This window comes from Lissotriton helveticus, chromosome 4_1, assembly GCF_964261635.1.
Source record: "Lissotriton helveticus chromosome 4_1, aLisHel1.1, whole genome shotgun sequence".
Taxonomy (NCBI): Eukaryota; Metazoa; Chordata; class Amphibia; order Caudata; family Salamandridae; genus Lissotriton; species Lissotriton helveticus.
The window spans coordinates 139356318-140509750 of record NC_136063.1 but is presented as its reverse complement, the minus strand read 5'-3'; the positions used below and the strand labels follow the sequence as shown (position 1 = coordinate 140509750).

At 46.2% G+C, this 1153433-nt stretch overlaps 2 protein-coding genes across 7 annotated transcripts; both read right to left on the bottom strand.

The window, feature by feature from the left end:
- Nucleotides 1-66071: 66071 nt before the first annotated feature.
- On the bottom strand, nucleotides 66072-224423 carry LOC144827962 (alanine aminotransferase 2-like). The gene is made up of 11 exons (XM_078686119.1): nucleotides 223871-224423; nucleotides 220869-220921; nucleotides 168201-168290; nucleotides 134721-134829; nucleotides 133666-133799; nucleotides 129388-129631; nucleotides 110784-110863; nucleotides 77144-77280; nucleotides 72781-72955; nucleotides 68809-68964; nucleotides 66072-66188 (listed from the first exon to the last, which is right to left on the bottom strand). The coding sequence occupies exons 1-11, from the start codon at nucleotides 224421-224423 to the stop codon at nucleotides 66072-66074; spliced, it is 1848 nt and encodes a 615-aa protein (XP_078542245.1).
- Nucleotides 224424-419750: 195327 nt separating this feature from the next.
- Nucleotides 419751-1110146, bottom strand: LOC144828423 (alanine aminotransferase 2). 6 transcript variants are annotated; one of them, XM_078686552.1, is made up of 13 exons: nucleotides 1110000-1110146; nucleotides 970884-970979; nucleotides 649992-650184; nucleotides 508869-508958; nucleotides 500837-500945; nucleotides 499788-499921; nucleotides 467733-467976; nucleotides 466155-466234; nucleotides 455141-455277; nucleotides 450997-451171; nucleotides 440403-440558; nucleotides 438802-438914; nucleotides 419751-420241 (listed from the first exon to the last, which is right to left on the bottom strand). In XM_078686552.1, the coding sequence occupies exons 1-13, from the start codon at nucleotides 1110071-1110073 to the stop codon at nucleotides 420151-420153; spliced, it is 1692 nt and encodes a 563-aa protein (XP_078542678.1). In that variant the 5' UTR covers nucleotides 1110074-1110146; the 3' UTR covers nucleotides 419751-420150. The 6 variants fall into 6 exon arrangements, with proteins under 6 accessions (XP_078542678.1, XP_078542682.1, XP_078542681.1 ...); XM_078686556.1 differs by lacking the exon at nucleotides 649992-650184 and having other exon boundaries at nucleotides 1110000-1110138; XM_078686555.1 differs by lacking the exons at nucleotides 970884-970979; nucleotides 1110000-1110146 and adding an exon at nucleotides 866415-866568.
- Between the last annotated feature and the right edge of the window lie 43287 nt (nucleotides 1110147-1153433).

Here is a 1153433-nt window from a genome sequence, read left to right as displayed (position 1 = left end):
TTCCTGTTTTAATCCATTCCAGGCTCTGTTTGGTATTTGTTGAGTAGGGTCCTGGTGCAAGAGAACTAGCAAGCAAGAGACACGTGGATGTCTGTGAACGTGTTAAGTGTGTAACTTGTTTTTTTAAAAACTTGTTAGTCACTAATGTTGTGGTTGCTCAGGTTCTGCGGCAATAAGCATAGCAGGTCACTCCTAACGACTGGCATATTTGTGGAGAGCACTCCGAAGTAACTCTTAGTGCTACTGACAGTTAACAGATTTTTTTTGTTACCCAGCCCAATGATACTCAGTTTATCATCCTCGAAAAGATGAAAGCCTGCGTGGACCCAGCAGGGATTGAACCTATAAACATGGGCTAAACCCTAGTTCATTTTAGCGGATGGAATTATCCACTGAACAACCAGACCCACAGTCTTGAAGCACAAATTCTTAAGTAGATCAATATTTTAAGCAACACATTGAGCGCTGCCCTATGACGCAGTGAAAAGAGGTGAGTTGTGAAAACCTTTAGGGCAATCTGACAGCATAGTTATGCACAGCACTAGCCACAGGCCCGAAAATTGAATGTCTGGTGAAATTTCTAGAAAATGATTAATTGACTTAATATGAAAGTTAATTGAACCTGTCCAAATCCAAGATCAGTATTGAAAGCCCTGCATTCGGAGTTAATACTTTTGACAGTGTAATATCTCATCATGGGTATATTTTCCTAACCAGGTCAGCTGGAATGGGCCTCAATGAACAGAAAGGTTCACTGCTTAGTGACCTGAATGTCTGAAGTTCGGATTCTGGTAAGGGAGGCTCAGACTTCCATGCCCCCGAGGTTGGTAAAATGAGAGCCATAAACTGGTTAACTATAATATCTGTTAGTTACAGCATGCACAAATGGCAGTAGTACGCAAAGACTATGTACATGCAACCTATTATTATTGTATTTCATTGTAGTAATTATAGATCTCTTTAGACTTCTTAAGGAGCGCTGGGCTCTTTTTGAGCTGGGTGTTGGTTTTAGTTTGTCTAAACTGGGCTGTTTTCCACTTATTTGCTTTTTCTTTTGTTGGCACTGGTGTTTTGCCAGACCTAGGACCGACACATTGGGTATTTTTTGCTGACGCTGGTGTTTGGCCAGACCTAAGACCGACACTTTGGGTATTTTTTGTTGACGCTGGTGATTGGCCAGACCTAGGACCGACACTGCGCATTTTCTGTTGACGCTAGTGTTTGGCCAGACCTCGGACCGACACTTTGTTTTGGTAATAGTGCACTTTATGAAACTTATATTTAGGTTATTATTATAAATGTATAAGAGCCTTCAATGACGTTAAAAATACATTAGTAACATGCGAAATAAAGATTGTTATACGATACATTAATGTATATTTAAGAAGCTTTATAAAAATGTAAATGTAGAGTAACAGATATGTTGATTGAGAGGAGACAATATTTCTGTGTAGACCTTACTTGATGATTTTACCGCACATTTCATAAACTGTTGATATAAAAACCTACACGGCTGTGTTTATAATATCAGGTAAATAATACACGATGAAGGTTATACACACCTGCCTTGCAGCGGTGACAAATCAGCCAGTCTTGGGTTTGGGCCCCCAGACCCCTATTGAAGCTTGTAATGATAATCTGTCTGTTCTCAACAACATTTCATTCTACCCTTGTGTTCAAGAGAAATTGACATAGGTTTGCTGCATATTGACCAAGGCTGAGTAAGCTAAGATCTTTTTTCACTTAAATTTCATGCAGTGTTCACTATCTAATATGTAAATAGCCTGTGGGATGGCCCTTTTCAAGGACAATTTTATTTGGCTGGTGAACTATCTGTTACATTAGTAGTAGGGGGGATACCTTCACATCAACTCTGGCCAGAAAAGTGACAGGTCTGGCCGCAAACTGCTGGCAGGAAATGTGACAGGTCTGGCCTTAAATTTGACAGGCCGTAAATTTGACAGGTCTAGTCTTAAATTTGACAGGTATGACAGCAACCTGCTGGCCTTAAATTTGACAGGTATGGGAGCAACCTGCTGGCCTTAAATTTGACAGGTCTGGCAGCAAACTGCTGGCAGCAATCAATGTCTGGCCGCAAAGTACTGGCCTCAATCACGCAGGCCGGCCAGATCTGGCAGCAAACTATTGGCAGCAACTGCTATGATTGCAAAAGAACTCTGGCCTCAAAAGTGACACCTGTCAATGTGTGCTGCCACGGGTTCCCAAAAAGTGACATACGACACTTGTGTTGCCAAGGGTGTTTAAAAGCAGATGTCCCGGAAGGGGCGGATGAGACACAGGGGGGAGGATTGTTTTTTTTGGGGGAGACAGGCGTGGCGGAACCGCCCTGAGGCCATGTGTCCCTGTTATGGTGTAGAGGTATACACCTCTTTTAGGGGTTGTGGTTTCTTAGAATACATATAAGCCTTTGTCAGGAGCCTGGTGCAGCAAGCAGCCGCTGGACTACGTGAAGGGTCGCCATGGCAGAAAGGAAGAGCTACAACCCTTTCGCGAGAAAACTTTGGTTTGATGGTTCACAGCCCCCCATCAGTAGCTTTTACGGAACCGTAAGCCCCTTGGTAATGGACGAGAATGCTCAACCAGAAGAACCTAAGGATATGGGCTGCGACGTTACTGCTTTTGGCGGTGACCTTTGTAAGCGCATGGACGCCCTCGGTCTCAAGGATTGGCCGCGCCAGGTGTTCCCGATTAACCGCAACAGCAGCTCTAGCGAGGGTTCGAGTGACGACGGGTCGTATGTTCAAAGCATGCTCTTGGAGGTGGAGGATGATGAAGAAACCATAGTTCCGCTTAATACACCCGTCTATGAAGACTTGGGTTTTCACGAGAGTGTTGTTCCTGAGAAAGTCCCGGTTCAAAAGCCTGATACAAGCATCAAAGCTGAGGGGGCCTCGGCTGCTATTAGCGACTCTCAAGATGGCAGATCCGCGGCTGATGGGGCATCGCAGGATATTAACAACTCTCAAGATGGCAGAGCCGCCGCCGAGGGCTGTGAAAATGTGAAGGTTAGTCAAAATGTTATGAGCAGCTATTTACATAAGGATGTATTTTATTTCTACAACTAGCAAACGTCAATATTTCTTTTTTTTTTTTTGGCACCTCTAGAGAGCAACCCCTGCTGGATGCACTTACTTCATAATGCACAAAGAAAATCAAACTATGCCACCTCCTAATACGCACATCTATGAAACCATGGATGTTCAGATGGCTATGAGTTCTACGAAGGTAGTTGTGCAGCAGTCTGATACAAGCGTCGAAGATGATAGGGAAGCGATGGATATTACCGACTCTCAAGATTTCAGAGCAGCCGTAAGGGCGGTGAAAATGTGTGGGTAAGTTTAAATAAATAAATAAATAAATAAATGTTAGGAGTAGGCCCTTTACATGAAAGTTTGTTTTGTTTTCTACCGCTAACGGGGTGTCAATATTTATCTTTTGAACCTAGGATGCAACACCGAAAAGAACTGATGCCCCGGGCCAGACTGCAAAAGGACGCAGCTTGAATCTGTCTTGTATATGCTGTGCAAACCAGACTGGAAGTTCCACAGGGCCGTGTACAGATGTTCCTATGGATTGTGAAGCTGGTTCTAAGAACGACGACTTTGAAAAGGATACACATTTGTTCACCAGAGACGTCATAATTAGTGTTAAAGGTTTCGCAGTGGTGGTTGTACGAACATGTGTCAAAAGGGACGATTACAGCCTGTGTTTCGGCCATCGTATTAGGGATCCTCAACAGGGGGGCGCACGAGTGCCTGAGCAACTCATACACAGAACGAGTAATCAGGTACATATGTAGTATGCTAGACACGTACAAGATGTATAAGCTGCTAAGGGTTTGCATGGCCTGTGCGATGAAAATAAATTTGTCCACCCTAACATGTTGAAGATCTTGGTGGCAACACTCAAGGAGATCCGCTATGCCGACGAAACATGCGCAAAACTAAGAAGTACACCATGCGCCTGTGGGTGTTGCCACCTGTATATTAAATTCTTACTACTGGGCCTGCAGCACTTATTGTGCAACCCACTCAAGTAGCCTTTTTAAACCCCATCTCAGTCTGCCATTGCAGCCAGTTTGTGCAGTTTTAATCTGCCATTTCAGCCTGACAAAATAAACCTTTTGCCAAAACCTCCCCTTTTATTACATATAAGTCACCCATAGGGTAAGCCCTAAAACCCATTGGGCTGGGTGCGTTGTATTTAAAAAGTGGGATATGCACTTTGAACTTTTACATGTCTCTCAAGTTTTTTTTTTATTGCAAGGCCTACCCTTCCCATTGGATTACATTGGGATACCTTATTACATTTAATAAGTGATAACGTTTGTTTGAGAGCAGGTAAGAATGTTTTGTTTGGAGACTGAGGAATTGTAATATAAAACTCTCTTTAATGGTAAAGTCATATTTCAGTCACATTTCTGAAAATGTCACCATTAGAAAGTTACCATTTTCTAGTCCTAACCAGTTGGTGCCTGCAGACTCTTTCCTCGGTCTCATGACTAGTGAAGTTGGCTTTTGTGTATTCCTCCCAGACAGCCACAGAATAGAGGGTCTGGTTAGGATGGGCCATCCTTACTTGATGAGAGGTGCAGAGCAGTCACCTGTCACACTTGCACTTCACAGACTGCCTTACCTCGCACACAAAGGACTCTTCACTAGCCAATTGTGCCTGCAGACAGCCTGGAACCAAGGCACGGAGGCAGGAAATTCCAGACATTTCTGTGGGGGGAAGACTCCAGAAGTTTTTTTTCACTTCAAAGTGGACACAGGTATAAAAAGGGACCACTCCTGGACATGTGTATACTACAGAAGAAGGACTGTCCTGCTGTTAGGGGACTGCCCTGCTGCTTGAGGGCTGGCCTGCTGTCTGAGAAAGAAGAATTGGGCCTGTATCCTTCATCCCAGGGCTGAAGTGACTCAAAGGGTCAGCTGACTTCCCTCCTGTTCTGAGCTACCAGGATATAACAAGCTCCAAAGGCTTCACTGCAATGGACTAGCTGACCTGCTACACTGGACCTGCAAGTGGACCTGCCTGGTCTCTGCTGGAGTGAGGTCCTACCTTCTAGTTCCTGGACCCTTGGTGTGGCATCAGTTGAGCTATTCCTAGAAGAAAAGGAGACATCTTGAAGTTTTGGGCTCTTTGTGACTGTTAGTGGGTCAGTTTGTGCCAAGATCTTGACGCCCTTGCCAACTGCCAAAGTGAAGCTCTGGTGAACTAGACTCTTCGCTCTACAGTGACCGCTGCCTACGCGCGATGTCCACTTAGCGCTACAGCATCGACAGCCCGCAGTGGCAGCCAACACAAAGCGCGAGTGATCACCGTCCATGACTCCCAACAGGACCTTCGCTCCACAGTAATGACCGACTACGACGCCTGACCTGCTCTTCGCACTCCAGCGATGACCATCCCCGACACTGTCCTTACTCCTCACGGCCTCTTCCACCGCAAACTGGACTCTTTATGCTAGACTTTAGAAGGTAACTTTTTCAGCGGTGCTAACGTGGTCCCTGTATCTGGCGTGCGCTCCAGCAGGGTCTGCTTGAACTTGGGACTTTCACCCAAGCTTGCACGACCAGATAACCGCAAGAGGCACTTTTTGCTTTCAAGCTCAATGCTTAATCTTAAATATTTAAAATTGCATGTCAGTTCTACTGATCGGATTTTAGTCATTTTGGTGTCAAATAATATTACATTTTACTCAACTTTTCTAAATCCGTGCGGTATGTTTTTTGTGTTCTGTCCACACTTTACTGTTTAAGCGCTGCATAAATACTTTACACATTTCCTCTACGTTAAGCCGGACTGCTTTTTTGCCAAGCTACCACAGGGTTAAGCACAGGTTAATTGATTGACTTTTGTGGTTCACCCGGACAAGGATTGAGGCTGTTGCTTTTGTTCTCATCTAACACCCAATTATGAGAGCTATTTTACTTTCTGCCATTAACTGTCACAACCTTACTTTTTTGCTTGTTGATCTTAAGGAAATGTTTACTTGCAATATGTGCATTTTAGCAAATGATGTCTCAGACCAAGAGGAATAAGGTCTAATAAAATCAATTGGTCAGCATGCATCAAGGTGAATGAAATAAGATCCCATTAGACTAGTAAATATTCCAGGTAAATCATGTAGGTATAGTGAAAATAGAAGGGGGGCTAATAGATATCTCTATCTTAGACAATTCAGAGTTTCTCTGTATACAGATATTCCACTATGTCCGCGCATAACTACTGTACACCACATGGAAGAGCCTACGGCAGTTATTAATTTCAGAAGGGTATCTCGAGGGCAGATCGTTTTTCCCAAAGAGTTGTTTTGTCGACATGACCACAAGCTGTTGAGAAGCTGATAAAAGCAGTAAAAACAGGCTTACCCTAGTGGCATAACACAAGCCCCCGCAGCCCCCTCTCTGCGGGCCCCTGAGCTGCAGGAGACCTCCTCAGCACAGTACTCAGGCCTGAGAGCTCCAGATTAAATCTGGAGAGGGGGCCCCTCCATTGTACCTTGCAGGGGGGGCCCCTCATCTTTTGTTACGCCACTGACTAGAGAGAGTTATTGCATCATGGCAGCAGTACGAACTGTTACCTTGGTGGCTATCTGCCATTAAATTTCCTTCAAAATGAACGCCAACACACTGATGACTCAATGTATGAATAACATCAGCCCGTAGAAGGCCTTCTTTCAGCTTTGCCACTTGTTCCCAAAGCATATTGTGCTTGACTGTGCAACCGTTGGAATCCCATTCTGTCACTAAAAATGTACATATTCATTATAGGACTGGACAAAGCAAAATGAATTACACACAATTAGGGGCCGATTATGATGGCGGACGGACCTGAGACCGTCCGCCACCATAGAGTAAGGGGGAACGTCCGCATGGGCAGCGGCGTTCCCCCCGTGAAGATTAGGATGTGACCGCCAGGTTGGCGGTCACATCCTCAATCCTTAACATTGCGGCGGGTGCAGCTTCAAGCTGCACCCGCCGCAATGTTAAAAATGCATACTTTGCATTTGTATGCAGAAAGCGGCAGGCACCGCGCGGTGCCTGCCGATCTCTGCATACAAATGCAGGGGGGTACCATAGGTACCCCCCATGTGCACCCTCCACCTCCCCTTCACCTAGGGGGCCCGCAATGGGCCCCCGCAGTGAAGTTCCACATGCTTTTCCACGGCGGAAAATCCGCCGCGGAAAAGCATGTTTTTAAGCATTTCCTAATATGGTGGACGGTGTCTGAGAGACACCACCACCATATTAGAGCTTTTCAGCCGCGGGACCGCGGCGGAAAAGCTGCGTACGGACTTCCCGACCCCCCTGCCATCCTAATCTGGCGGGGGCTCTTGTGAATCACCGCAGCGGTGAATCCGCATCCTCGGGGCCGGCGGTGGCTTCCGCCGGCCCCGAGGATGCGGATTCACCGCAATCATAATAGGCCCCTTAGTGTGGATAATTCTCGATCCGTATTTTGAAGTGACGGTATTAATTTTTTTAGTTCTACCATCTGCACTGTTCAGCCCCCTAGGGACTGGGTGTGTGTTTTCCCAGGACAGAAATTTTCGTCATGCATGCAACTTTTTAAAATTGTGCATGCTGCAGAATATTGCTGTTTCATTCCTACGGCAGGCTGGGCAGAACCATTGGTATAAATGATGCATTCATATCAATCTAGAGGCATCATTTCATTTGGCAGAAATGCTTGTGTTTGTAATGTAGAATTGAATCTGCAATCTAAATCTGTTGCAGTGAGAGAGTTGAATAGATTGTGGATATAATGTTTTAGCATTTGAGATGCTTGCTTTTTAAGGGTTGGTACTGGGTCACGACAATTATGAGTTTCCCCTGTGCTAGTGCTCTCTCTCTCACTACAGCAGTCAGTACCGCTGTGAGTATCTTCTCAGTTGGTGCGAAAAGCAATTCAGGGTTTCTGTACAAATGCGATTTGTATACAATAGGGACTATATCGCCTTCATTTAAAGTGATATATTTGTATCCAGTTGGTCCAGCGACTACCACAGATCACTACGTTAGTTGTGATAACACATGTATTTAAATGTTTAGAAGCTATCATGTCAGCTTGTAAGGAATGCAGAATAGCTGTATGTTCCTGTGTCCCATGATGTACTTAAAAATTAGATTTAATTAAGTCGTAGAAATGTTTTACCCTTTCTGCGTAATCCAAAATGTAGGTCATGCCAACATTTTAAAATCCTAAAATGGATTGCTGTCTCTTAAGAGTCATTGGAGATTGGAGTAGTGCAGATTTTTCTAAAAAGTGTGCCACTTGGGTTTTTGCTTCACTTGACAACTCGTACCCTAAAAATAGGACACTTAGGTGGGCAATTTTTTTATTTGTTTATTGAATTTGTAATCCATGTGAGCAAACCCAAGCATTATGTTGTTCACTCTAGACAAGTGTTCCATTAATTCATCGTCCGTCAGATAGATGTCGTCTGCCAAGGGCAATGCCTCCTCATCAAAAATTTTAAGTAGCTCTGTTACCCTGGCTGAAAACAGCCTGGGGCTATTCTTATACCTCAGTGTTAATCGACAAAGTTGGCATTGAGAACCTAGCACCGCAAATGCTGTTAAATATCTGCTCCCAGATGCTATATTTTGGCAGAAAAATCCATTTAAGATATCTGGTGTTGTTTTGTATTTTTTCAGCATGATGTTATTCATTAGTGCAGCACTATGTGCATTTTGTACTGCAAATGACTATGACCTAAGACTAGACTGCATGAATTATCGGGTTTCACTCCCGGAAATAAGGGATTATTCAATGGTGAGGTGCAATTTTCTATCACACCCTAGCACTCAAGTTGATTTAGGATCTCCCTGACTTGTATCTTTGCTTCAAGCTTTATCGGGTATTATCTATGTGGATGAGAAATTGATTTTAATGGGATTTCTTGATGACGTGACTCATCATCCCACCGAACATGATTGCGGTAAAGTACAGTAGCTAGTGCGAACACCCACTCCTGAGCATATGAAATTGTACCTGATTCTGGTACGAGGTCAGAGAGAGCAGGTAAAATAACTTCTTCCCCCATTGGGCAATCCCCTAGGAAATCAGGTGGCCAATACTTTTTGGTCAAAAGAAGGTCATAACCATAGGTCAGGTTCTCCCAAAAGAGACCCTTTTCTTTCCTGGGTGTGTCTTCCTCCATTTGAACCGTATAAAGATTGTGGGGCACTTACCCTTTTATCAGGTGTTTCCACCGTGATATGCTCATCAGCGCTACTACCCCTAGATAATACATAAGGTTCTGGAGAGCGATTGTTACTTCTGCCTCGCTGTCCAGCACCGTCACTGCCCATTCCCTGTTCTGAAGCAGAGTCCTCAGTAGCCTGGGCATTTCTAATTTTAATCCCTGCTACCGTCTTCTTTTTAAATTGTGGTTTAGGTGTCTTTTGTTTGGCTTCCTGTTCAATTATGTGCGATGTGTCTCCCTTTTTGGCTTGACTCACTCTTCTGATCTGTGTTCTGACTGTCCGTGTCGCTCTGAACGCTTTTCGGATGTCTCCTGAAAGGAACGAGATGAACGTGTCTCAGTATCCAAATACCTGTCAGGCTCCTAATAATGTCACCATTTCTCAAGTTGTATTTTCTCTTGGTGTGCTCCTGTTGAGTAGACCCATCCTGTGACTATGTTTTTTTGGGGGTTTTTTTTGTTTATGATCCCATTTCTTCTTTGGTGAATCAGGTGCTTGCTTAGAGTTGTCCTTTTCAGAATTGCTCTTAACTATTGGTTTGCCAGGTCTGGCTCCCAGATTATCTCTACCAAGCGAAGTGCAGGAGTGAATTCCATCAGACGTTGACATATAGCCACCACTGCTGCCTCCCCTTTTATGTTACTTAAAATAATGGCCAATACCCAGGCTAAATTTCCCATCAGTTTTATCCCCAGATCTAGGGCAGGCTCTGCCCCATACTCATACTGAATCTGTTTCAGTACATCTGGTTTAACTGCTATTGAAGGGGTAATATGTGTTCTGGTATAAATCACAGCGAAGAATCTATCATAAGTGACATGGGGGAGCCATCCCCATTGGCCAGCAAATTGTTAGTATTGTTAGTATTCTGTGTTTTTCCTGCTGGCCCATGTGGGAAAAACTGCTTCAAGCTGTGATGTTTTCTGTGCTATCAAGAATGGGATTTGCTTCCAGCTGGTGGGAATCTTTCCCATAATGGCATTCAGTGTTTGTGGGCTAATACCGGTAGTAGCCATATGTGGTTGTGTACCCTGAGCAGCGCTTGCAGGTTGAACTGTTAATGTTGTCATTATGCATTATGAAAGATTTCTGTACATTTTTACTAAATCTATGTAGAGTGTGCACATTCCTGCTTCTGATGAAGCAGCAATGTCTGGATGCGGTGTATATGAAGATAAGACTGGCCAAGTTGCTCCTTCTCAAGAGTTCTATGTAATGGAGTAGGGTGCCTTTAAACCAATTAATATATTCTTGGTAAGTTAATGGGAATTCTACGTCAACGTATGGAAAATACTCATCAAGTGGTTCAACTTCAATGTATTCGTGAAACAACTGTGTGTGCATCTGCAGGTGAGTATTTAACCCAAGCATAGAATACCTCTGTTCCGAATACTTCATGTGCCTCAACCACAAAGGTAACATCTCCACCTTTTGCCGGGAGGCCATGATGCAATAATTTCATAGTAACTGCCTGTCTGCAATTTTCTGAAATATTTAGGGCCACTACCTGCTCTTCAACGTCCTCACCTGCTTCTCCTTTTATGGACATTATGTGAAGAGAAAAGTTTATTTAATCAACATAAATCCTATACAAATTTGGTTTCCCCAATGCTGGAACTTCTAATCCTCCAAGCTTGGCTAACCTACAGGCAATACATAGGGTATACCTACTCAGCTGAGGTGGATTTATTTCCTTTCCCACTATGGATGTCTGCTATTTAAATGTGAGTAGGGGTCTCTGAGAAAGCACGGCTGAACAATTCAAATCGCCCATTAAATAAGAACCCAACCACCATTGGCAGCACCATGTCATGTAGTCCCTACTAATCCGTAGGATCCGCACATTGTTTGGACAACATAAACTTGGGGCTTGGTGTCAAGACTGAGTCCGGACACAGCTGGATGATATGGTGGCCTATAGACCAGCCAGCTCAGACTTCCACCGTAAGCCCCTCTAACCTACCAGGGAGCGAATGGTTTCTGGAAACCACTGAACATGACAACTATAACCACCTCAGGGATCGTGGAAACAGTGCAGAGCCTTTCGCTCTGTCACTCGTGCTCACTTATTCTCAGATAATATAATAGTGAATATAGGTGAATATGAAAAATGACCTAGGAAAAACACAGACATTAGATGCAGGTAAGCTTTAAAAAAGCCATTGGTGATATAAATTAAATAAATGAGAAAGACAAGTATTGGGGTCAAGAACAGATGGATTCACATTTAAACTGTTAGCTAATCAAAATGAAAATGAAAACAAAAAACAAACGTAACACTTGCATTCAACTGTGAAGTGATAGTGTAGTGTAGTTCTTATTATCCCAATAGGCTCTGCGCATTGGAATAATACCTTCAATAGTATAGACCTAGGACGGAGGTTAACTAGGTCTTCTACTGACGATATTAGACTTAAAGTTTTGGGTTTGCCAGCTAGCTCAGAGTTCACTAGAAACTTTCTCGAATAGGCAAGGAGGAGTTTAACCTCCCTGGATAGACAAGAAGGGATTTAGTTTCTGACAACCATAGAACATGACAACTTTGCTCTCCCCTAATCAAGAGTGTATCTCTAGAGTCGTGTGAAAACAAAAGACAACTTATTTTACTCAGTCAGTTCAGTGCATTCTTAGTTTCACCAGATTGTAGAGAAAAGGAAGAGACGGGCGTGTTCAATAAAAGATGTTATTTATTGATCAGTCTCTTTTCTCGTACAAGAGAAATGAATCGATATTATTGCGATACTTATGGTTAAGTAAAGTGCATACAATAAAAGCAGAAGTATAAAATAATACTGCAGAAGCATTGATATGGTTTCTAAGCCATATGATATTTAAAACTGATAAAATAGATACATACATATATACATTTGACTAATCGTACTCAACTGGTGCTTCTAACCACGCCTACCCCAGTGTACCTGACCTAAGCCTAATACGTGGGCGGGAGTAGACAAGTAGCAGTTTAAGTTAAGTTTGTTTTGCCAAGTGACTGACTCAAGAATTCTCTGCAAGGGGTTATTCAGTTCTGTACCTGAGATCTAGAATGGTTGAGGGCTGGTATCTCTCGTCTCTGGTCTTGATATTCCAGCTGCCTGCGAGGGCTGCTTGGAAGCGCCGGAGCTGGATTTCTCGGCAGGAGAAAAGCAGCGTCTCGTTCTCAGTGCGTCAGGAAGGCGGGGCAGCGCCAGTGGGCTTCGCTCTCTGCTGGGCTCTTCGGCAAGTCTCGCTGCTCCGATCTCGTCACCACCGCGTGTGTTTGCTTAAGGCAATGTCGGTAATATTTATACCTGTAAGGTGCCGAGATTGACGTAAGGATGGACATGGATACGTCAATAAGGATGTCATATGAACGGGCTCGTTCGCACATTCTTATGCTGAAGTTCTCGGTGAAATCAAAACAATTACCGCAGGGATTTTCCCAGGTTGTCATAGGTTTGATTTGTTTTGAGAACTCTGTATGCCTTATCAGGGGCTGGAGGAATAGTGCTTGCCTAATTAGATGGCAAGCGTTATGACCTAATCAGATAACGCGTTCCTGTGCCGTGGTGTGGCTTAATCAGATAACGGTTTTTTGTACCGTGGGATGGCTGCTAGTTAATTATTAACCAGAACAGGGTCAGGAATAGGGGGATCGATACAGAACCTGTAGGAATACATGACACCCACTCCACGCAGACTATGTCCATATTTACAAGATCTAGGCATAGTAAATATACAGTAGTGTATGTGTATACCGTACCACCCCAAAATACATTTATATGCATTTCGAAAGTATGTAATATACGAGAAAAAATAATCATATGCACCATATGCACTCAAGCAGTAGAGAAATGCTAAATTAATCACGCATATTCATACATTATTATTAATAAAATGTGAAAATAACACATGAAATGGCTCTTAATACAGAAGAAAAAAAATGCGAGACCATTTCATCACAAAATAAAATATCCATGAACATGTCAGAGGGCAGCTAATGTCTCTAAAGTTCCTAAAATAGAAATTCAGTTCTCTAAGAATAGTTTCTACTTCAAGCAGAAGATAAGTGTCCCGAAAAATTGCAAAAAAATATTTTGGGGATTGTGAAAAAATCTGCTGTCCATGCTGGAGAGAAAAATTGTTCATGTTACTTTATCATTAAAGTTGAAGGCCAAATTCAGGGTGATGGGAACGCCGTGTGCTAGCTTGCTCAAAAGTCATTATTTCTGCTCTGGTGAGAACATCATATTATTTAGACTGTCGAAAAAGCTGTCAACAGCTTCCTGTGAAAGTTCCACTAACTCTGAAAAAGATGTTACCATGCATTCATGAGCATGATTGCCTTCATTGATGTTTCGATCAGCATAGCTGACAGAAGATCGTACCTGATCGATGCTGCTTTCATCTTGAACCTCACTACCCCTCAATCGTAGTGGTGAAGTCTCCACGAATGCCGTCATCAGGATTGGTAGCCGCTGGGGACAGTACAATGCATGAGCCGTGACCGGACCCAACAAAGTTTCTGCATCCATTGGCGCATCCGATTGTAGCGTCAGACAGGTGTCCAACACGCATTCTTCTCCGCATAGCAAGCACCTTAATACAGGTAAAACACAGCTTTGCCACATTGGTCTAAATGAAAGAAACCAAGTCATGTTCGGGTCTCTAAGCCGGGACAGTCCCAATATTTTAGATATCTGGTCCCGGTATCCAATGGCTAGGATTGTTTCTTCCCTTGTCGCAGGTGTTTTGTCTGTGACACGGTTTGCCATAGCGAAATAACAGGATCAAAAATAGGATTCCTGCCACTGTCCCAAAAGGAGATGAAGTCCACCAAAGATGGAATGGACAAAGTCCGGAAAAATACCCAGAATGGCTTTAAATGGTGTTAAAGCCCCCGAAAACACTGTCTTAAATACATTTGAGACTCCACTGGTATCAGAAATATTTAAGATTTCGTTCAGGATTTCTGCGAAATGTATGGGGGAATTAGTTGATAACAATGAATGAATCTCTGCCGTTGTCCTTGCAACTTGGAGATCATACGTTTCTTTTGATGACGTGAGCCTGGTCGGCGTCTGAAGGAGCACTGTTTTCATTCTGCTTAAAGTATCAACTCGAATGGAAGCAATTTTCAAATTCGGCCATAACCTTGCCTCCCTGTCTGGCATTGCGCTGGGGAACAATACTCGTTCACAGCACATGACCTTCGCAGTCGTACTTATGAGATAAGGTATTCCGGGCACCAAGCTACAACATCTGCGGTCTCCTATTATAATGTAACTCCCGTTCGATAGTCTCCTAAAGAATGGTTCTATGTGTGTCGCAGGTGTGCCTAGCTGGTAACATGAAAGGTTATTCGAGGACCCTTCACAGGCTCCGTGTAAACTAATACCATTACACAGAAGTGTACCGCTTAGTGACATGGCACAATTATTGCCACTAAGAAACACTTTCCGGCCTTTATTACTGACACAAGCATGTGAATAGGGCAAGTTCCATTTTGACTTAATGTACCCTTTACCCAATTTTTCTTACATGCCAGTCTGTATATATTTTCGGCAGTATTGAAACCTGAAAGTAGATATTGGAATATTAATTATTCCATGTATTATCCATTCACTGACAGGTCGTTCTGACATTGTCAATGGTAATCTCTCGAGTTTCTCAATGCTCAGGATTGTATAATCAGCACCCTTCTGTGCCATACTGATTTGTTTATCAGTGAGGTTAAAGATATTAAATAGTGACGTTGTGTTGATTAAACGCCAAGGCACATAGCCTGAACGCAGATTTTGTAACGTCCAGCCAAGTTGCACAATAGAACGCAATTGGGACTGACCGTGTTGTAACAACAGTAAGTCTTGCGATATTATGTCGATTGCTGAAGACACAATGCTGTCCAAAGAGTATATTCTGGAGGACAGAGTCATTAACCCATTGTCCACTACAGAAAGTGATTTTTTCAAATGAGACCCACCTGAAAGCAGCTTGGGTGTTTGCTGTGTCTAGGAGCAGTGGAGGAGCTTCAGCGAGTCCCGCTGACCTGGGGACAAATCCTTGTGCGCTGCTACCGCTCGCCGCACCCGCTCCGCGGGTGCCGCTTCGCGGCTTCAAGAGGGCGGAGGCTGTTTCCTGTCGTTGGCGCTCTGCAGGGACTCAAAGACCTAGGAGTCCCTGCTCTCACAGGTGCGCTAGCGGACGCGCCCACCACCAGCCACGCCCCCCGCCTGGCCAAACGGAAAAGGCGCGTGTTTCCCTTGCTCATTGGGACCCACCTGAAAGCAGCTTGGGTGTTTGCTGTGTCTAGGAGCAGTGGAGGAGCTTCAGCGAGTCCCGCTGACCTGGGGACAAATCCTTGTGCGCTGCTACCGCTCGCCGCACCCGCTCCGCGGGTGCCGCTTCGCGGCTTCAAGAGGGCGGAGGCTGTTTCCTGTCGTTGGCGCTCTGCAGGGACTCAAAGACCCAGGAGTCCCTGCTCTCACAGGTGCGCTAGCGGACGCGCCCACCACCAGCCACGCCCCCCACCTGCAACACTTTTCTATTTTGACGCTCTGTCTGGCGCTCCGCGGGACGCGAGCGGGACGCCGAGCGAAGCCCGAGCAAAGGGCGGGCCGTCTGTGGCCGTCCGGGGCAGGAGGGGGCAGGGCAGGGCCACCCCACTTACATCCACCGTACCGGTTTCAACTTGTGGTGCCTCACTGTGGTGTCGCAACTCAACATGTCAACTCGCTCCGGTAAGGCCTTGAGGGGTGGCGGGGAAAGTGCCCCAGGGGGTACTATGTTCGGCTCCATGGACAAATTCCTGACTAGGGTGGCGGCTGTCATCGACAATGAACTTGCCATATCTGAACGGCGCCTTTCTTTTGACTTTCCTCCTTCTAAAAGTCCATCTCCAGCAATAGTGTTGTCCCCTGAAATTTCTATTTCCCCTGCACCCTTGCTTGGGGATCTACCTGGGGATTCTTTTATTGCACCATTAGATGGTGGTATAGAAGGGGTAGAGAACTCATCGACCGGTAACCACGGTACTAGCTCTTGTGCCGTGCTTATAGATCCATGCACTGAGTTTTCCTTAGCAGGTTCACCTGGCATTCAGTTCCAACACTGCCCTGAGGTTCCTGCTCTCGTCCCACAAGCTCCGCCTAAAAATCTACCTCATCAGGAGCCTATCAAAAGGAAGGGGAAAAGGGCAATTTACACTCGAAAGGGCTGCTCATCCAAGATTACTAACCATCCCAGGTACCCGCCCCAGAGGGGTCCTTCCCCCCTGGGTGCTACAGGACCTGTATCTTTAGGGACACCTATCTGCGCTCCAGCTGCTATTGATACAGTACTACCTTCCCTGCTGGCCCCACCAACGCCTGACCAGGCCAACGTGGGTCCCTCCTTGGAGTCGATTGAGAAGCTGGTCAAGTCTCTTGTGTTGCCACTTATAGACCAGGTCAAGAGGTTGGGGGACAGGCTTGACTGCTTTGAACAGGTTACTAGGGACAATTTTTTTGCCCTAAAAACCCTGCTCAAGCACCAGAAGAAGCTCAGTGAGGATAGGACAGATAGGTTAGATAAGACCAATAGGATAGAGGTCCCAGTGAGACCCCCCTCGGGAGATCAGCTGACGCAGCCGCCCAAGCAACCAGCCCCTGGGAACACTATCTTGGCTGCTCCTAAGGTTGGTCCTAGGCAGATAAAGCCGAATGCATCCACTCATGTTGCTCAAGTGCATGCTACCCCTCCCCCAGTAGTAACAACCCCGGTGTCCACCCAAGGCCCAAGGCAACATCAGAAGGGAGGGACGGGCCCTACTTCGCAACCTGGGGCCGTTATATCTGCTACAACTGGCGGTGTTGCATCAACTCCTAAGGTTGCATCTATCCCCGTCCCACCTATAAACCGTTCCCCTTTAGGTCCTCCTCAGAATAGTAGACGAAAGTGCCCCCCAGTTAACCTCCCCCCTGAGTGTCACCCGTATGTTGTTATCCTTACCAAAGTCCCCCCTATTGGGAGTACCCAGCGGGAAAACCATCAGGCACTCAAGAATAAGGTCATCCACTGGCTGAAAGCCAACAGGCCCTTGCCTGTGGGAGTGGATGGTATTATTCTTGGTGTACGCAGGGTGGGATGGATTGGAAACGGGAAAAAATCGCTTGAAGGGGATTGTGTGGTGGTAAACTTCCAAGATGCTAGGGTCGCCCATCTAATATGCTCTCAAGGTCAACCCACGGTTGGAACGGGTATCGACATAGTCGACTTGACATTCTTTTACCCACGGTCTAGTATGACCACTCCCACCATCCACCTTGGACAACCCACCTATATTAGCAGTCCTGGGGGCCAATTCTCTGTGGAGAACACTGCCTATGGCCTTTCGACCCCGCGAGTTTTTCCCCAGCAGCTATGCCTAGCTCCAGTAATACCAAACTGGGGACCCTGGAGCTGTTGACTCAGTTATGTTCCCGGGGAGGTCGCTGTGGCTCCAAGCTTTGTTGCTGAGTCAACACCTTACCTCAAATCCAATGGCTCCTCCTCCTCATCGCAAATTCAGGCTACGGCCGAGCTTGTAGAGGAGAAGGGGGAGACTGGGGCATCCTATAACCTTTTGGCCAGTCCCCCTGGTGTGGGGCCTGTGGTCATACCACCCCCTGTCGAGGATTGTAGCATTGCGGCTGTAACGGACCCCCAGATTAGGGTTTTCAGCTGGAATGTGGCGGGCCTCGAGAGGAAGCTGGCGCTGCCGGACTGGAGCGAGCGTGTGGAGCAATACTCCATATGCCTGTTCCAGGAAACCTGGAGTCGGGTGCCCCTACACAAGGCGGGCTACTCCACCCACTTTTTGCCGGCAGTAGAAAGTGCAACTGGCAGGGGCCGCCCTTCCGGTGGCCTGTTAATCTGGGTAGCCACTGAACTCAACTGTAGGGTGGAGGAGAGGGACACTAATTGCCCTGATCTCCTAAATATTTTGCTCAGAAATTCCCAGGGCAGAGTTATTCTAAACATTTTTAACATCTACGCCCGTGGCACTAAGGGGGGAAGAGAATCCCCAGTAATAGCTTGTCTGGAAGCCCAACTCCGCTTATCTCCCCACAGGTCCTGTACCTTGCTGGCAGGTGACCTGAACTGCACTTTCGAGCCCCTGGACCTGGACATCCTAGCAGACCAAGAGGAACTTGATAATGGGTGGGGGATTCCGCCCCTCGAGCTTAGTCCTATTAAAAAGTGGACAGAAGTGGCCCTCCAGATCAACTCACTAGTTATGGAGTTTGGTCTTAGAGCTGCCAACGGCAGGACTAGGTCCGACAAAATAGGGGCGCACACCTACAATAGGCCAGGGCACATGTCACGGATTGATTATTTTCTCCTTGACATACACCTGTGGAGCCTGGTGGAGGACATGGTAATTGTACCTTCTGTGGAGAGTGACCACAATCTCCTGTCCCTCACCCTGTCCCACAGGTGTTTCAATAGCACCGTGAGTAGATCTCCTTGTAACCCCGCCCCGGACCTGTCAGTGGTTACAAACTGTGGTCGAAGGCTAAAGTGGGCGAAGCTAGCTCTTTCGGAGGAGAAAACTTCTGCGATTAGGCAGCTTCTGGTCTCAGCCCTAGCTAATCTTGATTGCCAAGAGGAAGGGCTGATGGAGGTGGCACCCAGGTTCTGTGTCATAATTCAGGCCATCGGTGACCTCTTTGTAGTTCCAGCTCACCCGAGCGGAAGGAAATCAAGCTTACGATCGGGTCAGGGCTGGTACAACCAGAAGTGTAGGGAGGCGAAGTCACTTCTCATCGAGGCAGTCAAGTCCAAATTACCGTCTAGGACTAGGGAGGCCAGGAAATACTATGCACTCTGCCAGAAAAATGCAAGGATGGAGTGGGAGGTTAATTTCTGGCAGGACCTCCTGGCTGCCAGTCGTGGGAAAGATGCTAAAGGTTTTTGGGACATGGTGGGCAAAAGGAATCGTCCTGACGATTCCCGGAGGACTTGTGCCATCAACGCCCAGACTTGGTTCTCCCATTTCCAAAATCTTTATTCTGCTGCCGAAGGCCCACTTAATGATTCCTTTAAACTCCCACCCTTTACTCTAGTTCGTGACCTGGAACTGTTTTCTCCCTTGGATGTTACAAAGCAGATCAAAACTTTGGTCCCTTTGAAAGCAGCTGGTCCGGATGGCCTACCGGGGGATATCCTCCGTGCTTACCCGGAAGAATGGGGGGTACTAATCTCTGCACTCCTCAACGCAATTATGGGGGGAGGCCCTGTGCCTGACTCCTGGAGAGGTGCGGAGGTGGTCCCCATTTTCAAAAAGGGCAGTCGGGACTTACCCGGGAACTATAGGCCTATAAGCCTAATAGACTCCAGCCAGAAATTGGCTGGGAAAACCATCTTGGGGAGAATCACTCAATGGGTGGACGACAATCACATTCTGTCCGACATGCAGGCTGGGTTCCGTTCGGGTACAGGAACTATTGAACAGGTCTTTAGGCTTTTGTTGTTACACTGGAAGGTGGTGGTACTGGGCAAAGGCAGTCTTTACTTGGCCTTTATTGACCTTAAGACTGCCTTTGACCTGGTACCAAGGGAGGAACTCTGGAGGGTGCTTCATGGTTTAGGGATGCCCCCGTACTTACTAAACCTCCTTATTAACCTGCACACCAACACCTATGCCCAGGTTAGATGGGGGCTGAATGGGGAAAAGACCGATAAGATCAGGGTCGAGAGGGGAGTAAGACAGGGCTGTGTTTTGGCCCCTACCTTATTCTCCCTCTATATTAACGGGGTGGTAGATTATTTACTGGGCGAACCATCAGATGCTCCCATCTTGGGAGGAGTAAAAATTCCAACTCTGTTGTTCGCTGACGACACCCTCCTCATCTCTAAAACCCCCCAGGGTTTACAGAAACTGCTGAACCGCTTCCAGGATTTCTGTACCACCAAGGGCCTCGTCATCAACATAGACAAGACCAAGTACCTAGTCATGCATCCACCTCGCAAACTTGGCCGCCCTCCAATTCTGAACTCTATACCCCTAGAAAGAGTGGCAGAATTTGATTATCTGGGAATCCGTCTGAATGATGTGATGAGCTGGACTGCCCACATTGATAAAATGACTTTGGCCCACAAAAGGGTGGGGGGCGCCCTTCTTAAGGAGTACAATAACTCCACAAAACATTGTGTTGCTCCTATACTTGAGATCTACAAAGCACGTGCGGTCCCAGCGTCACTCTATGGATCGGAACTGTGGGGCTTGGGCAAAGTTGACTCATTGAGCAAGGCCGAAAATAAATTTATCAAGGATCTCCTTGCCATTCCATCGAGCAGCCCGACCATCCCAGTGCTCATGGACACTGGCTGTAAAGCTATAAGGGACCAGGCTCGGCTTCGTCCCCTTCTGCTCTGGGCACGCTTGTGGAGGGTCCCGGAGCTACAATCTTATGCCAATGGCTTGGCAGAAGTGATGCACGCAGATGGTTGGAGTAGCATCAAATGGCTGAAGGACATAAAACATCTCTTAGGGGAACCAGGTTTGGACTCTTGCTGGCATAGTCACTCCGCTCCTCCAAAGAAGATTTTAAAAAAACTTTTCTGGGAGTGGGTCTGTGTGAAGCGCTCTAGAAGTCAGCAGCACTGCAAAACCACCGCAGCTTTCCTGCTGTTCAAAGACGCTGTCTTGTACGAGCCATACATGGATATTATATCAGTTGCTATGGATAGGTCCTTGTATATTAAATTTCGGCTAGGAACCTTGCCCTTGGCCGACCTCTGCTCGAGGTGGAATAAAGCCCAGCCCACATCACGCTTCTGTGCTCTTTGCCAGGACAAGCCAGAGACGGTGCCACATTTCCTTTTCGAATGCCCGGACTATGGTCGCCCCAGATCACGTTGGCTTGGTCCCATCTGCAGAGAACTGGGGACTCGTCAGCACTCCGTTGCCCTTCGGATTCTTTTAACTAATACAGCCCCTCCTATTGTTTGTGCTGTTGCTAAGTTTTTAAAATGGGCTTGGTTGATTAGACTTAGAAGACTGTCCACATCAATTTAATTCTTTTTTACCTAATTTATGCTGACCTAACGTGTTTTTAATTCTCATACTACTTGTACAGTCTTACCTATTTCGACATGCTGTTTTTATCTTTTTGTACTGCTTTTATGATATGTGCATATCGAAATAAAGCAATCAATCAATCAATCAAATGAATACGGTCAATTTCCCGTATTCTCTCTGACGTTTCAATTTGAGTTATTTTCCAGGCTTCGTTATAAGCTGCATATACAGAGGCTGCTATGAAGCGTTTTTGACGCTGTTTGCGCGGTCCCATAATGAAATCACGCAAGTCAGCACCATCAGTAAGTAAAGTCAGGTGTTGCTTAATTTCTGCCAGTGTGGATGTTTGTAGCCATTGAAGGCAGAGCTTGCCCACACTGTACGTGGTAATTATCCCTGGGTGTTGTCTTTGGGAATATCTAGGGTCTAGCCTTGTCAATTTGAACCCCTGGATTTTGTTCAGGAATCTGTCTTGACAGTTATTAGTATCTGTGGGCCAGATCAACCACTGTTTCCAATCAGGATGTGTTCTGTTTTGGCTTAATATATGGTTTACGTCTATCTCCTCACCTAGAGATATATTACCGTTCATTGATGGCTTTGGAATAGACGGTTTGTTTAAGTCTTTGATTTTGGCTAGGCCAAGACAGGTAGTTTGTTGAACAGTGTCATTCAAAAATATAATTTGTTCTGGGATCATGCAGGCTCTAAACAATGATTCTATACCTTGTACTTGCCATTCCTTTGTACCCCAAACACTTTTTACTTCAACATTTTTGTCCCAGTAATCAAAACCAAATGTACTCATTTGCTCAAAAAATGAGTCTGAATATATCAATTTAGTGTTTGTAAGCATGGTCTTTGTACCTGTCTTATTTGATAATTTGAAATAAAATGTTTCTGCATTACTTGTGTTGAACCCTGAAAAATATGAATATTTGTCATAAAAAGTTCTTGAGCTACCTTTTGGAGGGGTTGCACAGTGTTCCCATTGATTATAATTTAAAACATTTCTAGGTTGTGCAGATTTATGCAGATAATGATTACTATAGTGATTATAGCAGAAAATTTTATCATAATTAGACGAACCCTGCAAAAAATCATGTTTTGTAAATTTAGCAGACATCACTAGGTCAGACATCATATTATTAATGCGTTCAACGTCCCAATCATCAGCAACTGAGCTTGGTTTTACAAAGTCACTCAATGAGATCTTGATTTGATGTGGATACTTCAGGATTTCAACCGGACCATAGATTTCATAACCAGTATTGTCCCATGCTACCCCACCGGGTATAGGATTGGCTGTGAAGTTGACTGAAGAAAGTTCTCTTTTCTCGACGTGTGAAGACGTGTGTGGTTTGAGGACCAAGTTGATTTTCTGGCTTGCTGTGTCCATTTTAGCATATTTTCCCTCAATGAAGTGTCCCAAACATAGTACCATGATGAGCCAAAGTATGAGGATAAGTGCACCTAAGGCCACCCAGAATTCAATCCACGGAGAAATCAGATAGGTTTCTTTCAGATGTTGAAAAAGTTCCTTAGCTTTGTCTTTAAAGGTTTTTGTTGATGTTTGTACCTTTGATTCACTCAGATCTTCAGATGAATCATTGAAGTTGATGAAGTAACCAGATGCCGATCTGTCTATTGTTCCTATTGCTTCAGGATTACTGTTTGCTTTATTAGCGTGTTTTGTTGCAGCAGCATAGTCATTTGTTACTTCATTGTAGATTGATGTGTCTCTGCTAAATGTTTTTACTTGGGTTTTTAGAGGTTTAAGTTCCATAGCATTGTTGCATAGTCCTTGTTGTTGTTCTGTTGGCATTTCAAATGTGAGTAGCCTCTTAGATTGAACCTCTGTGTTTGTAGCAAATCTTGGTGTTCTACTACTTATCGGGAGTCCACTTGGCCTACTGTTTGTTATCGGCCACATGATTGTGGTTTTATCAGGTCGATTGATACAACTCTGTTCTCCTTTTTACCAGCAAGGGGCGGTAGTACTACTGATCTTGTCCCGTTGATAGACAAGACAGGAACTGCTTTTCTGTAAGAAGGCCCAAATTCCTTCTTTACCGCGATCTTTTCTCTGACTAGATCCCCGACTTTTGGAATCCAGACAGTTCTTGCTGGGACAGGTGGTTTTTCTTCAGTGGTCGTTGGCTGTTGTTTCAACTTTATGTTGCTCAGGTCTTTCCTTGTTTCGTTTAAGTCCTGCAAAATAGCCAAACGATCTTTGATATCAAAGCTTTTTTCTTTAACCACTGAAGTCTGACTGTCAAGATCTAAGACCATCATTCTAGTTCCAAACAAATATTCGTATGGACTGAATCCCCTCAGAGAATTTCTTGGCAGGTTATTTAGACTACGTTGGACACTTATTAGATGTTTGACCCACCCAGCTCCCGAACCTAATACCTTTGCTGTTATAGATTGCTTTATGCCTTTGGTTTTTTCTTTACACCATCCCGTTCCCTCAGGTAGGAAGTGAGAAGAGTCCCGCTATGCTATGCTCATTTGGCCATGTTTTTCATACGCTTTAGGGCATGAAGAAAAAACATTCAGCCAAACGTAGCATGCTTCTAGCGTATATGCCATTATAGACTCGCAAATCTTTTTATAACAGTCCAGACGTCAGCCGAGTGCTGGGGTCTACATCACAAGTGGAAACTAGTCTTTATATGTTAATTGGACGCATTAATTTTTATTGTTGATCAATTCTGGAGTGAAACGCCATGCTAATATACCGTTTCTCTCGCCACTGCGATCTCTATTGCAGTCTGGGCAGTTCTTTACAAAGATGTGATGATGCAGGCTCATACCTGGCCACCAGTACACTGATTGTAACTCTTCCAGAGAATCTTTTAGTTTGAGGTGTCTGAGACCCTCACCCATATGTGCGTCTGCTATTAACAAGCCTCTCCTGTCCGTCTTTGGAAGCACTCTATCCCCCACTCCAGGGATTCGAGCAAAAGGGACTGAGTTTGCATCGATTATGTATGTATAATTGAGTGGATAATTGATCGGTAGTGCTGAGCAGTCGCCTTTTGATGACGTTTTTACCGCCAGCAAAGTTTCACCGTCAATGTGTTTTACTGTATGCTTTTTCTTGACTACGGAAGCCGATTCAGTTGCTGCCGTTGTGGCTTTCTCAGCCAATGAATTCCCTGCAACGTGAACGCCATCACGCTGATGACTCAGTGAGTGTATCACGTGAGTGTTTGGTAGTTCTTTCTGTAATAGAACTACTTGTTCCCAAAGCACTTTTTGCTTTATTGTTGCACCTGTGTCATCTTTGTAACCGTTTTGAATCCATTTCTGTAAATCGTTATTGTATGATTTGACGCAGTAATACGAATCGCACACAATAAGTGTCGGGAATTCGCGATCGGCATTATCTAGCGCCATTTTTAACGCTATTATTTCAGTTTGTTGTTCTGAATTATTTTCCACTGAGTGTGTTTTTGTAAGTAGAGGTCTTAATTTACCTCCGCGCCACACTTCTTTTACAATTTCGCATGTGGCCTTGTAAGCCAGCTCTCCCCAAACTGAGGGTTGAGCATGTCCGTCTGTATGTATTACACAGGCGTACTGTCGTAAAGGCAGAATGTCGATTGGCAGAGGGTATGTCATTTCATATTCTAGATATTTTAATTCCTTTAATTCTGGATCAAAGTAGTATTTTACTCTGTCCGTTGTAATTGAATTCACCCATTGTATCCATTCTGGATTCAACGTTGTTGTTGGTAAATTACATGGGGTTGTTAATGCCTCAAAGGCTGACTCCGCTGTTCTGACTGTGATACGTCTACCGTCAGCGGTGTCTTTTTCTCTTGCTATAGCAGTTTGAACTGCATGAACAATGTTGTCTTTAATACTGAACTTCTTTTCAGCTTCTGTGTACAAGTGTGAATTGTATGCAATTGGTACCTTTTCTCCCTCATTAGAGGTCAGGTATGTGAATCCGCATCTTCCTGGGATGACTCGAATCACAAGATTGCGTGTGTTGTCACGTGTTTCTAATTTTGTTTTAATTAACATGTCTGTTTGTAAAGATCTCAAAATTTCTGTGTGTTTTTGAGTCCAATTGATTCTTTTAAAATCTGGTTTTATTAGATCATAAAGGGGTTTGACCCTTTCTGCGTAATTTGCAATGTATGTTCTTCCGAAATTTAGGAAGCCTAGAATTGATTGTAAGTTTTTTAGTGTTCTAGGAGCTTGGAGTACCGCACATTTCTCTAGGAAATTGTCAGGCAGGCTTTTGTCTTCACTTGATAATTCATATCCTAAAAACAGGACTGTTAGATGGGCAATTCTTGATTTTTTAAAGTTGAATTTGTAACCCTCTGCTGCGAACCCAAGTATTATGGTGTTCACTCTCTTCAAGTGAGTATCCAAGTCATCATCTGTTAGGTAAATGTCGTCGACATATGATAATGCCTCGTCATCGTATGTTTGTAGTAATTCTGTTACTCTCTTTGAGAATAATCCTGGGCTGTTCTTGTGCCCCTGGGGTAAACGGCAGAAGCTTTTTTGCGAGCCATTTACTGAGAACGCAGTCAAATATCTGCTCTCTGGTGCTATATTTTGACAAAAGAACCCATTAGAGTTGTCTAATGTTGTTTTGTATTTTTTGCGCACTATGTTATTCATTAGTGCAGCACTATGCAAGTTTTGTACTGCAAAGGTTTTGCAACATGAGTTAAGGTGTCTGTAATCCAAAACTAGACGATATGAGTTGTCTGGTTTGGAGACAGGAAACAAAGGATTGTTCATTTGTGAGGTGCAAGTTTCAATCACCCCCTGGTATTCAAGTTGATCTAGGATCTCTTTTACCTGTTTTTTAGCTTCTTGCTTAATTGGGTACTGCCTCTGTGCAGTAGGTTGTGATTTTAACTGGATTTTGTGGGGAGGAGAGTCCTCATCCCATCCTACATGATTTTTATATAAAGCAGGAGCTTGAGCTACTGCCCACTTTCTAGCAAGTGTATATTTTTTATGAATTGGAATGTGATTTGAGAAGGCAGGCATAATTATTTCTTCGCCATGAGGACACTCCCTGACAAACTCTGGTGGCCAGTCTCGTTCAGCTAGAAGGATGTCATAGCCCTTGGACAGATTATCCCAAAATAGTCCCCTTATTTTTCTAGTCTTATCCCCCTCTATACGCAATGTAATTTCATATATTTTATGAGGTTTGCTAACTCTGGTGTCTGCAGTTTCCACCTGAATGTATTCATTTGTGTTCACTGTCTCCAGATGATTCATAAGGACTTTGCGAGCTATGCTCACTTCTGCTGCGCTGTCTAGCATTGTCTGAGCCCATTCTCCGTTTTTCAGCTGTGTTCTCAGTATTCTCGGCATCTTTGATTACTTTAATACTGGCTACCTTCTTTTTTGGAAATTGTAACTTTTTATTTGGATGAGCAGGTTCCTTGTCTTTGGACTTGACGTGCTCTTCCCTGTGTTCTGATCATCCTCTTCTTTCCGATTTCTGCGAGGAAGTCTGAAAAGATTGAGAGGGACGTGTATCAATATCTTGATATCTATCAGGTTTCTTTATATTATCCCTATTTCTAAGGTTGTATTTTTTCCCAGAGGGCTCACTTTGGGGAGACCTGCGTCCTTGGTTCGGAGATCTTTCTCTCCGCCGAGGAGACCTTCCTCTGGACTGGAATCTTTTTTCTTTAGGATTGGATTGTTTGTTTCCATCCCAGCTCTTTTTTTGAGTGTTTAAATTATTTTTAATAAATATCTTTTCAGGACTTTCAATCAGTTGAGGTTTTACCGGTATTCCACCCAGACTATCTCTTCCTAGTTCTTCATAGGATTTCTCTATGATTCTGGCAATTTCAGTTGGTTGGTCTGCTATATCTGTCTCTTTTAACCTTTGGCGGATCGCCACGTTCGCTGCTTCTCCCTTTATGTTGGCTAATAATATTGCAGAGACCTGCTTGAAGTCTTTCAGTAGTTTCATACCGAGAGTTAAAGCGGGTTCTGGACCGTATTCATCTTGAATCTGTTTTAGCACATCTGGTATTACTGACATGGATGGTACACCATGTGTTTTTGTGTATATGGAAGCAAAGACTGTACCCCAAGTGTCACAGTCTTCCACGTGTGGTGCGATTCCCATTGGAAGACAGATAGTCAGAATCCTGTGTTTTTCTACCGGGGTGGTGTCTGGAAACACCGCCTCTATTTGAGTGATTTTTTGTGCTAGCCAGAAGGGTATTTGTTCCCGTTTTGCGGGTACTTTACCCAGACAGGACTGAATGTTCTGTGGTGTAATTTTATTTGTGTTACCCTGATGAGGGTTCAGCTGTGGAATTTTAACTGCTGGTTGGACTGTTGAAGTCCGCATTACATATTGGACTAATTGTCTATGTATTTTGATTAGTTGTTTTAGCTGTATTAAAAGCTCTGCTGCAGGCATTTCTTCAATGTCTGGATGTGGTGTATATCTGGCTAGGACCGGCCATGTTGCTCCTGGTCTACCTAGTGGACCGAGCCTGGTGATGTGATTATTATGTTTTAGGGCGCCATTAAACAAGAGCAGATGCTCTTGGAATTTGAGTGGTATTTCCACCTCCTCGAAAGGAGTGTACTCATTAGGAGGTTCCTCTATTTTGTAATAGTGGAAGTCCTTTGTTACAGCGTTTGCTGCTGGAAAGTTTATCCATGAATAGAATACCTCTGTCTGCCGATATTCGTGTGCCTCAATTACGAATATGACTGTACCACCTCTTGGTGTCAGTCCATTTTCTATAAGTTTTAAAGTTATAGATTTTCTTATGTTGACCGGGATGAGTATTATATCCGGGTCATTTTGCAGCAGAGTATTGTCAGCTGCTAGGAGTTCAGTTGCTATTCTAGCTGTCTCCCTTTCTTCTTCAGTTTCTGACATACTATTGTCAAGAAGATTATTTTATTTATTTGCAGATCAGGTTTCTATGGAAACAAAGATTAGATGCACAATATTTTGGAACAGTGTATCCTTCAACGTTGACTAAACCAAGAACCATACATAGGAGTCTCCTCCTGCGAGGTTTTGCAGATATGACCTTTCACCCACTCCAGACGTCTTTGGAGTATTATGGGAAAAAAGGGGTTCTGTGTGAAAAAGCACGACTGAGTTACTCTAATGTCTTGCGTTAGTTTTATCGCCTATCCAAACGTTGGGCGCCATGTAGTGTAGTTCCTATTATCCCAATAGGCTCTGCGCATTGGAATAATACCTTCAATAGTATAGACCTAGGACGGAGGTTAACTAGGTCTTCTACTGACGATATTAGACTTAAAGTTTTGGGTTTGCCAGCTAGCTCAGAGTTCACTAGAAACTTTCTCGAATAGGCAAGGAGGAGTTTAACCTCCCTGGATAGACAAGAAGGGATTTAGTTTCTGACAACCATAGAACATGACAACTTTGCTCTCCCCTAATCAAGAGTGTATCTCTAGAGTCGTGTGAAAACAAAAGACAACTTATTTTACTCAGTCAGTTCAGTGCATTCTTAGTTTCACCAGATTGTAGAGAAAATGAAGAGACGGGCGTGTTCAATAAAAGATGTTATTTATTGATCAGTCTCTTTTCTCGTACAAGAGAAATGAATCGATATTATTGCGATACTTATGGTTAAGTAAAGTGCATACAATAAAAGCAGAAGTATAAAATAATACTGCAGAAGCATTGATATGGTTTCTAAGCCATATGATATTTAAAACTGATAAAATAGATACATACATATATACATTTGACTAATCGTACTCAACAGGTGCTTCTAACCACGCCTACCCCAGTGTACCTGACCTAAGCCTAATACGTGGGCGGGAGTAGACAAGTAGCAGTTTAAGTTAAGTTTGTTTTGCCAAGTGACTGACTCAAGAATTCTCTGCAAGGGGTTATTCAGTTCTGTACCTGAGATCTAGAATGGTTGAGGGCTGGTATCTCTCGTCTCTGGTCTTGATATTCCAGCTGCCTGCGAGGGCTGCTTGGAAGCGCCGGAGCTGGATTTCTCGGCAGGAGAAAAGCAGCGTCTCGTTCTCAGCGCGTCAGGAAGGCGGGGCAGCGCCAGTGGGCTTCGCTCTCTGCTGGGCTCTTCGGCAAGTCTCGCTGCTCCGATCTCGTCACCACCGCGTGTGTTTGCTTAAGGCAATGTAGGTAATATTTATACCTGTAAGGTGCCGAGATTGACGTAAGGATGGACATGGATACGTCAATAAGGATGTCATATGAACGGGCTCGTTCGCACATTCTTATGCTGAAGTTCTCGGTGAAATCAAAACAATTGCCGCAGGGATTTTCCCAGGTTGTCATAGGTTTGATTTGTTTTGAGAACTCCGTATGCCTTATCAGGGGCTGGAGGAATAGTGCTTGCCTAATTAGATGGCAAGCGTTATGACCTAATCAGATAACGCGTTCCTGTGCCGTGGTGTGGCTTAATCAGATAACGTTTTTTTGTACCGTGGGATGGCTGCTAGTTAATTATTAACCAGAACAGGGTCAGGAATAGGGGGATCGATACAGAACCTGTAGGAATACATGACAATAGACTTATATCCAAGGAACCTGATTGTGCTTACATGTTCGCAGACAACACAGCTTCACACTGGGCTGAGGTACAGGGTATGCAAAATATTTCACTCATATTCAATTCTGTAGATAGTGAAATAGTTAGATAATCAAAGAAATAAGCAAACCTTTTTATTACGATGCCAGAATAAAATAGAAAAAGTGCACTGTGTTTGTATGATTCTTATTTAATATACATCTTTATTTACTTTCATTTCTAACATATGTTACTGTGATCTATCATATAATGCACAGGACATTGTACAATCAAATTGAGACAAGTAATGATCCTTGTGTATCGTAGCTGTAATTATATGGACAGCTTGATATTTGCTGGCTGTAGCATGTGCTATAATCATTCAGAACAGTTCAGAATAGGACTTAAGCTTTGGATGGAAGACTTCAGCCCAAAGCATCACATTACTTGATCTTCACAAATAGAAATGAGTGGAGACTGAGGTTGAAAATGGCAGTACAAACCCTGGTGTTGCAGAGGGAGGGCGGGCTCATGTGAAGCGCTACCTCGTGGACCCAAGCCAAGGGGTTGATCTACTGCTCATTAAACGTCTTTAATTCAAAGGAGGAAAGAGAACAGCATGCTTGAAACAAGAGATTTGGAAATAATTGACTTTTCTTCACATTGATGTCAGTCCCAAATGTTAGGGCTGACCTAAATCCAAGTTGGCCACGCAAACCCAAGCCAACAGCAGCAGCATCATGGCACAGAGATCCCGCATGGTCCAGGATTATGGATAATGGCATGCTCAAGGATGGAGGGATATATTATGGCTCTCTTGGATGGCCATCTGAAACGGACAGCATCATGGCACAGAAGTCCAGGGCAATAGATAATGGCATGTCCAATGATAGATATTGGGTTTCTTGGCTGGCCATCTGAGACTGACTAAGGCACCAGTGATTATTTGGGAGTTTAAAAGGCTGGATGGAATTGAAAAGAAATTCAAGGGTTTGAACCTTGGCTTCACACTAGGATGTAGAAAATGGAGGCATTCGAGGAAGGACGAGAGGGACCTTTAAAGGGATGTCAATAAGTTATTAAAGATTAATACTCCGGTCTTGGGAGGGTAAGCGGAACCCCCAGTGACATCACACCGGATTGGCTTTGAAGGGTACCACTGTCTCAGTTGATTGAAAGAGCTCCGTCCGGGCAGGTCAGTAGATGGTTGCATTGGCAGGTTAAGTAGTATCAATGCTAGCATCTCAGTCGTTTACAGATAGCTTAATTCATTCAGGTTGGTTCATACAGATCATTGTGGACAGGTGTTGAATTTGCAGTCTGACTGTGAAGGGATTTGTTTACATCTCTAGTCAGAAATTTAAGTTAGCATCTGGGAAAGGAAGAGGGAATGGGTGATGCTTGAATAGATGATGCAGGAATAGATGATGCAGGAATAGATGATGCAGGAATAAATGATCCGGGAATAGATGATGCAGGAATCGAAAAGGGCTGATATGGGTAGATAGTATCCTCTCAGGAAAGGGACCAAGGATGGTTGTCATAAAGCATGCTTAGCAGAGGTGGATGTTGGCATGTCAGTGGATTGGTGTGGAGGGGTCTTGAATGCTGTCATAGACTGTGGATTTACAAATAGCCAGCGATAGCTTGCATAATGCCTAGTTGGCATTTCAGAACGTGTGCGTAAATGGTGGCTGACACTCACGAGTTTCTCTCAGGCTCAACAGAGATGAACACTGACAAGCCAGATAAGAAATGCGTTACTTACCTGTAACAGCAGTTATCCAGTATTGGTATCTTTCATAGATTCACATGCCTGAATCATTCCCCGTCGTCGGGGTGGGAGTCCCCGGTAAATAATTATAGTAATGTCACATGGACATATACTTAGTACTAGGCCAGAGGCCTCACATTAGTAGCCTATCTAGGTCCTTATGTAAAAAGGACCAAACTTTGGCCAGTAGCCAATCAGTCACTATCACCCTCCTCACCTTCCTGGAAGGAGCCCTAGTCCCTCAGATTTTCGTAAGCACAGTGCCAAGTAGTACCTACTGAGAAGACAAAGGTGAGCCCTTCCAGGGGAGGCGGGTGGGTTGCATGTGAATCTATGAAAGATACCAATACTGGATAACTGCTGTTACAGGTAAGTAACGCATTTCTTATCCAGTATTATGGGTATCTTTCATAGATTCACATGCCTGAATCAGAATAGCAAGCAATAATGAGCACATTTCGCATAATACATCTGTAAAGACATAAAAATCTTATCATAAGTTGTTACACCGTTACATGATACTTACAACCTGATAAGAAATGTGCAATAAATTACCTGGAAGGTGGGATGATAGGAAGAAGGCTCACCTCTAATGAAATAGATGACGTAGGACCGCCTGTCCTACTGCTGCATCCTTCATAAGTTCAGAATCCAAGCAGTAGTGCTTGGTGAACGTATGTGGCGTCTTCCATGTCGCTGCTCTGCAGATGTCGACAATGGGAACCCCAGCAAAGAGCGCCATGGAGGTGGCTACCGCTCTAGTGGAGTGTACTCGAACCTTTGAAGGCAGAGTATGGCCCGCCTGTTGGTGACAGAATGCGATGGCCGATGAAATCCATCTGGAAATGCTCTGTTTAGTCAATGCTAGTCCTTTCCTGGGCCTGCTAAATGCAACAAACAATTGGTTGGACTTCCGCAATTGCTCCGTCCTGTGTATGTAGAATTTGAGACATCGCTTGAGGTCCAATGAGTGTAGAGATCTTTCAGCCGCAGATGATGGATTTGGGAAAAAAGATCTCAGGACAATAGGTTCGTTGAGATGGAAAGAGGATGGAACCTTCGGTATAAACTTAGGATTAGTCCGTAGAATGACCCTGTCGTTCTTGAACTGGATGAAGGGGTTTTGTACAGAAAAAGCCTGCAGTTCACTCACTCTTCTTGCTGACATGAGCGCCAGTAATAGAGCCGTTTTCCATGACAAATATTTAAGATCTGTTTTGTGGATTGGCTCAAACGGGTGTTTCATTAGTTGAGCTAGTACCACATTTAGTTGCCATGTAGGTGGTGACGCTCGTACTGGAGGGAAAGTTCTGAATAACCCCTTAAGAAACTGCTTGACCAGTCTGTTGGTCCATAGTCAAGCTCCACACGAAGAACGTCTGAACCTGGATATGGCCGCCAGGTGGACCTTTATTGAAGTGTGCGCCAGCCCCGAATTGGCTAGGTGGAGCAAGTAGGGCAGAATTTGTGCTGGAGTAGAAGTAAACGGATGTAATTTCTGAGCCCTACACCACAAACAGAACCTTTTCCACTTAAGGGAATATGTCTTATTAGTACTTTCAGCCCGGGCCCGGGCTAGGACGACCCTGCATTCCTGCGGAATATCTAAATTCCGGAACTCTCTGAACTCAGGAGCCAAGCCGATAATTTGAGAGATGTTGGATCCGGATGCTGGACTTGTCCCTGGTTCATTGTGAGGAGATGAGAGCAGGTCCTGAATAGAATTGGAGGTTCCAGCGATAGAAGGTGTAGTTCTGTATACCAGTGCTGGCGCGGCCACGCTGGGGCTATCAGGATCAGGGTACAACTCTCTGCTTTCAATTTCCGGAGAACCCTGGGGATCAGGGGAAACGGTGGAAAAGCGTAAGCAAAGAGTTTGCACCATGTCATCGAAAAGGCATTCCCTAGGGACCTTTTCTGGGGAAGCCAGCTTGCGTAATGTTGGCATTTCGCATTCGTTTCCGTCGCAAAGAGATCCAGGTGAGGCTTGCCCCAACGGGAAAACACCGAGTCGAGCGTCATCTGGTCGAGCTCCCACTCGTGGCAAATTGAGCGCTGCCTGCTTAGCGAGTCTGCCAGGGTGTTGTCTACTCCTGGGACATACTCTGCCCGCAGAGAAATGTTGTGTTGGAGCAGCCAGATCCAAATTTGCTGAGATTCTCGAGACAACGTCCAGGATCGAGAACCTCCCTGTTTGTTCAGGTAGTGCATTGTGGTGGTGTTGTCCGTCCTCACAAGCACTGGGAAGTTCCTGATGCGGGGTAGAAATGCCCGAAGTGCCAAGCGCACTGCTCGTAACTCTAGCAAATTGATGTGGAGTTGCCTTTCTGTCACTGACCACTGACCGTGTACTTGCAGTTCTTGAAGGAATGCCCCCCATCCTTCCAGTGACGCGTCTGTGGTTATCACATAAGGAGAGACTGGGAGTAGAAAAGGCAGGCCTTTGTTCAGGTTGTCGCCCAGAAGCCACCATCTCAGAGCCTTCTTCATGACCTGAGTGATCTTGATCCAGTCGTCGAAGGATCCTGTACTTTGGATCCACTGATTTGTTAAAGCTTCCTGAAGAGGACGCATGTGGAGGCGACAGTGAGAAATGAGAAAAATGTTGGAAGACATCATTCCTAGTAACGACTTGAAGAGTCGAACCTTGACTCTCTTTTTGGTCTGAATTTGGACGGCCAGGGTCTTCAGCTTGACCTGACGTTCCCTGGAATGGAAGGCTTTCTCCTGTTTTGTATCCAACGTTGCCCCCAGGAAATTGAGACGTTGTGACGGTCGTAGATTTGACTTTTCCTGGTTGAGCGTTAGGCCTAGGTTCTCGAAGAGATGAAGGCAGGCTGTAGAGGACCTGGCCACGCCCGTCCGCGTAGGAGCTTTGACGAGCCAGTCGTCCAGGTAGGGAAAGACTTGGTGATGATGCTGGCGAAGGTATGCCGCAACAGGAGACAGACACTTTGTAAATATGCGTGGAGCTGACTTCAGGCCGAATGGTAATACTCTGAACTGGTAGTGTCTGCCTGCTACTGCAAACCTCAAGAATTGTCGATGACTCTTGTGAATGAGGATATGAAAATAAGCATCCTGGAGGTCTAAGGATACCATATAATCTTTTGAATTGAGTAGGTGTTATACCTCCTGGAGAGTAACCATACGGAAAGACTGCTTCTTGAGGTATTTCTTTAGGTTTCTCAGATCCAGAATTGGTCTCCACTGCTTCTTCTCCTTTTTTCTGATCAGGAAGAATCGGGAATAGAATCCTCTCCCCTTCTGACTTCGAGGAACTCTTTTCACCACTCTTTTCTGGAGCATTAGTGAGAGTTCCTGTTGAAGTATGGTTAGATTCTTGTGCTGCACAGGACATGGTGGGTTCGGAGGAGGATGTTCCACAAACTCCAGAGTGTGTCCGAAGCGAACTAACTGCAAAACCCAACGATCTGTTGTAATTTGCTTCCAATTGTGGAGGAAGTTGGTAATTTTTCCTCCAACTACGAATTGTGGAGAAGAGGTGGAGGCCTGCTGGAGAAAGCAGTCATTGGCGTCTGTTATTGTCTTTCTTTCCTCCTCTTCCTCGAAAGGACGACTTGTTGTATGAGGATTGTCCTTGTTGTTGCCTCTGCTGATATTGAGGTTTGTACTGCTGGGAAGAGTTATAAGTGGACTTGTAACCTTGATAGTTGCCACGATTCTGTTGTCCTCGACCTCTGGATCCTCGAAAGGAATTATGCTTGTATTGTAGGGTGCCTAGGGCTTTCACCGTTTCGGTATCCTTCTTAATACCTTGCAGCATGTCATCGATATGCCCACCGAAGAGTAGCTCCCCATCAAATGGCATGTCGAGAACTTTGGCTTGTACTTCAGGCCGGAATGCGGTGGCTTTAAGCCATCCCTGGCGCCTTAACACTGCTGCTCCCGCCAATTGACGAAAGCCTGTGGAAGCGATATCCAAGGCAACCTCGATCATCTCTGAGGCAGAGCGTTCGCCCTCCAGCAAAATCTTCTTAACCTCTTCTTTCTGGTCTTCTGGGATCGCCCCTAGATATGGGGTTATATCTGCCCATATCTGTCGATTGTAGCGACCTATTAATGCCAGAGAATTTGCAGCCCTGACTGATAGGGCGGACATGGAGGAAAATCTCTTGCCAATGACATCAAGTTTTCTTCCTTCTTTATCAGGAGGCGTTGTCATTGCCGCTGACGGGTTGCTGGACTTACGCTGAGCGGGCTGAGATATAACTGAGTCAGGTTTAGTGTGGCCAGTTAAACATGCGGGCGCAGTGTCTGGGGCTTTGTACTTCTTTTCAAGCCTAGCCGGCACTGGAATGAGAGAGGAAGGATTTTTCATTATTTTTAGTCCTTGCTCCCATATATAGTCGATCACTGGAATGGAGCGAGCTGATCTCTTGAAGGGTTCTATAAAATCATGAAGGAAACAGTCCTGCGTTTCCGATGCTATTTGGATGTTGAACCTTGCAGCTGCTCTTCCTACGATATTATGGAATCCCCCTAAGTCTTCAGGGGGTGAATCGTCCTGTACTTGGTCTGGGGATGCTGGATCTGGGTTGGCGTTATCATCAGAATCATCATCATCATGTATTTCACCTTCTTCCTCTTGGGTCTCATCATTTCTCACTTCTTCCTCATATTCATCCTCATCCGAGGAAATATGAGGAGGTAATGTCTCTTGCTCCTGACGCACAACCAGCGGGGGAGGACGCTGTCGATGTTGAGGAGTTGGCGTTTCTTGTTGTACCTGTACTCCTGAAGTAGGAGAAGATGATGGAAATCTTTGTTTATAGTCTGAAATTAGAAATTGGAGGTCAGAAACAATTGAAGCTGGAAGGCACACCATAGGCTGAACAGTGGGAAGTTGTTGAACTGACTCTTGTATTCTAATCTCTTCAAAATCTTCATAGTCCGAACTCTCCTGAACTTTGATATTAAGATGAGAGGGACTGGATGCCACTGGAAACATGGTCTGTTCTTCAGGATCTTCTGTTTCTAGAAATTGCGTTGGCAGCAGCTGTTGGACCTTGCTAGGTGAAGTCATCTCTGGTGTCACCATACATGATGACATTTTAAAGTGTGTATATGTATACTTCAATCAGGGAGAGCCCTTAGATTGCAGATCCGTTGACGCGGTGTCCGTCGACGGTTGAGCATCTACGATTTTTGATGATTTATCAGGCATTTTCATCATCGACTGCATCGTCGACGTCGATGACGACGACGACGACGATTTCTTCGTCGACGGCGGCGTCGACACTGTAGTAGTCGACGACGATGGCTTCGTCGACGGTCTCGTCGTCGACGGGCTCGTCGACGGTGGTGTCGACGACTTCGTCGACGGTGTCCTCGTCGACGAGGTAGTCTTCGTCGACGGCGGTATCTTCGTCGACGGTGGGGTCTTCGTCGACTAGGGATTCCTCGTCGACGATGGGATTTTCGTCGACGCTGGAAGCTTCGTCTTCGTCGACGATGAAGCAGACGTCGACGGTTTTGTGACAGGAATGACGGAAGGTATTGACCTACCCATCGTCGACGATGTTGTAGTAGTCGATGCCATGGAGAAAGTAGACGCCGTGGATATCGAAATCGAAATGGAGACTGTCGACATCGTCACAGGCATGCCAGAAGACACTAAAGCAGTCATCTGAAGAGAAGGTTGCTGAGGCTTGACCTTAGGATGACTCTCCATGGACTTTGGCTTCTTGTGAGGAGGCGCAACAGACTGATCTGGGGATGTCTGTCTAGGCCTTTAGGGAGAGGAGTGGAAGCTCCTGAAGGAACACTCGCTCTCATCTGAAGAGACTAGCTGCTCTTTGTCCTTTAGTCTCTGGAGCCACAGAAGCACCTTCCCTGTCCTTCAATGTCTTGACCGGGAGAGTGCGACAAATCTTACATTCCTTGGCAGAATGCTGAGGATAGAGGCAATACAAACAATCTTCATGCTTGTCCTCTATATGTAGCCTCACTTTACTACAAGAGGCACAGGGTCTAAAAAGCCCTTTTTTAGAAGTAGTAGACATATTAAAAACCAATACTCCTTTCTAATCTGAAACTTGAAGAGTTAATAGGAAAAAATCCAAAGATATAGGAAAAACCTGAGCAGAGCTCAGTGGAGACTCCCTTAGCACGACGTGCGGTAGAAAATCTGAGGGACTAGGGCTCCTTCCAGGAAGGTGAGGAGGGTGATAGTGACTGATTGGCTACTGGCCAAAGTTTGGTCCTTTTTACATAAGGACCTAGATAGGCTACTAATGTGAGGCCTCTGGCCTAGTACTAAGTATATGTCCATGTGACATTACTATAATTATTTACCGGGGACTCCCACCCCGACGACGGGGAATGATTCAGGCATGTGAATCTATGAAAGATACCCATAATACTGGATAATTTATGTAATGAGTGTGGCATGTCTAAGTTTTGGTGAATAATGACCCGCAAGAGCGTTGGTTCAGATGGTCCATGCTAAAATAATTACAACTGAGTAGATGAAAATGTAGTTTAGAGCACAGACCTCTGAGCCACCTAGTGTTTCAATCCACCTCCCTTGCGGCATCTGCGAGTCTGGAAGTCTTTGACAAGTTGAGATCATGGGAAGGTTTGCGGTAGCAATTGTATGGTTTGCTCCCGCTATTGACCATCGGGTGCCATGACTCAATACCATGTAAATATAGCTCTATTGTCACTGTTGAGTGACTATGGATTAGTGAAATATTTTAATGAACTATATTGTCCATATATCAGCCACCTATGTGTGACAACATGGACACCTACGTATAGAGAAAGCAGTGATGTTGAGAGTGCCGGAGAACCTAGAGGGGTCTTTTGGGAGCTCCTTGTAGATCCAAATATTGGTGGCAGGACAATGATACAAATACTAGACTGGCAAAAACAACTGGGACGTCCACCCATCAACTCATAAAATGAGGCATTTACCACTATATTTCTATGTAAGGCAATCAATAGCCACAGTGTTTATTGGCTTCCTCAGACATGCCCTAAACTAACCAACCAAAAACGAACTTGTGGGAAGGAGCTTAGCAGTGCCCTTCCAGCAAGTAGTACACAGTTGACATAAGTTCTCTGACATGGCTGGTGAGGAGTTTGCAGCTGTGAAGGATAATCACTGAAAACTCAGCAAGAGAACAACTCTTTGAGATAGTCCATGAAACATATCCCATAAAGCAGCAGAGCATGATACCCATAAAGTGACAATGCGTACCCTCACACGACTGCTGAATTCCCAACTTTGATGGCACTGAGGTACAGGTTCCTCTAAACCACTCAGTGCCTCGTTCTGAGAATGCTCTGAATTACAATATCACAATACAAATTCACCATCTAAACCTCTCGGTTGATCCTGTGCCTTGGAACCCGACAATATGGGAGAATAATAACAGAATAACAGCAGGTTTTCATTTTGCCATCTCAGTAGCTTTAATCCCTGTGACAAACACATGCATCATCTATATTACATTAGTAATTTCACTACTCGCATAGCCATCACAGAGTTGGAGAAGAAGAAAATATAAGAATCCTTTGTGGGCCCTGGAGATCTACAAACAAAAGAGTATTGGTGCATTGCTGAAGGTCTCCAAAGAAGGGCAAGAACCATAAGTGAGTAATGAACTTCCAAGTGATAAACCACTGAGATGGTAGGTGAACACTGCCTAGGAGAGAGAACCCAGAAACAGAAGGGGATCATCTGAGATGCATCATTCAGAGGATGCAGGCACACTGGTGAAGGTCTCAACGGGGAGCTGCAGGAGTAATGGGCTCCCAGAGATGCCCGCTCTAAAGGAAACAGAGAGAGCGCCATCGGAGTTCTCTGGCAAGTGAACAATGTAGGAGCATTGTGCGTTTAGTAAGTTCCACCACTGACCGGTCACAAGTGACTAGAATGAGGAACAAAATCATAATCAGGTGATGCTTCTTGGGAACGCACCAACTAGATGATGCAAGTGCACCATCAACCACCGCCAATGGAGATGCACATAAGTGAGTACTGAGTGTTCAGTCGATGCACCACGAAAGGTTACAGGCACACAGGCAAAGTGCATATGTGTTAGGTGGGGTCAAGAGAGAAATGCTGCAGGTCACTTTGCAGATCACGGAAGCCATGTTCTGGACATAACACAGTGACAACCTATGTTTTTTTTAATTGTTTCCGACATTGGCACAGTAACAGCTGACGGGGTCACAACTGAACTATAGATGCCCACGTAGAAAGGCATCACAGGCACGTAGGGGTTAAGGTTTCAAGGGCCATATGTATCAAGCCTTTTGCGACTCGCAGACTGCCTTTTTGCATGTTTTGGTATGAATGAAATATTCGCAAAATAAGGAGTAGCAAAGATTTGCGATTCCTTATTTTGCCATAGCATTTAAGGAATCAAAATTTTGCGATTCCTTAAATGCTATGTATGTAGCATTTTTGGGTTGCGAAATATGGTTAAGAATTCGCAAATTACCACCAACTTGTAGTTGATGGTAACTTGCAAATTCTTCAAAAAATGCACAATTTGGCATTTTTGAAGGTGGCATGTGATGCACACACATGCCCATAGGGCATATATGTGCGCCATATGCACCCACATGTACATTTCAGGGGTGCAGCAGGGTGTCTTTGAGACACCCCTGCACCCTTGAAATAATTCTCAAATTGCGATTAGCAAATTGCGAATTCGCAATTTGAGAATTATTTCGCAATCATTCCTATGGGCCTCTTGGCCCATAGGAATGCATTGGAAATTATTCCTTAATTGCGAATTCGCAAAATGCAAATTCGCAAATAAGAAAGATTAAGGAATCGCTAAAAAATAGCGATTTTCTTCATACATACCATTTTGCGATTCCTAAATAGCGATTCCTTAAAAATCGCTATTTAGGAATCGCAAAAGAGTTTGTTGATACATATGGCCCCAAATGACCAAGATACCCATAGACAGCGCACAACAAAAAAACTAGTCAGATGAAGAAAGCAGCTTTAGGGAAAACCATGGCTGATGGACATTGTCAGTGGCCAGTGAGTTCATCCCATTGGTTTGTTCTGTTGTCATCTCCAGCATCTCTCCTTAAACAAGCTAAGCCCCGCCCATTGTGCAGGATGGCCCTGCACTGGGTGCCACCTGCTGCTCATGCATTGATTTGGTTGATTTCCTAATCATGTCAAGCTCTGAATCAAGTCCCAGCGCTGGGAGATGGGCTCCCTTAGGAATATTCCTGGGTGAATTTGGCATGGAAGTCTTTTAGCTTCTCCAGGAGGGTTTTCAGCATCTTCTTGGGTGGGAGGATGGTCATCCTGGTGGGAGAGAGAACATGGGGAAGACTAAGAAATACATTTACTCCAGTACACCAAGAGATAGGACAAAGACATTAAGAACTAGAGAAAGCAGTAGACGAAGAAAAGGCAACAGAAAAAAAGAAAGAGGAAAGGAAGGGAAAGGAAAAATAAGACCACAGTACAAATAAACACAATGAAAATTACTCTTCTGGAGTAAGCAAACATGAAACATGCTCCAAATATGTAAAAGGTGGTGGATAGAAGGTAACATGAAGGGTAAAGAATAAGAGAACATAAGGGGTGGATGAAAGAAATACAGGAAACACATATTGAATGATGAAAGTGTAGGAAAGGGTGGAAAAAGGAAAAGTTATTTACCTGTAATCCTAGTTCTCAGTCATAAAAACCTTCACTGAGTAATAACCCCTAAGGGCCAGATTATGAGTTTGGATGTCCACGGACTGACAGATTCTCGGTGGCGTGGTGGTCCAGCCACCACCCCACTGGCGGTCTGTCCGCCCCATTACAAGTTGGGCAATCAGACCGCAATTGCACGACTGCCAGGAATCAGAGATCCCTGGCAGTGCCGCGGTGGTCTTGAAGCCACAATATGCTTTGTGGGACCACCGCTGTCCCGTCAAGCATATTATGAGTTTCCTCTCCACCACGGTTTTCATGGCGGTTCCTGCTTCATGAAAACCGTAGCTGAGAGGAAGCACAGGAGGCCCCTGTTGCCTCTGGGCCATGGGGTGTATGCAGGTGGCAAGATCTGTGCCCCCCTGTGTGCATGAACCCCAGTACCTGCACGGCACGTACCGCATCAGTCCATGCATCCCTTAGCGATGCCTATTTCTTAGGCACCGTGGTGGGAATGCAAAACAACCGCCCACTGGTGCACACACAGGTTTAGCAGTGCAGGAGTTCTGCTTTTGCACTGCCAACCTCATAATCAGGCCCAAAATCGTCTCATTTAAGTGCAGGATTCGGGAGCAGTTTTAGTCACTAGGCAATCGTTTTGTAAAAATAGAACACATTTTTTTAATAGAATATATTTTTTTACATATATCTATAGGCCATACAGGTAGACTATCATTTTTTTTTAGAGAAAGGTAGCATTTGCAAGAGGTTTAAAAGGACAGTACTCTCTGAGACTTTCAATGGCACCACTGTCCCATAATGGCAGTAATATCAGTGCTCAGCGTTTATGAATATTAATAGAAATCTGAGGATGGAGAGCAAGAGAAAAGACAGAGTGAGAGGGGGAGGCAGAAAAGGAAAGTGGTAAAAAGAGAAAGAGGAATGGTGGGGAGGAAAATAAAAACATAACAATGACATCAAAATACAAGCAAAGAAAAAAGAGATAGAGGACAAGTTAAAAAGAAAGCAAGGAAAAAAGAAAATCAAAGAACACAGCTATAGAGACAGGCAAAGCAGCAAAAAAGAAGAGCAAAGGAAGGAGAAAGAAGAAGATTAGAAAAGGCGCATTGAGAGCAGAATTTAGAAGAAAGAGTGCACCAAAGTACAACAAGCATTGGCATAGCCTATAGGTCTCACCTTTGGGATCTTAAAGTGTGTAGCCATGCAGCACATTACCCTGGGTACTGTGCCGCCAGGGATTGAAATTTACCAGCGGGAACAGAGCAGCTTTCTCTTTTTATTTACATCCTGAGCGTCCGCCAACGGAAGACTCATTTTGGCAGGCATTGCTGACAGAGTTATTATCCAGTCCCAACACAAAGGTTACAGTATGAGTGTTGGTTAAGCAAATTAACTCTGACCTAGATGTAAAATTTCCCAGAAGAGAGCACTGTGTCCCAAAAAATTGAAGGCTGAACGTGATTTCAAGAAGAAGTAATTACATTTGGGGGCAATCCTAAAATGCAAGTTATATAGTTTGCAGGTGATTATGAAAGGACTTGTGCTTGAATTAACTTAAACTGTGTAGCAGAAGATACTGTTCAAAGTCTTTCATAACTAAGACGGGAGTGTATTTAGGGAACTTAGATTGTCACCACAAAGCCGGTGCAAAAGTGAAAACACTGGTTACAACTGCACACAGTACATAACAAAGATAAGCACACAACATCCTTTGGTTAGATTCACTCCTAATCAGGTTCTACATGCAAGGCAGGAGCAGAATCAGTGCAAAATGTACGGCTTCCCACACCAGGTCAGAGGACAATGGACACCGCAGTGAGTGCTGCTAAAAAGGAAGTCACAAGGGCCAAGTAGGCATCCTATCCACTCCATGGAATCATGGGGGCTGTGGTACGTACTGGGATTGTGACACGCATGCGGATTGCATCATGTTCTAGCAATGATCGATTAGCAATGCAGTCTGCGTGAAGGATGCACCATAGTTATGCAACGAACGTCTGAAATCACAGTCAAAGCGAGCTTCTGTGGCGTTTACACAAATAGGGATAACAGGCCAAGAAAACAGTCAAATATGCTCACACAATAGGTATTAGACATCATTAGTATGATCTAGCAAGTATCCATGGGCAAGGTAGAGTGGAGACAAAAAGATAAGCGATAAAAAGAGCAGGAAAAGCCACAAAAAAAATCTGTAAATACTAAACAAGATAAGCGCAAAGAGAGTTGTTGTCAGAAATGAAAATGAGCAGTGGCGAGCCAAAAGAAAAAAAGAGAAGAATGTCACAGTGTATCATAAATAACAATAAGAGTAAGAGCGCCTGTAACAGGAAGGTCACAAAGGACCAAAAGGGGGAACTAATAAACTTATTCACCTAACAAAAGCAGGCATTTACGAAGGGCAGTAACAGAAACCAGTGAAAAAGATGGGAGGTGGTCGAAGTTCACATTTTAGATACAGCATGTTTTAAAGAGACGGTGCATGAACTCCCTAGGTGAGATCTATAAATGAAGAAAACTTCAAAGTAAGTAAAGAAGGATAGGATAATAGTAAAGTATGAAGAGGCAATGAAGGAATGAAGGTAAAAAAGTACAGGGAACTGTGGAAAGAGATTGAGAAAGGGACAACTGTAGGAAAAGAATAGAGGGAAGGAAAAAAAGAAGAGGGGTATTTTGATGTAAAGGGAAGTCAGAAATGAAATAAAGAGGACAAAAAAAGATGAAAAGAAAGAAAGGTAAGAAAATGAAAGACCAGTAGACTTATGAAAGAAGGTGCAAAGAGAAGATCAATAGAGGGTAATAGAAAATTATGGTGAAAGAAAGATGGGCGGATTAGAAGAAATCAAAGAACAATAAAAGCATGGACTCCAATGAAACACACATAATTACCAATGGTTATGATCAAACATGAATGTAAACTGATAAGATGTAGGAGTGCGCAAAGTCTTTATTATAGAAACTAATGGCAATATGCATGAAACTTCCATTTTTGCATTACCTCAATAGTTAATCCTAAGAAATTGCATTTTAGGGAATGCAAAATGGAATGTACGAATATTACGATTTCCGAATAGCGATTCCTACAGTGTCAGAATCTCTATTAGGAAATCGCTTTTAGGAAATGCTAAACTATTTGTTCCTATGGGCCCTAAAGGCCCACTGAAAGGAATGGTTTTGCATTTCCAAATATGCGATTTCCTAGTCGGATATCGCAAATTTGGAAATGCAAAACCAAGGGTGCCTATGGGCTTAAGGCCCTCCTTAATGCACCCAAAAAAAGTGGTGCACATATGCCCTAGGGGCAAGTGTGCACTCTATGGCACTACCAAAACTGCAGTTTTGCGTGCCTTTCCCTAATTTGCACGTTTATCATTGACTTGGAGGCGATGGTAACAGCATTTCCAAATGCTACATGTGCTTAGGCAATCGCAAATAGGAAATACATATTGGCAATATCCTATTTAGGGAATCGCAAAATGTGATTTCTACTGAGTAGAAATCGCATTTTGCGACTGCATTAATGCCTTTGTACATATTGAAAGGAAGTATTGCATTTCTTAACAGACGAAAATGAGGATTAACCGCTATATGTATCAACAAACCATTTTGCATTTCCTAAATAGCGAATTTTAAGGAATCGCTATTTAGGAAATGCAAAACGGTATGTATGTACAAAATCGCTTTCCAATAGCGATTCCTTAGCATTCCTAATTTGAGATTAGCAAATTGTCATTCGCAAATTACCCCTTCATTTCCATGGGCCAAGAGGCCCATAGGAATGAAAGTGCAATTTGCGATTAGCAATTTGCTGATCGCAAATTAGGGATTTTTCCAAGGGTGCAGGGGTGTCTCAAGAACACCCTGCTGCACCCCTGAAAAAGACATTTGGGGGCATATGGCGCACATACATGCCCTAAGGGCATGTATGGGCGTCATGTGGCACCTTTGGTTTTTTTCAAAAAAGCTTTTTGATAAGAATTCGCAAATTACCACCAACTAGAAGTTGGTGGTAATTTGCTAATCCTTAATGGCATTTTTTCCATAATATTTGTTTGATACATTGCATTTAAGGAATTGCAAAATTTGCAATTCCTTAAGTGCAATCGCAAAATAAGGATTAGCAAATTTTGCTAATCCTTATTTTGCATCAAACTCGTTTGATACATTCCATTTGTCTATTTAGCATTCGCAAAGGCCGAAATTCGCAGAATTTCGGCCTTTGCGAATGCTAAATAGCTTGATACATATAGCGGTTAGTCAGTTAAGAATTGCAATTTCCTTTCTTACATATGCCCTAAGTTTTGTAAAAATTCTCAATTATACAAATACTTTTGTGGTTTTTACGGTCTGGCCAGACAGCGCAGCTTTCCTCAGAAAATGTTTGTGAGCATCACTATAGAGGCAGTCATTAACCTAAATGGATGTTTTGGTCTGAGATGACAGTGCAATTGTCACGTGATCTTTTAACCTACACTAATGAACAAGTTACTTACCTTCGGTAAAGCTTTTTCTGGTAGATACAGTATCTGCCTGTTTACAGTTCTTTGCTTTCACACAAATATATATTCATTTCCATGCTATTTGATCGTAATGCTTAACATTATGTATATTTGTTTAAAGCCAGGCCTACTGGCATGGCCAAAGCTTGTATAGTTTGTGATACTTCTTGCTTTGCCTTCGACCTTGCTCATGCATTTTTACCTCACATCTGCTGGTATGCTGCAACGTGCTTTTGTGAGTGATAATATTGTGCTCAACTGAATATGCCGCTTTCTAGCAGGTTTGGTGTGAAGTGAGAGGTGCACTGTGCTTGCTAGGTTTTTAGGTCTCACCTAGGGACGCAGCACATGCGCTGCTCGCTTGGCGAGATCTATTGTTGATTTTTCCTTCCGAAGGGAGAGATGTGCACGCGTACGGAGGGCAGGAGATGTGAAAGCGCACAGAGTCTCTTTTGCTCGTGGCATTCACTTTTGTTGCGTCTCTTGATCACCACTGCTTTATGACCTGTTTTCTTTCTTCACTAAACAGGAGCGAAAGGAAAAGAAAGCCTGAATGCAATGAATGCTTTGCATCAATGTTTTTGTTTTACCTATGTGTTCTCGGTCTGTCTTAAAGTGGGCCCACGGCCACAACACTGACAGAAATGCACCAAATTACAAGTCCTGCTGTCTGGTTTCAAATGCTCATATTTAAAATGCAATTGACAAAAACGTGCACGTGTCTCTTCCACTGAAGCTCAGGAAGTGTGTGCTATATCTTCATTTGAAGCCCGCAAACCTTACAGAGCTGAGAACATGAAGCAACACACAGGAGAAGGAAGGAACATGTACTCCCACCTCAAACAAACAATAAGCAATGCGGGGGGGAGTATCTGAGAGCAGCGCGGCTTCTGCAGCTCAATACCCGACAGGTGAGCGGTACACGGGGATTCCAGCCGCTACCTTCCCCCGGCTGTCTGCAGTGCAGACACTGCAGCAGCCAGGTCAGCGGACTGGTGGGACATGTGCATGTGTTATTGTTGCCCTGATGGCTGGCTGTACTGATCTGCAAGTGCACCACCATGTTGGTGTCAGGCAGGGAGCCGGATTCACAGTGAGGAGGAGGTCCGAGGCAACTGTGAGGCGGGCACAAGGTGGCTGTCAGACCTGCGATCCGAGAACCCTCTACTCTTGTTTGGGTATGACAGTACTAAACGCATTTGTTGTTGTGTTCTCGGAATCTGTAGTCCTCTTTAATACTCACTACTTCTGTCGGCATTACCATCATGAAAACTTGCCGACACACTCTGAATGATTTTGATTGGTTGTCTCCCACTAAATCTGAATGACCCGGTTACGAACTACTGGCCCTTTGTGTACTCATTGCCGTCCCTTATTGAGTCACCCCCCTTTAGCCCCCAGAGAACCACCATCGTTGGCACCATTGTGAGAAAAGTCCAGGCACCTGCTGATGGTCAAAGCTGAGAGGTCAAAAACAGTTTGGGCATGTAATTTAAGCTCTCCAATCAGCCTCCTGACCCTACCCGAGCACCTCAGTCGCCAGCATGGAAAGACCCCCCAGCTCCTATTCTGACACAAAACCTTAACCTAAATGCTCCTAAGCGTCTAAAAGCCATTCAGTTTGGGTGTAAACATTGCCAGCCCCTTGCTGCAGATGCAAACTTGGCGGCTATTGCATTGCAAATTTTTTTTTCATAGTAAAAAAAATACCAGCATCTTTTCTGCCGGACTCCCCGGAACGCCCTGGCCACTGCCAGAATATTTTGTTTTGTTTATTGCAGGAGTTACTTTTCTGTAAATAACTTTGGTGACATTAGGGGTTCTTCACTTCCTTTGTGAATGCGAGTTTATGTGGTCTGAAATATACCCTGAGCAATTACTTTGCGTACACTCGGTTCAGACACTCTTGGATTTTTACTGCATTGGCCATTGCTGTGCTCTTTCTTGGAGGGAATTTGCAAAGGAGTTGTAGTGAGGACGACACTACAGGGACAACTGTCAGTGCAGGGGGTGCGTACATGTGATGTAATCCATTTGGATCACGGGCTGTCTACCAGAGCGCTGTTTTACATCTACCGCGGTGTCTGCGTTTCTCTTCTGCGTTGCCCCCTGAGAAGAAAAGAAGCGCACTGCCAAGCAGGTGCGATTCCCACTATAGTGGGAACTCCCGCGCGCAGTGCTCTACTGGTCTTCCATTGCGCTTCGAAGCCTTGTCAGGAGGCTGAACCGTTATTAAAATACATACACAAGCATACCACAATGCGTTGTTTAGAAAAGGCCAGCTCTAAACTGTCAAGTACTGGAACAAATATTGGCTTTATGTTTATATGCCATTATACAGGGGACAGTATATCTCGTGAGAATACACCTTGGTATACAGTGTGCTCTGGTGATGATGTTTGAACTTAAGGAGATGGAGTGACTTGCTGAGTGCGGCCCCCAGGGGAAGTGAGGTCGGCAGGCCAGTCTTCCCCTGAGGAGTTTGCGCGAGAGAAGGACAGGGGGTTAGGTAGTGTAGGGGGTGGGTTTAAGGGGTGGGGTTAGGTAGGAGTTGTTATAAGGGGACAGAGGAGGAAGTTCTTCATCTTCCTGTCCCCAGGGCCTCAGGGAATAGGTCAGGGAAGTTTTGAACGTTGTAGGAGTTTCAGGGATAGTGTAGTGCTTGGTTGTTCCTGGTCGGTCGACTGGGGGTTAATTTTGCATCAGCTGGTGCCCTGGTGTGCTGGCTGGACTAGAGTAGAGTAGGGCAGTTGTAAGGGCCTCTCCGACGTTGTTGTGGGCTTGAGCGGCGCCTGGAGACAGGGGCCGTGGTGGAGCCTGATGCGGCAGCGGTCTGCGCCGCGCTGCTCATTTTGGGCCGGGCCGGGAGGACGGACCTCCTCTGGCCCGGCGTCCTGGACCAGGCGTGGGTTGGGATGACCCGTACGCTGAGGTCCGCATTGGCTGGAGTTGCAGCTGCTGTGGCGGCATGCAGGGATGAGCCGCCACCGCCCAGATCAGGTATGAGGGGGAGAGGGCGGGGCATGAAACTGCCAGAGTCCTCTAGGCGCGGGGGCAGGCGTCTGAGCCTCTGGTTTGCCGGCCTCCCTTCAGGGGCCGGAGGGTGTGGGCGGGGCGGCCCTCAGCATGGTAGAAGCGCCGGTGGGCGGGGGAGACGGCACGGCACGCGGGGGCCTACAGGCCGGTGTGTTTGGTGGGGAAGCCTTGGGGGGCATGTCCAGTGACTCCAGTGATGCCAGTGGGGGAGGGGGAGAGTGCTACGGAGAAACCAGCTGGGGAGGTGTTTGTGCTGCTCCTGTTGGCTGGGAACTCTGAGGAGGCGAGCGGGCGGCTTTGGGGGAGAAGCCAGTGAACCTGTCTTTGGGTAGGAAGGGAGTGTGCAGGGCCAGTTAGACCAAGGGGAATGGGCCCTTGAAGGCCCATACTGCGCAGCATGCATGGGTGCACCCGGAGGGGGGGCCCCTGGCCCCTCCCCAGGGAGAGGGGCATGCTTTGACATTGCCAGGCCCGAGGCTTGGGCTGATAGGTGGGATAGAATGTCTGGAAGAAAGGATCGGCGACCAGCGTCGCGTCATAGAGGAGACAGAGAGGAGGTGGCAGGTCTTGTGAGCAGCCAGGGAGGCAGGCTGGGGTCGGGTGCCCGGGGGCGCAGTCCCCCCGGCGCCAATGCAGGGCGCGGGAGCAGGCAGAGAGCAGGTCACTGGGACCTCAGAGTCCCGTGGTGAGTGGGTCTGGATAGAGGGGGCAGGGACTGCTTTGGCGGCACAGAGACCTGAGAGCGCTGGGGCCTCAGCAGGTGCAGACGGCCCGGGAGGGGCACACCAGTAGTGGAAGCTGGCAGAGGCAAGGGTGGGCCAGGCGGGGCGCAAGAGGGCCTCCAAACGCTGGGGCGAAGCAGCACGGGGGTCCGCGGTGGCCTACCCTCCATCGAGGGAGCAGGCAGCAGCTGTTCTGAAGTGCGAATTTGTGCCTGGCGTGAAAGGAAAAGGTGCGAAGCGAGTGTAAATGTAATGTAAATGTTTTTGAGCTTGTAAAGCGCACTGCTACCCGTCCATAGGTCTCCTGGCGCTGTATAACTCTGGGGAACCCGTCCTGGCTTTCCCTGTGGGATGGTCCCTTGCTGGGAGTCCCCAAGGTGGAGCCAGGCATCCCCGGAATTGGTGGCACCGTTGTGGAGATTAGGCAAGATAATGCCCAGAGTTGCCGAGTGGAACCCCTGATTAGAGTAAGCACCGAAGTGAGAATTATCAAGTCCGCTGACCATGGTCCACGACCCTGCCGCGTCGGGAATTGAACCCTGGTCCCGGGCCGACTTCTGTTCTCGGGCCTGCCGCCTCTAACCAGTGAGTCACACTGAGCGAGGTGCGGAGAGCTGTTGTGGATGATGTGGAAGAGGAGCAGTTGGACTACGAGAAGGATGGTGAGGAGCTGGAGGAGGGTGAAGTGCTTGATAAGGTTTGCTGGGGGAAGAATGAGGTGGCAACAGGGAAGCTTGGTGTTTTACAGGCAGCGCGGGCCAGTACCAGTCGGAGCACACAGGTGTGTCAGAAGGCGGCGAATGCCAGAGGGAAGGCCCGGGAGGTGCCCACGAAAATCTCAGGTGAGGGTGCCTGGTGGGATGCGTGGAATGACGGTCCGTGGGGGGGGGGCGCAAAAAGGCCTGCCGGTCGGTGGGTGTGGGGGATGGGTCTGTCAGGGACACAGGGGCGGTGGGGGGGGTGTTGGGGGATGTCACTGTGGGGAAGTCTCAGGTGGTGGTGGCCAGCGTACAGACTGACAAGACTGAGGACCTGGGTGGGAAAGAGGACGGGGGGACAAACACAGGAAGAAGTTGCCCTACATGGGTTTGGCGATGCCACTCGGGTCGCATTTGTCAGAGAAAACGAAGGCTAGAATATGGAAGCATGAATACGTGGATGTTTTCAAATTGTTGCATCGGGAGATTCAGGCCAAGGAAAGTACCAAGGAGGAGGAATGGGAGTTGACGAGGCGGCCGAGGGTGCCCGTCACTATGGAAAATTGGACGTCGGCGTTTCTGATCTATGCCAGCATTTATTGTGAGAAGCATCTGGATAGGGCGATAGCTTTGTTTAGGTATATGGATGTGATCAGAAAGGCCCAGATGCATTTTGCTGGGTTTGCATGGCTCAGTTACGATGAGGAGTTTCGGGCCAGGATTGGGGCCAACCCGGGGTGGGGGGATGTCGATCAGGAGCTTTGAGTACAGCGGATGTCCTCCACGCAGGCGGCGGCGTCTACCCACATGGCCAGCGGCTTCCCGGTTGCCTATCGGTCTTTTCAGTTGCGTCACGCCCAGTCTGTGGCGGGTGGGCAGGGTTCTTCCACTGGATCAGGGAGCCAGGGTGCTTACACGGGAACTGCTGGTCAGCAAACCAAGCCTGGGGAAGTCACGACTGGGGCCTGCTGGAACTTTAATAGAGGTTTCTGCACGCATCACTCCTGCAAGTTTAAGCACGAATGTTCCAAGTGCGGGGGTCGCCACCCCGTCACGCAATGTTTTACCTGTGCCACACCCTCCAAGCAGTGGAGGATCACTAAAGGACGGGGACAAACTGGGACAAAGGGCCCCTACACCAGTTGATGTGGTGGCCATGGGGCCGTGGCTTTCTCGTTACCCTGACAGGGAGGCAGCACTCAGGCTTCAGTGGGGGTTTTTGGAAGGGTTTCAGGTAGGTTATCAGGGTACTAGGGAGCGTAGATGGGCAAAGAACTTATGGCCTGCAAAGGAACTACCGGGGGTGGTGGCAGCGAAATTGCACAAGGAAGTCTTGGAAGGCAGGATTGTGGGCCCGTTTGACACGTGGCCGGTGCCTGATCTCTTTATATCACCTGTGGGTGTGGTGCCTAAGAAGGAGCAAGGGGAGTTCAGGCTGATTCACCATCTGCCATGGCCGGAGGGGAATTCAGTGAATGATTTCATTGCGGAGGAAGATTCCAGGGTGTTGTATGCTTCGGTCGACAACGCCATTGGTCTGGTGCGGGTTTGTGGGCGGGAAGTGGAGTTGGTTAAATGTGACATCAAGTCGGCATTTCGCCTCCTTCCCATTCACCCGGCTGACTTCTCCTTGCTGGGGATGCAGTTTGAGGGGGCCATCTTCGTGGATCGGGTCTTGCCGATGGATTGTGCGATTTCCTGTGCGCTTTTTGAGACCTTTAGTTCCTTTCTGCAGTGGGCCTTCGTGGACAGGAGTGGACAGGGGCTGGTGTCGCACTATCTTGATGATTTTCTGTTTGTGGGGAGGGGACAGACGGGGGAGTGTGGAGAGGCCTTGGGGCAGTTTCAGAGCTTGGGTTGGGATTTTGGAGTTCCGTTGGCACCCGAAAAGATGGCCGGACCCAGTTGCTGTTTGATGTTTTTGGGTATTGAGCTTGATTCCGTGGCATGGTTGGCGCTTCTGCCGGAACAGAAGATGGAAGAGATGCGGGTTTTTCTGTCTCATGTGATTGGTGTATTTGAGGTCTGAGCAGTGTCTCCTGGGGCTGCTGAATTTTGCCTGCAGGGTGGTGAGGGCCGGGAGGACGTTTTGCAGGCACCTCGGCATGTCCATGTCGGGGGCAGTGCTCCCTCACCAGAGTCAGAGTTACGCAGGGGGTCCATTCGGATCTGCGTGTGTGGCTCAGTTTCTTGGAGGATTTTAATGGTGTGTTTTTAGATTTTGCGCACGATAATATTGTGTGGCAGGTGCAACTCTATTCAGACGCTGCTGGCGCGTCCGGTTTTGGAATTTTATGGGACGGGCGTTGGTGTGCGGAACAGTGGCTGGCCCATTGGCTGAAGCAGGGCAGGAGCATTGCTTTTCTCGAATTCTTCCCTCTCTTGGTGGCATTGAAGGTGTGGGGTCCTGCGTTTCAGAACAGGTCAGTTTTGTGTTATGTCGACAGTGGTGGACCTGGTAACCAATCAGAAGGCAAGGGGCCTGCGCGTGTTGCGCCTGTTACGAAGTTTTATGCTGCTTTGATTGCGATTTAATGTGCTGTTTCGCACGCAACATGTCCCGGGGGCGAGCAATGACATTGCGGATGCGTTATCTCGTTCGCAGTGGCAGCATTTCGGAAGGCTGGTGCAGAGAGCGTAAGCTTGCAAGACCAAGGTGCCGGGTGTATCTGGGCCTGGGGGGAGTGAGAGTAGTGGGTTTGGTGGAAACATCTATAGCGGAATCCACAATGGGCTCCTACAGTTTGGCCTGGTCTGAGTTTGGTGCCTTTTTTGGTTGGAGCAGGGATGCATGGCGTATGCCCAAGGGTGACTGTGGTACAAAAGGGGGTGGTGATGGACGGAGCATCTGAACCAATCAAACACTCACACCCAGTCAAAAGATCTGGGTTTAATCCATCACCGTTCATTAGCCCACTCTGCCACCCCAGTTCAGACATGGCTATATGCAAATGAGTCTGACCCTGCGCCTCATGGGAACAGTCCAGCCCGAACTGCCAAGCCATGCCTTCCCTGGACCGGAAACAAGCTTCCGAGGACCGGTTTCTGGCATTACAGCCGTCTTCAGCCCGGCTTGCTTGAATCCAGTGGCAAAGTGAGCAAGGGACTCTCGTCTGAGCATACCCTGCCCCACTTATGGTGGCCAAAAGCGGTATAATAGGGGTTGGTGATGGACAGAGCATCTGAACCAATCAAACACTCACACCCAGTCAAAAGATCTGGGTTTAATCCATCACCGTTCTTTAGCCCACTCTGCCACCCCAGTTCAGACATGGCCATATGCAAATCAGCCTAACCCTGTGCCTCATGGGAACAGTCCAGCCCGAACTGCCAAGCCATGCCTTCCCTGGACCGGAAACAAGCTTCCGAGGACCGGTTTCTGGCATTAAAGCCGTCTTCAGCCCGGCTTGCTTGAATCCAGTGGCAAAGTGAGCAAGGGACTCTCGTCTGAGCATACCCTGCCCCACTTATGGTGGCCAAAAGCGGTACAATAGGGGTTGGTGATGGACAGAGCATCTGAACCAATCAAACACTCACACCCAGTCAAAAGATCTGGGTTTAATCCATCACCGTTCTTTAGCCCACTCTGCCACCCCAGTTCAGACATGGCCATATGCAAATCAGTCTAACCCTGTGCCTCATGGGAACAGTCCAGCCCGAACTGCCAAGCCATGCCTTCCCTGGACCGGAAACAAGCTTCCGAGGACCGGTTTCTGGCATTAAAGCCGTCTTCAGCCCGGCTTGCTTGAATCCAGTGGCAAAGTGAGCAAGGGACTCACGTCTGAGCATACCCTGCCAAACTTATGGCGGCCAAAAGCGGTACAAAAGGGGGTGGTGATGGACGGAGCATCTGAACCAATCAAACACTCACACCCAGTCAAAAGATCTGGGTTTAATCCATCACTGTTCTTTAGCCCACTCTGCCACCCCAGTTCAGACATGGCTATATGCAAATCAGTCTGACCCTGGGCCTCATGGGAACAGTCCAGCCCGAACTGCCAAGCCATGCCTTCCCTGGACCGTAAACAAGCTTCCGAGGACCGGTTTCTGGCATTACAGCCGTTTTCAGCCCGGCTTGCTTGAATCCAGTGGCAAAGTGAGCAAGGGATTCACGTCTGAGCATACCCTGCCACACTTATGGCGGCCAAAAGCGGTACAAAAGGGGGTGGTGATGGACGGAGCATCTGAACCAATCAAACACTCACACCCAGTCAAAAGATCTGGGTTTAATCCATCACTGTTCTTTAGCCCACTCTGCCACCCCAGTTCAGACATGGCTATATGCAAATCAGTCTGACCATGTGCCTCATGGGAACAGTCCAGCCCGAACTGCCAAGCCATGCCTTCCCTGGACCAGAAACAAGCTTCCGAGGACCGTTTTCTGGCATTACAGCCATCTTCAGCCCGGCTTGCTTGAATCCAGTGTCAAAGTGAGCAAGGGACTCACGTCTGAGCATACCCTGCCACACTTATGGCGGCCAAAAGCAGTACAAAAGGGGATGGTGATGGACGGAGCATCTGAACCAATCAAACACTCACACCCAGTCAAAATATCTGGGTTTAATCCATCACTGTTCTTTAGCCGACTCTGCCACCCCAGTTCAGACAAGGGTGACTGTGAACAGGGAGTTGTTTGATTTGTGTTAGAATGCATGGACAGGGGATTGTCACAGATGACGATTTCTGGTAAACTGGCAGGCATTTCTTTTTACAGCATGTTATATTTGGGTTTTGATCCGGCTAGAAATGATTTGCTGAGCAGAATGTTGAAAGGTTGGGGACGGGTGAGGGGGGGAGGTGGGGGGTAGGCGCCTAGGGAGGCGATTACATTTGAGTTGTTGTGGAGTTTGTTGGGTGAGTTGCCACTTTGCTGTTCTGGTGGCCACAAGGAGGCTTTGTTCCGTTTGTGCATGATTTGGATGTTTTTTGTGGCTTTTAGGGGGTCAGAATTGGTGGGGACAAGGGGCGCGCCAGGCAGAATGTTTGAGGATGTGCGTTTGGATGGGTCTCGGCTGGCTATTTGGTTGGGACGTTCTAAGACGGACCAGGTTAGACGGGGCAAGTGGGTATGGCTACGAGAGAGTGGTTGCGTGGAAGTGTCCCCAGTGCGTGAGTGGAGGAGGTTTTGTGGCAAGGTACAGAGGTCTACTGGGGAGATATTTTGGCATGCCTCTCAGAAGCGTTTGACTTCTTTTCAGTTGTTGGCGGTGTTGAGGTTGGCGCGTTGGCAAGGATCCAGTTCGGTATGGGACACACTTGTTCCAGATAGAGGCGGCCACAGCAGCGGCCAGGTTGGGATGGTTGTGGGATGAGATTAGAAGGATTGGTCGTTGGAGGTCTTGCTGCTGCGAACGCTATGTACGCAAATGATGGGGGGGGTTTGGGTAGACTGGGCTGCTGTGGGTGCAATGATACTGCCATGGCTGTGGTGCTCATCTCCTTTTTCTTCGTAGGTTGTGTTCGGGGGCCAGGAGCCAAGACGGTTACCTGGATTGTTGGGCACTCTTTTGTTCACTGGGCCTCAAAGTACACGGACAGACAACTGTATGGTCGTAGCCTGGGCCTGCGGAGCAGCCATCATGAGGTCCATTGGTGGGGTAAGAGCGGTATGTGCTGGGGTGCGTTGCTGCCCTGGTGACGAAGACGGTGTCTCAACTGGGATGCACGGACATGATTGTTATCCACCAGGGGGAAAAATGACTTGGTCAAGCAATCTGGAGTATCCTTATTACATTTGATGCAACGGGACTTGGAGGCAATGAGAAGCAATCTGGCTGGTGCCTGCATTGTTTGGACTGAATTTGTGCCCCGATGTATCTGGAGTGTGGCGCTGAAGCCGGCGGCCATTGAAAGGGCGAGGCACAAGTTGAATAGGACTATGAGACTTTTTTGTGGTGACCATGGGACCAAAGTGATTGCTCATGTGGGGCTACGGCTGGAGGAGCCTCTTCTCTTTCGTGATGACGGAGTGCACCTTCCGTACATGGGAAATGCATACTATTTGATGGAATTGCGGGATACTATCAGTTTTTGTGGAATGAGTCTATATGGTGTCTACGAGAGTGAGAACGAAAGATGCACTGGTATGGAGTGGGGCAGGTAACCACCCTCCGGGGGTTTCCTGGGTGGCAGCACTTGGGAGAGATGGGGAGTCCATGACGGGCATAATCACCCTTCCAGGGAGGGGGATACAGGTGCAAGATGGTGGTGTGGCAGGCAGGAGTGCGTTGGCGGGAGATGCTGGAGGAGGTTGAAAGAGAAGTGGGGAAGTGAATGATATAAGTGAAGAGGTCGTGGTGTGAATTGTGAGTGAGTAATTAGAGTATGAGAGTGGATGATGGTTAGAAGACATGAGGTTGGGGGTTTGTTAACTGTTTATTTGTGGTTTTGTTTGAATTGGTTGTCAACCCTGTCCTAATAAATGGCCTTTTACTCTAAAACTAACAGCGTGGAGTGGTTATTGCGCGATGCGGCCCCCAGGGGAAGTGAGGTCGGCAGACCAGTCTTCCCCTGGGGAGTTCGCGCGAGAGAAGGACAGGGGGTTAGGTAGTTTAGGGGGTGGGATTAGGTAGGAGGTGTTATAAGGGGACAGGGGAGGAGGTTCTTCCTCTTCCTGTCCCCAGCGATTCAGGGAATAGGTCAGGGAAGTTTTGACCACCCTCCCACCCTACAGTTTCAGGAGTGGGCAAGGGGTGTTTTCTCTTTTGGTTTTATTGAAGCGTGCCAGTTTAGGACGGGTTGATAAGGGGGTGTTTTTTGGCAGTACTTGGGAGGGGTGGGGAGTTCATGACGGGCATAATCACCCTTCCGGGGAGGGGGATACAGGTGCAAGATGGGGGTGTGGCAGGCAGGAGTGCCTTGGCGGGAGATGCTGGAGGAGGTTGAAAGAGAAGTGGGGAAGTGAATGATATAAGTGAAGAGGTTGTGGTGTGAATTGGGAGTGAGTAATTGGAGTACGAGAGTGGATGATGGTTGGAAGACATGCGGTTGGGGGTTTGTTAACTGTTTATTGGTGTTTTGTTTGAATTGGTTGTCAACCCTGTCCTAATAAATGGGCTTTTATGCTAAAACTAACAGCTTGGAGTGGTTATTGCGCGATGTCCTGCAGCGGCACCTCATTCACACCGAGAAGTGCCAGAGCTCTGTCATTGAAAGTAAACAGCTGCAAAAAAAGACTCCCCCCCCCAGCACGTGCAGTCAGCACAGGCGCCCAGGACCTGCCAGCTTGAAGCATTGACTCTTCTGATGGCTGTCTGTCTGTCGCGCGGAGCCCCTTCTCATTTTCGGCAGGAAGTTTACATAGTTCCCGAAGGAGGTGGTTTTTAGGTTTCGGTTTGAACTTAAAATATTGTGTGGGAAGGTCGTAAGTGGCGAATACATAAACAAGCATTTGCAATGCAACAGGTCTTGCATTTACGCGAGCTTGAGCTGTTGGCATTGTAAATGACAATGCATTTTATTTATGTTTTGGTTTCTGAAACGTAAATAAAATGCATTACTATTTAAAATGCCAATAGTTTAAACTCGAGTAATGCGAGACCTATTACATTGCAAATGTTTATTATTACATGTTTGAAACTAGATGGATGACTGACAATCCCACGCCAAGTTACTACACATGCATAAAACATAGGTATGCTTACGACACTTCCGCTTGACTCGTGGACAGGGGCACCGACGGACAGAGCGGGGCCTCATACTCCCGAGTGGTTGCCGGGTGAGGTGAGGTCTTCACCCACACAAGGCTGGGAAGAAGACAAGCTTCTCTCCCGCCAGTGGACGTCTAAGCATTTAAGTTCCTGGTAGATATGTATCTGTCTATTAGTAAACTTGTTATTTTTCAATTTTCACATCACTTGTAGTTATGGTTGCAGTAGCTGCTTTACACCTTAGGTCCTGAAGAAAGCCGGGGCAATGCCCCATGGGCTGAAACATGTCGACCGTCTGCACAGCGCCACATGGTAGCCTTTCTACCAGGCGTGTTTTTAACCTTTGACACACAGATTTCTGTATGTACGCTCTTCCAGAATCAGTGTAGTCAATTTTATCTATCACCATCACTTGAGCACTGCATATTATCTAGTCCACTCTATGATAAACATCATGGCTAGATTTCTGACATCCATTTTCCACACCGGCACTATATGGTCGGACGTGGTATGGATTGATCAGTAATTCCCACGTGACGCTAACTCCACCACGAGGGTGGTCTGATGGGAACTATTCTAGTTTTGCGTTACCAATATCTTTCAACAGCATTGGCTCACTTACACATCCCACTGTTTCATAGTCACAGATATAGGTGCATACCATCTCCAGACCTGTTCTGCTCTTTTGTGTGTTTTCTACATTGATAACAGGGGAGTGAGCAGACAGGTCGTTAAATATTCCCCTTGACCCTCCACACACCGTTTGTATTTATTATATGCTTACGACAATGCCAGCCGGGTTTCTTGTGTGACTTTCAGATACGGCAAAAAAAAGTTTACTCTTATTAGGGAATATGTGATATAAGCATCTATAACTTTGTATAATCCTAAAAAAAATTTAAAACACATTCACGAAGGTCACGTTAAAAAAAATCTTTGGACATCCATAATAAGAGAATGGAAGTGCTGATTTTTTTTCTTCAGAAATGTTGCAAACATTCATGCCTCCTTCAAAATTTATTCGGAAACTGAACAACTATCGCACCAAACCTCACCCGGAACCTACCTTGGCAGCTTTTTATCCCAGAGGTAATCCTAATCTCTCGGCTCTCCTGGATGCCATTAATCTGGGCCCCCATTTGATCCCCCACCGCCTGGAGTTTGGGAACAGTGAGTCCGTTGCTAACCCCAGTTTGGGTTCATTTGCTTCACACCTCCATCTCTGGCTTGGAAGCATGTTGTATAAAGAAATGAGGTGGCCGCCAGCTGTTTCGGGCTACTCAGCTGTTTGAGGAATATTTTGTGGCTACTACCCCCTCTACTCAAAGAATGATTGAGCACGACTTGAGTACTTCCAGACTAGATTGTCGCAATGTTCTTTAATTAGGTGCAACCAAATCCTCTGTGAATAGGTTTCTGATATTCAGAATGCAGCATCTCGTCTTCTATGCCACATTCTAAAATATTCTTTGGTTTTCCTCTTATTTATGGAATCTTCATTGGCTCGGTATGATAACCATGGCCAAAGCCATGATTTATTCTGGACCTACCTAAATGTGTTTGTCCACCTATTTACCTTGAGTCGTACTCTACTCTCAGGTAATCATAATTTTCGGTGATCCCCTGATTGAAACTGTCTTGGCAAGGAGGGCGCTCCTTTGCTTTTCTGGGTCCCAAACTGTGGATTTATTTTCCTCAAAAGTTGCATGCATGCATTTGAGAAGTTTAGAAAGGTTTTGAAAATCTGGCTATTCTAATCTCCATCCCCCAGTGGGACAGCCATGTGCTTCAACAATAAGAGTTGAATAGAATAGAATAGAATACAACAGACTAGACTAGAAAATAAAATGTAAGTTAGACATTTTTCTGAGTGTAGAATGGAAAACAAATTGAAAAAGAAATAGGCAGAATCATAGAACAAACTGCACATGAGAACTACAGAAACAAATATAGCAAAGCAAGTAGGAAATATTGTGGGAAAAGGGAGAATAAAAGAGAAGCATTAAAGGAACGAGTAAACCAGATAAGAATAAGAAGAAAAAAAACGTAAAGCATTTAAAGAGGAAGAGCGGGGGTATTAAGAAAGAAAGTAAGTAGTAAAAGTGGAAAAATAAGAAAAGAGGAGACAGAATTAAGGTGAGCGAGGGCAGAAAAATGTAAGATGTAGCAATGAAGAAACGATTGATTAAGTAATTTACTTTAATTAAGTTAAGCATAACATAAGGATGCCGTCAGCTTATCTCTAAGGGGCTCAGCTGCTATCTCAACATTCGATAGCGAGCGCCTGAGCTATGACAGCGGAACATTCCAAAGCGGGTGGAAAGGGAGGGGAGTCAAAAGGGGAAGAAAGGAGCAATCCAAGTTACAACACATCATCCTCCCTAGGGAAAGAGAAGGGAGGTAAGGAGGGAAATACCCACCCACAATGATGACCCCTGGTCTTTCGCAAAAGACCACAGAAACACAACACTTTGTAACCCATTACCGATCACGATCTCATCATGTATTGTTTGTGCCAGTGAGGAGGGATTCTATGTCTATCACTCTTTCTGTATAGTGGGACCCCTCCCTTGATGTCTCCACCCTCCATTCTTCCTGAGCCTACGCTAGTTTTTTCCACCTCTGTGGGCACCACCCGATCATGGCTCCATAATCTTCCATCTTCCATGACCACTGTGTTCTTCTTTGGCATTCTGATGGTACTGGGAGCATAAAACTTTCCGTCTCCTTTTCTTAGTCTCTCTGGTTTCCTGACGTAGACCTTTTGTCCTTGCTGGAACTCTCTCTCCTTGACTCCCCACTTCCTGTCATACCATTCCTTGTATTTCCATTGATTGGTCTCGATCCTCCTCTTGACTTCTTTGGGATCAATCTCTTCAGTTTGCTTTCTTCCCATCCAATTAGGGGTCAGCTTTGTTCCTGGTTTCCTTCCTCTAAGTAACTCGAAGGGTGTGCATCCTGTAGTAGATTTAGGCGTGGTGTGATATGCCCATAGCATGTCTCTTATTGCTTCTTCGATGTTTTTCCCAGCCTGATTGGCCAGCTGCATGCACTCTTTCAACATGCGGTTTACTCTTTCCACCTTGCCATTCGCTTTGGGGCAATACAGTGGCGTGCGGATATGGGTTATGGAGCAGTCTTTCAGGAACTCCTTCATCTCTTCAGAGATCAGCTGCACTCCGTTGTCCGTTACCAGTGTCAAAGGGATTCCCTCTCGCGAGAACACCTCCTTCATGAACTCAATGATCGACCTTGTGTTCACATTGTGGACCATCTTGCATGTTATCCAGCTTGAAAAGTAATCCACCAGAACAAGTAGGTACCACTCCTGAGATCCCTTGCCATGGATTGGACCGGCTATGTCAAAGCTTAGCTTGTCCCAAGGAATCTCTGGAACTTCCACCGGTGACAATGGTGCTCGTCTAGTGACTTTTGATTTGTCACTCAGGCTGCATGCGTAGCAGTCCCGTACTTTGTCTTCCATTTCACTGTCCATTGCTGGGAACCAATAGTCCACACGTAGTCTAGCTTTGCACAAACTGTGGCCCAAATGACCTTCGTGAGCCAGTTCCACAATCTGGTTCCTTAAAGCCTCCGGTGGAACAAGCTTCCCAGACTTGAGTATGAAATTTCCTTCAACAGAAAGATCTTCCCGCACATTCCAATACGGTTGGATATCAACTTCCATGTCCTTGCACTTCTTAGGCCATCCAGTGAGGATATGTTTCTTTACCTTCTTCAATACTTCATCTTTTTCCATCTGGGTTACCCACACATCCTTTTCTACCGCAGCTAATCTCACCTCCAGGATGGAGTCACCATTCGACTCTTCTTCCTCCTCTCCTCCTGCTGGTGCTCTCGATAAAAAGTCTGCAACCCTGTTCTGTTGCCCTGGAATATAAGTCACTTTGAAATTATATGCTTGTAGTCCTACGGCCCATTTGGCAATGCGGGGCGTCATGCTTTCCATGTCCTTCTTAGTGAATAGTGGAACCAGGGGCTTGTGGTCAGTTTGTATCTCAAACGGAATGCCCCATATGAAAAACTTGTAATGACGGATAGCCCAGTAGACCGCCAGAGCCTCTTTTTCTATGGTCGAATAATTTGCTTCTGATGAAGTGAGGGTCCTTGATGCAAAAGCCACAATTTTGACTTTACTTCCTTCTCTTTGCGCTAAAGTCGCCCCTATGCCTCTATTGCTGGCATCTGTCGAAATGATAGTTGCTCCATTGGGGTTGAATTTGCCAATGAACGGGGCTTCAATGATTGCTTTTCTTATGCTCTTCATGGACATCTCTTGTTCTTTACCCCAAGCAAAAACACTATCTTTTTTGATCAAATCTCTTAGAGGCTGCGATACCATAGCAAAGTCCTTGATAAATTTGGGCATGTACTCAGCAAGCCCTAAGAACGATAGTATGTCCTCCTTGCTTTTGGGTATGGGGGCGTCTCTCACAACTCTGACCAAGTCGTACTTAGGCTTGATGCCTTCCTCTGATAAGGTGTGTCCCAGGTAGTCTACTGAACTTACTCCTAGCTTGCACTTGCTTGGTTTAGTGGTGAACCCTACTTCCTTCAGTTTCTCCAAGACCTTCTTTGCCATCTCATTGTGTTCTTCATCGCTACTTCCATAGATCAGTATGTCGTCTTGGAAACAGATGGTCTTCTTGCAATCTTTTAGCACATGTTGCATGACTCTTTGGAAGGCTGCGGCCGCAGACGCCAAACCAAATGGCATTCGCAAAAACTTAAAGTTGCCAAAAGGGGTGGTAAATGCCGTTAGGATTTGCGAATCAGGATGTAGCTTGATTTGGTAGTATGCGGAAGATAGGTCTAGTACACTAAAATACTTGGCCCCCCTGATCGTGCTCAACATTTCACTGATACGGGGAAGTGGAAACCTATCCACTAGAATGTTTGCATTTAGATCTCTCAGGTCCACACAGAGTCTTATGCTGTTTCCACCATCTTTCGCCGTGATAACAATCAGGGCGAGCCATGCTGAACTCTCAATTTCAGTGATAACTCCTTGACTGACCAATCTTTGAAGTTCTTGTTGGAGGGGTTCTCTCATGCGCAATGGTATGGATCTGGTTTTGTGCACTACGGGTGCTGCCCCCTCCTTGAGAATAATCTTGTGCATATAGTTCTTGAATACTCCTAAACTTTCACTAAATACCTCCTTAAACTCCTCGGTGAGGTCCCCCGCTATGCCTACCAGGTTGATGAGTAACACCTGCTCCTTGTTATTCGGGTCTAATTTCATACCCAACTCCTTCTGGTGTTTCCAGCCCAATAGGGTCGAGCCAATAGTGGACACATACACTTTCCCCACCGTGTGCCTGTCTTTAAAAGAGATTCTCATTGTCACCATACCCTCTAAGGGGATTCTTCCCTTGTTGTACCCCTTGGGATTTATATCAGCTTGCATCATTTTAATAGGGTGGTTTGCAAACTTATCTTCAAATACACTTTTGTCTACCAACGTATATGGTGAACATGAATCAGCATACATACTGAACTTTACACCATCAAGTAAAACATCACATTTGGGATAAATGTCATCATTATTTTCATCCTCTTCTTCCACTTGGAAGATATAAGATTTCTCCCCTTCCTCATCCTGAGGAGACTCTTCAATGGCATGTACAGCTTTGCTAGGTGTCTTACAAACTTTGGAATAGTGCCCCCACCTGTTACACTTCCTACATTGAACATTTCTCGCCGGGCACTTCCAGTTGTTGGCCAATTGATTTGAACTACCACACTTAAAACACACCATGGATCCTGTCTTACTACCACAATTTCTTTACTCTTGTCCCCTACTTTGCATATGGTTTCTCCCTCTGTGTGGATCTTGTTTTCTGCCCTCTCTTTGTTTGTCCCCTCCTGTGGTTTCATTTCTCTCATACAACGTGCGGTGTGTTCTAGGCCTTTAGCTATGTTGAGGGCTTCTTCTAAATTAGGATTCTTAGTGAGTAATTCCTCTTGTGTTTTAGTATCATTGGTGCATCTCACGAGTTGATCCCTAATCAACGAGTCTGTGAGTTGCCCAAATTCACAAGTAGCAGATAATCCTCTCAGCACTGCTATGTATGCACTCACCCTCTCCTCTTTCTTCTGTGCCCTCTTAAAAACTTGTGTCTTTCCATTACCACATTTATTTTTTCTTTAAAATGTGACTCTAACTCCCTCAAAGTGCACTCATAGACGTTAATACCCTCCGCTACTTCCACCTGTTCATCCTCCACCGACCTCCCAGTAATGTCTTCATAGATTTTCCTACCATGTGCGCCCAAATTGTGGAGTAGTATATGCTGTTTCCTTATGTTTGAATAATTACTACCTCCTATGGCAATAAGATACAATTTAAAAATACCTTCCCACCTCCTCCAGGGAATAACTGGTTCTCCTAACTCGTTCAGGAATGGTGGAGGTTGACTCATACCTGCGCCAGCCATTGCCATGAACTGTCTTAAAAATTATTATTTTTTAAATGCACCCTTTAAAATGAGGAAGTGGAGGAACAATTGCTGGAGATAAGGTAATCGTATTTAGGAAAGACAACTGCTTCTACGAATAATTCCCCACAATTGCAATTTTACACAAACAAAACACAATCTCCCACCTCATGATATATTGTACACCGAGAGAATATATTTAGAAGTCCCCTTTCAATTTCTGACGAATCAGGCTGAGAAGCCCAAAGAGGCATAGGTCACCTCCCCCATTGGCGGGAACTTCCTGTGGAGGAGTGTCTCTCAGAGTGGTTCCTGTAAGAACGAAGCTGCCTGAGGAAAAGGGTGAGTCTCCGCTCCTCGCTTCGTGAAATTCGTTATGCTCACTCTAAAACAACAGTCAGTTAACCAGATTAGACTCAAATCCCCACCCGGGAGACGGTAAACAGGGCTGGGGAAAGTTCGTCGAGATAATTGCTTTTCTCTCAGACAGATTGCAGACTCGCGTCCTCTTCAGCGAGAGCGCAGACACCAAATCCGAGCACCTGGCATTGGAGGGAACACCAACGAGGAAGTTAATGGTCGGCTACCAGTTACTCAAGCTCTACAGTGCGCCCCGCTATTTCACCAAGATGCGCCGCCTCAGACAGAGTAGTTTTTGTCCCCACGTCACAGCCTTGAAATACGTAAATCTACCCCTGTGCCCGACCTGACACACGAGTTATCCTCCTACGCGCTGCTTTAATTTACGTCGAAGAAGACCCCTGTGCCCGACCTGACACCCGAGTGGTCCGCCTCCTCACTGCCTTAATTTACTTAAGAGCAAACCCCTGTGCCCGACCTGACACACGAATATTCCCCTACTAGTCAGCTGTTAACATCACGCAGCCTGCTTAACGGACCCGCTATAACTCACTTCAATATGCCGAGAAGTGCTCCCAATATTCAAATAGCCAGCCCGCCGGCGCTTCAGCCACAGCAGCGGTTTGACTTAGCTGCCTACTGTCGATCACCGTAGACTACTTGATCCTTCATCCGATAAGCATATATTTCATTCCAGGGGAACGACATCCACTGTCCCTGGCACAGTCTCCTCACCTCGTCGCCAACAAATGTAGCAATGAAGAAACGATTGATTAAGTAATTTACTTTAATTAAGTTAAGCATAACATAAGGATGCCGTCAGCTTATCTCTAAGGGGCTCAGCTGCTATCTCAACATTCGATAGCGAGCTCCTGAGCTATGACAGCGGAACATTCCAAAGCGGGTGGAAAGGGAGGGGAGTCAAAAGGGGAAGAAAGGAGCAATCCAAGTTACAACAAAGAAGTCATGAAGGCCAGGAAGAAATGGGAAGGAGGTTAGAAATTAGATTAGAAAAGAGGGCAGTACAGTTTGAGATTGGGTTGGAAACAAGACCATTTGTAGCTGAACCACCTAGAGCAGTGGGATCCAGGTCTGTACTTCTGGAAGTCAAGTTTCCCTACTGAGGCAAAGGCATTAACTTATTGAGCATGTACACTAAGTCCCCCTACAACCAAGGCATTAATAGATAGCTCCCAGCTTTCATGAGGTTTCCTCAAATTATCTTGGGTAGAACCAATCTAAAGGTCGGGGGTATACATTTGTGTATGTCGATCACCTACCTTTCAACTATTGCTGCGCAATAGTGTGCACGGTGGAGGCAGAGAGACAGTGGCCTGGAGGAGATAAAAAGGGGAGCCAAAAGGTGGCTACCTCAGGATTCAAGGTGTGTGGCACCACCGAGTGCTGTGGAACTCACCTGAAGTGGTAGGTGCCGTCACGCTGCCCGAATCCACTGCCTGGAACCACGCAGATTCCAGTGTGTTCCAGAAGCTTCATGCAGAAGAACATGTCTGGAGCCTGACCTTGAGCCTGTGGACGAGAGGACAACCCTGTTTAATGGATGCCCGCTTTGGCCTTCAACCATCCCAGCCAATGAGTACCTCAGCAAACCCGAGATACAGCCAATGAATGCGGCCGCAGCACTGCAGAGGGGCCAGTGAGTGTAGCCCCAATACTGAAAGTCAGCCAATGGGTACAGCTTCAAAGGATAGAGGCAGCAAGACTGACATTTATCCAATCAGAGCAGCAGCAAAACAGTGAGGCAGCAAATGGGTCGAAATTCAAGACAGCTAATCGGTGTAGCTACCAGGTCGACAATGGGTGCAACACAATCACTGCCTGGAAAGCGATGAAAGGAAGACCAATACTGCTACTACCTAAGGCCTGCAGCTCCATCGGCCACCTAAAGTACAGAAGTAGTGCTGTCACACAACAAATGGCTACACCAGCACCAATCCGCGTCCAAAGGGTGCTTCTGAGCACCATCGTGGAATCAACTGGAACATCAGTTTCCCGAGCCAGCACTCACAGTCACTCCACTCTCAATGTGCGCAGGATCCAATGACAACGGAGAGACCACACACTCAACAGAGAACAGCTCACAAATGCAGCTGAACCTTGGGCAAGGAAGCCCCGGGAAGTGCAGGAACCAGCGCCTGGTTTCTCAACCCAGAGCCTGTCATGATGGTCATTGTGAGTTTCACCAAGTGTATAGCTACTGGAAGGTGCTGGGATAAAGTGGAGCCAGAGGGCGAGCTGAAAGTACTCTGCATACCATGAAAGGGGAGTCTCAGGCAGGCACAAGTATCACCGTCAGCACCATCGGGTACTTTACTTATTCATTCTTAGAGCTCTAGGTGAGCTCCCTCAGTACCTTACTAATGCCTTCTGAGAACGCAGGGTGAGTCGGCTCCATTCAACATCAACAAGGAAACATTGCAGTATGGTCTGGAGAGTGAGTGAGCCCAGCTCCACTCAAGATCACCAGAGTCTTACCGAAGCATCCTCTGAAGACTGGCTAAGCTCACCTCCCTCCAGCACCACAGTAACCTACCAAAGCGTCCTCAGAATACTGGGTGGGCCCAGCATCCTCCACCATCACCAGTAATTTATTACATGATCTTCAGAACACTGGGTGGTCCCAGCTGCCCCCAGCATCACCAGTAACTTATTACAGCATCCTTAGAACCCAGAACACAGGGTGGGCCCAGCACCCTCTGCCATCATCCAGGAACTTGCTACAGCTTCCTCAGAAGAATGGGTACGTTCAACTCCCTTCAACATAAACAAGGTGACCTTGAATGATCCTCTGTGTTGTGGGCGAGCCCAGATCAATACAAAATGAATGAAGCCTCCTCAGAACACTTGGTGAGGAAACTTCTTCACATCATCCCAACAAACTCAGCACAGCATCCTCTGACCAATGAGAGCCCAGCTCCATCAATCATCACAAGAAGTGTACTGAAACACTCCCATACATCTGATTGAGACCAGCCTCAGGCAATGCTACCACAGAGTTACTGAAGTATCCGCAGAACACTGAGTGAGCACAACTCCTCCTTAGACCACCACAAATTTACTGAAGAATCCACTGAATACCGAGTGAACCCTGCTACAGCTAAAAGATGTCAAACTCTCTGAACACTGAGCGAGCACTGCTCCAACTATGAGATCACACACTCACTGAAGACTCCTCTGAACCCTTAGTAAGCCCTGTACAAACCAAGAGATCACAGACTCACTGAAGACTCCTCTGAACCCTGAGTGAGCACTGCTCATTCCAATAGATCACACACTCACCGAAGACTCTTCTGAACACTAAGTGAGTCCTGTCCCAACCAAGAGATCACAAACTCACTGGACTCCTCTGAACCCTGAGTGAGCACTGTTCATTCCAAGAGATCACAAACTCACAAAGACTCCTCTGAACACTGTGTGAGCTCTGCTCCAACCAAGAGATCAACAACTCACTGAAGACTCCTCTGAACACTGAGTGAGCTCTGCTCCAACCAAGAGATCACAAACTCACTGGACTCCTCTGAACACTGAGTGAGCCCCGCTCCAACTAAGAGATCGCAAACTCACTGAAGACTCCTACGATCACTGAGTGAGCCCTGTCCCAACCAAGAGATCACAAACTCACTGGACTCCTCTGAACACTGAGTGAGCCCCGCTCCAACTAAGAGATCGGAAACTCACTGAAGACTCCTATGATCACTGAGTGAGCCCTGTCCCAACCAAGAGATCACAAACTCACTGAAGACTTCTCTGATCACGGAGTGAGTCCTGTTCTAGCCAAAAGATCTCAAACTTACTAAAGAATTCTCTGAACACTGATTGAACCTTTCTCCATTCAAAAAATCTCAAACTCACTGATGAATCCTCCGACAGCAGCATCCTGACATTCACTGATTCCATCTCTAATGGTTATTTTCTGTGTCACCTCTGCAGCTGTAGCGTCCTGTGAACAATTATTGTCCCCAGCGCTAGCAGTCCAACATTTTAATACGCTGTATCCAAAGGACTGTCCTGTGACAGTGTTGACACTCTTCAGGTGTCGGTCAAAGCAGGGCAAATCTGATGGTCCCTTACCTGTGCCAACAACATGCTTTCAGAACCCATGAAGGTTTCTATCAAAGTAGTTCCTTACCTCTGCCAACTTCACGGCCTTCTCTGGGATTTCAATCCTGGGAAAAGAGTACATCGCTCCCTGGACAGGGTTGCATCGGATTCCGGGTGCCTTATTCAGGATTTCCTCCGTCAGTGAGGCCTTCTCTGCCAGGTTACTTAGAACTGTCTTCCTCTCCTGCAGTGTGGAATGACAAAGCACAGACTCAATCATGGCATTATTAGATATATCGAGCATCATGCATCGTTAATTTTATCACACACTAAGCACTGAAGACAAGAGGTTTCTCAGTCTCAGTGGTAAGAGTGATCAGAAGAAATGGAGAACCTCACACTAGACAGTGGATCTGTAATTGGGTTCCTCAAACTTTCGGTTGTGGAGACCAGTTTTTATATAGTCATGTGTAACTTTACTGGTGGAAGATGAGTCTTTGGAGCCCCAATAAATTCTTCACACTATGGAATGGGAGGAGTGTCATTCAAAAACTCTAGAATGTGAGAAATAATGAAAGGACTATCACTCAATGACTCTGGAATATAAAAACTAACAATGAGAATATCACTCAATGACAAATGAATAGAGTCACTTTGACCGCCTCCTTCACCCTGTGGTCAGTCAAGAAAATCGCTCAGTTCCTTCCTGTTGATCTGTTAAGGACAATTATTATTGGTCTGGTTCGATCTAGAATGAACTATTGTAACGGTCTGTACCAGAATCTACCAAGGTAATCATTGAATAAACTTCAATTCCTACAAAACGTAAGAGCTCGCATTTTGGCGACGGTCCCTAGAAACAGATCAGCCTCCCAAGCTCTAAAAAACTGCATTGGCTCCTGGTAGAAAAAACAGATTGTCTTTCAAGACCTCTGCATGACCAATAAAGCTCTCCATGACCTCGGCCCTGATTATCTGAAAAATAGATTTAGATGGTAATGCCCAGGAAGAAATCTTTGCTCCTGCTCAGCAAGATATCTATTATTCCCCACCTACATACTGGCCACCTGGGGAGCTAGGAGCTTACACCCACATGCATCAAAGTCAATTGCATTCACAAACGGTGCGAATCGCAATTTTCGGCCGTTTGCGAATGCAATTGACTAATTTTGAATGCATCATGCATTTCGCAATTTTAAGAATCGCAACCGTGTTGCGATTTCTAAAATTGCGATTGCATTTAAGAAATCGCAATTTCAGATTTCTTAAATGCAATGCATGATCACTTTTTGGAAGTGGTAAAATAGCATGAAGGTGACCTTCATGCTAATTTACCAAAAACGTACAAATATGCAAATATTGCATTTCTGAAAGTATTAATTTACACACACACATGCCCTTGTGGGCATGTGTGTGTGTCTAAATTGCATTTGAAGTTACATTTCAGGGGTGCAGGGAGGGGTTCTTTGGACCCCCCCTGCACCCTTGAAATTGCATTCCATTTTGCGAATCGCAATTTGAAATTCGCAAAATATGAATGCCTTCCCATTCATTCCTATGGGCCTTTTGGCCCATAGGAATCAATGGGAAGGGTTTTCCTTAATTGCGATTCGCAAATTGTGAATCGCAATTAAGGAAAAATACCGAATCGCAAAAGAAATGCGAATTTTTAATGCATTGCAGTTTGCGATTTCTAAATTGCGATTCCCAATTTTTCGCAATTTAGGAATCGCAAACGGGTGCAATGATGCATGTGGCCGAAAGTGTGTTGTAAGTAGCAGGTACCGTTGGAGGTAAAAAGGGCCCCATCTTTACTGAGGTTCAGGAAGAACTTAAAGACTTGGCTTGTAAGGCATTATTAGTATCCCCATTTTTCTCTCATTTTAATTATTTAATCTGCTTTTTTGAGCAGCCCCAAGATGCCCTTGGGCATTTGTGTGCGTTTCATCAATATTAAAATGAAATCAAATTAAAATCATCATCATCATTGGTAACTTTATTTCGGTTGAAATAGACCATAAAAGTGCAGGTAAAATACATACATAGAAGCACAAGTAGATAAAACAATAAATAACCTGACCAGTAAAATGTAAACCTAAAAATAGATTAAACATTAATAGTTATCAAGATATACAAAATAGAATATTGAAATAGACATGAATATCATAAAAAAAATCCGTCTATGCCACATGCCAATTAGGAACGGTGAGACAGCAAAAACAATAGGGGGGTGGGTATCATACCTTAGGACCCTACAAGCTTGGGCACATTGACTGAAGCCTAAATTTCTACTAAATGGAATCAGCCAACATTTCCTTGTTACCTGATAAACAGGGCAAAAAAACAAAACATGGAATACATCCTCTCGCTTATAAATTAAAATCAAATCATGAATCTGGAACATTAGAAATAATGGGAGGAATATCATTCAATGGCTCTAGAACGTGAGAACTAGCGGGAGGAATATCATTCAATGACTCTGAGACATGAGTGAGCTAATTAAAGATTTACCATTCATTGACTCAGGAACATGAGCGAGCTAATGAGAAGAATATCATTTAGTGACTGAGGAATATGTGTGAGATAATTAATGGAATATCATTCAATCACTCTGGCATATGAGTGAGCCCGTGAGATCAATATCTTTAAATTTCATGGGAATATGAGTGAGCTAATGAGAGGAATATCAGTGAGAGGAAACATCCAGAAGCCCGCGGCCAGACCCACGCATTCCAGAAGCCCTCAAGCGTAACCACAGGTGCCCGAACAAAGCATTTGCCTAAACCACCCATATGCGTGGTTAAGGCAAATGCCCTCTAGTGTTCGAGATGGGCGGTGACTCTAAACACGAACAGGAGTGTTGGAACGGGAAGTGGACACAGACAGGTAAGTGGGGTTGGGGCAGGTCTGATGGTCGCTTTCGGGGGGGGGTAGTGTCAAGTTTTTAGGGCTCACGTATGGGGGAGTCAGGGTACTTTTAAGGAGGGGTCAAGTTTTTAGGACTCAAGGAAGGAGAACGGGGTTGGGGTAGGTTTATGGCTGGGTTTGGAGGAGTATTTAAGGAATGGGGCATTTTTAGGACTCAGGGCAGGTAGGGGATTTGTAATTTAGGGCTTATGGTGGGGGTCAGTAGGGGGTTTGTAATTTAGGGCTTTGAGTGGGGGATGCGGGTCAGAGTAGTGGCAAGCTTAGCCACGCATACACCCTTACCATTCATGCCTTTACCACGAAATTGCGCTGTAAAGGCATGCGTCATAAAGGAATGCGTCGACAAGTCGCATTAGTGGTTCGGGTTACGTAGTAGAGGCACATGTGGTTAAGCCTTGCGTGCCTCTATCATACAACCATTAGTGACAGTCTCAAGAACATGAGTGAGCTAAAGAATAACTTAACAATATAAAGTAAGCTAATAAGAGCAACGTCATTGAGTGCCAGAGGAATATAAGGCGAGCTAAGGAGCAGGTCATTCGCTTGATGATTCAAGAAGGTGTGTTCAGAGCAGTCATTGGCTGGCTGAGGAGTATGAAGTGAGAGAGCACCATTGGATGACTAAAATGAGATGGTCTAGGGAAGGAATATCACTGACGGAAATACATTGAAGTAACAAGAGGGGACGCAAAGGGATGACTCGGGTTGTCGAGAGAACGTCATTGTAATAGGTGCGATTTGAGGTCTCGAGAAGCAGAGGTGACTCAACTCATGAGGATGTCATCGACCTCAGGAAGTAGGAAGAATGTGACTGGATAAAACCAGAGAGGGGTTGATGAGGTCATCTCAATATTATGGCTTCACATGGTACAGTCTAGTGACTCAGTCATTCCACAGTACTCTAATTTTCCACAGTTCGCAGCATACCTGAATTAAATTCTAAAATGTAGGTTTTCACTCCATGTACCTCCTTCATTATTTATATATAAATAAAGCTAAAGAGATGTGCACTCTACACCCAACCAGTCTTTGCTCGTCTTCCCCTGGAGTCTAATTTTCACAATGATCCATAAACAAGTTCTTCAGAACCTGAACCCGGATGAATCAAACCAAAATTAAAATGCCAACTTACAGCAGCAAACTGTTCGTATGAGGGGTCTCCTGGCTGAGGCGGGTTCATGATGACGTCAAGAAGAGCCTGACCTATGGATGGCGTGCAGAGGCACATGGACGCCAGCCTAGTGAGCTGTTGCTTCACTCCCGGGTCCATGTTGATGACCTCCATGTAACCCCCACGGAATCCACACCTACGAGGCACCGAGAGAGACACAGGTTTAAGAAGAAATCTGTCAGCACTGAAGTGTATAGTCTAAAATAAATCAAGTTATCATAATCCTCACTCCTTATATCTTTAGACACCAGGAGGGGCCATGGGCAACGAGCTCTTGACATTTGTAAATAAATATTAGCACATGCATCAGATATAATCCACTCGAACCCATGGAGGAAAAAGCATCACAACAGGTTTTACCTTTGCAAATTTGAAAAGGGAAATGGGGAAAAAGATTGAATGCAAAGCGGTTTTCTGGTAAAATAATTACTCCCTAGAGAACAGCGAGAGTTTTCTTTCACCGAGGAATGTGACATTAAATCATTTAAAAAATTGATAACCTTTTCTTACATTTTTTCAAATCGCTAAATAACTCGTAAAACTTAAAAAACACAAATTTTACTTTAAAAAAATATATAATTTTTTATTGAATTTTAACAACGTGTAATCATAAACATTGTACTTGCAACCATCTTGGTAGTACGCATAAATATTCTGCACAATGGTTATACATTGACAGGATGTCACACACCCATATCTTTTTCTGTTCCCTTACACACGGTCTGTGCAGCGCACTATTCGATGTCCCCCTCTCATCCGTGGCTACGCTAGGTGCATGGACATTAAGGCGTTCCTCAATTCTAATAATCATTCCACCCCACTTCTACAGGTCTTCATCCACTTTATTATCTTTTTTTGGTATGTTTCATTTGTTGGATATCCGCGACCACCCATTACAATATATCCTTCCACAGCTCCATCTAGGGATTGGGGGTGGCGGGGGTGTGATGCCACCTAATTCTGCATTCAGGCATCACAAAATCAAGCGCCAACATGCACTTTCCAATTTTTCCTCTTCTATTCCTTTAGGATATCTAGCAGGCACATCTGTACCGTTCCTTCCACCCTGATCGCCTTGATACGTGTTAATTGCCCCTATAGCCAGTAGCTTGCCATGGCGGGGCATACCCAGGTCATGTGCAGAAAGTCTCAGTGACCCGACAAATTACTACTTTCCCCCTTAGCTGTCCTGCCTTGGGGGTCTCAGTGACCCCACACATTTGGGCTTGCCTCCTTAGCTGCTATGTTGTGGGGGTCTCAGCAACCCCCACCAATTTGTTTGCGTGCTCTGCTAGCAACCCTATTGCAGCGTCTCAGTGGCCTCATCGGTCACTTATCACCCGAAGGGCTTGCTCTTCACCTGTCCAGGCAGGCGAGTCTTGATTGATTTGCAGTCACACGTCGTGGTACTCTATGAACTATAAAACAACCCACTATCAGGACCAGAGATAAGCATGGGTAGGGTGGGCAGTTGCCCAGGCCCCGCGCACCAGTGTGTCACAGTTGAACAAGTTACTTACCTTCGGTAATGCTTTTTCTGGTGGATACAGTATCTGCCTGTGGATTCCTCACCTTGTGAATATCCCCTGAGCAGCAGCCATTCGGAATTTTTTGTAGCTCTCCACACCGGCAAAGTCATGGACGACATCACAGAGGGTACGACTCCGCTCGCGACCCCGCTGACATCACTGGATCCATAATAGGGCCTCGTTGGCGTGATGACGTCAGTTCTGCCCCTTTTTTCCATGCTCCCGAGGCACACGGACAAACCGACATGAACAAGTGTAGTATACACAGTACACAGTATTTGAACCAACACACATAGTGTGAAAACAACTCAAATGGTAAACATAATTAAACATTTCCATAGGAAAATACAACATAAATACTTGCAGGTATAGAAGAGTGCACAACGGGGAGGGGGGTGGGCATGTGAGGAATCCACAGGCAGATACTGTATCCAACAGAAAAAGCGTTACCGAAGGTAAGTAACTTGTTCTTCTGATGGATACATCTGCCAGTAGATTCCTCACCTTGTGAATAGAATCCCACAGCAGCCCCCACTCCCGGAGGAGGGTGTCCACTCATCAATACCAGAAAATCCTGGAGGACAGAGCGCGCAAAGTGGCCGTCCCTCCTCACTTCAGAATCTAAGCAGTAATGCTTCACGACAGTGTGGAGGGAGGCCCAAGTTGCCGCTCTGCAAATGTCCTCTACAGGAACACCCCTAGACAAAACATATGTAGAAGACTTTGCTCTAGTAGAGTGAGCTTTTATACCCTCTGGAGGTTCCTGACCAGCCAGTGCGTAGCAAATCTTAATGCACAAGATAATCCATCTTGAAAGTGTGCGCTTGTGCACAGCTCTTCCTTTTCTGCAGCCAGCAAGTCCAACAAAAAGCTGGTTGTCCACACAATAGTCTTTAGTCCTATCGAGATAAAAGCTCACCGCCCTCTTAGGGTCGAGACGGTGAAGCCACTCCTACTCCCTGGAAGGGTGAGGGGGAGGATAGAAAGTAGGAAGGTAATAGACTGCCCGAGATGGAAAGGAGTAACCACCTTAGGCAGAAAAGCACCCCTGGTCCTGAGTACCATTCTTTCAGCATGAATGGTCAAGAATGGGGGTTTCGAACTTAGTGCTTGAAGCTCACTTACCCTCCTTGCCGAGCTGATTGCAATAAGAAAAACTGTCTTAAAGGACAGTAGCCTCATGGGACACTTGTGCAAAGGTTCAAAGGGTGAACCCATTAAGTAGGTCAACACAAGATTTAAGTCCCATTGAGGCACAATAAAAGGAATAGGAGGGAATTTGTTGGTAAGACCCTCAAGTAAAAGTATAACAATAGGTGACTTAAACAAAGACAGCTGGTCCGGCAAACAGAAGAATGCCAACAAGGCCGATAAATAACCTTTAACAGTAGTCACAGCAAAACCCTGCTGGGCCAAATAAAGAGCAAATTGAAGAATATTGGACAAACGAGCTCTTAAGGGGTCAATAGACTTCTCTCCACACCTTGAAACAAATTTAGACCATCTATAAGAATAAATTGACTTGGTGGAAAGCTGCCTGGCAGAAAGAATAGCATCCACCACATCAGGCAGGAGAGAAAAAGAACTCCGGTTGCCCCGTTCAATCTCCAGGCATGAATGCGCAAGCTCTGGAGATGGGGGTGTAGAACCTGCCCCTCCATCTGAGAGAGGATATCTGCCCTGAAAGGGAGACGGAGCGGCGGGCACGAGGAGAGGTAGAGAAGATCTGTGTACCACACCCTTCTTGGTCAATCCGGGGCGATCAATATGACTTGGACCCGTTCCTGGCGAATCTTCCTCAGAACCCGAGGGGGTATGGGAGGAAACGCGTAAAGGAGTTGTGAACCTCAACTCAACTGAAACCCATCCCCCAAGGCTCCCTGCATCAGATACTAAAGACTGCAGAATGACGGGCAGTGAGCGTTCTCGTGAGTGGCGAACAGGTCCACCTGAGGAGTTCCCCAGCAGACGTGACGAACCACCTCTGGATGAAGTCTCCACTCGTGGTCAGCCGAGAACTGCCGACTGAGACTGTCTGCACGCACGTTCAGAACTCCGGCCAGATGATTTGCCATCAGACAAATCTGATGGTCCTGAACCCAATGGAACTGACGTCATCACGCCGACGAGGCCCTATTATGGATCCAGTGACGTCAGCGGGGTCGGGAGCGGAGTCGTACCCTCTGTGACGTCGTCCATGACCTCGCCGGCGAGGAGAGCTAGAAAAGATTCCGAATGGCTGCTGCGCAGGGGATAATCACAAGGTGAGGAATCTACTGGCAGATGTATCCATTAGAAAGGCCATTGTGGCACACACCTCCTCTAGTGCCCCCTGCCAATCCAACTGAAAGATAGAGGTCTCATTACAATTGGGCCCACGGAGTCGGCCCCCTCCCTGAGCCTTGCTGACCTGGTGTAGGGAGACAAAGCCTGAGGTGGGGGCTACTCTGGTCCCAGGTACAAGGAACCCTCCTGCTAGCTGCCTTTTCAGAGGCCCACTGGATGTCAAGCAGTTTAGCTCCATCCCACTGATAAGCACCTCTCCCACCTTCAGCCCTTTCTGAGCTGTAAAAAGGGTGAGAAAGAGGGTCTGCAGCCCAGGAGGGGTCCGCACAAACTGCTTAAGTGTCATCTATTGAGATGCAAACAGGACTCAATGTGTCACCTTGTATACAAATTAAAGAGGCCACCCTGATTCCCGTTCTCCCCGGGAAGCAAAATTTCCTCGAACCATCACTGCCAACAGCGTGTCATCTAATGCCAAACAAAGTGCTGTTTTACCAGCAGGCACTTACTCTCCCATGAAGCCCTTGGAGATAGAGTGGAAGGATGCCAATTCCAGGCTGTTGGAGTACTTGGGGCCCATCTCGAAGACCACCTTCTTGAAGGAGTGGAATGCACAGCCCTGAGCGTAGACGTTGTCCTGGTACACCTGGGAGATAATGACAGAAAGGAGCCAATCACCAGAGGCATTATTCGTAATAATTTAACAAGGCCTACGGCCCAATCCCTGCTCTAGGTATAATTCTCTGACGTGCCAATACCTACTCGCCATTTTCTGCAATAACAAAATGCACTGTGCAAATTTGTCCTGGAGCAGAGCTCATTTGCATACACATGCCACGCCCACCACCCCCTATCTTGCCGTCAAGCAAACTGTGAAACACATTAGCAAGGCTGGACTGGCCGTACCAGGAATCAGGCGTTTTCACAGGAAGCTGAAAGGTTGGGGAGCCTCTTTGCTTACTGGGGGCTGGTTTTGTAGCAGTGCTGCAGTTTAAAAGCACTGCAGAATTTGTTGCATATCCAACAGTTTCCAGGCAACAATAAAAGTGTCAAGATAACCGATAATTAATGTACCTGCCGGAGAGAGGGCCTGATTCACAGAACTAACTTAAGACAAAATCCTAAACTTACTCCCATTTTGGTATTCACAGAAGGCACTTACTCATTTTGGTATTCACAGAAGGCACTTACTCATTTTCGTATTCACAGAAGGCACTTACTCATTTCGGTATTCACAGAAGTTAGGAGTCCTATCTTTAGGACTCCTAAAAGTCTTCTGTGAATACCGAAAGTCTTAAAGTTAGGATTTTTCTCTGTTTAAGAGTAGTAAAGTTAGGACTCCTAACGTTAGGACTCCTAAGCTTGATGAAGTTGGCTCGTACCAGCATTGTGAATCTTCCGACTGTGGTTCCTAGGAGCCAACGTGTAAGCAGGTGCTGTTAATATTTGTTTACTTCGGTAAAAGTGAGGAGAATACCGTTGCCGACTTTGTATTCATTATGTTGTTCAATAGTGTCCTTTTTGTGCATTTGATTATAAAATCATTATATACTTTTTAGCAATATAAATTTTTCTTAAACCGAGGGAAACGTGTTGTAGGGTTAATGTTATTGCCAAGAGGTAGGAATGTTAATGACGGGTTCTAAAGAATTTTGCAATAGAATGCTATGAGGAGGTGGGCAGAGTTGGTTGAGGAGGTCGAGTACTGCGCTCTTCACTCGCGGGTTTTCCATCGATGTAGTTGAATATTAGCTATGACATTGAACACTTTTGCGTGCAGGACTTCATTACAACAAAGGGCCAACCCGAAGGGGCAGTGGCAGCGTTGTACCCAAGAAATCTCTACAGTCCGTGCATGAAAGCGTGACCCAAGGCCCAAACACTCACCCAGTTATATGACTTGGCTAGAAAACTATGGGCCGGCCCTATATCAGCGCTTCAGTGCCCCACAAAGGGGTAGTACAAATGCTGTTATACAATACATTCTTATCGGTTCTAACCTTTCCACTAAATAAAATCACATTTCCGATCTGGGAACCTGCGAATGAGGCAACGTATTAACATGACTCGTTCATTCTCCGTTGTATACAAGTACAACTTCCATAAAAAGGCGTGTCCCTCAGAGTCCATTTTTGCCAGGAGGCCCGTGGCCCACTGGCGCAGGCCATTCATTCATTTGAACCTCCACATACTGTGAGTCAAGCTGGACTCTGACTGTGACCAATGTAAGTGCTCTTAATAAAATCAGCCACAATACCATGTATGTATGGTTTCCTGTGATTGATTAATGATTCGCCTCTGGCAGTACCGACTGCAGTCTGTAATATAGCCACAAGGTAGTACTAGTGGCACCACAGAATCATATTTACCTTTCATCACCCACTACTACAGGTACAAAAACGAACGTATTCATCCTTATTTTTCACTCAAATATGTTATGTTAAGTGTTTTTGTGAAGCACTCCAATGCCCCCAAAGGTGTCTTGGCACTAGTTAAGGGAAGGTGAATGGATGAGTGTTAGACTTGGCATCTTTTGACATGTTTCCCCTGAGGTTTTGCTTTCTGACTTCCCTGTTTTGAATCTGTTTTTGCTGACATAGTGTGTCTGCTCACTTTTCTCACTGATGATCAGTGGTAAAGTGCAAGTGCTCCTGTGGTAAATTGTGTTATGGATTGGTGTTTCCATAATTGGATATTTGATTTACTTGTTAGTCCCTAGTAAAGTGCACTGAGTGTGTCAGGGCCTGTGAATCAAATGCTACTAGTGGGCCTGTAGCACTGATTGTGCCACCCACATGAGTAGCCCAGAAAATGTAACTCAGACCCGCCATTGCGGAGTCTGCACTCAGTTTGTAACTGCCGACTTGGCCAGTGCACCCACTTGCCAGTCCCTCACCTTCCATTTTCTTACATGTCAGCAACCCCTAAGGTAATACCCAAAGTACCCCTATGGTCTAGGTGCAGTGTATGTGAAAGGTAGGACATGCCCTGGTGTGTGTGTGGCATGTCCCGATAGCGAATTACAGCCAAATTTGTTTTTCGCCATTTCAAGGTTACCTGTTCCCCATAGGACAGAATAGGGAGTTTGTTTATAACATCTAATAAAACGTAACTGGCCTGGAGAATTAGGTAGGAAAATAAAGTTTAGTGTGCCTGAACTCAGAATCTAAAGATGCATCTTTTCGTGAAGGTGATTTTTACATTCTGTGTTTGAAAATACCACTTTTATAAAGTAGGTATTTTCTTGCTCAGCATCCTGTGTGCCTCTGCTGGAATGTGGTTCGCGTGTATGGGTTTTGGATGACAGAAGGCCTGGGACAGGAGCGGCTCCAGAAAGTCTAGGGGGTCAGGAAAGGGCTGAATAGGCCTGGGCTGCAATTGGGAAAGGGGGAGGAGATTTCTTTGCACCTCAAAGGGCCTGGTCTGCCTCTGACCGTGCCGTCTCTACCTCCTGCCAGGAAGTCACACCAAAGAAGGCAGAACTGGCTCTGGCTGGGCACAGACACTCTCTCCCTAAGAGTTCAAAGGATTTTGGGATATAAATATTAGGACCCAGACCAAGAATTTCAAAACTCTTTTGGACCAAGAAGACTGCCAAGAAGAAGAGCTGGAGAAGCTGTGAGGAGGAACTACCACATTGCTGTGTTGGCCTGCAGTGGCTGCTTCCATCTTGGGGAGTGAAAGGACTGGACTGATCTTTCTGCAATCTACTTCTGTGAGTGTCTCCAGGGGCTTGAGGTATAGCTTGCCCCCTGTTAAACAAGTCTCAGGAACAGCAAAGACTGCAGACTCTTCTGCCCTCAGCACTGGCGCCTGTGTGTTTTGTGCTGCAACAGAATAACAGCAACCCGACGACGTCTACGACGCTGCTGCCGACTCAGTGTCCTGAAGGCACCACAGAGGGCACCGCCGCAATGTTGCACCGCAACCATGGTCTCATCGACGATGCTTTCTGCTGCTACCACAGAGCCACTGCTCGCACCACGACCCGTGGGCACCGCACTCTGCACCGCCTCGCTTCACGACGACGCCTTGGTATCCCCGACACCGCCGCTCCACGGCGAAATCTACACCGCTGCTTGCACCATGTTTTGAGGGCACCGCTCCTAAAGTTACACAACGCACCGCCCTCATCCCGCACCGCAGCCTTGGCCGACCGACACCATCGACTCCAGCTCGTCAGCCGACAACAGTGCTTCAGCAACGCCGCCGCGGCTGCTTGCACCGTGACCTGCCAGAACTGCAACGAGCACAGCATTCACTTCTCACCGCGACCCTGGTCTCACTTACAATGCTATCTGATGCCACCACCAAGCCGCTGCTCGCACCGTGTCCTGAGGGCACCGCACACGGCACTTCGCTCCTCAGCATGCGACGCCTGCCGACGCCAGCGCTCCTGACTTCAACAGAGAGGAGATCGATCTGCAATGTGTGTTACTTCAAGGCCCCCGACGACTCATGCACTGACCTCCGGAACAGATGCCTGCAGATGCCGTGCTTTCGAAAGCTCAACGAGAGGTCGTCGACGCCCTGCATTTCTAAAAGGTACTGTTTGCAGGTCGTCCTGACACCGTAGCTGGCCCGCGACACCGTGGTCAGCCAGAACTGTTTGAACTTTTTTGCTCACGACACCGGATTGCCCCGGACGGAGCTATTGACATCAAGGAACTATTTTACAAATATATTTTGATAACTTGGTCTGACCACTATCTGATCCTTTTTAGGTTGACTATTCTCCAGCTATCAGATATGCAAACTAAAGCCAGGGACCTGGGCAGAAAATGGCACAAGGTCGCTTGCGATTCCCTTGAACCTTTGCTGGCCAAATCGTTCAGACAGACATCCAATGATCTGAATATCGACGTTTTTAACTTTAACACCAACGTTTCCTCTGCCATTAACTCCAGAGCCCCTCGAAGACCCTTATCTTCATTTAGAACAAAGCCCTCTGCTCCCTGGTTTTCTGCGGCCTTACGCTTAGAAAAAAGTGTAAAGAAAACTGCAACGCAGTTGGAGACGAACGTATGATACTGTCGCCAAAGCCACCTATAGAATGGCTCTAAAAAATGTTTATAAACTCAAGCGTGCCTCTATGAGGGAATATTTCGTCAGCAAAACTAATGCAGGTGAAAACTCGTCCAAAATGCTATTTAAAATTGTGAAGGAATTTGCCAAACCCCCAGCCTTGACGTGTCCGATCCCACATAGTCAAATCCTCTGTGATGGTCTCTCGAATTCCTTTTACGACAACATTGCAGATATCTCTGCCTCTTTCACTCTAGCCTCAGCATCACCCTTGTCAGGCCCCAGGGTCCCTGTTGAGAATGAGTTTGTATCTTTTAAAACCTTGTCCATGGACACTCGACTGACAAGGCTTCGGCTAGGTAAATCGGGGTCACCACTTGACCCCGACCAGGTGCTTAGTACGTTGGCCCCCCTTTTGGCGGGCCCATTACTTTCCATCTGGAATACGTCGTTACTCTCGGGTCAGTTACCCTCCTCATGGAAGCAGGCTATGCTGATCCCCATCTTAAAGAAAGCTGACGCTGACCCCTCAGTGTTCAGCAATTATGGGCCTATCTCGCTTCTCCCTTAGCCAGCTAAAATACTCGAGAAAGTTGTGCAAGAGCAACTAGCCAACTACCTGGAGTCCAGACTACTTTTCCATGACTCACAGTCTGGCTTCAGATCCGGCTTCAGCACAGAGACTGCCCTACTAGAGGTATCTGAGACTATTCGTGAATGCGTGGATGCAGGCGAGGAGGCCATGTTGGTGCTCCTCGATTTATCCGTGGCGTTTGACACCGTCTCGCATGCCATTCTGTTAGATAGACTATTCAGCTTTGGGATACGGGATACCCCTTTAGCCTGGATTAGATCATTTCTGACAAGCAGAACGCAGCGGTCCACCTTCAACCTTTTGTTTCTGAGGATAAACGGCTTACTTGTGGCGCACCGCAGGGCTCTACACTAAGTCCTCTTTTTTCAATGTCTAGCTCTCTTCTCTGGCTGAGGTTGTTGAATCCTGGGGGGTCAGAGTGATCTCTTACGCTGATGACACTCAGCTTGTGTTTTCCTTTAGAGATCACTCTGACGACAGCTTTGCCAACTTTAGACGCTGCCTCATTAACATCTCCTCCTGGATGACTCTCAACACCCTTAAGTTGAACACCGATAAAACTGAGGTGTTATTCTTCAACCAGAGCACCCCACTTCCTTCTATTGTATGGTGGCCCTTGAAACTTAACACTCCCCCAACACCAGTTAAATCAGAATGTAACCTGGGCTTTCATTTTGACAATAAACTGTCATGTGAGATGCAAATTAATAAGATCACCTCAGCTTGCTTCGGTAAGCTCCGCATGATAAGGAAAATTCTTCCTTTTCTCTCCCCTTGACTCGCGCAGGACTGTCATTCATGCTTTAATCCCCTCACACCTGGATTATTCCAACAGACTGTATGCCGGAGCCCCGACTTACATGATTAAACGACTAGAATTGGTTCAGAATGCCGCTGCTAGGCTGATATGTAACATTCCTTATCGCCACTCAATCACCCCGCATCTGTTGAAACTTCACTGGGTGCCAGTTATTTATTGCATCAAATTTAAATCATTAGTCCTTGCTTTCAGGGCACTTAACGACCTTGGCCTGGCCTACCTCAGACGCAGGCTAAAGCCGGTTCAGTCTGCTCATGCTCTGAGATCTAATCATCTCCGCCTTCTCTACTCTCCCCGCTTTCGCCGTTCCAGGACAGGGGGAAGAGCCTTTGCTGTTGTGACGGCTAAATTGTGGAACAGCCTCCCACTGTGTCTTTGGCTGATCACATCTGAACCAGTGTTCCGACGCAAACTGAGAACATGGCTGTTTTCCAAACTATAGCCACGCTTCGCCTGACTCTCTGTTGCTGCCTTAGTCTGTAGCGCCGGGACACCCCCGTTGGGGGTAGCCGCGCGCTTTACAAGCTTCAAAATAAATAAAATAAATAAACTGAAGATTTTTTCGTACTGTATTGTGGATATTTATCGTCTTTAGTCTTGACTTCATTTTAGAAAAATATTGGATATTTTTCTAAACTGGTGTGGTGTCCTTTTGTAGTGCTTACACTGTATTACTGTAGGGTATGTGCAAATGCTTTTCACACTGCCTCTTAAATAAGCCTGACTGCTCGTGCCAAGCTACTAAGGGGGTGAGCAGGGGTTATTTTAGGAGTGTAACTCCCTTATCCTGACTAGAGTGGTGGTTTCTGCCCGACTTTTGCACATGCCCTAGCCAACCAAAAATCCAATTTCTAACAATGAGTCAGATCGAGTGTAACAAAAAGCCAAGTTTCGATGGCCGCCTGCCAAAAGGTCAGGTTGGGCTTTAATGTAAAATGGGGAAATTGTTGCAGTCCTTTTAGGCTCCTAGCACAAACCTTCTTCATCCCACTTGTCAATTTTGAGTCTAAGGACTGAAACAAGTTTGGTTGATGCGGATCTAAGATAACAAGTTGGTGAGTAGTAAGTAATGCACTTTCAGAAAGCCAGGACTAGTTCCATGCAGATCTTTGCATACAATACACAAGGCTTTGAATGTAATCCTCTGTCTCTCCCGAAGCCAGTGAAGCTTCACAATGAACTGGGACACTAACCGGCGTTTGGGGACTTCCCCTAGCAGTCGTGCTGTCGCATTCTGTGGTCTTTGCATTTTGTTCACGACTTAATTGTGGGCATTAAGATAAAGCACATTACAGTAGTCTATTTTGGAGATGACTCAGAAAGTGACCACTGTTTTCTAGAGGTGGTCAGGTAAGAGAGGAAGAATTTTAAAAATAATTTTCAAAGTGAAGAAAGCATCCATGGTTACAGCATTTACTTGATCAGTGTTGGAAAGTTTGTTGTTCAGTAAGACTCGTAAGTTCCAAACCAGCGGCAGCTCCTCCCCAATGGCAGAGGAGCGTCACCCCACTGCCTGGCTCAGAGCCAACAAATGGTAAATAAAACAATGTTCTTGCACTGTTTTTTTTTGCATTTGCCAACTCTAAGTGAATGCTGTAAGGAATGGCAGAGGCACGGGAGGGGGGTGAGTAGGAGTGCTACGTGCACTCATAAAGTGGTCATGTGTGTTTGGCTGGCTGTCTCAGACCCACCAAAACACACATGCAATCTTAAGTTTCTGCTGCCCGGCTGGATTGAGCAGCCAGGCAGCAGAAACCCCCACAGACTCCCTGGCCTGAGCAGAGCATCTTTCTTGCCCACTCAGGCAAATCCCTGCACTGCTCAACAGCATGGTGATTTAGTGGGAGTGTGTCTCAGGGGCTGCTGGGACCCAGGAAGAGGCTGCAAGTAAGTAAAAAAAATTTATGAATCTATTATTTTTAACCCCCATCAGTGAACCCCCTCCCACCACCCCACGCTCCCTCCACCCACCCTACTACCCTTTGTTTTTGGCAGCCGCCACTGTTCCTAACTCAACTAACAGGAATAGGGGTAGGTGCAAGCTCGACAGGCCACTAATCGGGAGTGCAGAATGAAGAGGTGGCTTTTTAGGTCTCGCCTAGCAGTGGAGCGACAATGCGCTGTCCGAGGCTAATAGTAATCGATAAGGATTTCTGAAGTGGAGTGGAAGCCCCGCTCCTCTTTTTGATTGGGTGGCGTCATCATTTATGCTAAACGCTTGCTTTTCATTGAAAATCAGGCTTTTTTGTCACCGCCCTGTCTCCTTTTGGGATGGCCCATCTGGAATTGATTGTTTACTGGCGGGGTTACAATGTGTCCTTCATAACTCCGTAGGCACTGTTTTTCCAGTCAGTCCTGTGATGTCTCCAAACCACCAGTTTCCGTCCCTTGCTGCTCGATTACTTGCTTCATGGCCAACTGCAGAACGCTTGCCTCCTGCGTGTTTCAATTACGGTGTGAAATGCTTATTTTTATTTAACCTGTGCCTTCAGCTTCATGGCGAGTACAGCTTTATTTTTATGTGTCTCGCTGTATTAACTTTAACTTTTTTTTTATGAAGCGCCCCATGTCGCGCTTTCACTTAAATATGCTCCATCCCCCTGCACCCCCTGCTGCATGTACTCCTCGCGTTTAAGAAATCTGCGGGCGCCATTGTTTCCCATTCCTCCCCCCTCCATCAATGCCCTTCGTATGCCTTGTTTCATTTTCACCGGATGCAGTGTCCGCTTTATAGTGTTTGCCTTTTTTTTCCAATATTGGGGCAGCTCACAACCTCTGCCTCAGCACACACGGCGCTACCTCAACTCCGGTTGCAGCAAGTGCTCCAGCCCAATATCCGCCTTCATCACTTTCAGGCTTGCAGCCCCGCCATGGACAAGGGGGAGGAGCAAAAAGGAGGATGCCGCATTTTTTTAACGCCCTGCGCATAACTCGCAATACTCGTCCTGCTCCGTGTCACTTTAAAAATGGGTCCCACGGTTTCCTAAAACTGCGTTGGTAATAGGAAAGCAGGAAAGGGGGGACATAAATTACCCTCGATCTAGTTTTTTTATTATTATTTATTTTTATTAATTATAAAACAAGCAAGGCATAAACAAATACAGAGTGCTGGTACGAGCACGTGGCCAGACAGTGAAGAAGAGAAAAATCAACAAGACATGTAGGGGGGGGAGGATCCATAGGGCGAACAATAAATCAAATTACAATCAGTGAAAACAGGGCTAGGGAGACATTGGGACATCAATGTTATCCATCATTGGGGGAGTGCAGATATCTCCATGGTAGGTATTCCACTGTCCCCACACACTCTGCCATTTCCGTGGACAACCCCGGGCCACATACACAGTTTTTTCACGAAACATGCACCAGTCCATGTTTTCCATCCAAAGTTCGTCCTGAGGTGGTCTTTGCGAACCCCACAACTGTGCAATATCACGTTTTGCTATCATGGCACCTAGGGTCGCCCATTGAGTTTGGGCCACATTATAATCCGTGGGCTCCCAGATATTCAAGAGACAGCGTCTAGCCTCCGGTAGGAGGGAGACACCCGTGACTTCCTCCATCACCTTATACACTCCATTCCAATACGCAACAACCTCAGGGCATTCCCAAAGAATATGAAGAAACGTCCCCACCAAGCCACAGCCCCGCTTGCAGAGTCCCTCCTCAGAAAAACCCATACGTACTAGACGGGAACCAGTGACATATACCCTATGCAGAATCTTAAGTTGGACCAGTCGGAGTCTCGCAGGGATCCCAATCTCCTTAGGCGAGGAGACAGCAGACTGCCAGTCCTCATCATCTAACTCGAGACCGTCTTGGACCCACCGGTCACGTAGTGGCAGCAGGAGATCAGCTCTGTCATTAATCAATTTCTTGTATACCAGGGAAATTGTACTATCTGGAACGTGACCATCTAGCAATCTATCCTCCAGCAGGGTCGATTCGGGAACCAATTCCCCGCTAGTGAAAACTGACATCAAAGCATGACGGGCCTGTATATACCTAAAATATTCCGAGTCTCCCAGCTCAAATTCCGCTTTCAAAGCATCAAAAGACTTCACCTGTCCCTTAACCCACAAATCCCCCACCTTGCTAAGTCCAATGAGATCCCACTTTTCGAACCCTTTGGATTTCCACAAATTACCAAGCCTTTCAGAGTCAAAGAGTGGGGTCGCCAGAGTCAGTCGGCCTCTCCAGCCCAATGAGGCAGTAGCATCATGCCACACCCGGACGGCCATTCTAGTTGGCCCAGACAATGACCTGAGTGCCGACGAAGAGTACAGAGCTCTAGTGTAGTTACCCCCCGGAAGCAACAGTTTATCCAACACATATGCCGGGTTCAATGTAGGGCCATACATACCATGGTTAATGGCACTAAGTTGGGACGCCCAATAATACCTCCTGATGTCCGGAAGTGCTATGCCCCCATCGTACCACGGAAGAGTTAACTTTGCCAGGGCAATGCGTGGTCGGCCATCCCAAATCAATTTCTTCTGGAGGCTCTCAATCTTACGAAAATAACTGGCGGGGACCATATCTAACGTGTTTTGGAGTGCATACAAGAATCGAGGTAGGGACATCATCTTAAAAAGGGCCGCACGCCCATGCGGCGAGAGTGGGAGCCTACGCCAACCCAATGTAGTGTAGTACCTATTATCCCAATAGGCTCTGCGCATTGGAATAATATCTTCAATAGTATAGACGTAGGACAGAGGTTAACTAGGTCTTCTACTGTCGATATTAGACTTAAAGTTATGTGTGTGCCAGCTAGCTCAGAGTTCATTAGAAACTTTCTCGAATAGACAAGGAGGAGTTTAACCTCCCTGGATAGACAAGAAGGGATTTAGTTTCTGACAACCATAGAACATGACAACTTTGCTCTCCCCTAATCAAGAGTGTATCTCTAGAGTCGTGTGAAAACAAAAGACAACTTATTTTACTCAGTCAGTTCAGTGCATTCTTAGTTTCACCAGATTGTAGAGAAAAGGAAGAGACGGGCGTGTTCAATAAAAAGATGTTATTTATTGATCAGTCTCTTTTCTCATACAAGAGAAATGAATCGCTATTATTGCAATACTTATAGTTAAGTAAAGTGCATACAGTAATAACAGAATTATAAAATAATACTGTAAAAGCATTGATATGGTTTCTTAGCCATATGATACTTAAAATGGATAAAATAGATACATACATATATACATTGACTAATCCTACTCAACTGGTGCTTCTAACTACGCCTACCCCAATGTACCTGACCTAAGCCTAATACGTGGCGGGAGTAGATAAGTAGCAGTTTAAGTTAAGTTTGCTTTGCCAAGGGTCTGCTTCAAGAATTCTCTACAAAGGATTATTCAGTTCAGTACCTGGGAGTTTAGAAGGCTGGAGGGCTGGTATCTCTATCTCAGGTCTTGATATTCCAGCTGCCCGCAAGGGCGGCTTGGAAGCGCCGGAGCTGGATTTCTCGGCAGGAGAAAAGGCAGCGTCTCTCTCTCAGCGCGTCAGAAAGGAGGGGCAGCGTCTGTGGGCTTCGCTGTCAGCTGGGCTCCTCGGCAAGTCTCGCTGCTCCAATCTTGTCACCACCTCGTGTGTTTGCTTAAGGCAATGTCGGTATTATTTATACCTGAAAGGTGCCGGGATTGACGTAAGGATGGACATAAATACGTCAATAAGGATGTCATACGAACTGGTCGTTCGCACATTCTTTACTGAAGTTCTCGGCTAAATCAAAACAATGGCTGTGGGGATTTCCCAGGTCGTGGTAGGTTTGATTTGTTTTGAGAACACCGTATGCCTATTAGGGGGCTGGAGAAATAGTGCTTGCCTAATGAGATGGCATGCGCTATGACTTAATCAGATAACGGGCTTCTGTGCCGTTGTGTGGCTAATCAGATAACAGGTTTCCGTGCAGTTGAATGGCTGCTAGTTAATTATTAACCAGACAAGGGTCAGAAATAGGGGGATCGATACAGTACCCATAGTAAATACACCACACCCACTCCACGTAATCTATGTCCATATTTACAAGTCTAGGCATAGTAAACATACTAGTAGTGCATGTGTATACCGAACCACCCCAAAATACAATCAAATGCATTTTGAAAATTGGAAATGCCAAATACACGAAAAGATGAGTATAGTCACTATATGCACTTCAAGCAGTATAATAATGCTAAATCTAATACGCATATTTTTAAATCAGCATGAACGAAATGCGGAAATTACACATGAAATGGCTCTTAATACAGAAAAAAAGGTCGAGACCATCTCATCACAAAATCATGAATACTTGTGAACATGCTAGAGGGTAGCTAATGTCTCTAGAGTAGCTAAAAATAGAAATTTTGTTCTCTAAGAATAGTTTTACTTTAAGCAGAAGATAAGTGTCCCAAAAAATCGTAAATATTTTTGGAAATGGATGGGGAAAAAAAATGTCTCGCTCGCTGTAAAAACTGGTGAGAAAATTTCTTATTGCTTTATTTTCAAAGTTCAAGGCCAAATTCAGGGTGTAGGGAACGCCGTGTGCTAGTTTGCTCAAAGTCATTCTTTCTGCCCTGGTGAAAACATCATATTGTTGAGACTTTCGAAAAAACTGTCAACTGCTTCTTGCGAAAGTACCACTAACTCGGAAAAATTTTGTAACATGCATTCATGAGCATGATTGCCTTCATTGATGTTTCGATCAGCATAGCTGACAGAAGGTCGTACCTGATCGATGCTGCTTTCATCTTGTACTTCACAACTCTTTAATCGTAGTGGTGAAGTCTCCACGAATGCCGTCATCAGGATTGGTAGCCGCTGGGGACAGCACAATGCATGAGCCGTTACCGGACCCAACAGAGTCTCTGCGTCCATTGGCACATCCGATTGTAGTGTCAGACAGGTGTCCAACACGCATTCTTCGCCGCATAGCATGCACCTTAATACAGGCATAACACAACTTTGCCACATCGGTCTGAATGAAAGAAACCAAGTCATGTTCAAATCTCGTAGCCGTGCTAGCCGTGCTAGTCCAAGGACTTTAGTTATGCGGTCCCGGTAGCCAATAGCTCGGATTGTTTCTTCCATTATCGCTGGTGTCTTGTCTGTGACGTGGTTTGCCATAGCGAAGTAACAGGATCAAAAATAGGATGCCTGCCACTAGTCCCAAAAGGAGAGGAAGTCCGCCAAAGATGGAATGGACAAAATCAGGAAAAATACCTAGGATGGCTTTGAATGGGGTTAAAGCTCCCGAAAACACTGTCTTAAATACACTCGCGATTCCACTTGTATCAGAAATGTTTAAGATTTCGCTCAGTATTTCTGAGAAATGTATGGGGGAATTGGTTGATAACAGTGAATGAATCTCAGCAGTTGTCCTTGCAACTTGGAGATCATACGTTTCTTTTGATGACGTTAACATGGTTGGCGTCTGTAGGAGCACTGTCTTCATTCTGCTTAAAGTATCAATTCGAATAGAAGACATTTTCAAACTGGGCCATAACCTTGCCTCCCTGTCTCGGGCATCGTTCGGGAACAATACTCGTTCACAGCACATGACCTTCGTAGTCACGGTTATGAGATAAGGTTTTCCGGGCAGCAGACTGCAACATCTGCGATCTACAATTAGAATGTAACTCCCGTTCGAGAGTCTCTTAAAGAATGGTTCTATTTGTGTTGCAGGTGTGCCTAGCTGGTGACATGAAAGGTTATTTGAAGTCCCTTCACATGCTCCATGCAAACTAATACCCTGACACAGAAGTGTACCGCTTAGTGACCTTTCACAATTATTGCCACTAAGGAATACACTTTGTCCTTTATTACTAACACATGCATGTGTATAGGGCAAGTTCCATGTTGACTTAATGTACCCTTTACCCAACCTTTCATACTGGCCTGCCTGTATATATTTTTGGCAGTATTGAAACTGGAAAGTTGTTATCAGAATATTTATGATCCCATGTATTATCCATTCAATGACAGGTCGTTCTGACATTGTCAATGGTAATCTCTCAAGTTTTTCAATGCTCAGAATTGTATAGTCAGCACCCTTCTGTGCCAAACTGATTTGTTTATCAGTAAGGTTAAAGATATTAAATAGTGACGTTGTGTTGATTAAACGCCAAGGCACATAGCCTGAACGCAGATTTTGTAACGTCCAGCCAAGTTTTACAATAGAACGCAATTGGGACTGACCGTGTTGTAACATCAGTAAGTCTTGCGATATTATATCGATTGCTGAAGACACAATACTGTCCAGTGAATATATTCTGGAGGACAGAGTCATTAACCCATTGTCCACGACAGAAAGTGATTTTTCCAAATTAATACGGTCAATTTCCCGTATTTTTTCTGCTGTCTCAATTTGAGTTACTTTCCAAGCTTCGTTGTAAGCTGCATATATAGAGGCCGCTATGAAACATTTTTGACGCTGTTTGCGTGGTCCCATAATGAAATCACACAAGTCAGCACCCTCTTGAAGTAAAGTTAGGTGTTGCTTAATTTCTGCCAGTGTGGATGTATGTAGCCATTGAAGGCAGAGCTTGCCCACACTGTATGTAGTTACTATCCCTGGATGTTGTCTTTGGGAATATCTAGGGTCTGGCCTGGTCAATTTGAACCCCTGTATTTTGTTCAGGAATCTGTCTTGACAGTTATTAGTGTCTGAGGGCCAGATCAACCATTGTTTCCAATCAGGATGTGTTCTGTTTTGGTTTAAAATATGGTTCACGTCTATCTCAACATCTATAGAGCTATTACTGTTCGTTGTTGGCTTTGGAATAGACGGTTTGTTTAAGTCTTTGATTTTGGCTAAGCCAAGACAGGTAGTTTGTTAAATGGTGTCATTCAAAAATATAATTTGTTCTGGGATCATGCAGGCTCTGAACAATGATTCTATACCTTGTACTTGCCAATCTTTTGTACCCCAAACAGTTTTTGTTTCAATGTTACTGTTCCAGAAATCAAAAACAAATGTATTCATTTGCTCAAAAAACGAATCTGAATATATCAATTTTGTGTTTGTAAGCATGGTCTTCATACCTGTCTTATTCGACAATTTGAAATAAAATGTTTCTGCATTACTTGTGTTAAACCCTGAAAAGTATTAATATTTGTCAAAAAATGTTTTGGAACTACCCTTTGGTGGAGTAGCACAATGTTCCCACTTGTGATCATATAGCCCCCCTCAAACGGGTAACCATTAACCGTGTTCACAACGCTAATAAGTGGTTTGGTCCAGCTCTAAAAACCAAGAAACTCACAGTGCGACAAGCCGAACGCGCCTGGCGTCGTGCCTACTGTCCACTAGCCAGGCAGCGCTATGTCCTAGTCCTGTCTGAATACAAACGAGATATTGTAGCCGCAAAAAAAGAATATTACACTGGACGCATTCTGGCAGCTGAGAATCAACCTCGAGAGATTTTCGCGATGGTCCATGAGCTGGCGGCTTCCGACAGGACTCAGTCAAAAATCCCTCCCTCACAGATCTTATGTAACTCTCTTAATGAGTTCTTTGTAGAAAAAGTGGCTATCATTAAGGCAAATATTCCCTCTCCTTCACCTTCTTTTTGCGAGGGCTCTATTCCCATCAATAGTCAGTCCTTAGCCCACATTCCCCCTCTGACTTTGGACTCACTTCCCCCTCTTCTTAGACGGGTGAAATCTGGTTCCCCTGCTGATGTTTGTCCAGCTCACATATTAAGCCAGATCTTTTTAGACTGTCCTTCCCCCGCCCTTACCCTGTTGAACAAATCATTTGAACAGGGCACTGTTCCGCTTTCTTTTAAGGCCACTACTATCATCCCTATATTGAAAAAACCCGGGGCAGATCCCGGTGTCCCGGCTAATTACCGACCAATCTCCCTCCTCCCTTTCCTGGGGAAGATTGCCGAGTCCCATCTTACGCAGGTCTTAAGCTCCTTCATCGAGGATAGTAATTATCTTTCCCCCTGCCAAGCGGGCTTCCGCCCCCGCCATTCCACAGAGAAGGTGGTCATTTCAGTTCTGGACCGACTCAGGGAGGGATTGGACTCCAACGTACCCCAGGCCCTCGTATTATTAGACCTGTCCGCCGCCTTTGACACGGTGGACCATTCCATTCTCTTACGCCGTGTCAGGCTGGCGGGCATCGAGGGCCCCCTCTTGGCCTGGTTGGAGTCCTTCCTGTCTGATCGCTCCCAGGCTGTCCATCTGGCAGAATTTGCTGCTCCTTCTCGTGAAACCACCTGCGGGGTCCCTCAGGGCTCTTCCCTCTCCCCTTTACTTTTTAATTTATACATTTTCCCTCTCATTTTTGCTTTGCAGCACATGGAGGTCGCGGTGTACAATTATGCCGACGACCTCCAACTTATTTTTGACCTGTCCCCGGCCTCGCCAGGTCAAACCAGCTTCCAGTCCGTGATGTTATTTATCCATGATTGGATGAATACAAACCATCTTAAATTAAATCCGGACAAAACGGAGCTGGTTCTGACGGGCGGGGTCGCAAATCCATGGTCACCTCTTTTTTGGCCCTCATCTTTAGGCACCCCCCCCACTCCCTCCCCTTCAGTAAAAACGCTGGGCATTATTCTTAATCATCAACTCACTCTCCACTCACATATCAGTTCAGTTGTTTCCTCTTGCTTTTTTTCCCTACGGACTATCAGGAAAATCTCCCGTTTTTTTTCTGTTTCCGCCCTCAAATTGATCGTAATGGCCATGGTATTGTCAAAAATCGACTACGGGAACATCGTTCTCAATGGTGCTCCCGCATATGCCCTTCATCGTCTCCAGCTGGTCCAGAACCAGGCAGCCCGCCTGGTTTATGGCCTGGCCAAGTCACATCACTCCACCCCCCTTTTAAAAGCCCTCCACTGGCTCCCTATTAAGCAGCGGGCACTGTTTAAATTGGGATGCCTCACATTTCAAGCCCGAGCGGGCACTGCCCCGGCATTTATCAACTCTGCCGTTACAAATTACTGCCCGCCGAGAGCTCTTCGTTCCTCTTCTTTGGGCTTGCTAGCAGTACCACGCTTTAAGAAGAAAAGAGTTGGTGGTCAGAAATTTTCAGTTCTGGCCCCCACCTTTTGGAATGCCCTTCCCCCTTCAATAAGACTCCTATCGTCTTATATGGAATACCGCGGGGCCTTAAAAACCCTTTTGTTCCAGCAAGCGTTTACTGGTTAGCCGCGTTCCTCTGTTTGCCTGTTTTTACCACTGTAGCTCCCAGCGCCAAGAAACTGTTTAGTACATGAGCGCTTTACAAATGTTTTTAAATTCAAATTCAAATTCCCATTGGTTATAATTTAAAACATTTCTAGGTTGTGCAGATTTATGGAAATAATGGTTACCATAGTGGTTATAGCAGAACATTTGATCATAATTAGACGAACCCTGCAAATAATCATGTTCTGTAAATTTAGCAGACATTACTAGGTCAGACATCATATCATTAATACTTTCAAAGTCCCAATCATCAGCAAATGTGCTAGGTTTTACAAAGTCACTTAACGAGATCTTAAATTGGTGTGGATACTTCAGGATTTCAACCGGGCCATAGATTTCATAATCAGTATTGTCCCATGCTACACCGCCTGGTATAGGGTTGGCTGTGAAGTTCACTGAAGAAAGTTCTCTTTTCTTGACGTGTGAAGATGTGTGTGGTTTAAGGACCAAGTTGATTTTCTGGCTTGCTGTGTCCATTGTAGCATATTTTCCCTCAATGAAATGTCCCAAGCATAGTACCATGATGAGCCAAAGTATGAGGATAAATGCACCTAATGTCACCCAAATTTCAATCCATGGAGAAGTCAGATAGGTTCTCTTTAGTTGATGAAAAAGTTCCTTTGCTTTGTCTTTAAAAGTTTTTGTTGATGACTTTACTTCTGGTTCGCTTTGTTCTTCTGAAGAATCATCGAAGTTGATGAAGTAGCCGGATGCCGTTCTGTCAATTGTTCCAATTGTTTCTGGATTACTTTTTGCTTTTGGATTTTGCTTTGTTTCATTAGAAAAGTCTGTAGTTACATCATCGTAGGTTGTTGTTTCTTGATGAAAAGCTTTTATTTGGGTTTTAAGAGGTTCAAGTTCCATTGCTCTGTTGCATAATATTTGTTGTTTCACTGTAGATTTTCCAAATGTGATCAGTCTTTCAGTTTGAACCTCTGTGGATGTAGCAAACTTTGGTGTTCTGCTACTTCTTGGGAGTCCACTTGGCCTACTATTTGTTATTGGCCACATGATTGTGGTTTAACCAGGTCGATGGATATGACTCGGTTCTCCTTTTTACCAGCAAGGGGCGGTAGCACTACTGATCTTGTCCCGTTGACAGACAAGACAGGAACTGCTTTTCTGTAAGAAGGCCCAAATTCCTTCTTTACCGCGATCTTCTCTCTGACCAGATCCCCGACTTTTGGAATCCAGACAGGCCTTGCTGGGACAGGTGGTTTTTCTTCAGTGGTTGTTGGCTGCTGTTTCAACTTTATGTTGCTCAGGTCTTTTCTTGTTTCATTTAAGTCCTGTAAAATAGCCAAGCGATCTTTGATATCAAAGCATTTTTCTTTAACCACTGAAGTCTGACTATCTAAGTCCTGGATTAACATTCTAGTCCCAAACAATAGTTCGTACGGACTGAGTCCTTTCAGAGAATTTCTTGGCAGGTTATTTAGACTACGTTGGACACTTATTAAATGTTTGACCCACCCAACTCCTGAACCTAATATCTTTGCTGTTATAGATTGCTTTATGCCTTGGTTTTTTCTTTACACCATCCCGTTTCCCTCAGGAAGGAAGTGAGAAGAGTCCCGCAATGCAATGTCCATTCTGGCCAGGCATCCCCCATAAGCTGTTTTAGAGCTAAAGGAAAGATTTTGGTCAGAACGTAACATGCTTCTAACGTATATGCCATTCTAGACTCGCAAATCTTTGTATAACAGTTCCGACGTCAGCCGAAAGTTGGGGTCTACTATATAAGTGAAAGTAGTCTTTACATTTTAATGTGACGCATTATTCATACTGGGTTTTATTCTTTTTTTGATTTGATACTTTCTGGTGTGAAACGCCATGATATTAAACCGTTTCTCTCGCCACTGCGATCTCTATTGCAGTCTGGGCAGTTTTTTACAAAAATGTGGTGATGCAGGCTCATGCCTGGCCACCAGTATACTGATTGTAATTCTTCCAGAGAATCTTTTAGTTTAAGGTGTCTGAGACCCTCACCCATATGTGCGTCTGCTATTAACAAGCCTCTTCTGTTCATGTTTGGAATTACTCTATCCCCCACTCCAGGGATTCGAGCAAAAGGAACGGAGTTTGCATCGATTATGTATGTATAATTGAGTGGGTAATTGATCGGTAGCGCTGAGCAGTCGCCTTTTGATGACGTTTTTACTGCCAGCACTGTTTCCCCGTCAATGTATTTTACTGCACGCTTTTTTGTAGCTACGGAAGCCGATTTAGTTGCTACCGCTGTGGCTGTCTCAGCCAATGAATTCCCTGCAACGTGAACGCCATCACGCTGATGACTCAGTGAATGTATCACGTGAGTTTTTGGTAGTTCTTTCTGTAAAAGAACTACTTGTTCCCAAAGCACTTTTTGCTTTATTGTTGCACCTGTGTCATCTTTGTAACCGCTTTGAATCCATTTCTGTAAGTCGTTATTGTATGATCTGACGCAGTAATACGAATCGCACACAATAAGTGTCGGGAATTCGCGATCGGCATTATCTAGCGCCATTTTTAACGCTATTATTTCAGTTTGTTGTTCTGAATTATTTTCCACTGAGTGTGTTTTTGTAAGTAGAGGTCTTAATTTACCTCCGCGCCACACTTCTTTTACAATTTCGCATGTGGCGTTGTAAGCCAGCTCTCCCCAAACTGAGGGTTGAGCATGACCGTCTGTATATATTACACAGGCGTATTGTCGTAAAGGCAGAATGTCGATTGGCAGAGGGTATTCTCTTTCATATTCTAGATATTTTAATTCTTTCATTTCCGGGTCAAAATAGTATTTTACTTTGTCTGTAGCAACAGATTTTACCCATTGTATCCATTCTGGATTCAGTGACGTTGTCGGTAAATTACATGGTGTTGTTAATGCCTCAAAAGCTGATTCTGCTGTTCTGACCGTAACCTGTCTACCGTCGGCTTGGTATTTTTCCTTTGCTACAGCTGTTTGAACCGCATGAACGATGTTTTCCTTAATGCTGAACCTTTTTTCAGCTTCTGTGTACAAATGTGATTTGTATGCAATTGGTACCTTCTCTCCCTCATTAGAGGTCAGGTATGTGAATCCGCATCTTCCTGGGATGACTCGAATCACAAGGTTGCGTGTGTTGTCACGTGTTTGTAATTTTGTTTTAACTAACATATCTGTTTGTAAAGACCTCAAAATTTCTGTGTGTTTTTGAGTCCAATTGATTCTTTTAAAATCTGGTTTTATAAGATCATAGAGAGGTTTAACTCTCTCTGCATAATTTATAATGTAAGTTCTTCCGAAATTTAGGAAACCTAGAATTGATTGTAAGTTTTTTAGTGTTCTAGGTGCTTGGATTACAGCACATTTCTCTAGGAAATTGTCAGCCAGGCTTTTGCCTTCACTTGATAGTTCATATCCTAAAAACAGGACTGTTAGATGGGCAATTCTTGACTTTTTAAAGTTGAATTTGTAACCCTCTGCTGCGAACCCAAGTATTATGGTGTTCACTCTCTTCAAGTGAGTATCCAAGTCATCATCTGTTAGATAGATGTCATCGACATAAGATAATGCCTCATCATCATATATTTGTAGTAACTCTGTTACTCTTGCTGAGAATAATCCTGGGCTATTCTTGAACCCCTGGGGCAAACAACAGAAATTTTTTTGCGCGCCATTTATTGAGAACGCGGTCAAATATCTGCTTTCTGGTGCTATATTTTGACAGAAGAATCCATTAGAGATGTCTAATGTTGTTTTGTATGTTTTGCGCCATATGTTATTCATTAGTGCAGCACTATGCGAATTTTGCACTGCAAAGGTTTTGCAACATGAGTTAAGGTGTCTGTAGTCCAAAACAAGACGATATGAATTGTCTGGTTTGGAGACAGGAAACAAAGGATTATTCATTTGTGAGGTGCAGGTTTCAATCACCCCCTGATATTCAAGTTGATCTAGGATCTCTTTTACCCGTTTATTAGCTTCTTGCTTAATTGGGTACTGCCTCTGAGCAGTAGGTTGTGATTTTAACTGGATTTTGTGAGGAGGAGAGTCCTCATCCCATCCCACATGGTTTTGATATAATGCAGGAGCTTGGGCTACTGCCCACTTTCTTGCAAGTGTATATTTTTTATGAATTGGAATATGATTTGAGAAGGCAGGCATAATTATTTCTTCGCCATGAGGGCACTCCCTGACAAACTCTGGTGGCCAGTCTCTTTCAGCTAGAAGGATATCATAGCCCTTGGAGAGATTATCCCAAAAGAGACCCCTTATTTTCCTAGTCTTATCCCCCTCTATACGCAATGTTATTTCATATATTTTATGAGGTTTGCTAACTCTGGTGTCTGCAGTTTCCACCTGAATGTATTCATTCGTGTCCACTGTCTCCAGATGATTCATAAGGATCTTGCGAGCTATGCTCACTTCTGCTGCGCTGTCTAGCATTGTCTGAGCCCATTCTCCGTTTTTCAGCTGTGTCCTCAGTATTCTCGGCATGGTTGATTACTTTAATACTGGCTACCTTCTTTTTTGGAAACTGTAATTTTTTATTTTGATGAGCAGGTTCCTTGTCTTTGGACTTGACGTGCTCTTCCCTGTGCTCTGATCGTCCTCTTCTTTGCCATTTCTGCGAGGAAGTCTGAAAAGATTGAGAGGGACGTGTATCAATATCTTGATATCTATCAGGTTTCTTCAGATTATCCCTATTTCTAAGGTTGTATTTTTTCTCAGAGGGCTCCCTTTGGGGAGACTTGTGTCCTTGGTCCGGAGATCTTTCTCTTCGCCGAGGAGACCTTCCTCTGGACTGGAATCTTTTTTTCTTTAGGAGTGGATTGTTTATTTCCATCCCAGCTCCTTTTTTGAGTGTTTAGATTATTTTTAATAAATACTTTTTCAGGTTTTTAATGAGTTGGGGTTTCACCGGTTTTCCACCCAAACTATCTCTTCCTAGTTCTTCATAGGATTTTTCTATGATTCTGGCAATTTCAAATGGTTGGTCTGCTATATCTGTCTCTTTCAACCTCTGGCGGATCGCCACATTTGCTGCTTCTCTCTTTATATTGGCAAATAATATTGCCGAGACCTGCTTGAAGTCTTTTAGTAATTTCATACCAAGAGTTAAAGCAGGTTCTGGACCGTATTCATCTTGAATTTGTTTTAGCACATCTGGTATTACTGACATGGATGGAACACCATGTGTTTTTGTGTAAATGGAAGCAAAGACTGTACCCCAAGTGTCACAGTCCTCCACATGTGGTGCGATTCCCATAGGAAGACAGATAGTCAGAATCCTGTGTTTCTCAACCGGGGTGGTATCTGGAAATACCGCCTCTATTTGAGTGATTTTTTGTGCTAACCAGAATGGAATTTGTTCCCGTTTTGTGGGTACTTTACCTAGACAGGACTGTATGTTCTGTGGTGTAATTTTATTTGTGTTCCCCTGGTGAGGGATCAGCTGTGGAATTTTAATAGCTGGTTGGACTGTTGAAGTCCGCATTACATATTGGACTAATTGTCTGTGTATTTTAATTAGTTGTTTTAGCTGTGCTAAAAGATCTGGTGCAGACATTTCTTCAATGTCTGGATGTGGTGTGTATCCGGATAGGACCGGCCACGTTGCTCCTGGTCTACCTAGTGGACCGAGCCTGGTGATGTGATTATTATGTTTTAGGGCGCCATTAAAGCAGAGCAGGTGCTCTTGGTATTTGAGTGGTATTTCCACCTCCTCGAAAGGAGTGTACTCATTAGGAGGTTCCTCTATTTTGTAATAGTGGAAGTCCTTTGTTACAGCTTTTGCTGCTGGAAAGTTTATCCATGAATAGAATACCTCTGTCTGCCGATATTCGTGTGCCTCAATTACGAATATGACTGTACCACCTCTCGGTGTCAGACCATTTTCTATAAGTTTTAAAGTTATAGATTTCCTTATGTTGACCGGGATGAGTATTGCCTCCGGGTCAGTTTGCAGCAGAGTATTGTCAGCTGATATGAGTTCAGCTGCTATTCTAGCTGTCTCCCTTTCTTCTTCATTTTCTGACATTCTACTGTCAAGAAGATTTTGTTTATTTGCAGATCAGGTTTCTATGGAAACAAAGATTAGATGCACAATATTTTGGAACAGTGTATCCTTCAACGTTGAATAAACCAAGAACCATACATAGGAGTCTCCTCCTACTAAGTTTGGCGGATTTAATCTTCCACCCACTCCAGACGTCTTTGGAGTATTATGGGGAAAAGGGGTCTGTGTGAAAAAGCACGACTGAGTTACTCTAATGTCTTACGTTAGATTTATCGCCTATCCAAACCGTTGGGCGCCATGTACTGTAGTTCCTATTATCCCAATAGGCTCTGTGCATTGGAATAATATCTTCAATAGTATAGACGTAGGACAGAGGTTAACTAGGTCTTCTACTGTTGATATTAGACTTAAAGTTATGTGTGTGCCAGCTAGCTCAGAGTTCACTAGAAACTTTCTCGAATAGACAAGGAGGAGTTTAACCTCCCTGGATAGACAAGAAGGGATTTCGTTTCTGACAACCATAGAACATGACAACTTTGCTCTCCCCTAATCAAGAGTGTATCTCTAGAGTTGTGTGAAAACAAAAGACAACTTATTTTACTCAGTCAGTTCAGTGCATTCTTAGTTTCACCAGATTGCAGAGAAAAGGAAGAGACAGGCGTGTTCAATAAAAAGATGTTATTTGATCAGTCTCTTTTCTCATACAAGAGAAATGAATCGCTATTATTGCAATACTTATAGTTAAGTAAAGTGCATACAGTAATAACAGAATTATAAAATAATACTGTAAAAGCATTGATATGGTTTCTTAGCCATATGATACTTAAAATGGATAAAATAGATACATACATATATACATTGACTAATCCTACTCAACTGGTGCTTCTAACTACGCCTACCCCAATGTACCTGACCTAAGCCTAATACGTGGCGGGAGTAGATAAGTAGCAGTTTAAGTTAAGTTTGCTTTGCCAAGGGTCTGCTTCAAGAATTCTCTACAAAGGATTATTCAGTTCAGTACCTGGGAGTTTAGAAGGCTGGAGGGCTGGTATCTCTATCTCAGGTCTTGATATTCCAGCTGCCCGCAAGGGCGGCTTGGAAGCGCCGGAGCTGGATTTCTCGGCAGGAGAAAAGGCAGCGTCTCTCTCTCAGCGCGTCAGAAAGGAGGGGCAGCGTCTGTGGGCTTCGCTGTCAGCTGGGCTCCTCGGCAAGTCTCGCTGCTCCAATCTTGTCACCACCTCGTGTGTTTGCTTAAGGCAATGTCGTATTATTTATACCTGAAAGGTGCCGGGATTGACGTAAGGATGAACATAAATACGTCAATAAGGATGTCATACGAACTGGTAGTTCGCACATTCTTTACTGAAGTTCTCGGCTAAATCAAAACAATGGCTGTGGGGATTTCCCAGGTCGTGGTAGGTTTGATTTGTTTTGAGAACACCGTATGCCTATTAGGGGGCTGGAGAAATAGTGCTTGCCTAATGAGATGGCATGCGCTATGACCTAATCAGATAACGGGCTTCTGTGCCGTTGTGTGGCTAATCAGATAACGGGTTTCTGTGCAGTTGAATGGCTGCTAGTTAATTATTAACCAGACAAGGGTCAGAAATAGGGGGATCGATACAGTACCCATAGTAAATACACCACACCAAGACATCATGCTGTAGCCTGACTAGGGACGGAAGGAGATTGTGGTTGTACCTGGCCACGGGGTCTGCGGTAATCCAGACACCCAAATATTGAAAGCCTGTCTGTGTCACCTGAATGGGGCAGATCCGCAGAGGAAGGGGCGGATCCCCTGAGATTACGTACATGTAGGACTTCGCCCAATTGATCATCAATCCCGAATTCCTCCCAAAGGAGGCTAGGACATCACAAAAAACCATTAAGAATTTTCTGGGCGAAGTCAGGTATAATAGAATATCGTCTGCATAGAGCGAAATACGATCTTCGTGCTCAGGGGACCCCCGAATTCCTCTTATAGATGGCTCCCAACGAACCCAGGCGGCAAGGGGCTCGAGGGCCAAGGCAAACAGGAGGGGTGAAAGCGGGCATCCCTGACGGGTGCCACGCCCAAGCTCAAAAGGAACCGAGACGCTACCATTCACCACCACCTGCGCCAGGGGTTCCTCATAAAGAAGCCGCACCCATCCTATAAACCCGGCACCAAAACCGAACTTAGCTAGTGCTGCCCACAGATACGGCGACTCGATAGTATCGAAAGCCATTGTGGCGTCCAAGGACGCCAAAATGGCCGACTCACGCAATGACGCTGCCCTCGCGAGAACTCCATGAAGCCGTCTGAGGTTCAGGGCAGTATTTCGGTGCGGAATGAAGCCGGATTGATCCGGATGAACGAGGTCACTAATGACAGTAATCAACCGGTTCGCAAGAACCTCAGCTAGAATTTTTGGCTCGGCATTCAGGAGCGATATAGGCCGATAGGACCCACACTGATCTCTTGGTTTTCCCTCTTTATGAATAACAACAATCGTCGCCAGCCGCTGATCCCGAGGGAGAGTGCCACATTTACGAGATTCCAAAAACATATCTCGCAAATAGGGGGCTATCTTATCAGGTCGCAACTTATACAGTTCTATCGGCAATCCGTTCGGTCCCATGGCCTTACCAGAACGCAGGGAACGAATTGCGTTGGCAACCTCCTCTGCGGTTATCGCAGAGTCCATAAAAACCCTGTCTTCCTCAGTAAGCGTGGGGCGGGCTATATCTTTCAATAGTGAGCAGGAGTCCTCTTCCGGCCTGCCCGAGACAGAAGAATACACAGCCTTGAGGTGGTCCGCAAAACACTCAACAATCTGAAGCGGATCAGACACCCGCGTACCGCAGGCCATCTCAATCACAGGCACTACGCGATGAATCCTCTCCTTTTTGTCCAGCCAAGCAATCAATTTCCCTGCCTTATCTCCCACATCATAGAGGCAGCCCTGTTGCTCGCGGAACATAGTCTTAGCTGCCTCAGTGACCAACGCCTTGTAATCTAGTTGCTTTAGTCGCAGTAAATGCATGTTCGCGCGAGTAGGGAAATGCTCCAGAGTAGACTCCAGGTCCACTATTTCCGTTTCAATCTCAACTACAGCCTCATCTCTTTGTTTTTTAACCCCGGAGATCAGCGACAAAGCCTGTCCCCTCAAAACCGTCTTAAAGGCCTCCCAAAGCGATATCGCAGATGACACGGAACCCTCATTTTCCAAGAAGTATAAACCAAGTGATTTTATTAAGGCAGACCGTGTTTTAGGATTACGAAGGTACCAGGGATTAATCCGTGCAACCCTCCCCTCCGATCCCACAGAGAGGTCAATTCGAAGCCAAACAGGAGAGTGGTCAGAGATTCCTCTAGCCATGTGTCTAATTTCTACCACAGACGCCGCCTGTGCGGCAGGCACCAGGACATACTCAATTCTCGAAAGACTACCATGTGCCCCAGAGTGAAATGTATACTGTCGCTGAGAGGGGTGCAACAATCTCCAACAATCAGCCAGACCCAAAGTACCAATAAAGTCGTGTAGCCAACTCTGGGAGCCCTTGAGGTCCCTCGGTGGGTGTCTATCAAAGGTACCTGAGACGAACGCATTAAAGTCACCACCCAGTATCAATGGCCCCACAGGAAGATCCAGGAGAGTACCCCCTAGGTCCGCAAAGGTAGTGGATTGCAACCCGGGGGGAACATATACTGATACCAGGGACAGCGTTTTACCCTCCCAATGGCCAGTAAGAACAGCATAGCGGCCTCTATCGTCAAGTGTCGTTGTGTCAATCTCCAAAGGAAATGAATTTTTAAGGAGTATACCAACCCCTCGGGAGCCCGATGAGAACCCCGCATGAGCAACTAAACGGTACCCCCTCCTATTCATTGCATGACATCGATCTAGGTTTTTAGCTATCATGTAAAGTGCAGGAACAAAAGTAGCATTTAACAATGACTCACTTGGAGCAGTTCCTTATTAAGTCATCTGCCCGTCTGCTGAGAAGTGCCTACGGGCACGAACACAGCTGAGTGCCTAATTTACACGCGTGGCTGGCACACGGTTACTGTGTGTGCTCGTTAGCAAGAATGATACGATCGGGCTCTTGTTTAAGTGAGCACTTTTTGGGTGTTCACGTACAGTGATGCAACTACTGGCAAAAAACAGCGACGTCCTTTCCCAGCTGGTCGCATGGTTTTTCTCTCCATTCTTGTACACTGGCCTAAAAAGGTTGTAGATTGTTTACACTACAAACAGAAGCCCCCACTATATCTCTTCACATCTGGGGTTGTACTATTACAGCGTTTTACGTAAGCCCTGGTTCCGGTTGTTCTAGTACAGCAGCTAGAAATGGGCGAGCCAACAAATTAATACAGAGAGCCAAGCCAGGGCCGAGCCACGGGCCAGCCTCTGATGTCACAGCTGAGCCAAGAGTATGGCTTGCTCTTAGCGCCCGAGCACTGAAACTATTTTGCTGTGGAAGTCGCCCAAGAAAGATCATGATTAACTACAATAGTCTCTTTAAAAAAATTTACTTCTTTAACAAGCTGAAAAGTTTTACCTTCACAAAACATAAACTTAGAAAAATTCATACCCACTTCCTGCCCTGAGTGACGACAATATCATCAGTGAACTAAGAAGCAAGTTAATTGTTGTTCAGCGCACACACTGAAATCATGCACCTGGGCCTGCACACACTGGTGCACCAGGGATGGGTGTGGTCTCACTTTCCAGGTTTATTGTTGTGGTGACAATGCACGGAACCGGCTCCTGCGAGAGTGCAGTAGGGTCAACTGTGTTTGTGGGGGCGTAGCGATATGCCCCCGCCCCTCTGATAACCCAGGCAGCCTGGGTATGTGTAGTGGAAACTTGGAGGGAAGTAATGGAAAGATACCTCCCCGGCTCCTGTGAGAATCCAGGCCTCCTGGAAATCTGTTGTTTATAGTTGGCGGGGGTGGGGTGATACTTCTACCGCGTCTTTCTCTTAGTCCTTCCTTGTTACTGCCCGGTCCCTTTTTGGGACTGCCCATCCGGACTGGATCATTTAAGGCGACTCGCAATACACGTCCTGCTCCGTGTCACTTTAACAAGCATTTGCAATGCAATAGGTCTCGCAGTTACACGAGTTTAAGCTATTGGCATTTTAAATGAAAATGCCTTTTATTTATGTTTTAAAAACGAATACAAAAATAAAAGGCATTGTTATTTGCCATGTCAATTGCTCAAACTCGCGTAAATGCGAGACCTATTGCATTGCAAATGCTTGTTACTGATAGGCTCTGCGGAGGTCTGATATATTTGGCCTTGAATCAGTGTCAGGACACTCTGTACTGGGGGTGAAGGCAGTGCACTTTAGAAATAAGAGAATAAAAATGTAGATTGAGAGCAAAATAAAACACCTGATAGGTCTTGTGACTGTGAGGTGAGTGAGTCCCGTTAAAACAATAACAAAATAAACCCTTGTGCAGAAAGGAGTCTGAAGGATGTAATGTCCTCCGGCACAGGGTAGCGGTGCAGCCTACCCGTGCCAGAGAGGTCACACTAGCGCTGGCACGTGTCGTCACGCGCCAGCTATAAAAATAAAGGAGGCGTGGCCCGAGAGTTAGTGGGGGCCACGAGGAGAACGCACAAAGGTGTCCCAAATGTGATTATTGCCGCGGCGCTGTGGCCAAGTGCGCGAGCGCCCCCACACACATTACACTGGTAACGAGGGGCAGAAACGACCCCCTGCTACACTCAGTAATTACATCATTAACTGGTGCTTCACACCTTCGGCTCGCCTTCCGCCTGGGCACCAGGAGGAAAGCCCTGACTTCTGTTTGACCTGCTGGGTGGCCCAGGGCCAGCTTGCTGTGTCTGAAGTGACCTCTGCTGCCCGTGCAAGTGCTGTGCATGAAAGGAAGGACGCTCCTGAGAGAGCCTACACTGGGGTGCCCCAGATCCCTGACTCCAAAAAGGAGAGAAGAGTGGAAAGTGGACCATCACAGGGGTGGGGCTGAGAACAGACCAGCCACGGGAGAAGACCCTGACGACATCATCGGCCAGGCGGCTGCTAGTGCGCCCAGGAGGTAAGCAGCGCACTTGCCGCAAGGAGTGACCGCGTCTGCGCCAAGATGGCGTCGATCCCCGCCATTGAACCTTTTGTGGTGGACGGAGCACCCCCCTCCCTTGCTTCGCGATGGAGAGACTGGACTGATCTCCTCCAGATCTACTTCGAAGAGGCGGGCATAGCCCGAGAGAGGTGCAGAGCCCTACTGCTCCACCTGGGAGGTAAAGACATCCACCGCCTCTACAAAACCCTGGTGGAAGCCACACCCAAAACATATCATACACTTCTCAACGCCCTAAACGCACACTTTGAGCCGATGGCGAACAGAGACTACGAGAGGTTCATTTTTCACCAGGCCAAGCAGGAAGCGGAGGAAATATTGGACGCATTCCATGGACGGTTAAAAGAGTTGGCCAGCACGTGCGGATTCCGTGACGAACAGGAAGAAATTCAAGGCCAGATAATTCAAGGGTGCTATTCGTCCAAGCTTAGGGTAAACATTCTTCAGGAAGATGGCAAGCCACTAGTGGATATCCTCACCCTGGGCCGATCCAAAGAACAGTCGCAGGCCAGAGCTTCCCACATGGAAGCGACCCTCCACCGACCCATGGAAATGGATCAAGTCAACATAGCAGAGAAGGCGTACGGGGCGAGGCTGAAAGGGCGCCAAAACGCAGGGAGAAGGCAGCAGGACCAGAAGAAGAAGGAATGCGGCTACTGCGGAGGCCCACCCCATCGCATGCAGGACTGCCCGGCAAGAGGAAAAAAGTGTGGTGTGTGCGGGTGGATGAACCAATTTGCGGCGGTATGCCGGTCAGCGAAATCAAAGAAAGAAGCCGCTCAGGCTGTAGTGGAGGAACGGTACAGTGAAGACATGGACGACAACACGAATGACTACCCAGTCCACTATGTGTTTGCAGTCGATCAGCCACGACGGAAGAAACGACGACTTCCAAAGTGCAGAATCAAAATCCACCAGCAGGAGATGAGAGCCACTATTGACACTGGAGCCTCCATTATACTGATGGCCGCCGATGTGTACAATTAGCTAAGTACTCACCCACCCCTACGCGAGGCAAGGATCAGAGTATTTGTGTATGGCCAGAAGACACCCATCCCGCTCATAGGATGCTTCAAGACTGAGCTGCAACACCAAGATCTCACAATCCCCACCACAGTGTACGTAACGACGGAAGGCAGCGGCATGTTGATAAGCGGTCAATCAGCAGAAGAGCTGAGGCTAATATCATTCGCCATGGCAGTACTAGAAGAAGAACTAGAAGCCATCATGGAGGAGTTCGAATACGTCTTCAAAGGCATTGGATGCTTGAAAGGAAAGGAAGTCTCTCTCCATATCGACCCATCGGTCCAACCAGTGGCGCTGAGGCATAGGCGCATTGCGTTCCACCTGCGGAAGAAGGTTGAGGAAGCATTGGAGGCATTGGAGAAGCAAGGAATTATTGAAAAGGTCAGCGGACCCACCCCGTGTGTGTCCCCGATCGTAGTGGCCCGGAAACCAAAACAGCTGGGGCAAGTCTGCATCTGTGTAGACATGCGCCTCCCAAATGCAGCATTGAAGAGGGAACGACACCTAACCCCGACCATCGATGACATCTTGGGAGAGTTAAAGGGTGCGAGGTGGTTCTCAAAGATGGACCTCCGGTCCGGTTATCACCAACTACCACTGCACCCGGACTCCCGATACATCACTACCTTTTCCGCGCACGTCGGCCTCAGGAGATACCTACGCCTCAATTTCGGAATCTCGAGTGCCGCAGAGGTGTTTCAAAACACCATCCGTGAAGTCCTCAGCGGACTCCCAGGGGTTCTAAATGTAAGTGATGATCTACTCATCTACGCGTCATCAATAGAAGATCGCCATAGGAGACTGAGGGGAGTCCTCCAAAGGATCAAAGAATCGGGTTTGACTCTACACAGGGAGAAGTGCCAGTTCTTGAAAAACAAAATCAGCTTCTTTGGGTACACATTCTCGGACCAAGGAGTAGCTCCGGATCCCAACAAGGTGTGAGATGTACAAGAAGCCCCTGCACCGTCCAACATCTCGGAAATAAGAAGTTTCTTGGGGATGGTGAACTTTTGCGGACACTTCGTCCCCGACCTGTCCAACCTCACGAAACCCCTCCGGGAACTGACAAAGTCCTCCACCACCTGGCAGTGGGGCCCTGAACAGGAACAAGCCTTCAAGGCTATGAAATCAGCGTTGTCGGCAAACACGACAATGTCATACTTCAACCCTAACAGATCCACCAATGTCGCAGTGGACGCCAACCCATATGGACTAGGAGCCATGTTAACCCAATTACAAAGTAATGGAGAATGGGCACCAATTGCGTACGCGAGCCGCTCATTGACGGACACGGAACAGAGATACTCGCAAATAGAGCGAGAAGCGATCGCCATACATTGGGCCTGCCGTCATTTTCACGTCTATGTATACGGCCATCCGTTCACAGTATCCACAGATCACAAACCGCTCTTCCCCCTGTTCCAAGGGTCAGCGTCCAAACCTCCACCGAGGATTGAGAAGTGGATCCTTCAACTGCAGGGATATGACTATCGGGTGGAGTACAAACCAGGATCATCCAATCCAGCAGACTACCTCTCGAGACATCCCCGAGCGGCCACCAAAGCAGAGGAAGAGGATGCTGAAGACACCGAAGAATATGTCTGGCTTGTACTGGAAAGATCCCGACCCCTGCCCATGAGCCTTGAGGCCATTGTCGAGGCCACCCAGGGGGATGAATGCCTACAATTGACCACTAACGCAGTCCAATCAAATGACTGGCGCCCCGTTCAGTCCACCTTGAGTAGTCGGACACCGCAAGCCAAAGCTACTTTAGAGTCAATGATGCGGGTCAAAGAGGATATGTCAGTCGACAGCCGAAGCTGCCTGATCCGAGGGCCGCGATTGGTGATGCCCTTAAGACTGACTCAGCAAGCGGTAGACCTAGCACACCGGGGACACCAAGACATGGTAAAAGCCAAGGTGTGGTTCCCAGGAATGAATGCGATGGTAGAGCAGATCGTCAGAACCTGCACATGGTGGCAAGCAGCGGGGCAACCAGATCGCCCTCACCCGGTCAAATCAGAAGATAACCCCCAACGACCATGGGAGTGCGTGAGTGTAGATTTTGGACACCTCCCAGACGGACGCCATGCACTGCTGATCATTGACGACTTTACAAAATATTCGGAGGTTGAAATTGTAGGAAGTCAGACGGCCATGGAAGTCATCACCAAATTCGAGAAAAACATTGCTACACACGGAATATTCGAAGTGGTGGAAACGGACAATGGCCCGCCCTTCCAGGGACAGGAGTTCGCAGACTACCTACACCGGAAGGTCACTCCGCGATGGCCCCAAGCCAATGGGGAAGTAGAGAGATTCATGCGTACCCTCAACAAGACGATACGCATTGCGCATGCCGATGGATCACCGTTGGAGAGGGCCATCTACAGCTTCCTGCGAGAATACCGGATGACGCCTCATCTCACGACCAAGGCAGCCCCAGGGCCGGTGACCATGGGCCGAGTAGTGAGAGACACTATCCCGCATCACCCAAATTGGACCCCATCCCCAGTTGACGCTGCAAGGACCCTAGCTAACCGGACCAACGCCAATGACCAAGCCAGTACCCGGAGACGAGCCCGGAAGTCAACCACTCAAGCAAAAGATAGGGTATACATCACGGATAGATACCCTGGGAGCAAATTCCGGCTTCCATTTGAGCATAAGCCTCAGACAGTCATCCGCCGAACCGGCACTTTGGTGACAGCCAGGAGGGGAACCGAAGTAGTCACTCGCAACATCTCTTTCTTCAAGAAGGTACACACCGGAACAACAGGCGTCAGATCACCCGGAGGCCAGACCGCGTCAACCGACGGAGGAAGAGGGTCCTGAGTGGCAAGGGATGACCCCAACTGAAGATGACAACCTGGTGGACAAGGGCACTCTGTCCCTGCCGTTTACGCCTGGGGGGGGGGTTGCCGAGCTCTCCCATAAGATCCTAAGAAAGGAATAACCCCACAGTGCCATTGTCAAGGGGAGAACAATCCAGCTATGGGCTGCGGAGGAACCCGGCGCCATCCTCCCGGCTAGCTGACTTCATGGTGTGATCATCCAGAGACTGGAATTCTAGTGACTGGTAACAGATCTGTATAAGTACCATTGTGTTTTTTTGTTTGTTTGTTAAATAAAGGTTAGAAGGAATGTAATGTCCTCCGGCGCAGGGTAGCGGTGCAGTCTACCCGCGCCGGAGAGGTCACGCTAGCACTGGCGCGTGTCGTCACGCGCAAACTATGAAAATAAAGGAGGCGTGGCCCGAGAGTTAGTGGGAGCCACGAGGAGAACGCACAAAGGTGTCCTGAATGTGATTATTGCCGCGGCGCTGTGGCCAAGTGCGCGAGCGTCCCCACACACATTACAAAGGACAGAGATAAATAACAGGTTTGTTTCTACTCTTAAAAACAGATCCCAGCTTTACCTCATCCGCCATCAGGAACAGGTTTTCTTCGGCAGCGAAACGGATGACGTCCTCGATGCACTTCCTGCTTTGGACCTGGCCTGGGATCGAAAACAACAACAGTGGTGAGCCAGGTGCTCCTTGAAGCATCACTGCTGTAGCGCATCCCTATACAAGCAGGGCAGGGCAGGCATGCGGCGCTACATCCGCGCAATCCGTGGACTTACCGGAGAAACCCTCAAACCTTCCAGCTCACATCAAGAGTGAACCTTCTGACGCTTTGGGGTGTTTTTACCACTGAAGGGTCCTGTTAGAAGGGGCGATCCCAGAGGGGCAGCAATTGCTCTCCCGACCACTCCGCGACCCACCTCTCCCGCAAATGCTGCCAGGCCTTAACGTGAGGTCCTCACCGGGGAGGACTTCGGGTCTATGGTCATACACACTAAACTCCCACCACACTTAGGAACGGACACCACACCGTGGATCTCAGTAAGAAGTTCTTTATCAACAGTAAGATTGAAGTAATACGAACAAGTATTTACAGTGGTCGAGGGATCGTGCCGTCTCGGTTAAGGAAGATCCGGAGTGTCAGAGTGGCTGTTGCTTCTTGAGGAGCCGCGACGACGTCAGCAGGGCTCAGGATGTTCACGAATGTCCTTAGTTCAAGACTGAGCCGCGACTAAGACAGCAGGGCTCCGAAGTTCCAGTTCTTTTCTCCACGAGGATGAGCCGCGACAACGTCAGCAGGGCTCGATGAGTTATAGAGTTCTGTCTTCAAGATGGCTGAGCCGCGACCAGGTCAGCAGGGCTCTCTTGTCCAGGATACAACTGCCCGCTAGTTCTGGGGCGGCCCTTGATATACTCGACTGGTCCTTTGATGTCCGGACCCTCGCCGGCAGAGATCTCATGGATCGGGGCCGGTTGTGGGAGTTTCCCATCGGCAGGCCCTTGGATCCTTTTAGAAGATGCGTCCAGGGATTCCCAGATGCCCAGCAGGGTCTGGAGCCAGCTCTCGGGGAGGCCAGAGGTGTGAGCGAAACCAGCCCACAGGGGAAGGCCAGAGGTGTGACAGAAACCAGTCTCCCAGGGGAGGCCGGAGGGGCCATCGAAACCCTGTTGTCTTATCTACTCAGGCAGCCCTCTCCCCCTCAGCCGCGCAAGGCGCGTTTGAAGCCTAAGTTTCGCTGGGGCCGGGGTCAGGTAAGGGCTAAGGAGTCAGGGACCTCGGGAAGGGTAATGGCGGCCAGGGGCCCGGTAGGAATGACGGGATCGGGGCGCCCTGGACCGGGAAAGGAATGGTGAAATGCAGGAATGGTCGCCCGTTGGCAGGGTCGTGTAGGGAGCGGGGTGGACAAGGAACGGGGCGATCAGGGGTTACTGTGGTGCAGGGTTAACTGTCGGGGTACTGCGGGACGGGGGAACCACGCCACGAGGCCTGGTCCCACACGCGTCCCCCCCAGCTGAAAGGCAGGGAGAACTACCCATCCCCTTGGGGGTTCTCTTCACTGAGGTGGAAGAACCGGGACAGGCCGTCCGCGTTGGCGTGGTCAGCACCAGGGCGGTGCTCTACAGTGAAGTCCATCCCCTGAAGGGAAATGGACCAGCGTAACAGTTTGGGGTTCTCTCCTCTCATTTGAATTAGCCACCGGAGGGGCCGATGGTCGGTTTGGACCCGTAAGTGAGTACCGAACAGGTAGGGCCTCACCTTCTTCAAGGCCCAAACCACCGCGAAGGCCTCCCGCTCGATGGTGCTCCACCTTTGCTCGCGGGTGAGTAACCTTCGGCTAATGAATGCTACTGGTTGGTCCAGGTCCTGTTCGTTCATCTGGGAAAGGACTGCTCCGATTCCATGCTCGGATGCGTCCGTCTGGACCACGAACTCTCGGGAGTAGTCGGGGGCCTTGAGTACGGGGGCAGTGCACATGGTGACTTTCAAGGCCTCAAACGCCTTCTGGCAGGCGGGGGTCCAGTTAACTTCCTTCGGCTGCTTTTTGGAGGTCAATTCTGTGAGGGGTCCTACGATGCTGCCGTACCCCTTTATGAATCTTCGGTAGTACCCAGTGCGCCCCAGGAAAGCCCGCACTTTCGTCTGGGTCGTGTGGGCCTCCCAGGCCACAATCGCATCGATCTTGGGTTGGAGGGGGGCCACTAGGCCGCTTCCGACCTGGTGTCCCAGGTAGATCACTGACCCTTGTCCGATCTGACATTTGCTGGCTATGATGGTGAGGCCTGCCCGACGCAGGGCCTTCAACACCTTCCAGAGGTGCTGGAGGTGTTCAGTCCAGTGGGAGCTGAACACCGCGATATCATCGAGATACGCGGCGCTGAATCCCTCCAACCCAGCCAGTACCTGGTTAACCAGCCTCTGGAAGGTGGCGGGGGCATTTTTCATTCCGAAAGGCATCACCCGAAAATGGTAGTGGCCATCCGGTGTGGAAAAAGCGGATCTCTCCTTGGCCCCTTCCGTGAGCGCGATCGGCCAGTACCCACAGGTCAACTCGAAGGTGCTGAGATAGTGAGCGGACCCTAGGCGGTCAATGAGCTCATCTGCGTGGGGAATGGGGTGTGCGTCGGTCCACACAGAACCTCAGCTCGGAAACAGCGCCGGGGGCGGCCGCCTTCAGAACCAGGACCACGGGACTGGCCCATGGACTGTCAGAGGCTTCGACCACTGCCAGGGCTAGCATCTTTGAGACTTCGGTCTTGATGCAGGTCCGGACTCTGTCAGGGACGCGGTAGGCTCTGTGCCGTACCGGAGGACTGTCCCCAGTGTCCACATAGTGGACGCACCAGCTGGTGATGCCGGGGATGAGGGAGAAAAGGTCCCGGAACTGTCCCAGCAAACTGGCGACAGTCCTCGCGTTGCTCGGGGGTGAGGGAGGAGGAGAGACTCACTCCCTCTACGGAGCCATCGTTTTCCTTCACAGGAGGTCGGGGAGTGGTTCTGTGTACTCTTCCGCTCCGTCGTCGGTGGCGAGGAGCAAACCCAATTTGGACCGCATGAAGTGGGGTTTGAGGCGGTTCACATGGAGGACCCGCAAGGGGTTCCTGGGGGACTGCACGTCCACGAGGTATGTGACTTGGCTCTTGCGCTCCACCACTTTGAAGGGCCCGGTCCACTTGTCCTGGAGGGCACAAGGTTCCACCGGAGCCATCACCCAAACCTGCTGTCCGGGTTGAAACTCGACCAGCGTGGCATTCTGGTCATACCAGCGTTTCATTTCTTCTTGGCTCGCCTCGAGGTTTGGCTTGGCAAGCTCCCGGAATCTCCGAGTCTGGTTCCGGAGGGCCAGAATGTATCGAAACACATCTGGAGGAGGGTCCTGGGGCGCCGCCTCCCAACCCTCCTTGACCAGGCTGAGGGGTCCCCGCACGGGGTGCCCGTAGAGCAGCTTGAAGGGGCTGAACCCCAGGGACTTCTGGGGGTTCCCGGTAGGCGAACAAGAGGCAGGGTAGGAGGATGTCTGTTGTACTTGGCCCTTCTGGCAGGTTCACCCCTAGACTTTTTGCTTGTAATGGTGACCTGGTGATGTTGATTTTTGGGTTCTGCGCACTGTCACTGTGTCCCAGTGGAAAGTGCGTGCGCACTCTGAGTGCATGTGATGAGATAGGCCTGCCCTCCCATAGGAATGCATGGGGAATGTATGTGTCCCTGGTAGTTCCTGATGCATGGAGTGTACAGGCTCGAGTCTGGTATGTGCAGACTCGTGTGATTGAATGCTTCACAATGATGTATGTGACATGATTGTGTCGTGTGTGGAAGTGCCACTTCTAGGAGTTGGCATATTAGTGTAAAATGTGTCTGGCGTGAGATTGGCTGGAGCTGGCTGGGATGCCAGGCTCCATGAGTCATGATGGGTCTGCCCGGTGGTGAGTGCGGAGATTAGCATGCTGATGGCTGGGGAGGAGTGCACCTGGTTCCTGATGGGGCTGGGCTTTCCCCACACAATGCTAGCTCCGCCCCCTGTGGTGCGTCTAACGACCCTAGCCTCCCCAGTGAATGAAAGGGGTGGTTGGGCCATCAAGGGTGCTCCAAAACCAGCTGCAACAGGTTTCTCCCCCCACCCTGCACCTCCACACAAAGGATTTTTCTGTATAAGAAGGGGCTGTGTCCCCTTACAATTTGTTCTTTCCTGATCCTACTTGAGGGGGGCTGCTGCTGCTGCTGGTGCCAGGAGGAACCGCCACTTGGACTGCCTCCCTGCCTGGTGGGCCAGTGAGCTGGCCCCTGGCCCATCCTTGCCCCCCCTGCCTTGCTGCCCTCCTGTTGGACCTTTATTTAACTTATAGCGCCTGGGAGCACTTTATTTGGGCCTCTAGCGCTTGAGAGCACGTTATTTTCGTCCTTGCGCCGGGGAGCGCTTTATTGGTGAAAGCCGGTGCCCACCCGGCATTTGCCCCGTTTTTGGCTGATCTTGGAGCCCCCTGGCAGGTGCCCACCCTGCCAGGGACATTGCCGCCCAAGCGAGTGCCACCTCGCTTTTATTGGTGAAAGCCGGGAGGCTAGCCCGGATTGCGGCAAGAAGAAGTTCCAGTCTGTCTCAGCAGCGCGACCCGGAGCCTGGGGGCTCGTCTGCAGGGCCGCGCTGCCATTCGCTGTCCCGCCAGCCTACCGAGAGCTAGCCTGGCCGGAGGGTTGCCCGGCAACTGAAGGAGCGTCCTCGAGGACGTCGGGAAATGGCGGCCTAATTGCGGCTGGGGCGTCAGCCGCACGTACTGCCCAGGAAAAGCTGGAAGCAGCGGGAGCCAACCCCGTGCTTCAGTGAGGGAGGAAGAAGGACGTCAGCCCCGGAAGCAGGAAGCAGCGGGAGCCGAAACCGTGCTCCTGCGTGTGACCGCCAGCTAGGCTCCCCGTGTGGTGTGGGAGGAGAGCCCAGCACACCAGAAGAAGTCGCCCGGTAAGTGGAGCCGGGCCTGGGGGACTCCGTAGGTACAGACGAAGGGAGGAGGGCGTCGGGGCACATTGCCGGTGCCCGCCCCTCCACCCTGTGCTATCCTGGTTGCAGGAACATATCTGGGGGCATTGTGTGTATCTCAAGCCCGTCGAGGCTCCAGCGTGAGTGCCGCCATCGTGGGAGAGCCCAGAGAGGCTCCAGGGGCCTTCTAGTGATCTCGAGCCCCCAGAGGGGGGGCTCCAATGACGGGCTGCATTGTTCTTTGGAGCCTGCGAGGCTCGGGCGCAGTTTGTATAATTAGAGCCTAGAGAGGCTCAGTGGCAGCCCACGGTGTTTGTTTAGAGCCCAGCGAGGCTCTGGAGGGTCACACTCATTTCTTAGGGCCCGGAGAGAGGCTCCAGGCGCCAAAGTTATTTTGAAGAGCCCACGAGGCTCAGGGGGGACATTTCCTTTGTGCCGAGCCTGAGAGGCTCCAACTTTGTCCCCACCATCATTGCTTCACAGCTTCCCAGCACTTCGTGGGCAGCTGCTACGTTTAGGCCCTGACACTGGGACACAGGGCGTCCCAGCCCTAGAGAGGCCAGTTGGCCTAGGGACTGTCACAGGTGGTGACTTCTGTGAGTTTGGCGCAATTGTTCTTTTGCTGCACCTCTGAATGTGTTTTTATGCGTCATGTGCCTTGTTGATGCACCGCTGAATGTTTTTAGGCATCATGTGTTTTCCTTCCCTGCACCTCTGAATGTGTTCTTAATGCGTCATGTTCCTTGTTGCTTACACCTCTGAATGTATGTTATGCATCATGTGTTATGTGCTTATACCCCTACAGGTATTGTAATACTTAGGTGGTTTTTCTCCTAGTGCAGGTGGTGCTAGTGAGGTCCTGGTTACCAGTGATTACTGGTTGTGTGCTATTTTGTGCTACAGTGATTTTACATTCTATGCTTTATATTCTAAGTGCTATTTCTAAAAGTGTTACCTCTAAAAGTGCTGATTCCTGACAGTGGTCCAGGTGGCCCTGTCTTGTACATATCCCCTATAAATTCTGCCCGTGCCTCTGCACATTGTAAAGTGTGTGTTTTTATCTAATGTGTTTTGGTATAATCAAAGGCTATTTTTATATATAACCTTCTGTGGAGTTTCCTTTGTGGTGGGCCTTGGGTGTTGTTGCTGGGGGTGCGTGCACAAACACTTTACTCACATCGCCTCCGAGTTTAGCCTTGCTGGTCGCGCCACGTTACCTAGAGGGTGAGCAAGGGTTATCTTGGCATGTAACTCCCTTGCCCTGACTTAGGAGTGGTGGTCTATGACTGACTTTGGCGAAAGCCCTGGCCAGCCAGGGATCCCATTTCTAACATTGGCGGCAAGTGATGAGGAACCGGATTTGTGTTTGAGTTGTACCACAGTGGCAACTGGCCGCACTACAAAACTCTGCATTTTAGATAACCACATTTTGGGGATTATTGTTTTTTTGAAGTTCCATTTTCTTCTCTTAAGAGTGTCATTTTCAAATAGTGTCCAGTGCATTTGTTCCCCCGCCCCGCGCCCAGAGTTTGGTACCTGTGTCACGTGTGGTCAGGTTGAGAAGTTAGGGGTGATAGAAACTGCCTTACCAGTCCGAGGTGGGGGTTGTGTGTGAATGAATGGTGTGTGACACTAGACAAGTGAAGGGTGAGTTCTCTAGGGAGCTCACTGAATCTTTGTAAATTTGGTACTCTTGCTTCAGCTCTGACAGTTAAGTCCCCTGTGTTGCACGTGTCTGTGAGCATCCTGCCAAGATGGAGTCTGCTTTTAATGTCTGGGGTCTGTTTATGCATGAACTGAGAGAGTTTTGCGAAGAGAGAGACATTGCAGTGAATGAGTCAGACACCCAGTCCCAACTTAGGGGTAACCTAATCCAATGGCAGAAGGAGGACTGGGAGCGTGAGCACAGTGAGGAGAGGGCCTGGGTCTCACACCATGAGGGTGGTGGGTCTGAGGGGAGCCCTGAAGAGGAGGAAGAAAATGAGAGTACAGGGACACCAGCAGATAGTGAGGACCCCATAGATAGGGAGTCCCTTGCTGGGTCCTGCGTAGGAGGCAGCGCCTCATCCCTTTTCCTGTCCCCAGAGGAGTTGGAGGATAGGAGGAGAGAAAGGGAGCACCAGCTGGCTTTAGAAAAGCTCAGGCTAGAGCATGCCCGGGCTATGGCCCAGCTGGGCGTTAGAAAGCAACAGCTAGAGACTCAGAGGGTCTTGGCACAGGAGAAGATAGAGGAGGCTGAGAGGGCCTCCACCAGAGGCAAAGTAGCTCTGGAGGGTAGACTATCCCCTGCGCGCAGTTTTAATTTTCTGGACTCCCCAGGGCGGGTTGAGTCCAGTGGTGGCAGCTACATAGATTTCAGTGTAGGAAATCCCAGTCCCAGTTTCTAGAGTACGGTACCTGTTGCCCCAGAAGAGGAGTTAAGGTTGAAGTTCAGGGACAGTAGGAAACTGTCTCACCAGTCTTGGGAAAAGTTTGAGGATGAATGTCATGGAGCACTGTGGGCTTGGGTAGAGGTTCACACTGACTCTGATTTTGAGAAACTGCTTGATATGATTGTCAAAGTGCAGGTGCTCAGTTGTTGTTCACCAGGGTTGCGCCAACACCTGTTGGGGTGTGGATTGTCTGAGGCATGTGAGCTTGCAGAGGAAGCAGACCGCAGGGAGAGTACAAGAGGTTCTCTAGAGTCATTGGCGAGTGACTCCAAAAGTAGTGGTTCAGGTATCTTCTAGCCCAGCGTGGTGGAACAGGCTCAGTGTAGCCCAGCTAGGTCCCAGGATAGCGAGGAGGGTGTAGGGGCTCACTGCCTGGCTCAGTGGAGCAGGAGTGAGAGGTAGACCGAGGGTCCTCAGACGCCCGAAGCCCTGCCTCAGGACTTGGATGGTTTCTTGAGGGAACACCGGGTTGGGGACCTAGGCTGTCCTGTTAGTCCATTTGAGGAAGATCTCCTCGTGTCTAGGGAACATGGAGCATCTGTAACTAGAGCTCTAGGGGTTCCAGTGTCCGGCAGTGCTACTCCAGGAGGGAGCGCACAGAAGTCCGAAGTGAGGAGTGATTGGGGGATGAGTTTCCCAGTGGATGCACTAGAGGACCAGGGACTAGCCAGTTGGGCTAGATTTTCTTGGGGGGACCCGGGTGGTGACACTTCTGGTCTGGGGGATCTTCACGCACTGTCAGGTGGACAGGGGACGGGATATCTGCGCCAGACAGACAGTCACACGACACATGGGTCATGTGTCAGCCTCAGGGGAATGGCGTGTGAATCCCCAGAAGTCCTGGAGTGCCAGGCAATTATTCCACCAAAGGTTTTATACCAGAGTTTGGGAGGCCAGGTTCAGGATCAGCCTGACCTGAAGGGTAGGACGACTGTAACCAGTGTCCTGACCGGTTCTTCTTCCAGAGTTATCGCCCCAGTTGGTAGGGAGCAGGACTCTGGAAGGGGTGCAGAGGGTGGGGGAGCGACAGGGACTTCATGTATTTGGAGATAAAGTTCGTCCCTCGGTCGCTCACTACTTCTCGCGGGAATCCCACCCGGGAGAAGATCCCCATGAGGGCCTACCCCACTACGGGGGCTGTCACCGTTCGGAGGGGAATGGCTTCAGGGTACCTGGTGGCATGGTCCACCAGGACGAGGATGAACCGGTGGCCCAAGGAGGTCCGGGGGTCCAGGGACCCCACGATGTCTATTCCCACCCGCTCAAAGGAGGTACTGACAACGGGGAAGGGTTGGAGAGGAGCCTTGCGCTTCCCTCCGCTCTTCCCGCTGGCCTGGCACGTGGGGCAGGACTTGCAGTGGGTCTCCACATCGGCGCGCATACGGGGCCAGTAGAAATGGGTGACCAATCGGTGATACATTTTGTCTTGTCCCAGGTGTCCCGCCAGGGGTACATCATGGGCCAGGTTCAGGAGGAAGCCTCGGAAACGTAGGGGTACCACCAGCACCCGGGCTGACCCTAGTTCGGTGGACTTCTGTTCACTGTACAACATTTTCCCAATAGACAAAGTGGGAGCCGGACTGGTCCCCGGCGGCCTGGGCGACGGCCTGCTGCCGGGGCCCAACTAGAGAATGACAGGAGGTCTGTTCCAGGCAGAACTCCTCTCGGGAAGGCCCCCCTCCTGGCGCCACTGGGCTAGCTCAGGGAGGTCGTCCAGACTCTGGGTCTGCTCGACGGGCGGACCTAGGGGACCGGCGTCGGGGTCAATTTCTTCACTCGGGTCGCTCGCTGCTCTCCGTGCCATCAGGGACCTGGCTAGGGGTCTCCAGCCCCCCTCCCCCCTCCCCTGGGGGTGGACATTCTGACAGTCATGGCTCGTGTGCTCACACAGGCCCATTCGGGCAGGCCCACCATCTCAAGGTGAGACCTCCACTCCATCTGCTTCCGCGGGAAGCTCTCCAGATCATTGCCCAGTAGACAGTCCACGGGCATGTCAGTGCGGACAGCTACTCGCAAATCTCCGGAGACTCCCTCCCATTCATACGGAACCTGAGCTATGCGGCAGGTGTGGACGGAGTTGTCGGCTGAGATCACCCGGCAGGAGGCGTGGGGTATGGTCTGGTCTTCTGTGACTAAGTGACAGCGTACTGCGGTGATGCTGGCTCCTGTATCGCGGAGGGCCCCTACGCAATGTCCGTTGACCGTCACTTGTTGACGGTATTTTTCAGTGTTGTCGGGCAAGAGGGCTCCGGGGACCATCTCCCTATCCCTGAGGGAGACTAAGGTCATGGCGGCTGGTTCCCACCCCTCTATGTCTTCCACCTCTTTTTCTTCTAAAGCTACTGTGGCTATCTGGCACGCAGGGGGGCTCACAGCAGCGGGTTTCCTGTTCTGGGGGCATTGTGGATCACTGGCATAATGCCCGGGTTGCTGACACCTATAGCAGGCTATGCTGACGCGGGGACTCTGTCTACTTGTGGGGGCCCTGCTCTAGTTATGGGAGGAGAGCTTTGGGACTGGTTTAGGGGGGGGCTACGCTGGGGCCCGGACTGGGTTCCTCGCTACCTATCCTGACCTCCCCCACCTCTCTTACAGGGAGACCCCTGGTCATTCCGGCCATAGTCTCCCATGGATCCCCTAGGGACTCGGGTGTTCACCCATCGATCGACCTCGACAGCAAGCTTCCGGGGGTCCGCCAATTTGCTGTCCAGAAGGTGCTGTCTCAGTTCCACAAAGCAGTTTGTGGAGAGGTGCTCACAGGCTATTAAGTCGAATAGCCCCTCAAAGGTGGTAACGTTTTTTTTTTAAGAGTTTTATATAGCGCGAACTAGACCCGAACCGAATCAGGTATCAGAGCGCTTCACATATTTTCCAGTTACGTTACATGAGGACACTTTCATTTTAAGCACGGGGAGATTAAGTGATTTGCCCAGAATCACAGGAGGTTTTGGCGCTGTTACCGAGACTTGAACCCAGATCCCCAGGTCCGAGGTCGAGAGCCCTAGCCGTTAGGCCAACTCCTCTCCCCAACGTTGCTGCCCCTGATACACCCTTCCAAGGCCCGGCTGTAGACATTCACATATTCTACCCAGGTGGTGCCGGGGAGCTTTTTACAGTCTCGGAGCCGCTGCAGATACATCTCCGGAGTGAGCCCGTATCGGGTCAGCAGAGCGTCCTTCAAGGGTTTGTCACTACATCTTTGAGGATGTGCACTTTGCCCTCCACCGGGGCAGGGGATTCGCGGTTCCCCGGGGGTCGTGTCTCCTCACTTCTGGCTTTTAGCTCAAGTTCCTTCAGGCTGCGCTCGTGCTCGAGCTGGAGTTTCTTCCCTTCATGCTCCCTCTGGAGCTTCTTCTCCTCTAGTTCCCTTGCAACGGCAATTGTTCGACGGCCAACTTTTTCTCGGCCAACTTGAGCTCTCCTTCTATCTTGAGGCGCTTAGCTCTAGCTCGTGGGTACGGTTTTGTTTGCGGTCGGTGACCTCTTCTTGTGACAGACCCCTCTTCGTGCTGGGACTCCGTGTCAGGGAGTCGGTCCTGTCTCCTTCTTGGGTGCTGGTCTCGTTCTGCGGCTCTCCCTCCCTGCCGTCTCCTTCTGGTTGGGGGAGGGGGGCCCCGGACTCTACCCAGGCCATGAGGGCCTTCTAGAAGTCCTCTTTGGTGCTCAACCCAGTGGTAGCGATGTGCATATCATTGCAGAATTGTTTTAGTTCTCTGTGGGTATAATCTTCCACAAGGTCCTTTTTGAACGTGGGCTTCTCGTTCGTTCCGTTGGAGCTCATGTTTGCTCTTTCTTTCTGTTGCTCATAACTTCGTTCCGGTGGTGTGTCAGTCGTTTACTGTACGATCTCTAGATGTAGGCTCTTATCTCGTCGCTTGCCACCAATGTTAGAAGGGGCGATCCCAGAGGGGCAGGAATTGCTCTCCCGACCACTCCGCTACCCACCTCTCCCACAAATGCTGCCGAGCCTTAACGTGAGGTCCTCACCGGGGAGGACTGCGGGTCTAAGGTCGTACACACTGAACTCCCACCACACTTAGGAACGGACACCACACCGTGGATCTCAGTAAGAAGTTCTTTATCAACAGTAAGATTGAAGTAATACGAACAAGTATTTACAGTGGTCGAGGGATCGTGCCGTCTCGGTCAAGGAATAGGGAAGCGGGACAGTCTCGGTATGTGGCCAGTACGAAGCGTACCCTACGCACAGCTCTCAATCCTCGAGCCAGGGGGTACGGAAGAGGATGGTCGTACTAGTTGCTGTACTCCCTCTTCTCGAGCCAGGTCGTATTGGTAGTGTCGACGGTCCAGCCGGACCAGAGTACTCCTGGAGCTGCGACGAGGTCAGCAGGGCTCGATCCGGAGTGTCAGAGTGGCTGTTGCTTCTTGAGGAGCCGCGATGACGTCAGCAGGGCTCAGGATGTTCACGAATGTCCTTAGTTCAAGGCTGAGCCGCGACCAAGTCAGCAGGGCTCCGAAGTTCCAGTTCTTTTCTCCACGAGGATGAGCCGAGACAACGTCAGCAGGGCTCAATGAGTTATAGAGTTCTGTCTTCAAGATGGCTGAGCCGCGACCAGGTCAGCAGGGATCTCTTGTCCAGGATACAACTGCCCGCTAGTTCTGGGGCGGCCCTTGATATACTCGACTGGTCCTTTGATGTCCGGACCCTCGCAGGCAGAGATCTCATGCCTCGGGCCGGTCGTAGGAGTTTCCCGTTGGCTGGCCCTTGGATCCTTTTAGAAGATGCGTCCGGGGATTCCCAGACGCCCAGCAGGGTCTGGAGCCAGCTCTCAGGGAGGCCAGAGGTGTGAGCGAAACCAGCCCAGAGGGGAAGGCCCGAGGTGCGACAGAAACCAGTCTCATAGGGGAGGCCGGAGGGGCCATCGAAACCCTGTTGTCTTATCTACTCAGGCAGTCCTCTCCCCCTCAGCCGGGCAAGGAGCGTTTGAAGCCTAAGTTTCGCTGGGGCCGGGGTCAGGTAAGGGCTAAGGAGTCAGGGACCTCGGGAAGGGTAATGGCGGCCAGGGGCCCGGTAGGAATGACGGGATAGGGGCGCCCGGGACCGGGAATCGAATGGTGAAATGCAGGAATGGTCGCCCGTTGGCAGGGTCTTGTAGGGAGCGGGGTGGACAAGGAACGCAGCAACCAGGGGTTACTGTGGTGCAGGGTTAACTGTCAGGGTACTGCGGAACGGGGGGAACCACGCCACGAGGCCAGGTCCAACAGGTCCCACTCTCCTGGTCCGTCAGCCCTCCCGGGCTGCCCCACAATCCCCAGCATGGAGAAACGAATAGGAGGAAGGACCGCGCCCTTGACCCCAGGCCCCCCGTTCCCCTCTCCCCCCTCCCCACAGCGGATGACGCACAGCGCTTCTTACCTGTGGGGTTCCCTAGTTAGACGAAGCAGACTGGAACCCCTTTCTTTAGGGTGCGCCTAGATGAGGATGTAATAGGGCCCCATTACTTGAGGGCTCCCTTGTGATGCACAGGCCCACTCAACTGGCTGGGGTCCTGTCGGCTTCTTGTGTTGATGATGTGTACTGGGTCCCTTACCTGTGGGGTTGCTCTGGTTGATTATGCACAAAGACCATTTACTTGTGGGGCTCCCCTGGGTTGATGACACTGGGTCCCTTAATTGTGGGTTTCCCGTAGTTGAATGATATACACACTGGGCCCCTTAACTGTGCAGTTCCCCTAGTATATGCACGATAGGCCCCTTACTTGTGGGGTTCCTTGCATTGAAGATGCACGGCACTCTACCTGGGGGTAGCCAGGTTGTTGCATACTGGGCCCCTTACTTGCAGGGTTCCCCCAAGTTCATGCACACTGGGCCCCTTACCTGCAGGGTTCCCCTAATACATGCACACTGGCCTCCTTACCTGCAGCGCTTCCACAGTTCATTCACACTGGGCCCCTTACCTGCAGGGTTCCCCTAGTTCATGCACACTGGGCCCCTTACCTGCACGGTTCACCTAGTTCATGCACACTGGGCCCCTTACCTGCAGAGTTCCCCTAGTTCATGCATACTGGGCCCTTACCTGCAGGGTTCCCCTAGTTCATGCACACTGGGCCCTTACCTGTAGGGTTTCCCTAGTTCATGCACACTGGGCCCCTTACCTGCAGGGTTCCCACAGCTCATGCAAACTGGGCTCCTTACATGCAGGGTTCCCACAGTTCATGCACACTGGGCCCCTTGCCTGCAGGGTTCCCCTAGTTCATGCACACTGGGCCCTTACCTGTGGTGTTCCCACAGTTCATGCAAACTGGGCCCCTTACCTGCAGGGTTCCCCTAGTGCATGCTCACTGTGCCCCCTACCTGCAGAGTTCCCACAGTTCATTCACACTGGGCCCCTTACATGCAGGGTTCCCACAGTTCATGCACACTGGGCCCCTTACCTGCAGGGTTCCCCTAATTCATGCACACTGGGCCCATTGCCTGCAGGGTTCCCCTAGTTCATGCACACTGGGCCCTTACCTGCGGGGTTCCCCTAGTTCATGCACACTGGGCCCTTACCTGCAGGGTTCCCCTAGTTCATGCACACTGGGCCGTTACATGCAGGGTTCCCCTAATTCTTGCACACTGGGCCCCTTACCTGCAGGGTTCCCCTAGTTCATGCACACTGGGCCCCTTGCCTGCAGGGTTCCCCTAGTTCATGCACACTTGGCCCTTACCTGTGGTGTTCCCACAGTTTATGCAAACTGGGCCCCTTACCTGCAGGGTTCCCCTAGTGCATGCTCACTGTGCCCCCTACCTGCAGGGTTCCCCTAGTTCATTCACACTGGGCCCCTTACATGCAGGGTTACCAAAGTTCATGCACGCTGGGCCCCTTGCCTGCAGGTTCCCCTAGTTCATGCACACTGGGCCCTTACCTGCGTGGTTCCCCTAGTTCATGCACACTGGGCCCTTACCTGCAGGGTTCCCCTAGTTCATGCACACTGGGCCCTTACCTGCAGGGTTCCCACAGTTCATGCACACTGGGCCCCTTACATGCAGGGTTCCCACAGTTCATGCACACTGGGCCCCTTGCCGGCAGGGTTCCCCTAGTTCATGCACACTGGGCCCTTACCTGCAGGGTTCCCACAGTTCATGCACACTGGGCCCCTTACATGCAGGGTTCCCACAGTTCATGCACACTGGGCCCTTACCTGTGGGGTTTCAACAGTTCATGCAGACTGGGCCCCTTACCTGCAGGGTTCCCCTAGTACATGCACACTGGGCCCCTTACCTGCAGGGTTCCATAGTACATGCACACTGGCCTCCTTACCTGCAGCGTTTCCACAGTTCATTCACACTGGGCCCCTTACCTGCAGGGTTCCCCTAGTTCATGCACACTGGGCCCCTTACCTGCAGGGTTCCCCTAATTCATGCACACTGGGCTCCTTACCTGCAGGGTTCCCTTAATGCATGCACACTGGGCCCCTTACCTGCACCGTTTCCACAGTTCATGCACACTGGGCCCTTACCTGCAGGGTTCCCGCAGTTCATGCACACTGGGCCCTTTGCCTGCAGCGTTTCCACAGTTCATGCACACTGGGCCCCTTGCCTGAGGGGTTCCCCTAATTCATGCACACTGGGCCCCTTACCTGCAGGGTTCCCGCAGTTCATGCACACTGGGCCCCTTGCCTGAGGCGTTCCCCTAATTCATGCACACTGGGCCCCTTGCCTGCAGCGTTTCCACAGTTCATGCACACTGGGCCCCTTGCCTGCAGCGTTTCCACAGTACATGCACACTGGGCCCCTTGCGTGAGGGGTTCTCCTAATTCATGCACACTGGGGCCCTTACCTGCAGGGTTCCCGCAGTTCATGCACACTTGGCCCCTTACCTGCAGGGTTCCCCTAGTTCATGCACACTGGGCCCCTTGCCTGCAGGGTTCCCCTAGTTCATGCACACTTGGCCCTTACCTGTGGTGTTCCCACAGTTTATGCAAACTGGGCCCCTTACCTGCAGGGTTCCCCTAGTGCATGCTCACTGTGCCCCCTACCTGCAGGGTTCCCCTAGTTCATGCACACTTGGCCCTTACCTGTGGTGTTCCCACAGTTTATGCAAACTGGGCCCCTTACCTGCAGGGTTCCCCTAGTGCATGCTCACTGTGCCCCCTACCTGCAGGGTTCCCCTAGTTCATGCACACTGGGCCCCTTACATGCAGGGTTACCAAAGTTCATGCACCCTGGGCCCCTTGCCTGCAGGGTTCCCCTAGTTCATGCACACTTGGCCCTTACCTGTGGTGTTCCCACAGTTTATGCAAACTGGGCCCCTTACCTGCAGGGTTCCCCTAGTGCATGCTCACTGTGCCCCCTACCTGCAGGGTTCCCCTAGTTCATGCACACTGGGCCCCTTACATGCAGGGTTACCAAAGTTCATGCACGCTGGGCCCCTTGCCTGCAGGTTCCCCTAGTTCATGCACACTGGGCCCTTACCTGCGTGGTTCCCCTAGTTCATGCACACTGGGCCCTTACCTGCAGGGTTCCCCTAGTTCATGCACACTGGGCCCTTTGCCTGCAGCGTTTCCACAGTTCATGCACACTGGGCCCCTTGCCTGAGGGGTTCCCCTAATTCATGCACACTGGGCCCCTTACCTGCAGGGTTCCCGCAGTTCATGCACACTGGGCCCCTTGCCTGAGGCGTTCCCCTAATTCATGCACACTGGGCCCCTTGCCTGCAGCGTTTCCACAGTTCATGCACACTGGGCCCCTTGCCTGCAGCGTTTCCACAGTACATGCACACTGGGCCCCTTGCGTGAGGGGTTCTCCTAATTCATACACACTGGGGCCCTTACCTGCAGGGTTCCCGCAGTTCATGCACACTGGGCCCCTTGCCTTTTGGGGTTCCCCTAATTCATGCACACTGGGTCCCTTGCCTGCAGCGTTTCCACAGTTCATGCACACTGGGCCCATTACCTGTGGGGTTCCCCTAATTCATGCACACTGGGCCCTTTACCTGCTGGTTTCCCACAGTTCATGCACACTGGGCCCCTTGCCTGTGGGGTTCCCCTAATTCATGCAGTCTGGGCCCATTACCTGTGCTGTTCCCTAAATTCATGCACACTGGGGGGCATATTACCAAGCAATAGCGATAATTATCGCTATTGCTTGGTTAGAGACAAAATTTTACCGCTGAGCTGCGGCGATTTTTACCGCAGATAAACCTTGGTATTACCAAGGTTTATCGCAAATGCGATAAAAAACGGTCGCAATGCATGAATATCGCTGAAAAGTCAGCGATATTCATGCATTACCGAGCTAATGCTCTTAGCCATGTTATCCACCTCCCATTGGATAACATGGCTAAGAACTGCTCAGGGCAGGTGTTAGCTTTTGGAGATATTCGCGCTTAGCGCGAATATCTCCAAAAGTTGGTAATAGGAGATAGCGATGTTAGCGACTGTTTCCAGTCGCTAACATCTTGGCACGCCCACTTTGCATGTCATTAGTGATAAATATCACTGACATGCAAAGTGGGGCCCAAGATGGTCGCTATCTCCTACTAGCTGTCGCTAACTGGTGTCAGCGACAGCTAGGTAATAGGGAGATCATTTTATCTCCGCTTTCTTGGCTTTTAAAGCCAAAAAAGCGGAGATAAACCCCCTTGATAATATGCCCCTGGGTCCCTTATCGGTGGTGTTCCTCTAATTCACGGGTACTGGCAAACATTTTCCTAGCGGTCAAAAAGTTTGGCCTGTGGGGTAACCAAGTGCAGCATTGATTAAAACAGGCAAGGCACGCAGGGTGGCAGTTGAGGAGGGATGGGTGAGTGATAGGGGTGTGTAGGGGAAGCAAAGCATGTACATCTAGTGTGCTAAATTGCACAATGTGAAACTAGAAAACCCGGGAACAAGCTCGGCTTACCTATGTAACCAAATTGTGTGATCCTTGGCAATTATTTTATTTCACTTTCGCTCCTTTTCCTTCAGTATCACATAAAAGAGGACCTCTGAATTCAGGATTTGCACTGTACAAAACCCATTTATTTAGCATCTTTTAACAGCAATGCTGATGCGGGTAAACAGCAGCCAGGTGCAGCATCTGACCAGGGGGCCATATGTAGAGGTCAGGAGGGCCGTATGCGGCCCCTGGACCTTTATTATGAGTACCACTGCCCGAATGTATGCACACTGGGCCCTTTACCTGTCGGGTTCCCATAGTTCATGCTCACTGGGCCCCTTATCAGTGGGGTTCCCACAGTTCATGCCCCTTTACCTGTGGAGTTACCACAGTTCATGCCCCTTTACCTGTGGGGTTCCCACACTTCATGCCCCTTTACCTGTGGGGTTCCCACACTTCATGCCCCTTTACCTGTGGGGTTCCCACAGTTCATGCACCTTTACCTGTGGAGTTCCCACAGTTCATGCACCTTTACCTGTGGAGTTCCCACAGTTCATGCACCTTTACCTGTGGAGCTCCCACAGTTCATGCCCCTTTACCTGTGAAGTTCCCACAATTCATGCACACTGGGCCCCTTACTTGTGGAGTTCCCACAGTTCATGCCCCTTTACCTGTGGTGTTGCCAAAGTTCATGCCCCTTTACCTGTGGAGTTCCCACACTTCATACCCATTTACCTGTGGAGTTCCCACAGTTCATGCCCCTTTACCTGTGGAGTTCCCACAGTTCATGCACCTTTACCTGTGGAGTTCCCACAGTTCATGCACACTGGGCCCCTTACCTGTGGAGTTCCCACAGTTCATGCCCCTTTACATGTGGAGTTTCCACAGTTCATGCCCGTTTACCTGCGGAGTTCCCAGAGTTCACGCACACTGGGCCCCTTACATGTGGAGTTCCCACAGTTCATGCCCCTTAACCTACGGGGTTCCCTCAGTTCATGCCCCTTTACCTGTGGAGTTTCCACAGTTCATGCCCGTTTACCTGCGGAGTTCCCACAGCTCATGCCCTTTTACCTGCGGAGTTCCCAGAGTTCACGCACACTGGGCCCCTTACATGTGGAGTTCCCACAGTTCATGCCCCTTTACCTACGGGGTTCCCTCAGTTCATGCCCCTTTACCTGTGGAGTTCCCACAGTTCATGCACACTGGGCTCCTTACCTGTGGAGTTCCCACAGTTCACGCACACTGGGCCCCTTACCTGTGGAGTTCCCACAGTTCATGCCCCTTTACCTGTGGGGTTCCCTCAGTTTATGCCCCTTTACCTGTGGAGTTCCCAAAGTTCATGCCCCTTTGCCCGTGGAGTTCCCACAGTTCATGCTCCTTTACCTGTGGAGTTCCCACAGTTCATGCCCCTTTACCTGTGGAGTTCCCACATTTCATGCACTCTGGGCCCCTTACCTGTGGGGTTCCCCGGGTTGATGATGCACAGAACCTTCGGATCGCAGTGTTTCCTGGCCTCATTGAGCGCCTTTCGCAGCTCTGCGATGTTCAAGGCCCAGCAGTTCTCCTCGTCCAGGTAGTAGTTCACCTGCACAGCGTCCAGCTCTGCCAGGGCGGCGGAGTACAGCGGGTACTGAGGGATGGGGATCAGGACTCCAGTCTTTGACTTGCCCTGACCAGCTACCAGCAGCTTCAGCATGGTCTAGAGCCAGAGAAACAAGAATAGATGGTGTGAGTGTACAGCATCTGTGACGTGTCAGGATATGAACCTCCTAACCCTTTCCATGCTGATGCCCCGGCCGTCATGCATCACGGTGGGTGTGTGCTGATGACGGCTGGGGGCCGTCATGATCCCGCCCACTTTTTAAAACGGCCGCAGAGGCGCAGAATCGCGCCCGCGCCCAAGGGGTTAAACATCATTTGTCTGGACATCACCTATAACAGGTCGTGTGCTCGTGTTTATACCCATTATGCACCATGTGCCTGAACACATAATCTGTGACATGTCTCGTGCCCATGAATATATCTGCTACAGACCATGTGACGGGGGTATTGTCTGTGACATGCCCTGTGCCCAGGTGTATAACTTTTACATGCCATGTGGCAGTGTGCATCATCTAGGACACATCTTGTGCCCGGGAATATAGCCGTAGCACGACATGTGCCAGAGTGCATCATCAGTGATACGTCTTGCCAGTGTATATACTAAGGGCGGGTGCAACACGCAGTTTCACTCCATAGAATTCGGCGGAGTTACATAAAAACTCCATGAGATTCTATGGAGTTCTGCCAACGGGCATAAAACATGCACGTCACACTCCTTGTGCTGCAATTCAGAGCCAGTAGAATTAGCAGCACTAAAAACAAGCATTGACATAGCCAATAGGTCTTGCCTTTGGGACCTTATAAGTGTTTAGCCATGCAACAGTTGATGTTATTGCACCAAGGATATTGTGCTGCATAACTTAATACTTATAAGGTCCCAAAAGCGAGACCTATTGGCTATGCCAATGCTTGTTTTAAATAAGAGTAGCAGTTAACAGTGGCTAAACCAGGGATCTACAATGAGTTACTGGTGGCTCTTGAGCACCCTACAAGTAGCTCTCAGCAGTGAAGGCAACCCCATATAGCTCTTTCAGAGGATATGTGCTGATTAAAGAAGGCAGCACATCTCCTCTCAAGACCCTTAGAGGAGAAGCCAGGCAAACCAAGAAAGGGTCACCTGATAACATTCAAATACACAATGTGCTTGACTATGGTGTCTGCCACATGACCATCTGTCTCCACTATCAATGTGCAACGAGGGACCACAATATGCCAAGAAGTGACACAATAGTGTAAGGACCAACCTTATGCAGTAGGGCGGTAATACTATGCCATTGACGCACACCATATGTCAAGAGTGACCATCGCTTTGCCAGGGCAAGCATTTTATGATTAGTTGGTGTCGTGCCATGGAGGTCAACATACTGCCAAACTATACGGCCATTATGTGCAGGCCCGGATTATAACTAGGAAGGGCCTTCAACATTGTTCCACAGATTACCACAGTTTGACAAGAACGACCACCCTTGTGCCAGGGCCAGCACTTTACAAGGTTGGGCATTGGACAGCGTCCAATGGCTGCTAAGCATTAGTACCATTATTCAAGGGCTAACGTTGTACTGGGGTTGGGTAGTGGGCACAATTATGTGCTCTACTAAGAGTAATGGGCAACAATTCTGACACATTAACACTGACAGAAGGAAAGCTAGAGACATAGAGAAAACAGGTGAATTCTGCTCCAAAAGTAATCCACAATTGTGAACATTGCATGAGAATGGCTACCAGGCAACTGTGATGTTCATACCTTCTCTGGGGCCTTAATGGCAGAGGTTAGACTGCCTGGCACCCCCTACATTAACTGAGCCTTAACTGATTTACATGTCTTTTCTGGTACAATAGTTCCTACGCCATATTTTCTGGCACAGCAGACCTGGAGCTTTAAACAATGGCAGTGCGCATATACAGATCTGCAAAAAGTCACTGGAATACTGGAGTTCCCTGGTGGTTAGAGATTATTGAACGCCTGTGCAAATGCCCCCTGTTGGAGTGGGGATCATGTTAAGCCAGTTTTTCAATGTACCATACTTGGGGCTTTTTTTAGTCTGTATTCATCAGCCATTGAGGACTTGAAAAAAGTTGTACTGATCTTTTCTGCTACAAAAGGAAATGTTCTTTTTTTCTGCTGTGGTTCCCCAAAGCACAACTAAGCAATGCAGTGAAAATGTATGCTCACTTTCTAGGCCAGAGGATGGCTCCAAACACGAGAATCACTTCGTGAATTAGTTACTGTTGATGAATAACTTCACCTTCGACTTCAAATTTAGCCATAAATAAATTAGCATAAGATGTGGAAAAAGTGAAGCCCATAGAGGTGCCAGGCATTTGAGGAAACAAATTCACTTATACATTACTGACAGGGGGAGTTGGGAAGAGAAGGCATCAGTTGGAAGAGAAGCACATAGTTCTGTCATACCAAGTTGTAAAGTCAACTATTCCTCTGTTTTGGTCTTCGCTGTTGGGGATCAGAGTATAAAAGGAAGTTGAAATCCACAGTAAACAGAGCAGGTTGTTTCCCATCTTTCATTGCATGATTGCCAGGTAATGCAAAAAATCACTAGTAAGCTGTATATACGATGGAAATTATATGAGCTTTAGATGCAGAAAAAACCTACATACAGACCTACTGTTTGCCGTATTGAATTGATACCTGAAATATCAGGTCTTCGTGTTGGGTTGTGCAGGTGTTTGCTTATTTTGGAAATACATATATATGATAGGAATTCTTAGAAAATTGTTTACCGAAAACGTTTTTTGTTTTCTGTGATCCAATGCATGTACTGGCAATTTGCAAAATGTTCTTCATTGCCGCCCTATTGTCATTGGTTGGCTCTCCATCCAACGTGAGATGCGTGTTTGTACTGGTTCATGCTGCTCTTCCTTCATTCTATAAAGGTTTTCATCCATCCCCACAATAGAGCGCTCTCTGCCTTCCAGTTTGAGAATGATCTCATAGGTTGCACTCCAGCAGTACATGGTCATTCTTTTTTTACATCTCATATTTAAAAATGTCCCATTTAATTTATTGTCTGAGTCGATCTTCTTCAAGTCTTTAAAGAACTCGATTGTCGAAAAGCTAAACAGCCATTTAGCTGGTGTGGGGGGGCATTAAGGAGTTAGTTAAGTTTAAACCCTCTGAAATCAATGTGAGGTTCTCTGTTGTCACCCTCTTTGCACGTACAGACACAGGGTTTATAAAGCTCGGACATAACCACGGGTAGCGCAGCACCCTACGAGGCTGGTGGCCAGGATTATGAGGAGGATCATTTATGGTTGTATGACGTTTCAACGCATGCTTTTACCACGCATGCCTTTACAACGCAGGTATTACAACGCAAGTCGTTGCAAAGACTTGCGTTGGGGGGCGCTGGATAGTGGAATAGTTTAATTTTCTATTCCAACTCCAGTCCCCGTGGATAGTAGGGAAGGTGTTGGATAGAAAATTAAACTATTCCCTATCCGACAGCGCCCTCCATCGAAAGTCGTTGTAACGACTTTCGTTGTAATTCCTGCGTTGTAATGGTAGTGCGGGGTAAAAGTTTTGTTGTAAACGATGTTCCCCTTATTTATAGATGTGCAGGGAGCCGGCTATGAAATCTGGACGAGAAGAGGAGAGGGCCTCGTGAAGCTGTCAATGTGGAATGTTCTTTGAGAGAGGGGTCTATAGCTGTTTTCTGAATTATAGGAGGATTGGTCCATTTGGATAATTATGAAGGCATGGTGGCAGATCATGCCCAGGTTACAACTACAATAGAAAACAACAAAACGCGAACACTGATTGGATGAAACGTAGGATTGGAATAAAGAGTGACGCAGCATGGGAAGACGAATCATGGATGATGTCAGCAATGCTGCAAACAGGGGGTCCGAGAAGAGGAAATTCTGATTTGCTGTTAGTTCTTTCAGTTAGTTCATAATGTTGTGTTTGCTTTCTGATAAGCAATATTACATTTTCCTGAAGACAGTCACCCAAGGGCTTGATGGTTCTTGGACTGAGAGGGAAGAAAGATCTACCCATACATAGCCCTAATGGAATTGTGGTGAGCTTTGAAAACTGCCTTGATTAACAATCTGACGTAAGGTCCGGGGCGGATGCAAAGAGTTCTGGGCGGGGGCCGGGGTGGGGAGACGTACCACAATGGAGTCGCTGGCTCCAGTGGAGAGGTAGATGTCGTCTGGGTTGGAGGGGATGCCACCATCGCGTCGCTCGATGTACTTTGCCACGTCAGTCCGTATGAGCTCAATGACCTTGCCATCCATGTACGCGCCTGTGAAGAGATAGAGCGGTTAATGTATTATTGAAGCCCCCTCACCCCCTCCCATGGGCCAGATGCCCCAAATTACAAACTGAACCATGGACGTCAATGCACCAAAATGTCAGGGGTAGCAGAAGTGACATCACACGCCCTTTGACTTTCACTCACACATGCATGCTTACACCACTCACACATGCATGCTTACACATACACCCAGATTCAGGCATACAGACACTCTCACTCACATATACCCACTTTCACCCTCAACCACGCAAACAACACACATTTAAAATCTTACCTCAGCTACCAGAAAAGGGCATGTTTCAGATAATTGCACTCCGTTTTACTAATGCTAATAGTGAATATTCTAAAATGATTCACTATTAGTGTAATGAAAAAATGACAGAAAAAAGGAGAGGGTAGCATAAAGCTGCCACTGTTCTAGTCACTGATTGTCGCACCTCTGAGGCCAGAAGTCTCAAGGGGCAAGCCAGGAGTCAAAGCTGTGACCCATGATGACCCCTAAATTACATCCATGTTTAATGAACACATGTACATAAAAGAACACACATCTGATAGTGGATTGGTTTTCTATGGCAGCTTAGATCCCTTTAATGGAAATAATGACAGTACTTCCCACTTCCGTACACCAGGATGTGGAACAACATCCCCATATCCACCATGACTGCCCCATCCCTGCTCCAGTTTTAATAGAGCTGAGGAAACACCTCTGTAAAGCACACCAAACCACAATGAACCTGTGGTCCACATTCACAGCACAGCCCAGCTCCATCTCCAATCAATCACCGACTGTATCTTTACCTTTGACCCGCTTAGCACTATACAAACACAACATATATACACACGCATGACACCTACTTGCAAGGATGAAACTTTTGTAACATCATTGAAGTGACGCAACCCTCTTCTTACCAATACTGTGTCCACCACACGCTTCCAGGATCCGCCTGGCCTTCTGCTTGGCATCTTCTGGGAATTTGTTGTCGTTCAGCAGCTCAGGGTAGAGACAGAGGGCAGTCACCTGCAAGAGCGGAAGGCAACCAAACATTAGGTTCAATCCCAATGACAAACAGCAGAACCCAACAGTCAATCACTCAATGCTGAAGAAACATTATGTACAATCACAGCAGTGAAGAGCATCATCAAGCAAGAACGGGACACTCAGGACTCAACACACTACATACAATCACCTTAAAATAGAGGGGAAACAACAGGTGCAAGAGTGTGTGCGTTTGTCTCAGGAAAGAGGTGTGTAAATAAGGGAAACATTTGGACTCTGAAAGTATTAGCACTGCCTGGCCACAATTTCCCTTCCATCTTCTCACACGTTCATATACTTTCTAACATATTGGTATCCAACTGACGGACTGGCCCATGGCGGCCACATCCATGCCAGATGTTCAGAATATAAGAAAATGTTCATATAATAAACTGAAATGAAAAATATTGCCATTGCCTGTAGCGATCTTGGATGTCTTGCAGATCTGGTAGGGATTTGACCCTCCTGGAGCTACATTGGGCACCCCTACATAAAGGAGTTCACATCAGGGGTTGTCACTGCTGCTGGTAGTAAAGCCCTGTGATTTACTGTTTTTTCAACAGTACTGACAAGAGAGAGGCTGCACGCCTGCCATCTAAGCTATCAGGGGTGTTTGTGAACTCCAAGTGACAGTGAAAACCACCACTAACCGCTTTGCAGGTCTGATCAGACCTGGAACTCCAACATGGCTACCTCCTTAATGATAAAGGGCCAGATGTACGACCATTGTGATTTGCGACTCACAAATTGAGACAAATTGCGAGTTCAATTTGCAAGTCACAAGTCACAAAGTACAACGATGTCTCAGACACTTTGCAATTCCCAATGGGGTCGCAAATTGCATGCCTCATCAATATTCATGAGCAAGCGAAATTTGCAACCCCATTGGGATTGGCTGGCCCTCCCAGGTATGGTGGCCTGCTGGGCTCAGCAGACCTCCAAGTCGGGGACTGCTTTTAAATAAATCAGTTTTTTTTAAATTCAGCCCGTTTTCCTTAAAGGAAAACGGGATGTATTTTAAGGGCAGGTAGTGGTCCCTGAGACCCCTGCCTGCTCCTCAAAAATGTATTCCCCTGCATTCACAAAGGGGAAGGAGTCCCCTGGAGACCCCTTCCCTTTTGACAGTGGTTTACCACCCTTCCAAGAAGGGTTGTAAGATACGACTGTTTTGCGACTGCAATTGCGATCACAAAACAGTCATACATAGGACTCAGACTCGCTATTAGGAAGGGAAGCCCCCGGAACACCCCTTCCTAATAGCGAGTCTCTAATCCTATTTAGCAAGTCGCAAATTATTTGTGACTCACTAAATAGGGTTCGTTCATGGCCCTTCTGTATTTTGCACAGATCACTGACATAATATCGATGTCATAAATATCGATGTAGCAAAATATCGATTAAAAAATATAGAATTCCAAAATATCGACTTCCTATCTCCAAACAGGTAAGTAAAAAAATATCGAATCAAAAATATCGATGTAAAAAATATAGTTAGTCAAAATATCGAATTTTAAAAATATCTTAAAAGTAATGTAAAAGTAATGAAATAATAAATATAATTAACTTAAACATACTTAAAATACTTAAATAACCTTAAAATTAATAAATAATTATTTTAAGTTAAAAGTAAATAAACATACAATTACATTTTTTAACACATATATATATATAAATAAACATAATATTAATAAAAAAATACGATATTTTTACCATAGGATAGCAGGAGAGTAACATTTACTATTACCACTCCAGTAAATACAACAGTAGAGAAAGCGTTGGATATCGTAGGGGTAAAAATTACTATTCCCACTCCAGAGAGTGCAACAGTAGAGAAAGCGTTGGATAGCGCGAGGTTAAAAATTACTATTCCCACTCCAGAGAGTGCAACAGTAGGGAAAGCGTTGGATAGCGGGAGAGTTAAAATTACTATTCCCACTACAAAGAGTGCAACACTAGGGAAAGCGTTGGATAGTTTAGGGGTAAAAATTACTATTCCCACTCCAGAAAGTGCAACAGTAGGGAAATCGTTGGATAGCGGAGGGTTAAAATTACTATTCCCACTCCAGAGAGTGCAACAGTAGGGAAAGTGTTGGATAGTGTAGGGGTAAAAATTACTATTCCCACTCCAGTGAGTGCAACAGTAGGGAAAGCGTTGGATAGCGTAGGGGTAAAAATTACTATTCCCACTCCAGAGAGTGCAACAGTAGGGAAAGCGTTGGATAGCGGGATAGTTAAAATTACTATTCCTACTCCAAAGAGTGCAACGTAGGGAAAGCATTGGATAGCGTAGGGGTTAAAATGACTATTCCCACTCCAGAAAGTGCAACAGTAGGGAAAGTGTTGGATAGCGTAGGGGTAAAAATTACTATTTCCACTCCAGTGAGTGCAACAGTAGGGTAAGCGTTGGATAGCGTAGGGGTAAACATTACTATTCCCACTCCAAAGAGTGCAACAGTAGGGAAAGTGTTGGATAGCGTAGGGGTAAAAATTACTATTCCCACTCCAAAGAGTGCAAAAGTAGGGAAAGCGTTGGATAGCAGGAGGGTTAAAATTACTATTCCCACTCCAGAGAGTGCAACAGTAGGGAAAGTAAATACTTCATATATGAATAAAAATAAATTAAATATTAATACAAAATACAAATTAATTAAAAGTAATTAACAATTGTATATAATATAATATTTAATCAATTAAAAAAACAAAAAAATTATTACAAATAATTACCTATTAATACAAATTATTGACCAATTAACAATTAATTAATTGACAATTAAAAAATTATTAAAAATTACAACAAAACAAAACCAATAAATAAATAATAATAATTAATTAATTACAATTAAATTACTTCCCACCCTATTCCCCTATAAACCCACAACCCGCTACAGAATTATATTACGCAAAAATTAAATACCATAACATTAATAAATTAAAATAAATTATAAAATAAATATACACTTTTCACACATACTAACATAAACAATACTTAAAAAAATTAATATTAACTTACTTACCTCAAATTCGATATTTTTGTTGCCTATATTCTGTCCATTCTATATTTCTGTTGTCTATATTCTGTCCATTCGATATTTAGTCCATTCTATATTTTTGATTCGATATTAATGCTATTCTATTCGATATTTTTGTAGTCTATATTCTGTCCATTCGATATTGTGTCCATTCTATATTTTGTAACTCGATATTAATGTAACTCGATAATAAAAACTCAATATTTTGAGTGTATACCATTTTACACACGCAAAAGGGTCGCATACCCGTTCTCCATGCAAAATCGGGTGGTACATCTGGCCCAAAATCGTTACATAGCTAGCTCCTCCAACAAAGCCACACAGGTCCATCGTGCTACACTGGGGAACACAAATTCCAGGTCTCATACAACTGTCCAGCCGAACACTGTATACATTACATTGTAGCAGGTAGATAGAGCTTAATTCCCTCCTATAGGGTGCAGGAGCACCTTTTCGAATGGTTAACATGAAACAGAGTAGGAGAGTGCATGGCTGTCTTTGTTGTGATCCTCTTTGAGAAGGGGCGGACGTACATGACTAGTAGGACCTGTTACCTTCTTCTGGGGCACATTGCCTAGCACTGCGAGAAGGAGGACGGAGGAGTGAGAGACAGGTGTGCAAATTAGAATTGTAATTAAGACTAAAACCTAACGAACAGCTACACAGCGCCTTTACACCAACAAAAAGAAGGATAATCGTGTGTCAGCATAGGCTCGTCAGATATGACGTCAGAGGAGTGACAGGATGCCAGAAGGACAGGAACGGGAGCCGGTGGCATGAACCGATACCATGCACCCTTTTAAAGGCAGGGATGCTGCTGCTGCTGCTGCTGGACAAACGTTACAAAAATTAGAGTCAACCCAAGCAAAGTCACTGGGACCTGGGTATGTAGTGGTACAGAGAAAAGAGGGGTCCCAGAACAAACGGACAGATTAGAGAAATAGAACAACAGTTTTTGTTTTTCAGGAACATAATGTTATTTAATCACAGAGTGCTTCAAAACCTCTTACTGTACATTACATTTATATATTTTTTCAAAAGATTATAGTGCCCAACGGTAGGGAAAGGGGAAGTGGAGGTAAAGTGATTGGAAGTGGTGACAAAATAGGGAACGTGACAAAAGGTCAAGCATACTAAATAGCAAAGAATTCTTTTTTGCTCGCTTCCCCGGGGAGCCAGGCAACAGTACATCAAATGGCACAATTATTTAAATAGCCAAACTTCTATAGGCAGCAGTGTAAATCACACTAGGGGTAGAAGTTGGTGTTGGGGTAGTAGTCTACGTTTCGACCCAGGAGGTTGTAGGGTCAGTGTCCCTTACAGAGCGGGTCTTCTTCAGGACGGGGGAAGGGGAGGGCACGCTTCCTAAAGGGGGTGAAGTGTAATGAGGGGGGTTTACCCAAATGTAGTCACTGGGACCTGGGTCATATTCAAGTACTGAGAAGATAGGGGTCCCAGTGAAAATTGACTAGTTAACTTATATTAAATAATAATAATGCTGCACTTAATGAGTCTACAATGTTTTAATCACAATGTAGACACAACCAGGATATAGTATCAAACATTCATCAATTTGAAACGGTTGAATAGTACCCAAGGACAAGGGAAGGTGATAAAGTGAGGATAGTGCAAGTTGGGGAAGTGACATTAAAATCAGAACAAATTCTGGCACATTTATGCGTGAATTGATATGCTCTAATGATCATAAATCAAGACAGTCACTGAAAACACATGCCCCACATAATACAATTATGTAACATTTTCAATGGGGGCTGGACAGCAGGGAAAAGTTGTCGACGTTTCGACCCTCAGATGATGCAGGACTTATTGGAACCCTTGCGGTGGGGTCTTCCTCAGGACGGTGTTGGGACTAGCAACCTAGTTACTCGGTGCTCATCGTCTTAATAACATAGTGGGAACCCTCCATGTGAAGACTTGAATTATATCTGGTAAATTCACAATCGCGTTGTGGCAAGAATCGAGAGAGGCCCGGGGACATTGGGCACTGGAAATCCAAGGATTAATCAAATAGTTTGGTGCACGTTGTGGTCGTCCCCAATATTGAGAAGGCGCTGGGAATAAATCAAACGTCACCCACGTGGAAATAATCAGGACCGGCGTCTTCACGGCAGGCCTGATTTTAATGTCACTTCCCCAACTTGCACTATCCTCACTTTATCACTTTCCCTTCTCCTAAAGGGGGTGGCATATAAACATATAATTAGACTGGTCCCACTTGGGGATCCAAAACAACACGGTCAAGTAGGGTAGAGGCTATATCGCAAAGCGGTTGCAGTCATCTTTAAAAATATACAGTATTACCTCAACGCTAAATGAATTAAACACTGTGCGTTATGTCGACATACTAATATAAAATCCAATCATGAAAGGAGGAAGAGTAAGCACAAAATATCTCAATAAGTACTCCGAAGTTGCCATGAACAAAAGGGGGAGAAACTTACATGCAAAACAATTAAGTGCACTTAGCAAAGCAGTTAGGCTGGTGCGAAAACATTGGTGGCCAGGGGGAATTCGCAAACCTCTAGAAATAGAAAGGGCCACGTTTGAATGGCATGAGGGCGTTATAGGTGTTGACCAAAATGATAAACATTGGGAAAAGATTTTACCTGATACTTTCAAGATAAACGGCCTAAACAATGGAGAAACGGTCACTCGTACCGCGGTGGCCTAAAGGGGGTGATTAAAAGGGGGGGGGGATAATGGTTAGTGTATGGAAGCTCCTTGTAGGCTGGGCAAAGCGGTTTTATTAGGGATAGCCGAAAAACATGGATATCAGTTTACCTGAAAAGGGGTAAAAACCTCCGTAAGGCATCCATTCTGCCGGCGCGACTCCTGCAGTAAAAGCGCCCGAGCATGATATTAAAATAAATCACTACGGGACGTCATACGTAGGACGTGATGGAAATTGAAAAAAGACTCACAGGTCAAAAACTGTTACCAAGGTAACTGTCAAACGCTCAGAGGAGCGTTGAGGGGAATCGATATTGGACGGAGCTCATTTTAGCAAACATTCAGTGAGATATGCTGGCAGTATTATTGGATGGGGTTTATGAAAAATTGCTTTTTGGAAAAGGGTGTGGGTATAACCGCCAAATCAAATGTAGTAATGAGTACATGTACACAGTAAACAAAACACGTAACTACCGCTCAGGGTGTTATAAGCGCTGGTGATTCATGGAGACATAGAAAAATAGAGATAATGTACATCATCGTATTAATGAATCAAAAGGGTGACGACCGCGCGTGATGGAAATTGAAAAAAGACTCACAGGTCAAAAACCGTTACCAAGGTATGCTCAGACGAGGGTTGAGGGGAACACGTAAATCGACATTGGACGGAGGTCATTTGTGCAAACATTCAGTGAAATAAGCCGGCAGTATTATTAGATGGGGTTTATGGAAAGTTGTTTTGGAAAAGGATGTGGGTATAACCACTGAGTCAAATGTAGTAATGAGTACATGTACACAGTAAACAAAACGCGTAACTACCGCGCAGGGTGTTATAAGTGCTGGTGATTCATGGAGACATAGGAAAATAGAGATAATGTACATCATCGTATTAATGATTAAAGCGTGTGACGACCACGCAGGGTGTCAAGGCGCTGGTTCAATGAGCATGACCATAATAAACAATGAGACAAGGATGGCAGGTGCGTCGTGCAGGGGGTAAATATCTTATCACCCTTATAATATATGTATAACCACAGTTGGCAGCAACCAGAGCGTTTACCTGCCACGCACGGTGGTAAAAACGCTAGGAAGTTCTAGATTGGATAGATGAAAAAGAGAGATGGAAGGCATCCAGAAAGACAGTGTGTCTTATGGTAAGCCTGACAGGGGGCTGACGGTTCTGTTTCTACATTAAAGGACAGTGAGGATTGTCTTTACAGTACTGCTAGTTGGGCAAAACTGCTATCTAATTTGTTACGCCCACTATTGATAGAGTTAAAAAAATGTTATCCACTTAAGTTCACGTGTGTTTAGCAAAGGACCAATGTTACCCCCTCTGGGGCCCAGGGAGACTCTTTCTAGGACAATCCATTAAAAACTGTCAGGTGAGTGTCCTGTCAATATGAAGTGTTCAACAAGTGGTGCACCTGCTACTTCACATCTAATGCGGCTGCAATGTTGCAGAATTTTCATTTTTATTTTTTGTTGGGTTTGGCCAACATAGATCAAGTCACACGGGCAAATGATGCAGTAGATAACATCTGAAGTGTTACAATTGGAGTAAGATTTGAGAAGGATTTTGTTTTGCTTATAGCAAAACTCCTTAGTTTGGATGCTACTGGTACAGGCTTTCAAATTGCTACATCTATGGTGCCCAAGTATAGGTGGTAGATTCCAAAGCAACGTTATCGTGGTAGCTACCGGTGGATCAAGGAATGATGGAACGACATGGTTCTTGATATTCATCGCCTTTTTAAAGGAGTGCATGGGGAGTTTATCAAGGCCAAGGTTGTCGGAGATCAGATTCCAATGTTTATTGATGTTTTTTTTAATTTCGTTGCTCTTAGTCAAAAAAGTAGTCCCCCAGATCAATCGTTGTTCCTCATTCTCCTCGCGGTCTCTTGTTTGCAGAAGTGATTCGCGGGGGTTTCTCGCTCGTTTAACAAGTCTTTTAGGATAGCCACGCTCAACAAGGCATTCCAAAAGGTCTTCAGATTCAGTCATGTAGTGTTCCTTTTTGGAACAATACCTCCGTATCCTAAGGAATTGCCCGAAGGGCAAATTATCCCTCAGACCTCTGGGGTGGTGGGTGGAGTATTGTAAGAGCGAGTTTCTTTTCGCCGGTTTCCTATATAGTGTGGTGCATAGAACATCCCCTTCCGCATACATGGATAGGTCAAGAAAATTAATTGTTTTGGGGTCGGATTGGGTCATGAATTGGATGTCTCGAGACCTCATATTGAGCCATGTTTGAAAAGCTGTCAGTTGGGTTTCCTTACCTGTCCAAATCATTATGATGTTGTCGATATAACGCATCCATAGGCCAATGTTAGGCCGAAAGGGATTGGACGCATTCAAGATAAGGTTGCGCTCGAAGGCTGCCATGAAAATAATAGCCAAATCCGGGGCAAATGCCACCCCCATGGCTACTCCCTTGGTCTGTAAATAAAAATTGTTCTGGAAAACAAAGAAATTCCGCATCATAGCAATTTTAAGTAGTAGGACCATAAAAGTGGTTGGGACCGGGACAGCTGCCTCATGCAGGTCAGTGGCTGAAGAGATAACATCCAATGCTGCCTCCTGAGGAATACTTGTGCATATAGAGACAATGTTGCAAGTGACCAGTAGCTGTTTGGTAGGGTCAAAAGGGGTGCCATCTATGATGTTAATGGTATGGGTAGTGTCACGGAGATACGTTTCCGTTGCCTCCGCGATAGGTTTCAGAAAGAAATCGATATAGCGGCAGAGGGGCTCCAATAGGGACCCACACCCAGAGACTATAGGGCGTCCAGGGGGGTTGGTCATATCCTTGTGTATTTTTGGCAAGGTATAGATGGTAGGTAGTCGGGGGCTCTTCTGGTTGAGATATTGGTACTCCAGTTCCAATAGGAATCCTTGGTCAAGGCCATCCTGTGTGACAAGCTGTATTTCAGCTGTGAGATCTTTGGAGGGGTCTCCCGGGATTTTTTTATAACTAACTCCATCATTGAGTTGTTTCATGATTTCTTCCTTGTATTTGAAGATATCTTGTAGCACAATGGCTCCGGCTTTGTCAGCCGGCTTTATGATCACCTCTTTGTTGTCTTTCAAAGCTGTTAGTGCCAACCTTTCAGTCTGGCTGATGTTGAATTTGGTATACTTCTTTTCAGCCAGGATTTTGTGCACATGCCGAAACACCACATTCTCATAGGCTAAGATTTTTTGTGTCATTGCATGAGCTGGTGGAACAAAAGTGGATGGGGTTCTGAGTCCTCTGTAGGATTTTCGGGTCTGAGCAGTAGAGTTTCTGAAGAAATAGCGTAGCCTTATTTTACGGAAAAATGTATGAAGTTCAGTCTTAATGTTAAATGGGCTAAGGCAAGGCTGTAGGTACGTACGATAAACCTCTACTGAGTATCCTAACCTTATTCTCATTGAGGTAGTAGCTGGAGATGTTGACCACTGGGGTGGGTGCCGTCCTTACCACCTGTAGTTCTTGCGGCAGGTGGATCTCTCTCCGTGTTCCTCTGGGGTGAAACGCACCTGTTTCAGGGCACGGCCTCTCCCGCAGTCCCATTCTGGGTTGGTGCCCTGGTGTCCCCTGAGGGTACCCCGTGGCCAAGTGTTCCCTCTGTCACGTGGCAGTCTCCATGTTCCTTGACCTAATAAAGAAGACTGCTGAGGAGGGTAATTGTATTCTTGGTAACTGTACGCTGAGCTGGGAGCAGCTTGTTCAGTATCGCCCTCAGAACTGTAGGATGAATCTGGGAAGGTGGTGTAGTTACGTCTGCCCCTGAACCCACCACGTTCTCGGTTAGTGAAACGCCCTTGATTGTCTTGGCTGTAGTAATCCTCCTGCAGGTAGGGATACGTTCTATTCTTATCATAGAAACCGATGTCAAGGGCTAGTTTTCCAAGTTTCTTTGTCAGTGTAGTAGTCTCAAAATCTTTGTGTGTAGCATCCAATTTGGTCAGGGCATCCTTCGCATTGGTTAGGGTTGAGTCCCTTGCGATTTCAGCCTTCAAAGCCGCGATCTCACTTGTGAGGATCTGCACCTGTTCCGCAGCCGTCTCTATATGGACAAAGGCAGCCCAAGAGTGGTGAAAGAAGAAAAATCAGTGCTGGTAACCTGAGCAGGAAGTACACCATCTTTCCAGGCTCAGGGTCACCTCCTCCTGCTTGGCCAAAGGAGGCCAAACTGTTGAGCAAAGATTTGCGCCGATGAGCACGAGCTGGGTTGTGGGGTAATGGCTCCGATCCTAGCCAGACTGGGGCCCTGCACACGTGAGAGATGAGGTGCCAGAGAGGTCGCTGCCTTGACAGCCCAAGATCACACCTGCTCACCCTGGATCCCCGTTCTGCCTTCACCCCTGCATGAGAGCCCAGAACTTCTTCTTAGATCCCGTAGACCCCTGGCCTTGCTAGTTTACAGGAGCGGCATCCTCCTGACCCTCTAGAATATCCGGAGAGACGACTTCTACTTTCACTATTAGTGGGAATGACATTTAAGGGGGAAAAAGAAACCATGTGAGGAAAGCAGACTTTCTGTTGTGTCGATACCAGCAGGGCACAGCCTTGATGCTCAAATTTTGTTCAGTTTCGGCCCGGCTCTTCTGTGACCTGTCACCCTTGCAAAAACACCTTTTATACGTCTCAAAAAGTTAATCTTTCATTACAACCTCGTCTGTCTGTCCCCTTCACTCCCTTCCTCCCCCTCCATTTAATTTGCTCTAACCTATAGCAAGAAGCTTTTGCTCCAAATAATAGCAGCTAAACCGGGGTCCTTTGCTATTCTAGATTAATCACTGTTCACCCTCTCTGAATGCTAACTCCTGATTGCAGAAATGTGATGGAGTCTGTCAGACACAGCAGCAAACCCCACCCCCGGGGGAGAGGAGCCGCAGCCTGCCTTGAGCGGCCAAAAACGTTGCCCCTGAGGCCTCAGAAGAACTTCTTAAGGGAAACCCAAACTACCTCTAACTACTTCAAGGCTGTTCACAGTATCTAGGGCTTGCATTTCAGATTTCTAGGCACTAGGTCCCACCCTATTGCCCCTTCACTTTGCAAAGATATCACCCTCAACTTGCTTTTTCCTGCATTTTAAGTTGAAATGCGATGAGCCTTCCAACTGGAAAATGTAAATTTCTTCCTTACCTTTGACTAGAAATATCCTGAAGCAGGGGTGTTAGTTGGTGCAATCTGCTGGATTTGCAACTCAAGACTGCCTTTGAGGAGAGGTGCAAGTTATATTATATTTTTCCATTTCTATAGTGCTTCCTGCCACGCTTGTGGGTGGTTCTGGAATGCCTTGACCTACAGGCAGCACACTACTGATTACAAGCGTCCAAGTCGTCAGCTACTGCCCAGTGTCGAAGGCAGACTGCCCATGCATGCCAACTTCCCTCATGCCTCTCTTCTACAAACCAATGCTCTCAACCACCAGAGAGACTCAGAGCATGGACATCACTGAGACTGTACTGTCTCAGTGACTTGAAGCAACTGGCTCAATGGATTCATCCAGACCCCAGGCGCCCACTGATCACAGTCGTTTATGGTACAGTCCAGCCACTACATACTTGTTCCCATACTAAACACATCCTCTGTCCTCAATAAGGCTACAAATGCAAAAAGAACAGTGGATGGACGGAATGGAGAACAATGTCATACATTCACCCCAGTACAGAGATCTGGGCCTAAATTCATCGTTTTTTTGCTCCCCATGCCATTCCAGTTTGGACCCAGCCATATGCAAATCAGTCTTGACAATGCGCCCAACGGGAACAGTCCAGCCTGAACTTCCAGGCCAGAGGACCTGACAACAAGCATCCTGGGGTCGGGTTCAGGGCATCACCCCTGATCAGCCGGGCTATCCTGAATCCAGTGGCATGGCGAGCAAGGGGCCCGTGATTTGCATATGGCTGGGTCTAAACTGGGGTGGCGAGGTGAGCAAAAGCACAATGGATTTAATCAAATCTGTGACTGGGAGTGAATGCTTGACGATATTCAAAATTCCGTCCATCACCTTTTTGTGTTGCTATAGTTGCCCTAAGTGTGCCGAGTATGTCCAGACGTGGGTCCCGTGCTCTCCATGCCGCTGGAGTCAAGCTATCCTGGCTGATGAGGGCTGAAACCCTGACACGGTCCAATGAGGCTTATTTCCAGTCCAGGGAGTGCAGGCCTGGCAGTTGAGGTTGGTCTGTTCCTATGAGGCACAGGGTCAAGACTGATTTTCATATGGTTGGATTTACCCTGGAATGGCATGGGGAGCAAACAACACAATGGATTTAATCAATATCCGTGACTGGGGGTGAGTATCTGACAATGTTCAGCATTCTGTCCATCATCTTTTTGCGTTGCCATCAATAAGGCTACAACACCTGTGGTGGTGAGCCTCAGCAAGGCCTACCAGTGCTCGGGGTTCTCCCTTCTCTGCACAGAGTCCTCAGACCATAGAACAGAAGTTGGCACAGAAACTGGAATAGAAAATACCAGATTTATTAAACCTCATGAGGTGGAACTACATTCACACAACACCCTTCGGTAGTGTATGAAGTAGCACACTGAATGGAAGGAGCTTGGTCCTTTTATACCCACACAGGGGCTCAAAAGAAGGTGCTACAAGTACAAGGAGAAGGTTTTAGGTACATATAAGGTCATACAGAAAATACACAGTAAACAAGTGGGAGGAGCGAACAGTTGCTAATTCTGGTGGACACATCCTGACAGTTGCAAACTAACAGCAGCTGCATGGACAGCTGCAAGCTCAACTGAGCATGTAGGAAGGTGGACGATGCTAAATATAGTTTGTTTCTAGGCAGATTACAAGAGCAGTCAACACTGAGGGAGGACAGAGCACATGGTCAGCACACGGTAGCACATGGCAAGCAAGATGGCTGCCAGAAATACAAAATGGATTCCACAAAACGGACAAGTTAGGCTCTATATACAGGATGGCTTCTGCTAATGCTAACCTAATCGCTGCCAAATTACAACACACCGACCTGTACATGGAAGTATTGTTGGTTAGTGGCATCTGGCGCCTCCAATCCTGCCTCTTCATCATTCACACCTGGATGTCTGCCCCTCACCTTAAACTCATTCAGTGTCAGGAGCAAGGAAGGGCCTGGGAGACCTGGGATTGCCCCGATGCAACAGAATGAAGATGTGTCCCTGTAAGATTGTGGTGACCTGACCGTGGAGGGGGCGATGCTACTTAAACTGTGAATTTTAATTCAGAAGGTGCCTGGCAACTTTCCACGTAGCTGTGGTTTTTTTGCTTGTCTTTTCGGTTCCCTTAGTTTCCTGACTTCTTCCCTGCATTTGACACTGCTTGCCGGATCCTGCTTGGCATTTGTTGGTTTTCTGTGCGCCTTGTTCCAAGGATGCTCGCTTCCAGGAGATTGTTTGAGTTGGCTCACGCTACCCTTGCACCGGCTTCCATTATTTTTGGCTTAGAGTCCCAGCGTTCCACCGTCCTGCAGTTGGTAAGCAAATCCTTTTGTGTTGTCCTAAGCACTTCAGATCTAGTGATGTTTATTAGAGGTGCTAAAGACATCTGTGCTTTATTTACAGGTAACAGAATCTGCCTGAGAACCTGTCATGCCCAGACAGTGGGCACTAGGACCCAAGGGGTCAAGGATGCAGGGAGGGGACACAGGACACCGCATCCGGTCAAGGGGCAGGGGAGGGGACATTCGAAGAGACGAAGCGCAGGGGTAGGACGCAAGGCGAGCTGTGCCCGAGTAATGAATAAAAATACTTGACGTCAAGCAACGGTGTTGTGTGATCCTTGGGGAACAAACAGAACACTACAACTGGCGACGAAGGGTTAAAGAAAACACGTGTGTATCGCCTACCTCGCAACTTTGAAACCAGGAGCCCACCCCGGATCGCGGCGTGTGAAGAAAGGAGGATCACAGCAAAGCCAGGAGTCCACCCTGGTTCGTGCCTCCCTGGAAAGCAACGACGCGTGAGCCCACCCCGACCGCTGCAGAAGCAAGATCAAAGTGCCCGGTAAACGCCGAGCGTGAGCGCGAGAGTTAAAGAATATTGGCGCGAGCTCTCGTGAGAGTCTCGGCAGCCATTTTGGGGACAGGCAGAAAGAGCCAATCAGCGCGCGAGGACAACGAGCGGCCATCTTGAAATCAGGCAATGCTCGGATTGGTCCCGAAGTCTCGCGAGAGTCTCGGCGGTCATTTTGAAGTCAGGCGAAAGGGCCAATAGAAAAGCGGAAAGGGCCGGTGGCCATTTTGAAACCAGGCAAAGTCGAAAACAATTGAAAGAAAGCCAGAAAGAGCACCAAAGGACCAAAAAGTGCCGGGAAGAGAACCACGAGGGTGGAAAAACAAGCCTAAGCAAAGAAAATAAGGACAATAAGAACAAGAAAACACAAACAAAAAGAAAGGGGCACAAAGAGATGCCAGAAAGGAGACAATAAACAGAAGAAGAAATACAAAGTGGGGCATAAATAGTGACAGCAGGAAGAAAGCACAAGAAGTGACCAAGAAAACAGAAATAAGAAATGGCAGAGCCAAGGAGCAAAAGGCAGAGCGCCCAGTATCGCAGACCTCTCCCATTTAACCTCTCAGAGCCACAAGTGGGGATAAGATGGGAGCGATGGGTCAAGAGATTTGAAAGATACATGGAGGCCACTGATGTAATAGAGGCCAAGCAACTAGGTCTGTTCCTCAACTTAGTGGGTGACGAAGTAGATGACCTACTGGTGACCCTACCAGAAAATGAGATATCAACGTACAAAGACCTAATAAAGTGCTTGACAAACAAATTTGACCCACAAAGAAACATTGATTTCGAGCGATATACTTTCACCATAGCATTCCAACACACCAATGAGTCACTAGATGACTTTGCGACGAGACTAAGGAAGCTAGTAACTCACTGCGAGTTCGATAAATATGACAACGAACACGCGATTCGTCTACGCATCATTGAAGGGTGTCGTGACACAGAGTTCCGCACAAGGATTCTGAAGGAACCAATATCACTAGAGAACATCCTATCACTAGAAAGGGCGGAAGCAAGAGCGGCAATACAAGCAAAGGAAATGGAGCGAGGAAAAGAACGACGAGTCGAACAGGCACACCGCATGACAGAAAACAGCCGCACCAACAACTGGAAGAAGGGACAAAATGACCAAGCGACAAGAAAACAACAGGAATCATTATGCTACAGATGCGGACTTGAATTTCCACATAGAGGCGCGCCCCAAGCGTTTGGCCAAACCTGCAGGAAATGCAACAGGAGCAATCACTTTGCCAGTGTGTGCCAAGGACTGCAGTTTAGAAGTGAAAGAGGAAGACCGCGGATGACGACAAGCAGACACGTCAGGCATGTCGAGACAGCAAACAGAAGCTCCTCAATAGAGTCGGTTGATGAAGAAGAAGAAGAAAAGGTAGAGCGACTGTACCTCATGTCAGACACTGCTGTCATGTCCACAGATGAAGACAAAACTGAAGAAAGTATCCGCCTCGTAGACAAAAGCACCATAAAGAAGGCAGAGTCTGTGACCATTGACGTAGGACCACACAGAGCACGGTTCATGCTCGACAGCGGCGCAACATGCAACATCATGTGTGCGTCGGAATATGAAAGGATGGAAGTGAAACCAGCGCTGAAACCATCGAAAGTTGAGGTGTTAACATGGGGGTCAAACAGGCCCGTGACCAACCTGGGAAAATTCACAGAGAACCTAACATACAAAAGTCAAACGACAAAGATTCATGTACTGAGAGGTGACATGCCAGCACCGTGCCTGTTGAGCAACGTCACAGCCCAAGTGATGGGCCTTCTCGAGATGACGTATAACATGTCGGAAAAGAAGAGCATCTTAAAGGAATATCCCAAACTACTGAGCGGGCTGGGGAAGCTAAAGGGGCGCCAAATAACGCTGCACATCGACGAAGCGATAAAGCCGGTAGCTCAACACCACCGGTGAGTGCCAATACACCTGCAACCGCAAGTAGAAGAAGAGATTCAGGCACTGCTCAAACAGGACATTATAGAACCCGCCGAAGGGTTGATGCCCTGGGTGTCGCCAATAGTGGCTGTACCAAAGAATAACACATCCGAAAATCGCATCTGTGTTGACATGAGAGTACCAAACACAGCTATTGAATGGGAAAGACACCCTGGACCTCATCTCGACGACATGATCAGCTGCCTAACAGGCACCAGAAGATTCTCCAAGCTAGACTTGTGTAAAGGATATCACCAGCTAGAGCTTGATCCTCAGTCAAGATATATAACAACATTCTCCACGCACCTTGGTCTGGTTCCGCTACAAGCGTCTGAGTTTTGGAATATCCTCAGCCGCCAAAATATTTCAAGAGAAAATAAGACAAGTGATAAGGCCAGTAAAGAATAGCCTGAACTACAGCGACGACATCCTGGTGTTCGGCAAGTCGGATGAGGAACACGACAAGGCGCTGCGAGAAGTATGCTCTCAACTAGAGCAGGCAGGGCTCACGTTAAATGAAGACAAATGTGAACTGGGGCGAGATGAACTAGTATTCTTCGGACACATTTTTTTCAAAAAAGGAATGGGGCCAGATCACAGCAAGGTGGACACACTGGAAAAAGCCAGGCAGCCAAGCGATGTGGCAGAAGTAAGGTCATTCCTTGGTCTTGCCAGTTACTGTGCAAGGTACATCAAAGACTTTGCCACTGTAAGCGCAACGTTGCGAGAACTGACAAAACAAGGACAGAGCTTTGCATGGACAGAGGAATGCAGCAAAGCCTTTGAAGAGATCAGAAAAGCTGTGACGGCAGTAGATCATCAGGCATACTTTGATCCGCGAATGTGCACTGAATTGACAGTGGATGCAAGCCCGATGGGGTTGGGAGCAATACTGGCGCAACACAGACCAGGAAAGGACTCACCAAGATGTGTGGTGGCATACGGAAGTAGGAGTCTCTCTGACGTTGAGCGAGCATACTCTCAACCAGAAAAAGAGAGTCTGGCAGTTGTGTGGGCCTGCGAACATTATCACATGTTCATATATGGGAAACCATTCACGATAATAACAGCCCACCAAGCACTCATAACAATATATGGAAACCCCAACGCAAAGATACCGCCTCGGATAGAGAGGTGGGGAATAAGACTAATGGATTACAATTTCAAAATAATACACAAGCCTGGCAAAGAACACAACCCGGCTAACGACATGTCCAGACATCCTTTGCCACACGCAACTGAGGCCACGACAATGGCGGAGGAATACCTGAACTTCATACAGAAACACAACACGCCGGCCTCAATAACAATGGCAGAGGTGGAGCATGAGACAAAGCGGGATCCCACCATGCGAGCGATACAGAAAGTAACAAGACAGCAAAGGTGGAGACACATTAACAACAACAGCATCATGGATGAAGGAGTAATGAAGGAGGAACTGTTGACATTCAAGAAGATCCACGAAGAGCTCTCAGAGACCGAAAATGGCATCATGATGAGGGGAATGAGAATAGTGATGCCCCGAACACTGAGGAAGCAGACGATAGACCTGGCGCACGAGTCACACCGAGGAATGGTCGCAACTAAGAAAATGCTACGACAAAAAGTGTGGTTCCTGGGGCTAGACAGCATGGTCGAGGCGACTGTCATGCGTTGCCACGTCTGCCAAGTGACGGGGCTGCTGCCCAAGCCAGAGCCACTTCAGATGTCTGAACTACCAAAAGCAGTGTGGACCGGACTGGCGGCAGATTTCTATGGAGCACTGGAGACAGGAAATTACCTGTTGGTAATAATAGATGAGTTCTCCCGTTTTCCAATTGTCAGGCAAGTAGCGTTAACGTCAGCAAACGCGACACTACCAGTCATGGAGGATGTGTTTGCAGCATGGGGCTCGCCCCAAACATTAAAGACTGACAATGGCCCACCATTCTCGGGAGAAGAGTTCCGAAAGTTCATGGAATACCTGGGAATCAGACATCGGAAAATAACGCCTCTGTGGCCACAAGCGAATGGGATGGCGGAAAGGTTCATTGGGACCATAAAGAAGGCGATACAGAGAGCGAAAATAACATAAATATCGACTGGACAAACACTATGCAAGATACTGAGGGACTACAGGAACACCCCTCACAGCTCCACAGGCCGATGCCCGGCTGAACTCGTCCTGGGGCGCTCGAGCAGGACCAGGCTACCACAGATAGAAGCAACGACGAGTGTAGAGCGAAACACCACAGCTGTCAAAGATGAAAAGGCAAAAGCAAAAATGAAGGCATACGCAGATCAAAGGAGGCACGCTACCAAAACAAAACTAAAGGAAGGAGACACGTGTTAGTGAGGCAACGACAACAGAGGAAATCAGACAGTGCGTTCTCGAAAGACCCGCTGACTGTGATGGAAGTGAAAGGGCCAATGATAACAGCGGCAGCCGGGCGGTATCACATCACAAGGAACAGCTCGCATTTCAAAGAACTGAGAATTAAAGAAGAAGAACTGCTAGCACCAACGCCGGAGGCAGTGAAGGAGGACGAAAATGTACAAGATGACAGAGAAACAAGACCGAGAAGAACATGCAAGAAACCACAGAGACTGATTGAAGAGAAGTAATGTGACGAGGGTCTGTGAGGATCTCTCTCTCTCTCTCTCTCTCTCTCTTTCTCACTTTCTCTCTCTCTTTCTCTCTCTCTCTCTCTCTTTCTCTCTTTCTCTCTCTCTCTCTTTCCCTCTCTCTCTCAGCACTCACCAACAGTGACCGCAGGCAGCGTCACGGAACATATTGTTTGTAACAAAGGTGGAGATGTCATGCCCAGAGAGTGGGCACTAGGACCTAAGGGGTCAAGGATGCGGGGAGGGGACACCGGACACCACATCCGGTCAAGGGGCAGGGGAGGGGACATTCGAAGAGACGAAGCGCAGGGGTAGGACGCAAGGCGAGCTGTGCCCGAGTAATGAATAAAAATACTTGACGTCAAGCAACGGTGTTGTGTGATCCTTGGGGAACAAACAGAACACTACAGAACCCCAGGCTGTGACCGCTCTATTGTTTGTGCAAGAACTGAACACTGAGAGAGACCTGCCTCTATCACCATGACACACCAGCCGTCTCCTTTCTCTCTCATACTCTTTCATTTCCCTGCTTTCTTTCAGGCTGCTCTCTGCATTCACCTTAGTACATGCAGAACCATGCGGGCGTGGCATCTGGAATACAACAGAATGTTCCCTTATAGACAGCAGTTCTAGCCAACCACAGGTTTAAGCCTCGCTCTGCCCTTCATGACACATTGTTTGTCGAAATGGCCCCCAGACACCCAATGATAAACCTTTGCTTTAGAAAACAACCGATCTCAAAAGTGTGAGCCTCACACACATCTCACTGCTCCCCGGATATATGGAGTGGAACTTCCCTTAGTAGAGACAGCGAGAGGCACACAGGTGACACAGCCCAGATGCATCTAGAGAACCCTCTCAAGTGACCCTCACTAATCTCATGGGATCTTACCCTACCTACAATGGGAAGTTCTACTCCCTGCATTTATCTGGGGGCACCGAAATTTGCGGGCCACTGTAGATACAACTTTCCCAATCAATCCTGACAAACCACCCTGGATCCCCTCCTGAGATCATTAAACTGCTAAACATGTTGACCAGAACATATGCCCACTAGAGACATATAGTTACCCAGCTACCAAGGGACTTAATAGCCCTTAAAGCAGCATCGTACACTTTTTTTTAATAATGACAGATGGATCACCTTAATAAAATGAATCCCTCTCCCTCCAGCCATTTTTTAATGCGCCTTCTAGGACTTCACTCCCAGTTACACCCCGGCTTCATCAAAATATCTCTGAAAAAGAGACCCTTCAGGGGACCTGTAGGGCATTGCAGCGCTCACCCCTCACACGACGAGGAGCAAAAGCCCAATGATGAAGCATGACATCCTTCGGGATGTGTGAGGACATCAAGAGGAGGACACACTGCCCCCCACAATTAGAGTAGCACACAATGAGAGTACCTCTTACTTCTCTTCTTTTTCTCTCTTGATTCAGGAACGGTGAGTCCCCTTTGGTATAAGTACTGCATACTACTAAGGGTGGGCGTAGTATACGTAGTGGGGCTACGTGAAGCTACGCGAAGTGGGCATGAAGCTACGCCCACCCTCGCACTTCACGTAGCCCCACTACGTGCCACCCGCCTCCCTCCCGCCCTCTTCTACATACCTAATTTCAGCTAAAGAAATACTTGAAAAGTATATTAAAGGCACTTACCTGGTCAGCGGTGTCCCGGGGCTCCCTCTTCTCTTTCGCGCCGCGTCTTCCATTGAAATGCGCATGCGCATTTCTCGCATTGCGCCCAGGGTTACATATACATCACCTCCCTCCTTAAGACATGAAAATGAAGAAAGATCACAGTCCTGCAGTTTGACACAGGCGCGGTGCGTCCATTGGGGCGTAGGGGCGTAGCCCCACTAAGCCACATGGACGCACCGTCGTCAAGCACACTAACAATATTTTGCATTGGCAACAATCCTAAAGAATGTTAAAAGCGCCCCAGCGCTACCTCCGAGAATCCGGGACACACCTGACTTAATCCGGAGTGCGCAGGGGGTGGGGCTGCGCTGGGCTGCTGCAGCTTGAGTGACAGTCCACACTCAGCTACAGCAGCACTGCGCATGTGAAGTTTTGAGCTCCAACTAGCCCAAGCAAGCACTACATTACCTCCGCTGAAGTTCCCCTTAGAGAGGGTCCAAAGGGATGCTGTTTCTTACAGCATCCGGGCCGCAGCCTCCGGGGTTGCAAAGGGAGAGTAGTCAGTTTGCCCCCCTAGCCAATCCTGGCGCTACATGCAGCACCAGGATTGGCTGGTCCACCAAGCAGAAGGGCAGGCAATCCATTATTGGTTGCCGTGCGTGGGTGGTGGCACACTGCCTCAGCCGCACTTTCTATGGCCAATCACTGTAATCGTTGGACACCTGCACTTGCGGGACAGAGGGACATCCAGGATGGGCTGGTTCCACTTTGCGCCGTCTTTTGCCGCCATATTGGGTGTGGGGTTCCAGGAGGTGACTCATCTTAGGCGCCATCTTGGGTGAGGGGCCAGCGGCTTGCCCTCACAGGACTTCCGCGATCTACGGTATATAAGATGGACACCTCTCTAGCGTGCAGCATTGGCGCGCAGCGGGCACGACGTAAGCGCGCCGGAGGTGCGCCACAGGTAAGCCCGTTTGCGCCCGTTCGCGCACAGGTCACGCTGGGGGCTGGGAATGCTGCCTCTCGGTCTCTTACATATCGTACTTATTCCAGAGATGAGCTCATGAGTATGAACCCTCGCTCTTTATTGAATCGCCAGCCCCATGCTGCCGCTAGCTGTCGGGAGTCCCTGTCCTGTGGCTTGCTCAACGTTAGATCTCTCAGCGAGCATCACGCGGAAATTGCACTACTCATTGAGTCTTATGAGTTACATGTGCTCTTCATGACAGAGACATGGAGTAGAACAGACAGTGTAGTGGAATTGGGCTTTGCCTGCGCTCCGGGCTACAAAATTAGACATAATCCCCGTGTGGGGTCTAGAAGAGGTGGCGTGGGTTTTATTTTTGGGGAAGCATTGGACATCTCCCAGCTGGAGACTAAAGAAATCCCGGGTTGTGAACTTATGGGTTTCTCCTTAAAAGGACAATAAGGCGTTCTGTATTCCAGGTTGCTTTGTTACAGACTCCCGACCAATGCTTTATCGGCTGTGCCCGAGCTGATAGATCTAATTTACGACATCTCTAACTCCCATACCAGGACTTTGGTTTTGGGAGACTTCAATCTGTGGCAGGACGGGCACACAGACTCAGCTTATAAGGATCTGGTCCAGGCCTGCTGCAATATCCATCTGCAGCAGATGGTACTTTCCCAGACTCATTCTAAGGGACATGTCCTGGACCTGATCTTTGCAGATGCTGGTCAGGTGACCTTACGGAACATCACTCCCCAATGTTGGACGGACCATGCCCTCGTCCACTTCTCTCTCCTACTTCCTGCGGATACACTGAAGAGTACAGGAGCCACTACTAAGGTTGGCAGGCAATGGTCGAGGCTGCTGAGACAGTCGAGCCTGCCAACCTTGCTCCCGGAAGGTTTTACCTTGAGGGGTAGTGTGGAGGAGAGCTATGAGTTCCTTAGCCAGCAAATTTCTAAATCACTGGATGTATTGGCCCCGGTGCGGAAAACCAGGAACAGGGCCAAACACGCAATACCTTGGTTCTCCAAGGAGCTTCTCCAGTTGAAACTCCAGTGTAAACGGGCTGAACGTACCTGGAGGAAACAGTATTCTGAGCCAGACAAGGCCCTTTTTAAACAGGCATTGTCGGTGTATAAAACACAGATCAAGCTTGCCAAGGCCAATTTCCTCGAGGAGACGCTACTGCTAGCAGCGAACAAGTCTCAGGCCTTGTTTAGGATCGTTAGGGATCTTTCTCGCCCTGCCCGTGTTACCAATGATATTCCGGCCTCCCAGTCGTTGTGTGACTCTTTGGCAAAAGCTTTTGAGGACAAGATTGCTTCCATCCTGAGCAATCTAGGTACTTCATCCACCCCTGACTCCCAGGTTTTGTCTAACTCTGTAGCGATGTCCACTTGTGGACCCTTGGAGATGGACGATAGGCAGTCCCGGTTGAACAGCTTCCCCGTCCCGTCCTTCGAGGACTTTCGCTTAGTGGCTGACGGGTTCTCGTCGGGATCTCCCTTTGATCCTTTACCACACAAATATTGGAAATTTTTCCATGGGGAGCTCTTTTCCCCCCTTCATGCCATCTGCTGTCAGTCCCTCAGTTTTGCTCGGGTTCCGGACTGCTGGAAGTTGGCCATGGTATCGCCGCTCCTGAAAAAGGATACATTAGATCCCACTTGCTTAGCAAATTATAGGCCAATTTCATTGCTTCCTTTCCCAATTAAGATCTTGGAGAAGCTGGTAACTAAACATCTGACCAGCTTTATAGAGACAAATACCTGCCTGGATGTGGCTCAGTTTGGCTTTAGACCAGCCCATGGCACTGAGTCTGCGTTGGTGACCACTTTGGATGACCTTCATTTGCGTGTCGACCTTGGTCGAGTAGCCTTTTTAGTGCTGCTCGACATGTCGGCCGCGTTCGATACGGTCAACCATGCCACCCTGGTCAGGAGACTAGAGGAAATTGGGGTGTCTGGTCTGGCCCTGGACTGGTTGATCTCTTACCTTGGTAACAGACACCAGGTGGTGGCCCTGCCGCCCTATCGATCTAACATCAAAATGGTAGGGCAGGGCGTACCCCAGGGGTCTGCCATCAGCACCATATTATTTAATCTATACCACTGTCCCCTGGTCAGGTTGATTAAGTATTTTGGCATTTCGGTCATCAACTATGCCGATGACACGCAACTTATCTTCTCTTTGAAGGTAGGGATGCTGTATCGCAGGAGACTTTCCGTCATTGTATGACTGCGACCGCAGAATGGCTGAGTTCTAATTCCCTGCAATTTAACAGCTCTAAAACTGAGGTACTGCACTGCTCGTTAGACCGCATCCCCGACCTCTGGCACCGGACTTTTGGCCTCCCTCTTCCCAGGGCCCTGGGTTGGCGGCAGACTCAGTTCGTAATCTGGGCGTGATGTTCGAATCCAACTTACAGCTAGACACGTTTGTCAACAAAATTGTGGCTACATGTATGAGGCTGCTTCGCACACTGCGGAAGATTCTTTTTCTGCTCCCGGCTCACGCCCGACCAGAAGTAGTGCGCAGTATCATATTAAGCAGGCTTGATTACTGCAACGCGCTACTTCTGGGTGCACCAGCCACCTTAGTGGACAAATTACAGCGAATACAAAACATGGCTGCTAAGCTGGCCCTTTCTAGGCGGCGTTCGGATTCTTCTTCCTTGGCGCTTATGGACCTTCATTGTTTGCCAATTGTTCAGCGTATTGATTTTAAGGCACTCTGCCTGGTATTCAGAGCCCTGCACGGGCTAGGACCGTCCACGTTGCAGGCAATGTTTTCTTGGTACACACCTTCTAGATCTCTCCGCTCTTCGTCAGCCTGTCTGGTGGTAATCCCAAAAATTGTGAGGACTCGGATGGGTGGATGTTCTTTTAGATTTTCTGCAGCTAAACTGTGGAATTCCTTACCTCTGCCTCTGAGAAATAAGGGGTATCTTACCTCCTTCAAAAAAAGGAATAAAAACGTACCTCTTCCCTAGGGCAGTGTAAGACTGTGGCAGCGTAACAACGTGCATGGCTGGTTAAGTCAAAGCGCCAGGATACCCTTTGGGTGACAGTGTCTGCGCTATACAAGTATGCCATACATACATACATACATACTTCATTTGAAGCCATGCAGTGATTGGCCATTTCGGGACGCGCGCGCCGCTGCCTGTAGTGTGACGTGACGTTCTCAATCTCTAGGGGCTTGTGCACAGGCAGCAGACCGACTCCCGCCTCGCCGTCACACTGTTGTGTACACTACATACAGTTACAGTACACTACGTGCGTCGTCGTGTAGATCATCCGATCCATCCTGATTCCTGCTGTGAAAAAGTAAGAGTGAATAAGAGACATTGTCAAGTTATATTCGAAGGGGTCAGGGTTCAAGTACAGAGTGTCTAGTATAGTGGGAGAGAGTCTCAGCTCTAAGGGGTACTAGTGTTTGTGGCACTCTAGTCTTGGCGACAAGAGAGTACAGTGTAAAACTGCAGGTGGGGAGAGATTGCCAGGCACTAGAGGAGGAGAGTGTCAGGCGGCATAGAATTTTAGATTGCGAGAGACGTCAGTGTCAGGCTTAGGGGTGAGTGTAATTTTCTAGCTGGGATGTGAGGCTTGAGGCGAGAGTGTCGGCCTCTAGAATAGAGCGTTACTCCAAACGGCGAACGCATCAGGGAGTGACTCGTGAGAGAACCCTTGGCTGTAGCAGAGTGTTCCAGGCTTGGAGAGAAGGAACGTGGTGAAACTCGAGCAGTCGGAGTGGGGAGAACGAATGCTAAAAGAGAATCGGATGCGAGGGAGAGGGTGGGTTCGAGGAGTATGGAAGGTCAGTCTCTGTAAGCACCTCGTGACAGACTATAAAGGCAGGGGTTGGAATGGTCATTTTCTAATGTGCGCTCAGCAAGTGTGTGCCTCGAAACCTTCAGCCGCGCCCATACTTAACTTAATTTATGCATTTTCCACAACTTGATGGACGAAACAGAAAACCTTTAATTATAGTTTTCTCCCCGGTGGGCGATGGACAAAGTCAAACACCCTCTTGAGCATTGTAGTTTATTTCCAAAAGTGTGTCCCTCAGCCCCCCCCGGACGGTTTGTGTAATCTCAAAAGCTGGTAAATGCCGTTCCAAAGTGATTTTTATCAGTTAATCCAATAAAAAGTACCTGTTGTATTCAACTCGTGCTTTTAATTTCCTTCCTTGATTTCTTAATTTAAGTTCACATGATGACATTCCTTCTACAGATAACAGTGTGTTTTTAGGGCTCGGACTCCTCCCCACTGTAAGTGGGGGAGGAGTTTCGAGAACTAATGTTAAAGAAGAAAAAAAAGAAGTATCTCCTAGGGCTTTGGCCGAGACAAATTCCACACATTCCTTAGCGTGTTCTGTCATCTGGCCAGTGATTCGTCTTCGTTGTGTTGTCGTTTTAATAGGCTTAAAGTGATAGGGTAAATGTAGTTTTGTTCCGCCATTTTGGGCATATTTCGTTCGTGCTCGCGCAAAGAAGTACATTAATTATAATTAGGAGCTGTCAGGGTGCCTCCGTAAGTGAATCAGATGGCCGGGCGCGTTCACCATTCAGCAGCGCTCAGCGCTCCAGACTTGAGCTGGGCAGCACCAGCGAGCATTGTGCTTAAGCTAACTTCAGCCTGCATTTCTGTTTCTACCCTGCTGGCCCTGTGCTCTGTGTTCTCGGTGAGGGGGGCTACAGGCCCAGCAATAGCAGCGCACGTTCTCAGCCTTGCAATAGTTCTCAGCGATGTCATGTTTGAAATATTTCTGCCTTTCAGCTCTCTAATCTCAGAGCAGAGCCTCTTCCTTCCGGAAGATAACTGGGCCGAGCATTTCCTCCAAGACAGTTAGAACGTCTGCTCATCGGGCCGCAGCTCCTGCCAGCAGGCTTCCCCTGGGCAGTGAGACAGTAGTGACACACACTCGCCTGTCGTGGCCTTCCCCTGAGCCGCGGCTTCCTGCCCGATGCCTCCCAGGCTCTGTCGAGGCCCAGTGTCTACGGGGCAGCGCTCACAACCAGGTCTATTCTGCAGCACTACATTGAACTTCACGACCTGCAAAAGCCAAAGAAGGCGGTCTCTTTAGCTATGCGGCTCACAACCAAACTAACTTCAATTATCAGATTTCACTGAAACACTTTTACACTTTCATAAATATATTTGTAGGGTCTAATGCTTTTACGAAGTATTCCCCCTTTGACCTGTGACAGTCATTATTGAGTCGTTGTTTAGAAATCGTTTTTATCAAGTGTCCTTGTTAAACTATGCAGGTGTGTCGAAGCCTCAGTCAATGTCGCCTAATGATCGGCAGGCTCACTGGTTTTCACATTTCCAGAAGTACTGTAAACTGCCGATCCTGCTGGATACCGAGCACGGGTATCAAGCTCCGGACTTCTTTCCTGATGCTTTTAGTCCCGCATGTCTGTTTCAGTCACTCTCTCCTCGGTAATGGCATGCCCGACCACTCCTCATGGAAAGCACACTTATGTGTGCGTCCTTGCAGTCTTACACTTCCCAAGATGCCTTTTCAGTGCTGATCACTAATCAGAGAGCCAGATTTTCTATAAAATTTAGAATAACAGCAATCTCCTACATTTCGCTAAAACAGTGAAGTGGTAATCTCTTAGATTATATGTTGAATTAATCATGTCAACAGAACATGCCCTGATTTGCAACTGCATAACATGTGGTGGATACTTACGACATGAGAGCATAAAAGGGATCAACTGGGAAACGTTTAGGTACATAAAATCAGCTATTGTAATTTGAGGCATTCTAGTTGAAATTTGTCACATATAATTGAACTCTAATTTGTCTGCTAAATCTATAGTTACTTTAATCATCTGGTAGATCTTGTCAATTTACTGGTTTGCACACAGAAGGTGCTTCAGTTCGTTCGCCAATCAGAGGAAGAGGGCCCAAGTCAAATCAAAATATTTTTCCTCCTTGGACGATTTTCGGTCTCTTAGCTGCTCTGTTTCTTCACTTCTGAACGATGCATATTAAAGCTCTTGCATCACATTTGATAAAGTTACCAATACTGGGGGCCCACTATTTTAATAGTTATACCTTGAGCTGACTTTAACTTGTATTTATCATTCTAAAAAAGTGTCCTCCAGCACTCGATGCCTTACTCAGAGGTTTTGTCAAAGACTAGTACAATGCTAAAATAATTTTGTGTTTTCCACTGGTTGTCTCTACCCTTATTCATTATGACATTTCCATAATTTGTCAACAAGATCTGCAGATCCCAAGGCAGAAATAAGAGTTTGCCACGTGGGTCTTCCTCTAACAAAAAGGTCATTTTGGAGGCTGTTTATTGCAATGTGGCACCCTCTTGTGGTGTGTCAAAAGACAGAGTGGTTAGTGTAGCACTTGTCTTGCTCTTCCCGCAACCGTATGGAGTCTGAATTTGAATTCTATTTGCATTTTGTCGAACATTGTTACTGCTGGAGATTGACATTAATAGCGCCTAAATACTTGTGTTAAAATGGTGAAACATTATTAAAAAATAGAAATGGATAACGACTAGAGGAGCCGACCTCGAAGCTGGGGATCCGGATTCGAGTTTCAGCAGGTAAGCTCAACATCCTGTGTTTCTGAGTAAATCACTTAATCTACAAGTGCCTGAATAAAATGAATGTGGCTGTCTGTAACACAACCGGTGCTCATGTAAAGCACTCTGATACCTTCGGGTCGAATTTGCGCTATAGAAAACAAAAGACGAAGGTAGAAATAGCAACCATGGTGGGTTAGGACTTCTTTTGTGGGCTAAAAAAAGGAAGCACATTCAATTGAAGAATAAAGTAAGGAGCAACAATTTTGCTTGCGAGGCAAATAACTCATCTCTCTCCACATTTATGACAGACATCTACCACTGCGTGAAGAGGGGAGCAGAGTAGGTTAGAACACAAGATAAAGTAAAGTCACATTGTAAGGTGGAAATGCCAAATCGTCTATGAACAGTGTCTGCCATCAGTTTTAGGAGTAGATCATTGGATGGATATGTCAAGGGACAGTTTCAAATTTGGTTGTGTTGGGGATACATTTGTATAAGGTAGCCTCCTCAAGATTCAAAACTTCATTTATTCAAAGCAACACCTGTTTCATTAACCTATCTCTTTAGCGGAACTAGAGAAATTGAACAGTGTGCCTGCTTAAAGGGATTGAAGAATGGGTATCGGTCTTGATCTTGTTCGTGGCTGCCATGGTCCTCTACGTTACAAAGTCGGGCCTTGTACTGCCAAATCTTCCTCTACAGCAATCTTCAACGAAAATATTCAAGCTTATATTTTTAGACTCAAGATCTGTCAGCATGGCCAGAAACGGTGGAAATGCAATCGGGCTCGGATTTATTTGAGTTTGAGCTAATGGCATTGTAAATGCCAATGTCTTTTTGCCATGTGAATGGAGTGTGTGCATGTGGTGTGTAGTAGAATTGTAATTTTACCAATGGTGGCATGCTGTGCTTTATATGAATATGTTTAAAAGTAAAGTGTTGATAGGGGGGTGCAGGTGCACACCTGTGTGTAGACTTTAAGTGGGTTTCTAGTTTCTTATGAGATATTTGGTGGGTTTGTAAAGAATGTGCGTGCAATTCCCGGTGGGGAAATGACCCTAATTCCCCAAGTTAGAACAGCAAGGTAGGCTGTGGGAGAACCCACAGTTAAGGGAATGCACAGCTCAAAAGACAACAATGTCTAAAACAAATTTATCAATAGCAGTTTAGAATTCTTATGAAAAGCTCTGAAGCCAACCATTATATGTTTCATCACATATGTTTTACTGTTATCGCATTTTTCAAATCACAGCACAAAAACATTATTAGCATGTATAGGTATACAAACTGTTTGTGTCACATGTCAAAATAATATCAAGTCAACAATGCGTTTGAGCACTTGAGAGATACATAACATTCTTATTTCATCCATCCCAATGCATTTCGGGTTACGTGGAACCCTTCGTCAGGGGAAAGCGTAAGAGGGTGAAGTTTTCTCATTCAATGTCGCCACTGGAAATTAAGAACACAACAACATGCAGTAAAAATACTGCTCGGCTATTAGGATTTGCACCCCAAGTTGTGCATAGAGAATAAAGAGTGTTGGAGATAGGCCAGTATAGTAGTTAAGTGAAATGAATCCTCCAATTAAGGAGAGTGAGAAGGGTCCAATCACCATAATATGGAATGAAATTAATAGTAATAAGGAAATAACGTCTAAATAATACCTTGCAGAAGGTGTTGATCCGCAAAAGAGATCAGGTGCTGAGGGTTTTGATCCGCAAAAGAGATCAGGTGCTGAGGGTGTAAGTGCGGGGCACTGCTGTCTGTAATTGCAATGATATAATGGAGTGTTATAATGGAGACTGTCCTAAGACAGTGAAGAGACCGTAAATAAAACGAGACGTTATAATGCTCGCTTACCGGAAATTTAGTGATGTAAGCACTAGCGAGAGTGCTGGTAATCCAAAGCGATCGGGAGAAGGAAAACCCTCGGTGTAGGTCAGCTGCAGGTCCCCGTGTTCTAAAGGTAGATAGTGGAGGTAAAGTTAAACTCCTCCAATTAACGAAGGTTTCACTATAGACATAGCGTCTACTGGAACATACGAAGCGGGATCTACATACCGGAGGCTTGCCAAGTAATCGGATCGTCAGTTTCTTCAAACGCTGGGAAGGGAAAATAATCCAGGGTGCAATGCGCGACCGGGGAGGTTCTATACTCAAGGCAGTGGGAGATCTATAATCCTTAAAAATAGACCCAAGGGTGCATAACGAAGTGGAAAACGGAGCAGTATCTCCAGGGAATCGGAAATGAAACGAGGGGACAAGTGTATAGGGGATCGAGATAATTGTGAAAATAAGATAAAGGAGTGAAAAGAACATAATATATAATGTTAGATATTAGAAAAAATAAAAACAGAATCTAAAACGAAATTGATTATAGGGAAAGACATGTTTTTTTTTAAAAAAGAAAAAGAGAGATGAAACATATGTGAACAAACAGTCAAAAATGGAAAACAAGATAAGAAATGGGTGCAGATCCTGTACAATATTGAGCTAAAAGGGTTCACTTATAAAAAACACAGCATCTCATAATGGTCATTGAGTAAAGTTTACCATACTGCGATTGCTTGGTGGAAAAGTGCACTACCGGCTGGAGGTGTCTGTGCCTGGTGGAAGGGTGCACTGACGGCTGGTGGGTGTGTGCTTGGTAAAAGCGTGCACAGATGGATGATGGTTGTTGGTGTTTGTGCATGGTGAAAGCATTCATTGACGGCTGGGGGTGTGTTGTTGTGTGTGTTGTTTTCTGTGTGCTGGTGAGTGTGTGGTGGTGAGTCTGTGGGGGTGAGCCTGGGGAGTGAGTGTGGTGGTGAGTGTGTTGTGTTGAGTGGTGACAAGTGTGTGGTGTTTACCAAGCACACACCCACCAGCCGTCAGTGCACCCTTCCACCAAGCAATCGCAGTATGGTACACTTTACTTTTAAACATATTCATATAAAGCACAGCATGCCACCATTGGTAAAATTACAATTTAACCAAGATACTTCCACTACACACCACATGCACACACTCCATAACACATGGCAAAAAGACATTGGCATTTACAATGCCATTAGCTCAAACTCAAATAAATCCGAGCCCGATTGCATTTCTAATGCTTGTTTCTCTGGCAATTGTAAGATTACAGAGTCTGTATCCAGACCTTGCACTTCTGTAGAAAACAGGCTTTTGTATAGTTCTCACAGACACACGCTAAAGCACCTTTACTTATCACAGTTTGGATTTCCTTTCAATCTTTCAATCATTTGACATCTCCTATTTGCTAATAATAACAAACCCCTTATAAAATGGTTTATGTCGTTCCCAAAAAATATGTTCGAGCATGCTGCAGCTTTATTTTTTATTCTTCTACAGCACTTCCTGCACATTGCACAGCAGTCTAAGGGGCATATTACCAAGCAATAGCGATAATTATCGCTATTGCTTGGTTAGAGACAAAAATGTATCGCCGACCTGCGGCGATTTTTATCACAGATAAACCTTGGTATTACCAAGGTTTATCACAAATGCGATAAAAATCGTCCGCAATGCATGAATATCGCTGAAAAGTCAGCGATATTCATGCATTACCGAGCTCATGCTCTTAACCATGTTATCCACCTCCCATTGGATAACATGGCTAAGAACTGCTCAGGGCAGGTGTTAGCTTTTGGAGATTTATCTCCAAAAGTTGGTAATAGGAGATAGCCATGTTAGCGACTGTTTCCAGTCGCTAACATCTTGGCACGCCCACTTTGCATGTCATTAGTGATAAATTTCTCCGACATGCAAAGTGGGGCCCAAGATGGTCGCTATTTCCTACTAGCTGTCGCTAACTGGTGTTAGCGACAGCTAGGTAATAGGGAGATAATTTTATCTCCGCTTTCTTGGCTTTTAAAGCCAAAAAAGCGGAGATAAACCCCCTTGATAATATGCCCCTAAATTCCTTAGTAGTTTTGGGCCTTTGAGAATACTGATAATTGCAGCCGCTTTCTGCTCCTCGACTACTGCAATGGTTTTAATAAAAATGGGTAGATCGGGTCTTTGAGCATCCCAATGTTGGTGGCAAATGTTCGTCTTTGTGTGTTTTTTTATAACTTCCTAGTTTAATGTGTTTAGTCTTTTATTACACACTCTGACTCCCTGGGGATCACAGGAAAAATATTCTTAAATGATCTTAGGAAAATAAAAAGGAAAACAGTTAGTTCAGGGCCAACTGTCCAGCATTACATTTAGTATTTGCCTTTGATGTGTTTAAAATTGTATTGGGTGTATAAAGAATTGTCAAATGGAAATATCTTTTAGGAAAAAGAGTTACAGATTTGTTTGGCGTATGTTTGCAAGAGAAACACAGTTTTTGGCTTCAATCTACCACTTCAGTATACTCCCTTCCCCAAACATGCCAGTGCAGCTGCATCATCCAGCTTTTGTTGTTGATTGTAGGCAGGAGGCAGTTGTTTATATAGTGCCTAATAGTGTGGTTAGGCCAGCTTCTAGGTTGCACAAGTTTGGCAAATGGTTAACTGAAGCACAGGGCAGTGGCGCAGAGAGCATTATAACTTGAGTCTGTTGGTACCACAGTGGAACACTGTTGCACTGAGCATGTTAACACCTCTAGTTAGCTGCCTCAATAGTTATGCACCTGTCATGGCCATCTTCTAATGGCAGTGTTTTACAGTGGTGTGTGTGGGACACATCTGTGTTTCGCCACCCATGGTGGGCTCAACCTGTGTCCAACGCCCTGTCTGCATGTATTGTCAGCGACTCAAAGCACTGCACAAAAACATATTTTGAATGTGTGAATAGTTTTGAGAGCCTTGGAGTGAGAAATTGCTACATTCCCTAAGAGCTAGTGTCCAAGAAAATTCATCACCCTGTCAATCATGGTATTGTACATGTTCGCTTGTGGTTATATCCAGTATGATTAAGAATAGTTGTGCTACTGCGGTACCAGGAAATTGTTGTTCATTTTAGTTCCATATTCACAGAGCATTCTCATTATGGGTCAAACTTCTATAAGGTTTCTTAACTCCCACAACTCTAAACAGTAGTATTAATTGAGCTGTTCTTCACACCTTCTGGTTTGCTTGAAAATGCACCATTTGCCCACTCTTTTTTCAAAATGTTCTAGGGGAAAAACCCCCGAACCCCGTAGGTGGTTCGTAGCGCGCGAGCCGCTCTGAAGTGCGACAATTCTTTTACGCCTCACCACTTTCAAATGTCACCAGCCGCCCCTGGTTTGACAGATAGTGTAATGACCTGGGAGCACAGAACCCGTGGGCGGACATATTCATTCTGTTCATTTTGTACCTTGTTGATGCAAACCTCAGACTCGGGGTGCGCCATTCGGCCTTCTCTGACCTGGTTAGGTTGTACAGGATCGTGTACCTGCTGCAAAATCGGCTTTGAACCATCTGTTAGGGAAATCAGGTTCCCCATGACCAGAACAGGTGTGAAAATATATTTCCGCTTGAGGAACATTGATGGGCACCACACTACTGCTGCTCCACCGTCCTCTTCAGATAACAAAACAGAAGGCTTTGTAACTTTGAGAACTCTGACTGGTTCAGAAAGCTTAGACTTCCCTTTCATAGGTCTGAAGGGTGTTTTGATCAGGACCCATCCACCTTCCTCAAAAACTCTCTCTTTGACATTGTGTTTCCCATCAAAATATGTCTCTTCATACTCTTGTTTCTTTAACACTGTTTTCCACACTGAATTGAACCGGTTGTCTTCTTTGTTTGAGAATCATTATGTATCCAACCAGGAGCCAGGTTAGATCTGGCTTCCCTTCCCCTCAACAAAGTAAAAGGAGAAGTAGCTATGTTGAGTAATGAGTCCATAGGTAGTAAGGTCATACTGCATGGCACAGATCCTCTCTAATAACAGCACCTACAATGTAAAATGCCTTGGGGCTCACCTGCCGCAGGAAAGTGATGGGCTTCTGGCCCATGGCCTGCGCATCGCCGATGTTGGCTCGTATCACCTCTGTGAATGGCTTCGTCACACCCTGCGAGGAGAAAACACGGACATGTTAGGAGGACACGACTGTAAACGACACCTGGTAACAAAAGCAAACAGAGCACTATGATGATGGCCACTGAAACGTATAGAAACTGTAAAAGACAACAAGTAACAAAATCGAACACAGCACCATGATGAAGGCCACTGAAATTTATAGAAACTGTAAAAGACAACAGGTAACAAAAGCAAAGACAGCACTATGATGAAGGCCATTGAAACTTATAGAAACTGTAAAAGACAACAGGTAACGAAGGCAAACACAGCACTATGATGAAGGCCACTGAAACTGATAGAAACTGTCAAAAACAACAGGTAACGAAAGCAAACACAGCACTATGATGAAGGCCACTGAAACCTATAGAAACTGTGAAAGACATCAGGTAACAAAAGCAAACAGAGCCCTATGATGAAGGCCACTGAAACTAATAGAAACTGTAAAAGACAACAGTTAACAAAAGCGAACACAGCACTATGATGAAGGCCACTGAAACTTATAGAAACTGTAAAAGACATCAGGTAACAAAATTGAACACCACACTATGATGAAGGCCACTGAAACTAATAGAAACTGTAAAAGACAACAGGTAACAAAAGCAAACAGCACTATGATGATGGCCACTGAAACTTATAGAAACTGTAAAAGACAACAAGTAACAAAATCGAACACAGCACTATGATGAAGGCCACTGAAATTTATAGCAACTGTAAAAGACAACAGATAACGAAAGCAAACACAGCACTATGATGAAGGCCACTAAAACCTATAGAAACTGTGAAAGACATCAGGTAACAAAAGCAAACACAGCACTATGATGAAGGCCACTGAAACTTATAGAAACTGTAAAAGACAACAGGCATGAAAAGCAAAGAGAGCACTATGATGAAGGCCACTGAAACTAATAGAAACTGTAAAAGACAACAGGTAACGAAAGCAAACTCAGCATTATGATGAAGGCCACTGAAACGTATAGAAACTGTAAAATACAACAGGTAACAAAAGCAAACACAGCACTATGATGAAGGCCACTGAAACTTATAGAAACTGTAAAAGACAACAGGTAACAAAAGCAAACACAGCACTATGATGAAGGCCATTGCAACTTATAGAAACTGTAAAAGACAACAGGTAACGAAAGCAAACACAGCACTATGATGAAGGCCACTGAAACTGATAGAAACTGTCAAAGACAACAGGTAACGAAAGCAAACACAGCACTATGATGAAGGCCACTAAAACCTATAGAAACTGTGAAAGACATCAGGTAACAAAAGCAAACACAGCACTATGATGAAGGCCACTGAAACTTATAGAAACTGTAAAAGACAACAGGCATGAAAAGCAAAGAGAGCACTATGATGAAGGCCACTGAAACTAATAGAAACTGTAAAAGACAACAGGTAACGAAAGCAAACTCAGCATTATGATGAAGGCCACTGAAACGTATAGAAACTGTAAAATACAACAGGTAACAAAAGCAAACACAGGACTATGATGAAGGCCACTGAAACTTATAGAAACTGTAAAAGACAACAGGTAACAAAATCAAACACAGCACTATGATGAAGGCCATTGCAACTTATAGAAACTGTAAAAGACAACAGGTAACAAAAGCAGACACAGCACTATGATGAAGGCCACTGAAACTTATAGAAACTGTAAAAGACATCAGGTAACAAAAGCGAACACTGCACTATGATGAAGGCCACTGAAACTAATAGAAACTGTAAAAGACAACAGGTAACGAAAGCAAACACGGCACTATGATGAAGGCCATGCAACTTATAGAAACTGTAAAAGACAACAGGTAACAAAAGCGAACACCGCACTATGATGAAGGCCACTGAAACTTATAGAAACTGTAAAAGACATCAGGTAACAAAAGCGAACACAGCACTATGATGAAGGTCACTGAAACTAATAGAAACTGTAAAAGACAACAGGTAACAAAAGTAAACACAGCACTATGATGAAGGCCACTGAAACTAATAGAAACTGTAAAAGACAACAGGTAACAAAAAGTAAAGTAAAGTCCACATTTGTAAAGCGCACAATCACCCGTAAGGGTCTCTAGGCGCTGGGGGCCGTCGGGAAGATTAAGCGAGCTATTGCCCAGAGTCACATGGTGCTGGGCTAACCTGCCGCCGGAGCCGGGGATCGAACCGTGGTCCCCAGATTCCAACGTCAGTCGCCCTGGCCGGGGCCGGCGCCACACCTCTCCCACAAGCAAATAGAGCACTATGATGAAGGCCACTGAAACTTATAGAAACTGTAAAAGACAACAGGTAACAAAAGCAAACAGAGCACTATGATAATGGCCACTGAAACGGTTTACATTTGTTCTAGAAACTGTAAACCACACCAGGTAACACAAGCACCCAGAGCACCGTGATGATGGCAACTGAAACTTATAGAATCTATAAACGACAAGAGGTAACAAAAGCACACACAGCACATTAAAGATGGCCACTGAAACTTATAGAAACTGTGTACAACACCAGGTAACAAAAGCACACGCAACACCGTGATGATGGCCGCTGAAACTGTAAACTACACCAGGTAACAAAAGCGAAGACAGCACTGTGATGATGGCCACTGAAACCGTCTACATTGGTTATAGAAACTGTAAACCACAACAGTAACAAAAGCACACACAGCACTGTGATGATGGCCACTGAAACTCTACATTTCTTGCAGAAACTTTAGAGCTGTTTGAGGTGGGAGTAGTAGACAGCTAACCACAATCATACTGAGAGCAGCAAACAACTGAATCACAACCTAGACTGGATAAAATGCAATGTAGTGTGTGAGATGGCCGATGTTACAGCGCCTACAAACCACCAGGCTGGAATTGGGGGATGGTGTAATAATTAGCCTTCGTGGAATTGAAGTGTGAGGTTACAATTTAACCAGCACAGAAAGAAGGGCACCTAATTTACAGAGGCCCTGAGGTTCCCAAAGGAGGCCTTTTCAGAACTGGACCAAAACATTTCTTACTGTACATCCTTAAAGAGTACTTTTAGTTACACCGAAAGAATCACCACCTTGGCGACTAGTGGTGGAAATGTTTTCAGATAACCTCAAAATTGCTTCTTCTCGCATACCTCCTCCTGAGTGAGTGACTGAGTGTAAGAGGGAAAATCCATCAACTGCAGGGCCTACAAATGTTTGGCTGGTGTCTAAACTACGAAAGAAGCACTGATAAAGCCAATAGGTCTGTCTTTTAATCGTCTCTTTATTTGGTATGTAGTTGTCTTTTGTTTGCTGTGTGATAGGCTAGCATTGGTTTATAGTTGTGTGAAATGAGCTGATGGTTGTTGTTGGCGCTTGTGCCATTGAACATTGCTTTCTTTATATACGGGGCTAAAACATGGCACCTTGACGCATTGTGGCACCCATCTTGGAAGCACAGGAAACAACTTTCCAAGATGTGCGCCGGCTGCAGCTATTGATTTTACCAAAGCTTGAAAAGTTGTATCGCAAACATTGGTAAAGACAATAGCTGCAGACAGCCATATTGAAACATTGTGTAGACTTCCACTCTGTTCGCCATGTTGCTTCTAGACTCAATGACCAGACCATCTTGGAAGTATACAAAAATAAAATAGTCACCTCTTTTGGCTTTGCCAATACTGCCACAATTTTACACACATTGGCAAAGCCAATAGTAGGGGTGGCCACTGGCAACCAGGGAGGAGAAGGTGGGGGAGGGGAGGCGCAGAGACACCGAGCCACAGCAGTGCTCTGTGATGGGGGCGCATGGAGTCGGAGAATCATAATTAGGCTGTGAGGAAGGCAAGGAAATGAGACGAGGAAGCTTATCTGGTACTGCAGAAGTATTGGGGTGTGGCTTAAATGGCATCCCCCATGCGAGTATTGCAGTACTTCACAGGAGGTCCTCGCTGGGTCCTGGAGGAGTATTGCAGTATCTGGGACATGAGTTTTTATGTTTTTTATTGTTGGCTCCGGGATAGAGGGGGGTTCCATCTGGGTCACCCCCACAAGTTCCTGTGAGTCAGGGTGTCCCTACCCTGTACTCTGATACTCTATTTCTAAAACGTTTTCAGGACATGGAGACAGTCTCCAAATACTTCAAGATCAATCACAACATTTGCTTTTCAATTGAGGACAGCTAATAAGATCGCTCAGTCCCGCTTACCAGGACTCCATGCTACCAAAATGTCCGGCAGGAGAAAAAGCTCCCTTTGCCAACCAAAAGGCCCAATTTTGTAATTTAAAAAAATGTTTATAGATAGATATTAGTCCTTGATGGGCATGTGATGGAAGGTTTTCTACATTCATGATCAGTGTTAATGCTGGCCTCAAAATTAATGTGGGCTCTGCGGAGTAGCAGTGTTTTTGCCTGAGATTCTGAGCCGACACAGTCACACTAGCCCACGCAACGCATTACGATGGTGAGGACCGAAGTCAAAGAGCCACAGTAGCAGGAGCACTCCCCCTGCAAGCCAAGATTGGGGAACACACTGCAGTCATTTAATTTTCTTGGTGAATGAAGGACTGGTCACAATAAAACACATCACCCAATTGTGAACATTGCTGTAACAGGTCTTAGTTGAGTGCAAGGTGGGCTGACCAATTTGGCAGGTTGAAATGTGGTGCAGAGAAGAGTGAAAAAACAAGTCCTAGCCAGGGAAAAGTTATACACACCCACAGATTTCTCTACGCCAGATGTAACTGGTGCCAAGTACCCAGACAGAGACCATTAGTCATGAAGTCCAACCCACAGTTAAGTCCAGACACAGAGCTTCCAAAAGGGGGGCTTGTCAGGATGGAACATTCCTCTGCATGGCTCTGGAGAGCATGTACCCCTCCCTCAAGTTCTCTATAGTAACTCTCTTGTTTGCAGAAACCTACAGAGGTTGTGTGTGTGCACGCTGATGGCTCCTTGTGACATGAATTGCAGTCGACTGATGGGGCTCTGTGGTCTGGAGGAACGTGCCGAGTGCACCTTCTCTACCAAGGAAAACTACTTGTTGCGGGCTGGCCGCGGTGGCAGCAACAGGTGTGTGTTCACGCTGATGGCTCCTTGTGACATGGATTGCAGTCCACTGATGGGGCTCTGTGGTCTGGAGGAACGTGCCGAGTGCACCTTCTCTACCAAGGAAAACTACTTGTTGCGGGCTGGCCGCGGTGGCAGCAACAGGTATTGTGGCAGGATAGGGATTTCTACTTGTTTCCTTGCAGGGAAAGTTGTCTACTGGCCTCTCCTGTGCAGAGTCATTCACTGCATGATGATGATGGTGGTGGTGATGCTGTCCGCTCGCAACTGAAAAACACACGTTTGAGGCCAAGCACTGCTGGGCTCATGCCACGTGGCGGAAACACCCGGATAAGATGTAGACACAAATATGTGAGCAGTGTGCTAATGTAAGCAGTGTGTGCGGTCTAAAGATAAACAAAAGCAGTGTACAAAAGGTAAGCAGTGTGTCTGGTCTACGGATAAACAGCTTTTGTAAGGAAGATATCTTGAACAACATCAGATTAGACTGCAGAGCATGCAGCTGCAACAAACGCAAACTGCAGCAGAGAGTTGAAAAAACACGGTATTAACAAGAATTTACTCAAGAGCCAAGGCTTCTAGTACACAAAGCTACTACAACAAGCATTTGCAATGCAATCGGTCTCGGATTATTTAAAGTTAAATCTATTGGCGTGGCAAATGACAATGCTTCTTAATTATATCCCAGCAGTATCATAAGCAATAAAAGAAAATCCACGAAGGAGGGAAAGGGTGCAGTACCACAGGCTGTTACTAGGTGTCCGTCTGGAGTTCTAAAGGGACCTCTATTAGCCACATAAGGTACAGCACCCTTAATGCAATTATAAAGAAAAAGCTTGCAGCTGAGAATAAGTTTCCCTTTGTTCTTATTAGAAGTGAGATTTTCATTCGCTTGCATTTCAGAAACGCACCACTGTTGATTATTTTGCCTTGTCTCTGGTGACTACTTAATTTCTGTTCATGAACTCCCTTTTTCGGTGGTGCTGAAAGAGCTGAGCTGCATGTTGAAGTTGTACTATAAATGGTTTCAACTCAGCTCCAAGGGGAGAACCCGGGAAGGCTGTGTTTACTCCGTACCAAAGGCCAATCAAGTCCAGGGCTGGCTGCGCAGCACTTAGCATTATGTGCATTATTACACATTGTAATTAAGGCTCCCTGTTTTCCATTTTTAAGGATTTCCACAGATAAATACAGACAGAAAATAATGTGTTTTCTGTCTGCATTTATTTTCAAAAGTGTAAAATACAAAGACTTGTGTTTCTTTTAAGTGACTCTCCGTTCTGTCTTTAATGAATTATAGGTAGGCTGTCCTGTTTTTAGTTTCTATTTTTGGTAAATTCTGGTGGGGTTTTTTCAGTGTTTTCAATATCTTTAAAAAACAGTTGTTATCAGTGGTTACACATTTTCACGCCACTAAAAACAACAGAAAAAGGGTTTTCGGGTGTTTATGGAACGTTTTGCTCTTATCATTGCTTGCTTTCTGCACTGAAAGAACATAGTATATAGACAGTGTACGTATAGTGTATATGAGGTCCAAAGAGATTTTTGCAAATTAATCTTATTGTAGTACACCATACAATACTTCTTCAGTGAGTCTTTGGTCATGTGCGCTCGTGCTTTCCTTCCTATGTAAACTTCTGTGAAAAGGCCCTCTCAGCATTCATAGCCCCGTGGGCTGAGACCCGTCAGCTAAGGGACACAATTGGGATGACTCCTTCTTTGATGCCACATAAAGCACGAAATTATAAATATTTGCGTTTTAGTTCCTGAGCATAAGAAAACAGTGCACCAGAATGGACTAAAAAGGTCAATAGCATCCCTCATTAACTCTGAAGATTGTAAAGATGCTTTCAGCATACCATCTAACAAGTGGCAAGGATCTCCTACAGGGAATCACTTCAGCTCGGGTATCAATTTTGACAAGTTACCACACAAATTTTTTATACACGTATCTGAATCACTACAAATACAAACAATATCACTCCAATCTTTGTTGAACTTGGAAAGAACCTTTTTTGCAGACCATAACAAGTGGCACTGCATTCCATGTTTTCCAAAAGTCTGGAGTCACGTTTTCACACTATCCCAGATGCTTGGTGATATATATACTTGTCACTATACCTCGCATTTAATGTTTGAAGCCTGAGGTGTTGGCATTTCACCTACTATCAATACTGACCCACTAGAAACTATGGTTCTGATGTATTAAGGGTTTTTACCCATTCTATGTGGGTAAATGTGATGACACATATTAGGAAAGATTGTTATGAAACTAGCCATTTTACCTATCAGTGAAAGAATCAAATGCAGCCAAAATATCAAATGTGAGTTTGATATGTCCTGATTCTATACAGTTTATAAAATAATTAAACTAAACCCAAAACGTGAAACTAAACCCTGCATCTTTAGACCAAAGGCCATAAAACTGAAAAAAGTAAAAGGAAGAAGAAACAATATTTTAGAGGCATCCCTAAAGAATAAAACTCAAGCAGAATAATGTTAGCCAGTCTTTCTTACTGCTAGCTTGTATAACAAAGTTACATTTTATTGACCCCTTCAGTAAGAACAAAATGACTCTTTCACTTTCTTTTTCCTTTCTTTGAATGGCATTTAGTTTGTGGTTGTGCAGGTGTTTTTTCAGTGTTTATATGTTTTCACCGGTGAGGGCTATTTTTCTTTCAGTGGGGTTATATCAGTTATCATAGGTTTAAACCTAAAATCCCACAGCCTAATTATAGGCCAGCAGCTGAGCAGAAGGACAACATGGGAAATGTAAAAACAGCATGATATTTCTTTAAATAACGGCATATGTCAACATACATTTATGGTGTAATGCTAGTATTTACCAGTGCATATATTTGTCATGTAATATTTGGCAGCTTAAATAGCTTAAACACGACAGACATCAAAGTATGAGTGCGCTCCTATCAGTTAAATAAATATGTAAATGTGCAGTTTTAAAACTTCATTTATATGTAAAACACAAAATAAATGTGGATAAATACAGATAAAATGGCCAAAAAATAAATATGGATAAATACAGACGTAAATGTTGAAAAAATAAATACCATAAAACCGTGAGCCCTAATTGTAATTAAATGCATTCCCCCGCACTAGTGATGCTTTAATAAAGTCTTCTGCAAGAGAAACCTGTATGAAAGGCATGCTGCAGATGAAGAATAAATGATAACATTTTGGATACACAGTGTTCGGAGGCTGCGGTTCCTAGCAGAATGGCTTCTGCTGGCAGACAGCGGTGCAAGTCCGGAGGATTTACTGCAGCTGCAATAGAAGGACGCTTTAGAGTGCTGGCTTTGAATATTTGTTGCATTGTATGTTGAGAAAAACCTCACAATTTCGATTCATGTAAGGGTTCAAACATGTATGCAGTGTATGTAAAAACGTTTCTGTGGAGACTGCCGGTCCATTTCAGTCAATCAATAAATACAATTCCAAAATATAAAGTAAACAAGCAGCGGCGCAGGAAGGACGACAGCAATGAGCAGCGCAATGGCTGCCCTGGCTCGACCTAAAAACCTTCATGGCAACTGGTGTTAATGTAAAGCGATTTGACACCTACTCGTGGTTTTACAATGTACATATAAAACATGCTTCGACCTTAATAAATGGAGGAATTACTTTTTGTAATGGGCCTCAGTGTACCAATCTACTTCTGTGCAGTAGAGTGTTTATTTAGTAAAAACAAAAGCACACTATACCATATTACAAGCTATCACAGCAACCCCATAGGCAATCGCTCTGATAGTAGGATGTAGTGGTGAAAGAAGATATCACAGCATAACCCCGGAGCACTGATGTCAAAATTGAAAGGCGCAGGCATCGGCCAATGGAAGAAGCATGACAGGAGGACACCACGCCAAGTGGAGAAGTGTGGCTCAATGGTTAGAGCGGCAGACCCTGATGTAGATGTCTAGCCCAGGACCAGGGTTCAATTCCCTGCCTCGGCGGGTCTTGGGCTCAAAATTCCACGGACCTGATAATTCTCGCCTCGGTGACTATTCCAATCATGGAGTCCCACTATGCAACTCTGGGCAATAGCTTGCTTAATCTCCACAACGGCCCCCACAACGCTAAGGATGCCTGGCCTCCACCTTGGGGGTGCCCAGGAGTCGACACCTCACAGGGAAAGCCAGGATGGGTTCCACAGCGGTATTCGTACAAGCGCCTTGAGACCCTTGCGGGTGAGTAGTGCGCTATACAAGTATCAATTTACATTTACATTTACACGCCAGTTAGAGGTATGGTGAGCTGCTGACGATTGGAATGGCATAGAGAAGTCATATAGAATGGGAAACAACCATTACAACGCAGTCATTACAACGCACTACCTTTACAATGCAGTCATTACAACGCAACATCCTTTACATCGCGTGCCATTACAATGCAGCCATTACAACACATGTCACTACAATGCATGCCATTATAACGCATGCCACTACAATACATGCCACTGCAACGCATTATAAGGTACGTAATGGGAAATAGTCCTTTTTACCCCTACACTATCCAACACTTACCCTACTGTTGCACTCACTGGAGTGGGAATAGTCATTTTCACCCCTACACTATCCAACACTTACTCTACTGTTGCACTCACTGGAGTGGGAATAGTAATGTTTACCCCTACACTATCCAACACTTACACTACTGTTGCCCAAAAAGTATTATGCGTTGTAATGGTATGCTTTGTAATGGTATGCATTGTAATGGAATGCGTTGTAAGTGTAGTTTCTAAAAATGCATTGTGATGGCATGCGTTGTAAAATCATGCATTGTAATGGATGTTGCGATGCAAAAACTGCGTTGTAAAGGCATGCATGGTAAAAGTTTGCGCTGTAACATGTCCTATTCATATAGAATGTTTTATAATCTGAATACAGCGAGCTGCGCAAAACAAAAGAAAGGCACCAACCATTGGTAAAGCGTAGCACGGCGTACTGTAGAAAATAAACAGATAATGTTTTACAAGTTGAATACGGCGAGCCACACAGAACAAAAGAAAGGCGTGTGGCCACCATTGTTACAATTAAAGCGCAGCATAACCCAATGCAAAAAAAAAAGATCGTTTTAAAGCAGGCATGCTTACTAAGCAGTGCACGCGAAGTAACAGAAACAATGAAAAAAAATTACTTGAATTACAGGAACATATCAGGGAAGTGCATTCGGAGGAGTGCGTAGCTGTTGTGCCTGCAAGGCCAGCTATGAGGACGAAGTAAATAAAAGAGTGCTCAGAAACTGTCTATGAAACATACAGATTAAGGTCACATGTAACAGGGGCAGTCCTTATTGGAGATTACAAAAGTAGAAAAGGAGGGACTGCTAAAGAAACTGGCAAAAGAAAAAACAACATTTAAAAAAAACCATCAAATGAGCCATTAAAAACATGGGCGGAGCATAAATCCCATATTCTGAATACAGCACGTCTCGAAGAGACAGGAAAACGAGACCTAATAAACCTGCGCTTGCGAGGACTGACAGCTGCAGAGTATCAAAAGTATGGTGATGAAAGAGCCAGGTTCCAGCACTATTTCCAAGCACCAACTGCTTCCTAGCGCTGTAACACAACAGCATCATTGCAATTCTTCGACCACTGTAGTTCTAAGAGGACAAAGGGATAGTTGCATGTCACAAAATGGGAGTAGAAGTGTTCTAGGATGGGAAGAATGCCGACTCAGAGCATGAGTGGCTGATCAGGGCGTTAAGTGGGATGGGGAAAAAAGGGGGTGGTCCCTAGAAGGGGCATAGCCTGTGTAATCAACTGGGTGGCTTAAACATAAAAACTAATTTCCCATAGAGTGCCACCCTACCCACTTGTTTGCAGAGAATCACAGGTGCAGCTGTAATTGGCCAGTGCTTTGTGTGATTGGCTGTCCATGTGTACTGAACATCTTTCTGACCCACTGACAAGCACAGACAGAAAGTTCCATTGCCTTCAATCCCCTACTCAATCATTTTTTTTAAACAAACTTTATTAAGTATCGCACAGTGATTACAAGTTGTCATAGCAAATCTAGTATGGTATTTCTGTTTTTGAATCGTAACACAGATTTCCTTCATAGAGGTGAACAATCTTCCTATATATGTCAAAATAAATAAGACAAACTTGTGGCTATATCAGACAATAAAGAGTTATAAGTGCATACATAAGATACAAATTCCGTTCTGTATAATACAAACTATAAACTTAATCAACCCCGTTAAACACTCCCCTGCCCCCACCCACCCTCCTGGCCTGTCGGTTCCTATATGCCATACGACCTAGTGTGTGTATGCATATAGTATTTGCTGCATATGTCACTCCCAGTGAGCAGATATAATGGGCATTGTGACCTGTACCGGACCTTAGGCTGGAAGGTTTTAAAGCACTAGATCTTCACCCCACACATATCAACCCTACCCCATGAGTAGGGTTGATATGTGTGGGGTGAAGATCTAGTGCTTTAAAACCTTCCAGCATAAGGTCCCACTGGATTGAGATGGGGTGTCTGCATAGCCCACATGCCTCTTCGCGTCTAAGTGCCGCACTCTCGGCACCACATCACTGTATCACCTCTTCTTGCCACGCAACTAGAGTAGCGCATCTAGGGGATTTCCATCTCAGGGTGATCGCTCGCATGGCCAATATGAGGGCAAGGTCGAGGAATCACAGTTGAACTCTCAAAGATCTTGTGCACCCGCAGAGACCAAACAGACATTCCAGTATATTGTCCGTAAGTGGTAAATGTGTGATCTCTCCCTGGACCGAACTGGCCTTGGGGCAGCAGGCCCCACGCCACCTAGTCTTCCAAGTCTATGCAAAGTCTTTCCTTCCCTGAACCCTACAGGGGGGGAGGATTTTGGGACAGCTAGAAATTTGTCCTCAATAACCTCACAATTAGGCTGCGAAACTGCCTGGGCGTGCAGCCTGTAAACAGTAATACGCCAGTGAGGCCGCTGTTTGATCGGTAAAGACCTCGGTGGGACAGGCATATGCTGTTAATTGGTACCGTCATGAACTGTTATCGGCACCAGGGAGAATTATGTGGCCCTGATTGATGGGGCGCTCAGTCCCTGCCTGTTTCCCTTGTTATTCTCGAGCCAGAATGCGTTAGCGCCACAAATGATTTCCGCTTTTAACTTCACAACTGTGTTGTGGCAATAGTACTATGAGGGGCTGCTTTTAAGATCGGCTGCCTGATATTTAAAGCTATGTTCGGGACCTCTCCCGCCTTCCTTAAATCCCTGATCACCCTTTACTGTCCGGCACGCAACCTACGGTCTTCTCATCGTCAGCTTTTAGTCGCCCCCCAATCAAACTCAAAAAATTAGGCGGCCGTAGATTTGCTCACTTGGTCCCCAAACTCTGGAACCCGCTGTCCCCCCTGCTTAAATCTTCTAAATACCTTCTTGAATTCAGAAAATTCCTGAAAACTAGTCTCTTCACACAGTCCGGTTAGACCCCCTCCCTTGCATCTCCCAGCACCCAATCAGCGCCAGGAAACTCATGGTGTCAGAGCGCTATAGAAATTCCCCTTAAGATAAGATAAGATAAGGGTCCTACTACAACACAGTTGTGTGAAGTTAAAAGCACAACTCATTTGCGGCGCTAATGGCATACATATTCTCTTCGCAGGAGCAGCCTCCATGGAGTAAAGTCATGTGTCACAGAAAGCCGTGGCCGGAAAATGCCGGGTGGTCCCACCGGCAGAGACCTGTGTCTATGCAGAGCTTTCCAAACTCTGTGTCAGGACACAGTACTGTGTTGCCTGCCATGTGTGGGTGTGTTGTGTGATGATGCATAGCTGCCAAGGTTTCAGATTGCTATCATGGTTCCCTCTACAATCAGCGTGCACTACAAAGGATTCCACTGCATTCAGTAAATACTTCAGTGGAGCCTCTGAAGTCCGGCTGATGGCGATGCTGCTGCGCTTCCAAATGCATTTCTAAAGAAGTTTTTTTCGCCTTCAGAAATGCTAATGGCGGGTGTTTAAATACCTACAGGGCTGTCATTAAACAGCAGGAGACATTTCCCAGAGCTTTCCCTGCAGCCTGAGCCCTGTTTGCCAAGTCCACAGACCTCCGGCTCCTCCACCTTTTTGTTTTCTCCTTCTCTGTTTGGCTCTGGCGTCACACGTGCTTGTCTGAGCCTTACCAGTCGGTATACTGGTTGGTCTCATTTCAGCAGCCCCTGCTATTTTTGGTGGCCATTCACAACTGCAGTACTTGTTAAACTTTTCTGTACAAGATTTTTGGTTCTCATTTATAAAATGCAAATAAAATATTTGGAAACAAAGAGTAAGAGGCACAGCTAGACGTCTGTGCTGATCTTGGAGGCTGGTGCTTTTTACCTGAAATGTTAGCTTTAGAAAAAAGACTAAAAGGGTAACCTGATTTAGTCCTTACTAGACTGTACCTCACCTTTAACATCTGTACTTAGATACCCCCCAAATCCCATCGCTCGCAACACTGCTTTACCGTGTCACGAAATGATGCATGTCTAGAAAGTGTGTCAGCAACATGAAAAGTTTGGAAAGCTGTGGTCTATGGTATCGAACACAAATCCCAGTCCTACCCCCTGCTGCACCTGATGTAAGGAGTGCTTGATGTATGTAAGGTTTCCCTTTGCCCACATAAAAAATTCCCTTTTCAAGTGTAAACATTTGTTCCCCTATTTATACATGTTTTGCCCCATCATGTTCTCTTCAATTGCGTGTCCCCTCCCCAGAGACCTGGCCGTGTTTATGTATTACATGCAGACTTCTTGTATCTTTTCTATGTAAAGCGGACCAGCGCCTCGAGAGCTAGTTCACGCAATATGACACTTCAAAATTAATGAAGAAACATTTATCGCTCAACTTTTGGTTAAATATACTGTACTGATTAATGTGCTGTGGCGCTCGAGTGATTTTTGGAGTGATGCCTTCACTACCGTATAGAGAACTGCTTTGGAACTTTCGGCAAGGATTGAAATAAGGTGGGAAGTGGGGGAACAGACATGAAATGTAGAAACACTTGGATCCAACACTGCAGTAGTCTCACGAGCAGCTTAAAAGTTGGATTTCACCCAGTAACAGAGCTGCAAATCTTAGACACCAGGGGACATGATGCACCGGCCCTTGCTAACTGCATGACCGAGCGCCATTCAAAGCAAGCGCACACCACCGTGTGCTAAGGCCCACATGCATCAACAATGCCATTTGCGATTCCTTATTAGCGAAAAATAAGGATTCGCTAATAAGGAATAGGAAAAGGCTATGCATGAAGAAATCGCAAAAAAATTGTGATTTCTTAATATTCCTTAATTGCGACTCGCAAATTGCAAGTCGCAATTAAGGAAAACCTCCCCATTCATTCCTATGGGCCTGGAGGCCCATAGGAATGAATGGGAAGACATTCTCAATTTGCGATTAGCAATTAGCGAATCGTAAATTGAGAATGCGATTTCAAGGGTGCAGGGTGCACCCCCTGAAATTGATCTGTGCACATATGTTGCGCATATACATGCTGTGCGCAACATGAAAGTTTGAAAAATGCACAAAAGTGCATTTTTCAAAGTTTTTGCAAATTACCATGAAGTTGAACTTCATGGTAATTTGTTCCCCCTATTTGCGAAATTGCAGATTTTAAAAACTTTCATGCATTGCATTTAAGGAATCGCTAAATGCAATTCCTTAAATGCAATCGCAATTTGAGAACTCGCAAATAATTGCGAATTCTCAAATTGCGAGGGCCTTGACCCTTGATGCATTGGAAACACAAATTTTGCGATCGCAAACGGCCGATTTTTGCGAATTGCACCTTTGGCGATCGCAAAAGGCTTTGATGCATGTGCTCCTAAATCCTTTCATTTCAAAGCAGATGTTTCCAAAAACGTTTACAAGATAGCCTGTAAACTGCTAGCTGTTTGCTCTAAAGCAAAGAACACTTGCCAGATTCATATCTCTTGCCCCAAAACTGTTACTACAACACCAGGGAGGGAGAGTGTGTGAAGTGACACTCGGGTGAGAGGAAAACTTCAATAGAAAGCAATGCCTGGAGGAAAAGTTATTAAAGAATGAGTGGCGAACACCGTATTTAAGCTGTATTTTTTTTAACTACATATTTTTTTTCTAAAACATTGTATCTCAGCCTTGCCTTTTATGATGCACACTAGTCTGTAAAAAGTGCTTCAGGGCTCGCTCGCATGTAAATAAACTTTTTGCAATTGATTCACTGCCAATTTCTTTCTCAAACATGGTTTTCAGTCTGTCTGACTCTTGACCCTGTGCACTATCCTTATGGCCTGACAAATGGTTTGCAGCCTGGTCTGCTAAAAGCAGGTGCTTTCACTGCAAGCAATACAATTCAAGCCATTTGTCAGGACATAAAAAACAAGCATTTACAATGCAACGGTCTCGCCTTGGCAAAAGTTAGAGCTATTGGCATTGTAAATGACACATTTTTAATTTATGTGTTGGTTGTGAAAACAGATACATAAATGGCATTGTCATTTGCAATGCCAATAGCTTAATCTCTCGCAAATGCAAGACCTGTTGCATTTGCTCCCACACACACACAGAGCCACACGCACATACACACACATAGATGTGGTGGATGTGGGGGTGGTGGATGTGGTGGTGGTGGTGGTGGTGGATGTGGTGGTGGTGGTGGTGGGTGTGGTGGTGGTGGATGTGGTTGTGGTGGTGGATGTGCTGGTGGATGTGGTGGATGTGGTGGTGGTGGATGTGGTGGTGGATGTGATGGTGGTGGATGTGGTGGTGGTGGATGTGGTGGTGGATGTGGTGGTGGATGTGATGGTGGATGTGGTGGTGGATGTGGTGGTGAGGTGGAGGTGGATGTGGTGGTGGTGGTGGTGGAAGTGGTGGTGGATGTCGTGGTGATGTGGTGGTGGATGTGGTGGTGGTGGGTGTGGTGGATGTGGTGGTGGCGGGGGATGTGGTGGTGGCGGTGGATGTGGTGGTGGTGGTGGTGTTGGTGGATGTGGTGGTGGTGGATGTGGTGGTGAATGTGGTAGTGGATGTGGTGGTGGATTTGGTGGATGTGGTGGTGGATGTGGTGGGGTAGTTGTAAGCTACAGCATATAATGGTATGAATCCAGAACATCTGAAATGTACAGAAAAAACTGCAAAGTAAAGACTTTGGCGAGCTTGGGCAAGTGACCGCCATTGTTTTAGTCATGGATGGTGCATTTTTTTCAATATGCCAGTTTAAGGATGCCACTGAGACACGGCATCATGTATTCAACGGCTTTACCAAGTGATGCAAACCACTGTTGTTGAGTTCGAGCGCTTCCAAATTTACATAGGATCGTATGAGCCAAACGGGTAAAAAAAGGAAAAGCTGCCTTCAACGCCCCTTAAAAGAAATAAAGCTAGTACTAGCACAAATAACGACTTAGGTCATTTATGACTGCTGTGATGTTTACATGTTTCTCCGACTAACAAACCAAAACTATGCTTTATTATACTGACACCACTTAGGCCAACAAACTAGACATGTGACGGCTCTCACTCTATGCCAAAATCCAACAAGTGTCTGTCCTCGCATGCAGGCTCTCAAACTGCCTCAGTGCTAGCTGAATGGTGGACAGGAAGTTGGGGGTTTAACTTTCCTGGCACACCCGGTGCGAAGGACGACTGTTTGTAAGAAACGTAACACTCACTCTACGTCCAGCTGCACACTGAGCTCATCCCTCAAGCTGTGCCTTCTCCACCCCACTGACAAGACCAAAGACTGTTAAATAAAATGCACGCTCACAATACTCCCCGTTTCACAGCCTGGTGGCACGCGCATTCAGTCCCTCCGCACACCTCTACCTAAGGTATGTATTAACTGTGGCCTCCAGCTGCACAGCAGAAGGGCACGCCCACTCTTTCTCCAGCTGCAAGTCGGGAGGGAGCCCCTTCCCAAAACCCACGTTCACTATCTGCACAGTACCAACCGTGCGGACAACAAAACCCCTTCTTAGTGCCTTGTACCTTCTTAGCCACCAGTTTCACGCATCACGCCAGTCCTTTTATGCCTATGCATTTCACGTGTCCTCACAGCTACACACACTGCCGACCCCACTTTGTGAGCCCTTTATTCACCGGTACCCCTCCTCCGCTGCAAACACCGACCCCCCCGGAGATATTATTCACACCATCAATGCATTAGTACCCCTTTCCAGTTTATGCATTCACAGCTGCACACACTGCTGGCACCCCTCAAGGGATCCTGCATGAACCCGTACCCTCACAGGCTCTCCCTTGACTAGCGCCACTTCATGGGCTCTATACTCGCCCCACAGCTGCACTCTACTGGCATCTCTCAACGGGCCCTGCATTCACTATTCCCACAGCTGCACTCTACTGGCCTCTCACCACGGGCCCTGCATACTCAGACCTCATTCAGGCTTTTCCCACAGCTGCACTCACACTCACTGCACTCCGCCACCCCACTCACTCTATTACCGCAGTTGCACACTGCTGGCACCACTTCTATCTCCCACAGCTGTAAACTGCGTTAGCTCCCCTACCCAGATTATGTATTTGCGTTATCCTCTGGATAACGCAAATACACTGCAGTGGTACACCTTTCCTTGGCCCTAAAGACACGGCTCAATACACTGGAGGCCCACACAGACCTTCTGGAGGCCTTTGTCATCATTCATCAGGGGCTACAGACGGATACAGGACAGGATACTTCGTGTCGACCCCACCGAGCTTCACTCCCCTGAAGGGCCAGCTTGTCAATATATCCGGATAAAAAAAACGCCATTCAAGCACAAAATCTGCGAACTTTGTACAGCCCCATCCTGCATCGATCAACACGTCATGAGGAAAACTCGACCTGTTACACACTGTTGTCCACTCCCTGCACGTAAAAACACAAACCGCCATTCGCTGTGCACAATGATAATCTTCAACAAAAGCTGAAACCAATCGATCAACTACACACGGGGAAACAGATCAGGAAATAATCACACCAAAGGACACACCCCTGAGTTCACTTACTGCACCGGGGCAGGTTCGAACTACTTGGTGTCTGGTAGGTCCCATTGCAATCTACACTCGTTAGCCTACTGTACCCACACTCACAGTGTCGAGGCCTATTCAAATGGTGTCCAAAGGAAAGAGAAATGGTGCACTCTGTGTTCCCACTCACGAGTCTCCTTCCAGCAGAGACGGTGGCAGTGGCGTGGCTCCTCACCGCATGCCCAGCAGTGAGGAGAGGAGGCAGAGTGCAAACCCGGGCAGGGTGGAACACGGAGAGTCTACAGTGTGTCTGCTCACGCTGCCTGCACGCCCCAGTCGACCTACTGATTGGTTAATAAGGAACACCAATGGTAATGTTTATTTGGTAGTTTTCAATGAATCAGAGAGCCGACTTGGGCGTGCAGGCAGCGTGATGGGGGGTGTGTTTTGGACTGAGAGGACGTCACGGCGAGAAAGAACCGAAAAAACACGCCCCCCAATCCGAAAAAGACGGGGCTGAAATTGAAAGACAAACCTCTTCTCCAATGGCTGGCCGCCGTTTAGGTAGCCAGCCAATGGAGAAGAGGGGCGGGTTTAAGCCTCACTATTAAGAACATACAATCTCGCCAGCGAGACTGGGCATGTGCGCATATGAGCAGCCTACGCTAGTCGAGACCTAAAAAACACAGGGCCTAGTAACAGATTCCATGGGATGACGCCGGCGTATTGCCTTAGGCTGTACTCTAGTTGCAGTATGCCCTACTACCTTTTAATGTTTATTCCTTGCTGTCTCATCGTGTCCAGTCCCACAAATCACAAAATGGTTATTTCCTCAATATATTTCATTTGTAATGGTATATCAATAAATAAGGAAATCTGTTAGGTACTCAGTGTTATCTCAAAGTCTGTTATGCAGTTCTGCGGATATAGTGAATAAGGAGCTACATAAGTCATTGTCATATGAAATTTCTTTATTGATGTCATAACTAAACATTCACAATTGCTTTACTAACCTTGTTTTCTCAAATTTGCTTGAAAATTAACCTTTTGCCCACTCTTTTTTAAAATTTGTCTGAGGCCTGAACCCGCTTGAACCTCCATTGGGACTGTCGGGCACACTCGCCTGCCACCAGGTAGGTACTCATCCCGAACTTTTACGCCGCACCACTTTCATATGTCACCAGCCGCCGCTGAGAGGTACCCTAGGCAACAAGCTGAACATAAGCACATAATGTCATGCTGCTGCATCTGGAAGCTCTATAGGAAACAGCTGGACATGCCTACACAGTGCCACACTGCTGCTGTTTGGGACCTCTCAAACACCAAGATGAATACGAGCGCCCAGTGACAAACGCTGTTGCCATCTAGACGTATTCAGACTGCAGGCTATTCGTGAGGGTGAAGTTTCCATGGAGTGCAGTCTGTTCACAAGCGAGCAGTGACACGCTGCTGCTATGTAGAAGCCTTCCCAGAGCGCAGGCTATTCACAAGCAAGCAAGCAGTAACAAGTGGATCAATAAATACCATTTTATTAATGTGTCCCAGTCTTGCGCGGTTACAGCGCAAGGGCAGGGGGTGGAGCTGATTATGATTAGTGCAATTGCACTAATACTTCAGCCCCCTGCTAGTGCGCATGTCAGATTGACCGGCTTGCAATCTGACCTGCGCACTTCAGAGCGTGCAATCTCGGGGCTAAGAAACAGCTGAGGGATTGCAGCCGTAGGCCCCCAGCCTCAAAATGAGCGCTGGGTGAGCCTGCTCCAACCAATGGATTAGTTCGTTTTGGGTTGTCCCTCCCTATCTGCCCGAGGCAGTGCCCAAGAGGAAAGCTCCAGGACGGAGACCTATGGCCGGCATATATGGTGAGTCTTTTGGGCTTCACTCCTCACCATATTGTCATTTTGCCGGCCGCCACTGCTTCTTAAGGCCATCGGTGGTCTCTATTTCATCACTTGGAAGGATGAACGCTGCTCATGTGCCTTACCTGCTATAAACAGCATGTACAGAGACAGCTGGGGGAGGCATGGACATCAGCAGAGGTTCACAAGTACAGATACTTTTTTGGGGAACTGTAATACAGCGAGAACTCAACCCGAAGGTATTGAAGCGCTTTACAAGAGCACCAGTTACATTACACAAGGACACATTCATTTTTGGTAGGCATGGGGGAGGGGGGATTAAGTGACTTGCCCAGAATCACAGGATGTTGAGCCGACGCCGAGACTCAAACCTGCTTTCCCAGCTCTAATGTCACAGCCCTGGGCTACTTAAAGGCAGGTACGCTTGTGTGAAGACTGGTGTACATCGACAGAGCTGCACGAGTCTGGCACACTGAGGCAAGACTCTGAGGGTTCAGTAGCATAGTGCACACACTCATGAGCGAGGTGCGGCGACGGGTCTGGGGGGCCGATCGGCAGTAGCACGAGGCACAGATGATCGGGGAGAGGTGCACGGGGTGACGATGGGGCACGTGACTTACTGTGGCAGAAATGCTTGCAAACGTAAACGGAGAAAGGGTTGGCACACATGCCCAGGACACGAGAATGCGATTTGTGCAACGAAGGGTAACTTAAGAAACAAGTGCGGGCTCGTGTTTTTGGAGCTGTGCCAGGTCGAAGACACCATGAAAAGACTGCCAAGACTGCCCGGGGGGCACCGTAGGGGACCCTCCAACAGGGTGGCCGCCTTAGTGCCACAGGAAGGCACAGAAGTTGGCTGCCCAGGCTCCCTGGACGAGAGACCAAAGGGGTCTGCTGGCCGCGTCACTTCCGGCAGTGGGAGGGGGACTGGGGTACAAAACCTTCCCCCCGCCCACTGGGCAAACGCTGCTCCATCTACGACCTCCCGAATGGCATCAAGAAGTCGATAGCTGTCAAAAACAAAGCCCGGAGAGAGTGGCAAAAGTACCGCACCCCCGATCTGCTGAAAAGATACAACAAACTGACAAGACAGCTGAAGACGCAAATAAGCCAGCACAGAGGTGAGAAATGGGAAGCAGCAACAGCCAACCTAAAGGACTCTGACAACTCTCTATGGAAAATGACCTGACGCTTGACTGGAAAGAAAGAACCAAACCCACCCATACAAGGAAAGACACACCTGCAGCAACAGGGACAAGGCTGAGGTCCTCGCAGAGACACTGGAGGCATCCTTCAGGCCCAACCAGGCAAGCAAAATGGCAACAGAAGTCGAACAAGAGGTCACAAAGCACCACCTGGAGCACCCGCCAGAAACCGAAGATTCAACCATTGAGGAATGCTCAACAGGTGAAGTCCTAGCCCTAATAAAGAAACTAAAAAATGGCAAGGCTCCAGGAAAGGATGGAATAACAAACCAAGCCATCAAGATACTCCCAGATGCTGCAGTGGATCAACTTACAGAGATATTCAATGCGTGTATGCAGCAGCAGTACTTCCCCAAAGCCTGGAAAGAGGCAAGAGTCATTGTTTTCCCTAAAGCTGGAAAACCACTACGAGACTCTGCAAACTACCGACCCATAAGTCTGCTATCCGGCCTATCAAAGCTCTTTGAAAAAGTTATTCTCGCTCGCCTCACGGACTTTGCCTCAAGTGAAAACCTCCTCTCCAAAGAACAGTTTGGGTTCCGGAAAGACCACTCAACAAATCACCAACTTCTCAGAGTTGTGGACATCATCAGCCATGGATTCAACATCCACAAGTCTACAGGAGTAGTCTTCCTGGATGTAGCCAAAGCCTTCGACCGAGTATGGCAAAAGGGACTGATTTACAAACTCATCAAACTCAAGTTCCCAAGCTACCTGGTTAAACTGCTCTCTAACTACTTGTTAGGACGGACCTTCCACGTGACGGTACGGGAGGAATGCTCATCAACACGCCCTATCCTCGCTGGAGTGCCTCAGGGATCAATTCTCTGACCTTTTCTCTTTAACATATTTACCAACGATATCCCCACAGACTTAAAGAAGACTGATCTGGCTCTTTACGCTGATGATGTTGCAGTCATCTCTCAATCCTTCAGCGAAATAGAAATGGCTAAGAACCTTGAGGCATCACTTAACAGTCTCTCTGAATGGTACAGCGACTGGCAGATCACCCTCAACACAAGCAAAACCACAGCAACATTATTCACCAGGAAGCTGAACAGGAAACATCCACAGATCATCCTCAATGGGTATGAGATCAAATGGGAAAACAGCAGCTCCTACCTAGGGGTGACTCTGGACTCTAAACTCAGCTGGAGAAACCACATAGAGAAGACCTGCCAGAAAGCAGCAGCCAAACTGGCTGCATTATACCCACTCCTGAAGACCAAGTCGATGCCCATGCAGAGCAAGGTGCGAGCAATCACTGCAATAATTTGACCAACTATGACATACGCTTCACCAGTTTGGAGTGGCTGCCGCCCGCAGCTTCGGGAAGACCTACAGAGACTACAGAACAAGGCCTTATGGATTGCAGCAGGTGCACCTATGTTCACACGGACAGCAGACCTCCACAGAGACCTGGGCATTGAGATGTTGGACGACCATCTCCTCAAACTCAACAGGAAATTCTACAAAGGACTAGATCAAAATGAAAACCCCCTGATCAGGAAACTCGCAGACATCTCTACAAACCCATTTGACTGATACCCTCGTCCCATTGAAGCGCTAAACTTGCGAAACTGAAACAGCAACGCAACATCCAAAAACTCATCACTGCTTGAAGGCAAACGCCGGCAGGTACGCAAAACCCACCGCTGCCAGACGGCATAATCGCCTCGGCAAGCAACCAAAACCCTTTGCTGTCTGATGGCATAATCGCTGTGGCAGGCACCCAAAACTCAACACTACCAGAAGGCACTAGATAGACAAAGACAAGACTCTCTGAGGAAACATGCTGACAATTCTGCAAACTCAAGTGACCGCTACCCGAGGCCCATCACTGAGCTGACCATGTGATACAACCTCAACTGTGACAAAGCGTCACACATCAATAAGATAACCTAAACAGAGACTAAAAAATTCGAAACGAATGTGGAGTAATGAGGCTACTGCCTCGGTATCCAAAAACTCACCACTGTCAGAAGGAATCTGACAGGCGAAAACAAGGCGCAAGCTGGGCTGGGCAGTCTCTTGACCGCTGCCCGTCGGGCTGTTTAGTTGAGCCGGGATCGTCCTTTGTTTCGCCCGTTTGGTTGTGGTGAGTTTTGTGCTCGCAGGCTGCGTGCCTGCAACTTCGGGGCAAGTTGTCGGGCCTCCCGTCTGGTGTAGTTGGGAACCGGGTATTAAAGGTGACTCGCACCCTCGTCGGGGCTTTGGGCTGGTGCAGTCACAGGCTGGTTTGACGGGCAAGCATTGGCAGGATGGGTGTTGGTGGCATTGAGTAAATAAAGGGATTCGAGACGGAGGAGGGTAGGAATTCCTTTATTTTAAGTACAAGTGGAGGTCATCTCTCTTGGGGGAGAGGAATAATTTGTTTAAATATCGCTTCTGCAACCTGTTTTGAAGCTTCTATATGCGCAGCCGATACCGGAGTGTGTGGTGTTATCGTTAGGAGTAACTAACCGACATCGGGAGGAGAGACCTCGGCATTTGTATTGGATTGTCGAGGCAAGGGAGATGTTGCGGGGTGGAATACTCAAGGGGCTGACTTTAAACAGCAGGTAATGGGTTCGAATCCAGGCACAGTAAATTTCGCAAGCCTGTAACAGATTAGCCCTGAACTTTTGGACTCTATTTTAGACCGCCGCCTGTAGATTAGTGTAAGCACGACTCTTTATGAGGTCTTTACACGACAATGAATACCCCCCTGAGGGAGGGGTGTCTGACGTCGGCATGGATGGTACACACGCTAAACACAGTCCATCCCAAAAAAAGTCCAGGTGTCGCCGTTGTTTGTGGTCTTACGTCCGGATTTGTAATGGTGAGTGTGTGGGCGCTGTTACCCCCCCTCGGGTTTCCTCTAGGTTTGTGTCTCCAACCGCATGTTGTGCAGGGGGACAGTCGAGTGGCGTGGGGGGGTGACCTGAGGACCCGTGTGCAGTGGCGCCGGGTTTTTGCCGTGAGTGCAAGTCTGATGGACCCCATATGCAACGTGTTTTGTCATTAGGGCAGTGGTGGCCAAGGGTGGGCGGACTCCTGCTTGATTTCGTTCGAGGGTGTGTGGGTGATTACCTGTGGGGTCAGCTCGGAGAGTGGTTAAATTGTCAAAGTGGCTTGCATCTCCGACAGCGCCTCCGAGCCTTTTGAAGATGCATGTTAGTGTTTCATCCCGTCTCGCGTTCGATGGCCAGCCTCGTGGCCCCATCGGCATTGTAGTGGTGTGGTTCAGGGTCACTGAATTTCTTGGTGTACATGATGGGGTATTCCTGTCTCCAGAGGCAGGCGTTATACATCCACCGTGTGAGCCTATGAGGGTTATTTACCTTTTCAGCGGTCTTGTTTTGGCCGCCTGCTCGACCCTGGTCTGGCGGTTGGAGGAGTGAGGCATGCTGGGGGAACAGGAGTCGGGGCCGAGTGGCTCTTGGCCCCGTCGGGAGCGCGGGCTACCGCTGGTGTTTCCTTTCACCTATGGGGTTACACTTTAAAGCGGCCCGGCTCACTCGTGACCCTGTCCCAAGGGGCCCATCTGAACAGATGCTTCGGGGGTTGTCTTGATTCCTCCCCCAATTCATTCGTCATTCGTGTAAAGTATGCAGACACAGCAATTCGTGGCCTTCGCTCCTAGCACTGTAATTAGCCCCTCTCCCATTTATCAATGGTGTTTCTGAATCTTCGGAAGGTTGATGGGCTAAAGGTGCCCTGGATGGATTGGTCTCGTTAATCACTAGTGCACACCTTCCATCAGTTCAGCTAACAGAGCCATCTGGCAGCAGGCCTTGCGCTGCTCCAGTGTTCTTTCTACATCGCTCCATCTCTCTGCCCTTCACACACGCCCCTCAGCTTTCCCGTTCTATGCCGTCAGTCTCCGCCCCTTTCCCCCAGTCCATTCTCCCGAGTACCATTGAGTTTTTAGCGCGTTTTTAGCGCCAGGTTACCTACGGGTGCATGTGGGCTTGCTAACGCGGGATTACTGGTTACTAATTATCTTACCAAATCCCAAACTATGTCGACTGAATCGTTGGTACCTGTCGTTGAGTAAAAGGTAATCTCGCAATAAGTCAATCAATTTAAGAACTTACACCACTCTAAATGACCACTGACCAAATTTTAAGTTTCAAAGATTTAATATAAAGTCAAAGATAACTGAAGATACAAACTTCTCAAAATGAGATTCAAAAGATAAATTGGTATCACTATAAACATGAACTTCTTGAATAATCTAAGTCTGAAGAACAAAATAATAAGTACAAGCTCAAAAACCATAAGGGTTGTCAAAATAGATATAAGTTGCAATCTCAAAGTCATTACAGAAAAGAAAATTAAGGTTAGTCTGTCCCTACACTACACTAAGTGACATCCCTACTTAGCAAGATCTTAACCCTCTAGGTGTCAGCCGTGGTGACTTCCTAAGAAGATCACGCACTTCTCTTTGTCTCTTCTCTGATAATGTGTCTCTCCTGATCAGCCTATCTGCCTACCCATCCGCTTCCTTAGGCTCCCAAAATCATCTGCTCTGCTCTCCTCCCGGGTCTCTTTCCCTAATACCAAATCACATTTTCAATAGAAACGCCCCTTGGGACGCCCCTCACGTGGTACATCTTTGCGCGGCAAACTCCATGATGGTACTCTTGAAGACCCTCGTTATAGTTGACCTTGGTTCCCAGGCTTCTTCTCCAGTGCGCTGATACCCCCTGAAATTCCTGGAAACTCCTACAGGCCTGCGCAAGGCGCCACTGAACAAAGTCCCTTTCATTCGAGCTGATTAGGACCCTCGCACCTGCATACAGCTCGTCCTGCAGTGGGCCTCAAATTCCAGACTCCACCATATCTTTAGTCGTAAAACACTCTCAAAGCTCTGTGCTGGACACCTCGCGACCTCTTCTCTAACGAGCACATGACGATTTAAACGACATGACATTATCTCCTCTGGCCTACTTGATTTACATGCAGCAGGTCCCTGCACTCTTAAAACGTTAACTTGATTTAAACAGCAAACATTCTTAACTAGCATACGTTTCTAAAATAACACATCTATAAAGCATATACTTTTAACCCTAAGTTCAATAGTACATTTGGAAGAACCATGTCAACCTTATCTCACATTAATTTAGCAGCACGTTCAGGTTTGCTGTGAATTGCCCTAAGGCCTACACATAATACTGGATTTTCAAAGTTACATTTAATTCGGACATGATTCTTTTAACATGAGAACATGAGGTTTTCACATATATTCCAACATTTCTACATTAATCTCACACCGTTACAATTATAGTTACTCTACTTAACATTCTATACATTTCACTACTGAATATAAAACACTCTGTATATTTTCACTCCTAGATATAAAACACTCGTGTGCAAAACATGTTTAAACTAACTACGTGCTTGTAAATATGGCGTACTTATACATTTTTTCAAACTTGTGCTCTCTCAGTCCCCCCTTTGATGACCTTCAGGGGTCATCATCACCAAGACACCAAAAATGTAGAACCCTTCAAAGTGAAGACATGGCAGTGCCACCTCTTTTCATACTCTCTAATGCTTTCAGACTCTTATATTGAGTGTCCTGCATCGCTGTCAACTCTTCTTCCTGTTTCCTCATAGCTCTCTGTAACCTATTTGCTCTATAACATTGATACAAACGCACCAATCCCCACAAAGTGATTACACAAATCACAATTATGATGATGGGTTTCAGTATGTACCAAACGATACCCTTTCCTAAGTTGGCAAACCAACTTCCAACTTTACCCATTCCATGACCTACTTTTTCCCACACATTTACCTTTGCTAGGTCCTCAATTTCGTAGTGTATGGCAGTGATGTTTTGTATATACTTCTCTAAAGGTTTTGAATTGTCTGGAATGTAAGTACAGCATTCCTGGACCTTCAAAGCCTTACAGACTCCTCCCTCTTTTGCTAACAGAACGTCTAAAGCAAGTCGGTTCTGAAGAACCATTGCCCTAATCGATTGCATCTCACCTTCTATCAGCATCAATGATCTTGCAGTACTGGCAGATAGCCTATCTACGACTGTAGCTAACCTCCTAATTTTGATGTCATTCATTATCAATCCTAAGAAAGGGAATGCAGCACCGAGTACATCTCCAACTACTTCTGCTGCACCCAGCCCTCGCTTCCATCTAGTTGATATTTCTTTCTTAGGCGTGTCTAAATTCTCAACATGATATATTTTAGGGAAGACAACAGCCAGATAGCATGATCCGTACCAATTATCTGGTAACTTCACATAGGCATTTCTTCCACATACAAAATATACATTTGGTATTGCTTGCATCCCTTTCAAAAAGTTCTTAGAGTAATACTCCAATTGAAAGGCATGTTCACAATGGACTTGACCTACATAAAAGTTTTCATAATAGGAGTAACTCCTGTGAATGCACAGTTTTCCCCGTTTATCCTTATCCAAAGCAATTGGACCAATACTACCTTTTCTTTGATGTGCCCTTTCCTCCTTGGTCCAATCTGTTTCCCATTGTCCTGATGCCTTCAAAATCTTCTGCCTCCTGTATCTAGTATCTACCTGTGCTATAAACTTTTTCTCAACTTCTGATATTTGACAAGTCAGATTGTTCCTTCGAGCATGTGAAGTATCTAACGTTTTCCATGGAATAAACCATTTGTGTAATCTGTCTTCGCTTTTGTAGTAGTCCCATTTGTTCAAATGCTTGAAATTCGGAACCTCTGGCAATGTCGAGTCGAAATTCGAGAAATAATACTCGAATCCTTCTCGTCCATAAAACATGCTCAACAATAAACTGCACGTTATTCCATATGTCAACGGAAGATGATGGTATCTGATACCCTCCTCCACTGAAGCTGGTAATTGCATACAAACGTAACAATCCTTCACTTCCATGGCATCAACATATTCATAAAGCAATTTAGCGTAAGCATTTGACTTGTAATTTCCCTGTGACTCATCTGTGTGAAGCCTTTTTATTTCTGCATCTAACAACGCTTTGTCTTTCTCATTGATGTTTCCCTTCTCCTTAATAATGGTAGTTTTCGGTGTTGATACTCCCTTATCCTCCTTGACTGCGGTTTCATCCCCTTCGTGTCCCACTAGGAATGAAACAGTTACCACTAAAATTATAAGAGAAACCACTACTCCTAAAAGTGTAACAGCTATACATTTTGCCCTGCGGTTCGGGTTGCCAGCCTCCATGTTCTCAAACAGTGTAGTTTTTGACTTTCTTCCAGCATTCACTTCCTCTTCTTTTCAAACAAAGTCTTTCTCTCTTGCAATGTCTTTCTTTGAACACTTGGAAGCTTGACAATTTTTTTTTTCCCACAAAACAGTTCAAAGTCCAGTAGAAAATAGACAACCCTAGCCCTTCTCCATCCACTAAAATGAAACCCCTACCATTTTTCTTCTTCCACTCGGCGCTAGGTTATCTTGCAAAAATGTTTACAATTTCTTTTCAACAGTCTTATTTTCGTCTGAAGTTATGTATGACTCAAGGAGGGACACTACGTCTTCATAAATGTCCATCCGAAGTATCATTCCCTCAGGTTCTGGGCAGTTCGTACCACAACATGGAAAGTCAACTTTTTCTAGGATTATTCTCCTTATTTCGCTCAGGACAAGTGGACGGACGAAATTGAGAGTTAGCGTTTTTTCAATTTCTACTCCTGGTACTATCAGTTCTACATCCACAATTACAAAGGGGTCCGTTCTAATCAAGATCACTTTCTTCACCTTTCCAGTTCTGCGCCCCTTTGAAGACATTCACAATATGGTATTAATCCACAACAATAAGCGCTCCTAGCATTTCTACTACTCGCTCAAGCATTTCCAAACGAAGAAGAGTTCCCTCCAATATTGGATATCGTGAACAGCAAACTGGAAACTCAACTGTCTCTAAAATCAATTTTCTTATTCCACTCAGGAGAGCAGGATGAACGATGTTGAGTGTCAGCAACCTTTCGGTCTCCGCTCCTGGCAGTAGAAACCTTATTTGCACTGTGATGATCGGGTCAGTTCTGATCAGTTCCACTTCCCTGATCCTCCCGGTTCTGTGTCTCCCAGACATCTGCAACAAGGTAGGTCCAGTCGGGAGTAGAGTATCTTCTACTAGGCACTCGCACCCTTCTTGATCTTCTAAGACCCTCCTCAGCTTGATCCTGGATATCTTCTTCTGGATCTGAGTCTTCGGATATAGGAGCAAGCGTTTCTTCTTGGGCCGACCTCAAACTTAGCCTTCTTCTCCTTGCTGGCCAAGTGGCAGCTCCAAGCCTTATTCTCCTATTTCTTGTCCTCTCACTTGGTTCTTGGTCGCTCTGATACGGATCTGAGTCTGAGTCGTATTCACTTCTGCTCTCTCCTTCAGTTGCGTCTTCTGTCTCACTGCCGTCCTGCCTTCGCTCTTCTTCTGAATCCGTTGCGTTCCCAACTTCTTCTGACACCCCCTCAGCTGCCTCAATCCCTTCTTGCAACTCTTCTTCCACTTCCGGGCTTTCGTCTGGGATGGGAGCTGTTCCTTCTAGAGGTGCTGGAACTCTTCGAGTATGGGAAGCATGGATCCAATTTGGCAGCCCCCCGCACTTCACCGCGGTGTTCGTTATCAGGATTACCTGAAAGGGCCCACGCCAGCGAACATCTAGGCAGTTCTTCCGGACGTGTTTTTTTAACTAAGACCCAGTCCCCTGGGTTCAGATCATGACACAGGTTCCTCGATGCTGGAACTTCAGCCGCATGCACCTGAAGGGACACAGAATGGATGGCGTCAGACAGTCCTTTACAATAATCCAAGATCAGATCATCTGTAATATTCAATAGGGCAGTAGTTGGAACTGTAGGAAGTCTCATGGCCCTCCCCATCAGGATCTCGTGGGGAGAGAGACCTGTCCTCCTATCAGGTGTGCTGCGCATGCTCATGAGCACTAAAGGAAGAGCATCTGGCCAACTCAAAGATGTGGATGCCACTACTTTAGCCAATCTATTCTTCAACGTGCCGTTCACTTGTTCCACAATTCCTGAAGCTTCTGGTCGATAACTACAATGCAGCTTTTGATCGATATTCAGTGTGGAGCACAACATCTTCACTATTTCGCTGTTAAAATGTTTTCCTCTGTCAGATTCCAAAGAGGCAGGCACCCCGAAGCGCGGTATCAACTCCCTGAGCAACAATTTAGCCACTGTGAGTGTATCGCACCTACGTGTAGGGTACGCTTCAACCCATCTGGAAAATACGCATACAATCACCAACACATACCTAAGGCGATTGACTCTTGGCATTTCGATGAAATCTAATTGCATTCTATTGAAAGGCCCCCCCGACCTCCCAATGTGACTCAGTGTGACTGGTGTTCGTTTGCCTACGTTCAGTTGTTGGCAGGTAACACATCGTTTACATACTGATTCTGCTGCTATTCTAAATTTAGGGCAATACCAAGTTTGCCTAAACACTCTCATCATAGCATCCCTTCCTAGATGTACTGGACCATGTATTTCTCTCGCCATGGGATTAGCTAATTCTTCAGGTAACACAGCTCTCCCATCTGCTGAAACCCAAAAATCCATTTCACTTCGCACGCAACCTGCTATTTCCCATGCCTTCTTCTCTGTTTCAGGTGCGTTCTCCTGCATTATTCTTAAATCCTCCCAAGTGTCTACAGTTTCTAACATCATACTTAATTCAGTCTTTTCTTCTGCACCTTCTATTTCCACCTTTGAGAAAGAATAATTTTGTTCCGCACAATAGCGTGCGACTTCATCAGCGTATCTGTTGCCTTGTGACACAAAATCTGTATTCTTAGTATGAGCTACACATTTTACTATTGCGATATCAACTGGACCTTGCAATGCTTCTAACAACAGCCGCACAAATTCTCCATTTCGAATGGGCGAACCAGAGGAGGTCATGTAACCCCTCTGAGACCACAACTGCCCGAAATCATGAACCACACCGAAACCATATTGGCTGTCCGTGTAGATGGTGACTCTCTTTCCGTTTCCTGCTATGCAGGCACGAGTTAGGGCAATAATTTCTGCTACCTGTGCGGAATGTACTCCTTCCAGGCAAGCGGCTTCCACAACTCCAGTAATAGTACAAACAGCATAAGCTGCTCTCAACCGACCAGTATCGTCTCTTAAACATGAGCCATCAACAAAGTAAATTTCATCGGGGTCAGACAATGGCTCATCCACAATATCTGGTCTGGGTTTCGTGCATAGTTCAGTCACATCAAGGCAATCGTGGTCTTCACATCCTTCGCCTTCTATTACAGTAGGTAATGGCATCAAAGTAGCAGGATTCAAGACAGAGCATCTCCTGAGAGTCACGTTCTCCGCAGCAAGGATAACTTGCTCGTAGCGCGTGAGCCTACTATTGGTCAGATGCTGCGTCTTCGTCCTGGTCATTAGCAATTCCACTGAATGTGGTACATACACCACCACTGGATGTCCCATCACAATACTCTCGCTCCTTTCAATGCTGACACCCGTTGCAGCAATGGATTTGAGACATCCGGGCAACGCTGCGGCTACTGGATCTAATGTAGCCGAAAAATATGCAACTGGTCTACGGGCATTTCCGTGGGTCTGTGCCAAGACTGACAAAGCACATCCCTCTCTCTCACAGCAATAGAGTGAAAAGGATTTCTCGTAATCGGGCATTCCCAGGGCCGGAGCACGACATAAATCGTCTCTCAGCTGTAAAAACGCCACTAGACATTCTTCATCCCATGGTACCGGATCACTCACCTCCTTGTGCGTCAGTTTCTGTAAGGGCTTTGCTTTCAGTGAAAAGTTAACTATCCACTGTCGGCAGTAACCCACCATTCCTAGGAACATTCTAACTTCTCTCTGTGTTGTAGGCGCATTCATTTTCATTATCGCCTCAATCCTCTCTGGTGACACCTTACGTTTTCCTTTCTCTAACCGGTGCCCTAAATACTGTACTTCTGTCAGACAATACTGCAACTTGCTCGGAGATACCTTATGTCCATTTTCAGCTAAATGATTCAGTAAGGCAATTGAATCTGCTTTACAAGCTTCCTCTGTTTCTGACGCAACAAGTAGGTCATCTATGTACTGTACCAGAACCGAATTCTGTGGCAGTACTAGATTCTCAAGATTCTTTTTCAGCAACTGATTAAAGATGGATGGGCTATCTGTGAATCCTTGTGGGATTCGACACCATGTTAAAACGCGATCTTCCATTTTAAAAGCAAAAAGATACCTGCTCTCTTCATCCAATGGGATTGAAAAGAAAGCCTGACAAAGATCTATCACTGTGAACCATTCTGCTTGACATGGTATTTGAAACAGTATCACTGATGGATTCGGTACCACGGGACAACATGAAACGACTATGTTGTTAATTTTTCGTAAATCCTGCACTATCCTGAATTTCCCGCTAGGTTTCTGCAAACCCATAATCGGGGAGTTACAAGGACTGCCCACGATTTCTTTCAGTATTCCCTGTTGTATCATTGACTCGATCACAGGTTTTATTCCCGCAATCGTTTCCTGGGACAATTTGTATTGAGGCGTTCTTGGAAACTCAACATTTGGTTTTACCAGAATTTTTACCGGTTCTACCCCTTTAATCAATCCTATATCTTCTCCTGTGAAATCCCACGCCTCTGACGCCACTGCATCTCTTAAATCTTGGGGAAGATCTTCTACAGTCAGAGTAGGATATAGTTCTACACAGAATTTTGAATTGGCCACCTTAAAGGTAGCATCATCGTCGGTAGTCTGTACCTCCACTCCTTGCGGGGTGCAGTATATGGTGCAATTCAATTTGCATAACAAATCCCTTCCCAACAGACATACCGGACTTGAGTCACAAACCACAAACTGATGTTCGTTCATATGGTTTCCTATCTTCACAGACACTGGTTCGGTCAAGGGACTGGTCATTCTTTTATTTGCGACTCCTACCACCTGAATTGTTTCCCCTGACATTGGCAAGTCTGGAACCACCGCTGATCTCAGAGTCGAACGAGTAGCCCCAGTGTCCACTAAGAACGTAGTGGGACACCCTGCCACTTCTGCCTCAACAAATGGCCCTCTTTGATCCACTTCTAGGACTGCCCCGAGGGTACAATCCTCTTCACTGCTCACCCGTTGTCCTGTCAATGGATCAATGTAATAACACTTTTCTTCCTCGATAAACAGAGGCATTTGTTTAAAGACCTTTCCCCCAGCTGCTATCTTCGGTGGCTGTGGGAATTGGGCCCGTGGAGCCGAAGTCCCCCCTTTGGCCACCTTATTACTTGGGACTGTCACCTTTTGCACTGGGACTTCTTGGACCTGCTCTTCTACTTCCAACTCTCCATTTTCAGGGTTAAAGGGACACTCGCGTCGCCAATGCCCCACCTGGTGACACTGATGACACTTTGTCGTTTTCTTTAAAGTGGCAAAGTCTATCCTAGGTCTCTGCCCTTCCTCATTGTCCTTATTCTGACCGTTTGGCTTTCGTCCCATCCCCTGTTTCTGCTGGCCACCCTTCCCAGCGGACTGCATTTGCACCACCATCAATTTCTCCTTTAGATTCTTGGCTTTAGAATCTATCTCGTCACTGCAGTACCTCGCATAACGTAAAATCTCATCTAGTGGTTTGTTCTGCCAACAGATTAAATGTTACTGTATCATCAAACAAATATCAGGTCTCAACCCCAAGACAAACTTTGACACAAACTGCCCTATATCTTTGGGATCCATTACATCTAGTCCACTGTATTGCTTGAATGTTTTCAATAATCTTTCATAAAACTCGTGAACTGTCTCCTTGGGTTCCTGCCTTGTTCGGTCTATTTTTACCCAATCTATGTCCTGTGGTGGTACCTTATCTTTCAGCCATGCTATTACCCTTTCATACTTTTGCATGACAATCTCGGACGGTCCATTAGTCCGAAGATCCCTCACTGGTTCAGTATTTGGCCATTCAACACTAGTCTTACAAGGGGTCCACAGATCAGATGGGACCACGATGTCAAACAACGTGTTCAAATCAATCCACAATACCTTCGAAATTTTAACAAACCTTTCTACCTGCTTATACCACTCTACTGGATTGTCCCGCAACTTCGGAAATGAGTTGGTAAATGCAGCTAAATCTCCTCTACTCCAGGGTACATGTACATAATTTCCGTTTGATATTTCTCGCAAAGGGAATGCCTCCATATGCATTACCCTTCCCTCGGGGGTCATCACATTTGTACTTCGTCTAACCGTGCCCTTTTTCGACCACCTTTCTTCCCATTTATCCAGTTCCCTCCACACTCTTATCCCTGATACCAGCTCTCTTATGTGTGTTTTTAATCCAGTAGTTCTCTTCTCATCTAGATCCTGGTCTGCGTACTGTAATCTGTGGTTACTCTGTAATGCCCTTGTCCTAGATAAATCCACGGCATATCTATCTGCCAAATCAGTCAGTTTCTCATGAAACGCTCTAGCTTTCCTAGTAATATCCTTTGCCATGAACAATAACTCATCCTGTTCATACAATTCTATCCTTTCCAAAGGCAATGTTCCATCTATTATCTCATCAACATCTGATTTTAAACTAGTAACATCAAGCCTTTTTGCCTTAATTTCAGCTTTTAAGACACTCAATTTAGCTCCTCCATCCGCATCTCTCCCATCCCAGCTCCGAGATCTACGTTTAGGTATTGGTGAATTATAGGGAGTCCTCCCCTGTTCCCATCTCTCTAGGTCCCATGCCTTTCCATCTTCTCGGGGTGGGTGGTGAAACACTCCTTCATGCCTCATAGCCCCTCTCTCCCCATCCTGACTAATTTCACGGGATGCAGGGTAAGATGTTCCATTACTCCCTCTTTCCTCCCTACTTCCCTGTGATTCCTGATTATTCGAGGCGTGGCGGGACCTATCGCTGTTCTCCTTTCTCCAATGTTGAACGTCTTCCCCGAGTGTATGATGAAGGCACCTAAACCTATTCTGAAAAGCCCGTACCGCCTCATCTCCTCCTTTCCCCCAGAGACGGGACATTTCCTCACATTCTACAATCCTAGTATTTTGTTCCGGCTGTTCTCTCTGATTTGTAGGACATGCATCCCCTCTATTCTCTTGACTTTGGCCTTCCCGGCCCTGACTGCTTTCGCTGGCCCCGCAATGAGATACAGTCCCGTTACCCCTGCTTTCCCACTCTGGTTCTGTTCTTGTCCTGTTACTTGGAGATACTATGGACCCGTCCCATTCCCTCAAATCAGCTCTTAACTCTGAAAAAGATCTTGGCCGTGGTCCCCTTAGATCCATTGGTCCTCTCGGACCTCCCTGTTCTGAATTGGGACCGACAGTTATGTCTAATGGGGTATTCCATGTTACTGATCCTGGCAATTGTTTCCATGCATTTGTCACATTATTCCTCCTTTCCATCTCGATCCTTTCTCTATCCAATTGCCTTTGTTGTTCCCCCCTATCTCTCTCAGGGTTATAGATCGAAACTATGGGTCCTATGGTCACAGGCACTTGAAGAGCGTCTGGTAATCCCACAGACTCAGCCCTTTCGGTGGTTGGCGTTTTCTGCACCACAAACCTTCCCACTACACTCTGTACAGTGTTGTTTGGAGGTGTTTCTCCACTTTTGATAGGTGTCCATTCCGATATAGGGAGTGGTGTATATCCCTCTATGTCATTCCCATCTTCCCTTGCAAGCCCTCTATCTTCAATTTCCTCAACTCTCGGAGGTGGTCTATCCATTAACAATCTGTTTATCAGATTGTCCTCCGACTCGCTTTCCTCGTCTTCTTCCATGAGGTTTCCTCCTCCTGACACCTCCCTCATCGGATACATTTTCTCCACCTCAATAGTCTGTACCCTCCAACGCTTTTCCTCCTCATCCCATTTGGAATCTCGCACTGCCCTTACCGATCGCGTCAGTCTTTGTTGACGCCTGTTCAAATTTCGGTCGTGTGCAGCCTTAATCCATGCATTAAGAGCCTCAAACTGTGTTGGTCTGGGCGAGGGTTTCAATGAGGACATGGTTGCTTTTAGCCGATGTAACACCTCTAATTTAAACGTCCCGTACCTCGGGAACTGCATTTCCTCATTCCCTTCCGTAAGCTTATTCCAAGCCCCAATCCACAATATGGTATGCAGCCCCACATTCGTTGCCATATAATGAGCTGGCGTACCCTCCGGCGGAGCCTCCTCCCCATAATAATGTTCACTTCGTTTACGTTTAAAAATCCCTTTCAAACACTTAAAACACTTCATGATTTCTCTTTTCTCCGCGTTTGTTTACTTCCTGATGACACTCCACCAATCTCAGCGCCGTTCTCACTAACTGGCCTATCCGTACGCGACTTTCCTCCGACGTCACTCTAGTCGCCCAACCAGAGCACGGCTCTAGCTAACGTCACACCAACCGCTCAATCACAGCGCGGCTCTAGCCGACGTCACCCGTCCCCCTTCGCAGCAGTTCCCCTCCTTTCTCAGCTCGTCTCCTCGGTCATGCACGCGTCCCATTCATACTCTGAAAAATGATTACTTCCGTCCAAGCGATCACCTTTCTTTGACTGTACGCCCACAGTCTTTCTGTAGTTGTCACCTTAACTTGGCGAAATGTCTTTCCGTTTACTTCCAGACAATCGCCTTCTCCGATAGGTTACTCACACACAGTAACTTTCGACCAGCGTCCGTTACTCATACACTCACTCTTACACTCCCCCTATCTTGGATCCACGGCGGTCAATGGTACCTTGTGACCTCCGTACTATGGTCGACAACTACCCTGGATGTTCGATACACCCAAAACCACTTAAGCTCTGGCCTGAACTTAAGATTTCACCAGTTCACCCGTTTACCAGGTTACCAGCTTACCAGGTTGCGCGCGCTCACAACCTTCTCTCATTCACACTACAGGCATTCAACTCCGCAAGACATTACAATACAAATACAACACAAAACACCGCAATCTGTTCACGCATGACCCTTTTTATACTCACTCTCCGATACTGCTGCTTTTCTCGCACCGTCTGCACCTTTCGGCACACGATTCTTCCGCTGCTCGTCTCTCGATGTCTAGGGGCCTTGGGGTAAACTAACCTCTCTAGATTACCTTCCTCAAGAAGATAACCATCCTCACTCTGCTACCAACTGCTAACGCGGGATTACTGGTTACTAATTATCTTACCAAATCCCAAACTATGTCGACTGAATCGTTGGTACCTGTCGTTGAGTAAAAGGTAATCTCGCAATAAGTCAATCAATTTAAGAACTTACACCACTCTAAATGACCACTGACCAAATTTTAAGTTTCAAAGATTTAATATAAAGTCAAAGATAACTGAAGATACAAACTTCTCAAAATGAGATTCAAAAGATAAATTGGTATCACTATAAACATGAACTTCTTGAATAATCTAAGTCTGAAGAACAAAATAATAAGTACAAGCTCAAAAACCATAAGGGTTGTCAAAATAGATATAAGTTGCAATCTCAAAGTCATTACAGAAAAGAAAATTAAGGTTAGTCTGTCCCTACACTACACTAAGTGACATCCCTACTTAGCAAGATCTTAACCCTCTAGGTGTCAGCCGTGGTGACTTCCTAAGAAGATCACGCACTTCTCTTTGTCTCTTCTCTGATAATGGGTCTCTCCTGATCAGCCTATCTGCCTACCCATCCGCTTCCTTAGGCTCCCAAAATCATCTGCTCTGCTCTCCTCCCGGGTCTCTTTCCCTAATACCAAATCACATTTTCAATAGAAACGCCCCTTGGGACGCCCCTCACGTGGTACATCTTTGCGCGGCAAACTCCATGATGGTACTCTTGAAGACCCTCGTTATAGTTGACCTTGGTTCCCAGGCTTCTTCTCCAGTGCGCTGATACCCCCTGAAATTCCTGGAAACTCCTACAGGCCTGCGCAAGGCGCCACTGAACAAAGTCCCTTTCATTCGAGCTGATTAGGACCCTCGCACCTGCATACAGCTCGTCCTGCAGTGGGCCTCAAATTCCAGACTCCACCATATCTTTAGTCGTAAAACACTCTCAAAGCTCTGTGCTGGACACCTCGCGACCTCTTCTCTAACGAGCACATGACGATTTAAACGACATGACATTATCTCCTCTGGCCTACTTGATTTACATGCAGCAGGTCCCTGCACTCTTAAAACGTTAACTTGATTTAAACAGCAAACATTCTTAACTAGCATACGTTTCTAAAATAACACATCTATAAAGCATATACTTTTAACCCTAAGTTCAATAGTACATTTGGAAGAACCATGTCAACCTTATCTCACATTAATTTAGCAGCACGTTCAGGTTTGCTGTGAATTGCCCTAAGGCCTACACATAATACTGGATTTTCAAAGTTACATTTAATTCGGACATGATTCTTTTAACATGAGAACATGAGGTTTTCACATATATTCCAACATTTCTACATTAATCTCACACCGTTACAATTATAGTTACTCTACTTAACATTCTATACATTTCACTACTGAATATAAAACACTCTGTATATTTTCACTCCTAGATATAAAACACTCGTGTGCAAAACATGTTTAAACTAACTACGTGCTTGTAAATATGGCGTACTTATACATTTTTTCAAACTTGTGCTCTCTCAGGCTCGACAGGTTAGGTTATGGCTTGGGTTAATGCAGACTATAATAGCCTTTACAGTGCAGGCTATCTGCCTGCCGCTAGTCACAACGGCCGGTCTCACACACGGAGCCTCCGCTCATGTGTGAGAGGACATCATGTGTGGCGCATCTCCAATAGTGAAGTAAGTTGTGTGAGGGGGGCCAGCGTAGTATGAGCCGGGATAGGCTCCCTCCTCCGATTCATCCCCGATCCGGGTTTTTGGTTGCAGGGTGGTGTAGGGCGGCGAGCGCCTGGCTCCCCCTTGTGCGACGATCAGTGCCTCGCGACTCCAGGCCAAGTTCCTCTGGCTGCAGGGGAGTACTCTCAACAATGGAAACACCGTTTTCAGCCTCCTTGTGGCATGGTGTGCCAGTAGAGCAGGTTAGCAGCAACATTGTGGTACATGGATGCAAGACATGTAGTTAAACAAAACTTTATTATCGTTATGTTTTAAAATGTCTAAAGTTGCGGATTGAGAACAGTAAGGATTTAGTAACGCTTGTTCTCACTCGACACCTGTTATTTACACTGGATGACAAAACTTGACACTCTACTGTGAGCCGCATTGCTTTCCTTTGGTGTTTTGGGAGTGGGCAGAGAAGCTCAGCTCCAGGGCACCTGGAGGGCGAGTCTGGTCCTGATCAAATGGTTGGTCGGGCAGCCTTTTACCAGATTCGCGACTACTTTAGGGCACCCCCTCAGCCAAAGATCGGCTAGGTTTCCCGGGCACAATGTTTGTCTCATAAAGTTTGGTGTGTTCTATTGTGCCCCTAAAATAGTTGGGGAATTGGGATCCAGCTGGGCTCTTGGCTATTCTTCTACTGATCTGAATGGAGGGGGGCCTGTCTGAGGTGAGGGTGCCGTAGATAGCGCATGGGACTTCTAGAGATGTGGAAACAACCAACGGTTGTGGGGTCGTGTCCCACCAGAGTTGCTTTGACTGCGGGGTTAAGAGGTACTAAGGTGGGGATATCTCTGGCAGTATTCCCTTGCCAGACGTACCAAAGACAAAGTTCAGTGGCCCATGTGGACAACATTATGCAGCATAAGGTGCTCTCATGCGCCAAGTTTAGTCAGCGACATTGCAACACATACGATCGCTCCAGAGGCACGCGATGCCCAGGGGAAAGCATGAGGGTATTTTGCGTGAATGCTTTCTCCAATCCTCACACGTCGGTGAGAGTATGTCCAAACCCCGCTTGGCGCCGGGGATATGGTCATAAGTTTAGCGCATGAAGGTCACGGTTCTTTGACCGCTAGTGACATGTCCAAATGCTAGTGGGCATGTTAATGTTAAGGAGAAATTGTAAAGCGCACACAGGATTGTTTAGCAGTCCAGCGGCTCGGCTTTGTTCTCCAAGATGGTTCCATCCGCAGACCACTTGTGCAGTCAGTCAGTGGTAAGTAAAACATAACCAGAACTCTGTTGACCCTGAAATGCAAGTTTTTAACCACCTCGGTACGGGGAAAGAGCTTAGTGTTGGACTTACTGTCTTATTGACATCTATAGAGTTTTTTGTCCTAACTGTAGTAGTTGGAAGAGCACTGGGCGTGCAGTTGGAGCCTGTTAATTTTGAAATACTTGAGGTTGGGGCATGCTGCGCACCACCTGCCAGGGTACCTTCTTACCGATATGAGCTAGTTTACAAGGCACTGTAACATTATGTTGGTGTAATAAGCTGGCATTTCCACCTCCTAAAATTTCTCTAAATTGTCCGCTGTGGGTACAATTCACCTGCCTTCCTTAACATCTGACCTGTTTTCGTTAGTGTTAGGTTGTAGGTGATGTTTCAGGGGTTTGGCTGCTCGGCTGGAACAATGTGTGGTGCAGCAGGGATTGGCCGCCTGCCGTGAGCCCGGTTACCTGGTGGGTTAAGTGGCCGGTTTAGTGGCTGGGTTGTTTTTTACCAACAGCACACTGCTACTTTCCCTGCGTTGGGGATACATAAGGATAAGTTCCCTGTTTTACCGCAGATGCGGGGCTCTCAGCTTAGTGCCTGCTACAGTGTTGAGTTCCTAGGATAATTTTTGGTAGCAGCCAGTTTGCAGAGCCTTTCCTTCTAAGAGTAGGCATTTCTTTAAGAATGTATCAGACCCCATACTAGACTTTAAGGGCACAACACTTGTAATTAAGTTTTGCCGCGACTTCAGCCAGCTGAGCTCATTATGAGTTTCAGAGGCTAAGGGGTTGTTCCCTCCCCAGGGCTAGGTCAATGAATATGATGGTTAGTTGGGTTCCAAAACAGCAGCAGATGTTGCGCTTCTTGGGGAGGGATAGGTTAGGCACCTATTAGCTCACCGAGCCTAAGCTCTTCTGAGGGGTGAGCCTATATGTTGGTATCAGGAACACATGCTTTGCAGTCCCAAGTTCCAGTTCAGGAGGATATACGCAGACAATACGCAGGTTGGGAGTGACACAGGCAAGGTCTAGCACAATATACCAACACAGAGTACCCCTTCAGTTTTGCCATCAGGGGTCCCCCCTCATTTAAATTCCACAAGTATGTGTGCTCTGGAATTGAGGGCATGTTACAAGGTTGTAGTTATGCATAACATTACCCACCCGGAGAGCAATGCAGCGTGGGCTGGAAGTGGTTATCCACAAGCAGACTGCTGTCCCAAATCATGGGGAAGGAATGGGTTAAAGAACTAAAGTCTAACATGTATTGAAAACAGTTGTCATTTCCATTATTCAAGATATGGCAGTTATCTGGTGATGCAGCAGCTATTAACTCAGACCTTGGGGCCTGTATTAGCCTCTTGTATACCTCCTCTATTCTGGCCCACACTTAGTTCTGTTTGGACAAATGCTCCTGTGGTAACTAGCAAGGGAGCTCCGTGGCGAAGGCGTGCACGGCAAGGAGCTAGGGGTAACCAGCAAAAGTTTTCTTCCTGAGTTTGTAAAGTTGAGGAGCTGGGCCAAGTTGTGCTGTTAAGCACCGTGCATAATCGATAGGTCACAGTTTTGAATAATAGCACATGTCTTAATCACAGTTACTATTAGGTTCGGATTCCTCTACTCCTGCACAACATCATATATATTGTACATTGTACCTTGCATGAGTTGATCGTGTATCTCAAACTTGTGCTGCCTCATAGACCTATAAATAATCAGAGTGAGGGCGAGCATGTGAAAAGGGTGCATGCTAAGTGGTCATTAGGCCGCCCCCTTGCAAGGATGGCAAGCAGGGGTCACACGGAGGAACAAGCTATTAGCTGCCAGTCTTTTGAGCATATAACCATCATGGAAGTTGGAGGGAGACTGCTGAGTTGCCCTAGCATTGTTTGCCTCGTTCGGGGCCAGTGATGGTTAGTTTAAGGGTAAGGTTTGAATTCTTAGTTGCGTTTGGATACTTTGACAGGTTGCCCTTACCCATGCAACAAGGTGATAAAGTTGTAATTTTGTGGGTGGTGAACTAGGTTGCACCTTATAAGAAACTCATTGGATCTTGCAGTCCCTTCATTGCAGAACATATGAATTTTCAACATTCTTCAAGGAAGCCATTATTAGCAGGAATATTGAACCAGGGAGAGCCAACGGTTGTGGGTCCTGCCACAACAGTAGTAATGGAATTACATTTACGTTCAACAGGCTATTGGTAAAACATTAGCACCAGCAGCGGCTCACAGAGGTATTCAGATCTGCTTATTTGTTGTTTCCGTAGAGTTTGGGGCAGGTTAACTGGCCGCATCTTGTCTCAGTGGGTTTGAGGTATGGTTGGATCAATTCACCGAATACAGCCATTTTCCCTTGGTATATCTGGGCATGACAAGATTCTAGAAAAGGCAGGTATCGGTGATTATGGGGTTTGTGAGGTAGTATCTCACTGGCAGGCTGCCATGCAGGGGGACCATGTACCTAGGTCCCTCATATCAGCAGAGGTTCCCAGTGGAAGCAGGGGAAGACTGCACAGGTTAGATGCCGGCGAATTGTGGCTGCACTACTGCACAGGGGGAAAGTAAGACTGGACTGATTCACATGCGGGCCATGGTGGTGGTGGTGGTCCCTACCTCATTTCTCAGGATCTCTCCATGTTGGGCTTAGCTAACGATCATCCTAATGGGTTTTGAATTTACAGCATCTATTGTCTCTGCCATACTGTTAGTAGGTTAGCCATGGACTTTAATAAGTGCTGCAATGGCCCTCTTATGTGATAGTACAGCATCTAGTTTATCGGTGCTATTTGTACCATCATTCATTAGCACCGGCTGTGGGTCATGGGTAGCAGTAAAGCTTCCTTTTAGTTCACCCAGGAGTGGGGCTGGCAAGGTTATCAAACTTTGCAGTCAGAAACTGAATAGGCAAACATACCTGTGATGGTGCAACGCACCCTCAGCAGTATAGGCAGCTATATTTCTACATCACACTGGTATACCGTTTGTGATAAACGTAAGGCCATGGGCTACACAAGAATAGGCACTTGGTCCGCTGGGGCGTAAGCGGAGGAGCGGCGGAACTGAAAGGGGTTGGGTTCGACCGCTGGTCACAGGTTCAGATCCTGGTAAGTCCACTTAGCAGTTCATCCTTCTGTGGTTGTTGAAACGAGTACCATTGTGTTGAGTGACAATACTGTGTAAATTCTCCTGCCCTTTAGCCTTGGCTGGCAACCATGCAGGTTGTGGAATTGGTCATCTAACGAGTGTGCTATGGGCCATAAGATTGGGGAAACCCCTGTATTAAGCACCAATGGACTACAAAGTATTAAAGAACACTTGGTATTCCCAGTATTCAAAAAAGGGCAGGTATTTAGACGTATGGTTCCCCTCTGGTTCGTACGGTCCTGTCTGCTCCCTGCTGATCCTGCGAGAGGCCCGGGAATAAGCAGGATGTAGGTAAAGATGTCTACCTTGGTGGGGGGCCCTGGTTGTGACGGTGGCCACCCCCAGTGCTGTGGAGGAATTACAGGGCAATCCAGGGTCTGCAAGGTGCAGAAGGGTACTATATTGCAGCAGCACAATAAGGGTGCGAAGCCAAGGATACCCAGGGATATCTTAGCGTGTCCCCTGGAAGAACTACGGTGCCCCGTTAGTCCTATGGGTGGTTGTGGGTCTGAGCGACTGGGGGCTGCCTGGAACGCTCCGCCCACCTTTTAGAGGGCGTGTGCAAGGGAGTGGACTGGCGGTCCACTGATTGGAGGGGTAGCCCCTCCCAAAGATTGGTAATCACTGATTGGCGACGGCCACGGTGCAATTTGGCTCATCAGGTGGGCAGGCAGCATAGGGGCTGGCCTGCCCTGGGATCGCCCGTAAGATAACCCACCATGTTGGCATATTGATTATGCAAATGAACCTGCAGCAAATTTCTCCACTAAGGAGGTGTCGTGTGGTTTATTTATCTATGTTGCTGTATGAGAACGGATGAATGTTGCCGATATTGGGACTATGCCAAGGCTGCCCGGGGAGCCCCGTAGGCAACCCTCCAACAGGGCGGCCGCCTTAGAGCCACAGGAAGGCACAGAAGTTGGCTGCCCAGGCTCCCTGTGTGAGAGACCAAAGGGGTCTGCTGGCCGCATCAATTCTGGCAGTGGGAGGGGGACAGAGGTACAAAAACTTCCCCCCGCCCACTGGGCAGTCTCTTGACCGCTGCCCGTTGCGCTGTTTCCCTCCCTACCGCTTACCCTGCGGACGGCTAAAAAAGGGGTGTGGAGTAGGGGAAAATCTAAATTATTGTTTTGTGTTGCAGGAGGAGCTACAGGGTGATCCACGGTCTGCAAGGCACAGAAGGGTTCTATACTGCAGCAGCACAACAAGGGTGCTAAGCCAAGGATACCCAGGGATGTCTTAGCGAGTCCCCTGGAAGAACTACGGCGCCCCATTAGTCCTATGGGTGGTTGTGGGTCTGAGCAACGGGGGGCTGCCTGGAACACTCTGCCAACCTTTTGGGGGGCTTGAGCAAGGGAGTGGACTGGCGGTCCACTGATGGGAGGGGTAGCCCTTCCCAATGATTGGTAATCACCTATTGGCGACTGTCATGGGTGCAATTTCGCTCATCAGGCGGGCAGGCAGCATAGGGGCTGGCCTGCCCTGGGATCGCCCTTAAGATAACCCACAATGTTGGAATATTGGTTTTGCAAATAAACCTGCAGTTAATTTCTCCACTAAGAAGGTGTCTTGTGGTTTATTTATGTATGTTGCTGTATGAGAAAGGATGAAGGTTGCCGATATTGGCACTATTCCAATGTGCGGTTCTTTGGCACAGGGCTCCGGCATAACCTGCGTGTGACCTCGGGCTCAGGCAAGGCCTGGATGCGTCCTGGCAGCCCCTGTAAAGGCATTAGATGGGCCCGGCAGATGAAGACATGGCACCATATTCTGGGCACCTAGCCACCGCCTGTGGAGACAGTGACGTGATCCCTTTCTCACCCTGGAAGCAGGGCACTGCTAATACAGACACTGTTGTGGGCACCGACCCTGCTGTGGTGACAGTGACGTGGACGTGATCATTGACTGCGGCACCCTGAATCTGGGCACTACTGCTGTGGGCACCGACCCTGCTGTGGAGACAGTGACGTGATCCCTTACTGTGGCACCCTGGAAGCTGGGCACTGCTGCTTAAGACACTGCGCCCATATTGTGGGTACCGAACCACCTGCTGTGGTGTGGTGACACTGACGTGATCGCTTACTGCACCCTGGAACCTGTGCGCCTGACTCTCTCTCTGCTGACAAGATTGAAGAGTCAGCAGAAACGACTTGCTTAGAAAATTGTTGTCTTCAATAAATACTTACAATTATTTTCAAACACTGGGCTATGATAAAATAATAATGATGCGCTGTTTGCAGAAGCAAAATTGGCAATTAACAACCAACTCTAGAATCCAAAAATTAAGAGCCTTGAATAAGGATTTTAGGAATGTTCTTCAGTCATGTTTTTAGTAGCCAGTCAGGGATAGGAGGGCATCTTCCTATTTACATGTTAGGCGCTAAGGTACAGAATCAGGCACATGGCTCTAACCACACTTTCATCCTCCCATCAGACTTTGACTCATCACACGCTTCAACATTCTATTACATCCCCATTACACACCTCAATGTCCTATCACATCATCACACACACCGACCTTCCCTTTTGTTAACATCACGCACACCGACATTCTATTCTATCATCATGACGCGCACTAGCATTCTGTTACACCACATACATGTCAACATTCTATTATGTTAAAACCAAGCACACCAACATTCTATTCTATCATCAGGACACACACCAGCATTGTATTCTATCATCAGGACGCAAACCGGCATTCCATTTACATCACCACACACACCAAATTCTATTACATTACCATCACACAACTCAACGCCCTATCACATCATCACACACACATCATTCTATTATGATAACATCATACACACCAGCATTCTATTCTATCAGGACACACATCAACATTCAATTACATCACCAAATACAACAACATTCTTTTATGTTAACAAATAGTGCACCAACATTCTATTCTATCAGGACACACATCAGCATTCTATTACATCATCGTTCACTCAATACATTCCAGGCAGACATACAGGGAACAGAGACATACAGGAACTCCAAAGTAATATTTGCCTGAAAGAAATATTTGAGAAGAGTCAACCAGCAGGTCAAGCAAGCTACCCAGTCACAAGGCGCATCCCAGATCTCTTCTCCTTGACCTCAATCTAAGGACCTCAGAAGTTACACTCTTATCCTGGAAGGACTGCACCCTCAGAGGCTTAGCCTGGAGGAGTTCTATACTGAACCTGAAGAAGAGCACTGGCCCTTGAAGGAATCAGACTGAAACTAATCTTTGTTACCCATGCATGGTGTACCCACCTCAAAGAGCAGGATACAACTTCTACAATGCTCAGTCACCGACACCCTGAAAGGCCCCAAACCACACACACACACAACACAAGAGGCAACTGAAACCTCGGGGCAGAAGACTCTGGTGCAATAGAGACAGCACCAACCCGCAGCGTGACTCCAAGGCACTTTATAACCTTGATGATGGTCTTAAGGACTCTCTTTCACGTCTTCTCTTCATTGCTGGGGTGCTCAAGGGCCCGGCTAGAGTTTTAGAAGTATAAACTGGATTATGAATGCTGAATCAACCCTTGAAGATACAAGAATAGAGCCAAAGGACAAAAGAAAAGCAGTTCCTGTCATAACTGAAGAAGGAAAAACCCTATAACTTTTCAATCACTACCAAGAACTGCTGGTGACATAACAGGATCAGCCTCCCGGGCTCTCATGATAACTGTGTGAGGAACCATTGTCCTTCTTGAAATGAGACATCCATGTGAATGATGCCACAATTGATCAAAAAATCCAAGCAGACGTCAAAAGAATATTCTAGAACAGTTACTGTTGTTGATTGTTATCAGTTCAGAGCTTAATAATGAGAAGTAATTTTTCTCAACACTGCTGGCCCCTTTAATGAAAAATATGAATATTATTCAGCTGTATCCTCTCATTTGTTCCTCAAGCAAAACAGTCACCAAAAATGTGTTCAACCATAGATGCCGGCTGCATGGGATCCAAACCCTATTCTACTGGTCTTATAAAATCAACCTGATCCTCGTGGTGGTAAAGTCCAGTATGGAAGACTGTAAGGCCATCTACACGGGCCTTTTGGCCAATGCTCTGTCAAAGTCTAGAACCAGGCAGTCGGATTTCTATTAGACCTTTGACACTATGACTGCACAACACACCCACAATTGCGGTTGAAGTTCAAGACCGTGTGTGTGATGCAAAGTATGCTGTGCTTCCACTCCCCGAGCTACTATTAGACGGACTTTATAACCATTGAACGGTTCCGCATTCGGAGGAGTGCTTCCTACCACTCTGCCAGTCTCCATATACACGTCACCAAGGGCCATGACAAAGCCTCGCCCAGTCAGACATCCTCCCTCATCCCCAGCAAGCTCCAGAATCAAGAGGGATTTGTCCACTGTCTATGTGGGGCTGGATGAGGCCTACCCTCTGGTGCCCAGCTAGGATGAAGGGTTCCTAACAAACCTTCTACTAACACTTCCGCAGGCAGGAAGACACCTAGATCTGGGCTATATTTATTTTCAAAGAAGGGCAAGAGCAGGATGAAAGAGTATGGTCTGTAGAGCTAGAGCAGAGTGTATCTACAAATCAGCAAAGATAGTCTGGGTGGAATGGGAAGCAGGAGTAACAATGGGATAAGAGGGTGGGGATATGAAAGAGTCACTCCCATTTTTCTTCATTTATGGTACTCTTTCATGCAGTGGTCCAACCCTATTTCTCGACTCATGGTACTCTTTTCACGCATTTGTCCAATCAGCTTTGTCATTTATGGGACTTGTTTAACCCTTGGTAAACTTTCATCTGGTTCTCTAATCTCCCTTGAAATACAGTACTTTTTCATAGAGTTCTCCAATCATCCTTCATTTACGGTACTCTGTCATCCGATCATCCTTCGTTTTCATTTGGTTGTCCATTTATCCTTCGTCATTTACGGTACTCTTTCATCGGATGGTCTAAACCTCCTTCTTTATTACTGGCATTCTTTTATCCACTTGTACATTCATCGCTCGCCGTTTATGGTACTCTTTCAACTGGTTGTCATATCACACTTCTTCATTTACAGGACTCTTTCACGCAGCTGTACATTCATCCTTCATCATTGATGGTATTCTTTGATTTGGTTGTCCATTCTTCCTTCGTCATTTATGGTATTCTTTGGTCTCTTGTCCATTCATCATTCGTCATTTATGGTATTCTTTGATCTGGTTGTCCATTCATCCTTCGTCATTTATGGTATTCTTTGTTTGGTTGTCCATTCATCCGTCGTCATTTATGGTATTCTTTGATTTGGTTGTCCATTCCTCCTTCGTCATTTATGGTATTCTTTGATCTGGTTGTCCAAACATTCTTCGTCATTTATGGTATTCTTTGTTTGGTTGTCCATTCATCCTTCATCATTTATGGTACTCTTTGATCTCTTGTCCATTCATCCTTCGTTATTTATGGTATTCTTTGATTTGGTTGTCCATTCTTCCTTCATCATGTATGAAACTCTTTCATCCGGTTATCCAATCCAGTTGTCCATTCATCCAGGTTCGTTTAAGGTATTCTTTTATGTAACCTAGTTCACTCACGGTACTCATTGATCCTGTTGTCAATTCATCCTTGTCATTTGATACTCATCCGTTTGTCCGATCATCCCTCTTCATATGGTGATTTTCTTTTAAATGGTCCTCCTTCATTTATGGTACTCTCGTCAGTTGTTCATTCATTTTTCTTCATTAACAGAACTCTTTCTTGTGGTTGTCCAGTCGTCAGTCTTCCTTTATGGTACTCTTTTGTCCAGTTATCCAATCACCCTTCTTCGGTTATGGTACTTTGTTTTTCATGTGGCTGTCACCTCGCAGCAGTATTTGATAGTCTTTCCTCCAGTTGTCCAATCATCCTTCCTTTATGGTACTCTCTCACCCGGTCGTCCTGTCACCCTTCTTCATTTATGGTACTCTTCCCTCCAGTTGTGTAATTTTCTTCTTTGTTTATGGTACTCTTTCCTCCAGTTGTCCAATCATCTTTCTTTATGTTACGTTTTCACCTGGTTGTCCAATCATCACATGCCATGTTGTGAACATTGAAACTGGTGATGTGGCACTTGGTATTTCTGGTGCAGGGAGATTCCAGGAAGGCTGGTGTCACGTGGTTCTCATCATGAAGTCTGTTTTCCGTAGTTTTGGTTTTTAATTCTTTTGACTACTGCCCCAGGTCTGAAAGTTGTTGCTCAATTGTAATCGGTGACCTTCCCAGAAGGCAGTCCTATTCATCATGACTTCACGTAATTAATCCCCGAAGAGAAAAACATTTTCTCTCACTGACCGGTCTTTCCCTTTTTTAGGTCGAGCATTCAAAACCTCTTGTATATACTTTAGTATATACTTATATGTGTATATACTTTGTAGGCTCTGGGGATCAGCCCTAGGATTTGTCTGCTTCCGCTTAGGGACTTTTTTCTGATCATTTGCCTCTATTTAACTGTCTTGATAGAAAACGACCAGTAGAGGTCAGTAAAACAGTAGAATTGATTTCTGCTGAGGGACTTGCTTTTTAGGTTGAGTCTAGCGCAGTGCGCATGCGCTGCTCTGGGCTTTCAGAAATCGCCCCAGACACTCGCACACGCTCGCCCGTGTGCTTTTAGTTATGCCCCAGGCTATTAGCCTTTACGTGCGTATTTTTAAAAAAGACGGTACAAAAGGGGGTGGTGATGGACGGAGCATCTGAATCAATCAAACACTCACACCCAGTCAAAAGATCTGGGTTTAATCCATCACCGTTCTTTAGCCCACTCTGCCACCCCAGTTCAGACATGGCTGTATGCAAATCAGTCTGACCCTGTGCCTCATGGGAACAGTCCAGCCCGAACTGCCAAGCTATGTCTTCCCTGGACCGGAAACAAGCTTCCGAGGACTGGTTTCTGGCATGCCAGCCGTCTTCAGCCCGGCTTGCTTGAATCCAGTGGCAAAGTGAGCAAGGGGCTCACGTCTGAGCATACCCTGCCACACTCAGACGTGAGTCCCAGGCTCTCCACACCACTGGAGTCAAGCTATCCAGGCTGATGAAGGCTGATAGCCAGAAACCGGTCCTTGGATGCTTGATTCATGTCTGGGAAAGACATGGCTTGGTAGTTCGGACTGGACTGTTCCCATGAGGCACAGGGTCAGAGCTGATTTCCATATAGCCAGTGTCTAACCCAGGGTGGTGTGGAGTGCAAACAAATGATGGATTTAGGCCCAGATTCTTGTACTGGGGTGAATGTATGACATTGTTCTACATTCTGTCCATCAACTGTGTTTTTTGCAATTTCACCCCGAGTGGGCTGGGGATGCTCAGACGTGAGTCCCAGGCTCTCCACACCACTGGAGTCAAGCTATCCAGGCTGATGAAGGCTGATAGCCAGAAACCGGTCCTTGGATGCTTGATTCCGGTCTGGGAAAGACATGGCTTGGTAGTTCAGACTGGACTGTTCCCATGAGGCACAGGGTCAGAGCTGATTTGCATATAGCCAGTGTCTAACCCAGGGTGGTGTGGAGTGCAAAAAAACGATGGATTTAGGCCCAGATCCTTGTACTGGGATGAATGTATGACATTGTTCTACATTCTGTCCATCAACTGTGTTTTTTGCAATTTCACCCCGAGTGGGCTGGGGATGCTCAGACGTGAGTCCCAGGCTCTCCACACCACTGGAGTCAAGCTATCCAGGCTGATGAAGGCTGATAGCCAGAAACCGGTCCTTGGATGCTTGATTCCGGTCTGGGAAAGACATGGCTTGGTAGTTCGGACTGGACTGTTCCCATGAGGCACAGGGTCAGAGCTGATTTGCATATAGCCAGTGTCTAACCCAGGGTGGTGTGGAGTGCAAAAAAACGATGGATTTAGGCCCAGATCCTTGTACTGGGGTGAATGTATGACATTGTTCTACATTCTGTCCATCAACTGTTTTTTGCAATTTTTAACAAAGACAGCACAGCACGCAATCGGCCAAAGGCGGGCGCATTGCTCCGCCAATGGCCTATTGGTTGCGGTAACCCGCACGGCCACCATGTGATTTCAATTATCGTGCCCAGACATGGGTGCGATAATTGAAACCAGATGTCTTGCTGTAATGCGTACGCACCACTCGCAGGCTTGTTTTTGCTTTACATACAGGATGTTTGGAAAAAAAAGCTGCCCAGAAGCGGTACCGTCATCTTTGCTTGATGCACATAGCCTAGCGGTTTTCTAATCCTGTGCAGGGCGCCCCACCCGGCGCTTTCGGACATGCTTTTGCAGAACGGCCAGACTCCACGGCATTTTGATGCAGACCCGGGATAGTCGCTGCTGAGCGCAGGTTTGGAGTGCACAGCTTTGGATGTCCCACAAGACGTTGCATGCTTGAAGCGCTGCCGATTCCTCTGAGTGCCTCCAGTGAGCGCGTCTGGGTGAGGAGCTCCTGGGATACACCCGAGGCGTTCCGCATCCACCAGCTGCCGGGGGCCAGTGCCCAGATCTAGCTGCTGCTCAGTTACCAGGGGAGGCAATGTTCTCGTGCGACCACGAGCAGAGCCAGTCTTGGGCACCCAGTGACACGTAGTGGACTCAACCACAAGGGGTCGCTGAGTCGATCTTTCCACTGCGAGCCTGGTTTCGAGAACCGTAGCCGGCCGGTAAAGGTAAAAAAGTTAATTTAATTTACTTCTCCTTGTTTGTACTCTTGCCCGTGTGCTGTCAAAGGGGGGCATGATGCGTGTTTTACGTCTGTAGGGAGGGCTGCTGCAGCCCGTCGGCTCACTGGTCACACTGTGCATTTTTGTTGGTCTCGTGGTTTCACTTCCCTCCCCGCTCCCCCAGTGCATGGGATCGGTGTCATCCCGTGCCACTCTGTCCCTTGTAAATCTGCCTGCTGCTGGGATCGCCTCATGTACAGCTGCTGGCTCCCACGACCACCGCTCTGCCCCCTAAAGCTGCCGGTTGTACCACTCCTCCTCCTCATGGGAGCCTGTCTGCTCATGTTTTTTAAGGAAACAAGGGGGACGCAAAAGGTAACCGAGGACCATGGGTATCAGTTATTTGAAGAAACAAAGGTCCTGAGCAAATTCAGCAAATGTAAATAATTACAATATATAGAACACAATGGTAACTATATAGTTCTCCTGTCCAGCCGGACCAGGGATTTATTGTAATGAGATAACAGAATAAAACGTGAATACAAACATTGAAGGTAGGGCACAATCCTGTACCGTATTCAGAAGTGAGGACAGAGTGATAAAGAAAAATAGAGAGGAAAAAGTTTTTCAGGCAAGAAGAAGTGAGCAGCCTGGACACTTATTATATCCATACGTCAAGTGTGTTACCAGGGTAGAACATACACAATATTAGACAATGCTTTGTATGCATGTCTACTTATGACAGTCGACGACGTTTCGATCCATTGCTCTAATACATGAGGATCATCTTCAGGACTAAGAGTAATATTGCCTGAATTAATTGATAAGCCTGTTTAAGAAAAAAACAGGGAGAAAGAACAAGAGTTTCTTTTGAGCAAAAAACAAGGTTTGAGAAAGTCAGCACTTTGGTAGTTTCTTACACAGTTACAATATTCGGAACCGCAGTGAACCTGTTGGTTTGTGATTCTGGTGCCACTTCTAGTAAAGTGCGCAGGTACGGGGAACATGTGGTGTGACTATGGTCCTATTCGTGAGGATCGTGCTTGGGAGAGTGTTACCAGCGGAGCAGTGGAACACTCTGTGGTTAAACCTATTTAAGGCACATAGACAGGGGTGAGGCTATTGTTGTTACTGGAGTGAACTAGGGCTTCTCAGTGGAAGTAACGTCTAGAGGTTTACCTCTGGTTAGAGACAGCTAGCTGGAATTTGATCAGGGTGTCCTGTAAGCGCGAATCCTTGGAGATCACAGTTACGCTACAAGGATGTTATTTGGTTTAGACGAATATTAGCCATGCAACTATAAGTGACAGTGTCGTGGTCGGACCTTACCGCTAGGCGATCATGATTTGCATACTCGGTTTCGAGATTTAACCGTTTTTCTGGGCGGTTTCCGGGTTGGAAATTCCCGCTGTGAACAAGGGGAGTAAGGGATTAAACGGTTGAAAAATGGAGCCAAGGAGGCACAAGGGCAGTAGCGGATGTGGCTTAGGGCTATAAGACTTACCGATTTAGCTGAACATTGTCAGGATAACAAGGCAGGGTCCGTGGCGATCCAACGGAGTGCACGCGCCGTGTGTTGGCCTGAAGAGCTACACGGCGGCCATGTTGATAAAGCTAGATTACGCGGTCATGTGACCCGCCTCGGTCACGTGCTGGTTTGTGGTACTGGGCCGTGGCAGACATTTTGGAAAGGTGAGTGAGTTTAAAACACGGCGCAAGTAGTAGACATATTGGAAGAGTGATCAGTGACCAGATAAGTAATTTTAAAAGGCGGCGCGTGGCTAGCGCGTGATGGGATAGGTGATTTTGATTAAAAAAGCAGCGCAAGTGAGTGAAAATTATTAGTGACATTATAATTGGAACACATTTGTAAAGTTGTATATCCAAGGGAATGCGATTTAATTACTCGCCATCAGGGCGTCTACAGTTCAAGTGCTACATGCATGTAGTCCATTTAAGTTCATCTCATGTTTGATGACTACAATAGAGTCGTCCAGTCCTCACTCCTATTGAGACCTGTCCGTATGGTATCAAATTGAATGATGCTCTTCAGTTCTTCCCGATTCAATAGTTGGGCCAGGTTGCCACCTCTCTGTGGCAATTTGATGACCTTGAGAATTGTCCATCGGATATCGTCCTCTGTGTGGTTCATTTCTGTGAAGTGTTCAACCAGAGGTGCGTTAGGGGTCCAACACCTAATCCGACTTCTGTGTTGGCAGATGCGTGTCTTTGCTTTCTGAGTCGTTTGTCCCACGTACATTTTAGGACAAGGGCACAGTATCGTATAAATTACATTATGTGAGTTACAATTGGAGAAAGATTTAAGTTCAACACTGACACCATTGTGATCGAAATTTCGTGTCTCAATTGTGTACCCACAGACATTGCAACCACCACATTTCACATGGCCAAGCAAGGGGGGGAGATTCCAATTTGCTTCAATAGTTGCTCTTATATCAGGGGTAGGTAGTGCTGCTCTCACAAGATGATCTCTCAGATTCTTGCTCTTGCGGAAAGCGAAGATGGGTCTTTCTAGGTGGATTGGTCCTGCATTGATGGTGGGCCAATGTTTGAGAATAGATTTCCTGATTTTATGTGATACAGGCGAGAAGGTAGTGACACAAGCTATTCTTTCTGATTTCTCACGTACCTTCGGTGTCAATAGGACCTCTCTGGGACAGTACCATGCCCTTTTAGCTGCATTTTTAACTAGCCTTCTAGGATACCCCCTCTGTTTGAGTTTATTAGACAGAGTGCTTGCCTCCCTGAAGTAGTCTAATTTACATGAGTAATTGCGTCTAATGCGCAAGAATTGCGAATATGGCAAAGAGTCCTTCAAAGCTCTGGGTTGATTGCTGTCATACCGTAAGAGCGTGTTGCGCTCCGTTGGTTTTCTAAAGAGGCGTGTAAGCAACTCGCCTTCTTTGTGGTAGATCATAAGGTCCAGGAATGCGATCTGTGCTTTGTCATGTGAGAGTGTGAAATGCAGGTCAAAGCAATTATTATCAAGCCAGTGCAGGAATTGCTACAGCGTATTGATGTCCAGGTTCCAAATAAGAAAAATGTCATCAATATATCGCCGTCACAACCCGATGCCTGAGTGGAATGGGTTAGTGTTTGACAGAATGGCGCTGGTCTCAATTGCGTCCATAAAGAGGATCGCCAGATTCGGAGCAAAAATAGCGCCCATTGACGTCCCCTTTATCTGTTGGTAGAATACATTTTCAAATGTAAAGACATTTTTGGTCAAACATAACTCCAAAAGTTGGAGAATAAAGAGAGTCGGAATTTTGTGTGGCCGAGGGCGTAAGTCAAGTGTTTTCTGGATGACCAGTAGAGCCGCCGTCTGAGGGATATTCGTATATAGCGACTCTACGTCAAGTGTGCATAATGTGCTAACTTGAGGGTCATAGGGGTAGTGTTCAACTAGATTCACCATGGACATAGTGTCTCTAACATAGCAAATGGTTCCTGGCACAAAATCTTTTATGAAGAAATCAACAAATGCGCCTAATGGTTCTAAGACTGAACCACAGGCAGAAACAATTGGTCTGCCCGGAGGATTGTTAATGCTTTTGTGCACTTTTGGGAGAGTATATATATATGACTGGTAAACGTGGAGATTTTACGTTAAGGAAATTAAACTCCTTTTTGGTCAAAAAGCCCTCAGTGCAGGCCTCAGAAGTGATTCTATATATAGTTTCTTGGGGCTCCTTTGTGGGGTTCCTTGCTAGTCTTTGGTAGTGGTCTGTATTGGCTAGTTGTCGTAGGATCTCACTTTTGTAGGAGTCAATGTTCTGGAGCACAATCCCACCGCCCTTGTCTGCACTTTTGATTACTAGTATGGGATTGTTTTTGAGAGTGCTGATAGCATCCTTCTCTTGACGAGAGATATTATAAGGAATGAACAATTTCTTCCTCTCTAATGCCTGAAGGTCATTCTGAACTAGTTTTTCAAAAGTCACTATTTCGGATGGAACCATGTTGGCAGAGGGCAAAAATGTCGAAGGAGGAAGAAAGGGAGTGCTAGAGTGGATGATGAGTGATGGGTGGAGTTGGAAGAAAGCTTTTAAACGGACTAGCCTAAAGAATCTTAGCAGTTCCGTTTGTAAGTCCATAAAGTTAGGTCGAATTGTGGGGACAAATGAAAGTCCTTTCTTTAGGAGTTCTAGCTCGGTGTTAAGCAGGTTGTGGTTCGAAATATTGAAAATAGGGATAGTTTCAGATGGAGAAGTAGACGAACCATCATCTGTGGGATCAGGTATCTCATTAGAGTCTACCATTGGTAAAAGTTGTTCCTCGTCCTGCGTTCTCCTGGTGGATTGACCCATCTCTGAGGTTTTTTCACCCTGCCTCTTTGTGGGGTGTGCTGTTGGCCTCTCCCTAAAAAATTGTGTTGGCCTCGTCCCCCACGTCTTGAGTTACTAGCTCCTTCGTCGGGGTCTGAGTTTTCGGAAGATTCCGCTGATGTATCGGAAAAACCCACTAGAGTCTGGCGCTTATTGTAGCATCCCCAGGGTCTAATATTCTGGGGGTTGGAATTGGCTCGGTTGGTGTAAAAGTCTTTCTTTAGATATGGATAGGTATTTTCTATATTATATGCTTTGATATCTTTTTTGACTTTGTTTGCCTTTTTATTTTGCTCTATGCGGTGAAAATCTGCTACGGTTTTCTCAACCTGTTCAAGCAGTTTCTTAATTTCAGCTGTCGGATCAGAATCATTAATCTGTTTCAAAATATCGTCTATTTCCTTTTCTAAGGATATCAGAGTCTCTGTTGCTATATCTATACCGAGCGCGAGCCAATGCCTCGAACAGGTTGTTCCGATATAGCTGAAGTTGTCAATGTACTTAGGATAATCAGTAAAAATCCCAGGTATATTTCGAACTTGCAGGCCCAGTGGAATCACATCAGCCTTCAAATATTCTGTCAGCATAAGTACCATAAATTGAAGTCGGACCTGTTTTTTCTTCAATTTTTCGAGTTGGTCAGGAAGAGTCAGAAGATGACGGTGCATCTGGAGTGTCAGAAAGGAGGGAGGGAAATGAACATAGATGTTTAATGTAGTCTGCTGTGTACAGAGGGGCATGTGCTGACATTTCACAGTGTGTAAGGGAGAACGTGGTGATATATAAGGAGAGTGAAATCGGGCACTAGGAGAGAGCCCGCCTCGTGTCACGAGGAACTGGTTTATGCAACAAACCCCTGCAATCAAGCGATTGCGCTCAAGTTTTTTAAGGAAACAAGGGGGACCCAAAAGGTAACCGAGGACCATGGGTATCAGTTATTTGAAGAAACAAAGGTCCTGAGCAAATTCAGCAAATGTGAATAATTACAATATATAGAACACAATGGTAACTATATAGTTCTCCTGTCCAGCCGGACCAGGGATTTATTGTAATGAGATAACAGAATAAAACGTGAATGCAAACATTGAAGGTAGGGCACAATCCTGTACCGTATTCAGAAGTGAGGACAGAGTGATAAAGAAAAATAGAGAGGAATAAGTTTTTCAGGCAAGAAGAAGTGAGCAGCCTGGACACTTATTATATCCATACGTCAAGTGTGTTACCAGGGTAGAACATACACAATATTACACAATGGTTTGTATGCATGTCTACTTATGACAGTCGATGACGTTTCGATCCATTGCTCTAATACATGAGGATCATCTTCAGGACTAAGAGTAATATTGCCTGAATTAATTGATAAGCTCCCTCAAGACGAAACCACGGGACCCACAAATGATCAGGGTCTGTAGAGAAAAGTATAAAAAAGAGACTAAAAGGAGGAAATTGGCCCTACAGGCAGAAGCATGGGCAGACCTAAGAGAGGCAGGGGAAAGAAATGACCTAGCGGGGTTTTGGAGAATCATTAATAAACCGACCTTTCAAGAAAATGACTCTCCGGAGATAGGGGCTAATATCCTACCGGAGCAATGGGTCACTTACTTTAGGGGTTTATATAATTATGAGACTGGCACCCATGTGGAGCCATTGGTATCCCCAAGACAGGTCCCCCGGGTAGCATTCTCTCTTAAGGAGATTACGGCAGGGATGGAGGGTTTAACTAAAAATAAAGCCCCGGGCCCGGATGGAATTCCCCCTGATCTGTTTCTTAGTAATACAGACTTATGGGCCCCTTTGATGACTAGGGTCTTAAATACTGCTATTACCTGTGGTCTTCCACCATCCTGGTCTAAAGCGATTATTGTGCCAATTTTTAAAAAGGGCAATAGGGACGACCCTAAGTGTTATCGGCCTATTTCTCTGATTGACGTATCGGCTAAACTTCTGGGAAGGGCAATTCTGAACAGACTGTCCGAGTGGACCGAAGAGAATAACATCTTCTCGGACACCCAATATGGGTTCAGGACAGGGAGGTCCACTAGTGACCAATGCCTGAACCTATATATGCTGACTGCCAAATACACCTTGGCCAGTGATGAACCCATCTATATGGGATTCATGGATTTGGCAGCAGCATTCGATCACGTCAACAGAGGAAAGCTGTGGGATATGATGTCAGGTATGGGGATAGAGAGTGGCCTAATTACTATATTGAGGGAACTGCCCAGTAACACCTCGGCCAAGGTTAGATTTAATAGGGAGGGAGGACTGTCTGACTCCTTTCCATGTAGGAGTGGAGTCAGACAAGGCTGTATACTCGCCCCTTTTTTGTTCTCCCTTTATATCAACAACCTGGAGCAGTTTCTTTTGGGCTTAAAGGCAGATTGCCCAAGGGTTGGGCCGCGGCATATCCCCGTCCTGCTTTATGCAGATGATGCGGTTTTACTAGCAAGAACACCTCGAAGTCTACAAATCTTGATAGAGGGGTTCGCTGAGTTCATGAGTAACCTGGACCTATCTGTCAACCTAGGTAAATCATATGTGCTCCTGGCCGGCAAAAAACCTTCTTCCAAATTTATTTACACAATAGGTACCCACAGTTTGGAGCAGGTTAAGTCGTTCTCCTACCTTGGGGTAACCTTTGATGGTGCTCTGCAATTTAACTCCTTGGTGGCGGAACGCTGTGCCAAAATGATTGCCTCTAACGGGGCAATAGCTGGATATGGCAGGAGGGTGGGCAGATGGAGTCCGGAACAGGTGATGAATTTGTATGGCTCCATAACATGCTCCAAAGTAATTTATGGGGCAGAAGTTTGGGGGTTCGTGAATACATCCAGAATCCAACAGGAAGAAAATAGATATTTGAAATCAATCCTGAGGGTGCCACCCAGCACCGCTGGACTCATAGCCCACAGGGAGCTAGGGAGGCCATATTTGGAAGATCTGTTAAAACTTAGGCCAATAGTGGCCTGGCTAAAAATATGGATTAATCGAGATGCGCATCTAAGCAGAGAAATTTTATTGGACTGCTTAGGTAGGACCCATTGTATGCGCATCCCCTGGCTCAAATACGTGAAAAACACCCTCGAGGATTTAGGGTTGGGGAATATTTTCACGAACCCCGCAACTATCTCAGCACAGCACAAGAAGCAAGTAGGGGAAATTTTTCTGGAGCGAAAAACCCAACGTCGAGCTGATGCTGAAGGAGTAAAAAAGACTGTAAGGGCCCACAGTTTGGTAAAGAGTGTGGAGGGCATGGAGCCTTACTTATTTCTTTTGCATAACGCACAGGACAGATTTCTCATGTGCCGTTTCAGACTGAATTTGCTTCACTTTATGTTGGCTACACCTGCTGGTTTTACCTCATCAATTGAGCAGAAGGGTCCCTGCGGCTGCGACAATCGGTCTCCGCAGGATTCCCTTCATTTTGTCTTGCTTTGTCCCTATTTTTCCATGCCTAGGCGCAGATTCCTTGTAAATATTTTAAAAAAAGCCCAACTGGAACACGCCAGGGATGCCTTAGTCTTTTTGCTAAAAGCCTCTGACCCATTAACCTTGTGTAGCATTATGAACTTTATCAAAGTTGCAATCCGATTAAGGATGACGAGGGGAGAGGAATGAAAGATCTGAGACTTTTTATTCTTATGGCCCTCTATGTCGGCACTTTTACTGTATTAACTATGTACAAGGATCTTGACTAGTATTTAATGTTTTTTTTTTATCTGTGTATATGTACATGTGCTTTTATGGTGTTTTCTAATCACCGAATAAAGATTCTTGAATTGAATTGAATTGAATTGATAAGCCTGTTTAAGAAAAAAACGCCGTCTTTTAAACTCACTCACCTTTCCAAAATGTCTGCCACGGCCCAGTATCATAAACCAGCACGTGACCGAGGCGGGTCACATGACCGCGTAATCTAGCTTTATCAACACGGCCGCCGTGTAGCTCTTCAGGCCAACACACGGCGCGTGCACTCCGTTGGATCGCCACGGACCCTGCCTTGTTATCCTGACAATGTTCAGCTAAATTGTTATTGTTATTGTTAGTTTAGATTTGTAACGCGCTCAATCACCTACAGGCCTCTAAGCGCATTGGAAATAGATGTTGTTACAATAACTTAGCTTCACTCCTCCGAGAGACACCACTACAGGCCTACATTACGGTCAGGACTCTTCTGAACAACAGTGTTTTCAGGGATTTCCTGAACCGTAGGAGATTCGCCTCCCTGCGTAGCCCCTCTGGCAGCTTGTTCCATAACTGAGGGGCCAAAACAGAGAAGGCTCTCCCTCCCTTGGTCACCAATTTATAGCGGGGGCAAACCAGTTGCTGAGAATCCGATGACCTAAGTGTTCTCTTCGGACTGTATACTTCCAGACGGGCTTTAATATATGCCGGCGCATGGCCATAGATCGCCTTATGCGCTATACAAAGGCTCTTAAACTCAACCCTCTCTTTAACAGGGAGCCAATGAAGATTTTGGAGTAGAGGGGAGGCCTTTGTTCGTCTGGGTACTCCGAAGATCAGTCGTGCGGCGTCATTCATTACGACCTGAAGTCGGTTTGTCAATGTTTTTGGGAGGCCAAGATACAGGGCATTCCCATAGTCGATCCGTGAAATGACGGTTGCTGCTACAATTGAGCGCATCATAGAATGAGAAAGGAGGGGGGCTAACTTTCTCAATTGTCTGATGATGTTCGTGCAGGTTCCAACGACGGTGGAAATTTGGCTGCACATTGACAGATCACAATCTAGTTTAATCCCCAAACTCTTCACGTTGGCGCTAGGTTTTGGGGCTGATCCAAGCTCTGCAGGCCAATACAGATCACTCCACGGTGAGGTGGTAGATGGAATTACCAATACCTCGGTCTTATCCGGGTTGATCTTTAGTAGGTTTTCCGTCATCCACCCCACGGTAAACCTCAAGATGTTTTGAGCTTGGATTTGTGCTGTCCCTGTATTATCAATGCTCAGCACAAGTTGAGTGTCGTCAGCATAGTTGAAGACTCTACAACCCATCTCAGCCAAGGACGCAATCAAGGGCTGCAGATAGAGGTTGAACAGAAGTGGGGACAGTGCGGAACCCTGCGGTACCCCGCACTCTAAGAACCCCACCTCCGATATCGACTCCCCCAGTTGTATCCTCTGTGTCCTTCCCAAAAGGAAAGATTGCAACCACTTAAAGGCCAAGCCTTTGATCCCAAAGGCCTCCAGTCTTCCCAGGAGCAGGTCATGGCTGACGGTATCGAACGCCGCTGACAGATCTAATAATATCAGGGCGCTCGGTTTTTTGCCGTCAGCCATGCCTCTCAGTTCATCTAGCACCGAGAGCATCACTAGCTCGGTGCTATGGTGTGCTCGAAACCCCGCCTGTCGTTCATGCAATAAGCAATGGGATTCAAGGTACAGGGACAGGGACTTCAGCACATGTTGCTCTAGGACCTTTGCAAGGAAGGGCAACTGGGAGATCGGCCTGTAGTTCTTCAGGACAGCCGGGTCTGCGCCTGGTTTCTTCAGCAGAGGTCTGACACGCGCCTCCTTAAGGTCACTTGGTAGGTATCCTGTTTCTAGGGACCTATTAAGGAGAGAAATAATCCGAGCTTCCAATAGCGGCCGTGCCACGCGGAAGACACTAGGGGGACATGGATCCGCTGGGGAGCCAGATTTGGTTTTACCCATTAGCTGCTCTAGGCTCAGCTCATCCAGCTCAGGGAATTGTAAATTCCATGGTCGGTAAGTCTTGTAAATTGTAAATTCCCTGGTCGGTAAGTCTTATAGCCCTAAGCCACATCCGCTACTGCCCTTGTGCCTCCTTGGCTCCATTTTTCAACCGTTTAATCCCTTACTCCCCTTGTTCATAGCGGGTATTTCCAATCCGGAAACCGCCCAGAAAAACGGTTAAATCTCGAAACCGAGTATGCAAATCATGATCGCCTAGCGGTAAGGTCCGACCACGACACTGTCACTTATAGTTGCATGGCTAATATTTGTCTAAACCAAATAACATCCTTCCTTCCATCCTTGTAGCGTAACTGTGATCTCCAAGGATTCGCGCTTACAGGACACCCTGATCAAATTCCAGCTAGCCGTCTCTAACCAGAGGTAAACCTCTAGACGTTACTTCCACTGAGAAGCCCTAGTTCACTCCAGTAACAACAATAGCCTCACCCCTGTCTATGTGCCTTAAATAGGTTTAACCACAGAGTAATCCACTGCTCCGCTGGTAACACTCTCCCAAGCACGATCCTCACGAATAGGAACATAGTCACACCACATGTTCCCCGTACCTGCGCACTTTACTAGAAGTGGCACCAGAATCACAAACCAACAGGTTCACTGCGGTTCCGAATATTGTAACTGTGTAAAAAACGACCAAAGTGCTGACTTTCTCAAACCTTTTTCTTTGCTTAAAAGAAACTCTTGTTCTTCCTCCCTGTTTTTTTCTTAAACAGGCTTATCAATTAATTCAGGCAATATTACTCTTAGTCCTGAAGATGATCCTCATGTATTAGAGCAATGGATCGAAACGTCGTCGACTGTCATAAGTAGACATGCATACAAACCATTGTGTAATATTGTGTATGTTCTACCCTGGTAACACACTTGACGTATGGATATAATAAGGGTCCAGGCTGCTCACTTCTTCTAGCCTGAAAAACTTTTTCCTCTCTATTTTTCTTTATCACTCTGTCCTCACTTCTGAATACGGTACAGGATTGTGCCCTACCTTCAATGTTTGTATTCACATTTTATTCTGTTATCTCATTACAATAAATCCCTGGTCCGGCTGGACAGGAGAACTATACAGTTACCATTGTGTTCTATATATTGTAATTATTTACATTTGCTGAATGTGCTCAGGACCTTTGTTTCTTCAAATAACTGATACCCATGGTCCTCGGTTACCTTTTAGGTCCCCCTTGTTTCCTTAAAAAACTTGAGCGCAATCGCTTGATTGCAGGGGTTTGTTGCATAAACCAGTTCCTCGTGACACGAGGCGGGCTCTCTCTTAGTGCCCGATTTCACTCTCCTTATATATCACCACGTTCTCCCTTACACACTGTCAAATGTCAGCACATGCCCCTCTGTACACAGCAGACTACATTAAACATCTATGTTCAGGTCCCTCCCTCCTTTCTGACACTCCAGATGCACCGTCATCTTCTGACTCTTCCCTTCCTGACCAACTCAAAAAATTGAAGAAAAAACAGGTCCGACTTCAATGTATGGTACTTATGCTGACAGATTATTTGAAGGCTGATGTGATTCCACTGGGCCTGCAAATTCGAAATATACCTGGGATTTTTACTGATAATCCTAAGTACATTGACAACTTCAGCTATATCGGAACAACCTGTTCGAGGCATTGGCTCGCGCTTGGTATAGATATAGCAACAGAGACTCTGATATCCTTAGAAAAGGAAATAGACGATATTTTGAAACAGATTAATGATTCTGATCCCACAGCTGAAATTAAGAAACTGCTTGAACAGGTTGAGAAAACCGTAGCAGATTTTCACCGCATAGAGCAAAATAAAAAGGCAAACAAAGTCAAAAAAGATATCAAAGCATATAATATAGAAAATACCTATCCATATCTAAAGAAAGACTTTTACACCAACCAAGCCTATTCCAACCCCCAGAATAATAGACCCCGGGGACGCTACAATAAGCGCCAGACTCTAGTGGGTTTTTCCGATACATCAGCGGAATCCTCCGAAAACTCAGACCCCGACGAAGGAGCTAGTAACTCGAGATGTGGGGGAGGAGGCCAACACAATTTTTTAGGGAGAGGCCAACAGCACACCCCACAAAGAGGCAGGGTGAAAAAACCTCAGAGATGGGTCAATCCACCAGGAGAACGCAGGACGAGGAACAACTTTTACCAATGGTAGACTCTAATGAGATACCTGATCCCACAGATGATGGTTTGCCTACTTCTCCATCTGAAACTATCCCTATTTTCAATCTTTCGAACCACAACCTGCTTAACACCGAGCTAGAACTCCTAAAGAAAGGAGTTTCATTTGTCCCCACAATTCGACCTAACTTTATGGACTTACAAACGGAACTGCTAAGATTCTTTAGGCTAGTCCGTTTAAAAGCTTTCTTCCAACTCCACCCATCACCCATCATCCACTCTAACACTCCCTTTCGTCCTCCTTCGACATTTTTGCCCTCTGCCAACATGGTTCCATCCGAAATAGTGACTTTTGAAAAACTAGTTCAGAATGACCTTCAGGCATTAGAGAGGAAGAAATTGTTCATTCCTTATAATATCTCTCGTCAAGAGAAGGATGCTATCAGCACTCTCAAAAACAATCCCATACTAGTAATCAAAAGTGCAGACAAGGGCGGTGGGATTGTGCTCCAGAACATTGACTCCTACAGAAGTGAGATCCTACGACAACTAGCCAATACAGACCACTACCAAAGACTAGCAAGGAACCCCACAAAGGAGCTCCAAGAAACTATATATAGAATCACTTCTGAGGCCTGCACTGAGGGCTTTTTGACCAAAAAGGAGTTTAATTTCCTTAACGTAAAATCTCCACGTTTACCAGTCATATATACTCTCCCAAAAGTGCACAAAAGCATTAACAATCCTCCGGGCAGACCAATTGTTTCTGCTTGTGGTTCAGTCTTAGAACCATTAGGCGCATTTGTTGATTTCTTCATAAAAGATTTTGTGCCAGGAACCATTTGCTATGTTAGAGACACTATGTCAATGGTGAATCTAGTTGAACACTACCCCTATGACCCTCAAGTTAGCACATTATGCACACTTGACGTAGAGTCGCTATTTACGAATATCCCTCAGACGGCGGCTCTACTGGTCATCCAGAAAACACTTGACTTACGCCCTCGGCCACACAAAATTCCGACTCTCTTTATTCTCCAACTTTTGGAGTTATGTTTGACCAAAAATTTCTTTACATTTGAAAATGTATTCTACCAACAGATAAAGGGGACGTCAATGGGCGCTATTTTTGCTCCGAATCTGGCGATCCTCTTTATGGACGCAATTGAGACCAGCGCCATTCTGTCAAACACTAACCCATTCCACTCAGGCATTGGGTTGTGGCTGCGATATATTGATGACATTTTTCTTATTTGGAACCTGGACATCAATACGCTGAACCAATTCCTGCACTGGCTTGATAATAATTGCTTTGACCTGCATTTCACACTCTCACATGACAAAGCACAGATCGCATTCCTGGACCTTATGATCTACCACAAAGAAGGCGAGTTGCTTACACGCCTCTTTAGAAAACCAACGGAGCGCAACACGCTCTTACGGTATGACAGCAATCATCCCAGAGCTTTGAAGGACTCTTTGCCATATTCGCAATTCTTGCGCATTAGACGCAATTGCTCATGTAAATTAGACTACTTCAGGGAGGCAAGCACTCTGTCTAATAAACTCAAACAGAGGGGGTATCCTAGAAGGCTAGTTAAAAATGCAGCTAAAAGGGCATGGTACTGTCCCAGAGAGGTCCTATTGACACCGAAGGTACGTGAGAAATCAGAAAGAATAGCTTGTGTCACTACCTTCTCGCCTGTATCACACAAAATCAGGAAATCTATTCTCAAACATTGGCCCACCATCAATGCAGGACCAATCCACCTAGAAAGACCCATCTTCGCTTTCCGCAAGAGCAAGAATCTGAGAGATCATCTTGTGAGAGCAGCACTACCTGCCCCTGATATAAGAGCAACTATTGAAGCAAATTGGAATCTCCCCCCCTTGCTTGGCCATGTGAAATGTGGTGGTTGCAATGTCTGTGGGTACACAATTGAGACACGAAATTTCGATCACAATGGTGTCAGTGTTGAACTTAAATCTTTCTCCAATTGTAACTCACATAATGTAATTTATACGATACTGTGCCCTTGTCCTAAAATGTACGTGGGACAAACGACTCAGAAAGCAAAGACACGCATCTGCCAACACAGAAGTCGGATTAGGTGTAGGACCCCTAACGCACCTCTGGTTGAACACTTCACGGAAATGAACCACACAGAGGGCGATATCCGATGGACAATTCTCAAGGTCATCAAATTGCCACAGAGAGGTGGCAACCTGGCCCAACTATTGAATCGGGAAGAACTGAAGAGCATCATTCAATTTGATACCATACGGACAGGTCTCAATAGGAGTGAGGACTGGACGACTCTATTGTAGTCATCAATCATGAGATGAACTTAAATGGACTACATGCATGTAGCACTTGAACTGTAGACGCCCTGATGGCGAGTAATGAAATCGCATTCCCTTGGATATACAACTTTACAAATGTGTTCCAATTATAATGTCACTAATAATTTTCACTCACTTGCGCTGCTTTTTTAATCAAAATCACCTATCCCATCACGCGCTAGCCACGCGCCGCCTTTTATAATTACTTATCCGGTCACTGATCAATCTTCCAATATGTCTACCACTTGCGCCGTCTTTTAAACTCACTCACCTTTCCAAAATGTCTGCCACGGCCCAGTACCACAAACCAGCACGTGACCGAGGCGGGTCACATGACCGCGTAATCTAGCTTTATCAACATGGCCGCCGTGTAGCTCTTCAGGCCAACACACGGCGCGTGCACTCCGTTGGATCGCCACGGACCCTGCCTTGTTATCCTGACAATGTTCAGATAAATCGGTAAGTCTTATAGCCCTAAGCCACATCCGCTACTGCCCTTGTGCCTCCTTGGCTCCATTTTTCAACCGTTTAATCCCTTACTCCCCTTGTTCACAGCGAGAATTTCCAACCCGGAAACCGCCCAGTAAAACGGTTAAATCTCGAAACCGAGTATGCAAATCATGATCGCCTAGCGGTAAGGTCCGACCACGACACTGTCACTTATAGTTGCATGGCTAATATTCGTCTAAACCAAATAACATCCTTCCTTCCGTCCTTGTAGCGTAACTGTGATCTCCAAGGATTCGCGCTTACAGGACACCCTGATCAAATTCCAGCTAGCCGTCTCTAACCAGAGGTAAACCTCTAGACGTTACTTCCACTGAGAAGCCCTAGTTCACTCCAGTAACAACAATAGCCTCACCCCTGTCTATGTGCCTTAAATAGGTTTAACCACAGAGTGTTCCACTGCTCCGCTGGTAACACTCTCCCAAGCACGATCCTCACGAATAGGACCATAGTCACACCACATGTTCCCCGTACCTGCGCACTTTACTAGAAGTGGCACCAGAATCACAAACCAACAGGTTCACTGCGGTTCCGAATATTGTAACTGTGTAAAAAACGACCAAAGTGCTGACTTTCTCAAACCTTGTTTTTTGCTTAAAAGAAACTCTTGTTCTTTCTCCCTGTTTTTTTCTTAAACAGGCTTATCAATTAATTCAGGCAATATTACTCTTAGTCCTGAAGATGATCCTCATGTATTAGAGCAATGGATCGAAACGTCGTCGACTGTCATAAGTAGACATGCATACAAACCATTGTGTAATATTGTGTATGTTCTACCCTGGTAACACCCTTGACGCATGGATATAATAAGTGTCCAGGCTGCTCACTTCTTCTTGCCTGAAAAACATTTTCCTCTCTATTTTTCTTTATCACTCTGTCCTCACTTCTGAATACGGTACAGGATTGTGCCCTACCTTCAATGTTTGTATTCACGTTTAATTCTGTTATCTCATTACAATAAATCCCTGGTCCGGCTGGACAGGAGAACTATATAGTTACCATTGTGTTCTATATATTGTAATTATTTACATTTGCTGAATTTGCTCAGGACCTTTTGTTTCTTCAAAAAGCCTGTCTGCTCATGGCAGCATCACTCTGTGTCCCTTGTGAAGTCTCCTGCACCCTCTTAGCCCCCCGTTCCTGCTGAAGAATGCCCCCTATAAAGGTGCCTGGTGTCCGGAGCACACCTCTGCCCACCTCACCATATCTGTAGTCGCAGCCGTCTACCCACGGAAAACTGTCTGCTCTTGGTAGTCCCTCTGTCTTTCCGGTGCAAAGTTGCCCACACATTTGAGCACCCTTCTACTGAACGTATCTACCTGATGAACACATGGCTATCTACAACTGTCGAGGTGGGCCTCAGCTAGGCCTACCAGTGCTAGGGGTTCGCCCTTCTCTGTACAAAGTCCTCAGACCAATAGGATAGAAGTTGGCCCGGAAACTGGAATATAAAAACAATCTTTTATTAATCTCATGAGATGGAACTACATTCACACAACACCCTTCGGTAGTGTATGAAGTAGCACACTGAACAGAAGGAGCATGGTCCTTTTATACCCACACAGGGGCTCAAAAGAAGGCAGTACAAGTACAAAAGAAGGTTTTAGGTACATATAAGGTCATACAGAAAATGTACAGTTAACAAGAGGGAGGAGCTAAAATTTGCAAATTCTAGCAAACACATCCTGACAGTTACAGACTAAAGACAGCTGCATGGACAGCTGCAAGCTCAACTGAGCATGTGCAGAGTAGAAGAAGCTAAATATAGTTTGATCCCAGGCAGAATACAAGAGCAAACAACAGTAAGGAAGGACAGAGCACATGGTGAGCACATGGTAGCACATGGCAGATAAGATGGCTGCCGAAAACCAGATGGCTTCAGCTAAATGCTAACCCCGATCGCTGCCAAGTTACAACACAACCATTCCGTGTTTAACCATGCAACAGTTCATGTTGTTGCACCAAGGATATTATGCTGGATACCTAAAACACTTATAAGCTCCAAAAGGCCTCTATTTAACTTCCTTGATAGAAAACGACCAGCAGAGGTCAGTAAAATACCAGAATCACTTTAGCATTCTCCAGATTCCAGTCCATAGTAATTGTCTTCCTCGAGCACCAATAGACAATAATATTTTTTTTCAAATCCTGTTTTTCAGATATATGACCACCAAAGGCCCTGCTTTTACATTAAAAATAGAGCTTTGGACTCTCTCCATGTGTTCCCATACCTGGCATGTCACCCAGCTTAGTGCTTATTTTCCCTACATGTTAAAGAACAGTAGATGTTTCAGCATCCAAACTAATGTGCTGCATAGCTAAATACATATAAGGTCCCGGAGGCGAGACCGATTGCATTGCAAATGCCTGTTTGCACTGTGTGGTGCGTTCAGACCTCATCCTGTTACAAAAACCTGCTGCTGGAATGTGAATGGACCCGTAAGTCAACTAACCACAAACTTTTGTAGTAAAGACCTCTTTACAGTTGTAAGTACAGAGTTGATCTGAATGTTTGATGGCTCAGTAGACCCGCAGTCATGGGCGCCCGCAGAGGGGGGAAGGAGGGGTGCTTGCCACCCCCCCTTCCCCTGGAGCGCCCCTCTTTGCTCCCCATGCGGACACCCATGCTTTTACGGATGCCTTTTTTCTGTAATTCTGGGTCCCGCAGGGAGCAGAGCTGTTCACTGCGAGAGGCCTCAACTCCCTGATGGGTCACCTCGCACTCCTCCTCGCAGCCCCTTCCACCCATTGTCATTCTGTCTGATGCATAAACTCAGATGTATGCACACATGCGCTCACATGCATACACGCACAGGTGCATACACTCAGACGCATGCACACACGTGCTCACGTGCAAACACAGGCACGCATGCACGCATTCACACATGCGCACACACACACACACACACATGCAACCAGACACACCCACGCACAGGTGCATACACTCAGACACATGGACACATGCGCTCACATGTATGTGTTTTTATGTTGTTTGCAGCCCTGACGAAGTTCCAACATGGAGCAAAACGCGTTGGCTGTGTGTTAATCTTGGTAATAAATTACCGAAATAAAGAACTTTTTTTGTATGGACTCAATGCTCCAGTGTCTGATTAAAACGAGTGCACCTTCCATTTTTCCATGAGCATATTGACCAAAGTTGCACCTTGGGACGACAGGTGTGGAAAGTGTGTCGCACCCTTTCTTGAAAAATTTATCCTGCTACTTGTGTATAGGTTGTGCTAGACCCTGGTCGGTCGTTCATTTAGTTTGTTTTCAACACGCGCTCACATGCACAAACATACACACACACACGTGTACACACACACACACACACTCACAAACACATACGCACACATGCACAAACATGCACACACACCTATGTCACATTTATTAAAGGAGCATTTTCAAACAAACTATTGGGTTTGCCAATGCTCACCTTTTTTTCCTAAACAAGCTAGCTGCTCCCTTCAGGAACTAAAATGGAGAAGTCAAATCTTGAACTCTCCATAAAGGTGCCCCTCCTGGATCAGCTTGTACAATACATGCTAGGAATCCCCAGGATTGAGTGTGCCAATGAGTGGGAGTTATTACTAAAACAACATTAGTATTTCGATTGATTGAAGAGAGTGACCCTAAGGTAAAAAGATGCTGTTACACACATGTACATAGAACAGTTGTCTTAGTACTCACATGCAAGGGTGTGCTGTTGTCGCAGGTTACTTGTGGACTCTGAGGGAGTCTTCCGGTCACAGAGGGAGGCAGAGAGGTATCCAAGAAACCTGGCCTCAGAGAGAGGCAGAGAGGAATCAAAGAAACCTAGCCTCAGAGGGATGCAGAGAGGTATCCAAGGAACCTAGCCTTAGAGGGAGGAAGAGAGGTAACCTATGACCCTAGCCTCACATGGAGGAAGAGAGGCACCCTATGACCCTAGTCTCGGAGGAAGGAAGAGAGGTACCCTATGACCCTAGCCTCACAGGGAGAAAGAGAGGTATCCAAGGAACCTAGCCTCAGGGGGAGGCAGCAGTGAGGTGCCCCAGGACCTCAGCCTCTAAGGAAGGCAGAGAGGTACCCCATGATATTAGCCTCAGAGGGAGGCAGAGAGGTACCCTATAACCCTAGCCTCAGAGGTAGGCAGAGAGTTGCCCTATGGCCCTAGCCTCAGAGGGTGCCAGGTGGTAATTTTAGGGTTCCAGGTGGGTATGGGTGTTGGTGTGCCAGTGGGTAATTTTAGGGTTCAGTGTGGGTATGGGTTTTGGGGTGACAGGGGGATAATTTTAGGGTTCAATGTGGGTATGGGTTTCGGGGTCCAGGGGGGTAATTTTAGGGTTCAGGGCGGGTATGGGTTTTAAGGGGCCAGGGGGGTAATTTTAATGTTCAGGGCGGCTATGAGTTTTGGGGGGGTAGGGGTAATTGTACGGTTCAGGGTGGGTATGGGTTTTGGGGTGCCAGGGGGATCATTTTAGGGTTCATGGTGGGGATGGGTTTTGGGATACCAGGGGGTAATTTAGGGTTCCGTGTGCATATGGGTTTTGGGGTGCCAGGGGGTAATTTTAGGGTTCAGTGAGGGTATGGGTTTTGGGGTGCCAGGGGGATAATTTTAGGGGTCAGGGTCGGTATGGGTTTTGGGGTACCAGGGTAGTAATTTTAGGGCTCAGGGTGGGTATGGGTTTTAAGGGGCCGGGGGGGATTTTTAGGGTTCAGGGCGGGTGTGAGTTTTGGTGGGGCAAGGGTAATTTTAGGTTTCAGGGTGAGTATGGGTTTTGGGGTGCCAGGGGGATAATTTTAGGGTTCATGGTGGGTATGGGTTTTGGGGTGCCAGGGGGGTAATTTTAGGATTCAGGGTGGGTATGGGTTTTGGGGTGCAAGGAGGACATTTTAGGGTTCAGGGCAGGTATGGGGTTTGGGGTACCCGGGGGCCATTTTTAAGGGTCAGGGTGGGTCTCGGTTATGGGTTTTGGCGTGCCATTGGGCTAATTTTGGGTATCAGGGAATGTATGAGTTTTAAGGGGCCAGAGGGGTAATTTTAGGGTTTATGTGTGCTCTAATTGTTGTCCAGTTTCAAATGCAGAATTCACCGCTTGGCCTGAGCATTACCCGATCCTGATTGTCTGCCATTTTAGCCCCGCCACTATTGATTAACATTAGCCACGCCCCTTCATTTGCCAGGCTAGCCCTTCCCCTGGAAACATTTCTGCAGGCGCCCATGCCCGCAGTGCTCACATTTAAGAATCACTAATGCAACCACCAGATATTATATGGGGCAAAAAAACATTTCAACGAGGCGTCAGTCAGGGTCGACATGATATGCAGAGCACGTGCCCTGCCCTGAACAGATCCCCGGCCTTCAAGAGTAACTGTGGGATAGACTTAAAGGAGCTACCCTCCAAAAACATCCTTCATCCGTCAAAGGAAGGCCCGTCATCAATGAAACCCTGCCCTCCTTGAATTGAATGAAAATCAACAGTTGATGGACAGAATGCAGAACAATGTCATACATTCACCCCAGTACAGAGATCTGGGCCTAAATCCATCGTTTTTTTGCACTCCACACCACCCCAGTTCAGACATGGCCATATGCAAATCAGCCTTGACCCTGTGCCTCATGGGAACAGACCAGCCCGAACTGCCAAGCCATGTCTTTCCTGGACCGGAAACAAGCATCCTAGGACCGGTTTCTGTCTATCAGCCGTCTTCAGCCAGGATAGCTTGACTCCAGTGATGTCGAAAGCAAGGGACTCACGTCTGAGCATACCCATCCCACTCGAGGTGACAAATGCAAAACAACAGTTGATGGACAGAATGCAGAACAATGTCATACATTCACCCCAGTACAGAGATCTGGGCCTAAATCCATCGTTTTTTTGCACTCCACACCACCCCAGTTCAGACACGGCCATATGCAAATCAGCCTTGACCCTGTGCCTCATGGGAACAGTCCAGCCCGAACTGCCAAGCCATGTCTTTCCTGGACCGGAATCAAGCATCCTAGGACCGGTTTCTGGCTATCAGCCGTCTTCAGCCAGGATAGCTTGACTCCAGTGGTGTGGAGAGGATGGGACTCACGTCTGAGCATACCCATCCCACTCGGGGTGACAAATGCAAAACAACAGTTGATGGACAGAATGCAGAACAATGTCATACATTCACCCCAGTACAGAGATCTGGGCCTAAATCCATCGTTTTTTTTAACTCCACACCACCCCAGTTCAGACATGGCCATATGCAAATCAGCCTTGACCCTGTGCCTCATGGGAACAGTCCAGCCCGAACTGCCAAGCATGTCTTTCCTGGACCGGAATCAAGCATACTATGACCAGTTTGCTGGCTATTAGCCGTCTTCAGCCAGGATAGCTTGACTCCAGTGGTCTGGAGAGCATGGGACTCACGTCTGAGCATACCCATCCCACTCGGGGTGACAAATGCAAAACAACAGTTGATGGACAGAATGCAGAACAATGTAATACATTCACCACAGTACAGAGATCTGGGCCTAAATCCATCGTGTATTTGCACTCCACACCACCCCAGTTCAGACATGGCCATATGCAAATCAGCCTTGACCATGTGCCTCATGGGAACAGTCCAGCCCGAACTGCCAAGCCATGTCTTTCCTGGACTGGAATCAAGCATCCTAGGATCGGTTTTTGGCTATCAGCCGTCTTCAGCCAGGATAGCTTGACTCCAGTGGTGTGGAGAGCATGGGACTCACGTCTGAGCATACCCATCCCACTCGGGGTGACAAGTGCAAAACAACAGTTGATAGACAGAATGCAGAACAATGTCATACATTCGCCCCAGTACAGAGATCCAGGCCTAAATCCATTGTTTTTTTGCACTCCACACCACCCCAGTTCAGACATGGCCATATGCAAATCAGCCTTGACCCTGTGCCTCATGGGAACAGTCAAGCCCGAACTGCCAAGCCATGTCTTTCCTGGACCGGAATCAAGCATCCTAGGACCAGTTTCTGGCTATCAGCCGTCTTTAGCCAGGATAGCTTGACTCCAGTGGTGTGGAGAGCATGGGACTCACGTCTGAGCATACCCATCCCATTCGGGGTGACAAATGCAAAACAACAGTTGATGGACAGAATGCAGAACAATGTCATACATTCACCCCAGTACAGAGATCTGGGCCTAAATCCATAGTTTTTTTTCACTCCACACCACCCCAGTTCAGACATGGCCATATGCAAACAGTCCAGCCCGAACTGCCAAGCAATGTCTTTCCTCGACAGGAATCAAGCATCCTAGGACCGGTTTCTGGCTATCAGCCGTCTTCAGCCAGGATAGCTTGACTTGTTCGCCCTAAGTTGGCAGAGTATGCTCAGACGTGAGTCCCTTGCTCACTTTCCCACTGGAGTCAAGCAAGCCCGGCTGAAGACGGCTGTAATGCCAGAAACCGGTCCTGGGAAGTTTGATTCCGGTCCAGGGAAGACTTGGCTTGGCAGTTCAGGCTGGACTGTTCCCATGAGGCACAGGGTCAGACTGATTTGCATATGGCCATGTCTGAACTGGGGTGGCGGAGTGAGCTAAAGAACGGTGATGGATTAAACCCAGATCAGTTGAATGGGGGTGAGTGTTTGTATTGTCAACGCTCCATCCATCATCACCTTTGGGTTTTCTTTATTCGCCCTAAGTTGGCAGGGTATTCTCAGACGTGAGTCCCTTGCTCACTTTGCCACTGGAGTCAAGCAAGCCCGGCTGAAGACGCCTGTAATGCCAGAAACCGGTCCTGGGAAGCTTGATTCCGGTCCAGGGAAGACATGGCTTGGCAGTTCGGGCTGGTCTGTTCCCATGAGGCACAGGGTCAGACTGATTTGCATATGGCCATGTCTGAACTGGGGTGAGTTAAAGAACGGTGATGGATTAAACCCAGATCAGTTGACTGGGGGTGAGTGTTTGTATTGTCAACGCTCCGTCCATCACCACCTTTGGTTTTCCTTGTTCGCCCTCCTTGAATTGAAGGCGCGGTCCCCTGTGTAAGTAACAAGACATTCTTTGATGCTACTTGGCCTGTAGAAAGAGGAATTTTGCTGATGGCATAATCTGTGGTTAAGAACCTCGGATATCACTTGTTTCACAATTGGTGTCTCAACCAGCTGAGTTAAGAGACGCTAAATACAGAAATGTGCAGAGTCAACCGTTCCATGAGAGCGGAGGGACTAACCACACCACCAGACAGAGAATGGTTTTGTCAGGATTTCGCCAGTTTGCTTCCTCCTGACCTGTGCCTGCGAGGACCTATGGATAGCGAAGTGAGTTATAAGTCTTGGTCACAAGTTGGAGCACCTCGTTTCAGTTAAGGGTGCGATGGGCTCAGGATTAACACCAAACCCGGCGCCTCCTTACCGTAGAGCCCAGATTACACACAGAGCACATGGTCACATGTCGGTCACTACCAGGGATCAAGTCCTAACAAAAGAAGTGAGGGGGGCTCACCAAGTTAGGCAGAAGGGTTGAGACATCACAACACATGACATCACAGGGAGTAACAACATAGGAAGTGACATCACGGCACATGACCTCACAAAAAAGTGACATCAGATCTTAAGACCTCACATATGTTTAGCAGGTCTATCATGAGTACATTTGAGTGAATTACAATTTTTAACAAATTAGATTTTGCAATGGGGTTTTGTGAAAACATTGACGCAACCCAGACCCACAATCTGGGCCTCAATCTATACATTAATTTTTTTCAATCCTAGCACAAAGAAATTGCCAACAAGCAGAAACGTGGCAGTAATTCTGTTCTGCTTAATTGGTTGCAATGTCTGTATTTTAAAATATCATATGGGGTCAAGACACCTGCTGCAGAGATCTCTGTGTGCCAGCTAAATCTCAAGGGATAATAATAATGGTGAGATTACTCTGGAAGATAATATATTTGCTGAAGAGATCTGTGTTTTGCCTAGTCCTAGTTTTGAATCAAAGTTGTATAAAGGTTTAACATGTCTCCTGCAAATCACATTATGTAACACGCAGATGACAGATTTTTCTTTTATGTAAATGGGTAAGTGGGCTATTGCCTTTAAGAAAGAGATCCTTTTGTTACTTGACGTTCATAAATTGCAATCTTTCTAATATAACACAGTGAGGTATGAAGGACATGTGGCTCCTACAGCTTGTAGCCATCATGGTCTTAAGCAACACATCCTTTGTATTGATATACACGCATATCATTTGTTGTCAATCAGGGGCGTAACACAGGTGCCCGCAGCTCCCGCGGTGAGGGGGGACCCCAAGCTCCAGGGGGGCCCCTCGACACTGCACTCCGGCTGTGGGAGCTCCTGATTGAGCCCAGAGGGGGCCCCTCTACATACTGTGCAGGGAGCCCCCCTCAATTTTCGTTACGCCAGTGTTGTCAATGTATAATCTGTGTGTGTGATGTAAATTGCTCTGACACCCTGCATTGGGATGAGTAGTGCTAAAGTGCACTAAAAGAAATAAAACAAAATGGTGGTATGTAAGTTGTTATTTGTGCAAATACTGGGGCAACCAACTCATCTGACATTCTTACAATGTATGCACATCTCTTTAATCAAAGACTGAAAATAGTAAAAAGTATTTCTCTCTTAAGTACCTGTGAAGTAATAAGATGCAAGCTTTTGTTTCCCCTCCATTGCATCTAGGTGTGAGGCACCTGAGAACTCCCACCCAGGATAGTCAACGAAAAGAGGCCTAATGGCCCCTTAACTTCTGCTTTTTTTATGGGCAGAACAGGAATCTGAAAAGCCCTCTCACCACCTGCACGTTGCTGCTTGGAACAAAAGCAGACAATGTGCAGGGGCTGCTGGAAATGTCTCAGTGTCAGAAAATTCCATCGGGACAAGTTCAGCAAATTTCAGTGAATTCCAAAAGTAAGAAAGGCATGTGGCACAGAAAGCAGCCAGCTCTACAGCAGGGTAGAAGGTGTCTACCCACTGAAAATAGTGGGTAGATGGCATCTGCCCTCGGCTCAAGCTCTGATCACTCTTACAGGAAGATGTGCTGAGCTGTCATTAAAGTCTCTGTAAAGAGCAAACTTCGAAAATAAAAGGGCTGATTCCACTAGGACGAATGCTTTTGGGAAAACATAGGGTGGAGCCACACGTTGCACCAGGTATCCACTCATGGTCAGTGTACAACTGTAGAGAAGTACTGGGGTCCTGTACAGGGAAGGAGACAGACAGACAGACAGACAGGGTCAAGGGTCAGTGTCCGCCATTTCATGGGTCTTGTGCAGTGCTGGGAAGTAGGGGCACTGCACCGGATCACAGTTTCAGCAGTTTTCTCTGGGCCGGATCTGGGATCCAACCAACCCAGGAAAATATTCTGAATTTGTCATTGAGTCATTTTCCAACACCGGGACATAATTCAGCAGTGCCTGTACACTGTCTGCGCTTTGTTGGTGCAGCAGCCTGCAGGCAGCAAGGGGGCTGTCTCATTTTCACTTCTAGGTGGGCACACACAAAGGTCTGATTTAAAGGGCCATCAGCCCTTCGTTTGTTCACGTATCATCCTGGCCAGAAACAATCTGGAGCCTAAGACTTAGATGGCAATGCAATGGAGGGACACAAAGGCACATAACTGATCACTTCACAAGTACTTAGGAGAAACCATGATTTGCAGGCAGGTTTTTTTTACTTTATTCAATCCCCGACATAAGAGATGTGCATGAATTGTAAGATTGCAAGATTCATCTGTGTGTATGAGTACTCACACTAATATTGATTTAAATGGCATCTACTATTTTTTTATCAGTTTGTTCTTTTGTAGTGTTACAGTTGGGACCAAATGGTCCCCTAGATGGCAAAGAATGTGTATGCCTGCCCCGAGTGCCCAATTGTACTGTTGTCTGGCTTCCTAATGATGATGTCATAGGGGAACACGGATCGTGCTGTGCGCTATGACATAGGCCTGTCTCACAGATTGCAGTCTTGTTGGACCGGGAGGGTTGCCAAAAGTGGCACCCTCGCAGTGGTAGAAGGCTACTGCCTTCACAAGAGTTAGTGGCATAGGGTGTAGGGATCAGTAGGAGTGAACAGGTCCTTTTTAACTGTCACTGGAGTGAGGCCTACAGGCTCGCTCACATTTCTAAAAGTTCCACTACTGCATGCTTAACTCACCCTTCACCAACATCAGTTAGATTTAAAGTGCTGTGCAGCTCAGGAGCAGTAGCTCTGCTATGGGTGCATCTGTGCCTGGGAAGGATACGGCACAGAGATAGAGCAGTGCTGTGCAGGTCATGCGGGGTGAGTTTGTGTATTGGGTGCATGTAGACCAGAGAGGAATACTTTACATGACAGATGTAGTGCTGTGCAGTGTGTGCATAGATAGTGAAAACATGTGCTGGGTGTGTGTGCTTGCAAGAAGTACAATACATGAAGGGTGAAGTATTGTGCAGCTTGCACATAGTGAATGTGTGTAAGAGCAGAGTGTGTGTTTGCATGTACCACACCATGGCACAACACAGAAAGGATACAGTACTGAGCAGTTCACATGGAATGATTTGTGTGCTGAATGTATTTGTGTTATGTTATGTTATGTTATGCTGTTTTGTAACGCGCTCAATTACTGCCGGAGTATCCTGGCGCGATGAAAAAGAAACCTGGAGTAGTTACAATACACGGTGAGGACAGTACTGAACTGTATGTGTCCTGTGTTTCTACATAGTACAGAATGTGTGCACTGAGTGTGAGTGTTTCTGCAATGGTACATTATAAGGACACTGGGTTCTATTTTGAGAGAGCCAGGCGTGCATGGTGAAGGCAAGAGGAGTAAAGGAATCTCCCCACTTCAAACAAATTTGTGTATTGTTACATTCCTATGAGCTGGGTGGGACACTTTAGAGATAGTAGAGAGCCACTCCGCGTACACTTGAAATGGTGCTCTTCATTGCTTAATTTGTGAGAAAAAAATTATGTGCTACGAGCCTCGTCTGGAGGCCACTGCAACTTGCACCCCCCACTGCCCGTGCCAGCACTGCCAATGACAGTACCTTTGTAAGTGTGAAATTCAGACTATTTGAGGCCCCCAAAACCATGACAAAAAAGCGTTGACAACAAGTATTAGGTGTTTGATTGTATATTGAATTAATAAATAACTGTTGTCCTGCTTATCTCTAAATGACACAAACAGCGCCACCATGTGGCAGCTGTCATAAGTGCTTGTGCCAAGCAACGGAAACCACCAGCTCAAATTAAGCACTGGTGCTCTGTGATTCAGTGAGAGATTACAATGATAGGGCCTGGACACATCTCAGGGTGGTAATGGGGCTGATAAGAGAATCATAAAGAGTAGGGCTGGGAGCCGAGGATCAACTATTTGATGTACAGATCACTGTGGCAGACATCCAGGTGAGAACTCTAATCACTCCCATGGCCTTTATTGTCTATCAGATTTGGAGTCGCTCCTGCTGTGACAGACAGCCTTTCAAGAGGAAGAAAGAAGCAGAGCCTCAACATAAAACATAAAAGATCCAGACCCTAAATCCCTTTTGTAATTGTAATTCAATTTATATAGAACTTACTACCCCTGATAAGGCGTTGAATTGCTTTATGGCGGGTAGCACGCTACTCCAGAACCCAAGGTTAGTGGTTCATCTAATGGTTGTTGTTAATTATTGTGATCAGTCATCTGTTCTCAAGAAACAAATGCATGCATTCACTCCAGTTACTTTGTGTTAGGTAGGCGTGATCATTAGTGGGGGCTGTGTGATTTCAGGTGAATGGTTGGTGAGGTAGATAGGTAGTCGAAGATTAAGTAATGTTTATTGCAGGGGCAGGGTTTTTAAGAGGTGATGTTGTGATCTATGTAATGAGGTATCAGCCAATTGTAGAATTACTAGAAGAAGGATTGAGGAAGACAGGCATGAGACTGCAATGAGCTATAATCGGAAATAGAAGGTATGCAGAGGATGGAAGGTAAGAAGAGGGCCACGCAGAGGAAAGACAGTATGTTAATGTCAGTTTTTCATGCAGGTTTTTGGGAGTATAGTGAAAAAAGACTTTGAGATAGTAAGTGTTGGACTTGGCCTTTTTTGCAGGGTCATCCCTAAACTTTTTGCCTTTCTCCAAGCCTTTTCTCTGACATGGTGTTGGTGGTTTTAGGACTCAGGGCACTTTAGCACTGCTGTCCAGTGTAAAGTGTGTGTGCTCTCTGTGTTACATATGGTAAGATTGGTTTACACCTGTTTGGCCTATTTAATTTACCTGTCAATCCCTTGTAAAGTGGTTTCTCAGATACCCAGGGCTGGTAAATTAAATGCTACTGGTGGGCTTGCAGCGTTAATTGCGCTCCCACCAAAGTAGCCTTTCAAACGTATCTCAGGCCTCTGCCATTGCAGGGCCTGTGAGCACAGTGTTACTACCGCTGTGACGTGGCACCTTAAGTGAGTGCCATGTCTGTGACCCCCCTTTTATTGCATGTCAGTCACCCCTAAGGTAGGCCCTAACTAGCCCTATGGGCAGGGTGCATTGTAGGTAAAAGATAGGACATGTACCTTAAGTGTGTGACATGTCCTGATAGTGACAAACAGCCATTTTGGTTACTCACTACTGTGGGTCTGCCCTCCCATAGGAATGCATTGGGGATTCCCTGATAAGTGTTTTCAGTGGTAATTCCTGATATGAGAGGAGCAACGTGGTCAAGTTTAATATATTTGGAATTGTAATAATAAACGCTGTGGAATGGTGTGCGCAGATTTATTATAACCATTTTAGAAATTCCACTTTTAGAGGTTGGCATTTTTGTGTGCTATGTGTCTGCCTGCCTGATGTGAATTGCATGTCTGGCTTTTGAGTGACAGGAGCTGGTGAGGTGTGTGTTGCTCCAGGAGGGGCAGGGTGAGTCAGCACTAGACTGAATGGGACATCTGCATTTGGAGTAGAGGGAGGAGTAGTCCCGTGACCCTAAATAGAATTGTGCCTGCCCTGTACATTGCTGGCTCCGCCCCCTGTGGTGTGCCTGATCACCGAGCCCCCACCTGACAAAGGGAAAGAGAAGCATGGTAAACAGAGTGCTCCAATTCCCCCCTGAACCAGTTTTTGCTGGTTCCCCCAAGCCCTGTACTGCATATAAATGAGAATATGTATGTATATAAATATTGGAGCTGTGACCCCATGAGTTGTTGTGCTGTTCCTGGACTTGCTGGGGCTTGCTGCTGCTGGGGTCCCATGAGGAACCGCCACGAGGGCTTGCCGGCCTGCTGGCCCTGTGCGCTGTCCGCCCTGGGCCCAGCGATGCCCCTTGGACCCCTTGGACCCTGAAGGACTCTTGCACCATGTGAGCGCTTTATTTTGACTTCCAGTAGAGAGGAGCATGTTTGACTGGACTCGCAGCGCGGAGCTGCATCTCATTTGGAGGGAATCCCGATGTGGAGATACCCCCGCATTTTTGCCATGCCGAGCTGGAGCCCACCCCGCTTTATGCATATTGAAACAGCGGGTGCCCAGCCCGCATTTGGAGGAAGTTCGGCGGGTGCCCACCTCGCATTTATGCTGTTTGGCGAGTGCCCTCCCCACGTTGTGGTGTGCTGTACAGCGGGAGCCCACTCCCGCACGTGAAAAGGATCACCGCCGCGACCCGAGACAGGCGACCCGGAAGCCAGGCGCTTGCTGCCTGACTGTGGGCGAGGCCGAAAAGGAGCGTGACGTAAGGAGGGGCTTGATCGGAGCCTTGCGGTCTCCAAGCCCGATCGTGGGAGCTTTCCCTGCCAGTGAAAGAGCAGTCCTGTGAGCAGGAGAGCCCGGCAGATGCCAAGAAGCGGCGCCAGAAGAGAGGCGAGCCTCCACAGAGTACTGCGAGAGCCTGGTGAGTGAGGCCTCAGGATTGGCACATTATCAGTGCCTATTTTCTGAGTGGACCAGCAGGAGAGCGGGCCACTCCAACGTTTGGGGGGACATTGTTGGCAGGTCCCCAGTAGGGGTCCAGAGGGCACAGAAGTGCCAGCGCCCCTTTTCAACTTGTTTTCTCAGTTGTACCGCCATAGCGGGCAACTACAACATCTTGGGCAAGTTGTTTCCGAATCCCAGAAGAGGGGCTCAGGCGGTGGTGCCAGTTCTGATGTATTTACCTTAGTTGCGCCGCTGTAGCGCGCAACTGAAACGTTGGGTTACCTTTGTTGGCCAAGCCCCAGAGGGCACAGAGAGTGCCAGTGCCCACATTTTTCTTCACAGCTGCACCGCAATTAGCGGAAGCTGCATCGTTCAGGCCAGATCCCTTTGAGGAGTCCCAGTGGGGACCAAGGAGGCACGGTGGTGCCAGCGTAATTGCGTACTTTGGATTCTGCTGCAGTGGCAGCCAGCCCTGACATTTGGGACATAGGGCATTTGAGCCCTCTGAGAAGGCCAGTTGGCCAGGGGGTCCGTTGGGTTGGTAAGGAGCCAGGCCCTAATGTGATTTATGTGGTGCCTAGGACAAATGTGATTTATGCACCATGATTTATGCCTCTGATGTTATTGCCTAATGTGATTTCTTCTTATGAGGTCATTGCATACTGTATTTATGCTTGTGAGGTTATTGAATACTGTGTGTATGCTTGTGAGGTTATTGTTTAATGTGATTTCTGGTTATGAGGTTGTTGCATAATGTGTTTAGGCTTATGAGGTTTGCGCAGAATGTGTTTTACGCCTGATGTGATACTGATTGCATATGATTTATGTTGCAGGATATAATGCTGAGTACAGTGTTTTGCCAGTTATTACTGGTTGTGTTCTACATTTACTATTTGTGATGGTTCTGACAGTGGCCCAATTGGCTCTGTCATTTGTATATAATCCCCTGTAAATATTGCTTATTGCCAGTTGGCACAGTGTATATTGTGTGATTACAATTCTAATGTGTTTTGGATAATACAAAGGCTATTTTTATATATAATCTTGTGTTGAGTTCCTTTTGTGGTGTGCCTAGTGTGTTGCTGCTGTGTGTTGCGCAAACGCTTTACATATTGCCTCTGGGATTAGCCTGACTGCTCATACCAAGCTACCAAGGGGGTGAGCAGGAGTTATCTTCAGCGTGTAACTCCCTTGCCCTGACTAGAGTGGTGGTTTCTGCCTGGCTTTGGTGCAAACTTTAGCCAACCAGAAATCCCATTTCTAACAGCAAGCAATATCAGAACACAAGCTGTAGAAAAAAAACAACATTATACATAGTGCTTCATATCCGGGAACGACAGCTTAAACATGTGATTCAGAGTGTACACATCACTTAAATATTAAGAGAACTAGCCTGTTGTGTGCCAAGCCAAGGACAGCCCTTATGAACATAGAATGGAGTATGCCAACCTTGGGGCACGGTTTGTACGCTGCACAAGGGGAGTTGATGCAGAAAAGAACAAAGGCCTGATTTAAAAATCGTCCCTCACTATTCAGTACATTAAAGGTTTTTTCACACTCACTAAAAATTAGATGTTTGGCACTGGCTGAAAGTGTCTTGCCAATGTGCAGTCAGTTTTATAACCAGTTCTGTCACCTAATCCCATCCATGTGTATCCTGTATGTGATTGTGTATGTGACTATCGCAGAATATGCACTGTATGTTTAAGCGTAGCAGAGTGGTGAAGGCCTGTGAGTTCCATTTTGGACATCCCAGTCCTGTTTCAGTACACAAGACCGGGGTGATTTTTTCCCCAGACAGTGGAAGTGTATAAGAATGCAAGAGGGAGGAGACCGAGACAGTGGAATGAGGGCAAAGAAGACAAGGCTCCTACAGAAATAAGATTAGGTGATTCCTGAAGCACTGCCACTTGGTAGATTGTCAGGGTGAAGGAGGCTGCAGTCTGTTGGTATCTGGAAATGAACTATGAAAAGGGGAGATTGGAACCCCAAAATGTATCATCTGCCAAGCAGGCAGACAGGCTGTGTGAAGAGAGGAAGCTCTGCAAGGCTACTGCCAGAGGCCAGGACTGGGTGCCAAGGCCAGCTAGTCTCCTTGCTGGGTGTGGGAACTACAACCAGGAAAACCAAGATCACCTGCTCTGGAGCCTGGAGCACGAGTGCCCGAGTGTCTGCTAAGACCAGTGTGGACTGTGAGGAAGAGGAGAGTGTTGGAGGAAGAAAGGTCCAGTGGGAGGCCTGTCAAGAGGACTCGCGGTGCAAGGTGTGAGAAGACGGCTGCTGCACCGAACCGGCCTTTGCCAATGCTCAGAATCAGGTTGGCGACCCTGTTTGCCTGGAGAGGGCCCCCTTGAAGATGTCCCTGAGCTGTATGCCATCCGGAGAGAGTGAAACCCATACCGCATCATTGCAATGGCCCCGTATTCCGGAAGTGGCTACCATGGAATTTACCGCTGCCGACAAGTGCCAACACCTCTACAGGCCTTAGCATCGAACTTGTATGCCAGGAGGGGGCACTGTAGTTTAGACTACCATGTAGTGGAAACTGGCACCTTGTTAGCAGGTACAGCTGCCACTCTGTATGCCAGGAGTGCTGCCCGTACTGAGTGAGCTGCGAAGTTCAGGCCACCGCCGAGAAAATTGAAAAGCTATGACCCCCAGAGTCAAAAAGGGGCATTGAGGAATGCCCTGACCTGTCCTGTTTACTGACTAGCACTGGGACCAGATGTGGAGAACCAGGATCAACCTCACCTCCCTCGTTGAGGGGCATTGAATTTACCTTGTCGACGGAAGCACAGGAGCTTCTCTGATCACTGCTGGAGTTGGCAATGCATGCTCAGGGAGAGCCTGTGCCTGCTAGGTGCTGCCATGTGTCCCATGTGTAGCCCATTTAGATCGAGCAGGACTGGAGCCCCTGGGCTTTTCATTGCCGCCCGAGCCTGGAGGCGCGTCTGGACTCCGCCGCTGCCTCCCCTTCTTTCAAAGTCCGCTCCTTTTCACCCAGGCAGGTTCCCCCTGATTCACGATGTGTTGATCGACAACCCTGATGCCCTCACGGTACTGTGGTCACATCCCCCCTACGACCCAACTCGACAGAACTCTGCTCTCTTGAGGTTTTTTTGTGATCATGCCTTGTATGAATCCTGCCATTTTTAGATGGTTCCCTTTGATACCCACGACCCAGATTGGCCATCTTGTTGAACTTTGTCCTTTCCTTCATTCCACTGGACTCCATCCTGTCGACCTCCAAACATTTCTCTATTGCTGGACTGCCTTACCTCTAACTCCCCCTCAGGTCCCCCTCGCTCCTCTCACCTATCTCAGCCGCTGACTCTGGTCCCCCCAGCTCTCTCTACCCCTTTTGATGTTTAATTTTTTCAGTTCACGCCACCTACTAATTATGCATTCTTCTGTAATAATTATGCTTTCATCAGCTACCCTTATCTGCTATTCACTAGTAACACTTGTTTTTTTACTGTGTAATCATTGTGCAACTAATGTGTAATTTCTGTGCATTGCAACTTTGTTGTTATTTCTGTTCCTGTGCCATGGTTTCTCACCCCCTCAACGCCCCGCGCTACTCTGACACTCTCTGAGTACACCTGTTCACTATCCTGACAGTAGAATCCGAGCATTATGTCCGACGCCCGGTGGAGCTGCTTGGTTCAGCTATTGAGAAGATCGGCCCTGGTTCATCACCTCGGCCGTCACCTACCCAGCCTGACATTGGGTACAGCTTCTCCCCATCTCCCCGTTTCTCCCTTCCCTCCCCATCCCATGACGAGTTTTCTGTAACTCTGCCCTTTTTCTGTGGTTACTAAGTTTTGATTGCTTTTAACAAATGTAACATGTTAGCCTGTAACTCTGATCCGCATTGTGTAACCTATGTAAAATGTGTAACTTGCAACTCGCTGATCCTTTTGTAAAGCGCTCTGATACCTACAGGTAGAACCAGCGCTATATAAAAATCAAGATAAATAAATAAATAAATAAAATGTGCCCGCGGTTGGGCCACCTGCTGAGACTCTGAAGGCTTCTTCATTGCTGGAGCGGTAAGACTTGTTACGGGCCTACTGTGCCCCTGGAGACTTTGCTGTAGGTGCTGCAGCACCAAAGACACTTGATTACTTTCTAAGAGTTAGAGTGGAATATTGAGTAAGATCTACTACTGAGTAGTCGTTGGATGCTGTCACCAGTGAATGTGGAATAACCCCGACCACATTGCGAAGAGCGGGTGGGACAGAGCATGGGGCAGGGATTCATCAGTGACACACTTGAGCCCAAACTCAAGGGGGTTGTGTTATTGGTTATGAAAGTTGTTATACATCTTTGAATGCGTAGAGTTAGAAACAAAATACTTCTTTTTAATATGAAAATAAGTATTTGACTGGACAAGGACTTATTGACATTGCTGTGTGCTGTTTGAGTTAGGAGTCCTATTCACTAGCCTGCATGTACACTTACTCCTCCCCCGAGTGAGCCTTGGACTGCTCGACCATAGCTACCATTCAGAGTCAAGTAAGTGCAGAAGGGGGACATGGCCCAGCTGTTCGGCAGCCATAATAGATCGTACCCCAGGACATGGAGAGTAAAAGGTCTCACCCCCCATGGTTGGGCCCAGTAACTCCTGTGTGCCCCGTGGCCCTCTGAAAGGGGTTCTGATATCTGCTCATCCGGTGTAGGGTGTCTGGGCACTTTACATCACTCAGAGAGACCCAATAAATCATACAGGTCTCTAAATTAATATACATGAAAATGGGCGTTATAAAGTGTAGGAATTACATATTGTTCTTACTTGGACATATCATAAGAGCAAAGTCATGATATAAAGGGTAGCATAGTTATTGTGGTTGTCTGTATTTACAATATTTAATTAATTCCCAGAAGAGTCCTTCTATGCAAACTTAAAATAACAGATAGAGAAAAAACCAACAACAATCTAAACCCTTTACTTACAGTTTGCACACAGCTCCTTGGTGTCAGTAAATAGAGCACTGTTGTAGAATCTAATAAATGTAGGGAATTCAGTTGGTGCTGTATCCAAGTTATAGTATTATTTCCATTCCAATTTCATAGGATAAGCAGTAAGATAATCCAAAGGTTACAAGGTACAAAGTGTGAAGTCCCACCGGGAGCAGCAGTCCTGCTCAGCCTCCAGAGATGAACTGACACAGACACTCAAACATAAACAGAGGCAACATTCCGTGGCGTCAGCAGAGAACAGGACAAAGTGAAAGGACAGAGAAGAGTAGAAGGCAGGATACCACAACTGTGCTACATTAGAAGGAATGCAACTTATGACCTGGTAGTAACAAAATGGGGTCAATGTCGAAAGCAGCATCCCACTTATCTATCTACGTAAAATACCAATCTGTGATCTGCATGTTACGCCAAGTATTTTTTAGCAGGCAAATTAACCCTCTATACTACTTGCATTTAAAACTGTGATTGGATAAAACACAGAACTCTCCCTGAACAGCATTAACCACCAGAGTTATCTCACCTCTATTATAATCCCCTCGAAATTGTGGATCACGCTAAGATCTCCAGATCAAGTGTCTTAACGATGTACGATATTTTAAAATGCGGCGCTTTGTGACCAATTAAGTAATCTAGAACATGTTTACGTTCACATTTGTCCTTGTTACTAATGTGGTTGCAGACTCTGCTTTTCAGGTTCCACTCATTGTAACTCTTCACTATCTACCACCCCCCATTCCTATGACACACCTTGACCCTCAATGTATTGGTTACCGGAGTCATTTTTAGTTTTTTTCCAATACCAGCAGTGGTCTTGTGTTGGACACGAGTTGTGGAATGCTAAGGGACTAGACGTGGGCGAGCTACTTAAAGCTCGAGCCAGGTGCCGGGCTCTGGCTCAGCTCAAGGTCCTCTTGGAACCTCGAGCCCAAAGCGAGCCAGGTCTTCATGCGGATTCTCTCTGCCAGCTCTTCCCCTGCGCACAAAGTTTTTAAAGAAGTATTCACATTTAAGGTAAAATGGAGGGACACAGTTACCCATTTAGTGGTTGATGTGTTCTAAGTGAAAACGGAAAACCTGGGATTAATCCCAGCTTCCCCATTTAACCAAATTTTGCAATCTAAGGTAACTGTTTTGTTTCTCCATTTTCCCTTTTTCTTCATACCTCTTAAGAAACCTCTAACATTGCTTAACAATCTTGCGTGTTTTTTTTTTACATGATTTGTGTGGTAAACAGTGCAAGGGCTCGGCTCGTGCACTTTAAGTCGAGCCAGACCCGTGGCTCGGCTCTCCCTGTTAATTTGTTGGCTCGCGAACCTCTCCTAGGGACGAGGTCTGAGTTGAGGGGCTTGTGACCTTGTGGTCTGTGGGTCTGCACCCACCGGTGCTCAGCAGGTAGGTGAGAACCGGCCAGGCAGCTGAAGCTTGGATGTGGATCTGATGCACTTGGTTTCCCTCTAACGCGGTTTATGACATCAATCTAGTCTGCAGTGAATCCCATGGACAGTTTATTAACTTGATATGCACTTTCTGAAGTCCATCTGAACAACATTTAACCAAATCATAAACCTTCCAAGAAGCAGAAAAGTTTAAAAGAAAACTTTTTGCATAAATATTTGCCAGGTTGTGAAGATTCGCACAAGCGATAAGCTTAGCAACTTCATAGTGTGTGGGTGACTGGAATAAAAAAAAACAGCCCTGGGAAAAATGTCAAACCAGCCGCTCCCGTATTCCATACTCTCCAGCTCTCGCACTTTACGTTCATCCAGTCTCTCTCTGTCTCACTCACACTCACTTACCCGCACTCATTCACCCGCACTCACTCACTCACCTGCACTCACTCACCCACACTCACTCGCCCACACTCACCCGCACTCACTCACCCACACTCACTCACCCACACTGACTCACCTGCACTCACTCACCTGCACTCACTCACCCACACTCACTCACCTGCACTCACTCACCTGCACTCACTCACCTGCACTCACCCACTCACCCACACTCACTCACCCTCACTCACTCACCCACACTCACTCAACCTCACTCACCCTCACTCACTCACCCACAATCACTCACTCACCCACACTCACTCACCCACCCACACTCACCCACCCACACTCACTCACACCCACCCACACTCACTCACACTCACTCTCACTCACCCTCACTCACCCACCCTTACTCACCCACCCACCCACACTCACTCACCCACACTCACTCACCCACACTCACTCACCCACACTCACCCACTCTCACTCACCCACTGTCACTCACCCACTCTCACTCACTCACCCACTCTCACTCACCCATACTCACCCACACTCACCACCTCACCCACACTCACCCACACTCACCCACACTCACTCACCCACATTCACTCACCCACCCACACTCTCACTCACTCTCACTCACTCACTCACACACACTCACCCACACTCACTCACTCACCCACTCACCCACACTCACTCACTCACCGACACTCACTCACTCACCCGCCCTCACTCACCCGCACTCACTCACTCACCCACCCGCACTCACTCACCCACCCGCACTCACTCACTCACTCACACTCACTCACCCACACTCACTCACCCATACTCACTCACCCACACTCACTCACCCACACTCACTCAACCTCACTCACTCACCCTCACTCACTCACCCACACTCACTCACTCACCTACACTCACTCACCCACCCACACTCACACTCACTCACCCACACTCACTCACCCACACTCACTCACCCACACTCATTCACTCACACTCATTCACTCACACTCACTCACTCCCCCCGAAGTCCAGACTGCGCCGGTCGAATGAACCGAAGGTGAGAAAAGAGACGGAGGTGCTAACTGCTGTCCTGGGCCTTCAGACCCCGGCATCTGGGGCTCCACCCCCCTGGCTTGTAATGGCCTATCCGGCTCTAGTTCGCTGCCCAGTAACATGAACCCTGGCTAGATCTAGGCGCCTCTGAGCGGGAACTTGTGACCTGACACAATCAGTGTGTCTAATTCTCCCGCAGTGGCCCGGGCGATCCACTTCGAAGCCAAGCACGGACGAGCCATCCCAAAACTTTCGAAAATACATCTAACGTTACAACCTGCACCATAAGAAACAAGTAGAAGGTAATTGTATGGAGCACTGAGATCTCGCTCATGGAAAAGCCTTCCTAGTGCCGCTGAATTGTAAATGTATTTATATAACGCTTACCCCAATGAGCTGTTGAAGCGCTTTCGTGATATGGCGCTTGCTTTTTTTGATAACAAGTTCACTGAAAATAGAGCGTCTCTGTGCCCATCCCTCAAGTTCCCACTGTACCTCCTCCCCACTCGCCCCGAAGCCCCCGGTACGGGACTATATTGCTTTGTAGCTAGGGTCACAATATATGCATTCCCACATATACAAGCATGCCTGTAGACTGGGTCTAATCCAAAGGCCTGTGAAATGTTTCCCATCAATAAGACTTTGATGGTATTTATTGTAGGATTACTGGTTTGCTCCAAAACTCTAGAGGAAAGCCAAGAGTACTCCTGGTTTACTCCTGAATTTTAATAGTAAGCAAAGAGTAGTAGGAGAGTTCACAGCTACTCATGACAACATCTTTAGGAATCGTCGCCTAACCCACCAGCGAGTCTACCGACATCCCTCCCTCACAAGTCCTCTGCAACAAACTCGGCACCTTCTTTCACCACAAAATCAAGAACACTTACGACAACTTTGATGAAGACAACCAACACACTGAAACCTCACCAGCCATCCTGGCACCCTAAAGCCAACGATTAACAGCTGGAAAGCCCTCACCACTGAAGATGCACTGAAGGAGATGAAGTCAATCCACTAAGGGGACCCCACGTACCCCTGCCCCCCCCCCCACATGAGCCACCAACACCATCGCACCCATGCTTCGCCTCACCATCAACCGCTCCCTGGCGAACGCCTCCTTTCCCAAAGACTGGAAACCCTCAGAGATCAACCCCCTCCTGAAGAAGCCCTCAGCAGACCCCAGCGACCTCAAAAACTACAGACCCATCTCCAGGCTCCTGTTCCCAGGTAAAGTCATTGAGAAAGTCATCAACAGCCAACTTGCCACCTTCATCGAAGTGCACAACATCCTCGACTCCTCCCAATCTGGCTTTAGAAAAAACCACAGCACAGAAACCGCCCTCCTCGCCGCAATAGAAGACATCTGCTCCCTCCTGGACAGAGGAGAAACAAATGCCCTCATCCTCCTCAACCTCTCAGCGGCCTTCGACACAGTCTCCCACTGCACCCTAACATGCAGACTCCCCGACGCAGGGATCCGGGACAAGGCCCTCGACTGGATCCACTCTTTCCTCTCCGGTAGAACACAGCGGGTCAGACTCCCTCCTTTCCTCTCGAACTGTAGTGTAGTTCCTATAGTCCCAATAGGCTCTGCGCATTGGAATAATATATTCAGCAGTGTAGACGTAGGACTGAGGTTAACTAGGTCTCTACTGACTATATTAGACTTAAGTTTTTGCCAGCTAACTCAGAGGTCACTAGAACACTTTCTCGAATAAGCGAGGAGGAGTTTAACCACCCTGGATAGACAAGAAGGGATTAGCTTCTGACAACCATAAAACATGACAACTTTGCTCTCCCTGATTAAGAGTATATCTCTAGAGTCGTGTGAAAACAAAAGACAGCTATTTCACTCAGCCAAATGTGCGTACTTAGTTTCACCAGAATGCAGAGAAAAGAGAGACGGGCGTTTTCAATAAAAGGTGTTATTTATTGAGCAGTCTTCTTCCTCATACAAGAGAAATGAATTGCCACAATTGTAATGCTCATGGTAAAGTAAAGTGCGTACAGTAAAAGCAGGATTATAAAATAATACTGTAAAAGCATTGATATGGTTTATTAGCCAAATGATACTTTAAAATAGATAAAATATATACATACTTATATACATTGACTAATCGTACTCAACTGGTGCTTCTAAATACGCCTACCCCGGAGTACCTGACCTAAGCCTAATACGTGGGAGGGAGTAAGTAAGTAGCAGTTTAAGTTAAGTTTGTTTTGCCAAGAATCTGACTCAAGAATTCTCTGTAAGGGTTTAGTCAGCTCCGTACCTGGGTAATAGAAAGCAGGAGGTCTGGTATCTCTCTCTCAGGACTCGATATCCCAGCAACCCGCAAGGGTAGGCTGGAAACGCCGGAGCTGGATTTCTCGGCAAGAGAAAAGACAGCGTCTTTCTCAGCGCGTCAAAAGGGAGAGGCAGCGTCCGTGGGCTCTCGCATCAGCTGGGCTCTCGGAAATAGATAGCTGCTCTGCTCCAGATTCACCACCGTGTGTTTGCTTAAGGCAGCGTTGGTATATTTATACCTGAAAGGTGCCGGGTTTGACGTAAGGTTGGACATAAGACGTCAATAAAGATGTCACTAAGAACTGGCCGTTCTTACAGTGCTTTACAGGAGTTCTAGGACAAAATCAAAACAATAGCAAGGGGGATTTCCCAGGTTGCTGGAGGCTTGGTTTTGTTTAGAGAACTCGGTGTGCTTACTAGGGGGCCGGAGAAGTAGCCTTGCTTAATGTGACAGCATGTGCTACGACTGAATTATGGATATGATTATTATGCCGTTGTATGGATATTATTGATTATAGCCGGACAAGGGCATGAAATAGGAATATCGATTCAGGTTTCCTAGATAACACACTACACCCACTTCACGAATTAATGTCCATCATTACTAAAAACTAAGCAATAGTAAACATAAAAAGTGCACGTGTATATCAACCCACCCCAAAATACATTTTTGCATTTGAAACGGTGTATGCGAAATACATGAAAATGATTATAGGTACTGTACGCGTTTCAAGCAGTGTAATCATTCATTAAAAAAGGATGCATATATATATCAGCATGAATGATTTGCGAAATTTACACATGAAATGGCTCTTAATACAGAAAAAAGGTGCGAGACCATTCCATCACATATAAATACAGTTGCTGTAAATGTGCTAGAGGTTGACGTGATATATTGTCTTTAGAGTTCCTAAAATAGAAGCTCTGTTCTCTAAGAATAGTTCTACTTTAAGCAGAGTACATGTGCCAAAAAAAAGGTAAATATTTTGGAATCGGGAAAAAATAATTTTGTTTTTCAGGGGAAGAAGAAAAAAATAGTTCCAAATATTTTCAGTAGCTTTTGTTTTCAAAGCTGAAGGCCGAATTCAGAGTTCAGGGAACGCTGTGTGCTTGTTTGCTTTAAAGTTATTCTTTCTGTTCAGGGGAGAACATCATTTCAGACAGACTTTCAAAAAAGCAGTTTACCGCTTCAGGTGAAAGTTAGACCAAGTTGGAAAATGCCGCAACTGTGCAGTCGTGAGAATGATTGCTATCATCGATGTATTGATCAGCATTGCTCACAGAAGGTCGTACCTGGTTGATGCTGCTCTCATCTTGCACTTCACTACCCTTTAATCGCAGTGGTGAAGTTTCCACAAATGCCGTCATCAGGATGGGTAACCGCTGGGGACAACACGATGCATGAGCCGTTACAGGACTTAGCAAAGTATCTGTATCCAATGGTACTTCTGATTGTAGTGTGAGACAGACGTCTAACACGCATTCTTCTCCGCACAGCATACATCTTAACACAGGTAAGATACAATTCTGCCAGATGAGTCTGAATAAAAGAAACCAGGTCATATTCAGATCTCTTAGCCGGGCTAATCCAAGGACTTTAGTTATGCGGTCCCGATAGCGTATAGCTAGGATCGTTTCTTCCATTGTTGCTGGAGTCTTGTCTGTGAAATGGCTTGCCATAACGAAGCAGGAGAATCAAAAATAAAATGCCTGCTACGAGTCCCAACAGGAGTGGTAGGCCGCCAAAGACCGAATGGACAAAATTAGGAAAGATGCCCAGAACTGTTGTGAAGGGTGTTAACAGTCCCGAAAAAATTGTCTTAAATACATGTTTGATACCATTCGTATCTGACATGTTTAGGATTTGGCTTAACATTTCCGCGAAATGTAGGGGGCAATTTGCTGATAAAAGGCTATGTATCTCTGCCGTTGTCCTTGAGACTTGCAGATCATACGTTTCTTTTGATGACGTCAAGGGCACAGTCGTCTGTAGAAGAACAGACTTCATTCTGCTTAAAGTATCAATTCGAATAGAAGAGATATTCAAAATGGGCCAAATTTTTCCCTCCCTGTCTGGAGTGTTGTTCGGATACAATACCTGCATACAACAAGTGACCATGGAAGAAACGCTTACTAGATAAGCTTTTCCTGGCACCAAGCCACAACATCTGTGGTCCACTATTAGAATGTAGCTCCCGTTAGAAAGCCGACTAAAAAATGGCTCTATTCGAGTTGCAGGTGTGCCATGCTGGTGGCATGAAAGGTTATTTGAAGTCCCCTCACAGGCCCCATGTAGGTTTATACCCTGACACAGAAGTATACCACTTAGTGACCTTTTACAATTATCACCATTAAGAAATACATTCTGTCCTTTTTCACTATAACATGCGTGTGTGTAAGGTAATTTCCATGATGACTTAATGTATTCTTTACCCAACCTTTCATACTGGCCTGCTCGTATATACTCTTGGCAGTATTTAAATTGGAAAGTAGTTATCGGAATAGTTATGATTCCGTGTATTATCCATTCAATGACAGGTCGTTCTGACATTGTCAACGGTAATCTCTCAAGTTTTTCAATGCTCAGAATTGTATATTCTGCTCCTTTCTGTGCCAAACTGATTTGTATATCAGTAAGGTTAAAGATAGAGAATAATGACGTTGTGTTGATTAAACGCCAAGGCACGTAGCCTGAAAGCAGATTTTGTAACGCCCAGCCAAGCTGTACAATAGAACGTAATTGGGACTGACCGTGTTGTAACATTAACAAGTCCTGTTCTATTATATCTATAGCAGATGATACAATGCTGTCCAGTGAATATATTATGGAAGCCAGAGTCATTAACCCATTGTCCACAACAGAAAGTGATTTTTCCAAATTAATACGGTCAATTTCCCGTATTTTTTCTGCTGTTTCAATTTGCATTATTTTCCAAGCTTCGTTGTAAGCTGCATATATACTGGCCGCTATGAAACGTTTTTGACGCTGTTTGCGTGGTCCCATTATGAAATCACGCAAGTCAGCACCGTCTTTAAGTAAAGTCAAGTGTTGCTTAATTTCTGCCAGTGTGGATTTCTGTAGCCATTCGAGGCAGAGTTTTCCTACACTGTATGTTGTTACTATCCCTGGATGTTGTCTCTGGGAGTATCTAGGGTCTGGCCTGGTCAATTTTAACCCCTGTATTTTGTTCAGGAATCTATCTTGACAGGTATTTGTGTCTGTGGGCCAGATCAACCAATTCTTCCATTCAGGATGTGTTCAGTTTTGGTTAAAAATTATGGGATACGTCTATCTCAACATCTGTAGTGCTATTACTTTCAGGTGTTGGCTTTGGAATAGACGGTTTGTTTAAGTCTTTAATTTTGGCTAGGCCAAGACAGGTTGTTTGTTGAATGGTATCATTCAAGAATATAATTTGTTCTGGGATCATGCAGGCTCTAAATAATGATTCTATACCTTGGACCTGTCAATCTTTGGTACCCCAGATGGTTTTTGTTTCAATATTGTTTTTCCAAAAATCAAAACCAAATGTAGTCATTTTTTCATAAAATGCTTCTGAATAGATTAATTTAGTGTTTGTCAGCATTGTTTTCATTCCTGTCTTATTTAACATTTTGAAATAAAACACTTCTGCTTCACTTGTGTTAAACCCTGAGAAGTATGGGAATTTCTCATAAAATGTTTTTGAAATACCTTTTGGTGGACTTGCACAATGTTCCCATTGATTATAATTAAAAACATTTCTAGGTTGAGCAGATTTATGCAAATAATGGTTAGCATAGTGATTGTAGCAGTACATCTGTTCATAATTTGATGAACCCTGTAAATAATCATGTTCTGTAAATTTTGCTGACATAACTAAATCTGACATCATATCATTAATACTTTCAAAGTCCCAATCATCAGAGAATGTGCTCGGTTTTACAAAGTCACTTAATGAAACCTTGAATTGATGTGGATACTTCAAGAGCTCGACCGGGCCATGAATTTCATAATCTGTTTTGTCCCAAGCTACCCCACTGAGTATTGGATTGGCTGTGAAATTTACTGATGATAGTTCTCTTTTCTCAATGTGGGATGACTTGTGTGGCTTTAGGACCAAGTTGATGTTCTGACTTGCTGTGTCCATTGTACTATATTTTCCCTCAATGAAATGTCCCAAGCACAGTACCATGATGAGCCAAAGCAGGAGGAAAAGTACACCTAGCACAAACCAAAATTCAATCCATGGAGAAATCAGATAGGTTTCTTTGACTTGATGAAAGAGTTCTTTTGCTTTGTCTTTAAAAGTCTTTGTTTCTGTTGGCTGTTCCTCAGGTTCGCTTGGATCCTCAGAAAAGTCATCGAAATTGATGAAGTAGCCTGATGCAGTTCTGTCAATTGTTGGAATTGTTTCCGGATTTTCATTTGCTTTTGGAATTTTCTTTGTTTCATTAGCATAGTCTGAGGCTACATCGTTGTAGACAGGTGTTTCTTGACGAGCTGTTTCAATTTGGGCTTCAAGAGGCACAAGTTCCATGGCATTATTGCATAGTCCTTTATTAATCACTGCAGGTTTATCAAATGTGATTAGTCTCTCAGTTTGAACCTCTTGGATTGTAGCAAGGTTTGGTCTTCTGCTACATCTTGGGAGTCCACTGGGCCTACTAGTTATTATTGGCCACATGATTGTGGTTTAACCAGGTCGATGGATACAACTCGGTTCTCCTTTTTACCAGCAAGGGGCGGTAGTACAACTGATCTTGTTCCGTTGATTGCTAAGACAGGTACTGCTTTTCTGTAAGAAGGCCCAAATTCCTTCTTCACCGCGATCTTCTCTCTGACCAGATCCCCAATCTTTGGAATCCAGACAGGCCTTGCTGGGACAGGTGGTTTCTCTTCAGTGGCTGTTGGCTGTTGTTTTAGCTTTACGTTGCTCAGGTCTATTCTTGTTTCATTTAAGTCCTGTAAAATAGCCTAACGATCTTTGATATCAAAGTATTTTTCTTCTACCACTGAAGTCTGACTATCGAGGTCCTGAATATGCATTCTAGTCCCGAACAATAGTTCATACGGACTGAAACCTTTTAGAGAATTTCTTGGCAGATTGTTAAGACTACGTTGGACACTTGTTAAATGTTGGACCCACCCAATCTATACCCTTGCCGTTATAGATTGCTTTATGTCTCGTTTTTTTCTTTCCACAATCCCGTTTCCCTCAGGATGGAAGGGACAAGAATACCGCAATGCAATGCCCATGCTGGTCATGGCCTCCTTATAAGCTCGAGAGCTAAAAGCAGGACCCCGATCAGGATGTAGCATGCCAATTGCGTATGTGCCGATATAGACTCGCAAATCTTTTATAACAGTTCTGGCGTCAGCCGAGCGCTGGTGTCTACATTTTAAGTGAATCTAGTCTTAAATAACATACATAGGGAAGCATGTTTCCTGTTTAATCATGCGTATAGATCGCCTTATGCTTTCTATTAGGTGTTCTGGCACTATGTCGGCCGGTTCGCCACTGCGATTTCTGTTGCAGTTTTCACAATTTTTTGCAAATTTGTGATTATCCACGCTCATTCCTGGCCACCAGTATTCTGATTGTAATTCTGTCAGAGATTCTTTGATCCTCTGATGCCTTAGACCTAATCCCATATGTGCTTCTTGTATTAAGAAGATTCTCCTGTTCTTGTTTGGAATTACTCTATCCCCCACTCCAGGGATTCGAGCAAAAGGAACGGAGTTTGCATCGATTATGTATGTATAATTGAGTGGATAGTTCACGGGTAATGCTGCACAGTCGCCTTTTGAAGACGTTTTTACCACCAGCATGGTTTCCCCGTCTATGTATTTTTCTGAATGCTTTTTTGTGGCTACGAAAGCCGGATTAGTTGCTTCCGCTGTTGCTGTCTCAGCCAATGAATTCCCTGCAGCGTGAAGGCCATCACGCTGATGACTCAGTGCATGGATCACGTGAGTCTTTTGTAGTTCTTTCTTTACAAGAACTACTTGTTCCCAAAGCGATTTTTGCTTAATTGTGGCACCTGTGTCTTCTTTGTAACCGTTTTGAACCCATTTCTGCAAGTCTTGATTGTATGATTTGACGCAGGAATGCAAATCGCACACTATTAGTGTCGGGAATTCGCGATCGGCAATGTCGAGCGCCATCTTTAAAGCTATTAATTCAGTTTGTTGACCTGAATTGTCTTTTACAGATTGTGACATTGTTACCAGTGGCATCAATTTACGTCCGCGCCACCGGCATTTGACAACCTCGCACGTAGCGTTATAGGCTTGTTTTCCCCAAACTGAGGGTTCTGCATAACTGTTTGTGTATATTACGGAGGCGTAAAGTTGTATGGGCAGAATGTCATCAGGCAGAGGATATTCTTTTTCATATGTTAGATATTTCATTTTTTTCATTTCCGGGTCAAAATAGTATTTCACTTTTTCTGTAGCAAGAGAATTTTCCCATTGTATCCATTTTGGATCTAATGCCACGGTAGTTAAATTACATGGGCTTGTTAATGCCTCGAAGGCTGATTCTGCTGTTAAGACAGTAATCCGTCTGCCTTGGGCTTGGGCACTTTCTTTTGCTACAGCTGTTTGAACCGCATTTACAAAATTTTTCGCAAGACTGAATGTTTTTTCAGCTTGTGAGTACAAGTGTGATTTGTATGCTATTGGTACAGTTTCTCCCTCATTAGAGGTCAGGTACGTGAATCCGCATCTTCCTGGGATGACTCGGATTACAAGGTTGCGTGTATTGTCGCGAGTTTGCAATTTTGTTTTTGCTAACATGTCTGTTTGCAATGATCTTAAAATTTCTGTGTGTTTTTGAGTCCAATTGATTGGTTTAAAATCTGGTCTTATTAGTTCGTAGAGAGGTTTAACCCTCTCTGCATAATTTAGAATGTAAGTACTTCCGAAATTCAGGAAACCTAGAATTGATTGTAAGTTTTTCAGCGTTTTTGGTGCTTGGAGTACAGCACACTTCTCTAAGAAATGGTCTGCTAGGCATTTGCCTTCACTTGATAATTCATATCCTAAAAACAGGACAGTTAGATGGGCAATTCGTGACATTTTAAAGTTGAATTTGTAACCCTCTGCAGCAAACCCAAGTATTATGGTGTTCACTCTTTTCAAGTGAGTATCCAAATCATCATCTGTTAGATAGATGTCATCGACATAAGATAATGCCTCATCATCATATATTTGTAGTAACTCTTGCTGAGAATAATCCTGGGCTATTCTTGAACCCCTGTGGGAGTCGACAGAAATTTTTCTGCGAGCCCATTATTGAGAAAGCGGTCAAATACCTGCTTTCAGGTGCAATGTTTTGACAAAAGAATCCATTAGAGATATCTAATGTTGTTTTGTATTTTTTGCGCACGATGTTATTCATTAGTGCTGCACTGTGTGAGTTTTGTACTGCAAATGTCTTGCAACATGAGTTAAGGTGTCTGTAGTCCAAAACTAGACGATATGAATCGTCTGGCTTGGAGACAGGAAACAAAGAATTGTTCATTTGTGAGGTGCATGTTTCAATCACCCCCTGGTATTCAAGTTGATCTAAGATCTCCCTGACCTGTTTTTTAGCTTCTTGCTTAATTGGTTACTGCCTTTGTGCAGTTGGTTGACATTTTAATTGGATTTTGTGAGGAGGAGAGTCCTCATCCCATCTTACATTATTTTTATATAAAGCAGGAGCTTGGGCTACTGCCCACTTTCTTGCAAGTGTATATTTTTTATGAATTGGAATGTGATTTGAGAAGGCAGGCATAATCATTTCTTCGCCATGAGGGCACTCCCTGACAAACTTTGGTGGCCAGTCCTTTTCAGCTAAAAGGATGTCATAGCCTTTGGAAAGGTTATCCCAAAATAGACCCCTTACTTTCCTAGTCTTATCTCCCTCTATACGTAATGTTATCTCGTATATTTTATGAGGTTTGCTAACTCTGCTGTCTGCAGTTTCCACTTGAATGTATTCATTTGTGTCCACTGTCTCCAGATGATTCATCAGGATCTTGCGAGCTATGGTCACTACTGCTGCACTGTCTAACGCTGTCTGGGCCCACTCTCCGTTTTTCAGCTGTGTCCTCAGTATCCTCGGCATGTTTGACTATTTTAATGCTGGCTACCTTCTTTCTTGGAAATTGTAATTTTTTACTTTGATGAGCAGGTTCTTTGTCTTTGGACTTGACGTGCTCTTCCCTTTGTTCTGACCGTCCTCTTCTTTCCGATTTCTGCGAGGAAGTCTGAAAAGATCGAGAGGGACGTGTATCAATATCTTGTATCTATCAGGTTTCTTTAGATTATCCCTATTTCTAAGGTTGTATCTTTTCTCAGAGGGCTCCCTCTGGGGAGACTTGTGTCCTTGGTCCGGAGATCTTTCTCTCCGCCGAGGAGACCTTCCTCTGGACTGGAATCTTTTTTCTTTGGGAGTGGATTGTATATTTCCATCCCAGCTCTTTTTTGGAGTGTTTAGATTATTTTTAATAAATATTTCTTCAGGATTTTCAGTTAGTTGGGGTTTTACTGGTTTCCCACCCAAACTATCTCTTCCTAGTTCTTCATAGGATTTTTCTATGAATCTGGCAAGTTCAAATGGTTGTTCTGCTATATCTGTTTCTTTCAATTTCTGGCGGATCGCCACAGATGCTGCTTCCCCTTTTATGTTGGCTAATAATATAGCCGAGACCTGCTTGAAGTCTTTTAGTAATTTCATACCCAGAGTTAAAGCAGGTTCTGGACCGTATTAATTTTGAATCTGTCTTAGTACATCAGGAATTACCGCCATGGACGGAACACCATGTGTTTTTGGTAAATGGAAGCAAAGACTGTGCCCCAAGTGTCACAGTCCTCCACATGTGGTGGGATCCCCATTGGAAGGCAGATAGTCAGAATTCTGTGTTTCTCAGTAGGGGTAGTATCCGGAAATACTGCCTCTATTTGAGTGATTTTTTGTGCTAACCAGAATGGAATTTGTTCCCGTTTTATGGGTACTTTACCCAGACATGATTGTATGTTCTGTGGTGTTATTTTCTTTGTATTCCCCTGATGAGGGGTCAGCTGTGGAATGTTAATAGCTGGTTGGACTGTTGAAGTCCGCATTACATATTGGACTAATTGTCTATGAATTTTAATCAGTTGTTTTAGCTGTGCTAAAAGTTCTGGTATTGACATTTTTTCAATGTCTGGATGTGGTGTGTAGCTGGCTACAACCGGCCATGTTGCTCCTGGTCTACCTAGTGGACCGAGCCTGGTGATGTGATTATTATGTTTTAGGGCGCCATTAAACCAGAGCAGGTGCTCTTGGTAATTTAGTGAGATTTCCACCTCCTCGAAAGGAGTGTACTCATCCGGAAGTTCCTCTATTTTGTAATAGTGGAATTCATGTGTGACAGCGTTTGCTGCTGGAAAGTTTATCCATGAATAGAATACCTCTGTCTGCCGATATTCATGTGCCTCTATTACGAAAACGACTATACCACCTCTCGATGTTAGTCCATTCTCTATTAGTTTAAGAGTTATAGTTTTTCTTATGTTGACCGGAATGAGTATAGCATTCGGGTCGGTCTGCAGGAGACTATTGTCATCCTCTAGGAGTCGAGCTGCTATTCTAGCTGTCTCCCTTTCTTCTTCACTTTCTGACATTTTTACTGACAGAAAGGTTTTTGCTGCAGATCAGGTTTTCAAGGAAACAAAGATTAGGTGCACAATATTTTGGAACGCTGTATCCTTCAACGTTGAATAAACCAAAAACTATACATAGAAATCTCTTCCTACTAAGTTCCGGCGGATTTTAACCTTTGACCCAGTCCAGACGTCTTTGGAGTATTTACGGGAGAAAGGGTCTGTGTGAAAGAACACGACTGAGTTACTCTAACGTCTTGCGTTAGATTTATCGCCTTACCAAACGTTGGGCGCCATGTAGTGTAGTTCCTATAGTCCCAATAGGCTCTGCGCATTGGAATAATATATTCAGCAGTGTAGACGTAGGACTGAGGTTAACTAGGTCTCTACTGACTATATTAGACTTAAGTTTTTGCCAGCTAGCTCAGAGGTCACTAGAAACTTTCTCGAATAAGCGAGGAGGAGTTTAACCTCCCTGGATAGACAAGAAGGGATTAGCTTCTGACAACCATAAAACATGACAACTTTGCTCTACCTGATTAAGAGTATATCTCTAGAGTCGTGTGAAAACAAAAGACAGCTATTTCACTCAGCCAAATGTGCGTACTTAGTTTCACCAGAATGCAGAGAAAAGAGAGACGGGCGTTTTCAATAAAAGGTGTTATTTATTGAGCAGTCTTCTTCCTCATACATGAGAAATGAATTGCCACGATTGTAATGCTCATGGTAAAGCAAAGTGCGTACAGTAAAAGCAGGATTATAAAATAATACTGTAAAATCATTGATATGGTTTCTTAGCCATATGATACTTTAAAATAGATAAAATATATACATACTTATATACATTGACTAATCGTACTCAACTGGTGCTTCTAAATACGCCTACCCCGGTGTACCTGACCTAAGCCTAATACGTGGGAGGGAGTAAGTAAGTAGCAGTTTAAGTTAAGTTTGTTTTGCCAAGAATCTGTCTCAAGAATTCTCTGTAAGGGTTTAGTCAGCTCCGTACCTGGGTAATAGAAAGCAGGAGGTCTGGTATCTCTCTCTCAGGACTCGATATCCCAGTAACCCGCAAGGGTAGGCTGGAAACGCCGGAGCTGGATTTCTCGGCAAGAGAAAAGACAGCGTCTTTCTCAGCGCGTCAAAAGGGAGGGGCAGCGTCCGTGGGCTCTCGCATCAGCTGGGCTCTCGGAAGTAGATAGCTGCTCTGCTCCAGATTCACCACCGTGGGTTTGCTTAAGGCAGCGTTGGTATATTTATACCTGAAAGGTGCCGGGTTTGACGTAAGGTTGGACATAAGACGTCAATAAAGATGTCACTAAGAACTGGCCGTTCTTACAGTGCTTTACAGGAGTTCTAGGACGAAATCAAAACAATAGCAAGGGGGATATCGCAGGTTGCTGGAGGCTTGGTTTTGTTTAGAGAACTCGGTGTGCTTACTAGAGGGCCGGAGAAGTAGCCTTGCTTAATGTGACAGCATGTGCTACGACTGAATTATGGATCTGATTATTATGCCGTTGTATGGATATTATTGATTATAGCCGGACAAGGGCATGAAATAGGAATATCGATTCAGGTTTCCTATATAACACATTACAGAACCCTACACCAACCACCTGCAGAGTCCCCCAGGGTTCCCCCCAGGGTTCCTCTTCCCATCGTCAGAACCCACGGACTCAACATTGTTTCATCCACAGATGACACCAAACTCATCCTCTACCTATCCAACGAACCCAACGCAGTCAAACACAACTTAACAAGGCATGTAAGCTGTTGCCAAATGGATGAAAAGCATCTCCCTACAACTCAACACTAACAAAACAGAAGTACTCATCATGGGCCCACACCACAACACCTAGAAGGACACCTTGTGGCCCCCCACCCTCAGAAGCCCACGCACCCCCACGGATCAAGCACGCAACTGTGGAATTATCCTGGACTCCGAGCTCAAAATGGACCGCCAGATCAACTCCGTCGTATCCTCCTGCTTCCACACCCTCCGCCTCCTACGTAAGACCTTCAAATGGATCCCCCTTGAGCATAGAAAGACCGTCACTCACGCCCTTGTCACCAGCAGACTCGACTACGTCAACGCACTGTACGCCGGAAAAAACAAAAACCTCACCTGCAAGCTACAAAACATCCAGTGTGCCGCCACAAGACTGGTCCTTAACCTGCCAAGACACTGCCATATCTCCCAGCACCTGTGAACACTCCACTGGCTCCCCATCGAGGCTAGAATCACCTTCAAGATTCTCACCCATGCACACAAAGCCCTCCACAACACCGGACCAGCATACCTGAACAGCGACTCAAATTCCACGCACCCCTAAGGACCCTACGATCCGCCCATCTCTCCTACGCCGTGGTCCCCTGCACCAGAAATACCAGATCAGGAGGCCGCTCCTTCTCCTTCCTCGCAACCAGAGCCTGGAAGGCCTTACCGCTCCACCTCAGACAGACAACATCACTCCCCATTTTCACGAGAAACCTAAAAACTTGGGGGCATATTATCAAGGGGGTTTATCTCCGCTTTTTTGGCTTTAAAAGCCAAGAAAGTGGAGATAAAATGATCTCCCTATTACCAAGCTGTCGCTAACACCAGTTAGCGACAGCTAATAGGAGATAGCGACCATCTTGGGCCCCGCTTTGCATGTCAGTGATATTTATCACTAATGACATGCAAAGTGGGCGTGCCAAGATGTTAGCGACTGGAAACAGTCGCTAACATCGCTATCTCCTATTACCAACTTTTGGAGATATTCGCGCTAAGCGCGAATATCTCCAAAAGCTAACACCTGCCCTGAGCAGTTCTTAGCCATGTTATCCAATGGGAGGTGGATAACATGGCTAAGAGCATTTGCTCGATAATGCATGAATATCGCTGACTTTTCAGCGATATTCATGCATTGCGGCCGTTTTTTATCGCATTTGCGATAAACCTTGCTAATAGCAAGGTTTATCTGCGATAAAAATCACCGATTTGCGGCGATAATATTTGTCTCTAAACAAGTTAGAGACAAAAATTATCTCTATTGGTTGGTAATATGCCCCTTGGCTCTTCGACAGACCCCCTCCTTGATGAACCGGAACCTGCCCCTCCTCTCCTACCCAGCGCCTTCAGACCCTTACGGGTGAGTAGTCACGCTTAACAAACACACGATTGATTGATTGATTGATTGATTGATTAAATGGTGTTTAAAACCGTCTTTATGTATGTGGTGATACTAATTTAGGTCCATTCCCGCTGTGAGGACCAGTGCTCCACGCGGACAGCAAGTCTAGATCTTTGGACATTACATCACATTAAAGTCACACTCCTAGATTGAAGATTTGATGTCTAACTGTCCCTGGTGCTTCCTTAACATCCTTACACTCTTCCAGGGAAGTCAGTGCTATCATTAAGGTGTGAACACCTGCCCCACAAGCCCATTTGAACATCACTGACTAGAACGAAACTCCCTTGAGGACCCTAGAGGCTTCGTAAAGCTGTGGATCGACTTGAGTGGACATGTTCTGATGCTGGATGGCTGCCCAGTCAGTGCAGGTCACGTAAACCTGCATAACCCACGCACTCACATCACATCACCCACACCAGCAGGAAAGGTGCCAAGAACCTTGCTGAAGAAGGACATAGGGCCAAAGGCTACTAAGAACCAGATGGACTTGAAAACTTGAGAAAGTGTAAATGATCTACCGAGTTAATATCGGGTGATAAGGGGAAGAGTTTAACAGGAAACATCCAGAGATCCAGCTAAAGCCCTGTGACATCTAATCAAAAATACTTTATTGCATGTGTCATCAAATGCACCACTGAAACTGACGTTTACTCACTTTTAACTGCACGGCTAGATTACAGCATCAACACATTGTTAAAGGACTAACAAAACATTGAAAACCAGAGACGCACCAGCATGGCAGTGCCTGGATGGGACAAGAGTTACCAAGGCCTGTCGGACCATCTGGGATAGACACCACCCGCCAAAATAGTAAAATGAAGAACTTTGGCGCCATTGTTCACAGTGAGATGGTCGAGGTGCCCTAGAAGCTAAATAGCGGTGATCGATCGATCAATAAATCCCTCCTTCCTTCCACTCCAGACCCGGTGCAGTCCAAGGTCCCTACTCTCATCGCAGGAAGGAGAGTCCTCTTGAAGGCTTTGCAGCATAAGCGATCACAACATTCTGAAAATACAGTATTAAGGATGTGCATTCAGGCATTTAACCTTTGGTTCTATGTATGTTTTTCTGATTTTTATAGAGCTGTGCTTCGTCTCCCTGAGCCGCAGCCAGGTGAGGTGGGGCGTTATCCTCCTACGAACTAGGCAAGCTGGGAGGGGAGTAACTTCAATGAATATAGCTATACATTATGTAAACGGATTTGCAATATTATAATGATTAGGACTTGGAGCCAGGTTGAGACGTCAATAGTTATGGACACTCTTGTTATGTTTACCTTTAAGACATGCTAACTACCTTTTCTGGATATGGTTGTGTGCGTATATATATATATTCATGAGTGCACGGCTTTTCGTGGGAGGTGAGCGTCGGAAGGAAGGAGTGCGCTGGACTAGCTCCGGGGCCCCCTGACGGAAGACGGGCTTGCTGGTAAGCCGATTCCTCTTTTTCCTTTTCACGCATGGATGTCCTGAGCGTGTAGCGGTATTGGATTACAGAACGCCCATAATACCGAGAGGTGTCCAGGGTAGAGGGAACTATGCACTAAGGTTGCAAAACATCATATGAGCAACTTTAACTGTGATATATCTATTAACATCCACCAACAGTGACAACATGTTTTCTGACACAGAGCGTATGAACGCTGCAAAAGATATGTTTAAGCGCAAGGGGGCGTCAGCACAGGCGGCAACTAAAACAACAACGCCTGAAGAACTACCACAGGATCGAAAACTAAAAGAGACACTTATGAAGCTGGAGAAACTACATGAGCCCGAAGTGCGCAAGTGGTGGGAGGCCACAAGCCTAACAAACTATATTGAAGAAAAGAGAGTTCCCAGGGGGCTGAGAGTGCACACGGTACCCTCAAATGAACACCCGGATCCCGAACTGCTCACAGACTGGTTTGAGCACACGGCATCCTACTGCGAGGGCACCTTGAAAATCCTAGGAAGTACGCCTGGAGCGATAGGGGGAAAGCGCTGGCGGAAATAGATACAATCAACGAAGAACTAGGAAAGGAAACAGACAGTGGAATAAAAGCATCAATATCCCAGATGAGGGACCAGATGAAGGCGAGATTGGCTAAATATGAACAAAAGATAAGAATGCGCAAGCAAGAAAAATACGAGCGCGATGCCAATGATTATGCAACTGGGCGTGTACTTACTTATGCTAAGAAATACGATGCCCCTCGGAAGGCTCTCCAGAAAAGAACCATGATAACCACCACAAGCGGAATACCGGAGACAGAACTCGCTACCTCTGAATCAGACCTGACTGCGAACGAGTCGGGAGATGAACAACGGAGGCAGAATGACTCGGATTCACAAGACGCACTGTATGATCTACAAGGGGCCCGCCCAAAGAAGACTCCTTTTCAGGAGGAATACGAGGTGATCAAAAGCTCCTGGCTAAGGGGCGGCAAAAACAAACCGCCCGATGTGGATGCAGATGCCACAACATCAACCAGAGGAGGAGGACGAGGAGGGCAGGTGGCGGGAAGAGGAGGCAGAGGAAATGCCAGAACCTCCAGATGGCTGAACCGCCAGGTGAACAAGAAGCAATGAATGCGAATCCAGAAGACCACACTGGCCCTGCCAGTCTCACTGTAGTGAATCTAACATCCAAGATACTGACAGAAGCGGAAACCGAAGTTCTAAGCCTTGGTCTCACTTTTTGCCCCACGAACGAACTCGAGTACACACAGACAAGAATTGATTTGTTTCGATTTACTAGGAAGCTGAAGCTCCATAAACACTTCAAAATGCGCCCGCATCTAAAAATCAACAAGAAAGGCACTAAAGTGAATGAGATGGACATACTCAGCTCCAAAGATTTACCAGCTATTGAAGCACTCGAGGACCTACGTTTAGATCAAGAGTCCGATCATGAATTGGCAAACTTGACCATTGCACAACGAGCTGTTCTATAGGGGGTAGAACAAGAAAGAGAGGAAAGCTTGTTTAAACTGCATCGACCTTTGTACCACAAACATCATGGGACGCAGTCGATGTTTTCACGGAGGCAATGAAAAGAGACCTGACAACATACAGGAAATCGCAACCGCTAAACTCAGTGAATAACATCACCGAATGCCAACGCCAAGCATTAAGGGCTCTGATGAATGACAAACTCTTGGTGATTAAGCCCTCGGATAAAGGGGGGAATGTGGTTCTAATGAGCAGAGACCAATATAGAACTGAAGCACTGAGGCAACTTGCAGATAGAAACTTCTACAAGGAATGCACGAATACAGTGTATCAAACAAGTATTACCAACTATGATGCACTAGTACAAAAATGGTATACTCTTAACATGCTCGGGAAAGATGAAAATCTTTTCCTAAGGAACCACACCCCCATGCTACCTACTTTTTACCATCTCCCCAAGTTACACAAGAACATGGAGAATCCCCCTGGCCGTCCAATAATATCATCTATTGGCAGCTTGACGGAGAATTTGTCTCGTTTTGTTGATAACATTTTATTTCCCTTGGTGATTGAGTTAAAATCGTACATAAGAGATACGAAAGACTTCTTGACCAAGATCCAGGAACTAACATGGGATTCTGGGTACCTGCTAATGGTTTTAGACATCACAAGTCTTTACACCTGCATAGACCACAGGCAGGGTCTCGAAGCTATTGAACATGCTCTGAAGCGACGACAAATGAAATATGCCAGTCACAATGAAATGATTTTAGAGTTAATTGAATTTTGTCTGACTAATAACATTTTCCTCTTCGAGGACCAACTGTACATACAAACATCAGGGACGGCGATGGGTACCTGCTTCGCTCCCAGCTACGCAAACTTGTTCGTTGGCTGGTGGGAGGAGCAGGTACCCAGGAGCTGTACAGTTGGTACAGGCACAGGGCAGGTAAAATGCTGGTATCGTTATATTGACGATTTGTTTATCGTCTGGGATGGAGGGATGGACACGGCAGAAGAATTTATTAAAATTCTTAACACCAATGACCTCAATTTGCGCTTTTCGGGATCAGTTAGTCCGGTGGCAGCGGAATATCTGGACCTGAGGGTGTATATTGAAGGCAACTATCTGCATACCACCTTGTACAGAAAAGAAACTGCCGGCAACTCGACACTTTTTGCCAGCAGTAGCCATCCCACCCAGTTGAAAAACAGCATTCCCTACGGAGAACTACTCAGAATCCGCAGGAACTGCTCTAAGGACTCTGACTTCGAGGCGGCTGCCTCGGAATGTCTAGTGAGATTCTCCATGAGGGGTATGGCAACACCTTACTGAAAAACACTTTGAATAAGGTAAGGAAGATACAGAGAGCTACTTTGCTGGCGACAGATGATCCTACTATGATGAGAAACAGAAAATCCAACAAAGAGAGTGGGAAATTTAGATTAATCACCCCGTATTCCAGGGGAGCTAAAGATCTGAAAGCCATGCTTAATAAGAACTGGCACATACTGAAGACTGACAGTATACTGAAGGATGACCTACCCACACATCCTTTAATTACGTTCAGTAGGGCAAGGTCATTAAGTGACATGTTGGTCTCGAGTCATTTAGACAAGCTACCTCCGAAAACCAATTCTTTAAAGCATATGGCGGGTTTCTTTCCCTGCGGCCACTGCAAGGCATGCAGCGGCAGCAGACGTGTGCTATCATATGATATACCAGACACCGGAAACAAAGTGCAGATTAAGCACTTTATCACATGCAGCACCCAGTTTGTAGTTTACTGTTTAGTCTGCCCATGCGGCCTGTGCTACATAGGCAGTACTATTAAGGAACTCAAACTGAGGATCCTGGAACACCAGCGGGCAATCGAGAAAGTAGACATCTCATATCTGGTTGCCCGGCACTTTGCTGAGGAACACAACAAAGACCGCACAAAACTCCGATTCTTTGGATTGGACATTGTTCCACCCAATGTAAGAGGAGGTGACCGGTTAAGGAGACTCCGCAGACTTGAGTCAAGATACATTGTAGATCTTTCCGCCAAACACCCGGGAGGGATGAATAGCGGAGAGGAACTATCATGTCACTTGGGGAAATAAGACCATAGGGACAAGTAATTCCGATAGGTGGCTCTGCTTGCATACTGTCAGTCCTAGGACTATTTGTATACTTTGTATATTTTGTACATAGTGTTAATACTATATTCTAATAACACTTAAATTCCCAAAATATCGACTCTTGAAGTTGGAATGAACTGTATAATGTAACTACGTTGATGATTAGTTTTCTTACCCCTTTTGCTTAAACTGTGAGTTTAAAGTTAGGACGTAACTATGTAGATATGTATATATTGAAAATGTGTATATACTGAAGCTTAATTGGCCAATATGGAATCTCGACCTGGAACAAATCATGCTTTACGATTGGTGTTCCTCACTGTGGGCTCTGCAGAATTTAAATGCAATGGAATTTATAGCAGTCCAAGGATAAACCGTGATAGACCTTTGTACTTCTTAGGTAAATCAGTCGAGAGTCTCAGAGGTTCTTATTGGCCCATTGGGATACACTATCAATGCATGTCAAATCCCTGTTTACGCCTTTATCTTTAACGTTTTCTTTGATTGTTTACTGTTTTTTGCACTGTTTATCTGTAAATAAGACATTGTACATTCTATCATAGGACATTAGCCGATCCACGGCTTTATTTCACCGGGAGTATTAACGGATGAATTGAAACAGACCCCTATATGGATAGAACACCTTTCCAATATGGCGCCCATAGAGGCACAAAGGGGTAAAGTCCTATGTTTATGTCAAAGTCCATTGATTTCTATATTTCATGGGATGTTTGTAATTGACGAGTGACACACTGACGAAGGCTAACGCCGAAACGCGTCTGTGCTTTTCTGTTTCCTAAAAAATTTAAACACTGGACACCTCTTGGTCTGTGAGTGCTGCCTCTTTCTTATGTATCTGAGAAGAGTTACGAGCGCAATATATATATATATATATATATATAAAAACATCTTATCCGAAGAGAAGAACAGAGGCCACAAGGGGAGTTCAGGACAGGAAATAGCTTTATTTCGAAGGGCCCCAGCGTCGGCGGATGCATTTTGGCAAAAGTAGCCTTCCTCAGCGCCATGAGCTGTTAAGATCACATCCCTCATTAACTCCTCCTGATTGAATGTCTGCTGGTACCTAATCTCCTCCCCCTTAAGCAATCAGCGCACCAATAGAAGTCCGCGTTGAGTGAAGTCCCAGCATGCTTTGTGTTGGCATTCCCGAGATGGTGGCGTGGGGGAGTGAGTGACATCGTAGGATGGGTACGGGCTTCAGGTGAGTAGTGTGGGTCAGGGCACAGTCGAAAATGGCGGAGTCTGTTTCTGAGTCCCCTAAAGCTGCAGCTGCCAGCCGCTCCGGGAAGATTGTCAAGTGGGGGCAGCCAAATGCGAGGCTACACCCCCCATAGAGATGAATTATCCCAGTTCACTATCGACCTCCTGAAAAGAATGGCGGACCCGGAGATACCAGTTTCCCTGGTCGAAGAGATGCTGCGAGCAGCAGGGTGCCAAATTGCCTCCGGGTCTCTTGATGCTGCAGGGCCGTCTGATTTGTGCGTCTGGCAAGCACAAAAAATATAAAAAATCATCTTATCCGAAGAGAAGAACAGAGGCCACAAGGGGAGTTCAGGACAGGAAACAGCTTTATTTCGAAGGACCCCAGCGTCGGCTGATGCATTTCAGCAAAAGTAGCCTTCCTCAGCGCCATGAGCTGTTAAGATCACATCCCTCATTAACTCCTCCTGATTGAATGTCTGCTGGTACCTAATCTCCTCCCCCTTAAGCAATCAGCGCACCAATAGAAGTCCGCGTTGAGTGTGACGAACTTCAAGTCCCAGCATGCTTTGTGTTGGCATTCCCGAGATGGTGGCATGGGGGAGTGAGTGACATCGTAGGATGGGTACGGGCTTCAGGTGAGTAGGGTGGGTCAGGGCACAGTCAAAAATGGCGGAGTCTGTTTCTGAGTCCCCTCAAGCTGCAGCTGCCAGCCGCTATTTATATATATGAATACACACACAACCATATCCAGAAAAGGTAGTATATATATATATATATATATATATATATATATATATATATGCGGTACGTAGCGCCAACAGCCAACTCTTGACAAAGACGAGACGAGACCCAATTCGTGGTGTTTCTAAAGATTTATTGTGCCCAACATAAGTATGCCACGACGCGTTTCGGCTCTCGCAGAGCCTTGATCACATGACGCAGTCAAAAGGCCAGGTCACCATTTTTAAAGTGCACGAGTGCGTAATAGACATAAAAGACATATTCTGTGCCTAAATGCATTTGTAGTTCCAACCCATGTTGGGCGTTTGAAACCAACGTAAGGAATATCAAAATTAGATACCCAATTACAATGACATTCACAATGGCTGTATAAATACATAATGTCAAACACTGTTTCTGATATTAAAAACCATATTGCACACGGTAAAAGCAAACGCAAATTGACTGGTCTGCATAAAGGGGGTCATCAGATAGCAGGACACATCTATACCCCAATTATCATTTTACATACATATGTTCAATGTTTGACTCACTTTGCAACTGTGAAAATAACACTTGCCAACTGTGAGCACATATTAGAATTGTCAACCGTATGTTTAAATAAAACAACGATAAAACCAATTTTAAAACATGTATAAAAATATATATATATATGTTAAATATACTTTGTAAAATGAGTTGATAATAAATAAAACAGATATAAACATATAGTTGATAATACCCATGTGGGCAATGCAATCACTTGTGCAAAATTGTTACTGGTTCAGTGCAAGTTTGTTCAATGTACATCTATACGCAATAAAGTGCTAACAGTGTGAATAAGAAAGAGATAGTGCTCAAAGATAAAAAGTGATAAAATATCATAATGATCTACTTGATGGTAAGTGTGGAGGGTACGGGAATTGGATTAACCAAATGGTTGCTAGATGTGATGTTAAAATATTGTTTCGGTAAAGGTCTTAGATGCTAGAACCCTATATATATATCAATCCAAAATGCAAGCTTGCTCGCTCACAATGCCTTTCCCAGCCTCTCACTGACGGGGGTCCGCGACGAGGCAGGCAGCCTCTTGACATATACTCCACGGCCGTTCTCCTCTCCTAAAAAACAGCAGTCACGGACTCACGAGTTAAGTGCAGCAAACAACTATTTATTTCAAGCACAGGGTAGGGCAAGAAAATACTCTACGCATTTCAGGATCACTCCCTCGTTCACAAGGGAGTGATCCTGAAACGCGTAGAGTATTTTCTTTCCTAGGACTGCAGGTGATATAGTTATTTGTTTTTCACTTTTCATGTTTTACATTGCAGTAGCAATTAACTGAGGTCCGGAGGAAGGCAGAGGATAAAAGTGTCCGGTTTTACTGCTGAAACATGTCGATCTACTTTTTCATCTGCGCAGATATTTGTTAAAAACTGCCTGTTTTTGCACTGTTCTTAATCTTGGGCATCTGAGTGATAATAATAAACAGAGGGTTTCTCTCATTTACCCAATTTTAAATCACTTCTCACATACACTGTTGCACTGCAATATAATTTTTATATCCATCCAAGAACACAGCTAGTTGACACGTAGGTGTTATCCTAGTGACTCATAATTAGGTGGGGGACATTACAACCAGGTCCCGTGGCTCACCTTCTATTTTTCACAATAGAAACACTAAGAAGAAAACCCAGATGATGACCAGGGCGGTATCGAGTGGCAACTGATGGGTATATTCATTTAGAAGGGGTTTTTCATCATACCCTATACACTTAACTAATGAGACTAGGTAGTTGCATCTCTAAGGTAGAACTCTTGTTAGACCCATGGACACTTGTGTTGTAATTTAGGTAGGATTCGGGGGCGGTGTCCATGATAGGTCTCTAAATATTCCCTGGGACCCTCTCTTATCGGTGTAGTTTATTCTTGAGTAGCTGATGCTACGGGTCCATTTTTAAAACCACTCAAAGTTAGTTGGTTACAAAAAAACATAACTATAGGTTGGGTTTAGCTCCTCTTTATGCTGTGTGTATTTTTGAACTTTATTTCCTCATAGTGTGATAGCATCAACACATCTATAATGGCTGAGAATTGGGGATTGGCATTTGCTGATGACGTCCTACAATCGATAGTTTCAAACAATCCTAGTATACTAGACACTATACCTACAGTGATTAACAGAAATGAGGACGAATGGGGGAAGGTGCTTGGTCTAAAAAAGTCACACTCTCGGACAGCAATCCATTGGGCCATTATGGCCGAATACTTGCGGGGCAATTGTGCGCCTACAGGATTGATAGTAACTAATGCGCCGAGATTGTTCTTAAAAGACAATGAATTTCTTAAGGATTGGTCATTGATAGCTTGGCGCTGCACAAGAGATTGGCTCATTTTAATTATCAAACTGCCAAACGTGTGGCCGACACAATTCTTATTGAAATTCAAATACTAGAAGCCCAGATCAAGACCACCATTACATGTACTCTATTTAAGAAGAGCCAAGATGAGACTAAGAAAAACAACAAGGAGTTTAAAGACTCGGTTTTGTTCACCAAAATAGAAAAGTTTAGGAAAGACTTGGCTAGATTTTCACATGAGAAAATCTACCCATACACTAGTGACTCATATGTACCCCCAGAGTTTAATAAAAATAGATGCAGGGTAGATTCAACCTATGGCTCCTCTAGCTCTGATGAGAACTCCAGCGACTCAGAGTCCTCAACCAAAAGTGACTCTTCAAATAGAGGGCGAGGAAGAGGCAACCAACAAAGATGGAGAGGGGGACAACATAACCAATTCCAACAATGGTGGCCACCTAATTCTTGGAATTTCACAGGTCCCAATTTTCCTCAACAAATGGAGCCTTTTCCACCACCACAGTTGCCCGGGAATTTTAACAACCAGCCTTTTTTAGGTTTTGGTCGGGGACGATCCAGAGGAAGGAGACGGAACCAACAGGCCCAAGTACATTGGAGCCCTCCATCACCCAGAAGCATGAGGAGCAACAAAAAGAAGACTTCAGATCAACCGGGGACCAGCACCGGGACAAGCTCGTGATGAACTTGAGCTCAAGGGTACTGACACCCATGGAAGAAACCGTCTTGAATAGAGGACTGGGTTTCGTGACAACCTATGAAGGTGACCCTTTTCAAACCCATGTGGAAATGGCCAAATTCTTTCACAAAGTTAGACTTAATTTTTTCTTTTCTGAGAAAACCTAGGAGGTGAATGAATTGTCTCGTGTCAATACTGGCTTTAAAAAACAATCCACGGTCAACCTGCCTACACATGAATTGCCTGTTCAAGCACTGACTTTTGAACAAGCAGTGGAGAAAGATATCACGACTCTGTATTATTATTTATTATTTATATGGCGCACAAATCATCCCCAGGGGGATCTCTCAGCGCCTGAGAGCAGCAGACAGCAGTATAGAACAGTAGTGCACTAATAAAGCCATGTTTTTAATCTTTTCTTGAAGTCCGTAAATATGGAACAGTTCCGAAGATCTACTGGCAGTGCATTCCAATATTTCGGTGCAACATAGGAGAAAGCACGTCCACCCATCCTGACCTTTTTAAATCTAGGTATTTGGAGAAGCTTCTGGCCACTGGATCTTAAATGGCGGGATGGAATGTGCCATGTTAGTTTTTCCCTTAAGTATGCTGGTCCTAGCCCCACCAGAGCTTTAAAAAACAGACACAGGAGCTTAAAAATTGCTCTTTTCCTCATGGGAAGCCAATGCAACTTGTTCAGTAATGGGGCAGAGGGGGTGCGTGCAGGTTTATTAAGGGCTAAACGGTCCGCCGTATTTTGCACAACTTGAAGTTTAGATAACAGATCTTCCCTCATTCCTACCAACAGGGCATTACCATAATCGAGCCTGCTGACTACAAGTGCTTGTAGCAGGACCTTTCTGGAGGATAGTGGGATGCAGGGAAAGATCTTTATTAGCATGCGGATTAATCCAAATCATTTACCCGATAAGGTTTTCACATGCTTCTCCATGGATAGTTTAGAGTCGATTAGCACACCCAGATGGTTTACCCAATTCTTGGGGCGAGGAGCTTCTCCCAGTTCCTCCGGCCACCAGCCTTTGGTCCATATCTGCTCGGCTTTGTCGAACAGTAATATCTTAGTTTTATTTGAGTTCAATTGCAGGAAGTTCTGTTTCATCCAGCCTGCAATTTTGGACATGCATTTCTTGAATCTGTCTCTTGTCCCTTCAATGTCCTTCTCTATAGGGACAATAATCTGCGTGTCGTCGGCATACGAGATGGTATGAAATCCGCATGATCTTATAACGGCAGCCAAAGACGACACGTAGATATTAAACAGTGTGGGGCTCAACACAGAGCCCTGAGGGACCCCTTTATCCACACTTGTGGCACTGGACACAAACGTGTCCAGTTGGACACATTGAGATCTTCCAGAGAGGAAGCTCTGTACCCAGTCCAACGCCCTCCCATTGACACCAATCTCTCTCAATTTCTATAATAGAATCCTGTGAGAGATGGTGTCAAAGGCCGCTCATAGATCTAACAGAACAAGCATGGTGGGCGTCCCTTCATCCACTCGCAGCCTGATGGTGTCTGACACTTCAGTTAGAGCCGACTCTGTGCTAAAACCTGCACGGAAGCCTGACTGTGAGGGATCAAGAAGATTATACTGTTCCAGATAATCTGAAAGATGCTGGTGAACCAGAGATTCCAAACTTTTTGAGCATAAGGGCAGAAGCAAGATCGGCCTATAGTTTTGAAAATCCCCCTGATCAGTCGAGGGTTTTTTGGCATAGGTTTGATGAATGCCTTTTTCCATTTCAGCAGGAAAAGATGCTGAGGATATAGATAAGTTGCATATTTCCCAAATTGGATTAGCTAGCTCCAGTCCCAAGTCAGACATGATGTGGGGAGGAGCCACATCAGCCGGAGACCCTGATTTACTATTTTTTAATAGCCTCAGAACTTGCTCCCTCGATATGGGATCAAAGTATTCCAGATTTGGGAGCATGGGGTTAGCTGGCGTCAGGGTTACTGACAAATGCTCCGGGTTTAGAGTAAAGGAGTTGTAGATGTTATCTATTTTACTAGTGAAATGTAAAGCAAGCTCCTCAAAAAAAATTTGCGAGGGGGGCATACAAGACTACACACACTGAGGGCAGAAAACTCTTTAAGTATTCTAAAGAGTTCTTTGGAGGAGTCTTTGGCTTCCACTATGCAGGTAGCTAGATGTGAGGTCTGGCCATATTGCAGTTCCTGAGATAGTGCCTGTGCAATACATTATAAGCTAGTCTATCTTCGTTTAGTTTTGTTTTTCTCCATTTGCGTTCTTTTATTCTACAAGCCGCTTTATATAATTTCAAGCTGTCAGAGTAACAGGGTGCAGGGGAAGGTTTTACATGTATGATGGTAGTTTTTATGGGGGCAATAATATCAAAGACCCGGCTCATCTCTTTCTCAAGAGTGGTGATGGCTCCGTCTACATCATTTCCCTCCTTAAAGGATGGAGGGGAGAATAATGAGCCAAAAGTGGTAGGAGTTATTTTCCTCCACTGTCTACGGGTAACTCTACGCCCCTGAGCCAGAGGCTGACTTCTATGGGCAGGGAAGGAAAAACTTAACCCCAAGTGATCAGACCAACTTACTATCAGAGGAGGTTTGGTTGTAAGTGTGGTCATATTAGTGAAAATGTTATCCAGACTGTGACCTGCTATATGAGTTGGTTCATTGATTTTAGGTGAAAGCTCTAACATTTTCATAGATGCCAAGAGATCCTCTGTATCATGGTCTGTAATTGTATCAAGGTGGAAGTAAAAATCCCCCACCACGAAAAAATTATCCGCATCTAGAACATATGGGGCAAGGGTTTCCAGTAGTGTAGTGCAAAAGATCTTTTTATTTTCACCTGGCGGGTGGTACACTACTTCCCCTGTGACCTTCTGGGCACTAACCGATTCCAAGGAGAAGATCAACAACTCCATATTAGGTGAAGAGATAGTGTCCAGAATGTTTAGGTGCAGAGTGGTACGGGTAGCTATCGCCAACCCTCCTCCCCTCTTCCCTGCTCTATCCAGCCTTACAACAGAGTATTCTGTTGGGAAAGCAATTGTTAGGGAAGGCACAGAATGTGGCTGGAGCCAAGTTTCAGTGAATAAACAGATATCCGGCTTGTGAACATCTAACAGATCCCAGATTTCTGAAGCATGTTTGGGTACAGACCTTGCGTTGATGTAAAAGCAGTTAACAGTTGTATCCTGGGCTTTATCAGGTTTGAACTCCAAACCAGTTTTGGGCAGATCTGTATAGTTTCAGTAGGGCCTGGGGTTATTCGTGCCTGGCCTATACTCCCTTCACAGTGAGGGCAGCATCTATAGAAAACTTTGTTATCTAAAAAAGTCCTCCCTACACAACTCAAGGGATGCATGGACGACTTTACCTTAAACAGCTCCTCCCGTGAGTAGATTTTAGGCGGCATCATAGGAGGCAAGAAGCAGCGTTTCCTGCCACCTGGCAGCGTACCAGCGTGGACAGGCGCAGACGCGCGCCCGCTGCGTGCGTCCGCTGAGCGTTCGCGAATGCGAGGTTTAAATACACTTCAGGCGTCCTGGCGCTAGAGCGCTAACTGCCCCAAAATGGCACCCGAGTTATGTGTCACTCGGAGGGGGTTACCTCTCTCCACTCAAACGGCAATTTCAGAGCCGCGGTGGACCGGAGAGCCCCTTGCTACCTTCAAACCCCAGGTAAATGTGTCAAAAGCACGTTACAGTTATGACTTAAAATTTTACACACGGATATATCACATTCAATATTTTTAAAACGAAGGTTAAAATGGAAAATATTCAGAATCAGGTGAGTTCAAGATCAAGAGAAACGCACTAGCGGTATATTGTGGCTGCAACTCCGCTGCACGCTCGCAAATGTGAGGTTTAAATACACTTCAGGCGTCCTGGCGCTAGAGTGCTAACTGCCCCAAAATGGCACCCGAGTTATGTGTCACTCGGAGAGGGTTACCTCTCTCCACTCAAACAGCTATTTCAGAGCTGCGGTGGACCGGAGAGCCCCTTGCTACCTTCAAACCCCAGATAAATGTGTCAAAAGCACATTACAGTTATGACCTAAAGTTTTACACACGGATATATCACATTCAATATTTTAAAAACAAAGGTTAAAATGCAGAAGAATAGATATTTTTGCAATCTACCTAAGATCGAACAATATTCACTTCACGGTCTCACATCAGATGAGAATTTGACAATCAAACCAGCAGATAAAGAGGGTGTGATTGTTTTGCTGGATATCAGTACATATCGCGCAGAATGTCTCAGGCAACTGAGCAATAAGCAAGTATATCGCCCCTTGAAAACTGAACCTACAGCTAGAATAAAAATCACTATCGCTCATATGGTAGAAGAAGCTGTAACAGAAGGATTGATCACTACACAAGAGGCTGCTTTCCTACGTACTGAGCATCCAGTTATGCCTTACTTCTATGTTCTGCCAAAGGTGCATAAGGCACAAAGACCATCTCCAGGACGTCCAATTATTTCTGGACAGGGCTCTATTTTTGAACCCTTGTCTACTTTTGTAGACTTTTTCTTAAGACCTATGGTGAGCGAGATGCCTACCTTTTTGCAGGACACTAAAGATGTCCTTCAGTTATTCCCGGAGCTCGAGTTTGACATAACAACTGACTATTTAGCATCATTTGATGTAGAATCATTATATACATCTATTCCTCAGGACGAAACTCTAGAAGCCATCACCATCCTATTGATGGCAAGAAACCTGGACTCAATCACTCCTGTCCAGTTCATCATGGCATGTGCTAATATTGCCATGAAGGAGAATTTCTTCAGATTCAAGGATACGATCTATTTACAGACATCGGGCACAAGCATGGAAGTGTTTTTGCTCCAAGCCTGGCTAATTTATATGTCCATGGCTTCGAGCAAGAACATGTTTTGACATCAAGCAATCCTTTCCATGACTCAGTGCGTTTATGGAAACGCTACATAGACATCCTCGTTATCTGGTGAGGAACAATTGATAAGTTGCATCTTTTTTTGACCTGGCTCAATAATAGGAATGATTTCCAGAAGTTCATGGTCGAATATGACAAGAAGACCCTGGCCTTTTTTGATCTTTTAATCGTAGCAACCCACACAGGTTTGCAATCAGAATTATTTAGGAACCCATGTCACGAAATTTCCTGCTATGCTATGATAGCCATCACCCGAAGTCCTTAAGGGTTAACCTCCCTTATGGACAGTTCCTCAGAGTTCAGGTAATCCTGTACATATTTCTTTGATCTTTTTGATAATAAAACCTCTATCGACAACAGAGTTTAAATATCTATGCGGTAATCAAACATGAAGGTTATATTGGTAGAATGGTGATATGATGAATAGTTCACAGACTAATATATAAGTGGATCGGAGAGGGTATGGAAAACTATATCACCCAGCATTCCCGCGGTCACGTGACACTAGCTTATGACGTGCCGCATATTACGTGGACACCTGATAAGCTTTACAGGTTGCGAGCATGTAAAAAAATATATATATATAGGACTCTCTGTACTAGTCCAAATTTCCTTTAACGCAGAGATGTTGAAATACACGCATGATAACCTAATCTGTAACGTGGCCGCAAGGGAATGAATACTACAATACCCAGCATCCTTGCGGTCACATGACACAACCACGTGTCGCACATCACTCAGACGCATTATAAACATGGCGTCGAGAGTTTGTCCGGTACCTCCCCAAGACGGCTTGGAGGACTGTCTGGAGTACCGACGGGCAGGTAAGAGGGGGGTATGATTTTGGTACGAATACTATATCTTTGCCTCCTTGTGACCACACCATTGAGAAGTGTTAGAATAGCTTCTCTCTTAACGATTGGAGTTCAGAGCATCGCTCTTTTTGCGCATAAGTTTTGAATCAATTGGTTTTTTAAGTCTACAATCTTAAGGCTGTAGCCGAGTGCAGAATGGCTGTCGAGGGTCTTTGGTGGCAGATTGTTTGAACATCGCTTACCCAGTAGTTTGCCCAACATGTCCACATGATTTATATGGACAGATGCAAAGTTTATTAAAACCTTTCCCACATATAAGAAATTTCTGTCTGGACATAAGACTTCTTTTTGGATTATATGTGATATGTTTTTGAGCTCATAGAGGCCATTACGATACATCTGACTATGAGTTAAGACATCTGTCCTTTGTAACACACAGGGGTAGTGAGGGCTTTTAAATACTCACTAGTACAGCAGAGGGAATAGTGCATTTAACCTTTGGTTCTATGTATGTTTTGTGTCTCCCTGAGCCGCAGCCAGGTGAGGTGGGGCGTTATCCTCCTGCGAACTAGGTAAGCTGGGAGAGGAGTAACATCAATGAATATAGCTATATATGATGTAAACGGATTTTCAATATTATAATGATTAGGACTTTGAGCCAGTTTGAGATGTCAATAGTTATGGACACTCTTGTTATGTTTACCTTTAAGACATGCTAATTATCTTTTCTGGATATGGTTGTGTGTATATATATATATATATATATATATATATATATATATATATATTACCTACTGGCGGTCGCCAGTAGGTATATATAGTTAGGATTTTTTCTCTATGGGATTTTTGAAAATTCTATGTCTAATAACATTGGCGTTTGAGGACGGAATTGGCTGAAATTTTCAGGAAAATTGAACATTTTGTTTCTGAGCAGCCCCTGAAAATTTTGGGGGGGTTTGTCAAGGGGGGGCCGAGAAAAAAGGGGGGTCCCAAAACGCGTTTTTCCCATGTTAATTTCCATAGGGCGGTTGGCCTCACTTTTAGCCTGAACGGCTGAATGGATTTGCACGAAACTTGGCAAAATTGTAGGGACTGTTAGTCCGATGTGCCTTTGCTAGGTCTCAATATATGTGCTCCAGTGGATTTTGAGAAATTAACGTTCAAAAAAATATATATATCTGTAGGCGCGCTCCGGGCAGCGCCCCGGTTCGCGTACCTGACGCGTAACGGAACTTCGCGAAGCTGATTGGCTCTCCGGTGTCTGTCAACATTCTAAACAGTCCGGAGCGGCCACCATCTTGTCTCTCGGTAGGATCGAGAGACAAGAGGAGGCCAAAACAAAGGGGGAAATGACCATAAGGGGGCATAGTAGATCCTCCCTGACCCCCTAGGTTTGATGTGGAGGCTTTAAAAGGGCGGAGGCTCGGAACTGCCGCTACAGGGGAGAAGACGCCGGTCGGAGCACGGGAGGATTCCGGTTTCGCTGGTGTAATCCCTGGGTGAGTTCGTTCCGACAATTCTCCTAGCGCTGCACAAAGCGCGAACAAAACAGTCATAGCGTATCTGATTGACCGCACGACACATATGAATTCACAATATGGTGTCGCTTTAAGACGGAATCAATCGAATCCGAGGAACAGGGTGTTTCGTGTTTGTTTGAGTAAATCAATAGCGCAACTGTCCTGTGTTCTACCTACAGCGCACCAATAAGTCTGAAGGTTTAGGATACGGGCTGTCAGCCTCAATTCGAACATTTTGGAAATAACTTTTCAAAACTTTGAAAGCATCTATAAATGGCGCGTGTGTGCAAACTGTAAGGTTAACCAGCGTGTATATCTTGTATGAAGGCACTTAACCTTCTGAACACCGAATCATGGATGAAGACACGGAGTCTCGCAGGCGGCTCAGGGCACAAACCATGTTTACCCAGACATCTGCAAACCAGCCCAGTAAGGAGACACAACCTGTGTCTATGAGTATACAGAACAAGTACCAGAAATTAGAAAAACTTATCCGGAAAGAAGTCTCAAAATGGTGGGAAGCGATAACATTAGAAAAGTACCAAGAAGAGAAAAGAGTACCCAGAGGACTTAGAATTTTGATCGCTCCGACATATGAGGAACCGGATATGGAACTTGCAGAGGAGTGGGCAGAGAATTTGATGGATTGTTCGAATAGAATGTTATCGATCTTAATAAAACATGCTTGGAAGGACAGAGCAATACTATTGAAGGCAATAGCGGATCTCAAAGAAGAGATAGGTAAAGATGAAACTGTGGAAGATCTCAGTAAAAAAATGGAGGAGATAAATAAACGCATTGGCAAACATGAGGACGAGATAGTAGCTAAAAAGGAGCGAAAATTCCTAAGAGATCAGATTGACTATAACTCTGGAAGAGTGTTCACATTCAGCAGAAAATATGACAATGTTGCGAGGAAAGGTATACAAGCCAGTATTGATAAAACCCAGGCAGAAGCTGAGTCTGGAGATGAAGTGGTGGAAAGTGATGTTTCTGAGGATGGGCAAATACAAGGCTCAACAGAGAATACTTCTATGCAGACGAAGAAACCAAATTTTTGGGAGGAGTTCAAACGAATGAACCAAACGCAGCAACAGCAGAATTGGCAAATAGATCGAGGCCGAGGCAGGGCCACAGGATTCAGAGGAAGAGGCAGAGGCAGAGGAAAACAAGGAGGAAATGGAACCAAAGCCAATCACAAGTCAGACGAGGCGGAGGCTTCAAAAGGAAAAACAACCCCCATGGGAGTGGAAACACGGGGCCAGAAACGAAGAGGAAAATGAATCAACGGAATGTAATCAACTTATCATCCCGCCGTCTTTCTAAAAGTGAGCATGAGGTTTTACAATATGGTCTGTCTTTCTGTCCTACCTCGAATTTCTGCTATTCACAGGAACGTATAGACCTTTGTAAATTTACAAGGAAATTGAGACTAGCTAAGTGGAATAAACTCAAAGTGAAGAACAGTACCACAATTCCACTGAGCACTAAACCTGTGAATGAAAGCATCATAGAAGTAGAATCACTTATTGCTTTAAAAAACCTAGAGTTTGGCACGCCAGTAGATGACTGTATAAATGCGAAAACTCTAGGTTTTACTACTAACTTAAACTACCCTAATGATTTCAAACCCAAGTCCTCTTTTAACCCCTCTCTCCCAACCTGCAGCATTGACACATTTGAATCACTAATGATTGCTGAATTTAAGAATATGGCCAAACAAAATCATTGGGCAAAAGACAATCTGACTAAATGTGAACGACTTGCTATCAAGTCATTAGAAGGTGATCATTCCATTGTCATAAGACAATCTGACAAAGGGGGTAATGTTGTGGTGTTAAATGTACATGATTATGTAAATGAGGGTATGCGACAACTCAACTGTGGGGAATGTTATGAAGTCTCCTCTGCACAGACTGTTGAAAAAACTAACCACACGTATTTTGAAATGTTGAAAACCTGGAAAGATCAGGGGTTAATTGAATGGAATGAGTACTCCTTTCTGCTGAATCGAAATCCGAAGGTATCAGTACTGTACCTCCTACCAAAACTGCACAAAGATGCAAAAAATCCCCCCGGCAGACCTATTGTGTCGTCGATTGGTTCTCTATTAGAGAACACGTCAAGATACATAGACTTTTTCTTGCGACCATTTGTGGAGGGGGTTCCATCTTACTTGAAAGATAGCAGAGACTTCATTAACAAACTTAAGGATTTCATCTGGCAAGAGGGTTATCTGCTTATCACATTGGATGTATGTAGTCTATACACATCAATCAGACATGAAGATGGCATTGAGGCATGCAGGCTGTTTTTGAAGAGAAGAAGTGTCTCGTATTTAGAACATACGGAGATGATCATCCAAATGATGAGGTTCTGTCTTGAACAGAACTTTTTCATTTTTAATGACACATACTATCGCCAGAAACAAGGGACCGCGATGGGAACTTGCTTTGCTCCCAGCTTTGCTAATTTATTCATGGCAAGCTGGGAGCAGCAGGTGGCCAGGACCAACGCTATGTACCGTGGTCATGTGAAAATCTGGCTGCGGTACATAGATGACCTTTTTATCATCTGGGATGGTCCTGGCAATCTAGCGGAACAATTTATTGTGGATCTGAACACAAACAATCTCAACCTGACTTTGGAAGGGAAGATCAGTAACTGTAGAGCAGTCTTTCTGGACCTGGAGGTGGAAACCTCGAAAGAAAAACTAGCTATGAAGCTATTCAGAAAAGAGACTGCGGGGAACACACTGCTTCATGCAGAAAGCAGTCACCCCAAAGCACTGATCCGTAGCATCCCCTTCGGAGAATTCCTCCGGGCTCGGAGGAATTGTAGCCTTGATCAGGACTTCTTAAAGGAAGGGGAATGCATGAAAGAACGCTTCAAGGAGAGAGGATACAAACAAATTGTGATAGATCAGGCGTTCCAAAAAGCTAGCAAAATCAGCCACCTGTCCCTACTGACTCCAAAGTTGGAAGAAAGCAACAGGGAAAATGATAAGATCAGGTTCATCTCCACTTTCCATTCTAAATCTTGGAGAGTGCAGAAGAGTCTGAACGAACACTGGAAGGTCCTTGGGACTGAACCATGTCTGGATGAAGTGTTGGATGTAAGACCTAGCATAAGTTACCGAAGGGCAGATACCCTCAGGAGCAAGATAAGCCACAATGAGGTCAGTACCATCAGACCAAGTACCAGTAACATTTGTGGTTTCTTCACATGCATGAAATGCAAAGCATGCAAATTCAGCACCAATGTGAAGAAAGTACATTTTCCGATAGAAAACAGAGATAGAAATATTGAGAAACACCTGACCTGTCTATCGGAATTCTGTGTCTATGTTCTGGTTTGCCCATGTCCAAAAAAATATGTGGGGAGCACTATGTTCCCTGCAAAAACTCGGATCCTACAACATATGAGGGCAATCCAAAACAAGGAACAGAACTCCCCGGTGGCTAGACATTTTGAGGAATACCATGGAAGCAATCGCAACCTCCTCAAATTCTTTGTAATTGACAAACTCCCCGTGATGAGAAGAGGGGGCGACAAGATACGCAAACTTCGTCAGTTAGAGAACAGATATATTGTCAACCTCGATACACTGATCCCGGGGGGCCTGAATTCTGAGGAAGAAATGGTATGGCATTTGGGAGAATAATAATGGGGTAGAACGTTCATTGTGGATATAGAAAATCTATTGCTCCATATTCAAGCTGATTGTCTCCATATGGATTCTCTGTCTGTAGCATGATATTATTAACAAAACATACAGAGCCGAGCCAATGCGAGACATACGTGGTATGATCTCTTTTAATTCACAAATTTACATGTATACGTACATTTTAAAGGTGTGAGCACTACTTGGGAACTATTTCTGTGTGACGGGAATAAGTGTTACTTAAGTCAAATTTTGATGGGTTGCACTTTCTTTCTCTTTTTTCTCTCACATATATACAGGACTTCGGCGGACAATCAAGGAAATTCACGACAAAGTGGCATCACATATTATTCCAGAAATCTGTGTTGAAATTCCCACTGGGGATTACAGGACTTTCTCCTCTCACAAATTATTTTGATTTAAGAGGATGTGTATTGGGGGGTTGTGGCTTACCCCATGTGATCAGATATTTAGATCAATAATATGAATTAGATAGCAGCAATGACGCACTTGAGTGCAATTTATACCTAATATGAATACTTCATCCTCACTAGAATCTGATACTTAATATAGAGGTTTATTTCAATTGTATGAGGAGGATCATCACTTTTGAGAGATTGGTTATTACTACCGAGTTGGTAGTTGATATGTGAAAGCCCAATTCGATAATGATTTAATTTTGACGCCGAGGCTTTAATAACAATTATGTGGGGAGCATTTCCACTTGGAATTATTAGTATATGGATTAAATATGAGAATATATGATCATAATTGACAAAATACAACCAATTTGAATGTTGTATAGAAAGAAACGATATGTTTGTAACAACACCACTACAATATGGCCGCCACTACCAAGGTTCCCATGTCCTATGTTTATTAATTTTTACTGTGGAAGTCACATGAGCACTTTTTTGCATTTGTAACTTTATTTAAATATGGTTGATTCTGCTTCTAAAATTACCCGTGACCAAGGCGACGGTGGTTCGCCGAAACGCGTTGGGTTTTATTTCCATGATTCGTGTTGTTTCTATGCTGGAACCGAATATGAAATAAACAACTTTGAAGCACACGCGCTCTCGTTGATGAACTTTGTGAGAGGCTGATTGAGGAGTGCATTTGCACATCAAGCGGATGTGCGTGGTGAAATTCTATATATATATATATATATATATATATATATATATATATATATATATATATATATATATATATATATTACCTACTGGCGGTCGCCAGTAGGTATATATAGTTAGGATTTTTTCTCTATGGGATTTTTGAAAATTCTATGTCTAATAACATTGGCGTTTGAGGACGGAATTGGCTGAAATTTTCAGGAAAATTGAACATTTTGTTTCTGAGCAGCCCCTGAAAATTTTGGGGGGGTTTGTCAAGGGGGGGCCGAGAAAAAAGGGGGGTCCCAAAACGCGTTTTTCCCATGTTAATTTCCATAGGGCGGTTGGCCTCACTTTTAGCCTGAACGGCTGAATGGATTTGCACGAAACTTGGCAAAATTGTAGGGACTGTTAGTCCGATGTGCCTTTGCTAGGTCTCAATATATGTGCTCGAGTGGATTTTGAGAAATTAACGTTCAAAAAAATATATATATCTGTAGGCGCGCTCCGGGCAGCGCCCCGGTTCGCGTACCTGACGCGTAACGGAACTTCGCGAAGCTGATTGGCTCTCCGGTGTCTGTCAACATTCTAAACAGTCCGGAGCGGCCACCATCTTGTCTCTCGGTAGGATCGAGAGACAAGAGGAGGCCAAAACAAAGGGGGAAATGACCATAAGGGGGCATAGTAGATCCTCCCTGACCCCCTAGGTTTGATGTGGAGGCTTTAAAAGGGCCCCGCGGGGCAAAAAGAAATGTAAAAAAAAAATTTTTTTTTGCGTGGGGAGCGCCCGGTACGCGCACCGGGAAGCGGTCTGGGGAGCATACTATAAGGAAAAAAGAATGATAGACTATGATATTTTGAAATATTGTATGTTTATTGATTGTTCTTTTTGTTGTTTTTTTTGTTTTTTTTTATTTAAGTAGCAGTATTTATGATTATTAAATATAAATTTATTTTTGGGATTGTGCACAGTATACTATAAGTCTGACTTTACATTATAATCAATTTGGTACTAGTTTATGAATTACATATAAAAATGATTAAAGACTCAAACAATTTTTTAATATTAAATATAATTTTATTTTTCCGATTCTTTTTCAAAATTTAATAGAACGTCTAACATTTGACTGTCCGATATGTCTTCTTTTTGACTGAACATAACTTCCCACATTTGACCGTCTTCATATTGAAGTAAGAAATCCACAGATTCTACACATTGTAGAAGTTCATGGTCTCGTGATTCATCCATGAATTCCAAGTCAATGGGTTCAATGATTTCCTCATTGTTCATGTCTAGGACAATTTCAAAGGAAACGTTCTGTTCTCCTTGCATTTTTGTGCTGAAATTTGAATAAAAAATAAATATATCAGTAGAGATAGGGCACTGTTGGGTTTAAGTTCAGACAGGTACTTTTGAGGCGTGAAGTAGTACTATTAAAAAGTGCCTGTGAAAAAGCCTAAGTAAATTCATAATTATACCACAGAAACCTAAATCAATCCATAATTATAATAAACAAGCCTTTCTCAATGTGTAACTCTTACAGAGGGATAGTATATAACTATCTGAAAATGTTTTCAAATTTATAAAATAATATCTTACCTTTTAAAAACAAGTTTAAGTTGTGAGTGAAAATGATCTTGCAATGTAGTTCAGGAAGTAGTAGTCAAAATGGCTGTGTTTCTCTCTCTTTTTTATATATATTCAGGTACATAACCAATCAAATGTCAGGTAAAAAAAGTAGAAAATGAAAGTAACATTTTAATTGGTTGTCAATTCCAACACTTCAGATGTGTTTTGTGAAGTAATTTACCTCAGGGTATTTAGAGAGGTCTACAGGCTAAATGGCTAAATGGAATTCCAATCAAATTTGTGAAAATGGCAGGGATTGGTATGTAGTATGAGCTAATCTATATTTGGTGAAATTGTCTCCAGTGGTTTTTCTGTAAATTACTTTCCCACCTTTTTTAATCGAGCGCTTCCCGGTGAGCGCCCCGGTACGCGAACCGGCAGCGTTACGGGAGTCCTCCATTTTGTGTTTCGGTAGAATTGAGATACAAGATGGAGGGCAAATAATGTTCAGAATGGGTAGAAGGGGGCATGGTAGACGTATCCTGACCCCCTAGGTTTTCTGAGGGTGGCTGAGGAGGCCCATATGTGCGGAAAAAAAACATTTTTTTTCAAATTTTCGCGGGGTTAGCGTCCGGTGCGCGTACCGGGTAGCGCTACGGAAAGCGTAAATTGTGAAAATTAGTAAAAAAAAAGTTACATTTAAAATTTGTTTATGGTGATCATAGTTAGGGTAGCTCTGAGAAGAGCTTTTGGGTTTATGGTAGATTTAGGTACTTATAAGTAGGTCCAATGCACAGTCCTAAATTCAGAATGAAAATTCTGTTCCCCTCATCTGAGAAGTGAACTCCATCTCCTCTGTAGATATCTTGCATGTAGTAACGCAAGTTATTGTTGTACATGGAGCCCATTCCATGGTCTCTCATGTAAGCTGAAACAGACTTATTTACATGCTTCCTCGATTTCTCAATTTGTGGACAAAATTGGTTCGACCACCTCCATTTCTGTCTTTGGCATATATTTGAATATACCAAGGCAGTTTGAGGAAAAAGTGCCATCAATTGGTCAAAGGTGTCTTTTAAAAGCATTTCCAGACCTACCCCAGTCAAAGTGCCCAAGTCATTTCCTCCACAGTGCACAATTAACAGGTCAGGTTTTGGCAAATGCATAAAGGTTTTCACCAATGGTATCAATTGGTGACATTTTAATCCTCTGTGGCCAATCCACTTAATTTCCACATTTTGTAAATTGAGGTTAGGTAAATTTCTGTTATTAGCATACCTTTGAGCCCAGTAGATGTAACTATGTCCAACAATCCAGACAGAAAACATGGTGAGAGAAGGTTCTGCTGCAGTCAGATGAAGTGTGGCAATGAAATGGCAGTTGAAAAAATAAGAGTTTAAAATGAAAAAAAACTGTGGAGTTTCTGTGTTAATGAAGCAATAGCAGTGATTGGTGGATTTTGATTGCTGAAAACAGAAAGTTAGGGTGCATGGATGAGTTCTTTGAAAGATGTAATTTGAATGGTCAAGAAAAAATCATTTTATGAAAGATTGCACTGGATATGCAGGTGTACTGAGAGTTCAGAGTTCAATTGAAACATTGTTGTGTGAACTTGCAAACATCAGAGGTCTTTCAGGAGGTGGTTGCTATGGAAAAAAGGCAGAAAGGGCAGAGGGGGGAAGGGTGTTAATTTGAAAAAAGTGAGGGAAGAGTTTTGATTGGGTGACATGAGAGATATGTGTGATGAATTACAGCATTTCTGTGGCATTGTTGCTTGCAGACTCTGGAGTGCATACCTTTTGCTCTGCTAAAGACAAATTGGTGTGTGTCTGAGACTGTTTTGAAACTCATAAAGTATTTGCTAAGGTGAGAAAAGATTCATTTAATTTAGATAGAGAATAGTATGCTTTAGGGAGAAAATTATGAAGAAAGTTGTGTATTTAAAATGTTGCTTTGTGTCAAGTGTTTTACAAATAGATTTTGTTTCTTTGAGTTACATAGCCATGTTAAAAGGGACGCAAAAATAGTGCAAGGGTCTTACAAAAATGCTTTCATGTGTCTTAGGGCATTTTAACTCACTTCCCCATGAATGTATGAATACAATTGCTTTACAAGATGTGTTTAAAAACGTTTTTTGAAATCAATTAGGTTTCTTGATATGTACTGCTAGAGTTTCATAGGTTGCTTGGGGCATATTTACAAGGCTTTTGAGTTCCTTTGATGTAATTTTTCCCATTTTATTTTAAGACATTTCCTTGTGGTGCAAGGTCCTTGTAAATACGCCCCCATGTGTGCTTGGCAAATTTAGATTTTAATTCTTTGAGTTACATAGCCATGTTAAAAGTGACCCAAAAATGTTGCAAGGGCCTTAAAAAAACGCTTTCATGTGTCTTAGGGCATTTTAAGTCATTTCCCCTTGAATGTAGGTATATAATTGATTTATATGATGTGTTTAAAAACGTTTTTTGAAATCAATTAGATTTCTGGATATGTACTGCTAGAGTTTCATAGGTTGCTTGGGGCATATTTATAAGGCCTTTGAGTCTCACTGATGTTATTTTTTCCATTTTAATTTCAGACCATTCCCTGTGGTGCAAGGTCCTTGTAAATACGCCCCCATCTGTGCTTGGCAAATTTAGATTTTGATTTTTTGAGTTACATAGCCATGTTAAAAATGACCCAAAAATGATGCAAGGGCCTTAAAAAAACGATTTCATGTTTCTTAGGGCATTTTAAGTCACTTCCCGATGAATGTAGGTATATAATTGCTTTACATGATGTGTTTAAAAACGTTTTTTGAAATCAATTAGATTTCTGGATATGTACTGCTAGAGTTTCATAGGTTGCTTGGGGCATATTTATAAGGCCTTTGAGTCTCTCTGATGTTATTTTTCCCATTTTAATTTAAGACCTTTCCCCGTGGTGCAAGGTCCTTGTAAATACGCCCCCATGTGTGCTTGGCAAATTTAGATTTTGTTTCTTTGAGTAACATAGCCATGTTCCATACAGTGCTCACCTTCTGCGTAGTCTTTGATATGCTAGACTCCATCTGCACAATGAGATATCTAAGCAAAGGAAACACAGGTGATGTGATTGTGAAATGAGCAAAAGAAATTCCACATTTTTCATTTACATCACCTGTGTTTCCTAACTTTACGAATCACATTGTGCAGATGAGGTTTATGCCTGTTCACGGACACAGAAGAGATTTGACCTTTGTTCAAGAGTGCAGTGGACATGACTCACTTCATTGGTAGGCCTGCACATGTATTATCTCCTCTGTAGTCTTCAACAAGCCTAAATTTCATCTGCAACCCTGAGTAGGCCTCACCTCAAACAAACCTCTGGATAGGCCACACCTTATTGTCATCCTGAATAAATCATTTAAAATGTTAGGGACAAATTTATAATAGCCGTGTGCCTCTTTTGCGCCGCTGTGCGTCAACATTTAGGACTGTATGTTGCGACATATTTACAACATGATGCATCTACGCTGATGTGTTATGCTGTAAAATCCTGTGCCACATGAAAGCAATGCAGCAGTGATGCAAAAGATGCACCATGTTGCAAGACAGGCCTCACTTCATCTCCAACAAGATACCGTCCGTTTAAACTGTAAACATTTAGGACTGTGTAGGGGGCATGGAGTTCTCATTGTGCAGATGGAGTCTAGCATATCAAAGAGTACACAGAAGTTCAGCACTGTATACAACAATTTTGACATTTACCGAAGATTCAGCTTCTACATGCCCCCTACACAGTCCTAAATGTTTACAGTTTAAACGGACGATATCTTGTTGGAGATGAAGTGAGGCCTGTCTTGCAACATGGTGTATCTTTTGCATCACTGCTGCATTGGTTTCATGTGGCACAGCATTTTACAGCATGACACATCTGCCTAGATGCATCATGTTGTAAATATGTCGCAACATACAGTCCTAAATGTTGACGCACAGCGGCGCAAAAGAGGCACACGGCTATTATAAATTTGTCCCTAACATTTTAAATGATTTATTCAGGATGACAATAAGGTATGGCCTATCCAGAGGTTTGTTTGAGGTGAGGCCTACTCAGGGTTGCAGATGAAATTTAGGCTTGTTGAAGACTACAGAGGAGATAATACATGTGCAGGCCTACCAATGAAGTGAGTCATGTCCACTGCACTCTTGAACAAAGGTCAGATCTCTTCTGTGTCCGTGAACAGGCCTAAACCTCATCTGCACAATGTGATTCGTAAAGTTAGGAAACACAGGTGATGTAATTGAAAAATGGGGAATTTCCTTTGCTCATTTCACAATCACATCACCTGTGTTTCCTTTGCTTAGATATCTCATTGTGCAGATGGAGTCTAGCATATCAAAGACTACGCAGAAGGTGAGCACTGTATGGAACATGGCTATGTTACTCAAAGAAACAAAATCAAAATTTGCCAAGCACACATGGGGGCGTATTTACAAGGACCTTGCACCACGGGGAAAGGTCTTAAATTAAAATGGGAAAAATAACATCAGAGAGACTCAAAGGCCTTATAAATATGCCCCAAGCAACCTATGAAACTCTAGCACTACATATCAAGAAACCTAATTGATTTAAAAAAACGTTTTTAAACACATCATGTAAATCAATTATATACCTACATTCAAGGGGAAATGACTTAAAATGCCCTAAGACACATGAAAGCGTTTTTTTAAGACCCTTGCACCATTTTTGGGTCACTTTTAACATGGCTATGTAACTCAAAGAATCAAAATCAAAATTTGCCAAGCACAGATGGGGGCGTATTTACAAGGACCTTGCACCACGGGGAAAGGTCTTAAATTAAAATGGGAAAAATAACATCAGAGAGACTCAAAGGCCTTATAAATATGCCCCAAGCAACCTATGAAACTCTAGCAGTACATATCTAGAAATCTAATTGATTTCAAAAAACGTTTTTAAACACATCATGTAAAGCAATTATATACCTACATTCATCGGGAAGTGACTTAAAATGCCCTAAGACACATGAAATCGTTATCTCCTCTGTACTCTTCAACAAGCCTAAATTTCATCTGCAACCCTGAGTAGGCCTCACCTCAAACAAACCTCTGGATAGGCCACACCTTATCGTCATCAAGAATCAATCATTTAAAATGTTAGGGACAGATTAATGATAGCCGTGTGCCTCTTTTGCGCCGCTGTGCGTCACTTTTGTGACGTAGCGGCGGCGCAAAAGATGCGCTATGTTGCGACATATTTACAACTTGATGCATCTAGGCAGATGTGTCATGCTGTAAAGTCCTGTGCCACATGAAACCTGCGTCAGGTTTCATATAGGTGTTTTGTTGCAGGGTGGGCATTCATTTGCATGAAAGCCCTGTAAAACTAACACAGTGAAATTTAGAAGATTTCACTGAGTCAACTTTATAGCATTGCTGAATCAAATCCTTAAGCCTGTTTGAAACAGGCATAAGGAGTGATGCACCATGCAATGTGTGGCTTGCTCCTGTGCATTGCAGTAGACATGTTGCGTTTACGACGTGATTCCTGCAATGTGCTGCTTTTGCGGCACAGATGCGTGACGCATCTGTGCTGTTTTTGCTCAATGGTGCTCCACATTGTAAATGCGGCACACCATGGGTGGCAGAGCAGCGGTGCACGTTAACTGGTGCATCCCTGGGGATGTGCCAGTTAAAATAAATCTGCCCCTTTACATTTAAGTATGAGCTGGGTACACAGAGTCGGTGATGCTTATCCAAGGTTAAGAACAGATGAGTCTTGTTCACTGAAAACTTGGACATAGGCCTCAACTCCTCAGCATCGCTGGACATGGCTAAATAATAATTGCAAAATGTTACTCTTGTTAAACAATTTTAATATTACAGTCTCTGAGATTTGTCTCTTACTCTGCAACATCTCATTGTTGTTCTCTTTCTTTAAAGATAACGACAACATCAACCATGAGTGATAATGAGCAATCAGTTGATCTCGATCTTATCATTGAAATTGTCATTGAAACGTCAGTGGAAGTAGATCCCTTGGATGATTTAAATCCTGAGGATGATGAAGAACATGATGAGGATGCCGATTTGTCAGAATTGTATGACATAGGGTGGGAAGATGACCTGCTTGAGCCTATGGAACTATAAACATTTATTTTTAAAAGTTACTGGAAATGAAAAGTAAAAATGTAAACCGTTTCATTTTTAATTAAACAAAACTTCAAAAACAGGTTGTGTGTAGTGTCTTTAATAAAATAGTCAAATATGCTCATAAAATTAGTTCAGATTCACATATAAAACAGCACAGGTCAAATGTAGAAGCATTCCATTTCTTTGCTACTATTTGTGAATACTAAATTTGCCAATGCACTAAAAATTATTCTATGTAAAAATGACAAGTAGTGTGTTAAATTTTTGACGACTGTTATTGATTTACTGTTTGCTAATAGTGGTTAATAACATTTTTTATTATATTTAACCACATATTCAACTGCAGATCATTTCAAAATTAAAGAATGCCTTCGAAGGACAGAAGGCGAAAGGCTACCAAACATCAAAGACAGCAGCTTAATAAATTGTTGCAGCAGTCCTCTACAATAAAAACTCGTCAAGTCACCAAGAAAGGTCCGGGTAAGACAACGAAATCATTCATAAGAAACATTTGTAGAAAAAAAAGTAGTACTACAGAAAATGTTTTAGTCCAGAAAAAGAGAAGCAATTTAAACGGAAAGGAAAGGCCAATCAAAAATGTTACTGCTAGAGCAGGAGATAACTCTGTGCATGGTAGTAGAAGGAAAAATCAGTTTAGGGACATTCGTAGACGAATGTTCCGCAACAGGATAATTGGCAATTTGTTAAAAAATATTAAGAAAGGTCAACAGAAAGTGGTTTTTTATAAGAGAAAAAAAAAGTTGAGAAAGTTATTGATCAGGCATTTGAAATTAAGCGAAAGTTATTTATTTTGATAATCAATAGAATTAGGAAGCTAAACAAGGCAATTTATGATTTCAAAAGAAATAGTAGATGGAAGAGAACAGTTAATCGTAGTAATTTTTGTGAAGTTTTTTCAGGAGAATGGATGCATAGTTCAAGTTGTGAGGCATTTTTTAATGAGGAGAGTTATTTCCAGGATAATGATTTGGTGCATGCAGTTGACACCAGTGGTCGAGCTTATGAGGTGAAAGATGGTTGTCCAGTTGAAAAAGAAAAACTTGTGACAACAGAGGCAGAAGAGGTGTTAGGTAATGAGGTTTTAGGAAGACGTCCTAAGGGACCTGTGTACACCTGGAAGTGTAGTAGTATTTGCAGTGTGCGACAGGATTCCATCAATTTGCTTTGTGATTTTGTACGGACATTTAATAAGAAAAGTTTGAAGCAGAAAATGATGTTGTTGCAAGAATTAGATCCTTGCAGAGTGAGAGTAGTGACAGGTTTGCATGGTCATTCACTGGCTTGTCTTTCCAGGAGAGTATGCCAGAGTGTTTTTCATCATTTCAGGATGCTAGCAGTGCATCATAATAAAGTGAGGAAATTAGTTAGAATGTTGTATTATGCTAAGAGTCCAGCAATTATGCTTAAACAATTATGCACTGCTCTTTTGCATGGTTCTGAAATAGATGTGAAGAATATTTGTGAAGAAATTGAGTTTTGTTACTTTGGAAGTAAAGAGGAGAATGTTGAAATTGATCCAGAAGAAGAGGGTAATGTGGAAGATAGTGTACAGGTTTCCAGTACAGATAATTTTCAGAAGGAAATTGCCACGTTTCAGGTGAAATCAAGTGAGAGGCCTAATTTCACTTGTGTGTGTTGTCGACGCACTTATTATAAGAATCAGACTAAGTTAGTGGATTTATATGCGAAAAGTGAAAGGGAAAATAATAGTGAATGGAAGGATTTCGCAACATACTTGATGGTAGAAAATTGTTTTGATTTGGGATTGGATCAACGTGTGTGTACTTATTGTTGTAACAAATTAAATCAAAACCGGATGCCTGCTAGAGCAGTTCATAATAATCTGGAATTGGTTGAGATTCCTTCTGAATTGAAGGATTTAAATACTTATGAATCTATTTTGATTCAAAGTATCCATCCCTTTCAGGCTATTGTAAGAATGGAGCCAAAGACAGGGAAATTGCCTCCATCAGATTTACAGAGAGGATTAAAGGGAAGAGTTGTTTATTTGCCTCTAGATTTGAAGAAAAACATTAATACAATTGGAGTAGAAAAAGTGGAAGAGGAACCTCTGGTTATCTTAGTTAATGGGGTTCCGACAAAGAGTAAGAAAATATGGCAAGATTTAGTGGATGTTAGGAAAGTCAAAAAGGCAACATTGTATTTGAAAAAAAACAATAAGTACTATAAGAATGTATATGTTGCAGAAGAGGAAGTAAGTGAAGAAGAGGATAGCGATTTGTGTGCTGGTCAAATTGAGAAAGTAGAACCCTCTAAAAGTGAAGAAATATATGAACATTATAGTGTTCATCCTTTGCATTCCAAGGAAGTCATGGGATATGCTATTGAGTTGTTTCAAATGAAACAAGCCAAAGGGAGTCCCATTAGTGTTTGGGAGGAAAGTTTGGAAGCTCGGTGTTTCCCACAGCTATTTCCAACAGGTCAAGGAGGAAGATATGATGAGCGACCTCATCAAATTCCTGCTTCTGAATACCGGACTTTACGATTGTATGCAGAAGATCCTAGGTTTCGACAATGCATTCCCTATTTGTTTCATCTCCTGTTTGAAAGCGATCTGTCTGAACTGTCATATGCAGTGAACCACATCTTGAAAAGTGGTATACAGATGCAAAACATCTCGGCAAGTGACTTTATGGATAAAGTCAATGTGCAAGACAGTATTTTGGATTCTCACCTGATTAATCTCATGGCGTGTCAGCGTGGTACTAATGAGTACTGGTACCGTCGTCATGGTGATTTAAAATGTATGCTGAGGAACTTAGGAACTCCCACATGGTTCCTCACTCTCAGCTGTGCCGAGTATGGCTGGGAAGACTTACTTGAATTTCTACGAGAGGCAAATGGAAACATTGAAAATATTGAATTCAAGACACCCGGAGAACTGTGCTCTTTGGATCCAGTGAATGTATGCAGGTACTTCAATCATAGATTTGAAGCTATGATGTCTTGCATCATGAACAAGAAAAATCCACCTCTTGGAGAGGTGTTGGATTTCTTCTGGAGAAAGGAGTACCAAGCAAGAGGTGCTCCTCATATACATATGCTGCTGTGGATCAAGGATGCACCTAAATTTGGAACAGATCCAGAACACTTAGTGATGAGTTTCATAGAACAGTATTCTACATGTGCTGTTCCAGACGCAAAGGAAGACAAAAGCCTAAGAGAACAAGTTTTACGCTTCCAAAGCCATCGTTGTGGAAAGTACTGTCGTCGTAAATTCAGAAACAAGGACAAGTTCTACACCAAATGTCGTTTCGCCTTTCCACGACCGGTGATTTCTAAAGGAAGAGTGAACAGTTTGATGTCTTCGCTGCGACATAATGTGATGAAGAAATCACCTAAAAACACATACAATTTGAAAAGGAACGAAGAGTCCTAGTACATCAACGACTACAACCCAGTGATTTTGTCCATGTGGAATGCTAACATGGATATACAGTTTGTGGCTGATAACTGTATGGCTATGGCTCGGTATGTGACATCTTACATCACCAAAAAAGAAAAGACAGAATTGAAGGATATGTGGGAGGACATTTCCCATGAAAAGAGCCTCAGTAAGAAGTTGTACAGTTTCAGTCTGAAGATGTTGTCACATCGAGAAATCGGAGCTTACGAATGTTCTGACCGGTTGTCTTCAGCAAGTCTCTATGCCAAATCCAGGAGTATCGTTTGGGCGAGTCTTGGTCTTGCTGCAACGCGTAATCGAGTTCTGAAACCTGTGCGGGAAATTGAGTATTTGGCGGAAAAGGAGCGAAACAGTACCGATATTTTGAAGACCAACATGTTGGATACATATTATCCAAATAGAAGCAGTCACCTCGAGAATGTTTGTCTGTATGAGGTTCTACAAAATTACATATTCAAGAGGAACATCAAAGAAGATATTGATAAAGGAGTGTATGCTGTAATTGGAAGTGAGGGATGTCTGGTCAAGCAAAGAAAATGCCACTTGGTAAACCATCGAAAATTGAGTGGCGAATCTCCTGAAAAAAAAGAGTTTTTCTATTTAGCACTTTTGCAACTTTTCAAGCCTTGGCGTGCAGAAGAGGAACTGCTTGGAGATTTCCTCTGTTACGAAGACTCTTTCAATGCCGCCAAGGAGACCATAGAATGTCCTGTTTTTCCCAAATATCTAGAAATGTTGAATGCGGAAATCGAGCAGGAAGCAACGATTGCAGCCGAGATTGCTAGAGACAGTTCTCAGGACAGTCAGAGTTCTGCTTCATTGAGTCAGGATCCACTAGGAGGACCAGTTATCGAAAATGAAGCTGCCACTGCCATGATTGAAGTGGAAAGAGCCATGGCACATGCTCAGGAGGATGCGGTTAACTTAGAAGACTTGGAAAGACAACTCAAGGTTGAGCAGAGGAAAATATATGACGAAGTTACCAACCAAATTGATTATGGATTAAGTCATGAGAAGAAAGAGTGCTCATGTACGTCGTTGAAGCCTGTCCGACTGTACGTGAGTGGAGAAGCGGGAACTGGAAAAAGTTTCCTCATTAAAGCAATTTCATGTTATTTGCAGAAAAGGACTGAGTCATCGCTGTCCTGTGTTGTCACCGCTCCAACTGGACTGGCAGCACATAACATTAAAGGTATTACTTTGCATCGTCTACTGATGCTGCCAGTGGAGCATGATAACAAATTACAATACCACAAGTTATCTGGAGATGCTTGTTGTGAAGTTTCAAGAGTCTTGAAGAAAATGAAACTTCTTATCATTGACGAAGTAAGCATGGTTTCCAATGTCATGCTTGCCTTTGTGCATTTGAGAATGCAAGAAGTTCTCAAAACAGAGTATGATGTGTTATTTGGTGGCAAACACATCATTGTTTTCGGTGATCTTCTGCAGCTGACACCAGTGAAAGGACAACCTGTGTTCAAAATGCTCACGCATGAAGATACCAGGAAGTGCCTAGGGAGCATTGGCAACGTTAATATATGGTTAAACTTCAATTATGCTGAACTGCGTGAAAATATGCGTCAGGCGAAGGATGAAGATTCCAAGAATATTCTACAAGATGTTAGAATCGGAAAAGTGACCGAGCATGGGAAAGAAGCTTTACATGCACGATTACTGTCAAATTTGTATCCAGAACAAGACGTTGTGCCTGAAAATATTTTTCAGAAAATTACTGAGAAGAAATCTGGAATATGTTTGATGCCAACTCTTGCAGAATGTGCCATCTTCAACAACAAAATGTTGCATTTAGAAAACCAAGAGATTGTGAAACTGGAAGCTATTGACAGAGTAGAGCATATGGGATCAACAATTATTTTGTCTGAGAATTTGAAATCAAAATTGGATTCATTAGAGAAGACTATATCTAAAACTGCAGGTTTTGAAAAGACTCTGAATGTGTGCTTAAATTGCCGTATAATTTTAAGAAGGAATTTACATGTTGAAAGAGGTCTGGTAAATGGATCAATGGGTAATGTTGTTGATTTTGTGAAATACAGAAATAGAGATGGAATTGAATTTTTAAAAATTAAATTTGATGGCATTGAGGAAGTACAGCTAATTGGTCGTTGCTCTGCTAGGTTTTTGCTTGTGAAAGACATATGTTCGCCGTAAGCAGTTTCCTGTTTGCTTGGCATATGCGGTGACAATCCATAAATCGCAAGGTTTAAGTGTAGACAGTGCATTGGTGAATATTGGCAGTTCTGTGTTCAAGGAGGGTATGGCATGTGTGGCATTGTCACGAGTCAGAACTTTATCGGGATTGTACTTGATTGAGTGTGATGTCACAAACATTTGTGCGGATCTAGATTGTGTTAAGGAATACAATGGGTTAAGAAGAGAGTATGCGCCACATTTGCCTCAATATCCTTTGTTTGAGAAATGTGTGGTAGGCCGGAAACGAAGAAATGTGACCAATAGTAGGGAGGTTGTAGCAAAAAGACGAAAAGTCGATGAACCAGAAATTATAAGCAGAAAGAAAAAGGATTTTGTTGAAGATGTTGTTGGTTTTCAATTTGAAAACAGTTCTGGTGTCAACTGCTATGCTAATGTAGTGGTTAATGTTTTGTTTTCTCTAGAAAATGTAAAAGAAGAGATTGTGGTCAATTCGGATCAAAGATTTTGCAGTTTGTTGAATTCTGTGTTAGAGAAATGTAGCACTGATAGAACAAAAATAGAAAGTGTGTCTGAAATTCGAAATCTGTTAGACAGATGTTCAGGTCAAACACAATTCTCTCAAAATATTCAGCAAGATTGTCAGGAGTTTTTAATGTATATGCTTGATGTATTGCATGATGAAGGTGTAGATGTAGATCACCTGTTTGGGCTTTCTTATCAATGGCAGCATGACTGCGAGAACTGTAGGGTATCAAGTACTACTAGTGTAGACTCAGAAAAATTTATATATTTAACTTTGCCAGACAGTAAATCAGTGTCCTTTAATAAGCTAGTAAAAGCAGCTGATCACAACATGGAGTGTAGCCAATGTAAGTCTGAAATGTTGTCAACATTATTTATACGAACATATGGCCAGTATGTCATTTTAATGTTCCAACGATGTAGGCCTGATGGAACAAAATTGACAACTTTAATTAAAAATTTTGTGGCTTCGCAGTTGTCAATATCAGGAAGGACTTTTGTAACTGCAGCAATTATATATCATGACGGTCCTTCAACAACATCAGGACATTACACAGCTTATTTAAAGTCTAGAAACGGCTGGTCATTCTGCAATGATTCTGTTTTAACTTTAAAAAAAAGAATTGCCTTTTGACCTTAAAAATTCTTACCTGGTGTTTTTAAAAACAAAATTTTAGGGAAGGAATCTCGGGATTTGCTCTGAGGAATTTCAAGAGGTTCTAATGGCTCCTACACTATTTGGCCTTGAGGATAAGTGTAGTACAGAGTCAAAAGTTATTTTTGAGTTTTAAATAGTTCCTGGAAAAAAAGAAGGTTTTCTTACAGAAAGTGGTGGGCACGGATTAGTTAAAGGACAACAGAGTATTTCCCAAAGCAAACGGTGTTCTTACCATAACACTTAACGTCATGGAAAAATAACTGCACTTTGAATGAGTTCAGAAAAACTGTTTCTTTTTATAAGCTAATTCAAGCAGCCAATGAAAACATGGAGTAGAGGTAATGTAAGTCTGCAATGCTGTCTAGATTATTTGACCAAACTTTTGGTTATAATGTCATTTTAAAATTCCAACTATATAAACCTGATGAAAGTAAGTCTTCAACTTTAATTACAAATGTTGTGGTTACACAGTCATTGATTTTAGGAAGAACATTTGTAACTGCAGCTATTATATGACATGATGGTCCTTTGACAAGATCCGCTTATTACATAGCTTATTGAAAATGTAAAAAAAGCTGCTGTTTCGGAAATGATTCCCATTTGACTACGATACAATGTTGCCTTTTTACTTAAAAATATTCTTACTTTCTGTTTTCAGAAAAGAGAATTTAGGGTAGGCAACTGGCCTATAATGATTCTAGGGGTTGATATAATTTTATCTACTGTTTTAAATTGCTTTGTGATTAAAAGTGATGTAGAGAATTAAATAATTGTAGTAGTCATAGAGGTAGTGTAAGTCTGCTTCATAGTAAGCAGTATCAGTGTCATAGGAAATGTGGAACATGAGTGAGCAAGAAGGGTGAGATATTACTAGTACAGGATTGTGAAAGTGATCTTGAACGTTTTCTTTCTGAAAGTTGCGGAAATACAAAATGACGGGATTTGCTTAGAAGAATTCCAAGAGTTATAAATGGCTCCTACACGATTTGGCCTTGTGGAAAAGTGCGGTAGAGAGCGAGAAGTCATTTATTGTATGTAACATATTTGTCAAAACGATGGAGCTTTTCTTTCAGAAAGTGGCGGGCTGAAAATAATAACAGCACAACAGAGTGTAAGCTGTTCATAGGATATCCTTCGACGTCATGAAAAGTAAGTTACTTTTTAGGAGTTCTGATTTCTGATTGGTTATGTTATATGTTTTTTTTAAACACAATCATTTTGATTGTGTTTTTTTTCCCCCCGATGTTATATGATGAATACCTTCAAGTCACTGTTTTTAGTGAAATTTGATAAATTCTGAGAACAGCAAAAATAAACCATTTAACATGTATAATTAATTCTGTACTTTTTGTATTTATGATATACATTTAGAACTGTGTAGTAGGCATGGAGAAGCTGAGGCTTCTGTAAGTGTCAAAGTTGTTGCAAACAGTGCTCACATTCTACGTAGTCTTTCATATGATAGACTACATCTGCACAATGAGATACCTAAGCAAAGGAAACACAGGTGATGTGATTGTGAAATGAGCAAAAAAAATGGCACGTTTTTCAATTACATTACCTGTGTTTCCTAACATTACACATCACATTGTGTAGATGAGGTTTAGGCCTGTTCCAGGAGACAGAGGAGGTCTGACATTTGTTCAAGAGTGCAGTGGACATGACTCACTTCGTTGGTAGGCCTGCACATGTATTATCTCCTCTGTACTCTTCAACAAGCCTAAATTTCATCTGCAACCCTGAGTAGGACTCACCTGAAACAAATCTGTGGATAGGCCACACCTTATCAGCATCTAGAAACAATCATTTAAAATGTTAAGGGCAGATTTATGATGGCCGTGCGCCTCTTTTGCGTCGCTGTTCCGTCACTTTTGTGACGCAGCAGCAGTGTAAAAGATGCACCATGTTGCAAGATAGGCCTCAGTTCATCTCCAGCAAGATACCATCAGTTTAAAATGTATATAATTAGGACTGTGTAGGGGGCATGCAGAAGCTGAGGCTTCAGTAAGTGTCAAAGTTGTTGCATGCAGTGCTGTACTTCTGCGTACTCTTTCATATGCTGGACTACATCTGCACAATGAGATACCTAAGCAAAGGAAACACAAGTGATGTGATTGTGAAATGAGCAAAAGAAATTGCACGTTTTTCAATTATATCACCTGTGTTTCCTAATATTACGAATCACATTGTGCAGATCAAGTTTAGGCCTGTCCAGGGAAACAGAGGAGGTCTGGCCTTTGTTCAAGAGTGCAGTGGACATGACTCACTTCATTGGTAGGCCTGCACATGTATTATCTCCTCTGTACTCTTCAACAACTCTAAATTTCATCTGCAACCCTGAGTAGGCCTCACCTCAAACAAACCTCTGGATAGGACACACCTTATTGGCATCCTGAAACAATCATTTAAAATGTTAGGGACAGTTTTATGATGGCTGTGCACCTCTTTTGCGCTGCCGTTGCGTCACTTTTGTGAGACAGCAGCAGTGCAAAAGATGCACCATGTTGCAAGATAGGCCTCACTTCATCTGCATCAAGATACTGTTAGTTTAAAATGTATATATTTAGGACTGTGTAGGGGGCATGGAGAAGCAGAGGCTTCTGTAAGTGTCAAAGTTGTTGAAAAACTGTTTGTCCTTCAATCTTTTCCCTTGTCTTTTCTAATTTTTAAATACATGTTTTAATATTTTTCAAATGTTTGTTCTCTCTTTCACAGATTGAAAGCATAAAAATAACAAGTGACTAAGTTAACGACAATTATAAGGTAAATGTTTTGTACTCTTTTCGTTACATTTCTATCACATTTAACTTCTATTAGTTCCACTACTTCATTTCTTTAACCCTCACTTTCCTGCCTTTGCTACTTCCCTAATTCCTTTCTCTATTACTTACTTACTCTACTCCTTCCACTCTTTTTCTCAGTCCTTCTCTTCTCATACTTCCTCACTCTTGTTCACTCACTCCGTCTCTATTACTCTCACTGTCTCTGACTGTTCACTCTTTCAATACTTGTTCATTATGCTTTCTCTCTGTAGTTCAAGCACACTAAGGAGCATATTATCAACACAGGCAATAAAATTATCGCTGCTTTTATCGGCAGAAAACTGCCGCAAAAGTGGCTTTAGCGGCAGTTTTCTTCCGCAAAAGCGGCTTTAGCAGCAGTTTTCTGCCGATAAAAGCAGTCATTATCGGCAGAAAACTGCCGCAAAAGCGGCTTTAGCGGCAGATTTCTGCCGATAAAAGCAGCGAAACTTTTATCGCCTATGTTGATAATATGCCCCTATGTTATTTACATTTCTTTGCTGTTTCAATCATTCCTTTTCTGTTACTTCTTCTTTTCTGCATTCTGTTTTTTCTCTCTGTTATTCCAATGTTTTAATCTTAATTTGATCATTCAGTCACATTCTCTAAGAAACTCTTGTTTGTTATTCTTCTACTCTCCTTTTTTTCTTTCACTTCCTTATCTATTTTGTTTTTCACAATTATACCCTCTTCCATCTTTTCTTCGGTAAATAGATCTATTAAACAGTATCTTTGGTTTAGTCCCTATAGCTGTCTTTCTTTTAACATTACTCTCTGTTTCCTTCCCTTATACTTACTCTTCTTTTTTTTTTTTTGGTTCGCTCCCTGTTCGCGTACCGGCGAGCGAACCGGGAAGCGAACCAAAAGAAATAGAGGTTGCAAGAGTGCTAAACATTCTAGCAATTTTTTTATAAAGGGGAGGTAGTTCTGAAAAGAACTTTTTTTAAAATTATTTTTGTTGTTTTATATTTTTTTATTATTTTTCTGAACATTTTTTTACTTTTTTTGTATTTTTTGAACGGTTTCATATTTGTTTTGGTTTTTTTTTGGGGGGGAAACAAAAACGATTAATTGTAAAGGGCTCAACAGGAGCAACAAAAATAAAAGATAATTTATTTTCTGGGGCGTTTTGGACAATCATGATTGTCGATAGCTCTGTTGATTAAATTGATGCTACTTTCTCTGTAGCAAATCAACTGACCGCAACGCACGCACACTTGTTTGACTTCCCCGAACCTCATCTGTATATTTGGGACCGTCTCCCTCGCCTCTGGTCCCGTCACTTCCTCTACAACTGATCTTCTGGCCACAAAAGGGGGATTATCTTGCTGGTCACGAAACTGCGCAGCACTGTAGTTGATAGGGTGCCACCTGTCCATATGGCGATGCATTGTATAATTGCCATAACTATATTTTTTATCTTTCCCTCTGGACAAATCTTTCTTACAGATAAGGCAAGTTACGTGCCGGGCATTCACTTTTTTTTGGCCCCGGGGATATTTAAAAAATTGCCAAATATAATTTTCTTTGACATGAGACCTCCTGGGCTCCTCAGGCAAAAAATGTCTCTCTTCCTGCTGTTCCTCTTCTTCCTCTTCTTCCTCCTCTTGCTGAAGGATAACTTCAGCAGGTGGTCCTCTCTTCCTTGGAGGTGGTGGAGGTGGTGGGGAAGCACCAGCTGAAGCTACTAATGAAGCCATTGCTCAGTGATGACAAAAGGTCTTCCTCTCACAAAGATGAAAGTCAGAGTGAGGAAACAAGGAGGGGTTTTCATCATTTGGGAAAAACAATAGTTCTAAACCAATGAAAAGTGTTACTTTTAGGTCACATGACCTAGTCTTACATCATTAGGAAACCAAAAGTGAAATGAACCAATGAAAAGTGTTATTAACAAGTCACATGACCTGTTGTGTTTACGTTACGCGCTTTGCGCCGCGTCCCGGATCGCTTCCGGGAAGCTGCGCTTCGTGCCTCGCTTCGCGTACCGGTTCACTTCCGGGTACGCTAACGCGGCGCGTCATATGACGTATCACGCGACAACGCGATACGTCACGCTGACGCGACGCGTCACGATGTTGTTTTCTAACGCGGCAGTTGCGCAAACGGAACGTTTACCGGTTCGCGGACCGGGTCGCGGCACCAAATTGAGCTAACGGGAAGCTACCCGGTGCGCGGACCGGTAGCGAAACAAAAAAAAATTAAAAAAATATATATATACATAAAAAAATTGTATTAAAAACATATAAAATATATTTTTTGATTTAAAGAAGAATACATTTTAAACCTTTTGATATTTGCTATTAAAATAACATTGAAATTCACTGAAAAAACCATAGGTTATAGACCATATATAGGGGCCGATTAGGATGGCGGACGGACTTGCGTCCGTCCGCCATCCCAGAGGTGGAGGGACCGTCCGCATGGACTGCGGAGGTCCCTCCGTGTAAATCAGGATGTGACCGCCACCCTGGCGGTCACATCCTGGATATTTAACATTGCGACGGGTGCTGCTTCAAGCAGCACCCGCCGCAATGTTAAAAGTGCATGTGTAACATTTACATGCACAAAGCGGCAGGCACCGCGCGGTGCCTGCCGCTTTGTGCATGTAAATGCTGGGGGGTACCATAGGTACCCCCTATGTGCACCCCCACCCGCCTACGCCCTGGGGGCCCGCAACGGGCCCCCAAAAGCAAAAGTACACGTGCTTTTCCACGGCGGAAAAACCGCCGCGGAAAAGCATGTTTACTAATGCTTCCTAATTTGGCTGGCGGTGTCTGATAGACACTGCCAGCCAAAGGAGAGCTTTTCCGCTGCGGTTGTAATCCGACCGCGGCGGAAAAGCAGCGGACAGAATCCAAGACCCACCAGCCATCGTAATGCGGCGGTGGGTCTTTGGTGACTCCGCAGAGGATTTTCCGCCTCCTCCGGGCCGGCGGTGGCTTCCGCCGGCCCGAAGGAGGCGGAAAATCCTCTATCATAATCGGCCCCATAGTTAGGAATTAGCATTTACTAAACCTTGAAAATTCACAGAAAAAAACATAGGTTAGAGACCATATATAGTTAGGAATTAGCATTTAAGAAACCTTTCTTTACTCACACAAAACCATTGAAATTCCATATATAGTTAGTTGTACTAACTATATATCGCGCACCCGCAATCCACTGCTGATCATGTCACATATTACATCATTCATGACATGGTCAGTGACATCACTGATGACATCACTGATGACATCTCAAATGACATCACTGATGACATCACTGATGACATCTCAAATGACATCACTGATGACATCACTGATGACAACATCCAGTGACTGTATAATTCTGTAAAGTTAAAATATGTCTTACAAATTGAATAATGAGTGGATTTATAAGTGTCTGGATGAAGGATTTAGTAGGTGCATGACTGACTGTATGAGTGAGTGATTAAATGTGTCTTACTGAGTGCATGGGTTAGTGACTAAACTGTCTTAATTTGTGCATCATTGTGTCTGTTGTTCTGTAATCTGCTGCATGTGTTGATCATTAGCTATATGAGTAACTATATGGATTATTGATTGTTTGCCCAAGTATTTGTATGGGAGACTGAGTGTGTGTGTGGGTGGCTGGGAGGTGTATGACTCTGTGCATACATGTGTGAGCAGTTGATTCACTAGATGTATGGGTTCAAAAGTGCATATGGAAACAGCTGTATGGGCGGTTGACTGTGTGCATGAGTGTATTGGTGAGTGAATGGATATCTCAGTGCTACATGTCAAAGTAAGTACATATGTAAAACACAGTACATGTGAGAGTTGACATATATAAATAACTGTGCATAACAGCCAGTGAATGTGTGAGTGGCTGTATGGATCATTGTGAACTTGTATCACGGATTGTATAAGAGAGTAAATATATGTAAGTATATGTTTGAATAAGTAAGGTGTGTATAACTGTATAGTTGAGGAAATGGAGGTGTGATTGATTCTTTGCATGAGTGACTAGGTGTGTGAGTAACTCCATGGATGAGTGACAGTCTGTGAGTGTCTGTTTACACTGAGTGTATCTAAGGTTATATTAGAGTCTGAAGAGGTTCATCGTATTATCACATGAATAATATCATCAGTGATGTGATCAGTAATGTCAAATGAGATGTCATCAGTGATGTCATCAGTGATGTCATTTGAGATGTCATCTGTGATGTCATCAGTGATGTCATCAGTGATGTCATTTGAGATGTCATCAGTGATGTCATCAGTGATGTCATTTGAGATGTCATCAGTGATGTCATCAGTGATGTCACTGACCATGTCATGAATGATGTAATATGTGACATGATCAGCAGTGGATTGCGGGTGCGCGATATATAGTTAGTACAACTAACTATATATGGAATTTCAATGGTTTTGTGTGAGTAAAAAAAGGTTTCTTAAATGCTAATTCCTAACTATATATGGTCTCTAACCTATGGTTTTTTCTGTGAATTTTCAAGGTTTTGTAAATGCTAATTCCTAACTATATATGGTCTATAACCTATGGTTTTTTCAGTGAATATATATATATATATATATATATATATATATATATATGTATATATATATATATATATATATATTCTTTTTGCGTTTATTACAGTGGTGTAACAGCAGAGGAATTCACTATACACCTAGGACTGCAGGTGATATAGTTATTTGTTTTTCACTTTTCACATTTTACATTGTAGTAGCAATTCACTGAGGTCCTGAGGAAGGCAGAGGATAAAAGTGGCTGGTTTTACTGCTGAAACATGTCGACCTATTTTTTCATCTGGGCAGATATTTGTTAAAAACTGCCTCTTTTTGCACTGTTTTTAATCTTGGGCATCTGAGCGATAATAATAAACAAAGGGTTTCTCTCATTTACCCAATTTTAAGTCACTTCTCACATACACTGTCGCACTGCAATATAATTTGTATACCAATCCAAGAACACAACTAGTTGACACGTAGGTGTTATCCTAGTGACTCATAATTAGGTGGGGGACATTACAACCAGGTCCCGTGGCTCACCTTCTATGTTTCATGATGGAAACACTAAGAAGAAAGCCCAGATGATGACCAGGGCGGTATCGAGTGGTGACTGATTGGTATCTTCATTTAGAAAGGGCTTTTCATTATAACCTATACACTTAACTAATGAGACTAGGTAGTTGCATCTCTAAGGTAGAACTCTTGTTAGACCCGTGGACACTTGTGTTGTAATTTAGGTAGGATTCGGGGGCGGTGTCCATGATAGGTCTCTAAATATTCCCTGGGACCCTCTCTTATTGGTGTAGTTTGTTCAGACACACAATATTCAAATTTTACCTGTTATGGGTTTTTTAAGGGAGGGGGTTACTTAAGTGATTCTAATCCACTTCTACTGGTGGCCTCGGAGTGCTTCTACACTTTTGGACAGATCACCTAAGAGGCATGCTGTGAAGACGATTCATCAGATGCCGCCCCGGTGATGTACTCATTCTGAGCTTCTGTCAGCTTTAAAGGAGGTTGAACATGTCGGTGACCACAGGGCTTTAAGTGGGATGAAAAAACTGGGGGGTCTCTCAAAGGGGTGTGGCCGATGTAATTAAGGGCGTGGCATTAATACACTTACGCAAAAAATCTGTTTAGCATAGTGTACCGCCCGACTTGTATTTTGCTGTTTCTGTCATTGCATCCAGATATGTGATACAACAAGTAACATCATACCTAAAACATGTCAGGACTATTGGCTTTGACAATGGTTATTAGTTGCACAAGATAAATAAGCTGCAACCATGGCTTGTTACTTATAATATTGAAAAAGCTTCCACTTAAAGCCCTGGTGACAATACCATAATGTTGCTGCTCTTACGTTTCAGAAAGAGAAGAGTAAATCCAGAAAGAAAATGACTCTTTAAAGGATTTCCCTTCCCCCACAACGCTCACCTGGCATGGCGTCATGCCGTAACTTCTCCACTAGTGCGTAGTGAGCAGCGCACATCAATGTGCTTGCTGTCTCGAAACCAGTCTCTATCGTGCAGTTTTGCGCCCTGGCACCACTTTTTTCAGGACTGCAGTGACAGCAAACGGACCGCCTGTGCCAGGGCACAAAACAGAGTCCGATAGACACCCGTTTTGAGGCCCCGCTTAAAAAAAGCATTGGCATAGCCAATAGGTCTCATCTTTATAAGTGTTTAGCCATGTAACAGTTATGTTGTTGCACCAAGGATATTGTGTTGGATAACTAAACACTTGTAAGGTCCCAAAGGCGAGACCTATTGGCTATGCCAATGCTTGTTGGAAAAGGTACAGCCACAAAGTGGTCGAACTCAAAGAAGCCATGTGGACAGAGCTGGACTTTTGGTACCAAGATATCTAGTAATAACAGCAAACTTAGGCCCTACCCGACCACCAATCCATACTGTCCAACCTTAATTGAACACAATGCCATCCTCCGATTACTCACGTAACAAGCATTGGCAAAGCCAAAAGACCTTGCCTTTGAAACCTATTGGCTTTGCCAATGGTTTTTAGCCATGCTGTACAGCATTCCCATTACTGTGCAGCATGGCTAAAAGAGAAAAAATCTTATGATCCTATGAGCCTGCATCATTAGGTAGCTGTGCACACCAAGCATCCGTGTGCCTACACAATGATTCAAGATTGTTTTTTTCCTTTTGTTTAGTGATTAGAGTGGAATCAGTAAATAAAAAAAAGAAAGTAGTTGTGCCTGTGGGGAAACAATTCTGGGACAGAACCAAAAAGAGGGGATCGGAATCATGTAGGGTGGGGGAAAGCGATGGGTGCGCGCCTGGACTGAAGCATTATGGAGGGTGTGGGTAGGGCAGCAAATGGAGATAAAGCAATTTAAAGGGGGGAGCACCTGGCTAGGAAATCAACCTGGCAGGGAGAAGAACCCAAGGGTGAGCCCATTATGGAAGGGAGTGGAGGGTAAACAATGGGTAAGAGAGCAACATGAGCATGCAGACGTGGAGAAGTACATGAGGGAGACAGCTGGAAAACAAATGCACTGTTGTGGAGTGCTTAACCCCTTCAGTGCTAATGACAAGGGTAACTCGTCATGGAGTTTCCATTGATTTCAATGGAAAGTCAATGGAGGTCCATGAACACCCTTAGCAGCCAAGTGGTTAAACAAAAAGAAGCAAGTATTCGCAAAGCTTTCCTCCATTGTTTATTGTCAAAGGATTGACTTAAACAAACGCGAGGAAAGTGATATGGATCCATTTCAAATATGTATGCTAGTTCAACAGCATATCTTGGCGCAACTGAGGGCCATGTCTCCAGTCTCCCATCCACAAGGGTGGACATGGAGAAGCAAATATGGAATAACGCAATTAAGAAAATACAGATCACATACGTCGAGCGTAACAGTTACTACTGAGGGAAAGAGTGAAGAGCAAAGAAGCAAAGCACAGGCTGTTGGGAGTGGCAAAGTTAACCGCACAGGGTACACATAGGGAAAGAGTTTCCATCTAAGAGGGATTTTCAATGAATCTTAGTTTAAGATGAGGGAAATGAGGTGGACTGTGTTGTAGAATTACACATACAAGGGATTGATTCAGGCTCTTAAAATCACCAGTGGCTGGAAACTGAAGGCATTTCCCTGAGGCTAGAAATGTTCTCTTATCAGCATTTTGTGACCTAAAAGGCACTCTGATAACATTATCAGTCACCTAGAATGGACTGCCCAGAAAGGAGCAGACACAGACTGTGGTCAGAAGGTACGCTCGCGATCGCCAAGGACGTCTGAATCCTAATGAGACAAAGATTGATGTCTGCTAACCAACGAAGAGGTCAGCTTGTCTCTGTCGAGTGGAACGATGCCATAAAGCAATAGTCTTTAAGATATAATTCCACAGAGCTGGCAAAGAACGATTTCAGACTATTACTACACATTATAAATCACTGATTTATTCAAGATCTTTAAAGCGCCATGGCACTTTAATATTACAATAGTACTACACTGCAAAAAGAGCAACAGAAAATGACATGCTTCCCTGATGAAGGCCACAGGAGCACATTACAGTTCCTAGTGTGGTTCAAACGAAATTTCTGTGGGGTAGGCCAAATGGTACACTACCTGATCTTGCATCAAAACCATTGAGCATCAGAAGATTTAAAGGATTTTAGGACGAAAACCCCATTACAGGATCAGAATGACAGACTGACCGTCATCCACACACCAGTTTGGGCTTAATTTACTTTGGCTATATTCACAGCTCTGTGTGCTTGGACATGACATTCTAGCCATCTGTTTTTTGGTGTGTTTTTAGCGAGATCATTGTTTGCTTAGGTCTATAGTCACCCTACACTTGTGATCCTGTGTGGTCATTTCCCACACACACATCAGCTCTTGAAGATCAGTGCCCAGATTTGTTTTTGCAAGGTGTGACACTAGATCTTATTCCTTACAGAGCGGGCCCCTTTCCCTGAGCTGTCGCCTGGTAGAGGTGTGGCTACTTATCCTAAAGTTGAGGGTAAGTTTTTTTGTCTAACAAAGGTATGAGCACTTGCTAATGAGGATAAGGTTTATCCCTTTAGCACTACTTGCAACACATTATAACTGAAGGATTGTTATTTGACTTGATGCATTGTTTGTCTTTTTTCTCACCCTTACAGATAGCTCCAGTAATAACCATCAGCAACTTATAGAATTACTGGTTCTGTATAGTTTTCTTTCCTTTTCACGTTTTTTTGCACTAGCAGCAGCAACCTTTTTGATCTTGGTCCTGAATAAAGCCTAGCTACAATGATTGATCATTTAAGGTTGAAACATGTCGACCTTCTTATAGTGTAGTTTTAAATCAATACTACTCTTTGCATGCCTTTTATTCCTACAAGTGCGAGCAAGCTAATAAAGGTTCTTTTGTCTCCACTAGGTAGTTTTAACCTCACCACTGCTATTCCACTCAGTCATGCCCCTTTGTGCTGCACTCTCACCACGCCTACCATTCACATATGGGATTTTAGCATCCTAGTATAGGTCTTTACCATCTTGAAAACATCCCAGAGCTCCTACCTCACAGTGAGGGAGTTGTAGCCCTCAGTGGGACTAGGTTTCCCACTTAGAGGAGAAACCCATATGTCGAAGCATGCCACCTATGGTGGGTGTGGGTTTCTGTCCTGAAAGGGATTGTCCCCCTGTCTAGATGGGACATGTTGTGAGACACTAATTCTTTAAATCTTCTGATGCACAATGGTTTTGATGCATTCTTGTGTGTAAGTTTAGACCTGAGGAATTCTTGTGTTAAAATTGTATATGGTAGGGGATACTTTCCTCGCAGGTCTTTAAGCATTTTCCCTTGGACCCTTCCCCATTTTGTCTATAAATGCAACGTGTTTCCACTGAGTCAGTGGTTATGGTCACTCTTACATTTCTACTCAGCCCGGATGTTATCACGTGACAACAAAGCCATGGTTCTCAGTGGGGGCAGACAACAGTGCAGTCTAGGTTCGCTGATAAGGGCTGTGTATGGCAAGTTTGGGGTAGATGGTGGAAAGTAGAGACAAAGAGACATGTGAGGACACGGTGATGGAGCAAGGTGGAGAAACAAAATTTTGTGTACCCTTGCAAAGTCATACATCCATAACATGTAATCTAAACTAATGGAATGATGCATGAAACTAATCAACGTAGAATAAAAGTTGCACACACACACACGTGGGAATTACTTTTTTGCATATGTTGCAATCATAATGAACTAATTATGTGTTTTTGACGTGTCTTGTACTAATAAGCAGCTTTGATATAATGGAATGAAGCATAAATGTGCTTTTTGTCTATGTCTTTGTGGCTGGAGATTGGACTCAGGTGAGCATATTACGCATAAATGTGGCTTATTTGCTAGGTAACTACTAATAGGGAAAACCTTAGTAAGGGGGGAGGTAAACAAAAAGGCTACTTATCTTAAATTAACGTTTATTTGTGTTTGTTTCTATGATAGTTCCCATTTTGGCTCGTGAGGCCTAACCTAAAATGGAGTCGCTGGCCTACTGTGACAATAAAAGATAAAGCACATGCGCGATTGAGAAGACGAGAATGAATGTGAGCTGCTTGTGCCTGCACGGAAGGCAGTTCAAGGTCGCTGCGGCCTGGAAGTTTAGATGGCTGCCAAATGATGAGAGCAATGGTTCTGAAAGTGGGAACTTTACATGAAGTTGCCAATCAAGGAACTCGACTAGCCGTACTGTGACAAACAAAGGACCTATTAAAATATTACAGGAAGAAAAAGTATAATGTGGTGGTGAGGTTATGCTCATCCACCCCCAAATTGACCAATCAGGACTCGACTTCATGCTGAAAGTTACGCTTTTAGGTAGATAGAGCTAGTGAAAAAGGTATAAAAAGTGCAGGTTTTACTGAGTAAAAAACTTCTTCTTGATTTCTACCCGAGATGCTGCCCGATTGCTGATTTTCCTGAGATGTAAGATTCTGACAAATGTTTTACTTTTCTTTGAGCAGGAAATGCACCTTGAGTAAGGGATTTTAGTTAGGGAAGTCAGGATAACTGAATTTTGGGAACTATCTGTCTTTGCTAATACTTGAGTTCTGAACTTAAAATTGCTAATTATTATTTCTGAAATTTTCTAAAATAAATGAAATTACCTGTTTGGACTAAACTCTCATCTTTAAATGTTGTTTGGAAATGAAAGAAATTAGTAAATAAAAGAAACCTATAGACATGTTAAATTTGCTTTAATAAAAATTAGATAAATGGAGAATCAAGCTGGTCTTGAGTTTTCCAATGCCTAATTTTTTTACTAGCAGACCCATCGACCCATATGGCAATATGTCTAAATGTATAATCTTATCAATAAACCATGGGAAAGCTCCTTAAACTGCAGATGTAAATAGTATAAATGTTCAGTTTTTAATTTAGGCATTTCGCTATGATACAGCAGCTCTCCTTTGGAATTCACCGATCCATAGAGTAAGGTAGAAGTGTGTGTGAATAGCTCACAGTGATATGGGCCCCACTGGTGAGTGAATGTGTGTTGTGGTGATTCAGGGATCGGTTATATGGTTTTAGAAATTATTTTTGGAGTAGCCCTGCATCAACGGCACGTTTAGTTCAGTGGGGTTGGTATATTGTATAGCACAGCGCCTATGGATTCAAAGGTATTGGAAGTAGGGATGGCTTGAAGTGACTTCGATGACACCACCCCTGTGAATGCCCTACCAAGCTGCTGACAGATGCTTTGCATTTGGAGGTAATATTGTGAATTGCACAGTTTACCAAGGCGGCCTTTACTAGTCTTGCTTGCATAGGTCATCTTTTTATGTACATGTCACAATTACCCGTGAATGATCATATTTTGAGAAGGCGCCTGTAATGATGCGGAGCCTTAATCTTATGCTTCCAGCATCCCTGTCTCCAGCAACTGACTAAAGTAGAATCCCTGTAGATTCTACGCGGTCATGGCTACACGACCATAGTTCTTAACCATGACATCACTACATCATCCCCCTACTGAACAACAAAAGAAATTACAGATAACAGATGACAAATAATAACAATAGAAAAAAGAGAAATAAATGTTAACATTGTTCAATCAGTCTTTGAGGTTTCTTTTGTATCCTTTCTGTTCTTCTAAGAGGAGCACAATCACTGATATCACCCCCTTCTCTGTAGGTGTAATTTGAGGGGCTTACAAACGTTTTAAAATATGCCTTATTTCTTACTATCACTTTATTTTCATTTTGAGCAGTGACAGCTGAAGCTTTCATCTTAGTCACTTTCAAAGGAGATGGATGAAATGTACTCAGACTTTCTTGTTTGATTTTGCCTTACCAACACCAGATCCCCTATTTCATAGTTTCCTCTGCTAACATAATTTCTTTGTTCTGCATTCTTCTTCATTTTTTCTGTCATTTCCTCATCTCTCTTTGTAATTTGTGTATGTTCTTTAGGGGGTCTGAAAGGCATTTGTGGCAAACGTGTTTGTCTAGACTGGCCAAACATGAACTCTGCAGGAGTCTTTCCAGTCGAACCATGCGGTGTATTCCTATAGTCACGCAAAACTGGACACACAGCTTGATTTACAGTAATGCCTGTTAACTTTGCCCTCTGCACACTTTTTTTGAATGTGGCCATCAGTCTTTCCGCTATAGCATTTGCTTGTGGCAAGAGTGGGGTAATCTTCCTATGTCTCAGACCCATATATTCAAGAAATTTTATAAATTCTTTCCCATTAAAAGGTGGATCATTGTCTGTCTTCAAAAGATTAGGTATACCCCAAGCTGAAAAAATGTCATCAAGAATAGGTAAAATCACAGATGCAGAGGTAGACATCACTGTTTTTACGATTGGAAATCTAGAATATTCATCAATCAGAACAAAAAGATAACGTCCAGAATCCAGAGGTCCATAAAAATCACATGCCAGATCAGACCAGACAGCATCTGGCAATTTACACATTTGTAATTCTTCAACAGTTTTTTCTCTTATGGTGCACTGACAAAAATGACAAGACTGCACAATCTTGTTGCTGATATTCCTCTATGACCTTCATGTGCAAGGTTAATGACACGTCTTTGCAGACTGCTTGTGATAACTATCCCGTTTCCTCTTACAAGAATACCAGAAGTGGCTATTGTCAGTTCTGCTTGGATATTTTTGAAGGCAAACATGTCTCTTCTACATACTCCCGGTTGAAACTTTGTTGAAACATTGACATGCTTCCATCTATTTAGGTTTAATATTCTTTTCACCTCCACTAAAGTATTGTCTTTGTTAGATTCATAAATTAGTTCTTGTTCAGAGATCACTTCAGGAACTGTTGACTTAATAATGAAATTTATATGGGATTATGTATCATTCATTTCAATATTACTCTGATCTGTAGGATGCCTAGACAAATAATCAGCAGGATTATACTCTTTTCCTGGTTTATGAGGTATTTTAAAATCATAGTCCATTAACCTCAAGCCCCATCTTTCAATCCTGAGGGGTCTCTTTGCTTTCGGGTTTCCAAAAATAGTTGTGAGGGCTTGATGATCTGTTACTATCGCAAATGTTTTTCCATACAGAAAATCATGATAGTGCTCACATGCCCACACTACCGCCAAACTTTCTTTCTCCGGTTGAGAGTATTTTTTTTCTATATCCGTCAGGCTTCTGCTAGCAGATGAGACCAAAACTCTTGGGGCATCTTTTCCTTGTTTATATTGAAAAAAATAGCACCTAGCCCCACTGGGCTTGCATCAACCAGAATTTCTGTGCATAAGTTTGGATCAAAGTATTTTAAATTTGCTGCTGCTACTATGTCACTCTTTATTTTCTTAAAACCATTGTTGCATTCCTCACTCCAAAGGAATGTTTTATTATTTTTCGTTAACTCTCTGAGAGAAGAACTGGTAGTAGCATAATCTTTAATATAACAAGAACAGTAACTAGCCATTCCTAGAAAAGACCGTAATTCTGTAATGTCTTTTGGACAAGACATTGCCACTAGAGATGACACTTTCTTTGGGTCCGGTCGCATTGCTTTACTTGAGAATATATGACCATAGAACGTCAATTCTGATTTAACGATTTCGCACTTTTCAGAGCTCAGTGTTAACCCAGCTTTCCAAAGCTCTTGACAAACTTCTCTTAATGCATGATCATGTTCACTTTTTGTTTTAGAACATCATCACCGTAGTTCATTGGATTTTTTACTGGTCCGATCATTTTTTTAATGATTTCTTGAAAAATGTCTGCAGCTGAGCATATTCCAAAATTGAGTCATTTGTAATGAAATGAACCCATATGTGTTGAGAAAGTCGTAATATATCTTGATTTCCCATTAATTTCCAATTGATAGTATCCTTTACAGAGATCCAATTTTGAGAAAATTGTTGCCCTATTCAGAATACTAATCATGTCATTCAAATGGGGCCCAGGATGTCTCTCTTTCTATTGCAGTATTCGGTACTCTCTTATCAACACAAATCCTAATTTGGTCCGTGTCTTTTTTTTGGTACTACGACAATCGGAGACACCCAAGGTGTTGGACCTGTAGCAGGCTCAATAATGTCTTGTTTGAGTAGAGAATTGATTTCTTCTTCAACTTTACTCTGCATGTGAATTGAAACTCTCCTGTGCACTTGTGCTACTGGTTTCACTTTTTCATTTATGTGCAACAAAATAGTCTTCCCTTTCAACTTTCCAAGACCTTTCGTCAGAACATGAAACTCTTTTAAAATATGGTGTGCCGTTGTCATATGAAACGTCATAGCCTAAAGTCCCATTAACTGAGCTGTGACATTGCTTAACAAACATGGCCCTGCAGTTTCTCCTTTTAACGCATGTACTTTTCTTTCAGAGATATCTTTTCATATGATAGGTTTTCTTCAAATTTCCCTAAACATGTTACAGGTTCTTTGGCACCCCATTGGAAAACGTTTACATTTGATGAAACAAGAGGAGGTTTCTTTTCCATTCTGTCATACTCAGTCGTACGCATGATATTACACGTTGCTCCACTGTCTAGCACAAAAGGAACTTTTTGTGTTTCTGCTAATATGTCAACAGAAGCTGTTTCTTCAATATCTTCTTTTTTCAACAAATGGATTTTCTCACCATCCCTTCCTACTTGTTCAAATTCATCAGCGGAAGAATCTTCAATACTTTCCATTTGTCTGAAATGTCTTGTACTTCCTTGACATTTCCATATTTTCCCACCATCCTTTCTTTTGAAACTACATTGAGCAGCAAAGTGATTAATCCTTCCACACTCTTTGCACTGTTGTCCAAAGGCTGGACATGTATTCATATGTGGAAATGGTTGTCCACATCTGTAACATATTCTTTTTTCTTTTCTAAAAATTGTTGGCTTCTCCATTTCTTTTTTGAAATGTGTTGACTTTTCTACTCTGTTACTAGTTTTTTCATCTTTCTTTTTATCCTTTTCTTCATTTTTGGTCATTTGGTGAATTGTTCTAATGTCTTAACTCGTCCTTGTTCCATGTTATTCGCATGCTTTTTTGCTTGAGCATCAGTGCGTGCCATACGTAAAATTGTGTTCAAATCATAGGTTTTTTGAAGAAGTTTTTTCAGGAATTCTAGTGTATTACACCCTTGAATTTGAATGACTCTTAACCTGACAGCTTCTTCATTATTGAACTTATCAAATTCACAAAACATGACAATTTTGTTAATTTGGTTTCAAGCTCATCAATTGTTTGATTGTCTTGTTGACATGTCATGCTAAAACTGTATCTTGCAAAGTCTACATTTCTTTGTGGGTCGAATCGTTCATTCAAACTTTTCATGATGCCTTCATACGTGTTTTTATATGCATCTGGGAATGTAACTCTAGTATCTTCCTCTTCATCACCCACTAAATTGAGTAGTAGATCTTTTGCTTGCTCATCGGTATACTTTTTACTTGTTGCCTTAAGAAAAAGTTCAAATCGTCTTGTCCACTTTTCCCATCTTTGAGCAATTGTTTGCTCATCTGTAACATCAAATGGTGATGGTCTTCTATAAATTGCACTAGACACACTTTCCTCTTCTTCTTCATCTATATGTATGTGTGTTGACACACTGTTTGAATTTTAATATAGTATCCATATAATGTTATTTAGTTGTTTCCTTCTGTTTTTTTTTACTTAAACCTGAGTTAAAATTGTTTGCCTGACTTTATTATGGAGTCATATGGTATTTCATTGCAATGTCCCAAAACTTGCCTGACTCCAAGATGGCCGCCGAGTTTTTGAACTCTCGCCTTACTTCCTTTTGCCTGAATCTAAGATGGCAGCCAATTGTGACATATCAGGCGAAATCACGCAAGATTTGCTTCGCGCATGCTCACATCCATGGCAATCGACTCTGATCCTCGCTTTGCACCGGTAAGCAGTTCTCCTTATTTAACACCTTAACCGCGGCGGAAAAATGCGGGCATTCTACAGAGTGGGCAGGGCTCCATCAGCCGTTGGCCGACGGAAGCACCCGCGAGGTAGTGCTCCCGTCGGCCAATGACCGACGGGAGCACGGAACGGGTTAAACTTATTTTAAAGGTGATAGCGCGATTTCTCCTCAGCGCGCGTTACACAGGCAGACATATACAAGCAGTTTCTTTGGTATTTCCGATTTTCAATTATCATGCCGATTTTTCATTTAATAATGCTAGTTTACAGCGAGCGCTCTTACCGCAATTATAAGAGCTGAGGCAGGTGTGGGGTAGCATCAGCGCTCGTCGCCAATCTGTAATGATCTTGTTTTGAGACATTTATTACATGGACACAGAGCACTCCACTTGCTTCCAGCATCCCAGTCTCCAGCAACTGACTAAAGTAGAATCCCTGTAGATTCTACGCGGTCATGGCTACACGACCATAGTTCTTAACCATGACATCACTACAGCGTCTTTGCCGGTGAAGTAATTGGGTAACAAAGAACTAAAAACAAATACAAAATGAATGCAAGTATATCAAAAGTACCAGAATGTAGCACAGAATGTAATAAGAAAATAAAAAAGAGAAGGAATGTAATAAGAGGTCTATACAGGAAAGAATGTGCTACAAATGTAAAAGAGAACCAGAAAGGAATGCAGAACAACTGGAATTATTTGTTCTGCTTTTTTCAGGTCTCGCCCTGGCGAAAGCGCGTGAAGCGCCTTCTCGCCACGAGACCTATAGCCGTCAGCTCTGCTTACAAGGAGCCAAAAGGGAGACAGGAGATGGGCACACGCAGCCTCAGGAATCGGATCAGGTCACGCGCGCGTTCACCATCTCCTGTCTCCCTTGAAAGATCCAACACACACAGCCACACCACCCCCTGCTTTCGCTCATGCTCGCACACGCTCACACACACACACACAAGCGCATACACAGAGAGACACACACACAAGTGCACATACACGCACGCATACACATGAGCGCACACATACAGAGACACCTCCCCGCCACACACACACACACACACACACATGAGTGCACAGAGACCCCCGCCGTGCACACACACAAGCGCACAGAGACCCCCCTCTCCCCCGCTGCGCACACACGAGCGCACAGAGACACCCCCCCCGCCGTGCACACACACGAGCGCACAGAGAAACCCCCCCCCGCACCGCTAAGCCCCACTCACCGCATCGGCGCCACTCTGAACTTCTAAAGCCTCCACGGGGCTCTCCCTCGGGCATGGGAGCCCCAAGTCACCACTGCTCCTCTGGCCAGCCACTCCGTGGGCGCGGGCTTCCAGCAGAAAACGGAAGTCCTGCCCCACGACAGGTTTCCACAGTGCACGCGCAGTACTTTCCCTTTTAGAGAGATGACTTCACATTCAGCCTGTAGCGAAAGTGAATGCCGGAAAGAGGGACGTTTTGCCCCGATGGCTTTTTTAGCGATAATTGAAAACACATATGGCTTGCTGTGGCGTGCGTGCACCACTCGCGGGCGTGTTTTTTTTTTTACAGTGCCGCTTGTTTTCTGTCGGCGCATCGTTGTGAACATAGCAGCTAGTTGATAGAGAGAAAGTACTAGACTGCGAACAGCGCCTATTGGACAGCGGATGTGATGCTGTACGTTCCCCATGTTCACTGCTAGGCAGGAAGTGGTCGCAGCTGCATTGCAGCAGTGACAAGTGCTGGGCAGTGGGAAGATGGCGGCGTCTCGTCGCGCTCAGCATCAGCTCCATACGCCGCCCCCAGTGGTACCCCCAGCTGCCCATGCTGTGCCGCCCTCCCCGCCGTGGACCCCAGCCTCACCCCACGCTGCGGTGTGGACGCAGAGCCCGAGGGGGAGGCCAGCGGAGCAGCCTCTAGCGCCTAGCCTCCCCGATCCCTCTCCTCTGGGGGTCGCCTCAGGTTCTTGCTCGTCTTCCAGCAGTAGTGGCAGTACCAGCTGCCTCTCCTCCGGCTCCAGTCCTATGGATAGCCCCGCCGAGGCTGCTGGTGTGTCCAGACCCTTCCGAGAGCTCTTCGAAGCTTGCAGGAATGGGGATGTGTCCCGAGTTAAGCGACTGGTGGACACAAGCAAAGTAAATACCAAGGATATAGCAGGCAGGAAGAGCACCCCTCTGCACTTCGCAGCCAGTAAGAGAAAGGGAGATGCATTGACAGGACAGCTCGGCCATTGTGTCTCTTGGCTTATATTTATCTTAAATAGCTCCACTTGCGTTTTTATTTATGTTATCTGTCGGTGTCTCTAGCCTATCGATCACGAAACCTATTCATCTGTCCAAATGTTTACATTTTATAATAAAAAACAAGAAATGGGGGGAGAAGGAGGGTAAACTAAACTAGGTCGGCCTCCAGTCTATATCAGAAAATCAGGAACCCATGTGATGGGTTCGGAGACCTAGTTTGTGTGTATGGTTACTGCTAAATTTTAACAGTGTTTGCCATGATAAGAAAGAAAAATTTCTTTCTAGAGTCCCCTCACTCACCGGGGTTTCCCCACGGTGACATGCTTCATCATTGGGGCCATCCCAGTTCTCTACGAAAAGAGGTGTGCTGCGACTAGCGGACTACGCAGGAGCACTATTTTTTGTGACAGACTATGTGTGGTGCAAAGTGTGATGATGGTGGAGTGGGTGTGTGATTAAAAATACCGTGCTAGTGGGCCTCAACAATTTATTCTGCTCCTAGTTTGGTACGTATTAAAAAGGGGTGACACTGTTATCTGGCCTTAAGTTAGGGCTAGATCAGTGTTCTATGGTCGACATGTTTCATGCTCCCCCAAGCATTTCATCAGGACCATACAGGGTCCAGCCCTGTATATTCCACTCCTATATTTAAATAAATAAATTTGTTTCAATATGCTATCTTTGCGCTGTTAATTATTAAACATGCGTGTTTCATACATACGATTTATGTCTTATGGGCGTATCTGTAAAAGAGAATGACACTTGATTAGTGGCAAAACATCCCCCCTCAAGAGCCAGGGGATCACACAGGTAGCTCACATTTGTCTAAGGCGTGAGTGTGCCTTATGCACCATACAGGTGCGTGCAGGCTCTCAAATCCAGTGCAAATATGTAACTGATGTGAAAAAACGTGGTAATCAAGTGTCATTCTCTTTTACAGATACGCCCATAAGACATAAATCGTATGTATGAAACACGCATGTTTAATAATTAACAGCGCAAAGATAGCATATTGAAACAAATTTATTTATTTAAATATAGGAGTGGAATATACAGGGCTGGACCCTGTATGGTCCTGATGAAATGCTTGGGGGAGCATGAAACATGTCGACCATAGAACACTGATCTAGCCCTAACTTAAGGCCAGATAACAGTGTCACCCCTTTTTAATACGTACCAAACTAGGAGCAGAATAAATTGTTGAGGCCCACTAGCACGGTATTTTTAATCACACACCCACTCCACCATCATCACACTTTGCACCACACATAGTCTGTCACAAAAATAGTGCTCCTGCGTAGTCCGCTAGTCGCAGCACGCCCCTTTTCGTAGAGAACTGGGATGGCCCCAATGATGAAGCATTTCACCGTGGGGAAACCCCGGTGAGTGAGGGGACTCTAGAAAGAAATTTTTCTTTCTTATCATGGCAAACACTGTTAAAATTTAGCAGTAACCATACACACAAACTAGGTCTCCGAACCCATCACATGGGTTCCTGATTTTCTTACATTTTATAATAGACATGCTCTGTGTCAATAATGAGGTGGTGTTATTCGTTGCTGTCACTTCTTTGTATTGCATCATTTATATAGCGTTTGCTATCCCTGTATGGGATGTTGAAAAGCTTGTGTACATGGACAGCATGCTCCGCCCTATTGGGTGTGTTGTTGGAACTAGGTTATCTTTGTTTTGATTCTGTGTGGGAAATAGTTCCATGCCTTGCGTGATGACCACCGGGGTGCTTTTATCGTGTTATGGGGCGCACCGGGGTGCTTTTATCGTGTTATGGGGCGCACCGGGGTGCTTTTATCTTGTTATGGGGCGCAGTGCTTAGTAGTGTGAGAGAGATGTGCTGTTCATGATTTTCCAGTAGCTGGCAACTTTGAGCTGCTCTGCAGGCCCCCGACAAAGCCAATAGTGACCTATGGGATTTGCCAATACTTGTTTTGTTATGGGGTTGGGGGCGGGCCAACCTAGACTGTGCGAGGGTGCAAGCAATGAGAGGAACAGTAGGAGGGGTCAACAGAACTGGAGATGGCGGGGAATCAGCAGGGCCAGGAAGTGGGTAGTCGTTAGCAAGACCAGAGAGAGCAGGGGCAGTGTGGGAGTGCTCAAGAAAACCAGTGAGCAGAGACAGGGGTCTGCAAGACCACTGAGAGCGGGGGAGGGAACAGCAAGGCTACAGAGGGCCTTGACCCTCAAGACCACAGAGAGCGTGGGGAGAGCAGAGGGGTCAGCAAGACCACAGAGAGCTGGGGTAGAATGGGAGGCGTCCGCAAGACCATGGAGAGTGGGGGGATGATGGGAGGGATCAGCAAGGCCACGATTGAGGAGAGGGCAGGAGGGGCCCGCAAAAGCATAGAGAGTGGGAGCAAGGGTGGGAGACAGGAGTACGATTACTGAGAGCTGGAGAGGGTGGCAAGCAACTCGGTTGTGGGAGGGGGCGGGCCAACCAATGACATGAAGCTTGGGAGATGATTGCAAACACATGCACTCTTATGGAGTGCTACGCCTATATTAAAAAGAAGTACCTCCAGAAGCGTGAATGGAAGGACACTCACCAATGAAGGTACCTACAGTGAAAGCAGAAACGCAGGAAGAGAATATGAAACTGTTAGGTGTTGATTATGAGAAGAAAAGAAATTAGTGACTTTGAAGCTAAGTAATTGGTGGGGTCTAAGCCATTTAAAAAATATATATATATCTATGGGCCGATTCACAGAACTAACTTAAGACAAAATCCTAAACTAACTACTATTTTCGTATTCACAGAAAACACTTGCTCATTTTGGTATTCACAGAAGACACTTACTCATTTCAGTATTCACAGAAGTTAGGAGTCCTAACTTAAGGACTCCTAAATGCCTTCTGTGAATACCGAAAGTCTTAAAGTTAGGATTTTTCTCAGTTTAGTAGTAGGAAAGTTAGGACTCCTAACATTAGGACTCCTAAATGCCTTCTGTGAATACCGAAAGTCTTGAAATTAGGATTTTTCATAATTTAGTAGTAGTAAAGTTAGGCCTCCTAACTTTAGGACTCCTAAATGCCTTCTGTGAATAACGAAAGTCTTAAAATTAGGATTTTTCTCAGTTTAGTAGTAGTAAAGTTGAGAAAAAACAAATTTTAAGACTTTCGGTATTCACAGAAGGCATTTAGGAGTCCTAAAGTTAGGAGTCCTAACTTTACTACTACTAAATTGAGAAAAATCCTAATTTTAAGACAGTCGGTATTCATAGAAGGCATTTAGGAGTCCTAAAGTTAGGACTCCTAACTTCTGTGAATACCGAAATGAGTAAGTGCCTTCTGTGAATACCAAAATGAGTAAGTGCCTTCTGTGAATACCAAAATGATAGTAAGTTTAGGATTTTGTCTTAAGTTAGTTCTGTGAATCGGGCCCAACATATATATTAGCAAACAATCTCTAAATTGCCGTAGACAAGACCTAAAAACCATTGAAATTCACCATTTATGGTAAGCTGTTCAAACCATAACTCGCACAACAGCCATGCAACACATAACTCGTACATCAGAGGTTATGCTCATGAATTCACAGTATTTATACCACTGAGTAACATCACCTAGAAAGACGACATTAAATAACTTACAGCACACAACCACACACACACAACCTCACACACACACACGCAACCAAACACACACAACCACACACACACAACCACACACACACAACCACACACACAAACAACCACACATACAACCACACACACAACCACACACTCGCAACCACACACACAACCACACCGTCAGTGCACACTTTCACCAGGCACAGACAACATCAGTCGTCATTGCACGCTTTCACCGGGCACAAACACCACCATCCGTCAGTGCACGCTTTCACTGGGCACAAACACCACCAGCCGTCATTGAACGCTTCAACCAGGCACACACCACCAGCCATTAGTGCATGCTTTCACCAGGCACACACACACCACCAGCCGTCAGTGCACGCTTTCACCAGGCACACACACACACCACCAGCCATCAGTGCATGCACACACCACCAGCCGTCAGTGCACTCTTTCACCAGGCACACACCACCAGCCGTCAGTGCACGCTTTCACCAGGCACACACACCACCAGCGGTCAGTGCACGCTTCCACCAGGTACACACACCACCAGCCATCAGTGCACAATTTCTACAGACACATACACCACCAGCCATCAGTGCACACATCAATTGTTAACGCATCCACAATTATTATTGTAGCAATCGCAGTATGGCGCACTGTACTTTTAAACATATTTATCTAAAGCGCAGCATGCCACCATTGCTACAAAAATAAATACAAATTGTTTTGGCCCACAATTTATAGACTTTTGTTGCAATTCGTGTTGCAATATTTAGCAATGCCAATAGCTCAAACTTAATTAATGCGAGACCTATTGCATTGCAAATGCTTGTTTAGTTTGTAGTCAATAGAAAATGACATCTTTGTAGGCAGGGCCCGAGGACACATCTTGTAACAACACTCAGAAAGTATCAGGTTACACCTCTGGACTGATTCTTGCCAGCAGCCAGTCTATAATGTGAGTTTTCGCCCCCCCCCAGCTTAATTACGGAATAGGAGTGAAGGCATCTGAAGACGGACAGGGACAGAAAATGCCATTAACTTCCAAAAATCATTTATTACGGTATCTCAGTCAGCGCCCCCGCGCACCCCCTCTAAAAAGGCAATGCACCGAGTGTGAAGCAAGTGCCCGGGCGTGGCTCCCGCGCTCACTGTGCCATGGCACTCAGCTGCACTGCTCATACCGGAGCCCGACCAGGGCGTATTCGCCCATGGCCGAGTCTCGTCTGAGGTGGCATATTGGAAAGAAAAACGTACAAACTGGTTTGCGGCCCAGAGATCTAACCACTGACTTAGATTAATTCAAGGACACAATCCATCTAATTTTTAGTTCCTCAACACAAATTATGTGGACTGAGCTGAAAAGGGGGAAGGGGTACGGGCTGGAGGAGCGTAACAATTACATCATGGTGGTGCATTCTAGAACATTTAATAATGCTATTACAAATATCGTCACAAGGGCACAACTCTTGCAGGCCTGAACGCGCTTTTTAGAAGTCATTGCCCTCAGGTGTGAAAGTCCAGTGGGTTCCAGCGCAGTAAATGAAGACTACAACTCCCAGAATGCAGTGGTGTGGTAAGCGAAAGCCTAGGACTGGAACCAATGCGTCGTCGTGGTGCAGGGACATATAATAAACCTACATTTTAGGGTTCAAGCTCTGAGGTTAAGTCGGTCAGCTCAGAGAGGTTGTTGCTCGTCCGCGCGCAGTGGACAGTTCGATGGTACTGGTCGGGCACGCGCGGACGGGAGAGCGCTTGGGGCAGAGGAGGTGTTTGTAGGTGCTCGTAGTGGGCTTGAGACCAGCCCTCCCATGTCTGCAAAACCGAACGCTGCTCTCAGGGCTGGCTTTAGGACAATGCGACTGGTGCGGCCGCATTGGGCTCTGACCTGTGGAGGGGGGCGCTGTGACCAGGGGTGTAAAAGATGCCCCCGCGGTGCGGGAGTCCCACTCTCTTCAGTTAATGAAGGGGGCCCCGGCCCACTCAGCTCTTATGAGAGCTGTGAGAGAGGCCTGCGCTAAAGCAAGCCTCTCTCCGTCTGCGTCTGAAGCAGGTGCAGCCTGCTCTGAGCCCCTCGCCCCATCCCTCTGACTGAAGAGAAACAAAGTATCAACATTGTTTCTCTTCAGTCAGAGCCGGAGGCAGGCCCGGGACAAGGGTGGGGGTGGGGGCCCCAAAGACAGCAGTCTCCACTGCTCCTCTGAGGCAGCACAGAGCCCGCCCGCCACTCTCTCCTCTCCATAAGCAAAGCCACCCCACAAAAGAGAAGGGAAGAGACAGGGACAAGGATGGGGTGGGGGCCCCAGAGACTGCATTCTCCAGGGCAATGCTCATATGAGAAGGGTTGAGGCAGCAAAATGGGGCCCACAGGTAAGCACTCTTGGCACCACAATGGGCGTCTGCAGGGAGGGGGTAAGGAGTGGGGCACTTGCCCCCCCTGGATCGCCAGTGCTTCTGGTGTGGGCCCAGTCAGGGCCAGCCCTAGTCCATCATGCTTTTGAAATTGTGCCATTGTTCCAAGTGGCAGCCCCCTCCATTGGGTGGGAAGGGTGCAAGGGGGTGGCCGAGCAGGGTGCAAGGCAGAGGGGAGAAGGGTGCAAGGGGGTGGCCGAGAAGGGTGCAAGGCAGAGGGGAGAAGGATGCAGGGCAGAGGGGAGAAGGGTGCAAGGTAGAGGGGAGAAGGGTGCAAGGTAGAGATGAGAAGGGTGCAAGGCAAAGAGGAGAAGGGTGCAAAGCAGAGAGGAGAAGGGTGCAAGGTAGAGAAGGGTGCAAGGCAGAGGGGGAGAAGGGTGCAAGGCAGAGAGAAGGGTGCAAGGTAGAGAAGGGTGCAAGGCGGAGGGGGAGAAGGTTGCAAGGCAGAGAGGAGAAGGGTGCAAGGCAGAGAAGAGAAGGGTGCAAGGCATAGAGGAGAAGGGTGCAAGGCAGAGAGGAGAAGGGTGCAAGGCAGAGGGGAGAAGGTTACAAGGCAGAGAAGAGAAGGGTGCAAGGCAGAGAGGAGAAGGGTGCAAGGCAGAGGGGAGAAGGGTGCAAAGGCAGAGGGGAGAAGGGTGCAAGGTAGAGAAGAGCGCAAGGCAGAGGGGAGAAGGGTGCAAGGCAGAGAAGAGAAGGGTGCAAGGTAGAGGGGAGAAGGGTGCAAGGCAGAGAGGAGAAGGGTGCAAGGCAGAGAGGAGAAGGGTGCAAGGTAGAGAAGGGTGCAAGGCGGAGGGGAGAAGGGTGCAAGGCAGAGGGGAGAAGGGTGCAAGGCAGAGGGAGAAGGGTGCAAGGTAGAAAAGTATCAACATTGTTTCTCTTCAGTCAGAGCCGGAGGCAGGCCCGGGACAAGGGTGGGGGTGGGGGCCCCAAAGACAGCAGTCTCCACTGCTCCTCTGAGGCAGCACAGAGCCCGCCCGCCACTCTCTCCTCTCCATAAGCAAAGCCACCCCACAAAAGAGAAGGGAAGAGACAGGGACAAGGATGGGGTGGGGGCCCCAGAGACTGCATTCTCCAGGGCAATGCTCATATGAGAAGGGTTGAGGCAGCAAAATGGGGCCCACAGGTAAGCACTCTTGGCACCACAATGGGCGTCTGCAGGGAGGGGGTAAGGAGTGGGGCACTTGCCCCCCCTGGATCGCCAGTGCTTCTGGTGTGGGCCCAGTCAGGGCCAGCCCTAGTCCATCATGCTTTTGAAATTGTGCCATTGTTCCAAGTGGCAGCCCCCTCCATTGGGTGGGAAGGGTGCAAGGGGGTGGCCGAGCAGGGTGCAAGGCAGAGGGGAGAAGGGTGCAAGGGGGTGGCCGAGAAGGGTGCAAGGCAGAGGGGAGAAGGATGCAGGGCAGAGGGGAGAAGGGTGCAAGGTAGAGATGAGAAGGGTGCAAGGCAAAGAGGAGAAGGGTGCAAAGCAGAGAGGAGAAGGGTGCAAGGTAGAGAAGGGTGCAAGGCAGAGGGGGAGAAGGGTGCAAGGCAGAGAGAAGGGTGCAAGGTAGAGAAGGGTGCAAGGCGGAGGGGGAGAAGGTTGCAAGGCAGAGAGGAGAAGGGTGCAAGGCAGAGAAGAGAAGGGTGCAAGGCATAGAGGAGAAGGGTGCAAGGCAGAGAGGAGAAGGGTGCAAGGCAGAGGGGAGAAGGTTACAAGGCAGAGAAGAGAAGGGTGCAAGGCAGAGAGGAGAAGGGTGCAAGGCAGAGGGGAGAAGGGTGCAAAGGCAGAGGGGAGAAGGGTGCAAGGTAGAGAAGAGCGCAAGGCAGAGGGGAGAAGGGTGCAAGGCAGAGAAGAGAAGGGTGCAAGGTAGAGGGGAGAAGGGTGCAAGGCAGAGAGGAGAAGGGTGCAAGGCAGAGAGGAGAAGGGTGCAAGGTAGAGAAGGGTGCAAGGCGGAGGGGAGAAGGGTGCAAGGCAGAGGGGAGAAGGGTGCAAGGCAGAGGGAGAAGGGTGCAAGGTAGAAAAGTATCAACATTGTTTCTCTTCAGTCAGAGCCAGAGGCAGGCCCGGGACAAGGGTGGGGGTGGGGGCCCCAAAGACAGCAGTCTCCACTGCTCCTCTGAGGCAGCACAGAGCCCGCCCGCCACTCTCTCCTCTCCATAAGCAAAGCCACCCCACAAAAGAGAAGGGAAGAGACAGGGACAAGGATGGGGTGGGGGCCCCAGAGACTGCATTCTCCAGGGCAATGCTCATATGAGAAGGGTTGAGGCAGCAAAATGGGGCCCACAGGTAAGCACTCTTGGCACCACAATGGGCGTCTGCAGGGGAGGGGGTAAGGAGTGGGGCACTTGCCCCCCCTGGATCGCCAGTGCTTCTGGTGTGGGCCCAGTCAGGGCCAGCCCTAGTCCATCATGCTTTTGAAATTGTGCCATTGTTCCAAGTGGCAGCCCCCTCCATTGGGTGGGAAGGGTGCAAGGGGGTGGCCGAGCAGGGTGCAAGGCAGAGGGGAGAAGGGTGCAAGGGGGTGGCCGAGAAGGGTGCAAGGCAGAGGGGAGAAGGATGCAGGGCAGAGGGGAGAAGGGTGCAAGGTAGAGGGGAGAAGGGTGCAAGGTAGAGATGAGAAGGGTGCAAGGCAAAGAGGAGAAGGGTGCAAAGCAGAGAGGAGAAGGGTGCAAGGTAGAGAAGGGTGCAAGGCAGAGGGGGAGAAGGGTGCAAGGCAGAGAGAAGGGTGCAAGGTAGAGAAGGGTGCAAGGCGGAGGGGGAGAAGGTTGCAAGGCAGAGAGGAGAAGGGTGCAAGGCAGAGAAGAGAAGGGTGCAAGGCATAGAGGAGAAGGGTGCAAGGCAGAGAGGAGAAGGGTGCAAGGCAGAGGGGAGAAGGTTACAAGGCAGAGAAGAGAAGGGTGCAAGGCAGAGAGGAGAAGGGTGCAAGGCAGAGGGGAGAAGGGTGCAAAGGCAGAGGGGAGAAGGGTGCAAGGTAGAGAAGAGCGCAAGGCAGAGGGGAGAAGGGTGCAAGGCAGAGAAGAGAAGGGTGCAAGGTAGAGGGGAGAAGGGTGCAAGGCAGAGAGGAGAAGGGTGCAAGGCAGAGAGGAGAAGGGTGCAAGGTAGAGAAGGGTGCAAGGCGGAGGGGAGAAGGGTGCAAGGCAGAGGGGAGAAGGGTGCAAGGCAGAGGGAGAAGGGTGCAAGGTAGAAAAGGGTGCAAGGCAGAGGGGGAGAAGGGTGCAAGGCAGAGGGGAGAAGGGTGCAAGGCAGAGGGGAGAAGGGTGCAAGGCAGAGAGGAGAAGGGTGCAAGGCAGAGGGGAGAAGGGTGCAAGGTAGAGAAGGGTGCAAGGCGGAGGGGAGAAGGGTACAAGACAGAGGGGAGAAGGGTGTAAGGCAGAGGGGAGAATGGTGCAAGGTAGAAAAGGGTGCAAGGCGGAGGTGGAGTAGGGTGCAAGGCAGAGAGGAGAAAGGTGCAAGGCAGGGGGGAGAAGGGTGCAAGGCAGAGGGGAGAATGGTGCAAGGCAGAGGGGAGAATGGTACAAGGTAGAAAAGGGTGCAAGGTAGAGGTGGAGTAGGGTGCAAGGCAGAGAGGAGAATCACAGAAGAAATTGCAATATTGTAGACCGAAGGTGACCTACTTAGGCCATCTTCTGCCTAAGGAGGGACGTGCATTGACACCAGATCGCTTTCAAGCAATTTTAGACACTCCAGTACCTTCCACACAGAAAGATGTCCGTGCATTCTTTGGTTTACCTTCATTTTGTAGGCAATGGATATTGGGTTTTTCACACATTGTTAAACCACGTTTAGCACTTTTGACTAAAAACACTCCAATTCCTCTTCCTTGGATAGATGAATGTCAAAATGCTTTTCGACAGTTGAAACAAGCTCTTTGCTCTGCACCAGTGTTAGGTACACCAGATTATACGAAAGCTTTTACACTCTATGTACACGAGAAAGATGGATGTGCATTGTCAGTTTTAGTACAGGCACACGGTGGCAAGCAGCGACCCTGTGCATATTTCTCTGCAGTTCTTGATCCTGTTGCTTGTGTATTGCCTGGATGTTTTCGTTCAGTTGCAGCAACAGCTGTGTCCATACGTTAGAGTGAAGGGATAGTTTTGTCACACAAACTGTTGGTGCTAGTACCCCATGCCTTAGATGCCCTTTTGAATCAGACTAGAACGCAACATTTGACTAGTGCTCGCCTGACAGGATACAAATTGACACTGTTAGCACCTCATATTACTGAAGACGTGTGCTACACTAAAGCCAGCTACTTTGTTGCCATATCCTGTGACTCAGTCCCAGTCAAAGGAACCTCATGATTGTATATTCCTTACTGAGGAACAGACAAAGGGTCACATCGATTTGCAAGATACGCCCCTTTCAGATGTAGATGGGGAATTATGAATTGATGGGTCCTGTTTGAAGTTACCAGATGGCACAACCTCAGCTGCATATGCAATCACCTCACTTGAAACAGTAGTGGAAACAGCTCGCATAACTCAGAAGTCGGCTGAAGCCGCTGAACTAATAGCTTTGACACGAGCGTGTGAGCTTAGTACTGATTTATGTGTGAACATTTACATGGATAGCCGCTATGCTTTTGGAGTGGCCCTTGATTTTGGCCTACTTTGGAAGGAAAGAGGCTTTCTTACATCCCACGGGATGCAGATAATGCATGGAGAACTAGTACATAACCTTTTGGCTGCACTGACATATCCCAAAAAATAGCAATTGTGAAGTGTAGCACACACAAGAAGGTCACTGACAAAATAGGACAAGGAAATGCCTTTGCAGATTGTGTAGCTCGTGAATCTGCGATGCAACGAAGCACTACTTCCATGTACATAGTGAAATCTCAAGCTGAATGATGGCATGATGCTAGAGAGGAAGTACTAGATGTACAGAGATCTGCCTCTGTAGCAGAACTTGAGCAATGGTCCAAAGAAGGAATATTGGACTATGAGGGTTGTTGGTGCAACAAAGACATGGATAAGTGGAAGCTACCTGCAGCTTATTTACAACCTATGGCCCAAATGGCACATGGGCTGGCACATGTTGGAGCTCTAGCAATAACTAAATTGCTTACGCAAGTCTGGAAGCATCCTGAGATTGCCAGCACAGCTAAAAGAGTCGTACAGTCCTGTTTGATCTGTTGGCAGTACAATCCTGAAAAAGGGACACAAACTCCTACAGGGGGGTTTGCTACACCAACTGCACCTTTTGAAGCTCTGCAGATGGATTACATCCAGCTTGAACGCTGTAGTAATCTGAAATATGTCCTAGTGGTGGTATGTGCCTTCAGTAAATGGATAGAGGCGTACCCTACAAACGATAATACTGCTCTTACTACAGCAAAGGTGCTTCTGAAGGAGTTTTTCCCTAGGTATGGTGTTTGCAAAATTTTGTGGAGTGACATCGGACCTCATTTTATTGGGAAAGTTGTTGATTATGTCATGAAAGGATTAGGAATCAAACAGAAATTCCATGCAGTCTTCCACCCACAATCAGCAGGATTGGTGGAAAGGTATAATGCTACCTTAAAATTGAAGCTGCCGAAAATAGTGGCTTCTACGACCCTAAAGCGGCCGGATGCATTGCCTTTGACACTGTTGTCCATAAGATCAGTAACACACTCACGATCAGGTCTCACACGGTATGAGGTGGTATTTGGAAGACCAATGAACATTTGGGGAGTGCCTAAGCCACGCCCTATACATGATGTACCTTGTGTTCTGTTGAATGATTATTTGGCACAGTTAACTGACAGTTTGACTTCTATTCATCAACAGGTTCGAGAAGCTCTTCCTTATAGATCTACAGATGAGGCCCATGTTCTCCGTCCTGGCTACCATGTAATGGTCAAGGCATTTGACAGATTGAACAGCTTGGAGCCGAGGTGGCGAGGTCCGGAACAGGTGCTGTTGGCTACAAGGACAGCGGTTCGAGTGACGAACAGAAAGAACTGGCTCCATACCACGCATTGCAAGCGTGTATCGCCCGCCTTGGTGAAACCTGCTGAGCTGATTGACCATCAAGAGATTCTGGAAATGGAGAAAGGTCAAGCTATCTCACCTCATGAGTCTACGGAAGTCTTCCCGGACCACACGATTCCTGGAACATCACGATACAATTTGAGACCGAGGAAAGAATCTGCAATTTTGAACGAGACTGGTTGAGCTACCGCCCTGGGTTTGGAAATGGAGAGCCAGTGAGGCAAGGGGGGGGGATCAGCCCTGCATTAGTGTAGTGACACCCGTCTTGGCCCGTGGTGAAGATATCAGCGGCTACCCAAGGGATAAGAGCTCCAACGTTTATTTTAACCGGTTCTTCGAAAGATCGAGCATCGTTGTCAATTGAAATGAATAAGAAAATAATTTGTGCTGCAGGGTTTGTTGTTGCCCTGGTGGTTTTGGCAATAACCATTTGGTTCATTGAGAAAGCAGTTCCTGCTCGACAGCTTTTTGTTGCAACCACTCCAGCTCCACTGGAGCATCACTACTACACTCTCATTATCATGAGCAGAAAAATCGACAGTCCTATCTGAATAACACATTCATTCAGGTGTTGCATCATACCAATAATGCTACAAATACTACCAATTGTTGGGTGTGTGGGATGATACCTGCGCACCAGAAGAAAGGGGGAATGCCTTTTATTCCTCTACCGTTTTCTCATAATGGTTCATGTCAAGCTTGGTATGCCCTTTTGTTTGCTTATGGAAAGCCTTCAGTAGGTGAAATCATTTTTCGATTGAATAAAGAATGTACCAAAAGACAAAAATGGGTATCCTCCAGCTAAAGGGACTAAATGGGAATGGGATGAATACCAACAGGACAATATTTTGACACCATATGTCTTCACAAATGTGAGGAATATGAAGAAAATTGGACCCTTTGTGATTTCTGTAACCAGAGCAAAAACAGATTTATGTATTGGCAGTGTTGGGAGAATTCCCGTAGGACGAAGCGAATGTACAACTGTATTAAACATTGAGGGTGTTAACAATGGCAGCTTTGTAGCGTCACATAACACCTATTTTGTATGTGGTAATAAAGGATATTACAAATTACCTATTGGATGGTCAGGGGTATGTTACATTTCATTTTTGTTACCACCTGTGTTTTTAGCACCTGCATCATGTCATCTTGATCAGAAACTATACAATGATGTTTCTAAAAATAGAGATAAACGGACAACAAGTACTGAGGTATAGACCAGACAGCCACCACCCTGCAACAATATGTTGATTTCAATTTGGGTTTGTTTTTCTTCATGGGTGCTGCATTAAATAGTAGAAAGATCAGACGATTGACTCGTGTAGTGGAAGCTGTCACCAATCAGACAGCTATGGCACTTGGGAACATTACAGAAGAACTGCAAATTGCAAGAATTGTAGCACTCCAAAATCGGATGGTGCTCGATGTGATCTTGGCTTATCGTGGTGGTGCATACCTTATCATCGGTAGCAGCTGTTGTGTCTTTATCCCAGACCATTCGCCTTCAGTTTATGATGCAATCTCTAAACTGCATAAGATTGCTGCAGACATTCACCCAGAGACTGGTACATGGACATTTTCAAACTGGATATGGACACTCGTTACTTGGGGCTGGAAACTACTGACTTTTCTATGTATACTACTGATGATACTATTTACATGCTGTACTTGTATACAATGTGGTCCCATGATTTGCTCTATGTGCATTACTGCTTGTACACCTGCCAAAAGAAGTGTTACAAAAGAACAGCAAATGTTAGGCAGTGAACTTTCTAATATGATGAATATCAATATACAGGATGCAGATCCAGATTACCCTAGACAGACGAATGTCTTCAGCAAATGCTGAAAGGGTCGTCTGTGGTAATTTAACAGTAATTGGGTTAAGCATTAGCAGAAGACATGTCGTATTTAGAGACTATCTTGCCCGTTTTACGGAATCCATTTTGTATTTCTATCGGCCATTTTGTATGCCATGTGCTCTGTCCTACCTTCCTGTCAACTGCTCTTGAAATCTGCCTAGAGACAAGATATGTTTAGTCTCCTCTACTTTGCACATGTTCAGAAGAGCATACAGCTGTCCCTAGCAAGTAACTGTCAGGATGTGTTTACTCCAACTAGCTAACTGTTAGCTCCTCCCCCTTGTCGACTGTGCATTTTCTGTATGACCTTGTATGTGCCTAAGAACAGCAGCTTGTACTTGTAAAGCCTTCTTTTGAGCCCCAGTGTGGGTATAAAAGGACCCAGCTCCTTCCAGTCAGTGTGCTACCTCATACTATACCGAAGGGTGTTGTGTGAATGTAGTTCCACCTCATGAATGAATGAATGAATGAATGAGGGATTTGTAATGCGCAGACTTATCCCAAAGGGCATCAAGGCACAGGACACACACACACATACAATCTCAGAGAGCACGTGCAACGACATTAGTAGGCCTGAGAGAAGAGCCAGGTCTTTAAAAGTTTACGGAAAACCCCCAATGAGGGTTGACTGGATAGTTCATGGGGGAGGGAATTCCATAACTTGGGGGCCAAGATGGAAAAGGCTCTTCCTCCCCACTTCGCCTTTTTAAATCTGGGAACAGAAAGCAGATTTCTGGAGGCCGAGCGAAAGGTTCTACTAGGAGTGTAGGGGTTAACAAGGGACCTGATACCTTCGGAGCCAGATCCAAAAATTGTCCTGTGGGCCATGCAAAGGAGCTTAAAAGAAATCCTGGACTGGAGAGGGAGCCAGTGGAGATCCTTCCTGGCCTGAGTAGCAGATGTGACCGTAGGGAGGTTCAAAACCATCCTGGCTGCGGCGTTTTGCACCATCTGGAGGCGATGGACAGCCCTCTTGTTGATGCCACCATAGAGCGCGTTTCAATAGTCAAGCCTGGAGGAGACAAGAGCAACTGTTGGCTGTTTGCGGGCATCAAGCGACAGATATGGGGCAATCTTTTTCAGCAGGTGGACACTGTTCTGTTGACCTGGGGGTCAAAGGAGAGGGCCGGATCTATCATTACGCCAAGATTCCTGGCAGAACGAGTCGGATGGAGGCAGTCCCCCAAAGAAGATGGCCACCAGTCCTCAGACCAGATATCTTGATTTCCTCCAAAAATCAAGACATCTGTCTTTTCCCCATTCAATTTTAGAAGGTTGCGTACCATCCATTGCGATACTGCCTCCATGCAAGCTCTGAATTTAGCAGCTGAGTCATTTACCGACTGAGCAATGGAGACCATAATCTGGGTATCGTCGGCGTACGACAAAACCTGGAATCCAAAAGATCGTACCACTTTAGCAAGTGGGGTTACGTAGATGTTGAACAACAGCGGGCTTAAAGAGGAGCCCTGCAGTACCCCACATTGCACAGACTGGGAGGAGGACAGAAAGTTACCCAACTTTCCTCGCTGCTTTCTTTGATGGAGGAAGGAAGAGAGGAGACTAAGGGCGGTGCCGCCCACCCCTGTCCCTTCAAGCCTGTCCACCAGCATCGAAGGAGACAGAGTGTCAAAGGCTGCCGTGATATCAAGCAGTACCAGTAGTGTAGTCTGGCCCCTGTCGACCTCAGACCGGATGTTATTGGTCAGTACTGTGAGGGCAGACTCAGTGCTGTGAGCAACCCGAAACCCATGTTGGGAACTATCCAGCAAGTCTGAGCTCTCCAGATAGGAGGCCAAATGGCCATTAAGATGGGCCTCAAGTATCTTGGCCGGGGCTGGAAGTAAAGAGATGGGCCGAAATGTTTTTAGAATTCCCGGATACAGAGAGGCCTTCTTAAGGAGTGGCTTAACAACTGCAGTTTTCCAGGATATGGGGAAAATCCCCTCAGTGATGGCCAAATTCATGACCTCTAGGAGGAGAGGGAGAATGACCTCCCTACAGGCTTTGAGAGTTTTTAAAGGACAGGGGTCCAGGGGCGAGCATGACTTGGTAGCGTCCAGGAGACGATTTAATTCTTCCAGGGTCAGAAGAGGAAAGGCTGCGAAACCAGGACTGTGGCCAAATCCAGAAAACTCATCCTGGGATGGAAGAGAGAGGGCGGAGGTGCGTCGTTGTTATCCAATTCCAGGTTGAGAATTTTAAGAGAGTTGTGGATATCGGCAATTTTAGAGTGGAAAAAACTCCCGATATTGTCGCAGAGCTCCTGTGACTCGACTACGGCGTCAGCTGCTTTGGGTGTCGACAGAGTATTAATGATTTTAAAGAGCTCTCTCGATGATTTTAGCGAGGCAGTGATGTTATTAAAATAGTTCTTTTTTTCATCGACTATAGCCTTCTAATATTCCCTAAGAGAGAGTTTATGTTGGATTTTTCCAGAAGCGTCAGGATGTGCATGCCAGGATCTCTCCTTTTGTCTGCACTTCTGCCTTAGGAGTCTTAAGCGATCGGAATACCAGGGCAGTGAGGGACTCTACCTGGCTGAGTAGTGTGTTTTAGACGGTGCTATGGTGGCGATCGCATTAGAGAGGTCGTTGGCCAGACCAAGTGCAGCTGCATTAGGATCTGACAGAGAGAGGGAGCTAAAGGCATCGATAAATGGGGTGAGGGATAAATTATTAACCTCTGTGTAATTTCTTCTGGTTTCCCATACATTCCTGTTGAAATGATCATGGGCAGAAGGAGACATGTTAAGATGGAGGGACACCGCCCGATGGTCAGACCAAGATAGAGGAATAGAAATTCCTGTCCTCAGCCTGATGTCATTAAAAAAGACGCCATCGAGCGTGTGTCCACCAAGATGTGTAGGGCCTCCAACCAGTTGGATCAGCCCGCCGGCGGTCAGACCCACAACCAGGGAAATCGTGTCTCTGTCATCTACTGCCTCCAAATGAAAATTAAAATCGCCAAGGAGGGTTAGGTTAGGCTTGTTGATGAAAGGCTCTAAAAGTTTAAGTATGTCATAAGAGAAGGTAGTCCTAGGGCCAGGGGGGTCTATAACAGAGAATGCCACAGAAAGAAGCTGTAGGGGCAAATTTTATATAAAAATACATTGCCTCAAAACTATCAGAGGGAGAAGAGAGGGGTCAGTGCGACAGGTAAAGCAATCTCTAAATAAGATTCCCAGCCCTCCGCCCCTGTGACCGGTTCGGTCCATTCTGGTTAGGGCATAGCCCGCCGGAATGGCATCAACCAAATCAGGACCTGAGGAACCCGAGCCCCAGGTCTCAGTTATGAAAACCCAGGGGGGTTTCCTCTGGGAGACGAAATCACTGAAGGCTATGTTGTTTTTGACTAGTGACCTGGCATTGATGAGAAGTCGAAAGCAAGCTTTATTCGATTAGTTAAAATCATAAAAGCAACAAGACAATACATTTTTAAAAAATTTGACATGTAGCATAGTTCATATGATTAAAAACATTAAAAAGTCAAGCCCGGTAGCAGTATCTAGTGCATTCAAGTAGTTAAAAAATTGGTACAAAAACAATTCAATCAAAATGTAATATAGAGGAGAATAATTTACTTAAAAGCATTTAACAGAATCTACAGTATAGTCAGGTCACCCTTCCTAGTACCTCGGGGATAGCTTCCTGGCCTTCGTACGCATCGCTGCGATCAGAAAGCTAGCAACCCCGAAGACTGTCCTAGGGCTACCTAGTAGCTGTAAGTAAAGTAGGGCTGGGCGTACTTGTACAAAACCTGCCTCCCTTAAAATAGGGGCCAAAAACTGCATTCTGCACTTCTTCAAATGATCACAAAACATTACAAAATGCATGAAGGACTGCTCAGAAAAGTTATCGCAGCTGCATGGGATTGACTCGTCTGGGACCCCCCATATGGGGAAGTTACCTAAGGAGTACTGTATGATGTTGAACCTAAATCTAATAAGCAAATGTCGGTGGTATGGGCGGCTTACAATTTTTAGATAAGGTTCAATTGAGGGCGTAGTCAGGAGGAGGAAGTTGGCTCTGGCTCTAGGTTTAATCAGTTCCTCGCTCTCCCGCGTTTGCAATGCCCTCCTCAAGAAGTTATCCTTAATCCATTTCACGTCCCCCCTACAGATTGTGTTTGGGTGGCTGAAAAGGTTGGGCCTGCCAAGACTACCCAGTGCGCCTTTTACGTAAGCCAGCCACGATGAGAAAGCCTGCCTCCTTAGTGGGATTTTCTACTAAATTAGCTGACATCGGATTTGCCTGACGTTTTCTAGAATGCCGGGTCCGAGCAAATTTAGAGGCACCATTGCAACAGGATTTGGTTAAACAATAATCCGGAGATAGGGTATGATGACAAGGCTTAGGGGGAGCCTAACAGAGGGCAGAGTAGAAAGAGGATAGAACTCACGGTAAGCGGGAGATGGGAAACGGGGCCCAGCCTGCCTGGCCCGTGGCGCGATCTCAGCACAGACGGGCGCAGACGGGCTTAACTTTGGCGCAACTTCGGCACGCGCACGCTGTGCGTGGAGAAAGCCATCCATACTAAATAGGGTGGAGCCTGCTTGTGGATACCCTCGTGACCCTGAGGAGCCAATCACATGCGGGACCCCTAATGTATTGCCTGTGCCCTCCACAACAATCGGGAGATCCCGTGGTGGAACGGGGCGCCGGCACTAGTAAAGTAAGAGCGGTAAGAGCTAAGGGAAATTGCGGGGCGAAGTGCACAAAAGAACACAAATAGTGATTTTTTTAAATGATGCCCGCAGTATTAGGTCATGGCAGCAAAGCAAGCAACATCTCAATCATGCGCTACAAGGCAGTGCTACACAAGCGATACTAGCGGAGATTTAAAAAGTTCCAATAGCTTTTAAAACCAGGATGTCACAGGCATCTAAATCATGCACGCGAACCTGAGAGCAAACAGGCACAGTTCCAACCACCTGCACTAAATAGGGTGGAGCATGCTTGTGGATACCCTCGTGACCCTGAGGAGCCAATCACATGCGGGACACCTAATGTATTGCCTGTGCCCTCCACAACAATCGGGAGATCCCGTGGTGGAACGGGGCGCCGGCACTAGTAAAGTAAGAGTGGTAAAAGCTAAGGGGAATTGCGGGGAGAAGTGCACAAAAGAACACAAATAGTGATTTTTAAAATGAGGCACGCAGTATTAGGTCAGGGCAGCACAGCAAGCAACATCTCAATCATGCACTACAAGGCAGTGCAACACAAGCAAAAGTAGCGGAGATTTAAAAAGTTCCAATAGCTTTTAAAACCAGGATGTCACAGGCATCTAAATCATGCACGCGAACCTGAGAGCAAACAGTCCTCATGAGGTTTAAAAAACTCAGTCGTTTCTATTCCGGTTTCTGTGCCAACTTCTTACTATTGGTCTAAGGACTCTGAGCAGAGAAGGGCGAAACCCTTGCCTAGTGGGGGCTTGCGATGACAGCTGGAGGGGTGGGCATGTTCCCCATGCAGGCTGTAATGCAGAATTGTGATTGGTCTGAGGGCCGTGACACAGCGCTCAGCCAGGAGCTGGAGGGCTGGGCATGTTCTCCATGCTGGCTGTAATGCAGCATTGTGATTGGTCTTCGGGCTGTGACACAGCGCTCAGCCAGGGACTGGAGGGGAGGGCATGTTCTCCATGTGGGCTGTAATGCAGAATTCAAGGAGAATATGAGAAAGTTCATGACTGTTTTGGGCGGCCCAAGAGGGCCAGCCAAACAGTCATTGCGCAGTTAGGAGGGTGCTAAATGTAAATGTAAATGTACATGTTTTTGTATAGCGCAAATCACCGACACGGTATCTAAGCGCTTGCTTAGGGAACCCGTCCTGGTATTCCCCTGTGAGAAACCCTGGCAGGGTGTCCACAAGGTGAAAGCCAGGCATCCCGCCGCGAGGGGCCGTAGTGGAGATTAAGCAAGCTATTGCCCAGAGTCGCAGAGTGTGACCCCGTGAGTCGAGTAGGCACCGGAGCGAGAATTGTCAAGTCCGTGGTATTTTTTTTGAGGCCGAGACCCGCCGAGGCGGGGAATCGAACCCTGGTCCACGGTCGATCTCAGCTTCCGGGTCTGCCGCCTCTAACCACTGAGCCACGCTTCTCCACTCCTCCCCTGCCCCCCATGCAAAGCTGCATATGTAGGAGAATTTTTTTTGATAATAACACGAGTTATCATTTTATTTTCTCTTTGTTTCACTGCAAAAAAGCAGTGGGGTTATGCTCGTCCACCTTAGCGGAGGGAGGAGCCGCCACTGTTTAATGCCCTTCAGGAGAAGCAATGGTCAGGCTCATGGGAGGTGCCGTGAAGGCCGGTGCCAGGCACAGGGGAGCACAGAGTTATCAACAGAGCTCTCCAGGACTCCGGACACTCATGGGTTAAACCAAATCCTGAAGCATCTGGCCCGCAATGACTAGGGAACATACCGAATGATGCACAGACCACCTTGTACTTTATACAAGTGACCCCACTGGAGCATGGACTACAGGGCCAATGCATGGTCAAACGCGCCATGATGTCTGTGCCTAGCCGCTAAATGGCATCTCTTTTCTCCCCTTACCTACTTGCCAGACCCTTACCCTCTAGTGAGCTACACAGGTTTAACGTTTCCCTATTTCGCAAGATGTGTCCAGGTGTGGTAAATAAATAATTAATTACCGGTACTATTTTTCTATGCATTAAATAAAACAGATAGCTCAATAAATAAGAGGCAGGATCCGGGGTATCTGAGTTGAACAGGCTTTAATCAGGCACAAGGGAAGGGACAGGATCGGAACAGCCTGTAATAGAATGGCATGGAATGACAGCTGCAACGTCTCATTAACAGTACATAGTATATATAGGAAAACATTACAAATGCATTGAATCCAGTAGGCGTAACAAGTGACAAACGTAAGATAAGAACAAATGGGCGTACAAAGAACGCGTGTACGTAGACATGTGATGAAGACGTCACAGAAGTGTCATAAATGAGTGGATACATGGAGGAGGCTACCTGGGCAGCTGGAACCTTTAACCTACTGGTGCGTGCAAACGGGCCATGACGTGTAACTAGGGAGAGCTGGGGGCTCTGACTTCTGCACTAGAAGAGGAGACTAAAGTCTGAGATGTCAGGACGACATGTACCTATATCATATCTGGTATCTTGTGTTTGGAGTACATGTTGATAGAATCTAAAAGTCATCAGGGTAAAGGCTACTTGACACTAAGGCTGGTGCATGCATATATTTCCTAGTGTATTGCGTGTGCTATGGATCTTTTATGGATATTAATTCAGTAATTCTCTTGCATGGAGACAGAAAGACTAGACTATAGCTGAAAATGGTTATGCGGTTCGTTAGCTTAGGAATGTAAAGACGGAGAGCTGAACTGATAACTGTAGGCATAACATATTCTTGGCAGACAGGCAGGCAGAGCCAGGCCGGGCACCGCGCTGCGCGGTAGGAAGTAAGCGAAGGGTCAGGGATGCGGGAGGGGCTGCATCGCTCCTCGGAATGGGTTCAGGAGACTGGAGCTTGAATCTGGTGTTCAGGCCCTTTGAGGCCTAGTAACGGGGAATTAACGTGCATAATGTAAAACGTTGGCAACATAGGCCTAATACTCGTTGCTTTCACGAGGACTGGATAACTGGCATACTAACGTTGGACACAACTATAATTGCGTCTTTATTCGATCATAGGGGATATATGCATATCGATCATGCACATATAACATAGGATGGGGAACACGTAGGCACACATGGCAAGGCAAAATTCAATTTTCCTCATTCCCTCCTTGTGCCCTACGTTTCCATCAGGAAACATCAATATTCATGATACCATCTATCTGTTCATAGAGCATCATTTGCTCGTCTCTTATCTTCTTGGAATGGGACTTTGGACTTGGAATACAAGAGGTAGCGCACAAGCCGCAAATCGCAGGGCCACATTGTAAACATAGGCAACAACTGAATATGATCATTACTCCTATACCCAGGAATGACAATACTTTCCATCCCCAGGCAGATATTATACTCCAGAGCCAACCGGACCATGTCCAGGTGCCTGGATTCTGGTGTAACTGATGGGCTATTTTGTGAAGTCTGGTTATAGCTGAATAAACAGACGGTGCGTTATTAGGAATGAAAACGCAGCAACTAGATCCGATGACTCTACAAGCTCCGCCCCTATCGGCCAGTATGACGTCAAGAACAAGACGATTTTGAAGGACGACAAATCTCATAGCAGATTGTTCTTCAGTTAAGTTACCTAGAGCGGAAGTAGTCTCATTCACTACTGCTTCAAGGGTTCTGGTTAACCTACGTATTAACTTACTATTCTGGACAGGACCTATGAAGAAAAAGAAACCTTTATTGAAGTCTGTATACTGTTCTAAGGCAGTTTCAGTTTGATCGACAATTGGGGACTCGATCTCCCTTCTATGTCTAACGTGTACTAGATGTGTATTTCTGTGATAATCGGATGGGGCTAGAAAAACTGGTGGCAGTAGGAAGGCAATGTAACATGTTCCATCCCAATCGAGGGGCAGACGTACATATGCGGTCTGGCCACATACAAAATAAGAATGACGTGAGGCTTTGAAATTAGATTTCCCACTGTCATTGTACTTGACTACAGTAGTACAATCACTATGTCCTAGATGTACTGAACCATTCTGTCGGACACATAATTCGCCTTTCCCTGGTAGAACTGTAATAGCAGGTAAATCTGGAGTCTTCTGGGCAGAGTCTTCTCCATGGTGACTGCTATGGATTAGAAGGATCTCCTGTGAAGAACCAAAATAACCCACTTACTGGGTCTCGGCGGTGGGGGAACCGCCCAAGTCTTCCATACCTTCCATACTTAGTAAAAGGAGACAGGAGCCTTTGTCTGAAGGAGGAACCCACGATTTATTCAATAGCCCGGGGCTATGGAACAGAGTCCCAAGCAAGTCAGAGACAAAACCCAGAGGCTGCTGCTTCACTTTGCAGCTTACAAGCCTTTTATACTTTTTCATCCCAGTCTATTGGCTGTTAGTTCATTGTTTAATCAGGGCAGTTTTTGCAGTTGATAACCAGATCCAGACGACGTTTATAGATGGTGACCTGGTCAAGGCTTGGTACACAAATCATTGTTCACTCAGCTTTGGTCAAGGCTCAGTCTTTTCAGGTCATTGTTCAATTGCCTTGATCAAAGCCGGTCTTTCAAGTCATTGTTTAATCACACTGATCAAGGCTCAGCAGTCAGACCATTGTCCAGATAACCTGATCATGGTGTCAAAGATGCTTACCAGGTTGGGAGCAGGAGATGGAAAACAAATTATTTACTCAGGGTGTGAGTGTCTTGTGGCTTTTAGTTGAACTGAAAAGAACAGGGGGGGTTAGGTGTGTGACAGTTCCTGGGCAGAAATGCAAGCTGCAAGATGTTTTTTGTAGTGTCAGTTAGAATTTCCTCAGGCATCAGCAGAAATGACCAGGTGGGCTGTGTGGAAGTGTTTGACACGAGATGGCAATGAAAAAGCATTGGAGTCCCAGTACAAATGATGCCGATCAGAAGAACACTTTTCCTCAGACCCTCCTTTTGCCATTGAGTGGCAAATACATTAAGAAATGTCAATGTTCATAAGGCCATCCGTTGTTTGTTGGAGCATCATCATCATATTGGTGTTGTGAATGTTAGAGGGTGGAGGCTTGATGGTCTGGACACACATTGTACAGAGCACTGGCAGGCACTGAAAGCACAAACAGCAAGAGACCAGGACAGTTACTCCCAAGGCAAGGAAGATGAGGATTTTCCACCCCCACTGGGAAAGGAGGCCCCAGATCCAGCCTGTGAGGGACCAGTTGCCTTCATCCAGATGAATTTTGGAAAAAAGGCGATGCAGATGTTGGATGGCATCGTACACTGTTGGTGCTTTGTCTGGGATGTACACGCAGCAGCTGGAGCCGATCAATTTACACACACCACCACAATCAGCAAGGATGATGTCTAGGACCACCCTGTTCTGAAGCTCTGCTGTGATGTTGGAGAGGGCACCAGCTGTTACTGTGATTGTGGCTTCAAGGACCCTGGTTAGCCCTCGTACAGCCCAGCTGTTGGCCATCGGGCCCCAGAAAGCCTGCTGTATCCTCGGCTGATGCCAATACATGAGCGGCGTAGAGCGCCCTTCATTGACAGGTGGTAACCTCCATGGGTAGAATACGTTGGTGGAAGGAAGAAGGCTAGATAGCAGGTACCAGACCAGTTATGGGGGAGCCAAGTGTAGGCGACAGTGCCAAAGATGAAGTAGGTGTTGGGGGATGCCACCAGCTTCGGAGGAGATGTAGAGTTTAAAGTTTTTGTGATATCACACGTACTGGTACCAACTTTCTTAGTCCCTAGGCCATGAATGCAGACACGGCCTTGCACATTTATGACATTCACAGTGTCTCGTTCATCAGGCAGTATCCTTCTTGTGCGGAATCTGGAAAATGTTTGTCGATTAGTTGAGTTGAATACTACCATATCACCGAGTTCATCTGGTGGCAGTAGCGTTGTGGATGAGCTGGTCGGGCAAAAAGGAGCATTGGCATGACCGGATCTGTTCCACCAGAAGTCATCCCGAAATGTTCCAAGGGCATAATTGGATAGTACCATTGACAGTGTAGGCCCCCTGTATCAACATACACCATGCAAGATAAGACCCAGAGATGGAAAAGGGGTAGGGAAATAATGGGACAGGGTGTATCATGGAAGGTGGCATCAGTCCACACTCCCAGCAGTTGGAAGTGTTCATGATCAGCTGGTGATGATGCAACATTTGGATGAAGGTGTTGTTGAAGAAGTCTGCATGGCGGGGTAATTCGTGGGCTGGTAACGTGTAATATTGGTGTTCTGCAGGAGTCGGGGTAGGATTTGGTGAGGTAACAGGATGGTAGATTAGCAACAGCCAACCAAGAATAGAGAGGATGAGGGAGACAAACAGCATCACCACAGTGACCATGAAGCATTTACTATGTCAGAGGCTGACATCTTGTTTCTGGATTCTGGTGTTTTGGATGGCGGCCATTGTGCTAAGCCAGGGACCTCTAGTGGCTGTCTGTGATTGGTGGTTTCTTCACTGGGCGCAGGTGCCAAGGGCCCTTATGGCTTACCTCAGTCCGACACACCAACACTACTCTCAGCCGGGGAAGATCACAGCCTTACAGCGTATAGGTACTTGGCGAAGTCAAGGGCAAGCCTTCCCTCGGGGGCGTAAGTTGTATCGGTCGGAAGTAGGGACAGTATGGTCGGGGAACAATTGTTCTTGGTATTGAGCAGAGTAAAGAGAGGGTTCCACCCTTCCTTTCAGTATGCTGTCACTCTCTGCTTCCGTAGATGTAGAATGCAGTCTGGCATCACTGAATGGGACAAACGTCGGGACTGTTTCTGAGTCTCCTAGTCCTTCCCTCACCCACTGATCATAGGGGAGGGGCAGAGGCACACACTTGCAGTGCGATGAATGCACCCAATTTTTCCGACCTTCTACTTTCACAGCGGTGCGGGTGGCTAGTAACACCTGGCGGGGTTGTGTCTAGAGGGGCTTGAGGCTCTTAGTCCGTTGAAAATTCCGGATCAGGACCCAGTCACCAGGTTGGATAACGTGTCCTGGGCCCTCGCTTTTGTCAGGTTTGGCCTCATGCACCTGGTGATAAAGAATATGAAAGGTATTAGTCAGACTGTACAGATATCCAGTTAATACAGGGTATTCAACGTCAGACAGTTTCTTAGGCCGCGGTACACCCCATAGATTGGCAGGCCTCCCGGACACAATTTCATAGGGAGATAGGCCTATTCTGGTGTGGGCCATTGTTCTTGTGAACAGTAGGGCTAAGGGCAGAGCATCAACCCAAGTGACACCTGTCTCTGCTACTATTTTGGCCATTTTAGTTTTTAGGATGCCATTGTACAACTCTACTAGACTTGCTGACTGGGGGTGGTTGGCTGCATGAAATTTTTGTTTTATACCCAATGCTGTACAGACATATTCCATAATTTGGGCCGTAAAGTGTGCCCCATTGTCACTCCAGACCAAGTGGGGCAAACCGAACCGTGGGAGGTACTCTTTTAATAGTATTTTGGGGGTAGTGATAGCGGTGCAGTCTTTGACGGGGTAGGCCTCCACCCATCGGCTGAATGTACAGACCACCACTAGGACATATTTCAAATTGATACATCGGTCCATCTGGATGTAATCCATTTGGAGGACTTCCAAGGGGAAGGTAGAAGGAGAGAATCCTCCCTTAGGAGTAACTGTGCCTTTTCCTGGGTTATACATTAGGCAAATCATGCATGTTTTAACCAGTTTGTCAGCATATGCTGGTATCTTAGAGTTGTACCATGTAGGTTCCAACAGTTTACATATCCCTTTTGCACTGATGTGAGCAGGACCATGGGCCATCGTAACTACTGGTGGCACGTGACTGTCAGATAACATCCATTGTCTTTCCATAGTCGTACGGACCCAACAACCATCAATTCCCTCCTTTGCTAATTGCTCCTTCCATACCCTTAGGTCCTCAGGAGTAGTATGGGACTGAATATCAATCACACTCTGTACTGGGTTTTCAACCATGCCCTTGTCTGCCACCCATCTAGCGGGACCTCCTACATACATTCCTTCTCTTTTTCTAAGAGCTGTTTGACTGGCCGTCTGGTCCGCCATGGCATTGCCTTTCTCAACATCATCTTTCACTTTCTTATGGGCCTTACATTTTATAATGGCCACCTTTCTGGGGAGTGTCAGGGAGTCTAACAGTCGGTGAATTAGGGGGCCATGTTGAATTTTGGTCCCATGGGAAGTAAGGAAATTCCTTTCTTTCTACAACCGCCCAAATTTGTGGGCCACCCTGGAAGGAATATTCGCTGTCAGTATCAATATTTACCATCATCCCTTTGCTTAACTCACAAGCTCTAGTGAAGGCGAATAATTCTGCTGCTTGAGCAGAGCACTGCAGAATCTGAGCTGTTTCTACTATTCACCCTAATGTCGTGAGAGCGTAGGCAGCTGAGGTGTTACCATCTGGCCCTCTGAGACATGATCCGTCTACATACAGTGTACCTTCTGGTTCTGCTATCGGGGTGTCCTGTAAGTCAACCCGTCCCTTTGTCTCCTCCTCTGTCCTTAATATGCAGTCATGTGAGTCTAAGCGGACATCCTGAGTATCCAGTGGGAGTAATGTGGCGGGGTTTAGTACTGTGTATCTTTTGATGTTAATGTGGCTGGCAAAGAATGTCAGTTCATATCCTGTGAGTCGTGCGCTAGTGAGGTACTGTGTCTTGGTATTATTAAGGAGGGTATCTACAGAATGGGGGACCATCAGAGTCAGGGGGGAGTTCATGACGATCCCCGCACTGTGACAGACCATGAGGGCGGCCGCAGCGTTCGCCCATAGGCATCCTGGGAGAGCCCTTGCAACAGGATCTAAGATGGCTGAAAAATAGGCACATGGCCGTTGGTGACCTCCGAACATCTGGGTCAAGACAGCGTATGCACTGTCTCATGTACAAAAATAAAAAACTGTTTGTTATAATCAGGAGAACCGAGGACTGGAGCAGTGTATAGGGCCTTTTTTAAATCTTGAAAGGACTGCGTATGCTCTCTAGTCCAAGGAAAGGAACTATCTGATATGTCTTTAGTGGTAAGGGCAATAAGAGGTTTGACCATGGCCGAAAAATTGGAAATCCACTGTCTACAGTATGAGGTTAGGCCTATGAAGGCTCGCACCTGCTTTTGTGATTGTGGGGCCGTCATAGCATTGATAATGGCTACACGATCAGCGGTGAGCTGCCTTCCCTCCTTCGAGAGGAGATGACCTAAATAGGTCACCTTCTCTTGACAAAACTGAAGCTTTTTCGAGGAGACTTTGTGATTATGGAGGGCAAAGTGGCATAACAAACAGAGAGCAGCTTCTTTACATGCTGGGCAGAATTTGCAGCAATGAGGAGTCATCTACATATTGTAATAGTGTGGAATTATCATGGAGTTCCAAGGAATCTAGTTGACTTTTTAGGGCTTGACTATAGATACTGGGGCTCCCAGTGAAACCTTGAGGGGCACAGCAGAATCTAAAGCTCCGCCCACCAAGGAAGAAACCAAAACAATGTCTGCTGTCAGGATGTATAGGAATGCTGAAAAAGGCATCCTTCAGGTCTATGACAGAGAAGTGCGTTGCATCAGAAGGCACCATCGTTAAGAGGGCTGTAATGTAAGGCACAACAAGATATTGGGAGATTGTTATTTTGTTAAGGGCTCTAAGGTCAATTACAAATCTGTATATTTTAGAGGAGAAAGCATCTCCATTGGTCTTTTTAAGAACGGGAATAATGGGACTGTTACAGATATTGCCACTTGTCTCCTCCACTACGCCCTTGTCCATTAATTCAGATATTATTGTTAAAAGGGCCATTTCTGCTTCCGCGGGCAGTCGATACTGCCGGAGGCGGGAGAGAAGTGTACCTGGCTGGATGCGTACCACATGAGGGGATATGTTAAGACACCCTACATCAATGTCTGATGATGCCCGGAGGGAGGAAGGTAAAGACTGAAATTCTGGTGGGAGGGGACCAGATAGATACATATAGGAAGCTGCGGTGGGGGAAATAGTCAGGGATACACCTTGGGGACTACATGATATGGTCGCATACAGAGCTTTCAGTAAATCCTTGCCTAACAGGTTTTCACTGCAACCTGTAGTAAGGACCAAGGGAGCGTCAACATGTGCAGGGCCAATATCGAGAGGGAGTGGTTCAGAGACAGGGCTGGTCACAGGTGTTCCTGCAAAACCCACGGAGACATTCATATTACCAGAAAGGGGTGCCTCCGGGACTGACAGATGTGCAATAGAAGACCTGGTGGCCCGAGTATCCAAAAGAAAATTCTGATTGTTGCCCATAACTGACATTCGAACATACGGGCCCCTTTGAGCCACTGGAATTTGCACTCTGGTAATACCCCTTTCCTGGCTGTTCCATGCTTGGTAGGACCCTGTCTCATCAACTTCATCCTAATCATCATTGTGAAAAAAGTGCGTGTTGCCTCGTACCCATCAAACCTATTGGCCGGGTGCTGCCGGATGGGAGCGTCATCCCTGGGCCTGCGTTCTTTATCCTGTGGATGGGGCGGGCCATGGTCCCTAGTCGGCCTCCCCTCCCTGGGAGCATGAGGCTGAGTTTTCCCTATTTGGATGTTTTCAGCTAATACAGGACACTCATTTATCCAATGGCTGTATCCCTTACAATAAGCACACTGATCTGTTTGGAGGGCTCCCGTACGTTGAGGGCTGGAGGGGGTAGACTGGCAAGCCCTCAGAAGGGGTTGGTGTTGAGGTCTGAAATTCCAACGGGCATCGGGACCTCGGGGAGGGTAAGCCTGCTGCAGAAGTGCCTTAGTCTTAAGATCCCTAACCTTTTTATTTTCTTTGTCTCTATCCTCATTCTCCCTATTCTCGTGATATTGTGCCATAGTCAAGATATCAGTCATAGTTTGGGCAGACCACGTACTTTCAACTTTCTTAAGCCTAGCAGAAATCTCAGGAAGTAAGTTGCTGACAAACTTATTGACAAACACTGGGCCAGAACCTGGGGTGCAGGGATCCAAACCACTATGTCCCTTGTATTCTGTCTCAAAACGGGTAAAGAAGTCAGCCACATTCTCATCCAATTGCTGCCTACAGGCGTTTATTTTATCCCAGTTAATGACAGTTTCCCGCAAAAATGTTTTTATAAACGTTATTATTTTACCGGGCAAAGTCAGAATGGCAGCTTCTGGTTTAGTCTCCTAGCCTTGCTTCTTCCATAGCCTCCAGTTCATCTCATTTACCTCCCAACGCCGCTTCATGGTCAGTATGTCGAATTTTGTCCCAAATCTCAATGGGGACAACTGTACCAAAATGTAAATCTATATCCTCAAGAACGAGAGTACCTGCAGATATAATGTGACCTAATTCTCTGTAAAAGGCAGCCGGATTCTTCCGGGGATCTGGTAATTGTCCTTTTAACTGCATTACTTCTGACCTTTTCCAAGGAACATGAACCCAATGTCTGCGCCAGTGTGCCTCAACAGCACCTCGACCATTATTTTGGGCATCTGTAAGTACGTTAACAAAGACAGGGGCCGTATAGCTGTTTCTAGAGGGGTGTTGGGAAAAGCGGCCATATCACGGTAAGCCATTAAAGCAGACATAGCGCCAAACATCCCCTCTCCCTGAACATCGCCTCTTTTTATTTGCGACCTAAGGTCCATTAATCCGGTGGGTATCTGCATAAGCGCATTCTCAAATCTTTGCATGACCAGGGTACACATGTATTCAGCCCAGTGGTCTGTTCCAATATTGGCCACTGAGAAAAGGTGGACCATATTTCTTTAAAGGCATAAATATTCCCGTTATTTATCCAACATTCACACTGTTGCCTCTGCAGGTCATTTTTTCGAAGGGACGAAAAGCTGACTGCAGAGTGCAAGGAGGCCAGTCGGGGGAAACTTAACAATTTATATAATTCCTGCTTAACTGTAGACCACGGGGAAGTAGGAAAAGGGGGTGTAGGGGTAAAGCCGCAGGTGTTGGGCGGATGTAGACTTGTCATTCCCGCAGCGAGGACAGGGTTAGCGGGCGTGGCCTGTGTCATAAGAAAAATCAGGAGGGTTTGTGTGACAGGGAAAACAGTAGGAGAGACAGTGGGGACAGGAGTGGGCTGTTGCGGCAGGACATGCGGGGTATGAGGCGTCAGGGCAGGGTACATGGGGCATATGCAGGAGGGCTTTCTAGCATGGTATCAAGCAAGGAATCACCTTCTTCTCCCCCTTCCATATGGTCCTTTCCTTTCTCCTCACGAGCTGGATAACATTTTTGTACCCGGGCCCCATGTTCCTGATCGGCTAGTTCTACTGACTTTGTCATTTGATTTTGTAAATTTTCTCTGGCGTGGTCGGCCATTGACATACGTTCCTGTTTTCTTTCTTGAGCCTTCTGCTTTCTAGCTCTCTGCTCTATCTCTTTCCTCCAAAATCAGACAGATTCAAACATAGAAGGGCGCGTTTTTCTTTTCATTAATTGTTCTGAAGGAATATAAATCAATATTGTATAATGTTGGCCTAATGTATCCAGTATATCAGCATGCCACCTAAGGAAAACCCCTCGCTAATACACTCGAACCATGCATACATTAAGAATCGGGCCTCGACTGAACAAACACCATTTTGGTTTAATTACCCTGTATCTCTTCCTTCATGCTAGGAAAACACGTGACCAGCTACTGTGTAGAGAGCCTGAGAGGTCGGCCTGGGCCATGAACTGATCATTTGTTCTAACTTAGGAAACTCAAGGTCACATCTGTCTTTCTTGTAGGGTGAGCCCATTCTTGCAGGCGCCGTCCCTGTACTCCCGTGCCCTAGAACGAAAAGGAGGCACCTTTACTGACCTACCCCCCCGGAATAATTTGAGCTGAGTTTCGAATCAATCAATTGTGCCTTACATGGGTTTTCCTGTTGGCTTCACGAGAAGTGGTACTTTTCCATGTACGGAGTCTTCATGAGGTATGCTGAAAGTATATATGCACTGTTTTGAATGTAATCCAGCAGTCTCCCCCGCGCACCTTTGAGGGTGAAGACGAGAGAGAGGCTCTTTTCAAAATAAACGATTGAACCTTCTCCATTGCCGACTGACTTATTTTCTGTAAATAAGGTATATGGGCTATTGGTAAGTATAGCTCTAGGATAAATATTTTTGGCACTTCAGTTGGCGACTCTGCCGGGACTCCGCGATAGGATCGTCCCCTGCTATAAATAGGAGAAGAGGGACAGGGAGGGGTTCTGGTCGAGTGAGTAGATTGAAAAAGGATCCTAATTGAGAAACCAGTTTGTGGTAGAAAAGAAAATTCCACTCTCGAGCCCAGTGACCTTCCCAGCTGCTAAATAACCCTTGGCCAGGGTCCTTCGGGCTTAACCCGGAACAGCTGACCATGTTGGTCTATAAAGGAGTCGGCAGTGGAGAACACGCAATCAGACCTGAGTGCACCAGGTGAGTGAATTGTATTGTTTGTCTTTTGACGTCTTTTGGAACTAGCACTTTGGAGAAGTGGCTTAGAGAAACAGTTAACTGTATTTGGAATTTGGTGGTTAGTGAACCACAGGGAATTTTGGGGTCTGTCGTGGCAGTGGAGTGACTGCACGGGCAGATGCCCCATAGACTTGTTTGGTGATTATTTGAGACAACATTAGACACCTTAGTGTTGCACAAGGGGGTGCTCACTTGGCCGGATCCTCTTCGTAAAAGCCCTAGGAGCAACTGGGTAAGCTTGGGGTCTGGAGCTACGCGCCCAGTCGCCCCGGCCCAACCAACACAGGACTATGCGATGGTCTGTAAGAGGGTTCGTGGTTCGCCTGTCTGATGATCTCAGGGCAGTCTTTGGACTGTCTCTTTTGTGAATCTGTGTGGTCTGGAATCCGGCGTGATCAATTCCCCTAACAGGAGTCGACGGGCTCTGTTCGATTTGGAAGATATGTCATTTTGTATTTCGGAAATTGTTGCTTTGTATTAAGAACCGTGACGGAATAGTATATATCGATCGAAATTTATGAAGTTTATGTATGAGTGGCGAGTGAGACTGTATCAATAAGGAGCGAATGGGTATGAAACAATCAGAGCGTTTATGTGAGTAAGTCCAATTGACCCAGGTATGAGTTATTGAATTTATAAAAATGTCGTGTTTTAGTAAATTGTGTTTTGGATGTTGCTGTCGCCGGAGTGGACGTCTGGAAGAAAGACAGCCTTCGCCTCCGAAAGGCAGCCCTAGTTTTGATATGTATGTAAAACATGGTATCTCTCCCATTTTGTTTAATACACTTTGGAACAAGTATACCAAGGATAATTCGGAGCTACAATGGCCTTTAACGAGGTCTTTTGATGAAAGAAAAATTAATTATTTACAAAAGAAATTGTTTATGAAGGAGAGCAGTCAAACTATGTTTGATTCCTTGAACTTATGGTTAAAGGAGGCAAAACGGCGGTGAATAAGAGAAGAAACATTGGGGAAAATTAAAGCAGGACAGACTGTTACCCAAAAGGCAGTAGCATATGAGAAAGAAAAAGTAGAAAAAAATATTGAACAAATGGATAGACAATTTTGATTACAAACAGATAAGAGTTATATGACACGAACTGAGGCAGAAGATGATATAGAGGAATTATTAGAAGCCCGTCCGCCACCTCCATATGCCCCGCAAGGTTTATATCCTGTGGTCCCAATAGCTAGGATGGGGATGGCTGGAGCTCCATCTCCCGCAACGGCGCCCTCAGTCGCTACCGCACCGGTAGCCGTACACCCTCCGGCTCCGTTGTTTCCTCTTCCTACCCTTTGTCCAACTACCTCAGATTTGATTGCTTTGGTACCTGGGCCGGTTGCTGCTTCTCCCTTGTCCCAGGTAGTTATAACACCCCCAGCCGTAGGACCAGCGGTCTCCCTTATGGGAATGACCAATGCCTCTTCAGATGTTACGCCACGACGCCCCGTGGGGGGTTTGGAAGGCCAACGAGTTTTTACTCTATCGTCCGTAGGATCTGAAGAAAGACGGGCTATTGTGATTCAGGCATCCCAATCGATGCGGAATCCGATTTATACTTCAGAAGATATTTGGAGTACTCTGAAAGATCTTGAACCAGTTGCTCAACAATTGGCATTAGAACACATGGCAATCCGATTAATTTCCTTATGGGAACAATGTTTTGAGGAAGGGCTGGCTCCTCAAATACTATGTTATATCAGAGATCGAGCTTTTAAGTTTGAATTACAAGTCATAGAAGTATTTCAGAATGTCGAGACACTGATACATTACCGGGAGCGCATGCATAGGAAATGTCCAGACTGGGGGGGCCCAACATCCTATGAGAGAAGTGCACCCATCTCTTCCATCCTGAGATTCCCGAGGTAAAAGATGTTGGTTGAGCAGTGATTAGATATCGTGTAGAGTCACGATTCCAAGGACAATGGGTTTATACCCCTTGGAAGCGAAGTGAGGTACTTACATTAAAAGCTCAACTTCCTGACCCACGTAAAAATCCTACAGCCTATTATAAAGAATTAACCAAAGCCGCAAACTCGGCTATCATGACTTTAGCTGATATTGAGCTATTTTTCGGCCTCTTGATCCCAGTCGATATATGGCGACAGGTACATGACTCAGATCATACTGCAGAACTTGGAAAGACCTGGGATCAGATTAAAGTATGGGATAAAGATTGGAAGCCAGGTGATAAACCTAAAGATGAGATTTTAGCTATACCCGCTCGTATCATAACATATATGCAAACTCTTATTCCCCCACGAAAGGTGGAATGGGATAAATTAACGGCTTGTAAACAGAAAAAGGATGAAAGTGTGTTTGATGTTTTCTCCCGGATTGAGAAAGTATTTATTGATTTTAGTGGACAAGACTTGTCCACGGAAGGTGGCATACGATTATTTGTGAATAGATTTGTCACTAATTTGTTGCCTGAAATAATGACACGATTACAGGCTGCTGAAAGTACATGGACCACTTCGACCCCCTCAGTTATTCTTAGCATTGCCCAGTATTATGAACATCGGGAAAATGAGAGCAAGGATAAGTCTGATAAAAAGGTTAAAGAGTTAAAAACCCAAGTGCTGCTGCAACAGGTTAGTAGAGGACAAAATGCTAGAAGGGGAGGAAGAGGTTCATTTCCAAGAGGGGCAATGATAAGAGGAAGAGGAGGAGCGGGTCCGGCTCCTGATCTAGGAATAAATCAGTGTTCCAATTGTAAACAAGAGGGACACTGGTGAGCTCAGTGTCCATTATTATATGGAGGGAGCGTTTTCAACAGAGGAAGAGGAAGAGGACGAGGAGGTAGTGATCAGAATAGTATGAGACGCAGGGACATGTCCGATGGTGAGTCAGGAAGGAATTATTTTGATGACCCCCAAGGGAGACAATATTACAATGAGGATTATCAGGAGGATGGATATGATGGAAATGGTTAAGCATGAGACAGCCATGGACAGAGCAGGGGCCACATATCAGTACCAGTTGACCAACTGGTACTGATATGTGGCAGTTGATGGGGACATCTGAGAAGCTTTTGGTGGATACTGGAGCAATGAATAGTTCTGTTGCTCATTCACTGGTCCCAGGGGCTGCTCTGTCTGGGCAAAATAATGGTCCCAGGGGCTGCTCTGTCTGGGCAAAATAATGTATCAGTGGGTTTCTCAGGAATCCCAGTAGTAAGCCCCATTTCTAAGCCACTTCCATTTAATATCGGCCCAATTACGGTGGACTCTCCATTTTTGCTTACTTCTAGTTGTGGCGAGAATCTGTTAGGATTGGATATATTGAAGAAATTGCATGCTCGCATTTACTGTTCTCCTGATGGTGTTTATTTAACCATGCAGCCTCCCACTAAATGCACGTCTCAATGTTTCGTAAAAAATGAACATCTTCCACCTGAATTTTCCAAAATTCCCCAGACGTTTTGGGCAATGGGGGACACAGATGTGGGATTGTTAAAAATACCCCCTGTATCAATTACCTTAAAACCGAATGCACATTTGCCACGTATCCCACAATATCGAATTTCGTCAGAAGGCGAACTGGCCTTATTACAAGTCATTTGTGACTTGATTAAGAAAGGAGTGGTAGAGGAAACAGATGCTAATGTTTGTAATAGCCCCATTTTACCGATTTTGAAAAAGGTCCCACTGGATGGTGACCCTGATTATAAAAATACGTATTGTTTTGTGATTGACCTCAGAGAGGTTAATAAAATAGTGATTCCCCAATATCCTGTGGTTCCGGATATCACTGCAATTCTTACTATGATTCCCCCTACTGCCCAGTATTTTTCAGTGATAGATTTGAAGAATGCTTTCTTTAGCATTCCAATCCACCCTGACAGTCGTCATATTTTCGGATTCTCATTATCTGGCCGCAGTTTTAGATTTTGTCGTGCTCCTGAAGGCTATACAGAGAGTCCTAGTATTTATAGCCAAGCTCTGAAAGCAGTATTAGATTAATTAGTCCTACCCCCTGGTAATGTTCTCATCCAATATGTGGATGACATACTGGTGGCGCCTGACACAGCAGATGGTTGCAAAGAGGCCACTGTCAAATTATTGACTCTTTTAGCGGCTAACGGTAATAAAGTACCCTTATCCAAATTTCAATATTGTCGACAGGAAGTGACCTACCTTGGTCATTTACTGTCGAAAGCGGGGAGAAGACTAACTCCTGAACGAATAACTGTTATTATTAACATGTCTATGCCCCGTACTCAACGTGATGTTCGTGCTTTTCTTGGCATAACCTCTTACTGTCGCCAATGGATTCCTAATTTTTCTCTTCTGGCTAAACCCTTGTTGCATTTGACTACCAAAGATGTGCATGAACCCTTGCCCTGGACGGATGAATGTCGGGATGCTTTTGATTCTTTGAAATCTGCTCTTTGCTCTGCACCCATCTTGGGTACTCCGGACTACCGAAAACCTTTTGTACTCTACGTACATGAGGTGGACGGTTGTTCACTTTCAGTGCTAACACAGGGTTTTGGTGGAAAGCAACGACCGTGCCCATATTTTTTGGCAGTATTGGATAATGTTGCCAGAGCCCTTCCTAGCTGTTTGAGGGCTACTGCTGCTATGGCAGTGGCCATTCGACAGTCGGAGGGGATTGTTTTGAATACTGACCTCACAGTGATGGTACCGCATGCTGTGGATATATTATTGAATCGAACAAAAACCCAGCACCTTACGAGTGCGCGATTGACTGGTTATGAATTAACTCTATTTATACTCCATATTACTATTAAAAGATGTTCCACTCTGAATCCAGCCACGTTACTACCCCTCCCTTCGAGTGATCAAAAGGACGATGTCCATGATTGTATATTTCGGACTGAAGAAGAAACGAAGGGACGAGTAGACCTCACCGACACCCCTTTATCTGGACCCCAAGCAGAGCTGTATGTGGATGGCTCATGTTTTAAGTTACCAGATGACACGACAGCAGCTGCATATGCTATAACTACCCTCAGAACCGTAGTGGAGACCGCTCGGGTTTCTTATGACTCAGCGCAAGCAGCTGAACTAATTGCATTATTAAGAGCATGCGAACTGAGCGATGGTTTAAGAGTAAATATTTTTACAGACAGCCAGTACGCCTTTGGCGTGGCCCATAGTTTTGGGCGGCTGTGGAAGGAACGAGGATTTCTTACTTCCCATGGTCAGAGGATACAACATGGCCCTTTGATTGAAAGATTGTTGAATGCTTTAACCTTACCAGAGAAGGTGGCCATTATCAAGTGTAGCGCCCACAAGAAAACTATTGATACCACAGGGGAAGGAAATGCCTTTGCCGATCAGGCAGCAAAGGATACAGCGCAAACTAAAATGTCTGCTATGTTCCCCAGTGTATCAGCCAGGTGGGTGGCGGAGACAACAATGTTTGACAATACTATTGAAAGTGTTAGAGACCTACAGAAAGAAGCTAGTCCTGATGAAATAATAAAATGGGAACAGGAAATAGGGAAGTTGGATAAAAACAATTGTTGGATTGATTTGACTGAAAAACAATGATGGCTTTTGCCCAATGCACTGGTATCTGCAGTAGTTGTGATGGCCCATGGTCCCGCTCACATTGGTGCAAAAGGTATTTGGGCATTATTAGACCCTGTGTGGAATAACCCAAATATTTTAAAAACTGCTGCCCATGTGGTTAACTACTGCATGGTCTGTTTGCAGTATAATCCTGGAGGGAGGGAGACAGTCCTTAGTGGGAATTTTGCGCCTCCTTCTCTACCGTTTGAAGTAATACAAATGGATTATATACAACTCGAAAGGGTGAATAATCTCAAATATGTGCTGGTGGTGGTATGTGCTTTTAGTAAATGGGTTGAAGCATATCCTACCAAAGATAACACTGCTATGGACACTGCAAAAGCCCTAATCAAAGAGTTCCTGGCCCGGTTCGGTTTGCCTCGAGTCATTTGGACAGACAACGGGGTACACTTTAATGCAGACCTTGTCAAATATATTTGTAATGGTTTACAGATAAACCAGAAATTTCATGCAGCACGATATCCGCAGTCTGCAGGACTGGTTGAGAAATGTAATGGTACACTGAAGTTAAAGAAGGCAAAGATTCAGGAAAGCACGGGCTTGAGCTGGCCTGATGCTTTGCCCCTAGTGTTAATATCATTAAGAGTAGCCCCCATTCACGAGCCGGGCTATTACCTTATGATGTTGTTTTTGGTCGATCAACTAATGTGTGGGGTGTCCCTAGACCTAGGTCCTTCCGTGATATTGATTACCCTATGATGACAGATTATCTGTACGCTTTAACTAAAGATTTGCGTTCCATTTATCAACAGGTGTCAGCTGTACTGCCGCCGCTGCCGGAGGGTCCCGGACATCCCTTGGAGCCAGGACAGTGGGTCCTAGTCCGAAATTATCCGCGGAAATCGAGTTTGGAACCAAGGTGGAGCCGTCCTTACCAGATTCTTTTGGCAACACGGACAGCAGTGAAAGTGGACGGGAAGAAACACTGGATTCCCGTCTCCCACGTGAAAAAATTGCCCTTCCGCTCCCTTTTGATCAACAGAACTGAGACGGAGTTCTAACGCAAGAAGGAGAGCTGAGGTTGAGTTTTGTGCCTTTCTCAGATGCCCTTTAAATCGAGCAAGAGGAAGGATTGTTGATACCGCAAGGAGACGAATCAGCCCCAGTCCCTGAATCTTTTGATAAGGCTTAATCCTCAGAGGCTTCTGAGAACCTTGTTGCACCGAATGTCCCTGCTGCTGTATTGTTTCATGACCAGGAACAACCTGGCCATCTTTGATACAATTTACGGCCCCGAGAACAATGCAGTACCACAGTTTCGGATTTTAGGAGATAGGGAAAGACTTGAGCTGTAGGGTTGAAGATAGCTCTTTACTGGGCAAGACACTGGACTGAACCCGTTGAGAGCTTGGTACTCACATTGCTCTGTTCAGAAAGAAAGACTGTGTTACATTAAGGGCCTAAATTGCAACGGTGGAATCAAATTGTGAAGTTGTTCCTTTTTGATGAACAATAGAAGCCTGCCTGTGAGGCTCTAGACGGACACAGGGAGAAGAAACCCTCTGGCAGTTGGCTTGCACCTTTTTCCGAGTTTAGTTTGGACTATTAGTTAGGATATATCCCTTTGCCCAGTTTGCCCTTGAAGATGAATGACCCCTTGCTCCCCGACCTTTCTCTGAAAATATCCCCATGTTTTCCGGTTGGGCTATCAGAGTGAAGATAGCCTTTGTAATAATTATTGCAGTAATCATGATAATATTAATGAGTGTGTTTGTGTATTTAGAATTCCAATATCCTATGCATAAGGTATTAGGTACTACAACAGCTTTGCCTGAACATTTCTTTTATACTTTGCCTCCCCATAAGGAAAGACATCGAGAAACGTATGTTAAAAATATGTTCATTGAAATGCTACATCAAGCTCATAGCACCACAAATAGGATAACCTGTTGGGTATGTGGCCTTTTGCCATCTGTAATGCATTGTCATGATTTATTCATTTCTCTGCCATTATCACACTTAGCGAGTTGTGAGGCCTGGTTTCAGTTGGTATCTCTTATGTATTTACATTATGTAGCCGACCCCAAAAGATATACCGAAAAGGATTATGAAGCGGTTTTAAGGTATATAGAACAACATCAGGGATTCGACGCTTTGGGAAACTAAAGAGAGGGATCTTTAGACACAAATGCCTGTATGAATATATATACCGCTTATGAGAATGCTACCTGGTTGAAGGAAGAAATGTTAGATTTTGAACACTTTAACTCCACGCAATATTTTCAGTATTTCCAAGATCGTAATGTCACCGAATATGATAAGGCAATGCCAGTTCCCATTTTAAATAGTACTGCTTCATTTTGTATTTAAGGTAAAGGTCATGTTAAGGTAGGAGATAGCAGATGTAATTACACCTACACTTTGCATACCAATAGCACCCCGCCCTTGATAACTCCGCCTAATGTGTATTTTGTATGCGGCGAAAACGCTTACACTTGGCTTCCCCGAGGATGGACAGGGCAGTGTTACCTGTTTTTCCTTTATCCTCCAGTATATATAGCCCCTTCTAACTATCATAAGAATCACCAGTTGACTAAACGAAATTCAGATTTCATACGAGCTGGTAGAAGTATCGATACTGATAGTACAGGTCAGACTGACACGGCCTTACAGCAGTTTGTGGACATAGCAAAAGGTCTCTTTCCTATATGGGGTCCTATTTTTCCCAGCAGAGATGTTAGACGTCTCTCCAGAGTGGTGGAAAATGTAGTTCAAACCACTGCTGGAATTTTGACTAACCTGACGGTAGAGCTTCAAGCCACGAGGCTCGTTTTGCTTCAAAATCGGATGGTGCTTAACGTCATCCTAGCTGATCGAGGAAGAGCATGCCGCATGATCGGCAGCTCCTGCTGTGTGTATATACCTGATTCTGCTCCAACTATACATTTGGCCATTCAGAAATTACATCGCTTGGCTACGGAAGTCCATGCTGACACTGGTACTTGGTCCTTAACTGGGTGGTTCTGGAACCTCTTGTCCACCTGGGGTTGGAAAATCTTCATGATCTTTTCTGGAGTAATTGGGGTGGTATTTACTTGTTGCCTGTACCTGCATTGCGGGCCAGCATGTTGCTCCTATTGTGCTGCCAAGCTTACTTCCTAGTTGACAGTTTTGCGCCAGGCGAAAATAGAGAAAGTTAGTGCTAAAGGAAGTTACAGATCTAATGCAAATAGATGAAGGTGTGTTTTTGGATTAAAACCTGCCAATTCTTTGTATATATTGGCTACATTATTCCAAAAGGGCGGTCTGAAGGAATATACATCAATATTGTATAATGTTGGCCTAATGTATCCAGTATATCAGCATGCCACCTAAGGTAAACCCCTCGCTAATACACTTGAACCATGCATACATTAAGAATCGGGCCTCGACTGAACAAACGCCATTTTGGTTCAATTTCCCTGTATCTCTTCTTTCATGCTAGGAAAACACGTGACCTGCTACTGTGTAGAGAGCCTGAGAGGTCGGCCTGGGCTATGAACGGATCATTTGTTTTAACTTAGGAAACTCAAGGTCACATCTGTCTTTCTTGTAGGGTGAGCACATTCTTGCAGGCGCCCTGCCTGTACTCCCGTGCCCTAGAACGAAAGGGAGGCACCTTTACTGACCTACCCCTCTGGAATAATTTGAGCTGAGTTTCGAATCAATCAATTGTGCCTTATATGGGTTTTACTGTTGGCTTCACGAGAAGTGGTACTTTTCCATGTACGGAGTCTTCATGAGGTATGCTGAAAGTATATATGCACTGTTTTGAATGTAATCCAGCAGTCTCCTCCGCGCACCTTTGAGGGTGAAGACGAGAGAGAGGCTCCCCTATATAGGGTGCTTTGCAAAATAAACGATTGAATCTTCTCCATTGCCGACCAACTTATTCTTGGTAAATAAGGTATATTGGCTATTGGTAAGTATAGCTCTACGATAAATATTTTTGGTACTTCAGATCCTCTAAGTTGGCGAGAACTTGGGAATTAATGGAGCCATAAAATGGCCACTGTAATTCCGCCTCACTTTGTTTTGTGTATTTTACCCAGAATGAGGAAAACATTATGGCAGACGGGCCATTTTTAACATACATCGTATGGCCAGGGGTCCCTTCTGGGGGAAGCGGACAAGCCGCCTCCAGCTGGGAGTCCTGTGTACACATACAACAACGTAATTTTTTGAACATTTCTACTGACTGGCATGCTTAAAAAAAACAGATAACAGACACCAGCGGGTTTTTAAAATTCACCTCGCTTGCTTGGCTTTGGCAAAAGTCAATAACAGCTTGGCTTTTGCGAAAGTCAATAACAGAATTATACAGACAGACTTGGTGGGTGATCAGTCCACCCTTACCTTACAGGGATAGTTCTCTTCTGCAGACGTAGGGCTTGTCCTGCTCCAGAAATTATTTGCTAGGGGACTCCAGCGAGAACGCGGTCAAGTGGCCCAGACCGGGTGGAGAGGAACAGCGGGTGAGTTGTTCAGCTTATCGGATTGCAAGAATCCCTCAGGTAGGGTACCTCCATCGGAGTCTCTCTGTGCACTCCCTCACATCCACCGGGCCTGACCTTCGTGCTCGTAGAGTCCCTGTTCAGGTGCCATTTGAAGAACCGGAATAACCCACTTACTGGGTCTCAGGGGTGGGGGAACCGCCCAAGTCTTCCATACCTTCCATACTAAGTAAAAGGAGACACAGGAGCCTTCGTCTGCAGGAGGAACCCATGATTTATTCAAAAGCCCGGGCTATGGAACAGAGTCCCAAGCAAGTCAGAGACAAAACCCAGGAGGCTGCTGCTTCACTCTGCAGCTTACAAGCCTTTTATACTTTTTCATCCCAATCTGTTGGCTGTTAGTTCATTGTTTAATCAGGGCAGTGTTTGCAGTTGATAACCAGATCCAGACGACGTTTGTAGATGGTGACCTGGTCAAGGCTTGGTACACACATCATTGTTCACTCTGCTTTGATCGAGGATCAGTCTTTTCAGGTCATTGTTCAATTGCCTTGATCAAAGCCCGGTCTTTCAAGTCATTGTTTAATCACCCTGATAAAGGCCCAGTAGTCAAACCATTGTCCAGATAACCTGATCACCGTGTCAAGGATGTTTACCAGGCTGAGAGCAGGAGATGGAAAACAAATTATTTACTCAGGGTGTGAGTGTCTTGTGGCTTTTAGTTGAACTGCAAAGAACAGGGGGGGTTGGGTGTGTGACAGTTGCTGGGCAGAAATGCAGGCTGCAAGACGATTTTTGTCGTGTCAGTTCGAATTTCCTCAGGCATCAGCAGAAATGACCAGGTGGGTCGTGTGGAAGTGTTTGACACGAGATGGCAATGAAAAAGCAATGGAGTCCCGGTACAAATGATGCCAATCAGAAGAACACTTTTCCTCACCTGCCAGTCATGTGTGCGCAATCTATTCTTACCGGGACACCCTTACAGGTAATCACGCCCATAATACATTCGAAATCAAGTCATGAAGTCTCTGTAGGAAAGAGCTGATCTGGCTGTAGTGGTTCTGGAAGGATAAAAAAAAACACCAGCAAGGAGCAGAGGGCAGATAAAGGTCCAGCACTTGCGCCCCCAGGAAAACAGGTATAAGTGAGGTGTGCAGTTCCTGTGGGACGGTCGGACAAAGAGTTCCTGAGGAATCAAGTCAGGGGGATCCGATCCTTCAGGAGCAAGAGCCCTCACACACCCAAAGGGGTGTCATGCTGCTTCATTGGGCAGCTCATCAGTGGGCTGGCGCTACAATGCCTAACGGGCCCTGCGAACAGCGTTTGACTTACCTGCTGCTCAGCTGATGCTCAGACGAGCAGTCACACACTGTACGCGGCGATCCGTAACCCCAGGATGGCGTTTTTAGCGCAACTTCACTTTTGTTCATTGGAGCACTGACACATTTGTATAGCGGTCGGTACATTTATCGATTGCAAACAGGTAGATCATCGCTCTTGCATTAGGGATACCACGGCACAAGATGACACATGTGCTCTTGACTGCTTCCCTTGGAGTAGTTTAGTTTTTAACATTTCACGGTCCTGACGAATTGCTTAGATTTTTTAATGCTTTTACCGGCAAGAAACAGGTTAACCAACATATACACCTTGAGCTAGTATGGACCGTTATATCCACCTTGGCCTACACTTGCTTTTAACATAACCTGGAGTCTAACACATTAAAATGTTACTTATAATTCCCTATACGTTATTTTTAAACTCCCCACTCTACTCATTCACTACACCCTCTCATCCACACCCATGCTGCCCAACAGCAACTTAAATTAACTCCGGGAAAGAGCCCCCCTGCGGGGCCCGTCGGGCATTGCAGCGCCGGCCCAACGAGGAGTTGCCCAATGATGAAGCATGACACCTCTCGGGGTGTGTGGGGGCTTTGCTCCTGAAGGATCAGATCCCCCCTGACTTGATTCCTCAGTAACTCTTTGACCGACCTTCCCACAGGAATGGCACACCTTCACGTATACGGGTTTCTAGAAGGTCCTGTGATTCCAGGTGACGTATAGGAGGAGACCGAGCATTAAGAAGTATAGATCCAAGCGGACGTCGAGCAGGCATGTGCAGGCCTTGGTGGCCACTGGCTGCGGTGTATTAAAGTAATGCCGCTGGAGTTAAACATACAAACCGACAAAGATTACAGGAGCAAATGCCTTCAGGGTTGTGGGAGAGCGGCCCCATAGGACTGGGCTCACCTGAAGGGGTTGTAGGGCTTCTGATGAGCGAGGAACAGGCGGCCCCACAACACGAAACACAACAAATTGATCTTTGCTTCATGAGGAAGTGGTAGAGATTCACAAGGGAGGAAAAGGTAGTTTCACCGGAGACTGTAAGTTTGAGTCTGGAGATGAAGGAGATCTGGGGTCACTCCGATTTAAACAAACTGTGATCCTGGCCAATTCACTTTTTTCCTGGGTGTCAGGTCATTGATTTGCCAAAATATGGGGGGCATCTATGCACTATTCAGTTCGCACTTTCACTATATGAAAGAACATGAATTCATTCACATATGACAATATTTAGAGCAATTCCATGTGGGTAATAAATAGTGCAAGGTCTAGTTTATTATCTTATCCCGTGTTATCTCATTACCAACGTGTGTCCCCAAACTGCCATGAGCGCCGCACATCTGTGCACCCCTGAGCTTGGTTAAGGTGCCCCAGAAGTGATCCTTTATCTGATGGAACAAATGAACTTAGCGCTTTACCAGGCTGACACTTAGCACTTGCACTTTTCATGTTAAAGACCCCGGGATTTTACCCGTTTATCGTTCTAAAGCACAAATGCTCTTAAAATGTTCATGTGCGGTTTTAATACAAGGAGTCATGTTATAGATAAACTTGAAACTCGTTTTATGAACATTCTAGACTAGAGAATAAAGCCCAGGGGGCCCTGAAGCTGCCTCGTGGGAGTGTCTTTGATGTTGTACGAAAATATAATTATTCATAAGAACACTGAATACAATGACGTGAATGGCAAAATAATAACACCAGAAACATTAATATTGCTGAACACCAAAAATACTAATACAACTACAACCTAATAATAATATTGACAAAATATCAACAAGAACAATAGCGATACTCATAATAATAATAACAATTATAGTAACGTTAAAGACACGAACAGTAATAATGAGAGTAATAATGAAGGCACCAATAACAATTATAATAGTAATATTACTGGCAGTAATAACATCAACAACGACAACAAAAATAAAGAGAATAAAAAGAAGTACAGTATTAGTGCGATTGAAAACAATACTAGTTATCTCCAGGGCACGGTACCTGCTCCAGCTCCTTCTGCAGCTCCATCGCGCGGATGACGATGGGGCCCCGCACCGCGTACTCCACGCGCTTCACGCACGGGTTCATGGAGTGCAGGGAGAGCACCCGCTCCCGCGCCGTGCCGTTCTCCATCCTGACCAGGGCGCTTGAAAGATGCGCGCACCCACGTGGCACGGTCAGCGGGAACAGAAACTTTCACCCAGTGTCACGAACTTCTCCTTAAACTATTTGTGGTTCGTCTGGCACACACTACAAACTGAGCCTTCAGAGGTCTCCCCCTGGCGGTGCCCCCTCTCCTGGCAGCGGAGGTTACCCGTGCTGGGAGATCACGAGGGTTGGTAGAGCCTGGTATCGCCGAAGTGGCACCTTCGGTGGCTGTCGGAGCTCTGAGACTCCGGCTCAGGAGGGAAGGAAACTTTCTCCGTCCTCCCACTCTCTCGGAAAGATGTGTGCCACTGCCCCACACAATGGTACATTAGGGAAGGGGTCCCAGTACACATTCATTCAAAATAAAGAGAATATTAAATTCAAATAAACAAGGAAAACATGAAAATTACAATAAAGGTCAGATAGGTACACTGTTGTTTAATCAAAGTGTGCCTTTGGAAAATCACATCAAGTTTGCATCATCTATAGTTATACAATAAAACATTGTGCCGGGGGTGTATCACCACAGGCTCTTTCACTTGACACAGAGACGGTTTTCAGGAGACGCGCTGGATTCCTTTAACCAATGACCCCCAGGTATTTATATCTCGCAAACTGTGTGTTTGCTGTACCCGTGAGCGTACTGAGTTTTTTTTTTGTTCAAATCGTTTTCATTAAGAACATGCAAGGGCAGACAATACAAAAACCAAAAGAATACAAGATGAAAAATAATATAGGCAAAGTTATAACCTGAATAACATTACATGATAATAATAATGCAAAACCATTCAAGTTCGGTGAAGATTAAGATTAAATCAAGAGGCATTGTATACATAATAATAGTGACATCTACAGCGAAGAAATGATAACAAATTAAAGAGGAACACGGGAGAAAGAACAAGAACAATAAATAAAAGATGACAATAATTAGCCTAGCCTTATGAAAGTAATCGCATCAGTGACATGAAAGTAATCGCATCAGTGACAGAAAACCTATCTGCGTCAAGTGTGAGTTTGACAATGGCAAGTGTGGAACATAATATGAGTACTACTGAACGAAGGCTCATGGTGGGTCGTAGCATAGAGCTGAGGAATCAAGTGAGCTCCGTAGTTTGTTATGCGATTTACGCCATGGTGAGGTATGGAGTGTCTCATTGTCCGCCCCTCTTAGTGAGAACAACCACTCTGGCCACATTTTAAAGGAAACTTCATTGGCACTCTTCCATTTACTTAATATAGCTTTGCACGCAAGTGTGAGCATGAGGTCCATTAGATGCCGATCATGGACATTATTAGGCAATCAGTCATGTTGGGCCCGTATTCTTTTTATGTATTCTCAGAACGCTAAGTTATAGAGCGACATAGGCGATTTAAGCACGAGACGAGGGAGGTTTCCCAACCGTTTTCAGTGAGTGTGACCTAATTAGTTTGTGTTTTTCCTATCACGTATTGTCGACCGAGGCCCCTAAGCCCCATTTTTAGGTCGAGGACCGAAGGCTGCGCTTGCGCAGTCTCCAGGAGGAGATTTAATGATTTAGAGTATGGGGGCTTGAACCCGCCTCTCTACTCCATTCTCCTCCATTGGCTGGCTTCCTAAACGGAGGCCAGCCATTGGAGGAGAGGGGAGTCACTCCAATAAAGCCCCGTCTCTTTCGGATTCGGGGGTGTGTTTTTTTGAGTTCTTTCGCCCTGTGACGTCATCCGTCACTCAGAACGCCAAAAAATGCCCCCGATTGCGACATTTTCGGCCGCCATTTTTTTTGTGCCGTTTTTTTTTTTCTTGTTTTGCTCTGTGGTGGATTCTAGTAAACTAGACACCATTCCACAGGTCTGCAAAAGGGATTACAGCTGTCAGCAAAAATACGTGTCCCGTGTGAATGTGCTACGAAGGCTGCTTTTATTGTTTGGTAATTCTATCTGATGGGGGTGTGTTTATTCGGGACTCCCCCCTGTATTTGGATCCCATGGCGGGTGGTTGTATGAGATCAAAGGTTGTGGCGGGTGTACCTATGGAGGACTGCATGCCCCTTCTCACTTGGCAGGTGCTCTGTGTTTTGGCGCCTCCTGGGCACGGGGTTTGTTCGCGGGTTTCCCTGGCGCCTCTGCCCCGCCCCGAGAGTCCGTTACTCCCTCCCGCTTTAACCGCCTGTGCTACTCTTGCATTTCTCTGTGTTTTTCGCACTTGCGACAAGCCCCTACGGCGCTTGCTACGTGGTGCCGTTCTCAGCAGCCCATCGGAGAGCACTGCTTTCCACCAGCTGCGTGCCTGTGGTGAGTTCCCATTGTTCGATCTTTTCAGTTGTAGTGGTTGCTTTACCCCGCTGGAGAGCTTTTTACTGTGTGATAGTCTCTGTTACCTTGCATAGCTTGTGTTGCACGTCTGTTCCCCCTTTGCCCCAATTTCTCGGACGGTATGGGTGTTAATGCCAGGCACTGCTTGCCTCAGAAGAATAGATCTCTCAACACATGTGGGCTACAGATATGTGACCGCGTTTTCGCTGTGTGCTTTATTTCACCCTACCCCCGCCGATTCACCTGCTGGATTAGTTGATGCACTTGGTGGCTTCATGGAGGCTCCGCACGTCCAGGGTTGGTCTCCATTTTTGAGGCGAGAGAAGCAACTTTGACAGGAGTGAGGGGGGACCATGCCTCAGACAAAACAGATACACCCCAAAAACCTCAGAGGTAAGAGGTCTTCTTTTGTTTTTGAGAAGGGGTGCTGCTGCATTGCATGTAACTCAGCTGTGGTTTGGAATCGGGGCGGGCATTCGTTCCCCCTGGCACCCTCTGCTGACAGTCAATGTGAGATTTCCTGCCACCAAATGTGATAAACGCATGCAGTCACGGGGTGATGCCCTGGTACATGGTCGCATGATGATGTGAAGCGCTATGTCCATGTTATTCCTTCTTGATGATGCCCCTTGTGGTTGCTCAAGGTCGGATGCTCAGGGCTGGATGCCCCCTTCTTGCTTTGAACACAAGGTGGGCATGCTGTCAGCCATCTGCCCGTTTTAGGGCAGACATCTCAAAGGTTTCTGCGGCGTGGGTGTGTGATCGTCGGTGTGTGCGGGGTTGTATGAATGTGAGCCGCGGGTGTCTGAGACCGTCGGTACCTCCGGTGGAGTTTGAGCGCGTGTTTGAGTGCGTGTGGCACCGTGGCTCTCTGTGGCCGTGTAGGGAGGCTGACGCGGGGCACGCGCATCAACGCTGCTCTGACATGACCTGCGGGGAACTATGGTAATGTACCGACCTGTCCCGAGGCACTACAGCGTGCAAAAAAAGTTACTAGAGGTGCCATCAACAGGGAAATAGTGCAGGTGCAAGGTATGGCTTCGGCCTCTTCCTTTCACCATTGTAAAGCCGATAAAATGAGTGCAGCTTAGGTGGGTAAGACCCACCCAGCACTAGGAAGCTTCAAGGCTGGGTAGCAAGCGCTATGTCCATGTTATTCCTTCTTGATGATGCCCATTGTGGTTGCTCAAGGTCGGATGCTCAGGGCTGGACGCCCCCTTCTTGCTTTGAACACAAGGTGGGCGTGCTGTCAGCCATCTGCCCATTTTAAGGCAGACATCTCAAAGGTTTCTGCGGCGTGGGTGTGTGATCGTCGGTGTGTGCGGGGTTGTATGAATGTGAGCCCGCGGGTGTGTGAGACCATCGGTGCCTCAGGTGGAGTTTGAGCGCGTGCTTGAGTGAGTGTGGCACCGTGGCTCTCTGCTGGTGTGTGAGTGCATGCGAGCTTGCATGTGTCCGAGCAGGTATGTCTGAGCGTGTATGTGTGTAAATAACAGTGTCCTTGGGTTTGGGAGTGTGTGCTAGTGTGCGGTGTGTGCGAACAGGCGTGTGCGACCATCGTCGAGTGTGAGTGCGTCTGAGTGTGTGTATCTGTGTGTGAGTGTGAGGCCCACAGCCTGTTCATTCCATTTATTCAAAAACAAAAAGAAAGGAAACCAAAGTCCCATACAAACAGCCCAGGCGGGAGATCTCAGTTTTACTTTGTTCCTGTGTGAAGTTGGCCTTTTGAGGAACGCTTGTGTGTTTCAGTGGTGAAATAGTTCAAACAAGACGGGCACAGACGTGAGGCAGGAGCCTCTGCTGTGTTTGCTCTCCTGGGGCCTTCAGGCTGTCAGAACAAACCGGCATCTTCTGTGCTCTGATTATTAATGGTGTTTGCAGCAAAGTGAGCCAGGCCGTGTCACATTTCTATGAAGAGGCGCCTTGTACAAGAGCAGACCGAAGGCTCTGTCATATCTCCTTAGACAATGTCAACACCCAACCCGCGGGCATTCGTCAAAACTTTAAATTACGTTCTTTCCGGTATACAATCACACGAACTCTAGGCTATGGCACCACCGGTCTACCAATCGCTCAGTAGTGACCCCCATCAATCCACCTATGCACCCAACCATCCACCCACCCATCCATCCCCATGGCTATGTCATATCTCCTTAGACAATGTCAACACCCAACCCGCGGACATTCGTCAAAACTTTAAATTACGTTCTTTCCGGTAAACAATCACACAAACTCTAGGCTATGGCACCACCGATCTACCAATCGCTCAGTAGTGACCCCCATCAATCCACCTATGTACCCAACCATCCACCATCCACCCACCCATCCATCCACCCACCCATCCATCCATCCATCCATCCATCTATCTATCCACCCATCCATCCACCTACCCACCCACCCAACCAGCTACCCACCCACCTGTGTGTGTGTGTGTGGCTCTGTGTGTGTGTGTGGCTCTGGGTGTGTGTGTGGCTCTTGGTGTGTGTGTGTGGCTCTGTGTGTGTGGGGGGCTCTGTGTGTGTGGGGCTATGTGTGTGTGTGGGGCTGTGTGTGTGTGGGGCTCTGTGTGTGTGGGGGGCTCTGGGTAAGCATGGGCGGATTTTGCGGATCCACGATTCGCGGATTCAGCGGATTCACGGATCGTGGATCCGCAAAATCCGCGGATTCAGCGGATTTGCGGATTTGGGGGCGGGGCTTCCTCGAGCGTGTGGGCGGGGCCAAACGGACGGGGCTTCCACGCGAGCGCACATGCCTCTTGTGTGTCTAAAAGGTCAGAGACCGATCAGAGCAGCAGATTAAGAGACAGAAGCCCCTGGTCACAGGAACAGCACGGGGGTTGCGCTCGTAAAAGTCAAAGATGCCCAGCCTCCCAACGCTCACGTTTTTTTTTGGGCTGCTGAATGAGTCACTGCATTTGCGCTTCAACTAGTTCCAGCGACCAAGTGTGTGTCACTATGCAATCGCGCCGAAGTGCGCAGGGGTCCCTTGAGTGAAATGTCCATCATAGTGGGTAAATGGCGGGAAGACGGTGCACACCTCGAGTGTGTGGGCGGGGCCAAACGGACGGGGCGTCCATGCGAGCATGCCTCTTGTGTGTATAAAAGGTCAGAGACCGATCAGAGCAGCAGATTAATTATTTAATTGTGCCAGGACCGTCGTGCCCGAATGAACCCTGCCCTTCATATTTATTCAAGACACCACTGTTGAAGTAATTTACGATGGCGCCGGCAAGCTGCCAGCGCCATCCTGCAAAAGTTACTTAATTAGCTTCAACAGGAAGCTCCAACTGCTAAAATAAAGCAGGCGCTCGAGCCCCTGCTGTATCTTATCTGTTAGAGCTTCCTGTTGAAGCTAATTAAGTAACTATTGCAGGATGGGCGCTGGCAGCTTGCCGGCGCCATCGTTAATTAGGCGCGCGCGCTTGAACTTTTGACCGCAAAATCCGCTCCGCTCGCGGATTGCGGATTTTCGGCAAATCCGCGAGAGTTCGCGGATCGCGGATTTGCCGAAAATCCGCAAAATCCGCGATCGGAGCGGATTTTGCGCTCATGCTTAGCTCTGGGTGTAGGGGGCTTCTTTGTGTGGGGGGCTCTGTGTAGGTGGCTCTAAGTGAATGACTGTGTGGGTGGCTCTGTATGTGTGTGTGGCTCTGTGTGGGTGTAAATGCAATAGGTCATGCATTTGCGAGCGATTAAGCTATTGGCATTGTAAATGACAATGCCATTTATTTAACGATTAAGCTATTGGCAATATATATGACAATGCCATTTATTTATGATTAAAAAAAAAAGTCATGAGCAATGCCAATAGAGCTACCTTTAATAATGACGAGACCATTGCATTGTAAATGCTTGTTTATGCTTGTTTTCAGGTAATTCACCGGCCTTTAACCGTTCTCCACTGTTTGGAGCCAACATGCCCACAGACTCTCAGTTTATCCTACCCTTGATTAACTCTTGAAAGTAAGCTCTTGTTCTCGCCCTAAACATTTTGAAAATTTTACTCTCATTAAGGTTCAAGTGATACCTATATATACGTTGGGGTCGAAACGTCGACAACCTACACACCCGCCAGCTTTGGCGTTGAACTAGGAAGCACTGACTGTAGTGTTCGAAGCATGGTTCTGTAAAAGTTGTGGACATTTGTTGCACTGTTCTGCGGCTCTATGTTGAAGCCACTAACTAGCATTTTATGTTGATCAGGGTCTCACGACCTACACTGCATTCTTTCCCATTCCTTGCACGAAATTTCACTTATACCCTCACCTACTCCCTCGCCTTCACCTATTGGGGCACAAATGTTTATTGTATAAATGATGCAATCTTTATGTGATTTTCCAAAGGCACATTGTGATTAAACAACAGTGTACCTATCTGACCTTTATTGTAATTTTTATGTTTTCCTTGTTTATTCGAATCTAATATACTCTTTATTTTGAATGAATGTGGACTGGGACCCCTTCCCTAATGTACCAATATACACCCAGGTCCCAGCGACACGAATTTGGTCTATCCTTCCTTGTAATGCGACTGCCCTGCACAAGATAGGCGTCTCTTCAAGGCGCTATATCGCGCTGGGTGCAGCCGGGGGTCGGGTGATTGCGCGCCGGTTGCCTGCCTGAGAGATAAAATTCGATTTCCCCAATGTGTGTATCTGTAGTTATACTTATATTTTGTGTTAGCATGATGTATCTATGTATTTGTGCCTTTATAGAAAAGCACCATATCTAATATAGGCCTGATTTAGCTAATAGGCAAAGGTATAATACATTTATGTGTTCAGCTCATGTCGAACAGGCCGAGAAGCACACAGTCACCCCTCCCGACCTCCCCAGGGATACCTAAACTGAGCTCTGAAACCAATCATGTGTGCCATATATGGTCTTTCCTCTAGGTCTAAGAGCCAAGTAGTATTTTTCCATCTACGGTGATTTCATGTATTATGCTGAAGGTATATATGCCCTGTTTGAACGTAAGGCAGCAGTCTGCTCCGCGCACCTTGAGGGGTGAGGATGGGAGAGGCTCCTCTATAGAGTATTTTTGCCTAATAAAGCTCTTGTGTTTTCTACACTGCCAACTGACTGGTTATTTGGTAATTAGTATTTGGGCTATTGGTAAGTATAGCTCCTTATGTTATTTTTTATGGTACGTCAGTTGGCGACTCTGGTGGGACTCCGTGTTGGGGTCGTCCTGCTCGTACTTGGGTAGAAAGGGGAAAAAAAGAGGGAGCTCTGGTCAAGGTGGTGGACTGATCGGAAACTCTGACTTACTCCGCTCTCGTGATCAGAGAGCCCCAGCTGCTAGTGACCCTGCGCCGGAGTCCTACGGGCGTATCCCAGGAGCTGACCGTGTTTGTCTTCAGGAGTTGGCAGTAGAGTACACACAATTATACCTGTGTGCACCAGGTGAGTGAATTGTTTGCTTTGTGTTTTTGGAGAACGTCGTTAAGCGACCCATTTGGAAACAGTTAACTGGGTTGGACTTGGTGGTCGGTGTACCACAGAGAACTTTGGGGGTCTGACGGGGCAGCACTGAGGCTGCACGTGCAGATGCTCCAAGCACTTGTTTTTTTTGTGAATAAATAGAGACATCGATCGGACACCTCGGTGTGGCACGTGTGGTGCGCTCCTGGCCAAACTGTTCTCGAGGAGGCCCGTGGTTGTACCTGGGTAGCCGTTGGTGCACATCTGAAGTGATACTAAGGCAGCAGGCTTAGAATAGTCCTGAGGGTGAACCAGGAAGACTTTGGGATGATCTGTAAGATAGTCTGTGGCTAATACCTGTCCGGTGATCTCTGGCCAGTCTCTGGGCTCCTTTGATTTTGGGTGTTTGTTGGTCCGGGATTTGGATTACTTTGTTCTCCACGAACGGGAGTCGACGGGCTCCGTTCTTTAGTTCTGAAAGGACATGTCATTTTGGATAAATTCAAATTAGGTTCGACAAAACTACCTCAGTGTTTGAATATATGTACTGTTCTGTTGTGTTATGTTCCGAGAGTGAATGAATGGTTGAGTATATGGTGGATGGATAAACATGGCCATGCTTAAAAGCGCAACATTTTGATTGTATGAGGAACACATAAACGATCGTTGCGATGCTATTTTTTTGTAAATTAAGTTGCCTGGGATGTTGTTGCCGCCTCAATGATACTCGCTTGGCTGAGAGTGAGCCTGCCCCCACCCGAGGGCAGCCTGAGTCATGATATGTATGTGAAACATGGTCTTACTCCTATCCTGTTTAATACCCTGTGGCATACATATACCAAAGATAATGTAGAATTGCAATGGCCTTTAACTGGGTCTTTTGATGAGAAGAAAATACAGTATTTGCAGGACCGATTATTTTGCGAACGTAGTCGACAATCCATGTTTGATTCCTTAAATATGTGTCAGAAGGAAGCGAAGCGTAGGCGTATAAGACAGGAGAAATTATACCAGATAAAAAAGGAACAGACCATTATGCAGAAAGCTATCGCTTACGATAAAGTCCAAACTGAAAATAACATTGAGTGTGCAGATAGGCAGTTCAGACTACAGGTAGATAAAAGTTATGTGATTCGGCCTGAGGCGGAAGATGAGATAGGAGATTTATTGGACACACGTCCACCTCCCCCTATGCCCCACAGCGCATATATCCTGCGGTCCCTCTGACCCCCGCTTCGGCTCCAGCGGCTCCGCGCCTGCTGTCTCCTCTTCCCCTGCTCCCCTTGGGGGCCTCCCGTTTTGTCTCCCTCAGCATTTGGAGCGGCCACTTTATAGCCGGATGCTTCGGCATCTCCCACTATGTCCACGGTTGTCTTCTCTCCCCTGACATCTGCTTGGGCTGCTCAGTCTTCCAGTTCACCTCCAGCCCTAGCTGACCTTACCCCCTTGGCGCACAGTATAGCAGTTGGGGAAGAAGAGAAACAGAGGATTGCCGATCAGCTGTCTCAGTGGATGCGTGATCCAATATACACTTTAACAGATATATGGAGTACCCTCTGAGATTATGAACCAGTTATGCAGCAATATGCATTAAAGAACATGGCTGTACAACTTATTTCCCTATGGGAACATTGTTTCCCGGAAGGCCAGGCCCCGCAAGTATTGTACGATATTCGAGAACGAGCTTATAAATTTGAATTGGAATTACAGGAAGTATATAAAAATGTGGAAATTTTACTAAAATACAGAGGACGGCTGCAGTTGAAATATTCAAATTGGGACTCTCAGCACCCCATGAGGGAAGTTCATCCCATCTATCATCCTGAAGTACCGGAATTGCAAAATGATCAGAATGTAGTAACAAGACCCGGCATAGAAGCCCGTTTCCAAGAGCAATGGGTTTATACCCCTTGGAAAAGGAGTGAAGTTCTCTCGCTAAAATCACAACTTCCTGACCCCCGTAAAAATCCTACAGCTTAATATAAAGAGCTTACTGAAGCAGCAGCTTCAGCTGTCATGACCTTAGCTGACATAGAGCTATTTTTTGGATTACTAGTCCCCGTTGACGTATGGCGTCAGGTGCACGACCACGACCATGCCGTAGAGCTGGGAGGGACTAGGGACCAAATTAAGGGTTGGGATAAGGATCGAAAACCTGGAGATAAGCCGAGGCCTGAGATATTGGCTTTGCCGGATCGAATAATCACTTACATGCATTCCTTGATTCCACCCCGTAAGGTGGATTGGGACAAATTGACAGCGTGTAAGCAAAAGAAGGATGAAAGTGTTTCGGATTTTTTCACTAGATTCAAGGGTGTGTTTATTGATTTAAGTGGACAGGATTTTTCACAGGAAGGAGGCATACGGCTGTACGTTAATAGATTTGTGACTAATCTGCTGCCAGAAGTCTCCACGCGGCTACAAGTCATCGAGAGCACTTCGACTACGTCCACACCTTCAGTTATACGGAGTATGGCCCAGTATTATGGGCTAGAAAAATCCCAAAAATGGTCCTAGTCCTGCAGGACTAGTACCTTAAAAAATGTCCTCGACCTAACTGCAGCCTACTTGACCTCCGTCTCTGAAAGCGGAGCAAATGTGACAAGATAATAAGATTTAAAGGCACCTTTATTGCTCATTAACTTTGCGAGCAATAAAAATGCCTTTAAATCTTGTTATCTTGTCACATTTGCTCCGTTTTCACATACAGAGGACAAAAGTTGGTTTGTTTTCCTACTTGCCAGAACGGGCGAGTAGGACTTAAAAACAGCTCGACCTTGTTAAATTTAGCTCGACTATGCGAGTGGTCGGGTGGAATTTTCGAGCCCTTATTATGAACATAGAGAAAATGAGAGTAAGGATAAATCAGAGAAGAAGGCGAAGGTCCTTAAAACACGAGTATTACTGCAGCAAGTCGGGGAAAGGAGAGAGGCGGTAGAGGTTCCGTCCCGAGGGGGGCGGGAACTGGCCGAGGACGCGGTGGACCAGATGTCGCTCTGGGAATAAACCAATGCGCCTATTGTGAATAAGAGGGCCATTGGAGAGCTCAGTGTCCTTTGCTACTAGCACAAAACGACTTTTTGAATACAACAAGGGAACCCAAAGAAGTCGGCAAGGGACCTTGGGAGTCAATATTATTAATGCAACAGTGGTCACTTACAAATAATAATGCTTAATCAATAAATATAGACAAAGTTGTTGCAATATTTGAAAGCGACATGCCCAGCCGGGCAGGGGTCTTGGTATTTACTTTTCAGTCAATGTAAAACATGAATAACACACAATATACAAGACAGGGCACAAGCCTGTACCCAGTCAATCACACAAGAAATATCAGGACAAGGAACAATTAAAGGAAACAAACAAAAGGGCTTAGGCAAGAGCTAAACGTTCTGTAAACTTGTTAATCACACAGTTTTGATTATAAAACACAACAATATTGACACCTGAGGGACAGTCTACCTTATTCGCAGTTCCTCAGAATAAGGAGAAACTGCTCACACAAAACTGACTATTTTTCTGAAGCAATTATACTTTCCACCAAACTCATTTCCCGAGGCTATCCCCGCCACCTAGTGCGTAATGCATCAAAGAGAGCGTGGTACTGCCCCCGAGACACTCTACTCGAACCCAAACCAGTGGCAGAACGCCTGGTCTGCGTCACAACATTCTCCGCAGTTTCTAGCATAGTTCGCAAAACCATCAGGAAGAATTGGCCAATTTTCAATGCGGGCTCACTCAACATAGACCAATGGGCGTCCGCGGGGGGGGCAAGGAGGGGCGCTTGCCCCCTCTGGAGTGACCCTCCTTGCCCCTCCCTGCGGACGCCCATGAAAACCGCGACTTCAAGACGGGGTTTTAACTCTCTTTCCTCTCCTTTCTTTTATTTGCTTCCCTGTGAAATGGATCCAAAAAAGAAAGTCGCTTTTGCTGGAAATGTCATATTTTTCTGACATTTTAATTCCAAAGTGCAGCATTGGGAATAAAAGACTAAAAATATATAAATAACTAAATAAAGTAAGACAGAGTGGTAGCAAACTGGCCAAACTGATTTTATTCACACTGAAACACATTAGCGCCACTTTTACAGAGTTTGCCAGTGAAGCGCTATTTTTGTTTTCTTGTCTTTGTTTTCCCTGGACTTGGAAATAGTGCACCAATCCTGGAGGTACTACAATGTGTGGATTGGAAAACAAAATGTGTTTTCCGGCTCTGCGTCCAGGGATGTGGTCTTTTTACCATACTGCTTATGTTTTATAAGGATATAAGCAATGGCCATAGAAATGGGTCCATTCAGTGCCCTGTAGTCGTGTCCTTAACTTTTCTGGAAAAAGCCCTCACTGATTTCTGAATAGTGAGTGTAAAAGCATTAAGGTAACCATGTTGTTCCTGCTTACATTACCCATGGTTTGCTAAATTTTGCATTCCCTATAAGTGTTTGCTTTTTCCAGGATGTTGTTACTTTATTTTTGTAGGCCACATATTGCTCTTGTCTAGTGCGTAATTTAAATTGAGCCGCATCTAGGTGTTTATAGTGGGCAACAATTGGGTTGTAGTTGAAGACAGTGGGAGTTTTTCTCAGTGGGGCAGTACGGTGTTCAGTGGGGGAGAGGATGTGGCACTATGGTCAGAGCTGCTGAATTTGGAACTGGGAACCAGGTTTAGCCTTAATACCCAGTCCACCAGACCACTCACCTGCGAGAGCACAATCACATGCTAGATCTTAGAAGGCTTCGCAACACCTTAGAAGTCCTGGTGTATTCGCGCCAGCAGGTGGACCCTAGCATGACAAGTGTAGGTTAACCTTCAAGGCTTGTCCACCACTATCCATACTGAAGTTCACCTCCAGTCTTGCGGGCAGGCCTATGAAGCAGCACACCCTAGAGCAACAGTGACCCTGTCACTGAGGTCACAGGACCCTTGAGAAGGGCCAGCTCTAGGGTGGTGCAACCAGTGTGACCGCACCAGGTGCTGACTTTAGGTGGAGGCATCATGTTTGCAAGTATATTATGGTTTTAAAAACGCTTGCTGCCTTCTTCCTGGCCTCCAGCAATTTTCGGCAACAATAAAAATGCCATGATGACTCTGGTGATTAATGTTCTTCCTAGAGAGAGATCAGAATTTTGTCTAGTGGAAGTTTTGACTCATGGAAAGGTAGCTCAGAGGGTTAATGTACCGGCTGTAAAGAACATGCGCCATGCAGATCACAAAGTGCACACAATGTAAATAGGTCAGTGGGCTACTGCTTTTGTCAGAGAGATCCTTTTATTACATGCAGTTTATAAGTTAAAATCCAAACTTAGAACAGTGAGCTATTAACTGTCATCTAAGAGCTGCATACAAACTGCAAGGTATACATTAGAGTGTTATGTTCTCCCCCCACCCCCCCCCGTCCCCCCAGTCTTTGATTATCCTAATGTCCCAAAAAGTGTTCTTTTGTACAGAAATCAATTCTGATTATTAAGGAGAACCCCCAACCATGGTATTACGTTTTAAATTCCGGGTATTGTGTTTCTCCAGACCAATCACTATCAAACTATACGGGCTACTAGTATGGTTGTCATGTGACTCCTACACCTTGTAGTCCTTAGTCTTATGTAACATTATCTATACAGTAATTTACACACATATTGATTTTCTCTGTGGAATGTGTGTGATGTAAAGTGCTCTGATACCCTACAATGGCATGAGTGGCGCTGTAAATCAAATTAAATGCATCTGAGAGAGAGTGGTCATGAAAACTTGGGGGGCACAGTTAAAGGTTGGTAGTGAGGGAATCCATGGCAGAGGTGGTCATTGGGGGGGCACTAACAAACATGAATGCACAGGACACCACCAGTGCTATGGCTGGCCCTGCCCTTGAGGCTAGTCTGCATCACCCATAGGTACCCCCATTGGCTATGCTTCAGCAGTAGTAGCTGCAACTCACCAGGGATTGGCAATACAGGATTTGCACGCACACCAAACTAAGTTCGCAAACTTACAGTCACCCGGCTTCATTCACAAGCACTTTTAACATGTGCTGCCTGCTGTGGGGCCATTGGAATTAATTATGCAGCAAAGGATGACAACATTATGCCGTAGTGTTGACTAAATTATGCATTAAAAAAAGGCTGCAGCGTAATGCAGTATATTTTCAGATATTTTATTATTTTGACGTCTGTACACATGCTAATAGTCTCTGGAAAGATTTTGCCTTATTAGTACCAGTGTAACATACAAACGCAGCAGTGAGAAAGGTGATCATTCAACCTTTACAATAGGCCATCCACTCCGCAGCAACACAAGTCACATTTTATATTAACTTTTGATATTTTTGAGCTACAGACAATTTATTAGTTTAAATTGTCAGATCATGCAGCAGATCTTGCATTATGGGGCAAATATGGCAGAGCCATAATTTTAGAGAAAACATTTGCAAACTAGGATATTTTGCCATTCATGTTTGAACTGCTGTTGTGGAAAAAGGGAGTAGTGCTGATGACAGAAACGCAATGGCTCGGAGACAAATGGCTTGTGTTTCCACATTTTATCATATTTGGTACATTCTGTGATTAGAAGCATATCCCACTTTGTGAATATATTTTAATGTCAATAACTCATTATAACCTTAAAGAATCATGTGTATCCATTGGTTGATTAAACTGGGCAGTGAAATGCAAAAACAAATACTAAAAATTGGGATGTCTGCGCATTCTGGCCACACCTCTGGCTCCACCCACAGATCCAATCCTTGGGTTATTCCCGCCCTTTGATTCTCTGCCCACTGTTCCCCTACTTTTTTTCCCCCACTTCGACCACTGTGTAAGATTCAGCATTTCTGGACCTGAGATGTGCCGCAGCTGCGGGCGCCGCATGTGCCACATATTTACGGTGCCGGGCTTCCGCATAAGGGAGCTGGCCATTATTGTATCCCTAAACGTGGGCACGTTGTCAGTTTGACACTGACTACACGTAGAGGGACTCTAAGTTTCTTTAAAAAAATATAACTAACATTTGGACCTATACATTCTATTTTGAATAAATTAATTGAATGTGTGTAAAATTTAGCAATGCCCGGGGAATTCTAGTAAAGGGAGCACCCACTGGCAAATCACTAGCGTGTGTGATTGCTGCATTATTTATTACTAACTTTGACGTTGTGCTTTAGCTTTGGATAAAAGTTATCATGAATTCTAGCACCAAGAAGCAATATTGGTAAATATGTGTGCTACAAATAATCCCTAACATACACTGTGCATACAGTATATTTAATCTAGTGCTTTAATCATAGCCTGTTTTAAAGTATTCTGATAAAAATCGAATCGTGCTGAAGACAGACTGGATTGGTGTTGGATCGAGGACCCGGAAGTCTGCACACCTAGCAGACAGAGATAAAGCACCTTGTCAGAAAGTTTAGCGTTTTCCCTACAGGTGGTGTTTGTTGGTCTGTGGCAGGGTCAGTCACATGTCCTGGATTCCTGGCATTTAATTGAGTCTATCCCAGTTCTGCGCCCCAGTGTTTCTTGTGCCCCACCTAGCACACATCATGTCAGAAGATGGTGATGACGTTAACATTTTGCCCCCCCTGGAAAAATGTCTGCGGACGCCCAAATCTGGTGACTTCAATTTTGATGTGCAATAGTTCTAAATGTATGTTAAACCTCTATATCCTGATTCAGATGTCCTCATCCATATGGCTTTCCAGAAGACATAAGGTCAGAAGAATCATAACAAGCATTGGCATAGCCAATAGGGCTCGCCTTTGGGACCTTATAAGTATTTAGTTATGCAGTACAATATCCTTGGTGCAACAACATCAACTGTTGCATGCCTAAACACTCATAAGGTTAAAGGCGAGACCTATTGGCTATGCCAATGTTTGTTTATTTTATTAGTTATCGAGTACTACATACGAGTGCATCTGCAGGCTGTCTTCTCTCCAGCTTGTTAACCCACCACCCTCAGCCCATCGTGGCTGTTTCAATTAGCCCTCCACCCCGCTGCTTTGAACCCAACACGTCCTCCTACCTGCTCACTGTTCTTTTACTCACCCCTCCCTTTGTTTCAGTCTCCTCTCACACTCGCACTCATGTTCCCAAAGGTATTGGAAGTGCTTTGCATGAGCAGCATTTATATCACACATAAACACTTTACCTACCAGCACTTTTGCCCCACCGGATCGTCACTTTTTTGACGTTCTGGCGGCGCAATGTGCCACTGGCATATTCATAAGGCTGCGCAAAGCCACTTTACATGTCTTTTCTTGGCCTTATAAATATGTGCCCCTTTCACACAGAAAACTGCGTGAAAAGGGCGTCTCATGGGTGTTGCTGGGGGCGTTCTCAGCAACATCCATTGCTTTTTGACACTGCCCCTGATTTACTAGAAATTGTAAGCCTGAGGTGGTGCCAAAAACTTACACTTCCCCATGGGAGGCATAAGGGAGGCACAATGAGGAGAAATATCTTTATTTCTCTTTGTTTGTCTTTTTTTTTATGTGTGCTGCATTCTGCCCCCCATCCAAGCATGTTAGCCCACCACCTTCTGCCTGCTGCCATTGCTTTTTAATGCCCCCCAGCTTTTAACCCCCACTTCCTCCTCCCTGCTCTCTTGTTTTACCCACCCCCTTGCCTCAACCACCTCCTGCATCTACACTCTTGTCCCCAAAAGTATTCAAGTGCTTTACATGTCCGCCATTTACTTTACACAAACACATTCATTTTGTGTTTTTTTTCTATTACAGATGGAGGGGGGATTAAGTGATGTGTCCAGGATCACAGGATGTTGAGTCGATGCCGAGACTCAAACCCGCTTCCACAGTCCCAAGGAAGAGGTACGAATGAGAACCACTCGAAAATTAAAGGGTCACCTTTCTTTTAATACTTTTTCCATGTGTATTATGTCTGTTTTCGTCCCACCGCACCTGCAAACACTCACGTTTACTCGTCGTTCAGGTTCAAATTATTCACAATTGTCGCAGCTTAAGTAAAGTGCATAGAGTCCTGTGGTCGTACAGCTACGGGAAGAAATGGGCTAATACCAGTACATGTCTCTTAATCTGAAAGCTGCCGAAGAAAGTGATAAACTGGAACGTTTACATTCTTTAGTTTCATGAATAGTACCAAAAAGATTTTAGTGTGTAATCAATAAAAATTACAATAGAAAAAAAAACGGACCCTTGATTATTAAGCAATATTATTGCACGCAGGGTATTGTGTCTATGTTCGGCTGGTAGAATCTTTAAGGTGTCAGCTCTGAACCAAAATAAAAGAGAGCGATCCCAATTCCTTCTTGGTTGGGATCGGACTATCATGCATTTTCTGATACAGCTTGATGTGCTGGTATTATAAAGAAATGTGTGCCTGCACTGTTGCTAGCCCAACTACACGAAAAAAAGGTCGGGGATTAATCCCAGAAAGTAACCATTGCTAATTATTTGATGATTCTTATAGGGGTTAATTCAGACGATTGTATGTTCTTACAACGCATTCCGTTGCAACGCATGTCTTTACCACGCATGCGTTACAACGGAATGAAATTTATACGCATTAGCTTTTCCTCGAATACTAGCGTGTTGACGTCATACGTCGTTAAGAGGAAACAAAAGTTTTTTACCGTTTTCTCTTAAACGACGCTGATTATCTGCATATCCCGACGTGACTTCTGGTGAGTTTTTTTCTTGGGGGGGAGACCCCCCCAAACCCCCCTTTTTTTTACTTTTTACCTTTACCACATATGCCTTTACTACAAACCTCGTAGTAAAGGTATGCGTGGTAAAGGCTTTCGTGGCAACCACGCATGCGTTGTAATGCATGCGTGGTTAAGGTATTCGTGGAAACGGCCGCGTTGTAGTGGCCGTTTCCCCAAAAGATTCTTTTGCATACACCAGCCAAGGAATGGTCGGACCTTTATCACATGCCAAACAATAAATAATCGTGGCCCTTGTTAGATATGCTTCTCCACTCCCACAAATCGTGATCCACAATTATAGGGGGGGTCTGGTCTGAATAAAATCATTAAAATACGTTAAACCCAGGTCGCTATGATAGATGAAGTGTTAGGAAGATACAGGGACAGCCAGAATTCTGTTACAGAAGTTATTCTCTTCCCTCTACAAAGTCATAGAATCAGCCATTCCTCAGATACCCGCACTATAAGAAGCTGTTGGGGCACACTTTATAGCATAGATGTGTAACAATGGGGCCAAAGACCACCCACTAAAAGGACGCTGAAGAATAAGAAGCGAACCCGTTGACCTGGATAGGTTTGCAGTGCTTTGCAAAATATGCTATTTCCAAGAAGAATTGGAAAAGGTTTTTGTGCCTAATAGGGTGTTTGAGCCAACTATCATTTTAGAAACCTGGGATCTCTTTGGGCCAAACATCATTATAAATGATTTTGAAAAGTTAGTAGATAAATCCGTTATGGCCATAAAATTCACGAAGGTGTGTATTAACATACACAGGGCCTTAGGTGTGTGGGCCATTAAGTCTCTGTCAACCACGTCCGGTAGTGCCCGCAGCTGTGCACCATTTATCTTTGGAATATCCGGGGTGCTTGATGTCAACTAAGTAGTAAGACTATTAATATATAAGATAAAAAGTAAGGGTCAAGGACTCACCCATGACGCACTCCACGCCTAATGTGGATGACATCTGATACTTCACCTCTCTGACCATATTGTACCACTGCTTTAGTTTTTGAATGAAGTGTGGCCAGTATATGCATGAGAGCTTTATCAAGTCCCATCTCATGAAGAAGTTGCCTCAGCTTATTACGGTTAACGCAATCGAAGGCCATGGATAAATCCATTAAACCTAAATGTAAGGGAGGCTGCTTACCCACTATATACTTGCTAATCGCCAAATTCAAATTTAAGCACTGCTCCACCGTGACAATACCAGCCCAAAAGCCATATTGGTATGGGTTCAAAATATTATTGTTGTGGGCCCAGTCATGAATCCTCTTATAAAGCACACATCCAAAAAATGTTGCCGGTATATTTATTACAGAAAAGGGACGAAAACAGTGAGTTTTTGAGCAGTCACCTTTTAAAAAATGGTCTTTATAGTGGAGTTGGCCCATGAACTTGGTATATTGGAGTGGCTTAAACTGTTAAAAATATTGGTTAGGAGGGAAGCCCAAATGTCCAAGATGGATTTATTTGATAAATATGGAATCCGTGGGCCTTGGGATTTACCCCATGTGCTCTATTGCGTGGCTAAAACTACTTCATGAATAGAAAAGCTTAAAGGTTTTGAAGGGATAACAAGTTATAGTTAGGCTCAGATTTCACTTGTACAAAACCAGTGAAATTCAGCAGCTAAAGATACCGGCGTTAACTATAACTTATGCTTGTGCAATCGACTGCTAATGACTTCACATATGATATCATTCATTACATGGTCAGTTGCATCGCTCATGACACACTAATTACATAATCCACAGAACCACTCTCACACTAACACAACCACTTATACACCCACTCACAACACCTATACAGCCACTCACAAACCTACTCATACAGCCACTCACTTCCCATACACCTACTTCCACAGCCATTCTCTCACCCATAGTCACTCACACAGCCATTCACAACCCCATACAGCTACTCACACACCCACTTATTTACCCATACAACTATTCACACACCCTGTCACTCACAGAGCCACTCACTCACCCATAAAACCACTCACATATGTACTCACTCACCCATTCAACCGCTCACAAAGACACTCACTCTCCAATATTTTAACCAGTCACTTACTCACCCATCCAGCAAATCACACAGCCACTTAGTCACCAATACTGCCACATGTATATACACTCAAAGACCCATACATCTACTGAGACAGCCGCTCACTCACCCATATTCGCTCATACACCCACTCAATAATAGACACACACACATCCATAGAGCCACACACATACCTACCCACTTACCCATTCAGCCTCTCTCCCAGCCACTCACTCACCCATACAGCCACTCCCACATACACTCACTAATACAGCTAGTCACACAGCCACTCCCATACAGTTACTCACTCACCTACTTGTTAGCCCATACAGATACTCGTACACCCACCTATTCACCCATACAGTCACTCACACACCTATACAATCACTCAGACATCCAATCACACACTGATACACCCAGTCACACAGCCACTTACACAATATATGTTAAAAATAGTATCACTCGTTAGTAGTACACAAAGTATAGTAATTTAACTTTTGTAGTACCTTAGTATAAATGTTGAATATTCAAACAGTCAGAAAACACTCACAATCACTGAATGATGTCTCCTTTGTTGGATTTATGAGGAAGGTGCAGCAGGATCACTATAGAGTGGTGGTTGTTATGGAAATATTATATATATATATATATATTCCTCACAAATTGCCCAACAGCTTTAGAAAGGAACACACAGCTCACCGTCCCTCCGGACTTCTGTTATGCACTCGCCACCAGTTTCCAGTATTTATTCATATTGCCAACGCGTTTCAAGTCACACAGACTCTTCTTCATGGGCTGATTTCAAATGAAGTGCTAACTCGATTTCCTGTTTGTTTGTATCTTTTATTGAACATGTGGCCCCTGATGGGCCTGGCTGACGCTGGTTTCGCAGATTTGCATCATGGGAAACGTAGTCCTGGAAAAGAGTTACAATTATGCTTAGATGAATTTGTTCTTCATTTGTACGTTAAAACAGTTCATTATTCCTTATAGTAAGGTCCAGTCACTCAGTGCAAGTGCGCGATTATCTGGCTTGCTGTACTGTAATTGACCGAGAAATAGTTCCCGATCACAGACTCCCCTGGGATGGTTCACTTCCCCACGGCTCAGGCGGCCGTGCAGTAATATTCCTCACAAATTGCCCAACAGCTTTAGAAAGGAACACACAGCTCACCGTCCCTCCGGACTTCTGTTATGCACTCGCCACCAGTTTCCAGTATTTATTCATATTGCCAACGCGTTTCAAGTCACACAGATTCTTCTTCATGGGCTGATTTCAAATGAAGTGCTAACTCGATTTCCTGTTTGTTTGTATCTTTTATTGAACATGTGGCCCCTGATGGGCCTGGCTGACGCTGGTTTCGCAGATTTGCATCATGGGAAACGTAGTCCTGGAAAAGAGTTACAATTATGCTTAGATGAATTTGTTCTTCATTTGTACGTTAAAACAGTTCATTATTCCTTATAGTAAGGTCCAGTCACTCAGTGCAAGTGCGCGATTATCTGGCTTGCTGTACTGTAATTGACCGAGAAATAGTTCCCGATCACAGACTCCCCTGGGATGGTTCACTTCCCCACGGCTCAGGCGGCCGGGCAGTAATATTCCTCACAAATTGCCCAACAGCTTTAGAAAGGAACACACAGCTCACCGTCCCTCCGGACTTCTGTTATGCACTCGCCACCAGTTTCCAGTATTTATTCATATTGCCAACGCGTTTCAAGTCACACAGACTCTTCTTCATGGGCTGATTTCAAATGAAGTGCTAACTCGATTTCCTGTTTGTTTGTATCTTTTATTGAACATGTGGCCCCTGATGGGCCTGGCTGACGCTGGTTTCGCAGATTTGCATCATGGGAAACGTAGTCCTGGAAAAGAGTTACAATTATGCTTAGATGAATTTGTTCTTCATTTGTACGTTAAAACAGTTCATTATTCCTTATAGTAAGGTCCAGTCACTCAGTGCAAGTGCGCGATTATCTGGCTTGCTGTACTGTAATTGACCGAGAAATAGTTCCCGATCACAGACTCCCCTGGGATGGTTCACTTCCCCACGGCTCAGGCGGCCGTGCAGTAATATTCCTCACAAATTGCCCAACAGCTTTAGAAAGGAACACACAGCTCACCGTCCCTCCGGACTTCTGTTATGCACTCGCCACCAGTTTCCAGTATTTATTCATATTGCCAACGCGTTTCAAGTCACACAGACTCTTCTTCATGGGCTGATTTCAAATGAAGTGCTAACTCGATTTCCTGTTTGTTTGTATCTTTTATTGAACATGTGGCCCCTGATGGGCCTGGCTGACGCTGGTTTCGCAGATTTGCATCATGGGAAACGTAGTCCTGGAAAAGAGTTACAATTATGCTTAGATGAATTTGTTCTTCATTTGTACGTTAAAACAGTTCATTATTCCTTATAGTAAGGTCCAGTCACTCAGTGCAAGTGCGCGATTATCTGGCTTGCTGTACTGTAATTGACCGAGAAATAGTTCCCGATCACAGACTCCCCTGGGATGGTTCACTTCCCCACGGCTCAGGCGGCCGTGCAGTAATATTCCTCACAAATTGCCCAACAGCTTTAGAAAGGAACACACAGCTCACCGTCCCTCCGGACTTCTGTTATGCACTCGCCACCAGTTTCCAGTATTTATTCATATTGCCAACGCGTTTCAAGTCACACAGACTCTTCTTCATCTTCGTCTGTGATCGGGAACTATTTCTCGGTCAATTACAGTACAGCAAGCCAGATAATCGCGCACTTGCACTGAGTGACTGGACCTTACTATAAGGAATAATGAACTGTTTTAACGTACAAATGAAGAACAAATTCATCTAAGCATAATTGTAACTCTTTTCCAGGACTACGTTTCCCATGATGCAAATCTGCGAAACCAGCGTCAGCCAGGCCCATCAGGGGCCACATGTTCAATAAAAGATACAAACAAACAGGAAATCGAGTTAGCACTTCATTTGAAATCAGCCCATGAAGAAGAGTCTGTGTGACTTGAAACGCGTTGGCAATATGAATAAATACTGGAAACTGGTGGCGAGTGCATAACAGAAGTCCGGTGGGACGGTGAGCTGTGTGTTCCTTTCTAAAGCTGTTGGGCAATTTGTGAGGAATATATATATATATATATACACATATATATATATATATATATATATATATATATATATATATATATAAACACAGGTTGCCCCGAATGAGAACATTGCACCAGCAGGGGTTACTGCACACAGCCACCGGCAGCAGAATCACTCAGTCATTTCCATCCAAGGTACGTATGTGACTGCCAAACGCGTTTCGAGCGAGTAACGCTCTTGATCACTGGCCCTCTTCAAATTATACAAGAACAGCGGTTTTGGAGTGGAACACACCTTTTATTTAAATATTAGTCCCGCCTCCGTGGGCGTCAGCAAAGCAAGGCATCATGGTCTTTGTAGTATTGCCCATCGCTGCTTAGACCAATCAGTTCCATCAAAAACCCGGTTGGGCACCGCAATTCAAATTGAAAAGTTCACTAAAATGTCAACCCCAGTGGGCACGGGCTCTTGGAGGGCTGCTGGTAATTCCGCCAATGAAAATCCGGCGGTTAGGCCCCCTGCTCTCCTCACAGCGCTCGATGTCGAATGCCAAGGACCCGCAACACAGCGGTGGGACATCCTCGTGGCTAGGCTTGCCGCTAAACATAGAAGAACACAGGTTGCCCCGAATGAGAATATCGCACCAGCAGAGGTTACTGCACACAGCCACCGGCAGCAGAATCACTCAGTCATTTCCATCCAAGGTACGTATGTGACTGCCAAACGCGTTTCGAGCGAGTAACGCTCTTGATCACTGGCCCTCTTCAAATTATACAAGAAAAGCGGTTTTGGAGTGGAACACACCTTTTATTTAAATATTAGTCCCGCCTCCGTGGGCGTCAGCAAAGCAAGGCATCATGGTCTTTGTAGTATTGCCCATCGCTGCTTAGACCAATCAGTTCCATCAAAAACCCGGTTGGGCACCGCAATTCAAATTGAAAAGTTCACTAAAATGTCAACCCCAGTGGGCACGGGCTCTTGGAGGGCTGCTGGTAATTCCGCCAATGAAAATCCGGCGGTTAGGCCCCCTGCTCTCCTCACAGCGCTCGATGTCGAATGCCAAGGACCCGCAACACAGCGGTGGGACATCCTCACGGCTAGGCTTGCCGCTAAACATAGAAGAACACAGGTTGCCCCGAATGAGAACATCGCACCAGCAGGGGTTACTGCACACAGCCACCGGCAGCAGAATCACTCAGTCATTTCCATCCAAGGTACGTATGTGACTGCCAAACGCGTTTCGAGCGAGTAACGCTCTTGATCACTGGCCCTCTTCAAATTATACAAGAACAGAGGTTTTGGAATGGAACACACCTTTTATTTAAATATTAGTCCCGCCTCCGTGGGCGTCAGCAAAGCAAGGCATCATGGTCTTTGTAGTATTGCCCATCGCTGCTTAGACCAATCAGTTCCATCAAAAACCCGGTTGGGCACCGCAATTCAAATTGAAAAGTTCACTAAAATGTCAACCCCAGTGGGCACGGGCTCTTGGAGGGCTGCTGGTAATTCCGCCAATGAAAATCCGGCGGTTAGGCCCCCTGCTCTCCTCACAGCGCTCGATGTCGAATGCCAAGGACCCGCAACACAGCGGTGGGACATCCTCGCGGCTAGGCTTGCCGCTAAACATAGAAGAACACAGGTTGCCCCGAATGAGAACATCGCACCAGCGAACGTTACTCACTCGAAACGCGTTTGGCAGTCACATACGTACCTTGGATGGAAATGACTGAGTGATTCTGCTGCCGGTGGCTGTGTGCAGTAACCCCTGCTGGTGCGATGTTCTCATTCGGGGCAACCTGTGTTCTTCTATGTTTAGCGGCAAGCCTAGCCGCGAGGATGTCCCACCGCTGTGTTGCGGGTCCTTGGCATTCGACATTGAGCGCTGTGAGGAGAGCAGGGGGCGTAACCTCCGGATTTTCATTGGCGGAATTACCAGCAGCCCTCCAAGAGCCCGTGCCCACTGGGGTTGACATTTTAGTGAACTTTTCAATTTGAATTGCGGTGCCCAACCGGGTTTTTGATGGAACTGATTGGTCTAAGCAGCGATGGGCAATACTACAAAGACCATGATGCCTTGCTTTGCTGACGCCCACGGAGGCGGGACTAATATTTAAATAAAAGGTGTGTTCCACTCCAAAACCGCTGTTCTTGTATAATTTGAAGAGGGCCAGTGATCAAGAGCGTTACTCGCTCGAAACGCGTTTGGCAGTCACATACGTACCTTGGATGGAAATGACTGAGTGATTCTGCTGCCGGTGGCTGTGTGCAGTAACCCCTGCTGGTGCGATGTTCTCATTCGGGTCAACCTGTGTTCTTATAAATATATATATATATATATATATATACATAGTAAGGGCAAGTTTTGTGGGAAATTTAGTTAACAGAAAACACACACACACACACACACAGATTTATATTACCAAGTGGCGGTCGCCAGTAGAAGTTATAGTTAGGATCTAGTTACCATAGGAAAATAGCAATATTCCATTCCCAATAACATTGGTGCCGGTTGACGAATCTTCGCGAATTTTTCAAAACTCGTGGGGCGCTCTGGTCCGCTCCTATCTTGAAAGTTTCGGGTGATTCGGCAAGCGGGGACCGAGAAAAAAGGTGGTTACAAAAACGTGTTTTCTCCATGATGATTTCCATAGGAAATTTTAGATACGGCTACAGCCCGAACTGCTGAACAGAATTACACCAAATTTGCCAAAAAGGTATCCCTATGTTCAGAAAGAAACGGTGTAAATCCGTTCAGTAGTTGCTGAGAAAATAAAGTTAAAAAAAATATCGATATATAGAGGCGCGCTGGATCCACGCACCTGCTGTTCACAAGCTGCATGATAATTGGCTGTCAACACTTTAAGTCAGAAAGTGTTGGCAGCCATCTTGTGCCTCGGTAGAACCGAGGCACAAGAAAAGAGATAAACGCGCAAAACACGAAAAGGGGGCAGGGTAGAAGAACCCTGACCCCCTAGGTCTGCTTAGGGGGTCCTACATAAGCATTAAAAAAAAAAATCACGGATGTGCCCTGGATCAGCGCTTCGGCCGCAAAATTTAAAAAACGAAGCGCGGGCTCCCGTGATTCGTTTAAATAAAGCCCCAAGTGAGCCAGATCCCAGGGGCAGAAACAAAATGTTCCAGGGGACCCCAATCCTCCCCACACTGCCCCAGGTCTGCCACCCCCCGGGGCTTTGAACAAAGATTTGCAGTGGGCACACGGCCCCCCCGCAGGCCCAGGGACCGCCATCCCCGGGGCTAATAATACAATTGCGGGGGGCACATGGACCCCCTGCTGCCCCGGGGACTGCCATCCCCGGGGCACTTATTTTTAAAATTATTCCTGTGTGGGGGGGCTTTCCTAAAGAAAAAATAAATGAAGAAAAATAAATAAAGGCCGGCCCCAGGGGATGGGGTGCCCGGGGCCAGTATTGGCCACGGGAGGGGGGGCCACACGGCCCCCTTCCCGTAATATTTAGATTTTTTTTTAAATGGGGGTCAGGCCCAGGGGGATGGGGTCCCCAGGGCCCATAAAATAGAAAAGGAAAGGAGGCTACACAGCCCCCCTTCTTTAAAAAAAAAAAAAAAAGACCGGCATTGTGCCAGAGGCCCCACCCCTCCCTGTAACACTCTGCAAAAGCATCCCCTGGTGCATTGTAAGATGGGGAAGTAATTCCCCCTGAACACTGGGGGTCCCTGGGGGCCAACTATCCCACCAGGAACTTCCAGTATGCGTAAGGGAGCTGCGTTGCAGAGAGGGATTCAGAGGCCACGCCCCTCTTTATACCTCTCTACAACGCAGCTCTGTGGCACTTACTGGAGGTACATGGTGGGCAAGTTGGACCCCAGGGAGTCTCAGGATTCAAGGGGACTTAATCCCCCAATTTAAAACGTGCCACAGGGCACGTTTGTACAGTGGTGAAGGGAAGGGGTGGGGCTTGAGGTGACATGTGTGCAAACACGGCCTGTGGCGAGTTTGGAGTTGGGGAAATAATTCCTCTTTGATTCGGAGGGTCCCTGGGGGCCAACAACCCCACAAGGTACCTCCAATAAGTGCCACAGAGCTGCGTTGCAGAGAGGTGGGCCGGGCCATGCCCCTTTTTACACCGCTGTGCAACGAAGCTCAGTGGCACTTACTGGTGGTACCTGGTTGGCTAGTTGGACCACAGGGACCGTCAGAATTCAAGGGGACTTAATCTACCACCTTAAAACGGCCACAGGGTGTGCTTGCACACGTCACCTCAGGCCCTCCTCCCTTCACCACTGTGGAAACATGCCCCGTAGCGCGTTTTAAGAGGTAGTTTTAATCCCCCTGCCCTATTATGTACGAGGGCCTTACAGAGGAGGTCATGCTAATCACAGGGGTACCCCAACGCAAAGTGTTCCCTAGTGTATGTAGGTGTTTTAACTGTATTCAAAGTGTGTTTTAGCATAGCACTGGCTCTAGGCCTGGTTAGTAATGTAATGAAATGTAAATTGATACTTGTATAGCGCACTACTCACCCGCAAGGGTCTCAAGGCGCTTGTACGAATACCGCTGTGGAACCCATCCTGGCTTTCCCTGTGAGGTGTCCCCTCCTGGGCACCCCCAAGGTGGAGGCCAGGCATCCTTAGCGTTGTGGGGGCCGTTGCGGAGATTAAGCAAGCTATTGCCCACAGTTGCAGAGTGGGACTCCATGATTGGAATAGGCACCGAGGCGAGAATTATCAGGTCCGTGGAATTTTTTGAGCCCAAGACCCGCCGAGGCGGGGAATTGAACCCTGGTCCCAGGCTAGACCTCAGCATCAGGGTCTGCCGCTCTAACCATTGAGCCACACTTCTCAGGTTAGTCAGAGTTAGTTGCCACCAGTACCCATCTGAAAAAGTTGTGGGCACAGGATAATTTTGGAACAAGGCCTCTTTCTGCTCCTCTTTTGGTTCTTTCTGCAAGTCTTGCTTCTTCCTGCACTTTTCTTCGTAGACTTCTGTTGCTTCTTTCTGCATTTCTTTTGCTTCTTTCTGTGCGTTTTTTTTCTTTCTTCACATGTCCTTCCTCTGTAGGCATAGTTAAAAACTAGCATTTGAAAAACCTATGAAATTCACTGAAAAAACCATAGGTTTCAGGCACGTTATAGTTAGAAATTAGCATTTAAAAAACCTTAGAAATTCACTGAAAAAACCATAGGTTTCAGGGGTGTTCTAGTTAGTTGGACATTTCACTCGTACAAAACCATAGAAATTCATCCGTTATAGTTAGTTCTGCTAACTATAACTCGCGCCCCCGCAATGCACTGCTGATGACGTCACATATTACATTACTCATGACATGGTCAGTGACATCACTGAAGACATTGTCCAGTGACTGTGTGTTTCTGTAAAGTTTAAATATGTTTAATATTTATAGGTAAAGGCGTATTAGAGAATGAGTGGGTGTATAAGTGTCTGAATGGATTATTTAGTAGGTGTGTGACTAACTCTATAAGTGAGTGATTAAACGTATCTTACTGAATGCATGGGATAGTATCTAAACTGTGTGAATGTCTGTATACGTCTGTCTGTTGGTGTGTAACCGTCTAAATGGGTTTGTGAATGGCTACATGAGTGTCTATGTGTTATTGATTGGTTGTCTGAATATCTGTATGGGTGCTTGAGGGTTTATGGGGGCGGGGTGTGTGTGTGTCTCTGCATAGATGCGTGAGTGGGTGATTCACTTGGTGCATGGTTTCAAGAGTGCATCTGTGATGGACTGTATGGGTGGGTATGGGTGTGTTAGTGAGTGAATGAATATTTCAGTGGTACATGTGTGAGTAACTGCATATGTGAAAGGCAGTATATATGTGTGTTGGAGTATATACATGGCTATAAGTGAGAGTGTGTGATTCTGAAAGTGGATGTATGGATGACTGTGTGTTTGTATCAGTGATTGTATAAGAGCGTAAGAATGTGCTAGTATTTGTATGAGTGGTTGAGCAGGTGTGTGTGTATAACTGTATAGGTGAGTAAAGGGCAGTGTGATTAATTATTTGCATGACTGACTCGTTGTGTGAGTACCTCTATGGATGAGTGGTGGTGTGTGTTTATATAGGTGAATGAGTGCATATGATAGTCCTGTACTGTGATCATAAGTATGAGTGACTGTACGGGTGAGAAAGTGGATGTGTGTGTAAAACTAAGAATCAGTGAGTATGTAGTTATTGCTGTTGGGAGTGTCTATGGTTTTGAGAATGGCAGTCTGTAATTTAGAGTGGGTGTATCAAAGGTTATATTAGGGTGTGAGAAGATGTATCAATTTATCACATTGATGATGTTGTGCCTGAAACCTATGTTTTTTTCAGTGAATAAATATAGAAATAAAACGATATATGTTGTGTGTATGTATGTATGTATATATATATTTATATATATATACACACACATACCAGACATAGGATTCTATCCTGGGTGCATCATATTTTCTCACAAGTATCATCATCTTTTTGAAGAAATGGTTTTCCCACATTTTTTAATTTTACTAAAATGAAAATTCACCAGCCTAGGTTTGTCAGCCTAGAGGTCTCCATTTGGGAAATTCATGGAAATTAGGGGAATCTATGTAAATCTGTGCTTTATGCTTTTAATATTGAATTGTCTGATTTTCACAATTTTGAATGTAAGAATACTATGGTGCGTCTACCTCTAGTGCGTGTCGAGTCCTGCGAGAGAAACACAAGCATGCACTTGCGTACAAAATCTTCTGTCTTCCAACTATACATTTTATCACTAAGAGAGCAGTGAGATTTGAAGATTTTTTTTTTATTTGGGGCATTTTTTGTTGCATGTTTCATTTCAAGCTGTAGTTGAGTGAGACTTGGGCTTTGGTAGGAAGCTCTGCACACTGCACTATGTTACTTTTATCGAATTTATGTTGCTCAGGTCCATATTAGAAGTAGAGATGTCCTGGGACCGCTGTGCTCGCTGTGGCGATTCTACAGCCACCACCCCAGTTGTCCGACTGCCGAATTACTATGGTGGCAGTAGGACTGCTGCAAGACTGCCATCACCACCACCACCAGGATCCTGTGGTGGTGGCTGTGGTGAGACGGGCTGTAAATGGTGTCAATGCCAGCACCGCTGAACAAATTAGGACTTGCATTTCCACCGTCCATTTGATGAAGGGGGCTCAGACCATGAAAAGGGTGGCGGAAAGGCAGTAAAGGGGGCCCAAACTGGGCCCCTGGGCTAAATTGCCCAAGGGGGTGCGTGCAGGGGGCCTCATGGAAGTGCACCATTGTGAGTCCACTGTGTAAAATCCCTTTTCCACTGGATTCAGGCAAGCCTGGCTGATGAGGGGTGTTACCCCGAAACTGGTCCTGGGGGTGAGTGTCTGATAAGTTTCAGAGTTCCATCCATCATCTCCTTGGGTTTGCTTTGTTCGCCCTAAGTTGGCAGGCTACGTCCAGATTTGGGCCCCTTGCTCACTTTGCCACTGGATTCAGGCTAGCCTTGCTGATGAGGGGTGTTACCCCGAAACTGGTCCGAGGATGCTGGTTTCCTTTTCAGGGAAGACCTGGCTTGGCAGTTGGGTCTGGACTGTTCCCATGAGGCACAGGGTCAAGACTGATTTGCATATGGCTGGGTCTGAACTGGGGTTGTGAAGTGAGCTAAAGACCGATGATGGACTCAACCCAGATTTGTGAATGGGGTGAGTGTCTGAAAAGCTTCAGCGCTCTGTCCTTCATCTCCTTGTGTCAGCAATGAATAATAGATAGTAGCAGAAAAAAGTGATTAAAAGCACCAAAAGCATGAATAGCAGATATAGATCTACCACAGTGCTAAAACAATACATATATGCAGGTATATAAAACAAGGCAGTAATTGAGCGGACACATACTATGCAAACTCTTCTCCAAGTGTACCCAGAGTGTGTATAGGTATAGAGCCAAAATATCCCCCTAAGGAACGATCCAACCCCATTACCTGATGGGAGAGAATGAAGGAGCGAGTCTTAGTCACAACCTGGACTCCCTTCATGAGATATCAGACCACTACGTGGTGATTTCTTGGCATGCATGGACCCTCGATGTCAGTGGAAGTGCCTCCTCTGCTAATCTATCAGGATGCTCATCTTTTATAATAGAAAGCAGCCTTGTGATGTACGTAGAGATTAGTGATGTTATGGATATGTAGATAGCCCGGTCACCCATGGAGGAAGATAGTGATGACATTTGTACACAATGCAAAACAAGACCTTGTACTTGATGTTCAGGATATTGTGATAATGTTGTGTAAAGCTACATGTGTAAACAAGTTTAATTTCAGGGAAACTAATTCAACATTGTTGTGCACTGAAATATGTGCAAATGGTCACCGCTGAAAATATTATTTAGCAAGGACAATGTAATAAATAAGCTGCTTTGCTACATGGGCCTAACTTGGGAAAATAACACCCACTCCTCATACTAAGGGTCAATATCTAACAAGCCAGCAGACCAGTTTAAAAACATTAAAAACTACTCTTAAAAGTTTTTTAAAAATGAGATACCCTTTAAAATATTTATTTTAAAGTCTAAGTCATTATTCTCATTTGAGAACCCACTTACCCAAAAAGCTATGGTGCCTAGAAAAAGTAAAAGTAGTTTAATGAGTTTGTTTGAAAAAGCCAAACTGTTCCCACAAGGAAAAAGCCAATTGTTTATATATTCTGAGTGGTAGACACAACATTGCTGTTGCCCACAACAGCAGATGTTCCCAGGGGCGCACCTCATAGCATGTTTATAGAGCAAATGTGATTCCATAAAGTTCCCACAGCAGCCGCTGAGAGAGGTGTTGAGTACCATAAGTTGTGCGCAAAGCCATTGTTCACATCACCAGGAGTTAAAGCATCCCTGGGTGCCTCTAAGAATGCATTTATCATCAATAGAATAAGCTGGGGACAGCAATACGGATGGGACTTTGGGGGGTACATTAGTACTTCATGTGTCGCAACCAATTCTGATCCGAGACATATATCCAGGATGGATTTGTGGCTGCAAAGCAGACAGAGGAAGAATGAATGAATGATATTAGGTCTTATAAAGCGCTAACTTAGCCCAAGGGCATCAAGGCGCTAAAACAGACTGTACATAAGGAAGGCAGAGAGAATTAAGCTGCAAACTGAGTGAAGAGCAACGTCTTCATAGCCTTACAAAAAAGTAGATGAGAGGAAAGGCCAGTAAGATCCTGAGGAAGGGAGTTCCAGAGTTTGGAAGCAGCTGAAGAAAAAGATCGGCCTCCCCATCTGACCTTACGAAACCTTGGCACTATAAGCAGTTTTTTATCCGCCGACCTAAGTTTTTTTGGAAGAGTATAGCGATGTAAAAGAGTTTTAATACCATCTGGGCCAGACCCAAAAAGAGTCTTATGAACTAAACATAAGTTTTTAAAACAAATCCTATGGTCAATAGGAAGCCAATGCAGCCTCACAAGAAAATGGCTGATGGAGTGAAACTTAGGTAGGTTCATCACAAACCTGGCTCCTGCGTTCTGAACCAGTTGCAGCCGTTGGATCATACCTCTGTTAATGCCCAAATAAAGGGCATTGCAGTAATCCAATCTGGATATCTCCAGTGCAGCCATAGCGGTTTACGGGAATCAAGTGAAAGATAAGGTGAAATTTTCTTTAGCATTCTGATGATCCCGAAACAGGTGGAAACTGTCCTGCTCACCTGCCGGCTAATGGTGAGAGAGTTATCCACAAAAATGCCAAGATTCTTTCCAAGTGAGACAGGGCAGGGACATGCGCCAAACGAATCGGGTCACCAATCCCTGGACCAAATATCAGCACTGCTACCAAAAACCAAGACCTCAGTCTTCTCCCCAATTAGTTTAAGGAAGTTGGAGCTCATCCATAATGCAACTGCTTCCATACAGAGCCTAAAGTTGGAAGACGCATCTATGGGGTTATTAGTAATTGATACCATAATTTGCGTATGGTCTGCTTAAGATAGAACCTCCAAGCCAAATGATCTTACGACTTTGGCTTGCGGGGCCACATAGATGTTAAAAAGCGTAGGGCTTAAAGAAGAGTCCTGAGGCACACCACACACCATAGTTTTGGGAGCAGAAAAAAAAGGCCCAAGATTCACCATCTGAGTCCGATCATTCAAATAAGAGGCAAGAAGTTCCAATTCAGAGCCCCGGATCACTATCTCCCTGAGGTGCTCTACTAGCCTCACAGGGGAAAGGGTATCGGAGGCTGCTGTAAGGTCCAAAAGGATAAGCAGCGTAGTGTGGCCTGCATCTACCTGCCTACGAATATTATTGAAAACAACTGTAAGGGCCGTTTCAGTACTATGCAGGGCTCTAAAACCATGTTGAGAATCATCAAGCAATCGGTGGTCATTCAGACAAGAAGAGAGACAAGAATTAAGATGCCTTTCAAGAATCTTCGCCGGCACCGGGAGCAATGAAATTGGGCGATAATTATTAAGCTCTATCGGATCGAGGGAGGGCTTCTTTAGCAATGGCTTTACCACTGCCGTCTTCCAGGACAAAGGGAACTGTCCCTCAGAAATAGCTCGGTTCAAAAGCGCGGTAAGGTGTGGTATAATAACATCCCAACACCGTTTTAGTATCTTAAGAGGGCAGGCGTCTAAAGGAGAGCCCGATATAATACCTTCCAACAATCTATTCATGTCTTCAGGCCCTAATAGTGGAAAAATCCAAAGCGCTGGAGGACACTCAGAAAGATCTGGTTCCTTCAATACTGTAAGTGCGGAGGTGGTATTTGCTGTATTTGAAGCTTGAAGGGCCAGATAGATGTCTCTGATCTTACTGGTAAAGAAGTCCGAGATTTTATCACAGAATGACTGAGACATCCCCGGTGTGAGAAGTTGTCGGAAGTGAGAGGGAGTTAATAACCTTAAACAGTTCCCTCGAGGATTTAGACGAACTCATACTTTTGGAATAGAAGACCTTTTTTTTCCTCAATAATAGCTTCTTTATAATGTTTCAAAGAAATCTTATGGAGTTCCTTATCAGCAGAATCTAAATTGGAGCGCCATTGCCTTTCAAGTCGACGACAGATTAGTCTCAGTGTTTTTAGTTTCTCCGAAAACCATGGAGCGGAGGGTTTGAGTCTAGCAGCATAGTGCTTCCTGACTGGAGCCAGGATGCCAAGAGCCTCAGACATTTTTAGCGACAACTCCGTAGCAGCTTGATTGACATCATGATGCTCAAGGGGAAAATAGTTCTCTAACAAAGCGGTGAGGGCCTCATTTGTTATGCAGCTAAAATCTCTTCTTTCCACCCAATGCTTATGTTCTGAGACAGTAATTTTGGTGGGGGAGCCAGTACCAAGATGAAAAGGTACCGCAAAATGGTCCGACCAAGTCAGAGGGACAGGGTCTCCCACGGTAACTCGAGGGTCATTAGAAAAGATCCCATCCAGAATATGAGTCGCCGTATGCGTGGGACTTCTGACCAGTTGAGAACAGCCCTAACCATTAAAAATTTCAATAAGGGATTGGGTGTCCCTACAAAGAGCATTATCTAAATGAAAATTAAAATCACCAAGAAAAGTAAAATTCCATCTATCAAGAAAAGGTTCCACAAGGTTACAACATTTCAGACCAAAGGATGTTCTGGATCCTGGAGGCCTATAGCAAAGAACACCTGAGAAACTTTCAGTGGGAAGAAAGTTAATGGAGAAATACAAAGCTTCAAAGGGGTCTGAGGGAGCGGAAAGCTGGTGTGTACGACAGGCCAGGCCATCCTTATAAAGGACAGCAAAGCCTCCGCCCCGTCGGCCAGTCCTGTTGAATCTGGCAAGCTGATAGCCAGTCGGAATGGCCTTAACAAGAACAGGCCCTGAGGAATCCGAGGCCCAGGTTTCAGTAATAAAAACCCAATCTGGGTTTCTAAGGGACACAAAGTCTTCAAATGCAAATCTTTTTCTTATTAAAGATCTAGTGTTAATAAGATAACCCCTTAACATGCAGTCATAACTATGGGCGTGCGTAGCCGGCGCCAGCACAACGTTATTGACCAGCATACTGCAGTTAGTACAGATTAAACATTTCCTATCTATTTAGAGCTCAGGGTCGATAGTATGGAGGCAGAGGGGCCTTACCAGCCGTAGGTTCAAAAGCGCCTCTCTGGAGTAGCTTAGAAGTTCCTGATGAAGTGTAAAGGGGGCAGCATCTCTGGCCCCTGGCGCGAACTTGGCGCGGACGCACTCAACATGGCATCTGTTTTAAAGAGGGTGAGGAGGAGACTAGAACGCCAACCTCCACCTCCACTAAACCGGAAGTTGTCTCCCTCCACAACAATCGGGACCAAAGAGCCCGCGGTGGAACGGGCAGTACACCCGGCAAAGTTAAAATGCAGACAGGAACATTAAAAGGTGAGAAAACAGTAACAAAGTATTTAAATGAATTTTGAAAGCTTTCCGTCTATTTAGCAGCAAAAGTGAGTGCGAAGGCAGTTAAATGGTAGCAGTGCAATATAGCGTCATAAAACATACACCTCCACACGCGCCTCCACTGCGCGCTCGATATGGCATCTGTTTTTAAAGGATGTGAGGAGGAGACTAGAATGCCAACCTGCACCTCCACTAAACCGGAAGTTGTCTCCCTCCACAACAATCGGGACCAAAGAGCCCGCGGTGGAACGGGGAGTACAACCGGCAAAGTTAAAATGCAGACAGGAACATTAAAAGGTGAGAAAACAGTAACAAAGTATTTAAATGAATTTTAAAAGCTTTCCATCTATTTAGCAGCAAAAGTGAGTGCGAAGGCAGCTAAATGGTAGCAGTTCAGTATAGCGTCATAAAACATGCACCTCCTCACGCGTGAAGACAGGTTGTATGCAGTCAAGCCAGACAGGCCTGAAGGATAAGAAACAATGCTCCTTTAGTTCTTGGAAGAGGGTTGTGCTGAAGCAGTGTACCATGCATTCATGCCAACGCAGCACTAGCAAGTTGAACTGGGAAGTCTATTGCGGAGCAGATAAAATAAAATCAGGATCCCTTAAACAGGTCCTCCAAAAACGTATCCTACCACAAATATTATGAAAAATGGTATAACTCCAAAAACTGTCTGAAAGGTGCTAATCTAACCAGAGCCAATGCATTAAAAAAAGTGCACTATTCCTTTCGTATCAGACATTTTAAAGATACAATGGACCTGCTCCCCAAAATGCAGAGGGAAGTTAGTGTGGAGTAGTGTCTATCTCAGATGAGGACCTTGCAACCTGGAGATCTAACGTCTCTCTGGCTGTAGTTAAAGTCACATCCTTTTAAAAAACATGGCCTTCAGCTTGCTAAGAGAATCGCATTTTATGTTAAAACATTTATTAAAGGCCATAACACTGCCTCCCTTACTGTGAGGGCAGGTGGAAACAGTACTTGTGTTCAGCAAGTGACTATGGAATTAACCGTCACTAGATAAGCAATGCCGGATTCCATTACGCAGCAACCTTGATCATTCAGCATCAAATAGCTCTCAATCGAGAGAAGCCTGAACACATGATGAATCAAGACAGCCGTGAAACCCTTCAGATAACAAGACAAGTTTGCTACTGAAGCATTGCATGCCTCAAGGAGAGAAATGTCCTTGCAAACTAAAGAGCCGCATAAAGCATCTTCACAGTCGGAGCAACTAAGAAAACCGTCCATTTCCCCATTCCTGCAGGTAACTCTGAACAGTAATTCCCAATACGTGTGCACATATCCTTCCCCTAACGCTTCATATCGGCCTACCTGTTGGTATTGGAGACAATATTGGAATTGGAAAGTCGTGACAGGTAGTGTAATATAACCATGGATTATGCAGTCAGTGGATAGTATTTCAGCCAGAGGGAAAGTTAATTGGTCCAACAAGGTATATTTTGCATCTCTATATGCCATTCTTATCTTTCTGTTAGACTGTATACCAAAAACAGAATTGTACTATTGATGTAACACCATGGCACATGGCCAGAACGCAGCATTTGTAACCTCCAGCTCAGTATTACGATGGACCTTAATTGTAACTATCCATGTTGTAAAATAGTCATGTCTTGCTGTATTATGTCAATTGTGGAAGACACGATGTTGCCCAGTGAACAAATTCTGGATGTTAAAGTGGTCATACTGTTGTCAACCATAGCGAAAGCCCTTCCTAAATTAACCCTGTTGATCTCAACAATCTCTCAGCAGCTTCCTGTTGAAAAATCTTCCACAGCTCGTTGTATATGTCATACACAAAATGCTTTGATGTGGTTCCAGGGACCTAATAAAAAACTGCCGAGATCCAGGTCATCAGAAAGAAGGGCCATGCGTTGCTTCACCTCGGAAAGTGTTGAGGTCTTTGGCCAATTTAGGAATAACTTCCCAACACTGTATGACGTTACCACCACCAAATGTTCCATTTGTACACATCGCTTGATAAGGCCTCTTGATCCTAAATCCTACTGTGTTACCCTGGAATCTAGAGTGACACCTGTTTGCGTCTTTTGGCCAAACCAACCATCCCTTCCAAATGTGGTCTGATGAATTGAAAGAACCATTATGTATCATGGTATCCAGTGTATCTTCACTGAAGTGTGTCAAGTACTACCAATTCTTAAATCGTGAGGATCAGGGACTACGTGGTGTGTTAAAATCCTTAATTTTTGCTAACCAAGACATGAAGTGTGTTGCACTGTTTTGTTCCGCAAAATCATTTAGTGTCGTATGAGGCATGAGCTAAATGTAGCCTCTGTTCTCTGAACCTGACAATCTTTTATCCCCCAGACAGATGTTGTGCCTATGGTGTATTTTCAGAAGTCGAAACCGTGTGTAGACAGTTGGGAAATAAAGGAAGCAGAGTATATCAGCTTGTTGTTTGTTAGCCTATTTTTCTTTGCAGTTTTGCAGGAAGCCTATAATATGAGGCGGAGTCTGATGTTTCAAAACCCGAAAAATAAGCAAACTTCTGCGCAAAAGTCTTTGAACTACCTTTCGGCGTTTTTGGGTAGTGTTCCCATTGTGTGTAATAATAAACTGCCCCCAGGACACTAGCTTTGTGGTGACCATAATGCTGGTAACAGAACATGTCTCAATGATTACTTGTACCATAATACAATTCATCATTAGAAAATGCAGCTAATTGCTCTAGATCTGTGAGCAAATTATGCACAATTTCAAAGTCCCAATGATCAGAGAAAGTTCTAGAGGTGATGATGTAATGTAAAGAAATCCTGATAAAATGAGGAATTTGGAAAATGTCATTAGGACCATACACATTATACGATACACTGTCCCATACAATTCCTACAGGAACTGGAACTGCTGTTATGTTATCCAGGTGTTACAGCTAACAAATGATGGACGGAATGCTGACAATGCAAACATTCTCCCCAGTCAAAAGATCTGGGTTAAATCCATTGTTCTTGTGCCCACTACGCCACCCCAGTTTGGACCCAGCCATATGCAAATCAGTCTTGACCCTGTGCCTCATGGGAACAGTCCAGACCGAACTGTCAGGCCAGGTCCTCCCTGGACCGGAAACAATCATCCTGGAACCGGTTTCAGGGTATGTCACCTTTCTTCAGCCAGGCTAGCTTGAATCCAGTGGCACAGTGAGCAAGGGACACACGTCTGGGCATACCCGGTGCACTTAGGGCGAGAAAGCAAAAGACACACAATTGATGGACGGAATACAGAACAAATCAAAACATTCTCCCCCAGTCAGGAGATTTGGGTTAAATCCATCATTCTTTTGCTCACCATGCCACCCCAGTTTAGACTTGGCCATATGCAAATCAGTCTTGACCCTGTGTCTCATGGGAACAGTCCAGCCCGAACTGCCAAGCCAGGTTCTCCCTGGACCAGAAACAAGCATCTTACGACCAGTTTTGGGTTGTCACCCCCTTTTCAGCCAGAATAGCTTGAATCCAGTGTCACAGTGAGCCCGAGACCCACGTCTGGGCATACCCGGCGCACTTAGTGCAAGAAAGCTAAAGACACACAATTGATGGACCAGGGACAGGTCCCTCAGGTGTGATAAGGCATGTGGTTTAAGAACCAAGTTCACGAGTGGTACTGCAGAGCGTTCTCGGAGAAAGTGTTCATTAGGAAAAAGACAGCCATTCTACCAATCCAAAGTACCAGGAAAAGTAATCTGATTGTGATCCAGAGATGTATGCAGGGACCAACAAAGTAAGTATTTTTTAGCCAAAGATCGAAAGCATACACTCGTAGCTTGAAAGGGAGAGCAATGTTGGCAGGTTCACTTGGATGCAATGAGAAATCGTCAATGACGTTGTCTGGTCTATTCTAAACAGCTCAGCAGGTTTTGTAGAACTGGTAGATGACTTGATCTGTGGCATGTTTACATAGACATCATCAATATGGGAAGGGTGTGTCACCGTGAGTATAGTGAAGGAATCAATACTCACATGAGACCATGGGAAACTTCCCTGTTGTGCTATTCAGAACGTTGCCAGCCTACCTCTAACCCTTACATGGGGTACATTTCTCATTTCTTTGTACCATCTCAGAGTAGTGTAGTGTTGTGTTGTATCCCTAATGTATGGGCCTGATAACACACAATCATTTTCTGACATGTACAGCGCCCTGCTGGACCCCATGTGAGTATTGAGTCCTTCACTATACTCCCGGTGACACACCCTTCACACATGGCTGCACATAGAGATGCTTCAGGTATTACATAAACAGCTCCCTCCATTTACAAACATATCTGCTTCGTTACGAGCGCACACTGATGCTATCCCTCCATCTTTTTGTAGGTGCCCCTATATTCCTAGGTCCTGAAGAGACCCTACATTGCACAAAGGGTCGAAACGCCGTCGACTGTTTACAAAAGCGCATCAATAAAAACCAGCACCTATCATTGTATAAAGTGTGGTTCATACACTATACATTTTCCAATGGTCGTTTTTAAGATACATAGGAAACCTTGTACATATGTCACCACTGTTTTAAGGTTCCAATTTTTCGCTGAGACACCACTCACTACTGTTCAACTATTATTTAAATATCCTGTGTTTATTTTTGTTTCAAAAATGAAATAAAGAATGGTTGAATTACAAATTTAGAGTGTGTTGGGCTTTCTCTCCTTTTGACATCATAATAACCCGTTGTATTGCCATTGAGCATCATTTTATCAAAATTACGTTGCCACTAGTCCACAGGAGCCATTGTTTTTGTTAACAATTATAGTACACTGGTTCCACGTGAGTAGGGTTCCCTTGTTTTTGTTCTCAACCACAAAGGTAACATCTCCACCCATTGCCAGGAGGCAATTTTGTAATAATTTTATAGTAACTGCCTGTCTGCAATTTTCTGAAATATTTAGGGCCACTACCTGCTCTTCAACGTCCTCAGCTGCTTCTCTTTTTATGGACATTATGTGAGGAGAAAAGTTTATTTAAATGACATAAATCCTATGGAAATTTGCTTTGCCTAATGCAGAAACTTCTAATCTTCCAAGCTTGATTAACCTACAACCAATACATAGGGTATACTTACTCAGCTGAGGTGGATTTATTTTCTTTCCCACTATGGATGTCTCCTATTTAAATGTGAGTAGGGGGTCTCTGAGAAAGCACGGCTGAACTACTCAGATTGGCCTTTAAATAAGACCCCAACCATCATTGGCAGCACCATGTTGTGTAGTTCCTACTAATCCATAGGATTGTTTGAACAAAATAAACGTTGGGGCTTGGGTCAAGACTGAGTCAGGACACACCTGCATGAGATGGTGATCTATGGACCAGCTAGCTCAGACTTCCACCGTAAGCCGCTCTAACCTACCAGGGAGCGAATGGTTTCTGGCAACCACTGAATATGACAACTCTGACCCCCTCAGGGATCGTGAAAACACTGCAGAGCCTTCCGCTCAGTCACTCTTGCTCACTTATTCTCAGATAATATTATAGTGAATATGAAAAATTAGCTAGGAAAAACAACACAGACATTAGATGCAGGCAAGCTATAAAAAAGGCCATTGGTGATATAAATTAAATAAATGAGTAAGAAACGTATTGGGGTCAAGAACAGATTGATTCACATTTAAACTGTTAGCTAATCAAAATGAAAATCAAAACAAAAACAAATGTAAACAAATGCATTCAACTGTGAAGTTATAGGCTTATTTCCGAGGAACCTGATTGTGCTTACACGTTCGCAGACAGTACAACTTCACACTGGGCTGAGGTACAGGATATGCAAAAACTTTCACTCATATGCAATTCTGTAGATAGTGAAATAGTTAGATAATTAAAGAAACAAGCAAACATTTTTCTAACAATGCCAGAATAAAGTAGAAAAAGTGCACCATGTTTGTATGATTCTTATTTAATATATATCTTTATTTACTTTCATTTCTAAAAATGTTACTGTGATCTATAATATAATGCACAGGACATTGTACAATCAAATTGAGACAAGTGATGATCCTCGTGTATCGTAGCTGTAAATACATGGACAGTTTGATATTTGCTGGCTGTAGCATGTGCTATAATCATTCAGAACAGTTCAGAATAGGACTTAAGCTTTGGATGGAAGACTTCAGCCCAAAGCATCACATTGCTTGCTCTTCACAAATAGAAATGAGTGGAGACTGAGGTTGAAAATGGCAGTACAAACCCTGGTGTTGCAGAGGGAGAGCGGGCTCATGGCAAGTGCTACCTCGTGGACCCAATCCAAGGGGTTGATCTACTGCTCATTAAAAGTCTTTAATTCAAAGGAGGAGAGAGAACAGCATGCTTGAAACAAGAGATTTGGAAATAATTGACTTTTCTTCAAATTGATGTCAGTCCCAAATGTTAGGGCTGACCTGAATCCAAGTTTGCCACCCAAACCCAAGCCAACAGCAGCAGCAGCATCATGGCACAGAGATCCCGCATGGTCCAGGATAATGGATAATGGCATGCTCAAGGATGGAGGGATATATTATGGCTCTCTTGGATGGCCATCTGAGACGGACAACATCATGGCACAGAGGTCCAGGCCGATAGATAATGGCATGTCCCATGATAGATATTGGGTTTCTTGGCTGGCCATCTGAGACTGACTAAGGCACCAGTGATTATTTGGGAGTTTAAAAGGATGGATGGAGTTGAAAAGAAATTCAAGGTTTTGAACCTTGGCTTCACACTAGGATGTAGAAAATGGAGGCATTCGAGGAAGGACGAGAGGGACCTTTAAAGGGATTTCAATAAGTTATTAAAGATTAATACTCCGGTCTTGGGAGGGTAAGTGGGAACCCCCAGTGACATCACACCTGATTGGCTTTGAAGGGTACCACTGTCTCAGTAGATTGAAAGAGCTCCGTCCAAGCATGTCAGTAGATGGTTGTATTGGCAGATTAAGTAGTATCAATGCTAGCATCTCAGTCGTTTACAGAAGATAGCTTAATTCATTCAGGTTGGTTCATACAGGTCATTGAGGACAGGTGTTGAATTTGCACTCTGACTGTGAAGGGGTTTGTTTACATCTCTAGTCAGAAATTGAAGTTAGCATCTGTGAAAGGAAGAGGGAATAGGTGATGCTTAAATAGGTGATGCTTGAGTAGATGATGCAGGAATACACGATGCGGGAATCGAAGAGAGCCGATGTGGGTTTATAGTATCCTCTCAGGAAAGGGACCAAGGATGGTTGGCATTAAGCATGCTTAGCAGAGGTGGATGTTGGCAGGTCAGTGGATTGGTGTGGAGGGGCGTTGAATGCTGTCATAGACTGTGGATTTACAAATAGCCAGTGATTGCTTGTATAATTCCTAGTTGGCATTTCAGAACGTGTGCTTAAATGGTGGCTAACACTCACGAGTTTCTCTCAGGGTCAACAGGGATGAACACTAACAAGACAGATAATTTATGCAATGAGTGTGGCATGTCTAAGTATTGGTGAATAATGACCCGCAAGAGCGTTGGTTCAGATGGTCCATGCTAAAATAATTACAACTGCGAAGGTGAAAATATAGTTCAGAGCACAGACCTCTGAGCCACCTAGTGTTTCAATCCACCTCCCTTAAGGCATCTGCGAGTCTGGAAGTCTTTGACAAGTTGATATCATGGGAAGGTTTGCTCCCGCTATTGACCATTGAGTGCCATGACTCAATACCATGACTCAATACCATGTAAATACAGCTCTATTGTCACTGTTGAGTGACTATGGGTTATTGAAATATTTTAATTACCTATATTGTTCATATATCAGCCACCTATGTGTGACAACATGGACGCCTACGTATGCAGAGAAAGCAGTGATGTTGAGAGTGCCGGAGAGCCTGGGCCCTTTCCTAGAGTGGTCCTCAGGGAGCTCCGTGTAGATCCAAATATTGGTGGCAGGACAAGGATACTAGACTGGCAAAAACAACTGAGACGTCCACCCATCAACTCATAAAATGAGGCATTTACCACTATATTTCTATGTGAGGCAATCAATAGTCACAGTGTTTCTTGGATTCCTGAGACATGCCCTAAACTAACCAACCAAAAACGAACTTGTAGGAAGGAGCTTAGCAGTGCCCTTCCAGCAAGTAGTACACAGTTGACATCATTTCTCTGACATGGCTGGTGAGGAGTTTGCAGCTGTGAAGGATAATCACTGAAAACTCAGCAAGAGAACAACTCTTTGAGATAGTCCATGAAACATATCCCATAAAGCAGCAGCGCTTGATAGCCATCACCCACCGCTAATAAAGTGACAATGTGCATCCTCACACGACTGCTGAATTCCCAGCTTTGATGGCACTGAGGTCCAGGTTCCTCTAAACCACTCAGAATTACAATATCACAATACAAATTCATCATCTTAACCCCTGGGTTGGTCCTGTGCCTTGGAACCTGACAATATGGGAGATTAATAACAGAATAACAGCAGACAGCAGGTTTTCATTTTGCCATCTCAGTAGATATAATCCCTGTGGCAAACACATGCATCATCTATATTACATTAGTAGTTTCACTACTCACATAGCCATCATAGAGATGGAGGAGAAGAAAATATAAGAATCCTTTGTGGGCCCTGGAAAACTACAAACAAAAGAGTATTGGTGCATTGCTGAAGGTCTCCAAAGAAGGGCAAGAACCATAAGTGAGTTATAACCTTCCAAGTGATAGACCACTGAGATGGTAGGTGAACACTGCCTAGGAGAGAGAACCCAGAAACAGAAGGGGATCATCTGAGATGCATCATTCAGATGATACAGCCACACTGGTGAAGGTCTCAAAGGGGAGCTGCAGGAGTAATGGGCTCCCAGAGATGCCCGCTCTAAAGGAAACAGGCTGAGCGCCATCGGAGTTCTCTGGCTAGTGAACAATGTAGGAGCATTGTGCGTTTAGTAAGTTCCACCACTGACCGGTCACAAGTGACTAGAATGAGGAACAAAATCATAATCAGGTGTTGCTTCTTGGGAATGCACCAACTAGATGATGCAAGTGCACCACCAATCACCACCAATGAAGATGCACATAAGTGAGTACTGAGTGTTCAGTCGATGCACCACGAAAGGTTTCAGGCACACAGGCAAAGTGCACATGCGTTAGGTGGGGTCAAGAGAAAAATGCTGCAGGTCACTTTGCACATCACAGAAGCCATGTTCTGGACATAACATAGTGACAACCTATGGGTTTTTTATTGTTTCCGACATTGGCACAGTACCAGGTGACGGGGTCACAACTGAACTATAGATGCCCACGTAGAAAGGCATCACAGGCACGTAGAAGTTAAGGCTTCAAATGACCAAGATACCCATAGACAGCACACCAACAAACTAGTCAGATGAGGAAAGCAGCTTTAGGGAAAACCATGGCTGATGCCATTTTCAATGGCCAGTGAGTTCCCATTGGTTTGTTCTGTTGTCATCTTCAGCATCTCTCCTTAAACAAGCTAAGCCCCGCCCAGTGTGCAGACTGGCCCTGCACTGTGTGCCACCTGCTGCTCATGCATTGATTTGGTTGATTTCCTAATCCTGTCAAGCTCTGAATCAAGTCCCAGCGCTGGGAGATGGGCTCCCTTAGGAATATTCCTGGGTGAATTTGGCATGGAAGTCCTTTAGCTTCTCCAGGAGGGTTTTCAGCTTCTCCTTGGGAGGGAGGATGGTCATCCTGGTGGGAGAGAGAACATGGGAAAGACTAAGAAACACATTTACTCCAGTACACCCAGAGATGGGACAAAGACATTAAGCACTAGAGAAAGCACTAGACGAAGAAAAGGCAACAGAAAAAAAGAAAGTGGAAAGGAAGGGAAGGGAAAAATAAGACCACTGTACAAATAAACACAATGAAAATTACTCTTCTGGAGTAAGCAAACATCAAACATGCTCCAAATATGTAAAAGGCGGTGGATAAGAGAAGGTAACATGAAGAATAAGAGAACGTAAGGGGTGGAGTGAAAGAAATACAGGAAAAACATATTGAATGATGAAAGCATAGGAAAGGGTGGAAAAAGGAAAAGTTACTTACCTGTAATCCTAGTTCTCAATCATAAAAACCTTCACTGAGTAATAACCCCGAAGGGCCAGATTGTGAGTTTGGAGGTCCACGACTGCCAGATTCCCTGTGGGGTGGCGGTCCAGCCACCACCCCACTGGCGGTCTGACCGCCCCATTACAAGTTAGGCAGTCAGACCGCAATTGAGCGACTGCCAGGGATCAGAGATCCCTGGCAGTGGCGCGGTGGTCTTGAAGCCACAATATGCTTTGCGGGACCACTGCTGTCCCGTCAAGCATATTATAAGTTTCCTCTCCAACACAGTTTTCATGGCGGTTCCTCCTCCATGAAAACCGTGGCGGACAGGAAGCAAAGGAGACCCCTGTTGCCTCTGGGCCAAGGGGTGTATGCAGGTGGCACATGCTGTGCCCCCCTGTGTGCATGCACCCCAGTATCTGCACGGCACGTACCGCATCAGTCCATGCATCCCTTTGCGGTGCCTATTTCTAAGGCACCGGGGTGGGAACGCGAAACAACCACCCACTAGTGACTAAAAAATTCATAATTTGGCGGGTGGTGCACACACAGGTTTGCCAGTGCAGGAGTTCGGCTCCTGAGCGCCTGTCAACGGAAGACTCATTTTGGCAGGCATTGCTGACAGAGTTATTATCCAGTTCCAACACAAAGGTTACAGTACAAGTGTTGATTAAGCAAATTACCTCTGACCTGGATGTAAAATTTCCCAGAAGGGAGCACTGTGACCCAAAAAATTGAAGGCCGAATGTGATTTCAACAAGAAGTAATTACATTTGGTGGCAATCCTAAAATGCAAGTTATATAGTTTGCAGATGACTATGAAAGGACTTGTGTATGAATTAACTTAATTAGGGTAGCAGAAGATACTGTTCCAAGTCTTTCATAACTAAGATGGAGTGTATTATGGGAACTTAGATTGTCAACACAAAGCCGGTGCAAAAGTGAAAACACTGGTAACAACGGGCACACAGTACATAACAAAGATAAGCACACACCATCCTTTGGTTAGATTCACTCTTAAACAAGTTTCCACATGCAAAACAGGAGCAGAGTCAGTGCAAAATGTACTGCTTCCCACGCCAGGTCAGAGGACAATGGACGCCACAGTGAGTGCTGCTAATAAAGGAAGTCACAAGAGCCAATTAGGCATCCTATCCACTCCATGGAATCATGGGGGCTGTGGTACGTACTGGGTTTGTGACACGCATGCGGATTGCATCATGTTCTCGCAATGATCGATTAGCAATGCAGTCTGTGTAAAGGATGAACCACAGGTATGCTAGGAACGTCTGAAATAACAGTCAAAGCGAGCTTCTGTGGCATTTACACAAATAGGGATTACAGGCCAAGAAAACAGTCAATGATGCTCACACAGTAGGTATTAAACCTCATTAGTATGAGCTAGCAAGTATCCATGGGCAAGGATGACACAGGCGCCACTGGAGCCGAGGCCGCGTCTGTGGCGTGAATGGAGTGTGGCCGTTGGGCGAAAGGGTGGAGTTGATGGATTGGGAAGAACCTATGGTGAATGGGGTAGGAGTGGGCTAGAGGGATCCTAGCATCCTGAAGTAACTAAAGGCATATGTTCCGGGGACATTCGATATCTGGAGAAATACGATTACGGACTATGTGTTATGGACTCCTCGATTGACGTTTTGGTTGATTTCGCTCATCTCTCGGAAGTTCACTTGCGAGGTACCTAGAGGGATAAAGTTTGGGGGGAGAGAAGGGGGGAAAGAGCGGGGGAATTCTTTTGGGGGAAAAGTTACATGAAACTGTGATTATTACTGCATACTCCCATGTGATGCACTGTATGTCTTGTATCGTTATACGATAAAAGTTGAAAAATAAATAAATACATTTTAAAAAAGTATCCATGGGCAAGGTAGTATGCAGACAAAAAAACAGACATGAAAAGAGCAGCAAAAGCCACAAAACACAAAAAAAATCTGTAAATACTAAACAAGATAAGCGCAAAGCGAGTTGTTGCAGAAATGAAAATGAGCAGCGGCAAGCCACAAAAAAAAAAGAAGAATGTCACAGAGTATCATAAATAACAATAAGAGTAAGAGCGCCTGCAACAGGAAGGTCACAAAGGACCAAAAGGAGGAACTAATAAAGATATTCACCAAACAAAAGCAGGCATTTATGAAGGGCAGTAACAGAAACCAGTGAAAAAGATGGGAGGTGGTCGAAGTTCACATTTTAGATACAGCATGTCTTAAAGAGACATGCCTAGGTGAGATCTATAAATGTAGAAAACTGAAAAGTAAGTAAAGAAGGATAGGATAATAGTAAAGTATGAAGAAGCAACAAAGGAATGAAGGTAAAAAAGTACAGGGAACTGTGGAAAGAGATTGAGAAAGGGACAACAGTAGGAAAAGAACAGAGGAAAGGAAAAAAAGAAGAGGGGTATTTTGATGTAAAGGGAAGTCAGAAATGAGATAAAGAGGACCAAAAAAAGATGAAAAGAAAAAAAGGTAAGAAAATGAAAGACCAGTAGACTTATGAAAGAAGGAGCAAAGAGAAGATGAATAGAGGGTAATAGAAAATTATGGTGAAAGAAAGATGGGCGGATTAGAAGAAATCAATGTACAATAAAAGCATGGACTCCGATGAAACACACATAATTACCAATGCTTATGATCAAACATGAATGTAAACTGATAAGATGTAGGAGTGCCCAAAATCTTTATTATAGAAACTAAAGGCAATATGTATGAAACTTCCATTTTGCATTTCCTAAATAGTTAATCCTAAGAAATCGCTATTTAGGAAATGCAAAACGGAATGTACAAATATTGCGATTTCCTAATAGCGATTCCTACAGAGTCAGAATCGCTGTTAGGAAATCGCTTTTAGGAAACGCTAAACTATCTGTTTCTATGGGCCCTAAATCCCACGGAAAGGAATGGGTTTGCATTTCCAAATATGCGATTTCCTAGTCGGAGATCGCAAATTTGGAAATGCAAAACCAAGGGTGCCTATGGGCTTAAGGCCCTCCTCAATGCACCCCAAAAAAAGTGGTGGACATTTGCCATAGGGGCAAGTGTGCACTCTATGGCACTACTAAAACTGCAGTTTTGTGCGCCTTTTCCTAATTTGCACATTTGTCATCGACTTGGATTCAATGGTAACAGCATTTCCTAAATGTCCATTTTGCATTTTGGAAATGCTTTCTACATGTGCAATGGCAATCGCAAATAGGAAATATATATTTGCGATATCCTATTTAGGGAATCGCAAATTGTGATTTCTACTGAAAAAAAAATATCACATTTTGCGACTGCTTTAATGCCTTTGTACATATTGAAAGGAAGTATTGCATTTCTTAACGGACCAAAAGAACAAGTTACTTACCTTCTGTAACGCTTTTTCTGGTAGATACAGTATCTGCCTGTGGATTCCTCACCTTGTAAATATCCCCTGCGCAGCAGCCAATCGGAAACTTTTGCAGCTCTCCACGCCGGCGAGGTCATGGATGACGTCACAGAGGGTACGACTCCGCTTGCGACCCCGCTGACGTCACTGGATCCATGTATGTATTGGCATACTTATTAAGCGCGGCTGTCACCCAAAGGGTATCCTGGCGCTATGACCCAAAACAACACTACCAGTATGTATCCACCCTACTCCCCCCTTGGGAAAAGATGACTTTTAAGGTCCTTTTTAAAGGACAACAAATTTTGCCTACTCCTTAACGATAGCGGTAAGGAATTCCAAAGTTTGGCAGCCGCAAAGCTGAACGAGCGGCCACCCATCCTCACCCTTTTAAACCTTGGAACAGTCGCCAGGAAGGCCGACGAAGACCTAAGAGCTCTGGCAGTGGAGTACCAAGAAAATAGATCCTGCAACATCAGTGGCCCTTGACCGTGCAAAGCTCTAAAAACAAGGCAGGACGCTTTAAAACAGATCCGTTGCTGCACCGGCAACCAATGAAGATCAAAAAGTGCAAGAGATGAAGAGGCAGAGCGTGGGCGGGAGAGGGCCAGCTTAGCCGCCATGTTCTGAACCCGCTGCAGCTTCAGGATCAAGATGTTAGGAGACCCTAGAAGCAGTGCGTTACAGTAGTCTAACCTACTGAGAATGATACTACGCACTGCTTCAATCCTAGCTGACGGGGGGAGAAACGGAAAGAATTTTTCGTAAAGTCCAGAGCAGTAGCATGCATGTCGCAGTGGTTTTGTTGACAAATGCATCTAACTGAAGACTATGGCCAAACAGGACCCCATGATTGCGTGCAGCGTCGGCGGCCGTCACAATACCAGGAATAGAAGTGGGCCAGAACTCTTCTGGTGGAGGACGAGGCAGCCGATCCAAAGAACAGTGAAGAACCTCAGTTTTAGCACCATTGAACTGGAGTGAGTTCTGTCGCAACCAGTCCGCAGTAGAGGTCATACACCGGTGGAAAGTATCCTTAGAAACCGCATCCTCGCCTTCGAAAGAAAAAATAAGTTGTGTGTCATCGGCATAATTGATGACTGATATGCCGAATGACTTAATTAAACAAATCAAAGGACGAAGATATAGGTTGAATAGGATTGGACTTATTGCCGAGCCCTGGGGCACACCCTGGTTCACCTTTCTGACAGCTGACCGAAAGGGTGGTAAAGCCACGGCTTGTTGTCTGTTATCAAGAAAGGAAATTAACCAGTCCAAGGCTTGGCCAGACACCCCCGCTTCCCGCACCCTATGTATCAGTACCGCATGGTCAACCGTGTCGAACGCGGCCGACATGTCGAGCAGCACCAAAAATGCTGCTCTACCCATGTCGACACGCGAACGAAGGGTGTCCAAAACGGCGACCAATGCGGACTCAGTGCCATGGGCCGGCCTAAACCCAAATTGGGCCACGTCCAGACAGGCATTGGTTTCAAGGAAGCTAGACAGGACTCTTGTGACCAATTTCTCTAGGATTTTTACAGAGAACGGTAGAAGCGAAATAGGCCGATAGTTCGCCGGGCACAAGGGGTCCAAGGTAGCTTTTTTTAGCAGAGGTGAAACCACTGCAAGCTTCCAACTGTCAGGAACCGTGGCTGTGGCAAGAGACTGGCAGCAGATGGAATGAAGCCGGGGGAACAGCTCCGCCTGGAACACCTTCCAGAACTTGTGTGGTAAAGGGTCAAGAGGTGAACCGGAAGAAACACTGTTGGCTGGCAGGCAAAAATCCTCCAAGGAAGGTAGAGGAAGACAAGACAGCTGAGGCTCCTTTGTCCTCTCCCTGACAGCATCAGGGGTCAAAACCTGAACCAGGTCCGATGAAGAATGAGGTGAAGAAGAAATCGAACTGGGGGTCGAAAGTCCCGTCAGAATATTCCTGATTTTTTCCTCAAAAACAGAGGCCAAGGAATCACATAGCTCCTGAGATGCCGGGATAGTGTTCGAGGCGCAGATAGGGTTGGACAGGATGTTGACTATTCTAAACAGGGCTTGGGACTTATTCGCTGCCTTAGCCAGAGTGTCCTCCAGATACTTTGCCTTGGCATTCCTGATCTGCCTTTTATATTCCTGCAGAGACTGTTTGTAAAGCAGTTTATCAGGTTCCAAGTAGTGCCTTCTCCAGGCTCTCTCTGCCTGTTTACAGCAAAGCTTTTGCTGTAAGAGATCACTGGAGAACCAAGGAGTAGCCCGCAATGGTTTAGCTTTAACCTTACGTAAAGGAGCAACCTTGTCTAAAGACTCCAGAATCTGCTAACAAAGAGTGGAATAACTATCCTCCGCACTTTCCCCCAAGATAAAGGCCCCAGGAAGAAGCGTAGGCAAACTAGAACACTTCAGGATCCGTGACCATTGCCGACTGAACTTAGGTTCGCCAGTGCCGCTATTATTCAGTGAGCCCACTGGCAAAAGGATAGAAAAGTAAATCAGCGCATGGTCCGTCCAGCATTGGCCCGCTATCTCCTTAATCGAGACCAGCGAGTCATCAGCAAAGACCAGATCCAGGGTATGACCTTTTTCATGGGTAGAAGAGAGCACCAGTTGCATAAGCTGTACATTACTGCACGCCTGGCAGAGTTCACGATAAGCGAGGTCATGTGGACCATTTGGCCAGAGATTAAAATCACCCAATATGAAGAACCTAGCATGTGAATTAGACAAATCGTATATAAGGTCTATCAATTCCTGAGAGGGGGGCATGGCACTACTGGGCGGTCTATAACAAAGTAGCCCAGCAGCCAACACACCACTCTGGCCTTTTAAGGAAAACCCTAGCAGTTCAAAACCACTAACCCCTTTGATTTCCAACTGCGAAAATGCGAGGGTTTTCCTAAAAATAAATCCAACTCCACCACCTCTCCCAGTCGCACGCGGATTATGTTTAATCAAATAGCCCGGGGGACATGCCCAACCAAGCTCTACCCCACTGTCCGCTCTAGTCCAGGTTTCAGTCAAAAAGAGTACATCCAACTTTGATGTCTCTATGAGAAGGGCAATCTCAGCATGATGTTTGCAGAGAGAGCGAACATTCAATAAGCCACAAGAAATGGTCCTCGCAGGAGATAAGGTTGTATCCGAATGCTTGGCCGAGTTAGACGTGCCGCTTAACGAGCAAAGCTCATCTCTGGAATACACAAGGCGAGCAGCCTGGCTAGCGCTATACGCGGCCGGGACGCGAACGGGCGCAAACGGGCTTACCTCAGGCGCACCTCCGCATCCCGGCCGCGCCCGCTGCGCGCCTACGCTGCGCGCTTGCACACCCATCCTCTAATATACTGCTGTAATAGGCCACGCGGGAGTCCTGTGAGGATAATCCTATAGACCGGCGAAAAGGTGGCGCCTGAAAACGGGCCGATCCAAGTAACCCCCACCCAAGATGGCGGGCGGGACGCCGCAGTCAGTTTCCAATTGCCCCCGAAGTCTGGCTAAATCCCGCAAAATGCGGGTGCTTTTACAATGATTATTGTGCAAGTAAGTTCCTGTCTAATACCCCCAAATAACAAGCTGCAATAGCGCCTGTGGCCAAAAGTGGCAGCGCGACTAGAAAATGAAGTATTAAAATATTAAAATAGCAGATAACAGCAACAAAGGTTCGCGTAAGCGCTGTAGTGCGATGGTCTACCTTAGGGCAGGAGATGGTGCCTTAAATACACAGTCCTGTGCGCGGGAGTCCTGTGAGGATAATCCTCTAGACCCGCGAAAAGGTGGCGCCTGAAAACGGGCCGATCCAAGTAACCCCCACCCAAGATGGCGGGCGGGACGCCGCGGTCAGTTTCCAATTGCCCCCGAAGTCTGGCTAAATCCCGCAAAATGCGGGTGCTTTTACAATGATTATTGTGCAAGTAAGTTCCTGTCTAATACCCCCAAATAACAAGCTGCAATAGCGCCTGTGGCCAAAAGTGGCAGCCCGACTAGAAAATGAAGTATTAAAATATTAAAATAGCAGATAAGAGCAACAAAGGTTTGCGTAAGCGCTGTAGTGCGATGGTCCATAATAGGGCCTCGTCGGCGTGATGACGTCAGTTTCGCCCTTTTTTCCATGCCCCCGAGGCACACGGACGGACCGACATAAACAGTAATAATACACATAGTACACAGTATTCAAATCATCACACACAGTGTGAAACCAATGCAATATGCATGAACATATAAACACATCCATTAAAAAATTCTTTCAAATATACACTTAGCTGGTACAGAAGAGTGGACAACGGGGAGGCGAGTGGGTCAGTGAGGAATCCACAGGCAGATACTGTATCTACCAGAAAAAGAGTTACCGAAGGTAAGTAACTTGTTCTTCTGATAGATACATCTGCCAGTGGATTCCTCACCTTGTGAATAGAGTCCCACAGCAGTCTCCACTCCCGGAGGAGGGTGTCCACTCTGCTATACCAAGAAATCCTGGAGGACAGAGTGCGCAAAGTGGCCGTCCCTCCTCATCTCGGATTCCAAGCAGTAATGCTTTGCGAAAGTGTGGAGGGAAGCCCAAGTCGCTGCCCTACAAATATCCTCTACAGGCACACCCCTAGCCAAAGCAGATGTAGAAGACTTAGCTCTAGTAGAGTGAGCTCTAATACCCTCTGGAGGTTCCTTATCAGCCAGGGTGTATAAGATCTTTATACACAGGATAATCCATCTCGACAGCGTGCGCTTGTGCACTGCTTTTCCCTCCTTACAGCCAGCAAATCCAACAAAAAGCTGATCATCCACACGATAGTCTTTAGTCCTATCGAGATAGAAACTCACCGCCCTCTTAGGGTCTAAGCGGGGAAGCCGCTCCTCCTCTTTGGAAGGGTGAGGGGGAGGATAAAAGGTAGGGAGGGTAATGGACTGCCCCAGATGGATGGGAGTTACCACCTTAGGCAGAAAAGCAGTCCTGGTCCTAAGTACCATTCTCTCAGCATGAATGGCCAGGAATGGGGGTTTCGACCTAAGAGCTTGAAGCTCACTTACCCTCCTTGCCGAGGTAATTACTACAAGAAAAACAGTATTAAAAGACAGAAGTCTCATGGGACACTTGTGTAAGGGTTCAAAGGGTGAACCCATCAAGTAGGTTAAGATAAGATTCAAGTCCCATTGAGGCACAATAAATGGAGTTGGAGGGAATTTGTTGGTAAGACCTTTTATAAAACGTAATACAATAGGTGACTTAAATAAAGACGGCTGGTCCGGCAAACAGGAATGCCGACAAGGCCGATAAATAACCTTTTACAGTCGCCACAGCAAAACCCTGCTGGGCCAAAGAAAGAGCAAACTGAAGTATGTCGGACAAACGAGCTCTCAAGGGGTCAATAGATTTCTCTGCACACCAGGAAACAAATTTGGACCACCTATAGGAATAGATTGACTTGGTGGAAAGACGCCTGGCCGAAAGAATTACATCCACCACATCAGGTGGGAGAGAAAAATAATTCAGATTGCCCCGTTCAATCTCCAGGCATGAAGGTGTAAGGTCTGGAGTTGGGGGTGTAGAACCTGCCTCTCCATCTGAGAGAGGAGATCTGCCCTGAGAGTGAGACAGAGCGGCGGGCAGGAGGATAGGTGGAGGAGATCTGTGTACCACACCATTCTTGGCCAATCTAGGGTGACCAATATAACTTGGGCCCGGTCTTGGCGAATCTTCCTCAGAGCCCAAGGGATCAAGGGTATGGGAGGAAACGTGTAAAGGAGTTGTGAGCCCCAACTCAACTGAAACGCGTCCCCCAAAGCTCCCTGCAACGGATAGTGGAGACTGTAGAATGACGGGCAGTGAGCGTTCTCGTGAGTGGCGAACAGGTCCACCCGAGGGGTTCCCCACATCCGAAAGACCTGACGAACCACCTCTGGATGAAGCCTCCACTCGTGGTCGGCTGAGAACTGCCGACTGAGACTGTCTGCACGAACGTCCAGAACTCCGGCCAGATGATTTGCCATCAGACAAATCTGGTGGTCCTGAACCCAGGACCAGAGACGCAGAGCTTCTCTGTAGAGAAGATGCAACCCCACTCCTCTCTGCTTGTTGTCATACCACATCGCGGTCGTGTTGTCCGTCAGGACCTGAACCGACTGACCGCGAAGGGAATGGAGGAAGGCCTTGAGTGCCAAACGAATCGCCCTCAATTCCAGAAGGCTGATGTGAAGCAACCTTTCCTCTGGAGACCAAAGACCCTTGATCCCCAGATCCCCCAGATGAGCACCCAACCCTAGAGTGGAGGCATCCGTTATCCCTGTGGCAACCGATGGAGGCAGATGAAAGGGCTTTCCTTGAGACAGATTGCCCTCCACGCTCCACCAAGACAGATCCGCTGCAGTTTATCTGGAGATCCTCACAGACTCCTTGAGATCTCCGTTGTGTTGATACCACTGCCTGCGGAGGCACCACTGGAGCGCTCTCATGTGCAAGCGTGCATGGTCGACCAGCAGAATGCAGGAAGCAAACAGACAGAGCAGGCGAAGGACCTTAAGGACTGGAACAACCGCTCCATTGTAAAACAAAGGAATCATTTCCTGAATGTCGAGAATCCTTTGAGGAGGAGGGAATTCCCGACAAACAGTAGTGTCCAGTACTGCCCCTATAAACAGGTTGTGCTGTGAGGGCACCAGGTGAGACTTGGGTACATTTATCGAAAAACCCAACCTGTACAACAACTGAGTTGTCTCTTGCAGATGATGGAGCACCTTCTCTGGAGACTCTGCTTTGATCAGCCAGTCGTCCAGATAGGGGAATACAGGAATCCCGGCCCTCCTGAGATGGGCTGCCACCACTGCCATCACCTTGGTAAAAACTCGAGGTGCAGTAGTAATTCCAAACGGAAGGACCGCAAACTGATAATGTTGCGACCCCACCGTGAAACGGAGATACTTCCTGTGCGACTCGAGGATCGGGATATGAAAATACGCATCCTGCAAGTCGCGCAACACCATCCAGCCTTCTTCCAGCGGCGCCTGAAGAACGTGCGCAAGGGTAAGCATCTTGAACTTCTCTTGTTTCAGATAAAGATTCAAGATCCTGAGATCCAGGATTGGGCGAAGCCTGCCATCCTTCTTGGGAATCAGGAAATACCAGGAGTAGCATCCCTGACCCCTTTCCTGCTCTGGAACCACCTCTATCGCGCCTTTCTTTAACAAGGTCAGAACTTCCTCCTGTAGGAGACGGAGATGTTCTTCTGAGCAAGCCCCTTGACAAGGAGGGTAATTTGGAGGGAATTCCTGAAAGGGAAGAGCATACCCATTTGCCACAAGATTGAGAACCCATTGGTCTGTAGTGACCGATTCCCAATCCCACAGAAAATGGGTAAGCAGACCCCCCACAGGACCAACATGACTGGGAATGGGGAATCTAGGGCTGCTTTGCTGCGGCGATAGGAGGAGAGGTAGAGGAAGAGGAGGAGGAGGGTTGACGATGTCTCTTTCTTCCCCATATGATTTATACAGCGTATTTTGTTGCTGCTGCTGCTGACGAGGCTGCCCTTGCGAGCGAAAGGATGACTTTCCAAATCCTCTGTATCTACGAAAGGAACCTCTGGATTGAGTCTGCAAGCCAAGTGATCTTGCCGTGGCCTTACTATCTTTGAATCTTTCAAAGTGCGGCATCAGCATTCTTACCAAACAGACCTGTACCATCAAATGGTAAGTCCAACAAAGTAGCCTGCACATCCTGAGAAAAGTCTGTAGACTTCAACCAAGCTCCCCTTCTCGTAGCCACTGCAGAGCCCATAATTCTAGCCACCGAAACCGCCGTATCTAGGCCACTTTGAATGACCTGGCGCGCAGCAACCTGGGTATCATCCAAAACCTCTTGAAAGTTCTTCCTGTCTTCATCAGACAGTTTTGGCAGCAACTGTTTAGAGGAATCCATCAAGGCATGGATATACCTTCCCATCAAGCAAGTTGCATTTGTTGATGTCAGTGCCATGCTCGCAGATGAAAACACCTTCTTAGCAGACTGGTCAATCCGTTTTGACTCCCTGACAGCTGGAACCTGAGGGAATGCTCCTGAAGACCTCTTCGAGCAAGCCGCCTGAACTACAAGGCTCTCAGGCAAAGGGTGAGCTGACAAAAATTCTGGATCCTCCGGTGCCACCCTATATCTCCGTGCCACAGTCCTGGAGACCGCAGGTGCAGACAAAGGCTTCTTCCAAACCTCTAACACCGGCTCCAGAATTGCCTCATTAAACGGTAACAGAGGCTCAGACACAGAGGACGGAGAATGGAACACTTCAGTCAATAAATTAGACTTAAATTTGGTGGAAAGAAGATTAATATCCAACAATTCAGCAGCTTTTCTCACAACTGTATGACACGGGGCTACCTCCTTCGAAAGAGCATCTGAACCAGGAGAAAAATTCCACTCAGGGGAAACATCAAGACCACTTGCATCTTTTAATTCTGCAAAAAAGTCCTCAGAATCAGGAAGTTCCCCTTCCTCCATCTCCTGCCGATAGCGTGCCTCTTCCACAACTCTTTGGGCCTCCCTCCTGGAACGGATCCTCGGGACTGGAGTCGATGGATCCACAACCGACTCCATCGGATTCGGGACCGGCGTCGAGCGCGGATCCGACGGCGCCGCTTGCGCCGAACGAGGGCGAACAGACGGCACCGGAGATTCTCGGTACGGCGCCGGAGATTCTCGGTACGGCGTCGGAGCCCTCGGCGCCGGAAAATTCCAGGACGGCGTCGCTGGAAGAAAGGGCAAAAATGGAGCCTGGGCATATGCCTGAGGAACACCCAAATTGAAGGCAAAAGGACCCGTGGGACCCGTAGGCGCACCAGAGGGGTACATGGCCCTTGCAAAGACACCATACATAGCGTTAAGATAGTGTGATGGGTCTTGACCTGGAGCCGGGAAAGGAGGATAATTTCCCGGCGCCGCCTCCGGAGTCAGTGTACCTGGAATCGGGCCCGTCGGCGCCGACAAAGGAACCTCTTCAGGCTGCTCCTGATTTTCTTGCTCAGGCTCGACTTCATGCGGATCCGAAGAATGAACCGAATCCGAAGGAGCCGGCGTCGGTGATCAAGAGACTTCGACTTCGGGAGCCACTTCCTTCTCTGGCGAGGCCGGAATTGAAGGAGAAGGATCGACCTGACCTCTGTGACGTTGAGGAGAAGATGACCTCGGCACCGGGTCCTTATCAGAATGACGCCTCGAAGAGTGCTTCTTTTTCTTATGTCTTTTCGACTTCGAATGTCCCGACGCCGACTTCGATCCCGATCTGGATTTGGAACGAGACCTCGACCTCGATCTTCTCTTACTCACCTTCTTATCCTTCTTCATCTTGGCTATAAATAACTTTGCCTCCCTTTCCTTTAATGCCTTAGAGGTCATCTTCCTGCAGCACGCACATCCATCGACATCGTGATCGGAAGATAAGCACCATACGCAATCCTCGTGCAGGTCAGTGATAGACATCTGCTTACCACACTCCCTGCAGGGCTTGAAACCAGATTTTCTCCCAGACATCTTCGAAAGGAAACGAGAAGAACAGACAAGAACAACTATAATAACAATGTTACTACGGAGAGTCCCAAGAAACCATTGGCGTCGATGGCGCGGAAAAAAGGGAACTGACGTCATCACGCCGACGAGGCCCTACTATGGATCCAGTGACGTCAGCGGGGTTGCGAGCGGAGTCGTACCCTTTGTGACGTCGTCCATGACCTCGCCGGTGTGGAGACCTACAAAAGTTTCCGATTGTCTGTTGAGCAGGGGATATTCACAAGGAGAGGAATCCACTGGAAGATGTATCAATCAGAATGAGGATTCAGTCAGTTAAGAATTGCAATTTCCTTTCTTACATATGCCCTAAGTTTTGTAAAAATTCTCAATTATACAAATACTTTTGTGGTTTTTACGGTCTGGCCAGACAGCGCAGTTGTCCTCAGAAAATGTTTGTGAGCATCGCTAGAGAGGCAGTCATTAACCTAAATGGATGTTTTGGCCTGAGATGACCTTTTAACCTACATTAAAATTACTTTACAGTTCTTTGCTTACACACAAATATATATTAATTTCCATGCTATTTGATCGTAATGCTTAACATTATGTATAGTTGTTTAAAGCCAGGCCTACTGGCATGGCCAAAGCTTGTATAGTTTGTGATACTTTTTGCTTTGCCTTCGACCTTGCTCATGCATTTTTCCCTCACATCTGCTGGTATGCTGCAACATGTTTTTGTGAGTGATAATATTGTGCTCAACTGAATATGCCACTTTCTAGCAGGTTTGTTGAGAAGTGAGAGGTGCACTGTGGTTGCTAGGTTTTTAGGTCTCGCCTAGGGACGCAGCACGAGGTGCACTGTGGTTGCTAGGTTTTTAGGTCTCGCCTAGTGACGCAGCACATGCGCTACTCGCTTAGCGAAATCTATTGTTGATTTTTCCTTCCGAAGGGGGAGATGTGCACGCGTACGGAGGACAGGAGATGTGAACGCGCACAGCGTCTCTTTTGCTCACGGCATTCACTTTTGTTGCATCTCTTGATCACCACTGCTTTATGACCCGTTTACTTTCTTCACTAAACAGGAGCAAAAGGAAAAGAAAGCCTGAATGCAATGAATTCTTTACATCAATGTTTTTGTTTTACCGACGTGTTCTCGGTCTGTCGTAAAGTGGACCCACGGCCACAACACTGACAGAAATGCACCAAATTACAAGTCCTGCTGTCTGGTTTCAAATGCTCATGTTTAAAATGCAATTTACAAAAACGTACACGTGTCTCTTCCACTGAAGCTCAGGAAGTGTCTGCTATAGCTTTATTTGAAGCCCGCAAACCTTACAGAGCTGAGAACATGAAGCGCAAACACAGGAGAAGGAAGGAACATGTACTCCAGCCTCAAACAAACAATAAGCAATGCGGGGGGAGTGTCTGAGAGCAGCGCAGCTTCTGCATCTCAACACCCGCCTCGTGAGCGGTACACAGGGATTCCAGCCGCTACCTTCCCCGGCTTTCTGAAGTGCAGACCCTGCAGCAGCCAGGTCAGCGGACTGGTGGGACATGTGCATGTGTTATTGTTGTCCTGATGGCTGGCTGTACTGACGTGCAAGTGCACCGCCATATTGGTGTCAGGCTGGGAGCCGGATTCACAATGAGGATGGGGTCCGAGGCGACTGGGTGGAGCATGTGAAGCGGGCACAAGGTGGCTGTCAGACCTGCGACCCGAGAACCCTCTTCTCTTGCTTGGGTATGAGAGTACTAACCGCATTAGTTGTTGTGTTCTTGGAACCTGTAGTCCTCTTTAATACTCGCCACTTCTGTTACTATTACCATCATGAAAACTTGCTGACACACTCTGAATGCTTTTGATTGGTTGTCTTCCACTAAAACTGACTGACCCGGTTACAAACTACTGGCCCTCTGTGTACTCATTGTCATCCCTTATTGATTCACCCCCCTTTATCCCCCAGAGAACCACCATTGTTAGCACTATTGTGAGAAAAGTCGAGGCACCTGCTGATGGTCAAAGCTGAGAGGTCAATAACAGAATGGACATGTAATCTAAGCTCTCCAATCAGCCTCCTGACCCTATCCGAGGACCTCAGTCGCTAACATGAAAAGACCCCACAGCTCCTATTCTGACACCAAACCTTACCCTAAATTCTCCTAAGCGCCTAAAAGCCCTTCAGTTTGGGTGCAAACGTTGCCAGCCCCTTGCTGGGGAAGCAAACTTGGCAGCTATTGCATTGCAAATGTTTTTTTTATAGTCACAATAAATACCAGCATCTTTTCTGCTGGATTCCCCAGAATGCCCTGGCCACTGCCAGAATATTTTGTTTTGTTTATTGCAGGAGTTACTTTTCTATAAATCACTTTGGTGACATTAGGGGTTCTTAACTTCCGTTGTGAATGTAAGTTTATGTGGTCTGAAATATACCCTGAGCAATTACTTTGTGTACGTTCGGTTCAGACACTCTTGGGTTTTCCTGCATTGGCCATCTCTGTGCTCTTTCTTGGAGTGACTTTGCAAAGGAGTTGTAGTAAAGACCACACTACATGGACAACTGTCAGTGCAGGGGGTGCGTAAATTTGATGTAATCCATTTGGATCACGGGGAGGGGCTGTCTACCAGAGTGCTGTTTCACATCTTCCACAGTCTCTGCGTTTTTCTTCTGCGTTGCCCCCTGCGAATGAAAGCAGCGCACTGACAAGCAGGAGCGATTCCACTATAGCGAGCTACTTGTCTTCCATTGCGCTACGAAGCCTTGTCAGGAAGCTGAACCGTTATTAAAATACAAACACAAGCTTACCACAATGCGTTGTTTAGAAAAGGCCAGCTCTAAACTGTCAGGTACTCGAATGAATATCGGCTTTATGTTTATATGCCATTATACAGGGGACAGTATATCTAGTGAGAAGACACCTTGGTACAGTGTGCTCCGGTGACAACGTTTGAACCTGAGGAGACGGAGGGACTTTCTGAGTGTCTGCAGCGGCACCTCGTTCACACCGAGAAGTGCCAGAGCTCTCTCATTGAAAGTAAATGGCCGCAAAAAGAGACTCCCCCCAGCACGTGCAGTCAGCGCAGGCACCCAGGACCTGCCAGCTTGAAGCGTTGACTCTTCTGATGGCTGTCTGTCTGTCCTGCTGCGACCCTTTTCGTTTTCGGCAGGAGGTTTATATAGTTCCTGAAGGAGGTGGTTTTTAGGTTTCGGTTTGAAATTAAAATATTGTCTGGGAAGGTCGTAAGTGGCGAATACATAAACAAGCATTTACAATGCAACAGGTCTCGCATTTACGCGAGTTTGAGCTGTTGACATTGTATATTACAATGCATTTTATTTATGTTTTGGTTTCTGAAACAAACAAAACGCATTGCCATTTTACAATGCCAATAGCTTAAACTCGAGTAAATGTGAGACCTATTGCATTGCAAATGCTTGTTATTACAAATTTGAAACTAGATGGATGACTGACAATCCCATGGCAAGTTAGTACACTTGCATAAAATATAGGTATGCTTACGACAATGCCAAACGGGTTTCTTGTGCCACTTTCATACGGCAAAAAAAAACATTTACTCTTATTAGGGAATATCTGATAAAAGCATCTAAAACTTCGTATAATCCTCATTTTTTTTTAAAACAAAATTCACGAAGGTCACGTAAAAAAAAATCTTTGGACACCCGTAATAAGAGAATGGAAGTGCTGATTGTTTTCTTCAGAAATGTTGCAAACATTCACGCCTTCTGCAATATTTATTCGGGAACTGAACAACTATCGCACAAAACCTCACTCGGAACCTACCTTGGCGGCTTTTTATTCCATAGGTAATCCTAATATCTCGCCTCTCCTGGAGGCCATTAATCTGGGCCCCCATTGGAACCCCTACTGCCTGGAGTTTGGGAACAGTTAGTCCGTGGCTAACCCCAGTTTGGGGGTAATTTGCTTGACACCTCCTTCTCTGGCTTGGAAGCATGTTGTATAAATAAATGAGGTGGCCGCCAGCGGTTTCGGCCTACTCAGCTGTTTGAGGAATATTTTGTGGCTACTACCCCCTCTACTCAAAGGATGATTGAGCACGACTTGAGTACTTCCAGACTAGATTATTGCAATGTTCTTTAATTAGGTGCAACCAAATCCTCTGTGAATAGGCCTCTGATATTCAGAAAGCAGCATCTTGTCTTCTATGCCACATTCTAAAATATTCTTTGGTTTCCCTATTATTTATGGAATCTTCATTGGCTCTCTATTGATAATCTGTAGAAAGCCATGACTTATTCTGGACCTACAAAAGTTTGTTATCCAACCATTTGCATTGAGTCGTACTCTACTCTCAGGTCGTCCGAATTTTCGGTGATCCCCTGAGTGAAACTGTCTAGGCAAGGAGGGCACTCCTTTGCTTTTCTGGTTTCCAAACTGTGGATGTATCTTCCTCAGAAGTTGCATGCACGTTCATCATTTGAGAAGTTTAGAAAGGTTTTGAAAATATGGCTATTCTAATCTCCACCACCAGTGGGACAGCCATGTGCATGAAAAAGAGAGTTGAATAGAATAGAACAAACTAGACTAGAAAAATAAAATGTAAGTTAGACTTTTTTTTTGAAAGGACAGTGTAGAATGGAAATAAAAATTTAAAAGAAAGAGGCAGAATTCTAGAACAAATTGCATATGAGAACAACAGAAACAGAGATGGGAAAGCAAGTAGGAAATAATGTGGGAAAAGGGATAATAAGAGAGAAGCATTAAAGTGACGAGCAAACCAGATAAGAATAAAAAAAACTTAAAGCGATTAAAGAGGAAGAGCGGGGGAATTAAGAAAATAAGTAAGTAGTAGAAGTAGAAAAATAGGAAAAGATGAGACAGAATTAAGGTGAACGAGGGCAGAAGAAGGGAAGAAGTCATGAAGGCCTGGAAGTAATGGGAAGGAGGTAAGAAATTTGATTAGGAAAGAGGGCAAAACAGTTAGAGATTGGGTTGGAAACTAGACCATTTGTAGCTGGAACACCTAGAGCAGTGGGATCCAGGTCTGTACATCTGGAAGTCAAGTTTCCCTACCGAGGCAAAGGCATTAACTTATTGAGAATGTACACAAAGTCACCCTACAACCAAGGCATTAATAGATAGCTCCCAGCTTTCACGAGGTTTCCTCAAATTATCTTGGGTAGAACCAATCTAAAGGTCGGGGGTATACATTTGTGTATGTCGAGCACATACCTTTCAACTATCGCTTCGCAAGAGCGTGCACGGTTGAGGCAGAGAGAAAGCGGCCTGGAGGAGACAAAAAGGGAGCCAAAATGTGGCTACCTCAGAATTCAAAGTGTGTGGCACCACCGGGTGCTGTTGAACTCACCTGAAGTGGTAGGTGCCGTCGCGCTGCCCGAAGCCACTGCCTGGAACCACGCAGATCCCAGTGTGTTCCAGAAGCTTCATGCAGAAGAACATGTCTGGAGCCTGACCTTGAGCCTGTGGACGAGAGGACAACTCTGCTTTAATGGATGTCCACATTGGCCTTCAACCTTCCCAGCCAATGAGTACCTCAGCAACCCAGAGATACAGCCAATGAATGCAGTCGCAGCTCTGCGAGGGGCCAGTGAGTGTAGCCCCAATACTGAAAGTCAGCCAATGGGTACAGCCTCAAAGGATAGAGGCAGCAGGACTGATATTCAACCAATCAGAGCAGCAGCAAAACAGTGAGGCAGCAAATGGGTAGAAATTCAAGACAGCCAATCGGTGTAGCAACACTGCTAGGTCGGCAACGGGTGCAACACAATTACTACCTTTAAACCGATGAAAGCAACACCAATACTGCTACTACCTAAGGCCTGCAGCTCCACCAGCCACCTAAAGTACAGAAGTAGTGCGGTCACACAACGAATGGCTGCACCAGCACTAATCAGCGTCCAATGGGTGCATCTGCAGCACCATCGTGGAATCAACAGGAACATCAGTTTCCCGAGCCAGCACTCACAGTAGCGCTCAATGGGTGCAGGAACCAATGACAACGGAGAGACCACACACTCAACAGAGAACAGCACACAAATGCAGCTGAACCTTGGGCAAGGAAGCCCCGGGAAGTGCAGGAACCAGCGCATGGTTTCTCAACCCAGAGCCTGTCATGATGGTCATTGTGAGTTTCACCAAGTGTATAACTACTGGAAGGTGCTGGGATTCACTGGAGCCAGAGGGCGAGCTGAAAGTACTCTGCATACCATGGAAGGGGAAGAATCCTCTGAACACTGAGTGAGCAAGGCTCCAACCAAGAGATCACAAACTCACTGAAGACTCCTCTGAACACTGAGTGAGCCCTGTCCCAACCAAGAGATCACAAACTCACTGAAGACTCCTCTGAACACTGAGTGAGTCCTGTCCCAACCAAGAGATCACAAACTCACCGAAGACTCCTCTGAACACTGAGTGAGCACTGCTCATTCCAAGAGATCACAAACTCACCGAAGACTCTTCTGATCACTGAGTGAGTCCTGTCCCAACCAAGAGATCATAAACTCACTGAAGACTCCTCTGAACACTGACTTAGCACTGATCCAACTAAGATTACAAACTCACTGAAGAATCCTCTGAACACTGAGTGAGCCCTGTTCTAGCCAAAAGATCTCAAACTTACTAAAGACTTCTCTGAACACTGAGTGAACCCTTCTCTATTCAAAAAATCGCAAACTCATTGATAAATCCTCTGACTGCAGCATCCTAACATTCACTGATTCCATCTCTAATGGTTATTTTCTGTGTCACCTCTGCAGCGTCCTGTGAACATTTATTGTCCCCAGCGCTACCAGTCCAACATTTTAATACGCTGTATTCAAAGGACTGTCCTGTGACAGTGTTGGCACTCTTCAGGTGTCTGTCAAAGCAGGACAAATGTGATGGTCCCTTACCTGTGCCAACCACATGCTGTCAGAACCCATGAAGGTTTCTATCAAAGTAGTTCCTTACCTCTGCCAACTTCACAGCCTTCTCTGGGATTTCAATCTTGGGGAAAGAGTACATCGCTCCCTGGACCGGGTTGCATCGGATTCCGGGTGCCTTATTCAGGATTTCCTCCGTCAGTGAGGCCTTCTCTGCCAGGTTACTTAGAACTGTCTTCCTCTCCTGCAGTGTGGAATGACAAAGCACAGACTCAATCATGGTGTTATTAGATATATCGAGCATCACGCATCATTAAGTTTATCACATGCTAAGCACTGAAGACAAGATGTTCCTCAGTCCCAGTGGTAGGAGTGATCAGAAGATATCGAGAACCTCGCACTAGACAGTGGATCTGTAATCGGATTCCTCAAACTTTAGGTTGTGGAGACCAATTTTATATAGTAACGTTTCACTTTTCTGGTGGAAGATGAGTCTTTGGAGCCCCGATAAATCCTTCACACTATGGAATTGGAGGAGTGTCATTCAACAACTCTAAAATGTGAGAAATAATGAAAAGACTATCACTCAATGACTCTGAAATATAAAAACTAACAATAGGAACATCACTCAATGAGAAGTGAATAGAGTCACCTTGGCCGCCTCCTTCGGCCTGTGTTTATTCAAGAAAATCACTCTGTTCCTACCTGTTGATCTATTAAGGACCGTTATTATTGGTCTACTTCTATCTAGAATGGACTATTTTAACTGTCTGTACCAGAATCTACCAAGATAATCATTGAATAAGCTTCAAGTCCTACAAAACGCAGCAGCTCGTGTGCAGACAAAGGTCCTTAGATACAGATCGGCCTCCCAAGCCATAAGAAAACTGCATTGGCTCCTGGTAGAAAAACTGATTTTGTTTAAAGACCTCTGCACAACCAATAAAGCTCTCCATGACCTCGGCCCTGCTTATCTGAAAAACAGATTTAGATGGTGCCACCCAGGATGAAATCTTTGCACCGCGCTCAGCAAGATATCTGGTAGTCCCTGCCTACAGATTGGCAATCCGGGGAGCCAGGAGCCCAGTGCGTTGTAGAGCCCGGAACTGGTACCAGTTACCGTTGGAGTTAAAAATGGCCCCCTCTTTACTGAAGTTTAGGAAGGAATTAAAGACTTGGCTTTTCAGGCATTATTAGTATCTCCATTTTTCTCTCCTGTTTATTTTTTCTTCTGCTTCTTTGAGCATCGCCAAAATGCCATTGGGCATTTGTTTGCTTAATCAAATCAAATCAAAATCAAAATCAAATCATCACTCTGGAATATTAGAACTAGCGTGATGAATATCATTCAATGAGTCTGGAATCTAAGAAGTAACAGGAGTAATAGCATTCAATGACTCTAGAATGTTAGAACAAATGGGAGGAATATCCTTCATTGATAATTCAATGATTCCCCCTCTGTGAAAAGTTTAAGGGTTATCATAAACGCAGATCTCTCACTTAGAAGCCAAGTGGGTTCAGTGGTATCCGCCAGCCTCTTCCAATTGCGAAAAATCAGAAAGATCGCTCACTTGCTGACCCACCAAGCCCTTGCTCAGGCGGTGTTAGCACTGGTTCTCTCACGCCTTGATTTTTCAAACGCTCTTTACATGGGCCTGCCACTATGCCTGCTCAATCGTCTTCAAATAGTCCAGAACCAGGCGGCAAGACTAAATCACTAACAGCCGAGATGGCAATCGGCCAGGCCTTGTCTGCAAAAACTTCACTGGCTGCCGGTGGCGCAACGGTCTGCATTTAAATCGGGCTGCCTTGCCTTCAAGGCAATGCATTGCAAGAGCCCTAAGTTCATCAACGACATGGTCACTAAGCATGTCCCCATGCGCAACTTACGTTCTTCCCATCTACATCTACTGTTCACCCCAGCCGTCAAACTCAAGCGACAGGGTGGCTGCAGGTTCTCCTACCTAGCCCCCACATTTTGGAATTCTCTCCCATTGCCAATCAGGAGCTGTGACAATCTACTGGGCTTCAGAAGGGCTTTGAAAACTTGGTTGTTTAAACAAGCCTACTAACAACTCGTACGCAACGCAATTACACAGCATCAGCGCCATGAAACCTTTGGTGACCATGGGTTTATAAGCTTCTGATAACTTAACAATGATTCTGGGATATAAGAACTAACGGGAGGACTGTCATTCAATGACTCTAGAATGTTGGAACAAGTGGGAGGAATATCATTCAATGACTCTGGGATATAAGAATTAACAGGAGGACTATCATTCAATGACTCTAGAATGTGAGAACTAACAGGAGTAATATCATTCAATGACTGGAATATGAGAGAATCAGTGAAAGGAAAATCATTTAATGACCTAAGAATAACAGTGAGCCAATAAAAATAATATAAAGCTAACGGGAGGACTATCATTCAATGACTCTAGAATATTAGAACAGATGGGAGTAATATCATTCAATGACCCTGGGATATAATAACTAACGGGAGGACCATCATTCAATGACTCTAGAATGTTAGAACAAATGGGAGGAATATCATTCAATGACTATGGAATATAAGAACTATCAGGAGGACTATCATTCAATGACTCTAGAATGTGAGAACTAACAGGAGATACATCTTTCAAGGAATCTAGAACATGAGTGAGACAGTGAAAGAAGAGAAGTGGAGAAGTGTGGCCCAGTGGTTAGAGGTGGCAGACCCGGAAGCTGAGATCGGCCGTGGACCAGGGTTCGATTCCCGGCCTCGGCGGGTCTCGGGCTCAAAAATTCCACGGACTCGACAATTCTCGCTCCGGTGCCTACTCGACTCACGGGGTCACACTCTGCGACTCTGGGCAATAGCTTGCTTAATCTCCACTACGGCCCCTCGCGGCGGGATGCCTGGCTTTCACCTTGTGGATACCCAGCCGGGGTATCTCACAGGGGAATACCAGGACGGGTTCCCTAAGCAAGCGCCTTGATACCTTCGGGTGATACGTGCGCTATATAAGTCGCAATACAAAGGAAAATCATTTAATGACTTAAGAATAACAGTGAGCCAATAAAAATAAATATAATTCAATAACTCTGGAACATGAGTGAACTAATGAAAGGAATATCATTCAACAACTCTGGAATATGAGAGCCATTGAAAGGAATATCATAAATCACTCAAGAATAGAAATGAACCAATGAAAGGAATACAATTCAATGACTCTGGAATATAAGAACTAATGGGAAGAATATCATTTAATGACTCTAGAATGTGAGAACTAACGGGAGGAATATCATTCAATGACTCTAGAATAACAGTGAGCCAATGAAAGGAATATCATTTAATGGCTCTAGAATAACAGTGAGCCAAAGAAAGGAATACCATTCATTGACTCAGGAACATGAGTGAGCTAATGAGAAGAATATCATTTAGTGACTGAGGAATATGAGTGAGATAGTTAATGGAATATTATTCAGTGACTCTGCCATATGAGTGAGCCAGTGAGATCAATATCATTCATTTCCAAGGGAATATGAGTGAGCTAACAAGAGGAATATCAGTGAGGGGAAACATCCAGAAATACGCTGCCAGAGCCATGCGTTCTGGAAGCCCGCAAGTGTAACCAAGGTTGCCCGAACAACGCATTTGCCTAAACCCCACATATAAGAGGTTAAGGCAATGCCCTCTAGGGTTCGAGATGGGCAGGGACTCGAAACAGGAGCGTTGTAACAGGAAGTGGACGGAGACAGGTAAGTGGGGCTGGGGCAGGGTATGGGGGTCGCTTTCTGGGGTCGCTGTCAAGTATTTAGGGCTCATGGAGGGGGTCAGGGTACTTTTAAGGAGGGGATAATTTTTAAGGGCTTGGGTCAGGGGGTCAGTGGAAAGTTTTTAGGGCTCAGGGAGGAAGAGGGTTCAAGGTACTTTTAAGGAGGGGCACGTTTTTAAGGCTCATGGCAGGAGAAGGGGGATGGGGGTAGCATTATGGGCTGGGTTTGAGGAATATTTAAGGAATGGGGCAATTTTAGGACTCAGGGCAGGTAGGGAAAGGCATGTGTCATAAAGGAATGCTAGGACAAGTCGCATTAGTGGTTCGGGTTGCATAGTAGAGGCACATGTGGTTAAGCCTTGCATGCCTCAATCATACAATCATTAGTGAAAGACTCAAGAACATGAGTAAGTTAAAGAGTAACTTAATGTAAAGTAAGCTAATAAGAGCAACGTCATTGAGTGCCAGAGGAATAGAAGGCGAGCTAAGGAGCAGGTCATTGGCTTGATGATTCAAGGAGGTGTGTTCAGAGCAGTCACTGGGTGGCTGAGGAGTATGAAGTGAGAGAGCACCAATGGATGACCAACATGAGATGGTCTAGGGAGGGAATATCACTGATGGAAAGACATTGTGGTAACAAGAGGGGCCACGAAGGGATGACTCGGGTTGTCAAGAGGACGTCATTTTAATAGGTGCGATTAGAGGTCTCGAGAAGCAGAGTTGACTCAACTCGTGAGGAGGTCATCGGACTCAGACACTAGGAAGAGTGTGACTGTATAACACCAGAGAGGGGTTGATGAGGTCATCGCAATATAACGGCTTCACGTGGTACAGTCTATTGACGCAGTCATTCACAGCCACTCTCATTTTCACCTATTCGCAGCACACGTGAAATACATTCTGAAATGTAGGTTTTCCCTCCATGTACCGCCTTCATTATTTTTATATGAATAAAGCTAAAGAGATGTGCACTGTTTTTTCGCAATGATACGTAAACAAGTTCTTCAGAAAAGAGCTTTGGGGGCGGCCGACCAGCGGGAGTCCTGCCCCCCCCCGGGGGGTTTTGGGCCGGAGGGGGGGCTGCTAGACCTGGGAAGAAGAGTGGACTGCCTTTGGGCTGGTTGGGCTGGGTAGGCTGTTTTTGGGCTACATAGGGTTTATAACCGGCCATTTCGTTTCACAGGGCACCATTTTGGTGGTCGTGACACGACAGCCGGTGTGGGAGGTTCTCTGGGGCTTCTCTTTGGTGGTTAACTTGGCTTCTTCCCTGTAGCTTGGCTTTCGTGTGTGGCAGTTTTACGGCCTAGCAGAGGTTTCCTGGTAGCAGCAGCTCGGTTGGACAGTGGAAGAAGTGTGGGCGGCAGCGAGTGTGGGCCTACCTTGAACGACCTGCGGCAATGGCGCATCTCGATAGCCCCAGCGTCCTGGAGGCCATCCGTCTGCTTAAAGATGCGGGCCGCATTGACATCTTGCGGCCTGACATTAAGGTGAGGCGCCAGCGACGCGCTGCGGGTGGCGTCGCTTCAGCGGTGCTTGCCTGTGAGCTGCCGCGGGCGCTGAAGCGCTTCCCAGTGGAGTCGGGCGTCGGGAAGGGTGTGGGGGCGTTGGGTGGGCCGTTGGGGGGTAGCACGGTCCGACGGGAGCTGGAGGCTTTGGTGTGGAGCGACGGGGAGGAGAGTACAGTGGGGTGGGGGACAGGGGGTGGGGGACATCTGGCGGGGAACTGGAGGTCGACACCGTTGCGACGGGGGGCCACTTGTCGGGGGATGTTTGGGGGGATCCCGGGGAGACTTTGGGGGGATGCAGCAGAGTGGGGGATGGTTTAAACCCCGGCATGTTGGACTCCACTTTTTTCTTTCAACAGGATTGCTTGGCGAGGGGCTCGGGAGAGCAGCATGCGGCTCCACTCCACTGAGGGGTTGGGCCGGCTCTGCCTCATATGGGCGGTCACGCTCCCACAAGAGACACGCTGGTAGGATCATATGAGAGGCGGGCGGTAGGTCCCCACCAGCCCAACCCCGAAGGGTCAATGCAGCCAACAGGGGACGGGGACTTAGGTCCGTCAGTCCGAATTGGGACCCAGAGGAGTGGCGCACAGGACAAAGGAGGGAGAGTGTGGATCTGGGAGAGCTGCTTCGCACATGTAGGGAACGAGCGGGGTTGAGCAGGCTGGAACCCGTAGAGGGCGGCCTAGGGCATGAACGCATGGGGACAGCCGGGCTGGAGTCCGTGTAGGGCGGCCTGTCCCAGTTAGACTATGACGAAGAGAGTGGAGAGGAAGGAGAGATATTTGCTCAAAGGCTGGGGTAGAGCAGGATGGGGAGGAACGGAGTAACATTTGTTGTTGTCTCTTGCAGAGTGAGCACGAGAGACCCAAGGCGGACACAGTGACGGCCCCTCCTGCTCAACTGGTTAGGCGGCGGGATCCGGTGTGGACGCCGACCTTGACGCCAGGTAAGGCATGGCATGGAGCAGGGTGCAGTACAGGCGGCGAGGGCCCCACGGGTCAGGGTGTTGGTTGGCAAGGATGCGAGGGGGGAGGGTGGGGTGCATTTGAGTAAAGGAACATACGTGAAGGACACAGGGGTGGGCGGGAGCAGGGACCTGGGCACAAAGGCGGAAGGGCGCTTGAATAAAGGCCGGTACGTAAAGGACACACGGGTGGGGCCGAGTGACAAGGGTACGGAAGGGAGCGGGGACCCAGGTAAGAAGGTGGACGGGGCGACCCCCAAGGAGGGTAAAGAAGGGAAGAAGAGTCACAATGTTCCGATATACAAGCTGCCATACATGGGCAATGCTAAGCCCTTAGGGGCCCACCTGTCGTTGGCAACCAAGGAAAAGATATGGAAGGGGGAGTACATGGATATACTAAAGTTGTTACATCGTGAGCTCACAGCAAAAGAGGGGTCGAAGGAGGATGAACTAGAGTTAGCAATGCGACCTAGCGTCCCATTGAACATTGAGAATTGGTCGGCAGGTTTCTTGATCTTTGCCAGTGTGTACTGCGACAATTACCCGGAAAGGTCGGTCGCGCTCTTCAAATACATGGACGTGATACGGCGGGTGCAGGTCACCTATGGGGGTTACGCGTGGTCGCATTACGACGAGGAGTTCAGGGTGCACAAATGAGGATTCAAGCAAGCCGGGCCGAAGACGGCTGTAATACCAGAAACCGGTCCCCGGAAGCTTGTTTCCTTTCCAGTAAAGAATTGGCTTGGTAGTTTGGTCTGCCCTGTTCCCATGATGCACTGGGCCAGGGTCAGACTAATTTGCATGTAGCCAGGTTCTGAGCAGGGATGGTGCGGTGAGCTAAAAAACGGTGATGGATCAAGCCCTGATCTTTTGACTGGGTAGGAGTGTTCTGCTTAATTCAGATACTCTGTCCATCACCACCCCCTTTATGAATCGTTTTGGCCACCACAAGTGTGGAAGGGTATGCTCAGATGTGAGTCCCTTGCTCACTGCACCATCAGGATTCAAGCAAGCCGGGCCGAAGACGGCTGTAATGCCAGAAACCGGTCCCCGGAAGCTTGTTTCCTTTCCAGTAAAGAATTGGCTTGGTAGTTTGGTCTGCCCTGTTCCCATGATGCACTGGGCCAGGGTCAGACTAATTTGCATGTAGCCAGGTTCTGAGCTGGGATGGTGCGGTGAGCTAAAAAACGGTGATGGATCAAGCCCTGATCTTTTGACTGGGTAGGAGTGTTCTGCTTAATTCAGATACTCTTTCCATCACCACCTCCTTTATGAATCGTTTTTGCGCATGTGGTGAGCCTTCTTAGAGCGTTTCAACGGTATCCCTATGGCCCCCTGGATGAGTGGGAATGGGACGTGATTATCTCCTCGGACGCGGCGGGGGTAGGTGGCTTCAGTCTGTACTGGCAAGGGAGGTGGTGCGCGGAGGTATGGCCCCCACACTGGCAGAACAGGGGGAGGAGCATTGCATTCTTGGAATTGTTCCCACTGCTGGTGGCAGTGACAATGTGGGCGCAGGAGCTGGCGCACAGAAAGGTGGTATTCAAAGTGGATAACATGTCAGTGGTACACGTCGTTAATAGACAGTCTGTCAGGGACGCACAGGTTCTTAAGTTATTGTGGGTTTTTGTACTGCAATGTTTGGAACACAACGTTTTGTTTCAAGCCCGTCATATGCCGGGGGTGGACAATGACATTGCGGATGTTTTGTCTCGCTCACAGTGGCAGAAGTTCCATAGGTTTGCCACTGAGGTGGACGAATACAAGACGCCAGTGCCGGCGGGGCTGTGGTTAGAAGGAGAGAACGGGTCCTACAATTGGTAAGAGGATCTGTGGCTGCTTCCACATGGAGCGCGTATTAACAGGCTTGGCAGGAGTTTCTAGACAGTGGCGGGGGGCGGCATGACAGCTCTGGGTGCGAGGTGAACAGGTGGTGCAGTTTATTCTGGCAATGATAGACAAGGGTATGTCGAAAGTGACGATTGCGGGGAAACTGTCAGCCTTAGCATTCATGGGGAAGATGTGATGGGGCTACGCACCGTCAGCGAGTGAATTGGGTGCACGTCTCTTGGAAGGATTGGAGAGGGGCACTAAGGCGCAGCAGCACCGTCCCATTATGGAGTGTATGCTGGGTGGTGTGCTACAGCTTTTACCGCAGATTTCCCGCAATCAGGAAGAGACAAATTAGTTTTCCACAGTCAAGTCGTGGATGTATTTCGGGGCATTTCGGTTGTTGGAACTAGTGGGGTCGAGGGGTCGGCAGGGTTTGCAATGGGGGAGGTGGAGTTGAGGTCCAGGGAGGTGTCAGTCCTACTACGGTGTTCAAAGACTGATCAAAATGGGGGGGGGGGGGGGGGAGTGGGTTGTCATGGGTCCAGTGATGGAGCGAGCGGTGTGCCCAGTGGTGTGGGTTAGCGTACAGGGCGTGTACAGTGACGGGTGAGGTTTTTCGACGGGCCTACGTGAGGCGGGTAATGGCAGCACAGCTGCTGTGGGTCCTTCGGCACGCCCTGCTAGCAATGGGTGAGGACCCCAGGCAGTTTGGGACACATTCTTTCCGCATAGGGGCCGTGACAGATGCGGCGCGAAAAGGATGGGGGAGGGAGGAGCTGATGCGGTTGGGGCAGTGGAAATCGGACTGTTACAAGACATACATCAGGTTGCGGGGTTGTGGGATGGAGGAAGAGGCCTGATTTGCTTACATGTGTGTCTTTTCAGGTGTGGTGGCGGGGCCGGACGCTGCAGGACTGTCCATCCTCATCGTAGGGCATTATTTTGTGAAGCGAGCGGAGCAGTCAGAATGGGATAAGCACAAAAATCTTAATTTAGCGTTGGACCCTAGGCTTAACAGTGGTCACTGGCAGGGGAAGGGGGGCATGAGGTGGCACGAGCTACTTCCGGCATTGAATAAATTAGTCAGGGGGGGGTCCTTATGTCCTGGTCCTGCATTTAGGAGAGAAGGATTTAGTGCAATGTAAGGGCTTGGCATTGATGAAACAAATGAGTTGGAATTTGTTGGAGATTCGGAGGCAGTGGGCAGGTTGCCATATAATATGGTCTGAATGTATACCTCGGAGGATTTGGAGAGGGGCCGAGCGGCCAGCGGCGATAGATAGGGCGCGCAGGAAACTCAATAGGAACATGAGAATTTTTTGCGACAAGGAAGGATTTGGGAGGATGGAACACCCGGAGCTGCGTTATGCAGCAATATATTTCTTTAGGGAGGATGGGGTGCATCTATCCCGGTATGGCATGAAGCTCTACATAGTGCAGCTGAAGGAGGCTTTGGACAGGGTGATAGGTGTGCCCAGGTTCCCGAAGACTCAGGATGCCTTATGGGGGTGGGTCGAAAGCCAGCAGGGCCGACTTTCGAGTGGCGTTTTTTCTAAGTTTTGTCTGAGATATAATAAGGTGGTTTACAGTTATGAAGGGACATAAGAAGTTTACATAGGTAGGTGTAGAGAAGTTAGAAATGGCAAGTTTATTTCAAAATTGTTGCAGGGGGAACATGTTTAGGGGAGGGGGTGGAGGGTAAGGCAGGAAGACAATATTTAGTGAAGATTCGTTTTGTACGGCACAGGCCAAGGGAATGTGTTTGTAAGGTGCACCTGATTCCAATAAAGCTGCCTTTTTCACACCAACAAGCTGGTCTGTGGTCTGTGCTGACCCCCCCCTCCCTGCGGCCCAATAGGGCTTTGGGGAGGGGGGGGCAACCAGCGGGAGGCCTGCCCCCCGGGGAGTTTTGGGCCAGAGGGGGGGCGGCTGGACCTGGGAAGCTGGTTGGGCTGCCTTTGGGCTGGTTGGGCTGTTTTTGGGCCACATAGGGTTTATAACCAGCCATTTCGTGTCACGAGGCACCATTTTTGTGGTTGTGACACGACAGCCGGTGTGGGAGGTTCTCTGGGGCTTCTTTTTGTCCTCCCACCCACCCTGAGAACTTTGTTTTCACCTTTTTTCCTTAGAACGGTATTCCTCAGGTTTTTTCTGGGTGGCTGTTTTAGCCTTTTAGTTTTGCAGGCTGTTTTGCTTGGGAACAGGTGCATGGGGGGACTTTGTACAGGTGTTGGTGTGGTGCGTTATTGTTGCTGGGGGCATTTTTTCTAAGTTTTGTCTGAGATATAATAAGGTGGTTTACAGTTATGAAGGAACATAAGAAGTTTACATAGTTAGGTAGGTGTAGAGAGGTTAGGAATGGTAAGTTTGTCTCATAATGTTGCAGGGGGAACATGTTTAGGAGAGGGGGTCGGGGGGTAAGGCAGGAAGACAATATTTAGTGAGGATTGGTTTTGTACGGCACAGGCCAAGGGAATGTGTTTTTAAGGTGCACCTTGTTCCAATAAAGCGGCCTTTTTCACACCAACAAGCTGGTCTGTGATCTATGCTGCCCCCCCCCCCCCTCCCTGCGGCCCAACAGGAACCCGGATGAATCAAAGCAAAAAAATGCCAACTTACAGCAACAAACTGTTCGTATGAGGGGTCTCCTGGCTGAGGCGGGTTCATGATGACGTCAAGCAGAGCCTGGCCTATGGCTGGCGGGCAGAGGCGCACGGACACCAGCTTAGTGAGCTGTTGCTTCACTTCTGGGTCCATGTTGATGACCTCCATGTAACCCCCACGGAATCCACACCTACGAGGCACCGAGAGAGACACAGGTTTAAGAAGCAATCTGTCAGAACTTAAGAGTATAGGCTAAAAAAATCAAGTTATCATAATCCTCACTACTTATATCTTTAGAAACCAGGAGGGGCCCTGGGCAACGAGCTCTTGACATTTGTAAATAAATATTAGCACATGTACCAGATATAATCCACTCGAATCCATGGAGGAAAAAGCATCACAACATGTTTTACCTTTGCAAATTTGAAAAGGGAAATGGGGAAAAAGATTGAATGCAAAGCGGTTTTCTGGTAAAATAATTACTCCCTAGAGAACAGCGACAGTTTTCTTTCACTGAGGAATGTGACATTGAATCATTAAAAAAATTGATAACCTATTCTTACATTTTTTTCAAAACGCTAAATAACTTGTAAAACTTTAAAAAAACACATTTTACTTAAAAAAATATATAATTTTTTATTGAATTTTAACAAAGTGTAATCATAAACATTGTACTTGCAACCATCTTGGTAGTACGCATAATTATTCTGCACAATGGTTATACATTGACAGGATGTCTCACACCCATATCTTTTTCTGTTCCCTTACACACACTGTGCACACTGTCTGTGCAGCGCACTATTCGATGTCCCCCATCTCATCTGTGGCTACATGGATTGAGGAAAACAATATTCTTTCAAAATTTCAGGCAGGGTTCAGACTTGAAACCAGCACCATAGATCAGGTCTTTAGATTTTGTTGTGTATGTTGGAAATATGTAAACTTAAGAAAGGGACATTTATACGTAGCCTTTGTAGATCTTAAACCTGCATTGGATTTGATTCCTAGGGGTTTATTATGGGAGTCAATGAGATGCCAAGGGTTGCCAGCTAACCTTCTTGAACAGATTATGAGGCTACATGAAAATAATTATGCCAAGGTTAGATGGAGTCCAAGGGGCGGATAACAGGACCTATCTCCATAAAGAGGGGGGTTCGCCAAGGATGTGTACTGGCACCCACGTTATTCTCATTGTTCTTCATCGATATTCCAAACTTTGTGAATGGTTGTAAAAACGATTCACCAAAATTAAGGGGAGAATTGGTACCAGCACTTCTTTTCGCTGACCATACAATATTAATATCACAAACACCCATGAGGTTACAATGCTTAATAAATTCGTTCCAAACATAGTACAACAATAAAGGCCTTCAGATCAATATCAGCAAGACTAAATACATGGCCATAAACCCACACAAAACATTTCGGGAAAATCTGGTTTTGAATGGTCAAAAGTTAGATTACGTACAGAGTTTTTGTTATTTGGGTGTTTCTTTGGATACTAAACTATCATGGAAGACCCAAATAGAAAAAAGTAAGATTACCTGGATGCAAAATACGTTACCAATCATGAAAAGGCATGGGAATAGTCTTACTAAGGCTGTTTCACCAGCATTAGAGGTGTTCAAATATAAAGCCCAATCTGCTGCATTATACGGGCGGAAATATGGGGACCCTCTTCCAAAAAGAATTTTGAGCTGGGGGAAAATAAATTTTATAGAGCCTTGTAAAGGCTTCCCGTACGTACACCATTAATACCAATTGTTCTTGATTTGAATATAAAACGGACCGATCACTATGCAGTCTTAAGACCTCTCACATAATGGGTGAGACTTTGGTCAACTCCGAAGTTGTTAGATTATAAGGCCGGTCTAGAAGAGATAATAGAATTGGACCAGAACAAAAGTATTACATGGCTTAGACATGTTTGTCTGTGGCTGAAAAGGATTGGTTTATCGCAGTATTGGGATGAGCCTTGTACATTGACCCAAGCCTCTAAGAAGGTATTAAAAATTACTTTTTGGACATACATCCAAAACAGTGTGCCATATGATTTAGCAGGTAGAATCCTAACAACTAGATTCCTCTTGTTCAAGGTTAGGGCATATTTTGAGCAGTTCTTGTATGAGGTACATCGCCCACTTGCCAAGACACTGTATATGAAATTTAGATACGCGGTATTGAATATTAATACAACTGTAGCAAGATGGACTAATAATCACACTGAAAAGATAGACACTTGGTGTACTCTATGTTCAGGTAAAGCCAAAGAAGATGAGTTGCACATTTTTTACTTCTGTCCTGCTTATGCCAAAGCTAGGAAAAGATGGATCAAACCGACCTGTTTAAACCTAGGTACGAGATCATGCAAAGAGGTGGAAAGGATTTTAAAAACTGATACTGCATAAGTCATTGTCTTTGGCATTAGTAGATTTCTTCTGGCAATACGTTTTTACGAGCTAAAGTAGGCCTAAAACTCTAGTGAACTGTCCGTACTATATTAAAATTGGTTTAAACAATACAGTGTTTTATTGACATGATATTGATATTTGCACCTTGTATTAACAAATGTATAGTTACTAAGTGTTTTGTACTGTAATACTGTAATTTTTGTGATTGGTTGAGGAACTCAAGCCTAAATATTATGTGTTTTCCCTTTTTATTCATTGATGCCTTTTTAACAGATTTATTCAAATATTAATGTTTTAATATTAAGAAGTAAGGGTCATATACTCCCCATTCCGTATTTCTCCTGTACAAACTGCTCGCATGAACTTCTATTTGGACTTTTGTAATTATATAATAAATTGCATGTTTTTATGTATCTTTTATGGTTATAATGTACCGAAATAAAGATTTTGAAATGAAATTAAATGACAGGATGTCTCACACCCATAACTTTTTCTGTTCCCTTACACACGGTCTGTGCAGCGCACTATTCGATGTCCCCCTCTCATCCGTGGCTACGCTAGGTGCATGGACATTAAGGCGTTCCTCATTTCTATTAATCATTCCACCCACTTCTACAGGTCTTCATCCACTTTATTATTTTTTTTGGTCTGTTTCATTTGTTGGGTATCCGCGACCAACCATTACAATACATCCTTCTTCCACATCTCGATCTAGGGGAGGGGGATGTGATGCGACCCAATTCTGCATTCAGGCATCGCAAAATCAAGCGCCAACATGCATTTTCCAATTTTTCCCCTTCTATTCCTTGAGGATACCTAGCAGGCACATCTGTACCGTCCCTTCCACCCTGATCGCCTTGATGCGTGTTCATTGCCCCAGTACCCAGTAGCTTGACATGGCGGGCATACCCAGGTCATGTGCAGAAAGTCTCAGTGACCCCACAAATTACTACTTTCCCCCTTAGCTGCCATGTTGTGGGGGTCTCAGTGACCCCCACAATTTTTTTTGCATGCTCCGCTAGCAACCCTATTGCAGCATCTCAGTAGCCTCATCGGTCACTTATCACCAGAAGGGCTTGCTCTTCACCTGTCCAGGCAGGCGAGTCTTGAGTGATTTGCAGTCACACGCCCTGGTACTCTAGGAACTATTAAACAACCCACTATCAGGGCCAGAGATAAGAATGTGTAGGGTGGGCAGCTGCCCAGGGCCCAGCATCAGTGTGTCACAGTTAGGCCATTGTGGCACACACCTCCTCTTGTGCCCCCTGCCAATCCAACTGAAAGATAGAGGTCTCATTACAATTCGGCTCACAGAGGGCCCCCTCTCTGAGTCTTGCAGACCTGGTGTAGGGAGGCGAAGCTTGGGGAGGGGGCTCGTCTGGTCCCACGTACAAGGAGCCCTCCTGCTGGCTGCCTATTTAGAGGCCCACTGGATGTCCAGCAGTTTATGTCCATCCCAGTGATAACCCTCTGAGAGGATAAGCAACTCTCGCACCTTCAGCCCTTTCTGAGCTGTAAAAGGGGTAAGAAAGAGGGTCTGCATCCCAGGAGGGGTCTGCCCAAACAGCTTAAGGAGCAGGGTAATCTATTGAGATGCAAACAGCCCTGAATGTGTCACCTTGTATACAAATTAAAGAGGCCGCCTTCATTCCTGTTCTCCCCGGGAACCCAAATGTCCTAGAACCGTCCCTGCCCACAGCGTGTCATCTAATGGCACTCGAAGTGCTGTTTTACCAGCAGGCACTTACTCTCCCATGAAGCCCTTGGAGATAGAGTGGAAGGACGCCAGTTCCAGGCTGTTGGAGTACTTGGGGCCCATCTCGAACAGCACCTTCTTGAAGGAGTGGAAGGCACAGCCCTGAGCGTAGACATTGTCCTGGTACACCTGGGAGATAAAGACAGAAAGGAGCCAATCACCAGATGCATTATTCTTAATAATTCGACTAGGCCTACGGCCCAATCCCTGCTCTAGGTATAATTCTCTGACGTGCCAATACCTACTCGCCACTTTCTGCAATACCAAAATGCACTGTACAAATTTGTGCTGGAGCAAAGCTCATTTGCATACACATGCCACGCCCACCACCCCCTATGCAGTCATGCAAACTGTGAAACTCATTAGCAAGGCTGGACTGGCCGTATCAGGAATCGGGCGTTTTCCCGGGATGCCGAAAGGTTGGGGGGTCTCTTCGGTTACTGGGGGCTGGTTTTGTAGCAGTGCTGCAGTTTGAAAGCACTGCAGAATTCATTGCATATCCAACAGTTTTCAGGCAACAATAAACGTGTCAAGATAACCGGTAATTAATGTACCTGCCGGAGAGAGGTCCTGATTCACAGAACTAATTTAAGACAAAATCCTAAACTTACTACCATTTTGGTATTTACAGAAGGCTATTCACAGAAGGTACTTATTCATTTTGGTATTCACAGAAGGCACTTACTCATTTCGGTATTCACAGAAGTTAGGAGTCCTACCTTCAGGACTCCTAAATGCCTTCTGTGAATACCGAAAGTCTTAAAGTTAGGATTTTTCTCTGTTTAAGAGTAGTAAAGTTAGGACTCCTAATTTTAGGACTCCTAAAATGAGCAAAATCCTAACTTTAAGGCTTTGGGTAATCACAGAAGGTCCTAAAGATCCTAAAGTTAGGAGTCCTAACTTTACTACTCCTAAACTGAGAATAATACTAACTTTAAGACTTTCGGTATTCACAGAAGGCATTTAGGAGTCCTAAAGTTGGGAGTCCTACCTTCTGTGAATACCGAAATGAGTGAGTGCCTTCTGTGAATACCAAAATGGTAGTAAAGTTTAGGATTTTGTCTTAAGTTAGTACTGTGAATCGGGCCCAGAGATCGGAGTTTTGTCCAGCAGCAGTTTTGCCTCATCTAAGGTAGCGCAAAGGGTTAATATGCCTGTTGCAAGGAACGTGCACCATGCACAAAGCACAACAGTATTTTATGTGCATAGCTCAGTCTTTTACTGCTTTTTGCCACAGAGATCATTTTGTCACTATGCAGTTCATAAATTAAAATCGTAATCTAGGTTTGAAAGTTATATTTTTTGGGTCAAATCTTTCATTATCTTAATTTTGCTAAAAAAAGGGTTTGTTTGGGTAGAAATAAATTCTTATTTGCAAAGTCAACCCTAACCACTGTGTTATGTTCTGAATCCTGAGTTAGTGCTTCTACAGACTAAACCCTCTTAAAAAATGTCTACCAGTATGCATGACATGTGAATCCTGCACGTTGTAGGCCCCTTTTCTCTTATTTACAATTTTCTATACACAGATTTACACACATACGATTCATTGTCTCTGTATTTGTGTGTGATGTAAAATGCTCCGACACCATGAACTGGTATGAGAGGCACTATAAAAAAAATCAAATACATGTGAGAGGGGCTATGGAGGGATGAGAGGGATTGTTGGAGATCGATAGTGAGAGAATCATCAAAGAAACCCTATAAAGATTGCCGTATCATTTACTATGCTTTAAAAACGAATACAATTGAATATGTAATGAAAGGTGTGTTGTTGAATGCACCATTCTTTCCCAAATGTTCTTGGGAGGAGAACAATACGAAGCCTCCTTGTAGTGGTCAGGCTCATTTGCTTTGCACCTTTATCGGTGCAGGTCTGACAAAATGTGCCGGGGCTGCTTCATGTTCCTAGTTAGTCTCGCTCATGAGGGTGTCTACAGCGCACTCAGCGCCCAGGACACTGCGCACTGCACACAGCTGTGGACCACCGGTGAGGTGTCTGAAACACATCCAGAGGCTCAGGAGTCATGGCAATTAGGAGCGAGGGGCTGCAGACCAGCGGGGTGGAGAGAGGGGTGCTGTAGGGTTAGGTTATAGCCAAAAGGTTGGACCTCCATTAAAACAATTGGCGACGACCGGAAAAACAACATTACAGGCCACCGAGGACGAAAAGCAGCAACTTGACTATTATCGACTGTATATTTTATTGTTGATGAAGTTGGCTCGAACCGGCATTGTGAATCCTCCGACGGTGGCTCCTAGGAGCCAACGTGTAAGCAGGTGCTGTTAATATTAGTTTACTTCGGTAAAAGTGAGGAGATTACCGTTGCCGACTGTGTGTTAATTATTTTGTTCAATAGTGTCATTGTATGCATTTGATTATGAATTAATTGTACACTTTATAGCAATATAATTTTTTTCTTAAATGGAGGGAAACATGTTGTAGGGTTTTAGGGCCCGATTCACAGAATGGACATAAGACTAAATCCTAAACTTACTACTATTTGGTATTCACAGAATGCACTTACTACTTTCGGGATTCACAGAGTGAACTTACTACTTTCGGTATTCACAGAATAGATTTAAGACTACTAACTCTAAATCCGAAATCGGGGAGTAAATTCCGTCCCGGAGGCGGAGCTTCCGGCTTGGGGGCGGAGCTTGCGGCCCGGAGGCGGAGCTTCCGGCCCGGAGTCGGAGCTTGCGGCCCAGAGTTGGAGATTTCAGCATGGCAAAAATCCCCACCTCCGAGCTGGAAGCTCCGCCTCCGGGCCGGAAGCTCCGCCTCTATACCGCAAGCTCCGCCCCCAAGCCAGAAGCTCCGCCTCCGGGACGGAATTTACTCCCCGATTTCGGATTTAGAGTCAGTAGTCTTAAATCTATTCTGTGAATACCGAAAGTAGTAAGTTTATTCTGTGAATCCCGAAAGTAGTAAGTTCACTCTGTGAATCCCGAAAGTAGTAAGTGCATTCTGTGAATACCAAATAGTAGTAAGTTTAGGATTTAGTCTTAAGTTCATTCTGTGAATCGGGCCCAAAGTTCTTGCCAAATGTAGGAATGTTAGGGGCGGGTTCTAAAGAATGTTGGGATGGAATGCTATGACGCAGTGGGCGGAGGCGGTCGGCGCTGAACGCCCACGCCCACGTTTGAGGAGGTCGAGTACTGCGCTCTCCACTCGTGGGTTTTCGATCAATGTAGGTTAATTCCAACTACTACATTCAACACTTCTGCGTGAAGAAGTTCAGTACAACAAGGAAGGGGCCAAATGGAAGGGGCGGTGCCAGCGTTGTACCCAAGAAATCTCTGCAAGAGTCCGTGCATCAAAGCATGACCCAAGGCCCATATACTCGCTCAGTTGTATGGCTGGGCTAGAAAACTACGGGACAGTCCTGTATTAAGCGCTTCAGTGCCCCGCAGAGGGGTAGTAACATCACATACCTCGTTCATTCGCCGTTGTTTGTATAGAATCACAACTTCCATATAATGTCGCGAGTCCCTCCGAGCCACCAGCGGGGTCATTTAAATCTTGGAGGTGGTGAAAACGGTGCAAACGGCATACGAGCAGTGTTTAATAAAAATGCACGCATGCAGGCGCGCAACACCCAGCCACACCCGAACGTTTCACAGATCGATAAAAGACCATTTGAATGTTAACTAGGCCTTGCAGTTGTTTCCCCCCTTCTAATTTTTTCTTAGGCGCCCCCCCCCGAAATGTGGCTCTAGTTGCGCCTCTGCATTGCATGTGTCCATTTTTGCCAGGAGGCCTGTTGTCCACTTCCGCCACTGGCCCGCGGCGTTCATTAATTTCAACCTCCACACACTGTGAATGAAGCGGAACTTTGATTGTGGCCGATTTAAGCGCACTTAATAAAGTCAGCCACAATACCATGTATGTGTGGTTTCCTGTGAAAGCTGAATGCTCTGGCAGTGTAGTGTTGTACTAAGTGGGCGCAACCACCAGGGCCCACAGTTAGTGTTGCGCAAATGGTTTCACCCCCAGGCGTAAGTTAAATGGTTCCGCCCGACGTGGATACGGAGGGCACGTTCGAGAGAAAATAAAAAGCCCAGGGACCTGGGCGTGGCAGGCAGTGTACTGACCACTAAATGCACTACCGTGTGGTCTCCTATTTGTATGCCTTGTAGGCCTAACCAGTACACCACACTGGCGACGAGGTGGTCTCGCCACCCCATCGCGTGCCGCGTTTCACCCCTCTGCTCCTGCGAGCCTGCTCCTGTGGCCCCCCCTGCGCTGTGGCCCGCTCAGCGGATCTCCAACCCCGCCGGCGAAGTGTCCCAGGCCGCCCAGCTGCACCTGCCTCGTCGTGCGGTGGCCCAGTGAGCCGCGCCACCCCACCACCTTGCCTCCGCAACTCACCGTTGGCTTCTGGCACCCCGGGCGAGTGGATCCCGTCACTCGAGCCCGCCTACGTGCAGCCCCGCCGCCTGCGTCCTGTGGATCTGGCCTCGCGGCCTCAGGTGCGTGCTCTCCGCCCCAGCGCCCAGCCGCGCTCCTGCACTCGCCTGCGCCCGGCCCTCACTATTGCACCAGCCGGCAGGCCTGCCGGGCGACACCGGCGTGCCTTCCCTCACGAATCACGCGTGCACCGCGACGGCCCTGCCATCTGCCACGCATCTCGCGTGAGACGACCCTGCCATCCCTCACGCATCTCGTGTGCAACGTTGCCAGACCCCTCAGCAGCTGCCTGTACTTGCCTGAAGGCACCCCCAGCGTGCTCCTGGACTCCTGGCCCTCTGGTGCCAGGGCACCCCATACTTTTCGGGTCTCCCGCCCTCCCCTATGGCAATGGCCGCCGTTCCGCCGCTGGAGCCCTTTGCGGTCACGGGCACGCCTCCATCTCAGGCTGCCCGGTGGAGAAAATGGGTGGAACGCCTGGAGAACTACTTTGTAGCAGCGGATATTGCGGTCGAGCGGCGGCGAGCAATGCTTTTGCACCTTGGAGGGGAAGCTATACACGACATCTCGAAGGACGTGGTGGAAGGAGGCCCGCCCCGAAACTACGCCACGCTACGCGACGCCATAACGGAATACTTCAAACCTTTCGCCAGTGCGGATTACGAACGGTTCCTGCTCCGGCAAGCTCGCCAGCTCCCAGAAGAATCTGTAGATGTCTTCTATGCAAGACTCAAAAAGCTAGCCAGCACATGCACCCTTCCGGATGTGGACGACGAGATTCGCGCTCAATTTATACAAGGCTGCGCCTCCTCGAAACTGCGAGAAAGAGTCCTAGAAACAGACAACATGCCCATGCGCGACATCCTAGCGCTCGGACGATCTAAAGAACTGTCGAAAGCTTGAGCAGCACATATGGAGCCCAAACCGACGGTCACAGTCAAAGTTGAACCAGTATGCGCCATCAAGACGAACACCGCAGTCACGAGAACGAAACCACCCCGGAGACCTCGGCCAAGCCCAGCTCAGTCACCTCATGACCGCCCCTGCATGTGGTGCGGAGGAGCGACTCCCCACAACGGGGCATGCCCTGCACAGGGAAAGATCTGCAGCGCCTGTGGAAAGGCCAACCACTTCGCGAGTGTGTGTTTGTCCTCACAGAGGAAAAAGTCCAACGGCCCGCCCCGAAGAGTGAGACAAATAGAACCGCTGCCAGATACCGCCGACAACAGCGACATGGACGACGACGAAGCGGACGCAGCGTCCGTCCACGTAGTGCGAATGCTCAACACGTTAGCCGCAACGCCATCCGCAGAACACATGTGCACAGTGAATGTACAGGATCAAACAGTGGCAGCCCTCATCGACACCGGGCCAACGATCAATCTAATGGCCGTCAGCATATACCGGACATTAGACGCACCACCGGTGCTCCATCCCACGAGGGTACAGGTGTATGCCTATGGCACCAGTCGACCCCTTCGCCTGTGCGGAATGTTCCGGACCACAGTATCACACGACTCCCATCACGTACACACCAAAATCTACGTGTCGCAAGAAGGGTCCGGATTATTGCTCGGCTGCCGGACCGCCCAAGACCTAGGGTTGATCCACTTCGCCCTCACAGTCCAAGCCCACAGCCTCGACCATCTCGTGTTGCAACACACTTCACTGTTCGACGGGATCGGCTGTCTGAGGAGACCCGCCGTTCGCCTTCACATAGATCACTCAGTCGCTCCAGTGGCCCTCAGACACCGGCGCATAGCGTTCCACCTGCGGCCCAAAGTGGAAGCGGAACTACGTGTGCTCGAGAGAGCCGGAATCATAGAAAGAGTCAGCGGGCCCACTCCATGGGTGTCACCCATCGTGGTGGCCAAGAAACCGAAGCAACCAGACGCCGTGCGGATATGCGTGGACATGCGCATTCCCAACCTCGCGATCAAAAGAGAACGCCATCTGACACCAACCATAGACGACATCATCGGCGAGCTGTCAGGTTCAAAGTGGTTTTCGAAAATGGACCTGAGGTCCGGATACCACCAGATCCCCCTGCACCCAGACTCCCGCCCGATAACGACCTTCTCCACCCACGCAGGCCTGTGGAGGTACACCAGACTCAACTTCGGGATCTCCAGTGCAGCCGAAGTGTTTCAGAACATCATTCAAAACGTCCTGCAAGGTCTAGACGGCGTACTAAACGTGAGCGACGACATCTTAGTCCACGCGGCGACGCTGGACGAACACATCCGACGCCTCCAAGCTGTCTTTGCCAGGTTGCAAGAGAGAGGCCTGACCCTTCACAGGGAGAAGTGTGAGTTCCTCCGAAAAGATATCAGCTTCTTTGGATACAGATTCTCCGACCAGGGCGTTGGGCCGGACCCGGACAAAGTCAAGGACATCCATGATGCCCCCGCCCCGACATCAGTGACCGCTGTCTGCAGTTTTCTCGGGATGGTGACATACTGTGGGCATTTTATTAAAGACTTGTCCGACATCACCGGCCCTCTTCGTGACCTCACAAAGTCAACAACTACCTGGGAGTGGGGTCGGGAACAGCAAGAAGCCTTCCAGAAGACCAAAGCAGCACTCTCAGCAGACACGACCCTGGCCTATTTCAACCCTCGACATGAGTCCCAACTCGTGGTGGATGCCAGTCCGACCGGCCTCGGCGCTGTCCTGACCCAACAACAGCCATGCGGAGAGTGGGCACCCGTAGCGTACGCAAGCAGGACTCTCACTGCGACAGAACAAAGATATTCACAAATTGAAAGAGAGGCCATCGCCATCCTATGGGGTGCCGTCACTTCCACATCTACCTGTACGGACACCCATTCGTAGTGATCACGGACCACAAGCCACTTCTCCCGCTGTTCCAGGGGTCCTCCTCAAGACCTCCCCCTCGCATCGAGAAATGGGTGCTTCAGCTCCAAGAATACCAGTTCACAGTGGTTTATCAGCCAGGCTCCAAGAACCCTGCTGACTACCTGTCGCGACATGCCCGCCCGGCCACTGAAGCAGAAGCAGCGGAAGCTGACGCCACTGAAGAGTATGTCAGAATGATTGTAGAGCGTTCGAGGCCGTTGCCAATCTCCCTCGAAGACGTGACACGAGCCACCAAAGACGATGACTGCTTGCAAATTGCCATCCAAGCCATCCAGTCAGGAAACTGGAAACCACTACAGAGCCCGGCGTCATTCCGCACCCCAGAAGCCCAAGCCACACTAAAAGCACTCTACCAAGTCCAGAGTGAGCTATCCGTCTCGCCAGAAGGATGCCTCCTGAGAGGCCCCCGCCTAGTACTGCCAGACAGCCTCACCGGGCAAGCGGTCCTCCTGGCCCATGGCGCTCACCAGGGAATAGTGAAATCGAAGAATCGCATCCGAACCAAACTCTGGTTCCCAGGGCTCGACAAGAAAGTCGAAGAAGTCATCCAACGATGTCCAGTTTGCCTAGCGACCAGCCTGCCCAACCCCCCGGCACCTGTAATCACAGAGGAAGGACCGACCACCCAGTGGGCCCGAGCCAGCTCAGACTTTGGCAGCCTCCCGGGGGGGGAAATACATGTTTGTTGTGGTAGACGACTTCTCAAGGTACCCCGAAATTGAAATCCTGCCCTCACCTGCAGCCTCCGAAGTGATCCCAAAGCTGGAAAAGATCATAGCGACCCATGGCCTCATTGGGGAACTACGCACTGGCAACGGACCCCCCTTCAACGGCGGTGAACTGACAGAATATCTACAAGCACACCGCATCAAGCACCGGAAAATAACCCCAAGGTGGCCTCAAGCCTTTAGAGACTGATGAGAACTCTAAATAAGACTATCCAAATTGCCATGGCAGATGGCCAAAACCTAGAGCTAGCCCTCTTCCAGTTTTTGAGAGAATGCAGACTGACACCCCACTGCACCACCGGGATCCCTCCAAGCCGCCTATGTTTCAACAGAGCAGTGGTAGACACTCTCCCACACCATCCCATGTGGGCGTCAGCTCCGACTCCGAACAACCGGTCCATGGAACAGCGAACAAAGTCCAACAGAGATGCGTCAAAGCGGAGGAGAGCTGCTGACAGCCCCATCCAAATCAGCGCCCGGGTGCTGGTGAGAGATCGCCACCCAGGAGGGAAGTTCCGCCTCCCGTTTGAGTTGCACCCGTGGATTGTCACCAATATCAACGGCACCATGATTACTGCAATGAGAGGGAGAGAGACAGTCACCAGAAATGTGTCATTCTTTAAAAGGATCTCGACTGGAGAAGACGACGGGTTTCCCGACTCGGCAGAGCAATACCCAAGACCGACCCGAGGCCCACGAGAAACAGAGGAGGAGGAGGACGCTCCCAGTGAAGAGGGAGTCCCGCAAGCAGACTCAACTATACCAGCCAAGGGCGAACAAGAATCGCAGGTAGCCCAAAGCAACCCCGGAATTGCTGTAGCTAGCGACTCCGAAGAACTGGCTCCAACCCAATCAGGCGAGCGCAGCCAGAGCAGGTACAATCTGCGCCCCTGTCCAAGGCCATCCCAGAAGTACCAAGACTTTGTGGCCTGTTGCAGACTTTGAATGAGTCCGAGCTGCACCCCTGCCGTTGCACAAGTAAGACTGTTCCTTTTTGCATTTTGAAATCCTCAGAGACTATGAGTGGAAAAGTTGATATGTGATATTATGTTCATTTGGCCTTTACTTTAGGGTAAAGGAGGAATGTAGTGTTGTACTAAGTGGGCGCAACCACCAGGGCCCACAGTTAGTGTTGCGCAAATGGTTTCACCCCCAGGCGTAAGTTAAATGGTTCCGCCCGACGTGGATACGGAGGGCACGTTCGAGAGATAATAAAAAGCCCAGGGACCTGGGCGTGGCAGGCAGTGTACTGACCACTAAATGCACTACCGTGTGGTCTCCTATTTGTATGCCTTGTAGGCCTAACCAGTACACCACAGGCAGTACCGGCTGCAGTCTGTCATTTTGCCGCAAGGTGGTGCTATGGCACTACCGAATCGTATTTACCATTCATTACCAACTACTACAGATTTAAAAACGTATGCATTCATCCTCAATTTTCGCCCGAATATGTTGTGTTTTTGTAAAGCGCTCCAATGCCCCCAAGGGCATCTTGGCGCTAGCTGAGGCAAGGTGAATGGATGAGTCAGATTGTTACAGTGTAACAAAAAAGCCAGGTTTCGAGGGCCTCCTGCCAAAAGGTTACGTGGGCTTTAATGTAAAAGGGGAGATTGTTCCTGACCTTTGACGCTTCTAAGCACAAACTTTCTTCCTCCCCACTTGGAAAGTTTTAATATAGGGACTGAAACAAATGTGGCTGATGCGGATCTAAGAGAACAAGTTGGTGAGTACCAAGTTATGCACTTTTTAGAAAGTCCGGAATAGTTCCATGCAGATCTTTGCATACAATGCATAAGGCTTTGGATGTAATGCTCTGTCTCTCCCGAAGCCAGTGAAGCTTCGCAATGAACTGGGGCACTGATTGGCGTTTGGGACTTTGCTTAGGAGTCGCGCTGCCGCATTCTGTAGCCTTTACAATGTATTTAAGACTGGATTGTGGGCCTTAGCATAAAGCCCATTACAGTAGTCTATTTTTGAGATGACTTAGGAAGTGACCACTGTTTTCTAGAGGTGGTCAGGTAAGAAAGGAAGAATTTTAAAAATCATTTTCGAAGTGAAAAAAGCATCCATGGTCACAGCATTTGCCTGATCAGTGTTGGAAAGTTTGTTGTTCAGTAAGACTCTTAAGTTCCTAACCAGCGGCGGCCCCACTGCCTGGATCAGAGCCAACAACTGTAAAATAAAATTATCTTCTTGCATTGTTTTATTTTTCATTTGCCGGCTCTGAGCCGGTGCTGTAGGGAGGAGCAGGGCTACGTGCACTTCACATGTGTTTGGCCGGCTGTCTCAATCAGACCAAAACACACATGCACTGAGCAGCCAGGCAACAGAAAGCCCCACAGACTCCCTGGCCTGAGCAGAGCATCTTTCTAGCCCACTCAGGCCAATCCCTGTACTGCTCGGCAGCATGGTGATTGGATGGGCGTCTGTCCCAGGGGATGCTGGGACCAGGAAGAGGCAACAAGTAAGTTAAAAAAAAGTGACCATTATTTCAACACCCACACCACAACACCCCTTCAGTGAACCCCCACAACCTCCTCCCACGCTCCCCCCACCCGCCCTACCACCCTTTATTTGTGGCAGCCGCCACTGTTCCTAAACACCTAACGGGGATAGGGGTAGGGCCAAGCTCGACAGGCCACTAATCCGGAGCCCAGAATGGAGAGGTGGCTTTTCACTGATTGGGCTCTGTGAGATCTGAGACATTTGTCCTTGATCAGTGCCAGGACACTCGGTCCTGGGGGTGCTGACAGTGCACTTTAGAAATTAGAAATTAAACATGTAGATTGAGAGCAAAATAAAACACCTGATAGGTCTTGTGACTGTTATTCGCGCAGGGCACATTTTTACAGCAGGCTCCGAGTGAGGCCCGTTGAAGCCAGATGTTGAACACAGACACAATTATCCCTCGTGCAGGAAGGAGTCTGAAGGACACAGATAAATAACAGGTTTGTTTCTACAGTAAAAACAGATCCCAGCTGTACCTCATCCGCCATCAGGAACAGGTTTTCTTCGGCAGCGAAGCGGATGACGTCCTCGATGCACTTCCTGCTCTGGACCTGGCCTGGGATCGAAAACAACAACCGCGGTGGGTCAGGTGCTGGTTGAAGCATCACTGCTATAGCGCATCGCTTAAAAACAGGGCTGTACAGGCATGCGGCGCTACACCCACGCAATCTGTGGACTTACCGGAGAAACCTTCAAACCTTCCAGTTCACGTTGAGTGACCCTTCTGACACTTCGGGGTCTCAGTACTACTAGAGGGTCCCACTCTCCTGGTCCGTCAGCCCTCCCGGGCTCCCCCACAATCCCCAGCATACAGAAACTAATAGGAGGAAAGGCCGCGCCCTTTACCTCAGGGGCTTCCCGAGCTGATGACGCACAGCGCCTCTTACCTGTGGAGTTCACACAGTTCATGCACACTGGGCCCCTTATCTGTGGGGTTCACACAGTTCATTCACACTTGGCCCCTTACTTGTTGGGTTCCCACAGTTCATGCCCCTTTACCTGTGGGGTCCCCAGGTTGTTGCACACTGGGACCCTTACCTATGGGGTTTTCACAGTTCATGCACATTGGGCCCCTTAGCTGTGAGGTTCCCACGGTTCATGCCCCTTTACCTGTCAATTTCCCACTGTTAATGCATGCTGGGCCCCTTACCTGTTGGGTTCCCACAGTTCTTGCCCCTTTACCTGTGGGGTTCCCACAGTTCATGCACACTGGGCCCCTTACCTGTGGGGTTCCCACAGTTCATGTCCATTTACCTGTGGGGTTCCCACAGTTCATTCACACTGGGCCCCTTTACCTGTGGGTTTCCCACAGTTGATTCACACTGGGCCCCTTACCTGTGGGGTTCCCACAGGTCATTCACACTGGGCCCCTTTACCCCTGGGGTTCCCACAGTTCATTCACTCTAGCCCCTTACCGGTGGGGTTCCCACAGTTCATGCACACTTGACCCCTTACTTGTTGGGTTCCCACAGTTCATGCCCCTTTACCTGTGGGGTCCCCAGGTTGTTGCACACTGGGCCCCTTACCTATGGGGTTCCCACAGTTCATGCACATTGGGCCCCTTACCTGTCAAGTTCCCACAGTTAATGCATGCTGGGCCTCTTACCTGTTGGGTTCCCACAGTTCATGTCCCTTTACCTGTGGAGTTCCCTCAGTTCATGCCCCTTTACCTGTGGAGTTTCCACAGTTCATGCACTCTGGGCCTGTTACCTGTGGGGTTCCCTCAGATCATGCCCTTTTACCTGTGGAGTTTCCACATTTCATGCACTCTGGGCCTCTTACCTGTGTGGTGTCCGACAGTTAATGTCCCTTTACCTGTGAAGTTCACACAGTTCATTCACATGGGCCCCTTACCTGCGGGGTTCCCACAGTTTATGCCCCTTTACCTGTGGAGCTCCCACAGTTCATGCCCCTTTACCGCTGGGGTTCCCACAGTTCATGCCCCTTTACCTGTGGGGTTCCCACAGTTCATGTCCCTTTACCTGTGGGGTTCCCTCAGTTCATGCCCCTTTACCTGTGGAGTTCCCACAGTTCATGCACTCTGGGCTCCTTACCTGTGGGGTTCCCCGGGTTGATGATGCACAGAACCTTCGGATCGCAGTGTTTCCTGGCCTCATTGAGCGCCTTTCTGAGCTCTGCGATGTTCAAGGCCCAGCAGTTCTCCTCGTCCAGGTAGTAGTTCACCTGCACGGCGTCCAGCTCTGCCAGGGCGGCGGAGTACAGCGGGTACTGAGGGATGGGGATCAGGACTCCAGTCTTGGACTTGCCCTGACCAGCTACCAGCAGCTTCAGCATGGTCTAAAGCCAGAGAAACAAGATGAGATGGTGTGAGGGTGCAGCATCTGTGACGTGTCAGGATATGAACTTCTAAACACCATGTGTCTGGACATCACCTATAACAGGTGATGTGCCCATGTATATACCCATTATGCGCCATGTGCCTGAACACATCATCAGTGACATGTCTGGTGCCCACGAATATATCCGTAACAGACCATGTGACAGAGGGCAATATCTGTGACATGCCTTGTGGCCAGGTGTATAACTTTTACATGCCATGTGGCAGTGTGCATCATCTAGGACATATCACGTGCTCGGGTATATACACGTTGTACGACATGTGCCAGAGTGCACCATCAGGGACATGTGTCCTGACAGTGTATGTACTAGGGGTGGGTGGGACTCACAGTTTCACTTCGTAGAATTCTGCGGAGTTACGCAAAAGCTGCATGAAATTCTATGGAGTTTTGCCAACGGGCAAAAAACATGCACGTCGCACTGCTCGCGCTGCAATTCAGAGCCAGTAGAATTAGCAACACTGAAAAACAAGCATTTGCAATGCAATAGGTCTCGTTTTAACGCAAATTTAAGCTATAGGCCTTGTAAATGACAAAGCCTTTTATTTATGTTCCAAAAACCAGAACGCAAAAATAAAGGGCATTATCATTTACAATGCTAATAGTTCAGACTCGCGTTATTGCGAGACCTATTGCATTTCCAATGCTTGTTCTTTTGAGCTTCTTTATTCCTCTGATAAATAACAGTTCAAAGCATCCTATCTATATTCATCAGATATTTTTCAGGGTCCATTTAGTGTTAAAAAAAAAAAAAAGCCAACACGCAATGTTCAATAGTCGCTTTTTCAAGGCTTTATCATTTCTTAATAAACTTCTTCATGAAAAGTGTGCTAAGATTGATGCACACTCAGAGTAGGAATTGTTTGGCTGTTGTCAAACCTGCACTGGTAGTTAGATACCAAAATGTTGAATATTTATAGATGGGGAGGTATTTGCTTTAGTGGAGTGGCCATGTTGGGCTCAGATAATGAGTGTGTACGTGAGGCCGGCTCTGCTCGGCCTGTAGGCATCTGTAGCCCTGGCGGCGGGAGTGGGTGAGGTGAGTGGAGGTGGCAGAGGGGTGTGTGGACTCTGTGGAGTGAGAACCAGGTGTACCTGGAGGGCAGGACGGAATTGGGAAGGAGAGGCTAAGAGCACAAGGGGTGGGGGGTGAGGGGGGGTGGGGCAGAGATAGAGATGCAAAGGCAGGGAAGTGCGGAGTTCGGAGCGACACAGTGTGAGGCCAGATAAAGGGAGGAGCGTTGAAGGGCGGAAAGAGGTGAGGAGACAGATGCTGGAGTCCCGAAGAGGGAGACCCACCAACAGGGGCAAGCGTGGAGTTGTTATTCAGAGAGGGAGACAGAGACTTGGGATTTGGGAACGCTGAGATCCTGAAGATCCCGAACAGTAGACCACGGAAGAAAGAGTTCAAGCGAGAGGGGGAGGTTAAGAAAGATGCGACGGCGCTGGAGAAGCCAGAGTAGAGAGAGGGTGAACGGAGGAGACATGGACACGAAAGAGCAGTGACAGGAGGCTAGACGTTGACAGCTGTTGAAAGGGAGAATAGATTTGATTTATTTTTTTATTTACTTTATGCGTTTTTATATAGTGCGGACTTTACCCGAAGGTGTCAAAGCGCTTCACAATGGGAACAGTAGCGTTACATGAGGAGAAAATTACAAGTGGACGTGTTACAAAAGCAAACGTTACATTGCATGAGGCAAAGATGACAATTGTGCATGTGCCAAAAGCAAACAAAATACAAGAGGTAGCAAGCGATACGTTACAAGAGGAAAAAGTGACATGTGTGCAATTACAAGTAGAGGTAAAAAAAAAAAGGCAGATAACAAGACCAGGGAGACATGGACGAGAAGGAAGACACTGGAGAAGAGACAGAGCAAGAAAAGTCAAGGCAGGAGCTGTACGAGGTTGTTCTAAAAAAACAAATCTTCTGGTCGTGACGTGCGATCATTGGAGGGGGTGCAAGGGATGAGGGAACACGGCCTGGGGGAAGCTGGCTGGGGAGGGGGAGGAGAAATGCAAGGAAGTTAGGGGAGGAGAAGCCGAGAAGCCGCAGAGCGCACGCTGGGCGAAGCCCTTTGATGTGCTGTGCGGCAAATGGAGGGAGGCTGATGCGCGTTCATGTTTGAACACGTGGTTCACATGAACTGCATGAAAACGCCAGCAAAAAGCTGGTGGTTTCATGAGCATTTTGAGCACTTGAATTCTCGTTCCTCAATGCGCTTGCGCGCATTTAAGGTCACGAGACCTAACGAGCATTAAAAATGAATTCGGTCTCGCCTTTGATTAACTTAAAGCCATTTGCTTTGCTAATGGGATTGTATAGCAAAGCAAATGGTTTTAACTTAATGAAAGGCGATACCTATTGCATTTTTAATGCTTGTTCCTATTGGTCATGGTTACAGTGTCCAGGTCCTGAACACATATTCTAAATGATATACGGGACACAACTTAGTTTTCAAATATAAGTCGCGAACAACGAGGTGGAAAAGAGAAACAATGAATAAAAAAAGTTTAAGCGCATCAACTTGGGGAGGCTAAGTTGCGCGCTGAGGATCTAAAGCTGTGGCATGAAGGTCCCAAATTGAGGCAAGTCCCATGCTGTTCACGTCTGAGAATTAAAGGGGATTCCACTGTCAGGAAGAAGGTCTGGAGATGAGGTCTCCAAGGCAGTTAGGGGCGGCCCATACATGTGAAACCCTTGTGCTAAGTACAGTCTCATATGCGGGCTCTCCGGTGAGTGGTAGGTAGCCTCAGTCATTGTTTTAAAGTTGCTGGTGCTGTCAAACACACTTTACATTAGGTGGGCAGAGTTGCAGCAATTCTCAATAGCACGCAGGTACTCGGGCCCGGTGGGTGCCAGCTCTTCAGTATTTTAATTTCAAGCTGTATTCTCAACCTTTATGGGGTTAAGGATATTGTAGTTATTGAAACCCAGCTACTGTGCAAGTGTGTTTAAGAGAAGTGTTAATTCTATTCTCAGTGAATATACCACGTATTAATAGCGGGATTTCTTCGGATGTGGTAATTACCGTAATTTCCTCTGAATTAACATCAAACTGTAGTGTACTTTTTCATATTTAACTATTCAACTAAGACACTCTTTGTCCCTTTGTTCAACTTACCTTTGCCTTGTCTGCAGTACATTGCTGTCAGACACCGCATGAGGCTTGAGTCAAGTTCTGATGCTCACTACTTTCCCAATTCTGACATCCTGCTGAAATGTATATCCATCCGCGAAATAACATGCAGGACCCAATGGCAGAAGAGGACTGCCCCGAAGCCCCTGCCAATACACTGCATATTTTATTGTATGTTGTAAAGAACTTTGTATGTGCATTGTGTTTACCTGTGACATTAAGGTCTTGCCAGACTGGTAAAATAGTACTGCAGCCACGTCATAATAAAGCACAGATATAGAAGTCATGAGATAATTTGACAACTACTATGGCCCTGTAAGTGGAAATGAAAAATCGGGGAGGAAAGAGAGCATCATGAAGAAATGCCTATGCAACAGGAGAAAATAAAATGTTTGCAGTGCAGGGGACCCTGCACAGCGATGGCCCTGACAAGCACGATGATGCATTTTTTTTCCATGCTAAATGCTGCTAAAAAACATACTAAGTGCGCGAAAAGGTTAACGGTGGAGCACGAGGTTTATGTATCAAATAACACAATTTTGGAAATGATAAAGATACCAACAGTAATAATAGCAGGCGATGAAAAGGCTCACCGGGTTTCAGACGGCACAAGGAAGACACTGCGGTTCTTCGTGCCATTTCGAGTCTGGTGGTAGAAAAGCCTTGCAATACATTACACGAATGGGGTAAAAAGTGCGTAGCTAACAATTAAAGGAGTGTGTGTACTGCCGCCAGTAAAAGATCCAATCCCGGTGGGCGGGGCCAAAAGGGACAGGGTGGCAACCAGGAGGGATTGAAATGCCTCCGGTGCAATCATTGCACTGCCATTTGCCTAAGTCGTGACGTCAAACGACGCGCACGAATGAAAACTGCAGGTGGAGCTGAGACATGGCTTCGGATCCGTATTGATTCCAAGAAGCCCTCTGCATGGCGAGAGCTGCGCATGCGCTGCTTTCGCCAGACCGAGACTTATTGAGCACAGTTGGTATCCTATGCTGTGCAAGAGAGTGCGGCCGTACGAATTTCTTTTGCTGCATCTTAAGTAAAAAGTCTACTTGAGCAGCAGCCCTCTGACCGTGACCTCCGGCAATAGAAAACTGCACTTGGGGGTTCCAAATTGCACTCACCAGCTCCCATTTCTGGAGCCTCACAAGAAAACACTCTGCGATTGGTAGAATTTGGCCAGAACTTCACGTCACAAGAGTAATGCAGAGTCGCCAAATTCCATCAATTCTACGGATGGAATTTAACAATCTGCCCACCCTTGTGTATACCGGTTATAAAGCCATGTCCCATGGTGCATCATCTGTGACATGTCTTTTGTCCGGATACATACCTATGACACATCACTTGCCAGAGTGCATTATCTGTGACAGCTCTTTTGCCCTGGTATATATCTCTTACATGGCATACAAGATGAAGTGAAGTTACACTCCTTTACCAGGCGCACAGCAAGTGGCAGACTTCTTAAGTCAGTTTATCTTCCGTTTTTTCAATTTCAAAAATAATTCTTACAACTCTTCAAATACATTTCATGCTTTTCTTTATTATTCTTATTATTACACACGTGGGATGCTGATGTTTTCATAGTTTCTAATGCAACAGGTATGCCCATGCGGGCCTTTTTGTGGGCACAATAGAATTCATCACACATCTTTAGTCATGATGGAATATGTACCCAATGCATTTCAAGCCTTTGACGGCCCTTCGTCAGGAGTTTACTACGAATAAAAGAACAGTCTATTAGATTGATAAGTCAAGCTCCCCTTGTCATTACAAACAGTAACAAAATGCGTGGAAAAAGACACTATATCGTTCTTTCACAACTGACCACGCGTGGCGTTTTTCCATCTACAAACGTAACTATACGTTAAAGTATTTGCCCTGAGGGAGCCTCTACCCCGCTCTCTCTCCCTTCCCACATTAACTTTCCTTTTCTGCAATGTACCCAACTGAATGTACACCCTCGATAACGAGCTGCTACCTTCTCTTAACTACACAATGCTGTTGTGCCCAGAGACATTTAACCCACTCCTGTACCTTCATGACTTCTTCCAGCAGTGTCGACTTCTTGGCTAGTGTTGCCCACAACATAGAAACATCCTGATTGTGCCTAGCTTTCCCCTCTTATAATTGGCAACACGTGGCTCCAGCCCCTACAATTAACAAACTGACCAGGGGGGGGGGGGGGGGAGAGGATCGGCCTGCTGCAGCTGCGCAAGTGTATTTTTGGGCACAAACATGCCCGCGCATGCGCAGATCGTTTTCCGGTGAATTCCCCCTTAGATAGAGGACCAGGGGGCGGGCCGCAGCCCCCATGGTTGCACAGGGCGACAGGGCAAGCAGTCATGGTGCCCCCCCAGCCTATCCTGGCGCTGCATACAGCGCCAGGATTGGCTGGTCAATACATAGCCCGGGTACATAACCCCCTGTCTGGGGGGGCAGAGCTCTCTCTCCCTTCCTCATACTGCGGCCTCTGTTTGTATGGGGTTTGATTGAAGACTTGACCTCTGACCTGACCGGACACAGGAATACGACAAGTCCTGAAGGAACCGCTCGGCCAGGGAGACCCGGCGTTCACACTCAGGTATGATCCGAGTGCTAGGATACGGCCCCGCCGAACCCCATCACCGCCACATAAATAATGAATGTGCACTGTGGTGCTCCTGCCTCTTGTGTGGGCCTATTTCATGGAACAGTGGTCGGGAAAAGTAAGGACTCAAGTGTGGAGCACAAAAGTTAGCACTGTTCTGCCTCGACAATAAAGCGACCTCTTAGCAATCACAAAGCGTGCCCGTGCTCGACCCTCTGGACGTGGTCTACACAGCAGTTTCTGACATTTTGTACAGGTCTGATGCTTTTTCAGTAGCTTAGGCCTACGTATATGACAGTGACTTGTTGGTGGGGTGTTACTCAACAAAACCTCTGGTTCTAAGAGCCGCAGCAAAGGAAATTGAACAGGGAGAGTGGGTGCATGGATGGATGCATGCATGATGGGTGGATGGATGCATGGATGATGGATGCAGGTTGGATGGGTGGGTGGGTGGGTGGATGGATGGGTGGATGCATGAATGAATGATGTATGGATGCAGGATGGGTGGGTGGATGCATGAATGATGTATGGATGGATGGATGCATGGATGCATGCATGATGGGTGGATGGATGGGTGGATGCATGAATGAATGATGTATGGATGCAGGATAGGTGGGTGGGTGGATGCATGAATGATGTATGGATTGATGCATGCATGATGGGTGGATGCATGATGGATGGGTGGATGCATGAATGAATGATGTATGGATGCAGGATGGGTGGGTGGATGGGTGGATGCATGTATGATGTATGGATGGATGCATGCATGATGGGTGGATGGATGGGTGGATGCATGAATGAATGATGTATGGATGCAGGATGGGTGGATGCATGAATGATGTTTGGATGGATGCATGGATGCATGCATGATGGATGCATGAATGAATGATGTATGGATGCAGGATGGATGGGTGGATGCATGAATGAATGATGTATGGATGCAGGATGGATGGGTGGATGCATGAATGAATGATGTATGGATGCAGGATGGGTGGGTGGATGGATGGGTGGATGCATGAATGATGTATGGATGGATGCATGCATGATGGGTGGATGGATGGGTGGATGCATGAATGAATGATGTATGGATGCAGGATAGGTGGGTGGATGCATGAATGATGTATGGATGGATGCATGGATGCATGCATGATGGGTGGATGCATGATGGATGGGTGGATGCATGAATGATGTCTGGATGCAGGATGGGTGGGTGGATGGATGGGTGGATGCATGAATGAATGATGTATGGATGCAGGATGGGTGGGTGGATGCATGAATGATGTATGGATGGATGCATGCATGATGGGTGGATGGATGGGTGGATGCATGAATGATGTATGGATGCAGGATGGGTGGGTGGATGGGTGGATGCATAAATGATGTATGGATGGATGCATGGATGCATGCATGATGGGTGGACGCATGATGGATGGGTGGACGCATGAATGAATGATGTATGGATGCAGGGTGGGTGGATGGGTGGATGCATGAATGAATGATGTATGGATGGAGGATGGGTGGGTGGGTGGATGGATGGGTGGATGCATGAATGAATGATGTATTGATGCAGGATGGGTGGATGGATGGGTGGATGCATGAATGATATATGGATGGATGGATGCATGCATGCATGATGGGTGGATGCATGATGGATGGATGGGTGGATGCATGAATGATGTATGTTTGGATGCATGAATGATGTATGTTTGGATGCAAGGTGGTTCGGGCTCGCTCGCTCGCTGCGGTGCAATATGCAAATTAGTTTACCTCTCACCACTTTCAAATGTCACCAGCCGCCCCTGCGATATAGTGTCTTTTTCCACGCATTTTGTCACTGTTTGTAATGACAAGGGGAGCTTGACTTATCAATCTAATAGACTGTTCTTTTATTCGTAGTACACTCCTGACGAAGGGCCGTCAAAGGCTTGAAATGCATTGGGTACATATTCCATCATGACTAAAGATGTGTGATGAATTCTATTGTGCCCAGAAAAAGGCCCGCATGGGCATATCTGTTGCATTAGAAACTATGAAAATATCAGCATCCCACGTGTGTAATAATAAGAATAATAAAGAAAAGCATGAAATGTATTTGAAGAGTTGTAAGAATTATTTTTGAAATTGGAAAAACGGAAGATAAACTGACTTAAGAAGTCTGCCACTTGCTGTGCGCCTGGTAAAGGAGTGTAACTTCACTTCATCTTGTATGCCATTTATGTATTGTGACAATAAAGTGGATCACGTCGCCCAGGCTGCACGCATGAAGTTTACATTTACGAACTGGCTAAACTACGGTTAAGATGGGAATTTCGATGTGCACTGTATCACTTTTCTACTTTAATATATCTCTTACATGCCATGTGCCTGGGGACATCATCTGTGACAGGTCGTGTGCCCAGATCTATACTTGTTACACACCATGCACCAGGGTGCATCATCTCTGACGTCTTGCACCTGGGTATATACCTCTTACTCGTCATACGCCAGAGTACATCTGTAATATGTCTTCTGACCAAGTATATATAAGTTACAAACTATGTGCCTGGGTACATCCTCTGCAGCATTTCTCATGTCCCAGGAAATGAGACATGCCATGTGCCCGGGTGCATCATCTGTGACATTTCTCTTGCCCAGATGTATCTCTGTGGCACGTCTTGTGTCCCAATATAAATCAGTAACATGCCTTATACCATCTTTTAAACGTGTGTTCATGTGTACAATATCTGTGCCGTGCTTGGGCATAGAGTCCATGACATCTCATGTGCCCGGGTATGCCATCCATGATGACAAGCTTCGGGCGAGTAAAGTTTCAAACTCCTTACACACTGTTGACCTATTAGGGAATATGGGAGGGGCCTTAGTTTGGTAAGGGACACTCTGTCAGACGTGCTGCTAGGGCATGGAGATGCCAGCAGCATTCCCTGTGTGGTAGTAAGGGTGGCATGGGCCTTAATGCAAGCAGACAAATTGGCCGCCTGTCTACTCAAAAAATAAATAGAGCCATACTTGGGGGTACTGGTGGTGCCACTGCACTTGCATCGCAAATGAAAGCAAAAGCACCGCTTGCCCACTCCTTTGCAGCAGGGCTCCACAACTGGGCCACTTCCATTGAGCCCCACGCCCAGGGACAGTAATGGCAGTGTGGCACCAGAATACTGTTGCCGGGATATTGGCTGCCATAAATATTGGGTTGTACAGATGTCCCCCAGAGATGCAGCCGAAACAGAGCTAGTAATACAACGAGAGGACATTTTTGTGAAGGATACTTAGTGCATGGTATTCATGTCAGATGATATCTCTGTGTACAACATTCTGACCTATGACCCTAAATGAGCAAATCTCGTACAAAATGTTATTCCCGTTGCTGGAACCAGCATAGCTGCGAAGAGATTGAGGTCACAACACATCTCAAGATCCCAACGACATCAAAGAAAGCATCCCTCTGAGGTACCCCCTGCCTCGGATTGTTAAAGACGCAGAGCAGGGTCGACACCAGTTTATTTCTCTCTACACGAGCTGATCCTTTGAATTGAACAGTAAACAAGGGATGGACACTGCCCTCTCTTTAGTCCGTCTGTTTTTTACCATTATAGTCTCTGTAAAAGAATAATCGTGTCTCCATCACGGGGCAGAAATTACGCCACTCTAGGGAAATAATTGAGAAAAGCTGCCTCTTTCCTATGTAAATGAAACTGCAAGATTTTTTTTAATGTATTTTTTAATAAAATAAAATATTTCATCGTTGGTGTATTTGTTTGACGATTGCAAGTCTCTATTTCTTTGCAGTTATTATCAATATTTCTGAGGCCGGGATCCACGGATTCCAATAATAATTCAGTGGGGTGCCCGGATCTCAGTAAAATGAAGTAGGGGTCCACAGAAGTCAAAAGATGAGGAACCTCTGATCTAAGGTATTTCATCTATTACGTCCAGCAGTATTTTACTCAAATGAGCAGTATTGCATGCTTAAAAAGGCAAACACAAGAAGGAATCACTTCAAAAGGTGTTTAGATATTTATAAACTATTCTGAAATGATAGTCAATAGAAGCAATGCTGCATGTTAAACAAGCATTGGCAAAGCCAATAGTTCTCACCTTTCCATGGTATTACCAAACTCTTGGCTTTGCCAACGTTTTTTTGAATTTTCCTCCGATGGCAAAAAGAAAACGGAGAGAAGCAAGTGATTGTGTGCTCATGTGGAAAAGCATTGGCAAATACAAAATAAGTATTTTCAATGCATTAGGTCTCCATTTGCGAGAGTAAGAGCTATTGGCGATGTAAATATACATGTTTTTTACTTATGTGTTTTGGAGTGGAGTGGATGTATGTGGTGCGTAGTGGAATGATGTGGTATGTTATGCAGTATAATTGCATGAATAGAAATGATGTGGTATCTAGTGTATAGGAATTATGTGGAGTGGGATTGTGTGTTATGGAGAGAAAATATGTGGTATTGTATTTTGTTCTACGTAGTGAATTTAATAATGTGGTGTGCTGTTTAATTATGTGGTGTGATGTATAATTAGGCTGTGTGGATTGTATATATGAGGTATGTTTGCAGCACAGGTCACAAGTGTTCGTTGGCACATTTAAAGTTCGGTGCATAAGCAAAACCTAAATAATTGGATGAAATCCATGTTATTTAGAACTATTGGCAATGCCGATAGGTTTTTCATTTGCGAGACTATGTATGTATAAAAAGTGCAGTATTAAAATACAGAAACGCAACCTCAAAATAAATCACTAATAGATTGTACCAAATCTGCTAATATTTATAAACTAATGTTATAACACTAATTATTAATAAATACATTGTGAAAATGCACTATAGCAACTTTCTATAAAATTAAGCTAAATTTGTAGCATTAGTGAAAATAACATTTGGAAACAATGCTCGTTACCAATAAATCCTTTTCCGACCTAAACAAAGATGATTTTAAAAGGCACACTGCCTTTCAGATTCCAGCGTAGCGTTTTCAAAATGTGAATCCATAATACAGTGGGCTGCCTTATATCGCACACAAACACTTAGATAGGGGGCACCAAACAGAACCTCTTTTCATTAAATGAGAGGTAAATGCCAAAGGTGCTTGCTGGCCTGACTCCCGCACTGCCCACATTTCCACATAAGCACTAACTCGAGTTCCTTGAGTACGTTAAACTACGCTGTTGTCGGATGAAACGCTACTGCATGACATGAGAGGTTTATATAGGCAAACAATCTTTCAACCTGTACCGAAAGCTGTAATTTTACTGTCAAAAGGACTATTTAGTAAAACCAGAAATTCAATTTGGCAACTGCTATTCCATGTCTTTGCATTTTTAGGTGGCGAGATTTGCCTGTAGAAAACGGCCTGAATGTTCCCCCTCTTCTGCATAACAACATGGACGGTCATATCGCTGTGGTGTTTTTGTTTTTTTTACTAAACAGCGAAGTTGAGTCCAATTCCATTATTTTAATTTATTGAATCATGAGGCTAAGTGATGCATTGGAGTAATTACTGAAATACCAATTTTTATGTCAGTTGCGATCAAATTTCATGGGCATGCCGTGCTGGCTAAATATAAAAAAGCTGTTGAAGGAGAGCATGTTCTGCCTGCAACAGCAGGCAATTACTGAAATACCTGAATTGTTTTGTCAATTGCGCTCAAATTTCACAGGCGTGCTGCACCGGTTAAACAAAAAAAAGCGGTTGCTGGAGAGCGTGTCCAGCCTTCAACAGCTGGCAGGAGAAAGTCATTTAAGAAAATAATGCTCAGACTGTAATTAAAACATCCAGAGTAACAACTCTTGTACCAGGGGCAGTCCTCATGGGAGGTTACAACAGGAGAAAAGGAGGTACTAAGGAGGGACTTCTCAGCCTATTGACGAATCAAAAGCCACCATTTACAAAGGACAGTAACAGGAGCCAATTGAAAAGCTGGACGTAAATTGGGCGGAGATTAAAGTCCATACCTGAATACAGCATGTCACGAAGAGACAGGGCAAGCGCTGCTTAGGCGTGACCTAAAAAGAAGCCCCTGCCTTATGACAAATACTCACTCATTCATCATCATGTAGGATTCATGCGATGGCAGGCATTTCTTTCTTCTTACATTTAATTAATAATAGAAGATATAATGTTGGCACGGGATATGAAAAATAAGAACATTACTATGCCCAGAAGAGCATAAAAATGAAAGGAATGGCCTGTTCGCTTATGCGGCTGCTGGGCCCACAAAAAAGTAAATAAATACATCAAATAAATAGAAAAAGAAAACATGATGGAAAGTAGTGGGGAGCAACGGAGGTGCAGGCGGTGGGTTGAGGACCAACAAGTCAGCACCGCCAACGAGTGGTGGGAGCAAAAGAGGACGGAGGAGAAATCAGGGCGGACTGGCCGGAGCTGGCATCAGGCATTTTCTCGGTGGGCTTGAAGGGTAGGGGACTGTTTTGGACCAGTGGGGGCCATTTTTGTTACTGTGGGCCGGTTTGGCAACAGTGTTGTAATATCGGCCCCCAGTAACAAAAGCAGCAGTGCTGGGGGCCGGTTAAGTGAAGCAACAATGCTTCACACTAGCCTACTCTCTTCCCCTCCATGGGTAGGTCTGACAAAATTGCCAGGGCTGCTTCGGGTGTCCAGTCCAGCCCTGGGAGCAATGGAGGGGCTGGGAGTGGGGGTTTTGAAAAGAAAGCTTACAAGAATCAGAACGATTCAGAAAAGGGGGTGGTGATGAACAGAGTGTCCGAATCAAGCAGACCACTCTTACCCAGTCCAAAGATCAGGGCTTGATCCATCACCGTTATTCATCTCACTGCCCCATCCCAGCTCAGAACCTGGCTATATGCAAATTAGTCTGTCCCTGGCCCAGTGCATCATGGGAACAGGGCAGACCAAACTACCAAGCCAATTCTTCACCAGAAAGGAGACAAGCTACCGGGGACCGGTTTCTGGCATTTCAGCCTCTTCGGCCCGGCTTGCTTGAATCCTGATGGAGCAGTGAGAAAGGGACTCATGTCTGAGTATACCCTGCCACACCTATAGTGGCCAAAAACGATTCAGAAAAGGGGGTGGTGATGAACAGAGTGTCCGAATCAAGCAGACCACTCTTACCCAGTCCAAAGATCAGGGCTTGATCCATCACCGTTATTCATCTCACTGCCCCATCCCAGCTCAGAACCTGGCTATATGCAAATTAGTCTGTCCCTGGCCCAGTGCATCATGGGAACAGGGCAGACCAAACTACCAAGCCAATTCTTCACCAGAAAGGAGACAAGCTACCGGGGACCGGTTTCTGGCATTTCAGCCTCTTCGGCCCGGCTTGCTTGAATCCTGATGGAGCAGTGAGAAAGGGACTCATGTCTGAGTATACCCTGCCACACCTATAGTGGCCAAAAACGATTCAGAAAAGGGGGTGGTGATGAACAGAGTGTCCGAATCAAGCAGACCACTCTTACCCAGTCCAAAGATCAGGGCTTGATCCATCACCGTTATTCATCTCACTGCCCCATCCCAGCTCAGAACCTGGCTATATGCAAATTAGTCTGTCCCTGGCCCAGTGCATCATGGGAACAGGGCAGACCAAACTACCAAGCCAATTCTTCACCAGAAAGGAGACAAGCTACCGGGGACCGGTTTCTGGCATTTCAGCCTCTTCGGCCCGGCTTGCTTGAATCCTGATGGAGCAGTGAGAAAGGGACTCATGTCTGAGTATACCCTGCCACACCTATAGTGGCCAAAAACGATTCAGAAAAGGGGGTGGTGATGAACAGAGTGTCCGAATCAAGCAGACCACTCTTACCCAGTCCAAAGATCAGGGCTTGATCCATCACCGTTATTCATCTCACTGCCCCATCCCAGCTCAGAACCTGGCTATATGCAAATTAGTCTGTCCCTGGCCCAGTGCATCATGGGAACAGGGCAGACCAAACTACCAAGCCAATTCTTCACCAGAAAGGAGACAAGCTACCGGGGACCGGTTTCTGGCATTTCAGCCTCTTCGGCCCGGCTTGCTTGAATCCTGATGGAGCAGTGAGAAAGGGACTCATGTCTGAGTATACCCTGCCACACCTATAGTGGCCAAAAACGATTCAGAAAAGGGGGTGGTGATGAACAGAGTGTCCGAATCAAGCAGACCACTCTTACCCAGTCCAAAGATCAGGGCTTGATCCATCACCGTTATTCATCTCACTGCCCCATCCCAGCTCAGAACCTGGCTATATGCAAATTAGTCTGTCCCTGGCCCAGTGCATCATGGGAACAGGGCAGACCAAACTACCAAGCCAATTCTTCACCAGAAAGGAGACAAGCTACCGGGGACCGGTTTCTGGCATTTCAGCCTCTTCGGCCCGGCTTGCTTGAATCCTGATGGAGCAGTGAGAAAGGGACTCATGTCTGAGTATACCCTGCCACACCTATAGTGGCCAAAAACGATTCAGAAAAGGGGGTGGTGATGAACAGAGTGTCCGAATCAAGCAGACCACTCTTACCCAGTCCAAAGATCAGGGCTTGATCCATCACCGTTATTCATCTCACTGCCCCATCCCAGCTCAGAACCTGGCTATATGCAAATTAGTCTGTCCCTGGCCCAGTGCATCATGGGAACAGGGCAGACCAAACTACCAAGCCAATTCTTCACCAGAAAGGAGACAAGCTACCGGGGACCGGTTTCTGGCATTTCAGCCTCTTCGGCCCGGCTTGCTTGAATCCTGATGGAGCAGTGAGAAAGGGACTCATGTCTGAGTATACCCTGCCACACCTATAGTGGCCAAAAACGATTCAGAAAAGGGGGTGGTGATGAACAGAGTGTCCGAATCAAGCAGACCACTCTTACCCAGTCCAAAGATCAGGGCTTGATCCATCACCGTTATTCATCTCACTGCCCCATCCCAGCTCAGAACCTGGCTATATGCAAATTAGTCTGTCCCTGGCCCAGTGCATCATGGGAACAGGGCAGACCAAACTACCAAGCCAATTCTTCACCAGAAAGGAGACAAGCTACCGGGGACCGGTTTCTGGCATTTCAGCCTCTTCGGCCCGGCTTGCTTGAATCCTGATGGAGCAGTGAGAAAGGGACTCATGTCTGAGTATACCCTGCCACACCTATAGTGGCCAAAAACGATTCAGAAAAGGGGGTGGTGATGAACAGAGTGTCCGAATCAAGCAGACCACTCTTACCCAGTCCAAAGATCAGGGCTTGATCCATCACCGTTATTCATCTCACTGCCCCATCCCAGCTCAGAACCTGGCTATATGCAAATTAGTCTGTCCCTGGCCCAGTGCATCATGGGAACAGGGCAGACCAAACTACCAAGCCAATTCTTCACCAGAAAGGAGACAAGCTACCGGGGACCGGTTTCTGGCATTTCAGCCTCTTCGGCCCGGCTTGCTTGAATCCTGATGGAGCAGTGAGAAAGGGACTCATGTCTGAGTATACCCTGCCACACCTATAGTGGCCAAAAACGATTCAGAAAAGGGGGTGGTGATGAACAGAGTGTCCGAATCAAGCAGACCACTCTTACCCAGTCCAAAGATCAGGGCTTGATCCATCACCGTTATTCATCTCACTGCCCCATCCCAGCTCAGAACCTGGCTATATGCAAATTAGTCTGTCCCTGGCCCAGTGCATCATGGGAACAGGGCAGACCAAACTACCAAGCCAATTCTTCACCAAAACGGTGATGGATCAAGCCCTGATCTTTGGACTGGGTAAGAGTGGTCTGCTTAATTCAGGCACTCTGTTCATCACCACCCCCTTTTCTGAATCATTTTGTCCACCATAAGCGTGGAAGGGTATACTCAGATGTGAGTCCCTTGCTCATTGCACCATCAGGATTCAAGCAAGCCGGGCCGAAGACGCCTGAAATGGCAGAAACCGGTCCCCGGAAGCTTGTTTCCTTCCCAGTACAAGAATTGGCTTGGTAGTTTGGTTTACCCTGTTCCCATCATGCACTGGGACAGGAACAGACTAATTTGCATGTAGCCAAGTTCTGAGCTGGGATGGTGCAGTGAGCTAAAAAACGGTGATGGATCAAGCCCTGATCTTTGGACTGGGTAAGAGTGGTCTGCTTAATTCAGGCACTCTGTTCATCACCACCCCCTTTTCTGAATCATTTTGTCCACCATAAGCGTGGAAGGGTATACTCAGATGTGAGTCCCTTGCTCATTGCACCATCAGGATTCAAGCAAGCCGGGCCGAAGACGCCTGAAATGGCAGAAACCGGTCCCCGGAAGCTTGTTTCCTTCCCAGTACAAGAATTGGCTTGGTAGTTTGGTTTACCCTGTTCCCATCATGCACTGGGACAGGAACAGACTAATTTGCATGTAGCCAAGTTCTGAGCTGGGATGGTGCAGTGAGCTAAAAAACGGTGATGGATCAAGCCCTGATCTTTGGACTGGGTAAGAGTGGTCTGCTTAATTCAGGCACTCTGTTCATCACCACCCCCTTTTCTGATACAAGAATCAGAAGCCAGATAGGGGCATGGAGGAAGCACCAGACAAGCGTGGGGAGAGTGGTAAACCAACAAGGGGTCGAGATTCAAACAGCCATGGGGCAGAGTGCAAGAAAACATGTAGATGAAAAAAAGTAGTCCCCTGAATATAGGCAGTGGAAGGATATAAGCCATGCAGTAAAAAGGTAGGTAAAATCTATGCTCTAGGAGAGAGAAAAACACAAGAGAAAGAATTCATCATATAAGAAGCAAGCAGACGGGACAAACACCACCAGAAGTAAGAATCGCCTGACCCAAAGCCCACGCCAAGTACTGGCACTGTCCACAATAGTTCTTCTACAACAGACACCGAAGAGATGTCTGTAGGTAACATCTAAAAAATGCATGGAAATGATTTGAGACAAACTCATATATAAGTAACACATCCTGGCCTTTAGAGATCTGCACACGTGACCGTAGATCTACCCCAGAAAGAAGCAACAAACAAACAACACACACAAGAGTTTGAGGTTGAGCACCTGGGTTTACAAATACAGAATCAATGGCACCTATTCAGCTGCCCCTTGCGATAAAGTGCACATCACTCAGTCTTTGAATTGTTGGGTGGGGGCTCTCTCCAAGGCCATGGAGCTCGGACTGGTCTGGTCTGTCAGGATGGCAGAGGTGGGGACCTTCAGAGCTTGGGGTGCTCCGCTTCGGAACAAAAAGCCATCATCAAATTCTTGTTCCTCTCCTTCCCCAGTTTGGATGAAGCAAGGCGCCTGAGGAGCCTTTACAAAGCAGAGATATACACTGAGGGTCACTTGTTGAGTGTCATGAATGGCGGGGACTCAAGACCCTTTATTGGCAGTGACTGCCCAGGGATTCAGGGTGAATGTCACTCTAAAACTGCTGCCCGCGTGTTTTCCTTCATGCGAGCATGGTTTTAAGCTGCTGGGTGGCCAAACACGCAGGTGGCTTGGTTGTTGATAGCAAGCCACCACTTCTGCAACACCGAGAGTGGCATCGTACCAAGAGAGGTGATGCGAAACCATATCTGCCACAGCTCTCTCCATGTTCATCAGTGCTGGCACCCACCCCATGGTGGTGTGAGGTGGTACTCTCACAGAAAAGGGGAGATGAACCATTCTACACTGTTGTGGAGACGCACACCATCTTGAAGGCAGTGGCAGCCGGCAACATTAAAATATGGTGAGGCTCGATGCCCAAAAAACTCACCATGTATGTTGTGCAGAGCCACATCCGGTGTCTCTCTCCTCTGCAGTGACTCCAGCAGGCAGCAGGAAAGGGAAGGACTTCCTCCCTTGTGCAACAGGATTCCAACCAATTCTGAAGCTGCAGCGCAGGTCCAAGATTGGTTGGAGCAGGCTAACCCAGTGCTAATTCTGCATCTGGGGGCCTGGGCTGCAGTCCCTGGTCTGTTTCTCAGCCCTGGGATCGTGCAGGTTGAAGTGCGCATGCCAGATTGCCTGGCTGTAAGCAGCCAGCCAATCTGACATGTGCACTGGCAATGGCTGCCATAACAGTGCTACTGCATGAATCCGCACAGCGTTATGCTCTTTCACTGTGACAGCGCTCGCCTGCAAACAAAATAAAATGGTATTTATGGATGTGTGTGCCTGCTGAACTTGCAGCAGGCAGGGGCGCTCCTCCGTCACAACGGAGGAGCCACCGTTGCTTAATAGTCTTGTTTAGAGTTTGAATCAATCATTCCACTTCTCTATTAGCCTGTGCCTGCCTGGGATGGCTTTGATATGCCTGATGTACAACAGGAGAAGATAGCCAGACCTCGTCCTAGGAAGGGCGGCATAATATCTGTGCATGGGTGACCATTGGCTTCTCCACTTTTGGAATAAGCTCCTCAGCAGAGGTTTTTTGATTGATCTCCACTTTGAAACACTTGGTCATCCATGGTTGCCAAGAAGTGGCGGCCATCTTGGAGGCTACCAAAATCAGCTCTGACCCTGCGCCCAAAGGGCAGTTAGAATAGAAAGATGTGGGGGTACCGGAGGCTCAAGTCACTGCACAGTCCCGTAGCAGTGTCTCAGCTTAGCCATCTATTTATGGAAACCCTATGTGGAGTTTCCTTTTCAAAAACTCCTTGATGCCCAGCATGGGTCAGCTGAAGAGCACGGCTTATGATATCCATCGTTCACCAATGTCAAGCCTCTCGCCGATAGACCACCTGGGTCGGTTGCTCATTCAGGCTACATGTTGTGTGGGAAGACAAGGGTCTGTCTGGCACCCACGGTGCTGTGGGGTGGACCATGAACTACTTGAATCCAGGAGCTCTGTTTGTCTTCCCAGATCATGGAGATGATTTCTGAAGACACATGGGATGAGCTCTGGTGACCTCTTCTTTTGCTCCCACATATTCCTCTGCCTCTTTGGCGTGTCGTGGTTCCTGTGTAGTTTCTGGTTGTGGATTGCGCAGTAGATGCTCAGCTGAGCTGCCTGCACCAGGCTTACAGACCTCCTGGAGAGCAGAGCCCTTCAGTTATCAACTGTTCAATGCCAGAGGGTGGTTTCGAGGATGACCCCAGGGTGCAAGTGGCTTGTGGAGGGCAGTGTCTTGGAATGACTGGCCATAGACAGAGGAAGCAATGCTGCAAACCCCTTTAGCACAACTCTCTCCATTATCAAAAAATAGCATTGTTTGGTGGGGCTGAGGACTTGGCTGGCAAGATCAACTGGGACCATTCACCCCATGCTTGCTTGTGTAGAAGATCGCAAGGTATAGTGCGGGTTGCATCCATTCCTAGTCTGCAACTTTCTGAGGATCCTACTGCTCCAAGATCACATTACCGGTCAGAGCTTCTTGGTGACTTGCAATGCTTGTTGATGTGTTGTAATGTGTGTGGTTTTTTTCCTCTCTCTCTCTTCCCCCCAATTCTTCCTCTTCTCTCTCTCTCTCTCTCTCTCTCTCTCTCTCTCTCTCTCTCTCTCTCTCTCTCTCTCATATAGGTGGGAAACAGAGTCTGTGCTGCACATTCTACATATGAAAATTAAGTTTGCTATTGTTGCCTGTGTTGTACTTACAAGAGAAGCATGTACTGAAGATGTCTGTGTGGCATATACTGTACGTGTGAATGAAGCTGGCTATTGATTTCTTTTTAAACAGATTTTATTGGTATTTAGCATAACAATACTTTACATACTGTACAGTCTAAGCATTGTTTGCAGTATTCTCGGTGTATTGCTGGTGCATTAAATTCAAACACCCCAACTGGTGCCCCTGTCCCTCCCTCCTCTCTCCCTCTCTCTTGAATGAAGCATGCTATTGATGCCTGGGATGTACTTACTATATAGGAAAAATGCTTGCACAGAAGATGTCCGTGCGACATGTACTGTACGTGTGAATGAAGCTTGCTAATGATGCCTGTTACATACTTATTATATTCGAGAGAATCTTGCACTGCAGATGCCTGTGCTGTATATGTGAATGAAGCTTGCCCTATTTTTGTCTGTGATGTACTTAATATATATGGAAGAAGCTTACACTGTAGATGACGGTGCTGTAGGTACTGTAGGTATGAATAAAGCATGCCCTTCTGATGCATGTGGTGTACTTACTATTTACGAGAGAAGCTTGCACTGCTGATGTCTGTGCTGCACTCACTGTGTGACTGAAGCTTGCCCTATTGTTGTCTATGATATACTTATTATATGCAAGAGAAGCTTGTACTGCAGAGGTCTGTGCTGCACATACTGCATGTGTGAGTGAAGCTTGTACTGCAGAGGTCTGTGCTGCACATACTGCATGTGTGAGTGAAGTTTGTACTGCAGAGGTCTGTGCTGCACATACTGCATGTGTGAGTGAAGCTTGTACTGCAGAGGTCTGTGCTGCACATACTGCATGTGTGAGTGAAGCTTGTACTGCAGAGGTCTGTGCTGCACATACTGCATGTGTGAGTGAAGCTTGTACTGCAGATGTCTGTGCTGCACATACTGCATGTGTGAGTGAAGCTTGTACCGCAGAGGTCTGTGCTGCACATACTGCATGTGTGAGTGAAGCTTGTACCGCAGAGGTCTGTGCTGCACATACTGCATGTGTGAGTGAAGCTTGTACTGCAGAGGTCTGTGCTGCACATACTGCATGTGTGAGTGAAGCTTGTACTGCAGAGGTCTGTGCTGCACATACTGCATGTGTGAGTGAAGCTTGTACTGCAGAGGTCTGTGCTGCACATACTGCATATGTGAGTGAAGCTTGTACTGCAAGGTCTGTGCTGCACATACTGCATGTGTGAGTGAAGCTTGTACTGCAGAGGTCTGTGCTACACATACTGCATGTGTGAGTGAAGCTTGTACTGCAGAGGTCTGTGCTGCACATACTGCATGTGTGAGTGAAGCTTGTACTGCAGAGGTCTGTGCTACACATACTGCATGTGTGAGTGAAGCTTGCCCTATTGATGCCTGTGATGTGCTAACTATATAGGCGAGAGAAGCTTGCACTGCTGATGTTTGTGTGAATGAAGCTTGCTATTGATGTATGTGATACTTATTATATGTGAGAGATACTTGCACTGCAGATTTCTGTGCTGAAGGTGTGAATGAAACTTGGCCTATTAATACCTGTGATGTACTTACTGTACACGAGAGAAGCTGGCACTGCAGAGGAGAAGAAATCTTGCAATGCTGACTGTGCTGTATGTACTGTATGTGTGAATGAAGCTTGCCATTGATGCCTGTGATATACTTATGTGAGAGAGAAGCTTGCACTGCAGATGTCTGTGCTGTATGTGTGAGTGAGTGAAGCTTGCCATTGATGCCTGTGATATACTTATGTGAGAGAGAAGCTTGCACTGCAGATGTCTGTGCTGTATGTGTGAGTGAGTGAAGCTTGCCCCATTGATGCCTGTGGTTTCCTTACTGTGTGCAAGAGACACTTGTACTGGAAAGGTCTGTGCTGCATGTGCTCTATGTGTGAATGAAGCTTGGCCTATTAATGCCTGTGGGAGAAGCTGGGACTGCAGATGAGAAGAAATCTTGCAATGCTGACTGTGCTGTATGTACTGTATGTGTGAATGAAGCTTGCCATTGATGCCTGTGATATACTTATGTGAGAGAGAAGCTTGCACTGCAGATGTCTGTGCTGCACGTACTGCATGAGTGACTGAATCTTGCTATTGACGCCTGCGATATACTTATGTGAGAGAAGCTTGCACTGCAGATGTCTGTGCTGTATGTGTGAGTGAGTGAAGCTTGCCCCATTGATGCCTGTGGTTTCCTTACTGTGTGCCAGAGACACTTGTACTGGAAAGGTCTGTGCTGCATGTGCTCTATGTGTGAATGAAGCTTGGCCTATTAATGCCTGTGAGAGAAGCTGGGACTGCAGATGAGAAGAAATCTTGCAATGCTGACAGAGCTATATGTACTGTATGTATGTGCTGTATGTGTGAATGAAGCTTGCTATTGATGCCTGTGATGTACTTACTATATAGGCGAGAGAAGCTTGCACTGCTGATGTTTGTGCTGTATGTGTGAGTGAAGCTTGCCCTATTGTTGTCTGTGATTTTCTTACTATACACGAGAGAAGCTTGCATTGCAGATGTCTATGCTGCACGTACTGCATGAGTGACTGAATCTTGCTATTGACGCCTGTGATATACATCTTTGTGAGAGATGCTTGCATTGCAGATGTCTGTGCCGTGTGTGTGAGTGAAGCTTGCCCTATTGATGCCTGTGGTTTTCTTACTATATGCAAGAGACACTTGTACAGGAAAGGTCTGTGCTGCATGTGCTCTATGTGTGACTGACTCTTGCTATTGAAGACTGTGATATACTTATATTTGAGAGAAGCTTGCACTGCAGATGTCTGTACTGCACGTACTGCATGTGTGAATGAAGCTTGGCCTACTTTTGTCTGTGATGAACTTCCTTTACGCGAGAGAAGCTGGCACTGCAGATGAGAAGGAGTCTTGCATTGCTGACTGTGCTGCTGTTTCTGTCTCTAAGAGCTTTGCTGCCAGTGAAAGGCATTATGGGAAACCCCTAAATGTGCAAGCAAAGCCTGTATGTAACAGATGCCAGGCTTTGCTTACCCTGATAAGTGTGCAGCTGCTGGTCCTTTCAGTTCCTGTTGTGATTTTGGTCACATCAGCAGTCCCTGCCCCACTAGCTTCCTCCTGCCGAGCCCAGGATGGTAGGAGCGCGCGTCAAGTGCCCGCGCGAGGCAGGCACCGCCAGGGCTGGACAAAGGCACTCTTGTTGCACCAGTGGGCACTGCTCCATGTGCACAGTCACTGCCCATTCATCGCCGGGCACAAAAGAGGCTGACGCGGATGGCAGCAGATCTGAAGAACAACCGGTCCTGCAGGGTCGTGCCAAGCACCCTCATCCGCTCCTGCACTCACCTTACTCACAGATGGGCCCACGAAGCAAGATGATGCATGGGAACAGGAAATTATATAACAAGCATATCCAAGGTACCAATGAAAGCAAGGAAAATGTACCCTCAAGCAAGGTAGCAAGAAACGACCACCATACTTGGAGCTGAAATTGGCCTCATCCACTTGAGGGCCCTGGTGCCACTGCACCCGTTGCCCGACTGATCGCTAACCCCTAGCCATAGGCCTTGTACCATCCTTTTAGAACTCAAGATCCCCTTTGTACATGTTGCAGCTCTGCCATCAGGAGCAGCAGAATTTTTAAAAAGCTCAGGCGAAAGTTGTTATGCCAGCTGAATTTGCATAATTTTGGGAAATTTTATGAGAGATATTATGCAAAATTCCTGAAATTACACTACATTATGTAATAATGCATTGTTTGCAGCAAAATCAATGCGCGGGTGCATGACTCACGTCCACTGCTCAAATTAATTTCATATTTCCCTGGACTAATTCACCACTAATCCTCTTTGGGTTCCGGACTAGCGTGCTACTCGCCGAACAGAGCTTTGACGCCTCGTCAGGGGTAGGAAGCGCTATGTAAATGCACCTAACAATGGAACACAAGCAGCTGTTGCTCGAGACCCTTGTGTTTTTCACCCTATTTATTTTAGCATACGATCTGTCTTCGGGCCCAATATGGAAATGAGGACAGAGTACTCAGTAAACATATTGTTGCTAAATGCTGGATTTGCATTTTGCAGAATGTCCCCCAAATTTAGCATACATGCGCAAACACAAATTATGCAAATCTCACGCACCTCTAACTTTGACCCACAAACTTTGAAACTGCACAAGGAGGGGAGCTCAGCATTTGCAGCACCAGAAACAAGATTGTGAGAGCAGATTTACTCAGCTTGAAACTCAGCTGTGGTATTGCCCTCAACAATGGTCTCAAATATTGTAGCGTGTAAATTAATCGAGGAACGGAATGCCACAAAGGCATTTCTCAGAACCCACATAATCAAAAATTCATGCAGAGTAAAAACGCATAGTTAGAAATACAGCTGGGCTCATAACAATAGAAGGACCGACCAAAAAGTTCCTACATCATAAAAAAGACACAAAAGAACGTCTGCAAAATATGGTTAAGGAACATAGTTCTGCTATTTAAACTGGAAGATGGGGTAAGAAATTAAAGGTCGAGGAAAGCAGGGAGTGAACAAGGTTAAGAGGAGCAGTGAAGATAAGGAAAAAAGAGGAGAAACAGTGCAAATACATATCCTGGCATCCTAACCAATCAGGTTTTAGAGCCCAACACTCTACTGAGTCTGCCCTCCTGTTCACCACTGATACCATCCGAATGGCCCTAGACCAGGGTAAGAAGGCTGTCCTGATACTTTTAGATCTGTCGGCGGCCTTCAACACGGTCTCACACACCATCTTGATTGACCGGCTAGCAACATCTGGCATTACAGGAATGGTATTAGACTGGATTAAGAATTTCTTAAGTGACAGAAGGCAAGTAGTTACTCTGGGAGATTTTTGCTCAAAGGAAAAGCCACTCAGGACCGGAGTACTGCAGGGATCCAGTTTAAGCCCGACACTTCTCAAGGTTTACACCACCCCTTTGATTAAGCTAATATCGTTGTATGGTATAGACGTTGTAGCGTATGCAGATGATACACAGCTTATCCTAGTCCTTGACAAAGATACCAGGGACTGGGAAGAAAATCTGAAATGCTGCCTGACGGCTACATTTGAATGGATGGAAAAAAATCACCTGAAATGTAACACGGGCAAAACCGAAATAATGCTAATGGGCCCCCAAAATGACGTTGTACCCAAACTATGGTGGCCAATAAATGCAGAGTTACCACCGCACACTACTGATACGGCACGCAACTTAGGTATCAAATTCGACACCACCCTGTCGTTTAAACAGCAGGCTCTATCAGTAGCAGGGACCTGCTTTAATGTCATCAAGGGGCTACGGAATTTCTTTGACCTACTGCCTTTGGCAGCTAGGAAAATGGTAGCAGTCGCACTTGTAATGTCTCGACTTGATTACTGCAACAGCTTGTATGCAGGAACCACCAAGGTTGTCACCCACAAGCTGCAGATGGTGCAACATGCGGCTGCTAGGCTGGTGCTGAAATGGCCCAAGAAATCCTCAGCATCAGCCGCGTTAATTGCCCTGCACTGGCTACCAGTGACCAAACGAGTACTCTTCAAGGTCCTGTTAATTACCTTTAGAGCATTCCATTCGCAAGGACCAAAGTATCTACTAAGGAGGTTCTTTCGATACCATCCCTCGCGGACTTTGAGGTCCTCAAATGCTAACTTGTTGACTGTCCCAGCTTTCAGACTCAGTACGAGGGGTGGAAAATCTCTGCCCGTTCTAGGGTCTAAGGCCTGGAATAAACTTCCCCCCTGCCTTCGTGCCATTGAACGGGAATCTGAGTTCCGCAAAGCGCTAAAGACCTGGATTTTTAATCTTTCTGACACCTGTGCAAGAGCCTTAGTATAACCATTCCAACTGGACTAGTGAAAGAAGCCTGACCTAATATCTAGATCTCTTGGTCAGTGTAGGCGCCAAGATGCTCCATGGAGCGAATGCCACGCGGTACAAATGCAAATTTACATTACATTACATTACATATAAGCGTGACTCCAAAAACCTCTCCCAAAAAACGTCGGAATGAGTAAGCACAAAGAGAAAAGGTGAGAGGAAACAGAAAGGAAAACAAAGCAGTTTAAAGAAGAAATGATAGCTCTGAGGACAATCCCTGAAATAGAAATTAAACAATAGAAGCTCGTCGCCCACTGAGAGGATTTGGAAAGGGAATAGGGGTGAGTGGAAACAAAAAGATTAAAGCCACCCACACTTTAAACATGCGTTTACACATGCAGTGCGTTTCACCTGTCAGAGCTCCCGGGCCTGTGGCAAAGAGATATCTTCCTGGATATTGGAGCGAGGGACGGCGAAGCATGCACACAGGCTTACATGTCACGCAGGTCTCCTTGCGCCGGTTCCTCTATTCCCTGAGTCTGCTCGAACGGAACTGGTTTACATTCATGGCTTGGAACCCTCATACCTTAAATGCCCACAATATTCACAACATGGCAGCACTGCTCCATGCCAGCATTGTGCTGGAGTGGACACAGTCATGCCTCGCATGCTCACCCTATGTAAGGAATGACCCTATGATGCTGGGGCGGCCTTCATGGGTGCCCATGTTTCAAGAGTTACTACCATCATGTAACGGAGGCCCACAACATGGGACATATGACCATCGTGCAGCCAGAACCATGCATCAAACGTGATTGCGCAATGGACACACACAATGTGCCAGGAACAGCCGCCACTTTATTACGCCAGGATTGAGCACTACTGTGCAGCGAGGGACCACAATGTGCCAAGAAGTGATGTTATACCTTATTTGTACAGCGCACATACACCAACAAGGTTTCTTGCCGCTGGTGTAAAGAAAGGCAACATCTAACCAGGGTTTAGGCAGTATGCCTGTGTGGGCAGACACGTTTTCAGGAGCTTCCTGGAGCTCATGGAGTTTGCTGCTGATCGGATTTCAGCCGGAAGTGAGTTCCAGATATGGGAACCCATCACTGAAAATGTTGCCCCTCCCAAAATCTTTCGATTGAATCTCGAAGTGACACCATAGTGCAAGGACCACCATGATGCAGTAGGACAGCATAGCAATCCTGTGCCATCGATGCACACCATATGTCAAGATTGGCCACCGCTTTGCCAGGGCAAGCATTTTATGAAGAGTTGGTGTCATGCCATGGAGGGCAACATACTGCCAAAAATACGGCCATTATGTGCAGGCCCGGATTACAAGTGGGATGGGCCATCATCATCATTCAACAGATAACCATAATTTGGCAAGTATTGCCACCCTTGTGCCAGGATCAGCACTTTACAAGGTGGGGCATTGGGCACCGTGCAATTGCTGCCCACAAGTTGCAACGCATGAGTACCATTATTCAAGGACTAACGTTTTACTAGGGGCGGGCAGTGGGCACATATTATGTGGTCTACTAAGAGTGACGGGCAGATATTCTGACACACTAGCACTGACTCAAGGAAAGCTAATGACATAGTGAGAAGAACAGGTAAATTCCGCTCTAACAGTAATCCACATTTGTGAACATTGCATGAGAATGGCTACAAGGCCCAGGCGTGAGTCCCGTTCTCATTTAGCCACTGGATTCAAGCTAGCCTGGCTGATGAGGGCTGTTAGCCCAAAACCGGTCCCAGGATTCTTGTTTCCAGTCCAGGGAAGACATGGCTTGGCAGTTCAGGCTGGACTGTTCCCACAATGCACAGGGTCAAGACTGATTTGCATAAGGCGGTTTCTGAACTGGGGTGGCGGAGTGAACTAAAGAATGATGATGGATTCAACCCAGATCTGTGACTGGGGGTGAGCGTCTGAAAAGTTTCAGCGCTCCGTCCGTCTTCTCCTTGTGTTTCCCATATTTTCTGGCCCAGCAGACCGGCAGCATTAAACGATGGCAGTGCCACAAATACAGATCTGAAAAATGTCACTGGAATACTTGAGGTCCCTGGTGTTCAGACATTATTGAAGGCGCTGTGCAGATGCCGCCCGTTGGAGTGGGAGTAATGTGTCGGCCAGTATTTCACTGAACCACACTTGGGCTTTTTTTAGATTGGGTTCATCAGCCATTGAGGACTTGAAAAAAGTTATACTACTCTTTTCTGCTACGAAAGAACATTTTCTTTTTACTGCTGTTGTTCCCTAAAGGAAGACCTGGAACGAGCTCCGAGTCAACATCAGATGCTCCCCCACTCTGCACACCTTCAGGAAGTGCCTCAAGACCTGGCTATTCGGCTGATCCGCAGCTTCACCCCCCCCCCCCTCGCCTTGAGACCGTCACGGGTGAGTAGCGTGCTTACAATTCCCTGATTGATTGATTGATTGAATGCATTGAAAATGTATGCTCACTTTCTAGACCAGAGGATGGCTCCAAACACAAGAATCATTTTCATGAATAAGTTACCGTGATGAACAACTTCACCTTGGACTTTAAATTTAACCATTAATAAATTAACATAAGATGTTGGAAAAATTGGAGTCCATAGAGGTGCTAGAAATTTGAGTAAACAAATTCACTTGTCCATTAATGGCAGGCGGGGTTTGGAGGAGAATGCATCAGTTGTAAGAGAAGCACAAAGTTCTCCTCATCAAACCAAGTTGTAGAGTCGCCCATTCCTCTGCTTTGGTCTGCACTGTTGGAACTCAATATAATAAAGGGAGTTCAAATCCATAGTACACAGAGCAGGTTGTTTTCCATCTTTGATTGCATTCTTGCCAGGTAATGCAAAAAATTCACCAGTATACTGAATGTACGATGGAAATTGTATGATCATGCAATGCAGAAAAAACATACATATAGACCTAGTGGTTGCCGTATTGAATTGATACGTGAAATACCAGGTCTTTGTGGTAGGTTGTGCAGATGTTTACTTATTTTGGAAATACATATATATGATAGGAATTCCTAAAAAACTGTTTACCTAAAACTTTTTTGTTTTCTATGATTCAATGCATTTACTGGCATTTTGTAAAAAAGTGTTTATTAATGCCCTATTGTCATTTGCTGGCCCTCATGCAATGTGATATATGCATTTGTACCGGTTCATGCTGCTCTTCTTTCATTCTATAAACGTTTTCATCCATCACCACAATAGCGCGCTCTGCCTTCCAGTTTGAGAATGATGTAATAAGTTGCACTCCAGATTTTAACGCTGCGTGAGGGACGTTTCTCCATCATTTTTGAGTGAAGCATATAGGAGATTTGTTCTTCTTACCCGTGGTCAGCTGTGCCGATTAATTCATGCAGCCAATGGGGAGATGATTGTATTAACATAAGTTGTGTAAATTAACAACTTTTCATCATTGTATTTAGAATTTTTTAAGCTTTGACCTGGCATTGGTGAGGTGTGATCTAATCTGTGCACGTAAAATAAAAAAAATTATCGTGCATTTGGAAATTTTCTTGGACGCTCAGTTAAATTTATGTCCTGATGATGACCATTTAATCATGCAAAGGTCGAAACGCCGTTGACACATGTGGCCGTAATTAACGAAGGACGCATTGTCTTGACTGTTGATGTTTCAGTGTTGTTCTGAACTCCCCTTGCTACATAATCCCTTCTGTTTGCCACCTTTCTGGTTTTGTATTGCACAACAAATATTATGTATACCAGTATATATTTCTTATTTCTGAGCGTGTGGTCTCTAACTTGTTTTTATCTATATATTGAATACATTTTGCATAATTTTCTAATATTTCTTATAAGGGCTTTTCTCCTTTTTTTCTATTCATTTTTTAAGTATGCATAGTTTTTCCTTTTTCCAAAAAGCTTAATTTACTGCTATTGATGGTGTGTGAAATTGATATTTACATAATACCTTGAACCAGTGTTTGGACTAAATATTGATTGATTCAGGTTTACAGGGCTGCCTCTGTTGTTAATGATAAGTTGCACTCCAGTAGTTAATGGTGATTCTTTCAACAGTAACATTGAAAACTCTAATGCATGACGCGCACTGTAGACATTCAACCTGACATGCGTGTGTCAGGTGCGCATGCGCTAGGAACGAACACACCATCTCCTAATGCGCATGCGCCCAGGAACAGTGGCAGGCAGGCGCGCTGGTTCAGGATCAACCACCGGCGCATGCAGACGCTGATCCTGTGTTAACGCGTCTATAACATACAGACGCCCTGTATGGTTACATAGCGGAATACCCATACATGGGAATAGTTTTCCTTCCGCCCAATTAGTGAAACGGGCTATAAATAACCATGACCGCTACCTGACTCCACACCAGCGGAGCAGCGTGCGGGGTAAGGCGGTGATCAGAGCGTCCTGACTTTGTGAGTATGATATTGAAGAAGTACTAATATGCCACGATCGTCTGAACCCATCTATATAAGTAAGTGTTACAGAATGAATTATAAAAGCCACATCATTCTTCACTGCAGATAGCCATTGGAGCAGCACCCCGACGTTCCTATTTTGCTCATGAAGCCCACAACCAAGCTTCACAAGTATGAATACAACTTACAGTAAAATCCTAGTTTTCTATGTGTTTTATGTTGTATGTGTTGTGAGTCCCCCCTTTTTTTTTTTTTTTTTTTTTCTACGAGCTTATTAATAAGCAAATGGTGAGGTTCCAGGTGACTGCACCTGCACGAACTACCCGCTACGTGGGTAACCATTAGGTGACATATATTTTTTTGTCTTTCTACAGGTCATTGTGCTTGTAGCAGACCGCTGTAGGCACACTTAGCCTATTTCAAGTAAAATTCACTTTTTTGTAAATACACAGTTTTATGTAGTAGAAGACGTGAGTAGGGAAGGGAATCTGTGCCCCCGTCCTGAAGAAGGAGCTTGTCTCCGAAACATGTCGACACAAAAGCACATCAGAGGTCCTGTTCATTAATACAACAGGTTTGACCTCGCCCTGCACTTTCTTTTAACAGTACCAGCCAGAGTACAGAATAAAAAATTTTCTTTACCACTCTAGTGCCAGGTACTTTTTAACTTTTTTTCACCACACTCCCTACTCACTTTAAACATAACCCACACACTGTACACCACACATAGCCAATACCTTAAGTGCTCCCACGTAGTCGTCGGTCGCAGCACGCCGCATCCCGATAGAGGGGTGCGAAGACCCCGATGATTAAGCTGACACCAAGGGGCCTTTTGGTGTGTGAGGGGTATTTTCACAAACACTGAGTGCTTCAATACTCATTGATCACTCTCTCTTCCCATTAAGTGTTGGATTTCCTTTGTTTATTTAAATACCTAGTGGAGCATAAATCCAACGATTGGCTCTACCTCCTTCCCTTGTTCTTGTTAGATTCTTTCTTTACATCTCATATGTTAGCTTTTCCCTTTTAATTTATTGTTGGAGTCAATTTACTTCAGTTTTTTAAATAACTCGATGGTCGAAAAGCTAAAGAGCCCTGTGGCGGGGGGAGAGCGGTATTAAGAAGTGAGTTAGGTTTGAATCCTGTGCAATCCATCTGAGGTGCTCTGCTGTCACCTTCTTTACACTTACAGACACAGGGTTTATAAAGCTCGGACACAACCGCGGTCATCGCAGCACTGTAGTAAGCTGATGGCCAGGATTATGAGGAGGATCATTTATAGATTTATAAGGACCTGGCTACTGAAATCTGGACGAGAAGATGAGGGCCTCTTCAAGGTGGCAAGGTGGAATATTCTTTGAGAGAGGAGTCTACAGCTGTTTTCTGAATTATAGGAGGTTTGGGGCCATTCGGATAGTTATGGAGGTATGGCGGCAAATCATGCCCAGGTTACAACTACAAAGAAAACCACAAAACGTGAACACAGACTGGATTAAATGTAGGATTGGAATAAAGAGTGACGCAGCATGGGAAGACGATGCATGGATGATGTCAGCAATGGTGCAAACATGGTGTCCGAGAAGAGGAAATTCAGTTAGTTCATAATTTAGTGTTTGTCTTTTTCTGATTAGGACTAGAAGCAGCATTAAAATAAAAAACGGCTCTAACGCACCCAGAACGCCTCTGCATGCCTGATCCTCGACATCCCGCGCCGCAGCCACATTACACCCCACCTGAGAGGCCTGCACTGGCTCCCGGTCAACAAGAGGATAACCTTAAAGCTCCTCACCCACGCACACAAGGCACTCCACAACACCAGCGTATCTCAACAGCCGACTCAGCCACAACACCCCCACCCGCCAGCTTCACTCCGCAGACCACACCCTCACCACCATCCCCTGCATCCGAAGAGTAACCGCCAGCGGCAGATCATTCTTCCACCTCGCCGCCAAAAGATGGAACAACCTCCCCATCAGCCTGCGGCAGACCGAAGACCTTCTAACCTTCAGGAGACTTCTCCAAACCTGGCTCTTCAGCAGAAGCAGCTCCCCCTCCCCCCAACCCCTCCCCCCACATTCCCCCCGCCAGTGCCTTGAGACCCTCACAGGTATGTAGTGCGCTATATAAATGCTTTGATTGATTGATTGATTAAATTCTCCTGAAGACAGTCACCCAAGGGCTTGGTGATTCTAGGACTAAGAGGGAAGAAACATCCACCCGTAAGTGGCTCACAAACCTAGTGGAATTGTGGTGCACTTTAAAACTGCCATGAGTAACAATCGGACGTAAGGCCAGGGCGTATGCAAAGAGTTCTGGCAGGGGAAACGTACCACAATGGAGTCACTGGCTCCAGTCGAGAGGTAGATGTCGTCTGGGTTGGAGGGGATGCCGCCATCTCGCCTCTCGATGTACTTTGCCACGTCATTCCGTATGAGCTCAATGCCCTTGCTGTCAGTGTACGCGCCTGTGAAGAGATAGAGTGGTTAATGTATTATTGAATCCCCCTCACCCTCTCCCATGGGCCAGATGCTCCAAAGGATAAACTGAACCATGGACGTCAATACCTCAAAATGTCAGGGGTAGCAGACGTGACATCACACACCCTTTGACCTGGACTTTCACTCATATGCATGCTGGTACATACACCCACATTCAGACAGACACTCTCACTCACATATATCCACCTTCACCCGCAAGCAGGCAAACATACATTTAAAGTATTTTCTTTATACTTTCTTCAGCTGTCAGGGAGGAGCATCTTTCAGATAATTGTATTCTATTTTTTTACACTAATATGAAAAATTCAAAAATATTTACGATTAGAGTAATGAAAAAATGACAAAACAGGGAGAGTGAGCATAAAGCTGCCACTGTTCTAGGCATTGATTGTGCCATCTCTGAGGGCAGGGGTCGCGAAGGCGATGCCAGTGGTCACAAAGGGCAAGCCAGGAGTCGCAGCTGTGACTCATGGCGACCCCTAAATTTCAACCATGATTACTGAGCACATGACATAAAAGAACACATATCTGATGGTTGATTGGTTTTGTATGGCAACTTAGCTCCCTTTTTTGGAAACAACGACAGTACTACCCACTTCTGTACACCAGGATCTGGAACAACATCCCCGTATCCACCAGGACCGCCCCAACCCTGCTCCAGTTTTAATAGAGCCGAGGACACACCTCTGTAAAGCACACCACACCACAATGAACCTGTGGTCTACATTCACAGCCCAGCTCCCCTCTAATCACTCACCGACTGTACCTTTGCCTTTGACCCTCTTGGCACTATACAAACACCACATATACACACACATGCTACCTACTTGCCAGGATGAAGCATTTGTAACATCATTGAAGTGATGCAACCCTCTTCTTACCAATACTGTGTCCACCACACGCTTCCAGGATCCGCCTGGCCTTCTGCTTGGCATCTTCAGGGAATTTGTTGTCATTCAGCAGCTCAGGGTAGAGACAGAGGGCAGTCACCTGGAAGAGCAGAAGGCAACCACACAACATGTTCAATCACAATGAAGAAGACCATTAACCAAGAGCGGGACACTCAGAACTCTACACACACTACATACAAGCGCCCTCAACTTGAGAGAAAACAGGTACAAGAGAGTGTGACTCAGGAAAGTGCGTAAATCAGGCAGGCATTTGGACTCCAAGTATCAGTCCTGCCTGGCCACAATTACCCCTGCATTTTCTTAAACGTTCATGGTCACTAAGATATTGGCTTCTAACTTGCTGGCTGGTCTCTGAGGGCCGCATCCTTGCCAGATGTTCAGAATATTAGAAAATAATCAACTGAAATGGAAAACATCAACATTGCCAGTAGCTACCCTGGGTGTCTTGCAGATGTGGTAGGGATTTGACCCTCGTCGAGCTACCTTGGACACCCCTGCACAAAGGAGTTCACATCAGCGGTTGTCATTGCTGCTGGTGACAAGGCCCAGGGACTTACTGGTTTTTCAACAGTACTGACAAGAGAAAGGCTGCACGCCTGCCAAGTCATCAAAACCATCAAGGGTGTTTGTGAACGACAAGCGGCAGTGAAAACCACAACTACCCTTTTTTGCACTTCTGATCTGACCTACAACTCAAACATGGCCGCCTCCTTAATGATAATGGGCCATATGTATCAAGCAAAATGCCGAAATTCGCAGAATTTCGGCGTTTGCTAAAGCAATTTTTCCAAATAGTATGTATTAAGGCAAAATAAGGAATCGCAAAATTTGCAATTCCTTATTTTGCGATTGCATTTAAGGAATTGAAAATTTTGCGATTCCTTAAATGCAATGTAAGAAGCACCAAAAAAGTGCAATTTGGCCTTAAGGAATCGCAAATTACCACCAACTTCATGTTGGTGGCAATTTGTGATTTCTTTGAAAAATGCACTTTTTTGCATTTTTCAAAGTGCAATGGGAAGCACATACATGCCCTTAGGGCATGTATGTGCACCCATGCTTATTTCAGGGGTGCAACATGGTTTCCTTTTGACACCCCTGCACCCTTGAAATAGCATTCTCAATTTGCGATTCGCTAATTGCTAATCGCAAATTGAGAATGTCTTCCCAGTCAGAGGCCCATAGGAATGAATGGGGAGGTATTCCTTAATTGTGAATCACAATTTGCGATTCGCAATTAAGGAATATGTAGGATTCGCAAAAATTAATGCAAATCTTACATACATAGCATTTTGCGATTCTCAAATAGCGATTCACAAAAAATTGCTATTTTAGAATCGCAAAATGACTTCTTGATACATATGGCCAAAAGTCGTTACCTAGCCAGCTCCTCCAACAAAGCCACACAGGGCCATCGTGCTACAATGGGGAACACAAACTAAAGGTCTGATACAACGGTACAGCCTAACACTGTGTGCATTACATTGTAGCAGGGAGATAGCGCTCCATACCCCGGTATGGGGTGCCGGAGCACCTTTTCGAATGGTTAACCTGAAACGCAATGGGAGAGTGCATGGCTGTCTTTGTTGTGATCCTGTCTGTAAAGGGATGGACGTGAATGACAGAGGAGCAATTGTTACCTTTTTCCAGGGCACATCGCCTGCCTCTGCAAGAAGGAGTGCAAAGGTGTAAGAGACAGGTGTGCAAATTAGAATGGTAATTAGGAATAAAACCCATAGAGAGCTACACAACACCATCCCCGGACAGGGAATGCCTTTACACCAACAAAAAAGGCTGGTAATCAGAGTTGCCCAGCAATACGAGTGTCAGCATACTCAAGGCAGAGATGACGTCAGAGTAGTGACAAGAAGTCAAAAGAACAGGAACTGGAGCTGGTGGCATAAACAGATGCCATGCACTCTTTTAAAGGAAGGGATACTGCTACTGCTGAACAAAGGCAGCCCAAGAGTGAGGAAAGAAGACAAATCAATGCTGGTAACCTGAGCAGGAAGTACAAAATCTACACAGATCCGGGGTCACGTCCTGCTTGACCAAAGGAGGCCAAAATGTTGAGCAAAGATTCGGACCCCAATCCCAAATGGATGTGCACGAGCTGGGTAAGTGGGGGTAATGGCTCAGATCCTAGCCAGACTGGTGCCCTGCACACGTGAGACATGGAGTGCCTAAGCGGTCGCTGCTCTGACAAACCTGCCCACCTGGGGTCACTATCAGTGGCGGCTCCTCCGCTATGGAGGAGGAGCGTCGCCCCACTGCTTTCAAGCAGTGTGAGAAGCAAAAACATAAAATGATGATAACTTTCAGTTATTGCAATTATATGTGTTTTGGGACTGCTTTGCGGGTGTGCGGGCTGCTTTGTGGGTGTGCGGGCTGCTTTGCGGGTGGGCGTGGCTGCTCTGCGAGCAGGGCAGGGGTGGAGTGGTTTGCCCAATCCTGAGTGTGCAATGACTGTTTGGTCGGCCCTCTTGGTCCGCTCAAAGCAGTAATGTGCACTTTTCCCCTGCATTACAGCCTTCATGGAGAACATGCCCACCCTGCTTCCCCAGGCTGAGCGCTGTTACACTGCGCTCAGACCAATCACAACGCTGCATTGCAGTGTTGTGATTGGCTTAGGGGAGGCAGGCTGGCTTCCTGTCCATGTGTCAGAAGCAGGAGAGCAGGAGCAGCGATGCGGGACCTTGTAGCGGCAAGGTAGGCAATTTTTTCTCTCGCGTCTCTCTACAATTGCGGCCTCCTGCGCGACCCTCCCTCCTGTTAACCCCACGGCCGCTCCCCCCACCCGCCAGCCATGCCCGCCGCGACTGGTCACCACCCTGCCTTCATCCCTGCATGAGAGCCCAGGCTTCGTCTTTGTTCTCAGAGATCCTTGGTCTTTCTAGTTTACACGAGGGGCGTCCTCCTGACCTTCTAGAATTTCCTGAGAGACAACTTTTACTTTCACTATCAGTGGGAATGACATTTAAGGGGGGGGAAATAAACCGGGTGGTAAGAGCAGACTTCTGCTGCTCCCATTGTGTCGATGCCAGCAGGGCACAGCCTGATGCTCACATTTTGTTCAGTTTCAGCCCAGCTCTTCTGTGACTCATGAAAAAACACCTTTTATACTTCTCCAATCTTAACTCTCATTCCTGTCTCGTCGGCCTCCTCCACCTTCAATAAACTTTCGCGAACCTCTAGAAAAACGCATTTGCTCCAACCAATAGCAGCTCAACCGGGGTCCTTTGCGGTTCTAGACTACTCATGATTCTGCCTTCCTGAGGCTAACTCCAAGTTGCAGAAATGTGATGGAGTCTTTCAGACACCGCAGCAAACCCTAGCCCTGGGGGAGCGCAGCCGAAGCCTGCCTTGTGCGGCCAAGAACGTGGACCCCGAGGCCTCAGAAACGTCTGTAGGAAAAATCAAACTACCCCTAACTACTTCAAGGCTGTTAAAGGCTGTTCACAGTACCTAGGGCTTGCTTTTCTGATTTCTAGGCACTAGGCCCCGCCCCACCCTACTGCCCCTTCCCTTTGCAGAGAGATCGCCCACACCTTGCTTTTTTCTGCATTTAAAGTTGAAAAGCGTTGAGCCTTCCATCTAGTAAATGCACATTTCCTCACATTTGATTAGACATATCCTGAAGCAGGGGTGTTGGTGCAATCTGCTGATTTGCTACTTAGGCCTGCCCTTAAGGAGAGGAGCCAGTTGTATTGTATTTTACAATTTCTATAGTGCTTCCTGACACACGTGGGTGGTTCTGGAATGCATTGACCTACAGGCAGCATGCTACTGATTACATTTCTCCGGATTTAAAATTTCTGAATTGGCTACCGCTCGAAGCCAGAATACACTTGAAAATGGCATGCATTACTCACAATGCCTTACATCACAGCTCGCCCAGCTACATTGCTCAGAAACTGACAATTTCAGGAGGCTCAAGAGCCACAAGAAGCACAGAAACTCTCCTTTTGAAACCACAAAGATTCCACAAGAAAAAAAACTTACAAGCGTTCATTCTCAGGGATGGCCCCCAGGATATGGAACGCCCTCCCACCAGAAACAAGACTCATCTCATCCGCTGCATCCTTCAAAAAAGAAGTCAAATCTATCCTCATGGCTCAATTCACTTGATCATCACTTTGCAATAACTGTTTGCCTGTTAGATTCCCCTTTGTATTACAGTGCCTCAATCGACCACACAATCACACTCTACTACCTTGCATTGTGCGCTCCTTTGCACAAATGACCTTCTTGCGTTCTCCATTCATATGTATGTACAATTTGCCTTATTACGTTTTTCTTTACTGTGCCTCCTCTCATATGTATGTAAAGGATCTTGTTTGCGCTATACAAAACTCTGAAAATAAATAAATAAAATGTTGTTGGCTACTGCGCAGTGTCCAAGGCAGACTGCCCCATGCATTCCACCTTCCCTCATGCCTCTCTACTGCATATCAATGCTCTCAACCACCAGACACCACAAGAGAGCCTCAACGCAAGGGCATCAATGAGACGGTCCTGTCTCACTGACATGAAGCAAACGGCTCAGATGGACTCATCCAGACCCCAGGCGCCCACTGATCACAGACATCTATGGTACGGTCCAGCCACTACATACTTGTTCCCAAGCTAAATACATCAAATGTCCTGAATAAGGCTACAAATGCAAAAAAAATCATAGACGGAATGCTGAACAATGTCAAATATTCACCAAGTACACATATCTCCGCCTAAATCCATTGTTTGTTTTGCTCCCCACGCCATTCCAGTTTGGACCCAGCCATATGCAAATCAGTCTTAACCCTGCTCCCCATGGGAATAGTGCAGTCCGAACTGCCAGGCCAGGTTCTCCTTTGACCACAAAACAAGCATCCTAGGACTGGTTTCAGGGTTACACCCCTCATCAGCCAGGCCAGCTTGAATGCAGTGGCATGGCGAGCACTGGGCCTATAATTTGCATATGGCTGGGTCCAAACTGGGACGCCGTGGTGACCAAAAGAACCATGGATTTAACCAAGATCTGTGACTGGGGGAATGCTTGAAATGTTTAGCATTAAGCCCATCATCTTTTTGTGTTGTGGCAGTCGCCCTGAGCGGTTATGCCCAGACATGGGTCCCCTGCTCGCTATGCCACTGGATTCAAGCTAGCCTGGGTGATGAGGGGGCGATATCCCAAAACCAGTCACATGATGCTTGCTTTCTGCTTCAGAGAGACCTTGCCTGGCAGTTTGGGTTGGACTGTTTTCAAGGCGGGCAGGGTCAAGACTGATCTGCATATGGCTGGATTTAAACTGGAATGGCATGGGGAGCAAAAAACACAATGGATTTAACCCAGATCTGTGACAGGGGGTGAATGTCTGACAATGTTCAACATTCTGTCCACAATCTTTTTACATTTCTGTCAATAAAGCTACAATACTGGCCTGTACATGGAAGTGTAACTAGTCAGTGACTTCTGTCTCCTCCAAACCTGCCTCTTCACCATTCACATCTGGATGTCTGCCCTTCACCTTAAACTCATCCAGTGTCAGGAGCAAGGAAGGGGCTGGGAGACCTGGGATTGCCCCGATGCAACAGAATAAAGACATGTCCCTGTAAGGTTGTGGTGACCTGACCATGGAGGGCGTGATGCTATTTAAACTGTGAATTTTAATTCGGAATGGCTGGCAACTTTCCGCGTAGTTGTGTTTTTTTTGCTTACTGTTTCGATTCCCTTAGTTTCCTGACTTCTTCCAGGCATTTCACTCTGCTTGCTGGATCCTGTTTGGACTTTGTTGGTTTTCTGTGCGCCTTCTTTCAAGGATGCTCGCTTCCAGGAGATTGTTTGAGTTGGCTCACGCTACCCTTGCACCGGCTTCCATTATTTTTGGCTTAGAGTCCCAGCATCCCACCGTCCTGCAGTTGGTAAACAAGTCCTTTTGTGTTGATCTAAGCACTGCAGATCTAGTGATGTTTATTAGAGTTGCTAAATACATCTGTGCTTTATTTACAGGTAACAGAATCTGCCTGAGAACCCCAGGATGTGACCACTATTGTTTGTTCAAGAACTGAACCCTGAGAGAGATCTGCCTCTATCACTGTGGCGCACCGGACGTCTCATTTCTCCCTCACCCTTTTCTTTGCCCTGCATTCTTTCAGGCTGCTCTCTGCATTCACCTTAGTCATGCAGAACCATGCGGGCGTGGCATCTGCAACACAATAGAATGTGCCCTGATAGACAGCAGTTCTGGCCAACCACAGGTTTAAGCCTCGCTCTGCCCTTCATGACACATTGTTTCTCTAAATGGCCCCAGATCCCAATGATAAACCTTTGCTTTAGAAAACAACCGATCTCAAATGTGTAAGCCTCGCACACATCTCACTGCTCCCCGGATAAATGGAGTAGAACTTCCCTTAGTAGGTAGGGTCTGACCAGCGAGACAGCGAGAGGCACACAGGTGACACAGCCCAGATGCACCGAGAACCCTCTCAAGTGACCCTCACTGATCTCATGGGATCTTACCCTACCTACTAAGGGAAGTTCTACTCCCTTCATTTATCTGGGGGCACCGAAATTTTCGGGCCACTGTAGATACAACTTTCTCACTCGGTCCTGATGAAGCTCCCTGGATCCCCTCCTGAGACCATTAAAGTGCAAAACATGTTGACCAGAACATATGCCCACTAGGGACATATAGTTACGCATCTACCAATTGACATAATACCCCTTAAAGCAGCACCATACACTTTGTTTTAATAATGACAGAGGGATCACCTTAATAAAAATGAATCCCTCTCCCTCCAGCCATTTTTTAATACACCTTCCAGGACTTCAATCCCACTTACACCCACGCACCCATACGGCTTCATCAAAAGATCTCCAAGAAAGAGACCCTTCGGGGGACCCGTAGGGCATTGCAGCGCCCGCCTGCCTGACAAGCAGCAAAAGCCCAATGATGAAGCATGACATCCTTCGGGTGTGTGAGGTCATCAAGAGGAGGACACACTGCCCCCCACAATTAAAGTAGCACATGACGAGAGTACCTCTTACTTCTCTTCATTTTCTCTCTCGACTTAGGAACGGTGATTCCCTTTTGATATAAGTACCGCATACTACGTCACCTCCCTCCTTAACACATGAAAATGAAGAAAGATCACAGTCCTGCAGTTTGACAGATAGTGTAATGACCTGGGAGCACAGAACCCGTGGGCGGACACATTCATTCTGTTCATTTTGTACCTTGTTGACGCAAACCTCAGACTCGGGGTGCGCCATTCAGACTTCTCCGACCTGGTTAGGTTGAACAGAATCGTGTACCTGCTGCGAAATCTGCTTTGAACCATCTGTTAGAGAAATCAGGTTCCCCATGGCCAGAACACGTGTGAAAATATTTCTCCGCTTGAGTATCATTGATGGGCACCGCCCCACTGCTGTTCCACTGCCCTCTTCAGACAATGAAACAGAAGGCTTCTTTACTTTGAGAACTCTGACCGGTTCAGAAAGCTTAGACTTCCCTTTCATAGGTCTGAAGGGTGTTTTGATCAGGACCCATCCACCTTCCTCAAAAACTCTCTCTTTGAAGTTGTGTTTCTCATCAAAATATGTCTTTTCATACTCTTTTTTTCTTTAGCACTGTTTTCATCACAGAATTGAACCCTTCGCCTTCTTTGTTTGAGAATCATTATGTATCCAACCAGGAGCCAAGTTAGATCTGGCTTCCCTTCCCCTCAACAAAGTATAAGGAGACGTAGCTATGTTGAGTAATGAGTACATAGGTAATAAGCAGGGCTCGAATCTGGGTACCACGCGGGTGGATGGGTTCCCCACACTTATTTTACCCGGAGCTCGATAACTGTAAACTGTAACTGAGTGCAAGCCACCTTTCGTGACATCACTTCCTGTCGTGACTTCAGTGTCCTCCCACTTCCGTTTTTTAGGACTTGTGTCCTGGTAATAAGGTCATACTGCATGGCACAAATGCTCTCTAATAACAGCATCCACAATGTAAAATGCCTTGGAGCTCACCTGCCGCAGGAAAGTGATGGGCTTCTGGCCCATGGCCTGCGCATCGCCGATGTTGGCTCGTATCACCTCTGTGAACGGCTTCTTCACACCCTGCGGAGAGAAAACACGGACATGTTAGAAGGACACGACTGTAAACGACACCAGGTAACAAAAGCAAACAGAGCACTAAAATGAAGGCCACTGAAACTAATAGAAACTGTAAAAGACAACAGGTAATAAAAGCATACATAGCACTATGATGAAGGGCACTGAAACTAATACAAACTGTAAAAGACAACATGTAACCAAAGCAAACAGAGCACTATGATGAAGGCCACTGAAACTAAAAGAAACTGTAAAAGACAACAGGTAACGAAAGCGAACACCGCACTATGATGAAGGCCACTGAAACTTATAGAAACTGTAAAAGACAACAGGTAACAAAAGCAAATAGAGCCCTATGATGAAGGCCACTGAAACTTATAAAAACTGTAAAAGACAACAGGTAACAAAAGCAAACAGAGCACTATGATGAAGGCCACTGAAACTAATAAAAACTGTAAAAGACAACAGGTAACAAAAGCAAACAGAGCACTATGATGAAGGCCACTGAAACTAATAGAAACTGTAAAAGACAACAGGTAACAAAAGCAAAGAGAGCACTATGATGAAGGCCACTGAAACTAATAGAAACTGTAAAAGACAACAGGTAACGAAAGCAAACAGAGCACTATGATGAAGGCCACTGAAACTTATAAAAACTGTAAAAGACAACAGGTAACAAAAGCAAACAGAGCACTATGATGAAGGCCACTGAAACTAATAAAAACTGTAAAAGACAACAGGTAACAAAAGCAAACAGAGCACTATGATGAAGGCCACTGAAACTAATAGAAACTGTAAAAGACAACAGGTAACAAAAGCAAAGAGAGCACTATGATGAAGGCCACTGAAACTAATAGAAACTGTAAAATACAACAGGTAACAAAAGCAAAGAGAGCACTATGATGAAGGCCACTGAAACTAATAGAAACTGTAAAAGACAACAGGTAACAAAAGCAAACAGAGCACTATGATGAAGGCCACTGAAACTAATAGAAACTGTGTACAACACCAGGTAACAAAAGCACACACAACACCGTGATGATGGCCACTGAAACTTATAGAAACTGTAAACGACACCGGGTAACAAAAGCGAAGACAGCACTGTGATGATGGCCACTGAAATCGTTTACATTGGTTATAGGAACTGTAAACCACAACAGTATCAAAAGCACACACAGCACTGTGATTATGGCCACTGAAACTCTTTACATTTCTTGTAGAAACTCTAGAGTTCTTTGAGGTGGAAGTAGTAGACAGGCTAACCACAATCATACTGAGAGCAGCAAACAACTGATGATTCACAACCTACACTGGATAAAATGCAATGTAGTGCGTGAGATGGCTGATGTTACAGCGCCTAGAAACCGGATGTATGACGTTACAACGCATACTTTTACATCGCATGCCTTTACAACGCGGTTTTTACATCGCATACCATTACAACGCATAGTGCTTTTAGGCGCTGGGGAGTGATTTATTTAATTTACTATTCCAACTCCAGTCCCCGCGGATAGTAGGGAAGGTGTTGGATAGTATATTAAATACATTCCCTATCCTAGAGCGCCCCCCAGCGCTATGAGTTGTAATGGTTTGCGTTGTAAAAGTTGCGTCGTAATGGTAGTGCGTTGTAAAAGTTTCGTTGTAAAGGATGTTTCCCCTAGAAACCACCAGGCCGGAATTGGGGGATGGTGTAATAATTAGCCTTCACGGAATCGAAGTGCGAGGTTACAATGTAACCAGCGCAGAGAGAAGGGCACCTAATTCGCGCGAAGGCCCTGAGATTCCCAAAGCGGGCCTTTTCAGAACTGGACTAAAACATTTCTCATTGTACATCCTTAAAGAGTAATTTTAGTTACACCAAAAGGATTACCGCCTCGGCGACCAGTGGTGGAAATCTTTTCAGATAGCCTCAAAGATGCTCCTTCTCGCATACCTCCACCTGAGTGAGTGACTTGAGTGTGAGAGGGAAGATCCATCAACTGTAGGCCCACAAATGTTTGACTAGCCTCTAGACTATGAAAGAAGCACTGATAAAGCCAACAGGTCTGTCTTTTAATCGTCTCTTAATATGGTATGTAGTTGTCATTTGTTTGCTTTGTGATATGCTAGCGTTGGTTTATAGCTGTGTGAAATGAGCAGATGGTTGTTGTTGGCGCTTGTGCCATTGAATATTGCTTTCTTTATATATGGGGCTAAAATATGACCTTGACGCAATGTGGCAGCCATCTTGGAAGCACAGAAAACAACTTTCCAAGATGTCCGCCGGATGCAGCTATTGATCTTACCAAAGCTTGAAAAGTTGTATCGCAAACATTGGTAAAGACAATAGCTGCAGCCAGCCATTTTGAAACATTGTGTAGACTTCCACGGTCTTTGCCATGTTGCGTCTAGACTCAATGAACAGACCATCTTGGAAGTATACAAAAATAAAATGTTCAGTCTCCCAATCACCTTTTTTGACTTTACCAATACTGCCACAATTTTACACACATTAGCAAAGCCAATAGTAGGGGGTGGCAACTGGCAACTAGGGAGGAGAAGGTGGGGGAGGAGAGGCGGAGAGACACCGAGCCACAGCAGTGCTCTGTGATGGGGCGCATGGAGTGGGAGAACCATAATTAGGCTGTGAGGAAGGCAAGGAAATGAGACGAGGAAGCTTATCTGGTACTGCAGAAGTATTGGGGTGTCCCTTAAATGGCGTCCCCGTGCGAGTATTGCAGTACTTCACAGGAGGGCCTCGCTGGGTCCTGCAGGAATACTGCAGTACCTAGGACATGAGTTTTTTGTTTTTTTTATGTTGGCTCCGGGATAGATAGGGGTTCCATCTGGGTCACCCCCACAAGTGCCAGGGAGTCAGGGTGTCCGTGGTGGGGAGGGGGAGAAGTGGGAGTTGTGTGAAGGAGAAAAGACAGATGGCGGGTGCAGGTGAGCGTGCACGCAAGCTTGAGGCCACCAAAAGCCTGTGGTGGCACTTTCAAAAGCCGCTTACTAAATGTCTTGCAGACAGCGCATGCACTGGCTCAGGCGAGACCTAAAAACAAGCAACTAAAAATAAAAAAAATAAAAATCTGAGCATCCGACGAATCCTAGTTTGATCAATAAGTGCTTGTAGCAACCCTCGACAGTGGCCGCGACAATACACAAACAGACCCCATGACGCCCAAGCATTGGCACAGCCAATAGGTCTCAGCTTTGGGACCTTATAAGGATTTTAACATGCAACAGTTAATGTTGTTGCACCAAGGGTATTGTGCGGCATAACTAAATACTTATACGGTCCCAAAAGCGAGACCTATTGGCTATGCCAATGCTTGTTTACATATGGTTTTAAATAACATGATACAATAAAAATGGTATCTCTCTGCCAGGTTAAATGATGGGGAAAGAATGAATGAATGAATGAATGAATGAATCTCTCTCTCGGTCGTTTTCTTTCTCTCGCTCACTCTCTCCCTCTCGTTCTCTTTCTTTCTCTCTCTCTCTCTCTCTCTCTCTCTCTCTCTCTCTCTCTCCCCCATGTTCTTTCGTTGTTTTGGGTTTCCTCTGACAGGACACTTAATTCCACCTTAGCTTCTTGCTGAAACCGCCCCACACCATGGCTGCACGGGTCTGAGTATCAGACACAAAATGCAGGAACTGCACGAAACTAGTCCCAGAGGTGGACTCATGGAATCCACAAACTCTGTCGGCAAACTGGATATTAACAAGGGACAGTGCCACCCACCACCACACGGCCTAGTGACAGTGTCAGAGTACTGGAAGTCACCTACACGGGCCAGATATCTCTTTGCTCCGCTCACGCTTTACTTCAACGAAAGCAATATTTCACCAGGGCAGAGTTGACTAAGCATGAGCGTAAAATCCGTTCCGGTCGCGAACTCTCGCGAACTTGCCGAAAATTCGTAAAATCCGTGCGAAGTGGATTTTTTGCTTGGTCGCACTTGCCAACTAGAATACTATACAATTTCGCGGGAGTAAACACTTGCGAACACGTAGATGCGGCGGGCAGCGACAATCTCGCAATTGCGAGATTGCAAAATTTGCAATTTCGCACAAGAAATCCACCAGCAGGCAGCATAAACCTTGAAAATTATGATTTTTATCAGAATAACTCCTCAGGTTGACATTTGCCTGCACTTTTTCTTTGCAAGGAGTCCATTTTGGGGGTGGGGGGTGGGAGGAAGGAAGTGCCCCACAGTCTCCAACTTCCTGTTCCTGTCCAGTAGGCTCCTCCCAGTGCTTTCTTCATGTGCTGGTCACTTTGATTTGAATCTTGACCTGGAAGGATTACTTTTTGTGGATGCTGCTGGATATTTGGATTTTTGCAAAACTGAAAGCACTCAGCAGGTGCAAAAGTTCAATCTTATAATTAGTAACCATTCCCTGTAGTGCTTCCTGAGGGGCCCCTTCAGAGTTCAGTTGCCTACTTGCAACTATTCTATGACCCTGCTCTGACCCTCACAGCAGGCTCAGAGAATAGCTACAAGTAGGCCACAAAGGTCCTGTGAAAAAAATTGCACTGCAACAGAAAGCAAATTACAGATAAGGAAGCAGGTGCCAGCCAGACTGGAAGTTTAAATTCAGTGACACATTAATCAACCCCAAATTAATTCATGTCAGTTGAAGCAGGGCAGGTGTGCTTGCTTTTTTTCACCCCCATAATCTACAGTGATAAACCAACCAGAGGGTGGCAGTGATGTACCAGGGGTGGCATGGGTGTACCAGAGGGTGGCAGTGGTGAAACAGAGGGTGCTGTGAACCTGTGATGATGAACCAGACGTAGAAACAACATAGTCACGGCCGTTGCGAGCCGACAAGTAAGTTCGCAATTGCGAACTGGTACACAACCCTCGCGAACTGGCAGAAACCCTTGCGAACACAAAAAAAAATGTTGCAAGAGTTCGCGGATTTTGCGGATTGCGAATCCGTAAATACGCAAGTTCGCAGATTGCCAATTCGCAAAATCCGCCCATGCTTAGAGTTGACTTCCTATCAGGTGTACGCTCTATAGCGCCTCCTCACTACCAGGACACGACAGAGGGCTTAAGAAGAATAGGAAGGCGCGTTCGAACATCGCTGGAGGCACACAGAGGGCAATGCACAATAAAGAGAGCCAAACACCTGCGAATAATCTTCCTCCTTTTCTATATTTTGCACCCCAGCCGCCGACACCCCGGAGCCCCCTCCGGTCCACTGGCGCACTGAGCTGCAGCCCCACCTGACCTCCCACCCCTTGCCCCTCTGATGTCCTGCCAGCCGCGCCCTGTGAGTCCTGAAAGCGCCGTGTTGTGCCGGAGCCGCGGAGAAACACAACCCCGGCCCGGCGGCTCCGCACCCCTCTCCCGCGGCGTGGAACAAGGGCCGCTTCATGCGCAAGAGCACACACGGGGCCCTGCCAGGGGAAGGGAAGCTGGGACACCCGCCGACGCTTTGAACCTAGAAACCATCAAGGAGGCTACAAAAACAAGTATACATTAACCCAATGCACATATTATGAAATGCTTTATTTCATTCACAAACCAAACAAACACATAATTGGCAATTTTAATGAGAAAGTTGGAGCTCTGCTGCATTTTTATTGTATTTCTGTAAGAGGAAGAGCCCTGATAGCAGGGCCGGCTTTAGGCATGTGCAAACTGTGCACCTGCACAGGGCCACCAAACCCCAGGGGCCACCACACCAATATAAATCCTTAATATAAGAATCCTCTGAGGATGGACACATATTTGCGTGGCGGCCCCTGGCAGGGATTTGGTGGCCTCCGGCTCTGTTCCACTTCCAAACAGCCTGACCCCCCCCTCTTCACTGGCCTCCGTGCTCCGCCCTGCCCAGACCCCCTCTGCCGGGCCCCCTACCTCCGCTCCTTGCCTAGGGCCCCCGTGAGCCTAGAGCCGCCCCTGCTGATAGCCCCCAGCCTATCACGATTGGTCTTTCGCTCCTAATGCATTCTCTCGTTTTGTCAGCGCCTCGCGCCAGCGCCCCCTCTGAGGCCTCTTGTATTTCCCATTCATTTGATGTCATTGCGCTGCTCTCACGAATCAAAACAAAGATCAATGCAACGTGTAGCCTCCGGTTTTAAAACTCCTTCACATTTACGGAACGTTTTACGTTTTTCAGTCTCGATTTGGTATGAATATATATGTATTAAACTGCTAATAGTGATAAAAAATGTTAAGAGTCGCAGTCACCCGAGTAAGCCTTGCGGACCCCGGGCTCCAGGGCCCTCGGGTAAGGCTCGCTGGCCAGCCATTCTCCGTCAATGTTCATTTCCGGACACTCGAACTCTCGGTTTCTTGATGCGAGTCTCGGGCCCGAGAGACGTCCGTGCTCTCACGGGGGCACTGGGGCCCTGGCACCCCAGGCCCGGGGCCACTGAACCTACTGCATTGGTGCCTATGGTCCAAACCCTCACAACTCCCTCTTATGCACTCCTGCATCCTCTGACCTCTAACGTCAGATGATCAGGTCAGTGATCAGTTTTTGAAAGTTAAGGGATGCACACCAAACTTTAACCATTTTTTTATTTCTTGTTTTTCATCGTCCTTAGATTCCTGCTAGCGTGCAGATTGGTATGTGGCATGCCCTATTGCCACCGGGTACGACCTAAGTGTATGCAAATGGGACATGTTCATGCCCCAGCCAAATGCACAGCTATACACCGCCCTTGCGGCATTCAAAATTTATACTATTATTTATCCAATGTTCATTTACCCAATATTGCTCATTTATCCAATATTAATCTGTTGTACTCTTTTTCCATTGCGAATGTCCACGTGTAGAACTTTTTGGCCATTATTTTCTGGTTTCTGATACTCATTGTATGTCCATCCGGACTAATTCAATAAATACGATTAATGCCTGGCTCATCATAGGCAGTGTTTATTCCATAAAAGCCCAATGCATTTCGGGCGACGCAGCGCCCTTCTTCGGGGGTCACTGCCGAGTTAAATGAAAAAGCTTCGCCCTTCCGCTAATGGTGTACACTCAGGTCAGTGATCAGGCATACACAAGACCATGCGTCTAGAGCTTCCAACTTTGGAATTAGGGAAGCAGGTTGGAATCCTTGCCTCGTCATCCTGTGATTCGAGGCAACTCTCTTTAAATCCCAACAGATGTGCAACATCTCCTGATGCTCATGTAAGGCACTGTAAAGGTTGGCGCTATATGAAAATGCAACTGTAGTGGGTTTCAAGACACAGCCCCCTAGGATACACGAATGTAAATGAGGCTGACACTTGCCGTGAGCACAGTAGGCTCCTGAAGTCACCCACACAAAGCCAGGGATGTTTAAAGACTCGGGGGGATGAAGAGAGTCATCCACTCCAACCAATGCAGGAGTACACTAGCTCTGACATGACACAGACAGGGTGAACAGTGGCTCATGGAGTAAATCACCTTGCGTGGCACAGATGTGCTCGGCCATGAATCCAGGTGTGCGTGCCCTCCCTGAGAGGCGACATGGGTTGGCACTGCAGTTCAAACTGGACAATCCCTTTGAGGGGGCCAAGGCTCATCTGATGATTAACAGCGAGCTACAAAACAATGGAATGTTGAGTGACTCAAGTCACTTTGTATGGTCTCCAGTCGATGGAAGCCTTTTTAGCTAACACTTTGTCCCTCCACAAAACAACCATGTGTGCCTGTATCCATCCCAGCTGCACAGTCCAGACCCCCCATCATTTCTTTGTTTATACTCAAATCATGTTCAGCGCATGCCAGGCAAGCACTTGAGGAAGGGCTGACACAGAATATTATAATACACACAAACATTCTTACGACTAGAATTGGGTTTCCATAGGAGATGGATGTTTGGTTTGCTAATGACTTTGGTTTCATTTGAGGAATCCTAATGTAACTTTCCGAAAAAAGGTTAATTTGCCTCAGCTTCTTGCTGGAAAGTTTTGGGGCGGTTCATCTTGCAGGGGCAGAGAAAAAGGGAAGGGGGTGGCCTCAAAACTTGTTTCCCCATGCTATTTCCCATAGGAACTTTAGACACAGATACAGCCAAAACGTCCGAATAGAATTACACCAAATTTGGCAGAAAGCCTTATAGTCACACAGAAAATATGCTTTTTGTGAGTTGGTATAGACCTATTCAGTAATTTTTTAGAAATGAAGCTTAAAAATGTATATTTATTTCATTCTGCTGTACCTTTGTGATATTATGCAGAGTATTGCAGTACAGCTAGCTGAAAACACACACTCACATTGGCTGGTCGCAACGTAAAGAGAAAGCTGTGGCTGTAATTTTATGACTCGGGGATTTGGTCCCCATGTCGTTTAAAACAAGAAAAGAGACGAGTGGATTATGTGGTGGTACCATGGACCCTTGGCCCTTGTGGGGGTGCCAGATGGTTCCCCCAGGGATAAATGTAAGATATTTTTTTGTAAAGCTCCTGTTCTACTGCGTGGGTCACCGTGGCCTCTGTATGGCTGCAATCTAAAGTGATTACATTCCAGTTAAATATTCTGGTAATAAAATATTGTTTTCAACTAAAACATCAGGAGGCTGAGGTTGTGAACGCTCGCCACTGACATCTTGTGCGGATCACAACAAGTGTAAAATCCGGCGGCACCATTTTAGCGTTTCATCCTTTGGACGTCGGCCACTAGAGCGATGGCAGCATTGTTAATTTACAGCGCGTATCACAGACGTGTGACATGAAGCTCTATGTAGAAAAACAATATATATGAGTTCAAACAAACGATCTCGAACCTCCAACTTATGGCGAACAAAGACCAACGAATCCCAAGATGACTTTATTGCACCAAGTTCAAAAAGCGCAGCGGACTGACGCGTTTCGGGCTTATGCCCTTAATCACAGTGAAATGCAATTTGAAATGCCTTATTCTTATATGCTGTAGTGCACACCATGTGACCTATAGACATAAACAACATACTATAGGGTGAACATGACTCCATAAATAGAAATTTGTTAGGTCCCCTTTCTTTCAAATTAATATGTTACCTTGCCACATTGATAATTCAAAAAACATGTTCCTGATTCAATTCATTAATGAAAATGTATACCTGCATAAATGCAGAAAGGAAATTTATATTATAACAAGCTAAGTAAATACAGTACTAATGATCTAACAGGTATTTAGCAGCATGATATAGATCTGCAAAATATCGCAATTGTAAACAATGGAAATTGTGCAAACAGTTTATCACATGTTAAAAGTAGTATCTTATATACTTAAAACCTTAACGGAAATATATATATATATATATATATATATATATATATATATATATACATATATATACATATATATATATATACATATATATACATATATATATATATATATATATATATATATATATATATATATATATATATATATATATATATATATATATATATATATATATATATATATCACACATATACACACACCACTAAATGCATCACTGCTACATCCCGGTATAGCATACAGTGCTCTGAAGGTGCTCGCCTCAGCGTCCCAGGCTCCAAGCAGCGGGCATCCGAGGATGTGCCCTTAACCCACTGATCCCCGATACCATAACGCGTTCTGATAAACTAATTCTCCGTAAAACTCTAATACTCTGTAAACGCGAGTTTGACCCCGACCCTGCGAGACTAATCCCGCTAATTAGGCGCATACTTAAAAAATCGGAGCAGAACGGATTATTCTGCACAGTGACTCCTGTGAGCAGTTTTCACCCGCTCCCTCGGTCTGTGCCGGGTGTGTCCCGGCCCCGCAGCTTGTACCCCAGACTCTGTGAAGTGGGGCGGGTCTCAGGACAGCGCCGCCGAGACGGTGAGATCCTGCGGCTGCGAGGTCAGGCTTGCTGCTGGCAGCCCCGCAGCGCCCCCTGCTGCCGGACCATGCCTTTAGTCTAAGCTCCGATGTTATCCAATAAGGCGCCTCACGATCACTATAGCGCCAAATGACACGCAATTAGCAAAGCGCTGCTCACAACATCAAATTTCTCACGAGTGAGTCTTTCACGTCTGCATCAAGCTGCATGACTGCCTCGGGGCAGCCGTCCATCCTTCAAGGCGAAGTGATCCTACAAGACACCACTAGGCGGCAAAACATTTCAAGACTAGACAATGGACTTGAAGTAAAATAAAATAAATTGAGCTTAGAGCGATCCAACGGAAAAATAGCTCTGTACTCGGTGCACTAAAAATCCGCGCAAAGTCTTAAGTCCTAGAAGTAACTGTAATCATTCAATATATCCCTTTTTAACACTCATAACGCCAGAGCAACCTTCCAAACTATTGCCAGAAAGCGAGAGACTGCCGTAGATTGCTGGATGTTTGAAATAACTTTACATTGATGAACATCTCTCGAAGAGTATGTGTGATTTTAATTCTCAGTATTGTTGCTGAGCAACATAGAAATACATGCCCGGCTCCTGGACAAGACAAGGCATAAAATAATAACGTGTGCAAAAGGGAGGTAGCCAGCCTCACCCGTCACTAGACTATGGAATGTTTAGTCTCCGATTACGAAAAAACGGCTGACATTTTTAGGCAGATGTTCTGTAATATCGATTTTTATAGCGCACTACTCACCGGTGAGGGTATCCAGGCACTTTGGCAGATGTGTGGGCCCCGCCAGTTATTCAAACTGACAGGTTTTCAGCTTCTTGTGGAATTCAAGAAGTAAGTGAGGAGGAGGCTCTGATGTGTTTTGGGAGGTTGTTCCATGTCTTGTGTGACGTCTGGTATCGGGTACCAGAGCACTTTACATGAGCACCAGTTGTGTTATGCAAGAAGACACATTCGTTTTTGTTAGGCACAGGGAGATGAAGTGATTTGCCCAGAATCACAGGATGTTCTGGTCTTTGCCGAGACTCGAACCAGGTTACCCAGATTTGAGGGCAACCGCCCTAGCCATTAGGCACATCGTCTCTCGATATGGAAGCAGGAGGTGTTTACTGCATTGCTTTGTGTTGTTGTGCTGAGCTTGTTAGTCAGAATGGTTCCTAGATTCCTTGCGTTGTCTATGGGAGTTGGGCCTTGCTCCTGTTGGGCACAAGGTGGAGTCCCTGGGGTAGGGCTGTTTGCGTAATTTGGAGATTAGAACAACAACAGTTGTTTATTAGTTAAATATACATTGAAACCGATTCTTATGGATTTTGGATCCTGGAACAGTCTGAACTGTCAAACCTGCAGGAGTGTGATTGTTAATAGCTGTGTTGTTACTGGCAATGGGTGGCGCAAGCGGAAGAGGCCTCCTTACAGGGGCCCTGGCATTTTTATTTTTTTATTTTTTACAAATGACGCACTGCCTGCACCCCGTCAAGTTATACCAACATTTCACATTTTCTTCCGGGTTGTCCGATTGCTTTTAGCGACAATCCTTTGTTGGGAAACGACAGTTCACCTATTTTCTCCACCCACCCTTTATAAACGTGTGTGCAATCCGGTTATAACTGCTTGTTGTTGGCGCTCTTGTGAAAAGGTATGTTGCACAATATTGTGTTTTTTAATTGTCACTCTCGTCGGACCGTGCTGCCACCGCATGGTACCCATGATGAAATGCGGAGCGCTCTGGATCAGGTGTGAGCCGTGAGGTCACTGCGAGTGCACAGATGCACAATCGCTCGTTGGCCGAGTCCCAGTCCCGCCCCTCACGTGCAGAGAGGCGTCAGAAGCCTGCCCTGCTGGGTGCTGAGACAGGAGTTTTTGTCCCCTCCGGCCCGTGAAATAGCGTTTACATATTAATCATCGGTAAACAGCGCTGTGCAGAGGCAGCGGGCAGTCACCCTCTGGTCGATGCCTCCGAGCGCAGGGCAGCGCCACCGAGTCTGGGATACTGTCCCTCTGGCCAGGCAAGTACACCTCACCTCCCAGCTGACCCCGAAACCTCAGCTCCTGCCCTACCCTGCAATCTCCCTCACCTGGTAAAACATAACCTGTATTTGTAAACGTTCACCCAGAAGGGTACCTTGGTGCCGAATAACAGATGTTTATTGTTCCCCAGCTCAATGGTACTCATTTTATCTATCTCAGAAGGATGAAAGGCTGAGTGGACCTGCTGGGATTTGAACCTGTGACTATGGGTCAAACACAGGCTCCTACAGTGGAGGCATTAGTCCACTGAGCCACCAGGCAACACCTGCGCAGCATTTCTTTGCAATTTTAAAACTGCCACAATTAGCAAATATCAGCCACTGTTTTACCGGTCTGATAAACTAACGGGGGCCACTTTTTTTTAGTGCCTCGCCATATTTCCTGTCCTAGTCTGAACCTGCCCACTACCCCAGCAACAAAGCTAACATTTCTGCTCGTCAACCTCAAAGCACTTCACTGTAGAATACACATGCGGCTCTACAACAGGAATACAGGGCATTAGAAAAACCAATAGCTCTCACGTAGGTGAGACATATTGGCTTTGGCAATGCTTTTTTTTCTTTCTACGGGTAAGCCAAAATACGCAGGAAGGGAAAGTGAAACGTGTTATTTGGCCACGTAGGCAATATACGGTACAGTGATAAATAATATGAGGCAAAAAAGATAGGTAGAAAAATGAGTCATCTTGATAGCAACACAATTGAACAGCATTACAATCAATGTTTGTTCTTGGCCATGTAAGGCAATGCACGTGGACGGTTATAAACAATATGAAAAATAAAAAAAAGGAGACAGTAACGAAGACAAGTAAACACATTGCACGCTAATTAATGTAAAAGGGAAACATTTTAAATGGTTTTAGTACAAGGAAGATACTCTATCCAAGCAGAGATAATAAAAAGAAGAAAAAAAAAAGCAAGCGCCATGAGGGAGCGACAGGCAAGAGGAGCAGAAGGGGGAAGAATTAGTACTTCAATCACGTCAGGAGCAGCACACGGGAACGGATTAAATTACATTTTTAATTTTTAATCAATCAGTGCTTGGTCCCTGCTCCACCCAAATAATGGAAGGGACGATTGACCTGCACTGGCCAATTAAGGAGGCTGCAAAGAAGAGTGCCATGGAAGCCAGCAAATGGTATGCAATGGGCGGGCCCCAAGCCCTTTTTGTCTACAATATTATCTTGCAAGCGAGACGCATGCGCTAGTGCATTCTCCTACATGCTAGGCCCTAAAAAGACACTGGCTTGTATCGATGTAGTTTCTGTTCGCATTCCACATTTCACTTACTCTTGAATTGCGTTGTGTCTTCATAAACGATGCCTCCACCACAAATACCAATTGAATGTACTGCCTTTATTACATTATTTAATCAAGTTACTCCTCAACCAAATAAAAATCTATATTCAAACTAGTGCTTTATGTGAACTCCTCACATGTAATGTTACTTCTGCTACTGTCAGGGCTAGCAAGTCCTCTGTCAGCTCTCCCAGGCCACGCTCCCTGGGGCTGGACTACTCCATTCCAATAAAATTTGGAAAGCTGGCCGGTCAGTGCAGTAGTAAGCCTCATTACACCCCTAAAGCAAGATCATTTTCTGCCCACACCTTACACCTGGGTGCACCTACAAGTCTTGCTTGCAGTTCCACAATTTGACCCACATAAGAAGCCTGCCGTTCCATGATTTGACCTACGAGACTAGCCTGCTGTTCCATAATTCAATCCACAAGATGGATCTTGTGTTTCATGATTTAATTTACTAGACTAGCCTGCTGTTCCACGATTTGATCCATAAAACTAGTCGACCATTCAATAATTTGATGTACAAGATTAGCCTAATTTGACGTAAGAGATTAGCTGCCTGTTCCATTATTTGAGCCCACCAAGACTCACCTTCCCTTCCATGATTTGAGCCCACCAAGACTTGCCTTCCCTTCCATGATTGGAGTCTACCCAGACTAGCCTTCCCTTCCATGATTGGAGTCTACCCAGACTAGCCTTCCCTTCCACGACTTGAGCCCACCAAGACTAGCCTTCCCTTCCATGATTGGAGTCTACCCAGACTAGCCTTCCCTTTCATGATTTGAGCCCACCAAGACTAGCCTTCCCTCCCTTCCATGATTTGAGCCCACCAAGACTAGCCTTCCCTTCCATTATTGGAGTCTACCCAGACGCAGGAGGGGCTATGTTTAACTCTTTATTGGTATGGATTAGACGCTCTTTATTGAATCCGAGCGTAAGCGCTTCTGCATGTTACACTTAGGCATAGAATGTGACGAGCGGTTTTCTACCAAGCGCGTTGAGATTCAGCGCCTGATCGCGTTCTGTGACCCACAGCGCGCGCCCAGAAAAGTATATTTTTCTATCTTCTGGCCGTAGACGGCAGACCTAAATGCCCACAAGCTATGCTTGGATGCGCTTTATCTATCTGTCAAATTGGCTCAACAGGCAAAGGGCAGACATCAAGGAATAATAGCAGGTTTTAATTACTGGCTACTCTTAACATCTGATGCCTGACACCATTGTAATTAACTATGTGGCCCATAAGTTTGGAATTAGACTTTGGAATGATGAGACAATTGACCCCCAGTGGCTTGCTTCTCGAGCATCCCACAGGTTTGTCTCTGCCTTGACCCGACACAGGTTTTTTAATATTGATCTTTGTATACATTTTCTGCATTTTTAGAGCGGGGCTTCATTTTCCTGAGCTGTTTGCCAGGTGAGGTGAGGCAATTCCCCTTACAAATTAAGGTGAGGCATTGATTTTAGATACAATGTGATTCATACTAGGGTCATTTGACCCAGATACAGTACTGATATGATTATAGCAATATCGCTTGTTTAGCCCTTACTAATGAAGGTGTTATTATTGTTTATATTTCATTACATGTTGACATGCTGGCTTTATTTCAACCGGACTTTCATAGGAGGAAAATGGAAGTGTACAGGTGACACTTTTTTCTGTTCACAAATGTCCTGTTGTTTCACACATTATCACGTTATGCAGTAGCAATTAAGTTTATGGGTCCTGAGGAAGCGGTTGGTATAATATATGACCTTTACCCGCAGAAACATGTCGACCAGATAGCCCAGTCAGAAGTTATTTGTTTGAATCATCTGACTTTTTTGCACTATTGTTGTTTTTAACATTGGAGGTGCATGACCTTAGAATAAAGTAATGTTTGTATGCACTATCTAATCTTATACTTATATTTTTCCCTTCGCACTTATTTTTTATGCACTGCTTTCCGTTACTCACAAATATATATAAAAAAAACTTACCAGACACTCATCCACCACTATATTTCTCCGATATATATCTATGGGGATAGAGTGGTGGTCATACTACTGTGGAGTAGACCAAATGATGTACTGGGAGCCCGAAGATGAGTAACTGATGGACATTTTTCACAGTGGTTGATTGTCCAGTCTGTCCTCTACACAAACAGTAGCAGCAGACACATAGCCAGCTATACATAGCATGTCTTGAACGTATCATTAGACCCACAGTTATTTGTTGTTTCTTAGTACGTGTGTGGGGGGTCATAACTGTGCCCGGGTCTCTAAATACTTCCCTTGAACCCTTAAATAATTGTTTGTTGATTGTAGTCTACCCAGACTCGCCTTCCCTCCCATAATTTGAGCCCACCAAGACTAGCCTTCCCTTCCATGATTGGAGTCTACCCAGACTAGCCTTCCCTTCCATGATTGGAGTCTACCCAGACTAGCCGTCCCTTCCACGATTTGAGCCCACCAAGACTAGCCTTCCCTTCCACGATTGGAGTCTACCCAGACTCGCCTTCCCTTCCATGATTTGAGCCCACCAAGACTATCCTTCCCTTCCATGATTGGAGTCTACCCAGACTCGCCTTCCCTTCCATAATTTGAGCCCACCAAGACTAGCCTTCCCTTCCATAATTTGAGCCCACCAAGACTAGCCTTCCCTTCCATGATTGGAGTCTACCCAGACTAGCCTTCCCTTCCATGATTGGAGTCTACCCAGACTAGCCTTCCCTTCCATGATTGGAGTCTACCCAGACTAGCCTTCCCTTCCATGATTGGAGTCTACCCAGACTAGCCTTCCCTTCCATGATTGGAGTCTACCCAGACTAGCCTTCCCTTCCATGATTTGAGCCCACCAAAACTAGCCTTCCCCTCCATGATTGGAGCCCACCAAAACTAGCTTTCCCTTCCATGATTGGAGCCCACCAAGACTAGCCTTCCATGATTTGAGCCCACCAAGACTAGCCTTCCATGATTAGAGCTCACCAAGACTAGCCTTCCCTTCCATGATTTGAGCCCACCAAGACTAGCCTTCCCTTCCATGATTGGAGCCCACCAAAACTAGCCTTCCCTTCCATGATTGGAGCCCACCAAAACTAGTCTTCCCTTCCATGATTGGAGCCCACCAAAACTAGCCTTCCCTTCCATGATAGGAGCCCACCAAAACTAGCCTTCCCTTCCATGATTGGAGCCCACCAAAACTAGCCTTCCCTTCCATGATTGGAGCCCACCAAAACTAGCCTTCCCTTCCATGATTGGAGCCCACCAAAACTAGCCTTCCCTTCCATGATTGGAGCCCACCAAAACTAGCCTTCCCTTCCATGATTGGAGCCCACCAAAACTAGCCTTCCCTTCCATGATAGGAGCCCACCAAAACTAGCCTTCCCTTCCATGATTGGAGCCCACCAAAACTAGCCTTCCCTTCCATGATAGGAGCCCACCAAAACTAGCCTTCCCTTCCATGATTGGAGCCCACCAAAACTAGCCTTCCCTTCCATGATTGGAGCCCACCAAAACTAGCCTTCCCTTCCATGATTGGAGCCCACCAAAACTAGCCTTCCCTTCCATGATTGGAGCCCACCAAGACTAGCCTTCCCTTCCCTCCCCTTCCCTTCCAGGATTGGAGCCCACCAAGACTAGCATGTAGTTCCAAGGTTTAACCCCACAAGGATAGCATGCTGCTCCATGGTTTCACCCCCAGGAGCATACACCATGGCTGATCGCATAATGTGAATAATATTAAGGCTAACCAGTTCTCTAAAGGGGAGCACAGACCAGGCATCTTCAGGCTGCACTTCTCCACCCAATAAGCCTTGGAACACTGATCTGTCCTCCACTGATGCTCCTGGGAAGACTCCCCACAGCATGTAGGACAACCATTGACATGAGCCACAGTCACCTGAGTTGCCCCTTTGCCCTTACTGGAAAGATCCCAACCCCAAAGTATATATTAGAGCAGTTGTGTCATGTCTACTTGACATGGGAATGTCAGAGCTCTAGTGTGTCAATTGAAACGCACACCACCAAAGGTAACCTCTCATGCAATCAGCGGCGGCTCCTCCACTAAGGAGGAGGAGCGTTGCCTCACTGAGTTAATAGGTAAAAAAGTGATAACGCAGCACTAATAACATTAGGTTATTATCATTTAATTTTTAGCACAGAGCCCGAGCCAGGTTAGAGTGGGGCAGGCTTGGCTGTCCTCATAGGCAGGAGCGGCTGCTAGGGAAATGTAGTGGTGAGGCAGGGTGGGGGGTATTACAAAAAAAATTAAATAAAGATAAGATAAGCTCACTTACCTGCCGGCCGCCGCCTCTCCTCCATCCTCTTCTGTAGTCTCCAGGAAGCACACAGGCTCACAGAATCTCCTAGCCAATCACGACACTGCTTTCACCAGCATGACAACAGCGTCCTGATTCATCCGAGTGCCCTGGTTCGGCGCTCAGACAGGGACTGGTAGCCTGTGCATGTTCTACACTTCGCCTTGAAATACAGCCAGGTGGTGATCATGCTAAGAGCGCACGGAGGTTTGACCATGCTAAGACGGCTGGCCAAACTATCATACACGCATGATGCAGCAACCACTCCTCCCTGTGTGGACAACCAAGCCCCACCCCGACCCGCCCTAACCTAGTTTGGGCTACGAACAAAAAAATAACACGATAATAACGTAACATTATTAACGATGCGTTATCATTTTATTTTTCCTTTGAACTCAGTGGGGCGAAGCTCCTCTGCCTTAGCGGAGGAGCCGCTGCTGCTACTCACAGGGAGGAGGAATGGTTGGCACACCCTAAGTGCACAGGACAGCTTGGCCAGCTGCCTTGGGCCGGCCTGTCATGCGCACTTCGCATGTTCTCCCCCCAGCTGTATTGCACAGGCAGATGAAGAACAGGCACAGGCTCCAACTCCCTGTCTGAGCTCTGAACCAGGGTGCTCAGACCAATCACAACGCTGCTGTCATGCTGGTGACAGCAGTGTCGTGTTGGCCAGGGGAGTCTGGGAGCCTTTGTGCTTCGTTTATAGAAAAGGACCGAGGAGAGGCGGCGGCCGGCAGGTAAGTGAGCGTTTCTTTTCTTATAATTTCCACCCGGCCCTACCTCTACATTTCCCTAGCGGCCGCTCCTGCATGCAATGTGCGTTAACTTGTATGATACAGACCTCAAAGATGGTAGGTATCTGCATGCTTCCACAACTGTGCCCATTTTCACACATTTTGTAAAATACTAGCGCATGAGCGCCTTATCTCGCTGAGGGCTGACTTCTCAATGCCATGCGTGCACAGCAGAAAAACACATAGGATCAACTCATTCACTCTTGACCTATCAAACACCACCTTTAGAGGTCCAAGCGTCTTATTACTCACTCCTTTACTTTCAACCCTAAGTGCACTGACAGATCACAATCAGAGCACAGCCCTGGTCATCACTTTCAACAGCAGAACACTCGCCAAATACTTGCACTGCTTACACACAATCCTCTGCACACTACAAGGGCAATGTTTGATGATAATCATGTTATCGACCTGAAAAGGATGAAAGCCAGAGCCTACCACACTGGCATTCAGATCTACAGGTTACACATTGATCTTCGATCAGCAGCTCTGGTCCTTTTTGAAGGGGAATGATGTACTTGCAGTGTCCACTGTAGATCATCCCCAACCCAAACTCTTAGGATGAGACCTGGACAGGTAGTGGGGACATCCGAGAGTACTCACATGATTTAAGACTCAGTCCAAGGCATAGGCTGACATGGCAGGGTCGAGGGCTTTAGAAATTAATCCTGAAACTGGAGCCTCAATCCTGCTCAGTACCAAGGGTCTGTTCCAGGCTTGTGGCCACCACTGGACACCCTTCCTCTGGATATACATTCCACAACTAACTTCTTTGAAATCAGGAAAATGCTCAAACCTTTTTTTTTTTTTTAACCTCCCCTTTCCTTTACGTTGCAGGTTTATGGCTATCGCGGTCTTCGTTTCGGGAGTCTGCTAGCTAGTGGTATGCTGTTCCTCAAAGTGGTGCCTAGTCAATAAAACTCAGAGAACCAACCACCGTCATTAGTAATGATAGTGAAGGTGGAACCTGATGTTGGAGAGCGATTGGAGGGGATCCTTATCTTTCGGAACTGGGGTCGTCACACACCCAGCAAGCTAGGTGTCATGCTTCATCATCTGGACCTGTTCCTCGTTGGGTCGGTGCTGCAATACCCAATGGGCACCAATAAAGGGGCTCTTTATCGGAGATCTTTTCTTCCTCTCCGTATGATGAAGTGGGTGTTGTGGCCGTGATGTGTAGATAAAGTGCAGTGAACGAGTGATTTAAAATAGGTGGGAATAGTCCAAATAACACTTTTATTCTGGCTGGCTATCCACCTCTATTAAAACAAAAAAAGTGGCAGGTTTCCTGACGTCAAGGTTCAGTCAAAGCTATGCTCATCTCTTGAGGTCAACATGTTTCTGGCCTCATGGTTATTTCAATCCGTGGCAATTCTTCAGGACCTAATCTGTGAACAGTGAATCTATCTACACTATGTGGTGGGGCTATTTGCTAACTACCACATGTATGCACTACGGTACAAATCCTCAGTAGTGTGGTTCAGTAACCTCAAGGCATTGGGAATGTCACCTCAGTCTTTGTGCGGCGGTTCTAGTAGACACCTGGAAACATGGTGTCCATTCCAAGGGGGAACGAGGTCGAGTCACCTACCTCCTCGCCGGAGAACCAGGATTTCCCCTCAGGGTGAGTTTGCGGTGTTAAAACATCGCATTAATACAGCTCCACAAGCAGAGGTCTGAAGTAGAGCTGATCTAGACTAATTTCTAGACTCTGGGAAGAAAGCTCTTGAAGCCTGCTCTAGGCTCAGTCTAAAGAATAGGACACGTTAGTCCACATTAGTTTACAGCGCATGCCATTACAAGGCAGTCGTTACAACGACCAGGTTGTTACATTGCATACCTTTACAACGCAAGTCGGAACAACAACGTGCTGTAGGGGGCGCTGGATGCTGGAATAATATAATTTACTATTCCAAAGTCCAGTCTGTGCCACAGTAGGGCAGGTGTTGGATTTTAACTCCAACACCTTCTGCCCTCTAGCGCAAGTCGTTGTAAAGGTATGTGAGGTAACAAAGCGGTTGTTGTAATGACCGCATTGTAATGGCATGCGTTCTCTTGCATGCGTATCAAACGTTGTTTACCAGTCTAAATTCTGGAGTACGGAGGAAGTGTTTAATGCAGGCCTCAATGGAGAGAGCAAACCACCTCACAAGTAAGTGTGAGTGTGTGGGGGTGGAATTCTAAAGCTCACTCCAGTCCTCAATCCAGCTCATTTCTCGGTGTGGGAGGGCTATAAATTATGGTTCAGCAGGAATGAGACTAAAAAGTGCAAGGCAGAGAAAACTAGAGGCCTGGGCTCCAGGGGTAAAGGGGGGGGGGGGCAACCCTTTACACGATAGAGCTTAAGGTCATAATTTCCAACACGAATGGGGGGCAGGTGGTAGATGAAAGGAGTGACTGAAAACACGAGCACTGATATGGACAGATAAAAAGATAGCTCTTAAACGGCAGTAGTGGATGAACACGTACTTGGTCTATGTTCTAGGGGAGGGCCAAACACAAGAAGAGGCATGCTATGAGTGAAGGAAATGAGAGCAACATTGAAGCGAACAAATGGTAAGCTAGGGACGGGCTGTAGCCCTCTAACTGTAAACAACATGTCTCAAAGAGACAGCGCATGCGTTGTCAGAGACCTACAAATTCAAAGCCAGCCTGGCCTCAAAAGACCTGTCTGTTAACTCTTGTGTGGTTTAAAGAGATCTGGGTGCGGATCACGTAAACCACAAATGAGACACATCTCTTCCATCGCCTGGGGCCACTGCCAGCTCATTCTACACACACAACACACGCCGGGTTCAGCACCCGGCTGACGCACTTCCAAAGCACTCTTAATCCTCACTGGGGTTAAAAATAAAAAATGAATTAATAAAAAGATCGAACGGATAAAGACTTCAGTAATAAAAGGTTTAAAATGCTGGAGGTGCCATTTTTACCCATACTTAGTTTGTAAAGTTTTAAGTCACATAACAAAACACTACAGAGCATCTGACACTGGTGCACTGAGAGGGGGTTAGACAAAAAAGAAGAGGGACGGGGAGGAACTCAGAAGGGGGGTATCACAGGAGTCTGTTCATCAGATGGGGAGGAAGCGACCATGGCACATCTACAGTTCAGATGGGGGGGGGGGGGGTATACGTGTCTTAAGTGCCTTTCTTCATTGGGCCTCCATCGTCTCCTCAAAATCCATGGTATCCTGTTCCGAAAGACCAGGCATTCTATAATAGCAGCTCTTTCTCACTCGATCGGGGACATGTCGCGACATTCTTCAACCCTCGTTCTGATTCTGGATATGGGTCTTGAATGGCTTCCAAGTCCTTTCAAGATGAAACGTTTTATCTGCCAGTAAAGCAGTCAATTTCACCATGGTGTAAATTTGTCAAACCTTTGCCCACCATCAGCCTAGCAGGAGTGAAGATTTCTGCTTTCAGCAATGGGCTAGCGTTAATCTACCTAGTAAAAGAAATTGAGAAATGAGGCCTCTCCGCGTGGCTCAATAGAATCACAATTGGATTCAGTGGTGGAGCGACTCCAGTTATGACTTTTATGAGGTTCAGCATGTACTCCCAATAGGATGAAACCTGTGGACAGGACCACCAAATATGGGCCACTGCACCTCTCGATTGATAACCCCTCCAGCACTTATCAGTAGCCACAAGCATGACCTTAATATGGTCGGAGTCCGGTACCACCTGGTGAGTTTCTTGTAGGAGCACTCCTTATAATTCATGCACATGGAGGTTGTTGTGGCCCTAACCAGACACCCTCCTACTCATCCTTATATAAGTTCCTTGCTAACTCTTTCTCGCATTTTACCATGTAATCAAGTCATACTGGTTCAGGGCCTGTACCTAAAGCGGATACAAGTGAGAAACAACTCTATAGTATCCATCTCACGCCAACCCTGAATTAATTTTTCACCCAAGCAAGCCGGTGTAAGGACTGTGTTAGTATGAACCTGTCTCTTCTCTGTACTTGGAAAGAGGACTCCCATTCCACGCTAGATCTAAGGATTCCAGGTTTGTAATAATTGTGTAATCCGAGTGGACCAGACCCTTCAGGGTTTAAGGAGAGGGAATCGTAATGGCGTGATCGAGAAATCAGGATTGTGTTTCGGTGTGGTTAGTGTGAAGGGAGCCATAACAAGTGCTGCAGTGGGAAAAGGAACAAGCACTGGCGTTGCCAATAGGTCTCGCATTAGGAAAGTTTAACCTATTGGTATTGTAAATGACATAAACTTTCCTAATGCGAGACCTATTGGCAACGCCAGTGCTTGTTTTTATTCCATTCCCTCACTGCCTGGACAAACCCAGAAGTGCTGGGGTCGGAGGCAGAAAATCAAGGAGTGTGGCAAATGGCCGGAGGGGAGGAGAAGCCGCAGAGCGCACGCTGGGCGAAGCCCTTTGATGTGCTGTGCGGCCGGGGGCAGGAGAGTGTTAGGGGAGGAGAAGCCGCAGAGCGCACGCTGGGCGAAGTCCTTTGATGTGCTGTGCGGCCGTGAATGCGCGTGCTTGTTTGCTCACGTGATTCACGTGAACTTAAAGAAAACCGAGTTTTTTGAGCACTTGAATTCTCGCTCCCTCAATGCGCTTGCGCGCATCAATAGGTCGCGAGACCTAAAAACCTCTCCAACCATGAGCCAAGGTTTTATATTCACTAATTGCATCGGTTCTATAGCAGCTGGAATCCGAGTGGCCCTTATATAGCATGCGCCATCAGAAAGACCAAGTCCTTCTTTCGTCAGAGTCTTAAAGAGGGCGGCTTCCACCACTCCAGGGGATTGACCCTCCTACAGGAGACACAGTAAGAGACATGACAAACTCTTTCAGGGTCTGTGATCAAATGGCCAGGGGGAGCATTTGTGCCACATAGAATAGGCAGATGAGAAATATCATCTTTATGCAACTGATTGGACTAATCAAGGATAGATCCACCCAGACGCAATGATAAAGATCCCTAAAGAAAAGGTCCTACAAGGGGGGAAGATTGCGATTCAATAGTGCTTTGCATCGTGCTGGAAGCTTGACTTTCTCAGTTTTCTGGAAGACTGTGATCGCAGCCTCAAGCAAGGTGTAAGTAACTCTTAGAAACTCCCTCATGAAGTTCAACAAGTTACCTAGAGGTTGATCTACTGTATTCTGGGATGATTTATAAAACACGGGGAGGCAGCCTGGGCCGTCAGCCCTATTCTGTGGCATCCCCCAAATAGCCTGAATCCCTCTCTCGGTGAGATGGGTTCTTCTAGGTCTTGAAATATTTCAGGACCCACCGCGGAGGGGCTATACTGTGCTAAATATAGATCCTGTGCTCTTGGGTCCAGTTCTGGTCTGCTATATAATTCTGTGCAGAATTCTTTGAACAACCTCAATATTTTGTGGTACGTGACACTGGAGTAGCATCAGTGACCTCACTTTTTAGGTCTCGCCTGTCGATGCGCATGCGCATCGAGCAAGCGAGAGTATTGGGACTTATCCACTCTTTATCCACACTGCAAGGAATCGTGGCGATTCCTTGCAGTGCCCGTGACTTTTAAGCTCAATGCGCATGCGCATTGAGCTTAAAAGCGCGTGCACGTCCGTCTTTGTTTACCCGCTCCGCCCCCTCCCCGCCGTCTCGCATTTCCCCTGCCGCATCAAAGGCTTTCACGGCCGGCCGGCCATGCTTTCAGTTTCACGACCGGCCGGCCGTGTCAATTACATTACAAAGCCCGCTCTCCCTGCTCCGCCCCCTGCTCATTCCCCCCTCCCTTCTCGCCCAGCCCTTTGATGCTCTGCTGTAGTTGCTGCCTCTAAACCTGTCGTCCCATCTTTCACCCTCTCGCTTCCCCCTTTCCTCTCCATTGACGATCTCCCTCATGTGTGAGTGCTACCTGAGCTTGTTTGTCTAGTGAGCATGGTTCCTTTGCTGAAATTGAAGGAGCGCCCTAGTTTGAACATAACACTTCAAAGTACTTGCGTTTCACCATTTTTTACGTGTTTGAAGCAAAGTCTGGGCGGCACTGCTAAATTCATAGGAGTAAATCTCACAAAGTCTGGGCTGTAGTTGCTGCCTCTAAACCTGTCGTCCCATCTTTCACCCTCTCGCTTCCCCCTTTCCTCTCCATTGACGATCTCCCTCATGTGTGAGTGCTACCTGAGCTTGTTTGTCTAGTGAGCATGGTTCCTTTGCTGAAATTGAAGGAGCGCCCTAGTTTGAACATAACACTTCAAAGTACTTGCGTTTCACCATTTTTTACGTGTTTGAAGCAAAGTCTGGGCGGCACTGCTAAATTCATAGGAGTAAATCTCACAAAGTCTGCCTGCGTGACTCAAACCCAATAGAAGAGGTGAAGTAACAATACCTGGCTTTTAGAAAAATCAATCCACTAATCAGCAAATGTGGCCGTCATTCCCAAATGCAGCCGCACGATCCATCATCGGAAACCGCGCCGCCTGCATCTCATAAGGACATTAGATGTGACAAATACACTAAAGGCCCCACTCAAATCACAGCCTCCTGCCAGCGCAATCTCCCGCACAATAATCTGTTTAAATTGGACAAAAACCTACTAGGTAAGAAGTGTTCAACTTTCCACTCTTTAGTAAAGCCACAGGAGGCGAGACGATTTAGACCCGTCAATCACGCTGTCCCAACAAGTGCAAGGCAGGAGCCGAGCGGAGAAATCATTGCAAAGAGGTATTCTGTGACAGCCTGCCACCAGGCTCCCCATTCTTACAAATTCGCCTAGAATTCAGAACACAATAAATATGCTTTTTCATAAAGCAGAGTGGCCCCGATGACACAGATTAATGCCTTTATTGAATGACTTGATACACACTTGCTATTAAGTTACTTTGAATCCGGTATCGGCTGATAAACTGCAGCAGTGCCTGCCAATTACAGAACACCTACAGTCTGCAATTCATTTCTGCGGTCTTTTTTTTGGGACGTTCACGTGGCTGGAAGTTGGCTGCCTTTCGCGGTCACTTTCCCTAATGCTTCAAAGCGCGGCCCTGTGCTGGAGAACGGATGACGTCCTTGTGACCTTGGTAGAGGTCACATGGAGGTAGCCGCCTAGGTTTTATACTTTTTTAATCTCAGTGCATTATCACAGAAAATGCGTATGGCAATACAAGATAAATGCATCCTCAAATCACGTTATGACGTGTAAAGTCGCCAATACAGATTGTCAGGACCAAATAAATTTTTACAATTGCTTTAATGTGATTCTCCTCCCAGGACTATGAACCCTCAACCCCTCACTCACCCTCACTCACCCTCACTCACCCTCACTCACCCTCACTCACCCTCACCCTCACACAGTGCAATAGTTCTCAGACCATTTCAGTTAGAGCTTTTAGAAATGTTTATGGCTTTTTTTATTTGTAATACTTTAGCATTGGCTACAGGAAACAAAAATGCTAAACATTTACAAAAAAAACCCATAAACAATTCTAAAAGCACTAACTCTAATGGTGCGAGACCTATTGCATTTCCAATGCTTGTTATACGCAGTCACGGGTCTGAAGGGTCTTCGGTTTGTGTGCTTGGATCCGGTCTGCCTCGCCTCCTTTCTCATAGTATTCTGGCCTACGGACCAAATTTTTTGGCTGATTCCCCACGATTATGAGCTGTTCTAACTCCTCCCGGGCTTTATATAGGGAGCAAAAATGTTCGAGGTAGGCAATCAAACGGATGTTATTATTCTAGTGATGAAACCTGGGAATCCAGCTGCAGTTTCCTCTCTCTTGCCAATCTCTGAAATGTGGACGTGTGCCAGATCAGCTCACCCCTCAGGGCCCCCTCAGCCATGTCCCACACTGTGGAGAACAAGGCTCCCCTACACCATGTTCTTGGAAGTAATGGTGAATGCAGACCTGCCAAGTACCCCACATCAGGTGTTCTACTAACACATTTTAGTGTGGTGGTCGGCGTCACCGCACTAAAATGCACGCTTTTATAGCACCTCCTGACGCACAGCGCGCTATAACTGAGCAAAGCAGCTCACGGTCCAGGTTGCTTCCATAGACTGACTGCTGCCGGAACTGTGGGCTGGCTCTCTTGCTTCATTCGGCATTCACGTAACACAGTCAGGGAGACCCACTGCAACAATGTGTCCATGTTTCAGTTGCCCAATGGAGTTAGCGATCATCATCGCTCTAACCAGAGATGACATTTCCAAGATGTATGGTAGGCAGAGCACCTAAAAGCACACAGCGCTCACACTCGTGTTTATCTGGTCGTGCCAGGCCATAAGAGAGTCACAAGTTCAGGCTGACCACAATGGAGTGGTCAGCCTGAACCTAACCTACATAAATCACCATCAACCTCAAAGCACACACTAACTGCAATACTAGTGATGTGATATATGCAATTCTTTGCCCATGCGATCTGATATAGGAGGGACAGACTAAACAACGGGTAAAAAATCGGATCCTACAACACTGCAGCCGTATCAGATGTAAAACAGTAGGAGCTCCCTTCGTTGAACATTTTGATACCCAAAGGCACACCCCTGAAGAACTAAGATGGTTAGTGTTAGAGAAAGTAACACTAGGTCAGAGAGGGGGGGATATAAGCCCGGTGTTGAGTGTCAGAGAATGCAAGTGGATGCACTCACTAGACACAGTGGCTAACGGTCTGAATGAACTTGACGCTACATATGCCCAACTAGCAGTTCTACAATCAGAATAAGTGAGCATCTAGACCACTACGCCACCTGCACCAGCCACTTTACACTTGGGCTGTCTAAATGATCGCATATGACTCAGTAGTATCACAGGCATATGACCGGGATGTCTCTAACGGCCACCACTGCTACATAGTTTTCGTTGAACTGTACCAGGTTCACACATGACTTCTATAGTAATGCCCAATTTGTTGCTCACAGTGGTGTACGTTATGCCCAAAAGGGACTTCATTATCGTTCGAACAGGGCCTATATGCACTACTGCCCTACAATTGCATAATTTCGTTATATACTGCACATAAAAGTGGAGCCAATAATATATTTTTTAAGGTATTCTAATGTTTTCTAATAGACCACTATAACAAATATACATGCTTTGTTTCTTAAAATTGAAGAAATTGTGTACTGTCTATTGTACCTGTAATGTCACCTAAAATCGTTTATTCGAACACTGTACACTGTGCCATCCTATTTTTACAAAACCGGCGGAAAGCACACTGCAACTACCTTTTCTGTTCCCAAATACGCCCCAGGCTGCAAATGCAATACACTTCTGAGAGAATAGGCGAACATTTACATTCCCGTTTGATTATTTGACTACACGATTCGTTCGTGTTACAATGGCGACCCAACTCAGTCTCTCATTGGCAAAAGGAGAGATGAGCCTCCAGCTAGCTGCTAGCAGTTAGTGGCGGCCCCGCGAGATGCAGCCACGCCCACATGACCCAGCCTTCTTTTACGTGTGCCTCTCGACCGGACTGCTTGACAGTCGGAGTGAAGACACGTACGAGGTAAGACCTCCCACCAGGCACATTTTGAGAATTGTAGGATCTAAGACACCCGCAACTATGAGAGCCTTAGTTGATACGATCCCTTTTGTTAAAGATTCCCACAACACAGTGTTTGTTTTTTAAATGTATTGTAAGCATGCTTCGATCGATCTTTCCGAGCTGAGCTGAACTTACACTTAATCATATGCTTAAGTTCGGCGGATAGCGCCTTTTTAGGTCGAGCCTGTCCCATTCCACAGGAATGGATAGGATCGAATTCAAGTGCTCGATCGGCTAGTGAAACCACTGGCGTTTCTTCACAGTGCATGTGAGGTCACGTGGCCACAAAGCACGTCACGTGACCACACAAGCACGCGCATCTCCCTAATCTGCCTGCCTCCTTGCTCGCATTCACGCCCCAGGCTCTCCCACCCCCATCCGGCTTCACTCCTCGCTCGCATTCACGCCCCAGGCTCTCCCACCCCCATCCGGCTTCCCTCCTCGCTCGCATTCACGTCCCAGGCTCTCCTACCCCCATCCGGCTTCCCTCCTCGCACTTAAAACATCTCGCGCGATGGCTGTAGATCCATCTACGCAGACGGCATGCTCCCTTCCAACATCTCGCTAACACAGCGATCACATCGTTCTCTCTTATACCATTCCACATTCCCACAGGGGCAACGGGACACTCCGACGGCTGAAAAACAACACCAGAAAGAAAGCTGCCCCGCCCATCAATCACCCTCCCACGCCAGCAGCTCTTCCCGCTCCGACCCCCTGCTCTCCGCCCCCTGCTGCATCTACTTTTTTTTCTTTTGCTTCTGCGGCATGTATGGGAAGTCTCTCTCATCGCACAGCTGCTTCATCTGCACGATTGAAAACAGGCAGGTTCCCGTTTCCTGCTCCTGTTGCGAGCTCTGCTCCTATCTGAACGCTTTTTTTAATTATTTATACCATTCCACATTTATCATTACTGCTCATTGGGCAGCTTTGATGCTACCAGGACATTCAGCGCTTGCCCTGTTCAGAAGCATGGTGGCAGGGTGGGATTACACCTATTTAAATCACATATTGGCAGCTACATGGTGCTTGCACTGGTGATACTGGCATCAAGGATCATTATTTTTTTTTTAGCACTTGTGTGTGTTTTAAAAGCGTGCCATGGCTTCAATGCGCGATGGCATTGCACGGGCTTTTAGCCACAAGTTGAACGTGTCATTTTACATATCCCGGTACATTCAGTTTCGGATTTCAAGGGGAACTAAGTTACATGTTCCGATCGTGGCTCCACACAAATGGTAACATTCTTGACTTCAGACATGCCGTTAGTGGGAAACGGGTCCAGAGCGCTACAGTGATAATCTGTTCGTCTTTTTCATCATTGCTCAAGCAGTAAAGATGTTGACATAGGCTTTGAATACAGGCCGAGTTCTGAAGATTACTCGGAAGGAAAGGGGTAGATATAAAATTGCACAATAATTCCTCACATGGACAACATATTTAGCAAGACGGAATGTTTCAGGTTGAATGCTAAGAGCAGACGTGTCCCTGTTTTGCATCTTTTGGGCTCTTAATAAAATAAAGAACAAGCATTGGAAATGCAATAGGTCTCGTTTTAACGCAAATTTAAGCTATAGGCCTTGTAAGTGACAAAGCCTTTTGTTTATGTTCTAAAAACCAGAACGCAAAAATAAAGGGCATTATCATTTATAATGCTAATAGTTCAGACTCGCGTAATTGCGAGACCTATTGCATTTCCAATGCTTGTTTGATAAGCGTTCCCGTAATACGGTGTTGTTAAGTGTACTCTCCTTTGCCAACACACTTTGATCGACCTTTCCGAGCAGAGCTGAACTTGCAATAAGGGCCATATGTATCAAGCCTTTTGTGATTCGCGAATTTCGGCCTTTGCGAATCGCAAACGGCCTTTTTGCATGTTTTGGGATGTATTAAACATTGCCAAAATAAGGAATTGCAAACTTGTGCGATTCCTTATTTTTCCATAGCATTTAGGGAATCGCAATTTTGCGATTCCTTAAATGCTATGTATGTAGCATTTTTGGCTTGCGAATTTTGGTTAAGGATTCGCAAATTACCACCAACTTGTAGTTGATGGTAACTTGCGAATTCTTCTAAAAATGCACAATTTGGCATTTTTAAAGGTGGCATGTGATGCACACACATGCCCATAGGGCATGTATGTGCGCCATATGCACACACATGTTCTTTTCAGGGGTGCAGCAGGGTGTCTTTGAGACACCCCTGCACCCTTGCAATAATTCTCAAATTGCGATTAGCATATTGCGAATTCGCAATTTGAGAATTATTTTGCATTCATTCCAATGGGCCTTCTGGCCCATAGGAATGCATTGGAAATTATTCCTTAATTGCGAATTCGCAAAATGCGAATTCGCAAATAAGGAAGCTTAAGGAATCGCAAATAAAAAGCGATTTTTTTCATACATACCATTTTGCAGTTCCTAAATAGCGATTCCTTAAAATTCGCTATTTAGGAAATGCAAAATAGTTTGATGATACATATGGCCCTTAATCATATGCTCAAGTTCGGTAGACAGCTCTCTAAACCCTGAACAAGTCATGCATATGTGCTTTGTAAGCACCGATACACCTTCTTCTCTCCGTTGCTATCACGAAGCTGAGCAACCAGTGTGACTTTTGTTTACCAGTGACCTCTTACCCTGTAGCTTTGGTGACGTACTGCGTCTTATTAGCAAGACGTGAGATTCCTAACAAATGACGGGTGTCTTCATAGCCGTTTTCAGGCACACTTCAGCCGAACCCCTAGCGGTAAATGCTCTATCGGCAATGCTGCTTTTATCCATGAGTAGGTCCCAGCAGGGGGCCCCCTTTAGTTTCAAGCTGTTCAACCCTTTGACGAATGCCAACATGGCCACAACTAGCATTTTTGATGACACCCAGGCATGTAATTGGGTAGTAATCTGATGTATACCTCCTCCGCAGACCGTGTCCGGTTGATTAATTGCAACATACATCGGGATATTCATTACCCCAGATGACTCATGCACATCGGGAGATCTTTTACCCCGGATGACCAACACGCATTGGGAGATCAAGTACCCCAAAGGACCTATGCTCAGCAAAGTGAATCCTGCTACCACATACCTAGCATATGAGATCCCCTATATATCTCCCCCTTTCCTAACACAGTATTTTATCCCACACAGATACCAAGGAGCTTTTGAATGCCCACTAGGATCATCCATTGATTGGTATATCCTTCAACAAGTAGGTTCCTACTTGGTTACCAACTTGTTTTTTTCACCACAATGCACCACATGTACTGAACCAGGTCTATTACTTCTAGGTGCGCTCTACATATTTTCGTCCTGATGAAGACCCCGCATTGAGGAATAAACCACCCTCCTTCACATAGGGGTCGAAACGTGGACTATGATACACCCTCAAACTCATAGAATCGGAACAAGCTAAATCATTTTGTACCTACGTTTTATGAATATAGAGGAACTACGGACCGAACTAGGCCGTAAAGGTTTCATTGTATATTACTGCAAATGTGCCTATGTCACTATACCTTTACCCTGTCCTTCAATCATCTATTAACCCCCAATCCTTTCAAACCTCCCTTTTCCATGTCACACTGTGAGCACTGTAAATATCACATGTACTAAGGATATATCGAAGTTGATACATGGAATAACATTAATGCTTTGAATCTCAAGTGCATACAATGAATGTTTCACTTATGTAAATAAATTCTAGTTTCTGTGAAAGTGAAAAGGATTTGTTTTTTGTGGTGAATGGGTCATTGTCACAAAATCAACTTAACTACCACAACCACTTTCGAACGTACACGATGGAGTGCAGGCCGGATAAAGTGAATAGGCTAGTCCTGCGGAAAAAGTTACCGCCCAAAAGTACATCGCCAAGAGTACAGTTCACAATGGGGGAAGCCTTGAGGAACAAGGAGAGCGTGGCTGGTGATCATCGCTGTGGTGCAAAGTGCAGGGCGTTGCATTGGCGGTCACCACAGGCTGTTGACGATGTAGCGCAAAGTGCAGATCTTGCATTGCAGGTCATTGAAGGCATACACTGTAGCGTGAAGAGTCAGGCTCACCGGAGCTTTACAGTGGCGGTTAGTGCGAGCAGCAAGATCTCGGGGTGAAAGGTCCGTTAACGAAGAGCCCAACATTTCAGCAGTGCGTCTGATAGCAACCATTAGCACAGGACCTGGGGAGACGCCTCTTTGGGATCAGTGACTTACTCTTAAAGAGGCCATCAGGGCTCAGGGAGGCCCAGTTGCAGGGCCAGGCAGGTCCAGTTGCAGCAGGTCAGCTGGCAGTTGCAAGTATGCCTCTGGGGCACGTTATGTCTCTGTAGCTCTGAACAGGTCAGTCAGCTGAGCCTTGGAGACACTTCAGCTAGCCTTGAAAAAAGGGAGCAGATCCGGTCTTCCTTCTGAGGCAGCAGGGCAGGCCTCAGGCAGCAGGGCAGGCATCAGGGCAGGCAGCAGGGCAGCGGGGCAGGCAGCAGGCAGCGGGGCAGGCCTCAGGCAGCAGGGCAGGCCTCAGGCAGCAGGGCAGGCCTCAGGCAGCAGGGCAGGCCTCAGGCAACAGGGCAGGCCTCAGGCAACAGGGCAGGTCTTTTTCTGTAGTATACACAAGGCCAGGAGTGTACTGAAGAGTTGGTCTGAGGGTCCTACTGCTAGCTTTGAAGTGGGAGATACTTCTAGACTCCCTTCCCACATACATCAAGTCGAATTGTATTAGAATTACTCCATGTACGGGTCTCTGAGTGTTGATGCACATTTTAGATAAGAAGCAAGTAGATTCAATGGAACTCTTTGAAACACATTAGATGCGATAGACCATTGAGTGTTATTGCACATTTTGGGCGAGAAGAGAGTAGATGAGGTTGCACTGTATTAAACGTACATGCTGTGAGACGCTGTGGGCCTGATTCACAAAGGTAACTTACAGCTGTAAGTAATTTATGTTTGTAATTTACTCCTACACTTTTGAGTAATTTTATTACTTTTTGGCTATAAGTGTCAGAGTAAATTACACATTTAAATTACTCAAAAGTGTAATTTACTTTTGTTACTAGCCCCTGCAGTTCGTCAATAGCCCCCAGGCTCTTCAATTTGGTAGAGACATGGAAGTTACACTTTTGGAGTCAATTTACATTCTGACTTTGTGAAAAGCGAAAAATTAGTAAACTTGTTAAAAGGCATAAATTACAGAATAGTGTAAGATACTTTGTGAACCAGGCCATGTGTGTTAATGTAGTTTTCAGATACCAGTACAATGGATTAAATGGGATTCTATGAAACAGACTCCATGTAATGGGCCTCAGTGTGTTGATGAACTGTTGAAGCGTGTAGTTCAATAATCACTCCGGAAGTTATTCCACTACTCTTTATTTAAGCGATATTGATCCAATGCAGGAGCCCATCACAAGTGACCGCCCACTTCTGCTGTTCCGTAGTAACTGCCTAATGGACAACCGTCCTCCAAAGCCAGAACAGAGAACATGAGTCCACCTGGAAGATGCACTTCCAGGTAACATTACACGCGCAGAACATAGAATAAGCAATACAGACTATAGGACATGACCTCGTAATGAGGTCTGTTCCCCCTTGATAACAGAGCAAAACAAACCAACAAAAAACAACCAAAATAAATGCACAACATCGAAATGATTAAATACTTTACATGTAAAAATCATAATAAAAGAACACATTGCATAACCAGTTTTTTTTAGACAATCTACCACTTCTGGAAGTATGATCACTTGCAGTAGTACACTCACAGCTGAAACACTGACCCGTATTGTCTGGTACAGGACCAGGATTAGAGCTATTTGAGCTCTGCAAAAATTACTACTGGTGAACCCTCCTACTGATTTGTCACAATGGTTGTTAACCACAGTACTTGACTGAGTGCGACTTGCAGAACTTGTATAATCTAAAGCGATCTGCACTGGGGGTAGCGCTTACTCCTCACAACAGAGATTTGAAATTCATTTAAAGTTACAAGAATCCTTTTAGCTCACCAACGCCCATCTTCCAAACAGGCAGAAGAGCGTGCAGTTTAAGAAACTTTGAAAGGCCCAAGGAATTTAAAGTATGAAATTCCTGTTTTCTCCTATGCTTTAACATAACCCAAGCACCCTCACAGATTTCTTTGAAAACAATATTTGTTGGAATCATGATACAACTTCATCTTTTCCTAAGCTACTTTCACATGTGATCTAACCCTATCCAGATGCATACATTCCTGGACAGATGTGTTAGATTTGTCCCTCAACTATGTTAGACACATTTCAGTGTGAGATTGCCTACCTGGCAAAATGCAAAATGGAGAAATCCCAGTTGCAGTGTGAGGGTTATTATATGCCCATAATTTCTTTTGAAAAAAATCCTTTACATTCTAACCACAAGAAGGTGCAATTTGGATACCCTCTTTCAGCAGGCGGTTGGCCCTCTCAACAGCACCGTGTACAAAGCATGTTTGATGTTTAATACCACTGTTTTTCAAAAATAACTCCATCTTTTTAAGGAACGCTGTTCTCAATAACAAGTTCCTCAAGGTAGCCTTTCAGGCTAAAGATGTGTTTCCAAAAATGTAATGACCATACTAATTATAGTTTTTTATACAATATCATAGTAAATCCACATTGAAAAATAGTCTATAAGTACATTAAGTACTTGGACTCATCAGGCAAAACTGACATAGGTCCAACAAAACCCTTAGCAATTTTAGCCCATGGAGCGGAGGTAAAGGAGTGGGAATAAGTGGAGTATCTCTCAATTTCCAATGCTTGTTGGACATGATGCATTCTTGACAAGCATCCACACATTTTTCCACATCTCTGTTCATGAATGGCCACCAAAAATAACATCTTCCAGATTTCTTTATGGCAGTAGATCCTAAATGACATATATGTGTTAGATTCACAACTTTTGCTCTCAAAGTGATTGGTACTACAATTTCTCAGCACGTAGTAGTATACCCGACTACAGTAAGCTGATCGGAGAGTTGAGAAAACAATACAAATCTCCCTTTAAGTGTTAACACATGTCCATCCCTGTTGCACAAAAGCGTAACTTTTTTTAATACTTAATAATCCACATTTGTAAAGCGCACAATCACCTGTAAGGGTCTCTAGGCGCTGGGGGCCGTCGGGAAGATTAAGCAAGCTATTGCCCAGAGTCACATGGTGCTGGGCTAACCTGCCGCCGGAGCCGGGGATCGAACCATGATCCTCAGATTCCAGCGTCAGTCGCCCTGGCCGCGGCGCCACACCTCTCCCCAATACTTTGTCCTTCTAACAAGCCTTGCTCCATCGGGACACTGAAATTACACCCTTACAGCTATCTACAAAATCCAATTGTGCTCTTGAATAGGAAAATTAGTGCTACTGGGAATATATCTCACGAGAAAATTGTACTCCTGCAACTTAGATAATATTCTGATAAGGCGTGACGATGCTGAGGATGTGCCTTAAATCACTTAAAAGATAGATCAGGGGTTTGAGATAGGTGTATAAAACAAATTGGGTACCCCACACATAATTCCTAAATGTCTCAACTGCCCAAGCGAGTGCCTCCCTTTCAATAGTACTATAACCATCTCTCTACATCAGACAAACCTCTAGAGGTGAAAGCCATAGTGATCTCAATGCCATCAATAGGTTGGCACAGAATTGACCAAGCCCCATAGCACTAGCATCCACTGCTATAATGCGTTTCTGACCACTAATATAGGATTTCAATGCTGGCAAATTGAGTGAATATATCCTTAATTTCCCACAAAACGTTCTGTTCGTCCAGTCCCTACAAAAACTTTTCTTTTTTTCTAAGCATACTTTTCAGTGGTTCCATAAGGGTAGCATATTCACATACAAATCTGGAATAATAATCGCTTAAACTCTAAAAATTATTTTACCTCCTCTTTTCTACTAGGAGGAGAAACACCTCCTAATGCTTTAAACAAGTCCTCTTTGGTTTAGAGCCATCAGCAGTTATGCAGCGCCCCAAATACTCAACGTTGTTGGTGATACATTTTCACTTGTCCTTTGACACAGTGATACCGTGGTTGCATAATATTTGTAGCACTGTAGCTTTTTAAAGAAAGGTATTGCACCAATGCAACTTGAAAGAAAATTCAGATGGCTTTTTCCCTTGAGCTGGTCAACCAGGATAGTTATCCCAATGACTAACAGAGGCACATCTGTAACACGGCAGATTTTAAAAATTGTAATTTTTTAACCACTCACATTCATACTATCCGCACAACCAGAAGAACCAGACAACACTTTTGCAGACTCCAGAGAGCGCTCTATACCTTTGGCAATCTTAACAGTTTGATCAAGGTTAGCATTAGTAGCCCATTAAAGGTGTTCCTGAACTTTCTTAGAACTGCAGTTTAAAACAATTTGGTCTCTAAGATATTTATCTTTGGCATTCTGAAACCAAGATCCTAAGAGCCGCCACATACCGATCAATACTTTCACCAGCCGCTTGCTTCTGTGAGTGAAAATTAAACCTCTCTAAAACAATGCTAGGCTCATCTGAGAAATGCAGAGCCGTTTTTTTTATGCTTCCACAAACACATTCCACCCAGCATCATCTCCTGAATACTCTTCAGGGGACTGAATTTCAGGCAAATTTTCAACATTTTTCTGTCCTTCAGTTCCAAGACGGTTGTATAAAATAGCAAACTTCCTGGCAGCGCTGTAATTAATTCCATCAAATGCAGGCCGCCCGACACGGAGCCGCAGGTGACCCTCATAAGAGGGCGGGCATCTTAGTGCCACAGGAGAACCGGCGCACCAGCCCTCTGGGGTCCAGTGGCCGGAGGCCGCTGCCCGGGCCATGACGTCAGAGGTATTTATTGGGGGGTGTGGGGGGACAAGGTATTTAGGATTCCTACACGCCCCGGAGCAGTAACATGAACAGTGTGATTTAGTGTGTTTAATAAATAGTTACATTCAAAACTTCTCTTCATTTACCAGGAACAACGGTCTGGGTGATGGGACACGAGGGGGTTTCCAGGTTGGCCCAGTGGGCGGAGAAGAGAAAGTGGAAGCATGGGTTTCACAGAACACGTTTTGTTTGGCATGGAGTCACTGGTTTACGATGGAGCGGGGTGCTTGGTTTGCTCACACGTGAATTACAAGGGAACGCTCAGCCCCCAGACGTGCTCATCCTGCACGTGGGGGGGAACGACCTACCTTGCCTAGGGAAGAGATTTCTCTTAAGGGACATGAAAGTAAACATCATCAAAATCAGCAACTTATTGGGTCCTTGTGATCTTTGGTGGTCAGAAATCACACCACGCCGGTGTTGGGCAGGTGCTCGCTCGGGGCAAGCAGTGGAAGGGGCGCGAAGAAAAGTAAACTGCGCTATGCGTAAATTTGCTGAGCTGATGGGCTTTGGTTTTATCCGACACGGGGAACTCCATGTCAAAGCCCCCGGTTGCCTGGACGAGGAAGGCGTCCACTTGTCCAACGTAGGCATGGATTTATTTCTGCTGGACATTCAGGAGGCACTAAGCTCTTCGGGCTACATATAGGAGGTAGATATGGTGGGGGGCCCTGCCTGTGACGGTCGCCACATACAGGGCTGTGGAGGAATTACATGATGATCCAGAGGCGAAAGGTACTTAGGAGTACCCTATGCAGAAGCACAAAGGGTGCTGAGGCCTATTATCCCTGGGAGATCCGTGCGGTGGACCCTGGGGGTGCGACGGCGCCCCGTTATCCTACGGGCGGTTGGTTACCTGGACAACCGGGGGTTGCTTGAACGCTCCGCCCCTCGTAGGGGGGGGCGTGGGCTAGAGGGTGGACTAATGGTTCACCGGACAGGTGAGGGGCTACCCTCTCACCATCAACCGCGAAGCACCGCAAGGCCAAGGCCGCGGGCTACTTGGCCTATCAGGTGGCAAGCTGCGAGGGGCGGCTTGCCTTGGATCATCTGTAAGTTAACCCACCATGTTTTAGCAATGATATGCTAATAAACCTGCGACTACTTTTCCCAACAACAAGTTGTCTTGTCCAATTATTTGATGGGTGTTTATGTATTTGGAGGGATGGTGGGCGCGCCGATATTGGCACTAAGCAGCCAAGCTAGTTTCTAAAGACACGCGCCCAGTGTGTCCACTCCATTTTAAACTTCCCAGGTTCAGGCGAAAAATTAGGAGGTAGTTGTACATTTCCTCTTCCAGACATACTGCAACACACAATGAATTAAGCAAAAAAAAATTAAGAAGGACGGAAAGAAGCTCTTAGATTGGAAACAAATATATTAAAACCAGTGGTGGCTGCCACAAATAAAGGGTGGTGTGGTGGGTGGAGGGAGCACGGAGTGGTGGTGGTGGGGTGTTACAAATAATACATTATGAAAAAACTTTGCTTTAACCGCTGCCTCCAGCGTAGTGCGCCTTTCCTCTTCCTGGATCCCAGCATCCCCTGGGACAGACTCCCATCCAATCCCTGTGCTACGGAGCAGCGCTGGGGTTAGCCTGAGCGGGCTAGAAAGACGCTTCACTCAGGCCAGGGAGTCTGTGGGGGTTCATCTAGCCCTGCTGCTGAATGCAGCCGGGCTGCAGAAACCTAAGTGCGCATGTGTGTTTTGGTCGTCCTGAGACATCCGGCCAAACACACATGATTACTTAGGGAGAGAAGTGCATGTACCACTCCTCCCATACCTCCGCCCCGCCCAACAACGCTGGCTAAGAGCCGGCAAATGTAAAATAAACGATGCAAGAACATTGTTTTATTTTACATTTGATGGCTCTTAGCTAAATAAATAAATATATATATATATATATATATATATATATATATATATATATACACACACACACACATGCACACATACACACCACCATGTAATAGCCTCACATCAAACAGCAGCTGTTTCGAAGCATTCTCCAAAACAGACATAACCCAAATTGACGCCGGTTTTTTATGGCCGGGATTTGACGAGTATTTTGATAATTTCCCTACCGGAGCCATTCTTCCGACATGGAGGATTTCGCCAGCGTCTTTGTGCAAAGATACCCAATAGAACGGGTCTATGGTGAGCAGAGACCAAGCTCAGTGTTTCTGTAGCAAGGCGTCTTTGAATCAGGAACAACCCACACGAGGTTGACTCACTTTCACTCGCACTGGGCTATAGTTCCTTAAACAGTGCTTTAAATGGGAAAATAATAAGTGCAGGTACTCATTAGAATAGAGGCGTGGCAAGTGAGCGGGGCTAGGGGCAAGGCAAAGAGCAATATATGATCGTACCTAACAGAGGCGCAACTAGAGTCAAATTTCGGGGGGGGCTAAGAAAAATTTTCCGGGGGGGGGGGGGGGGGCTGAACCTTTAATCAGTAGGCAGAGTGGAGCTGCAGGGCCTCCAACAAGGGGTGAAACAACAGCAAGGCCTAATTAACATTCAAATGGTCTTTTAAAGACCTGTGAAACGTTCGGTGTGGCTGTGTGTGTGTGCCCGAGATCTGTCTCATCCCGGGCTGCCACACACGACGGGGGGGGCTGAAGCCCGGTGAGTCCAATGGGTGTTGCGCGCCTGGTACCTAATGACTTCTGTACCAGTTGCAGCACGTGAAAACACACGCATATATATTGCATTAAAATGTAAACAAACCTCCTACAACTAAAAACTCACACTCTAATTACTAATTATCAAGTCCAACAAGTCGTGGTGAACACCACAACATTTCTAATCTATCACCCGACTGCACACAAAACGGATCCTGAAAACAGCGATCACAAACGAACCATGATGCTGCCGCCCAGTGACAAGGACCACAGGAAAGAACATAATTTACCTGAAGCTGGTAATGATGCTCCTCGGAAGCAGAGCGAAATCTGCCCTGGAGGAGAAACCTAACCTGCGCCTGCTGTGGATCACGGTACCTGTACTCTCCCTGCTAATCGGAAGTGCCGGTACTCAGTACCGGTGAGTACTGGCCCATTTAAAGCACTGTCCTTAGAGGGACCCTACTTTTGCATACTCTTTGGGTTAGTGGTGCACTAGGTAGTTTAAAGATAAGCAGAGTATGGTCAGAAAACATGTAAAGGCATACCCCTGGTTGGTGGAGTAATTGGGAGACGAGTCGCATGGGCCACAAGGTCCTATCAAAGTGTTGAGAGCAAGAAAAGAGGTAGAAAACATAGAAAGGACAGACCAGGAGAGAGGAAAGGAGGAAGCAACGTAGAGGAAAGGAGGAGACAGGAAAGGAGGAGGCAAGACAGAGGGAAGGAGGAGGCAAGACAGAGGGAAGGAGAGGCAAGACAGAGGGAAGGAGAGGCAAGACAGAGAAAAGGGAGGAGAAAAGACAGGAAGGGAGGAGGCAAGACAGAGGAAGGGATGAGGTAAAGTAGAGGGGAGGAGGTAAAGTAGAGTGAAGGAGAAGGCAAGGGTCTAATCACCAGGTGAGAAGAAAGGAAAAGCAGTAACATGAGAGAGCGGAAAGAGACAGAAGCAGGAAGCAGTAGATGTGTAGGCGACAGTAAGAGGAGCAGGGATGACAGAGTCAGAAATCGATGCAGTCTTCAAAAGATACTAATCCGGAGTGCCAGGAACTTTTCAGACATGCAGACCCAGTCACAGATCTGGCGCCACCCCAGTTCAGACACCGCTATATGCAAATCAGTCTTGACCGTGTGCCCCATGTGAACAGTCCAGCCCGAACTGCCAAGCCAGGCCCTCCCTGGACCGGAAACAAGCATTCTGGGAGCGGTTTCTGGGTAACACCCTTCATCATCCACACTAGCTTGAATCCAGAGGCAAAGTGAGCAAGGGACCCACGCCTGGGCATGTCCTGCCAACTTAGGGCGAACAAAGTAAACACAAGGAGATGATGGACAGAGCGCTGAAACTTTTCAGACACTCACCCCCAGTCACAGATCTGGGTTGAATCCATCATCGTTCTTTAGCTCACTTCGCCACCCCAGTTTGGACCCAGCCATATGCAAATCAGTCTTGACCCTGTGCCTCATGGGAACCGTCCAGCCCGAACTGCCAAGCCAGGTCTTTGCTGGACCGGAAACAAGCAATCTGGGACCGGTTTCGGGGCATCGCCCTTCATTCGCCAGGCTAGCTTGACTTTGTTGGCGTAGCAAGCACGAGACCCACGTCTGGCATATCCTTGGCCATGTGTACTCAGCTGAAGGACACACAGAGGACACAGGGCTGATGGACCAGCATGGACCATCGGGTTTGAGACGTTAGGTAGTTAACAGCAGTTCAAGGCGGACAGAAGTTGAAGGTAATGCTAGCAGGTGGGTGGGGCTTGAAGAACAGCACACATAGTGTAGCTAGTTTCTGCGCCTGCTTCCTGGGAGAAAAGATCCTCTGGAAAACAAATGGGGCTGGGGTTATGATTGTGAGACCTCTTTGGGTGAACACTCCCCTGCTTTCTGAAACACAGCAGACCTCAGGAACCTTTTGTCGAGTCTTCCTGCCAGGCCCGATTCTAGGGGGTGGGCCGGGTGGGCCAGGCCCACCCAAACATTAGCCTGGCCCACCCTAACATGATCCTTGGCCCGAGCAGTACATCTGCCACTGATATACAACACCGATAAAAAAATGTTCAGATAACTGGTGATTTATGATGATGCTGCTGCAGAGCAACCATTTGTCTGTTGGTAGTTTTTAAATGCAGATAAACTGAATTTTATGGGGATGGCTCATTGGGTTACTGCCTTTGTCACAGATATCCTTGTGTTACTTGCAGTTCAGAAGTTACTATCCTAACATAGGACAGTGACCTATGAACTTTCATCAAAGAGCTGCATACAAACTTCGCTTTTTTGTATTGTGATATAGTTAGACCGTCTCCAGTCCTTCATTATTCTAATGTTGCTAAAATGAGTTTGTTTGGGCAGTTATATACTTTATCAGTAAAGCAACCCCCCAACCACTGGAGTACTCTTTAAATCCTGAGTTCGGGCTTCTCCAGACCAAACCCTTGGAAAATATATTGCCCACCAGTATGGATGACGTGATTTCTACACCTTGTAATCCTCATTGGCTTACATGACAATCCCCGTAGACTGATTTCTTGTCTCTGTATAATGTGTGCTGTGATGTAAAGTACTGTGACACCCTACCTACATTGCTATGTTTAGCGCTATACAACAAATTAAATGCATACAAGAGAGGGGCAACGGAGAAATGAGGGGCACTAGTGGAGGGTGGCAGCGAGGGAATCCGAGGAGGAGGTCATGTGGTGGGGGAGAGATGAGGGGTGCTGGTGAAGGGTGGCAGTGAGGGAATCCGAGGAGGAGGTCATGGGGTGCGGGTGGAGCTATGGAGAGATGAGGGTTGCTGTTGGAGAGTGGCAGTGATGGAGTCAGAGGAGGAGGTCACGGGTGGTGGGAACTACAGAGAGATGGGGACACTAGTGGAGGGTGGCAGTGAGGGAAGTCGAGGAGGAGGTCATGGAGTGGGGGGAACTACAGAAAGATGAGGAGCACTAGTGGAGGGTGGCAGTGAGGGAATCCGAGACAGAGGTCACGGGTTGGAGGGGAACTACAGAGAGATGAGGGGCACTAGTGGAGGGTGGCAGTGAGGGAAGCAGAGGAGGATTTTATGGTGTGGGGGGGGACTACAGAGAGATGAGGGGCGCTGGTGGGGATGGCAGTGAGGGAATCTGAGGAGGAGGTCTTGGGGTGGGGGGAACTACGGAGAGATGAGGGGCGCTGGTGAAGTGTGGCAGTGAGGGAATCTGATAAGGAGGTCATGTGGTGAGGGGCTACAGAGAGATGAGAGGCACAAGTAGAGGGTGGAAGTGAAGGAAGCAGAGGAGGTGGTCACGGGGTGGGGAGGAACTACAGAGAGATGAGAGGCACAAGTGGAGGGTGGCAGTGAGGGAATCCGATGAGGGGGGTCATGGGTTGGGGTTACTACAGAGCGATAAGGGGAATTGGTGGAGGGTAGTAGTTAGGGAGTCTGAGGAGGAAGTCATGAGGGGTAGGGGCTACGCAGAGATAAAGGACACTGTTGGAGGGTGGTAGTAAAGTTATTTAGAAAGAGGTAATTAGTGGGTTGCCAAAAAAGACTTTCGCACCAGCACTAAAGCCGACCCTGTCATGGCCTTTCTGTATTCCTTTATTTAATTAACAACCTGGTGAATAGGACAACAGTGGAGCATACTTTAATGTGCATGCTAATTACATTTACTGCTATATTCAATGTTTCAAGTTTGAAGGTGATTTTACTACTGTTTTTCACTGAGAATAATAAGAGTGGAACCGGATGGTGGCTGATATGTGGCCCAAGGTCAGCTGTGAGATACGGTGCATTGGTGAGGGGTGGTAGAAAAGTGGATAATCAAGCCTGTAAGGGAGTGCGCTGCAGTCTCAGTGGTCAGGTGGAGGTAGTAATGAAGAGTGTTTCTCCCTGAAGGCGCACACAGAGGGAGCCCGAGTAGTGTCACTTGCCTGATACTCCCACCTTAGAAACCTACTCATCCCATCAAAGGGACATTACATGGGAAAAAACACTTTTTGGGAGTGATAACATTTAGAAAGAGACTTGGAAAAGAGTGCATTTTACTGTGTCTTGTAAGACTAAGAAGAGATAGAGGAGGGCCCAGAAGCAGGCCTGGCTAGATATATAAGCGACAAATCGGACCAGCAGTGGCCCACCCGAATGCACCCTTGGCCCACCCAAATAAAAATTCCTGGAGCCGGGCCTGCTTCCTGCTCAGCCACGAAGGCAGCTTATTCACTCAGCAGTCTATCAGCACGGACCGTGTGCTGAGCCCAGGGCGCTGCAGAAGAATCCTGAACCACCCCTCCACCTCCCCACCGTGACCTCAGTCATACAAGTGTGAAGGTTTCGCAGGCAGCTGGGCTGCTCCTCGGGCCCTGCGGGCAGACACTGCCACTGGGAGTGCCGCTGTGCCCTTTCTTCTGCCTCCAGGGCCGTGGCCTTGTTGCCAGTGTGGGTGCCAGCTCTCTATGGTGTGGGAACAGAGGCTCCCACGCTGTCCTTGGTTTCTGTGATTTTGTGATGTTTTATGGCCCAGATATTTGCAAATGTGGGTTGGAGCTCCGTGCTTGGGCGCGCTCCAGCGTTTGAAATCAAGAGTGTTTGCTGGGAGATGGGACTTGTGGTTACCGACGTGCGGCGGGCGCGAGGACAGAGGCGACATTCAGGGGGTCACAGGGCCTGGCCACGAGGCATCCTCCCCAGGACTGCCAGAGTTACTTGGACTAACACCCTGTCCTGGAAGTACGTGACCACACAGTACTATGTGCAGAGTACGAGAAGAAAGTAACAAGAGGTATGTGCTTGACCCGTACAACGGGCACTCAGAGGGTGGGGGCTTCACAAACAGGGGTCAAACAAGCCCAGTTCAGCTCAGACGAGCACGTTTTGGAAGACGCCATTTTCCACTGGATGTCCCAGAAATGTTTCTGAATCGTATTGAAACGCAACAACATTAGGCCCCACAAGGACCTGTGACTCGGGCTTTGAAGATGCTGCGCCCCAACACCGAAGTTCGTAGCCCCCCCCCCCCCCCTTCGCCCCACCTTTGGGTGGAGTGCGGCCGCTACAGAGCCGTCCTTTAGCGGGGGGATACGGGGGGAAGTCAGAGCCGGGGCTTTGGTGAGCCAGGAGGAGGACCACGTGGGCTTTTAATGAATGTTTGTAATTAACAGAAAGAAAACACAATATGTTAAAATATGTGAGTGAACCACAAATGACGCAATGGAGCTTGCTTCCAACACAACACATTCTTTGTCCTCAAGCACTAAGGGCTCTGGGGCTGTCCAGCGTTGTGTGCCCTGGTCCTGGTCCCATTAATTGCCCTCCGCCGACTGGTTTATGCCCGCTGTAAACCACCCCCCTTAGACACGAAGCGCGGCGCTTACTCATCTTAGGGCACAGGCTGTCCTGCGCACAGCTGGCCCCCTTCCACCCCAAACGTCGTCAGCAGACTCCGAACAAACACAAAGGACAAAAGGTCTTCGCCTTTTCTATTGGGGTGAACGTGGGTATCCGTGGTGGGCCCGGTTTCCATGGCAACCGAATCACAGCTCAAGTACAGGGAACAGAAGCTCTGTCAGCAACTTTTATTGGGCTTCTGGGAAGCCATAGCCACCCAGGGAAGACCGGAAGTGAAGTCATCTTTATCATCCTTCCTTACTAAAATCATTTCACAATTCGGTCACTACCCCCGAGGGCGCTGCTCAAGGCAAACAAGCATCGGTAAAACCAATAGGTCTCTCCTATGGCAGAGCCACTGCCTTTGTCAATTTCTATTAGCCATGTTGAACAGCAGCGTGGCTGCTTTCCCGCATGTCTTAAAGTTAGAGGGGAAAAAGTGGGATGACTCACTCAGCGCTGACCACAAGGGGCCGTCATCCATTTTATTAATATTAGATTATTCTCTGACATCACAAAAAAAGTTTAATTATCTTACAGCCGAGCTAAATTGAGTGTTGGCCCCACATGAAGATAGAGCCAAAAAGCTGTGCGGAGCAGGGAGCGCAGCGCCATCTGCATCTTTGTTGCATCTTGACACTGTTGGCCCAACTTTTGAGTTGCAGGACAGGAGGGGCAAGCAACGGAGGGAGAGTGGCAGACTGGACAAGCAACAGTGCAAGAAGAGGGTAGGGAGTCAGGGCATCCACAATGGGGTGGGTGGGGAAGGAAGAAGTGAAGCAAATAAAAGGAGCAGAAATACCTCTGAACCTGGTGAGGAGCAGGAGGAGGATGATGGGCGAGGGAAGCCATGCTTCAGGGAGGGACAAACACACAGAGAGGAATGGAAACCAGCACTTGTTGACCAAACAGAAGCAGGGAAATGAGTGATGATGAAGCCAACCAATGGTAAGCAATGGGCGGGCTCAAAGCCCCCTATAGGTAAACAAAATGGCTCACAAGTGACAATAACATTTTAGGATATGGAGGCGTAAACTGTCAATGAGGGAAAGGTGCCCGCCAACAAACTGAAGGCCATAAAACAACGATAGTCTTTACCACACTAAATATTTGTACATTTAATATGGAGTACTTTACCATGCAGGTAAGTATGTTTTTTAAATATTATACATTTTAAGCTATTTTGAAAGAGGTTTTGGGTTTAGGGGAGGGTAGAGGTAAAGGGAGATGAGGGTGACTTGAGGGTTTGGTAGTGGGTAGAGGTAAAGCGAGGTGTGGGTGACTACAGAGTTCAGGCTGGGGCAAAGTAGAGGGAGGTGAGAGTGGGTGTCTTGGGGTGGGAAGAGTAAAAGGGAGACAAAGGTGACATGAGGGCTCAGGGGTGGGTAGAGATGAAGAGAGGTGAGGGTGACTTACGGGTTAAGGGGTAGGTACAGGTTAAAGAAGGGGAGTGTGTCCTTAGGATTCGGGAGTGAAGAGGCAAAGGTATATAGGGTGACCGGAAGGTTATGGGGTGACACGAGGTAAAGGGAGTTGAGGGTGTCTGGAGGGTCCACGGTGGATAGAGTTAAAGTGGGATGAGGGTGACTTGAGGGTTTAGGGTGGAGGTAAAGGGAGGTGAGGGTTACTTTTGGACCCTGGGGTGGGTAGAAGTAAAGGGAGGCGAGGGTGACGAGGGCGTGGCAGTGGGTAGAAATAAACTGAGGTGAGGCTGACTTGAGTGCTTGGGGTGGGTAGAGGTAAAGGAAGGCAAGGGTGATTATAGGGCTCAGGGTGGGTAGAAATAAATGGAGAGAAGGATGATTTTAGGGGCTTAGTGCAGGGCAGATGTAAAGTGAAACGTGAACTTTTTCAGATTAGTATGTGTTGGATGATGAGTAAAACATCCTCTAACTTATATAAGAGGTAACCAACAAATAAATAAATATGACACAGTGACAAATTTTAATAAAAAAAAATACAAACTATATGAAAGTCTTAAACAAAGGGAGTATGTTTGCAGCAGCCTCATCAATAAAAGCTACAGGTGACCAAAATGTAGGTTTCAGAAATTGGTCACGTGCCACAAAGTGTTGGTACTGCTAGATGTTTGCATTCAGCTTTTGTAAAAACCGTGAAGCACAAGCTTCAACTCTGATGTTTTTAAGTTATCTTACAAATGAAAGCAAACTAATTAGAACAATCCAAGCGCAAGCAGTGTGGAAAAACACTAATCAAGTAATCAATCAGTACTTGGTCCTTGCTCAGGGAAGAGAGCAAAAAAACACATGAAGACAACGTAAAGCTGACAAGTGTTCACCAATGAAAAAGAAGAAAATATATTTGACAGTTAAGCCAACCAATGGTAAGTAATGAGTTTTTATTTTTAGAAACAATAGAGTCTTGCAAGCTACAGCACCTGCGCGGTCTCGGGTGAGACATAAACAATATTTTTTGGGGTGAGAATCCCTTCGAATTTGATATTTCTTTCTTCTTTCTTAGAAAAATCCGGGTCACTAATAGGGAGGAATGTTTCACGCCGTCGTTTCCTCCCCCCCATTTTTTTACATCATTGTTTTACACATGGGTGCGTTGTAGAAGTCACATATGATTTTTCTATTCTTCTTGTTTCACCTCTCTCTTCCTCTTTCTCTCTTCCTTTCCACAACTTGCTCATCTTTTAGCACGACGGTTTCTGGTCTTATTGTCTCTTGGTCTTTGGCTGTCCTCTTCCCCAATGGGCACCTTAACGCACATGGCGTTGCCTTGACTTAACACCCTAGGGTGTGGATCTGGGACATATGCCTTTTCAAAATATTCGGGTCTGAGACCACGCATGGGTGAGGGCAAGCGTGTATCTAGACAGATGAAGCACCTGTTGCTATATAGACATAACTTTCTTGAAAAGAATAACTCATTTGACTATTGGTGTATCCCTAGTCGAATTTTTAATTCACGTGTAATATAGGCTATTGTTTGTTTTAATGTATGTGATAAATATGCTTATGCATGTAAAAAAAAATTCTTGCAGCCCTGACGAAATTCCCAAGGCACGAAAGGGAATGAAACACGTTGGCTGTGCCATTGTATTTTATAAAGACGGAAATAAAGAAATCAATAAAGAAGGAACTGAAGATCCTCAAATTTCTTGAACTTTTTCATGCTGAACATATTACTGAGTGCACCTCTCAACAATTTTTGTAAATCTTTGAGACATAAACAGTAGCAATACCCTACATCTGTGTTCTGCAAACTTTTTAGACGTCCCTCCCCATAATGCCGCCATGCAGCACGCATTCAGCAGACGTCTGTATGAACTACACATAGCTCATGTAGAAGGGACAGACAGACCCAGTTCCTTGGAGCCTTGTAAAGAAAAAGAAACACTGGCAAAGCCAATAGGTCTGTCGCTGGCTGCCTTGGCATTGCCAAAGTTTTATTCTGGTTTTTATTTACTTTTATTACAAAAACAAAAGAGATAACTTTAAAAAAAAAACATTGGCAGTGGAAGAGACTACTTTTTGTGTGTTTGACAACAAGGTGTATGGGCAAAATGCGGTCACTCACATAAAAATTAACCAATAGCTGAAATGAGGTGACTCACTGACTCATGCAGTATGATTGGGTGGGAGGAAGCAACATGTGAATGACACTAATGCAGAACAATAGATCAAGAGGGCTGGTTGTGGGCATCTCTAAGTAAATAAATAAGATCTATATTTTATCGTAAAATCAAAAGGCCTTAGATAACACCATGGAATAATAATAAAGAGTTTTAGGATATTGCACATACTACAAGGAAATGCCAGCCATACCTTCATAACAAAATACATTGTAATTTAGAGGTTATATTTTGAACATGAGAAAGTCTATTTTTTTAGGGTGACTATCCCCCTCCATGTCACCAAGAGCATCATGGCTTAAATCCTTGGCTTTCATATGGTAACAAAATGCATTCTGGGTGTTGTAGTCTTGGTGTGTGCTTCCACTGTACGTAATAGACTAGCACGCCTGAGAGCAATGTTCTTTAATTGAAAATCCCTGTGCTCAGAAAAATATTCCTGATGGTGGGGAGTGACATAACCACCATATAGGTGCCTCCAAGGCTGGTAATTCCACAAGCCTTGGCTATCTCTACAAGAGCTTTTGTAACCTGTGTTTGGGCATCTGCCTGTGCGCCTGGGGCCCCTGTACTTTCATTTTATATGTGGTCTGTGGATCATATTCCCAGAGTGTTAGCCTTAGGGCACAGATTAATCAAGGAACTGAGACGGTTAAAGTAAGATCTCCCTGGGGTACGAGTGTGTTTGTCCTACATCTGTCTCCTGTGACCAGCATACCCCACTCAAAGAGTCCATGCCTGGCTCCAGTCTTCGCCACGTGCGCCCTGGATTCCATTATTCCAAGTCCTATCCTGTATTCTCATGGGTGTCTATGGCTCAGGGTCCAGGGTGAAGTCCTGTGTGCCCAGCCTCAGTTTTTGCTCAAATCATATTCACCCCAGTGAGTGACCATCAAATGACCAGTGAGGCCACGTGCCTTGGTTGTTGCCCTGAGGGCGCTTCGTGGAATGGTCTAAATAGCATACCGAGCGGTGGCAGACTTTGACCCCCTGCATTAGACCTGCAGAGAAACACCTGCATTGAACGCTAGTCCAGTTTATAAGCACCTGAGTTAAATCTGTGTTGGATCACCTGAGCTAGGCCTGTGATGAGCTTCGGGTTAGATCTGAGCCAGAGCACCGAAGCTAGGTCTGTTTACAAGCACCTGAGCCAAGTCTGCTTCACAGCGCCGGAACTAGATCTTTAACACAGCTAGGTCTGCGTCTGCGCCCCTGAGCCCGGTCTGCATTAGATGGCCTTTTTTCGCTCGAGCTGCTATGCCAAGACTCGGCGAAACATTCTGAATGTGAGATGGAGCAATTCCCGGGTTTGCAAACTTGAGCCCAACTTTGAGTGACAGGCCTGTGTAAGGTGCAAGTCAGAAAACTTGGGCTGAGTTTGAGGTGCCGTGTCTAGACTACACTTCAAATGAATACATCGGGCATGATTTCCGGTGGAGCCAGGGCCTGTGCTGAGTGTGTGCAGGGCGGTCATGGTTGGATGCAGCGCGCGTGGGCTCGGAGCAGGGGCCCTGGGCACAGTTCGTTGTCCTCCCACGAGGTTCGCCCTCCCTGCGGGGGAGGGTCTCTCTACTTTCCAGATTGGTCGCCCGACTGTGACGCACTCTTCCTTGTGCTCCAACCTGATGTCTCACACAGGGTAAATGGAGTCTCACACCTCCCACATTCCTAAACCCTACTGCTTGAATACCCCTCCTGTCCTCTCCGTTGAGCCGGCGTGGGGGAGGGCGCACCCGGTAGCACCGCCCCTCTGCACTAGGTACTGTCACCTCCGGACTCCTAATGTTTGTTTTTCACTCGCCACGCGCTGCAGCCCTCGCTCAGGAGGGCTCGTTATCTGTGTTTGTGAGGGAAAGTAAACTTTATGGCACAGAAGGGTGTGGTAAAGGTTAATCTCTTCGCTTCCAGAGGATTTTACCAGATTAATATAATCTCAGACAGGAAGCAGGAGAGCAGACTTCCAACCCCAGGCAGGACTCGGCGAGTGAAACTCTGCTTCGGAGGGTGGAGTTGGAGGAGGGGCGAAGGTAGAGCCCGCGAGACCATGATCTTGTAATGCAGACTGAATCAAAATTCGGGGTGGAGGGAGGGGGGTTGCGAAGTTTTCCAGCAGTAGGTAGAGTGGCGTTGCAGGGGCTCTAAGAAGGGGTAAAGACCATCAAAGGCTTGTTAACAGGCAAATGGTCTTTTAAAGACCAGTGAAGTACTCGGGTGCGGCTGTGTGTGTGTGCCCGGGAAGCTGCCTCAGCCCGGGCTGACACACACGAGGGGGGGGGGCCGATTCTCACAAGCACCTTCGCGGATGCTTACATGGAAAGCCAGGCTGACACACACGACGGGGGGGGGGCGATTCTCACAAGCACCTTCGCGGATGCTTACATGGAAAGCCAGGCTGACACACACGACGGGGGGGGGGGCTGATTCTCACAATCACCTCCGCGGATGCTTACATGGAAAGCCACTTAGGAAGCCACCCAACCCGAGGCCAGTTGACATAGAAGAGAAAGAAACAAACCATTGGATTGTTGCATCTGAGTCAAGATGAAGGTAGACCCATGTTGACCTTATGCCTTATAACAAAGGCCGTGTTCACCTGCCATCGTCAGTGGAGATGTGAAGACGACATAGGGAAGACCCCGAGCAGAGGACAGAGCATGTCTTCCCATCAGAGCCATCCCGCGGGGCCTCCAATACACTCCCTTTATTCAAATGCCGAAGGTCGAGTTCGTTATGGTATCAGTGGCGAATTGTCGCGTCCATTCCAGATAACGAAGGGAGTAAGACAGGGCTGTGTCCTGGCTCCCTTCCTGTTCAATCTTTACACTAATGGACTTGAACAGGCTATGCTGGACGGGAGTCAGGACCTCCCCCAGATAAGTGATCGCCCAATACCTACGCTGTTGTATGCTGATGACTCAGTGATTCTAGCACGGACACTAAACCAACTTCAGATCCAAACCAACAAGTACACAGCTTTTATGGACTCACTCGGTCTCAAAATAAACATCAAGAAAACCTTCGTAATGCATCTCGGCCCAAGGACTAAAACCACAAAACCAATAATGGTTGACAACACCAAACTGGAAAAAACCCGGGTCTATCCATACCTAGGTATCCTAGTGGACGATGCTCTGAATTGGCGGAAGGCAATCGAGGCCAGGAATCTCCACTTTCGTCGTGCAACTTTAGCATTAACATCTTTCTCGAGGAAACTGGGGAAACCAGCCCCATCTGAACTCCTGACAATATACTATGCGAAATGCCATAGCGTGGCCACCTATGGTGCTGGAATCTGGGGTCATGGACGTATCGACCACTTACAGGTCACTGAAAACGCCTTCGTAAAGTATATCCTAGCCCTCCCCCAAAGTTCCCCGACATTAGCCTCACATCGGGAGCTTGGTATGGAATATATTATTGACACCATCCGATGCCAGCCCATTCTGTTGTGGCATCGAATATGGTGCAAACCTGAATGTCATCTAACTCGCTCCCTTATTGCTGACTGTTTAACCCTGGCAAATTGGCGGAAAATCCCCTGGTTAACCTATGTTTGTAATTTCTTTAAAGACTTGAATCGTGAATCCTACTTTGAAGAACCACCCTCAATGGAAGACATCTCTAGGAAGCAGTTAAAATTAATGTGTCTGGACCACCTAAGGGATTTACGGAATCAGACAGAGATCATTAAACCATCAAATGAAAAAATTGGCGCCCAACAAACTGGAAAATCCATGCAGCTTTATTTGACGTATTTTTTATCCAATCACGAAAGGTTTCTATTAACAAGACTTCGCTTTAACATTTTCTTCCGATTAGTTACATTCCCTGAAACGAATAATTGGTCGCCCAACTTGCTGAACTGTCCCTGTGACGGAATTTCTCCTCAATCTACGATCCACGTTGTCCTTTTTTGTAAATATTATAAAATATCAAGGAAAAAGTGGATTATTCCGATTCTCCGAACCAGTGGTCACAGACAAACACATGCAGCATATCTTTATTTGCAATCCTTAAAATCAATGCATGAAGCTAAATACATAGCGACCTTTCTTAAAGCAGTCTTGATAACACGTCGCAGCATTTCTAGCTAATTCTGGAACCGAACTGTATCTTAAAATTTATTTTTCTATTTAAAAATGCTTTTTTTATATTGTGTTTCTTAATCATTTGTCTAAAAATTTTTTATTATGTACTTTTTATGATTATTTACTTGATAATCGAATAAAAGTTAATGAAACTGAAACACTCCCGGTAAACACAAGTGTGGGTCTATGCCGGATACGAAAGAACACGTTCACCTTCCAGTGTCAGTGGAGATGTGTGTGAAGGGAAGACCCCCAAACAGAGGGGAATGCGGCTGCCCGAGGCCACGCAGTGGCCATCAGGAGGGCGGCCCCTTAGATACGTAGGACTTCCCCCCCGCCCCTCTCTAGCCTCTCTCCTCCCCCGGGCAGGCGGAGTCCCGAGGGGAGTTAGGAGGAGCTGGGTGGGCATGTCCGGTGCGGCAGGCAGGGCGAGGGGTACTTAAGCCCCCCTCGCCATTTTCCCTGCCTCTTTGCCGCACCGGACGCGCCGTAGTGTCCTCGTGGGGACACACATTTTCTGATCACAGCCTCTACTTTGCTGTGAGTGAGGATCATCGGGCCTTTTCTCCTCCACCCCCTCTGCCTACTCCCTCCGCTCGGGAGGTCGAGCAGGGCGCGGCGGCCTGCTTAGCTGCGGGGCGCTGAGGGGGCAGGGGTCCGGCGATATCAGCGGTCGGAGTGGCGGGAGAGCGCCGGGGGCTGCGGGGAGGGCCCCAACCAAGGTAAGCGTGGTGGCTCGACTCCCCCCCCACCCATATCCTGTCTGCTTTGCCCCGTTAACGTGTAAGACTCGGAGCGCACGGCCAGCTTTTGGTCGGGCCGCGGTCACATGGGGGCTCGTCTGGAGTGGGGCATTGTGGGGGCTCCTCGCTGGCTCTACCGGCCATCCATCTTTGCGCTGGTCTTGCGGCTGCCCTTCAGTGCTTGTCCCCTTCGGGACTTTGAGTGCACCAATGAGCACGCGTGATTCTTGCCGGCCTTTGCTTACGGGGTTGCTGGCTTTCGTGCCGCGTTCGACTTTTCCAATTTCGGCCATTTTCCAGCCACTCCCCTGCTGGTTACGAAGCTCACGCGTTTATTGCCGGCTTTTGCTTTCGGGGTTGCTGGCTTCTGTGCCGCGTTCGGCGCTTCCAACTTTGGCCATTTTCCAGCCAATCCCCTGCTGGTCTCGAAGCGGCCTTCAGCCCTCGCACCCCATGATCTGGGGGCCTTTTGAAATTCTTCATCCGATCTGGGGAGAGAATGCGGCCTATCGGCCGACCTCGGAGCTGGGGAAATGGGTTCGAGTCTAGGGTTGCAGGCTCACTCGTTAGTCTGCGATTCTGGGCAAAGCTTCACAACACAATGAAGGTGTCCTTGTGTAACGTTCGGAGCTCTTGTGAAGCGCTCCTACACAGGTGGCTCGTGTCGTACTACATATATTCCCCCCAAACATTTTCTGGCGGGTGGAATTTCTCCAAATCCCTCCACCTTGGAGCGGGTCTAAGTTGCCATGTGTGCCAGATCGTTGTTGGTTAGCATGCACACTCGCCCTACTGAGTCCAGATAGCTACGGTTTATGTCTCGGCTCGGTTCAGCGCGGATCAGTATTTGCCACTGTGTTAAACGGTTGGTGTACCCCCCCACCCCTTTTCCTGTGTGCACTCGGGCTTTGCGTTGGTTGCGGCCAGGGTGCTCTGGGGTAGCCAAGATGGCTGGTTGCTTGCGGTAGGGGTGGCAAGCAGTGTTCAGTTCCTGCGGTTCAATTGTATGAGGGCAGCATACTGAAACTGTCCCCTCGTTTGCGATTCGAATTATAAAGGTGTAATGATGGGAAAGTTTGCACCGTTCAAGGGTGGATGTAGCTCTTGGAGGTAGAGAGCATGTTTGGTAGGTTTATGGCCCCGGGTTCGATCTGCAGCATCCCCATTATTGTGGTCAGACCGAAAATGTATTATTCTGCAGTTGTCTAAGAATATCGCACCATACCACACTGCCATAATTTTGCCATGTTGCTCTCACTACATTGAAGCAACTCTATTAGGCAAAATGGGTAAATTTACCATCGATAGCACGAGTGTCAGGGTTAGTAGCTGTGGTGTTACTTTGTGGCAGCACAGCAGGAGCAAGGTGTGGTGCAAAAGGAAATGACTGCCTGACGCGAGTCATGGCATATAGTGGCAGGATGGTCAGGTGTACTGTAGAACTGCCTTGCTGCATGTAGCTCGGGCGTATGCTGATTCCAGTTTCACACAATATTGGGCATCTCTGCATGTGTTGCCGTGAACAGTTCAAGTTCAGAAATTGTGTTTTACCCTGCCTTCAGTGGCATTACAGTGCGTCTGCCTTGGTGTTTACCGGACAGGGTGCCCTGGTTAGGGCAAAACTGTATATCCGCTTGGGGTGGATTAATGTGGCATTAAACCAGTTTGTACTGCCAGGGTGCAATAATGATGGACGATCACTTGGGGGCAGTGTCTCAATTTTAGCTGGCAATGAATACATAATGTCTTCACTTCACCACAGGCGTCAGGCGCGTTCTTTGGAACAGAACGGTCATTTGGGAGCACCATTCAACCCCTTCTGATAGCATACGCTACGTTACATGGAACATAGTGACATGCACGACCAAATATTACAAGCAGGAGGTACAGTGCTTTTCAGAAGGAGATAGTGACAGGTGGGCAGGTTCTAGAGTCAAAGTACAAATAGAGGTACAAGGCTGCATTACAGGCAGACTGTCTTTCACAGCACTAGCAGTGGTCGCACTTGTGCAAGTCCGGGAAGCATACAGTGTAAGAGACAGCAAACTGGTTCCCAAGTTTTGCAGGCTCCTTGCTATACTATCTCAGGCATGTGTATGTAGGGCATGGTATAGCATAAGCACTGCAAATTCATGCCTGCCAGTCCACTAGATTCAGGCATGCCCATGCCACACTCGCTGGTGGAGGTTTAGCTATTTTGCGGCTGCAAGCGATCCGGGGAATTGTTGGTTTCACACCTAGGGTCACTTGGGCAGCAGGTCCAGGGAGCCTCTAACTAGGACAGGATGAGAGATGACTGCCCGGCAGTTCTTGGGGCTGTCCTTTTGACAGGTACTAGAGGGTAGTACGTTTATACAGTTGGCTATTTTCCTTAGCATAGGTACTAGTGGGGTATGGGTTGCAGCCCTGTTAGGGCTTGTTGGAGTTCTATGCCACAATGTACTGCCTGTTTATTTGTGTTCAAGCTTTGCATGGCTATGCTCGGCTATTGTCTTCCCAGTCATGTTGATTGGGTTTATTGCCGTGGCACAATAAATTGCACAAGTACACCATTCATGAATAGAAGCCCACCTGTGCCATTCTAGGGGGAAGGAGCCCTTCCTTTTCCCCGCCTAGCGTTGCGGGGTACCCACTTATCTCTTGATAATTTTTGACCTCACTCGGTGAGAAAGCCTGCCCAAACTTACATATGTGCGGCAGGGCCCGTTACTGCTATTCCAGCTGTAAGTGCACCGGCGCTCTAGTTTCAGATGGTGGCTCCTGGTGCGTGGCACAGTCTTTCAATTTCAGGCATCGCACTGTCTGGCTTTTAGGACAGGGGGTCCCCCTTGCCAGCCCTTGGCTTTATTTGGCTAGATATGTCAGGCGCAGGCTTGTTGCCACCCTCCGAGCGCATGGGAGCGTTCGGGGAACTTTTTAGGTATGGAGTACTGACCGGCAATCGAGCCTCTGTCATGTGGGGGGCAGTGTTGGCCCTGCCTGTTGCCCTTCATGAGTAGTAGTCAGGGTGGCCCGTACTCAGCTGCACCCTTTCCGGGGCTTTGAGATCTCCCTGACCGAATGGTCAGCTGGTCAACCTAAGCTTGCACAGCGTAGGAGCCCTTGAATCCACGGCATCCTTGAGGCAGCTAAATTACAAAGACTACGAGTTAAGCGGCATCCCCGTACTCCAGGTATCATGCTCTGCATTGTTTTTACATGTCTTTCTCTCTGTTATGTTAGTTGGAGAGGCCGGCTAACGGAAGCTAACATGCTGGTGTGGGCTCCTGCTGCCGGGTCCCCCTGGGGATCGACAAGGCTTCCTGGGGTAATTCCCATGTAAATACTACCTAGGGTGGACAGGTTCCCTAGAAATTTAGAAGTTGTGTTCATTCTTAAGCTGCTTGCGATGGGCACAATTCGGTCCTCTAAGCTGTGGTATGGCGGAGGCTAGAATTGCGAGGTGTATAGTGTTCTATTTTAAGCCTAATTTCCCTATAGACTACGAAGTAAGAAAGCAATGGCATCCGAACGACAAAGACCAGCACCAGCCTGTCAACTGCCATTCTGTAATATGCTGCAAATATGAAAAATATTTCATATAGTTATGGAATTTCCTTCGTTTTCCAACCATAACTTATTTAGTTACCAGAGAGATGGACAGGTCTGGGTGGAGGCTCGTTCCGGATGATGGTGATCTGACATTGAATCCATGGAATAGCTGGGACAGCGAGCCCTGCAGCTTACCCCACAGCTTTTCATTCTTTCATTTCGTTCTGAAGTGCTCCGACAGTTGTGTTTATGTGTATTCAGGACATAATTAGCACTAGGATGATGATGCTTTGGGAGAGGTGTCTCCGTACCTGGCGTAAATGTCATGTTTTGGCAGAAGTCGTGCGTAAATGTCATGTTTTGGCAGAGTTGTGGCGCGTGTGGCAGATGTCACGTCTAGGGCGCATGGGCAGAGCTCAGTTTATGGGCGCCTCAACGGAGGTTCAGTCAGCGGTTAGCAATCAGTGTAGTGCCCGTACTGTACAAGTAGCCTGACCTCTGTCGTGTGGGGAGCGTACGAGCTCTTGAAACCACGGCACATTATGCAATACGGTACAAAGAGTTTAAGGTGGAAAGCGGCACTCAGTACTCCAGGATACACACTCTGCATTGTCTTCATATTGCAGAAGATATGTTCATTTTTAAACTATAGTGATGGGCACAATTCGGTTCGCCATGCAGTGGTAAGGCTGAAGGCCAGAAGTGCGAGGTGAACAGGGTGCAGTGAGCCTATTATCTCATGGACTAAGGAGTATGAAAACAATGTCATTCTAACGATAAAGATCAGCTCCAGTCTGTCAACTTGCCATTTTGAATGTGCTGCAGAAATAAGAATATTTTCTTTCTGAAAGTCAGGTTATTTACCTCTTTTTCCATCTGTATACTTATGTTAGTTTCTGAGAGATGGAGCAGCTGGCACAGCGGGTCTTTAGCTTACCCTGCACGTTTGCTTTCAGTAATATCAAAGTGCTTTCTCTGATAATAGAACTTCCAACTGTATCCCCCCGTTTATTGGACGCTCACAATGCACTAATAATCAGTCAGACTTTAAGGTCAAGTACTGGTCTAAGGCTGTGCCCCTTGGTTGCTATTGGGATGGCTGTGCGTAAGCATGGTTAAGCTACAATAGTATATAAAACGTGTTAGTATCCCTTATTAGGGACCCTGCTAACTGAGAAAAAGTTAATGCAAGACATAAGGACAAAGGTTGCAGGTAGGAAGGAAGTTAAGTAGTGGGGGGCCCGGGCGGCGACGGTTGCCGCCGGCCGGGCTGTGGCGGAGTTACAGGGCAATCCGGAAGCAGAGAAGGTCAGCACTGGACCTCAGCGGGCACATAGGGGTGCCAGAGCCTAAGACCTGGGGCCTCATGGGAGGTTCCGGGAACACGTGTCGGCGCCCCATTCGTCCTTCGGGCGGTTGTGGGCCTGTGCAACCGGGGGTTTGCCTAGTACGCCCCGCAAGGGGCGTGATAATTATGTTTACCATAAGGGGCAGCACATGGTGGTTCGCCACGGTGCTGCCTGGCTCATCAGGCGGGCAGGTGGCGAGAATGCGGCCTGCCCTTGGATTGCCCGTAAGATAACCCACTATGATTACATAACGTTGTATGTAATAAAATAAACCTGCAGCAGTTTCTTCCCAATCTAACACTGGTGTCTAGTGTGTTATTTGCGGGATGCATGCAAAGTGTGGGGTGGGGGGTCCTGTCGCCCTGATGTATCTATGCATGTCTTACTATCAGAGCTAACCAGAGGAGTGTGGTATTCCCGGTAAACACAAGGGTTGGGCTAAAGAAGAGCCTACGCCGGATACGAATAAATGAACACCCACCAACAAAGACTCCAATCTGAGGGCACAGCATTCCTCGCCACCACAGCCAAACCCTGCTCTCAGTAGCCTATTCAAAATGGCAACTTGGAGTACATAAAGTAGTACTCCTGTGGTATGCTGTTCGGTACTTTTTGGAAGGCCTTAAACATGTGTTGCAATGGAGTGCCACCTAGTAAAGCCGCCCTAGAGAGGTTAGAGCTCCCTTAACTCATTGAATTAACCTCCTTCCTCCACAGTTTGAGGGAGCGCCGCCCATGTCAGAGGTCATCGCAATCACATTTACAGTCAGCTACCAGTATTCTTCTGTCGTGGACAGGGTGTAGAGAAAGATGGTTCAGTGCTGCCTTTACCTGCACCACCCCAGCCCTTCCAATAGAAGGACTTCCTTTTTCTAGCAGGCACTGTCCGCTCGCAACTGGAAAACACTCGTTTGAGGCCAAGCACTGCTGTGCTCGTGCCACGTGGCGGAAACACCCGGATTAGATGTAGACACAAATATGTGAGCAGCGTGCTAAGGTAAGCAGTGTGTGCGGTCTAAAGATAAACAAAAGCAGTGTACAAAAGGTAAGCAGTGTGTGCGGTCTAAAGATAAACAAAAGCAGTGTACAAAAGGTAAGCAGTGTGTTCGGACTACAGATAAACAGCTTTTGTAGGGAAGATATCTTGAACAACGTCAGATTAGGCTGCAGCAGAGAGTTGTAAAAACACGGTATTAACATGAATTTACTCAAGAGCCAAGGCTTCTAGTCCACAAATCTACTACAACAAGCATTTGCAATGCAATCGGTCTCGGATTAGTGAAAGTTAAAGCTATTGGCGTGGCAAATGACAATGCTTCTTAATTATATCCCAGCAGTATCATAAGCAATAAAAGAAAATCCACCAAGCAAGGAAAGGGTGCAGTACCACAGGCTGTCACTAGGTGTCCGTCTGGAGTTCTAGAGGGACCTCTATTAGCCACATAAGGTACTGCACCCTTAATACAATTATAAAGAACAAGCTTGCATCTGAGAATAAGTTATCCTTTGTTCTTATTGGAAGTGAGATTTTCGTTCGCTTGCGTTTCAGAAAAGCACCACTGTTGATTATTCTGCCTTGTTTCTGGTGACTACTTAATTTCCGTTCATGAACTCCCTTTTTTGGTGGCGCTGAAAGAGCCGCGCTGCTTGTTGAAGCTGTACTATAAATGTTTTCAACTCAGCTCCAAGGGGAGAACCCGGGGAGGCTGTGTTTACTCCTTACCAAAGGCCAATCAATTCCAGGGCTGGCAGCGCAGCACTTAGAATCAAGTGCATTATTACAAATTGTAATTAAATGCATCCCCCTGCACTTGTAATGATGCTTTAATAAAGTCTTCTACAAGAGCAACCTGTAGGAAAGGCAGGCTGCAGATGAAGAATAAATTATAATACTTTGGATACACAGTGTTCGGAGGCTGCGGTTTGTGGCAGAATGGCTTCTGCTGGCAGACAGCGGCGCCCTTCCGGAGGATTTACTGCGGCCGCAATAGAAGGATGCTTTAGAGTGCTGGCTTTGAATATTTGTTGCGTTGTATGTTCAGAAAAGCCTGGCAATTTCGATTCATGCAAGGGTTCAAACATGTATGCAGTGTGTGTAAAAACAATTCTGTTGAAATTGCGGATCCATTTCAGTCAATCAATAAATAAAATTCCAAAATATAAAGTAAACTAGCTGCAGCGCAAGAAGGACAACAGCAATAAGCAGCGCAATAGCTGCCCAGGCTCAACCTAAAAACCTGAATGGCAACTGTGTTAATGTAAAGCAATTTGATACCTACTCGCGGTTTTACAATGAACCTATAAAACATGCTGCGACCTTAATAAATGGAGGATTTTTTTTTCTTTTTTTTTTTAAAGGGCCCCAGTTTACCAATCTACTTCTGAGCAGTGGAGTTTTTATTTTGTATAAACAAAAGCACACTATACCCTATTACAAGCTTTCACAGCAACCCCCTAGGCAATCCCTCCGATAGTAGGATGTAGTGGTGAAAGAGGATATCACAGTATAATCCCGGAGCGCTAAAGTAAAAATGTAAAGGCGCAGGCATCGGCCAAAGGAAGAAACATGCCGGGAGGACACCACACCAGTTAGGGGATGGTGAGCTGGTGACGATTGGAAAGGCATATAGAATGTTTTATAATCTGAATACAGTGAGCTGCGCAAAACAAAACAAAGGCACCAACCATTGGTAAAGCGGGCACAGCGTCCTGTGAAAAATAAATAGATAATGTTTTACAAGTCGAATACGGCAAGCCACACAGAACAAAAGAAAGTCGTGCGGCCACCATTGATAAAGGTAAAGCGCAGCATAACCCAATGCAAAAAAAAAAGATAATGTTTTAAAGCAGGCACTCTTACTAAGCAGAGCATGCGAAAGAACAGAAACAATGAAAAAAAGACTTGAATTACAGGAACAACATGTCAGGGAAATGCGGTCGGAGAAGTGCGTAGCTGTTGTGCCTGCAAGGCCAGCTAGGAGGACAAAGTATATAACAAAAGAGTGCTCAGAAACCGTAAATTAAACATACAGATTAAGGTCACATGTAACAGGGGCAGTCCTTATTTGAGATTACAAAAGTAGAAAAGGAGGGACTACTAAAGAAATTAGCAAAAGAAAAAACAACATCTCCAAAAGACCATCAAATAGGCCATTAAAAACATGGGCGGAGCATAAATCCCATATTCTGAATGCAACACGTCTCGAAGAGACAGGAAAACGCTGCCTAGGCGAGACCTAATAAACCTGCACTTGCGAGGACTTACAGCTGCAGAGTAGCAAAAGTATGGCGATGAAAGAGCCAGGTTCAAGCACTGTTTCCTAGTACCAACTGCTTCCTAGCGCTGTAACACAACAGCATCATTGCAAACTTTCGACCACTGTGGTTCTAGGAGGACAAAGGGATAGTTGCCTGCCCATAAATGGGGTTGGAAGTGTACTAGGATGGGGAGAATGCCGACTCAGAGCATGAGTGGCTGATCAGGGCGTTAAGTGGGATGGGAAAAAAGGGGGTGGTCCCTAGAAGGGGCATAGCCTGTGTAATCAACGGGGTGGCTTAAATATAAAAACTAATTTCCCATAGATTGCCACCCCACCCACTTGTTTGCAGAGAATCACAGGTGCAACTGTCATTGACTAGTGCTTTGTGTGATGGGATGTCCATGTATTGTGAATAACTTTCTGACCCACTGACAAGCACAGACAGAAACTCCCATTGCCTTCAATCCCCTACTTAATCATTTTTTTTTATACAATTGTTATTAAGTATCGCACAGTGATTAAAAGTTGTCATAGCAAATCTAGTATGTATGGTATTTCTGTTTTTGAATCGTAACACAGTTTTCCTTCATAGACGTGAAAAATCTTCATATATATGTCGAAATAAATAAGACAAACTTGTGGCTATATCAGTCAATAAGAGATATAAGTGCATACATAAGATACAAATTCCGTTCTGTATAATACAAACTATAAACTTAATGAACCCTGTTAATAAACACCCCCCCGCCACCACCCACCCTCCTGACCTGTCGGTTCCTATATGCCTAGTGTGTGTATGCATATAGTATTTGATGCATGTGTCACTCCCAGTGAGCAGATGTAATGGGAATTGTGACCTGTACCAACCCTTGGGATCGAAGGACGCGGTCAGTTGGAAACCTCATGGGGTAGGATTGATATGTGTGGGGTGAAGATCTAGTGCTTTAAAACCTTCCAGCATAAGGTCCCTGTTGGACTTGGCCTTTTCCCCCAAAATTTTACGCTTTTGACCCCCTTGTCTGAAATGTCTCCCCCATGGGATTAAACCTGTATAGGCCATGAGTGGTGTGAGACACCTTGTTAAAAATGTAATGTCAAGTAATGGTGTGAGCACTTGTAAATTTCCCCATTTTAAAAATGCACCTGACTAAAATGTACTGTTTTTAAAATGGATGCCATGGCCATGGGTTTTGCCACTGTACTGCCATAGGTCAGCAGTCTAGCTATTATTACCCAGCTACCCCTAGCTTTTGGAGGGAAAGCCTGGCACCCAGGGTGCTCACCCCCTCCCCTTGAGCCAGTTTAGGCTAGTTTTGCCAACATTCTAGAAGGTTCTGGCACTGCCAGGGAGGAGGATATAAATAAGGGGGATGTGCCACCAGAGAGTCAGTCAGCGTTGGGACAAGAAAGAGAGGGGACCTGCTACGAGGAGCTACCGCCACATGGGCCTGTGGGCTGGGCCCTGTACCCCTAAAAACCCCTACTCTACTGTCCCCTAGGCCCCTGACAAGGGAGGGCCCCTACCCAGGTCCCTGACACTGTGGGGACCGGGAATTACGCCAGTGCTGCGAGGAAAAAGCGCCCAGGAGGTGAGGAGTGTGCCCCTGAGGAGCGGGTGTGGGACTGTCTGCCCCCCCAGGGTGAAGCTGTGGCCCCTGTGGAAGTGCTGAGGCGTGAGGAGCTGCCCGGGGAGGATTGTGCCCCCGAGGGACTGTGACCAGTTAAAGCACTGTGCCCCCTGACTGTTGCTGGCTGAAGTGCTGTGAGGCCCCGAAGCGCTGGGCCCTGGGACTGTTGTGGCCCCCGGAGTACTGTTGGCCCTGGAAGCTGTGTGGGCCGAAGTAGGAGCTGTGCTCCGAGAATAGCGCCATTTACTGAGGAGCCTACCCTCGCTTTGGCGCGCTGTGAATACCGCCATATAATTAATTAATTAAACAGGGAGCCTACCCCTTACTGCCGCTGAGGAGACTGTGGCGCGGCTGGAAGATTGCGCAGGTTGTGAATAGGCGAAAATCACCGCCGCAGCCCGGCGCCGCCTTGAGGGACCCCCCACTGCCGTGGGAATCATCGCGGCGGCCCCCGGTGCCAGGAGAGGGCCGCCGATGTGAGGAAAGGGCCGCGCTAGGCCCTGAGGCCGTCAGGTCCCCCATCACGTGACGGGGGCCAGGCCGCGTCATCGGCCCGCCCCTGCCAACGCCGCGCAGGGATTGGTTGTCGGCCAGGAAGGTTGGGAGGAGAGTCGAAGCCCCGGGTCCCCGTGAGGTAGGAGAGGGGGGGACCCGGGTGAAGAGTCGGTGCGGGGCCCCCATGGTCGAGGGGGAGCCCCGAAGTGAGAGTGACCGGAGCGGGAGCCCACCCCGCCGGTCTGAGCCCCAGAGTGAGGGCCGGTGGAGGAGGCGGGGCCGGGGCACACTGTCGGTGCCAGCCCCGCCGGCACGGAAGAAGCGACCCGAAGGAGGAGGGAGGAAAGCCAGGCAGGCTTCCCCCTCGCGGGCCAAGTCCCCGAGCTCGTCCCAGGTGGCCTCGCCGACGCCGTTTGGACACCCCGGGCCCCTGTGAGGAAGAAGGGCCCGGGTAAAGCAAGACGCCAGGCATCCACACGGCCAGTGAGTGTCCCGGGGCCCCGTGAGGCAGAAGGACCCGGGAGGAGTCGAAAGATACCGCCGGGAGGGGCGCTCGAGGAAGCGCGAACCCCTCCTTCCTTCCGACCCGACGTGAGGGTGCTGCAGGGGCCTCGAGGCACATTGTCGGTGCCTGGCCCCTACTGCAGAGGAGAGCCCTGCGCCCACTTTGAGGCGAAAGAAGAGCCCTGGGGAAGCCGGTGAGTGAAACCTCAGCTGCGTGGTGGTTGGTGGGCTGGAGTCGAGGCACAGGGTCGGTGCCCGCCCCAAGGACCGGATTAACTTTCCAGGTGCCCCGTCTGGCAGTGGGCACCTGCAACGTTGGGCCTTAGCGGAATCAGTGGCCCTGGTAGACTGTGCCAGTTATAGGAGGCCGATAACTAGCCCATAGGGTCCCCCAAGGAATTATCGATGCCCCTGAGTCACGGCCACACCTTATGTCAATGCTGGGTGCTTAGGTTACTGCGCCCCTGCCTATGATTGATACTACTGTTATGTATTGCCTAGGTGATTTTATAGATAAGGCTTTTGTGCCCACCGGGCAAGTGAATGTGACTTTTCTATTGCAGGTGTGTGCCGAATGTTAAATGCATTTAGGCTGTTGTGATAAACCCACAGGGATGATGGAGTAGACCGGGTGGTGCCCTCTATTGTAGGTGGGCCCAGAGGTTGGCCTGACATGCTGTTTCAGGCCCCTAGTCACATCCCCTGTTAAGGAGCAAGCCTTGCTGAATTGTTACAGGTGCTCCTGTCTATTTTGTGTTATGATGCCCTGATTTTCCCTTACAGGGGTCGTGTTGGAGTTATCTGAGATTACTGATGCCAATGCATATTAATGCTTCCGCCTAATGTTTGATATCCCTGTGCTGATTTATTGCAGGTGTTCCTGTATGTTGGGATTTACTATGATGCCCTGATGTTTTCTTTTACAGGGGTTGGGTTGGCGTTATTGTGCATGATATATATCTATGCTAATGTGGTATTTTGCAATTACAGCCCTCCCCTAAGGATGAGAGTCTGAGTTGGACCCACCAGATTGGTCCCAGATCGAATGTCATTTTGATCCCATCCTTTTTCCTTTCAGCATGGACTTATAGACTCAGCCCTTACTTCCTATGTAAATAATCCCCCCCATTATACAATTGGCTCTAGCGCCAATTGGCGCCCTGTTGTGACACTAATGTTTTGCATTTTATTTTGCCTTGCAGGTTGGAAACACTACTAAACTACTTGTCTTTTTCCAACTCAAACTGGTGTCCTGCCTCTTCTGTGGTGTGCCTGGTGTGTTGCCTGTGGGTACTGCGTGAGTGCTTCACATGTCCTCCGTAGTTTGGCCTGCCCGCTTGGTCCGTGCTACCCCCTTGAAGATTTGGGTAACCCCATTTCCTACAGTCCCACTCTATTGAGATGAGGTGCTTCTTCGTGTCTAAGTGCTGTACTCTCGGCACAGCACGACCGTATCACCTCCTCTTGCCAAGCAACTAGAGTAGGGCATCTAGGGGGTTTCCATCTCATGGTGATCGCTCGGATGGCCAATATGAGGGCAAGGTCAAGGGATTGCAGTTGAACTCTCAAGGATCTTGTGCGCCTGCAGAGACTCAACAGACATTCCAGTATATTGTCCGTAAGTGGTAAATGTATGATATCTCCAAGTGCAGATCGGACCCCCTCCCAATAGTCACGCAAATGAGAGCAAGCCCACACATATGGGTAAAGCCCACCTCTTCGGACCTGCAGCGTGGACAGTGATGTTGTGCATTGGGGAACATGCAATGAATTTGTTTTGGGGTTAACTAGGATCTGTGTAGTACCATGCATTGTTTAAATTTGGCATTTTGGGATACACGCTTAGGGTGTTCCATAATGCTCGTCCATGCTTTATCAGTCAGTTCAGCTTCAGTTGCCTCGGACCATTTTGTCTTAAGGTTATCGAGTGGGATGGAGACTTGTGACCGGATACCAACATATAACCATCTGATAAGATGGCTGCCCTCCCCCATGTAGTAGAGTGACCATACCAGTTTGTGTTGTGGAGGTTCAATGCGCGGAGGTGCCCAAGTCTTCCTAATGTATTGAGATACCGCAGCATGAGTCAAATAAACGTGATCTGAAACGCCAGTGGTCTGTACAAAGGTGTCATGGTCAAGGAGGGATCCATCTCTAAACAGCGACCCTACCTCTCCTACACCAGCGTCTGTCCAGACACACAGCCGAGCCTGCGTGAGCCTGCCACCAGTGGTTGGTATTCCCAATAAGGGAATGTTACTGGCATATGGGATCGCATCAGAGTTGTACTGAAGAGCCCTCCTCCAGCAATGAAGTGCCGTTAAAAGTAGTGGGGGTGCTGCAGGGGGGGGTTTTACTTTCGCCAATAATAGTGTATGTAAGTCTCCCCTCTCTAAGTCTTGGGTCTCATATCCTATTTCCTGCATGTTCCTGCCTGCTGTCCAATATGATAACCATTGAAGCTGACAAGCGTAATAAGAGGCCCTAAAGTCAGGTACCCTCAATCCACCCTTGTGGAGTTCTAACTGTAATTTCTTAAGGCTCACCCGTCGTCCTCCTGTCCCCCATATAAGCTCTAATAGGATCATGTCAAGTGTGCGAAAAGTGGACTAAAGAATCACTAAATGTATATTCACGAAAAAATATAAGAGTCGGGAAGCACCACCATCTTAGAGATGGCAACCCACCCCATCACCGACAGTGGTTGGGATGTCCAAAAGGAGACCCTTGAGCGGATTGCAGTAATCGCCTTGGACAAATTACCGTTAAGTTGGTCCACCTGTGACCTGTATATATGTATCCCTAGGTATTTAATTGTGTGATGTGTTACTGGTAGGGTATATGTGCCAAAAAGAAGCGCGTTGGGGTGGGGACCGTCAAAGAGATAGAAAGCATTCGACTTTCCTTCTCAATCATACTCCTATAAACACTGGGAGGCATCTAAATTCTAAACGTTTCACTATGCAAGGGTAATATGCTGCCTGAAAAAAAATCTGTATCACAACATCCCAGAAATAGCCAAATAGCTCTTAGGGAACACAAGATTAATTAAAACATGTGAAATACAAACAGAAAAGACATGCATTACCTGAACTTTTATTACTTTTTGTGCAGAAATCGATCAGTGTTTTTACCTGTAAAGTTAAGGACATGAATATAGGGCATGAAAGGAACACATTTTGATGTCCATTTTTAAATATTACTGGGTATGAGCCCCAAAGGAACCCCAATCATTGAAAGCCCTGGGAACAGTCATTCTTGTGCTACTTGGAAGTATGGATAAAGAGCAAGCTCAGCATATATGTGTGCAATGTAGTGCTGCTGCTACCCAGGAGAACGGCTAGAGAGGACTTGGCTAGAGAGGACTCTGCAAACACAAGGAGATGATGGACGGAGTGCTGAACCTTTTCAGACACTCCCCCCCAGTCAAAGATCTGAGTTGAATCCATCATAATTTTTTAGCTCACTTCGTCACCCCAGTTCAGACACCGCTATATGCAAATCAGTCTTGACCCTGTGCCTCATGGGAACAGTCCAGCCCGAACTTTCAAGCCAGGGTTTCCCTGGACTGGAAACAAGCATCCTTGGACCTGTTTCGGGGAAACACCCCTCATCAGCCAGGCTAGCTTGAATCCAGTGGCAAAGTGAGCAAGGGACCCACATCCGGGCATACCCTGCCAACTTAGGGCGAACAAAACAAACACAAGGAGATGATAGACACTGACCCCCTGTCACAGATCTGGGTTGAAACTTTGCAGGTTAGCGCTCTAGTGCTCCCTCACCCCTACTATTTAATGGCAGTATGGAGGAAGCGCAGCGGACGAGCGCAGCGGGAGCGCCGACTTCGCGCCGAAGTCGCGCTCAAGTCAAGCCCGTCTGCGCCCGTCCGCGGCCGACCAGGCCCAGGGCCCCGTCGTAATGCCCAATTCTATTCTTATTCCTCCACCGATCTCCTGAGCCTTAATTTACCAGGCCCTATTCCCGCCCGTGCCGTTAAAGCGGCCCAGACAAGTGGCATTTTCGTTCCATCTGACTTCTCGGCACTGGCCCCTCTTCATGACCCTTCCCCCTCAGCTCCACAATTCTCTACCTCCTTATCGATTTATTATCTAAATACTCGTTCCCTTATACGCCATCAGCTTGAGGTGTTCCAATTATTGATTCAAAGCTCCATCGACATTCTTCTCCTAGCAGAAACCTGGATCACTGAAGATTCAGCCCCTGACATCCTCGCTGCCATCCCTTCGGGATATTACATCTTGCATACTAACCGACCTGCTGGGAAGATGGGTGGCGGAGTGGCGGCTATCATCCGCTCTGAACATGTCTTTTCTGAGATCACGGTTATTTCCATCCCTAAAACTGAATACCAGGCACTAAAATTCACCTCGCCTAAATCGTCCTTTGTCTGTGTCCTAGTATATAGACCCCCTGACTCTATGCCTCATTTTCCTCAACTCTTCAGTGATGCAATCGCTCAACTTGCTATTAACTACGCCAATATCATGGTAATTGGTGACTTCAATTATTGGCCATCTGATGTTCATGAAAGTCAAGCGTCGGTAGAATTCACAGACCTTTTAATAGGCATGAATCTCATTCAACACATTCACACCCCTACCCACCAGAAAGGTCATATTCTTGACCAAGTCTGGACTTCAAATCTCGATATTTCACCTCCTTCAGTTGTCCCTTGCTCCTGGTCTGACCATTATTTCATTTCCTTTCACTTACATCTGCACACTTTGTGTCCCCCCCCCCGTATCACAAATATCATGGCTCGTAACTGGAAAAGGGCCAACCTTCCTGACTTTCACGACTCACTGGCCTCTACTGCACCTTTGTCATCGACCTTATTAGAGAATCAGGCTGACAATCTTGATGAATGGCTGCGTCAGGCTAGTGATAAAGCTGCCCCTCTTAAGAAAATTAAAACTAAGCGCCCCCACGACGCACAACGTTGGTTTACTGACCAACTTAAAGCGGAAAAACTGGCACTGCGGCAAACTGAACGCCGCTGGCGCCGCCACTATGACCCTCAGCTTAAACTTGCCTACATCGAGACCTTGAAATCTTATAAACGCTCAATCTTGGAAGCCAAGACGGCATATTTTTCACAAAAAATGTTGAACTCTAATAACAAAACTAAAGATATTTTTTCAATTGTAAATGAGCTCTCCCTGCTAGATAGAGTCACCCCTCAACCCCAGCCGACCCAAACCCTCTGTGACTCACTTAACTCTTACTTTACAGAAAAAATAACTACAATAAAAAATAATATTCCGTCCCCGGCATCTCCCAATTCTCCTCTTCTTCCCCCTACTAATACTACTATCCTGACAGAGTTCCCACCTATAGCTCTAGAAGAGTTCACCACTCTCCTTCATAAAGTTAGTTCGGGATCCCCCAATGACTGCTGCCCTCCGCAGGTTCTGAAAGAAGCCTTTCTTGCTTGCCCTGGCCCCCCTTTAGCACTACTTAACAGCTCTCTTGCTATCGGGGAGGTCCCATCTTCTTTCAAGCAAGCTGCAGTTCTACCTATATTAAAGAAACCCAATGCAGACCCTACAATACTCAGTAACTACAGACCCATCTCCCTTTTACCCTACCTAGGAAAGATCTTGGAGACCTACGTCACCCGCTGTCTGAGCTCTTTTATAGAGAAATCATCCTTCTTAGACCCCCAACAAGCGGGATTCAGACCCCTCCACTCCACCGAGGCGGTCATAGTAGCTGTCATGGACACCCTTAGGAAAGGTGCAGACAAAAACACTCCTCAAGCCCTTGTCCTATTAGATCTCTCGGCGGCATTCGACACGGTCGATCATACCATCTTGATCGACCGTGTCCAAAACGCCGGCATTCAGGGAGTGGCCCTTGACTGGCTCAGATCCTTCCTCTATCAGCGGTCGCAGTCCGTTCGCCTTTCCACTTTTTCCGCCCCTTACACTTCCCTTCCCTGCGGTGTTCCACAGGGCTCAGCACTGTCTCCTCTCCTTTTTAATTTGTACCTCCAACCACTTTTAGCTTCCCTCCGCAACTCCCCTGTCACAATTTTTAATTACGCGGACGACCTTCAGTTAATCTTTCCCATAGATTCCCTCCCTTCCTCCCGGACCAATTTCCAGACCATCATGCTGACCATTGCGGAGTGGATGCACCACAGCCATTTAAAGCTGAACCCTACCAAAACTGAGCTCGTCTTGGTAGGAGGCCCCAATCACCCTTGGAATTCTACCTTTTGGCCAACATCCTTGGGGCTTGCACCCTCCCCCGTGAGCTCAGTCAAAAGCCTGTGGTGATCATTTCTGAAGACCTATCAATGAGACCGCATATCAACGCGGTCACCTCTGCCTGTTTTTTCCACCTCAGGCGGATCCGTAACATCAGCAGGTATCTTAGTAAAGAAGCCCTGACCCAAGTGGTTATTGCGCTCATCACCTCCAGGCTCGATTATGCGAACATTCTATATGCAGGTATTCCTGCATGTCATCTCCAACGTCTGCAGCTGGTGCAGAATCAGGCTGCCCGCCTGATTTTCCACCAGCCCAAACATCAGCATGTCACCCCCCTCCTCCGTAGTCTGCACTGGCTTCCTGTTTCTAAACGCTGCACGTTTAAATTGGCCTGCACTACCTTCAAGGCCCTGTCGGGCGCAGCCCCCGCTTTCATTACGGCGGCCTTGTCCCGTCATATCCCTACTAGAGCTCTTCGCTCAGCCTCATTAAATTTTCTCGAGGTCCCTAGATTCAAAAGGAAAAAGCACGGTGGCCTGAGTTTCTCCGTCCTGGCCCCCACCACTTGGAACTCCCTTCCACTCTCTCTCCGTCTTTGTCCTAAGTACGACTGTTTTCGCAGACTTTTAAAAACCCTGCTCTTCCAAGCCGCATATGACTAACCCTTCTGCCTCTGGTCCACGCTACCTGTCAAAGAGCGCCAAGAAACCGATGGTGATAGTGCGCGTTATAAATATTTTTAATAATAATAATAATTGAATCCATCATTGTTCTTTAGATCACATCGCCACCCCAGTTTGGACCCAGCCATATGCAAATCAGTCTTGACCCTGTGCCTCATGGGAACAGTCCAGCCCGAACTGCCAAGCCAGGTCTTTGCTGGACCGAAAACAAACCATCTGGGTCCGGTTTCTGGCATCACCCTTCATCAGCCAGGCTAGCTTGACTCTGTTGGCGTAGCAAGCAAGAGACCCATGTCTGGCATATCCTTGGCCACATGTACTGAGCTGAAGGACACAGAGAGGACACAGGGCTGATGGACCAGCATGGACCATCGGGTTTGAGACATTGGATAGTTAACAGCAGTTCAAGGCGGAGAGAAGTTGAAGGTAAAAATTTTCAGACACTCACCCCAGAGAGGACTCTGACCATTAGAACACAATGTAGTGCTGCTGCTACCAGGGAGCCTGGATATAGAGCAAGCTAAGAAGGAGTGTGTAATGTCATGCTTCTGCTATCCAAGGGCATGCATGGCCAGCAAGCTGAGCAGGAGTGCACAATGTCATGCTGCTGCCACCAGGGAGCATACATAGTGAGCACGCTAGCATGAGCCTGCAAAGTCACACTGCTTCTAGCCGGGAACATGAGTAGAAATGCATGCAGTGAACGAGTGTGGTATGACGAGCTACTACCACCCTGGCGCATGGATAGAGAAAGGGCCAGCTTTTGGCATGGACAAGCTGGGCCAGGTCCAGGGCACCTACAGTTTGAGGGGCTCAAAGGTAGCTGCCCTCCTGAGCTGCCTGGAATAAAGGCTTTCTTCTAGGCCCCTAATGCAGTTCACCGCCTCCAAGCTGTGTGTAAAATCCTGCTTTCTTTACTTTTCTTAGCCTCCCATGATTACCTCTTTCCCACCCCCCTTTACTCCTCCCACAGGCCCATCCCACCTACTCTTACCTCCAGTTTAGCTACTGAATAGCTGGTTGAGGTGAGGGGATATGGTGCAAATGTGTGTTCGCAGGCTGGTCACTGCCAGAGGCATTCAGCCAGGATATGACCAGTGACCCCAAAAAGCACCCCCCCCCAGGATCACCAATGGGAGGGGTCAGATGGGGAAGCGGTGGAGGAGGGCGAGGCCTGGGTGCTGTCTGAGGGAAGGTTGGCCCTGGATAGAGAACATGGTGAGCGTGAATGCGCAATGACATGCTGCTGATATATAGAGGTACTCTAGGCAACAAGCTGAACATAAGCACACAGTGTCATGCTGCTGCATCTGGAAGCTCTATAGGAAACAGCTGGGCATGCCTACAGAGTGCCACACTGCTGCTGGCTAGGACCTCTCAAACAGCAGGCTGAGTACGAGGCCCAGTGACAAACGCTGCTGCCATCTTGACGTGTTCGGAGACTGCAGCCTATTCGTGAGGGTGAAGGGACGCGATGCTTCCGTCTAAAAGTTTCCATGGAGTGCAGTCTGTTCACAAGCAAGCAGTGACCCGCTGCTGCTCTCTAGAAGCCTTCCCAGAGTGCAGGCTATTCACAAACAAGCAATAACACGCTGATTAATAAATACCATTTTATTAATGTGTCCCAGGATCGTGATGTTACAGCGCAAGGGCAGGGGGCGGAGCCGATTATGATAAGAGCAATTGCACTTATACTTCAGCCCCTGCCAGTGCGCATGTCAGATTGGCTGGCTGCCAACAGCCGGCCAATCTGACCTGCGCTCTTCAGAGCCTGCAATCCCTGGGCTAGGAAACGGCTGAGGGATTGCATCCGCAGACCCCACCCTCAAAATGAGCGCTGGGTGAGCGTGCTCCAACCAATGGATTGGTTAGTTTTGGATTGTACAAGGGAGGAAGTCCCTCCCTTTCTGCCCGAGGGAGTGCCCAAGAGGAGAGCGCCAGGAGGGCATGCATATATGGTGAGTGTTTTGGGCTTAGCTCCTCGCTGCTTCTTAAGGCCATCGGTGGACTCTATTTCATCACTTTGAAGTATGAACGCTGCTAATGTGCCTTACCTGGTATAATAGGTATGCACAGAGACAGCCACACAGCTGGGGGAGGCCTGGACATCAGCAGATGTTCACAAGTACAGATACTTTTTTGGGGCAGTATAATACAGCGAGACCTCAAACCGAAGGTATTGGAGCGCTTTACATGAGCATTAGTTACATTACACAAGGACACATTCATTTTTGGTAGGCATGGGGAGGTAGAGATAGGGGAGAATTAAGTGACTTGCCCAGAATCACAGGATGTGGAGCTGACGCTGAGACTCGAACTAGATGTCCTGGCTCCAAAGTCGGCAGCTCTGGGGCTGGTTGATGTCAGGCACGCTTGTGTGAGGACTGGTGTACATCCACAGAGCTGCACGAGCCTGGCACACTGAGGCAGGTCTCTGAGGGTTCATTGGCATAGGGCACACACACATGAGCGAGGTGCACCGACGGGTCTGTGGGGCTGATCGGCTGGAGCGTGAGGCACAGATGATCGGGGGGAGAGGTGCCCGGGCTGACAACGGGCAGCGATGGGGCACGTGACTTACTTTGGCAGAAATGCGTGCAAACGTAAATGGAGAAAGGGTTGGCACACATGCCCAGGACACGTGAATGCGATTTGTGCAACGGAGGGTAACTTAAGAAGCAAGTGCGGGCTCGTGTTTTCGGAGCTGTGCCAGGACGGAGACGCCATGAAAAGACTTCCAATGAGCGGCTCTTTGGCACAGGGCTCCGGCAGAATCAGCGCGTGACCTCGAGCTCAGGTAAGGCCTGGAAGCGACCTGGCAGCTCCTATAGAGGCAGCGGCTGGGCACGGCAGATGAAGGCACGGCACCATATTCTGGGCACCTAGCCACCGCCTGTGGTGACAGTGACGTGATCCCTTTCTTTCTCACCATGAAAGCAGGGCACTGCTGACGAAGACAATGTTGTGGGTACCGGCCCACCTGCTGTGGAGATAGACACGCGATCCCTTACTGCGGCACCCTGGAAGCAGGGCACTGCTGACGAAGACACTGTTGTGGGCACCGACCCTGCTGTGGTGACAGTGACGTGCTCCCTTACTGCGGCCCCTGGAACCTGGGCGCCTGACCCTCTCTCTGCTGACAAGATTGAAGAGTCAGCAGAAACGACTTGCACCAAAAATTGTTTTTTTCAATAAATACTTATAATTATTTTCAAACACTGGGCAATGATCAAACAATAATGCTGCGCTGTTTGCATTGGCAATTAACAACCAACCCTAGAATATAAAAATGAACAGCCTTGAATAAGGATTTTAGGACTGTTCTTCAGTCATGATTTTAGAAGCCATTCAGGGAGAGGAGGGTATCTTTTTTATTTACGTGTTAGGCGCTAAGGTACAGAATCAGGCACACAGCTCTAACCACACCTTCATCCTCTCATTAAACTGACTCATCACACACTGCAACATTCTATAACATCCCATCACACACATACGACCCATCACATCCTCACACACACACATTCTATTACGTTAACATCACGGACACCAACATTCTATTCTATCCTATCATCAGGACTCACACTTGCATTCTGTTACAACACCACATACACATCAACATTCTATTATTTTAACATCACACACACCAGCATTCTATTCTATCATCTATTCTATCATCAGTACACAAACCAGCATTCTAATTACATCACCACACACACCAACATTCTATTACATCACCATCACACAACTCAACGCCCTATCACATCATTACACACATACCATTCAATTATGTTAAGATCATACACACCAGCCTTCTATTCTATCATCAGACACACACCAACATTCTATTACAACACCAAATACAACAACATTCTTTTAGGATAGTGCACCAACATTCTATTCTATCATCGGGACGCACATCAGCATTCTATTACAACATCGACCACTCATAGCATTCCAGGCAGACATACAGGGACCAGAGACATACATAGAGACATAAAAGAAAAAAAAACATTAAAAAAACATGAAAAAAAAAAAAATCTGACATACAGGAACTCCAAAGGAATGTTTGCCTGAAATAAATATTTCAAGTCCCAACCAGCAGATCAAACAAACCCAGTCACAAGGCACATCCCAGATCTCTTCTCCTTGACCCTAATCTAAAGACCTCAAAGGTTACACTCTGATCCTGGAAGGACTGCACCCTCAGAGGCTTAGCCTAGAGGAGTTCTATACTGAAACAGGCAACTGGCCCATGAAGTAACCAGACTGGGACTCGTGCACGGTGTACCCACCTCAAAGAGCAGGAAACAACTTCAACAATCAACTCCACATTGAGCGCCTAGACACTGACATTCTAGGCGCTTTTCGCACAGTGGTTACCGCAAAAGTTGAAAATGAATAACAATCTTCTGAAACCAATTTAAAACCACTCTGCTGTTTTTATTCACTGTACATAATTGTTCACTATACACCTTGCGCCGTCCACGCTGCTCTCACTGTCACTTGCGTCGCCGTAGTGTCACTCACTTTGCACTCGTGCACCTTGTACAACCTTGGGCTGTCACGTATTATTTAAGAATTGCAGTGTTGATATTAACTGTTAATTATGTTTTTCCTCTAACTTTTGGAATGTTTATAAAATGATGCCTTGGGCACATAGATAATCAAATTGAGTCTCCTTTTTCTGTTTGGATAGTACTGTACAGATATCGTTAATAACTGTCTATAAATAACTACCGGTTGGGATATTGTTCCTTATATATAATTCTCTACCCCAATCCCAACAAGGTTGATGGGTTTATACTCCTGTTATCTTCTACAATACTTTAAATGAGACACCCTTGTGAATGATATCAATATTGGTCCAAAAAATCAAGACAAAGTCAAAAGAACATTCTAGATCCGTTATTGTCGTGGATTGTTATCAGCGCAGAGCTGAATAAAGAGAAGTAATCTTTCTCTACACTGTTGGCCCCTTTAATGAAAAATATTAATATTGTTCAGCTGTATCCTCTCGTTTGTTCCTCAAGCAAAACAGTCACCAACAATGTGCTCAACCATAGATGCCGGCTGCATGGGATTCAAGCCCTATTCCATTGGTCTTACAAAATCATCCTAATCCTCGTGGCGGTGAAGTCCAGTATGGAGGTCTGTAACGCCATCTACACGGGCCTTCTGGCCAATGCTCTGTCCAAGTCTAGTACCAGGCAGTCGGGTTTCTATTAGACCTTTGACACTATGACTACACAACACCCCCACAATTGTGGTGAAGTTCAAGACCATGTGTGTGATGCAAAGTATGCTATGCTTCCACTCCCTGAGCTACTCTTAGAGGGACTTTATACCCATCGACTGGTTCCGCATTTGGAGTAGTGCTTCCCACCACTACTCCAGTCTCCATATATATCACCGAGGGCCATGACAAAGCCTCGCCCGGTGAGACATCCTCCTCAGCCCCAGCAAGCTCCAGAATCAAGAGGGATCTGTCTACTGTCTCTGTGGGGCTGGATGAGGCCTACCCTCTGGTGCCCAGCTAGCAGGAAGTGTTCCTATCAAACCCTCTAGTGACACTTCAGCAGGCAGGAAGACACCTAGATCTGGGCTATATTTATTTATTTTCAAACAAGGACAAGAGCAGGATAAAAGTGTATGGTTTGTAGAGCTAGAGCAGAGTGTATTTACAAATCAGCAAAGAGTCTGTGTGGAATGGGAAGCAGGAGTAACAATGGGATAAGAGGGCGGGGATGTAAAAGTGTCACTCCCATTTTTCTTCATTTATGGTACTCTTTCATGTGGTGGTCCAACCAGATTTCTTAATTCATGGTACTCTTTCACACATTTGTCCAATCAGCTTTGTCATTTTTGGCACTTGTTTATCCCTTGGTACACTTTCTTCTGGCTGTCTAATCTCCCATCAACTACAGTACTTTTTCTATATAGTTATCCAATCATCCTTCCTTTACGGTACTCTGCCATCCGGTTGTCCGATCATCCTTCATTTTCATTTAGTTGTCCATTTATCCTTCGTCATTTACGGTACTCATTCATCTGACAGTCTAAACCTCCTTCTTTGCTACTGGCACGCTTTCATATACTTGTACATTCATCGCTCGCCGTTTATGGGACTCTCATATCATATGGGACTCATGTCATATCACAGTTCTTTATTTACGGGACTCTTTCACGCAGCTGTACATCCCTCCTTCTTCCTTTATGGTATGCGTTGATCTCTTGTGCATTCATTCATCGTCATGTATGAAACACCTTCATCTGTTTATCCAATCAACAAAAAAACCAGGGTGAACTTGCTATTAAGATCAGCACATCACTATTGTATTTTTCCCATAGTAATAGTTTTTCCAGTAACACACAAAAGTGCTCAATTTAGGAGTGCTCAACTGGTCGGATGCTTATTCACCCTTAAGCAATTTTCGTCACGATAATCTGCCCACAGAAGGTGTGGTAGAGTTTCATGAACCATACATAGAAACAATTCAACCAGTGCACATCCCTACTAGTTACTTTTCTCCAATTAGATTGCAATTCGATCACTTCAATAGTTCACTTTGCTTCAGGTCCACATAAATATTAAGATAGTACACAGTCCATTAGTGCTTGAAAGTTCTTATTTATTGATTATTATCTTGCCACATCGTCACAGCCGACGCGCGTTTCGCCCTCCGCGGGCTTTTTCAAGGCTGCAAATCAGTATACAAATACATACAATCAGTAAAAATTCATACATTCTAGGCCACCTTTGCTCATCCATAATTAATCAAACACCCCAAATTCTGTGCTACCAAATTCCAATTTAAGATATATTATATTAAAACAGCATTTCAATGTAAAATATCGTTATTTTAATTGCACAATTAGAATCTGTGTGCATATAAGTATTTGCAAATACTTATATGCACACAGATTCTAATTGTGCAATTAAAATAACGATATTTTTGAATCTTAGATTGTGGCGATTATGGGTACATTGAAATGCTGTTTTAATAATAGACACTGAGACACAAGTGGTGGTCATCTTGAGCAGAAGGATCTGCAAGGTTAATTCTCAATAGAGCATCATAATAGTCAACATAAGACAACTATGTGTAGGAGGTTGACCACCAAACGTTGTGTGCAATCAATTTTCTTAAATGAATGTACAATATGCTTTTTAAATGTCTTAAGCAACCGTGCAGTCACTTAAAATCCAAAGTGCCTTACTAGAAAAATATTAATGTTGCTTGATATATATCTTAAATTGGAATTTGGTAGCACAGAATTTGGGGTGTTTGACTAATTATGGATGAGCAAAGGTGGCCTAGAATGTATGAATTTTTACTGATTGTATGTATTTGTATACTGATTTGCAGCCTTGAAAAAGCCCGCGGAGGGCGAAACGCGCGTCGGCTGTGACGATGTGGCAAGATAATAATCAATAAATAAGAACTTTCAAGCACTAATGGACTGTGTACTATCTTAATATTTATGTGGACCTGAAGCAAAGTGAACTATTGAAGTGATCGAATTGCAATCTAATTGGAGAAAAGTAACTAGTAGGGATGTGCACTGGTTGAATTGTGTTTATCTGTTTATCCAATCATCTTTATTTACGGTATTCTTTCATGCAGTTATCCATTTCTCCCTCTTCATTTAAGGTATACTTTTATGCAACCTGCTACATTGATCCAGTTGTCAATTCATCCTTGTCATTTATGATACTCTTATCAGTTTGTCCGATCATCCCTCTTCATAAGATGATTTTCTTTTAAATGGTCCTCCTTCATTTATGGTATTCTCATCAGTTGTTCATCCATTTTTCTTCATTTACGGAACTCTCTCATGTGGTTGTCCAGTCATCAGTCTTCTTTTATGGTAATCTTTCATTCAATTGTCCGATCACACTTTTTCGGTGCCAGTATGTTTTTTCATGCGGCTGTTAACTCTCAGCATTTGTGATAGTCTTTCCTCAAGTTGTCCAATCATCCTTCATTTATGGTACTCTCTTACCCGGTCGTCCAGTCACCTTTCTTCATTTATGGTACTCTTTCCTTCAGTTGTCCAATCATCCTTCTTCGTTAATAGTACTTTTTCACCTGGTTGTCCAATCATCACAGGCCATGTTGTGAACAGTGAAACTAGGGACGTGGCACTTTGTATTTCTGGTGGCCGGGAGATTCCAGGAAGGCTGACGTCACATAGTTCTCATCACGGAGTCGGTTTTCTGTGGGAGACATAGTTTACTTCGCATGCGTTACATTGCATGCCATTACAACGCAGTTGTTTCAACGACCGCGTTGTTACATCGCAAGTCGTTACAATGATTTACTGTAGGGGGCAGAAGGTGCACAAACTGGAGTAGGAATAGTGAATTATACTATTCCTAAGTCCAATGGGCCCCTACAGCAAGTCGTAACGACTTGTGATGTAATCGTATGCGATGTAACAACAACCGCACTGTAATGGCATGCGATGTAACGCATGGGATATAACAACATATATTTGTTTTCTCTAGTTTTGGTTTTTAAATTCTTTTGACAAATCACTGCCCCATGCCTGAAAGTCCTTGCTCATTTGTAATCGGTGACCCTCCCAGAAGACTCATCTTCATCGTGACTGTAGTAACGGAGCCACCCGGCCCGTTCACGTACGCATACACGCACGCATGCACCTCAGGGACAGGGTAGCCCCTGAGTATAATGAAACGGCCGTAAGACCGCTCGGGGTCTTTGGCCATAACTAGTAGTGAGTGTCCGTGTGATTTCTTTTACAATTTAGTAAGGCCCCACTACGTGGCATAGGTGTTCACCACCCCTGTGTCCCCGACACTACACTGGCGACGAGGCGGGTCTCACCCCATTCCTCGCCACGCAGCGGTGCCCTGCAGTTTGGCTCTCGCCTGCAGGGGTCGCGCCTGTCACGCTTGAGCCCTCGGCGCAGTGCTGTCACGTGCACCGGTTTCGGCCCATACCATCTGCCCTGTGCCAGGCCGTGCTGTAAAAACACGGGTTAACCCAAAAAAGTCGCTGGGACCTGGGTGAATATTTGATAGAAACAATGTGGTCCCAGATACTAGAACGAATAAACCATGGCTATATAATTTCAGTAAATACAAGAAATTTATAACAACATTGTTTTTATTCACAACGTGTACCATAAAAATCATTCATAAAATAAATACATAGTAGATCACATATGATGCCCCTAAAGGAATGGACAGGGAAGGGTAGTGATGGGATAGTGAAGGTATTGAAATAGAATTATAACAGTGGTCACTAAGACCTCAATAGACCAGAAATAATGATTAATAAACACAATGGAAAATACAATTCATTGATTAATTCAAAAAACATGCCTCAAACAGAACAAAATCACAAATGATAAATCAGGGAAGAGGCTGAACACAGGAAAAAGTGTTGACGTTTCGACCCAAACAAATGCAGGCGTGGTATAAACCTTGCTAGAGGGTCTTCATCAGGACAAGGGACGTAGAAGGGGGCATTGAATCTTAGACTATTAGGGAAGTACGGCACATGGGATTCAAATCCGATTGCTCTCACCAATAATACAGTGCGGCTGGTTCTGGCAAGTATGAAACGCTATATTCTATTCAATGTATCTTGGTGATGGAAGATCAGCAGGAGTACAGCTTCTTAAAACAAGACTGCGTGGAATGTCAGGGTCAGATAGCCGCACGTGTTAATAAATGATCTGTATGGAAGAGAATCACGGCCCAGAGCGGGGGTCCGATTCGTTCACTGCATTCGTCAGGCGCCGTCGTGGTCAAACAGGGGGTTTTACTGAAGTGTCGTGGTATGATTGCCACATACAAACAACAGAGGTCTGTTGGAAACGTAGTCCCGGGCTTACAACGGGGTTCAATCGATAGCCGTGGCGCTACAGGTGAGCCCGCACCTCTGTCCACACGAGGTCTGCGACCCCCTTTTTCTTCTGCCCGTCCCTGTCCGCGACCCCGTATCCGGCCCGCCTCGCAGCCACACCCTGAGCGACGTGTGCCCGATCACCGGGCCGGCGCGCACGCCCTGCTGACTACGAGGCGCATCGGGGGGGACTGTCTCGGCCCTCGCGCCCGGGAAGTGCCTGAAGCGCCGGAAGCTCCGGCTTGCGCACGTGCGCTCCGCACAGGTTCGCCAGGCCCTGCGGTTGCTCACGCATTGGGTGGACGGCAGTTGTCTATCGGGGGGGAAAGTTTGGCCCTCATGCCCCGCTCCTCTTTAGCGTGCCCTGCACCACATCTGAGGCCTCAGTCTACTAGGCCCCGCTAGAAGAGCAGGTGTCACCGCTCCACTGCATCTGTGCCAGGGAGGCCCCGCGGACGGAGGAGTGTGTCTGGGAACACCACCTATCGCGCCCCTCTCACCCACAGCGTCCTGGGGGTAGAAATTCAGGTCCCCCACACCAAAGACCAGTGCATCACTGTGCCTCGACCTGCGGAACAGCGTGCAGATGCACTGGGAAGACGCCCCGCCCACCTTCCTCATAGCGAGGCACTACTTTTTTTCACAGGCCGCAACCACGTGCCGGCACTCTACTCGCCATGAGCGTATAACCCGCGAACGGCGGAGCCGCGGCTGCGGCTCCAGCACAACCCCAGGCACAACAGCCCACTGGTCCTCCTGCCGCAGTGCCGCCTCAAGTTGCCGGGAATGCTGCGGGCCCTGTGGCAGCTGCCGCACCGGCTCCTCCTGGACACGGTCTGGCTGCGCCTCTTCCCCCGTTCAGCGAACTCTCAGACCCCTTCACAGCCGCAGCAAGATGGTGTTTGTGGATAGGGAGGCTGGAACACTACTTCGTCGGTGTCAGAGAGACCGATGGCAGAGTGAAACGCTCGTTGCTAATGTGCTACGGGGGAGATGAACTTTACGAGCTCTTCGAGACATTGCCAGACAGTGGCGGGGACCATGACTACGATGCTGCTGTCAGAGCACTGAACCTATATTTTGACCCCAGAGTGAACCCTGACTACGAATGGTTCAAATTGCGCCAAGCACGACAGGGCGGAACAGAATCGATCGACACCTTCTACGCCAGGCTGCGGAAGCTGGCGTTGGCTTGTGAACTTCCAGACCAGCGTCAAGAGATACGCGCGCAGCTCATCCAGGGTTGCAGGTCGGTGCAACTCAGACGCCTCATCCTCAGGCAACCGCGGATATCCCTGGACGAAATCCTCGTCTTGCGAGATCGCATGAACTCTCCAACGCCAGAGCCGATGAGATGCAAGCGGCCCTCGACCGGCCTGGAGTGGCAGCGAAAGTCCCACCTATTAAGGAGGAGCACGTAGATGTGATCCGCCGGCGGCCGCCACTTCAAAAAGGAAACGCCCAAACGACGCCACGCGCCTCATGTGGAAACTGCGGCATGGATCACCCCGCAGGGGGGGGGGGGAGTGTTTTGCGAGAGGTAAAGTCTGCTTGAATTGCGGAAAAATGAACCACTTCGCAAAGGTGTGCCACAGCAGCGGCAGCCGCCGCCCCGGAACGAGTGGAAGGAGTCCCGCACAGAGTGTGCGACAGCTTTCTCTGGAAGACCCAGGACCATGCAGCGATGCATCAAGATCGGCGTTTCGCCTCGAAGACGATGACGATGATGTGTTCTTTGTCTCTTTCGTAGGGAGAGAAGGTTCGAGAAGACGGCCACCCCCCATGTGCGAAATATCCATAGCTGGTTCACCTGTGCAGGCCCTCATCGCCACCGGAGCATCGGTAAATGTAATGGACAGTGCTCAATATGAACAATTGTCTCCACGCCCACCGTTATCTCCATCCAAAGCCAAAATCTATACCTACGACAGTGATGACCCACTTCCACTGCGTGGAGTGATTGAAGTAGTGGCCGCCTGTAACGACCAAGAGGTTAAGACGAAGTTCCATGTGACGGGTGGGAAGCGTGGCACGCTCCTCAGCTGCCACACGGCTGAAGATCTTCAACTAGTATTCTTTGCACGGCAAGTACATGAGCTACACGCGGACGCTATGCTGAGAGACTTCCCAACTCTGTTTCGAGGACTCGGCTGCCTAAAAGGAAAGACATTCAAACTCCACGTAGACCCTACTATCAGGCCGACGGCCCTAAGACACAGAAGAGTACCGTTTCACCTGCGGCCGCAGGTTGAAGAAGAACTGCGAAAGCTCGAAGAGTTGGGCATCATAGAGAAGGTATCAGGCCCGACCCCATGGGTGTCGCCCTTGGTGATAGCCCCAAAACAGAAACAGCCGATGGACGACATCGTAGCTGACCTCAACGGTGCCCGCTGGTTCTCCAAGTTAGACCTTAACGCCGGGTACCACCAGCTTGAGCTACACCCGGACAGCCGCAACATAACTACCTTCTCCACCCATGTTGGACTTCGGAGATACAAGCGTTTAAGCTTTGGCGTGTCATCGGCCGCCGAAGTGTTTCAAAACGCCATTAGAGAGACACTCTTAGGACTGTCAGGAGTCATAAATCTAAGTGATGACATTCTCGTCTTTTCAAAAACCCTAGAAGAACACCATACGCGCCTCAGGGCCACCCTACAATGTCTGGCTGATCACGGTCTCACCTTACATCGGGACAAGTGCTCCTTTTATAAGGAATCAGTGGAATTCTTTGGATACATATTCTCCAGGGACGGACTTCAAGTCGATCCGAAGAAGGCCGAAGCTATCCGTGCGGCTCCCAAGCCAACATCTGCCACAGAAGTCAGAAGCTTCCTAGGGATGGCCACTTATTGTGGCCGCTTCATCCCCGGCCTAGCATCTCTCTCGGAGCCGCTACGTGTCCTAACCAAGTCGGGCCAACCATGGGCATGGTCTGCCAGGGAAGACGAGGCTTTCATGGCAATCAAGAATGCACTGATCGATGACAAAGTCATGGCCTATTTCAGACCTCATCGGCGCACAGAAGTCATCGTTGATGCGAGCCCCGTTGGTCTCGGGCCGTCCTCATGCAGGAGACAGAAGCACATGAGTGGGTGCCGACGGCGTATGCAAGTAGGGCGTTTATGGCAACTGAAATGAGGTACGCCCAGATTGAACGGGAGGCACTGGCCATTAAGTGGGCATGCCAACACTTTCACCTCTACCTGTACGGCCATGAGTTCAAGGTCGTGTCGGACCACAAACCTTTGGTGCCTTTATTTGCAGGGACGGCCAGGCTAGCCCCTCCCCGGATCGAGAGGTGGGCTGTCCAACTCCAGACCTACCGTTTTAAAGTCATATACCGTCCTGGAGCGGACAACCCCGCTGACTTTCTATCAAGACACCCTGGGACCACTGCCACAGGTCAGGGGTCGGCGGACACGGAGGAGGTTGAAGAATTTGTAAGGATGGTGTTGCAAGAGGCTTGCCCAACTGCCCTCACGTTGGAAGTCATCGGGAAGGCCACCGAGGAGGACGAATGCCTCAACAAGGTGAAAGCCACCCTAACGAACCGGAACTGAAAACACTTCTTAGACGGAGTCAGTGCCCTCACGGCTTCAGAACAACAGTTAAGACAGCAGATGTGGAGGGCCCAGAGCGAGCTCAGTGTCGGACCCCATGGAATAGTTCTCCGGGGAACAGCGATTGTGATTCCCGCCAAGTTGCAGAACGAGGTCGTGCGCCTGGCTCATCAGGGTCACCAAGGCGTGTCGAAGACGAAAGCACGACTACGCAGTAAAGTGTGGTTCCCCGGCATGGATGCGGCGGTGGAAGAAGAAGTGAGTAACTGCCACTCGTGCGCCATAACAGGCCAGGACCCGGCCCCTCACCCAGTGATAACGGAGGATTCGTGCCGCGATCCGTGGTCAAAGGTCATCGTGGACTTTGGGTCCTTCCCGGATGGACGACATACCCTTGTGTTGATTGACTCTTACTCACGATTCCCTATCGTGGAGGTGGTGCCCTCCACTGCGTTCACGCATGTGAGAAAAGCCCTGGAAAAGGTGTTTGCCATGATGGGTCTGCCGGAAGAAATAAGATCAGACAACGGCCCACCCTTCCAGGGAAAAGACTTTCAGGCCTATCTCGCTGCAAGAGGCATCCCCCACAGGAAAATCACCCCACAGTGGCCCCAGGCAAATGGGGAGGTTGAGAGGTTTATGCGAACTCTGAATCGCGCACTTCAGATTGGGGTGGAGAAAAGAGAAGATGCAGAAGAATGTCTGTCTCAGTTCTTAAGTGCGTACCGACAAACGCCACACTCAACCACGCGCTGCGCCCCGGCACATTTGCTGTTCAAGAAAGTGCCCAGGGACTGTGTGCCAGCCGCACCCTCGTGGTGCCCACCGGAAATGAACCAAAGTGCCACCCAAGATCGACGAAGACGCACAAATGAGAAGGCCAGTCGGGCCCGGAGAGACCAAACCAGATCCCTGGTTGTCGGTGACCAAGTAGTCCTCAAAAACAGACATCAGAATTCAAAGTATGACCCTGCGTTTGAACCTGAAGTGTGGGAGATCGTAAATGTCCAAGGCACCATGGTATCCGCGGCCCGAGGCACGAGAGCTGTGGCACGGAATGTGTTGTGGTTTAAGCGCGTCTCTCGAGGGCGTGGAAATGCCCACTCAACATCCAATGGTGCTGAGGACGAGGATCAGGGACAGGTTGATAATGAATTATCGGCAGGCCCACGAGAAGAAGAAGAAATGACCCCGTTGAGACCTGAACCGGAAAAGACCACCAGTCCTAGGAACATCCCGAATGATGTCCGGAGTTCCCCTGAACGACACGAGGAAGTCGAGGACATGGAGAGCCGTCGAAGCAAAAGATATCACCTCAGGCCAAATCCAGCCCCTAGCCAGAGACTGAGAGACTATGCGTGGAGAGTGGATGTGCCCAAGCGACTCCCATGACCTAGACTGTTCATCTGTGAGTTTGGAGGGATGTAGTAACGGAGCCACCCGGCCCGTTCACGTACGCATACACGCACGCATGCACCTCAGGGGCGGGGTAGCCCCTGGGTATAAATAAACGGCCGGAAGACCGCTCGGGTCTTTGGCCATAACTAGTAGTGAGTGTCCGTGCGATATCTTTTACAGTTTAGTAAGGCCCCACTACGTGGCATAGGTGTTCACCACCCCTGTGTCCCCGACACTACAGTGACCTCCGGGAAATGCTCCCCGAATTGAAAAAACAATTTCTCACACTGACCCGTCTTTCCTTTTATTGCACTGTGTGGTGCATTCAGACCGCATCCTGTTACAAACACCTGCTATTGGTATGTGAATGGACCCGTAAGTCAACTAACCACAAACTTTTTTTTAAGACCTCTTTAAAGTTGTAAGTACAGAGTTGACCTGAATGTTTGATGGCTCAGCAGTCTCCGCAGTTCTCACATTTAAGAACCACTAATGCAACTCCCAGACATTATATGGTGCAAAAAACCTTTTCAACATGGCGTCAGTCAGGGTCGACATGACATGCAGAGCACGGTGCCCTGCCCTGCACAGATCCCCGCCCTCCATGGGCCACTGTGGGAGAGATTTAAAGGAGATACCCTCGAAAAGCATCCTTCATCCGTCAAAGGAAGACCCGTCATCAATGAAACCCTGCCCTCCTTGAATTGAAAGCGGTACAAAAGGGGGTGGTGATGGACGGCTGGAATTCCAGAAACCGGTCCTCGGAAGCTTGTTTCCGGTCCAGGGAAGGCATGGCTTGGCAGTTCGGGCTGGACTGTTCCCATGAGGCACAGGGTCAGACTGATTTGCATATAGCCATTTCTGAACTGGGGTGGCAGAGTGGGCTAAAGAACGGTGATGGATCAAACCCAGATCCTTTGACTGGGTGTGAGTGATTGATTGGTTCAGATGCTCCGTCCATCACCACCCCCTTTTGTACCGCTTTTGGCTGCCATAAGTGTGGCAGGGTACGCTCGGACGTGAGTCCCTTGCTCACTTTGCCACTGGATTCAAGCAAGCCGGGCTGAAGACGGCTGGAATGCCAGAAACCGGTCCTCGGAAGCTTGTTTCCGGTCCAGGGAAGGCATGGCTTGGCAGTTCGGGCTGGACTGTTCCCATGAGGCACAGGGTCAGACTGATTTGCATATAGCCACGTCTGAACTGGGGTGGCAGAGTGGGCTGAAGAACGGTGATGGATCAAACCCAGATCCTTTGACTGGGTGTGAGTGTTTGATTGGTTCAGATGCTCCGTCCATCACCACCCCCTTTTGTACCGCTCCTTGAATTGAAGGCGCGGTCGTCTGTGTAAATTACAAGACATTCTTTGATGCTAGTTGGCCTGTAGAAAGAGGAATTTTGCTGACGGCATGATCTGTGGTTAAGAACCTCGGATAACACTTGTTTCACAATTGCTGGCTCAACCAGCGGAGTTAAGAGACGCTAATACAGAAATTTGCAGAGTCAACCGTTCCATGACAGCGGAGGGCCTAACCACAACACCAGACAGAGAATGGTTTTGTCAGGATTTCGCCAGGTTCACTTCCCCCTGACCAGTGCCCGCGAGGACCTATGGATTTCAAATTGGGTTATAAGTCCAGGTCACAAGTTGGAGCACCTCGTTTCAGTTAACTGTGTGATGGGCTCAGGATTAACACCAAACCCGGTGACTCCTTACCGCAAAGCCCAGATTACACACAGATCACATGTTCACATGTCGGTCACTACCAGGGATCAAGTCCTAAAAAAAAGAATTGGGGGCGGGGAATCACCAAGTTAGGCAGAAGGGGTGTGACACCACAACGCATAACATCACAGGAAGTAACAATGTAGGAAGTGACATCACGAAGCATGACCTCACAGGAAGTGACATCAGATCTTAAGACCTCACATATGTTTAGCAGGTCTAACATGAGTACATTGCAATATTTAACAAATTAGATTTTGCAATGGGGTTGTGTGAAAACATTGACACAACCCAGAAGCAAAATCAGGGCATCAATTTATACATCATGTCTTTTTTAATCCTACCACAAGAAATTGGCAACAAGCAGAAACGTGGCAGTAAATCTATTCTGCTTAAGCCCTTGGCCACGGCGGTAATTCCGCCGCAGCGCTGGGGGGGGTAGGGGGGCCGCGGGGCGCCGCCATGCTCGTGACGGAACCACTCAGTCACTAGCCACGGGCGCGCTGTGCTTGTGACGGTGTGGTTCCGTCACGGCCCTGCCCGCTCATTAAAACAGCCGCGCAGGCGCGGAATTCCTGCAGCGTGGGTGGGACGGCCACGCCGTGACGGAACCACTCCGTCACCAGCACAGCGCGTCCGTGGCTCATGACGGAGTGGTTCTGTCACGAGCGCGGAAGGGGTTAATTGGTTGCAGTGTCTGTATTTTAAAATATTTTATGTGGTTAAGGAAACTGTTGCAGAGATCTTTGTGTGCCAGATAAATCTCAGGGAATAATAATGATGGTAAAATAACTCTGGAAGACTGCGTATTTGCTGGAGAGATCTGTGTTTTGCCTAGTCCTAGTTTTGAATCAAAGTTGTATAAAGGGTTAATATGTCTACTGCAAATGACATTATGTAACACAGATGACAAATTTGTATTTGATGTAAATGGGTAAGTGGGTGACTGCTTTTAAGAAAGATCCTTTTGTTACTTGCAGTTCATAAACTGTAATCCTTCTACTATAGCACAGTGAGGTATGAAGGACATGTGGCTCCTACACCATGTAACCATCACTGTCTTATGTAACATATCCTTTGTATGGACGTGCACACACATAATTTAATGTCAATTATAATCTGTATGTGTGGTGTAAACTGCTCTGACACCCTGCATTGGGATGAGTAGTGCTAAAGCGCACTAAAAGAAATAAAACACAATAGTGGTATGTAAGTTGCTATTTGTGAAAATACTGGGGAGACAAACTCATCTGATATTCTTACAGTGTATGCACATCTCTTACAAAGGGAGACTGAAAATAGTCAAACGTATTTCTCTTATGTACCTGTGAAGTGATAAACTGTGTGCCTTTGTTTCCCCTCCAATGCCTCTAGGTGTGAGGCTCCCAATATCTCCCACCCAGGATACTCCAACGACAAGAGGCCCGATGGCCCCTTAACTTCTGCATTTTTTAAGAGAGAAGCAGGAATCTGATAAGCCCCTTCCCTGCCTGCACGTTGCTGCTTGGAACAAAAGCAGACAATGTGCAGACGCTGCTGAGTATCCCGATGTCAGGAAATTCCACCAGGACGAGTTCAGCACATTTCTGTGAATTCCAGAAGTAGGCAAGGAGGGTGGCACTGAAAGCGGCCAGCACTGCAACAGGGTAGACATGTCTACCCTCTGAAAATAGTGGGCAGATGGCATCTACCCTTGAACCCTGGTCACTATTACAGGAAGATGCGCTGAGCGGTCATTAAAGTCTCTGTAAAGAGCAAACTTCGAAAATAAAAGGGCGATGCCGCAATGAAGAAGAATTTTGGGAACACGGCAGTTTTGGGACCCATAATTCCCATGTGCTACCATGTGGCGGGGAGAACAAAGGGTGGAGCCACACGTTGCACGGGGTATCCACTCAGAGTCCGTGTACAACTGTAGACAATTACTGGGGTCTTGTACAGTGGGAAATCAAGGGTGGAGCCACACACAGACACACACTGGGGGTCAAGGGTCAGTGTACACTTATTGCATGGGTCTTGTGCAATGCTGGAAAGTAGTGGCATTGCACTGGATCACAGTTTCAGCAGTTTTCTCTGGGCCGGATCTGGGATCCATCCAACCCAGGGAAATATTCTGAATTTGTCATGGAGTCATTTTCCAACACCGGGCCATAATTCAGCAGTGCCTGCACACTGTCTGCGCTTTGTTGGTGCAGCAACATGCAGGCAGCAAGGGGGCTATCTTATTTTCACTTCTAGCTGGGCGCACACAAAAGTCTGATTTAAAGGTCCATCACCCCTCCTTTTTAGGCAGAGGACCGTAGGCTGCGCTTGCGCAGTCTCGGTCCGAGATTTAATGATTTTTAGTACGGGGCTTAAACCCGCCCCTCTTCTCCATTGGCTGGCCTCTTAAATGCTGGCCGCCATTGGAGGAGAGGGGCGTCACTCTGATCAAACCCCGTCTTTTTGCGATTCAGGTTTTTTTTTGCGTTCTTTCTACCCGTGACGTCATCCGTCACGCAACAAAAAACACGCCCCCGAATCGCAAAAATATCGGAGCTTTGCGGCAGCCATTTCTGCCAGACCGCATCCGGCCCTTGCCACTTAATCTTACAACTTATAATTGATTCATCTGGCAACACCAAGCAGTCCCGTTAGAACTTTTGTTTACCACACTGCAGCCCAGAGGACAGTCAGGGGATCGGAGGATGCTCCGTTTTGTTGGACTGTGAAACATTCTACTAAACCATCAACACCTCCTGGCCTGGCTGTAACCCTTCTCGGATTCAGCCACAATGTTTACTATCTCGTACAATCAATTTATGTCTGCGTATTTGCATAAACAAGTGGAACATCATTACTGTTCCTAAGCAGCGGGGCTTTTTTGGAATACTGGTTTCCTGTGAATGTCCTTATAAGGCTTCTCGGCTGCTATTTTTAACCAGGAATGTTTAAATCCTGCTGCCAGCCTGCACTGTGACATGTTGTGGCCTCGCCTTTGCGCTGCTCTTCCACGGAGCCGCCTAGTTAAAATTCAAAATGGCAGCAGCTCTGCAGTCTCGAAAGGAGGCTTTTTTTCTCATTTCTCGCAAACAGTGGTTGTTTTGTTTTACGTGTTGTAGTAATGTATTTGGTCTTTAAACTGTTAACTGTGAATTCCTGTTTGTGCCAATACACATTATGCTGACGGTTTGATTTCGTACATCAAGGTTGTCCCTTCACACTAGAGCCGTAACTCTGGCTACTGCACATATCAGAGGCACAGGTTTCATGGCAAGCACCGCACCTCAGCAGTTATCTGAAGGGCAATGTCGGCAGGTCAAACTGCCAACATTTACCACAGGAAAATGCAGACTAAATACAGGGACGTGCTGGTTATGATGCAGAAAGCACCAACGTGGAAGCCCCCTTCCCCGTGGCAAGGGAGGAGCTGACCCGGTCTCCAGCCCACCTCTCCACACCAGTGCGAGAGTGTAAAAACAACACCCCGCACCTGCCGCCGCTTCCACCTTTTGGTGCTGAGCAGCTGGTGGGTCAAACGGGTGTGAGGAAAGGGCAGCTGTTTCTCCCCTCTGCCCTGCCTAGAATGCTCTCCTCTTGAGGAAGAAGGAGCATGGCGGCTGGTCGGCAGGGCTCCCGTGACCTGAGGGAGCCCTGCAGCATCTGGAGGAGAAGCCGGCCGAAGAGAAGCGTCCCGGAGCCATGAGTGCTCCACACTCTGAGTCCCGGTCCCGAGATGGGGGACTGGGAGAAGGAGCGCCTTGTAAGGGCGGGGCTCTCATGAGGAGAGAGCCCCGGGAGTGCCGCCGCATTGCTGCCCCTGCCGCGAGTGAAGGAGGAGCGGACACTGGCAGCGTTCAGAGCGGTGAGTAGGGCTCCATGGGGGCGATGGCTCGTGGGTATTGTAGTGCCTAGAGTCCGGGCAGCCCCGGTCGCACAGTGGGCTGCAGGGGTGCTGATCTCGCTGGCTCACTCGCCCTGCTCACCCCCACTAGGTATCACAAGAATTCTCAGGGTGCCATCAGCAGCCAGAAGGGGGACTAAACTCATTAACCCTGTGCAGCTGGTGGGTCAAACGGGTGTGAGGAAAGGGCAGCTGTTTCTCCCCTCTGCCCTGCCTAGAATGCTCTCCTCTTGAGGAAGAAGGAGCATGGCGGCTGGTCGGCAGGGCTCCCGTGAGCTGAGGGAGCCCTGCAGCATCTGGAGGAGAAGCCGGCCGAAGAGAAGCGTCCCGGAGCCATGAGTGCTCCACACTCTGAGTCCCGGTCCCGAGATGGGAGACTGGGAGAAGGAGCGCCTTGTAAGGGCGGGGCTCTCATGAGGAGAGAGCCCCGGGAGTGCCGCCGCATTGCTGCCCCTGCCGCGAGTGAAGGAGGAGTGGACACTGGCAGCGTTCAGAGCGGTGAGTAGGGCTCCATGGGGGCGATGGCTTGTGGGTATTGTAGTGCCTAGAGTCCGGGCAGCCCCGGTCGCACAGTGGGCCGCAGGGGTGCTGATCTCGCTGGCTCACTCGCCCTGCTCACCCCCACTAGGTATCACAAGAATTCCCAGGGTGCCATCAGCAGCCAGAAGGGGGACTAAACTCCTGGCTGTGCTTGCTTCCCTGCCCCCTGGCTGTGCTTGCTTCCATGGCTTGTAGTGTGTTTATCCAGGTACCTATATTGATACTCCTATTTTTGACCCTTGTCCGGTTATTAATTCACTAATGTCCATACAACGGCACTGAAAACCCATTTTCAGATTAGGTCATAGCGCATGCTGTCACATTAAGCAAGCACTATTCCTCCAGCCCCCTAGAAAGCACACCGAGTTCTCAAAACAAACCAAGCCTCCAGCAGACCTGGGAAATCCCCCGCAGCTATTGTTTTGATTTCGCTCGAGAACTCCTGAAAAGAATGTAAGAACGACCAGTCCTTATGACATTCTTACTGACGTCTTATGTCCATCCTTACGTCAAACTCGGCACCTTTCAGGTATAAATATACCGACGCTGCCCTAAGCAAAGACACGGTGGTGATGAGCTTGGAGCAGCGCTACTTGCCGGAGAGCCCAGCTGATGCAGGAAGCCCACGGACACTGCCCCTCCCTTTTGACGCGCTGAGAGAGACGCTGCCTTTTCTCCTGCCGAGAAATCCAGCCTCCGGCGTTTCCCGCTTACCTTCGCGGGTAACTGGGATATCGAGTCCTGAGAGAGAGATACCAGACCTCCTGCCTTCTAAATCCCAGGTACTGAACTGACTAACCCCTTACAGAGAATTCTTGAATCAGATTCTTGGCAAAACAAACTTAACTTAAACTGCTACTTACTTACTCCATCCCACGTATTAGGCTTAGGTCAGGTACACCGGGGTAGGCGTAATTAGGAGCACCAGTTGAGTACGATTAGTCAATGTATATATGTATGTATAACTTTTATCCATTTTAAGTATCATATGGCTAAGAAACCATATCAATGCTTTTACAGTATTATTTTATAATCCTGCTTTTACTGTATGCACTTTACTTAACTATGAGTATTGCAATAATAGCGATTCATTTCTCTTGTATGAGAAAAAGAGACTGATCAATAAATAACATCTTTTTATTGAAACACGCCCCTCTCCTATTTCTCTACAAACTGGTGGAACTAAGAATGCACGTACTGACTGAGTAAAATAATTGTCTTTTGTTTTCACACGACTCTAGAGATATACTCTTGATTAGGGAGAGCAAAGTTGTCATGTTCTATGGTTGTCAGAAACTAAATCCCTTCTTGTCTATCCAGGGAGGTTAAACTCCTCCTCGCCTATTCGAGAAAGTTTCTAGTGAACTCTGAGCTAGCTGGTACACACAAAACTTTAAGTCTAATATCGTCAGTAGAAGACCTAGTTAACCTATGTCCTACGTCTATACTATTGAAGATATTATTCCAATGCGCAGAGCCTATTGGGAACATAGGAACTACACTACATGGCGCCCAACGTTTGGTAAGGCGATAAAACTAACGCAAGGCATTAGAGTAACTCAGTCGTGCTTTTCCACACAGACCCTTTTCTCCCATAAAACTCCAAAGACGTCTGGAGTGGGTCAAAGGTTAAATCCGCCAAACTTAGTAGTAGGAGACTCCTATATATAGTTTTTGGTTTATTCAACGTTGAAGGATACACTGTTCCAAAAATATTGTGCACCCAATCTTTGTTTCCATGAAAACCTGATCTGCAACAAAAAACCTTCCTGTCAGTAAAATGTCAGACAGTGAAGGAGATAGGGAGACAGCTAGATTAGCATCTCAACTCCTAGCGGATGACACAAGTCTCCTACAGCAAGACCCGGATGCAATACTCATCCCAGTCAGCATAAGAAAAACTATAACTTTAAAACTTATAGAAAATGGACTGACATCGAGAGGTGGTACAGTCATATTCGTAATTGAGGCACACGAATATCGGCAGACAGAGGTATTCTATTCATGGATAAACTTTCCAGCAGCAAACGCTGTAACAAAGGAGTTCCACTATTACAAAATAGAGGAACCACCGGATGAGTACACTCCTTTCGAGGAGGTGGAAATACCACTCAAATACCAAGAGCACCTGCTCTGGTTTAAAGGCGCCCTAAAACATAATGATCACATCACCAGGCTCGGCCCACTAGGTAGACCAGGAGCAACGTGGCCTGTTCTAGCCGGCTACTCACCACATCCAGACATTGAAAAAATGTCGAAACCAGAACTGATTAAAATACACAGACAATTAGTCCAATATGTAATGCGGACTTCAACAGTCCAACCAGCTATAAAAATTCCACAGCTGACCCCTCATCAGGGGGACACAAATAAAATCACACCACTGAACATACAGTCCTGTCTAGGTAAAGTACCCATTAAAAGGGAACACATTCCATTCTGGTTAGCACAAAAAAATCACTCAAATAGAGGCAGTATTTCCGGATACTACCCCTACTGAGAAACACAGAATTCTGACTATCTGTCTTCCAATGGGGATTGCACCACATGTGGAGGACTGTGACACTTGGGGTACAGTCTTTGCTTCCATTTACACAAAAACACATGGTGTTCCGTCCATGTCGGTAATACCAGAGGTGCTAAAACAGATTCAAAATGAATACGGTCCATAATCTGCTTTAACTCTACGTATGAAATTACTGAAAGACTTTAAGCAGGTCTCGGCAATATTACTAGCAAACATAAAGGGGGAAGCAGCAAATGTGGCAATCCGCCAAAGGTTGAAGGAAACAGATATAGCAGACCAACCATTTGAACTTGCCAGAATCATAGAAAAATCCTATGAAGAACTAGGAAGAGATAGTTTGGGTGGAAAACCAGTGAAACCCCAACTAATTGAAAATCCTGAAAAGGTATTTATTAAAAACAATCTAAACACTTCAAAAAAGAGCTGGGATGGGAATAAACAATCCACTCCCAAAGAAAAAAGATTCCAGTCCAGAGGAAGGTCTCCTCGGCGGAGAGAAAGATCTCCGGACCAAGGACACAAGTCTCCCCAGAGGGAGCCCTCTGAGAAAAAATACAACCTTAGAAATAGGGATAATCTGAAGAAACCTGATAGATATCAAGATATTGATACACGTCCCTCTCGATCTTTTCAGACTTCCTCACAGAAATCGGAAAGAAGAGGACGGTCAGAACACAGGGAAGAGCACGTCAAGTCCAAAGACAAGGAACCTGCTCATCAAAATAAAAAGTTAAAATTTCCAAAGAAGAAGGTAGCCAGTATTAAAGTAATCAAACATGCCGAGGATCCTGAGGACACAGCTGAAAAACGGAGAGTGGGCTCAGACAATGCTAGACAGCGCAGCAGAAGTGAGCATAGCTCGCAAGATCCTGATGAATCATCTGGAGACAGTGGACACGAATGAATACATTCAGGTGGAAACTGCAGATACCAGAGTTAGCAAACCTCATAAAATATATGAAATAACTTTACGTATAGAGGGAGATAAGACTAGGAAAATAAGGGGTCTATTTTGGACTAATCTCTCCAAGGGTTATGACATCCTTCTAGCTGAAAAAGACTGGCCACCAGAGTTTGTCAGGGAGTGCCCTCATGGCGAAGAAATGATTATGCCTGCCTTCTCAAATCATATTCCAATTCATAAAAAATATACACTTGCAAGAAAATGGGCAGTAGCCCAAGCTCCTGCACTGTATAACAATCATGTGGGATGGGATGAGGACTTTCCTCCTCACAAAATCCAGTTAAAATAACAACCAACTGCACAGAGGCAGTACCCAATTAAGCAAGAAGCTAAAAAACAGGTCAGGGAGATCTTAGATCAACTTGAATACCAGGGGGTGATTGAAACTTGCACCTCACAAATGAACAACCCTTTGTTTCCTGTCTCCAAACCAGATGATTCATATCGTCTAGTTTTGGACTACAGACACCTAAACTCATGTTGCAAAGCTTTTGCAGTACAAAACTCACACAGTGCAGCACTAATGAATAGCATAGTGCGCAAAAAATACAAAACAACATTAGACATGTCTAATGGATTCTTTTGTCAAAATATAGCACCTGAAAGCAGATATTTGACCGCTTTCTCAATAAATGGCTCGCAGAAATTTCTGTCGTTTGCCACAGGGGTTCAAGAACAGACCAGGATTATTCTCAGCAAGAGTAACAGAGTTACTACAAATGTATGATGATGAGGCATTATCTTATGTCGATGACATCTATCTAACAGATGATGACTTGGATACTCACTTGAAAAGAGTGAACACCATAATACTTGGTTTCGCAGCAGAGGGTTACAAATTCAACTTCAAAAAGTCGAGAATTGCCCATCTAACGGTCCTGTTCTTAGGATATGAATCATCAAGTTAAGGCAAAAGCCTGGCAGACAATTTCCTGGAGAAATGTGCTGTAATCCAAGCACCAAGAACGCTGAAAAACTTACAATCAATTCTAGGTTTCCTGAACTTCGGAAGAACTTACATTATAAATTACGCGGAGAGGGTTAAACCTCTCTATGACTTAATAAAACCAGATGTTAAAAGAATCAATTGGACTCAAAAACACACAGAAATTTTGAGATCTTTACAAACAGACATGTTAGTTAAAACAAAACTACAAACACGCGACAACACACGCAACCTTGTGATTCGAGTCATCCCAGGAAGATGCGGATTCACATACCTAACCTCTAATGAGGGAGAAACAGTACCAATAGCATACAAATCACATTTGTACACAGAAGCTGAAAAGACATTCAGCATTAAGGAAAACATTGTTCATGCGGTTCAAACAGCTGTAGCAAGAGAAAGATACCAAGCTGACGGCAGACAGATTACAGTCAGAACAGCAGAAGCGGCCTTTGAGGCATTAACAAGCCCATGTAATTTACCTACTATGGTACTAAATCCAAAATGGATACAATGGGAAGATTCCCTTGCTACAGACAGAGTGAAATACTATTTTGACCCGGAAATGAAAAAATTAAAAGATCTAGAATATGAAAGAGAATATCCTCTGCCTGGCGACATTCTGCCCATACGACAGTACGCCTGTGTAATATACACAAACAGTTATGCAGAACCCTCAGTTTGGGGAAAACAAGCCTACAACGCCACATGCGAGATTGTAAAAGCCGTGTGGCGAGGGAGTAAATTGAGACCACTGTTTACAAAAACACACTCAGTGGAAAATAATTCAGAACAACAGACTGAAATAATAGCGTTTAAAATGGCGCTAGATAATACCGATCGTGAATTCCCGACACTAATAGTGTGCGATTCGTATTACTGCATCAAATCATACAACGAAGACTTGCAGAAATGGGTTCAAAACGTGTACAAAGATGACACAGGTGCCACAATAAAGCAAAAATCGCTTTGGGAACAAGTAGTTCTTTTACAGAAAGAACTACCAAAGACTCACGTGATGCACTCACCGAGTCATCAGCGTGATGGCGTTCACGCTGCAGGGAATTTATTGGCTAAAACAGCCATAGCAGAAGCAACTAAATCGGCTTCCGTAGCTACAAAAAAGCGTTCAGGAAAATACATTGACGGGGAAACAATGCTGGCGGTGAAAACGTCATCAAAAGGCGACTGCTCAGCGCTACCCATCAACTATCCACTCAATTATACATACATAATCGATGCGAACTCCGTTCCTTTTGCTCAAATCCCTGGAGTGGGGGATAGAGTAATTCCAAACACGAACAGGAGAGGCTTGTTAATAGCAGACGCACATATGGGTGAGGGTCTTAGACACCTCAAACTAAAAGATTCTCTGGAAGAATTGCAATCCACATACTGGTGGCCAGGAATGAGCCTGCAACATCACATATTTGCAAAAAACTGTCCAAACTGCAACAGAGATCGCAGTGGCGACCTAGACGGTGTTTTACCATGGCGGTTCGCTCAAGACGGGATTACACAATAAATATATAAAACCCAGTATGATTAATGCATCAAATTAACATATAGAGACTATTTTCACTTATAATGTAGACCCCAGCGCTCGGCTGACGCCAGAACTGTTATAAAAGATTTGCGAGTCTTTATCGGCACATACGCAATTGGCATGCTACATTCTGACCAGGGTCCTGCTTTTAGCTCTCGAGCCTATAAGGAGGCCATGACCAGCATGGGCATTGCATTGCGGTACTCTTGTCCCTTTCATCCTGAGGGAAACGGAATTGTGGAAAGAAAAAACCGTGACATAAAGCAATCTATAACGGCGAAGGTATTAGGTTCGGGAGCTGGGTGGGTCAAACATTTAATAAGTGTCCAATGTAGTCTTAATAATCTGCCAAGAAATTCTCTAAGAGGTCTCAGTCCGTACGAACTATTGTTTGGGACTAGAATGTTAATCCAGGACCTCGACAGTCAAACTTCAGTGGTTAAAGAAAAATGCTTTGATATCAAAGATCGTTTGGCTATTTTACAGGACTTAAATGAAAAAAGAAAAGACCTGAGCAACATAAAGTTGAAGCAACAGCCAACAGCCACTGAAGATAAACCACCTGTCCCAGCAAGGCCTGTCTGGATTCCAAAAATCGGGGATCTGGTCAGAGAGAAGATCGCGGTAAAGAAGTGATTTGGGCCTTCTTACAGAAAAGCAGTACCTGTCTTGTCTGTCAACGGGACAAGATCAGTAGTATTACCGCCCCTTGCTGGTAAAAAGGAGAACCGAGTTGTATCCATCGACCTGGTTAAACCACAATCATGTGGCCGATAACAAGTAGTAGGCCAAGTGGACTCCCAAGAAGTAGTAGAACACCAAAGTTTGCTACAAATACAGAGGTTTAAACTGAGAGACTAATCACAATTGATAAACCTACAGTGAATCAACAAGGACTATGCAACAAAGCCATGGAACTCAAACCTCTTGAAACCCAAAACCAAATTGTACATCAAGAAACACAAGTCTACAATGATGTAACCACAGACTATGCTAATGAAACAAAGAAAATTCCAAAAATAAAAAGGAATCCAGAAGCAATTGAAACAATTGACAGAACAGCATCAGGTTACTTCATCAACTTCGATGATTTTTCTGAGGATCCAAGTGAACCTGAGGAACAGCCAACAACAAAAACTTTTAAAGACAAAGCAAAGGAACTCATTCATCAACTAAAAGAAACTTATCTGATTTCTCCATGGATTGAACTTTGGGTGGCACTAGGGGTATTCATCCTCATACTTTGGCTCATCATGGTATTATGCTTGGGACATTTCATTGAGGGAAAATATGTTATAATGGACACAGCAAGTCAGAATATCAACTTGGTCCTGAAACCACATAAGTCTTCACACATCGAGAAAAGGGAACTTTCTTCAGTGAACTTCACAGCCAATCCTATGCCCGGTGGGGTAGCCTGGGACAAAACTGATTACGAAATCTATGGTCCAGTTGAGCTCCTGAAGTATCCTCATCAATTTAAGATTTCATTGAGTGACTTTGTAAAACCAGGCACATTCGCTGATGATTGGGACTTTGAAAGTATTAATAATATGATGTCAGATCTAGTGATGTCAGCTAAATTTACAGAACATGATTATTTACAGGGTTCATCTAATTATGACCAGATGTATTGTTATAACCACTATGGTAACCATTTTCTGCATAAATCTGCTCAACCTAGAAATGTTTTAGATTACAACCAATGGAAACATTGTGCTACTCCACCAAAAGGCAGTTCAAAAACATTTTATGATAGATTTTCATACTTCTCAGGGTTTAACACAAGTGATGCAGAAACGTTTTATTTTAGACTATTAAATAAGACAGGAATGAAAACCATGCTTACAAACACAAAATTGATCTATTCAGAGACATTTTTTGAAAAAATGAAAACATTCGGTTATGATTTTTGGAACAAAAATATTGAAACTAAGACAATCTGGGGTAAAGGAGATTGCCAAGTGCAAGGTTTAGAATCATTATTTAGAGCCTGCATGATCCCAGGACAAATGATATTTTTGAATGACACAATTCAACAAACAACCTGTCTTGGCCTAGCCAAAATTAAAGACTTAAACAAACCGTCTATTCCAAAACCAACACCCGACAGTAATAGCACTACAGATGTTGAGATAGACGTATCCCATATTTTAAACCAAAACAGAACACATCCTGATTGGAAGAAATGGTTGATCTGGCCCACAGACACAAATAACTGTCAAGATAGATTCCTGGACAAAAAACAGGGGTTCACATTGACCAGGCCAGACCCTAGATACTCCCAGAGACAACATCCAGGGATTGTAACTACTTACAGTGTAGGTAAACTCTGCCTCGAATGGCTACAAACATCCACACTGGCAGAAATTAAGCAACACTTGACTTTACTTAAAGAAGGTGCTGACTTGCGTGATTTCATTATGGGACCACGCAAACAGCGTCAAAAACATTTCATAGCGGCCTCTATATATGCAGCTTACAATGAAGCTTGGAAAGTAACTCAAATTGAAACAGCAGAGAAAATACGGGAAATTGACCGTGTTAATTTGGAAAAATCACTTTCTGTTGTGGACAATGGGTTAATGACTCTGTCTTCCAGAATATATTCACTGAACAGTATTGTATCTTCTGCAATCGATATAATGGAACAAGACTTACTGATGTTACAACACGGTCAGTCCCAATTGCGTTCTATTGTACAGCTTGGCTGGACGTTACAAAATCTGCGTTCAGGCTACGTGCCTTGGCGTTTAATCAACACAACGTCACTATTCAGTATCTTTAACCTTACTGATACACAAATCAGTTTGGCACAGAAGGGTGCGGAATATACAATTCTGAGCATTGAAAAACTTGAGAGATTACCATTGACAATGTCAGAACGACCTGTCATTGAATGGATAGTACATGGGATAATAACTATTCTGATAACAACTTTCCAGTTTCGATACTGTCAAAAATATATACAGGCAGGCCAGTATGAAAGGTTGGGTAAAGGGTGCATTAAGTCAACATGGAACTTATCTTATACACACACGTTACAGTAATAAAGGACAGAGTGTATTTCTTAGTGGTAATAATTGTGAGACATCACTAGGTGGTACACTTCTGTGTCAAGGTATAAGTTTACATGGGGCCTGTGAAGGAACTTCAAATAACCTTTCATGTCACAAGCTCGGCACACCTGCAACACGAATAGAACCATTCTTTAGAAAGACTTTCTAACGGGAGTTACATTCCAATTGTAGATCACAGATGTTGTGGCTTGCTGCCAGGAAAACCTTATCTGGTAAGCGTGACTACCAGGGTCATTTGCTGTGAGCGAGTATTGTTCCCGAATGACACCCCAGACAGGGAGGGAAGGTTATGGCCCAGTTTGAAAATCCCTTCTATTCGAATTGATACTTTAAGCAGAATGAAGACTGTGCTCCTACAGACGCCAACCCATTTGACGTCATCAAAAAAAAAGTATGATCTCCAAGTTGCAAGGACAACGGATGAGATACATGCATTACTATCAACAAATTGCCCCCTACACTTTGCAGAAATGCTAAACGAAATCTTAAATATTTCTGATACAAGTGGTATCGCAAGTGTATTTAAGACAGTTTTTTCGGGACTGTTAACCCCATTCAAAGCAGTCCTGGGTATTTTTCCAAATTTTGTCCATTCCATCTTTGGCGGACTTCCACTCCTGTTGGGACTCGTAGCAGGCATTTTATTCTTGCTACTCTTGCTTCGTTTTGGCAAGCCATGTCACAGACAAGACTCTAGTAACAATGGAAGAAACGATCCTAGCTATACGCTACCGGGACCGCATAACTAAAGTCCTTGGCTTAGCCCGGCTACGAGATCTGAATATGACCTGGTTTCTTTCGTTCCGACCCATCTGGCAGAATTGTGTTATGCCTGTATTAAGGTGCATGCTATGCGGCGAAGAATGCGTGTTGGACACCTGTCTTACACTACGATCGGAAGTACCATTGGATGCAGATACTTTGTTGGGTCCAGTAAAGGCTCATGCATTGTGCTATCCCCAGCGGTTACCTATCCTGATGACGGCATTCGTGGAGACTTCACCACTGCGATTGAAGGGTAGTGAAGTACAAGATGAAAGCAGCATCGACCAGGTACGACCATCTGTAAGCAGTTCTGATCGAACCATCATTGAAAGTGAACATGCGCATGACTGCATGGTAGCGACATTTTCCAACCTAGTCGAACTTTCACCAGAAGCTGTAGACTGTTTTTTCGAGAGTCTGTCTGAAATGATGTTTTCACCAGAACAGAGAGAGTGACTTTAAACAAAATTGCACACAGCGTTCCCTGAACTCTGCATTTGGCCTTCAGTCTTTGAAAACAAAGTGACTGTGAACTATTTTTTTCTCTTCTCCCCTGGAATGCGAAAACTTTTTTCCAAAATTCCATAATATTTATCCCTTTGGCACTTATCTTCTGCTTAAAGTAAAATTATTCTTAGAGAACAGAGCTTCTATGTTTTAGGAATTCTAGAGACATTACATTGCCTCAACCTCTAGCTTATATGCAATTAATTGTGTTTATATGTGATGAGATGGTCTCGCAATTTTTTTTCTGTATCAAGAGCCATTTCATGTGTAATTTCGCAAATCATTCATGCTGATATAAAATGTGCATCTCATTTTTTTGAATGACTATACTGCTTGACTGCATACAGTACCTATACTCATTTCGTGTATTTCGCATACGCCATTTTTCAAATGCAAAAAATGTATTTTGGGGTGGTTCGGTATACACATGCACGGTTAGCTATATTTACTATTGCTTAGGTTAGTAAATATGTACATAAAATCGTGGAGTGGGTGTAGTGTGTTTATCCAGGTACCTATATTGATACTCCTATTTCTGACCCTTGTCCGGTTATTAATTCACTAATGTCCATACAACGGCACAGAAACCCATTTTCAGATTAGGTCATAGCGCATGCTGTCACATTAAGCAAGCACTATTCCTCCAGCCCCCTAGAAAGCACACCGAGTTCTCAAAACAAACCAAGCCTCCAGCAGACCTGGGAAATCCCCCGCAGCTATTGTTTTGATTTCGCTCGAGAACTCCTGAAAAGAATGTAAGAACGACCAGTCCTTATGACATTCTTACTGACGTCTTATGTCCATCCTTACGTCAAACTCGGCACCTTTCAGGTATAAATATACAGACGCTGCCCTAAGCAAAGACACGGTGGTGATGAGCTTGGAGCAGCGCTACTTGCCGGAGAGCCCAGCTGATGCAGGAAGCCCACGGACGCTGCCCCTCCCTTTTGACGCGCTGAGAGAGACGCTGCCTTTTCTCCTGCCGAGAAATCCAGCCTTCGGCGTTTCCGGCTTACCTTCGCGGGTAACTGGGATATCGAGTCCTGAGAGAGAGATACCAGACCTCCTGCCTTCTAAATCCCAAGTACTGAACTGACTAACCCCTTACAGAGAATTCTTGAATCAGATTCTTGGCAAAACAAACTTAACTTAAACTGCTACTTACTTACTCCATCCCACGTATTAGGCTTAGGTCAGGTACACCGGGGTAGGCGTAATTAGAAGCACCAGTTGAGTACGATTAGTCAATGTATATATGTATGTATAACTTTTATCCATTTTAAGTATCATATGGCTAAGAAACCATATCAATGCTTTTACAGTATTATTTTATAATCCTGCTTTTACTGTATGCACTTTACTTAACTATGAGTATTGCAATAATAGCGATTCATTTCTCTTGTATGAGAAAAAGAGACTGATCAATAAATAACATCTTTTTATTGAAACACGCCCCTCTCTTATTTCTCTACAAACTGGTGGAACTAAGAATGCACGTACTGACTGAGTAAAATAATTGTCTTTTGTTTTCACACGACTCTAGAGATATACTCTTGATTAGGGAGAGCAAAGTTGTCATGTTCTATGGTTGTCAGAAACTAAATCCCTTCTTGTCTATCCAGGGAGGTTAAACTCCTCCTCGCCTATTCGAGAAAGTTTCTAGTGAACTCTGAGCTAGCTGGCACACACAAAACTTTAAGTCTAATATCGTCAGTAGAAGACCTAGTTAACCTATGTCCTACGTCTATACTATTGAAGATATTATTCCAATGCGCAGAGCCTATTGGGAACATAGGAACTACACTACAGGCTGTGCTTGCTCCCCTGCCCCCTCGCTGTGCTTGCTTCACTGCCCCCTCGCTGTGCTTGCTTCCCTGCCCCCTGACTGTGCTTGCTTCCCTGCCCCCTGACTGTGCTTGCTTCCCTGCCCCCTGACTGTGCTTGCTTCCCTGGCTGTGCTTGCTCCCCTGGCTGTGCTTGCTCCCCTGCCCCCTGGCTGTGCTTGCTTCCCTGCCCCCTGGCTGTGCTTGCTCCCCTGCCCCCTGGCTGTGCTTGCTCCCCTGGCTGTGCTTCCTTCCCTGCCCCCTCGCTGTGCTTGCTTCCCTGCCCCCTGGCTGTGCTTGCTCCCCTGGCTGTGCTTGCTCCCCTGCCCCCTGGCTGTGTTTGCTTCCCTGCCCCCTCGCTGTGCTTGCTCCCCTGCCCCCTGGCTGTGCTTGCTCCCCTGGCCCCTGGCTGTGCTTGCTCCCCTGCCCCCTGGCTGTGCCTGCTCCCCTGCCCCTTGGTTCCCCTGCCCCCTCGCTGTGCTTTCTTCCCTGCACCCTTGCTGTGCTTGCTTCCCTGCACCCTCGCTGTGCTTGCTCTCCTGTGTGTGTGTGTGGCTCTGGGTGTATATGTGGCTCTGGGTGTATATGTGGCTCTGGGTGTATATGTGGCTCTGGGTGTATATGTGGCTCTGGGTGTATATGTGGCTCTGGGTGTATATGTGGCTCTGGGTGTATATGTGGCTCTGGGTGTATATGTGGCTCTGGGTGTATATGTGGCTCTGGGTGTATATGTGGCTCTGGGTGTATATGTGGCTCTGGGTGTATATGTGGCTCTGTGTGTGTGTGGCGCTGTGTGTGTGTGTGGCGTGGTGTGTGTGTGGCGTGGTGTGTGTGTGGCGTGGTGTGTGTGTGTGGCGTGGTGTGTGTGTGGCGTGGTGTGTGTGTGTGGTGCTGTGTGTGGCTCTGTATGTGTGTGGCTCTATGTGTGTGTGTGGCTCTATGTGTGTGTGTGGCTCTATGTGTGTGTGTGGCTCTATGTGTGTGTGGCTCTATGTGTGTGTGGCTCTATGTGTGTGTGGCTCTATGTGTGTGTGTGTGTGTGTGTGTGTGTGTGTGGTTCTGTGTGTGTGTGTGGTTCTGTGTGTGTGTGTGGTTCTGTGTGTATGTGTGGGGGCTCTGTATGTGTGGGGGCTCTGTATGTGTGGGGGCTCTGTGTGTGGGGGGCTCTGTGTGTGGGGGGGCTGTGTGTGTGTGGGGGGGCTGTGTGTGTGTGGGGGGGCTCTGTGTGTGTGGGGGGGCTCTGTGTGTGTGGGGGGGCTCTGTGTGTGTGGGGGCTCTGTATGTGGGGGGCTCTGTATGTGGGGGGCTCTGTGTGGGGGGCTCTGTGTGTGGGGGGCTCTGTGTGTGGGGGGGCTGTGTGTGGGGGGAATCAGTGTGTGGGGGGCTGTGTGTGGGGGGAATCAGTGTGTGGGGGGAATCAGTGTGTGGGGGGGCTCTGTGTGTGGGGGGGCTCTGTGTGTGGGGGCTCTGTGTGTGGGGGGCTCTGTGTGTGGGGGGCTCTGTGTGTGGGGGGCTCTGTGTGTGGGGGCTCTGTGTGTGTGTGGGGGGGCTCTGAGTGTGGGGGGGCTCTGAGTGTGGGGGGGCTCTGAGTGTGGGGGCTCTGTGTGTGTGTGTGGGGAGGCTCTGTGTGTGGGGGGCTCTGTGTGTGTGGGGGCTCTGTGTGTGTGGGGGCTGTGTGTGGGGAGGCTCTGTGTGTGTGGGGGCTGTGCGTGTTTGGGGCTCTGTATGATGGGGCTGTGTGTGTGGGGGGTTGTGTGTGTGTGGGGGGGTTGTGTGTGTGGGGGGGCTCTGTGTGTGTGGGGGGGCTCTGTGTGTGTGGGGGGGGCTCTGTGTGTGTGGGGCTCTGTGTGTGGGGGGCTCTGTGTGTGGGGGGCTCTGTGTGTGGTTCTGTGTGTGTGGTTCTGTGTGTGTGGGGGCTCTTTGTGTGTGGGGGCTCTGTATGTGTGGGGGCTCTGTATGTGTGGGAGCTCTGTGTGTGTGGGAGCTCTGTGTGTGGGGGAGCTCTGTGTGTGGGGGGGCTCTGTGTGTGTGGGGGGCTCTGTGTATGTGGGGGGCTCTGTGTGTGGGGGCTCTGTGTTTGTGGGGGCTCTGTGTGTGGGGGGCTCTGTGTGGGGCTGTATGTGTGGAGGGCTCTGTGTGTGGGGGGGCTCTGTGTGTCTGTGGGGCTCTGTGTGTGTGTGGGGCTGTGTGTGTGGGGGGCTGTGTATATGTGGGGGGCTGTGTATATGTGGGGGGCTGTGTATATGTGGGGGGCTGTGTGTGTGGGGGCTCTGTGTGTGTGGGGGGCTCTGTGTGTGTGGGGGGCTCTGTGTGTGTGGGGGGCTCTGTGTGTGTGGGGGGCTCTGTGTGTGTGGGGCTCTGTGTGTGGTTCTGTGTGTGTGTGGTTCTGTGTGTGTGGTTCTGTGTGTGGGGGGGCTCTGTGTGTGTGGGGGGGGCTCTGTGTGTGTGGGGGGGCTCTGTGTGTGTGGGGGGCTCTGTGTGGGGGGCTCTGTGTGGGGGGGGGCTCTGTGTGTGGGGGGGCTCTGTGTGTGGGGGGGCTCTGTGTATGGGCTCTGTGTGTGGGGAGGCTCTGTGTGAGTGGGGGGGCTGTGTATGTGTGGGGCTCTGTGTGGGGCTATGTGTGTGGGGGGCTCTGTGTGTGTGGGGGGCTCTGTGTATATGGGGGGTTGTGTGTGTGGGGGGCTGTGTGTGTGGGGGGCTGTGTGTATGGGGGGGGCTGTGTGTATGTGGGGGCTGTGTGTGTGGGGGGGCTCTGTGTGGGGGGGCTCTGTGTGTGTGGGGCTCTGTGTGTGTGGGGTTCTGGGTGTGTGGGGCTCTGGGTGTGTGTGAGGCTCTGGGTGTGTGGGGGCTCTGGGTGTGTGGGGGGGCTCTGGGTGTGTGGGGGGGCTCTGGGTGTGTGGGGGGGCTCTGGGTGTGTGGGGGCTCTGTGTGTGTGGGGGGCTCTGTTTGTGGGGCTCTGTATGTGTGTGGGGGGGGCTCTCTGTGTGGGGGGCTCTCTGGGTGTGGGGGGCTCTGGGTGTGGGGGGCTCTGGGTGTGGGGGGGCTCTGTGTGTGGGGGCTCTGTGTGTATGTGTGTGGGGCTCTGTGTGTGTGGGGCTCTGTGTGTGTGAGGGGCTCTGTGTGTGTTGGGGGGCTCTGTGTGTGTTGGGGGGCTCTGTGTGTGTTGGGGGGCTCTGTGTGTGTGTGGGTGGGCTCTGTGTGTGGGGGGGGCTCTGTGTGTGTGTGGGGGGGGCTCTGTGTGTGTGGGGGGGGCTCTGTGTGTGTGGGGGGGCACTGTGTGTGTGGGGGGCTCTATGTGTGTGGGGGGCTCTGTGTGTGTGTGGCTCGGTGTGTGGCTCTGTGTGTGTCTGTGTGTATGGCTCTGTATGGGTGGCTCTGTATGTGTGTGTGGGTGGCTTTGTGTGGGTGTAAATGCAATAGTTCATGCATTTGCGAGCAATTAAGCTATTGGCATTGTAAATGACAATGCCATTTATTTAATGATTAAGCTATTGGCAATGTAAATGACAATGGCATTTATTTATGATTTTAAAAAAATGTCATGGGCAATGCCAATAGCTCTACCTTTAATAATGCCGAGACCATTGCATTGTAAATGCTTGTTTTCAAGTGTCATCCTGACCGGGAGCCATCTGGAGCCCAAGACCAAATGGTAATGCAGTGGAAGGATCCAAAGGCACGTAACTTATCACTTCACAAGTACTTTGGAAAAACCATGACTTGCAGGCAGGTTTTTGACATTATTCAATTCCCCTACATAAGAGATGTGCATGATTTGTAAGAATGCAAGATACATCTGTGTGTATGAGTACTCACAGTAATACTGATTTAAATCACATCTACGATTTTATTTTATTATTTCGTTCTGTTATAGTGCTACTGTTGGGACCAAAAGGTCCTCCACATTGCAATGAATGTGTACGCCCGCCCCGAGTGCCCAATTGTACTGTAGTCTGGCTCCCTAATGATGATGTCCTAGGGGAATACGGATTATGCAGTGCGCCATGACTAGGCCTGTCTCACGGATTGCAGTTTTGTTGGACCGAGAGGGATGCCAAAAGAGCTACCCTTGCAGTGGTGGAAGGCTACTGCCTTAACAAGAGTTAGCTGCATACCGTGTAGAGATCAGTAGGAGTGAACAAGTCAGTTTTAACCTGCATCACTGGAATGAGGCCTACGGGCTCACTCAAATTTCTAAAAGTTTCACTGCTGGGTGCTTAACTCACCCTTGGCCAACATCAGTTATATATAAAGTGCTGTGCAGCTCAGGAGCAGTAGTTCGCGCTGGATGTATCCGTGCCTGGGAAGGGTACTGTACATGGATAAAGCAGTGCTGTGCAAGTCATGCATGATGAGTTTGTGTACTGGGTGCATATGGACCAGAGATGAATACATTACATGACAGATGTAGTGCTGTGCAGTGTGCATAGTGAAAGGATGTGTTGGGTGTTTGTGCTTACAGGAAGTACAATACATGAAGGGTGAAGTGTTGTGCAGTTTGCGCATGGTGAATGTGTGTGCTAGCAGAGTGTGTGTTTGCATGTACCACACCACAGCACAATACAGAAAGGATACAGTGCACCACCCACTACCCGTGGCAGCACTGCCAATGACGGTACCTTTGTAAGTGTGAAATTCAGACTATTCGAGGCCCCCAAAACCATAAAAATAGCTTAGGCAACAAGTATTAGTTGTTTTATTGTATATTGAATTAATAAATAAGTGTTGTCCTGCTCATCTCTAAATAACACAAACAGCGCCACCATGTGGCAGCTGTCATAAGTGCTGGTGTTGACAATGAAGTGCTTGTGCCGAGCACCGGAACCACGAGCTCAAATTAAGCACTGGTGCTCTGTCATTCAGTGAGAAATTACAATGAAAGGGCCTGGACACATCTCAGGGACTAATGGGGCTAATAAGAGAATCATAAGGAGTAGGGCTGGGAGCCGGGGATTAACCTTTTGATGCACAGATCACTCTAATCACTCCCATGGCTTTTGTTGTGGGACTATCAGATTTGGAGTCACTCCTGCTCTGAATGACAGTTTTTCAAGAGGAAGAGGGAGAGGGAGAGGAAAAATGTACACTTTAAAAGAAGCAGAGCCTCAACATAAAATGTCAAGGATCCAGACCTTAACCGCATGCGTGCGGGCGGAATTCCGCCCGTACGCTGGGTTTTGCGGAAACGCATGTTACGTGACGAGCTGGGCTCGTCATGAGCGTGCGAGGAGGCTACGCCATGACGAGCCCAGCTCGTCATGAGCGTCGAAGGGGTTAAATCTCTTTTGTAAATGTACTTCAATTTATATAGAGCTTATTACCCCTGATGAGGCATTGAAGTGCTTTATGGCGAGTAGCACGCTACTCCAGAACCCAAGGTTAGTGGTTTGTCTAATGGTTATTGTGGATTATTGTGATTAGTCAGCTTTTCTCAAGAAACAAATGCACACATTCATTCTAGTTACTTTGTGTTAGGTAGGTGTGATCATTTGTGGGGGCTGTGTGATTTCAGGTGAATGGTTGGTGAGGTAGCTAGGCAGTCGAAGATTATGTAATTTTTGTTACAGGGCCAGGGTTTTGAAGAGGTGAGGTTGTGATCTATGTAATGAGGTATCAGCCAATTGCAGAATTACTAGAAGAAGGATTGAGCCACACAGGCAAGAGACTGCGATGAGCTATAATCAGAAATAGAAGGTATGCAGAGGACGGAAGGTAAAGAGAGGGTCACACAGAGGAAAGACAGTATGTCAGGGTCAGTTTTTCATGCAGGTTTTTGGGAGTATAGTGTAAGAAGACTTTGAGATAGGAAGCAATCTCAAAACACAAGCTGTAGAAAGAAACAACATTATACATAGTGCTTCATATCCGGGAACGACAGCTTAAACATGTGATTCAGAGTGTACACATCATTTAAATATTAAGATAACTAGTCTGTTGTGTGCCAAGCCAAGAACAGCCCTGAGAAACATAGTCTGGAGTATGCCAACCTTGGTGCACGGTCTGTATGCTTCACAAGGGGAGTTGGTGCAGAAAAGAACAAAGGTCTTATTTACAAATCGTCCCTCACTATTCAGTTAATTAAACGTTTTTTTCACTCACTAAAAATTAGATCTTTGGCACTGGCTGAAAGTGTCTTGCCAATGCGCAGTCCGGATTATAACTGGTTTGTCACCTGACCCCATCCATGTGTAAGCTGTATGTGATGTGGCTATTGTAGAATATCCACTGTACGAGTGATAAAGCCTGTGGGTTTCATTGTGGACATTCTAGACATCTTCCTGTACACAAGACGGGGTGATGTTTTCCCCAGACAGTGGAAGTGTATCAGAAGGCGGAGGAAAGAGACCTAGACAGTGGAGTGAGGTCAAAAAAGACAAGACTCCTATAGAAATATGATTACATTCTTCCTGTGGCACTGCCACTTGGTAGATGGTCAGGGTGAAGGGGCTGCAGTCTGTTGGTATCTGGAAACAGAAAGTAAGAAGGGGAGATTGGGACCCAAAAAATGTGTCATCTGCCAGGCAGGCAGGCAGGCTGTGCTGTGTGAAAAGAGGAAGTACTGCAAGATTTCTGCCAGGGGCCAGGACTGGGTGCCAAGGCCAGCTAGTCTCCTTGCTGGGTGCGGGACCGTCACCCAGGAAAACCAAGACCACCTACTCTGGAGCCTGGAGCACGAGTGCCTGCCTATCAAGACCAGTGTGTCCTGTGAGGAAGAGGAGAGTGTTGGAGGGAGAGAGGTTCAGTGGGGCGCCCTGTCGAGAGGACTCCCGGTGCAAGGCGTGAGAAGATGGCTGCTGCACCAAACCGGTCTTTGCCCATGCTCAGAATCGGGTGGGTCACTCCCATTTGCCTGAAGATGTCAAGATGTCCCTGAGCTGTATGCCATCCGAAGAGAGTGAAACCCATACCTCATCATTGCATTGGTCCTGTATGCCACGAGGGGCCGCCATGGGATTTACCACTGCCTGCAAGTGCCAACACCTCTACAGGCCATAGCATCGAACTTGTATGCCAGGAGGGGGCACTGTAGTGTAGACTGCCAGGTAGTGGAAACTGGCATCTTGTTAGCAGGTACAGCTGCAACTCTGTATTCCGGGAGGGGCTACCTGTACTGAGTGAGCCATGAAGTTGAGGCCACCACCCAGCGAACTAAAATGGTGTGACCCCCAGAGTCAAAACGAGCATTGAGGACTGCCCTCACTTTTCACGTGGACTGAGAAGGACGCCAAAAGTGATTTGCTACAACACTGGGACCAGGTGTGGAGAACCAGGATCAACCCCCTCTCCCTCGTTGAGGAGCATTGAACTTACCTTGTCGACAGAAGCACAGGAGCTCCTCAGATCACTGCTGGAGCAGGCCACGCATGCACAGGGAGAGACTATGCCTGCCAGGTGCCGCCATGTGTCCCCCATGTGTACCCCGATGAGATTGAGGACTGGAGCATTGCAAGTGCCCACGGTTGGGGCACCTTCTGAGACTCTGAATTCTTCTATATTGCTGGACTTCGTTACGGGCCTACGGTGCCCCTGGAAACTTTGCTATAGGTGCTGCAGCACCAAAGACACTTTTGATTACTTTCTAAAAGTTGGTGTGGACTCTTGGGTAAGATCTACTAGTTAGTAGTCGTCGGATGCTGTCACGAGTGAATGTGGAATAACCCCGACCACATTAGGAGCAGGTAGGAACGACAGGTGGGGCAGGGATTCACCAGTGACACACTTGAGCCCAAACTCATGGGGATGGTGGTATTGCTTATGAATGCTGTTATGCTTCTTTGAATCCATGGAGTTAGAAATAAAATACTTCTTTTTAATATGAAAATAGGAATTTGACTGGACAATGACTTATTGACATTGCTGTGTGCTGTTGGAGTTAGGGGGAGACAGCCATTACAACGCGGGCTTTACACCTCGCTACCATTACGATGCAGCCATCACAACGCAAGTCGTTACAACGACTTGCGCTGGATGGCGCTATATACTAAGGAATAGTATGATTTACTATTCCAACACCTTCCCTACTGTTACGTAGGCTGGAGTTGGAATAGTAAATCATACTATTCCTAAATCCAGCGCCTACAGCGTTGAAACGACTTGCGTTGTGATGGATGCGTTGTAATGGTAGCGCGGTGTAAAGCCCGCGTTGTCATGACATACAGCCGAGTTAGGAGTCATGTTTACTAGCCTGTATGTACACTAACTCCTCCCCTCGGGTGAGCCTTGGACTGCTCAACCAGAGCTACCACTGAGTCGAGTGCAGAAGGGGTACGTGGCCCAGCAGCTCAGAATCCATTGTAGGTCAGACCCTAGGACACCAGGAGTTAAAGGTCTCACCCCCCATTGTTGGACCCAGTAACACCTGAATGCCCCGTGGTCCTCTGAAAGGGGTTCTGATATCTACCCATCCCAGTGTAGGGTGTCTAAGCACTTTACATCGCTCAGAGAGACCCTATAAATCAGATCTGTCTCTAAATTAATATACAGGAAATGTTACTTAAGAAAATTGGAGTTATAAAGTGTAGGAATTACATATGGCTCTTACTTGCAGACATTATATTTTAAAAGTGAAAGGTCGAAACAAACTCAATTTCATGATATAAAGGGTACTATAGTTATTGCGGATGTCTGTATTTACAAGATTTTATTAATTCCCAGAAGAGTCCTTCTCTGCACTCTTAAAATAACAGATTGAGAAAAAACCAACAATCTATACCCATGATTTACAGTTGCACACAACTCCTTGAAGTCAGTAAATAGAGCACTGTGCTACATTAGAAGGACTGCAACTTATGAACTGGAAGTAACAAAATGGTGTCAACGTCGAAAGCAGTATCCCACTTACCCATCTACATACAAAATAAATCTGAGATCTGCATGTTACGCGATGTATTTTTCAGCAGGCACATTAACCCTCTATACTACTTTGAGTTAAAACTGTGATTGGATAAAACACAGAACTCTCCCAGAACAGCATTAACCACCAGAGTTAGCTCACCACTATTATAATCCCTTCGCAAAGATCTCTGCGGCAGGTGTCTTAACCATGTATGATATTTTACAATGCACCCTCTGTGACCAATTAAGTAATCTAGAACAAATTCTTTCACATAAGGCCTTCCTTGTTGCCAATGTGGTTGCAGACTCTGCTTTTTAGGTTCCACTCATTTTGACTCAAACCCTCGCCCCGCCCCCCCTTCCTATGCCACACCTTGACCCTCAATTTATTGGTTCGTGGAGTAATTTATGTGTTTTTTCCCCCAATACCGGCAGTGGTATTATGTTTGACATGAGTTGTGGAATGCTAAGGGACTAGAAGTGGGCGAGCTACTTAAAGCTCGAGCCAGGTGCCGGGCTCTGGCTCAGCTCAAGGTCCTCTTAGAACCTCGAGCCCAAAAGCGAGCCAGGTCTTCATGCGGAGTCTCCCTGCCAGCTCTACCCCTGCGCACTAAGTAAAAAAAAAAACATTAACATTTAAGGTGAAACGGAGAGACGCAGATACCCATTTAGTGAATGATGTGTTCGGAGTAAAAACAGAAAACCTGGGATTAATCCCAGCTTCCCCAAACTGTGTAATCTAAGGTAACTGTATTGTTTCACAAGCTCCCCTTTTTTCATACCTCTTAAGAAACCTATTACCTTGCTTCATAATGTTACGTGTTGTTTGTTTGCATGATTTGTGTGGCAAACATTGCCAGGGCTCGGCTCGTGCTCTTAGAGCCGAGCTAGACCGGTGGCCCGGCTCTCCCGGATAATGTGTTGGATCGCGCACCTCTGCTAAGGACGAGGTCGGAGTTGAGGGGCTTGTGACCTCCTGGTCTGTGGGCCGCAGGTAGGGGAGAACCGGCCGGGCAGCTGAAGCCTGGATGTGGCTCTGATGCACTTGGATTCCCTCCAACGCGGTTTATGACATCAATCTAGTTTACAGTGAATCCCATGGACTGTTTATTAACATGTTATGCACTTTCCAAAGTCCATCTGAATAATATTTAACCAAATCATAAACATTCCAAGAAGCAGCAAAGTTTAAAAGAAAACGTTGTGCATAAATATTTGCCAGGCTGTGAAGATTTTTTCGATAATAAGTTCACAGAAAATACTGCCACTCTGCCCATCATACAGTACCTCCCCCCACAAAGCCCCCGGTACGGGACTCCATTGCTTTGTAGCTCGGGTCACAATATAAACAGTCTCACACATACAAGCATGCCTGTAGACTGGGTCTAATCCAAAGGCATGTGACTTGTTTCCCATCAAGAAGACTGTGCTGCTATTTATTGTAGGATTACTGTTTTGCTCCAAAACTCTAGAGGAGAGACTCCTGGTTTACTCCTGAATTTTAGTAGTAAGCAAAGAGTACCAGAAGAGTTCACATCTACTCATGGCAACATCCTTAGGAATCTAGCCCATGGTGTTTAAAACCCGTCTTCATGCGTGTGGTGATACTTAGTTAGGTCCCTTCCCGCTGTGAGGACCAATGCTCCCGCGGACAGAGAGTCTAGAACTTTATATATTACATCACATTAAAGTCACACTCCTAGGTTTAAGATTGTTGTCTAACTGCGCATGGTGTTTCCTTAACATCCTTACACTGTTCCAATGCTATCCTTCAGGTGTGAGCACCTGCTCCACCATCCCATTTTGAGCATCATGGACCAGCACAAGACGCCCTTGAGGAACCCTCGAAGCTTCGTAAAGCTGTGCATTGACTCGAGTAGACATGTTCTGATGCTGGTTGGCTTCCCAGTCAGTGCCGGTCACGTAAACCTGCATCGCCCACGTCTTCACATCACCCACACCAGCAGAAAAGGTGCCAAGAACCTTGGCGAAGAAGGACAATGGGTCAAAGGCCACTGAAGAACCCAATGGACTTGAAAACTTGAGAAAGCGTGAATGATCTACCGAGTTAATATCAGGTGATGAGGGGAAGAGTTTTATTGCAATAACAGGAAACATCCAGAGACCAAGCTGAAGCCCTTTGGTATCGAATCAAACATACTTTATTGCATGTGTCATCAAACGCACCACTGAAAATGATGTTTACTCACTTAACTGCAAGGCTAGATTACAGCATCAACACATTGTTAAAGGACTAAACTAATGAAACGTTGTTGAAAACCACAGACGTGCCAGCTTGCCTGGACGGGACAAGAGTTACCAAGGCCCATCTGAGAAGGACTCAACCCGCCAAAAGACTAAATTTAAGAACTTTGGCTTCATAGTTCACGGTGAGATGGTCTGTGTTCCTTAGAAGCTAAATGGCAGTGATCAATCAATCAATCATAGCATTTGTAAATCGCACTACATACCCGTGAGGATCTCAAGGCGCTGGGGGGGGGTGGGGGGGGTGCTGCTACTGTTCGAAGAGCCAGGTCTTAAGGAGTCTCCTGAAGGAATCCTCAAGACCTGGAATCCTCCATGAATCCCTCCTTCCTTCCACTCCAGACCTTGAAGGCTTTGCTGCATAAGCAATTGGAATAATCTGAAAATACAGGATTTAGGATGTGCGTTCAGACACACAATATTCAAATTTTACCTGTTGTGGGGTTTTTTAGGGAGGGGGGTTCTTGAGTGATTCTAACCACCTGTACTGGTGGCCTCGGAGTGCTTGTACACTTGGGGACTGATCACAAGAGACAGACGCTGTGAATACGACTCAGCGGATGCCACCCCTGGTGATGTACTCTTTCAGAAGTTCTGTCTGCTTTAAAGAGGTTGAACATGTCGGTGACCAGACAACATCCACAAAGGAAGGAAAATAGAGCCTGGACCAGACACCTATTCAAATGAAGATAAAACCTGGAACACGTAAAGAACCATGACCCCCTGTGAAAACAGAGAATATAAAATCTCATCGTATTTTTTGTTGGGATTGGTCTCACCCGCCTCGAGGAGAGCCATGTGACGAAACACACCGGCAGGTTAGGGGTGTGGCACGCAATGCTGAAGTGTAAAGTTCTTCTTTGCCTCCATTGTTTATTGGCAAAGGATTGACTTAAACACAAAGAAAAATTTATGAGTCAATTTCAAATATGTATGTTAGTTCAATAGCATATTTTGACATAACTGAGGGCAGTGTCGCCAGTCTCCCATCCACGAGGGCTGTCAGAGCAGAAAATACAGAATCACGCAATTAAGAATAGAGAGAACACGAACATCGAGCGTAACTGTTACTACTGATGAGGGAAAGAGTGAAGAGCACAGAAGCGAAGCACAGGCTGTTGGGAGTGGCAAAGTCAACCGCACAGGGTACACATAGGGAAAGAGTTTCCATCTAAGAGGGATTTTCAATGAATCTTCGTTTAAGATGAGGGAAATGAGGTGGACTGTGTTGTAGAATTACACATGCAAGGGATGGATTCAGGCTCTTAAAATCACCAGTGGATGGAAACTGAAGACATTTCCCTGAGGCTAGAAATGTTCTCTTATCAGCATTTTGTGACCTATAAGGCGCTCGGATAACATTATCAGTCACCTAGAATGGACCATCCGGCAAGCAGCAGACACCGACTGTGGTCAGAAGGTACGCTTGCCATCGCCAAGGACGTCTGTGAATCCAAATGAAACGAAGATTGCCATCTGCTAACCAACGAAGAGGTCAGCGTGTGTCTGTTGAGTGGGAATCCACCCTTCACGAGGATGCCATAAAGGAATAATCTTTAAGATAGCATTCCACAGAGCTGGCAGAGAAGGATTTCAGACTATTACTACACATTCTGAATCACTGATGTCGACAAGATCTTAAAGCGCAATGGCACTTTAATATTACAATCCTGCTACACTGCAAAAAGAGCAACAGAAAATTACCTGCTGCCCTGATGAAGGCCACAGGAGCACATCCCAGTTCCTAGTGTGGTTGAAACAGATTTTCTGTGGGGTAGGCCAAATGGCACACTACCTGACCTACCAGTCGAACTGCTGCCGAACCGTCTGCTGAGTGCTCGCTGACCAATCATACAAACACAGTGTGCTTCATACCCACCTTCCCCGTGGGTGTATTCCTGGAAGAACAGAACTATACATTTAAAGCTGTGCCTTTCGAACAAAAAATGTGATTTGTGATGTTAGTAATAACTAGAAAATATTATTTTCAATGCCTGTAAGAGGTTCTGAGAGCCCTGAGAAACCTTACGACATGGTCTAGAAATGCCAATACTACTCCGCAACGTGTTTCCACCGAGTCAGTGGATATGGTCACTCTTAAACTTCTACTCAGCCCCGATGTGAGACAACGACGCCATGCTTCTCAGCAGTGCCAGACAACAGTGCAGTCTATGTTCGCTGACAAGGGCTGTGTATGGCAAGTTTGGGGTAGATGGTGGAAAGTAGAGACAAAGAACGCAGAGACATGGGAGGTCACGGCACGTATAGTTCAGTGGGGTTTGTACATTGAATAGCAGGGATGGGTTGAAGTGACCCCGATGACACCACCGCCGTGAATGGCCCACCAAGCTGCTGACAGATGCTGTGCATTTGGAGGTAATATTGTGAATTGCACAGTTTACCAAGGCGGCCTTTACTAGTCTTGCTTGCATAGGTCATCTTTTATATACATGTAAAGTCCACATTTGTAAAGCGCACAATCACCCGTAAGGGTCTCTAGGCGCTGGGGGGCCGTCGGGGAGATTAAGCGAGCTATTGCCCAGAGTCACATGGTGCTGGGCTAACCTGCCGCCGGAGCCGGGGATCGAACCGTGATCCCCAGATTCCAGCGTCAGTCGCCCTGGCCGCGGCGCCACACCTCTCCCACATGTCACAATTACCCGTGAATGATCATATTTTGAGAGGGCGTCTTTGCCGGTGAAGTGTTTTATTGCGAGTGGATTTTGCCTTTGAATATAATTAGAGATATGTAATCGGGTAACAAAGAACTAAAACAAAATGAATGCAAATATATCAAAAGTACCGGAATGTAGCACAGAATGTAATTAGAAAATAAAAAAAAGAGAGAGAAGGAATGTAATAAGAGGCCTATACAAATGCATGAAAGAATGTGCTACAAATGTAAAAGAGAACTCAAAGGAATGCAGAACAACCGGAATTATTTGTTCTGATTTTTTTTAGTTTGTAGTCGATAGAAAATGACACCTTTGCAGGCCGGGCCCGAGGACACATCTTGTAACACTCGGAAAGTATCAAGACTCAACCTCTGGACGGATTCCTGCCAGCAGCCAGTAAATAATGTGAGTTTTCGGCCCCAAACTTAATTACGGAAAGGGAGTGAAGACATCTGAAGAGGAACAGAGACAAAAAATGCCACTAACTTCCCAAAGGCCGGTACTGCGGTATCTCAGCCTCCACCCCAAGCCCCCGCCCCCTCTGAAAAGGCCGTGCCCCGAGTGCGAGGCGTGTGCCCAGGCGTGGCTTCCGCGCTCTCGGTGCCATGGCACTCAGCTGCACTGGTTCCTACCGGAGTCCGACCAGGATGGAGTTACCCATGGCCGAGTCCGGTCTGAGGTGGCACGGAGGACAAAAAACAGACGAACTGGTATGCGGCCCAGAGATCCGACCTCTGACTGAAATTAATTCAAGAGCTCAATACATCTAATTTGTTGTTCCTCGACACAAATTATGTGGGCTGAGCTGATGATGGACGGGAGGGAGGGGGGAGGTTGCATAATATTTACTTCATGGCGGTGCCTTCTAGAGCATTCAATACTGCTATTAGAATAGGGTTAGGGTTATCGTCACAAGGGCACAACTCCCCCAGGCCTGAACGCGCCTTTTACAAGTCATTGCCTTCAGGTGTGATAGTCCAATGGGTTCTAGCGCAGTACAGAAGACTACAACTCCCAGAATGCAGTGGTGTGGTAAGCGAAAGCCTGGGACTGGAACCAATGTGTCGTCGTGGAGCAAGGACATAAAGTAAACCTACATTCAAGGGTTCAAGGTCTGAAGGTAAGTCGGTCAGCCCAAAGGGAGAGCGCCTGGGGCAGAGGAGGTGTTTGTAGGCGCTAGTAGCGGGCTCGAGACCAGCCCTCCCAAGTTTGCACAGCCGAGCGCTGCTGCTCTCATAATGAAGGAAGAAGTGAGCCCGCATGAGCCGTGGGACAGTGCCTGGTGGCCTGGGCATCCCGTCCTGGCACAATAGGGTGCATGTGAGGGGGTGTTAGGGCCCCTGAACGATGCCCCGAGCCAGGATGTTGGCCTCTTCCAGCGGGGCCGGTGCTGGAGGGGTGAGCTGGTTTATCCGGCTCTGGAGCCTGTCTTACTCTCCCGGACGCGCAGCCCCTGACGCAAGACTGCACGATGGGTGCCTCTCTTACGTTTCTGCCGATGTGTAAACTACACTCGCCAGAGGGCGGGCGCTAGGGGGTTAAACCGGGCAGCCCGAGCAATGCGTCTTCGCAGTAGAGCACCGGGAGCGTACAGCTCGTCATTTACGTCCAAACAAAGCGAGGCCTGGCTTCCTTCTCCGAGAACACGAGGAATGTCTTGTGTTTTGGACCAGAAGGCTCTTAGCCGGACAGCCGGACAGACTGCTGTCATATGTGTAAAGTCAATAACCCAGCGCATAGCTAACAGGGCTGCAGCCGATGCAGCGGCGCCGGGGCCCAGCGGTGTGAGGCCTTCCAAATATGCTGCGGTTCACTTGCCACCCAAGGGTGGCTGGCACCATATTCCATGCTTGCAGTAAGGGCCTCGTGGTGCCCTCTCACCAGCAGTGTGTGTCCTCGAAGGAAAGTCCTGAAGGACGGTATCATGAGTTAACTGCCCGCCAGGCAAGTTGTGCACCTCAGGCTGAAGGTGAGGATGCAGAAGGGCGGGGGGAGGGGGATGATCTCACGATAAAGCCCCCTAGAACCATCATTAATGTTATTCAAAGCCCAGCGTGCAGCGGAGCTCCAGAAACCATTTGTGCGTTTATTCAGTCATTTATTTACACGTTATTTCATCGTGTGATCCTCGCCAGCTGGGTCAGCTGCATAGGGAAGGGTGTGCACGGAATAACAGCCCTCGAGCAGGAAAGAGCCGGCCAGCAGCAGCAACGGAGGTGTAAAGGCCCCGGCAGCAAACATTCGAGCAGGGATGAGGTGTTTTGAAAGAGCGCTGTGAAGGGCCAGCATAGTGAGTGAGCGCAGACTGTCTCAGGGGGGGCTTCAGAGCTCATGGAGCAGCAAGAAAGAGCTGGGTTAGTGTCTGAGGGATACACAGGCACAGACCAGACTGCTGTGTGTTTCCTGCATGGCCCGTTGTAGCTCTCCCTATGTTAGCCCAACTGTGTACTTGGCCTTTTGTTTCCTTTGCACATGCTACTGCATAAACACGCTTGCTTTTGTGCCACATTGTACTTTAAAATGGAACCTGCACGTGTTTTCGTGTTCCGTTCTTTTCCTGGGATTAAGTCTGAACACCACAGACAAGGTCGAAAAACAATTTCCCCTGTTATTCTCTCTGGCAAGGCACTAGCACCTAGACATAACACAAGCATTCAGCTGTTGATTATGTGCACGTGTCCTTGTCCTGTAGATGAGGTGAAAAATGTATTCTAAAATGCAACATTTTTGACAACATTTTCTTAGGAGGATTAGCCTAATCCCCACCCCCCTCCCCCTAACTGCCAACCCCCGCAAACCCTCCATGTTGAGATCCAGCTTGCTCGTTTCACTCACTGTGTTCCATACAGGACTGGGCTGGCAAAGTTTGCCAGGGCTGCTCTGGGTTCCCAATCCGGCCCTGCTCACCCAACCTCTGAGAAAGCTCAAAAAGGCCAACACCACCTGGACTATAGGGACCACAGCGTGCCAAGGCATTCCATAAAACGAACTTTGCTCTCTAGACGGACACTATGCTGGTCTAGTTTGACCCAAACAAGCCACCCACCGGTCAGTTGATGCAAGCCCGATGGGATTAGGGGCAGTCCTAGTTCAGGAACAAAAGTGTGGAGAGTGTGCCCCAGTGGCATATGCGAGCAGAGCGCTGACATCAACAGAGCAACAGAACTTCCAATGTGAATGAGAGCCTATTGCAATTCACTGGGGCCGCAGTCATTTCCATGTACACGTCTACGGTAACTGCTTTGTTGTCCACACGTACCATAAACCTTTAATGCGGCTATTTTGAGTCTTCATTAAAACCTCCTCCCCAAATCGAGAAGTGGGTGCTCCGGCTCCAAGATACTCTTTTAAAGTTGCATCTAAACTGGGCTCCCATAAAGCCACAGATTATTTATCTTGGCGCCCTAAAGTCGTAACTTTGCAGGAAGAGTGCAAAGCACAAAAAAATGGAGAAATACATCAAGTATGTAATGGAGTGGTCCCGACATAGGCCAAAGACACTGGAAGAAATCAAAGCCGATACATTACATGATGACCACCCTCAACCAGCCATCAGTGGGTGGATGACAGGGCAATGGAAGCGAGTCAAGCCTCACTGGGAAAAATGAATACTGGAGGCACAGATGACCCTTGTAGCCCTCTATATGTTTGACAGAAGTTGTCCAAGGACGAGAACGGATGTCTGTTCCACGGCCACAGATTTAGGATTCCTCATGGTCTGGTCACCTGAGCCATAACCCTAGAACACGTGGGTCACCAGGGTATGGTGAAAATCAAAGGGGCCTCTGTGAATAAGTCTGGTTTGAACTTCTGGATGAGCTACTTAAAAAGGCAGCATGGAGCGGTGTGCCGTGCCAATCCACAGGCAAGGCCTGTCCACCTCCACTCGTTAGCACTGAAGATGGACCTCGGCGGCCATGGGTGTGTTCCAGCCTAGATTTTGGGAGTCTGCCAGATGGTCAGCACTTGATGATTATGGTGGTTGACTAATTCAAATACCCCAAAGTAGAGCTCGCACAACTGCGGCAGCCAGTGTGGTAACACCAAAGATGGAAAAAATCATGGCCACTCACAGCATCTTTCGCGGGATAAGGATGGACAATAGGCCCCCTTTTCCGAGTCAAGACCTAGCAGAGTAGTTGCATTATTGGGGCGTACAACACAAGACAATCATACCTCACTGTCCTCAGGTGAATGGAGAGGTGGAGCGGTTTATGCGGACAATGAAAAAGTAATCTGAATTGCACACCTACAGAGTACGCCGTTGGAGTGGGTAAGTTTACATTAGGCTGCCTTTTTGAGCCTGAACCATTGACCGGGGTTCAGAGAAGAGGTACCATGATCCCTGCCAAATGCAGAAGTGAAGAGATCACTAGAAATATCTTGCTTTTCAAACAGTGCATGGACATACAACCAGGGAGCGTGACAGTGTGTCCTGGGGAAGCCCAAGGCGATGGGGAGGTTGTGTTGGCACTGCCAGTTGACATGAATCATGCAGAGTCACAACCTCCGCAGGCTCCCTAGGTCTGGAGATGTGGTGCCAGCCAGTGGTCATGAACACATGCTAAGACATGACCCGGGGATGTCCAGGGTCAGGGTGCCCCTATAACTTGTGGAACAATCCCACGCCGCCCTGCAGATGGAAAGACTTCGCAGTTAGAGGTGCTTCATTTCATGTACACGTCAGTGTGGTTCTGGGAGCCGTCACTTCCGGTGGCAGCCTGAGACTCATCGGATGTTCTTGTAAGTTATGGAGGGATGTAAAGATTTGAGCTACTGGTGGGCTTGGGACCACCCACTTGTAAAGGGGTTATGATGGCAGACCCTGAGTTGAGGGTCCCTGTTCGGGACATGACGTTCCATGTTCAGTACCTGGAGCCGTCTAATCCCGGGTTGTGCACGAGTCCCTGTTTGCGCCTCTTTCACTGCCGCAGCGCCACGCATGTACCGCGCCTACGCTGCACCCACGCAAGCTCCAGGCCCACAGCAAAGAGCGGCACTTCACTGGAGCAAACAGGTACCCTGCACTGGGGCGTACCTGCACCGAGCTTTCTTACAACGAGTAGCGGCAGCACTTTATTTACAGCTGGACGGCACAAGTGAGCATGACGCGCTGGGTGTGCGGGCCCGTGCGGTCCACGCTCACACTCTTCACGAGCAGTGGGTGGGGGCGGGAAGGGGGTGGTATCGAGTCTGCGCGGTGCCCAGCCATGCCCACAAGGGCTCGTGATGTGCGGTGTCACAGCTCACACGGAGATCCTGCCATAAGCCGCAGTGTCAGCGCAGAGGATCAGACGGGTCTGCCGGGCTCATCACTCACCTCGAGGAAGGCACGAGGGCAACGGAATTATAAGCGCGTGTCCAGGCCACCCGCAGCAGCGCACATTTTATAACACCGTCTGGCTCTCCGACTTAAACCGCACTCACCCCCTCCACCCCCTCCCCATTGCATCTAGGCGCCGTGTGCTCCAGGCAATCCCCGCACCTGTGCAAGCTCGGAAAGCTCTGTGTTAAAAGTATTTTTCAACCACAGTCCTCCACAATGACCCTTCCCAGCACAAGCAGGGCGCCGCTAGCTCCAATCCCGTGGCTGCAGAAGAATGAATGTATAGATGAAAGGAGCAGATTGAGTGGTAGGTTCTCAACAGCGCCTAGGAGATCTTGTAGATCTAGAACAAGGTGATAAGATTTGGTAAGCATCGTATAGGGCTAGCTCACCCGAAGGCATCTTGGCGCTGTGCTCGGAGGCGTCAGAGGTCTTGCCCGGAGGGCACCACACCGTGCTGAGCCCAGGGGCGGCAGTTTAACACTGCACAGCGTGCACACGGGCACGTGAAGTCGGGTCAGAGGTGACTTTTGAGGGGTCTCTAGGAGAGTAGTGTTTCATAACTAGGAAGCCCTAGGCAGGGGCACATCCCCCTGATATGATGAAATGCCAGAAGCAATGCCACCGTGTGGATGCAGGCAGCACAGCAGGATACACCTGGAGACTCAGGCCACAGCTTGGGGAAATCACCACCGCCGTGAGGGAAACGGCCAGCGCAGCAGGAGCCTTCTTGCCAGCCGTGAGGGGAACGGCTCTCAGGGCTCACGAAGGACCGGGAACTACATCTCCCAGAGTCCTCTGCACCGTCGCGTGGCTGACGCGGCAGAGCGCGACTGGAGGCGCAATTTAAGCAGCGCCAGTACCACGCACCGCGGGACGCGCGCGGGCAGTCGCCGGGCTAAGCCCGGGCAAAGGGCGGGCCGTCTGTGGCAGACCGAGGCAGGGCTGGGCCATAGACTTTGTTGCTGGACTTAGAGGTAACCTCTTTATTTTATTTCCCACAAACATAGTGAGACTCTACAATATACCCGGGTTTAGTTTAATTGTTGAGATAAGCTTAAATGATAGTATCTTTAAAGTGACAAGCGAGGAGGTTGCATCTACTGTGTTATATATTTGACTTGTATTGTGGTTTCCCCTATTGTAGCTTGTAGCATGTCGAAGCATAGTGTTCCACCTGTTTCTGGTACCTTGGATAACTACTTGGTTAAGGTGGTTAATAAAATAAATAGTGACAGACGACAGTCCTTAGGTTTAAGCTGTGACCCTTTACCACCTACCACGTGTATTTCACCGGTTGTAGTGGGACAGGGTGACTGCAGCAATCCCATTAATCCAGAGGTTTCTGATAGGGAAACACCTGAATATGTTGAGCTGGACGTTTCGTTAGATATAGCGGCAGAGCTTCCCCCGACCCCTGCCCCGAGAGTGGTTAGAGCATGCCGAAAAACACAGTCGAAACGTATGGGCACCCGCTCCATTAGGAAAAAAGTGGTTACACCTGTCAAAGATTTAGAAAAGGAGGATGATGTAGCAGTGGGACCTAGCACTGTAAAACTGGATGATGAACAGCTCAACCAGTTAGCTAGTCTCATTGACTTAAAGATCAAGGGTATTATTAAACCTTTAGTAGCAAAACTTGACCGCATGTCTGCAGAGGTAAATAGACTAGGTGGGCTCTTGAATAAGTACATGAACGCAGCAGGGGCTGCTACAGTTTCCACTAAGGATAGCAGTACAAATTCAGTTGCGCCTCCTGTGTGTGTTGCTAGTCTCACAGAGAATTCGGTTCCCTTAGCAACACCTCAAAGTTTGGCACCAAGTATTTCTATTTTGGAGCCAAAAGTTATTGGAGCCATGAGTGAGAAACAGGGTCCTCGGGGCCCAGTAGGGAGTATAAGTTCACAAACACAGCCCCATAAGAAGAGAGAGTTTCCATTAAATTTACCAGTTGAGGCTAGCCCCTACACGATAATTCTTGCTAATGTCCCGAAAATTAAGGTGGGTCAGAATGAACATTGGACTTCATTAAGAAATAAAACCCTTTATTATTTGTCTAACAAAACAGATCTGGGTAATCATCTGGATAATAATATTAAGATGGTCAGAAGGGTCCCTTGGGTGGGAAAGACTAAAAAAAAGCCTGGAGGGTGACTGCGTCGTCATCAGCTTTAGATCCCCCAGGCTGGTTGACGACATTTTGAGACAGGCAGGGTCAGCCAGAATTCAAAATGATTATGTGAACCTACTCCCATTGGGCTTCTTTTATCCACCACAACAGAATAGGCAAATGAATAGTGATTTATATAAAGGGATATTGCCATATGATTTCTCCGTCCCAGTTCTAAACAGATTTGATAAGCTCTCAAATCTGGGGGAAAACGAGTGACTAGGGAGCCAAATTATTATTACCACCCCTGTCGCTGCAGTTAGTGCCCCCATCGCAGCATCAACGGTTAGAGCTAAAGGTCCACGGGACACCGTGATAAAGCTGGTAACTTGGAATGTTGCTGGCCTTAAAAATAAAATAGACGACCCAGCGTGGAGAGAGTTAATTAGCATGAGCGATATTATTGGACTAAAGGAAACCTGGGATACAGGTAATATACTGAGTCTGGATGGTTACTCCTGTTATTCCATCCCCGCAGTTCAATCTAGTATGGGGAGGGCAAAGGGTGGCCTGGTCACCTTAATTTCGGCTACCATTCCCGGTACTCACACTCAACTAGACACTGGCTCACAAAATAGTTTGGCAGTACAAATCTGCTTGAGCGGGGTGGGAACTATTTTAATTGTTAATTTTTATAACTCCTTTGATAGAGTCACCGCGACCGATCACTTGGCCACATTAAATTTGTTCTTAGCAGATTATAGGGAGGTTGATAAAACTCATTGCTTCTTTATAATCATGGGAGACTTTAATATTCATGGCTGTCCGGATGAGTGTCTGTCCCTAGACCAATTAGAATCTGTAGAACTAGGGGACACTCATTTCGAACATTCTGTACAGGGTGGTCTTCTGGAGACAATCCTGGCAGATAATGGTCTGATGCTCCCAACAATGTTGGACAAGGAGATACCAACTTTTAAGGGGAACGGTTGTCATTCTGTTATCGATTATATCTTCATTAGTTCAACATTAGGGGATAGGATACAGGGATATCTACCCATGTGGTCACACTTCAGTGACCATAATCCAGTGATGCTTAGTGTTTCGGATCTGATCATGAAATCCACGATAGATCAAAATAGAACGGACAAATCAGATATTCGTCCGACAGATCAGGCCCGTAGACTCAGATGGAGTAGAATCATACCTGGAGACTTCCATGCTAAATTAACATCTAAAGTAGGACTTGAGCTGGAAACATGTTTGAACTCGGAAGCAGGGAATGAGGAGGTTTTAGAAGCCTATTTAACAATCTGTACCCAGGTTTCTGCAGACCTTACACAAATGGGGAAAGTTAAGGACCCTGCCGAGCTGGGGTGGTTTGATCATAACTGCTCGTCAGCAAACCAAAAACTAAAAGCCGCACTGAATTGTAAACCCGTGAATAGGGTTACTGTGGCCCTTTGAAGAAGAAATTATAAGAAAGCCCTGGACACGAGAAGATGGGAGATCAGGGAGGCGGCCTAGGTAGAACCAACCTCCGTAGACGTGCTCAGGGACAGTGCTAAATTCTGGGCTGTCGTAAACAAACCTTTTTTCAGAAATTCCTGCAACGACAAATTAGATTGTGGTATTCAAGAACAGGCGTGGTGTGCACATTTTAAGTCAGTCTATGAAGGGGAACATGTAGGAGTGGGGATTACACCCACCACTATTTCAGATCCCTATACTTTAACGGTCACAGAGCTAGAGGTGGCAGACGCAATCGGGAAGATGACTAGTAATAAGGCCCCAGATCCCGACGGCGTTCCTGCCGACCTCTTTAAATCAGATGTAAAGACTTGGTCCAGAGTTTTAACTAATGTTTTTAATAGGGTCTGTTTGGCAGGTATACCGGACACTTGGTCCAAATCGGTCATCGTACCCATTTTTAAGAAGGGAAATATGGGGATCCTAGCTGTTATCGCCCTATCTCCCTCATTGATGCTGCAGTGAAGGTGTTAGGGCGAGTGGTCCTTAGTAAAGTAACATCTTGGCTGGAGGACACAGATACCCTTTCATGCCTACAATATGGCTTCAGGAAAGGTCGAGGCCCTATAGATCAGTGCCTCAACCTTCAACTGTTAATAGGGAAATACACTATTGCTAAAAGGGGCACCCTGTACTTTGCATTTATGGACCTTTCCTCGGCCTTTGACCGAGTGAATAGGTCCAAACTCTGGGAATTGCTCCTCAAGTTAGGGGTCGATAAAAATATTGTGTATTTTCTTGCTGACTTACACAGGGATCTTACGGCTACAGTTAGGTATGATCGTTTGGGTAACAGCACGGGCAAAATTGGGATCTTGAATGGAGTCAGGCAGGGCTGTATTTTGGCCCCCTTACTCTTCACCCTTTACATTAATGACCTAGGTGCTGTCCTAACCGAGGCGTGCAAAGACATACCGAAGGCTGGCAACATTTCTATTCCGGCATTACTTTATGCCGATGACGCCGCCTTAATTGCACGCAAAGCAGTGGGGTTGCAACATCTTTTAAATGTATTTGCTTCTTTTATGAAGGCGCTGGATCTCAGTGTAAATTTTCCAAAATCTCATGTAATGATTGTGGGCAGTAAACCAAAAAAAATTAAGACTATGAACTGTGAAGGGAATGTCTTATCTAGGGTTACAAGGTTTCCCTACCTGGGGGTGATCTTTGATGAGAACTCTACCTGGTTGCCCCAGTTGGTTGCCAAACGTAATGCCTTTGTGAGGTCTATTTTGGCTGTTTTGGATTTCGCTCGTAAGCTGGGTGTGAAGCCTATAGAGGCAGTGTTGAAAACTTATGAGGCCAAGTGTACATCAATAGCCATGTATGGAGCGGACCTGTGGGGGCTAAAAAGTGTAAAGGCCTTGCAGGTGGCTGAGGACACATTTTTGAAATCTATGTTATGTGTCCCCCAGTCAACACCTGGATATATTGTTCACCAAGAGTGTGGGGTTGATTACTTGGAAGACCGCATAGCCTTAGTACCGCTACTGAAATGGATCTCTATTTGGCTGAACCAGGATCTAGAACTGAATCATGAGATCCTGAGGGACTGTCTAGCATTGGAGCATAGCCATTCTATCCCCTGGTTGAATTACATTAAAAAATTAGCAACTAGATTGGGCCGACCGGAACTGTTTAATTCCCCAAACAAGTTGCTCAAAGGGGACATAAAATGGGCCAAAGAGACATATAAACAATTGGCATATTTGGCAAGAGAAGAAAATGAACTATGTAAACCAACAGTAAGGGCTCATCAATTGTTAACAACCACTTGAGGCATAGAACCTTATTTGAGAATTGTCAATAATATGAATCATCGATTTTTATTGACCAAGTTCAGATTGAACAAATTCCACCTTCTCCTGACAGAACGACCAGGTTGGACCAAGGATTCGGAACTGGAAATTTGTTCTTGTGACGGTTTCTCCATTAAAGATACTATGCATTTTATCTTTTTTTGTAAGCATTTATGCCCTATTCGTAAAAAGTATATAATTCCCCTCATTAAAGACAAGGGTTTTAGACAAATTAAACCTGCCCTTTTATATTTACAGCTGCTGTCAAATGTATGGGAGATTTTTAACATAGCAAATTTTTTGACAATAGCATTTTATTGAGGAGGAAAATTACCTGGATACACTGTACATAGCCATGCATTTAGGATCCAGGTGTCAGCGTCGGCTTTCTTTTAAAGTGTTTTTTTGTGCTGGTTTCACTGTTTTTATTAGTATTTATAACGCATGTTTTCCTTTTTAAACATTTATGAAATTGCCATGAATGGACTATTAATCAATGTATTATGTCCTTTTTAACTTAATGTCTTGACTCTGATGAATTTTGTAGTATACTTTTATGGTTTTTGTTATGAACCGAATAAAGTATTTTTGACTGACTGACTGACCCTTCCCAGCACAAGCAGGGCACCGCTAGCTCCAATCCAGTGGCTGCAGAAGAATTAATGTATAGATGAAAGGAGCAGATTGAGTGGTAGGTTCTCAACAGCGCCTAGGAGATCTTGTAGATCTAGAACAAGGTGATAAGATTTGGTAAGCATCGTAGAGGGCTAGCTCACCCGAAGGCATCTTGGCGCTGTGCTCGGAGGCGTCGGAGGTCTTGCCCGGAAGGCACCACACCGTGCTGAGCCCAGGGGCGGCAGCTTAACACTGCACAGTGTGCACACGGGCACGTGAAGTTGGGTCAGAGGTGACTTTTGAGGGGTCTCTAGGAGAGTAGTGTTTCATAACTAGGAAGCCCTAGGCAGGGGCACATCCCCCTGATATGATGAAATGCCAGAAGCAATGCCACCGTGTGGATGCAGGCAGCACAGCAGGATACACACAGGGGCAGCAGAAGGTGCAGGGGGGGCTGCACCTAGGAGGGTAAGCCCGACACTGAAGGAGGGGTGCAGATGTGGGTGAGGTGTAGAGAGGAGGGTGACGTGGAGAGAGTGGAGACAGTCGAGGGCGAGGTGGAGAGAGAAGTGCAGTGAGTAGAGAAGTGGATATGGTGGCAGGGAAGAGTGTGATGTAGAGAGAAGAGTGTGGGAGGAGGGGAGGGGGAGAGAGAGTGTGTGTGTCGAGGGTGAGGTGCAGAGAGGATATGAGAAAGGTGATGTGGAGGTGAATTGTGGTGTGGAGAGAAAAAGAGGAGTTTGAGATGGGGTGGTGTGGAGAGAGTAAATGGGTGGTGTGGAGAAGAAGGGTAGTGAGTAGAGAAGTGGGTGAGGTGAAGGGAAGGGAAGAGGGTTAGAGAAGAATGAGGTAGAAAGTGGAGAGGGAGATGGAAGGATTGAAGAGGTGAGAAGAGAGATGGGAAGGGTGGTCTGTATAGAGGGTGGGATGGAAAGAGATCGAGAGAGAGAAAAGGGTAGGTGAGATGGACGGGGAAGGTGTGGTGACGGGGCAGGTGTGGTGATGGGGCAGGAGAAGTACGGGGCAGGAGAAATGAGGGGGCACGAGCAGTGACTGGGCACGAGCAGTGAACGGGCAGGAGCAGTGAACGGGCAGGAGCAGTGAACGGGCAGGAGCAGTGAACGGGCAGGAGCAGTGAACGGGCCGGAGCAGTGAACAGGCAGGAGCACTAAAAAAGGCAGGGGGAATGACAGAGAAGGAGCGGTGACGGGGCAGGAGAAGTGACTTGTACATATGTTCTTTGTCTATTTATTTATATACTATTCCATGACATCGACTGATGTGTCTGCAAATCATACATTTTGTCCCAAATTTTTGTCCTGAATTTTGACCGTTGGTCCTGAATTTTTACACTCACCGTCATGAGTTTGCGCCCATGCCAGTTGGCGACCCGACATGGAGATAGGACAATGAGTTCGAAAGAGGATGCAAGGTGGAGAAGGGACATTAAGCTGGAGAAAAAGAAGAGTGGCATGGCGAGAGAAGGGGGAGGTGAAGAGAGAGGGTCAGATGGAGAGAGCAGACGGGTGTTGGGGAGAGAGCGAATATGCAGTAATCAGCAGCCATGGAAGCAGGAGTCGCCAGTCGTCTTTACTCTGCGTGTCGCTCTTCCTCGCCCCATCCTCACAGGGTGAGGCTGCTTCTCTTGCCACAGTTATGGTTTTCTTATCACATCAAACACAAAAAACAAACTACAAGTGCGGCCGACTTCCTCTTCCGGTTACTCATTGTTAAGAGGAAGTGGTCATTACCCGTCGTTTGCCTTCCTTGTTCCAGGGTGAGAGAGTGCAGCAGCAATAACAAGCAACCAGACAATGTAATTATCCAAGAATGTCATGCAAAAGAGACACTGCAATGATTATCCATCACACAAGGGTCATGCAGAACTGCACCCAACACCTTTCCACCAACACTTGCAGGATCACCTCCCAGCCTGTAGGGGATAAAGCTTCAGACAGGAATGTGGAGATGCCCAAGAGGCTGCCATGCAGGTGTCTTTCATGGATGTACCTCTCAGCATCGCCAAGAAGGCCAACATCCCTCTGATCGAGCCCCCCCCCACACACACACACGGTTATATGTTCTTACAACGCATTCCGTTGCAACGCATGCCTTTACCACGCATGCGTTACAATGGAATGGTTTTTCAACGCATAACTTTTTCCTCTAATTGTTGCGTGGTGACGTCGTACGTCGTTAAGAAGAAACGGAAGTTTCTTTCCGTTTCCTCTTAAACGACGACGATTGCCTGCACATTCTGACGTGATTTCAGGTGAGGTTTTTATTTGGGGGGGAGCCCCCCCCCCCCCAAGCCCCGCTTGTTTATTTTGAACCTTTACCACATATGCCTTTACTACATACCTCGTAGTAAAGGTATGCGTGGTAAAGGCTTTCGTGTTAACCACGCATGCGTTGTAATGCATGCGTGGTTAATGTATTTGTGGAAACGGCCGCGTTGTAATGGCCGTTTCCCCACACACACAGCAAGATGTCGGGATATATCCTCCATGTCCTAAGTCAAAACCACAGATTGCTTAAGCCATCAAGGAAGGGACACTGTGACATGTGATGCTTCAGGCTCACAACTTTCTTCAGACAGAGCGAATGAAGCAGCTCATGACACAAAGATAAAGCTTAGTAGAGATCCGAAGTATGAAACCTCTTCTCCTCCGGAGAGGAAGATAATTGAAAGAAACGGGAAATACAAGGTCTTGTGAAACATGAACGTCGTTTTCAATCAAGGGAATAGCAGATGGGTCTGGCAGAAAACAGAGAAAAGGGTCAGGAGGAGGAGATCTGGCCAGAGCTGCCGGCTTTGGAACTCAGAACCAGGTTCGAGTCCTGGCGTGGGCTAGACATCTTGTGATTCTGGGCATATCACTTATTCTGCCTGTGGCCAAAAATGTAAATAGTTTTACCTTGTGTAATGTAATCTACTGCACATGTAAAGCGCTTTAATGCTTTTGGGCCAAGTATGCGCTATTTAAAACTGCAAAAAAAAAACCAAAAAAAAAAAACAATTACCCCAAAAGGCCCCTAGTTCCTCTATTCTTCTCCTAGAATAAATTGGCTGTAGGAAAATGCTTTAGAGGTGTGGCGCCACGGCTAGTGCGACTGACTCCGGAATCTGGGGATCACAGTTCGTTCCCCGGCACCGGTGGCAGTTTAGCCCAGCATTATGTGACTCTGGGTAATAGCTTGCTTAATCTTCCCGACGGCCCCCAGCCTTACGGGTGATTGTGCGCTTTAGAAATATGGATTATTATTACAGGAACGGAATTTTAATTTGACATACTAATAATTCAAACGTAGACCCCCGAGTGTCCAAAAGGATTAAAGGTAGGTCCCAGGAAGGCTGGCCCGGTGTATGAATAACTTGGTCTTTAAAGATACAACTCTCTAGAAGCCTAGAAATCAGACCTCCAACAAACCTTCCTGAAATCTCTCATTGCAGGCCACTGGCTGCACAGGGTAGAAACTGCCAGCCCTAAAACAAAGGCATCTTTCAGGAACTCTAACATTTTTATAGGGTCGCATACAGAAGGGCCCGGAGAAACATTGGGAAGCAAAGGTTTTATATAAAGTTTGTGAGGCCGGAGGTCTGGATTGTTGACTAGACTTTGCTACTAGGGAGCCAACCAGATCTCTCAAGCCTCAGACCCCTAGATGGAGATGGGTCAGCGCGCCTGTCCAGCCGCGGATTCCGCAACGGAGAGGAGTCTATGGGAACCACCCAGTAGGGGATGTTGTTGACTGTAGGAAAAGCAGACAACGTGTTCTGCCTGGTCCAACGAGGAGTGACTAAGAGAGCCTCCACCTGGTCCACTAAACCCTTCTGAGGCACCCTTGGGATTAGCGGAACTGGAGTAAAGGCAAAAAACTGTCTTCTGGGCCAAGGGATCGAGAAAGCATCCAGAGCCTACGTCTCCTGGGCTGCACCAGGACCGCAAAAACTAGGTAGTTGACCATTCTCCAAGAAAGCAAAGAGATCCAACCCAGGGGGTGCAGACTTCTCCAGCACCTGTTTGAATACTCTGGAATGAAGTACAAGGATGGTAGGGGGGTGAGAATGTGCACCTCAGACATGGTCCGCACGCACATTCTCCCTCCCCGGAAGATAGACCGCAGAAAGACCGCGGAGATCTTTGCAGATCTAATGAATCAGGAGAGCAGGGGAGGAAGACTCCCAGCAATGGGTATAGGAAGGGCCAGCGGAACTATGCAATTATTTGGCTGTGCATAGTTGTAGATTTCCTTCATGTGCCACATAATCCATCATCTGCCGCATATTTTCAGATTTTAAATAACATAAATGTGTCTCTAGTTCAAACAGTTCAAAACTCACTAAAAAAGGATGACATGTTTCTGCGCAGTGGAAGGCCCTCTGCAAAGGTGGACTGGTCATCTTTCTGTTGCTTACTGCTATATTTGGGTTCTAAACTGGTAAAAATGAGGTGCAACCAATGCCCAGCCAGTGTTACCAAGTTTAACAAGCGTGTGCAATGCAATAAGTTTCACATTTGCAAGAGTTTAAGCTATTGGCATTGTAAATGACAAGGCATTTTATTTATCTGTTTTGATAATTAACACATAAATAAAAGGCATTGTCATTTACAATGCCAAATAGCTTAAACACTTGTAAATACGAGACCCATTCAAAGAAGCAGCCACCATTGTTCCGGGCTGCTCAGAAAGTGAACAGAAGCCAACAACTTTGTTAACGGTCTTGAGGCTAATGCCAAACTCAATGAAAGGACTAGAAACTGGGAGTGCCCGTCTTGGGCACAGAAGCAGATCTGCCTCTGAGAGTCTACGTGCAAAGGCACATGTACATAAGCGTCTCTTAAATCTATTGACGTAAGGAAAGTGCTCCAAAGGTAACTTCTTGAACCTGTGACAAGGGATGAATTTGTTTACCTCTTTGAGGACCAGAATTGGTCTGAATCTGTCTGATGCTTTCTACATCAGGAAAATTATGGACCGGTATCAATTGACCCTTGCGGCTACCAATACAGGGATAATCGCTGCCTTGCTCAGGAGGTCCTGGATGCCACTCTTCAGTCTCACTCGTCGCACAGGATCCGTCGAAAGAAGTGTTAGGCAAAGGAAAGCTGGGCATCTCTCTAGAAAGTTCAGATACTGCTGGACCACTTGCACTGCCCATCTGTCTGAAATTTATATCTGCCAGGCTACTGAAAAAAAATCATTGGCCACCCACCTGTCTGTGCACTGACCTGGCATGGTTATACCCTTGGTGGTTATGGGTTGCTGTGGGTGGTAGAAGGCTAAAACCAAGACTTGTGACCCCTGCCCAAAAGAGCTGCCCGGATTCAGATGATGAGGCTGGACTAGAAGCTCTTTTGAGGCTGAATACACTCCCTTAGGGACAGGTTTCATAAGGGTTAGGAGTTTTTGATCTTCCACCGTCTTCCTGACAAGCTCCTCCAGCTGCTGACCCATAAGCATGCCGTTAGCATGCTCTTCTGAGCTGCGTCCTCCTTTCAGGAGCGCATCCAAAGACGCCTCTTGGCAGCGATGGATGCCCCTGAAGCTGCTGCGTTCAGGGCATCAATGGAAACCTCTGCCAAGAACCTCACCTGATGCTCCATAACAGACGGCATATCAGCAGGGTCTGCCCCTTGATGAATCAGTCCAGCCAGGGACTGAAACACCTAAAAAAGGTGCTGGTTCCAATGGAGAGATTAGAAACTGCATTAGATCTTTTTTATTGCTGCATCGATCTTCTAATCCACTGCATCCGTGGGAGTTGCCTCCTCCCAGATGAGGATACCCTGCCATAAGAGAATCCAATTACTTATTGGATGAAACTCCTCTGCGAACTTCTGAAGTGGACAGCCTTTAGCAAGGAATCTTGGGAATCTCCGCTTGTCAACATTACTGCATTCATGCAGCACAGCCTTCCTGACAGAAGAGTGAGGATGAAGGCCCTCATGTTCTTCTATTTGGGATGGACTGAAACACTTTCCCTGTGTGTCTCTCAAGTGTTACAGCACTTCAGACAGCTCAGGACCTCACACAAAACGCTCTTGGATCTCGTCAGCATCACAGCCCTCCCCCCAAATCTCAGGGAGTCTTGGAGCCTTGACAGGGGAAGGACCATCTCTTTCAGCAAAAGTTGCTTCCACTGCACCCTGAATCATACGGTGAATAGAATCCACTGTGATTCTGCCCCGAGCCAGGCTCACCCACTGCCTCTCCTGAGGTGCGCTCAATGTTATAACTTTAAAAGCTGCCTTTCCCTCCATGTCATGTTATGTTAATTTGTAGACCACAGCTAGTCAACCCTGAGGGTGTCCAGGCACTTAGTAGGGCAGGCCATAGGGGTGAAGAGGGGATCATGCCTGTTTCATCTGGAAGAGCCATGTCTTGAGGTTCCTTCGAAGTCCATGAGGAGGGGAAAGTTCTGAGGTGTTTCGGGAGGTCGTTCCAGGTCTTGGCTGCGAGGGATGAGAAGGAGTGTTCTCAGCTTCTGCTCCTCTCCAGACCACCATGATGCCCTTACAGTAGCTCAGGCCTCACTGGAGCTCAGAGGTGAAATGCTGCCACCTCTCCATTTACATTATATCTGCTTGCCAGGCACATCCTTCCAGAAGTGTTGTCTAAAAAGCAGATCTTGCGTTTTCCATTTTCTTGTAAGACCATCAGCCCCAAAGTAGTGGGAACAAAAGCCTGCGTGTGTGCACTGAAGTAGAATGGATCACAAGAGCAGGTCCTGTCTTGGACAACATGTGTCATGTCTGCCAAATCAGGATGCTACTGCTGCCCAAGGCCAGGACGACCCACTCCAGAGCCTCCAGCGAGGGGACTCTATACATGATGCATGCTCGCTACTGCAGGATGCTTCGGATCGCCAAGGCCCACTCCAGACCCTCCAGCGAAGAGACTGTATACATATGTCACGTCTGCTACTCCAGGATGCTACCGCACCCCAACCCCCAGGAAGGACCACTCCAGAGCCTCCAATGAGGGAACAATATACATGCGGCGTGTCTGCTAGTACAGGACGCCCCTTCTCGCCTAGCATGTCAGAACTCCTACATAGGGAAAGAATGTAATACAATACGTCACTATGTCGAAACTGAAATAAACAAACAAATACACTCTCATGGTAAGAATCCCAAACATTGAATGCAGAAGTGAAAAAAGACAGGAAGTAGCATATAACAGCTTCCTCTTTATAATGCATAACAGAGGTAGGAAGAAGGGGCGTAGCTTAGTCAGTAAGATTGGGGGGGTGTTCGTCACATTTTCCAACAATCACGCTGGCATATAATGTAAAAATAGAATATACAATAAGTTTGGTGCATGAAAGGGACTAAAGAGGCAGTTGAAAGAGAGAATAATGAGATTGGTATGAGGACTAAATTAGCAAAAACACAATATTTTGCAAAATAACCTACATATTTGAACGTGTAGCCAACTATTTACCAGAAAAAACATTTATTAGGGGGGTGAAGCACCCCCACCATTCCCTCCCCGCGAAGCTATGCCCTTGGTAGGAAGTTGGCCATATTTGTAGTTTGTTTTAAGACTTTGGAAGACCATTTCTGTGGCCAGAGTTGCTCTCTCACCCAGTGAAGCCTGGGACTAGGAGGACGAAGGAGGGGACACTAGTGTGCCATGCTCTCAGCAGACCCTGCTGTTCATATGTGGCAGTAGAAAGTGGGCACCGTATGTTATGGGTATGTCAGCTTCCCCCACCCCTCTCCCCTCTGATATGGGGTTCTAGGTCGGTGAGACTTAGACAGGATTCCAAAGCCTATATGCCCCAGAGGCAGCTAGCACAGATCAGCGGTAGTGGGGCAGGAGAGGAGGCAGGGGGGATGCAGGGAGAGGCGGGTATAAAAAAAATACAATAAAAATTAAAAACATACCTTCTTGCTGCTTTCTTGCCGCGTCTCTCCTCAGCAGTCCTCCCTCGCTCTGCGTCAACAGGAAGCACGCGCGAGCTCCCAGTCAGCCAATCACAACGCTACCTTAGCAGAGGTATGATTTGTCTGAGCGCCGTGTTTCGTCACTCAGACGCTGACTGGGAGACTGAGGCAGTTCTCCATGCAGGCTGTAATGCATCATTGTGATTGGTCTGAGGGCCGTGACACAACGCTCAGACAGGGGCTGGAGAGGTGGGCATGTTCTCCATGTGGGCTGTAATTCAGCCTGCATGGAGAACATGAGAAGTGCGCAAGACTGTTTGGGGTGGCCCGTGAGGGCCGGCCAAGCATTCAGTGCACACTTAGGAGTGTGCTACCACTCCTTCCCTGCCCCCCACGCAAAACTGTATATGTAGGAGAAAATAAAATGATGATAACGCAAGTTATTATCATTTTATTTTCCCTTTGTTTCACTACAAAAAAGCAGGGGGGTTATGCTCCTCCACCTTAGTGGAGGAGCTGTCACTGTTTAACACCCTCCCGGGGTAGCAATGGTTGGGCTCTTGGGAGGCACTGGGAAGGCGGGCGCCAGGCACAGGGGAGCATAGAGTTCTCACCAGAGCTCTCCAGAACTCCGGAGACTCATGGGTTAAACCCAATCCTGAAGAAGCTGGCCCGCAGTGACCAGGGGACGCACTGAATGATACGCAGGTCGCTTGGACTTTATACAAGTGACCCCGCTAGAGCATGGACTACAGGGGCAAAGCATGGTCAGACGTGCCTTGATGTCTGTGCCTAGCCGCTGAATGCCATCTCTCTTCTCCCCTTACCTACCTGCCAGACCCTTACCCTCTGGTGAGCTACACACGTTTAACGTTTCCCTATTTCGCAAGATGCATCCAGGGGGCAGAGTCTTCTCCATGTTGACTGCTACGGGTTGGAAGGATCTCCTGCCAGTCATTTGTGCCCAATCCATTCTTACCAATGTTCACAAATTGCTAAATACTTAGTTGTTGCTGATGAGAGCAGTTTACCTTGCAACTTTTATGACAAGCCAGAGACCATAAGATCTAATATGAAAATGGTTATAAAATATGCATGTCAATCGGATTTGAGAATATCACACCGGGCTACAGAAAGATTGGACTGTTTTCCTCCAAATCGGCCCCAATTTTATTGGTCTTTTACCAGGCAAGCTCATTCACATTTTTTTATGACTAGATTTCGTTTAGGAACCTTGCACTTTCTTGTAGCTTTTCTGAAACAGGTGGGGTGGTGTGAGATACTACCCTCTGTCCATGTAATAACTTAGCACAACAAAGTACAATGCACATTATGCTACTTTGCGCATTATACAAAGACCCTAGGGTACGTTTCGATAAACAGATTCTAAACACAATTCGTCCCTGCTCCTATAAGGAGGGTTTTAATTATTTATGGTCATTATCAAATGTTTGCGTGTAACAAGAGGGAGAGAGAGGACTAGATAGCTAGTCCGAGTCCCCGAGGGTTTATATGTGATTAAACAAAGAGGACTAGCTTAAGTTGACCAAAGTGTTGCAGTACTCTAATTAGTTCTGTCACGGGCACCTTGTTGGTGTATTCATGAAGCCCTCACCCACCAACCTAGTTGGTGGCATGCTTCATCATCGGGCTCACCCAGTGACACCTAGTATGTCCCGGGTGTGCTACGACGCCTGATTACAGCGGAGCTGGTATATTGCTGAGAGTGCAGTGAGTGAGGTTGAGTGAGTTGTGATTTAAAACGGCTTGGTGGTGGTCCCAGTACCCGAGGGTAAATTAAATTTTAATAACTGGGCCGTCACCAGCGGTTAAAAGTAAGGCTACAGGACGCGTGAGGGTGGCGAGTTACTGCCCCCTGCGTCCTTCAGATGGTCGACATGTTTCAGCCAGTGCCTTAAAGTATTCTGGCTTTCCTCAGGACCGTTTTTTAAAAAGTCGGAGGACGACGGCGGGACAACAGGTACAAGTCAGGCACTGACCAGAAAGACTGGTCATCCCCTTACCGCTTCCCTCCAGGAAGCCTTGGCTAATAACCCAAAGCGTATGCATGAGAAGGGAATCCCCCTCTCACATATAGAAAAACACCTTAGTGAGTGTATCACATAGTCTGTACCACAACACTAAGTCTGTTTTATTTCACTACACCTTTTTAAAAAACGGTCCTGAGGAAAATCAGAATACTTTAAGGCACTGGCTGAAACAACTGGACGACACTTTTAGCACAACTTCGCTTTTGTTCATCGGAGCACTGACACTTTTGAATAGCGGTCGGTACATTTATCGATTGCAAACAGGTAGCTCATATTCGCTCTTGCTTTTGGGATACCACGGCACTAGATGACACACGTGCTCATGGCTGCTTCCCTTGGAGTAGTTTAGTTTTTAACATTTGACGGTCCTGACGAATTGCCTAGATCTTTTATGACTTTACCGGCAAGAAACATGTTGACCAAAATATACACCTTGAGCTAATATGGACCAATATATCCACCTTGGCCTACACTTGCTTTTAACATAACCTAGAGCCTGACACATTACAATTTTCCTTATAATTCCCTAAGAGTTATTTTTAAACTCCCCACTCTACTCATTCTCTACTCCCTCTCATCCACACCCATACTGCACAACAGCAACTTAAAAGAACTCTGGGAAAGAGACCCCCGCGGGGCCCGTTGGGCATTGCAGCGCCGGCCCAACGAGGAGCTGCCCAATGACGAAGCATGACACCTCTCGGGGTGTGTGGGGGCTTTTGCTCCTGAAGGATCAGATCCCCCCTGACTTGATTCCTCAGGAACTCTTTGAACGACCTTCCCACAGGAATGTCACACCTTCACGTATACCGGTTTCTATAAGGTCCTGTGCTTCCAGGTGACGTATAGGGGGAAACCGAGTATTAAGAAGTATAGATCCAAGCGGACGTCGAGCAGGCACGTGCAGGCCTTGGTGGCCGCTGGAGTTAAACATACAAAGCGACAAAGATTACAGGAGCAAATGCCTTCAAGGTTGTGGGAGAGCGGCCCCATAGGACTGGGCTCACCTGAAGGGGTTGTAGGGCTTCTGATGAGCGAGGACCAGGCGGCCCCACAACACGAAACACAACAAATTGATCTTTGCTTCATAAGGAAGTGGTAGAGATTCACAAGAGAGGAAAAGGTAGTTTCACCGGAGACTGTAAGTTTGAGTCTGGAGATGAAGGAGATCTGGGGTCACTCCGATTTACACAAACTGTGTGATCCTGGCCAATTCACTTTTCTCCTGGGTGTCAGGTCATTCATTTGCCAAAATTTAGGGGGCCTCTATGCACTATTCAGTTCGCACTTTCACTACATGAAAGAACATGAATTCATTCATTCACATATGAGAATATACAGAGCAATTCCATATTGGGTAATAAATAGGGGGAGGTCTAGTTTATTAGCTTATCCCGTGATATCTCATTACCAACGTGTGTCCCCAAACTGCCATGACCGCTCTCACATCTGTGCACCCCTGAGCATGGTTAAGATGCCCCAGAAGTGATCCTTTATCTGATGGAACAAATGAACTTAGCGCTTTAGCAGGCTGACACTTAACACTTGCACTTTTCATGTTAAAGACCCCGGGATCATTTTACCCGTTTACCGTTCTAAAGCACACGTGCTCTTAAAATGTTCGTGTGCAGTTTTAATACAAGGAGTCATGTTATAGATAAACCTGCAACTCGTTTTATGAACATTCTAGACTAGAGAATGAAGCCCAGGGGGCCTTGAAGCTGCCTCGTGGGAGTGCCTTTGATTTTGTACGAAAATATAATTATTCATAAGAACACTGAATACAATGACGTGAATGGGAAAATAATAACACCAGAAACCTTAATAATGCTGAAAAATACTAAAAAAGCTACCCCATATAACCATAATAATGACAAAATAGCAACAACAATAGTGAGACTCATAATAATAGGAATTATAGTAACGTTAAAGACACGAACAGTAATATTGATAGTAATAATAAAGGCACCAATAACAATTATAATAGAAATATTACTGGCAGTAAGAACAGCAACAACGAAAATAAAGAGAATAAAGAGAATAAAAAGAAGTACAGTATTAGTGCGATTAAAAACAATAATAGTTATCTCCAGGGCACGGTACCTGCTCCAGCTCCTTCTGCAGCTCCATCGCGCGGATGACGATGGGGCCCCGCACCGCGTACTCTACGCGCTTCACGCACGGGTTCATGGTGTCCAGGGAGAGCACCCGCTCCCGCGCCGTGCCGTTCTCCATCCTGCCCAGGGCGCTGTCCAGCTGCTGCCGCTGCCGCTCCTGCGTCGACCCGGACACCGTCCTGCGAGACAAGAGGCGAGAGCTCAGAGGTGGGCGCCAAGAAGACGCTACGCCTGCGACCTGCCGCGCAGCGCTGGCCGGGCTCCGGAGCCAGCTCATATCTAGCGCCTCGCTACGAGGGAGGGGCGCTGGCTAGAACCGATGGGAGGTGGCCAAAGTCCGTCTGGCGAGGCTCCACGTGCCCCCGCCACCGGTCACTTCCAGCGCTCTTTTTATGAATCAGTGTATTTGTATAGCATACACTAGCGAGTCATCGCCTCAGGGCGCTTGAAAGATGCGCGCACCCACGTGGCACGGTCAGCGGGGGCAGAAACTTTCACCCAGTGTCACGGTCAGCCGGAGCAGAAACTTTCACCCAGTGTCAGGAACTTCTCCTTAAACTATTTGTGGTTGGCCTGGCACACACTACAAACTGAGCCTTCCGAGGTCTCCCCCTGGCGGTGCCCCCTCTCCTGGCAGCGGAGGTTACCCGGGCTGGAGATCACGAGGGTTGGCAGTCTCTGGTACCGCCGACGTGGCACCTTCGGTGGCTGTCGGAGCTCGGAGACTCCGGCTCAGGAGGGAGGGAAACTTTCCGCCTCTTACGAAACTTTCTCCGTCCTCCCCCTCTCTCCGGATGATGTGTGCCCCGCACAAGACAGGCGTCTCTGCGCCGAGGGAGTGCTCCAAGGCGCTATATCGCGCCGGCTGCAGCCGTGGGTCGGGTGACTGCGCGCCGGTCGCCTGCCAGGCTGGCACCGGTCCACGGGCCGGGCCGGAGTTGGATCTGAGGACGGATTAAAGATGAGCAGGGCTGCTCCGAGGGCCAGGGCAGCCGGTCCCAGAGTGACAGCGGAGACGGTGCGCCTCTCCCCTCCCTCCAGCCCCGCGAAGTCTGCAGAGCAGGTTCCGCTCAGAAGTCACCCTGGGCGCTATTGTGTTGCAACCAGCCCTGCTGCGGGGGCGGGAGATTCCCACGGGCGGAGCAGAGGCGAGAGAGAGACTGCTTTCAATGTACAGGAAGAGAGGGAGAGACATTCAAGGGGTCGTCTCCTACAAGCGAAACCTGCCACAAACTCAGCAGAGCGCCGCCAGCCTGTCTCTTTCGTCCTGGCATCCGTCTCTAATACACTGCCTTCTCTGTCTATCGTTTGAGGGAAGCCTTTCTAGGCGGTCTCTTCCTACAGTCTATACCCGTGTGGAGGCAGCTGCGTAAGAAGTCTCTTGCACTCAAGCCTGTCTCCGAGTAGGAGTAGTGGCATTTGGAGGTCTCTTAGACCCCGAAACTGCCTCAGAGCGGGATAAGTGGCAATGGGCTGTCTCTTACAGTCTCGAGTTAACCCCTGTCAGAAGGAAGCGCACGAACTACGCCGTCTCTTCCACAGTCTGTGGGTGTCAGTCTCTCTCTGAGGGGGTCTCTGAGTGAGGGAGTGGAGTGGGTGGCAGGGGGGCCGAGTGAAGGTAATGCCACTGGGCTGTCTCTCTATGAGGGGTCTCTGAGTGAAGGAGTGGAGTGGGATGCAGGGGGCTGAGTGAAGGTAATGCTGGGCTGTCTCTCTCTGAGGGGGTCTCTGAGTGAGGGAGTGGAGTGGGCTGCAGGGGACTGAGTGAAGGTAACACCACTGGGCTGTCTCTCTATGAGGGATCTCTGAGTGAGGGAGTGGAGTGGGATGCAGGGGGCTGAGAGAAGGTAACGCTACTGGGCTGTCTCTCTATGAGGGGTCTCTGAGTGAAGGAGTGGAGTGGGCTGCAGGGGACTGAGTGAAGGTAACACCACTGGGCTGTCTCTCTATGAGGGGTCTCTGAGTGAAGGAGTGGAGTGGGATGCAGGGGGCCGAGTGAAGGTAATGCTGGGCTGTCTCTCTCTGAGGGGGTCTCTGAGTGAAGGAGTGGAGTGGGATGCAGGGGGGCTGAGTGAAGGTAACACCACTGGGCTGTCTCTCTTTGAGGGGTCTCTGAGTGAAGGAGTGGAGTGGGATGCAGGGGGCTGAGTGAAGGTAATGCTGGGCTGTCTCTCTCTGAGGGGGTCTCTGAGTGAAGGAGTGGAGTGGGTGGCAGGGGGGCCGAGTGAAGGTAACACCACTGGGCTGTCTCTCTATGAGGGGTCTCTGAGTGAAGGAGTGGAGTGGGATGCAGGGGGGCCGAGTGAAGGTAATGCCACTGGGCTGTCTCTCTATGAGGGGGTCTCTGAGTGAAGGAGTGGAGTGGGATGCAGGGGGCTGAGTGAAGGTAACACCTCTGGGCTGTCTCTCTCTGAGGGGGTCTCTGAGTGAGGGAGTGGAGTGGGTGGCAGGGGGGCCGAGTGAAGGTAATGCCACTGGGCTGTCTCTCTATGACGAGGTCTCTGAGTGAAGGAGTGGAGTGGGATGCAGGGGGCTGAGTGAAGGTAACACCACTGGGCTGTCTCTCTCTGAGGGGGTCTCTGAGTGAGGGAGTGGAGTGGGTGGCAGGGGGGCCGAGTGAAGGTAACACCACTGGGCTGTCTCTCTATGAGGGGTCTCTGAGTGAAGGAGTGGAGTGGGCTGCAGGGGACTGAGTGAAGGTAACACCACTGGGCTGTCTCTCTATGAGGGGTCTCTGAGTGAAGGAGTGGAGTGGGATGCAGGGGGCTGAGTGAAGGTAATGCTGGGCTGTCTCTCTCTGAGGGGGTCTCTGAGTGAGGGAGTGGAGTGGGCTGCAGGGGACTGAGTGAAGGTAACACCACTGGGCTGTCTCTCTATGAGGGGTCTCTGAGTGAAGGAGTGGAGTGGGATGCAGGGGGCTGAGTGAAGGTAATGCTGGGCTGTCTCTCTCTGAGGGGGTCTCTGAGTGAGGGAGTGGAGTGGGATGCAGGGGGCTGAGAGAAGGTAACGCCACTGGGCTGTCTCTCTATGAGGGGTCTCTGAGTGAAGGAGTGGAGTGGGCTGCAGGGGACTGAGTGAAGGTAACACCACTGGGCTGTCTCTCTATGAGGGGTCTCTGAGTGAAGGAGTGGAGTGGGATGCAGGGGGCTGAGTGAAGGTAATGCTGGGCTGTCTCTCTCTGAGGGGGTCTCTGAGTGAGGGAGTGGAGTGGGATGCAGGGGGCTGAGAGAAGGTAATGCCACTGGGCTGTCTCTCTATGAGGGGGTCTCTGAGTGAAGGAGTGGAGTGGGATGCAGGGGGCTGAGTGAAGGTAACACCTCTGGGCTGTCTCTCTCTGAGGGGGTCTCTGAGTGAGGGAGTGGAGTGGGTGGCAGGGGGGCCGAGTGAAGGTAATGCCACTGGGCTGTCTCTCTATGACGAGGTCTCTGAGTGAAGGAGTGGAGTGGGATGCAGGGGGGCCGAGTGAAGGTAATGCCACTGGGCTGTCTCTCTATGAGGGGTCTCTGAGTGAAGGAGTGGAGTGGGATGCAGGGGGCTGAGTGAAGGTAATGCTGGGCTGTCTCTCTCTGAGGGGGTCTCTGAGTGAGGGAGTGGAGTGGGCTGCAGGGGACTGAGTGAAGGTAACACCACTGGGCTGTCTCTCTATGAGGGGTCTCTGAGTGAAGGAGTGGAGTGGGATGCAGGGGGCTGAGTGAAGGTAATGCTGGGCTGTCTCTCTCTGAGGGGGTCTCTGAGTGAGGGAGTGGAGTGGGCTGCAGGGGACTGAGTGAAGGTAACACCACTGGGCTGTCTCTCTATGAGGGGTCTCTGAGTGAAGGAGTGGAGTGGGATGCAGGGGGCTGAGTGAAGGTAATGCTGGGCTGTCTCTCTCCGAGGGGGTCTCTGAGTGAGGGAGTGGAGTGGGCTGCAGGGGACTGAGTGAAGGTAACACCACTGGGCTGTCTCTCTATGAGGGGTCTCTGAGTGAAGGAGTGGAGTGGGATGCAGGGGGCTGAGTGAAGGTAATGCTGGGCTGTCTCTCTCTGAGGGGGTCTCTGAGTGAGGGAGTGGAGTGGGATGCAGGGGGCTGAGAGAAGGTAACGCCACTGGGCTGTCTCTCTATGAGGGGTCTCTGAGTGAAGGAGTGGAGTGGGCTGCAGGGGACTGAGTGAAGGTAACACCACTGGGCTGTCTCTCTATGAGGGGTCTCTGAGTGAAGGAGTGGAGTGGGATGCAGGGGGCTGAGTGAAGGTAATGCTGGGCTGTCTCTCTCTGAGGGGGTCTCTGAGTGAGGGAGTGGAGTGGGATGCTGGGGGCTGAGAGAAGGTAATGCCACTGGGCTGTCTCTCTATGAGGGGGTCTCTGAGTGAAGGAGTGGAGTGGGATGCAGGGGGCTGAGAGAAGGTAACGCCACTGGGCTGTCTCTCTATGAGGGGGTCTCTGAGTGAGGGAGTGGAGTGGGTGGCAGGGGGGCCGAGTGAAGGTAACACCACTGGGCTGTCTCTCTCCGAGGCGGTCTCTGAGTGAAGGAGTGGAGTGGGATGCAGGGGGGCCGAGTGAAGGTAATGCCACTGGGCTGTCTCTCTATGAGGGGTCTCTGAGTGAAGGAGTGGAGTGGGATGCAGGGGGCTGAGTGAAGGTAATGCTGGGCTGTCTCTCTCTGAGGGGGTCTCTGAGTGAGGGAGTGGAGTGGGCTGCAGGGGACTGAGTGAAGGTAACACCACTGGGCTGTCTCTCTATGAGGGGTCTCTGAGTGAAGGAGTGGAGTGGGATGCAGGGGGCTGAGTGAAGGTAATGCTGGGCTGTCTCTCTCTGAGGGGGTCTCTGAGTGAGGGAGTGGAGTGGGATGCAGGGGGCTGAGAGAAGGTAATGCCACTGGGCTGTCTCTCTATGAGGGGGTCTCTGAGTGAAGGAGTGGAGTGGGATGCAGGGGGCTGAGTGAAGGTAACACCTCTGGGCTGTCTCTCTCTGAGGGGGTCTCTGAGCGAGGGAGTGGAGTGGGTGGCAGGGGGGCCGAGTGAAGGTAATGCCACTGGGCTGTCTCTCTATGACGAGGTCTCTGAGTGAAGGAGTGGAGTGGGATGCAGGGGGGCCGAGTGAAGGTAATGCCACTGGGCTGTCTCTCTATGAGGGGGTCTCTGAGTGAAGGAGTGGAGTGGGATGCAGGGGGCTGAGTGAAGGTAACACCACTGGGCTGTCTCTCTCTGAGGGGGTCTCTGAGTGAGGGAGTGGAGTGGGTGGCAGGGGGGCCGAGTGAAGGTAACACCACTGGGCTGTCTCTCTATGAGGGGTCTCTGAGTGAAGGAGTGGAGTGGGATGCAGGGGGCTGAGTGAAGGTAATGCTGGGCTGTCTCTCTCTGAGGGGGTCTCTGAGTGAGGGAGTGGAGTGGGATGCAGGGGGCTGAGAGAAGGTAACGCCACTGGGCTGTCTCTCTATGAGGGGGTCTCTGAGTGAGGGAGTGGAGTGGGTGGCAGGGGGGCCGAGTGAAGGTAACACCACTGGGCTGTCTCTCTCCGAGGCGGTCTCTGAGTGAAGGAGTGGAGTGGGATGCAGGGGGGCCGAGTGAAGGTAATGCCACTGGGCTGTCTCTCTATGAGGGGGTCTCTGAGTGAAGGAGTGGAGTGGGATGCAGGGGGGCTGAGTGAAGGTAACACCACTGGGCTGTCTCTCTATGACGAGGTCTCTGAGTGAAGGAGTGGAGTGGGCGGCAGGGGGGCCGAGTGAAGGTAATGCCACTGGGCTATCTCTCTATGACGAGGTCTCTGAGTGAAGGAGTGGAGTGGGCGGCAGGGGGGCCGAGTGAAGGTAATGCCACTGGGCTGTCTCTCTATGACGAGGTCTCTGAGTGAAGGAGTGGAGTGGGCGGCAGGGGGGCCGAGTGAAGGTAACACCACTGGGCTGTCTCTCTCCGAGGCGGTCTCTGAGTGAAGGAGTGGAGTGGGATGCAGGGGGGCCGAGTGAAGGTAATGCCACTGGGCTGTCTCTCTATGAGGGGGTCTCTGAGTGAAGGAGTGGAGTGGGTGGCAGGGGGGACGAGTGAAGGTAACACCACTGGGCTGTCTCTCTATGACGAGGTCTCTGAGTGAAGGAGTGGAGTGGGCGGCAGGGGGGCTGAGTGAAGGTAACACCACTGGGCTGTCTCTCTATGACGAGGTCTCTGAGTGAAGGAGTGGAGTGGGATGCAGGGGGGCTGAGTGAAGGTAACACCACTGGGCTGTCTCTCTATGACGAGGTCTCTGAGTGAAGGAGTGGAGTGGGATGCAGGGGGGCCGAGTGAAGGTAACACCACTGGGCTGTCTCTCTATGACGAGGTCTCTGAGTGAAGGAGTGGAGTGGGCGGCAGGGGGGCCGAGTGAAGGTAATGCCACTGGGCTGTCTCTCTATGACGAGGTCTCTGAGTGAAGGAGTGGAGTGGGCGGCAGGGGGGCCGAGTGAAGGTAATGCCACTGGGCTGTCTCTCTCTGAGGGGTCTCTGAGTGAAGGAGTGGAGTGGGATGCAGGGGGCTGAGTGAAGGTAATGACACTGGGCTGTCTCTCTATGAGGGGTCTCTGAGTGAAGGAGTGGAGTGGGATGCAGGGGGCTGAGTGAAGGTAATGCCACTGAGCTGTTTCTCTATGAGGGGGTCCCTGAGTAAAGGAGTGGAGAGGGCTGTGTGACAGTGAGCGCACTAGTTGTTATTGCCGGCGCGCGCCGGAATACCCCAGACCCTGCGCTCACACCGGCTCGCGTGAGCACGCGTATAAATAAAGATGAGTGGAGCTGCACAGGCAGTCCGCGCCTGTCTTCACACCCTGATCAGCGGGTCACATCGACAGCGCGTGCGGAGCGCACCAGACCCCCCAAACAAGCATTGGTAAAACCTTCTGAAGAAACTTTATTTATTTCTGAATACTGTGGCCATATTTTTTATATCGTTATTGGTCTGGTGATAGTAACTGCCTCATATCCTATATTTCTACATAAAGCCTCCGTATTTTTTTATACAAATCTTACGCCTGGTGTCCATTTGTGGTGGGTCATTGCGTTTATTGTATGTGATCATAAATGCTTAACTAACTTAGCGCCCTGAAGATTAGCCTGGTCTGCTCGCGCCACACTACCTAGAGGGCGAGCAGGGGTTATTTTGGAGGAGTAAGTCCCTTGCCCTGACTAGAGGAGAGGGTCCCTGCTTGTCACAAGTGCAAACCTGTGCCAGCCAGAGACCCCCAAATCTAACAAAGGGACTAGGATGCATGAAGAGAGCCCTAATCTGGCTACACATAGACCCGACCTTCCCGCCAATTGCACTAAGACACAGAAGGATCCCATTCCACCTAGGGCCATTAGTGGAAGAACTGCAAAAACTCGAGAATCAAGGAGTCATTGAAAAGATGTCTGGGCCCACGCCATGAGTGTCACCTATGGTGATTTATTTATTTTATTTATTTGTAGGTTTATATAGCGCTTGAATCACTCCAACAGGAGTATCTCTGCGCTTTTTGACCAGTAAATCAGCAGCATGATGTGAAGATGGAACTAGACTTCATTTTTGAATAGAATGGTTTTTAAAAGTTTACGGAATGTTAAGTGCTCTTTGCATTGTCTTAAAGCCAGAGGTAATTTGTTCCACAGCTTGGGACCAGTGGTAGACAAGGCTCTACCTCCGTGTCTGACCTTTTTGACATGAGGGACCACGAGGAGGAGATTGTTACTTGATCTAAGAGATCGTGCTGGAACATAAGTAACAAATCTCCGCTCTAGATAGATCGGTCCCTGTCCATTCAAGCACTTATGGATCAGGCAGCATATTTTGAATTTTGCCCTTTGTCGGATTGGAAGCCAATGTAGTTGCTTTAGGAGAGGCTTGGAGGCAGTTCTCGGAGGAGCATTCAGAACAAGGCGAGCTGCCGTGTTCTGGATGGCTTGTAGCTTATCCAGCACTCCTTCATTGGCAGATAGTAACAAACCATTGCAGTAATCGATCCGACTAAGGATCAGTGCTTGAACAAGGGTTTTCCTTACTGAGTCAGGTAGAAGTGGGAAGACCTTGCGGAGGAGACCATTAGTATGGAAGCATATCCCTGAAATATAGCTGGTATGTTGTTTTAGTGACAGGTCGTGATCAAGCCGAATTCCCAAATTCTTCACAACCTGTTTGGGTTCAGGGACTGCTCCTAGTTCTGACGGCCACCATTCTGGAGTCCATAGTATTTTAGCCTCCTCAAATAACATGATCTCCGTTTTGGTGACATTACATTGGAGATAGTTAGTAGTCATCCATTTTGCCACTTCTTTCATGCCTGACGAGAAAGAGTTCCTAACCTCAGTGGAAAGAGTTTTAAAGGGGAAAAGGAGCTGCGTGTCATCTGCGTATGATACGGGGATAAAACTGTATCTACGCAGTACTCCTGCCAGGGGTGCCACATAGATATTAAAAAGAGTGGGGCTCAAACATGAGCCCTGTGGCACCCCCTTGGAAATCTCTATTTCCGCAGAGCGATATGCACCCATGGTGACTCTCTGGGTACGATCAGCTAGGAAACTCTTTAACCAGTCAAGGGCTTTGTTCTTAATGCCAGCGTTCGACAACCGTTGAGTCAAGATGGTATGAGACACGGTGTCGAACGCTGCCGATAGATCTAATAGAACCAAGATGACTGAGAAGCCCTTGTCCTGGTAGGCGTGGAGATCATCAGTAACAGATAGTAAGGTGGATTCTGTACTGTATTTGGGGCGGAATCCTGATTGGGATTCATCCAGAGCCTTTACTAGTTCAATGTGTCCAGATAGGTGGCGATTAACATGCTTTTCTATAATTTTCCCCAAGAATGGTAACAGGGAAATAGGTCTTAAATTCGTCAGGTCAGACCACGGTAAGGCGGTGTTTTTCCTTATTGGTCTGACAAGAGCTCGCTTCAATTCCTTGGGGACAAGGCCTGAAATAAGTGAAAGATTTACTAATTTATTGATCATTGGGCATAGTTGTTCGTCCAGTGTAGGCATTAATGTAGCTGGGATTGCATCCTCTGGACTCCCGCTTTTAATCTGTTTTATAAGGTTAGACGTTTCTTGAAGCGAAATGGCAGGAAAAATGTCCAGCGAGTGTGCATCAGATATACATTTTGTGAGATCAAGGGGAGGTGCTATATTAGTCAGTGAGGCCTGATTTGTCCATATTATTTTATCATAAATTTTGTCAATTTTATTAGTGAGAAAGCAGGAAATTTCATCACATAACTGTTGAGATGACATGTCGGGGGCTTCACATGCTGGGGGTTTAGCGAATGTTTGTAATATTTGGAAAAGAACTCTAGGGGAGTTTCCAGCCTCTTGTATTTGAGATGCAATATGTGCTTTCCGTGCACAACGTATTGCTTTATGATAAGAAGATAATGCACTCCAGTATTTCTTCTTGTCCTCTAAGAGATGAGAAGTTCTCCATCTTTTTTCTAATTTCCTAGCCCCTTGTTTGAGAGTTCTTAAGTGATCAGAGAACCAAACTTCTTGCTTTTTGGCTGGCCTAGATTGAAAAAGCTTTAGTGGGGCAATTTTGTCTATAACTTTCCTAGTTTCGCCTTCGAATTTTTTGAGAGCAGTTTCAATATCATCCGAAGGTCGTAGGACAGGAGGATTAAAATTTTCTCTAAAAGTAGAATGAGTGACTTTATGCCACTGTCTACGGATGCAAGGTAGGGTGCTGGGGTGTGAGAGGTTGGGTGCCTGGAAGGGGGTGATAAATTCCACAATGAAATGGTCAGTCCAACTCACCTGAGTGGCAGGCGGACATGATACAGGCTGGACATTAGAGAAGATTAGATCTAAAGTATGACCTGCCTGATGGGTGGGTCCACTATTTCTCAATATCAAACCTAAAGATAATAGGTCTGTCATTAAAGATTGTGCCTCGTTACAGTCTGGTTTCTCAATGTGGACATTAAAGTCTCCAACTAATGTAAACTCACTGTCATTATTGATATATGGAGCAAGTAGTTCAAGTAGGTTGTTAGTAAAATTCCTGTAAGGACCAGGTGGCCTATAAACTAAAGCACCTCTATAGTGTTCTTTAGGGGATGCCTGTATTTTAAAGACCATAATTTCAATGTCTGGGGAGCTAAGTTCCTCTAAAATCGTGACTCTCAGTTCTTCTTTATAGACAACAGCAATTCCACCACCAGTTTTCAGAGGGCGGTCTAATCTCAGTATTTTATAATTACAAGGAATAGCAAGAGTTCAAGAGCAAGAGATCACTGAGAAACCGCGCCAACCAGGAAAAATCAAACTCTGTATTGATATGCACCTCCCTAACAAGGCCATTCAATGTGAACGCCACAGAACACCAACCATGGATGACATTGTGGCTGATTTGAAAGGACCCAGGTGGTTTTCTAAGCTGGACCTGAAAGCAGGGTATCCTCAGCTGGCCCTTGTCAAGGACAGTCACTACAATACCACTTTCAGCAGGCACCTTGGACTCCGAAGATACAAGCGGCTGAACTTTGGAATATCATCGGCCACGGACATATTCCAAAACGCTGTCAAAGAGATCCTGATTGGGCTGCCTGGTGTACTGAATGTGAGTGATGATATCCTCATTCACTCAAAGACAGCAGAAGAACACTACCAGCACGTGAGAGCCAAACTGAAGAGACTCCTAGATCAGGGCGTCACCCTACACAGAGAAAAGCGCCTGCTATTTCAGCAGAAAATAGAATTCTTCGGCTACACGTTCATCCAAGAAGGTATCCAGGTGGACCCTCGGAAGTCTCTAGCCATCAAAAACGCATCAGCTCCTCTCATCGTGGCCAGAGTCCGCAGCTTCTTGGGGATGGCAACGTATTGTGGACGTTTTATCCCAGATCTAGCCAGAATGGCAGAACCACACCGAAATTTCACCCGAGCGGACACGACGTGGCATTGGGGTCCCGCCGAAGACATAGCATTTCAAGCCATCAAGAGCGCGCTTCTTGACCACACCACGTTGGTGTACTTCAACCCCGCCAAAAGGACAGAAATACTTGTAGATACCAGCCCCGTAGGCTTAGGGGCCATCCCCACCCAAGAGCAGGAGCCCGGACGATGGGCTTTTCTTGTGTATGCCAGCAAAGCCCTATCACCAACAGAGAAGCGGTACACTCAGCTAGAAAGGGAGCCCTAGCGATCCACTGGGCCTGCAGACAATTCCACCTGTATGTATGCGTACACCCCTTCACCGTTGTCACGGATCATCAGCCCCTGGTACCGCTGTTGAAGGGATCAGCCCCTCACCCACCGCCACGAATCGAGCACTGGGCCATCGGGTTCCAACACTACTACATGGAGGTAACCTCCGGGCCTGGCGCCAAGGACCCACCCGTCTTCCTGTTGAGACACCCAGACACAACAGGTGAAGAAAGTGAAGAACAAAATACCAACGCCGCTGAAGCACACCTGAATATGATCTCGGCACTCACGTGCTCCAGAGCATTAACACTCGACGAAGTAGCCACAGCAGCAGAAAATAACCTTGTTATAACGAAAGTCTGAGACACTGTCCAAGGAGGACAGTGGCACCACTTCCTACAATCTCCGCAAACTCCTGGTCAAGCCCAGAAAAGGAAAGCCTGATGCACATGTGGAGAGTCAGAAATTAACTAAGCCTCACCAACGAAGGTATCCTCCTCAGAGGACCACGCATTGTCATCCCAGCGTCCCTTCAACTCTGAGCAACACAACTCGCCCAGGGAGGACACCAAGGGGTGGAAAAGATGAAGGTCTGCATGAGGGAAAAGGTCTGGTGCTCAGGGATGGCTGCCTATGTGGTGGAGACAGTCCGGAATGTTGGTACTGGCAAGTGAGAAGTGGGCCCGAAAGACCTGCACCTATCCACACAGAGGAACACAGGCGGAATCCTTGGGAGAAAGTGATCGTGGACATTGGAAGTTTTCCTGACGGCCGGACCATGCTAGCCCTCATCGACAGCTACTCGAAATACCCCGTGGTGGAAGTCTTAAGTTCAACAGCTTCCCCGCATGTTGGCCCACTCTAGAAAAGATATTCACCATGTTCGGATGATCAAACGAGATCCGCAGCGACAACGGGCCCCTGTTCTCGGGGCATGAATTCTGTGAGTTCCTACACCACCATGGCATCCGGCACCGACGGATCACCCCACAATGGCCCCAGGCCAATGGGGAGATTCAATGCTTCATGAGAACAAGCAACAAGACTATTCGTATTGCAGTGGCGGAGCAAAATGACCAGAGCAACAACTGCAGAGATTCCTATGGGAATACAGAAGCACCCCTCACGGCTCAACGCGCCAAACATCTAGGGCGCGAATGTTCATCGGAACCCGCCGGGATGGGCTCCCCACTGCTACGGGATGGTCCCCCCAACCCTTTGATGAAGAAAGTGCCCTCAGGAGGAGAGAGAGGGAGACGCAACACCACTGCTAGCCAGGCCCGAGGAGCAGTCTCCCGCCAGCTACAGCAAGGAGACACAGTCATCATGAAAGACCGAAGACCCGGAGGGAAATTCCAGCCCGGTTTGAGAATGAATACTGGACAGCGATCGATCGGAAGGGGACCATGATGACCGTTGAGAAAGAAGGGGAAACGGTGACCTCCCAACGTCTTGTGGTTGAAACAAGTGGACAGGCCTGCTCTGTCCACTGACATCACTGACCACAATGACGAGCCCGAGGCCAGCCAGGGAGATCCCAGAGGAGCCGTGGACCACCATCCTGGGCCGGCTCCATCGCTGTCAAGTCCGGAGGCCACCCCTGAGGCCGCTAATCTGCCTCAGGTACCCTGCACCCCGGTCCCTGCCCCAAGCGTCAGCAGGGGCCCATCCAGGTACGCCCGGAGGGAGAATCCCCAACCGAGCACTCGCCTGAGAGACTTTGCCTGTCAAGTAAGTGAACCATGAGACTTTTGGGATCCAGTCAAGGACGGAGTTAAGATGGGATGTGACAGTCAGCACGCAAGTTGTTATTGCCAGCGAGCGCCGGAATACCCCAGCCCGTGTGCTTACGCCGGCCAGCGTGAGCACGCGTATAAATAAAGATGAGCGTAGCTGCACAGGCAGTCCGCGCCTAACTCACCACACGGCGTCTGAGTGTTTCATTACGGCACGCAGCAAGGCCCTTAGCGCGCATGAGCTAATGGGAGGGCGGGCCCCAAATCATTACAGGGTGCAGGGGGGGCTACAGGGACGCCGAGTGAGTAGGGGTGCAACTCGGATGTGTCTAATCGGAGACAGGCTCGGACTCAGAGTGAGGGAAACAGCACAATGCCACCTCTCCAGAGGCTGTCTCGGAGGCAGGAAGGAGGACACTAGGTGGTCTTTTTTTCACTAAGGCAGCCTCTGAGTGAGGGAAGTGGTACCCAGCTGCCTTCAGATGAGAGGTAAGCAAGTGAGGGAGGTAGCGTTGCAGTCTCTGGGGCATAATATCTAGGAAGTGGCGGAGCGTGTTGTTAGCCTCCTTGGCTTAACGCCCCTCATCACCACTTTGGAAACGCCAGGCTGCACCATATTAACAAGGATATGGTGTAGCCTGGCATCTCCCCCTGCGATGGCGCTAAGTCTCATGACTGAACGCCAACGCAGGCACCCTCGCACCAGAGTGAAAGGGTGTTTATGTGCAGGAAGGTCCTCTTTCCTGTACATAAATAAGCCTAAATTGTCATTTTGTAACTTACATGTGTGCTGCTTCATGCAGCACACATGGAAGTTATGAATGACTATGGGGTCTCAGACTCCTCTGTGCACCCCTTCACCCTGGAATAACCATGCTGGTAGGCTGGAGCATCTGAAATTTCACAGGAATAAGGCTAGACCCTGTGCTCGGTGACTACTGAGCAGAGCCATAACCCGTAGGTACTATGGGCATTGCCACTGGGCACAGCTTTAATCCGTAGCGGGTGGAGGCATTTGGCACATATTGTTTCTGAATTGGATGAGCAGAGAAGTTTGGGATCATAATTGAGGCACTGTTTATTATAAGTGCCTCAATGCATTTTTTTGGGTTTATAACCATTTTATCCCTTAAACTGAGGATTGACATTGTATTTCTATATATTGCAAGAAATGGGGTTATTGATTGAGTGGGATGAAAACCCTACTCAAGCATCAACCACAGTCTTAGGCAGAGTGAACCGCAAAAGTCACAAAATGTACCTGTGGTTAACCCACTGGTTGCTTAGCACAAAGCAGTAAGGCTCAGCCTAACTTCAAGCAAAGTGTAAAGTATTTATGCAGTACACAAACAATAATAAAGTAAAAACACAACACAAGAAAAATCCCACACCCATTCAGAAAAAAAATATAGATTTTAATATATAAAATGACACAAACTTGCGCCTGGATACCCTCATGGGCGATTAACCGTGTTCTATAATTTCACATAACTTAACAGAGATATTAAAATTCAATGGTTTAGGTGGCGCCCAAAAAGCACAATGCGCTGATAGCATCTGGTGGTGCTAGAAAGGAACAAAATCACAAGTACAGGCCGACCACAATGGAGTGCAGGATGGACAAAGGACCAATTCTGGACCACTGAGATTTGTATCTTATGTCCTTAGTGTGAGGTCTACAAGGCATTGCTTAGCAAGGCTTGGCCTGCTTGGGGTTCTTTCCAATGAAGCTTTCAGCTGTGCGGCAGGGCTTTGCGCCACTTAGCATCCGTTTCAAAGAAGCTTTCAGTTGTGCTGCAGGGCTTTGTAGGGTCTTGCATTACTCTGCGTTGTTTTAGATTCATCTTTCAGCTGTGCAGTAAGGCTTTGCATCACTCAGCGTCAGTTATGACGAAGATTTCAGCTATGCAGCGAGGCTTTGCACTGCTTTGTGTCAGATTTGATGGAACCATCAGTTAGGCAAGGAGTAGGTCTCTTTGATGCCAGTGAAGTGTCCAGGCACTCGGGAGGCACCTCTTTGGGATTAGGTACCCACTTCAGCAGAGGCCATCGGGGCCCAGTGCAGATGGACAGCTTGGCTGTTGCGGAGAGGCCCAAGGAGTTTGTGGTGTTCATTTATCTCAGACAGGTCAGCCAACAGATCCTTGGAGTAACTCAGGTAGCCTGGGATGAATGGAGAATGTACATTCTATCTTCTCAGACAGCAGGACAGGCCTCAATCAGCAGAGCAGTCCTCTGTGGAACAAGGCAGGCCTCAGGGAGGAACAAGGCAGGTCTCAAGCAGCAGGGAGGAACAAGGCAGGTCTCAAGCAGCAGGGCAGTCCTCTGAGGAACGAGGCAGGTCTCAAGCAGCTGGGCAGTCCTGGGAGGAACAAGACCGGTCTGAAGCAGCTGGGTAGCCCTCTGAGGAACAAGGCAGGCCTCATGCAGCAGGGCTGTCTTCTGAGGAACAAGGCAGGTCTCAAGCAGCAGGGCAGTCCTTTGAGGAATAAGGCAGGTCTCAAGCAGCATGGCAGTCCACTGTGGAACAAGGCAGGCCTCAACTAGCAGTACGTAACAAGGCAGGTCTCTAGCAGCAGGGAGGATCAAGGCAGGTCTCAAGCAACAGGGCAGTCCTCTGAGGAATGAGGCAGGTCTCAAGCAGCAGGGCAGTCCTCTGAGGAACGAGGCAGGTCTCAAGCAGCTGGGCAGTCCTGTGAGGAACAAGACCAGTCTGAAGCAGCTGGGCAGCCCTCTGAGGAACAAGGCAGGCCTCACGCAGCAGGGCTGTCTTCTGAGGAACAAGGCAGGTCTCAAGCAGCAGGGCAGTTCTTTGAGGAACAAGGCAGGTTTCAAGCAGCAGGGCATTCATCTGAGGAACAAGGTAGGTCTGAAGCAGCAGGGCAGTCCTCTGTGGAACAAGGCAGGCCTCAAGCAGCAGGGAGGAACAAGGCAGGTCTCAAGCAGCAGGGAGGAACAAGGCAGGTCTCAAGCAGCAGGGAGGAACAAGGCAGGTCTCAAGCAGCAGGGAGGAACAAGGCAGGTCTCAAGCAGCAGGGAGGAACAAGGCAGGTCTCAAGCAGCAGGGAGGAACAAGGCAGGTCTCAAGCAGCAGGGAGGAACAAGGCAGGTCTCAAGTAGCAGGGAGGATCAAGGCAGGTCAAGCAACAGGGCAGTCCTCTGAGGAACAAGGCAGGTCTCAAGCAGCAGGGAGGAACAAGGCAGGTCTCAAGTAGCAGGGCAGTCATCTGAGGAACAAGGCAGGCCTCACGCAGCAGGGCTGTCCTCTGAGGAAAAGACAGGTCTCAAGGAGCAGGGCAGTCCTCTGAGGAAGAAGGCAGGTCTCAAGCAGTAGGGCTGTCCTCTGAGGAACAAGGCTGGCTTCAAGCAGCAGGGCAGTCCTTTGAGGAACAAGGCAGGTCTCAAGCAGCAGAGCAGTCCTCTGTGGAACAAGGCAGGTCTCAAGCAGCAGGACAGTCCTTTGAGGAACAAACTGGCTTCAAGCAGCAGGGCAGTCGTTTGGGGAACAAGGCTGGCTTTAAGCAGCAGGGCAGTCATTTGGGGAACGAGGCTGGCTTCAAGCAGCAGGGCAGTCCTCTGGAGAACAAGTCAGTCCTTCCTCTGTAATGGTCACAGGTCCAGGAGTGTACTGAAGAGTTGCTCGGAGGGTCTAATAGTTATACCTGGTGCCGACCTTCAAGTAGGGAAATCTTCTAGGCTAACCTTACTTCTGGTTCTAGAAAGTTCTGCCTTTTCCCTGTCAAGGATCCAAGAAGTCTGGGGTGACAAAAGACTATAGTCAGGTTCTATGGTGAGTGTGCTTGAAGCAGCCGTTTAAAATGTAAGTTGGGCAGGGAACAGCTCTGCACCAGCAATCCAGGCAGGATGGCCCATCCTGCCTACACCCATTCCCCCTTGGCTCACTGTCTGGCAGGAATATACAAACCACAACAGCCGAGCCATTCACAGTTATGTGAACAAGAACAAAGGCACAAAAATGGTTAGGGCAGAAAAATACAAACGTTCTCAAAATGGCATTTTATAAATTGTATGTAAAAAAAGGGAGTGACTGCACTGACCAAGAGACAGGGTACAGAAAGTACTGGTAAAGAGAAACTCTCTTGGAACTGATAGGATTTACCACATATCATTCATTCCCACTCAAATCTTTTAGAGCCAAACATATATGCAAGGATCTCACATAAACCCAAAATCTGGGCCCCAACAAACAATTACAAGCACATTGGTGAACAACTCTATGAATTTATAAAAATTTAATTTTATTAAAAAGATTATTTCTAGAAACATATAACAATACAATGATGTGTGGAAAAAAAATTGCAGTTAAAAATTACAGTGCTCAAGAGACAGTTAAGTATGTGAAGAACTTTCAAATCATAATCTAATGGTTATTTCATAAGAATCAATCAATTAAAAAAAGATCCAACAATAAATATTGAGATTGGATATGGACAGTTCTGTGAATATAACCTATATGAACAAAAATGGGCGTTGACGCGTTTCAGTGGCAATAGATTATTCAGAAATCACCTTTATCAGGACTAGAATGATAACTGTCTCTCTTAATGTCTACTTTCTGGTGCAAATTCGCGTAACCTGTGTGATAAGAGTAAAATAGGCTGTGGTTCTTCAATTCAATAAGGACAAGACGGCAAAAGTTAAAGCAGGGGTGCCCGCGCACCATTAGCGAAGGGGTACGCGCGCACCACTAGCGAAAACGGCAATAGTGTAAAAAATAAACAAGCATTGGCCGCGCGGTCGGGGCGCAAAGAACAAAAAATATAAAAAAGCAAGAAAAAAAAACCAAGTCAGTGGAAAATGCAACCACGGCAAACTGTGCTTGGCTGCGGGCTGGCCGCCAAACTGATAGCCTTTGTTGTTGGAGCCCATAAGGAAGTGGGTGGCAAATGGTGAGCAATTTTGCAGCCGCTTTGATGTTCTCAGTAGCTGCGCAGCTCACTGAGAACATCAAAGCGGCCGCGAAAATGCTCCCAAAGCCTGCAGGCGGACAGATGCACTGTGCGAGATCCGCCTGCAGACTTTGGGAGCATTTTTGAATGCCCCTTACTATAACTCTCGCAGAACAACGCATGTGTGTTGGTTCTACAAGACCAAAAAACGATGATGCGCTTTCCTTATACATAGACAACCTGTAAGTGACCTTTTCCTCCCAGTACCCCATGAAGAGACCCGCAAAGCAAGGAGCAAAGCAGGTCCCCATGGAAGTACCAAGAGTCTGTAGGCAAATCTTATTGTCAAACAGGAAAAATGTTTGTGTAAGACATACGCGCATCATTTGGATCAACATTTGTGTGTGGTACAAGTATGAAACAGATCTTCTAGATAAAAAATGCATGCAGGCATCTAAACCAAGCTGGTGCGGGATGCACGTGTACAGGCTTGTGACGTTGAGGGATAAGAGAGAGAAACTCTCTTCCCATTCGATTGTCTCAATTGGTCTTAAAAAGTCTTACATAGGAGGGGAGTTTCTGGACTGAATTCTGTAAAAAATAATCCACGTACCTCGATGTGTTCTCTAGGTAGCTGCCATTAGATGATACAATTGGCCTACCGGGTGGATTATCTCGATTCTTATGTATCTTTGGCAAAAGATAAAGCACCGGTAGTTTTGGGAATTTACAAAATAAAAACTTGAATTCTTCATCCTCAATTATACCCTTATCCTTCCATTGTGACAGCAGTGTGTTATATGATTTTACTGAATTATCATACTCCATGCGGTTGCTTCTACAATAAGTGGTGGTATCCGAAAGTTGCCTTATACCTTCTTCAATATATTTTACTCTTGATTGAACAACCACATTCCCACCCTTGTCCGATTTTTTAATGACAATGGTATGGTCATTTTTAAGATTTTCCAATGCTTGTCTTTGTAAGTGTGTAATGTTATTCCAGCCTTTATAGTTTTTTATCATTAGCAATGTGTTGTAACTCTTTATTCATACTTTTTTCGAACACATCAATGACATCGTTCTTAATTGGTGGTAAAAAAACAGACTTAGGCTTAAAGCCACTGTTTGCGCTTAATCCTAGTGAAATGTTGTCAGCTTGGAGACCTGCATAAGGATCACAGTTTTCATCTACCTCCTGAGCTAACACATTCAAAGAGTGTGCCAATTCTACTTCAGCAATACTTAATTCATTAGGTTTGTCAGTTATCGGGGTGCTTTTATCACAAACTTTTGTCGCATACCATTTCCTTATTCGTAGCTTTCTAGTAAAAAAGAACAAGTCAACTTTACTTTGTGTATAATTAAAAAACATTCGATGGGCAAAAAGTCAATCCCATAGAAAGTAAATCTACCTCACAAGCAGAGAGTTCTCTCTTGGATAGGTTAATGACCGTCTGTTTGTCTGTCATTTTTCCTTCAGTTGGCCCCTTATACGTGCTCCTACGGGGCTCCCTAGTCCTCCTAGGGTTGAGGTGTTTTTGCTTTTGCCGCCTCTGTTTCCTTTTCCTCGCCTTTGATAACCTTGTCTGTTGTTCCCTTGTTTGTCCTTCATTGCCATGGTACATTCTGCTAAAACGCTGGTTTTTACTCCAGAAAAATGCAAATCATTTGAAATGTCACTGCCACTTGTTATACTTGTTCCGGATTGTACTTCATCATCTGGTTCATTTTCAGTTGTGTTATTCGAGCTCCCTACTTGAACTGAGGACCTGGTTACTGGTTGCATTGCTGCTCACAGATTATCGTATTTTTTGGCAAATGTTAGTATTTGTCCCCTCTGATAGTCTATTAAGTCTCACTGAAATTTTCTTTGTTTTCTGCTTTTAACGTCATCTTCAATTTTATTTAAATTTACTTCCATTTTCTCCATTTCACTTTTAAATTCATCTTCGCTGCATATTTCTTTCAATTCTTTGGTGTATTCATCAATTTCTTGACTTAATCTTTCAGCATCCTTAGTAGCGAACTTTACTAACATGCGAAGCATATTGATTGAGCAATAGAAAAAAAGAGTAGAGAGGCGCACTCAATGAAGTCAGTAGCACAAAAAGTCCATTAAATATGTAGATCTTCTGTTGTTTTCTTAGATATATTCTTTATTTTCTTTCACATACAACGGCACAGCCAACACGTTTCATTCCCAATTGTGCCTAGGGAATTTCATCAGGGCATATACTGAGCAGTCAGGTTGATACAGTAGTCCTAGAGAAAGTCGCTCTATGGAAGCTGTTGTGAAAATGATCGCAGTAGATCACAGCGTATTCCTGTGAAACGTTTGCCGCTCAGGTCCGAGTAGAATGGAAGTTCATGTCCCCCGAATTAGCCGAAGGTACAGCTTTTGACGGACAGGGTGTCTGTTGATCCTGGACCCCTTGAGGGAACTTCAAGGCGAAGGACGTTCAGCGTGCTCCGGGAGATAACCGGCGTGTGTGGTTCCTGGTCTTCGCGTTATTGCGGAAAGTACCTCTGATATGGTACCCGTTCTCCGCCGCTCCTCCTCATGGATTAGTGGAATATTGATTGAGCATTGATGATTATTTTCTGTCCATTCTGTTATTAATTCTGGGTCCGGATTTTGGAAGGTCGGAGTGACAAAAATTCGCAATCCCCTGGGAATCCTAGCCACATCGATATACTTTTGTAGAGTGGTAGCTACCCACCACTTATTTTGTTCTCCCTTTAGGGCCTTCCACAATTTATCCCAGAGAATCCTTTTCGCCGATTTGTTCGTTGTCGTAACTTCACCTGTGCTAGTTACGTTAATATTTGTTTTGTGGCATTGCTCGAACATCTCATCTGCCACCTGTGCCCGCTTGTCTCTTCTCGTTGTTGCCATTATGTCAATGTTTTTAAACGCGCACTAGACAAGCCGCGTTTCTGATGCTGTGTTCCTAAGCTTTCCTTTCTTAAAGCCGGGGAAATACTTTCTGTCTCCGGAGTTAGCTACTATTTTGTTCTCCCTTTAGGGCCTTCCACAATTTTTCCCAGAGAATCCTTTTCGCCGATTTGTTCGTTGTCGTAACTTCACCTGTGCTAGTTACGTTAATATTTGTTTTGTGGCATTGCTCGAACATCTCATCTGCCACCTGTGCCCGCTTGTCTCTTCTCGTTGTTGCCATTATGTCAATGTTTTTAAACGTGCACTAGACAAGCGGCGTTTCTGATGCTGTGTTCCTAAGCTTTCCTTTCTTAAAGCCGGGGAAATACTCTGTCTCCGGAGTTAGCTACAGGCAATATGAAGTTCGCTTCGAAGATTCAGACGTACTTGTACAAATTCCTCATGTTTGTTTCCAAGTCACCGTGTCTCTCGCGAACATTTCTTGCCAAAATCTTGACTCCGTGGGCTGGGTCAAACTTCAAAAAAGAATCAAACAAGTTCAGCGAACGCCGAACGCCGCCATGACCCCTCCGCTAGACGACAGCGGTTCGTGCTGGAAGGCGAATCCATATGTCAAACTCGATTCACACTGAAATTCCTTGTTCCTCAAGGATAGTATGAAAGCACGAACATCAGCTTGCATCAAAAGGTTTTGACAAAATTCATCGGCAACAAAGTATCAACTCGACGCATTTCGGGAAAGCCTTCCCTTGGGTCACGAGTCAGGTTGTGTGAATTTACCATTGGTTTAAATAAACAGACATGTGATAACAACATCAGAAAACATAAACAAAAGACTTCCGTTAGTGCTTAATTTGCGCTAACTCGTTAGGGTGTGTGGTTCTCCTTGTTCTGCTAAATTATACTTCTGAAACAGTTTAAAACAGTTTAAATTAATTCATCACGGAGACAAAATGGATCTTATTAAATAAGTACAATGCCGGTTCCTTGTTAACCCTATTGCATATCGATAATTGCTTATGGCCATATGACTTAACTGAGAGAGTATAGTACCGGAGTGGGTCTAAATTCCCCCTTCAATTCCAATGGTTATTGAATTCAGTTCAACAATTGCTGTCAACATAATAATATTTGTGGAACAAAACTTCATATTGAAAAAGGGTTAGATATATCAATAAAGTTCTTTTCACTTCGTTTTTCCTCTCAAATAAAATAAACAATCCTACCCAAGTGGGTCTATACATTTGGCCACATAACACAAACCAAGTTTGAAGGAAACCAGCACATAACCTCGCCCCAGTGGGCATAACTTCCAATTGTTTGTCTCCAAGATGTCCAAAGCTCAGTAAGACAATACTGCAGTATCATTGCAACAACGCATTCCCTACAATAAAAACAAATAAAACTCTGAATCACAATACATAAAGAAAATTACATTAAACACACAAAACCTGATAAACATCAAGAGTTAAAAGAATGCATGTGGGTACATGTCTATTAGCGAAAAAGTGGGTTCTCTATACAGGAAAGACTGTGATGGCTCCAAGGTAAGAACTGTACGAACTATAATTAAGCTGTATGAGAGGTGCACAGAACTCGATATTTTATATTCCTACCCTAGATGCACTTCCAATTCCTCGTCGCACTTGTGTCCTAGAGGGGTCATTGTCCTATACTGTATTATAAATTTGGACTCCAACCTGCGCAAACACTGTAATCGGTTGCCACCTCTTTCGTTGTGTTTAATGGTGTCAAGGACACAGAAGCTCAATAGATTTGAATTTTGATCATAATGGCTTTGGAAGTGTCTTGCAATTGGGTAGGTTTTGTCTACATTTTTAATTTCCCGAAGATGTTCCAAAATTCGCAATTTGGCCTTTTTAATTGTGCTGCATATGTATGCCTTTCGGCATGGGCAGAACAGTGCATAGACCGCGTATTCGATATTGCAAGATGTGTGTTCTTTTATTACGAATGGTTGAGCTACTGATGATAAATTAGCTACTTTCATGTTAAAGCTATTTTTGCAGGCTTTGCAGTTCCTGCAAGTGTAGAACCCCTGTACACCTATCATCTTGGTTTTGCTTGGTTCAACTGCCTTACAAAGATAATCTTTTAGGGATCTTGCTCTCCTGAAAGTAATCTGGGGTGATGTTTCTAAGCATGCTGAAATGTCTGGATCAGTCTGTAGCATTGGCCAAAATTTATTCAAGCTCTTTCTTAACATGAACGCCTTACTACTGTAAGTGGTAATGAAATGAGTTTTTTCCTCTTTTTTCTCTTCATTACCGGCATTAGGTTGTTGTATTAGTAGCGATTCTCTAGTTCTTCCTGCTACTAAGTTTTGGGCATTCGTGATTGTTTTAGAAGAGTAGCCTCTATATGCAAATCTCTCAATCATTCTTCCTTCTTCAGCCTGAAAACTCGTATCGGTGCTGCAATCTAGGGTAGGAATATAAAATATCAAGTTCTGTGTGTTGAAAATGGCAATATATGTACACATAAGCGGCGTTCATTTGTGTTCACTGTACCCCTTGTTGTAAACAGAACGGACATCGCGAAGCACTGACTGTGTTATCCCGCCAGCATAGACTCATGCACACACGTACACAACAGCCATTTAAGGCACCATGGCCTCTCTGCCCGTTGTCCCGGCACCCCTCCCCGCGCGCACTGCTCATGCATCGGCCATAAAACCCTCTCCCTCTGCGTGACCCTGCTCTAAAAGTAACACTCCTGCGTGACCCACACCCCCCCCCATTTCCTCCCAAGAACACCCTTCCCCTCAGCTGACGAGCCCCCCCCCCCCCAGCTGCACTTGGCCTTTCGACCCGGTCCCAAGTCCTAAGACCAAGCCTCGTGGATGTACACCCCCCTTTTTCCTGCCCAGCATAACAAAACCGTGATACACCAACTGAAGTGCCCGATCTTATTGCCTGCCCAACCTTTGATCCGATCATCCCCTCCTGCCCTCGTGTCCTGTAGGAATGTCCGGCTGAGAGATCACGATCTCTTGTTACATTCAGGAGGGGAGGATGACATCTGAGCAACTGGTATGAGAATAGGCCTGAAGCTGGGATTCCAAGCATGCCTTTTCCTACTTCAAAGCGTCTTTATTGTAATGAGGAATGTTTGTGCATCATAAACATGTGTATAAAAGACGAAGCCTCAGAGGTAGGGAAGAGGTAGGTGGGTGGGTGCGGGTGGGTGTGTGTGTGGGTTGGTGTGTGGGTTGGTGTGTGGGTGGGTGGGTGGGTGGGTGTGTGGGTGGGTGTGTGGGTGTGTGGGTGGGTGGGTGGGTGTGTGGGTGGGTGGGTGGTTGGGTGGGTGGTGGAGAGGCTGCTACAGAGCACCTCCTGAAGACACTATGCGAGTGTCCGAAATGACAGGCTCTCCTCATGAGAAATAAAACTCTGTTCTTGTTTTCCTACTGCCAGCGCCCGTCTCTTTATTTTGTAATTGTTCAAGATGGGAACTAAGAGGCGTCCTGCGCCAGCAGCCTGGGCATTTGGTGCGTTATGGGCTGACTTTTCCACAATTGGCGTCCCAACGCGGGGTCCATCAGCGACATAAGGTCCGGTAAGAAAGGTCCAGACGATGGGGTGAACATCTAAATGATTGGAGTATACCTGCCTTGAGAGGGCCCTCGTCCGGCTGCCGATTGAATGAACTTCACCGATTCCGAACGGACCTCTCTCAAGTGACCTACTGTCCTGACTGGAATCCCACAGGAATGCTGCGGTAAAAACATGGAGAAAGAGAACGATTGGGCGCTGGAAAAGGGAAGGCGAAGAATTGCCCACACGGTCCGGTCCGGTCCGGGTAAGGTTAAGTAGGACGTCTTTACGTCCGATTAGTAGGATGGCTTTATCCATCTGATTGATTGATTGATTGTACTTGAAGTATTGGTTCTCTTTGAGACATTCTCTATTTGCAAACAGCGATGAATAGGAACGTTCCTCTCTCTTTGCAAATAGTGAAGGATAGGTAATGCAGACGTTTGTCCCCCATTGTAATCCGTCATGCCTGTTTTTCTCCCCACTGATTGATTGATTGTCTGGACATTTCTTGTTCAAGGAATAGTTCTTTTGAGGTATTCTCGGTTTGCAAATAACGTAGAAAAGAAATATTCTGTCAAATCTTTGCAAGTAGTGAAGGGTAGGTAATGCGGACCTTTGTCCCCCGTTGTAATCTGTCATGCCTATCTACTCCCCACTGATTGGTAAAACTAGTTCCACCCGGACCATTTATTAGAGGTAGGTCATCTGGCTCGACCAGAGGGTACCCTTAATAAAAAGGACATATGCAACAATAACGAAGTAATCACCGTATCCTGTTAACAGAAACTTTAGCATGAAACACGCTAGGAAAAAAAGGGAAGAAAGAAATAAGAAAGCAAAATCAGTAGGCCACTGATGAGTTTTTGATTTCACTGCAAATAGGAAAACGTTAGAAATAGCTCACGATAAAACACATGATTTCGCTAGGAATAAGAAATGTTAGAAATAAGCCCGTAATAGGAAACATGAAAATGGTGAAAGAAGCCAAGCTTGACAACGCAAAGGCCACGAGGCAACCAGGCTTCGCCCCCTCTCACTGCTCCAAACATGTCTGTCCCACCGCCTGCCACGCCCCAATAACGGTAACATGAGATAGATACAAGTCAGCAGATACCTACCCCCATTCTGGAAACTCCCGAAGTGCAACAGGTCCGCGGCTACGCCCATCCGGAAGACGAGATCTTCGGCACGTGTAGGGCGGGTCCTGCTGCCAGCCGTCGGCTGGAGGTCATCGCATAAGGTGGGCCAGAAGAAGAGCCGAGGCAGACGGGATTCGGGCGTCCCCTCTTCTTTCTTCAATAATGGCTGCGACAACACGGGGGGGATGTCTTGCTCATGCCACCGACCCCCCCCCCCTCGCATCTCCTGGCCCAGCCACGGCTTGGTATGAACTCCCCGTTCGGCCCTGAAGCGGCGCCTTGCAGGCCACCGGGGGGGGGGGGATGTCTTGCCTATGCCTCCGACCCCCACCCCACTCATCGCCTGGTCCGGCCATCATGGATATTAGCGCCGAGAAGAACGGCGTGAGGTGCGCTGGGAGGGAGAGGCGGCGCGAACGAGCCTCTCCCACCTCCCCAGGTGGAGGCCCCCAGCGGCACCCCCAACGCTCCACTCACCCGACGAGGGTTCGGCCACTCGTAAGATGGCGGTCGACCCTGCAGGAGCGGGCCCGGCGTGAAGAGATGGCCTGGTTGCTTGTTCATTAAGACATGAGTCCCACAATCAGAAGTGTTCTCCACGACTTTGAAGATTCTATAAAAGCCACGGGGGCCCCCGACCCCCGCAGACACCCCCGATGGGGAATGACTGCCATGATTACCCGCGGAACGATGAAAATGTAGCCGCGAGACGTCGGCGCTCCCATGCTGACGCCAGCCTCAGTTTGAATGACTAAAATCCTGCAGACTACAGTTCGGATCAGTTCCGGTGAAAACCCAGTATGACCCGGTAGAAAAAATTGTTGCCTCCCTCCCCCTTTTTGACTGATGGTTCATACCGCCGATCCTTTCCGTTGCCCTTTAACGGAACTTTTGGACTGCCGAAAGAGCCTCTAGGCCAACCACGAGTTGGTGGAGATTTTGACTATGCCTAGATCTGCCTGGCTGCTCCCAAAATGGCGCTGGTACAAATGAAATTTCCAACTCCTTGTTGTACCCAGATTGCTCAGCCTTGGTGTCATGAAATATGTATGCAGTTATTAAACACAATGAATTGATATGGGATGGGTACTGATTATGTGTTCGGACAATGAATTGAAGTGAGATGGGTACTGATTGAACATTCGGACAATGAATTGAAGTGAGATGGGTACTGACTGAACATTCGGACAATGAATTGTTGTTAAGTTTTGGCGCATCATGATTATTGAAAGTTCGAATTTCAACACTTATGATGCTCGCTCACACTGAAGTTTCGATATGATTTTATTGCACCTGTCGCACTTTTTATTATGAAATCAACGACCACCGACTCCATTAGGTTTTCCACTAATAAGTATCCCCACATGTACAGTTCCAGCCTGCTCCGTGGCCGGCCCACGGGGTTGTAGGCCCGTATTTATGCACCGACATTTGTATTAAAGATTTTTGAAAAAAAAAGCAAACGTAGTTGTCACGCGTAAATTGGTAAGTTTCGAATAAATTTCCGATATAACTAGATTACAGATGAAATGGCTCAAGTCGACTAGTAAGGGTTAAAAAGTATAGTACGCAGAAATATTGCAGATATGAACGGTCCAGGTTTTTGTTGTATGTGTTTTTCACTTTTGTACAAGCCTAAAGCAACTGCTAAAGATCCTGGTATTTAGCCTATGCTTTATATGCTACCTGTGTCAGGAAAGTTGTTTTAAAAATGCCCCTAAGTCGCCCCGAAGGAGTGCCACCTGACCCCCCGCCCTAGTACGAACGACAACGACCCCGTACCACTGTAGGTTGTCCCTTTTCCTCAAAGGAGAGCACGAGCTCGCTCCCCACGTTGTACCGACTGCCCTTTGTTCTGGCCCCCCCCCCCGCGCACGATCCATAATACCACACTCGGGCGACCTATGCTATCCACAGGCTTCCGATAATAATCTCTCCCACACTAAATGGTCCACCTGGGCTTAAACGCCGAGTTGGCAGGGACTGCGTCCAGTAGAGATAGCCCGAGTATGTAGTAAGTAAAAGCCTTTTCGAGTTTATGTGCGCTGATGTGTCTTTAAAATGCTGCCCCCGCCCCCCTTCTTTTTCCCTCTTTCTGCAGGTCACATCGGAACATCAATTAAAGTACGAAAAAGAAAATGGTGATCTAACGGACAAAGAGATGGGAAAAAGGGGTTCGATTATGGTGCCTACACACGACGAGCGAACCATGACTGTTTCTCTCCCTAAACTTAGCGCTTGGGAGGACAGCCTGAAGCGGAAACTACAAAATATGACTTCGCTCGGCACCCCGAATAACGCAACTAAGAATGACGTGCACTAATGAATAAATTCCTACGTTTAACTAAATAGGGAAAGTTTAAGGAATATTCCAAGGTGAGGTTTACCCAAGTACCCTCCACTTGGAGGACTAGGAATGTTGCCAGTGTTTAAAATTTACTACCTCCTTTTCGCACCCTCATAGACATGAAACTCAAAGCTGCCCCATTGTTCTCCCAACTGACACCCACTGTTGTCTCAGCCTGGAAAATGATTCGAAAATGCCACCGTGAGCATTAGCCCGACCAGGTTAGTTCTTGACCAATTGCCAAAGGCATAAGTGTGTGCAACCAAAGCCACCAGTGAAGACAGCCGACAATAAAAGAGAAGAAAAGGGTAAAAAGAGCTTAGGATGCTAAGGAGGCGCAGCATACAGGAAGAGATAATTTTTGGCCAATAACTGTTCTATGTTCTGTCTTGAATTTTTGTATATAATACCGGTAACTGTTCTATCTTGGATTTTTGTATATAATACATGTACTGTCTCCCCCGTCTGAGTTTGTGTGTACGTAATGTATGGATCTACGTCGTCCCTCTGCCTGTGTTTCCGTATTACTTGACCCCTGCTGTTCTGTGTTATGTGCGCACTAAATGGCCTATTATTGTATATATATATATATATATCTCTCTCTCTCTCTCTCTCTCTCTCTCTCTCTCTCTCTCTCTCTCTCTCTCTCTCTCTCTCTCTCTCTCTCTCTCTCTCTCTCTCTCTCTCTCTCTCTCTCTCTCTCTCTCTCTCTCTCTCTCTCTCTCTCTCTCTCTCTCTCTCTCTCATATACGTGTACCAAATGGTTCGTTTAGAGTGCGAACGACTCTCTCTCCCTCTGAGGGTCTCCCTGTTCCCTCCTCCTTTGTGTGGTAACGTTGTGCCCCACCGGCACAAACCTAATTGGGTCTCTTCGAACACAAAGGTGTTCGGCTAAAATTGACAGGAACTAAAACGATTGTAACTTACCATATTACTACCTCTCCTTTCTGCAAAACAATAGAACCCGAGTTGGTAATGAAAGAAAGGACAGGTAAGACGACTGATGTCCCCTAATCTGACCTTTTTATAGGGGGACTATAACGTCAATGGTCTTCTGTTTTTCAGTTCATTAGAAATGCAATCCCCAATGCCCAGATTGCCACACCCCTCTGCACTTAAGTGCGGATGCCCAAAGCGTCCTCCTGCTCGCCCGATTGCCCCCAGCTCCCTGTCCAAAGCGTCCCCGCTTCTCCCGATTGACCCCAGCTCCATATCAGCTATCCCCTAAGCGTAATTGATGACCTTGATTAACCGTCGCTCCCCAAGAAAAGGATGTTTAACCTCTGCCCCCCTCTCATGATGATAACCCCCCTGCTTGCAAGAGTTAGCCGACCCCGAAGGGAAATGTAAGATTGTCAGTTCTTGGGTTTAAGGACTCGATTTCGAGTTTGATAGAATACACTGTCGATGAGAGTCCGATTTCTATCCACGTACGTCACGAATGAACGCCAAATAGGCTTACGAATTCAGTGGGAAAGCCCTCCTACATACTCCATAAGTGATGACTTCTGACTGTGACCGATGAACTTATCCCCCACCTACTTAGGAGTGGGGACGGAATTGAGATGTATAAATGTCTTCTCCTGCCAGTTTTTCTAAAAACTTGTTTTGTACCCATTCAAAGATACAAACACCGGAGGAGAGGAGCTGGACGTGACGCACAGCCTGGTCACAGATCATGAAGCACGTGTGACCTCGACCAAAGGTGGAGTCGCAGAGCAACGAGACGCGGGACGAGGCACCACTCCCAAACTCGGCAGAAGAAGGAATGAAGGGCTGCCTTGAAGCCCTCGATTTGCTGACCCACTCGTGCCTGAAGTCCCCGTCCCTTTTGGGCCCGACTGATGGGCCTGCCTGCTCGTTGTCCTTTGCTCCTTTGGTCCCTTGGTGCGGTCAAAGATCTGATCCCACTCCGCCCTCTCTTCCCTCGATTATTCAACAACATCACCCTTTTCGCATAACTTTTTGACTCAGAAAAGAAGAGCAGCATTTAGATAGAGTAATGTTTTGCCACGGAAGAAGAAAGACACGCAGGTGCCCAGCATGAGGCACCCCTAAGAAGATCAGTTAGGAAACAGGACTGTGATCTAACAGCAGAGGACTGATCGCACCCTGCAACGCGTAAGGATGAATCCGAGCTGGACCTATAGCTCCACCGCCGGTGCTCAACAGCGCCAACGAAAGAACACGGACTACCAGAGCCTACCAGTGATGGCTCGCTGTTAAAAAGACACTGTGACGAAGACCCCCCCCTTTTTTGAACTTTCTGCCCACCCCTTGACTAATCGCTTGTATCGAACTGAATTCCTCCCTCAGCCATTTTTTGTATTGCTTTCAAAAATGTTTCATCGGTCACTCATGTATTTAGTTTTCCAAAAGTCTCTTATAGCACTGACAAGACCCGAAGGTATCAGAGCACCTTTTACTGTATGTTGATGTCACCGGAGAGAAAGTCAGAACCTGATTCTATAATGTGTCGGAACCTTTTTCTTGATTGACCCCGACTAAGTATTATGCCGATCTCTAGACTTGTATGAATAACCCAACAAATGTAAAATAATATGTACAGCATTCCGCCAATCGTATCGACTGTATAGAAATGAACTTACTTATGTGAAAAAGCGGCGACTGTTGAAAATGGCAATATATGTACACATAAGCGGCGTTCATTTGTGTTCACTGTACCCCTTGTTGTAAACAGAACGGATATCGCGAAGCACTGACTGTGTTATCCCGCCAGCATAGACTCATGCACAGACGTACACGACAGCCATTTTAGGCACCATGGTCTCTCTGCCCGTTGTCCCGGCACCCCTCCCCGCGCGCACTGCTCATGCATCGGCCATAAAACCCTCTCCCTCTGCGTGACCCTGCTCTAGAAGTAACACTCCTGCTTGACCCACCCCCCCCCCCATTTCCTCCCAAGAACACCCTTCCCCTCAGCTGACGAGCCCCCCCCCCCAGCTGCACTTGGCCTTTCGACCCGGTCCCAAGTCCTAAGACCAAGCCTCGTGGATTTACACCCCCCCCCTTTTTCCTGCCCAGCATAACAAAACCGTGATACACCAACTGAAGTGCCCGATCTTATTGCCTGCCCAACCTTTGATCCGATCATCCCCTCCTGCCCTCGTGTCCTGTAGGAACGTCCGGCTGAGAGATCACGATCTCTTGTTACATTCAGGAGGGGAGGATGACATCTGAGCAACTGGTATGAGAATAGGCCTGAAGCTGGGATTCCAAGCATGCCTTTTCCTACTTCAAAGCGTCTTTATTGTAATGAGGAATGTTTGTGCATCATAAACATGTGTATAAAAGACGAAGCCTCAGAGGTAGGGAAGAGGTAGGTGGGTGGGTGCGGGTGGGTGTGTGAGTGGGTTGGTGTGTGGGTGGGTGGGTGTGTGGGTGTGTGGGTGGGTGGGTGAGTGGGTAGGTGGGTGAGTGGGTGGGTGGTGGAGAGGCTAATGCAGAGCACCTCCTGAAGACTATGCGAGTGTCCGAAATGACAGGCTCTCCTCATGAGAAATAAAACTCTGTTCTTGTTTTCCTACTGCCAGCGCCCGTCTCTTTATTTTGTAATTGTTCAAGATGGGAACTAAGAGGTGTCCTGCGCCAGCAGCCTGGGCATTTGGTGCGTTATGGGCTGACTTTTCCACATGTGCACCTCTCATACAGCTTAATTATAGTTCTTACAGTTCTTACCTTGGAGCCATCACAGTCTTTCCTGTATAGAGAACCCACTTTTTTGCTAATAGACATGTGCCCACATGCATTCTTTTAACTATTAATGCTTATCAGGTTTTGTGTGTTTAATGTCGTTTTTTTTATGTATTGTGATTCAGAGTTTTATTTGTTTTTATTGTAGGGAATGCGTTGTTGCCATGATACTGCAGTATTGTCTTACTGAGCTTTGGACATCTTGGAGACAAACAATTGGAAGTTATGCCCACTGGAGCGAGGTTATGTGCTGGTTTCCTTCAAACTTGGTTTGTGTTATGTGGCCAAATGTATAGACCCATTGGGTAGGATTGTTTATTTTATTTGAGAGGAAAAATGAAGTGAAAAGAACTTTATTGATATATGTAACCTGTAACCCTTTTTCAATATGAAGTTTTGTTCCACAAATATTATTATGTTGACAGCAATTGTTGAACTGAATTCAATAACCATTGGAACTGAAGGGGGAATTTAGACCCACTTGGGTAGGATTCTCTCTCAGTTAAATCATATGGCCGTAAGCAATTATCGATATGCAATAGGGTTAACAAGGAACAGGCATTGTACTTATTTAATAAGATGCATTTTGTCTCCGTGATTTATTAATTTCAACTGTTTCAGAAGTATAATTTAGCAGAACAAGGAGAGCCACGCACCCTAACGATTTAGCGCAAATTAAGCACTAACGGAAGTCTTTTGTTTATGTTTTCTGATGTTGTTATCACATGTCTGTTTATTTAAACCAATGGTAAATTCACACAACCTGACTCGTGACCAAGGGAAGGCTTTCCCGAAACGCGTCGAGTTGATACTTTGTTGCCGATTAATTTTGTGAAATAAAACCTTTTGATGCACGCTGATGTTCGTGCTTTCATACTATCCTTGAGGAGCAAGGAATTTCAGTGTGAATCGAGTTTGAGATATATATATCTCCGGTAAACCGCGTCTCCAACCAGTGGCACACTTTCCAACCGTGATAGAAACAGCACGGACACGGACCAAGTTAGTGCTGAGGATTTTTATTTGTACAAATTCAGCCGCATGACGTTTCGGCTCCGATGAGCCTTGCTCACATGACCTTTTTTTTTTTTTTTACTGAAGGACACCACAAACAGATTGCCAGGAACCTAAGGTCCTTTTTAGGTCTCGCCTAAACAGCGCGCATGTGCTGCCTAGGAGGAGACCTCTTAAAATTGATTCGGTTTTTCACCAAAAAACGTGCACACATTGCAATGCTTTCAATGGCAACGCATGCACGTTTGGCGATTCCCTTGCGGGAGTGAGCTTTGAAACCATCTGTTTGTAATTAACTTTCAAACAGATGGTGCCCCTGCTCTCTCCCGCAAGGCAAACAGGTGCATGCCTCCTCCTCTCTCCCCTCACCCTGCTGCCTCCTCCTCTCCTCGTCAAACTTGTTTTTTCTTCCCCCTATCTCTCCACAGCGCTCACTGTGAGCCTCTCACTCGGTCTCGTCTGTCTTTCATAGCCTTCTGTCCCTTGTTCACTGTATTTGTTATCTAAAGAGCTGTCCTGATGCAATACGCACCCTTGTTGGATTCCTCTGTGACACAGAGCATCAGCCTTGCGCATAAGGCAAGCTGGAGACTAATTACAAGATTCATTCCTATGCCTGCGTCTTCAAACACATAGGAGCGCCCCCATAATTTCCACATAAAGACACAGTTACGCCTTGTCCTCGCAAGAGCCCAGCTTGATATTTCGGAGCCTCCTGGGTTAACACAGTTCCCTCAGTGACGTCGGCTGCGCGGCTCTGACGTCACATACTTGCATAGCAAAGACCGTGCTTTGCCCTGCCCCGCCTGCTGACACACACGCTTCTCCAAATGTTTGCTTTCTTCGCCTGACTGCTGCTTTACATAGAGATCTCAAAACCACAGCGACCCCCAAACAAAGTGCTTTTCACGTGCGTCTGGGACAGGATTGGGAGCCTTGCCGGTGTCCCGGGGGACTGAGCATCCACGCCTTAATCTGCGACGGGTAATGCAGCCTTTCATCCTCCCGAGTTACATGAACTACCAGCAACTGCTGTGATCTTGGGCACATACACGGAACAGCGGCTCATCTTGGACCCCGTTTCTTACAGACAAAGACCACATTCAGTGCATAAACTTAATGTAATAATGAACATTATAACCGTTTAGCTTCGGGAGTGGTTTTAATGCACAAAGAACACATGGACCCGAACCAACGACAAGTGCAAGCATTGCTCATAGTTAATGTATAGAATGAACATCCCAACCAGCCTCAGGTGGAATGTGTTCATCCGTCCGAGGGGACCCCCAGACCCTCTGTGCGTCTGGGTCCTGCAGGTGTCACCTTTATCCTGTTGAGAAGTGACTTGGTCACCCCTTTCCTTTCAGTGACTGTCAATGCCAGTCTGGCCGCAGAACCGAAGTACATCACTTTCCTGTGGTAACTGCACTCCCCTCAGCTTCCAAAATATTTACTTTCAGTGTTTGATGTAGCGTTAGCATGGTGTCTTCTTGCCACTTTAGAGCTTTCGAGACCGCGAGCGAGCACCAGACGAGAACAAGTGGTAACTAGAAGACTTCTTCATAGTCTTGGTTTAGAGCCAAATACCCTATTACCAGACTGATTGTGGGTAAACCCCCAACACCAGGAGATGTCCAGAGCTCGAATTTCTCAGAATGGGCGTGGCTAAAACCGAAAGAACGAAATATGAGTACTGGTTCAAAATCGGGAAAGCATGCCAAAAAAAGCATTGGCTTAGCCATTAGGTCTCGCCTTTGGGACATTATAAGGGTCTAGCCATGCAACAGTTGATGTTGCACCAGGATATTGTGCTGCATAATTACATTCTTATAAGGTCCAAAAGGCGAGACCTATTGGCTATGCCAATGCATATATATATATATATATATATATATATCTATATATATAGATATAGATATATATATATATATAGATATATATATATATATAGATATATATATATATATATATATATATATATCTATATATATATATATATATCAAAGCAACAATCCTCCAAACGACCATTTCTGGAAATGAAGGAGACGGACCACCAGGAACCAGACATATTTCCCCGCTCTGCTGCCTATATATATATATATTTTTTTTTTTAACACCATCATTGGTTTTCCTTATTGAATTGGAAAACCACAGCCTATTTTACTCTTACCACACAGGTTATGCGAATTTGCACCTCAAAGTAGACATTACGAGAGACAGTTATCATTCTAGTCCTGATGAAGGTGATTTCAGAATATTCTATTGCCACTGAAACGCGTTGACGCCCCTTTTTGTTCATTTAGGTTACATTCACAGAACTGTCCATATCCAATCTCTATATTTATTGTTGGATCTTTTTTAAATTGATGGATTCTTATGAAATAACCATTATATGAGGATTTGAATGTTCTTCACATACTTTACTGTCTCTTGTGCACTGTAATTTTTAACTGTAATTTTTCATCATATCTTTGTATTGTTATAGGTTTCTAGAAATAATCTTTTTAATAAAATTGTATTTTTATAAATTCATAGAGCTGTTCAACAATGTGCTTGTAATGGTTTGTTGGGGCCCACATTTTGGGTTTATGTGAGATCCTTGAAGATATGTTTGTCTCTAAAAGATTTGAGTGGGAATGAATGATATGTGGTAAATCCTAGCAGGTCCAAGAGAGTTTCTCTTTACCTGTATTTTCTAAATTGTGACTTAAAATCCGACTTTTCCATTAATAGGATTTAAAATTACAGCCAACCTGAAGGATCACATAGGTATTACAAAGGAAGATTTAGGTCTGTTAAAAGGTTATTTTTGTCAGATCAAAATGGCAGATTAAACCTGCACTACAGGCGGCAGCGGGAGGCCGGATGCATGGTTTAAGAGGGTACTTTAGTCGGAGGCTACTTTAGTCTGCAGTGGGAGGCCAGAGACATGGTTTAAGAGGCTACTTTAGTCGGTTGGACAATGAGTGATGCAGGCCCACAAGTAACAATTCAATGTACAGGCCCGGAGACCATGTAGTACCATATACTAGGTACTTATAAGTAAAATAAATGTGGAAGTCAATTTTACTTTCCTGCTTCCCCTGGTGGGAGAAATGACATTTTCCCTGCTTGCGCTCCAGCAGGCAGGGGACACGAGTGTCCCTGGGTTTTGGGTTTCTGTGACATTGTGTTCAAGTGGTCCCCGGTGGATGGGGTTCCCAGGGCCACACCATGGCTTGAAGAGTGGGTACCCATGCCTCTCTACAACTAAAAATTCACTTGGCTCTGGTAGATGAGGACCCCAGATCAAAGGTGGCTTAGGGAAGCGCTGCCATATTCACCCCTTCTTTTTTAAAGTGGTACCCCAAGAGCCCTGGTCCACTCTGAGGGGCTTGCAAATCCAGATGACAGGATCCCGCATTTTATTATTTTGTGCAGATCTTTGGTTCTGTTCTGATAACGAAAAATTCTTTTTTGGGCCCAGGTGTATTCCAAGCCAGATCTTATCTTTAGATTTGTTTTGTCCATGAATCTTCCATGGCACGATATACATACATTTTTCAAAAAGGGGTGAATGGATTTACAACAAATCACAAACAGCACACTTCGTGGATGAAAAACTTGCATTCTGCCAAATTTGTTATAATTCCAATCAGCCGTTTTGGTTGTAGTGGCGTCTAATTTTTTAATGGAAAATTACATTAGGAAAATGCATTCTGGGAACCCCCTTTTTCTTGACCCACCCTTGATGATCAACCTGAAACTTTCAGGGAAGGAGCTAAGGTGGGTGAAACTTTAAATAAAAAATAATATACATACATATATACACACACACATATATATATATATATATATATATATATATATATATATATATATATATATATATATATATATATATATATACACATACACATACACACACACATATATATGTATGTATATACATACATTACCAACGCCAGGTCCCACGATCCTTGGGACTCGTTTTCAAATGAAGAGCAATCAGAGCCAATGGAGCGTGGTTTCGCCAAGTTATTTAATAACAGAAACACTTGCAGGTTTAATTTCAAAAGGGTTACAAACGCGTTTCGGCGTCACCGCCTTCGTCAGTGTGAACCCGCACTCTGTTTGTTTGTGATTTAAATAAAATCATGATGACAATCTGTCACGTGTTCTAAAAGAAATAAACATAAAAAGCGGCACAAAACTTGTAATTACTTCATTACTTGTGGCGGCCATCTTATAGTGGGTTTGATGTTATGCAATCTCAATCATTACCATCTCATTTGGTACCACAATGTACGACAATTCCGTGCACATAATTCATATAGTCACGATAATTCATTATTTAATTCTAACAATTGTGTGTATATACATGATAGATTTCATTGTCGTATATTTCTATAGGCCCCTATTCTCTCCGTGCCGTTAGTTTGCAAAGCCCATGACGATCACGGCGTCAGCCTTGTCGAATGGTTCACGTTACTCGTGGAGAAACAAGGAACAGTTACATATTTCCAATGTACTTTAATCAGGCCCTGAATGGGCATTTTTTTTATATAGGTCCTGTCATTTATTTACATGGGTGTTGTTCTATATTGTTCCTTTTCATTTTAATGTGTCTATTTGGTCGTGTTTACAGGGGTTGGGCAGACAATATTTTCATTTTTATAAGCAGTTCCATATTTTGCCTCAACTTCCTTTCTCAGGGTTTGCGTAGTTCTATATGGGGTCCGGGATGTCAATATTTTAGATGTGTGTCCACATCTCTTCCTCATTGTTCATCCCGCCGGGGGTCTTAGTTTGGAGCTGGATAATGAACCTGGATTCTAAGTTTCTTAACTTTTTCACCCAGTTCCCCCCTCTGTCTGTTCTTACTAGTTGATCCAGTATGAAATACGTCAGTAAGTTGCTGTTGCTGTTATGCATCTGCTCAAAATGGCGAGCCACAGGGTAGCTGGGATCCTTTGAGGTGATAGCCTTCATATGCTCAAGGACCCTAAGTTTTGTTTGTTTCACTGTGCTCCCAATGTACCTTTTCCCACACGGACATGTTAAGCAGTACACAGTGTAGTCAGAATGACAGTTAAGCAACTTCGTTATTTTGGTTTTCGTTCTCCTTCCTGGTATTTCATATTCTTTGACCTTTTTTGAATTTTTACAGGCACTTCATGCATGGGAAGAAGCCACAAATGGTTGGTTTTTTCTTCTTCCTGCTTTGATAGTGGCTGTCAACTAAATGGTCCTTGAAAGAGTTCCCTTTTCTATATGAGATAAGGGGGTAGTCAGATAGGGATTTCCCTATTACAGAGTCTGTCTTCAGGATTTTCCAGTTTTTTTTCATAATGTTAAAAACTTCTCTGGTGACTTCTCTGAGTAGTCTGTGATCATTCTGATTTTAGAATCCACAGACTTGAGCTTATCTGTCAGTAGGCCCTCTCTCCCCACTGAATTGCTTCTGATCTCGGCTTGGTCAAGGATCCCTTTACTGTACCCTCTATCGAGAAATCTTTTTCTTGATTGGCCCTTCGCCTTCTCAAATTCCTGTTGGGTCGAGCAGTTGCGTTTCATCCGCAAGAACTCCCCCAGGGGCATATTGTTGATTACACTACGGGGATGATAACTCTGTGAGTGCAGGATTGTATTTCCCGCAGTGGGTTGCCGATAAACTGCAGTCTGAATTGTACCATCCTCCACATAGACCCGAAGGTCCAAGTAGAAGACCTCACTCCTGCTCATGTTACTGGTAAAGCTGAGGTTCAAATCATTTTTGTTTAATGCAATGATGTATTTCTCAGCCTCATCCTGTGAGCCCCGCCACACCAAGAATAAATCATCGATGTAGCGGGTCCACAGGACAATATTGTTCATCCACCTGTCATTGTCCCCCGCCCAGGCCACGTGCTTCTCCCACCAGCCCACGAATAAATGCGCGTAGCTGGGGGCGAAGCACGTGCCCATCGCGGTCCCCTGGAGTTGTAGATATAGTTTGCCCAAAAATAAGAAAATTTTATTTATTAGACAGAAATTGGTTAATTCCAACAACATAGTGTTGTGGCTTCGATATTTGAGAGGTCTATTGTCCAGGAAACTCTTCACTGCTAACAGGCCATCTTCATGTCTGATTGAGGTGTATAAGCTAGCAATGTCCAAAGTTATTAGGATCATGTCCTCCTCCCACTTAACACCCTGTATGATTCTCAGAAAGTCCTTCGTGTCCTTCAGGTATGAGCTGAGGTCTTTGACAAATGGAGCAATGAAACTGTCAATATAGGTTGAGGTTTTCTCTAGCAGGCTGTCTTTTGCAGACACAATGGGTCTACCTGGAGGCCATATTTTGCATACATACATATATACATTTATATATATCAAAGCTCCAAGGTTCCCACCTGATGGAGACGCACTCTGACATCCACTACAGCAACCTTCATGAGGTAAAAGCCGGATCGGTGGGCGGATCTAGTTTACAGCATGCCTGTCGATTCACACCGGACGCGTTTCGTGCTCATTGCACTCTTCAGCGGCGCAACAGTCATTTTGGCATAGAGGCCACACCTCCCACTTAAAAATATGAGCTCGGGCGACTCAAATGAGTCCGCGTTGGTTTGTGGGTCTTGTAGTGTGTGCTTCAGTTATGTGCAGCTGTCTGAGATGTTTCAAGCCCACTAATGGGCCTCCACTCGCACATCCGTCTTGTCAATCCTCCATGGATGCCTCCACATTGAGACTCCGTGATTCGAGCTCTATGGCCCCAAATTTCCGGGTGGTGCATCTCCGCGGCTGGGAGGTTGCGTATAAATCAAAGCTCCAAGTTCAGAGATGTCATCAGTGATATCACTGACCATGTCAAGAATGATGTAATATGCTGATGTCATCAGCAGTGCATTGCAGGGGCGCAAGTTATAGTCAGCTCAAATAACTATAACGACAGAATTTCTATGGTTTTGTATGAGTGAAATGTCCAACTAGCTATAACGCCCCTGAAACCTATGTTTTTTTTCAGTTAATTTCAAAGGTTTTTTAAATGCTAATTTCGAATTATAATGTTCTTTAAACCTATGGTTTTTTCAGTGATTTTAATTTATCATTCCATTCTCAACCTAGTGAAAACAGCCGATATCCCCAGTTTTCCAGCAATAGCTTCTGCCAAAAAAATATCAAAAAAAAATCACCATATATGAGAGAAACAACTAACGGTAATAATATGCTCAGTAGACGTTCCAGTGCAAAAATAACACAAAAACACCACTTCCTGATATTTTCAACGAGCAGCCAAATCTGGGGTGTGATCCAAAACCAGGCAATCACCGCATTAGCAGTAGGAATCTAACATTTGCCTTTTACTGGTGTATAACAGGACGACTACCTACAGTGGGAAAGGGAGCCCAGCCCACTATCACATCTGAAGAACAACACATGTTATAAAGTTACTGATCATGCAGCTCTGACTCCCATGAAGGCCACAACACCCACTTCCCCCCGCCTCAGGACGTCCCCCCAGACCACCCCCTCCCTACTACCACAGAGGCATCGCAGAACAGGACAGTGGACCTTCCCAAAACGGCATGGTCCCTCAGCCAAACAATATTTGAATGTTGGCAGATGTGGCAACCAAGCATGTGTGAAGGACGCAAGTTACCCATCATTAAAAATGCACACAATACCAAGTGTAGCAGTGATGTGCTGGACAGACCTCACTATGCAGAGCACAAAGCTCTCCCTGTGTACATATCTCGGCGATTTAGGCCGCATGACGAGGTGCTCTCAGCGTTGCTGCATAATTTAGCTTTAATTTTGTGTTTTGGCCTAATCCAGTGCATTTGCCTCATGATTTTAACTGTGTGAGCTCTGCACCTTTTTTAAACTTACTTACTGGCATTTCTTCGCTCCTGACCCCGGTCCGCCCCGGCATTGTGCAGTTTGTTGCGGAGGGTCTTTCTGTGAGCGTTACGTCCTGCACTACTTCCGCCCTGCCATTGAGACCCTGCAGGTTAGCGGGCTAGTTATTCCCTCCCCCGGGTGTATATAATATGGAGTTCCGGCGGAAGCGCAGCGGACGAGCGCAGCGGGCGCGCCGACAGCGCGCCGAAGACAAGCCCATCTGCTCCCGTCCGCGTCCAGCCGGGACCAGGGGCCAACGAGAATGCCCATCTGATCACCTATACGCCCGCTGATCTCCATATGTTCTAACACCCGGGGCCCTTGAGTCCCCGTGCAGAAAGCGCTGCTCGGGACTGTGGTATTTTTGTTCCCCGGGGACTCTTATCAGGCCTACCCGCCCCTAGTATCCCCTTGCACCTTAGTGACCCCCCTGTACCTTCCTCCAGGTTTACGCCTTTTGGGATGCACACCCTTGTTGTGATCTACCTCAATACCTGCTCGTTAGTGAAACACCAACTTGAGATATTTCAGTTGTTGGATGATAGAAAGAGAATATCCGGCATTTTATCTGAAACATGGTTGACTGACGACTCTGCCCCTGACATTCTTGCTGCTATCCCCGCCGGCTGTTACATATTGCAAGCCAACAGGCCCGCCGGGAAAGCAGGAGGGGGGGTAGCAGCCATTATCCGCACGCAGCACAAGTTTACGACTCTTGAAAGTGCCATTCTCCCTAAAGCTGACAGTCTTATTCTTAAATTCTCTTCCCTCAGGTTTTCCTTTATCTGTGTCCTTGTTTATAGGCCCCCGGATTATATGCCTCTCTTTCCCCAACAGTTCGGCAATTTAATCTCCAAATTGATTATTAATCATGCTAAGATCATCATTATCGGTGATTTTAACTACTGGCGTTCAAATACACAGGAAAGCGATCTTTCGGAAGAATTTTCTGACCTTTTTCTGGGCATGAACTGCAGCCAACATATTAAAGTAGCGACTCACAGTAAAGGCCACACTTTGGACCAAGTCTGGACCTCCAATCTTGACATTTCCCCCCCCTTTAGTTCTCCCTTGTTCCTGGTCTGATCATCGTTTCATTTCCTTTTCCCTGAACTACATACCGCCCATTCATCCCACTCCAATTAGTAATTTTACAGCCCGTAACTGGAAAAGAGCCAATCTGGCCGAATTTCATTCCATATTAGATGCCTCCGCTCCTAGTGGCCAGTCTTCTGTAGCCCGCCAGGCTTTCCATCTTGAGCATTGGTTGGTGTCCGCCAGTAACAAAGTCGCTCCGCTGAAAGTTATAAAGACTAAACGTCCTCATGACGCCCAACGGTGGTTCACAGAACAACTGAAGCAGGACAAATTGGTCCTCCGTCAAGCTGAGCGCCGTTGGCGGCTTAATTACGACCTGGAACACAAATCCGCATATGTTGTTTTGTTGAAACTCTACAAAAAATCCATTGTGGTGCATAAAACCATCTATTTCTGCCAGAAAATTACTAACTCGGCTTCCAAAGCTAAGGATATTTTTTCCATGGTCAATGAGCTCACTTTACCAGACCGAGTCACTGCCCAACCTCAACCTACACAGGCTCTCTGTGACTCTCTTAATTCTTATTTCATTAATAAAATTGTAACCATAAAAAATAATATTCCTTCTCCGTCCTCCCCTTCCCCTCCGGTCCTTCCTCCTATGAATACCTTCTGTTTGGAAGTTTTTCCCCCCATCTCCTCCGCTGACTTCATTTCCCTGCTGAATAAGGTGAGCTCAGGGTCGCCCAATGACTGTAGCCCCCCACAAATCCTTAAAGAGGCCTTCCTGGCTGTCCAGATCCCCCACTTGCACTGCTCAACAACTCCTTGGCCACAGGCACTGTACCTGATTCTTTCAAACGGGCTGTTGTAGTTTCTATTTAAAAAAAAAAACTAACGCCGACCCTTCGTAATTGAGTAACTTTCGGCCCATCTCTCTTCTCCCCTATCTTGGGAAGATCCTGGAGGCCTATGTCACTCGCTGCCTCAGCACGTTCATTGAGGAATCCTCTTTTTTGGACGACCAACAAGCTGGTTTCCGTCTGGCCCATTCTACTGAAGCTGTCATCGTGGCCGTAATGGACGTGCTGAGGAAAGGTGCAGACAAGAACATCGCCCTGGCCGTTGTGTTATTGGATTTGTCGGCAGCCTTTGACACGGTCGATCATGATATATTGATCGACCGTGTCAGCAACGCCGGCGTTCAAGACATGGTTTTGACATGGATTAGATCCTTCCTGCACCAGCGCACCCAGGCGGTCCATCTGTCCACTTATTCAGCTTCTCACTCTTCCCTTTCCTGTAGAGTTCCGCAGGGCTCGGCCCTGTCACCGCTTCTGTTTAATTTATATATGCAACCCCTCATAGCCTGCCACCGTAATAACCCGGTCACCATCTTCAATTATGCTGATGACCTTCAGTTGATCTTCCCTATTGATTCTATCCCTTCCTCTTGTGCCAACTTTCAATCCACCATGCTTGCCATCTCTGAGTGGATGTATCACAGCCAGTTGAAGCTCAATCCCGACAAAACGGAGCTGGTGTTGACGGGTGGGCCCGCCAACCCCCGGAACATCTATTTCTGGCCCCCCTCCCAGCCCTGTCAATTCGGTAAAAAGCCTTGGTATAATTATCTGTAGTGACTTGTCAATGAAGACTCAAATTAAGGCAGTTACTTCCTCTTGCTTTTTTCACCTCCGCAGGATTCGTAAAATCTGCAGGTTTCTTACCACTGAGGCGCTCATCCTCGTCATTATGGCATTAATTATCTCCCGGATTGACTACGCCAACACCCTCTATGTCGGGATCCCTGCCTATCAGCTTCATCAGCTGCAGCTGGTGCAGAATCAGGCAGCGAGACTAGTATTTCATCAACCTAAACACCAACATGTCTCGCCTCTACTAAGGAACCTTCATTGGCTCCCAGTGGTCAAACGTTGCCCGTTTAAACTTGGTTGCACCAGTTTTAAGGCCCTGTCCGATCAAGCCTCAGTATTTATTGCGTTGAGGATCCAGCGTTATGCACCCCAACGAGATCTACGGTCTTCCTCCCACAATTTGCTGGTCATCCCGAAGTGCAAACGGAAAAAACACGGCTGCCTGTGTTTTTCCTTTTTGGCCCCTAAGTTCTGGAACTCCCTTCCGACCACCCTTAGACTCTGTCCCAGTTATGTTTGTTTTCGTAAGTTGCTAAAAACCCATTTCTTTCAACAAGTCTATGAGTAACTCATGCACCTTTCCCTTGCCCTTCCGTCCTGAGCGCCATGAAACCGCCTGGTGACCGTGCGCTGTACAAATTCTTTTAACATAACATAACATAACATATACTGCTGGTTCTTATAGTGTTGTGGACAATAGATGCAACCATGTTACCTCAGGCAGTGAGGAAGATCTTGGTCATGTAGCTGTGATGTCCCCCCCTTGAAGCGGAAGCGGAGTTGGCTGGTTCAATGCATGCCAGTCGCAGCGCTAGCGTAGGAGTATGAATAAATATGCCAGGGCTCTGGGCGTGGTTCACTTGTGTGAAGGCCAACAAGTCTGCCAGAGCGGCGGCCCTCACCATGCCATGTGGCTGCCGCATGACCTCGGGCCTCCTCGAGACAGGCCACCTGCGAACCCAGCGGGACAGCACCGCAGGGTTATGTCTGTATAGACTACTGCCTTCGATGTACACTGCGGACAGCAGGCCTCACAATTCAGATGGAGTGGCGATTGCAGATGATGCAGTCCAGTACGCAAGACAAATTGCTCCCAGCGTGGCCCCCCTGGACCACGCATCATCGCAGGGTGCGCACACACTGAGTGCTACAGGTACTACTAACTCAGTGCTTCAGAAGTCAGCGCTATGTGGCCTTATTGAGGCAGAATTAATTAGACAAAATAAATTGCTCCCAGTGCGGCCCATCCAGACCCTGCATTATCGGAGGGTGCACACACGCGGAGTACTTCAGGTGCCACTAACTCAGTGCACCACAAGTCATCGCCACGTGGCCTCATTAAGACAGAATTCAATAGACAAAAGACATTGCTCCCAGTGCTGCCCGCCCAGACCACGCATCATCGCAGGGTACATTTACGCTGAGCACTAAAGGTACTTCTAACTCACTGCACCATAAGTCATCGCCACATGGCCTTATTAAGGCTGAATTCAATAGACATAAGATATTGCTCCCAGTGCAGCGAGCCCGGACCACACATCATCGCAGGGTGCGCATACGCCGATTGCTTCAGGCGCCACTAACTCAGTGCACCACTTATCATTGCTGGCTGAGCACACTCTGAATTGCCAATACTGTGCCGCTCCACTCAACGCCACGTGGCTGTGGGACCTTGCTCACCGCTGCCTTCTGCCTACACTGCGGTCATCAGGGCTCACAATTAAAATTGAATTTTCATTCAGTAATTACAGAGTGGAGTAGGCAACTAACCACAATGTCCCTAAAACCTACATAATATCGTTTTAGTATCCTTGCTTCAAGAACTTTTTTGATATCAATTATAGCATCATCGCAGGATGCACACACACTGAGTGCTTCAGGAGCCACTACCTCAGTGATATATAAAATGGACAACCCAATAAACCCTTGAGGGCTTGGGTAAAAGAAGTGGATGCGTAAATGTGCCTTCATGGGATTTGCTAAATATACACAGTTGGATAATTGAATATCTTAGTCAAATGCAGAAATAGTAATTTATCTGCCTAATGTGCTATTCAACAATGATTCGAACACACATTCCTTTTGAGTATAAGAATCAATCTTCACAAGAGAATAATTTATAATAATAAGCAGCAAAGACACAGGTAGGTCTTAAAAAATAGTCAATTTTATCTTGTAAATTCATAAAGGGTACTCAGAATAATACAAACATTGAAATCAGAAGGCGGCTGTTATAGTAACTAAACCTTCACAATTCCAACTCAAGACACTTTCTCAAAATCTAAATACAAACAAATTCAAAAACAGAAAAGTGTCTTTGACAAAGAAGACACTTTTCTGTTTTGAATTTATGTTTGTATTTAGATTTTGAGAAAGTGTCTTGAGTGGAATTATGAAGGTTTAGTCACTATAACAGCCGCCTTCTGATTTCAATGTTTGTATTATTCTGAGTACCCTTTATGAATTTACAAGATAAAATTGACTATTTTTTAAGACATACCCATGTCTTTGCTACTTATTATTATTAGTTATTCTCTTGCAAAGATTGATTCTTACACTCAAAAGGAATTTGTGTTCGAATCATTGTTGACACTTTATGATACAATATTTTGTTATTTTCAACAAAATAGATTACGGCATGCAATTGATACCTGTGGTCGTTGTTATGAAGTAAAAAATGTCTCTCCAATTGAAAAAGAAAAGATAGTTCCTAGAAATGTTGAACAAGTCATAGCTGAAGTACTTCAAGGGAGATGTACCCAGGCTCCAGTGTTTACATGGGATTGTAGTAGTATTTGTAGTATACGTCAACAATCTATTGATATTTTACTAAATTTCTTAAGACAATATGGAAAAAAACAGTGAAACAGAAGATTAAGATTTTACAATAACTAGATCCTTCCAACGTGAGAAAAAATACAGTGTTGTAAGGTCATTTTATGGCTTGTCTTCCCAACTATGTTTGTATTTGTTCTCGACATACTCATTATAAAATAGAAGCCTTTTTAATAAGTGAAAAGGAAAACAATGATCAATAGAAATATTTTGCTGCTGATCTGTGGAAGGTCGTTTTGAGTTAGGTACTGTACAATGTATTTTTAAATATTGTTACAATAAATTAGAAGAAAACAAAATGCCAGCTAGAGCTGTCCATAATGACTTAGAATTAGTAGCTTTACCTCCTAAACTTAAAGATTTAAATACATATGAGGCCATCCTTATACAATTTGTGCACCTTTTTCAGGCTTTAATCTGTATGCAGCCTAAAACAGGTAAGCTGCCTCCAACAGATCTTCAAAGAGGTTTAAAAGGAAGATTTGTGCATTTACCTTTAGATTTTAAGAAACATGTTGAAACTGTTGGTGTAGAAAGAGTGGATACTGATCCTGTAGTCATTCATGTTAATGGTGTACCCACAAAGATTCGGAAAATATGGCAAAAGTTAGTACATGTCACGAAAGTCCAAATGGCTACATTATATCTGGTGCAAAACAATATTTATTATAAAATTGTAAATGTAGAAGAAGAAATGACATTAGAATATGAAACACATACTTAGTGGACAAATAGAAAAAGTGTAGAATTCAAGAAACGAAGAAATTTATGAACATAATACTATTCACCCTCTACATTCAGAAGAACTGATACTATTGAATTGTTCCAGATGAAAAAAGCAAAAGCAACTCCCATGAGTGTGTGGTAAACAAGTTTGGAAGCTCGTTGTTTTCCGCAGCTGTTCCCTACTTAAAAAGGTGGATGATATGATGAACGGCCAGTTCAGATTCTAGCTTCAGAATACCATACTTTACAACTGAACCAAGATTACGTCAGTGTATTACATGAATGTTTCATCTTTTGTTCCATACACCTCACTGCGGTCAGCAGAGCTCACAATTTAAATCGAGACATGATTTATTTATTACAGAGAGAATTGTACTCTATGTCCTTGAATTTTGTCAAGAGAAAGTGACTAAAAGCATTCCTCGATGTCTGTGCTGACTACTGCCTTCGATGTACACTAACGATAGCAAGGCTCACAATTCACATCGAGACGCGATTGCAGATAACGGAGTCCAGTAGGCAACAGGCATTGCTCCCCGTGCGTCTCGCCCGCACCATGCATCATCGCTGGCTGCGCAGATGCTAAATGCTTCTGATGCCCCTAACTCAGTGCAGCACAACTCATGGACCCTTTATGATACAATATTTTGTGTATAATTTCACATCTGCTGCCCCTACCTCATTGTACCACAAGTCATGAACCCTTTACGATAGAATCTTTTCTGTATTATTTCACATCTGGAGCCCCTACCTTAAGTGCAGCACAAATCATTGACCCTTTAGATTGAATCTCTGTGTTTGATCCAATGATTACTGTTGTACTTGTTGCCAGCACCAACCATTCCCAGAGGGTTGGCTTACACTCACCCCACACGCATCCATCCCAAATGTCAATGGACATGTGACCGAGGTAATAAAAAGGAGTCGAGCACACATGCCCGTACCCAGTTCCACTATCTATCTGTGTCAGTGTGCTCATTATGTATGCAACATGCTGCCCCTGGGCCCTACCACATTACATTGTGCTCTGGACAGCGTATGCAACCATCTTACCTTTGACAGGGGGGGAAAACTTTAGTTATGTAACTTTGTCTCGGTCATTTAACAGGTACGTACGTAGAGACTGGATCATTAGAGTACTGCACGGAAAGTATATAGTGAATATATATGAGTGTGTGGGGATTGGTGGAGTGATTGTATAATTACATATGTTAGCGCAGCCTAACTCCGACAACAAGCTTGTCTCTAACATAACATAACATAATTGGCTGTCTTCCATGTGCCAAAAACTGAAACTTCAACTTTCCATGTCTCTGTATTGCTACAGATGCAACACTACACTGAATGTGCAATAAACATTCATATCCACACAGATGTCATGTCCACCATCTTTCTTGTGTGGAACTATGGATGAATGTAGGGTCAGTGATTCCCCGTACCTTCCCTGTTGTCGGACTTGGCTCACAGAGTGACACTTTGGCTTTTGCAACCCGGGTGACGGCAGCACTCCAACACGGACACCCACATTTAGTGTTGTCAGATTTTATTAAGCATTCTCTAGCCCAAAGACAACCAAAAAGTAGCCCAAAGTAGCCCAATATTGCTACTTGAAGGAGGGGCAGGGGCAGGGGCAGGGACAGCGTCAAGCAGGCGGTGAATGCATTGGAATTGATGTTGCAGCAGGCTGCCAAGAAAATATTTGTCTAATAAAGCGCTTTAACATACTACTTTGCTGGAGCACTGTGTATATATATTTAAAATCTGGCAACTAGCACAAACCAAAATTTTAATCGCACAACCGGGAAAAATATAGCCTAATTGTGCGTGATCTAGCCCAATCTGGCAACACTGCCCGCACCATTGCTCCGGAGTCATTCTTCACAGCCTCACCTCGGACTGGCATATGCCAGGCCAGCCCACTCTGCTTACGCTTACAGGAAAGGACAACAACGCTACTTGGCCCAGATTTTCATTGTAGTGATCTGCTGGTCACAGGTCTAGTTGTTAGTATGCCACAGCCACTCCCTCATGGCTGGTATACACCCACACCACACCCTTCCAACACAGGAGTCCCAGGACACGTGACCCTACTAATACAAAAGACCGGGCGCACGTGCTCTACGCCATTTTAGAGTTGCTCGCACTGCATGAACTGAGGCCGGCACAGTCACACCACCACGGTGAGGCTCCGGTCCCAGTGGTCCGGACACCTCATGTTTTGTGTGTCCTGCGGCACCGCAGTGTAGGCCTGAGCCATGCAGCAGCGGGTGCCCCCCACCACATGCATGGCCTCACTGATCACTGAGTTAGTAGCACCGCAAGGACTGAGCGGGTGTGCAACCTGCGATGATAGGTGCACTAGTATGTCTTCTGCCATGGTAAAATCAAGACGCAGCACCAAATGTAAGACTTGTGGGCTTGAAACCGAGGCTCCATGATGTGGAGGGTGCGCTGTCCAGCTGTCCACGAAAAGGTGAGCAGTGAGGCCTGGGTGCCCAGTGGCGGGAACATACCTCTGGGCAGCAGGAGTAGATGGGGTGCAGCAGCCAGAATGCTGAAAGACGGCACAGCAATTTAGGCGTATGCAGTCGTATATACTCTGCCATTACTAATTCTGTACTATGATTCAGATGTGGGAGCTTGAGAGCTCCACTAGGTCCCGGCATGTGGTTGGAGACAGAGCAGTGGCGTAAAGGTGAGCTGTGAGGGTATTGTCCACAGTGTGGGCATTCAATGTCCCTCCTCATCTTTTCCTTTCTCTCCCTCACACTCTTTCTCTCTCACTCTTCCTTTCTCTCTTTCACTCTTCCTCTGTTTCTCTGTTCCTCTTTCTCACACTTTCCCTTTCCCGTCCTCTCTCTCACTGTTTCTCTGTCTTCCTCTCACTTTCTTTCTTTTTCTCTCTCTTCCCCTCACTCTCAGTTTCTCTTTCTCCGTCTTCTGCTCACTCTTTTTTCTCTCTTTTCCTCGCTCTCACACTGTTTATCTTTATCTCTCTCTTTCTCTCTCTCTCTCTCTTTCTCTCTCTCTCTCTCTCTCTCACACTCTTCTTGTTTCTCTCTTCCTCTTTCTCTCGTTCTCTCTCTCTCTTCCTCTCTCTCACTATTTCTCCCTCTTCATCTCTCACTTTTTTCTCTTTCTCTCTGTCTTCCTCTCACTCTCGTTCCGTTTCGCTCTGTCTTCCTCTGACTTTCTTTCTCTCTCTTTCTCTCTCTCTTCCTCTCTCCTTTGATGGGCCCAATCCGCACAATCTTATCTTGCTTTTTATCGCACAGGCTGTGATTCACGAATCAACGTCCCCCCCCCCAGCACCACCAGAGCTGAACGCGCGTAGAACCTGCCATGATGCGCGGCCTTCTTCACAACGCCTGAGAAAGTTGCTTCGGGATGTGGTGGACCCTCTTACACACACCGGTGGTGGAAGGTGAGCAAAGAGGCTTCTTTCCGCAGCAGCAGGCAGTCACCTCCGAGCAGTGGGAGTGAATAGGGTGCAGCAGCCTGAGCGCACAAGAGTGCACAGACATCTCCGAGCAGTGGGAGTGGATGGGGTGTAGCAGCCTGAGTGAGCATTGGCGAAACAGAGAATTACGCGTGTGCAGTTGTATGTACTCTGCAATTACTAATTCTATACTATCTTTCAGATCACTAAACTTGAGGGTGCACTATGTACCCAGCACGCGGTTGGAGACATACCGGTGGCACAAAGGTGAGCTGCGAAGATTTTCTCCTGTGTCAACACTCTCTCTCCATCTCTTCCTTTCTCTCTCTCACACTTTCTCGGTCTCTTCCTCTCTCTCTCTCTCATCTTTCTCTTTTCCTCTCTCTCACTCTCTCTCTTCCTCTCTATCTCTTTCTCTCTCTCTCTTCCTCTCTCTCACACGGTTTCACTCCTCTCTTCCATGAATCTCACTCTCTCTCTCTCTTTCTCACCCTTTCTCTCTTTGTCTGTCTTCATCTCTCACTTTCTTTCTCTCTCTCTCTCTCTCTCTCTCTCTTCCTCTCTCTCTCACTCTTTCTTCCTTTCTCTCTCTTCCTCTCTCTCTCTTTTCTTACCACTGAGGCGCTCATCCTCGTCATTATGGCATTAATTATCTCCCGGATTGACTACGCCAACACCCTCTATGTCGGGATCCCTGCCTATCAGCTTCATCAGCTGCAGCTGGTGCAGAATCAGGCAGCGAGACTAGTATTTCATCAACCTAAACACCAACATGTCTCGCCTCTACTAAGGAACCTTCATTGGCTCCCAGTGGTCAAACGTTGCCCGTTTAAACTTGGTTGCACCAGTTTTAAGGCCCTGTCCGATCAAGCCTCAGTATTTATTGCGTTGAGGATCCAGCGTTATGCACCCCAACGAGATCTACGGTCTTCCTCCCACAATTTGCTGGTCATCCCGAAGTGCAAACGGAAAAAACACGGCTGCCTGTGTTTTTCCTTTTTGGCCCCTAAGTTCTGGAACTCCCTTCCGACCACCCTTAGACTCTGTCCCAGTTATGTTTGTTTTCGTAAGTTGCTAAAAACCCATTTCTTTCAACAAGTCTATGAGTAACTCATGCACCTTTCCCTTGCCCTTCCGTCCTGAGCGCCATGAAACCGCCTGGTGACCGTGCGCTGTACAAATTCTTTTAACATAACATAACATAACATATACTGCTGGTTCTTATAGTGTTGTGGACAATAGATGCAACCATGTTACCTCAGGCAGTGAGGAAGATCTTGGTCATGTAGCTGTGATGTCCCCCCCTTGAAGCGGAAGCGGAGTTGGCTGGTTCAATGCATGCCAGTCGCAGCGCTAGCGTAGGAGTATGAATAAATATGCCAGGGCTCTGGGCGTGGTTCACTTGTGTGAAGGCCAACAAGTCTGCCAGAGCGGCGGCCCTCACCATGCCATGTGGCTGCCGCATGACCTCGGGCCTCCTCGAGACAGGCCACCTGCGAACCCAGCGGGACAGCACCGCAGGGTTATGTCTGTATAGACTACTGCCTTCGATGTACACTGCGGACAGCAGGCCTCACAATTCAGATGGAGTGGCGATTGCAGATGATGCAGTCCAGTACGCAAGACAAATTGCTCCCAGCGTGGCCCCCCTGGACCACGCATCATCGCAGGGTGCGCACACACTGAGTGCTACAGGTACTACTAACTCAGTGCTTCAGAAGTCAGCGCTATGTGGCCTTATTGAGGCAGAATTAATTAGACAAAATAAATTGCTCCCAGTGCGGCCCATCCAGACCCTGCATTATCGGAGGGTGCACACACGCGGAGTACTTCAGGTGCCACTAACTCAGTGCACCACAAGTCATCGCCACGTGGCCTCATTAAGACAGAATTCAATAGACAAAAGACATTGCTCCCAGTGCTGCCCGCCCAGACCACGCATCATCGCAGGGTACATTTACGCTGAGCACTAAAGGTACTTCTAACTCACTGCACCATAAGTCATCGCCACATGGCCTTATTAAGGCTGAATTCAATAGACATAAGATATTGCTCCCAGTGCAGCGAGCCCGGACCACACATCATCGCAGGGTGCGCATACGCCGATTGCTTCAGGCGCCACTAACTCAGTGCACCACTTATCATTGCTGGCTGAGCACACTCTGAATTGCCAATACTGTGCCGCTCCACTCAACGCCACGTGGCTGTGGGACCTTGCTCACCGCTGCCTTCTGCCTACACTGCGGTCATCAGGGCTCACAATTAAAATTGAATTTTCATTCAGTAATTACAGAGTGGAGTAGGCAACTAACCACAATGTCCCTAAAACCTACATAATATCGTTTTAGTATCCTTGCTTCAAGAACTTTTTTGATATCAATTATAGCATCATCGCAGGATGCACACACACTGAGTGCTTCAGGAGCCACTACCTCAGTGATATATAAAATGGACAACCCAATAAACCCTTGAGGGCTTGGGTAAAAGAAGTGGATGCGTAAATGTGCCTTCATGGGATTTGCTAAATATACACAGTTGGATAATTGAATATCTTAGTCAAATGCAGAAATAGTAATTTATCTGCCTAATGTGCTATTCAACAATGATTCGAACACACATTCCTTTTGAGTATAAGAATCAATCTTCACAAGAGAATAATTTATAATAATAAGCAGCAAAGACACAGGTAGGTCTTAAAAAATAGTCAATTTTATCTTGTAAATTCATAAAGGGTACTCAGAATAATACAAACATTGAAATCAGAAGGCGGCTGTTATAGTAACTAAACCTTCACAATTCCAACTCAAGACACTTTCTCAAAATCTAAATACAAACAAATTCAAAAACAGAAAAGTGTCTTTGACAAAGAAGACACTTTTCTGTTTTGAATTTATGTTTGTATTTAGATTTTGAGAAAGTGTCTTGAGTGGAATTATGAAGGTTTAGTCACTATAACAGCCGCCTTCTGATTTCAATGTTTGTATTATTCTGAGTACCCTTTATGAATTTACAAGATAAAATTGACTATTTTTTAAGACATACCCATGTCTTTGCTACTTATTATTATTAGTTATTCTCTTGCAAAGATTGATTCTTACACTCAAAAGGAATTTGTGTTCGAATCATTGTTGACACTTTATGATACAATATTTTGTTATTTTCAACAAAATAGATTACGGCATGCAATTGATACCTGTGGTCGTTGTTATGAAGTAAAAAATGTCTCTCCAATTGAAAAAGAAAAGATAGTTCCTAGAAATGTTGAACAAGTCATAGCTGAAGTACTTCAAGGGAGATGTACCCAGGCTCCAGTGTTTACATGGGATTGTAGTAGTATTTGTAGTATACGTCAACAATCTATTGATATTTTACTAAATTTCTTAAGACAATATGGAAAAAAACAGTGAAACAGAAGATTAAGATTTTACAATAACTAGATCCTTCCAACGTGAGAAAAAATACAGTGTTGTAAGGTCATTTTATGGCTTGTCTTCCCAACTATGTTTGTATTTGTTCTCGACATACTCATTATAAAATAGAAGCCTTTTTAATAAGTGAAAAGGAAAACAATGATCAATAGAAATATTTTGCTGCTGATCTGTGGAAGGTCGTTTTGAGTTAGGTACTGTACAATGTATTTTTAAATATTGTTACAATAAATTAGAAGAAAACAAAATGCCAGCTAGAGCTGTCCATAATGACTTAGAATTAGTAGCTTTACCTCCTAAACTTAAAGATTTAAATACATATGAGGCCATCCTTATACAATTTGTGCACCTTTTTCAGGCTTTAATCTGTATGCAGCCTAAAACAGGTAAGCTGCCTCCAACAGATCTTCAAAGAGGTTTAAAAGGAAGATTTGTGCATTTACCTTTAGATTTTAAGAAACATGTTGAAACTGTTGGTGTAGAAAGAGTGGATACTGATCCTGTAGTCATTCATGTTAATGGTGTACCCACAAAGATTCGGAAAATATGGCAAAAGTTAGTACATGTCACGAAAGTCCAAATGGCTACATTATATCTGGTGCAAAACAATATTTATTATAAAATTGTAAATGTAGAAGAAGAAATGACATTAGAATATGAAACACATACTTAGTGGACAAATAGAAAAAGTGTAGAATTCAAGAAACGAAGAAATTTATGAACATAATACTATTCACCCTCTACATTCAGAAGAACTGATACTATTGAATTGTTCCAGATGAAAAAAGCAAAAGCAACTCCCATGAGTGTGTGGTAAACAAGTTTGGAAGCTCGTTGTTTTCCGCAGCTGTTCCCTACTTAAAAAGGTGGATGATATGATGAACGGCCAGTTCAGATTCTAGCTTCAGAATACCATACTTTACAACTGAACCAAGATTACGTCAGTGTATTACATGAATGTTTCATCTTTTGTTCCATACACCTCACTGCGGTCAGCAGAGCTCACAATTTAAATCGAGACATGATTTATTTATTACAGAGAGAATTGTACTCTATGTCCTTGAATTTTGTCAAGAGAAAGTGACTAAAAGCATTCCTCGATGTCTGTGCTGACTACTGCCTTCGATGTACACTAACGATAGCAAGGCTCACAATTCACATCGAGACGCGATTGCAGATAACGGAGTCCAGTAGGCAACAGGCATTGCTCCCCGTGCGTCTCGCCCGCACCATGCATCATCGCTGGCTGCGCAGATGCTAAATGCTTCTGATGCCCCTAACTCAGTGCAGCACAACTCATGGACCCTTTATGATACAATATTTTGTGTATAATTTCACATCTGCTGCCCCTACCTCATTGTACCACAAGTCATGAACCCTTTACGATAGAATCTTTTCTGTATTATTTCACATCTGGAGCCCCTACCTTAAGTGCAGCACAAATCATTGACCCTTTAGATTGAATCTCTGTGTTTGATCCAATGATTACTGTTGTACTTGTTGCCAGCACCAACCATTCCCAGAGGGTTGGCTTACACTCACCCCACACGCATCCATCCCAAATGTCAATGGACATGTGACCGAGGTAATAAAAAGGAGTCGAGCACACATGCCCGTACCCAGTTCCACTATCTATCTGTGTCAGTGTGCTCATTATGTATGCAACATGCTGCCCCTGGGCCCTACCACATTACATTGTGCTCTGGACAGCGTATGCAACCATCTTACCTTTGACAGGGGGGGAAAACTTTAGTTATGTAACTTTGTCTCGGTCATTTAACAGGTACGTACGTAGAGACTGGATCATTAGAGTACTGCACGGAAAGTATATAGTGAATATATATGAGTGTGTGGGGATTGGTGGAGTGATTGTATAATTACATATGTTAGCGCAGCCTAACTCCGACAACAAGCTTGTCTCTAACATAACATAACATAATTGGCTGTCTTCCATGTGCCAAAAACTGAAACTTCAACTTTCCATGTCTCTGTATTGCTACAGATGCAACACTACACTGAATGTGCAATAAACATTCATATCCACACAGATGTCATGTCCACCATCTTTCTTGTGTGGAACTATGGATGAATGTAGGGTCAGTGATTCCCCGTACCTTCCCTGTTGTCGGACTTGGCTCACAGAGTGACACTTTGGCTTTTGCAACCCGGGTGACGGCAGCACTCCAACACGGACACCCACATTTAGTGTTGTCAGATTTTATTAAGCATTCTCTAGCCCAAAGACAACCAAAAAGTAGCCCAAAGTAGCCCAATATTGCTACTTGAAGGAGGGGCAGGGGCAGGGGCAGGGACAGCGTCAAGCAGGCGGTGAATGCATTGGAATTGATGTTGCAGCAGGCTGCCAAGAAAATATTTGTCTAATAAAGCGCTTTAACATACTACTTTGCTGGAGCACTGTGTATATATATTTAAAATCTGGCAACTAGCACAAACCAAAATTTTAATCGCACAACCGGGAAAAATATAGCCTAATTGTGCGTGATCTAGCCCAATCTGGCAACACTGCCCGCACCATTGCTCCGGAGTCATTCTTCACAGCCTCACCTCGGACTGGCATATGCCAGGCCAGCCCACTCTGCTTACGCTTACAGGAAAGGACAACAACGCTACTTGGCCCAGATTTTCATTGTAGTGATCTGCTGGTCACAGGTCTAGTTGTTAGTATGCCACAGCCACTCCCTCATGGCTGGTATACACCCACACCACACCCTTCCAACACAGGAGTCCCAGGACACGTGACCCTACTAATACAAAAGACCGGGCGCACGTGCTCTACGCCATTTTAGAGTTGCTCGCACTGCATGAACTGAGGCCGGCACAGTCACACCACCACGGTGAGGCTCCGGTCCCAGTGGTCCGGACACCTCATGTTTTGTGTGTCCTGCGGCACCGCAGTGTAGGCCTGAGCCATGCAGCAGCGGGTGCCCCCCACCACATGCATGGCCTCACTGATCACTGAGTTAGTAGCACCGCAAGGACTGAGCGGGTGTGCAACCTGCGATGATAGGTGCACTAGTATGTCTTCTGCCATGGTAAAATCAAGACGCAGCACCAAATGTAAGACTTGTGGGCTTGAAACCGAGGCTCCATGATGTGGAGGGTGCGCTGTCCAGCTGTCCACGAAAAGGTGAGCAGTGAGGCCTGGGTGCCCAGTGGCGGGAACATACCTCTGGGCAGCAGGAGTAGATGGGGTGCAGCAGCCAGAATGCTGAAAGACGGCACAGCAATTTAGGCGTATGCAGTCGTATATACTCTGCCATTACTAATTCTGTACTATGATTCAGATGTGGGAGCTTGAGAGCTCCACTAGGTCCCGGCATGTGGTTGGAGACAGAGCAGTGGCGTAAAGGTGAGCTGTGAGGGTATTGTCCACAGTGTGGGCATTCAATGTCCCTCCTCATCTTTTCCTTTCTCTCCCTCACACTCTTTCTCTCTCACTCTTCCTTTCTCTCTTTCACTCTTCCTCTGTTTCTCTGTTCCTCTTTCTCACACTTTCCCTTTCCCGTCCTCTCTCTCACTGTTTCTCTGTCTTCCTCTCACTTTCTTTCTTTTTCTCTCTCTTCCCCTCACTCTCAGTTTCTCTTTCTCCGTCTTCTGCTCACTCTTTTTTCTCTCTTTTCCTCGCTCTCACACTGTTTATCTTTATCTCTCTCTTTCTCTCTCTCTCTCTCTCTCTCTCTCTTTCTCTCTCTCTCTCTCTCTCTCACACTCTTCTTGTTTCTCTCTTCCTCTTTCTCTCGTTCTCTCTCTCTCTTCCTCTCTCTCACTATTTCTCCCTCTTCATCTCTCACTTTTTTCTCTTTCTCTCTGTCTTCCTCTCACTCTCGTTCCGTTTCGCTCTGTCTTCCTCTGACTTTCTTTCTCTCTCTTTCTCTCTCTCTTCCTCTCTCCTTTGATGGGCCCAATCCGCACAATCTTATCTTGCTTTTTATCGCACAGGCTGTGATTCACGAATCAACGTCCCCCCCCCCAGCACCACCAGAGCTGAACGCGCGTAGAACCTGCCATGATGCGCGGCCTTCTTCACAACGCCTGAGAAAGTTGCTTCGGGATGTGGTGGACCCTCTTACACACACCGGTGGTGGAAGGTGAGCAAAGAGGCTTCTTTCCGCAGCAGCAGGCAGTCACCTCCGAGCAGTGGGAGTGAATAGGGTGCAGCAGCCTGAGCGCACAAGAGTGCACAGACATCTCCGAGCAGTGGGAGTGGATGGGGTGTAGCAGCCTGAGTGAGCATTGGCGAAACAGAGAATTACGCGTGTGCAGTTGTATGTACTCTGCAATTACTAATTCTATACTATCTTTCAGATCACTAAACTTGAGGGTGCACTATGTACCCAGCACGCGGTTGGAGACATACCGGTGGCACAAAGGTGAGCTGCGAAGATTTTCTCCTGTGTCAACACTCTCTCTCCATCTCTTCCTTTCTCTCTCTCACACTTTCTCGGTCTCTTCCTCTCTCTCTCTCTCATCTTTCTCTTTTCCTCTCTCTCACTCTCTCTCTTCCTCTCTATCTCTTTCTCTCTCTCTCTTCCTCTCTCTCACACGGTTTCACTCCTCTCTTCCATGAATCTCACTCTCTCTCTCTCTTTCTCACCCTTTCTCTCTTTGTCTGTCTTCATCTCTCACTTTCTTTCTCTCTCTCTCTCTCTCTCTCTCTCTTCCTCTCTCTCTCACTCTTTCTTCCTTTCTCTCTCTTCCTCTCTCTCTCTTTCTTTCTCTCTCTTCTTCTCTCTCACTCTTTCTCCTTTGCTGGACGCATGACACACCATCTTATCTTTCTTTTTGTCTTTCTTTTTGTCTTGCAGGCTGGGATTCACAAATGCTCCAGCGATGACACGCCATGGCTGTACATAGTTTTATTTGTTGTTGTTTAGTTATAATAAAATGTTTAATATGTTAATCCATACAGGACTAAGATTCTTATTTGTCCAACCTCACAAGCATCTTCTTATTAATAATTATGCAAAATTACCCAGTTTTTTACGTTCCAGATTCCCCAACGTGACTTTCACATTTGTTTGTAGGGGGTGGGAGTGAGGGGGGGTGGCGGACAAGGAGCTCCTGCTGGGGGATGTCGGAGCAGTGTTGGGTATCTGAGCTGCATGATCGTTGCCTCCATTGCATCTGTTCTCAGAGACTTACGAGCCGGCGGGCTGGCTCGTAGCTGAGAGCTGACTAGCTGGCTCATAGAGGGAGAACTGCAGCCCGTCAGTTCGCAGAGGGAGAGCTGTGGGCCAGCTCGCAGAGGAACACCTGCGGGCTGACTGGTATAGGGCAAGGTGCAGGCCATCTGCTTCCAAAGGGCTAGCTGCGGAACAGTGATGTGGGGAGAGGGAGTATCTCGTAGAGGGAGACCTGCGGTATATTTCCAGTCTTGGCTTCACAGATACAACTGCGGGTCTGAGAACTCACACCCGAAGAGCTGTGAGCCAAAAAGTGGTTCGCAGAGGGAGACTTGCGGGCCCAAGAAGATTGTTGGAGATATGCTGGTGACGTGGGAAGAGGGTGAGTTACCTGCTGATGTTGGGAGATGCAGCGTGAAAGGGGTATCTCTAACAGACAGAGCTTCGTTATGTTTTCAGAGATGCCTCAGACAGATGCCAGCTGACGGACTGAATCACAAAATGGCTTTTCAATGCTCATAAAGTGTGACTTATGAACAGTTCACACCCAGGCTCGCAGAGGGACAACTGCGGTCCGTGGGCTCCACTCGCAGTGGAAGAACTATGGGCTGTCCGCTCCCAAAGGAACAGCAGCGTAGTAGCTCACAGACGTAGAGGAACAGCAGCGTACTAGCTCGCAAAGGTAGAGAGTTGCGAGCTGACTGACTGGCTTCTAAAGGAATAGCTGTGAAGTTGTGATGTTGGGTAGAGGGAGCATGAAGGGTTATCTTCCTACTGGTGTCCTGGAGTGGAAGTTGTGCTGCCTGGTGCTCACCCGTTTCTCCTTCATTGCTAATAAATCTTAAACCTTCACTTGAAGTGTTAGCAGCCAATCGGAGGATACTTCCTGCTTTGAAGTGTTAGCAGCCAATCAGAGGCACGCTTGTGCGTTAAGAACCGACCAGATATATATATATTTTTTTCCTTTAAGATCTCAAAAACTACTGAACGGATTTACACCATTTCAACAAAAGCGCGCTTTCTGGACCAAGACCTTTCTCGCTGCCAAATGTGGCGTAATTCCTTTCAGCAGTTTGACCTGTAGCCTTGTCTAAAGTTTCCTATGGAAAATGCATTGAGAAAACACGTTTTGGGACCCCCATTTCTTTTCAGCCCCGTCTTGACCAATCACCCCTAAACTTTCAAGACAGAAGCTGATCAAAAAAGAACAACTTTTTGGAAAATATCGGAGACATTGGTCCAACAACGCCAAAGTTATAAGTACATGGAGGGGGGCCGCACAACCCCCCTTCCAACATGAGTGCAGCCCCGGGACCCAAGCCCCTGCTATTACTATTTTTTTATTCCCACGGGACGTAGCCCACCCCGGGGTCTAATTAAAATAAAATGCGGGAACCCGCGAGCCCAGCTTGAATTGCGGCGAACTTGTTTTTTATAAAAATGCTTTCTTTGGCCCTGGGGGTCCTTCTGGGACCCCCTAAGCATGCCTAGGGGGTCAGGGTGTTTCTACCCTACCCCCTTCTCTTGTTTTATACCTTTGTTTCTCTGTTTACTGGTGACTCACTTCTACCGAGTCACAAGATTGCTAGCAACACTTTCTGGTTTGGAGTGTTGGCAGCAAATCACAGTGAAGCTTGTGCTCTGGACTTAGGCTCTGCCTAGATATTAAAACTTAAATTATTCTAATTTCTCTGCAAATACTGAACAGAATTACACCATTTAAAAAAGGTGGCTTTCTGATCCAAGCACTACCTGTTTGCCAAATTTGGGGTAATTCGTTCAGTAGTTTCAGCTGTAGCCTTGCACAAAGTTTCCTATGGGAAATTGATTTTTTCACTCTTATTTTTTGAATTTCTCAAAAACTATTGAACGGATTTACACCATTTTTAAAAAAAAGTCACTTCCTAACCAATCTCTACCTTTCTGCCAAATTGGAGGTAATTCCGTTCAGCAGTTCGGGCTGTAGCTCGTCGCAAAATTTCCTATGGAAATTAACATGGGGAAAACTCGTTTTTGGACCCCCCTTTTTTCTCAGCGACCGCCAGTAGGTAATATACATATACACACACACACAAATATATATACACATGTACACACAGTGACTTTATAGTTAGATTGAAATAAGGTAAATACTAATGTTTAAAAACAACTCTAAAATTCACCACTAATAGCTTATTGAGCTAACTATAGCTCATGCCCAGGCAATGCACTGTTTATAACCTCACATATTCCATCACTAATGGCAAGTTATATGACATCATTAATGACATCACAGATGAAAACATGTAATCATTGTTACACGCCCTACACAGTTTGTAAACTTGAAGAAATTCAACACACCCTGTGGAAGTTTTCAATTCACCATGAAATTACTCTCATTAAGACTTCACATGGCCCACAATTTTAAGTCGAGGGGTGAACAGCTATACATTGGCCACTGTAAAGACACCTTCTGTCCCTATGGAGAATGCTTCGTAGTTCAGAAAGATACATTACACTCATTCTGAGATGGGTATAATAGCATACAACCTTAGCGCCTTGCTTATAAAACCAGTATGTGATAAACGCCCTCCAAATGGGACACCCTTACAGTCTACATTATTCAGTGATATGCAATGCCGCATAATATATAGTGAAGTTCTAGAAAAAAATGCAGGGGTTAAAGATTATGTTTATACTGCTGTATTACAACTGTTTAACATGGATACGTGTCTATATTATCGGCTTATTGTTATTATAGTGTCAGTAGCAGTTTTGGTCTTTCTCACAGATCTATTTAGAACAGGCTTTGGCTTTAAACCACAACCTACTGTCAAACACACCTCTGCCCCCACCATCAGACACGCTCAGCCTTTTTCTTGCTTAACAGGGAGCACTCCCTCCGCCCCAAACCTTCATGATTTGTAAACGACGAACCATATAGATTTTTAAATGCATAATTACACTTGACTCCAGGGCTTATGCTACTTCCATAGCATCGACCCAGGGTCGGACTGGCCATAGTGGGCACCGGGCGTTTCTCCGGTAGGCCGCCAGGGTGGGGGCCAGTTTTGGACCCTTGGGGGGCCATTTTTGTTACCGTGGGTCAGCAATTTCAGCTCCCTGTAACAAAATCCGCCGCGGGTCAGCAATATCAGCTCCCTGTAACAAAATCGGCCAAAAACGGCCCTCGCACACTGATCAGCTACACTCCCTTTCACCCCGGGGGGGGGGGGCGGGGTGGCTGAGCAGTTTGCCAGGTTTCTCTTCCCAGTCCGGTCCGACCCACGTGTGTACACTCAATTCTCAGTCCGTCATGCTGCCATCAGAACGTACAAACGCCAACACGTGTTGCTTGATCAGTGTGTTGCCAGTTTGTAATCCATGGCTGTTGGGGTTACATTTTGTTCCCCCTTTAAAATAGAAACTAGTAAGCACATTTTAACCAGCGCGGTGCTGTGTTGAAATAGTTTTTAATGCAAATGTTTTTACACCTAGAGATGCCTTTTTGGAAAGTAAATTGTGGATTCTTTGTTAAAAGTCCTGCACGTATCTTGCATGTAGCATGAGAGAGTCCGTGTTTCTGAATACTAATGAACATTCAAGAGGGAGGACTGCTACTGTACTGATGCACTGGGAGCCACTCGTGCTACTGTGCTACTGTGCCCTCCCTGCATGCATGAACCATCACTGCACAGATGTAGAGGTAACCCTGGGAGCCCTCAGGCCACTGTGACCCCCCAACCCCCTCGCCCGCAGAGCATGAACCATCACTGCACTGATGTACAGGTATTGTAATTACGGAGCCACCCGGCCCGTCCATGTACACACACACACGCTTACACCACGAGGGCGGGCTCGTCCGAGGGTATCAATAAACGGGTGCGAGACTGCTCATGGTCTTCGGCCCAGCATAGGCAATCGTGTCTGTGTGCAGTTCATTCTTTTAGTGACGGCCCAAACCTGATGCCTAGGTCTCTCCTTGCCCCGGTGACCTGCATCACCACAAGGTATCACGGAGAAACCGCTTTGACCCAAACCGTCCCCCTTCCCAACAGCCTCCCGTTTTCCCAAACCGTCCCCCTTCCCAACAGCCTCCCATTTTCCCAAACCGTCCCCCTTCCCATTTTCCACAGTGCATGAAACATCATTGCACTGTGTGGTGACGGTCTAGTCTCCACTGGCCGGAACCGGAAGGGCGCGCTAGCGGAAGCGGAAGGCGGCCATTGTAGATAGGCGCCGACCGCAGCAAAGAGCAGCAGTGTTTCCCGGCGCTCCGGGTCAAATAAAGAAGTTTTGCCCTCACACTGGCAAGCGGTCCTCTTATTTCAGACTTCCACAATGGCGACGAGGTGTGGCGCTCCACGGCGGCACTTTGTTTAAAGCGGGGCCGCCGTGTCAACGAGCTGCACGCGACGGACGTTCCCGCCCATGCAAGGGACGCCCATCCAACCCGGAGCACGGCAGAGGACGGCGGGCGGCGACGGTAGAGCTCGCACACAGCCCAGCGGTGCCTACAGGCTGAAGGGACCACCGGACCACGACAAAAAAAAAATAGAACCAAACAAAAGACAAGGAAAAAAAAAAGGTATGCAGTTAAGCACATGCGCAGCTTACGCCCTGGATAATAAGGACAGTTGCCAATAACGAGGCCAGTCATACCATAAGCGCCAAACAAGACCTGCACGGTCGATCTCAGAGCGCCTCGCAGCCTGCCCCAGGCGCAGTCGAGCACGTGGAGTGCGAGGTGGAAAAGCTCCTCGCCGGTCGGCGGGAAGGGGCACACTACCACGAAGCGTAGCACTCCGTGCCAAGCTGGCGGAGCAATTAGTCCAGGGCGGACGGTTGGAGGAAGACAGCAGAGCAGGGCCACATCCCCTGCAGGCTACTGCTGCAGCGTCAGGAAGTGCGACCACCAGCGGACGCAGTGAGGCGAACGCAGATACACGGCAAGCCCCGGGCAGCCCTCCCAACCGAGACACCCCAGCCCCGACAAACCCCAAGTTGGTCAACAAAATGGCAGCGCAATCCACATCCCTCACGCAGATGGTGCCGTTTCTTCCGTCCAAAGGGGAGCCTGCGATGCCCTGGGAAGACTGGAAAAGGTATTTCCAGAACTATTTAGAGGCACTGGAAGAGGAAAGTGGAGCAGCGTATTCAAGCAAGCGGAGGATGAAAATCCTGTTACACAACTTGGGCCCGGAGGGTATCAGTGTGTTCGACACCATTGTGAAAGGGCAAAGAGATGATGACGATGATGATGATGTCTTCAGCCACGCCATTGCAGACCTTTATGCGCACTACAGACCCGTGATGTGCGTGGCCATCGACAGGCACAGTTTCTTCCACAGGAAGCAGGGAGGAGGTGAGACAGTGGATGAATATGTGGCAGCTCTTCAAAAACTGGCCCTCACATGCAAGTTTGGTCCCCTCCATGACGAGCTCATCCGTGATCAAATCATCATGCACACGACGAGCACGCACGTCCAGGAGAAGTTGTGGGTTAATGGCGATGCACCCTTGAAGGAGGTTTGGGCCATGGTGAAGAAAGCGGAGATGTCCAAAAGGTGCGCGCAAGCTGCTAGAAAAGACACAGGGGGCGCACAGACTGTTTGCAGAGTCATGACGAACTATAGAGGAGAAAAGACCAAGCAGAGAGACACAACGAAAAGTCAAGACCATAATAAGAGGGGCCCACAACCGTCCGGAGCTACAGCCCAGAAAGCAGGCAGAGGTGGTAAGCCAAGTTGTTACCGGTGTGGGAGCACAGCGCATTTGGGGAACGACAAAGGATGTCCTGCGTTCAGGGCAAAATGCGCATACTGCAATATTTTCGGACACTACGAGAAGGTATGCCGTCGCAAGCCTAGAGGGACCACGGTCAGGTATGTGGACCAGGAACAACAGGAAGAAGAGGCGAGCCGAACGGATGAGGAAGACCCGCAAGAGTTTCTATACAGCGACGCCCAAATATTGGACGTGGGATGCACAGAATCGGACAAACCAAGGTTGGACATGCAGATAGGAGGAGTGCCCATAGAAATGATAGCGGACAGCGGAGCACCCATCACCATAATACAAAGGCAAGTGTGGGATAGAGAATTTGTGACGAAAGTAAAGGAAGAACTACGTCCAATGGATTTACGACCAGTCACGTACACTGGGCAGAGGATACCCATGTTAGGATTCTGCCCTTTGCTATTTGAATTCAGGGGTCGACAAGCCATGTGCAAGCTGTACGTTGCTGAGAAAGGACCGTCTGTGCTCAGTTGGAAGGACCAGGGAGCGTTAGGGATACAACTGAATCCTGGAGGAGTCGAGAAGATTTTGTTGATGGACATGGAACAAAAGGGCGACAACGACGAAGCATGGCGCAGGGAGTACCCCAAGGTGTTCGATGGACAAATAGGTGAACTGGTCAAATACAAACACCTCATCAAGTTGAAGGAGGGAGCTAAACCAGTGGTGCACAAAGTAAGGAACATTCCACTCAGGTGTCGGGAGGCGGTCCAAGCTGAACTGGACAGACTGGAGAAAAGCGGAGTGATACAAGCCATTGAGAGCTCGGAGTGGCTCTCCCCCTTGGTGGTGGCCCAGAAGCCAAATGGGAAAGTGAGGCTATGCATCGATCTTAGGGAATTGAACAAAAACATCTTGGTCGTCAAATTCCCTCTTCCCCGCATCAACGAGATGTTAGCCAAAACGTAAGGCATTAAGTGGTTCTCCACGTTGGATTTATCCTCAGCATACCACCAGGTGAAGCTTCATCCCTCCTGCAGTCACCTCACGTCTTTCATCACGCCCTTTGGTTGCTACAAATTTGTTAGAATGCCATTCGGGTTGGCATCGGCAGCTGCCAACCCGGAGTGAAGACGCCGTGTTCCAAAACCTCATGCACAGGCTCTTCAGGAAAATAGGAGGTATCCAGTTCTTCCAGGACGACATCCTGATCATGGGAGCGTCCAAACAGGAACACAATGAGAAGCTGCATCAGGTACTATGCACACTTCAAGCAAACGGATTGACGGCGGAGTGGTCAAAGTGCAAACTAGGGGTGCCATCAGTAACGTACCTCGGACATGAGGTGAGTGAGAGAGGAATAGAGCCAAAGAGGGCCAACATGCAAGCAATCTTGGACGAGCCAGCCCCAGGGAAGAAGGAGGATGTCAGATCGTTCCTGGGGATGGCAGAGTACTATAGCAAATTTATTCCCAACTTTGCCACAAAAACTCACTGTATGCGTCAACTACTGAAGGAGAGGAATGGTTTCCAATGGAACGAGGAAGAACAGGAAGAATTTGCCAAGCTGAAGCAGGAACTCAGCACAACGATACCGTTGACAGGGTTTGATCCTGATGCGCTCTCTGTCCTCACCACCGACGCAAGTGAAAAAGGCCTGGGGGCGGTGCTGATGCAGAAATCGGAGAGGGGTGAGATGTCTACCATCAGTTTCGCTTCGAGGTCCTTGGCGCCGAATGAAGAAAAGTTCAGCGTCATCGAAAAAGAGATGCTAGCGGTGGTGTGGGGAATGGAGAGATTCCGGCAGTATCTGTTGGGAGCAAAATTCCTAGTGAGAACTGACCACAAGCCTTTAGTAAAAGTTTTAACATCATGTGGCCATGCTCACGAATAGCCAAAATGACACAGACTTTTGGACTTCGTATATGACGTGGAGCACATACCAGGGCCACAAAATAAGGTGGCTGACTTCCTGAGTCGGGCAGCAGCAAAGGAAGGGGCCGACTCGCAAGGGACCCCGAACTGGGATGGTTATGTGGTGGCCACCATTCAGGACATGGAAGGAGTGATAAGTGCCCAAGAGTGGGAAGAGGCGTACAAATTGGACGAAGATCTGGAAGCAATCAAAGGGTACATTGTTCATGGTTGCCTGAGAAGAGACATCTCAAAGAAGCGTTAAAGAGGTATTGGGAAGTGCGGGATGAGATGTCACTGGGAGAGAATCCCATGTTCCTGTTAAGGGGTGATAAAGTGGTGCCCCCCCAAGGGGTGATAGACCATTTACTGGCATTGCTGCATGAAGGACATCAGGGAATTACAAAGACCAAGGCCCTGGCTAGGCAAATGTACTGGTGGCCAGCCATTGACTCCCATGTGGAACGGTATGTAAGACAATGTGAGTCTTGCGCCAAGGCAGACAAATCCCAGTGTGTGCTGAGACCTCAATTGGGACGATTCCCCATACCAGAAGGACCATGGGAGATGGTGTCCGTCGACATCATGGGACCCATTCTCAACACGGAAGGACTACAAAAATACGTGGTAGTGTTGATTGACAAGTACTTCAAATGGCCGGAGATCGACGTGAAGGAAACTATGGACACGGAGGCCGTGATATCATTCTTAAGAAACACGTTTCTCAAGGAAGGAATTCCGAAAGTGATCATTTGTGACAATGGACCACAATTTACGTCTGCGAAATGGGAAGCGTTTGTGTCAAGAAATGGCATAGAGGTCAAACACACGCCAATATATCATCCCTTAGGGAATGGACAAGTAGAACGTTTCAACAGGGTGATTATGGGCACCATTCAGGCTGCCATAAGCGATGAATTGGACTGGGAGAAGGAGTTACCAAAAATGTTATGGGCCTACCGGATCACACCTGGTAGCACCGGTTACAGCCCATTCAAAGTGCTACGGGGAAGAGAACCCTTCACAAAGGACAATGCTGTGTGGAGGAAGATGGTTGTACAGAGCAAATGGTCTCCAGCGGTGGTCAAGAGAAACCTGGAAAGAGCGCAGGAAACATACACTGAACATTTCAACAAACAACATGGTGTCCAGGGAGTGACATTAGATAGAGGCGATTGGGTGAGAGTGAAAGTAGCTACACTCAAAAGAAAGGGGGAAAGCAAGTTCACCCCACCCCTACAAGTACTAGAACCGTACGCCAGATCTGCACTGCTCAGCGATGGTAAAGTGTGGTCGCAGGACAGGATGGCTAAATGCAGCAAAATCTTGAATTGGGGAACAGATGGAGGCGAAGAGATAGAGAATGTGGAGACGAATGCGGAAGAATGTGGTGGACAGATATATGAGCAAGTAGAAGAAGGCATGCAGCAAGTAGAAGGTGGAATGGGAAGTGAGCACGATGAGGTCAGAGGACCTAAGGAAGAGAAAGGTGAAGGTAGAGGAGATAAAGGAACTGGCGAGATCATCGTGAAGGCGAGGACCGTGGGACGGACGTCAGAAGGACAAGACAGAGCACAAAGCGACGGAGTGAAGACGACGAGAGCCGGGAGAATGGTGAGAATTCCGGAGAGGTTCAAAGACTTTGAGATGGACTAACAGTAAGATGTAGTTATTGTTAAATGTTGCATAAAGGGGGGAGATATTTGGTAACGGTCTAGTCTCCACTGGCCGGAACCGGAAGGGCGCGCTAGCGGAAGCGGAAGGCGGCCATTGTAGATAGGCGCCGACCGCAGCAAAGAGCAGCAGTGTTTCCCGGCGTTCCGGGTCAAATAAAGAAGTTTTGCCCTCACACTGGCAAGCGGTCCTCTTATTTCAGACTTCCACACACTGCTGTAGAGGAAACTCGGAGTCCCTGTAACGCCCCTGAAAACAGACACACGCCCCAACCCTCCTCCACTAACTGTACTGCACTGATACACAGGTAGCCCGGTGCCCCCTGCATGCCACTGAACCCCCACCCCAACCTAGTAATTGACGCACCACTGCACTGACGCCTTTAGGCCTGTTTGCCATCCCTGCTTTGGTGACGCAGCGGTCATTCGACTGTTTTCTCATCAGAAATGACGAACACACGCGCAGGGGGGCGGACTGTATTTACTTTAAAAAAAGGGCCAAAGGTAAACTTAAAGCAAACGAATTGTGAAAGTCGATGCATTTGTACACGTCAAAGCGCAATGGGAACAGCCATTGCTTGAAAGGAGGGGGGGAGGGTCTCAAAAAAAGCTGCCTCTCTGAGAAGAAAATTAGAGCATTAATCGGACAAGAGCGCCACTTGCCACTGTTAAATACGGGAGTGTGGGTTTCTAAATAGACCGGAACAATTCCTGCGAATATCGCTATTTGCTGACATCTAGTGGTCATAGTAATTACTACCATTTCAAGCTGCAGGTTCTTGATATTTTTTTTCTATTTTTTGCTGCGATGCTTTGTAATGTTTCATGTGAAAGGGATCAGCCTTTTAAACAAGATGTAACAGTGTTATGAATTTTTAATACCAAGAACAGACGCAAGTGATCACGTTTGTTAAGGTTGACAGGGTTTTCTTCCTTTGCTATTCATATCACTGCACATGGAAAACAGGCACCATGTACACATACTTATATGTTTACAATTTTCTTTAGTGTGGACCAGGCTCCAGGGGGGCACAGAATGATTAAATGAGGTCATTAGATTATGCATAGTTATAAACTATATGGTACAAAAAGGGGGTGGTGATGGACGGAGCATCTGAATCAATCAAACACTCACACCCAGTCTAAAGATCTGGGTTTAATCCATCACCGTTCTTTAGCCCACTCTGCCACCCCAGTTCAGACATGGCTATATGCAAATCAGTCTGACCCTGTCCCTCATGGGAACAGTCCAGCCCGAACTGCCAAGCCATGTCTTCCCTGGACCGGAAACAAGCTTCCGAGGACCGGTTTCTGGCATTCCAGCTGTCTTCAGCCCGGCTTGCTTGAATCCAGTGGCAAAGTGAGCAAGGGACTCACGTCTGAGCATACCCTGCCAGAAACCAGTCCTCGGAAGCTTGTTTCCGGTCCAGGGAAGACATGGCTTGGCACCCCCTTTTGTACCGTAGTTATAAACTATAGAAACATCTCAGGAAACGTAGTTTTTTCAGTGAATTTCTTTGTTTTTCTTATTCTATTTCCTAACTAGAACATCCTTGTAACCTTTTTGAAATGGATTTAACCAGGTAATTTTACATAAATTGTACTACAATTTGACCCATAAGTTCCATTTACTAATATATAGATTTTCACAAGTTTATAAAAACATGTAATTCACACATTCACGAAGGTAAGGTAGTTTATGTAGTATTTCTATACATGCAATGCACCAAGTCTTTCTTTTAAAAAATAATTAATTTCTGTTGCAAATCCTCAGACAAATAAGGGGTCTGTTGGTTATATTGCACACTAACAAAACAATATATTTAATACAAACATATGCTATTGCAAAGTGTAACGCTGCCTGTCTGAGTATTTAAGTGGCAGTGTGAGTGGCTATATGGGTGTGGGAGTGGGTGTGTGAGTGTGTAAGTGGGTGGGGAAGTGGTTGGGTAGGTGTGTGATTGGCTGTGTGGGAGTGAGTGGTTTTGCGGGTCTGCGAGTGGGTGGTTTTGTGAGGGTGTGTGTATGTGTGTAAGTAGCTGTGCGGGTCTGTGAGTGGGTGTGTGAGTGGTTGTTTAAGTGGGTGCATGAGTAGTTATGGTGGTGGTGTGCAAGTGAGTAGCAGTGAGAGGGTGTGTTTTCTTTATTGGGATCTGGTAGATACACAGATCGTACCTCCACCCAGACCCCTTATATTATTTTTGTGTCCCAATGCAGAAAATGGAGGCCTCAACTTTCCTGTCATGTTGTGGCTAGCCAATCACGTCATTGCTGTTGGTGTATAGATCTGCATCTCTTGATATTAAAGTAAAAACATGTATGCATAACTAAAACTACTGAACAGATTTACACCAAATTGCAAAAAGCACTCTTTCTGGACCAAGCTCTAGTTTTCAGCCAAATTTGGTGCAATTCCGTTCAGCGATTCGGGCTGTAGTCTTGTCTAAAATCCTTATGGGAAATTACATTAGGAAAATGTGTTTTGAGACCCCTCTGTTATTTCATTCCCTGCATGACAGATTATTCCAAAAATTTCTATACAGCATCTGAAGTGTCTGGCAAATTAGTTTTAACATCTTTGTGAAGATTCGTCAAAAGGCACCAAAGTTATTACCAAAACAAAAATACACTTTTACAATGGAAACAATGTCTTAACTAGTACTACCTACTGGCGACCGCTCATAGGATAGGATGGATAATATATATATATATATATATATATCAGGTAACAATGGTGGTGAGACATCGTGAGCAAGGGAGCGTGACTCCCAAAACGTGTAGATGTATTTTGCCATTTTAGTTAAATAAAAGGACTTTCGTAACCTACCTTGGAGTTCCGGATGATTTATTACTTCTGGAAATAGATCTTATACTTATATATATATATATATATATATATATATACATATATATATACACACATATATATATATGTATGCACGCACACACACATATATACATACATACACACATATATATATATACATACACACATATATATATATATATATACATACACACATATATATATATATATACATACACACATATATATATATATATATACATACACACATATATATATATATATATACATACACACATATATATATATATATATATATACATACACACACATATATATATATATATACATACACACATATACATACATACACACATATATATATATATACACACATATATATATATATATATACATACACACATATATATATATATGCACGTATATATATATATATATATATATATATATATATATATATATATATATATATATATTACCTACTGGCAGTCGCCAGTAGGTATATATAGTTAGGATTTTTTTGAATAGGGATTTCTGAAAATTCTATGTTGAATAACTTTGGCGTTGATGGACGGAATTGGCTGAAATGTTCAGGAAAATGGCACATTCTGTTTCTGAGCGTCCCCTGAAAGTTTGGGGGAGTTTCGTCAAGCGGGGGCCGAGAAAAAAGGGGGGTCCCAAAACGTGTTTTTAACATTGAGTTTTCCATAGGGCGGTTGGACTCACTTTTAGCTCGAACGGCTGAATGGATTTCCACAAAACTTGGCAAAATTGTAGGGACTGGTAGCCCGATGTGCCTTTGCTATGTCTCAAGATATATGCTCCAGTGGTTTTTACGAAAATTAACTTTGAAAAATATATATTGGGCTACATTGGGCTATATATATGTTAGAGCCCAAATGTAGCCCAATGTAGCCCAATGTAGCCCAAAGATGGCCACCAGAGACAAAAAAAAACAAATGTAGCCCAAATATCAGCCAGATGTAGCCCAACTATAGCCCAGTGACAGAATGTCCCAGAGTGTTCTAAAGAACAACTAGAGCGCTAACAGTCTTACTTATGACAAAAGTATGGCACACCTGAAGTCATCTTGATTGGAATAAAGTGTTAACACTTAAAACATTTAATTTGCAAAGGAACAAAATGAGGGGGTTCATTTTGCCATAGAAATTATGATTAGTGCTGAAGAAAGAAAAATTAGGGCACATTTTGAGTGACTTCTCAAATCCTCTTATATTTCATTAAAAAAATTCTGATATGCAGTTTTCCAAGATGGCCACCAGAGACAAAAGAGCCCAAATGTAGCCCAAATATCAGCCAGATGTAGCCCAACTATAGCCCAATGACAGAATGTCCCAGAGTGTTCTAAAGAACAACTAGAACGCTAACAGTCTTACTTAGGGGAGAGGTGTGGCGCCGCGGCCAGGGCGACTGACGCTGGAATCTGGGGATCAGGGTTCGATCCCCGGCTCCGGCGGCAGGTTAGCCCAGCACCATGTGACTCTGGGCAATAGCTTGCTTAATCTTCCCGACGGCCCCCAGCGCCTAGAGACCCTTACGGGTGATTGTGCACTATACAAATGTGGATTATTATTATTACTACTTATGACAAAAGTATGGCACACCTGAAGTCATCTTGATTGGAATAAAGTGGTAACACTTAATACATTTAATTTGAAAAGGAACAAAATGAGGGGTTTCATTTTGCCATAGAAATGTTTATATATATATATATATATATATAACCTACTGGTGGTCGCCAGTAGGTATATATAGTTAGGATTTGTTTGAATAGGGATTTCTGAAAATTCTATGTTGAATAACTTTGGCGTTGATGGACGGAATTGGCTGAAATTTTCAGGAAAATGGCACATTTTGTTTCCGAGCGTCCCCTGGAAGTTTGGGGGGGTTTCGTCAAGCGGGGGCCGAGAAAAAAGGGGGGTCCCAAAACGTGTTTTTAACATTGAGTTTTCCATAGGGCGGTTGGACTCACTTTTAGCTCGAACGGCTGAATGGATTTCTATGAAACTTGGCAAAATTGTAGAGACTGTTTGCCCGATGTGCCTTTGCTAGGTCTCAAGATATGTGCTCCAGTGGATTTTGAGAAATTAACGTTCAAAAAAATATATATATCTGTGACAGCGTCCCGGTTAGCGCCCCGGTTCGCGTACCAGACGCGTAACGGAACTTCGCGAGGAGAAGCGGATTGGCTCTCCGGAGACTGTCAACATTCTAAACAGTCCGGAGCGGCTGATATCTTGTCTCTCGGTAGGTGGAAATAAACGAAGGGGGAAATGAATGAAAAGGGGCAAGGTAGACCCCTCCTGACCCCCTAGGATTGATGTGGGGGCTATTAAAGGGCCCCGTGGGGCAAAAAAATAAAATAATTTTTTTTCTCGATTTTTTCGCGGTGGAAGCGCTACCGGTACGCGAACCGGGTAGCTCACCGGTAGCGTAACGGGAGTCCGCCATCTTGTGTTTCGGACGAATTTAGTCACAAGATGGAGAATAAACAATGTTAAGAATGGGTATAAGGGGGCACGGGAGACATATCCTGACCCCCTAGGTTTTCTGAGGGTGGCTGAGGAGGCCCATATATGTAAAAAAAAAATTCGCACGGTTAGCGCCCGGTCCGCGCACCGGGTAGCGTTCCGGAGAGCGTAACAAGGGGAAAACCAAGGGAAATATTAAAATAATATTTTAGAGTGCTTTGAGGTAGGGTAGCTCTGAATAGAGCGGTTGTGTTGTGTGGGTGATGTAAGTACCAACATGTAGATACCAATGAAGAGTCTAAAATTCAATGTACACCGTCTCCTCTGTAGATATTTTGTATGTTCTAATATGGGTTATTTAAATGTAAATGTGTGGAAAAGCACTTCATGATTTAAAGCAATTGTATTTTTGAACTGATTGTTCTTTCCTCTTAGTCCTCCTCTTTGTTTTTTTTCCCCACACTCTTCTTCAGCATGATAGTTGATAAATTCGTTCCCTCAAAAAATTTATATACATAAAAAAATTATATTAAATACATATAAAATATATTTTTCCTTTAAAAGAAGAATACATTTTACAGCTTTTGATATTTGCTATTAAAAAACCATTGAAATTCACTGAAAAAACCATAGGTTATAGACCATATACAGTTAGGAATTAGCATTTACAAAACCTTATTTTACTCACACAAAACCATTGAAATTCGCATATATAGTTAGTTGCACTAACTATATATTAGGCACGAGCGGAAAATCCGTTACGTCCGCGGATTTTTCGGATTTTTAGTGAATACGCAATCCGCGTATTTTACGTATTTTCCACAAAATCCGGAAAAAAAATCCGCGGATGTAATGGGTTCAAAAGTTGAACCCCCACTCATGTAACTATTTTACAATGGCACCAGCAAGCTGCCAGCGCCGTTGTAAAATAGTTACAAAGTTAGCTTGCACAGGAACCACTAGATAAAACGAAGCAGGTGCTGCTTTATTTTATCTAAGTGCTTCCTGTGCAAGCTAACTTTGTAACTATTTTACAACGGCGCTGGCAGCTTGCTGGCGCCATTGTAAAATACTACAGCAACAGCAGCTCACTCAAGAGATCCCTGCGCCCTTCGGCGCGATTGCATAGTAACACACACATGGTCGCTGGAACTAGTTGAAGCTCAAATGCAGTGACTCATTCATCAGCCCAGAAACAATCGAGAGCGTCGCCAAGGCTGGGCAATGTGCCTTCTTTACCAAATCTACCGTGGAAAATCAGCTGTGATGCTGGATAGACTTTGCATTCTTGACTTTCACGAGCGCAATACCCATGAGTAGGCACATTGTGTTCGCACGGGTTTCTGCACGTTCGCGAGCGTTTTGTACAATAAAACCCTCGCGAACTTGCAGAAACCCGTGCGAACACAAAAAAAAAAAATACGCTAGGATCCGCGGATTTTGCGTATTTTCGAAATACGCAAATACGCAAATACGCGGATTGCCAATACGCAAAATCCGCTCACCCCTACTATATATCGCGCACCCGCAATCCACTGCTGATCATGTCACATATTACATCATTCATGACATGGTCAGTGACATCACTGATGACATCACTGATGACATCTCAAATGACATCACTGATGACAACACTGATGACAACACTGATGACAACATCCAGTGACTGTATGTTTCTGTAAAGTTAAAATATGTTTTACATATTGAAGAATGAGTGGATGTATAAGTGTCTGGATGAAGGATTTAGTAGGTGCATGACTGACTGTATGAGTGAGTGATTAAATGTGTCTCTCTGAGTGCATGGGTTAGTGACTAAACTGTCTTAATTTGTGCATCATTATGTCTGTTGTTCTGTAAACTGCTGCATGTGTTGATCAGTAGCTATATGAGTAACTATATGGGTTATTGATTGGTTGCCCAAGTATTTGTATGGGAGACTGAGTGTGTGTGTGTGTGGGTGGCTGGGAGGTGTATGACTCTGTGCATAGATGTGTGAGCAGTTGATTCACTAGATGTATGGGTTCAAAAGTGCATGTGGAAACAGCTGTATGGGCGGTTGTCTGTGTGCATGAGTGTATTGGTGAGTGAATGGATATCTCAGTGCTACATGTCAAAGTAAGGACATATGTAAAACACAGTACATGTGAGAGTTGACATATATAAATAACTGTGCATAGGAGCCAGTGAATGTGTGAGTGGCTGTATGGATCATTGTGAACTTGTATCAGGGATTGTATAAGAGAGTAAATATGTGTTAGTATATGTTTGAATAAGTAAGGTGTGTATAACTGTATAGTTGAGGAAATGGAGGTGTGATTGATTCTTTGCATGACTGACTAGGTGTGTGAGTAACTCCATGGATGAGTGACAGTCTGTGAGTGTCTGTTTACACTGAGTGTATCTAAGGTTATATTAGAGTCTGAAGAGGTTCATCGTATTATCACATGAATGATGTCATCAGTGATGTGATCAGTAATGTCAAATGAGATGTCATCAGTGATGTCATCAGTGATGTCATTTGAGATGTCATCAGTGATGTCATCAGTGATGTCATCAGTGATGTCATCAGTGATGTCATTTGAGATGTCATCAGTGATGTCATCAGTGATGTCATTTGAGATGTCATCAGTGATGTCATTTGAGATGCCATCAGTGATGTCACTTGAGATGTCATCAGTGATGTCATCAGTGATGTCACTGACCATCTCATGAATGATGTAATATGTGACATGATCAGCAGTGGATTGCGGGTGCGCGATATATAGTTAGTGCAACAACTATATATGCGAATTTCAATGGTTTTGTGTGAGTAAAATAAGGTTTTGTAAATGCTAATTGCTAACTATATATGGTCTATAACCTATGGTTTTTTCAGTGAATATATATATACATATATATATATATACATATACATTTATAGGGGTAGAAGAAAAGTAAAACTAAATAAATATCAGCTATTAAAAGACACAGCGGGCCAATCTGAAAACATGGCGCTGATTAATTCACCTCCATTGGTGGAGTCAACAGTATGTTATACTCCACGAGTCAAGATATGCCGCTGCTCAATGATTTGCAATCCCTTGCACAGATGGAGTCACAAAGTGAAAGTCGAGTGGAACAAAGTTCTAAGGATAATGACAACTCGGAGCAAAGCAGGAAATGTAAGCCCCGCTCGACCTTTGTCCCAATTATGCCAAGAGATGGCATTGATGTTTATCACAAACAGATAATCAAGGAACTGAAACAACTAAACTATAAGACTAAAACAAAAAAATAAGGAGAAAAACGAGCAGAAAATCAAATATTACCAATCGATGAATAAATTATCGAGCAACAAAGAAATTATATTACGCAATGCAGACAAAGGGGGAAACCTTGTAATATGGAGCAAAACTGATTAAATTAAGGAGTCTCAAAATCAACTAACAGACAAGGAATGTTATTGCCGATGTGATCAAGCAATGATAAAAGCAACATATGAAAACTTTCACACCAAATTGACGCCCTGGAAAGGATTGGGGCTTTTGAGTGAAGATGAATATTTGTTTCTAAGGAATAATTCACCAACTATACCGGTACTTTACTTCATACCCAAGCTACACAAGGATCCAAACAAACCTCCAGGACGCCCCATTATCTCTGCCAAGAACATTTTGACTGAGCACACATCCCAATACATTGATCATTTTCTATAGGACTTTGTCCAAAAACTTCCCTCATAACTAAAAGACACCGGTGACTTCTTGGCTAAAATACATAACTTTGAGTGCCACAAAGACTATCTACTAATAACTATGGACATAACAGCTCTATATACGAGCATCAGCCATAAAGACGGTGTGAGGGCAATAGAGTACTATTTGGGACAGAGACCCAATATGCATAAACACTATAGTAAAATGATCACGGACATGATTCATTTCTGCTTGCATAACAACATTTTCTTATTCCGATATGTACTATACCAGCAATTGCAGGGTGTTGCTATGGGGGCCAGTTTCTTCCCCAGCCATGCCTGTCTCCACATGGGCTGGTGGGAGGAACTGGTCCTACATAGGAAATTTGCCAACATCCTCAACAAGCATGTAAAATGCTGGTGGTGATACAAAGACTATCTGTTCTTAATTTGGCATGGTTCAGAATCAGAGGCAACTGAATTTATTCATGAGTTGAACCTGAATGACAGCAATTTACAATTCACATCAGAAATCAGTGCAGAGCGAGTCCTCTTTCTAGATGTAGAAGTATATATAGAGGGGGGTAAGATTGAAACTAAAATGCATAGAAAACCCACTGCAGTAAATTCCGTCTTACATGCTAACACTCACAATCCAAAACATATGGTCCAAAGCATCCCCTGTGGGGAAATGCTACGTATAAAACGTATCTGCAGCACTGAAGGCGAATTGAAAAAAGCCCAGCTTGAAAGTAAACAGAGATTTCTTGAACGGGGCTATACTGCTAAATGAATGGATGCCGTGATTCTCAAAAGCAAGGCAATAGACAGAGACAAGCTTTTAAAACTGATGATAATCGGGGCCAGGATCCAATGTTGATGCACAACTTGCTGAATGGCCGGTAAAACCCACAGATCAACCCTTTGAAGAATTTAAAATGATTGTGGGCTACAGCAAGCAACATAAAGAGATCAATCGTATCATTCGGAGAAATTGGCCATTGGTCAAAAATGATCCGGTCCTGGGACACTTGTTGCCATCAAGACCCTCTATTACAAATAGACGGGACCCAAATATGAGAGATACACTTGTGGTTAACAATCCAACAGAACAGCCAAAAGTGAACTGGCTAAGCCAAAGAAAGGGCTTTAACAAGTGTAAGACCTGTAAAGCCTGCCAACATGGCGTCAACACCAGTAGTTTCACAACAGCATTTGGGGGGGGTGAGCACACAATCAACAAGTCTCTGTCATGCAAAACAGAATTTGTTTTATATATCCTCGAGGGCCCCGGTGGGCTTAGGTACGTGGGAAGTACCAAGCTGAAGGGGCATAAGAGGATCTTACAACATATTAGAGCGATCAAGAATCGTGATCCAGTATACCCCGTTGCTTGCCATTTAAATGATTTTCAGCAAGCAGACCCAAAGTTTTTAAAATACTATTTAATTGACAGTGTACCTTTTATTAAGAGACGGGGCAACAGAGAGGGAACCTTGCGCAAATTGGAAACCAGGTTTATTTTAGAACTGGATTCCATACACCCCAAAGGCCTTAATACTACAGAAGACCTACACACAGGTCTATAATCTGTATTTGAATATTCCTCTCAACCTGGATAAACAGATTTTACAGGTTTTTGTAATTTTAAGGTATTTTAAAATCTTCTTAATAATCAGGGTTATTAAAAACAGGAATGCAATGATGTTTTAGTTAGAAGAACACGAAACGGGGCAGGATGTATAGTGTAGAGCTCTAAAATGATAAGAACTTCACGGGCAACATTTAACAACTGATAGCAGGATAAAGGCTTTCATCTTGTCTTTTTATGTAGATATTTTATGTTTTTTGTACACACATTACATTTTCATCTCACTTAAACACACACTACTTAAGACAGAGGCTTCTGTCGATCAGTAGAGGTTACTGCAGGGACAGGGGGTAACAAGAAATAATATGGTATATCTTTGTTACATTGGCTATATAATTCAAACAACCGACAAACAGACAATACAAAATAAAAGTACATAAATAAATAGATATAAGTGTGATGAATCATGGAACAGGATGTATGGACTTTCAGGGACGTTAAGGTTTCAGTTGGGTTCCTACATAAACTTATCTGAGGTCCTTAAAAATGTTTAAAGTTGTAGGTTTACATTAACATTTGAACTAAGGGTATTAACACCCATAATTGCACAGATTCCATCTCATATATACACCGGGGGTTATTTTAAATAGATTTTATGATATATTTTTAGATCTATTTATATATTTATATCTATGTACAACTATATTGCGCTTTGTCTAAATTGCGTAATTTTGCACAGGGATTGATTGGTGAGACAGGATGACGCAAAGTAAAGTTGGGTATTCATACCATGATTTCAGACTAAGGTATTTTATACCATGATGTGCAACAAAACCACTGTCTATAATGCATACAATGTAACACTTTGTTTATCCCAGATGCAGTAACAAAATTTAAATGCACTGTCACTTTAACAAAGCAAGGTGAAAAAAATGGTATAAAAGCAGTCAGGTGACTGACTCACGTGTCACGTGATCAAGAAACCCCGGTGCCGAAACGTGTAATGGCTGACAGAGTTAGAACCAATAAAGGAGATTCTGTGCACTGAACTGTTGTCCGTGCTTCATTCTTGTGGAAATTGCAAAGGCCGGCTGGCAGTGGAGTTTTCGGGATATTATATGTATAGGGTGTGATAGACTTGGATCTGTGCGAATAAACTGAGAAAAATGAAGTTCCTGTGTGCGGTGGAATTTATATATATATGGCAGCAATCTTCAAAACCTCCACCACAGCGGCGAAATGAAGAAACGGACCCCACGGCTTGGCAAGGTAAGATTTATTGATGATCTTTCAACAGCGACACGTTTCAAGCATCAAGTGCTCATAATATATATATATATATATATATATATATATATATATATATATATATATATATATATATATACACACTGAAAAAACCATAGGTTTTACACCAGTTATAGTTAGCTGAAAATTTTACTCGCATAAAATCATTGAAATTCCCACGTTATAGTTAGTTGGACTCACTATAACTTGCGCGTGCAATGCACTGCTGATGACGTCACATATTACATCACTCATGACATGGTCAGTGACATCACTCATGACATCACTGATGACACCATCCAGTGAATGTGTGTCTTTTAAAAAAATAAATATGTGTTTTACATATATATATATATATATATATATATATATATATATATATTCACAGAAAAAACCATAGGTTATAGACCATATATAGTTAGGAATTAGCATTTACAAAACCTTATTTTACTCACACAAAACCATTGAAATTCCATATATAGTTAGTTGCACTAACTATATATCGCGCACCCGCAATCCACTGCTGATCATGTCACATATTACATCATTCATGACATGGTCAGTGACATCACTGATGACATCACTGATGACATCTCAAATGACATCACTGATGACATCACTGATGACAACATCCAGTGACTGTATGTTTCTGTAAAGTTAAAATATGTCTTACATATTGAAGAATGAGTGGATGTATAAGTGTCTGGATGAAGGATTTAGTAGGTGCGTGACTGACTGTATGAGTGAGTGATTAAATGTGTCTCACTGAATGCATGGGTTAGTGACTAAACTGTCTTAATTTGTGCATCATTATGTCTGTTGTTCTGTAAACTGCTGCATGTGTTGATCATTAGCTATACGAGAGGCTATATGTGTTATTAATTGGTTGCCCAAGTATTTCTATGGGAGATTGAGTTTGTGTGGGGGTGGCTGGAAGGTGTGAGACTCTATGCATAGATGTGTGAGCAGTTTATTCACTAGGTGTATGAGTTCAAGAGTGCATGTGGAAACAGCTACATGGGCAGTTGACTGTGTGCATGAGTGTATTGATGAGTGAATGGATATCTCAATGCTACATGTCATAGTAAGTACATATGTAAAACACAGTACATGTGAGAGTTGGCATATATAAATAACTGTGCATGAGAGCCACTGAATGAGTGAGTGGTTGTATCGATCATTGTGAACTTGTATCAGGGATTGTATAAGAGAGTAAATATGTGTTAGTATATGTTTCAATAAGTAAGGTGTGTTTAACTGTATAGTTGAAGAAATGGAGGTGAGATTGTTTCTTTGCATGACTGACTGGGTGTGTGAGTAACTCCATGGATGAGTGGCAGTGTGTGAGTGTCTGTATACACTGAGTGTATCTAAGGTTATATTAGAGTCTGAAGAGGTTTATCGTATTAGCACAAGAATGATGTCAAATGAGATGTCATCAGTGATGTCATCAGTGATGTCATTTGAGATGTCATCAGTGATGTCATCAGTGATGTCATCAGTGATGTCACTGACCATGTCATGAATGATGTAATATGTGACATGATCAGCAGTGGATTGCGGGTGCGCGATATATAGTTAGTGCAACTAACTATATATGGAATTTCAATGGTTTTGTGTGAGTAAAATAAGGTTTTTTAAATGCTAATTCCTAACTATATATGGTCTATAACCTATGGTTTTTTCAGTGAATTTTCAAGGTTTTGTAAATGCTAATTCCTAACTATATATGGTCTATAACCTATGTTTTTTTCTGTGAATTTCATTGGTTTTTTAACAGCTAATATCTGTAGCTGTAAAATGTATTCTTCTTTAAATCCAAAAATATATTTTATATGTTTATGAATAATTTTTTTTTTAAATATTTTTTTTTCTTCGTTCCCGCTTCGCAAATAGGGAAGCTTCCCGTTAGCTGACCTTGATGCCGCGAAATAGACCGCGAGCCGGTAAACGTTTCTTTACCGCAAGTGCCGCGTTACAAAACAACATCGTGACGCCTCCCGTCCGCATGACGTTTCACGTTGTCGCGTGATACGTCATATGACGTACTACGTTAGCGAACTGGTACGCGAAGCGAGTCGCAAAGCGCAGGTTTCTGGAAGCAAACCGGGAGGCCCTGCAAAGCGCTTAACGTAAACACAGCAAGTCATGTGACTTGGTAATAACACTTTTCATTGGTTCATTTCACTTTTGGTTTCCTAATGATGTAAGACTAGGTCATATAATCTAAAATGAACACTTTTGATTGGTTGAGAACTCTTGTTTTTCCCAAATGATGAAAATCCCTCCTTCTTTCCTCACTCTGACTTTCATCATTGTGAGAGAAAGACCCATTGTGATCACTGAGCAATGGCTTCTTTAGTAGCTTCAGCTGGTGCTTCCCCACCACCTCCACCACATCCAAGGAAGAGTGGACCACCTGCTCAAGTTATAATTCAACAAGAAGAAGAAGAAGAGGAACAGGAGGACGAGCACGAAGAGAGGCAGTTTTTGCCTGAGCAGCCCAGGACGTCTCACCGGAAAGAAAACTTCATTTGGCAATTTTTTAAAATTCCCAAAGGTCAGAAAAAAGTAAATGCAAGATACGTAACTTGCCTTATATGTCAAGATAGACTGACCAGAGGGACCGACAAAAAATACAGTTTCGGAAACTACACAATGCATCGCCATATGACTAGGTGGCATCCTAACAACTACAGTGCTGCACAGTTTCGGAACGACCTAGATAATCTCCCTATTATGGCCAGAAGATCTGTTGTACCGGAAGTAACGGGACCAGAGGGCAGGGAGATGGTGCCAAATATACAAATGAGATTTGGTGAAGTAAAACACACCTGCGTATTTTGCGATGGATTCATTTCCTACGGAGAAAGAAGCATCACTCTGATCAACAGAGCTATTGACTATCATATGCAAGTTTGTCCGAAACGCCCAAAATAATAAATACTTCTTTTTTTTGTTTTGTTGCTCCTGTTGAGCCCTTTACAATGAATCGTTTTCATTGCCCCCTCCAAGAAAACCCCAAAAAAATATAAAACTGTTCCGAAAAATTCAAAAACAGTAAAAAAATGTTCAGAAAAATAAAAAATAAAAAGTTCTTTTCAGAACTACCTCCCCGTTATTAAAAAATTGGTACAATATTTGGAACTGTGCCAACCTCTATTTCTCTTAGTTCGCTTCCTAGTTCGCTCGCCGGTACGCGAACTGGAAGCGAACCAAAAACAGTAAGTATAAGGGAGGGAAACACACACTTATGTTAAAATAAAGACAGCTATAGGGGAGTAAACTAGAGATACTATTACCCGTAATCCACTGCTGATGATGTCACATATTACATCATTCATGACATGCTCAGTGACATCATCAGCAGAGGATTGCGGGTTTTTTGACAACATGCCTTATCCACGGTTTAATAACGCTGCCTTTTGCTTTATATAAGTTTTCAAATTGTATGAAATATATACCAATAGGTCGTTATGAACCTTTAGGTAGTGCTTTTCTTCATGAGGTCTGGTCGCTTCCATACACATACAGATGTTTCAAAGATGATCAAGAAGTTTATCTGAATGGAGAGGAATGCACTGAGACGCCAGATCATTCACTAATGTGTAGGCACATACAGTTACACGGTTCATGCAACAAACACCGACCAAATATGGCTTGCGTGTTGCAAGGCACGCCAGTTCCTGCTATCATCCCCACGTTCAAGTTGTTGGAAAATGGTAGTTATTTGATGCTCAATAATGAAGATTGTTCTGAGTTAATTAAAAGTATTCCTTTTATCGTAACAGTAAGTGAACGGGTTATTTGCTGCAGAAATGTTCTATTTCCTCCCACACATGAACATAGGGAGTTTTCAATCTGGCCACAAATACCAACCTTGGGACACGTTTCAACGGCATGGCAAGAATAAGAGCTCTTTTGTCTCAGAGAGAGGTGGCCTTGAGTTCGGCCCGTGAAACTTTCGTACTTCACATAGCGAACACCCGTACAGAGGTGCACACCCTTTTCAATTAAGATTTGCCTTTCAATTTCAGCAACATGTTTCCGACTATCTTTAACGCATCCTCCACAAAGTCCCTGACACACTTTTTTAAAGTTGTTACCAGTGGTCTCGTGACTTCATTTGAGAAAATCTTTGGAGTCATCCCTGCTTCCTTTCATTGTATTTTCTGCACTCTGGTTCGTGGATTGGCATTTTTACTTGCATTACCAGCGGACGCTCTTGTGCTTTTTTACATTTTTAAATATGGATGTCCCTCCTATGCAACCTCCGACCCTGCAGCTGCTGACACTGTTCCGCAATCGCATGCTAGAATATTATGGCACAATGCCGTTGGCGATATTAAGCACGGCATATGGATTATCTTTTCGGTTCTCCTACTTCACCTGTGTCCAGCCTGTATTTCACTGCCTGACCTGTGATTTCGATTGGGCCATTGATTTGTGTCTCTGCGGACCGGTTTCTCCTGACGTCGACTTTAATCAGCTGATGACTCCTATCATTACTCACGAGTTGGTTTGTCCTGGCGAAAGGATTATGGCTGTGGCATTGATGCATGGACTACTTGGTCCCTGGAATTTACTGGCGGCAGCACAGTCTTTCTTGGAAGAGAGCTTTCTTGAAAACCCACCGAGCTGTCCTCTGATGGTGATAGAGGATCCGGTGCTGGGAGAGCACGTATGTTCTTTTCCGCTTTTAAATTGGATGGCTGAACTGTTTTCGGATGAAGACGGTGACTTCCTATTGGAGGCTGTTGCAGCTTATTTTGCATACACAGTTATGTCATAGACCTTTTTCATGTTTGATATGCTGAGTACTAGCATTTCATTGACAATTCATTGACTTATTTGTCAAGTTTTTATTATTTACCTTGCCTATTGGCTTAAGACTCGATAAAGTACTTGGCTGTTTTATTTTTCTTTAGCATTAAATTTTCCTAGTTTTTAATGCTTTACCTTGCGGACCGTCCACATATAAACTTGCAATCTGCTCTCATGAGATGGCACTTCTATTATCTTATTCAGTTCGTTTCCGGATCATGAGGAGGTGTCATCTAGGTCCTGGATATCTTTACACCGTGTTAAGTTAGCATGGGCTCATTACCGGTTTAAACGCCATTTTTCCTTTTTTGCAACTTCTGCACACGACACTTAGTTGTTGCTTTAGCTTTCCACCTAGTAGTTCATCGTGGTTTACATGAGAATAATATGTTATTGGTCTACTATCTGCTTTACTTGTTAAACTATATCTGTACAGCGAGTGCTAAAGTTTCAAGAACAACACGATACAGAATTGTTATGAGGTCTGATCTCCACGACTTCATACTCATAACATAAGTGCAACTTCTGCCAATTCTGGGCATGAGGCGGGTTTTATATTGCTTTGCCGAACACACATACACAACAGTTGATGCGGTTCACATGAAGAGAGAGCTGGTGTATGGTGATGTGATTCCTTCAAATCTAAGACACTAAAGTATGGGCACGCCCTAAACCAACACAAAGAGACCTTCTTAGCAAATAATATAATATGTGTATTAGGGAGGGTGAGATATAAGCAGCCGCGGGCCGTGGAGGGAGTTACGATGGGGCAGGGAGGCGGGGAGGGGGAGAAGCAGGGTGGAGCCCTCTCTACCTTGCCCCTCCCCCTCCCCGCCTCCCTGCCCCACCGTAACTCCCTCCACGGCCCGCGGCTGCTTATAAGTGTTGCTAACTCTTATTCATTTACAGCATGTTAACATACTGTCACCATTCGCTTTTTATGTACTAGTAACTATGCTGGTAATTTTGCTACTGATAATATGTGTACTTGTATTCTCCACCCTGCTTCTCCCCCTCCCCGCCTCCCTGCCTCACCGTAACTCCCTCCACGGCCCGCGGCTGCTTATAAGTGTTGCTAACTCTTATTCATTTACAGCATGTTAACATACTATCACCATTCACTTTTTATGTACTAGTAACTATGCTGGTAATTTTGCTACTGATAATATGTGTACTTTTATTATCTAAGGTACTACGCCTGAGAAGACGGCATTAGTAAATAAACATTTCAAATACACATCTGTTCTTCTTAACTCCATGTTCTGGTTTCTAAGAAATCTATAACGACCGACTGTTCATGAGTTCCACGTATCCTGAGGTACTATAAGTTCATATTCTGGATTGTCTAAACATTGAGAGTTTGTTATATCCAATGTGACACTGTACCTAGCTTGCTAAGGAGTTTTTGATTACTAACGTGAGTTTTGGGACACCCTAATTCGCCGAGGTTCCAATCCTCTGTCCACAGTTCTGTGTGAGAACAGAAACCCTGCGACAGGGGCACCCCCGACCCTTGCTGGAGCTTCATCACACTTGCGATACAACTCCAGCAATGCGCCACCTTTACGGCACAGATACATCACGCATCTGTGCTGTTTTTGCCCCATGATGCGCCGCATTGTAAATGCAGCACACCATAGGTGACGGAACAGCGGCACAGAATGACTAACACATCCCTGGTGATGCGCCAGTCATCATAAATGTATCCCTATGCTTCTTATCTTGTTAGAGATGAACCGCCATATATATCATCAAAGTTTTTTGCATTTCCTAAATAGCGAACTTTAAGGAATAAATAGCGATTCTTTACCATTCCTAGTTTGCGATGAGCTATTTGCTAATTAGCCGAATGTAGCCCAATGAAGCCCAATGTAGCCCAATGTAGCCCAAAGATGGCCGCCAGACACACAAAAAAACAAATGTAGCCCAAATATCAGCCAGATGTAGCCCAACTATAGCCCAGTGACAGAATGACCAATCAGCTTCGCAAACCTCCGTTACGCGAAGCGGAGCGCTGTTACAGATATATATCTTTTTTTGAACGTTAATTTCTCAAAATCCACTGGAGCACATATATTGAGACCTAGCAAAGGCACATCGGGCTACCAGTCCCTAATATTTTGCCAAGTTTCGTGCAAATCCATTCAGCCGTTCAATTATTATTATTATTATTTTTTTTTGCCCCGCGGGGCCCTTTTAAAACCTCCACATCAAACCTAGGGGGTCAGCGAGGATCTACTATGCCCCCTTATAGTTATTTCCCCCTTTGTTTTGACCTCCTCTTGTCTCTCGATCCTACCGAGAGACAAGATGGCGGCCGCTACGGACTGTTTGGAATGTTGACAGACGCCGGAGAACCAATCAGCTTCGCTTCACAAAGCTCCGTTGCGCGAAAAGTCCGCGAACCAGAGCGCTGCCCGGTCCGCTGTTACAGATATATATCTTTTTTTAAACGTTAATTTCTCAAAATCCACTGGAGCACATATATTGAGACCTACAAAAGGCACATCGGGCTACCAGTCCCTACAATTTTGCCAAGTTTCGTGCAAATCCATTCAGCCGTTCGGGCTAAAAGTGAGGCCAACCGCCCTATGGAAAACTCAATGTTAAAAACACGTTTTGGGACCCCCCTTTTTTCTCGGCCCCCACTGGACGAACCCCCCCCAAATTTTCAAGGGCTGCTCAGAAACAAAATGTGCCATTTTCCTGAAAATTTCAGCCAATTCCGTCCACAAACGCCAAAGTTATTAGACATAGAATTTTCAAACAACCCATAGAGAAAAAATCCTAACTATATATACCTACTGGCGACCGCCAGTAGGTAATATGTAAAAGTTGATGGAAGAATAAATGTTTAAATAAGTGTTTACATGGATGTTTAAAAAAAAAAATTGGTTAACTGGTTTATTAAGTGTATCTTAGTGAATACATATATTAGAGAGTAATGTTTAAATATTTAAATATATGTATTAGTGTTTCACTTTGTGTATAAGTGGTGTATAAGTGGCTGCATGGGTTGGTGAGTAGCTACATGTGTATGTATATGGGTTATTAGATGTTTTTCTTAGTATCAGTATGAGTGTTTGTATGGTTTAGTGGGGGTATTACTTAGCACATAGATGCATGAATGACTGACTCTCTCTTTGTATGTGTTTTGAAGACAGCATATGTGCAGGACTGTATGGGTGGATGAGTGTGAATATGTGTGTGTTAGTGAGTGAATGACTGTCTCACTAGTGTCTTTATCAGTAACTACATATGTTTTAATGTAGTATATGTGAATATTGATGTATATAAGTGAGTATATGTGAGAGTGAGGGATTGTAAGAGTTCCTGTTTAAATAAGTATGTGTTTCTATAAGTGATTGTTTAAGAGAGTAAGTATGTGTAAGTTTCCTTAGAAGTAAGGTGGTAGTGTGTGTATATCTGTATATGCAAATAAATGGATGTTCAATAGTTTATTTGCATGTGTGAGTATGTGTGAGAGTATCTTTTGGATGACTGTCGGTGTGTAACAGGATGTATAGGTGTATCACTACATATGATGAGTGAGTATATGTATTAGTGACCATATAGAACTGTTGGTGAATGAGTGGATGTGTATATAGATGGTGGAATTATTGAATTGGTTGTTGTAACTGGTATGGGAATCTCCATTTTTTTGAAAATTTTAGTTTCTATTTTTGAATATGTGTTTCATGGGTTACATTACAGTGAAAGGAGGTCTGTCACTCTGTCACAAGGATGGTGTCATCAGTGATGTCATGAGTGATGTCACTGACCATGTCATTAGTGATGTAATATGTGACGTCATCAGCAGTGCATTGCACGCGCAAGTTATAGTGAGTCCAACTAACTATAACGTGGGAATTTCAATGGTTTTATGCGAGTAAAATTTCCAGCTAACTATAACTGGTGTGAAACCTATGGTTTTTCAGTGAATTTCATAGGTTTTGTAAATGCTAATTCCTAACTATATATAGGGCGTCAAACCTAAGTTTTTTTCAGTGAATTTCATATGTTTTTAAATAGCTAATTTCTATAGCTATGAAATATAATATTTTTATAATAAATCCTATAATGTATATTTATATAATACTTTTTTTAATGTATATTTTTCCCTTTTTTTTTGCCTTGGTGCGCTCCCGGTGCGCGTACCGGTGAACGCACGGGTAAGCGCAGTGTTACGGCGCGCCCGGGTGCGCGTACCGGTGAGCGTCCAGTTAGCGCTATTGCCGCGAACGAAAAGAACATCGTGACGTATCGCGTAGCCGCGTGATGCGTCTTATGACGCACGGCGGAAGCGCACCCGGAAGCGCCCGAGCGCATACGATCGCGCAACGTAAGCGCCGCCGGGCGCGCAGCGTAAGCGCGTCGGGTCATGTGACCTGAAAATAACACTTTTCATTGGTTCAGAACAGTTTTGGTTTCCCAATGATGAAAGCCCGGATCATGTGACTTGAAAATAACACTTTTCATTGGTTCAGAACAGTTTTTTTTTCCAAATCATGAAAGCCCCCACCTTTTTTCCTCATTCTCACTTTGTTCTTAGAGTGAGGAAGACCTGCTTTTTCCTTAGAGATATGGCTACAGTACTATCAGCAGCTGGAGCATCTGCCCCACCACCACCACCACCACCACCACCACCACAAGGACCACCAGAACATCACATTGGTGGTCAAGAAGAAGAGGAGGAGGAGGAGGAAGAGGAGGAAGAGAGAAGGCAGTTCCTGCCAGAAGACAATCCCCCATACAAACCTAGGGAGCACTTTATATGGGAGTTTTATAAAATACCAAGGGGTTCCAAAAAAGTAAACACTGCAAAGGTGACCTGTCTCATCTGTGGCGCTGTACTATCCAGGGGGAACCCTGCCAAAAAATATTCATTTGGCAATCACACAATGATTCGCCACATGCAACGATTGCATCCCAATAACTATTCTGCAGCAGAGGTGAGAGAACAGTGCACAATCGTCTGCCAGACCCTCAACAAGCCAAGAACCCACTCCATCGGGTCCAGAGGCAAGGGAGATGATCCCAAACATACAACCCAAGTTTGGTAGATAAAAAATCGTTTGTGTATTTTGTGGAAAAACAATAACCAATGGTGAGCAAAGTATTAATCTCATCAACCTTGCAGGTGACAATCACAAGTGCCCCAAGAAACCTTAACTTTTTCCTGTTTTTTATGCTCCAGTTGAGCCGCTTACAATTCCCTGTTTTTTGTTTGTCCCCATAAAAAATACAAAAAAATATAAAATTCTTCATAAAAGCCCAAAAAAGTAAAAAATGTTCAAAAAAACAAAAAAATAAAATAAAAACAAAAAGAATTAAAAAAAAAAGTTCTTTTTAGAACTATCTCTAATTTTTAAAAAATGCTACATTTATAAAAAAAACACTGTCTTTCTTTTTTTCCCATGGTACGCTCCCCGGTGCGCGTACCGGGCGCTCCCCCGCAAAAATAAAAAAAAATAATAATAATTTTTTGCCCTGCGGGGCTCTTTTATGGCCCCCACATCAAACCTAGGGGGTCAGGGGGGGTCTACCCTGCCCCCTTTTGGTCATTTCCCCCTTTGTTTTTGCCACCTCTTGTGTCTCGATCCTACCGAGACACAAGATGGCGGCCGCTCTGGACTGTTTGGAATGTTGACAGACACCCGAGAGCCAATCAGCTCTCTGCTCACGAACTCTCTGGTACGCGCCCCGGTGCGCATACCGGGGCGCGCTTATAGATATATATATTTTTTTTAACCTAAATTACTCAAAATCCTCTGGAGCACATATCTTGAGACATAGCAAAGGCACATCGGGCTACCAGTCCCTACAATTTTGCCAAGTTTCGTGGGAATCCATTCAGCCGTTCGGGCTAAAAGTGAGTCCAACCGCCCTATGGAAATTAACATGGGGAAAACACGTTTTGGGACCCCCCTTTTATCTCGGCCCCCGCTTGACGAATCCCCCCCAAACTTTCAGGGAAGGAGCGGAGCGGAGCTGGCCATTTTCTTGGAGAAATTCAGCCAATTCCGTCAATCAACGCCAAAGTTATTACCAATAGAATGTTGCAGATTTCCTATGGAAACTAGGTCCTAACTATAACTACCTACTGGCAACCGCCAGTAGGAGATATATATATATATATATATATATATATATATATATATATATATATATTTTTCCCCCGCAAGGGGAAAAACGGGTCGCACAACCAGTCGCAGATGCGTTTCAAGGCTCAGTTGCTTCTTCTTCAAAGGCTCAACCTCTGTGTTAAATGCTTGTCACACCCTTTATTTAAAACGATTCCACGCCCATGGATGTTTAGTCCATCCATGGGTGTGGAATCGTTTTAAATAAAGGGCGTGACAAGCATTTAACACAGAGATCGAGCCTTTGAAGAAAAGCAACAGCTTCGAAACGCCTTGACGAAATTGACCTGCAACCGATTGAGGAGCTGTGAAAGCAGGCTGTTCAGAGGAGCATTTTGAGCAAAAGCAATTTTGGACGTCAGTGGTCTGAGTGCATTCCTGCCTAGGGGCAAATCAGAGCTGAATATATGTATATATACTTACACACATACATATACATAAATTGCACAACGGAGATAGCCACTGTATAGTTCAGGTACTATATCCACTGAAAAGGCTTATTTTGATTTGTTGATAGATTTTGACCCATTGGATCGACATACATAAACTTGGCAATCTAATTCCTCAGCTAAATGTTGCCATGTCACATTTCATAAAGACCAGTCAATGGGCAAAAAGTTAAAAGGGGGACCAAAAAAAAAAAGTGTTTTCCCCATTTTAGCTCCAGTAGGAAATGTTGCTCACGTCGACAGTGCAAATGGCTTAGCGGATTTACTCTAGTCTTGGCATGAAAGGAGAACTTTATTCTGATCTTTATCCTTTTTTTGGTTTGGTGTAAATCTGTTCTGCGGATTTTGAGAAATGCGCATTGCAAAAAAATAAACAGAGTTTAAACAGTTAACACTTTTATATATCTCTGTCATTTGAGAGCCACAAGTAATTTGTGAATCCAGAAGTTTCAAAGGGGGGGGGGGAATTCTGATTGGACAAGGGAGCTTTTGACTCCTGTCATCTCTTTAAGATCCACAGTACCCAAGATGGTCCGAAAGATCTGGTTGACTGGAGAATAGTTTCTCTTCTGGCAGGCATTGCAGGACACGGTCTCCACGTCCTAAAAAAGTGGAGAGGTAGGTACACCCCCAACCCTAGGCTAAAAAAAATATGATTTGTTGGATTCACAAGTTACTGGTAACTCCTAAGTCATGGATACCTTAAATGGTGACCTGGACGAAAACTCCAGGTTGATGTTGCAGGTCCCCGACACCCTTCTAGGTGTTCATGACTAATGAGTCACAAATTAAGAGTTGGAGGAAAGCTTCTGTGTGTGAAATTTGCACCAAATTCACGATTCTGGTAAAAAAAAAGTATGTATGCATGCAGCAGGTGTTGCATGCATGTATCATGTTGCAGGGCCTGGGAACAGGCCAGGCCCTGTGCTCAACTCCCACTGCACTAGGCCTAAGGCTGTGCACAATGTCCATTGTGCACTATGGCAAGTTAACTGCAGACCTTGCAGGCAGGCTCTGTGCCAGTCCTTGATGCATACAGCCAAAGATGCTCACCGTGGGCATTGTGAGCCCATGGCACGTTCAGCATATATAGTGCATGGCCTTGGGCCAGGTTCTGCACCCAACCCTTTCTGTGCGTGGCCGAAGGATTGCACAGCAGGGGTTGAAAACTAAGTACATCACACAATTTGCATTAAAACACGCTGAAACAAACCACCGTTTGGGGGTCTAAACCAACAAACCACTGCAACTTGCCAGCTGTGCGTAGCAAAGCACACTACAAGCCATATAGTGTGCATCGTTGATCACGCCGCAACATGCAGGAACCACCATTTATGTTGCGTTTTTGTGTCTTTTTCGGTGAAATGGGTCCTAAACATCTATTTCTCAAGCTCTGTTTCTGAGGAGGTGACACACACCAACAGTAAAGCAGCTGCCTTCATATGCAGTGAAAATGTGTAATTGATGTTATAAGTACTTCCATAGCTTGCTTTCTCACATTGGTTGGCTACCTACTCGCCCTGGCTTCAGGGATTCAGTTTCGGACCAGAGTTTTAACATCGTAGACTATTAGGGGTTTTATTGCTGTTCGCAATAGTTTTATATTTTTGTGGGTTTAATGGGCGTGGCTGGATCCCTTGCCCAGGAGTGTGAGTGCTCCCTGGATTATCAGACTTGTTCTTTGTCTGTTTTTATGCAAGTGATTTACTGGAGTTAGCAGTAGTTTTCGAGAGCGGTGTTCGAAGTGGGCGGAAGCTCCTGGGAACGACATTCTAAAGCTTTTTTTATTTTATTTTTTTACAAAACAGTTCCCATATTTGTCAAAATATACCTGTTCCTGCACAGTTAATACTGATTGACATTGAGCGGTGTCCTGGTGAAAGGGAGGTTGTGGGGTCTCTTGTACTGTGAAGAGAGAGAAGAGACAGAGAGCTAAAGAAGAAACAGGCCTTCCCTCTGTGTGCAATTTATTAATCGACAAACCTAAAGGCTGCATCGGAGTCAGCATAGGCTTTAACTGATGCAACCAGTTGAAGCTTCATGGTGGGAAAGAGCTATTCTGATCTAGAGAGGTACTGCAGGGGCATTATCAGTTCTGGAATGCAAAGCGTCTTTATACTGCATACAGCCTATAATATAGATTTAAAATGTGACAGCAATTTGAACAAGCATTTACAATGCAATGGTCTCGGCATTATTAAAGGTAGAGCTATTGGCATTGCTCATGACTTTTTTTTTTTAAATCATAAATAAATGGCATTGTCATTTCCATTGCCAATAGCTTAATCGTTAAATAAATGGATTGTCATTTACAATGCCAATTGCTTAATCGCTCGCAAATGTATGACCTATTGCATTTACACACACCTAGAGCCACACACACACCCAGAGCCACATACACACACCCAGAGCCACATATACATATAGGGGAGAGGAGCTGGCCTAACGGACCTCGGACCTGGGGACCTGGGGATCTGGGGATCTGGGTTCGAGTCTCGGTAACGATGCCAAAAAACCTCCTGTGATTCTGGGCAAATCACTTAATTTCCCCGTGCCTAAAATGAATGAGTGTCCTCATGTAACGTAACTGGTGCTATGTAAAGCGCTCTGATACCCGATTCAGTTCGGGTCTAGTTCGCGTTATATAAAACTCTGTAAAAAAATATAAAAAAAATACACACACCCAGAGCCACATACACACCCAGAGCCACATACACACACCCAGAGCCACATACACACACACAGGAGAGCAAGCACAGCCAGGGGGCAGGAGAGTAAGCACAGCCAGGGGGCAGGAGAGCAAGCACAGCCAGGGGGCAGGAGAGCAAGCACAGCCAGGGGGCAGGAGAGCAAGCACAGCCAGGGGGCAGGAGAGCCAGGTGGCAGGGGAGCAAGCACAGCCAGGGGGCAGGGGAGCAAGCACAGCCAGGGGGCAGGGGAGCAAGCACAGCCAGGGGGCCGGGGACCAATACACACCCAGAGCCACATACACACCCAGCAGAATCAGTCCATATACCACCAAACGCCTCTTGCAGTCATCCTCTGTGCTGTGCTTTACAAATAAACTCAATAATTTGCAACTATTTTTGAAAAATACTTTTACCTCTGTAACACAGCAAGGACATGATGCATTCCAAGGTTATCTATTGTTATGCACAGTTCCAAACATTTTAGCAGTATCCCCCTTATCGTAGGAATTTTAATGTATACAAGAAAGCATTTACTTACATTGGCAGGACATTATCCAGATGATGATATACAGCATGTACCTGAAGTTAAAACATCCAAAATAGAATGGCTATTGCTTGCCAAGAACAATAAGCAACTAGACGGAACCTGCCTCAATGACGGATTCGAACCGCAACTTTCACCCAACATGTAGCAGGTTAGATTTACCCTGGACACTAGCCTCACGCCCAAAGAACAAATCCCCAAGAAATTCAAGATAGCCCGACAAAGTCACAACTGCAAATCACAACACAATAGTTGTAACCGAGCCCTTTGAACGTATCCTTTAAGTACTAGGTAGCACCTCCTTATCATGCGTTTTTACTGTGATGTGGCGACCAACTCTTAGTGTGCCATCCTCGCACTCCAACATGGCTCCCAACTTTGCCAATACACCAACGATTTACTTCAATGAAGGACCTACAATACTTCGCCCCTTCTCCTCTCTCATAATGATCCCCTCCAGCCTTCTGTCATCCCCAGCAGTGGCATTCTCACTCATCCGTTCCCACTTCCTGCAGCACCCCCATCTCCCCTCAACTCATCTGAACCCTCTGACATACTTTGCCTCATTACCCTTAGACAACATTCCTCTGTCATCACCGCCTCACATAGTACTTCCCTTAATAATTTGCTCGCAAAGGTGCCCCATCATCTATTCCCTACCCTGAAGTGCCCTCCTTGATCCCATTGATCCACTCCCTGCACCACCCTCCCTCTCCCATCTTCCACCTGCAGCGCCCTTTCTCAAGACCCCCCCCCCCTTCTGTCATGGCTTCTCTCAATCTCCTAGCAGTATATTTGTCCTACCTTGTTTTATGTGCTCCTGCGAACTCTCAAATGCCGCACTCCATGGTTCCCGCCAATATAAGGTGGTACCTCGAGTCGTCAACAATTCTCTAGGGCTTCCCTGAGCCTCAAAATCCATATATCGTCATCTTTATATCCCCTGCACTGTGTGACTCCCCATTTCTGTAACCTGCAATGCCCGTAGCACCCACCAATTACGGTCTTCCAATGCCATGTATAATTGTCCCTTTCCTGTGGGAATGTTCATCTTCACTCTGCATCCAGCTTTCAATGTGCGCCCTAGGCCCCCATGGCATAAGGAGCCCTTGTGATACTTATCGCCAATGACCTCCGCCCCCCGACTCTACGTCTACCTCATAAACTCAGTGCCTAAATCTTGGTATCACTACTCTACGTACCTGGAAATAGAAGTTATCGGGAGTAAAGACAGAACTACAGTGGACAGGCCTAGCCCACCCCTCCTTTCCTATTAACCCTCGGGGTAATGTTCAACTTTCTTCGTGCTTGGTAACTCACTTCTCCAACCCGAAGGCTTTTCCCACTCCTCTCACCTGGTTGCCATTGTCCCCTGGCAGGCCCCGAATGAGCACTTTTCTGCGGTTATAGAACTCTCTTCGGGTGCGCTGTAGACGGCTCTGTCGCTCCTGGGGGCTCAATGGGGGCAGCTCCTCCTCTCGCTGACGCTGCTCCAGCTCAGCGGGCTCCTGCCCCCAGCGCCGGCGATCCGCCATGTTTACCGCCGTTGAATCGTGTTATCCCCTCCCACTTCGCAAACATTGGCTGCGTGCCCCTTTCAACCCTCCTACATCAGGTCATACACGCTCTTTTCTAGTCCATGCCCATTAGTTCCGCTCTCGGCGAAAGCAGTAACAAGAAACAAGAAAAAAAAAACGAACGGCACCAAAAAAAATGGCGGCCGCAAACATCCGAAAATTTCGGATTCGGGGGCGTGTTTTGGCGTTCTGAGTGACGGGTGACGTCACAGTCAAAAGAACGCAAAAAAACACGCCCCCGAATCCGAAAGAGACGGGGCTTTATTGAAGTGACGCATGTCTCCTCCAATGGCTGGCCTCCGTTTAGGAAGCCAGCCAATGGAGGAGAGAGGAGGAGAGAGGTGGGTTCAAGCCCCATACTCCAAATAATTAAATCTCCTCCTGGAGACTGCGCAAGTGCAGCCTTTCAGTCCTCGACCTAAAAATGGACTGGTGCACGAGTGGATTCAAATACAAAGGCAACACAGAGCAGTTCAAGTGTGAAGATGGTGGAGGACGGGCCTCTGGCGGCTGGGGCTGAAAAGGAGAAACTGGCAACCAATCAGAATCATTGTCCTGGTGCACAGATTGGGGCGGGTACTTCCAGGTGACTTTATGTAAAGGCAGCAAGAGTTCCCTGGAGCCTCACAACATGCTTTGCTGTAAGGTTCCCATTCCACCCAGTTCATAGCTGTTGTTGTTCCCACTGCCTTGTTTAGTTTGCCCTTCCCTTCTTTAGATGTTAGTTCTGCCTGCGGTGTGTTCTGCGCTCCTGAGGGTCTCCTGGTACTGCCTGGGTTAGTTTCAGTCCGTAACCTGGAGCATTGGGCAAGTCTCCTGCCTCAGGAGGTTCTATGGTTGTTGATTCTTATAGAGCCATCATTGAATACAATATTTAGCTATTTTAAGACTAACTAGGGAGAAGGAGGGTCCTTCGGCTCGGCTCCTTCTCCTACCTCACAACAAAGCCTGGAACGACCTCCCCTTCCACCTCCAAACCTCTACCTCCATCGCCCATTACAGGAGTGGACTCAAGACCTGGCTGCTTGAGTAGCTGCACCTCCCGCGGTGCCTGGATATACCTCAGGTGATTAGTGCACTTTACAAGTCTGATTGATTGAACTAGCTATCAGAAAAGAGTATTGCATCTTGCTCACACAACCCAACTGCTGACGTTCCACAGGCGAGGGTTCTCAGCAGGAGAGTGTTTGCCCTCTTTCTGCCCTTACCTCCTTTTCCCTTCGAGGTTATGGGAGTGTGTCGCACTACTCTATATTCATTATCCCAAGCTCTTAAGGAAGAGACAAGTGAATTATCACGGAAAGAAAGTCTCAGAAAACCTTGCCTCTGCTCAGATACTGACATGTAGTAGATAGAGAAAGCATGCAGAGAGATACAGATGGGGTAGAGCTCATGGTTAATTTGTTAACAGAAGGCCGCTGCAGCTTGCACCACTCATGGCCCCAACATCGCTGCCAGTGACAGTACCAACAAAACTACTAACCATCACACTCCTACAGGTGTGACTATTCAGAATATTCCAGGCACCCAAAGCTATAGAAATAGTTTGAGGCACAGGTATTAGTCATTTTAAATGTATATTGTATTAATAAACAACTTCCATTGTGCTGATTATTAAATAGACAAAAAGCATCACTGTGAGAAGTTGGCCTGGTATATGATGTCCACAGTTCTGTGGGCACCTTGTATCAGTCCAAACAATCCCTTATGGTGGTGGTTGTAAGTCAACCTTATAGACAAGCTATCCTAGGGGTAGCATGGACTAAGCAGCCTTAAAGGCTTAACTCCAAAGGACATGTGAAGCCAGCTGTTTTACCATATGCAATCCTGTAATACCAAATGAAAGGACACCACACAAGTTATATATTATCAAAATATATGTATTTATTCTTAGAATAATCCCCACTACTCTTTATGAGCAATGAAGCACAAGCGTTTAAATAAAAGCACAGTTAAACATAGACAAGTTGCACGTTTTGGATGAGGTCGGTGGCCACTCAAACCATATATCAAAAAAGTGGTATAACAATCACTAATCGATCTGGGGTAAGGCCTAGGGCCTTGTGAATCGCTGGGACTACACTAGACTAACAGCAGTTAGGACGGGAGTAGCCCGCGGGATTCGGGTGCAGTGCGGGAAGCACGGCTTGCACCAATGCAAAGTCAATGGTGCGTAAAAGTTACAAAGTTATTGCAAAAGGAGTCTTCCGACTGGACTAGGACTACCAAACTTTAGACTTAGGCACTAGGTGTGTACCAGTGTGGGAACACAGGTGCTAGTAAGTTACCTCACCCACAGGACGCGGGAGCACAGGTGCCAACCTGTGTCGGGTTTCGTCACGCAGTTCGATGCTGCCTGAGGATGAAGATGCTGCAGGCATCCAGAAGAGAAATGTCCGATGCGATCCAAGGGTGGATCGAAGTTGAAGGGTACCTGAAAGCAGAGGGGACAGAGTCTGGGTCACTAGCCAGTGACCAGGAAGGAACCAGGAAGGAACCAGGCAATGTCGGGCGCAGTCAGGTCGATGTTGGGTGCCTTGTCTCCGCTGCCACGTGGACTCTGGGGCACCGAGGATGTCCTGGAGTGAATCACGAGCTGTCCCACAAAGGCTCTCGCTGTTGGCGGTGTCGGCTTCACGATCGGAGTCAACAAGCCTTGGCAAGGGCAACCCACGCAGGATTCGAAGAAGGCTTAACACTCGGACCAGCAAGGTCAGAGCGGGTGCTCCTTTTCAGGGGAGCGAGGGCCAATCTGGAGCAACCAGATCAGCTGTGTAAATCTGTAGGTTCGTTGGTTCTGGGGCCACTAGCCAAGGCGCAAGCGACCGGACCAACGCGTCGAGCAGGAAAATGCAAATGGCCCCACGCAGCACTCGTCGAGTGTGGAGGGGTGAGCTTCGGTGCACAAGCTGCTCGGGGCAGGAGCTTCTCAGACTCTAATGCACAGCTTCAAGGGAGCCTCGGATGCTGCACGGTCAGCGCTTCGTGGTTTATTCAAGATGGCCGCTCCCACGCTTCAGGTCGCCTCCACGGGTCCCATGGACTGTGGATCGGGCTGTTGGAAGGTAGGAAAGCTGGCTCTTGTCGATCTCCGACGCTCGAGTTCCGGCGGGAACTGCAACAAAGCAAACGTCGAGGTGCTGGATGGTGCCTGTTTGCACAGGGTGGTCACTCCTTGACCACAAGGGAGATTCTTCAGTCTTCCACGTCGAGTGGGATGTCGAAGGGTCCAGAGTTTCGTTTCATAAGTTTCAGTCACGATAATCTGATGTGCATTGGCACTGCTCCCACCTATATTCCAAATCTGGGGGCTGGATTACCTGCTAGGTCCCTCCTATGGGTGGGACCCAGGAAGGGGGTGGTTACACCCCTTTCCTTTGTCCAGTTTGCCGCCAAGACTGGGGCTGGAGTGCCCCAGAACCGGTTTGACTGGAATCTGCCCAGTGACACCTTGTGTGCCCCAGGCAGTGTCTAGTTTCATTCAACCCTCCCTGCTACAATCCACTATCTCCTGTCTGGGGTGGTGTGACACCTCCCTGTGACAGGAAACTCTTTGTCCAGGTGTCCTCTGCCAATTTGCGGTCAGCAGCAGGAGGTCAGACATGTGTCTGTGGCAGCAGCATCCATTTTGTGATGCTGGGGCTCTGGTTAGGATTAACCGCATTTGCAGTAAGTAACATGTCTTCTCCCTCTAAAAGGGTGGAATGCTACCCCCGTCGCCAGAATTGGCGAGGGGGTAGTATTCCAAAATGTATGACACCAAACATGACATGTTTTGATAAAGCCAAACCAAAGTTAGCATAAACCGCGAGGATTATAATGCACTTAAGAGTATATGGTATGGCAGTATCACTGGAACAGCAGTAAGGAAATGGTTCCGAACACTGCAGACAGGCTCAGCTCATGCTAGAGCACCATCTCACATAAAACCAAGCACTCTGCCTCCAGGATTGTAAAGGCCTGCCATAGGAGTGACTTATAGGTATATATGTGTCCAGATATAGGTTTAGACATAGGTATACTATATCTTAGCAAGGGGTGATTACACCACCTTGCCCCAGCTGTGTGAACAGCCAGTTGTGTCGATTTAAGTACCAGCCAGGGGTGGCAAAAGATATGCTGCAGCCCCTGGTAGGCCTTGGATGCACCTATGCCCTTGGCACCTATAGTGCACTGTATAGGGGCTGACAAGGTGTCCAGTACCAAATTGGTTAGGTACCTATAGTACATGGAGTCCATTTAAAGAGAGAGCAGATAGTTGGCCTGGGATCCTGCTAATCAGGGCCCCAGGCTAAGTCGAAAACCAGCTAAACACAAGGCGAAAAATCAGGGGTAACCATAGTCAGGTATCCACCTTCCTACAATCACCATGTGGCAAACTGTCATAAGTGCCGATGTTGACAATTAAGTGACGGTGCCGAGAACTGGAAACAACCGGCATAAATTAAGCCCCGAATAGAGCGTTAGGTAAGATGAAGTGCAAGGTAGAGAGTGAAATGTGTGGGAGATAGCAAAAGATGCACAGAGGTTGAAAGAGGAAGGGAGTAGGCAGAGGTAGAGAAGCAGATATATACAAATGTTTAGAGTGAGGCAGAGCAAAGTAGAGGCAGGGGAAGGAAAACTAGTGAGGGCAAAGAGAGGTAGACAGCTATGAAGTGAGGTAGCAAAAGAAGTATAGAGAGATGCGAGGTAGAAAGAGTGCCGAGGTCGAGATGGAGGCAAAATAAGAAGTAAGAGATATGAAGTACCTGATGGTAGGCAAGGTAAAGAGAATAGTGAGACAAATAAAAAGACAGAGAAGTGTTTGCTTATTAGAAACAGATTTAGAGAGCAAAAATTGAAGTAGGGATGGATAGGGAGATAGAGAAAATGGTGGCTGTTGATATAAGGTAGAGAGAGAGGGTGAGGTACAGACATGTGAGAAAGCTATATAAAGAGAGGTAGAGAGAGTGGAGGTGAAGAGGGTTAGCTGAAAGATAGAAGGCAGTATAGAGAGAGCAACAGAAAGGAGAACGAGAGGTCATAAAAGAGAAAACAGGAAGAGGCAGAGGGGAATAAAGAGTAAGCAATGAGAGAGCTGATGTAGAGGAGCTTGGGTAGGGCAAGGTCAGGAGATAAGTGAGTTAATGAATGGTGAAATACATTGAGAGGTTAGGTAATGAAATAAAGAGGTGGGGTGGTGAGAAAAGTGGGCAGGAGAGTCAGAAAGGATGTAGAGAAAGGTGAGTATGAGCGACACGGAAGAGAGAAATCACAGACGCAGAAAAAGTAACGAAACATAGAAAGAGGGAAGGCTGAGAGATGAGATCATGAGAGAGTTGAAATAGATGGAAGAGAGATACAGCGAAGCGAGATGGAAACATGTATGATGCAGAGAGAGGGGTGAATTAAAGAAAGAGTTACGACAGCGGAAAAGGGGTAGAGATTAAGAGGAAGTCATATAAAGTATTAGAAAGAGAGATGTGAGGTAGAGTCAATATTGAGAGAGGAGTGAGGCACACAGAGATTGAACTAGAGGGGGACATACATAGAGATGCAGAGATGAATAAAGTGAAGACTAAGATAGGTGAAAGAGAGATGGTGCCAGAGACAGGTGGCACAGCTGTAGTAAGGTAGATAGAGACGTGAGGTAGAAAGAAGGGGAGAATTCAGTGACTAATGATGTAGAGAGAGCTGTAAGGTAGAGGAAGGTGGGGCAGAAGGAGGGCAAAGATAGATAGAAGGGGTTGAGGTAAAGAGTACATCAGGGAGGAAGAAAAATGCTAGAACAACAGATATGTGTGAGAGAAAAACAGAGGTAAAAAGGGAAAGAGAGATACACTAGGCACTGGCCGAGAGAGCTAGAGTCAAAGGTGGAGGTAGGCAGAGAGCGGGAAAAAGATTGAGAGCAAAAAAGATATTGGCCAGAAAGAGAAAAGGAGCATTTTTAGGGAACAATGGAAGGTGGGGGAGCCTGGGCAATTGTCAACTTTCTTTTAGAAAGGTTACGCCACGGACTTCCTAAAGTACTGTCAGTCACCTAGATCCTAATTTTTACACCAGCTCAAACTTCTAGTGGGCGTAAATTATTAAAGAAAATCATGTATCATAAAAACTTGGACGATTAGTGCAAATACAACAGATGTTGGTTCAAGGGTGAGGCAAAATTACCAAAAAAAATAAATAAATGGACGGAATGTGGACAATACAAACATTCGCCCCCAGTCACAAGGATCTGGGTTTAATCCATCATTCTTTTGCTCACCACACCACCTCAGTTTGAACCCTGCCATATGCAAATCAGTCTTGACCCTGTTTCTTATGGGAACAGTACAGGCCGAACCTGCCAAGCCAGGTCCTCCCTGGACCGGAAACAAGCATCCTGTGACTGGTTTCAGGGCATCACCCTTCACCAGCCAGGCTAGCTTGGATCCAGTGGTGTAGTGAGCACGGGACCCCGTCTGAGCATACCCTTCCCACTTAGAGCGACATATGCAAAAGAAACAATTTGATGGACAGAATTCTGGACAACGCAAACATTTACCCCCAGTCACAAGGATCTGGGTTTAATCCATCATTCTTTTGCTCACCACACCACCCCAGTTTGGACCCAGCCATATGCAAATCAGTCTTGACCCTGTTCCTTATGGGAAAAGGCCAGGCCGAACTGCCATACCAGGTCCTAGGATGCTTGTTTCCAATACAGGGAGGACCTGGACTGGCAGTTCGGGCTGGTTTTTTCCCCATTGGGTGCAGGGGCAAGACTGATTTGCATATGGCTGGTTCCAAACTGGTATGGCATGGTGAGCAAAAACGATGGATTTAGGCCCAGATCTCTGTACCAGGGTGAATGTATGACATTGTTCTGCATTTTGCCCATCAATTGTTCTTTTTGCATTTGTCACCCCGAGTGGGACGGGTATGCCCAGACGTGGGTCCCGTGCTCTCCATGCCACTGGAGTCAAGCTATCCTGGCTGATGAGGGTTGAAAGCCCGAAACCTGTCCTAGGATGCTTGTTTCCAGTCCAGGGAGGACCTGGCCTGGCAGTTCAGACTGGACTGTTCCCACTGGGCGCAGGGTCAAGGCTGATTTGCATATGGCCATGTCTGAACTGGGGTGGTGTGGAGTGCAAAAAAACGATGGATTTAGGCCCAGATCTCCGTACTGGGGTGAATGTATGACATTGTTCTGCATTCTGTCCATCAATTGCTCCTTTTGCATGATGCAAAATTACCCACAATAGAGTAACTTGTGTGCTCAGGAGGACCCACATCTACACCCTAAAGTAAAGAAGCACCCTCAAAACGATATCCTCCCAATGAAATGGCATGAAAGACATTAGCCACGCCGCAGCAGCATCGTGGTATGGTGGAAGCACGCAATGGCAGAAATCCTGTCACAGTGTTGTACCATACATCACATGTGTATATGTACAGTGCATTTTCACCCAGCAGGGCCTCTTGTCGCTGAATAACAGTTGTTTGTTGTTACCGAACTTAAGGGTACTCATTTTATCGACATCAGAAGGATGAAAGGCAGAGAGGACCCTCCAGGATTTGAATCTAGGACCATGAGGTCAAACTCAAGCCCCTACAGTGGAGGCATTAGTCCACTGAGTCACCAGACCCTGCTAATGAAACCTAATGGAAACCACTGAAAGTATGTCATTGTAAGCAGGAGCATGCAGAGTGTGCACAATTTTCCATTCACAAACTAGGTGAAGTCACAATGAATACACTTTGACAAAACAAGCATTGACATGGCCAATAGGTCTGGGTTTATTGTGGTAACATGTTGTATAGTATTGCAACCGCATTCATGTTGTGCCTACTACCCTGATGATAGATTGAAGGGCCTTATGGGAAGTAGCAGGCTCCTCTGGAACTAAGGTTAGTGTGTTTTTTGTTAGTGGGTTTAAATTGTGTTCTTAGAAGACACTCTTCCATCTTTCCCACCTGTGTTTGTGGTGGAGTCAGAGGGAATTACATATGATTGGCAGTGGTGGCTGGGTCTGAGGGTGTCTTAGTTCTTGCGTATGATTGGTGGGTGAAGAGGCGGGGTACACGACGAGACGGGCATGGATGGGATGCAGTCAGTGGCTTACTGTTTGTGAGAAGTAAGAGTGGGGGTGCGGGCAGGTCACACGTGAACAGAGAGCAGAGTAGGTGGGAAGGGAAGCTCTCACATGGAGGCGTCAAACAGGGACGTGCACATCTGAATAGGAGTTGTTTTGAGGAGGATTATGCAGCAGGTGACAGTTTGTAGGATACTGTGCAATCTTACACGCATGGCAGCAGACAAACAAGAGTGTTTGAGTATTTAACAGTAAATTTACGTTTGTTTAACAGGGGCTGAACAAGACAAATATATGTTGCAGTGATTGTGATATTGCACAATACATTGAAAGGTTAACACAAGCTTTATTCATGTTGAAGGTCACTTTTTTCGCGCTTTATTCATGTTGAAGGTCACTTTTTTCGCCGATGGTGCATCAGGGAGTCCATAGTTGTACGGTAGGGACAAGCCACGTCTAAAATATTCTTCCAGATTCCAGATGGTTGTCAGTAGCTTTTATATCTGCTGCGACGGAGCTCTATAATTTTCAGCCTGTACAGAGAAAATATTTTCTTTTTGTAGGTGGGATGGTTCATTGCGGTGCTGGCCTTGAATGAACGCGAGTGTGTTGGTTTTCATTGGTTGGGCTTAGGGAGCTCTATTGTTTATAGCCTTGTGATACATAACAGCTTGAACGACGATCTTCGTAGCCCGCGGTGGTCCTTCGCAGCAGGGGAGAGGCATTCGCATCTATTACTAGGGTGACCAACTGGCATTGGTGGAAATTCAGGACGGCAAGTGTAAAAATTCAGGACAAAGGGTCAAAATTCAGGACACAAATTCAGGACAGGAGGTCAAAATTCAGGACAATTGGATACGTTTTACAGACACACCAGAGGTCGCACAATTGTATATAAGTAAGCCCAGCCATATCTAGACCTATTCAGCAATTTGCAAATCTATCCATCATGTATCCTTCCATCTATCATTTCACTCATCCACCCCTTCATTCATCCTTTCACTCATCCATCCATTTTCCATCCATCCGCCCTTTCACCCTATCCATCTGTACACTCATCCATCCACGCTTCTAATCATCCATCCATTCACTCATCCATCCAGCCATTTACCCTTTCACCCATCCAGCCATTTTTTCACTTACTCATCCATTCACCCAGTCACTCATCCTTCCACCCATCCACCCTTTCAGTCATCCATCATCCTCCCTATCTCTCTCCATCGACTCTTTCACTTAGCAATCCTTCCTTCCATTCATCCACCCACCCATCCATCCATCCACTCATCCGCTCATGAAACCATCATTGACCCTATCACTAATCCATCCTTTCTCTCATCCATTTATCCTTTCACTCCTTCACTCATCTATTCATCATTGTGTCCATCTACCTTCCCTTTCACTCACTCATCCATCCATCCATCCTTACATCCACCCTTTCACTCATCCGTCCATCTATTCGCCCTTGCACTTATCAATTCATCAATCCATCCATCATTTCACTCATCCATCCACTCACTCATCATCCACCTTTTCACTCATCCATCCTTTCACTCATCCATCCACCCTTTTACCCATCCAGCTACCCTTCCACCCATACATACAGCTATTTCCCTTTTCTCTCTTACATCCTTCCACTCACTCATCAATCTCCATCCATCCTCTCCCATTATCCATCTATTCAATCGTTCATTCATCCATTCACCCTTTCACTAATTCATCCAGCCATCCCTTCACTTACTCACTCACCCACCTTTTCATATTAATTTTGAGCTGAGCCATTTTGACAAGAGGCCCATCAAGAACTTCACCCTCGCTGCAGGAGCCATACCAGGACTGGGACAGAAGCCACCCAGGGCAGAGACAGGATCCACCACAGGGGGGGGGGGGGACAGGAGCCACCACAGGCGGGGGACGGGGCAGGAGCCACCATAGGGGGTGACAGGAGCCATCACAGGCCGGGGGAGGGGGGGGGGCAGGAGCCACCACATGGGGGGGAACAGGATCCATCAGGGTGGGCACAGGGGTGGGTATGCAGTATTCTAGTATCATCTGGGTGTCTTCCAGGGTGGGGGAGGGCTCCTTACCCCCTCCTGGACAAGACAAGGAGAAGACAGGCTCTGTTGCCAAAATGTTAGTTTTGCCCCCCTCCCCTCACACTGATGTACAGTACTGAAAGGAGATACTCCAAGAGAACCGATTTAACTGATTGTCCTCCATACTTTGTTAATCAGTGTGGGTGGGATTGTGCCATTTCTTTATTTTATTACAATATAGACTGCATGTTTGTAAACAAACTTCCATTCTTCAATTTAGTGACAGTAATTAAGCCCTGTGAAAAGAACCACGTGCTGCCTCGGTGTAATCGGGCCGGTTCTAGGATGTTTGGGGCCCTGGGCAGAAAGGGAATGTGTCACACCAATTGCAGATTCATGACGCATTAAGGGCTGTTTGCATCTGAACAGATGCCCCTGCTCCTGAAGCCGCAGCCCCTCCCTCTCAGTCCCCTTCAAGCACCTCTTAACAGGTCATCAAGGGTTGGAGGTGTGAGGGTTGCCATCCCGGTGTGCCTCTCCAATGCTGCTGGGTACCTGAGCTTTCATACAGCATCAGAGTTACACCCGACCTTAACAGCATTGGAATCAAGCAGGGAGGTGGAGGCCAGCTGTGCTGGTTTTGTGAACAGTTAAAATTACGGACAAATGGCGTCCGTTAAAGAATCCTTCACGGACAACGGACAGAGGGCCGAAATTACGGACTGTCCGTGAAATTTACGGACGGTTGGTCACCCTATCTATTACACGTAGAAGCCATTTCGTGGCCGACTTCTAAATTCCCTGGAGTTGTCTTATGGTTGATGGTGGGATCCCATGATGCAGTCCATTTGTGTCAACAGTGTTTGATAAGAGGAGTGATGTTGTTTCAAGAAACGCTTTGAGGAAATGCTAGATGGGGAAATGCGCCTGCCCGAGGCCACGCAGTGGCCATAGAGAGGGCGGGCCACTAGTCTCGGAGGGCTGTCCCGCCCCCAGCAGGATGTTAGCGTCACCTCCTCACTGGTTGGAGGAGGCGGCTGATCGAGATTCTCGTCCAGGGCGGCGGGGAGGGGCCTCCGTGGGTACTTAGGTTTCAGCACCACTTTGGAGGGCCTCTTTGCCGCCCCGGACGCCGTCGTGTGCTCGTCTGGACACTCTTTTGTCTGGACACTCTTTTTTTCTTTGTCCTCGTCGCCCCGATGGTCGTGCCGAGGAGTTGCCGTTTAATTAGGACGTCGGGTCCCTGGTTTTCTCGTGCACCTGGTGAGTGGCGGGGGCCGGTGTTGTAAGCCCCCTTTGTCATGGAATGTCGGCCGTTTTTGTGCTTCAGTGGCGTTGGGGGCATTTGGGTGCACGTTCGGTTTCTCTCACGCTGGGGAGCATAGAGAGTGTGTGGTAGAGGGGACGGAGCAATTGTTAGGGGCGCTGCGCTCTCGGCGGTCCCAGGGAAGTGTGACATTCTGGTTAGTGCGGCGGTCTCGGAAACGGAGAACGGGCCTGGGACCAGGTTTCAAGTAGCGGCACGGCAGGCTACTTCCACGCATAGGCGCCTACTTCACGTCTGCTGAGTAAAACTGTTGAGCAGCCGCGCGGCGTGAGGCCTAGGATGGGGTTAGATTGAGCACCGTATGTATGGCCGTGTTCAGTGCAAGAGCGACGCTGCCACCAGTGAGTGTCAATATTTGGTACTATGTTTCCTAATACCTTGCCAGATAGCTTCATGGATGAACGTTTAGAAGCCCTAGGCAGTCTGCGTATATAGCTTGCTTTCTGAGGGTCAGTGAGAAACAAACACGCGCGCATGAACCGGCAGATGGTTCATCTATCGGGCAGAACTATCACAGCCAGTTCCTTCATTACAGAGGCTTGCGTGTTTCGGCGTCCATTCTGTGACCCCAAGAGGATCGCCTGAGCACATGGATTTGGGTTAAGCCGGGCCAATTCTAGAGTGGCTAGCTGGCTACCGTTGCTACGCGAGCTGGACCCTGCGTTGGGGGAAGTTGTGTATGTAAGACAGGGGGATGACGAGTTTTCATAAATCATCGAGCGCTTGTAAGTTAGGCTAACGTTCCCCTCGCTCGAAATGCGTTTCAATAGGGCCTGTTTGGTGTGGGTCCGCCTTGTGTGGAAGGTCGCAATCTGTATAGGCCTTGCTAGTGCGGAGGTTACCGTGCATTACTAATTTGCCACCGATGTTTCCATTGTTGGAATCAGTCTATGTAGGAGTTAAGTGTGTACGGGGCGGACATGTCTTTCATTGGGCATTACGTTTAGAATTTTGCTTAGTGCGGAGGTTCTGAGTACGATTAGTTTAGGCATAACGCTTATTCCGTGTCGTATTGCTCTATGTCGGCGGGGCTATCTTCATGGGCCGGGGCCTCATGACTATGTGGCCTGCCGTTTTGACCCTTCCCGCCATGGGGATGCATTGTGGTGTCGGTCGTGCAGTCAGCTCCACGTGGCCGGCGGCAATTATGTTCAGCTTTGGTGCGTTGGTTGCAATGTGGTATGCCACAGGCCGTTTTGCGGCGATTGTTGCGTTTTCGTATTCTTGCCTCGCCAGGATATTCATGTGGTGGCTCGCCAGCATTGCACATACAGCCCGCCCCCCCCCCCTTTTTTCCGGTGCTTCGACGCCATCCTGGGATACGGCTGGTCCGCCATGGCAGTGAGAGGGGCGGGCCCGGGAGCATTTGTTTAATGGCGCACATTGTTATAAAGGGGGTAGAGTATCATTGTGTCTTGGCATTTCGATGCCCAATTGAGTGTCTTGTTCTCATTAAGTTGTACAATTGCGTAATGCAGTGCGAGGGACAAACAGTACGCGCACAAATTTGTTGATTGTGACCGTAGTTATCGAGGATGTGTAGTCTCATTGGGCCATAATGCCGTGAGACCCAATCGTGTGTCCGATTCCGTTTTGTACGGGGCATTAGATATTGAGCGTGAGGGTTCAGCCCATTTCGCGCGCAATTTCGGGGTGTGACCGTATTTAAAATTGGAGTACAGTGTCTTTGTGCCATAGTAACTTCGAGGCCCATTTGTGGATCTTTCGTAATTTACGTGTGGCATGGTAAGTCCTGCGCGATGGGTAAGCATATGTTGTGCATTGTTTACTTTATGGCGGTCGTATTTACGAAGTGTGTGTGGTATCATGGGGCCATATTACCTCGAGGCCCACTCGTGTGATGCACTTTGGCAAGTGGCATCTTACGAATTGTGTTGTTTCCTCCCGTGCAGGCCCAACTCGCATCCCCCCCCCCTTTTGTCGCCCTCCTCGGGCTGCGCGGTGTCCTGCAACAAACTGTTGCGAGGTATGTATAAGCAAAACGCGGGGGGCAGGCGTAGGATGGAGTCGGGGTGTGAGGGACTTTGTGTAAGGTACGAGGCCTTTACTTAGGCCGGAGTGGCATCCTGGGTTGTAGTAATTGCAGATGCGTTCACGCCCCCCCATGCGCCCCTGCCCCGGGGCGTGCGGGGGCGCGTGTACATAGAACCAGCCATCCGGTTGACGTGCGCATTGCTTCCATGCTTACAGTGTATGTGCTATGGGAGTACAGTGCAGCGCGACGGGAAAGCCTATTCTGCGCGCGTTTGGGTTACGGCGTTCTTATTACAAGGGGGTATAGTATTCATGGGGCCAGGGTATCGTAGGCCCAATTGAGTGCCTTGTGCAATTTGGAATCATGTGCCTTTGTTTGTTGCTGCAAGATTGTAAGTATTTTGCGTGCGCGAAGTTGTTGCCTGTGCCAGCATGCTTAAGGGTTCGTTATGGCAAAGTAGGTAGCGCCTTCAACAATAGTACCTCCAGGCACATTCGATCTAACACGCGGCGACGCATATTCCTGCGTGAGATATGCCGTTCGGCCGCAACCTTATTTTGGTTCCGATTGTGTGTGCTGGTTTCCTTATTAGCGTCCTTATTTAAATATGGGACGGAGTACCATTATGCCATGGTCCACGGTGCATGCGGTGTTGTTTGGGTTGGACAGTCTCGCCCGTCGTGAGGTCCAGGGGTACATCTGCTTCATGTGCGTTATGTGGCGCTGTCAAATTTCTGTCTACATCAGCAGGTTTGTGGTACACGATGCATGAGGCATCAAGTCAGGAGCTATCCTTGTGGTTTCAACTTTACAGGGATAGGTGCTTATGTGAAGGGAGGGGTGTACTCACGTGATGTTTGTTTACGGCCTAGATCTGTTGGGACAATCAGTCCAAATTCTACGTGTAATTAATGTTAGGTTGCACTGGTTTCTGTAATATAGAGTTCCTCCACGTAATTGCATGTGGTGGGAAGGGAGTCCGTTTGCAAGTTCCTTACACATTTGTGAGTAGTGGACCAGGGTTCCGGTATGATGTGGCGTTTCACGTGGTCTATCTCGAGGTCACAAGTTCTAACCTCGTCGGGTCCCTCAGCCTTTTATCAGTTTGAGGTCGTAAAGCGAGCTCCTTGCAGCCAGTATTTGGCTTCGAGATTCGAGTATAGGAATGCGCAGCATTAAGTTGAATGTGTCACTAGATACCGGAGGGTTAGGTTTCATCTGCGTGCCTATGCGAGGCGTCACCTTCACTAGGAAGGCTTTTGCTTCTTCCCTCCATTACTTATTACTTAAATTAAGCGGTTAGCCACCAAATCTTTTGTAGTCTCCATGGATAGGGTATCCGCGCTCATCTTTAGCTTCGTTCGTGTCAGGGTGCGAGTGTTTTCTCAGGCTTTTGTCCCGGCGTTCATCGGTCTCCGTGACCACGGGCCCCGTTCTAGCGCTGTGAGTGTCGCGTTCGGGCCCATATCGAAATCGGCCACGGAGTGATGTGCGCGACCGCTGAGTAAGTGTCCGGGGTTCAACAGAAAGAAAACTAAAAGCTAGCCGGGTGAATTCATTGTCGCCAAAGACAACGTCTGCTCCATTGCAGGGCCAGAAAGTGTAGAGGGTTGTGTGTTTCAGGCAGGCGGCCTAAGTGTCTGTGGGGCCTACATTTGGAATCTTTCATCTTCTTAGGGCCAACACAGGCTTTTCTACTTTCTGCCATCAGTGCAACATGCACCTAAGTTGTACCATAGTAATACTGCTACCCCGGGGCGGAAAGTGCTGCGTTCAGGTCACGTGAGCACACACTTTGAAGCGCATAGGACAGGAACATTCTCGCGGCATGGCATCAGTCCTGGGTCCTCGGCTGCGCGCAGCTAATGTCAAATAAAGTTCTTGTGGCGAGGTCCCCCCCCCCCCCAAAGTGTGGTATAGCAGCAATATGTATTGGTGCAATATTGTAGAGCCACACGTGAGCTTTTGGGAAGTTTCATATTTTGTTTGGACAGTTGCGCTGCTAGTTTCTGCCTGACCTGCTAACAACGAGCCTCAGTCTGTCGAAGCCAATCTCTGGGTAGTCACCATTGTCTGTATGCCACCACAGTGGAAACGATCTCATACGCTTCGGGGCCTGGTCATACAACCATGGGAGTCGCATGGAACAGGCACAGGGTGGGGGCTGCGCAGTGTGCATGTGGATGAGCGCCTTTTTCCCGCTAGAGTGATACTGAGCTATGGGTCCTGTGTGTACAGATGTCGTATGATTGTCTGCTCGGTCCAGGGGGGGGCGTAGTGGTGCGCTCAGTGGATATGTAGGGAATTCACGCTTGCCCCTGCGCATTCATAGGGCCATGCGTAGCGCTGTGGAACCCCATCTTTCATCCCAAAAAACGGTCTAGTCCCACTGTCTGGACACGTGTACGTATGACACAACAGTGTAATCAGTGTGCCAAAGGTGTCGATATTCTGTCACGTTTATGCTTCCGGCGTCTGTTGAGGTCTGTCCTAATACGGTAGAGCAGGCACCCCACTGAATTTCGCGGCCTTGCGTGCTAGGGGGAGCCTAGAGCCGCGTTGTGATGATATATGGCTGGGTGGAACTTTTCTTTGGCCCCTGTAGTAGAAGTAGTATGTCGGGTATGCAGCCGGCAGCGTTTCTCGTTCCACATCTAGTGTTGTATCTTTGCATCCACTGCCTGTGCCTGGTTTTCAAGAACTATAGGCGTGGGCCCCTAGTAGACAGTCAATTTGGAACAGCTCCAAAGGTGCAGTTACTGCTGCGCGAGCGTACATAAAGCGCAATGTCAGCTAAAGTTTGTTAACTGCGCTTCAGCAGAAGTTTTTCAAAGACTGGGTGGAGTCTGCTGAGGCGTTGTGTGTGTGGGAGGTGGTTTTCAGCGACTGCGCTGGTTCTCCCTCTCCATAGATTAAGGAGCGATAGCAGCAGAGGAGGCCGCCGCTTTACACGGTCTCCGTTCCAGGGTCTTGACCTTGCGTACCTGGGGATAGTCTACACTATTGCTGTAGAGGGATTTGTGCTCTGGGCATATGCAGATTAGTGGCTGAGGGGCTGTCGTTTAGCGGGCGCGTCTTCCTACAGATACTATCTTAGAGGTAGCATGGCCAAACGTCATGATGCGGGGTGGGATCTTAGGGGGCACGTGGCTCCAGTCTCACTAATCCACGGTCGGTGGCCCTTAGTTTCCCATCTGACTAGCTTTCCTAGAGATAGCATGGCCCAGCTGCCTCCAGACTTTATCCCGAGAGGGCAGGTGAGGCCCGCCATCAAGACCTGTCAATCCTGCATTGACATATGTAAGCATCACCCAAGTTGTTGTACATTGGTACTGTTCCCTTCGTGTCCCTGCGCTCCCTCGAGTTTAGCAGCACAGGCCTTTTTCGCAGACGCCCTTCCGCCTTGCTTGCGGTGTATGGCGTTTCTCCAGTAGTGGTAACATAGCAGGGTGGGCCGGTGGGCGCCTGTGGTGAAGGATTGGGGGGAGTTGCAGGGCATGTGCTGTAATGCCTACGGATTATTAGCCTAAGTTGCCTTCTGTCGACAACCCGAGTGTGCATGTGTTGCCTGCTGCTACGCCAATGCGGTATTGGCATATGTTAGACATCACCCGAGGAGTATAGGATAAGAAGTACTGACCGCCCTCTGCCCCTGTGCTCTTGAGCATTGCAGCACAGGCGGTCATCGCAAGCACACTTCGCAGGTTTTTTCCCCGGATGCATGGTGGTGGTGCCATGAAAAGGTTCACCCAGCGTAGGGGTCTAGGCGTGTCAAACTATGACATGTGTCAGGACCAAATTAGGGTTATTTGGAGGAGGATGGTGTCCACCTCACGCCTGCAGGCTCTGACCTCCTCCTGCTGGACAATAGGGGCAGGAGGCCTGGGTGTCTCATCAGGCATGTAAGGTTCATGCCAGCATCAGGTATCAGCGAGGTGGCAAGGGTCCACCGCTCTACCGTCGTCCTGGTCTTGTTAAGTTTGACTGACTAGATGCTCGGCAGAGCAAATTTTGCAGAGACCTCCTCCTGCTGGACAATAGTGGCAGGAGGCCTGGGTGTCTCTTCAGGCATGTAAGGTTCATGCCAGCATCAGGTATCTGCGAGGTGGTAAGGGTCCACCGCTCTACCGTCGTCCTGGTCTTGTTCAGTTTGACTGATTAGATGCTCGGCGGAGCAAATATTACAGAGACCTCCTCCTGCTGGACAATAGTGGCAGGAGGCCTGGGTGTCTCTTCAGGCACGTAAGGTTCATGCCAGCATCCGGTATCTGCGAGGTGGTAAGGGTCCACCGCTCTACCGTCGCCCTGGTCTTGTTCTGTTTGACGGACTTCTGGCTCGGCAGAGAAAAGATTGCAGGTTTCTTCCCCGAAAGCATGGTGGTGGTGCCATAAGAAGGTTCACCCTGCGTAGGGGTCTAGGCGGTTTAAACCTTGACATGCGTCAGGACAAAGTGTAGGGTTATTTGGAGGAGGATGGTGATCCCTCACGCCTGTAGGCTTCGACCTCCTCCTGCTCGACTTGTAAGAAGCACTGTTGAGCGTAGGTTGCAGGTAGAAAAGGTAGCAATGGTGGGGGGGCCTGTGCGGCAGCGGATACCACCGCACAGGCTGTGGCGGAGTTACTGGGCAATCCGGAAGAAGAGAGGTGCAAACGATGTACTTCAGCGGGCACATAGGGGTGCCAGAGCCTAACCTGTAACCTCATGGGAGGTGCAGGAATTCGTGTCGGCGCCCCAGTAGTCCTTCGGGCGGTTGTGGGCCTGTGCAACCGGGGGTTTGCCTAGTCACGCCAAGGGGCGTGTCAGTATTTATATTCTAATTGTACAGCAGTTGGGTGGTTCGCCACTGTGCTGTTTGGCTCAACAGGCGGGCAGGTGGCGAGAATGCAGCCGGCCCGGGATCGCCCGTAATGTTTACCCACCTTCATTACATATGTTGTATGTAATAAACCTGCAGCAAATTTTTCCCAAACTAATACGATGTCTGTGTATTATTTTGCATGTTTGGGGAATGTGGGGGCGGGGGATTTCCTGTGGCCCTGATGTGACTATGCGCCTGCCCGAGGCCACGCAGTGGCCATAGAGAGGGCGGGCCACTAGTCTCGGAGGGCTGTCCCGCCCCCAGCAGGATGTTAGCGTCACCTCCTCCCTGGTTGGAGGAGGCGGCTGATCGAGATTCTCGTCCAGGGCGGCGGGGAGGGGCCTCCGTGGGTACTTAGGTTTCAGCACCACTTTGGAGGGCCTCTTTGCCGCCCCGGACGCCGTCGTGTGCTCGTTTGGACACTCTTTTCCCTCCCTTGCCTCTAACCCAGAGTGTTGGTATAGGGGATTTGTGGAGGTTTTTAATGTGTCCATTTATCGTTGCAGGTTGGAGTTAAGCGGAGTTACTGGGCGATCCGGAAGAAGAGAGGTGCAAACGATGTACTTCAGCGGGCACATAGGGGTGCCAGAGCCTAACCTGTAACCTCATGGGAGGTGCAGGAATTCGTGTCGGCGCCCCAGTAGTCCTTCGGGCGGTTGTGGGCCTGTGCAACCGGGGGTTTGCCTAGTCACGCCAAGGGGCGTGTCAGTATTTATATTCTAATTGCACAGCAGTTGGGTGGTTCGCCACTGTGCTGTTTGGCTCAACAGGCGGGCAGGTGGCGAGAATGCAGCCGGCCCGGGATCGCCCGTAATGTTTACCCACCTTCATTACATATGTTGTATGTAATAAACCTGCAGCAAATTTTTCCCAAACTAATACGATGTCTGTGTATTATTTTGCATGTTTGGGGAATGTGGGGGCGGGGGATTTCCTGTGGCCCTGATGTGACTAATGTCACGACGTGTCTTCATAGTATAGAAACACAATTTGTTTAGTTTGTCCACTCGGGGTGCAATTGACGATGCAGAGTCCATGGGAAGACCAAGGTTTTATACTTCTTTTTTCTATTTTTGGGGGTTGTCCTAGTTTGTCCAGCCAGAGTATTAATGGATATGTTTTCTATTCTCTACAAGTGAGTATTTTCTTTTTGAAGCATCTAGGTTAAGATGGTTCCATTTCATCCATGGGTCAGTGGTCCTGAGGCAGTTCTCGAGTTTAGAGCTTCCAATGGCATTGGGATTTTCCAGTTTGAGCATTATTTGTGTGTTATCCACGTAGTTGTTGCGGGTACGTTCAAAACTGCTGAGTATGTCTGGTAATGGGTTCATGCATACCTTTGAGAGGAGAGACGATAGATCCTTGGGACACTCAGTCTTTATTTTGTTGGGGGGGGGACAAGGAGTTTGTGTATCATCATAATATCCCCGGTAAAGAGTTTTAGATATGCAGAAGTACTGCTAATATGCCGGCTTGTCAACTACCTTGTCTACGTCATCCTATATGAGGATTGAGCCAGATTCAGTGGCTCGTCCTGGGCAGAGTCATTCTTGGTGGTCTGAGGGAAAGTGGTTGTGTTCCAAGAACCGACAGATGTGTAGGAATGTCACTCTTTCAATTAATCCTTTCTGGTAATTATGAGGTAATTTTGTTATTCGCCTTTTAGATAGACATGACTACCTCGGTCAGACCCTGCTAACGCGGTTTCCCTGGTTTTAGTTCTATGTTGCATTGCATAGCCTTGTTTTAGTGGGAACTGCACATGAATTTGGTTGCGATCTTGGCATTGCTTTGCTTTTTACTGCACTGTGGGCGTTATATATTTAACCGACTTTTTGAGTGCTTTAAGTGTTTAGCAGCTTGCATTTTAGCACTTTATAATTCTGCTCAGGTTTCTTTTCCAGAGCCTTTTTAGGGGTCTAAACAGGCAGCTGGGCAGCCATCTTGGGAGGTGTGGGGGGTTAGCAGGAACACTTTGATCCCATTGTGGTCCAGTCATTTGACCGCCATCGAGGATGAACGCTGGCAAGCAGCTGACAAATACATTGGGCACATCAACGACAAGGCTGTCTCCACCGGTCCATGTCTGGACCTGACCCAGAGCCAGTGACCATTCTATAATTTGTTTAAAAAATGAAAAAAATAAGTGCCAGGGATCTTGTCAGCAGGCCACTGCAGCTTGCACCACACATTGCCCCTGACATCACTGCCAGTGATGGTAACACCACAGCTACTAAACATCTCACTCCTACAAGTGTGACAATTTGGACTATTTCATGTTCCAAAGCTATAAGAATGGCTTGGGCGCAGGTGATAGCCATTATAATGTACATTGAATAAATACCTAACTACTGTTGTGATAATCTCTAAATTATCTAGGGAGCACCACCTTGTGGCAGGCTGTCACAAGCGCCAATGTTGACAATTAAGTGCTGGTGCCGAGTACCAGAAACCACTGGCTCAAATTAAGCTCTGCCAGGGATTCTGCCAGTTTTCCACTGCAAGTTAGTAGGGATTTCATTCTATCTTCCCGCTATGCTTCCCCTTACCTTGTGCCTTATGTTGACCATAACGAAGCTGTTTCTAAATACTTTTTTTCTTTTTTAACTATATCAGGCTCTGACGTATTCAAAGATATGATGCACCCGTAGATCTTCTATGTACTCTATCTTGTACCTGAAGAAAAGGCTAAATTGTGCCCTCATAAAAAGGTGTGTCCCTAGTTAAGAGTCATTCTTAAATTAATAACTTAATAAAGGACCACAATCTTGATTTTCTGTTCATTAGTAGTCTAATCTGTTGTCATTTACTGACTGGCTCGGGTCCTTTGGGGTTTCCGATAGCGCTGGGACGCCTCGTCGCTGTGGCAGCTACGCGCTTTACAAATCCAGAAAATAAATAAATAAATAAGTAAATTAGAAGGATCTGGTTAAAGGCTAACTGTGCCCTCGAGATCTCACTAGTAGTCCCCAAGGAGCACCATAAAAAGCATGTAGACAAGCATTGGGAAATGTGGCAAGGGTATCACCTGTACATTTACAGAAACTTAAGCGATATCCATTTTTATTATACTTCCGATCATAGGGGCGGAATTATTAGCCCTTATGGTCTCTACCGCTCCTTTTTCTTTTACATTCTTCGTGATATGGAGACCGCCCGACCCGGCATCAGAAATCATTCCTTCCTTCTTCGAGTCAGTTGCCTCTTGCATATTGAAGATTAATAGATGATTTTGCAAGGTGACTTTAATTTTCTTATGGATGATAATGTTAACAAAGAAGACCAACATAGGGAAGCATTAAATATGGAGACCCTTCCCACTGGCCCCACTCAGCAGCCCAGCCATGCTTGGGACCCAACAATAAGCTCTGTCCCTTTGCTACTTTTAATAGGGCCTCAATGCTCTGTCCCTAGATTGTGATAAGACTGATATCATAGTGTTTGTCAGCTCCAGCACGGACCTCCGACTGGTGGCCGGAGACGCTAGGGTCTTTGCCTCTCCCTCTCCTCATGCTCACAATCCACGATTAATGGTTGATAGTAAGCAGGCTTTCAGAAAGCAAGTCAAGTCTATCTGCACTACTGGATTCAGTCTTTTGTTTATGATCAGCAAGATTCTCCCTTTCATACCACCCACCTCTAGGAAGCACTTGTTGCTAGGACTCATTGTACACAAACTGGTCTCTTGGGATGTCCTTCCTAAACATCCTATTCCCAGATTGCAGCTGCAGTAAAACGCAGCCACAAGCCTGATTTTGGAATTAAAGACACTTGCATCCATCTCCCACCACCTACGAAAGCTTCACATGCTGCCAGGGAATAAGAGATGCTATTTCAAGGCTCTGTGTCTGTGCCAGGGATTAATAACACCAGCCAGGAAACTTACACAGCATCTCTTTTTTCCTGGCACAAACCCTCGAGGCATCTTAGGTCTAAATATATATCCTTGGTTAGAGCTTCTAGATTCATACGTTCTAATAGGGAGGCTAAGCGTTAGTAGCCTTAAGGGTCCAAGGCCTGGAATTCCTTGCCAGTGTATCACCATTCCAATCAAGACTTCTCATCTTTAGGAGACAGCCTCAGACTTAGTGGTTTATATATAATGTCTAGCTCTGGATAACTCTCATTGGTCCCTCCCACCTTGAGGATTCTGGGTAGGGGTGGAGCGTTATCTGTATGATTGGGGGCGGGGGTTACCTTCAAATGTCCCATCAATCACACTGGCATATCATGGTAACATACATTATTTGAGAAGCAGCGAATGAGGGGACCTAATGGGCAGCAGTGCAGATTGTTAGGGTTTTTAAAAGACAATGGCCTAGATGTATCAAGCCTTCGCAGAATTTCGGCCTTTGCGAGTCGCAAACGGTCTTTTTGCATGTTTTGGCATGCAACAAAATTTCGCAAATTAAGGAATCACAAAATGGAATCTTGATACATCTAGGCCAATATGTTGTAAAATAACCAACAGTTTTAAGAAGAGAGAGAAAGAGAGAAGAGAGAGGAGAATTTGTTTTTGTCTCCTCACCATATCCAACCGAAAGCACCCGCGCCCAAATATTTACTAGAGAATACATTGGGGGGCAGGGGGGAGTTAACACCCCCAAACACCCTCTCGAAGCTAAGCCCCTGTTCAGGGGATCGACTCGGTTTTGCAACCTTACTAGTATGGGGACACTTCTGTGCTAACAAAGGACTTCAATAAATCAATCAATTAATCAGTTTACCAAGGAAAAGTCTAAGTAAGTAAATGTTTATTGTTCAGTTAGTTAAAACCTTAACAATATTTTGCATAAAAGAAACAAAATCTCTACAGAAAGTAAAACTCTGTGGGCTTTAAATTTTTTTCAAATTGTTGTTGACGTTATTAACAATACATTCCTAAATTAATCATTTTGCTGGTTCAATAAAATTCATAGCCTACACGGAAAACTATTAATAGAAAAAAATGATACTTCTACGTTCTATAATTCATAAATACTGATTCAATTCCTGTGCCTTTTGTTTCCATTAAAAGATTTTTAAAAACTCACAAGATCTATAAAATGAGTTTTCCACGTTCTATTATTCATAATACTTATTCGATTCCTGTACATTTTATTTCTGTTAACTGATTTTAAACTTGCAGGATCTATATAATGAAGCTCTGAAGTATCATGGCGTTCTCATTCTACATTCACAATGAGATATCAGTTTTCAGGACCTGTTCGTAAGAGTCCAAAAATGTTATCAATGTACAGTTCATTGGAGGGTCTGTAGGATCCAGCCCTGTTGTTATAGCCGCTCTACGGGTCCTTATACCTCTAAGATTCAAGGCTTTCCTTAGCATTGACACTCGTGCTATGTGTAATTTGGAACATATACAAACTATGTGAATAAAATCCTCTTTGTTGCGTCCGCAGAGTCAACATGTTTTGGGACCGTTATATTCCAAGGAAGAGTCCATTAGAAACTGGTCCATATTCATTAGGGTCTTCTGTGTCCAGGTTGTTCTTCGTGATTAAGGGTCAGAAGTATGGTTTTTTAAAGTCCCACAGATGGAGAATGGTTGGTTATGTTCATTGTTGGGAGGGCTGCTCATGGTCACAGGAGAATTTTCTTGAATATTTGCAAGGGGGATGGATCCGACGGGCAGCCAGCGGAGCCACTGGCTTTCACCAGATCCTGGAATCCAGTGCTGTCCTTTCCCTGAAGGATGATGGGGATGAATGCATTGTTTCTAGGGTGCTTGACTTCAGTGGCATCTCTGGGCGACACTTGTTTCTCATTTCTGTTAGAGAAGAGTCTACAGTGTCAGCTTTGGTGAAGTAGTGAGTCACCTGTGTAGGGGGTGAAGAGGGGCTAGCAAGCAGGAAGGGGGACAAGGAGCTCACAGAGAAAAGAGGGAGGAGGGATGAGATGGGTTGGCAGGTGCGGGAAGCAAGGAGCCACACATACAACCGCCTTCCTCCCCCACTGCGACAGATCCCCGACCTCCTGACCTTTAGGCGGAATCTGAAGACGAGGCTTTTCCAGCTCTAGGCTTTTCCGGTTCTGTGGTTAGGGTGAATTTCTGTCGGCTGTTATGGTAGTCTTTATTTTTAGCGTCTGGACACTCTTGGGAGTAGCCGCACGCGTTATAAATTTCAGATAACATAACATCTGCATAGTTGTCTAGCCCGACTTTCGACGCCATTCAATAGTCACAGCTCACATATGGTCAAAAAACACTGCATAAACCATTGCGCATGCTCCCCCATTAACCCTCTCTCCGCGAGCCTCAACAGTCCCCAATGTGCCTCTGAGTTTCTGAACATTTGGGGTGCAGAACCGAGCACGGAAATCTCGATGTAACTTCCAGAGCTGAACACAGAGCCCCAATAGTGGCCTCTACAACAGAAAGCAGTGCCCCAACTGTGGCCTCCTAGTAGGGTGCATTACTCCAGTTGTGCCCTACAATGCTGGAAGCAGTGCTCCAGATGTGGCCTTTAGAGCTGGATGCAGTTCACTAGTAGAGGCCTCCTAGCATGGTGCATTGCTCCAGATGTGGCCTTCAGTGCCAGATGCAGTGCCCCAGCTGTGGCCTCCTAGCAGGGTGCATAACTCCAGATGTGGCCTTCAGACCTGGACACTGTGCTGCAGATGTGGCCTTTAGAGCTGAACATAGTGCTCTAGCGGTGGCCTCCTAGCAGGGTGCATTACTCCAGATGTGGCCTTCAGAGCTGGAAGCAGTGCTCCAGATGTGGCCATCAAAGCCAGAAGCAGTGCTCCAGATGTGGCCATCTAGCAAGGTGCATTAACCCAGATGTGCCTTCAGTTCTGGATGCAGTGCCCCAGCTGTGACCTCCTAGCAGGGTGCATTACTCCAGATGTGGCCTTCAGGGCCAGAAGCAGTGCTCCAGATGTGGTATTCAGGGCCAGAAGCAGTGCTCCAGATGTGGCTATCTAGCCGGGTGCAATACTCCAGGTGTGGCCTTCAGTGCTGGACGCAGTGCCCCAGCTGTGACCTCCAAGCAGGGTGCATTACTCCAGATGTGCCCCCTGAACTGGAAATGCCTCATCCCACACAAACTCACATTTGTAAAGACAATATGGACAGAAAAAACAGCTCACAAACATATTCACATTAAAAGGGGCGACCGTGCATCACCCCAGCCTTCGAGGCTTCATCCCTCCTGAGCTTTTATTTTGTGAACGAATGAACCCGCGAGTCTTTACTCTGCTGGGGACGAGCTCCTTGAAGGAGACCCGGTCTGTGTGGCACATTTTATGCACATCTACACCTCAAACAGTTATGTCCAGGCCTGGTTATGTCCATGTCGCTATTTGGGTTTTTCTGCCGCGCTCAATACGAAGGTTCACCAGGTCCATTGTTTGTCGGACAACGATCGCACGAAGAGGTAAGTTATGAATGCCCCAGAGTACCACCGCCCGTCTCAGAGCCCGCCTAAATGTGTCCTGTTCTGTGCGCGCACTGCTCATCCTTTACACTTGAAAAATGAATCAGGGACATGGATTTCCGACTTTATGATTTACTTGAGACTACAAGGACCAGAATGCAACGGAAAACCTGGCTGGTTGAATTCATACACGAGAGTGTGCACACGCGAGCGCTGCCTCTTGGCACCAGAGGAACGCTGGGGCGCCGGGGGGGGGGGGGGGATCTCCTTCTTAACGGGTTGTTATGCTTATAAAACGTACCAGCTCATGATCTGGAAACCCAATATTAAGTTTGCTTTCTGACCATGTCTTGTGATTTTAGTCTTTAAGGTTACATTCTCTGAGCTTCTTATTAAGTAGTTTGGAATCTGCTTCTGATATAAGACCATCTCTCTCCTCGGCCGCGAGCATAATATGCGTTTTAGCACAATTTTGTGCTGCCTAAAACGCGTTTTTCTTGATAATCCCCCACCCCCTCCTTTTCTGGCCCGTCCCATCGCCGTTACTCACCGTGGCCGATGGTTCGTGGTAATCCAGCCAGCGCCTGGAAGCGATGTGTTCCGCTGGGCGTAGCTCCCTGCTCTGGCCTGTTCTTCGCCCTCTGACCCCAGCGGTCCAATCAGAGTGTCGTGCCGCCTCCAGACACGGGGAGCAGCTGGCAGGGGGTGTGCCTGGAGTGGGCAGCCAGGGGTTTGGACCCGCACTCTCATCTGAGACAGCGACATCGCTGCACGTGTGTTGAGTCATATCTGTCATGTGCTCTTATATCTAACGTGACACTCAGGAGCGCTTTAAATGGGGGGGATTCACATAAAATGGAAACAAGAAAACTACGAGTCCCAGAATGCACAGGTGAGATCTAACGTGGCCACTTGTCCACCAAGACTAGCTGGTTTACTACTGTGTTATCCTCTGTATTTTCGGAACGTGTCTTTGGTTTCCCATTATAAACATAGGACTACTCAACCCAGGATGCAAAGGAAGAAACACGCTATGGTAAAGTACTCACACAGCACACTGACAATCTTGAGATCTTGGCAGCAAACCTCTGACTTCACAGCACAAGGGATCTATTCTTACTTTAGGCTGTGCTTTTAGTGGCAATGCATTCTGGGAAATGCAGTGTGTCTTCACTTTGATGGGGGCCATGCGGACCAGCAATCCAGCTTCTGGACATGTAACCAGGTTTGAGTTTTTTATTGTGCGCTGAGGTTGTCGGTCCTGCAGTTGAACCCAGTCTTAAGGAGACTGGGTCACTACAGTTCCCACAATGCATCTAGACTGGATTCTGTCCTTTCTTGTAAGTGTTTTAACCCATGCTTTCTAGTCCTGGCTACTCAGCCTGCATGAATGTGATGTCACAGAATGTTGGGTGTGTGTGCATGCTTTGAATGAGTGATCAGTTAGATTGAGTGGGGCTGAGGAGCAGCCAGGAGTAGAAAGCATAGGACATAACAGTAAGCCTGGGCTAAGGGAATCTTAAATGAATGCACCGAAGCAGCAAAGGTGTCAGTGTCACAGAGGCAGTGTCACATGCCCCTGCATCTGTGGGAGCACCATGTCTACTGTGATTTTACTTCTTTCACGTTTTAGGTTTGGTTGTATGTTTATGTCCGACTTCCTGCCAGATATTTTGGAAATGTAGGAAGATATGACTTGAGTGGGCCAAGTGGCACTGCCGGCTCTGTGACTGGCTAAACACAGGTCACGTGTCTAGTTCTAGCTGTTGCGACACGCTGACCTGACATTCATTGGTGGTTGCTGTAGCACTTTTCTCCCTAAGTGGGACAGCTATGCCTAGTCGTGGGTCCCAGGCTCACTGCGCCACTGGATTCAAAATAGCCTTGCTGATGAGGGGTGTTACCCCAAAACCGGTCCCAGGATGCTTGTTTCCAGTCCAGCGCCTGAACTCTCATTTCGAGCTGGAGTGTTCATATGAGGAGCAAGGTCAAGACCAGGGCTCGAGTCGGGGTGCCACGCGGGTGGACGATGTCCCCCCCACTTATTTTACCGGGTGGGCGCCGTCCCCCCGGCCCAAAAGATAGACCTGGTACCCGAGTCTGCACCTGCGTGTGCGCTCAGCACTCACCAAACCTCACCTCCTATTGTCGAGAGAGGGGGAACAGAGCTCTTTAAGTTGTTTCACGTTAATGGATCAGTTCAGTATAACAGACTGGCGCTCGTGGCCGTATATTAGAAAAGGACAGTATGGATTCACGCATTTCAGATGGAGACCGGCAAATTTACAGTGGGCAATAAATACGCACCGAACATGCGCAGCTTTAATTTCCCCACTCCTTTGAGTGTCAATACGGTGACGAATTCCAACGTAAACATTCTGCTTTGCCCTTTGAACCTGCTCCCATCGCATTGTAACCTTTGTTTATTAGAGGATACTACATTTTGTGAAGTCACTTCCTGACGTGATGTCACTTCCGGTGACACCACCTAACTTGGAGCGTCCCCCCACTTCTTTTTTAGGACTCGTGCCCTGGTCAAGACTTTTTTGCATATGGCTGGGTACAAACTGGGGTGGCCTAGTGAGCAAAAGAACAATGGATTTACCCCAAATCTCTTGACTGGGGGTGAATGTTTGATTCTTTCAGCATTCAGTCCTTCATTTGTTGCCACTGCACTGCTAAAAAGAAGGCATATCTTTACAGAAGACACTTTGGATGTATTGCCAGGCCTGGGCATTCATGTTTTTAAAAGTGCACCATGGGAGTTCCAGTCTTTCTGGTTCACTGAGAACCAGCTCCTGCTCAACACCTCAAAAACCCCAAGATAGACCTCTGGTTGAATCACCTCACTGCTTTCAACTGCTCTCCTCTCATCGTATACTCAGCCAAATCTCTAGGAGTCACCATGGACAAGCACCTGAATATGAAAAATCATATCAGCAATAAATGCAAGGGTGCAAACCACTTGATGAGGACTCTCAGAAATATCAAACCTTTCCTTCCACTTAAGCGCTTGTCCTACCGAGGCTAGATTACGGCAGCGCTACCCTCTGTGGCCTTCCCAAATACACCCTGGCTCCACGACGAGCATCACTGAATGCTGCAGCTAGACTGGTTACAAGCACCAAACGCAATGAGCACATATCGCCAGTCTTAAAATCTTTAAATTGGCTCCCCTATGAAGCACGAATACAGTTAAAGATTGCCATTATGACGCACACAGCTATCCACTTCAATACTCCTAGATACCTGGCACAAAAACTAACTATCTTGTGGTGTAAGAGCCTCAAGAAGCGCCACTACTTTCTTCTTGAAACCACTTATCCTCAGCAAAAAGAGCACTTGTCACAGAGCCTTCTCTGGCGCTGCCTGAAAGATATGGAACTCGCTACCACCGGATGTACGCAGAATCTCTTCAACAGCGGTCTTCAAACTGGAAGTCAAAAGATTCCTCAAGAATAAATTCCTTCCGTGAGTGGGCTAGGCTCTCCTGCCTGATGACATTGTGCCTACTTTCATGGTACCTTCATTTACGACCATGCTTCTTTACGACATACTATGAACCTTTACTATTGTTTAATATAACCACCTTTGTGTTTTGTGCGTGTAAACTGTGATCATTCTAGTTTTTATCCCTACCTTATGTTGTTTTTGCATTCTTGTCATTCCTTTCCTTCCTAATGTAAAGCGCTCTGATATTGTCTGGGATCTGGTTCGCGCTATATAAAACTTTATAAATAAATATTATATTTTTTGGGCCTGCTTTCACTAACACACTTAATGACCACGATTTGTAAAAGGAAAGCTCTGTACCGGATGCATCGTGTTTGTTGTACAGGAACGATCTGTCAGTCCTACATGAGACATTCTGAGAGTCGCAGCCATTGAATTGCAATGCCACATATCTACATATGTAGCTTGGCAGGCTCCGGTTAGGTATGACTACCAGCGCAGCACAGCGCCTCTCTGCTCCCGAGGGGTTTCTAGGCACATTGAGCCTCTGTGTTCCCCAATATGGAGTTACTGCTGAGAATCCAGCAGCGCTCCTCTGAAGTTCACCAGGGCTTCCTCGGCTTCACAGGGGTGGAGAGGGCCCGCCTCACACCGTGACCGACAGCAGGGGCCGATCTAGCCCTGTGGAGTCGTGCACATGCGGTGCCGGTGAAGTGCCGGGTCTTGTCGGCCCAGGTCTGTGTGCATTGGTCATTGGCCACTTCTCGGGTTTCACAAGACCTGAGGAACAGGCTGTGTGTGACCTGCACTGGAAGAGGACCGCTCATATCCCAACAGATCGGGGTAGTACAGGGCTCTTCAGCTCTCTGTGTGACCCTGGACACACGGAGAGAGACCGGCAGCAAGCAGAACGGGGGGATCTGTGCAGCCTTAAGTACTCTGTCCTAGATTAGCTTTCAAACCATGGGCCTTATTTATGAAGGACTTGCGCTGCCGGTGCGTCACTTTTAACATGGGAAAAAGTGACGCACCGGTGGCGCAAGGCCTTCATAAATAAGGCCCCATGTGCGTGTTCATTTGACGCAGGGCACAAGTCCTAAAAAAAGAAGTGGGGGGACGCTGACGTCACCACCGGAAGTGACGTCACGAAAGGTGGCTTGCACTGTCAGACTCATTGCCTCCCCTCGCTCACCCCTTAGATGCGATTGCATCAGGGAAGCCAGCGCGTGAGCAGCGTTCTGAATGAGCTCCGATACCGCCCCAGAGAGGCCAAAGAGTGAATGTGTGGCTCCATTTGCTCCAGTTATCGAGCTCCCAGTAAAACAAGTGGGGGGGACACCGTCCACATGCGTGCTACCCCGACTCGAGCCCTGATGACGTCACCAGTGTTGTGCGCGAGTGTGTGAGTGCCTGCACTGTGTGTGTCTGTGTGCTTCTGTGGCAGTTCTCATCGATATCAAACGCTGCCAGCACCCCCACGCACCCCCAAGCCCTGCTCTCTAATCCCTGCCCAGGCTGCGCAGACATCAACCTTTCACAAAAGGCAGTTTCTAATAGGACACATTATCATGTGCACTTTTAAATAATGTAAATAGATGTAGTCACTTTTACCGAAATATGTCGGACAATCATTCCGCATTATCAATGCATTTCTTCTATTGCAAAATAAATGGCAGGTAACAACACGTATGATATGAGACACTTGTGGCCTAATCCTCACTGGCAGGATACACTTTTTTTTAGCGCTTACATTCATGCTTCAGTGTTTAAGCACTGTAAATAACCCATGCTGCTAGTACAGTTTTGATTGTACTCAATTTCCTAACCTCCGATCTGTAAAAAAAATGTTTGCATCTGAACTCCAAACTCCGTGACCCTCTTGGGTGAGGGCTGCCCTTATTTTCCCGTTTGTGTAGGTGAGGATTTGTGCCTTTTGACTTGTGTGTGTTTGTGCCTGTGAGTTTGTGGTCTGTGTGTGTGAAAGTGTGAGGTTGTGCGTGCACAGATTCCTGCTGGTGTGCTATTGATGCACACGCGATTGCTTGCACCCATCTCTCTGAGTGGGCGTCCGTCTCTCTGCCTGTCGATGTGTGTCTGCCTGTGTGTTGTTTGACTGTTAGTGCCTCTCACACACACTATCGCGCTCCCTCTTAAGCAGCACACATACAGACTGTATGTGTGCTGCTTAAGAGGGAGCGCGATAGTGTGTGTGAGAGGCACTCGAGCCTCTCTCCAAGACGGCGCTTGACGTGCACAGCCCGAGTCATGTCTCCCTTGTCCTGCCACCCGGTGCCCACACCGGCCTCAGTGCATTCCATCTCTGCCACTTCCAGGACATGGGCACAGCTGTCACCAGACTCACTAGAGGGAAAGTCTTGCTGTAATGGAAGCGTGGGTGTCCTCACTGAGGGTTCACGTCACTGAAAAGGGAGCGGAGCCAGTTGGAGGAACCCAAACTTGCTATTTTGTTAATGCATATATATGTGCACAGAAGCACACTTTCTTTTTTGAATCATGGTGGTTTTACCTGTAGATATAATGCAATATAGTGTACCCTAGGACAAAATTAAATAGAAAGTGTGTTGCAGCAAAATGTGAAGTTTTTGGCCACAGATTAAAAAATAAACATAATTCCGTAGCTCTCCAAAAATAACCAGAAGGGGACACCCGGATTTGAACTAGGGACCTGTTAACCTGCAATCCAATGCATTTTCACTAAGCTATTGGCCCTGCTTATGTAGGTTTCTCCCTCTAGTGGTCATGACTGTTCATGCAGCAGTGTTCTGTGCAAGGTCGATAAAGGATATATTCTCTTATGGCAAGCACTGACAGTAGCCTGACGTCAGTGTGTTGTCGACGCAAAGTCAAACTGCAACAAATGAACTAACTAGGAAGGAGAGTTCGTGGCGCCAATGGTTCTACCTGGATAGCGGAAGTTGTGTGATTTTTGGAGCTGCGTTTGGTTTAAATTTCGCAAATATGTGTTCCTTTGCATAAATGCTGTTCTCACTGTTTTTCATTCATAAATTCCTATCCTTCATTGTGAGTTACTGGGTAATTAAGTTTGCAAGTTTTTTTAAATAAAATAACCTTTTACTTGTACCTAAATAGATATATTCGTTTTGCAGCGGTATTTTATGTATAAGTTGGAAGATTCGGCTGCACGCCTACATTTTAGCAACACAGCGCCCACTTCACTGCCGCTGTGCTTCATGAAACATGAGGCATGGTAAGTTGGTGGCTGTGCTGATAAAAGGCATGTGTCCGCACACGCATCCACAGAAGTGCCTATTGCACTGGAACCAGTTAAAATTCAGCGTCTGATCGGTATCCTGGCAAATATCTGTCTTGTAAACAAAAAAAAGAATATGTTCCTGTTAAACCCCTGTTTTGAAGTCGGAGGGAGCGGCTTGCACCTTTCTTTTAGCAACATGGCACTGACTTCACGCCTGATACGCTTCATGAAACTTGAAGCGTAATGGGCCGGTGGCCGTGAAGCAGGTGCTGTGCTGATAAAAGGCACACTGCTGCATATGCACCCCATGAAGACGGGGTGGGAGGCAGCGTGTGCAAGTGCAAACGGTGAGGGCTTGTGGGGAAAGAGGGCAGATAAACAGAGAAGTGTTGGTTGGGGTTTGAAAGAAGCAACACAGGCAATGCATAAAAAATACAGATCACTGCGCGTGTTACCCAGACCGCAGGTGTTCACGCGCTCATTAAATTTTTCATAACCAGCAATGATGCCAAAAGGCCGCCTTATAGTGCCTCTCCCATATTTCTGTACAGAGACTGGAAAGCTCTGGATAAATTAAGATCAGCCGGCACCGTATTTACTGTGGAAAACAGCTTTTCCCCCACTAACTCGGTGGAGGACAACTACAAAGCCTTCTGGATAGAGTAGCTATCCTCTACTTCTGACTCCTTCGCCCCCGAGAAAAAATGCAAACCTAAGAGCAGAGCACCAGCCCCCTGGTTTGACGACGCCTTGAAAGTCCTCAAACTAGCATGCAAACAAGCGGAGAGGAAATGGAGGCAAGGATACTCCGACAGCAATAAGTCACTTTGGAAAAACAAACTACGGGCATATAAAACTGCTATTGATCATAGCAAGGCTAACTACTTTTGCTCCACCATAGCTAACGCTACCAATGGCTCGAAGAGTATCTTTCAGATTCTCAATAATCTTACCCAACCTGACAGTGCCAAAAATACTACCCCACCCACACAAGCACTTTGCGACAATCTCGCATTATTTTTTAAAAATAAAATTGAGACCATCATCCACAACCTGAACACGTCCCTACCACTGGACAGTTCCAACCACGCAGGCCCTGGGACCGGCATCACCGTCCTTGACCAGATTCACACCGGGCACCTCCCCATAGAAAGGTTGCGGGAATTTCCCCCCATTTCAGAAACCGACTTTGACAGTTTGGCGCTTGGGTTCACTTCGGGCTCCCCTCTCGACCCTCTGCCTCCAAAAATCTGGAAAAGTTTTGGAACAGAACTCTTCGGCACCCTGCGCAGGATTTGCAACCAATCTTTGGGTTGCGGATTTGTTCCAACTCCTTGGAAACATGCTCTTGTCACCCCGCTGCTGAAAAAACCCTCCTTAAACCCAGAGTGCCTGTCGAACTATCGGCCTATTTCCCTCTTGCCATTCCCGGCAAAGATCACCGAACGATGGGTGAGTTCCTGTCTCTCTCAACGCCTGGAGCAGAATCACATCCTGGACGATGTCCAATTCGGTTTCCGTCCAGCGCATGGCACCGAAACGGCTGTCCTGACAGCCATGGAAGATCTTCGTATGCGTGCAGACAGGGGCCAGGCAGTAGCCTTGATCTTACTGGACCTGTCTGCCGCATTCGATACGGTTAACCATGGGATTCTGTTGAAGAGACTCTGGGAGGCGGGAGTGGATGGTACGGCTCTGCTATGGTTCCACTCATATCTACGGGACAGGAAGCAGGCTGTGTCCCTCCCCCCTTTCCAATCCGCCTCTACCTCGGTGCCTCACGGGGTGCCCCAGGGGTCGGCTATCAGCCCCATTCTTTTTAACGTGTACCTTAAGCCCCTGATCGCGTTAATAAAGTCCCATAGGGTAAAAGCCATCAACTATGCGGACGACACCCAGCTCATTCTCTCTTGGGAGGGAGATGAATCCATCTCTCTAACATCATTTCACGACTGCCTAAGAGAGACGGCTGGCTGGCTGCATATTAACTCCCTGCAATTCAACTCCTCCAAAACTGAGGTTTTGTTTTGCGCTGGAAGCCGAATTCCACGCCTATTCCCTACCGAATTTTGGCCCCCGGAAGCACCAGAAAAACCACAGCCAGTCACCATTGTTCGCAACTTGGGTGTCACGATGAATAACAAGCTGAGTATGGAATCCCAGGTTGCAAAAACAGTGGGGATCTGCTCAGCCCTACTGCGCTCTTTGCGCAAGATCATGCCACTCCTCCCCGCACAAGCTCGAGCGTTAATAGTCCGGTGTACCATTCTTAGTCGCCTGGACTATTGTAACGCACTATTACTTGAGTCCCCAGTCGTGCTGCTGGACCGACTCCAAAGAGTTCAGTCAGCTGCCGCCAAACTAGCTCTGGGCTGGACCAGGAGGTCCTCTGCCACAGCGGCCTTGGTCGAGTTGCACTGGCTCCCTCTCAGACAACGAGTGGCCTTCAAAGCCCTCTGCCTCGTCTTTAAGGCTTTGCATGGAATTGGACCCAGACCTTTGCAAGCCATGTTCTCTTGGTACACTCCCACCAGAACGCTCCGCTCTGCCTATGCCTGCCTTGTCACAGTTCCTAGATTCAACAAGGTCAGGACTGGGGGTAGATCCTTCAGAGTCGCAGCTGCAAAACTGTGGAACAATCTGCCCCTTGACATCCGCCAAACACCTCAATTACTTCCCTTCCGAAAACGTCTCAAAACCTGGCTTTTTCCCTAATCCTATCTATCTGCCAATTAATCTCAGTACCCGCATTTAAGAGTATTCTCCAGCGCCAGGATACCTGCAAGGTGACAGCCGCGCTATACAAGTGTTTTAAATAAATAAAATAAATAAATTGCAGAGAGGCCGAGGTCACATGATGTTGGACCCTTGGCCGTGGCTGAAACACGCACAAAGGCTTTGAAAACACAATTACATATGAAACGCAGACAAAACGACTTAGAAGATGGTTGCATTTGTACAAACCTGTTCAAATGTACCCAAAAAGTCCCAGAACAGTATGTAATAAAGATAAAGACAACAGTTCTTCGCTTTTCAAGCACTCGCACTCTTACTTGTGGCGTCATCCACCAAATGGGAGCGGGAGCGATCCGCTTGCGTGCCGCTGCTTGCTCCCGCAAGGTGGATGCCGCCACAAGCACGAGTGCGAGTGCTTGAAAAGGGAAGACTGATTGATAAAGGCCCTCTCCTAGAGCAGCACATGCGTGCTGCCTAGGCGAGACCTAAAAAGGCCAGTCCTCATGGGAGGTTATTAATGTAGGAAAGACAATACTAAGGAGGGACTGCTAAGCCTATTCATGAATCAAAAGAAACCATTTTGAAAGGGCAGGTACAGGAGCTAATTGGAAATATGGGCACAAAATGGGTGGAGCTTCAAGTCCATACCTGAATACAGCATGCCTCGCAAAGCAGCGCATGCGTTGCCCAGGCTCGACCTAACAAGAATGGGCACGTTGTGCCCCTACGTTCCCTCCCTGTTTGGCCACTGCTTATGGGAGAGTTTCAGCCAGCCCTTGTAATCCATTGGTTTCTAATTTTTCATTCACGGTTTTATTCCTCCAACTACAGCATAGGCCAGTGCATCAGCCCGCCCACTTCAGCCAAAGGCTAACTTCACTGTGAGTGACAGCATTCTGTTCTTTTATAAGGAACTCATCGACACAAAGTAGCCCCCCATCAGTGCCAGGGAATACAATGACAATTAGTACTGTTTGAGACCCCCGAAAAAATATTTGTACTTTTTTTGAATGATGAGGTCCCACCAGTTTCTTTAAAATTAAAGTTTTGCATAAATCATGCCAAAACAAAACAAGCATTGACAAAGCCAAACGCCTTTTCAGCAAATGCCAGACCTATTTGCTATGCCAATGCTTGTTTATATTTATGCCAGGATGGCATTTGGTTTGCAAGTGTTCTATTACTCATGACGTGCATGCCCTCTCCTGCATTGTATCCAAACACACCTTACTCCCTCATCAGTTTGTAAAGAAATTAGTGCGGTGCCCAAAACTCTTTCATCTGGAAACAAGAGCCATCGGTGATCCAATCAGAGTGCAGAGAGTGTGAAGAATAATTAAATTCACAGCCCTCACTGACTAGTGTGTCAGCTCCCCTCTGAAGTGTTTCTGTTATTATTAAGAGGATAGGTCATAGTCTGCGTGCAGTTGACTCACTAAACTGTGAAGGTGATGAATGCAACCATTGGTTGCATGCTGTCCTCTGAAAAAACCTACTGGTGGTGCATACCAGAACCCACCGGCACAACTTAACCACTGCCCTTACTCAGGTAGTAGGAATCCTTCCAAAATATGAACTACAATTAATGGCTGTATAATTCATGTCCTTATTGTAGCTGCGTGCGGACGCGAGCACCACCCCTCAGGATCTGAAGTTATCCCATGTCAGCTGTGAGTAGCTCATCCTGAGTTTTTTCTTTGCTTTGCATTCTGGTTCTTCCAGTCCTGCACTATTAGTAGTGAGAAAAGTGAAACTACAGCCGTAGAAGCATTTACTGGATAACCTGTTCAGACTTGACAAGTAGTCCTGAATCTGTAACCGGTACACAGCACGGAAGGTCAGATGTCTCATGTCATCGCCCCGGTCTGTGAGATAATCCGACAATTAGGCCCGGACTGGCAACTCGGTAACTCTGGCACCACCCGGTCTGTGAAAGAATCCTGTAACGAGGCCCAGACTTTCAACTCCCTGATCTACAGGCAAATTCCATAACCAGGCCTGGACTGGCCATTATGACATTCTGGCATCTCCTGGTCTGGTGAGAGAATCCCGTAAATTAGCCTAGACTGTATCTCTCCGATCTACAAGCGAATTCCATAACCAGGCCTGGACTGTCTCTCCGGCATCACCCCAGTCTGTGAGAGAATCCAGTAACCAGGCCTGGACTGGCCATTCTGACCCTCTGGTATCACCCCAGTTTGTGAGACAATCCAGTAACCAGGCCTGGACTGGCCCTTCTGACACTCTGAGACCACCCCAATGTGCGAGAGAATAATATAACCAGGCCCAGACTGTCACTCACCCGTCTGCAAAAGAATTCCGTAACCAGGCCAGAGCTGGCAAAACCCAGATCGACAAGAGAATCCAGTAACCAGGCCCGGACTGGCATCATCCCGATGTGCAAGTGAATTACGTAACCAGGCCTGGGCTGGCCATTCTATCACTCTGGCATCACCCAAGTCTGTGAGAGAATCCTGTAACCAGGCCCGGACTGGCCATTCTGACACTCTGGTATCACCCAGGTCTGTGAGAGATTCCCGTAGCCAGGCCCAGACTGTCATCAGCCTGATCTACAAGAGAAGCCTGTAACCAGGACCTGACTAGCCATTCTGTCTTTCCGGCATCACCCCGGTCTGTGAGAGAATCCAGTAGCCAGGCACAGACCGACGTCACCCAGAGCTACAAGAGAATCCAGTAGCCAGGCACAGACCGACGTCACCCAGAACTACAAGAGAATCCAGCAACCAGGCCCGGACCGGCGTCACCCAGAACTACAAGAGAATCCAGTAACCAGGCCCGGACCGGCGTCACCCAGAACTACAAGAGAATCCAGCAACCAGGCCCGGACCGGCGACACCTAGAGCTACAAGAGAATCCAGCAACCAGGCCCGGACCGGCGACACCCAGACCTACAAGAGAATCCAGCAACCAGGCCCGGACCGGCGACACCCAGAACTAAAAGAGAGTCCAGTAACCAGGCCCGGACCGGCGACACCCAGAACTACAACAGAATCCAGTAGCCAAGCCTGGACTGGCGCCACCCAGAGCTACAAGATAATCCAGCAACCAGGCCAGGACTGACGTCAACCAGAGCTACAAGAGAATCCAGTAACCAGGCCCGGACCGGCGTCACCCAGAGCCACAATAGAATCCAGTAGCCAGGCCCGGACCAGCGTCACCCAGAGCTACAAGAGAATCCAACAGCCAGGCCCGGACCAGCGTCACCCAGAACTACAAGAGAATCCAGTAGCCAAGCCTGGACTGGCGTCACCCAGAGCTACAAGATAATCCAGCAACCAGGCCAGGACTGACGTCAACCAGAGCTACAAGAGAATCCAGTAACCAGGCCCGGACCGGCGTCACCCAGAGCCACAATAGAATCCAGTAGCCAGGCCCGGACCAGCGTCACCCAGAGCTACAAGAGAATCCAACAGCCAGGCCCGGACCAGCGTCACCCAGACCTACAACAGAATCCAGTAGCCAAGCCTGGACTGGCGTCACCCAGAGCTACAAGATAATCCAGCAACCAGGCCAGGACTGACGTCAACCAGAGCTACAAGAGAATCCAGTAACCAGGCCCGGACCGCCGTCACCCAGAGCCACAATAGAATCCAGTAGCCAGACCCGGACCAGCGTCACCCAGAGCTACAAGAGAATCCAACAGCCAGGCCCGGACCAGCGTCACCCAGACCTACAACAGAATCCAGTAGCCAAGCCTGGACTGGCGTCACCCAGAGCTACAAGATAATCCAGCAACCAGGCCTGGACCAGCGTCACCCAGACCTACAAGAGAATCCAGTAGCCAGGCCTGGACCGGCCACACCTGTAGCTACATGAGAATCCAGCAACCAGGCCTGGACCGGCGTCACCCAGACCTACAAGAGAATCCAATAGCCAGGCCCGGACCGGCGTCACCCCAAGCTACAGGAGAATCCAGCAACCAGGCCCGGACCAGCGTCACCCAGACCTACAAGAGAATCCAGTAAGCAGGCCCGGACCGGCCACACCCAGAACTACAAGAGAATTCAGCAACCCGGCCCGGACCAGCATCACCCAGACCTACAAGAGAATCCAGAAACCAGGTCCGGACAGGCCATTAGGACTCTCTGACATTTCCCTGTGGGCTGCAGGCAAGGCGGCTGCTTTCTGAGCAGGCTGGGATGCAATCACCAAACTGTGCCCCAGTGGCCCTCTCGAGTGTCAGTCCCCTGCAGTGTGGGGCTGCTTTGCACATTCTGGCCAGAACTGTTTGTGGGTTCTGACCTAGCCTGGTCAGGAACAGAATGAGAACACACTCCAGCCAGAAAAGAGTGAAGCAAAACCATACGAAAGGTAGCTGTGTGCTATAAAATACAGAGAAAAATCAGATAACTGAAGACAACTTAACAAGACATATATTTCAAGCCTGTCTCTAAGGTGTGTGCAGTGTTGTGTTTGTTGCCCTTCCTCACCACCGTCCCGCACATCCGAAGAACAACCACCGGCAGTAGATCCTGCTCCCACCTCGCCGCCAAGACATGGAACACCCTCCCATTGAGCCTACGACAGACCCAAGACCTGCTGACTTTCAGTAGGATACTGAAGACCTGGCTGTTCGATCTGTAGCGCCCCCCCGCCCCTCCCCAGCGCCTTGAGAGCCTCACGGGTATGTAGTGAGCTTTACAAATGTGCGCTTTACAAATGATTGCTTGATTGATACAGAGCTTGTCAGAGCCAAGAGTTGAGTTCAGAGATGCCAGTGAGAGTTAAAAGACTCGCTCAGTAATCCCCTTCCTGAACTGCTCTGTCTGTGTCATGCAGGTTATAAGAGCAGCAGTAGCAGTTTTCCTCTTTTACAACAAACACATCTCCTCTCATGATGGGGCCATCATTGCACCATCAGGAGAACTGCACATTTTATTACGTAAAGCACCATTGTCTATTGCTGATTGTAACTGTAGGTGTTTTTCCCTATCGTTAATTTACTACTAACCTCTACATATGAACAAGATGGCTTCAGCAGATCTAATCAGATGTAATATATATTAAAATTACTTGAGCATTTGCATACGTTGCATGTATAGAATACAAATTATCATAACCTATCCTGAAAGGAGCGCCTCGGTTCACAATGTTAACAAATCTATTATTCAAGTAATGGTCTTGTGCAAAAAAAGGTTCATAGGCAGTCTCTGATGAATTTCAAACTGTGGTTTATTTAAAAAACCTTGCAAATTGTTATCCACACCATATAGTAACAAATCAATAGGCCAACGTGTTTCGTCCACACTTGGACATCATCAGTGTAGGAGAGTAGGGTCTGCTATCCTATGGTCACCCCAAATTGTTTCTTTTTTGCTTCACTGGTTTATGACTTAATGTGGCTGTGGACCTGCTAATCAGACCCACAGCCTGCTGTTCTCTCTCTAAATTGTAACCCATGTACTTTAGGTGCATAACGAAATTGGAACTGGTTCACCTTATTGGCCCCTGTAACAGTGTACCCAGGTACCCAGGGCATAGGTGCTTCCAAGGCCTACCAGGGGCTGCAGCATGTATTGTGCCACCCCTGGCCTGGCCTCCATATTTGACACAACTGGCTGATCACTCAGCTGGGGTAAGTCGGTGTAACCACCCCTTACTTAGGTGTAGTATGCCTATACCTAACCTAAAATGGACACATATGTTCCTATCAGTCACTCCTATGGAAGGCCTCATCAATCCTGGAGGCAGAGTGCTTGGAAATATGTGAGATGGTGCTCTGGCATGAGCTGAGCCTGTCTGCAGCTTTAGGAACCACGTCCTTTAGCTGTTTCATGATATTGCCATACCATATACTCTTAAGTGCATTATGAACCTCGCGGTTAAATGCTATCTTAGGTTTGGCTTTATCAAAACATGTCGAGTAAGGTGTCATACGAATTGGAATACTACCCCCTCGCCAGTTCTGGCAACGGGGGTAGCATTCCACCCTTCTAGAGGGACACGACATGTACCTAGCCTGAACCCCGGTTAAAGTTAAACAGAGCCTTAGCATCACAAAATGGATGCTGCCACCACAAACACAAGTCTGACCTCCTGCTGCTGGGAGTCCTTCCAGCGAGGGCAGCTTGGACAAAGGGTTTCCTGCCTGGGGAGGTGCTAGCACCACTCCAGACAGGATTTTGTGTATTGGGTAGGACAGGGCTGAAAAGAAACAGACATGCCTGGGGCACACAAGGTGTCCCTGTGCATAGGCCAGTTCAAACCGGTGCTGGGGCTTTCCAGCCCCAGTCCTGGTGCGAAACTGGACAAAGGAAAGGGGGTGTAACCACCCCCCTTCCTGGTTCCACCCAGAGGAGGGACCTAGTAGGTGATCCGGCCCCCCAGATTCGAATAAGAGTGGGAGCTGTGTCCTGAGACTTCAGATCATCCTGAATCAACTTGAAATACAGAAGAAGACTGGACTTCGACATTCTGCTGCTCAGAAGACGGAAGAGAATCTCCCTTGTGGCCAAGGAGTGACCACCCTGTGAACACAGGCACCAACCAGCAACTCGACGTCTGCTTTGCCGCCGCCTCCCGCCGGAGTCCGAGCCCAGAGCCTGACAAGACCCAGACTCCCAGACTTCTCACAGCCCGATCCACAGTCCCTGCAAAGAAGGGACCCATGGAGGCACCGAGAGACGTGGGACCGGACATCTTGGAAGACCCCCGAGATGCTGACTGCGCAGCATCAGAGGCACCCTCGACGTTGTGCTTTGGGGTTTGAGAAGCCCTAACCTCGAGCAGCCCTTGCACCGAAGATCAGCCCCCCAGCATCTCCACGATCTGCGTGGGGCCCTTTTGCATCGTGCCACTTGTCGCGCCTAACCGTCCACTTGCCACGCGGCTAGTGGCCATCTTGGCGACGAAACCTACAACTTTCACTGCGGGTCTGGTTGCTCCAGACTTGCCCTTGCTCCTGTAAAAAGGAGTACCTGCTCTGACCTTGCTGGTCCGAGTAACAAGCCTTTTTCGATTCCTGCGTGGCTTGCATTAGCCAAGGCCTGTTTGCTTCTATCAAGTCGCCGACACCGCCAACAGCGAGAAGCCTGCGTGGGACAGCTCGTGACCGACTCCTGGATGTCTTCAACCCCTCGTATCCACATGGCTGCAGAGAGAAGCTACACCTCGACGCCTGTTTGCACCCGACATCGCCTGGTTCCACTCTGGTTCCACGGTAGTCACTGGCTAGTGACTTTGAACATTGTCCCCTCTGCTTTCAGGTCTTTACCTCTTCAGATCCACCCTTGGATCCACCGGAACTCTTCACATCGAGCCGCCTGCAGCATCTTCAGCTCCAAGCACCATCGACCTGCGTGACGAAACCCGACACTACTTCGACCCTATGCACCCGCTTCCTGTGGGTGAGGTAACTCAGCTCCGCCGGTGTTCCCACACTGGTACACACCTCTAGTGTCTGTGTCTGAAGTTTCATCCTTCTAGGTCACTCGGAAGGTTCCTTTTTAACTAACTTTGTACTTTTTACGCACCATAGACTTTGCATTGGTGAGTGCGTGCACTTTAAACACTGCACCCGAGTCCCGCGGGCCTTTCCCGACTTCTTCACTGTTAGTCCCGAACAGCTCCAGCGATTCCCCAGGCCCTAGGTCTATTTCCTGTCCAAGTGGCATCTCTTATACCACTTTCTTAGTATATGGTTTAGGTGGCCCCTAGGGCTCATCCATATTGTGCAACTTTTGTGTATTTTAACTGTGTTTTGTTTTAACGCATTTGCTTCTGTGCTCATAAAGAGTAACAGTGATATTTGTAGTAATAAATCTATATATATTTTCAATATATATCTGTGTGGTGTCCTTTCATTTGGTATTCAAGGGATTGTGTATGGTAAAACAGCTTGCTTCACATGCCTTTACAGAGTTTAGCCTAAGACTGCTTAGTCCATGCTACCCCTAGGATAGCTTGTCTATAAGGTTGACTTTACAACCTGCACCATAAGGGTTGCTTGGCATGGTACAAGGTGATCACTAGAACTAGTGAACATCATATACCAGGCCAACTTCTCACAATCAGGGCTCCAAATTATGTATTGATAAATAAAAGTTAGTTGTCACAAGCAAATCTAAATGGGCAGTGGAACTGACGAGAAAAGGCGGAGCCTAAAATGCTCAGGAAAAAAAGGCATTTGTTTACAATTCCTCTCAGACAATAAAATGAAATATCTGAGGCAGGAAATGTTCCTAAGGTGAGAACCATAACCAGGATGAGTTATAGATGGTGTATGTAGGTCATACAAGAGAAACTAACAATAATGTGGGAGTGAAATGAAGAAGGCCACACCTGGGGATAACCGGTTGCTTGTGATGATGCAGTACGTAAAGAATTGTCACACCTCTTTGATGTCACAAAAACAAACTAACTGTAAAGCTTACCTCATAAACAAACGTTCTCACTGTCTGTTAGGAAGCAAGCTGTTGGGTGGATACTTAGGGGCTAATTGACAAGAAATGTAGTTAACCGGGCCTTCAGGAGGAAGTCTGAACATTTTTAGAACACCATTACTACAATTCAAGTGTTCCTCATTGTAGGAGAGTAGGGTCTGCTATCCTATGGTCAACCCAAATTTTTGCTTTTTGCTTCACTGGTTTATGACTTAATGTGGCTGTGGGCCTGCTAATCAGACCAACAGCCTGCTGTTCTCTCTCTAAATTGTTACCCATGTACTTTAGGTGCATAACGAAATTGGAACTGGTTCACCTTATTGGCCCCTGTAACAGTGTACCCAGGTACCCAGGGCATAGGTGTTTCCAAGGCCTACCAGGGGCTGCAGCATGTATTGTGCCACCCCTGGCCTGGCCTCCATATTTGACACAACTGGCTGATCACTCAGCTGGGGTAAGTCGGTGTAACCACCCCTTACTTAGGTGTAGTATGCCTATACCTCACCTAAAATGGACACATATGTTCCTATCAGTCACTCCTATGGAAGGCCTCATCAATCCTGGAGGCAGAGTGCTTGGAAATATGTGAGATGGTGCTCTGGCATGAGCTGAGCCTGTCTGCAGCTTTCGGAACCATGTCCTTTAGCTGTTTCATGATATTGCCATACCATATACTCTTAAGTGCATTATGAACCTCGCGGTTAAATGCTATCTTGGGTTTGGCTTTATCAAAACATGTCGAGTAAGGTGTCATACGAATTGGAATACTACCCCCTCGCCAGTTCTGGCGACGGGGGTAGCATTCCACCCTTCTAGGGGGACACGACATGTACCTAGCCTGAACCCCGGTTAAAGTTAAACAGAGCCTCGGCATCACAAAATGGATGCTGCCACCACAGACACAAGTCTGACCTCCTGCTGCTGGGAGTCCTTCCAGCGAGGGCAGCTTGGACAAAGGGTTTCCTGCCTGGGGAGGTGCTAGCACCACTCCAGACAGGATTTTGTGTATTGGGTAGGACAGGGCTGAATAGAATCAGACATGCCTGGGGCACACAAGGTGTCCCTGTGCATAGGCCAGTTCAAACCGGTGCTGGGGCTTTCCAGCCCCAGTCCTGGCGCGAAACTGGACAAAGGAAAGGGGGTGTAACCACCCCCCTTCCTGGTTCCACCCAGAGGAGGGACCTAGTAGGTGATCCGGCCCCCCAGATTCGAATAAGAGTGGGAGCTGTGTCCTGAGACTTCAGATCATACTGAATCAACTTGAAATACAGAAGAAGACTGGACTTCGACATTCTGCTGCACAGAAGACGGAAGAGAATCTCTCTTGTGGCCAAGGAGTGACCACCCTGTGAACACAGGCACCAACCAGCAACTCGACGTCTGCTTTGCCGCCGCCTCCCGCCGGAGACCGAGCCCAGAGCCCAACAAGACCCAGACATCTCCCAGCCCGATCCACAGTCCCTGCAAAGAAGGGACCCGTGGAGGCACCGAGAGACGTGAGACCGGACCTCTTGGAAGACCCCCGAAACGCTGACTGCGCAGCATCAGAGGCACCCTCGACGCTGTGCTTTGGGGTTTGAGAAGCCCCAACCTCGAGCAGCCCTTGCACCGAAGATCAGCCCCCCAGCATCTCCACGATCTGCGTGGGGCCCTTTTGCACTGTGCCACTCGACGCGCCATCCCGTCCACTTGCCACGTGGCTAGCGGCCATCTTGGCGACGAAACCTTCAACTTACACTGCGGGTCTGGTTGCTCCAGATTTGCCCTCGCTCCTGTAAAAAGGAGCACCTGCTCTGACCTTGCTGGTCCGAGTAACAAGCCTTTTTGAATTCCTGCGTGGCTTGCATTAGCCAAGGCCTGTTTGCTCCAATCAAGTTGCCGACACGCCAACAGCGAGAAGCCTGCGTGGGACAGCTGGTGACCGACTCCTGGATGTCTTCGACCCCTCGTGTCCACGTGGCTGCAGAGAGAAGCTACACCTCGATGCCTGTTTGCACCCGACATCGCCTGGTTCCACTCTGGTTCCACGGTAGTCACTGGCTAGTGACTTTGAACATTGTCCCCTCTGCTTTCAGGTCTTCACCTCTTCAGATCCACCCTTGGATCCACCGGAACTCTTCACATCGAGCCGCCTGCAGCATCTTCAGCTCCAAGCACCATCGACCTGCGTGACGAAACCCGACACTACTTCGACCCTGTGCACCCGCTTCCTGTGGGTGAGGTAACTCAGCAACGCCGGTGTTCCCACACTGGTACACACCTCTAGTGTCTGTGTCTAAAGTTTCATCCTCCTAGGTCACTCGGAAGGTTCCTTAATAACTAACTTTGTAACTTTTACGCACCATTGACATTGCATTGGTAAAGCGTGCACTTTCCGCACTGCACCCGAGTCCCGCGGGCCTTTCCCGACTTCTTCACTGCAAGTCCCGAACAGCTCCAGCGATTCCCCAGGCCCTAGGCCTCTTCACTTTCCCCATAGTGGTTCTTATACCACTATTTTAGTTTATGGTTTAGGTGGCCCCTAGGGCTCATCCAAAATTGTGCACCTTTTGTGTATTTAAACTGTGTTTTGTTTTAACGCATTTGCTTCTGTGCTCATAAAGAGTATCAGGGTTATTTGTAGAAATAAATCTATATATATTTTCAATATATATCTGTGTGGTGTCCTTTCATTTGGTATTCAAGGGATTGTGTATGGTAAAACAGCTTGCTTCACATGCCTTTACAGAGTTTAGCCTAAGACTGCTTAGTCCATGCTACCCCTAGGATAGCTTGTCTATAAGGTTGACTTTACAACCTGCACCATAAGGGTTGCTTGGCATGGTACAAGGTGATCACTAGAACTAGTGAGCATCATATACCAGGCCAACTTCTCACATTGGTGAGCAGCGGATTGGGATTTGAGCTTGCTGTTGTTTTACCATTACAATCTTTGAAAATATCATTTGAAAGATCATACAGGTACCTGATAGGTACACTAAAACAAGACTAGATATACTTAAGTTCTACTGAACTTAGTTGTTGTAGAGGATAGGGAGTAGCACACCCTGACTATAACTACTAGATAGGTTTTGTAGGAAAACACAAGTGTAGGTAGATTGCAACACATCCACCACACTAGAGCAATGTCTGGAGCAGAGGGATCCACTGGAACCACCTCTGTTGAGAGCGACCCTCCAAGGGCACCATCCAAATGTGCTATCTTTCCATTTAAGGAACTGAGGCAACTGTGTTCCATGAGAGGAATCAAAACAGGTCCTACTCCTACAGCAGGACACCTCAGAGAGCTGTTAGACCAGTCTGAAGCTCTAAAAAGCTCCAAACCAGGCCCCTCAGGGACTGGAGATGGAGGCTCTCCCACTGAAGATGATAACCCTGATGCCCCTGCCCCTGTCATCCAGATAGATGAGGAAGACCAGACCCCTGGGAATTCTCAGCCTGAGGAAGAAGAAGAGGGGGAGGAGGTAGAAGAAAGTGATTCTGATGATGATAGAGATAGCCAGTTGTTAGTCAGCAGGCGTAACCAGGCTAACCTAAGCTTATTTGGGACTGAAGGTGGGTCCAACCCATTCAGACCCCCAAATGGACTTAACCAGGAGCATAGGAGGAGGAGGAATCACTCAGGTGAGTCCAATACTTCCCATGTTTCTAGAGGTTCTCATGGCAACTCCAGAAGGGAGTTCACTTGCCCTCAGAGAAGGGAACATGAGGCCAAAATGAGAGAGGCTGAACTTAGGATTCAGAGGCAAGAGTTAGAGGTTGCCCTGGCCAAAGAGAAACTTGCTAGAGCAAGGCAGCCTAGAGAGAGTGGATTAGAATCCACTGGTGGCAGCACTATCCCTAAGGATAAAGACAGGTCCTATGACAATAGAAACCTGAGTAAGATTGTGCCCCCCTACAAAGTTGGGGATGATATCCACAAGTGGATGACTGCACTTGAGAGAGCTTGCAAAGTACAGCAGGTCCCTCAGGAGCAGTGGGCAGCAATCTTGTGGCTCTCCTTTGAAGGTAGAGGCCGAGACAGACTCCTCACAGTTAGTGATGGGGATTCTAGAAACTACCTGGTCCTGAAGAGTGCTCTGATTGATGGGTTAGGCTTAACCACTGAACAGTACAGGTTAATGTTCAGAGACACCCAGAAGACACAGACTCAGGACTGGTCTGAATTTGTTGAATGTGCCACTAAGGCTCTGGAGGGCTGGTTGCTGGGAAGTAAGGTTACTATGAAGGATTGTACAATTTGCTTATGAGAGAACAGATTTTAAATAACTGTCAGAACCAGCAGTTGCATCAACATTTGGTTTACTCAGATCTAACCTCTCCCCAAGAATTGGGAAAGAGGGCCGACAAATGGGTTAGAACCAGAGTTAAGCAAAAGAACCAGAACCAGGGTGGTGACCAAAAGAAAACAGACCAGAAGGGTGGGGAGCAGAAAGCTAAAGACCAGAAGTCTTCAACAAGGCCCCAAACTAATACTGAGGGTGGGTCCCAAACTTCCAAGAAGAAGAAGAAAGAAGGTCAAAGAAAACCCTGGTGTAGCTTTTGCAAAAACACCACTCACTGGACAAGTGATTGTAAAAAGGGTGGAGCCCCCAACACTGCAGCCCCTAAGGCACCTGCACCCACTAGTACAGTTGGCAGTGTTGGTCCACAGACTAAGGGGGTAGTGGGTATCACCTTGGGAACTGATGGAGATTCTGACCTAGTCAGAGTCCCCACACAGGCTGTTCTGATTTGTGATGGGGAGATTGATTTTTCCCCTACTGTCAGTCCCAATAATTTGGGCAAGTACAGACAGACACCTTTAATTAATGAAAAAGTGGCTCAAGCATACAGGGACACATGTGCCAGTGTCACTATGGTGACGCCTAGCTTTGTGGACCCTGGACAATACATACCAGGTGATAATTACCTGGTGACCAATGCCAGCAATGTCACTACTACCCATAGTGTGGCAATTGTTAACTTTTCCTGGGGAGGGGTAACTGGCCTAAAAAGAGTTGTGTTTAGTGCTGATCTCCCAGTAGAATGTTTGTTGGGCAATGACCTGGAGAGCTCTCTATGGTCAGAAGTTGAGTACAGGACTCATGCAGAGATGTTAGGGATATCACCACATGTCCTTGCTGTGACCAGGTCACAGGCCAAAAAGTGCCTCTCTGAACCTCAGGTCTTGGATCCTGGAACAATGGACCAAGTACCTCCCAAGACAAGGAACAGGAGGGCAAAGGCTGTGCCTTCCCAAATGCCTACAAGTGAGGATCAGCCTTCACAGGAAGATGATTCTGAGACCCCTGAAGGAACTGTCCCTATAGAGCTTGAACCTGATCAGGTTGAGTTTCTGGGGACAGGGGGACCTTCTAGGGCAGACTTGGGGCAGGCTCAGTTATCCTGTCCTTCTCTTGAACCCCTCAGACAGCAGGCTGCTGCTGAGGCTGCTGGGAATGCTCAAGGTACCCATAAGGTTTATTGGGATGATGGGCTCCTTTATTCAGAGGGTAGAGACCCCAAGCCTGGTACAACCAGGAGGTTGGTCATACCTCTGCAATTTAGGGGCTTCCTTCTTACCTTGGCACACGATATTCCCTTAGCAGGACACCTAGGCCAGAACAAAACATGGGACAGACTTGTCTGTCACTTTCACTGGCCTCACATGTCAGTAGATACCAAGGAGTTTTGTCGCCCCTGTGTAACCTGCCAAGCAAGTGGCAAAGCAGGTGGTACCACAAAGGTCCCCCTAATACCATTACCTGTGGTGGCGGTGCCCTTTGAAAGGGTAGGGATTGACATTGTTGGACCAATGGATCCCCCTACAGCATCTGGGCACAGATTCATACTGGTGGTGGTGGACCATGCCACCAGGTACCCAGAAGCAATTCCACTTAGGACCACAACAGCTCCTGTTGTGGCCAGGGCCTTACTTGGAGTTTTCTCCAGAGTGGGGTTTCCTAAGGAGGTAGTATCTGATAGAGGTGCAAACTTCATGTCAGGATACTTGACAGCTATGTGGAAGGAATGTGGTGTTAACTATAAGTTCACCACTCCTTATCATCCACAATGCAATGGGCTTGTTGAGAGATTCAACAAGACCCTAAAGGGCATGATCAAAGGATTACCTGAGAAGCTCAGGCGAAGATGGGATATCCTTCTGCCCTGCCTTCTGTTTGCTTACAGAGAGGTCCCACAAAAAGGAGTTGGCTTCAGCCCCTTTGAATTGTTGTTTGGACATCCTGTAAGAGGACCCCTATGTCTGGTGAGGGAAGGATGGGAGTTACCTCTCAAAAAGCCCAAGCAAAACATAGTGGACTATGTACTTGGTCTCCTCTCCAGGATGGCTGAGTATATGGAGAAGGCATCCAAAAACCTTGAGGCTAGCCAGGCCTTACAGAAAGCCTGGCATGACCAAAAGGCTGTCCTGACTGAGCACCAGCCTGGACAGAAGGTATGGGTGTTGGAGCCAGTGGCCCCAGCAGCACTCCAAGACAAATGGTCTGGACCCCATACAATCCTTGAGAAAAAGGGAGAGGTTACCTACTTGGTGGACCTAGGAACTCCCAGGAGCCCCCACAGGGTGCTCCATGTTAACAGGCTGAAAGCATATGTTGACAGGGCAGACATGGGCTTGCTCATGGCTACAGATGAGGGGCAGGAGGAAGAGAGTGACCCTCTCCCAGACCTGCTGACTCAGAACCCTGAGGATGGCTCAGTTGATGGTGTGGCCTTAGATGACAGCCTCACTGAACATCAGCAACATGACTGTAGACAGGTTTTGCAGTCATATCGACATATGTTCTCCCTGACACCCAGTCAGACTAACTGGTGTACCCATGTGGAGGACACTGGTGATAGTCTTCCTGTAAAGAACAAAATTTACAGGCAGCCTGACCATGTCAGAGACTGTATCAAGGCTGAGGTGCAAAAGATGCTGGAGTTAGGTGTCATTGAGCCTTCAGAGAGCCCCTGGGCTAGCCCAGTGGTTCTGGTCCCCAAACCTCACACCAAAGATGGAAAGAGAGAGATGAGGTTCTGTGTGGATTACAGAGGACTCAATGCTGTAACCAGGACAGATGCACACCAAATTCCAAGGGCAGATGAGCTCATAGACAAATTGGCTTCTGCCAAGTATTTGAGCACATTTGACTTGACAGCTGGCTACTGGCAAATCAGGTTAGTTGAGGAGTCTAAAGCCAAGACAGCATTTTCTACCCCCAGTGGGCATTACCAGTTTGTGGTGATGCCCTTTGGTTTGAAAAATGCACCTGCCACCTTCCAAAGGTTGGTGAATCAAGTCCTCACTGGGTTGGATGACTTTTGTGCAGCATATCTGGACGATATTGCTGTCTTTAGCTCCACCTGGGAGGATCACCTGGTCCACCTGAAGGAAGTGCTAGAGGCTCTGCAAAAGGCAGGCCTCACTATCAAGGCAACCAAGTGCCAGATAGGGCAGAGTAAGGTTGTGTACTTGGGCCACCTTGTGGGTGGAGACCAAATTCAACCCCTGGAGAGTAAGATTCAGACCATAAAGGACTGGACTCCTCCAACTACCCAGACTCAGGTCAGAGCTTTCTTGGGCCTGACTGGGTACTACAGGAAGTTTGTTAAGAACTATGGGTCCATTTTGACTCCTCTTAATGATCTGACATCCAAGAAGATGCCCAAAAAGGTTCAGTGGACAGAATACTGTCAAAAGGCATTTGATGACCTGAAGAAGGCCATGTTCTCTGCACCTATCCTGAAGAGTCCTGACTACTCAAGAGAGTTTATTGTCCAAACAGATGCTTCTGAGTTGGGAGTGGGAGCTGTGCTTTCACAACTTAATGTAGATGGTCAAGACCAGCCCATTGCTTTCATTAGCAGAAGGCTGACCCCCAGAGAGAAACGTTGGTCAGCCATTGAGAGGGAGGCCTTTGCTGTGGTGTGGGCCCTGAAGAAGTTGAGACCATACTTGTTTGGCACTCACTTCAAGATTCAGACCGACCATAAGCCCCTCTTATGGCTTAATCAGATGAAGGGTGAAAACCCCAAACTGCTCAGGTGGTCCATTTCCCTACAGGGGATGGACTTTACAGTGGAGCACCGCCCAGGGACTGACCATGGTAATGCAGATGGTCTCTCCAGGTACTTCCACTTAGAACATGAAGACACAACTGGTCAAGGTTAGTCTAATGTCCCTGTGTTTGGGGGGGGGGTTGTGTAGGAGAGTAGGGTCTGCTATCCTATGGTCACCCCAAATTTTTGCTTTTTGCTTCACTGGTTTATGACTTAATGTGGCTGTGGGCCTGCTAATCAGACCCAAAGCCTGCTGTTCTCTCTCTAAATTGTTACCCATGTACTTTAGGTGCATAACGAAATTGGAACTGGTTCACCTTATTGGCCCCTGTAACAGTGTACCCAGGTACCCAGGGCATAGGTGCTTCCAAGGCCTACCAGGGGCTGCAGCATGTATTGTGCCACCCCTGGCCTGGCCTCCATATTTGACACAACTGGCTGATCACTCAGCTGGGGTAAGTCGGTGTAACCACCCCTTACTTAGGTGTAGTATGCCTATACCTCACCTAAAATGGACACATATGTTCCTATCAGTCACTCCTATGGAAGGCCTCATCAATCCTGGAGGCAGAGTGCTTGGAAATATGTGAGATGGTGCTCTGGCATGAGCTGAGCCTGCCTGCACCTTTCGGAACCATGTCCTTTAGCTGTTTCATGATATTGCCATACCATATACTCTTAAGTGCATTATGAACCTCGCGGTTAAATGCTATCTTGGGTTTGGCTTTATCAAAACATGTCGAGTAAGGTGTCATACGAATTGGAATACTACCCCCTCGCCAGTTCTGGCGACGGGGGTAGCATTCCACCCTTCTAGAGGGATACGACATGTACCTAGCCTGAACCCCGGTTAAAGTTAAACAGAGCCTCAGCATCACAAAATGGATGCTGCCACCATAGACACAAGTCTGACCTCCTGCTGCTGGGAGTCCTTCCAGCGAGGGCAGCTTGGACAAAGGGTTTCCTGCCTGGGGAGGTGCTAGCACCACTCCAGACAGGATTTTGTGTATTGGGTAGGACAGGGCTGAATAGAATCAGACATGCCTGGGGCACACAAGGTGTCCCTGTGCATAGGCCAGTTCAAACCGGTGCTGGGGCTTTCCAGCCCCAGTCCTGGCGCGAAACTGGACAAAGGAAAGGGAATGTAACCACCCCCCTTCCTTGTTCCACCCAGAGGAGGGACCTAGTAGGTGATCCGGCCCCCCAGATTCGAATAAGAGTGGGAGCTGTGTCCTGAGACTTCAGATCATCCTGAATCAACTTGAAATACAGAAGAAGACTGGACTTCGACATTCTGCTGCACAGAAGACGGAAGAGAATCTCCCTTGTGGCCAAGGAGTGACCACCCTGTGAACACAGGCACCAACCAGCAACTCGACGTCTGCTTTGCCGCCGCCTCCCGCCGGAGACCAAGCCCAGAGCCCGACAAGACCCAGACTCCCAGACATCTCCCAGCCCGATCCACAGTCCCTGCAAAGAAGGGACCCATGGAGGCACCGAGAGACGTGGGACCGGACCTCTTGGAAGACCCCCGAAACGCTGACTGCGCAGCATCAGAGGCACCCAACCTCGAGCAGCCCTTGCACCGAAGATCAGCCCCCCAGCATCTCCACGATCTGCGTGGGGCCCTTTTGCACTGTGCCACTCGACGCGCCATCCCGTCCACTTGCCACGTGGCTAGCGGCCATCTTGGCGACGAAACCTTCAACTTACACTGCGGGTCTGGTTGCTCCAGACTTGCCCTCGCTCCTGTAAAAAGGAGCACCTGCTCTGACCTTGCTGGTCCGAGTAACAAGCCTTTTTCAATTCCTGCGTGGCTTGCATTAGCCAAGGCCTGTTTGCTCCAATCAAGTTGCCGACACGCCAATAGTGAGAAGCCTGCGTGGGACAGCTGGTGACCGACTCCTGGACGTCTTCGACCCCTCGTGTCCACGTGGCTGCAGAGAGAAGCTACACCTCGATGCCTGTTTGCACCCGACATCGCCTGGTTCCACTCTGGTTCCACGGTAGTCACTGGCTAGTGACTTTGAACATTGTCCCCTCTGCTTTCAGGTCTTCACCTCTTCAGATCCACCCTTGGATCCACCGGAACTCTTCACATCGAGCCGCCTGCAGCATCTTCAGCTCCAAGCACCATCGACCTGCGTGACGAAACCCGACACTACTTCGACCCTGTGCACCCGCTTCCTGTGGGTGAGGTAACTCAGCAACGCCGGTATTACCACACTGGTACACACCTCTAGTGTCTGTGTCTAAAGTTTCATCCTCCTAGGTCACTCGGAAGGTTCCTTAATAACTAACTTTGTAACTTTTACGCACCATTGACAGTGCATTGGTAAAGCGTGCACTTTCCGCACTGCACCCGAGTCCCGCGGGCCTTTCCCGACTTCTTCACTGCAAGTCCCGAACAGCTCCAGCGATTCCCCAGGCCCTAGGCCTCTTCACGTTCCCCATAGTGGTTCTTATACCACTATTTTAGTATATGGTTTAGGTGGCCCCTAGGGCTCATCCAAAATTGTGCACCTTTTGTGTATTTAAACTGTGTTTTGTTTTAACACATTTGCTTCTGTGCTCATAAAGAGTATCAGGGTTATTTGTAGAAATAAATCTATATATATTTTCAATATATATCTGTGTGGTGTCCTTTCATTTGGTATTCAAGGGATTGTGTATGGTAAAACAGCTTGCTTCACATGCCTTTACAGAGTTTAGCCTAAGACTGCTTAGTCCATGCTACCCCTAGGATAGCTTGTCTATAAGGTTGACTTTACAACCTGCACCATAAGGGTTGCTTGGCATGGTACAAGGTGATCACTAGAACTAGTGAGCATCATATACCAGGCCAACTTCTCACATTGGTGAGCAGCGGATTGGGATTTGAGCTTGCTGTTGTTTTACCATTACAATCTTTGAAAATATCATTTGAAAGATCATACAGGTACCTGATAGGTACACTAAAACAAGACTAGATATACTTAAGTTCTACTGAACTTAGTTGTTGTAGAGGATAGGGAGTAGCACACCCTGACTATAACTACTAGATAGGTTGTGTAGGAAAACACAAGTGTAGGTAGATTGCAACACATCCACCACTCTAGAGCAATGTCTGGAGCAGAGGGATCCACTGGAACCACCTCTGTTGAGAGCGACCCTCCAAGGGCACCATCCAAATTTGCTATCTTTCCATTTAAGGAACTGAGGCAACTGTGTTCCATGAGAGGAATCAAAACAGGTCCTACCCCTACAGCAGGACACCTCAGAGAGCTGTTAGACCAGTCTGAAGCTCTAAAAAGCTCCAAACCAGGCCCCTCAGGGACTGGAGATGGAGGCTCTCCCACTGAAGATGATAACCCTGATGCCCCTGCCCCTGTCATCCAGATAGATGAGGAAGACCAGACCCCTGGGAATTCTCAGCCTGAGGAAGAAGAAGAGGGGGAGGAGGTAGAAGAAAGTGATTCTGATGATGATAGAGATAGCCAGTTGTTAGTCAGCAGGCGTAACCAGGCTAACCTAAGCTTATTTGGGACTGAAGGTGGGTCCAACCCATTCAGACCCCCAAATGGACTTAACCAGGAGCATAGGAGGAGGAGGAATCACTCAGGTGAGTCCAATACTTCCCATGTTTCTAGAGGTTCTCATGGCAACTCCAGAAGGGAGTTCACTAGCCCTCAGAGAAGGGAACATGAGGCCAAAATGAGAGAGGCTGAACTTAGGATTCAGAGGCAAGAGTTAGAGGTTGCCCTGGCCAAAGAGAAACTTGCTAGAGCAAGGCAGCCTAGAGAGAGTGGATTAGAATCCACTGGTGGCAGCACTATCCCTAAGGATAAAGACAGGTCCTATGACAATAGAAACCTGAGTAATTTTGTGCCCCCCTACAAAGTTGGGGATGATATCCACAAGTGGATGACTGCACTTGAGAGAGCTTGCAAAGTACAGCAGGTCCCTCAGGAGCAGTGGGCAGCAATCTTGTGGCTCTCCTTTGAAGGTAGAGGCCGAGACAGACTCCTCACAGTTAGTGATGGGGATTCTAGTAACTACCTGGTCCTGAAGAGTGCTCTGATTGATGGGTTAGGCTTAACGACTGAACAGTACAGGTTAATGTTCAGAGACACCCAGAAGACACAGACTCAGGACTGGTCTGAATTTGTTGAATGTGCCACTAAGGCTCTGGAGGGCTGGTTGCTGGGAAGTAAGGTTACTATGAAGGATTGTACAATTTGCTTATGAGAGAACAGATTTTAAATAACTGTCAGAACCAGCAGTTGCATCAACATTTGGTTGACTCAGATCTAACCTCTCCCCAAGAATTGGGAAAGAGGGCCGACAAATGGGTTAGAACCAGAGTTAAGCAAAAGAACCAGAACCAGAACCAGGGTGGTGACCAAAAGAAAACAGACCAGAAGGGTGGGGAGCAGAAAGCTAAAGACCAGAAGTCTTCAACAGGGCCCCAAACTAATACTGAGGGTGGGTCCCAAACTTCCAAGAAGAAGAAGAAAGAAGGTCAAAGAAAACCCTGGTGTAGCTTTTGCAAAAACACCACTCACTGGACAAGTGATTGTAAAAAGGGTGGAGCCCCCAACACGGCAGCCCCTAAGGCACCTGCACCCACTAGTACAGTTGGCAGTGTTGGTCCACAGACTAAGGGGGTAGTGGGTATCACCTTGGGAACTGATGGAGATTCTGACCTAGTCAGAGTCCCCACACAGGCTGTTCTGATTTGTGATGGGGAGATTGATTTTTCCCCTACTGTCAGTCCCAATAATTTGGGCAAGTACAGACAGACACCTTTAATTAATGAAAAAGTGGCTCAAGCATACAGGGACACATGTGCCAGTGTCACTATGGTGACGCCTAGCTTTGTGGACCCTGGACAATACATACCAGGTGATAATTACCTGGTGACCAATGCCAGCAATGTCACTACTACCCATAGTGTGGCAATTGTTAACTTTTCCTGGGGAGGGGTAACTGGCCTAAAAAGAGTTGTGTTTAGTGCTGATCTCCCAGTAGAATGTTTGTTGGGCAATGACCTGGAGAGCTCTCTATGGTCAGAAGTTGAGTACAGGACTCATGCAGAGATGTTAGGGATATCACCACATGTCCTTGCTGTGACCAGGTCACAGGCCAAAAAGTGCCTCTCTGAACCTCAGGTCTTGGATCCTGGAACAATGGACCAAGTACCTCCCAAGACAATGAACAGGAGGGCAAAGGCTGTGCCTTCCCAAATGCCTACAAGTGAGGATCAGCCTTCACAGGAAGATGATTCTGAGACCCCTGAAGGAACTGTCCCTATAGAGCTTGAACCTGATCAGGTTGAGTTTCTGGGGACAGGGGGACCTTCTAGGGCAGACTTGGGGCAGGCTCAGTTATCCTGTCCTTCTCTTGAACCCCTCAGACAGCAGGCTGCTGCTGAGGCTGCTGGGAATGCTCAAGGTACCCATAAGGTTTATTGGGATGATAGGCTCCTTTATTCAGAGGGTAGAGACCCCAAGCCTGGTACAACCAGGAGGTTGGTCATACCTCTGCAATTTAGGGGCTTCCTTCTTACCTTGGCACACGATATTCCCTTAGCAGGACACCTAGGCCAGAACAAAACATGGGACAGACTTGTCTGTCACTTTCACTGGCCTCACATGTCAGTAGATACAAAGGAGTTTTGTCGCTCCTGTGTAACCTGCCAAGCAAGTGGCAAAGCAGGTGGTACCACAAAGGCCCCCCTAATACCATTACCTGTGGTGGCGGTGCCCTTTGAAAGGGTAGGGATTGACATTGTTGGACCAATGGATCCCCCTACAGCATCTGGGCACAGATTCATACTGGTGGTGGTGGACCATGCCACCAGGTACCCAGAAGCAATTCCACTTAGGACCACAACAGCTCCTGTTGTGGCCAGGGCCTTACTTGGAGTTTTCTCCAGAGTGGGGTTTCCTAAGGAGGTAGTATCTGATAGAGGTGCAAACTTCATGTCAGGATACTTGACAGCTATGTGGAAGGAATGTGGTGTTAACTATAAGTTCACCACTCCCTATCATCCACAATGCAATGGGCTTGTTGAGAGATTCAACAAGACCCTAAAGGGCATGATCAAAGGACTACCTGAGAAGCTCAGGCGAAGATGGGATATCCTTCTGCCCTGCCTTCTGTTTGCTTACAGAGAGGTCCCACAAAAAGGAGTTGGCTTCAGCCCCTTTGAATTGTTGTTTGGACATCCTGTAAGAGGACCCCTATGTCTGGTGAGGGAAGGATGGGAGTTACCTCTCAAAAAGCCCAAGCAAAACATAGTGGACTATGTACTTGGTCTCCGCTCCAGGATGGCTGAGTATATGGAGAAGGCATCCAAAAACCTTGAGGCTAGCCAGGCCTTACAGAAAGCCTGGCATGACCAAAAGGCTGTCCTGACTGAGCACCAGCCTGGACAGAAGGTATGGGTGTTGGAGCCAGTGATTTATAAATACTTTAAGAAGCGCTTGGAGCGCGAGCCTAACGCTGAAGTCGTGAGGTTTACCGATATTGCAGTATTACCCTGACCTGGATTTCCAAGCGAGCAGAGAGGGTTTACACACATATAAGAGCTAATTGAATAGTTGTAAAGGGTTGCCGACTAGAATACACGATGGATTGTAAATAGCCCTAGTCCTGAAGAGGCCAGAATTGATTGGCTGAAACGCGTCGACCATAAAGAGACGGCAGATACATATAAATAATTTTGATTAATTTGAATAGTGTGATGAGGGATCTTTAAGACATTGGGTTTAAATCATTTCGACCTAATTGTTTTCCTCATATGAGTCTGCATGATCTCAATAGGAATGTCTGTTTTAGGTTTTGTTGAGACATCCTAACTCAAAACGAAGGGCTTCTATTTTGTTGTATATATGTAAAAAGTATTTGTATATACAAATGTGTTTGAAATTATAATTGAGAGATATATAAACTTTTTTTATTTGATAAAAAGAAAAAATAAAAATCATTTGATAATAACCTCTAACGTGTCTGTGGGTCAAGATGAGATAGGAGACTATATAAAAGAGATATATATACTTAGTTTTGTCACAGTGATACAAACACTAATATAGGGAGTATTTTACTTTTATTCCTTATCATTTCGAATTATTATACATACCGTGTGCACCAAGGTACCATTTTTGTATTGGAGCCAGTGGCCCCAGCAGCACTCCAAGACAAATGGTCTGGACCCCATACAATCCTTGAGAAAAAAGGAGAGGTTACCTACTTGGTGGACCTAGGAACTCCCAGGAGCCCCCACAGGGTGCTCCATGTTAACAGGCTAAAAGCATATGTTGACAGGGCAGACATGGGCTTGCTCATGGCTACAGATGAGGGGCAGGAGGAAGAGAGTGACCCTCTCCCAGACCTGCTGACTCAGAACCCTGAGGATGGCTCAGTTGATGGTGTGGCCTTAGATGACAGCCTCACTGAACATCAGCAACATGACTGTAGACAGGTTTTGCAGTCATATCGACATATGTTCTCCCTGACACCCAGTCAGACTAACTGGTGTACCCATGTGGAGGACACTGGTGATAGTCTTCCTGTAAAGAACAAAATTTACAGGCAGCCTGACCATGTCAGAGACTGTATCAAGGCTGAGGTGCAAAAGATGCTGGAGTTAGGTGTCATTGAGCCTTCAGAGAGCTCCTGGGCTAGCCCAGTGGTTCTGGTCCCCAAACCTCACACCAAAGATGGAAAGAGAGAGATGAGGTTCTGTGTGGATTACAGAGGACTCAATGCTGTCACCAGGACAGATGCACACCAAATTCCAAGGGCAGATGAGCTCATAGACAAATTGGCTTCTGCCAAGTATTTGAGCACATTTGACTTGACAGCTGGCTACTGGCAAATCAGGTTAGCTGAGGAGTCTAAAGCCAAGACAGCATTTTCTACCCCCAGTTGGCATTACCAGTTTGTGGTGATGCCCTTTGGTTTGAAAAATGCACCTGCCACCTTTCAAAGGTTCGTGAATCAAGTCCTCACTGGGTTGGATGACTTTTGTGCAGCATATCTGGACGATATTGCTGTCTTTAGCTCCACCTGGGAGGATCACCTGGTCCACCTGAAGGAAGTGCTAGAGGCTCTGCAAAAGGCAGGCCTCACTATCAAGGCAACCAAGTGCCAGATAGGGCAGAGTAAGGTTGTGTACTTGGGCCACCTTGTGGGTGGAGGCCAAGTTCAACCCCTGGAGAGTAAGATTCAGACCATAAAGGACTAGACTCCTCCAACTACCCAGACTCAGGTCAGAGCTTTCTTGGGCCTGACTGGGTACTACAGGAAGTTTGTTAAGAACTATGGGTCCATTGTGACTCCTCTTAATGATCTGACATCCAAGAAGATGCCCAAAAAGGTTCAGTGGACAGAATACTGTCAAAAGGCATCTGATGACCTGAAGAAGGCCATGTGCTCTGCAACTATCCTGAAGAGTCCTGACTACTCAAGAGAGTTTATTGTCCAAACAGATGCTTCTGAGTTGGGAGTGGGAGCTGTGCTTTCACAACTTAATGTAGATGGTCAAGACCAGCCCATTGCTTTCATTAGCAGAAGGCTGACCCCCAGAGAGAAACGTTGGTCAGCCATTGAGAGGGAGGCCTTTGCTGTGGTGTGGGCCCTGAAGAAGTTGAGACCATACTTGTTTGGCACTCACTTCAAGATTCAGACCGACCATAAGCCCCTCTTATGGCTTAATCAGATGAAGGGTGAAAACCCCAAACTGCTCAGGTGGTCCATTTCCCTACAGGGGATGGACTTTACAGTGGAGCACCGCCCAGGGACTGACCATGGTAATGCAGATGGTCTCTCCAGGTACTTCCACTTAGAACATGAAGACACAACTGGTCAAGGTTAGTCTAATGTCCCTGCGTTTGGGGGGGGGTTGTGTAGGAGAGTAGGGTCTGCTATCCTATGGTCACCCCAAATTTTTGCTTTTTGCTTCACTGGTTTATGACTTAATGTGGCTGTGGGCCTGCTAATCAGACCCACAGCCTGCTGTTCTCTCTCTAAATTGTTACCCATGTACTTTAGGTGCATAACGAAATTGGAACTGGTTCACCTTATTGGCGCCTGTAACAGTGTACCCAGGTACCCAGGGCATAGGTGCTTCCAAGGCCTACCAGGGGCTGCAGCATGTATTGTGCCACCCCTGGCCTTGCCTCCATATTTGACACAACTGGCTGATCACCCAGCTGGGGTAAGTCGGTGTAACCACCCCTTACTTAGGTGTAGTATGCCTATACCTCACCTAAAATGGACACATATGTTCCTATCAGTCACTCCTATGGAAGGCCTCATCAATCCTGGAGGCAGAGTGCTTGGAAATATGTGAGATGGTGCTCTGGCATGAGCTGAGCCTGTCTGCAGCTTTCGGAACCATGTCCTTTAGCTGTTTCATGATATTGCCATACCATATACTCTTAAGTGCATTATGAACCTTGCGGTTAAATGCTATCTTGGGTTTGGCTTTATCAAAACATGTCGAGTAAGGTGTCATACGAATTGGAATACTACCCCCTCGCCAGTTCTGGCGACGGGGGTAGCATTCCACCCTTCTAGAGGGACACGACATGTACCTAGCCTGAACCCCGGTTAAAGTTAAACAGAGCCTCAGCATCACAAAATGGATGCTGCCACCACAGACACAAGTCTGACCTCCTGCTGCTGGGAGTCCTTCCAGCGAGGGCAGCTTGGACAAAGGGTTTCCTGCCTGGGGAGGTGCTAGCACCACTCCAGACAGGATTTTGTGTATTGGGTAGGACAGGGCTGAATAGAATCAGACATGCCTGGGGCACACAAGGTGTCCCTGTACATAGGCCAGTTCAAACCGGTGCTGGGGCTTTCCAGCCCCAGTCGTGGCGCAAAACTGGACAAAGGAAAGGGGGTGTAACCACCCCCCTTCCTGGTTCCACCCAGAGGAGGGACCTAGTAGGTGATCCGGCCCCCCAGATTCGAATAAGAGTGGGAGCTGTGTCCTGAGACTTCAGATCATCCTGAATCAACTTGAAATACAGAAGAAGACTGGACTTCGACATTCTGCTGCACAGAAGACGGAAGAGAATCTCCCTTGTGGCCAAGGAGTGACCACCCTGTGAACACAGGCACCAACCAGCAACTCGACGTCTGCTTTGCCGCCGCCTCCCGCCGGAGACCGAGCCCAGAGCCTGACAAGACCCACACTCCCAGACATCGCCCAGCCTGATCCACAGTCCCTGCAAAGAAGGGACCCGTGGAGGCACCGAGAGACGTGGGACCGGACCTCTTGGAAGACCCTCGAAACACTGACTGCGCAGCATCAGAGGCACCCTCGATGCTGTGCTTTAGAGTTTGAGAAGCCCCAACCTCGAGCAGCCTTTGCACCGAAGATCATCCCCCCAGCCTCTCCACGATCTGCGTGGGGCCCTTTTGCACTGTGCCACTTGACGCGCCATCCCGTCCACTTGCCACGTGGCTAGCGGCCATCTTGGCGACGAAACCTTCAACTTACACTACGGGTCTGGTTACTTCAGACTTGCCCTCGCTCCTGTAAAAAGGAGCACCTGCTCTGACCTTGCTGGTCCGAGTAACAAGCCTTTTTAGATTCCTGCGTGGCTTGCATTAGCCAAGGCCTGTTTGCTCCAATCAAGTTGCCGACAACGCCAACAGCGAGAAGCCTGTGTGGGACAGCTCGTGACCGACTCCTGGACGTCTTCGACCCCTCGTGTCCACGTGGCTGCGGAGAGAAGCTACACCTCAACGCCTGTTTGCACCCGACATCGCCTGGTTCCACTCTGGTTCCACGGTAGTCACTGGCTAGTGACTTTGAACATTGTCCCCTCTGCTTTCAGGTCTTCACCTCTTCAGATCCACCCTTGGATCCACCGGAACTCTTCACATCGAGCCGCCTGCAGCATCTTCAGCTCCAAGCACCATCGACCTGCGTGACGAAACCCGACACTACTTCGACCCTGTGCACCCGCTTCCTGTGGGTGAGGTAACTCAGCAACGCCGGTGTTCCCACACTGGTACACACCTCTAGTGTCTGTGTCTAAAGTTTCATCCTCCTAGGTCACTCGGAAGGTTCCTTAATAACTAACTTTGTAACTTTTACGCACCATTGACATTGCATTGGTAAAGCGTGCACTTTCCGCACTGCACCCGAGTCCCGCGGGCCTTTCCCGACTTCTTCACTGCTAGTCCCGAACAGCTCTAGCGATTCCCCAGGCCGTAGGCCTCTTCACTTTCCCCATAGTGGTTCTTATACCACTATTTTAGTATATGGTTTAGGTGGCCCCTAGGGCTCATCCAAAATTGTGCAACTTTTGTGTATTTAAACTGTATTTTGTTTTAACGCATTTGCTTCTGTGCTCATAAAGAGTATCAGGGTTATTTGTAGAAATAAATCTATATATATTTTCAATATATATCTGTGTGGTGTCCTTTCATTTGGTATTCAAGGGATTGTGTATGGTAAAACAGCTTGCTTCACATGCCTTTACAGAGTTTAGCCTAAGACTGCTTAGTCCATGCTACCCCTAGGATAGCTTGTCTATAAGGTTGACTTTACAACCTGCACCATAAGGGTTGCTTGGCATGGTACAAGGTGATCACTAGAACTAGTGAGCATCATATACCAGGCCAACTTCTCACACTCATCCCAGCCCATCTCCTGCTAGACAGGTCCTCCCTGCCCCCATCCACAAAAGCTGCCAGCCTATGTATATGTAAAAAAAATACAAAAAGTGTCCTAGGTACTGGGTAAAGTCCTCCACATGGCGACCATACCCGTCACTCCACCACTCTATCGATCTATCAGGGTTCTTATAGAGTGTGGCCAATCATCTGTTAGGGTCTCAAGTCACTGGGGAGGGGGGAGGGGGGAGTCTGCAGTTCAGTGGAAGAGCCAGGACTTGGGGTCCTTCCTGAATTGAGGCAGTGACGGCGATTGCCTGAGGTTGTGCACCTTATCAAAGCTCCAGACAAAACAGATCTGAAGCAGGGTCTCGCTTTTACCATATAGTGCCCCATGCCCATTCTGATCACATCTGAAACATAAGAGTCTCAGTTGTCCCTGCCAGCCCACAGACCTGGCAGGGGGCTGAGGGGGGGTAATCAGGCTTAGAATGTGTGACTCAGAATAATGCAAACCCCAAAAAGTGATCCAAACCTTAGGTTCTCACCCGCTGCCCTGGCCAAATCCTTGCTTCATGAAAGACATATCCAAGCAAGACTTGTGTTCCCAAGATACTTAACCAATCATTCAGATCCAATACACAAGTGACCCAAACACACCAGCCTGTTCAGAGGGTGGCACCCGTGGTAGTGCTTATGAAGGTGGTGACTGTGCCCACATGGCTCCCCTGCAGATCTCTTTACAGGGAATCTCTCTGAGCCTCAGCCTGGGATGCTGCGATGTGGCCTAGTGGCCAGAGCTACTGACCCTGGAACTAGGGAACCAGTATTAACAAGCATTTACAATGCAACGGTTTCGCCTTTGCCAAAGTTAGAGCTATTGGCATTGTAAATGACAAATTTTATTTATGTGTTGGTTTTGAAAACAGATAAATAAATGGCATTGTCATTTACATTGCCAACAGCTTAATCTCTTGCAAATGTAAGACCTATTGTACCCTACTGGATTTCACTGAAGAAATTCAGAGTCTGGTCTGCAGGTGTAACGTGACAGACGGCCAATTGACAGCTGAGGGGGTTAAACCGTGCTGGGGTGGCAAATTAAGGCGACGCATGCTGTCCGTGCTTGTGAGGAGGTAGTGCACCTGTTGAGGGAGAGAGAGTGTGTTTGCATATGTGCGTGCATGCATGTGTGTGTGTGAATAAGCACTTCCAAGATTTAGTGGGACTAGAGTTTTTATCTACAAATCATTGTTTTCAGCTGTGTTCTAATGGAATCAAAACAACACTACACCCCCCATAATGCATAGTGTGATCACATAAAAGTACAGAACTGGAAAGAGTGTCCATAATGACCAGCTAGACGGTTGTCACCCTAAGAAGGATGTGCTTCAGTCTCCAGTGCCACGGGCGAGTGGAAACACACACTGTGCTGGTGGAGAAGTAGAAGAAGTACAAGTGTCCATAGAAGAGAAGTAGAGGGGATGCACTCTCCACTCTCTATCCACTCTGCACTCCCTATGCACTATGCACTCTCCACTCCCTATGCACTCTCCACTCCCTATGCACTCTCCACTCCCTATGCACTCTGCACTCCCTATCCACTCTGCACTCCCTATCCACTCTGCACTCCCTATCCACTCTGCACTCCCTATCCACTCTGCACTCCCTATCCACTCTGCACTCCCTATCCACTCTGCACTCCCTATCCACTCTGCAGTCCCTATCCACTCTGCACTCCCTATCCACTCTGCACTCTGCACTCCCTATGCACTCTGCACTCCCTATGCACTCTGCACTCCCTATGCACTCTCCACTCTGCACTCCCTATGCACTCTCCACTCTGCACTCCCTATGCACTCTCCACTCTGCACTCCCTATGCACTCTCCACTCACTATGCACTCTCCACTCACTATGCACTCTCCACTCCCTATGCACTCTCCACTCTCCACTCACTATGCACTCTCCACTCCCTATGCACTCTCCACTCTCCACTCCCTATGCACTCTCCACTCCCTATGCACTCTCCACTCCCTATGCACTCTCCACTCCCTATGTACTCTCCACTCTGCACTCCCTATGCACTCTCCACTCTGCACTCCCTATGCACTCTCCACTCCCTATGCACTCTCCACTCCCTATGCACTCTCCACTCCCTATGCACTCTCCACTCCCTATGCACTCTCCACTCCCTATGCACTCTGCACTCCCTATGCACTCTGCACTCCCTATGCACTCTGCACTCTCCACTCCCTATGCACTCTCCACTCTCCACTCCCTATGCACTCTGCACTCCCTATCCACTCTGCACTCCCTATGCACTCTCCACTCTGCACTCCCTATGCACTCTCCACTCTGCACTCCCTATGCACTCTCCACTCACTATGCACTCTCCACTCCCTATGCACTCTCCACTCCCTATGCACTCTCCACTCCCTATGCACTCTCCACTCCCTATCCACTCTCCACTCCCTATCCACTCTCCACTCCCTATGCACTCTGCACTCCCTATGCACTCTGCACTCCCTATGCACTCTCCACTCCCTATGCACTCTCCACTCCCTATGCACTCTCCACTCCCTATGCACTCTCCACTCCCTATGCACTCTCCACTCCTTATGCACTCTGCACTCCCTATGCACTCTGCACTCCCTATGCACTCTCCACTCTGCACTCCCTATGCACTCTGCACTCCCTATGCACTCTGCACTCCCTATGCACTCTGCACTCCCTATGCACTCTCCACTCCCTATGCACGCTGCACTCCCTATGCACTCTCCACTCTGCACACTGCACTCCCTATGCACTCTCTACTCTGCACTCCCTATGCACTCTGCACTCCCTATGCACTCTGCACTCCCTATGCACTCTGCACTCTCCACTCCCTATGCACTCTCCACTCTGCACTCCCTATGCACTCTCCACTCTGCACTCCCTATGCACTCTCCACTCCCTATGCACTCTCCACTCCCTATGCACTCTCCACTCCCTATGCACTCTCCACTCCCTATGCACTCTCCACTCCCCACTCTGCACTCCCTATGCACTCTGCAGTCCCTATGCACTCTCCACTCTGCACTCCCTATGCACTCTCCGCTCTGCACTCTCCACTCACTATGCACTCTCCACTCACTATGCACTCTCCACTCTCCACTCCCTATGCACTCTCCACTCCCTATGCACTCTCCACTCCCTATGCACTCTCCACTCCCTATGCACTCTGCACTCTCCACTCCCTATGCACTCTGCACTCCCTATGCACTCTGCACTCTCCACTCCCTATGCACTCTGCACTCCCTATGCACTCTGCACTCTCCACTCCCTATGCACTCTGCACTCCCTATGCACTCTCCACTCCCTATGCACGCTGCACTCCCTATGCACTCTCCACTCTGCACTCTGCACTCCCTATGCACTCTCCACTCTGCACTCCCTATGCACTCTGCACTCCCTATGCACTCTGCACTCCCTATGCACTCTGCACTCCCTATGCACTCTGCACTCTCCACTCCCTATGCACTCTCCACTCTGCACTCCCTATGCACTCTCCACTCCCTATGCACTCTCCACTCCCTATGCACTCTCCACTCCCCACTCTGCACTCCCTATGCACTCTGCAGTCCCTATGCACTCTCCACTCTGCACTCCCTATGCACTCTCCACTCCCTATGCACTCTCCACTCCCTATGCACTCTGCACTCCCTATGCACTCTCCACTCTGCACTCCCTATGCACTCTCCACTCTGCACTCCCTATGCACTCTCCACTCACTATGCACTCTCCACTCACTATGCACTCTCCACTCTCCACTCCCTATGCACTCTCCACTCTCCACTCCCTATGCACTCTCCACTCTCCACTCCCTATGCACTCTCCACTCCCTATGCACTCTCCACTCCCTATGCACTCTCCACTCCCTATGCACTCTCCACTCCCTATGCACTCTCCACTCTGCACTCCCTATGCACTCTCCACTCTGCACTCCCTATGCACTCTCCACTCCCTATGCACTCTCCACTCTGCACTCCCTATGCACTCTGCACTCCCTATGCACTCTGCACTCCCTATGCACTCTGCACTCCCTATGCACTCTGCACTCTCCACTCCCTATGCACTCTGCACTCTCCACTCCCTATGCACTCTGCACTCTCCACTCCCTATGCACTCTCCACTCTCCACTCCCTATGCACTCTCCACTCTGCACTCCCTATGCACTCTCCACTCTGCACTCCCTATGCACTCTGCACTCCCTATCCACTCTGCACTCCCTATGCACTCTCCACTCTGCACTCCCTATGCACTCTCCACTCTGCACTCCCTATGCACTCTCCACTCCCTATGCACTCTCCACTCCCTATGCACTCTCCACTCTGCACTCCCTATGCACTCTCCACTCTGCACTCCCTATGCACTCTCCACTCCCTATGCACTCTCCACTCCCTATGCACTCTCCACTCCCCACTCTGCACTCCCTATGCACTCTGCAGTCCCTATGCACTCTCCACTCTGCACTCCCTATGCACTCTCCACTCCCTATGCACTCTCCACTCTGCACTCCCTATGCACTCTCCACTCTGCACTCACTATGCACTCTCCACTCACTATGCACTCTCCACTCACTATGCACTCTCCACTCCCTATGCACTCTCCACTCCCTATGCACTCTCCACTCCCTATGCACTCTCCACTCCCTATGCACTCTCCACTCTGCACTCCCTATGCACTCTCCACTCTGCACTCCCTATGCACTCTCCACTCCCTATGCAATCTCCACTCTGCACTCCCTATGCACTCTCCACTCTGCACTCCCTATGCACTCTCCACTCCCTATGCACTCTCCACTCTGCACTCCCTATGCACTCTGCACTCCCTATGCACTCTGCACTCCCTATGCACTCTGCACTCCCTATGCACTCTGCACTCTCCACTCCCTATGCACTCTGCACTCTCCACTCCCTATGCACTCTGCACTCTCCACTCCCTATGCACTCTCCACTCTCCACTCCCTATGCACTCTCCACTCTGCACTCCCTATGCACTCTGCACTCCCTGTCCACTCTGCACTCCCTATGCACTCTCCACTCTGCACTCCCTATGCACTCTCCACTCTGCACTCCCTATGCACTCTCCACTCCCTATGCACTCTCCACTCCCTATGCACTCTCCACTCTGCACTCCCTATGCACTCTCCACTCTGCACTCCCTATGCACTCTCCACTCCCTATGCACTCTCCACTCCCTATGCACTCTCCACTCCCCACTCTGCACTCCCTATGCACTCTGCAGTCCCTATGCACTCTCCACTCTGCACTCCCTATGCACTCTCCACTCCCTATGCACTCTCCACTCTGCACTCCCTATGCACTCTCCACTCTGCACTCACTATGCACTCTCCACTCACTATGCACTCTCCACTCACTATGCACTCTCCACTCCCTATGCACTCTCCACTCCCTATGCACTCTCCACTCCCTATGCACTCTCCACTCCCTATGCACTCTCCACTCTGCACTCCCTATGCACTCTCCACTCTGCACTCCCTATGCACTCTCCACTCCCTATGCACTCTCCACTCTGCACTCCCTATGCACTCTGCACTCCCTATGCACTCTGCACTCCCTATGCACTCTGCACTCCCTATGCACTCTGCACTCTCCACTCCCTATGCACTCTCCACTCTGCACTCCCTATGCACTCTCCACTCTCCACTCCCTATGCACTCTCCACTCTGCACTCCCTATGCACTCTGCACTCCCTATCCACTCTGCACTCCCTATGCACTCTCCACTCTGCACTCCCTATGCACTCTCCACTCACTATGCACTCTCCACTCCCTATGCACTCTCCACTCCCTATGCACTCTCCACTCCCTATGCACTCTCCACTCCCTATGCACTCTCCACTCCCTATGCACTCTGCACTCTGCACTCCCTATGCACTCTGCACTCCCTATGCACTCCCCACTCCCTATGCACTCTCTATGCACTCTGACCTCCCTATGCACTCTGCACTCCCTATGCACTCTGCACTCCCTATGCACTCTCCACTCTGCACTCCCTATGCACTCTCCACTCCCTATGCACTCTGCACTCCCTATGCACTCTGCACTCCCTATGCACTCTCTATGCACTCTCCACTCTGCACTCCCTATGCACTCTCCACTCCCTATCCACTCTGCACTCCCTATGCACTCTGCACTCTCCACTCCCTATGCACTCTGCACTCCCTATGCACTCTGCACTCTCCACTCCCTATGCACTCTCCACTCCCTATGCACTCTGCACTCCCTATGCACTCCCCACTCCCTATGCACTCCCCACTCCCTATGCACTCTGCACTCCCTATGCACTCTCCACTCCCTATGCACTCTCCACTCTGCACTCCCTATGCACTCTCCACTCCCTATGCACTCTGCACTCCCTATGCACTCTCCACTCTCTATGCACTCTCCACTCCCTATGCACTCTCCACTCCCTATGCACTCCCTATGCACTCTCCACTCTGCACTCCCTATGCACTCTCCACTCCCTATGCACTCTCCACTCCCCACTCTGCACTCCCTATGCACTCTGCAGTCCCTATGCACTATGCACTCTCCACTCCCTATGCACTCTCCACTCCCTATGCACTCTCCACTCCCTATGCACTCTCCACTCCCTATGCACTCTCCACTCTCTATCCACTCTGCACTCCCTATGCACTCTCCACTCTGCACTCCCTATGCACTCTCCACTCTGCACTCCCTATGCACTCCCTATGCACTCTGCACTCCCTATGCACTCTGCACTCCCTATGCACTCTGCACTCCCTATGCACTCCCTATGCACTCTCCACTCTGCACTCCCTATGCACTCTCCACTCTGCACTCCCTATGCACTCTCCACTCTGCACTCCCTATGCACTCTCCACTCCCTATGCACTCTCCACTCCCCACTCTGCACTCCCTATGCACTCTCCACTCCCTATGCACTCTGCACTCCCTATGCACTCTGCACTCCCTATGCACTCCCTATGCACTCTCCACTCTGCACTCCCTATGCACTCTCCACTCTGCACTCCCTATGCACTCTCCACTCTGCACTCCCTATGCACTCTCCACTCCCTATGCACTCTCCACTCCCCACTCTGCACTCCCTATGCACTCTCCACTCCCTATGCACTCTCCACTCCCTATGCACTCTCCACTCCCTATGCACTCTCCACTCCCTATGCACTCTCCACTCCCTATGCACTCTCCACTCCCTATGCACTCTCCACGCACTCTCCACTCTCTATGCACTCTCCACTCTCTATGCACTCTCCATTCCCTATGCACTCTCCACTCCCTATGCACTCTCCACTCCCTATGCACTCTCCACTCCCTATGCACTCTCCACTCCCTATGCACTCTCCACTCCCTATGCACTCTCCACTCCCTATGCACTCTCCACTCTCTATCCACTCTGCACTCCCTATGCACTCTCCACTCTGCACTCCCTATGCACTCTCCACTCTGCACTCCCTATGCACTCTCCACTCCCTATGCACTCTCCACTCCCTATGCACTCTCCACTCCCTGTGCACTCCCTATGCACTCTCCACTCTGCACTCTCTATGCACTCTCCACTCCCTATGCACTCTCCACTCCCTATGCACTCTCCACTCCCTATGCACTCTCCACTCCCTATGCACTCTGCACTCCCTATGCACTCTCCACTCTGCACTCTCTATGATGCTCTTCAGCGCTTTGCAGTGCGGTTAGGATATGAAGCGCTATATAAATTCAACTGTAATGCATTACGAAAAATGCCAAACCATGAAAAAACTCCCTGTTGCAAATCTTATGAGCAGTTTTACAAGTGTCTCACGAGGGGCACGAGATGCTTAGCCCATACGAGTCTATTTAGGCCGTTTGGGTACTGAACACCCGCAGTTTTAAGGACATTATTAAAACGGACTGTAAAGTCGAACTGAAAGAATGAAAAGTTATGCATGCTGCAACAAAGGGGATCAGCCGAGCAATTTCACATCAGACAAACCACTGCGTAGTCCTCACTACAAATAAAGGGGCAAAAATTAGTTTTAGCGCCCATGCACTTGATGAACAGCCAGATCGTGGCCTGTGTCTTCATCATGTATTTTTAACCAACGTACACTGAATTCACGTGCTCCTCCACTAAAAAACAAGCACTCACCTGGGCTTCCTCGCATGGAATGACCAAAACAAACACAGAAGGAAAAAAAACGAAGCTCCGCCCACCGCCGCGATGACGACATCGCAGAGGCAGAGAGGGAAAAAATCGCGGGAACGCCCCCGAATCTGGTCCGGCCTTGACGGACAGATCCGGCTCCCAATGGCTAGCCTCCATTTATGGAGCTAGCCAATGGGAGGTGGGGGACGTTCCAATAGCCAATATGGTCAACAAAAGATTTCACCTGCGCGAACTGCTTGCGCAGATCGCCAGGTCGAAACCTAAAAACTTGGCTTACCATCTGTCATTCTGGATAAATCACGTACTGACCCGTGTCTCAAACAAAAGAACATGTGTAAAGTGCGCTAATGCCGTTGAACCAGGTTCAGGCTACACAAAAATGCAAAAGGATTGTAAAAAGAGTCCCAGAATATAGCATGTTGTTAGCTAGAAAACTATGACCAGCTGAAGGTGTCACTGGCCAGCAAGGCATTATGGGCGTTCTTCCAATTGGTTCAGATGAAGTAAACAGAGGGTGTAACACCCGGATGAGCAGAGCCCTCAAGATTCCCATTTGCAAGTGTAAATAGCTCATTTAAGGCAGGGTTTCTATTTCTGTTCTGGTCCCGGAAGTCCTGCGAATCCAGTCATACATTAATGACTAGAAGCGCCGGATTGCAGAGTGGAAAAGTTTGTCTCGGCGAGCTCATCACTATGCAGTTAGGAAAATGAAGAGATTTTGTTTAGGGGTAACTTTGCTATCAAATTGTCTTCCTGTGGGATTCGAACCCAGGCAAAGCAGAGCTCTCAGCTTTCCCATGTTTGTGCATAAGCATCTCTTCAAGGGGAGATATTTGCTTTGCATTCTGGTACTTGTAGTTAAAGAGGACCACAACTCTATCATTGGAAAGGAGAATGCCTGGACAGGATTAGCTACGCGACCACGGACTTGTGAAAAGTAGGAGCTCTTCGCTTTCACCACAATTCTTTGCTCAAACTAATATTGAAATAGTTTAGAATATCGTGAGTTTATTCTGGCCCACAGAGGGCCCAGAAAGCTTCTCGAACGGAGAGCCCTCCTGCCCGAGGTCCTCGTGTAAGGCTGAAGTATAAGTCGGGACTTTTTCCCCCAAAAGGGAAATGCAGACTCGAAGGAAAAAAAAAGAAGCATTTTTGGGACTACATTCTTGTTGTTACTGATGAGAAGTAGGCGCCTCACTGCTAGAACACGGAATTCGTCTAATAGAAAACCTCTTATTTACATGCCTATGACTCATCTCTGGTGCGAGGATTTTCGGAAACCAAGTAAAATGATATTTTGCTGTTCAGGCTCTCCCTTTCTCCATAACTAGAAAGCCTTTCTTTTTGGAGGGGGTATTTATTGCACTCTACCACCCTCTTGTGGTTAGTTGTAGTGACGCCATAACGTCCCTCATTCGGGGGCAGATTTATGAGGCACTTGCGCCACGTTTACGCCGCTGTTGCGTCACGCAAGGCGGCGTAAACGTGGCGCATCCCTACGAACGATTTACAACGTGACGCATCTAGGCAGATGCGTCACGTTGTAAAGCCCTGCGCCGCTTGTGGGCGTTCCGGCGCAGGGTGGGCGTTCCGGGGCAGGTGCGCCTCGCAAAAGTGGCTGAGTGAAATCTTTAAGATTTCACTCAGTCACTTTCAGGCCAATGCTGCGTCAAAAGCCTGCGCCTGCTTGAAGCAGGCGTAGGTCTTGACGCAGCATTGTGGAGATGGGGCACCCCCGAGCCTTGCTGGAGCTGCGTCGCGCTTGCGACGCAACTCCAGCAATGCGTCACCTTTACGGCACAGATGCGTCACGCATCTGTGCCGTTTTTGCCCCATGGTGCGCCGCATCATAAATGCGGCGCACCATGGGTGGCGGAGCTGTGGCGCACTGTGGCGCATGTTAACTGGCGCATCCCTGGGGATGCGCCAGTTAACATAAATCTGCCCCCGAGTGTCCTTAATACACACCAGCCCTGCTTCCATGTCATTGCCCATGGACCAGCTCGTGGCTAGGGAGTGGAGTGGTGATGCCGAAGGGCAGGACCTCTGAGAGGCCACGGCCAAGTGCGCACGAGACGCTAACTTTATTAAAAACCGGGAGAACAAATGGCGCGTGTTGAGTCTGATGGATGGGCGTGCATCGGTGGTCTGGCCCAGAAGGTCTAAATATGAGGCCCATTTGAGGTCATCCCAGGCCAAAGAGGCCACGTGTCCCATCCCAAGGGGCAGGGTGATGAAAGTTATGTAGGAACTCAAGCCGTCTCTGTGTTGGAATCTTGGAGGGGTGGGGGGGACTTCTTGGTGGTCACGTGCATGCCCCGGCTAGAGTCTCGCAACTCGCAAAGCGAGGCACGCGACCAGCGCTGTTTATGTGGCGTAACGAACCTTGAGGGGGCCCCCCTGCAGGGTACGTGAAGGGGCCCCCTCCGGGCTCAATCTAGAGCCCCCCAGCAGAAGTGCGGTGCTGACGGGGCTCCCTGGAGGGTGAGGGCCCCTCCGCACCGCGGGGGCTGCAGGGCCTGTGTTACGCTCGAAATTTCCGAGCCTTTCTTTGAAATCTGAGCCTTAGGTGACGCTTGATGTAGGACTTCTAGGAATATCTTCAGTGTCGCTGGCTTCTAAAGTCAGCTAATGTGGCATCCTTTATGTATTCATTCATTTAGTTATATTTAGCAAATAGTAACACGATTCCTTTAAAATTAAAATACCTTTCAGAGACGCCAGACCGACTTAAATTACATGACTTTCCTCGCATTTGATGAGCCTTCCCTGGCCTTTCAGATGCACTTGCATAGTGTGTATATGTATAAATAAATATGTAGGTGTGTATATGTATGTACATATACATGTATGAATGTATATATGTATGTAATATATATGTGTGTGTGTGTGTGTATATATATTTACAAATATCTATGTATATAAATGTATACATATATATATGCTACGTCTCAACCCGGCGAATATTTTCAAGTCAATGGCCTTTCATTCAGGAAGCAGTTTCAATAACATCCTATATGACGGTCTTTTCCCCAGCCCAGGGGCCTTAAAGAGCCACCACCCACATTTCTATCTTTTTCCGACACTCTGATCGAGCCTTTCCGGTCTTCGGAGACACCAGGCCCTTGAAACTGTCACTGACCCTTCCTCAGCCCTTCATCTCTGTCATGAGAGGCGCTTATTTTCTTAACGTGCCTGGCTTTGCCTCTTGTTCTCTGACCTTATTTTGGTGGCTGGATTGGCCCTAGGACTCCCACAAGGAACAGGCATATCTTCCTCTTCTCACGTTTCACACCAGCTGACCTCCAGTACTCCTAGCAGTGCACTTGAACTTTCCACGAGAACAGGCGTCAGACTCGGCTGTGTGAACCCGGTGACGTCTGTTGGGGGGGGGGGGGGAGGGGCTGTGAGCAGAGGGCGGATGTATGACGTTAGAACGCATACATTGACAACGCGTACCTTTACAACGCGTTCGTAACAACGAAAGTTGTTACCACGCATTGCGCTGGGGGGCGCAAAATTGATTAATTTAATTTACTATTCCAACACCAGTCCCCGTGGATAGTAGGGAAGGTGTTGGGATAGTAAATTAAATCATTTACTATCCTTGAGCGCCCCCCAGTGCAATGCGTGGTAACAACTTTCGTTGTTACGCCCGCGTTGTAAAGGTATTCCGTGGTAATGCTTGCGTTCTAAATGCTGCATACCGCAGAGGGCGCCCTCCCGGGACTGTCCTATCGGACCGGCCTGGGCTTCCAACTCCCCCCTGGGTGTCCCGGGCCTAGCAGGAGGTGTTAACTGATAAGAAAGCCCAAGTCAGCAGTGGGTGTGAAGGCCCAGACCTACGGGGCCAATAGCGTGGGATCTCCCGACTTAACCCTTACTGTGCCAGCACCTGGGAGAGAATAGCAACTTGTTTTTTAGGTCTCGCCTGGCGAAAGCAGCGCATGCGCTGCCCTCCCAGAGAGGACCTTTTGCAATCAATTCTGCCAAAGCCTTACATGCACGCGCAGGGATGGACAAAGATGGCTGCTCTCCCCATTTGTCCAAACCTAACAGCATGCGCGTGCATGTAAGGACAGTGGACAGCTCGCCACCATCTTGATAAACACGCGTGCTTTCACTTTAAACACGGCTGGCATCGTTTAAAGTAAAAGCACGCGCCATGCGCGTGCGCGTGCACTGCGCACCAGCCCGGCTGACTTCCCTTAAATCCTGATCTCCATGACACGTTGTTGGCGTATCCAGGGAGTACCAGTGGGAGGGAAAGCTAGTGCTGCCACGGTCCACCCACTAAATCCTGAACTCCATGACACGGTTTGGCAGTCCGCGACAGGGACGTCAGTGGATTCCTTTGCTACTACTTATGAGTGTGAAAGATGCTTGGCCGACTGATACTCAGCCTGTGTGTTAACACCGACCCTTCTGTTACAGATAGTCTGTATGGAGGAAGCTCGCCCTAGTTCTCAAGGAGTAGTTCATAAAGGAAGCTTGCACCAAGCAGGCATGTGCTGTGCACGTAGGGTGCGTACCCTGCTGCTGGGCCTGAAGATAGCTTGCCCTTCTGTTCCTCGTGCTCTGTATGGAGGAAGCTTGCCCACGTTCTCAAAGAGGACTTCATGAAGGAAGCTTGTACCGAGCACGCCCGTACTGTGCTCGTAGGGTGCGTACCCTGCTGCTGCAGCTGGGTCTGAAGATAGCTTGTCCTGGTGTTCCTCATGCTCTATCTGGAGAAAGCTTTCCCCAGTTCAAAAGGAGGAGTTCATAAAGGAATCTTGCACCAAGCAGGCCTGTGCTGTGCACGTAGGGCGTGTACCCTGCTGCTGCAGCTGGCCCTGAAGATAGCTTGTCCTGCTGTTCCTCGTGCTCTGTATGGAGGAAGCTTGCCCTGGTTCTCAAGGAGGAGTTCATCAAGGAAGCTTGCACCAAGCAGGCCCGTGCTGTGTACGTAGGGCACGTACCCTGCTGCTGCAGCTGGCCCTGAAGATAGCTTGTCCTGCTGTTCTTCATGCTCTGTATGGAGGAAGCTTGCCATACTGTTCATTCTATCTGCGGGTGACGTTCCCCTGACCATTAGTCAAGCTGTGACTGGAAATGTTTGTCCATGGGTGGTTGTGATGTGAATGATATAATGCCTGCCATATTACTGTCTATGCTGTGTGTGGCGGGGGGTGTCATATTGTTGCATAAATCCTGCATAAAGGATATGCATCCTAGTGCAGGCACGCAAAGCCCATAGGGCTAAAAGCGACATCAACGGTTCCTGTGGACAATCAACAAATGATACTTAATATATTATAGCTCAATCACAATAATCGAAGGCAAAGAGATGTCTGAAAAAGAAAAGGCATTTAACCCGAGTTTTGTATGAAAATACGTTGTTTTATATAATGCAATTACATTATTTTAAATTCAGTGTATGGTGTCCCAAGTGATTGTGAAACCTATATTTCAAAGGTGTGACTCTTTGCGACATAAGAACCAGGTTTCATAAAAAATGTACAAATGCGACCATTAAATCAATACATATTATGTGCTCACTGCCTACTAATACAGTTATAGTGGCTAAAAATGGTTTGCTTCACTTAGTCAATGATGTTTTGACCCACTTAACAATATGGGGTCCCATCAGGACCTAGCACTGAAGGGGCACCTGGGGATGAATGTCAGATAATGTGGTGTGCACCGTGTGTGGGTGAAAAGGAATAAGAATACTCGCATAAGGTCCAGCTGGGCATCTATATTGGTGAGGGTACTGACAGTCAGGAAGGCTCAAGGTTGAAACCCTTAATAATTTCTAAAAGGGTGAGATGCGGTTGTCAGGAATTTCCGTGGTAAAGGGCTAAACTCTAAATTGGCCTCAAACTAAAATGATGACAATCCGTCTTTTGGTTACTTGGTGTGGAGAGAATAATGGCGTGAAAGGGGCTGCCAAGGTCATTGCACGAGGAGAGACAGACATGTGCAGTTCTCTCAATGCAGCCGACCTTAGCAGTGATCATGCAATGTGTGGAGAACCTCGCAGTACTGCTAACCACACTTCATGAGTGATCATGTTATGTGTGGAGAACCTCGCAGTACTGCTAACCACACTTCATGAGTGATCATGTTATGTGTGGAGAACCTTGCAGTACTCTTACTCGTACTTCATGGGTGGTCATGAAATGTGTGGAGAACTTTGCAGTACCTTTACTCGTACTTCATGAGTCATCATGAAATGTGTGAAGAAAGCTTCACTGCTGCTACTCATGCTGCCTGGGTCATCTTAAGATGTGCGGAGAAGCCTGCACTGTTCCTGCTGCATGGGTAGCCATGCATTGAGCAAAGAAGCCTGCACTGCTGCTGCTCATGCTGCGTGGGTCATCATGAGGTGCGGAGAAGCCTGCACTGCTCCTGCTGCATGGGTAGCCATGCATTGAGCAAAGAAGCCTGCACTGCTGCTGCTCATGCTGCGTGGGTCATCATGAGGTGCGAAGAAACCTGCACTGCTCCTGCTGCATGGGTAGCCATGCATTGAGCAAAGAAGCCTGCACTGCTGCTGCTCATGCTGCGTGGGTCATCATGAGGTGCGAAGAAACCTGCACTGCTCCTGCTGCATGGGTAGCCATGCATTGAGCAAAGAAGCCTGCACTGCTGCTGCTCATGCTGCGTGGGTCATCATGAGGTGCGGAGAAGCCTGCACTGCTCCTGCTGCATGGGTAGCCATGCATTGAGCAAAGAAGCCTGCACTGCTGCTGCTCATGCTGCGTGGGTCATCATGAGGTGCGAAGAAACCTGCACTGCTCCTGCTGCATGGGTAGCCATGCATTGAGCAAAGAAGCCTGCACTGCTGCTGCTCATGCTGCGTGGGTCATCATGAGGTGCGGAGAAGCCTGCACTGCTCCTGCTGCATGGGTAGCCATGCATTGAGCAAAGAAGCCTGCACTGCTGCTGCTCATGCTGCGTGGGTCATCATGAGGTGCGAAGAAACCTGCACTGCTCCTGCTGCATGGGTAGCCATGCATTGAGCAAAGAAGCCTGCACTGCTGCTGCTCATGCTGCGTGGGTCATCATGAGGTGCGAAGAAACCTGCACTGCTCCTGCTGCATGGGTAGCCATGCATTGAGCAAAGAAGCCTGCACTGCTGCTGCTCATGCTGCGTGGGTCATCATGAGGTGCGAAGAAACCTGCACTGCTCCTGCTGCATGGGTAGCCATGCATTGAGCAAAGAAGCCTGCACTGCTGCTGCTCATGCTGCCTGGGTCATCTTAAGATGTGCGGAGAAGCCTGCACTGTTCCTGCTGCATGGGTAGCCATGCATTGAGCAAAGAAGCCTGCACTGCTGCTGCTCATGCTGCGTGGGTCATCATGAGGTGCGAAGAAACCTGCACTGCTCCTGCTGCATGGGTAGCCATGCATTGAGCAAAGAAGCCTGCACTGCTGCTGCTCATGCTGCGTGGGTCATCATGAGGTGCGAAGAAACCTGCACTGCTCCTGCTGCATGGGTAGCCATGCATTGAGCAAAGAAGCCTGCACTGCTGCTGCTCATGCTGCCTGGGTCATCATGAGGTGCGAAGAAACCTGCACTGCTCCTGCTGCATGGGTAGCCATGCATTGAGCAAAGAAGCCTGCACTGCTGCTGCTCATGCTGCGTGGGTCATCATGAGGTGCGAAGAAACCTGCACTGCTCCTGCTGCATGGGTAGCCATGCATTGAGCAAAGAAGCCTGCACTGCTGCTGCTCATGCTGCGTGGGTCATCATGAGGTGCGAAGAAACCTGCACTGCTCCTGCTGCATGGGTAGCCATGCATTGAGCAAAGAAGCCTGCACTGCTGCTGCTCATGCTGCGTGGGTCATCATGAGGTGCGAAGAAACCTGCACTGCTCCTGCTGCATGGGTAGCCATGCATTGAGCAAAGAAGCCTGCACTGCTGCTGCTCATGCTGCGTGGGTCATCATGAGGTGCGGAGAAGCCTGCACTGCTCCTGCTGCATGGGTAGCCATGCATTGAGCAAAGAAGCCTGCACTGCTGCTGCTCATGCTGCGTGGGTCATCATGAGGTGCGAAGAAACCTGCACTGCTGCTACTCATGCTGCATGGGTCATCATGCGGTGCAAAGAAACCTGCACTGCCGCTACTCATGCTGCATGGGTCATCATGCGGTGCAAAGAAACCTGCACTGCTGCTACTCATGCTGCATGGGTCATCATGCGGTGCAAAGAAACCTGCACTGCCGCTACTCATGCTGCATGGGTGATCTTCTAATGTACGAAAAAGCCTGCACCGCCACTACTCATGCTAAATGGGTCATCCTGTAATGTGCGAAGAAACCTTCACTACCACTACTCATGCTGCATAGGTGATCTTGTAATGTGCGAAGAAGCCTTCACTACCACAACTCATGCTGCATGGGTCATGCAATGTGCGAAGAAACCTTCACTACCGCTACTCATGTTGCATGGATGACCATCCACAGTGTGAAGAAACTTATACTGCTGCTACTCATGCTCTGTCCTGATGAAGTGTTGTAATTAAGGCTCCCTGTTTTCCGTTTTTACAGATAAATACAGACAGAAAACATTTTGGTTTTTGTCTGCATTTATTTTTTAAAGTGGATAAATACAGAAAATTGTGATTCTTTTAAGTGACTCACTGTGCAGTCTCATGAATTGTAGCTCAATTGCTAAGCAGATGGACAGCATGGAAAATTAAAAAAACAGGATTACATTTCTATAAATAATGCAATATGTCAACATACATTTGTGGTATAATGTTAATATTTAGTGAATGTATTGTTACGTAATATTTAGCAGCTTAAATAGCGAAATCACGACAGGCATCAAAGTTTGAGTGCGTGTCTATCAGTTAAATAAATATGGAAATATACAGTTTTACAACTTCATTTATACACCAAACACAAAATAAATATGGATAGATACAGATAAAAGGGCCAAAAAAGAAATATGGATGAATACAGACGGAAATGTTAAAAAAATAAATACCATAAAACCGGGAGCCCTAGTTATAATTTACTTGCTGTCATTCCACTTCTCTAGCTGTCTCTTCCCTACTGCTCAGCCAGGATGAGTGCTGGTGTGCTTGATGATGTTTGGAATGATGGATGTGTGTGATGTCACGGAATGCTTGGGGGTCTGGAGATGTGTGGAGTGGCAGTTGGTGGTTGCAGGCTGAGCAGCAGGGAGGCTGCTCCTGGTGGGGCTTTGCTATATTTTACTTGATTACCTGAAACTTAACCTGGAACTAAGCGAGTATAAACGTATCCTGTTTTGTATACCTGGCTCAAGGATCTTCTGTTTATAACATGAAGGTTGACCTCTTCTGCTATTGTAATATGTGTTTGAAACAGCTCTATTCATGCTGTATCTTGTTGGCGCTTGTCCTCTTGCTGGTCACTTTCAGGAAGTGGAAGGCCATGTCTGAGAGCTATGACAGTGAAAAGAAGATTCGGAATCTGAAGTAAGGCTGGGCACAGGTGTAACGGAGGGCAGCACAGTAAGGCAATCAGTCCCCACATCCATCAGCAACTCCCCTTAATGCGGTATGTTAGCGTTGTTCATCTGGACCACCCCTTTGATCTACTCACACAGGCTATGCATTAGGGCTGGGCGTAGTTCGCGAAGTAGCGCTACGCGAACTAAGCATAGGACAAGCATCCGGCACTGTGCAATCATGGAAAACAGCATCTTGCACAGTGCGAGCTGTAGTTTTCTGCCGCTCGAGGAGATTTTTACTTGAGCAGCAGCTTTCTCAACGCGGACTGGTAGTTTCTCATCGCGAGCGGTCATGAGCATACGCAACCACTTGCAATGAGAAACCAGACCTCCCTGCATTGAGAATCTTGATGTTGCTGATTGCGAATGAGGAAAGAGACTCGCCAGGATGTCATTTTGCTTGCTCGCGGTCGCCAACTTGACGTTGAGGAACACAAGCAAGCAAAAAATGACAGCTGCACTACGCTACGCATGTTCGCACTGTGCTACGTGCAGTTCGCGTAGTGAAATTGCGCCAACTTCGCAAACTACGCAAGCGTAATGTAGTGCTTTGCCCAGGTTTACTATGCATCACCCTCTGGAAAACAGCAGATGCTAATGCCAGTCCAGGAAGCATCCTCTTCACCCACAGGCTCACTCTGGTGCTAGACAGGAGGTCAGGTGTCTAGACTCGCTCTCTATCTGGTGGTGAGCCGGTGACAGAGGCCAAGAGTAATACAAGTCACGAGCAGCCATGGTGAAGGGGGCAGGAGGGGGTGAGAGACGATGGAATATGGAAAATTGTATAAATAAATAATTCATATTCTGTCATCTGTCGAAATCCCGCCCTCTCCACCTTGCTGAGCTGCACGGACTGCTGCTGGTCACCAGCATCTCTGTAATGTGTGGGATGTGATGGTGATCAAGCCATTTGTTTGGGTTAAGTTTGTATAAGTCCGCACACATCATTAGCAAACCATTGGACTTGTGTGCTAAAACCACTGAGATTTGTCTATTTTTTCAATGCTACTTAACTTCATCAATTCTTTTTTAAGCTCACCGTTCAGATTAAAATGAAATCTGTGTTACTTGTGAACCAATGGCTGGGCTCACCAATCATTTTTACGCATATTTTGTTGCACAATCCCTTAAGCTCACTGAATACATCGGGTAAGCTCTCTTCTCACTTGCGCTGCACACTCAACGCAATCTCATGTATTTCACTACACTCAATTTCCTTGCCCACCCGACCATACCCTCGAAAAAGAAAAAAAAATCAAGAATGTGTCCGATGGGGGCATGGGAGCAATGAAGTAATGGGTAGGGGTGAAGGCAGAATTCCGTTCCAGAAGGTGGTGAAGGGGCAAGCACCAAGGAGGCGGTGGAGCACCAGAGGACCTTGGGGATGAAAAATAAAAAAGAAAGTCAGATGGGTAGAGGTGGGAGGCTCACCAGATAGATCCCACAGAAGGCACTTCATTCATTTTGGGGTGAATTCTAGGATCTAGTGTCAAACATTTGAATGACAGGTACATCCTAGTCAATGTATTTGTGTTCCCCCTCCATTGCCTGCTCTTACTGCTACTGTTCCTCTACTTTGCACCAAGGCGTTGTCTCAGCGATGTCTGTTCCCTTTTGCTGTGAACATCTTCCCCCAGTGGCGTTGAGGTCCGCCTTGGGTTTTTCCTTCCCACTTTACCCAGTTAAAGGGGGGGGGGGGGCCGAGAAAAGGTGAAAGGTGCTTCCATGTCTCCACTCTCCTCCAAGTTGCTTACTTTTTAAAGTGTGCAGTTACAGTGAGGCATTCTGTGGTTTGAGACTGATCTATTGATTTTCATGATCATCTGTACTTTTTGAAGTTTTTAGCTGCAATTTAGAACGATCTTTTTTGTGTTATGATAACCAGATTGATGTAATTTTAAAATTCTTGTGCTTTTCTTGATATTGTCTTGTTTTTACGGTCCTTTATGGTTTACTTGTTTCAAACCGAATAGAGATCTTTAACTGATTGATTGATTGACAGCTCCAGAGAAATGTAAATACTATGCCTGCCTGGAGTTCCGTAAACCACTGATGATTGGGCAACTTGTACCAAGACTTTGGACCATAGGCCCTCAGATACGCAAGTAGAGATAACCTGAGGACCACGGAGAGATGTGAATGCGCATGCGTTGCAGGAGATAACTAATTCCACCGGGAAAGCAATAACAGCAACCGGCACAGGTAAGAGAGCGCGAATCAGTATAAACACGAGTCGAGCTAAAATGGAGGCCACATCCATAGGATGTCAGGAGCATGGTCTGTAGGAGGTTAAGTACAGTCTAAGAAGTGATTATCATTGACCACAAGGGAGGGCCCTGTATTCCAGGTGCGAAATTACATGAACTTAGTGAGCTACTTATGAAGATTTATTTAACAACCATTGGCAAAGGCAATAGGTTTAGTCTCTGGAACTTATTGGCTTTGGCCTTTTTCTATTGGGGTGCACCGCTGGTAAAAAGTGTTTTTAAAAAACGCGTTGACGTTACCACTCTAATGGTCGTGTCATTCTGCTAGTGCGTGCATGCGTAATAACGCATGTGCACTCGTATCATAATCCACGTATGCACCAGGAGAATGAAGTAAGCTCCCTTTGCTTTATTTGTCATTTACGTGTGCAAAATGGCGGACACCACTTGGATTTGTGAACATAAAAATGAAAAACTTAGAGCACGATAATGCTCAACAAAAAAATAAGGCACACAAGGGCAGGTGGATGAGTGGGTGGGAAAAGGAGGGAAAAGTCAGTGCACAAGCAAGAGAGAAACATGGAGGTGGAGTAGAGCGGAAGTCTTGGCAGTGGAGAAGCACATGATGGAGTGAAGAACTTCGAGTGTGGGGGAGAAGCACATGGGAGAGCGAGTAGCACACAAGGGTGACAGCAACGCAGTGAATGGGGAAAGCATAGAGGAGGAGAACAATAGAGCATGGGGAGACATTATCGAGGGAGAAACATGAAACCCTGAGGGGGTGAACATATGGGAGGCACTTGGGGAAGCCCACAAACGAGAGAGCTGGAAAACACATGCACTCTTATGTAGTGTTTCATTTAAATGAAAAAAATTGTTTTCTAAAAGTGAGCAGTGGAAGGACACAAGTCAGCCAAATTTGTTCTCTTTTTCAAATTTTCATTTACCGTTTGAAGGGTGGTGGATGCCTCATGGCATTACTGCCTTGGGGCAGTAATTTACACAAATATGCTTGAAAGGGAGTAAAGAGAAGAGAGCGTCCAGCAGCAATTTATAGTAAGTCCTACCGACCATACTCTCGGAAAAGAAAAAAAATCAAGAATGTGTCCGAGGGGGGGATGGGAGCAATGAAGTAATGGTTGGGGGTGAAGGCAGAATTCCGTTCCAGAAGGGGGGTGAAGGGGCAAGCACCAAGGAGAGGCGATGGAGCACCAGAAGACCTTGGGGATGAAAAATAAAAAAGAAAGTCAGCTGGGTAGAGGTGGGAGGTATACAGGCGAGCTGCGGTGAATAAGGAGGCAAAACAGAGAGCATGGTCAGGCATTATTGAGGGGTGGAAGCACAGAAGAAAGAGTGAGAGCAAGAAAACACATGCAGCCCATAAAATGCTGAAACAAAATGAAAAAAGTAATTAGTAATTAGTAAGTAGTGCAAGGATAGACGTCAACCGATCAAAAGGATGACTAGAAAGCCATAAGAATAAGAAGCAAGCAAATGAGACTGACATTGAAGCCAGTCAATCAGGGCCGGACTGGGAACCGAAACCGGCCCTGGCAAAGTGCTCGGCCGGCCCCCCCTCTCCCCCCGGGGGGTTGGGGGGTGCGACCGCGCTCTTTGCTAGGGCCGGTTTTCGGCCGATTTTGTTACAGTGCCGTTTTTGCAGCTATGCTGCAAAAAACGACCCTGTAACAAAACTGGCCCCCTGGGGCCCAAAACCGGCCCCCACCCTCGCGGCCGACCGGGGAATTGCCCGGTGCCTGCAACCGCCAGTCCAGGCCTGCAGTCAATGGTATGGAAAGGGCGGACCCAAAGCCCGAAGTGATCACTGGTATTGTCAAAAATAGGTCTTTGAACAGCCGAACACAGCTATGCCCAACACATTGGAAATTCCAGGCAATGGGCAGAGTTTCTGGTGGGTGGGAATGCACTAACAGGCCATCAAGTCGCAGCTCATTGGAAGCCCTGCCTTAGAGGGGGCACCTTCAAATGGGCAGGGGGTGTACTTTGCATTACAGCAGAGTGGGGGCCCTCGGGTGACTGCCCTCTGGGCGCTAGAACGTTTCCCCTCTTCTGTGCGCAGCCCCGTTTATCAGCATTTGAATACCATTCTATGCAGAAGACAGGGTTTGGTTGAAAGCGGGTGGGTGAGCGATCCTGCCCTAGGCAATTATGAGTGGCTTGCCCACTGTTGTAGACGCTGACTGTTTGGTGGGCCCCAGGGCCGACCAAATCAGTCATGCATACTCTGCATATTCTCTATGTGGGTTGCGTGCAGCCTACATAGAGAAAATGGCCTTCCCCATAGACACCTGTGAGGTCGGCGTCCCAGCCAATTACAATGCTGCCATTGAAGGATTATGATTGGCTTAGGGGAGGGGAGGGAGGCTGCCTGCTTCCTGTGTGGAGAAGAGAGAGGAGAAGCGACGCGGGACCGGAGGCGAAGGTAAGTTAAAAAAAACTTTAAAAAAATAAATTAACCCCTCCCTCCCTGCGAGACCACCCTGCCCCACCCCACCCCACTCGCAAGTCATGCCGACCGCAACAGATTTTGAAACTTCAGCAGGTCACATGCTGTGAAGCTAGAAATATTTAATAGATTGTTACTGGGACTTTGAATATTCTGTTGTCCTTTCCTCGTCCATCTTTAGGCAACTGCGTGCTCCCTGTAGCCAGGCCGCAGACATGCTTTGTATTGAAATCATGGTTTAAACACTTTTTCCATAACCACTGGAAGTAAAATATCACCATGACCAAACTTGCCTTGTATAAGAGATTCTGTATGAAAACATCACTGGACTGAAGAGATTGAGGTCACCTATTGTGTTTGAATAGATAAATACCATCTGCCTAGCCTCAAGAACCCGGCCCCATCCCTGACTGGCTCCTGCCCTTCATGTCTACCCCCTTTCATCTGGGAGAGACACCAGCTGCTACTGCACAGGGAGCCCATGCAGGATACCAAGGAAGGGATGAGCCTTCTCCTACTTCGCGGCCTATACCTGGAACGAGCTCCTGGTAAACATCAGACACTCCCCAACCCTGCACACGTTCAGGAAGGACTTCAAGACTTGGCTCTTCAACTGATCTGGAGCAGCCTGCCCGCCCCCCCCCCCCCCCTAGCGCCTTGAGACCCTCACAGGTGAGTAGCACACTTTATAAACCCCCTGATTGATTGATTGAAGGGATGGGCAGGGAGCCCCTGCAGGATGCCAAGGAAGGGATGGCCATTTAGCCCAGGTTCAGGTGATATTCTCCTATGAGCACCAGTCACGCAGAGGTTCGTTATCATCGAGTACAAAACCACGCGGAGCCTGGAGCAGAAGGTGCTCTGTCGATGGAGATGCCCTTGGATTCTTGGTGTGAGTGGGTGAGTCTGAAGAGAAGCTCGAGCAAGGAGAGGGTTAAGACCAAGAGAATAAAGATGAAACAGTTTGGGTTTTGCTGTGAAAAGACACAAGAGCTGATTTTGTATTATACTGATGCCGTGTACAGGAACGAGACCGGTCTGGTCCATTGTCGTCTGCTGTTCCTGGAGCACCTCATCAGTTGTTGGAGGGTGTGACCCTCTGCCTTGAGCTCTGGGAGCGGGGAGGTGTCTTCCAGGGCCAGGGGTGCCTCAAGGACACAGGGTCTTGCCAGCTGAGCCTTGTCTCTCCTGTGGCTGGAGAGGGCAGAAGTTCTTGGAGACAGAATAGTCCGAGGACACCTTGAAGATAATCAATGGGTGCTTTTCAAGGGACCACCGTGAATCTTTGGCCCGTTGTAGGGGCGTCAGCATGTTCTGCGGACGCCCTTTGTTGGTGCCACTTCAGAGAAACCCCAGAGGCCATTTGGAGCTGGACATTTCATTTTAGACCCGAATTGGAGTTCTGTGGAGACACTAGCGACTGGAAACTAAGGAATGAGTTCTGAGGATGACGACACCTTCATTGGACGTCATTGCTTTAGCAACATTTCATTTAGAGTTCAGTAATTCCACCGTTAATTACTTTTCAAATATATCAATCCTAAAAACATTGTTTGTTTCCTATTCAAACTGCAAGTGACAGTTCCTCTTTGTAGTACAAAACAGAAATCAATTGTTGCCCCCAGGTGGCCGTTTTCAACAAGCATTTGCAATACAATCGGTCTAGCCTTTGGGACCGTATATATATTTATCTATGCAGCACATTAGCCTGGTGCTGAAACATCTACTGTTCTTTAACATGGAGGGAAAGTAAGCACCAAACTGCTTGACACGGCAGGTATAGGAACACATGGGAGAAATATTGCCTTTCAGTGTGAAATGGTATAGTCCAAAGCTTTGTTTTTAATATAAAAGCAGGGTCTTCGGTGGTCACATCACTCACAAAATAGGATTAGCGACTCGCTATTAGGAAGGGGCATTCCAAGGGCGTCCCTGCCTGATAGCAACTCCTGAAGCTATGTATGACTGTTTTGCGACTGCAACTGCGATCGCAAAACAGTTGCAGTTTATCACCCTTCACAGGGTAAACCACTCGCACTGCCTGCCCTTAAAAAATGAAACTGAAAAGTTTCATTTTTATTTTTTAAATGCATCCTGTTTTCCTTTAAGTAAAATAGGTAGCATTTATTAAAAAAATTCTGCTTTATTTAAAAGCAGTCCCAGACCTGGTGGTCAGCTGACCCCAGCAGGCCACCATCCCTGGGAGTGCCAGCCATTCCCAATGGGGTCACAAATTGCGACAGCCTCATTAATATGCATGAGGCATGCAATTTGCGACCCCATTGGGAATCGCACACAGTGTCTCAGACAGTGTTGTGCATCCCAATTTGCGACGCAATGTGCGACTCACAAATAGGTAAGTCTTAGATCTGACCCTAAATTCCTACATCAGATATTTCCTTCATTTTTAGATCCAGCCTAAATAGTGCATGCTCTGTCTGGAAGATTTGCAGCATTCAATATGTGGGCTTTAATTCCTCCCCTAGCTGCTGATTGGTTATGGAGAGCATCATTCAAAAAAGTTTGCATATCAATGGTTTATTTGCCTTCTATGTCCCACCTTTTCGTTTCCTACTCCTTCCCTGGAATATTGACCTATTTCGGTATCCTTTCTCTGCACTCTTTGCATATTGTTCTGAACAGCTGCTCTTCACATATGTGCTTGCTCCCCCCTCTTCTGAGCTGCAGCTGCCACCTCCTGCCTCCTGCTTGTTTTGTTTGCTTCCGCTCATGTATCAGCACGGTGCCCGCTTATCGGATGCCAGGTTTTATGTTTCATTTGGTATGTAGGAGGCTGCCTTAGCATATGGTGCTCACTTATGTAAGTGTAGCACCCTGCACTAAACCAGACAACCCTTATGGTGATTTTAATGATCTTAGACAACCTTAGAAAGCTCTCTAAGTGGTAGCTGTGGAGAGCAGCCTTCAGGCTTAGTCCGTAAGGAGTGTAAAGCAGCTTGTTGTACCCGTACTTAATTTTATGGTATAGGTTAAGTGAAAAAGAACCACACAGTGTAGTTATAAAAATATGTATTTATTCTAAACACTCACTAATACTTTGCAATATCTCCTACCCAGAGATATAAACACAAAACACACGGAGGCACAGGAGTCGCAAGAGGACCTCAAGCAGCTCACCAAAGGATGAAGGCCCACGGTGCAGAGGATGCTGTGCAGGCAAAGATCTTGATTGTAGGTGATGCTCGAAGATCTCTGGTGGAGAGAATTAACAAGCCGTGGTGCTCATGGGTACTGCTCCAGCGGTTTAGATGAGGGATGCTGACTTCAAACTTGCTGTGAAGACAGGACAGACCTTGAGGGAGTTGCAGAATCACCCCTTGTGTTGTTGAACCTTTCGGAGTCCATAGGAGCACAGGATCAGCAGACCGGTCAGTTTCCTTGCTGTGCCTGCAGAGGCAGGGGAGTGACTCCTTCACTCCAAGGGCGGTTCTTTCGGGTGTCTTGGATGTCTACAGGCCCTGTGAGGAACCTGTATGGAGCACAGGTAAAGGCGTTGCAGAAGACTGGCAAGCATGAGGAGACCAGGAGCAGCAGGAGTCTTCTCAGTTGCAGTCTGAGTTCCCAATGCGAAGTACAACGAAGCAGAGTGCCGAGGCGGTTGAAGCTGAAGTGGTGTCTTGATCTGAATCTTGTCCCACAACGAATTTAGGGACCCGCCCACAGGTAAGCACTTAAGTACCCTAAATAAAGGGTTGAAACGATTAAGGGGTCCCTCGCAGAGGAGAAGCTGAGCAGTGGGGAGGATACTCCCATGTCCTTTGTCCAGTTTTAGCACCAGAGCGAGAGCCAATTGCTTCCTGAACTGGTTTGAACTGAAGTATGCAAGGAGGGCAGCAAATGTGTCCTTCAAGCAGTCTCAGTGGCGCTGGCAAGTGACCCCACCCTGTCCCAATACACTTAAACCTGTCTGGGAGGTGGTAACACCTCCCTGAGACAGGATATCTATTGTCATGCCATCCCCTGCTCGAGCTTGGCTCAGCAGCAGGAGGGCAAAACTGTGTCTCTGGTCAGCAGCAGCCATAGTTTGTTGTCAAGATCTAGAAGACTGTTACTGGGAGCACTGAGGGCCTCCTGGTGAAGCTTTTCAGTGCATGTTGAGCAGGGGTCAAGTCCTAGAAAAAGAAGTGGGGGGACGCTGTCACCGGAAGTGACGTCACGACAGGAAGTGACGTCACGAAAGGTTGCTTGCAACATCGGGCTCATCACGTCTCCTCGCTCACCTCTTCGATGCCGCATATTGGGGACAGGGACGAGGCGAGCGTGCCCATATGACAAATGCAAGGTTCCCGTGCCCCGGTTCAGCTGGATCTGCACGCTTTAATGCAGAAATAAATCACATATAACTTGATGTCACTTCTCGGGCTCTACCTTCGTGGCAAAGTATGACTGGCTCGATCTGCAGTGGCTTTTAAATGAAATCCGGAAGACTGGCATGTAAAGCGCTGCCTAATTTTTAGCTAATACCTCAGTGGCTTCGGCGTTCACATCTGCCCGGCGCGCTCCCGCTGAGCCTGATTATAACAGGGCCGCCGCGTTTTCGCAGGCAAGAAACAGGACCACCGCCTCTGACAGACTAAAAGGGGCCTGTTCCAAACACAACAGCACATACATCGCAGCCAGCCAAGGAGTCCGCGCGAGCGGGGCTTCTGCCAAGGCAGGGAAACAGAAATGTGTCAACAGTGCTAACCGCAGAGAGGCCAAAGAGTGAGGTGCAGCTGTTTGGCAGGCGGGATGGCGTCCCCCCGGTAAAATAAGTGGGGGGACGCCGTCCACCCGCGTGGTACCCCGACTCGAGCCCTGATGTTGAGGTATGATTCAAACTTGTTTGATACCAAACATGCCAGGGTGCGTTACAGCCAGTTTAGAAATGGTCATCGCTTAATGACGCATTGCCACTCAATGTATCTTAATGGCTGATGCACTTACAACCCGGGAGAACGGACTCAGAAGGTTGTAGGGGTGTTCTGCTCATGCAGAGGCACCCTCACACTTAGAACCGAGCACCCTGTCTTCAGGATTGAAAGGCCTGCCTTAGGGGTGACTTATATTTTTTACGTGCATTGACCTCAGATATAAGTCTCTCATGGGTGGCATAGTACATGCTTCAGCCCATAGAAGACCCCTGGTGTACCTATGCCCTGGGTATATTAGTACCATATACTAGGGACTTACAAGGACACACCAGTAGCCAATCTGTAGGGTACCCAAGTACTCACCATGTCTAATTTAAGAAGATTCCTTTGGTGTGGCGTTGCTCTCGGCACGCCAACATGAGCCGCTCTGAGGTAGGTTTCCCTCGCTCTCAGTGGCGATGAAAGGAACCAATTGCGAGTCTCTGCACCATTCAACCATTGCACGCTAGACAGGTAAAACATAAAGAGGCAGATTTACGAGGAACTTGCGCCACGTTTACGCCGCCGTTGCGTCACGCAACGGCGGAGTATACGTGGCGCATCCCTGCGACCCATTTACAACGTGACGCATCTAGGCAGATGCTTAACGTTGTAAAGCCCTGCGTCACCTATGGGCGTTCCGGCGCAGGGTGGGCATTCCGGGGCAGGTGCGTCTGGCAAAAGTGCTGCGTGAAATCTACAAGATTTCACGCAGGCACTTGTGCGACGCTGCTACGTTAATTCCTTACGCCTGCTTTAAGCAGGCGTAAGGACTGACGCAGCACGTTAAGTATAGGGCACACCCGAGTATTGCTGGAGTCGCGTTGCGCTTGCGACGCGATTCCAGCGATGCGCCGCCCTTACATCACGAGATGCGTCACGCATCTGCCTACCCTTGCGCCACGGCACGCCACATTGTAAATGCGGCGCATACGCCGTGACGCAAGGGTAGTTTTGCGTTACGCATTTGTTCTGGCGCATCCCTGCTGATTTGCAGAGATGCGCCAGAACTCATCAATATGCCCCAAAGTGTTCAACACGCGCTGGTGAGCTTGGGTTGCTGCCCCTGCAATCATAGTGCACAATGAGCGCCTCATTTTCGCTGTTTTTGGTGTAAGTGAGAGTGCTTAATAGTTAGGCACACAATGTTCGAAATTGTGTACAAGATGCGAGAGGTGTATTAGTGGGTTGCAACATCCACGTTATTACGCTTTTCTATTTTTATATTTTTCATTTCGCTTTTATTTATATGTAGAAAGCGCCAAATATTGCCAGTGGTGGCTTCAAGGTGCGCAGAATCCTCCCAGCACTGCTTGTATATGCAACCACAAGTGATGAGACGATCGCTTGCTTCTGTCTGTTCTTGAGGAGGGCCGCAGCCACCATGTATTGAACGTGGGTTAGCAGAGGTTCATGGTAAGCACCATGAAAACCATGCCCTGGAAAAGCTTTCATTTACGCTGCCTTTGCCCAGGGCTGGACTGGGAACAGCAACCAGACCTCAACTGACGAACTCAAGAGCTCCAAGAAGAACTGCAGAGCACTCGAGAAAACCTGGCGCAGAGACCCAACACCAGACAACATGACTGCCCTCAAGCTTGCCACCCTAAAACACCACCAACTGATCCACACCACCAAGAAAACCGCATTCAAGGAACGACTGGACAACAACGCATACAACAGCAAGGAACTCTTCAACATCGTGAATGAGCTCTCCAACCCCAACGCCGGAAACAACGACATCACCCCTTCGCAAGGCCTCTGCAACTCCCTCGCCTCCTACTTCCACAACAAGATGGCGGACATACACAACAGCTTCAGCACTCAACCGACGCACGCCACGACCGAACCACCGCCCCCACAACCACCCTCCGCGCCTGGACCCCGATCAGCACCGAAGACACCGTCCACACGATGAACTCCATCCACTCCGGATCTCCGACAGACCCCTGCCCTCACCACGTCTTCAACAAGGCCGACGCTGTCATCGCACCCCACCTGCGGGACATCATCAACACCTCCTTCGACAACGCGACCTTCCCGGAGAGCTGGAAGCACGCCGAACTCAGCGCCCTACTTAAGAAGCCATCAGCCGACCCCACCGACCTCAAGAACTACCGCCCCATCTCGCTGCTCCCATTTCCGGCTAAAGTCATCGAGAAGACCGTCAACAAGCAACTGGCCGCCTTCCTCGAGACGAACGGCTCCCTCGACCTCTCGCAGTCTGGCTTCCGGGCCAACCACAGCACCGAGACCGCCCTGATCGCAGCTACCGATGACATCCGAGCCCTGCTCGACAACGGAGAAACAGCAGCCCTCATCCTCCTGGACCTCTCCGCGGCCTTCGACACTGTCTGCCACCGTACCCTAGTACAGCGCCTCAGCAACGTCGGAATCCAGGAGAAGGCACTGGAGTGGATCATCTCCTTCCTCGCCGGAAGGACACAGAGAGTCCGCCTCCCCCCGTTCAGATCGGAGGCCACCGAAGTCATCTGCGGCGTTCCTCAAGGCTCCTCGCTCAGCCCAACACTCTTCAACGTCTACATGAGCCCCCTCGCAGCCATCGCACGCCAGCACAACCTCAACATCATCTCATACGCCGACGACACCCAGCTGATCCTCTCCCTCACCAACGACCCCGCCAGAGCCAACCTACACGAAGGGATGACAGACGTTGCCAAGTGGATGATGAACAGCCGCCTGAAACTGAACTCGGACAAGACGGAAGTCCTCATCCTGGGCTCTTCACCCTCCGCCTGGGACGACTCCTGGTGGCCCCCCGCCCTGGGCAGCGCACCCAAACCCACAGACGACGCACGCAACCTGGGCTTCATCCTGGACTCCTCCCTCTCCATGACCAGACAAGTCAACGACGTCTCCTCGTCGTGCTTCAACATCCTGCGCATGCTACGTAAGATCTTACATTGGATCCCCACCGAGACCAGGAAGACGGTCACCCAGGCACTCGTCAAAAGCCGTCTGGACTACGGCAACTCCCTCTACGCCGGAACCACCGCCAAACTCCAGAAGAGACTCCAGCGGATCCAGAACACCTCAGCGCGACTCATCCTGGACATCCCCCGCCGCAGCCACATCTCCGGGCACCGGAGAGACCTGCACTGGCTCCCGGTCAACAAGAGAATCACCTTCCGGCTCCTCACCCACGCACACAAAGCCCTACACAACCAAGGCCCAGGATACCTCAACAGCCGCCTCAACTTCTACGTTCCCAAACGCCAGCTTCGATCGACCAACCACGCCCTCACCGCCGTCCCCCGCATCCGAAAGCCACCACAGGAGGAAGGTCCTTCTCCCACCTGGCCGCCAAGACGTGGAACTCCCTTACGACCCACCTCCGCCTGACCCAGGACCACCTCGCCTTCAGGAAACAGCTCAAGACCTGGCTGTTCGAGCAGTAGCAGACCCCCCCCCCCACAGCGCCTTGAGACCCGCCGGGTGAGTAGTGCGCTATATAAATGCTGTGATTGATTGATTGATTGATTGATTGACCTGGCAGATTGCAGCTCCAGTGGCCCTGGGAGCTGGGGGGGAAGGGGGCACTGCTGCAAAATCAACCCCCAGTGACAAAACCGGCACCGATGGACAGAAAACCGGCCCCCAACCCTACGGCCCACTGGGGAATCGCCCGGTGCCCCCTACGGCCAGTCCGGCCATGCCTTTGCCACCACGTCAGGGGCACTCAGGCTCACCACCCACTGCTCGCTTTTAAACTCTAGTCGACGACGAGTCATCGGCTCCTTCTAGGGCTCTAAATTAATTTGCTCAGAGGAACAATATTTAATTACAAGTTATTAGTATCCATTTCTTACCAGTTGATAGAAAATAAATTATATTTTGCTCCCAGGCCTGGGGGCCAGAACCGCAGGTCTGTGTTTCATCTGCGTGTTCCTCGTGGAGTGACAGAAACATTGGAGCTGTGCCTTTGTGCAGCTTCCACGGCTGGACTTTCAGAGCCTGGCACATCAAACACAGGACGGTGCCAAGTGCGGATCTCTGAGCCTGTCCCGGGTGTCTCTGCATTTATAGACTGCTACAGATATTCAGGTGCACAAACGCAGGAACGCTTTTCTTTCTTCGTTTTTTGTGTCTGGAAATTGTTCAGTTTTTTAGGATTGCTTTGTAGAAATAGTTCTCCTCCCAACTATTTGCTTCCCGTAATCCCAGTTTATATTTCATTTATTTGAACACACCTGGCGTGTTTATTATGCAAGCTCTTGAGTATGAACGCCCTTCAGATATGCAGTTCAACTACTAGTTGTACAAAAATAGCACTTTAAATAAGCACTTCTTAATGCAGTGCGATAATGTGCCAGGTAGTGTCAAAGGTTCCAGGTTAAAAAACAGTAGATGTTGTAGCACCCAAGATAATGTGTTGCAATGTTTAAGTACTTATACGGCCCCAAAGGCGAGACCATTTGCATTGCAAATGCTTGTTATCAATGTATTGTTGTTAGATTACTATCTTTAAATCTAACTTGGTAATGCTATTTTATGAACTATATTATTGCTTGGTCAGTTGTTGCTGACTCTACGTTTGTTTCTCGTTTACTTTTGCATGTTGAGTAATATATTTCTTGCTTGCACTATATCTGAGTTGTGTTAACTTTTTGCCTAAGGCCTTTCTTTGTTTGATTTTCAGGTTCAGCCTTAAGAACTCTGCTTCCTTGTTTATAAGGTCTACTGTTCTGATTACCTTTGATAATGCCTCGTGCTTCCTTATTTGCTGTTTCTTGTTGCCAGGACCTGGGGTGGTCATCAGGCACTCCGAAGCTTTATAACAGTGTTTTGTTTGACCAGTGAAGCCCACCAGCACTGGGACTCTATTGTGGTGCACCCCTTTCGTTTTTGGGCTGTAATTCCATATGGAAGCCCCCTTCCCCTCCACCCCCTCTTGTAGCTCTGCTAATGGTTTAATTTGTCCCCTCTAATAATATTTGACATGTTAATGATTGTTTTTTTAATGCTTTGTAATCACTAAATATACCACATTTTGAAATAGCTAGGTACCCTGACACTACTTCCTGTAAGGGAGTCCATACGAAATATTGAAGTTCGATATTTTCTCCCTCGATATTCTGTCCTTGGTATTCTTCATGTCAATATTCAGTAGTACGATCATCTTGTCAACTTAAATTATATATTTATGTCTTTTTCACTTCTCCTCCTAAGTCTGTGCATTACAGATGCATTCATCGCTCGCAGCAATATAGAGTTGGATAGTTTGGGGGTTATTTAATAAGGCTTTGCATCACCCTGGTGTGGCATAAAGAGACGCAAAGCAGCACAACGCATTGCCTTGGTTCGCTTGGCATTATAAAAGCCTGCACCGCGTCCCACGAGAGCCCGCACAACCCCTGGTGAATAACCCCCTTTGTGCCTCCCCGGGGGACCCTTTGGGTGGGTCCTTTGGAGCAGTCGACGCTGCCTGTGATACCGACACAGAGTCAACCCCGGGGTGGGGATGCATGTGACTCTTGAGAGAGCCTTCTTTTCATGCACCGCAGGGCTTCCAAGCCCTCACCCCATGACGCTTCCATTAATTCAGTGTCCTTAACTTGGGCTCCACCCAAAGCTGCTGTATCGCGTCGCTGTTCCGCCCCAGTGCCTCTGGTGGACGGCGCCCGTAGCACCGTGTGCTGACTTGGCTTCTGCTGAGACACTTTTTATCCACCATTGTAAGGGGTTGGATTCAGGACTGGGGTCAAATTCAGTTAGGGGTTTCATTAACACCCTTTGCTTAAGGCGAAATCTGTACTACAGAATAATGTAGTGCTGTGTCCATGTGTAATGTGAGTGATTTGTACTGGAGAATCTGTTATACAGCTTCCACTTAGGGCTTCAAACCCCTTTATACTGGTGAAATCCAAGGGACCTGCCCAGCCGCTCACTGCCTGAATGTGGATGGATTGACATGTAATGCGGTGATGGCAGCCCTGACTGCCTGCTCCAGGGATCCCTGCCCTCCCAAAACAACTTCATAGTAAAGCCAGTGGAGCTCCATGAGGTGTGGTGTGCTGTGAGTTCTATGTGGGAGCTTGAGGATCGAGTCTGGCTGCAGAGATCTGGATGGTGTGCAGTCTTTTAGTGAGTTGGTTGGTGATGCTGTCATAGTGGGGGTTCCCCTTATATAACTTGCTGGTGACTGGTGCCTGAATGACACGTTTTCTAGTGTTGCTTGGGAGCCATTTGAAGATCTTCCTCTGCATCTTCGAGGTGTGGAAGAAGGATGCAGTGATGGCGTTGACTTGCGCAGTCATGCCCAGTTTGCTGCTGATGATTATTCCAAGGTCCTGGCGTGGGTGCTGGGTGTGGGTTCGAGTTCGGCCGGCCACCAGTTGGAGTCCCATGGTGAGGTGTTCTTGCTGAAGATCAATACTTATGTCTTGTCTGTGTTGAGCTTGATGTGGGTGTGATTGTGTCACCAAGGCCTATGCACAATTGTGTTAATGCACTGTAGAGGATTTTTTTGTATTCTTAATTTACAGTTTTAGGATGGCAGATTCCCATCTTGGATCGGTAAATTAAAAAATATAAAAAGTGCATGAAAGTGAATTTTAGAAAAAGAAGTAGCAAAGGATCAAATTTCAGCAAATTGCCAGGCCCTCAAAAGAAAAGAAATACAAATAAAAAAGAAACAAGATGAGAAGGAGCAATGGAGAAGCAGGGAGGTGAAGCAACTCAACGCCATTGATCATCAGGGAGCAATTACAAACAGGAGGGAGCATGGGGCAACAGAGGAGCAGGGGGTATAAACAGCCACAGGAAGTGAAGCCGCGCTCAGTGCGAGCGGGCCGTTCTAGTCGTTTTCGTGACGTGACGTTTAGCGTTTTGATTGGGAGTTACGTAGTTGACGTGAAGATTAGTACGTCAGTCATTTGTGGTGCACCTAAACGTTTGGCAACCGCCACGAGTAATGTTACAGAGGAACAGCGTTATCATCCAGGTACGTAGTTTGCTGAAGCGGTCTTTGAGGGTTCCTTTTAAAGAATAGCTTAAGGTTGTCCAGGAATCCTGATCATGGTCTTTTTTTGTTGTAGAATCAGTTGCTGATACATGCCTGCACGAGGGTGAGTTAAGTTGCCACGCTGACGTGGTTTTTGTTATTAGTGTGTAGCTTTCGATATAGGGATTGAGAGTTCATGGTATATTTCCCCATTGCACAGGTTTTTCGTCCAGCATTAAGAAGTAGAGGGTAAGCCTTACTTTTAATACCCACATGGTGAGATGGTGGTGGTGCACTAAGCAAGAATTTTTTATTTTAATTTTTATTTAGTTGTGGTCCCAAAATGTAACGCTGTTTTCATATTTGTTCAGATTTCAGGCCCCGGAGGAAGAGCCTCACAGGGCTCGAAATGCATCGGGCATCTCAAATGTATAATGAAATGATGATATGTTGTGTTGTGTACGCTGTATGCTTCTAAGTTCAAAGAGAACAGAAATGTAAAAAATTATGAATGTTTTGTTCAATGTACTGAATTGACAAGTTATGTTGAAGCAATTGAAATTTTACCCTGATATGGTTTAAACTTTGAAAAATAAACTCAATAGATATTCGCAACAGTGCACAGTGGTCGGGTGTAATTCACTCGAGATAGGTTGGTTCAAGTGTGGGCACGTGAGGGCAAACGTGCTACCATTGTTGCACGCGTAGATTATTAATGTTAAAAAAAAAACATTTGGAAAACGTGAAAAGAGGTGTGCTTCTCCTACCCAAATCCATTCTATAAACAGCCACAGCCCATGCAGGTAAGAGCAGTGGGGCCAGGTGGAGGTGGGTTGTGTGGAGTTTGACTGACGACAACGAGGGGAAATTAAATAAATAATTAATTTTCCCTTGTCATCACCTGTCTAAATTCCCTCCCACCCGCCCCCATTGCCCCACTGCTCTTATCTGCACCGGCCAGGGCTGGGGATAAAATAAAGCAGGAAAAGGAGGTACATCTCTCTGCAAAGTATTCTTCACCTTTGTTGACCCAATGGCATGGCCTGCCACAAGCGCCTGGCTTCACCCTCCTTGGAGGCTGAGTAGGTAGTGAGGTAGGCTCTGATCTTCTTACACCAGCGTAATGTGACTAATGTCAACATCATAACTGTCACTGTTATCATTTCCTATCATTCCTTGCTTAATTTGTGCTGGTGTGTTCCGGTGCTCGGCACCAGCACTTCATTGTCAACACCGGCATTTACATATGACAGGCCGCCACATGGTGGCACTGTCTGTCCATTTCCATAAGGAGTGCATCAGTTTAACAATTAAATGCACATTTAACAAACAAGTCTAGCACTTCCTGGCCATTCTTACCTCTTGGAACCGCCTGGAATTATCCAAACAATCACATTTATGGGAGTGTGATGGGTAGTAGGGAGCGTTTATACTGGCACGTGTCAGTGATGGCAGCAATACATTTGATCCAGGGCACTTTTTTACAAACAAATCAAGCATTGGTGCCATTTATCAATCATTCCTAATTCCCGCCCCTGCTCTTGCACAATATTCTTTTGTGGGTGTGGCTTGTTGTGATGCACTCGCTCTTGTGTCACACAGCTTGATTCCAGGAACAAAGAGCGATTGTTGCGAAAGCGGGATTCACTCCAGAAAGAAGTTTCGTAGAACAGTGGGTGGCGTGTACATACACCACGATTCTATTTTTTTGTGTGTGTGCCTTTTATATGAAAATCTTGGCCAAACATAGCTTTGGCAAACCAGTAAATCTGGCTTTGTGTGTATAGTTAAATGCTCTTAGGTGTAGAGCACAGGGGAGTGGTTTGTGTAGGCAATCTTGTGTAAGACTGTTACTGTGCAAGGCCAACACTGTTAGGTATTTTGTCAATAACAAAAAGAATACAATTCTAATAATGAGCCTGTTTTACAGCGCAGAGGTATGCGCAGAGTCGCTGACTGATTACAGTCCTTCCTCCGGCTTACATATATTTGCTTGGTACATAGCTCTTTGGCACCAGACTTTGCACTGTACCAAAGGTTGGACAGTGTGGTATGGTAACAGAATATCATTGTTGGAACATCGTTAGCATACATATTGTGTCCTAAGTATTGTTTACAAAATGTCACACTATTTGAGTTAATAATAGAAAAGTTATTTAGAGCGCAAAATATCACCCTTTTAGAGTTAGTAATACAAAATATTTAGAGCTCAATATTTATGTCAGACAATATCTCTGCATATCCTTTATATGGTATTCTCACATTCAACCGGACGGTGTTGTTTTTGTCCCACTCGTTGGGAGGGCCAGGGCTGAGCCCCGATGCTCTTAGACCTGTCGGCAACCTTTGACACGGTGACCAGCTACATTCTCCACACTCAACTGAAAATCATGTGAAGCATTGCAGCCTATCACACACACCACCACACCCACATCTGCATGGGAACACCCAAAGATGGAGAAACTGCCCTTCCCTCACTAATTACCTCTCAGACGTGCATTAATGCATGGATCGTAACCAGGGACACTAAAGTTATGTGATAATGAGTGGCCATATTATGTGGCAGTGTTGATAAAATTATGCAACAAGAAAATGCAAATTGTGTATTGATGTAGCACGAACCATGACAGTATTGTTGTGTTTTTTTGTCATTTCATAACTAAATAATACTGTCCGGACAAAGTACCACCTCATTACTACCAGTTTATCTGCTGAATATAGCAAACAGCAATAAAAAAGGTCATCGGATCCCCTCTGCAAAGTGTCCGACATGATCTCGAACCGTGTTCTGGTGTTTATCCAGTATATTTTCAACTGTATGAAATACAAACTATGGGCCACATGCACGTAGGTTATTTGCGGTCGCAAAAGGCCTGATTCACAGAATCGGGCCGTTTTTCACCTGAAAAATGCATTTTCATATGTACCAACCGGATGTATGACGTTACAACGCATACTTTTACCACGCCTACCATTACCACGCATTTTTTACAACGCAGGATCCATTACAACGCATACCATTACAACGCATGTATTTACAACGCAGGTACTTTTACAACGCATACCATTACAACGTAAGTATTGGTAAGTATATAATATTTTTTTTAATGTAATTTAATTAAAATTAATATAATGTAATTTAATTTAATTTAATTAATTTAATTTAATTTAATTTAATTTAATTTAATTTAATTAATGTAATTTAATTTAATTTAATCAATTTAATTTAATGTAATTTAAATGTAATTATATTTACTTTTTACCCTGTACCCCTTTACCCAAAAACCCAAAACTGACCCTGAACCTTAAAAATACCCCTTTACTCAAAAACCCAAAACTGACCCTAAACCCTAAAAATACCCCTTTACCCAAAAACTGAAAACTGACCCTGAACCCTAAAAATACCCCTTTACCCAAAAACTGAAAACTGACCCTGAACCCTAAAAAAAACCCTTTACCCAAAAACTGAAAACTGACCCTGAACCTTAAAAATACCCCTTTACTCAAAAACCCAAAACTGACCCTGAACCCTAAAAATACCCCTTTACCCAAAAACTGAAAACTGACCCTGAACCCTAAAAATACCCCTTTACCCAAAAACTGAAAACTGACCCTGAACCCTAAAAATACCCCTTTACCCAAAAACTGAAAACTGACCCTGAACCCTAAAAATACCCTTTTACCCAAAAACTGAAAACTGACCCTGAACCCTAAAAATACCCCTTTACCCAAAAACTGAAAACTGACCCTGAACCCTAAAAATACCCTTTTACCCAAAAACTGAAAACTGACCCTGAACCCTAAAAATACCCCTTTACCCAAAAACTGAAAACTGACCCTGAACCCTAAATATACCCCTTTACCCAAAAACTGAAAACTGACCCTGAACCCTAAAAATACCCCTTTACCCAAAAACTGAAAACTGACCCTGAACCCTAAAAATACCCCTTTACCCAAAAAACTGAAAACTGACCCTGAACCTTAAAAATACCCCTTTACCCAAAAACCCAAATAATATTTTTAATAAAATAATATACTTACCAATACTTACGTTGTAATGGTATGCGTTGTAAGAGTACCTGCGTTGTAAATACATGCGTGGTAATGGTATGCGTTGTAATGGATCCTGCGTTGTAAAAAATGCGTGGTAATGGTAGGTCGTGGTAAAAGTTGCGTTGTAAAGGTTGTATACCGTACCAACCCCATTTCGCGATTCAGTAACTTATGATTGAATCGCAAAATGGTTTAGCAATTCGGTATAATGAAGGGGATAGTAAGGGCATCCCTACCTTAAAGAGACTCACAGTGCTATGTATGACTATTTTGCAGTTGCCAAATATTTGCATTTAACCGCCTACTTCAAGTAGGTGGTAACCCATTTGCAAACAGGAAATGGTCCCAAAAGGACCCATTCCCCTTTGTGAATGCATGTGAAAACTTTCTTAAGAGCAGGAAGGAGGGATTGTAGGGGGCAGGCTCCAGCTCCGGGACTTAGAGACTGAATGGGTCTGGCTCCAGCTACTGGAGTGAGGGACTGTAGGGGGCAGGCTCCAGGACGGAGGGACTGTAGGGTCAGGCTCCACCTCCAGGGCTGAGAGACTGAGGGACTGTGGGGCAGACTCCTGCTCCAGTAGGAATGGCTATGTCACACGCTTTGGATTTTCACTGCCTTGCCATAATTGTAGACAACAGCATTTTGAAAGGTCAGTGGGAACGAGACCCATAAATACCAAATATTCTGTGAATGAGAGGTAAACATCATAATTAGCCCCCTTTGGTCACTTATCATTCCTTATGTGTGTTTAATTTACAAACAGCCAGATCACACCACGTCAGATGTCATTGGCAATAGTCGTGCCCGAGCGCTGTTTGTGCTGATACACAGCCCTGGTCTACTAGGGGGTCTTGCTTTAAACCAGGACCACGCTTTGGGAAGGATGGATTTGGTGGCCAGTGCCCGCTGGGTCCAGCTGTGGGGACCATGCACCCAGTCACCCCAGTGCATATCCTGATGGTAGTTGGGGGAGAGATACAGACTGTTTTTTAGAAGCTGTTAGGATATATTTAATATGTCATTACAAAACCTCACAAAATCAAAGAGAAATCCTGTGTTAGGTGAAGTTATGACTGTCTAATTGGATCTGTTGATGATAATGATGAGGACAGATTTTGTAAAGTGCTTCTGCTACCCTGACCATGGTGTCCTGGCGCTGTAAGGCCATGTTTCCAACCATTGTGGGAATGTCAGTGATTGCTCTCCCACCTTGACTGGCAGGGGAGAGCATGTATCCCAGTACCTAGGAGACAAAAATGAAAAGGGGTCTACCACCTTTCCGCATCCGAACAAGGACACATTTGTAGATTCTAATGTGCAACAAGGAAGAGATGTCTTAAATTTTCGATTTATACCCTCTGGATCCAACTAGTAGTACACCTAGTTGTAAGCCATACAAGCAGCTTTAAACTGGATTCTTTTGTCAACCGGCAACCAATGTAGGGTTGTCAGCATGGGGGAAGAGGACTCATTACGTTTCCCCCCTATGAGCAGTCTCGCTGCCCAGTTATGAATGCTCTGTAGGCGGGATCTTGTTGTAGTCCATAGTGCATTACAGTAGTCAAGTCACAATAAAATGGTTGCTTGAATTACCTTCTTTTGGGTCTGTTTTGGCAACATTGGGAGTACTTTAAATAGCATCTTTAAATATAAGAAATAAGATATTAATACTTTGTTTATCTGTCAGTCAAGTCAAGTCATGGATATTTATATGGCGCACAAATCACTTCCAAGAAGTCTCATGGCGCCTGCGGCAGACTCTGACATCAGAAACAGTATTAATTTGCAAATAACCAGGTCTTTAATCCTTTGCGAAAACGACCATGGTCAGGGGAGTTACGGAGATGAGGCGGAATTTTGTTCCATGCGGCTGGGGCCAGATACGAGAATGCTCGGCCACCATTTCTGGAGGTACGTACTCTCAGAGGTATTAATAGAAATTCATTCTTGGACCTGAGATTTCTTGATGGCTGATACCATCTGAGTTTATTGGACCAGTATTTAGGACCGTTTCCATATAATTGTCTATGTACCAGACATAGTGTTTTGAAAAGGATACGCTTTTTTACTGGCAACCAGTGTAGGCTCTTTAAGCAGGCAGTGGAAGATGTTTTTCTCGTGAGGTTAAGAACCAGCCGGGCTGCTGTGTTCTGGAGAACCTGGAGCTTCTTCAGATGGTATTCATTTATAGAGAGCAGAAGAGCATTCCCGTGATCCATTCTGCTTATTATAAGGCCTTGGACCAAGGGTTTGCAGGCCTGAATGGGGATCCACTTAAAGATTTTTCTCAGGCTCCGCATTAGTCCAAAACAGGTGCCAACTATGCTGTTTATATGGCTATTCATGGACAGTTTGTTATCTAACAAGAAGCCCAACTTGCGGGTGTGATCCTTTGGCACTGGGCATGTGCCCAACTTAGTTGGCCACCAGTCATCTGTCCAATGTTCCGCCGCTTTGCCGAAGAGCATAATCTCTGACTTACTGCCATTTAGTTGAAGGTGATTGATGGTCATCCACTCTTCAACTTGTACCAGGCAGTTTTTGAAACGTTGTTTGGTTTCATTATGGTCAGAATCTAGCGTGACAAGAATCTGCGTATCATCGGCATACAACAGGACATCAAACCCATAATCTCTGATAATATTGGCCAAGGGGGTCATATAGATATTAAAGAGCGTTGGGCTCAATATAGAGCCCTGAGGAACGCCCATTTTGACAGGTCTTTCATGTGCAATATATTCTCCAATTTGGACCATCGCAGTACGGTTAGATAGATAACTAACAAACCAGTTCAGGGCATTTCCTCTGACACCAATCTCCCACAGCCGATGAATTAGAATACGGTGGGAGATGGTGTCAAATGCTGCCGATAAATCCAGCAGCACAAGGATGGCTGATCGGCGCTTATCCAGTGCCAGTCTGACGTTGTCGACCACTTCAATGAATGCGTTTTCAGTACTATGCTGTGTCCTAAAACCGGATTGCGAAGGATCCAAGAGTCCATGGCTTTCAAGGTGGTTCACAAGCTGCTTGTTCACGAGTGACTCAAGCATTTTCCCAAAGTATGGGAGCAAGGATATGGGCCTATAGTTCATCAGGATGTTGGGGTCAGCTGTGGGTTTTTTCAAAATAGGCCTGACTTTACCGGCTTTCCATATTGCCGGAAAATCAGCATCTGTAAAAGACTTATTAAAAAGGTCTGTAAGATGTCCAACCAGCACCGGTGCAAGAATAGAAAAAAGTTTAGGGGGGATGAGATCCGTAGGGGTCCCTCACTTAATTTTTTGACCGGCTGACAACACCATCTCATGGTCACATTTATTGAACTCCTCCAAGACGTAGGGGGAATCTAGATAAGATGTGACCGGAGCAATCAGCTGCGGTTGGTCATAATGATCGGGAAAGGAAAGATGAATAGTGTTAATTTTATCTTCAAAGAACTAAGACACTGCATTTGTCCATTCCAAGGAATTAGGGATTTCTGACGCAGCACTGGGGGCAGTAAATTCCTTCACTATTTGGAAGAGTTCCTTTGAGGAATTTTGGGCTCTATCTATTCGCTCCGTAAGGAATGCTCTTTTCCTTAGTTTTATTTTCAGCATGTAGCTAGAGTGCAGAAGTTTAAATGTTTTCCTATCTTTCTGGTCTTTACTCCTCCGCCATTTCTTTTCTGCGGTTCTACATTCTAATTTTACAGTTCTTAGCTCCTCTGTGAACCAAGGCGCCGTTCTAATTTTATGTTTAATTCTGCTCATAGGAGCGATTTTATTCATGTTGTTTCTAGTGCTAGATCAAATTGCGTTGCTATAGTACTAGCACTTGAAGAGGGAGTGTGCGGCGGGAACTGAACATTTTTGTGAAAGAGGGGTAGAGTGATCTTTTTCATTGATCTCTGCAACCTTAAACCATTTACTGGTGCTATTTTTGTTTTAGCCATTGGAAAGGAGAAATGCACCGGATAGTGGTCAGTCCAAAGTAGTGGAATGGGAGGGGCTACTTCCAGGTCCGAGGAGTTAGTGAAAAGAAGATCTAGTGTGTGGCCAGCTTGGTGTGTTGGGCCCATAATCTTCTGATCTAGTCCTATAGTGCTCATGCTGGACATCAGTTTACCTGTGTCTAAATCAGTTAGTATGTCAGCATGATGGTTGAAGTCCCCTACTACAAAAAATGTATCTGATGCAAGGACGTGAGGCGCAATAGTTTCAAGCAAAAGATTTGAAAAATCTCCTTTTGTGCCTGGAGGGCGATATATTAGGGCTCCTTTCCAGATATTGTTTAATTTGTCTTCGATCTGGAATATAATGATTTCTAGATGGTTAGTTATAAAGCCTTCCAGATAGAGCATGGTCAGGTTATTTTTAATGGCGATCAGTAGTCCCCTCCTTTAGTTTCTTTCCTGTCAAGGTGAATTAATTTATATTCTGAGGGAAAGGCAATATGTAGGTCGGGGGTGGTATGCTCGTGTAGCCAGGTCTCAGTAACAAAACATATGTCAGGTGCTTCTGAGTCAAATAAGGCCCAAATTTCAACAACATGTTTGGGAATTGAACGGGCATTGAAATATATGGCCTTAAGTATATTATCAGATTCATCAGTGCGATGGAGACGGGAATCAGAAAGGGAAGGAGTCTCTGTCCGGTCAGTGGAATATCTGACCCTGGCAATTTGTGGACAGCTAGCTAGATTGGCTATTAGGGTATCAGTAGGTTTGAGTTGTATATTATTCAAATCTCTTAGTTGCCTACTTGAGTACCTAAATAGGGACATGGTTACCAAAGTCAGGATCAGAATAATAAAGGTCATACCAGATTTAAAAGGACCAGAATCCTGGGCGCCTGGCGACGGTCAGGCGCGGACGGGCGCAGACCCGCGCCGCTGCGCGCGTCCGCTCCCTGCTCGGCTCTAAATGGAGTTTGAGCCGTGGGAGGCTAGTGCGCTAAACTACACTTCCGGTGGTCCCACCGGAAGTGGACTGAAGTGCCTGAGATCGACCCTCCGTTCAAGTGGCACAAGCCATGACGGACCGGGGTCAGGTGGCATTAGGCAGTATCTTACGGCGATTTAAAATACAACACAACGTAATAAGTTTAAAAATACAGTTACTGGCACAAGGTTGTTTTAAAAGCACAGCTTCACAATATTTCCGTAATTAAGCCCCCAGAAGGATCGTAGATGAAATGCGAGGAAAAAACAGTGTCTACCTCAGTCAGAGGCGCCGCTGCGCGCGTCCGCTCCCTGCTCGGCTCTAAATGGAGTTTGAGCCGTGGGAGGCTAGTGCGCTAAACTACACTTCCGGTGGTCCCACCGGAAGTGGACTGAAGTGCCTGAGATCGACCCTCCGTTCAAGTGGCACAAGCTATGACGGACCGGGGTCAGGTGGCAGTAGGCAGTAAGTTACGGCGATTTAAAATACAACACAACGTAATAAGTTTAAAAATACAGTTACTGGCACAAGGTTGTTTTAAAAGCACAGCTTCACAATATTTCCGTAATTAAGCCCTCAGAAGGATCGTAGATGAAATGCGAGGAAAAAACAGTGTCTACCTCAGTCAGAGGCGCCGCTGCCTCTTTGTATGTCCAAATTCAGATTATTGTCCATCATTATTTCTAGATTCTTAGCATGTCCTACTGGGGAGGGAGGATCACCCAGAGTGGTGAGCCATCAATTCAGAGTATTGGTAATCGATCACTGGGAAAAACACAATTTTAAGTACTTGGAGCTCCTACATGTCTTCGCTGTAGTCAGACAGGCATGCAGATTTGAGGCAGTATCGGCTTCATCCACAACCTAAACACAAATGTGGGTATCGCCTGCATAGGGCATGATAGATAGCCTGACTCTTTTAATAAGCGCTGCTAGCTGGGAATATATATAATAAAGAGAGTTGGGCTTTCAATAGATCCGCGAGCTACCCTCCATTAAAGCGTTTTCTCTTTGGAGGTAAAAGAACAAATTCTCACCGTCTGTGACCTGTGTAACAGAAAGTACTAAAACCAGTCCTAGCGTTTCCCTTGCACTCCTGAGGGTGTAGTGTCTGGAGTAGGACACTGTGAGACACCGTATCAAATGCAGCACTAAGATCCACAATTCGATAACATCCTGATATTGTCTAGAACTGAAACCAGTGTGGTTTCTGTAGAGTACGTTGGTCTAAACCCTACTTGAGTTATATCAAGTATTATCTTAATCTCCAAATGATTTTCCAGTTGTCTGTCAATTTCGTTTTCTAAAATTTTAGCAATTAAAGGCCGTCTTGAAACTGGTCTAAAGTTTGACAGTTCACCTAAGTCTGACAGAGGTTTTTTTAAGATGAGATGAGCCTGATTGGAGCATTCATCCATCGCGTGGGGCAGACTGCCAAACTAGTAGATAATCTGCATGGATCTGAATGACCGGAGCTCAAACATCAATCCCGGCTGGAAGCAAGAGGCAGGACATGGATCTAGCAGACAGCCGGATGTGGTTGTTAAAATTGAGGCTATCACTACCTCTTCTTCTAGAGGCTCAAAACCTGTTAGTTACTATATGGATGTAATAACAAAATGAAACATTCCCCTGAAAAAATCTTCAGTGGAAGAGATATCATGGTTAAGATGATGAAAAATCTTCTGACATTCTACTGTTATAGTTAGTTATGTAACCAAAAAGCCTCCCACTGCATGACCTCACACAAGATATAATCAATTACATCATCATGTTGTCTCTTAAAAATACATATGATATAATGTATTGTGAAATAATAATGTTTGATGATGAGTTTCACTCTAGGGTTTCTCCAGAGCCAGGACATTGAATGTTTGACTATGGTACTCGATGGTCATTGATCTTAGGATAAGCGAGGGCTGTGTATTGCCACTTCTGCTGGTCACCCATTCCTGCAGCTCCTGCACCCTGCGGTTGCTGCGTCCAGGAGCTAAACAGCATTTCTGGGATTCTGTCTTTTCAAGATCACCTGTTGACTCACGCCTACTCTGGCATTATTAGGCTATGCTGGGAGTGGAACATCGGAGTAACTTCCATTGGCCGAGCCAACCTTACCTTGAATCTGCATTTAAGCACAACCTACACGGATCTGGGTGGATCTTTTGCTCATCTGTGTAAGCTTTTTATAGCTTACAAAAACTGTTAAGTCATAACACCGATCAGAACATACAAGAAATTCTGACAATAAATTGTGCATGAAGGGTATCAACACTACTTAGCCATCGATGCTCCTTGGAAGCAGAGGAAAGATGGCAAATCCATTTGGCAAATGTGATAATCTGCTTTGTGTCATATTCAAAGACACCAAAGAAAGAGCATTAAAAAAAATACTATGTCGTGCTGGGAACATTCAGCTTTGCAAGGGCCAGGGCGATTCATTAATATATAAGCTTGTGGGTGATGTAGCTGGTGGAGAAAGTGGTACGGTACCAGAATATTGTAACTAAAATATCTTCCTAAAGATCATTAGCCAAAGCATTGCCCCATCTGAGTTAATAATATAAAATCTACATCCAAAGGAACAATGTTTGAGTACTTTCAAAGCCATCTCTTTGAGAATTGGGTCATATATCACTAGTTGCATCAAAGAAATGTACGGCGGCTGGTATCTTCCCAAAAGAATTTACGAACTTCGCAATCTGTGATGTAGAAACAATATTGAAATTCTGTTTTGAGGATGATATGTAAAGTGAGATAGCTTTATTAGCAGCGATCAAGTCACTTTCCAAGAATTAATATCAGGGAGTGGGAAATTATTAACACAGAGGTCTTTTTTCTAAAAACCATAGTTATACCTTTTTCTGTTATCTTTACTCTTTGAACATCTACAGCATTTCACAGAATTGAAGTGCCACATAAAGCAAGCAGGGTGTAGATGCATTGACCCTTTCCTGGGATTATCACATTGAAGTGATATTTCAACACAAGATCAACAATCTAACATTTGCTAAACAGCAGATGATAAAAGAACAGTGCATTCCGTAGCTGTATTCGCAGAATTAAGGTCCATCAAAAAGATAACATCGCATGTGAACTACATTGTAAATATTGGATCTTTTTCCAGACTTTTATTGTCTACACCTATTTGTTAGTACACAGAGAGAAAGACGATAAGACTTTTCTAAATTTGGTGACTGACTAAGGATATCTATGATTACATTTTCAAACTACTACAAATTTGCAGGATCTGCCTCTGCCCCTTTTTCCTGGCAGCCAAAATCCCTCCTCCATGTTCTACCCCTTGACTACAACAAACATCCTACACCTTGTTGTAGTTTCTAGTCCTCTGAGCCCCCAAGAATATCCTCAGCATGGCCACCTGCACCTAGCATATCTCCCGCTGCCCATTGTCCCTCGCCATCAGACTGGCCGAGCCTCAGACCTTGTGTAGAATCCTTATTGTGTTATTATGGTCTATCAATGGCCTTGTCTATCCGCATCAAGCAAAGACCACCGTCGATATACCCCGAGCATCTCTCACGGTCTTACACCCTCCACCGCTTCACTGCCAGTAAAGAGCACTCCTATTCCTCAACGTAGTAAACAAATCTGGTGCCTTAAAGAAGAGCTTTAATGTATGAAGGTCAATTATTGGCACAGGAACCCACTGAGGACACCTCGGGTCAAGGGTCACCGCAGATAACCCCCAGATTCTAATTTACAATATAATGAATTCTGTCCTGACACATTATGCCAGCATACATTGCAATCCTCATCTGTTGGCTTATGTCTCCACCAACAACTACCTTTAAATATTTACTTGCTGCTATTTTTGCATTTTAATTTAGTGTACAGCACTTTCAATGGAGTTGCTACATAATCTCCTGGGCAGCATGTTCCATATGGGCTTAGTTTGTACACGACAGAAGAGGCCACCTGATTGGATACTAATCCAAACCCAAATTTAATGAAGCAGCCTGGCCCAAACTTCGGTGCCACGTCCAGGCCTGCCAAGTGTCACGCATCAGGTGTGACACTAGCGCATTTCAATGTGGTAATCCGCATTACCACACTGAAATGCATTGTCATGCATATTGCTGTGTGCCAGCTCACGCCCCCTCCGAAGCGGCAACGCCCCAGCCAGGAAGAGCTGCCCTTTCATCGGGGCTAGTTAGTGACGTGTAGCCAGAGGTAGTGTGCACAGGGAACATAAGATCCATGTCCGGACACACCGCCTCCATGTAGGAACGCGCAACAGAGAACAAAATAATTAATGTACATGTTCAAACTCATGCATACTAACCATCGAGGTTACCCGAGGAGAGCATTTTGTAGCATTCTTTACACCTTTTCTGCTGTGATAGAAGTGGAAAAATAAAATGTACTAGTACATTGTTAAACTTTAAGAATTCCCTACCGGTTACAACATGATGGACTGGTTGTGGCCTGTCCTGACAACGCCGCTTGCTGACAAGGAAAGGTGGAATCGCCCTAGAGCATTATGGGTAATACAGCTTCTGTGAGAGAGGCGATATTTTAGCATTAAAAAATGAAAGGTTGTTGTCAGCAGCTGGTTCTATGCATACTGCTTACTGGTTACTGCCTCTTGTCCAAGACTGTGCTTGCATTGACACTGAAGACGGAATTGGCAACAGAAGAAATGACTTCTTCCTGCTCCTGAACGTTCCTGGATGTTAACCCTGTAGATCCCGAGCCTCTTGTAGCACTACAGATGTGTTAGTTGACGGGCTTGTTATCTGCCTGGGGCCTTAGCTCCCTAGTGGACCCCCACTCCCCTCACCTCCCCCCCCTCAACCTGTCTTCTACTATGTGGAGGTACACCAGTATTTGTGTGATGACTATTGAAAGGTAAGTGTTGTACTTTAATGTATGCTTTGCATACTACTGTTTTTAGGTTTTTCCTGCACAGCACTTGCGCTGTCCTAGTGAAATCCATTGTGCTTAATATAAATCTTAAAGGGGGCTTACATCCTATCCTTACATTTTATTGGTTTGTTTGCTTGCCACATACTTTTCTCCGTTTCTATTGGCTGTCACACACTATTTCCTGTTGTTCTGTGTCAATGTCCCCAGGCTCAAGTCTCCTTTTCATCCACAGGACTTCTTTGTGAGGCTGCTCTCTTGATATCTGCAAAGATTACTGTTCTAGTTTTCTTGCTCTCCAGTGTGCACCTCGGCTGCACGGCACTTCCTGTTTGTTCAGCCTCGTAATCTCTCTGTGACTGCACTAGAGTAAAAGCCTCAGCTCTGACAAGTACCACGAATCAGGTGTTAGACCAATGCATTTTAGTGTGGTATCCACATCACAGCACTAAAATACCTTAGTCAAGCATTTATAGCGACGCCCTGACACCAACTTCACTGTGCAAGCCTTACCAATGCGAGGTGCTGCTTTAGCAGCCATGAACATAGAGTGCATACTGTGCTTCCATTGTCTGAGTCTACTGATCCTCTATACACTGGCCTCTCAGTTTATTAGCAAATTTGATGCACATGGTTACTACAGCTCACTAATAAAATGATGGCTCCGCTGCAGCCTGGGGCTGCATTGAAGCAAGCCACCATTCAGGCGGGCTCTTCAGGTCTCACGTGCCTCAACACAGTGGCGTGTCACCATGTTAAAAAACACAGCATCCTACTGGAGTAACTAACAGCGGTGCTGGCGGTGGGTGGGAGCTTTGATTTTCCTTGTTGTGCTGCTCGTCACCAGTGTGCCCCTCTGGTCCACGCAGAGTAGCACGACTCGGTCTTAGTAACAGTGCTGGTCTAGTGTTAGGAGGTCGGCATGCGTGACTTGCACCAGGCAGCATGGTCTTTAGCAATTCTGCCAGGTCCCCAGGAAGACATCGCTGTGACCTAGACAGGGCTCAGAATCAGATCAACAACTCATCACGGTGAGCGCTGTCTTTAAAGGCAAATGTCAGTCCGACAAACCATGTCACGGACTAGCTCACTCACCGTAACTTAAACTGCAGAGAACATCTGCCGGTCAAAGCGCTGAGTTCTCTGGGCTGCTTGACCAATTTCAGCACAGCACTGTCTGATCAGCCCTGAGCAGAGCAGCTGTCAGCAGTGTTTGTTCCCCACTGCAGCTTACAAAACCCATTGGGCCTCATTTATGAGGCCCCTTGCGCCATCGGAGTGTCACTTTTTGTGACGATCCATGGCTCAGAAGCCTGCGTGATATTTTTTTGGCTTAATGCTCCCTGATAAATATCAGTCCCTTTAAGGCAGTGTTCTGCGTTAGGTTGAAGACGGCTGATAGCCAGAAACAGGTCCTAGGATGCTTGATTCCAGTCCAGGGAAGACATGGCTTGGCAGTTCGGTCTGGACTGTTCCCATGAGGCACAGGGTCATGGCTGATTTGCCTATGGCCATGTCTGAACTGAGGTGGCTTGCTGAGCAAAATAACAATGGATTAAACCCAGATCTGTGACTGGTGGTGAATGTTTTGCCATTGTGCAACATTCCGTCCATCAACTTGTGTGTTTTGAAGTGGAAGTAGGGTCATCAGAATGGACATTAAAATCACCCAAAACTGTCACACTGGCATATTGGAGTGAAAAGTGTGCACTCAAGAACAAAAATGCGTAAGAAATATTTAGTTTTTAAGTTTCATGTTTAAATCACTATCCATTGCTGAGTTATAAAAAATACACAAGGCCTCATTTATGAAAAGTGTTGCATTGCTGTGTGAAAACAGAAATGCAGTACTTTTCAGTGAGCCCCCCATGTGACACCATGGATGCGCCGTATTTACTGTAGGGCACTCCATGTCGCAAGGATATACAGATATGTCAGTATTCCTGACGCATCTGTTGGCAAAGTTATGACGCATTGCTGGGGTGTGTCTGAAAACAGACACAGCTCCAGCAATGTGTCCTTTCACATGGGGCAAGCCCCATGTGAATGGGCCTGTGTCAGTCTTACACCTGCTGTGGGGCAGTCATAAGGATTTGATGCAGTAGCGTCCTAGAAATGTGGCAGTGAACTTTCATAGATTTCACTGTGACACTCCTCTTGTGGAGGAACGCCCAACCTGCATACATTATACCTGACGCAGGTATAATGTAGCTCTGGGTTTTACGAAGTGACGCATCTGCCTAGATGCTTCACTTTGTATATATGGCGCAGTGTGTCACATATTTTACGCCCTCGCGCCACAAAAAGTGACGCAATGACGGTGTTAAGGGCTCATAAATAAGGCCCCCAGTTACGTTGGTTTGTTGCTGTTTAATCTTGCAAGACTTATTGGAGGTTTCAATGTGATATCAGATGTTCTTGAATCTGTTTCCACTCCATGACAAGAGTACCACCACCCTTCTAATAGACGCACCCCCTTTATTAACAGTCCCACGAGTACTCACTCAATACATCAATTTACCTTGTACCTCCCAACCTGAGAAAGACACCACCCCTAAATCTGCAAAGGGGTCAAAACATGGTGGTAGTTGCCCCTTTGAAATCAGGGCCACTGAAAAACGGATGTATGATGTTACAACGCGATCAAAATGATTACGGTACATCACAACGCATCTTTTACAACGCAAGTCGTTACTACGACTTGCGCTGTAGGGTGCTGGACTTAGGAATAGTAAGATTTACTATTCCAACTCCAGCCTACGTACAGTAGGGAAGGTGTTGGAATAGTAAATCTACTATTCCGTAGTCTAGAGCGCCCTCCAGCGCAAGTCGTGGTAACGACTTGCGTTGTAAAAGATGCATCGTAATGGCACCGCTGTGTTTTGACCGCGTTGTGAAGGATGTTTACCCTGAAAAACTGTTAATAAAACATGCATTATTTATAGCTCCCTGATACTGGTAAAATCTAGGTCACCGTTCGTGCCATGGGGTGTGTAAATAAAGCTGAATAAAAAAAATAGATCGCAAGAAAACTTACAAACTTTCACTCTTGGGAGAATGTTGAGGTTTAATAAATTGTATATAAACTGTAGCTCCCTACCTCACAAGCAGAATTTTTTTTTCACAGTGGTGTAGTAAGGGTACCAGGGTCCTGGTGCAAGGCAGGAACATGTGTCCCCACCCCTTATTCCACTCGTTTGCTGTTTCGGTACTAAAATACTTTTGTATTTGGGGTGCCGTGGGTCCCTAAAGTCGCTGGAGCATCTGCTTTGACATTGATCGCTGCGCCCCTGATTGATCGCCATTGAAACTACCCTTAATCAATCAATCAATGTTTGTATGGCGTGACTACTCACCCGTGAGGGTCTCAAGGCGCGGGGGGCTACTGATCGTTCTCGGCGGTGGGGTTCAGTCGAAGAGCCAGGTCTTGAGATCCTTCCTGAATTGGGTCAGCGACAGTGTCGACATGAGCCTCTGGCGTGTTCGTATCAGAAACCATAGTTCCCATCGGGGTATAGGGTGAGATTACTGTGTGACGCATTGTCCCAGTCCCAACCCTGCTACCAGGGCCGGACTGGCCAAAGCGGGCACCGGGCAATCCCCCGGTGCGCCGCACGGTTGGGGGCCGGTTTTGGGCCACTAGGGGCTGTTTTTTTTACAGGGCCGTTTTTGCAGCATAGCTGCAAAATCGGCCCTATACCAAAATCGGCCAAAAAACGACCCTGGCAAAGAGCTCGGCGGCACCGCCAACACCCCCGAGTGGGGAGGGGGGGGGGGGGGGGGGGTTGGGGGGGCCGAGCACTTTTTCCAGGGCAGGTTGTGGTTCCCAGTCCGGCATGCCTGCTACCATCTGTGGCATTAAGTCTTGATTGCTCGGCCTCTTAACAGGGAAGTAGCCAGGCCTTTAGGTGGGCCGGGTCTCACTGGTGCCGAGCACCAGCAGTTTTTTAAGGGGGGCCTTGAAACGGTTCTCTATCGGGCTCTTGTTTGTGCCCTGGCACCAGAGGTCTGTTTTTTCCTGTACTGCAGTGACAGCAGGCACATCGATGTGCGCGTGCTCACACTGCTCACTTCTCACTTGTAGAGAGGTTGCAGCATGATGTCATGACAGGTGAGTGTTGTAGGGGAAGGGAAATCCTTTAAAGAGAGTCATTTTCTCTCTGGATTTCCCTTCTCTTTTTGATTCTCAGGAGCAGCAACATTGTCAGCAGGCAGGGGCGGCTGGTGACATTTGAAAGTGGTGAGGCGTAAACTAATTTGCATATTGCACCGCAGCGAGCGAGCCCGAACCACCTTGCATCCATCCATACATCATTCATGCATCCACCCATCCATCCATCCACCCACCCACCCATCCATCCACCAATTCTGCATCCATCCTGCATCCATCATTCATTCATGCATCCACCCATCCATCCAGCATCCATCATTCATTCATGCATTCACCCATCCATCCTGCATCCATCATTCATTCATGCATCCACCCATCCATCTATCCACCCATCCATCCATCCTGCATCCATCATTCATTCATGCATCCACCCATCCATCCACCCATCCATCCACCCATCCATCCATCATTCATTCATGCATCCATCCATCCACCCATCCATCCACCCATCCACCCACCCATCCACCCATCCATCATCCATCCTGCATCCATTCATGTGTCCACCCATCCATCCACCCATCCATCCATCCTGCATCCATCATTCATTCATCCACCCATCCATCCACCCATCCAGCATCCATCCATCATTCATTCATGCATCCATCCATCCACCCATCCATCCATCCATCATCCATCCTGCATCCATTCCTGCATCCATTCATGTGTCCACCCATCCATCCACCCATCCATCCATCCTGCATCCATCATTCATTCATGCACCCATCCATCCATCCATCCATCCTGCATCCATCATTCATTCATCCACCCATCCATTCATCCACCCATCCATCCATCCACCCATCCACCCATCCAGCATCCATCCATCATTCATTCATGCATCCATCCATCCACCCACCCACCCATCCACCCATCCATCATCCATCCTGCATCCATTCCTGCATCCATTCATGTGTCCACCCATCCATCCACCCATCCTGCATCCATCATTCATTCATGCACCCATCCATCCACCCTGCACCCATCCTGCATCCATCATTCATTCATGCATCCACCCACCCATCCATCCATCATCCATTCCTGCATCCATTCCTGCATCCATTCATGCATCCACCCATCCACCCATCCATCATCCATTCCTGCATCCATTCCTGCATCCACCCATCCATCCATCCATCCTGCATCCATCATTCATTCATGCACCCATCCATCCACCCTGCACCCATCCTGCATCCATCATTCATTCATGCATCCACCCATCCATTCATCCACCCATCATTCATCCTGCATCCATTCATGTGTCCACCCATCCACCCACCCATCCTGCATCCATCATTCATTCATCCACCCATCCTGCATCCATCATTCATTCATCCATCCACCCATCCATCCTGCATCCATCATTCATTCATGCACCCATCCATCCATCCACCCATCCATCCTGCATCCATCATTCATTCATCCACCCATCCTGCATCCATCCTGCATCCATCATTCATTCATGCATCCACCCATCCATTCATCCACCCATCATTCATCCATCATCCATCCATCCACCCATCCTGCATCCATCATTCATTCATGCACCCATCCATCCACCCTGCATCCATCATTGATTCATCTACCCATCCACCCATCCTGCATCCATCCTGCATCCATCATTCATTCATGCATCCACCCATCCATTCATCCACCCATCATTAATCCTGCATCCATTCATGCATCCACCCATCCTGCATCCATCATTCATGTATTTTTATGACCATATAACTTGCACACAGCTTGTCAGTGTTTAATACCAGTCTCGAACCTTGTACTCCAGCACCAATGATACATGATTAATATTAATTGTTTTTAAAAACATGTATTTATTCGACACCAATTTCACACCTTAGTCGGAACATCATTTTTATTTGTTTTTTAAAATATCTATTTATTTAACACCAAAGTAAGTCATGTATACATTTTTATGGTTCGATAAGAGGCTCGAACCTGGTTTCCCAGCACCAAAGTCGGCCGTGCTATCGGTCAGGGGTTATGTAACCGGGCTATGTAGTGACCAGCCAATCCTGCGCCAGGATTGGCTGGGGGGGCACCATGACTCCTCGCCCAGTCGCCCTGTGTAACCCCGGGGGCTGCGGCCCGCCCCCTGGTCCTCTCTCTAAGGGGGAATTCACAAGAAAACGATCTGCGCATGCGCGGGCATGTGTGTGCCCAAAAATACACTTGCGCAGCTGCAGCAGCCCGATCCTCCCCCCCTCCCCCCCCCCCCTTTGCGCACTCCGGGAAGGTCGGGTGTCTCCCGGTTTCCCGGCCGGCAGATAGCGCGATTTTTTAAAATAATTGTGTTTGGCTTCTAGTGACGACGTGGTGGGTCCATGGGGCTTAGTGGGGCTTCGCCCCTACGCCCCAATGGACGCACCGCGCCTGTCAGCAGGGCTTCCAGTGGAAGCTTTTTCAATATTATATACAAGCCATAGTTGCTGCTTATTTATCCTATGCAACTAACAACCATTGACTAAAGCCAATAGTCCTGACTTGTTGTAGGTGTGATGTTACTTGTATCATATATCTGGATGCAATGACAAAAACAGCAAAATACAAGTCGGGCAGCACACCAGGGCTCGAGTCGGGGTACCACGCGGGTGGACGGCCTCCCCACACTTATTTTACCGGGTGAACGCTGTCCCCCCTGCCAAACAGCTGGACTTCACTCTTTGCCCTCTCTGGGATGAGATCGGAGCTCACAGCACGCTGCTCACGCGCTGGCTTCGCTTCAATCACATCTAACGGGTGAGCGAGGGGAGGCAATGAGCCCGATGGTGCAAGTCACCTTTTGTGACATCACTTCCTGTCGTGACATCACTTCCGGTGACAGCGTCCCCCCACTTCTTTTTTTAAGACTTGTGCCCTGCGGCACACTATGATAAGCACAGATGTTTAGCTAACGCATTTTAAGCCACGCCCTTAGTTACATTGGTCACGCCCCTTTGAGAGACCCCCCCCCCCAGGTTTTTCATCCTACTTAAAGCCCTGGGAGTAGCAACCATCGGTACAGCAGGTGCAGTGGCACCGGGGCCCAGACCCCGAGGGCCCATTGATCCCTGATGGTTGCTGTGTTTTACTTCCCCACTTGCAGCCAAAGGGATTCGCGTCCCTTGCTTGCACCAGTAACCACTGACCACCCCAGTGCCAGCCAGAGCGCCCAGGATGCCAGGGTACATTAACCACCTGCCCTGGGCGCCCACACTGGATTTCTGATTAAAGGGTTGTTGATAGTGTCTTTTTCGATGTCAATTTTCTTTCATTGACCCTTTCCCTCTCACGTGCACAGCGCAAGTCTCCGATGGAATATGATTCCGGGCGCAGGCTAATGGCCCAGTGCACTGGCTTGAAGGGGCCACGTGTTAAGTCAGAATCAGAAATCAGGTCTGGTCCCTTCCACCCTCATCACGTTGAGGTGACCCCTCGAAAATAAATCCCTCAACCCACCCCCGGATTTTTTCCGGCCCTGTGTTGTACAATAATTAAACCTACTGTCTCCCCTCCCAATATTGCACCGATTTTAGGTTCTGTCTCGAGAACTCTCCGAGGCACTGCTAATAGGCGTAACTGTGACAACCGCGTCATCGACCTCATAAAGATGAAGGGCCGGTTCACGCTGCACGCAGCCCTCGGCAGCAGGGTGTTTGCACCGCGAGTCTGAAGCCAGACAGGGCGCTGATAGAGACAGACACTCTGTCTGCCTACCTGCAAGAGACCGGAGAGGCCTCAGTGCCCCGATGCTGCTGGGTATTAACGGTTGTTAATTGCCCTTTCCCTGCTCGCTAGAGATAGTGCTTATTTAGGGGGTGAAACTGCTGTTAAAACCCTCCGCAGAGACTGGAAACGTTTAAGTGCACATTGCTTGTTCGCTCAAAACAAACATTATATGTCCGGGTCCTCCCAAGTTCAACATCTGTTCATCAGATCACACGAGTTTGTTTGTCTTCCTTTTTAAAATACCGGAGCGGATTACTAGGCGGGCACGCGCACCGCTCCTTTGTGTACATTCTGACGCCGAAAACACACTGTGCATCGCATGGGCACGCACAGTACTGGCACTCTTAAAGTGCTCCGAATACAGCGTTCCTAAGCGCTTCGAGCGACGGAGGGGCGCTCTGTCTTACGTTGCATGTCTGTGTACGGCACAGCGTTCATCACTCACTGACCTCCTGACCGGTAAACACGCTGATGACCACACAGGTGGGGGTACAACTGCTGGGATTGAATTGATGGAGTGCAGGAGTGGAGTAAATCAATGAAATGCAAACAAGCGCTGTGACGCGGCTGTGCAGAACTCGGGCGAATTCACGAAGGGCAGAGAAGCGCTGAGTTCACGAGTGAAGAACTGGGGCAAAGACATGAAGTGAAAAGGAGTGCTGTGAATCTATGGAGGCGGAGCCCGACTCGGTGGTAAATTCACAAAGTGCAAAATAGCGCAGGGCTTCTACCGAGCCTGGAACTGAAGTATATTCACGAAGTGCAAATAAGTGCCGTGCGTCCATGCATCCCAGAGCTAATGTACATTCGCAAAGAGCAAAGTGCCCGAGTAAATACCTGGGATACATTCCAAAAGTGCAAAGAAGGACTGTGAGTTCACTAGTGTAAAAGAAGGATGCATTGCTTACTGTAATCCTGGTTCGGGACTATTCAGCGCATATGATTGTTGATAAAGTTCTCCTGGAAGAGAAAGTATGTTGCAAAGACCCGGTGCTTCCAGGCTGCTGCCTGGTTCGTTTCAACAGGTATATAGATAGCTCAGTGTGTTTATGCATGCGCTGTGGCGATCTACGGATGAGCAAGGAACAGCGCCGGAGTGATTTACAAGCAGCCTTTAATCACCACTGAGTGATACAAATTAGTACCATCAACCCAGAAACATACCTCCTTGAGTAAGAGGCGCTGGCCCCCTCAGGCTTCAAGTGACAGCTGCCGCGCTCTCTTCCCAGTGGCCATGAACTTCGTGAACCCGAGCCCTGCTCTCTACGCTCAAGATCACGCATACTGTGAAAAGGGGCACTGACCTTAACCCTGGAGGGTGGCTCCTGGCTCCCTGCTAGGTCTGCGTCCGCCTGAGCTGCCCTGCGGGTCACTGCCACCGTCAGCCCGGCTCCTCTGGTGCCAGGACGTGGCACCGCTCTCTCTCTCCGGTGCCAGCCTGCCGTGTGGCACCTCCCTCCGCTGATAAAGTCAGCCCCACGGAGGCGGGCGGGGCCGGCTGCGAGTGCCGTCTCTCCTTGCGATGCCTGGAGGATGCCTGACCTTTCTCAGGCGGCTCGTCTGTCCGGCTGGAATACTGCCCCCAGAGAGTAACTCTAGCCCGCACTCCTGCCCAGCAGCGGGGCTTCTCGCCACACCCCAGAGTCATGCCCCTGTCGCGTGACAGGCTCAGATTGCCCCCGCCGCACACCCACCGTGAAAGGAGCTATCATCTGGGATCACAGGGTGGGTGGTGATACTGATAGCGTGTAATCAGAAAGATCAGTTATATTTATATAGCGCCTCGTGATTTCTAGTGCTGTCAGAAGTGTTTTGTGCATGCCTGTATAAATGAACATGTACCTGTAGCAAACACTACAAATGGAAGTGTCTCGTGGAACTGATGGCGAGTGTCATTGTTACTCAACATCAACGGTGCTTGTTTGGTCACAGAAGGATGAAAGGCCGAGTCAGCCCGACCTCCACATTGCTCACTGCAAATGGTCCATTTAACCAATAAACGAGCCCAACAAAGGCTGTCCTCGTTTTATGAGCACAGTCTTTAGACTGCAACCCCCAGGGGAGTCACAGCGTCTACGTCACTACCTTTAACGCTATGCCATATGACTAGTTAATCTCTTACCAAGGCCGCTGAAAATATCAATGTCAACTCTTTTTCCAACCGACACAAATGTGAAGTTGCCACACTTGTTACATAATCCCCCACCTGCTGCATAAACTGCAATTTAAGGACTGGGGGAAAGCTTCTGCCTGCAGCCGCAAACAGAAAACGTGCATAATTAAATGTCATGTAAAGTGGTTGCAGAGAGCCACCGACATGAAGATGTTTCGTTTCACTGTTGTGTCAGACGCATCTCTGCGCTCCCAGCACTGCCCTCAGGATCACACCCACCCTTGCAAGATTCCTAATCTGTGTGCAGGTGAAGGACGGACGCCTTACAATGCATTTAAGCGAGGCACGGAGACAATGTATATGTGATTTATAATGATAATACTGCCTAGTAGCGCTGTTCTTATGGAAAGAGGTGCTTTCAGAGGCGCTATAGTGTGACTACATGGTCAGTCTGAAACTAAAGAGAAGATGGCCAAGGTTTCCAGACTAAACAAGCATTGGAAAACCCAATAGGCCTAACTTACTAGGTTTCTGAATAGGCTTAATTTTGAGCCACATCAAAATGGCTGCAGAAGTGAGAAACGAAAGAAACACTGCTATCTTCGATGCACTGGTGTCTCTGGGCTTCCATCCCAGATAAAAAGATCAACTGTTGGTGAGTGACAATTCGAAGAGAATACGATGAATGTGTTTAGTTTCATTTCTTAGCAAAACTGTACTTTCTATTGGGATGCCTTTTGCAGATAAGAGTTAAAATGTGTGCAGCACAGCTAGTTAATGTCACATAGTTTTTCTTCAATGACGTAATCTGCCATGTATTTTGCTTTGACTCTCTATATATATGTTTCCCATCTTTTGAGCTGTAAATTGACTGTGCCTCATAATGTACCCTGTGTTGCCGCATACTCCAAGCGGCTTGGCATTTCAAACACATTCCCTAATTGGTTAATTCAGCGAGGTGAACTAACCAAACTTTGGCACTGCTGTTTCCCTTTCATCTTCCGGAGTACAACACTGACACCTGGCGTCAAGTGGAGGGAGTACCGGTGCACTAGCGTGGGAAGGTGGTTAGCTCAGAGTCAGTGATGCCTGGTGCAGAGCTCCTTTGGGCCGACGCACTTTTCTTATGTCTCAACGATACAACAGTGTGTCAAACAGCTACAACACACAGCACAAGATGTGTCACCGATGCAATCGGTGGGTGTCCCTCATGCCTCTAGACCAGTCTGCTCCAACGAGTAGCTCGTGAGCTGGTGGTAGCTCTCCAGCTGTCTTTGAGTAGTTCTGTGTGCAACACAGACTACTAAATTAGAAGGGTTTTGCTTGACAGAATTAATATAATTATACCAACATTAAAAAAATATGTATTCAAGATGAAAATGTGTTTATTTTCAGAACGCATAAGATGATATCTGAAAGTGCTCGAAATGGAAAAATAAAAGTGCAGGGACTCTGTACCAGAGTACCTGTTTGTTTCTGAGAAGTGCAGGTACTCTACAATTAAGAGTATTACGTCTCTCTTAAGAAGCGCAGGCACTCTCCCTCTCAAAATAAAAACTTGCTGGTACTCAGTACTAGACAGTACCAGCCCATTTAAAGCACTGTGACTGAAAACAATTGTTGAATTTTCAAAATATTTTTAAGCTGATATTTGAGTGATAAATCATGTGGTGTTGCGTAGATTTATTTGTGATATTAACTTGGTCCACAAGCATTGCAACTATGGATGTTAAGTGTTACCTATGTAAAGTAATTCCAAATTAACAGCACATCTTTTACATTGCTGCTAGTAACACTTCCTGACACACTTAGGTGATCACATCTGGTAATCCTGCATAGGAAGGCCACTAACATAAACTTGTTTGATGTTGTCACTATTTCAACACTAATAATTTTATTAGCTCTAAATAATTTGTATTGCACATTAGTAGCTCTTGCTGCAGAATAGTTTTGAGACCCCTGCTCTAGATGCATATGTGTTATGGGCTGGTTGCCTTTTGTTTATTTCTTGTATGCATGAAGTATCCAATGTATCCTTTCCATGGTTCCGCGTCGCTGTGATTTCAAGACTTGCGAGTTTCACTGCTGCTCTCGGACGAGCAGACAGAAACACAGACTGCTGGTTTTGAAGAACCGGGTTTTAAGACCCAGCAGCGCCAGGGGCACGCCCAAAGTCTTCGGGTTCCACCTGTCTTAGAATACAGAGACACGGGACTCTTCTTGGTGGCGTCAACGATCAAATTTATTGGCTGCAGCCAGTAACAGAAGTCCTAGAAATCATCACGGTATGAGTTCTCAGGAGACTGCTCAATTTTACAAAGAAAGTCATCCTTTTTTATGCCAAAAATCACATTCCAGACAAATACCTTACATTTACAAACTGTCCAATCACATGTATCCACACCAGAGGTATCGCATGACGGTAAAACCCACTTTTCAGTTGCCCAGCCCATGATCAATCATCGGTCAAACCCAACATTCTTCTTCAGACAGATCGAACGAACCCATAATAAAAAAGGGCACATCCCCATCGTAAATAGACCATAAAGAAAGGAGCAGAAACAGGTGAGAGTAGGATGAGGCATATTTGTGTGCAATAAAGTTTTATGATGTCCTGTGCTCTGATCCTTAATCTTGATCAGCTAAAGGGCAGGAACTGGTTTAACAAGGTCAGCTTTAGGCAACAGGGTCAGTTCACTCAACAACAGGAGTCATCACGAACTGGAACTAAGGTGAACATGTACTTAAAAAGCCTAGTTCAGCCACAGTCATGGGCCTATGTGAGGGCAACCACAAAATGGCTGCCATACACAAAATAGAACCCAAGGGTTCAGAACGAAATCCCTAAATATGTAGTGAATCCATCAGTCTAACATGACGAAAACACTCATACTTGCCGCACTAACTAGTTACGGTTCTCTAATATCTAATTCATAACGAAACCATGACCTTCATGGAACGGGTTCAGAATTCACGGAACCTCAGCCCCTCCTTTTGCCCTTACATAGGCAATAACCTATACTCACTTCAATCTGAGTCCAGGTCTATATTCATCAGATCATCAAGATGTTGCTGGAGCATAATCCTATTACTTAGTACCTCTCTTGGGACAGGTCTCCTTGCACACATAGTAGCATAGAGGCCACATATAGCAGGAGCGCACTGCACACAAAGACAGAACAGGAAAAGAATAGCTAAAGCCATCCCAATGATCATCAGAATCTTCCATCCCCAGGTCGATAACAGTTCCCAAAACCATCCAATCAACGACCAATCTCCTTTATCCACATTTATAGACTCAGAGATCTTATGTAACTTAGAAATGGCCTGGTATACTGTAGAAGCATTGTCTGGTAGGAAAACGCAGCAATTCGATTGGATCACTTTACATACCCCACCTCGATCTGCAAGTATGACGTCTAAAACCATTCGATTCTGTAACGTCATAAGGCGATCCGCTTGAAGCTCAGCGGTCAGATTACTAAGGGCACCAGCAGTTTCATTTATGGTGGATTCAACCACTCTCGTTAATTGCCGTAAGTTTCTACTGTTTGCCATAGGTCCCCAAAACGGTAGGAAACCCTTGAAAAAGTCTCCCACTTCTTGTCCAGTGGTATCTTCCTTACTGAAGACACCCCTTAGGACTCTCGTTCTGTGGTAATCTACGGCAGCAGTGTACGTAGGAGGCAACAAATATGCAACATAACATGTTCCCGAAAAATCAGGGGGCAACCATGTATATGCTCTATCATAGCAGACAAAATATGTGCCCTTAGCTGCTAAAAACGGTGGGGAAGTTTGGGACGCAAAGACATACGTCTGAGTACAAACACTCTTCCCTAGCTGAGCTCTCGGATTCTTGCCTTTCCCTTGCAGACAAAAATGACCACGATGGGGTACAATCCAAATCGGAGGTGACCTTTTTCGCCTCTGCTTCTCACCCAGACTAATACTATATCCGGTTGCATTCCAACCAACATATGCTAGTAACTCATCCTTGGGAATAGTCTCATACGTTTCGATATCTCTACTTATATCTGTAATTCCCTTCACCAAGGCTTTATTACTTGAGTTATCTCTCATGGAATGCAGGGGATAGATTTCGATGGCATAAATAAACATCGTCTGATATGCCCATACGGACCCATTGTAACTGAATGGCAGAACCAGATAAGGAATACCTCTATCCATAGTATGTGGCATAAGACCACACACCCAACAATTAGTGGTGTTTACTACTAACTGGTGTTGATGGAGAAGTTGCACAAAGAAATTGTTCACAAATTCCGACCTTCTAATCTGTTCGTGTTCAGGTAAAGTATGAAAAGAATGCAAAGAAGTAGTAGCAGGTAAAGTCATAGGTTGGAAAATGGGTGCAGAAATCAGTTGAGAAGAAAATACAAACCAACCCACCAAAGCTAACGTCATGCTAAAAAACATCAAAAGACATGTGATCAGAAAACATTTGCTATGCATAATTTTACACAGTTTCTTCTTAACATTAATTTTCTCAACGGCTCTCTCAATCTCAAAAAACTCCATCCTCTAACCGATGCCGTTCACGGCGGTTGGTTTCTTCTGCTAAAGAATGCTTCTGTCAGCCCAGGGAACTCCCTTAGACCAACCAGAACCGTTGACCTTGCGTCTTCGGCTTGCACTCTCTAGTCTTTGCACCGTGACCCTACAGCTGAACCCGGATGGTGGTTCACAAAAATATACCAAAAAAGTTTCTTGGCTGAGAAAGTTCAATTCCTGAGAGAGTTCAGTTCCAAAAATAAAAAAAAGGAATTCATTTATTTTATTAGTTCATTGTCCCTAGGTCGTAGATTATAACGGTCTTTTCCAGGCTTCGTATGACTTTGGAATAATAGTTCAGGTTCAGTAGTGTCCAATCTTAGAGACAAAGGCACAGCTTCATGAAGGACATCACCAACTTCTTTCTCGGAGCCTCTCCACACCAACTCAGCGTCGCTAAACGGTGCAAACTTCAGCACCCTTTCAGTCTCTGAATCTGCAATACCTTCACGGACCCACTGGTCGTACGGCAGAGGCAACGGTGCCCTCTTACAATGTACGCCGTGAATCCAGTTTTTCTTCCCGAAAACCTTTACTGAAGTCCTCGTAGATAGCAGGACTTGGTACGGTCCATTCCAGCGGGGCTGATCATTCTTAGTCCGCTGAAAATTTTTCACCAGGACCCAGTCATCGGGATTGAGGATGTGACCTGGGTCCGCAGAAGCTGGCGGCAATTTATCATGAACCTGTTGATGTAAGACACGCAATTTAGTCGTCAAGTCATACAAGTAGTCCACTAGAATAGGGTAATCGATGTCACTGAACTTCGTTGGCCTCGGCACTCCCCACACATTTGCCGGACGGCCAAAAACTATCTCATAGGGACTAAGGCCAATCTGGGCATGTACTGTAGTTCTAGTCGACAAAAGTGCCAACGGTAAAGCATCAGGCCATTGAAGACCAGTGCTCGCTTGAATCTTAGCCAGCTTTAACTTTAACGTGCCAATATAGCACTCAACTAAACCAGCTGATTGGGGATGATTCGCAGCGTGGAATTTCTGGTGAATTCCCAACCCTTCACACACTCTCTTCATCACCTTCCCCACAAATTCACTTCAGTTATCACTCCATACCATCTTGGCAACCCAAACCTAGGGAAATATTCTTTGACCAGGACTTTAGCAGTGGACGAGGCAGTATTATCTTTTAGGGGGTATGCTTCTACCCATCTAGAAAAGGCGCAAACAACTACAAGGACATACTTTAAATTATTGCACCTTTCCATGTGGATGAAATCCAATTGAAAAACCTCGAACGGATACGTCGGAGGAGCAAAGTGACCAGCTGGAGTTGGGGTTCCCTTGCCAGGATTATACATTAAACACACCATGCAATTCTTGACCACATTCTCCGCACACTTGGGAATTCCAGCATTCTGCCATACTGGAGCCAACAACTTACAAATCCCTTTCACACTGATGTGAGACAAACCATGTGCCATAGTAACCACTGCAAGCACGTACGCATCTGGCAACATCCATCTTTGGTGTTCTGACAATTCAACCCAACAACCAGTCGAATCCAATATACCCGTAGTTTCTCTCCAAACATTCTTCTCACTTTCAGTAGCTTCAGCCTGTATCGATTTCACACTCTCAATCGTATCTTCGCACATTCCGACATCACCAATCCATCTCGCAGGGCCTGCCACATACATTCGACTCATCAGATTTCTTGCTGTGTCTTTCGCAACTTCATCCGCAAACGCATTACCACGGCCAACATCATCCGTAACCTTCCGATGAGCACTACACTTCACAATCGCAACTTGCTTCGGCAAAGTAAGTGACTCGAGAAGTTCATTCACCAACTGTCCATGCTGAATCTTAGTCCCATGGGATGTGAGGAATCCCCTTTCTTTCCACAAACGTCCGAAACTATGGGCAACACCAAACGCATACTGACTATCTGTATACACATTCACTCTCTTTCCTTCAGACAAAACACACGCTCTAGTCAGTGCAATCAACTCTGCTGCTTGCGCAGAATTCTGTGGTATACGTGCTGTCTCAACAACTGTATTTAAAGTTGTGATAGCATACGCTGCAGTCGTCTCACCATTCGGAAACTTAAAACACGAACCATCAACCCACAGCGTACCATCCACATTCTCAAAAGGAGTGTCTTTTAGATCCACTCTAGCTTTTGTTTCTTCCTCTGTACGAAGTAAACAATCATGCTGTTCTTGAGCATCCGTCTCTGTAGAGATCGGCAATAACGTAGCTGGATTCAACACATTACATCTTCTGATGTGGACGTGGCTAGCCAACAGTGTCAACTCGTAGCCTGAAAGACGTGCACTAGTAAGGTGCTGTGTCTTAGTCCTGTTTAATAAGGTATCCACTGCATGCGGAACCATCACAATCAACGTATTATCCATCACCAGTCCAGCAGACTGTCGGATAGAAACAGCCGCTACCGCTGTAGCTCTCAAGCAACTCGGCAACGCTCTAGCTACCGGATCTAACGTTGATGAAAAATACGCGCATGGACGCTGCTTGTCCCCAAAAGATTGTGTCAACACTGACAACGCACATCCCTCTCTCTCGTGCACATACAACGTGAAAGGCTTGTCATAGTCTGGAGTACCCAACACAGGAGCAGAACACAATGCATCACGCAACTCAGAAAAACTTTTCTGACAATCGTCAGACCACGGAAGAGGATTCGGTGTATCTTTACAAGTCAAAGCCAACAGAGGTTTCGCTAATAGAGAGAAATTTGGAATCCACTGTCTACAATACGACGTGATACCCAAGAAAGCACGCACTTCTCTCTGTGTGCTTGGTACAATCATTTGCGCAATCGCTTGAATTCGTTCTGGGGTCAACCTTCTTCCCTCCTTTGACAAGAGATGACCTAAGTAGGTCACTTCTTGGCAACAATACTGCAACTTAGAAGATGACACTTTATGATGCAAGTCCGACAAATGTCGCAACAAAGAAAGAGTAGCTTCTTTACAAGTTTTCTCATCATCAGCGGCCACTAACAGATCATCCACATACTGAATAAGAGCAGCACCAGCAGGCAACACAAGAGTATCAAGCTGAGTCTTCAAAGCCTGGCTATAAATAGAAGGACTTTCGCAATAGACTTGGGTAGCTCTATTAAACCGGAAGCTTCGGCCTCCTAAAGAGAAGCCAAAAATATCTCTACTCTCCTCAGCAATTGGAATGCTGAAGAAAGCATTTTTCAAGTCTATGACTGAAAACCAGGCAGCTGAAGCAGGAATCAAAGTCAGGAAAGCAGTAATATCCGGGACAACTGGAAACTGTGGCACGACAATCTTGTTGACCTCTCTAAGATCGATCACAAACCTATAAACAGGTGGCTGAGAAGAGTCAGTGCGTTTCAGGACAGGCAAAACAGGACTGTTACACACATTACCTCTCGTTTCTTCAAACACATCTTTCTCAATCAAATCATAGATGATCGCTAAAAGCGCTCTTTCACCATCGCTAGAAATCCGATATGGGGGAATACGCGGCATTTTAACATTCGCTTTAAGCGTTACAACATAAGGTGGAATCTCCAAAAGACCCACATCATTAGGACCAGTAGCCCAAAGAGTATCAGGGAGAGAACGCAATTCCGGTGGAAGCCGATCTTTAGACAAATACATCGGAGAGATCACTCTCTTACCCAATGTAAGCTGTACTCCAGAAGGAGAACAACGTAATGTTGCATGCAACCTTTTCAACAAATCCAAACCCAACAAATTCTCACCACAACCTGTCGTTAAAATGAGAGGTGCTTCCAATTCACAAGGCCCTATAGAAAGAGACAAGGGACTAGAAACTGGGTTACGAACTGGGGCGCCAGAGAATCCTACTGAAACATTAATTAAGCCAGACAAAGGTGCTCCAGGGAGTTTAGAGTGCATGATCGAAATCTTTGCTGCACCAGTATCCAAAAGAAAAGGCTCTACCACACCCGATGTGGCTACTGCAACATAAGGCCCACTCTGATCTACTGGAACCGACACTACTCCCTCTCTTTGTCCATGGCTGTCCTAGCAATCATTATAGTCAGCATTCTCACTCTCAACATAATAGTCATCAGCATAGTACTGAGTCGACTGACCAGTTGCAATTTTCTGTTGATCAAAGCAATTCATAGAATTTTGTGGGGGAAAGGAACGTTCGTTCTGAGGAAACGCACCACGTCCTCTGCCCCTAGACACTTGCTGAAAACCACCACGGCCTCTCAGGGCCGTCATACCCCTCGCAGGCTGTCGCAACACAGGGCACTCATTTTTATAATGACCGTCCTCCCTACAATACGCACACTGATTTAAACCCAAGGGTGGTCTGGGAGGAAAATACCCAGGGTTCTGTTGCGGTCTCTGAAACTGTGGAGGTTGCTGAAACTGTGGGCGTTGCTGTGACTCTTGCTGATTCGAGCGAGGCAGATACGCCTGCTGTAAAAGAACCTTTGTCTTTAAGTCTTTTGTCTTTTTCTCTGCTTTTTCTTTTTCGTCCTTATTCCTATTCTCATAGTACCTTGCAGTCGCCAATATCTGGGCCGATGTTGAAACAGCCCAAGAACTTTCAGAATCTTTCAACTTATTAGACAGTTCAGGAAGTAAGTTAAAGACAAACTTATCTACGAACAATCTTTGCCCACCTTCCGTACTCATATCCTGACCACTATGATCTATAAATGTTTCTTCAAATCTAGTGAAGAAATCAGATACACTTTCGTCCTTCTTCTGCTTACATGCTGCTAACTTGTCCCAATTTACTCGTAACGCTGGCATCATTGTTTTCATTAAATTAATAATTCTACCTGGCAATTCCATAACCAAAGGTTCAGGTTTAGCACCTCCCTGTTGTCTACCATCCGCAGCAATAATATTTGCCCAAGTATCTCCTAATTCTACCGCATGATTCTCATGACGAATCTTTGCCCATAGAGGTTGAGGTACTACATTACCCAACAGCATATCTATGTCTGCCAAATTCATGATGCATGCGTCAACTGTCTGGGACAATTCTATGTAATAGCCAGCAGGATTCTTACGAGGATCAGGTAAGGTCTGCTTAAGAGCCAAGACCTCTGCTCTCTTCCATGGCACATGTACCCATACTCGCTGAAAATGAGCCGGTGCGGCAACAATACCCTGATTAATATTAGCCTGAACTGCTTCCTTCCATACAGGAGGAACTTCTCTCATAGGATACTGTCTCGCTTTTCTTCTAACAGAGGAATCATGCTCAAACAGTCGCTGAGAAGGGAAATCGCTCCTAAACACAAGTACCATCACAACTGCTTCCTCAATTCTGGGACCCACTATCGTCCCTTTCGCAAAGTCAGACTGGACATTTAGCAACTCTACAGGGACTGAACCTAAATCATTATCTGCCCATTCCTCACAGAGGAAAGTACACATTACATCAAACACATATCTTTGCTTGTGTGCTTCCCACTGCAGGAAAACATCCATAACTGACTCTAAGTTATACCTCGAAACATTCGAAACCCATCTGCGAGCCAAGAGATCTAACACTGCCCGTTCTTCGGGACCAGGTAGCTGACTACGAATTTGTTTACATGCAGAAACAGGGGTCATACTCAATGACCCAAAGAAAGGAGTCAAAAGACCAGTAACAGTATCAGTCATTCGTTGTCGAGCAGAAGGAGAAGCTGTCATAAGGACAGGAGACAAAGTATTTTGAGGTGATAGAAGCGTAGGGTTAGTAGCAAGAGAAGTTGAAGGTACAGGAGAATAAGGCAAAGTAGTTCCAGACAAAACCTATAGCAAAGTCGGCGGCTCCAGAGGAGGCTGCGCCGAAGGAGGAAGAACCAGCTGAGGAGGAGCCGGTGGCGGAACAGCAACAGGAGGTTGTGCAACTGGAGGTTGCGGAGGTGCCGTAGCACTCTGTGCATAAGGGGGTGGTAATCTTAACAAATGTGACATCAAAGGATCCTTCTCAGGGTCCTTCGTTGCATTCTCAAGAAGAGATGGCAAAGCTGGATAACATTTATCAATAGCCATATTATGTTGCCTATCTGACACCTCAATTGCTTTACCTACTTCATTTTCTTTAAACTGCCTAGCAGCTTGCATTATTGATACATCCTTTTCTCTTTTATCTCTTTTAGCTTGTTTAATTTCTCATTGTCTGGCTTCTTTACGCCAAAGGCGAAAGGAGTCAAACATTGCCGGCCGGGCTTTCTTCCTAAATAATTTAACTTCCAAATTATCTAGAATCTCTGTGTCATAGCTACCATGATGTGGCCATTTTAAAACACCGTCTTTCCTAGTGTATCGGACCCATACTTCATTGAACGTAATGGGGCCCACGCCGTGTTTAGAGTAGAGCTCATAAGTCGGAGTTTCAACTGGAGGCATCGGACATGAATCCTCCAATCGGGAATCCCTGTTGCAACCACAACCAAACCAAGTACCAAATTTGCTACGATTAGGCATCTTCACTCACTAATCGAGCTTCAAACTTCAAGGGATTATCTCTACCGATACACTCGTAAATATACAAGACCCTCGGCGTTGGAAATTGCAATTTTCAAATCAAAACTAAGGACCAAACAAACTAAGAAACAAAGAACCAAAAACTAAGGACTGGGAGCGACCCACTTATACTTAACTGAGGTATCAGTCACGCCACCAGAAGACCCGTCTATCGTCTCGCCGTACAAAGCATCACAAATGGGTCCAAGACAGGGCGACAGTCAGGGCAGCAGCCCTTTGTAGCCGTCAGGTAAGCGGTAAGCCTCGCAGAAAAGACCTTCAGTCCACATTCGACATGCCGGGGTCGATGAAGTGGTGGCCGTCCTCCAGAATTTCCTCATGAAGCTCCTCACGATCTTCAGGCTTGGACCGGTACCGCTGACATCGCCCCACGTTGGAAGCGCCAACTGAAGAACCGGGTTTTAAGACCCAGTGGTGCCAGGGGCACGCCCAAAGTCTTCGGGTTCCACCTGTCTTAGAATACAGAGACACGGGACTCTTCTTGGTGGCGTCAAAGATCAAATTTATTGGCTGCAGCCAGTAACAGAAGTCCTAGAAATCATCACGGTATGAGTTCTCAGGAGACTGCTCAATTTTACAAAGCAAGTCATCCCTTGTTATGCCAAAAATCACATTCCAGACAAATACCTTACATTTACAAACTGTCCAATCACATGTATCCACACCAGAGGTATCGCATGACGGTAAAACCCACTTTTCAGTTGCCCAGCCCATGATTAATCATCGGTCAAACCCAACATTCTTCTTCAGACAGATCGAACGAACCCATAATAAAAAAGGGCACATCCCCATCGTAAATAGACCGTAAAGAAAGGAGCAGAAACAGGTGAGAGTAGGATAAGGCATAATTGTGTGCAATAAAGTTTTACGATGTCCTGTGCTCTGATCCTTAATCTTGATCAGCTAAAGGGCAGGAACTGGTTTAACAAGGTCAGCTTCAGGCAACAGGGTCAGTTCACTCAGGTCAAACAGGAGTCAGCACGAACTGGAACTAAGGTGAACATGTACTTAAAAAGACTAGTTCAGCCACAGTTATCGGCCTATGTGAGGGCAACCACAAAATGGCTGCCATACACAAAATGGAACCCCAGGGTTCAGAACGAAATCCCTAAATACGTAGTGAATCCATTAGTCTAACATGACGAAAGCACTCATACTTGCCGCACTAACTAGTTACGGTTTGCTAATATCTAATTCATAACAAAACCATGACCTTTATGGAACAGGTTCAGAATTCACGGAACCTCCGTTTCTATCACAACAAATAAATCATCTTTTGTTTTAAACCAGTGTCACTTTGTTTATATGGGCAACACAACACAATTTGGCGACAACGCTTCATTTATGTGGGCGGCACAACAGTATGGAAGGCAGTGACTGTAGAAACAGGATGTGCTTGTAGCATGCCAATGTTGCCTGCACTACACCCCTCTTGTGATCAGTGTCTTGTCCCCTTCCGGAAGCTCATTACCGGCTCCTCTGCTGAGGCGTTAGCCTGCAGGGGAGAGATGGCATCACCAGAGCTACATCCTGCTGGCAGCTCTCTGGTTGGCTGTCTACCAAGTGTGTGCTTCGGTGATTGTGCTCTTGAAGTCTGATGCACCTGTTGCACTTAGAGATGCCTGTCTGTTGCCTGTTATTGTCAAAAGAGTCTGGTAGCATTAATTTCTGCATGGATTCATATCTTTAGGCCGCACAGGTCGTCCATGGTCTATCTCTCGTCTGAGCCTTAGGACAGCACACGGACAGTATAGTTCAGGTCTGTTCTGGTACTTGCTTACTGCCTGTTATGCCGACAGGCATGTAGGGCAGCAACGAAGGACGTCCACTTCTGTCTGTCTTGTGCATTTTTCGGTACAGTACCGCAGCTGTGGTTCAGGGTCATTATTTCTGTTTCCACAGGTCGCCTAAAGGTGTTCTTTGGGCCGCCTCTCTTCTGTTTGCCTCCTGGAGTCCAGTGGAGAGTTGTTCTTGTGATGGAGTCTTGATCTCTTCTGATGCTGTGCCCTGTCCATCTGCATTTTTTCTTATAATGATGGTGCTCATGCTCTCTTGCTTGCATCTGTTGAGCTGTTCCTGGTTGGGGATTGTTCACAGCCAGACTAATGCACAGGATTCTTCTCAGGTTGCTGGTGTGAAAGGCTGACAGTCTGGGGATGTCGCTCTTCTTCATCCATCCACCAGTTGTCTGATCCATACAAGAGTGTGAACAGAAGGCAGCTCTGGTAAAGCCAATCAAAGAAAGAGCAACAGTGAGGGCACTCCTCAGCATGCAGCTCTGGTAAAGCCTCAGCTTGGTGTCTGTGCTGTACTGAGGTGACCTCCACACTTTGGTCAGCATCCAGAAGGCCTTGTTCAGTCCGCTCTTGGTGTCACTGCCTGCCCCTCCATCATGTCTGATAGCCTTTCTTAGGTAGGAGAACTCTTCAGTCATGACTTGGTCCTCTCCATCCACCCTGACTGGTGAAGGGTTTGGCATGTTGCTTCGCATGGCTTCTGATTCGTTGTGTTGATCCTCAGGTGCATATGCTCTGCATAAATGTTGAAATGAGACATCTTTTTCTGCTTATGCTGGTGAGTGAGAGAGCAAGGCTATGTCACCCTCACAGTCCAGGTCCTCCAGTGTGGAGAATAAGGTCCTTATGATGCGTCTGGCTTGGTCTTCTGTTATGCATCACATCGCCTACCCATGACTAGGTTGAAGAGTAACGCAGACATCACACATCCCTGTATCACACCAGTGAAGAACTGAAATCTTCATTGTCAGGGAATACTTACTAATAAAAAGAACTTGGCACAGAAGCTGAAAATATGAAAAGACATCTTTATTAAATGTAATAAGTGAGGCCACGTCACACAGAAGCCGTAGCAACTGAATGAGGTAGTCTGAGGAATACAGAGAACAGAGGCCTTTTATATGCTCTCAGGGTTACAAACTTCAGCATACAAGTAAGGGGCAGTCCTAGCTTTTGCAAGCATGCAAAATACCTAACATTCCTTCTTACACAAGCCGGACAAACCCATAATAAAAGGACCACAACCCATATCATAAACAGACCATAAAAGAAGGAACAGAAAATAGATAAGGGGTGTGTGTGTGCATACCAAACTCTACAATGTCCTGTGCTTTGATCCTCAATCTTGATCAGCTAAAGGGCAGGAACTGGTTTAACAAGGTCAGCGTCAGGCAACAGGGTCAGTTCACTCAGGTCAAACAGGAGTCAGCACAAACTGGAACTTAGGTGAACATGTACTTAAAAAGACTAGTTCAGCCACAGTCATCGGCCTATGTGAGGGCAACCACAAAATGGCTGCCATACACAAAATGGAACCCAAGGGTTCAGAACGAAATCCCTAAATACGTAGTGAATCCATCAGTCTAACATGACGAAAACACTCATACTTGCCGCGCTAACTAGTTACGGTTCGCTAAAATCTAATTCATAACGAAACCATGACCTTTATGAAACAGGTTCAGAATTCACGGAACCTCAGTTTCTATCACAACAAATAAATCATCTTTTGTTTTAAACCAGTGTCACTTTGTTTATATGGGCAACACAACACAATTTGGCGACAACGCTTCATTTATGTGGGCGGCACAACAGTATGGAAGGCAGTGACTGTAGAAACAGGATGTGCTTGTAGCATGCCAATGTTGCCTGCACTACACCCCTCTTGTGATCAGTGTCTTGTCCCCTTCCGGAAGCTCATTACCGGCTCTTCTGCTGAGGCGTTAGCCTGCAGGGGAGAGATGGCATCACCAGAGCTACATCCTGCTGGCAGCTCTCTGGTTGGCTGTCTACCAAATGCGTGCTTCGGTGATTGTGCTCTTGAAGTCTGATGCACCTGTTGCACTTAGAGATGCCTGTCTGTTGCCTGTTGTTGTGAAAAGAGTCTCGTAGCATTGATTTCTGCATGGATTCATATCTTTAGGCCGCACTGTCTGTCCCTGGTCTATCTCTTGTCTGAGCCTTAGGACAGCACGTGGACAGTATAGTTCAGGTCTGTTCTGGTACTTGCTTACTGCCTGTTATGCCGACAGGCATGTAGGGCAGCAACGAAGGACCTCCACTTCTGTCTGTCTTGTGCATTTTTCGGTACAGTACCGCAGCTGTGGTTCAGGGTCATTATTTCCGTTTCCACAGGTCGCCAAAGGTGTTCTTCGGGCCGCCTCTCTTCTGTTTGCCTCCTGGAGTCCAGTGGAGAGTTGTTCTTGTGATGGAGTCTTGATCTCTTCTGATGCTGTGCCCTGTCCATCTGCATTTTTTCTTATAATGATGGTGCTCATGCTCTCTTGCTTGCATCTGTTGAGCTGTTCCTGGTTGGGGATTGTTCACAGCCAGACTAATGCACAGGATTCTTCTCAGGTTGCTGGTGTGAAAGGCTGACAGTCTGGGGATGTCGCTCTTCTTCATCCATCCACCAGTTGTCTGATCCATACAAGAGTGTGAACAGAAGGCAGCTCTGGTAAAGTCAATCAAAGAAAGAGCAACGGTGAGGGCACTCCTCAGCATGCAGCTCTGGTAAAGCCTCAGCTTGGTGTCTGTGCTGTACTGAGGTGACCTCCACACTTTGGTCAGCATCCAGAAGGCCTTGTTCAGTCCGCTCTTGGTGTCACTGCCTGCCCCTCCATCATGTCTGATAGCCTTTCTTAGGTAGGAGAACTCTTCAGTCATGACTTGGTCCTCTCCATCCACCCTGACTGGTGAAGGGTTTGGCATGTTGCTTCGCATGGCTTCTGATTCGTTGTGTTGATCCTCAGGTGCATATGCTCTGCATAAATGTTGAAATGAGACATCTTTTTCTGCTTATGCTGGTGAGTGAGAGAGCAAGGCTATGTCACCTGCACAGTCCAGGTCCTCCAGTGTGGAGAATAAGGTCCTTATGATGCGTCTGGCTTGGTCTTCTGTTATGCATCACATCGCCTACCCATGACTAGGTTGAAGAGTAACGCAGACATCACACATCCCTGTATCACACCAGTGAAGAACTGAAATCTTCATTCTCAGGGAATACTTACTAATAAATAGAACTTGGCACAGAAGCTGAAAATATGAAAAGACATCTTTATTAAATTTAATAAGTGAGGCCACGTCACACAGAAGCCGTAGCAACTGAATGAGGTAGTCTGAGGAATACAGAGAACAGAGGCCTTTTATATGCTCTCAGGGTTACAAACTTCAGCATACAAGTAAGGGGCAGTCCTAGCTTTTGCAAGCATGCAAAATACCTAACATTCCTTCTTACACAAGCCGGACAAACCCATAATAAAAGGACCACAACCCATATCATAAACAGACCATAAAAGAAGGAACAGAAAATAGATAAGGGGTGTGTGTGTGCATACCAAACTCTACAATGTCCTGTGCTTTGATCCTCAATCTTGATCAGCTAAAGGGCAGGAACTGGTTTAACAAGGTCAGCGTCAGGCAACAGGGTCAGTTCACTCAGGTCAAACAGGAGTCAGCACAAACTGGAACTTAGGTGAACATGTACTTAAAAAGACTAGTTCAGCCACAGTCATCGGCCTATGTGAGGGCAACCACAAAATGGCTGCCATACACAAAATGGAACCCAAGGGTTCAGAACGAAATCCCTAAATACGTAGTGAATCCATCAGTCTAACATGACGAAAACACTCATACTTGCCGCGCTAACTAGTTACGGTTCGCTAAAATCTAATTCATAACGAAACCATGACCTTTATGAAACAGGTTCAGAATTCACGGAACCTCAGTTTCTATCACAACAAATAAATCATCTTTTGTTTTAAACCAGTGTCACTTTGTTTATATGGGCAACACAACACAATTTGGCGACAACGCTTCATTTATGTGGGCGGCACAACAGTATGGAAGGCAGTGACTGTAGAAACAGGATGTGCTTGTAGCATGCCAATGTTGCCTGCACTACACCCCTCTTGTGATCAGTGTCTTGTCCCCTTCCGGAAGCTCATTACCGGCTCTTCTGCTGAGGCGTTAGCCTGCAGGGGAGAGATGGCATCACCAGAGCTACATCCTGCTGGCAGCTCTCTGGATGGCTGTCTACCAAGTGCGTGCTTCGGTGATTGTGCTCTTGAAGTCTGATGCACCTGTTGCACTTAGAGATGCCTGTCTGTTGCCTGTTGTTGTCAAAAGAGTCTCGTAGCATTAATTTCTGCATGGATTCATATCTTTAGGCCGCACTGTCTGTCCCTGGTCTATCTCTTGTCTGAGCCTTAGGACAGCACGTGGACAGTATAGTTCAGGTCTGTTCTGGTACTTGCTTACTGCCTGTTATGCCGACAGGCATGTAGGGCAGCAACGAAGGACCTCCACTTCTGTCTGTCTTGTGCATTTTTCGGTACAGTACCGCAGCTGTGGTTCAGGGTCATTATTTCCGTTTCCACAGGTCGCCAAAGGTGTTCTTCGGGCCGCCTCTCTTCTGTTTGCCTCCTGGAGTCCAGTGGAGAGTTGTTCTTGTGATGGAGTCTTGATCTCTTCTGATGCTGTGCCCTGTCCATCTGCATTTTTTCTTATAATGATGGTGCTCATGCTCTCTTGCTTGCATCTGTTGAGCTGTTCCTGGTTGGGGATTGTTCACAGCCAGACTAATGCACAGGATTCTTCTCAGGTTGCTGGTGTGAAAGGCTGACAGTCTGGGGATGTCGCTCTTCTTCATCCATCCACCAGTTGTTTGATCCATACAAGAGTGTGAACAGAAGGCAGCTCTGGTAAAGCCAATCAAAGAAAGAGCAACGGTGAGGGCACTCCTCAGCATGCAGCTCTGGTAAAGCCTCAGCTTGGTGTCTGTGCTGTACTGAGGTAACCTCCACACTTTGGTCAGCATCCAGAAGGCCTTGTTCAGTCCGCTCTTGGTGTCACTGCCTGCCCCTCCATCATGTCTGATAGCCTTTCTTGGGTAGGAGAACTCTTCAGTCATGACTTGGTCCTCTCCATCCACCCTGACTGGTGAAGGGTTTGGCATGTTGCTTCGCATGGCTTCTGATTCGTTGTGTTGATCCTCAGGTGCATATGCTCTGCATAAATGTTGAAATGAGACATCTTTTTCTGCTTATGCTGGTGAGTGAGAGAGCAAGGCTATGTCACCTGCACAGTCCAGGTCCTCCAGTGTGGAGAATAAGGTCCTTATGATGCGTCTGGCTTGGTCTTCTGTTATGCATCACATCGCCTACCCATGACTAGGTTGAAGAGCAACGCTGACATCACACATCCCTGTATCACACCAGTGAAGAACTGAAATCTTCATTCTCAGGGAATACTTACTAATAAAAAGAACTTGGCACAGAAGCTGAAAATATGAAAAACATCTTTATTAAATGTAATAAGTGAGGCCACGTCACACAGAAGCCGTAGCAACTGAATGAGGTAGTCTGAGGAATACAGAGAACAGAGGCCTTTTATATGCTCTCAGGGTTACAAACTTCAGCATACAAATAAGGGGCAGTCCTAGCTTTTGCAAGCATGCAAAATACCTAACATTCCTTCTTACACAAGCCGGACAAATCCATAATAAAAGGACCACAACCCATATCATAAACAGACCATAAAAGAAGGAACAGAAAACAGATAAGGGGTGTGTGTGTGCATACCAAACTCTACAATGTCCTGTGCTTTGATCCTCAATCTTGATCAGCTAAAGGGCAGGAACTGGTTTAACAAGGTCAGCTACAGGCAACAGGGTCAGTTCACTCAGGTCATACAGGAGCCAGCACAAACTCAAGCTAAGGTCTAAATGTCCTTAAAAGACTTGTTTCAGCCACAATCATGGCCTATGTGAGGGCAACCACAAAATGGCTGCCATACACACAATGGATCCCACGGGTTCAGAATTCACAGAACTTCAGACCCTCCTTTTGCCCTTACATAGGCAATCACTCAGTCTGTATCTGAATCGATGTCAATTTTATCCGTTATTCCCTTCACTAAGGCATTATTACTCGAATTATCTTTCATGGAACGCAAGGGATAGACTTCGTTGGCATAAATAAACATCGTCTGATATGCCCATACAGACCCATTGTAACTAAATGACAGAACCAAATAGGGAATACCTCTATCTGTACTATGTGGCATAAAACCACACACCCAACAATTTGTGGTGTTCATTACTAACTGGTGTTGATGCAGAAGCTGTACAAAGGAATTATTCACAAATTCCGACCTTCTAATCTGCTCGTGTTCAGGTAAGATATGAAAAGAATGCCAAGAAGTAGTAGTAGGAAAAGACATAGGTTGGGAGGTGGGTGCAGAAGTCAATTGGGTAGTGAAAACAATCCCACCCATCAGAGACAACATCATGCTTAAAAACACTAGAAAACACGTTTTTAAGAACATATAGACAACAGGAGAAAGTAATGACCACTATTACAAACAAAATTTATCGTTTTTCACAACCCTAAGCAGAAAGCAAATCCTAAAATTATCTAGTAACATTTTTATGGCTCTATGGCTCCTATGCATTTCAGTAACTTATTATATGTTCAGGTGAAACAGTGGTGATCCTCATCAATGCTCTGAGGTGAAAAGGGGATACTCTTCCACAAAGAATGGATTTTATTCTGCTTTTACTAAACAGAATACTATTTTAAAACAATGCCAGTAAAACAATAATGATCAGTCTCCTCAAACCCATTTTATGCAATCACACGGAAACCACTTGTGAAACCAACTATGCTCAGAGTCCGTTCAAAAGCCTCTCTGGCAGGCTTCTATTGTCCATCATATCTGCTCCAATTGTTGCATGAACCTCTTGATTCATGCCTCCCTTGAAAAATAGTGTTTTTCAGTATCCGTTGGAGTGCCCTCCTGGCAAACACTCACAGCTCATTTGAAAGTCTCAATGTCTCAAGGCAGTGCACCAATATCTCTCCTCTACGGCAGGCACTACAGATAGTGTGCTCTTCATTGATCAAGGGCACAGATCATCTTATGCAGATCCGGGTCTACATTCTCAGGCTCCAACACTCATTACTCAGTGTCAGAGAACGCTCAGGCTGCTCTTTCATGGGCACCAGAATGTAGTGCCTTTTTCCAATCTTGGATCCTCCGGTGCACTGCACTTCCGTAGGAGCAAAGGAAAAGGGGTTGTGTGGCCAAAACTCAGGCCAAGGGACTCAAGGGACTGCACACTGTCAGAGGTTACCAGTACATGACAGGCGCTCTTTTGCACTGAAATTCTGGTTCTGTGATGTCCAATGCCGTCTGATGGAGCAAGTGCGATGCTTTAAACAGTTCATTGTATAACAAGGGGACTGAAAACAGGTGGCCTGCAATCTTCAAAGGAGTGGCCATACGTCATGGGACAATTCTGCGTTGAAATACACTGTCATTCTCAAAGGTAATACAAAAACAAAGTCAGTAGGCAAAACAGTGCCTCTAGGCTCTTCAATTGGGTTTCCGTGTGAGAGCATATCCTTCACCATCTAAGGGTAGATAGCGACATGGGAATTCTATCTGAATGGATGTCCTCACACACAGTGGCATCGCCTAATGGGGTAAACACATTTTATCTCAATGATTACATATAGGTGTTCCTAAATTCCTTATCTAGAACATCTCAAAAGAAAAATCGCATAATACAGATTATCAGGGAAAACAGTCTGGTTATACAAAAGGGAATTATACATAAGATGGTGGTCCATGGTACATTACTGCAATCTGAAAGTGTGAACCTGAATAATTCACCAACAATAAAGAAATGGGCTAACTGGTGAAAAGAATATGGAAAAGGTAAATGGAACTAGGACACAGCTAAAATCCCAATAACTAGGCACGATGCGCTTGGGTGATAGTCAGGCATGTGACACAATACCAAGAGTATGGGTGATATACAAAAGGTCAAAATAATACACAAATTTAAACTCTACCACTGGCCGCTACACCATATACGGTAATCTCAGCTAATGTTCCAGTTCCTTCTTCAGGGAAAAATTAAACCTGGTTTCCTTTATGGTACAAGGCCATAAGCTACTTAGGAAGCAGAACAAAACTGACTAATGTAATATAAAAATTAGGTCACCATGCACAAAAGTCACAGATCTATAATTTATCCTTACGTCCAATTCAGGATACATAATGTTAGGGCTGCCTGTTCCTTAAGGGGAGGGGCAGTACGTGACTAACAGCATGTGACACACTTTGGTTCTGTATATCTCTTTTTTATTTTCCTTCAAATACCATTAAAGCCAAATTTGACATACACTGATGAAGTGTTGTCTGTTTTTCTGTGAAATTTAGTGTCAAAGCAAATCTACCCAACTGTTTGCAGGATACACATCGTCATGTATATCCCTTCAAAACACAGGTAAACTTGTAATAGTATTATAAGCAGCAACATAAAACAAAAACATGCACACAAAAAACCGCACAAAACGGACATGTCAAGCCATCAGATATACTCCCTGTATATCAAGCACAAAAAGCATAGACAAAACAATAGCATATATAAATGAGCGGTGAGTGACGCACAACACCAGGTCATGTACTAACAATATTCGGGCCTGCTTAATTTGTCAGGTTTAAAATCCTCACCCTCCTTTTGACAGCAAATCACCAGGTAGTGGAGATTTGGCTGTCAAATGCAACTTACTGTGTGTCACTTCTGACACACAGGACCAGCAGGAACAATTCATAAAAGGATAAAATGCAAGAATATGTAAAATGCACAAACATTTCTTTTCAAAGAAATTACACAAAAACACATCTCTTTTCAACCAACCAAACGTGTCTTGTCAGCCTTAAAATCACCCAGAACAATCCATGAATGATCTGTGAAGCAAAAAGAAAAAATACACAACACACAAAAGAGAGACATTTCTCATGACAAACAGACATCAATTATAACTTTTAATCAGAAGACAAAACATGATACACATTAACAGACACAAAAAAATTCCATTACTTAACTGTTACCATCTTGTCAGTCAGCTTGCAACATGAAGCCCTTTTAACTTTCCAAAAGTAAAATTCTTTCACTGACACTCTGCGTGTCCCGTGCGCCAACACCCTTTGAGGCCCTGCTTTTCCAAGCAATCATTTCTCCATCTGTTTACACTTACTCCTAACTCCCACCTTACTGACCTTAAGGTCAAAATCTGCCTTGCGGGCTCCTCAGCCCTCTATCTCTTCCTCACTCTTAAGGCTGAAAAAAGACAAAAAACCTTCCCAACTCTTTCTAACCTGCAATAACCAACCCTATTTAAAACACATGATATATATATTACTCCTGTTAGGGGCTACAATTTATTTCTATGCTTAGATTATTAAAACAGTTACTGTGACTAATTCGCAAAACATAATAACATAACATACCATCTTTAGAACAGATGTTTGCTATTACCCTATGCAATGGTACTCATTTCAGCAACATTAAATGAATCTCACTGGGCCATTTAAAAGCAAACCCCAAATGGGGACAGTCTGCAAATTTGTATTACACCTAAATGTATGCATTTACTGAAGCCTAAAGCACTTTAAAGCTATCATAAATGGCAAGAATGCTGTTTTAAATGGTCTATTTTACCCAAATTCGACTTTGATGTTTGGGGCACTTAAAAATAAATATCCTATACTTGTGATACATATTAATCATCCTCAGAATGTTCTTTACAAATTACAGAGATTTTTAATCAGACATATCCCATGTAAATCTTTAGAAAAATTAGTTTTGTACGCCTGCGCTAAGTGAAATTCCATATGCTAATGTTCTCATTATGTGGTATGGCACAACTTAAATTAAATTTTAATGCTAGGATGTCATAGTATGAGCATTAAGCTTCATGAATAGTAAAAAACGAATTTTGTAGCACTTATTTTTAATAATTATTTTTCATAATTCATAATTTTTTTAATAAACCCAATTATTTTTGATAATTCCACATATAAGAGCAAGCTGCATCCCTTGCCTATCATTTTTAGACGCATTCATTTATAAGCCCAAGCACAGACGCCTAACTTGAAACATGACAAAATGTTTGCGCCATTTGTTTCTTTCTAAAAAGGACAATTTAATTTAGGAACAGACCCAAGAATATGCTTACAAAATGTTCCTTAATAGACTTAAGACATCAAGAAAAACCACAAACAGACATTGAGCTCATTTCAGACATAAACAGAAAGGGGTCAAAACACTCAGGACACACAATACAGCGCGCTTTAGCCATGCATCTCGTGAATAGCGCCATCGCTATGTACTTACAGAAGTTGCACTAATGGGAAACCCACATAGACATTTAAACACACATTTAACCCACAAATCAATACTCAGGACAGAAACCAAGGACAGCCCACAGACTATACTTAAACCAAACCATTTGTAAATACTAGTTGTAAGTCATATTTACAAAAACGCTTCTCAATTGTGTTTCAAAAAGACTGCAAAATAGCCCAACAGACTGATGTATGTCCAAGAAGCGAAAATACACTCAATTCACTAGCTTCTGCTAGCAGAACACCAAACAAAATCGCTCTGCATATCTTCCTTCATAACATTGCGCAGAACAAAGGATCCTTATATGTATTATGTCATATTTTAATTCCCTGGGGATACAAAATCACCAAGGAAGAAATATGTTTGTAAATCTAAACCTATTTAGATATTCCCTTTAGGGGGGCCGGCTAATTTACTTCACATCACACTATGGTATCTTCCAAAAAAGCAACACATTTTTCCATGTGAGCTTGAGAACAGGCATGCCAAAAAATACTGCGGAATACGCAAGTATTATAATCAAAGTGGTGCTTAAGGTACTTTTCGTACGTGCACCGTTCAACTAAACCAAATGGAGAAATATCTCCTCATTACCTGCCTACACAAATTGCAATTCACATATCCAAACCTATACAAATCCAAAGTTGGCCAACACAAATTCCAAAGTTCCAAAGCTACAGTCCCAAATTTGCTAAGATTAGGCATTTTATAGCTCACTAATCTAGCTTCAAACTTCAAGGGGTTATCTCTACCAATACACTCGCAAATATACGAGCCCCTCGGCTTTGGTAATTTGCAATAACCAAATCAAAAACCAAGAAACCAAACCCCTCGGCTTTGGTAATTGCAATAACCAAATCAAAACCAAGAAACCATAACCAGAAATATACTGGGCTGCAGAATCAAAGAATCTCCAGAATCCCTGTGCACAGAGTACCTCCTTAGTAGAATCCTGTTCTGTCCTCCTCAGTAGATTTCAGTCCTCTGACCAGATCACTCCCACAGAAAGTCACTTCTCTGATGAAGCCCACGTTGGCCGCGCCATTTGAAGAACTGAAATCTTCATTCTCAGGAAATACTTACTAATAAAAAGAACTTGGCACAGAAGCTGAAAATCTGAAAAGACATCTTTATTAAATGTAATAAGTGAGGCCACGTCACACAGAAGCCGTAGTACCTGAATGAGGTAGTCTGAGGAATACAGAGAACAAAGGCCTTTTATATGCTCTCAGGGTTACAAACTTCAGCATACAAATAAGGGGCAGTCCTAGCTTTTGCAAGCATGCAAAATACCTAACATTCCTTCTTACACAAGCCGGACAAATCCATAATAAAAGGACCACAACCCATATCATAAACAGACCATAAAAGAAGGAACAGAAAACAGATAAGGGGTGTGTGTGTGCATACCAAACTCTACAATGTCCTGTGCTTTGATCCTCAATCTTGATCAGCTAAAGGGCAGGAACTGGTTTAACAAGGTCAGCTACAGGCAACAGGGTCAGTTCACTCAGGTCATACAGGAGCCAGCACAAACTCAAGCTAAGGTCTAAATGTCCTTAAAAGACTTGTTTCAGCCACAATCATGGCCTATGTGAGGGCAACCACAAAATGGCTGCCATACACACAATGGATCCCACGGGTTCAGAATTCACAGAACTTCAGACCCTCCTTTTGCCCTTACATAGGCAATCACTCAGTCTGTATCTGAATCGATGTCAATTTTATCCGTTATTCCCTTCACTAAGGCATTATTACTCGAATTATCTTTCATGGAACGCAAGGGATAGACTTCGTTGGCATAAATAAACATCGTCTGATATGCCCATACAGACCCATTGTAACTAAATGACAGAACCAAATAGGGAATACCTCTATCTGTACTATGTGGCATAAAACCACACACCCAACAATTTGTGGTGTTCATTACTAACTGGTGTTGATGCAGAAGCTGTACAAAGGAATTATTCACAAATTCCGACCTTCTAATCTGCTCGTGTTCAGGTAAGATATGAAAAGAATGCCAAGAAGTAGTAGTAGGAAAAGACATAGGTTGGGAGGTGGGTGCAGAAGTCAATTGGGTAGTGAAAACAATCCCACCCATCAGAGACAACATCATGCTTAAAAACACTAGAAAACACGTTTTTAAGAACATATAGACAACAGGAGAAAGTAATGACCACTATTACAAACAAAATTTATCGTTTTTCACAACCCTAAGCAGAAAGCAAATCCTAAAATTATCTAGTAACATTTTTATGGCTCTATGGCTCCTATGCATTTCAGTAACTTATTATATGTTCAGGTGAAACAGTGGTGATCCTCATCAATGCTCTGAGGTGAAAAGGGGATACTCTTCCACAAAGAATGGATTTTATTCTGCTTTTACTAAACAGAATACTATTTTAAAACAATGCCAGTAAAACAATAATGATCAGTCTCCTCAAACCCATTTTATGCAATCACACGGAAACCACTTGTGAAACCAACTATGCTCAGAGTCCGTTCAAAAGCCTCTCTGGCAGGCTTCTATTGTCCATCATATCTGCTCCAATTGTTGCATGAACCTCTTGATTCATGCCTCCCTTGAAAAATAGTGTTTTTCAGTATCCGTTGGAGTGCCCTCCTGGCAAACACTCACAGCTCATTTGAAAGTCTCAATGTCTCAAGGCAGTGCACCAATATCTCTCCTCTACGGCAGGCACTACAGATAGTGTGCTCTTCATTGATCAAGGGCACAGATCATCTTATGCAGATCCGGGTCTACATTCTCAGGCTCCAACACTCATTACTCAGTGTCAGAGAACGCTCAGGCTGCTCTTTCATGGGCACCAGAATGTAGTGCCTTTTTCCAATCTTGGATCCTCCGGTGCACTGCACTTCCGTAGGAGCAAAGGAAAAGGGGTTGTGTGGCCAAAACTCAGGCCAAGGGACTCAAGGGACTGCACACTGTCAGAGGTTACCAGTACATGACAGGCGCTCTTTTGCACTGAAATTCTGGTTCTGTGATGTCCAATGCCGTCTGATGGAGCAAGTGCGATGCTTTAAACAGTTCATTGTATAACAAGGGGACTGAAAACAGGTGGCCTGCAATCTTCAAAGGAGTGGCCATACGTCATGGGACAATTCTGCGTTGAAATACACTGTCATTCTCAAAGGTAATACAAAAACAAAGTCAGTAGGCAAAACAGTGCCTCTAGGCTCTTCAATTGGGTTTCCGTGTGAGAGCATATCCTTCACCATCTAAGGGTAGATAGCGACATGGGAATTCTATCTGAATGGATGTCCTCACACACAGTGGCATCGCCTAATGGGGTAAACACATTTTATCTCAATGATTACATATAGGTGTTCCTAAATTCCTTATCTAGAACATCTCAAAAGAAAAATCGCATAATACAGATTATCAGGGAAAACAGTCTGGTTATACAAAAGGGAATTATACATAAGATGGTGGTCCATGGTACATTACTGCAATCTGAAAGTGTGAACCTGAATAATTCACCAACAATAAAGAAATGGGCTAACTGGTGAAAAGAATATGGAAAAGGTAAATGGAACTAGGACACAGCTAAAATCCCAATAACTAGGCACGATGCGCTTGGGTGATAGTCAGGCATGTGACACAATACCAAGAGTATGGGTGATATACAAAAGGTCAAAATAATACACAAATTTAAACTCTACCACTGGCCGCTACACCATATACGGTAATCTCAGCTAATGTTCCAGTTCCTTCTTCAGGGAAAAATTAAACCTGGTTTCCTTTATGGTACAAGGCCATAAGCTACTTAGGAAGCAGAACAAAACTGACTAATGTAATATAAAAATTAGGTCACCATGCACAAAAGTCACAGATCTATAATTTATCCTTACGTCCAATTCAGGATACATAATGTTAGGGCTGCCTGTTCCTTAAGGGGAGGGGCAGTATGTGACTAACAGCATGTGACACACTTTGGTTCTGTATATCTCTTTTTTATTTTCCTTCAAATACCATTAAAGCCAAATTTGACATACACTGATGAAGTGTTGTCTGTTTTTCTGTGAAATTTAGTGTCAAAGCAAATCTACCCAACTGTTTGCAGGATACACATCGTCATGTATATCCCTTCAAAACACAGGTAAACTTGTAATAGTATTATAAGCAGCAACATAAAACAAAAACATGCACACAAAAAACCGCACAAAACGGACATGTCAAGCCATCAGATATACTCCCTGTATATCAAGCACAAAAAGCATAGACAAAACAATAGCATATATAAATGAGCGGTGAGTGACGCACAACACCAGGTCATGTACTAACAATATTCGGGCCTGCTTAATTTGTCAGGTTTAAAATCCTCACCCTCCTTTTGACAGCAAATCACCAGGTAGTGGAGATTTGGCTGTCAAATGCAACTTACTGTGTGTCACTTCTGACACACAGGACCAGCAGGAACAATTCATAAAAGGATAAAATGCAAGAATATGTAAAATGCACAAACATTTCTTTTCAAAGAAATTACACAAAAACACATCTCTTTTCAACCAACCAAACGTGTCTTGTCAGCCTTAAAATCACCCAGAACAATCCATGAATGATCTGTGAAGCAAAAAGAAAAAATACACAACACACAAAAGAGAGACATTTCTCATGACAAACAGACATCAATTATAACTTTTAATCAGAAGACAAAACATGATACACATTAACAGACACAAAAAAATTCCATTACTTAACTGTTACCATCTTGTCAGTCAGCTTGCAACATGAAGCCCTTTTAACTTTCCAAAAGTAAAATTCTTTCACTGACACTCTGCGTGTCCCGTGCGCCAACACCCTTTGAGGCCCTGCTTTTCCAAGCAATCATTTCTCCATCTGTTTACACTTACTCCTAACTCCCACCTTACTGACCTTAAGGTCAAAATCTGCCTTGCGGGCTCCTCAGCCCTCTATCTCTTCCTCACTCTTAAGGCTGAAAAAAGACAAAAAACCTTCCCAACTCTTTCTAACCTGCAATAACCAACCCTATTTAAAACACATGATATATATATTACTCCTGTTAGGGGCTACAATTTATTTCTATGCTTAGATTATTAAAACAGTTACTGTGACTAATTCGCAAAACATAATAACATAACATACCATCTTTAGAACAGATGTTTGCTATTACCCTATGCAATGGTACTCATTTCAGCAACATTAAATGAATCTCACTGGGCCATTTAAAAGCAAACCCCAAATGGGGACAGTCTGCAAATTTGTATTACACCTAAATGTATGCATTTACTGAAGCCTAAAGCACTTTAAAGCTATCATAAATGGCAAGAATGCTGTTTTAAATGGTCTATTTTACCCAAATTCGACTTTGATGTTTGGGGCACTTAAAAATAAATATCCTATACTTGTGATACATATTAATCATCCTCAGAATGTTCTTTACAAATTACAGAGATTTTTAATCAGACATATCCCATGTAAATCTTTAGAAAAATTAGTTTTGTACGCCTGCGCTAAGTGAAATTCCATATGCTAATGTTCTCATTATGTGGTATGGCACAACTTAAATTAAATTTTAATGCTAGGATGTCATAGTATGAGCATTAAGCTTCATGAATAGTAAAAAACGAATTTTGTAGCACTTATTTTTAATAATTATTTTTCATAATTCATAATTTTTTTAATAAACCCAATTATTTTTGATAATTCCACATATAAGAGCAAGCTGCATCCCTTGCCTATCATTTTTAGACGCATTCATTTATAAGCCCAAGCACAGACGCCTAACTTGAAACATGACAAAATGTTTGCGCCATTTGTTTCTTTCTAAAAAGGACAATTTTATTTAGGAACAGACCCAAGAATATGCTTACAAAATGTTGCTTAATAGACTGAAAACATCAAGAAAAACCACAAACAGACATTGAGCTCATTTCAGACATAAACAGAAAGGGGTCAAAACACTCAGGACACACAATACAGCGCGCTTTAGCCATGCATCTCGTGAATAGCGCCATCGCTATGTACTTACAGAAGTTGCACTAATGGGAAACCCACATAGACATTTAAACACACATTTAACCCACAAATCAATACTCAGGACAGAAACCAAGGACAGCCCACAGACTATACTTAAACCAAACCATTTGTAAATACTAGTTGTAAGTCATATTTACAAAAACGCTTCTCAATTGTGTTTCAAAAAGACTGCAAAATAGCCCAACAGACTGATGTATGTCCAAGAAGCGAAAATACACTCAATTCACTAGCTTCTGCTAGCAGAACACCAAACAAAATCGCTCTGCATATCTTCCTTCATAACATTGCGCAGAACAAAGGATCCTTATATGTATTATGTCATATTTTAATTCCCTGGGGATACAAAATCACCAAGGAAGAAATATGTTTGTAAATCTAAACCTATTTAGATATTCCCTTTAGGGGGGCCGGCTAATTTACTTCACATCACACTATGGTATCTTCCAAAAAAGCAACACATTTTTCCATGTGAGCTTGAGAACAGGCATGCCAAAAAATACTGCGGAATACGCAAGTATTATAATCAAAGTGGTGCTTAAGGTACTTTTCGTACGTGCACCGTTCAACTAAACCAAATGGAGAAATATCTCCTCATTACCTGCCTACACAAATTGCAATTCACATATCCAAACCTATACAAATCCAAAGTTGGCCAACACAAATTCCAAAGTTCCAAAGCTACAGTCCCAAATTTGCTAAGATTAGGCATTTTATAGCTCACTAATCTAGCTTCAAACTTCAAGGGGTTATCTCTACCAATACACTCGCAAATATACGAGCCCCTCGGCTTTGGTAATTTGCAATAACCAAATCAAAAACCAAGAAACCAAACCCCTCGGCTTTGGTAATTGCAATAACCAAATCAAAACCAAGAAACCATAACCAGAAATATACTGGGCTGCAGAATCAAAGAATCTCCAGAATCCCTGTGCACAGAGTACCTCCTTAGTAGAATCCTGTTCTGTCCTCCTCAGTAGATTTCAGTCCTCTGACCAGATCACTCCCACAGAAAGTCACTTCTCTGATGAAGCCCACGTTGGCCGCGCCATTTGAAGAACTGAAATCTTCATTCTCAGGAAATACTTACTAATAAAAAGAACTTGGCACAGAAGCTGAAAATCTGAAAAGACATCTTTATTAAATGTAATAAGTGAGGCCACGTCACACAGAAGCCGTAGTACCTGAATGAGGTAGTCTGAGGAATACAGAGAACAAAGGCCTTTTATATGCTCTCAGGGTTACAAACTTCAGCATACAAATAAGGGGCAGTCCTAGCTTTTGCAAGCATGCAAAATACCTAACATTCCTTCTTACACAAGCCGGACAAACCCATAATAAAAGGACCACAACCCATATCATAAACAGACCATAAAAGAAGGAACAGGAAACAGATAAGGGGTGTGTGTGTGTGTGCATACCAAACTCTACAATGTCCTGTGCTTTGATCCTCAATCTTGATCAGCTAAAGGGCAGGAACTGGTTTAACAAGGTCAGCTTCAGGCAACAGGGTCAGTTCACTCAGGTCAAACAGGAGTCAGCACAAACTCAAGCTAAGGTCTACATGTCCTTAAAAGACTTGTTTCAGCCAAAATCATGGCCTATGTGAGGGCAACCACAAAATGGCTGCCATACACAAAATGGAACCCACGGGTTCAGAATTCACAGAACCTCACCAGTCTTGACTTTGAAGCTATACTCAGTATCTCCCGCCATCCAGGTAATATTATTGTAGAAGTGCTTGGAGAGAAGAAGTATCTGCTGTGGTATGCCAGAGCCTGTCACCGTAGATTCAGACATAGGCTTTCTAAAAAATCAATGAAGGTGATGTACTGTTGTCTCTGCCATTCCGTGCACCGCTCTCTGATGTAGCGTAGAGTAAGGATCTGATCAACACACCCTCTGCCCGTGCGGAACTCACCTTGTTCTTTTCTTAACTGCTTGTCTGCAGCATTAGGAATGGGCTTAATAAGGATTTTCACCAGGATTTCACTCTGGATTAACTTAACAGAAGGGTGATTCCAAGCCAGCTGTTAATGTTGGTTAATTCCCCCATCTTTGGAATCTTGCCAGTTATTCTTTGGTTCCCATCATCTGGATCTTTCTTTCCCTCCCAAATCGATGTAAGCAGTGGTTGGAGGATCTTGGCTGATGTTTCAGGGTCTGGCTGGAACAATTCTGCTTTCAAGTTGTCCTGGCCGTAGCTTTTCAGTTCTTGAGCGATCAAAGGACAGTGACGATGTTTTCTTTATGTGGTGGGGCAGAGTTCACATCTAAGTATGTCTCTGCTTCATGGATGTCAGCTTCGCTTGTTGGATCGGTCTGTTCAAGACTTCTTTGAAGTGCCTTGCCCAACATATTTGCTGTTCTTTCTCTGTTGTGAGTAGTCTGCCTTGCATTTCTATGATAGGGGTGTTGTAAGTTGCAAAACATTTTCCACTGACCATCTTCATGATCTTGAAACCCTTCCACAATACTCCTGCTCTCACTGCCTTCTCTGCTTGGTTGGCAAGGGTATCCATGTGCACCCGCTTGCCTGCTCTTGTCATTCTTTTGACTGCTTCGTTCGCTTCTATTTACTCTTGCTTGTACTTCTCCCACAGCCTCTCAGATTTGGCCTCCATTACTTTCGTTTTTGTTCCCCTCCTATCTTCAATAGCTTGTCAAGTGTCTTATCTCATTCGTTCGTTCCTCCTCCTTGTTTTGCCCCCAAGGCATGTTGTACTGCTCTTCACATATATTGAAGAGACCTTCTCCCATTTCATGTTGACTTCGTCTGTAGCGGGTTCAGACTGATCTTCTGTGTCTCCCAAAAGTTGGAACCTGTCGTTGATTTGTAGGACAAATGTCTTCTCTGTCTTGGAGTCCTGTTATTTTGCCACATCGAAGTATTGTCGTGCCGATGTTTTGTGTTCTGTATTTCTGTTCTTCACAAGAGCAGTCACTAGATGGTGACCAAGGCTGATGTCCGCTCCCGTCCTCACTCTATCATCTTGCAGTGAGCTTCTCTTCTGGTACGGCCTGTTCAGTGCCTAACATGTGGCCTAAATCTACCCCAGAGCGTGCACTTTATTCTCTTTCGTTCTCTCCTCTCAATGTGCTGGGGTGGATTGGCAAGTCCAGGGGCGTGCTTTTCTAAAGGGATTCCCTTCCAGAGGGTTCTCCTCCAGCGGCCTGCTGGCTAAGCTGTCACATGTGAGGTTAGACCAGTGGTTTAAGTGAGCGGGGTTTATTGGGAGCAACGAAATTCGCTGACCCCACCCATATTGCAGTCATCATAGTTCCCATACTTTTTTGTATAAACTGCAAACTCTGGGTAAGAGGCCCCCAAAAGAGATTAGAAGAGAGCAAACAGGTCATCCACACCTGAAGCTCAACTCTGCAGCTCTAAGTCAAAATGTGGTTTATATCAGGGATCTCCAACAAGTAGCTCACGGGCTACTGATAGTTCTCCACCTACCCGGAAGTCGCTCTCCTGTGTTCGGCTCAGCCTACTAAACTAGAGGCATTTGCTTGTCTTATATATAGACACAAAAACTGAAAATTGTGTATTCAAGGCAAAACTTAGTGTACTTTCAGAACTCCTATGCTGATGTTTGGAGATAAATTGTTGGTTCCCAAAATATATTTAAAGCCTAGTTGCCATATTACCTTGATGGCAGGGTCATTCAAACCATAACTGTATATATTACCTATGTAAAGGCATTCTAAACTGGAAAAGGCTTTTTCATATTACTGCTGGCTACCTGGTCTGATGCACGGAGGTGAACATGGCTAGCAATCCTGAATGGTGTGGCTACTTATGCAATCTTGCCTGATGTGGTCACTGTTACAACTCTAATACTATTACTAGCTTGGGATGATTTTCATTGATCATAAGTAGCTGTTATTGCAAAAAAGTTTGGAGACCAAGTTTAAATGCTTTGGGCTTCCAAAAGGGAAACCGAGGCCTGCTGCTCTCCTGGGATCTTAAAATATTATGAGATTTTGAACTCTTAAATCTTGCTCAACCTATAATATCAACAAGCTGGAACCTTTAATTCCAGGGAAGGATCTTTGAAGAGGGTAAGCGCCATGTTGGCTGGAGCAGTGATAGGAAGCCCAGTGTCATGGGTCCTGTGCGGCAGACATGGTCTATGAATGAATGCAGTGCTCTCAACCAGGAAAGGATATAAGTGGGATGAAAAAGGAGGAGGGTCTATAAAACAGGTGTGGCCTGCATAAATAACAGTGTGACTTAAACACATAGGGGCAGATTTACAAGCCCCTTGCGACACTTTTATGCCGCCGTTGCGTCACTTTTGCGACGCAGCGGCGGCCTAAACCACGAGCCACGTTGCAACTTATTTACAACGGGACGCATATAGGCAGATGCGTCACGTTGTAAAGCCCTGCGCCACATGAAACCTGCGTCAGGTTTCATGTGGGCGTTCTGTCGCAGGGTGGGCATTCCCTCGCAGGAAAGCCCCGTAAAACTGACGCAGTGAAATCTACAAGATTTCACTGAGTCAGTTTTACGACGCTGCTGCGTCAAATTCTTACGCCTGCTTGAAGCAGGCGTAAGGAGTGAGGCACCATGTTCAGTATGGGCGGCCCCTGTGAATTGAAGGAGTTGCATCACGCTTGCAACGTGACTCCAGCAATGCGCCGCCCGTGCTCCTCAAGATGCGTCACGCATCTGCGCCTCCTTGCACCATGGTGCGCCGCATTGTAAATGCAACGCATCTGTGGTGGCGCAAGGGGGGGCATTACGTGACGCATCTGTTCTGCCGCATCCCTGCTGATTTGCAGAGATGCACCAGAAGACGTAAATATGCCCCATAGACTACATTTCTGTGATTTCCATAGTGTGTAACCCGACCAATGTTTTAGTTCCTCTCTGACCTTTAAGTCATTGCATCTAGACATATAACACAACAACAGAAATACACCTAAAGCAGCCCAGGTTATTGGTTTTTGTCAATGGTTGCCAGCTGTTTAAGATAAACGAGTAACAACAATGATTTTGTTGTAAATAATATTGAGATTGTTTCAATTCTCAAATTGTGAGACTGTGAATTAAACATTACTGAGGCCTGAGAAAGGGTAGTTGTCTTCAGAGTGTCTCAAACACTCCATGTTAGAAATGTACACCCTTTTTCTCTCCACATCTCATCCATCTGTATATTTGAAACATTTTCTCGTTCTATCTAGCACTCTGTCCTAAATGCATTTCCTGATATTTCTTTCACTTCACCTCCTCTAAAAGCACAATGCACGCACTCACTTGTACGTTCAGTATTTCCTTTTAATTCATGTTGCCAATATTTTGACAACTGTAAGCCTCCTTCATAGTCATTTGCACAGAATCACAAATGCAACTGGAACTAGTGTCTGTTGCTCTGTCCACTCTGCAGAGAGGCCACGGATTGAATGAACACGTATTCTGAACACTTTTTCGACCCACTGACAGGCACTGTGAGAAACTCATACTGACGCTTCCTCAGCTCCAGAGCTCTCAATCATGGCCCGTTATAAACCCCTAGAGGCGACACAACCGAGAGTAATATGCTGCATGAAAAAATACAGAAACACAACATTCTGAAAACACCTAGTACTCTTAGGGAATGCAAGATTTGAAACACGTGAAATTGAAACAGGAACTAAATTAATGACATGAATTACCTTAACGATTTTTACATTCGTTGTTAAGAACTGTATCAGTGTTTTGCCAGGAAAGGACATACATATAGGATCCATTAGGTACCTGTTTCAATGTTTGTTATCAATAACTACGGGGTCTGAAACCTGGAAGGACCCGGCCCACTTAAAGCACCGCTTCCAGGTGACTGTAACTCGGTTACACAACAGCGCAACATACCCCACACCCTGGCAGATGTAGCACCGTCAAGTTATTTGTGTAAAGAATGTTTTGTGTGTGTGTGATGCTGTGTGACTAAGGTTGTACGTTTGGGCGAGGTAATGTCCTATTACTTACCGGTAATCTTCATAACTCCTGGTCCCGTTGACCTCGTCCCATTCCTAAAAATATGGAGATGACCATCTCCACGACAGAAAAAAAGAAAAGGAGCATGCTGGGATACCCTACCTGCTCCCTGCCACTGGGAGTACATAAGCAGTACCATCCCAGCATGCAGCCTGAAAACACCAAGCCAACAACAGGAAGGCCGGCCGCAAGAGAGGGAGGGAGGGAGGGAAGTAAGGAATGGGACGAGGTCAACGGGACCAGGAGTAATGAAGATTACCGGTAAGTAATAGGACATTACCCCCAGGTCCCTCCTGACCTCGTCCCATTCCTTAAAATATGGAGAATACCAAAGCAGAGAACCCGGCCTTTCGGAACCCCACCAACAACAAGGGCACCAGACCGAAAAAGGGGGAACGCACACCCCACCAAGGGCACAAGCGCACCCACCAGGGGCAGAACAAGTGCAGAGCAGGGGGGCCCGAGCAACAGGGGACCCCCCCCCAAAAAAAAGTCAGGCCGGAGTACTCAAGAGAGAGCCAAAAGGCTGGGGCTAACCCGAATGAAGCAGGGGGCCCCACCACAGGAGAAACACCCCAGAACCCCTCCAAAGACGTAACCCAAGAGGAGGAGAAAAGGACTCCAAGGTGGCAGGAAGAACGCACCACCAGCCCACCGCCCCGATCAACAGAACACAATCCGCCGAGGAGGCACGGGGGAGGCAAACCAAGGCAGCAAGCACGGAGCAGCAACCCCAGCAGAAGAAGAGCCAAGGCAGCACAGGAGTCCAAGCGAAAAGCGGACACGAGCGGAGAAAACAGTGCATGAAAAACAGCACACACCCCACTCAACCGGCAGGGAGACGCCCAGAGGACGACACCCACCAGCAACATGCACGGATAAAACACCAGCGCCGGGCAGAGAAGTCCGCCCCGCCGAGGCTAAGGCAAGACCCACACCGGCCACAGACAGGGAGCCAAGGACCAGGAGGAGGAACCTGCAAAATAAAGACAGCAGGAAAGCCAGACAAAAACACAAAAAAGAGAAGAAGAAAAAACAGGAACCGCTACGCGGTACTCACCCGGAGGGCAGGAGGAGCGCCTCAACAGCCCATCGCCCCCCAAGAAACTGCCCAGGCGCCCTTCAGGACATCAGCGCCAGGCAGATCAGACCACACCACCGCGACAGCAGGGGAAGACACCTGGGGAAGACACACAGCAGCCAGGCAAACACACCCATCGGAAGCGGGGCACAGAGGCCAACACAGCAGAGGACACAGACAGCACAATGAAAACGTGCGGGAGACATAGCATAAACAACTCAAATGATTCTCCACAGTATGAGAGTCAACGTAACATACAGGCAAAAAGTACACAGAATCGCCTAATGTGGGGCACAAACTCATGACCCTATAAGTGTATCATAGCCCCGAATAACAGAACCCTGCACAGGGGCCATGCCAAACTGCTGAAACGGTCCAATGCAAGCATATGTGCTGCCGAAGCGAGCACCAAAATGGAAAGCACAGGACAAAACAAGGTGCAGAGCGAGGCAGGAAAGAAGACAGGGCGGCATGAAACAAGGCCGGAATCGAGAACCCCTGACCAGGAACACCAGGGAACCAAACCCAGGCAGCCCGCAACCAACGTTGAACAGCCGGTCCCCACAGCCCCGGGCAAAGCACCGGAACACGCAGTAGAACAATATCCAACACCGCAAAGCGGGACTCACCCGCAGTGGGGGGCCGCAGCACCACGAACAAGGCCCCCACACACCCAGCCGGCACCAGAACCCATCCAGCGCCGCGCCTGCAACAAGAGGAGCAGCGCGTCTCCCACCCGGCCAAGCTCGGGGAGACGCGCACAGGCGACCCGGAAGTCCATCGGAAGACGGCGCACCAGCCGCAAAGGGCCAGCAATCCGGAACACAGCAGCCAGGAAGAAGCCATGCAACCCAGCAAGCCAGGCAGACCGGGAGGCAGACACACCAGGAAAACAGCACCCCAGCCCACGAAGCCAGGCAGCCGGGCAGGGGGAGCAGAGAAGGACCAGCACGCCGCCCCAGCCCAGCAGGAGCAGGTGCAGGTGAGTCATTCATCACAGCATACCAGCAAACTATCTGTCGGAGACAGAAAAAAAGAACAGGCTGCATGCTGGGATGGTACTGCTTATGTACTCCCAGTGGGAGGGAGCAGGTAGGGTATCCCAGCATGCTCCTTTTCTTTTTTTCTGTCGTGGAGATGGTCATCTCCATATTTTAAGGAATGGGACGAGGTCAGGAGGGACCTGGGGGTAATGATGATGAGCAACCTTTCTCCTCAGGTCCTAGTAAAAATAACCATCGGCAAAGTCACTTCCTTTTTATTTTGTATATTGCATGCACAGAAAAACGTATGACGTGCATGCATTCACACCAGGGCACAAGTCCTACAAAAAGAAGTGGGGGGACGCTGACGTCACGACAGGAAGTGACGTCACAACAGGTGGCTTGCACTCAGTTGCAGTTTATAGTTATCGAGCTCCCAGTAAAATAAGTGTGGGGACGCCGTCCACCCGCGTGGTACCCCGGCTCGCACCCTGATTCACACATACAACACACAAACAAGTGCACATGCAAATGTATCAGCACCCACGCACAGAGAGCAGCAAAAACACAGACACCTGATCACAACTGCTAACTGGCACACAGGAATCCATACTCAGAGGTCCACAGGTACACAAACTTTACCTCAACCTAAACCACAGACTGAACTTCAACCAACCCGGCAGACAGCTACGCTCCGCCTCCCTCTCCCTCTCCCTCGCCCACGCCCGATTCCTCAAAAGCAGAAGTGGCGGCCGCACCTTCTCCTACCTGTTTGTTGGCTGTTTCTATCTGGATGAACAACAATTGTCTCCGATTGAACGGAGACAATACAGAAGTTTTAGTGGTGGGAAGAGAGACCTCTATATGGTCTCAGACATGGTGGACCAGTGAACTGGGCTTACCACCCACTCCCGTAGAAGCGGTCAAAAATCTGGGTGTCATGCTGGACTCAGACCTTTCTGGTAAAACCCAAGTTAACAAAGTTACCGGAAAATGTTTGGGCATTTTAAAAATCCTTCGAAAAATATTAGACTTGATTCCCATTACAGCTAGAAAAACCATAGTCCATGCGCTAATAACACCCCATCTGGACTATGGAAACGCCCTCCTAATAGGTCTCAGCCAGAAGGGCCTCCACCAACTACAATGTGTACAAAACACAGCTGCCCGACTGGTGCTAGGTCTCCCTAAAAGAACATCGACCAAATCTGCACTATCCAAACTCCATTGGCTCCCCATTAAAGAGAGGATAAAGTTCAAAACTCTTTGTTATGCCCACCGCATCGCTCAGAATAAAGGCCCCGAATATCTGAAAACCCTTCTCATCACACATCGCCCAACAAGAGATCTTAGATCATCAGGCAAGATGCTATTTAAAATTCCCCGTATCATAAAAGCCAAAATGGGAGGCAGATCCTTTCAACATCTGGCGACTAAATACTGGAATGCCCTTCCTCTCCATCTACGAATGGAACCGTCTGAAGTCAGATTCAGAGCACAATTAAAAACTCATCTGTTCCTCAGCCTGTAATTTCCCCGGTTGATCTCCACACCTTCTTCCCTCGGGACTGGATGTATTGCAGTTAGCGCGGGGACACACAGCTTTGTGCAGCCAGGCGCTTTACAAATGGCATATTATTATTATTATTATTACCTGGCCACCAAGAGCTGGAATGGCCTACCACTCCACCTCTGGACCGCATCAACCCTATAGAAGTTCAGAGATGGCCTAAAAAACGGGATGCTCGACTGGCAACTCTGAGCAGCAGAACAGTGCCTGGATATCCTCAAGGGTGGTAAGCAGCGCTCTACAAATCGTTGATTGATTGACAATTGCAGACATAGATTAACCGGCAACATAGGAGCCACGCACAGTGCACAGTCATTTACAGAAGTCTAAAACAATCCCACACCAACGCACACAAACAACACACAGAGGACACATGAACACAATAATCGCATGTCATTACACCACTCTCACACAGTCACAGAGAACCCACACGAGCACACGTGGAAACGGAAACGGATGGGCATGGATGTTTTAAGCAAATTCATCCGCTTTGCATTTTCGTCTTGATTCTTTTTTGTGGGTAGGGACCTGGCAAAATATTCCTTCCTCTCTCGCCAGGTGATTCGGCAGCATTAGTGCAGGCCAGCCTGTACTGCTGCTGAGGGTCTGTTATGGAAACTAATAGCAGGATAGATCGTTTATTTATTTATTTATTTATTTATTTGTTTTATGCGTTTTTATATAGCGCAGACTTTACCCGAAGGCGTCAGAGCGTTTCACAGTAGGAACAGAACTGATACATGAGAACATTACAAGTGAACAAATTACAAAAGCAAACGTTAAGTTACATGAGGCAAAAATGACAATTGTGAGCAAACAAAATACAAGAGGTAGCAAACGGTGCATTACAGGAGGAAAACGTGACGTGTGCAGGTTACAAAAGCGTACAAAGTACAAAGAGAGGTATAATACTGCAATACATGGCAGACACTCAAGCACAAGAACAAACGTTACGTAGGCAATGGTGGCCCTTGTGCAAGTGTCTAAAGCAAACAAAATGCGCATGACCATCTGACACCCCTCCTGCAGACCCCCTGTCTCTGTTCAATCAAAGGCTGCCTCCTCTGAAGCTGGGCCTTACTGAAGGTTAATGCAGTGACAACAACGTCGTGTCCTAGATGTCATTCGGCCCTGAACCCTCACGTATTTGAGCTCTTTTCGTTTGGTGGCTTTGAAAGAGGTGACATTGTGTTTAGTCCCAGTGCAGTGGATGCACACTGCAGGCGAGTGCAGATCAGTTCTTTCTCCCCTCTGACCGCAGCACGTCTCCCCTCACACCTATCATCCCAGCCCAAAGACACCTGCTGCCCAGGCTTTGAAGGGAAGGCCACCGCGGCTCAAGGAAGAGAAGCCACGGTGACTCGTGTGCCAGCCTGGACGTCTGAGATAGAGCAGACGTGGTTGTTTTCAAGAGAAGGTCTCAGGCAGACGTGGGGCCGGGTGGCTGAGGGACATGGAGACTGATATGGGACGCCCAGTAGCAGTGGCGTAACGCAAAATGATGCCCCCCCCCCTGCAGAATAGGCTCAACGAGGGCCTCTGAACAGTGAGCCCCCCCCCCCCCCCCTACACCACAGGGAGCTACCTGCTCGGTAAAGCAGAGTACCTTTCCCAAGCGTTTAACTATTTCTTATTCCATGCCATTGCACCACCCAGGAAGGCATGCATTGGCATGCCTTACAGCCGAAGGTGAGGGGGCCCCTCCCAAACCAGAAACCTCAGTGATCTACTCAGTAGCTACCTGATCTCTTCAAGGCAGACAGATGACGTCTACATCACCTCCTCTTACTCCTCACAGTATGGCAACTTACAAGGGCGGGGTGACGGAGGTTCCTGGGGTGCCTGGGAGGTGAGCTCCATATGGACGGGACACTCACCTTCACCTATTGGGAGGATGCTCTCGCGCTCCAGGGCGCACAGACCGGACGTCCATGCGCTATAGTATGAATTATGCGCCTCACTCACAGAGAGGAGACAGACTTACACTAAAAAGGGTCAGGGCCTGGGGAAAATGTTAAACGGTAGAAAAAGAGGAGCGATAAAGTAGTTTGCTTTTTTGCACTTTTATATATGGATCCGAAGGTAACGGAGCGCTTTACACTAGCATCAGTTACATTACACAAGGTCACATTCATGTTTTTTAGGCACATGGAGATTAAGTGATTTGCCCAGAATCACAGAATATTGAGCCGATGCCAACACTCGAACCTGGGACCTGAGAGTCACTGGATTAAAACTTCTCTTCTCCCTATGGGAGAGAGAATCCATCGAGCGACTCTGAAGAAGGAAGCAGAGACTGACATATTCCTGACTGCTGGGAGTGAGTCCTACCCAGGACAGAGGTGCTAAGATATTCCTGGGAGAAGCTCCTATCAAGGAAAGACAGACTACAAAATACCCCGAACTGATGAGATTGATTAGGGACAAGAAAATCCAGAGGTCAAAGTGGGCGGGATCAACATGCCCATACTTTTTTAATTTAAAAAAACAAGTTCTCCTACTTTTTGTAAAAAGACAATGTTCTGAGAAGCCTGTTACTTACCGGTAAATATAATTATGCTCAGTCCCTAATGTCCTCGTCACAGTCATTACTTATAAAGTTAACTCCAACTCAAACAGGATAGAAAAACAGGAAGTGGTGGGGTAACCCCACCCACCCCTAGGATGGTATGAACACCCTTATACCTACATTGCTTCCCGAAAATAGCAAGTGACATAAAAGCCAGCTGTCAGGGTAAAAAGGATGATCGGGTGCAATGATTGTGACAAGGACATTAGGGACTAAGGATAATGATATTACGGTAAGTAACCTGGCATTATCCATGTCCTCGTCCCAGTCACTGATTATAAGGCTTACTGAAGCAAAAGCTGCCTTTACAATGAACCACAATATGTGGCCCTGATGCCTTCAGCAAAATTCTTGCTGATGTATCTATCTGGAATAATGGAGATGAGAGAGTAGCCATCTGCCTCACTGCTCTCTCTTCCAGCAGAAAGGCTATTCCCAAATCTGTCCTGTGAAGGACCCAAAGAACGCTCTGCTTCGTGAGGATCTAGTTTGCATTTCTCCAAATATATGATTCGACCATGTCACTGAAGATAATTTTTCATCATTTCCCAACCTTCCAATACCTCTAACCTTGACATGGCAAGGATGAGCCAATCGTTTAAATTCGGAAACACACTCCAGCCCTGCAAATACGGAAGAACCACCAAGAGAGCCATCATCTCCGTAAATAGCCTTGGGGCAGACCTGATCCCAAAAGGCAATGCCTGGAACTGATAGTGTCTTTCAAGTGCACAAATCAGAGATATTTCTGATGCATCCTTTCAATGGGAAAGTGGAAATAGACATCAGACAAAAAGGTGCTCTCTGGAATACTAGGAATTATCCTCTGGACCATCTCCATTTTGAATGGAATCCTTCTGACCCTTTTGTTCACCCCTTTTTAGGTCTATATTTTGCCCTGTAGGTCTGGGGACCAAGAAGATCCAGGAATACACTCTCTCCGGCCTGCTCCTCTCTCCTAATTGGAACAACAGCTTTCTTCTTCGCCAGGCTGAGAATCCCTGCTTCCAGAGCCAGCTTCCTTACTACAGCTTGAGGTTCTGGTGTAGAAATGATCCCAAACTCCAATGGGGTTTCAGGACATTTTATGTGGTATCCATTCTTCATTACCTGAGAGACACTCGCATCTGAAGTAGATTCCAGCCACACGGCATGGAAAAATCCAATCCTTCCTCTTACAGACTGAAGAATTACCTTCCAGTCATAGTCAGGAGCAGTGGTTACTAAAGGGAGAACTTGACTTCCCCTTCTAATCTCCCCAATTCCTTCCTTTGCCTTTCTATCTTCTATGGAAAGAAAACTGGTTCCGCTGCTGTTGCCCAGACTTTCTGGAGGACTGGCAAACATATGATTTCTTAAAAGAGCGGTGAAAGGCCAAAGCTGATGCTCCAATATAGTGTTGAAAAGATTGTGAATGTTTCTTCTCCTTGGAGATTCTATGTAATTATTTCCCCATGTCTGTACCAAAGCGTGGAACACTAAAAAAAGGCACCTTAAAGCCACTGACTTCTAAGCCACATCTGTATGCCATTCCTTTAAGTAAAGGCTTCTTCTGTCTAAGATTCTGGCTCCTTTTACCAGTCCTGAAGCTCTCACCGCTTCAAAGGAGACATTGGATAAACACTACACCTTCTCTCCAAGGCTTCAAGAAGCTCTGAGGACGCACTCTAGATTCTCCCGAACTGCTTTAAATAGGCTCTTGATTACAATAATAAGGGTCTGCGAAGAGTAAGCTGATTAAATCCGCCATAGACTTATCCACTTTTCCACATTCTCTGATGATTAAAACATGGGCATAAATCTACGGACATTAATCATTTTTGTATTGAGCAGACATAACAGCTAAATGAATGATGAATAGTAAAAATAGACCATGAAGAAAATAGCATTATGCATCGATCGAAGAAAATCATCTAAGATGCACAGTAAAACATCTATAAATAATTGCATTCATTATGTACATTATAAGTGTTCATTTCTACCCTATCTTGATTCATTACTAGGTGATTTTAATTTCTGGCCCTCTGACCCGGCGGAGTGTTCCACATCCAAAGAATTCTCGGAGACCCTTTGTGCCCTCAATTTTGTCCCTCACGTTCATTCCCCCACCCACATTCAGGGACATATCCTTGGCCAGATTTGGACCCTTAGTTGTCCTTTAACTTCTCTGTCCATCTCCCCTTGTACTTGGTCTGATCACTTCCTGATTTCATTTTCCCTATCCATCAGCCCAGCCGTTAAGCCCCCTCTTCCTAAAAATATCTGGGCTCGCTCCTGGAAGCACGTAGATGTGGACTCTCTGTCCGCCACACTTTCCGCATTCAGCCCGTATCTTCACGGACTGTCGTCTTCCGCGAAAGCCGACTCCCTTAACTCTTGGATTCGATCCGGCTGCAACTTAGTCGCCCCCTTTAGGCGGGTGTCTTCCAGGCGCATCAACGATGCAAACCGCTGGTTTAATAAGGAACTGAAGGCTCTCAAGCTCAGAGTCCGCCGTGCGGAACGAACCTGGAGACGAGACTATTGCCCGAACCTCAAAATTCAGTACATCTCCCTTCTGGCCTTGTACAAAAAATCAATCTTGGCGACCAAGAAGGCTTATTTTTCCGCCAAAATTCTTACTGCCGAAAATCAGCCCAGAGAAATCTTCTCCATAGTGCACGATCTTGCTTACTCTGACTGTGTCACCCTTAAGCCCGCTCCCTCCCAGCATTTATGTGATTCCCTTAACTCCTTTTTCCTAGATAAAATCTCTAATATTAAAGCAAACATCCCCTCCCCCTCTCCCTCCTTTGTTGACCCCCCGGTGCCCGCCTGTCTTGGCCCGTTTTGACTCCATTCCCCTTCTCACAGAAGAATCCTTCCTTTCCCTCCTGTCCATGGTCAAATCAGGCTCCCCCCTGGACCCTTGCCCCGCTCACATTTTGAAACAGATTTTTTCTGCCTGTGCGTCGCCCCCTCTTAATTTTCTAAATAGCTCACTCTCACAGGGCATTGTCACACCACCTCTCAAATCGGCCGTCATGCTTCCTATTCTCAAAAAGCCAGGCGCTGACCCGTCCGTCCTTGTCAACTACCGCCCCATCTCCTTACTGCCTTTTCTGGGGAAGGTACTAGAGCGCCATGTGACCAGAGCGCTTGGCTCCTTTGTGGAGGAGAACAGGGTACTAGCCCCCCGTCAGACTGGGTTCCGCCCGCACACTCCACGGAGTCCGTCATGCTATTGGTCCTTGACAACCTCAGAGAGGGTATGGATACTAACCATCCCCAGGCCTTGGTCCTCCTCGATCTCTCCGCCGCCTTTGACACGGTTGACCATTCCATCTTAATGTCCCGTGTCAGGGCGGCAGGGATCGGAGGTTCGGCCCTGGTCTGGCTATCCTCCTTCCTGAGCGACCGCACCCAGGCAGTGCGCCTGGGTGATTATTCGCCGGACTTCCGTGCCGTCCAATGCGGGGTCCCACAGGGCTCCTCCCTCTCCCCTCTTTTATTTAATTTGTACATCGCCTCCCTTATTTTTGCCCTCCAGCAGATGCAGGTCTACGTTTACAACTACGCAGATGACCTCCAGCTCATTTTTTCTTTAACCACATCCTCCGACTCCATTTCCAACTTTCAGTCGGTGATGCTTTTCATCCGGGACTGGATGAACTTCAACCACCTGAAGTTAAACCCCGACAAAATGGAGTTGGTTTTGACAGGTGGTTGCTCCAGTCCCTGGACCCCCCTTTTCTGGCCCCCTTCCTTAGGCCCCTACCCCGCCCCCTCTTCTTCTGTAAAAACTCTTGGCTTCAAATTGAATAACCAACTTACCCTTCACTCCCAAGTCAGCTCTACCGTATCCTCATCCTTCCTTTCACTCCGCACCATTCGCAAAGTTTCTCGCTTTTTTTCTTTCCCGGCTCTTAAACTCATGGTCCTGGGTAACCTCTCGCCTGGACTATGGCAATGTTCTTTACAGTGGCATGCCCACCTATAGCATGCGACGACTTCAGCTGGTTCAAAACCAGGCTGCCGGCCTGGTTTTCAACTTGGCAAAATCTCATCATGTTACTCCCCTTCTCAAGTCCCTACACTGGCTCCCCATCCGAGAACGAGCCCAGTTCAAGTTGGGCTGCATCACTTTTCAAGCTCGTGCTGGCACAGCCCCTGCCTTCATTTCTTCAGAACTCAAACCTTATGCCCCTGTCAGAGAGCTACGCTCTTCTGCCCAACTACTCCTTACAGTTCCTCGCTTTAAACGCAAAAAGTGGGGTGGTATGAAATTTACTACACTTGCCCCTGCCTTCTGGAACTCTCTTCCCCTTCACCTCAGGTCCCGTACGCAATACACACTTTTCCGCAAGGCCTTAAAAACCTATCTTTTTTCTCTAGCCTTTTCTCCATAAACTTCCTCCCCCTTTCTCTCTTCCTCTGTCTTTTTTGCCCTCCTGGGCTCAGTACTTCACAGCGCCAAGAAACCGCCAGGTGTATGTGCGCTATATAAATATTTTTAAACTCAAACTCAATCACTAGAGAAATGCAGATCGATAAAATGAAACTACTTCTGAGAACTCATTTCTCCGCCGCCTCTGCTCTAAACTCGGTAGTCAATCCTAATCTAGCTTTTATAAAGAGCAAGTGCAGGAATGCTATTACATTGACATAAACATTTATCATTCTGTCCATTTATCAATTGGGGTAAGTATAACTTTATTTAAATATAAAATATCTATAAAAGTACAGGTCAGAAAATACCAACGACAGTACAAATTATTAAAATAGCACAGCATAAAAACAGTAGGTACATTAAAACTTTCGAATTCCATTTGCGGACTTCAGTAACGTTATGTGTTAAAAAAGGCAAAATATGCACAGCAACTGTAACCAGAATGGCGTTTGGGCAAAAAAGAAATTTGAAGACTTAACAATAGCGGTGTTATGCTGATGGGTACAGTCAGAAGACAGCAAGTTCTAGGAAAACGCAGTCAGGTATAACCAGTTATAGCAGCATTTGATAAAAGTGCGGTTTAGAATAGACTGTATACCTTTAAAATAGAAACGTTGACCAGCACTGCCCGTTATTGAGCAAAATTGCGGTATGCGTAGCGTATAAGAGTTATGAGGCCTATGTTTAAAACTGTGTTCTCTGGATTCAGGGCTGCAATTACTCCCTGCCTGCAGGTCCGGATTCCCAGCCTATTCCACTCGACTTTCAATTTTCGTCTGCGCTGTGGCGCAATTGCGGGACAAAGACAGACCACATGCTCTAAAGTCTCAGCCACCTTACCACACCCCCTGCATATTACATCCTCTGACGTACGACGAGGCTGTTTATTTCCCCGAGGGTGGCTGGTAAGTCTGCTATAAACAGGTTAAAAAGTAATGGGGCCAGCACACATCCCTGTTTGACGCCTCTGGTCGTCATGATTTTCCGAGAGATGTGTGTGCCAGACCCCAGCTTCACTTGTATCCATGTGCCTGAATGTAATTGTATTATGGCGTCCAGAAGTTTGGCCGGGATCCCCCATTTCTTTAAGTTTACCCATAGAGCAGCCCTAGGGACCCGATCAAAGGCGGCTTTAAAGTCTACAAAGCAGCTGAACACAGCCCTAGATGTAGTAAGTGCTTTCTCAATGATTATAGACAGTGTCAATAAGTTGGTCGTGGTGCCCGAATTTGCAGTAAAGCCTGTCTGGTTCTTTGGAATCAGGGTATTCAGCTCTGCCTAAGATCGCAGTTCCTCCAGTAGAATGCATGCATAGTGTTTTGCCTCAATGTCTAAAAGAGAAATTAATCGGTAGTTATTTGGAGAGGCATGCGACCCTGACTTGTAGATAGGATGGATTATCGCGCCCCGCCAAGAGTCCGGTATGGTTGAGTTGCTTAGTGCACAGTTAAAAAGCTTGGTTAGGTACCCCGACCAAAGGGTTATATTTGTTTTAAATAAGATTTGTGGTAGGCCATTTGGGCCAGGTGCTCCATCAGATCTTGCTTTTAGTAGGACTTTAGTCACCGTTTCTTCCGATATCATCAAATCTACCCTCGGAATTTCCGAAAATTCAGTGCCGGTACTATATCTATTACTCTGACTTACCATTGTCGCATCGGAAATGCCTAAGTCAGTGGAGGCCGTTCCCTTTGTAGCCGTAAAGTGGTTGGTCAAAAAAGCAGCCCAGTCCGCTTCTGAAATGTTTGCGCTCCCGGAGGTAAGCAGACCTGAGTTTTGGCGATGGATTAAGGCCCAAAATTTTCTTGAATTGCGGTTTTTACTCTCCCATAATAATTGGCACCAAAATTGATCCAAGTGGAGGCGTTGGTCTTTTTGTTGAGCCAGCCTGAATGACTTTTGGGCTGCTTTATACGTATTCAGGAGCTCGAAGTTCTCTGGGAATTTCTTGGAAGAGCGCAGGGCTTTGTTTCTCATTTTCTTTAATGCCATAGTTTGAATGGAGATTGAAAACTGAGGGCCTATGTAGGCCTTGTGGAGGTGCTGTTTAGATGGAAAAAGGCTTATCAAGTGGGAGCAGAAAGTAGGCCATGTTTCGGTGGGGGGTGCCACCAAGTCTGGGTCTCCTGCTGTAAAGATCACACATTCCTTCATTACATTTACGGAAATGACTTCGCTCCATCTGAGTCGTTTTAGATTTTCCATGTAGGTTCCTGTACATGTTGATGGGGCAGTATTGTGATAGATTGGCTTCACATTAAGAGTAACGACTTGTGGGCGATGGTCGCTTTCCGTTCGAGGGTGAATGCTGTAATTGCCCAAGTGTTGCAACAGGGCTGCATTACAAATAGTGTAATCAAGATAAGATTGTTTGCTACCATTTGTCCAGGTCCACTTTGGTGGAATGTCTTCCAAAGATCTCCCATTCATTACCAAAAAACCTGCACTATAAAATTGCAACACACAGAGCTCTCCTAGGCCGCAGTATGCTTGGTTTGGCGGTTTTGACTGTGCCTCTATTTCTGATGATGTAAATGGAGAGAGCCCTTCGAAATCAGTGGGATTTCCCTGAAAGAGGTTAGTGTTGTAGTCTCCGGTGATCATACAATCCGAGTGAGGATAGTCAATAGCCAGGTCACACACGATTTTAATTAAACGTGTAAGATGCTCCTTTTTCGAACGTGTACTTGGATTGATGTAGACGTTTAGTAGAAGGAGCAATCGATGTTTGCTCCATGAGCTGATTTTTACTCCGAGTAACCAGTACTCCTCAAAATTTAGTTGCTCGATCGGGCCTTTTAGATTATTTGAGATGTAGATCGATAAACCGCCTTTAGGGTGGCCATAGGTAGAGACTCTAGTTGCAGGTTTCCAATGTTCCATGAAGCCCGTTACTGGGCAGTTTCGAGTAGCCCATGTTTCTTGGAGGGCTATTAGGTCATGCCCAAAAATGAAATTGTGCGTCTCCAAATTGATTGTTTTCTGATGGAGACCACTAATGTTCCATGAACACAGTGTAAGAGGTAGCTGCGAGTCAGAGTTGGAAAGAATTGTAGGCGATGGTGTTTGAGATCTTGATTGAGCCAAATCGTTGCAGTTTGGAAGTGCGAGGTGGTATCCCGGTGGTCAGACTGATGCTTTTCTGGACAAGGCGGCCGGCAGCCATCCCCAGTCTGGGGTTTTTTCGGTGATGGGGGCTTTAGCCCATGGGTTTTCAGTCAGTTGAGACGTGCCTAAGGCATTTTTTAGAATAGAGTATGGCCCGTTTTTTAAACCAGATGATATTGTCGATGTGACTGGGGCCATTTATCAATTCATTAACAGAAAAAAACAAGTGCTGTGGTACTAATAATAATATACTCAAATATCCATACCCTGATTCAGAATAAAGCGCATTAGTGCTTCTAACAAATAATGTATCTTTCTAATGCATTCTAACTTCAGTTCAGGAAATTGCCAGATTAGAAGTAGAACTAGATGTACCAGTGTATTCATATACAAACATTTTGGAAAATAACCCACATTTCATCTAACAATGGATCACCAGTTCACTGTTACCTCCACACCCTACTTCCAAAATTGCCAGATGGCGTTGTATCTTTTGAGACCTCCTACTCGCTTTGCATAAGCTTCTTCCAACTTCATGGTACGTGTCATTTTGTCCTTCCAATGCAACTTTGTAGGAACCTTACTAGTTCCCCAATTCTGAAGGATCAAGGAGCATGCAATTAACAATGCTATAAAAATAAAATATTATTGGCCCTTTGTTAATGGTTGACTCCTTTTGGAGATATCGAATAAAGCCAAATTAGAGTCTGGTAGATCTGTGCAGGCTATAGCCTCACTTATATCCTGAAACACTTGCTGCCAGAAATTGGTACGATGTGGGCATATTAAAAACATATGGGGCCACATTATCAAGCAAGGGCGATACATTATCGTCGCTTTTATCGGCAGGAAACTGCCGCTAATGCGGCGATAATGGGCTCAATAATATGCCCTTGTGAATTCCCATAGAAGCCCAGGTTAACATCAGAACTTAGAACGTGTTGCTCTCACTGAGGGCCCACCCATTGAGACACCAGAATGCAAAGCGTACTATGTCAGGACCGAGGTCTTATATACCTCACTCCCTTGCGTACTGCTGAGCGTAACACAGCAGGCAATGTACAAGGATTGGGCAATAACCTTTGCATTATTTTTTTTTCAAACAAATTCTATTGCTAGTTTTAATTTTCAGAAGCCATGGTACAGAAATATAAAGTTGGACTTCAGTTTCCACATTTTCATCAGCCTCTGCATTATAGATAGAAAAGGAAAGTAATCTGTTAAAGGGAGGTGGAACACTGACAGAATGTCAGAAACAAACATATTGTGTGGACATAATATGTCAAAGAAATCGAGGAACAAAATATCAAGAAGGCAAGTGCAAATAGGTAAGTTCACATTTATAATTCTTAACCCCACATATAGGTACCTTGAAGATATGTAGATCATCAAGGTACATATATGTGGAATTATTTATAATAAAACTTTGCTTACCCATAGAAAATTACCTTCACGATTTTTGTGTCCTTGAAATTCTGGACATGAGATTTTTGGTCCACGATATTTCTGTTTGCGATATTCCGTCTAAATACCAGTGAGGTGATGAAGAGAGGTCGACAATATTCAACTACTAGGGATTCCTGAGATGCAACAAATATTAAGTCCCCCAGTGGAAATGTCCAACCACAGCGCCATGCTGGGAGAGAAGAAAATAAGGCTTTTTTTCCCCCTCGCAAACACAGTGTTGTGGGTCATCAATAAACTTTCCAGGTCTTCCCTGATAATCTTATGCTGGAGATTATTCATGGAAGCTCTAGAGAGATTGAGTTGGCCAAGTGTCTTGAAGGAGTTGGGACCGGTCTCAATCAAACATTAGATAGAGAGGTAGGGGAGGGGAGAGCCATGAAAACTGACAATCATTCATACAAGATTTGGGGAGGATGCGCGACAAGTGATAGAGTAATAAACATCAAACAATAACAGGGGGAAGCAATGCACAGTGATGAAGAAGTAAACATGATGAACTGTTTTACAAGCCCCATAGCAGCAGCAGAGAAAGGATAAAAAAGGACGCACAGTCGCAAGACGGAATGATCCAACAATATATTAGTGGAAATTAAGATAAGTCAATAAATATCCACCATAGGAGTAAATGTATAAAGTAAAATTATAATATCTAAGGATAATGAAGGTAGTGGCAAGTCAGTCAAAGAACATCGTCCAGCAATAGATGATGAGCTGTGGATTATTTTAAGGCTGAATTACAGAAGGTAGGTGATTCCCATCCCCCGGGGCCACTACTTTACTTTAAAGAGGATGGGGGCATGTGGATCCACCACCTCCATGACCCTGTATAGGCCCCAGGGACCCCATCTCCCCAGACAAAATACATTTATGGGGGAAGAGGGCACATGGCCTAACTCACTGAGTCACTAATGGGCCCCGGGGACCCCAATCCTCTGGGGCTTGCATGCAAGTACAGGGGCTTCCCATCCCCCAAATGTGTGTGGTGTGTGTGCCCCAAGTGGGTAAGGCCCCTGTGAACTGGGTCCCTGGGGACACTATTGGTTCAAGGAGGGGCAGCACCACCCCGCCCCTTAATGAAAAAAGGCCCAGGGGACTGCTTAAAAATTATGTTTATACTGGCTCCCTGTGTATGCCAGGATAAAATTAAAAATCCTAACCATTACCTACCGGGCTCTTCATGGTGCTGGTGCTGAGGGCATCAGGTCCGTAGTGTCAACCTACGCCCCTGGTAGGGCCTTGCGCTCTGCCAGCCAGAATTTGCTAACCGTCCCTCGAGTTGCTAAAGCGAGATGGGGAGGCAAGGCGTTTTCCTCCCTAGACTTTGGAACGAGCTCCCCTTGGAACTCAGGAACCAAGAATCTCTTGTCCTCTTCCGAAAGGGCCTTAAAACTTGCTCTTCACTGAAGCCTACTCTTAGGCTCCTATACTCCCTATATATGTACCTGGCTATTTTCCATCATCTGCGCCTTGACGCCTTTGGGCAAAGTTGCGCACTACAAATCTCCATTCCAATCAAATCAAATAATATTTTTCTTGTAAGTTAAAAAAAAACGCGTTTGAACTCTACTTTCCTTCTTCGCCATTACTCTGAGAGTCACAATGACTTCTGAAACCACTACAATTGTGTCTTTTTTAAGAGGTGTAAAACACATATATGCACACATTTTACAGTATTTTAGACACTAGGGGTTTATTAGTGCACTGTTTAAAATCATATTTTTCTAGGTAGTTTGTATAAAATGGATCTTTAATATTGATTTGCTGTTCTCACAGTGACTCCGGGTGTCGCGATAATGTCTGTATCTTTGATGACTGTGAATACGTCACGAAATGACAAAACAAATGCAAACATTAAATAGCCATCTCCACATTCAAAACTTATAACTGCAAAATGGATTATAACCAATACACTAAACACATTACTATCTAAATGACTCTATAATGCCATGTATATCTCCCTTAATATCTCTATAACATAGTGTTTAACTCTTACAGTGGAATCTGTGACTGCATGCATCACTGTGTCAGTAAGTCTCTCATTCACTGTATAAGTATTTGAGTGGATCTGTGAAATGGTACATCAGTCTATCAGTGGTTCTGTAACAAACTGTGTGATTGTCTCAGTGCATCTGTGAGTGGGTGCATGAGTGTCTCAATGGGTCTGTGATTGGTTGTATGAGTCTCTCAGTCGAACTGTAACAAGGTGCATGCGTGTCTTAGTGCATTTGTAAGTAAGTGTATGACTATTTGACTGGATCTCTGCGAGGATGCATGAGTGGCTGAATGAGTGGGTGCATGAGTGTCTGAGTGGGCCTGTGAGTGATTGCATGAGTCTCTTAGTGGATCTGGGACTGTGGGTGTCTGGGTGGTTCTGTGAGTGGGTGTGTGGGTCACTGAGTAGGATTGTTAGTTACTGCATATGTTCCTGAGTGGGTCTGTGAGTGGGTGTGCGAGTCTCTAAGTGTATGAGTGACTGGGTATATAAGCCTCTGAGTTGGCCTGTGAGTGGGTGAGTGAATGACTGTATGAGAGTGTGTGTGTGTCTGATTGGGTCTGTAAGTGGGTATATGAGTGAGTAGATCTGTGAGTGGGCGTATGAGTGTCTCAGTGGGTCTGTGAGTGAAAGCATAGGTCTCTGAGTGGGTGAGTGAATGGGTGTGTGCATGTGTCTCTGGGTGTGTCTGTGAGTGGATGTATGAGTCTTTGAGTTGGTAAGTGAGTGGGTGCATGAATCTCAGAGTATATGAGTGAGTGCATAAGTCTCTGAGAGGGTCTATGACTGAGTGTGTAAGTGGGTGTATGGGTGTGTGAGTAGGTGTATGGTTTTGTGAGTGGGTGTATGTGTGTGTGTGTGTGGGTGTATGACTGTCTGAGTGAATCCATGAGTGGGCGCATGAGTGTCTCAGTGGGTCTGTCAGTGTGTGTTTTAGTGTCTTGGTGGGACTGTGAATGCATATGTGAGCATGTGAGTGGGTCTGTAAGTGGATGCATGAGTCTCTGAGTGGGTCTGTACATGGGTGTGTGACTCTTCCGAGTGAGTCTGTAAGTGGGTGCATGAGTATCTGAATGGGTGTGTGAGTGGATACATCCATATCTCAATGAATATGTTACTGGATGTATAGGTGTCTGCATTGGTATGTCAATACCTGTATAAGAGTTTGAGTGAGTTTTGAGTGCGTAAATGAGTCTGTGATTCTGACCAGCAAGTCTGTACAAATATATATGTATTTTTATATTTTTCATCAATATTTGCAGCGTCCCTGTGATATTCACGATGTTGTCGCAATGGTACATGGCTGGCGGTCACAGCTTCATCGCGAATATTGTGGGGAATTAAAAAAATCTATTTTGGGCACATATCATGTGTCAGTAACACCCCCATTCCTCAAACATAGGGTCAAAGTAAGTTACCTTTCACACAAATTTTCAGCCCGGGAACCGCTCCCGATCAATAAAATGGCAGCCACAACTTTCTGATCAGGTTGCATCCAGCAAATCACAGAATTCCTGTTGGCACACACAGTCACGATTGCCTGCAAAATCCTTGAGAAATATCTGCGGCCAGAGATAACACTATAATTTTCAACTTAATGTCTCAAAATCTACTGAACAGATTTCCACCAAATAACAACAAGCACAATCTGTGCAACAACATCTAGCATTCTGCAAATTTGGTGTAATTCCGTCCAGCACTTCGGGCTGTGGGTTCGACAACATGTTCCTATGGGAATTAAAAAGGTAAAACACACTTTTTGTTTAACCCCCTTTTTTCTCGACCCCCACTTAACCCATCACCCCAAAACTTCCCATGCACAACCGAACGTAAAAAAATAATTTATATATGTATATCCGGTAAACCGCGTCTCCAACCAGTAGCACACTCTCCCACCGTGATAGAAACTGCACGGACACGGACCAAATTAGTGCTAAGGATTTTTATTTGCACAAACTCAGCCGCATGACGTTTCGGCTCCGAGGAGCCTTGCTCACATGACATGCTCTATATATATATTAGACAATGTTCCTGTTCGCCAGTACACGGAGAAGAAAATCGGGTGAAGACCTAAAGAGTCACCTCCAACACCCGCAGCAATCAGGACACAATGGCAGTATTCAAATGTATAGCAGAGTAGAAATTTATTCACACAAAAAGAATAAAGACTTCAATGTCAATCCATGACGCGTTTCGCTCCACAAGGGAGCTTGGTTACATGATGCGCCCCAGAATGCATTACCAATTTATAGTAAATACAAAAGTAGGTCATAACGAATTTTAAAGACACACCTCTAAAGTGAAAGAAAATAGAAAACATACTATCAAAGAAAAACACCGCTATTAAATAAACAATTTGATGTAAAGAGACTAATTAATCCGAAAAACCTCCATGAAATTAATATGTTTATACATCTTGCAAAAAAATCAAGACATAGTGTCAAAGATCAAAGTAGAGAACTCCAATAATACAGAATGACGACAAGTGTCATGAAATAACTTTAAATTTCATAAACGAATCATTCTAAAATGTAAATGAGTTCATTCTCCATAATGCAATTCCTTAAAAAATCAAAAATAGATTTTTCATACAATCAAAAGGAATTATTCATGCCAAAGAAAAACATAATTCATATCTATATACAAATAAAAGCAGTGTCAATATTATACAAATTAAAGTGCTATGTACAATAGAAAGCTTAATTACGTGATTCAAAAAGTGAAATGAATATGTACACAAGAATATATATCTTTGTTGCGTGTCTACAGCTAAGGAGATAATTGAAAAGAGAACACAATCATTTCCTAATTAGTGGCAGCTTCATTATTTACAGAAACAAAGACAGAATTATTATTAGTAAGATAATCCTCAGATAATCAATCAAAAAAATTGAGAGAAAAAAGTGAGGACAAATATACAATTGTGTCCAAGGTTGATGTCGATGCATCAAAAAGAAACCAAGAAACTAACGAATACAGAAAGAAATACCCTTACAGTTCAAGCTAGAAGTCATACACCTGAAAAATATGATGCAGATAGTTCTTATACAGCATTATTAGAATTACTTAGAGCTTGATAAGGAAGATACACAGAAGACCTATGTATTATGTAGTTTAGAGGAAATTATATAAATCTTCAGTTAGGTTTAATCCATTGGGGGCTCTAGTATCGAGAGATAGAATAAAGTGGGATTCTTTCTGTCTTAACAATCTTTCTCGGTTCCCACCCCGTCCGGGATGTGGAACAGGACTTAAGACAGTGTATTCAAGGTCCTTAAATTGGTTATTGTGGATAGCCTTGAAATGTCTCGCAACCGGATAGTTGGAGTCAGAATTCACTATCGCCCTTATGTGCTGCAGAATGCGTTTATGCACAGGGAGTTTAATACTCCCTATGTATTCAAGATTGCAGGTACACTTAAGTTTGTAAATAACAAACTCCGACCTGCACGATAAATATTCTTGAATGGGAATTTTGACCTCACTAAATGCTGTTACATAGTGGGTGCTGTTCTTCGCAAATGTGCAAGCCCGACAGGACGTACATTTAAAGAATCCCTTTTTACTGAGCCAAGACTTTTTAGATGGAACCTCGGGCATAGGTCTGTCTAGGGCATCACGCATGGATGGTGCCCTCCTAAAGGTAATAGCTGGTAAGCTAGGCAGAATAGGTCCCAAGATGTTGTCAGTCAAGACAATTGGCCATTCCGCACAGATAATACGGCGGATGGTCCTTTCTTGGGCACAGAAGGTGGTGACTAATCTGAATGAGCCTTCAATGGTGTTCTTATTGGGATCTTTAGGTGTGAGCAAAGTGTCCCGATCAAGTAGCTTTACTTTACTTAAGGCTTGATCCAGGACTGTCTTTGTGTAACCCCTATTCCGGAATCGCTCAACTGATTCAGCTAGGCAGGTGTCAGCTGTTGCCCTATCGCTACATATTCGGCTAATCCGGATAAACTCCCCATATGGGATACTATTGATCGTGTGAATAGGGTGAGCACTTCGGGCATGCAGGATTGAATTACTCGCTGTAGATTTGCGATGGAGTCTGGTCTTCAGCTGATCATCATCTATATACAGCTGTACATCCAAGAACTCGGCCACCTTGGTGTTAATATTGGCAGTAAATCTAAGATTGAGTTCATTGGTGTTAATTTCATTGACAAATGCTATCGCCTCATCGGTAGATCCCCTCCAGATTATGCAAACATCATCAATGTAATGCCAGTAGTGAGCGATGTAAGGCTGCCAGTGTTTGTGTGTGACACTGAGGACATGCTCCTCCCACCAACCAACATGCAAGCATGAATAGCTGGGGGAGAAGCACAAACCCATTGCCACTCCACGTAGCTGCTGGTAGATGTTGCTATTGGATCTGAAGAAATTACAGGTGAGACAAATCCTGATGATTTCAATCAGCATCTCATTGTGACCCCGAAAGAGTACATCACGCCTGTCAATATAGTAGTTAACAGCTCTGATCCCATGGTGATGGTTGATGGAAGTATACAAGGATTCTATATCCATCACTAAAAAAAGATAATTAGAACACCAGTCAACATTTTTGATTTTTATCAAAAAATCCGTTGTATCTTTCAAAAAAGAAGGTAAATCTTTCATATGTGGCTGGAGGAAAAAATCCACATATTTCGAGATATTCTCGTTCATGCTACCAATGGCGGAAATAATAGGACGGCCAGGGACAGGAGTAACCAACTTATGAATTTTAGGGAGGAAATAAAGAATAGGAACAATTGGATAGTCTACATTCAAAAATTTCGATTCCTCTTTTGACAATAAGCCCTTTCTGTGCCAGCTATGGATCTTACTACGTGTGGTTTCATCACTTTTATGCATTGCAAATTGAGTTGATAAAGCATAGCAAGAAACGTCAGACAAATGTCTTTCAGTCTCAACCACATAGTCAGTAAGGGCCCACAAAACCGTATTGCCTCCCTTGTCTGAGTTCTTAATAATTACATTATGATTGCTTTGCAATTTTCTAATCAACTGATGGTATTGGCTGTTGTTGTAGTTGGTTTGTTTGGTGTTACTAAGAGTCTTTTTTGTTAAGTTCTTTTAATTCTACAATAACTCTGTCACTGAAAACGTCCACCGCATCCCTGGGCATTAGTGGATAAAAAATTGATTTGGGATGGAAAGGACTCGGCGAAGGTGTATTTAAATTGAGAGTCTGGCTGACTGTAGGAGCGGGTTGTGAGTCATCTTCACAGGCAAGATCATAGAGGTTTTGAAGACCAGTAATATCACTTACTCGCATTGGAATCAAAGTATCTTCGTCTGCGATGCTTTCTGGAACTTTCTTACGTGAAGAAGCAAGACGGAAATATTTGATGAGTTTGATTTTACGAATAAATTTAAAAACATCAATGCGTGTTTGACTGTAAGAGAACCTATTACTGGGGCAAAACGTTAAACCTAATGAAAGTAGTTGCTCTTCCGCTTTAGAGAGTGTAATGTCAGTCAGATTCACAACTGTATTTTCCAAAGAAGCCGTTACTTTCTCCAATTCTTTTTTGCCTTGGGTTGCATAGAATTTTTGTTTGTGTTTCCTTGCACGCCTACAGTGGCTGCTGGATTTCCCTGCTTTGACTGAGGTTTGCGGGGGCGCAAGAAATACTGCCGGTCCTCGCTGATAAAATTCAGTTTAGCAATCAATGAGAAATTGGCCAATCCAGCTAGACCTGTAGGTAGTGTTTCTGGTCCAATGTCACCAGAATCACTGTTTGATGTCAATGAATTTAAGGAAACTGCGTCACTTTGATCTTGCACGGAGGATATATATATATATATTCAGATATTTGTTGTCATACAACTTTGGAATAATGCTGCTACCTCATACAATGAGCAATTTACTTTTGGAATATTTAATAGGGCACAACATAATAATGAGCTGATGCTCATATTGTACATAGATAATATTTATCATCATGTATATATCGTTATGTTGTTTTTTACTATCATTGGCCCTGTAAATATGCTCCCTTGTCTATGAAATCGGTCTACATGGTTTTAATGACTGCAATTCTCTCTGAAAAAATTAAGTGCTATACTTTTGCATTCTTTGATTATTTGCACGAGTGCAGCGTTTCACTGCATAGTACTTTTTCCATGTCTATGACAAACCTTATTGCATTGTCACTTTAAATACTTTGCTCACTATGCGCAGCCTGTCATGTGATCAAGCCTCCCTGGAGGCGAAACGCGTCATGGCGGCAGCGCTGGCTTCACGGAAATAAACTATCCTGCACCAGCACTTCTGGGTCGACTCTTTGTTGCTGGATACTTTTGGCGAATTGTTTCTCTTTTGCCTAGAAGTGACAATATTCGAAATTTATTGTACCTACGCTTTCCAGGTACGAGTAAGACCCCTTCTCAACGAGGGCAACGCGGCAGGAAACTGCAGTTCCGGTTTACTCTGGAACTGAAATACTCTTTCCGGCGAGGAGAAAGCCGCAACGCCCCTGCTTTACCGTAAATGTGTTTCGGTTTGATGGTAACCAGAGTCTGTGATTTCATTGGTTAGAAGACCGGAGCTGAGTTTTGGAACCCCGGAAAACACTCAGGAATCAGCAGAGAGAAGTGTGCGCGACAACTGGTAGGACATTTATTTCTTAAATACCAAGTTGTCGTTTAAGTGTGTTTTTTCAAACGAAAGCCACAACCTGAAGCGCTAACAACTATGGCCGCCGACAGACTGCGCAATCGAGCACAGGCAGCTGAATCCATGTTTTTAGATTCCCCGGCTGGGGGGTCTTCAAGTAGCATTCCCTCTACACAGGAAATGGGAACAACTACTGTCAGAGATCTTTTTAAAAAACTGGAACGTTTAATGCGAGCAGAGCAATCCAAATGGTGGCAGCATCGGTCTCTCTCCCGTTACTTAGAGGTGAGTCGTGTGCCCAGAGGATTGAGAAGCACGATTTCCCCCAGCTATGAAGACCCAGATCCTGCAATGCTAGCAGAATGGGCAGAAGCAAACCTTGACTGCTCTAAAATATATTTGCGTATATTAGTGAAATACGCTGAGAGTGACCGCATTAAACTACAGACGAAGATCGATACTCTAGAGGATGAAATATCCAAAATAGAAGTCACAGATGCTATCAATAACATGCGAGCTGATATGATGATTCGCCTGGCTAAGGAGGAAGAAATAATAAAGAAAAGGAAGACCATCAAATTTGAAAGGGACAGAATTGACTATGCGAATGGACAGGTTTTCACTTTCGCGAAAAAATACGATGCAGTAAAGGCGAAAGCGCGTTCCAATATGACAAACCAACAGATAAGAGAAGACACTATGTTGCCTGCAACGTCTTTCTCTAGCCTAAGTTCTGCAGTGGAAAGTGATCCTGAAGCAGACCCAAATCGTGAGACAACCTTGGGGTTTACCAAGCTCTCCCTGGCACAGGAGGTCGATTGCCTGTGCCAGGATCGACGCGAAACTTTGCGATCACACAAAGCGCGCACTCCAAAAAACAGCGGGCAAACCACAAACGCTGGCAACGCCGGAAATGCCGCATCAGGCACATCAAACGGCAACAATCAGAGCAAACAAGGCTATTGGAAACGCAACCAAAGGAAAACACGCAAAACGAAACAAAATCAGTGATTAATCTCACAAACTTGATACTTACTCCGGCTGAAACTGCTGTATTGAACTTAGGACTATCATATTGCCCCCCGCGCAACATGAATTATGCAGATACCCGTATGGATGTTTATAGATTTACAAGAAAACTAAAATTTAAGAAGTTTTTTGAACAACACCCGAAGAAAACTAATCCATCGGAAACAGCATTTAGTCCAACTTTTGCTAGCAGTCAAAGCCAGGCAACCTTCAACACTATCTGGGACTTACAAAAACAATCTTCTTCGGGCAATTTGAGGGAAGTTCCATTAGAAGAAACTGAACAACGGATTACACCGTTTAAGCCTAAATCAACCTTTCAGCCAATTATGGCTCATGACAATCTGGATACCTTTCAGGAGAGTGTAGTGCGAGATATAAAACATCTATATATCACAACCAACAAGAAGAAATTTTATATTTCCAAGCAGAACCGATGCTACAAACAACTGGTCACAAAACTTAAACAGGACCACAACATCATTGTGAAACAGGCCGACAAGGGCGGGAACGTGGTCCTTTGGCCTAAAGACATGTACCTCCAACAAGCGGAATTACAACTAAACGATGTGTCGTGTTACCGCAGAAGTAATATCCAGGTTGTCAAAAATACATGGATGGAACAACATCAAAAGCTTCAAATATGGAGAAGCGCAGGACTTTTAACACATGAGGAGTTCAAATACCTCAAAAAAGAGTATCCAGTTATCCCTTCCTTCTACCTACTTCCCAAAGTTCATAAGGATAGTGAAATACCGCCGGGTCGCCCCATCATTTCAGCCATAGATAGCTCCTTAGAACATGTTTCAAAATACATCGACTTCTTCTTACAAAATCATGTTAAGAATCTCAGATCCTATGTCAGGGATTCCTTTGACTTTTTGAGCAAAATTGAGACATTTGACTGGGAAGACAACATGATACTTATGACTTTGGATGTTTCATCCCTTTACACTTCGATCAGACATTGTGATGGTCTTAAAGCCTTGGACTATTACCTGAACAAGGATTTACCTCAACCAACGGCACATAACACAATGCTAGTCGAAATGACTAAAATGTGCCTTGAACAGAACTTTTTCATTTTCAATGGCGCAATATACCATAAGGTCAGGGGTGTGGCGATGGGGGCCTGCTTCTCGCCTAGCTACGCGTGCTTGCACGTTGGGCTATGGGAGGAGCAGGTCCTAGCCAGGGAACACCATGATATTATCTCTAACAACATTGCTTTATATTTGCGTTACATTGATGATGTTTTTATCATTTGGAGAGGTAACCATGATAGCGCCAGGGCTTTTGTTGATTTGATCAATTTGAACAACGTTAATCTTAATTTCACTGTAAATTTGAGTTCTGATTCCATTTGTTTTTTGGATGTTGAGATATTTGTGAAGGACTTTACCCTGAATACACGACTCTACAGGAAGCCTAGTGCGGGCAACACTATCCTGCACTCCAATAGCCAACATCCGGCTCACCTGATTCGGAGCATTCCTTTCGGGGAGATGCTCCGAATCAGGAGGATCTGCAGCACGGATGCCGAATGTGCGGCTGCACAGGAGGCATGCAGAATACGTTTCCTGGCCAGGGGTTATTCCTCAGAAAATATCATGAAAGCGATCAGGCGTTCTAATCTAGTGAGCAGGCAAGAGGCATTGATTCCTAAATCTAATAACATCAATTTAGAAGCTCCATTGACAGGTGATGGGCAAATAAGTTCTCCACGACTGATTTTGACTTTTAATCGTCAACATGGGGCCTTACGTAAAATCGTAAATAACAACTGGAATCTGGTCCGTAGTGACCCAGTAATTGGTCACAAAATAGACACTAAGCCAACTTTGACCTTTAGAAAATCTCCTTCAATGTCAAAGATCTTGGTCAGTAATACCCTGGAGCCCAAAATTTCTGTAACTTGGGAAGTGCTAAAGAAGGGCTTTAAGGCCTGCCCACAATGTAAAGCCTGCAGATATGGTACCAACAGGACCCATTTTCAAAGTCCTTTTCAGCAACATCCCACTGCTATTTCCAAATGGCTCAGTTGCAAAACTGAGTATGCCATTTATGTGTTGGAGTGTCCGTGTGGGCTCCAATATGTGGGCAGCACTAAACTGCCTGCCCACAAACGGATACTCCAACACATACGTGCAATAACTGGACATGATCAGAACTATCCGGTTGCCAGGCATTTTCAGGATAAACATCTGGGCATTCCTGACAAACTCCAATTCTTCTTAATTGACTGTGTCGAGCCATCGAGGATGGGAGGTGACCGTGAGGCCAAACTCCGCCTCCTCGAGACGAGATACATTTTGGAGCTCAACACCAAAAATCCTAACGGTCTCAACGACAGGGAGGATCTTTACACCTGTCTATAGGATCAAGTAGTTTGCCCATAAAACCTGTCCGGATAAATTAGATAATCGTTGTTCTGGATCTGTTGTTCCTAATCCTTATGTGTGTATATAGAGATGAATTCATTCTTTTTAACCTAAAACTATATTGTTATTTGTTTATAGGATCATTGGTACTGGTCTTATTATTAGGTAATTCTTATCTAAATTGTTTGCACTATAATGCTATATTTGCACTATCACTTTATGCACTTTTCTTGTCTGTTAGTCAATTATTGTGACTCGCCCACTTGGGCTTTATTCAGATATTTGTTGTCATACAACTTTGGAATAATGCTGCTACCTCATACAATGAGCAATTTACTTTTGGAATATTTAATAGGGCACAATATAATAATGAGCTGATGCTCATATTGTACATAGATAATATTTATCATCATGTATATATCGTTATGTTGTTTTTTACTATCATTGGCCCTGTAAATATGCTCCCTTGTCTATGAAATCGGTCTACATGGTTTTAATGACTGTGCAATTCTCTCTGAAAAAATTAAGTGCTATACTTTTGCATTCTTTGATTATTTGCACGAGTGCAGCGTTTCACTGCATAGTACTTTTTCCATGTCTATGACAAACCTTATTGCATTGTCACTTTAAATACTTTGCTCACTATGCGCAGCCTGTCATGTGATCAAGCCTCCCTAGAGGCGAAACGCGTCATGGCGGCAGCGCTGGCTTCACGGAAATAAACTATCCTGCACCAGCACTTCTGGGTCGACTCTTTGTTGCTGGATACTTTTGGCGAATTGTTTCTCTTTTGCCTAGAAGTGACAATATTCGAAATATATATATATATATATATATATTCAAAGCAACTCAGTGAGATCCCCCACCAACATTCTCCACGGCACAGAGGGATTATACAGCACGGCAAGTTTCTTTCAGGTAATTTTTATTTTTTCTCTAACACCATGTGCAAATAATATATAAAAATATTTGGATAAAGCGATCACTTAGAGTCTGTCCAACTGTTTGCTTGACAAGCGAAACGCATTACTGAATAAGCCATCTACTGGCAGTAGGACAGACTCTTGCGTGATCGCTTTATCCAAATATTTACAGATACGATGTTCGATGTGCTCCGTTGGCTGTAGCAATCCTCTGAAAACAGAAGGAGCACTGTTTTGATATATATATATATATATATATATATATAGTTTATTAGTCAATTAATAAAACCATAAACATAGCACAATACACAAAATCAAACAATAAGAGGAAAACATACACAACATCACAAATCTACTTGAGCCATAAAACCACATATTTATGGGCCTTTACATTTTTCCTTCAGCCCTTCCTATCTATTGGTATAAAAATGCCAATACAGGAAATAAAAAGTCTCACAATGACTTGGTTAAGCAACAACAAATTTGTAGTACTGCTGATTAGCGTTCTCCTAAAAACACCACTATAAGTGTAAAAGTGCTTAAGTGCAAATTCAAGCAGCGGGAGTAGGTGCTATGCTAAGTGGACAATGGTTTTCAGTAAAACATGGTACCCATATACGAGACTAAAAAAAGTAAAAATATTGCCTTAACAAGACAAGGTAGGGAACAGCCACTATAGGGGTCCCTAGCAGTGACAGATTTATAGCACTGCCATTTATCGTTCTCATAAAAACACTACTATGGGTGTTAAAGTGCTTGTGTGCAAATTCAAGCAGCGAGAATAGGTACTATGCTAAATGGACAATGGTTTTCAGTCAAGTATGGTACCTATATACAAGACTGTGTTTTAAAACTGAGCCAAAATGCAAGCCAAAGGCGCCAAGTTGAGTAAATGATTATCACAACATGATGAGATAGGAACTAAAGGGGACCCTAGCTGCCCGATCTTGCAGTTTACTAGCTCGTATACTCTTGCAATAAAAAATAGTAGAATTAACACAGCCTTGAATCAAGTGCCAGGACCCTCTTCCCCCAAGTTCACTCATTACGCTATATTAATCAGTTACAAGATTTTTTTAAATATCCAAAAACTGCACTAGGCTAATGTTCAACTTTGTGTTTATTTGGTTCATTGACTCCACAAGTGCAGTCCTACAGGATCTGATTCCCCGGTTAAGAAATTCTCGGCTTAGTAGACTGCTAAGTTGGTCAATCAACACTTGGCAGATGCATATAATGTGGAGCAAAGTCTCTATTTCCTGATGATAGAAACAACAAGTCTGAACTTTGGAAGGACCCCCTTTCCTCTAGTCGCCGACTCGACGATGCTACGAGCGCAAGGTAAGTGCTTTTATTTATTTACTCTCCACTTCCCCATCGTATGTCGAACTCCACTACCCCCTCCCCACCCTGGCCGGCCCCTGACGGCCTTACTGCCACACAGCTTACCTGTGCAAGCCACCACTGCTACTTTTCCCTGTTATTTAAGCGTAGAAGCACATGGTTTTGTTCTTCAAGCAGCCGCCATCAGTAGAGGCATTTTAGGGCCTACGTTGAATTGTTATATATTGCTCCTCCAATTCCCCGCTTTCTTGAACTGCCAACACTTTATTAGGGTCTCCTTGACCCTAATAAAGTCTTATTATTATTACTATCTTCAATCTGTTTGGTTCTTCTTTTGTAGTAGACACATACTAGGTCTCAGAACTTGGACTATTTTTAATAAACCCCGGATTCCTTCCATAATTAGTGGAAGCCATACTAATTTGTCTATTACCTCTTTGCAAGAACACAAAGCCCCCCACCCCCACAGCACCTTGAGACCCTCACAGGTGAGTAGTGCGCTTTATAAACCGCTCATTGATTGATCGATTGATTGAAAGCTTAAGTGCACCTTCCTGTAACCATCCATCCGGGCCTGCGGCTATCATGCTGACCGGCTTCATGTCTCTGGGCTCAGGACCAGATAACCAGTTACGTAGTATGACATTTTAGGAAGTTAATAGATTGAGAGATGGAAGGGAACATGAGAAACTTTCCCGCTCTGGGCTAAAACAATCCTTTTCCTTCCCCTTCTCTAGACAGGACTTATAGTTTGCGATTGATTTGGGAGTTCCGTCGTGTTTGCCTATCTGGCAAAAGTAATCTGTTATCTTGGATGATTTAGCCCAATCCACTGGCTCTCTGTTGTCTTTATTCTTATATTTCACTGTGCGTTGAAGAGTCTCCACATTGTGGTCTAAACACTAGCTCAGGATCTGGCTCCGAGTCGCCGAGTCGTAAGTGAGGCTATTTGTCCTCAGGGGAGAGGTGGGAGGGAGGACCAGTGTCAGTGCCACTTGCTTTCCTTTGTGGTCTCCTTTTTAGGTCTCGCTGAACCAACGCGCATGCGTTGTTCTGCGAGAGTATAGTAGGCAAAACAGCTCTTGAAACCAGCGAGGATTGTCCCCAATGCATGTGAAGTACTCAAGCGTGACGCTTCCCCAGCGCACGCTTGAGTACCTCACATGCATTCCCTCCCACTCGCTCGCATATCAAAGGCTGCTGCTCCCCCGCCAATACGCTCCCGCCCCACCCCCCACAGCAATGCCAAGAGCTTTTTTTTTATTGCCGCACGGCGCCAATGCTTGTTTTATTTACTGCTGTGCGGCCGTGTGCCTTTTACGCCAATGCTTGTTTCAATTCCAGTTTCCTCTACTCTTCTTTGCCTGTCACCCTTCGCCATTCTCGGTGTTTCTTAACTTCTTTCTAAACCCCTCTCGTTCTGTTACCACTTTCCTCCTTCTCTCGGGTTCAGCATGCCCACCCCGTGTCCTTTATTTGTAGATCATCCTATTTGCCCATGTGTTAGCATCTCACCCCTCCTTCTCAGCTTGATACCGCTATTCACGGCCCACTCTATTTTTCACCCCACATCTTCGTCCCTCTCAGAGGTTGTAAACTCTACCCCTTTCTCAGCCTGGCATGCTTTAATTGCTGTTTCTCCAGGCCATCTGCACTCCCAGCATGTAATCGCTCCTCCGCTCTCAGCCCGTCGCACCTGGCACCCTCATTTTAGTCATATAAATAATCTCACCCCGTTTTCAGGGATTCACCCATTAAATTCAGATAGTACCCCCCTCCTTCCTGCCTGTATTCTTTAGTCCTGCTGCAAGTGAACCCCCATCCTCCATCAGCCTGTCACACACTATATCCTTCTTTTTCTGACCGAGTCCACCTTTAACCCCATCTGCCTGTTGCTTTAACATGTCACCCCTTTCTCCCACCAGTCTCCCACTCTCCTTCGTCTTTCACCCCCCCCCTCCGCCACATTTTCAGTCAGTCCTCTGCTTGGCTTCCAGGACAATAGCATATGAACCCCCCCCCTCCCTTCCCACATTAGTTCCTTTGTGGCTATAGCGCTAGGGCAGCACCCCACGGCCTAGCACTCACAGGGAGCAGTGTGACGTGTCATGGAGCTGCTTTACTCAATCATTTGTGTTCGTGGTGCGGGAGGACAGGCGTGTACACACAACAAAGTGTCCTGTTACCTGGTACTTGTTTATTTACATGCTTTTCTCAACAGAAATGCAGCTACGCACTGCACTTCGTGCAGTGCCCTACTCCGTGCATTGCCCTCCCCCACCATTGCCTCATGTTGCTGGTTTAAAAAAAAATGCTTCTGTTGACATAGCTGCAATTACAGTGCTTCTATCAACATGCATGCAGCTACACACTGCACTCCATGCGGTGGCCTACTCCGTGCGGTGCCCTCCCCCAGGCATTACCTCATGTTGCTGTTTTAAAAAAAAAATGCTTTTCTCAACATACATGCAGCCACACGCTGCACTTTGTGCTGTAGGGCCCAGCACAAAGTGCAGTGCGTAGCTGCATGTTTTTTTCTAACACTCAGGTCTGACACCACATCACACACAGCATAGCACATAACTCTCAGGTCTGACACCCCATCACACACAGCAGAGCACATCACGCTCATGCCTGACACCACATCACACACAGCAGAGCACATCACGCTCATGCCTGACACCCCATCACACAGCAGAGCACATCACGCTCAGGTCTGACTGCACATCACACACAGCAGAGCACATCACACCCAGGTCTGACACTACATCACACACAGCAGAGCACATCACGCACATGCCCGACACCACATCACACACAGCAGAGCACATCACGCTCAGGTCTGACACCACATCACTCACAGCAGAGCACATCACACTCATGCCTGACACCACATCACACACAGCAGAGCACATCACGCTCATGCCTGACACCACATCACACACAGCAGAGCACATCACACTCAGGCCTGACACCACATCACACACAGCAGAGCACATCACGCTCATGCCTGACACCACATCACACACAGCAGAGCACATCACGCTCATGCCTGATACCACAACACACACAGCAGAGCACATCACGCTCAGGTCTGACATTACATCACACATAGCAGAGCACATCACACTCAGGCCTGACACCACATCACACACAGCAGAGCACATCACGCTCATGCCTGACACCCCATCACACAGCAGAGCACATCACGCTCAGGTCTGACTGCACATCACACACAGCAGAGCACATCACACCCAGGTCTGACACTACATCACACACAGCCGAGCACATCACGCACATGCCCGACACCACATCACACACAGCAGAGCACATCACGCTCAGGTCTGACACCACATCACTCACAGCAGAGCACATCACACTCAGGCCTGACACCACATCACACACAGCAGAGTACATCACACTCATGCCTGACACCACATCACACACAGCAGAGCACATCACGCTCATGCCTGACACCACATCACACACAGCAGAGCACATCACACTCAGGCCTGACACCACATCACACACAGCAGAGCACATCACGCTCATGCCTGACACCACATCACACACAGCAGAGCACATCACGCTCATGCCTGATACCACAACACACACAGCAGAGCACATCACGCTCAGGTCTGACATTACATCACACATAGCAGAGCACATCACACTCAGGCCTGACACCACATCACACACAGCAGAGCTCATCACACTCATGCCTGACACCACATCACACACAGCAGAGCACATCAAGCTCAGGTCTTACACCACATCACTCACAGCAGAGCACATCACACTCAGGTCTGACATGATATCACACCACACACAACACCACACACACACAACACCACACCCACACACACACCACACCCAACCACACACCCAACCACACACAAAACCACACATACAACCACGCACACACAACCACACCCAACCACACACAACCACACTCTATCTATCGCCCTCACTATATCTATCTCCCTCACTCTATCGCCCTCACTCTATCTATCTATCGCCCTCACTCTATCTATCTATCACCCTCACTCTATCTATCTATCGCCCTCTCTCTAGCTATCTTTCACCCTCACTCTATCTGTCTATCTATCTATCGCCCTCACTCTATCTATCTATCGCCCTCACTCTATCTATCGCCCTCACTCTATCTATCTATCGCCCTCACTCTATCTGTCTATCTATCGCCCTCACTCTATCTGTCTATCGCCATCACTCTATCTATCTATCTATTGATCGCCCGCACTCTATCTGTCTATCTATCGCCCTCCCTCTATTGCCCCCCCTTTATCTATGTATCGCACTCACTATCTATCTATCGCACTCACTCTATCTATCGCACTCACTCTATCTATCGCATCACATCGCATCACAGCATCACTCGGCACCACCACAACATCAAAGTTAAAACTATTGGCATTGTAAATGACAAAGCTATTAATTTAGCTATTTTCAAAACCAACACATAAATACAACAATTGTCATTTACCATACCAATAGCTCAAACTTTCCTAATGCAAGACCTATTGCATTGCAAATGCTTGTTACAGTTGGAACACCTGATGTAATTTACCTCTTCTGTTTCCTTTTGATGGGGGCTAGCCCCCGCACTCTTCCGGATCACATCCTGTGGTTTTGTGCTCAGTGGATTTGAGTGAGGTTATAACCACCAACTTAATATAGTGGCAGGCATAGTTGCTTAATTAGCTGATGCAGGCATGGTTGCTTAATTAGCTGATGTAACTGTTGTAGCTCAATGGACTGATATAGTCGGAGTAGCTGGTGTAGAGGCTACCCGATCTAGGTGCCCAAAAAGTTCTACCGCCACAGCCTTTATTTTTTCTCTTTTACTCTTTTTGTAGAATTAATTGCAGGGGGCTGATAGCTCCCCACTTCACACCTTACATGTCGCCTTATCACTGAGGCAGTGGTGAGGAAATTCTGTCAGACTTGTTAATTTTTTCCTTTGGTTTTGGTTTCAAATTGGTCTTTAATCCTTAAATTGAAAATGTTTCTCCACCTCCTGCCCTACTTGATTGGCGGAAGTAGAATACATGTAGATTAATGGTCTGATTAATGGTCCGAAGATGGCCAAGAGCAGCACCAGCTATATGTCAACAGCAGCCTATGTCAACAGTAGCCCCACCTCCGTCTCCACGAGCCACTATCACAGTTTGTAACCAATTGTAACCAAAAAAACATAAACTAAAGTCTGAGAGAAAGGAGGTGGAACCTAGATAAAATCCAAATGTAGAGGGTAGAAACGGCTATAATAAAATGTCAGATTATGAGGAGCTGTGTGGAGGTATCCGAGCTGGAGCTCACCAGAGCCCCTGCAAGCCGCACCCAGAACTAACTAGGCTGCCTCAACATAGACCTGGGCTCACACTCAGTGGCAGGCCACTAAGGCTGCCATGCTCGGAAGTGCTCGAGAACATCCAGGAGTGCCACCTTTGGGAGAACTCATGCTTAACTCACCCTCGAGCTCCGGGCTTGCTCCGAATGTGATGACTGGTGACTTCCGAATAAGACAGTGCTCTCAGGTTCTCAGGTGGGGAGCCTCCCGCAATGTCCAGCTGTGTCTCTCACTCCGGCTCCAGGTTTGCTTCAAATGCGATAAATAATGACATTGGGGTGGGACAGGGCTTTTCATGTGGCATACCAACCTGCATTGCCCTGCCACGTTCCTCATTCCCCTTAAGCACCAGGCTATGGAAGGAAGCGGCGGTGGTGGCGGCTACTTCTATCTGCTCCCCTTGCACTTGTGCTTGCAGCTGTGACGTCACAGACACAATCAATTGAAAACTGCAGTGATCAATAGTCAGACAGAACTGAAAAATACTTTTTTTGAAAACCTTCGTGAAGATTCATCAAACGCCGCCGCCGACATCGGCAAGTCCAAAAGCACGTCTCCTATGGAAACTAGGTCTTAACGATAAATACCTACTGGCACCTGCCAGTAGGTAATTATTATATATATACTTACATACATACACATATATCCCTTGTGTCTGGACAAAGCTATACCTCTCTGAAGAGCTCTAATTAGAGTAAAACCCTGTGTCAGAGGTTGCTTTTACTCATTTCAGATGGGCTTTGTTGGTATTTTACCAATTCAAAGCTGTAATACTGTGCCTGGAGTGGTGAATGGCTTTTGTCATTTTACAACTCAGCAAGGACAGCACTATGCTAGTCCAGTGCTTAAAGACTTTGCTGCAGAAATGGCAAAAGACTTTGTCCCTTTCTATCTCTGTGTGGATGGCACTGTGCTAATCCTATGCTTAAATAGAAAAGCAGACATTTGAAGTGAGCAAATCTAGAGTGTCGCTGGTGTTGAGAGTGCTCTGTACAGGAGCTGCTTTCCATCTAAACTCGAGAACTACCCAGAGTTGGGGGGGCGGAGCTTGCCAGCATCGATGGCGGACGCCTGATTTTGGAGCTCCGTGCCATCGCCACCATAATCCTGCAATAATCCTCCCACTAACGCCAACCAGGAGGCTGGGTGCCTCGTGAGATCTTCCGGAGCCCTCCTATACTCGGTGCGAGTTCCAGCGGCGACTTTACACCGCCCGAAACCACCAGAAAAGACACCTCGGGAGCCGACGCCCTAGGCCTCTCATCCCCGGCCTGGATTTCAACGGTGGCCGGAGTGCGTGACCCTGTGTGTGGCGGCCTAGTGGCGAGAACAATCAGTGAGACTGCGGGGTACAGCGGGAGCCCGGGATCCTGCGCCGAGACGCCTGAGGGGACAGAGCAAGCCCTGCATGTGAGGCAACACTTTATGCCTGCGGCCCCTGTCCCATGCTGCGGTACTACTCGGAGCCCTGCGGCGGAGTTGGAGGTACGGAGCAAACGTTTGCGCTGAGGCGAGACGGCAGAGCACAGGGGGTGCCCGGGAGCATACGCCGAGGCTCCGAAGGGGCCCGGATTTGACCTGTACCCTGGGAAGTGCTCTCCAGCGAGAGCGCGGGTGACGTGCGCCTTAAGCTGCGCTGGCACCCTGGGAGGTATAAAACATTGAAGCCTGGCGGCCCCCCTCCCGCGCTGATAAACCACGCGGTGCCCTGCGGCGGCGGCTGCCCCACTGGGGTGTCACCTGAGTAGCCCTGAAGATCGGTGCTAACTACGCCTGACATCTGGTGTTGTGAGGAGGGACCCTGGGTGCCTGGGAGCCCGCAGCTGCCAGGGGTGCTCGCGAGTGGATGACGCAGTGGCGACAGGCGACAGTCCAGGCTGTACCCCCTGCTTATAGACGACCTGGGATACGCGCCAAGGTGGAGCTTTAGAGGTGATGCCCACCAGCTTCGTTCTAGGAGACTGCTGGACAGAGTGGAGCTCCGGCAGATCCTCAAAAGCGATAACTTCACCTATGGGACCTAGCTGCAATTTACAGCCTCAAGTCATCTGCGGCGCCAGACAGTAGAGGTGACCATTTGGTGGACGGAGTGCTGTGAGGATAATCGTCTGGCGGAGTGAGAGCACGGCGCTGTATTGGCTCTATCAGGGAGAGACTCAGACCACCAGGGAAGCATGGGCAAGGGGGACAAAACCCAAACTAAATTACCGTTCGAGCAACGTCACACTAAGGCCCCAGACACGCGGGAAATGGAATCTACGCCACAAAGCAAAGGGGCAGAAGGCTCGTTCTACACAGACATTAAGGACCTGCCGGTCACTATGGAAAAGAGCCTCCAGGACAGTGTGTCATCCCTGGGCACTAAGATTGACGCGCTCTCCTACCGCATGGACCGAATGTCGGAAAGAGTGGACAAACACGCAGAACGCCTGGATATGGCGGAAAGGCGCATAACGGTGGAGGAAGCGCAAACGGAACAGGACAAATTTCGCAAACAACACGATAGACTCCTGCAGGTTATCCAGGATAAATCTGAGGATTTGGAGGCCCGTTCCCGAAGATCGAACATACGCATTACGGGGGTGCCGGAGACCGCCCAGACCGGGAAGATGGAGTTATTTGTGGAAAAGCTATTGACTACACTGTTGGGTGCAGACGTTTTTTCGCCAATGTTCATTGTGGAGAGAGCGCACCGAACGCTGGGCCCGCGCCCGAAACCGGGTGCTCCCCCGAGGCCGATCATAGCCAAGCTGCTGAACTACAGGGACAGGGATACGGCCCTCCGAATTGCTCGGGAAAAGCAGACGCTGCAATATGAGGGTTCAGACATTTCACTGTATCCAGACTTCACCGCGAAGGTTCAGGAGGCACGCAGGCACTATGCTCCCTATAAGAAACAGCTCCGCGACCTCGGTCTGGACTACGCCTTGCTATATCCGGCGAAATTGAGGATAAATCGGCAGGGTCATTTGCACATTTTCACGGACCCCAGGGACCTCCAAAGGGCACTAAAGGTCTGGACCAAGGAGCGTAGAGGCAGCCCCAGGAGTCAGAACGACGAAGAGGGTAGCGGCAGCCAGCTGGAGAACCAAGACTAGAAACACTGAAAGGTCCGGGGCATATACCCCGAGCTGGGACTTGGAGGACTGTTAAGCACCAGGGTCTGTCCTGAGGGCCCAACAGCGGCGTAGGAATCCTCCGATTGCCTGAACACTAGAGTTCCTTGACTCTATGAGAGGGGCTGCGAATGCCCGGAGGCTCGGACCAGTGGGTGAGAATGTTCCGTTTTCCCTTTTCCCTACTCACTTAGTGTCTTACTGTAAATGCACGTTAGATTGCAGTTTACTAGCTGTGCAGAGAGATATGCAATACTGGGCCCGGAGCTCTCCGAGCAGTAATTGAACTGAACTGGGGGTATGATATTAAGCTTTACTAAAATTGGTTGGCAAATGTTGAGAAAAAAATCTTTGGCAATGGCGCTGGGAGCGATGATTGTACAGGTACTACCCGAGGACAAGACTACTACACCTGGCAACCTCGGCCCCGGCGCTGTTTGCACTGTTCGTCCCCACTGGGGACATCCAGAGTTTGATGGGATTGACAGGGGGGGGGTTACTGACAGGCTGGGCCAAGTTGGGGTTGGTCTGCTGTGGGTGGGGGGATGTGGGGTCTGTGGGGGGGAAGCTGCCGAGTTGGGGTTGGGCAGGCACAGATTGATTATAGGGGATCCAAGGAGACGGGAGAACGAATGGCTCTTGGTAGATTGGCTCACGTTCAGGACGCACACTGCTTCATGCTTCATGATTTATTGCAGTGTTCTGTTTCCCATATGTAACCCTGGCTCACCTCACGATGTACATGCCATACCAACATGACTACTGAATTGAGAGCTCTGAACCATGCACAGTCAGCTACTGTTTGCGCCCTCACGTGGAATGTTAGGGGGCTGAATGATTTCAGGAAGTTGAGGAAAGTTTTCGGTTACCTTAAAAGACATAATGTAGACATAGCGCTACTGCAGGAGACACATTTGCCACTATCGAGTAGGATGCTACACAGCAGAGGGCTGGAAGGGCACATAGCTGCAGCTGGGTTCACCACACATGCTAGGGAAGTTATCACATGGGTAAATCCGAGTGCAAAACTCCAGATACAGACACTCAGCGCTGACACAGAGGGCAGATACGTTATAGCAGCCTGTAAGGGAAAGGGGCTGGATCTGCTGGTTGTCAATACCGACGGTCCCAATTATGACTCCCCTGAATTCCATGAAAAACTAGCTGCTAAGATTGGAACGTACATGCAGCCGCACATAATATGGGGGGGAGATTTCAACTTGACACTCAACCCAGACATTGACAGGTCTACGGGCCCACCTCGTAGGCCGTCGGCAGCAGCGCAGATGTTGGCAGCTAGACTTCTTGTGTTGGACATGGATGATGTGTGGAGAAGCAGGAATGCGGGCCAGGTGGATACACACATTACTCTGCTTACCACGAGGTACATACTAGAATAGATTACTGGTTTGCCACCTCGGGAATTCACCGTAGTATTAAGCAATGTAAGGTGTTACCGCGCACGCTTTCTGATCACTCGCCCATACTACTAGCTATAGAGGCCCCTGTGAAGAAAATCCCCCCGTTTACTTGGCGCTTTCCGCCCTACTCGCTTCTAGACCCGGCTTTTCGCTGGGAACTTGCAGAGGCGATTGAAGTATTTTTCGAAATTTTTTTAGGATCGGTGGAGTACTTCCAGACCTTGTGGGAGGCGTTCAAAGTGTACATACGAGGCATTGCGATGGCTAAACACTCCAGCGTCCTGAAGGCGATAAGACGTAGGTTAGCCGAGCTAGAAAAACAGCTACAAGCCCTTGAGGAACAGCAGCGGCGTAGACCAGATTTGATCACGGAGGAAGGAATTAAGCGCCTCTTGCTGGAGTTCCATGACGAGGCGGACAGGGAGGTTAAGCATCTGGGCAAATATGCCACAGCTCGTACATACAGGGAGGGGGAAAGACCTGGCTCCGTACTAGCTAACATCCTTAAGGGCAGGAGAGGGAAACCGTCGGTCACGGAACTGAGAGACGTGAACAGACACAGTGCCACGGATGAGGCAGATATAGCAGCCATCTTTCGTGACTATTATTTGGATATGTACTCCTCGAGAGGCGGGGACCTATCGGCAGAAATACTAGACTACTTGGAGCACATAAAGCTCCCCTTTCTCTCTGATTCCCAAAGGGAATTCCTCATGTGCCCTATACACCTGGATGAAATTAGAGACGCCTTAGCCTCAATGAGAACGGGCAGTGCACCTGGTATGGATGGCCTGACAGTCAAATTTTACAAAGCATTTCAGGAACAGCTACTGCCGCATATTACTAATTTGCTGAGTGACATTTGTATTCAGGGAAGCATGCCAGGCTCTATGAGAGAAGCAATGATAATCACTATCCTGAAACCTGGAAAGTTGCATGATGAGTGTGGGTCATACCGTCCGCTGTTTTTGTTGAATGTTGATACCAAGCTCTATGCTAAAGTGCTGGCGACCAGATTAGCGTTACTGGCCCCTGAATTGATTGCCCCAGAACAAGCGGGGTTCATTCCTACCAGGAATTTGAAGTACAATATACGGACGGTCCTGCGAACCATACAGCACGTTAAGCAGGACGTGTCGGCTGTGGCTGTTTTCCTTGATATGGAGAAGGCGTTCGACTCGGTGGAATGGCCTTTTCTGCTACAGGTGCTGCGTCGAATGGGCCTTGGAGAGCCCTTTTTGCAAATGGTGGGTGCTCTTTATGAGGGGCCCTTGGCTAGAGTGCGTGTTGGCAATGCGATCTCGACACCCCTCCACATGGGCAGGGGGACCCGACAGGGATGCCCCCTGTCCCCCTTGCTATATGCGCTGGCGGCGGGGCCTTTGGCTTGCGCACTGAGGGAGTACCATGGTCACAGGGGCATACGATTTCCGACCTACAAAATAGTAGTGTCTATGTATGCGGATGACACGTTATTGTACACGCATGACCCGGCGACCACCCTTCCCCCGATGCTGAGAGAGGTTGTACGTTCTGGGGCGCTATCTGGCCTCAAGGTTAACTGGGCAAAGTCCATGGTGCTGCCGCTAGCGCCAGTGACTAGTCGGGTAGAGACGGAGAACCCTCTGCAGTGGTCAGAAGATCCGATTAGGTATCTTGGGATACAAATTCATACAGATCCAGACCGGCTCATTAGCCAGAACTACGGCAGAGCTGTAAGTAAGCTGGAAGACGATATAGTGATCTGGAGTAGGCTGCCTCTCACGTTAATGGGCCGAATAGCCATTATGAAAATGGTGGTCCTGCCGCGGTTCCTGTTCCTTTTTAACGCCCTCCCCATTGTGCTGTCTAGGGCATTCTTCCAGCGGCGGACGAGTCTCATGGTTAACTTGGCGTGGCCGGGTAAGCAGCCGAGAGTCAAGTGGTCCACACTGACTTTGCCACACAGTATGGGAGGCTTAGCGGCGCCGGACCTTTAACTCTATTACAGAGCGGCTCAGGCGACGCACCTGCACACCTGGATTCACGGGGATAAGATGATCCCGCATGTCCGTATGGAGAGACTGTTCGCGCTTCCGCTGGCACTCCCGGCTACGATCTGCATGCCACTGAATCGCAGAATAGGGGTGTTAGACTCCATTACCGCTACAAACCATGCATGGCACTCGCTTCTGCAAAGACGGGGGGGAGTGTTACTATACTCACCGGAGATGCCACTGGAATGGATGCTATGGCTTCCACCCATGACTGAGAGGGGGGTCACTGGAGAGCTGGCGAAGCTGGGTCTCTGCCGGGCGGGTGACCTTTTTCAGGACGGTGTGGTCAAAACCTGGGATCAGGCATGCGGAGATCGTAGTGATATCCCTCTGATGCAACGCTTCCACTTTCATAGGACGAGAAGTGCTCTCTCAGAGCTGCTGGGTCCGGACATGGCGGAGCCCCCAGACGTCTTCGAACTGACATTTGTCATTAAAACCATGGAGCCTCGGAAGCTCCTCACGAACCTGTATAGGGTGGCTGGATTGCAAGGGGAGCACCAACTCATGAAAACTAGACTGGCATGGCAAAGAGACCTGAAGATAGTGCTTGATGACGCGACATGGCGGTACTGCTGCGAAAGCACGAAGCGGATATCGCTAAATGGCAGGCATAGGCTGATCCACTTTAAATTCCTGCAGAGGGTGTACTACACCCCGGAGAGACTTCACAGATACGGCCTGAGGCCCACTACACACTGCAAACGGTGCCACGCTGCAGATGCGGACTTCCTGCATTTGGCGTGGAACTGCCCGGGAATTCAGACTTTTTGGGGCGATGTCTTTTCGGAAATGAGCAAAATTTTGGAGGTAGACATTACCCCGGAACCAAGCCTGGCGCTGATTGGCAACTCCAGGCGACTCCCAGTTGCGCTACGTAGGCTCATGGATATGGAGATGCTAATGGCTAGGAGAGTAGTAGCACACTGTTGGATGAGAGGTCCGCTCCCAACCAGGAATAGATGGGCGATGGACATGTTGTACTGTAGCACACAAGCGGAATACTACAGCGAACTGCTGCCCCCCAAGAGCCGTCCTAAAAACTTTTGGGCCCTGTATCAAACCTACCTCGATGGCAGGGAGAGTGGGGAGCCTGAAGGCCCGGAGGAGGCACGAGGGCAGCAAGCAAACAATAACTTGGAGTCTGAGCCTAGGATGGTGTGAGAGGAGAGCTGTGCGAATGCTTAGTAGAGTGCAATGCGGAGTAGAGTGGGGATAGGGAGAGATGTAGTTGAGGGATGGATGGGCGAGGTGGCATAGTAGACAAGCACTTCACCTCTAGGTTAGTTGGAGTACTGCACCAGGGACAGACACTCTTAAGGGACACTCTCAGATGCGACGTGGACATAGCTGAGGGGCACATTGAGAATAAGCATGGCTATGTAACAGACCTATTCACCACAAGAGCGTGCTCCCCATCGTTGCACACACTGATTTGCATAATGAAGGAGTGGGGGAGGGACCATTGATGGGACTGGGGAGTTTGTATTAGTTTAGGTAAGTCACGGACATTCCTGTCTTGTTCACTAGCCACGAAACAACGGGGGGGGCGGGGATGCACTGGTTGACACAGTACGATTAGAGCCATGACACTTGCATCCGGCGCTGATGGAAGTGGTGACTGCGAATCAGTTAGTTGATACAATGAACTTGCCGCCGGACCCCCGGGTTGTCGGCTAAAGGGTCGTGTATGAAAGTGTTTACTGTTCATTTGGCATAGCTATATTACGCGGCCGGCCCGTGAGGTTGTAGGCCTGAAGCTGTGTACTTGGAGTCCGTGGTGTTAATACAATTTTATAATTAAAAAAAAACTACCCAGAGTTCTCTGCTTCTTTTTTGCATAATTTATTCATCACTTTATGCCTGAAAGGGTATTTTTTTTACTTATACTGGGTGCACCCTTGTGTCTGGACAAAGCTGTACCTCTCTCAAGAGCTCTAATTAGAGCTAAACACTGTGTCAGGGATTGCTTTAACTCATTCTAGGTTGGCTTGGTTGGTATTTTACATCACAGGTGGAAGGCTCCTGTACAGCCCAGACATCGTGTGCAAGATGATCGTTGCATGTTGTGTGTTGCACAACATATGTGCACGCACCTATGCCCCATGGATCCAAGTGCCAGATGCACCGGACGATGTTGATGAAGATGAGGCAGGTGGACCACACCCCGCTGCAGCCGCAGCAGGAATAGCCCCTAGGAACACCATAATTTACAATTTCTTTACATGAACGCATCACATTGTGACAGTCCTTAGCAATCATGGGACAGTACAAAATCCCACAGACACAGCATGTGAAAATAAATGCATTACAACACACATTCCCTGAGTGCATGTCACTCATCTGTACAAGCACATCACTCAGACAAGTATAAGTACAACATGTAAGTGGTAAGAGTTTCATGATTTGATAGTAGATGGTGGGTGTGTCACCTCTGTACATAGAGGCTGTTTAGTGTGTCTCGTATTTGAAATGCCATTTTTGTGTGTCACAAATAGTACAGTATCCCACTTTTCGGCATTTCACATGTATCCCACATCATTACATATTGGCTGGCATTTGTGTCCTACAAGTGATAACAGGGCTTCTTTTGGGGTTACATTTGTACCACCATGATGCAGGGTTGCACCCTGTGACTCAAGTCCCACGACATGAGCAACATGTACGTAAGGGGGAGTCACTGCCACTACATTCGTCCATGCTTTCATACTTGATTGATCATAGACGTCATGTCTGTGTGCAGGAGATGATTGTCCCTCTGTAATGTGAATGGGAGATGCGGCTACACAGTGTGTTCCATGTATGTTAACGCATTGGCGCAGTTTACATACAGACTGCATGCCAATGTTCATTGTGACTGTTTGTGAAGAGATGCCTATTTGATGCAGGGCAATGGACATTTGTTCTACATCACATTTGTGAGGCTGTACTCGTACATTGTCATCTCACTGTTTTTTTTCTGCTTTTATGGTGCATTTTCCCGCAGGACACGTGGGAATTGCAGGCCTGTTGCTGGTTATGTTTCGGGTTTGGGACATCGCAGCTTTTTTCGCGTTTGTGTTTTGTATTTTTGCGGTGTTGCTTTGATTTTGACGCAGCCATTTGACGCAGTCTTATGAGACGTTATCTTGAGACTATAGCATGGTCCGCAGTGTTGAGAATACAACGTTAACACAGCGTTATTTTCCTGCGATAGACTGCAATGTGAAGAGTTGCGTTAAGCTAATTTTGCGATAATTATCACACATTCTTGAGAATATCCCCCAGAGTCTTTTGCAATAGTTTGCAATTTTTCACATCCATTCTCATGTTTCATAGCACGGAGACCTGTTCTTTTCGCTTGTTCCACATGTGTGTATAGGCATTCTGTTGTTGTAGTACTTTCCCATTCTGTCCTATGACAGATATCATATTTTAATCCCTTGGTGGTTGTTCCTTAGTTGCGGTATTGATGAGCTCATCTTTATTCATATGTTCTATTATTCATAAGTGCACATATAATTCTTTGTTGTTGTTAAGGCCCATTGTTCTCAGGCTTATAATGTAACGAGATTCTAGTTGTCGCAGTTTCCTCCTTCTGTCTCCCCTTTGTACAATTTGGGGGATTGTTTCAAATCTCAAAAATTGCATCTTTCTCCAATCATTGTTGGTACATAGAGCCATATGTTTTGCAGTTGGGCGGTTTGTGTCTTTGTATTTGACAGTTCTTATGTGTTCTAAGATCATATACTTTAGAGTACAATTAGTACTTCCAATATATTGTAATACACATGCACATTGGATTATATAAACAACATATTTGGTGAATAATTTTGATAGTCGTTCCTTCTTCTAAACATATACATATATATATATATATATATATATATATATATATATTCACTGAAAAAACCATAGGTTATAGACCATATATAGTTAGGAATTAGCATTTAAAAAACCTTATTTTACTCACACAAAACCATTGAAATTCCATATATAGTTAGTTGCACTAACTATATATTGCGCACCCGCAATCCACTGCTGATGATGTCACATATTACATCATTCATGACATGGTCAGTGACATCACTGATGACATCACTGATGACATCTCAAATGACATCACTGATGACATCTCACTTGACATCAATGATCACATCACTGATGATATCATTCATGTGACAATACAATGCATCTCCTCACATTTTAATATAACCTCTGTTTCACCCAGTGTTAAAAACAGAGTATAATTTTTGAAACCATTGACACACCAATACTAGTTACTACATACGTACTCACTGATTCCTACGTCTACACACACATTCACTCATTCACCCATACAATCATTCATACATACAATCACTCATGTTTACAACACAATCATATGCACTCATACACCTATACAGACACTCACACTCTGCCACTCATCCATGGAGTTACTCACACACCTAGTCAGTCCTGTAAAGAATCAATCACACTTCCATTTTCTACTCTATACAGTTAAACATAGAGCACCTTACGTTTTCAACCATATACTAACACATACTTACTCTCTTATACAATCATTGATACAAGTACACATTGATCTGTACAGAGTCACACACCTCCCATCCAGCCACACACACACTCAGTCTCCCATGCAAATACTTGGGCAATCAATCAATAACCCATATAGTTACTCATATAGCTACTGATCAACACATGCAGCAGTTTACAGAACAACAGACATAATGATGCACAAATTAAGACAGTTTAGTCACTAACCCATGCACTCAGTGAGACACATTTAATCACTCACTCATACATTCAGTCATGCACCTACTAAATCCTTCGTCCAGACACTTATACATCCACTCATTCTTCAATATGTAAGACATATTTTAACTTTACAGAAACATAGTCACTGGATGTTGTCATCAGTGATGTCATCAGTGATGTCATTTGAGATGTCATCAGTGATGTCATCAGTGATGTCACTGACCATGTCATGAATGATGTAATATGTGACATCATCAGCAGTGGATTGCGGGTGCGCAATATATAGTTAGTGCAACTAACTATATATGGAATTTCAATGGTTTTGTGTGAGTAAAATAAGGTTTTTTAAATGCTAATTCCTAACTATATATGGTCTATAACCTATGGTTTTTTCAGTGAATTTTCAAGGTTTTGTAAATGCTAATTCCTAACTATATATGGTCTATAACCTATGGTTTTTTCAGTGAATTTCAATGGTTTTTTAATAGCAAATATCATAAGCTGTCGAATGTCAAGTACGTGGTAAGAATTTTTTTTTTCGTGTTTATGCACACTGATCTGCTTTGATTGCTGCCCCCCACCCCTCATTTCTATTAGGAGTACTCTCTCTTTGCAGATAGTGAAGGGTAGTTAACGCAGCCCTTTCCCCCTTTGTAATCTGTCGTGCCTGCTTCTCTCTCCATTTGATTGATTGTTCTCTTTGGTTCATTCTCTATTTACAAACAAGCACAGAGTCGCAATACTCTGTTTAGTCTTTGCAGATAGCGAAAAATCGTGTAAAAAAACAAAAGGAATCGAGCAAAATCAGTAGGCCACTAATGGGATCTCTTTTGACCTCGCTAAAATAGAAACATTAGGAACAACCTGTTGAAAATAGCAATGCGTATGTATATAAGCGGCGTTCATTTGTGTTCACAGTACCCCTTGTTGATTGTTTCAATCGAGCATTGAATTGTTCGAAGTTAATTCTCTTAACGATCTTCTCTACCTGCAAACGAGGAAGAATAGGAATATTCTATCTCCCTTTGCAGATAGTGAAGGGTAGGTAACGCAAGCCTTTAACACGTCGTACCTATTTCATTCCTCATTGATTGATTGATTGTCCGAACATTGACTGTTTGGGAATTAGTTCTTTTTGGAGGTATTCCCTGTTTGCAAATAAACGTAGGAAAATCTTTGCAAGTAGTGAAAGGGTACGTAATGCGGACCGTTCTCCCCCGTTGTAATCTGTCATGCCTATCTACTCCCCACTGATTGATGCACCTTTTTCACCCGGACCATTTACTAGAGATACGTCATCTGGCCCGACCAGAGAGCACCCCTAGTGAAAAGGACATATGCAATAATAACGAAGTGATCACTGTATCCTGTTAACAGAAACTTTACCATGAAACAACCTGGAAAGAAAAAAATAGGAAAACGAAAATCAGTAGGCCACTGATGAACATGAACTTTTATTAAACAACGAACAAAGAAACGATAACATAACGTAATGATAAAACCTATTAATGTCCTAGAAACAAGAAAACGTTAAAATATGCCAGTGGTGAGAGACCAGAAAAACAGTAAGAGAAACCAAATCACCCCTCGCTGTCCCACCGCCTGCCACGCCAAAAAAATCGATAGACTAGGGAAAATGCAAGTCAGTAGAACATCCACCCCCACTCTGGAAACTTCCAAGGTGGGGCAGGGTTCCGGCTACGCCCAGCCGGGAGCAGCCCATATAAGGCAGGTCCTGCTGCCACGCCTCGGCCAGGAGATCCTAACGTAGGGTGTAGCCGGAGGAGAGGCCGAGACCAGCGGGACCCGGCCAGGGGATTGCCTTTACAACGCTGAACAGTTGCAGGGGGGGGGGATTGTCTCCTCGACCCTCCCCTCTCTCTCCCAGTCCGGCCGCGGTGGCCCTTGAGAGTTGCAGGTAGTCCCGCCACATGCTCTTCCGGTCCGACCACCAACGGTCGGGGGGCCGAGGCCGACGGGATCCGGCTGCAGCCGATAAACCAAGAAACCCGTTCATGGGGCCAGAGCCAGGGGCGTCCGGCCGACATCCACCGGAAGCCCGGCCCGAAGACGGACGGGACACTTCTTTCTTTTATAATGGCTGCGACAACACTGGAGGGGGATGTCTTGCACATGCCTCCGACCCCCCCCCTCGTCCTCATCGCCTGGTCCGGCCATAACAAATCTCAAGCGAGACGCCGTGGGGTGCACTGGGAGGGAGAGACGGTGCGAACAGGCCTCTCCCGCCTCCCCAGGTGGAGGCTTCCCAGCTGCACCCTCAGCGCTCCAGGCGGTGGCATCCTAACAACTACAGTGCTGCACAGTTTCGGAACGACCTAGATAACGGTTCTTCCACTGTGGCCATGCTGCAACGTCTCGCCCGGCAGGGTGGAGCCCGTCCGCTCATGTGACCCCGCGATCGCCGGTAGCTGCCGAACTCTCAAAATGGCGGTCGACCTGGCAAGAGCGGGCCCAACATAAAGAAATGGCCCGGTCACTGGTTGACTCCACCACCGTAGTCCTCCACGACCTTGAAGATTCTAGAGGAGCCGCGGGAGTCTCCGACCCCCGATGGGGAATGACTGCCATGATCGCCCGTGGAGTGACGAAACTGTATCCGCGGGACGTCGGCGCTCCCATGCTGGCGCCAGCCTCACTTTGAATTACTACAATCCTGCAGACCTTACTTCCGGTGAAAGCACAGTGTGACCCGGTAGGAAAAATTATTGCACCCCCTCCCCTTTTTGACTGATAGTTCAAACCACCGATCCTTTCCTTTGCCCTTTTAACGGAACTTTGGACTGCCTCCCCCTCTTTTACATTTTCTAGAGAAAACAAAACATTAACCACTACATTAGCATAGCAGTTGACACCAGAACTGTTTTCAAATTGAAAACCAACAACATCTTCAACAGAATCCTTTTTGTTTCTGCTGTGACCCTGCTACAGCACAGGCATTGTCCCCAGCAGTAATTCTGCAATGCCGGTAAGAATAGCTGTGGTGCCTACTGGACTCACTCACCCCCGCGGCGCCCCACGCCGTTTTTTGCTGGGCGGCAACTTACTAGACATCACTTTCGTGCCATCTAGATTTCAGCGCGTTCTGCTGCCTTGGAACTATTCGCACAACAGACCGCTACTGACAAGAATATTTCATTATTGGTGCTGTCAATTTCAATAAATCTATTGGATAATTAAAAAGAAATTGCCACGGTCTCTTCGTTGTTTAAATGTTTTTACTGTTTTTGTTTTGTTGTATATATTTATATGTTATTAAAGTTTTATATTCCTACTACTTTGTTGGAGTGCTATATATTTTTAATGTGACACATAATTGTAAAAACTTTGATGTACAAAGAGTCATTCCTAGAATCTTCCGCTTCAGGCTCGGTCCCCTCCCCAATCACAATACAGGATGGTTTTCAGATAGTAGGAACGCGTGTGGTGTGACGGATCTCATCGGGTGTGGGCCTTGATCTACTATAACTCCTTTGAAGAGGGGTGATTCTTTACAGCTGGGGCCATAAACTACATCTGCAGGGCTAGCTGATAGCCTAGGACCGGCCTGGACATTCGGACACAGAGGAAGAGGAGTGTCAGAGGGTGCGGTAGTGAATAGGGCGAAAGGGAGGTGTCGGGCGGGCACAGAGTGTGATTCTCAGGGAAGAGCAGCGCAGATGGGGGAAGGTTTATTGCCCATGCATAAGACAGAGAGCGGTGGTGACCAGTGCCTGGGGGAGATGCTTACGAGGGTGAGGAGCCATGCTACGAATCGACAGCGTGCAGAGAGTGGGTCTGGTCAAGACATCTAAAATGGCTGCCGTGCACGACAAAAGTGTGGCATTTCAAAAAAGGCAAGATGGCGCAGACAATGTTTTTCAACACTTCCTCATTTCCTTCGAATCGAACGTTAACAGACGTTGGGGCATATTACCAAAGTTAAGCGATATTTATCGCTAACGATGCTTACCAACCAATTTTTTACCACTAAGCATCGTCAGAAATTATCGAAGATAAACCTTACTATTATCAAGGTTTATCGCAAATGCGATAATAAACGGCCGCAATGCATGAATATCGCTAAAAAGTCAGCGATATTCATGCATTACCGAGCTAATACTCTTAGCCATGTTATCCACCTCCCATTGGATAACATGGCTAAGAACTGCTCAGGGCAGGTGTTACTTTTTGGAGATATTCGCGCTTAGCGCGAATATCTCCAAAAGTTGGTAATAGGAGATAGATATCTTGCATGTTGTAATGCAAGTTATTGTGGTATATGGAACTCATACCATAATCTCTCAGGAAAGCAGAAACTGATCCTTTTGGGACCGCCTAAAAAGGCCTAGGGGGTGAGGAGTACTCTACTTTGCCCCCTTTTCACGTTCCGAACTATTTTATTTTACTCTCTTCTGTAATTACACAAAATACCAGCGATAAGATGCATCGGAGACACACAGTGAGAGAAAGGAGGCCGGAGATGAAGAAGACATGTCAAATACACATTGGAGATAATATAGTGGCAGAAGGGAAGTAAATATGAGTAAACTTACCATGTAACATAAAAATGTTGCACTCTATACTATAAGTCTCATTTTATACTACAATCACTTCGCTACAACCTCATAAATTAAAAATAAAAATAAATAATGTCTCAAACAATTTTTGATTTCTAAATATAAATTTATTCTTCAGAATTTTCTAAATTTGAAACAACTAGTAACATGTCCTCATCAGTAATTTCCTCTTCAATCATCTCATCTGGAATCTCCTCATTAAAAGTCTGCAATGATGATTCTTGTAACTCTATGGTCTCCAAACACTCGATAAATTCGCCATCAAGAGATTGATCAAAAAAATCATTCAAGTCATCTCCTCCTTCTGACAATATTTCATTATTGGTGCTGTCCATTTCAATCAATGTAGTGGAATCATTCAAGTCATCTCCTCGTGACAATATTTCATTATTGGTGCTCTCAATTTCAATCAATGTAGTGGAATCATTCAAGTCATCTCCTCCTTGTGACAATATTTCATTATTGGTGCTGTCCATTTCAATCAATCTAATGGAATCATACAAGCCATCTCCTCCTTGTGACAATATTTCATTATTGGTGCTCTCAATTTCAATCAATGTAGTGGAATCATTCAAGTCATCTCCTTGTGACAATATTTCATTCTTGGTGCTGTCCATTTCAATCAATCTAATGGAATCATACAAGTCATGTCCTCCTTGTGACAATATTTCATTATTGGTGCTCTCAATTTCAATCAATGTAGTGGACAATTCAAAAGAAATTGCCACGGTCTCTTCATTGTGAGCCATTTTATTTTGAAATTGCTTGCTGTAAATTGCAGAAAAAAATAATCACTTTCATTTATCGTTTTTAGTAATACATAATATAAAACTAACTTCATCAAGTATTTAGTATAACAGAAGGACTGCAAATAAATAACAGAAAATTTTTTTCAAATTATCTTCAAGTGTACAACATAGTTCCCCTTACAAATTAACAACTCACCTTTTTAAAAGTAGCAGAAGTGTTAGTACTGTGTAAATCAAACACCAGAAATTCACCACCAAAAATTCCTCACAAATGTACCTCAGACAGTAGTATCACAAAATGGCTGTGGTTTCCTCTCATTTGACATATATACATAACCAATTAACTTTCATCACACACAAATACAAAACCAAAGTAACATTTTAATTGGTTCTAAATTTCAACACTTTCAAATGTGTTTTCCCCATGCAATTTTCCATAGGACATTTACATACGTCTACAGCCTGAATGGCTGAACGGAATTACACCAAACTTGGCAAAATGGTACATCAAACCTAAGAGGTCAGGAATGATCTACTATGCCCCCTTATGGTCATTTCCCCCTTCGCTTTGGCCTCCTCTTGTCTCTCAATCCTACCGAGGGACAAGATGGCGGCCGCTACGGACTGTTTGGAATGTTGACAGACGCCGGAGAACCAATCAGCTTCGCAAAGCTCCGTAACGCGAAAAGTACGCGAAGCGGAGCGCTGTTACAGATATATATCTTTTTTTCAACGTTAATTTCTCAAAATCCACTGGAGCACATATATTGAGACCTAGCAAAGGCACATCGGGCTACCAGTCCCTAATATTTTGCCAAGTTTCGTGCAAATCCATTCAGCCGTTCGATTATTATTATTTTGTTTTTTTTTTGCCCCGCGGGGCCCTTTTAAAACCTCCACATCAAACCTAGGGGGTCAGCGAGGATCTACTATGCCCCCTTATAGTTATTTCCCCCTTTGTTTTGACCTCCTCTTGTCTCTCGATCCTACCGAGAGACAAGATGGCGGCCGCTACGGACTGTTTGGAATGTTGACAGACGCCGGAGAACCAATCAGCTTCGCTTCACAAAGCTCCGTTGCGCGAAAAGTCCGCGAACCAGAGCGCTAACCGGTCCGCTGTTACAGATATATATCTTTTTTTAAACGTTAATTTCTCAAAATCCACTGGAGCACATATATTGAGACCTACAAAAGGCACATCGGGCTACCAGTCCCTACAATTTTGCCAAGTTTCGTGCAAATCCATTCAGCCGTTCGGGCTAAAAGTGAGGCCAACCGCCCTATGGAAAACTCAATGTTAAAAACACGTTTTGGGACCCCCCTTTTTTCTCGGCCCCCACTGGACGAACCCCCCCCAAATTTTCAAGGGCTGCTCAGAAACAAAATGTGCCATTTTCCTGAAAATTTCAGCCGATTCCGTCCACAAACGCCAAAGTTATTAGACATAGAATTTTCAAAAAACCCATAGAGAAAAAATCCTAACTATATATACCTACTGGCGACCGCCAGTAGGTAATATATATATATATATATATTCATATATATATTCATATATACATTCATATATGTTAACCACCAATCAGAAAATAAAGCTGCACTCGCCTGCAATATGTTAAAGTACTTTATTGAGTCATACAGCAACTCAGCCCAGCACTCCCACCTACACGTTTCGATCACACTGGTCTTGATCACGGGAAACAGGTGAGCTAGTTGTCCCCTAAGGACCCTGAGCAGCAAAGGGGACTTAATCCCCCAAACAAGAGTGCACCAGAAGGCATGTTAGCAGAGTGGTGGAGAAAGAGGGTGTGGTCTGCTATATGAACTCAGCAATCCTGCTGTGTGGGACTTACTGAAGGTAATAGGAGGGGTAAAAAAACACAGGTTTCATGGACGTTACAGTGAATTGGACATTTCACTCGTACAAACCAGAGATATTCGGCCGTTGTAGTTAGTTCAGCTGACTATAACTCACGCCCCCACAATGCACTGCTGATGACGTCACATATTACATCATTCATGACATGGTCAGTGACATCACTGGTGACATCACTGCTGACATCTCAAATTACATCATCAAAGACATCACTGATGACATTATCCTGTGACTGTGTGTTTCTGTAAAGTTTAAATATGTTTTATATATATATATAGGCTAAGGTGTATTGAAGAATGAGTGGGTGTATAAGTGTTTTAAAGGATGATTTAGTGGGTGCGCGACTGACTGTATAAGTGAGTGATTAAATGTCTCCAACTGAATGCATGGGTTAGTGACTGATACAGACATTCACACAGTTTAGTTTGTCAGTTGGTGTGCATGAGGTTGCATGGGTTGGTGAACAGCTAAATGAGGGTCTATATGGGTTATTGATTGGTTGTCTGAGTTACTGTATGGGTGCCTGAGTGTCTATGGGGGTGTGACTCGGTGCAAAGATGTGTGAGTGGGTGATTCACTGGGTGTATGGGTTCAAGAGTGCATCTGTGAAGGGCTGTATGGGTGGGTGAGTGTGTGTTGGTGAGTGAATGGATGCCTCAGTGGTACATGTGTGAGTAACTGCATTTGTGAAAGGCAGTATATGTGAGTGCTGGAGTATATAAATGACTATATGTGAGAGAGTGATTGTGAGAGTGGCTGTATGGATGAGTGTGCACTTGTATTAGTTATTGTATAAGAGTGTAAGTATGTGTTTGTATATGTTTGAATAAGTGAGGTGGAGTTTGTATAACTGTATAGGTGAGTAAATGGGAGTGTGATTGATTCTTTGCATGACTGAAAAGGTGTATGAGTAACTCTATGGATGAGTGGCGGTGTGTGAGTGTCTGTATAGATATGTGAGTGCATATGATAGTGCCATATTGATGGTTGACTGCATATGTGAGTGACTGTATGGGTGAATATGTGTGTAGACCTAGCAATAAGTGAGTGAGTATGTACTAACTGGTATTGGCATGTCTATGGTTTCGAAAATGGTAGTCTGTATTTTAAAGTGGATGTATCAAAGGTTATATTAGGGTATGAGGAGGTGCAACAGATTATCACGTGGATGAGGTCATCAGTGATGTCATTTGAGATGCCACCCGTGATGTCATCAGTGATGTTACTAACCATGTCATGAATTATGTAATATGTGATGTCATCAGCAGTGCATTGCAGGGGCGTGAGTCATAGTTAGCTGAACTAACTTTAACGGCCGAATTTCTCTGTTTTTGTACGAGTGAAATGTCCAACTAACTATAACGTCCCTGAAACCTGTGGTTTTTTCAGTGAATTTCTAAGGTTTTTTAAATGCTAATTTCTTACTATAACGTCCCTGAAACCTATGGTTTTTTCAGTGAATTTCAAAGGTTTTTTAAATGCTAATTTCTAACTATGCCTACAAAGGTAGGACATGTGAAGAAAGAGGAAGAAAAGCGCAGAAAGAAGCAAGACAAATGCAGAAAGAGGCAACAGAAGTCCAGAAAGACGAAGAAAAGTGCAGGCAGAAGCAAGAGATGTGCAGAAAGAACCAACAGAGGAGCAAAAAGTCCTCCTGTGCCCCAACTTTTTGCTGACGGGTACTGGTGGTAACTGACTCTGACTAACCAGGCCTACAGCCAGTGTTATGCTAAAAGACACTTAGAATAAAGTGAAAACACCTACATACACTAGGGAACACTATGCGTTGGGGTAGCCCTGTGATTAGCATGACCTCCTCTGTATTTGCCATGGGTACTGTCTGGGCCATTGTATGAGTACATGCGTAGTGACTGTATGATTAGAGTACTACAAGGTGAGTGCATGGTGAATTTATAAGTGCTTGTGTTTTGGTGGAGTGATTGAATAAGTACATGGTAGTGGCCGGGTCATTAGAGGAGTGCACAGGCAGTAACAGGGTGATTGCTGGACTGCATGGGTACTGCCTGGGTCATTACATGAGTACATGGATAGTGGCTAGATACTCACAGTGCTGCAAGGAGAGTGCATGGTGAATTTATAAGTGATTGTGTTTTGGCGAAGTGATTGGATAAGTACATGGTAGAGGCTGGGTGATTGGAGGAGGCACAGGGAGTGACAGGGTGATTGCTGGACTGCATGGGTACTAACAGGGGAATTAAAGGAGCAAATGAGAAGTGTGTAGGTGGCTAGGGGACTGCATGGGTAGTACACAGGGATTGTAGCAGTACATATATAAGTGCTTGGGTTATTGCATGAGTACATGGGTACTGATTGTCTGATTGGAGAACTACAAGGATAGTGCATAGTGAATTTCTAATTGCTTGGGTTTTGGCGGAGTGATTGGATAAGTACATTGTGCTCGCTGGGTGGTTGGAGGAGTGCATGGGTAGTGACAGGGCAATGGTTGGACTGCATGGGTAGTGCTCAGGGTATTGTAGCAGTGCATGAGTTAGTGCATGGGTCATTGCATGAGTGCATGGGTACTGACTGTATGATTAGAGTACTGCAAGGAGAGTGCATGGTGAATTTATAGGGGCTTGGGTTTTGGCGGAGTGGTTAGATAAGTACACACATGTCACATCAGGCCTGACCCCTCCCTTCACCACTGTGCAAACGCTGGCGGGTTTTAAGTTGGGGGATTAATTCCCCTTCAATCCTGGGGATCCTGGGGTCCAACAAGCCCACCAGGTACCTCCAGTTAGCGTCACAGAGCTGTGTTGCAGAGAGGAGTAAAAAGGGAGTGGCCTTGAAATTGATTCCCTAACTTAAAAGACGCCACAGGGCACGTTTGCATAGTGTTGCTGGGAGGGGGGCCTCCGGCACGATGCCAGCTTTTTTATTTTATTCATTTTTTTTAAGGTGGCTGTGGGTCCCCCCTTCCTTTCCTATTTTTTGGGCCCTGGGGACCCCATCCCCCAGGGCATGACCCCGATTTTGTTCATGTTTGAAAAAAATGGAAGCGGGCCGCACCTCCCGAGGCCCCGGGGAATGACCAGTCCCCGGGGCAGCGAATATTAAGAGAAGCCCCGTGGGGTGGTGGTCCCCATGGCTTGGGGGGGCCTTGGAGGCCCCCGAAACATTAAAAAGCAAGCCCCGGGGGGTGGTGGTCCCCGGGGCTGCGGGCCCCCGCGGGCCCCGGCATTTTTAAAATTAGGAATTGTTCAAAGCCCCTGGGACCTGGCCCACCCGGGGGCCTCATTTAAATGAAGCACGGGAGCCAGTGCTTCATTTTGTTTAATAATTTCAGCGGGATTCGCGACCACAGCGCGAATTCTGCCAAAATTATAAAAAATATATGCTTTTTGGGCTCTGGGGGTCCTTGTGGGACCCCCTGAACAGGCCTAGGGGGTCAGGGTGTTTCTACCCTGCCCCCTTTTCTTCACTTTTAACTTTGTTTTACTGATTTCTTGTGACTCAGTTCTACCGAGTCCCAAGATGGCAGCCAACACTTCCTGGTTTGGTGTGTTGGCAGCCAATTAGAATGAAGCTCAAGGTCGGGAGGGGTCGCAAACCCACCGCGGCAATAGATATCGATATTTTTATTTTTTATTTTCTCAGCAAATACTGAACGGATTTAGCCTTGGCTAAAGTTTCCTAAGGAAATTTACATGGAGAAAACACTTTTTGGGATCCTCTTTTTTCTTAGCCCCCGTTTGGCGAATCACCCCCAAACTTTCTGAATAGGAGATGACCTTTTTTTGGGAGAATTTCGCTAAGATTCCAAAGTTATTACCAAATCAAAAAATGCTTTTCCTATGGAAACTAGGGGCTAGATGTAGGTAAATCTATTTACCACTTCTTAAATACCGAATTTTACCGATTCGGTATTTAAGAAGTGGTAAAATAGAGGGGGGGAGATGTAGGTAATTCCAGATGTGGAATTACCGAATCGGTAATATTTGGTATTTACCGATTCGGTAAATACCGAATCGGTATTTCCTATTGATGCCTATGGGCTGTGAAGCCCATAGGAATCAATGGGAAATACCGATTCGGTAATTACCGAATGGGTAAATACCGAATTCTGCAAGGGTGCAGGGGGTGTCACTTTGACACCCTCTGGCTCCCCAAAAATTGACATGTGCACCATGTGGCACACACACATGTGCATGCACACCTGAATTCGGTATTTTACCACCCAATTGGATTGGGTGGTAAAATACCGAATTTGTAGGGCCTTTGGGATTCAGAAGAGTCCCACCTACATCTGAGATTTACCGAATCGGTAAAAATACCGATTCGGTATTTTACAGAATCGGTAAATTTACCGAATCGGTAAATTTACCGATTCTGTAAAAATGTGCCCCTACATCCCAAAAACCCATTTACCGGTCGGTAACGGCCGAAATCGGCCGTTACCGGTCGGTAAATGGCTCCTACATCTGGCCCTAGGTTCTAACTATAACTACCTACTGGCAACCGCCAGTAGGTAATATATATATGCCGGAGTGAGGCGGTTAAAAAACATTGAAACTCACCTGTGGCAGACCTAGCGTCTATAATTGGAGGGGCATACCTAAGAAGAAGTTTCAGGAGGAAACGAAACATGTTGGTCTAAATGCCGCTTCTGCTTGAAATAAAAATCTGCAAGGCAAGTTCGTGTGCGACTCGTTGATCCCCTGAGGGGGATAATTGTTTGACATATGCATCGGCTTGGTTCTGCCGAAGAGAAACGCACAGCCAAGCTTGTAGCGCCACGCATCCCCGCAAGAACCATGTGGTGGGAACCGGCAACGGACTGAAGGGGAATGCGGTGCTCCCGGGGACTGGACTCCGGTAACTGGCCCTCTGTCAGCTTTCAAAGTCGGCTGACCGGGAGGGAACTCGCAGCAGCAACAAGCAGCAAAAAATAATACCCACTGGAGGGTTTCAAATATTGACATTCGCTGGAGAAACCACAGGGCCATCAGGCACTTCGAACTGGGAGAGATTCCAAATTGGGCGGAGCCTCCGGAGTGAGGCGGTTAAAAAACATTGAAACTCACCTGTGGCAGACCTAGCGTCTATAATTGGAGGGGCATACCTAAGAAGAAGTTTCAGGAGGAAACGAAACATGTTGGTCTAAATGCCGCTTCTGCTTGAAATAAAAATCTGCAAGGCAAGTTCGTGTGCGACTCGTTGATCCCCTGAGGGGGATAATTGTTTGACATATGCATCGGCTTGGTTCTGCCGAAGAGAAACGCACAGCCAAGCTTGTAGCGCCACGCATCCCCGCAAGAACCATGTGGTGGGAACCGGCAACGGACTGAAGGGGAATGCGGTGCTCCCGGGGACTGGACTCCGGTAACTGGCCCTCTGTCAGCTTTCAAAGTCGGCTGACCGGGAGGGAACTCGCAGCAGCAACAAGCAGCAAAAAATAATACCCACTGGAGGGTTTCAAATATTGACATTCGCTGGAGAAACCACAGGGCCATCAGGCACTTCGAACTGGGAGAGATTCCAAATTGGGCGGAGCCTCCGGAGTGAGGCGGTTAAAAAACATTGAAACTCACCTGTGGCAGACCTAGCGTCTATAATTGGAGGGGCATACCTAAGAAGAAGTTTCAGGAGGAAACGAAACATGTTGGTCTAAATGCCGCTTCTGCTTGAAATAAAAATCTGCAAGGCAAGTTCGTGTGCGACTCGTTGATCCCCTGAGGGGGATAATTGTTTGACATATGCATCGGCTTGGTTCTGCCGAAGAGAAACGCACAGCCAAGCTTGTAGCGCCACGCATCCCCGCAAGAACCATGTGGTGGGAACCGGCAACGGACTGAAGGGGAATGCGGTGCTCCCGGGGACTGGACTCCGGTAACTGGCCCTCTGTCAGCTTTCAAAGTCGGCTGACCGGGAGGGAACTCGCAGCAGCAACAAGCAGCAAAAAATAATACCCACTGGAGGGTTTCAAATATTGACATTCGCTGGAGAAACCACAGGGCCATCAGGCACTTCGAACTGGGAGAGATTCCAAATTGGGCGGAGCCTCCGGAGTGAGGCGGTTAAAAAACATTGAAACTCACCTGTGGCAGACCTAGCGTCTATAATTGGAGGGGCATACCTAAGAAGAAGTTTCAGGAGGAAACGAAACATGTTGGTCTAAATGCCGCTTCTGCTTGAAATAAAAATCTGCAAGGCAAGTTCGTGTGCGACTCGTTGATCCCCTGAGGGGGATAATTGTTTGACATATGCATCGGCTTGGTTCTGCCGAAGAGAAACGCACAGCCAAGCTTGTAGCGCCACGCATCCCCGCAAGAACCATGTGGTGGGAACCGGCAACGGACTGAAGGGGAATGCGGTGCTCCCGGGGACTGGACTCCGGTAACTGGCCCTCTGTCAGCTTTCAAAGTCGGCTGACCGGGAGGGAACTCGCAGCAGCAACAAGCAGCAAAAAATAATACCCACTGGAGGGTTTCAAATATTGACATTCGCTGGAGAAACCACAGGGCCATCAGGCACTTCGAACTGGGAGAGATTCCAAATTGGGCGGAGCCTCCGGAGTGAGGCGGTTAAAAAACATTGAAACTCACCTGTGGCAGACCTAGCGTCTATAATTGGAGGGGCATACCTAAGAAGAAGTTTCAGGAGGAAACGAAACATGTTGGTCTAAATGCCGCTTCTGCTTGAAATAAAAATCTGCAAGGCAAGTTCGTGTGCGACTCGTTGATCCCCTGAGGGGGATAATTGTTTGACATATGCATCGGCTTGGTTCTGCCGAAGAGAAACGCACAGCCAAGCTTGTAGCGCCACGCATCCCCGCAAGAACCATGTGGTGGGAACCGGCAACGGACTGAAGGGGAATGCGGTGCTCCCGGGGACTGGACTCCGGTAACTGGCCCTCTGTCAGCTTTCAAAGTCGGCTGACCGGGAGGGAACTCGCAGCAGCAACAAGCAGCAAAAAATAATACCCACTGGAGGGTTTCAAATATTGACATTCGCTGGAGAAACCACAGGGCCATCAGGCACTTCGAACTGGGAGAGATTCCAAATTGGGCGGAGCCTCCGGAGTGAGGCGGTTAAAAAACATTGAAACTCACCTGTGGCAGACCTAGCGTCTATAATTGGAGGGGCATACCTAAGAAGAAGTTTCAGGAGGAAACGAAACATGTTGGTCTAAATGCCGCTTCTGCTTGAAATAAAAATCTGCAAGGCAAGTTCGTGTGCGACTCGTTGATCCCCTGAGGGGGATAATTGTTTGACATATGCATCGGCTTGGTTCTGCCGAAGAGAAACGCACAGCCAAGCTTGTAGCGCCACGCATCCCCGCAAGAACCATGTGGTGGGAACCGGCAACGGACTGAAGGGGAATGCGGTGCTCCCGGGGACTGGACTCCGGTAACTGGCCCTCTGTCAGCTTTCAAAGTCGGCTGACCGGGAGGGAACTCGCAGCAGCAACAAGCAGCAAAAAATAATACCCACTGGAGGGTTTCAAATATTGACATTCGCTGGAGAAACCACAGGGCCATCAGGCACTTCGAACTGGGAGAGATTCCAAATTGGGCGGAGCCTCCGGAGTGAGGCGGTTAAAAAACATTGAAACTCACCTGTGGCAGACCTAGCGTCTATAATTGGAGGGGCATACCTAAGAAGAAGTTTCAGGAGGAAACGAAACATGTTGGTCTAAATGCCGCTTCTGCTTGAAATAAAAATCTGCAAGGCAAGTTCGTGTGCGACTCGTTGATCCCCTGAGGGGGATAATTGTTTGACATATGCATCGGCTTGGTTCTGCCGAAGAGAAACGCACAGCCAAGCTTGTAGCGCCACGCATCCCCGCAAGAACCATGTGGTGGGAACCGGCAACGGACTGAAGGGGAATGCGGTGCTCCCGGGGACTGGACTCCGGTAACTGGCCCTCTGTCAGCTTTCAAAGTCGGCTGACCGGGAGGGAACTCGCAGCAGCAACAAGCAGCAAAAAATAATACCCACTGGAGGGTTTCAAATATTGACATTCGCTGGAGAAACCACAGGGCCATCAGGCACTTCGAACTGGGAGAGATTCCAAATTGGGCGGAGCCTCCGGAGTGAGGCGGTTAAAAAACATTGAAACTCACCTGTGGCAGACCTAGCGTCTATAATTGGAGGGGCATACCTAAGAAGAAGTTTCAGGAGGAAACGAAACATGTTGGTCTAAATGCCGCTTCTGCTTGAAATAAAAATCTGCAAGGCAAGTTCGTGTGCGACTCGTTGATCCCCTGAGGGGGATAATTGTTTGACATATATATATATATATATATATATATATATATATATATATATATATATATATATATATATATATATATATATATATATTAACAACGCCAAGTCCCACAGTCCTCGGGACTCGTTTTTTCAATAAAGAGCACTCAAAGCCGCTGTAGCGTGGTTTCGCCAAGAAGTTTAATAGCAGAAGCTTATTGCAAATAATTCGCCAAGGTTACAGGCGGTCGCCAGTAGGTATATATAGTTAGGATCTAGTTTCCATAGGAAATCCGCAACATTCTATTGGGAATAACTTTGGCGCCGGTTGTTGAATCTTCGCGAATTTCTCAAAGAAGATGGCCCGTTCCGCTTCTTCCCTGAAAGTCTCGGGTAGATTCGTCAAGTGGGGGCCGAGAAAAAAGGGGGGTCCCAAAACGTGTTTTCCCCATGTTAATTTCCATAGGACGATTAGACACGGCTACAGCCCGAACGGCTGAACGGAATTACACCAAATTTGGCAAAATGGTAGAGTCTGATTCGCAGATCGCCCTTTTGTTTAAATGGTGTAAATCCCTCGAGTAGTTGTGGAAAAAATCGAATTTGAAAAAAATTATATATCTATAAGCGCGCACCGTGATTTTTAGGGTGCTTCTACCCTGCCCCCTTTTTGAGTTCTACACGTTTGTTTTTCTGCTTTCCTGTGCCTCAGTCTACCGAGGCACAAGATGGCTGCCAACAATTTCTGTTTTGGAGTGTTGACAGACAGTGGCAGCCAATCAGCATGCCTTCCCGAGAAAGCTGCATGCTCATTGGCTGTCAACACTTCAAACCAGGAAGTGTTGGCATCCATCTTGTGCTTGGTGGACCGAGGCACAAGAAAGCAGAAAAACAAACGTGTAGAACACAAAAAGGGGGCAGGGTAGGCACACCCTGACCCCCTAGGCCTGCCCAGGTGGTCCCACAAGGACTCCCAAGGCCCCAATTTGTTTTTAAAAAACCCTGTCTGTTTTTTTTCAAATTACCCCCCGGGGGGACTAAATCGCAGGGGCATAGTGTGGGGGGTCCCCTATCACCCAACACTGCCCCGGGGACCGCCGCCCCGCTGCCCCCGGGGCAAAGCAATGCAGCCCCCTGGCGCATACTGGAGGCTCCTGGTGGGCTAGTTGGCCCCCAGGGACCCCCAGTGTGCAAGGGGAAATAGTTCCCCCTCTGCAAACGCGCAAGGGGGCTGCGTTGCAGAGAGGTGTAAAAAGGGGCATAGCCTCATCACACCTCTCTGCAATGCAGCCCCCTGGCGCATACTGGAGGTTCCAGGTGGGCTAGTTGGCCCCCAGGGACCCCAGTATGCAAGGGGAAGTAGTTCCTCCTCTGCCAAAGCGCCAGGGGGCTGCGTTGCAGAGAGGTGTGAAATTTTTTTTTTTTACATTTATATAAAAAATATGTAATGTAATTTAAAAAATAAAATATCTAAAAATAAATAATTTAAAATAATGTAGTAAATCAGTATAAAAAATATAACAATTAATACATTTAAAAATTATCATTTACAAAACCATTGAAATTGACTGAAAAAAACATAGGTTTCAGCCACGTTATAGTTAGGAATTACCATTTAAAAAACCTTTGAAATTCACTGAAAAAAACATAGGTTTCAGCCACGTTATAGTTAGGAATTAGCATTTAAAAAACCTTGCAAAATCACTGAAAAAAACATAGGTTTCACCCACGTTATAGTTAGGAATTAGCATTTTAAAAACCTTTGAAATTCACTGAAAAAACCATAGGTTTCACAGCAGTTATAGTTAGCTGGTCATTTTACTCATACAAAACCTTTGAAATTCCCCCGTTATAGTTAGTTCAGCTAACTATAACTCGCGCGCCCGCAATGCACTGCTGATGACGTCACATATTACATCACTCATGACATGGTCAGTGACATCACTCATGACATCACTGATGACATCTCAAATCACATCACTGATGACATCATCCTTGTGAAAGAGTGGCAGACCTCCTCTCACTCAAATACACACATTCAAAAATAGAAACAAAAATGTTCAAGAAAATGGAGATTCCAATACCAGTTACAACAACCTATTCCAACATCTACTTCCACATCCACTCATTCACCAACAGTTCTATATAGTCACTCATACATGTACTCAAGCATCATATGTACTCATACACCTATACATCCTGTTACACACCGATACTCATCCATAGAGTTACTTACACACATACTAACACATGCAAATAAACTATCAAACATCCATTTACTTGCATATACAGCGATACACACAAACATACACATACTGACTCTCTTAAACGATCACTTATAGAAACACATACTTAGTTATACAGGAACTTATAAATTTATATATCTATAAGCGCGCACCGTACGCGCACGGGTCCACGTACCGTGCGCGCACATGCACGTACCTTTGCGTGCGTGAGCTGCAGGCTGATTGGCTGCCACTGTCTGTCAACACTCCGAAACAGGAATTGTTGGCAGCCATCTTGTGCCTCGGTAGACTGAGGCACAGGAAAGCAGAAAAACAAACGTATAGAACTCAAAAAGGGGGCAGGGTAGAAGCACCCTGACCCCCTAGGCCTGCCCAGGGGTTCCCACAAGGACCCCCAAGGCCCAAAAAAATATATATATATAATTTTTTTTAAATCGTGGGGTACGCGCACCGTACGCGTACCTCGCATAGGTACGCGTACGGTGCGCGCACCCCGTAAATAAAAAAAAAACTAATTGGGGGGGCCTTGGGGGACCCCCTGAGCAGGCCTAGGGGGTCAGGGTGCTTCTACCCTGCTCCCTTTGCGTGTTTTCCACCTTTGTTTCACTGCTTTCTTGTGCGTTGGTTCTACCGAGGCACAAGATGGCTGCCAACACTTCCTGGTTTGGAGTGTTGACAGACAGTGGCAGTCAATCAGCATGACTTCCCGAGAAAGCTGCATGCTCATTGGCTGTCAACACTTCTAACCAGGAAGTGTTGGCATCCATCTTGTGCTCGGTAGACCGAGGCACAAGAAAGCAGAAAAACAAACGTGTAGAACACAAAAAGGGGCAGGGTAGACACACCCTGACCCCCTAGGCCTGCCCAGGTGGTCCCACAAGGACAACAAAGGCCCAAATTAATTTTTTTTTAAACCCGGTCTGTTTTTTTTAAAATTACCCCCCGGGGGGACCAAATCACGGGGGCATAGTGATAAAGAAGTGTGGGGAATCCCCAATCCCCCCCACACAGCCCCTTGGCGCATACTGGAGGCTCCTGGTGGGCTAGTTGGCCCCCAGGGACCCCCAGTATGCAAGGGGAATTAGTTACCCCTCTGCAAACACGCCCGGGGGCTGCGTTGCAGAGTGGTGTAAAAAAGGGTGTGGCCTCATTACACCTCTCTGCAATGCAGCCCCCTGGCGCATACTGGAGGTTTCAGGTGAACTAGTTGGCCCCCAGGGACCCCTAGTATGCAAGGGAACTTAATCCCCCAGTTTAGAACACTCTACAGGGTGCGTTTGCACAGTTTAAGTTGGGGAATTAATTCCTGTACAATCCAGAGGTCCCCTAGAGGGAACTATTCCAACAGGTATCTCCAGTAAGCGCCATGGAGCTGCGCTGCAGAGTGTTGTAAAAAGGGGGCTTGCCCTCTGAAAACCTGCCTGCAAAAATGTAGTAAATCAGTATAAAAAAATAACAATTAATACATTTAAAAATTATCATTTAAAAAACCTTCGAAATTCAATGAAAAAACCATAGGTTTCAGGCCTGATATAGTTAGGAATTAGCATTTAAAAAAACATTGAAATTCACTGAAATATATTCATATTCACTGAAAAACTATAGGTTTCAAAAACGTTGTAGTTAGAAATCAGCATTTAAAAAACCTTAGAAATTCACATAAAAAACATAGGTTTCAGGGGCGTTATAGTTAGCTGGACATTTCACTTGTACAAAACTATAGAAATTCCTCCGTTATAGTTAGTTTTGCTAATTATAACTTGCGCGCAGTGAATTTCAAAGGTTTTCTAAATGCTAATTTTTAAGTGTAATAGTAGTCATACCTATTTTTTTGTACTGATTTTCTACAGTTTTTAACTGTTTATTTATAAATATTTTATTGATTAAATAACAATATATATTTTTCTGAAAATTGCAAAAAAAAGAAATTTTTAACAATCAAACCGAAATATTGTTTAATTATTTTGTTTTATGTTTTTGTTTTAGTATATTTATATTATTTTCTTTAAAAAAAGAATATTTCCCAAAATGTTCCTGAGTCGCGCACCCAAAGCGTACACATCACAGTGGGTGCACAGATTCTACCCGCCATTTTAGAAAAGTTGTGAAGGATACGCGTACGGTGTGCGACGGCAGCGTGTTTTTCAGTTATATCATATACATTTAATAATACGTGATGTGAGAGATTGGTATGCGACCAGTCCTCGAATCCTGCTACTGCGCATTCGCGACACATGCACATTACGGTACACGACGCTTGACTCCAGTGACATGGAGAGCACGGGACCCACGTGAGACTTATTTGTTATGAAGTTTCCTATTTTCCTCATTTACTACAGTCTCCTCAATAGGAAATACTTTCGTTTTTTACTTTGATTCCATCATTAAGGAATTCAGATGTGTCACACATTTGCCATAAATTCTGAATGTTAGCACTCTAGTTGCTCATTAGATCACTGTACTAAAGCTACTGCTCACCAGGGAAGTCTGCTGCTGGTATTCAAAGTGCATATTTCAGTCTGCATGTTAGAATCTTTTAATGAAATAGAAAAGGCTTTGAGAAGTCAAACTGTGCCCTCATTTTTCTTTCTGCAGCACTAATCATAATTTCTATGGCAAAATGAAGCCCCTCATTTTGTTCCTTTGCAAATGAAATGTTTTAAGAGTTACCAATTTATTCCAATCAAGATGGCTTCAGGTGTTCCCTACTTTTGTCATAAGTAAGACTGTTAGCTCTCTAGTTGTTCTTTAGAACACTCTGGGACATTCTGTCATTGGGCTATACTTGGGCTACATCTGGATGATATTTGTGCTACATTTGGGCTCTTTTGTCTCTGGTGGCCATCTTGGGAGACTTATTTGTTATGAAGTTTCCTAATTTCCTCATTCACTACAGTCTCCTCAGTAGGAAATACTTTCAGTTTTTTACTTTGGTTCCATCAAGAAGGCATTCAGTTGTGTCACACATTTGCCATAAATTCTGAATGTATGCACTCTAGTTGCTCATTAGATCACTGTAGTAAAGCTACTGCTCACCAGGGAAGTCTGCTGCTGGTATTCAAAGTACATGTTTCAGTCTGCATGTCAGAATTTTTTTTAATGAAATAGAAGAGGATTTGAGAAGTCACTCAAAATGTGCGTTAATTTTTCTTTCTGCAGCACTAATCATACTTGTTCCTTTTTAAATTAAATGTTTTAAGAGTTACCACTTTATTCCAATCAAGATGGCTTCAGGTGTGCTATTCTGTTGTCATAAGTAAGACTGTTAGCACTTTAGTTGTTCTGTAGAACACTCTGGGAAGCTGCAATAGAACACAAAGGAATCAACTGACAGTCTCTGCCCTGGTTGGATGTACATGTTTCACTGAGAATGTCAGACTTCATTCTCACATGACTGAGAACGATAATGTGAATTTACAGAAAATATGCTATCAATTTAGCTTATAGATCACCTTCCAAACCTCTGTGGGAAAAGCATGAGAAAATAGTTTTCTCTCAAACATGATTCATGATATCCCAGCAGAAATATTCTTCACAAGGTAAAATCACCTTAGAACACACTACAATTCCTAAAAGGAGTATGGTACCATCAACAGATGATTTATAATGTAACTAAAGTCTTAAAACCTTCTATTAACTGCAATGCTTTTTAATGAGGTGTTATCATGTATATTGGTTCCAAGATGGCTGCCAACACTTCTTGGATGAAGTGCTGACAGCCAATCAGATCTCACGATGAGATGTGTCGCTAGGCTCCGCCCATATATATATATATATTTTTTTCCCTTTAATATCTAAAAAACTACTGAACAGAAATACACCATTTAACAAAAAGGCACGAGTCTGAACCTAGGACTACCTCTTTGCCAAATTTGGTGTAATTCCGTTCAGCAGTTCAGGCGGTAGCTACGACTAAAGGTTCCTATGGGAAATTGCATGGGGAAAATATGTTTTGGGACCCCCTTTTTTCTCGGACCTCGCTTTATGAATCACCCCCAATCTTTCGGGATAGGTGCGGACCAGAGCACCCCACGAGTTTAGAAAATTTCGCGAAGATTCATCAACTGGCGCCAAAGTTATTGCAAATAGAATGTTGCGGATTTCCTATGAAAATTAGGTCCTAACTATAACTACCTACTGGCGACCGCCAGTAGGTAATTAAATATTATATATTCATTTACTCTAATAGTAACATAACACTCATGAATTCAGTCGAATATGTCTCCACCCTTTAAAATCAGAGGGTGGAGACATGTAAGTTAGAACTTAGGTGTAAATCTGCCCTTAAAGTGGTGAGTAGCAACAAAAAGTACATTTACATAGGTACAGGAGTAGATCTATCTGTGAGTAAATGTACCCAAGTTAATTTAACTTTGAGAATAGGCTCCTATAATCGCATCAGGTCTACCAAATGACCGTGCTCACTTATTAAAACATATTATTGCATTGATTATAAGCCGTCATGGAACCCACATCTGTATCGAGAGTGCAAACAGTACCTTGCAGAAAATAAGCTGAATACTCACTGGCATGGGGAACTCCTACTGTCGCAGCTGGAAGGGACGCATAGGACTCTGGACTGATTACTGGCAGAGGCAACACTTCTCAGGGAAATCCAACCCCTGCAATGGAGAGTGACACAGAGTCACAAATATGAACAAAGAACTACCTAAAGCAGACATGCTGTTTCTAGCTAGTACTAACAGAATCATTCCATACTGAAGGTGCATTCAGTTCAGGGCAAAGAAAGATGGGCAGGCATTGGAAGGGAGGGGATTTTAATGCACAGACAGGGATTCGTCAGAGGCAGCAGGCACTGCTGAGCGCCCACCATTCATCAGTAACCCTAAAAGAGGCACTATGTTCCTCTAGGAAAATGTTATGGGTCAAGGGTGCAAGTAGCACTTCATTTGTGCCAGTGGCTGCAGCAGACGTATACCGGCACTCTTTTTTGGGAACCAGGAGTTATATTTTATCCACAGAGAAAAGTGCCAAGAAAAGGGAGAAGGAGACAAAGATTGCTAGGAAAGTTTGACAAAGAAAGGAAGCAAGGAAAACAACAGTCTGAAAGACTGAGATAAAGTGATAGGAAGACTAATGTGTGGAAGTGAGAGGCAATAGGTATGAGGTGGAATCAAGACAAGGAAGTCTTAACATCTAAAAGAAAGAAATAGGAAGTATTTGGTGGTGGAAGAAAGAGATAGGAGTGGAATAAAAACTGGCAACCTTGAAATTCAGAAGATAAAGAGACAGGAAGTGTTTGGTGGTGGAAGAAAGAGGTATGATTTCGAATAAAGACCAGAGAGCCATATTGTCCATGAGATAAAGTGACAGGAAGTGTTTGGTGGTGAAAAAAAGAAGTATGCTTTGGAATAAAGATCAGAGATCCGTCATGTTCATGAGATAAAGAAACAGGAAGAGATTGGTAGTGGAAGAAAGAGGCATGAGGTAGAATCAATAATAGGCAATCATGATATTCCCAAGATAAAGAGACAGGAAGTGTTTAGTGGTGGAAGAAAGAAGTATGAATCGGAATAAAGACGAGATATCCAGGGTATTCACGAATTAAAGAGACAGGAAGTGTTTAGTGTAGAAGAAAGTGGTATGATTTGGAATAAAGTCTAGATATCCATGGTATTCACGAGGTAAAGAGACAGGAAGTGTTTAGCGGTGGAAGAAAGAGAGAAGAGGTGGAATAAAGAACAGGCAATCATGGTATTCGGGAGATAAAGAAACAGGAAGTGTAAGGTGATGTTAGAAAGAGGCATGAGGTGGAATCAAGAGTAGTAGGCCATCTCTGATATTCAGGAACTGAAACCTGTAAAATAGAGCTCGGCTGGATAAGATCCGAATGCTACACAAATATTTGCTTTATGTATATAGAATTCGAAGAAATATAAAAACGTTTAAGATCTTTTCACATGAGTATACACAATATTCCGTAAACATACAGACACGCTATTAAGAATAAAAGTAAAGCTTGGTGAAGACCTGCTCATAATCACAACAAATAGTTTAGTAAAACTGTACATGGGGCTTATTTATGGGTCCTTGTTTCACTTTTGCGCCACTGGTGTGTCACTTTTTGTGACGCACCAGCAGTGAAAAAAATGTGCCATGTTGCGACATATTTACAAAGTGACGCATCTAGGTATATGTGTCACTTTGTAAACCCCTGCGGTACATTATACCTGTACCAGGTATAATGTATGCAGGGGGGGGCGTTCCGACGCAAGAAAGGGTCGTAGAAGTGACGCAGTGAAATCTATTGGATTTCACTGCACCACTTCTATGACGCAAATGTGTCAATGTCTTATGCCAGCCTCCTGGCAGGTGTTAGACTGACGCAGGCACATTTAACATGGGACTTGCCCATGTGTAATGACCCATTGCTGGAGTTGCATCACTTTTGTGACACTCCAGCAATGCCTCATTTTTGCGCCTAAAGATATGTCAGAAATACTGACGTACCTGTAACTCCTTACGACATGACGCGTCATACTGTAAATACAATGCATCATTGGTGTTGCAATGAGGACGCAATTAAAAGTGAGGCATCAATGTTTTCTCCCAGCAATGTATCACATTTCATAAATCAGGGCCAATGTATCTTTTAGTTCCTTCCTGTCTCCACAAACTTTAAAAGCCGACTACTGGTTAACAATTATTTTCAATTCCTTCTGTACCCAATTTTAAGTTTAACAAAGTTTGTCTGCCTCTAAGGTGGAGTTTAAAGGCGCCAATGTTGTATTGTATTTTATTTTCAAGTAAAATAAACAGTCCCAAACGTTTACCGTGCTTACTACAGAACATGGTACATTACAGTGATTATTATCAACACTTACCTGCCACAGCCTGGATTAGCCCAGCGCGCCCCTGATTGATATATATCAATATAGTAATTATGAGTGCAGCTATCATGATTTACACCTCCGATTAATTTCATATCGCAGATTCAGGGGGTACATCTCAGTGAATCTGTGGATATATACATCTGTGCCAATATTTCCCTTCTAAAAGTCCACAATCCAGAGGTTCCCACTTGCTCATACTGACATGGGGTGAATTTTACTATCACCAAATATTATCAGTTGTATCAGAGACTGACCCTTAGGGCCATGTGGGCTTTCCCAACCTGCCTATTTACATGAGATTCTTGAGAGGACCATCTCAAGGGATGTGGTTGCATCACTCCGAGGCAACAACTAGAACTGATGTCTGTCCCTGACTGATCATCGGCTGTATTTAAATGGAACTATTTTTTCCTAAAGATTATTTCTTCCACAAATTGATTTTAGTAGCGTTGGCTGTAGTGTCATTCGTACATACTCAAGCCCCATGCGGATCGGTTTGAGTCTGGCCTATCTTCACTAAAATAGTGATGTACAACATTGTAGCTTAGTTCCGTTCTCATTGGCAGAAAGTACCCCTCTGATAACAATGCTGCTGGTAAGTCAGCCCAGAATAGGGGGACATCAGTTACTGATTTCTGTAACTCCCAAGTCACTCTGACTTGGATCTAGGCAAAATGTATACAGGCATCCACTTGTTAATGTCCTGATGATGATCCTATATCTTTTGTAAGGATCGAAACGCCATTGACTTGTTGTACGCCTTATACACCTCTTTATTTAATACTTATTATGTGTAATAGTGTCTCTACTATAATTTGTTTGTCCTACCAAAATGTTTCTCATACAAACAATTTACTCTGCCTGAGCCTTTTTGTTTCATGTTGTACGTCCTTCCTACTAAGTTGTATACAAGCTTGTGTCGCACTTTATTTGTTTCTTGCTGAATTTTGTGTATATTTAAGCAACTATATATTACAAACACCTGTCCGCCTGGACAGCTGTAAAATATAGTACTGATTGGGTCATGTGTCTCATACAAACAATTTACTCTGCCTGAGCCTTTTCGTTTCATGTTGTACGTCCTTCCTACTAAGTTGGATAAGGCTTGTGTCGCACTTTATTTGTTTCTTGCTGAATTTTGTATATATTTAAGCAACTATATATTACAAACACCTGTCCAGCTGTAAAATATAGTACTGATTGGGTCTATATTTATTGTTTGCTCTCATTAATCCTTGTCTAAGGACCACTGTCTTTAGAAATAATCGATTACCCAAGGTCCCTGACCGACTTTATTTGGGTTCCCTTGTTCTTCATACCGTAACTCCACGCTCTGGCATTTTCTGGTAGATATCCCCCATAATGACATATATGTTCCTATTGCTTTAACGCCAGTGTTTGTTGTGAAAGTGTCTCATCATGCACTGGTGTGCTATACAACTGTACCTGGGAGCTGTCAACATTGTATTCACTATTGTACATTTGCACATTTCTTGCTTCCTGCAGTAGAAGAGTAGCCTCAGTTTGAAAGCTGGCAACTAAAAGCGTGGCTTTGGAAAAGTGACTCAGCAGTGTACACATGAACTTTATCGCATTTCCAAGGGCGTCTCGCATCTTTTCCAAGTGAACGTTCTGCCATCTGCCTCATTAGATAAGTTTTCTTAAAGTACACTTTTTGATCACATATTTAGGTTCCATACACCTGTACAGAGCGAAAAATGCATTTAATGGTGACAATTTTATTGCATTGAGCATTATACTCTAAATTACCTCATGCTGGGGGGAGTGCTCTGGTCAGTTGAAATGACAACTGTCTTTTGATTATTATCTGCTAACACTGCCTGCTGTTTTTGTACTAAACACAAGTTAGACCATTGGGATTCTCAACATGTTGGGGGAGATTTACTAAGATTTTGCACCATGTTTGTATGAAAAAACTGCAGCAAAATCTTTTTATCCAAAACCCAGAACTATGACTACAATTTAAAGAGGAAGGTTGTTTCAAAGTGAACTTAGGACAGAATTTCAAATAGTCATGGAAGATAGGGCTGCGAGGGATGATAGTCTATAAGGGAGGCTTGTGGAAATGCAGAAAGACCCCAGACTATTCAAATCCCAGCGGCTAATCTCCCCCTCAACCTTTCACTCCACTCTGAAATCACTCCGTAACTCAAAGAGCTCTGCTGACTCACAGTCCACAAATGAGCACTCTTCAAACGCCTAAAGAACACATACAAAGTCCGACCCTACTACGGAACTGGACTCCTACTCGCACAATTCCCCCCAGAGCTAGCATCTGCACTAACAGATCCAGCAGTTGTGCCCTCTCCTGGCTCCTGGAAAGACCTGCCTCTGCACATCAGAGCCGCTTCCTCACTCCTTGAATTCCACAAGAAACCGAAGACCTGATTTTTGTGTAGCTCTGACCCGGGCTCGGCCCATACAGCTCCTGATTCAGCACCAGAACACCTCCCAGGTGAGTTGTGTACTTTACAAGTGCACTTAACATAACATAATGTAACATAATAACATAACATATTGTAACACAGGGGTGTCCAACCAGTTGATTACGAGCTACCAGTAGCTCGCCATGGACACGTGAGTAGCTCACGCCAGTAGCATCGCACTTTAGTAGCCCATTAACATTGTTAGATTACTTCAGCCTTTTTTTATGTAGAAGTTGCCTGCCTTCACCCAAGCCAGTTGCTCAGATTGGCTTAAATGAGCTTATATGGAGCGTGGCGGGCCGAAGAGTATGACGTTGTTTCTCCAGTCCCTGCACCACCTGCCTTTCACACCCTGACACTGCGCTTTTCATCCTGCGTGTCGAGTACTGGTGCGGAGAAGCAGATGTGGCAGAGTGGAGCGGCCAGTGCTGGAAAGCATGCAGGTGGCACAAGCAGTATTGAACTACTACTGGGACCTGCTCCACCACCCTTGTTCAGCCTGTCAGCAGTTTGACTGGAGCAGCAGGTAAAGCTTAAGGAGTCCTGCGCTGGCCCGATCAGCTCCACACCCATAGCGAGCCCCTGCCTTGGCCTGATAATTTATTTAATTTTAATTTAATTTAATTTATAATGCGCAGCTACCTAAATAGGGATTCCCGGCACTAAGGGACAGCCTAGAAGAGGGAACAGAGAGACAAACCAAGTTTACTGCGGGAAAAGCCACGTCTTAAGGTTCTTCCGAAAGATGGTGTATGTAGAAGCATTTTTCAGGGAGGTAGGTAGCGAAGTCCACATCTTAGGACCTAGATGGGAAAAAGACCAACCACCCATTCTCACTAGTTTGAATCATGGGATCACAAAGTCACCATGGGTGGAGGAATGAAGATTATGTGCTGGGACATAAGGGTGAACAAGTTCTTGAAGATATAATGGCACAGTACCTTGTTTTATTTAAAAAAATGTACCAGAGAGCTTTGAACTTAATTCTACTAGTGATCTTGGGCCAGTGAAGGTCGAGGAGAGATTGAGAGATGTGAGCACTTCTCTATACATGGCAAAGGATGTGGGCTGCAGAGTTCTGCACAACCTGGAGCTTTCTTAACACCTCCTGGCATGCACCCAGATAAAGAACATTACCATAGTCCAGGCGAGACGTGATCAGGGCCTGGACCACAGTTCTTTGGGAAGTGACAGGAAGCATCCATATGATTTTACAAAGCCTTTTCAGGATGGCAAAACATGTCACGGCCACTCTCACCACCTGTGGTCGCATGGAGAGGTGTTCATCAATTATGAAGCCCAAGTTGCGAACCTGCAAGACAGGCAGAGGAAAAGGGCCCACTTCCTGAGGCCAATGTTTGGGGACCCATAGGTCCCTTTGTTTCCCTAATATTAAGACCTCTGTCTTGTCTCCATTTAACTTCAAGAGGTTAGCCTGCTTCCATTGAGAGACCTTATTAAGTCCATGCTGGAGAGCTGACATTTTCCCATCTTTGGTAGAAGACAAAGAAAAGATGATTTGAGTGTCATCTGCATATGAGAACAGTGAGAGACCAGCGTCTTCCACGATGGTAGCTTAGGGTCTCACATAAATGTTAAAGATTAAGGGGCTCAGTATGGACCCTTGAGGAACTCCATATGCAGATGAACAGACTTTAGAAACAGCCTTGGAGGAAAAAATCTGGAAGGTGCGTTCGCTAAGGAAGGATTTAAGCAAAGATAGAGCAAGGCCCTCAATACCTAGGGATCGGAGGGAGGCGAGTAAGATGGAATGAGAAACAGTGTCGAAAGCGGCACTCAGATCAAGCAAAATGGGTGCCCTTGTCTCCCCCGGGTCCAGACCATGACGCAGCCTTTCCGTAACTTCAAGGAGAGTAGTCTCAGTGGAGAAGTTTGCCCTGAACCCTGACTGAGAGGAGTGCAAGATACCAGACCTCTCCACAAAATGTGTCAGTTGGTTGTTTACATGTTTCTCCAAGATCTTCGAAAAGACTGGGAGCAGAGAAATAGGCCTTAAATTAGACAGATTAGAAGGATCAGCACCGGCCTTCTTCAATAAGGGAATAATCATAGCGTGTTTCCACTCTAGAGGGACCCAAGACTCACTTAATGATAAATTAAGAAGTTCCCTGATAATTTCTAATGATTCAGGGAGAAGTTGGCGCAAAATATTTAAGGGTAGCGGATCACGCGGAGAGCCAGACTTGATACTGGTTAAACATTCCAAAAAGGAGTCCGCGTCTAAAGGAAGCCAAAGACAAAACTTTGCCGAAGAATTGGGCTCTCCACTACAAGTGGAGTCAGAACTTGGATTGAGTCAGGCCAGCGAAGGGAGTGGTTCCTAATGCACTATAAATAAGTTCAACTTTCTCAATAAAATAGGCAGCGATATTGTTGCATTGAGTCTCTTCAAGTATGGGAGGGACGGGAACTGTATCAGAGCCTGCCAATTTCTTAACTACAGAAAATAAAGTACGAGAGCAGTTTTGCGCATGAGCAATAATATTCGTAACATAAGTGGCTCTTGCTGTCTGATAGTTGAATAGGCGAGGCAGCGCAGTGGCAGCCCAGGGCACATGAAACCATTAAACAAGCATTTGCAATGCAATAGGTCTCGCATTAGGAAAGTTTGAGCTATTGGTATTGTAAATGACACATTTCTTATTTAGGTGTTGGTTTTGAAAATAGCGAAACTAATATCTTTGTCATTTACAATGCCAATAGTTTTAAGTTTCGCAAATGTGACACCTATAGCATTTGTAATGCAACATGTGTTGTACTTACGTGACTTAAATGTCTGTGTGTGTGAGGAGATGCAGCACTTTCACTGCTGATTGTAAAGGACTCCCTAAACGTGTGTGTATACACAGAAGGCTGTCAGTAAAAATATCAATTACTAAACTATTGTGTACAAACATATATTTAAACAAATAGAAGATTGTACTGCAATTAATAAACAAGTATTTTCCACACCAAGACAGACTTACCAGACTTGGAAACAGCGCAGTTCTTTCCGTTGACTGTGGACTGCTCCAAATTCTGCCCTGCTCCACCTATGCCACACAATGTTGGTGGCCCAAGAACGTCGAGAAGCTCCCAGGCCTCTAGCCCCTGTGCTGCCCCTCACTCTTCGACCCTTGTCTGCAGCAGCCCAGCTCCAGAAGGAGGGGTTTCATGCGGACAGACAGCGAAACTGAAACCGGGCTGCGGCCTGAACCCTAGCAGTCCATCACGAAAAGAGGTAGTTCAAGACCCATTGCTAAGGACAATTGCGCTTGGCTGCACAGAAGTAGGCAAGGACAAGTATCTTTAAGGCATACGTAGAACAAATTGTACTCATTTGCGGTTACGCCACCTGACCCAAATGCCAATGTGGTTAAACTCAGGACTATTCTAAAGCCCGTACACGCAGCAAACGTGGCCTGAAAAAGGGGGGGGGGGATAAGGGTAAAAGCTACAATGTGGGCAGATTAGAACTAATTCCACCAATCTCAATGAGGTAGCCTCCTTCCAGTGTGTGTTATCTGCAACATTCTACGGATTTAAAAAGTTTTTTCTTGTAATTTAAAGATACAAGCTCTAACTTTTCTTGCTAGCCACTGAGAATCATATTTGAAAACGATTGCTTTTGAAATAGCCATTTCTAGTTAAATAGATTTTTCAGACATTCGGTTTTAGTTCAGACTGTCAATGAGGATCGTTTCTGCCACAACACTAACATTGGTTTTAGGATCCATAAAATCAGGGTGGTCACAGTCCGCCTCTGCGTGCCGCCATGCGATGCAATGAGGTGTCAGCGTTTTTACAAGGTTAACAGTGAATCCCAAAATATCTTACATTGCTGCATAAACAATTTGCTGATGCTTTCCTGTCTGCTCAGTACTCATGCAAAGGTTTACATTTGCATCTGCTCTCGATTTACCCCAATTTACTTCAATTTTTAAAGACAGCGAGCATCTGTCCCTTAAATATGGAGGTCAGAGAGGGGCAATAGGTGCCCAGGTGTTAGCGGGCCACTGTAAAATGACACACTAATAAATGCCATGGGAACTAGGAACAACGTGTGCGTTCTTGGGTGAAATTGATGAACGGTGTGTAGAGGATGTGCGGGCCAACACATATCTCAGCAAGCACTCAGCGCTATGCATATTTAAAGACAGCTGTCTGGGAGAATATATAGGGCTTTCTAACCCAAGCTCTTCCTAATAAACAAGACGAACAACAACCACAAATCCCAATACTGAGAACTGGATTGCTGATCCGTGTTGTAAAACCAAAAGTTAGTCACACCGTTCTTGGCCCTTTATTGACAAACTACCGAGATCAAGCCGAGTCAGAAAACATCTGGCCCACAACGTGTAGAAATTATTAATGAGACCGGGTGAATACTTTCTGTCTCTGGGGTTAGAGGGCGTGTGTTCATTCTCGTTTGCTGTTCCTACGCTGTTGCTTTGGATGAAAATGTGGTAAACGTGTGGTAATCCGATAAACACGCATTTAATTAGTTCTAAGTCATTTACAGAAATATGGTTTTACCACAGCACTGAAATGTGGTAATACCGCATAATAGTATTAAATTACTGTTTTCATTCCCCCAGCAGTAGATAGGGGTAACTGTTCCGTGCATAAATACACTTAAAAGCAAACATTGTAGACATAATTATCAAGGATTAATCACCATATAAGAGTAGGACAAGTGTTGCACATTTGCAGACCCTCTCTCTGCTCTTGGTTCTTAGTGCTACTGCTGTTGGGACTGTACAAAAAATACTTTTTGAATTCACTCAGTGCAAGGGGATGGATGGCGGTTCTGACCTCCAAACCAAACCCTGTGTGTGACATGGTAAATATAGTTTGGCAAAAACAGACTAGCCAAATCTCAACTTTACATAAACAAATCCCACTAAAATCCTGACGTACAACCAAACCCTCAGCCAGAACCCAAATATGATCGGACTTAAATGCAAAATAAACAAGGATTGTAACCTGACCTAGCAACCGGAATTTCGGGAGCGTGAAGCCGGTCGTGGGGCGGGACTTCCACCTTCTGCGGGAAGCCCGCATCCACGGAGTGCCAGAGAGCAGCATTGGTGACGCGGGGCACCCATGCCTGAGGGAGAGCCCCGCGGTGGCTGCAGAAGTCAGGAGTGTCGGCGATGCGGTGAGTGGGGCTTAGTTGTAAGGGGGGTTGTGTCTGTGCAGGGGGGGAAGGGAGCGGCGGCGTGTGTATGTGTGCGTGTCTGTGTGTATGCGTGTCTGTATGTGTGTGTGTTTGTGTGTGTGTGTGCAGGGGGGATGGGGGGTGGCAGCATGTGTATGTGTGCGCGCGCCTCTGTGTGTGTGTGTGCAGGGGGGTGGGGGCTGACTGTGTGTGTGTGTGTGTGTGTGCACCGTTAGTGCATGCGAGCCAAGTGAAAGCAGGGGCGACAGCGAAAGCCCAGGCTCCACAGCGAAAGCGAAACTGACACCGCACACACAGCAAGCAGACAGCAACGCGCTCCCGCGGACAAAACTGAGACTGGAAAAGCACGCGTCCGACTCGTGTCTACATTCCCAGAAACGGACAACAATAGTTGTCGAGTTGTCGAGCAGACAGCAAGCAATGCTTTGCATTGCTTGCACGTCTAGGCTCGACCTAAAAAAGAAAACGAAGTGCAACACTGTGTTTTAATTAGGCCTGAAGGAATTAGTGTGTTTCAACCGGGTAGAAGTGGGGGAAAGATACAAGGTTGAATTATGGTAGTTGCTTCTGCCAAATTATCACTTTTTTCATGAATTAATTTCGAGTACTTTGCAGAATGCTGTGTACAAAGCAATATTTGACTTCAAATGCTAATGATCACAGTGTGTAAAAGGGTATACTTGGGCTCAGATGCTGCAGACTGCTTCTTACTTAAAGATTGCTATTTGTTTTAAAAAAGATTTTAATGATAACATTTAATCATTGAACTAAAGCAGCGTTTCATTGTTTTTTTAAAATAGGAGTTGAGATACATACAGTTATGACAATTAGGTCTGCCATTGACTAATTGGCCCCAGAATAAATTGGTTAAACAACGCAGAACTAAACCCACTGCTCCCTGGTACAATATCGAGTTGAGAACTCTTAAAGCAACATGTAGGCGCCACGAACGAATATGGAGGGCGGACTACAGTATACCAGCCAAAAAGAGCTATAATCTAGCACTCACATGTTACACAACAGCTATCGATGGTGCCAAAAATAATTTCTATACCAGCAGCGTAAATAATGTGCCTTGTTGCACCATATTTACAAAGTGACGCATCTAGGTAGATGCGTCACTTTGTAAACCCCTGCGCCACATTATACCAGCGCCAGGTATAATGTATGCAAGGGGGGCGTATTGACGCAAGGAAGGGTCGTAGAAGTGACGCAGTGAAATCTATGAGATTTCACTGCGTCACTTTTAGGACGCCGTTGCGTCAAAATCTTGTGCCTGCCTCACAGCAGGCGTAAGACTGACGCAGGCCCTTTCACATGGGGCTTGCCCCATGTGAAAGGACGCATTGCTGGAGTTGTGTCACTTTTGTGACACACTCCAGCAATGTATCACTTTTGCGCTCACAGATACGTCAGAAATACTGACGTATCTGTAACTCCTTGTGACATGATGCGTCATACATTAAATATGACGCATCATTGGTGTCGCAAGGAGTGCGCAGTGAAAAGTGACGCATCGCTGTTTTCACGCAGCGATGCGTCACTTTTCATAAATGAGGCCCATGGTTTCCGGTCAGACCACTCCACAGAATCTGCAATTATTATGGCCACTGAAGAGTTACGCTGGCAGATTGATGGGAGTGGGAAGGCTACTCTGATCCTACTGGACCTATCAGCCATGTTCGACGCGGTTAACCATACCATTCTCACGCAGCGGCTGAAGGCCTTAGGGATTGGGGACACCGACATTGCCCTTCTCACCTCTTTTCTCTCTGATAGAGAGCAAAGGGTGTGTAGGGACAATCTGAAATCTGGCAATTTTTACCTGGGATCAGCACTCTCCCCAACGCTGCTTAACATCTATGTCTCCCCTCTAGCCAAACTGATTCGGGACCATGGTTTCTCACTTGTATCATATGCAGATGATACTCAAGTCATCATATCTATCACATCAACAACTGATCCACTTGCAGACAGATTCCATATCTGTTTTGGTCACATCATGACCTGGATGCACAAAACCTTTCTAAAACTGAACACTAATAAAACGGAGGTCATTGAATTTGGTACTAGACCTCCAATCTGGTCCGAGGCATGGTGGGTCACAGAGGCAGGTGCCTGCCCAGGTCCTGCCACCAAAGTCAGAAACCTAGTAATCTTGTGTGATGCTCAGCTTAACTTCTTAGGACAAGTAAATCAACTAACCTCTGCCTGCAACCTTCTTCTAGAAATACTTAAAAAAATTCTGCCCTTCTTACCCCAGGAGCTGAGGAAAACCGTGGTGGTAGCCCTCATTCTCTCACGCTTGGACTACTGTAACGCCCTGCACCAGGGCGTAAACAAATGTCAGTTGTCGAAACTCCACTCTTTGCAGAATGGGGCTGCACACACCTTCTCAACATTCTAAAGTTTAGTCACATCTCGGATGCCATCAGAAACTTACACTGGCTCCCAGTTGAGCAGCGTATAAAGTTTAAAGCACTTTGCCTTGTTCATAAAGCCATGCATGGAGGGGCACCTAATGACTTTCAAAAACGTTTCCAATGGCATGTACCTCGCTGGATGTTAAGATCGGCCTATAAAGCTCTGATCTCCATGCCCAGAGTTAGAAAAACCAGGTGGGGAGGTAGATGACTCTCCTTTCAGGCATCAAAGCTCTGGAACGAACTTCCTCTAAACCTCAGACTACTCTCTTCAAGATCTCACTTCTGGAGTCAGATTAAAACCTGGCTCTTCCCTCGCAATTAATGACCAAGACCTTCCTGACTTTCCGTACCTTCTTGTTTTCTCAGCGCCAAGACGCCTCGGCATTCGTGAGCTTTATAAGGTTTTACTTACTTACTTACAGTCATGACTGAGACAACGTGGTGCACTTTTTTGTTTTTATTTCTTTGGGAATGTTACAAATGGCCAATATCTGCTCTTACTTCGGTCTTGGGAATCGCTGTCTCCATGGAGCTAGTATCTAGCAGTTAAGCCTCTGGACAGCAGCTATCTGGCTAGTCTCATTCACACCGACCAGCAACTGATGACCACCAGGGACGCAGCAAATATTCAACGGAGTGGGGGGTCTCTCGAGTTGCTTGGCCTTTAGTATCTCACACCGATTTTCACTTATCAGAAGTAGGTCTCCGTACAGAAAAGGTTGAAGACCTCTGTCGTAACGTAACATAACAACATACCATAACAACATAACCAGGGCACACGACAGGAAGTGACATCACGAAAGGTAGCTTGCATTCAGTTGCAGTTTATAGTTATCAAGCTCCCGGTAAAATAAGTGGGGGGACGCCGTCCACCCGCGTGGTACCCCGACTCGAGCACTGAACATAACATAACATGAAGACAGACTGACAATGACAAACCACCGGAGGAGACTTCAGAGTGCTGCTCATCCTTAGCTCACCCTCACAGAAGGCCTGGGGACTGCAAGCTTGTCTGTAGTAGGAAGAAAGATATCTGGGGAAGCAGAAGATTTGAAGGCCAAGGGACAAAGTAAAACGCCCATTTCTGCTTTCTAAATTGACACAGATGGTTTTTGGCAAGTCACTCTTCCTTGGAGCTACAATAATCCCAGAGTCTGGCCATGGAAATCTCCAAATAACATTTGATTCCCTCCATATGTCGTATCCTGTGCTGTCAGTTTCATTTTTTGGCATCATGTGGAATTGGGCATCATGGGAGTAAGAAGCCATTTGTAAGGACTGTGACAATGGTATGGCTTGGTGTGTGCTTCCTGCCTTCCAAACAGCCACCATAAAAAGACATCTTTAAACAGCCAGTACCGGGTAAAAGTGCACCGGGACAACCGTGCTGGAACTAACCAGTGGGACACCTGGTTACCGGCAGGTAGCCGTCTAAACTACTAAGATGCAGAGACGCCGACTTCTAGTCCCTACTAACCAACAAGTATCCTGTCAGCACAAACCGAGCTAGGATGGTTTTAGATCCTTTTCAATGCTTCATCTAACTGGAACGTCGAAAGGCAGGGCGTTGCCCACGTCAGTAGCGTAATGAGCCAATCAAAATCCAGGCCAGAGAGGCAGCGCCCATTCCGGAACTTTCACCGGGCAGGAGGCCAGAGCAGGCTCCTTCCAGGACTCCAAAGCACGAGAAGCAGCAGCCGGCCGGCAGCAGGGGGCGTGTCCCACAGACAGCTGTGGCGTGGCAGTATGTCATGAGCCCTAGTGCAAAGTAGGAAATAGTGCCTCTCTTTGAACTACAGGGTTCATGGGGCTCTCAGGTCTCTGGGCGACGGTGCGACTGCAACTGCTGCACCAATGGAAGTTACACCCTTGGTAGGCAGCAGTCAGGAAAGAAAATGCATACTCTTTATACAAGATCCGGGACAGGCGTTTGGAATGAGAACACTCCACCAGGTGCAGCCAGGGTTGGCACCTTTCCTAGAAAAAAAATACAGGCCATTCTGAGAAGGCACAGACAATTTTTTGTACAAAACCATCTGTAATCCTTTTTTACCATGTCCTTTGTGAATGGTTACTGTAGTTATCAGTCAGGGGTGGTCATGGCATCTGTAGAGCACATTTAGGGGCAGATGTATCAACCTTTTTACGACTCGCAAAGGCCGCAATTCGCAGAATTTCGGCCTTTGCGACTCGTAAATGGTCATTTTGCATGATTTTAAATGTATGAAACATTCGCAATTTAAGAAATCGCAAAGATTTGCGATTCCTTAATTTGCCATAGCATTTAAGGAATCGCAAATTTTGCGATTCCTTAAATGCTATGTCTGAAGCATTTTTCTTTTGCGAATTTTGGTTAAGGAATCGCAAATTACCACCAACTTGTAGTTGATGGTAATTTGCGAAGTCCTCAACAAATGCACAACTTTGTATTTTTTAAGGTGGCATGTGATGCGCACACATGCCCATGGGGCATGTATGTGCGCCATATGCACACATATGTACATTTCCGGGGTGCAGCAGGGTGTCTTTCAGACACCCCTGCACCCTTCAAATAATTCTCAAATTGCGATTAGCAAATTGCGAATTCGCAATTTGAGAATTAGTTCAAAATCATTCCTATGGGCCTCCTGGCCCATAGGAAAGCATGGGAAATTATTCCTTATTTGCGAATTCGCAAAATGCGAATCGCAAAAAAATAGCTATTTTTTTCATACATTCCAGTTTGCTATTTCTAAATAGCGATTCCTTAAAAATCGCTATTTAGGAATCGCAAAATGCAAACTTGATACATCTGCCCCTAAGTGTTTTCCTCTTAACGTTTACTGACTAAAGTGTGTACTGATCAGGGGAAAAAGTACTGCCTGTAGGTGATTTCCCTAATTTGTGTATCCCATGCACACATAAATACTGGTCATGCGGTGTACATCCTGGGAAGGTGGCAGCCCTCAGAGCAGCGGGTACCCTGTCCAGCCAGCTGCTCCCCTGAGATCTGCCAGTCAAACCCTGGGAAATACCTTCCTCTTGACCTCACCAGCCAAGGCTGGACGGAGTAAAGAATACTTGCGGTATACAAATGACTACAGTAAGATTAAACACTGCGTACATATTGCCATCCTGTTGAAACATTTACTCCTTATCTATAATTTTACTTCTAACTTCCCAAAAAGAGTTACACTACCAGCAACACTTAAGCCATGAACACAGTGGTTCAATGTGTTACTTTGTTCAAACTGTAGACATGAATTCAAGGCACAGGCAAGCTAAAAATAATGAAATGGAATGCATCCACAGTAATTACAAATATCTTTGGATAACATGTACACTTCTTCAGAAATGCTTCCAGATTTTTGAGAGAAAAAGCATCAATCTCCAAGGGAACCAAGGAGCAACCTCTTGGGTTGCTCCTTTTCTGATTCGGAGAGGACCTGGCTTGGTAGTTCAGGCTGCACTGTTGTGATTGGAGATGCACCATTATTCATTTGCATATGGCTGGGTCTAATTTGCGGTGGCATGGTGGGCAAACAAATGATGTATTAGAATGCCACCCTGAGTGATTGCCACAAGTTAGACTAGTTGTAAGCATTCCGACCATCACCTTTTGTGTCTCTTCAGTACTCAGAAGTAGCCACTGGAGGCTGCCTTCCCCTCCAACCCCACAGAGGCTGCTTTAAATGAGATCGGAGGGGCCGGATGACAGTCATTCAACTTGTGCAGGCAGGCAATGTTCACAGCATATATTCCAAAAGTGGGGGGACTATAGGGCCTTTTATTCGAAGTCCAGCATTAGTGCCCTGTCAGGTCCTTGCAACTAGTGGAATGTTGTTCCTCATACAGTGTTGCCTAGTAAATTAAAATCAGAGAACCATCCACCATCTATGGAATGATGGTGGTGTTGGAAGGAGAGGGATTCAGAGGGGATCCCACTTGTGCGGAACGTGGGTACTCACACACCCAGCAAGCTAGGTGTCATGCTTCATCATATGGACCTTGTTGGACCTGGGGTCTCCAAGTCACATAGGGTAGCTTGGCACCAAATAGGAAGGCTTATCTCAAGGTACGTATGTTAAGTTTGCATCTCACCCACTCAGTAAATCAGTGCCCATCCATCCAAAAATGACACTACACCATAGTTTTTTTTTTTTTTTATAAAAGTAGAAAAGGTTTATCTTTCCTTCAGTATGTTTTTCAGTTGCACTTCCTTCAATACATCACATAACAATCATTACTTCAGAAGCACTGGCATTTGCAGGTCTTTTACGAAAGTACCTGGACAGATTTACTTTGGCAAAACCTTTCAGCTTTCTCTAAATCAGGAGGAGTAGTATGATTATCAACAGAAACTCTTTACATTACCCCTTTTGCAAACGATCAAATTTCAATAGTACCTCCACAGCACTGGTATCTTGTCACAGGTAACAAATAGATGTTAAACTAAAAGGCTGCCTGCAGATTAGAGCAATAGATCAGTTACACGGTGAAAACATTTCACGTTCATTTAAGGAGAATATTTACAATCGCAATTAATACAGGTAGGAAGTTATTCACATCAACTGGACAGTTTAATAAGTCACTCTAGGTAAATAAAGAGGGGGGTATTTTCACAGACTTATGGCCACCCTCGGCTTTAACCGGTTAACAGAACTCCCTCTCCGGGTCTGCCAAGATTCAAGTTTGAAATAGTCTCAGTCAAGCTCGGATTCCACCCAAAGCGTAACCCTGCCAGCCCCCAGGGCCTCTCCACGCTCTTGATGAATCTCAGAGAGAGCGAATAAAGAATGGGCCCGCTTACTTCAAAACCCAAGACCCCGACAACACTTTCACCCTTGCCTCTTCCTCGGGACTGCCGGCGGTCGAAGGGCCTGACACGGCAGCTCCTGAGGCCTCCGCCCACTCTCCCCGCTTACTTGAAGAGTTCGCTGGCTGTTTCAGTGTCCTGTCCCCGGTACTCGTTCAGCGGCTGTCTTCGCTGGGGCCGGGGGACTTGCGTTCTTCCCACTGCAGTTCGAGGAAACGGGGGGGGGGGAGGAAATCCGGCGTTCCTCACCGCTCTCGACGGGACTACGGGAACCCTTCTTTCACCGGCTCCTTCCGTCGCAGGCCCTGCCTTCTCTCCGCCTACCTCACTGTCGGACGGCCTCCTCCAGGGTCGCGGCTGACTTCTTCCTCCTCAGCTACGCCTCTGCTCTGCCTCCTGTCACGACGTCACGCCGCACGCGGCGTTTCCTTGATTCCGGCAACACAGCTGGCCGAGTCCGCCCAAGCCGACTCTTCCGTCTGCTCGGCAGCTTTTACGGGGCTCCCCTGACTCCGCAAGTTCGACCACAGATCTCGCTTAGCTTCCTCCTCAGCCACTTCGGAGGGAGCACACCCTAAAAACGGCACCCCTCGGCACGGTCGGGGGTCACAGCAGACGCCTGGAAACAACACGACAGATTCTTCCACACCGTGAGTGAACCCACGTTCTCAGGGACTCCTGCGCCTCGCTTCCCTCAGTAGACTCAAGTTGTCTTTAAGTGTGCTGGGCATCCGCAGTTAGACTGGAGTAACTCCGTGTTAGAAGGGCTGGGTCCAATAGCAGGGGGAAAACGTCATACAAGTAGGCAGCCGATCCTAGGAACGATCTCCCTTTGCTTAATGCGACTCTCTCCTGACAACTTTGCCTCACTCCTCCTGTGACTAGGTTTCACAACACCCTGTGGTCACTACTCAAAATGGCTGCCTAACATTCCGCCTTTTATAGGCTGGCCCAGGAAGGTCCAGAAGGGTCCAGAGGGTTCTGGAACATTCCTATGCTAACCTATGGGTCCAGACTCTAAGGTGGCAGTTGTGGCAGTTGCTGGCCACCATTTTGTGGGTCTAGTGAATCTAGACAGGAAGGCGCCAAGGCCTCAAGAAAAGACTATGAGTGCAAAGAGCACCTAACCCCTAGGTCAATACCTCAAAAAGATCCAGTGGACGTAAAAATTAAAGGTTTTGAGGGGCAAAAAGGGGACAAAAATAAATAAATAATTAGGAGGGACTACCCAAAGGGCAGACAGGTCTAACAGTCCTGCTCCCAGTTGGGTCGGCACTGCAATACCTAACGGGCACCCGCGAAGGGACTCTTTGTCGGAGATCTTTTGTTACTTTGCCATTTCATGAAGTGGGGGTGTGTGGCCCATGTAAGTGTAGATAAAGTGAAGTGCAGTGGGTGTGTTAAAAAAGGTTAGATAATCCAAATAACACTTTTATTCAGGCTGGTTATCCACCTCAGTAAAAGCGTAAAGAGTGGCAGCTTCCCTGACGTGAAGATTCACTTAAAGCTATGCTCATCTCGTGGGGTCAACATGTTCTCCCGGTTCAGGCGAGGAGGGTAGGTGAACCACCCTGGTCCCCCGCAGGACACGACACCATACTCATTGAGGTGTCTCATTGAATCACCGCACTGATTGAGGCGACATTCCCGCCAGTGGGAGGTCACTGATCCCTACTACTGGATTCTTGTCATGTAGTTGATACCTGTGGTAGTTAGCTATTACTAAAGTCCCATTAACCCAGACAAGTGAAACCCAAAAAGAATTTTTGGGAAATGACAGTTACTGGGAACTAAATAAGCCCAGTTAAGCCGAGAAGGGAAAGGGGGGAATTCTTTCCTTATAAAGAAGGACCCTCACTTACCACTACTTGGTGACATGCTTCATCATCGGGTCCCCGCTGGGGTGGCCGAGTGCCCCCCCAGCGTGCTACAACGCCTGAGTTACAGCGGAGCAGGTTGGTGTTGAATGTAACAGTGCTCAAACAAAAATGTGTATTGATATGTGAGTGCTGGTTAAAAAATACAAGGTTGGTACCCCCAATTTTTTTTTAATTAGGGTCAACCCGTATTGAATAAAATCAGTGTGTATGGACAAACTTGGTTCTATGTTAGGAAACCTGTGTCCTTTAATAAAGATAAACGGTCAACATGTTTCTGCTGTTATTAATGCTATTACGCTCAGCATTCGTCAGGACCAAGAAATAGATTAAATGGCAGGCCTCCGGTGGTGTGCGCGCGCTAAGGCGCACCCTACCGTGAGGCACTAAATGTGAAAAATTAGATAAACTCACGGTTACTGCCCGTGATCACTATCTGAATTTCACAGGAGCTGAGAAAACCTGTAGAAAAAAATGGGAAAAGGGGACAAGACACAATAACATATAGTGACAAACATACACATATTATTGCTGCAAAAACATATTTTGTCTTTATCAGTAAATGTGTGATATTGGTCTACTGTCCAGACTTCAAAAAGCGCCATTGAAGGAGACTTTGGTATAATGACTATGTTCAAATCTTAATCTCTGTTTATAGAGAAATGATCCCTTCACATTCTAGTCCCAAAAGTAATCTTTTCGGAAGCATTATTCTAGGCAGTTAACCATGCGAAATGGCCATACTAATCACAGTCCTTGACTGTCTTCTTTTAATAGAAAAAGAAATTATTAATTACGTAGCAGAGGCTTTTAGGTCTGATGAGTAATAGTGCATACCTCAAAGTGTTAAAAACATTGATGGCGCCTTAATTTTAAACTGCAATCACCAGGAGTAAATAGGTACACTCACATTGGAAGAGGGAGAGAGTTTCTCCTTCAGATCTGACGATGCGGGAAAACCTTCACGCGGTGTCAGGTCTAGTCAGAAGGGAAATGAAATGCTATTTAAGCTCTCACCTTCAAAATTGCCACGAAAAGTCAGTGCGATTATGGGCGCAATGGTGGTAAACTTACTCAGACACCCGCGACTCCCCGCCAGGAACCTACACCTTCGGATATCGTCAGTCCGGAAGTGCAGGTCAAGGGCAGGGGCGCGTATTTCTGTTGGTTGTGCTACCGGTCACGTGTTTACCTTGGGACTCCGTCAACGCCGGTGTCTTAAAGGAACACCAACTAATTATTTACGTGACTGCCAGGGTTCGAATCCCGGAAGGGCAATTGCAGTAGTTGGAGGGCGCTTCAATATTTAACCAATTACGGCGGGGAAGGCAGGGCGAAGAAAGTTACCACATTAAAATAGAGACAATGATTGGAAAACCGGCCCACTCGTAGGCAAGTGCAATTGTAGTGGGTATTCCTCTTCAAAGATAATACTCAGGGGGAAGACTCAATCAAGTAGGTTAACAAATGCCGGTCACATGATAGGCTAAAAAGACTCATCATTTGCAGTGCTCAAATAGGAATTAAACGCAAGCAGGGGACTTACGATGTTTTAACAGGAAGTGCAGGAATGTTCAAATCCAGTTTATTTTCAAATAAATGACCTACACAATGACCGGAAATGGTCGGTGGTGATATGTCTGAAGGGGAGAAAATTAATCTAAAAAAAAAAAAAAAAGAGAGGCCAGTGGCGGAACAGTGATATCAGATATTAGTATTCCTCTTTGTTTATTATCAGATGTACAAGAGGGAAAAAGGCAGTTCAATCAGAAAGTTTGTATACAGAGCATGGTGTAGAACAACAGATTCCAAGAGTGTTCTGGGTACTGATTTATTGACGCCGTAGGACCGAGCCCCACGGGATATCGTCATTCAGCCCTTTGATGTTAGTGGCTAAACGGTATACCCAACGTTGCTCTTTTTCAAATAGCAATGTTTCGGAAGTTGAATCCACATGTTCCAGAATAGTCCAATGTAGATCATTGGGGTTGTGATTCCTCTCTACAAAATGGGCTGACATTTTCGCCCTCCAACTACTGCAATTGCCCTTCCGGGATTCGAACCCTGGCAGTCACGTAAATAATTAGTTTGACGGAGTCCCATGGTAAACACGTGACCGGTAGCACAACCAACAGAAATACGCGCCCCCGCCCTTGACCTGCACTTCCGGACTGACGATATCCGAAGGTGTAGGTTCCTGGCGGGGAGTCCCGGGTGTCTGAGTAAGTTTACCACCATTGCGCCCATAATCGCACTGACTTTTCGTGGCAATTTTGAAGGTGAGAGCTTAAATAGCATTTCATTTCCCTTCTGACTAGACCTGACACCGCGTGAAGGTTTTCCCGCATCGTCAGATCTGAAGGAGAAACTCTCTCCCTCTTCCAATGTGAGTGTACCTATTTACTCCTGGTGATTGCAGTTTAAAATTAAGGCGCCATCAATGTTTTTAACACTTTGAGGTATGCACTATTACTCATCAGACCTAAAAGCCTCTGCTACGTAATTAATAATTTCTTTTTCTATTAAAAGAAGACAGTCACGGACTGTGATTAGTATGGCCAATTCGCATGGTTAACTGCCTAGAATAATGCTTCCGAAAAGATTACTTTTGGGATTAGAATGTGAAAGGATAATTTCTCTATAAACAGAGATTAAGATTTGAAAATAGTCATTATACCAAAGTCTCCTTCAATGGCGCTTTTTGAAGTCTGGACAGTAGACCAATATCACACATTTACTGATAAAGACAAAATATGTTTTTGCAGCAATAATATGTGTATGTTTGTCACTATATGTTATTGTGTCTTGTCCCTTTTTCCCATTTTTTCTACAGGTTTTCTCAGCTCCTGTGAAATTCAGAGAGTGATCACGGGCAGTAACCGTGAGTTTATCTAATTTTTCACATTTAGGGCCCCACGGTAGGGTGCGCCTTAGCGCGCGCACACCACCGGAGGCCTGCCTTTTATCTATTTCTTGGTCCTGACGAATTCTGAGCGTAATAGCATTAATAACAGCAGAAACATGTTGACCGTTTATCTTTATTAAAGGACACAGGTTTCCTAACATAGAACCAAGTTTGTCCATACACACTGTTTTTTATTCAATACGGGTTGACCCTAATTAAAAAGATTTTTGGGTACCAACCTTGTATTTTTTAACCAGCACTCACATATCAATACACATTTTTGTTTGAGCACTGTTACATTCAACACCAACCTGCTCTGCTGTAACTCAGGCATTGTAGCACGCTGGGGGGGCACTCGGCCACCCCAGCGGGGACCCGATGGTGAAGCATGTCACCAACTAGTGGTGAGTGAGGGTCCTTCTTTATAAGGAAAGAATTCCCCCTTTCCCTTATCGGCTTAACTGGGCTTATTTTGTTCCCAGTAACTGTCATTTCCAAAAAATTCTTTTTGGGTTTCACTTGTCTGGGTTAATGGGACTTTAGTAATAACCACTCATCTAAGGTGGTTTTCTGTTATTTCATTTCTCTTTTTCACACTTAGTCACTCCTTAGTTGTCACTCCTTAGTTGTTTATAAAAAATTTAATTGGGGTACAGGAGTGTCTACTCTAGCCCTTTCTCTCCTGTTGATTCTCGGGTAGTTAGCTATTAGCCGCACCACTGAGTGTAGATAGAATCAACTTTCACATATTAGGTCCTGACGAATTGTCACAGATTATACTAAGCACGAGGCAAGAAACATGTTGACCCCACGAGAGGAGCATTGATTTAACTGAACTGCCCGATGGGTATTGCAGTGCCGACTCAACGAGGAGCAGGTCCATATGATGAAGCATGACACCTAGCTTGCTGGGTGTTTGAGGACCCTAGTTCCGCACAAGCGGGATCCCCTAAGAATCCCTTTCGTCCTTCTGTTCCAACACCACCATCATTCCATAGATGGCGACTGGTTCTCTGATTTTAATTAACTAGGAACCACTGTAAGAGGAACAACGTTCACAGCATCCAAACGTCACAGAGTTCCTCTGGGAGTGTCTCGAGGTTGCGTCAAACTGTCACTCTGGTCTTTTGGAATCAGTTGCTGGTGTCCCCCTCCTCCTCTGCTGCCAGTCCTCGCCTTCCTCTGGAGAGTTATTTTTCTAGATAAAGTGCTTGTTAAGTTAGCTCTGTCACCCACTTTCTAGTTCCAACAAAGAATCTTCGCCAAGTTTGGTTCAAGACTAACACCATCTGACCAGCTGGCCTGCTTCTCCAGGGTGCTCTGTTGTAACTCAGCGAGAAGGCTTGGTGGGCCGTACTGCCACAATAGCCCAGCTGTCTCTATCTACTTTCAAGGCCTGCACCACGAAAGCCTGTGTGCGCCTGTCTGTCTTCTCTTGACAGACTTTCAGCCAAGTTCCATCTCCAGGGAGCCTCACAGGTCTGAGCTTGGTGGATAACTGGCCACACAATACCCCTACAGCTTCCCTCTGTGCAGGGGGGCTGTCTTCAAGCCTTGCAAGCAACAAGCAGCAGACGCGTGTCTGTCTGAAATCCAACATGATCTAGAACATCAATAGATACAGAACGTAGTAGAGATGGGCGTACATCCTAAATCTGATACTCACTGTCCACAATTTAGTACTTCTTTTATGGCAGGGTGCACTACTAGGCGAGCTACACATTCAAAGCTTTCACAAGGTTACACTAGTACCATTTAAAAACCTTGTCCGTCTCATTTACATTGAATCCCTCCCATGGGATTCCCAGAGTGGACTCATCCACATTGGTAGAATCCCAACTTTACTGCTTCTTTGATGGTTCACTTTAGGAGAGACCCCACCCTGTTGTTTTGTGTTTTAGGTTCCAAGTGAACAATTCACATTGCCCTAATATAGGCATAGAAATCATTCCCTTATTTAGACATAGCCCATGCAGACCAAATACAGGCATGGCTACTTCCACCAGTACCAAACGTCACAACAATTTCTAGGAAAAACGGCTTAAGCAGTAAGGGACCTTCCCCTTGCTTGAATATTGATTTGTCCAAGAAATCATGTACTTTCCAAAGAACTACTATTCCCTAGAGGTTCTTTCCTGACCAGTGGCGGTTCCACCACGTGGGCGTCGGGGTGTTGCCCCACTGCTTTCTCACAGTGTGAGAAGCAGAAACGTAAAATGGTATAAATACCATTTTACGTTTCTGCTTCTTGCACTGCGAGGAAGCAGAAGGGTGTGCCTGATTGCCGGGTTGTGGGCGGGTAGGTGGTCGGTTCAGGGAGGAGTGGCTAGCCCAATGTTATGGGCGCTGACTCTTTGGCTGGCCCCAGGGCCGGCCAAACCAGTCATAGCACTCTCCACTTTCTTCGACTGAGGGGGCATGAGTAACTACTTCAGATAATCCATAGTTTCCTAATCAGAGCAGAACCATCTCTGAAACACGTGAATGATTCACGTGTTCTAGAGATGGTTCTGCTCTGATTAGGAAACCATGGATTATCTGAAGCTGTTACTCATGCCCCCTCCATCGGGCCCTGGTGCACGCACGAGCGTTGTGGTGAATTCCCTTCCCTCAGCTGTGTAACTAAATTCAGTACGCCCCACTACTTTAAAAGTTCACTAGCCGCCACTGTTCCTGACGTTATCATGCCCGACTTTGCGTCAGACTAGACACCTTCAAGGTATAAATATGCCTTCACTTGCTCTAGCAAGAAACGGTTGTTCGGAGCAGTTCTACTTGCCCGACGCAGCTCGCTACAGCAAGTGCCAAAGGAAGCCGACCCTCCAGCTGACGCACTGATCGAAAAGCTGTCCTTTTTCTTGCTGAGAATCCAGCTCCAGTGTTTCCAAGATCCCCTTGCGGGGTGTTGGGAAATCGAGTCCCGAGACAGAGATACCAGACCTCCTTCATTCTAAACTAAAGGTATGGAGCTGATTAGAACCTTTGATAAATCTTGGATAGATTATTGGCAAAGAAAACTAAACCTATGCTACACCACACTTACTTCTTCCCTTGTACTAGACTTAGGTTACGTACATTGGGGTAGGCGTATTTCGGAAGCACCAGTTGAGTATTTTAGTCATTGTTATTTATGTATGTATTTTTTATGGTTTAGAAACCATACGATGCTCTTACAGTATTATTTTATAATATTGTTCTCGCTGTACGCATTATACTTTGCAGTCTGCATTATGATTGTAGCAGTTCACTGGACTTGCATGAGAAAGAAGACTGTTCAATAAACCCTTTTTATTGAAAACACCCGTCTCTCTATTTCTCTACAACTCTGTAGAAACAAAGAATGCTTGATTGACTGAGTGAAATACTTATCTATTGTTTCGCGACTCTAGAGATACATTTCTTATTCCTGGGAAAGAAAGTTGTCATGTTTATGCGGTTGTTAGAAACTAATCCCTTCTTGTGAATTTGAGAAAGTTTCTAGCGCCCTCTGAGCTAGCTGGCACTCAATATTAAGTTTAATATATTCGATAGAGACCTAGTCGACCTCAGTCCTATTTCTAAACTATAGGATATATTATTCCAACGTGCAGAGCCTATTGGGAAGATAGGAACTACACCACATGGTGCCCAACGTTTGGTAAGGCACTAATTTAATGCTAGATACTAAAGTAACTCAGTCGTGCTTTTTTCAGAGACCCCTTTTTTCCCGTAAAATACTCCAATAGACGTCTGGAGTGGGTAAAAAGATAAAAATATCCGCCATAACTGAGTAGTACGAAAATCCTATGTATTAGTTTTTGGTTTTGTTCAACGTTGAAGGATACAGTGTTTCAAAATATTGTGCACCTTATCTTTGTTTCCTTGATACTTGCTCTGCAATCTTTCAGTCAACAAAATGCCGGATAGTGACACCGAGAACGGTGGAGCTACAGGCAATAATGCCGGACCAGGCTTTGACACAACAGGTTTCCAAGAAACCGACCTGGATGCTATAATCATCCCGGACAATTTAAGAAAAACCATCACTATAAAACTTATAACAAATGGCCTATTGTCAAGAGGTGGTAGGGTAATTTTTGTAATAGAGGCACATGAATATCGGCAGACAGAGGTATTCTATTCATGGATTATCTTCCGTGAAACAAATCCAGTATCACATGTGTTTCACTTATACAAAGAAGAGGAACATCCAACGGAACACATTCCTTTTGAGGATATTGAAATTCCACTAACATACCAAGAGCGTGCGCTTTGGTTTAAAGGCGTCCCACAACATCAAAATCACATTACCAGGCTCAGTCCATTAGGTAGACTAGGAGCAACATGGCCTGTATTAGCCAGCTATACACCACATCCTGCCATTGAAGAAATGACAGGTGCGGAACTATTAGTTCAACTAATATAACTAATCAAAATACATAGACAATTGGTTCAATATGTCATGCGGACTCTAACAGTCCAACCTCCTATAAGGATTCCACACATACCCCCTACCAGGGGAACACAAATAAAATTACACCACAGACTATACAATCAGTCATTGGTAAATTGCCTGCAAAACGGTAACAAATTCCATTCTGGATAGCTCAAAAAATGACTCAAATCGAGGCAGTATTTCCTGATACTACCCCTCATGAGAAACACAGGATTCTAACAATTTTTTTACCAATGGGGATCGCACCACCCCTGGAGGACTGTGACACTTGGGGTACAGCCTTTGCTGCAATCTACACCAAAACGCATGGTGTTCCGTCTAAGGCGATAATACCAGACGTCCTGAAACAGATTCAAAATGAATACGGGGCAGAACCTGCTTTAAATCTAGGTATGAAATTAATGAAGGATTTCAAACAGGTCTCAACAATAATATTAGCTAATATTAAAGGTGAGGCAGCATCCGTGGTGATCCGCCAAAAGTTAAGAGAATTTGATGTAACTGAGCAACCACAAGAACTTGCCAGAATAATTGAAAAATCCTATGAAGAACTAGGTAGAGACAGCTTGGGTGGGAAAACAGTTAAACCCCAACTGACTGAAAGCCCTGAAAAGGTCTTTATTAAAAACACTCTTACTCTTCCTAAAAAGAAGTGGGAGAACACTAAACAAACTTCTAAAGAGAAGCGTTCTCAATACCGAGGTAGGTCTCCTCAAAAAGAGCCCTCTGAAAGGAGGTATAACCTCAGGAATAGGGATAATTTGAGAAAACCTGATAGATATCAAGATACTGATACGTTACTCTGGTACCTTTCTGACTTCCTCACAGAAATCGGAAAAAAGAGGACGGTCAGAGCAAGAAGAAGAACGCGTGAAGTCCAAAGACGATCAACATGTTCCAAAGAATAAAAAAAAACAATTCACCAAAAAGAAGGTAGCAGGTATAAAAATCAGACATGCCGAGGATCTTGAGGACACAACTCAAGAACGGGGAGTGGGCTCAAACAATGTTAGACAGAGCAGCAGAAGTAACCATAGCTCGCAAGATCTTGAAGGATCATCTGGAGACAGTGGGCTTGAATGAGTACATCTAAGTTGAAACTGCAGATACCAGGGTTAGTGTCCCACACAAGTTATAGGAAGTAACACTTCGGATGGAGGGGGATATAACTAGAAAAATAAGAGCACTCTTTTGGGAGAAGCTCTCTAAGGGTTATGACATTCTTTTATCTGAACAAGACTGGCCACCTAAATTTGTCAGGGAGTGCTCACATGGCGAAGACATCAATATGCCAGCCTTCTCCACTCATATTCCAATTCATTTAAAATACACCTATGGCAGAAAATGGGCAGTAGCCCAGGCTCCAGCATTATACAAAAATCATGTAGGATGGGATGAGGATTCTCCTCACCCTAAAATCCAATTAAAAACTCAAACAACTGCAGTAAAGGCAGTATCCAGTTAAGCAAGAAGCTAACAAACAGGTCAGGGAGATATTAGATCAACTTGAATACCAAGGGGTGATTGAAACATGCACCTCGTCAATGAACAATCCTTTGTTTCCTGTGTCCAAACCAGACAATACATATCGTCTAGTTTTGGATTACAGACATTTAAACTCTCGTTGCAAAACTTTTGCAGTACAAAATGCACACAGTGTAGCACTAATGAATAAGATTGTGTGTAAAAAATATAAAACAAATTACATATTTCTAACGGTTTCTTCTGTCAAAACATTGCACCAGAAAGTAGGTATTTGACCGCTTTCTCAATCATGGGGACAAAACGACAATTCTGTCATCTCCCCCAGAATAGTCCAGGGTTACTACAAACGTATGATGTTGAGGCATTATCATATGTTGATGACATCTATCTAACAGACGATGACTTGGATAGGCACTTGAACAGAGTGAATACCATAATACTAGGTTTTGCCTCTGAAGGGTATAAATTCAATTTGAAAAAATCTCAAATTGCCCACCTCAACGTCCTTTTTCTAGGATACGAGTTATCAAGTGAAGGCAAAAGCCTGGCAGCCAACTTTCTAGAGAAATGTGGGCTGCTCCAAACTCTAAAAATGCTGAAAAACATACAGTCAATTGTAGGTTTCCTAAATTTCGGAAGAACTTAGATTCTAAATTACGCAGAAAGCGTTAAACCTCTCTACGAATTAATCAAACCTAATTTCAAAACAGTTAATTGGACTCAAAAACATACTGAAATTTTGAGTTCAGTACAAAAAGACATGTTAGCAACAACACATTTGCAAACCCGCGTAAACGTACGCAACCTTGTAATCCAAATCATTCCAGGAAGATGCGTATTCACGTACTTAACTTTTAATGAAGGAGAAAAGGTACCAATAGGTTATAAATCACACTTGTACACACAAGCAAGATGGCGCTTCAAAATACTGATCGCAAATTCCCCACACTCATAGTGTGCGATTGCTATTACTGCGTTCAATCTTACAATGAATACTTGCAGAACTGGATTCAAAATGGTTTCAAAGATGCAAAAGTTGGCACAATCAAGCATAAGTTGCTTTGGGAACAAGTAGTTCAGTTACAAAAAGAACTACAAAAAACTCATGTGATCCATGCACTGAGTCATCAACGTGATGGCGTTCACGTTGCAGAGAATTCATTGGCTGATGAAGCCGCGAAGGCAGCTGTGCAAACGGGTTCCGTAGCTGCAATTACTCGTTCAAAAATGAAATTAGATGGCAAAATAATGCAAGCTGTCACTGCTTCAAGCAAAGACAGTGGTAAAACATTATCTCAAAACTATCCACTCAAATATTCATACATAATTGACGCAAACTCCGTTCTTTTGCTCGAATCCCTGGAGTGGGGGATAAAGTAATTCCAAACAGGAAACGTAGAGTAGCTTTGATACACGTCTGATACATCAGGGGATCTCTAAATCTATACTAGAATTAACCTCATCGCTGCTTGCTAGTTCCCCTCCTGTGCTGGACAGCAACTAAAACGGGTGTGGTCATGACGAGCTGAGCTCGTCATGAGCACCTGAGAGGTATATGCCATGACGAGCTGAGCTCGTCATGAGCATGGAAGGGGTTCAAGGAGAAGTACCGGTGGCCAGGGATGAATGGTCACATTCACACATTTGCAATTAACTGCCATAACTGCAACAGAGATCGCAGCAGAGAACGCCGCCATATACCTGACTATAGTGTAGCCAGCCCAGTAAAGACACAATTGTTAGATAGCATTAGACTATCTACACGCAGACGTCCCTATGGACAAACGCGTTCCCACAAATATTAAGACAAGATTCATTTGGATGTGGCCTCAGCGCTCAGCTGACGCTCAAACTGTTATAAAGGATTTGCGAGTCTTTATCTGCACATACGCAGTCGGCACACTACATTCTGACCAGGGCCCTGCGTTTAGGTCAAAGGCTTACAAAGAGGCCATGGTCAATCTTGGCGTTGCATTGCGGTATTCTAGTCCATTCCATCCTGAGGGAAATTCGGTTGTGGAAAGAAAAAAACGGAACATAAAGCAATCTATAACAGCTAGGGTATTAGGCTCGGGTGACGGGTGGATTAAACATCTAATAAGTGTCCAACGGAGTCTTAACAATCTGAAAAGAAGTTCTCTAGGGGGAATCACTCCATATAAAAACCTTTTTGGAACTAGAATGATTGTCGAGGACCTTGATCGTCACACTTCAGTGGTAGAACAAAAAAACCCTTTGATATCAAAGAACGTTTTACTGTTTTGCAGGCCTTAAACGAAACAAGGAAAAGGCAAAGCAACACACTGCAGAAGCCAATGACCACTGAAGAAAAAACCATCCGTCCCAGCAAGGCCTACCTGGATTCCAAAGATTGGGGATCTAGTCAGAGAAAAGATCGCAGACAAGAAGGAATGTGGGCCTTCATACAGACAACCAGTGCCTGTTTTAGCAGTCCATGGATCAAGAACAGTGTTACTGCCACCACTTGCTGGAAGAAAGGAGAACAGGTTTGTTGTCCATTGACCTGATAAAACCACATCATGTGGCCGATCATAAGTAGTAGGCCAAGTGGACTCCAAAGATGTAGCAGACAACCAAATCTGGCTCTACTATCCAAGAGGTTCAAACTGAGAGACTCATCACCTTTGAAGAATCTGCAGTACGAAAAAAAGGACTATGTAACAAAGCCATGGAACTTATCCCTCTTGAGACCCAAATAACAGTACGTCAAGAAATGCCTGTCTACAATGATATAGCAACGGACTATTCTAATATGACAAGTGATCAAGGAGATCCAGCGATTTAATCAAATCCTGATGCAATCCGTACAATTGACAGAACTGCCTCCGGCTATTTCATTAACTTTGATACGTTTTCCGAGTATCCCAGTGAACCTGAAACAACGCCAGCTAAAGTAACTTTTAAAGAACAAGCAACAGAACTTTTCCATCAATTGAAAAAGGCTCATCTGATTTCACCATGGGTTGAACTTTGGATTGTGTTGGGTGTACTTTTTCTTCTACTTTGGTTGACTCTTGTATTAACTTTGGGAATGCTGATAAATGGGAGATATAGTAAAAAGGACACCGCAAGTAAGAACATCAACTTACTCCTCAAGCCACACAAATAATCTCATCGTGAACAAAGAGACTTGTCATCAGTGAACATCACAGCCGTTCCTATACCTGGTGGTATAGCTTAGTACAGAACTGATTATGACATCATTGGTCCTGCAGAGCTGTTGTAAATTCTACACCAATTCAAGGTTTCCTTGAGTGACTTTGTTTCATCTAGTACCTTTTCTGATGATTGGGACTTTGAGACTGTTAATAATATGATGTTAGACTTAGAAATGTCTGCAAATTTTACAAATCATGAATACTTAGAAGTTTCATCAGATTATGAACAAATGTACTGTTGTAATCACTATGGTCATCATTTCATGCATAAATCTGCAAATGCTAGAAATGTACTAAAATTTAATCAATGGGAACATTGTCCAACGCCACCAAAGGGTACCTCACAAACATTTTACGACAAATTTCCATACTTTTCAGGTTTTATTGTCTCAAATCCAAAAACATTTTACTATAAAAATGTCAATAAGACAGGAATGAAAATTATGTTGACTAATACTAAGCAAGTTCATTCTGCGGCCTTTTACGCTCTTCTGTCCACATTAGGTTTTGACTTTTGGAAAGACAATATTGAGACAAAAACTGTCTGGGTCACAAAAGACTGGCAGGTGAAGGGACTAGAAGCTTTATTTAGAGCCTGCATCATCCCTGAACAAATAATGTTTTTAAATAACACTGTTCAACAGACATCTTGTCTTGGCTTAGCTAAGATAAAAGATTTAAACAAACCGTCCATACCTTCACCTACAACTGATAGAGTAAGAACACTACAGAGGGGGTGGTCGACATAAAAACAATTTTACTTAAAAACAGAACAGATCCTGATTGGAAAAAATGGTTAATCTGGCCCACAGACACAAACAACTGTGAAGATTGATTCCTAAATAAGACACATGGATTCACATTCACTAGGTCAGATCCAAGATATGTCCAGAGACAATATCCAGGGATAGTAACATGATACAGTGTAGGAAAACTGTGCCTTGAGTAGCTACAAAAATCTACACTAAAAGAGCTAAAACAACACGTTGATTTAAGGAACTTCTTACAAGGACCTCCTAAAACGCGTCATAAACGTTTTATATATGCCGGTATCTATGCTATTTATAGGTTCCATGATGAAATATCGATTACTAAAACATCGACCTACAAAAATATCGCCACAAATACATCGTCTACAAAAATATCGTAACCATATACTTAAACAAGGATTTACACAAATATCGATATTTTTTTATCGACTACTCTAATATCGTTAACAATTATATCGACTACATAAATATCGACTACTACATTATCGACAATATTTAAAATAACATTACCTTCTACACTAATATCGACAACACTAATATCGACTACCTTTCTACTCATATTAATATAAATAAAATATCGTCATTTTCTTTATAACCTTATATACACATTACTTTCTGTTATTCACTTTTTCATAGTTATTTAAATTCAAAAAAAGCTTTTCTAACATATATGTATATACAATATGTATTATTTATTTATATATAATAAGAAAAAATAAATTAGTAATATAAACTATGTATGACGTTACAACACATACTTTTACAACGCATACCTTTACAACGAAATTTTTACAACGCAAAAACCATTACAACGCATGTATTTACAACGCATATTTTTACAACACAGGTACCTTTACAACGCATACCATTACAACGTAAGTATTAGTAAATATATAATAATTTTTTTAATATAAATTAATTAAAATGAATAGATTTTAATTAAATTTAATTTAATTTCATTTAATTTCATTTAATTTATTTAATTTATTTAATTAATATATTAAATGTTTTTTTACCCTGTACCCCTGTACCCCAAAAACACAAAACTGAGCCTGAACAATAAAAATACCCCTTTACCCAAAAACTAAAAACTGACCCTGACCCCTTAAAATACCCCTTTACCCAAAAATTAAAACTGACCCTGAACCCTAAAAATACCCCTTTACCCAAAAACTGACCATGAACCCTAAAAATTCCCCTTTACCCAAAAACTGAAAACGGACCCTGAACCCTAACAATACCCCTTTTCCCAAAAACACAAAACTGACCCTGAACCCTAAAAATACCCCTCTACCCAAAAACTGAAAACTGACCCTGAACCCTAAAAATACCCCTTTACCCAAAAACTGAAAACTCACCCTGAACCCTAAAAATACCCCTTTACCTAAAAACTGAAAACTGACCCTGAACCCTAAAAATACCCCTTTACCCAAAAACTGAAAACTGACCCTGAACCCTAAAAATACCCCTTTACCCAAAAACTGAAAACTGACCCTGAACTCTAAAAATTCCCCTTTACCCAAAAACTGAAAACTGACCCTGAACTCTAAAAATACCCCTTTACCCAAAAACTGAAAACTGATCCTGAACCCTAAAAATACCCCTTTACCCAAAAACGTAAAACTCACCCTGAACCCTAAAAATACCCCTTTACCCAAAAACTGAAAACTGACCCTGAACCCTAAAATACCCCTTTACCCAAAATAAATAAAAAAATATAAAACATAACTCATAGAAAATACTTAACAGTAAGCAACAATAAATAACTATTCTAATTCCAATCCTACATAAGTCAGGGAAACTGTTGGACAGTAAACCATAATATTTGTGATATTATAACACATAAACATCACTTTATATATATTAATAACAACTCTTATCTATTACACTACAAAATAGACTATTAAATTACAATCACAAAATATGTTTTTTTGAACATAACAATAACACATTTTTTTCACCAAAATGTAAATTTCAAATTTCGAATTTTTTATAAATTTTTACATAATTTTCACAATTTTATAATTTTTAACCCAAACTTTGTTTTTAATTTTTTCGAATCATTCTTAGCATATATTATAAGAAATACACAAACATAAAATATTACACACTTCACTTAATTTAATATAATTTAAAAATTAATGTTCTAATTTCAAATTTAAAATTTCAAAATTAAATATTGAAATTTCAAATTTCGAATTTTTTTAAAATTTTTACATAATTTTCACAATTTTATAATTTTTAACCGACAGGTTGTTTTTGTGTTTTTCTAATCATTCTTAGCATATATTATAACAAATACACAAACATAAAATATTACACACTTGACTTATTTTAATATAATTTAAAAATAAAATTTCTAAATTCAAATTTCAAATTTCAAATTTAAATATTGAAATTTCAAATTTCGTATTTTTTATAGCAATTGAATTTTTTATTAAACACTATATAAATAAAACCCACACTTAATTACAAAATTATTATATAATACATCCAATTTCAATTAAATATAATATTTTTTCGTATTTGAATTTATAATTTTTTTTAATTAAATTTAAATTTTATGAAACATATTTTAATATACTACCCACCCTTATCCCCTATATCACCAACAACCTGCTACTAAATCTTTTTAAAAACCCATTAAATAAATAATTCTGTTATTTAAATTAAATTTCAAATTTCGCAATTCAAAATAAAAAATAAATTAAAATTTTCGAATTTTTTACCATTCTATACATATTATTTACACTACTTTTTAAAATTACTACCCACCCTTATCCCCTATAATACCAATAACCCGCTCCTAAAATATTTACAAACATGTAATTTTTTTTTACATTTTGATCCCTATAATAATAAAAATAGACATTTAATTAATAATATTTAAACATAAAACAAATTTTCTACACTTATATAACACATTCAATTATTTTGTCGATATTATATTCAACGATATTTCTCTAAACGATATTCTATACAACGATATTTTGTTTTGACGATATTTTTGTCATTATACAAAATTGATATTTACAACAACGATATTTACTTCAACGATATTTTTTAAATTCGATATTCTTACCTCGATATTTATGCTAGTCGATATTATCCCGTCGATATTCCTGCTTTATACCCTATTTATAATGAGGCCTGGAAAATTACGCAAGCAGAGACTGTAGAACGAATACGAGAAATTGATCGTATTAATTTAGAGAAATCTCTCTCTGTAGTTGACAATGGGTTAACGACTCTGTCATCCAGAATATATTCTTTGGACAGCATAGTATCCTCTGCCATAGACATAATAGAACAGGACTTGGTCATGTTACAACATGGTCAGTCACAATTGCGTTCTTTAATGCTTTTAGGCTGGACGTTACAAAATCTTCATTCTGGCTATGTGCCATTGGCTTCTAATCAACACCACGTCACTGTTTTCTGAATTTAACCTTACAGATAAACAAATCACTTTGGCACAAAGAGGAGCAGACTATACGGTGCTGAGCATTGAAAAACTGGAAAGATTACCATTAACTGTGTCTGAGAAGCCAGCGACAGAATGGATAATACACAGTACTATCACTCTGCCTGTTACCATTTTTCATTTTCAGTATTGTTTGAAACATATACCAGCAGGCGTATATGAAAGGTTGGGTAAAGAATACATCTAGACATCCTGGGACTTACCATATACACACAGATGTTGGAGTGGGGAAAAAGAAGTGTTTGTTAGTGGTACAAACTGCGAAAACGCACTAAGCGGTACACTTTAATGTCAGGGTATTAACTTACAGGGGGCCTGCAACTTATCCTGCCACCTGCAAGGTTCTCCAGCTGCAGTGATTGATCCAATTTTTAGGCAGCTTTCTAATGGAAGTTATATTATGTTGAATGATCACAGCTGCTTTGGCATGTTGCCAGGAATACGCTATCTCGTAAGTGTGTCAGCCAGGGTCACTTTCTGTATGCAAGTATTGTTTCCAAAAACCAAGACAGATGGGGAGTCGCCGTTGTGGCCGTCACTGAACATCTCTTCTATACGAATTGATACTTTAAGCAGAATGAAAGCCATTCTTTTACAAAAAGCTGTGCCACTGACCTCGTCCAAAGAGACGTATGCTCTGCAAGTTGCAAGGACTTCGGCAGAAATACATGCCCTCTTATCTGCAAATTGCCCTATACATTTCCCAGAAGTGTTAGGTCGTATCTTAAACATGTCTGATACCAGTGGTATTGTACATTATTTAAGACAGTTTTTTCGGGACTGTTAACACCCTTTGAAGCAGTCCTAGGGATTTTTCCAAACTTCGTGCACTCAGTGTTTGGTGGCCTGCCTCTCATTTTGGGACTCGTATCAGGGATACTATTTTTGCTCCTTCTGCTCCGATATGGCAAGTCAAGTCACCATCGACACCCAGATCATCTTGGAAAACACCCTCTTGGCAATGAAGCGTCGTGAGTGCATGATGCAGATTTTGGGACTTACTTGTTTAAGAGATTTGAATACCACATGGTTTCTATCATTCAGACCAATCTGGCAAGATTGCATCTTGCCTGTTCTGCGATGCCTGCTGTGTGGAGAAGAATGCGTGATAGACATCTGTCTGACACTCCCATCAGTCCTGCCAAAGGAAGTTGATACTTTGCTTGGACTAGTAACGGCTCATGCGCTGTGTTGTCCCCAGCGGCTATCAATCCTGATGGCGGCATTCGTTGAGATCTCACAGACGAAACATGCTGACGGTGAGATACATGATGCAACAGGCACACAGGTACCCTCTACTTCGAACATTACTAATGTGACTGACGCTGACGGCGATGCTTCGCAGCTATGTGCTATAGATCTGCTTAACGAAGTAGTCCAATTTTCACCTACAGCCGTAGAGGAGTTTTTTTCCAACTTAGAAGATTTGACGTTTTGTCCAAACAATAACACTGACTTTTGAATTTGGCACACAGTGTTCTGAGATACTCTGAATTCAACCTTCATTTTTTCAAAACAAGCTTCTAACTTTGGAACTCTATTTTTTTTCTCTATGATCAGACCTTTTTCCAAATTTTTATTTTTTCATTTTTGGCACAAAGTACTCTGTTTAAAGTAGAACTATTCATAGAGAACTAGATTTCATTGAAAGACTCCCAAGAGACAATATTTGACCTTGTCCACAATCAACGAGTGTATATAATCTGCCATGAAATGGTCTAGACTTTTTCTTCTGTATTTAAGAGCCATTTCATAAATGTATTTTCATGATTCATTTGGATAGCATATCCAATGTTATACTACATGCTTTGAATGAAACATTGCTTTTAAAATGCGTGCAGCACAAATGCTCTTTTCGTGTACAACCATTTCAAATGCATTTTTTGTATTTTGGATGGAGTTTTTAACCCATGTTTAGATATGTCTTAATGTGTTTAGAACTTAGTAATGTCGTACGTGATAAAGTGGAGTGGGTGATGTGTGGCGTTTTAGGTTCCGAGTGCATTTTCCCAATTCATAGGTACAATTCAAATTGCCCTAATATAGGCATAGAAATCATTCCCTTATTTAGACATAGTCCATGCAGACCAAATACAGGCATGGCTACTTCCACCCGTACCAAAGGTCACAACGATTTCTAGGAAAACGGCTTCAGCAGTAAGGTACCTTTCCCTTGCTTGAATATTGATTTGTCCAAGAAATCATGTACTTTCCAAAGAACTGCTATTCCCTAGGGGTTCTTTCCTGATGTTATCATGCCCGACTTTACGTAAAAATAGACACCTCCAAGGTAGAAATACCTTAATTTGCTCTAGCAAGACACGGTGGTTCGGAGCAATCGACTATCTACTTGCTTGACGCAGCTCGCTACAGCAAGTGCTCAAGGAAGCCGACCCTCCAGCTGACGCCCTGATCGAGAAGCTGTCCTTTCTCTCGCTGAGAATCTAGCTCCAGTGTTTCCAAGTTCCCCGTGAAGGGTCTTGGGAAATCGAGTCCCGAGACAGAGATACCAGAACTCCTTCATTCTAAACTAAAGGTATGGACCTGATTAGAGCCTAAGAGAAATCTTGGATAGATTCTTGGCAAAAAAACTAAACCTATGCTACACCACACTTACTTCTTCCCCCGTACTAGACATAGGTTAGGTACATTGGGGTAGGCATATTTCAGAAGCACCAGTTGAGTATTTTAGTCATTGTTATTTATGTATGTATTTTTATATGATTTAGAAACCATACAATGCTCTTACAGTATTATTTTATAATATTGTTCTCGCTGTACGCATAATACTTTGCAGTCTGCATTACGATTGTAGCAGTTCACTTTACTTGCATGAGAAAGAAGACTGTCCAATAAACACTTTTTATTGAAAATGCCGTCTCTATTTCTCTGCAACTCTGTAGAAATGAAGCATGCACGATTGACTGAGTGAAATACTTATCTATTGTTTCCGCGATTCTAGAGATACATTTCTTATTCTTGGGAAACAAAGTTGTCATGTTTATGCAGTTGTCAGAAACTAATCCCTTCTTGTGAATTCGAGAAAGTTTCTAGTGACCTCTGAGCTAGCTGGCACTCACTATTAAGTTTAATATATTCGATAGTGACCAAGTCGAACTCAGTCCTACGTCTAAACTATAGGATATATTATTCCAATGCGCAGAGCCTATTGGGATTATAGGAACTACACTACAACCCTTACCCAGACGCACCCCATTTTCCTCTCTTGTCTCCTCTTGGGCAACCTAGGTATGGAGCTGCTAGGCCCTCATCCTTGTAGGACTGCAGACCCTTGTGAGGTCCTGCACAGGGGACCCGCTCTTCTGCAGCTCTCTCCTGCAAATATCAGAAACTGAATGCAAGGAATTTAGGGGCATATTACCAACCAATAGAGATAATTTTTGTCTCTAACTTGTTTAGAGACAAAAATTATCGCCGCACATCGGCGATTTTTATCGCAGATAAACCTTGCTATTAGCAAGGTTTATCGCAAATGCGATAAAAAACGGCCGCAATGCATGAATATCGCTGAAAAGTCAGCGATATTCATGCATTATCGAGCAAATGCTCTTAGCCATGTTATCCACCTCCCATTGGTTAACATGGCTAAGAACTGCTCAGGGCAGGTGTTAGCTTTTGGAGATATTCGCGCTTAGCGCGAATATCTCCAAAAGTTGGTAATAGGAGATAGCGATGTTAGCGACTGTTTCCAGTCGCTAACATCTTGGCACGCCCACTTTGCATGTCATTAGTGATAAATATCACTGACATGCAAAGCGGGGCCCAAGATGGTCGCTATCTCCTATTAGCTGTCGCTAACTGGTGTTAGCGACAGCTTGGTAATAGGGAGATAATTTTATCTCCGCTTTCTTGGCTTTTAAAGCCAAAAAAGCGGAGATAAACCCCCTTGATAATATGCCCCTTAAAGACCATGAACGAAACACACACACTGAAAATCCAGTCGGTGGTTTCTCAATGTGCAAATTCAATATAGAACAAACATTGGCATAGCCAATAGGTCTCACCTTTGAGAACTCATAAGTATTTTGTCATGTAGCATGCAGTTTCACTTTCATTTGTCAGGCGCTTAAAGCCTGTTTATTTCCTCGCAGACTGCTTATTACAATGGCCTTCTAAATATTATTTTACCTCACTGCGCAAAGTTAACACCTTGTATGCTGGTTTAGCTTAAATACATTTTATTACAACAAACAGATTAGAAGAAATGCCACAATTTAAACATATACGCACTGGCAGAGAGTGGTGGCGTGGTATTTATTACCTTTAGGAGGGAGTGAAGGGGTTAATAGCTCATTCTGAGCCCGGCTTTTTCAGAGTCATCTCTGCTCCCCACACTCGAGAATGATCATAAACTGCATATCATACAGTGAGCATTTTTATATATAATTGTGTAATTACTGGTCTACTTCAGAGAATAAAGCTTATTTGGAGCAAATTAAATAAATATATTCACAATTGGATCACTAAAGTGAAAACGTGCTCTCACTACAGCAAAGTGTAACTTGCTTCAGAAAGCACCACTGAGTCCCCCGAGGGACACTCACCAGATGTATCACTGTACAGCAGTGGGGCAGTTAGTGGGGTTATCTCACTGAATGAATGGGTTTACCCCGTGTTCGTCTTAGGGATAAAACACCCTGGTTTACAACTACTGCACACATAGATATGGCACAGTGTAACCCACCCATGCAGGGGAGCAGGGGATAATAAGCTGTCTATTACATCGTCGAGGGAAAGGGGGGCACACAGCCTACCTGGGGCTGCTACTCGGGTATTGTCACCAATAGCAATGCATGACAATACACACTGCGTATCTTCATATAACATTGTGTGTTACATATGGACAGACTGACAGAGGGGGACGTGGGGTGAACGTGGCCTCTTTCATACTGGACACCGGCCCTGCACCAGATAGACTCACATGTGCAATCTGAAGGGTTTGCTATTTTCTCTCCCCAACCCTGCATGTTGTACAATGCACTCTACTTGTATGGAAACAAAACAAAACACACGCAAAAAGAAGGACACATCCGACTGATGGAAAAAGGCAACTGGGATTCAAACTGAGACCCCTCTCCTTCTAAAATTATATAAACAAAAAGTCAAACAAGAGGAGCATGTGGGTAGGCTCTTGGGCTGAAGCTTAACATACACAATGGGAGGGAGGATGGGCGGTGAGAAGAAGGCACCAAAGCACGTCCGCTCACTCCCACAGGCAAAACACTGTGGGAGTGAACATTACAGGACAAGGAATGCAGCTACCACCCTGCGCGCCGCTGCTTGCTCCCGAGAGCAAAACGCTGTGGGAGTGAACATTAATAAAAGAGGTGGGACATGCGCCCACATTTAGCCATTTGCGTGCTTTCATTATTGAAAAAAAACACGCAAAAGCCAATCCAATGAGTGGGAGGAGATAGACCCACACGTAGTAAACACAAGAAGCCTCGCAGAGCAGTGCATGCGCGCTGGCTCAGGCTCGAGCTGAAAATGAGGTAAAGGGAACCATGCAAATCAGTGTTTTTTCTATCCATTTTATTTCTGATGAACCATCTCCACTTCCACAGACTTTTTGTCTATGTTCTCTCATAAATAAGATTGTGTGCCTCTTTTGGATACTGCACAAATTGATTTTTGTTGTTTATGTGACTGTTTTCCTATCGTTCTTTTACTCCAATTGCTGCCTTTCTATCTCTTGATCGGGGTCAAAAGTACACCAGCTACCACCACCGGCTCAAATTAAGCACCAAAGTTATAGTAGCAATGAGGTATATACGAAATTTAATGTTAATAAGAGTTATATTCTCATTACTCTATCAGATGTCAGTTTTGTCAAAATATTTTGAACATTTTCCCCAAACTACACATAATACCTGAATGGTTATGATAATATACAACATCAGTCATTTTGGTCAAGGCCAAGGAATCTCCAAGCCGAGAGCCGAAACACTATTGTAGCTAGAAGGTATCGCTTGTTACTGTGCTCATATTTTAATGTAGTCAGGAATGCCTATGTCAAGGCCAAGTTCCCTGTTTCCTCTAATGGATTTTTCACTAAGACATACTAACCGCTAAAAATGTCTGAAACCTTCAAGTTATGAATGTGTTTGGATGGGCCAGTCTGTGAAATGATTGCTTGAGATGTGCATGTAACAGATATTTCTTTCTTTGTATTTTTCTGTTGTTATGTGTGTATGGTATGCTTAGGAAGTGCCAGAGCAATCAGGAGTATTGTCCTTAAATTGTAACAACAACAGCCTTTAACCCTTTGGTGTCCTAGGGCTGACCTTACTGTTGGACCTAAAATAGATCAAAAAGTATACTCCTTTAGCACTTGACTTTCATGGTAGCAAGATAGACTGGACTAAGCCTTACTCAGGGCGGAGGTGTGAGGTACAGACTCAGAAATCAATCATGCATATACCAGTAGATAATAAATCTTTGAACAGCCAGCGGTTTAACTTCTAAAAGAAGTACTTTAATCGTGGCACAAAGCTAAATACTTCATATATACACATTAGAAGACAGAAATAATACACCCAGTTATCACAGAGAATCTATTAGTAATTTGAAGTTATTTCCAGGTCCATAAATATAGCAAAACAAGATCACGGTCTAAACACACTGAGGGGCAGATTTACAAGCCCCTTGAGACACTTTTGCACCACCATTGAGTCACTTTTTGTAACACAGATGCGACGTAAACAATGCGCCACGTTGCTGCCCTTTTACAATGTGAATCATCTAGGGAGGTCTGTCATGTTCTAGAGCCCTGAAACACATTATACCTGCATCAGGTACAATGATGCAGGTTGGGCGTTCCCACGCAGGAAAGCCTCGTATAAGTGACGCAGTGAAATCTACAAGATTTCACTGCTCCACTTCTATGATGCCACTGCATCAAAACCCTGCGCCTGCTTGGAGCAGGCATAAGGATTGACGCAGTGTACTGGAAATAGCCCTCCCTGTGCATCGCTGGAGTTGTGTCGTGATTGCGACACGACTCCAGCACTGCGTGACTTTTGCACCAACAGATGTGTCAGAATTTCTGACCCGTATGTCAATCCTTGCGCCATGGTGTGCCATATTGTAAATAGAGAGCAAACACAAGGAGATGATGGACGGAGCCCTGACACTTTTCAGACACTCACCCCGAGTCACAGATCTGGGTTGAATCCATCATCGTTCTTTAGCTCACTTCACCACCTCAGTTCAGACTCAGCTATATGCAAATCAGTCTTGACCCTGTGCCTCATGGGAACAGTCCAGCCCGAACTGCCAAGCCAGAGTTTCTCTGGCCTGGGAACAAGCATCCTGGGACCGGTTTCGGGGTAACACCCCATATCAGCCAGTGTAGCTTGAATCCAGTGGCACGGTGAGCAAGGGACCCACGTCTGGGCATACCCTGCCAATGTATGGCGAACAAAGCAAACATAAGGAGATGATGGACGGAGCGCTGAAACATTTCAGACACTCACCCCCAGTCACAGATCTGTCATGCGCAATTTGCATGTTCCTCACCAGGCTGAATTACACAGCCTGGTGATAAACATGCAAAACCTCTCAGGTCCCATCTGAAATGTGTATTTCAGCATTGTGATTGTTCAGGGGAGGGAGCCTGGGAGCTTCCTGCTTCCGGAGGCACGATATGAAGGAGGAGGGCGGCTGCTGACATGGCACTTTTGTTTACTGCCAAGCCACCATGGAGCCCACCCATGGTCCCTGTGGTGAGCTTCTTGAGGAGGCTTTCAGTGTGATACCATCAGTGTCATTGGGTTTGTAGTTCCAAACAAACATGCATACAGACGCCAGATTATAGGAACCGGTTGTTTACAAAATGTTATTTGCTTGGTTAAATTGTTAGTTATATTTTTCATAAAAGAGGATGTTGTCTAAATGTGCAAGTGACTTGATAAATGTATTTTGCCCTGTAGAAACCATTGCCCCCTGACAAAGGGCTACATAGGGCCCGAAATGCACTGGGGATAAACTCCATTGTTTGCACTGTTTGTATGAAAGTAAAGGTGGATAATATTTGCACCATGAATAAAAGTATTAAGAATTTCAAAACCAAGAAAGAGAAATGTGTGTTTTATGATTATTGAATTACCTACACGTTTGGTACCAAGAAGAACCAGTACAAAAGGAAAGTCATCTGACTCCCATCCCACAGGCACTGCTATAGGAGGCAATGGTCCCAAGGGAAAGGGAGTGAGGACATTTCATCAATTCAAATACCCAGGATCAAGGGGCATACCTCCTCAGCACGTCTAAACTGATTAATTAGCTAAGAAACTCATACGAGAAAAAAGTTGAGTGCTCTGGTAACTCTGATTTTAAATATTTATCCGAAAATATGCCATCGCCGAGGGTCAGGCGTGCGCTGCACCGGTTCCCAGTAGAAGCTAGAATACATTTAACAATCTGAAATATTATGCTAAAATCTATCTATTTATCTGCCTGTCTGCCTGCCTGTCTCTGTCTGTCTGTCTATCTATCTATCCATCCATCTATCCATCTATCTATCTACCTATTATTGAAGTCTGTTAATTAGAACGAAATATTAACCAACTTGGTAAGTGGAATGTGCAACAAAGAGTGTAAAAATATGCTGATTCACAATAGGCATTCATTGCTATCCATATTGGCAGTAGAAAGGCTATAAAGCAAGATTTTATAATCCAAAATGAACTTTATATTACTAGAATGTGCATCATGTGATTTGGAAAATTGACATTTGAGTGACATGCTTAGAGATGTTGTCATAACTGTAGAATGTTCCAGTTTAGCAAAATGTATTATTGTCATAAGCAACATATTATTCTTGAATGTCATGACCTTCCTATTTTTCTTATATTTCATATAATGATGAATAAAATAACTTGTGCATTCCAAACAATAATGCTCAAATTGCTTTAGAAATAATGCACTGCCTAAAAGTGATTTTGCCTTTTAGTTAGTAGTTCATTGTTCTCACAGTGAAATAAGTTGAGATGTAAAAGGTCGATCTGTGTTTAAGGCTTATGGGAACCATGCCGGATGTTTCCAGAATCTAACGACGCAAGACTGTCTGTAGCTAACTGTATGATAAAAAGTACAAGCTGCATGTATTTACGTGGGAACGGAGGAACTGATCCTGCTTACCAAAGAATCCTGCCACCAGATTGGTCCATTGAGAAAAGAGCCTGTTACAATGTTTTCAACATGATATCTTGCCTTTTATTTTAGCACATTTTCCTATGTAGCTCCATGCCAGATTCTAAGAACCCTTTTCCCAGACCTGCACCCTTGACAGTTGTGGCTACTGCAGCTACTGTACCCCTTTGACTCACTTTACTATTCGATTTAACAGATTGCTACTGCAACTGTATGCTGATCTACTTGGCTTTATTAGACTTAGCTTAGTGGTGTAATGAAACTTGAGCCCCCCCCCCCCTGCAAAGAACATGGAGCCCCCCACCCTTGCAACTCACTTAGGAGCTCTCGGGCCAGGGTACAGTGCTAAGGGGCCCCCCTGGGACTTGGGGGCCCCCTGCACTGCAGGGGCTGTGGGGGACTTTGTTACCTCACTGACTCGGCTGAGTCTTATGAACTACTCTTTTAAGAGAAGTTCTGCTACTTTAAATTGGCTTTGAAGCTTCATGCTCCTTGAATTTCACTCTATTCCTTGAATTCAAACTCTTCATGGCTTCTTAAAATCTAAACTCTAATCCTGATCAATAGAATAGGGAACTAAGGGGCATATTATCAAGGGGGTTTATCTCCGCTTTTTAGGCTTTAAAAGCCAAGAAAGCGGAGATAAAATTATCTCCCTATTACCTAGCTGTCGCTAACACCAGTTAGCGACAGCTAGTAGGACATAGCGACCATCTTGGGCCCCGCTCTGCATGTCAGAGAAATTTATCACTAATGACATGCAAAGTGGGCGTGCCAAGATGTTAGTGACTGGAAACAGTCGCTAACATCGCTATCTCCTATTACCAACTTTTGGAGATATTCGCGCTAAAGAGAGAGAAATATAACAGAAAAGGACAAAGAGAGCAATGTGTACCTATGCAGAGGAGCGATGGGATGTGGAACAGAACAGATGGAAGAGTGCCATAATTGAAGGCACTAGATTATATCCAGCAATTTCTAATTAAATGCTGGAGAAGGGGAAGTGGAAAAATAACAAAGAGAAAGATAAGGAGGGAGAAAAGGGCAAAAATGAGACAGATAGTGATTCAGGAGATGACATTTTATAATAAATGTTAGCTGCTCGACACCCGCCTTCTGCAACCATAGCGGATAGTTCTCGAAGTAGTGTCATGTCAAGCAGTAAAATTGTTCCTCCACCTTTGGTAAATCCATCTGATATACAGATACCGGTGCAAGTACAACAAGCAGCAACTGTACAAACAGTGTCTAGACCAGCTGCACAAGCTCCAGTAAATATTAACTTGATACTCCTTAAACACAAAATTCACAGATTGTTGTGTGCAGACACTAAGAGATGGGGGAAGAATTGTCTTTATGACACCAATACTCTATGAAGAAACTAACCTCTTCAAAGATGGAATTTTTCCACCATGCTTTTGAGGAAGTTGTAGGCATTAACAAGACAGAGGGCTCAGTGCAAATGACCAGCCTAGAACATGAGAAGGAGAGGGAATTAAATATCCCAAGATTAAAAATTGGATTAGAGGAAATTACTAGGGGATGTTTGGATTTAGAATTTCTGAGTATGTATCAAGAAAAAGAATTGGTTTACCTACGTAAATAAATTAGTCAAGAAGCAATTACAAATGAGTCTCCTTAACCAAAGAGATATAGGGTACAACCGGATGATCCTCCAAGTGAAAACAAGCATCCTACAAGAATGCAATTACACAATACTATTCATGTTTATTATGCTTTTTTATGTCAATATTGCATTAATTACCTTCCTTCCATCCTTTTGTAAAGCGCTCTGATATCCTTCGGAATCTTGATCGCGCTATATAAAACTTCATAAATAAATTACTGAATTAATAAAATGCATTAATAAATGATGTGATTTTGAAAAATTGGAAAGCAAATGGGCAGAAAAACATGAAAAGAATAAGAAGTAGCCAAAAATGGGGAAGAAAAATGAGGAGTCACAGGAAGAAGGAGCTTCAACTTATCCACTTAGGGAAGTAGCAGAAGGTACAAGATTCATGTACCTTGGAGCAGATGTGATCTTACAGCATTTATGAACAATCTACCAAAATTGAGAGACAAACCTGTGCAGTGGTACACATAAATTGAACAATTTGTGAAAGTTTCAAAGGTGTTTTGGACTGATTTGGATACATTATTTGAGATTGTGCTGCAAAGTGATTTGTGGGCTGAGACTACAACTACTGTACAATGGCCACGTAATGAGGCACCAAGAGATAAGCACACACATGCATCTTCTCCCGTAGGTATGGAGAACTATGAAGCAGTGATTACTTTCCTGAAAGGCAGAGTGCCACCTGAAGACATAGATTGATTACAAATTAATCAGTCTACACAGTACTCAAAATAAACAGTTCATGAGCATTATGAAAATGTGTTGCAGGTGTTTTAGCAGCACAGTGACTTCTGTTAAATTGATAATTCGAACTGCGCAGCACTGACCTGCCTCTTTTGGACCGGCCACCTGGTTTCCACTTCTTTAGCCCCATCGCAGCCGATTAGGCGCTGCCTGGGGTTCGGAACTGCAGCGCCCACCATCTTGGGTGAGGAGTAGGCGAGGGGACAGGGAGCGCAGCGGACGGGCGCAGCGGGCGCGCCGATGGCGCGCCAAAGGCGCGCTAAAGGCAAGCCCATCTGCGCCCGTCCGCGCCAGACCGGGCCTAGTGGCCACTGGCGCTGTGCGATCCCTCTCCCATCCTGTTAACACCCTCAGAGAGCTACAATTTACGCACTCGCCGCTCTCCCCAGGCGTAGCTGAGCGTATCAAGTCCGCCGGCATATTACGCAGGGTGATCAGTTTCCCTGACAGCTGCAAGTGGGCAGCGCTTCCCGCGAGGAGTGAGACACTCATCCATGTGATGTATTCTCAACACACGCTCCTTGGTAAAACACCAAGCAGACGAACAATTGTTACTTACCTGTAAACAGGTGGTTCTCCAGTATTGGTGTCTTTCATAGATTCACATGTTTGAATATTCACCGTCGTCGAAGTGGGAGTCCCACGGTACATAAAAATAGCAATAATGCTAATATATATATATGTAATAACATAATACATGATAACCTAGAGATAATATACACTGAAAAACCTCTACAATGGTTCTTCCATAGGAATACATTATAAGAGAAAAAACTCATTTGTAACATATCAGAGTCATTATGTTAGTCCAAACTGCAGCCAATCAGGCTCAAGCACCCTCTAGAACCTTCTCCTCAGAAGCTCAAGCCCTCAGATTTTCGTAGCACTAGTAATAATAGCGTATGAGGAGAAGAGAGCCTCTGAGGGGAGGAAGGGTGGGTCGCATGTGAATCTATGAAAGACACCAATACTGGAGAACCACCTGTTTACAGGTAAGTAACAATTGTTCTTCTCCAGTATTAGGGGTGTCTTTCATAGATTCACATGCTTGAATAGAATAGATTTTTTAGAAAGAGGGGGGGTTTGGGCCCTTTGGGAAAGAGGGTAGGTAAAATAGATAGCAGTAACCTCCTAGAGCTGGGATTGCTAACACATTCTCCAAACTGGAAGACAAGAAATACAGCTTAAAAGCATATAGCAATCCCAGAAAGAAATGGAGGAGGGAACAGAGGCTCACCTTATTTAAAAAGATGACGAAGCACTGCTTGCCCCACTGCGGTATCCGCTTCATTGATGGAATCCAAACAGTAATGTCTGGTAAAGGTGTGCCTGCTTGACCATGTCGCCGCCCGGCAAATATGGTGTAGAGGCACCCCAGCAAACAAAGCGGTGGATGACGCCATCGCTCTCGTCGAATGTGCCTTTACTGAACACTGTAAAGGCTTGCCAGCTTGTTGGTGACAGAAGGATATGGCTGCTGAGAGCCATCTTGCAATTGTTTGTTTTGTCACTGAGTGTCCCCTACGCATTCTTCCATATGCTACAAATAGTTGATCGGATTTGCGGAAAGGGGCAGTCCGTGAAATGTAAAACTTTAGACAACGTTTGATGTCTAAGGAATGTAGTCGTTGTTCTGCCGGTGATCTTGGATCCGGGAAAAAAGTCTTCAAGAAGACAGGTTCGTTCAAATGGAAATCAGTAGGTACTTTTGGCAAAAACGAGGGATTGGTACGAAGAGACACTCCATCGGGTTTAAATTGTAAATACGGAGGCTTGATCGTGAAAGCGTGAAGATCGCTTACACGACGAGAAGATGTTAAGGCCAAAAGCAATGCAACCTTCCAGGTAAGAAACTTGATGTCTATCCTGTGAATTGGCTCAAAAGGAGGCTTCATAAGCTGTGACAAGACCACATTGAGGTGCCATGCCGGAGGAGGGCGCCTAATAGGAGGAAACTTCCTGAAGAGACCTTTAAAGAACTGTCTGATTATTCTGGAGGAGCAGAGAGACGTTGAACCATCGTGTCGAAAACGCGAAATAGCTGCCAGAAAGACTCTCAAGGTGGCATGAGAGAGACCAGACTGAGCGAGGCTCAAAAAGAAAGGCAAAAGTTGCTACGGAGTGGAGTTGACTGGATGGATATCGGATGCAGCACACCAATGACAAAAACGCTTCCACTTTAGCTTGTAAGCTTTAATGGTTGATGGAGCTCTAGCAGAAGCTAGAATGTCTCTGCATTCCTGGGGCATATCTAAATTTGCAAATTCGATGTATTCAGGTTCCATGCCCATAACTGAAGCGTGGTTGGGTCTGGATGGCAAATTTGACCTTCGTCCATCGTCAGGAGGTCTGGACGTGGAAGCAGACGAATGGGAGCGCATAGGGATAACAGAAGAAGTTCTGAGAACCAAGCCTGTCTGGGCCAACGAGGGGCGATCAGGATCAAGTGGCAGGATTGCCTGCGCATCTTCCACAACGTTCTCGGCACCAACGGGATTGGAGGAAATGCATAAGCAAACAGGCCGCTCCAATCCATGAGAAGGGCATTTCCGCTGGACTCTGGATGGGGATGCCAGCTCGCAAAGGCGGGGCACTTCCGATTTAGAGGGGGTTGCAAAAAGGTCTATCATGGGATGACCCCAACGGCGGAAGACCATGTCCAGAGTAGGTTGATGTAATTCCCACTCGTGAGTGGATGACGTGGACCTGCTCAGAGAATCCGCTAGGATGTTTGATACCCCCGGCAGGTGGACCGCCGTTAAAGAAATTTGATGACGAAGAGCCCAATCCCAGATCCTTTGAGCTAGTCGAGACAGTGGCTGAGATCTTGTGCCGCCCTGTTTGTTCATGTAGTGCATGCTGGTGGTGTTGTCCGTTTGCACCAGCACAGACTCTCCCTGCACTACGGGCAAAAAGGATCGGAGCGCTAGGAAGATCGCCATCAACTCCAGCCTGTTGATATGCCAGGTTCGCTGTGCCGTCGTCCACTTGCCCTTGATTGAAAGGTCCAGGAGATGAGCGCCCCAACCTTCCATGGATGCATCTGTGGTCAGCGTTAGATCCGGGGAGTGGACTAGAAATGAAGTTCCTTTGTCTAGATTGGATGGTTGTTTCCACCAAAGCAGACTGTCCCTCATGCGGGATGAGACTCGCACTAGGTTGTTGAAAGACCCTGACACTTGGCGCCATTGCAGGTCCAATTCCTCCTGTATAGGGCGAGAGCGCAACCTGCAATTCGGGATCTGGTCGATAGAGGACGATGCCATCCCCAGAAACGACTTCAACGTCCGCACAGAAACTGACTGCTTTGAACGGATGAGGGTGACCAGACGGACTATCTTTTGCTGTCGTTCTTGTGAGATGAAGGCTTTTGACAGGTCCGTGTCTAGAATCGCTCCCAGGAAGTTTCTTCTTTGCAACGGAGCAAGGTGTGACTTTTCCATGTTGATGGTCAACCCCAGTGACTCGAACGTCTGCAGGCAGAGATCTGTGTCGTGAGCCAGCTGTTGAGGGGATGGGGATTTCAGAAGGCAATCGTCCAGATAAGGAAAGATTTGCACTCCCTGAAGACGCAGATGAGCCATGACCGGGGCCAAAACTTTCGTGAAGACACGAGGTGCCGATCGTAGGCCAAAAGGTAGCACCTTGAACTGGTAGTGCATGTGCCCCACTTTGAACCTCAGAAATTGGCGATGCTGTTGGAGAACTGGCACATGAAAATAGGCGTCTTGCAGGTCTATTGTTGTTAGGAAATCTCCGCTGCAGAGAAGTCGCAAGACTTCCGATAATGTCAGCATGCGGAAAGATTGTTGTTTTAGAAAGAAATTGAGTGCTCTTAAATCCAGAATGGGCCACCACTCCCCCGTCTTCTTGACAATGAGGAAAAACCGTGAGTAGAAACCTGTCCCTCGCTGAGATATAGGAACCACTTCGACTGCACCCTTCACTATTAGAAGACGAACTTGATGTTGCAATTCCTCGAAATGGGGAGGTGGCGGACCTGATGGAGGAGAATTTGGAGGAAAATCTGTGAACTCCAAGGCGTGACCCTTGCGTACAATGTCTAATACCCATTGGTCCGATGTTATCAGAGACCATTGGGAATAAAACTGCGAGATTCTCCCTCCAACTCCGTGTGCAACCTGAAAGTCATTGGCGTTTGTTGGTGGAGCCCCTATAATTTGATTTTCCTCTATAGGGTTTAGACTGTGGCTGTCGATTAGACTGCTGGTTGGAGTAACGCTGATTTCCTTGATTGTACTGGCGGTACTGAGAATGTCCTCCTCGAAAAGTGGTTGAAGACGAGCCTCGTCCACGCGCACCACGAAAGGGCTGCTTCTTGAATTGCAAGGATCCCAGCGACTTTGCCGTATCGGTGTCTTTCTTTATTGATTCAAGTGCCTCATCAATGTGAGAGCCGAAGAGAGACTCACCGTCAAATGGCATGTCGAGTATCTTCGACTGTACCTCCTGTCTAAATGATGTGGATTTAAGCCAACCCTGACAGCGGAGCGCCGCAGCACTGGCAAGCATACGGAAACCAGTATTTGCCACATCAATCGCACAGTCGATCATCTCTTCTGATGCCCTCATGCCATCTTGAAGGATCTGTTGCGCCTCCGCTCTGGACGCCTCTGGAATTAGGGATACTAGGGCAGAAAAATCCGATCACATTTGCCGGTCGAAACGACCCAAAATGGCCAAAGCATTTGCGGCACGGACTGATGTAGACGCCATGGATGAAAATGTTTCCCCAATTGCATCCAAACGTCGACCCTCTCTATCAGGTGGAGTGGTGATAGGATTCGCAGGGTTACGTGATCGTCGTTGCGCCGCCTGTGTTACCACGGAATCTGGCTTAGGATGCGAAAGCAAACAAGCGGGGGATCCAACTGGAGCTTTGTATTTCTTCTCCAGACGAGGGAGTTGAGCAGGCAAGGAGTTAGGAGCGTGCATGATCTTTATACCCTCTTTCCATACAAATTCGATAATAGGTATGGTGTGGATTTGTTTGTAAGGTTGGTTTTTGAAATCATAGAGAAAACAGTCTTCCTGTCGCTGTGCTCTCGGTAGTTTAAAGCGGTCCGCCGCTTTATTCATCAAAACATGGAAGCTAGCGATGTCAATCGGAGGTGAATCACCAGCGTCTGCCTGCTGAGGAGAGGGCGTCTGTATTCGATAATCATCGAAGTCCGCCATATTTGGGTCCTGGTCCTCATCAGTATCCTGGGGTACTTCCCCTTCCTCTCTATCCGACTCCGCCTCATCCGCAGCAACATGATGAGAAATTGTGGGAACAGCAGGACGGGGTCGTTGTGGCTCTGTAGAGTGCTGAAGGTGAGTAGGGCCAGGCGTCTCTGATGTTGCATGGGCTGGTGTACCCTAAGGTGTCGGAGGAAATCTTCTATTGTAGTCGTCCAGCATGTGCTGGAGGTTGGAAAACAAAGACACCGGAAAAGTTGCCATAGGAACCTGAACATGTTGTTCATCTTGCTGGTCAACGTCCTCCTCCTCATCATTCTCAGAACTTGAGTCCTGACATTTAATGATTAAGTCCGATGGACTATGTGCATCGCCAAGGACATCATCATCATCCCCAATGGATTCTGTTTCGTGGTCAGTAGCCATCATTGGTGAGGGTGGCTGGAGAGTAGGAGGTGGCAATTGGAGAGTAGACTCCTTGCAACTGGTCGTAGAAGGCAAAGGCACTAGGGGCATAGTGGCGAAAGAACCCATCACTGACGTGGATGCTGCACGTTCCGGCCGTGATCCTGAAGGTAAAGGCAAAACTGTCGTTGACGTAGACGTCGTCGTCGACGAGCCAGTTGTGTCGACAGCGGTCGTCGACGATGGAGCAGTCAGAGACGATGCCTTCTTTAAAATAGTCGACGACGAGCGTTTTGGCTCAGCCGTCGACGGTGCCGTCGTCGACGGAATCTCCGTCGACGGAATCTTCGTCGACGGAATCTTCATCGATGGAATCGTCGTCGACGAATCCTTGGATGTCATCTTCTTCGTCGACGAAGCCTTCGTCGACGGTACGGAAGTCGTCGACGAGCTGGTCGACGGAGCTGTCAGCGTCGACGGGACCTTCGTCGACGCGGAACTCGACGTCGGAACCTTCACCGTCGACGATGATTTCTTCGTCGCCGGCAGTTTCTTCGCCGACGAGACACTTGGGATCGTCGACGAGACAGAGTAGACAGAAGCTCTCTCGACGTGCAAGACGCCGACGAAACAATCGTCGACGACGAGGAAGCAGACGAAGTCGTCACTGAAGTCGTCGACGAAGACACCGCAGCCAACTTCGTTGATGGAATGGTCGTCGACGAGCCCGTCGACGACCGCGGTGTTATAAGTGTAACAACACTTATAGAGGCTGGAAATGCCGCCTGAGAGCCAGGTCTCGTGGGCGTAGCCACCGATGGTACTTGTGCCACTGTCAAAGCCAGCTTTTTCTTCTTCATAAAAGGAGAAGGTAACTCCTGAACACTGCCACGCTTGAAAGCGACAGTAGAACAGCCTGACTGAAAACTTTCTGCGTCTGATAAGACATCCTCTTTGTCCTGAAGGCGCTTCAACCACAGAAGAAGACGACCTTCCCTGTCTCTGAGAGTCTTGGCTGGAAAAGCTCTACAGAATTTACAGTCAGCCACCTTGTGTTCTGGATATAAGCAGTAAATACACTTTTGGTGGGGGTCCTTTTCAAACAAACGTAGCTTCCCACAGGAAGAGCAAGGTCTAAACAAAGACTTCTTACTTGACATCTTGTAGAAAGAACAATAGAAGTAATAAAACTTGAAGAAAACTGAGCAGAGCTCAGGGAGACTCCCTTCACACGACGTGCGGTAGAAAATCTGAGGGCTTGAGCTTCTGAGGAGAAGGTTCTAGAGGGTGCTTGAGCCTGATTGGCTGCAGTTTGGACTAACATAATGACTCTGATATGTTACAAATGAGTTTTTTCTCTTATAATGTATTCCTATGGAAGAACCATTGTAGAGGTTTTTCAGTGTATATTATCTCTAGGTTATCATGTATTATGTTATTACATATATATATATTAGCATTATTGCTATTTTTATGTACCGTGGGACTCCCACTTCGACGACGGGGAATATTCAAGCATGTGAATCTATGAAAGACACCCCTAATACTGGAGAAATATTCATTCTCCTCACCACTGAAAAACCCAACATACTACTAATTACGGAGACCTGGCTTACTGTAGATTCCCACCCAGACATTTTGGCGGCCCTCCCCCCAGAATACTACATCCTCAACGCTAACCGCCCGTCAGGCCGCCCTGGGGGCGGAGTGGCAGCCATTATACGGAAACAATTCAAATTCATCGCCACGGCCTCCCTCGCTCTTCCGGAGGTAGAGAACCTGGTCATCAGTTTAGAAACTGAGGCCGGCGCCCTCATACTCATAATCTTATACCGATCCCCTCTACCTAGGAACTCTTTCCCTATTTCCCTGAGTGAACAGTTGGCAAACCTTATGACACATCACGCCAGAGTCGCTCTCTTTGGCGACTTTAATTACTGGTACAACGATGACAAATCTGGCCCTCATGCCACGGAATTATTCGAAGCCCTAACCAGCCTCAATCTGGTCCAACAAATTTCCACGCCCACCCACATTAAGGGTCATACCCTTGACCATATCTGGACCCATGACTTAGCGCTATCCCGTCCAGTTATCTCCCCCTGCATCTGGTCGGATCATCATCTGATCGACGCCACCATCACAGTCAGTGGCAGGGTCAAGGCCCCTCCCCTGGCAGGTGGGCTATCACGCAAATGGAGCTCTTACGACTCCCAAGGCTTCCTTGCTTTCCTGGCTAACACTTGTCCCACTATTGACACTGACGCCAGCGTCGGGTCAATGGAAGGGGACACCACCAATTGGCTATTGATGGCCAGTGACCAGTTCGCCCCTCTCACCAAATTTCCACGCACCAGACACAGCAATTCACATAGATGGTTCTCCAGTGCCCTGAAAGCACAGAAACTGAAGGTGTGCCAGTTAGAGCGGACTTGGAGACGTAATTACTCCGATTCCGATAGAGCGATCTTCGTCGCAGCCCGTAAAGACACTGGGCCCGATTCACAGAACTAACTTAAGACAAAATCCTAAACTTACTACCATTTTGGTATTCACAGAAGGCACTTACTCATTTTGGTATTCACAGAATGCACTTACTAATTTCGGTATTCACAGAAGTTAGGAGTCCTAAGTTTAGGACTCTTAACTGCCTTCTGTGAATACCGAAAGTCTTAAAGTTAGGATTTTTCTCAATTTAGTAGTAGTAAAGTTAGGACTCCTAACTTTAGGACTCCTAAATGCCTTCTGTGAATACTGAAAGTCTTAAAATTAGGATTTTTCTCAATTTAGTAGTAGTAAAGTTAGGACTCCTAACTTTTGGACACCTAAATGCCTTCTGTGAATACCGAAAGTCTTAAAATTGGGTTTTTTCTCAGTTTAGTAGTAGTAAAGTTAGGACTCCTTACTTTAGAACTCCTAAATGCCTGCTGTGAATACCGAAAGTCTTAAAATTAGGATTTTTCTCAATTTAGTAGTAGTAAAGTTAGGACTCCTAACTTTAGGACTCCTAAATGCCTTCAGTGAATACCGAAAGTATTTAAATTAGGATTTTTCTCAGTTTAGTAGTAGTAAAGTTGAGAAAAATCCAAATTAAAGACTTTTGGTATTCACAGAAGGCATTTAGGAGTCCGAAAGTTAGGAGTCCTAACTTTACTACTACTAAATTGAGAAAAATCCTAATTTTAAGACTTTTGGCATTCACAGCAGGCATTTAGGAGTCCAAAAGTTAGGAGTCCTAACTTTACTACTACTAAATTGAGAAAAATCCTAATTTTAAGACTTTCAGTATTCACAGCAGACATTTAGGAGTTCTAAAGTAAGGAGTCCTAACTTTACTACTACTAAACTGAGAAAAAAAACATTTTAAGACTTTCGGTATTCACAGAAGGCATTTAGAGTCCAAAAGTTAGGAGTCCTAACTTTGCTACTACTAAATTGAGAAAAATCCTAATTTTAAGACTTTCGGTATTCACAGAAGGCATTTAGGAGTCCTAAAGTTAGGAGTCCTAACTTTGCTACTACTAAATTGAGAAAAATCCTAACTTTAGGACTTTCGGTATTCACAGAAGGCATTTAAGAGTCCTAAAGTTAGGACTCCTAACTTCTGTGAATACCGAAATAGGTAAGTGCATTCTGTGAATACCAAAATGAGTAAGTGCCTTCTGTGAATACCAAAATGGTAGTAAGTTTAGGATTTTATCTTAAGTTAGTTCTGTGAATCGGGCCCTATAAAGGCGCGATCTCTCTGGCCAAATTCACACACGTCTCTGACAGAATCCCCTCCGCCCATAACAAATCTAAAGAAATCTTCAAAGTCATGAACGAGCTTACCACGGACGACAGAACTCTACCCACTCAGACCCCAACACAAGAGTCCTGCAACTCCCTGAACTCTTTCTTCATTGACAAAATAGCTGACATTAAGAACTCCATTCCTCCCCTCACTTCCGTAAGACCATTGGACGCTTCCCCTATCAACCAACTGTCCCTTACGCACTTTCCCGCCCTTAACTCCAATTCTCTGGCCAAGCTTGCAGCCCGCATCAAGTCAGGCTCCCCCAATGACTGCTGCCCTCCCTCTGTTCTCCGGGACGTGTGTATCACTTTACCTGATTGCATACTACCCTTGCTGAATGCTTCCCTTAGCACCGGTACGGTCCCTAGCTCTTTTAAGGAAGCTGTCCTAGTACCCTTGTTGAAGAAACCTGGAGTCTATCCTGCAAATCTCTCCAATTATCGCCCCATCTCCCTCCTGCCCTATCTGTCCAAACTTCTTGAGGCCCACGTCACCAACTGCCTCTCTCACTTCATCGAAAGCTCCTGCTATCTTGAACCCAATCAAGCTGGCTTCAGGCCGGCCCACTCCACCGAGGCTGTTATCTTGGCAGTATTGGATACCCTGAGGGGGAACACAGACAAGGGGACACCTCAGGCACTTGTACTACTGGATTTGTCGGCTGCCTTCGACACGGTGGACCATAACATTCTTCTCCACCGTGTCGAGCAGGCCGGCATCCAGGGTCCTGCCCTCGAGTGGATTGAGTCCTTCCTCTCGGGCAGAGTACAAGCAGTCCGTCTGGGCCCCTTCAGGGCAACCAAGGTACCCTCGACCTGCGGAGTTCCTCAGGGCTCCTCCCTCTCTCCCCTGCTATTTAATCTATATCTCCGGCCATTGATTCACTCACTAAAGAGGTGGGATATCGTAGTGTTCAACTATGCCGACGACCTACAGATCATCTTACCCCTCAATTCCCCCGATGCTGCAAACAGCTTTCAAGCTGTTATGCTCCACATACAGCAGTGGATGAACCATAATCAACTCAAGTTACACCCCGGAAAAACTGAGCTAATCCTACCTGAAACAGCCCTGCACATTGGGGCCCCCAGTTCGGGCCTAAGGAGCTGGGCCCCCCCCCGCCCCAGCTAGCTCGGTAAAGAGCCTCGGGGTGGTCATCGACGCAGAGCTCTCCCTTAAGGCTCAAGTAGGGGCTGTAATCTCTTCCAGCATGTTCCAACTGCGCAAAATCCGCAAAATTGCCCACTTACTCTCACATGCGGCACTGGTACAGGTTGTGATTTCCTTGGTGCTATCCCACCTTGATTTCTCGAACTCTTTGTACCATGGACTTCCACAATCACTGCTTCGCCGTCTCCAAATTGTACAAAATCAGGCTACTAGACTCATTCATAAAACCCCAAAGTGGCAATCTGCTAAACCTCTGCTGCGTAAACTACATTGGTTGCCGATCGAACAAAGGGCAGCCTTCAAGACCGGCTGTCTGATGTTCAAAGCTCTCTATTGTACCAGCCCTGTCTTCCTTAAAACCTTGATTGTGGAGCACCGCCCGGTGCGTAATCTTCGGTCGGCTCACCTTCATCTGCTGGTCACTCCGACCATAAAACTTAAAAAGTTTGGCGGCCGACGGTTTGCCCATTTGGTCCCCAAACTGTGGAACCCCCTTCCCCTGTCAGTCAAATCAAGCTGCTCCCTATTGAACTTCAGGAAGCTCCTAAAACCAGACTCTTCACTCTGACCGGTTAGCCTGCCTCTTTTGCAATCTCTGCACCCTTTAGCGCCAGGAAACTTATGGTGTCAGTGCGCTTTACAAATTCCGCCTAACATAACATAACAGTGGAAGACAATACCCTGAAAAGAAGGATATTCTGATTTTTGTATCTCAGCTTGTAATAGGATTAAGACCAGAGATAAGTTACCATATAACCCAAAGTGTAATCTGTTGGTAGAATAAGTCGCTTGATGAGATTGTACAATATTCAATATATTGCAAAAATAGATTAGAAATGAAGCAGAAAAAGATTAAAGAAAAATTTCTTAGCACAAATAAAATTGGCTCAGACAGGTTTCCAGAATTCTTCTTTTTTAGGAATTCCAGGATGTATGTAAGGTGTTGTTGTTCCAAAGACTGGTTTCCAGGGAAAACCAAAGGGTTTGGTTTTTCATAGGGTAGACTTGGTATTCATCCAGGTTCAGGAATGGAGGTTTCAGCACTGAAGAAAATGACTCCTTCTCGCATCTGTCACAAGGTTGGGGATTGGAAAAGGGAATGTGTAATTAGCCCTTATGATGTAATCAGAAATGTGCCAATGCTCAGAGGTGTTCAGATGTAAAATATGCCAGTACAGCTGATTAAATAAAATTAAATACCAGCATTTGTAAAGGACACAGCTACCTTCGGAGAGGTGTCCCGGCGCTGGGGGCTGACGGGAAGATTAAGCAAGCTATTGCCCAGAGTCACATGGTGCTGGGCTAACCTGCCACCAGGTATCGAACTGTGAACCCCGTGGTCCGTAGACAGGCTCCTTGGCCGCTGCACCACACCTCTTCCAAGCAGATACCAATGCCAAAACATGTCCCCATCATACAAGTTCCACAGGTTCAAATGATCCCACGAAACATGGGAAACCCTAAAGATTTGTAAATCAGATGCCTAAAGCAAACCCATATTCTTTCTAGATTATGAATCAATATGCATTCCAACAGTTCCCACATGCAAATTAGAATACTCTTCAGCAATTTCCTGTTTTCAAGAGTGATGGCTCAGGCCTAGACACTTTTCTATGATGGGGCCTGAGAGGGGAGGAAGATGGCATGCCAGGTGCAGTCTTAGAGGTAGACCAGAGTTGTCAATTTGTAGATGGTGACACAAATGGCCAGCCCATATCTTTTCTTATATATACTTGTGCTTCCAGAATCACTGTTGGAGCCGTGGAAGGCCTAGACCTACCCCTCTTGGGAAAGAGGATCCAAGTTGTACAAGTTTCAGACTCCTAATCCATTTTCAGAAAACGTACCTGTAAAAATAGGTACATTTGAAGAAAATCATCAATTTGTTGTTTGTGACACAAGTCCTGTACATTTGTTAGGGAGAGATTTGTTGTGTGAGTAAAAATGTACAATGTATTGCACAACAGATGATGTGGAGCTCCAAATAAATGAAGAAGATGTAGGATTCAAAATTATTCAACAAAAGACAGATGTAGGCTTGTTCCCACTAATTACAATTGAAGAAGTACCTATTGATTTGAGAGAAACGGTGATTCCGGAAGTGTGGGATCTCACAGCAAAAGACACTGGGCCCGATTCACAGAACTAACTTAAGACAAAATCCTAAACTTACTACCATTTTGGTATTCACAGAAGGCACTTACTCATTTTGGTATTCACAGAATGCACTTACTAATTTCGGTATTCACAGAAGTTAGGAGTCCTAAGTTTAGGACTCTTAAATGCCTTCTGTGAATACCGAAAGTCTTAAAGTTAGGATTTTTCTCAATTTAGTAGTAGTAAAGTTAGGACTCCTAACTTTAGGACTCCTAAATGCCTTCTGTGAATACTGAAAGTCTTAAAATTAGGATTTTTCTCAATTTAGTAGTAGTAAAGTTAGGACTCCTAACTTTTGGACACCTAAATGCCTTCTGTGAATACCGAAAGTCTTAAAATTGGGTTTTTTCTCAGTTTAGTAGTAGTAAAGTTAGGACTCCTTACTTTAGAACTCCTAAATGCCTGCTGTGAATACCGAAAGTCTTAAAATTAGGATTTTTCTCAATTTAGTAGTAGTAAAGTTAGGACTCCTAACTTTAGGACTCCTAAATGCCTTCAGTGAATACCAAAAGTATTTAAATTAGGATTTTTCTCAGTTTACAGACACCAAATGGAAAAAATCGAATTGTGCTGGACCCATGGAAAATTAAGGAGATAGTTGTCCCTTGCTGTCCCGTAGTACTGAATCCAGCCACAATATTGTTTCAAATTCCTTTTACCGTAGAATGGTTTAAAGTCATTGATCTTTGCCAGGCATTCTTTCAGTGCCATTGCACAAACATAGTAAATTCCTCTTTTCTTTTGTGTTTCAGCAGAGAGCTTTGGCATGGTGTTGAGTCCCACAAGGGTATCCAGAGTCCAACGATTTTCAACCAGATCTTGAAAAGAAATCTGCAGTCATTATAGATGCTCTATAGATCAGTATTAGTTTAGTATGTTGATAACTTACTTGTGGCATCAGAGACATGAGAAGCTTGTAAACAAGATATCATTACTTTGTTAAATCACCTGTCTGAGAATGGACATAAAGTGTCCCCAGGGAAACTACATTACTGACAGAAAGAAGTTCAATATCTCGAACACATAATTGTGAAAGGATTAAGAAGTTGTCACCAGAGAGATTGGAAGCAATTCATCAAATGAATCCACCTTGATCACAGAAAGAAGTCAGAATGTTTCTGGGAATGGCTGGCTACTGTAGGCAATGGGTACCCAACCTTTCCTTTGAGTCTAAGGGGCAGATTTAAAAGACCCTGGCACCTCTTTTACGCCGCAGTTGTGTCACTTTTGTGACACAGCGGTGGTGCAAAAGATGCGCCAGGGTGCGGGGTATTTACAACTAAACGCAACTGGGAGATGCGTCACATTGTAAAGCTCTGCGCCAGAAGGAGGCGTTCCTGCACGGGTGGGGGGGGGGTCCGGCACAGGAACGCCTCCTAAAAGTGGCTGAGGGAAATCTACAAGATTTCACTCAGTCACTTTGGGGCCCATGCTGCATCAAAACCCTGCGCCTGCTTGAAGCAGGCGTAAGGATTGACGCAGCATTAACAAGATAGGGCACCCCCGAGCATTGCTGGAGCTGCGTCACGCTTGCGACGCAACTCCAGCAATGCGCCACCTTAACGGCACAGATGCGTCACGCATCTGTGCCGTTTTTGCCCTATGGTGCGCCGCATTGTAAATGGGGCGCATCAATGGTGGCGGAGGCATGGCGCACAATAAGTGGCACATACCTGCTGATATGCAAGGATCCGCCACTTATTGTAAATCTGCCCCTAAGTCTTTACTGAGAACAAAGGGATGTGCCTGATCCACTTCCATAGGACAACAAATGTTTGAAAGTCTTCCTAGAGCTGAAAGAAAGTCTTTGTCATGCCCCGGCACTAGGAATGCCAGATTACAGTAATTTGTTTTCTTCTGTTTTGCAGTGAGAGGGAACTGACACAATGTATGGAGATGTTCGGAAATCTGTGGCATATTTCTGAACAACGCCGCAGGTCTACACGGCTGTCTTAAAACCATTGCTGCAGTAAGCTCTAGTCTGGAAAAGAATGAAAGCATAGTGATGGGCTATCCAGTAACTGTAATGGTCCTTCACTCTCTGGAGATTCTATTGCCAAGAACGAAACCCTGACCCTTATGGGAACAGTCCAGCCCGAACTGCCAAGCCATGTCTTCCCTGGACCGGAAACAAGCATCCTGGGACCGGTTTCGGATTCATAATCCTCATCAGCCAGGCTATCTTGAATCCAGTGGCCAAGTGAACAAGGGACTCACGTCTGAGTATACCCTGCCACACTTAGGGCGAACAAAGCGATACAAAAGGGAATGATGGACAGAGCGCTTGAACAAATCAAACACACACCCCCAGTCAACTGATCTGGGTTTAATCCATCACCATTCTTTAGTTCACTCAGCCACCCCAGTTCAGACACGGCTATATGCAAATCAGTCTGACCCTGTGCCTTATGGGAACAGTCCAGCCCGAACTATCAAGCCATGTCTTCCCTGGACCGGAAACAAGCATCCTGGGACCGGTTTCGGATTCATAATCCTCATCAGCCAGGCTATCTTGAATCCAGTGGCCAAGTGAACAAGGGACTCACGTCTGAGTATACCCTGCCACACTTAGGGCGAACAAAGCGATACAAAAGGGGATGATGGACGGAGTGCTTGAACAATTCAAACACTCACCCCCGGTCAACTGATCTGGGTTTAATCCATCACCATTCTTTAGTTCACTCAGCCACCCCAGTTCAGACATGGCTTTATGCAAATCAGTCTGACCCTGTGCCTTATGGGAACAGTCCAGCCCGAACTGCCAAGCCATGTCTTCCCTGGACCGGAAAAAAGCATCCTGGGACCGGTTTCGGATTCATAATCCTCATCAGCCAGGCTATCTTGAATCCAGTGGCCAAGTGAACAAGGGACTCACGTCTGAGTATACCCTGCCACACTTAGGGCGAACAAAGGGATACAAAAGGGGATGATGGACGGAGCGCTTGAACAAATCAAACACTCACCCCCAGTCAACTGATCTGGGTTTAATCCATCACCATTCTTTAGTTCACTCAGCCACCCCAGTTCAGACATGGCTATATACAAATCAGTCTGACCCTGTGCCTTATGGGAACAGTCCAGCCCGAACTGCCAAGCCATGTCTTCCCTGGACCGGAAACAAGCAACCTGGGACCAGTTTCGGATTCATAATCCTCATCAGCCAGGCTATCTTGAATCCAGTGGCCAAGTGAACAAGGGACTCATGTCTGAGTATACCCTGCCACACTTAGGGCGAACAAAGCGATACAAAAAGGGGATGATGGACGGAGCGGTTGAACAAATCAAACACTCACCCCCAGTCAACTGATCTGGGTTTAATCCATCACCATTCTTTAGTTCACTCAGCCACCCCAGTTCAGACATGGCTATATGCAAATCAGTCTGACCCTGTGCCTTATGGGAACAGTCCAGCCCAAACTGTCAAGCCATGTCTTCCCTGGACCGGAAACAAGCATCCTGGGACCGGTTTCGGATTCATAATCCTCATCAGCCAGGCTATCTTGAATCCAGTGGCCAAGTGAACAAGGGACTCACGTCTGAGTATACTCTGCCACACTTAGGGCGAACAAAGCGATACAAAAGGGGATGATGGACGGAGCGCTTGAACAAATCAAACACTCACCCCCAGTCAACTGATCTGGGTTAAATCCATCACCATTCTTTAGTTCACTCAGCCACCCCAGTTCAGACATGGCTATATGCAAATCAGTCTGACCCTGTGCCTTATGGGAACAGTCCAGCCCGAACTGCCAAGCCATGTCTTCCCTGGACCGGAAACAAGCATCCTGGGACCGGTTTCGGATTCATAGTCCTCATCAGCAAGGGTATCTTGAATCCAGTGGCCAAGTGAACAAGGGACTCAAGTCTGAGTATACCCTGCCACACTTAGGGCGAACAAAGCGATACAAAAGGGGATAATGGACGGAGCGCTTGAACAAATCAAACACTCACCCCCAGTCAACTGATCTGGGTTTAATCCATCACCATTCTTTAGTTCACTCAGCCACCCCAGTTCAGACATGGCTATATGCAAATCAGTCTGACCCTGTGCCTTATGGGAACATTCCAGCCCGAACTGCCAAGCCATGTCTTCCCTGGACCGGAAACAAGCATCCTGGGACCGGTTTCGGATTCATAATCCTCATCAGCCAGGCTATCTTGAATCCAGTGGCCAAGTGAACAAGGGACTCACGTCTGAGTATACCCTGCCACACTTAGGGCGAACAAAGCGATACAAAAGGGGATGATGGACGGAGCGCTTGAACAAATCAAACACTCACCCCCAGTACACTGATCTGGGTTTAATCCATCACCATTCTTTAGTTCACTCAGCCACCCCAGTTCAGACATGGCTATATACAAATCAGTCTGACCCTGTGCCTTATGGGAACAGTCCAGCCCGAACTGCCAAGCCATGTCTTCCCTGGATCGGAAACAAGCATCCTGGGACCGGTTTCGGGTTCATAATCCTCATCAGCCAGGCTATCTTGAATCCAGTGGCCAAGTGAACAAGGGACTCACGTCTGAGTATACCCTGCCACACTTAGGGCGAACAAAGCGATACAAAAGGGGATGATGGACGGAGCGCTTGAACAAATCAAACACTCACCCCCAGTCAACTGATCTGGGTTTAATCCATCACCATTCTTTAGTTCACTCAGCCACCCCAGTTCAGACATGGCTATATGCAAATCAGTCTGACCCTGTGCCTTATGGGAACAGTCTGGCCCGAACTGCCAAGCCATGTCTTCCCTGGACCTGCCAAGCCATGTCTTCCCTGGCCCTCCAGGGTCTAGATCGAAATTTCTTAACAACCTTAATAACCTAATCGAGGTCTCTGCAGGTGCGCCACATTTTACCATACTGGGCGACTTCAATTTTCATCTTGAGACCATATGCGGCGCTAACTAACGATCTAGCAGCAGCCGGCCTACAGCAAATTGTCATTCAGCCTACCCATAAAGCCGGACACACACTAGACGGTTTATTCACCAGTAACCCACACATTGCTGTTTCGAAGGTGATCCCTCTCATTTGGACGGACCATTCAGCAGTTTGTTTTTCCATAAAGCTTACTTCTCCTCCATCTTTCTCCTCATCCTCTTCTCCTATTACTTTCAGAAACTGGAAAAATATCGATCCTCCCCACCTTTCCGCTTTGCTGCTTGACAGCATCACCACTAACGAACAGGATCCCTCTCTAGCTTCCACCAACTACCTTTACAGCCTAAATAAGGCTTGTCAAAATCTAGCTCCCCCTAAAACTTCCTATCGTACCAGAACACTCCCCTCGGCCCCACGGTTTACAGAATCCCTTCGACTGCAGAGACAACACTGCAGAAATTTGGAAAGACGTTGGCGCCGCCATTACAACGCCACGGAAAAAATTGTCTACAAAAGCGCCCTCTCCAAATACAAAGATCTCATCACTGCAGAAAAGACATCCTACTACACTTCCCAAATCAAGCAGGCAAAAAACTCTTCAAAAGAACTGTTCCAGGTGGTCATTCACCTCTCCAATCTCCCTGCCCCCCGCTTCAACGGAACCCAATTCCTCTGCGACTCTCTCGCAAACTTTTTTAAAGACAAAGTCACAGATATTTTTTCAGCCTTCACCCGCGCCCCCCCTACTACCACATCCAATCTTTTACCCCACAATAACACATCCAGCCTCACGGTCTTTGAAGCTGTCACGGAGGAACAAGTCCATCGACTTGTTTTGGGCACTAAATGAGGATCACCTTTAGACCCTTGCCCTCCTGCCATTCTTAATCTGATACCTGAAGCCATTTCCCCTGCTTTGACGTCCATCTGCAACGCCATGTTCACAACGGGCATTTATCCTTCAGTTTGGAAGGAGGCTATTATTAAGCCTCTTCTAAAAAAAACTACTCTCGACCCCCTCCTTCCTGCCAGTTACCGATCCATCGCTTGTCTCCCTTTTCCAGCAAAGATTTTCGAGAAAGCTATGAACATACAACTATCCAATTTTGTAGACAATAACAACCTATTGGACGAGACCCAATTTGGGTTTAGACAGGGTCATGGAACGGAGACCGTGCTACTAAAAGCTGCAGATGAAATTAGGATGACCCTGGACAAAGGAGGAGCAGCGGTATTAATACTATTAGATCTCTCTGCAGCTTTCGACACGGTCGATCATGTCATCTTGATCGACCGTGTCTCAGCCATAGGAGTTCAAAATAAAGCGAAAGAACTCCTCGCATCCTTCCTAGCTGATCGTCCACAAACAGTAAAAATGGCCCACTTCACTTCCCACACTTTCACCCTCCCTTGTGGCGTCCCACAGGGCTCCTCGCTAAGTCCGACACTATTCAACATTTATGTTGCGGACTTAGCGAGAGTAATAAAATCCTATGGAATTGCCCTGACAACCTACGCTGATGATACACAACTGGTGCTTTCCATACACAGCAATGGTACATCAGTGGCAGCAAACTTCCAAAATGGAATGCGGGCTATCAGTTCCTGGATGTCATCAAACTGTCTCAAATTAAACTCTGATAAAACAGAGGTGATGACATTTGGGAAGCTGGACCCTATTTGGTCCCCTCGATGGTGGCCACCGGAGATGGGAGCCCTCCCTCAACCAGTCACCAAGGTTCGCAACCTTGGAGTCATATTCGATGACAAAATGACATTTCATCATCACGTCAACTCAGTGGTCTCCTCATCTTTCTATATCCTGAAAAGAATCAAAAAACTCCTGCCTTACCTTCCATCTTCAGCCGGTAAAACTCTAATCAGCACTTTGGTCTTTTCCAAAACTGATTATTGCAACGCCCTTCTCTTGAACGCCCAGAAAAAAATCATCAACCGACTGCAATTAGTCCAGAACGCCTCGGCTAGAGTCCTGTTGAACGTTCCCAAGTTCACATCCATTTCTCCATACATCCGTCAACTTCACTGGCTCCCTGTTAGGAACCGGACAATATTTAAGGCTCTGTGCATTACCTACAAAGCAGTCAATAATGTAGGTCCACAGTTCCTTAGAGCGGCTTTCTGTCCGCTCGAACACTCAAGAACACTTCGCTCCTCCTCTGCACACCTGCTCAAAATCCCGCGAACAAAAAGGGTCAACTGGGGTGACAGGTGTTTCACCATCTCTTCAGCCAAACTTTGGAACACACTACCCCCCCACATTAAAACTGCCCCTACCCTCCTCAGTTTCAGAAAAAAACTAAAAACATGGCTCTTCTCATCATAACTTATCACCGCTGCGATGGTTCTGTATTCCTGAGCGCCGAGGCACCCCCGGGTATTTGCGCGCTTTAAAAATTGCACAACATAAAAAATATAAAAAACATAAACAAGCATCCTGGGACCGGTTTCGGATTCATAGTCCTCATCAGCCAGGCTATCTTGAATCCAGTGGCCAAGTGAACAAGGGACTCACATCTGAGTATACCCTGCCACACTTAGGGCGAAAAAAGCGATACAAAAGGGGATGATGGACGGAGCGCTTGAACAAATCAAACACTCACCCCCAGTCAACTGATCTGGGTTTAATCCATCACCATTCTTTAGTTCACTCAGCCACCCCAGTTCAGACATGGCTATATGCAAATCAGTCTGACCCTGTGCCTTATGGGAACAGTCCAGCCCGAACTGCCAAGCCATGTCTTCCCTGGACCGGAAACAAACATCCTGGGACCGGTTTCGGATTCATAATCCTCATCAGCCAGGCTATCTTGAATCCAGTGGCCAAGTGAACAAGGGACTCACGTCTGAGTATACCCTGCCACACTTAGGGCGAACAAAGCGATACAAAAGGGGATGATCGACGGAGCGCTTGAACAAATCAAACACTCACCCCAGTCAACTGATCTGGGTTTAATCCTTCACCATTCTTTAGTTCACTCAGCCACCCAAGTTCAGACATGGCTATATGCAAATCAGTCTGACCCTGTGCCTTATGGGAACAGTCCAGCCCAAATTGCCAAGCCATGTCTTCCCTGGACCGGAAACAAGCATCCTGGGACCAGTTTTGGATTCATAATCCTCATCAGCCAGGCTATCTTGAATCCAGTGGCCAAGTGAATAAGGGACTCACTTCTGAGTATACCCTGCCACACTTAGGGCGAACAAAGCGATACAAAAGGGGATGATGGACGGAGCGCTTGAACAAATCAAACACTCACCCTCAGTCAACTGATCTGGGTTTAATCCATCACCATTCTTTAGTTCACTCAGCCACCCCAGTTCAGACATGGCTATATGCAAATCAATCTGACCCTGTGCCTTATGGGAACAGTCCAGCCCGAACTGCCAAGCCATGTCTTCCCTGGACCGGAAACAAGCATCCTGGGACCGTTTCGGATTCATAATCGAATGAAAGCACGACATGACTCATAATCGTTTAACTAGATATGAACAGAGAATTTATTTATCTGAGAATATCGTCATAAAGTGATGTCAGATTTTAAACCCTTCAAACTACTATCCATAAATAATGATGTTTGTGATGAAACTGAAATGATTGCCCAGATCTCACGGATGTATGCACAAAGCCTAGACCTAATGTAAAGGATGAACCTCTGATTAAGCAAATTATGTCATTTCTGTAAATGACTCATGTTTTAGAAACAACAATTGGACCCTTAGAGTATCGTATGCTGTATGTGCAATAAATTATGATGTTTAAGTTTCATGGCTTTTCACCGTCACCTCAACGCAAGTTGCAGAATTTATTGCCCTTAACAGAGCATGCAGTTAAACTGTTCAAATGAGAGTAACTATATTTACAAATAGTCAGTATGGCTTTGACGCTGTCCGTGATTTTGGGCAATTACGATAACATAGGGTTTATGACATCTTCAGGAACCCCCATCAGAAATAGGGTGCAAGTGCTCTCCAATTGCCAGTTGAAATTGCAGTTGTTAAATGTGCAGCTAAGCAAGTGGGAATGGCTACATGGCCATTGAAATAGATATGCCGATTCAGTGTCACGGTATTATGCTTTGTTGGCTTACACATTGAAGGGAACTTTCACATGCGTGTCTGAAGAAGACACTACTTTCTCGATGTTGATGGAAGTGACAGATATTTGGGATGAGCTGAAAATGTTTCAGAAGCAGAATAGCAGAGTTGGATTAAAACAGGTTGTGTGAAAAATACCAATTGCATTTGGATGTCTGCTGATGGAAGGCCAGTTAAACTTGATAGTTTGTTGTTCCCAAGGAGCCGATATTTGCATGGATGCACACACTTAGGTAGGGTTTCAATGATCAGATTGTTTCGCCAGAACTGGTTTAATCTCAGATTCAGGACTTTAGCAGAAGCTGTGTGTCATAGATGAGTAACATTTCAACAAATGAAGGCAGGGAAAAGAACACACGTTACACTAAGTCACATAGGGAGATCAGGCTGTCCTTTCAACAGGATGCAGATGGACTTCATCGAAAGGCCTGTTTGTAACAGGTTTAGATCATCCTAGTCATAGTATGTGTCTTCTCGAGACGGTTGGAAACCTACCCAACCAGAAGAAATGACAGTCTTACAGCAGCAAAACTGTCATTCCAAGAATTGATACCAGGTATGTAATGATAGTTTCTTTAGAATCAGATAAGGGGACCCACTTCTACAACAAGGTCCTGAAGATGATTTGCACAGCAATACAAATTGAGCAAATACCACATTGCTGTTATCGACCTGAACCCTCTGGCATAGTTGAGCAGTTGAACGGGACTCTCAAGTCTCTTTTAGCAAAGGTTTATGCTTCAACGTCACTAAAATGGCCGGATGTTTTACCATTGGTACTGATGAGTATTCGAAGTATCCCTGATCGAAACATTGGTCTTTCTCCCCACAAAATATTGACGGGACAGGAGAAAAGACTACGTGCTGTACCTGCAAATGCACTGTTGAACATCACAGATGATTTGATGCTGGAATACTGTAAAGGATTAGCTGATGTGGTGCGTTCTGTTTCTTACCAGGTTGTAGCTGCTATAAAAAGATACACACAGTGCAGCAACCTCAATCTTACTTGTAATCAAGAACCACGTTTGGAGTCAAGGTGGAAAGGCCCCTTCCAGGTCATTCTGGTGGCCATATGCTGCTGTGAAGTGTGGCGGAATTCCAAAGTAGGTGCATGTGTCGCACACTAAGAAGGTGAGACATCCCAAGGAAAAAATTTAGCTCTTTCATCCTGAACCAAGAGCATTAGTGACTGCTCCACCACAAGCTGTTTGATCGAGTGGAGCAGTGGAAGTGGGATTCCACCAGCAGACAGGAGAAGAAAGGGGTGAAGAATGGCAAGGCAATCAACTGCACCAATTTAAGTATGTGTCATTGTACCAAGTGGCTTTAAAGGCTCCAACAAAGTGGAATCAGAGACTGATTCTCAAACTGGAAAAGTTAATAGCAAGAGACCTGGGTGAAGTCCTATGCACTGCACGGAGAAGAGTCACCTGTTAAGTTGAATAGCCTCAGACTGGTAGACAAGGAATACTGAAACAAAGCTTATCAATTGATCAATTTAAGTCGCACTATCAGGAGAAACAGAGACAAGTGATGAAAGTGATTCAGGGGAAACTCAAAAACTGAGAAGATCAAAAAGTGTCTGAGTACCTTGTCAAAGGTTTTCATCACCAGAATGGACTTACTATTTGGATGAAGAACTACATGTCACAATCGATGATCATTGTGATGTGAGATCTGAACAGTTTGAACCTTTGTGACATCATTGATATAAGTAGTGCTGGATAAAAGATAGTTGACAAAAAGGAACTGTGCATTTACAAAGTGACTGTGTAAAGCTTAAAAGAAGGTATACAAAAAACCTGATGTTGATCATTTCGAAATTTTTTATTTTATCTATTTATTTTACAGAAGATCAACTTATTTTTTATTTATTTATTTATGAAGGCCTGAGTCTGCAGTAGAAGAGTAGGGATAAAATTATTAGAAGAACACGAAGTAGGGTTAAGGATTGTCTGATCTTGCTTTTCTGAAAAGGAATCATTGATGGAAGCTACTTGCATCTTAAACTTTATTTGCATAAATATAATCTGTTTCCATAGAAAACATGTATTGCCTTAGAAAGAAGTGTAAATGTATTATGTTCTCTATCTTTGTAATAACAGTAATTATGATTACCTTAGTTTTAGTAGGATTTTACTTAACATCTGAGAAAGACTGTAGAAATATAAGCACAACAAAAACACACAAATATATGTATGAGGACGAGCAATTGAAGGCTTCCTTTGTCGTTTACAATAGGGAGGATTACTCATCAAACATTTAGTCTAGGACAGGAATACACACGCGCCATGAGAGCTAAGGACTGCTATGTCTGCACTCATTTACCGACATCAACATCAGAAGTATTCACATATTACCACATGTCGTTATTTTATGTAATTTCATGTAGTATATTACTTACACTTGTATATAGATGAGAACACTTTGAACATTTCTATTCTAACTATGACTTAATACTTTCTAGAGTGCTGTTGATAGAAAGCATGAATTTACACCCACAAAGAACAGAAATAGACAAAGCCTAGTATTATTTCATGCCACATAGTGTTAGAGCTTTGCAGAATAAGTTAACCTGTTTGAAGTGCCCTTTAAAAGGTTTTCATTATATCATTGAAAGAAAGAAACACAAACATGACGCGTAGTAAAGACAAACATAGTGATATCTGAAAATTTTTTGGAAGAAGGAGGAAGATACATTTTGAAAGAAAATGGTTTACCAGAACTAAAGATTAGACAGTCAACACAAAGGGAATGTTTGCTTTTACAGAAGAATACCAAAACGAACTAGACATGTAGGAATTAGTAGTTGTGAACACACGTTTGACTTAATGGGCGGGACATGGAAAATGTTATAGGGATAAGAATCTACAAATACAGGAGTTTATTTTGTTTGTGGACAGAATGCTTATTTCCTATTACCTACTGATGGGAAGGGTATTTGTTATTTAGGGGCACTCTTTCCTAAAATGTACCATGTGACTAGAATAAATGCATCAACAATAACACCAGCAGACAAACCCCATAGTGTAGAGAAGGGAGTTCAAGTAGTGGGAGATATATTTTGAGTGCACATTCCACATGTTGGAGTAATTTTAAATGACGAAAGATTGGCAAACTGGCGGCTGTAGTCGACAAGGTGGCAACAAGCACTTCTGGAGCTTTGCTAGTAGCTGAGCTGATTGCCATACATTCACTAGTAGCTGAGCTGATTGCCATACATTCAATGGTGTTGCAGGATCGCTTAGCATTGGATATTTTACTTGCAAAAAAAGGCGGAGTCTGCAAGATGATAAATTAACCCATTGTCATCCCTACATGTAGGAAAGTACTCCTTTTGGCATGGTAACCCCCCACTTTTCGCTTGACTGATGTATGTTTGACTGGATGAGCACTGGGTCCCTTCTAACGAGGTTCCCAGTGCCTATGTTCTTTCCCAAAACAGTAGCTTTGTTTCACAATTGGCACAACTCTGGCACACATGTAAGTGCCTTGTAAAATTTAACAGTGTTTGGCCTGGGGGGAGTTCGTAGAGTTATACTCCACATAACTCCGTGAAGTGACAGAAAACTCCACAGCGCTCTACAGAGTATGTTAAGTTGCACTGGTGACACGGATTTTAAGTGCCAGGAGTTTGTCCTGTGCTGTCAAATCAGCCTGAACGGTAATTCTACTCAAGCGGCACCTTCCTCAACGAAAGATCGCCTAGAGGCGGTCCAGTGCTATTTTTGTCCTGCGAGTACTTGCCAACTTCTAGTTGGCATGCCGTGCAAGAGAAAAAATACCCCTCCGCATCACTTCACAGACTTTTGCAGAACTCCGTGGTCCACACAGAGCACAAAGTGGGCAAAACTCTGCAAACTCACCCACTGGAGGGGAATTCTTCACCCATCCCTAACCAGTAATAGCAAGGGCCATGTGGCTAGAGAGGGTCTACAAGGTCTGCAGTTTGTATTGTGCCACCCTAAGATATCCCTCACTAATCACAGGCACACTGCCACTGGAGCCTGCATGTTTTGGTGCAGGTAAAAAGGAAAAGTCGACCTGCCGCACATACGTGTGTGCCAGGTATAGCCGCACTGCAAGAGGCATAGGTAGGTCACCACTACCGCAGATCACAGGGTGTGCCATACCTCTTGTGAGAGCATAACTGCATGAAGAGATATATGCCAATATAGTGTCCAGTTCAAATCTTAGAGATTATAAGTGCACATTGAAGCCATACTGGGCACATGGACTGCAAGCTTGTCATTACAAGTTCTAAAGCTCCATGATGGCTTCACAGAATTCCAAGTTGTTTGATACCAAACATCTCTAATTATTGAACCCACACTGATACCAGTGTTGGATTTAATAATAAACGCACCTCAGAGGCGCCCCCTGCAAACCTACCGAACCACTAGTGTGTGCCTGACTGGTCTGCAGCAGCCTGCCGCTTCGAGACATGTTTCTGACCCCCTGTGGTGGGAGCCTTTTGCTCTTGTGGGTCAGAAACAAAGCCTGCTCTGGGTGCAGGTGTTTCAAACCTACCCCCAAGCAAGAACAGCATAGCATGAAGGTGAGCTTTAAAGGCTTCCTGTCTTTTGTTATGCTGACCAGGGTCTCTCCAGCTGGTGGAGATGCCTGTCCCCTGACCAAGCTCCACTTTTGGTCGCAAGGTTGACAGACAAATTGGTAAGCAAGAGAGGTGTGTCCCCTCTCTGCCAGGACAACTCCTAAGGGTCTCCTTTGAAAATCCTCCATTTTGTTTTGAAGGGTTCTAGCCAATAGGATTAGCGGTATGCTCCCTCCCCAGAGAAAGTGAACATTCAAAGTATGTAGTCACCTTAAAGGTAGGTAGCCCGTTGGCTGCTACCTTCTAACCCCTTTAACGCCCTAAAATTGAGTATATAGGGGCAACCCTGAATCTTAATCCTCACATTACCGATGATCTATGAAGAAGAGAACAAGGAAGACTTACTTGGTCCCAGCCCTACCAGCCAGTCTGCAGCCCTCAAAGACCTTGCTAAAGAAGAGCAAGCCGTCCCACAGACCAGTGACCTCCAGAACCCTGGGAGGACTGCCTGCCTTCTAAAAAGACTCACAATCTTCTTTGGACAGTGGATTTGTCCCGGGAAAATCAACTTTAAAGACTAAAGCTCTGCCTGTTGAACTTCCTGTCTGTTGAAGTTGACCACCTTTGCACACAAAGCCCACGACCCCAGTCCAAGAGGCCCACCAGTCCAGTAAAGGTTTCCCAGCCATCCTGAGCAAGAGTCCCTTGAGGGTTGATCCCTGCAGCCTGCCCCAACCGTGACCACATGGTAAGCTGTCCTCCAACGCCAAAGGACACCCCTGCACCCTGTGCATTGGGGAGATCCACTGACTGTGTTACGACACTCCAGCACATCCTAACTTACCTGTGCAGCTGTAGGATTCCATCGATCAGCCCCCTGGCCTGAGCCTGCAGCCGTTTTCCAAGTTCAAGTTTCTCAATTGGTTTCTATTAGGCGCCTGACTCTGTGTTGGCTCTCTGCACTTGGCCGCTCCTCTGTCACTGGAGGTGTTAGTTTGGTGCTGCCTTGTTGCCTCCCATGTGCTTACCTTAACCCCCAGAAACTGGGTTCCAAAACCGTGCTACACACCTGCATGTAGTACCACTTTGATTGCCCCCTTTTACTATTGGATAACATTGGCACCAGCTACAGAGTTTGACCTCTGCACCCGGCCGCCCCTGTGCCGCTGGTGGTGCACTGAGGTCTCTTACCTGAACCTTGCCTAGTACTGATTCTTCATCCAAAATCTTAATTTCGTAAAACATTTAGTTATCTGCAAATTGCTGATTGTGCTTTCTCACATAGGATAACATTGTATTGATTAAAAAATGTCCACTTTTGATTTTGAAAAACAAAGATATTGAAACACTTATTTTACTGTAACAAAGTATCTATGGTGCTATAAAATAAATCTACTAAAAGTGATATTTTTACAAACCATTGGCCTCAGATGTAGTTATTGAGTGTATGTAATCTTTTCATGCCTGTGTGTATACAACAAATGCTTAACCCAGCCATCTGATAATCCTAACTGCTTGAGCACACCATCATGATAAAAGAGAGAATTTAGTATTATCTACTTTAGCCTCTGGGGATCCCCTGGACACTGTATACACAATACCTTACTTTGGTATAATATATACAGAGCCAGCTTGCTACACTACGTACCTGATGGGAGTAAGGAAATAGAGGAATTTGCAAAGAACATTCCAGACTGGAAGCCTGAATTAGAGTAGTTGAAAACACGCAGGGGGATATTCTCAAGAACGTGCGATAATGTGACCAAGAGGATCGGCTGGCCGTCAAGGACTCCCCTAACAAGGAATGGTGGGCTGTTAAAACCACATTATTACCTTCTATCCATTACCTACAGAATGAGTGGAGCAGTGACAGACACCCACTATGGCTAACACGGGAGGAAGAACCAGGAGAATGCTTCTTTAACTGGGCGTTCGAGTATGGAGTAGACACGCCCCCATCTGACATCCATGCGGCTCCATTGGATAAAATAGAAGAAGTACAACATACGGGGTGCGGCGTCACTGGAGAGGAGCCAAAGGCAAGAGGAGGAGTTTGACTGGCATTTGGAGGAGAGCAGCGAAGGCGGGAAACAGAGGACAGCGAGAAGGAAGGAACACCAACGGTGGGAACAGCGGCAGAGCCTGGAGGACAACAACCCCACCCACCACTGAGCCATGTTCCAGGAGGAGCGTGGCTTCATCAGGTACGGCAGAGAGTGTCGGGCTGGGTTGGGAGGCGGGGAGACTCGACCGACTAGCATCCCTCAGCCTGCAACCCTATCTCCACCTCCCCATTGTAAATATCCTTTCCTACATCCCGTGCTCCTTTCCTCGATCACCCGCTCCTCACCAATACCTTCCTCATATCCGAGAGTGAGACGTGTTGTATAATTCACAAGGCCAGCGGTGATCCCTGCACTCCCCGGTCCATTGGGCATTCGTGTGATTGGACGTCCGACCTGACGCTCTGTATCTTTCCTCCACATATCCTCCATGGTGAGAAAACCTGGTAGCGGTACAGAGGACACTGACAGAGTAAAGCCAAGCAGGAGAGACACCATCCCAAGACCACCTTCCACAACGGATCCGACACTGTATAAACGGGACAGATTTACCACACGCCATAAGAAAACCTTTACTAAAATAAAACCCTACTTACTAAGACCTGGTCTCTGGTCCCTTACTTAGACCCCGCTACAGATAATCATCCCCAAAATCGGTTAACGCAATGTCTCATATCACTGTCTATCCTGAGAAAATAACGCTGTGTTAACGTCCAATTTACAACACAGCGGTAACATGCAATAGTATCCCGATAACGCGTCAAATGTCCGCTATAAAGACACTGCGACGGTGATACAAATCTAAACCCCCATCGTAAAAATAAATTGAGATGGGCCCAACCACAATAAAAAAAATCAGCGATAAGCTGCACCAGGCCTTCAATTCACACATGTCAGGCGGGAAAAATCACTATAAAAGTAGGAAAAAAATACAAACAAAAGCAAAACAACAGTGAAGCACAATGGAGGTAGCCGGAGCAAGTACAGGGGACAACTAGAAACCCACAAGCCCCCTGAAGGCCTAGGGCGGGACCTCGGGCGCAGTGAAGGGCAAGGACAAGAAGAAGAGGAAGACACAGTTCAGTCCACAGGAAAACAGGATCCTGATAACAGAGGTGATAGAACACCATAAACTACTGTTCGTCACTTCCACTGTGTCATTGGCAACAAAAAATGGAATATGGCAGTCTATCATGGACAAGGTGAATGCAGTAAGAGTGCTAAGGAGGGCAAAAGAAGAGGTCAAGAAGCGCTGGAATGAAGTGAAGCGCGAAACCAAGCAGAAACTCGCCAACAACCTGAGTCAAGCGCCACAGGAGGATCTGGATGAGATGGAGGAAATGGTGTCCACAGTCATCAGTGTGGATACGGTGGCAGGAGTTGGGAGACCGAACACTGCTCAACATGACCTGACACAACAGCAACAGGGTGAGTAACGACCAGGGACTGGGTGGACGGGGGGAGATGGGCACAATGGCACACATGCACAACTAAGTAGAGCACCTCACACCCACAATGACTCTGGAGCATGTTTTTGATCCCCTTGGCACACTGCAGCACACCTAGAAACAGCAAGTAGGTCCCCGTCGACTATGTGCCCAGACCAACCCATGCACATGTGTTAAATCCATCAAAGCGGCATGTCTGTGAGCAACACCGACAATGCAAGTGACACTGCATGACGAATAGCATGGCTGCAGTCAATATATCATGAAATGTTGCACGCCACAACACTGAGGTGACTGAGTGCGAACCACATCAGTAAAGGAGCAGGTCACACTCTGACACATCCACGTGCACAAACACCCCCTGACGTCAACAACACATCTGCGGCCAAACCATGCCCCAGAGTCCCAACTCCCACCAAGAGCCCGATGTACCCAAGTCCGCAACATCTCAGCACTGTATAAGCACAGAAGTCAGAGGCACACCGCATGAAAGGGATAAGAGGCAGCAAAATCAGAGCTGCAGGGGTGACTCTCCCAAAATGCAGCAGACACAGATAACATGCAGAGCACGTCAACATTGACAACAAGGTGGTACAAACCGCAACACCGCCAAACAACAGAACAGAGGACACAACTGGTGCCGCTTGTGTGCAGAAACTGGCCAATCACATTTCACAAAGCAGGGACATGTGAGATGATGATGAAAAAGTACAAACACACATCCGTGATGTTGTCGAAATGTCCACTGTCCTGCACCAAATAGGCAACTCCTCCCAAACAGTCACACTGTACCATGTCATGCAGTCTGTATGTAAATATGTACAATGTGTAAACATACATGTGAACACAATGTTAAACTGCATCTCCCCATAACATTGCAGAGGGAAAACCGACACCTCCTGCAGAGCAGACCAAACCTCTCTTCTCTGATGACAAAGAGGACCTCCACACCTTCGACACGGACACCCTCCAAGAGTTCATTGACAGCTACGTCAACACACCTCCAGAAGCAGGGCAGCCCAGCTGCATCGATGAGACCCCACCCCTGCACAGACCACACAGCAGGCAGCACCCACCACCACGGCTGCCTCCCAGGACCCCCATGAACAATACATGGCCTTCCAACGCTGTAAGTCGGGTTGCCAGGAGAAGATGGCTGAACAGGTGCGGGTGGGGTTCGACTGCATGGCAGCCGAACTATATGCCACACATGGGTGTCTAAGTCCCATCAGGAACCACTCACAGTTCCTAACAGACACCCACAGTCCGCTCCGTGCTCTCCAAGGATTCATGGCTGACATTGCTGGAGTCCTGACTCAGAGACAAGAATAACTGTCTAGTCAGAGTGGCTCCAGCGATGTCACCCAGGAGTTGGGACACATGCAGAGGATCATGGAGAACATGGAGTGGACGTAGGGGGAAAGAGCAGCACAGCTGCACACCAGCAAGAGGGAGCTGGGTTCCTCAATGCCCTGCAGACCCTCCTCATGGCATTGCTGCCACAAGGGTTGGCGCGGAACAATGCTGCTGCTACAACTCCATCCACATCTCTGCCCCCTGAAGTGTCAGTGCCACACAGTGCGGCAGACAAAACACCACCACCCAAATGTGAGGCACATGAAACAGCAGAGGACGAAGATGCGGATGATTCTGCCAGTGGTAAGAATGACGCAGTAGCATTCATCTCCGCCATATGGCCTGTTTCTGCTTGGTTCTGCCCTCTGCACCATCACCTTCCACTGTCCCCCGATGCACTCTGCGACACTCACCTTGGACCTCGACATGGACTGCCATATTCTGTTTGGTTACCAATGACACAGCAATCAGACTGCAGACTGAACTCTTCCTCTTCCGATAAACTTGTCATTCCCTGAAGGACTCTGGCTGGCCCTCCACGGGCCAACAATGTAAAGTAGGGTTTCCATGGCACTGTACTGCTCCAGCTACAACACTCCACTGAATGTGCTCCACTCCACTCCACTGAATGTGCATTAAACATTCATTTTCACACAGATGTGTCATGTCTTTGATCATTCAAGTGTGGAAGTAGGTATGAATGTAGGGTCAGTGATTCTCCCTTACGCTGTTCTACCATCACTTTATTACTCTTCCCTGAGGCGATCTTGCTGTCTTTATTTTAATCGTTTTTCACACTGTGACCTGAAATTTTAAAATCGTTGCTGTCCGCAAGTAGATTACTTACTTGGCAGGACTTTTAGTCATTGTCAGTATTATTTGCCTGGAAACTGCCTCGTGATTCCTGCGCAGCCGAGTAGGAGCTGGCGCAGTGAAAATAAAAGTAGGACTTACCGACACTGACAGCCGCCATATTGAGTGGGGTAAGGGACCTACACTCTAGCTGCAGGACGCCTCCCACTCTCCCACAGTATTTAAACTTTGCCAGGTGTAACAGCGCGCTGATTGCTATCACGCTGTTCTACCATCACTTTATTACTCTCCCCTGAGGCGGAAGCCGGGGGCTCTCTCAGCGATCTTGCTGTCTTTATTTTAATCGTTTTTCACACTGTGACCTGAAATTTTAAAATCGTCGCTGTCCGCAAGTAGATTACTTACTTGGCAGGACTCTTAGTCATTGTCAGTATTATTTGCCTGGAAACTGCCTCGTGATTCCTGCGCAGCCGAGTAGGAGCTGGCGCAATGAAAATAAAAGTAGGACTTACCGACACTGACAGCCGCCATATTGAGTGGGGTAAGGGACCTACACTCTAGCTGCAGGACGCCTCCCACTCTTCCAAAAGGTCCATAAATTGATGATGTTATCTCGTCCGCACAGCGGGCGGGCGCAGCGGGCGCGCCAAAGGCAAGCCCGTCTGCGCCCGTCCGCGACCGGACGGGACCAGGGGCCATGACCCCTGTTCATTTACCTGGTCCTCACATAAGATATAATACTAATGACCTGCTTGCTTTGAGACCCTTGGAAAAAAAGGATTGTGATCATTTACATCATCCTTTAAATCTTCCTTCCCAGTGCCGACATTGTCGTCTTTTCCCAAGAGGTATTATGACAACTGAGCATCAGAAACCTTTTAAAATGTTTCTTTTAAATTGCAGATCGCTGCCCAAGCATCAAACTGAAATTTCCCTACTGCTCGAAGAGCTTAATCCGGATGTAGTCTTTTTTACGGAGACGTGGTTAACCGCGTCGTCTGTACCTGACCTTGTCCAAGCATTACCACAGGGATATCAAATAGCTAGAACAGACCGTACCTCAGGAAAGGGAGGAGGCTTAGCCATAGTGTTTAAAGATAATTACACCTGCCGATGCAATTCCACCTCTATTCTGGACTGCGAAAGCGTGTCGTTCAGCCTGGAACTATCACCAAACATAAATTTTGCTGAAGTTCTGGCTTACCGCCCTCCTCGCTCGGTCAGACAGTTTCTAGACTCTGCGCCCTCAACAATTGCAGATTTGGCCATTACATCGGCCAATTATACGTTGTTGGGCGATTTAAACATGCATTTCGAAGATACTGCTGACCATGCTGCCTAAGAATTAATTGCCGGCTTATCTGCACTACAGCTGATCCAACTTGTCTCCTCTCCCACACATATGAAAGGACATCTACTGGACCCGGTATTCAGTAATTGCCCAGGTCTAGTGATAGAGCCCTCTATTACCCTCCCGTGGACAGATCATCAACTCATCCCGCTAACTTGGTGTATCCCTAAATTGCCTGCTCTTTTGACAGGATCACGGGAGGCTCAAAACTGGCCTAAACTATCAACTGATGAGTGGGTTTGTGAACTCCAAGCCACAATCCCTCCGATCAATACAGATCCCACAGTAGCTAATGATACTTTCAATAGTTGGATAACTCAGTCACTTGACACTATTCTCCCAGTAAAAAAATCGCAGACTAAAAGATCCAGAATGTCAGCCCCCTGGTACACTATGGAGCTTAGAGAGATCAAACGCAAGTGCAAGAGGCTGGAGAGAAAATGGCGTTTGGGCTACGCAGATCTTGACAAAGCTGTATATAGAAAATCCATTAGGGATTACAAACTAGCGATTAAGAAAGCTCAGTCCCAGCACTATACACAACAGATTAAGGATGCTAGGTCCAATTCGAAGGAAATATATAGGATAATAAAAAGTCTCACTGTCCTGCCCCAGCCTCCCGTAAACAGCGACAATTTACAAGTCCGCTGTAATGAGCTGGCAGATTATTTCTTTAATAAAATAGATTGTATTTACTCTACCTTTCCAGCCATTCAATCAAAAATTCAATAGTCGCTCCTGGCCACCTCAAATATGATGTGATAGATAATATATCACCAGTGCTGGAGAATTTTCTTTGCTGCAGTCGGACCTATTATCCATTCTAATGACCCAGGTAAAATCGGGCTCCCCCGGCGATCCGGCCACTCCTAGTTTTTTAAGAACTGTTAGTGAGACCATCCTTCCGGTTATGCTGAAGGTACTCAATGCCTCAATTTCCACCAATACAGTCCCCTCTAAGTGGAAAGAAGCCAGGGTGAAGGCACTTATTAAGAAGCCTAATATGAGCATCAACAATTTCAGTAACTGTCGCCCAATCTCTCTGCTCCCCTGGGCCAGCAAGTTACTGGAAAAATATATCAACAGCCTTCTGACCACTTTCTTGGAGGATAACAGTCTCCTTGATCCCTCGCAGACTGGCTTCCGCCCCAAGCATGGGACGGAGTCGGCTCTGTTGGCGGTCCTGGAGGAAACAAGGGGCATCTTGGATCGGGGAGGATCGGTGGCAGTCATCCTCCTCGTTCTGAGTGCCGCCTTCGATACTGTAAATCATACAATCTTGTTACAGCGCCTCCGGGAGATTGGGATACAAGGAGGAGCGCCGGAGTGGATTCGCTCATTTCTATCCAGCAGGAAATTCCAGGTCTTTGAGGGAGCGACTATTTCTACAAGCAGGCCCTTGGACTGTGGAGTCCCACAGGGGTCCTCATTAAGCCCGATGTTATTTAACGTCTACATGAGACCGCTGGCTGGGGTCGTCCGTCCGTATTGTATTAAGATCGTGACCTACGCGGACGACATCCAGCTGGTGGTTTCTCTCACGCGGGCTGGAGACCCTGTGGGCACAGCAGACCTGATGGGATGCATGAGCGAGGTTAGTAGGTGGATGACCCTGGCTTGTCTCAAACTTAATGGGGACAAGACAGAGGTCATGATGTTGGGACATCTAGCTCCATCTACAATTGACCAGATCTGGCCAGCTTGCCTAGGCACTCCCCCAGTCCCCAGGGATGCCATCAAGAGCCTGGGTGTCTGGTTGGATAAGTCCCTGACGTTTGACCATCAGGCTGTTGTACTATCTGCCACCTGTTTTGGCCTCATTAGAATGTTGAACAAGATCCTTCCGTTGTTACCTTTTGAGGCAAGACAAATTGTGGTCCAAGGACTAATCCTCTCGAGGTTGGACTTTGGAAATGCGCTCTATCTTGGGGCTCCAGATTTTACATTAAAAAAGCTACAAGTAATTCAAAACTGTGCGGCTCGGACTTTGCTCCAAATCCCTCGGAGGACCTCTGTAAAAGCTGGACTGATAAGATTACACTGGCTTCCGGTGAAGGACAGGATCAGTTTCAAATCTCTCTGTCTTGCCCACCAATCTTTCTGGGAAACTGGTCCATTAATTAGTCGCCCTTTAATTACTCCCTACTTACCCAGCAGACAGCTTAGGTCCACTAACGCTCTACTTGCCGCTGTGCCAAAGATCAAACGGTCCAGATCAGGAGGTCGGTCCTTTTCCCTGAATGCGTCCAAGTTGTGGAAAAGTTTGCCTTTTTACCTAAGGTCCAATTCGGACCTCACCTCTTTTAGGAAGCAACTGAAAACGTTTTTGTTCAATAAATAGCTTTTTCCTCTTTTTTGAATTTAAGCCCCACTGAGATCACTTGTTAGCATTCAGCGCTAGGACGCCTCCGGGCAACTATCTGCGCTTTAAAAAACCCATTTTCATTTCATTTTCATTCCCTTACGTCTATGTTGCTCATGTTGTGGGACTTGAGTCACAGGGTGCAACATTACTGATTGCAGTCCGGGTGGCGCTGACACTACGACAGAGACACTCGCATTAGTTATTTCCTTCTCCAGCCCAGGGCAGAACCACGCCCAGAGCCCCGGGTCATTGTTCACATCCCTACGCTGGACTGGCATACGCCAGGCCAGCCCACTATGCTTACGATTACAGGGGGGGCGACAACGCTACATGTCCCAGGTATTCCCTGTAGTGATCTGCAGGTCTAATTGTCAGCATGACACAGCCACTCCCTCACGGCTGGTTTACACCCACACCAAACCCATCCAGCACCCGCGTCACAGGACATGTGACCCTGCCAATAAAAAGGGCAGGGCGCACGTGCTCAGCACCATTTCCACTGTCTATCTGGGTGTTCCGTGTGGTTATTATTTATGCATGAGGGCCTAGGGCCCTACCACATCACATTCCTCACTGGCGGAGATGACATGATGGCGTCTGCACTACGATACTCAATCATAGAGGGTCCATGACTTGCATTGCACAGACTTCGTGGCACCTGATACACTGCTGCCAGCACGGGCACACCGCCACAGGACAGTGAATTTCGGTGCACTGAGGTAGGGGCACCTTAAGTACTGAGCGGGTGTGCAGCCTGCGATGATGTGCCGTCCTGGCGCTCTGGACTGGTAAGGATTTGTGTGAGCCCTGCTGGACCACAGTGTAGGCCTGAGCCAGCGGGCAGGGCAGACCTACCAACACGTGGCGTTGCCTAGCGGTTCACAGAGTTAGTGGCACCTAGAGAGCTGAGCGGGTGTGCAGCCTGCGATGATGCCATGTGCACTGATATGATCTCTGCCATTGGGAAATCATGTGTGTGACCTGGTGGCCCGCGGTGCCGGCTGCATGATGTGGAGGCTGCCAAAGTCACGGGCCCCGGGCTTGGAGCTTGCACCGGTACGTGGTGGGCCTTCTTGGAGACACGCCAGTGGCAGAAGGTGAGCAGTGAGGCCTGGATGCGCAGGGCCGGGTAATCACCGCTGGGCGGCGGGAGCGCTGTGATGCAGCAGCCTGTGTGCACAGGGGCGAGCAGGCGATGATTGGGTGTGCAATTATATGAACTCTGCCATTCATAAATCTGGACTCTGTTTCAGATAAGGGACCTGGTGGACTGCAGTGTATACTATCTCGTGATTGGAGACACACCAGTGGCAACAGGTGAGCAGTGAGGCCTGGCTCTGCAGTGTCGGCAATCTCTCTCCCTCTCCCTCTCTTCCTTTCACTCTCTCTCTCTCCCTCCCTCTCTTTCTCTCTCTCTCCCTCCCTTTCTTTCTTTCTCTTTCTCTTTCTCTCTCTTCCTCTCTTTCTCTCTCGTTCTTTCTCTCTCTCTCTCTCCCTCTTTCTCTCTCTCCCTCTCTTTCTCTCTCTTTCTCTCTCACTCCATTTCTCTCTCTCTCTCTCTCTCTGTCCTTTGATGAGCGCATGACACACCTTCTTATCTTGAATTTTGCCTTGCAGGCTGTGACTTACAGGTTGTCCAGACTCTTCCAAATAGTTGTTTTGAGTTAAATTTTAATAAAATGATTTGTTAGGAAATTCAAAGATGTTTTGTTTTGTTCATGATTTCGTAAAATTGATGTAACATATCTTTGTCTGGGTGGAGGGTTGCCCGCGGGGAGGCGGAGTGGCGGGCCTGGGGGTGGTGGCAGTGGGTGTTGTGGTTCTCTTGGGTGTCCAGGCTGCATGATCAGCAGCTCCATGGCATCTGTTGTTCTTCAGGTGTGGCGGCTCTGGGCTGGACTCCCTTTTATGGTGCAGGTTGTTTTCCGACTTTACACCAGGTAAGAGCAGGTGTTATATCCATGCTGCTAATGCGACTTATTGCCTGTTTGGGATCTTATTGCCGATCTGGCTGATTGTTGAGAATGTTGCAAAGTGGTGTTTTCGCTGTTTTTTGCACAGGATCTCTTACTCTGAATATCATTAGCGTTAGTTGCCGGTGTCATCTGTGGCGATGTGCTTTTGCTGCTGCTATCACAGGAAAACTAGTGATATCAGCTGTTAGCACCAGCTTGTGAATAGGGCGATACATTTTTTCTCACTTTGGCTGTGATAAAGGGCCGATAACGTGGTGATAAGTCCTTGAGAATATGCCCCCTCGTGTCTTAGAAAAGTATGGGGAAGAAATTCACACAATTTGATTGCAATTGCAGGACAGCTTTATTATTTCTCGTCTCCTGGGGTCACAAGTAGGGTCTGAAGGTTTGATGGCTAATATTAATGTTGTGGGCTAATAATAACCAGTGAGTATAACCGCCTGAATGTCTCTCTTGTGGTACAGTGTGTGACTTCTATGTAAGAATATCTTAAGACCATCTCTTTCCATGCACGGCCCTCCTCAGTGACAGTTGTATTTATAGGATGACCCTCATGATTTCTTTTCTAATGTAATGTCCTGCTGTGTCCTCCGCTGCCCAAACTCTGCCTGTGACTCTCCGTCCCTCCTCTTCCACTCCTGAGATCTCTTTTTATGCGCAGTCACTCAGACTTTGAGAGCCAAGTTGCAAGTCTTGGCCAGGCCATGGGGTTCACAGGATGCAGAGAGGCACGTAAAGAGTTAATGCTTGTTGTTGATTTGTACAACTGGCTGCAAAGCAACATATCACTGTGCAAACAAAGCACTGATAAAGTCCATAGGTCTAGCTTTTCTACAGGGCATGTGCAAAAGGACAACACTGCAGGCACACATAAAAAACATATAAACAAGCAAGCAAGCCAATATTTCAGCCATATGTCCTGACAGGATATTTATAGTGTCACCCCGGACAAAACAAATGGTTCCTACAGAGAACATACATGTGACAGGAACAGAGAGTAGGCAAGGCCATGTTTGCTTTTTTTATTTTCTGCTTCCTGTATACACCGACCCATCAGCCTCAGGAGGCTGTTGAGGGGCTGACACTGGGACAAGGGCTCAGTGGGCTAAAGAACAGTGATGGATTAAACCCAGATCTGTTGACTGGGTGTGAGTATTTGATTGGTTCAGATGCTCTGTCTCTCACCACCCCCTTTTGTACAGCTTTGTTCGCCATAAGTTGGAAGGGTATGCTCAGACGTGAGTCCCTTGCTCACTTTACCACTGGATTCAAGCAAGCCTGGCTGAAGACAGCTGAAATGCCAGAAACCGGTCCTAGGAAGCTTGTTTCCGGTCCAGGGAAGGCATGGCTTGGCAGTTCGGGCTGGACTGTTGCCATGAGGCACAGGGTCAGACTGATTTGCATATGGCCATGTCTGAACTAGGGTGGCAGAGTGGGCTAAAGAACGGTGATGGATTAAAACCATATCTGTTGACTGGGTGTGAGTGTTTGATTGGTTCAGATGCTCTGTCTATCACCACCCCCTTTTGTACCGCTTTGTTCGCCATAAGTTGAAAGAGTATGCTCAGACGTGAGTCCCTTTCTCACTTTGCCACTGGATTCAAGCAAGCCTGGCTGAAGATGGCTGAAATGCCAGAAACCGGTCCTAGGAAGCTTGTTTCTGGTCCAGGAAAGGCATGGCTTGGCAGTTCAGGCTGGACTGTTCCCATGATGCACATGGTCAGACTGATTTGCATATGGCCATGTCTGAACTGGGGTGGCAGAGTGGGCTTGAGAACGGTGATGGATTAAACCCAGATCTGTTGACTGGGTGTGAGTGTTTGATTGGCTCAGATGCTCCATCCATCACCACCCCCTTTTGTACCACAAGGGCTCAGTAACGCCATAAAGGTCAAAGGGTGCATAATGCTTCCTCTAACCCCGGAAATGGTATCCAACAGAATTTGAATTTGAATTTAAAAGCATTTCTATAGCGCACTTTTACCACGCGGTTTCTTGGCGCTTTTGAGTTGTAGAGAGGCCAACAGGAGCAGAGGGGGTCTAAGCATTATAAGCTCGAGAGAAGAGCAGAGTTTTTAGACCTTTCCGGAACTCAGTGTAGGAGGGTGTCCCACGGAGTTCCGTCGGGAGAGAGTTCCAGAACGCAGGAGCGAGAACTGCGAATTTTGTTCCGCCTGCCTTTTTCTTTCTGAAACGGGGGATAGTTAACAAGGCCTGATGAGAGGAACGAAGCTCTCTGCCCGGCGTGTAGGGCTTGATGGCGGAGCAAATGAACTCCGGAGCGGTGCCCATTTTGGCCTGAAAGGTGGTACAGCCAAGCTTAAACAAGGCTCGTTCTTTCACCGGCAGCCAGTGCAGGGCCTGCAGTAAAGGAGTAACGCGATGGAATTTAGGCAGGCCATGGATCAGGCGGGCAGCCTGGTTCTGCACTAGCTGCAGACGGCGAATGGCATAGGCTGGGGCGCCGTTGTAGATGATATTGCCATAATCAAGGCGCGAGAGCACCATAGCCATCACTATGATCTTTAGAGCGGGTAGAGAGAAAAAGCGAGAAATCTTCCTAATGGTTCTGAGGGAAAAAAAACTGGAGGAAACAACTGAGTTGACCTGTGAGTGAACAGAAAGTGAAGAATTCAAAAAAATACCAAGGGTTTTGACCTTAGGGACGGGGATCGGAGGGACACCAAGTGAGGGAGGCCAGTGGGAGGAGGACCAGGGGCTGCAACCACCTCCGGTCAGGACTAATTCCGTCTTGTCCGGATTGAGTTTGAGGTGGTTGCAGTTCATCCAATCCTGAATGAACAGCATGACGGATTGGACGTTCAGGGATGAAGAGGAAGGATGGGAGAGGTTAAAGATTAGCTGGAGGTCATCGGCGTAATTAAACACCGTGACCTCAAGCTGCTGTAACAAAAAAATAAGGGGGTAGATGTATAAATTAAACAAAAGGGGGGAAAGTGAGGAACCTTGGGGAACTCCACATGCGACCCTACGAGGGGCAGCAGTGAAACCAGCTAGGTGGACCGCCTGAGCCCTACCACTCAGGAAGGACTCAAGCCAGGCGAGGGCCAGGCCCTCTATGCCCGCCGCCCTGACACGGGTGAGGAGGATGGAATGGTCCACCGTGTCAAAAGCGGCGGACAGGTCTAAAAGGATGAGGGCCTGCGGAAGGTTGGTATCAATGCCCTCGCGTAGGCAGTCCATCACTGAGGTCACCACCTTCTCCGTAGAATGGAGGGGGCGAAAACCCGCCTGCCGAGGGGAGAGGCAGTGGTTAACTTCCACGTAGGTGCTCAGGGTGCTGGTAACATGGGTTTCTAGAACCTTGCCCAGGTAGGGCAGAAGGGAGATAGGACGGTAATTAGAGGGGGATGAAGGGTCGGCACCGGGCTTTTTAAGGATGGGAATAACAGCCGCGATTTTATGAGCAGTGGGGACCACTCCATTGCTGAGTGAATCATTCAGGAGAGTGAGGGGAGGGGTAGGACAGTTTAGGAAGATTTCTCTCAAAATATGAGCCGGGGCAAAGTCTAGGGGGGAGCCTGACTTTATCTTGTGAAGCAAGGGAGGAAGGGTGACCTCGGTGAGGGGGGGAATGGAAGTAAGTTTGGAAGTGACAGCAGGTGGGGAGGGATTGGTGAAGGTAGAGGAAGGGAGGGGGATGTTGGCCTTAATCTTTGCGACCTTGTCAACGAAAAAATCGTTGAGTGAGTCGCAAAGCGCTTGGGAAGGGGGGATCGAGGCCATGACTCTATTAGATGAGGCAAGCTCGTATACCGTAGCAAAGATCTCTTTGGTTTGGGATTCTGCTGCCAGTATCCTGTTAGAATAAAACAGGGTCTTGGCGTCGAGGATGCCTTGCTTATATGCTTTGAGCACAGAGAGATAGGTGTTTTTTTTGGCGGGACAATAGTCTCTTCTCCATGCACGCTCTGCTCTACGTGCGGCCAGTTTCTTCTCCTTAAGCTCAGAGGTGAACCAACGGTTAGCAGCATGGGCTCGCTTGACCGTGATCCGCCTCAGAGGGGCAAAGTCGTCGCCTGCCTGGGTCAGCCAGCTATCAATGGTGGCCATTTGGACCGGGGCGGCGAGGCCGGAAAGGTCGGGGCAAGAATTAAGTAGGGATGAGCAGAAAGATGGCATATCTGCCTTGCCCCATTTCCTAACCCAGGTGTTCTTGGGAAGGGGGGGTTTGGTCGCTGGAGCTAAAGCAAGGGAGAAGGAAATTAAAAAGTGGTCTGACCAGGAACAGGGGGAGATAGTGGGGGAAGTAGTGGGGATGTTCAAGGTCCAAATCTGGTCGAGTAGATGGCCATGCACGTGGGTAGGGCTATGAACATGGGAAATAAAATTAAGGCTGGTCATAAGATCAGTAAATTCTTTGGATAAAGGGCTTTCGGCCGGGTCGTTGGGCCAAAAATTGAGGTCACCCAACACCAAAACTGATGAGTTGTTGATGACCAGTGTTGCGAGAATATCCTGGAGGCTGGAGACAAAAGTGGGAGTGGGTTGTGGAGGACGATAGATAAGGACAGCAGTGAGGGGAGCCGAATAAGAGCTAGCGCGAATTATCAAGCAGTCCACTTCAGAGATGGGGGGAAAAGGAAGAATCTGAAGATGGGAGTCGGTATGAGCTATCAAGGCCACTCCACCGCCTCTTCGGCCCTGCGGTCGGTCTGCTCGAATGATGGAGTATGAGGGAGGGAGTGCGGCTAAGACGTTAGGTATGGAGTCGGCCTTAAACCAGGTCTCTGTTAAGAACAAGAGATCCGGATTATGAGTGTCAAGGTAATCAAATAGCTCATACTGATGACTGACTGCTGATCTGGTGTTAAGAAGCGCAGCAGTAGTGTTAAAGATCGGCGTGTGGGGGGCAGGAGGGGGGGAGAGAGTGGGGGCAGTAGCGCAGGGGAGGGGAGAAGAGACAGGTGTGGCAGCAGGTGGAGTGGCCGAGGGTCTCGAAAGGAGACTTAGGTGTTGCAACCGATTGCGCACGTGCGAGCTGATGGTACCTGGAATCCAATGGGATATAAGGGCGAGGGATGAGTATGATAGCGGCGGGGCATGAGGAGGTGCCCCCTGCCCCGACCTGTCGCGGACGGGCGCAGACGGGCTTAACTCAGGCGCAACTCCGGCGCGCCTCCGTCGCGCCCGCTGCGCTCGTCCGCTGCGCTGACGCATGAGGGACGTCTATGTAGGCTGTGACGCGATGGGGGAGGAGTCAGGAAAGCGGGAGGGGGGGAGTGATTAAAAAAAAACAAGATGCCCGTCCGCCTCTCGTACTCAGCGGGACGGGGATGGCAGCAGGCTGCTCGTAGTCAGCAGAGCAAGGTAAATAAGTAATTTAAAAATGAGAGTCAATTTCAAGCGCTCAGCGCGCAGCCTCTGCCCTCTGCCACAGGGCTTCGAACTACGCGAGAGGGGAAGTGGGCGGAGCCTATGTAGGCTACGACGCGATGGGGGAGGAGTCAGGAAGGCGGGAGGGGGGGAGTGATTAAAAAAAAACAAGATGCCCGTCCGCCGCTCGTACTCAGTGGGACGGGGATGGCAGCAGGCTGCTCGTAGTCAGCAGAACAAGGTAAATAAGTAATTTAAAAATGAGAGTCAATTTCAAGCGCTCAGCGCGCAGCCTCTGCCCTCTGCCACAGGGCTTCGAACTACGCGAGAGGGGAAGTGGGCGGAGCCTATGTAGGCTACGACGCGATGGGGGAGGAGTCAGGAAGGCGGGAGGGGGGGAGTGATTAAAAAAAAACAAGATGCCCGTCCGCCGCTCGTACTCAGCGGGACGGGGATGGCAGCAGGCTGCTCGTAGTCAGCAGAGCAAGGTAAATAAGTAATTTAAAAATGAGAGTCAATTTCAAGCGCTCAGCGCGCAGCCTCTGCCCTCTGCCACAGGGCTTCGAACTACGCGAGAGGGGAAGTGGGCGGAGCCTATGTAGGCTACGACGCGAGGGGGAGGAGTCAGGAAGGCGGGAGGGGGGGAGTGATTAAAAAAAAAACAACAACAAGAAAAACAAGCAAAAACAAGATGCCCGTCCGCCGCTCGTACTCAGCGGGACGGGGATGGCAGCAGGCTGCTCGTAGTCAGCAGAGCAAGGTAAATAAGTAATTTAAAAATGAGAGTCAATTTCAAGCGCTCAGCGCGCAGCCTCTGCCCTCTGCCACAGGGCTTCGAACTACGCGAGAGGGGAAGTGGGCGGAGCCTATGTAGGCTACGACGCGATGGGGGAGGAGTCAGGAAGGCGGGAGGGGGGGAGTGATTAAAAAAAAACAAGATGCCCGTCCGCCGCTCGTACTCAGCGGGACGGGGATGGCAGCAGGCTGCTCGTAGTCAGCAGAGCAAGGTAAATAAGTAATTTAAAAATGAGAGTCAATTTCAAGCGCTCAGCGCGCAGCCTCTGCCCTCTGCCACAGGGCTTCGAACTACGCGATGGGGAAGTGGGCGGAGCCTATGTAGGCTACGACGCGATGGGGGAGGAGTCAGGAAGGCGGGAGGGGGGGAGTGATTAAAAAAAAACAAGATGCCCGTCCGCCGCTCGTACTCAGCGGGACGGGGATGGCAGCAGGCTGCTCGTAGTCAGCAGAGCAAGGTAAATAAGTAATTTAAAAATGAGAGTCAATTTCAAGCGCTCAGCGCGCAGCCTCTGCCCTCTGCCACAGGGCTTCGAACTACCATTAAAGAAGCATGGAGTGCAAACTTGTAAACATCTGAAGATTCTCGGAAGTGGGCTAAGGATAACCCCTGCACCCCAAGAGATGATGTACGAATGTAAAATAGCTCTCTGGTGGTTCACCTCTCAGCGCTTGATTTTGCCCAGGTTCATCACTCATCCAAGTGGCCCAGCTGTTGTCTTTACTAACACAGCGTACACTGGCCTAAAACTGAAGAGATATCAAAGACTGCAAGTACCAGAACACACTGCAGTCTCACTGGGGACCAGCATCTTAGGACTACAAACGGTGAAGACACCATCTTCTCTTTATACAGCTCAGGAGTGTGCTGGGCTGGTGGTATGCTGCCAAGGGAGTCTATCCATGCAGCTGTTCGAAGCGTGCAAGGCAGAGCAGCTTCTAAGAAGCTGACCTCCTCTTAAGACAGGTGATGACTATAGAATAAATGTACTTGTGTGCCCCCTTGGCACTGTTTGTGTGTAGAGGCAACATATTGTGATGGGCAAAGCTGGGAGTAGGACCTTGTGGTGGGTGGGGACGGGGTGGAGGGAAGGATGCCACTGGTGGCATTGAAAATTGCCTACAAATTCTCATGAGACTCCAAAGTTATCTCTATTCCTCTTGATGACCACACGCCGGACGAGAAGGGTGCAGGATACCCTGGGCTTCCACCAGACCTGCGAGGGCTGCCAGGACAAGGCCCCATCCATGGAGAATTTCTATTTGTAGAATCTGGACAACTGTCTATTTTATGTTTGGGTGGAGTTCGCAGAGTTCCGCTACGTGGAACTCTGCGAAGTGCAAAAAAACTCTGTCGCGTGCATTAGATAAATGCCATTTGCAGTGAATTTCAGTGCCAGGTGTTTGTCCTCACAGTGCAATCATCGCAAATGTCACCATGCACAGAGCAATCGGGCGCTGCTTCCTTTCTGCCACTAGAGTAGATTTTTACTCGAGCTGCAGCTTTCTCAACGCGAACGGACAGTTTTTCAACACGAGCGGTCACGAGCATATGCTACCACTCGCAATGAGAAATCCGACTGCCCGCGTTGCGAAATCTCGCCGGGAGGTTGATTTTTCATGCTCGGGCTCACCAACTTGATGTTGACGGGGACAAGTGAGGAAAAAAACTCCTCTACCGGAAGCGGAGGTTTTTGGAACTCCGCGAGCTCTGAGTAACGCAGCGTTGGGAAAACTATGCAAACTCCACGAGCAGAGCAGAGTTCACAGCCCAGACTTAGTCTATTCTGCCCTCTCAATTTCATGGAATATTTGTGATATCTGCCTTTGCTTACATGAGCTAGGGATGTCTTCTTGTAATAGAAATACCTCCACTCACTTCTGAGAGCTGAGTACGAAGGGTTCCGAGGTCTGAAAGCTAGGCCTAAAGGGTGCTGGGTGTGGGCAGCTGGGTCTAAAGGGAGCTGGGTCTGAATGGTGCTGGGTTTGGGCAGCTGGGTCTGAAGGGAGCTGGGTCTCAAGGGTGCTGGGTGTGGGGAGCTGCAGCCAGGTCTGATGGTGGATGGAAGATGGTGGTGACAAGGCGGCTACTGGCACTCAGTGCCACATGGGGTGTTATGTTCAGCCTGGAGTATGGCCATTGGTACTGAGGCCAACTCCCTTAATGGGAAGTACCGGGCTTGTAGGACCAGGAAGGCATGGGGCAGGAGAGACAGTGAGTCTAACTGGAGAGTACATACGTGAACTGAACAGCCCATGGAGCAGAGCTACCACCAGGCTACCAGGCTACCAGGCTCTGGCCAAGTTGGTCTTTTAGTGTGCCCCTGCGAAATGGGGACACACACATCACACTTAAAAAGTTATGTAGTGTATGAACAAATCTGCAATAGGCCATCAGTAATGGAAGGCTGTGGGACCTCCAAGTAGCATCCAACCCCTGTCCCCTCATTTCTGGGACAGGATGCCACTGTGTACACTTTAGGATGACAGGTCTGCCACTAGTGTGTTTGTAATCATGTATTTAACTGCACTTTTAAAAAGATAACTTGAAATACCTACGTTTCATTTGTTAAATATATTCCGAGCTAGCATGCCACTAAACATCTTGGGGCAGATTTATAAGTTCTGGCGCATCTCTGCAAATCAGCAGGGATGCGCCAGAACTGATGCGTCACGCAATTCCCTCCTTGCGGCACCACCGATGCGCCGCATTTACAATGCGGCGCACCATGGTGCAAGGAAGGGCAGATGCGTGACGCATCTTGTGGTGTACGGGCGGCGCATTGCTGGAGTAGCGTCGCAAGTGCGACGCAACTCCTGCAATGTACAGAGGCCACCCATACATAACGTGGTGCGTCACTCCTTGCGCCTGCTTCAAGCAGGCGTAAGGATTTGACCCAGCAGCGTCGTAAAACTGACTCAGTGAAATCTTGTAGATTTCACTGCGTCAGTTTTACGGGGCTTTCCTACGAGGGAACGCCCACCCTGCGACAGAACGCCCACATGAAACCTGACGCAGGTTTCATGTGGCGCAGGGCTTTACAACGTGACGCATCTGCCTAGATGCGTCACATTGTAAATAGGTCGCAGGGATGCGCCACGTTTCCGCGCCGTTGCGTGACGCAACGGCGGCGTAAACGTGGCGCAAGTCCGACATAAATCTGCCCCCTTGAGAATTACCTCCAAGCAGCCGTAGTATTTCAGCCAACAACGCATTGCACTTTGGATCTTCTGGCATGCAAACCACTTTTGTCTAACAATCCAGGGCTGCCTGTGGCTGACACACATGACATGGGGCAACGTACCAACTGCGTATCGCAATGTGACAAAATCAAGGGTAAGACGTAACGGCAATTTTTGAGTCTAGAGTCTTGTACGCTTTTATAGCTCCTTTCTTTGCAATATTAGTTCAACTTCACAGATTGTAGCTATTGTAAGAAAAACTTAACGCAGGACATTAATTTTGGACAGTTCTTTGAATCCTCTACCCCTCGGTCTCACTTAAGCAGTTTTATCTCCTTACTATGATTTACCTTCTTATATATCTTAATTTATGATAAACTGAAAGGCACTACTGCAAATGAATTTTGTATTGTATATATTTGTTAGAGGGTGTCTCCTCAAGCCACACTACATATTTTTGTTTGTTTATAATATCTGAGTTTTTATATAAGAAACCCGTGCACTGCTGTTAATAGATTCTACAATAGTTTTTCCAAGGTATTAGGTGCTCTAAGGTGTCGCCCAACACCCTGGGCGATATGAAAACAATCGTGGAGAATGTGCAATCAAAAGAACTTTGATGACATCCCTTAGGCACTCAAAACAGGTGAAATCCTCCAACAAATTCAATGGAAAATAAGTTCTTTCAACTGAGTTTAATTTTCATTTTTCATTTTTTCATTATTTTCATTTCAAAAGAAAATATCCACTGCCAAATGCATATTAATATTCAAAATCCATATTAATGTTGCTGCTCCAATGCATTTCGGGCTAACAGCCCTTCATCGGGGAGCCTATACAAACAAAAGACGAACATATCTGTCATATGGTGGTAATTGATTGTCAATTGAGATTAAAAGACGGTGATTGTAAAATGATAGTGATAGTGAAGATAAAACCTTATTTCCAGGTGTTCGCCAGGTAACGTAAAAGAAATGGTGTCAGCTACGCGATGCTAGATCTGAGGGTAACTAATGGGTGAGTTCGGCAGAGCGTTAAAATAACGTGGTTCACCGGTGGCTTGTAATGGAACTAACTTGAAATACTGCTCAATACGGAGAAAGTGAAACCCCAAAGGTAAAGGCGTGCTATACTAGCAATGCAGAAATTCTAAAGTGGCGTGCAAAACTTACTTTTCTAGCAGGGTTCACAGCGTTTCTGGAAACGCTGACCGCAGATCGGCGTGTTAGTCCGGAAATGCGGTGAAAGTAAATAAATGGCCGTGAGTGGTTAGTGCTAGGACACGTGATCGCGACTAATGAAAACAGAAAGTGGACTAATGGTAAACATGTCGAACAATAAAGAACACAGTGAAATGCGCCTAAACAATGTATAAAATAAAATAAAATAGAATAAAGAACTGGCGAAACTGAATTAGTGAAATAGTAAATTAGTAAAATGGTAAATTGACAAACGTCTGTGATGAAACCACACTGTGGATTTGGGATCAGAACAGATGCACCCACATGGTGCATTATATACAGTAAACATTGTTACAAATAACACGAAAATTCGATCCGTTCATTTAAACCGAAGGGCTTGATCGAATTTAATTTGTAAATCCAAAAGTTTTCTCTTTGTAGCAATGCCCTGTTGTTGTCTCTTCCTTCCGATTTAGGGACAATTTCCAGTGCCATGAATTTCAGTTGGGCTATGGTATGGTTAGAGTCCAAAAAGTGTGATGCTATGGACGATTTAAGATTTTTAGTTCGAATGTTCGATTTGTGTTCGTTGACACGGGTTTTTAACTTGCGCTCCGTCTTGCCCACGTATACCTTCCCACACGGGCATTTGAGGAGGTAAATTAAATTGGTGGAATCGCATGTAGCCGTGACTTTCAAGTTGATGTTGTAACCTTTCATAGGATGTGATAGTTTGTTGCCTGTAATTACATTATGACAATTATTGCAATTATTGCATGGTCTGGTGCCTTTATGGATCACTATTTGTTCTGTCGGTTGTTTGAGAATTTCTCCTAGGTTTTTGCCCCTTGTGTGAGCAAATATGGGTTTGGCTTCAAACATATTATTGAAGTCTGTCTCTAACTGTAACATTGGCCAATGTCTTAGGATGATCTTTTTGTACTTCGAGCTGGCATTGGAATATTTGGAGACAACGACCATCCGGTCTTCATCTTTTTCCTTTTTTGAAGGTAGTAGAAGTTTCTCTCTGGGTATTTTGTTGACCTCTTTTTTGGTTTTTACTAAAAGATCATCTGGGTATTCTCTAGCTTTGAAGCGGTTAATCATTTCCTCCATTCTGTTTTCCAAGACAGTTGGATCCGAGGTGATTCTTTTAACTCTCAACAGTTGAGATTTGGGTAGGTGATTTTTTAGAGATGGCTGATGGAAACTCGAATAATGCAACATATTGTTGCGGTCGGTGGATTTTCTGAAAATATCTGTCGTAATTTGGTGGTCTTTTATGGTGATGCGAACATCCAAAAAGGTTATGGTGTTTGAGTCACCAGTATGGGTAATTCAGCTGCTCCAGTATACGCGAATATTTTTATGGGAGAGTTTGAGGACAACAATATTTGGCAGAATCAGTTGTGGAAAAACCACTTAAAGATGTATGTACGCTATATAGACGATTTGTTTATCCTATGGAAAGGATCACGCGCTAACTTGGAATTAGCATTAACTACTTTAAACTCAGTCAATCAACGCATCCAATTCACTTGGACCATTGACTCAAACACCATAACCTTTTTGGATGTTCGCATCACCATAAAAGACCACCAAATTACGACAGATATTTTCAGAAAATCCACCGACCGCAACAATATGTTGCATTATTCGAGTCTCAACTGTTGAGAGTTAAAAGAATCACCTCGGATCCAACTGTCTTGGAAAACAGAATGGAGGAAATGATTAACCGCTTCAAAGCTAGAGAATACCCAGATGATCTTTTAGTAAAAACCAAAAAAGAGGTCAACAAAATACCCAGAGAGAAACTTCTACTACCTTCAAAAAAGGAAAAAGATGAAGACCGGATGGTCGTTGTCTCCAAATATTCCAATGCCAGCTCGAAGTACAAAAAGATCATCCTAAGACATTGGCCAATGTTACAGTTAGAGACAGACTTCAATAATATGTTTGAAGCCAAACCCATATTTGCTCACACAAGGGGCAAAAACCTAGGAGAAATTCTCAAACAACCGACAGAACAAATAGTGATCCATAAAGGCACCAGACCATGCAATAATTGCAATAATTGTCATAATGTAATTACAGGCAACAAACTATCACATCCTATGAAAGGTTACAACATCAACTTGAAAGTCACGGCTACATGCGATTCCACCAATTTAATTTACCTCCTCAAATGCCCGTGTGGGAAGGTATACGTGGGCAAGACGGAGCGCAAGTTAAAAACCCGTGTCAACGAACACAAATCGAACATTCGAACTAAAAATCTTAAATCGTCCATAGCATCACACTTTTTGGACTCTAACCATACCATAGCCCAACTGAAATTCATGGCACTGGAAATTGTCCCTAAATCGGAAGGAAGAGACAACAACAGGGCATTGCTACAAAGAGAAAACTTTTGGATTTACAAATTAAATTCGATCAAGCCCTTCGGTTTAAATGAACGGATCGAATTTTCGTGTTATTTGTAACAATGTTTACTGTATATAATGCACCATGTGGGTGCATCTGTTCTGATCCCAAATCCACAGTGTGGTTTCATCACAGACGTTTGTCAATTTACCATTTTACTAATTTACTATTTCACTAATTCAGTTTCGCCAGTTCTTTATTCTATTTTATTTTATTTTATACATTGTTTAGGCGCATTTCACTGTGTTCTTTATTGTTCGACATGTTTACCATTAGTCCACTTTCTGTTTTCATTAGTCGCGATCACGTGTCCTAGCACTAACCACTCACGGCCATTTATTTACTTTCACCGCATTTCCGGACTAACACGCCGATCTGCGGTCAGCGTTTCCAGAAACGCTGTGAACCCTGCTAGAAAAGTAAGTTTTGCACGCCACTTTAGAATTTCTGCATTGCTAGTATAGCACGCCTTTACCTTTGGGGTTTCACTTTCTCCGTATTGAGCAGTATTTCAAGTTAGTTCCATTACAAGCCACCGGTGAACCACGTTATTTTAACGCTCTGCCGAACTCACCCATTAGTTACCCTCAGATCTAGCATCGCGTAGCTGACACCATTTCTTTTACGTTACCTGGTGAACACCTGGAAATAAGGTTTTATCTTCACTATCACTATCATTTTACAATCACCGTCTTTTAATCTCAATTGACAATCAATTACCACCATATGACAGATATGTTCGTCTTTTGTTTGTATAGGCTCCCCGATGAAGGGCTGTTAGCCCGAAATGCATTGGAGCAGCAACATTAATATGGATTTTGAATATTAATATGCATTTGGCAGTGGATATTTTCTTTTGAAATGAAAATAATGAAAAACTGAAAAATGAAAAATGAAAATTAAACTCAGTTGAAAGAACTTATTTTCCATTGAATTTGTTGGAGGATTTCACCTGTTTTGAGTGCCTAAGGGATGTCATCAAAGTTCTTTTGATTGCACATTCTCCACGATTGTTTATAATATCTAACATGCTAAAGTATGATTGAGAGAACATGAGTGTGCCCTTTGGCATCCCCTGATGTAATTAAAAAATGCGGAGGGGAGGGCATTAAAAGGTTTGAAGACCATTGGTTTAGGCACCTGGAAGTTCAGATTGGCATGAGACAAGGTGACATATTGTGTGTGTGGTTCTGCTCCTTAGGTGCCAATGGATGGTCGGTGTGTAATCTAGTGAGAGAAATTGAGTTGTTGGTTGTGGGGCGTGTAACCCTGCTCTAGCAACAGCCCCAATCCCGTCATGGTGAACCACTAAAGTCACTAAATTAACCTGTGCTTATTTCTCTACTAGCTTTCCACAAAAGCAGTCATGCTTAACTTAGAGGCAATGTGTAAAGTATTTAATCAGCACACAAACAGTAAAAAGTGAAAACACAACACAACAAAAATCCCTAGAAAAATAAAGTAAAATCTAATACATTATTTGACACCAAAAGGATAAAAATCTGATTTATAGAATTGGAGATATGCAATTGTAAAGGTTTAGCTAAAAATTGTGCTCAAAGCACAAAGCGCCACCTGTGAGTATCTGATCATGCCATACTGAGATAAAGTCACAAGTTCAGGCTGACCACATTGGAGCGTGGCTGGCTTTGGGAACCGTAGGGTCATATATAGAACTAATAGTCGGCGCTGAATCAATAGTACATACACCACTTTAACCAAATAAACGCTGGACAATCCCTCTTAGTAAACCCTGACCTGTGCTATAAATGTATTGCCGAATATGAAAGAGTATTCAAATTCTTACAGGCATCCAGGATAGGGAAAGTACTAAATTACCTTGTTTGGGTTTAAAACCGATTACATGTAAGAAGGTTACTCAAAGCTGCAGTAGCATTTGTTAGCGCTGATTTTTTTGGACAAAAATGTAAATCGTAATTTTCTCTCGGGTGGTCTTGCATTCTGTGGTAGACCCTGAATGTGGGGCAATAGACTGAGCGAGCGAGAAGTGCCGATGCAGTAGGTGGTTTTCCAGCTAAAGAATGCGCTTTTCTTTTGAGGTGTGCCTTTGTTTATATGAAAAATGGAGAACAGCACTCCCATGTGGGAATTTGCCTGCCAACTTCGATATAGTTATCAGGGCTACAGTGCCTAAGGTAGCTGCTCAGATATTCATACGTGCTAACGAGTGCTTGGCAGCTTTCCGGAGAAGAAATACAGTGTGCGGCAAAATTAAGCACTGGCTTTCGATTAATAAAAAAAGCGTCTTAAAATACTGACTGCCTAATACTTTGAAAATAGTTGGCTGGTGCGTGGTTGGGAACTGTTTTTGCTAATTTCACCTGAGGATTGAATAATTACCAAATACAAATGGGGTATGCGTGAATCATAAGACCACGGTAAGTTTGTAAGCACGAGGCAAAAATACTCAAGCTATTAGTGATTAATTTGTCAAAACAAACAAAATAACTTCAGTGGCTCAAAGTTTTTCTTGGGGTTCGGCGATCGGCACTGCCGACAGCCAAAGATGCAGAATACAAGTCTGTGTAGTTTTGATCCAAGGTTACATCTTTTTCTTCCACCACCCAACATTCCCAGTCTCTTTATCTCACTCACTCCCTCTCTATCTCCCTCCCTTTTCCTCCCTCTCACTCCCTCTCACTCCCTCTCCCTTTCCCTCCCTTTTCCTACCTCGCACTCTCCCTCCCTCTCCGTCCCCCTCCCTCTCATCTCACCCTGCCTGTGTGTCAGCCGGGGCACACACACACTCACAGCCGCACCCGAGCACTTAACAGGTCTTTAAAAGACCATTTTCATGTTAATGAGGCCCCGATGTATTTCACCTCTTCTTAGGCCCCTGGCTGCAGCTTTACTCTGGCTATCGCTAGGATCACTCGGCCCCCACAGAGCAGCAGAGTCTCTCGCGCTGCTGCAGACACTCTTAAAAAAAAAAAGTAAAACACGGGTATGATGTCTCAAGGTCCACGGGCCGCCACGGAAGGCTTGCCGGGCCGCCAGCGGCCCGTGGGCCGTACTATGAGTACCCGTGATGTAGACTGACATGAAGCTGATTCCCTTGTCAGGCGCCACTTCCTTGGGGAACCACACCTGGGGAAAAATCCCCATCAGGGCCTTAGACACTGCAGGTGCAGTCACTGTCCTCAGAGGGATAGCCTCTAGGTACCTAGTGTTATGGCTCAAACCCAGTATAGACTTGTTGCCCAGGGTAGTTTTAAAGTCCAAGGGTATAACAATGTTGATGCTCACCATTTCAAAGGGGATGCCAATGACAGGTAAAATGTTCTGGAGAGCTCTAAGCTTTTTTTCTGTCTTTCCACTGGCATAGCAGCTGAGAAAGGTCCTGCAGAAAGTATCTGAAGAGGTATTCATTCAGGGTCAATAAAAATGAGAGACAAGCCTTACAACTTTCTGGTATTTCCCCTGATGTCCTGTTAGGGGAATGTCATGGGCCAGACCCATTAGGAAGGCCCTGTAAAACTGGAGGAATACCAACATGTGTGTTGCCCAAAGTATAGATTCTCCCAATAAATGAGGTGATCTCCAGAGGTGTCACCTGTCTGGGGCTTCAGTTTGCCACCTCGTACCCTACAGGGTTGGGCATTTGTTTTATGTCATCCTTACCTGAGGGTCCAACCTCCATTTTCCATCCAGCAAGCTTAGGTAGGTCTACTAGAGAGGCAATGTTTTAATCAGTAGGCCAGCCTCCTTTTGCGCCCCATCTACCTCTTCCACAGAAGTTTCAGGGACTTATTTCCAATGCTACATGCCCTTTCTTTCCCAGGCAGCGCCCTGAGCCAAACCTTCCAGGCTGCAGGCTTCCTTTACTTCCCTCCTGGAAAACCACGGATCTTGTGCTCATACAGATACTCTCAGTAACCTCAATATCGCCAGGTGTGACCTGGGCTTCATTTCCGTCCAGGCAATGTGCTCCAGGAAACTCCCTAAGAAACAGGCCACAGGCATGGCTTACAGCTGCCTTAAGAACTTGGTGGACTATAATGGGTATCACCTGCTCTGAGAAGACCAGATAACACCTCACCTTAGTCATGCTGGCTCCTGTGTGCCTCAGAGCCTCCACCCTCAACCCATTGATGGTGACCCACTGACTAGACTTTGAAGTATTAAAAGGCATGTGGACTTTAGGCACCATCTCTCTGTCAGCCGGGGACACTGGAAAACCTTAGCTGATCCTCCACACTAACTAGAGCCATCTGCTCCCCAAGTGCTACACTGGTCAACCATGGTAAGTCTAACAACTAGGAAAGTCATTTTGGGAGTGACCCAAGAAAACGGGGAGTTTAAAATGATTTGCTTCAGGTTGTGGACACCGTCATAGAGTCACATACAGACTGACACACAGCACTAGAGTTGTACCCAGCATGTGCAATGATGCTTCTTTATGTGATGTCTCACCAATATCCTTAACAGTAGATCAAACTTTTGATCTACATCCCCCTATCATAACTGCCTAGGTGGTGTAAATTTGCTCTGAAGAACTACTTTGTACCATGTCACATATGTCAAAGCAGTCTCTGCCGCCAAGGTGTCGCTCTGCAAATCTGTTTCTCAAGTTGGCCTCCTTCTCTCTCTCTACTCGTCAGTTTCTCTGGTACTTCCGGTCCTGTCGCTTCTGGGTATTTCCCCATCAGGATGCGCATGCGCTCCTCTCCAAGCTTCTGAATAGGGAGGGCTGGCAATGTATGCAGAAGTGTTTAAAAATGCTGTTCTATGTCGCATTGTGAGGGAGGTACCTTGTTCTTTCTATCTCGCTCATTTACTCCAATGTCTCTTCTTGTTATTCTTTACTTCTCTGACGGTGTGTCTTTCTTCTCTCTCTTTCAATCCCCCACATCATTCCTATTTATCTGTCTCCATCTTTTTTCCTCTCTGTTTAGGTCTCGCCTGAGCCAGTGCATGCGCTACTCTGGCGAGACATTTGGTATTTTGGGTTTTCAAAGTGCTACCCACAGGCTTTTAAGGCCACCAGCTTGCTCGCAACGTGCACAGCTGCCATCTGGCTTTCTCACGTGAGTCCCCTTCCCCTACCCCCTCCCTTCTTCCACTTCTTCAGCTTCATGCGCTCCGTCCGAGGCGCCATCTGGATGGACCGTGATCAGTTTCACTTTCCACTTTCGAGTGCACGTGCACACAACTCCCGTTGTTCGCGGACGCACGTCTTGTTTAAACAACAGCGGCTTTAGGCATGCATTAATGCAATTTCCATCTGCACAATGTTGTCCCTGGATGGCTGCGAGAGGAAATTCCAAACGCTATAATGTGCTTCTGGCAAATTACATCTATTCACTCCCGCACGCTTTATAAAGGTCTCATATGAAAGATTTTACACCGATGGTGACTTTGCTAACAAAGGCCAACTCTCCGTGGACTCTGTGCTTTCCACCCCCAACTTACAAACATATCACTGCACCAGCAGGAGCACAATTAAACAGAATAAACCAGCCCAATGAAGCAATTGCACACCATGGCATAATGGGTATATGTTATATTTGGGGGTCTCTAGTTGGCACAGGTAGGTACTTGTGACAAATAAGGACCCTTGCCTCTAGTCAGGGTAAGGGGGTCACTCCTAAAATAACCCCTGCTCACCCCCTTTGTAGCTTTGCACGAGCAGACAGGCTTATCTCAGAGGCAGTGTGTAAAGCATTTGTGACCACATACTGTAATCAAGTGACAACACTACAGATAGACACCACACCGGTTTTATATCAAAAATAAGTATTCTTTATATAGACTTAACACAAGACCACAAACGACAAAAATCCACAATACTGTACTTAAAATGGTAGTTTTAGCTTAGTTCTGTTCTGTTCTTAAAATGCAACACTTTAAGTCAATGTACCTTACCATGCGGACGCTTCCACAACAAAAGTGTTGCAGCGATGGAAATGCGGAAACGTTCCGGTGCAAAGAAATAAAGACGTGAAGATCTTCCAGATGCGGCACGCTTCTCCAATGTTGCGAGAAGTCTCGGCTTGGTGCGTCAGCTGCAGCAACGACACCCTTGTTCAGAGATGCAACGGCAGGGGCTTTGGCGGCGACACTCTTCACCCTCGATGCGAGACACTTACGCTCAATGCGGCAACTGCAGCGGCGACACCCTTGTTCAGAGATGCGACCATAGCGACCATAGCGGCTCTGACGGCTCTGACGGCGGCATGCTTCTCCGTGGATGCGAGGCGCTTTTCTTGATCAGGTGCAATGCGTCAGCTACAGCGGCAACATCCTTGTTCAGAAATGCAATGGCAGTGCCTGCGATGGCGACACGCTTCTTCTTCGGTGCGAGACGCTTCTCTTAATGCGGTGCAATGCATCAGCTACATCGGCGACATCCTTGTTCAGAAATGCGACTGCAGCAGCTGCGACGGCGATGCGCTTCTTCTTCGGTGCGAGACGCTTCTCTCGATGCGGTGCAATGCGTCAGCTACAGTGGCGACATCTTTGTTCAGAGATGAGATAGCAGTGGCTGCGACGGATCATGCTTCTTCCTCTTGAGTCGTGCTTCCAGCTCCTTGCGACACGCAGTCCCTCAGAAGGCCCAAAACAGCAGCAGGCACTTCCAAAGAACTCTTGGGGAGCTGGTGGTAGAAGTCTGTTGTCCCTGAGACTTCAGCAGGAAGCAAGCTCTGTTCCAAGCTATTGGAGATCCTTACAAGTTGAAATAAAGTACACAGAGTTCATTTCTCCTTCCTTTGGCAGTCAGGCCAATCCCCAAGCAGCGCTTCAGCTTAGGGATAGTCTCTCCTCAGTTTCTTCAGGATCCTCTGCTCAGTATAGGATTCTTCTTGTTGTCGAAAGTGATCTAATTTCTTGGGATCAGGGTACCAATATTTACACCCCAAAATCATTTGTACTCTGAGGGCAGGGGGCCTTTGCCCAGTCCAAACCAGTTCTGGAGCACTCTCTTTACATGACTCCTTCTTTCCTTTCACAGTGCAGAGCAGAAACATCATACGCCCCACAGGAGGTGGAGCTAGCATTGTGGAGGGAAAGCACAGCCTTGGAGCACTTTGTTGACATGATTCCTTCTCTCCTTTCAAAGTGCAGGGCAGAGACATCAGACACACCACAGGGGGTGGAGCCAGCACTGTAGGAGGCAGGCACAGTCCTATTCAGGTCCCCAGTGCAACTCCTCCCTCTCATCTAGATGCAGATCTCTCGATTCACCACTGGGCAGTCTCACACTGTCTTATGGAATCCCCCAGCCCTGTCACTCAAAAACTCCAGACAAGGAATACACAACTTAGCAGAGGCAGGCTTGGTTAGTAGGCAAGAAAGTACATACTTTCTAAACGTGGTATTTTCAAACAGAGAATGTTAACATCAACTTCACTAAAAGATGCATTTTATCATTCTGAGTCCAGGCATACTAAACTCAAATTTCTACCATGTTCCCTGAGTCAGTTAGGGTAATAAAATGTAATAATCTAACTGCCCATTCTGGCCTATGGAGAACAGGTAGCCTTGCAATAGTGAAAAACGAAAATGGCTGTAATTCACTATTAGGACATGCCACACACACCAGGGCATGTCCCACCTTATACTTATAATGCCCTTTGGCCTACCATAGGGGTGTCTGATATGAAGGAAAAGAAGGTTCAGGGACTGGCAAGTGGGTGCACTTGCCCAGTCAGCATGGTAATACCAGACTGCACACAGGCTCTGCAATGGCAGACCTTAGACACACTTTTACAGGCTGCTTCTGTGGGTGGGATAACCAGTGCTGCAAGCCCACTAGCAGCATTTGGATTTACAAGCCCAGGGCACACTCAGTGCACTGTACAAGGGTCTGACAAGTAAACCAAATCAGCCAATCATGGAGTCACTAATCCATGCATCAATTTACAATAGGGAGTGCATATGCACTTTAGCACTGATCAGCAGTGGTAAAGTGCCCAGAGTCATAAAACAGCCAACAACAGGTCAGAAGAAATAGAGGAGGAAGGCAAAAAGGTCAGGGATGACCCTGCCAAAAAGGGCCAAGTCCAACAGTATGCAAATGGGCCAAGTCCAACAGTATGCAAATGAGCCCAGGAACGGCTTCCTTCTCATTATTGCAGTATGTGATTTGTAAGAAGTGAAGCCAACATTACAAGTGTAGTGGGGAAAAATGACACTTTTGCAGCGAAACTCGGATTTATTCAAAGGCACTTAAATAAGACTTTTCAAACTTTCTTTGAGATTTTCAGGACAGGCGCAAAGTATAATTCAGTGTCAAAATTACATTCTGTTCATTTTTCATAAGTGGGCGATGCGTCCTGTAACGGGAGGTACGTCCTTTCACTTGTTCTCACTGTAGCAGCCCCCGGTATGCACTGACCCTTCAAAAGTGCCCCCCCCTAATCCAAGTAAGTGTGAATGCTGACTCTACCAGGAGTGCTCCCCCGCTCTTGATTGCTCTTTAATAGTTCTCTCCTGGAGTGAGACTGAAGCTCTTGGTTTTAAGACTGACTAATCCTGAATTTTATCTGAATGACCTCCCGCGACTGAGCGGCCTCAGCGGCTGCTGGGTTTATCGCATCTGAGATTAACTTTCCTCCAGCGGCTTCGGCGTATACTCTACCTGGAGTCACATGGGGCTTGGCCTCCTTAAGACGTCACTGGTGGTGTGATTAAACACACCAGGGAGCCAATCCTGTGCAGTGTTGTGCATGGGTGGCGCAGGAGTTGTCCTTATTGCTCTGTGGGGAGCGGTGCTGTTATGTTATGTTATGTTATGTTATGTTATGTTATGTTATGTTATGTTATGTTATGTTATGTTATGTTAAGGAGTGTTTATATAGCGCCTATCACCTCCGGTCTCTAAGCGCTTAACAGAAAAACATAACACACTGGTGCCCGTAGAACCCTCAGGTCTTCCACCGCCTAGACTGTCATGAAAGCTTTCCTAAAAAGATGGGTTTTTAGTTTCTTTCTGAAGGGTAGAAGCTGTGATTCCTCCTTCAAGGTATGCGGGAGCTCGTTCCACAGTTGTGGAAGAAGCACAGACATGGCCCTGCCTCCTTTAGTTTTTAATTTGAACCTAGGTTGAAACAGATTCGAGGTTGTTCCTGAGCGCAAGGTTCTCCCTGGAATATATCTCTTCAAACGTTGCTTAATGTACTCTGGGGCTTTCCCAAAGAGTGCCTTGTGGGCCACACAGAGACATTTGAACTGAGCTCGAAATTTCACTGGGAGCCAGTGCAGCTTCTGAAGCAGGGGGGTTGCGTGCGAATTTCTAGGCAAGGAGTGGATCAGTCTGGCTGCATCATTCTGCACCACCTGCAGCTTCCTCAACAGCTTCTGTGGCAGGCCAAGATATAAGGCATTGCCATAGTCGAGCCTTGAGATGACTGTGGCGGATACGATCGATTGCAAGGTGGGGGCAGATAGAATAGGAACTAACTTTTGTAGTTGCCTCAACACACCAATGCAGGATCCAACGACAGCCGAAACTTGTGGGGCCATTGAGAGATCCGCGTCGATCCTTAGCCCTAGGCTTTTTACTACAGTACCAGGAGACGGGGTGGTTCCCAGCTCAGGAGGCCAGTACAGGTCACTCCAGGGGTCCTCTTTTTTGCTGATCACCAACACCTCTGTTTTGTCAGCATTCACTTTCAACAGATTGTTAGTCATCCAGTTGACTGTGAAGCTGAGCAAGTTCCTCACTGAATCCTGAGCCTCTTTGGTGTCATCCAGCCGGACTAATAGCTGCGTGTCATCTGCGTAATTGAAAATTTCGCAGTTCATACGCATAAGCTCCTCCACCAGTGGTTGTAAGTAGATGTTGAAAAGCAGGGGGGATAAAGCCGACCCCTGGGGCACCCCCCAGGTCACTTCACTGATCTCGGACAGTTGGTCTCCTAGCTGCACTCTCTGGGTTCGACCTGACAGGAAGGATTCTAGCCATTTTAGCACCTGGCCTGTGATCCCCAATTTCGCGATACGGTCCAGTAAGATGGTATGACTGACCGTATCAAAGGCCGCCGATAAGTCTAGAAGAATCAGGGCGCATGGCTGTTTATTATCTGCACTGACTCTTAGCTCATCGGCGACCGAGGCCATGACTAGTTCTGTGCTATGTTGGGGCCGGAACCCAGCCTGCCTGGCATGAAGGAGACGATGTTCTTCCAGATGGCCGGCTAGAGTGCTGAGGACGTGTCTTTCCAAGATCTTACTTAGAAAAGGTAACTGCGAGATGGGCCTATAGTTTTTTAAGGCTTTCGTGTCCGTTCCTGCTTTCTTTAAAAGTGGGGAGACTCTGGCTTCTTTCATCCGAGTTGGCAGATAGCCTATTTTTAATGAGTTATTCAGTAAGCTCAGTACCTGAGGCTGAATGCCTGGCAGTGCCATTTTGAAAATTTTAGGGGGGCATGGATCTATGTTTGAGCCTGACTTGATCTGTCCGACGCTTGTCGTCAAGTATGCCAAGTTTTCTTCTCTCGGTTTGATCGGCTGCAGGGGTTGTTGCTGCTTTCATCTGAGGTTTCTCCTCGTCGTTCCTCGCTCTCGCAAGTTCTTCACTCCTGCCGTTGCCCACCGCTTTTGCATCCTCTCGCTTGTTCCCACTGTAGCTGCCCCGGTGTGGCCTGTCCCTTCAAAATCTGCCCCTCAAATCCTAGTAAGTGTGAATGCTGACTGTTCAGAGCGGTCACCTGCTCTTGATTGCTCCTTAATAGGCGTTCTCTCCTGGAGTGAGAATGACGCTCTTGGCTTTGAGACGGTTATGGGTGTTTATTGCAGTGGCCTCCCGCGACGGAGCGGCACCTAGCGGCTGCTGCGTTTGTTCTGTTATCACCATCCGAGACTGAGCTGCCACCAGCCCCTGCTGAAGTTTATTGTACCCTAAGAGTGAGCTGCCTCCACCTTCTGCGCTGGTTATTGTACCTGAGAGTGAGCAGCCTTGAATGACTGGTAGCTTAGGTATCCAGAGACTGAGCTGCCTCCAGCGGCTGCCTAGTTTATTGTACCGAGAGACGGAGCTACATTCAGCTTTGAAGAGTTTACTGTACTGGAGAATGAGCTGCTTCCACTGAATGCCGGGCATTCTGTGTAAATCACATGTGAGTGCCCTTCCACTAGCAGCTGCTGATTTTTTAGGAAAAAAGCATTGGCATAGCCATTAGGTCTCGCCTTTGATATCTTATAAGTGTTTAACCATGCAACAGTTAATGTTGTTGCACTAAGGATATTGTGCTTGAAGAACCGGGTTATTTATGACCCAGCGGCACCAGGGGAAACGCCCTAGGCTCCGGGTCCACCTGTCTTAGAGTACAGAGACACGGGGTACTTCTTGGTGACGTCAAAGATCAATTTTATTAGCTGCAGCCTGTAACAGAGATCCTAGAAGTACAACACGGTGTATGTTCTCAGGAAACTGCTCGTCTACAAAACCCAGTCATCCCTTTTTATACCAAATATTATGCTTCAGGCAAATGTTCCTAATTTACAGTTGACCACTCACATGTTTTCACAAAAAAAGGAAAGGCAGGATCATGATGACAAGCCCATTCTTCAGTTTGTCCAGCCCATAATCAATTATTGGTCAAACCCAACATTCTTCATCAGACAGGTCGATCGAACCCACCATAAAAACGGGCACATCCCCATCGTAAACGGATCATAAAGAAAGAAGCAGAGACAGGTGTGAGCAAGATAAGACATAGTTATGTGCAATAAAAAGGTTTGATGGTGTTTTGTGTCTCGATCCGTAATCTTGATCAGCTACCGGGAAAGGGACTGGTTCAACAAGCTTGGCTTCAGGCAAGAGGGTCGCTCGTTCAGGTAATTCAGAAGACAGCTAAAGTGTACGTGTGCTTGGAGACTCGTTCGGCCACTGTCACCGGCCTATGTGAGGGCAACCACAAAATGGCTGCCGTACGCAAGATGGAACCCGAGGGTTCAGAACGGACTCCCTGATTTCATGGTGATCTCGTCACTCGAATATGACGAAAATACTCATACATCTTGCACTCGCCATATTCGGTCTGCTGATACCAAACTCGTCATGATACGACGACTTTTATAACAAGGTTTAGAATTTCAATACAATAAACAAAACAAGAGTATTCGATGGCAATGATAGAGACCATCAATAGGGAGCAGATCAACGACTTCACTTAAGGCGTTATATTTTGAAAGAAAGCCCTCACTCACCACCTAGTGATGACATGCTTCATCATCGGGCCCCACAGAGGGGATCTAGCATCCCCTCTGTGTGCTGCGACGCCAGATCTACTGCGGAGCGGGTTGGTGGGTAAGGACAGTGCTGTGCAAAGAATTATAAGTGAGTGTTGTGAAGTTAAAAATAAAGTCTGTAGTGTATCAAAATTAATTTATTAGGATCACTAAGGACTTAGAGATAAAAATGATGTGTAGGAAATACGTCCACAATTAATTTAGTGGTAGTTTCCTAAGTCAGTCGACATGTTTCAGCCACGAAACGGTGTAAATTTACCTGGCATTCTTCAGGACTTGGTGTAAATAAACCCTGGCGGTATGGACTCGCTAAGGTCCACCCTTACCTAGGGGCGTGAGAGTGAAAATTAATCGTGAAAAAAGTGCAAAAAATTAGAAAGAAAAGCTATCTTTCTAATAACTCCTGGTTTAGGAGGCTTCCAATTTTGGTTTCTGCACCTGTTGGGAAATGAAAAGACAAGGACAAACATAAAGACAGAACAAACAATCAGTTGTATTGATGGTTGCCTTATAGCAGTCCAGTGTGCTCCAGTTGGTGGTATCGAAGACATCCTGTGGTTAGATAACGGTATAGTTAACACCACCTAGGTCCCCAGCGAAAAGATCATTATAAGTAACGTGTGCTAAGTGCTATACGTGCTATGTACAACGCGTGCTATTTACAAGGAGTTGTGAGTAAAAACGCTATCAACCTAAAATGTCGGCGCGATAAACAATCATGCTGACAGTTAAAACAAGGGTAATTTCTCACTTTGGTAGTGTGTAAATTTCACACCATGGGTCACAGGAGGGGGGTGGAGGCGTAATTGGCACACCCTACAGTTTGTCAAGAAATGAAATAGAGTAAGAACAGGCAATTGTGCGACTCAGATCGGTACTTAGCTCAAATATGTGCGGAACAGTTTCTGCTTGAAGTACTCACGCCCTCGACGCTCGGCACCCGTGGATTACCTACAGCGACCCTCCGCTGGACCCTGAAGATGTCTACTCAGGGCAGCGAGGCAGTTAAGTAAACACCATGGAGTCCTGCTTCCGGGTGGGGGCGGCCGGTCTGCGTCAGCGCGTGACGGAGCGCGTGACGGAGGACCAATCCGTGTGTCCCAGCGTCAAGTGTATTCCGCCAATCGGAATAGACGGCGTCGTTGTCAATGGCAACACGCGAGTGAGGCTGTGTGGTTATTGCGGAGGCCCGCAAATAATTAACATGCAGCCATGGCGATTGTTACAAGATTGGGGTAATGTACTAAAAGTGAAGGTTGGTATTGGTACCTTCAAGGGAATTTCGTGAGACGATATCGGTCACAGTTCTTTCTTCCCAAATACTAGAGGCGTGTTGGCCAATCGGAATAGGCGGCGTCGTTGTCAATGGCAACACGCGAGTGAGGCTGTATGGTTATTGCGGAGGTCCGCAGATATTTAACATGCAGCCATAGCGTTTATTACAAGATTGGGGTAATGTAATGAAAGTGAAGGTTGGTATCGATGCCTTCAAGGGTGTTTATTCCCAGATACTAGAGGTGTGTTGGCCATTGCAAGACTAAGGATGGTTAGAGGGGTGAGATATTGATAGTTACACTCCAGACACGATCTATCATATTGAGCCACCATCCAGGTTTAATTCAGGACAGAGTTCCATGGGATATCATCATTCAACCCCCGGAGGTTGGTCCCAAGTCTATAGACCCATCTTTGTTCTTTTTCGAACAGTCTGCGATTTATGTTATTACCACTGTCAATGTGCTCGATTATTGTCCAGTGTAAATCATTGGTAGTGTGATTCATGTCCAAGAAATGTCTACTCATTTTGGTGGTGGTTTTTTTGCATCGAATGTTCGAGCGATGCTCACAGATTCTCTGTTTCACCTTCCTCCCCGTCATGCCCACGTACCGCAAGTCACAGGGGCACGTGATGAGGTAGACCACATTAGTTGTATTACAGTTCGTGTGTTCTCGTTGAATCCAAGTTCTACCTGGTTCGAGTTCCAACGTGTTTGTGTGGGTAGTCAGGTGGCAGACACTACAGTTGGAACATGGGTAATGTCCCACCACTTTCGGGAGTCCCCAGACATCAGTTACTGACCTAGGAGTTTCTGTAATTGTTGGTTTTGGTCGTGTGTGGACCAGGGCGTCTTTGACGCTTCTACTTTTTTTGAAAGAAAACAAAGGCCTTTCCCAGGTTTTGTTTGTGCTAGTAAGAATTCTCCAGTTCTTATTAATTGATTTCTTCATTAAGTTGGATAAAGTGCTATATGTTGTTACGCAGGTCAGAGGGATATCTTTATCAACATGAATCTTGTCCTCCAAAAGGGCCTCCCTGGGCTGGTTGCGCGCTCTTTTGTAACCCTTGTTAAGGGTTGCAGTCGGGTATCCTCTGGCCTTCAGTTTGAGGGATAGTTCTGCTGATTGATCCTTAAAATCACTTAATTCAGAACAATTGCGTCTAAGACGTAAAAATTGACCGTACGGCAGGTTTTCTTTCAACGGTCGCGGATGAAAGCTGGTGTATTCAAGGAGATTGTTTCTTGCGGTCGGCTTGTGGTATGTCTTGGTTGTGAGTTTAGTTCCAGAAATCTGGATAGTCACATCCAAAAACGTTGCCTCAATCTTACTGGTTGCGTGAGTGAACCTCAGGTTGGGGTCAAGGCTATTGATCCAGAGTAAGAATGTCTGGAGATTTTCTTCATCGCCTGTCCATAGGACGAGGACGTCGTCAATGTAGCGGCGCCATAGTTGTATCCACTGATGAAAGGGGCTGGTGGTGGGTAGGATATATTTGGACTCGAAGTCAGCCACATACAGGCCAGCCACGCTCGGGGCAAAGGTACTACCCATCGAGGTTCCAGTACATTGGAGGTAGAGACTGCCTAGGTAGGAAAAGAAATTTTCTTTGAGAGCCAAAGTTGCACACTCTAAGATGAATTTTTTAGAGGCTTGATGGGTCCAGTTAACGGAGTCTAGAGCTTCACCCAGGACCTTGATGGTGTCATCCTGGGGAATGCTGGTATACAGACTCTCAATATCGAGTGTTACGAGAGTGACAGTATTTTCAGCGAAGCTAAGGCTCTCTAGTAGCTGGAGAAGGCTCTTTGTGTCTTTTAGATAGGTTGGGGTACTCTGTACCAGTGGCTTCAAGTAGAAATCGCAGAAGCGTGACAGGGGTTCAAGTAAGGAGCCTATTCCGGAGACGATTGGGCGTCCGGGAGGTGGCATCCGATTTTTGTGAGTTTTAGGGAGGGTATAGAAATAAGGGACAATGCTCTCATTTATATTAAGGAAGTCAGCTTCATTCTTTGAGATCTGTCCGTCCTCCTCAGCTCTCCTCACTAGTACAGAGATCCGTGATTTTAGATCCTCAGTAGGGTCAGTCAGCAAGGGTTTGTAGTTTTTCCGATCATCGAGAAGTAATTTACATGCTTTCTCATAATCAATCGTGTTCTGTATAACTAGGCCACCACCCTTGTCCGCGGGTTTTATGGTTATGCTTTGATCATTTTTTAGAGTCTGTAAAGCTTGATATTCACCAGTGGTGAAGTTATTGAAAGATTTTGGGTCTTGACAATTTTCAAGGTCGTGGAATACGGCCTGTTCGAAGGCAGTGATGGCCGCAGGAACAGTATGTGGTGGGGGATTGAAGGTGGAATTTAATCTCAAGCCAGTATCACCATTGCGTAAAGCCTCATTCGGATCTTCTTTTCCTTCAAAGAAGGCCTTGAGTTTAAGTTTTCTAAAAAATGCGCCCAGCTCACAATGGAGTCTGAACTTGTCTGGTCGGCATGTAGGAATGAAGCCTAGTCCCTTTTCTAGAACCTTGGTTTCCGTGGGAGAAAGTATTTTATCGGACAGATTTGTAATTAGGCTTAGGTGCCGCTCGGTCCCGGTTGTTGTTCCTTGTTGCGGGTGTGGTTGCTCACCATGTCCGTGTTCTCCCATGACACTTGATTTGGCGTTCTTCTTCTTCCTCTTCCTCTCCTGCCCATCCCTAAAAAAGGCTGGTGGTATTGAGGGTTGAAATTATTTGGCGGCATAAAAGCCGGGTTCCATCCCATCATGGGGTAGGGTGGTTGTTGGAAAGGGAACTGTTGTCCCATGTCCATCATTTGTTGAGGCATCGGCCATCCTTGAGGTTGATTGTGAAATGGAGGGTGTCCTCTGTTGTTTCGATTCCCTCTGTTTCCTCTCCTCTTTCCTTGCTTGTAGGAGCCAGTGCTTGAGCCACTACTGATGGAGGAATCCGCATCCGATTGGGCACTGTTGGATGCTTTTCTCACGGGTGGTGTAAAGGAGACCGCTGAGTATGGATAAGTTTTTTCAAAATCGAATTTATCTAGGTCCTTCTGGAATTTGGCGACCTTGGCTTGTAGTAAATTTTCTTTATATTCGTTGAGGTCTTTATTTATTTCCTCCAGCTTTTTCTTGAAGCCCGTTATTGTTGTTTTAAAACGGGATTCAGTCTCTTGGATCTCAATCAAGAGGGTCTCTGACAATCTTAGTGCTGTCTTGATAATAAGAACGAGCCAGTCGCGAGTGCAATGCCACGCGATCATGGCCCATTCTTTCCTGAAAGTGGCATCATTCAGAAAGATCCTGGGGGCGTTTGTAACTAGCAGCCCTTTGGGAGCTGCATTTTTCGTAAGGTACTGTTTCAATATCGTACCGTGGAGGATAGTGCGTATCCTTTCACGTTTCACTTCAGTAAGCTTTTCCCACTCTGAGGTATGGGCAATTGCCTGTGAGACTGCAGGGTCAGCAAATAAGTTAGGGTCAGAGATGATGTCAGCTATCTCTGACTCTGAATACGTTAAACCCAGGTTTGACATGGTGACCAAAAGTTTTTTAGGAGAAATTACAGTTTAAAACAACTCAGAGAGAGACCACAGTTATAGGTTCTTTACTGAGAGAGCTCTCACAGCTGTGCGCTGCTAAGTTATATCAAAACAAAGGGAGAGGTAGGGTAGTGGGATACTCTTACACCCCAGTATCAATGAAATAAACAAAACAAGAGTATTCGATGGCAATGATAGAGACCATCAATAGGGAGCAGATCAACGACTTCACTTAAGGCGTTATATTTTGAAAGAAAGCCCTCACTCACCACCTAGTGATGACATGCTTCATCATCGGGCCCCACAGAGGGGATCTAGCATCCCCTCTGTGTGCTGCGACGCCAGATCTACTGCGGAGCGGGTTGGTGGGTAAGGACAGTGCTGTGCAAAGAATTATAAGTGAGTGTTGTGAAGTTAAAAATAAAGTCTGTAGTGTATCAAAATTAATTTATTAGGATCACTAAGGACTTAGAGATAAAAATGATGTGTAGGAAATACGTCCACAATTAATTTAGTGGTAGTTTCCTAAGTCAGTCGACATGTTTCAGCCACGAAACGGTGTAAATTTACCTGGCATTCTTCAGGACTTGGTGTAAATAAACCCTGGCGGTATGGACTCGCTAAGGTCCACCCTTACCTAGGGGCGTGAGAGTGAAAATTAATCGTGAAAAAAGTGCAAAAAATTAGAAAGAAAAGCTATCTTTCTAATAACTCCTGGTTTAGGAGGCTTCCAATTTTGGTTTCTGCACCTGTTGGGAAATGAAAAGACAAGGACAAACATAAAGACAGAACAAACAATCAGTTGTATTGATGGTTGCCTTATAGCAGTCCAGTGTGCTCCAGTTGGTGGTATCGAAGACATCCTGTGGTTAGATAACGGTATAGTTAACACCACCTAGGTCCCCAGCGAAAAGATCATTATAAGTAACGTGTGCTAAGTGCTATACGTGCTATGTACAACGCGTGCTATTTACAAGGAGTTGTGAGTAAAAACGCTATCAACCTAAAATGTCGGCGCGATAAACAATCATGCTGACAGTTAAAACAAGGGTAATTTCTCACTTTGGTAGTGTGTAAATTTCACACCATGGGTCACAGGAGGGGGGTGGAGGCGTAATTGGCACACCCTACAGTTTGTCAAGAAATGAAATAGAGTAAGAACAGGCAATTGTGCGACTCAGATCGGTACTTAGCTCAAATATGTGCGGAACAGTTTCTGCTTGAAGTACTCACGCCCTCGACGCTCGGCACCCGTGGATTACCTACAGCGACCCTCCGCTGGACCCTGAAGATGTCTACTCAGGGCAGCGAGGCAGTTAAGTAAACACCATGGAGTCCTGCTTCCGGGTGGGGGCGGCCGGTCTGCGTCAGCGCGTGACGGAGCGCGTGACGGAGGACCAATCCGTGTGTCCCAGCGTCAAGTGTATTCCGCCAATCGGAATAGACGGCGTCGTTGTCAATGGCAACACGCGAGTGAGGCTGTGTGGTTATTGCGGAGGCCCGCAAATAATTAACATGCAGCCATGGCGATTGTTACAAGATTGGGGTAATGTACTAAAAGTGAAGGTTGGTATTGGTACCTTCAAGGGAATTTCGTGAGACGATATCGGTCACAGTTCTTTCTTCCCAAATACTAGAGGCGTGTTGGCCAATCGGAATAGGCGGCGTCGTTGTCAATGGCAACACGCGAGTGAGGCTGTATGGTTATTGCGGAGGTCCGCAGATATTTAACATGCAGCCATAGCGTTTATTACAAGATTGGGGTAATGTAATGAAAGTGAAGGTTGGTATCGATGCCTTCAAGGGTGTTTATTCCCAGATACTAGAGGTGTGTTGGCCATTGCAAGACTAAGGATGGTTAGAGGGGTGAGATATTGATAGTTACACTCCAGACACGATCTATCATATTGAGCCACCATCCAGGTTTAATTCAGGACAGAGTTCCATGGGATATCATCATTCAACCCCCGGAGGTTGGTCCCAAGTCTATAGACCCATCTTTGTTCTTTTTCGAACAGTCTGCGATTTATGTTATTACCACTGTCAATGTGCTCGATTATTGTCCAGTGTAAATCATTGGTAGTGTGATTCATGTCCAAGAAATGTCTACTCATTTTGGTGGTGGTTTTTTTGCATCGAATGTTCGAGCGATGCTCACAGATTCTCTGTTTCACCTTCCTCCCCGTCATGCCCACGTACCGCAAGTCACAGGGGCACGTGATGAGGTAGACCACATTAGTTGTATTACAGTTCGTGTGTTCTCGTTGAATCCAAGTTCTACCTGGTTCGAGTTCCAACGTGTTTGTGTGGGTAGTCAGGTGGCAGACACTACAGTTGGAACATGGGTAATGTCCCACCACTTTCGGGAGTCCCCAGACATCAGTTACTGACCTAGGAGTTTCTGTAATTGTTGGTTTTGGTCGTGTGTGGACCAGGGCGTCTTTGACGCTTCTACTTTTTTTGAAAGAAAACAAAGGCCTTTCCCAGGTTTTGTTTGTGCTAGTAAGAATTCTCCAGTTCTTATTAATTGATTTCTTCATTAAGTTGGATAAAGTGCTATATGTTGTTACGCAGGTCAGAGGGATATCTTTATCAACATGAATCTTGTCCTCCAAAAGGGCCTCCCTGGGTTGGTTGCGCGCTCTTTTGTAACCCTTGTTAAGGGTTGCAGTCGGGTATCCTCTGGCCTTCAGTTTGAGGGATAGTTCTGCTGATTGATCCTTAAAATCACTTAATTCAGAACAATTGCGTCTAAGACGTAAAAATTGACCGTACGGCAGGTTTTCTTTCAACGGTCGCGGATGAAAGCTGGTGTATTCAAGGAGATTGTTTCTTGCGGTCGGCTTGTGGTATGTCTTGGTTGTGAGTTTAGTTCCAGAAATCTGGATAGTCACATCCAAAAACGTTGCCTCAATCTTACTGGTTGCGTGAGTGAACCTCAGGTTGGGGTCAAGGCTATTGATCCAGAGTAAGAATGTCTGGAGATTTTCTTCATCGCCTGTCCATAGGACGAGGACGTCGTCAATGTAGCGGCGCCATAGTTGTATCCACTGATGAAAGGGGCTGGTGGTGGGTAGGATATATTTGGACTCGAAGTCAGCCACATACAGGCCAGCCACGCTCGGGGCAAAGGTACTACCCATCGAGGTTCCAGTACATTGGAGGTAGAGACTGCCTAGGTAGGAAAAGAAATTTTCTTTGAGAGCCAAAGTTGCACACTCTAAGATGAATTTTTTAGAGGCTTGATGGGTCCAGTTAACGGAGTCTAGAGCTTCACCCAGGACCTTGATGGTGTCATCCTGGGGAATGCTGGTATACAGACTCTCAATATCGAGTGTTACGAGAGTGACAGTATTTTCAGCGAAGCTAAGGCTCTCTAGTAGCTGGAGAAGGCTCTTTGTGTCTTTTAGATAGGTTGGGGTACTCTGTACCAGTGGCTTCAAGTAGAAATCGCAGAAGCGTGACAGGGGTTCAAGTAAGGAGCCTATTCCGGAGACGATTGGGCGTCCGGGAGGTGGCATCCGATTTTTGTGAGTTTTAGGGAGGGTATAGAAATAAGGGACAATGCTCTCATTTATATTAAGGAAGTCAGCTTCATTCTTTGAGATCTGTCCGTCCTCCTCAGCTCTCCTCACTAGTACAGAGATCCGTGATTTTAGATCCTCAGTAGGGTCAGTCAGCAAGGGTTTGTAGTTTTTCCGATCATCGAGAAGTAATTTACATGCTTTCTCATAATCAATCGTGTTCTGTATAACTAGGCCACCACCCTTGTCCGCGGGTTTTATGGTTATGCTTTGATCATTTTTTAGAGTCTGTAAAGCTTGATATTCACCAGTGGTGAAGTTATTGAAAGATTTTGGGTCTTGACAATTTTCAAGGTCGTGGAATACGGCCTGTTCGAAGGCAGTGATGGCCGCAGGAACAGTATGTGGTGGGGGATTGAAGGTGGAATTTAATCTCAAGCCAGTATCACCATTGCGTAAAGCCTCATTCGGATCTTCTTTTCCTTCAAAGAAGGCCTTGAGTTTAAGTTTTCTAAAAAATGCGCCCAGCTCACAATGGAGTCTGAACTTGTCTGGTCGGCATGTAGGAATGAAGCCTAGTCCCTTTTCTAGAACCTTGGTTTCCGTGGGAGAAAGTATTTTATCGGACAGATTTGTAATTAGGCTTAGGTGCCGCTCGGTCCCGGTTGTAGCTCTAGACTCCGTTAACTGGACCCATCAAGCCTCTAAAAAATTCATCTTAGAGTGTGCAACTTTGGCTCTCAAAGAAAATTTCTTTTCCTACCTAGGCAGTCTCTACCTCCAATGTACTGGAACCTCGATGGGTAGTACCTTTGCCCCGAGCGTGGCTGGCCTGTATGTGGCTGACTTCGAGTCCAAATATATCCTACCCACCACCAGCCCCTTTCATCAGTGGATACAACTATGGCGCCGCTACATTGACGACGTCCTCGTCCTATGGACAGGCGATGAAGAAAATCTCCAGACATTCTTACTCTGGATCAATAGCCTTGACCCCAACCTGAGGTTCACTCACGCAACCAGTAAGATTGAGGCAACGTTTTTGGATGTGACTATCCAGATTTCTGGAACTAAACTCACAACCAAGACATACCACAAGCCGACCGCAAGAAACAATCTCCTTGAATACACCAGCTTTCATCCGCGACCGTTGAAAGAAAACCTGCCGTACGGTCAATTTTTACGTCTTAGACGCAATTGTTCTGAATTAAGTGATTTTAAGGATCAATCAGCAGAACTATCCCTCAAACTGAAGGCCAGAGGATACCCGACTGCAACCCTTAACAAGGGTTACAAAAGAGCGCGCAACCAGCCCAGGGAGGCCCTTTTGGAGGACAAGATTCATGTTGATAAAGATATCCCTCTGACCTGCGTAACAACATATAGCACTTTATCCAACTTAATGAAGAAATCAATTAATAAGAACTGGAGAATTCTTACTAGCACAAACAAAACCTGGGAAAGGCCTTTGTTTTCTTTCAAAAAAAGTAGAAGCGTCAAAGACGCCCTGGTCCACACACGACCAAAACCAACAATTACAGAAACTCCTAGGTCAGTAACTGATGTCTGGGGACTCCCGAAAGTGGTGGGACATTACCCATGTTCCAACTGTAGTGTCTGCCACCTGACTACCCACACAAACACGTTGGAACTCGAACCAGGTAGAACTTGGATTCAACGAGAACACACGAACTGTAATACAACTAATGTGGTCTACCTCATCACGTGCCCCTGTGACTTGCGGTACGTGGGCATGACGGGGAGGAAGGTGAAACAGAGAATCTGTGAGCATCGCTCGAACATTCGATGCAAAAAAACCACCACCAAAATGAGTAGACATTTCTTGGACATGAATCACACTACCAATGATTTACACTGGACAATAATCGAGCACATTGACAGTGGTAATAACATAAATCGCAGACTGTTCGAAAAAGAACAAAGATGGGTCTATAGACTTGGGACCAACCTCCGGGGGTTGAATGATGATATCCCATGGAACTCTGTCCTGAATTAAACCTGGATGGTGGCTCAATATGATAGATCGTGTCTGGAGTGTAACTATCAATATCTCACCCCTCTAACCATCCTTAGTCTTGCAATGGCCAACACACCTCTAGTATCTGGGAATAAACACCCTTGAAGGCATCGATACCAACCTTCACTTTCATTACATTACCCCAATCTTGTAATAAACGCTATGGCTGCATGTTAAATATCTGCGGACCTCCGCAATAACCATACAGCCTCACTCGCGTGTTGCCATTGACAACGACGCCGCCTATTCCGATTGGCCAACACGCCTCTAGTATTTGGGAAGAAAGAACTGTGACCGATATCGTCTCACGAAATTCCCTTGAAGGTACCAATACCAACCTTCACTTTTAGTACATTACCCCAATCTTGTAACAATCGCCATGGCTGCATGTTAATTATTTGCGGGCCTCCGCAATAACCACACAGCCTCACTCGCGTGTTGCCATTGACAACGACGCCGTCTATTCCGATTGGCGGAATACACTTGACGCTGGGACACACGGATTGGTCCTCCGTCACGCGCTCCGTCACGCGCTGACGCAGACCGGCCGCCCCCACCCGGAAGCAGGACTCCATGGTGTTTACTTAACTGCCTCGCTGCCCTGAGTAGACATCTTCAGGGTCCAGCGGAGGGTCGCTGTAGGTAATCCACGGGTGCCGAGCGTCGAGGGCGTGAGTACTTCAAGCAGAAACTGTTCCGCACATATTTGAGCTAAGTACCGATCTGAGTCGCACAATTGCCTGTTCTTACTCTATTTCATTTCTTGACAAACTGTAGGGTGTGCCAATTACGCCTCCACCCCCCTCCTGTGACCCATGGTGTGAAATTTACACACTACCAAAGTGAGAAATTACCCTTGTTTTAACTGTCAGCATGATTGTTTATCGCGCCGACATTTTAGGTTGATAGCGTTTTTACTCACAACTCCTTGTAAATAGCACGCGTTGTACATAGCACGTATAGCACTTAGCACACGTTACTTATAATGATCTTTTCGCTGGGGACCTAGGTGGTGTTAACTATACCGTTATCTAACCACAGGATGTCTTCGATACCACCAACTGGAGCACACTGGACTGCTATAAGGCAACCATCAATACAACTGATTGTTTGTTCTGTCTTTATGTTTGTCCTTGTCTTTTCATTTCCCAACAGGTGCAGAAACCAAAATTGGAAGCCTCCTAAACCAGGAGTTATTAGAAAGATAGCTTTTCTTTCTAATTTTTTGCACTTTTTTCACGATTAATTTTCACTCTCACGCCCCTAGGTAAGGGTGGACCTTAGCGAGTCCATACCGCCAGGGTTTATTTACACCAAGTCCTGAAGAATGCCAGGTAAATTTACACCGTTTCGTGGCTGAAACATGTCGACTGACTTAGGAAACTACCACTAAATTAATTGTGGACGTATTTCCTACACATCATTTTTATCTCTAAGTCCTTAGTGATCCTAATAAATTAATTTTGATACACTACAGACTTTATTTTTAACTTCACAACACTCACTTATAATTCTTTGCACAGCACTGTCCTTACCCACCAACCCGCTCCGCAGTAGATCTGGCGTCGCAGCACACAGAGGGGATGCTAGATCCCCTCTGTGGGGCCCGATGATGAAGCATGTCATCACTAGGTGGTGAGTGAGGGCTTTCTTTCAAAATATAACGCCTTAAGTGAAGTCGTTGATCTGCTCCCTATTGATGGTCTCTATCATTGCCATCGAATACTCTTGTTTTGTTTATTTCATTGATACTGGGGTGTAAGAGTATCCCACTACCCTACCTCTCCCTTTGTTTTGATATAACTTAGCAGCGCACAGCTGTGAGAGCTCTCTCAGTAAAGAACCTATAACTGTGGTCTCTCTCTGAGTTGTTTTAAACTGTAATTTCTCCTAAAAAACTTTTGGTCACCATGTCAAACCTGGGTTTAACGTATTCAGAGTCAGAGATAGCTGACATCATCTCTGACCCTAACTTATTTGCTGACCCTGCAGTCTCACAGGCAATTGCCCATACCTCAGAGTGGGAAAAGCTTACTGAAGTGAAACGTGAAAGGATACGCACTATCCTCCACGGTACGATATTGAAACAGTACCTTACGAAAAATGCAGCTCCCAAAGGGCTGCTAGTTACAAACGCCCCCAGGATCTTTCTGAATGATGCCACTTTCAGGAAAGAATGGGCCATGATCGCGTGGCATTGCACTCGCGACTGGCTCGTTCTTATTATCAAGACAGCACTAAGATTGTCAGAGACCCTCTTGATTGAGATCCAAGAGACTGAATCCCGTTTTAAAACAACAATAACGGGCTTCAAGAAAAAGCTGGAGGAAATAAATAAAGACCTCAACGAATATAAAGAAAATTTACTACAAGCCAAGGTCGCCAAATTCCAGAAGGACCTAGATAAATTCGATTTTGAAAAAACTTATCCATACTCAGCGGTCTCCTTTACACCACCCGTGAGAAAAGCATCCAACAGTGCCCAATCGGATGCGGATTCCTCCATCAGTAGTGGCTCAAGCACTGGCTCCTACAAGCAAGGAAAGAGGAGAGGAAACAGAGGGAATCGAAACAACAGAGGACACCCTCCATTTCACAATCAACCTCAAGGCTGGCCGATGCCTCAACAAATGATGGACATGGGACAACAGTTCCCTTTCCAACAACCACCCTACCCCATGATGGGATGGAACCCGGCTTTTATGCCGCCAAATAATTTCAACCCTCAATACCACCAGCCTTTTTTAGGGATGGGCAGGAGAGGAAGAGGAAGAAGAAGAACGCCAAATCAAGTGTCATGGGAGAACACGGACATGGTGAGCAACCACACCCGCAACAAGGAACAACAACCGGGACCGAGCGGCACCTAAGCCTAATTACAAATCTGTCCGATAAAATACTTTCTCCCACGGAAACCAAGGTTCTAGAAAAGGGACTAGGCTTCATTCCTACATGCCGACCAGACAAGTTCAGACTCCATTGTGAGCTGGGCGCATTTTTTAGAAAACTTAAACTCAAGGCCTTCTTTGAAGGAAAAGAAGATCCGAATGAGGCTTTACGCAATGGTGATACTGGCTTGAGATTAAATTCCACCTTCAATCCCCCACCACATACTGTTCCTGCGGCCATCACTGCCTTCGAACAGGCCGTATTCCACGACCTTGAAAATTGTCAAGACCCAAAATCTTTCAATAACTTCACCACTGGTGAATATCAAGCTTTACAGACTCTAAAAAATGATCAAAGCATAACCATAAAACCCGCGGACAAGGGTGGTGGCCTAGTTATACAGAACACGATTGATTATGAGAAAGCATGTAAATTACTTCTCGATGATCGGAAAAACTACAAACCCTTGCTGACTGACCCTACTGAGGATCTAAAATCACGGATCTCTGTACTAGTGAGGAGAGCTGAGGAGGACGGACAGATCTCAAAGAATGAAGCTGACTTCCTTAATATAAATGAGAGCATTGTCCCTTATTTCTATACCCTCCCTAAAACTCACAAAAATCGGATGCCACCTCCCGGACGCCCAATCGTCTCCGGAATAGGCTCCTTACTTGAACCCCTGTCACGCTTCTGCGATTTCTACTTGAAGCCACTGGTACAGAGTACCCCAACCTATCTAAAAGACACAAAGAGCCTTCTCCAGCTACTAGAGAGCCTTAGCTTCGCTGAAAATACTGTCACTCTCGTAACACTCGATATTGAGAGTCTGTATACCAGCATTCCCCAGGATGACACCATCAAGGTCCTGGGTGAAGCTCTAGACTCCGTTAACTGGACCCATCAAGCCTCTAAAAAATTCATCTTAGAGTGTGCAACTTTGGCTCTCAAAGAAAATTTCTTTTCCTACCTAGGCAGTCTCTACCTCCAATGTACTGGAACCTCGATGGGTAGTACCTTTGCCCCGAGCGTGGCTGGCCTGTATGTGGCTGACTTCGAGTCCAAATATATCCTACCCACCACCAGCCCCTTTCATCAGTGGATACAACTATGGCGCCGCTACATTGACGACGTCCTCGTCCTATGGACAGGCGATGAAGAAAATCTCCAGACATTCTTACTCTGGATCAATAGCCTTGACCCCAACCTGAGGTTCACTCACGCAACCAGTAAGATTGAGGCAACGTTTTTGGATGTGACTATCCAGATTTCTGGAACTAAACTCACAACCAAGACATACCACAAGCCGACCGCAAGAAACAATCTCCTTGAATACACCAGCTTTCATCCGCGACCGTTGAAAGAAAACCTGCCGTACGGTCAATTTTTACGTCTTAGACGCAATTGTTCTGAATTAAGTGATTTTAAGGATCAATCAGCAGAACTATCCCTCAAACTGAAGGCCAGAGGATACCCGACTGCAACCCTTAACAAGGGTTACAAAAGAGCGCGCAACCAGCCCAGGGAGGCCCTTTTGGAGGACAAGATTCATGTTGATAAAGATATCCCTCTGACCTGCGTAACAACATATAGCACTTTATCCAACTTAATGAAGAAATCAATTAATAAGAACTGGAGAATTCTTACTAGCACAAACAAAACCTGGGAAAGGCCTTTGTTTTCTTTCAAAAAAAGTAGAAGCGTCAAAGACGCCCTGGTCCACACACGACCAAAACCAACAATTACAGAAACTCCTAGGTCAGTAACTGATGTCTGGGGACTCCCGAAAGTGGTGGGACATTACCCATGTTCCAACTGTAGTGTCTGCCACCTGACTACCCACACAAACACGTTGGAACTCGAACCAGGTAGAACTTGGATTCAACGAGAACACACGAACTGTAATACAACTAATGTGGTCTACCTCATCACGTGCCCCTGTGACTTGCGGTACGTGGGCATGACGGGGAGGAAGGTGAAACAGAGAATCTGTGAGCATCGCTCGAACATTCGATGCAAAAAAACCACCACCAAAATGAGTAGACATTTCTTGGACATGAATCACACTACCAATGATTTACACTGGACAATAATCGAGCACATTGACAGTGGTAATAACATAAATCGCAGACTGTTCGAAAAAGAACAAAGATGGGTCTATAGACTTGGGACCAACCTCCGGGGGTTGAATGATGATATCCCATGGAACTCTGTCCTGAATTAAACCTGGATGGTGGCTCAATATGATAGATCGTGTCTGGAGTGTAACTATCAATATCTCACCCCTCTAACCATCCTTAGTCTTGCAATGGCCAACACACCTCTAGTATCTGGGAATAAACACCCTTGAAGGCATCGATACCAACCTTCACTTTCATTACATTACCCCAATCTTGTAATAAACGCTATGGCTGCATGTTAAATATCTGCGGACCTCCGCAATAACCATACAGCCTCACTCGCGTGTTGCCATTGACAACGACGCCGCCTATTCCGATTGGCCAACACGCCTCTAGTATTTGGGAAGAAAGAACTGTGACCGATATCGTCTCACGAAATTCCCTTGAAGGTACCAATACCAACCTTCACTTTTAGTACATTACCCCAATCTTGTAACAATCGCCATGGCTGCATGTTAATTATTTGCGGGCCTCCGCAATAACCACACAGCCTCACTCGCGTGTTGCCATTGACAACGACGCCGTCTATTCCGATTGGCGGAATACACTTGACGCTGGGACACACGGATTGGTCCTCCGTCACGCGCTCCGTCACGCGCTGACGCAGACCGGCCGCCCCCACCCGGAAGCAGGACTCCATGGTGTTTACTTAACTGCCTCGCTGCCCTGAGTAGACATCTTCAGGGTCCAGCGGAGGGTCGCTGTAGGTAATCCACGGGTGCCGAGCGTCGAGGGCGTGAGTACTTCAAGCAGAAACTGTTCCGCACATATTTGAGCTAAGTACCGATCTGAGTCGCACAATTGCCTGTTCTTACTCTATTTCATTTCTTGACAAACTGTAGGGTGTGCCAATTACGCCTCCACCCCCCTCCTGTGACCCATGGTGTGAAATTTACACACTACCAAAGTGAGAAATTACCCTTGTTTTAACTGTCAGCATGATTGTTTATCGCGCCGACATTTTAGGTTGATAGCGTTTTTACTCACAACTCCTTGTAAATAGCACGCGTTGTACATAGCACGTATAGCACTTAGCACACGTTACTTATAATGATCTTTTCGCTGGGGACCTAGGTGGTGTTAACTATACCGTTATCTAACCACAGGATGTCTTCGATACCACCAACTGGAGCACACTGGACTGCTATAAGGCAACCATCAATACAACTGATTGTTTGTTCTGTCTTTATGTTTGTCCTTGTCTTTTCATTTCCCAACAGGTGCAGAAACCAAAATTGGAAGCCTCCTAAACCAGGAGTTATTAGAAAGATAGCTTTTCTTTCTAATTTTTTGCACTTTTTTCACGATTAATTTTCACTCTCACGCCCCTAGGTAAGGGTGGACCTTAGCGAGTCCATACCGCCAGGGTTTATTTACACCAAGTCCTGAAGAATGCCAGGTAAATTTACACCGTTTCGTGGCTGAAACATGTCGACTGACTTAGGAAACTACCACTAAATTAATTGTGGACGTATTTCCTACACATCATTTTTATCTCTAAGTCCTTAGTGATCCTAATAAATTAATTTTGATACACTACAGACTTTATTTTTAACTTCACAACACTCACTTATAATTCTTTGCACAGCACTGTCCTTACCCACCAACCCGCTCCGCAGTAGATCTGGCGTCGCAGCACACAGAGGGGATGCTAGATCCCCTCTGTGGGGCCCGATGATGAAGCATGTCATCACTAGGTGGTGAGTGAGGGCTTTCTTTCAAAATATAACGCCTTAAGTGAAGTCGTTGATCTGCTCCCTATTGATGGTCTCTATCATTGCCATCGAATACTCTTGTTTTGTTTATTTCATTGATACTGGGGTGTAAGAGTATCCCACTACCCTACCTCTCCCTTTGTTTTGATAGAATTTCAATACCTCAGACCCTCCTTTTGCCCTTACATAGGCAATAACCTAAACCCATGTCAGTCTGAGTCCAGGTCTATACTCATCAGATCATCAAGATGTTGCTGTAGCATCATCCTATTACTTAGCACGTCTCTTGATAGGGGTTTCCTTACGCATGATGTAGCACAGAGACCACATATAGCAGGAGCACACTGTACACAAAGACAGAGCAGGAAAAGGATGGCTAAGATCACCCCAATTACCATCAGAATCTTCCATCCCCACGTGGATAACAGTTCCCAGAACCATCCCATCAACGACCAATCCCCTTTCTCCACGTGTATAGATTCGGAGATTTTTTGCAGTTTGGAAATGGCCTGGTACACTGTCGGAACATTGTCTGGAATGAAAACACAGCAACTTTATTGGATCACTTTACATACCCTACCTCGATCTGCAAGTATGACATCTAACGCAACTCTGTTCTGGAGAGTCATAAGACGATCCTACTGGAGCTCAGCAGTCAAGTTACTAAGGGCACCGGCAGTTTCAACTACGGTGGACTCAACCACTCTCGTCAATTTTCGTATGTTCCTACTGTTCACCATAGGTCCCCAAAACGGTAGAAAACCCTTCAAGAAATCTCCCAATTCGTCTCCTGCGGTATCTTCCTTACTGAAGACACCTCTGACTACTCTTGTCTTGTGGTAATCTGCCGCGGCTGTGTAGGTGGGAGGCAACAGGAACGAGACAAAACATGTGCCTGAGAAATCAGGGGGCAACCATGTGTATGCTCTATCATAACAGATGAAATAGGTACCCTTAGCTGCTAGGAACGATGGGGAGGTCTGGGAGGAAAAAACATACGTCTCAGTGCAGATACTACTCCCTAACTGAGCTCTCGGATTCTTGCCATTACCTTGCAGACAAAGATGACCCTGATGGGGTACAATCCAAATCGGAGAGGATCTTTTCGCTTGCTGGTTCTTACTCAGACTAGCTCCATATGCGTTTCCATTGACGTTCCATCCAATATAAGCTAGTGTCTCATCTTTCGGGATAGTCTCATAGGAACTAGCTCCCTTAATCATATCGACTATTCCCTTAACTAGAGCACTATTCTTTGGATTATACTCTACAGAACGTAGGGGGTGGACTTCGCGAGCGTAGATGAACATCGTTCGGTACGCCCATACAGAACCATTGTAGCTAAATGGCAGGACTAGATAAGGAATACCTTTATCAGTAGTATGAGGCATAAGACCACACACCCAACAGTTAGTCGTGTTCACTACTAATTGATGTTGGTGCAGAAGCTGAACGAAAGAGTTATTAACGAATTCCAATCTTCTAACGGTCTCATGTTCAGGCAGAGGATGAAAAGAATGCGAAGAAACAGTAGAAGAAGGTGTGGGTTGTGTAGTGGGTGCAAACGTCACTTGAAAAGAGAATATAACATATCCCATTAAAAACATCATTAAGCTAAGCAACATGAAAACGCACAAAATTAAAAAACATTTTCTACTCATTATTTCACATATTTTGGCTCTAAAGTTTGTTTCTTCAACAGGTCTCTCCATCTCGAAAAACTCCATCCTCTAACCTTGCTGCTCGCGGAGGTAGGGTGTTCCGTGCCTAGGAATGCGTCTGTCAGTCCAGGGAATGCCCTAGGACCAGCCAGAACCGTCGACCTTGTGTCTTCGGCTTGCACTCCAAAGACTTGACGCCGCGACCCTACAGCTGAACCCGGATGGCGGTTCGAAAAACAAAAATCGGTCAAAACAGTTTCTCAGATGGGAGAGCTGATCGTTCAAAAATAATAAAGAAAAGGGTTTTTATTTTATTAGTCCCATGACTCTTGGTCGCAAATTATAACGGTTTTTGCCGGGCGCTGTGTGATTGCAGAATAAGAGTTCAGGTTCGGTAGTGTCCAGCCGTACTGATGGTGGCACGGCCTCTTGCAAAAGATCATCACTTTCACGCTCAGAACTTGTCCCAATTAATCGCGAATCGCTAATAGGCAGAAAACGAGGCACAGTTTCGGTCTCAGAATCAGGAATGCCTTCCTGGACCCACTGGTCGTACGGTAGAGGCAGAGGAACCCTCTTACAATGTACGCCGTGGATCCAGTTTTTCTTCCCTTGCACTCGTACTGCAGTTCTCGTAGATAAAAGCACCAAGTATGGACCGGTCCAGCGGGGCTGATCGTTCTTTGTCCGCTGAAAGTTCTTGATCAGCACCCACGATCCGGGATCGATTGCATGCCCTGGATCTTCAGAAGCCTGAGGCAGTGTATCATGAACCTGTTGGTGTAAGACACGCAATTTAGCCGTCAAATCATGCAGATAGTCAAGCAATACAGGGTGTTCAATCTCGCTAAATTTCGTCGGCCTCGGTACTCCCCATATGTTTGCCGGGCGACCAAAAATTCCCACTCGTGAATGCACAGTCATCCTAGTCGACAAAAGTGCTAATGGCAAAGCATCAGGCCAATTAAGACCAGAGCTCGCTTGTATCTTGGCCAACTTCAATTTGAGGGTGCCATTATAGCACTCCACTAGACCAGCTGATTGGGGGTGATTTGCAGCGTGGAATTTTTGGTAGATTCCTAACCCTTCACACACTCTCTTCATCACTTGACCCACAAATTCACTCCCATTATCACTCCAGACCATTCTCGGCAAACCATACCTAGGGAAAAACTCCTTGACAAGTGCTTTAGCTGTGGACAAGGCAGTATTATCTTTTAGGGGGTAAGCTTCTACCCATCTTGAGAAGGCACAAACAACCACGAGTACATATTTCAAATTGTTGCACCTCTCCATGTGGATGAAATCTAGCTGCAAAACCTCGAACGGATACGTGGGAGGCGCAAAATGACCAGCTGGAGTTGGAGTTCCCTTGCTAGGATTGTATTTCAGGCAAACCATACAATTCTTGACCACATTCTCTGCACACTTAGGAATTCCAGTACTGTGCCATACTGGAGCCAACAACTTACAGATCCCTGTCACACTGATATGAGCCATTCCATGCGCCATTGTAACCACTGCAAGCACGTACGCATCGGGTAACAACCATCGCTGATGCTCCGGCAACTCAACCCAACAACCATTCGCGTCTAATTTACCCGTACTCTCTCTCCACACACTCAACTCTTTCTCTGTAGCTTCAGCTTGGATAGACTTCACACTCTCTATTGTATCTTCACACATTTCAACGTCACCAATCCATCTTGCAGGGCCCGCAACATACATTCGACTCATCACATCCCTCGCTGTTTCTTTCGCAACCTCAGCAGCAAACGCATTACCGCGACCAATGTCGTCAGTAACCTTCTTATGTGCACTGCATTTCACAATCGCAACTTTCAACGGCAAGGTGAGTGACTCAAGAAGCTCATTCACCAACTGACCATGCTGAATTTTGGTTCCATGAGAAGTGAGGAAACCACGTTCCTTCCACAATCGTCCAAAACTATGAGCCACATCAAACGCATACTGGCTGTCCGTATATATAGTCACTTTCTTTCCTTTTGATAATACACACGCTCTCGTAAGTGCAATCAGCTCTGCTGCTTGAGCTGAATTAGGTAGGATACGTGCAGCTTCAACAACCGTCTGTAAAGTTGTGACAGCATATGCCGCAGTCTTATCACCATTTGGAAGCTTGAAGCATGGACCATCCACCCATAAGGTACCATCACACTTCTCAAGAGGAGTGTCCCTAAGATCCACTCTCCGTTTCGTTTCCTCCTCTGTCCTGAGAAAGCAATCATGCTGTTCAGAAACATCTGTCTCTGCTACAATCGGCAACAACATAGCTGGATTCAACGTGTTGCATCTCTTTATGTGCACATGACTCGCTAAAAGTGTCAACTCATAATCGGACAGTCGAGCACTAGTTAAGTGCTGTGTCTTAGTCTTATTTAACAAGGTATCCACTGCATGAGGAACCATTACAATTAACATATTATTCATCACTAACCCAGCAGACTGTCGAATAGAAACAGCTGCTGCCGCTGTGGCTCTCAAACAACTCGGCAACGCTCTAGCTACCGGATCCAAGGTCGACGAGAAATACGCGCATGGATGCTGCTTGTCCCCAAAAGGCTGTGTCAACACTGACAACGCGCAACCCTCTCTCTCGTGAACATAAAGCGTAAAAGGCTTACTGTAGTCGGGAGTACCCAACACAGGAGCCGAACACAGTGCATCGCGCAATTCAGAAAAACTTTTCTGGCAGTCGTCAGACCACGGGAGGGGATTCGGTGTATCTTTACAAGTTAATGTCACCAGAGGTTTGGCCAGCAAAGAAAAATTCGGTATCCATTGTCTGCAATATGACATAATACCCAAGAAAGCACGCACTTCTCTTTGTGTAGTATGCACACTCATTTTTGCAATTGCTTGAATTCTTTCTGGAGTCAGTCTTCTTCCCTCCTTCGATAAGAGATGACCTAAGTAGGTCACTTCTTGTCGACAATACTGCAACTTCGAAAGAGACACTTTGTGATGGAAATCGACAAATAACGTAACAACAGCAATGTAGCTTCCTTACAAATCTCCTCAGTATCGGCAGCGACTAATAAATCATCAACGTACTGGAGAAGAGCAGCACCATTAGGTAAAGCAATCGTATCAAGCTGTGTTTTTAAAGCCTGACTATAGATAAAAAGGACTCTCGCAATAGCCTTGAGGAGCTCTCCTAAACCGGAAGCTTCGGCCTCCTGAAGAGAAGCCAAAGATATCCCTACCCTCCTCGGCAATCGGGATGCTGAAGAAAGCATTCTTCAAATCAATCACCGAAAACCACGTGGCTGAAGCTGGAATCCTGGTCAGTAAGGCAGTAATATCTGGAACAACAGGAAATTGCGGAACTACAATCTTATTCACCTCGCGAAGATCGATCACGAACCTATATACAGGTGGTTGTGAGGAATCAGTCCTTTTTAGAACAGGCAAAACCGGACTATTGCACACATTACCTCTCGTTTCTCCAATTACATCTTTCTCAATCAGGTCATGAATGATCGCTAGCAACGCTCTTTCACCTTCACTAGAGATCTTGTATTGGGGAATACGTGGCATTTTAACATTTGCTTTCAACGTCACAACATATGGCGGTATCTCCAATAGGCCCACATCATTAGGACCAGTAGCCCAAAGAATATCAGGGAGAGAAGACAATTCTGTCGGAAGTTTATCCTTTGAGAAATACATCGGGGAGACCACTTCCTTACCTAATGTAAGTTGTACTCCCGAAGGAGAGCAATACAATGTTGCGTACAATCTTTTCAACAGATCCAATCCCAACAAGTTCTCACCACAACCTGTCGTCAGAATAAGGGGTGCTTCGAATTCACAAGGTCCAACAGAAAGAGATATAGGACTAGAAATCGGGTTCCTAACCGGGGCGCCAGAAAAACCTACTGAAACATTCGTCTCGCCAGACAAAGGTGCGCCAGGGAGTTTAGAGTGCATAATAGAACTCTTGGTAGCACCAGTATCCAACAGAAAAGGCTCTGACACACCTGATGTAATCACCTCAACATAAGGTCCACTCTGATCTACTGTAACTGAAACGACTCCCTCTCTTTGTCTATGGCTGTCCTAGCAATCATTACCCTCCATATTCCCACCTTCGACATAGTAGTCGTCAGCATAGTACTGAGTCGTCCTACCAGACGTGTGATTCTGCTGATCAAAACTATTCATTGAATTTTGTGGAGGAAAGGAATGCGTGTTCTGGGGAAACCCTCCACGTCCTCTACCTCTAGGAGCTTGTGGAACACTCCGACCTCTTACGCTAGTAACGCCATTCATACGCTGCGACAAAACAGGGCAACTACTCTTAAAATGACCCTCTTCTTTGCAATATGCACATTGATTAAGGCCTACAGGAAAACGTTGTTGAAGAGGCTCGAACCTTTGCGAGTTTCGCTGAAACTGCGGAGGCTTCTGATAGTCACGCTGGTTACTTCGGGGCGGATACGCTTGCTGTAAAAGAACCTTCGTCTTTAGCTCTTTGGTCTTTTTGTCTGCCCTATCCTTCTCATCCTTATCCCTATTTTCATAGTATTGTGCAGTAGCCAATATCTGTGCCGATGATGAAACAGCCCACGAACTCTCGGAATCCTTCAACTTGGTACATAACTCGGGAAGCAAATTATGCATGAACTTATCAACAAACAACCGTTGACCACCTTCAGTACTCATGTCTTGACCACTGTGGTCAATAAATGTTTCTTCAAACCTAGTGAAGAAATCGGGCACAGTTTCATCTTTCTTTTGCTTACATGCAGACAATTTGTCCCAGTTTACTCGCATAGCAGGCATTAAAGTCTTCATGTACGCAATGATCCTACCAGGAAGTTCTGCAACTACAGGCTCCGGTTTAGCACCACCAACTTGTCGCGCATCCGCAGCACTAATATTGACCCAGGTATCACCTAACTCCTGCGCATGGTCCGTGTGCCGAATCAAAACCCATAAAGGTTGTGGGACCACATTTCCAAACAACATGTCTATATCAGCTAGATTCATGACACATGAGTCTGCAGTCTGTGATAATTCTTTATAGTACCCTGCAGGATTTTTACGAGGATCTGGCAAAGTCTGTTTAAGAGCCAGAACTTCAGCTCGCTTCCACGGAACATGTACCCAAACACGCTGAAAGTGTGCTGGTACAGCAGCAATATTGTGAGCGGCATCAGCCTGAACTGCTTCCTTCCATTCAGGAGGAACTTCTCTCATTGGGTATTGTCTCACTTTCCTCCTAACAGAAGGATCAGGCTCAAACAACGACCGAGAAGGAAACTCGTTCCTAAACGAAAGTAGCGTCGCTATCGCTCTTTCAACGTCGGGACCCACAATCGTGCCGTTTGCAAACTCGAACCGTACACGGCACAACTCAGGCGGAGTTTGTCCCAGATCACCATCCTCCAATTCTTCATAAAGAAAATCACACATTTTGTCGAAAACATTCCGCTGCTTCGGAGCTTCCCATTGGCGGAAGACATCCATAACAGACTCTAACTCATATCTTGTAGGGTCAGTAACCCATTTATGCGCCAAATGATCCAATACTCCCTTCTCTCTAGAATCAGGCAGTTGGCTACGCAACTGTGTACGCTCTAAATTGGGGGTCGTGCTCAATGACCCAAAGAAAGGAGAAAAGAGACTAGTAACAGTATCCGTCATTCTCTGTCGGACAGAAGGAGAAGTTGACAGAACAGGAGATAGAGCGGACTGAGTAAGAGCTAATGTAGGAGCAGTAGCAGAAGAGGCAGTAAGAACAGGCGGAAGAGTCGTAGGAATTAAAGACGGAACAGGTAGCAAAGACGGCGGCCCTTGAGGAGGCTGCACCAGAGGAGTAGGAGCCAACTGAAGAGGAGCTGGCGGCTGTGCAATAGCAAGAGGAAAAGCAACCAGAGGTTGCTGCGCAACTAAAGGTTGCGGAGGTGCTGTAGCACTCTGTGCATAAGGGGGTGGCGAGCTCAACAAATGTGACATTAGAGGGTCTTTCTCAAGTTCCTTCGCTGCATCTTGCTGAAGAAGCGGCAAAACTGGATAGCATTTATCAATCGCCATTTTACGTTGCCTGTGCAACTGCTCACTCGCTTGTTCTTCTTCGTTATCTTTATACTGCATTGCAGCTTGCATTATCGAGATACCCCTTTCTCTTTTATTTTTCTTTGCTAATTTAATTTCTTTCTGTTTGGCTTCCTTTCGCCATAGGCGGAAAGAGTCAAACATCGCCGGCCGGGCTTTCTTCTTAAAAAGTCTAACCTCTAGATTGTCTAAAATTTCCGTGTCAAAACTACCATATTGGGGCCATTGTAGGACACCGTCCTTTTTCGTGTAACGAATCCATACTTCGTTATATGTGATGGGGCCCACGCCATGTTTCACATAGAGCTCATAGATTGGAGTTCCAATCGGAGGAACCGGGCACGAGTCCTCCAATCGGGAATCCCTATTTCGACCACAACAAAATATTCTTCCAAGTCTGCTAAGACCAGGCATCTTCGCTCACTAGTCTAGCTTCAAACTTCAAGGGAATATCGAATACGATAGTCTCATGAATACACAAGTCCCTCGGCTTTGGTACTTGCAAGTCCCAAATCAAAGATCCCAAGGGGATACCCAAAAACTAAGGACTGGGAGACGCTCCACTCATACTTAACTGAGGTATCGATGACGTCGCCAGAAGACCCGTCTATCATCTCGCTCTACAAATCATCAGAGGCTCCAAGACAGGGCGACAGTCAGGGCAGCAGTCCTTCGTAGCCGTCGGAAAGCGGGGAACCTCCCAGCAAAGACTTTCGGACCACGACGACATACGGGGATCGATGAAGTGGCTGGCCTTCCTCCAGAATTTTCACGCGAAGCTCCTCACGAACCTCAGGCTTGGACCGGTACCGCTGAAGTCGCCCCACATTGGGCGCCAAATGAAGAACCGGGTTATTTATGACCCAGCGGCGCCAGGGGAAACGCCCTAGGCTCCGGGTCCACCTGTCTTAGAGTACAGAGACACGGGGTACTTCTTGGTGACGTCAAAGATCAATTTTATTAGCTGCAGCCTGTAACAGAGATCCTAGAAGTACAACACGGTGTATGTTCTCAGGAGACTGCTCGTCTACAAAACCCAGTCATCCCTTTTTATACCAAATATTATGTTTCAGGCAAATGTTCCTAATTTACAGTTGACCACTCGCGTGTTTTTACAAAAAAAGGAAAGGCAGGATCATGATGACAAGACCATTCTTCAGTTTGTCCAGCCCATAATCAATTATTGGTCAAACCCAACATTCTTCATCAGACAGGTCGATCGAACCCACCATAAAAACGGGCACATCCCCATCGTAAACGGATCATAAAGAAAGGAGCAGAGACAGGTGTGAGCAAGATAGGACATAGTTATGTGCAATAAAAGGTTTGATGGTGTTTTGTGTCTCGATCCGTAATCTTGATCAGCTACCGGGAAAGGGACTGGTTCAACAAGCTTGGCTTCAGGCAAGAGGGTCGCTCGCTCAGGTCATTCAGAAGACAGCTAAAGTGTACGTGTGCTTGGAGACTCGTTCGGCCACTGTCACCGGCCGATGTGAGGGCAACCACAAAATGGCTGCAGTACGCAAGATGGAAACCGAGGGTTCAGAACGGACTCCCTGATTTCATGGTTATCTCGTCACTCAAATAAGACGAAAATACTCATACATCTTGCACTCGCCATATTCGGTCTGCTGATACCAAACTCGTCATGATACGACGACTTTTATAACAAGGTTCAGAATTTCAATACCTCATGCTGCATAACTAAATACTTATAAGGTCCCAAAAGTGAGACCTATTGGCTGTGCCAATGCTTGTTTTGTTCCTCATTAGCTTCCCCAGCTCCACGTTCCCCTTATCTGTCCTCTCTCTGCCTGTCATCACTCTTTAATGCCCCCTCTCACTTTTTGTCTCCCTCCCAATCTCTCCTAACATTCTCTCACATATTCCTCTCCACCCTTCTGCCTCTTTTTCTCTTCAGGTACTGACCTTTCTTTTCCAGGGGCTGTGAGAGCGGATTAGAGCTGCCCTGCTGAACAAAATGCCCCCAAGAACCCCCTGAGCTGACAAAAAATGGTAATAAAGTTCATTTATTGACATTTTATTTTTTAGCATCCCGTCCTGAACGGAGTGTGAGGGCGGGGTGGGGCAATTGCTGCAGAGTGGCAGGAGAGAGCTTTGCATTTGTGTATAAAGTGTGAATGTCCCTTTGGTTGGCCGTCTTGAGATGGCCAGCGAGACATGCGCATATTTAACTTCTCTAACCCAGCTGTATAAAACTGGGTTAGAGGAAGTGCAGGCCTCCAGTGCTCTAGTGAGCGCTGATTGACCCCGCTCCCACCAATCCTGACGCTTCTCTCCTACTGTGAGAGCAGCGCCAGGATTGGGTAATGCAGTTTTCTGTGTCCCAGGTTGGAGCTTCAAGGAGAGGAGGAGGTTGTGCAGCAAGTCTTGGAGGTAAGTGCTGTTTTTGCATTTTTTATTTTTGCACCACACACCCTCTCCCTCTCTCTCTCGCTGTCATGCTGTGTAGCTTGCTTACAATTTCTTCCGTCTCCGCCCCAGCGCATTTACAACTTTTCTCATTTTTTATTTTCCCCCTTCTAGCCGCCTGTGCGGGTGTCTCTCACTCTACAGCTCTCTGGGGCAGATTTACAAGCCCCTTGCGCCTCATTTACGCGGCCGTTGCATCACTTTTGTGACACAGTGGTGGCGCAAATCCTGCGCCATGGTGCGGTGTACTTACAACGTGAAGCATCTGGGTGATGCGTCACGTTGTAAAGCCCTGCGCCACATATAGGCGTTCCTGCGATGGGGGGGCGTTCCGGCGCAGGAACGCCTCCTAAAAGTGGCTGAGTGAAATCTACAAGATTTCACTCAGTCACTTTTAGGCCAATGCTGCATCAAAACCCTGCGCCTGCTTGAAGCAGGCGTAAGGATTGACGCAGCATTGGAAGAATATGCCCCCCCAGGGCATTGCTGGAGCTGCGTCGCAATGCGCCGCCTTTACGGCACAGAAGCATCACGCATCTGTGCCGTTTTTGCCCCTTGGTGCGCCGCATTTAAATTCTATCATAAACAACCACAGAGGCAACCCACCAACCTGAACCAGGGGTAGTAAATTAGTATTCCAAACAACAGTTCAGGAAACAAATAACAAATCACAATTTAGAAATAATCAATTGCAATTAAATGTTACCTTATAAAAGAAAAAGAAAGAAAAAGGGAAAAGAAAAGGGAGGCACAAATAAAAACTGTCAACAAGGAATTAAAAAATTATCACAAATTTATTATAAATAGTGCGCTCAAAAAAGATAATGGCTGGTTTATACAACAATACATTACATACAAAGGAAACAAGAACAATTCATTGAGCGTCAAAATTACTTCAAGTAACCGCAGCAGCAGGATCTCACAGACTTGCCGCTGGTTGTTAAGACGGGTTAACAATTGACAAGCCCCTGATGGAGGACTGAATTTCTATTTTCTCTTGATCCAACTTATATCCTACACGACTAATCCAAGTTGCATTCCCAATATTTGGGACTTGTAATCGCCTTTTAATAATTCGAATCCGGAAATTCTTGTAAGCACACGAAATAAGAACGTGATTGCTTTGGCTTAAATTTTACATAATTTTGACGCTCAATGAATTGTTCTTGTCCTGATGATGACCGCAACCTCTGACAGCGGTTGAAACGCCGTCGACGTATCTGTGACTCATAAAGTCTAGTGGACACATAAGACTCTGTATATGTTGTACCCTTCCTTTGTAACATAATTATTGTTTGCCACACGTTTGGTTTCCTTTGTATGTAATGTAGTGTTGTATAAACCAGCCATTATCTTTTTTGAGCGCACTATTTATAAGAAATTTGTGATAATTTTTTAATTCCTTGTTGACAGTTTTTATTTGTGCCTCCCTTTTCTTTTCCCTTTTTCTTTCTTTTTTTTTTTTTTTTCGTTTATAAGGTAAAATTTAATTGCATTTTAAATGCGGCACATCATGGGTGGCGGAGACATGGAGCACAATTACTGGCGCATCCCTGCTAATATGCAGGGATGCGCCAGTAGTTGTAAATCTGCCCCTCTGTTTCTAAATATCTCTACTTAGGGTTGTCACCTAACTGGTTTGTACCGTCACGACCAGTATTTTAATGCCCAGGCTGGTAGCAATATAAGAAAAATCATATAAAGTCGGTATTTTTAGCTCTTATCTGTAAATACTTCAAAAAGCAAATATAAATATATATAGCAAGCACTTTTAAACGTGTTCTTGGACCGCCCCTGACTAATAATTAAAGTAAACCAAAGCAGAAAAGTTATATTAAAATCAATACATACGGTTTAGTATAAAATCCTATCTAGCATCATTTAGTATCACATCCAGGCATTTGCAGACTACTAAATCAACAATAAATGGACTGTATTTCTCTCTTTCAAAGCTGCCAACCCTATCTGTACTTGAAAGAGTTTTGTCGTCCCCCCACCTGCCCACAAATCAGGCAAGTTATATATACTTCCCACGAGCGGATCTTCCCACACCTCATGACATGAACCCCCCTTGGGGACCCCTGGGCCCCTCCAAGGCCTTACCTTACCAGGCCCCTTGCGGTTTCCATCTTAGCGGGTAGAGGCAGCTGTCTGCCCCCCGTGGGTGCTCGGGACATGCGCCCTCCGACTCCAGGCCGGTGGTCCAGCCCAACTGTCACCCACAGACCCCCCGAGATTCCAGAACCTTCTGCGGGAGTCTGTGGATGAAGCGCCTCACATTCCGAGGAGTCAACAGAGGCTGCCTCGAGGAGCTGTGCGGGAGGAGACACGAGAGCTCGCCTGCCTCAGAGGGGGTAAAGTGCTGCCTTAGAGCCGAGAGGTCCCGCGTGGTGGCGCTTCATGGAGGACACGAGTCAGAAGACAGCGCCTTAACCGTGACCGCGGAGGTGTCAACAGTGCAACGGAGACAAGCTGGGGCCAAGTCAAGGTCAATAAAATAGAGAAAGTAGAAGAAAATAATGACAAAGCCCGTAGGCTTCGCCGTTTAACTTTGTTTGTGACGTGGAGGTAGGTGGGCTCTGTAACGAGGTGACAGGGGTGGAGGGCGGTAATAAGAGGGTGTTTGGGCTCTGCATCCTTCTCCTCAGTCTGGGGGTGGGCGCATGAGCTTGGATTCCATAGAGGCGGGCGGGGTTCATCATGACCTGCACAGGCAGGGCTGGGCCTGCCTCCAGTGTGACAGTCTAGATGGGTGAGCTGGTGTCCCAGGCCTGCTCTGGAAGTGTGAGAGTCGCGTGAGAGCGTTTGAGGGAGGGCGCCAGGGGCCGTATTACAGAAGTGCCCTGGGGGTTCAACGGGTGTTTGTGTTAGCTTTGAGTGCCCCTGGGGCACTTTGGTTGTAAAGATGCAGCGCAGCGGAGTCAATGGTAAGTTTCCACTGTTTTATTAACATAAAGTCCCTGACAGCAAGGTACGTCTTCGTTCAGTCGTTCCTCGCCGCAACTGTCACTGTCAACGGTCATCCCTGCCAGGTTCTAACAGAGAACCTTAGACGTCATAATGCACAGGGCATGGCTCGTGACAGTGACAGCGGCACGAGGACACTACAGTGTGAACAATGGACAAAAAGGTAAGAAGAATACAACACATCGCCTTCCCAATAATGGAACAGATGGATAAACGAATGTACTGCGAGCAGCAGGTAAGGAGGGAACAAAACCGAGAAACTAATCACACTCAAAATCCTGTAATTTAGCTGGTGGCTTTACAACTCTTCCGCACCTGCTCACCCTGGGTTCACTCCAAAACAAGCTGTTTTGAGGCAAGGCATCATCTCCCATATAACAATCAATACCAAAGTTGGTACTACTGGTACTGTGAAACTCCTTGTCGATACCAGATACCAGATAGTTCCTCATCCGAGCAACCCCAATTGTCTTCTAGAATGGGTGTACTACCAGGGGCATCCTCACTCTCAGAAGAAACATTACTAGCTCCCTGTGGTTTAGAATCCCTACTAGCATCCCCATCAAGCATCCGATCGTAGTTTAGAGAAGAGGAAGGATCTTGGTTGTCAGAATTGCAGTGAAAATGTGAAGTAATGACTACCATCCTTACACAATGATAAAGTTGAGAAATGCCAACTTTTCCCATCACTCAAAAGGGCTGAATTACAGAAAACTTCCCTGACCTCCATGTGTTTTGAATAGCGACTCTGCCCCTTGCTAGTGAACTTGGGGTTCTTAACCCTAACTTTGTCTCCCACTTGAATGTGGACTTCTTTACATGCATGTTTAGAGTCATAGTATTTCTTGCTGGTCATTTGTGATTTTTGACTATTATTTTTCACCTTTTCTGGAGACCACGAAATTCTTTTGGGAGTGGCCCATCCCGCGCTATCTTTCGTGATGGGGGTTCTCCCCCTTAACAGCACAAAAGGACTTGTACCTGTGGACTCAAACGGAGTCACGCGAAAAGCCCATAGATTGTGGATGAGTTGTTTTCTACATGAGAGATCATTTTGGTTGGCTAATTGCACTACACCTTTAATCACACGATTACATCTTTCCACGGTACCATTCCCTGCAGGATGGTATACTGAAGTGGTCTTGTGAGATATGCCATTTTCTTTTAGGAATGTTTTAAAATGTTGTTGGATACAAATTGTGGGCCATTGTCTGATACTAAACAAATAGGGAGACCTTCTCTGAGAAAAAATTTGCGCAAGAAACTGACAATGGTTTTAGCATCTGTGTTCTGTACCACCTCCACTTCAGGCCATTTAGAAAAATGGTCCATCAGGACAATGAGATATAGTTGTTCTCCATGCTCCCAAATGGCACAACAAATGTCAATTCCTAGTCTGACCCATGGCATGGAAGGGCAAGTGAGTGGCTAAAGGGGTGGTCTTAAAGTATTTTGAGACTTGTCTGAGTTCTCACATGCCACACAGTTCCTAACAGTCCTTTCAATTTCAATATCTACACCAGGCCACCAATACGAGTTCCTAACTCTACTTTTGGTTTTCCCAATGCCAAGGTGGCCCTCATGACAGATCTCTAGAAGTTTTGTGCGTAAACTGGTCGGAGGTATTACCTTGCCATTCCTATGTATCAATTCTCCTTCAAAGGATAATTCGTCCTTTAGTTCCCAAAAAGTGTGCAATTGTTTTGGAATTATTATTTTTTATGGGCCATCCCTCTCTTATGTATTTCTTTACTTCTAGAAGGGTGGCATCTTCCTTCATGGCAGTGTCCCAATCTGAATGTGAAATGCAAGGTACCTCCTCAATGATGTTTGCAATACAAAATTATTCTATATCTGATGTACGTTCATTAGTGTTTTGTAAGGGTAACCGACTCAAACAGTCTGCCACTCGATTCTTTATGCCAGGAAGGTATTTAACCTTGTAATTAAAATCCAGCATCCTCATAGAGATGCGTGCTAGTCGTGGAGATGCACTTTGTAAACCTTTTGTGGAAAGTACCTTGATCAAAGGTTTATGGTCACTCTTTAGGGTAATTTGATATCCCCATATATATTGCCTAAAGTGCTCCAGGCCCCAAGCACATGCTAGTGCCTCACGCTCAATCACAGAGTACCTACCCTCCGTAGGTGTGATTGAGCGAGAGGCAAAAGCTACAGTCACTTCTTTTCCTTTTTCTGTAATTTGGTTAAGTACTGCCCCCAACCCTGTTCCACTCGCATCGGTGGTTACAATGCTGTGAAGGGGTAACGCAGAAATGGCCGTAGACGCTAGTGCAACCCCTTCTGTAATACTGAAAGCGCTAGCACATATGTACCGCCAGTGCTATCTCAAGGGGGTGTTCACTCATTTGAATGGGGGCGTAGCCCCCTGCAAATGAGGAATCTTTTTACCTCTGCGGCAGCGCGGTATAAGAGACGCAGGCGCAAACAAGCTGTCAAGAGGCACACTGACAATGTTCCACAAAAAGATGGTGCTCTGTCAGTGAGCCCTCGATGTCAGCCCTCTGGAGGTGGCCAAAGGGGTACCATGCACCCCCCAGACATCCTCTGGCGCACGGGTGCAGTCACCCACTGCACCCGCCTGCATGGGCATCGATCTCTCCTCTTGAAAGTGCACGGGGGTTGCCGCCTGCATAGTGAAACATGGAGCGGCTGTTTCAAAGCCGCTCCGTAGTTCACTTGAATGCGCTCCCCCCATGGCAGCACAAGTATGCAGCTGACCTGGGGGCAGTGCATTTCTACGAATACAGAGCACTTTCCTTGTTTGCGCAGGCCGCACCTTTTGAAAGGTGCATAATGGCACAAACAAGGAAAGTGTGCCGTATTCGTAGTATAGCCCCAGTAGTGTAGTTTCCATTGGTGCAGCAGATGCAGTGGCACTGAGGCCTCAGGGGCCCACTGAAACCTGATTAATGCTGTACTTTATAATCCAACCAGAAGCCAGGGGGTCCATTTCCATCCTTGCGCTAGGGGCCAGGACAGGCTACCTACGCTGGAGAAGACCGATTTTAAGGAGCTCGGTGTTATGCACCTTTTGACGTGCCAGTCTGGAGTGGACCCTGATGTGATGATTCAACCTAGGATATGGGGGTAGCTCAGGTGTAGGCAAGTTAGCACTAGGCTTTTTGCTGGTGAACCCGAGGGGTGTCTTGTCGCTGACGTCACCACAAAGTTCAGAGCAGTGTTTATCCACTGGTAATTCGATACCAGCACTCCAGAAAACACTATTGGGTCTATTTAAATAATTCTCACGCAACCCAAAATTCTGTGCTGTATTGCATGAGATGGAGAGAGCAGGACAGTGCCATGCCTACAGCGATATGACACGCTCCTCCTCTCACACTAGCGTCGGCGCACAATCAGGCCGCTGAGCCTCAAGCACACAACTTTGCACCATAGTGCAAATGTGTCTGCCTGAATCTAGGACAGGTTTTGCCCTGGAAGGGCACCCTTCCGGTACAAAAAAACTATCCTTACAGGCACTTTAAAACTTTGCCTACTTTGTATGTGTGCTGTTCACTGCAGCACACATGCAAGATTGAAAAAGAAAGGAATGTCACCTTTATGGTGCCTATTTCAAAAGGACACTATTTTGTTATGCAAAACCCTGTCTATTTTTTTTTTTTGTAGATAGGGTTTTGCATCAAAAACCATAGGTAGTTGCATAGGAATGCCCTTGTACCACACAAGAAATGCTTCTGTGGAGCTAAATAATGCAAAGTAGTGCTAGGTGCTGCTTTGGTTTACTTTCACATAAATTTCCAGCGCAAAACAAGTTTTGTGCTGGAAAGTAAATTGGAAAAAAAATATTTTAGCATCAATTTGCATCACTTTGTGGTGCAAAATCTTAGTAAATGTACCCCTGTGTACGTAAGTTATCTTTGTATGGTCATTATCCAGTGGTTAGGTCTGGTCATCTGGGCATGCCCTTCCCTATCTTGGTGTGTGTTGATGGTGTATGCCAGATGATGGGCCTTTTCGGGATCCCAGAAGAGATTCTCGGCACCCCACTTCTCAACACTTCCCTGATGAGGTGAGAAGGAAGGTTTTCATACAGGTCCAAAAGATCCACTTTGCCCATCCCACTAAGATTGTCATTTCCCCTGGGTCAACGCCGAGCTCTAGCCTCGATAAGCCACAGGAGCTTACTATAGGGTATCGGAGCCTGACATGAGGTTAAACCCACAGAAGTCAGGTGTCCATTGTTGTATCAACAACATGAACAGCAGACTCTGAATATTGTAAAAAAAGACCTTATATCCAATATGCGCAGACTCTAGTGTCATACAGGTGCTCTTCGATGCACACGGGGCAAGCCACTCGTCGCCAAAACATGTTGTATCAACAACACAAACAGCAGACTCTGAATATTGTAAAAAAGGCTTTATTCCCAAACAGCACACGGCCACTCCACTGCACGTCCCAAAGCCGGCTCACAACTGCCAGACTCAGAACTAACCCTCGGCAAAGCACTACACTACGCTTGCGTAGTTTGCGAAGTTTGCGCTGCTTCGCACTAAGCGAACTGCACGTAGCACAATGCAAACACGCGTAGCGTAGCGTAGCATAGTGCAGAGGTCATTTTTTGCTTGCTCGCGGTCCTCAACGTCAAGTTGGCGACCGCGAGCAAGAAAAATGACATCCCGGCGAGACTTTTTCCTCGTTCGCAATCAGCAACATCAAGTTACAGTTCGCGAGCGTGGAAAATAAACTTCCCGGGGAGATTCTCAACGCTGGGAGAGCAGGTTTATCATTGCAAGTGGTTGCGTATGCTTTTGACCGCTCACGATGAGAAACTACCAGTCCACGTTGAGAAAGCCGCCGCTCGAGTAAAAATCAACTCGAGTGGCAGATAACTACAGCTCGCACTGGGCAAGATGCAGTTTTCAATGATTGCACAGTGCCGGATACTTGTCCGCACTGTGCAATCATTGAAAACGGCATCTTGCACAGTGTGAACTGGGCACTAAGCAGTTAGCGTAGTGCTACGCATAGCTCGCATAGTGCGACGTGCACTTTGCGTAGCTACACGTAGCGCTACTTCGCGAACTACGACCAGCCCTACTCAGAACCTCCCCCAGAATTGTCATGGAGATGGGCTTTGCCTGTACACTGTGTTAAGTTGGCATGAGCTTATTAGAAGTTTAAACGCCATTTTTCCTCTCTGATGCTTTTGCACACGGCACACAATATCATAAATGTTTAGAGTCTAGCAGAATATTTTGCTTCACACGAGAATAATATGTTTTCCTATAGTATCAGCCTTGCTTGGTAAGCTATGTCTGAACAGTGAGTGCCGAGGCCTTCAAGGTTATTTCAACACAGGGGTTGTTGTTTGGTCTGATCAGCGCACGTCCTAGACATAACACATATGCAGCTGTGGCCACCTCTGATTTTGGCGCGTTTAATAATGCACTGCGCAGAGCATGCACACACAGTTGGAGAACATTCACATGCAGAGAGCTGGAGTAGAAAATGATGTGATACCTTTCTACTAGGACCAGAGGTATGGGGCTGCCCTTGTATTCCCAAGAGACCTTCTGTAGATATAATATAATATACTAGCAAGGGAGGGTAAGATTTAGGTGCAATTTAGCCGCCTTCCCTTTAGCATTTTAACATTCTTTCTCCCTTTGTATTTTATGGACTAGTAACTATGCTGATAACCTTGTTGCTTATAATATGTCTGCTTGCATTAGCTAAGATACTGCGCCTGAGAACACGGTATTAGAAATAAATATTTCAAACTTGCATGTGTCTTTATTTACTCCTCGTTTTGGACTGGTATGATAGTATAACGAAAGAGTGTACATGTGTTCCACGTTACCTGAGGTGTTCCAAGTTCATGTTCTGGGTTGTCTAATCATAGAAGTTATAGAAGAACCAATGAGACACTGATTGCTGGTCTGGTAGGGGATTTTGGATACTAAGGTGAGTTTTTGGTACACCCTAATTCACTGAGGTTCCAAGTCTCTATGCACAGTTCTGTGTAGGAGCAGAATCCCTGCGACATGGCGCCCACCCGATGGTGGTCTTATTACATGACACTTGAGTAGTCCTTAACCCCTTCACTATTGTTTCCGGATAATAGTAGTGTCGGACAAATCTACCTATAGTTACATAGGTCCTTCAAGCTTGAATCTTTCCACGGTTTCCGTTTGAATTACTACCCAGTTGTGCTACCTAGATTTTGTATTGTCACTCTTTATTTCTGTGTCAGAATGGGTGACGTTGACATACCGCAGCATAGTCGCATTGCGGTACGTAATCATTTGCAGACTTATAACGTCGCCTTGGAGGGCATGGCAGTGATCATGGTGGTGAGTGCTGAAGTTGCGTACCCATATGAGATCTTTTACTCGTGGGTGACTTTTCCTGCAGTGGACGAAAATTCTGGTGTGTTTCACACATATACTCACTCAGCCGTGCCCGCAGAATATGTTCCTTATAGGACACAGGAAGTTCCAATTAATGCTTGGCAGCATCGTGTTTGGTTTAATGGCGCCCTTCCCCACTCATTAGCGACAACTAGATTGGGTCCTTTGTCCATTCCAGGCGCGACTTGGCCTGTTTTGGCAGGATTTACTCCGCATCCTAGATTGGGTGCTGTACCCGTTGCTGATCTACGGGTCCTTCATACAACCGCAATTGCAGTTATTAGGGCCTTGGTACAATACATTACCAGCAATCTCCCGGGCGGGGCCCCGGGTGTTGCGATGCTTCCAGCTGGATCTAGCGGTATGAAGCTGAGTCCAGTAATGGTTAATGCTGTGATGGGCAAGCGTCCCCAGGATAAGAATGATATGCCTTTCTGGCTTGCCGAGAAATTTGACCAGCTGGAAGTGGTATTTCCTAACACGACTCCTGTTGAGAAACACAGGATTCTTGCAATTAGTTTGCCGAAAGAATTGATACCAGACGCCGGTGACTGCGAGCCATGGGGCAGAATTTTTGCGGCAGTGTACACGAGGTGCTTCGGCACTCCGTCAATGGCTCTCCTTGCAACTGTCATTAAGCGTGTTCAGGATGAACACGGACCTGAGGCTGCGGTTGAATTGGGAATGAGACTCTGCGGGGCATTTGACGCAGTTTCCGAGCTCATCCGTTCTAATAAAAAGGGAGACGCGGTAAACTTTCAAGTTTCTAATGCTTTGCTCGCGGCCCCCGATGCTGATAAACCCCGACAGTTACCGAAGATTATCACGGCTGCTTATAAAACCATTGGCCATAATAGTCTGGGTGTCAAGCCATTTTCTACTAAAGAGAAAAAGCAACCCCAGGGGTCAAAGTCTGAAAATGACGATCAACCCAAGACCAAAAAGCAAAATTGGTCTAAAAACAAAAAACAAGGTAAACAACAACAGAAACAGGAGTCCCGTCCCCCATCACCAGTGCCTGCATCTACTGAGCGCGTTTATGACTTGCGCGACCACAGTACGATTAAGTCGCCTGATAGATTACAGGTTCCTGATCAACGCTCTCCTCGTTCTTTTCAGGACACATCGGCCTCATCGTCCGGTGGTGGAGGCGGCAGAAGAGGTAGGGGTGGACCGCAGACTCGCAACCAGCCCCGCCCGAAAGACGGAAAAGGCAAGCAGGACGATTCTTCACAGAAGAGACCCCAGTTTCAGAAAAAGAAAGTTGCCGCTTTAACAGCGAGATATGCCACAAATACTGAGAACGCAGCTTCGGAATCTGATATGGGCTCTGACCTTGCTGGACAGTGCGGCGGAGATTACCATAGTGCGAGAGGCCCTGCGTCCACTACTAAAGGTGACAGTGACTGACCAATATGTTGTTGTGGAGACGGCTGATACCAAAGAAGCTTCCCCTGATATGCTTTATGAAATTGTCCTTTTAATTGAAGGTGACATACAACGTACCATATAAGGGGTATTTTGGGAAAATCTTACAACTACCTATGACATTTTGTTAGCGGAGGCTGACTGGCCCCCACCTTTTGTTCTTGCAGCTCCGAGAGGGGAGGAGGTGATCCTCCCTAGTTGCGCGCACACTGTCTCAAAAGAGCATGCGCTGAATTTTGCAGAACAGTGGGCTAAGGACCTTGCGCCTTCTCTGTACCGTACGCATTGTGGTTGGTATAAATATTCCCCACACCACAAAATTCCCTTACGGTCTATGCCACAGCCTCAACCTCAATATCCCATTCGACGTGAAGCTAAGGCTTCCGTTGCGGAAATCCTTGACCAATTGGAATATCAAGGTGTAATTGAAACTTGTGTGTCACCGATGAATAACCCACTTTTTACTGTGACCAAGCCTGACGGTTCGCACCGTTTGGTATTGGATTACCGGCATTTGAACTCACATTGCCGTACCTGTGCAGTACAGAATACCCACGGCTCTGCCTTAGTGGATAGTCTTGTGCGAAAACGGGAAAACCACACTTGACATATCCAACGGTTATTTTGCCCACCATTTGGATGGTCTAAGCTCCAAATAGACCAGTTTCACCAGTGGCGGTAAACAGCGCCACTTTAAATGCCTGCGAATGGGCTATAAGAATAGTCCAGGTGTGTCTGTTGCCCGTATTGTCTCTCTCTTGGAGAGAGTTGACCCAGATGTAAGCATGAGCGCAAAATCCGGTCCGATCGCGGATTTTGCGGATTTTCGGTAAATTCGCAGTCCGCGAACTCTCGCGAATTTACCGAAAATCCGCAATCCGCGATCAGAGCGGATTTTGCGGTCAAAAGTTCAAGCGAGCCTAATTTACGATGGCGCCGGCAAGCTGCCAGCGCCATCCTCAAATAGTTACTTAATTAGCTTCAACAGGAAGCTCTAATAGATAAGATACAGCAGGGGCTCGAGCGCCTGCTTTATTTTATCAGTTGGAGCTTCCTGTTGAAGCTAATTAAGTAACTTTTGCAGGATGGCGCTGGCAGCTTGCCGGCGCCATCGTAAATTATTTATGGTGGTGAAAAACGGTGGTGTCTTCTTGAATAAATATGAAGGGCAGGGTTCATTCGGGCACGACGGTCCTGGCACAAAAAATAAACCTCAACAGGAAACACTTGCAGATATCAATAAAGCATGTGCCCTAGTTGAAGCTTAAATTCAGTGACTCATTCATCAGCCCAAAAACAATCGTGAGCGTTGTGGGGGCTGGGCAGGTGTGCCTTCTTCCCAAATATACCATCGAAAATGTGATGCTGGCCAGAGGCATTTGCATCTTTGACTTTCACGAGCGCAATCCCCGTGCCGTTCCTGTGACCAGGAGCTTCTGTCTCTTAATCTGCTGCTCTGATCGGTCTCTGACCTTTTATACACACAAGAGGCATGTGCGCTCGCATGGAAGCCCCGTCCGTTTGGCCCCGCCCACACACTCGAGGAAGCCCCACCCCCAAATCCGCCGATCCGCATAATCCGCGGATTTTGCGGATCCACGATCCGTGAATCCGCAAATTCGTGAATCGTGGATCCGCAAAATCCGCCCATGCTTACCCAGATGCGTGTTCGTATGTGGATGACATTTATCTCACAGACGATGAACTTTGGGCGCATCTGTGTCGCGTTGACCGCATAATTTGTAGCTTTGCAGACTTCGGTTACAAATTCAACTTTGCAAAGTCTCACATTGCAGAGTACACAGTGTTGTTCTTGGGCTATGAGCTCAACAATGAAGGTCGAGATTTGGCTCCTCACTTCTTGGAGAAATGCGCACAACTGCTCGTTCCTACAACTCTGAAAAAATTACAGTCCTTGCTGGGATTTTTGAATTCCAGCCGTACATACATTCCCGAATATGCCTTTGTATGCTTTGATACAACCAACGTTTACCAAATCTTGCTGTCTGCCAGAACATTCAGCCATTTTGCAATCATTGCAGGTTGATCTTCTTGAATCTAAATTCCTACTGACTCGTGATAACCACACCAACCTGGTGATAAGAATCACCCCTGGGACGGTGGGTTTCACTTACCTTACTTTTAACGTAGGAGACACAGTACCTATTGCTTACAAGTCACACTTGTACACTTCGGCTGAAATGCGGTTTTCCACTGTGGAATTTTTTTTGGACAGCAGTGCAAATGGCGATTCTCAAGGAACGAGCACAGTCGCAGGGAAAATGCATGTTGGTTATTACCCCGTATCCTGCACTTGAAGCAGTGACGAAAGCCAGTGTACCAAATTCTAAAGCTTTGCAGCCACGGTGGATACAATGGGCTGCGTCCCAGACGTCTCAGGATGTCACGTTTGTTTTTGATGCCTCCTTACAGTCACAAGACTGTTTGCAGTATGAATTTGTTCATCCTGCGCCATTGACTATGCGGCCTTTGGAGGATTTCCATTGTATCATTTACACTGATGGTTCAGCACAAGTTGCGCATGGGTCTAAGCACGCATACGTTTCAGCTTGCGCCATTGTGGTAGGTGCAATGGTGAATGATGATTTCAAGTCCGAGGTCGTGCACACGCAGACTAGGGGACTGCACCGCACAATTGGCAGAGCTCCATGCTCTGATGCTTGCATTAGAGTACGCTGATCATAGTGTGACGACTTTTTGTGAGTGATTCTTACTACTGTGTCCAGTCTTACAATGAAAATCTGTTCTTTTGGATTCAGAATGATTTTCGTGATTCCAAGGGTAGCACAATAAAACATAAAATGGTCTGGGTCCGAGTGGCTGAGCTTAAAGAGCAGTTGCCACTCGTGTATGTAATTCACACTCTTGGTCATCAGCACGTGGGAGTTCACGCTGTTGGCAATTCTTTGGCTGATGAGGCCGCAAAATCAGCAGTATCGACATATTTGGTTGCGGCAGTTACACATTCCAAGCGTAAGATTGATGATGATATCTTGGTGGCTGTAGCCGCTACTGAGAAGGAAAGTAAATATCCTAAGGGGTTCCCTTCAAAGTATTCATATCACTTAAGTCCTGATAAAGTTCCTTATGTGAAAATGCCGGGCGTTGGTGAAAGGTTGATTCCCAACGTGGACCGCAGGTCCACACTGAATACAGCAGCCCATGAAGGTGTTGCGTCTGCGCATGCAGGCGTTTCGGCTACTGTATCTCAGTTGCAACAACGTTTCTGGTGGTGGGGACTGTACAAGCAGACGCGTGATTATGTCCTTCAATGTGAAATTTGCCAGCAGATAAACCTTCCACTGCTGCGCGTCCGCCCCAGACACAGTTGTACATTTTTAATAAACCACTTGGTTGTGTTTACTTAGATCACTGCGGTCCTTTTTCTTCTGATACTGCATAAAAGTACATCTTAGTAGCAGTTGATTCATGCACACGCTTTGTGTGGGTGTGGCCGCACCGCAGCGCTGATTCACGAACTGCCATAAGAGACTTGCGTGTCTTTGTAGGGATTTTTGCCTGTGGTACCTTCCATTTGGATCATGATGCTGCTTTCGCCTCTAAGCCGTATAAGGATGCCATGGCTTTGTTGGGGGTCAAAGTCAAGTTTTCGTCTCCATACAGACCTGAGGGTAATAGTGTTGTGGAACAGATGAACCGTGATTTAAAGCAGTCTTTGACAGCTAGGGTTATAGGCACTGGCAGGAACTGGCTGGCCCACCTCAATAGCGTGCAGCGTGCAGTGTGCCCTTAATAATCTCCCTAGAAGGTCTCTGGGTGGGCGGACCCCATACGAAATGCTCTTTGGTATCAAGATGTTCGTCCTGGACCTTGACGGTCTAGACAGGTGGCTGTTGCTGCCTTCTTTGACGTAGATGAACATTGCAACATTTTACAGGATCTACAAAAGACGAGAGACAGTCTTGCAAAGGAACATTTGCCCTGCACATCTCAAGCTGAATTGCAGATTCCGGTAGTTGGCTGGCTACCCCAAGTTGGAGAAGTGGTTCGGGAGAAGATCGAAAACAAGAAAGAATTTGGTCCCTCTTATCGAGCTCCAGTTCCTGTACTTGTTGTGAAGGGCACAAGAACAGTCATTTTACCACCACTTCCAGGTCGTAAAGAAAACAGGTATATCTCCATTGACAATGTCGAAATACACAGAGTGGCCGATCTTCTTAGAATGACACCGGCAATCTCATATCCTTCGATTTTGAGAAATTCTGTTTGGCTCCGGCTTCTGTACCCAGGCCTGATGTTGCCCTCGATATGCCTGCAGTTTCGAGTCCTTTACTGAGTTCCCTGCCTGGCGCTTACCTTGATGAAACTGACTACACTTACCCCACTGACTTATCCATGCCTGATTTGCAAACTCGTTTGGCTACAGAATCCAGATTTTCATTTGACACTGACTCTCACACATCGAAGACCCCTTCAAAATTTTCTGTTTTGGCAACACTGTTTAAAAAACATTTTTTGATTCCACCTTGGACCTACATTTGTTTGGTGCTTTTTTCAATTTACCTGTTCATGTCAATTGGCTTTGTGGTGTATTTTTTTTCGCCTTGTCAACAGACACTATGTCGAGGAGAGAACATGCATTCGACATATTAATGGAACATTGGCTCCCCATTCCTCATCACACAGGTTGAAAAGGGACCTGGCTTATGTTGATATCACTGCTTGGCCTGTCTTGGATGGAATTGTATGGGATACTGTTCGATTTCAAATCCATGGGCCCACTGAGGTTATAAATGTCCCTAATGTGCTTAGAGTTTCTATGGGGGATGTGATTAAACAAAATATACGTTCTGATGATTGGGATGTTCAGGCCGTAGAGGCTTTGTTTTCTGATTTGAAATATTATGCTGCCTTTGATGCTGAAGATTTGTATTTAGAATCTGCTAATTACGGTGATTTGTATTGTTACCAACATTTTGGCAATCACCACCTGCATAAAGCTAATACCAGGAGGAACACTGTTAATGATACACAATGGGAACATTTTCCAGCTCCTGTACAAGTCAGTTCCACTTCCTTTTTGGAAAGGTACACTTATTTTACCGATTTTAATCAGTCAAATCCCAATGCTTATTATTTTAAGATGACTAAAAAGTCCACATCCAAGGTTAGACTTACCGATACAAAATTATTATATTCGAAGTCCTTTCTAGAACAATTGGCTGTTGGGGGCTACGAGTTGTGGAAGGATAACATTGATCTTAAATCTGTTTGGGGTTCTAAGAACTGGCAAGTGCAAGGCACTGAGGCTTTGCACCGTGCATGCCTCATCCCCACCCATATGCTATTTTTTAATTCTACAATTTCACAGACAACTTGCTTTGGGTTGGCTACTATTAAAAAATTAAATGCTCCTTCTTTTCCTGAATTGGAAGAATATTCTGGTTGGATTAATGCCACTAAATTTTCAATCAGTGAGTTACAAACTCTTTTGCTGAATTCTTCCTTTAACATGTCCAGTTTGATCCCAAGGGTTGGTTGCTCTGTCACAGAAGTGCTGATTCTTGCCAGCATCATTTTCTGGGTTTAGCTCACGGCTATATACAGGTCAGGGTAGATCCCCGTTTTGAAAGTGGCCATTCTGTGACTACCTATTCTGTAGGCAAATTATGTCAGAATTGGCTCAAACATTCCACTTTGGCGTCAGTTAAGCTGCATTTATCTAAACTGACTGACGATGTTGATCTGAATGATTTTGTGAAAGGCCCGGCTAACGGCAGATCTAAAAGATGGATATATGCTATTTACAACGAGGTCTGTAAAATGTCCCAGATTGAGGCAGCTACCCGCATTAGAGCTATAGATCAGGCTAATTTAGAGAAAGTGCTAGCAGTTGTAGATAACAGCATTAACACACTCTCTTCCCGCATTTACAAGTTAGACAATATTGTATCATCTGTTGTTGATATTGTGCAGGATGAAGTGTCTGTTTTGTGCCATGGTCCAAATCAATTGCGTTCCATTATGCAGTTTGCATGGACCTTGCAAACCTTGAAAGCTGGAAAAGTGCCATCATTATTTGCCCCATTTAATTTGACTGACAAGCAACGTTTAATTTCAATGAAAGATGCAACTTTTTCTATGTTACACATTGAGAAGTTAGAACCTTTACCATTTTCGGTGGCTGAGGCTAATTCGGGTTAATAACTCTCCTGTTTCCTCTATTCAAGTTCGAGGCGTGTATGAAGTACTTTGCCATTGGTAGATATGAGCCTCTCGGCAGTGCTCATCTTCATGAGGCTTGGTCGCTTCCATTTACCTATAGATGCCTTAGGGAGCGTAAGCAAGTTTATTTGAATGGTGAAGATTGCACTGAAACACCAGATCGCTCATTGATGTGTAGACATATCCAATTGCATGGCTCTTGTAACCAGAATGAGCCAAATTTAGCCTGTATTTTGAAAGGTACACCTGGGCCTGCTATCGTACCCACATTCACATTACTGGCAAACGGGAGTTATCTACTTTTAAATAATTAGGATTGTTGTGGGTTGGTAGCGGGAATTGCTTATGTTGTTACCGTCAGTGAGCGAGTGGTTTGCTGTAAAAATGTATTGTATCCTCCTCCGCATGGGATGCTTGATGTTTCCATCTGGCCCACGATTCCGACCTTGAAAGCAGAGTTCAACAAGATGAGTCGCATAAGAGCTCTATTGTCCCAGAAAGAAGTTGCCCTCACATCTGCCTGTGAGACTTTCGTCCTTCACGTGGCAAACACCCGCACAGAAGTGCATGCTTTATTAAATACTGATTTGCCCTTGCATTTCAGTGAGTTAATTCACACTATCTTTAAAGCATCCTCCACCACAGGGCTGACCCACTTTATCAAAATTGTAAGCAGTGGCCTTGTGACTTCTTTTCAAACTATATTTGGTGTGTTCCCGGCATTTTTTCATTCGATTTTTTCCAGCCTGTTTGGTGGATTTCCCTTACTGCTGGCTCTATCTGCAGGCGTTCTTTTACTGTTTTGTTTATTTCAGAATGGATGCACGTCCTGTTTTACAAGAAGAGCTGTCACGACTGGTGCTGCTTCTCAACCGAATGCTTGAGTACTATGGAGAGCTGCCTCTTGCAACTTTGAGTGCGGCTTATGGATTATCGTTTTGATTTTCCTACTTTACATGCATCCATCCTGTCTTTCATTGCCTGAGTTGCGATTTCGACTGGGCCCTGGATTTGTGTCTCTGCAATACGGTGTCTCCCGATGCGGATTATGATCAGTTTATGAGCCCCTTAGTTGCTCATGAATTGCTTTGTTCTGGTGGAGGGATTATGGCCTTTGCAGCGATGCATGGAGTTCTGGGTCGTTGGAATGTTCTCACCGTGGCGCAAGATTTCTTGGCACACAGCTTGATTGAAAACTCACGAGTTGTCCTCTACTGGTGCTAGAGGCTCCAGTAATTGAGGAACATGTATGTTCTTTCCCTTTGTTAAATGGGATGGCTGAAATATTTTCAGATAAGAACAGTGACTTCCTGTTGGAGACTGTTGCAGCATATTTCGCATATTCATTGTTAGACTGAGATGTGTCATCGCTTCTCTCTCTTCCATGACCGAGGTCACTTATTGTTATCAAACACGGAAAACCTCCCCTAGAACATAATATACATATATGGGTGTTAACTCCAATTCTTTTCAAATATCAACATTGTCCCACACAGAGTACATTTATTTGAAAAGCATATCTCTATTTATTATTTTTTTATTATTAATAGATCAAAAAATACAGTCAAAACATGAAAATATATACAGTCTATTTACATCACTATACATATATAATACAGCCCTCACATAACCTAAGAACAACCAACATCCTCACACACATCCACACCGTCAAAAGCTACAACTCTAAACACTATTCAAAAAAACAGAAAATACAGTAAACATACAAACAATTTTCAATAAAATAAATACAGAAAAAAACACATAAAAGAAGCGCCGACGCGCATTTCGGAACAAAGACCGATATCCACCAATCCTTCGTCAGGGCGCAATAAATGTAAACTTATTTTATCTTCTCAGGTGTAGAGAGTATTTCATAGAATCCAAATGATCAGTTCATGCAAAATAGGTTGGTTTTAAATCAGGGCTATTTCTTGAATTTCGTCATTTATATGACTGTACACTTGCAATGAATAGATGCTGAAGGCACGATTAATAACTCCACTTCAGATACATACACCGACAGGTGTAGAAGCAGAAGGTCCTGCTTGTACCCTTCCTTGGTTCTCAGGGACCGAAATGGTGGTAAGTATAAAATCAAACACAATAACATTAGATGATTGTAGTAATGGATTAACAGGGGGGCCAGCCCGGTGTGTGCCAGGCCAGCGTAGAGGTGTGAATAAAATGCACGTAACTCTGGGCGTGGTCCTCTTCCGGAATGCCCAATTTCACCCCACCACGAGTCCAACACAACTGAGTCTTGATTACACCATGGCAGAGCACATTAATTATGGCTGAGTTCATGTCACTATACTCCCTTCATTGTGGTGCCACCAGGTCTTAGTAGTGCATCACAACCTCAAGATTCTGTGGGCCCATGCGGACTACTGCTCTCGGTCTACGCTGCACTCGAGTAGGTCACACAATTGGAATTGAACATCAATTATTCAAAGGCAGACTACATAATATTGCACGCAAGGAGGGGCATAAGAGAATGATGTGTTGCATTTGAGAGGAAAAAAGGATCATCGGTACAGAGGTGATCGAACACTACTGAAAACTGCCCTGCTGTCACTAACTCTGTGCATCACGGCGAGCCTATGACACGTGGATGTGGGCCACTGGTGACCGCTGCCTCTGGCCTAAGCTGCGGCCCAGTAGGTCACAGAGTCTTGATCTAGCAATGGCGGAGTACATTTCAGTGTACCGGCATCATCGCAGACTGCATCCCCTATCAGCCCCGATGCCACTTAGTCCGTTCCCGGGCAGTCATGGACACTCTCTGGTCGAACATTGGTGGCGTCTGAGTCTATGGACTAGGGGGTAGTTTTCATCCTCATGTAGCTGATACTGAATTGGTGGTGGTAACAAGGCTGTGGCACTCCAATCCTCCATTTGCTGCTTCCGGATAGCTTCTGCCCTCTGCATCATGCCCTGGAGACACCTTCCACTGTCCACTGCAATCCTCCATCACATTCACCTTCGACATTGACGAGGACCCGCTCAGTCCCTGTGGCCCTACCTCAGTGGACCGTAAGTCACCGTCCCGGTGTGCCTGTGCCGGCCACTGTGCATCCAGGGTCCACTAACTCTGTGCAGCTCAAGTCAGGGATCCTGTCGGAATGAATATTGGATGACCTCTGGGGCGGCGGTCTTGGGGTCATCGATGCCATGTGTATGTGGCCCTGCGCTGTCCGCTGCCTCCGGGCTCAACTGCGGACCACTAGGGCTCACACATCAAATCGAGTCCTGACTGGCCCAGACGTCGCATAACCACAGGAGGCACACGCCACCATCGCCAGGGCCAACTCCAACCACCATCTCCCAGAGTCGAAATAGTGGTACTGGCAGACTGACGGAGTTGCTCAGACCTGTCGTGGATGCCATCATCTGCCTGATCCCCTGCTGAGCACTCCAGGTGCCACTCACTCAGAGCACAACACAACCCATGGACCATTACTGATTGAGTTTTGTGCTGTGGAGAGGTTGCACACCAATGTCACTTCAGGCATTGTGGGAGACCTGGGACGTTGATGAGGAAGATGATGCAGGTCTAACACACCCCACTGCATCTGAGTCAGGAATTTCCTGAAGGGACACAATCCTAGTCATTGTCATCACTTGAGGGCGCTCTTCTCTAGTGCCCCAACCTCAGTGCACTGCAACTCACAGACACTTCTGTTTGTATGTTGAATGACCTCTGAACTTGCTCCGGCCCCTCCATGTTGCTCAGCAGTTGACTCTGTTATGCAGGTGTTTTCAGTTTCCATTGCACTAGTGTCCACTGTTCAAGTTGTTGCCAGCACCAAGCCCTCCATGTGGGCTGGCTTACACTCACCCCACACACATCCAGCACAAGCGTCACTGTACATGTGGCCCTGCCAATAAAGGGGCCGGGCTCTTTGTGCCCGTAGCCAGTTCAACATGATATCTGCGTGTGTCCATGTGGTCTTGTTGTATGTATGAGGGCCCTCAACTCAACAACAAAGGAATCAACTTTTGGTTCCATCAAGGTGCACTGCTCTATCGCCGCATGAATCCAATTTTTCTCCATCCTTTTCATCTTGTCTTTTCATTAATTCAATTCATATTACTCAATGCATGTAAACCATTGCTGTTCAACATAAGCTCACATGCATGAGGTGGGGTCCATGTCATGATTTATTTATCAAGCCCAATGCATTTCGGGAAATAAAATTCCCTTTGTCAGGGACATCATGACATGCGGTCAAATCTTTAAGTTTCCATCATCAATGCTTCTAAGCTTTTGTTGAACAGCGATGGTTTACATGCATTGAGTAAAATGAATTGAATTAATGAAAAGACAAGATGAAAAGGATGGAGAAAAATGCAAAAGTGAAAAGTTGTTTAAAATTGATGAATTTAATTCATTGGATTCAGGCGGCGATGGGGCAGTGCAGCTTCATGGAACCAAAAGTTGGTTCCTTTGTTGTTGAACTTTATGGAGTTTCCTCATCTTTATTAAATCTTGGGGCATATTATCAAGGGTGGCGATAGGGAATTTTCGCCGCTTTGGCGGCCGTTTTCGCCCGCTAAGCAGCGATAATTCTATCACCCTATTAGCAAGCTGTCGCTAACAGCGACAACTTTTAGGTGATAGCGAGCAGTTTGGGGCCCGCTTTGCATGTTAGCGATATTTATCGCTAATGACATGTAAAGTGGGCGTACCCAACCTGTTAGCGACTGAAAACAGTCGCTAACATCGCTATCGCCTCTTAGCAAGGCAGGCGTAGCGATGGAAATATTTGTGCTAATCTCCAAATACTAATAACTGCCCAGACCAGTTCTTAGCCATGTTATCCAATGGGAGGTGGATAACATGGCTAAGAGCATTTCGTCGCCAATGCGTGAATATCGTTGTATTCTCAGCGATATTCACGCATTTCGCCGCTATCGCCGCAAAATGTATCGGTTTGGAGATAAACGTTGCTAATAGCACGTTATCTTAGCGATAAATTCCGGCGATGCTCAGCGATAAAAAAATCGTCGCTAAGCCTATTTAGCGATAAATATCGCTACTTGTTGGTAATATGCCCCCTTGATTTTAAACTGGTGACGAGTTGCGGTCTATACTCACGCAACATCATCGTGATCCCAACATCAAACAACATTTCAGGACTTTTCTGGACTGGATCATCAAAAGACTGATATTCTTCATCTGTATGTGAGTACCATTTATCACTTTGATGAGCTCCTACATTAGAGCAACCGCCGCACATCTCACCTCTTAATTCTATATTCCCTGGAAGGTTGTGAGATTTCGGTGCGGGCTCTACTTTAGTGATGATAATTCATGGACTTTTTCAAAATTATTGAATTATCATCGCTAGGCTCTCACAGCGTTTGATAACTCATGGACATTTCATTATTTTATTTGTGGGCTATCAGCCTTTCTGATTGTGCTGGTGTGACTCATAGGCTGCTTCCTCTTTCCCAAATATACTTCTTTTCTTGTCTGTTTCGCTCTGTGTACAAGTTGTCAGCGCTAATAATTAACTGATGAAGACTGCCTCTCATTGGTTTTATCAGTTGGCAAGATCGTAAGGAATTCATCTTAGCCTGGAGATAACATCCGCTTTGCCTGTCTTGCTGGTTTAAACTTGTTGCCTTTTGTTTGCTTTAAAGAAAGGGGACTTGTGTCTTTCGAAATTCACAAGCGCATGCAATTGCATTTCTTACACTTCAACTGCATTCTTAACCATTCGCATGGCTCAACCTACCTGCATTCAACACAAGCGAAGGTTCCACCCTTTGTTTCTTCGTCATCGTATTCTATTACAGGACCGGAGGCTTCAGATTATACTTCCCTTTCTTTACTGCAAAAATAACAGCAGCCAATAAAAACGTTTTTTACATATTACAACTACATTCCCAGAATGCTTTGTACATCCATAACAATAACCATAGAGACTAGCCCTATATATAGTTCGTCACTCCTGAGCACTTCCTCTTTCTTGGCAGCTTGCAGCCGAGTTAAGTGCCATATTGTTATTCACTTATTATGTGTGCTTATGTACGTTATTAACTTTAAGGCATTATTTTACCTGTCTTGACTCTTTATCGCTGAGTGCTTTGCACAGGTGTTGTTCTTGAAAGCTTTGCATATTTCCAGCGTGCGCACCGCTTGCAGGCGCTTACCGGTGTTTGGGGTCATCTGGTGGTGGCGAGCGCTAAGAAGCATTTGAACACGCCTCGCCCCCACCAGGATACCTCTATCTCCCGGCGTCCATGCCGCTTGCTTCTCCACGGCCGCAGAGCTTCTTGAGGTGCCTTCCCTAATACGGGCTCGTGTTCCCTCAGAGCCTGACATCGCGTAGCTCAATTGGGCGGCGTTTGGGCTTCTTTAGGGCTATGTGAAGCCCAATGTGATATCCTCCTCGCTCCGCGCTCTTTTTCAAGCGCGTTTTGGAGCTTTTAGTTGTCTCTTTCTCCTGCTGTCTTCTACACCTGCCCTGGTACAGTAAGGGAAGGTCCAAGCCGCGTGCAGGCTTCTGTATTAATTTTGGCTCTTGACGCCCCCTGAGGGCTGCTAAACCTGATTACAGCATTGCGGAGGAGCACTATTGGCAATATTTACATTATATATTCATTGATTGATTCTTTGTACAATAAGAGTTTGCTCCCCCTTTGATTGATTCCTCTGGAATCTTTGTTTTCCATACAAGTACCTAATTTGCAGTACCCTTGCGATGAAGGACTGGACCTATTTTCAGGAGGACGAGTACGGCTACTATGAGGAGGAGCATGCCCCCTCCTTGAGGACAACCTTCTAGATATGTCTATGCAGCAATCCGTTAACAAAGCTGTTGAAGTAGCAGTCCCCCAAACAGTGAACAAGGTGCCAGCTGCCGCCCCCAAACCTATCACGGCGCAACTGGAGAATTTTGAGAAGAGGCATGGCATGGTGCCTCAGGAACAATCGGGGATGAACAATCAGCTAAAACCCATGGCGGCACCTTAGCCGCATTCCCAAGCATTGTCCAAGCTTCCCCCTCCATCTGTTACGGACCACCAATATGCAGGACCCGCTGCTCCTGTTCCATCGTCCTCGAAGATGTATTCCAACACGGACACGAACACGGACACGGGCACGGACACAGACTCCTCAGGGAAAACAAATGAGAAACAAGCATTGGAAATGCAACAGGTCTCGGATTTATTTGAGTTAGAGCTAATGGCATTGTAAATGGCAATGTCTTTTAGCCATGTGTTATGGAGTGTATGCATGTGGTGTGTAGTGGAATTATGTGGTTTGGATTGGAATTGTAGCAATGGTGGCATGCTGCGCTTTAGATGAATATGTTTAAAAGTAAAGTGCGCCATACTGCGATTGCTACAATAGTTAATTGTGGATGCGTTAACAATTAATGTGTGCACTGATGGCTGGTGGTGTGTGTGCCTGTAGAAATTGTGCACTGGTGGCTGGTGGTGTGTGTGCCTGGTGGAAGTGTGCACTGCCGGCTGGAGGTGTGTGTGCCTGGTGGAAGTGTGCACTGACGTCTGGTGGTGTGTGTGCCTTGTGAAAGCATGCACTGACGGCTGGTGATCTGTGTGCCTGGTTAAAGTGTGCACTGATGGCTGGTGATGTGTGTGCCTGGTGAAAGCGTGCACTGACTGCTGGTGTTGTGTGTGCACTGATGGCTGGTGGTGTGTGTGTTCCTGGTGAAAGCGTGCACTGACGGCTGGTGTTGTGTGTGCCTGGTGAAAGCGGGCACTGATGGCTGGTGGTGTGTGTGTGTGTGTGCCTGGTGAAAGCATGCACCAACAGCTGGTGGTGTGTGTGTGTGCCTGGTGAAAGTGTGCAGTAATGGCTGGTGGTGTGTGTGTGTGCCTGGTGAAAGCATGCACTGACGTCTGGTGGTGTGTGTGCCTGGTGAAAGTGTGCACTGATGGCTGGTAGTGTGTGTGTGTGGTGAAAGTGTGCACTGATGGCTGGTAGTGTGTGTGTGCCTGGTGAAAGCGTGCACTGATGGCTGGTGGTGTTTGTGCCCGGTGAAAGCGTGCACTGACAGCTGGTGGTGTTTGTGCCCGGTGAAAGCGTGCACCAACGACTTATGGTGTCTGTGTCTGGTGAAAGTGTGCACTGACGGTGTGGTTGTGTGTGTGTGTGGGTGTGGTTGTGAGTGTGTGGTTGTGAGTGTTTTTTGTGAGTGTGTGTGTGTGTGTGTGTGTGCGCACAACAAAGAGTGAGATTGTTTGTGAGACATGGAGACAGAAAGAGTATGTGTGTAGAGAGAGAGAAGGAGTAGAGGGTATGCTTCCTAGTGTGTGGCATGAGTGCTGTGACTGACACTGCCTGTGAATAGCTCCAGTTTATTGCTACATATTGTAGAGAGAAGCTAAGTTATTTAATGTCACAGTGCCATTTAGCATGATTGAACACTGCCATTCATCACTAGCTGTGCCTACCCGCCTCCCTCGATCACCCTTGGCCTATCACTCCCTAGGCCGACTAACTGCAATGCTGTGGTATTGATAATTGCAAAGCACACAAAGTCTCTCCGACAAAGAGACTAAAAGATCAGCGTGCTAACGCCAAACTCTTACCCCTGCAGGCCTGGACTGTAGTTGCCACTCCTCCTCCTCCAGGGGATCCCGGGTGAGCTCCGCAGGGCCCCGTGCGGCAGTCGATAATTCATGCCGTAGGTGCTTGCCTTGTTCTCGCGCTTCTGGCGGCCTGGTTGGTACTGGTGAAGGTGGTCATAGTAGTTTGGGTGGTGTAAAGGGGTGGTGGGCGCGGGTTCTGGCTGGGTACAGCCTGGACAGTGCACGGCACGCCAATGCCGTGGGAGCTGCTGCTGCGGGCAATGCGCCCGATGAGAGTTGATGTAGCCGGGGGGAGGGAGGCTGTCATTACCCGGGGAAGAAACGGGGGAGAGCGGGGGCTGATCTCTGCAGGGGTATTCAAGCAGAGATAGTGAGCGAAACAGCATTCGGGACCCCCAGGGGCATGGGGGCCCCCGGCAGAGGAGCCACGCAAGCCTTACTGGGAGGTCGCCCATATTTGCATCCAGACGGCATTGGCAAGGCCCTTTTGCTCCGCCTGAATCCAGCCATACAGAATGTCAGAGCGAAAAGCTTCTATTATTCGCGCTACGCCACCAGACGGCCTGAAGAGAGAAGCTTGCGTGCATCGTCTCCCTCTCCTGTGTAGCTCAGACCTATCATGGCGGCATTACTTTGGATGACAGCGCGTCTACAGGAATTCCGCAATAAAAACTAGAATTAAAAAAAAGCACTGAAAGCGATTGGTTTCGCGATCGCTATAGTAAAAAAAAAAGCCCGTCATATGTCTTCAATTATCACGCCCGTGTCGGCACGATAATTAAAGACATATGGGCTTTGGTGCACGTAACAGACACCAATAGGCCATGGACGGAGCTATGCGACCGCCCATGGCCAATTTTGTGTTCTATTTTAAAAATACACGCACACAAAGGCCAATGAAAATGGACCTAGGAAATAACACGCACGAGCTGCATGGAATTTCCAGGTCCATTTTCAAAACCCAGAGAAAAGCATTCTGGCTGCGCGACACTGCTGCGCAGTGTACGCTAGGCCCAAGACCTAAAAACTAGGGGCCTCATTTATGATAAGTGACGCATCACTGCGTGAAAACAGCGATGCGTCACTTTTCACTGCACTCTCCCTGCAACACTAACGATGCGTCATATTTACAGTATGACGCATCATGTCGCAAGGAGTTACAGATATTTATTTATTTATTATTTTAAACATTTGTAGAGCGCGACTGTCACCATTGCAGGCATCCTGGCGCTGAGAGGTCAGAGAAGACGGGAGTGAGAACGGGCTAACAGGGGAATAACCAAGTTTTTATCTTCCTTCTGAACGGGAGAAGTTCATTGATGTGCCTAATCTCGATAGGGAGAGTGTTCCATAATCTGGCAGCTGCCACCTCAAAGGATCTGCCTCCGGCTCTGACCTTCCTGAATCTGGGTACAACTACCAGTTTGGCATCAGAAGAGCGAAGCTGTCTGGTTGGGGTGTACCAGGCGAATTTAGATTGCAGGGGGGCTGGGACAGATCCATGGAGAGCCCTAAAGACAATGCAGAGGGCCTTACATTGGATCCTCTGCCTTATGGGAAGCCAGTGCAGTTTTGCCAGTGCAGACGCTCCATGAGAACTTCTCGGCAGCCCCTGAGCCAGTTTAGCAGCTGCTGATTGGACCCTCTGGAGCTTGTCCAGCAGGAACTCAGGGGACCCGAGCAGGAGGGCGTTACAATAGTCCAACCTGCTAAGGATGGTACATCTGACCACTTGGGCGCGGGCCTCGGTAGGTAAGAGGGGCAAAACTTTCCTTAGGGAGCGAAGGATGGCCCAGCAACAGGCAGATGTTTTTTGAACATGCGTCTCCATGCTGAGCCTCTGATCCAACATGACCCCTAGATTGCGGACTGATTCCACCGGCCGTACATTGGACCCTGTTTCCGGGGGCCAAACATTTATTGGAAATGGTTGGGGAATCCTAGTACCGGCACTGAAGAACACCTCCGTCTTCCCTGCATTGAACTGAAGGGAGTTATCCTTCAGCCACCTAGACGTGTCCCACAGACAATTGTGTAGGACCTCCACGGAGGTTGAGTCCTCGCCTTCAAGGGAGAGGATCATCTGCATGTCGTCGGCATAGTTTACAATCCTGATACCGAAGCTTTTGATGAGAGAAATCAGAGGTCTGAGGTATATATTAAAGAGTATTGGGCTGATTGCCGAGCCCTGATTGACTCCATGAGTTACCAGGGAAAAGGCTGACTGGAAAGGTGGCATGGATACTGCCTGCTGCCTATCCTGAAGGAATGAAAGAAACCATTGCAGCGCGGTGTCTCTCACTTCCGCCTCCCACAGCCGCCTCATTAGGATCTTATGGTTCACCGTGTCAAAGGCGGCAGACATATCGAGCAGGATCAGGAACGCTGCCTGTCTTCTGTCTGCACGCCTTTGAAGTTCATCCATAGCGGTGATGAGGGCTGTTTCGGTCCCATGGTCAGGCCGAAAGCCGAATTGGTCCCCATCTAGTAAAAGATGACGTTCTAGATGGTTGGAGAGAGTGTTGCTGACCAGACGCTCAACTATCTTGGCGGGGAAAGGTAGCAGGGAGATAGGCCTATAGTTTTTAGAGCAGTCAGGATATGTCAGTATTTCTGACGTATCTGTAGGCGCAAAAGTGACGCATTGCTGGAGTGTGTCACAAAAGTGACGCAACTCTAGCAATGTGTACTTTCACATGGGCAAGTCCCATGTTGTTAGTGCCTGCGTCAGTCTTACGCCTGCCATGAGGCAGGCGTAAGATTTTGACACATTAGTGTTCAAGAAATGGCGCAGTGAAAGCTCATTGGGCGTCAAATCGCCCCCCCTTGCATACATTATACCTGGGGCAGGTATAATGTGGCGCAAGGGTTTACAAAGTGACGCATCTACCTAGATGCGTCACTTTGTAAATATAGTGCAACAAGGCACATTTTTTACTCTGCTGGTGTGTCTCAAAAAGTGACGCACCTGAAGCGTAAAAGTGACGCTAGGGCTCATAAATAAGCCCCAAGGACCCCCTGAACAATGGATAGTTCAATTCCTAGGACAGGGACTTAAATGGTTGTGACAAAAACTCCTAGGCAATGTCAATAAAGCAAACAACATACACAGTATCTATGACATTAAGAAGACCAAGGAAGACGGAAAAAATATATTCAAAGTTGTTACCGTCTTAACAATATCTTCTCATATTATCTAAACAAATGATATTTATACAAAACATTTAAAAAATGAAACACAATATGTAACACATCACGTTTAATCAATATGTATAAATAAAGGGTTAAAAAGTGGCAATATCTTTATTAACTCGACGCGTGTTTCTGCGTATACAACACCTTCTTCAGGAAAGCCACACAATTATAGATCCTGTTTCAATGTGATTAGCTCCTAGTGATTAAAACCTGCAACTCCATTGTTGGTGGATGTTCTTGATTCTAATAAATGGCACAGGAGGCACGTTCTACCCCACAAGATGCTTCAGCCGTGGCAGATTCCATCGGAGAGGTCAAAGAGGCACCTTTCAACCTCAGATTACTTCAGGTGAGTCCAATGCCTCTGTCTTTGTGTCCCCTGAGGGGTCGGATTCAACATTTTCTTCGCAATTGGTCTGTTCTTACTCAGGATCCTTGGATCCTAAGACAGTACAAGGGTTTCACATAGAATTTTTTCAGACACCCCTTCAGACAACTTTTCCTACCCCTCTGCCTTTTTCCCGACAAGACAAGTTTTTTATAGAACAAGAGATAGAAGCTTTGCTGCAGAAGCACGCGGTGGCCTATTGCGATGGCAAGCCAGAGGGCCTCTGCAGAAACATCTTCGTAGTCCAGAAGAGGGGCGGAGGCTACCGACTTGTTCTCAACCTGAGAGATTTCAACTCCTTCGTTCTTAACAGACACTTCAAGATGGAGGGAATCCATCTTCTGAGACAAGGGGACTGGTTGGTCTGCCTCGTTCTCAAGGACGCATACCCGACGGTCCCGATATATTTCCTCCGCACCGTCGGTTCTTGCAGTTCCTGTGGCGTGGCAAGCGCCTGGAATATTTGGTCCTGCCTTTCGGGCTTTCCTCGGCTCCTTGGTGCTTCACCAAGTTGATGAAGCCAGTGGTTGCTCACCTATGGGAGCAGGCTGTTTGTCTGATTATTTACCTTGATGACATCCTGATAATGGCTCCTACAGCTCTTTTGGTGACTCAACATCTACAAATGACGATGTTAGAGTCTCTGGGATTTGTGATCAACAAGACCAAATCCATGTTGACGCCCACTCAATCACTGGAATTCTTAGGGTTTGTGATAAATTTTCAGATGGCCCAAATACAGCTGCCCAAGCAGAAATTTAGAGACTTGTAGAAAGAACTTCGGAAGACATTAGACACGCAGTCGATGTCACTTCGGGTGATTGCACGACTAGTGGGTCTATTAGCCTCATCCATTCAGGCTATATTTACCGGACCGTTACATTATCGGGCGCTTAAGCACCTCAAGATTCAAAATCTCCAGAGGGGCCTCTCTTATTCAGACCAGGTTCCCCTCACGGAGGAAGCCCGGGAAGAGATTAAGTGGTGGTTTTGGCCCATTTCGATGCGTGGAACGGTCGAGCGATTTTCAGCTCTCGCCCAGAATTGATCATAGAATCGGATGCCAGTCATTCAGGCTGGGGCACTCGATGCGGGGAAATTACGACGGGAGGCAGATGGTCACTTCGGGAGTTGAGACTACACATCAAATGTCTCGAGCTGCTGGCGGGATCATTTGCGATTCGCACCCTCTCGCCCATGAAGGTTTCCTGTTGCATTTTGCTATGGATGGACAACATCTCCACGGTGAGGTACATAAACAAACTGGGGGGCACCAGATCCCCGATGTTGGCCGAGATCGCTAAGGACTTCTGGCATTATTGCCTAGCTCACCACATTACGGTGATAGCAGAATATCTTCCGGGTCGACACAATACGATAGCGGACTGGAATTCTCTTCATTTGAAGGATTACAGCGACTGGAAACTTCATCCGTCGCTCTTCCAGTTGACTCCATCAGTATGGGGTCAGTGTCACAAAGACCTCTTCGCATCCAGACTGAATCGTCAGCTGGATGTGTTTTTCAGTTGGAGACTGGATCCGTTAGCGAAAGCTACGGATGCCTTCAAGCAGGATTGGTCAGTGAACCTCAATTATGTATTTCCTCCCTTTGTCCTGATTCCCAGGGTGGCCAATTACATTCTCTTGCAGTCAGCGGAGATTGTTCTGATTACTCCAGTCTGGAGGTCCCAACCCTGGTTTACGGTTCCTCTGGAATTTAACGTGCGACTTCCCTCTCCTCCTTCCGTCTTTTCTGAAGATGCTGCAGGGCCCTCCGGGAGAGTTGCATCCACTTGCTCTGGAGGAGCAGCTATCCCTGATGGCCTGGAGGCTTTCAGGCAACAATGGTCGTTGCCAGGAATTTCAGAGGAGGCTTCAGGCTTCATCCAACAAGCATGGGCTCCCACAACCAGGAAGCAATATGTATCTGCTTGGAGAGCGTGGTTAGGTTGCTGCCTGGCAGAACACTTGGATCCCGTGGAGGCGGACCTCTCCCACATTGTGAATTTTCTGTCCAAAAAAGCGACAGAGGGATTGTCCTATAGATCAGTTAATAATTTCAGATCAGCCATATCGGCAGGTCATGCACACATCGATGGAAGACCAGTGGGTATGCATCCTGTAGTTTGTAAGCTGTTAAAAGGTACCTGAGTATCTAATCCACCTAAGGCTAAGTATTCGTCTTTATGGGATGTATCTTATATCTAAACTTTGTTTGAAAATTGGCCAAGTGATGAGTTGTTGTCAAGAAAACAGTTGTGTGCGAAGTTAGCCATGCTCCTTTGTTTAATAGCATGTAGGTGAGTCTCTGATATTAAGGTTCTAGATGTATCATGCAGGATATACTCTCTTGAAGGAGTGTCTTTCATAATTACAGCCAGAACGAAAACTTTCTCTAGGGCTATTGATTACAATGCTTATCCGTCAAATGATAAACTCTGTGTGGTGAAATGCCTTAAGGTATGTGAAGAATGTACTAGTGCATTACGACCTGTGGGGTGTTCAAGGTTATTAATTGCATTGCAGATACCTTTTAAGCCTGTTACCTCCGCTACACTTGCCAGGTGGCTCAGATACATCATGTCGGAGGCGGGCATTGATACAGTCTTGTTTGGTGCACATTCAGTCAGAAGTGCTAAGGCCTCGAAATCCATTATGCTGGGGACCAGCATATATGATAAAATGAAAGCAGCTGACTGGTCAGCTAGTTCTACATTCAAACAATTTTATTATAAACCTGTGGGCGATGTTGCTTCTGTGGTTCTAGATAAGCATTAAACTAGAATAATCTGAAGCCTCCAGTCCTGTAATAGAATGTAAAATTTGCTAGCATTCGCGCCAAGAATTTTCAGTTCTATTAAGGACACGGAGGCGAGGATTATCCCGCCCACATTGCATTTATTGTTGATAACTGTCATGTTGTTACCCTTCCTGATATTCAGGTTATGTCAGTTATTACGATTCTGACGTTTCATTTCAGGTGCTGACCAAAAAGGTGAATGAGCTGTCGCCTTGGACCCTGGACAGGATTCTCCTTACGATCTTCTGCATCGGGACAGATGCCTTGGTTTCCATGTTCGTGTTTGCTGTTTGATGAACTTTCACTATGGTTTACCTTTGGACTTTCGATTTGATCACTGCTCGTTGGGCGAAGAAAGAGGAAGTGCTCAGGAGTGACGAACTATATATAGGGCTAGTCTCTATGGTTATTGTTATGGACGTACAAAGCATTCTGGGAATGTTGTTGTAATATGTAAAAAACGTTTTTATTGGCTGCTGTTATTTTTCCAGTAAAGAAAGGGAAGCATAAGCCTTGCCTCCGTGTCCTTAATAGAAATGAAGATTCTTGGCGCGAATGCTAGCAAATTTTATATTCATCAGACTCTTTCAACAACCGTCGTCATCTCGTCACGTTACGCATGCGTAACGCTACCTGGAAGCCATATTTGATTTTCCTCACATTACTAGGGAAATAAAAGGTTTAGTGACAGCCTGTACACTGACTTTTATTAAAGATTTTTTTTTATTGACTCCCTACAGCGCCTTTCACCGACTGAACATTCTGAGAAGGAACTCTCTTCACGTCGAGACGAACCAAGTAACTGAATATGTTACCTTGCATCACAGTGCCATCTAGTGTCTGTTAATGGTATACATTTGACTTAACATTTTATTTTCAGGATATTGGTTGTTTTGTTTACATTCTTCTTTAGCTTTTGTTCTAATTTTTAAAAAAAGCTAAGGAAGGGAGAGCAAGGAGCATTTCTAACAGCGTGTTTCTTTTTCAACAAGGGACATTTTGATAGTGCATTCTATTTCAGGACATTTCTGTTAAACTTATTGGTCTCACTATAGATATAATTCATTAACGTGTCACTACGCTCATTACTGTGTGCACAAATCCTATTTGCTAACTTTCACAATTTTATTTCATGTTTTGTTACATATAGTATTATTTATGATTTAACATCTATTCTCTAGAAAAGTTATTAACATGCAGAATGTGGCAACTCCTCCATTCTTTCTATCCACGCCTGACGATCCCCCGATCAAATGGCAGAAGTGGAAAAAGGTTTTTGAGAGGTACGCAAAGGTTTGTGGTACCAATCTTAGCACTGAGAGGCGGACAGCCTTCCTCTTCATTGCCTCAGCTTTGAGGGACAAGAGGTATTTGATCACCGACCCGATGTGGACGACCAAACCTTAAATGAACATGAAATATGCATTGTGAAACTTGACAAGCATTATCTACCCAAGGTGAGTACCATTCTAGAACGGTACCACTTTGGTAGGAGAACACAAAATGATGGGGCGTCAGTTGAAAATTATGTCACTGCACTTAGGAAGATTGCATCCTCGTGCAAATTTGGTGCCCTTGTGGAAGAAAGAATTAGGGACCAATTTATGCTGGGGTGTAATGTTGAAAAGGTCAGAAGTGATGTTTGGCAAAAGGATGAACCCACTCTGGATGAGGTATTATCCATAGCCAAACAGATTGAACACTCTTTGAAATATGTGGATATAATTACTAAACGTGAGAACAAAGATAATGCCATTCAGTACGTAAAGACTAATTCTAAAGATAAACGCTTTAAGAAAACCTCTATGGCAAGGGGACAGAAAAAGATTGTGCGAGATGTAAAACTTAGATGTTACAGATGTGGGAGTGAAAATCACCTGGCCAATGATAGGAAATGCCCTGGCCTTAAGTCAACTTGTACAATTTGCAAAACGGTAGGACACTTTACCTCTGATGTAACGCTAAGAAAAACAAGGGAAAGGTTCTTACAGTTACATACAAAAGTGACAGTGATAGTGACAATGAATCCGATTGTTACTGCGGCCAAGTTATTTCACAGGTATCAGATAATCATAAAAGAGGTCCACTAGATGACATAAAAGTGGAAGGAGAGCTAACTAGAGCTTTTGTTTGATTTGGGGGTGAAAATCATCTTTATTTCAAGACACTTTTTCATGAGTAAGCTTGCTAAAGATGTAAAGCTCCTCAGGGCTGATATAAGTCCTTGTGGTTATGGAGATGAGCCCATAAAATTGCTGGGGTACTTTACTGGGTTGGTAGAGTACATGGGTAGACTTACCATGGGGAAAATATATGTTTCACATAAGGGGGACAGCATCCTCAGTTGGTTTCATCAGAAAGATCTTGGAGTAATGTTAGACCCCAACAGTGATCCTCCCATTATATTAAGAGAATATTTTCAAGTTAATGATGTTTTAGTTCAAGATGGTGAAGGTGATTTTACCACTCTTCTAAAGAGGGAGTTTCCTGACATGTTTAAGGATGAATGAGGGTGTTTACGAGGCTATGCTCACAAAATAAGATTGATTCCTGGAGCAGTTCCTATAGCTTTTTTATCACGCCCTTTGGGACCTACAGTTTTGTTAGGCTGCCATTTGGACTGGTGTCTGCAGCGTCTGTATTCCAGAGAGCTTTAGAAAGGGTTTTGAAAGGTGTTGTGGGTGTGAAAATGTATCAAGATGTTGTGCTTGTATATGGGAGGAATGAAGAAGAACATGATAAGATACTCAGAGAACTTTTAAAGAAATTTCAGGAATACTGTCTTACTGTGAAGATTGACGAATGTAAATTCATAAGGTCATCGATTGATTACCTTGGACACACCATTTCAGGTCATGGTGTGCAGCCCAAGGCTGAACTTGAAAGTGCCATTCAGAATCTAGCCTCTCCATCCAATAAGGAGGAGTTAATGAAATTTCTTGGAATGTCAGAATATTATAGCAAATTCATGAAGGATTTTGCTGGAATGTGTGTGAACATGTGGAAGTTGTTGTGTAAGGGTGTTAATTTCATTTGGTAAATTGATTGTCAGAAAGAGTTTGTTGCTATTAAGAGCATGCTTAAAGAAACTCCCAAGTTAAAAAGTTTTGATCCCACCAAAAGAACTGTACTCATTACCGATGCCAGCATGAAAGGTTTGGGTGATGTATTACAACAGAATGATGGTAACTCTGAAAATGTCATTTTGTTTCTATCGCGAAGTCTCAGAGATGCAGAACTGCGTTACTCTGTAATAGAAAGAGAGGCACTAGCTGTACACTGGGTGATAAAGAAACTCAAGAATTTGCTCTGGGGTGTAAAATTTGAAGTATGAAAAGATCATAAACCACTGTGTGAGGTTTTCAACAAAAAAGGCATAGATGCTATTTCAGGGAGGATTTCTAAATGGATTGTAGCACTTCAGGGATATAACTTTAAAGTTGAATATTTAAGGTGCACGGAATAGTGTTGCTGACACTTTGTCAAGATTGGTGGTACAAAGTGATGATAAGGCCGAACTTGAGGAGGATCATATTAATGAATGGGTTTGTACCATTGAGGCTGGTGGAATGAAAGAAAACAGATGGTGAGATGAATGTGCTAAATATAAAGGATTTCTTGAGTTAATATCCCTACTTAAGAATGGTTGGGATAAGAAAGTCAAAGGTGAGTGTGAAAAGTATTGGCTGGTGAAGGATGAGTTAGCTGAGAGTGAAGGTCTTATTTTTAGAGGTACTAGGTTCCACCTATCGCACTCTGTGAGGAACTTCTTGTGATGGCACATGAGGGTCATCTTGGGATGTCTAAGGACAAGGAAAGGTTAAGACTTACTTATTGGTGGCCAGGATTGGACATACAAGTTGAACAACTTGTGAGAGATTGCATACCGTGTAGTATGAGTGAGAAGTGTCAGAAACCAAGGGTCCAAACCATGGTAATCAAGGTAAGGCCAAAAAATACATGGGAAGAATTGTCCTTTGATATTTTAGGGCCCATTCGTGGAAATGGTTGTGAGAGTTATATTTTTGTCCTGGTTGATTTATATTCCAGGTGGCCAGAAGTGAGAATCACTAAGTTCATTGATACCTTGCATGTGATTGAATTTCTTAAGGAGGTTTTTGGGAGAGAAGGGTTACCTGGTGTTATATTGACTGATAATGGTACGCTATTGGTCTCATGTGAGATGGAGGAGTTCTTGTTAAAGTGTTTGATTAAACATAAGAAGTGTGCCTTAATCACCCAGAAAGCAATGGTATGGTGGAACGCTTCAACCGTGTTTTAAAGGAGACCATTGATTTAGCTAAACAAAACAGCTTGGATTGGAAAAAGGAAATCATTAGGAAAGTTGAAATTTACAGTGTTACTCCCCATACCATAACTGGTCGGACTCCTTTCGAACTACTGAAAGGAAGAAGTGCTAATACTTTGGTTGCTCCTATTTGGATCAACGACATTGAATCCAAAAAAGGTGTGGTAAGTTCTGATAATAATTGGAAACTCAAAGAGTTTGATAAAATAAAAGCACGCCAAATGTATTACGATCGAAGAAAAGCAGTGAAAATCACAAATGTCAAAGTTGGTGACTTAGTTATGATTAGAGCTCCAGTTGGTAGAAAAGGATCTGATTTGTTTCAGAAACCTCACAGAGTGATCAAAGTGTTCACTAATGCCATCAAGACTGAGGATTCCCGTTTCGAATCTTAACAGAGTAGTGATTATTCAAAACAGTAAATTAAATGTCAATAAAGATAAACCTTCTTCAGTTGCTTCCCGAGTGAGTCCTAACGGGGATGGCGGAATGGAAAGTCATTCAAGCGAAAAAAGAACCTCCAGGTTACCATTGAGGTTTAATGATTTTCAGATGTAATGATGTTTCATATGCATCTCATGTTATGCTTTGTTTTTATTCATAGATGTATTTTCATTGTTATGTATATAGGGGAAGGTGTGTAATATCCTTAAGTTACTTTGTTCTACTAAATTCACACATTTGTTTAATGCTGCACATATTGCAGACATATTCCTTTTTAGAAAAAAAATATTTTTATTTGTTTTTGCATAATTAGAGCACAAGTGTCGGAAACATACACAGTAGATTTTGCATAATGTCTTCTCATTTGAAACAGCTTTCAATACAAGGAATTCACAAATATACAGTATTCTATCAATTAATGCCAGACTTTTCATAACTCGCCTTACACTCCTAGGCCTATTCTGAATATGTACTATCATCTTCAGTATCTGATGGTAGATCGCAGATATTGCCTCTGTAATTATTCCATGCCCCCCAGATTTTTTTCCATTTGTGGGGGCAGCCCCTGCTGCTAAACACCGCCCTTTCCGTGAACATGGCCGTGTCCATATCTCCCCTCCATGCCGCCAAGGTGGGCTTCTCCGCTCTTCCCCAACTTTGTGCTATATTTCGTTTGGCCATCATAATACCCAATGTCGCCCAACTCTGTCCTGAATGGGTAAGATCATTGAGTTCCCACACATAGACATATTGCTTTTGTTTGAATGTGCACCATGGTGATAGAACTTGCTATCAGTTGCACCTGACATCTTGTGCTGGATGGATGGGACACTTTGCTGGAATAAACGTAACAACTACGTTTCACTTTATGGAGTTTCCTCATCTTCATTGAATCTTGAATTTTACATTGTTCTGTTCTGGTCAGTCCCTAGCACCTAGACAAAACATGCTAAACACAGCTGCGTTGCTGACGACTCGTTCTTTGATGTTAAGGGGATGCATGCTGTTTTAACAAACACTTAGAAAAAGCCATTTCCATGGAGAAGAGCTATGCTGTTCCTATGATGTAAACCTCACATCTAGGTTTTAAGGTGTGGGGTCTGCTGACAAATCCCGCAGATCTTCTTTTATACAATACACTTCTTCCAGTCAAGACAAGGGTGGAGAGGCCATATATTCCCTATTCCACTGTCTTTATATAATGACATCCCCCTTCGTACTCTATGGATTTGTGACAATGCTAATTGTTTGGAGTTTATGCATTTTGCTGCTGGTAGTGGCTTGTATATTGTATTGTAGAGCACGATAGTTAAAATAAATATTTTAAACTATTACAGCGACTGTGCCTATTCTTATTGTGAACAGTTAAGAGTGAGTGATCAAAAGGGTATGTCTTTGCCACCGTGATTCCTGAGGGAGTCGGGAGTGTTGTTTTCAGTGTTGTCTAATCATTTGTAGATTTGTGATTTTGGTAGGAGAACGAATAAGACACTATGGCTAATCGGTATTTGGATACACCAAATTTAATTCAATGGCACCCTACCTTACCCAATAACACCTATCCGTTTAGGCCCTTTATCGATAGAGGGGGCCGCTTTGCCCGTTTTGGCTGGGTATACCCCACACCCACGTTATCTAACTACTGCAATGATTGCAGAACTCCACATATTACATACTTCTTTAATACGTGTGCATAGAGCTGTTATGCAGTTCATGTTGCGCAACTTTCAGGTGGGACCACCTGGTGTTGCTGCACAACCAGCTGGACCTGGTGGTGTAACCATCAGTCCTCTTGTGGTTAATTCAGTGATGGGCAAGCGTCCACAGAATAAGGATGAGTTCCCTTATTGGCTTGCTGAAAAATGTGGACAAATCAAGGCTGTTTTTCTGAATACCACTCCTGTAGAGAAACACAGGATCTTAACCATAAATTTGCCTAAAAGACTTAATTTACGAATTAGCTGATTGTATCACCTGGGGTAAGGTGTTTACAGGAGTATATTCGAAATGTTTTGCCACTCCCTCCATGACTGTACTCCCTCTGTGATAAAACGTGTTCAGGATGAACAGGGAGCCGTGGCTGCTCTGAAATTGGGGATGAGACTGGTGGGGGTTTTCGACATGGTTGCTGATATGATCCTTGCTAATGTCAAGGGTGATGCTGTAAACTTACAAGCAAAAAAACAATACATTTAGGCCCAGATCTCTGTACTGGGGTGAATGTATTACATTGTTCTGCATTCTGTCCATCAACTGCTGTTTTTGCATTTGTCACCCCGAGTGGGACAGGTATGCTCAGACGTGAGTCCCGTGCTCTCCATGCCACTGGAATCAAGCAACCTGGCTGATGAGGGCTGGAAGCCCAAACACGTTCCTAGGATGCTTGTTTCCAGTCCAGGGAGGACCTGGCTTGGCAGTTCGGACTGGACTTTTTCCATGGGCCACAAGGTCAAGACTGATTTGCATATGGCTGGGTTTAAACTGGAATGGCATGGGGAGCAAACAAACGATGGATTTGGGCCCAGATTTCTGTACTGGGGTGAATGTATGACAATTATTCTGCATTCTGTCCATCAACTGTTGTTTTTGCATTTGTCACCCCGTGTGGGACTGGTATGCTCAGACGTGAGTCCCGTGCTCTCCATGCCACTGGAATCAAGCTATCCTGGCTGATAAGGGCTGAAAGCCTGAAACCGGTCCTAGGATGCTTGTTTCCAGTCCAGGGAGGACCTGGCTCGGCAGTTCGGGCTGGGCTGTTCCCATGGGGCACAGCATAAAGACTGATTTGCATATGGTTGGGTTCAAACTGGAATGGCATGGTGAGCAAAACGACGATGGATTTAGGCCCAGCTGTCTGTACTGGGGTGAATGTATGACATTGTTCTGCATTCTGTCCATTAACTGTTATTTTTGCATGAGCTTACAAGTGGCTAACCGCTTGTAGGCTGTGGCAGATGCAGACAAGCCTTGAGAATAACCGAAGATTATTGCTAAGGCTTATAAAACCATAGGGCGCAATAGTCTGAGAGTTAAGCCTTTTGCTCAAACGCAGATGAAAACTCAAACTTAACAAAAAGCCCAGACTGTTAAAGACGGGCACTCATTCTTTTTGAAAAAGAACTGGAAAAACAAAAAATAGGGGCAGCAACAGCAGAAGCTAGGTTTGCGTGCGGGTTTACCGACACCTGAGTCTTCTGAGCGTACTTATGATTTGCACTAAGCATGGGCGGATTTTGCGAATTGGCTATCCGCCAAATTGCGTATTTACGGATTCGCAATCCGCAAAATCCGCAAACTCTCGCAAATTTTGCGGATTCCTTTTTTTTTGTGTTCGCAAGTGTTTCTGCCATTTCACAAGGGTTTTTTACCAGTTCGCAAACGCGAACTTACTTGTCGGGTAGCAACGGTCGAGACCATGTTGTTTCTACGTCTGGTTCATCACAGCACCCTCTGTTTCACCACTGCCACCCTCTGTTTCACCCATGCCACCCTCTGGCTCACCCATGCCACCCTCTGGCTCACCCATGCCACCCTCTGTTTCATCACTGTAGATTATGGGGGGAAAAGCACACCTGCCCTGCCTCAACTGACATGAATGAATTAGGGGCTGATTGATTAATGTGTCACTGAATTTGAACCTCCAGTCTGGCACCTGCTTCCTTATCTGTAATTGCTTTCTGTTTCAGTGTAATTTTTTTTAGCAGGACCTTTGTGGCATACTTGTAGCTATTCTCTGAGCCTGCTGTGAGGGTCAGAGCAGGGTCATAGAATAGTTGCAAGTAGACAACTGAACTCTGAAGGGGCCACTCAGGAAGCACTACAGGGAATGGTTACTAATGATAAGATTGAACTTTTGCACCTGCTGAGTGCTTTCAGTTTTGCAAAAATCCAAATATCCAGCAGCATCCACAAAAATTAATCCTTCCAGGTCAAGATCCAAATCAAAGTGACCAGCACATGAAGAAAGCACTGGGAGGAGCCTGCTGGACAGGAACAGGAAGTTGAAGACTGTGGGGCACTTCCTTCCTCCCCCCCACCCCAAATGGACTCCTTGCAAAAAAAAGTGCAGGCAAATGTCAACCTAAGGAGTTATTCTGGTAAAAATCATAATTTTCAAGGTTTATGCTGCCTGCTGGTGGATTTCCTGTGCGAAATTGCAAATTTTGCAATCTCGCAATTGCGAGAATGTCGCTTCCCGCCGCATCTACGTGTTCGCAAGTGTTTACTCCCGCGATGCGTGATCACGGACCTTTATGATGTACTCGCGTTGCCAAACTCTCGCTGTGCAAGGTGGCAAGCCGCGATGACATCGACAAACTCCCGCGGGATCCCGCAGCAAGATCCAAAATGGCGCAGCACACGCAAACATGGAAAAAATAAACTCTGCAAACGCTGAATGACGGTAAGTGAACGCTGCGCGCCGCAAAATTGTATAGTATTCTAGTTGGCAAGTGCGACCAAGCAAAAAATCCGCTTTGCGCGGATTTGCGAATTTTCGGCAAGTTCGCGAGAGTTCACGGATTGCGAATTTGCCGAAAATCCGCAAAATCCGCGAGCGGAACGGATTTTACGCCCATGCTTAATTCGCACGACCGCACAAACATTAAGACTCCTGATAGGTTTCAAGTCCCTGATCAGCGCTCTCCTTGTTCTTTAAAGTACACATCGGACTCTCAAGTCGGTGGAGGGGAGTGCCAGGATCGAGGCAAGGGTCAAACCACACAACAGGGATGAGATCAGCCTTGACAGTTTGACGTCAAAGCCAAACAGGAGGATCTGCCTCGTTTTAGACCCCCCATATCGGAAGAAAAAGGTTGCCGCTCTAACAGCGAGGTATGCCTCAGACGGTGAGAATGCGACTCCTGGACTGGACATGGGCAGTGGCTCTGCTCGACAGCGCAGTGGAGGTTACTATAGTGCGGGAGGCACTGCGTCCCTGTCTGGATGCAACAGCAACTGATACATTCATTACAGGAGAAATAGCAGATACCCGGGTTGCCCCCACGGATAGACTCTATGAGATTATTTTCCAAATTGAAGGTGATATACAGCGTCCAATTAAAGCAGTTTTCTGGGAAAATCTCACCACCTCATACGACATTTTGTTGGCGGAGGCCGATTGGCTTCCACACTTTGTGCTAGCTGCTTCTCAAGGGGAAGAAGTGATACTTCCAACCTTTTCACGGTACGTCCCTGAGGAACATGCAATGGCTTTCACAGCTGAGTGGGTTTTGGCCCTTGCCCCAGCGGTGTATCGCAATCAGGGGCTCAGATATTGTTTCACTGGCACACGCCACAACCGCAACTGCAATATCCAATCAAACGTGAGGCTAATGCCCAAGTTTGTGACATTCTAAAGCAGTTGGAATATGAAGGAGTGATTGAATCACAGATGAATTATCCGTTTTTTACGGTATCAAAACCTAGCGGTTCATATCACATTGTACTGTATTTCCAAAATTTGAATAGTCATTGCCGCACTTTTGCAGTACAAAGCACACGCAGCTCTGTGCTGGTGAACAACCTTGTTCGTAAAAAATACAAAACTGCATTGGACATTTCCAATGGTTTCTACAGTCACAATCTGGCTCCTGAGAGCCGTTGCTTGACAGCATTTACCGTCGTTGGAAATCAGAAAAAATGTACTTGTTTGCTTGTGGGGTATAAAAACAGCCCCGGGGCATTTGCTTGATGAAGAATGTGATGCGGTGGTGATCGGACCAATCACGGGTGAGGATTGATTCAAGTTTAATTGCGCTGGGCTACGCGATAAGATCTATGGTGGGTCCTTTGTTGTGTGTAGGCCTGTCACTAAATTAGATCAGGTTAAGGTCAGCAAGGAAGGTTTTAAAGTTGGTAACTGCAGAAACATTCAGATAATTCCAGTGGAGGTTGAAGTCTCTGAGGAAGATTTGTGCCCAATGCTAGCCAGCGTTTCTTACATTGGTTCCCATAATTTTTTCTATGAAATCTAGATCATATCCTGGGGGGTGGTAGATCATGTGTAGCTTGCATAAGGGTCTGTTATTGCAAGAAATATTGAGGCAAAGGTATTTGCAGCTGGATAGAAAAGGGGTTTGTGTGTGTTTAAATGATAGGTTGATATTGTGTATGCGGATGATGCCTCTACCTGGTCTTCTGGGTCTTTCTAATATAGCCAGTGGCGTCACTGGGGTTGGTGTCACCCGGTGCGGGTAACTCATGGTGTCACCCCTTCACGACTTACCGCATGGACCACCTCTGTCGGAAATGTACGGCGCTAGGTACTGTCTTACTCCCTCCAGCTCCCTCTCTCTGTCTTACTCCCTCTAGCTCCCTCTGGTTCCCTCTCTCTCTGTCTTACTCCCTCTAGCTCCCTCTCTCTCTGTCTTACTCCCTCTAGCTCCCTCTGTCTTACTCCCTCTAGCTCCCTCTCTCTGTCTTGCTCCCTCTAGCTCCCTCTCTTACTCCTTCTAGCTCCCTCTCTCTCTGTCTTGCTCCCTCTCTCTGTTTTACTCCCTCTAGCTCCCTCTCTCTCTCTGTCTTGCTCCCTCTAGCTCCCTGTCTCTGTATTACTCCCTCTAGCTTCCTCTCTCTCTGTCTTACTCCCTCTAGCCCCCTCTCTCTTACTCCCTCTAGCTCCCTCTCTCTCTCTTACTCCCTATACCCCCCTCTCTCTCTGTCTTGCTCCCTCTAGCTCTCTCTCTCTGTCTTACTCCCTCTAGCTCCCTCTCTCTGTCTAGCACCCTCTAGCTCACGCTCTCTCTGTCTTACTCCCTCTAGCTCCCTCTCTCTGTCTAGCTCCCTCTCTCTCGGTCTTGCTCCCTCTAGCTCCCTCGGTCTCCCTCTCTCTGTCTTACTCCCTCTAGCTCCCTCTCTCTTTGTCTTACTCCCTCTAGCTCCCTCTCTCTCTGTCTTACCCCCTCTAGCTCCCTCTCCCTCTGTTTTACTCCCTCTAGTTCCCTCTCTCTGTCTTGCTCCCTCTAGCTCCCTCTCTTACTCCTTCTAGCTCCCTCTCTCTCTGTCTTACTCCCTCTCTCTCTGTCTTACTCCCTCTAGCTCCCTCTCTCTGTCTTACTCCCTCTAGCTCCCGCTCTCTCTCTCTCTTACTCCCTCTAGCTCCCACTCTCTCTCTTACTCCCTCTAGCTCCCTCTCTCTCTGTCTTGCTCCCTCTAGCTCCCTCTCTCTGTTTTACTCCATCTAGCTCCCTCTCCCTCTCTGTCTGTCTTGCTCCCTCTAGCTCCCTCTCTCTGTCTTACTCCCTCTAGCTTCCTCTCTCTCTGTCTTATTCCCTCTAGCCCCCTCTCTCTTACTCCCTCTAGCTCCCTCTCTCTCTCTTACTCCCTATACCCCCCTCTCTCTGTCTTGCTCCCTCTAGCTCTCTCTCTCTCTGTCTTACTCCCTCTAGCTCCCCCTCACTCTGTCTTGCTCCCACTAGCTCCCTCTCTCTCTCTTACTCCCTCTAGCTCCCTCTCTCTGTCTAGCGCCCTCTATCTCACTCTCTCTCTGTCTTACTCCCTCTAGCTCCCTCTCTCTGTCTAGCTCCCTCTCTCTCGGTCTTGCTCCCTCTAGCTCCCTCTGTCTCCCTCTCTCTGTCTTACTCCCTCTAGCTCCCTCTCTCTGTCTTACTCCCTCTAGCTCCCTCTCTCTCTCTCTTACTCCCTCTAGCTCCCTCTCACTCTGTCTTGCTCCCTCTAGCACCCTCTCTCTCTATCTTAATCCCTCTAGCTCCCTCCATCTGTCTAGCTCCCTCTCTCCCTGTCTTACTCCCTCTAGCTCCCTCTGTCTCCCTCTCTGTCTTACTCCCTCTAGCTCCCTCTCTCTCTGTCTTACTCCCTCTAGCTCCCTCTCTCTCTGTCTTACTCCCTCTAGCTCCCTCTCTCTCTGTCTTACTCCCTCTAGCTCCCTCAAGCTCCCTCTCTCTTACTCCCTCTAGCTCTGACTCTCTCTGTCTTGCTCCGTCTAGCTCCCTCTCTCTGTCTGACTCCCCCTAGCTCCCTCTCTTTCCGTCTTAGTCCCTCTAGCTCCCTCTCTCTGTCTTTCTCCCTCTAGCTCCCTCTCTCTCTCTTACTCCCTCTAGCTCCCTCTCTCTGTCTTGCTCCCTCTAGCTCCCTCTCTCTCTATCTTAATCCCTCTAGCTCCCTCTCTCTGTCTAGCTCCCTCTTTCTCTGTCTTACTCCCTCTAGCTCTCTCTCTCTGTCTTACTCCCTCTAGCTCCCTCTCTCTCTGTCTTACTCCCTCTAGCTCCTTCTCTCTCTGTCTTACTCCCTCTAGCTCCCTCTCTCTTACTCCCTCTAGCTCCCTCTCTGTCTTGCTCCCTCTAGCTCCCTCTCTCTCTGTCTTGCTCCGTCTAGCTCCCTCTCTCTCTCTGTCTTACTCCCTCTAGCTCCCTCTCTCTCTGTCTTAGTCCCTCTGGCTCCCTCTCTCTGTCTTGCTCCCTCTCTCTCTGTCTTGCTCGCTCTAGCTCCCTCTCTCTCTGTCTTGCTCGCTCTAGATCCCTCTCGCTCTATCTTACTCCCTCTAGCTCCCTCTCTCTGTCTAGCTCCCTCTCTCGCTGTCTTACTCCCTCTAGCTCCGTCTGTCTCCCTCTCTCTGTCTTACTCTCTCTAGCTCACTCTCTCTCTGTCTTACTCCCTCTAGCTCCCTCTCTCTGTCTAGCTCCCTCTAGCTCCCTCTTTCTTGCTCCCTCTAGCTCCCTCTGTCTCCCTCTCTCTCTGTCTTACTCCCTCTAGCTCCCTCTCTCTCTGTCTTACTCCCTCTAGCTCCCTCTCTCTCTGTTGTACTCCCTACAGCTCCCTCTCTCTCTGTCTTCCTCCCTCTCTCTCTTACTCCCTCTAGCTCCCTCTCTCTCTG

What these genes read in the sequence shown, in the direction of transcription:
- LOC144827962 (XM_078686119.1), bottom strand. Translation starts at nt 224,423, where the DNA reads ATGGGTCAATCCACCAGGAGAACGCAGGACGAGGAACAACTTTTACCA. An exon ending in GAGCCAGCGACTCCATTGTG is followed by an intron (nt 129,632 to 133,665) that starts GTACGTCTCCCC and finishes CTCTGGCTCTAG; the next exon opens with ACCATGCTGAAGCTGCTGGT. An exon ending in TGTTCCTGATGGCGGATGAG is followed by an intron (nt 77,281 to 110,783) that starts GTAAAGCTGGGA and finishes ATTATCTCCCAG; the next exon opens with GTGTACCAGGACAACGTCTA.
- LOC144828423 (XM_078686551.1), bottom strand. Translation starts at nt 772,400, where the DNA reads ATGTCGCTGTCTCAGATGAGAGTGCGGGTCCAAACCCCTGGCTGCCCA. An exon ending in GTGTGGTGGACACAGTATTG is followed by an intron (nt 499,922 to 500,836) that starts GTAAGAAGAGGG and finishes ATCTCTTCACAG; the next exon opens with GCGCGTACACTGACAGCAAG. An exon ending in GACGGCACCTACCACTTCAG is followed by an intron (nt 420,242 to 438,801) that starts GTGAGTTCAACA and finishes CTCTCCCACCAG; the next exon opens with GATGACCATCCTCCCTCCCA.